At 42.4% G+C, this 1153433-nt stretch overlaps 2 protein-coding genes across 3 annotated transcripts in view; both read left to right on the forward strand.

The window, feature by feature from the left end:
• Positions 1 to 156908: 156908 nt before the first annotated feature.
• MALRD1 (MAM and LDL receptor class A domain containing 1) lies at positions 156909 to 672936 on the forward strand. Its single transcript, XM_059729363.1, has 40 exons — positions 156909 to 156963; positions 159057 to 159151; positions 159232 to 159393; positions 168509 to 168587; positions 169288 to 169321; positions 175943 to 176073; positions 187537 to 187694; positions 203111 to 203203; positions 205064 to 205271; positions 221294 to 221440; positions 225027 to 225136; positions 231143 to 231316; positions 234809 to 234929; positions 260407 to 260559; positions 260731 to 260836; positions 262766 to 263133; positions 265474 to 265895; positions 303849 to 303936; positions 306112 to 306288; positions 309938 to 310115; positions 349129 to 349285; positions 356501 to 356611; positions 357665 to 357878; positions 370038 to 370285; positions 377108 to 377399; positions 429378 to 429623; positions 437994 to 438151; positions 486262 to 486442; positions 521000 to 521128; positions 523880 to 524041; positions 533297 to 533454; positions 546165 to 546366; positions 577530 to 577808; positions 585293 to 585418; positions 589558 to 589624; positions 655688 to 655770; positions 655864 to 655960; positions 665840 to 665915; positions 667645 to 667710; positions 669811 to 672936. The coding sequence occupies exons 1-40, from the start codon at positions 156909 to 156911 to the stop codon at positions 669907 to 669909; spliced, it is 6210 nt and encodes a 2069-aa protein (XP_059585346.1). The 3' UTR covers positions 669910 to 672936.
• Positions 672937 to 715285: 42349 nt separating this feature from the next.
• PLXDC2 (plexin domain containing 2) overlaps positions 715286 to 1153433 on the forward strand; it is a 513252-nt gene continuing 75104 nt past the window's right edge. The window contains exons 1-9 of one of the 2 annotated variants that reach the window (XM_059729061.1): positions 715286 to 716140; positions 928137 to 928348; positions 1004377 to 1004523; positions 1013182 to 1013251; positions 1088739 to 1088861; positions 1093104 to 1093222; positions 1106013 to 1106112; positions 1127371 to 1127466; positions 1128311 to 1128392. In XM_059729061.1, coding sequence (XP_059585044.1) covers positions 716050 to 716140; positions 928137 to 928348; positions 1004377 to 1004523; positions 1013182 to 1013251; positions 1088739 to 1088861; positions 1093104 to 1093222; positions 1106013 to 1106112; positions 1127371 to 1127466; positions 1128311 to 1128392 — 1040 coding nt within the window. In that variant the 5' untranslated portion in view covers positions 715286 to 716049. Of the gene's footprint in view, positions 716141 to 886934; positions 887008 to 928136; positions 928349 to 1004376; positions 1004524 to 1013181; positions 1013252 to 1088738; positions 1088862 to 1093103; positions 1093223 to 1106012; positions 1106113 to 1127370; positions 1127467 to 1128310; positions 1128393 to 1153433 lie in introns of those variants that run through there. The other variant, XM_019497583.2, reaches the window with a different exon arrangement.

Genomic DNA, 1153433 nt, shown 5'->3' on the forward strand with positions numbered 1-1153433 from the left:
GAGGTTTGCTGCCTACCTGGAGCCAGAATTTGGGACATCACAGTGAGGGTTCCCAACCTCATCCAGCCCTCTGATTACTCTCTCATGGTTCTTGTCCATGTGGGCATGAATGATGTGGCCAGGGGTAGTCCGGACTGCATCATGAGTGACTACAGGGCTCTGGGGGCCAGGCTTAGGAAGTCAGAGGCACAGGTGGTCTTCTTATCCATCCTTCTAGTCAATGGTCACCATCAGCATCAGGACGCCTGCATCAGGGAAGTCACCCTGTGGCTCCAGAGTTGGTACTATCATGTGGGTTTTGGCTTCTACAACCATAATCCGCACTTCCATGAGAGGGGCATCCTGGGATGAGATGGTGTTCATCTCTCTTCTAAAGGTAATAGTCAGTTCTCTTACAGGTTGGCCGATCTCCTCTGAAGGGCTTTAAACTAGGTTTATCAGGGGACGGGGAAGCAGAGGATAAGGAGAACCTAGGATCAGTGAGCCACAAGCAATGCACTGGATCAGTCCACGTAAGCACTAAGGGGCCTGATAGACATCAGGACAGTGGGGTACCAAGGGCACACATCGGAGGGCTTAAATGTCTCTACACTAATGCTAGGAGCATGGGGAACAAGCAGGAGGAACTTGCACTCCTGCTTGCAAGCAACAACTTCAACCTGGTTGGACTAACTGAAACCTGGTAGGACCCTACTCATGATTGGGCATTGAGGGTTACAGGTTGTATATATGGGATAGAGTGGGGAAAAAAGGAGTGGGGTGTTGCTCTCTATGTTAAGGAACAATATATATCCTCTATGATCAAAATGGGATCAGAGGAGGGCCAAACCAAGGTACTGAGGGTCAGGGTATGAGGAGGTCGGGGTGGGGAAAGAGGCTTGGTAGTGGGGGGTTTACTGTAGACCGCCACACCAGGAGGATGAGCTAGACCTGGAATTCTCCAGATAGATAGCTCTCAGAGGCTGTACGGTCAAGAGATATGGTTGTCATGGGTGACCTAAACTACCTTGACATCTGCTGGGAGGAGTAGTCAGCCAAATCTAACTGCTCACGTAGGTTTTTAACCTGCATGGAGGACCTCCACCTAATGCAGGAGGTATGTGATCCCATTAAGGGAAGCACCTTCCTGGACTTGGTGTTAGCTACAGGGGATGACCTGGTGGGGAATCTGCAGGTACAAGATAACCTAGGGGATAGTGACCATCGATTGATTGGATTCAGTATCCATCAAAGAGTGGGTAAACTAACCAGCAGGGCTGAAGTGCTAGATTTCAGAAAGGCTAACTTCAATGTTTCATAGATTTCATAGACATTAGGAAGGGACCTCGGAAGATCATCAAGTCCAGCCCCCTGCCCAAAGGGCAGGAAGTCAGCTGGGGTCATAGGATCCCAGCAAGATAAGCATCCAGTTTGCTCTTGAAGGTGTTCAATGTAGTCGCTTGAACCACCTCCGGTGGCAGGCTGTTCCAGACCTTGGGGGCTCGGACAGTAAAAAAATTCTTTCTTATGCCCAGCCTGAAACGGTCTTGTAGTAGTTTATGACCGTTCGACCGAGTCGTCATTCCTTTGGACGCTCTGGTGAACAAACGTTCCCCCAGATACTGGTGGTCACCCCTGATAAACTTATAGGGGGCCATCAGCTCACCCCTGAGCCTGTGCTTTTCCAGGCTAAAGAGCCCCATGGCTCTCAGCCTGTCATTGTAGGGTCTGCTTCCCTGACCTCTGATCATGCGCGTGGCTCTTCTCTGGACTCTCTCAAGCTTCTCCACATCCTTTTTGAATTGTGGAGCCCAAAACTGGACGCAGTACTCCAGCTGCGGCCTCACCAAGGCTGAGTACAAGGAGAGAATGACGTCCCGGGATTTGCTTGAGAAGCAAAAAAAATGTTCTCAGGAGATTAGTTAGTGATGTGTTAAAGCTCAAGAGCATTGGCGAAATGGGGGTCCAGGAAGGGTGGTTGTTCCTCAAGGGAGCGATCCTATGAGCGCAGAAGGAGATAATCCCATTTCACATAAAAGGGGGCAAAGGGGTCAAGAAGCCCTCTTGGCTGAACAGGGAAGTCCAGGAAAGCCTAAGGGCAAAGGAAGTGGTATATAGGCTGTGGAAACAGGGTAGCTACCAAGGAGGAGTATACCTCCCTGGCTCACACTTGCAGGGAATCAGGTAGGAATGCTAAAGCAGGATTAGAACTTAGGCTGGTGACAAAAATTAAGGACAACAAAAAGTCTTTCTTCAGGTATATAGGGAGCAAAAGGAAGGTGTAGGGTAGCTTAGGACCCCTACAGGACAAACTAGGGCAATTGGTGACAGACAGGGGGGGACAAAGCTGAGCTCTTCAGTGAATTCTTTGCATCTGCATTTCTAGACACAGACCAAGGCACATCTCCCAGTTGGATCATAGATAGACACAGGAGGGACACCAGCCCACCAACTATTAGCGCAGACTTAGTGAAGGGGCAGTTGGAGGGGTGGATGTGTTCAAATCAGCGGGCCCAAATGAACTTCATTCAAGGGTGCTGAAGAAATTGGCCAGTGTCATAGCAGAGCTGCTAGCACAGCTGTTCGAGCACTGATAGTGCTCCAGTCAGGTCCCAGAGGACTGGAAACAGGCCAATGTGGTGCCTACTTTCAAAAAGGGGAGGAGGGAGGAACCAGGAAACTATAGGTCAGTTAGTCTTACCTCTATCCTTGGGAAAACTCTGGAAAAAATCAGTAAGGATCACATTTGTGGGATCCCAGCAGGGGAAATAATGCTGAAAGGAAATTGGCACAGATTTATTGCAGGTAGATCCTGCTGGACTAACCTTGTTTCTTTTTATAACCAGGTCACAATGCTTAGACACAGGAGTCAAGGTAAATGTCATCTACCTAGATTTTAAGAAGCCCTATAATACAGTATCTCATTCTGTTCTCATAAATAAACTGACCGGCTGTGATGTAGATGATTACATGGTCAGGTGGGTGGCATATTGGCTTAGGGGTTGCATCCAGAGAGTGGTGGTGGATGGGTTGATATTGACCTGGAAACATGTGGGCAGTGGAGTCCTGCAAGGCTCGGTTCTTGGACCAGTGCTATTCAATGTCTTCATCAGTGACTTGGACAAGGGTGTGGAGAGCACCCTGTCCAAGTTTGCAGATGATACCAAATTATGGGGCAAAACTAACACACCAGAGGGTAGGAAACGGATCCAGATGGATCTGGACAAGTTGGAAGAATGGGCAGAATGAAATAGGATGCAGTTCAACAAAGACAAGTGCTAAGAGCTGCACCTGGGCAAAAAGAACCACCAACCCACTTACAGGCTGGGGGATGACCTTCTCAGCAGCACAGCAGTGGAAAGGGATCTTGGAGTCATAATTGACTCCAACATGAACATGGATCAAATAAGAAGATCAAAGCCTAGATGTTTATCCACAACTGTAACATCTTCCAAGTCTGTACAATTTCATGTGCATCCTCGTGGCTACGCTGAATAACCTACTTAGTGTAATTGTTTTGCTCTACCCAATAGTGTGGGGGGTGGGTAGGGTCATTTTATTGGCAATAGAACAGAATTTGGAAGGACAGCCATATAGATTTGTCATTAGGGTTCATTCTGTTTGCCCTCTTTTACTCTTTAGGGTGCATACACTTAATCTTTTCAAGGCTTTCTACACAACCAGTAGGACTAGAAACCTAATTACTTTTTTTAATGAAATGGTTGAAGTTGTGTAGGATTCACACATGATCCCAGAAGAAGAACACTAAATATCATCAGACTCGAGACAAGATTATGGAAGATGTTGAAGCTGCCGCTCTGCTTTATATGAAGAATTTTATTTATTTTCCAAGACATTTTCAGATTCTATCTCCTGGGATATTGATATCTACCCTTGCCTTATGAGAGAATGCTTCATAAAACATCAGGCCTATTTTGAAATTGGTCTGTGGTGAACAGTGCTTTTCCTTAAGGTAGATTACATATGCTTCTATTCATGGTTGTACAGCTAGTATGTAAAAATCAGCAGAAAAACATATCATGCAAACTTTAATGTAATTTGAAGTACTGACGTAAAAAGTACTTTGTGTCAAAGGCTTGCTGGATATGTTCTATAGTGGGACAACTAGCAGCAGCTTGTTCTAGTACAGCTATTATAAATTTTACACATTTCAACTTAACACCTGGTCCTGAAAAAGCCTTTGGTGAGAGTCATTCATAAAATCACAAGGTGGGAAGGGAGTCCAAGGGTCATATAGTCCAATGCCCTGCACAGATCCATAGAATTATAGGTTAAGAGGGTTGGAAGAGGACAAGAGGTCATTTATCCCAGTTTCCTGCTCAAGGGAGGATCATCCCTAAGCCATCCCATTCAAGTGTTTGCCTAACCTGTTCTTAGAAATGTCAAAGGATGAAGATTCCACAGACTTCCTGGTAGTTTTCCAATGCTTAACCACCCTCATAGTCAAAGTTTTTCCTACTATTTTAACCTAAGTTTCCTTGCTGCAATTTCATAGTGTTGCTCCTTGTCCTGTCTCCTGTGGCCACAGAGAATAGTCTACTTCCATCCTTCAAGACTAAATAATAGTCCAAACTAAACAATTCTGCTTCTTTCATCATAAGTCATGTTTCCCTGGCCTCTGATTATTTCTGTTCCTCTCTGCTGGATACTTTCTAATCTGTCCACAATTTGCTTGAGGTTAGGGGCCCAAACTTGGACACAGTGCTCCAGGTGAGGCTTCAACAGTGCTGAATAGTGTGAGAATCAATTCTCTTGATTTGCAAGTGACATGTTTATTAACATAGCCCAGTATGCTATTGGTCTTTTTTGCAGCAAGAGCACACTTATTTTCACCTTATGGTCCACTGGCCCCCAAGTCTTTTTCTGTAGTACTGCAGCCTAGTTGGCCCTTTTCCAGGCTGTATTTGTACATGAGATAGTTCTGCCACAAGTGCAGGACTTTGCACATGTTGAACCTCATCTGATAGATATCAGGCATTTCTAGAGTTTATCTGTTCTGAAGCGTAGTGTTACCCTCCACAGTTCCTGTAAATCCACCCAACATGGTATCATCTTCAAATTTGCTAAGTGTGCATTCAAATCCATCCTCCAAATCATTAATGAAGATATTAAACAATGCTAGTCTTAGCTAAAAGGAAGTATTTCATTTTCAAGTTAATGCAGTCACTTTACATGCCCTTGGTATGATACCCAATGAGACCAAAAAAAAGGAAAGTATAGACTGAAAAACATAAGTACAAAAGTGGGTGAAAGGTCAAGCCTGGTGGAGTTCTGGTGATAAATCGTTGTCCCTTTCTCTCTCAGCTGGAAAAGGCTGATGGTGAGGTTAGCTTAAGAGGATCTGGCTTGGTGGAAATGCTTCATGTCACTTGAAGGCCTTAGCATGGTGCTGTGCCCATACCACTAAGCTTGGTGTCTCAAGTGAGCTAATTGGTGTATGCCCTGTGACCTGCTCAAGCAGCCACATCAGATATTTTTCTGTGGTGTAGGTCATGAAGAGTGGCTGTGCTGTGCCTTCCTCTGGCACTCTTTGGGATGGTTCTTTGGCATAAACATGCCCTGTGCATCTTCCAGATGGGCTTTGTTCTAGCACAACTGCAGCACATTATGGCTAGAGGATAACTGTCTGTCTTTGGGCTCAAGAGCATTTAATTAGCTGGATACTTTGGGATTCCACCTCCCCCTTTTTACCACTAAATAAGGCAATGAAAGAAAAAATAGCTGGATAGCCAGATTTCCTATTCAAATTGATGTTGAGACCTTTACACAGCTGGATTAAAGCCGTGTAATTTGTTTAATTTTTTCCTGGATCTTGTCTTCTCTAAAGCTGCTTACCTTGGTTCTTTCTCTTAAGGGTACAGTGCTCTAAAGTTTTTATGAGTTGCTATGGAAGACAGGTCCTGAAAAGCAGTGCAGTTGATCTGTAGAACTTCCCTCCACAACTTAGTGTACCGGCTCTGATAAGTACCTCTTCTCTTTCCTGACTTACATCCCAAACACTTTCCTCATTTCAAATTCCTCCTAGTAGAAAACTTGCCTGGGATTAGGGTCCTAAAAGGGTATTATAAGGAAAGGAGAAATGTATTTAGGAAAGACTATACGTATAAAATTAGTGACAAGGAGACCTATGGAGCTGCACAAGATGACCAAAAGGGAACTATCAGTTTATAAGGTGATCATGGAGAAGAAGGTACATGAGCTCATATTGTGCTAGATGAAGTACCTTGTACATCGGTTTAGGTTTTGGGCTCAGTAAATGTTTTTAACTATAGCTCAAAAAAATCAAGGCTTAGAGGTTGGTGATAAGTAGTTCTGTACTTTTGCAAGTCAAACACCAGTATGTTTTGTTTTCAAGTGTATAAACTTAAGCCCAGAATTATAGTTACAATTAAAGGTTCAAGCCTACAAATCCATGTTCTCTGACCTAATCCACTCCTTTTGTTTTGATTCTGACATCTTGCTATTTTCCCTTCCCTACATACCTTGATTCAGGGAGTATGTCAAGGCAGTATGGGAAAAGGGAATGACTAGAATGCAATGCTCTTTAGCAGTCCTTGAATGGCTATGTTGCCTGGGACTAGAGCTTAAGAGGTTTGAATTCAGTTTTTAGCTCTGTTGATGACTTACCCAAGTTGATACTCAAACTCTTAATTTCTGTGGCTCATAGTTTCCTGTAAAATGGGGTTAATGCTTCTATAATGATTCCAGTTCAAGGCAGGTGCTACAATGTTCTGTGTATATATGTGTGCTAAGAGCAAGAAGGAACATTATGATAATCTAGTCTGATCTCCTTGCAGGCTATAAAATTTTACCCACTAATTTCTGAATAGTTTCCCATAGCTTTTAAATGAACTTGACACCCTTCACAATATCATATTTGTGTATTTTTGCCCCTTACACAACAGCAACAGTATGAAGAAACCACCAAGGCCAGGTGAGGTGCTAAAAACATACTGTATGCATTTATGATACCAAGCTGGGTGGTGTTGCAGATACACTAGAGAGTAGGGCTAGGATTTAAAATGATCTGAATAGGCTAGAGAAATGATCCAGAATCAAACAGGTGAAATCAGGGTCAAGTGCAAAGTCAGGGTCAAGTGCAAAGTCTTGCCTTTGGGATGGAATAATTGCATGCATAAATACAGACTGGGGAATGATTGGCTAGATTGGAGTTCTGCAGAGGGGGACCTGGGGGTTACAGTGGACCATAAGATGAATATGAGCCAAATGTCATCTTGTTGCAAAAAGACCCCAACAGCATAATGGAGACAGGAGGGTAGTAAAGAACTGTAACAGACTACCTAGAGAAATTGTGCTATCTTCATCCTTGGAAGTTTTCAAGAGTAGGTTAAACTGGCACTTGGCTGGAAGGTTTGAATGGGAAATTGCTGAATCATCCCTCAATTGGTTTGTGTTGAGTATAGTTTATACAGGAAATATGGATTCTTATCCCATTACCTAGATTAACTTTTCTGACTCCTTTTGTTCCTATGGGTTACTGCTTGTTTGCTTGTTTCTCCCAGCACTGTCCCCCTCCCCTGTATTTCTCTCCCATCTCTCTCTTGTCTTTTGTATTTTAATTTCTCTCTCCTTATAGTCTGCTTTCTGTAGATCCTTTCATAGCATCTGATGAAGTGAGCCTGAGCCCACAAAAACTTGTGATATACAAATATCAACTCTGGTTAGTTTATAAGGTGGAAATCTACCCTGCCTTCTACTACAATGGTTTAGTCGGGATGATCCTACCTTGAGCAGGGGGCTGGACTAGATGATCTCATGAGGTCTCTACCAGCCCTACATTCCTATTATCCTAAATATATTTAGCATATTTATTTTATATTTAAATATATTTAGGGTGCCGCTACAAGAGATGTGTTAATGAGCATTAGCTTAATTTAATGCACATTATGGGCAGGTGTCTACACATGCACACCCTTAATGTGCATTAAAAATGGTTAAATTAAGCTAATCACACCTAAATTTGATACCTTCAGATGCAGGTATCAAATTTTAGATGTGATCAGTTAAACAGTATGAACGCATGTGTAGATGCCTGTCTAGCCATTAGGGGCACGTGGCATGGCTGCAGGGACTTGGCACTAACATTAGTGACAAGTCACTGCACATGTAGACACCTGCCAAAAATCACTTAATGCGTATTAAATTTAGCTGTGCTTAAATACATGTATAGATGTGCACTTAGTATATACATCAATGGGGCCAGATGCAAAGCATCTGAGGGTGCTGAGGGAGTTGGCTGATGTGGTTGCAGAGCCACTGGACATTATCTTTGAAAATTCATAGTAATTGGGGAAAGTCCTGGGTGATTGGAAAAGGGCAAATATATAGTGCCAATATTTAAGGAGTAGGAGGAGCCAAGGAACTATGAAACAGTTAGCCTCATCTCAGTCCCTGGAAAAATCATGGAGCAGGTCCTCAAGGAATTTATTTCTAAACACTTGGAGAAGAAGAAAGCGATCAGGAACAGTTGGCATGGATTCACCAAGGACAAGTCATATCTGACCAACCTGACTGCCTTCTATGATGACATGACTGGCTTTGGATGCAGGAAAAGCAGTGAACATGATATACCTTGACTTTAGCAAGGCTTTTGGTATGGTCTCCCACAACATTCTTACAAGCAAGCTAAGGAAGTATGGGTAGGATGAATGGACAGTAAAGTGGATAGAAAGCTAGCTGGATTATTGGGCTCAACAGGTAGTGATCAACATCTCGATGGTCAGCTGGTGTCTAGTGGACTGCCTCGGGGTCAGTCCTGTGGATAGTTTTGTTCAATATATTCATTAATGTTTGCTACAGGCTTGAGACCAACAGGCTAAGCAGAAGCTCTGCTGAAAAGGACATGGGGGTTACAGTGCACAATAAGTTGAAAATGAGTCAACAGTGTGCCCGTGTTGCCAAGAAGACATACTGGGGTGCATTAGTAGGCGTATTGCCAGCAGATTGAGGGAAGTAATTATTCCCCTTTATTCTGCACTGGTGAGGCCACATCTTGAGTGCTGTGTCCAGTTTTGCACCCCACCCCGCCTCCAGAAAGGACATGAACAAGTTGAGGAGATTCCAGTGGTGGCCAACAAAAATGGTTAGGAAGCTGGGGCATATGACTTGAGGAGAGGCAGAGGGAGCTGGGCTTATTTAGTCTGGAGCAAAGAAGACGAAGCGGGGATTTAATATCAGTCTTCAACTACCTGAAGGGTGGGTCCAAAGAGGAATGGAGCCAGACTGTTCTCAGTGGTGGCAGATAACAAAACAAGGAGCAATGGTCTCAAGTTGTAGTAAGGGAAGCTTAGGTTGGATATTAGGAAAAATGTTTTCATGAGGAGGGTGGTGAAGCACTGGAACAGGTTACCTATAGAGGTGGTGGAATCTCATCCTTAGAGATATTTAAGGCTAGGCAAAACCCTGGCTGGAATGATCTAGAACTGAACACACAGTTCCAGAAATGGTCTCATTAATACTAGATACAGTAGTAATAATACCATCCTGCTTCTGCTTTTGCTAACTTCTATATCTATGTATAGTGCTTAATGCAATCTTGATTGGCACTAGTAGGCATTACAGTAATACAAATGCATACTAATATGAAAAGAAAGAGAAGAATAGATTTAGGAAGGAGGCAGAAATTCTTCACCACCATCGAGGAAATGCTAGACAGATTTTAAATGAGAACCAATACAATTTTAAAACAAATTTAATACTTGTTATTATATGGGTGCTAATTTTCAATGAATGTTCTAAACACTCACTTTCTATTTAACAATACAATAAATGTTTTTTTTTTCAGTCTAAACGGAATGTGTGGTGACTTTCATGACTTAAAGCATTATACAGACAGAATGTATTAAAATTCACATAGGCAGACAAGGTTCCTTGGGCGAATTTGATATCTTTTATTAGACCAACCCAAATGGTTGGAGAATAGTTATTAAGCAAGCTTTCGGGTTCAAAAACCCTTCGTCAGGCTAAGGAAGCTGCAGCAGTTGGTGTGTGCTCTTCCTGGATGGAATGAAAAGTAAAGACGCCAGGGGCTGGGCTGGGGAGTCAGTTGTCAGGCAGATTGTAATGTATCAAAAATCCAATGTCTATGTTTAGTCCCTGATCTCTAGTATCCAGCAGGTTGATGAAATGGAGCTCATAGGCTCGTCTCTGGGAAGTGTTGTGTAAGTTTCCCTTGAGGATCAGGACTGAGAGACTGGAGAGAGAGTGGCCCTCCTGTGAGAAATGTGCCCCCACCGGTAATTGGGTGTTTCTGTCTTTGATGGATTTCCGGTGTGCGTTCATTCGCGTAGTTGTTGTCTCGTCTCTCCTACGTATCTTCCATCAGGGCATTTGGTGCATTGGATGAGGTATACTATATTCCTGGAGGTGCAGCTGTAAGATCCTGGGATGCTGATGGCTCTGTTGTGGGGTGTAGTAATAGTGGAGGTGGTGGAGATGTGGGGGCAGGTTTTGCATTTCTTGTCATGGCACGGTCTGGATCCTTTTGGTGTGTTCTATGACTTTATTTTGCATGGCATGTTATTAAAATGATTTTGGTGTATAGCAATCTCTTGCAAATGTTGTTTCTGAAGGTCATTTTCCTTTTTGCTAGACATGGTGAAAATAGTTGGCTCGTGTGTTATCATCAAGGTACAGTGCAGTAGCAACATGTTACTTTCCCCAGCTTTCTTCACTACTTTCCTAAGGTAGAGTTCATCTGTTAAAAGGTTGTGAATTTTCACCACTTCTTAGGAACTTTGTGTCATAAAACCGTTGATTGCCTCCTGCAGACATAATGAAAAGCCCTGTTGTGAGGGACAATATAGTTACATGGTAGCTACACTTCTCTAGATGAAGTGACCATAATATACTTTAAAAAGCGGCAATTTTAGGGTTTGGATACTTTGAAAGTGTTTCTAATCTTGCTTTCCTTTGGCAGATATCATCAAAATTCTCTCAGGATGCCATATAATATTACCAGCTGTATTCTTGCCAGGGCTCCTTACTTATTTGGCTCGTGTCTACAAGGCATTATACAAGGCTTTTGTAGTGTGTGATACAAGGTTTCTTTGTGAAGGAAGTGCTCAAAGAGCTAGAATGCACAGAATGCCATCTTTCAGAACTTGTTAGTATATAAAGCTGTTCAGATTTGTTAGTGGTCTTCATTTGTTTTCAAGTGGGATGGCATCAGTTCAGGTTATGTTTCTCTAACCATTCATACAATGCCTGAATAATATGGAGCATGAATAATGCTTTGCAAGCTTGGAGCAGTAGCAGTATAGGATTTAGAAGAATTAGAGGTGGTGATCATACTAAACCAGTTCAGGAGGTGCACAGGTAGGCTTGCAAAGCTGGGACAACAAAGGGAGGGAGATGCAAGTAGCTAATCACAATATAAGGAAGTATTTAATGTTTTACATTGCAATATATAAAAATCATGCTTATGAGGAATTGTCTACTGGCGAAAGCAGTGGGATGGCAGCCAGAATACCAGAATGTCTTGCATGATATCTCCTTATCTACTTTATGCAGTTGGGCAACTTTCTTATTATATATATGCCACAATTTTTAAAACTATAAATATGGAAATGTTTCTCCCTACTTTGTAAGAGGCTCTGAGAAGCTCTAGTGAAGAGTACCACAGAAAATCAAAGCTTTAAATTAACTTTTTATCTAATTCTTAATCCTTTATCTTACTTTGTTCTTTCTTCAGTGCCTAACAGCCACTTTATAGTACTTGTGTAGAATATTGATATTTAATTCCTTTTAGGCTATCATCAACCATGGTGATAGTGATATGCAGTTTCTGAGACCTTGCCTGTTTTCTAAAAATATCTAAAATTCTAAGGGGCTTTAAGGAGGAGTGTCCAGTCTAGTTAACCCAATATCCAGTAAGAAAACTAGTGTCTTCTCCATACCCATCCACAGGTTAACATGTCACAGGCCTGCCAGAACTGACTCACCTGTCATTCCTACTGAAAGATCCTGGAAACAGTGGGTCTTTTTTATTTCTTCTTTGTCATTGGTTTAATATTTACCTGTATGGAATAAGTAGTTCTCTCTGACATCTCTCCATATATGCTTTCTTTTCTCTTTCAGAGTGCTTCATTACCACTATATTTACCTGTGTTGCCTTGTAGCATGTAGTCCCGAGGTGATTCTGGAGCAGGGTAGTTCAGGCCACAGTCCAGCAACAAAGCAGCAGGATGCCAGTGGAATGCAGATTCTGACACAGAAAGAAAAGCACAAGGGACAAGCTTACAATATCTAAAGAAGTAGATACAAAAGAAGAGAAATATGTAAATCCAGAGATGGTAACTAATACTACCATTGTAATGCTGTGCATATCATTTTTTATGTAGCACTGTTTTTATTCTAAGGAATCATAAACAGAAAATATATCTAATTCAGATATTTATAAAGTATTTATGTAATAGTCATTGCAGAATATAGAATATGGGAATTTCTTTATCTGTCCCTGAAGTGTGCCTTAGCCATCTGAGAATGCAGGAAGATAAGAACAACTTTGTGTTTAATTGGCACAGCAGGGGAATTTTGGCGGTCAGTATATAATTTTAAATCTTTTTTAAATATTATTCTTAGTTAAGTTAGGAAATGAACTAGCTGTAGAAGCTAGACAGCAGCATACAGATGGCAGAACAGGGGTGCTATGGAAAAGAACAATTCTGTGATTATTCACCTTTCACAAGAAGAATCCATATTGATGTCTTCCAACTATGCTGTCTGTGTTATTTTATCAGCAAAGCCTGAGTCTGATTCCTTTAAAAATTAAAGCAAGTATTCTTCTACCTGGAAATAATTTTCTAGCCAGATGCTCTAGTAATCACTCGGTAAGGTTTTTAAAATAATCTTTTTACATAATTACTTAACTCTACCACAGTGTTTGCTCAGGTGAAGGGAACAGATTAATACTACTGAAATGGCAAATATTAAATGATTTCAATTTTGCTTTTTTCATATAGCTTTTTCTCAGATCCACAATGGAATTCAATGGCAAAACTGGATAATAGATCAAAAAATGTTCAAAGTAACTTTTTGTCCTTCCTTAGCAGAAAATATAGAGGTGGAGTTATAGAAAGATTATGGCCAGGAGTTGTGAAAGTTAATTCATTTTTTTACAAATTTGAATAGAAGTTGTAGAACTTGTAATAATGTATTCAATATAATTTTGCTCTTTAGCTTGCAAATAATATGGCAGAAGAGTACTATTTGCTTGCAGTTAATACCTAAATGTATTTGTCAAAATATTACTGATTCCTGATCTATGTTTATAAGGATCTTCCTGCAGCTATGGCCTCAGTATGACATATGAATCACCTTGTATGTTTCTGCTTTCTGACTGGACAACTTGTAGTCATTTGAATTGGGTTTCTGGTACAAATACTTGAGATTTTCAGGCTGAAATTGCCCCCCTGTAATTGTCCATCTGATTTCACCATATTTTTAGTTATATGTGGCTAAGTAGAGCAGTCTAAGTCCTTTGAGGGCTGTAAATAGGATGGGATTCAGACTCCTTGCACTGGGGAGTCATTCAAGAGCAGTGTAGAAGACTGAGTATCATCACGGTGCTCATTGTAACCTGTGGTCCTTTGCTGTTTTCTCTATTGGGTGGCACCATCTCTGAATTTCACACTGCAGTGTGGGAATTTCACACGGCAGTAATCACCAGTGAGACTGAAAGTATGGGATGTCATAACAACTGTCTCATTGTGAAAGGAAGCATCACAGTCTTTCGTGAAGATATGTAGAAGATACTCTGGTTTTGGTGTGTGTACTGTCCAGCTGTAGCTACTTGGAGGATCAACTGGAATCTGAAAGTATCCCAGGGTTGAAGATCTATTTAACAATCAAGAGACAGGTACATTCACTATCACGTGAATGGTGGAAAAGAGCAACTCCAGGATACCATTTTTCTCTGGTCAAACATCCTCTTTTGGTTTCAGCTTTAACCAACTGTGCTAATTGCAGCTGGGCACTAAAAGGAGATGCTGCTATTCATATGTAATTTAAGTAGGTGTGCAGGGAGGGTGTTTAGGTATGTGCTCTGGAAGTGGGGAGCAGGGGCACTTCAATTAAAGTGGCTCTGAGAGTTGCTACTTGTGATGCTGGAGTCTGCTGGAGCACGGAAATTACCATGCTCTAGCAGGCTTGATTAATCGAGTCTTCTCCGACACACTGTAATTGGAGCAGCCTCGCTACAAGTGTACAGGCATCTATAGGTATCGTTCACGTGTTGCTACCATTTCAACAACTGTAATTGCACTGGCTCTTATGCTTTTCCCATAGGCTTTAGGAAAGTTAAGTCTTGGAATTAGCCTGAAAGATTTCAGGTGGTCTGAAAGGTGGTCAGGAAGTGATGGTGATGGTGATGGTATAGGAATCTTTTTCCTCCCCAGAAATTTCTCAGTTTTGCTTGCTTAGAACATAGGAGGCAGTCTGTGAAGTTAATGGATTCATAACTTCTTCTAGTGCTGTTTAGTAGTGCTTTCTGCATTTTGTAGTAAATTCTTACTCTTGAAGGATTTATAGACATTCTTTTTTTTAGGAAGGCATACCAGCTATGGACACATGCACGCACAAACATCTTGGCAACTGTAATTACTATGTAGGACAACTGGCTGAATTCTTGGAAATGGGTAGTTGTATTTTTGGTCATAAATGTAGCCTGTTCTTGCAATCTGTGAAGTCTTCTCTGCTATCAAGCAAGAGTTCTTCCCTGAAGTAAAATGATGTTTCCACACAATGACAAATGCTATGTTCAGGGGTTGAGCCAAGACGGTCTGAATTTTGTGGAAACACGGTCTCTGATTCCTTCACAATAAGAGCATAGATGGGTAAAAACACCTTTTGGACAAATACTTTTTCCACCATTGATTTTTTAAGTTCTTTTCCTTCCTGTTCTCCAAGTGCTGGATATCTGACAATGATGTGCATATATAATGTAACATAATATAAATCATCCAATTTTAGGGCTTTTCCCAGTAACCTATAGGAGTTAAGACGTTGTTTTGTTTTTGTTTTATCCCTGAAGGAACATGGGGTTTCAGGACAGGGGAGGCAGGTTCCATCTTCCTTCTGAAGCATCAGAATTTTCTCTGGAATTATTGGGGATGAGATATAGGCCAAGGTGCCAGCACGTGATCTGAGGTGACACAAGGAATCCTCTTGGGTTCCTGGCTGGGGTATCTTCTTTGCAGGGTTGGAGATGCAGAGATTATTGGATTTGGTGTTGGGAAGGAATTTTCCCCCATGTTACATTGGCAAAGACCGGATAGGGGGGAAGGGACAAAGAAGGGAACATTACAGCTTCTTCTGCAACACAGGTACAATTTGCTTCATGGGTCACCTTATCCAATCATATCCTTGCCATGGGCAAAAACATGGGCACTGTTGGCACCCCATTCTCCACCTGTGGTTCACTGTATTATTTTGAGAACTAAAATGTTTTGTTAATTTAATTCTTTAACCTTGTTGTGGGGAATCTGCCTGATATTTAATGACCTATACCATACAGGACCTGAGACTAGCTAATCTACCAATCCTTTCTAGTATTACCTTATAAGCAGAACTAAGATCAGAATTTAATACATGTGTTTTTCTCTCATTCCAGGGTAGTGGAGCATATTCATGTAAAACTTTTATCTTTGAACATTAGGGAACCTCCACAGGGGAAACTGGGAAAGTCTGTGATTTCAAATGTGTAGGAATAGTATATTTCTGCTTTTGTTCCTTGAAGGGAAAAAGCATTTTTAGGTATCCAAACTAAAGAAATGATCAGACTATGGTTTTACAAGCAGATTTTAGACAATTGGGAGCATAATTATCAGCCACCAGATGGAGTATTCACTCCGGTTTTAATGCATGCTGAAGCACTTATCAGTAATTGGAGATACGGTGTATACGTATGTGGAGACTGAATGATGTTGCTCAAGGTAAACTAATACGACAAGCCCAACTTGTTTGTCTTGACATTAAAGTAGTTCTAAAAACACAGATAACTAGGATGCCAGATGTAGTCACTAGGTCATATTGTATTCTACTGGGATTATTTTGGTGTATGTTTCGTGTATTAAATTTGAGTTTAGTTTTAGAAACATGTGATTGAAAATGTCTTTACTCATTTTTGTACACGATAATATAATCGAAGTCCTTTTTTCTAATTTTATTGATTTTGTGAGGGAGGGACAGGTTATGACTCAAATGAGACTCATGGTAGTTTACAGTAAGGCTAGGGACAGACATTCAAAATGTCGGAGCCTGAATTGATTCAATCTTTGCAGGTTGGTGTAAGCTGCCTAGATTGAACCATTTTGCAAGTGACTAGACATTCATGAAATGCAGGCACATGCCTGCAGTGGCTCAGGCCAGGAGCCAAGGATGCTAGAGCTAGGGGTAGTAAGACTGTGTGGGGCAAGTGGCAGTGGGAGCACTAGGTGGGCTTGGGGGCTATGGCCCCCCTGAGCCCCGGTACTGCTGCCTGCCCTGCACAGTCTGCGGCAGCTGTGACTGCTTGTGCCTGCTTGTGGTACCCGCACTGGGAAGAAGCTTGTGCTCCCCAGACACCAGGACAGCCCCGTCAGGGCCCTCCCCCTTGCCGCTCCATCGGCAGGGTTAGGGGCCTGGCCGGAGGCTGGCTGGCATGGCCCCTTAGGTGAGGGGGAAGGGAGGGAGGCATTATTCGCCTGTCCCTCCAGTGTTTGGCGGAGGGGGCAGGAGGAGGCTTATCCTGCCAATCACCCTGTTCAGGGAGTGATCAGCAGTGGTAGCTGGGACGGGCAGACCCTGCTGCGGTGCTCCAGGGGCAATAACTCTCTCCCTCTCCCCTCTGCCTCAGGGGCCCATGCTGGCTGGCATCTGGCTGTGCCCTGGCTCCACCGCTGCAGCAGCAAGTGGGGAGCACCAGGCAGACTCTGGCTCAGGTCTGTGCTGGTGGGACAGGGAGGTAGAAAATAAAACCCCCTTTCTGACCAGTTCACTCCAGGCTACTGCCAGGGCAGCCATGGCCCCGCTACTGGAGTAGCCAGGGGAGACATGCAGGTCCATGCTGTTGGGAATGGGAGGCAGGATAAACCTTTTCCCTGCCCCCTTCCAGGGACAGCCTCTGGCCAGGCCCTGCCCCTGCCTGTCCCTGCTCTGGCTAGGGAGCAGAGGGGCAGGGCCAGCCCTGCTCCACTGGAGCAGAGAACATATCCTAGTCCAGAGACCATGCTGAAATGCTGGGGAAGTCTGGTTTAATTTAAACCAGAAAAGGGTCTGGGACAGAAGTTACATATACTGGTTGGAGCTCAATCAGCTATGTCTGATACTACATTCAACCAGGTTTATCTCAAACCAGTTTCAGCCATTTTGAAACTGGTTTATGTGCTTTGAACTTATGTGCTGTTACAGATTTAAACCAGCTTCTGATCACCTGGGCTAGGAACAGACATTCAAAAAGCCTGAGCCTGAATTGATTCAATCTTTTCAGGTTAGTCTAACCTGGCTAGGCTAAATCAGTTTGTAACTGTACAGACATCCCAGACATGCAAGCACATGCCTGCAGTGGCTTAGGCTAGAAGCCCGGGGGCTGCTAGAGCAGCCCTTCCTTCCCTTCTACAGTGCTGAGCTGAGGGGGGTGTGGCCAGGCCCAGCAGGGCACTTTAATTAGGCAGGGAATTCCCAGCCTGGCAGGGAATTGATAACACAGTGTTTATCACCCCCAACTCAGAGTTTACCACCCCATTAAGAAAACAACAGAGGGACATTACCTGTTGATTCTGCCTCTGTCCTGTCTGCCACAGCACGGACCGTAGTCAGCATGTGGTCTGCTAGCTAATATTGAGAGGTATCTGTATAAGACAGATGGGGCAAAGGCAGAAGGGACAGGGGAATTCCTGCTTAGTAGGTAGTGGTAAAGGAGAGGGGGGAGCAGAAGGAAGTCAGGTTAGATGCTTACAGTCTTTCCCAGAGCTACAGCCAAGGAGCAGAGGGGAGGAGCCAGCTTTGCTGTAGAGCAGAGAGCCCCGCCCAGCCAAGAGAGCATGCTGGGGGAGTCTGGTTTAACTTAAACCTGCAAGGAGTCTGGGACAGACATTGCATAAACCAGTTTGACCCAAATCCAGTTACATCTGACACTACATTCAACCAGGTTTCTCTCAAACTGGTTTCAGCCATTTTGAAGCTGGTTTATGTGCACTGAACATCTGTTCTGTTACAGGGTTAAACCAGTTTCTGATCACTTAAACTGGTTTATGTGTAATCTCTGTCCCTAGTCTTAAACCAGTTTATGTGCAACTTCTGTCCCTAGCTCATAAAACAAAGTAACTTATTAAAGCAGCATACAGTAAAAACATCCTAACCAAACAAAAATATCCCCCAAGATTTAAAATCTAACCACCCCACCCTCCACATTCCCACTCCTTTGCCTCTGACTAGGAGAGAAGAGAGTCCCTGGGCAACCCAACCTTGCTTCCCAACCCCCATTCACTACCTCCACGAAAGAAAATAAAGAAAGCATATTCCCTCCCATCCCTATCCACTCCCACACCCCTGCCTGTCAGGTAGGGGGTCTCCTTCCCTGTCTATGTCCCTCCCAAGTCTATACTTCCCTGTCTCAAAAGAGGGCTATGGCTGTCCCCTAAACCCACTTATCCTCCCCATCACCCTGAAAGAAACCATTATTCAATTTAAGAATTTATAACAAGCACTATAATATCCCTCCAATCCCTATCCCTATCTCTGTCCCCACTGAAGGACATTGCCTTTGGTGAATATGATCTATGATTCTGCCGAGTTCACAGTGTCACTTCTAGGAAAGTGGGAATCAGGAGTAGCACCTGGAACTGGCTCTCTCTAGTTAAAACCCCATGGGATCTGAATTTAGCCCTGCTAAGCTGTCAGGTCCACTTAAGGTAATGCTCAGGATCCAAACTTGTACAGTATGCCCTGTGTCACAATCACTGTATGTTCCTGTTTGCCAAAGACATGTGCTAGTCTGAGTTGTGCTTGTATTCGTCAAAGTGAAGCTTGAAACTCCTGTGCTGTATGAAACTGCCTCACATAGACATCTTTGAAGCCTTCTCTTGTAGCAATGCTTTGGCTGTCCAGCCCAGCACTTGCCACAGAGAAAACGTAACTCTCATCAGCCTCCAAGACCAATTTGATTTGTCACAAAACATTATTTCAACAAGGGACCTTGCTGTGCTTCAGGGCTAGTAAGGGGATTGGAATTAACTTGAAAAAAGGGAGAGTGACCATCTGCACAGGTGGCTGGGGATCTGCAGAGCTGTGGCTATGGTCCCCTCTGGATTCTTGGCATCTGCATCTTTTTCTGATTTTGACTTCTGTCTTGTTGTGTCTCTTCCCATCCTATAGGCTGCTAAGTGACTCATAGCCCATGGGGTTTTGATTTTGTTCTTTCCCATATGTTTCTATATGGGAAAAGAAGGAGAACGTATGGTTTTGTATGTTTATCATGCATGGATATAAGATCATTAATTTATTGTGCCAAAATCCATTTTTGTTTGTCCTGCTAATAATTCAATCCAATGTGTTTGTCCTGATGAAAATTTAAATGCATTTGTCCTAGTAGACATCTATGTGTATTCTGCCAAAAATTCGGTCTCTTACTTTTCATGCCAGGGATTAAAGGCAATGGATTTACCATGCCAAGATCAGTAACCTTCCTTATACTACATGTTAATCCTGTATTATAAGGCTTTGGTGGTCTTCCCCCACCCTTTGCATCTAGTTAAGATTAACATGGGTCTTGCTATGAATCATTTGTATTCATTGGGCTTTCCCTGCAGAAAATAATAGAACATTTTCCTAGGTGGAATTCAATCCCACAGATTTATCCTGTTGGGATTTGTATAATGTTTTTCCTTATGGCAAAATGTGCAAAGCTGCATTTTAAAGCAGCTTTTCCGTCTCTGAAACTTCAGTGAAGTTGATGGAAATGGACTCAGAGATAATGAAAGGAATTGCAGGGAAAACAAGTTTCCTGGTATTGTGCACCAGCCACCCCTCTTCTAATCAACTTCTTGACATTTGATGACTCTAGAAATATAGTGCTCATTCATTTAAATCATCTGCCATGGACTTCTGCCATTTGCTTCCCTGCAGCATACCTACTATCTCTGCCTTTGAAATTTGACTGAAATTTTGTTTTTGTTCTTTTTGTTTTATGGGGTTTTTTTCTCCTGCCAAATATCTAAGGCTGCAGTAGTTAGTATTTTTGATAATTTGCTTAATATGCACGCTGTTATGATTCTGTGCTTTACTCAACCATCTCCACTTGTTTTACCAGATTAGAATGGGGCTGAGTCTTACCAAGTGAATAAAGGACTTGCAAAATGTTTTTGTTTTGTCTTTTGAGTCTTACGCTGTTTCCATGCTGTCTATACTGCCTCTGTGGCAGTCGCAAGTCTGCTGCCTGGAAAGAAGTCCCACCCACTTCCATGCACTGTGCTGTCCAGAGGTTCTCATTCACACATTAAAGCTCCTTAACGGGTGCTAAATCGCTTGAGATGTTCAGAAAGTTCTCAGAATCTCTGCCTTGGGTATATTCTTGAGATATGCAGCATCATTTTTTCAGCTACTACACTCTCTAGGAAGACTGATACTGAAGAGGCTGGAGAGCTGCCTCAATTTGGGGCTGTTACAGAGGAAAAGGATATCTCTTCTCATAACAGCTGGCTTTAGCAGGAAGGGCTGTAGGTGATTACCCAGTCATGTGAGCTGATGTATGCTGGGCTTGAGGGAGGGTTTTTTGCTTGTTTGTTTTTGCTTTTGAAGAAAATCAAGCTGTGATGAAAAATAAATAAAACACTGTTTTTCTTTTCCTTTCCCAAGCTAGTCAGCTCGCATACTGGCCGACAGTACTTGTAACTAGATTCTCTTTCTCCAATGATCAGCCTTAAACAGGGAAATCTCCAAAACTGTTTGGACTATCATGTACAGAAATTCATTACATTCATAGCTCATGAAAACATGTACTGTTTTTCAGTGTGCCTTTTAGATGCTTCATAACTCTTTTCAAACAATTATGATTAACAACTGGGAGATGGTTGCCAAAACAGTGTTTTCTAGGTGGTCTTGACTGTCCTACTAGAAGAGTACAGTTTACAGGAAACAATGATTTTCCCCTTTTTACTGCCTGAAAAATGCCAAGTTAATTCTGAAAATAATAGCAATAAATAGAAAAGGTGAATATAAAATCAAACACTCTAATTGCCTTAGAAGCAGCCCTATTCCCTTTACTTCCTCATAGTAGCACATGAGATTTCTTCCTGCTACTGCACCAAAATCCACTTTTAAATTTTTGTCATGTGTACAAGAGCCCTTAGAAAGCATATGTGCTATAGACATACAGCTTCCCTCAAAGTACAGCAAAAATAAGTTATGCAGGTCCTTCCATGAGCTAGCCTGATACATGGTGGAAAGAGGGACATGGAGGCAGACTGAACTTCCATTACCTCTGAGAGTGTCGTGTGAAGGTATTAGCTGGACTTCTTTAGGATTAAAGAACTGCTCTTCCCTAAAAACAAGGTAGGTGACTAGTGAGGGGAAAATGCTCCCTCTGCTCCTATCTAGCTCAGGGCTTTTAGGGTTTCTGGCTCTACCAGCCCAGGTGGCAAATATACTCTTTAGCATATGCACTGTAGCAGAACATACTATTGCTAGAAGAGAAATTTGTTCACCAGCCTGTGTTGGGCTCACTGGGCACTGGCATGCCACTATGTTCCCCCTGGGCACCACCTGGGATAACAAGGAATAATGGCCACAAATCGATTGAGAGCAGGTTCAGGTTTGATATCAGGAGGTGTTACTTTATGGTTAGGGCTGCCAGGCTCTGGAATGGGCTCCCAAGGGAGGTGGTGCTCTCCCCTACCTTGGGCGTCTTCAAGAGGAGTTTGGATAGATGTCTGGCTGGGGTATTATGATCCCAGCCCTCGTTCCTGCCCAGGGCAGGAGGTCAAACTTGATGATCTGTTCAGATCCCTTCTGACCCTAGAAACAATGAAACACACTTTATATTTTCAGTTAGAATATCCAATAGTAGATTGCCTAGTTTTACAGCAAAGAAAGCAACTTCATTGGATATTTGTTAGAAGCAGAAATATTTAGTGTTCAGTTTGCTTCTAACATATATTGGACAAAAACCTCTGCTGCTGGTTCAGTGGAAGAATACTAATGGGAGGGGCTATGTTTGTTCATGTCAGATGTAGATAGGGACCGTTGAGTCCAGACACCAGCCTAATCACCATAGTACGGGGAGGGGCAAGTAAGATTTATTCAACGAGTTAATGCATGAAGTCAACTGGAATTTTTTTATTACAGCCTGCATGCTTAATAATGCTGATTTCTTCTTATTTAAAAGGATTACTGTTTTCCTTCCCTCGAGTTGGAGTCTTAGAAAACTACTTGATTGGTTGCTCAGAGGCTAACCTTGGGAGCTGTAAATAAAGGCATGTTAAAGACTTAACATATTTATTTTGATTCCTACCAATATCAGCCTAGAGGAAATACTAGTTCACTTCAGTGCCTCTATTCACTGTGCACAGTGTTTGTCTCTTTATTAGCCAGGCTGAGAGAGAAGTATTATTTTGGCTAAGTAACATACCAGTGTCAAAAACAGACCAAGAGCATTTTCCTTTCCAATCCATCAACCCTTCATACATATAGATGACCAGAATAAAATTCTATATTGCACAATCTACCTTTAATCCTTCTGCCCTGTTGATAAATGTTGGGAACACTGTTTTGCTTTCTTTCCCTTGCCTCTTTAGCAGTGATCACAGCTCTTGTTCACATGCCACATATCAGGCAGTCCCAGTTGTTGCAGACTTTGATGTTTCAACCCCTGAGGACAAATATTGAACCAAAGTGAAAAATGATGGCTTCATGTTTATATATTTATATTTTCCCTTAGATGATAAATGCATTCCCATTTACTTAACACTGTTGGCTATAAACTTCTTTTATATGGTCTGCAAAGGAAAGCCAGAGTTGGAGGATTTTCATTAACCAGTAGTGCAATGTCTCTAGTTTGTCCAGGCCTTAAATACATACTAGCTTTGACACTCTTCAGGAACTATAAAAATATTATTTATGGTGTAAAGTATCAGACTAGTGTGTAATCACAGAACTATTTCTTTTACAGAAGCTATACCAGCACGAAGTTAAGCACTTCTAAATGGCTTATCTTAGTGTGGTTGTTCTTTAAAAAGTAATTGCAAATGCTCTGGGTTGTGGTAGTAATATGGGTCAGAAAACATGAGTGAAGTTGACCAGGTATAACTAAAAATGAGATTTCTTAAAAAAAACAAATGTTACAGGTTAGATTTTTGGTTTTAGCAATTATAAAATACATTTTTAGCTGAAAAGTCTTCAAATTTGTAATGGTCAGATATAGAGACCTACATTCTTATTGTGGGAATCTTGTGTGATACTTTAAATATGATTTTGTTTCAAAGAAAGAATATAATACACGCTATGCTGCATGGGAACAATATGTTTAAGTTTACAAGTGACTTATATCTATTATTCTCTGGTAACTCGTCAGATTTAACATAATTATGTAAACAAGGCAGGCAATATTGTCATTTTCCTCAAAGGCTCAGTTTCCCCTCATTACTTATTACAACCCCTAGTTCATTTCTCACTTCTCTGCAGTATTCCTTTTGTAAGATGACTTTTTTTTTGTGTCTTTGCTTGTTTTCCCTTTGTTTTTAATTTTCCTTTTGTTCAGTTACCCCTTTTGCTTCCTATTGTGACTTGTTGTCCAAACCTTTTTTTTATCTTCCAACAACCCAGCAACAGTTTCTAATTGTTGGATTTTTTTTCTTTGACTTTATGGAAAAATAAAAATGGGGCACACCTTATTGGACCTTAAATGCTTGTGCTAAAGAAGTTGATGATTTGAACCTCTGGAACTTGGCAACCAGTAAAAAATGCCAGATTAACTTGGTATCACTACAAAGACAAAGTATTCTAGTTTTTCTCAGAACTGGGCTCGTATAAAGCCCATGTAAATCAGCACAGTTATACAAACAGGAGGGGAAAAATCAAGCCCCTTGTCTAACTTTTGTCATTGAGGGCATCTTGGCAAAAAGGCACCTTCTGAAATTCTTAGGGAAATGTTTAGTAATGGCTGGGAAATGGAAGGGGCAAAGGGGGGGTGGGGTGGAGGAGGGCTTCACAGGACAAGGAAACCAAACAAAATTACCAATAATATTGCATTTAAATTTACACTTGTGTAAAACTGAGTAAAGCAAAGTGATATCCAAGCTGATAATTATTTGGATAAAAGCTCTGCGTGGCAAGATCATAGAATGGTATTATCCAAGTGCTGCCATAGTATTTTTTTTTTTTTTTACATAATCTGATCAAAAGTAGAAGCTTTTATACTAGTCAGAGCAGAGACATTTTTTAGATTAATGGGCCTATGATTATAAAGGAACTTGTGAAACCTTTTTTTAAACATTAATGAAGTAGGATTGATGCTGTGATATGAATATGATGTGACATTCATGCACTTAGTCAAATTGCTCCCAAGACTCTGAACCTTGCCTGTGGAAGAAACTTCAGTTTGTAGTTCTCATAGAATTAACATAAGGCACTCGGAGACCTGCATTTCAAGAAACAAAGAAGGTTTTAAAACACAGCCTGCACTTCTTTTCTTTTCTTTTCTTTTCTTTTCTTTTCTTTTCTTTTCTTTTCTTTTCTTGGATACAAGCTGTGATAACACTTATAGCTTGACAAATTTGTGTTGTACTCTAAAGAAGATGCTTTATTTTTGGGAGAAGCATGAACCAATCCCAATCTACATTCCTTTTGCTAACAATGTACTTAAAACAACCACTGTGCTTACTAAAATAGTCCCAATCAGTATTATGTTGCTCTATTCAAGCTTATCTTAGAAAATATTGCAAATTCTAAAACTTTTGTTTTCCTCCCCTTTCTTTTTTTCCCCTTCCCCATTGTATATCTCTCTAGTTCTGACCTACTTCTACAATTTTTAAGACTTTTCCCCATTACTGTCCTAACTTGGTCTCCCTTTTGTTTTATGCCTTCTGTTCCTACTCATTTTCTTTCCTTTTATTGTCCTCCCTCAATTTTTTTACCTTTAACTGTTCACTTCTGTAACATCTCTCCTCCCCTCCATATCTGTCTTTGTTTCTTCCCAGGTCTCTTGCCACATCCATTTTTTTCTTGTTTCTCATTCTCTACAATGGTAAGGAAGAGTAGTGTTGTGGCTAAAGCATAATAGTGAATTCAGCCAATTCTATGTGCTCATATGAAAAATGGTGGTGATAATCTCTGCCTCAGAGATGTGTTGCAATGATTGTTTTTTATAATCCTGAATTAATTAATTTTGAGATTGGAAGATGGTAGGTATTATGCATTGTAACAAAGTTGATTATTTTTGTCCACAGAATCTTGCCTCCTATTTGTGTACCCTAAGTAGTCACATAGGCTATGTGCAAGTACTGACAGTGGGGAGAGGGCACAACTCCACGCTGCCACCACTCCACTGCTGCTGGGCTCTAGCTCTGGCCAGGCTGCAGCCCCATGATCCATACCTTGCTGTTATTGCAGAAATTGGTGGGGCACATGTCCCCTCCATACACCTCTGACATGTCGCCAGTGACTAGTTATGCAGTTCCCACATTACTGAAGCAGCTTGTTTGGCTTTACTGATGAATCTCTCTCCCTATTGTATCTGGGTAGCTCTCTTGTGGTCTGTTACATACGATCTTTTAGTAGCACAGACAGCCTCTGTCAGTGGCACATGGCAGACTGGGGAAGGGACAGGCAGTGCAGCAGCAGATAGGGCAGGGAGCAGAAGGAAAAGCAGTAAACCAGGTAGGAAGCACAGAGAAGAAGCAGAAAGCAGAGCAGCAGATTGGGCAGGGGACTGGAGTTGCACTTTGGAGAGTGCATGACTAATTTGTGATGCACCTGCCAAAAAGGTTGGCTTCACTGCTTTAATGCATCTCTCTTGCCATGGGAAGTATTGTAGCACTCAACTATACTTGTCAGCATATCTAGCTGCTGTTTGGCAGTAACGACTACCACAACATTTCCTGTGCTGAGTATAAGCATCCTACTGCTGAAGAAGCAAAACTTAAGATTTTGAGAGTCATACTTGCACAATAGCTGATCCAGAGGTGTGGGGACTGCACTTCTATATGGCATTGGTAGGTCCAGTATGGTGACCTACACAACAGACATCTCTGAAGATTGAGGAAGCAGAACAGATGGTCAGAAACTGAGCAAGTGGCAACCTTTATTTTGTAGGTGCTGTTACAGATCACACAGTCCAGAGAATAACCAGAAGGATATGAAGGTGGCATGGAGAAGCATTTTGCTAAACTGTATATTTTAAATGACTTGGAATAACATGTTAATGGATAACATACTATCTGCCTGTTGATTTAGGCTGTTGTGATAAATGGGCAAAATGAGGACACTGTTGTGGCTTTGATTTGGCAAAACTTTGCTGAGCAGGGTGTTCGGGAAATCCAAGAGTACTTTGGATCAGATATCCACGTCAGTCAATCATTTAAGTTTGTGGGTTCTGACCAAAGTGCTCCAATTCTGCCCATTCTCCCACGCCCTTTCCTTCCTCTAAATCCTGAAAGGGTGGGTGCCAGGACGAGCATATACCAGGTTTACCAATGAACAAGTCAGCTATTTCATAATTTGCTTGCTTTATTGGTGACATTTTTATTACACAGAGCAATTGATTCATCTGCTGAAATTGAAACCAACCTGGCCAGGACCTCCAGTCTTAAAATGGAGGAAAAAACATATTTTCTGCCATTACATTGTTTGCTCTGCTTATGACTTGTGCATCTTCCCAAGTGCTATGCATCTCTTGTCTGCGTAGAATGCAAGCTGTGTTTGGTCAGGAAATTTCTACTAGGTACAGTGCTGAACCTTTCAAGAAAGGGAGAAGGGATGAGCTGGGTAACTTCAGGCCAGTCCGTCTTACCTCTATCCCTGGGAAAATGCTAGAGAAAATAATCGAAGAACACATTTGTGCAGGCCCAGCAGGGGAAACGATGCTGAGGGGAAACCAGCACGGGTTTGTCACAGGTAGATCCTGCCTGACAAACCTCGTAGCCTTCTATGACCAGGTCACGCGCTGCCTGGATGCGGGAGCCGAGGCTGATGTCATCTTCCTGGACTTTAGGAAGGCCTTCGACACAGTTTCACACCCTATCTTCAATGGGAAGCTAGCAGACTGTAGAGTGGATGCCTACACAGTCAGGCGTGGCCAACTGGCTTAGGGACCGCACCCAGAGAGTGGTGGTGGATGGTTCCTTCTCGGCTTGGAGGGAGGTGGGCAGTGGGGTCTCGCAGGGTTCGGTCCTCGGACCGGTATTATTTAATATCTTCATCAGTGATTTGGATGAGGATGTGGAGAGCACCCTCTCCAAGTTCGCTGATGATACCAAGTTATGGGGCAAAGTTAGTACACCGGAGGGCAGGGAGCAGATTCAGGCTGACCTGGACAGGTTGGATCAATGGGAGAGAGAAACAGGATGCAATTTAATAAAGATAAATGGAAGGTACTCTACCTGGGAAGGAGGAACCCCCAACACACTTATAGGTTGGGGAGTGTCCTTCTCAGCAGCTTGGAGGCAGAGAGGGATCTTGGAGTCATAATTGACTCCAAGATGGACATGAGCCAGCAGTGTAACAAGGCCAGCAACAAGGCCAATCGCACCTTGTCATGCATTAGCAGGTGCATGACTAATAGATCAAAGGAGGTGATGCTCCCCCTCTATGCGGCACTGGTCAGGCAGCAGTTGGACTACTGTGTCCAGTTTTGGGCGCCGCACTTCAAGAAGGAAGTGGAGAATCTGGAGAGGGTCCAGAGGAGGGCCACTCACATGATTAGTGGCCTTCAGGAAAGACCCTACGGGAGGAGGTTGAGAGAGCTGAATCTCTTCAGCCTTCACAAGAGACGGCTCAGGGGAGATCTAGTGGCCACCTATAAATTTATTAGGGGAGGTCAACGGGGAATAGGTGACATGCTGTTTACTAGGGTGCCCCAGGGAGTGACTAGGAATAATGGGTGTAAACTAGTTGAGAGTGGATTTAGGTTAGATATTAGGAAGAAATTTTTCACAGTAAGGGTGGCCAGGATCTGGAATGGGCTTCCAAGAGAGGTGGTGCTTTCACTTAGCTTGGAGGTCTTCAAGAAGAGGCTAGATAGTCACCTGGCTGGGGTCATCTGACCTCAGTCCTCTTTCCTGCCAGGGGCATGGGGTCAGACATGATGATCCATTGTGGTCTCTTCCGACTCTACAGTCTATGAATCTATGAACCGAGTGCAGAGCCATCCTTGTTGGTGCTTCAGCACTCTGTAATCAACTGCTCAAGCAGTGGCTGGAAGTGATTGATAGTTTGCATGCATGTGCTTTCTTTATTTCTAGGAATTGACTATTCCCAGGTAGTCTTGAAGCTACATTTCCTACATCCTAGGTAGTGCCCTATTTACCAAGCTCTGGGGTATATGCAATCATTTCTTTCTATATCTACATATATTGTTCAATCTGGACTTAAACTTTTATCTATATTTTCCACAGAAATGGTTTATCAAAAAGTATTCCCATCCAGCTCCAATACATGTGCTCCAACAAACCTGAGTGGGAGTCAGGCCACCACTACACGGTATCTATGTTACCATGTTAATTGTGCAATAAATTTTGACTGGCTACATGTGCAAATTAATTATGGTGCCTTAAAAAGGTCCAACCAGCTATAAAGTTATTGCAAAAAAATGTGTAATAACTTTATAGCTATTTTCTGTCCAGCTTTAAGTCTACAGTTGAGAGACTGCAGCTGTTGTGATCTCCCAGCCATGTAGCACCCTAAGTACCCAGGTGCTGGGAGATTGCAGTTGTGCCCCATAGTTGCTGGGGCTGAATGTCCCACACCTGGCGGGACTCTCACTTCCAGTTGTGCCACAGGAGCAGCCAGGGGTGAGAGTCCCACACCTGACATGGGGTGCAGCCACTTTTCTAGGCCACTGTGATGAGCAGTGTGAAGAGATTACATAAGATATGGAAATGGTGCCTGGTTTATGCGTATATGAAAAGATCTGGATCAAGAAATGTTGAAACGTGCAGTACTTCATGTAATTCCTAACCCTTTATAAGATGCAATGAAATAGGAATAGATTTCATATGTGGGTTGGCTGTTAAGCTGGTTCCATATGGCTGCTGCTGGCACTGCTTTGCATGTGTGCATGTGTATAGAATCACCCTGTCAAACACTTCCACCATAGGGCACCTGCGCTCTATTGTTCACACCACAACAGACTACTCTGGATTTATAAACATCTTTTTGCCTCACTTTTTCATTTGCTCATAGGGAATGATATCTGCACTTTTAAGGCAGCAGAAAGACTCTCTGATGCTTAGCATTTGTATTTATTACATGTATGCCTGTATTTATTAGCCATCTTTCCCAAACATGTAACTTAGATGTATATCTGTATGTGTATAATGTGCATGTGATGTATATACCAGAGGGTATAAAAAATGATGGTAGTATACACAGTACATTACTCGTACTCTGAACTCTTTTAAATTCCAGACATGTTTCTACTTAACAGCAATCTTTCTCATTAATATTCTGAACTTTTAAGATTGGTAGCATCAGAAATAAGTCACTCCACTAGTATCAGTATGTGCAAATTTTGTAAGAGCTTTTTTCAAGCCACTTGTAAATGCCAATAATGACATATGGTCCCCTTGAATGTAGAAGAGCCTAGCTGTGACCACTTAGAATAGACTCTGTAGAATGTAAAGTCATCTGTGAAACCAACTTATCAATAATATTGAAACTTCTCTTTACAGAGATGCATCTGATACCTTGCCAACATCATGACTGTACAAGACCCTTAGTAGAGGAAAAGGGTATTCAGTACGACGTGTGATGAGGCCCATTGTTTTCACAATTAGAGACCTATGTGTATCAACACTTTTCATTCTGGCTTTAATGCTGGCTGCTTCTGCTGTTGGACGATAGATGGAACTCTTTCCTTCATGGATTGTTTTAAGGTCAGTCTGCAGTGACAGTACTATGTGGGGTGTGAGGAAATATTTTCTTTTTCTGTTCAAGCCTTTTGGGTATGAAAACTATAGACTTTACTGTCAAGGGGTCTCAGATAGAAGTCACGACTCACTGATGAGCTGGCAGGAGGAAGATGCATAGAGAGCTGTCTGAGGGAATGTAAGGTATTGTACAGTGGGTGTGTCTACATGAGACATTTACTGTCTAATTAGCAGACTAATTAGCTGCTCAGTAAACATTGCACATTTACACGTGCACCCTGTTAGGTTGGTGTAAACTAATTTACTCCGCAGCAGGATAGCATTTGTAAATACAAGTACTTTTCTGCTGCAGAGTTTTTTTTACTCCACAGCAACACACATGTAGATGCTGCCCAGTAGGCTCAGGTAGGAAGGTGCTTCAGTGTGGGGGTTGCCTGCCAGCTAGCTCCATGCTGAAGCACTCTTGTGCACCAGCCAGCCCCTCTGCAACATGCTGAGCTAAGACGGAGCAGCCCCACGCTGGCAGGCTGACCTCCTCCCTCCCCCCCAACCCCCCAGCCTCCTGCCAGCCAGGGCTGCTCCAACCCAGCTCAACATGCTGTGTTTATAGGCGCACATGCAAACAGTGTGCCTGGAACAATAAGCTCTGGTACGATAAGCACCAGAGTTTATTGCTTCACATTAATATACATGTGTAGATGTACCCACTGTGGTATGGATTTTACTTCAACAGGTATGTTGATTGCAATTTATTTGCAAAGTTTTACATTTGCTTTCCCCAATGTATAAACTGGTGGGGATACCCACCCTTGCACTGGCACCGGCACCTCCCGTCCTGCCTGGGGTCAGAGCCAGGAGCCCTGTGCCCCTGGGCAGCAGCTCCAACCTCCAGCATTAGGAATGGCTGGGTGCAATGCCCACCACAGGGAGGAGGGCTGGGCTCTCCCACCTGCCCCCCTGGCAGAATTCCCAGCATCCAGGGCAGGGCCGCAGCCAGAGCTGCCAGGGTGTAGCTGGGACCTGCCTACCCTGGGAGCGATTCCTGCAGCCCCTCCCATCCCACCCAGGGTCAGAGCTGGGAGCCCCACGCCCTGCATGGCCACCGCCACAGCCCCACCCCCCCCATGACTGTCCGGTAACTGGCACTTCTAGCTTACTGGCACCCCCCATGGTGGTTAATAGGGATTTTACTGTATTTCTCTTTTCAATGTGTTGTTTTGATTTAAGATCAATACTTAAGATTAATATTTATTTAGTATCGATAAAGGTGCATCAGGGAGCTTATGTCTGAATGGAATTCTCTTTTAGTATATGAAATGTCAACTTAGAGATGAGCAAGTAACAATAAAGGAGAGCAACAGGAAAATATGAATGTCAAAAGGAGAAATGGTCCAGATCCTCAGCTGGTGTTTCATGTGGTATTCCCCACTGAAATCAACAGAGCCGTGCAAATTACGTAAACTGAGCATTTGGCTGAGGAACAGGTCAAAACTTAATGACTATTGGCTATTTTGCCCTTTTTATGAAGAAGTTTTGTGGTTCTACCTTAAAAACTAACTTCAAAATTAAGTGTGACTTTTATTTGTTTGTTTCTTAAAGAATGTGGTACTAAACCTGTTTATTTGCATGGAGAGAGAGTGTTCTTTCAGCCCTTAACAGCCAGCCCACGTACAAAATCTACTCCAGCCCTGTATTGTCTTCTCATACATTTGGTTGTATCTCTGCATTTCAAAAGAGTGAACCAGCTTTATTAATATTTAGCTGTAGTTTGAACTTAGTGCCACAAAAATGAGATTGTCTGTATGGCTGCTTGCTGATGTGGACCCCCCCCCCCTCAACATTTTATTTTAAACTGGCATGCTCCTGCACTGAGCCCAGCACATGTACAATAGAGGCATTGCAATAGTAGGACCCAGTTTTCCAAGTGGCTGAACAGATCAGGTGCTTTAGTGGGGCCTTTTTGGTGCTTCTATCTAATAGCTGATTCAATCAGCTATTAGATAAAAGCACCAAAAAGTCTCGCTAAAGCTCGTGATCTATATGGATACTGCAGAGCTGGGTCAAAGTAACACGCTGCTGTTTCTGCTAAAGCACATTTCCAACCCCTTCTCTTCCCCCCACCCCACACACACACAGACACCTGTCAGTGCCCTATGTGACAGTTGCAGTGACTTAATTGGAGATAATGCCTTTTAAATTGTTTATCTTATTCCAGACTAGAAAAATCATGTGGACACTCCTTGTCTGGTTTAAATCAGGCTTTTTTTTCTAGTTTGGATGAAGTCATTTTATGAATAAATTTAAGCTAAATTTAAGGAGGTATAATTTTAACTGAAATTGGAATGATGGCTAACAGACTAGCACCATTTGTTTTAAAGCCAGCTTATATTAAATAGTGTCATTTTATTGGGAAGGCACAGCCTAAAATAGCCACCCAGGCCAGATTATGGTCAGCTCAGGGTTACACTCTCAGTCATAAGGGCAAGGTGAAGGTGAGCAGAGTGGATGCTACATTTAGTTTAAGCTTCAGAAGAGTGCAGTTGGCACCAAGTTAGAATTAATGGGCTCTCAAATTGTCTAAGCAAACCAGTTCTTTGATGAAGTGGAATCCAAAACTATCAAAAGAAATACAATTCATTCATTAACGTATTTTAATGCTTGAAAATGGGTGTGAGGAGTTATACTGGGGCTTTAATTGAAGAATGGTTAGTATCTGTATATGCAAACATATTCCAGATGGTCTGAATGTTCCTGTTAGGACTGTTTCATGTTCTGGATCTTGGATGTTGGCTCTATATGTAGTAGAGTATTGGAAGTTCAAAACACTTGCAACATTCTCCGTTTCCATAGCTTTGTATGAAGTCCTGGGTCCCCACCACATAAATTAAGGTAATTTTACCATTCAGTATATTGGGGGTCAATTGTCTCCATACACTTGCCAAATTATACATGAAAACCACTTGAATTTAATCTCCAAGAATTTGAGGCTTGTTTATTTTTAACTGATCATCCTTCAAATAATCATAATGGTTGCAGTTGCTTTCAGAGGCTAATTTGATGCTAAGTTAAAGCTTTCAGTTTCTTATATCCTTATATTTTAATGGGTGATTGTATCTTTGGAACAGACTTTGCTATATGTTAACATAAAAAGAATTTTAATCTTTGGAAACAGTGTAAATGTTTAGAAAGATGTTTTTTTTAAAAAGATCGCTCTTAGCTTCTGAGTTTGTGCTCAACCCCTCCTCCCCAAACAATGAAACAGAAAACAAAACACTGAGGATTTCCTGAAGTTGTATTAAAACAATAGAAGCTATATTTAGCAGATGTGGGAGATAACCACCTAGCCATGTGCATGTCCATACCTGTCTGTATGCACTTATTTTGTACGCCAGATGTAATATGCAGTGAGGCAAATTTTCAAAAACACAGATATACTAAACAAGATATATTAGAAACCATTTCACTTGCAAATGTTTCTGCTTTCTATAGTTAACTCAAATTTTCATTACAAGTCATCAAATGAGCTGGAACTAGATAATTCATTTTGAAATTAACATAGCTTTTTTTTCCCTTTAATTTTGATTAGTTTTTAACAGGTAAATTTGGAAAATGTAATCAATGGTGACAAAAGTTTTCCTCCTGGTAGCAGAGATTAACAGAGTTTTCCCCATAATGTGTTATTGCATAATTGTCAATTACAAGAAACATCTATTACCTAAACACTGATGTAGAAAGGAGTAGATTAAATAGAAAATTAGTCTAGTTGGTGCAATAATATCAATCTTTCCTTTCTTAAAAGATGGCAGAAATTAGGGCTGCGTGAAATTTTGGCAGCCATTTTATTTTGGAGGTGTTTCAGGCCATTTTGTCACCCGAAACACTGAATCCGATTCGAAACAGAAGGCTCAGAAACATCTCTGAAATGAAAAGAGGCATCTGAAGCATTTCAGAAATGTTTCAGAAAATTTTGGAGTTTCAGAGCCGGGCTTTCAGGGAAACAGCTGTATGCTGCTGCCCTGCCATGTAACTTGTCTCTGCAGGGAGCAGAGATCTGTGCTGGGGGTCTTCTCACTGCTGCTGCCTGCCCCATACTGCCTCAGCGATGCGGGGCTGCACTGGGAAGGCAGCAGCAGCGAGGAGTCCCTGCCGCAGATCTCTGCTCCTTTGGAGCCAGGTCAGGTGGCAAGCAGTGCTGGTCCCTGCCACGTGACCTGGCTCTGCAGGGAGCAAAGATCCAGGTCTGCACGGGTGGGCAGCGGGGGCAAGGAGACCCTGGTATGCATCTCTTCTTCCTGCGGAGTCAGGTCACACAGCAGGGCAGTGCTGGTCCCTGCTGCATGGCTGGCTCTCTGTGGAGCCAGAGATCCACACCGGGGTCTCCTCACCACCACTGCCCATCTCGCTCAGCCCCACATTGCTGGGCCAGAGTGGGGAGGGCAACATCAGTGAGGAGATCCCTGGCACAGATCTCTGCTCCCTGCGGAGCCAGGTCGTGGCAGGACAATGTTGGTCCCTGCCATGTGACCTGGCTCTGCATGGAGCAGAGATCCAGGGCTGCACGGGGTGGGAAGCGGTGGGGAGGAGACCCCGGCACAGATCTCTGCTCCCCATGGAGCCAGGTCCCGCAGCAGGGACCAGCAGGCTTGCTCGCCACCCTGAGCTGCTTCTCTGGGTAGGGCTGTGCAAGGCTTGCAGCCCATTTGAAACAGATTCAGAGGAGATTTGGCTGAAATGAAACAGGACAGTGATCTGAAACACTGAAATGAATCATTGTCCTCCAAAACAGCCAAATCTGAAACTGAATCAAAACACAGCCGTTTTGTACAGCCCTAGCAGAAATGTTCCACCTATTTCCTGGGGACAGTTTCTCAGATCCAGGACCAACAAACAAGTCCCTCACCCTTCAACAAGCAGTAGCCAGTGATAATAGCACTTACATGAAATGCAGAAAACCTGCGTTTGAGTCTCATCAAAATATGACAGAGTTGGGACTTGAATTAATTCTTGCTTATCCTAAGTAATTTCCTTAACTTCCTTTGGCTATTGAATATTCTGGGGAGTTTTTTGCTGTTTTTCATGAACATTTTTGAAGTATTTTGATTTTTGACCCTACATCAGAGAGACAAATCTCATTTTTTGAAAGAGAGAATTCTTATTTTCAAGTCAGTCCCTGTGAATATTCCAAAGCAGTCCAGTTGGCCAGCTTCTGAGAAGGAAGGGAGGTTAATTAAATTCTAGGCAAGCAATCTGCTTGGAAACCAGGTAGGCCAGACACCTATCTGATAGGTAGGTTTTGAATTCTGCCTGTGTTCTAATATGTGATCAGTTGAAATCAAACCACAACCACATCTTTGTGTTATAACTTAGCAGGTCAGCACTTTGAATTATTAGAAAGAAAAATATTTCACTTGAAAATTTCCAAGCAGCTCCAGGAGAAATGGAAATATTAGAGGCTAAATATTAGTAACTGAGGTATGAACATATTAAATATCTGAGGTCAAGCAAGAAGTCCCTAGAAGAACAGAAAATGAACTTAGATTTCTCTCCCAATTCAATACCTTAACTACAAGACTAGTTTAGATAGCATCTGGATAGAAATGTTCTGTTACATTATAATATTACTGAGTTGAAGTTTTGGCTCCATCATAGACTTATTGTATGGCGTTGGGCAAATCCGCTTCACCTTTATTCTTGGATGTCTTTGACTACTGAAAAATGCTGATAATTAATTATTTATAATGTCTATCTCATGTAGGATTGTAGCAAGGCTTTAGTAGTATTAGTTGAGTGTTTTGAGTGTATCAAATACTGCAAGTACTGTGGATTTTTCTATTAATTATTGGTGACCACATGGTTGTAACTGCACAATTACTAAAAAGAGGATGGATCCACCCCACAAAAGGCTAATTCAAATACATGTTTCACCAGGGAATCCAGAAATGTATTCAACATCACTTTGTCTGATTTATCTGCATTTGTAAATGACTTCTTGTGGAAGAAGGCATGTTTTCTTACTTGCTGTGACAGGTCTTACAGAGATGTTGAAATGCCAAGCCTGTTATATTATAGACTTGTTATTTTTCTACCAAACTCAGTGTGACTCTCATTTTTTCTCCCAATGGAGCAATTGTAATTTTATCAATTGACTCTAGATTTCAAGTCTTGATCCCATAGCTAGGTAAAATCAATACAAACCTACAGAAATTATATTTCTACTTTCTTTTTCTCATGTCTTAATACAAAGAGGTGGACTTGATGACACATGGAGATCATGGCTTCTGTATGAATGCACTACTGGTACAAGATTTTTCCGTTTGTACCTATCTCTCTCCCCGTGACACTGTTGAGCTGACCTTGGTTAAAGTGCCTTGGTTCACTTGAATGCAAAGGCTAATGCCTTCAGAGAGTGTAGTCACCCAAAAGGGTTAAAGTAGGATAGGGTGTTTCTACAGTGGACCATGTGCTTGCATCTCTTTTGTTTCAAAGGTAGTACAACAGCCATTCTCGCTGCAACTGCTAGAGGAACTGCATCTCCTCAAAGCATACTTTCTGGAGGCTGCCCATTGGTAGATTCCACGACCACTCATGCAGGGCTGGAGCTAATGCAATGTTTTATCTCCATATTTAATATCACTGAAAATATACCAGCTTGTCCCATAATTATTACATTTGAAGGGAGAGGAGTTTCAGTTCCCCTTTAGCCTCTAGATCCATTATGAGTTTTATTTGTAACCACTAGTAGAACTCCTAGTATGTTCCTGTTCTACCTGTTGTTAGTACTTAGAAACCTCCAGTTGCCAGACACTATGAAAGCTCCTATCTCCCAGCCTTGACAACATCACTAATGTAATTACTGTGTACCATGTACATTCTGAGACCTTCATCTCTCATATAAAATAGGGGAGACAGCATTCATTAAAGCTCCAGAGTACTCCGCAGGTAAAATTCCAGTCAAAGTAGACCTATCACTTTAATATCATAAGTGACTTATAATTTATGTGATGGTAGAAATAATAGAAGCTCCAGGAGGCAATTTCCTTGCAGCAGTCTATGCAAAGTGAAAGAAAATTTATTTGTTTAAATGTCTGTGACAGGTGGTGCTGCTGCTGCTGCTGTCACTATCCCTGTTCTTCAAACCCTATGAAACCAGAAGAAAATGTGCTTAGCTATAAAGCATGAGATACCACTTTGAAATCTTTATTATGACTTTTATACTCTATAATTACTTCTACCCACTACACCAGATTATTAATTTATTCTTATTCTTTTTAAAACTCCAGAACATATTTACTGGTATGGGATAATGTAATTTATCCTTTAATTCCATCGAAGAATGAAAGAGGTTCATTTTATGTTAGGCAAACACATTTTCAATCTCTTACGTTTCTTCTCTTTTCACTGATTAGCTTTACTGATAAAGATGTCTTCTAAGGCAACTTTTAAAAATCTTTTTCCCCCTGAAACCATAAAAGTGCATTCTTAAAATGTAAATAGTTGTTTCTCTACTGTATGTCTGTCAATGCTTCCTTCATATGGCTTTACATTATATATTTTACACTCAGTTCAGTTGTTAATGGTCTCTTTTTTTTGTAAATCCAAGGGCTTTAAACTATTGATTTAATCATACTATCCCGCTATTCACTGTTTTCTAGAGGTACCTTCTTCCTCTTCCTCTCTGCCCTCCTGGTTTTATGCATATTCTAATTAGGGTAGGAATGGTCTGAAGGAGTATTGGGCTTTGCAAACTGTTGCTTTTCTTTCATTTGAACCATTGTTTTTCAAGGCAGATTTAATTAAAGAAATTATCTTCTTCTAAATGAATGAAAGTCTGTGTTAGATAAACAATGAAGATGGTTTGAAAGTAATTCTTGCTCTGCTTGGAGCATGGATAAAATATATATATTGCAAAAGAGCAAAATTTGCATTTTGCTTGAACACAGTGGAACTCTAGGTCTTGAGCTCTAAAAGTAAGGCTCCTGATGGATGTTAATTTAAAGGCATGATGCACTTTCCTAGCAATCATGACTCCTGCCATGCCACATGTACATTATGCCATGTTGCCAGTGCATTGTTTGCCTGGGATCATGATTCTGGGGGCTCCCTGCACAAGCTTATCTCCTTGTGCTCCTCCCCAGCTGCAAGTGCTCTTCAGCAGAAGTGCATGGCTGGCAGCTCTGATCTCTTGACAGGCACTTCTAGCCAGGAGAATGGATGGGAGCCAAAGGCTCCATGGGCTCCCCGGTAGGAGCACTGATCAGCTGTTCGGAGCTCCTAACTGGGGGAGTGCACCATGCCCCCTGACTGGAAACCCTGTCAGCTGATGGGTACTCACAGCAGGAAGGGCTTCGGTGTGCTCCAGATCCTGGAAACACTGGTCGCATGTTCAATTAAAGGTGTAATAGGAACCATCCACAAAGTTATTTAACATATTTGTGTAATAACTTTGTGGCTTATTCCTTGTTTTATCACACCTTTAGTGGATTGAATGTGTGGCCAGGTCACTACTTAAGACATGATTAATCATTAAGTAATCACATCTTAAATGTAATGTTTGTTAGGGGCCTAATAAAACAATTACAATCCACAGGTAGTTTTAAGATCTCCACTAGCTTCACCAGCTCCAGCTAGAGAGGAGATGAATTCACAAAAATAACCATTGCATTTAGAATTGGGCAGGAAATGGCTTCCCTATGTCCAAATATTTTAAAAATGTTATAACTTTTCCCATTCAATTTTTTTAATGTTTTGGAGGTGAGGTGACATGGGGAAGCACCCCTTCCTTCCAGCCCAGTGGTGGGATACTGTCCTGGCCGGTAGAAGACTGAAGTCCAGGCTCCTGGTGAGATAGTCCAGGAACCATTTAACTGTGGGTGTTGAGGGAGGGTCTTTTACTCTCCCTTGTTCTTGTAAATCCTTTCCATATTAAAACTGCCAGTTGTGTATAGCTCCACAGTGTCTCAAAATGATTTAATTGGAAATATCTTGACTTGTTTTATTTACAATTGGCATTTAACTTTGGGCTTGCTGGCCAATCCCTAAGGCTGAGAGAGATCTTTTTTGCTGTTTATGGAAGCAAAGAGTAGGTGGCATCCAACAGAGATACAAGTCATAGGCTGCACACTTGCTCTAACTCCACACCACCCTTAGCAAGGGTTGTCTCTATATGGAACAATTAAACCATTAGTGTCTGAATCTTTATTTTGCCAGGTTCACACGTGGCGAAGCAGTTTGAATGGGTGGGGGGAAGCTTCAAGAGTTGATTTCTCCCCTGCCCCCCCCCCCAACTCCTGGGAAATATGAACAGCCTATGATGTGCCTAACGGATGACCTGTGCCCTGCTGCCTGAATTAGAGGGCAGACCCTAACTGGAACTAGATTAGAACTAAGTCCTGTGGTTTGAGCACTAATGATAACAAACATAGGGGCTATGGTACTGGGTGTAACACTACACACCTGAATGTGAGTTCCTTCTCTGCTGAACCATCAGCAAGAGGTGCAGACACGTTCGTGGTCCTGAGAAGGAATAGGGAGGCAAAGTTTACTGGTGTGGCATACTTGGAAATTGGGAGCAAAGACATACTGTTTGTTTCTACTGTATTAGGGAAACTTTACATTTTATATATTATTTATAAATAAACAGGATTGCATTAGAGCAGTGGTTTTTAACCTATTTGCCATAGTGGGCCACACTTGCAGCTTTCAATGTATTATGTGGGCCACACACACACACAGATAACTTACTTCCTGTGTATCCATTTAAAAAATGTTTTGTATTTGTTCTTTGACACTAATGCAGGAAGTCACATGGGCAATGGCCTGCAGGCCACAGGTTGAGAACTACTGCATTAGAGCATATACCCGACTTCAGTAATTGGTGTCTCCTAACAGCAACACTGGCCCTTTATATTGGGTAACTGCTTGGGCCATAGGAACAGCTTCCCTTTAGACAGCTGGGAATCACTGGTAAAATCTGGAATCAGCATTAAGACTCAAGGCCTGGATTCTCCATGATCTGCAATAATCATAGGAGATCTCACTGGAAAGCTCAGAGTCCATCTGTCAGAATCTGTGGGACAGATGTCAGAAGCTACTGAGAGTAAAACTGAGAAGGGAGGATATGGCCCAGCGCTATCCAGCTGGTTGACTGTGGTCTACATGTGGCCTGCAAGGGGCCAGCATGTAGCCCATGAGTAGTTAACATATGGCTCATTGGCCCCACTGGCTGCATCTCCCACTGCTGTCTTGGGGTCCATGTACCCAGTACATGCAGTGGCTAGAGGGAGGATGGAACTGCATACCATGGGTACATCCCACACAATGGGGGTTGTGGGGGGGATCCTGGAGGGGCCACTTCTGCAGCATAGGTCTGACATGGTGTGTGGCCCCCAGATACACTGAAGTTGGACAGCCCTGATCTTGTCCATGAACTTTAATCTGACAACAGTGGTAATCCAAATGTTCTTTGGATTCTGCAATTGCATTCCCCAAGCCTTGTCAATGGATTGGTATTTTGCTGGTTGGCCTTTCCAGTTCTCTCTTGTTTAGTCTCATTAACCTTTGAGGAATGAAATAGATCAGGCAGCAGACAATCAAAACACAGATAACTTGAAGGTCAAGACAACACATAGCTGGCCTTTACATAATAATGGGATTTTGTATTTGCTTTGTATGATGCCAAGCTCCTCTGTCAAAGATTTCAGTTAGAGGAAAATAAGAACATAGTGTCATATATAGGGCCAGAACTGTGGTTCCAAAATGGGCCTTTGCTTTGTACAGGTGGAAAGAAATGAAGAAGTTTCCCTACATGGCATTTCCCTACTTGGCACTTAGGCCTTCCCCAGGGAGGGGAGGGTCTTTGGGTGATGCAAAGCCAGCAGAACCAGCTCAATGCCAACTGTCTTTTCCCATTCAAGTGTAAGGGAATGCTACGGCAAGCCCCCCAAGACTGCCTTTCACTGCACAGGCAGTCCAGCACCCCCGTCTCCTGCCACATACACAGCTTGTGCAACCTGGTTCCTCCACACCTCCCAGCTGTGTGGGGAGCCCCACAACCCAGCTCCCTCCCACCAGATATGCAACTCCCTGTCCTGGACATACATGCCACCCATGTGCAATGCAGGAAGTCCAACTTCCTCCACTGCCACGAGTGCAATGCAGGCCCCTGGGCCCTCCAATCTTGCACAGCACAAACATGTCAGCAACCCACCCTCTCCACTGTTCTGCTACATCCCCAGGAACAGGGGCAGGAGGTAGAAGCTAGAGGAAGGAGGGGAGCCTAAAAAATGTGGCTGCCATGACTAAAGCAACAGTGGTGGTTGGGCAGGATCCTGAGGACTGCAAGTTATCCCTTTGATAGCTGCATACAGTCTACCAGTTGGACATCCCCATGCTGGTCAAGCTGAAGATGTGGCCAGGGCAGAAGAAGCCAAATGTTAGGCTTTTCCACTCAAGTGATCCATGGCTTCACTTGGCCTTACAACAACCAGTATACTTTAAAGCACTCTTAGGGTTGCTCTAATTCAGAAGTAAGTGTAGGCAGGTAGGTGATGTCAAGCCCTCAATTTCATCTGGAGGGGAGGGACTCTCCTGCCACAACTTTATGATGGGAGAAAGAAGAATGAATACTCTCCCCCAATGAAATATATGACAGATGCTGTTAGATCTGAGCCAGTCACAATGATTTCATTTAAAAGTATTCCCTCTTCGTTAACAGAAATAAGTGCCTGTCACTTTAAGTAGCATACCACCATTTCCCCCATGTCTCTCCTGAGCCCTGAAGCCTGTTTCTGAACCCTTCTTTCTCATCTTCCAGGGTTTCTGACTCTGGTTTCTCCAGTGGCATCCCGGTGGCTATCCAGACCTGGTAAGTAGAAATTCTCTCTCGCCTTCTTTGAGGATGAGATCTGGCCGTGGTTTCCACACCCAGCTAGAATCCACTCTGGGTCTCATCTGACTGTCACCTCTGGTCCCTCATCTTAGTCATGCCCCTAGGGGCAATCACTCATTTTGAGTGGCCACCTTTTATTTCCCACCCCACCCTGCAGATTTGCCCGTGAAAATCAACGTAAATAGTTGCCAGTGTCAGCTTTCTTCTCAGTCACACTGGCATCTTTCCCATGCTTGCCCTGTTCCTGACCCTGCAGGGTTACTCCAGGTCATCTTAGTAACAGGGTTGCTGTGTCACCCTGTTACAGTAGGCAACCCCTGGCACAGGTGCCAGAGTGTGGCACTAGAAGGCATTTTGCTCAGCACATGCTTCTGGGTGGATGACAGGGAAGGGGCCAGGGCTACATGGCTACAACAGAGATCAGACCCCTTGTGGCTCCCCTATCATCTGCCCCAGCACACCAACATCTTACAAGTTGAAATTGTGGGTGTTTTTGGCATTCAGCCCAAAAACATTGCCGACCCTTTGTCTAATATGTTGGGACTGAACTGGCCTCTTCACATCTTCAGAGGACCCTGGCAGCCTTGGTGGAGGAGACAGAGGAGGAACATTCTCCAGTAAAGGAGTTGGTCCCTGCAGCCACCACTGGGCAGGCTGGGGGACCACTGCCCAGGCAGAAGAAGAAACATTGAGTTATTGTGTTGGGTGACTCAATCCTGAGAGGCACGGAAGGGCCGATCTGCTGACCAGATCCCATGATGAGAGAGGTTTCCTGCATGCCTGGAGCTAAGATCAGTGACATCACTGTAAGGATTCCTAAACTTATCAAGCCCTCTGACTACTACCCCATGGTCGTTGTCATGTGGGCACTAATGATGTGGCTGGGAGTAGTCCTGACCACATCATGAAGGACTTCCATGAGCTGGGGGTTGGCCTCAAAGTCAGGGGCACAGGTGGTATTCTCTTCCATCCTGCCAGTTGGCAGCAGCTGAAGGTGTCAGGATGCCTGCATCAGGGAAGTCAACCGGCGACTCTGGAGATGGTGTCTTCAGGAGGGATTTGGATTCTACAACCATAACCAGCACTTCCAGGGAGAAGGCTTCCCAGGATGGGATGATCTTCATCTCTTTCCTAGAGGTAAGCATCTGTTCTCCCGCAGGTTGGCTGATCTTCTCCGAAGAGCTTTAAAGTAGGTTTGATGGGGGATGGGGAACCAGTCGTTGATGAGAACCCATGGAAGGAAAGCCACAAACAAGGCATTGGACCTAACCAGGTAAGCACTAAAGGGAAAACATGCCATCAAGGCAAAGAGACACCAAGAGCACCCACTGGGGTGCTAACATGTCTTTACACAAATGCCAGGAGTATGTGGAACAAGCAGGAGGAACTCACACTCCTACTTGCTAGCACACAGTATGACCTAGTTGGCTTAACTGAAACATGGTGGGATTCTACGCACGATTGGGTGGTAGGCATTGAGGGGTACAGGTTGTATAGATGAGACAGAGTGGGGAGAAAAGGCGGGGGCATAGCTCTCTATGTTAAAGAACAGTACATATCTTCTGTCATCAAGGCAGGAGTGGAGGAAGAGAATACCGAGGCATTGTGAGTCAGGTTCCAGGGGGTGCCAGGAGAAAAGGACTTGGTAGTGGGAGTCTACTACAGACCTCCTCACTAGGATGATGAGCTAGATGAGGTATTCTCCAAGCAGCAGCCAGATGCCATACAGGTGAGGGAGGCAGTGGTCATGGGGGACCTAAATTACCCAGACATCAGCTGGGAAGAACAGGTCGCTAAAGCAAGCCACTCAAGGAAGTTCTTACACTGTGTGCAGGACCTCCACCTAACCCAAATGGTGTCCAGTCCCACCAGGGGTAGCGCCTTGCTAGACCTGGTCTTAGCAACAGGGGATGATCTCATGGGGGACCTGCAGGTACACAGTAACCTGGGTGATAGTGACCATCACTTGGTAGAGTTCACTATCCAGTGAAGGGTGAGAAAAATATCCAGTGATGCTAAAGTTTTAGACTTCATAAGGCCAACTTTAGTAAACTTAGGAACCTAGTTAGTGAGGTGGTGGAACTCAAGAGAATCGAGCTAATGAGGGTCCAAGAGAGTTGGAAATTTTTGAAGGGAGTGATCCTTGAGGCACAAAAGGAGTCTATCCCCTTATGCAGGAAAGGAGCTAAGGAGATAAATAAGCCCCTTTGGCTGAACAGGGAGCTTCAGGAAAGACTGGGGGCAAAGAAAGAGATGTATAGGCAGTGGGAGCAGGGGGCAGCCACCAAGGAGGTATACCACCCTGGTGTGCTATTGCAGGGAGTCAGTTAGGCAGGCCAAGGCAGGACTGGAACTTAGGCTGGCTACAACAATTAAGGACAATAAAAAGTTTTTCTACAGATACGTAGCGAGCAAAAAGAAAGTGCAGAATAGCATAGGGCCCCTGCAGGACAAATCAGATCAGTTCGTGGTTAACACAGCGAAAAAGGCAGAGCTCTTCAATGAGTTCTTTGCTTCAGTATTCCTTAATACTGACCAAGACAATCCCCCAACCTTGACCATAGACAGATGTCCAAAAGGCACCAGACCACCAAAGGTTAATGCTGACTTAGTTAAAGAGCACTTGGAAGGGCTGGATGGGTACAAGTCAGCCAGCCCAGATGACCTCCATCCATGGGTGCTGAAGGAATTAGCCAGTGTTATTGCTGAGCTGCTGGCACAGCTGTTTGAGCTCTCATGGTGCTCTAGCCAGGACTGGAAGGACTGGAAAAAGGCCAGCGTGCTGCCCATTTTTATGTAGGGAAGAAGGGAGGAGCTGTGTAACTTTAGGCCAGTTAGTCTTACCTCTATCCCTGGGAAAATACTAGAAAAAATCATCAAAGAGTGTATTTGTGAAGGCCCAGCAGGCGAAACGATGCTGAAAGGAAACCAGCACAGCTTCATCACAGGTAGATCCTGCCTGACAAACCTTATAGCCTTTTATGACCAGGTCATGCACTGCCTTGACACAGAAGCTGAGGCCGATGTCATCTACCTGGATTTTAGGAAGGCCTTCAATACAGTTTCGCATCCTATTTTCATAGGGAAGCTAACGGGCTGTGGAGTGGACGCCTACACAGGTGGGTGGCTAACTGGCTTGGGGACTGTGCCTAGAGAGTGGTGGTTGATTGGTCAGTCTCGGCCTAGAAGGAGGTGGGCAGTGGGGTCTTACAGGGTTCGGTCTTTGGACTGGTGTTATTTAATATCTTCATCAACGATTTGGACAAGGGTGTGGAGAGCACCCTCTCCAAGTTTGCAGATGATACCAAATTATGGGGCAAAGTTAATACACCAGAGGGCAGCGAGCAGACACAGGCCAACCTGGACAGGTTGGATCAATGGGCGGAATGTAATAGGATGGGAATTGGGGATGCGCTGTTTACCAGAGTGCCTCAGTGAGTAACTAGGAGTAATGGGTGCAGTTTAGCGGAGAGTAGACTTAGGTTAGGCATTAGGAAGAAATTTTTTACAATAACAGTGGCCAGAGTCTGGAATGGGCTTCCAAGAGAGGTGGTGCTATCATTTAACTTGGAGGTCTTCAAGAGGAGACTTGACAATCACCTGGCTGGGGTCATCTGACCTCGGTCCTCTTTCCTGCCAGGGGCAGGGGGTCGGACATGATGATCCACTGGGTCCCTTCCGACTCTATAATCTATGAATCTTGATTAATTGATTAAATATAACAAGCTAATAAATTAGCTTTTTATATTTTATGGCACAACTCAAAGGCCACTGTACAGATAGTAATATATCCTCCTGTCCTGCTGAGCTTACAGAGCATATAAGAAACTCTGATGGTAAGGCTTTGATCATATGGAGTAATCAATCAGGGGTTTTGGTGCAGCTGCAGTTACATTTAGATTTATGAAAATGGTTTTGCTTCTTTTGGGGAGCTCTCTTTTTCTAATTTCCCTACAAACTGACACCATGACCATAGCTATAGTTTAGGTGGGTTAGGAGTCTTACTGAGGAGTGCAGTTGTTTAAGTCAATGATTTTAAAATAAGAAAACTGTAAAGCCCTATCAAAATGATTAGGAAACTCAACAAATTTATTGAAGAGGGAAAAGAAAACCCTGTTATATTATGGAGAACAAACTTAGGAGCAATGGGTGATAATAGAAAAATAATTTTTCTTGCACTGGAAGATGAAACAGTGGCTTGTGATGTCTTCCTTTCTCCTTTTCTTCATGTATACCTGATATAACCAGATATGATACACCAAAGGTATATTCAACTTGGGTAAATCAAAAAGGGGTGTGTGTATAAGAGTAGTTACATATAAGAAGAATTTTTAAGACTATAGAAAAATCTTTTTGAAAAAAATTGTATTTAGTCCTAATGTTTATTTTTTTAAACATTTCTGACTTGGTTTAACTTAGTATTAAATTACACCTTTAGTCGAACTGGTGACATCCAGGTAGGCAGCCCAAAAATTAAATGGACCTGAATATGGACAAGCTCTGAGGTCAGTTTGTAGGGAAATTAGAAATTCATCCAGGGCATGTGTTTATGATAGAGCTATGGAGTTAAGTTACTAGACAGTCAATTAATTTAACTCTGAGTTGTCATATGCAGTATAGACATTCTACAAATGTTTGCGTTGGGTGAGAATTTGCTATGGAACAACTGGAAAGAAAAATCTTCGAGTTAAACTGTCTGGTTTCTGTATGGATAGAGTGAGCCTTGCTGTGCAGATACATAGTAAAGGACTGCAAGAACCTTCTCTGTTGTGTAGTGTTACATAGTACTGCTCTCCTTTCTAGTAGGGCTGTGCAAAACTTCAGATCATGATTCGGATTCGGAGATGATTCGGAGGCCAATCTATGAATCCGAATTGAATCGCTGGAAGCTTTAGGCTTTCTGAATTGATTCAGAGCTTCTGAATTGCTCTGGAAAAGATTCTGAGCCACCCCAGAGAAACTTGGCAGGCTTTCTGGCCTTACCAAGGGCTACCACCCCTGCAGTTTTCACCCCCCTGTGGTTTACCACACACACGACATAAGTTTTGCTTTCAGGAATTTGGGGTGCAGTTCCCTCCAAGCCTCTGCACTGATATTCTTGAAACTTGTTAGGCTTCATGTTATCAGCAGAGGCTATCACCCATGAAACTTTCATCCAAATAAGACAAAAAACAATAAAGTTATAGATATTTCATTGATTCTCCATTATACCCTATGGCCAAATCTCTGAGGCAGCTCCGAAGCTTTGGAGTTGCTTCAGCCAGATTGAAGCAGAAACCCAGTCCAGAGCTCCAGATTGGATCGCTGGCATCTGAAGTGGCTGGATCTGAAGCCGGATTGAATAGCTGCCTACTCGCACAGGCCTACTTTATAGGGTCCTCTACGGACCCTATTACAAAGGATGCAGAGCTATGGTCTTGACACCTACCTGAACTGGCGAGCAGTACTAACTGGAATTGCAGGTGATATGCTTCCCTTTCCAGAAAAGTTTAGCAATAGGCATGCTCTAGGAGAGATTGTGTCTCCTTAGAGCAATACATTAGTTGAAATTGTGACTTAGCTCCCTTTGTCTTTGAGGATGTATCTATGGAATGAATACTTGGAAGCCACATAAACAAAGGCTTTGTTCTGAATTAGCAATGGGATTAAGTTACTTTAATGATAGCTCAAATTTAGAGCAGTCATGTGTTCAGGTGAGCAGGAGCCTGGAAGACTGAAATGTATGAATCTCCCCCTCTTCCCCCTTACCATTTTGGGCTCCCCCCCTGCCCTTCAGGATTACTCCCATCTCTCCTAGTCCTCGCTTCTCACCTGTGCCCTGCATATATCCTGGCTCAATTTTGGATGCCAGCATTGTTCTGGGGAAACAGGCAGGAAGGGGGAAACTGCTTGCCTAGCAGCCACTGCTACCAAGCTACAGCCATTCCCTGGGAGAACAGCAGTGACCATGGCAGCCAGCCTGGTTCCCATGAACGATGCATGCCCCTGGCGACTGGGTGGGCACAGCGGTGCTGGCAGTGGTGGGATCACAGCGCTGGTAAGTGGGCAGCTCCCTCAGATGCTGCCGGCATTGTCGGTGGCGGGGGGTGGGGGGGTGGGAGGTGAGCACTGACCAGTGACCACCCCGCAGATGCCACCAGCAACATTGGTGATGGCCAGCAGTGATCACCACAGGCTGTGTTGGCAGCGATGGGGAGCGGTGACAAGTGGTGACCATCTGCAGGTGCCACTGACAGTGTCTGCAGTGCCTTTTCATAGGGGGTGCACCACCATGCTTGGGGGGCGGTGCATGTGCACCTGCGTGCACCCACTATGTGTCCCCAGTGCAGGTTCCCCTTTGCCAGCAGCCACAAGTGAACCAGGAGTTGTAGTAGGGGGTGGGGGGAAAGGGATGAACAGAGTCTAATCCAGGTCTGGTGGGGAGAGGTGTGGCAACAGGTTAATGTAATGTGATCTGGGTAACACAGATCTCACAGATAAACCTAGCCTGGAGTTGTATGATATTATGATGTCTAAAGAGTGCTTAAAACTAGTTTTGTGTGTTAATGTGTGGACAGTCTTAGGGTTAAGAGCTGTCTAAGCTGCCTAAAATTAAAGTGTAACAAAACTCCACAACATGCTTATTCCAGAATAAGAACATTAACACAGGGCACATCTGTATGACATGACTAACTGTGCAGTAGTTTACTTTTCTGTGAAGTAAGCATGTATGTCTACACGTGCATATGCTGACTACACAGTATACCTCACTAATCATGAGTAAATTTGCTACTGGCAAATTTACTTTCAATTAGTAACAGTGCAGTAGTGCATGTGTAGATGATTGACTGGGAGCAAATCTGGGCTCTGCCACTGGAGCCCAGGAGGAGACTATGTCCTTCTGCCCCAGCAGCAGGGAACTCCAAGCCCCCTGCTCTGAGATGGTGATTGAGCAGTGGGGGCTGAAGATCCTTATCTCCCAGCCCCTGCTCTGCCATTGTGATCAGGGAGCAGGGGGTGTTGGAAAAAATCCCATTCTCTCTCTCTCTGTAGAAATTCCCCCCACCCCCCGCCCCCATGACCTGCCTTGGGACATCCCTCTCCCCCTTCATCTGTGTGCTATTTGGTTTTAGCCTGTTCACCTATGTGGCCGAGAGAGAAATTTCTGAAGGAGGAGGGAGCTCACTCTTTCCTTTGTCCTGGAGCAGTCATTTTTGGAGAAGGAGGAAAGTCATTTTGAGACACAGATACTGAAGCCTGTAGCTTCCGGAGCTCTCTTATTCTCTGCATGTATATGTGATAGGGGTGTGTGAAGTGGGCCCTATTTGATTTGGATTTGGATTTGGCCCAATTTGGGGACAGTGATTCGATTTGCTGATTTGGATCACTGTCCCTGATTTGATTTGGCCGAATCTGAAGATTCGATGCTGATTTGGAGAATCAGTGATTTGGACACGGACACAGCTTTAAATGTTTGTTCTACATACCTCAGGATACCAGGCACAGCTCATGAATGCTGCAATGCTGGGGCAGATGGAGCATCCCACAGGAGCGCGGGGGGAGGGAGGGGCCCCCACATAGCTGTGAATCTGGAAGTTAACTGGAAGTACTTCTGCTCCACTTCCAGGTCCTCCAGGGAGTGCTCAGGGCCCCCCCGCTGTGCCCCCTGGCTTGGCGATCAACTGCGGGTGGCCCCTCAGATCAAGGAAGCACCAGTCACCGAGCTGGAGGGGAATGGGGGGCTCCCCTGTGCATTCTCCAGCAGACCCAGAAGTGGACTGGAAGTGCTTCTGGCCGACTTCTGGGTCTGTTGCCAAGCACGCTGGGGAGCCCCCTATGCTCCTGTGGGACACTCCATGCTCCTTAGCATCGTAGCATTCACAAGTTACTTGCTATCTAGAGGTATGTAGAAAGACTATTTAAAGCTGTATCTATGTCTGAATCGCTGAAATTTCTGAATGTCTCCAAATTGATTCAGAGAGTTCTGATTCAATTCAGAGAGATTAAAGGGTCTCCTGATTCAATTCAGATATTCGGCCACCAAATTGAGCCAAATCTCCACCGAATCAAATCAGGGACCAAAGCTTTGCACAGCCCTAGTATGTGAGTAACCTACCTGAAATTTAGCCTATCTATTAAGGTTATGTATCTTTAGCCATGTGTTAAAAGGGCCAATAAGCCAATTCTGTTTTGCTCAATGTGTTTTTCTTTTAACGTTCCTCTGTCCTGTACACCTTCCAGTCTCTTCCTCTTATATTAATAAATGCTATACATTACACCAATCCTAGCTGTGGATTCTTGAGGAAAGAGAGAAGGGATCATCCTTCTAGCTCCCTTTGCTCGGCTAGCTAAAGTGTGCATGGCTTTTTTACTTTCCTCCAATACAGGAAGCTACTTTTGAGTGCTTTAGGTTAAAAGAAGCACCCCAAAATACCACAGTGGGCTAAGCACCCCTAAGGTCCGCTGGGTCTGTGTACCCTGGGCTGCACAGAGCTGTAACAGAGACCACAGCCTGGGTGCTGGCGAGGATTACCCCAGGCTTGTGGGTGTGCTCCAAGAAGGGGGTCAGATGGATGTAGGTGCCCCAGGGGAGACACCCAAAGTCTGGTTTTGGTTAGGCACAGTGAAGCAGGTAGCTCAGCATAGTAGCATATCTTACTGTCCCACCACAGGGGGCTAGAGGATCCTTATCTCCCAGCAGTCTCCCAATGCTGGCCCTGCAGCCGTGGAGCTGGCACTGAGAGATAAGGGTCTCCCAGCGCTGGCCCCATGGTATGTAGCTAGTGCTGGGAGCTCTCTGCTGGCATGGAATGGGGAACCTGTTCCCATCCCAGCTCCAAATTTGCAGAGCTGAGCAGGGAGCAAACTCCTTATCTTGTTCTCTTCCCAGCTCCATGCTTGCTGAGCTGCTAGCTGCCTCACTAGCAGATCAAGGCAGGGGGCTGGGACCTGTTCCTGACCAGAAAAGTTCTCAGTCCCTGCCTTGCATGCGGAGTGGAGGCTGGGGAACCTGTTCCTCACTCAGCTCTGCAAACACAGAGCTGGGTTGGGAATGAGCTGGGGAACTTGTTCCCTTCTCAGCTCCTTGAGCATGGAGCTGGGTAGGAAACAAGCTCCCCAGCTTGTTCCCCATTCACCTTCAAGAGCGCAGAGCTGGGAGGAGAACAGGCTCCCCGGTCCCTGCCAGCAGGGAGCTCCCAGTGCCAGCTCCATACTGTAGAACCAACGCTGTGACACCCTTATTTCCCAGTGCCAACTCCACAGCTGCAGAGGCAGCACTGGGAGACTGCTGGGAGATGAGGATCTCCCTGATTGCAATAGCTGATAGCTAACTGCTAGGTGCCCCACCAGTTCATTGGGGTAGAGGGCTGGGACCTGCCCCTCCCCTATAATGTTTGCTCTATGCCATTGGGTTCCTGGGATGGGGTACTCACTTAGACCTCCGTACCTTTGGGTTTCTGTCCTTGAGTCGCCATTCAGCAGAGACTGGTGGGGTGGTAAACAGCTTTATCTTTATTAGGAACAGGATTTAGCAACTCACATGCTCACAGCTTGCAGGGAGAACTACAGTTACCCACCACCACAAACCACACCCACAGGGCATCAGGGGAAAAGACTGAGTCATCCCACTGTTGGCCCTTTAAAGGTACATTCCATATACCACATCCCCGGCAGCTATTTCCAAGTCCCCTGCCCCTGATCAAGGAGCCAGGGCCAGGAATTTGCTCCTGGCCCAGGGGGATTCTGTCCCTGCCCTGCCAGCAGGCAGCCCCTGAGGGCAGGCTGTAGTGTCCCAGCCCCAGCCAGGAGACAGCTTTCTCCTGGCCCAGTGCTCCCTGCCAGCCCCTAGGTTAGCACCCTAAATCTCCCCCTCGTGGTGACAGGAGCCCACTACAGGGCCTCAGGAAGAGGAAGCAGTTTGCTGCCATTAGCAGGAAATCTGCTTCCCCTTCCCTGCATGTGTAGATGCCTACCTCGGAACATTTACTCGCAAGCAGTTTACTCACAAGTAAACTGATCCTGGATCAAATGCATGTGTAGACGTGCCCACAGGGACTTAAAAGTAATAGCTATTGTTCATTAGTTATACATCTAATTTAATCCAAATTAACTTCCCTCCATAGTCAAGCTCTAAGATTTAAAAGATCAGTCTAACTGTTGATACTTCATTTGGGAAGTGAGTTAAGCTCAAGTTCAAAATCAGGCAGTCTAGTTCTAAAACAAGAGCAGCAACAGCTAATCTGGACTAACTCTCCATTTATTGTAAATATAGGGTGTGTTTACTAAAGCAAAGCATAGTACAGCTGGCTACTGAACCCTGCACATGGTTCACAGGTAAATTTTGCTTGTATACCGCTGTCGTGGAAACACACACAGAGTACTTTTGGGTCAGGTCAGCAGAAGCTTTTATTCAAAAGAAACTACAGCTGTAGGGGGAGTTCCAAAGTGACATGGATTTCCCAAGCACTTGGAAGGGGTCCCCCCCCAAGAGCAAAATCAGGAGGCTTATATACTTTTTAACAGTCGCTTACAACTCACGTGATCATATAGTGAAATTAGCATGAAAAGCGGCTATAATATTACTTCATTATTTCTTTGCTGTAATCAGGATGGGAATTATGGGGGAGGTGGGGTTAGTTCACAAACCTCCTTCTTGCACCTGGAAATCTACTTTGTACATACTTTTTTTTTTACCTTCAAGGCCGCGGTGAGCGAAGCATTTGCAGAAGAGTTACAAAGAACAAACACTTGCCCTTATCTGTTCTACTGTACAGAGCCAGGAATTCTACACAAAGCGGTCATGTCATCTTATAACTAAAATAATCAAAGTTTAAGGCATATATTTTTTCTGATTCCACACCGCCATACAGCAACATAACTGGTGATCGTGTGTAGATGCATATGGGGGCTACGTTGCTGTAGCTTGCTATACGGTGATTTAACGCATTGCTATGTAACTGTAAGGTGATGTGTAGATGCGCCTATGGTGTAGGAGTAAAATATCTGCCTAACCTAATCCATGGTGTCCCATCCTTGGTAGAGCTCCTCCTAATGAAATTTCACAAAACTGATGTGTTTGGCTATCCCAGCACACTGCTTGTAAGCTCTTAATCTTTCTAAGATAAGGCATTGCCTTTGGGTCTCTCACAGAACTTCATTTCTGTCTCTCACCATCTTGGAGCTTAATCCACTGGTACTTCAGAAGAAGACTGCACCTCAACTTCTAGGCCTTGTAACTAGTGCCAGCTCACCAGTAGTTTAAGCATACCCTTTCCCAGAGCTTTAGCATTGTGGGCAATCTGATTTAGTTTGGTGCTTTGTGATATGAGACTGAAACACACAGCGTGCACACTTTTTAAAAGCAGGCACTCTAACTTTGAAAATGCAAATGAAATGCAGTATCCCCAAAATAGACAATTTGTACTAATTTTTGCATTCAGTTTTTGCACCAGTCTTGATCATTCTTTGGTTTTGGGTACTGTAAAGAGATTAATAGTGAGAGTCCAAGATTCCCTTTCCTGCTTATGGTTGCTTCTCTAAAACTTGTAGTCTTGGCCTCTTTATTTCACTAAATTTCCTTGTTTCTCAACTAGTCCTAAAAAGTGCACATTTGCTGCAAAATTTTGCTGTGTTCCTCTTTGGATTTTGCTGATACCCAAGGAGAACTGCTGATCTTTGTTCTTATTCTAAAGAAGTTTCCCATCGTCAGCCCCCACCTACTTGCAGTGATGTTGGAGAAAACTGGCTTTCTTTAGAAATTCATTTACATTTCTGCCAAGATAAGATATGCTCAGGTGCTGATTTTCTTTATCAGTCAACTTCTTCATGCATGGATAGATCTTCTGGTCTCTCCTTAGCATAAGCAGCATGCAACAGAACAGTCGAAGAGCACCCGGGACATACAGATATAGACAATTCAGACAATCCAGGTGGAATTCTGAAAGTACCCACTCTAAAGATATTTAAAACATATCATCTTTAATATCTGAGGACCCAGTGGGAAGCTTGGTTTCACTTAATTGTTACTGATACATTATCCACAGTACATTTCTAACAAAGAAGGTATTATACCAGTCAGTATGGTAAATATGCTGGTCTTTGTCAGAGTCTTTGAAGCACCAATCCTTGAAGGATCTAATCCAAGATGAACTTGTTTTATGATGACCCATTAGGAATATGCTCTGTAGTAATGCTTCAATAATGAGTGAGAATGGAGGTAGAAAAATTATACTCAATCACTGCTGAACACCTTTAATGCTATAGAAAACTGTTGCTCCTGTTTAAAACAAATAGCTAAAAATCTCAGTCATATTTTATAGCCCCATGCAAGTTTCTAGCTATGACAAAAATATTGTAATCATGCATGAGATTCAGCATCTTCCGCAATTTTAAATTGTTCAAGAGGTAAATATCCCATATCTTTGAATGATAGGAAGTTTATGAATTTCTTGACTGCTATCTCAACATCTCTTTTGTAATAAAGAGGTAATAAACTTATTGAAGGCAAGGGTTGAGATTTTTTATTCTTATATTAAAATGGGAGAAAATACGGATAATAACTTTACTTATATAGGGAAAAGCTTGCATCTTTAAAAATATGTAATACTCCATGTAGATATGTTGCATTATTTATACTTTCGAGAGACAGTTAACTAGTCTGCAAAAGTATGTTGTGATCAGACAGTTAAACAAGATTTGGTCCTGTGAAATTATTCTGTGCTTGTGTTGCTGCATTGGCAATTTAAAGAGGTTTCTACTGGTATAGTCAAAATTTGACTTTAATGTATCATGGTCTCAATCCAGTGAAGTTTATGGAATTATTTGTGATTAAATGTAAGGCTATGTACACATGTTCAGATGATCATGGAGAATTCTTCTGGGTTTGTTTTCCAGGTAGAAAAACTTACCCCAAGACCCCTGAACACATGTTCAGATACTGGGGTGCTGCACAACCAGGCAGCCCCTGTGCGCACATCATAGACTACTCTGTAGCTCCCAGTCTGTTTGGTGACAGATGACAGTGCATAGGCAGCCCTGCTTGGCTGACACAGTCTCTCTTAAGCACAATGAGGGGATTGTGAAGGGGATCTCAGCTTGGCTGGAGGAAGAGATCCACTGTCTCCCTGGATCAGTTGTGTGAAGGGGCTGGGAGAAAAGCATGCTGGAATACTGAAAGACTGTTCTGTGGATTTTCTCAGAAGGCAAGTATATAGAAGTTTGCTCTCCCAGGAGAAATTCTTCCAGAAGTGGCTTAACTCTGGATGTTCCCCAGTTATTTTCCCCCTGGAATAACCATTTTTGCTTTGGGATAAAAATCCTTAATATCTGTATATTTGTGGTTTCTACTGGGGGAGGAGCAACTCCTTTAGAAGAAAATGAATGTCTGTACATGGCCTAAAATTGTGCATAAGTATTTTGCTACATTAATATAATAAATTGTCAGGATTGTCCCAACTAGGAAGTATATATGCTTAGCAAACCCCATACTTGGAGCCAGCATTAAGGTGAATGCTTCTGTCATTGCAGAGGTGCTGCCTGGATGGGGGGAGCTCAGACAAAACTAATCCCATGAATTTCAATTCCATTGTTAGAAGGACAAGGACAAATACTATTTTGTCATTGTTGCATTTTTGCATGCTTGTGAATTTTTATGTGTATATGTAACAGAAAGAGAGAGAGGAAGGATGCTTTGCACATAACAAAATGGGTTTGAATAAAAAACAAAACAAAACAGATTAACAACCGCAACAAAAAGGTATTTCACTGCATCTTTGAATTGTTTGTATGGAAAAAGCCTTGTGTGACTGAAGAGTATTCACAAATGCATATATTATCTGGCTTTAGGTTTTGTCAGTTTGGGTTATGTATGAATCCACATGACAACAATATAAGCAACAGAACAGTATTTGCTTCTAGTGTCTCTTTCATCTAAGTTGAACATCTGTATTTATCTCCCTTTGACCCCCAAATATCTTTTGCCTCATCTCTGTCCCCAGTCTCCACCCAAATTGTGGAAGATCTCAAGGAATAGGTTGAAAAATCTCAGGTCAAATACGGAAGTAATTTGTAAGTGGCTACAATTATGTCTAAGGGACATTTGTGTCATTTACAGGCTCAGGGCATTGGAAGAAGTGTAAAATAAAGTAACTTGAACTCTACATCTGACTGTACCAGACAACAGTCCAATATTAAAGCTTCCATTAAAGCTTCCTCTCGTGCGTGGATGACCTCTACCTGACTCAAGAAGTCTATGGGCCAACGAGAGGCAAAGCGCTGCTCGACGTGGTACTGGCTACTGGGGATGACCTAGTCGGCGACCTAGTGATCGACGGGAAGCTGGGTGACAGCGACCACGAGCTAATCACCTTCACCATCTGCCGAAAAGCTGGCAAGTCAGTCAGCAACACGGAAGTCCTTGACTTCAGGAAAGCCGACTTTGACAAGCTCAGGAGGCTTGTCAGTGAGGCCCTAAGGGACCATGACCACGGGGAGAGGGGAGTTCAAGAAGAGTGGTTGCTCCTCAAGGGAGCGATCCTCAATGCACAAGCTAAGTCTATTCCATCTCGGAGGAAAGGCAGCAAGAGGGCACAGCAGCCGCCCTGGCTCTCCAGGGACCTAGCAGACCTCCTGAGGCTAAAAAGAAAGGCCTACAAAGGATGGAGGATGGGAGTCACCTCCAAGGAGGATTATTCTCCACTGGTCCGGTCTGTAGGGAGCATACCAGGAAAGCCAAGGCTGCAACTGAACTCCAACTAGCTTTGAGCATCAAGGACAATAAAAAGTCCTGTTTCAGATATGTGGGGAGCCGGGGGAAAAGCAGGGGCAACATTGGACCCCTGCTGAACCAGATGGGGCAACTGACAACTGACGCCCAGGAAAAAGCCAACCTATTAAATTGGTACTTTGCATCGGTCTTTCATCAGTCCCATGGGACGCCCATGCCCGCTACGGGATGGGGAAGTCTGGGTGAGGGTGATCCCCTGACCTCCATTAATGCTGACTTTGTGAAGGAACATCTTGAGAAGATGGATACCTTCAAGTCAGCCGGCCCTGACAATCTTCACCCCAGGGTACTCAAGGAGCTGGCGAGCATCATAGCCCAGCCTTTAGCCTCTAGGGTCTTTGAAAACTCTTGGCGCTCTGGTGTACTGCCCGGAGACTGGAAGAAGGCCAATGTGTTGCCTATCTTCAAGAAAGGGAGGAAAATGGATCCGGCTAACTATAGGCCCATTAGCCTGACTTCTATCCTGGGGAAGATCTTAGAAAATTTTATTAAAGAGGCCATCCTTAATGGACTGGCCAACGCCAACATCTTAAGGGATAGCCAGCATGGGTTTGTTGCGGGTAGGTCTTGCTTGACCAATCTCATTTCCTTCTACGACCAGGTGACCTATCACCTGGACAAGGGAGAAGAGATTGATGTCATATATCTTGACTTCAAAAAAGCCTTCGATCTGGTTTCCCATGATCACCTCTTGGAGAAATGGGCCAGTTGTGGCCTTTGGTCCACCACGATCCACTGGCTGGAAAATTCGGACAGAGGGTAGTAATTGATGAAAGTCACTCATCATGGTGTCCTGTGACCAGTGGGGTCCCCCAAGGCTCTGTCCTTGGACCCATACTGTTCAACATCTTCATTAATGATGTGGACACTGGAGTCAGAAGTGGACTGGCCAAGTTCGCCAATGACACCAAACTTTGGGGCAAAGCATCCACACCAGAAGACAGGCGAGTGATCCAGGCTGACCTGGACAGGCTCAGCAAGTGGGCGGAGGAGAATCTGATGGTGTTCAACTCCGATAAATGCAAGGTTCTCCACCTTGGGAAGAAAAACCCGCAGCATCCTTATAGGTTCGGCAGTGCAATGTTGGCTAGCACTAAGGAAGAAAGAGACTTGGGGGTCATCATTGACCACAAGATGAACATGAGCCTGCAGTGCGATGCTGTGGCTAGTAAAGTGACCAAAACGCTGGTTTGCATCCATAGATGCTTCTCAAGCAAATCCCGGGATGTCATTCTCCCCTTGTACTCGGCCTTAGTGAGGCCGCAGCTGGAGTACTGTGTCCAGTTTTGGGTTTCACAATTCAAAAAGGATGTGGAGAAGCTTGAGAGAGTCCAGAGAAGAGCCACGCGCATGATCAGAGGTCAGGGAAGCAGACCCTACAATGACAGGCTGAGAGCCCTGGGGCTCTTTAGCCTGGAAAAGCGCAGGCTCAGGGGTGATCTGATGGCCACCTATAAGTTTATCAGGGCTGACCACCAGTATCTGGGGGAACGTTTGTTCACCAGAGCACCCCAAGGGATGACGACTAGGTCGAATGGTCATAAACTACTACAAGACCGTTTCAGGCTGGACATAAGGAAAAATTTCTTTACTGTCTGAGCTCCCAAGGTCTGGAATAGCCTGCCACCGGAGGTGGTTCAAGCACCTACATTGAACACCTTCAAGATGAAACTGGATGCTTATCTTGCTGGGATCCTGTGACCCTAGCTGACTTCCTGCCCTTTGGGCGGGGGGCTGGACTCGATGATCTTCCGAGGTCCCTTCCAGCCCTAATGTCTATGAAATCTATGAAATTAAGATGGACTTCTGGGATATTTTTAAAGATGCTTAGTGTTCATGCATATAGTTATTCCATCAATTTTATGAGGTTTCCTAATATTTGGTTAGTTGTATGAAAGCCTCAAGCTATGTAAAGAAACATGAAAGCTTTAGATTCTTGACTTCAGTGAAGTTCTGTGGATATGCACTTAATGACCATCTGGTCCACAGCATTGTGTGCCTTGTTAATCTGTGAAACTTTTCAATCCTTTATTGAGATGCTGCTATGAGAAGGCAGGAGCCTTTCCAACTCACTGAGTAAGATAAAGCTCATCTTAACAACTTCCAAGAGGCAATGAAAGCACGATAATATCTTGGTAACATGTAGAGGGAGTTGAGAAAGGAACCTGATCTGTTTGTAAGCCAGGGAACCTGAGAGAGACAAGAGAAGGAATCATATGACAATTGCCTGCTGCTTTTCGAGCACACCATAGAGTTCATGAAGACTCTGAAGGAGTAGGAGGATTACTGTAAGCTGAGCAGATGTCAAACGTAAACAGACTACATGGAGTAAGACTGGCTTTAGGATGCAAGGATTTTTTGGGAGTCATAAGAAGAAAGATTTTTTAGGAAAGAGAGAGCTTTCATCCTCCTCCAGCAATGCTTATTATTTTTTGAGTAGTTGCTAATTAAATAGTCTGCTTTCATGACTAATTTCCCCTCTGGCATATCACACTTTTCTTCTTCATGTGTCCCATAATGACAGCACCTCCTTCTGACAACTTCCCAATCTGCTTTCCAACATCCAGAAACCAGTGAGAGCTAAGACACTCAACATGATCCAACTGTTTGTAATCTGCCCAATAAATTGCATCACTTTGCTTCTCAGCTCCCACCTTTGACATATTCAATGTCTGGTATGCACAGAATACAGCACATTCAGCTGCCTTGTTCTTTCAGTGATGTTACTGTTCCTTTTATGTGGTTAGTTAAATAAATCTTGAATTTATAAGAGATAAGAGGATGTATAATAAAAATTGCTACCAAATAAAATGGTTATATTACTTATATCCTAGGAATTCAGGTGGCAATGTTACCATTGTCAGCATTGTCACTGTTCCCTCTTGCATTACTTTAAATACCAACAGAGGATATCCCTAATGATATTGGCAAGCTTAACTTTGGTAGGTCTGTGGATGAGTTCTGGCTCCAGCTGTTGCCTGTTTTGTCCATTTATATTAAAATACCTCCTTTTTGTTTTCACGGATGTGATGGATTCAGCAAACAGAGGTGTGCTATTCAATGTTGTTCCTCTTCAGAAGACATTTTACTAAGATGCATTCAACCACCATTCTATTCCTGCTGGCATCTGCCTAGCTGACATTCCTGTCCCTTTGTAACCACAGAATGGTTTATAAGCAAATTAGGAGTGAGCAGATCAGCTCACCTCCCTTTTGTCCATTGCTGTAGGATGAGGAAGAGGATACAAGCTTGTCCATCTTAGAGATAGCCAAATTTCCTAAAAATTTACATGTCAAGCATTTTGATAGATCAGTTTATGTAAGTGTTTGAGGAACTGGCTTCTGCAACCTACTTATTTTTGTTAGCATAATCAGTTTTTTAATTGAATCAGTGTTGCAGCAAAGAGTTTCACAGATGTACCCAGGGCTTTTATAGACTCAGAAGTGTGACCTGAACAAGGTAGGAATGTTGATATATATTACTACCTCTGACTTGGTTTATGGATATTAAGTGTTTTTGTGAAAACTGGGCAGAGATGGATTTTCTGAATCAAATAAGGATAAGATAAAACCTGTTTATCAGGTTTTTTAAATTTAGGGTGTGGGGAAGAGAAACTGGTAAGGCTTTAGAAAGTATTTGGCTTACCTTTTGATTTCATCTTCTGACAACCTTGATAGATACTACTGACTTTAATTGCTGGTTAGATGAATTTGTAGTGATTTTTAAATCATTTTTATTTTTTTAACGTAATTTGTCATTTTCTAGTCAATGCTTTTCAATAGTTTTCTTTTTCAGTATGGCTCTTACATATTTCTACTTTCTTCAAGTCTAGTAGAAGTCATATAGGTAATATTTGAGGTCATTCTCTCATATTACTTGAGGACCTATTTCTAAATCTTATATTCTACTTTATATTTATGTTTACGATACCTTCTATTATGTAAATGTGCAGTAATTAGTGATAGCTTAATGTATACATTTAGAAAAATCAGGTGTAAATTACAGTTAAAAGCCTACCTCCACAGGTTTCTGAGGGACTTGTCCTTGGGTAGCAGAACTTGCTACAGTATTTATATATACTGTGTATATAATTGGTAAACAATATAACGTTATATACTGTGTATATAATGGATGCAAGGGTGAAGGGGATGGGGGCACAGATGGTGTTTTCCTCAGTCCTTCCAGTCAAGGGGAAGGACCCTGGAAGGAGCGGATGCATACTGTAGATCAATGCATGGCTGTTTAGGTGGTGTTACCAGCAGGGATTTGGCTTCTTTGACTTCGTTGTTATTTCAAGAAGAAGGTTTGCTAGGAAGAGATGGGATTTACTTGACAAAGAGAGGGAAAAGCATCTTCGCGGAGAGACTTGCTAACCTAGTGAGGCGGGCTTTAAACTAGCTTTGCTGGGGGATGGAGACCAAAGCCCTGAGATAAATGGGGAAATGGGAGATGTGGAGGAAGCAGAAAAAGGAGGGGGCAACCCGGGAGGCCTCATTCTTCCTGAGAAAGTAGGGCAATCGGTTAGTCACCTCAGGTGTCTACACAAATGCACAGAGCCTGGAAAACAAGCTGGAAGAATTGGAAGTCCTTGCACAGTAAAGCTACTATGATGTGATTGGAATAACAGAGACTTGGTGGGAGAACTTTCATTATTAGAGCATTGTCACGGATGGGTATAAACTGCAGGAAGGACAGGCAGGTGAGAAGAGGAGGAGGAATTGTGCTGTATGTAAAAAAGCAGTATGACTGCTCAGAGCTCCATGAAACTGGAGATAGGCCTATTGAAAGTCTCTGAGTTAGGCACAGGGGAGAGCAGCAAGGGTGATGTCATGGTAAGTGTCTGTTATAGTCCATCAGACCAGGAGGATGAGGTAGAAGAGGCTTTCTTCAGACAACTAGCGGAAGTTTCCAAGTTACAGGCCTTGGTTTTCATGGGGGACTTCAGTCACCCTGACATATGCTGAGAGGGCAATACAGCAGTGCACAGGCAATCTAGAAAGTTTTTGGAGTGTGTTGGGGACAACTTTCTGGTTCAGGTACTGGACAGCCCTACTAGGGTCCCTGCTTTTCTTGACCTGCTGCTCACAAGCTGGTAAGAATTGGTGGGAGACATAGAAGTGGATGGTAATTTTGGGCATCAGTGACCATAGGATGATTGAGTTAAGAATCCTGACAAAAGGAAGGAAGGAGAGCAGCAGAGTAAGGACCCTGAACTTCAGAAAAGCAGACTTTGACACCCTCAGGGAACTTTTGGGAAGGAAGCCCTGGGAAGCCAGTCTGATGGTGGGGAGGAATCCAAGACAGCTAGTTGTATTTCAAAGAAACGGTACTGAGTCAACAATGTGCCTTTGTTGCCAAGAAGGCGAATGGCATATTGGACTGCATTGGTAGGTGTGTTACCAGTAGGTCAAGGGAAGTGATTATTACCCTCTATTCAGGACTGGTGAGGCCACTTCTGGAGTACTGTGTCCAGTTATGGGTCCTTCACTACAGAAAGGATGTGGGCAAGTTGGAGAGAGTCCACCGGAGGGGCACATGACTTCTGAGGAGAGGCTGCATAAGCGAGGACTGAGGACGCATTTGATAGCGGCCCTAAACTACCTGAAAGGCAGCTCCAAAGAGAATGGAGCTAGACTGTTTTCAGTGGTGACAGATGACAGAACAAGGAGCAATGCTGTCCAGTTGCAGTAAGAGAAGTTTAGGTTGGATATTAGCAAAAACTTCCTCACTAGGAGGGTGGTGAAGCACTGGAATGGGTTACCTAGAGAGGCGGTGGAATCTTCATCCTTGAAGATTTTTAAGGCCCAGTTCAAATACACCCTGGCTGGAATGATCTAGTTGGGGATGATCCTGCTTTGAGCATGGGGTTAGAGAGATGAACTCCTGAGGTCCCTTCCACCCCTAATTTGATATATTGGAATTTGATATATTGCTGTGTGTATATATATATACACATCAAGGGTGTTGCAAAGTATTCACAGGGTGCAGTTTAGGTAGTTTACTTTAATCCATAATCCCAGACATCCTGTGGTAAGTAATTTGGGGAAGGGAGGGGGTTGGTGCATCTGCAGGGAGTGAGGGTGTTTCCCAGTCTGGCAGGGAAGTAGTCAGGGGAGTTAAGTTAGTTCCTAAGGCATGCCATTTTTGGTTGATTTAAGAACTCTGTGAATGCCTGGAAGCCCAGGCATTTAGATTGAGCTAATCTTAGTTAGGTTGACCTAAATGTAACAATGTAACACTTGTACATACCCTAAGTAATCAAATGATGTTTTATGTTTTAAATGTATACACTTCTATTAGAACTTCAGGAAAAGTCTATCCCCTCTTCCACAACAGGTTTTGGGTAAAAAAAAAAAAAAAATTGTAATTTTATTTTCCATTATGATGTTCAGAATCTATATATAATGGCTTTGGCTTTAGTGGCACCTCTTCAGGTAGCAGATAACCAGAATGACGTATCTGATTGGAGGAGGCAGTATAGGGTCAAGAAGTTCAATTTCCAAAAGGTCTTTGGGGGATAAAACTAAAGGCTTTTTGAGAGATAGTCAGACAGGATTTCAGTGACACTGAATCCTAATGAATAAGGATGTATCTTCTGGGTGTTCACTGTGCAACCATATGGCTTGAAATGAAATAAGGGCTTAGTGACTGTTATCTCGTACTCCCTAGGTCATTAGCGTTCTTCTGTGCACACCATTATTTTCAGCAGCTGTTTTGTGGCACTGCTTTGGAGAAAGATCATAACCTTTATGGTACTTCTAAGTTAAACCACTATAGATATATTAAATTATATAGGTATGCATTTTTGTGTACATTTATTTATAAATTGAAACAGTGTGGGAGAGGGAGAGAACCTTATTGGCACCATAATGTGTATATAAGAAAACTGAGCAGCACTGGTCAGAAACTCTTATGGAGAAACAAGCAGAGTTTTGCTTTTTATATTATTTCTTTTCCCTACCCCATCTAGTTCTAAAACTGAATAACTATATGTTGCCTTTCCTTACCCAGTCCTTCTCTATTGTTCTCTTACTCATTGTATTATATCCACAGTTAGACTGTAAAATGGTCTGGTAGGGGTCTTTGTGTGTCTATTTATCCTGTGAAGCAAAACTGTAGGTGCTACATAAATACATAACATATAGAATACACTTTATTGAAATCACTGGCTTATTTGCAAAAGGTTAAACTCATAAATAAATCAAATGAATGGTGTGTGTTTGGATGTTCAGTCATTAATAAACACTAATATAATTTTTTAGGGATTGAAAAAAGCAGCTATTAGTGTCTGCAGAACATTAAATGTGCTTATAAAGGAGGATATTTGCTCTTAATTTAGCATTTTAGTTTCACACAAAATCCAGATATTGTGTATGTGGATTCAAACTAATGGCTTGTATTACTAGCACTAGGTTAGGTCTTGTACTGGCATTAGGATTAGGCAAAAGTTTCCTTTTTATCCCAGTCAAAATATTTACCAGAAGTCTCTGTCTTTCAGGGATAAATAGGATAAAACTGAAAAGTCTAAAAAGGGAATGAAAAATGTGCTGTTTTTTGTCCTTCAGATATTAACACAAGGAAAACATGATGAGAATCATGGAGATCACGTCCCAGTAGTGGCTAAGCCACTGCCACATAAATATTCAGAGAACAAAAACCAAACTTGGTTCAAGTGCAGTAAAATTTTTGAAGTATTGCTGTAACCACTTTCTTTTCTTATCACTAAGGCCAATTTTACATTATATCTCCATTTCCTACTATTGTCTTGGTCCAAGCTAATAAATAAAGAGTAAATAGTTGAGCTGAGAATTTTGACTAGAATCTTGTCTTGTACTTGGTTCTGAAGTCTAACAGTCTGACTTTTCTGGAAAACCTTCTAGTTCCTTAGTCCTACAATTTTATATTTAAAGCATGTCTGTTAGTAAAAATACTGTAGGTTATCTGGTCCACAGCAGTGGTAACTAGCAAAACTAGTATTAGGCCCATCATAATAATAAACAAAACCAGGATTGAACTCTTGCTAAATTTATTGTCCTCTATAAAGAAATAGTAGTCTTCTTATGAAAGCAGCTTCTGTCACGATGATTCATTGGAGGCAACCACCCATATTGCGGTTCATCAAAAGTTCATTAAGTTCCAATTCCCAAAAATGCCAAGTAAAAGTAACATTGTAATCCAAGAAGTCAAGGAAATAATTTATAATAACAGTTTGTGCACTCCTAAATACTTTGCTGTGCTGGTGATGTGCCGTGCTGTACCTCTCCTCTTATTGCATCCGACAAGTCATTAGATTAAACTTGTGCAATCGGTTGTTATGTAACTGAGAACACAAACTCATTATATTTACAATAGGCATTCAAACATCAGAAAACCACCTCTTGCAAGGAGGAGGGCTGTAAGGTTTTCTAGGCTAACCTATGTACAATGTTGTGTAAGGAATGAGGAGGAGGAGTTCTAGTGATTCTGAGGAGGAGTGTGCTGTGCAAGAACTATTTAAGATAAGTGTTTCCTGTGCACGCTCACCTTTCTGACGAGTGGGGAGAGGACAGTGTCATGGCATCAACAGTGGTCCAGCACACTTCTACACTAGGTAGCTGGAAAGGCCAGCTGGGGAGGAATGCACCCTATAAGGAGGGTAGAAAACTGACTGCTCCCAGTAGCTGCAAAAGGCATCATGATTGCCCACAGAATAAAGCTTTGCAGAGCTCTCATGCTGGCAGTGCACACCAGCACAATCCTCATTGTTTTCAAGCAACAAGTGTGTTCAAGCTCACTTTGAATTTTGACTGATCATGTACTTTGCTCTGATACTGCATGTCAAATACTCTTTTTGGAGTAAGTAGGCTCACACAGCATGTTGAAAGTATTTTGTTTCTTTGTAAATGTTTTTTTTCCTCTGCATTTTTATGATGAGAAAAGTTGTAGGTGAAGGCTAATGAAAAGCTGACTACAATATTTCATGACATGTAAATTCAATATGAGAAATACCAGAGCTTGAAAATTGAGTTTCATGATGCAGATTTGGGGTTTTCCCAGAGTAGTCTGCTAGAACATATGTTTTTATATGAGACAATGTCACAAGGCAAAATAAAATAAACTGAAAGTTTTATACAGGGAAGTCATGATCTGTGGATGCACCAGATTGTGCTATGACCCCCATCACATTTCACAAGCAGAATAACATTGGGTAAGGATGAGTCAACCAAGGAGTATTTAGGAACAGCATGATGTCATGAGATGATTCTTTTTTGAATCAGTTTCCCATGTGACAGATATTATGGGACTTTGTGACCTGGAAGTGGCATCTTTTAGATCAGATAGGTTGGTGACTATCACGTTTTCCTATCTGAGGATAGAAATTGAGCTGATTTTGCATGATTATGCAATGCAGGTCCATTGGTGAGTGCTGTAGTAGCTAATGCTCTGGCCACAGATTTCAGTTTACATGTATGTTCCGGTATATATATTTCAGAACAGGTTGCCAGTATATGTAAAACATGCTTTAAGAATGTTTACCAGATAGAGATGCTACAGGGATTTGGCAAAAAGGGGCTGGGTGTCTGGATCCTGATAGGCTGAGGCATGAATTAACTGCAGCTCAGTATGTCAAGGTTTGGGTTTGTGCAGAAGCTTGGGGAACTTCGTTGAAGCATGAGTTGAGGCATAACCAGGATCATAACTTCGCATCTGGGGGCAGAATTTAGGCCCCTAAATCCATTTTCATCACTGAAATCCCTTTTTTTTGGATGTGGCCCTTAGGTATTACAATGACAGGCTCTTGAAACACAAACAAACCCACACTCATTAGAGAGCAAAAAAGTTTGTGCTGCAGTGTGCAAGCTGGAGTATGAAGACAAGCTGTGTTTTGCATCCTGAATGAGGATTCTTTGTGTTTACCGCACCTGAGTCCTGGCTTTTCTACTTCACAAAGGGCACTACAATGATCATTAAGGTTCCCATGTTATAACCTTAGCATCCTGGCCAGATTCCATCTCAGGTAATTGCATTCTGTCTTCCTGAATTTCCCTTGCAGTTTCAGCTGGATACAAGATTCTTCTTCTCTTTCAGTTCTATAGTGAACTGCTGTCAAGGGGCAGCATTGCAGTGCCTTAGTGAGCTACCTACATAATCAATCCTTCATCTGTTTTGTGATGGTGGTACAACTTTTAATTTATTGCTTTTAAAGCTCTTTAAGACTCATGGATGAAGACATTATTTTATTAACTATGACACTGGTTCTGAGACCTTGGTAGGAAGAACATAATTTAGCACAACATTTTTTTTCTTTTTAAAAAAGTCTAAAGCTATTTTTTCTACCAAGCACTGTACTCTTAAATGGTAACCAACTACAAACTAGTGGTGATTCTTCCCACTGTGACTGTCACAGCCATATTTCTTTAGTATTCTGGTGGCAAAACTATTATTTCATAGCAAGAACAAAAAAAGGCAGTTCACTAGATATAGCCAGTGCAAAAGTACTTGTTAAATAGAACAATAAAAACATGGAACATGTCCATAAACAATGTAAACCAAATGAAAGTTTTTTTCCTTTTCCAGGAAATAGCAAGTAAAATATATTGAGTGCACAAGAGAACTCGGTAGTTTACAGGCAAAAATGTCCAAATAGGAATTTGAATTTATTGGAAATCCTCCAATTTTGCTGACCAACTCTTGGATTCATCCCCAATTTTAGATAATTAACTCTATACGTGAGTTTGATAGGAGACCACAGGAATGGAAAAGCATCTTAAAATAATTAATTCTGCTCTCAAGGACAGTTCCTAATTCATAGCTTTTGTGCTTACCAATTCCTGAATCTTAGGAGACATAGGCAATTGAGTATCTATTGTTAGTCATAAAATCAAGTGGAGCAAATAGTCTTAGGCTGTGACAGATAATGCAAGGGTTTTTCAACAATTGCTTGAATTTGGGGGATACTGGACAAGAAAATATTCCACAGGGAGCAAAGAACACTGTTATGTCTTGTTGCTCCAGCATATAAATAATGAATTATTTTTGTTACTGCTGGTAGCACTTCTACTGATTTCCCTTCCCTTTTTATCAAATTGAAGGCATCACCCCCCAAAAAGGGGTGGAGGGGAAATGTTTCCTTTGTATGCAATATGGTATTACTTTGGTTTATTTGAATATTAATAAAGTATATTGCAACAGAACAATCTTCTTGAGGAGTTCTGAACTTTCATGTGCTCCAGCATAAAAATGTGACATATTAAAGAGTTTAGAATCTTAACTACTGTGGTATAACTCTGTTAGCAGTAAGATTCCATATTTATGCCCGTTATTGTGAATAGGCAGACAAGGTTCTTTGGGTGAATGATATATTTTATTAGAGCAACTAAAATAGTTGGAAACTTTTTTCTTAGCAAGTGTTTGGGTTTAAAAACCCTTCATCAGGCTGAGGAAGCATCTGCAGTTTGTGTATGCCCTTCCTGAATGGAATGAATAGTAAAGAAGCCAGAGGCTGGTATGCATGCAAGAAAGGCAGTCAGTGTAGATGTAAATAGAGGTGTCAGTGGGTGAGAGACAGGCGGGGAAGGGGGACAAAAGAGGGATGAATGTAGCAGGTAAATAGTGGAGAGGTACCCGGGGAGAGGGATGTCAGGCAGGTTATAATGTGTCATAAATCTAATGTCTATATTTAGTCCATGATTTTTTGTATCCAGTGGGTTGGTGAAGTGAAGTTCATAGGCTCATCTGTGAAAAGTGTTTTGTAAGTTTCCTTTAAGGGTTAGGACTGAGAGACTGGAGGGCGAGTGGTCTTCTTGTGAGAAATGTGCCCCCACAGGTAATTGGGTATTCTTGTCTATAATAGGTTTCCAGGGTGCATTCACTGGAATGGTGTGCAGTTGTTGTTTGGTCTCTCCTATGTATTTTCCATCGGGGCATTTGGTGCACTGGCTGAGATATATAATGTTTCTGGAGGTGCAGCTGTAAGATCCAGGAGTGGTGATGGTTCTGTTGTCGGGTGTAGTGACTGTGGGGGTAGTGGAGGTATGTTGGCAGGTTTTGCATTTCATGGCATGGCATGGTCTGGATCCATTCGGTGTATTTTGGGCTTTAGGAAGTTTGCTTCTCCTGATGAAGTTAGTGAGGTTTGGGGCTTGTTTGAATTTACAAAACACTTTTCATAGATGAGCCTAAAAATTTTACTTCATCAACCTCCTGGATACAAAAAGTCATGGACTAAATAGAGACATTGTATTTACGACACATAACCCGCCTGACATCCGACTCCCCAGGTACTTCTCCACTATTTACCTGCTAAATTCATCCCTCTTTTCTCCTCCTCCCCCCCACCGCCTGTTTCTCACCCACTGACACCTCTATTTACATCTTCACTGACTGCTTTTCTTGCATGCATACCAGCCTCTGGCTTCTTTACTATTCGTTCCATTCAGGAAGGGCACACACGAACTGCAGATGCTTCCTCAGCCTGGTGAAAGGTTTTTAAACCCAAAAGCTTGCTAAGAAAAATTTTTCCAACTATTTAAGTTGGTCTAACAAAAGATATCAGATTCACTCAAAGAACCTTGTCTGCCGATGTCCTTAGACCAACACAACTACAACCTACACCCCTGTTGTTGTGAATAAAATTTGGCATGTTTGGATGTGCTAGAATATATCATTCTTTAATATAGCCAGTGGGGGTTATTTCCAATGTAATTTTGTAATTTCTGATGATAGAGAGATTTCTGTTGAATAAAAGTATCAATAAATAGCAGGTTCTATTTACCCCACAAACTTGACTGGGCATTGCAATAATTTTGACAACTTGATAATGAGCAGGTTCCTTATTTTTCTTTGCACTATCAGTATCCATAAGGAAGTGTTTGATTCCTTCTCCCACCCCTACATACATGTGGTATCATTTGACTAAGACAGACTTAAAGGGCATTTGTACACATGTAAGCACTGGATCACCAGGCTTTTTGAAAAGTGCCTGGCACTGCATTGCTTGCAGTTGTATAAGTGGTGAAATGCTCATCAGCACTGAGAAAATGGCAGCAGTGTGCTTTTGAACTAAAATACATAGAAGGTGTTTTAGTTCAAAAGCACACCACCGCCATTTGCTGTGTACTGATGCGCATTTTGCCACTTATACAACTGCACTCAGTGCAGTGAAGTTTACATCAACATGTGTGAGGAGCAGACTCAATTAATCAAGTCTGCTTTGGAGCAGTGGATCTCCCTAGTATGTGCAATTGCCCAAAGTTTCTTCAAGCACAACAAAGCACTGACACTGAAGCCACTATTTGAGCAATGTTGGTTGACTCAAACTTTCCATGTCATGCTTTTTTGGGGGTAAAATGTAATTTAACTATTCATGTTTAAACAGTGATTCTTGAATGCCAGCATCCAGCTATATAAATGTTACCTATTCTCTTTTAGGTGACAGCAAAAGCCAATTTTTTCTTTTCTGTTTTCTGTCCAGTAATTACATTGTAGACAATGAAAAACTAGAGAATGGAACACTATAATTCCTCTCTAACTGTACACTCCAGGCTATTTTCTTAGATTAACTAGTTTTAGCCTTACAGTCCCCAACATTGCTATCATATCATGCTCACCTACCCTGTCAAGGTTCAGACCTTTTAGCTAGTCTTGCATTTGCTGACCTGTAGCAAAGACAAATGAGTAATGAGCCATGAGCCTAACGACTATGAAACTTTCACAAGATACTGTTCCTTAAAATGTTAGAGAGGACATTAAACTTCTCATTTTTCCTCACTTCACCATTCTCTGAAGATGCTGAGTAAAGAATATAAAGCAAAGCTGTGACAGTTGCTGAGGATGGTCGTTTCCACTTGGATTCCTTCTTCAGGAAGGAGTGGAGCTCTATATATGTTGTCATTAGTGGTATTATGGTTTCTTATTACCTACTACTATACTTGCAAAGTGTGTAAGAATTCTACTCGGCAGTACTTGTATTCATGGTACAAATGAAGCAAATAATCTGCAACTTATAGTTAATTCAATTTATTTCATACAAGTAAATTCTCATGCCTACACTCGTAATTTGCCTGCAGACAGTTATTTACTACTTACATTGTGGTAGCTTTTGGGTGCTCTGGTCATAGATCCAAAGTTCCACTGCACCAGGCATTGTTGAAACCCATAGCAATGTGACAATTCCTAGCCTGAAGAGCTTAAGATATGTGTGTGGCAGTGTATTTGCTATCCGCCTCCACCTTCCTCAAAGACTCGCCTGCCATGATTAAGAAGATGGAAATAAATCTGATGTTAAACCTTGAGGTGAGTGTAAAGGACTCAGACCACCCAATGGGAAGCTTTATAAGTGCTGGTTTTATTTAACAATGTTGCAAACTGTTTGCTCGTGCTAATTTATTCATTAGCACAAAGCAGCTAGATCTCAGCTCGGAGAGATTCCAGCCTCCCAGCTGCTCAGGTGTTTGCCGCGGGGTTCCTGCTGCTCCAGTTGTGCCAGTCACCTCTGTAGCTTGGTTCTTGGGGCTTGTGCCCCTCACTCTTCTCTCCTCACCGCGGGGGAAGTTTGTCTGGCTGATTGCTGGCCTCTTTAGTCCCTGGGTGGAGTTCCTTCGTTGCTCCTTCCCCCTCTGATCACGGCAGTTCTGCACTGCTTCTATCACCCAACACTGTCCCAGGGGTTGGAGTGACCAGAGATCCCACCTCCCTGAGGTCTTGCTGGCTGATCTCTAGTGGCTTATCCCTGAGGCAGGGGTTCCCTCCATGTCTTACCAGACCGGGGTCATCTCTTCGCGTTTCTGTTTGTGGCATCCTTCTAATTCCAGGTAACTTCTCCAAGAACTGCATCGTCTTCCTCTTCTTCCTTCCAATGCCCCAAGGGCAATGTTTGGTGCCTCTCCTCTCCTTTTATGTCTAGCTGTGATCATTATCCCCTTATCTTTCCCCAGTATGTGTGTCTTCATTTCTTTGTTCAACTGTGTTCTGGTTTCACCTTTAGTTTCACCCATAGTAACAAGGTTAAGCCCCTTGTTACAATATGTATAGGACAAAAGACAATTAATGGATTCAACACATGATCTGGAGAAATAATGAGACAAAACTGATTAGCATAAAAAGTAACTATGGCAGAAACTGCATAATCACAGGTGCCATTTTTATAGGCATCTTTTCAGGGGGAAATGGAGGAAGGCAGTGATTGACGTGGTGGATTTTTTTTGTGGGAAGTTTCTCCAATTCATGAGGAAGAACATGAATGAAAATGGTAAAGACGCTTCTTTCAAAACTGAATGTGTGGGCAATGAAAGTTGCTAGGAAAGGCAGAATGGATGCAGAAACTGAGTTTATGAGAAATCACAGATAAGGCCTTGAACATTGAGCTGCATAATTTTAAAGACAAAAAGCAAACATTTAAGTCATTTAGTTGGACTTCCTTTATCTTAGACCATTAAAGTCACCAGGTTCTTTTTCTTAGGCCATTAAAGTCACCCAGCTCATTCCAGGACCATCCTGGGGCATTTGACATGATCTTTGCTGCCATCCACGTCCAAGAAAAGTGTTGGAAACAACATCAGGATCTATATATGGCCTTAACTGACCTTACTAAGGCCTTTGATTCCACCAATCATGAAGCCTTATGGAAAGTTAAGGCCAGATTTGAATAACCTGAAAAGTACATAAAGGTTCTGAGGCTTCTGCACAACAAGATGACTGTGACTGTTCTTTGAGGTGGATCAGAAACAGATCCATTTTTTATCTGAACTGGGGTCAGGTAAAGATGTGTCATCGCCCCAACTCTGTTTTCCAATTTTTTTCATAGTTTTCATTAAGGATTGCCTTCCTTCAGGAATTGACATTGAATACTGAACGGATGGAGGGCTCTTCAACTTGGGACATTTTCACTTGAAGACCAAAGTACTAAAACCACCCTCCTTGACCTTCAGTACATTGACTGTGCCATCCTTGTGAAAACCTCCCAACCATGCTGGATCACTTTGGAGAAGCCTACTGAACTTTGATCTCTCTTTCTCTCAACATTGAGAAGACTAACATTCTGTATCAGCTTTCCCCAGGCCATGAATGTGACCCCCCCCCCCCCCCCCGCCTTCAAATTACCATTGAGGAAAAGGCCCGGGATATAGTTGAGTACTTCCCCTACCTCTGTAGCCACCTCTTTCAGAGAGTGAACATTGAGAAGACCTAGCACAGGATCCAATGTGCAAGTGCCTCCTCTGGGAAATTGCTTCAGTGTGTTTTTATTTATCACTATCTCTGGAAAGACACCAAGATCCAGCTCTACAATGCAGTTGCCATCCCCACTCTCTTCTATAGATGTGACATAAGGATGACTTATGGTTGTCATCTCAAGAACCTGGAGAGGTATCACCAGTGACACCTAGAAAATCCTCCATATTAAATGTGAAGATCGCCACACAAATGTCAGCAAAAATTGCTGAAGTGATTGTTACCAGATTGAATCAATGATCCTCCAGCACCATCTTCACTGGATCAGGCATCATTTATGGATGCCTGACTCTTGATTTCCAAAACAAGTGCTCTATTCCTAGCTTAGTAACAGCCTGAGATCTCATGGTTGCCTGAGGAAATGCTACAAGGACACACTGAAGGCATGCTTCAAGAAAACAGATGCTGACATCAAGAGTTGGGAGGAGCTGGCCGCTAACCTACTCCAATGGTGCCACAATCTCAATCAAGCAGCAGCCAGTTTCAAAGTAAAGTGTCTTGTCCTCAGCGCACAGAAGAGAATGTTGTGAGATGCAAAGGAAAAGAAACCCAGCCTGCAGCCTACTGTCCCCTGCGGAATGACCTGCAGTTTCTGAAGATGGATCTATGGTTCAAGTGTTGGGCTCCTAAGTCATCTTAAGACCCATCAGCTGTGGTAGAGATCTATTATGGTCTAATAGAGGGATTGCTGCAACCACTGATAGTTTTTAAGACCACAAACAACCATCTGGGTTATCTAGTTGGACTTCCTTTGTCCTAGACTGTTAAGTTCACACAGCTATCCCTATATTGATCCTAATACTTTGTTACTGAATACAGCATAGCTGATACTCTTGAATACTCTATCTCAAACAGGAACTCTTTCTGTACATAAATTGGTGAGTACTTGTACATAGATATTTCCGTCAGGCTACATGCTCTGTTTTTTGTTTCTAAGGGTTTAATGATACAGGACTAACAATGAAGGGTTGTTAAACCTCCAAGGATGGAGATTCCACCACCTCTCTGGGTAACCTGCTCCAATGTTTTACTACCCTCCTAGTGATACAATCCTTCTTTATATCTAACCTAAACATCCCTTGCCGCAACTTGAGACCATTGTTCCTTGTTCTGTCATCTGCCACCACTGCCATCAGTGGTGGCAGATGACAGAACAAGGAACAATCTAGCCCCACCCTCTTTTGAACCCCGCTTCAGGTAGTTGAAGGCTGCTGTTAAATTCCCTCTGTCTTCTCTTCTCTAAACTAAATGAGTCCAGTTCCCTCAGCCTCTCCACGTAAGACATGTGCCCCAGCCCCCCTCACTATTTTTGTTGCTCTCCTCTGGACTCTCTCCAATTTGTCGACATCCTTTCTATAGTGGGGGGCCCAAAACTGAACACAGTACTCCAGCTGTGGCCTCACCAGTGCTGAATAGAGGGGAATAGTCACTTCCCTTGACCTACTGGCAACACACCTACCAATGCAGCCCAGTATGCCATTAGCCTTCTTGGCAACAAGGGCACACTGCTGGCTCATGTTCAGCATCTTGTCCACTGTAACCCCTGGGCCCTTTTCGGAAGAGCTGGTTCCCAGCCAATCAGTCCCCAGCCTGTACCAAAGAATAGATTACTGTCCAACCCCCTCCTCCCCAAAGAAAAAAACTAAAAAAAATGAAACAAAAGAGTTTGCCCATATGAGCTGGCAACCATTTAAGGACCTCCTGGTAGGGGCTTTGGTTACCTGATAAAGTGGGGCATGACTACAACATATCCCAAAAGACCTTCCTCCTTGACTTGAAAGCATCAAAATATGAAGATCCCATCACTTCCCTTTGGTAATTTGTTCCAATAGTTAATTATTATTAAAACTATACCTTATTTCATATTTGAATTTCTTTAGCTCCAGCTTCCAGTTATTGTCCATAATATGCTTTTCTCTATTAAATTACTGTAGTACCTGGTGTTTTCTCTTCTCTTAGTAAAAGTACTTGTATATTGTAATCAAGTTGCCTTTCAATTTTCTTTTTTCAAAAAGCTAAACAGATCCTGCTCTTTAGGTTTCTTGTTGTATACCATTTTCACAAGACCTTTAGTTGTTTTGAGGTTCTTTTTAAAAATTCTTTCTAGTTTTTCAAAATCCTTTTTCAAGATGTGAACACCAGAATAAGAGCTGGTTGAAAATTTCTGGATGGATTTTAGAGAACTATATTTTTCTAAGGTAAAACCTTCATTTTTCCAGAAAAAATTCTTTTTTTTCCCTGTCCTATAGCTGAAAATGATGATTCCTAGGCAACCCACCTGGAAGGCACTCCAGTTAATTTTACTGCTAAGCATTTACCGCATGGAAAGCCCCAAATCTGTTTTAGGTTTCTAACAATAGAAATCACTTTCTATATTTTGTTCTTTTTCCTTTTTGACTTCTCATCCCAACTTAAGATCATACAAAAGTCATCCCACTTGCCCTTTTAGAACATTGGCTTCAGATATTAACTTTTCTACAATTTCCATGCCCTTCTAAATGTATTAAATTAAACATCTAGAGGCCAGAGATTTGCTCTATGAGTTCTTTTAGACAACATGGGTGCGTCCATGCATTCAGGCATGTGCGCTTGCAGCAGCTCATATAGTAGTGGTACAAATTTGTGTCAGAGATTTGTCAGCAAATCTGCCTGAACATGCACTTTGATGTGGGGCAAATTGTGCCACTTGGGGCAAACTGATCCTGCCCAGCTCCTCTTGGATATTCAGCCAGAGCTTGACACTGGGCCCCATATCCCAGCACTGGTATCAACATGGGGCAGGGCTGCAGTTTGGCAGTAGCCCCTGAAGCTGTGGCTCCCGCCAGCAGGTCCTGTCCCATCCCATTTGGTGGCTGGGCATGCAGGGTGTGATTTGTGAGGGGGGATATGGGGAAGGGGTATGGGGTTTGTGGGGGGTTGTGGGTGTGTGTAGGAATAGGTGTTGGGTTTGTGGAGTGTATGGGGCTTGTGTGGAGGTTGGAGTTTAGAATTTGTGGGTGGCTGGGTATGTGGATGGAGGGGTTGTGGGTGTTGGGGGATTGTGGGTGTGGAGGGGACTGCTTGGGCCCTCCCCCCTGCACAGCCCATTGCCACCCCCACTCACCACACAGCCCCCCCACTTGGCCCACAGCCCCCCTGCAGCAACAGCTGTTAGGGTGCTCAGGGCCTGCTACTGACTGGCAGAGCAGCACAGCCCCAGCTGCCTGGTGTCAGATTGGCACCACATACAGGGGCCACCCACCTTCAGGCCCAGCCAGGTTCTACCCCAATGTGCCCCATGCACTGTTGGGCTGGGGCAGCTCCATGAAGGCAGGACCCAGCCAGGTCCAAGGGTGCGCAGTCCCTGCATGCAGTGCCAATCTACCACTAAGCAGCTGGGGCTGTGCTGCACTGCCAGGAGGCTCTGACAGTTAGTAACAGGCCTTGAGCACCCTGATGGCTGCTGGCATAGGAGGGGTGTGTGGGCTGAGTGCGGGGGAGGGGCTGTGCACCAAGCATGGGGGGCTGTGGGCCAAGTGGGGTGGAGAGTGGGTGGGCAGGAGACCTACCCCCTGAGAAGTCCCCCCCACATAAAATCCCCCCTAAACACCTAGTCCCCCAACCTGTGTTGCTTTTTTCAGAGGATTTTTTTTTTTTTGATACCTGGATTTCCAGGTATGAAATTTAGAGCCAGCACTGCAAATATGTAGCACAGGGAACATTTTTCTGTTCCCAGCATGCTTCTTGCAGCATCACAAAATGCTTTGAGATGCCGCCAGAGGTATGTGTGCACTCATCTGGACACACCCCATAGGTTCAAGTTATCTGGGTCTACTGATTTAAATGATTATCCTTATCCAATATTGTTTGACATCCTCCTCACTTACTAGTACCCTGGAAAATACTAAGTAATTTTCAAGTTACAAAAACACCTCATCTTGCTTCTTTCCAAACACAAAACAGAGATATTTAGTGAACTCTACTGTCATTTTTGCATGACCATTAAAACCATTAGCATCTTTATCTAGTAATAGGTCTATAACTGTTCTGGATTTTTAAAACATTCCAAATATACTTAAATACCTCAATTTTATTATGCTTTGGTCTGCCAACCACTGTTTCCCCCTCTTTGTCCTGATCATGCCTTACATTTTCTATACTTTATTACTTCTAATTTATACTGATTTCTATCTATTTCTTTGTTATTCCATTTGTTGCTTTTTATTTCTAATTGCTACCTTAACTTTTCTTATGAACCATGATGGGCTTTTAGCCACAGTTGTCAAAAAAAAGTATAGTCTCCACTTGTGAGACAGAAGGGGGAGCAGTGTAGGGAGTTAAGAGAAAGAAGTTATGCTCAAAGTGATGAGGCAAGGAATTGATCTTTGCAGCTTTGAATAGCTATAATTGGTGTGAGACTGCATTTGTCAAGTCTGGAGAGAAGAGGTTGCCATAGCTGATGTAAGATTTAAAGGGTCTGAATTGAGCAATTTAGCTGTATGAAGTGTGAGAAAAGCCTTACCTAAGCAAGGAAAAAGCAAACAGATTTAAAGATTTGCTTGGCTGTCTGGATTTAGGGAGAAGGCACAGACAGAAAGATAATGCTCAAGCAGAGCCATTATGGCTGGGAGATTGGTGATGTAGTGATGTAAAAAGGAGAGAGAGGACTTTTGTCTGAAATAATCAAGAGAGGTCTACACTGGGAGCATACAATTGTTTTTCACTCTTGCTCTGTGTTCATGTGGATTGCTTTAAATCATGTGAACCTAGATCAGGAACAGTGTGTACAGACATTCACCAGTTTCAGGAGCCATGCAGGGAAACCAGATTAAGTTTAACAGGGGTAGAGGGAGGTGAAAGTAATATTGGGTGGGTGAGGTGGGTGGGATCAGGGGCAGCTGGCATATCTGTAGGGTGGAGGTGGATATGCTGGGAGGCAGTGGGGTTCATTTGGGGCTGGGAGTGATGGGCAGATGGGGGGTTAAAATAGCTGTATCAGGTTTGGGGGAGTAGGAAGAGCATATCCCCAGGGATGGGGCAATCACCTGGGCTTCCCCAGCACCAGGGCTGTGTTCCAAATGCATACAAGTGTTCAATAAATTGGGCAGACAAGGTTCCTTGGGTGAATTTGATATCTTTTATTAGACCAACCCAAATGGTTGGAGAATAGTTATTAAGCAAGCTTTCGGGTTCAAAAACCCTTCGTCAGGCTAAGGAAGCTGCAGCAGTTGGTGTGTGCTCTTCCTGGATGGAATGAAAAGTAAACAAGCCAGGGGCTGGGCTGGGCTGGGGAGTCAGCTGACAATAAATTGGGTTAACCCATGCCCAATCTAAGTTAATTCATGTCGTCTGGTGAATTAACTTAGACTAGGCCCCCCATTTTGTACTCAATTTAACCATCCTGAACACCTGTATGATTGGGCATTAGATGGACCTAACCTTGGTTAGGTTGATCTAAATGTAACGCCTGTACATACCCACTGCTATTTAGTCCCATTTAGGCCAAGGCCACTCTCTTAGTCAAACCTATTGATTGGCTTTATCAAAAACTCCTTAGCTCATCCCTGGTGGCAGACCAGCTCAGTCCAGGGAGTTCTTCTAACTGTGATGGCCCAGGGTCAAGCTATCTGCTGGCAAAATGTCCAGAACTCACCCAGGCTGAAGGTTGCAAATGCAACTAGTCTTTTGGCACTAGACTTCTAGCCCTTCTGTACCCCTGTTCTTATCTCAGCTGCCTCTTTTAATTAGGTATGAATACAGAATGAAGACAAATAGCAGGTAGGCTGATTCCTAGAAGGGCTGTGCTCAAGGCTCCTATTCTTTGAGCAGTACATTTCCAGAAATTGGTCAGCCTGCTACTTCAGTTTCCTTCTACTTTTGGTATGCAGTGTGGCCAAGTAATATAGATGGGGAAAGGAATCTCAATTGCCCTTGGCTATTTATGTTTTCTCCAAAATTACAATTCTCCAAAATAGTCAGTAGAGATGCACCCTAAATATTCAGCTCTGATCATGTTACATTTAAGCAGCTAACTAGCCAACTACAAGAAGATGTCAGAAAACCTAAATGAGAATTTAAACAACAGGAGATAGATATTATGGCTGTGTGTGAAGCTTTGGGTGCTAGTTTCATTTGAAGGAGATTTGGTGGCCAAATCTCCGAATCCAAATTGAATCGGGAGACCAGTAAAAAGGTCTGAATCAATTCAAATCTCTCCTAATTGATTTGGAAAAGATTCAGAGAGCTTTGGAGATTTGGGCAGTCCCATATCTCAGGGAGCTGGACACGGGCTCCATGCCGGTAAGTAGGGGGTGGGGGGGCAGGGGTCTGGAGAAGGAGGGAGGGGACCATGGGGGGACCCCTGCTGGGTCCCATCCCCTGCCTGCTCCCCCAGCCCTCCTGAGTGCCCCCTGCCCCCCGCCAGCTTTCCCAGCCCCATCATTGCTGCCCCACCTGGCCCTAGCATTCTGGCACTTCAAAACAAAAAAAATCCCCACACTCGCCAGTTCCTGCCAAGGGGGGTGGGATCCCTGCTGCTCCTCACTGCCCTGTGCTGCATGGGGGGCTGGGGTGGTGATCCCTGCTGCTCCTCACTGCCCTGTGCTGCATGGGGGGCTCTGCCATGAGCCCCCATCCCCCATCCACTCTCCCAGCCCTGTCAATGGCTGCCCTGCCTGGCCCAGGTCCTGGTTCTTTAAAAATGAATAAACAAACAAAAAAAGCCCCCACTCACCGGCTACTGCAGCAGCCATCAGGGCTTCTGGCGGCTCATGGCAGAGCCCCCCATGCAGCGCGGGGCAGCAGGGGTTGCCCCTCAACCTGGCAGCAGTCAGTAAGTGCAGGGATTTTTTTTTTCAAGACCTGGGACATGGGCTGGGCAAGGCAGTCATTGATGGGGATGAGAGAGTGAGTGGGAGATGGGGCCTGTTTGTTTCAGAGATTCAGCCTATTCGGCAGTGGCTGAATCGATTTGGGACAGTGATTCAAATCACCAAATCGAATCACTGTCCTCCGAATTGGCCAAATCCAAATCTGAAGTGAATACTAGCCACTTCACACAGGCCTAACAGATATAGATAGAGATGTGAGTCTCAGAGTTTCCAGTTTACAGGTGACAGCTAAAGTTGTATTTGCAAATAAAATCACTTAGAGACAAATATTCTGCACTGGTCCGGTCCTGCAGGGAGGAAACCAGGAAAGCCAAGGCTGCAACTGAACTCCAACTAGCTTGAGAATCAAGGACAATAAAAAGTCCTTTTTCAGATATGTGGGGAGCCAGAGGAAAAACAAGGGCAACATTGGACCCCTACTGAACCAGATGGGACAACTGACAACTGATGCCCAGGAAAAAGCCAATCTATTAAATGGGTACTTTGCGTTGGTCTTTCATCAGTCCCATGGGATGCCCATGCCCGCTATGGGACAGGGAGGTCTGGGTGAGGGAGATCCCCTGCCCTCCTTCAATGCTGACCTCGTGAAGGAACACCTTGAGAGGCTGGATACCTTCAAGTCAGCTGGCCCTGACAATCTACACCCCAGGGTACTCAAAGAGCTGGCGAGCATCATAGCCCAACCTCTGGCACAGATCTTTGAAAACTTCTAGCTCTCTGGTGAAGTGCCCGAAGACTGGAAGAAGGCCAGAGTGGTGCCTATCTTCAAGAAAGGGAGGACAGTGGATCCAGCAAACTATAGGCCTATCAGCCTGACTTCTATCCCGGGGAAGATCTTAGAAAAGTTTATTAAAGAGGCCATCCTTAATGGACTGGCTGACAACAACATCCTGAGGGATAGCCAGCATGGATTTGTTGCGAGTAGGTCTTGCTTGACCAATCTCATTTCCTTCTACAACCAGGTGACCTGTCACCTGGACAAGGGAGAAGAGATTGATGTCATATATCTTGACTTCAAAAAAGCCTTTGATCTGGTATCCCATGATCACCTTTTGGCAAAACTGGCCAATTGTGGCCTTGGGTCCACCACGATCCACTGGCTGGGAAATTGGCTCCGTGGTCGGACCCAGAGGGTGGTAATTGACAGAAGTCAATCGTCATGGTGCCCTGTGACCAGTGGGGTACCCCAAGGCTCTGTCCTTGGACCCATATTGTTCAACATCTTCATTAATGATGTGGACATTGGAGTCAGAAGCGGACTGGCCAAGTTTGCCGATGACACCAAACTTTGGGGCAAAGCATCCACACCTGAAGACAGGAGGGCAATCCAGGCTGGCCTGGACAGGCTCAGTAAATGGGCAGACAAGACCCTGATGGTGTTTAACACTGAAAAATGCAGGGTTCTCCACCCTGGGAGGAAAAACCTGCAGCCATCCCTATAGGCTCGGCAGTGCTACACTGACTAGCACTACGGAAGAAAGAGACTTGGGGGTCATCATTGACCACAAGATGAACATGAGCCTGCAATGTGATGCTGCGGCTAGTAAAGCGACCAAAACGTTGGCTTGCATCCATAGATGCTTCTCAAGCAAATCCTGGGACGTCATTCTCCCCTTGTACTCGGCCTTGGTGAGGCCGCAGCTGGAGTACTGCATACAGTTTTGGGCTCTGCAATTCAAAGAGGATGTGGAGAAGCTTGAGAGAGTCCAGAGAAGAGCCACACGCATGATCAGAGGTCAGGAAAACAGACCTTACGATGACAGGCTGAGAGCCATGGGGGTCTTTAGCCTGGAAAAGCGCAGGCTCAGGGGTGATCTGATGGCCACCTTTAAGTTTATCAGGGGTGACCACCAGTACCTGGGGGAACATTTGTTTACCAGAGCGCCCCAAGGGATGACAAGGTCGAACGGTTATAAACTACTGCAAGACTGTTTCAGGCTAGACATAAGGAAGAATTTCTTTACTGTCCAAGCCCCCAGGGTCTGGAATAGCCTGCCATCAGAGGTGGTTCAAGCACCTACATTGAACACCTTCAAGAGAAATTTGGATGCTTATCTTGCTGGGATCCTATGACCCCAGCTGACTTCCTGCCCTGCAGGTTGGGGGCTGGACTCTGATCTTCTGAGGTCCCTTCCAGCCTAATGTCTATGAAAGAGTGGTATGGAGAAAAAAACAGAGACCACCAAGGGCAGAGCTCTCTGGAACCCCAACACTGTTTGAGAAGGGAGGAAGAACATCCTTCTACATTTTTGTTACAAGAGTTCACTGTCAGTACTTTATGCTGCATTGATAGCTGGATATGGGCTTTTGCTACTGACCCTTATTTAAGTTCATGCAAGTGGGTTAGAGTAAGACATTAATACTTCCTTTATTTGAGGTAACAGGTGACTTGAGGTAGAGATGGCAGATCACCAAGAAGAGATAATTTATTAGGACGTATTACTCCTCCCCCCACCTTTTTTTTTCAAGGTCACGCTAGTCTTGCCTGACTGACCATTTTTTGTGAAGAAAAAAACAATTATAAATGACTTTTCTGCCTGTATCAAAGTTCACAATCAATTGGTTTTTCACCATAATCAAATACTGTACAATATTTTTGTTCATGAAACCATTTTTGTCTGAGAGGGGTGCAATCAGATTCCTATATGTTGGAGCTCTGATGATGGGTTCTGTGCCTCTGCTGTGAGCAAAGCAGTGTCTTAGCCACATGAAGTACTTTACTTCATGGGTGAACATCTGAGGAATTGTCCTTAAATTCATTTGTTTGGGTAAAAATGTATTTGTGAGATGTTTTTATGAAGAAAATACAAAAGGGTTCCCATCCCCCCAAAATATTTTAAATGCCAGAAAATGTTCCTAAAAGCTTTTGTATATAAGTGCTTGTTCAGTTTCCTGTCCACTGCATAAAACTGAATATCAATGACAATGCATAAGCAACAATGAGAAAAAAATATGAGAGAAGTGTCACATTCTGGACGAAACTGGGGGTCTAAGACACTTATGTGTTTCTGTTGCTTCATGTATCATACATGTACCGCAGATGAAGGTTTATGACTAAAACATAGTGTCATTAGCATGTGTTTTAATATTTCAGCTGTCAGGTCATATCACGTATTCAAGTAAAGCTGAGGATTTTAAATTGGCAGAAACTCGCAATGGGCAGAAGTGTAATTCTGTTGTGTAATTGCCTTGGCATTTATCCACTTCCAGTGGATGACAAGCCAAACCTTTTCAATCTGTTGAGGGATATACCACATCTTTGTGAGGCTGTAGCTTGATGACTCAGGGTAATTGTTTATTGATAACATTTACCTCTCTCTGTCCTTATTGTGCATAATAGCCTCAATATGCTGAGTATACAGGGAAGCATTTTATGTAGTTGATAATGAAGTCTGTAATTTCTTTGGCAAAATTTATACATATATCATGATAAAAATATGAATCCCCAACTACCCATTTATGGGTTTTGCCAACATTTAAATCTCTCCAAATATACATCACTCATGTTACCATATGCTTCTTTGTTTACTTTTAATTTGTTTGGCAATTCTGAGGCCACAGAATTCCACAGGTTTATAAAAACAAAGTGTCCAGAGAATAGGATTGGAAAGAAGAATCATGGCTGCCTATACACGTGCTCAGGGGTGGCAGGGGTGTTTTAGTTAGAGTGGTTCCTGGAGAGTCACTAAAATGCCTCAGTGTCACATGTATTAAGTCCCCATCTCTTTTAAAAATGGTCACAGGATGCTTTAACTAAAGCTCATTTGACAAACTTTAGGTAAAGTGCCCCAGAAGCCATTTTTAAACCTTCAGTGTCTTATACATGTGACTCTGTGGTGATACTAGCGCATTCTAATTAGAATGCAGAGCAGACTCATTTATTTGAGTCTGATCTGACAGGTTCTAATTAGAATGTATTGGAGCACATAGGTACTAGGGCTGTGTGAAACAGCACCGTTCTGTTTCGCTTTGTTTTGACTTCTGTTTTGCCATTTTGAAGGGACAGTGTTTTGTTTTGACATGTTGTTAGTTTCAAAGCACTGTTCCATTTTGTTTCTTTGAAACTGTTTTGTTGTTTCGACGTGTTTCATAGTTTCGCCCATAGGCTATAATGGGGAATCATGAAAATGCCTATAATGTTGTCATTTCTTGCCTGATTCAAATGAAAGCAGCAAGCAGGCTAGCCCCTGCAGAGGCCACAAAGTCTGTCAAGCTTCAAGGAGATAGGTGAAGGGGTTTCTGGGAAACTGTACCCCAAACTGTTCAGAGCAAAACTCATGTCACTTTTAAGTGTGAAGGCACAGGGGGGTGCAAACTGAAGGGAGGGTGGCCCCTGCTGTGGCCACAAAGCATGCTAAGTTTCAAGGAGATGGGCACAGGGGTTTCTGGGAAAATGCACCTCAAACTGTTCAGAGCAAAACTTGTGTCATTTGTAAGTGAGAAGGTACAGAGAAATCATGGTTCAAACAGTGCTTTTTATGCTGTTTTTCCATCCCTCCCCCAGAGCACTGGGATTGGAAGGGATCTCAGGGAAGGATCACAGTCACTGACCAGTTATGTATGTCAATATCAGAGCAATCTTTCTTCCCGCTTCCCCCTCCCTCTCCTTAGCTTCTCTTTAGCAGCAAGCAAGCCCAGCTTTGAAACTTGAAACATTTCAAAACTTTCAAAACATTTTGACTGCACTTGTTTCATTTTGAGGCTCTTTTGAACCCTTTCATTTCATTTTGATTTCACTGTTTTGAGCTTGAAACAAGTTGAAACAGTGTTGAAATGAAACATCTGACAAAATTTCCCACAGCCCTCGTAGGCACCCATAAAGCAGATTGCAGAAAGAGGTAAGTTTGAGTTTGGGTTTTCTTATTAAATTCTCTGTTTTGTAGTGCAGATTTCAGAATATTCCGTGATGGAAGTCAATGGCACATGACAGAATATGGATGTGCGGTCAGATCTAACCCCCTATATCATCCACTTCTGCCACTGTTGAAGGCAAGACACTGGGCTAGAGGGACCATTTGTCTGACCCAGTATGACACTTCTAATGTTCCTTTATGTTTTGTGCTGACTGCCTTAGAAAATGTGGCCTCTTCATTTGGGTGAGTAAAAGAACTCAGCTTCTATTTGAAAACTTGGACCCTAGACTATAAAAAGACTTGAAGATTGTATTACAGAGTCATGGTACAATGCTGCTAGAATATGCAAGTCAAAATAAAATAGTCACTTAGGGTTCTTTTTCAATGTTTTTTATTTCCCTAAGGTCTCAGAATGCCAGAGTTAAATTTCAGGAAAAAAAGGTATGTGTCTTTGGGCCCCAACCTTCAGGTTTTACAGAAATACCCTGTTGACTTTACTGGAATTCCCCACAGGCATAAAGATCCAATTACAGGATTGGGCCATAGTAAATGAAGTTGACTGGGATCCTTCTTTTGGGAAGTATGACGTATATTATAGCAAATGGGTAACAAACATTTTTGGATTCAGTATTTAGGTTTTGATTAATATATAAACCTCATAAACTTTGCTGTCATAATTTGATTACAATTTAAAAAAAATTAATATATCTGCAACATCTAAAGGCTTTTTAAGAATTTTACATCCAAACATGTCAATAGAATATAGCTCCATAATTTAGTTACCTATTTTTTATTCTTTATGTTAACATCCTTTTGCTATGCCTCAGATCAGTTTCTGGTCCCTGAGTACAGCATGTTTAAAATTAAAAACCTGACTACACTGTAGGTGTTGAAATACATTGTTTACTGATTATGTCAACAATAATAATGCCAGCAAATTAGTATTTCTCTGCATTAAAAGAAAAAAAAAAACAATCCAAGTAATATTGTTCAGTCAAAATATGTGGGGTTGCTGTTTGTCATATAAATGGATCTACAAATAGTAAATATGAAGGTTTGCTGCTTGTAAAATGTAATCAAGAACAACACAATACAGGTAGGCAATACTTTTTCAAGTAAATTCAATACATGATGTCCTGTTAGGAAAAAAGAACCCTCTGTATTATTAAAATGGGAAAAGATTTTGAGCCTTTTTAGAAGTTATTATTTAATATCAACGTACACTGTTTTTCTCTTCTTTCATTCTGATGATGAAATTGTGGAGACTTATAGTTTCATCTCATTTTTGAGTATACACCATAGAATGAGGATGTATCCTGATGGACACTGTTGTTTCTATAATTAAGTCATTGTTAAACTGACTGCTGTATTTGAAGATATATACAGAAGATAAATCTTCACAATGATGATGTGATGAAAGCAAATGATTTTATTTTTGGCTGAGCCACATGAAGGCATAAAAATAATCTAATCCATGTACATCTTGGATTAGAACATGTTGATGTTTTGTTCATGATTGATAACTCACATTGTCTTGTGAGCTTCAGGCTTACAAGTCTACCACGAAATAAATGTTCTCTAGATTTAAAATACAGCTTAGTCTCTGAATCATGTAACCACAATATTTTACCTGTAGTTCATTGGTAGTTAGATGTCTGAGCTACGAATTTGTTTACAATTGTTTATCGGCAAAATTGCTCCTATAATACTGGAAGCAGACTCAAGGTTACTTTTAAATGCTGTTCTCTAAACATTAAGACTTGAAAACCTTGTGTTATGTTCTGAAATACAAGATATTCTTGGTGTTTTAATGTTACAAAAATCTGAGTGTTATCATTTACATGAACAAACTAACCAGTGTTTTAAATAAAGTTAGTAAAAGATGTATTCAAATGTGAATTAAAGGACAATGAAATGGGATCAAGAACAGTTAATGAGGGGAAATAGTTTGAAAAGTACACTAGCTACTTGAACCAGAATATTTGTTTTGTGTCTCAGAGTACTTTTTGAATGCTTTTAAGTAAAGGGGCAGAAATGGATGTAAGGATAATATTACTGTTTGTCCTCTGTTTTCTTGGTTAGTGTCGTTCTTTGTACGAGTGCCCTGCAAGGGCTGTTGCTGCAGGTAGCGCATGTTCCCTTGTAGCCTCTGATTTTATATGAAGAATGGCCACAGGCTTGATTCAGTGGCAAAGGTTCAGCCACAGGGGCAGATCCAGAGGAGGTGCTGTGGAGTGGCTCCACCCTGCTTTTTGACAATGAAGCAGAAGCAGCAGCTAAGTCACCAAAGAAAGCAAGAATTTCCTCCCCTCTTTCCCTTGTCTCAGGGACACATCCCTTCCTCTTCCCTACTTCCCTCTCCCCCCACCTCCCACTCCCCACTTGACTGCCTGTTGCTGTCACTGTTACCACTGTCCTGGGGGTGAGAAGAGCTTTTGTCTTATTCCAGCAGCACTGTACAGGGCCTGGACTCAGCCTGGGACCATGGCAGTGGTGGGCAGGCAGGTTTCCCTTCCTGGGTATTTCCTATCAGCCTAAGAGCAGCCATGGAGAGGTGCAATCTTCCCACCTGCCACTGTCCTGGGCTAGCCTGGTTCCTGTACAGCCTGGCTGGAGCAGTACTGGAGCTACCCTCAGCCCTTAAAAAAATTGGGACGGGGTAGTAGCAAATGAGATGGAAGGAGACATGCATCTGAGCACGGAGGGGAAAAGGGAGGAATTTTTACCTGCTTTGGTGACTTAAAAAAAAGTCCTTGACTAATGCTCCCTTGATACAGTCTGCCTGTACTAGTGGGAACTGGGAGCAGAGGGTACAGAGGGTATAGCAACACTGGTTATTGCTCCCACCCCTCACTTTGTAAAATTATAACTCTGTTTCTGCTCATCCAGGTTTATTACCTACAAAGTATCAAATCACTAACATGTAGTCCAACAGGTTACAAGGTATTAACCCTGGATGATTGTGGCATATTGTGTCCCTTAGGCCTAATGAAAAGTTTCAAAAGTTTCTAGTCCTATTAGGCATAGATCAAAACAATTCTGTTTGCATCAGACATTTACACAACTAATGCCAACATATCTACCAAATTACCCGAATCCTTGTACATCCCGCCATTATCATGTGTTCTAGACTATCTGGCACTTGTGTTAGTAATCAGCATTGTCAGGGGTCTATACAGGCAGGTGAACCTCACAGGAACCTTCCAGTCTACAACTTGGTGGATATCAGTTCAGCCTTTAGTGAATGCTGCTTTGGTTAGTGATCTAGTAAAGCCTTTATATGGGTTGAATATGCACTGATCAATTGTTGTATTACAACTGTATCTAAAGATAGTACATTTTTTTTTTTGTTATCAGGTAATATTTTTTAATTAGTTCAATGTTAGTGTTTTATCTATATCTGAGTAGTCACTTTTGCTTTGCCTCTTACATGTGCTGTTGAAGGCATATGGTAGAAAGAGTAGTAACAAGAAAATCATAAACTTGAATACTTTTCATGACTGATTCTACAATTGAATAGAACTTCAACTATAAGAATGAATAACTACCTCAAGGGTTTTTATTATATTAAATGAAATGAACAGAGGCTATCAGTGATGGAAAAGTTGGTTATTCAGTCAGTTTCCCAAAATAAAACTGAATTAGTTAATTTAATCAAATATGATTATTATTGCTATATAAAAAAGAAATTATACCACAAAATGCTATACTGGATATATATGTGAATCATAACATCTTTCATCAGCGGGACAATAGTTACCGAAAGCGTTGATTTGCTTCAATAAATTTGAGTTGCAGTTTTGGGTAATCTGTGGGGGGGAAAAATTGCTATAGAGAAGGATATCAACTAAATAATCAGAAATATACTTTAATATGTACCTCTGCATGCCTTAGCATTTAAAGAGTGGGAACAACTTGCAGTGTGGTTATTTTCTGAGACAGGAGTGGCACAAGAATTTTTCCTGCCCTAGGCAATCATCGTTTTGCTGCCTTCCCTTGTAGTGTACCCAGGACCTGGCCAGGGTAGGCACCAGACAGTTCTGCTCACTTCTGCATATGCCTGAACTCCTGAGCTGCCCCCAAGGAGCATGTGCAAGGTGTGTGCACGCTGGTTTTTTTTGTCGCCTTCAATTTGCTACTGTAGGTAGACTGTGCTGCCTAGCCTGCAACCTCTGAGTAAGAGGTTATAGACTTGTAATTGAGAGCATGTGCAATTTGTTTTCAGCAAATCTGCCTGTCCTACAGGTAAAAAGATGTCCTTCCTGTTGCTGTAACTGCAAGCTCTCCTCAGGTTTTAATTTCAATTTTTCTTCCTTCCTGTGCTGGTAACAGATCCAAATGAGACACAATCGAGAGTGGTTGTTCTTTTTAAAAACTTTCCAATTTTGTTTTAGATAACTACAAATATTACCTTAGTATCTCCACAGTTATTCCTGAAGAACCCAAAATGCCACAAATACTCAAGTTATCAAAAAAAATAAAAAAAGGTCAACGATCTACATAAAGTACTATTTAAGGTTGCTTTTTATACTCTTGCCCTTGTCACAGAGGCTTGTCTTCATTTAGAGAGATTCTGTTCCCTCTTTTTTTTTTTTCTTTTTACGAGGCCAAAAAAGAGAGAGAATTTTTCAATACATTTCATCAGAATAAGAAATCCTATACATCTGTATGGCTGCCACTTCTCAAGGAAAGGAATCCCCCCCCCCCCTTTTTTTTTTTTTTAAAGCACACCTTTGAAAATGCTTTCTCAACATTATTCAAGACCCCTGTGAAATGTAAAGCATCAATCTCATCCCAGAAAAGTGCTACTTGGAAGAGCAGTGGGCACCATATTTTCTTGCATGCAGTGAGATACACATCTTGTTTTTGAAAGGCAGAATGAAGGTGAATTAAAAAAAAATCTTCCCAGGTTTGTCTACACGTGCACACTTACTGCGCAGTAAAAAAACTTAATGTGCAGTACAGGTGCACATCTACATGTACATGCCTATACTGCACAGTAAATATGGCAACGTATTTGAACTTGAGCATAAATTTGATATCTGCAGCATGCAGGGATCAAATTTATACCTGATTAGTTACTGTGAAGTAACGCACATGCAGACACCTAACTGCGCAGTAACACTGTGTGTGTGGACTGACTTGAGACTAACTTTAGTCCTAAGCCAGTCCCCACTGTCTTAGAATGAGCTACTGGGTTCAGAAGATTCCCTGCGCTTGAACAAAGGACATACTCACGGTTGTTCTCACCCTTGCAAAGCTTTATTTAAGCATACTTGCAGAGGCAGGCAATAGGACAGAGCAGAGAGGATGGTCACGTCACATCAAATCTAGGCAGTAGCCGCCACCCTGCATAGTTCCCCTGGCCCCGGAGTGTCCCGATCCCGGGGATGCAATAGCCTGCGCCGGGGCTCCACGCAAGTCGGAACTTTTGCCAGAGCTGAGGAACCCATCGTAACTTAAGAATGTACAGCTTATATAGTCTGGAGTAAATAACGTTATCTCATACTGGGGATTTGGTTATCTCAAGCTAGGAATTTGGGGATGAGTCGTGATCCAACACACCTGGTGCTCACTGCATTCCACTGTATTACAACATTCAACTATCTAGGTTCAAGATTCGGTCACACTCACAGAGCAAGAGGTTATGTGCCATTTCGCTGGCCTACTATGGAATCAACATAGAAAACTCTTGCTATTAGCATTAGCAAAGCTCTTACTATTATACCCACACAGTGCTAATGCTCTTTAATGTCTGCACATGTAGATGCTGGCCTATTCTCACTTACTGTGTAGTAATTTACTGCATAGTAAATTTAAGCCATTGCAAATGCATGCCTAGACATGCCCTCCTTGTACTAAATGACTGAGTAAAAGCAGCTAGGGCCTAGCCTGCTCATTATTCTTCTCCCTTTGAATCGTGCAGACTTTGCTTTTACATTTGCTAGTAAATTGCAGAAACTGCTCTTACCATATTTCCTTGCATATAATACACACTCCAATTTCCAGCCACTGTTTTTGGGGGGAAAAGGTACATACTGAATGTGAAGAAATGTGATGCATTCTTTCTATGGATAATTAAAAGCATCTCACAATATAATAATCATCTTTAATTCTTCCAGTTGTTATGCTATAGCTGTCAGTTAAGTGTCTTGCCCCTTTAATCCTTCTGCAAATGAATGAATGTGTTTTGTTTTCCATGTAGGAACAAAGGACTGGAAGTGACCTTTGGGTAATTGAGTCTAGTCCCCTAATGCAGGAAATCATTTCATATAATCCCTTTTCATAACAGATGAAATTCTGTCTTAAAACTAGTCAAATATTTGCCCCTTTACTCCTATCAGGAGACTGAAATACAACTTCATGCCCTCTAATGGTCCAAAATGGTCTTGTAATTATAGCCAGAAACTAATAACAGGCAGTTTTATCTCTTTTTGTTCTTGTGAAAATATTGTCTTTCATTTTAAACAAATTTTTCCTTCTCTGGTCATTTAAACAGCAGTGTTTTCTTCTCTCAGGCTTGGTTTGCTGGGCCAGTTGTGCTAAGCTTTTTTAGTATTTTCTTGTGAAATCAACTTTCCATTACTCTCATTACACTAGAAATCCTTCATTGTACCTGTTCCAGTTTGAATTACTCTTTTTTTAAACACAGGTGAGCAGATGTGCACCCACTCCGGATGAGGTCTTGGCTCTGACTAACAGCATCAATACTTTCTTCTCTCTACTGAAAATATTTCCTTTTTTCATGACGACATAACAATGATGGTTCACAGTTATTCTGAGGTCAAGTAATGTACCTAGATATTTCTCTTCTACATTAATTTCCACTAGATAAGCTCCCAACATATTGGTTTTGGTCCCTAAATCCTGTGTATTTTGGACCATTACATTTCATCTCATTTTTGTTTTGTTTAGTGCTCATAGTCATCCAGCTCTTTTAGAATGAGAAAAGGATGAACATGAATCTCTAGCCTATTGCACTCTACACTTTATACAATGACAATTTTACTGTAAAATGAACAAAAATTCTTGGAACAAGAACTGGTCCCCTGGACTCCTCTGGACTGATGGATGCCCTATCCACTAGGCTAAGCAATAATATTGACAGTAATAGAGTTGGTTTAATCCTGCAAATTGCTGAACACTCTGTCCCTGAGCCCACAAAGCACTTAACCTTAAGTGAGAAAATAGCCCAGTCCTTCTACAGAACAGTGCAGGTGCCCAGCATAATCATGTATTTTTAGTGTTTTCCTGAAATACTGCCAGAATGCACAGTGCTCTGCTGAACTGAGACCAACTTTCGGAGATATATGACCTTTTAACAGCCAAGTAGTAATAAACATGTTAGTATTATTTGGCACATGACTAGGGTATTAATTAGCGTGGTTATCATTGAGCATGTGGTATTAGTTTTATTAAATATGTAGATTTATTAATATTTCGCTGCATCATTTACCGGGATGGTTTTTTTAAAGAAATGATTTATGAATCTATTATTTAAATGAGATAAAGGATTATATGGTTCTTTATGCAGAAAATATATCTAGTCTCTCTTACTTTCTTATCTCATTTGGTTTTAGATGAAGGATGTCAGATTGTATAATGAGGGAACCAGATCTCATTTTCACCAAGGCTGCTCAAACTTAATGCATGTGCTTCAAGCTTCACTGTACGTCTAAGTAATAAGACTCTATATGTCATACTTCTTTTTTGTTTGTGAAATGTGGAGAAGCGCATTGTGAAGTTTCTAATTCCATGGTGCTCAACTGTCTGTGACATTATTAATTGAAAAGACTACAGTTTATTATGGCTTGCTAAGTTACAGTTTTTCCTTTATTTTAGTATGCATGATTTTGTTTCTTCAAGGTTCTTGGAAGAAAGGAAAAAATAAGTGTGGTCATTATATTTAGTAGTAGGGCATCAATAATATTCATTTGCATTCAAGATGTGCAATTCAACACCTCTCAAAAACGTGGCCAACAGTTGGAAGGGATTCCACAAGCATTTGATAAATTTCTAATAAGGTTAATAAGTAAACAAAACTTTTTTCCATGTTTAACAAAAAATCGAGCTGCACCTCAGAATCTTGGTGAACTTTATTAGAGCACTCCTTTTCAGCCCTGTATTTCAGGGTTCCAGCCGAGGAAAACAGGCTTTTCCATTCATTGTTTATAATAATCCTTGGATGCCCATGTGTAGCTTTTCTGGAGTAAGTTTGTGAAGGATTAGCAATTGATCTTCCTCATTTTATCCAAGGACAAGTTACAACCTCAGAGTTGAATCCTGCAAGATGGTTCTTATTCATATGATGGCTTCCTTTTAAAGAGTTTTTGCTAGATTAGGACCAGATGTTCAGCACATCTTGCACGATCCAGCCCTACATGCACAGATATAAGTAGGCAGAGAAGAGCACCTCAGCTAGATATATTTTGGAGGCTGGGATGACTCCTTGGGGAGCTTGCAGGTATGCTGGCACAAGATTAGGAAGTGGGGAGGAAAATCACAGGTGGAGTGGGAAGAGGGAAGCCAAAGAGCAAAGTCCAAGACCCCCAGTGATTTGCAGTGGGGCCTTTGTGTTCTAGCAATGTCTTATAGCTGAGGAGGGTGCACTACCATGGCTGGAGGAGCAAGAATGGTTCTAAAATTCCCAGACCTATTGGCTGCATTTTGGCTTAATGGAACTCATCTCACACTTCTGTATACCACTTCATCCCAGAGACTTTGTTTAGTCTCTGTAATATCCCAAAGAAATTATTTGGCTTCTTCTAACCTTGCTTCAGGCTTCTTTCACAGTTGGACTCCATCAGCTCAGATTCTAGACCAATTACATTAGTTGGAGCATTGCCAGCAGATCAAGGAAAGTAATTATTCCCCTCTACTCTGCACTGGTGAGTAATGTGTCCAGTTTTGCACCCCCCCATAGAAAGGATGTGGACAAGTTGGAGAGAATCTAGCAGTGAGCAATGAAAATGGTTCAGGGGCTGGGGCACATGACTTCTGAGGAGAGGCTGAGGGAACTGTGTTTATTTAGTCTGCAGAAGAGAAGACTGAGAGGGGATTTGATAGCAGCCTCTAAAGGATGGTTCTAAAGAGGCTGGAGCTAAACTGTTCTCAGTGGTGGCAGATAACACAACAAGGAGCAATTGTCTCAAGTTGCAGCAAGAGAGGTTTAGGTTAGATATTAGGAAAAACTTTCTCACTTGGAGGGTAATGAAGCACTGGAATGGATTACCTAGAGAGGTGGTGGAATTTCCATCCTTGGAGGTTTTTAAGGCCCGGGTCAACAAAGCCCTGGCTGGAATGATTTAGTTGGGGATGATCCTACTTTGAGCAGGGGGTTAGACTAGATGACCTCCTGAGGTCCCTTCCAACCCTAATTTTCTATGATTCTATGAATTCTGGAGACCATCATTGCCTGTAGTCCATTTCACTAGCTTCCCAATAATGCAGCTACCCTGTAGAGAAACATCCGTTGTCTTGTGCAATTCCCAGAGATTCTGGGTCTTGTAGATGATGGCAAAATTGCAACCACCAAAAGCCCAAGAAGTACAACCAGTAATGGACATGTTGCTGGTATGCAATACATGCCTGGAGCTCATGGATGTTGACATGGAGTATTTGGGGTTGTATCATGACCCCTATGTTTAGTCCAAGTCTGATTTTTACAGCTGAATCTGTTGTGGAGAATTTCCCAGAGGTTGGCTATTTGGTAAGGTTTTTCTGATGGCTTGCCATCCTGCAAGCAGAGCTTTCTCAGCCACATGCAGTATGCTACATACAGCTCAAACCCCATCAAGGTCTCTTGCCTCATTCCATGTATGCTAATCCCAGCTGTGGTAATATTAGCCTTATAACCTCAGCTGTTCTTTTCACCCAGTTTCCCATGGTTACTCCATTCAGCCCTGGGTCCTCACTCAAATAGTCCCCCAAAGGTGAGTCTGAAGAGCACTATGTCAGAGAATAACAGTTTACTACACTGATGACTGAGAGAGACCTTGCTGATCTGCAGATGTGGTAGAGGTACCTCCATCTATCTAGTGATACACTACAGTACGCCTCAATAAGGTTAACAAAAGATATTTCTGGCATAGTTTTTTGTGGTGACCTTGGCAAAAAGGGCCTGTTGTGTGTCAAGTTGCTTCATCCCCCTCTGTCCAAGGATGTGCTTGGGGTCAAGAGAAAGAGGTGGCTATTTTGAGGAGCAGGCAGGCAGAGTGCGAATGAATCAACATCCAGGTCTCAGATGCTGGATGGAGCCTGATTTGCTGCAGTCTGAGTGGAAAACTTGTTTATAGTGGCACAGAGGTTGTGGACTAGGTGTCTGCCCATAATCTGGAGTTAGCTGACTGGCTGTGCTTTCTACCTCTGCAGTGGTATAATGGATCTTGTTCAGCATCTCAGTAGTGAGCATGCTTACACTTTGACCAGAAGTCCCTCTGTGGAATTCTTGTAACTCTTAACTAAGAGTTTTTCATGTGGCTACATGTGTGATGAAGGTGTATCCCATATGTCTAAAGTTTGAGAATGCCATGCTTGGCTCTTCTCTCACTGCTGCTTTGTGGCTTGTTACACCATTTGTCTGCACAGAGAGCTTCCAACTCTAAATAGGTATTGAAAATCTGAGCTGCTCAGATGGCTTTACTGACTCAGTGGGATCCTAGATGTGTAACTGGTTCCACCTGAATTGTCTTTCTGAGGTCATACACTCAAGGGTTAGGCAATGCAAAGTCTACAGTGAAGGACATGCTGAACCAATCTGAATGTAGGCCTTAATCTAAAGGCAATTTATCATAGACTGTCATATTTATTAGGTGATTCTACCTGCAATACCTTGCCAGATGGTAACTATTTCTTTCCTATATATAATTATTCATTTAAATGAAACATCGAAATTTCAGGGTAAGCCTAATAAACTCATTCATAGCCAAATTTGGCTGTGTGATATATGCAGAAATTGCTATTACAATCTTGATATTTATTATTATCACAGCATCCTTTCAAACATGCCATTTTAATGGTGACCTGGGAAACCTATTAATTTATTCTTTTTCAAAAGAAAATCAAGATTGCTGAATTTATTGTATTGGTAGGCTTTTTTGTGAGGCTTATCAACTTAATCTTTTCTTAGATGATCATAAATTTACTCTTACAATGCTATTCTGAGCACAGGTGTTCATTATTATTTCAACTCAATAGATGGACCAATTGTAATGAAAGGGGGTAAGTGACATTTTTCTAAGGTTGCATAGGGATTCTGAAAGATCTAGAAATGGAACACAACAAAGTTCCAATACACAAACTCACTCTTCCTATACATATGTAAAACTTGAACGACAGGCCAGTCCTTAATGTATGCATCCTTGAAGCCTTTTATTGATTATTGCTTCATTAACATACAAACACTAGTGAGTTTATATCTAAAATGGAATTTTTATAACATATGCAAGTAATAATAAATGGCTAAAATGCCTCAGAATGAGATTTTGTAAAAATGTGTTTCAAAGAGAAGATATTTAAAATGATGTTATAGCTATATTTTTCTTAAAAGTTTGCTTATCTATCCAGTATCTTTTTAAATAGTCTTTTTGTAACCATTATGGAGTCTTATATAAAATCAGGTACTGTAAGTCTACCAAGAAGACTGCTATGTATGGGGGATGATTTGATTTGTTTATCGTTTTTATTATTGCTTATGTTTAATAGCATCTTGTGATCACATCTTTTTATTTGAGCAATCTCTACATATATTCATGAACATATGGAATGATTGTCACTGACAGAAAAAGAGATGTTTCATATGGAGCAAAAGATGCTGTGCTTAATGGCAAAAAATCTGTTTTAAAACCACATAGTTAGCATGCACTTGAGAAATGCAAAGCAGATTAATCTTTATGGAAAAGCTTTTGAAAACTACTCTGAGAGTTTGCACATTCAAAGGTGTTTGTTGGGAACAGTTTGTGTGTGCAGTGGAGGGTTACATTGTACTCCTCTGCCTGACAGATAAATGGAATTTGTGTGAAGGATTGATGGGAGATTTCATTGTAGAGAAACTGAATCCATCTTGAAGACAGAGACAGGGGGTGTGGCATCAGTGAAGGCAGTTGGCAGCCATGCGACATTGTCAGCATTATAGAAATTGTAGATAGCTTCAAACTGTCTTGGAAAAGGTCATTATGGCTTAATGAGAAGAAACCATAGTTGTGACCTTTAAGTGCCACCTTAATACAAATATTTAATAATCCAATACTACATTAAGGTCCTGCCTCAGTCCCTTTAAATCCTACTATGACTGCACCCAGAATGTATAATTTGGATCCTTTACTAAAAATGAATGTCTAGGGTTTTTTTGTCTTTTTAATACTTTACCCAGAACACTTGTAATTTATTTATGAATGAATAAATATAAATAAATGAATTAGACATTTTATCTTTATCTGGGGGCTTATTTCCTGGAACAAATTTGGGAAAAGGTAAAGACTTAAAAATTGACTAGTTACTTGTCTGCATTTGTGCCCACATGGATGAGGACTACTATCCCATGGTCCTCATCCTTGTGGGCAAAAATGATGCAGCCAAGAGTAGTCCAAACTGTATCAAGAGTGACTATAGGGCTCTGGGGGCCAGGCTTAGGAAGATGGGGGCACAGGTGGTCTTCTTGTCAATCCTACTAGTCAGAGGTCATGGTCAGCATCACACCACCTGCACCTATGAAGTCTACCCGTAGCTCCGGAGTTGGTGTTATTAAGTAGGTTTTGGCTTCTATGACCATGATTTGCACTTACGTGAAAGGGGCATCCTGGGACGCGATGGTCTTTATCTCTTCTTGAAAGGTAAGAGTCCATTCTCTTCCAGGTTGGATGATCTCCTCTGAAGGGCTTTAAACTAGTTTTGTCAGGGGAAGGGGATCCAGACAACAGAGAGAACCTAGGATCAACAACAAACCATGAGCCATGCACTGGAGTAGGCCATGTAAGTACTAAGGGGTCCAATGGGCATCAGGACAGGGGGCACCAAGAGCATCCATGGGGGGCTCAAGTGTCTCTATACTAATGCTAGGAGCATGGGGAACAAGCAGAAGGAACTCACACTTCTGCTTGCAAACAAGAAATGTGACTTACTTGGGCTAACTGAAACTTGGTGGGAACCTACCCACGAGTGGGTAGTAAGCACTGAGGACTATAGGCTGTACAGAGGTGATAGGGTAGGAAAAAAAGAAGGTGGTGTGCTGCTCTCTATGTTAAAGAGCAATATACATCTTCCATAATCAAGATGGGACCAGAGGAGGGACAAATTGAACTAATGTGGGTCAGAATGCAAGGGGTCGGGGGGGGGGGGAAGGGACTTGGTAGTGAGGATCTACAACAGGCTGCCACATCAGGAGGATGAGTTGGACCTGGAATTCTCCCACAGGACATACAGTCAAGTGACATGGTTGTCATGGGTGACCTAAACTACCCTGACATCTGTTGGGAGGAGCAGTCAGGTAGATCCAACCGTTCACATAGGTTCTTAACCTGTGTACAGGACCTTCACCTAACATAAAACAGGAGGTATATGGTCCCACTAGGGGAAACGCCTTACTGGACTTGGTCCTGGCTACAGGGGATGACTTGGTGGGAGATCTACTGACACGAGATAACCTAGGGGACAGTGACCATCACTTGATTGAATTCACTATCTGGTGTAGGGTGGGAAAGATAACCAGTAGGGCAGAAGTGCTAGACTTCAGAAAGGCTAATTTCAGTGTGCTCAGATTAGTTAGTGAGGCACTGAAGAACAGAGGCATTGGTGAGACTGGAGTCCAGGAAGTGTGGTCGTTCCTAAAGGGAACAATCCTACAGCTGCAGAAGGAGACAATCCCATTGTTCAGGAAAGTGGGGGAAGGGGCCAAGAAGCCATCTTGGCTGAACAGGAAAGTCCAGGAAAGCCTAGGAGCAAAACAAGAGGCATATAGGCTGTGGAAGCAGGGGGTAGTTACCAAGGCACAGTAAACCTACTTGGCCCACATTTGCAGAGAGGCAGTCAGAGAGGCCAAAACAGAAATGGATCTTAGGCTGGCAACAAAAATTAAAGGCAACAAGAAATCCTTCTTCAGGTATATAGGGAGTAAAAAGAAGGGGCAGGGTAGCATAGACACACTAGGGCAATTAGTGACAGATAGGGGGGGGATAAGGCTGAGCTCTTCAGTGAATTTTTTGCCTCTGTTCCTGAACACAGATCAGGACAAATCTCCCACTTGGATCATAGATGGGCACAAAAAGGACACCAGCCCACCAACTGTTAGAGCTGACTTAGTGAAGGGACAATTGGAGGGGTTGGATGTGTTTAAGTCAGTAGACCCAAATGATCTTCATCCAAGGGTACTGAAGGAATTGGCCAGTGTCATAGCAGAGCCACTGGCACAGCTATTTGAGCACTCTTGGTGCTCAGGTCAAGTCCCAGAGGGCTGGAAAAGGGCCAATGTGGTCCCTATTTTCAAGAAGGGAAGAAAAGAGGATCCTGGTAACTAGACAGGTTAGTCTCACCACTATACTCTGGAAAACCTTTGAAAAAATTATTAAGGATCATATTTATGGGAGTCCAGGGGGAAAAACAATGCTGAAGGGCAACCAGCATGGATTCATAGCAGGTAGATCCTGCCTGATTAACCTTTTTTCTTTTTACGACCAAGTCACAAAATCTTTAGATGCAGGAATTGAGTTAGATGTCATCTACTTAGATTTTAAGAAGGCCTTTGATATGGTATTTCATTCTATTCTCACAGATAAACTGAGCAGCTGTGACGTAGATGATTACATGGTCAGGTGGGTGGCTAATTGTCTTAGGGGTTGCACCCAGAGAGTGACAACGGATGGGTTGTCATCGACCTGGAAAGATGTGGGCAGTGCAAGGCTCGGTCCTTGAACCTGTGCTGTTCAATGTCTTCATCAGTGACTTGGATGAGGGTGTGGAGAGCATTCTGTCCAGATTTTCAGATGATACCAAATTATGTGGTAAAGTTAACACACTAGAGGGTAGGGAACAAACCCAGGTGGATCTGGACAGGTTGGAAAAGTGGGCAGAATAGGATGCAATTCAACAAGGACAAGTGCAAGGTGCTGTATCTAGGGAGAAGGAACCCCCAATACACTTATAGGCTGGGGAGGAGAACCTTCTCACCAGCACAGCAGCAGAAAGGAATCTTAGAGTCATAGTTTACTCCAAGATGAGCATGAGTTGTCAGTGTGATGAAGTGATTAGTAAAGCTAACTGCACTTTATCATGCATAAGCAGATGCATGATGAACAGGTCCAGGGAGGTGATACTTCCCCTCTATGCAGCCTTGGTCAGGCTGCATTTGGAGTACTGCGTCCAGTTTTGGGTGCCACACTTTAAGAGGGATCTGAACAAGCTTGAGAGGGTTCAGAGGAGGGCCACTTGCATGGTTAAGGGCCTGCAGGCATAGCCCTACAAGGAGAGACTGAGGGACCTGGATCTCTTCAGCCTTCACAAGAGAAGGCTGAGAGGTGACCTTGTGGCTGCCTACAATTCATCAAGGTTGGGCAGGAGCAGCAAGGAATATAAGATGCTCTGTTACCAGGGCACCCCTTGGATTAACTAGGAACAATGACCACAAACTGATGTGCAGCAGATTTAGGTTGGACATCAGGAAAAACTTCTTTATGGTAAGGGTTGCTAGAATCTTGGATGGGCTTTCAAGGGAGGTGGTGCTCTCCCCTACCTTGGGAGTCTTTAAGAGGAGGCTGGACATACAACTGGCTGGGGTCATCTGACCCCAGCTCTCCTTTCTGCCCAGGGCAGGGGGTTGGACTCGATGATCTGCTAAGGTACCTTTCGACGCAAATATCTATGAATCTATTTCTTTTACAAATTTTAAGGCTGCTTGTTTAAACAGGAACTTCTAATGTTTTGGGGAAGAAAATTTAGGCACGTGCATAAGCATATATGACATTAAGGTTCTGGCTTCATTACCAGCACTCCAGTACTCTGTTCCATATTTTTAAAGTGCCTAGGAGCACCATCCCATTGTGTCTCAGTTTTCACTTTACAAAATGGTGGTCTTAAAGGAATATGTGTTTACAGTGAATAGTTTCTTCCTGATCTGTCCAATAGTAATACACTATCCTGTTTCTAACATTGCAGTCTATTAGCAGGTAACCATTACATTATCAGAAATTCTTCATTGCTACTTCATTGTAGAATCACTCAGAGAAGATAGGCTGTGAGAATTATTTAAATTTGTTTCAGTTATTAGCCAAATTGGACAGGAAAAAATAATAACAGAAACTTGTTTACAATGGAGCTGACTATATGTTCATAGCAATTTTTTTTTTAAAAGAATTTTCTGAAAAAAGCCTTTTTAAGACATTCCACAGATATCTAGGTTTCATTCCATTTACAATTTTTGATGCCACATTTCAAAGTTGCTTTCAGCTCCACTTGCATCATCTTTTCCAATTATCCTTTACAGCGAGACTAGTGATCAAAGTTGACATTATCAACATCACTTAGACTTTCATATCTTTCAATTAAATCTTTTCTTGACAACCTATTTTCCTAGGCTTTTTCAGAAGCAGGCATCGATTCATCTCTCAAACTTCAGGCTGGTCTTCTGGAATTAAACAAAATAACCCAGGCTCAGATCTGCCCAGATCTTTCCTCATGCCTATTTCCTGAGAGAATTAGCTTAGAAATCTTCTACACGTAAACCCTGAATATGTCTTTTTCTTTTTTTTCCTTTTTGTTACTTCTACAAAATGAGAACAAGTCATTTTTTTTTTGTTTGGTTGGTTTTTTTGGATATATGGATACAAATTTGTGTTCTTAAAGTTGTAGCTATTCATTCCAAAATAATTTCCCATTTGGGGTGTCTGTCTATAGAGCTTCTCAAATTTGAATTTAAATTTGTGCGGTTTTCGTGAAAAAATTGAATGTTATGCTAATAATGCAGAAATCCCTTCCGAGAGAACCATCCTAGTGGATTACACTATATATGACAACTTCAGATGTTACTCAATGTTATTGAGTTCTCTGAAGTTTTTTCACAAACCCCACAAGAATGAATGCTTTCTATATAATATCTTTTAATTCAGGGCCCAGTTTAATTTAGAACTTGATAGCTTGCATATTGAGACCTTCTGCAAGTGGTGATTTACCAATTGATTTGCATGAGGAGACCATCAACAATGAAGGGCTGTATTAATATCAGCTGAGCTGTGCTGAGTTATACCAGCCAGTCCAGTAAGGAACATTGGCGGGACATACAATGATAATGTATATCTTACTTTCTGCTTTCTCTTATTAAAAAGGTCTTTATATTTTAAAATGGGCTTAAAATTAATTTTACCCATTTCTTAATTTTATGCTCAAAGATCTCATCATAGATCTGTAGTATTTTCTACTGTCATGGAAAGCAGAGTTTAAAAAGTTCTGCTGAAGCATTACATTAACTCTCATGGCAATACATGGTTATTGTAGTATTTCTCTATTGATCTGTTCACTGCCTTGAATAATTCAAAAGATGAAGCTTCACTACTACACTTGATTTTAAATGAGTATGTTGATGGTATCCTGTTGTGATTTCTAAGGCATCTATTTGCCAGTATCAGGGTGCTTAAAATTACCACCAAGCCCCTGCAAGGCTTAGATACTGAAAAACATGTACTGTAATATACTAAAAAAAGATATATATTTGGTAAACTGATCAGCAATTGTAGGAAACTTAAGAAGTCTGACCAAATGCGCTCATGCCCTGTCTCCAGCTAATAAAGTTATAAGAATCTTCAGTTTTCTGATTACAAGGGCTTTCCTGAAGAATGAGAACAGCAGTTGGGATGCAGGAAGAGCCCAGTGAGTATCTTATGGGAACACGCCTCCAAACATCTAATTTTATCTGCATGTTAATATTTGAATATGGGCCCTGAGCCAGTCCCTTTTGAAGATGTGGATTCCTGCCATTGATTTTAGTTCTTGATGGATCAGCATTGTGGATTGACTAGTAGGACTGGACAGTAAAAGTAGTGTTTTATAGCTGTTAAAATTCAAACCCAGTTGTTCTTAAGATTTTAAGATGTCTGATCTAATAACTAGCTTCCTGCTTCCTGAACAAGTTTCCAGATCTATAATCAAACTATTTAAGTATTATCACTTACTAGGAAATTCTGTATTAACCTCTTCTGTTTTGTGTACCTATATGATTTAGGAGTATCACCCAGTTTTGGTTTTACTTTTCAAAATAAAGAAATAAACTGTGAAATATTGGCTAGATAGAAATTAATAGACTTTTGGAGCTTGACAAAATTCAGGATTTCACTTAAACTTTGGATCCTGAAATTTTTCAAGTTACATTAAAAAAATATGATAGAAAATGGATAAAAGCTGATAATTAAAATTGAGAGCTCCCTGCAATAATGAAAGCTGACATCAGGTTGAATGAAGTGAGAACTGGAGCATGACTGTTTAATGCAATGATCTAAAAACAAGTAGGTTCAACTTTTACTTTTTTAACTCTACTGCTTTATTTACTTTTTGGCTATATGGATGTCAATTATGTGGCAGTTTTTAAAGTGAGGACATACATGTAAGCATTTGCCCCATATTTGGAGAACTGCATATGCTCAGCGTTACTTTCTTAGTAGCTCAACTTCAGTTAAGTTTATTATAGCATTGTGTAATAGAGTATCTATGAAGCTCAGACTACTTATGTGCTAGTGTACGTATTTAGTACTGAGCTTCAGATGTTAAATTTTCAAATATTGGCCTTAACTTTTCTGAGCCTCCATTTCCCCATCTGTGATATGGGGATAGGCACATCTACTTACATGTGCAAGGAAACTCATTCAGTGCAGAAAACATACTTTATTGTTAACTGTGTTTATTTTAATGTTAATTTACAAATATTATGCTAAATGAGAATCTATACAGTAGCTGAACTCTCAGGGGAGCCCTCACAGGCAATTCATTCTCAACCCTCCCATCAGTTATTGATTCCCCTCCCAGCGGTTACTGTCATCAACACTTCCATTTCTTTGCTGCTTAACTGTGTGTCCAATATTTCATTTAATTTTTTGCATGAATTTCGTAACCTCCTTTCCACCATCAACCTGTTCAATAAGGCATACATTTTCATTTATCAAATAGCAAAAAACCAGAAAAGATGGTACTAGCATAAAGTCAAAACAACTTCCTTTCTCTCTTCTCTCTCATCGTTTCTCAGTACATGAATAATTTAATACTTGTGATATTAGTATTCATAAATAACTCATCATTTTATGCTGACAATATATCAAAGCTAAAAACATGACTGTTTACAGAGAAATTAACATCTTTCATACACTGTATGCAAATGATATGTAACTTACATTATTTTCTCCAAGGCAGAAGGCTCACTCTCCTGACACAGTTAATTACTTCCCCTATGTCATATTATTTGCTGTTCAGATATATTTGTGTAGGGCTCTCTTCTAAAACATTGTTTTATTTCTTTACTATGGTTTTTGAAAATCATCTCCTTGTCTATGAGTTTATCACACGAAATCTGTGTTGGTAGAGGACGATGCATGGAATCAGATTTAGATGCCCTCAACATGATAATTTAGAATGCACTGGAGAAACAGCATTGCTGTTGGAAGCATACACTCAATTACAGTGCCTGAATACATAATTACAGCAAGTCAGAGCAGACTCAATTAATCAAGTCTGCTAGAGCATAGTCACTAGCACATTCCAATCAACCTCCACATCTCGTGTATCAGCATCCCTGCATTTCATAATGGTGGCAGGGGTGCTTTAACTAAAGCTTGTTGAATGAGCCTTAGATATAGACACTTGTGCTAATTAAAGTACAAGACACTCTGGGTGCTTTAATTAGAGTGGCTTTCAGAGATTGGGACCTATCTATCACCAAGTCCACCTTCCAGGACCGTACAGACAATCTGTCAAGAAGATTTTGTGGCATCCCAAGAGGAGGAGGAAAGGAAACAAAATGAGGGCCTAAATACAGGTTTGCTACATGGTCAGTGTGTAGTCTGTATCTTCTACAATAATACTGTGAAATAATAGGTCTATCCAGACCATTTGTGTGTTTTATTGGTACCTTAATTGTATGTTTGTCATGCAGTGAACTGAACACAACATATCACATATTTTACCTTGCTTAAATTTTCCATTGATTGAAATCATTCTCAAATCCATTAGGTTAGTAGAATTTAACTGTGGGTAAATCATATCATACTTTTCATGGATATGTTAAGATTCTCACAAGGGGATTTTTAATTATGCTGATTGTTAGACCTCAACTCCATGCGGTGCTCAATGATTAGGGAGACAATGGATCAGTGCCATCACACATCACCTGCACACATTGTTCATCAATGGCTTTATTCAAAATAGAGACAGCTTCCGACCAGCTCCAACAAACTGGGGAGTTGCCCAGAACATTAGGTTTTTCCATATTTATACAGCTTGGTTTATGCTCATTAGCATTTACCCCACCTTTGTCCCTCCTTTGTTCCACCCTTTGTTCTTCCCATTTTAAGCTCCACCTCTGTTTACTGTTTACTTCATTAGCATGGAATTACCTATGCATTTTGCTTATTTACATATCTTTTTGCTATGAGTGCATGTTTAAGACCCTGACCCTGGCTTCTTTAAGTCACTTGCAGCTTCTTGCTGATTTCTTTACTATCTCCAAGGTCTTCCTTCTGTTTTATCTCCTAATGATAGCCAATGGGCTGCATCATGTTCTTCTTACACAATGAGCTATATATCCTACAACACTACTATATTGTTAGGAAAATGCTTGCCTAAGCATCTTGCAAGGTTAATTTTGACATACCATTTTGCCTTGTGGTTAGCAGTTTTGCTAGGCCACAGGTTTTAGCCTTTTATTCAGTTGCAAATTCAGTGCTCCCCAAGATCCAAATACTGTCACCCTAACACTGATTATAAGCAGAAAGTAATGTTACAATTCATGACAAACCTTGTACAGTTAAGGATGCTCTCATTCTGATTCTGCTGATCATTATAGTGATAATTCAGGTTGATTATGAATCAACCTGAAAATTTACCTGTCAGTGAATTCCTGCTGCATCACTATGAAAAATCACCTGGGTTAACCTTCATTGCACACCGTCACTATAAAAACTAAGACTTCACTAGAGGACCAGTATAAAATTGCATCTGGCCTAACTTGCTTCTGCACTACGATACCCATTATGTCACATGAACAAGATAGATAAATGGGTATAGGTTGTAGCCATGTTGGTCTAAGGACATAGGCAGACAAGGTTCTTTGGGTGAATCTGATATCTTTTATTATACCAACTTAAATTGTTGGAAAAAAAATTTAAGTAAGCTTTCGGGTTTAAAAACCCTTCGTCTAGGGCTAAGGAAGTTTCTGCAGTTGGTATGTGCTCTTCCTGGATGGAATGAATAGTAAAGAAACCAGAGACTGATAGACATAGAAGACAGGCAGTCAGTGAAGATGTAAATTGAGGAGTCAGTGGGTGAGAGACAGGCTGGGTCAGGGGGAGAAGGGAGATGAATAGTGGAGAGGTACCTGGGGAGTTAGATGTCAGGCAGGTTATAAAGTGTCATAAATCTAATGTCTATATTTAGGCCATGATTTGTAGTATCTAGGAGGTTGATGAAGTGAAGTTCATAGGCTCATCTCTGAGAAGTGTTTTGTAAGTTTCCGTTGAAGGTTAGAACTGAAAGATTGGAGAGAGAGTGGTTTTCTTGTGAGAAATGTGCCCCCACAGGTAATTGGGTATTTCTGTCTTTGATAGATTTCCGGTGTGCGTTCATTCTGGTGCGCAGTTGTTGTTTGGTCTCTCCTATGTATTTTCCATCAGGGCATTTGGTACATTGGATGAGATATATCACATTTCTGGAGGTGCAGGTGTAAGATCCGGGAGTGTTGATGGCTCTGTTGTGGGGTGTAGTGATTGTGGGGGTGGTGATGTGTTGGCAGGTTTTGCATTTCTTGTCATTTCAGTCTAGTGTTAGCTAAGATATTAGAGAAAAATAGTGCTAGGTGGATTCTATCGTATATTTTCTAAGATACCACCTTTGTCCGTTGCTAACAAATACCCCTATCTGCAGTATCCTTAAAAAAGGGAAATGTCCAGAGTTAGTAATTCTGTATTTAAACTCACACCTAGGAAAGAAATCATGTGATATAAAGTATCCTGAGTTGATGGAAAATACATTAGTTTAGCAGGACAGGTTGCTGCACAATATATTCTTAAGGCACTCCATGTAGTAATGACTCTCACTGATTCAATTTTTCCTGATATTCAAAGTCCTCCTTGGAATTTGTTTTAGCTTCTTGAGAGAGGCTTTCTGCAACAACTTGATTTCATTGAGACAACAACAAAAATCATGATAAGCAGAAACATTAATGTGCAGCAGGTAGAGCTTTCATAGGAACTGGGACTGGAAACTCTTAGGAGAGAAAAGTTGACTGGGAACCTAACCACTTTCATAAATAATTGCCCAATTAATTTCTATATTTTTGCTTTTCGTCAGTAATTTCTAATCTCACACAGCACGCCTGAACACATAAGCAAACAAAATCAAAATGAGGTAATCAAACTCTTTTCCCTACTGTTATTTCTGTCTTTAAACTTTTGGAGGTATCCCAATCAGACAATACCTCCAGGAAAAAGTGGCGGATCTATTTTCTCTTTATTTTCAAGGTATGAAAAGAGAGAAAAAAATGTCAGTCTCTCTCTTACTATTCAATTAAACATCTTGAAGAACAATGTAACACATAACACAATCTGAGGAAGCCATTCTTGAAATACATCATGCACACTTAAGGTTTTAATGTACTAGAAATAAATAGGGTAATAAAAAAATAGGATATATTAAAGATCCTGCTGTGAAAAAGCAGCGGACTGGATAAAGTATTAATCTGAATGATTAAAAGAGAAGACAAAGGATTGATATCTTCACTTTAATGCCTTTAACAGTGTATTAGTGGAAACTAACAAGGAGATTAAGCAAGAATTCATTTTCTATTGCAAATTGTTATATAGCTCCCAGCGTTATATTAATAACTATGTTTAGGAATAGTTCAAGCATCTAAAATTACCCAAATTATGCACAGAATAATTTGAAACTTTAAAAGAGAAACATAACAGTAGAAATTATAATTAATATGATTTAAAAAAAAATTCCTTCATGTAAAGTGCTAGATTCACAGTAGAATATTTAAACCATTAGCGATCAGTTCTTTTGTTAACTATTGTATTCTATATTATTAGGAGTTAAATAAATCCTGGTTGAAACTGAATTATTGATACATGGAATTATTGATACATGGAAGAAATGATTAAACTTCTTTATGATATTAGTTAGCTGAAGCCATTATAGCCTCCACTCAAAATATAGAAACGTCACCATCCAAAACAAAGATAATTGCAACATACATATGAGCAAAGAAATGTTGTTAGTGGTAGAGCTACCTCTGTCTGAAGCCATAGACAAGTGTGACATTTGTATTGGAAATACTGTTTTTTGCCACAAGAAGTGAGCATACAGGCCTTCATGCAGTTTGTGGCAGAAAAAAATCAGAATGTTTCCACCAAACCGTTAGCTCTTTCTAGCAGCAACTTCACTGGAAAGTAGCAGTTCTCTAGCATCGTGTGCAATGAATGTTCAGTTTTACATAGCATGATGAGGGTCCTACGTATGCTCAGTATCTCTCAGTCCTCTGCTCCCTTCCCCACCCTCCAAAAGAGAGGGAGGGAGAGCAACTGGCTCCGTTATAGCTCCCTAAGTAAGTCCAGGACTGGTTAAGTAGCAGCGCCATTTCCTGCTGCCCCTTGAACAGTCCCAGAGAGTCCCAGGATTGTTAAAGCAGTGGTGGATATTTCCTCAACATAACCCTAATGTCCTCACCCACATCCTGCTTGCCCGCTTTGCTGATCAGTAGAGGAGGTGGAACAGGCAATCATGGGATGGAGTGGTGGGCTTACAATTAGGGTGAGGGAATTCCTGTTGCCACTGCAAGTATCTAGGCAAGAATTGGGGCTCTGGCAACAGCACTCCTGGGGATGGCAGGGGTGAGGAGGGCACTTCTCACCCTTACAGGGTTGGGGGCTGTCCCAGGTAGCTCCTGCTTTTCAGCAGCTGCCAACTGATCACTGACTGCCTGCCTCCTTTCCCAGCAGGGGAAAGGGTAGGCTGTTAATTATAGGACCCCTTCCTGTAATTCTCGTGGGCGCAGGATTGGGGCAGAGAGGGAACTAAGGTCCATTTCTCTGTAACACCTTGGCTGGAGAGTTTGCCTTTGAGGAGACCTTGTAGCTTTCCAGTCAGGAAGACAAAAGGCATGTATGCCCCCATCTCGCTATGTTTTCCTAGCTCTGCAGATTTCCCAGAAATTGTTTGAAGACTGTTTCTTGGTGTGACTGGCCAAGGAGCTCCTTAGGCAGCAAAAGCCTTTCTGGACAAGGCCAGCAAAGGCAACTCGCTTGCACCCAGACATAGTTCTCAATAGTGCTATGGCTGTATGGAAGTGAATCTAATTTACTTGACTTTATTCAATCTGGAGAGACTTAGATGCAGTTTAGCAAAGAACAGAGTTACTTATTAAAGCTACTGTTAGCTATGAACCTTGAAAAAAATTGCAAGGTGAAGCTGAGCATTAAGCTGTTGCCCTCAGTAAATAATTATTAATGTTGATAAAATAAGTAAGTTTTGAACTGTGGTAGGCAAGTAGACAAAGCTCTGTTCTACACTTAGACCATGGTTCTCAAATGTAATCTGTTTTTTGGGTGCCAGCCTTAACATTTTAATGGGGTCTGATTTGGGGATTTTATATATCCGCACAGCCTTACATTCCTGACAATCTGATGCCACTCAGATTGCTAGAATTATAAATGACACTATAAGAATGGGGAAGGTGTTCTGGATCTATTTAACCATGACATCTAATGTCATGATCCTGACTTGAAGTAAAGCAGAAAAGTATATGATAATAGTTTCAAGAAAATAGCTTTATAAATATTTGGAAATAATGTTAACATCCAAAATACAAGATTACTTGACGAGGATTACAATAAGCAGTCCGAGATTGACATAAGTGGTCTTGTCTTCTAAATTAGATAGCTAGAATCAATGCTTTGTTTTGGCCTTGCACAGAATTTTTTTCTTTTTACCTTTTAATGTTGTAGAGATCTTCTTTTAAAGATTGATCAGTGTAATTAAGAAAAGTGATTGAAAATCCAACCAGCCATGTCAACTTGATCCCTCATCAACTCAACTAACCTAGGTGAATTTGTATGTATTCAGATTTTACATACCATACCTTGGGATCAACACCTGTGATGAGAACTTTCAAAAATAGGCACCAGAACTTAGGTCCTAAACCTATAATTAGGGAACTAAATGAGTAACCCACATTTTCAGTTACTTTATAATAATAGTTTTGATGTAAGAATTTCTTGGAAGGTGAAATTTAAGTAATCTTTATAGATATTTTTACACACACACACACACACACACACACACACTCTGCAATTTGTTTTCTCTTGAAGATGCATAATTCAGTGGTAATCCTTTTTTTGGTTTTTATTTTACCTTTATTATACGTTTCCACCAGTGTCCTTACTTCAGCTGAAAAGCAGCGGGTGACTAAAGAAATAGCAGTTGCAAGTATGCAGCTGCAAGTATGATAACAGTTGAGCTTTGAATACTATTAAATTACTCACACAGGGTCTTAGAAAAAAGATAGGGTCTTCATTTATCTTAACTATGCCAGCCTGAAAACATTATCAATTTGAGCATAATGAGCAGTTTTAGGGAGCATGGTGTGCAGTATGTACAGTAGTACACTCATGCAGTAACACCGCAATTTCATTTGCTTTATGAGTGATATAGGAGTGAAATAGTGGCGACAGGCATAAGACATAAAGACAGTTTAATATACACACAAAAGGAAGGTATAGAAAGCAACAGTAAAAGTGGTAGACAGAGACAGAAATAGGGAGGTAGAAGATCTTTAGATGCAATTTAAATATTCCACCCATGAGATAAACAGATGTTGCAAATGCAGTCTTTAAATTTGCTCTCCATAATAGGTGATGCAAGATTTGTTCCTTCAATTTGGAAGGCCTTAACTCACAAGAAATGTAAGCATATACTATTGACTTTCACAGGCCCTGCTTTCTAAATATTTCTACTTTGTTCCTCTTCAGACTTTTCTCCACTATCCTTTCCCTCCTCCTCCTGTCTTCCCTCTGCCAGGCTATCTGCGTAGGTCCATGAAATTTATGCTTCAGGAAAATGAAGGTAAAAAACAAATAAATCATCTCCTCCTCCGCCCATAATCCCGAGGAGGTCAAAGCTCAGATGCTTCTAATGTTATCATTCTCTTTGTGAACCTTACCCTGATAAACAGCAGTGCTCACTACCACAGAAGGGAAGGGGACAGAGGTCACAGCACGGCACAATTAATTACACATTGCAGTGATGTTGATGTATCCTTTATAGAATTAAAATGTTGAGTCTTTGACTCAGTGTCTGTGACTTGCCGTCTCTTTTTAGTACTACGAGTCTTGCCCATTTTTGATACTGATCCGTCTCTATCCTGTTATATCTCAGGTCCAGTCTCTTAGCTTCTGTTCCTGCTTCATGGACCCTTGTCTTAACAGCCCCCTTTAGGGATCTATTTTATTTTGCCTTGCCAGGCCATGCTCTCTCTTAGAGATCTATTATTTAAATGACTGTTCTGGCTCATTCTGATAGTTAATCTGTGAATCTTTATTAGACATCTGGCAACCAGTGTTGTACTACAGATTTTCACAGAATCATAGGAAACTAGAGTTGGAAGGTACTTTACATGGCTACCTAGTCAACCCCTTCTCAAAGCAGTCTAACCTGCACTTAAAATGTCCAATGATGGAGATACTACAGACTCTTTTTGGAAATAGTTATACTCTTCACCAGTGATTCTCAACCAGAGTGCCATAACAGCCTTTGAAGGGTGTTCCTGGAGAGAGGAAAATAAGAGAGGTAAGCTTGATGAGATAAGCACAGGCTTTTCCCTTCCAGCTGTTCCACTTCCTTCTTGGCCCCTCTTTGAGCAGGTAAGCACTATAATAACTTTGTTTTTGGTGTAGGGTGCCACTCAATTCACAAAAGTTATGGAAGGATGTCTCTAGTATAACAGGATTGAGAACCACTGCTTTACACCTTTTACAGCAGAGTTGTAAAGATCTCTGCAATTCCATACAGGATCTTCTCTTGTATGCCTCTGTGCACAGAGTTATAGTTAACAATCATTTATTGTAGTATCTGTCTCGCTAAGAATCTTAAGTGCTTTGAAACATTAATAAATTAAGCTTTACAACCTGCCTACAAGTTAGAGAACAGTAATGAAGTTTAAGACAGAAGGGGCCATTATGACCATCTAGTTTGACCTCAGGGCAGTAATTTTGCTTGCCACTAACAGATGAAGAATTTGAGTATCTCAGTTTCTGAACAAAAGCAAATGGCAGGTCAAGACAGACAGTTCTGATCACCCAACTCCCAGTCCCTTTTCCTAACTACCATTTTATGCTTGCTCTCAGACAATCTAACCTAGTTCTTATTAGATAAGGAAACCAGTTACTGGTTACCAGGGAACCAGTTCAGGTAAAATAACTGAGCTGTAATTTCACTCCAAAATGTAACCAGTGGTTTGATTTTTTTTGGGGGGGGGGGGATTTTTTTTTAATTCCCTCTCCCTCCTTGTCTCCCTGCAGCCTGGCCCCCCCCCCAGCCTGCCCCCAGTCTGAAAAATTCCAGTTAATATATTCATTTTTTATGTCTTTATACCTGTTCATTCTGGTGTCAGAAGCATTAAAAATGCTATATTGGTGACAAGGGTGGAAGGGATGTCTTTTCAGCACATGCGAGAAAGCTGAACAGTTCATATACCATATTCTTAATGTCACCTGACATTGCCATATTCAGAATGGAAAGTATCCAAATAATATATGAATGAAAACTATCAACTCTTTTGGACTTCCTTCATCACAAATATTGTTTGCTGGAACCTAATGGAGGGTTTAATGGATCATATTGATAAGATCATAATAAAGAAATAAAATAAAAATAATCTTTTGTTAATTACATACTGAGAATACTCACCTTACACTGAACACATTATTTCTCCATTATTCTCCATTTCCTACCTGGGTAGCCACCTTTCCTAAAAAGTAAATATCAATAGCAATATTCAACATTGGATAAAATCTGCCAGTGCTGCCTTGCAAGTCTCTAAAATTGTCTGAGATGATCATGACATCTGCACCCAAAACAAACTTCTCATCACCCAGGTTGTTGTCCTTCTTACCTTGCTGTATGGGTGTGAAACCTAGACAACATATTGGAAACACCTGGAAGTTTTGGATGGTTACTAGCTGCAATGTCTTCAGCAAATCTTCCATATCAGTTGGAAGGACAGAAGAACAAATCCCAGTGTTCTGGCTCAAGCAAATTCTACCAGCATTGAACCCATGTTCATATGGCACCCACTCCATTGGACAGGACACATCATAAGGATGCCTGACAACTAAGTCCCAAAGCAAGTCCTATGCTCTCAACTCAAAGGTGGTCAACATTCTTGAGGTGTGCAAAAGAAGAGCTTCAGGAACACCTTTGAAGACCAGTCTGAAGAAATGTAATATTAATTTCAATACCTAGGACACTCAAGCACTGAATTGTCACTGATGGCACTGTGATGTGTGAAAAGGTACTGGTCACGTTGAACAAATGTGCCTCACAATGCAGGTGGATAAATGAGAGAGATATTGGCAGGACCCACTCCTTCCTTCCAGAACTATCTGCCACATCTGCAGTCAAATATTTGGATTGGGATTGGCCTTCTTAAACATTTCCAGTTTCACTGAAGACTTCCCTATTTACTGAAAGACTGATGGATATATTGAGGGATTGCTGATAGGCAGATTTCTCCATCAACATCACAAACTCACAATCTAGCAGTGCAGTCTCACACTGATTGCATGAAAAATTAACCCTGGTCAAATGAGGTTTTACATTAAGGGGCTCTAAAGCAGAGTGCCTTAGGGAACTTGTGTTCCCTTTAGGGTTCATTTTTCACATACAGGGTGCGCCTGGGCTGGTTGTTCCTCAATACCCCAGCTGGGTTAGCTGGGGGAGGGGGCGGTGCACAAGGTGAGGGAGCTCACCTTGCAGCTATTCAGCAGCTGGAAGCCTGGTTCCCTTCCCTTCCCTTCCCTTCCTTGCTGACAGCCCTAAAGCTGGGGAGGGTGGAGCTGGGGAGAGAGATGGTTTGGCAGCCTCCTTGAAGGCTGATGTAGGACCTGCTGGACAGCTGATGCAGGCTGGCTCCAACCCCTCCCCCACTGCCCGACCCAACAGGCGAACAGTGCAGGATGGCTCCAGCTCCTTCCACCTCCCCTGACACAACAGGCAAATGGATGTTCAGTCAGACACGGGTGTGGGGGAGGGGCTAAATCATGGTACCCATTGTGTTTTATCCTCTAAGAAAGGATTAATGAAAATAGAGTGATGTAGAGGTTAAGGGGTAATGTTCTAGTGAAATTACCTGCTATGCAACTCTCTTCAAAATGAGAAGGAGCTTTGATGCATGAGAATATTATCAATGTACACAAACACATGCAATGCACACATTTTGATGCAAGGAGTTAGGCATCTTTTATTTCATAATATGTGTAGTGGTGTATTCAAGGGCTCCTTTTCTGGTTTTGTTTCTTATTTTAATTTCCACAGACATGTTAGTCTTGCATGTAATTGGCCTTCTCCTTATTACAGTCTTAATTTCACATTATATATTACTCCCTATGACCTACTTTAACCCCCTAGTTCCCTCTACAAACACAAACATAAGTTTCACATAATTGCCACATTCCCCCAAATTTCCATGCGCATGGGCCTGGAACTCTCCCAAGAACAAGGCAGAGGAGTGGACAGCATTAGGGGCTAGAATTTGAGTGACCTAGTCCAAGTTCACTTGGCCTCTCTGTTTCAAATCCCCATCTATAAAATAGGAGTAACTGTACCTGTCTTTCCTGTGTTGAGGTTAAATGCATTAAAGATCAAGAGGTACTCAGATAATGCATTAATGGGGCCCATTGAAATCCCCAAGATGTACAATATCACATTGAGCAGATGAGTGAAATGGGCAAATGATTTTATATTATTTCAGTTATTTTCCACTCTGCTAAAATTATGAGTTGATTCAAGGGGTGGAACAGTTGTATCTTGGATTAAGGGCTCCAGATCTGTTTGAATGATACATGTCCTGAAGGCTTACTTTGCCCTGTAACTAGTGAACAGTTTATTCATCCTGCTTTCTTCAGACATTCAGGAAGTCAGAATCAAGACAAAGTTATTGTCTTAGGAATTAGTAAGCTTAGGGTAGCGTAGAGACAAAATAATATCCTGGAGTTTAGAGAACCCAGGAGTACAGTAGGAATTTAGAGGACCTAGAAACTAGCTCTGCCCCACAATAAAGATGTCTAATTCTTTGACTTAGAAATCCAAGGAAGAATTCATTATATTATCTCCACCTTTCAACAGCAATATATAAAGCTGGGAAGATGAACAGCAGTACACTTGAACAAGTAATTCAATATTTATACATTGTTGTAACGTTTAAAAAGACCCATTTAAAGAGTAAAAAGGAACTTAAAAGGAGACTGGGCATATACGGCACTTATACACATGATGGTGGTTTAGTCCTCAGGGTTTTATTCTATGTCTCCTAAAGTGAAACAGTGAGGCATAGAATAAAACCCTGAGGACTAAACCATTTCCATTTTTCCATCATGTTATGAAGAGGACCCTGAGTCTCATTTTTTGGCGGGGGGAGCTGGAGCCTTCCTGTAGCTGGGGGGGTGAGCTGCCAGCAGGCTGAGTAGCCTCTGAGCTACGGGGAGACTTGGTTCTTCCCTCTGTGGCAGCGGTGCTCCCCCCAGAGCCACCTGGGCAGGCTGCTAGTAGGCCAGGTGCTGCCCCAGCTTGGAGGTAGCACCCAGCCCAATCCAACGGTTCCCTGAGCCCACCTACTGGAAGTCCTGCCAAGTGCTGTTCCCCAGGTGTGCTCGGGTAACAGTTGAATCAGGCTGCATGCTGCCTATGAGCAGCACTCAGTTTGAAAAAATGTCTGTATTTTTTTTAAAAAATACTGAATCTTAAGTAGGAGGGGGGTTGTGCTTTATTTTTGCTGTGCTATGATCAAGAATAGACACACAAAATAGACATTTCTCATAAATAACTAATTTCCATTTTTTTAACAATTTTTTTTAGTATAATCAGTTTTTCATAATGTATTATTTATAACCAATATTTTTAACATTATCAGCAATGTAGGCATCTGAAAACTACAGTACCATTTGCTATGCAATGAGCTTAACTTTTGATTAAAAGTACAAATATCTTTTAAAAGGAATATTCCTTTCCTATGAGGAAGAAGAATCCCTTGTTTATTCAGCAAGATCAGACAGAATGAATGACTCGGCAGCAAAAAGGCAGAGTAAAGATCCATCTTAACTCCATTTTACATGTACTTGAAGAAATGTCACTCCATCCAAACCTGAGGAAATGTTTTGTATTCAGTATTTTAAAAATATTTTTGGTACATTTAATGTGAAACAGTTCAGATTCTCTGTAAAAATGTAATGGATAATGGCAATGAAACCATAATGACTTGCATTTTTCTGTTACGTATCTGCGGAAAAGTTATAGCTATCGTTAAGGGAAAAGCTGTAGCTGTGTATTTCATTTATTAGCATTTTTGTGAGGCAAGTAAAAAGTTATGTATTATTTTAAGGGTACATCTTGCAATTAGATGCCATTTACACTGCCATGTGGCATCTAGTCCAAACCAGCTATTATTTTTCTCCTTTTATTGATCATTGTACATGGAATTATGACTTTGACTTGAAGGTATGGGTTCAATCCTTCTTGTCACAGAATGAAATGGGTTTGGTGTCACTCTAGTCATTAGTGGATATTATTACAAATCACTCAATAGGTGCATCAATCATTTGTGCTGCAGGTCATTTTTGGTAGGTTTATTTTGTACTTTTTCACAGCACCTGCTTTCTTGGTTTCTGATTCCTGTTTTTGCTGGGAACGTTTGATTCCAGTCAACAGGGAGCAAAAGTCATTACCATCTGTCAGTTGCTGTGGAGCTTCCTTCATGTGAAATAAGTTAGCTATGTCAGTTGAATTCATAGCCCACATCCCAGATGATCCCAGAATTTCCTTTGCCATAAGCAACACTTTGGTTGGGAATCATTTCTGAAAAATGGCCAAATATGATAGATATTAGTTGGAAGATCCTCATGTACATCCCCTGAGAATCTACCCCAAAGATACATTGTTGGCAGTATTGCAAGTGGCTCAGGTTCTGGAAATTCTCTTGGTGTTTTGTTTTCTTGTTTACTCATTGTTTTTGCAAGCTGGTGTATTTTCATTTTTTTTCTCATTGCTTCTGTAAGCTGATGTATTCCACAATCACTACATTCATACATTTTTTTATTAATGAAAGTGGTGCTACTATAGATTATATAGTATGTACTAGGTTAAATTTACTGGGAGTTTCATCAAATGCCACATTCTGCTCTACTCATGACCCTTTAATTAGGATTTTTAATTGAAAATACAATTGTTAATTGTAAATTATTGTTACTAACTTTGGTTGAATATTCAATGTAGACTGTATTAGATGTCTGGGCTATGTTTACCATTTATCACAAAATATGAACAGGCTGTTCAAATGTAATTTCTAACTGCTCATGAAATGTCCACTTGAACACTACCTTCTCCCCTCACTTTTCTTCTTAAATGGCATTAAGATATTCAAGTCTTCTGTGAGGAGCTATTTCAGTTTTAAATAATTCATGATAAATGTGATTTTCTAGCAGTGATGGATGCATAATCATTTATTTATTATGTCTCAGTGTTTTATTTTCTAAAATAGAATTTTAATAGGCATTACATCAATTAGAATGTATTTGGCGGTAGTTGCAGATTAACTGCTAAGGGCAGGGTTTTGGCTTCTGCTAAGAACGTGATTGTTAGCTAAAAATCCATCTCTTGATACTGATAATCTTTACAATCACCATCTGATTCCAAACTGGGCTTTTTGACAAAGGTTGCGTTGAAGTCTTTTTTTTCTTTTTTTTCTTTTATAAACAATACCTAGAATACTCAAATTTCCTTAATTGCTCTCAGTACTGATTTTGGCCTTGTGACAAGGAAAATGCAGCTGATTGATTAATCAATAATCTTCTATTCTTAACAGAAAATAGTAAAGTGTTAATGTTAACGCATTGAGATGCATCATCTTCTTTGGCTATATGTCCACCAGTGGGTCATAGCCTTGATAACACTGCAGATTCTGGCAATAATGTGAGTGTCATTGATGAGTGGCTCTGCTTGTTTCTGGTTGAGAGGATTCCACAGGATACTTTTGGATAATCCCCTAAAAAGTACTGAGAATAAGAGTATTAGAAAATTTACAACTGTTTGACATAAAGGCTGCTACAAGACAAAATGAGGTGGTGTGGGCTGTGCAGTCTTCGGTATCTCTTTTTCACAATAAGAACCAAGACCAGGATCTAGGCAGACTTTAAGGTCAGGGACAGGCATTCAAAAAGCCAGAACCTGAATTGATTCAACTTTTGCAGGTTAGTCTAGCCTGCCTAGGTTGTACCAGTTTGCAACAGAAGAGACATGCAGGCACATGACTGCAGTTGCTTAGGCCAGGAGCTGGGGACATTAGAGTGCACCCTCAGCTGCAGGGAAGCTGGGGGGGGGGGATGGCCAGTCCAGACTGAACTGGCCAGGGTGGAGTTTAATTCTCCCATCACTGTCCTAACGGCAGGGACTTGAGCTGGGTCTGCCGGGTGCTCCCACCTTGCTGCTGTAGCAGTGGGGCACCATGGCCCTGAGGCAAAGGGGAGAAGGGAGGGGGGTTAGTGTCCCCTCTACCCCACTGGCAGCCAGGTCTGCTCACCATTGCTGTCATGCTCTTTCTCTGAGGGGAACTAGGCCCCTTGCTGTCCTCTCCGCCAGATTCCAGAGGGAGGGGGAAAAACCCTGTCCCTGCCCCCTCCCTAGGGGCCCTGCTGGCAGGTTTCTGGCTGTGGTCCTGCCCTATCGCTGCAGCAGGAGATGAAGGGCCCTTGGTGGGGGCAGCAGCCTCTGTCATAATGTGAGGGAGCGTGAGCCTCTTCCTGGTGGGGGACCCCCACTACAGAGCCCTCCAAGCCCCCTCACAGTACCACCATGGCCCATAGCAGCTTTTCTCGCTCCTCAGTGCCCCCTCTCCCTCACTGGCAAGAGGCTTTTGCTCCGGGGAAACTGTGACAGGGGCTCCTGGCCCATCATGGTTGCTCCCCCCTTGCTGCTCCAGCTGCCAGGCAGGGGCACAGCCAGACACCACCAAGACCCTGAAGTATGGTTACCATATGTCTGTGTTTTCCCAGACATGTCCTCTTTTTGGGCCCCATGTCTTCCATCCAGGAAGGTTTTTAAAATGCAAGCAACTGTCCAGGTTTTTGCTCTGCCTCTGCTTTCCCCCAGAACTTGCAGCTTGGCTGCTTGGGGCTGAGGGCAGCAGGGAAGGTGACTGGCTCTCAGGAGATCACATGCTCTGTGGACAGGCCTGAGTAGCTGCTTGCAGGTGTAACCCAGGTACACCCAAGGGTGTGCCCTAGTCTCGATCGGATGGGATGGGTAGGCAGTAGGGGGTGCTGTGAGAGGGATGCCAGAATTTTGAGCAGATCTCTCTGTCCTTTGTAGAGTTAGCCCAAGCCCAAAGTTCTTAACTATATACAATTCATGGAGTTACCAACATATATATATATATAAAACTCTTTAAGATACATGTATTTCTATCTGTAATTATATCTAAAGGTCTGTTGGCTGAAGGAAATCAGCCCTAGGGATCACTCCGGTAATTACCTGTGCCTCAGGCTCAGAAGAGGGGTGGATCCCAAGACAGTCAATCCAGCAAGTTTACACCACAAGTGGGTTAGCTAGTAAAGGCATCCTTACAGAGCCCATTATACAGAATTAATACACCCAACTATTTATAACACCAACCATGACAACAGATACCGAATAGAAAACACAACTATACCAGATATTAGACACACTCTATCTGGGTTCCAACCACTTGGTCCCTCAAATGGGATAGGGTCTTCTCCCCCTAGGCCTACTCTCCCTAGGGTCCCTTGCCTGGAGGCGCCTCCCCTGCGAGACTCGGGTTCCCGGTAACTCATGGTCCTTCCTCTGGGGGCTGTCAATTTGGATTCTGAGTCCCCACACGGTCTCAGGCCTCCTAGAGTTGTTCTCCTCAAGTTGAGGGTTCTTTGCCCTGGGCCCTGTGCCCCACACTGGGTACCCAGGGAGCTCCTATGGGAGCTGAGCCCTGTTTCCCCTTCCCAGGCCCTACTCAGGGCACTGGGGATTTTTTAGTTTAATGCTGGGCCACACTGTAGGGCTCTGGTTATCCGGCCTAGAGCTGGTGCTAACTTGAGCAGCCTTGAGCTGCTCCCAGGGCTGACTCTCTCTGTGCCGACCTGCACACCATGTGGGGCCTGAGCAGCCTCAAGCTGCTCCCAGGGCCTGCTTTCCATGCGCCACTTGCATACCTCCCTGCCCAGCCACCTGCCAGAGTTACAAGCCTAAGCATCCCTGCTGTGGTTCCCAAGGCCCTTGTCCATGCACTGCCCTGTGCACAGTGGGACCCACCAGCCCTCCAGGGTTGCAGGCTTGCGCCATCGCTCATGGCTCCCAGAGCCCTAGTTCCGTGTACCGAAATGCACATCATGACACCCAGGCATCTGCTGGGGTTGCAGGCTCGAACTGCCACTTGTGACTACCAAAGTCTGGACTCTGTGCACTGAACCATGCACTGTGATGGGTCTGAGCAGTCTCTCACTGCTCCCAGGGCCGGGTATCTGTGTACTGCCCCCGGGCTCTGTCCACAACCCAAGCAGTCTTGCACTGCTCCTAAGGCTGCTCCTCCAGTAGCAGCTTCAGGAGCCCTGGGCCTCTTGCCCTCTGAGGAAGAGCTCCTCAGCTTTTCTTGCTCCAGTCTTAAGTCCCTTGCTGCATCTCTCTCCCAGCCTGCTGAGCACTCTCCCCTTATATACTCTTTAGGGGCTCCACCCCCAAAGCTCTTTGGACCTGGCTGGTGCAGTTCCGATCCAGGTCCAGCTGCTCCTTGCCCCCACCCTTCGGAAAAGGGTGGGGCATTGCTTCCTTTGTGCTGCCTCCGGATTGGTGGGCAGGCTCCACCAATCAAACAGCAGACCCTCGATCCTGGAACTCAAACCAAGCTCTGAAAAGGTAAGCCTGCTACACTGGTAAAAGGCCAGGGGTCTGCAGGTTGGGAGTGCAGGGCACTGGCAGGGCTGGGTGGGGGCAGGGCACTGTGGGACAGGAGTGAAGAGCAGTGGCAGGGCTGGGGGGGGGTCCTTTTTTTGATACTGGAAATATGGTAACCCTACCCTAAGGGTGACAGTACATGAGCATAGAAATAGCTCTGATGTTCTGCAGTTAGAATGCATTAAAGCAGACCTGATTAATTGAGTCTGCTGGATCATGGTAATTACCATGCTCCAGCAGCCTCCTGTGTCTCATGTATCCACATCCCCACACTTCAAAATGGCAGTGGGGGATGGCTTGAACTAAAGCTTGGCAATATAGGGGCTTCATTTCTCACCAAGGCTAGAGACAGTCAGGATAAATGAGAGGAGCTTTGAGACTGTTTCAACTTATAATGGGAGATCAGTCTGATGAACAGTCAGCCTGAGGTATGGGAAGGATAAAATGGTCCCCAAGCCTGCCTTAAAGCTGGGTGTGCAGGTTTAAGTTTGCTAGAGTTAGAGCAGGCTCAAGGTCCTCTAATACAGTTGCTAGCCATATCCCAGGGACCTATCATAGCAATTGAAGTTTGGAGCTGTCAGCTACTTGCCTGGACTTGCTTGGCACTACTTGTTTTATAATGGTTTTATGCTGCCTCAGGGGCCTGCAGATACTAGGCTGATTATCTCAGGGCCCATTACATATGTTTGGGTGTAAAATAGCCATAAGAAAACCAGCCACATCCTAGTCAGCAGTGATCTGGGCTTTCTGTTTCCCACAGAAAAATGGCAAAAAGCAGATTTTTCCTTTTAAATGAGAAAAATGAGGATTTCTCATTTTAACAGAGAAACACGTGGATCTTCCACTTTTGCAAAGAGCTCTCTGCAGGCTGGCAGAGTTCCAGCTTGCAAGGGGCTGGGGGGAGCAAGAGGCAGGTGTTCAGCCAGGGGGCGCCATGAGCATGTGCACATGCTGCCAGAGAGCCTGGAGAGCAGCTCCTGCAAATAAATCTGGCATGGGGGTTGGGGGGATTGAGGCCCCTGTGGGGTGGGAGGGAGCTGGGCAGACCTTGGGCTGGGGCTATTGCCCAGCCAGGTGGTGTGTGAGGCTTGGGGCCCAGGGCCAGAATATGCGGCCACTGGGGTGAGTGGGATGAAGCTGCAGGTGGCTGCATGCACTCCCAGGGGGAGACAGGGGGCCAAGTGCATCGCAGATTTGTGCATGGGTTGGGGGTCAGGGCAGGCTGCCCACTGTAGGCTCAGGCTACCTGCCCTGCTGCCCTCCCCCTAGGGTCTCTGCAGCCCAGCAGGCAGGAGGTGGCATGGCAGGGCAGAGTGGGGCCAGGTGGAGAAGCCCCTTGCTTCTGCAAGACCTGTGCTGCTCTGGTGAGGCACCCCCTGGCAGCAGCAGGGCTCACAGCGTGGAGTTGTACCTCCTGCTGCTGCTGGGCAGGCAGGGGTGCTTTGCCATGGTGGTGCAGGGCTTGCAGCGGCAAGGAGCTTCCCTGCCCAGCTCTGCTCTTCCCTGCCACAATGGGTCCCACCTGCTGGGCTGTGGAGGCCCTAGGCAAAGGGCAGCAGGGTATGGGATCCCAAGCCCTGCAGGCAACCTGCAACCCACCCCTCCCACAGGTTCTGCTCTGGCTGTGCTGCCCTTGGGAGAAGGGGAGCTAGGCTCCATGCTTCACTCCACTTCAGCAGCCTCTGGCTCCCGCGGGCAGTAGCCAGGGCTCAGGCACTGCTGTGGGGGCCGAGGGCTCCAGGCTTAGGTGTCTGGCCCCATAGCTCTGGCAGTTGGGGGCCTCTGGCAGGGCTTGGGGGCTGTGGCTTGGGAGTGTGAGGGGCCTGGACCTGAGTCCTGGTAAGCAAAGGGGGAAGGGGAGCTTTGATTTTCCATGATAAAAAATCCAAAATCAAATACCAAAATTTATAGGTGTTTAGCATTTATTGTATTATAGTGATTGAGGTAGCCTGAATTTCTACTGGTAGCCTTCCAATTTGCTTTAAAATTGTAAATATATCAATAAAACATTGTGTTCAATTGATATATATATATATATATATATATATATATATATATATATATATATAGGTGTTTCATTTTAATCACAGTTTCTGTGGTTTTTTCAGAGAATTCACAATTTTTATCAGAGAATTTGTGATTTTTAAACAGAAAAAAGCTGGATCCCTGCTAGTCAGCAATCAGGACCAAAGAGAAAGCAAATACTTTTGACTGTTAACTCCAGGCATATGTGAGAATTTACTGAATCTCACACTGACTCACTTATCTGTCTAGGCTGGGCTTTCAGAACCTCTTCTTCATTTTGAAAATCCAAAGCAATAAAATAACCATTCAAAAAACTGTGTAAATAATAGGGCCTATAAAAGTTTATCTGACTATAAAAGTCATAGAATAAATAACTTTCAAATTTTATATGATTTTGGTAGTGATACAGTATAAAATATTTTAAAATTAATAAGAAATGTACTTAGTGCTTAATATTCCCAAATAATATTTTAAAAATATAAAATGCTCTTAAATATTATTTTTAATGGGAAAGTTAATATTCTACTTACAGGTTTTTCCCATTGTTTTTACCTTTTAATTTATTCTAGATCTAGTGCATACCTGAGAAAAATGTCAAATATATTTTATGAACTTTTTTGTAGAACTTTTTTTCAATTTTTTTGTAGAACTTATTCAGCTTTTGCTATATATAGGCCAGACTTATTCTTTTATTTTAAATCAAAACTGACATGCTGCTTAATTCTTCTCCATAGTTTTCCAGGGAGAGTATTCAACATTAAATTAAAAAATTACATGGGGTGGTGTCTGTGTGAAAACCCAAGATGCTTCTACTCTTGAACTTATGAAAGTGACAAGAGAGATGAAAAGAGGCAACAAAATGCTTTTACTTAACGTGTCCCTTCCCTGTGAAGGGAAAAACAAGCAGAGGAAGAAGTGAGTAACAAAACATTTTATTTGCAGGGAAAACATCCTACTGGGTAACCTGAGTAGGGAAGAGAGGAATAACATATACAGCCCCAGACTATGTTAAGAACCATAGCTAAACTTGTTGCCAATTGAGCAAAGTTGTTTTATTAAGACAATAGCACTCGGACCTATGTTTTTAAAAATTTTTTATCCAGTTTATTCATGCACTGCATTTCAAACAGTTTAATTGCGTAAGCTCTCAGCCTGCATCATTAATCTTCCAGGTGCTGTAATTCATACTACAATTCCCAGACCATGTGTGTGCTTTTCCCAATATCATTATATTGCACAGGTGGTACCACAAACAGTTCAGTTTCACCTTGGTTTCACCAAAGGCAGTGGTATGTTTTAAATCAGTTATTTTCTGCTGAAAAGGTCATTTTGTTTTAAGCTTCAGAATATCCTTCTCAAGTTTCTTATATATTTACAAATATTCTTTCTTTGTGTGTCAAAATACCCACCTTTATATCAAAGTTTAAATTATAAATAATGTATCATGGGCTGATAAAAAGTTGATGACCATATTGTCTAGCTCTTTTACATAGGGCTTGCTCTTTATTCAGAGATTTCAAGGACAAATACCATTACCCCCATTTTACAAGCAAGAATACTAATATAGGTATGGGAGTTTTGGCTAAGAATGAATTGTAAGGCCTTGACCTGGAAATAATAGTAACAGATGTTCTGTGCTTCCATGTAGGAGGGCTTCCAAAAACCTATGCAATGGGTATGATTGATGAGAAACTCTCAGGAGTGTTGTATGATGGACAGATTTAATCACCAACCAAATATAGGAAGTAGAATAAAACATGATTTTTTTGTGTGTGTTGGATTGGTTCTCAAACTGCTTAGTTCTCAGTAGGCTTCCAAAGACCGGGCATGTGCAAATTAAGCATTTAGACTGACCTAACTAGGGTTAGCTTGATCTAAACACTGATCTCTACAGAGGGAGGTTAGATCAGGCAACAAACAAATGGCTGACCTAATCTAAATTAGTTCACCCAGGGAGGTGCACTGAGTTAGATGGGGAATGTCTGTACACATTTGGAGAGCAGCTTGGAGGCAGGGAAAACCTACCTACTCACCCTGGCCCTGGCTGCCCTTTTTCTATTCCCTACCCCCTGCCTTGACTGGGCGATCTTCAGCTGTCCAGCTGCCTCCTCCCCCTCCCCCCCAACCCTGCCAACTATCCCCTGCAGACTCACTAGCTCTCCCTAATCCTGCCCGTCTCTTCCTACTATGTCTTACTTAAGTGTTCCTGGCGCTGCTTCTGGCACTAGTGAATGTCTGCCCAAGTGAGATCCAATCTATGATCGCACAGCTTAAAGTAAGGCCCCTCTCTACACATTACAGGTATTGCACAATTTACTGGTTAATTACTCAATTACCTGAAGACCAACTACATGTACAAAGTAGCTATCACACAATTAAAAGGTCCAACCAGCTCTAATGTTAGACCTTGAAAATATGTACAAACTTTATAGTTAGTTGCTATTAGACTTTAATTTGCACATGTAGCAGGGTCTCCCCTGTGGCTAGGAGTCCCATCAGCTGGCATGGCTCCCAGCTGCAGGGGTGCACCATGTCCAGCATGAAATCCCCAGGTCCTGAGGATGGAGGCAGTTATGATCCCTACAGCTTAGAGATGAAGGAAACCTCTGGGCCTGAGAATAATGGCTACCACGGGGGGGGGGGGAGGGGGGAATTATTTTGGGCAGAGGGCTGCTTACTGAGTTTTGGCAAGCCATCGAGGGCTACATGACAGGCAGCCCAGGGCATATTAATATTAATTTTCTAAATTTTTTAAGGGCCTCATGGGCCAGATAGAATGGCCTGGCGGGCTGCATCTGGCCCCCGGGTCGCATTTTGCCCACCCCGGGCTACCATGATCCCTAGGGCTCAGAGGTGCATGAAAACCCTGGACCCTGGGATGGTGGCTGCTTTGATCCCTGGAGCTTGGAGGTGTGTGAAACCCCTGGACCCTTATGATTGTGGCTGCCATGATCCATAGGGCTCTGGGATGCAGAAGACCTCTGGAGCCAGATGATTGCCTCAAGGGTGATCCCCCTGTTCCAGGGGTACAGAAAATCCCTGAAGCAGTGATCCTCTAGCCCTAGATGTTTGCCACAACCCTGGGGTGGTGATATCACCTTGAGGCAATCTTCTGGCTGTGGGGGATTTCTGCAGAACTTCCCATAGGTATGGAAATTTGACAGCAGGGGAATGGCAAGTCATGCTGCACTGCTTTCCCAACGCCAGATTTTTGGACCTGTGGGCAGTTCTGAGGTCCAGATGACAGCTCTATGGGCCAGATCTAGCACTTAGGCCGATGACTGAGTAACCCTGCTCTAGCTGGTTTGCAAACCTTTGTCTTTTCAAAGGGATTAGGAACCTAACCCTGAGAAGAATTTAAGTTCCACTATACTGTGGGGATAATGAAAAGAATAAACATCTTGTTACTAAGGTCTCCTATCTGGTGCCCTTGAAAAAGGTCCACAGGAGTTATCAGCCGAGTGGCTAGCAAACTACTTGGAGCTCATAGACAGGCAGTGACTGTTACTCCTGTTTTCATACTGGAACAGCAGTGTGTTACTTGGGGTTGTGGGTGAAGTTCACCTTTCCCAAACACCTGTACAGTTCTCATCAGCTTGACTGTTTGGGTCTCATGCAGTCCTAATCCTTTATACTTCCTAGTAGAGGGGTAGAGCCGAAATGACAAACTTGGCTTTAATGTATTTCAATGAACAGACACTCCTATCATGAAATCTCAGTCCAAGCAGTTTATGTTCTCCTAAACTCTCTGTTGAATGTTCTAAAAGTTGTCAGCCTTTGTTCAACAAAGTTGTCTCTTTGTTCTAAAAGTTGTCAGCTCTGTGTTCCTCTGTGTGTACTATGTGTGTGTTTATGCTGAGTAGGTGGCAGAGAAGATGGTGGTGCAGGCGGAGAATCCCTAGATTATGTTGCTGTAAGATTATGTTGCTGTAAGATTGCTCCCTCCTGCTTGAGTTTAATTCCCATTCCCCTCACTCAGATACAAAAATGACTAATGGCAGTGTCTCCCGAATTACCGGGAGCAATGAAAAGCCCTTCCTCCACTGTTCTCAAGGGAAAGAACAGGATCTTTCACCAAGCCTGTTAAAGTGAAATTCCACTTAGATGGAGCAGACAAGTATGGGGGTGGGAGGGTCTTTTTGTTTTCTATGTTCTTTATACTGAAGATCTTGCTATGACACTTGTGTTCTCTCTGATCAATAAAATTTGTCCAAAACAATCCTTTAAGTACTCTTATCTTCTGCATTTTAAAACAACAAGGTGAAGTCTATTATGTAAATTTTGCTTTTTTCATACTGAAACAGGCAACCTGGGTTATTTTTAAGTTTGACTGACTTCTTTTTGGGGAATTTTAATAACATGAACTGTTGGATGCTAGGAGGTGGGAAAAGAATATGTGCTAGTAACATTTAGTGTCTTTCTGTATTTAAAAAAAAATCCAGAATTTGTGTGTTCTCTTAAACAAGCTTGGAAGTTTTAAAATGAGGTAAAAGATAAATTATTCAGGATACAAATTTATAGAAAAAAGAAACCCAATCTTTTGATTCACTGATCATTATTATAGTATTATATTACTATTATTATAGGTGAAGGTGGCAAAATTGCCTGCATTAAGGTTCTGATATTCCTGTTATAGGATCTTATTTAAGCTGCTTGAAGATTTGCCAGACTTCCTTGGGCAACATTTTTCTTGCTGGGTTTCTGCTTCAGGCTCGCTCTGCCCCATGCCTCACCTCCTAAGCAGTTGTCTAGCTATGGCTCATATTAAAAAATGAAAGAGAGAGAGAAATCTACTGTTAACTTTTCCTCTGAAAGCTCTAACATCCCATGCTTTGGAACAGAGACTTGAAATCTTGGAGAAGATGGTTTGCATGACTTTTACCATCCCTGAGAGAGTTTACCTCAATTTAGCAAAGTAATATGTCTTTGAAAATGGGAACTTTCATACTTAGTATGGACATCTTTAGCTGTTAAAACTAAAGTTTTGAAAGATTCTGTGTGAATTGGATATACTCCAACCTGGGACTCAACAGGAATATCCCTGCAAGTTGCAGTTGTGGGCTTCTATGGGCTAGGTCCAAGCCCAACTCTGAGTCTGGGTTCAGGTATCTGGATTGAGAATAAGGAAATTTAGAGGACAGGAGAAATAATGACACTCCCATGGGAGCTAGGGAAGCTGGCGTATTAGGAGGGGAAATGAACAAGATGACCTTATTGTACAAGACTCTAAAGACAAATTATAGTATGCTTTGTAGGTTGGAGCCAGGTTAATGTTTTGCATTTACTTCCTTAGACTTTCAAACCTTTCCATCAGCCTTTGCTACCTTTCCTTCAATGCTATAGGATCTGTCAATACAAAGACATCTTCCTATACTAGTAAGATATGAAGAAGGGCACTTTGCACTTGGCACCTTTTTCAAAATCTCTCTCAATTATACAGTTGCTCCAGTAAAAGATATCACCAAAATTCTTTCATTTTTCCTGGGCCATCATGGCTAGTGCGACATACCAGTTTTACTATGCAAATAAGGGTTTTCTTGTGGTGGATTCTTGCAAGAATTTTCTATCATGCTTGGCTATCTCAATTTAGCTTACTAAATGGGCTATTTGCTTTAGCTTTTTTGGGTGAATCCAGGTGAGTGCAGGCATTTGTTTCCCTGGGGACAAATCGCAGCAGCACAAGGTATGCTGTGCTTGTGCTGCTGCTTGGCACACCTTGTGCTGCTGCTACACAAAGTGTGCCACTGCTACTTATCCCTGGGGAACACTCATGCTATGTGTGCTCTGACATGTAGCAGGTTACCCCAGGTGGAGAGGCTGGGTTGGCCCCTGCAGTTCTATCTAGGGTCCTGCAGGCCACCCAGGGCTGCAGCCCAGGTAGGAAGCCTGGCCAGCAGCTGGAGTATGGCTCCGGCCAATCAGGCTCCAGTTTTGGGCAGCATGCACTGCTGCCACATGCACTGCCCCACTTTTTTTCATCACAGGTTTTTTTTTCACCCTGGGATCTTCTGTGCTTGTGTGAACATGCCCTTTCTCTTTTTCTAATGGTCCTAGGGATGAAAAGTTTGCAAATTTTGAATTTTGCCAGGCCCTATTCGATTCAGATTTAGCCTGAATCAGGGACAGTGATTCAATTCATTGATTCGGATCACTGTCCCTGATTCAATTCGGCTGAATCCAAATCTGAAGATTTGAAGCTGATTCAGAGAATCAGCCATTTGGACATAGACAGCTTTAAAAGCTTTTTTTCTACATACCTTGAGGTAGCAGGCATGGCTCATGATTGCTGTGATGCTGGGGCACATGGAGCATACTACAGGAATGCAGTGCGGGGGATGCCCTCCATGTGTTTGGCGGCAAACCTGGAAGTGGACTGGAAGTACTTCCAGTCCACTTCTGGGTCTGCCGGGGAGTGTGCTGGGGGACCCCCTGAGCCTCCCTGGCTCAGCGGTCAGCCGCAGGGGGACCCTGGGTGCCTCCCCCCACAGACTCAGGAGGCACCAGTCACCGAGCTGGGGGGGGCCCACAGCACGCTTCCCAGTGGATCCAGAAGTGGACCAGAACTGCTTTTGGTCCACTTCCAGGTCTGCTACTGAGTGCACTGGCGAAGCCAGTGGGACGCTCCATGCTTCTGTGGGACACTCCATGCACCCCAGCATCACAGTATTCATGAACCCCTGCTACCTAGAGGTATGTAGAAAAAACATTTAAAGCTGTGTCTATGTCTGAATCTCTGAATCTTTCTGAATCGATTCAGAGAGTTCCGATTCGATTCAGAGAGATTAAAGGGTCCTCTGATTTCATTTGGATTCAGCGATTCGGCCACCATATTGGGCCGAATCTCTGCTGAATTGAATCAGGGACCAAAGCTTCACATAGTCCTACTATACATGCTTGTTTCATGGCATCATTTTAACAAATTGATTTTGCTGGCCATTTATTCTAACATACCAATCCTAAAATACCAACATATCAGTTTCATCCCATAACATTTGTGAAGGGTGTGTACTTCTTAGTATTCATTGATTTAAAAAGGAATTCAGGGTTCATCTGACAACCAAATGCTGGACAGTTTTTCACCTGTGATTAAAGTATGAAACGAGTATTTCATCATCTCTTTTATAATACCTCAAACTACCATTTTTCATAGGCAAATCAATTTTTCAGTTTCGTGTTTATACCACACTAGGTAGTGATTTATATATATACTGGATTTTGGTTCAATCCAGCCTCAAATTTTTATCAGATGCACTCATGGCTGAGTCTTTTACATTTGTAAGTTAACAATTGAATTAGTGCCATTTAACTGGGAGCAGATGTTGTGCAATTATTGCCTTCTACATAAAAATAAAGGAGCCGGTCAATACTTGTTAAATATGGATTAAGTCAAGGGTTACTTCAACTGCTCATTTTTACATCAATAACATTCATTCAGTATGGATTTGGCAAGTACAATCTCTAGAAATCATATGATTTGTATGCATAATTCATTTCTGAGATAGACCACAACACGTAGCTCCAATGAGTAGCTGTGAATTTTGTAAAAATTATAGTTTATTTTATTTTGGTGCAGTTTTATTTTTTTTAGCTATAAGATAAAATTATTCTTGGGTAAACACATTTGGAAGACTGCATATATTAAAATTCATGATGTTTATAAAAATTGAACATTAAGCAGAGCTAAATGGGATTATAGAAAAATCATCTGCCTTCTGTGACAACACTTCCTAATCTTATGGCATGCTGTATGTGTTCAATTGAAGCTAAATTTGTAGCTTTGGTTTTGAAGGTTCACACTAAATTTTCAGTTCTCAGAAGATGTAACCAGATTTTCCTTTTGGGTAAGATTTTACTCTGGAAAAAGCTCTGTTGCCACTGGGGCTGCTTGCAGACATTAAAAAGAAAACAAAAACAAAAATGATGCTTTACTTTAAACTCCATGAGGTCCCATGCCAAGCCCAGCGCCTGCCAAGAAGAGGCATTGCATTAGTCAGACCCAGCTCACCCAATGCCTGTGTAGATCAGGTGAGTTAGTGGGGCTTTTTTGGTGCTTTTATGTAGTAGCTGATTGAATCAGCTATTAAATAAAAGTGCCAAAAAGCCCTGCTGAAGCTCCTGACCTATGCAGATGCTGCAGAGCTGGGTAGAAGTAATGCGCTGCTGCTTCCAGTAAAGTGTGGTGTTTTTTGTTTGTTTTTTAACATCTGCCAGCTGGATTTATTTCAGTACCATTTTAAGACATGATATTTCAAAAACAGCTTGGGTTTTTAGGGCTGGATCCCTTAAAAAAATATCATACTGTTAAAAAGTTTCACTGATTTAATTTAAGGGGATGTTTTAAACTGACTTCGTTAAACTGGTATAAAAGTCAGTGCCTGCATTCTCATTTTAATAAGTTAATTGGCAATTGACTGATATTAAAATGAAATAAGCCTGCTTTGCCTAGCCCCAACACAACCTTTTGCATTGACTTAAATAAATCAGGTTGTTTGATTACAGCAATGTTTGGAGGTAGGAAAAACTCTATGATGATTTTGCCTTGGCTTACTTGTTCTGTTTGCTGTTTTGTCCTCTTTATCTCTGGTTTCAAGGCAGAATATTTTTTTCTTCAAGGAATCTTCCCTCAGTGACCAAGTGATCAACCCCTCTTCTTTCCACATCCCTATCATTCTTTTTATTTGTTTTTCTCCTTTTTCTAGAGCTCCATTACTATTTTTGCTCCCAGGGTTTTCACAGTGCAATATTTTAAGCTTGTTTTTTTGCCCTTTTTCATCTCCTTTGTAAGCTCGCTTTTGAACTGACTTTCTCTCTTTTCATATATTGCTCAGAATCATAGCAAAATGTTGCCTTCTTTCTCAGTAAGTTGCATGCACAAGTGACTGATTCTCAACCTAGCCAAGAAATCTACCCCTGCCACATCCTGCCCCATCAGCTTTTTTCTTTGTTTTGGTAAAAAATTTTGGCAGTGTTTTTTTAAAGGTTTATCATCATTAAAACAAAACCCCTACATAAAAGGGCCCTTCAAAATTGGATAGAACATCAAAACCTTTCCAATAATATCCCTCTGTCACCCTTTCCACCTCCCCCAACTGCCCAAAATAAAAAACCCCATTTAAATATCTTTACACAAACCTGGAAGAAGGCTGAGTAGACAGGCACCTCATATGGATTAACCGAATCAAGGTCTCCATACAACTGCACTTTATTGAGTTGTATAGTGGGGCAGAAAAAAGATCACATGATAGCATAGACACCTCAGCTGGGCTGAGTGTGGTTGCATAGGATGATATTACTGTGGATCATAGGGTTGTTGTTGAGTAAAGTTGTCAGTTTGGAAAGTTTTGTTTCCTTCATCTTTTCAGGAGTGAAGGTTTGTGATAGGCTTCATGGTTGGATGTGGAGATCTCTTGGTAAATGGCTGTTATGTCCAAGTTGTTCTGTATGTTGGTTGATATTTCTGTAAATACAGTGTTTTCCTGTTTCTTACACTGGTAAAGTGGTTCTTCAAGTTCTGAGACAGCGAAACGCAGCTTATCAGAATAGGCTGTGTGGTATGTAAAATGGAGTTGGTGGATGGGTCATCTGCAGTCCCTGGCATGTAATATTTCTTTGCTTGCATCCAGAAGTGAATTTTACAAAGGGGGCTGCAGGAGAAGCAACTGGTGCTGTAGGGCTGGCTGAGCCCTCTGGTGCCAGTGTCCTTTTCCCCTCCTTTGGATGGGCAGACTGTGTACCATGAGGGCAGCAGTTGGGGCCTTCTTTTCAAGTTTCCAAAGCAGGTAAGAATTCTCCTCCCTTCTCCCTGCTCAAAGGTATGCCCCTTTCCCTCCTGCCTCACCCCCCTAACTCCCTCCACCTGCTGCTGCCACTTTCCTCACTGTCCCAGAGACAAGGATTGCTCTCGAGCAACACCATCTGGTCTGTGTAGGGGCTGAGCTCAGCCCGGGACAGCGACGGTGGGTAAGTGGGTTTCCCCTCCCTGCTCCTGGGCTGGTGGGGAGCACCCAGGAGGACCAGGCAGGGAGGAAAAATCCACCAACCTGCTGCTGCTGCCCCTTTCCCAGTCTAAGCTGACCCCCAAGCAGCCCAGCTGGAGCAGAACATGAACTACCTTCACCCTCCAGCAACCAAGGATGCAGTGACCCCTTCCCCACCATTCTGTTCAGTGGACAAATTTTCCACCCTATAACATCTACTCCCCAGGGGATGGTACTAGCACTAAGCCAACTCCCCTTTCCACTGCTAGGGGTGTGAGCCTTGGGATAGTGGCAGTGGTAGTTGTGGAAAGGGGGAATGAGAAGGGAAGGGGAGGGAACATGCTGCTGAGTACATAGGGGAAGGCAGGGGGTAATTCTTACCCGATTCAGGGACTTGGGCTGCTTCTCTTGCCATATGGTCATAGCAGAGTCCCCCATGCAGTGTGGGACATTGGGGGTCAGCGGGGATTGCCCCCCCACCCGGCAGCACCCAGTGAGCACTGGTACTTTTCTTTAAAGGGCTGGGAGCTGGGACAGGCAGGGCAGCCACTGGGGGGCTGGTGGAAGGAGGTCAGAGGAACTGAGGGAACTGGGGGGGTCGGAGGGGCTGGTAGGGGTCCCCCCATGGTCCCTTTCCCCTTCCCCCACCCCTAGTACTTATCAGCTCAGAGTCGGCTGCAGCTCCCTGCTGCAGCCACCAGAGACTGCCCGAATCATCAAAGCTCTCCGAATCTTTTCTGAAGATTCGAAGAGCTTTGAATCGATTTGGACCTTTAAATTGGTCCCCTGATTTGATTCAGTTCAGATTTGGAGATCTGGCTACCTAATCGGGCGCTGGTCAGACCGCAGTTGGAGTACTGCGTGCAATTCTGGGCGCCGCAATTCAAGAGGGATGCAGATAACCTGGAGAGGGTCCAGAGAAGGGCCAATCGTATGGTTAAGGGCCTGCAGACCAAGCCCTACGAGGAGAGACAAGAGAAACTGGACCTTTTCAGCCTCCGCAAGAGAAGGTTGAGAGGCGACTTTGTGGTTGCCTATAAGTTCATCACGGGGGCACAGAAGGGAATTGGTGAGTATTTATTCACCAAGGCGCCCCCGGGGGTTACAAGAAATAATGGCCACAAGCTAGCAGAGAGCAGATTTAGATTGGACATTAGGAAGAACTTCTTCACAGTTCGAGTGGCCAGGGTCTGGAACGGGCTCCCAAGGGAGATGGTGCTCTCCCCTACCCTGGGGGTCTTCAAGAGGAGGTTAGATGAGCATCTAGCTGGGGTCATCTAGACCCAGCACTCTTTCCTGCTTATGCAGGGGGTTGGACTCGATGATCTATTGAGGTCCCTTCCGACCCTAACATCTATGAATCTATGAATAATCGGGCTGAATCTCCTCTGAATCGAATCACCACCCGAAGCTTCACACAGCCCTACAGTCCAGGTGGCAGTTCTGGCACCAAGCTAACTCCCCCTTCCACCTCCAGGGGTGTGAATTTTCCATCTCCAAGGGTACAACCCTGTGCAAACAGCCTGTAGAGCACATGCTAGCTAGCCAGATCACAGGGTATAGGAGGTGGGGCAGGGGATGGATGGGATCAAGGTAGGGGGATGCATGAGGTGTCCATAAGCTGGGGCTTCTTCCTGAGGGCAGGTCAGTAGCTCCCCCAAAAGCACCTTCGCTCACTACTCCCACTCTCAGCCACCCCAGGAAGCATGACCAGCACCCCCCACACCCCAATCCCAAATTATTAAAACAGGGACATTTTTAAATTTACTTCCTCTTTATTTCTTTTGAAATTACCTTTTTTTCCCCTTTTTATCCTTCAATGGCTGACTTCTTTCATTTTGCCACCATTCTTCCACCTGTATTTCCTTTCTACCTCCTATTTCAATCCCCAACCCCATCTCATTAACTTTCTACCTCCCAGTTTCACATTCCTGGCCCCTACCAACCCATCTTTCATACTCTCCCACCTAGAGCAGGTATAGAAGCATGCCCTAGCTCACCAGCCCTGTAGTAACAACTCACAGCTGTAGCTCCCAGTTACAACCCTGCTCACCAGCCTTGTATTGCCAAGTCACAGCTATGCAGGTGAGGGACAGTCAGAGAAGTTTTTTAGCCTTAAGGTGTGACTACTCCAAACTAAAGTTTGTCCCAAGTCAGTCCACACACACAGGGTTACTGCACAGTAAGGTGTCTAAAAGTGTCTTACTATAACTACTTGGGTGTAAACTTGCTACCTGCATCATGCAGGTAGCAAATTTATGCCCAAATCACCATAAGTTACCATAGTTACTGTACAGTACAGGCACACACAAGTAAATGAGACCCATACTGTGCAGTAATTTTTGGTTACTGTGCAGTAACCTAATTTACTATGCAGTAACTGTGCACATATAGACTGTGCTCAGGGTGTAGGTTATTTTGCTGTGATGTTGCAGTTGCATTTTAGCTATATGCCTTTAGGACTGTAGGACTGCAAAGAACTTTCCAGATCATTTTCTCTAGTGTTTTTTTTCTATTATAAGCATCTACCGTGTGCAATTCCTTTCATAAACTGATAAAATTTTAGCTTAAGACTAGTTGGGCTGTTTGCCCCTACCATTCCTACTGGAGGACTATGCTAAAGGCTAGTTGCTATAATACATCCCCCGCTCTATTATCTTTCAGCTTAAATTTATTCATGTGGGAGCCTGCATTATACTTCAGACAAAAATGCTCTTTTCCCCCTGGGTTGCTAGTTCACAGTTGTCTTGTACGTGACTAACCATATATTTACACCACACACTAAATGAGCAAGCATGGGTACCAGTAGTCCAGGTGATGTAGCATGGAGCTAACTCATCTTACTTTCTTAGTACCCCACAGCCAGACGGATTCTGATATCTGTGCTAGCTTATTTAGTGAAGTCCAGCATCTCCACATAGCACTACACTATGAAATGTTGTTGCCCATATCACAGATAGAGTACTGACTGGTCTGTTAGCTGTTTGGATGTTAATGAGTGTCCCTCTGATTTTTACCAAAATTTTTCTTCTGAAACAGAGAAACCTTTGCCAATGATTTTTTTGCTAGGGTTAGTAGGTTTCTGAGAAAAATGTTTTCTGACAATTTACATTTTCATATGTAGGCAGAGCTGTTTTCATATGGGAATCAACTGAAATATACTTGAATGCATTTGGAAAAAAGATCTGTGGCATTAAACATTTTAGTTGTAGGTTGCAATTGATTTTTATGAAAACCTTTTTTCCAGAGTTGAAGGGATGTTTCTATTGCCTGAAAAACATTCTAGGAAAAATATATTAGTAAAAAGTTCTGTTTTTTAAAGCATTTACTTAAAAATATCTATAAAAATGTCTGGCTCTCTGGTTCTTGTGGAAAATTTGAGTCAGTGCTTTGAGTACCAGTTTCTGAGCTGTCTGTAGGTAAAAACAGGACAGAAACAAAACGTGTATGACAATGTTGCAGACTCATATTTTTATCATATCTCATTGCATAATATTCTATATGTAGAAGGTTTAAGGTGAAGACAGAAGTGCAGCTCCCTGCTGTAACAGAGAATGCTTTGCAGAACGAGTTCTGAGTTACAACAATCTCCTGGAACAAACAGAAGTTCACTGTTGGTTCCAGGGGGGGAAGAGAAACCAGTTGAGCAGTCAAAGTGAAACGTATGTTGGTGAACCTGTTGATTCCAAGTTGTTTACCAGAGCTGTTTGGAGAAAGCTTATGAATTACCAGTCCCTTCATGCAAACTAAAAATGGTTCTTAAAGTGAGAGAAGACTAAGAGTTAAAAACCAGACAATGCAGAAGTAGTTCTAGTGGTATCCATAATTTTGGTTTGTATAGGCAAGTTTCAACTGATTGCTTAATGTGTGGTTTGGTGAGGGTACTGTAAGAGACGTTGTAGCTGTGATGGTCCAGAAATTATGCAAGAGGCAAGCATCCCATCTGGTTAGGTCATGAAATTCTCATTCTCTCCAAAGATCGCTAACATGCTATTATTTAGCTGCTGAAATGTACGCTGAATTTGTTGCATCCCTAGAGCTAATGCATAAAACTAGTCATAAATTACTTGGGCACTTTTGCCAATTTCCTTGAAGAAGACAGGTCTTCATGAATAATGCTCACTATGTAATTATACTATGCCCCCCCTGTACTTTTACAAGGCGAGTAATAATTTCAACCAGTGAGTTAATGATATGCATCTGACTTGCATTGCAGTTTAATGAAAAAAACCTTTTAGTCATAAAGTGTTGTAACGGAGTTAAACATTTTCTAGAGACACGCCTATGCGTGGATCAAAAGTAACTGCCTCACATAAGCCATTTTTTTTTAGAGTAGGAAAATCTACACACACCTCTACCTAATAGAGGTTTAAAAGCAGTATGTGTGAACATGGTTATTTACGAGTGATTTTGGGCTAGTGCTAGATTTATAGAATATTTCTTTTCACAGTAAAACCCTGGAGATTAACATACCCAATGAACAAAGTGGGATTATTTTGTGCCTTGTATTGTATCACTCTTGTAGTTGTTCAGTCATTCAGAGGAAATATCCAGTGTGGCAATGGAACCTCTTTTCCAAGCAAACTATGCATCTTCTCTGATCTACATGGTGACTGCAGTAATGAAAAACAATGTAAGTAGTTATCAGTGGGTTTTATTTGAAGTGCAGCAAAGTTCTGTAGTAGACTTAATGCGTTTTGGAAACTGTGCTTATAAGCAATGAATAGAGAGGCAGAATTTCATTTGATTGAATTTTATTGCTTTTTTGTCATTTCATTTGTTTTATCATCTACAAATTTCAACAGCTCAAATTTCAATTTCTACCTAAGGGTCAAGGTCTCATTGAATTTCCTTATTCAGGTTATATAGCTAGATGAGACCCCTGCCCTTGAATTCACAAATGCTTACTGCAGATCAACTTTATTACATTTTAACTTGGTTTAAATCTGGTTGTCCAAAACCTGCTTCAAAAACATTCTTTTTTTTTACCCTGAATCTGAATTTCTGAAAACATTCTCACAGATTTACTGAAGATTGTTTCAGTAGGTGAACAGCAATCAAAGTAGCAAAGCTGGAGCTTGCACAAAGAGCAAAGCAAGCAAATGCATATGTTTTAAGGAAAAAGTGACATCACAAAATGATAAATTTTAAAACCTTCTTATGTCATTGCTGTATATGAATGTATTTTCTGTTAGCCCTAAGAGTGTCATTCAGACAATATAATGCACTCAGGCTTGCTTAGCCCAATAAACTTAACTTGCATCTGACATATACTGTTACTGTAATATTGTAAATTCTATCATATAATGATGCCTGGTGCAGAAACATCTCGTTCTATGGAGATCTGTAAATGTAACTTTAAATCAAACTTTTACAGGGTCTTCTGGCACAATGTAGAGCTGGACGAGGCCTTCTTGATCATGAGATCTAATCTCCTCTATTTGCAGGCAGTCATTAACCTACAGAATCCCCATATTATGCCCACAAAATTGCCTCATTTCTACACAGCCAGAGGAACTCCATGCCTTAGGGATTTTTTATATAATTGTAATTCATATCCATTGAAAACAAGATATGTTTTTATGCTATAGTCAACTGAAGTAAAAAAATGAATATGCACAGTTTCTGGCCATGGTTTTCTCTGCAGAAGAATATTTCCTCTAGACAGGTCACTAAAATTTATTGCCTGTCCAATCAATAGAATATACCAGAAAGCATGGTTCTTTACACACTCTGAGCCAAATTCAGGACTTTGCTACAGGTGAATGACTGTGCAAATAAAAGAGAATATAAGAGCTCCCAAAAGATTCTTCTACACAGATTCTACTGTGGGAGCAATGGTACAAGTCACAAGATGAAATAGACTTGAAATTAGGGATGAGCCAGAACCATAAAATAGGAAATCTGCATTTGGAATGCCTGGGCCTGGGAATTTGGAGCACTCCAATGAAGTGGTTAACTGTCAGTCATAACATTTAGATGTAGGTCTGGTTTGGGGAAGGGACTATACCCAAGCTACTTCCCTCAAATCCAGCAGTGTTAAAACTAAGATTTTTGAGGTAGACTCTTACATAGAACCCAAACCCGCTGTCTGATGGTCAAGAATCGACCTCTGGTCTTTGGAGATATCCAAAGACACTTAAATCAGGTTGACTCCATACAGGACTAAGGGTGAGTCTTTCTGCACAGATTACATTCCAGGTTGACAGTTTTAACTTTTCAGGTTTTTTTGTTACATTGTTTAGCTGTTTGGTCTTTGTTATTGCACTTGAAAGGGAGTAGGAGAAATTGTGGATCTATTGTATTCCACATCAACTTTTAGTTTTGAGTTGGTAACGTTTTTTTGTGCGTTTTTTTAATATACTCCATTCTCAAATTAGCACACTAAAATGATGTGCACACACTCTTAGTTTGTTAGACTGTTAATTCTCTGGAAAAAATCACAAAGTCATTAAAAATACACATTATTTTCACAGGAACTGTCTTTATTTGGGGAAATATCACAAATTTTGCAGCAGTGTGATAGAGGATCTCATTAATAGGAAGAATTAACAAAAATTAAATACACATGATAGATCTTGATCTTTAGTCTCAGAGATGTAGGCATGTTTTTTAACTAGTAGATTATTTTAGAGCTTGCTTTCTTCACAATGAACACTGTGAAAAATGTGTTTAGAAAAACCCACACATTTCTTCCTCCTGTCTCCTCGCTCTACAAGCACCAGTTTTTTATTGTCCAGAAAATTATATTGGATAACTTTCAAGTTAGATCTTTTGTGAAAATTAAGTGAATATATGTGTAGAAGTATCATGAATGATCCAGAGTTTTAATTTTAAAAAGAGCTGTGCTTTTTATTTTGTACTTGTTAATTTTAATTTGTTTTTTCAGCCAGAGAAATCTCTTGAAATAAAATTGAGTACAATTCAGTGTATTCCATATAAAGGAAGGACACAATGGCCTGGCACTGCTTGCATGTTTGATAAGTCATTGACCTGCTTTTCAGCCACTGAAAGATATTGCTTTATATCAAGGATGAAAACTGCAAAACAGAAGAGTTGATGGTTGGGCTAATTTATACATTAATATATATCATAAATAACTATGCCAGCACTGTCTGTTATTTTCATGTACTTTATATATATTAATTCTGTTGCACTGAGGTAGGCATGGAAACAGTAAGACACATTTACCATAGTATAGTTTAATGAAACTTTGAACTCTGTATATAAACCTATTTTTCAACTAAGGCAATTGCCTTAAACTACCCCACAGGTTTGTTCCAAAATAACACCATAGTTAAAACTTTTTACAACGTGAGGCTGGGTATGAAGGCCATGTAGGCCCTAGGCTGCTGAGGAACCTTAGCTAATAGCTGAAGTGCTGACCTGTTCAACTTCTTCATACCAGATGTAGACAGCATGAGATTAATGGTGTCCCACACTGTACTAGAAATAAAGGCAGAACCTTTCCATTGCTTTTGTGTAGGAACTAAGGTCCAGATAGGGACCTCAGATCTGAACTGTTTTAAGCTACCAACCCTATCTGAACCTGCCACTAGGAACAACAGAAACCAGGCATTTAACACCACCCTGCTTGGTACCCAGAAAGGAATTCATTCACTGCTGGGAAGCTATCAGACCTACCCCTAGGCTGGATAGATATATCTATTCTCTTAAAATTCTAGAGACATTCCTTTAATTACTTCATGAAAAACCATTAGTAAAAACTGCAAGTATAGTTTGGGATACTTACTAATTTTACATTTTGCTACTTTCTGAGCCTGTTCATTTCCAGTAAGTCTGGCTATTCTTCACAAAAACCATCTTTGAAGGATTTCTTCATATGTCACATTTTCTAGACCTCTAATCACTTTTTGTTGCTCTCCTTTGGCCACTTTCTGTAGAAAGTTGTCTACATCTTTTTTGAAGTGTGATGTCCAAAACTGGACCTAGTAACTTATATAAAATATTTTTGTTAATATATCCTGGTATATTATTATCTTTTTCTCCAATAATATTATGTTCTAACTACTATTCATCTTTGTTGTCAGTCATTTTCTGCCGTTATTTCCTGCTTTATATTGGTGTATCTTGACTGTTTGTTCTTTGGTGTAGTACTTTGCATTTTTTTTTCTTTTTGACATTTCATCCTATTTATTTCAATTTACCTGCTTTCAGTTAATCAAGGTATTCTTAATCCTATTCCTATTCATGAAAATGTCTATTGCCCAACCTGGTTTCCTGTCATCCACAAATTTACCAAGTATACACTCACTACTATCCTCCAAGTCTTGAATGAAGATACTGAACAGTAGTGGACCCAGGATAAATTCCTGGGGAACCCAATTTAATACTTCTTCCCAGTTTGATGTTGAGCACAATAACTTACCTTTATAACTTCCTGTAGCCCATTTTCCATAGTTTACTTATGACAATTTAATAAGAGACAATATCAAAAGCCTTATTAAGGCTGAGATTTATCACATCTGCCTTCCACTCTCCACAAGGCCCATGAAATTGTCATAGAGGGGACTTTAAAGTCTAAATGCCTCCTTTAAAGTGACCATCTTCCTATAACTTGTGAAATAAAAAAACAATGCAAGGAAATCAGTTGGGTATTTTGCAAAAGGAAATGGCTGGCAAACAAAATTGCATGGTAGAGAGCTATCTGCACTTTTCAGTGGGGGCGTGTAAGAGGTAGACTCTGGTGCATTTCAATTCTGTGGGCTTTTGCTCCATTCTAAGGGAATTTTCCACTACTCCAGGAGCTGAAGACTGTATGTACCAAGAACTGGAAGAAGAAGAAAAGCTCCAGATCATATGAAACACTTTCTTTCACTTGCGTGGTTTTGAAGATGTCCCAGTGAAACCTTTAGACCTTTTTTCCAACATTTGTTTAACTAAAGCAATCTGGTGAATTTACCTCATGTAGCTGTGCTGTTTCAGTTTATTCATACTATGTTTTTTCAGCAAAAAAGTTTTGCCTGAAAAATGTCCAGTTTTAGCAGGCAGTGCAATACAAATGCTCATATTGAACAGCTCACACTGGGACTTTAATTCATATTCTGCAATAGATTCTGCTGCTGCTATGTTGTCACGCTAGAAATGAACCTGTTTATCCCTGAACCTGAAGCTAGAAGCATAATGTGAATTTAAGCTTCAGGGCTGACTGTGGCAGCCTCACACTGAAAGACTCCAAGACTGCACTGCCAGGGATTCCCTAGGGGATCTGGGTTGCTCAGATATTTTCTTAAACTGCTAGGTGTGTACCTTGTACTCCCTCAGCAATTCTTCATGTGGTTGCTGCTCTGCTTACCTCAGTTTTGTCTGCATGCCAGCTACTGTTGAAACTAAGTCGATAACAGCAAATAGTCCTCCCCCTCATTCTGCTATTAGCACATTGACTGCATCACCGCCCCACAGCACAATGTCAGATAAGTTTGTCACCAAAGACTCCGAGCCAGGATATAGCATTCAATTACCCAGGAAGGGGGAGGGTAAGAGAGTGAGAGAAGCAGCCCAGACCTAATGTACACATGCTGAAGATCAGGAAGAAAGAAAAGGAAAGGGTAGCAGGAGAAAAACATGAAGTACTGCCCTCTGTCCTTCCACTTCATTTTCTTGCCAAGGGTGTCTCCCCTCCTTTGGTCTCATCAAAGCAGCACCCCAGCTGGCTAAGGGAACCTTCATCTAATTTAGGACATGTTGATGCAATGTGCAAAATGGGTCGTGAAAAATACTGAGAGCCTCATCCTCCCATTATACATCCCTACCTGTCAGAAACCCCCATTTAGGTCCTTGAAGGTTTAGTTAAAATAACAAACATGCTGTTGAAAAATCAGGTTTTGCTATAGTGACAGCAACAGAGGTGTAGATTAAAAAAAAAAAAGAGGTTCTAAATGGCGATTTGCTGGTGCTGAACCTTTTTGTACTACTTCAAAGAGCCTCGTGTTGACGTGAATGATAATCTGTATTGAAGCCTTTGAATTAAGTGGCAGTGATGATGTTTGCTGTATTTTTAAGATTATTGTATCTGCTTGCATGCAACCTGATACAATTTAAACACACATTTTACATAAATAGGTGGAGAGGTATATTTTGTGTAGAATGGACTTGGTAGCAAGATGATACATGAGCTCCTCTAGGCATGTAGACTGACTTCTTTTCTTCCTTTTTCTCTATTATTCCCACTGCATTACTTGTTGCCTTTTCTCATTGTTCGTAGTAAAACATTTGGATGTATTTTACATGTCCTGTGAGACATTTGAGAATATTTCTGTGCGCTTTGTAAATAATGAAGAATGGCAATAATACATCCATTTGTTTCTATTTATTTGGTTATGGTTGTAGTTAAATCATTATTCTATACAGATTCTGAAAACATTTCTTTCTGATTAGGTTATAAAGTGTGTGATTTTGAAAAGGACCTGTGCAATGTGCTCCTCTTTGTTGATGGGTGGACAAGGAGAAATGGCCTAACCAGCATGGAATCACCCCTCTCTGACCACAGTGGAAATAACACTGGTAAGGAGCCCCAAGTGTGTAACCATCTGGTGTCTGCTTCAGATGTTAATGTAAAGAGAGACTAAATTATAATCCTATATTTTTTGCAATTGTTGATTATGCTTGTCTAGAAATACTGAATGTTTATTTGTTCCTACTAACTGTTGAAGTTTTCCTATTTTTCCTGACTTAACCTGCACTTATTTTGTAATTTATTTTACTATGGTTACTGCACATATATTGGAAAAATCATAATCGGAAATGATGAGAAATGAGTCCCAGGTAACAACTCTTTCTATCATGTGACTTAATAGTAGATGTAGTATTAGCATCAAATCAAAGTTTACTAAGAAGAGTTTATTACTATGAGGGCTTACATAATCATTTACCAGGACCCAGCTGGCTTTGTTTAGTTTTGCTTTTTTGCCTGGCTTGGTACTATTCATTCCAACTTTGAAATCATAAAAAAGAAAGGGAAGGCCTAGAAGGGACCTCAAAAGATCATCTAGTCCAAACATCTGCTCAAGGCAGGGTCATCCTTGTTTAAACCATTTCACTTTAGCATGTCTACCCTGCATCTAAAAATGTACAATGATGAGAGCTATACAGTTGCTCTAGCATCTTTAATATCCAACCTAAAATTCCCTTATTGCAGTTTCAGATGATTACTTTTTGTATTCTGCCCATAGACAATAGTCTGGCTCCGTCCTCTGTTTCCTAACATAAACTATTTTAATTGCCTGAATTTAACTGTTCATTAAAATGCAATGGGTACACCTCATTAGAGTTAGGCTTCAATATTGATTGTCATCAAATTGCCTTCTATACTGTTCAGAAAGTGTCTCTCTCCAGCTGGCACTTATGTCCTATAGGCACCAAGATACTTTGAATTATTGAAGAGCATGGCCTCTTCTTTGCCCCTTAACAGGATGTGGAATGCCCTTTTGCTGTAAAGAAATACCTCTTCTGGGCAAAATAAGGGAGGTCAAACTGATTCCACTCGCTTTCTGTCCTTTCTGCAACGATAATGACTTCAGTTGTTCCTGAGTGCAAAGGCTAGGAGTGCACCTATTTCTCCAATCCCTGTGCCACACATAGAAGGGCTTTTAGATCCTCTCTTCACATACACACAGGCACTAAGCAGAGTTAACCCTGAGTTTTTAGGCTAGACTATTTAGATGTTCCTATATATATCCCTTATAGTGTACCTCATAATAATGTTCACTTTGTTTACATGAATATAACTTGTAAACAGCATGCCACACAAGAATTCTGTGCAAGTCAAAGAGTAACTTGAATGGAGCATTTCCCTAGGGATTTGTTCAGCTTTTAACAACTATTTGCTTTGCAGGAAACATAAGCACTTTCCAAAATCTAACTACGACTAGAGAATTTTAAATACTGTCTTTAATAGGTACTTAATGGTGGAGAGGAAATGGTTATAATATCCTCTAACATTTTTCCAGATTTCAAAAAGTATCCTGTAATGTATTAGAGTAAAGAGAAATGTTTCAACTTGTTTCCTCAACCGCTATAACATTTTTCATAAACAAATGAGTAAATGGGAGAGTAACACTCACTTGAGAATAACCAATATCCCAAGGAATAGGGCACCCATCTTTAAGTTTCTGTTCCACCCACTTAATTATGCCAATGACTTAAACCATGGGTGTCCCACTTCCAATATGATTGCTATAAAATTGGGCTGTGTCAGTTCCTTTTGCTCTCTGACCTAATTAGTAATTATTTGGCTAAAGCAGAAGAGCCCTGATTAGAGTTATTGAGAGACCCACCTCAGAAGCTGTTCTGGGGTTTGAAATTTTTTTTTTGTGACCGAATTCTCTCCTGGACCAAAGAAAACCTTTCATGCTGAATGTTTAATGAAAACTGGTAAATGCTTATGAAAACTTAATGGTTTAAATACATATCTTTTTCCACTAGTTAAAAAAATCTAATTTTAAAAGAATTTTTCATTGGAAAAGTTCTGATTAACTCTGTCAGTAATGTCATGTCTCAGCGACGGTGCCCATCTTGCACACTGTTAATCAATGACTTGCAAGTCATGTTCAGGGTTGTGGAATTTGCATGATAATTCAGTATAGTTGATGAATATCTAGGAATTGGAACTAAGTCCTCTATTGTGTTGTTGAATATGTTTGGCTTCTCTGACAACATCTTTTCTTTCTTTATTTTAAAGCTCACAAGTTTTGTCTTGCATAATTTTCTCCAAATAATCTATCTATCACCTTCTTGGACTCTTATTCATTTTGTCAGTTGCTTAGTAAAAGGGCCTCACTTTAACTACCATATTTGCTTGAATACAAGATGAGGTGTGCCCCCCCCCCAGTCAGCATGGGGAAAAAAGCCTACCATCTTATACTTGTATACAAGGAAACCACATTAAATACATTCTCCATAATTAAACTGTTTCCAAAAGCAGCATGTGCTCAGTAATAGAAACCAATTATGAAGCTGGCCAAAACTGGGCATGATTATAAAACACATGATCCATACCTTTTTTTTATTACAAACCAAACTGTTTTAATGCAAAACTTGACACTCTCCCTTACAACAATAGCTTGTACTTCTTGCACCTCTTTTCACCATTAACACACTAACCTCTTGTGAACAATCCCAAATCCAGAAGGAAACAAGAACTTTCACTCTGTGCCTTTGTCCTTTTGGAAGAAACACTGCCATTCTTCTTTCCTCCATCTCTTCTCTGCTTTCTCTTTTCCCACCGCGTCTACATCTTGATCCAAATGTATTTTAATTCATATCTTGCCAGCACCAAACATTCTTTTCTGGTGAAAGCCAGTCCCTTGACTAAGAGAAGATTTCTCACCTTCCATATCATTACTGTTGCACAAAGGAGTATGGTTCTCAGTCTGCATCTCCAGTCCTTTGGAAATTATTCCATACAACACCATTTCAATACAAACTGTGACTTCATATATAATTTCCCTCAAAAAAAAAATGTACCCCCTCCCAAGCCCCTTGCACAAAAAGGTAGTCCCAAAATACATGCAGTACAGACTTTTCAGCCCTACAACCCTCGAGTACACCGCCAATCTTACAAAAGCCCATTTAGACTGAATGTCCCTCACAGGAAGAATATTCTGTATCAAAATCCATATAAAATCTATATGTTCTCCTTTCAGTCTATTATCTGTCACTTCATTCTACACATTTACCATCTATCTTTCCAGATCCCCAACTATTGTTATTTTATCTTTCTTATCATATTAATCACCTTCTTACAGACTTTCAGGCATTCCCACTCTCTCAAGTTTACTTACCTTTATGAATTGCCCCATCTTTGCATAGTGGGTCGGTGGCTGCCACACCCACGGCTTTTTCCAACCTCCCCCATACATGCCCCATCTTCTTAATGTTCTTCCTGCCAGGTAACAGCAGAAACATGTAGAAAACACTTCCACTTCCTCTGTTGTCTCTTTACAGAACATGCTTATAAGTATACACAAAGCTTTCCAAATCTGGCATTCCTCAACCTCCTAATTCCTTGGCTTTGCATAACTGTGTTCTGGCTATGCTTTTTCTTTTCTTTCCTCCCTCTCTTCCCTCACTCCCTCCCCAAATGCATATCTGTCCCTGTACCCTCCTTATCTGTTGCCATGACAGTGGGTACACCACTCCTGTGTAAAGGAGTGGCCAGAGTACCATTTTCACTGCAGCCACCTTATCCTTGAAATATAATGTTCTTATATTCAACAAAACCAAGATCTATCTATCTCTTATCTCTAACTTCTCCCATGCCTTTGTTCCTTTCCCTTAAGCATCCATTGGAATTCCCAAGATCTTGATTGCACCTTCTACCGCCCGTGGCCCGAACTTCTGTAAATTCTCTCAGTTCCCCATATCCATCAATGTACTTGTCATCTTATTTCATTTTGCCCCTAACACTTCACCATAGTTCTCAGTATGCTTCAGTACCCTTTTAATAGATACATTGTCCTGAATCTCTATGTTCACATCATCTATGTCTACTGCACATTTAACTTCTCCTGCTCCTGGTATCTTCACACCACTTACCAGCTTATCATGAATTCTCTGCATTAATGGCTCCCTTGCACACACACAAAGATAGGGGGAAGGCAGGCATTCCTGTCTTACCCTGTTTGTATGGGGAATGCTTTGTACAAGTAACCATCTACTAGTACTAGACTTCCTGCTTTACTGTATAGCACTTTTGACCCATCCCGTCGTCTTCACTGGAAACTCCATCCTGTGCAATACTCCAAACATGAAATCATATTTAACACTATTGTGACCTTTTCCCAGGTCTAGATTCATTATTACTGTATTTCTTTTCCTCTCTTGCACATCCAAGATCTCTCTCATTAACCACAGAGCCTGGAATATCCTCTTCTCAGGAACAGCATGTTTGTTTTTCTTGTATCACATCTACTAAACAGTCATGCATTCTTTTGGCCAATACTTTTGCTATCAAGTTGTAGTCTATGTTTAAAAGGGTTATTGGCTTCTAGTTACCTAACATGTCTTCCTTTCCCTTCTTGAATAGCAAAATTACCACACCTGCAAAATCCTCTCCTATCTCTTGTTTGTTTCCCTGTATGTCTCTATTATATCTGCCCCTAGCCGGTGCCAACATTTTTTCATAGAATTCCACCAGAAGTTTGTCTCTTCCCAGTGCCTTCCCTCTCTTGCTAGCTTTTACACAGTCCTCCACCTCTCTCATACATAACTTCTCCAATTTTTGTTTCTTTCCATCCTCTATTCTTTCCTTTATCCCTTCAAGGAGCACCTTCATTTTTCTTCCATCCACTCCTTTTCTTTTGTGCTGCTTTTTATAAAACCCCACCACTGTATCCAACAGTCTTGCCTCTCTTCTATTCAGTTCTCACTGCTTTTAGTTCCTTCCTAGTTTTCCTCAATTTTGCCAAAAAATATTTACACCATCCTTCCCCCTTCTCCAGCCAAGGTGCTCTGGTCAGAAAGATTTTAGCATCTATTTTCATTCTGAACCATTTTTCAGTCCTTCACTTTGTCTTGCAGTTCTTTCATTTTTACTCCTCTTACTGCCTCCTTTAATAATTGCTGCTTCTTTGCCTGCAGTTTTTCTACCCCTTCCACCCTGTTCTTTGCCTCTCTCTGATTCATATTTCTGAAAAATTTGCTTGTTCTTCTCTTTATCATAGTCCACCACTCCCAGATTCTTTTGTATAATTTCTTCAGAGTCTTCCATCCTTTATACAGTCCCATACATTCTTCACAGGTCTTCTCATTTGTAATAATTGAACATTTAATTTCCACATCCCTTTCCCCCAACCTTAGATTTTTTTCTAAACTCACTTCCATTTTCAGCATCCAGTGATCACTGAAGGTCACATCTAAGATCTTCTTGACAATCTCTAGCCCATTTGACATTAATACAAAATCAGTCCATGATACCTGTCTCTCATTTGGTTCCATCCTCGTAATCACCTTCTTACTGGCCCATCCATCCATTAAATTTCCTTCCTTTATTATATTAATGAGTGCTTTTGATGAGTTGTCTAGCACACCATCCCCTCTATCACCTCTCCTGTCACGCTCCTTGATAATGCAATTGAAATCACCCACCAGAATTCACTGCCCACCTCCACCTACATACACCTTTAATTTCTTAAACAGGGTTATCCTTCCTGCTCTTTCAGCTGGTGCATATATATTACAAATCTCTAACACTTTCTTTTCAAGTTTCACCACTATCCATTGCACTCTCCCTTCCACAATCACTTGAACTTGCCACACTTGCATTTCTTCACTTTTGAGCAAAATTGCAACTTCAGCCACCTTGTTTACATCTGACTCTACTTACCTTGATAGTTCCTATCCCCATCTCTTTACAAAAAGGTTGTAATCCATCTCCCATGGGATCCCACACTTATACAAACATACTATATCCACTTTTACCCCACTCAGTATTGGCATAATATTATCCTATCTATTCCTTGATAACACACTTCTGACATTTATAGATGCGATACACAGTCATGCTAGTCCATTTAAATTTCACCTCTCTACCACTTTACAAGACTTCTATGTTTCTGCTTGATCCTGTCAGCTCAAATCCTCTCCCACTTCACATCCCCAAAGTCTTTGTAAGTTGTTTTATTGCTTTAACATTTAAGAAAGGTTCCCCTTCCCCCTCTTCTACATGCTTCCACTCCCCCCTTCTCCCTTCCCTTCTCCATTAGTCTCAGACCATGTTAGCTCCAGTGAGCCTTTTGTCAGCCCATCTCCCTCCCCCTTTCTCTCTTTGTCTGCTGCCTTAAGCTTCATAGCACATGAGTCTTTCTTTTTCTAATTTGGCTCCTGTTCTTTCTTCTGCTCTGTCCTCTTCCTGTATTGTTCCTTTCTCCTGATCCTCCTCCTTCCTGTATCATTCTCTGCTCTTTCCCTTCTCTCTCATCTGTCTCAAAGTCACTTGTTCCACTTATCTTTCCTTCTTTTCCCTCCTCTGTCTCTTGCTGTGCCACTTTGACTACTGAAGTTTCACTCTCTTCCTCCCTGGCTATTCCTTGTGGTGTCTCCTCCATTGCCATGCATTCCAACTCAAAATCTTCTTTTTCTCAACTTCCTCTTTCCTATTTCTGCCCCTCAGTAGATATAGCTTTATCTGAGAAGGACCAGGGGCATCAGTACTGTGTGTCTCTCTTCCCTGCAAATAACATACTTCATTATTTCTTGGCACTCTGCCACTGTGTACCCTTTCCCTTTACATCTGTAGCATATTGTATACCAGTAATATGCGGCTAGGTGTCCTTCCTGCCCACATTTGCTACAGAGTTTAGGGTATTTTAAATGCATTGCAAACTCTCCAGCCCTACTTAGGTTCTTGGTGATAAGTGCGCTATCTCACCAGGATTCCTGTCATCTGCCTTCACTACCACACAAACTCTCCATGATACTGTCCATATACCATATTTATCACACATCATCTCAGCATACATAACTTTTGCTAAGTAATTCTCCAGCCATTTTTTGTCTCCCCCCATCTTAAGCATGTCCATGTACATTTGAATAATTATTGTCCTTTCTCTTTTTTCCCCCCCCACAATAAAACTTATTCCCCTTATGTTTTTCTTTCTCACCTACTACCACATACATCTTCCAAAAATCCTCATAATCTTCTCGGCTCCAATATAAATTTTCCCAAGACTTTGGGTTGGGAAAGGTGACCAAGCTATTCAAATGTTCCACTTTAACATTAAAAACTTCAAACAATATTTTCTTATAAATTAATATCTGTTCATCTCCAAACTTCTCTGTCCTCCTTCCCATGTTACCTCTGTTCTTATTCTCAGGTGTTACCAGATTTGCCCGTCACTTTGGGGTGTGCTCATTTATTAGGGGTACGTTTCTGGGGGTCTCTGTAATTCTGTCAATGTGCTGCTTGTGTTACTCGTGTTTCTCTATGGAGCTGTATCTCTCCCTTCTGCAAGTCCTCACCCCCAATGGAGCTACCTTGCAGGACTCAGTTTCAATGGGGCTGGGCTCCTCCATCCACCAAATCAGTCAAATACACACGCACACACACACACACACACACGCACACACACACACACACACACACACACACACACACACAGATTAATGTGACACACCTAACCCAGCTAGGTGGATAAGCATGGACAGGCTGACACCCTCATATGCCAGGAATCAGTTAATTAAGGTAACAAGAAAATGCAGTCAGACACAAGCACACAGATAAACAGAATACCTCTGAATCCAGCTGGGTGTCCAGTTGACACCCCCATGGGCCAGCATTCAGTTCATTAGGGCCTGTCTGAGCCAAACTGGGTCAATCAGCCTGTACAAGCTGATCCCCTTCTGTGTCTCAAACTCAACATGTCTCAGTCTTTTGCCCTAGCTGTCCTAGTAGTAACCCCCTTGATGAGCAGACCCCACTGTGGTTTTGGACATTACAGGGATCTTTGGCTTAGGTAAAAGAAGCATTGCTGCAGAGCAAATGGGAAGGTTGAGGGGAAGAAAGAGTAGGTGAGGTTCATAGAAAAAGTATAGCAACCAGCTTGACCATAAAAGTTATTTATTGTCAGGTATATGAACTTATGATGATACCAGTAATAATAGCCATACAAGAGAGAGACAACTAAATAGTTACAATATTACATAGTTTCAGTTAGGGTTTTGGGGAAGTCTAGCTTGAGTTTGATTAGCAAAAGTCAGGTTTAGAAAGCTGTGCCTGGAGTAAGAGAATAAAAGTCAGGTTCCTGGAGGCAGAGAGAGAGAGAGAGAACGAGAGCATGCTGGGGTGTCATCACTCAGTGAAGCTTGAACCAGTTGAGGTTCCCAGGTGTTTGTTGGAGCCAGCAGACAGGCAGAGCCCTCAGCAGGATCAATGAAGGGATTCCAGGCAGAAAATAAGTGGAACTGGTGCAGCTTTTGGATCCAAGCACCAGGAGAGAAACGTGAGCTTGGGTAGGGGTTTTTGTAGAGCACTAACAATGGCTCAAGGGAGAACACTAGGTTTGTTTAGAGGTAAACAATGGTCCATATGCTGGATAATAGGAGCTGATCACTGCTGGCTATAAGTAGCATTACTCTGAGGGAGCTCACAGTACAGACAGGAAGATTCACTGTTTTGTATACCAATAGAGGAGTCATTACTAGAATTGGTCTGATTAATGCTGAGCTGGGTGTAGATGTGGGTTGATTCGCATTTGGAGCAAGGATTCCCCATCATGCAGTGTTCTCCTTCTTTTCTGATCCCAGAATTCAGTTCAGTCCTTGCCTTGGAATCTCTGCTCTCCATCCTGAATGCTAATGGAGGTGCATTCCTGTCCCATCTCCCATTTAAATGAGTTGTCATCTGGTTCCATCTCAGATGCAAATGAGACCAGGGGAGTTTCACTCTTGTCACCCTTGTCTGGAGGGCTTTAAGTGTGTCTCCCACTGCATCTTCTTTGTTTTCTGTAAGTCCTTCCTCTAACCAGTTCTTGCTCAGGCAGAGGTGGGGAGGGGGAGAGTTAGGCTGCGTCCTGTGCCAGGGTTCCCCAAGAACACGGAGCTGAGAGGTAACGGAGGTATAAATTACCTGTCACTCTGTCTCTCGCTTCCTACCATCTTCTTTCTCTTTGCAGGTCTGGCTTATTCCTCCCGTTAGTCTTTCTTTTCCCTTCAATCACTGCTTCATTTTTCTTTTTTCCATTCTGATTTCCTCTCCTTCTCGTCTCTAGTTCTTCAAGATGACTGGACTCTTCCTTCATTGCTTTCTTCAATAAAGCCTTCTCCAACACCACTAATCCCACCATACCTTTTCCTACATACTTTCATCCCTTCTTCCCTACCTTTGTCCATCCTCCATCGGACTGTTGATCTTGACTTCTGCTCTCTGATTTGCTTGTCATCTCTTGGTCTGCTTTCCTTTCCATAACTGCTACCTTCTTCTCCAAAATTGCTGCCACTGCTTTTCCCAACTTCAAGAACTCCTCCATGCAGCACTATCATAATCTCCCTGGTTGCTCCTAGTCTCAGTCAAGGGAGTAAAACTGCTCAGCCCCTACACTTGATCTTAGCCAAGGAGTGGCTGTGAAACTATGCTGCTGATGTGAGCCTAGCTTTTTTTTTAAATGTAGATAGTGTAGCCCAGGGGTAGGCAACGTTTTTTGGCCAGAGTGCCGAAACCCTCCCACAATGCCTACCTTGGGAGGTGCCAGAGTGTCGGCATGGCAGAAAAACAAAATGAGGGCAAGGGGTACATGGCAGGATGCCCTACTTGTGCCCCTTGCCCCCCACCCAAAGCCTCTGCCCCCCAGCCCTGTTGCCCCTTGCCCCCACCCAAAGCCTCTGGCTCCCAGCCCTGCTGCCCCTTGCCCCTCACCCAAAGCCACTGCCCCCTAGCCCTACTGCCCCTTCCCCCCAGTCCTGCTGCCCCTAGCCCCCCCACTCAAAGCCTCTGCCCCCAGCCTGGGCTCTGTTCCTGCCAGCAGCTACCCCGGCTCTGGGTAGCTGCTGGAGCCTGGGCTGCTCTGAGCAGGGCTTGCAGTGTCCCAGCTGCCTGCTGGGAGCAGCCCGGGATCCCGGCTGGCAGCAGCTCCTCACAGCCAGGGTGGCTGCAGCCGGGAGGCTCCAAACAGCTGTGCTGGGCTCTGGCACCAGCTCTGCACCGGTGCGTGCAGGCGTGCCTCGGAGTGGGTGGTGGAGTGGGGCCTGAGGCAGCGCAGCCCCAGTCTTTGCTCTGCTCCTGACATGGAGGTGATGAGCCCCGCGCAGCTGTTTGCACTCTGCCTGCTGCTTGCTGCAGCTGTCCAGAGCCCAGGCTGGCTACAAACAGAAAAATAGAGGACATAAAGGCGTCCGGTTTTGTATCAATAGAGGAGAGAGTAGCAGAAAACTGGAATGTCCTCTATGATGGCCACCCTAGTTCCAAGACATCGACTGTACTGACCCCCATTTCTACCACTTTCACAAGACAATTTTGGTACTCACCAGTGGCAAACAGTACTCACAAGCACAGGGCACTGTCATAATGGGGATGGCAACTACAGAAACACATGTCGCAGACAATGAGCAAGGAGCACAGATTCACACAGGAGACTATATTTTGGTGTGTGTCACTCCTACAATGCACCACGCAAAGCAGCTGACTGTGGGCTTCCACCACACCGATTGATTGCATAAGAGTGAATTTACCTTGCATATAATTAATTTTGGTGTAAAAAGGGTCATTATATAAAAGCCAATTCACACATACAGAACCTGTATAAAGTGAGGGAAACCTGTACTCCCAAATCCATTAGCAGGCATCCTACGTGCAGGACCAAGCCTGGAGGTCTTGGGGTTCAGAGGCCCCCAGATCCTACAGGCAAGCATCCTTCATCCCAGACTCTTTAATCCAGGACTTCAGATACTCTTTAGACTTGATCTGACCCCACAAGAGGCCGAGGGGGAAAAAAATAAAAAGGTTGTATAGGATTTAGAACTGGTTTGGTTAATTTGACCTGGAACATGAAATAATAAATAAATAAAAACAGTTTGTATATGCTGCTTAAATGCATGTATTTGGAGTACCTGTGCTAAAACTTGCAGCAGTTTCAAAAAGGAACAATGTCTCAATTCTGGCTAAATTAAGTCTATGGGTACCTGTAGTACTTCACCTATATGCAAATTTTATTCCTCTCTTCCATGTTCAGGGGGAGCAGGGTCTGATAGTAAGAAGAGAGGAAAGAAGTTGCAAGGGGCAGAGAGCAAGGGGGTTACCTAACCCCCTAGATCTTTTTTCCCCTGATGTAACAGTAGGAGGGTGAAAAATTCAAGATGCATCTCAAATATTTAGTTTCTATACCTGGAAAATCTTAACAGATTTATAAATGTTCTATATCTAGAATCTCATTATTGGGGGGTCATCTTATATTTAGGGTCATCTTATGTTTGAGTAACTATGATGACTTTGTTAGTTTTGAATGGGAAAAAGGAAAAGGAAAGGCTTTTGTCCTGGAGCAAAAATGGCCACTCCAGGACAACAATAACCTGACAACAACCAGCTATAAATTGGTCCCAGGAGCAAGGTCAGTGACTGGGGAGGCTGGGGGGAAGCCAGCTGAGCTGGGAACCATGCCTGTGAAGGTTCTCCCTGAGGTAGCAGGGCACAGCCCCTGCCCACTCGCACTGGAGTCCCGGGTGTCTTGAGTGGGTGGGGGCCATGGGGCTCAGTCTGCCCTGCTCCCAGGCACCAGGAGCCAAGTAAAGGGATCAGTGCTGAGATCCCCCTTCCTGCTCCTCACACTGGTCTGGGGAAGGCATAAGGAGCAAAAAAGAGGGGGCACTTGCAGACTGAAGATCTGTATTGGTCCTTCTCTTAGAATCATTTCTAGTGATGGGAATTTTCCACCACTAGAAGTGAACATTTGAACACAGCTGTTGGTCCCCTATGCAGCATCTAGCATATCTATAATCCTCATCTCCAGGAAGAGAGAGAGTACAAGGAAAGGTTAACCAGGTACACTTGATATTTCCAAGTAGGTGGAGTATCAAGCATAATTTGACAGAAAGGTTACCACCTTGTACTAACCAGCAGAGGTGACCCTCTTTTGAGAGGAAGGTAATGTTGTAGCCTTGTAAGACATACACTGACAAACAAATTCCACTTAAACTTGTTGGGATTTTGCCTTTTTGATGAGGACAATGCCTTTGGGAATATCCAGTGGGATGGTACATCACTACAATGCTGTTGCCATGGTGTCTTTATAGTCACATGCAGGCCAATTTTATTAAACTTTCATATAAAGTAATGATTTCCACTGGAACAAAAGACACAACCAGCTCCTGAGCAGTATTTCCTTAATGATCTCAAATTGTAGCAGTAAATCTAAGCTATTCAGGTTATAGCAATTTTTATCATTTGTTTATGTAATATGAAATCTGTTTGATTGTCACAGCTCAAACATTTTGATTAATTAAATTTTGCTGAGTGAATCTTGGCTGCGTCTAGAATTTTTTCACATATTAATCCTTTCTATTCAGTCCATTTATTACATGAAGTGTTTTGGGAGTCTGTTTTGAAAATCAATTTGAACATCAAGAGAAGTGCTGGGTCAATATTGGAAGTCAGCAAAAGATCAGTACACAATTATTTGAACTGTGATTAAGAGTTCTTTTCCACCAAAAAAGAATTCTTACCTGTACATATAGAAAAGAACAGCATGGAAGAGAGTGATGAAAGATTAGATTTTAATGTTTGTGTCTTTTATATTTATCAATATGAAAATAGTGATTACAGGATTTTTGAGACTTTTTAAGTAGCTTGCTTATCCCTCCTACCCCCATGTCCCTGGTGCTTATTATGAGCCAGAAGGCCTTTTTAACTATGTAGTGTTTTTCCTAACATCTATAGCCTTTGTGACTTAAATCAGTGGTTCTCAACCTTTTTTAGACTAAAGTTACTCCTTAGAAAATACTCTTAGCTTAGTTTAGCTTTCACTCATTTTTTTTTTCCACTAAGAAAAATAGACAAACTCTACTGTGGCAATTTTAGAAAGACTACAACAGGTCAGAATGTTTTTGACACTAAGTATTCTAGTTTGTAATCTCTGGTTTATCTTGTGAATCAAATATAGGGTGTTTGCTCACCTAACAGTTCTAATATTATTTGACACTCATTAAAAAGATCTTGATGGCACCACAGAGTGCTGTGGCACTCTGCCTGAGAATCACCACCTTAAACTTTTCCCCCACAATTTTTTTAAAAAGTGCCTTATCCTAGTGATTGAGTTTAGAAGCAGTTTTTACTGGTGTACAGTTAAAAGATTTATTTGAAAGACAGAGATACCCACATGATTTGTGAAACTTAATTATGGCTTTATCCAAAGTGCTAGAACTCCCATTTAGCAGAAGCACTGTTATTAAAGGCAAGGCTAATAGCACTACCTATTATGAAGGGTTCAGGATATTTTCTGTTAAAGGCCCAGGTCTCTCCAGTTCATAAGTCTGCTAAATTGTAGCCATTTGGGCTGAATTTTTCCTATTCTAAGGATTTTTTTTTTTCATTTTAAGGCAGGGCATTTAATCAATGTGCAAGGAGGCTAGAGGGGGGTGGTTTGTTTTATTTCTTTGTTTTTGATCCCATGTTAAATATTCTAGAAACTTTTCTTTCATAAGCTCCATAGCCTGTGCACTTTTGGAAGACTTGAAATTTAATGGCAAGTAATATTTCTTTAAGTGGATATATCTTTCACAGTCACTGTCTAAATTTGTGACAAGTTATGAGTTTTTGAAAATCAAAGTTTGCATGTGCTCAGTAGGGAGCTGTTAGAGATTCACAGCTCAAATCCCAAAAGATTTTGGATGTGAACAAGTACTTACAGGACCCAGTTTAGGTTTAGGCAGTTTATTTTAAGCCACCTAAATTTAAACTGGGAGTGGCAAGTGCAAGCATTTTCCAGTGCTGGGAGAGACCCAGGCAACCAAAGTAATTTGGGGAGGGAAGGACCTGGTAGATCCACAGGGAGGAGGGGGGCAATTGCCCAGTTTGGTAGTGGGGAGGTAGTCAGTGGGCTAAAAATAGCCTGGTAAGCATAGAGTGGGTAGGTACAGCATGCAGCACAGCCCCAGGGCTGGGATGAGTGGTTGGACTTTTCCAGCCCCAAGGCTGTGCTGTGAATATGTACAAGCCTTTGCCAGATCAGGTTAATAACCCAGGTCAATCTAAAATTAGTTCACATTTAACATGAGCTAAATATAGATTGGGGATACAAGATAGGCTAAGTAGACAGTCAAAAAGCCTGAGGCTGAATTAATCCATCCTGCACAGGTTAGTCTAAACTGCATAGATTGAACCAATAAGCAAGTGAGCGGACATTCACTTTTGATTCCAGAAATGCAGCCACATGCCTGCAGTGGCCCAATTCAGAAGCCTGAGGGCACTAGAGAGTGCTTCCCTGTTCTGGTAGAGCAGACACTTGGGCCAAGGCTAGCTCGCCCACCCTACAAAGCCAGGAGTGGGGGGAGGTTGTGGGGGAGGTGCAAAGTAGTCTTGGATGCTGGAGGACTGAGAGTTAACTTGAATCTGGAAGGGATCCAGGACAGAAGTTCAGTAAACCAGTTTAACCTAAATCAGTTAAGTCTGATACTACATCCATCCAGGGTTATTTTAAATTGGTTTTGACCATTTTGAAAGCAATTTCTGTTCACTGAACTTCTGTTGTGTTACAGATCTGAACCACTGTCCAATCACTTATACTGGTTTATGTGTATTTCTGTTCCTAGCCTTTCAAGGTGATTTTAAGCCCTGTGAACATGCAACCTGCATGCCCAGCCATTTAGGTTGACCTAAACTTGTACCTGGCCATTCTTTAGTCTGGGCTGAGAAAACCATAATAGCTTTACAGTGCCCATAGGGAGGCTGGGAAAATAGGTTAATTTCAGTGAGTTGCTCAGATACTACAGTACACTAGTTCAATAGGAAAGTAATAGAATACTGCAGCAGAAAAGCCAATGAAAAACTTAATAATTCTGACTTCAGAAACAAGACTTGAATATATTGAATAAAATGCTAATAATATTCAGTAGTACTGAACAGTATTCAGTGGGGTCACCCATGGAATAAGAAGGTGAAAACAAACTGTTTTAAATGACTAAACAATGTCTGTTCTGCTCATCAAGTGACGTAGGAGACAAATGGATAAAACTGTATGCGATCATATGATAAAAGATTGTATCATGACGTATATGCACTAGCAGACCAAATTAAAATAGAACAGGTAATCTTAATTCAGGCATTTTGTGACTATGAGTACTTAATTTAGCACACTTAATACTATTGTTTTTCATAGTTCTAAGTATAATTTAATATATACTGCAGCCCTCATAAAGAGGAGCCCTTCAATACAATTTTTTTATCTGTTTCTTCCATTCTGTCAGATTTAATGCATTGTATGTTATTTCTAGTATGTCCTATAGATATATGTAAAATATATTAACGAAACATTATTCTTTTTTTCAGGCTATTTCCTCTCCTTGTCCTCTACAGTGAGTTCATCTCCTGCAACTTTAAAAAGCAGAGTTTTCCTTCCTACTGATACCAATCATGTTTGCCAGGTATTGGGATGTGTCTTCCTTCTATTTTATCACTTGTCATAATGATTGGCCAGAATAATCAGACCTTTTCTTTCTTCTAGATTAAATTTTATTATTGGATTGGTCACATAAGTGGAAAATTGATGGTGGAACTCCAAAAGCATGGTGATGGTTCCTATGAAAATATCTGGCAAGAATCTGGAAGGCAACAAAATCAGTGGAGAACAAATATAATTACAATCAATAGCACTGACAAGTTTAAGGTTTGTAGGTTGCTATGATTTGTATGTATAATGGAGAAAGTAGAATGTAGAGTAAGGATAACTATACAAATTATCTTGTATCTAGAAAATAGTGTAAGCAGGTATATTTTCACTATATTAAAAACTGGTATATTTATTGTTTGTTTTAATCTGGTGAATCACACTTAAAATATACTTAAATTTTAGATAAAAAAATCATTCCTATATCTTCATAAAGTTGAGTCTGTCCAAATTTACACTTTTTAGAGGTCACATTTTTTTTTTATAATCAAACTAGAAAAGAAACTAAACACACACCTAAACTTTGTTGGATTACAACTTTATTTTATAAATGTTTGGCTGTGAATCTCTCTAGAGATGTATTAGTTGATAAAGGCTGACAGTTTCCACTAAGTTTAGCTTTGAGCCTTTGTTACAAAAGATAGGATTTTACTTGGAATAACTGTAACTTTCTGAAAGTTTGTTCAAATAGTTTCAGCATTTTCATATGTTAATCTATGTGCAAAATCTATGCAAAAAGAATAACAACAACCTCCTAGTTATAAAATATAGTCTTGTATAATATTTCTACCATTAAGTTGATCATGAGAAATTAACTTATTGTGCTTAGCCCAAGGACATTCTCAGGTGACCACTATCTTAAGAACTCAGTACATTTTCTTTGTAACAGTCTTACATAGTTAGTGCATATGGCAATCATAATTTTAAATCATCAAGTTTTTCTCTCCTTGGAAAAAGATATTTCAATTATTGTGTGTTTGTGTGTGTGTGTGTGTGTGTGTGTGTGTATTTATTTATTTTTAAAAACCATGCATACACCTTAATTTTCCCATGAAAAGTTTTGATTTTGATATTGGCGTATTTGGGCAAAAAATGCTTCATTGAACATTTCCCAGAAAGCATTACTGCTTCTGGCATATAGAAAGAACTATTCATAGTTTCATAGTAGCTAGGAGGGACCTGAACAGAACATCTAGCCTGACCCCCTGCCACAGGCAGGAATGAATGCTGGGTTCACAAGACCCCAGACAGGTGATCATCCAACCTCCTCTTGAATTTGCCCAAGGTAGGGGCGAGGACCACTTCCCTGGGAAGTTGGTTCCAGATTTTGGCCACCCTAACTGTAAAATATTGTCTTCTGATCTCCAACCTAAACCTATTCTCCATCAGCTTATTACCATTGTTCCTTGTCACCCCAGGTGGTGCTGGGGAGAATAGGGCTCTGCCTATTTGCTGTTGATCTTCCCTGATGAGCTTGTAGGCAGCCACCTGGTCCCCTCTCAGCCTCCTCTTGCTGAGGCTGAACAGGTTCAGGTTCCTCAGTCTCTCCTCATAGGGCCTGTCCAGCTGCCCTCTCACCAAGCGGGTGGCCCTCCTCTGAACCCTCTCCAGGCTGGCCACATCCCTTTTGAAGTGTGGCACCCAGTACTGGACACAGTACTCCAACTGTGGCCTGACCAAAGTCGCATCGAGTGGGGAGTATCACCTCTCTGGACCGGCTTGAGATGCACCTTTGGATGCATGACAAGGTATGGCTGGCCTTGCTGGCTGCGGTCTGGCATTGGCGGCTCATGTTCATCTTGGAGTCAATAATGACTCCAAGATCCCGTGCCAACTCTGTGCTTTCAAGAGGGGAACTCCCTGGCCTGTATGTATGGTGTGGATTCCTTCTCCCAAGGTGCAGCACCCTGCATTTGTCTATGTTAAACCCCATCCTATTCTCATCTGCCCACTTTTGTAGTCCATCTAAATCTAGTTGCAGCCTCTCTCTCCCTTCAAGTGTGTCCACCTCGCCCCACATCTTAGTGTCATCAGCAAATTTGGACAGCGTGTTTTCCACCCCCTCGTCCAAGTCACTGATGTAGATGTTAAACAGTGCGGGCCTGAGAACTGAGCTCTGGGGTACCCCACTGCTCACATCTCACCAATTTGAGTACAACCTGTCCACCACTACTCTCTGGGTGCGCCCCATCAGTCAATTTTTTACCCATCCAACTGTGCAGACATCAACGCCAGAGTTGCTTAATTTATTGATGAAGATGGGGTGAGAGACAGTGTCAAAGGCCTTCTTAAAGTCTAGAAAGACTATGTCCACAGCAACACCATCATCCAAGGATTTAGTTACTTGGTCATAAAAGGCAATCAGGTTGGTCAGGCAGGACCTGCCTTTGATGAACCCATGCTGATTGCCTCTGAGCATGATCTCCCCTGCTGGCCCCCCACAGATGTGCTCCTTGATGATTCTCTCCAAGATCTTCCCGAGCAGCGAGGTGAGGCTTACAGGCCTATAGTTACTTGGGTCCTCCTTCCTCCCTTTCTTGAAAATTGGGACCACATTAGCCAGTTTCCAATCCCCTGGCACCTGGCCAGATGACCATGAATGCTCATACAGCTGGGCTAAGGGCTCCACGATGACCCCTGCCAGCTCCCTCAACACCCTTGGGTGGAGGGCATCTGGACCTAAAGATCTAAAAAATTTTAGCCCTTCCAGAAGATCCCTAACTACATCTGCACTGACTGAAGGCCTGACAGAGCTATCCCCAAGATTGTCCCTACCTCTGGTAGGTGGGATATCCTGGTCCCTGTTCAAGAAAACAGAGTCAAAGAAACTGTTAAAAATATCAGCTTTCTTGTCTGGTGTGGCCACAAGATTACCGTTTGTGTCTTGAAGGGGCCCTACATTGCCTGGTGCCCTCTTCTTGTTCCCAATGTACTTGAAAAAGGACTTTTTGTTGTCCTTAATCCTGGATGCTAGCCTGAGTTCCATCTCTGCCTTGGCCTTCCTAATAGCCCTCCTACACTCATGGGCTGAGGAGAGCCCAGGTGGTTTCAATATTGATATATTGAAATCTGTACCACTTTCAACTGCCCATCCACAAATGGATCTGGTATATCTTTTGGCTAACAGAGCCCTTTGCTTAGCTCCCTGCCCCCATAATTCCTATACGCTACAAGTCTGATTTACTAACTAGCATTTCTTTTTTATCAGATGGAGATTTGCTCTTAATATGTCACTGGATGCAGTCCTGGGGATTCAGGCCCATACTTGGGATGCTCAAATGTTTGTTTTTGTGTTAGGCAGTTGAATTGTATAGAGAGAGTTGCCTGCGTGCGAAGCCTGATAATTCACTGGACCTTGCAGGTTTGCTGTGCTCACCAGGTTGAGACTAGTGTACACTAGACTGTCCAGTTACACTAAAAGGAGAAATTCTTACACTCCCAGACACTGTACAGTTACATACATGCTAGTGATCAACGACACCACATAGATAGTAGGGCTGTGTGAAACAGCACCATTCTGCCTGGACTTCCATTTAGATATTTCAATGGAACAGTGTTTCATTTCAAGTTTCATTTAGTTTAGAAAGCACTATTCCATTTCATTTAATCAAAACTGTTTCGCTGTTTCATGCTGTTTTGACATTTTGCCCATAGGCTATTCTATACCCAGTGCTGGGATGATCGGTGCTGCCATCCTCAGCTGGCCTCCAGTAGGCAGATTGGGAGCCTGCACCCTGGGAGGATTTTGGCACAGTCCCTGCAGCCCTCCCAGGGGTGCAGGCAAATCCCCAATCTGCCTGCTGGATGACAGGAGACTGGTGCTGCCGGCTGGGGCCAGTGGCAGCACCAATCTCCCCAGCACGGGCTGTGCCCAGCGCCAGTCCCAGCTGACAGCAGCAGCCTCCTGTGATCCTGCAGGCAGATCAGGGGCCCACACCTCTGGGAGGAGTCTGGCACAGCCCCTGCAGCCCTCCCAGGGATGTGGGCCTCCTATTTGCCTGCCGGATACAGGAGGCTGCTGCTGTTTGGTACCGGCGCTGGAGCCAAGTAGGCCTGACTTTGAAACTTGAAATGTTTTGAAAGTTTTGAGGGCCCTTGTTTCATTTTGAAGCTGTTTTTGAAGGCTTTTGTTTTGTTTCAATTTTGCTGTTTTGAGCTCTAAACTCGTCAAAACAGCTTCAAAACAAAACACCGGGTGAAATTTTTCACAGTGCTAATAGATAGCTTGTATTAATATGTGTTGGCAACAGTGAAGACTATTGTGGTGCTTGTTAAGGCATTTTTACTTTAGTTCCTCAGTTCTTTGGGCTAGAACTTTTTAGGCTTGGCTGCTCAAAAAATGTAAATAATATTTGTTGCCTAAATTTTGAGAGGAATTGGTTTGGATGTTATGTTAAATAGAGCAGGGTACCCACTCCACTGAGTTTTGGGGAAGGCCATTGGAGCTTTCATTTAGCTGCTGGAGGTGTCCAATACAAACTTAACATGATCGCTCCCCTCATAGAGTAAGTCAGTTAAGTGAGGTTAAGATACAGAAAAAAATAGAATTGGCATTTTTTTTCAAGTTAGAAAAGATTTAAAATTCTAGAATGAATCCAAATGCTGCTGACTTTTGACAGTGAAAATCTCCCTGACACCAGAGATCCTAGAATCAAAACTTGTACATTTCCTGTAGGAAAATATTTTCCCCCCTTAATCCGTTTTATATTGGGGGACAAAGAAAGCTGCATAATCCAAACCACCATAGGATACTGGGCATATAATATACAATTTTGGTCATTGTTTTTTTTTATCTCATCCATACGCTCTATAATGCAACAATGGGTTAAAAATATCAGAATGATGCATATTAACCTTTGAAAATAATTCCACCAGCTATATAAAAATGACTCGTCTTTAAAGACATTAATAGGGATTTGGGACACATTTGAGCCTCCTGAGAACCTTTTGTTATATTAATCAACAAGGCTGCCAACAGTAGTATCTTCTTGTTGGCAACAGCACTAGCTAAGAGCAACAACTGCCTGCTAACAACGTTTTCCTGGGGAACATTTTCCCTACCATGTATTCAGAAGCAATCACTTAGGCATAGTACTAGCACACTGACATGTTGCTACTAACCAGCGTTGACCATATAGTCTCCTGTACGGTGAATATTGGTGATTAGCCATTAACCTTGTTTGCTTGACTAGCCTGCTAAGAGTTATATGTATGTCATGCTTTTGTGAGAGTATGCCTCACAAGATTCTGAGCAGAGGCAGCATTTAATCAGACTAACCAGGGGAATGTACAGCAGAACATCATTAGACAGCTAAATTCTCAACAAGTTCCACTCTCCATCCCTTTTCAGGAAAAGCATCTTTTATTTTTTGTTTATTTAATTTAATTTATTTTATTCTGTTTTTCCTATATTTAATCTCTCATGCTTTCTCTTATGATAATCTCCAGTATTTGCTGCATCACAATCTACTGAAATCACCTATATCCTGAAGGAAGGCCTCTGTTGCATTTCTGAAAATTAAGAGCTGGATTAACCAGTATGCTTCAGCTGTTTTGTAAAACTTCAGCAATGCAAAACAGTGGCAAATCCAGCTTATCTTGGCTGTTAAAGAGGTTTAAGCAGTTTTTTCCTTTACCAAGGAAAGCAGTGAATGTGTAGTAGTGGATTTAGCCTGAAGATAGATGACATTTGAGTGAATGCCATAAATGTCAATTGCTGTAGAAAGCTAGGTACCTTCACACTGGACATTTAATTCTTGTATAGATAGTAAGTGTATGTGTGCACAAAATCTTATTGCATTTATTTTAAGGGAGATAGAATTTAGTAGGATATTTGTATTGCATATATCATTTCTGTAGAATGTGGATCTGAAACCATCTCTGATTTTAGCAAAACCAAAACAAGATATCTTTGCTTTATTGTGGACTCATAAATCACTCCACTTTATACTTTATATTTGAAAACTAGAACTGGAGGAAAAATGGAATTTTCATTCTGTACAACTTTGAAGGTTTCAAAACTTGTTTTCATACTAAATCAGAACAAAAAATATGAAATTTAAAACTATGTTAAAATGATTGTAAACCTAACAAATATTAAACGTAACAAATATTAGACCTGTACAAAGTAGCTAGTATTCACTTCAGATTCCCCTGATTTGGGGGGACAGTGATTCAATTTGGAGATTCAAATCACTGCCCTGAATTGATTTGGCTGAATCTGATTTGGAGATTCAGCTCCTGCTGAATCTCCAAATCTCTGAATCACACAGGCTCTATCCCCTGCCCGCTCTCCCAGTCCGGTAATGGCTTCCCCGCCCGTCCCAGCTCCCAGCACTTTGAAAAAAAGAAAAAGCCCCTACTCACTGGGTGCTGCTGGGCGGGGGGAAATCTCCACTGCTCTCTACTGCCCCATGCTGCATGGGGGCTCTGCATGAGTCCCCTAACACCCCCCCACTGTCCCAGTTCCTGCCTGGTAGGGGACGATACTGGAGCGGGGAGGGGGCCATGGGGGGACCCCTACCAGCCCCCAGCCCCTGTCTGCTCCCCCATGCCTCCCACCCCTGTCCACTCTCCCAGCCCCCCCACCTCAATGGCTGCCCCACCTGCCCCAGCTCCCAGTGCTTTAAAAAAAAGCCCCTACTCACCAGGTGCTGTCTGGTGTGGGGGCAATCCCTGCTGCCCCCCACTGCCACCCCTGCCGTGTGGGGGGCTCTTCCACAAGTTCCCTGAAGCCCCAAGGCCATTGCAGGAGCTGGTGAGACCGGAATTTTTTCAGTAATTTTTTCTCTTAAAGTGCTGGAGCTGGAGTGGGTGGGGCAGCTGTGGGGGGCTGGGAGAGTGGAGGGAGGGTTGGGGGGCTCATGCAGAGCCCCCCACATGGTGTGGGACAGTGGGGGGCAGCAGGGATCACCCCCCTGCCAGGCAGCACCCGGTGAGTAGAGGCTTTTTTTTTTTTTTAAAGCACTGGAGCAGGCAGGGGATGGGGCCTGACAAGGGTCCTCCCATGGTCCTCTGCCCCCTCCTCCAGCACCCCCCTCCCCTGTCTCCTTCTTACCAGCTCCAAGTCCAGCTCCAGATCCCTGCTGCATTGGACAGGGACTGTCCGAATTATCAAAACCCTCCAAATCAATTCTGAGCGCTTCGAATTGTTTGGACCTTTTTATTGGTCCCCTGATTTGATTCAGATTTGGTGATTCAGCCACTGAATTGGGCCAAATCTCCTCTGAATCAAATCAGCACCCGAAGCTTTGCACAGCCCTAACAAATAGCATGTATATTTAATACTAAATCAAAATGAATGGTACAGTGCTACAACAAATTAAACATTTCAACTGAAATAAAATCAAGTGTCAAAATCAGTGTGCACTTGCCAAACTTCAGAATTTAACTAAAATGCATTTCTTTGGGACTCTTTGGCTCTTCTTGTTTGGCTCTATTGCAATTTTTCAGCTACTGGTAGTACAAGCTCACAAGATGGCATTGTTCCGAAGAGGCAGCTGCTCCACAATTGCTAGTTGTGCTTTTCTTCAGTATGTTATTCATAAGGGAGAATGGTCCTACTTATTTCCTTTCCTCCCTCTCCCTTCTCACCACCTCCCGCCCCCTGTATTGCAGGATAGGGAAGAAGCCAAGGCTCTACCCATTCCCTACCTTTGTTTTCCAGTCACTTCCTCCCTGCTGACCTCTTTGTAGACATACAGCCCCTGCTCTCTGCACTTCGGTGCCTGGACTGGGGGAGGTGGGAGGGGGAATAGGGGATGACTATGTAGAAGATTGAAGTCTTGGCTGGTATTCCTCCTCCTGCTTCTGTGTTGCCATATACGTTCGTTCATTATCTGTCCCCACTTTAACACAGATCCAAGAGTACAGAATAATTTGATGGGAGAAAACTATTTCTGATGCAGTTGAGAAGAGCAGCTGATGGTATTTGCTTCCCATGCTGCAGCTTGACACTCTTTTTACATATTGTTAGTAAATGTTTTCAGGCTAGAATAGTATTAGCTACTATGCTAATGCTCCATCTCTGTGTGAGGTAAACTCCAAAAACTGAAAAGGACTTCATTTTGTTATCTTCAGACCCTGGTTGAAGAATGGGCTTTGATAATTCAAAAACAACTTATCTGCCTTGCCTCAGCTACTATGATGCAAAGTTTGTTGCTTTGAAAATAATGTAGTTTATTATGTTTCATGTGGGGCTTTTAGTTTGGAGCCAATTTAGCTCTTGATTTACATGGGATTAGGGTATATGGCTATACTGAAAAAAGCTACAGAAAATAGAGGAAGCCAGGATGTTAATCTTCCAGGTTAAATTTTTGCATGATTTGAGCTCCTTTGTCTCCAATAGAAATTACACAGTATTGTTCACCAATTTTATCAGTGACTTGGAAAGAGAGGTACTCTATGAAATCTCCACGTTTGCAGTTGATACTAAATTATTCTAGGTAGTTAAATCCCAAGCTGACAGTGAGGAGCTGCATAAAGATCTCAAGCTGAGTGAGTGGGCAAACAAATGGCAGATGAACCTCAGTGTTGACAAGTACAAAGTAATGCACCTGAGGAAAAATAACCTCAACTAAATGTACACATTGTTGGGGTCTGACTTAGCTATTAAAACTCAGGAAAAAGACCCTGGAGTGATTGTAGATAGTTCTCTGAAAACATCAGCTCAATATTCAGCAGTGACCAAAAGAGTTAATAAAATGTTTGGCATCATAAGGAAGAGAATTGAAAACAAAATGGAAAACACGATTGTACCAATTTACAAATCCATGGTGCACTCAAATGTTGAATGCCATGTACAGTTCTGCTCTCTGCATATCCAAAAGACGTAGCAGAATTAGAAAAGGTACAAAGAGAAGAGCAACCAAAATGATCATGGGTTCAGGGCACCTGACATATGAGGAAAGACTAAAAAAAATTAGGACTCCTTGGTTTGGAAAGGATGAGGATTGGGGTGGGGGGAAGGGGGAGTTGGATATGATAGAGGTCTATAAAATCATGGAAAGTATGGATTAAATGAAGAAGGAACTATTAATTACAAAATCCCAGAGTACTAGAACCAGGGGGGCACCCACTAAATTTAATTGGACACGTTTAAAAGAAACAAGAGAAAGTACTTTTTTAAATGTAGCATATAGTTAACTTGTGGAACTCACTATCATAGGAGATTGTAGATGCAGAGAGTATAGCTGGGTTCAGAAAGGGACTAGACAAATTAATGGATGATTGTTCTGTTTAATATCTATCAGTAGATCTGTTGGGGATGAATCCTCTGGAATATCAAAACAACATAGTTGTCATTTTACCTAACTTGCTTTTAAACCTTGTGCAGGTTATCATTCAAGGGATATTTGAGACCCAGGGACAAGCTGAAACCATCGCTGTTGATGATATTTCTTTCAGTGAAGGATGTTTTCCAGAATTCGGTAAGAAGCTTTTTTTAAACAGAGAAACAATTCTTTCCCTTTAATTTAAAGGCACAATTCACCCCACCCCACCCCACCTCACAAAAATTGCGCTCAAAAGATTTCTCCACTCCCTAATCATTTCTATGTGGTTTATATTTTTCATTCCTCCAACCCATCAGCTGTCAGATTATATAAACGCAACCACAAAGAGGGATAATAAATGCTTAAAAAATCAGTATAGTATAAATGCATTAAAAGCATTCTGTAGCTATTATAACACAAAGACTTCAATGAGCAGGAACGATCTGCTGTTCCTGGCCAGAGAATTAATGCTTAAAGGAATGCTTAAAAATAGTAAATAAATAAATAAAAATCAACCCTCTCAGAGTGTAAGTTACTATCTGTGATTTGCTTCGTGGTATGGCTTCAAGGTCCTCATTAATAGCAATGCCTTGTGTTAGAGGTTGCACGCTGAAGCCATGGCTCCTTCCCTTAAAAGCAGCTTTCCTCTGAGCACCGCACAAGCAAAACAGTCCCTGTACGGCTGGCTGTTTTCAGCCAGCTAAGAGAAAGATGTACAGCTGACTTACACCAGAAAAAAATGCCTTACAGGATTTGCATGAATATCTGAAAACTTTATGACCATAACCACAACTAGACTGGGGTTACTTGATGCTGTTCTTGTCTCCAGGTATCCATAAAGGCAGTTCAGCCAGCCATGGGAAGGAATCATCCAAGCACAGTGTGATTCTGTGGTGGTATAAAGGCAATAGAATGTTTCCAAGGCAATTATCCCTCTCAGTGGCTCAGGGCATTGCTAGAGAAAAGGAGCCAAGACCAGGACCATTAGCAGCTGGCATAAGATACAGCATGATCAAGATTGCTTTAATTTATACAAGGGCATTGGGCCCGTATATTGATGACCCGAATTTTAGGCAATACCAGGGTAACTCTTATCTGTAGTATGTTGTAATGTGTGAGTGATTTTCTCAGGTTTGTTTTCATAAGATACTTTATGATTATGGTGTATTGGGATAGGGGTGAATGATTTTTCAGGACTCTTGGGATAAATGGTTGTCTGCAACCTTTGGGGTTTAGATTTGATAGCCCATTCTTATGTTACAACTTGGTTGTGGCACAGCTGAAGTTGGAGGCTCTTTGGGTGCCTGTACATGTGTGGGGAGGCTGCTCCAATGCACTGTAATTACAGCACATCAGAGTAGACTTGATTAATCGAGTCTGCTGGGACATGCTAATTAGCGCACACTCCAGCCAGCCTCTGCATCTTGTGCATCAGTGTCCCCACTCTTCAAAATGGTCGTGGGAGAACTTTAACTAAAGCTCATTCAACGTGCTTTAGTTAAAGCACCCCTGCCATCATTTTGAAGTGTGGGGACGCTGATACACAAGATGCTGTGGGTGCTTTAATTAGAGTGGCTCTCAGAGTCACTCTAATTAAAGCCCCCCCACCACCCCAGGAGCACATGTAAAAGTGCCTTTTGAATTTACCTTGTATCACTGTTACATGTTCTCATCTGCAATGTAATATTTGATTCAGATGAGCCAAGATTCCCCAGGGTCTGTCCTGGTATTGTTCAAAATCTTCATTAATGATTTGGATGATGGGATTGAGTGTACGTTTGGCAAATTTGCAGATGCCTCCAAGTTGTATGGAGTTGTAGACACTCGGAATGGTTGGGCTAGTATCCAGAAATACCTAGATGGACTAGAGAAATGATCTGCATTCAGTCAGATGAGATTCAACATGGACAAAATGCAAAGTCCTGAAATTAGAACAGAATAACTGCATGCACAAATACAGAATGGGGAATGACCATCTAAGCTGCAGTAGTGCAGAGAAGGACCTAGAGGTTGTGGTATACCTTAAGGTGTCTTAAGCAGAATATGAGCCATCAGTGTGCTTTTGTAGCAAAAAAAAAAAAAAAAAAAGCTAACAGCATGTATTAATAGGAATGTCACTTGCAGATGAAGGAAAGTGATTCTTCTCTGTGCAGCACTGGTGAGGCCTCACCTCACCAGAGTCCTGTATTCAGTTTTGGGCCCCACCCTTCAAGAAGGATGTGGACAGATTGGAAAGATTCCAGTGCAAAGCAACAAAAAAGAGTAGGGGCCTGGGAGGTAGAACTTATGAGGGAAGGATGAAAGAGCCTGAAGACAAGAAGACCTGAGATGAGATTTAATAACAGGCTTCAAAATACCTGAAGGGTGATTATGGAGAGGATGGAGATGGGCTTTTTTGTGACTGTAGGGAACAGGACTAGGAACAATGGCCTCAAGCTGCAGCAGAAGAAATTTAGGTTGGAATGTGGGTGGAACTTTCTGACTATGAGGGTAGTTAAGCATCAGAACAGGCTTCTTGGAGAAGTTGAATTTCCATCCCTGGAAGCTTTCTAGCGTAGGTTAGATGGACACTTGACTGGGTTGGTTTAGTTAAGGATGCTTGTGCCTTGAGCAGAAGTCTGGACTAGATGACCTTGTGAGGTCCCTTCCAGCCTTATGTGCCTATGACGCTAAGCTTTTGCAAGCTGTTTTATGCAGTGTAGTCCAAAATAGGAAGCTCCTTTGAGAAGGCAAGGGGATTAGACCCGTGAAGCTGATATGCAATCTGATTAATATTTTAGAGTGCTGAGCAATTATAGATGCTGTTACTGTTATCCTGAGAGTGAGACATTTCTTAAATAGATTTATATTTATTTCACAGGACACACATCTAGCTAAATAGGAAAATTAATTTTCAGGCAATTAAACTTCATCTGTTATACTTGTCTTTAGTTCAGCTGTCCTGCATTTGGGAATTGTAGAAACATTGTCAAAAGATGGGTGTACTTGTTTTCATTCCAGAATTCACATTGATTTCCTAGTTTGTAACAGATTCCTAGCAAGGCTACTTAAGTGTGGGAACCAAATTAAAAGTTTTTGCTTATTTATTTGTGAACGGAGACTGTTCTGCAATATGGTTTTTTCCCAAGACTGAATTTCAAACTGTTGGTCAGTCAAGTATGCAGAAGAAAATATGATTTTTCCCCTTTCTCTTCAACCTACCCCCAGCTCTTCCCTTGAATCATATCTTGCAGGTGAGGTGAGATATTAGGACAGATTTAGAGAAAATAAATGATCATTTGTTTCTGTGGCTCCAGAACCAGCAGGGTTTTGCTTAAGTGATTTCTGAAGGTGTCTGTCTTCCTAATTCTGTCTCTCCCCACGCATTTCCTGGGTCTTTTTATAAACAGTTTCTTCAAAAAATAACAAAAGGAAATGCATGAACCAAATACCCCATTTCTCAAAGAAAGACTAATTAAAGAATGGAACAAAAACTAAATAGTATTTTAATCAACTTGAGTTTAACGCTTAGATTTACTTATGTTGGGTGTCAGCCACTTTGGTACAAAGCATAACATACCAACTGATCTATTCCAGAAGTACACAGTACATCAAACTGTGCTTAAACAGGAGCTATTTCTTATCTCATCCTAATATATAAGCATATTGCAGAAGAAGTCAGCTTGTTAAAATGACATCTGAATTGCTCACAGGCACAAAAGAGCCAAGAGTAAGGGTCTTAATTTTTTTCCTAGAAAATAAGTTTTATTGTAGAACTTTTTAGGATGATTAAATAGAAGGTTGAGTTAATAACTGTTTAAGTTCTAGTGCCTTTTGTGTTAGCCTCCCTGAAACAGCAGGACAAAACAGCTCTAAAAGGATGCTAGTTTTAGCATCATGGTACAACTTTAATTTCTAATGAACTCTTCCTGGCATAGTCCCCAGAGTACCAGCCATTCTTTGCATCTCTACATTTGTGCTCATGAATATGCTTCTTAAATAATGTATAATATACTTTATTTAGGCTGTAGATATGTGATTAAAAAAAAAAAGGCTTATCCAAGGCAGTAGGATGACTAACTCAGGCAAGGGGTTATGTGAAATTTTATTTCACTCTTGGATTTATGTGCCCTTGAAACTGGGATTCATGATCTGACTTCCCCCTCTTCCTCACTCCCCCCACCTATAAATTTAGATATCTTCATTTTCTTTTTATGTACAGGTGCTTGACTCCTTGTTTCCCTTTAAACCCTGGCTGGTAGTAGGAGACCTGGGTTCTAGGACCTCCTGTTGAAGCTGATTCCCTGAGGTCAGAGAGGGGAGTTTGGCTCCATGGCTTAGTGATGGTAGTGGATTAGAAAGAGTGGGATCGAAATGCTCCGAACCCAACCTAGCCTAAAGTCCTGGAAAGTAGAAAGTGAGCTGGAACCCCTTCAGATTGAGAAGGGGCTAGCATTTGGGTCTCCCACATCCTGGGTGAGGACTCTAAACATGAGGGAAAGAAACAGAACTGGTGCAGCACAACACCTTGATATTTTTAATGAAAATGGCTCTGGCTGCTAGTCTTAGCACCATCATGTGTATTACATGGGCTTTGAGCTTGCTTACCAGATTTGGGCATATGTAGGCTTGGCTGTGAGCGAGGTACCCAGCTATTTAGCCTGGGACTCATGTCCAAGGCTGTATGTAGATGAAACATTGTAGGGTGTGTGGGGAGGAAGCGCAGACAATAACCCACACTGCACCTCCTTGCTGTCAGACTTCTGCCTCCTATCAGCAGTGCAGGCACCAGGAGAGCATCCAGGAACTTCTTTAAGTCCCTAAAGCATGTGAGAATATTTGCTCCCTTCCCCTTGGTACTCAGAGGCACATCCTCTCCCCTCCTCCACCTGCTGCTGTTGTTTTCCCTACTGTTGAGCTGGGAGTGGGGTAAAGCTGTATAGCTGTTCCTGCCCATCTCAGATGGACTGTACAGGGCCTGGGTTCAGCTGGGAATGGGGCCTGGACAGTGGCAGCAGGGATGGAGGGGGAGTTCCCTCTCCCTATGCCTGGTTGCCAAGGAGGGGGAAAACTACTTCCCTATTATGCTATTGCTACTGTTCCTGTCTCCAAGTGAGCCCAGGCCCCACATAGCCCAGCTGGGGTAGGCAGAGGTGGCTCTGGAGCTTCTCTCACTCCTGGGAAAGCAGGAGCAATGGGCGGGGGGGGGGGGGGGTGAGGGCAGGAAGGCAAAGGGAAGAGATGTGCCTCTGAGCACCAAAGAGAAAGGAGAGGAAGGCCTTAAAAATGTCCCTAGAGGCTCCCACTGTATTTTTCATTCCAAAAGGGGAGTGCAGTCTTGCCTCTGCTAGATCTACCCCATCCACACACACTTTCCTCACTGCCTGTATAAGCTCTCCTGCTCCCACTGTTCCTGCTCATTCACCATTGGGATAAAAAAGGTCATATCTTGTTGCTTTTATCCACTGAGCTCCTTCCTAGCAATTCTGTCATCTTCCCTTCAGTTGATACATTTTTTTTTTGCCCTTAACTTTCTATTCATAAATGTTGAAATATCCAGGAATTAAGATAGAGTTGTTTCTGATTTCATAACAAAACTATTCTGTGGCAATCAGAACATTAGTGATATTTAACACTATTTAAGTCTCTTTTTTCTTTTAATAGGATTGGATCATTCAAATTATTTCTGAAGCTGCATGGATTATTTATGTAGGGTCAGGTTGTATAGTCCTTATGCGTAACAATCTCACATTAACATCACCATTAAAACAATAAATGCTAAAATGTTGAACTGCAGCCCATTTTTCTGAAGGTTGTCCATGTCTGTTACTCAGCCAGGCTGTAGCAGGAAGTAATGCGGTTGCATAAAAAACTGGCTTGGGTAGCTTTACATCAACAGGATGACTATTCTACATTTAATGCCTTTTACAGTTTTTACTTTACAGCTCCTTTACGTGCAATCATTCCAGTCATTCTCTATGTAAAGAAGCGGCATAACTGATGCTGACTGTTTGAATCTAGCCCAGGGGGCTTCTCCACCTGGCCCTCTGGGTTACCAGTGGGCTACTGGAAGTTGGGGGGTTTGGTCAGGGATGGGCACAGCCTGTTTCAGAATCTGGGCCTGTGCAGCCCTGGGAGTTATAGCCGTTGGTGGCAGGTGGGCAAGTGAGGGATGTGCATCACAGTCCTCAGTCACTTTGCAGCTATCTGGCCTGCCGCTGCTTGCGAGCAGCCTAGCTCATGGCCGCTTGTGCTATTGCTGCTATGGTGGCTGCTGCCACAGTAGCCACCACTGCCACCCTGCCACTGCTGCGGTGGATATGGCTACTGCCCCTTCTTCAGGCCCAGGGCCAGATTCACCCTGAGAGCAGCCCCAAAGTCCAGATCCAGTGCAGGGCGCACCATGAGGTTTGTATCCCTGCATTAACCATGATGCAGTTGTAGGAATCGGCCACTTCAAATCATGGACTATCTTAAGAAAAACACTGAAATAATCAAAGTGCTCTTCATCTTCATTAGTGTATGAAGGTTCAGTGTGGTTAGAATTCTTGCACGGTACCAAAATTGAGATATTTTGGGGACTTTTCAGTCCTCTGAAATTCTTTGGAAATTAACCATGTGGGCATGGAGGGATACCTTCATCCTTAAATTTGTCTCTGTAATGGAAGGGGAAGAACTGTCCTTCATGAAAAATTAAGAGAAAACTCTCAGGAGAATAAAATTAAAACAATTGTGAAACTGGATAAACAATCACCTATCATGTACCATCATCAACCAAATTCTCATTCTGCATATAGCTCAGAAATGCTTGCTATTTCTGGGATGCTTTTGTTGCCATTAAGAAGGTTTTAATATATTTATAAGGAATGGTCAGTGGTATTTTAGATATCATAAGGTGTCAATTAGTGGAAAATATTGGCCTTTTACTGTGCCCACAAGATCTTGATTTTTAATAATTGCTATCAAATGAAACTTCATAATATTGTGAGTGATTTTATTCTTGTGTTGCAACAAACACACAAACCTATGCAATACTGCATTCAGTATCACCTCTGAATGCATAACTGAAATGTTCTGTTGTATCATAGAGATATTTATTTAACTTGCTACTTATGGCTGATTTTATGTACTAACCACTTACAGGAAATAGCTGTTTATCCTTCTCTCTGACATGTCATGTTTGATGAAATGATTGATAGTGCTTGAAAACTTTCTTTCTCTAAGTGAACTCACAGAGGTAGAAAATGATTGGCTAATATAAATAGCAGTATGTTGCTCTGAAAGAATCATCCATCTTTAGGGACTGACTTTTTGAAGTGATATCATTAAAGATGGCAGCCTTGAATATCATCTACACTCACTAGTAGCCTGGATATGTGTGAGGTAATCAGAGGCAGAAGGACTGTCAAGTAGTTTAATGAACATGCACCTTTAATGGGAAATAGCCTCATAAATAATGACTTTAGGAGAAACTGAACAATTGCTTTCCATTGCCGTATAGTGCAGCCAGCCTGCAGTTTCGAATTTGACATGTGTGACTGGAATTCCAATGCAACGTTTGAACACGCATCCTGGGCACACGTGAAAGCAGGGCATAATATCCCCTCCAATTCAAGTCCTCTGAGAGAGCAAAGCAAAGATACTGAAGGTAAGAACATTGTTATACACAGTTAGTAGTTGTCATTTAAGCCTGATATTTTTTAGAAAGTGAGAGGGACACTTCATAAAAATAGAATTAAAAAGCATGAAAAGTTATTACATGCATTATTTCATACTTAAATTACCCTTTATTTCTGCATATTAAGAAAGGATAACAAGAACAGTGCACGTTCTGGATAAACTTAAGATATTTATTGAAAAGTTTCCAAATAAACTGATGATTGGCAAATCAAACCTTACACCACTCCAATTATGTTTTGTCCTAATGGTAGGCAAGAACTACATCACCAGGATTCTCTGGCAAATGGAATCCCTCCAGCTTCTTTTTGTTGGCAGTGTCTTTTTGTTGCCATAATGTTATTTGTAAAGCACTGCTCTGTTTCAGTCTTTTATGCAAAGATATCACTTGATATTTTCAGAAGACCTGCACATAAACATTTGCTAATCTGAATAATTAATACTGTTTAAAAACTGTCTGAAAATGACTACATTTATGATTCCCTAACCAAAAGTACAGCTTTAGCGCTGGCAATTCAAAGTTTCTTTACAGCACTTTTTGCAGTATATTGATAAAGACTTTTGAATAGCTTAACATATATAAAATACATGCATTTTTAGATGGAATAGAGTCTCTGTGCCCATCTACTTCTTTACTTTTCTTTTGGGATTATAATCAAAGAAGTTACATAGCATTTACTGTGAATGGTAACATTTGTGATGTATCTCTTGAGGACTGTTAGTACCTCTATTGGTAAGTGAACTTTGGGCATAAAGATAATGCAAAGCATATCATCAGTACTGATGAAATAAATGTGTTTGGGGTTCTTTTGTTTGTACTTTGGGTCTCTTGCTTTGCTTGGAGTCAGTTGCAAGTTTTCAATGCTTTATGTCAATCAAGATGCTTCTAGTTTAAGTGAATTTGTAGGCAAATACAGTTACTATATATGCACATGGTCTTATTGAGTAGAAGGGATGTTGCATAGGAAACTAGGATTAATATTTTTATTAATTTACTGGGTGGCATTGATGCTCCTGGTAGTACTTAGAGAATAAAAAAGTTCCTACCTAGAGGATCTTGCTCTTCTGCTCAGGGCTGTATCACTAAATTTAGATTTGAATGTCTTCTAGGCACGGATTGTGTAGGTTCTTGCTTTCCTCTCTACCGTGGAAAATAGTCCCTTTCCTAGGACTTTTTTTTAACATGATATTAATCAGCTATTTCCCTGTCATTGCAGTAGCAGGACATTGGCAGTGTCTTTCACTCCCATACTTTTACATACCAGAGGTGTTCTTGGTGTGCCTTGTAATTGCATGTGAAAGTTTCAAGCCACAGTTTTGGAATGTTCTTCACTTAATGGTTACTTGCAAGTGCAAGGGACTGGATTTGACAGCCCTGGAGGCTCCTTCCTCCCTTTTGTTTGTAGTTGTGTTATGGGATCTTCCATTTCCACCTGGAAAGGTGGCAGTGAAAGAATCTTGGTTTAACACGTCTATCAAGTCAGAAAATGTCCCTGACAGAACAATATTGTAAGCAGCAGTAGTGTCTGTAAACAATTCTATGGTAATATTTGACCAAAGCGGGTGGTCATTCTCTCATGGATGCGATATCCTTTCTGTCTTTTCATGTGATCTTTGACAAGATAGTGTTGGGTATTTGGTCAGATCAGACTTAATACCATAAGTGACATTTATTGGAAATGAACGTGTTTGGAAATTCCTATAATGAAGATATCTAGATATCATTCCATAGGTAAATATACATTATATATAGGTAACTATGTACAAACAATATACATAGGCAAATAAGTAGCCTGACTATAATGCAATAACTGCTTGGACTTCTAAAATCTTTCAGTATCATAAAGGAGAGATAACATAGAGCATTACAAAAGAAAAACAATTACAAATATAAAATTTTCAGAAATGTTGGAAGGCAGCCAAAATCCTGAACTGGTACATCTTATCTCTCCTTGATACACACTTAAGCAGCATTTCATGTTTGTTAATTATTCAAACTACAAAGGAAAAGCAAAGGTCAGCTTAATGACTAAAATGCTTAAAGCCAGAAAAAAATGTAGGAAAAGCTCAAAAATCTTGCATGAATGTTCAAAGTTGCAAATAGAAGGGATTTTTTTTTATTTCGATTTGTTTTTGATCAAAGCTTCCACTGTCCTAAATAGGAAAGGGTAACAAATTAAATAATGAAAAACAGCTCTAGACAATCACATCTATAAAGAAAGGATTGCTTATAGGATTTGAGTAACCCTCCTTTCCTGGTATTCTTAAATGTAATTAAAAAAAACTCTAACCTTAGCTGGCTTTTTTTAAAGGTCATTTCCCCAGTGCTATCTTTTAGTCACTTGCTTTGTTACTTTTCCTGCTAGTTTACCTAATGATAGAAATTCTCAGATATTTTGCTTTCTTCTCTAACCCTACAACTTCTATCCTTACTGTATTTCTTGTCCAGCTTCTGACACACTGGGCATGGCTGCTATAATTATTTCTCTTCTTATTGCAGCACTCTGCGTTCCCACATCAAAGAAGATACTTATTTAATTAGAAACAATATAAGCCAGTTCTCTGGAAGTTTTATTTTTACATATTATAAAACCAAATCAAGTTAACCCCTATACCTTGGTTAAAAGAAAAAGCAAGCAAACAACATTCATTACATCTCTCCTTTCAAGTAACTAATAGTGACTATCCCATAAGGTGAATGGAGTTGGGGGGTGGTATGGCCACATCATTTAAAAAGTACTCCCCCACCCCCTCAAAGTTTCCTAAGTTATTTCATTTATTGCATTTGAGGTGTCACAAATTCCCCCTCTCCCTACCTCCCACCACAAATTAAAACAACTCTTAGTTAGAGAGGCAGGGGGTACCATTCCTGGAGAGCTTGGTTGCATGTCCTTGTGGCAGGGAGGTGAGTCTGGGGTCTTCAATCCTCTTGGTAGCTGGCAGGGTTGGTGCAGGGGACAGGTCAGGGATCTCCAGTTCTGGTGGGTGTGGATTCCCTGTTGTCAGGGGAGAGAGGGGCTGGGGGCTGGCAGATTTGGGTTTCACTTGATCTGTGTAGACCTTGACCCAGAACTGCCAGACCCTGCCTCTTCCCTACCCAAACAGCTGGGAACCTACCCCAATCAGGACTGGGGACCACTGATCTGACCCCCATATGAAAATAGTGGTAGGAAAAATATGACCCGTGAGCTGGATATGGCTCACCAGCTGATTGGATCCAGCCTGTGGCTTCCCCCATAGTGGTCCACATGGGGTTGAGCTCCACTTGCTCCCACCAGGGCAGCCCACTAAGGCTGTGTGAAATTTCAACAGATGTTTCATTTTGAAGCTGTTTCAACTTGTTTTGAGCTCAAAACAGTGAAATTGAAATGAAATGAAAGTTTTCAAAACAGCTCTAAGTAGGCTGCTGCCGCAGGCTGGGGCCAGCAGCAATTACTCGGTGCTGCCACAGGCACCAGCCTGTGCACAGATCTGGGGGCCTGTGCCCCCCAGGAAGAGCTGGGGAGATGAGCAGAAAGCTGGGGAATTGACACCAGAGGCTGGAGGAATGATCAGCTCCCTGACCATTCCTCCAGTTCCTGGTTCGATTTCCCAGTTCCCTGATCTTTCCCCCAGCTGATCCCATGGGGCACGGGCTCCCGGATGATGCAGGATGACAGCGTGTGCCTCCAGATGGGCTATTTCCCCAGCTGGCAAAAGCAGCCTGCTGAAACCCTGCGTGCAGATCTGGGGGCCACACCCCCTGGGAAGAGCTGAGGGAATGATCAGAGAGCTGGAGAATGAAATTGGGAACTCCGGCCGAGATGCTGAGCCACTCCAGCTCCAGGACAGCATGTGGTGCCATGCCTTGCAGCATGCCAAACTGCGCTGCACCCACACTATGGGGCAGCTGCCACACGGGTGCCAGGTGGGGAGGGGGTGATTCCCACTGCCCTGCGCTGCATATGGGGGGAGCTCTGCCATGAGCCCTCAGAGACCCCAATCACTGCTCCTGCAGGTAGTGAGTGCAGGGTTTTTTGTTTGTTTGTTTGTTTTTTAAAGCTCTGCACACCCGCTGTGGAGCATGTGGATGACAGCATGCTCCTGCTGCCAGCAGGGGTCAGCACCAGCACCTGAGTCTGCCTGGTGCAGCCCGTGCCGAGTGCCGGGAAGAACCAGTGCTGGTGCTGGCCCCAACCAGCAGCAGCAGCCTGCTATCATCCTGTGTGCACATCTGGGGGCCTGCACCCCTTCGGTGGGCTGTAGGCTTGTGCCAGACTCCTCCCAGGGGGTACGTCCCCAGATCTGCATGTGGGATGACAGCAGGTTACCGCTGCCGGCAAGTGATATTAGTTTTGCTTTGACCAGTTTGAGGTACAGTTTCACAAACACCCCTGTACCTACCTTCTTGAAACATGGCAGCCTTCATGCCCTCAGAAGGGGCTACCATCCCTGCAATGTTCATCTGTTCATATTGGCTGTTCAAATGCTTGTTTCACATTTTCTTGTCTCAATTTAGAGACATTGAGTTTTTTGGGTATTTTTTTGCCATGTGGTCATCTACTAGGATGTGTCCAGATATTCAGCTTGGAGACTATGAGCTTGTGGTCAGTCCAGCATTCTGTACTTCTCATGGCCTTTGTCACTCTGACATCCTGTCTGTCTCTTCTCCTGATGATGACACAATCAGTGAGATATAAATGCTTGGAGTTCAGGTACATTGAAGATATCTTGTTCTGGTTTGGCAAGCGGTGATGGTGATAAAGAGGTCATGTTCAGCACATTTCCTCAACAGGAGGAGCCTGTTGCTGTTGCATTTCCCAAGGCCATTTTTTCTGATAATGCCTGGCCATGCCTGGTAATCTGTGGCAACTCCAGCACTAAAGTCACCAAGGATGATGAGCTTATCTGCCTAAAGAGACTCCAGATTTTCATAATATTCCTGGTACCGACAAACGAGTGAGTAAGTGGTAGAATCTATAAGTAAGTGGCAAGCTGGTAGAACCTATAAAAAATAATAAAATTATCAGTTACATGGACAAATATGGTCTGCTGAAGAAGTGAGCATGGTTTTTGTAAAGGAAAATTCTGCTTCACCAATCTGCTTGAGTTCTTTGAGGGCGGTAACAAGCACATGGACAAGAGGGGTCCAACTGACATAATACATTTGGACTTTCAAAGTGCTTTTGACACGGTTCATCACAACAGGCTTAAAAAAAAAACCCCCTACATTTCCTGGGTTTGCAGGGAAACTGCTTTACTTGATTGAGAGCTGGTTAAAAGATAAGAAGCAAAGGTTAAGACTAAATGATAATTTTTCAGGATGGAGGGGATTTAAAAAATGGGGTTCCACTGGGATCTGTTCTGGGCCAGCTTTGTTTAACATCTTCTCAGTGTCCTGGAATTAGGGTGCACAGTGATATCTCCAAGTTTGCAGATGACATCAAATTAGTCTATGTACTCAAGTCCCGAGCTGCCAGAGAGGAACTGTAGAAAGATCTCACCAAGCTAAGTGAGTTAGGCAAAAATATGGCAGATGAACTTTAGTGTTCACAAGTGCAAAGTAATGCACCTGGAGGAAAAATAACTTCAACTATACAAATCCATGGTGGTCCTACATCTTAAATACTGTGTGCAGTTCTGGTCTCTGCAAAAAGATTTAGTAGAATTAGAAAAGATACAGAGAAAGACAAGCAAACTCTGTTGGTATAGGGCAGCTGCCATACAAGGAAAAACTGAAAAGGCTGGAAATCCTCAGCTTAGAAAGAAGAAGGCTGAAGAGGGGATATGATAGAGGTCCATAAAATCATGAAGGATGCAGACAAATTGAACAGGCAGTTGTTAATTACAAAGTCCCAGAATAATAGAACTACGGTGAACCCACTGAAATTCGTAGAAGGTAGGTGTAAAACTAGCAAGCAAATCAACTCTTTTATGCATCATGTAGTTAACTCCGGAAATTCACTGCCACAGTAGGTGGTAGAGATATATAGCATAACTAGATTCAAAAAAGGGACTAGACTAATTTATGGCTGATAACTCTAATAATAGCTGACTGCCACCAAGTAGCAAGTATAGGTTGCTCATTCACTGCCACTCCAAACATATCAAAGCCTGAGAATTAGGCACACTAGCCAGTTGGGGAATTCTAGAATACATAGGAAAAAAGATCCCAACCAAGCCTGAGTGGCACTAAGGCATGCATTAGGAGGAACCCCTCTAAACCAGCTACACTGACCATTACCAGACTTTGATTGAATTTTAAGTGTGGATATTCACATACTTTTGATTGATCATAGTCATCTTTTTCAGAACCCTTAGACATAATCTGTGGACTCCCAGAGGTATGCAGACCACAGGTTGAAAACCACTGCTCTAGTGCCCCTCATTCCTGACCTGCTACCCTGCACCCCCAGGCCCCATCCTCACAGTGTGTGGGGCAGTGGGGGGCAGGAGGGGGCCCAAGCAGTTCCTTGCAGGCTGGAACTCTGCCAGCCCAGCCTGCAAGAGAAAAACCACTGTCCCAAGTTTTTCTTCCTTGAAGGAGAATCCATTTTTAAAGTTTGTTTGCAACCCTTTCATATATTCTTGTGACCCACTTTTGGGTCACAACCCATGGGTTTAGAAACATTGGTATAGACATGCCCCTGCTGTCTTTTGATATATAGAGGATAAGTAGGTTTACAATAGAGATAAAAATGAATGTGATAAGCTGCTCTAAGATTCTGAGAAACTTTCAACAAGTTGGCCTCCGTTTAAGCAAGACACATATTTGGAATGGAGCAGGTAAAAAATATGAGACCTATAATTAATAAACAGCAAGTTCAATGAAATTCAAATTGGAGGCAGTTACTTACTTTTCCCCAACCTTAGATCATTCCAGCTGTAAGAAGATTTCTGGATATGGCACTATTTTGAGAAATCGTTGTCAATATTAGCTTATCAAAAACCCTTAAGATATCTCTTAAATATACACAATATGTGGATCTGGGCCACATTTAATAAAATAAAACAACCTAACTGTTCTATCTGCTGAAACAAAACACTTCTAGAAGCCCCAAAGGGAAGTAGCAACAGTATTTTTAGGTGGAAAAATGAAGTCCAGCTGTCAACTGGGTTTTTTAATAATTTTTTTTTCTGGTTTGGATTTTAAATAGAAATAGATCACTTACTGGCAATATCACATTCAAAATCGCTGCTTGACATTCTGCCTCAGAATCAAGGACTTTAATTATGACTAATGAAATTTTAGATCAAGTGAGCATAGAAGGAGACCATTATCTAGAGTCCTGATTAAGCAGCCATTGAGTAGAAGACTAGAGAAAAGACTTAAGAGTCTACATTGACCTTCTCCTAGTGGCAATTTCAGCATCTGCTAATTGACTTCAGCAAATTAGAAATTGGAATATTTTGATTTCTATTTATAAAATAGAAGAGGTAAAGGGTGAGACTTGTTTGAAATGTATTCAATGATACTAATGTAGGTGGTATTAAAGGAGTCAAATTTCAGCAGGCCTACTGCCATGCTAAAATGACCTTCATATTGCCTTATTATGTCAAGATGAATTTTTAGCCCTCTGGTGCCAGACAGAAGTTCTCCAAAATCTATGAGGACACTAATGTATAAAATAGTGCAGATCATAAACAGAACAATCTCTATGGTGGCCCAGTCTAAGTAGGCCAATTCTTATCTTAGCAGAAAACTATGAGGAATGTGACAAGGGAAAAAAAGACTTGCTTGAACCATTAATCTCTACAATGCTATCTGACAGATCTTGGCAGCAAATAGCAATAATTTTGTTTTTCTGGAAAGGACACACATTTGTTATTGTAGTGGATTACTTTTCTGGATATATTGACTTGGCTATACTTCCATAGGCCTCACTAGCATATGTCATCCGAAAACTATTCTGGATACATTGACTTGGCTATACTTCCATAGGCCTCACTAGCATATGTCATTCGAAAACTAAAGTCAACATGGGCATGGCATGTAGCTCTTGAAGTCCTCATTTACCATGATTAGTTTTAGTCTGCATTTGAAACATATTTACCTTTTTTAATAGAATTTTTTTCAACATTGTATTAATAGTCCACACAACTCCCAGAGCAATTGGGAGGTTGACAAAGCAGTGCAAACTTATTTCTGTAAAAATCATCAGACCCATGTATAACACGAGTGTATTTGTCAATACTGCCTGGATCTATAACATCTCCAACAAAACTTATGACTGGAATAAGGTTAAGGACTCCTTTACCTGTGGCACCACTGAAACTTAAACCTAAGTGGGTCTTCCTGAAAACATTTTTTGAAAACATTCATCTGCAGTAGAACGGCAGTGTGAAGCACAAAACAGAATCATTACATAAATTAAGAACAGTATGCATAATTTGGTTCAAAAGCTTTGAGCTTAGCAGAAACTTCCAGATCCTACCCGGTGGAGACTTCAAAACAGTTCATCTTCAGTATTTTCAAATTTAACAAAAAGATCCACCATTCAGAAATGCCTCGACCCTGTCTTCCCCCCTTATCTTCCCACTTCACAGAACTCCATGTGAAAACTCCATAGAAGTGAGACTGGTCTGGAAGTCAAGCAAGGCTTATTCTAAGACAATATATTTAAAACTTCATGAAGAGTTATTTAAGCAAACTGATATGGAGACATGGTCATGTAGGCTTAAGGATTTTACATTTATTTCAATTAGTTTATATTTTATATAGAAACTATGCCCTCTAACCTGGTTCATTTTAATAATCCACAATTGTATTTTAAAGATGTGAATACACAGCATTTACCAATTTTAAGTTTTTGTCTTTTATTTTAATGGAAGAAATGTATGGTGGTAGTAGAGTAGTTGGTCCTCCACATTTACCAGATATGATCATGATGGTTTGTAAGAGGGGAGACAATAAATGGAAAAACTTCTAGGAGGGAAGATTTCCAGCTGCTTACTCAAAGTTTTGCTCTTTTTATATCCTCATGCATTCCTATTATGATGAATAATTTTAACGAACTATTAATTCAATAAATTCATGATGTATCTTATTGGTTAACACATTTACTTCCAGCTGCCATTCCCTGAGGGATAATTATTCTCTTGAGCCTAAAAAAAATTGTGTGTGTTTTTAAGAACTTATTTTTTACAATAATTTTCTGTGAATGCTTGTTTATTTTCCTGAAATGCATGAGCACTTTTGTCCAGTTTGTTTGCTTTCAGCACCAGCATATCAAACTAAAATAAATAAAGACTGCAGTATTTGCATTAGACTGAAGGAGAATGATTTTTCTTAATCAACAGGCAAAAAAAAAAAAAATCAAGTTTATTTAAAGAGATTTTGGTACAACAACAAATAGGTAGAGCCCTTTTCTCCCAGCACCACCTGGGGTGACGAGGAACAATGGTAATAAGCTGATGGAGAATAGGTTTAGGTTAGAGATCAGAAGGCAGTATTTTACACAGTTAGGGTGGCCACAATCTGGAACCAACTTCGCGGGGAAGTGGTCCTCGCCCCTACCTTGGGTAAATTCAAGAGAAGGTTGGATGATCACCTGTCTGGGGTTTTGTGAACCCAGCATTCATTCCTGCCTGTGGCAGGGAGTCAGGCTAGATGATCTGTTCAGGTCCCTCCTGACCCTCGCTACTATGATATTAATAATGTGCTGGTCTTCATGTGTTTAAATTAAACACTAACAGTCCCTAAGAGTCACTTTTATGTTAAATGACAAAAAAATACTGCATATACAATTAATGGTTTTCAGAAAAGAGGAAGTTAAAATCAACGAGGCATTAGAAGTTTAATGCTATTTTTCTAGCAATACTGTTGTGATGTTACCAGCTTATAGGGGTTCTAGCTTTGGTTTAGAAATAGGTGCAAGAAACTCTACCAGAAATTAACAGACTTTAAAATATGCGTGCTTTGTTATTCTATTAAAGTGGCATCCTGGAATATTTATATAATATTTCCTTGTTTTATCAAGGTTAGATCCCACAGTGTGAACAGAGATGGCAAGCATTATATTACAGTATGGAAGCCTGAATACAATGCATAATAAAACAGTAACAAGAGGAGAGGCCTTTTCACAAAATCTACAGCTACCCAGTTCCAGGAAATGCTTCTTTACCTTTCTTTCCTTTTGCAGTTTGCAATAATGTTCCAAAAACAAGGTCTAAATTTGAAAGCAAAATATTTACAGAAGGTGAAAGGAGAGACATTAAACTTGAAAACAAACAAGGATGCCATTAAATATCTTAAGTAGCAGCTTAAGAAAATAGTAAAATATCATATAACTCATGAGAAGAAAAAAAAATGCTATATTAGATGAAGAATGATATGTTTAGTGTTTTTATTTCTGATAGATAAAAGAAACCATTGAGTATATAAGATATTCTTTTAGACCTCTGTAGAAATGCTTTTATGAGGTCAGTAGGTCAAGAAGAGCCCAAATTAGATTCCTGTTTCAGATGGAAAGGCAATGTGCTGCAGACACCTTAGCTCAGAGCTTTAGACCTTGTGCAGAGCTATAGAGCTCTTGTATTTCCTCGTGTTTTCAGTAGGAAGGCAGACCTCTCTCTTTCTCTCTCACTCATTCTCTCTCCAGAAGAAAGCAAAAAGATTAGTTATGGAATGACTGAAAATGTTAGACAGTTAACCAAATGTGGAACAATTCACAATCTGAGACTTTTATCTTCAGTCTATTATTAGAGATTTTAATCAGCAAATCATAGAAAATTAGGTTGGATGGGACCTCAAGGGGTCATTCAGTCCTCCTTCTTCAGCAGTTTCTTGCAGTTGTGAACAATTGTCTTCCAGGATTGTCTTATCTGTATTTCTGAAGATGGCTGATGAGGCCTATCTGGGATCAACAGACTCTGCTACAGCTTGGACATGTGTTTCTGTGAGGGGTGGGTGGCACTGGATTGTTGATTTGGTCTGTGATACGCTGTTTCTGCCACTCCCACTTTTCCATCCCCTGTTGTTGTCATGAGGTTTCAGAGTACTGACATCCCTGTAGCAGACTCTTCTTCCATTTGGGGTGGTCATCTAGTCCAACCCTCTGCTCAGAACAGGACTGCTCAGAACACAGCCTCCAAGGATGGAGAGTCCATAATCTCTCTGGGTAATCTGTCCCAGTGCTTTACTACCTTCCTAGTGAGAAAGTTTTTGCTAATATCTAATCTAAACTGCTCTTGCTGCAACTTGAATAATAACATAAGCTCATGCAAATGTTTGCTTGTTAAAGTCATTGTATGGCCCAAACAATAATAACTTTTTAAATGAGAAAATGTCAGATATCTCAAATTTGAATCATTGTATCACTTTAGAACAAGGCAATCCACTCCTATTGAAATAGTTTGTTTTCTTTTTAATTATAGGAATACTGTAATCCTTATTTTTAAAGACTATGGGGAAGATGTTTTGTGAAATAGTTCACTGTTTTCTTTTCTTTTTCAGGCCATTACATGTGGGTAGGAGCTAATGATAACACATTATACAAAATAGTTTATTTTAACAGCTCCATGTGTCATTGCTTTGGCAAGAATTGCTATCTTCAGTTTTATTACTCCATGGCAGACAGCAGCATTCTCAAAGTAGTACTGTATATTAATAAGGTAAGGAGAAACTTACATTAATTTTCAGACAGTAAGGAAATGAAAGTTCAGCTGTTGCGAGTCAAAAAGGAAGGAAGCCTGTTTAGTAGCACTTGCTACTCTGCTTTGTTGGGGACTGACTGTAGGATAGGGGTGGGCAATTATTTTGGCTGGAGGGCTGCTTAATGGTGAACTGCCAAGGGCCACAAGGGTAGCCCCATCCCTTGACATTTGCTCTTCCCCCTGGTCACCATCTTGGGATCAGAAGTCCCACCCTGAACCCCTGACCTTTGGCACCGGAAGTCCCTCCCCTTACCCTCTTGCACCTGTCCCCCTTGGAAGTACTCCTTTTGGGAGGGGAGGGTGGGTATCATCTTGGAACCAGAAAGCAATCATATCATAGACTAGAAGTCAAACACCTACTATAACATATTTAAATTTTATTACAAAAATATTTTGTCATGATATGTATTTGTATATAGAGATGATTGCATAACTAAACATGTCTTACTTTTGTATATTGTGTGTGCGGGTGCATGGGGTGTGGTTGGGGGTGCATGGATGTGTATGATGGGGTGTGTGTGTGTAGAGAGGCCTTGTGAAGGGGTGTAGCTGCGTGTGTGGGGGGCAATAGGGTATGTTGGAGGGACATATATGGGGAGGTTGTGGAGGCAGGGTGCATGTGTGTGGCAGTTGTGGGATGTGAGGGAGGGTGGGGGATGAGGGGACCCTTCATACAATCCCCCTCCCCCCCATGGTGCATAGCATCCATTGTCAGCAGCAGCAGAAGGCAGTGGGCACTTGGGGCCCATGCAGGTGCTGCTGTGCAGCAGCGTGTGGCTCTGGCCACTGTTGCACATTGTGGCAAGGAGTGCAGCCAGGCTGGCCCACCTCTATCTCATGAGGCTCTGCAGGGTGCACGTGCAGCTCTTGGCACTCACACACCACTGGGGGAAGTCCCACATGATGGAGCCAGCTGTCTTTGCTGCTCCTTGCCATGCAGGTCCCAGGATTCCACCAGAAGTGGAGGGGAGCCCTGCCCCCACCCTCTGCTTTGCAGCAGAGTCCTGGGACCTGCATGGAGGGGAGTGGAGAAGGCAGCCTGCTCAACCACACAGGGCTTGCCCCGGCAGTGCACAAGTGCCAAGAGCTGCACATGCACTGCATGGAGGCCTGTGCAATAGAGGAGGGCTGGCCTGGCTGCGCTCCTTGTCACTGGAGGTGTGCACCTGCATGGGCCCTGTGTGCCTCAAGCACCCACCTCTTTCTGCTGCCACTGGTGGCAGTGGAGGCTGTGTGCCATGGTGGGGAGTGTGAGTGTGGGGGGGTCCCCACACCTCCCAACCCTCCCTCACACCGACATCCTGCCCAGCTGAGCTCACGCTCCTGCCACCCCTCTGGGTGCAGGCTTCATGCTGCCACCAGCCCCAGCCCCATGCTTTGCCCTCCCACCCAGCCGCAGTACCCCCTTCCCCTCCCACCTCACTTCCCTACCTGCTGCCTGAAGTGAGCAGGATGCCAGGGAAGCCAAGCAGGTCCCCCAGTAGCTGCAGCTGTGGCAGCAAAGTGCCATTCAGAAGCTGCGTGCTGGCTGAGCTGGGCTCTTCCCTGCTACCAGAATGGGAGCGTGGCATGCGGGCTGGGTGAGGTACAATTTGCTGCAATGAGAAGAGCCCCTAGGAGAAACTCTTGCATCGTCTGCCATAGGATAATTCTTTCTGGGATCCCAGCAAACTACAGCAGCAACTCTGCTACCCTACAAAATGTCATAGCACGTACTTCCCTCCATGCTGAACAGACAGTGTGACTGGCATTGGTAACTAGCCTCTGGTTGTGCAGAAGCAGAAGAAAGGAAGGTTGCTTTCTTTGTATGTCTGCAAATGGCTGTTAAAAATCTAGACCCTGTTTCTATTAATTCAGTAAAACATTATTCTCTAACCATTTATTTTTCCTTGCAGTAAGCAGCTATGTTAAACTAAAATAGAAATATACTGATTCAGATTCCCTAACTATCACTTTTAATGGAGAGATGATGTTTTGTTATTGAAAACCCCGAGTGTGAGTCTCTTTGTGAAATCTCTTCAAATTGATGTTATTGGATCATCATTTAGTGAAGGCATGAACATTGCTTCTGGTCTCATTAATAAAGGATCTTCAAATTTTGATGAGAGAGTTCAAAAAAATAATTTTTGTCCCCCACAAAAGTAAGTTTTAATAAAGGGACAGAACTCTGCCATTCTTAGAATCATAGAATCATAAACATTAGAGTTGGAAGGACTTGAGAAGGTCATCTAATCCAACCACCTGCTAAAAACAGGACCAGCTCTAACTATATCATCCCAGCCAAGGCTTTGTCTAGCTAGGTCACAAAAACTTCCAAGGATGGAGATTCCACAGTCTCCACATCTTTGTGCTTTACTACCCTTATCATGAAAGAGTTTTTTCTAATATCTAACCTAAATTTCCCTTGCTGCATCTTGAGACCATCATTTCTTGTTCTGTCATCTGCCACCACTAAGAACAGTCTACTCCATCCTCTTCAGAACCACTCTTCAGGTAGTTAAAGGCTGCTCTTAAATCCTCCCCTCCCTCTTTTGCCCCCCCCCCCCCAGTCATGTTGGCTAAGTGCAGACAGTCAAAAAGCCCAAGGCTGAATCAATTCAATCTTCGCAGGTTAGTCTAAACTGCATAGATTGAGTGGCTAGGTAAGTAACTAGACATTTACTTTTGATTCTGGAAATGTAGCTAGATATCTGCAGTGATCCAGGCCAGAAACCAGGGAGTGTTAGGGCACACAGCATGGGCCAAGGCTAGCCCACCCACACTGTGAGAGGTGGTTTAAGGGAAAGGTGAAAAACATCCTGGGATGCTGGTGGATTGTGAATTAACTTGAATGTGGAGGACATCTGAGCAGAAGTTCAATAAACTGATTTTACCTAAATCTGTTAAGTCTGATATTACATGCATCCATGTTTATCTTAAATTAGTTTTGGCCATTTTGAAAGTGGTTTATGTATAGTGAACTTCTGTTGTGTTACAGAATTGAACTGATTTACAATGACTTATACCAGTTTGTGTGTAATTTCTATCCCTAGCCCTCTTCTCCAGACAAAATAAACCCAATTCCCTCAGAAGTCATGTGCCCCAGCCCTCTAACCATTTTTGTTGCCTTCTGCTGTACTCTCTCCAATTTGTCCACATCCTTTCCATAGTGGGGGGTCAAAACTGGACACAGGACTCCAGATGTGGCCTCACCAGTGCCACATAAAAGGAAATAATTACTTCCCTTGATCTGCTGGAAATGTTCCTACCAATGCAGCCTAGCATGTCATTAGTCTTCTGTGCAACAAGGGCACACTGTTGTCTTGTATTCAGCTTATTGTCCACTGTAACCCAAAGGTCTTTTCTGCAGAGTTCCTGCTTAACCAGTTGGACCCCAGCCTGTGTCTGTGCATGGGCTTCTTTCATCCTAAGTACAGGACTTTGCACTTGTCTTTATTGAACCTCATGAGATTTCTTTTCATTCAATCCTCCAATTTATCACGGTCTCTCTGAATCCTAGTCCTACCCTCTAGTATATCTACTACTACCCCCAGCTTGGTGTTGCCTGCAAACTTGCTGAGGATGCACTCCATCCCATCTTCCAGGTCATTGATTAAGTTATTGAACAAAACCAGCCCCAGGACCAACCCCTGGCACACTCCACTTGAAAATAACATTAAGCTATTGATTACTACCCTTGAGGCTGATGATTCAGCTAGTGTTCTGTCTACCTTACAGTCAATTTATCTAACCATACTTTCTTAGCTTGCTTGTAAGGATGTTGTGGGAGACCATATTAAAAGCCTGGCTAAAGTCAAGGTATATCATGTCCACTGCTCTTCCTGCATCCACAGAGCCAGTCATCTCATAATAAAAGGCAATCAGGTTGGTCAGGCATGACTTGCCCTTGGTGAATCCTGATTACTTTCTTCTCCTCCCCGTGCTTAGAAATGTAGTCTTGATGCCCTGCTCCATGATTTTTCCTAGGACTGAGGTTAGGTTGACTAGTCTGTAGTTCCCCAGATCCTCTTCCTTCCCTTTCTTAATAACGGGCACTATGTTTTCTCTTTTCTAATCACCTGGGACCTCTCCCAATTGTCACAAGGTTTCAAAAATAATGACCAATGGTTCTGCAATCACATCAGCCAACTCCCTCAGCATCATTCGGTGCTTCATGTCTGGCCCCAAGGACATATACACATCCAGCTTTTCTAAACAGTCCCTAACCTGTTCTTTCACCACTGTTGGCTGCTTGCCTCCTTCCCAAACTCTGCTACCAGAAGCAATAGTCTGGGAGCTGACCTTGCTTGTGGAGACTGAGTACTTCACTGCCTTTTCTGCATCATCTGTCACTACATTGCCTCCCCCATTTAGTAAGGGACCTACACTTTCCCCAACCTTCCTCTTGTTGCTGACGTACTTGTGGAAACCCTTCTTGTTACCCTTCATGGCCATTGCTAGCTGCAACTCCAGTTGCTCTTCAGCTTTCCTGGCTTCATACTTGCATGCCCAAGCAATGCTCTTATACTCCTCTCTAGTCATTTGTCCATGTTTCCACTTGTAAGCTTCCTTTTTGTGTTTTAGCTCACTGAAGAGTTCCCTGCTAAGCCAAGCTGGCCTTCTGCCACACTTGCTAGTCTTCCTGTGCATTGGGATTGTTTGTTTTGGGTCCTCAGTAAGGCTTCTTTAAAATACAACCAACTCTTCTTTCTCCCTCAGCCTGGGCTCCCAAGGGTTCCTGCATATCAGTTCCTTGATAGAGTCAAAGTCTGTTTTTCTGAAGTGCAGTGAAGGTTCTTACTCTGCTGCTCTCCTTCCTTTTGTTCCTCAGAAGCCTGCACTCAGTCATGTCATGGTCATGAGAACTGGGGCCTGTGATTTGGAAACTTCTGCTAGCTGTTTGAAGAAAGCCTTATCCACCTTATCCTCCTGGTCTGGTGGTCTATAGCAGACACCCACTATGATATCACCCTTGTTTCTCTCCCCTCTGACCCTAACCCAGAGACTTTCAATAGGTCTGTCTCCATACTGGAGCTCTGAGCAATCATGGAGCTCTTTTACATAAAATGCAACTCCTATTTTCCTCTTTTCCCTTGCCTGTTTATACCCATCGATGACAGTGCTCCAGTCATGTAAGCTATCCCGCTAAGTCTCTGTTATTCCAACTGCATCATAGTTCTACGACTGTGCAAGGACTTCCAATTCTTCCTGCTTGTTTCCCAAGCTCCATGCATTCATGCACAGACACATGAGGTAACTACCTTTAATTTGCTATGCTTAGACATCAAATACTTTAGGGCTAGGGACAGAAGTTACACACAAATTGGTTTAAGTGATCAGAAACTGGTTTAAACCTGTAACAGAATAGAAGTTCAATGCAAATAAACCAGTTTCAAAATGGCTGAAACTGGTTTAAGATAAACCTGGTTGAATGTACTATCAGACTTAACTGACTTGGGTCAAACCAGTTTATGACACTTCTGTCCCAGACATCTTCCTGGTTCAAGTTAAATCACAGTCCCCCAGCATGCTTTGCAGCCCTGGGCTAGGCTGTGCTCTCTGCTCCAGAGAGCAAGGCTGGCCCCACCCTTCTGTTCCCTAGCTGGGGCAGTGAGGGCTGGCTGGCAAAGGGGATGGCGGGGACAAGCCCGGCTGGGGATGCAGCCCAGTCTGCAGGGGCAGGATGCAGCCCAGTCTGCAGGGTGGGAGGGGGACTGCTCCCCCCTCCAGGAAAACCCCATCTGGAGCCTGGGGGCAGGAAGGGGAGTTAAATGCCCTTTCCCCTGCTCAAACTTACTGCTGGCTGCAACTGTGGACTACAAATCCCAGAGGCACCTGAAAGCAGGAAGAGAAAGTGATGAACAACCCTGCAGAGTCCTGCTATTGTCATTCTAGACTGCAAATTCCAGAGACCTGGGGGGTAGCTCAAGGAGAAAGTGAACACATAGCCATGCTTTAACTCCCCCTGGCTTTTGGCCTGAGCCGCTGCAGGTATATGGCTGCATTTCCTGAATCAAAGGTAAATGTCTGTTCACTTCTGTTTTTATTTAATGTGTGCATTTTAGATTAACATGCAAAAACTGAATGGATTCAGCCTCAGGCTCTTTGATTTTCTGTACCTAGCCCACAGGGACAGTATTGTTTAGTGGTCTTGGAATTGATAGCACAAACTGCTGGATATTAATCCTAGCTCCACCTCTAATCAGTTGTGGAGCCTTGGGTATATGCCCATCTGTCAAATAGGAATTACAATAATTATCGTTTTCAGTGTTGAATCCTGGAACTCTAGGCATTTGGTGTTCCTGACCAGAACTTGGAGAAACCTCTTTCTGGTAACACTAGATGCCAGATGCTGTGGTTCCCTGTTCCCATTTGTGTTCATTTTGATAACACTGTCTGTGAAAAACTCAACAGGAGATCTTGACGTCAGTGAAATCTACTCATGTGCTTAAAATTATGCATGTTTCAGTGTTCTGCTGGACTGAAGGTTGGTTATTTCAAGCAGTTTAATATGCCTTCTTTTCTTTCCAGTTAAAGGGGTAGGGGGATGTGGATAGCAGGAGGAAACACTGAATTCTCAGAACATAGGGAAATTAATCTAATTAATTGATATAAGTTAATTGATATGCATCAAAGTAACTTTCTTGATACTTCCCATATCAATTTGTCATGCTCTTTTTACACAATGTATCTTATCCTATTGACGTTGTAATTACTGCACTCTCCTTACAGTCAAAATGTAATTTCTGTATATGAGTTTAGTTGGAGATGCCAAGAGCAATAATCACAGTGCAAAACTTTGCATAAAGACCCCTTCAAATATATCAGCTTCAGTTTGGAAGCTCCCTGCCTCACATTTAATATTTGTTTTTAATCTAAAGCTGGTAGAGAAGGCTTTCCAGCTCTTGTACCTCTTGCTATTCAGCCATTAAGCTTAAAATGGAAAAAGTGTGTATCTTCAAAGTTGGCCATAAATTGAGCTGCAGGTCCATTAGAAAATGTTAAAAGCTCTAGATGCAGAAAGTAATAGAGCTGCTGAACTATGGAGCAACATTCAAAATGACCTGCTAAATTATATTTTTCTCCAGAAGTGATGGGGAAAGTGTTACCCAGTTTTTAGTAACAGCATAAGAGGAGAAATGAGGCTTGCGGACTTGATATGTTTGAAATGGAAAGTGGAACCTGTGGTCTTTGAATCATTTTCAATATGGCCCAGAGGCTGAAAATAGATCCCATCTGATGACTCTTGTTTGATGTGAAATTTCAGGCAAGTTCCTGTAGGAATAACAAGGGGGCCTGGATAACTTTTCAGGCCAAAATGAAGACACCTAGTGATTCTAGGCTAAAGAGTAGTCAGTTGTGATTGATTCTGGTGACTCTAGGCAGCTATATTCCATCGAATCACTTTTAGGTGCCTAAAAGCCTATTGGGATCTGGCCCAACTGCTTTACTTTTACTGATCACGCAAAAACCAACCAGGTCAGGAAAAGAACCTAGAAATCTTCCCCCCAACACCATAAGTTTTCATTGTAGGAATTGTATCCCCAGAAATAAAAGATGAAGTCTTTGCCCTATGAAAATTAGGAGAATTGAGTGGAAATTGAAGATGCTGCATATGTATTTAGTATGCAGCACATAAACTGGGTCCCACGAATGCCTGTTTGCACTTTAAAGTGCGGTGCCCATACTAAACATAGTACTACCACTGAAGTCTTGCCATCACAAGTATAGTAGAATAATTATGTCTCATGTCTTGCATGATCCTCTTCTTGATTTCACTTAGAGTGACATTTGGGTTTTTTTGCAATGACAGCATCATATTTTTGCCTCTACAATAACTTGCAGCCCACTCTGACCCCTATATTTTTTCCTTTAGGACTGCAGCTTAGTCAGTTATGCCTAAGTTTATATTTATGCACTTGATTTTTGCTTCCTATGTGTAGTACTTTATTGAATTTTATTGTATGGATTTCAAACCATTTCTACAATCTTTTAAGATGATTTTGAATTCTAATCCTGCCCTCTGAGGTGCATGCATTCCTTGCCAGCTTGGTGTCATCCACATTTTTTATAAGTATATCTCTCTTCCATCAGCCAAGTTGTTTATGAAAATATTGAATTGTACCAGACCAGGGACAGTCCTTTGCGAAATCCCTCTTAATAGAACCAATTTGACAGAAAATATTGATAACTACCATTTCAGTATAGTTTTCTTTCAGTTGTATATCCATGTTATAGTAATTTAATCTAGGCTATTTTTCTTCAGTTTGGTTATGACAATGTCATGTTAAACATTGTCAGAAACCTTATGGAAGTTGAGATTAGTCAAATTTACTGCTTCCCCCATTCACTAAGCCGGTACCCTAATGAAGAAATTAATTAGAAATTATTTGTTACTAAAAAACCCATATTGGCTGTTTGTTGTCACCTTAATGTAATGTAGGTATTTACAAATGTGTTGTTTAAGAGGTAGCTCCAGTATCTTCCTTAATTTAGAATGTATGCTGATCAGTCTATAATTCCCAGGTCTCCGCCTTCTCTTCCTCTTTTTTCTTTGTTAAAGTAGATGTAATGTCTGCCCTTCTCTGAGCCTAGTTCTCTAGGATCTCCCCTGTCCTCCTTTTAGTTCTTGAAAAACCTTGAAAAGGCTATGGGCTGAGAAGGGACAGGAGGATCTATGTGGTCAACCAAAGACTGCAGCGCTGGTGTCGTCAGGAAAGCTTTGGCTTTCATGACCACAGCCCGCTCTTTGGCGAGAGAGGCAGCGAGCTGCTGGGAAGAGATGGTCTCCACCTCTCTCCCCTAGGGAGGAAGCTCTTCTCAGCCAGACTGGCTGACCTGCTCCACCGGGCTTTAAACTAAGCCCGTTGGGGGATGGGGGGACTACCGCCACTGCTGGCCCACTGAGCAATCCTTGCAAAGCCAGCGGATCATGGCACTCAAGGGAGCCCACCCCAGCCCCAGCCCTGGTAAAATCTGTGGGCAAGGAAGGAGCCCCCCAGGGGGCACTTGCCTGCCTGTACACTAATGCCAAGAGCTTGGGGAATAAGCAGGAGGAGCTCATCCTCCTGCTCAGTGCAAACAATTACGATGTCATAGGGATAACAGAGACCTGGTGGGACTCCACCCATGACTGGACCACGGGTATAGCTGGCTATACCCTGTACAGGAGAGATTGTGTAGAGAAAAGGGGCGGGGGTGTAGCTCTCTATGTTAAGGAAAGCTACGCATCCCTGCAAGCCGATATTGGCGACCAGGGTGGACGGCTGGAGACCCTCTGGGTTAAAATCCTTGGGAAACACGGCACAGGGGACACAATGGTGGGAGTCTATTACAGACCCCCCGCCCAAAGTCCTGAGCTTGACCAGGAGTTTGCCCAGGAACTGGCTGAGGCAGCTTGCTCCAGGAACATGGTTGTCATGGGTGACTTCAATTACCCGGACATCTTGTGGGAGGATCGCTCAGCAAAATCTGAGTGGTCGCAGAGCTTCCTCTCGTGCGTGGATGACCTCTACCTGACTCAAGAAGTCTATGGGCCAAAAAGAGGCAAAGCGCTGCTCGACCTGGTACTGGCTACTGGGGGATGACCTAGTCGGCGACCTAAAGATCGATGGGAAGCTGGGTGACAGCGACCACGAGCTAATCACCTTCACCATCCGCCGAAAAGCTGGCAAGTCAGTCAGCAACACGGAAGTCCTTGACTTGAGGAAAGACAACTTTGACAAGCTCAGGAGGCTTGTCAGTGAGGCCCTAAGGGACTGTGACCACAGGGAGAGGGGAGTTCAAGAAGAGTGGTTGCTCCTCAAGGGAGCGATCCTCAATGCACAAACTAAGTCTATTCCATCTCGGAGGAAAGGCAGCAAGAGGGCACAGCAGCCCCCCTGGCTCTCCAGGGACCTAGCAAACCTCCTGAGGCTAAAAAGAAAGGCCTACAAAGGATGGAGGATGGGAGTCACCTCCAAGGAGGATTATTCTGCACTGGTCCAGTCCTGTAGGGAGCTGACCAGGAAAGCCAAGGCTGCAACTGAACTCCAGCTAGCTTTGAGCATCAAGGACAATAAGAAGTCCTTTTTCAGATATGTGGGGAGCCGGAGGAAAAGCAGGGGCAACGTTGGACCCCTGCTGAACCAGATGGGGCAACTGACAACTGACGCCCAGGAAAAAGCCAACCTATTAAATAGGTACTTTGCATCGGTCTTTCATCAGCCCCATGGGACGCCCATGCCCGCTACAGGGCCGGGAAGTCCGGGAGAGGATGATCCCCTGCCCTCCATTAATGCTGACTTTGTGAAGGAACATCTTGAGAAGCTGGATACCTTCAAGTCAGCTGGCCCTGACAATCTTCACCCCAGGGTACTCAAGGAGCTGGCGAGCATCACAGCCCAGCCTCTAACGCGGATCTTTGAAAACTCTTGGCACTCTGGTGTAGTGCCCGAAGAATGGAAGAATGCCAATGTGGTGCCTATCTTCAAAAAAGGGAGGAAAGTGGATCCGGCTAACTATAGGCCTATCAGCCTGACTTCTATCCCGGGGAAGATCTTAGAAAAGTTTATTAAGGAGGCCATTCTTAATGGACTGGCCAACGCCAACATCTTAAGGGATAGCCAGCACGGGTTTGTTGCGGGTAGGTCTTGCTTGACCAATCTCATTTCCTTCTACGACCAGGTGACCTATCACCTGGACAAGGGAGAAGAGATTGATGTCATATATCTTGACTTCAAAAAAGCCTTCTATCTGGTGTCCCATGATCGTCTCTTGGAGAAACTGGCCAATTGTCGCCTTGGGTCCTCCACGATCCACTGGCTGGAAAATTGGCTCCAGGGTCGGACCCAGAGGGTAGTAATTGATGGAAATCACTCATCGTGGTGTCCTGTGACCAGTGGGGTCTCCCAGGGCTCTGTCCTTGGACCCATACTGTTCAACATCTTCATTAATGATGTGGACACTGGAGTCAGAAGCGGACTGGCCAAGTTCGCAGATGACACCAAACTTTGGGACAAAGCATCCACACCAGAAGACAGGCGGATGATCCAGGCTGACCTGGACAGGCTCAGCAAGTGGGCGGACGAGAATCTGATGGTGTTCAATGCTGATAAATGCAAGGTTCTCCACCTTGGGAAAAAAAACCTGCAGCATCCTTATAGGCTCGGCAGTGCTATGTTGGCTAGCACTATGGAAGAAAGAGACTTGGGGGTCATCATTGACCACAAGATGAACATGAGCCTGCAATGCGATGCTGCGGCTAGTAAAGTGACCAAAACGCTGGCTTGCATCCATAGATGCTTCTCAAGCAAATCCCGGGACGTCATTCTCCCCCTGTACTCGGCCTTAGTGAGGCCGCAGCTGGAGTACTGCATCCAGTTTTGGGCTCCACAATTCAAAAAGGATGTGGAGAAGCTTGAGAGAGTACAGAGAAGAGCCACGCGTATGATCAGAGGTCAGGGAAGTAGACCCTACGATGACAGGCTGAGAGCCCTGGGGCTCTTTAGCCTGGAAAAGCGCAGGCTCAGGGGTGACCTGATGGCCCACCTACAAGTTTATCAGGGGTGACCACCAGTATCTGGGGGAACGTTTGTTCACCAGAGCGCCCCAAGGGATGACGAGGTCGAATGGTCACAAACTACTACAAGATCGTTTCAGGCTGGACATAAGGAAGAATTTCCTTACTGTCCGAGCCCCCAAGGTCTGGAACAGCCTGCCACCGGAGGTTGTTCAAGCACCTTCATTGAACACCTTCAAGATGAAACTGGATGCTTATCTTGCTGGGATCCTATGATCCCAGCTGACTTCTTGCCCTTTGGGTGGGGGGCTGGACTCGATGATCTTCCGAGGTCCCTTCCAGCCCTAATGTCTATGAAATCTATGAAAAATAATCCCCAGTGGTTCAGAGATGGTTTGGGCTAGTTTTAGGTACTCCAGAAAAGATTGTATCAAACCTGGCTGATTTGAATCTATCAACACATCTAAATATCCATTGGCAACCTATTTGGAACCTAGACACTCCACAGGCCAGAAGTATTCAACACCACTTCTGCATCTGTCTCGTGTGACTGCCTTAATGTGGTGCTGCAGGGGAGCTAATCGGCTTTCTTGAGAAAAAGATAAATAGCGCAGGAGCAAGTCAGCATGAACACAGATATACTGCTTCTAAATTAGGAGGTGGGCCAGGAATATTACCTAAACCAGAAATGGTGCAATCATGGTCTCCAGTACCAAGCAGCATCGTGCTTCATCTGCTGATGCAGCAGAAAGCTTCTTTTTACTCTGGGGAAGTGTGTTGAAGTCAGCCAATTGAAGCCCAGTTTTCCAAATCGGTGACAAAAGTTCTGTTTTAGGGACTCTAGATACCAGCACAGTTGGTCACTATCTCTTACCTGTTCTTTCCTTTTTCCCCATTGTGTTCCCATCCCTCCTTCTGATAATATTGTGTTGACTCTGTGCATAATTAATCTTTTTTGTGAATTCTGAAGCAAAAAACCCATGCATTTCAGGCTTTTCTGGATCACCTGTTATTTGTTCACCTTACCCATTACTTTACTTCTTCTTTCTCTTGTATCTCATTTTGATTTTTAATAAGGTCTAACAAACAGTCAGTGAGAAGACAGTAGAAGATATCTTCTAAATTTATATGTAGAGTCCTCTTTGCATTCACAGACATTAAATGTTCAGTAAAATTAGCATTCCCCTGCAGGAGCAGGGCAAGGTGATCTATTAGTTATTATGGGGAAAAACAACCATTTGTTGCAAATTATTCACTGAGATGAAAGAAGCAGAAAAAAATGGTAATTGCAGTCAGACAGTAGTATTTCTGAATGCACCTGTAAAGAAGTGTCAGAAATAATAAATGTTTTTTAGTTTTATAAATTAAGTTGGAAAGAAATAGTTTAAATTATGGTTTATGTCTTCCAACTGCTGGAATGTCTCAAAAGCATTGGAAGAAAAGAAAAATGGGCATCCTACTAGTATGGGTCACTTTCATTTATAGAAATTACTCCTGGAAGGAAATGCAGCACAATACGGGTAATAGAAGTAGTGCCCCCATGTACCTCTCTACTACATTTTTCTATGGATAAGACTAGTACAGCACTATGAAGGTTAAGCAACAGCAATTGCAGCCACCATCCAATCCTACATTTCTATGATAAATCCAGAGCAAGGAGTTGCTGGAAAAAGGACACACAAGACATTCTTAGGGGAGACTGGGGAGAGGAGCAAAAGAAAAAGAATGTGTTACAGGAAGAAGGATTAAGCCAGGCAAAAATAGTACAGGTTCCCAATCAGCTGCAGATAAATGAATTCTAGTCTTGAAAGATATAGAAGTATTGGACCATTAGAAGGAATATTATAAAAGCTAATGGTAAGATCTGTTGTATGGACCAGTCTTTAATTATAACTAAATTGATATATTCAAGGTATTTGTAATAAAAGCAGAAGCTGTGATAGTGCTGCATGCTGGCAAACGTACAGAACAATATAGTGTCTTCCAGTGTATCTTGTTTAATTAATATAAACTGGGAAGAAGGAGGATCATAGGAGATTGCTGCCTAAAGAAGTTTGTGAGATGACAAAAGGATTTTATTGCCAGATGAGTCCAATCAAGCAAACTGAACTTCTGAGTAACACAAAATTTACAGAAAACATTAGATACAATTACCCTAATTTTTCAGAAAGCCAAATGCTTGTCACTGTAGTAATTGAAATTATAGCCTGTTGTTGCCTGCTGTGCTGTATGGGTCACAGTACATATTCATGTTTTGCATCATGTAGCTGGCTATTGTGGCCAAATACTATTTTTGTGTACATTTTGAAGCATGCATTATTTTGCAGAATGATACTACAGTAGCTGTGCATGTGCAAGACTGGCCATATCCAAATGATGGGAAACATTTTTTTCAAACCTACTAAGATGTGAACAAGAAGAGAAGTACATACATTTTATGCCAGTGTTGCAACTCACTACTTGCTATTATTTCTAAGATTATGTATATTGTATATTAGATATGAACCACCAAATACAAGACCTCACTTCCCACAGAATTCAGAAGTGAGGTTTTGGCTTCATTCCATCTTGAGTTTTCCAGACTGATGTTTTGCCTCAGAGTTTAATGAAGAATGCACTGTATTTAGCTTTTCAATGTTGTGATAAAATACATTTGGCTCAAGGGGTTAAATAATAATTCACTGGTTTCCAGTTGGCATGCGAATCCAAGGGTATAAAAAAACTAACCCAAACACTTGAGAAAATAGGGACTGCCATACTGGATCAGACTTTAGGGACATCTAATCCAAAAAAATCCCCTTCTCTTGTTTTATAATATTTGGAGAAGTTACTAGCTGACCTTCTGTGCATACCATTCATTTCACATACTTCTAGCATAGCCTCTTTTATTCATCTCATCTCTAAGGTAAACAGATTAAATCTTTTCATATGAGAGCTTTCTCATGTCTCAAATATTCTGTATATCCTCCTTTAAACCTCCAACAACTCTGCAATATCCTTTCTGGTGATGGAATAACCAATACCATACTCAGGATTCCAGATGAGGATCTATAAGGAGTTAAAACATGTTATTCATGTATTTTCCATTCTGTTACTTCTGCTCAACCCTCAGACTGATTTTTTTTTCCCTTTATTTTGGCAAATTTCACTTTGTGCTTTTCTTTTGTTTAACTGGACTCTTTATTTTTCACTTATGCTTGCAATTAGCAGCAGACTGATCCTGAGACTGTTTTCAGGACAGCTTGCATAATGTCTAAGCACAATGAATATTTCAGTTGTCATTCTCAGCAAAGTGGGAATGGAAACTGGTCACTTGAGCACATTGCTGAGGTGTGGCAGGGGAGAGCTCTCTCTGTTACCTTCCCAAATCTTAGTTGTCATCTGTATAGAAAGGGACCTCAGTTTTCAGTACAGCCTTTCAATAATCTTTCATTTTGCTAGTTGTTAAATGCCCTAATGCAGAGGGACCCAGTTCTGCTGTCGCTACTGTTAATAGGATTTTTTTGTCCTTGATTTCAATTAGAGCAGAATCAGGCCCATAATACTTTTTAGAAACATCTCACTATGTTCTGGAAAGTCCAGCAGAAACAAAGGTAATTTGCATACCAATTCATTTTACTGCTACTAAGTTACCTCTTGGTAATTAGGTAATTAACCAGTTTAATCACAGTAAATATATATCTTACCTTCCCCTTCCCTGTCTCCCCTGGAGTCCACGCTGTAAAAGTAATGTAAAGATTGCAATGAATAGGTGCAGTCATATTTCCTCACATAAAGGAATAAGGAGGAGGGGGTGTCCAGGTCATGGCAGAAAGAGTTTAAAGACAAAATTAATTCATATAATTTATAGAGAGTTCAACAATTGCTTTGTAACATTTTATTCTACATCTGACAGGAGGAACAAGTGCTGTGGGAGACTCATACATCAACTAACAAGGAATGGGTCAGAGCTGATGTGCAGGTACCAGCAGATCTGAAAAAGATAAAGGTATGCATGAAAAAGGCATGAGCGGGTTGTTTGAAAATATGTAACCTTAATGATTTTTATAAGGCTTTGTAGGAAATGTAGGGACTTACTGAAGCCATGTTTATTATGAATGACTCTGCTTTTTGACTGATTGTTGCAGTTGAGGCACTTAAGGATAGTTCCTCAAAAACAGTCTAACTATTCATACCTTGCAGCCTCCAGCTTTATTTACCAGAAAAGCTATATCTCCATACATTAGTCACCTTGGACATGGCTCTCCTCTCACATACTGCATAGCGAATTTTAACATAAGGGAAACTTGGTGGAATGATATGAATGATGCATGTGACTTTAGTGGAATGATATATATTGGCATCAGTGACAGGAGATAGTGTTTTTGAGTCTTTTGCTACAAAGGAGAATTTTTCAGTCATTAGTTTTTAAATGAATTATTTCATCTCTCAATGAAATTTGATGTACAAATATTTGTTTTCTGGTAATTTTGTACATAAGGTATTTGTGTGCTTTGTCAATTAAAAAACAAACAAACAACACAACCAAAGCTGAGGAGAAAGACAGACTTGGACCAATGTAGAATTTGAAAGTTCTTTTGCTGAATTAAAATGAATAAATTTCAGTGATTAATTACATGGATATATCACATGAATTGTATGGAAATAAACATCTGTAACATAGCAAAGCTAGTATAAAGATGAATGAAGATTGTGATGTGAGTCTTATTCTCTATAACATTTGCTCGCCTTCTCCCCCTTTCTCGCCTTTCCCTCGGACAAAAAAACAAACAAACAAAACCAAACAAACAAAAACCCTGCAAATGTTGAGCTTTCCTCAAAAGTTTGGAAATCTCAGAATTTCTTGTGTAACCATAATTTGGTTAGTTTTTGCTCATGGGGTGATTCATCTTTTAATTGATTACACGTTATTTCAGCATAGGCCTCTACCACTTCAACTAATGGAGTAGCAGGTTTCATTTTGCATGTCCACCTCTTGCTAATAGAAGAGGAGGACATATTTAGTAGCTATTTATTAAATAGTAAAGGAAAGCTGAGATTCAATCCTTAGCCCAATTTCATGTTCTCAGGGGTTAGGGACAGAAATTACACATAAACCAGTAAAAAGGATTGGAACCTGGTTCTGATCTAATATATATGACTTTAATGGACTGATATATGTGACTGAGTTCTAGAATCCAGCACCAGGGTGGCCTATAGGGCCACACAAGTTTTGTTTAAGTCCTGGGATAGAACATGCTCTGCCCTTCCAACAAGCAGGTGGTGTGAGGGGATGAATCATGCAGCACTGACAGACTCTTCAGGGAACAGAGATGCCAAAATCTGACATGCCTCTCTGTACAGTGAGCTGGGAGGTTTTTGTTTGTTTTTGTTTTGATTTGTTTTCTTGGGGGTGGGGATGGGATTTGGGTTGGGTTTTTTTAAATTTATAACTTTGGCAGATTAGGCCAAAATTTCACCGGGAAAGGAAAATGCACATCCCCTTTACCTGCATGACCCCCAAACTAAATTTTAAATCCTTTCTCAAAATCAGGGTGGCACTGTAGCTTCAAAGTAAAGTAAATATATTTTGTACACAGGCAAAACCCCATATTTTTTCTTACCTTCATTCGTGGAAACAGATGAAACATATTGGCTGAAACGTTCAGATCAGTCAGCCTAAGCCCAGGATTTTCCAGACAAAACAGTTTCTTTAGCAAAGTTTTAAGCAGACGAAATTAGGATCTTATAATAGAAACCTACCTAGTTACTTGTGAAATAGCTTTTTAATATTTTATGAAAAACCCCCACATTTTTCTTTTTCAGTTAGTTGGTTTATGCTAATATTTTACAATAACAATTCTCACAGCTTGCATTTGAAGGAACTATCCATAGCAGGACAGGTTTTATCTGTCTGGATAACCTCCAGTTCTCAGACTCTGCAAGGCCACAATCACCAGGGCTCTGTTCTTCAGGGAAGTTCATCTGTGCCAATGGCCAATGTCTTGCCAGTGAAGCAGCCTGCGATTATCATTTGGACTGCTCTGATGGAAGTGATGAAGATCCAACAGTTTGTTGTAAGTGAATTGAATTGATTTACTAAAATATACTGTCCAGAGAACTGGTTTAAAGAACATTTGGTAATAAGAAAATCGTTGATAATAATAGTCCCATTATTTATATGGTATCTTTTATCAGAAAGACTTAGTCTACAGCAGGGATGCTCAACCCACAGCCTGCAGGCCAGATCTGATCCCTGGAGCTGTGTCATCTCCCTGTGGGTTCCTCATGGATCTTGTGGGGAGCCCCATGAGCCACGGCTCTGCTCACTAGATTGCACATGCAGGGCAGCATGGGGCCTGATCTGGAGCCCAATCCTGACTGGGTGGAGACAGCACAGAGCACTGGAGCCCTATTCCAGTGCACGAGGACAGTGCAGGACTTGATTTGGCCTGCAGACCAGCCCCACACCATTCATCTGGCCTGCAAGGCCAAAAGTGTGTGTACCACTGGTTTAAAGAATTTGGCAAAAAAATAACACAATGTTTATAACACATTACATCATCATGTACTCTTTTTCCCTGCTCCTTTTTTTTTGTGTTTTATCCTGTCCCTATGGCAGGAGTCAGATCTGGATAATAAATCCTAAAAAGTCTGACAGTCCACAGAGATTTGTATGATATTTTTTGTTCCAGATAAATCCTTTCACTTCTCTCTGTCTCTCTCTCTTTTTCCTGCTTTTCTTAACTTTTGGAGGATTTGAAAATGTAGTCTAGATTTTGCTTTTTTAAAATTTTCTCCTATTTGGTTTGTGTGTGAAATAATTAGAGAATATTAGGTATGTATAATATGTATGTGGTGATATAATATTTGCATCATGTAACTTTGCTTATAAGCTGACTTTGATTAGAACTGTTTTAGTTCATGAGCAGTAACTTGGCCATAACCTATTTACTCAAAGTTTACTCAGTTTAGGGGCCACACATTCACCAAGCAAACCACAGAGGGAAATAATTAAATTTAATGGAAAATGTTCATAATATTTATGAGCTACCTTTATTTAAAACTGCATGCAGAAATAATTTTTTTGGAAGCTGTGGCTTCAAATGAAGATTATATAGAATATGTGAGTGTGTGTGCATTTGTATGTGGCAACTATGTTTTTGAGCTTCCAAATCCCTGAGTTTATACATGCATATGACATTTTTGCATGAAAGATGCATGCTGATAGTTGTATATAAAATGCTGTGTAAAAGAGCAAATAAGAAAGAGGAGCCTACTAAAGTTAGGCTGGAGTAAAGCCACTCTCAGACTGTAGTCACTAATGTGCTGTTTTAAAATTCTTCGGGACTATGTTAGGAATTATTTGTGATGCCAAGTTTTAGACTGTTCTCTCTACCTATCTTGCAATCTGTGTTTATCTTTTTGATCAGGTAAAAAGCTGCATAGACAGAGAAAAATGTACATTATCTCTAAACTAATGCTTTAGAACTGGAGTTAATGCCTCATCTTCAATATGTCCCTGTTTCCGAACTTTTATTTGTATGTCACTATTTCAGCACTTGATCTCACACCACTGAACCCTACATCAGAGAATATTGGTGATGTCTAGTGTCTTGGAATCCAGTATGAATAATTTGAGGCAAACATGTCTGTGAGAGTGGATAAATATAATTGCTCTGCTCACTAAGAGTATTTATATGTAACCTGGGTGCACCCAAGTATGTACTACCCACTGCAAATAGAAGGGATGGATGGCCAGGCAGGAGCGCTGTGAGAAGGATATGCAATACTGGCCTGTTCCCTCTGTTCTGTATAGAGTCAGTCCAGGACAAAAATAATTGAACTGTATACAGGTTTGTTAATATACATATACATACACACACACACACACATATATGTCTCCATCCCTCAATATAATACACACACCCACAAAACCTAAAAAGTGATATTAATAAATATATACAATCTATACACTTTACATATAAGGCTATATTCTATAATTGGTGAATAGGAAATTATACCACCACCAATGGCTTTAAACCCAGCACAGATAAGTAACTGATCTGAAACAGGTAAGCACAGGTAAGTCCAAATAACCAACAAGTAAATATAGGTGAACAGCAAATAAATATTGGCAAACCATGGTGGGGTGGTAATCAACAAGGGATTCAACAAGACAGGTAAATATATATACAATATACAACAGTTAAACAGCAACTCACATTAAAAATAACAAAATATAAGGTGCTATCTACAAAATATGAGGCGCCTGCACACCCTTTAGTGTATCAGTGTCACTGTGAGTACTGGAGACTCCCCTTTGATGCTAGGAGCCTAGGCACTGCTCCAAAAAAAGGGAGAAGGAAGGGGCCCCAGACCCTCTCAGCCCCTCGCGGGCTTGCCAGGGATGCTTTCCCCACAGAGCCCTTCCAGGGGCTTCCTTACCTGTGGGAACCCTTTCCCCGAAAGCTCACAGCTCCAATGAGTGATGTGCTTGTCACCCCAGCCAAGGTTTCTTTCAGCTGACACACATGCAGGCCTCTGGCTCCTGTAGAGCCTTTGATCCCCTTGCTGCCCTGTGCCCCACTTTGGGCACCAAGGGCTCTGCCTGCTGCTCATGGTTGGGGGCTCAGGCTGCCTGCTGTGCTTTCAAGGCCCAGGTCCCTGCCTGGAACCAGCTGCATGCAAGTCCTGGCCACGTGACAGGAAATGGTGGACCTGAGCTACCTTGAGCGGCTCCAGGGGTCAGGGTTTCACTGGTCTGTGCTGCACCATGCTGCCAGCTCTAGGTTCCTGGCCTCATGCAGACCCAAGCTGCCTCGTGCAGCTGCCAGAGTCTGAGCTCCATGCACCGCCATGTGCACTGAGTGGCTGGAGATGCAAGCTGCCTTGCACAGCTCCCAGGGTCTCACCCCATGCGCCGTACTACACACCAACTGGGGCTGAAGGCGTCCGCCACTCATCTCTGGCGAGAGGCATCTTCAGGGGCTCTTCATGGCAACAGCATCTACCCACATGCAGGGGGGCTGGACCCAGTGATCTCATGAGGTCCTTTCTAGCCCCTGACATCTATGACTATGGATGAGGTTAGTCCGGTGTATAGAACTTCTATACCAGCTCTCCTATTGAATCAAGTTAGGTCACTTGACCTAAGCAAGCATCAGCATCCCAGGTGTCTTTATAAACTTTTGCTAGCTCCCACCTCTCAGGGAAGTCCTACCCACAGGCTGTCACAGGCCCGAGCCAACACAAAATCTCTCCTCAGTCCTATCCACTGCCTCCAGTCAGCTGTCAGCAGCAATCTGGTGGGGGTTTTGCCACATGGACCCAGCCTGGGCTGTCACAGACCTGAACCAAGACAGAATCTCTCCCCAGCTCCACCTCAGGAGTCAGGAATGCTGGTGTCTGTCTCCCTGCATGAACCCTGTTCATGATCTTGATCCTGCTGCTCTGTCATGCAGGGACATAGATGCAGGGACACAGATGCCAGCATTCCCCTCTGCCCCTCACCTGGCTGGAGGCAGTGTGGAAGGAGTGTTTCCTTGTGACTGGCAGCAAGTTAGGGGTAGCCCACCCTTTCAGCTGCACTCAGGAACTTCTGGCAGACTGGGGAACAGGCGAGGCATGCTAGGAGGCATTTAGGAGCACCTCCAACCTGCTGGCCTCAGTTAGTGTAGGCAGTCTGTGCCCACCCCCACCAAAGGGTGAATGTGTCTTCTGTTCATTCACAAACTAACCTAGTCCACTTAGAGAAACCAGCCTGAGTTTGTTTAAATCTGCCTCGGGATTTCTGAATGTCTGTACCTAGTGTCAGAGTCTCGGGAAGTATGCACACTAGAGAAGGCTGTATTGTCACACACCAATCCATGGGGGATTCCCTGAACCCAGAGTTTCTTCCCACTATGCTGCCACTCACCCCAAAGAGAGTTAGCCTGGAATATCATCTGCCCAAAAGTTACTCCTTTCACAGGCAACCAGTAAGGAGACAGACACCAAAATTATTTATTTTAAAAGCAGAACAAGCATAAGAAGCCAGTAACCATATCATAGAATTGTAGAACGTTAGGGTTGGAAGGGACCTCAGGAGGTCATCCAGTACAACCCCCTGCTCAAAGCAGGACCATCCCCAAGTAGATCATCCCAGCCAAGGCTTTGTCTTGTCAGGTCTTAAAACATTCTTAGGATGCAGATTCCACAACCTCTCTGGGTAACATATTCCAGTGTTTTACTACCATCCTAGTGAGAGAGTTTTTCCTGATATCTAACCTAAACTTCCCTTGCAGTGACTTGAATCCATTGCTCCTTGTTCAGTTCTTCACGAAATGGATGTGAAGTTCTCCTCCTCCAACTTGGGCGGAAACTACTCAAGCCTCTTATACAGCTAGCAAGCCAATCGCTAGCCGCCACGTGGGAATAATTTAGAAACAGCCAATAGTGGAAAACAAATTTACTTACGGGTGGCGGGAACTCCTTTGCACCGGGGTTTTCTCTATGCAACTGAGAATTGCACCGTGCAAAGAAAGCTCCATGTGGCGGGAAATAATTCTGCAGTGCTGAAGCACACACAAAATCATACCCTTTGGGTCATGACATCCCCCCTTGCTGAAGGCACAGCTGAATTATACCACATGCTCGTCACTTGGGTCGCCAGTAGCTCTTATAACGGGTCATTGAACTAAACGGGTAAACACAAAATCAGCTAACATAAGAAGTTTGTCCTCCAGGGATCGAATTAAATAATAGCCGGCACAAATACACACACACATAACCAGATTCATAACAAAAAATTGCACGATCAGGGCTTTAGTGGGCGTCATGGCGAAGTCGCGCGTCAAGCCCTCACTTCTGCCGATGATGTTATCCTTCTTGGGGCTTCTCTCCGCCATGCACTCTGAGTTCCGGATCTGTGAAAAGAATTCTCTTAAAACAATTATTTCACTAATATTTACAAAATTCACATGGAACCACACTATCATTTCTAAAACATATAATACAGGTGTTTGAACACAACTCTATTCTGGACAACCGTCTCTTGCACACTCAACTAGATGAAATCCTCGAGGATTCATCATCCAGTTCTTTCAGATAATGAAAACCTAACTCATAGGCCAGTTGCCATTGGCCTGCGTCCCCTAAAATCCGAAGTTGCCGCTAATTGAGTCCAGAACACTGTAGGAGAAATCCAAACATGTATCGCTCCTCTGGTGTTCTCTGTGGCAACAATGGAAGATCAGATTCGTCATGTCTTGTGCCTTGAGCCTCGGTTGGGTGTCGACCGACCCAATTGCTGGATATTCTTGGCTCCATCAGGATACGCAGTCGTGACAATTAACGAAGAAGATTACTCACAGGTTGGTTAACCATTGGGTTAAGCAGAATCCGGAGACAACTATCAAGACCAGAAACCTCAAGACAACTATCTATGCTGTGGATGGTTACTGGAACAGTTCCGGGATTTGTAGATGACGGTGAGGCCATGGTCTTATGCGCTGGAGTGATGTCTGTCCTAGTGCACATGCTCTGGGGTTCCAGGTACGAGACTCCAATAATTGCTAGCATGAGTTGCTCTGCGCCGGTATGTTCTGGCTGTTCATCATGCCATGCGTGGGCTTTTTGACCGATCAGTCCTGCAACAAGCGCTGGCAGTGGAATAGGCCAGTGAAAGTTAAACGCCACCATGTCGATGTCAGTGACATGTCCTCTACTCCACGAAGCTTGTCTGACCAAGAAGCTTGCTTCTTCCTGGTTCAGCAGGTCGGACCCAAGTTCCATGACCAAACGTCCCAACCACACAGCTAGAGTTTCTTCAGGTTGGATTCTTGATTCTCTGCACAAATCCTGCAGTTCAGTTCTGGTGCGAGCATAATAGGTAGTGGCAACTCGGCTGGTTGTTGTTACAGGTTGAACTGCTGCTGCGGGAGTCATCGCTGCTGTTATTGTTTCAGGCAGGAGGGGCGGATGCACTCCTCCGCTCGATTCTCCCTTCCGTCGGCAAGAAGGCATGGTCGCCGGAAACGACGCTGCGTCGGTGGGCGGGGTCGCGAGTTCCTCCGAAGCTCCACCCTTCTCTTCCGGTTCTTCCATGCAGTTTCCCTCTTGCTCGGTGCCATCTTGACGTGGCGTCTCAAGATTTTCTTTCGCAGCCGCTTCTTTGACCGCTTGAACGGCCATACGCAGCTGGGCTTTCAAACTTAAATTTTTCTGCATTAAATCAGTTACTGTATGGAAAGTTGCAGTTAACATTCCCCCTTGTCGTATCTCGGGGTTACCCTCTCATCTGCGGCGCATCCCTCCATCTCCAGATCTTCGCGGAGCTCGGATGGAAGCTCGCGACCCCTCAATCTAGATGCCAGCATAAAGGGGCGAACCGGTCGATCGGCACCGGTTCTTCACTCTCCTGAGCACATCTTAGGCAACGGGCACACTCCCGGGTGAGGGTTGGGTTTACTGCGCCTGCCGGGCTGACTCTGGTGAGGGACACAGTGTCGAGGGGCCTAAACAGGACCCGCTCATCATTCATTATACACCCGAATGCCGCGGGGTGAAGATACACTTCCCTCTCTCTTGGGGCTTCGTCTTCGGAAGCTCCCTCTTCTCCCTTCAGCGAAAGGCATCCGCTGATAAACCTTTCACCCGTTCCACCCACCTGGTGGTAAGCGATATGCGCCTCCAGTTCCACGACGGGATGAGTAGATTTTGTAGATGAGGGGATCCATGTGCTGTGGAGCAGCTAGCTGAGGCATGAGCAGCCCCCATGCTGAAGCACCCTCTTGCCCCAACCAGCCTCTTCACTGCACTTGGAGCCCAGTCAGAGCAGCCCTGAGCCGGCACACTTATCCTCTGAATCCTCTGCCAGCCCAGGCTGATCCCACCAAGCTCCATGTGCTACGCATGATCCTAACTGATCTCAACTTTTTTGCTCCTGGGTACACGTTCAAATGGAGCATCCGGGAGCAAAACGTTCCAGAACAATAATCTCCGGAGTTTATTCATGTGCATTAATTGCATGTGTAGATGTGCTCCAAAATACAATTTATTACCAAAACAAATATATAAATATTTAATTATAATTACATAGAACTTACAGTTATGAGAAACTGCATTTAACATATCTAAAAATGAATTTCTTCTAAGCCTGGGGTTCTCAATCCTCCAGTGCCGGGCCACAGCACAGTCAGCTGCCGGACTGGAAGTGGCCACAGACTGGCAAACCATGGGCCCCCAGAGCCAGATGGAGAGGCCACGGTTCCTTCTGCAGGGTCCACAGCAGTGTAGATTTTGCCCCCCCACCGTGTCGCCCAGGGTGTGGGGTATCCTTACTTGTGTTCTAGCCAGAAATTCTGGCCGTGGTTGGCTGTGACTGCTAGGCTGCAGTTTTCCGGGCCATGGCCACTTCTGGGCCGTGGCATAAAACTGTTGGGGACCCATGTTCTAAGCAATTCTCAGAGATTAAGGGCCTGATCTTGAAATCATTACTAAGGCAGTTGTTCTCAGGATCAAGTTTTACATTTTTTTTAATTTCCTGCTTGCAAAGTTGCTTTTAAGAACATTCCTAAATTCCACAGTTCACAATGGACACCATTAACCCAAGGGATCCCTGTAAATCTGTTCTTAAATAGAAAATATTTGTGTAGTGTTTAGAAGATTAACATAAAGGATAGGCAAATTTCTGATGGTATCTTTTTTTTCACCACTTAATATCAAATTTTGTGCTAAAAGCAGTTGCAGGCTAATGAAAACCAATTTTCTTGTATTGAGTTTGGGTACCATTTTAATTTAGACTGTAGTGATGTTGTTTGTTGCAAACAATATAATTAAATCAGTCAGAATTCCTACTCTTTTGCACAAAGGTTGTGTAGTATCCGTTGTCTTCACCAACTATAGTGGGATATTACTTCCATGCTGTAATGCCTGCACTTATCCACCAGTCAGATCTGAAGTATTGTGGCTTTGTACGTTTTGGGGTATGACTTTCTGTATCTGTGTTTTAAAGCTAGCAGTGTTATCTATTGCTTGGAAAGTCTCATAAGAAACCTTTTAAAGTCACCCATTTTATGGATAATCTTAACTCTTCTTAATTTACCTATTCAATTTCTAGTAATACCTTAGATATTTTTAGGCTCAGGAAAGGTATAAATTATTTATGAAAAGTAAATGTCCTGAAAAAGGAAGTAATTTAGATAATTTAAAAAATATGCACAGCTTGTTGTTGTATGATGTCAAATTGTATTTGCAAGTCCTTGAAAAATTTTATGCATTTACATTAATTTGCAAGCTAGCATCTGTACCTCAAGTCTTACTTAGAAGAATAAATAGCAGTCAAGATTATTTTTATGGATTGGTTCATTGCTGATGAATACAATATAGTACAAAGTATGTCTCAATAATTCAGTTCAGTCAGTGTGGGGTTTGTTTGCTTTAAAAAGGAAGCAGCAAGGTGGTTAGCTGTCTTAGTCTGAAGTCAGGCAGAAGGTGGGACAGGGTGGCACCTGAGACTAATTGGTTCAGAGAGGCATGAGCTTTCATAGGCAACAGCCTACTTCATCAGATGTTAATTTAGGACTGTAATTCCAGTGCATCGAATCAGACTACATTAATTGAGTCTGCTGGAGCGTGCTAACTAGCTCCTGTGTGGGGGGTTTTGTGTGGCTGTGTGGGGGTTTGTGGTGGGGTGTAGCTGTAGCGGGGGAGGGGAAGGTGAGGCGTAGGGGAGGGTGTGAGTGTGTGTTAGTGGGTGGCTGTGGGATTGGTGAGGGGGTGTCAGGGGGGTGTGGTGGGTATGTGGACATTATGATATTCACAAAATCATGTGTTGTTAATTATGTACTCCTTCACTTACAGTTTAAGTACATGGGATAAAACAGTACTTTTTGCCTGAAAACTATTTGAAGCTCACTGGCATATATTATAATAATATTTATTAATGAAACCCAAAATGTCTGCTTAAATGTGTGCAGGTTCTGAGACCTTGAACTCTGGGTTATCCATTCTAAGCCAGTGGGATAGTTTAAATGAATTCAACCTGTGTCCTGAAATGTAACTGGCTAACTCTGAGGAATATTCTACTCTCACTTACACCAGTGTAACTCTCTCTCTTCATATATGTGTGATAGTTTAAACCTTTATTAGACACAGGAATACCTTAATCAACACGCATGGACAATTTTATATTCAGCATATGGTTTGCCATTTAAATGAATTACAGTAATAGGATGTTTTGGAATATATTTTATTTTTCTTGCATTGAAGTAAAGATATTAATTTATAAAAATTAGGATATAGGGTTTTTTTACTTTCAAAATTTAGAATGCATTTCTGCAGTTTGTATCTTATGAAATGATTACACTGACAATAACTAACTTGAACTCTGCTGGGAAGAGGTGGAATAGATAAACATAATATACCAAGAATATGTTTTACCATCTGTATAATTTACATAACTTCTGAAGATTCATATTGCAGGTATAGTTTGTGTTATGTCATGTGTTCTGGGATTTTAGATAGTAAAGCATTCCCTGTAATCACTTGAAAGCTCAAGGAAAAAAATATTAAAAAATTATGTTTATAGTGATCACTATGTGCTGGTTTGATGGGCGGAAAGAACTTCTTAGTTTATTAAGGTTCTGGCAATGAAAAATATACCAAGAGGCTGAATCACTTGGTTTTAGGAATCAATTTAAGTACAGTAGTTTTCTTCAAACCTGATTAAATGTTGACAAGCACATCCAAATCTTTCAAAATTAAAGCCAAAATGGTAACTCAGTGATTATGTTTGATTTATATTTTAGGACCTATCTGTTTTTCCAGGATACTAAATATTTTACTCAATTTTTATGTAACATACTTCATGCATAGTAAGAATTTGTTAAATTTGGCTCTATAGAGTTGTGCTATAATTCTTCTGATTCTATTTTTGACCAATTTATATAATTTTTGCTTTAAAAATGCAGTTGTAGTGAAATAAATAGGATGAAAAAATATAATTGACCTTGGATTATATACAGTTAGTAAAACAAAACAAAACAAAACAAAACAAGGAGTGGTCTTAGTTTTTATTTAATTGCAATCAAATGATGGAAGTTTAAGGCTGAATGAAGCATTTTTACTAAAATTCTTGGTTTAGGATCTCCTATCTGCCTCTGTTTCTCCCTCCACATATGTGCATGGTACATTCATGCATATCCTTTCCAAAATTTGGCATAGATGGATTTGTGAGATTTAGAGTCCAGGCTCCAGACCAGTGAAATATAGGAAGGTTTAGAAGTTTATTTGAAGTTCTGAATCTTTTCATATTTGCCCTATCAATATAATACCGATCCAGAATTGTACAATTTATTTATTAACATGAAAGTGCTAATGGTTGCCAGCAAATGGATTTAAAATCAGAGGAAGTCCTAGGCTTTGGTAAAAATCAAAGAGTAAGGTCTAGTTAGCAAAAATGATGGCTGTCAACTGCAACTGGTCACCAGCTAACTGAGCTATGTGGATAGAAGTGTTTTTCCTGAATTCCAAATGTAGAGAGTAGAATATCAGCTTTAAGACATTTATATTAGCAAAGTAGAGGGGTAGAGCTTCTTTGTATGGACAACTCAATGGTATGAAAGACTTGGCTTTTCTAAGCAGAGAAACTTTCTAATATTCTTCATTTCTACTTCGGTAGAAAGAGTAGTTAGTGGACCTTTTTTGTAGCAAGTGAATAAGATTACCCTAAAATATACCTGGGTTATTTTCACCAATGTATTATCCTTGCAAAAGCACTTTTGCCCCTGCATTTTGGATAAACATTTGCATGAGAGGCTATCATATAGCAGAATTTAAAAATTCATAAGGTTGTAAAACTAAACATTCAATGATTAGGTCATTCCAAAATTCAGTTTCCTTATATATATGTAGTATGATATGGTCTCTAATTATATCATCACAAACTATTTTTTCACAGAACTTCTGATGTAGTCAATGAAGGGATAGTTTTTCTGTATTTCTTGTTTCACTTCCTCATTCAATGAAATCTTACTTCATGTATACCATCCAAATGCTGCATTGTAAATGAAATTATGAATTTCCTTCAGGTCATTTCTCTAATGATTTCTTAATATCTGTGCAGTTCACAAACATGATTTTTTAAATCTCCACATCACCTGTGTGAAGTTAGGTGGTGCTATTAAGCCTGTGGAATTGAAGGATTAAAGCCAAACTGCCAAAAGTTTCTGCTAATTTTGGATACCCAATTTTAGATTTATGACCTCATTTTTTTTCCATTTTGGTCATCATTTTATACCTTTAAAGCACAGCTCCCATTGACTTCAGTTGCAGTTGTGAACACTAAGGAATTCTGTAAATCCAGGTCCTACATTATACACCCAGAGTTAGTGGCCACCTGTGAAAATTTAGATTGAAGTGATTTGTCTAGCCTCACGTGAGAATGCAGTGACAGAGATGAGATTAATTTTCTCCTGTGCCTCATCCTTTGCTATGACATGTTAGTTCTGTTACTGCAAAAAGGGAAGCAAGAATCTTACAAACAACAGCATTATTCCGTATACAAACCAGAGTCTTTCCTGGAGCACTGTCCATCTAGGGAACAGATGGAAAGAAAATGAGTTTGTGATCACATAATTAAAGATTGTATCATAATCTATATGTACACAGGGGCAGTAGTATAGCTTGGGGGCAGTAACTGAGGCACCTGGCCTAGGTGTTAAATCATTGGGGGTACCAGAACGGCATTCACCAGGGAGACCGCACCATCACCACAGCCCATGTTGCAGGAGTTTGTGCCTAGGCGGCAGTAGCCCATTCCACTGCTGATGCAGCACTTGCACAAATATTTGCTCCTCATCTCCCTCTCCTACTCCTCACAGAGCCACCCAAGGTACCAAAATTTAAAGTTTTACCTTCGCACAAGGTCCATGGTAATTCTACACAGACAAATATAAATTAGGACTTTTCAAACATCAAAGTGATTAATGCTTCATTTGTAATGTTCTCCTATATTTTTTAACTGTAGAAACTTAATTTGAACCCTAAAAAACCACCATTTCTATTTTGTGGAAACTATCAACATGCCAGTTGGTGTCATCAGCAAGTTTTGACTTCTACATATCTAGAACACAAGTCTCTGGCACCTGAGCTAATGGTACCAGCAGAAGGCTCTTATTTTTTGTCTGAAGAAAATGAAAGACATATTTGAAAGACATAAAGTAGAAGGAAATGAAAGACATATTTTGCCCATGACTTTCATAAATATTCATTAATACCAGGGGAATGTAGAGACTCGGGACTCCTGTGTATAACTACAGATTTTGGGATTGGAGCATATTCTAGTGTCTAGAGACTTCTTGTGCACACAGCCTAATTCCTACTCTTTTGATCCTACTGCCTGTCCTCTCCTACGTTTCTACAGCTGCCCAGACTCCTTCTGCTCTCTTTTCCTTACCCTCTCCATTCTGCAGTTTTATATCTGCAGGTCTACTGATTCCTGCTTAACAACTTCTGTGTATCTGTTTGGGGCCCCTTATGCTCCATGTACAGGGGAGCTGGGGCTTGGAGCCAGGACCATCGAGTCAGGAGTGAGGGACACTGGGTCTGGACTGGCCATTGATGTTTAAAAATGTGTCCTGGTCCAAAAAAGGTTGAGAACCACTGCTTTAGAACAAGTATATTCTCAGGCTTCTGGGTGGGGGCTAAAGTCGGTTTTAGCAAGTTGGTGCTAAACCACTAAATTTGAACCTGGCCTTTGTTGTTGCTGTCCAGGACCTGGCAGAAGGGTTACATTTGCATTACGTTAAAAATGTTTGCAGATTGTTAATAAAAAAAAAATTCTTGGCATCCTTGCTTTTGACTCTCCATAGGCCAGTAAGGGTAAAGGTTTCTCTGCTGTCGATTCTTTTACCACAGATGGAACCATCTCAGTACAAATGGCTTTGGAGAATTTGCAAATGGCTGCAAAATTATAAAGATCTTCTGTTCATAAGATCTGTGGATTTGAATTAATTTATGGCATGCTCTTGATAAAAAGGCCAAATTTCAGGATTTTTAAAAAATATGGACTAGTCTTGCTTTCTGAAACAGCTAAGTTTAGCTGACAGTAAAAAAAAAAAAAAAAAAAAAAAAAAAAAAAAAAAAAGCCTGAGATGTACTCCTAGCATGGATAATTTGAGCCTGAATTACTAGAGGTTTTAGAAGTTGTAACCAACTTAAAACAATCTTACATATAAAACTGTTGGGCAACTTTAAAAGGGAAGTATAAGCTCTATATGGAGCTTATTATGGCCATAAGGATAAAATTAAAATAAATAATCTATGCTCCATTGCCATTGGGTAGTTTTTACTGGCCAAAGTATTTTTCTTTGCTTGATAACCAGAAGTGAGCAGAAGCCAGGTATAGAGGCTTTGCATTGTTCCTAAGCAAAGGTTCTTTATAAAAAATGTTTATTCTGGTTTTCAGTGCTGGTGAGATTACATTGCAATTGCACATCGATACAAAAGCTAACAAATTTAAGTCATCACTTTCCTACCCAACAGACCAAATTAAAATAGATTTTTTAGTCTCGAAAATCCTACTCCTCATCCTCTGTTATGCACCCAGAAACCTGAGAGAGTACAAATTTAATTTCAAAAGTCAGCAGATCCAGGATGATTTCAAATCAAGGTAGATAAGCTTCATGGGTTCCAGAACTTCTTGAAGTTAGAAAGTCTGGACTCTGACCAGCTGATGCGTTCAGAGAGCTCATGGGATATGTAGAGCTCCAAGAAGGAGCTACACTGACACACCAATTAGCTCAGAGAGCTCACGGCCTAGGTGGTGTACATCCGAAGTGGGGTGTGGCTGCACCACAGCACCACCTCTGTATCCACCCCTGGAGATCTAGGGTCATTAGTACATAAGGGGCATCTCTGTCCAATATCCCCATATTAATCTTCCCTATGCTTTTAAATACATATTGAAGAAGAATGGAAACTATGAAATCTGGAATGACACATGAGGTTCTTTCTCAGCCATTTTGGAAAATACTTATTCATAATTAACACTGTCTTGATTTCCTAAGTACTACTTAAAAAGGGACATTTATAATTATGTTTAAAATCCAAGCAGTGTAGACAACCCACATACTGAGACAAGGTTTTGGCAAGATTGTCCTTCTCAGAAAGAGCAGCCTAAAAGGTTGAAGAAAACTTGTGACTAATGCCTAAAATATCTAGACCATTGATACCATATAAATAATACTCTTGCAGCTTCAGTTGTTAGGGGAGGTGTTTTTTTTATTATTATAGTTTATGCAGAAGACCTTTTGACAAGGTCTGGGGAGGCTAGATGAAATTAGGCATTTCTTTGAGTAAGAATATCAAATTGGGCATTCTTTGATTTCATTTTCCCTACATGAAATGACTGCTAAATAAGCATGATGCCTAAAGGTCTAGGTATTAAATTAGCATACAGCAAGACAGTTTAAGCTGTGTAGCAATTTATATGCTCTCTACCTTAATGTATTAAGAACTGAAGTTTAATTAACAAGTTATTCTGCTGAAAGCCTAAGTATTCTTTAATTAGATAAATTTAAGATTATAAGCATCTCATTTAACTAATATATGATACTGTCCTATGTGGGCACTAGTGTATTGCATTAAAATACACATTGTAGATCCAATTAAATAGGACTGATCTTGGGGTACATGCAGATGTTACATTTAGATCAATCTAAATAAGGTTAAATCAGTGGCAGTTTGTGCAGATGTTCAGGGAGGTTAAATAGGCCAAAAAATGGTGAACAGTCTAATTAGGAGCAGGTTATCCTGATATGCCAAAAGTTTGTACACATTCATAACACAGACTCAGGACTGGGAAAGACCTGGTGCTCACCCCAGCCCTGGGGCTGTACTTTTCCTACTCCCCAAAACCTGATCGGTCTCTAGCGTCTGCCAAACCCCAGTGCGGACCTACTCCCTGCCAATCCGTCCTGCCTCCTCTCTCCACTCTGATATACCCAGATCAGGTTCCCAGCATGGCTCCCAGCATTGGCAAACATGTGCACAAGCCACTCCTAATCTACGATCACGTGGTTTAAAGCCACATGATTGTAGATCAGGTGCAGCAAATGTCTGCACATACCTTGGTGATTTATTTCTTAATGTGAAGCTTAGCAGTAGCTGGCAGAGCCTCTGTCTGTATACTAGGAGGAATCTTAGTGTCTTTGTGTCTGAGTAGAGCAATGTTCTATTTTATAACGATAAATTGGAAAATTTACAGTAATGCCCAGAATGACATTTGCATGATACAATGAATGCATCAAGAGTCTTTGCTACAACTATGTATAATCCCTACAGTAGTTTTCACAAGTGCAATAAGTGACCCTGAGGATTTCAATATATTCAGTACTTTTCCAGGTTGGTCTTTGTTTGATTATTTATTATGCTATGAAAAGACTTAATTGAGCTATAATTCCAGAGAAAATGTTTTCCTCAGCTTGTACCAGAGAACTGATGAAGTACTGCATTGTTTGTTACACAGCCTATATTGGTTACAGCAATTCAGCAAATTTAATTGGAGTTTAATTGCTGAGTATATTGCAAGTAAAACTTTCAACAGCACCTCAAAATTTAGGAGCAATAGTCCCCTTTTCAAAAATAACCTGAGCAAATAGGAGCCTAAGTCCAAATGACTTTCAGTAACTCCATATTTTTTTAAAACTTTTATCTGATGTTCTTAATAATGTCTCTTGTTGCAAAAAGTTTCCCTAAGTAATTCCAAAAAGCATTTGTATACATTTGTAATTGTATTGTCTATACACAGACAGCCTTTTAATTTAATCTTTAGTTAAGGACTTGGTTAATATAGTCTTCTCATCTTGCAGTTCTGTGCATATCTGACAGAGCAAGAGATTGCTTAACTTCTTTCTACATTTTAGACCATTGGTTATTTTCCCCCAAGGAAAGTGATTTAGATTTCAATGAAAAAAGACCATTAGGTTTCTTTTTGAATAGGTTTATACCTGAAGAGTAAGCAAATTGGTTTTCACCTAAAGAGAATAAAAGATTGGCATATAATTATTCTATAACCTTTTACTCAATAATCTTATTCTTCTTATTTTCTCAATAGCAAATTATACACTTTGTGACTTTGAGTCTGATTTCTGTGGATGGAAGCCATTAAGCACAGAGGATATGGAATGGAACAGAGTAAAAGGACAGACTTCCAGTGATGTGAGTCTTCCTAACAGAGACCATACAACTAATGATGAACATGGTGAGAGGATTTTTTTGTGTTTTTTTTTCTCGTCCTAAGGTGGCTTCTTAATATTTGTGAAGGATGCCAGACTGACAACAAAGCCAATGTAAACACTTTGCCTGTTTATTCCTGTACTGGACCTCAGACGAATCACTGCCATTTTGTTTCTATGTCTATATAACCAATAGTTTTTCTTTGGAACAACCAAAGAAGTGCTAATCAATGCTAGCTGTAATGTTGATTTTAGTTTTTGAATTCCTGCCCAGTGAACTGAGACCGCCAACTCCTTTTCTGTATACGATAAGCACCATTGTCTCACACATTCATAAAAGAGCCCATTCTTTTAGTTATTACTCAGGCATTGTTTCCAATGAAGCTAGGATTTAGTCCAAAATAAATAATTTAAGCAATTCTCTTGTTTATATAGCATAGACAAATTAATTACTTTTTCTCGGGACAGGCAGAGCATGGGCAAATCCCTGGAACTGCTATTCCTTATGAGCCTGTAACTATCTTGGTCTCATTACTGTTGTATAGTGTGTTCAACTGGGAAAGTTGATTTTAGCAAGGAGTGCATGTTATAAATGTTTGCAGAAGTAAAATGCAAGTACAATATAGTGTACGCTACTGAAAATGTCCAATATGATAACCTTACAGTGTTAGAAGTTCATGTTGTACTTTTATTAAGAGATATTTATTATGCAGTTCCTGAGGAGATCAAATTAATTTAAAACAGGACTAACTTCAGGGTATGCTCAGAGGTCCATTTGGAAGAAAGCTTTTTCTACAGCCATTGGAATTATTACATACACATACAGATATAGATATATGTACACTGCATACACAAAATCTACTTTGAAATGGTGTTAATGGTGCGATGTAAAAAAAAAAAAGAAATTCTAGGATTAAATTTGGCCTGTGAACCTTTAATTATGTTCTCTTGTGTATACCTTATAATAGTCTTTAATTACATGATGATGCATGCTATTTTCCACAGGCCACCTGCCTCATTAGATTCACAGGATTAGATGGCGCTCATAAGTAGTTATTCAATATGTCATCTTATTCATAATGACTGGCCCTAGGTCTTATTTACTGCTCAGTATTCAAACACTGTTCTAACCACAGAATTAAGAGGCACAAAACAGAATTTGCAGCTCAAGAAGGATGCTAAGGTAGTGTGAAGTAACTCTTTCACCCTCCCAATCCTAGGCTCCTCCAGGGGCTGGTCTGAGGGGACTGGTTAAGGGTATGTCTATACTGTGGACCTGAGCTAGTTCACTTGGGTATTTGAAGCAGTCCAGCTATGGCAGCATATAACTCAGTGCAGGCTAATTTAGCCTGCTGAGAAGAAGCTCTTTTAAAATTAGTTTGAGTATCTCTATACTATATTCTAGTTTCCAGGTTACAACAACCTTGCCAGAGTACCATATGGGCTAAGTGCTGCCTGGTTTGTTTGGGCCTTTTTGTTTTGTTTGATTTTTCTTTGTTTTGTTTTTTTGTTTCTGCAATAAAGTGGTCCTGTCCCCAATGCAGCCCTAGCAGTGACAACTCCCCCCTGCACAGTTGTTTATGAAGAGTTTCTAGAGAAACAGCCTTATGGTTGACCTTTGCCATTACAGTCCTATACCAGGGAGATCTTGCCCTGATCAAACACAAGATAAGACTTTTAACACCCCTTTAGTCACTATGATAAGCACCGTACTTTAGTCACTGATAAGCAGTGTAAAAGGGCTGGAGCAGGAATGAGATCTTTTGATATTTTTAATATTCCCTCAGTTCAGCAGGGTTCACCCTTGGTTTATGCCAGCTCCTGCCAACATTATATGGGCAGTGGGTGTCTCCCATTTCAGTGAATCTACTAATAAGAGATAATAGGAGTGCAGCATACAGTGAAAGGCTGTGGGTCAGTAGAAGAACAGTTTGAAACACTGGATCTGCATAAAACATCCTCAACAATCAACACTGACAGGGCTCCTGTGGAGCTTCAGCTACCAAATAACTATAAAGCTGTATCTTATGAAGTACAGTGAAAATGTTGCATCCCTTCTGGTGAGAGAGGCTTCCCTGACCTATAGAATATCCAGCCTGCCTTGTTTGCGTAGGAAAAACAACTGACTGCTCTGTGAAAGCCAGGGTCACTCCATCTGTATATGTAAATATTCACTTAGGGCTGAATCCACCCCACTGCTCTGTGTTGTTCATCCATGGGGAGGGGAAAACCCCACTAATGTGCATAACTGAGCCAGCACAGTATCTGATTTTCAAGATGCAAAGCCATCAGTATGATATCAGTGTGTGAGACTGAGCCCTTACTTTGCATAGACTTTCATAAAGAATGTTTCCATATTCAATGAGAGCAGCACTGGTGGCAGCTAAAATGTGCTGCTTTAGGGACCCTTGAAGATGTTTATCCTCCTCTACCTTTGTCTTGAGCACATCTGCTGCAGCTCAAGTCCAAAGGCAGTTAGTTTGCCAGAGTTCAGATTAAATCTTTAATTAAGCTTTCATCCCCACTAGCACAGACAACAATGTCAAGCCTGTGGACCCCCTGAGAAAATTATAGCTTATTTCATTGGCTCCTGTGGTTTGCAACATTGTTAGCATGCTTAAAAACTGCTAGGCTTCCCTGAGAATTTGGTAAGTTGAATAGTGTACCTAATAGGAGCTTAATTGTGATTCTAAACACTACTTATAACACTATTTAAACCAATTAAAATGTGTCTTTTAGGGATCCCAGCTGAGGTCTACAACATTTTAATTTCTCAGGTGCTCTGTGCAACTTCTCATACATTTCCATTTTTTCAGGCACCTGTAGGCACTGGAATAAAGTAGAATGTAGGGGGAAGGGCTAATTGTACTTGTTTGAAAGACAGAAATGTAAAGTTTTTCTACTGGAGGAGGGCAGATATGGGAAGGCAAATGCCTTTGGAGCAAAGCTACAGACTATTCAGAAGCAGTATTTAAGTTTTAGAGGCACCATGTTTGCTCCCTCGCAGGTAGATTTTTTTTTTTAACGCTTGCTAGCACTATGGCAGGAAAGGCTTAATGGTGATATGACCAACCACATCATTTTTGGAGTGCAGAGCTCTACTGCAGCCGCTGTTTTGTCGTTTTTTTTGTTTTGGGTTTTTTTTCCTGCTGTCCATCCTGGCTTCCCATCCTCTTGTTCTGGGCCTTCCATGTAGGAGTCTTGGATATGGAAAGAATAATGTGCAACATCCTCCTCCTTTGTCTTTGCAAACATATATAGGTGCAGACATAGGTTATTTCAACACTTCCTCTGTTAGCTCCAGGGCACTTCTTAAAAGTAAATTAATGGGGTCATGGGATCATAGGAAAGTAGGGCTGGAAGTGACCTCACAAGATCATCTAGTCCAGCCCCCTCTTTAAGGCAGGTTCATTTCCAGCTAAACCAACCCAGCCAAGCATCCATCCAACCTGCTCTTGATAATTACCAGGGGTGAAGACTTCACAGCCTCTCTGGGTTGCCTGTTCCAACAGAGGTCAATATACCTTATAAAAGAATGACTGATCCTCTCAGGTAAATGTTCACCATTGGGGGTCAGATTGTTTTAAATATTTCTGTAATTCTATTTTTCAGGATCATTCATTTATTTTGGTGGCTCACTGCTGACAAATACAACACCAATTATATCCAACCTCAGGAGTCCTGTCCTTACTAGGCTGTCTAGTGAACCAGCTCAGTGTCAGGTACTTGTTAGATATTAATTGCAATCACCTATATATATTATCTACCACCTCTTGTTCTAATGTGTTGTGCGGTGTTGCTGAGTGCTGTTAGAGCTTCTGTATCAGAGCAATTGACTACATTTCAGTAGTGACAGAAGTGATCATTGTGCTTCAATCTTTGTTTCAGCTAAGTTGCCCTTAGAATGGGAGTAGAAGAGACAAATCTGGATTTACTTCCTGGTACCCCAAACCACTTCCCAGTCTAGGGCTGTTTTTCCTTTTATTTTAATCTAAATGCTTCTCTGCTATCACAGTGATCAAGCACTGGTAGGCTAGGGGTAGAAATTACACATAAAGTGGTATAAGTGATCAGAAACCAGTTCAGTTCTGTAGCACAACAGAAGTTCAGTGCAGGTAAACCTGGATGGATGGAGTATCAGACTTAGCTGATTTAGGTTACAGTGATGCTATGAATGATGCATGTGTCAATGATGCATGTGAATCCTCTCCAGATTCAAGTTAACTCACAATCTCCCAGCATCCCAGGATGCTTTGCACCTCCCTGGCAAGTCCCCCTTGCAGGGTGGGCAGGCTAGTCTTGGCCTAAGCTGTCTGCTCCAGCCCAGCTGGGTGGTATGCTCGAGCACCCTTGGCTTCTGGTCTGGGCCACTGCAGGCATGTGGCTGCAATTTCAGGAATCAAAAGTGGATGTCTGCTCACTTGCTTATAGGTTCAATGTACACAGCTTAGACAAACCTGCAAAGACTGAATCGATTCAGCCTCAGGCTTTTAGCCTATCTGTACTTAGCCATGGTGCTCTTGCCTCCTCCTCTTTGTACTTATGACACATGGTATGGTTTTTAGGTTGTGTTTGGTTTTTTTTGGTTTTGGCTTGTTCTCATAGCTGTGATGCCTGTGGGGAGCTGGACAATTTTTAGGATTTTGGCAATTTTTAGGATTTGGATAAATGGGTGTCTGTGAAGGCAAGGCATGGTGATGCCCCTTCCAATCCTGGGTCCTTACTCCTATGTCCTGGAGGCTGTTGGCAGCAGAATAGCTGGAGTATACTACTTCTGTGCCCCCATCCATACTTCAGGCACCTTCTTCCTACATTTATTCTGCACGGTATAGCACAATAATTAGTAACATTCATTCAGGTTTCATATAGGGGGAAGCTCATCACCAGATCTTAAAATCATTATCTTTATATGCCTTTGATATTAGCTTGACCAAGCTGAGTCATGCATAGGGCAGAGTGTCATGCAGGGAATACAATAGTTCCTGTCCTGTCCTCCCATAAAAATTACAGGTGTTCCAAAATAATAGCTTTATTCCATAAGGCTTTGCATCAAATAGAATAAAGATGAAATATTTCAACATTCTCTATGGATTGCTGCTCTTTGGAAAATAAGAGTAGAGAAGTTTGGGAATTTTCTGTTAAAATCAATGCCCTTTTGCTGGATATTTTTTTTTTCCCAATCTGGAATATCAAATTGACAGCTCCAGGGTGGGCTTTCTGGAGACTGAATTCTCCAACTGTCAGCCTTCCAACTTTCCACTCAATTCTAGGTGTCAAGCAGGGAGAAAGCAAGGAGACTGCTTTTTGCCTTTCCAGTAATCACAGCCCGAAGACTGTAAGACTATTGACAATTTGATATCTTTCCCCTGAAGGCCTAAATGTCTGTTTCAGTTCTCTTGTGAGAGGGGAGGGGTGGAAATAAAAAAATCTGGAAATCATTTCCTGAGAACAAAATACATGTTTTTGACTTTTCATCTGAATTTGGGGCAAGGTGTTTTTCAAGAACATGATTTTTCAAGAAGAAAGATCTATTTTCTGGACACTTCTAGAAATGATACCAGCTTTGTCCTGTATTCAGTTTTAAAACTGATTGCCATTCTAGGTTGAGCATAAAAAGTCAAATCATGATTCTTTTAATCTGGCATTTTCTGGCATTTTTCAAATAATCCATCTCTGAAGCATCTTTCCTCCAGTGATGTTGTGAGTGACAGGAAGGATTCCTAGGAGGTCTCCATAGCTGCTGTATTATTAGTTTAATAACTCTGAATATGGCATATTAACAAGCTTAGGACATGGTTTAATTGAAAGTAGGGACTTAAAGTTGAATGGTTAACTGTGAATGAAAATTTAAACAGTTTTGAGAAGCTTGATTAAATGCCCAGCCAGTTTGATTTTCCTTTGTGAGATTTGTATTCATAGTAGATAAGTAGCTATCAGATGAGATTGATCCAATAGTCCCATAAAGCAGGCTGAATATTAAAGGACTATTAATCCAATATCTAACTTGTGAACCATTCTCGTTAGACCAAATAAGAGGGACCTACAGCTATTTGAAATATGTACATGCCTATAGTAAAGATATATGTGCATCCCTTGAACTAAAATTGAAAAGAATAAAAAAGTTTTTGTATTAACATATTAGTTTCTGCTTGTACTTTCTACATGTCCCTGAATTTCCTGAATTCAACAGAAATGAGTGAGAAGGTGTTCTTTGCCTAATTGAAGCCAAGCAAACATAAAAAAAAGAATCTCACTTGAGTCCATGTTGTCACTGTGAGCTATTTTTGGGAAGGGGAATGCGAATTTTTGTATTAATGTATCACTGGCACTGTGAGTAGGAATGTGTGATATTGCACGCTATTGGATGTGTCCCTGAGAGAATAAAGGGACATATAATTATTACAGATTCATGAGTTGGACAAATATGTGGGTTTGAAGCTGAAAGACCAGGATAATTTGCATTACTGGCTGGTTGGCACATAGCAGGAACATATGCTTCTTTTTGTTGCTGCCAGCTAACCAACAGCTTCACTGAGTTCAAGTGGTAGCATTCTGTCATTTTGCAACTTTGAGGACAGGTTTCTTGCCCTGGATCAGTAAATATACATGACTCATGGGGAGGTCTCCCAAAGTTGCAGTTGCAATCGTGATCCAATAAGAAGACAAATTCCTCTTCTAGTGAGGAGGGTGGAGAACAAATCCTCATGCTTTAAAATCAAAAGGAGAACTATAATGTGTCTGAAAAATTTGATTAAGTTGAGTAACAAGTTTCATTACTGTAGCATTTCAAAGACTGTAGCATTTCAAACAGCTCTTTGGAACATTTTTGTATTAGCTGATGTTCTCTGTGTCCTTCAGAGTTTGTTTGTTCAAAGAAATCATAATATACCAAACATTTGATACACAACCTTTGAAATTGGCTGATAAAGCATGCAATTTTCAAGAACAAAATCTTACATTATTTAAGAAACTGCTTATCTTGAAAATTGATAAAGAATTGGCCAGTGACCTTTGACCTGGCCCTTTGACAAGTTAAGGGAATGCCAGGGTTTACGTTTTGGGGGGCTTTAAACAAAAATCTGTTTCTTTGGATTTGGCCATTTTATGGATTAATATTAGGAAACTGCACTAAAAGCAGTGAATCGATGTGAAGACAGCTTTTCTGGTTGTTAATCTCTGGGTCCAAACATAATCAGCTTTTAAAATTCTGCAAGCTGACTTTTCAACTCTCTACCTAGATTTAGCATTGACAGGTTTACCCCATATGGGAAAATGATAATTTCTCATGCAAAGTCTCCTTGTGGGCTCTGGGTACTCTGAGTACATTTCCATTTCCATTCCCATTTATGGAATTAGGATTTATTTGACCATCATATACTCTAGTTCAGGAGTGCTCAGCCTCTGACCTGTGGGCCAGATGTGATGCACAGAGCCATCTGGCCTACAGGGCTCCCCATGGGTCAAAAATATGGAGGCAGAGGAGTTGTGGCCATTAATATGCCCACACTCCCTTGCCAAATTCCCAAATCCCAAGATGGGCTGTGTCCCCTCCTTCTGCCACCCTCTCCACCATCCCCCACTTGTGACTGGGGCCAGATTATTGCCCCCTTCCTTCCCTACAGGGCAGGTTAGGTCAGGCCATGCCCCAGTCCTTCTCTGTTGGTCTGGGTTGGGGCTTAGCCATGCCCCCTCTCTCCACAGGGTTTAGCCATGCCCACTTCCCTCTTGCTCAGGCTGGGCCATGCACCTTCTCCCCATGGGGCTGGGCTGGGGCCCTGTCTCCCTCCCCTGCCCTCCTCCACATGGCTAGATGATACCCACTGTGCCCACCCAGGAGCACTGGCTGGTGATAATTTATGAGTCAGATTACAAAGACCAGGTATCCCAAAGCCCCTTTTTGAGGACATTTGCAAGTGTCATTGCAGTCTATCAATTGCATAACAGACATTCAGCAGAAAAGAGAATCAGCAGCTTTAAGAATTTAGTTCTTTTAGAATTTATTTTTGGCTCTTGGCCTGAATGATTAGGAAGTATTTAGGGATTTTCCAGACTTTGGGATCAAGAGAAATTGATTACAAGAGCTAGATATTTCTTCTATTCAGTTCTGTTTATTTACAAACTCTTGTTCCTGAATCATTGGAGGAACAAGCAAAAGGTAACTTTTTGCTCAGTTTTCAGGTCTGCATTTCCAGAGAGTACTGTGCTGAGAAGATACTGCCTTCCTTGAATTTATCCCAATGCTGCTCACCCTTTATCTCACTATCAGATCACTTTTGTCTTTCTGGTCCTGTGTCTGTTACTGACATACACAGCTGTTACCAAAATGATGCTCCAACTTCCCTGTTTTTTATTGGTCTCGGGAAAACCATGAGTTTCTATTATTTCTATTGTTTTGGGGATCTTGTTCCTCAGAAGAATGTATTTTGTTCTTCCATACGTATTAAATAAAAGGTTGCTAGCAGGCTCATCAGCACCCTCTAGCACAAGGATGCAATAATGCTATTTAGTAGCTAAGCAGGGTTGAGTTCTTTAGCACTGTTCATTTCAATGTCTGTAATTTATGTGGAAATAGTTGGCATTTTGTAATATGAGGCTACATCAGCAGGTAAAAAAAATAGAAGACAAATGTCTTAAAGGCCAATCCTAATTACCAGCTGGGTATACCTTCATTTGCATTCAGAGATTATCATGTGTCAAGTTTGCAGGGAAAGGCAGATCCTACATTTAGAATGTTTTGCCCTTTCATTACCTAAAAGACATGAGAAAATCCTATGAGGAAAAAGGAACAAAAATGTAATTTCCTAAATATTAGCATTCTTATCCAAGTCTGGTGGTCAATATTTTTTACTACTGCTGCTAAGTGCTACTTAAGAAAACGTAGTGGAATTAGGTTTATTCAAAAATTCCTGCCTTGTGTAGCTTTTTTCAGGACTTTATTTTCTGACTTCCTGTTGTTTCCAGTCTCCAGGCCACTTATTCCAGATGATTCCACTCCAGTGTTATCTCTTCCTAAGCCCTGGTTCTTCCCTTTTATTTCAGGAGACCACCAGAATATTTTTAAATTAACATAATTAGATTAAAAAAATTAAAAGATCTACCCCATACCTTTCTGTTTTCCTAAGGATTTAATTGATCATGAAAGCAAAGATCAAATTGAGATGGGAAATGTATGTGGTATTTTACTGTGTTTTATGCACTTCTGAGTTTCTTCATTTTTGCTTAATCCATCTTTTCACATATTTCACCCTGACTTGATATCTGCCATGGTATTTCTTTTTACTTTGACTTTACTGACCCCATTCATCTCCTTAGAAGCATCTCTGTCCTTTTCTCAGGACAGTCATCTGAAAAAGGCAGCTCAGAGTACAATATTTTCAAACAAAATAATATTTATTTGAAGTTCTTAAGTCTTGGTTAGAGCTCTCATGGAGATAAGAGAAGTCATGCACCGATATCAATAGGTTGATGTAGGTCATGATAGAAATACATTTTTTAAATTGAAGTTGTGTATTTATAGTGGCACAAGTGTTGTTTGATATATTACTCTCTTTGGGGCTCCTACATATTGGGTCACTTATACCTGTTCTATTTAGACTGGTGGGCATGGACATCGCAGAATGCTGTGCTGCATGTAAAGCTATTTTATATTGAAATGAAAGAGGTCTATATCAAAATTACTGTAGCTTCCCAAATTGGTCACTATGTTTCATAAACATATATTTCAACAGATAAGATTTTGGTATCAGTTGTCTCAGGATTCCCAGCTCTCTGTCTTCAAGAGAACTGTTCTTGATGTGGAGATTCAAAACCTAAGTGTGATATCAGGACTGTCCACGATGCAATGGACAAAGGCAACTATTCTTATAGGAAGCACATCTGAAGAAATGCCAACTCCTTTCCAGGTAACTGAATCAGAAATTATCTTTATTTTGTGTACAAATACTTTAATTTGTTTTTATAATTAAGGCATTTTCATGATTAAAAATTTAAGAAAGGTACCAGCATTAGAATTCCATTCAGCTTTTTCAGTAGAAGTGGTTACTAAGGAACTAAGCCAGTGTTTCAGTAGCCCAAGCATTAGAAGCACATATTTATAATGAGAAGCAAGTAGCAGATGTTCAGTATATTAAAAAATATGCACTAAGGATGTGTTATACTAAAAATGAGGGACTGATGTTGTTGGCTAGACGGAATGTGAGTGTAGACCCTTAGACTATTCATTCTGTAACAATCACAGCCCTGATCACAGGCATAATTAATCAACCACAGGGCTCAGTTTATAACTTTCACATTATCCCATAACATCATTGAACTAAATTTAGAATTTCACTGCTAGATAGTTCACTCAGATGTAAAAGCATTAAATAAACGCATTTACCTCTTTTTTTATCTTTACATTTTGCATGTTACCTTCATAATCAAAGTTGTCTAATTGTAGATCATAGCAGGGGGTCTGAAACTTTTTTGTAAAGACATCAGCACAGGGATATTGCATTTAGTCAGTGGCAGAGCAGCTTTCAGCCACTTCGTGGCTGCCTCAGCAATTTCTCACCTCAATTATAGTTGCATAATATCTCTATGGATACTTCAGTATTTGTGCGTAGTCAGACCTGAGTGTTCGGTTTGGGCACAGGGTACACTATAGTCATAGCAGTGGTACACAAGGTATGGACTAATTTAAGGTTAAATTACAGTGGCTTGGGCACTATTCTAACACACCCAGTACCTGAACTAGCTTATTTAATACTAGCTTGAGTACCTGTACATCTACTGCAGGTGCTTTGTAAACATACCTTGGAAGACCTCTGTTAGGAAAATGTTTGCATATTTAGCTTTGTTCTGATCTTATTTAGCAGTTGGGGGGAAAAGGAGAAATCAGCACTGTGGAATTAAGAAATGGACACCTGTACCCACAAAATATAGTTTGAGAACCGGTTTACCAGGTGTTTTCTGTTCTTCTTAGAAGTAACTAGTGCTAGACCACTAGGATAATACAATATTAATGTTCCACCCGTGCTCACCTTCAGCCTCAATATTGACTCCGCAAGTTAGTTATAGCCATATAGAGTACATATAATCCAGTACGAGGAACTCTAATATTGATCATATTTTATGTTTCCTGCATAGTATTCTTTTCAGGGGATGTGTGAGGAAAACTCTTACCATTCTAGCAGAGTTGAGGAATATAATGAAACCAAATTCTGTTGTGATGGATGCTTTTGAAACCGCATTAGTGGTACAAGATATGCTTTTTAGTCAATCAACAGCATAAGAACAGAAGCGATGGCATTAAACATTTTCAAATTAGCAATGATACATTACACATTTCTGCACTGTTTAAGTAATTTTCCTTACTTAGTTATATAAAAATTAATTGCCTCAACATTTCTGGGTATTGTTCTGGCTCTATACTACCTAGAAAGCTATTGCTAAAATACTAGGCATAATTTCCTGTAGTTAGCCTTTGGAAAAGGTAGTAATTGTTTCAAACAGAAACTCTAGGGGACAAGTTCTGTTTCTAAATTTAGTTGAAACTGATAAATTAAATATTTTGTTCAAATCAAAATAAATCATGGAACGGAACTATAGGTAGCCCATATGCATACCTGACCTAATTCATTTATAGTTGATATCCCTAAATGTCTTGATTCACCCACTCCATTGACCTACAGCAACCAACTCTTCCTGAAATGCCATGCCCAATACAAAGAGTATACTGTAGCACCAAAAATCATGCATTATGAGCACATCTACACCTTGTCCTATGGCAGTTTGGTTACTGTGTTGTGTGCCATACACGCAGTGCATGGTTATTTTTAGAAGCTGCTTTGTCATACCAGCACAACGCGCCGCTATGGTAACTTCTGGTCACGTATAGACACCTGCAAATGCTATGTCATCATAGTGCATCGCTAGGGCACCATAGTGTCATGTGTAGACATGTCCTATGACAAACAAATGATCAGCTACAGAAGGTAACTTTACTTTTACACGTGTATGTCTGGGATCAATGTCATCATTAGAAGTTCTCTAATAAGTTGCCTCACACCATCAAATCCTGAGGTAAAACCCATATTGTTCCTCCACTGCTACTGCCTGAAAGTTGAATACCAAATCTATGCAGAAACTGAGGAGTCCTCAAGGAGTGCTGAGCAGAGTACCCTCCTCTACAGGAATAGTAGCTTTTTGTTAAAAACTGGAGCATATGGTTTACTCCCACAGGTCAGAGTAAAGGGACATGTTGGCAGCCCTTTGAGCTCTGAGATTAACCTGTGGTACTCAGTTCTGGGGTCAAAGGAGTCTCCCTTTTGAAGCACATATTGAAGCTTGCTTTACTGCTGGAACTTTTCCCACACGGGGCATCTTTTTACCAGTTTTCCTTTTATAAGATATAGGATCAGACCTTTGTGTCTTCTGCTAGTGTTAAGCAGCCATATGTCTAGCCATATGAAAAATATTCCCTTATGTGGTGCCTTCTTGGGTTATATACATGTACCATGGAGTTCTAAACTGCTTACCATCTTTCCCTTGATGCAGATCTGTCCTATGTATCCAATGTATCTCTATGCCACTATTTTCCTTCCTTGATTGCCCTTGGAAACTAACTGTATTTTAGAGGAGGCAAAGAGTGTGGAAGTGATCTGGGTGCTCTGATAAGTGCCCCAAAGGCAAGTCCTGGCTGCATAACTGTACAAGCATGTATAGCTTCAGTGGTATGCCCACATAATTATTTTTATTGTCAAGAAAAAATGATTCCCTTGCATTATTTTAAAAAGTCATGTTTCACATCTATACCTTAATCAGAAGGCTATATTTCAGTAAAGCAATAGAGCCCTTCAGTGACTTCACCTATAAAATACAGCTTTTCTATTTGCTAGCTGGCAGGGGGTTTGGGGCATTATGTGCTTAAAAATATATCTCAGCACATACACATTGCACTGTATATATTTCTTATATGGAAATGTCTTGTTGGCTTCAGCAGCCCATGGTATAAATGAATTCATGTCTCAATTAAATAGAGTTGTAAACCACCACAGTTGGTTACCCTGAATAGCTCATTTAAAAAGGCATATAACTCTTGATAGTTCCACCAGGAAGACTATACATTCAGGTAGTGATGAATGTTATCACTTTTGGTTGAAACAAGGTTATTTAGGTTACATAACTTTCTGTAAAGGTAGTTATGACTTTGAGAGTTGAGTTGTAAATTTCTAACTTGAGTTTTAATGTTCAAATATCAACCATATGTTTTGTTAGCTAATTGTATTCTTTGGAATGAGAATAGTTGTAGGTCGTATTTTACCTCCCATATGGACCTAGTAAATTATAAAAGAACTATATTTCCTTTTATAATGCCATCTTTAATAAGATGATTAATTTCTTTATCATTACAGATCATTTTACAAGCTATAGTTCCATCAAAGAATGCCACGGTCGCTATAGATGACATCAGTCTAACGACAGAGTGTGGCGTTACCTACGAATCACTTACAGATAGCATCAAAGGAAGCAAAGGCAAGTGGCATTTTTTTAAATATTAGGTATGAAGGACTAAGTGTGGTGCTAATTCTCTTTTGTTGTGCTTTCCTAAAAGTAATTTTTAGGGTTTTTTTTAGTTATTTTTAGTTTATTATTAGTTATGATGTTTGTCATTTTGTGGTTTCTTTTAACAAAGAAATTAAGCTTCTTAACTAAAATAAATGCTTAAATTGTACATATTTTAACTTTTCATTGACAACACAATTCCAGAATAATATGACTTGGATAATAAAATCTGCACTTCAGAATATGGAATTTCAGAATAATTTACATAAATTCATATAACCTTGATAAAGTCAGTGATTGTGGAAAAAAATGTATCGTATAGCTAGCTTTCAGTTACCTGGTTATAAACAGATATTTAATAAGACAGCTAATAGACCGTAGGGATGTGTGAAATGGGCTGTATTTGATTTGGATTTGGATTCGGCCTAAATCAGGGGGCAGTGTGATTCAATTCGTTGATTCGGATCACTGTCCTGATTTCAATGCAGCTGAATCCGAACCTGAAGATTTGATGCTGATTCAGAGAATCAGTGAATCGGCCATAGACACCGCTTTAAATTTTTTTTACCTATCTCGAGGTACCAGGTGCGGCTTGTGAATGCTGAGACAGTGGGGAAGATGGAGTGTCCCACCGGAGTGCGGGGAAGGGGGGGCCCCCACGTGCTCGGTGGTAGACTCAAAAGTGGACTGGAAGTACTTCCAGTCTACTTCTGGGACCGCCACCGAGTGCGTGAGGGAACCCCCTCCTCCCCTGCACTCCCCCAGCTTGGTGATTGACCATGGGGGAACCCAGGAGGCACCAGTCACTGAGCCAGGGGGCAGGGGCAGGCTCCCCCATGTGTTCTACCAGGCTGGATCCAGATGTGTAGGCACATGTCATTTGTGGTGCTCCAAACCTCTTTGCAGCACCACAAACTGTACAAGTTGCACCTTAATTAGTGCGCAGCACTGCTAATTTGTGGTGTTGTGGCAAAATTTGTTACCAGAATTTCCTGATAGCAAAAAGAAAAGAAAAAATAAACCCCTGGAAAAAAAAAGCAGTGAAAACCACTCCAAAGTGGTGGGCTCTGGGACAAACACAGAGACGGGGCAGCAGGCAGCCCAAGGGCTGCCTGCTATCCTGTCTCTGCATGCTATGGAGCCTGTGCTGAGGCACCTTGTGCCTCAGCCAACCACTGCCCAGGTGGCTGGGGCACAGGGTGCCTCAAGACAGGGGAGCAGGCAGCCCTGGGCTAGCTGCTCTCCTGTTTCCTCATGCCTGAGCATGGAAGCTCCACAGTGGAGCCCCCACTCTGAGGCACATGGAGACAGAGGAGCAGCTAGCCCAAGGTTGCCTGATCCTCTCTCTCAAGACACACTGCAGTCCAGCCAGGCAGGGAGCGGCTGGATGGGGCACAGGGTGTCTCAGTGCAGGGGCTCTGCAGCACACGGAGATGGGGGAGCAGGCAGCCTTAGGCTGCTGCTCCCCCATCTCCAAGTTCCACTCCCCAGTTGGCCAGGGCACATGGTGCCTCAGCTCAGGGGATGGCTAGCCCCTGCTGAAGCACCCTGTGCCCCAGCTAACACCCTGCCTGCAGCACGTAGAGTAACGGAACAGTGTCCAGTTGCAACGCACATAGGCAGGGGCATGCAGTGGGGCACAAAGTAGTGGTGCAAATTTGTGCATCTACTATTACTGCTGCTGCAAAGGCACACCTCTGCTCATGTGAACACGGCCCCAGTGTGTATTTTCACAGATTGGATTTCTAAATTCTTCCGGCTCCGCCAACATACACCAAATCACGATTGAACCATGTCTTTATGAATGTTCAAAACTCCTTGTATTTACACCGTGTGTACTTTAAAGAAGGGATGATAAACACATGGCTTATGGGCCGTTAGTCTAGTGGGGTACTGAAAGCTGTTGGGGTGTGGCCCGATGCAGAATTTGGGGTCCTTGGGCCCCAATGGCCATGGCCATTGATGACAGCTCCCTGAACTGCCACCTGAACACAGCCTTGCACACCAGCTGCCACTGGATTTATGTTGCTATCCAAATGTAGCTTCATGTTGCAACCAGCCCCAGCCCTATTCCCTGCTCCCCAGTGACACTCATATATCATACTGTATACTTATACTGTCATACTATCCAAACCATGTAGGAATTATTAGAAAAAGGGTATATTTCCTTTAAGATTTCCTTAAAATAAAGAATCCCATTTACATATCAGTCATACAACAGCATCCTTTTTAGAAATATGCTCTTAAAGGAGAACTTCCAGTAGTCTTGACAAAACTAGTTTTACCAATATAGCCACAAATTTTCCCCAGACTGAAGAAGATAAAGTTGCATCCCCTCAAATTTCTAATTTTTTAAATAAAATTTATAGATTTCAGGTATTTCTTATAAAGGTGACTATTCTGGACCCTTGTTTTATGCTTATATTGTATGGTGAAACGCCAAACTCCTAAGAACTTTCTTATAAAGAAGAAACATTATGCTCTGAGTCAAGGCACAGACACAAAAGCTGTGTGCAGATGAGTGCGGCTGTGTGGCATGTGGCTCCACAAACATGTCTGCGTTGTCACATACTGCACATTCATATGTTCTCTGCACTGCAAGGGCATGCTGCCTGTGTGTATGCTGCTCCACTTTTTTTCCCCTTGGTTTTCTTTGACCTTTGAATATCCAGGGGTCAAAAAAACCCATGGGAAAAAAAAGGCAGAGCAGCGCATGCACGGGCAACACACGCTGCTCAGAAATGGAGCTGCAGTGCCCGAAGCCGCACTGAAGTTGCTGGCCAGGCTCCACACGGCAGAATCGCTGCTGCTGCAGCCCCAGGAGGCCCCCAGGACCCCAGGTAAAGCTGCTGGAGCCAGCACAGTGTTGGTCCTAGCCTTCCTTACCCCACCCAAAGTAACTTGCCACACACCAAAGCTCATGTGGCACAGGTGTTCCCTGAGAACAAGTAGTAGTGGTGCAAGGTGTCCTGCCACTACTTGTCCCTGGGGAACCAAATGTCCATGCTTGTGGGGACATGGCCAAAGGGTGTAATTGGATGAGTGTGCATATGCGGTTTGCAGTGCCACAAGCCCATCTGCTGCACCACAAACTGCATACACCACACTTGCATGCATTTGTCATGCTGCTAATTTGCAGCTTGGCCGGTTTTTTGGATACTGTCATCTCTTGGTGTAAAAAAAAGCAAAAACAAACAAACAAAAAAACCCCATGCCAGAAAAAAGCGGGGTGGTGCACATGGTAGCATAATGCGCTGCCCAAAACAGGAGCCTGGCAGGCCAGAGCCACACTCCAGGTCCTGTCCAGGCTTCATGAGTCTGAATTGCTGCTGCTGCATCCCTGGAAGGCCCCCCGGGAACCTAGGTAAGGAGGCTGCAGCCAAACCAGGTGCTGGCCCCAGCCTCCCCTACCCCACCTGGGGCAACTTGCCACATGCCAGAGTGCAGGTGCAGGGGGATTTCCCGGGAACTAGTAGCAGAAGTACAAATATGTGCTGCTGCTATTTGTCCCCAGGAAAATGCATGTTCCTGCTCGTGGGGATGCGTCCAAAGTTTCTAAATCCATTCTTGCTAGGTACACACATACTACATGATTTATGCTTGATTGTTGTTGAAGAAAATTGCACACTGCTGAAGAGACTGCTTGTGCTTAGAATGTCTTCAGTGGAGTTGAACACCTGAGTGTCATAGCTGCTTTTGAAAAATTCCACATGTAAATTCTTTTGAACAACCATCATGTGTGAATCAGTAGATCTGTCATGGACCTGGCACATTTTTGGATACTGTTTAACACCAACTGGATTTCTGTTCTTACCAAAAAAATTATTTTTGTATATAGTAACTGATTGTACCTCTGTGATCTATTTATTATCTTGGATTTTTTTTTTCTTAAGGGGATGTAGAGTTTAGAACCACTAAATCTTCACCTTCTCATTGTCCATCGGGATACTTGCCTTGTGAAAATGGAAGCTGTATTTCATCTAACAAGTTCTGTGATTTTACACCTGACTGTGCAAATGGTGATGATGAAGCCAAGTGTCGTAAGTGAAAATATATTAACAAATAACTCATGCTTTAAGGACGTATATGTGTACTCATTGGAATCCTTATTGCTAGGTTTCCATTAATTCATGAGCAGATCATTTAAAAAATAGTTACAACTCTTGAAATACAATGTTTTCACTCAGTCTGTATTGATGTCACTTTGAATTATAGCAGCTGCTTCCTTCTTTTTGTTTAAAATGAAAAAATATCCCATATCTAACTTTTCAGCAGAATAGAGCAGTTTAGGACATGGTATTTGATTTTTATTCTTATGATGTAAAGTATTAGATGAACTATTATGTTGGATAAAGAACATTATTGCCATGGTAGTTCATGGCCTGATGCTCACAGAGAAGTATTTAGGTATGTGTTTAATTTTCAAATGAAGATGCCACCACTAGACTCGCCTACTTGAAACTCAGCTGTTGCCATTTAGAAACTTAACTGACCACGTGAAAATGGAGTTACCCAGTTTGTATATGCAATCATGGTTGCATATGTCAGCTCTGAAAAATCAGGCCCTTACTGTTGGCTTGACCAAATCATTATTTTTACTATACGTTTGTTACATTTGCAAAGGAGCTACAAGGAGAGATACTTACTAAAGGCTTGTAAGAAATGAAACAGATTTTTAGTAAATCAGCAAAAGACCAGCATAATTATAAAACTAGAATTATATTATCTTATGAGTAGGGATCTTGGTATTCTCTCTTAAAAAATTGCAAATTCTCTGATTTAAAAAAAATCCCAAACGCTCTGATTGAAAAACCCAAAATCCATATTTTTCCACAGTTGAAATGAAATTTCACTATATTTTTAGGTATCAGTTGAACACAATGTTTTATTGATATATTTACAAGTTTAAAGCAATGTGGAAGCCTACCAGTGCCTCAATCATTATAATAAAATAAATTATAAATACCTATTTATTTTGGCATTTGATTTTGGTTTTTTTTTGTCCTAGAAATTCAGAGCTCCCCTTGCCCTTTTCACTTACCAGGACGCAGGTCCAGTAGCAGCTATCGCCTCCCTGCCCCCCCCCCGCTTTGTGGCACTAAACAGCCCGGACATGCCAGTTCCCTACCCCTGCAAAACCCATTGCCCCTCAATCCCAAGCCACAGCCCCCCTAGCTCTGCACATGCTCCTTGCTCCCAACCCACAGCCTCCCACTCCCCCAGGTGCCAGTCACTCCCAACCCACAGCATGCTGGCCTTGCTGGTGCCCCTGACTCCCAACCCACAGCCCCCTATCCTCCAGCCCTGCTGGAGGGGGTGGGGTGGCAGTTGCCCTAGCTATGTGGTCAGGACCATGGCTTGCAGTCACCTAGCCAGCCCAGCAATGCTCAAGCCCCGACTTCTGCACATGGGAGGTGGCAGCTTCTGCGGCCAGAGTGGAGCACAGAGTCCAGTCTTCCCCATAAGTTACACAGCCAGAGCAGAGTTGAAGGGAGCCGGTGTGGGGTGGAGGAGGATGCAGGCTCCCTGCCCTGCTGTCTTTCCCCCAGGGGCCTTGGCAGCCCAGGAGGCGGAACCCAGCATAAGAGGGTGAAGAGGCTCCATGCTGCCACTGCTGCTGCCACCACCAAGAGCCTCACATGCTGTTATGGCAAGGCACCCCCTGCCTGCCCAGCAATGTGGAGCTCTGTCCCCTGCTGCTGCCAGGTGGGCTGGCAGTGCCTCACCATGGCAGCACAACTGGTGCAGGGTTCTAGGTGGCGGCAGAACTGAGCCTCTTTGCTCTGCTCCGTCCTCTCATGCTGGGTCCTGCCTGCTGGGCCACGGGGATCCCCAGAGGGAGGACAGCACAGTGGAAAGCCCTGAGCCTACATCCCACATCCACCTTCACCCTGCACACACATCTGGGGGGGATGTGCCCCCCTATTTCCCCCTCCCCAGGAGTGTGCACATCAGCAGAGAGCCAACCCCCCAGATGAGCCACCTGTGACTTCGGCCCACTCCTTAGCTAGCCCTGCAGCCACACATTCCTGCCTCTGTCCTGGGCCTCGGGCATTAATATTAATATATGTCACTCAGTTTGAATTCACCCATGAGAACACATTTTCCCCCTACACATAATGGTTTAAAACCAGCTATGCTTTTTAGCTTTTGCTACTCCTATTGGGAAGGCTGTCATTGAGCCTCCATTCCCATGACAGTTAGAAACCTAACGTGGTTTAAATTGATTCAGGGACCATTTAATTCTTATACTCATTCATTTTTATGCCACATTGTCATGGAGCTTTAACACCTTTTTTGTCTCACTCATGTTTCCTTCAAACCAGCATAAGAAAAGGCCTCTGTCAGCTTGTGGCTTTAGAAAGGATTGTGGGCTACCCAGGGGTGGGTATCCAAGTTGGATGCCCCTGAAGGGCAATGTTCAAGGGAGCTCTTTAATGTTATGCTTTAGCAGGGACAGAGATGGAATGAAGGACTGTGCTTTTTGTTTGGATTTTGGATTTTTTTTAAAAATTAAAGAATGTGCTTTCCTTGTAGGGAAAGGGAATGAAAAATGGATTTGGGAGACAACCATGCCCCCACTACCCTTCCCTTAGGAGGAGGCATATGGCTTGGAAGGAATAGTAAGGGGATGTGGAGGACTTTTCTACATGTGGGTGTAGGAGTGGGTAGGGTTGGGGAGGAATATGGGCGAGCAAGACCATTGTTTCCTTTTACAGAAGTACTGAATGTGGGTTGGGAAGCAAGGTTTGGTTGGGCAAGAGGGACATTCTCTTTGGTTTAGAGGCAGAGGAGTGGGAGCTGGTCAGTTTGAGTGGACTGCTTTTGAATTTGGAGGGGGCAGTCACTGGGAGAGTTTTGTTTTACCTTGTTCTCTTAATATTTTATTCTGTTTCTTTATTTTTTTATTATAAGCCACTTTTAGCCTTTTTTGGCAAGGGTGGCATATAAATCAATTGGTCAATCAGTCATGATGATGATGATGATCATCATCATTTCCATCTCTTCCTGATCCTGTCTTCCAGCTATTACTTACATGCAGTTTTTTCTGTTTGCCTTGTTTTTTGTTATTTGTAAAAGAAGCATGCCATTTTTGACCCAGAGTACTACCCTTTTGCACATATGATCATTCCAAATAACTTATAACAACAAATTTTAACATTTCAGTCACATGAAGCTTCTCCCCAGGCTTAAGTAAAAACAAGTAGATTGAATATAAGCTCGTATAAATGAACAATTCAGATTCCTCTTTTTCATTATCCAGGCTTCTAGTACTGGTATATAAGCAATTAAAGAATTTCTTCTTTTCACATTACTGGTGCTTTAATTAATTTTGTTTTTCAGTGTCTTGATTTATGTTAATAGAATGATCATTTTTCCCCTTTTCCCCCACCTCTATCTTTTGTTAGTTTAATTAACCTACACTAGCTTATATTAACCTTCCATCTTGTATCATTCCCCATCTTACTAGAATATTTTTAGCCAAATTTAAGGTTATATACTGCCCCATCCATTGTGTAAATCGTATTAACTGAAAGGACATGGATTAACAGTAGTAGCTCATAGCTGATGCCCAACAGCATTGCATATGCTTATTAAAAAATAAAACAGCAGTAAAGAGGATCCTGAACAGTTCTTTTTTAAAGCCATGTGTTTCATCCTGGAAATTGTGTCCCAGGACTGCTTGTTAAAGAAGAGAAGAATAATTTAGAACATGTAAAGAAAGCTTTTAAACTCTATGGCCACATCCAGACAATTGTGGCCATACAGTATGCAGCACAGCAAACACATCTATGGTGCCACATACTGCACATCCAGATGTTCTCTGTGCTGCAAGGGAGTGCTGCCCATACATGCACTGTTCCGATTTTTTTTCTGCGGGTTTTTTTGACCCATGGATATTCCCTATCCCAAAATGATTCTTAAAAGTTGAAGAAAGGTTTCCCCGGGTCAGAAAAATTCCAGGGCAATAGAAATTTTTTACAACCTACACTCTGAGTAGAGATCCAGGGTTTCATTTTGACACACATAGGCTGTGTCCACACATGGTGTGGATGTTTGGTTCCCTGTGGACAAGTACCTGCAACACACTTTGCATCACCACGACTTGTTCCTAGGGAACACCCATGCTATGTGCACTTTGACACATGGCAAGTTACCCCAGGTGGGGTAGGGGAGGCTGGGGCCAGCACTGAGCTGGCCCCAGCAGCCTTACCTGGGGTTCTGCGGGCTTCCTGGAGCTGCAGCAGTGATTCTGCCATGCAGAGCTTGGCTGGCAGCCACAGCCCAGCTCCACTTTTGAGTGGCACGTGCTGCCTGTTACTGCACTGCTCTGGTTTATTTTTCAATGGGTTTCTTCAACAGAAAAATGAATCTTTGGGTTTCTCAAGTTTGGGAATACCTGTATTGTCAGAAAAAAGGCACCAATGACATCCTATCTTGTTTGGGGATAAGCAATACAGACCTTTTCTTCTTCATTAGTGGTATGGTTGAGCTTGTGGTACCTTAGGGCATCTTTACACATGCTCTGGGGTGAGTGGGGTAGCACTTTAATTAGAATGGCTCTTGGAAGCCACTCTAATTAAAGCACCCACAACATCTCATGTATTCAGTATCCCGTACTTCAAAATGATGGTGCGGGTGCTTTAACTAAAAATGCCCTGACCACCATTTTGAGGTGTGGGTATGCTGAATGCATGTGCCACCAAGGCTGCTGGAGCATGCTAATTAGCATGCTCCAACAGACTCAGTGAATTGAGTCTTCTCTTATGCATGCTAATTAGCATGCATTAAAGCAGGCACATGTATTGGTGCCCTTACTTCTCATCCTGCTTCTTGATATGCTCACTTATAGTCTACATGCAGAGGTAAGAGTGTAGGCGTTTTTTTATTACTGCTTTAGGAAGTGAGCCATTATTTCTACTTGTTTTTCTTTCCTCTCACCCTTTCCTTGCTTTTTCTGGGGCCTGGGATCCTTTTTCTGCCCCACCATCAGAGATAATTACTGGTGGGGTTTTACTCAAGGCCTTCAGGAGTGATGGGTTATAAATGTAGAAATTCATTGCAACTGTGGTACAGGTATTGAGTGCAGGTTACTTAAGGTAGCAAGAAACCAGAGTTGCTGCTACAGTATTGAGAAATGAGTAAATGCCATCCTAGCTCTATTTTTTCCTGTTCTTTGCATCCCCATATAGATTCAATATCAAATGCACGGAGAGATGTTTCCTATTTCATCCCTCATAGAAGGAAATGGAAATGGGAATGAAAGTTTAATTGCGTCTCTTGATCTTGTCCCTGGGTGGCTTTCTAGAGACTTTGAAGGCTGAAAGGGAACACTCTAATCGAAGTATCAGCTGCCATTAATAATTTTTTAAAAATAAATAAAACCAGCATATTTTAACTATTTTATTATGTAGTAGGACATCTCATTAGGTAAGAGTAATGTAAGATTAAAATGACACTTCGGGAAGTATGAAACAATTTTGTGAAGTCCTTTTTATAGGAAATTTAATAAATACTTGTCTTAGCTCAGATTTGGACCAAAAATATTGCCTGAAAAAAAATGTTCAGAATTTTAGTCCACTCTACCAGTAGCCATCTCTCACAGATTTTTCTGTCATTTTGACAGTTATATAGCCCTAACTGGATAGTTTAGGTGGCCAAGAGTCACGTGGCTGCTCTTTACTTGGTGATATGTTATTATAATTAATAAAAACTAAATGTTTCAATTTAACCAAATATCCAAACTTAGCTGAAATAACTCAGTACATATGGAATCTTATGCACTGTAGTGTCCAGGCCAAATGGGCTGAAATAGAGTGCATTTTGTTTTACTTGGGGTTAATAAAGTTAATGTGTCCTTGCAGACAGATGTCATTATTACCCTGTTGCACTGAACAGTTTAATATGTTTGCTAATGGCAGTGTCCGTGCCAGTTATGCAGATTTTCTCTATGGGGTATCCTGATGAGGATAATAAATAGAAGTAGGCCAGAAATGAAATCCAAGATCTGAAACGTTTTATGTTTTAGAGGATTTGACTTCAGAATTTGTATCTTTGGCATTATGTAGGACTGGATTTATGATGCAAAAACTGGTCTGAAATTAAAACCTGGATCTGGGTTTTGGCCTAAACCTACTTGCACCAGACTGCAATAATAAGTATCAGGTGTTGCCTGCCATAGCTCCAGATCATTTGGCCAGAGCTATAGCCCCCAGTCCTGGCTGAGCCGTAGCTCTTCTCCTGACAGGCTGTCAGAGAGTCAGTTTCACATAGAAACATAAGAACAAAGAACTGCCGTTTACTGGGTATGACCATTGGTCCAGTTTGCCCAGCATCCTGCCTCCACCAGGAGGTACCACCACTTCCCCTTGGCTGCTTTTGGAGCTGATGGGCCAGGGAGCAGCAGGAGCCCTGCTGAGCTGCTCCAGGGGAGGAGTTACCTCTTGCTTTACCCACCATCACTGCAGCTACCTGCAGCAAGAGGGGACCCTACAATGTCAGTGGTACCCTTCACCAGCAGCACTTCCAGCTTTCCCACTAGCTGCTCCAGCAGCAACCCTTGGGCATTTATACACATACATTTTTGGGCAGGGACATGCTGGAAATCTGGTAGGTCAGAGCAGACACGAAGGCTCCATACGCAAGCTGACATGCACTGCACTGTAGTGCATGCAGTTGTATAAGTGGTGAAATGCATGTCAACATGCAGAGAATGGCAGTGGTGCACTTTTGAACTAAAGCACCTTTGATGTATTTTAATTCAAAAGTATGCCACCGCCATTTTCTCAGTGCTGACATGCATTTCACAGCTTATACAACTGCACGTGCTGCAGTGCTGTGTGCTTTTCAAAGTGCTTACCACTGCGGTGCATGTGCATATGTACAAATGCCCTCTGTGTTTGCCCTCCTGTGGGTGAGTCCTGTGACAAAACAAAAATCCCCAATTTCTAGGTAAAAAAAAGGAACCCAAAATTCACATTTTTCCATGATCAAAATGAAACACCACCGTGATCAAAATGAAACTCCACTATCTATAATATCTATATATTGGTGGTGTTTCATTTTGATCACCATTCATTTTGATCACCATTATATATATGTGATATTTCATTTTGATCATGGAAAAATGTGGGTTTTAGGTTACTTATTTTAATCTGAAAATTGGGGATTTTTTTTTTTTTTAATCAGAGGAAACCAAGATCCCTGTGCTTTCCTCTTCCACTACCAAGGATTCTGATATGTGAAGGCTGGTCTCCACATCCAGGTCCCCAGAGACAGATGCCCAGGACACTAACCTCCTTGTGGAGCCCCTACTGAAAAACCCCAGCTGGTAGTGTTGGCAGCAGAGGTGCCCTGGATGCACCAGAGGATGGTCCTGGTCAACATCACTGATATCAGAGACCTCCTGGACTAAGCCAGGCAGGGATAGGGGTAGGTGGATCCCTCTGCACTGGCTCTGTGCATGGAGCTGCCCACGCAGCTTGCTCTCTGATACTTACTCTAGGAGGTGAAGGCTGCCCTTCTACCCACTGCCCTTGTCTATTTTGGTGAAGTCCTGTGTGAAGGTAGTCCCTGCCACCTGGTTTACCCAACTCCCCAGAATTAGTTGCGAGGCCGCTGCCTCAACAGGTACCGTAGCACTTACTGTCCCACTCTCTCAGCAGACTGCAGGATATCAGGTTGGTCCACCTCCAGACAGTCCACCATCACCAGCTCTACATACTTATGCTCTGCACAATACATCATGTCGTTGCATCCCACCACAATAACAGGTGGGAACATCATAGGTGAGGACAGGGACTAGGGTCCTTACTAGACAAATCTGTATTCAACTTTGATCCCACAAGCCACTAGGGACCATAGCTGGCAGCTCCTCCATGAAGCCATTGCCATGGGCATGTATCTGATGCACTTTATGGTCACCTTCAAAACCTGCTGCTTTTGCCAACAGAAGGAAACCTGGTGTATGCCTACTTCACATGCACTAGGGTGCAGCCCCTCTTCTACCTCCTTCAGAACCTCCTGCTCAGGCTCTTCATAGATTCATAGATGTTAGGGTTGGAAGGGACCTCAATAGATCATCGAGTCTGACCCCCTGCATAGGCAGGAAAGAGTGCTGGGTCTAGATGACCCTAGCTAGATGCTCATCTAACCTCCTCTTGAAGACCCCCAGGGTAGGGGAGAGCACCACCTCCCTTGGGAGCCTGTTCCAGACCTTGGCCACTTGAACTGTGAAGAAGTTCTTCCTAATGTCCAGTCTAAATCTGCTCTCTGCTAGCTTGTGGCCATTATTTCTTGTAACCCCCGGGGCGCCTTGGTGAATAAAACCTCACCAATTCCCTTCTGTGCCCCTGTGATGAACTTATAGGCAGCCACAAGGTCGCCTCTCAACCTTCTCTTGTGGAGGCTGAAAAGGTCCAGTTTCTCTAGTCTCTCCTCGTAGGGCTTGGTCTGCAAGCACTTAACCATACGAGTGGCTCTTCTCTGGACCCTCTCCAGGTTATCTGCATCCCTCTTGAAGTGCAGTGCCCAGAATTGCACGCAGTACTCCAACTGCGGTCTGACCAGCGCCCGGTAGAGGGGAAGTATCACCTCCTTGGACCTATTCGTCATGCATCTGCTGATGCATGATAAAGTGCCATTGGCTTTTCTGATGGCTTCGTCACACTGCCGACTCATGTTCATCTTGGAGGCCGTCCGCTAGGACTCCAAGATCCCTTTCCACTTCCATGCCACCCAGCAGGTCACTCCCTAGGCTGTAGGTGTCTTGGACATTTTTCCTCCCTAGGTGCAGCACTTTGCATTTCTCCTTGTTGAACTGCATTCTGTTGTTTTCTGTCCACTTGTCCAACCTGTCCAGGCCTGCTTGCAGCTGTTCCCTGCCCTCCAGCGTGTCCACTTCTCCCCATAGCTTTGTGTCATCCGCAAACTTGGACAGAATACACTTCACTCCCTTGTCCAAGTCGCTGATGAAGACATTAAAGAGCATCGGTCTTTCTGCGCTGCTTCCCACACCTAGTTATAGGCACCCTGTACCTGAACAGGGTTTCTAGGTTTTTTTTCTCCTGGTCCTCTCTCACTTGCAGCCTCTAGAATTTAAGGTCTACTAAGTGTTGATTCAGAAGTGGCACCCCTAACTCCTATATTCAACAGCTATTGATGCACCTTTCCTCCAAGAATTTGTCCAATCACTTTTTGAATCTGATTAAACTGTCAGCTTCCACAAGGTCTTGTGGCAATGAGCTCTGTACTTAACGCTGTGTGAAAAAGAAATGTCTTTTAGTTTTTAACTGCCAGCTAGTAATTTCATTTTAATGACTCTTTTTGTTGTATTGTGAGAGACAGTAAATAATAAATCCCTATATACTGTTTCTTCACCATTTAGTATTTTGTAAACACTTATTATTTATACTCACACTTTGTTTTCTATATTTAAGACATGTCTGTCTTCAATCATGTTCATCCACGTGCTGAACAATTCTTTTTTTATTATTATTATTTTTGTTTCTACCAGTTTTTCAGGAATAGGAGTTAAACTCACCAGCCTGTTATTCCCTGGGATACCAGAGCCCTTTTTAAATATTGGAGTCACTCTGGCAACCCTCCTGTCCACTGGTACTGATGCTCTTTTAATGATAGGTTGCATACTACAGTTAGGAGTTCAGCAATTTACAGTCTGAGCTCCTTCAGGACTGTAGGGTGAATACCATCAGGTGGTGGTGATTTTCTCCTGTTTAGTTTATCAGTTTCTTCTCTGACCTCATCTATTGCAGCTTCAATTTGGGTCAGTTGCACTGACTTGTCCCAAGAGAGGAATAGATCTGGTGAGAGAATTTCCTTAACCTCTAACCTAACCTTTTCCACAGTGAAGACAGACACAATCAATGCATTTAGTTTCTTGGCAACGGCTCCATCATCCTTTGGATGATCAGGGTGCAAAAGGAGTGCTAAAGGCCTACCCAACTCCCTGGTAGGTCTTCAGCTTTTAATATACTTAAAGAATGTTTTGTTGCTACCTTTTGTGTCTCTAGCAAGTTTGTCCTCACATTCTTTCATAGCTTGTCTTATTACAGTTTTACATTTGATTTGCCAGATTCTGTGCTCTTTATTTTCCTCATTAGGATATGACCTTCACTTTTTGAAAGAAGTCTTTTTTCTATTTATTGCTTCTATAACTCTACCACTGAACCATGCTGGCTTGCTTTTGGCCTCTTTTCTTTCCTTTTTTTTTAAGTTTGTGGTGTGCTTTTGCTTTGTGCTGTGAATATGGTATTCTTAAGTAGTTCCCACACTGCTGGCAAGTCCTTCACCTCCTCAGTGACCCCTTTTAACTTTTATCTAACTAGCTTCCTCATTTTGGTGTAGTCTTCCTTTATAAAGTTAAAAGATGCTGTGATAGATTTCTTTTTTACCTCCCCTCTTACATGGATGTAAAACTCAATTTTATTATGGTCACTATTGTGGAGAACCTCGGTAACATACCCTTCACATTATTTAGGACTAGGTCAAGAATTGCCTTTCCTCTTGTAGGTCCCATGGTTAATTACTCCAGAAAGAAATCTTTTACATTAGTCACTGTCACGGCGGGGTCCCACAGGAGGGCCGTGATCTCCCTGAGGTCCCTCTCACCGTGTCAAGTCCGGCCCAAGGGCACCCTCTTATTCTCGCCTGCCACGTCTTCGATGTTCAGTAAATTCGGGAGGCTGCCTTACACCTCCTTGGGCATGGCTAATCGGGACCTCCTTCCCCATGGTCCCCGTGTTCTCCTGGACCCCCCCGGGGTGTCTCCCTGTACGACAGGTGCTCCCCAGGCACCCTAGCCTTAGGGCCACACGTGGCTCCTACCAACCCCTAATACCATGCCCCAAGCCTCGCAGATGTTCTGGACGTTGTCCTGTCGCAAATCAACTCGCCCGCTCCCTCGGGCCTACTCCGTACACTCTATGGAAGTGCCCCCTCCTGGGCTCTCTCTCTCTGTGTCCACTCTGGGCTCTCTCTCGTATACTGCCCCTCTCTTGGGGCTCTCGAGGCCGACTTAAGGCCTTCTCTAAAGTGTCGTCCCTTTCAGGGACTTATCCACTCTGGGACTTCGTATCGAGCCCTACAGTCTCTTAGGCCCACCGCACTGCTAACCTCCCTCCTCCGGGCGCACCGTGCTGCTATCCCCTTTTGCCGGGGGCCACCGCCGCACTTTGCCCTTCTCCTGGGCTCTGTACTGCTAACCCCTTTTGTCAGGGTCCACCGCAGCACCCTGCTCCTGTCTGAGGTCTATTGCAGCACTAGCCTACTACCCGGGCTTGCTACGCCCATCCTGGGCTTCTCAATAGTCCCCCTTCTCTGGGACTTGCTGTGCCCCCGCTAGGGCTCCTCAACAATACTGCCCCCTCTCTGGGGCTTGCTACACCCACTCTTGGGCTCCTAATAATACGGCCCCTCTCTGGGGCTTGCTGCGCCCCCCCCTTGGGCGCCGGGGTCCTCACGCTCTGCCATGAGGCCCCTTTAAGGATACTGCACCCTCACTAGCACCGGGTTCCCACACCACTGGGGTTCCCTCTGAGAATACTGCGCCCTCGCTGGCGCTAGGGCCCCACACCCCTGTGGGTTCCTTGGGGTTCAGCCGCTCCTCTCTGAGCTTAACTGACCCCACAACTCTGCCCTGCAACTCTCAGGGCCTAGTGCACCCTCACTGGCGCCGGGGTCCCCACTTTACCGTGAGCCCCCTATGAGGCCTCCTCCAACCCCTGAACCCCTATAGCCTCACCCAAACCACCGGTGTAATAAACAACCACAACCAAACACAAGCCTCTTGGCCACAACTTAACTCAACGTCGCCTGGCTAAACCATGGTGCTCAAACCTCTTCGAGCTGCCCTCCTTCACTCGGCTAGAGCAGTTCCTACAGTGCTCGCCTCCGAGCTCCTGCCTCTGTGGCTGCTGGCAGGGAACTGCTATCCTGGCTTCCTCCCTGGGTTTTATAAGGGCCAGGCCCTGCCCCCTTCTGGCCAGCTGACTCTCCTTAGTTGCCCTGGCAACCCGCAGCTGTGCTCATTATTGTCCTGCCAGGGCTCTCTCCCTGGCAGTTTCTCCTCTCTAGGAGCAGGAGCACCGAGGTGCCCTGCGACAGTCACCTACCTAAATCATGCTGGAAGTGTATGGTACAGCGGCTCCTTTAATCTTGCTCTTTTTGCCATGTGCCCCCCTTGCCTCTGATTGGTGGAGTGGCCCCCAGCAGCCCCACTGCCCAGCACTTGTTCTTGATCAGCTAGGAGGCAAAAACCATTGTTTTAAATATACCATGGTTTTTTACTTCTAGCTGATCAGCAACAGGCAGGGGCTGCCAGGGACCCTCTGCTAGTCAGCAGCAGGAGGCAAAAACTGCAGCATATTTAAAGCCATTTTTTTGCCTTCCAGCCAATCAGGATTGAGTGGGGCCACTGGGGCCCCTTGACCAATCAGCAACAAGGAGGTTTGGGGAGGGGTGCACAGCAAAAAGAGCAAAATTAAGGGAGTGAATGGGCAGTGCACTTCTGGCACGATTTAGGTAGTTCCCTATTTATAATGTCAAGTAATTTGGTCTCTGCATTCCATCCTGTGGTTAGAGTGACTTAGTTGGGGAGTGGGTACATTGGAGCCATGTGGAATTCTGGAGCTGGGAATCAAGAGATGCCAGTATAACTGGACACATATTATATGCAATACTACAAACTTTGAAACAGGAACTGTTTTGCAGCCCTACAGGAGAGGTGTACATCTGTCCTCTTAATTTCTTTGGTGCTACAAATATAAGGTCTGTCCATGGCCCTTATGTTGTATTTTTAGTGAATCAGAGCAACATTTGTCAGTGGTTTTCCCTATGTGATACTAGGAGACCATTCAGTGTTTTTGCAACTTTCAAAGCACTTCTAAATGTTGAACAGTGTTCAAGTGCCTTATCGTACTAAAACAGACTGTAGTAGTTCTTTATGGTCATCTCAAACACGTTTTGTTCAGACCCTTGATCTTTAAAGGGCCTTGGATTGAAAAGTAATCATTTTAAAGTACTTGTCATTATGTGTAATCTCCATGGTGAGAAAAATGTCTAAGTAGAAGGTTTGGCATAAGACATTGCTGTCTAAGGGTCTGATCCCGGAAACACATATGCATATGCATAACATTACTCAGATAAATGGTCCTGAGTATGACCATAAAATGCATCCAACTGGAGGGTGGTGGCAACCTAGCAGGGCTACTTGTGGCAGGGTAGGTCCAATAAAATACCACAATGTTGCAACCTCCAGAGTAAGGTGAATATAGGCCACCTCAAAACCCTAGCCTCCACTTCTTTGTGGGTACTCCTTGGTTGGAGAAAGACTAAGGGACAACATCTTGATAGAAATGAGCCCACACTGAGGCAGTAGGAAATCAGCCAAATTTCTTCTGTGTTGCTTTCTGACAACCATCAAGGCCCTGAAGATCTAGACTTGGTCTGGCCTTGGGATTCTGTCGTAGTGATCTATAGGGGGAATGGTTGGTCTTGAGCAGCCTCCACTCCTTGATACTCTTGCCTAGGCATATGAATTGAAGGTCTTGGTGTGATGGTTGGAGATCTCTTATGTGTACACCATGATCCATAATATCAACAGTTGTCTAATGTACCAAGTGAGCATCCTGGGGCCAGTCCAATCATTGGCCCATCCACTTGTCTCTGAACTAACCACCCACCTACCTCTACTGCCACACCTTAGTTGGTATCAATTAGAAGGTGTCAATGAGGCAGGAGGCTGCCCATTTACTTGCCCAAATGCCAAGGGCCTATATACATGGCTCTGACCTTCCCTATATCGTGTCCCATGCCTCACAGATGTTATCTATGGCCTAACACCCAGCCTTAACTTGTTTGGCCTAACACCTGGCCTTTAAGCCCATTCCCTCACCTGCATTCCAGAGTCTCACATGGGACCTTCACTCCCTACTGGAGCTCATAATCTCTGTACCCTCACACTGGGTTTTCCTTCAATAAACTGGGGCTCCCAGCCCCTACCTACTCAGGGTTCCAAGCCTGACTCAGGACCCTCTCAGTCCCATACTTGGGCCTCAGTCCCTTGCCTTACACTGGGCCTCAATCTCCTGTCCTACACTGTGCTTTACAAATCCCCTTATCCCCTTGCCTGAGGAGCCTTGCATCTAGCTCCTTCAGTTTAGGGCCCCACTCCCCTGGAGCCTCACAACCATCTCCTTAATGCAACTCAGTACTCACAGTGTGTCTGGACACTGCCTCAGATCCCTTCCTGACCTGGGCTTTGTCTCAGAACTCACTGTGAGCCTGGGTCCTTGCTGTGACTTCGGGGCATGCTCCCCAGCCTTTCCCCTCCATGGAGTCACATGCAAGGCAGCCGGGGCTGAGGCTTTCTGGTGCCACATATTCACCTTTCCCTGGGGAGGCCTCAGGTGTGGCATTTTCTGGAGACTACCCCATCATTGGCAGTCCCACCACACCTTCCTGCCCCAGAAGGGTGTAGTTTTAGATCATGCTCTAAGACCAGAAGCCTCCAGCCATCCACATAGCTCCTACCCTTAAGTAGCAGGCTCACTTTTCAAAGCTTGGGTTGAGTCCCAGGCTTGAGATCCTGCTGTTTTGATTGGTGGAGCCCATCCACCGATCAGGAAGCAGCAGAAGAAATAAAGTCACACCCCTTTCCTGAGGGAAGGGGGAGAAGAGTTCCCCTGGACCTGTTTGAAGACTGTAAACTGTTCGGTTTGGAAGACTTCAGGGGTGGAGCCCTGGAGTGTATAAAAGGAGCTGCATGCCCAACACAAGGGACAGATGGAGTGAGGGACTCAAGAAGAGTGGAGTCAAGAAAAACTGGGGAGCTCTTCCTCAGTGGGCAATAGGCCCAAGACTTCTGAAGCTGCCACTGGAGCAGCCTTGGGAATGGTGTGAGACCACTCGGGCTGTTTATGGGGCACAGGGACGGTGCGCAGAGGCCTGGCCCTGAGAGCAGTGCAAGAATTGCTTAGGACCATCACAGTGCATGGTTCAGTGCATGGATCCCAGGCTTTGGGAACTGCAAGCAGTGACATGAGCCTGAAACCCTGGCAGGGCCTTGGGGACCGCAGTGAGGCAGCTTGGGCCCCATCTCCTGGCAAGTGGCCAGATCCCATGGTGCTCAGGGCGGCACATGGATCCAAGCCTTGGGAGCCAGGGAGCAGCAGAGGCTGCTTGGGTTAACCACCCAGCATAAGGATGGGAGGATGGAGCCTGAAGGGCCCAGCCCATGCTAAAAGAGCCCTTGGTGCCAAAGCCAGGGCACAGCGAAATAGTAGTGCTGCAGCATGAGGCCCAGCACCCAGAAGCCAGCAGCGGTGGTGCAGCAGCTGAGAGGAGCTGAGCCCGCAGTGCCCAGAGTGGGGCATAGGGTGGGGAGGAGCCCAGTGGCTTGAGAGAGGCCTGGAGAGGCACTCTAGCAGAGGAGACCCCACCGAGCTGCACCCTGACCTCCGCCACCTGAGGGAGCGTGAGTGATTGGGCCCTTGGGTCTCACAGGGGAAATGCGTTTGGGGTGGGCAAACCCAGAAAAGGGTCAGGATGAGCAGCCTCCCGCCTAGTCAAGGCCCAAAGGGGAGGGGCCCCTGGTGCTTTCTGGACACCCCCCCCCTCCGAAGGACCCCATTGGAAGAAGGACTGTCTCTTGCCAGGGGTCAGGGACTATATTAAGGAACAGATATTATTAAGATTGTTCATGTTTGTGCCTTATATTTTGTAATTGAAATGTTGTATTGTGATGTTGTAAATAGCGTTATTTAGGGTTTGACCTTCGTTACTGGTTAATGTTCACTGTGTAAATACATGCATATATTTAGTTTTATCTTATGTGTATTATAACTCAATAAATTGTATATAGTTAAGAACTTTGGGCTTGGGCTAACTCTACAAAGGAAAGAGGGATCTCCTCAAAATTCTGAAGTCCCTCTCACAGCACCCCCTCCTGCCTACCCATCCCATCCTATTGAGAATAGGGCATACCCTTGGGTGTACCTGAGTTACACTTACCTCCAACATGGTATGAAAAGCAGCTCCAGCTGGGTGGTGTTCGTCTCGTGACTGCTAGCAGCAGACTGCTGGCCTTGCTGCTCAAAGCCCTGTTCCCAATCAGGCAGTTGTGCCTAATTGGGATTGCAATCAGCTGCAGGCTGCCTTGCTGCTGCTCACATCCCAGTGAGTAACAGAGCACACCCTGTGCTCTTTTACACCTACCTACTCACGCAAATGCTTGTGTTCTGTTACCCTACCTACTCATGCAAATAGTCCTATTGAATTCTCTAGCACTACTCACAATGCAATGTTCCTCCATGAAAGACCAAATCATGAGAAATAAATAATATACTTCCCTTTCAGTTCAGTGGGGTAGGAGCTCTAACACCTAAATCAGAGCAAATTGTATATATCACAAATAAGCACAATTTTTTCTAATTTTCATTAAAATATTTGTTTGAAGGGGTTTTTTTTTTTTCATCAAAAATAAAATCTCTCCTTAAAGTCCTTTTGTAGTATTTCAAGTACTTTGACTGTAGGACTTCATAAAGTTTATAGTGCTGTTATCATGGTTATATATCCATGATGGTCCCAAAAATGCATGAAAAGCAAGGTTTTGTGATGTGAGGCAGTATTCTTTTATTAGAAAAGAAGTTTCTTTCCCAAATTGAAGATAGGGCACTTAGTGCCCAAATGCTTCCTTAACGCATTTCCCAACTATAAAGTTTGTCCTTTATAAACTCTGAACCAATGAATGTCCAATATTTGAAAATAAGACTGAGATCTTGTGGATGATTTTGTGTTAATAATACAGGTGAAAGAAGTTCCAGGTTCTATTTTTAGTTCTACCATTAAGGCCATGTTTGACCTTGAGTGTGCTACTTAACCATTTTTGCGTTTCAGTTTTCCAACTTGAAAAATGGGAATAAAATATTTACTTCCAGGGGTTTTGTAAGGATAAATTCATTAATTGGTTTGGTGTTTTGAGAATCTTTGTGATCCTTGGGTGGATCAGTATGCAATTGAAAAAAAATAAAATAAGTTTTATCATGCAGCAACACTTACCCATAAAAACTAGGGCTGCATGAAGCTTCAGTCCCTGATTTGATTTGGTGGCCAAAACTCTGAATCCTAATCAAATCAGGAGACCCTTTAATCTCTCTGAATTGAATTGGAACCCTCCGAATCGATTCAGAGAGATTCGGAAAGATTCAGCAATTCGGACATAGACACAGCTTTAAATTTTTTTTTTATATACTTCGAGGTACCAGGCGGCTCATGAATGCTGAGATGCTGGGTGGGATGGAGCATCCCACAGGAGTGTGGGAGGGTCTCTAGCGCACTTGGCAGTAGACCCAGAAGTGGATCAGAACCACTTCTGGTCCACTTCTGGGTCTGCTGGGGAGTGCACAGGGGGACCCACATGCCTTCCTGGCTCTGTGATTGGTGCCTTCTGGGTCTGGGGGGGCACCCTGTGTCCCCCCGTGGCCAATTGCTGACTGGGCAAGCGCGGGGGGAGGGGGGCACACACTTTGTAGTGGACCCAGAAGTGAACTGGCAGTACCGGCAGAATCCACTGTTTTTGATTTATCTCCATACCTCTTTTAACATATACTGTGGTTTTGTAAAAGAAATGTCTGCCTTTTTTGTTTTGCTTTTTTAAGGCATCCATGCTGCTTTGTTGTCTTTATCCATCTATCGGTTCTAAACATTGGTTTTCTTCCCTGAAAAGAAATTTCTTCTATACACTTTTATTTTTTCCCCAATGGGGTGCCCTCATGTCCTTGAACTTCTTAGTCTCTCAAAATGTTCATTGCACACACTTCCTGTATACCCTTTTCTTTAATTTGCTTCATACACTTCTCAGTCAGATCTGGATGATCTATTTTCACCTTAATTAACACTAACATTATACCTCTTTATTTCATAGCTTATAACCTATTTTTAATTAATGCAGGACTAATTTTCCACATATCTCCGCTTAGTTCTATTTCCTGAAAAATTGTCACACTTGTATTTTTAACTGATTTTTTTTTTTTTACAAGAATAGTTTATATAATATGGAAAGGACACAAAAATACCTGCTGTCCAAATCTAACAGTCTTGCAAGTACTGTGTGGGTGGGAAGAAGAATCAGAGGGAGAGAAAATGTAGCTTGTATATATATTTAAATGCTTACAAAATTTAACTGTAAAGGACTCAGTTCTGCCATTGATGTGATTTGCTCTTTTGTCATTATTATCTTCATCCTCATTGTCTGTTTTCTGATAGCATCTAGGTGCCTGCATCTGGGTTCCTGGTGTCATTGTAACCCCACTTTTTTTTTTTTTAAACTTTAAAGGTTTTATTTGAGTTTTAGCTCAAAATTTGAATCTTATTTTATCTCAATGCCTTCAATATTGCTTACATTGAATGTATGGTCTGCTGCTTTTTTAAATTTTTTTTTTTATGTTCCATCTCTGTAAAAACTTGGGGATGCAAGTCATTTTTGTTTGGAGCCTTACCTGTTTTATCTTCTTTATTTACCTCTTTTGGTGTAACCATCTGTGTCAGAAATTTGTCATTTTCTTTCTTGGAACTGGGTTTCATATTTATCCTGCATCCCTAGGTGAGCAGAAAGTAAAGCAGAAATTGCTTTCCATCTTTATCTGTTGTCTTCCCTCATAATTAAGTTCCCTCAACAGACCTTCATTCAACTCCACCAATCCACAGAATCCTTGTAGATTTGGAAAATATTATTTGTCTTCATTTTATTTTCCATCAATTTTCTCTTCCTTTCTGTTGTTTGTCATACATGCTGTATCTTCTTTTTGCATCAGCAGCACTATTGATTTATATATTGCACAAGCACTTCTACTTTCTTTGATTTCTCCCTAAATATCATTGTGTTTATTTCATTTCTAGGTCTGATTTCTTAGTGGTATTTATATAGACTATTTAATATCTAGTGTGCTTTGCTAGGCCTCTGCTTCTCTAAGGCCAAATGTAATACAAGCCTTTAAAAGATTCAAATCAGGAATCTGTTACAAAATGATTCACTCAGTAATTGTTTGTTCATTATAAAGAAGAATAGAATATTTAAAATGTGAAGTTACCTTTACCTTCAATTTTTAGGATTTTCAGCATCAATTCCTGTAATTTACAGCAGTAAGTCATCACATAGGATTGTGTTCTCCAAAGGCATTGAGTCTAAAATGGATAACTCTTGTGTTGTAAACAGATGCAGCTAATATTTTTGGTCAGAACAGTTATGGCATAAGTGGTACTTTTCTGAAGCTATTTCTTAAGAAGGTGAGGGGTGGTTAGCCTGAACATAGATGTTTTTGGCATTGTTTGATCCATGCTATATGAGTAGGAAATACATTACTGCATGCAAGTTTCTCACAATTTTTTCCCAACATTTCCTTTAAAAGGATGCATAACTTTTCATGAAATTGAAAAGGGAGTTATTTGAGAAATGTATATTTTTGAACATCCAAGTTCATTTCTGTAAATTTTAGTGACATACTTACTCATCAGTGATCACTTATTTATTAGTTTACTTCAACACTTACCATTTCTTCCCTCTGTTTTCTTTACAGTTGCCTGAATTTCCAGATATACCTAATTTAGCATGACAGATTCTTAACTTTTACTCTTGCTTTAATGTAATGTTAACATGTTGGGTTTGTAGGGCTTAGTCTACTACGAAGTAAGATGGTCTTAGAATTTATATACTTATAATACTTAATGCGTGTCTACATGAAATGCTTACTACGCATTAGCCTAATAACACTGCACAGTAGCGTGGCCATAAAAAACTGTGCTAGTAGCCTACTGCACAGTGTTAGGCTAATGCTCAGTAAGCATCACAAAATAAACCTGTGCTGGCACTACTGCTCAGTAACACTAGTTATTGAGCATTTAGTTAGTACTTTACTAAGCAAGTACTAAACTAATACACAATATCTAAGGCACATTAATGAACTTATAGGCATGCCCATTATATACTTACTAGTGAATTACCCGTCACGAATGATGAGGGCAGGGGCAGGCAGGGACTGAGGGGGGGAAGCTTCCTAACCCTAGCGCTAACCTCCCCCGCATGCTGCCGCCACTTCCCATGAGTGGAGGGAGAGGGGGAATCTTATCCTGCTGTCTCATCCATCCCCCTTCACCAGCACTTTGTGCTGTTGCTACCTCCACGGAGAAGGGCTGGGGAGGTTGAGCTCAGCGCCACTGACCTTGCCCCCCTGCTCCATCCCCTCCATCCCCACCATCATGACAGTGCTCCACCATCTCCAGGGAGCAAGGTCAGTGGGTAGGGAGCAGGGAGAAAGGCCAGCACTGCTAGCCTCGCCCCTCTGCTCTGTCCTTGTTCTGTTGCCTCCAAGGAGCAAGGCTTCAGGTGGGGGCGAGGCCAGTGCTGCTGGCCTCACTCCCCTGCTCTGTCCCCTCCATCCCCACTGTCGTGGTGTTGCACCACCACTACCACTTTCTTTCTGTAATGCTCTTGAAGCACCCTAATTGTTTGTTTCAGTAACCAGAGTGCTACAAGAATGTTATGGACAGACAGACTACGCCCTTTATTTTATTATAATTAGGCTCAGAAGACATGTGTTCAATTCCTATTTCTGATACAGACATTCTGCATGATCTTGGCAAGTCATTTAATCTCCTTTGCCTCTTTTCCATATCCTTTTCTTTCTCTGTCTCATGTATTTACACCTGTAGATTTTTCAGACCAAGGAGCATATTGTGCTAAAGGACACTGCATGCATTTATATGTGTAATTAGCACATAGCAATAAACTCCAGTGCATTTCGCACCAGAATTTATTGCTACTGGCTGCAGTGTTTACATGTGTGCCCAGGACTACAGCATCTTGAACCATGGTGGAGCAGCCCCAGCTGTCAGGGGATCCAGGGGCTCAACCTACCAACTCAGGACTGCTCTGCCCCAGCTCAATGTGCTGCAGTGGGGTGGGTTGGTGCATCAGGGTGCTACAGTGTGGGGCTCGGCAGCCAGCAGCTTTTTCACTGAGGGCGTCCACATAAGGGCACCCTCATGCCCCAGCCAGTCCTGGTCACCATCTACTTGTGCATTTTAGCGAACATAGCTACTCTGCTGTACGATTGTTTATTGCACCCTAATATGGTCACATAAGAAGATGGTGATGTTTTACTGTGGAGTTAATTAGTCTACTCCACAGTAATGCTCACAAGTACAGGCACCTACTATGTGATAATATAATGTAAATAAAAAAATATTCCCCTTTCCTTATAATGCCCTTTTCTGATTCTTTTTGTATAGTGACCTGGTTCATTGTTGGCAAATCAGGAGTGCTCCCTTTCTGTGCTTTTTAATTACAGTTGGAAAGGTTTTCATACTTTTCATTAGTTAGTTGTTATTATTTTCAAAGTTACAAAGTGAACTGTCCCTTTCAATATTTCAGCTGCTAAGTGTGACTTTGAAATAGACAACTGTGGCTGGTCTGAAACTGTAAGCACAGATGCATTTGACTGGGTAAGAAGCTCCAGAAGTGGTCTTCCATCTGCCTTTCAGAAACAAGCTCCTGAACGCGATCATACCTATAACAAATCTGAAGGTAAGACATTGACAGGTCCTGGAAGCATATACACTTGCATTGAACTGCTTACTATTAAATAAGATTTAAAGTGGGGGCAATGACCTCTTCAGAAACCTTCTATGCATTACACTTGCTGCCTTCTGGCCTGACATACAAAAAGTTGCTTTCTATTTTATTTTATTTCAATAGGTCACTTTATGTTCATTTTGCAAAACGGCAGCAGCATTTCGCAGGTTGCTCAGCTACGGAGCCCCAGGTTCAGTCAGACTGGCTCAGATTGCACAGTGTCTTTCTGGTATGAATTAATTTTGATTTTAAATGTATGGAAAATCTGGATTGCATTGAGGTTAGAGTGTGAAATTGTACACATCTCCCTTTGCAGCATTTACTGCTTCTTTTTCTCTTTAGTTGCTAGATGTTTGTTTTAACCATTAATCAAAAATAAACTGAAGCATTTAGAAAAGCCTGTCATGGGCCCTAACAAGTAGTACAGCTTGGGCTATTTGCCCAGTGGGTCACATCTGCCTGGGGCTTTGATTAGCAACCCTAATTCTGCTAATGACTTCAACTGGCTTCTTTTTAGACCTTCTGTTGGGCTGCTGGGAGTACAGCTTCCCCATTCAGCTCCAACTGTAGCTGCAGACTCCAAGTCTGCCAATGGTTCTTGATTTAGGTCTGCCCTGGCAAGCCTCTTTGGAGCTAGTACTCCACAATGTCTGATCCTGTTTGCTCTGTTCCTGGACTCTGACTTCTGGGTTTTCCCTTTTTATTTGGTAATTCAGCCAATCTGGACCTTGCCCCTGGATTTTTCTGGGATTTGGTGACTTGGTACCTGATCCTGACCCCAGATTGGGGCTGTGTTTTGTACTCTGTCCCTGTCTCTGGCCCACCTCTGGTGGTTTAACCACTAAGCAAGACTGCCCATATGTCTCATGACAGAGCCCCCCCATGCAGTGGGGGGGAGTGGAGGGCAGCAGAGATTGCTGCCCCTCCCCCCCCCACCCCGGCCTGGCAGCAGCTAGTGAGTGCTAGCCTTTTATTTTATTAAAGAGCCAGGAGGTTGGGACTGGGCAGGGCAGCCACTAATGGGACTTGGAAAGTTGGTGGGGAGATGGGGCCTGTTTCATTCAGAGTTTTGGTTGATTTGGCGGTGGCCAAATCTCTGAATCATATTTGGCTGAATCAATTCAGGGCAGTGATTTGAATCACTGAATTGAATTGCTGTCCCCCAGATTGACCAAATCCAAATTGAATACTAGCTGCTTTGCACAGGCCTAGTAGACATGTCACGTCAGTTTTTGGTTGTGTTCCCTCTCCTGCCTTTTTGCCTTCTGTGCAACATTTGAACCATTCACTTGTCTGTTTTTTTGTTTGTCAGATAGGTATAGTGCAGGGATAGCTAAACAGAGGTCTCATGAGTAAACAGGCAGTTCCAGTGCAGTTTAAATATATCTCCTGAAGAAACAGAAATAGTATTTTCCTCATTCCCTACCTATCTTTTATTCTGAAAAATCATGCTCTGACAAGTTGTTATCTGAGTGGGCACAGATAATTGACTCTGAGGTATGTACATCTTAAGTTGTCTCTTGCATCTCTTGGCCATGTCAAGGTTTTTGTTTGTGACTTGAAGGGTTAGATAGTTTTGGCCATCTTAGGAGCATTTACCTACCTCACAGCTATGTTGGAAGTATTATGTTTAGAAAAGTGCTTGGAGATCCTGAATGAGAAGTGCAGTAGAATTGTAAAGTAGTATTAATCATTACTGTGGATTGAAAGCATGTTCTTGCATTCATTAAATGTTTGTCCTTCCTTTGTTGAAACTTTTAAATTATTCATTGAATTAAATTCATAATGGTAATATTTTGCATCAGAGTGAGCCCTGATCATTGCTTAATATAAGAAAAATGTCTCTATCTAGCTGTGGATTATATCTTAATTAAGTATGCTTCCTCCATCACAGTCTTAACTGCTTCAGAAAAGACCAAGATTCACACACCACCCAATCCTGTCAAAAATTAGATAAGCTAATATATCTGTGGTATAACAATGAGATCATATAGAGAATGAAGTGAATTGCTGCTGAGATGGATGTAAGCTCTGTGGGCTTACTTCATTCCATTAAATTAAATGGAGTTATAACAAAGGAGATGTTGGTCAGTATATGTAAAGTAATTTGTTCTCATCATTTACACCTTTGACTTTTCTGCTTTTTTCTCTTTTAAAGGTATTACAATTATGGTGTCTCAGTTGGAGCAGCAGAAATGCAACTGCATATTGATGGGCTGAAGGACCCCACTGTTTTATGGAGGATATACTATAATCAGGGTTATCAGTGGTTAAAGGCCTTCATTCAGCTTGGCCGCCTCCCTTGGTCTTTCCAGTTATCATTAGATAAAATTAGCCTTGGGTTTTATGATGGTGTTTCAGCGATTGATGACATAACATTTGAGAACTGTGCTCTTCCACCTCCAGCAGTAAGCTGTGATACTCATGATCATTTCTGGTGCAGAGACACGAGGGCTTGTATAGACAGTTCATTGGTTTGTGATCTTGTGGATAACTGTGGGGATGGATCTGATGAGGAAAATTGCAGTAAGTACTATAAAATCTATTCTTTATTCTGTAATGACAGTAGTCTTATTAAATTCATCTCTGGAGTAAGTTAGTTCAGCTTCTATTTTAGTACAAGGAAGGTAAATCTATGTACACCAGAGTCGAATATAGCTATTGTTGCAATAGAATCTGAAAATTATTCAGATCCCGTACACATGTGACAAACTCCAGAGGACAGACTTTGGAGAACCTGAGAATAAATACTTGTAGGTCATTCTTCTAATTGGAAAAGTAGCCATACTTCTGTCACTTTGGCAAGATACAGGAGGGCACAATATGTTAGTTTATATTTGCTTGCTACTGTATTTAATCAAATCTAAGATGTCCCTCAATTCATGATGACCCTCAAAAACTAGAATCTATGCATGGAAAATTTATAAATTTGTTATAATTTTCCATGTATACAGTCTAATTATTGAGGGGTCATCTTTAATTTGTCCCTCCACCATTGTAGGGGGATAGGTGGCAAGGGAGAGGGGTATAGCACCCTGCCATCCCCCCTGCAGCTTTCCCCCTGCTTGTACCTGAGCCCTGCAACCTCAGCCCCCCCCTTTCCCCTTCTGCCTCTGATCCCCCTCCTGACCCTCCCCCCAGCCTGTGATCCCCCTTCCCTTCTAGCCTCTCCTTCCTCTCTCCCTCACCTTCCCCCAACCTCTGCTCTGCCCCCTGCCCCCTGTCCCCCCTCCCCCAGCCTCTTATCTACACCATCAGGCATCAATTTCATTCTAACCTAGTGCAAAACTTTTATTCATTTTAAAATAAATAATTTTACCTTAATCTGATGGAGTAATAGGTAACTCACTAACAACATGCTTTGTTAGCACTCTCAATTTAAAAATTAAAAATAGTAAACAGATTTAATTTTATCTATTGATTATAAGAGTTTTGATCCTGGTCCCAATTCCTAATGGACCATCTGAATATGTAGCCTCTCCCACTTCCCCCACATAAAACAGCAAAAACCTGACCAACTGATCTTCAGAAAAGGCTATACACTAGGTTCCCAGTACATAAGCACTAGGGGAGGGGACTGGTGGTATGGTAGGAAATCACTGAGCAACAGTAGAATGGAGGAATTAATAGGTGAGAAATGAGATGAGAAACTATTTAAATTGGTGTTTGCACTTAAGCAGACCAGATTGAGCCATTTAAAACCCTTTAAAATGTGAGCTTAATTTCTCTGCTGCATTAGAATTAATCACTGCAGTTTTTCTTTAATGAAGTTTACTTAACTGATGTTGGGCAAGATGGTGTGAACAGTTCTCAACACTAAGTTATGTAAAGGGTTCTGAGTACATATTATGAATTCTACAAATGTAACATCCCCTCTCTTATATTCCATGCGCACCATCATTACTTTTCCTTTTCTGTTTGTTTCCTCCAAATTCCTTACATAAGAAATGAAATAAATGTAATGGTTCTAATGGTATTCATAGTAAACAAAGCTCTGAGCATTCAAGGATGAGCTTTCTGTTACTTGCAAGGAATTTCATGAGTACCATTACAACCAAACTTTTTTTCAGTTTGACTTTTACTGAAACGTGACTCCTACCCTAAAGATAATATGATCACCAAATAAAGATCTAAACACTTATTCCTCAGCCTCAATTTCAGCTTTGCCATGTATAAAATGGAAATAATAATTCTGACCTTTTCTTATAAATCACTTAAGATAAACAGGAGCAAACTGCTACATGAGAGCAAGGTGATTATTGCTTGTTAAAATTTCATAGAAATGGGAAGACCAAAAGAGACACTTTTCTGTGGCACACAGTTTTGTTTGTTTAGGAATGAGCTACTTGGCAAAAATAAGGTATTTTGGTTTGATGTAGGTTTAACTTTACTGTATGTGTTATACAAAATCAGACTGGATAGTTTAATGATCTCTTCTGGTCCAATTCTATGAAAATCTGGAAAACTGGTACTTGATAATGCTGTTTTGGAAGGGTGATAAGAATGTAAAAACAATTTTAATCTCTTTCTATTAAGAGAGAACCCCATCTCTCTGGACAAAACTACTGTATCCTTTTGAATATCTCCGAATGCTTTATATAGTTCAGTTTTAATTTAGGGCTAGACTTAACCCTCAGATACTTTAGCATAACTGCCATTGACTTCATAACTTGTATTGATTGTGTGTGTGTTTCCACATTTATCTTGGGAAAAAATACTGCTCTCAGTTTTTGTCCACGCTGGTTTGAATTTATTTCATTATGCTGAGGGTAACTTTGAGGACAAAACGGAAATGATCATATATCATTTTATCTGATATTGCATACTGTTTTCATTTGACAGATTGCTTATATTTGCATATTTCAGACCCTGAGCTACAATGTAACTTTGAAAATGGTCTGTGCAACTGGGAGCAAGACACAGAGGATGACTTTGACTGGATCAGAAAACAGGGCCCAACGCCAACGTTTTACACAGGACCATTAAAGGATCATACTTTTGGCACAATCAAGGGGCATTATCTTTACATGGAATCCTCAGAGCCTCATGTGTTCCAAAATACAGCAGCTTTGCTCAGTCCGATTTTTAATGCCACTTCCCCTGATGGCAATAAAAAATGTATTTTCCGCTTTCATTATCATATGTTTGGAAAGCAGGTTTATAGTCTGTCAATCTTCCAGAGAATTGTGAGCAATACCAAGGGACATCTGCTATGGTACAAGTTTGGAAATCAAGGCAACAGATGGATAAGAGAGACAGTCTACATTACTAGCCCTGAGCCATTTCAGGTATGATTCTTTTAATCTATGATGATTTTGCTAGAACACTGCAAAATACCGAAAGAATATAAGATTACCCAAATCTAAAAAGCAATGGAAGAGGACTTTTGATGAAATTTTATTTTGAAGCCATCTTGTTAAACATGTTCCCAAATAGTTTGTTTTATGACAACTCCATGATTATAATTTTTGAATGAAAATGAATGGATTTAAACATCCATTACTTCTTATTCTCCCTGAGCTGAATACAATGAAATGATGTGTGTGTCAAGTACAAAACAGCTAGGTACTAATTATGATCCATTAAAAATGTGAAGATAGAAAGAGTTTCCCTTTCATTTTCCTGAAAATATTTTCCTGTTGTAAATAAGAACTTTTATCTATATGATGCCATACTAAATATTTAGTACAAATATTTGGGTGAAAAGCTTAATATTTACATAAATTAAAAATACCCGTCAGTTGGTAAAATACATATTTTCTATAAAGCAGAATTCTACATCTAGTTCCATCCCCTCTCTCTCCCTTTTTTTAAGTTGCTGTATTATAGAAACTTCATTATTTGATTTGGATCACAGAATGATTCCACTGGATGTAGTTTTCCAGCCAGGTGAAATGAGATAGACTATGTTTAGAGAACACTTTCTAGCCCCCTCCCTGTATGGGGTGAGGAAATTGGATCCTAGGTAGGCCCACTCAGTCATGATTACAGCTCCTGAATTGTACATGTCTCAGTTCCAAATATGAAACAACTATCGTACAATCATTGCCCTCATGTAGGTCCATGATTAGGGGCTTCCAGTAATCAGTAGCACATGCCGTGTTCACCACTACCCCATCTCCGTAGGACTTCCTATTGAAGGAAAACACCTGCATATGTTTTCTTTCACTGTGACAATGTTGTTGTGCATCAGTAACCACACAGTATTGTGGGGGAAGGAAAACAATCTGGTGGAACAGAAACCTAGAAAAATGGCGGTTTCTATTCTGCTGAAGCTTTCATTTGCCTTTGGAACCATTTTGAAGTATTCTTGCTTCAGCCACTTTCTCTGCCATTGAGGACTTTTTATTTTTATTTTTGGATTACTATTATCTGGCTCCACAATGTGTAGAGATGAGGGAGTAGGCAGCCTTGGGCTGCCTGCTCCCCATCTCTTCATTTGTCCCAGTGCATGCTATTTTCATGTGCTTTGCACTGCTTTTTGTGACCTTTTTTTCCTATTGGGAAGTCCCCGTAGCAAACTTTGGCCTGCAAATTTTCAGGATGGGGCACATTTTAACTTTCACCAGGTATGGCTTGTAGTGCCACAAGCCACACATGCCTGCACACCTGATGCAGCCATGATCTACAAAATACATTGTCATGCAGTGGCACTTGCTTTAGGGTATGGAAGGTGTGTGTGAGTCAGTCACGGCAGAGGCATAAGCAGGTTTTACATCATCGGCACTGGCAGCAGTAGATAGGATGCCAGTGGCGGCAGCTGCCAATCTTACCTATATTCTGAGTTGGTGCCCAGGTGGTACCCTTCTTTCCAACCCCTAATTATTCTGCTGTTTGAGTACATTTATATTACGTTCATGTTAAAGCACCCTCCTGCCCTGCAGAAGGAAATCTAAAGGTTATGCTGAGTGTCAAGAAGGGAAAGATTACACAGAGCAAACATTACTTGAATAGTTTGATTATTTTTGAATATAGAATATGGTTATTGACTTGTCCAGTTTTTGTAATTATAGTAATATGTACTTTAGAGTGATCTTCCTGACAGCCGTGTTTTTTTGTTTGATGATTTAATTGTTTTGGAGTGAGAGTTCAAAAGCAATTGCTTATTGAGATGTCCACCACTGTTTATTTCTGAGTTTTGTTTCTAGAATAGGGATTTTGAGAATGAGAGAGTTTAATCTGTAAGTAGAAAAGTACAAGTGGCAAAACATGTCTGAATTGTATAGGAGCCAGCATGTTTCGGAATGTTGGTATTTGAAATTGAAAAAAAAGTTTAGAAATAACCCATTTAATTTCAGTGTGTCCATTAGGCAGTCGTGGTGTTGTTGGAGCTAAACGGTTGGCTCCAGTTTAGTGAAGGAAGAGGAAGTTTGTTATTTTCCTGCCAAAATGGGATAGTCATTTTGAAATTTAACTTTTTGGCCCATCCTTCTCATGTTTAATGTAATTGCTGCATCTTGTGTGATATCAAAGACTATTCTAATAATCTATTTTAGTGTCTGTATGAATTTGTTTTCCATGTGGCAACATTGGCAATTTGTTGAATGTATTTATTACTTCCTTAGCTAGCATTCATAAACTCTTGGGTTTTTTTTAATTTTAAGTAAATTATCGCCACTTTGGAAAATTCCTGTCAGGTGGGAAATAATTAGAATGAGGTCTTTATAACCCAGGGGTCTGCTTAAGCATTAGTGAATGGGTCAGTCTATAATATAACTATAGTAATATGTAGGTTCACTTCTGCAGTAGCCCTCAATTAACTTGAGCCATTTGAGCTGTCTTTCCCTATCTGTATCATGCCTTTTAGCTAACAACACAAAGCAAAGCCCTTCTACAAATAGGTCTGTTGCAAATTGTCTTTCCTTCCAGAGTTTCTTCCTTATAAGGGCATTATAAATAAATAATGTGGTGCAGTAGAGTCAACATCAGAAACAAGGGAGTATGATATTGCTGCTGCTATTTATCTTGTCCTAGGGGTCTGAAGCATGTGGGGAAGTACTGAATATGCTTCAGAAAGTGGGGTGGGGTAGAAGACAAGTAGTTGTGGGCTGCGAATTTAGCAGGGCTTTCAGGTTCAGACTGGATTACCATTGGAGATTAAGCTAAATTGTTTACAGGCAACAGGTGTGGACTTCACAGGGAGATCTGAAGTATGTAGCCTGTACTTCATGGTTTTCCTCCTCCATCATGGAGCTGAGGATGGCATCCCAAGTAAAGGACAACAAGAAATTGTTTTTTAGATATATAGGGAGTAAAAGGAAGGCCCAGGGAGGAATAGGACCCCTGCTAAATGGGCAGAAACAATTGGTGACGGACAGGGGGGACAAGGCTGAACTCCTCAATGAGTTCTTTGCCTCAATGTTCCTAAGTGAGGGACATGACAAGTCTCTCACTGGGATTGTAGAGAGGCAGCAGCAAGGCGCCAGACTTCCATGCGTAGACCCTGAGATGGTGCAGAGTCACTTGGAAGAACTGGATGCCTTTAAGTCGGCAGGCCCGGATGGGCTCCATCCGAGGGTGCTGAAGGCACTGGCCGACATCACTGCAGAGCCGCTGGCGGGAATATTTGAAAGCTCATGGTGCATGGGCCAAGTCCCGGAGGACTGGAAAAAGGCCAACGTGGTCCCCATTTTCAAGAAGGGGAGGAAGGAGGACCTGGGCAACTATAGGCCAGTCAGTCTCACCTCCATCCTTGGCAAAGTCTTTGAAAAAATTATCAAGGCTCACATATGCGAGAGCCCGGCAGGACATATTATGCTGAGGGGAAACCAGCATGGGTTCATGGCAGGCAGATCGTGCCTGACCAATCTAGTCTCTTTTTATGACCAGGTTACGAAACGCCTGGACACAGGAGGAGGGGTGGATGTCGTATACTTAGACTTCAGGAAGGCCTTCGATACGGTATCCCACCCCATACTGGTGAACAAGTTAAGAGGCTGTGACTTGGATGACTACACAGTCCAGTGGGTGGCGAATTGGCTGGACGGTCACACCCAGAGAGTCGTGGTGGATGGGTCGGCTTTGACCTGGAAGGGTGTGGGCAGTGGGGTCCCGCAGGGCTCGGTCCTTGGACCGATACTCTTTAATGTCTTCATCAGCGACTTGGACAAGGGAGTGAAATGTACTCTGTCCAAGTTTGCAGATGACACAAAGCTATGGGGAGAAGTGGACACGCCAGAGGGCAGGGAACAGCTGCAAGCAGACCTGGACAGGTTAGACAAGTGGGCAGAAAACAACAGGATGCAGTTCAACAAGGAGAAATGCAAAGTGCTGCACCTAGGGAGGAAAAATGTCCAGCACACCTACAGCCTAGGAAATGACCTGCTGGGTGGCACAGAGGTGGAAAGGGATCTTGGAGTCCTAGTGGACTCTAAGATGAACATGAGTCAGCAGTGTGACGAAGCCATCAGAAAAGCCAATGACACTTTATCGTGCATCAGCAGATGCATGATGAATAGGTCCAAGGAGGTGATACTTCCCCTCTATTGGGCGCTGGTCAGACTGCAGTTGGAGTACTGTGTGCAATTCTGGGCGCCACAATTCAAGAGGGATGCGGATAACCTGGAGAGGGTCCAGAGAAGGGCCACTCATATGGTTAAGGGCCTGCAGACCAAGCCCTACGACGAGAGACTAGAGGAACTGGACCTTTTCAGTCTCCGCAAGAGAAGGTTGAGAGGCAACCTTGTGGCTGCCTACAAGTTCATCATGGGGGCACAGAAGGGAATTGGTGAGTATTTATTCACCAAGGTGCCCCTGGGGGTTACAAGAAATAATGGCCACAAGGTAGCAGAGAGCAGATTTAAATTGGACATTAGGAGGAACTTCTTCACAGTTTGAGTGGCCAAGGTCTGGAACGGGCTCCCAAGGGAGGTGGTGCTCTCCCCTACCCTGGGGGTCTTCAAGAGGAGGTTAGATAACCATCTAGCTGGGGTCATTTAGACCCAGCACTCTTTCCTGCCTAAGCAGGGGGTCGGACTCGATGATCTATTGAGGTCCCTTCCAACCCTAACATCTATGAATCTATGAATCCTCCTATCTCTTTCTCCATAGCTGCAGGACTCTAGTTTCCTGTCAGGTTTCTTGCAACGATGCAGTAATTGAGAAGAGACAGGTTATAAGCTGCCCATGAAATATGCACTAGGACATCCCTTTAGGTAGTTTTGTATGGTCCCCCCAGTTGCATAAGAGTTGTAAATAAACTTACCATTACAGTGAAACACATTGTGATGTATATTCCTCATTGTTTCCACAATGAAATTGTTTACATCAATAAAAAACATTTAGATCAAACTGACGTTTTGAAATGAAGCATCTGAAGTCAGAAACCTTACTGAGTTTATAGGAACAAACCATCCCAATGTGCAGGAAGAATAGCAAATGTGGCTATTGACTAACTTAACTTAGCAGAAAACTCTTTGGTAAGCTAAACACAAAAAGGAAAATTACAAGAAGTGGAAGCTTAAACAAACAACTTGGGAGGAGTATAGTAAGAGTATTGTGCGGGCATGAAGTCATGAAGGTTAAAGTGCATTTGGAATTGTAGATAGCAAAGGATGTGAAGGGTAACAAAAATGGTTTCTACAAGTATGTTAGGAACAAGAGGAATATCAGGGAACATGTGGGCCCTTTACTGAATGGGAGAGGCAACCTAATGAAAAATGATGGGGAAAAAGCTGAAGTACTCAATGCCTTTTTTTCCTTGGTCTTCACAGGCAAGGTCAGCTCCCAGACTACTGCACCAGGCAGCTCAGTTTGGGGAGAAGATGAGCAGTCCTCAGTGGTGAAAGAACAGGTTAGGGACTATTTAGAAATGCTGGAAGTGTACAAGTCCATGGGACCAGATACAATGTATCCAAGGGTGCTGAGGAAGTTGACTGGTGTGACTGTAGATCTGCTGGCTATGTGGATGCCTTTAAGAGTGTTATGTATAAGTTGTTACATTTGCCCTGGAATTGCAGGAGGGAATGGCAGAATTGTAGGCAGAGTACTGCTCCCTGAATAAACAAGCCTTATTTTTTAGAAGCTTAACTCCTTAATCTTTGGAGAACTACATGTGGTACTAGGAGTGGGGTGCAAAGAAAGAAAGAAAAATGGAGCATCTCAGAATTTCAGAGGAGTTAAACCTGTCCAGCAAAGCAGCAGAAAACTGGAAGAAATTTAAGCAGAACTTCACCATATATATGACGGTCAGTGGAGCTAGAGAGAAGGAAGATTCAAGGTAGCCATTTTTTTTTTAAATATAGCAGTCCCAGAAGCTTTCTCTCTTTACAACATCCTATAACTGTCAGAAGCAGAACAGAAAAGCTATGGCACAGTAATAAAAAAGTTTGAGGAATATTGTATACCCAAACAAAATAAAACCTTTGAATGGTATAATTTCAACATGAAATAGCAGAAAGAATGTGAAGCAATAGAGGAGTTTGTCAAAAACCTTGGACTGCTGAGCCAGACATGCAACTTTAGAGACCTAAAAGAGTCCATGATTAGACACCAAATAGTATAGGGTATAAGGGATACAAGTCTCAGGAAAAGACTGCTAGAGGATCCTGAGCTTAACTTGGAAAAGGCAGTTAGAATGTGCCAAGTGGCTGAGATGACAAATACCAGGCTACAGAAGCTGTAGGAAAAAACAGAAAAAGCTGAACTAGATGAAATTACAGGACTGCAGAAATCTAAGGCAACACACAAACAATACAGAAAGGAGGATCTCACTATGAAGCATGAAAGCAGAGGCCAAAGAGAATTGCTTGAAGAAACAATGGTTAGCTGTAGATACGGTGTGGGTTACCACAAACCCATGCAATGCACTATATTTGGTAAGCACTGCAACAAATGTAAAAGATTAAATCACTTTGCAAGAGTTTGCAGAAAGGATACAACACACAAGGAACAGCAGGTACATGCTTTATTCAACAAGGAAGAGGAAGATGTCCTCATTAGCACGATGCAAGAAGAAGCTTATTCTTTTGAGGATTGGACAATCATCCTGGACACCAAGGGACTAATGGTGACTTTTAAATTGAATACAGGGGTATAGATCAATGTAATACCGGAATACATTATTCAAAAAATGAAAGCTAAACCTGTGTAATATGAGCATAAGAAAGTGAGACTTGGAGCATATAATGAGAACATGATTGCAACCAAGAGTGTTTGTGCACTGCAAGTTAAATACAAGGGTAATATAGTAAAAATTCAGTTGGTAAGAATCCCAGGAAAGCTCTTGCCAATTATTGGGTTGTGAAATTGTAAAACTCTAGGTTTGATTAAGAGAATGGATGACTAGAAATCAAGAACATAGAAAAAGAGTTTTATGATATGTTTCAAAAGGGAAACTGTCAACTGAGTAAAAGATAGAATTAAGAGAACCAAATACTCCCACCATACATGCTCCAAGAAGTGTTCCTCTTTTACTAAGGGAGAAATTGAAAAAAGAATTAGATAGATTAGTTAACATGGACATAATAGAAAAAGTAGAGCAACCAACTGCTTAGATTCATTCACTGGTGATAATAGAAAAAAAAAGATGGATCCTTGAGAACGTGTCTGGATCCTAAGCAAATGAACAGGTACATCAAAAGAGAGAATTTTCCCATTCCCACAAGGGAAGAGGTTTTCGGCAACGTGGCAGAAGCTAAGTGTTTCTCTACTTTGGACACCTCTTCTGTGTTTTGGCAAGTTCCCCTAGAAAAGAATAGCACTAGATTATAGAATGTCAATACGCTTTCCAGAAGGTATTGCTTTATATACTTCCTTTTGGAGAGTGTTCTGCATCTGAAGTATTTCACAGAAAGGTGTAGCAAATTTTTGAAGGTTTTGATGGAACTATGGTTTATATTGACGATGTATTAGTTTGAGGAAATACTATGAAAGAACATGACTTGAGGCTAAGAGAAGCATTGGAAAGAGCTCACTGAACAAAACTGAACAAACAAAAATGCAAATTCAAAGTTATAAAAAAATAACATATTTGAGAGAAAAGTTCTCTGAGAAAGGGGTGCAAATTGATTCTGCAAGGGTTAAAGCCATTACAAACATGCTGCACCTTACCGATAAGGAAGAAGTGCAAAGGTTACTGGAAATGATCAATTTTTTAGAGAAATACCCACCTAACTTAGCAGAGTAAACCAAACACTTTTGATCACTCCTACAAAAGCATGCTCAGTGAATGAATATGAAGCTGAATTAAAAAACTTGAAGGAAAAATAATGACAGCTCTGGTACTAAAATACTATGACCCTAAAAGACCCATGCAGTTGTTAACAGATGCTTCTAAAGAAGATATTGGAGTGGCTTTTCTTTAAAAAAAAAAAATGGGGATAGCTGGAGACCAGTAGCATATGCATCTAGGGCACTTTCTAAGTCAGAGTGTTTATATGCACAGGTTGAGGAAGAAAGCTTAGCTCTGGTATACGGCTATAGGAAATTTCATATATTCTTCTATGGGAAGCATGTGATAGCTGAAACTGATCATAAACCTTTGGTAACTATAGCAAAGAAAGGGTTATCAGACATGTCACCCAGATTACAGAGACGTTTCTTTCAGCTGCAAAGGTAGGATCTAGACATATAGTACATACCAGAAAAACATGGATTTATTGAAGATATGTTGTCCAGAGCATATGACACAATGGAAAATGACAGAACTCCAGACTCAGACATAGTACCTGTTAATATAATTAAGAGTGATTCCTGTCACAGATAAAATGTGGGCACTAACTGCAGAAGCTACTGCTCAGGACACCATATTGCAAAAAGTGATAACAGCTATTTGTTCTGTTTGGCCTGGAAAACAGATACCTAGCCCATACTCTCAGTTCAAGGAAGAGCTGTCAGTACTGGATGGCATTTTGTTCAAAGGGTCACAACTTGGTGTTTCAGCAGTGCTAAAGAAATCTATGTTAAACAGAATACATGAGGGGCATCTAGGCACTGAAAAATGCAAAAGGAGAGCAAGGGGTGCTCTATATTGACCCAACATGAATAATGACATGGAAGATTCTGTAAAGACTTGTACAACATACCTAAAGTACAGATCAGCACAAAGAAAAGAGCCCATGATGGAGGATCCCATAGCTCTGTGGTATCAAGTGGACATTGACTTATTCATACATGCAGGAAAAATATGTATTAATGCTGAATTATTTTTCTCGTTATCCTGAAATTGCTTGGAAGCACAACAACAAACCATGTCATCACTCGCATCAAATTGATTTTTGCTAGACATGGAATTCCACAAATTGTAAGAACAGAAAATGGACCTCAATTCACCTGTCTTGAGTTTAAAGAGTTGGAAAACAAATATGGATTCCATCACAACACTTCAAGTCCTAAATATCCACAATCCAAAGGTCTGGTGGAAAATGGAGTACAAATAGTGAAGAAATTGTTGAGAAAAGATTCAGATTCACACATGGATATTTACCTGTCACTCTTAAATTAAAGGGCAACACTGAAGAAGCATATATTGTCTGCAGCAAAAATGTTGTTTAGCAGGAAACTCAAAACCAGGCTGCGAAATCTTGTGGATGATGCTTATTGGAATGAAAACCAAGATGTGAAAACATTAAAAAAATCTGACAAACTCAAACAGAGCTAACATCAAAACAACAAGAAATGACAGAAGAGATTGAAAATGACAGAAATAGAGACATCTGAGCAAGGGAACCAAACAAGGTTTCCAATAAAGGATTATTGGATAAGAACCAATAAGGATTGAGAGTGCAGAAAAACTGAGAAGATTACTTAGAGCTAAAAAGTAGGGCTGTGTGAAGCTTTGGGTGGTAATTTGATCTGGAGGAGATTCGGCCCAATTCAATGGCTGAATCTCTGAATCTGAATTGAAGCAGGGGACCAATTTAAAGGTCTGAATCAATTCAAAGTTCTCCAAATCTTCAGAAAAGTTTCAGAGAGCTTTGATGATTTGGGCAGTCCCTGGTGGCCAACTCCGAGCTGGTAAGTACTAGGGGTGGGGGAAGGGGTGTTGGGAGAGGGGGGAGGGGACCATGGGGGGACCCCTGCCAGCACCCCTGGTCCACCCACTCCTCCAGCCCCACCAACCCCTGCCCGCTCACCCAGCACACCCATGGCTGTCCCCACCCGCCCCAGCTGGGTACTTTAAAAAAAAGCCCCAGTGCTCACCAGGTGCTGATGGGTGGGGGGGTGATCCCCATTACCCCCCACTGCCCCATGCTTCATGGGTGGCTCTGCCATGAGCCCCCTGACCCCCCCCCCATGCCCCAGCCCCACCATGGGTGCCCTGCCCAGGCCAGCTCTGGCCCTTTAAGAAAAAAAACCCAAGGAAAACCCCGGGACTCACTGCTCCTGCAGTGGCCTCAGGGCTTTGCACATCATGCAGGGCAATGGGGGACAGCAGGGATTGCCCCCCTGCTGGCAGGGATGGTGAGTGCAGGGATTTTCTATTTTTTTTTTCTTAAAGGGCTGGGCCTGGCCTGGGTGGAGCACCCATGTGGGGGCTGGGGGAGCAAGGGGAGGTCAGGGGGCTCATGAAGAGTCCCCCATTCAGTGGGGGGCAGTGGGGGACAGCGGGGATCACCCCTTGCCCGACAACATCCTGTGAGCTGGGGCTTTTTTTTAACAAGTGCCAGGAGCTGAGTTGGGCAGGGCAGTCATTGCCAGGGTGGGGGAGTGGGTGGGGGATGGGCCTGGCCTGGCTGATTTGGAGATTCAGCAGCAAGCCAGGACAGTGATTCAAATCACCAAATTGAATCACTGTCCCCTGAACTGGCCGAATCCAAAGTGAATGCTAGCCGCTTCACAAAGGCCTACTAAAAAGCCAACACAGGCTAATAGAGACCTGTTTAAACGTTCTTTAACTATGGGTTGAACTAAAATGCCAATGTTAGGATTATATGGGGATATCTTATATGTAAAGAGGGAAGATATGTGGATACCTTTAAGAGTGTTATACATAAATTGTCACATTTGTCTGGGAATGGCAGGAGGAAACTGCAGAACTGTAGGCAGGGTACTGCTCTAGAATAAACAAGCTATATTGTTCTATAAGCTTAAGTCCTTAATCTTTTTAGAACTACAAACTGAAAACTCGTGGCAACTGAGGGAGTTTCCAGACAATTGGAAAAGGGCAAATATAGTGCTGATGTTTTTAGATACAGAAGAAGGAGGATCCAGAGAACTAAAGACCAGTCAGCCTCACCTCAGTCCCTGGAAAAATCATGAAGCAGGTCCTCAAGGAATCCTTTTCTAAGCACTTGAAGGAGAAGAAGGTGATTAGGAACAGTAAGCATAGATTCACTAAAAACAAGTCATGCCTGACCAACCTGATTGTGGCTGTGATGAGATAAGTGGCCCTATGGATGCGGGGAAAGCAGTGAATATGATATACCCTGACTTTAGGAAGGCTTTTGATTCTATCTCCCACATCAGTCTTGCAAGCAAGTGAGGAAGTATGGGTAAGATGAATGGACTATAAGGTGGATAAAAAGCTGGCTGGATTGTCAGTCTAAAGTGGTAGTAATAAATTGCCCAGTGTCTAGCTGGCAGCCAGTATCAAGTGGAGTGCCCTGGGGGTCAGTCCTGGGGCCAGTTTTCTTCAATATCTTCATTAACCATCTGGAAGATAGGATGTATAACACTCTCAGCATCTTTGTGGATAAGATGAAGCTTGGGGATGTAGTAGAAACACTAGAGGGTAGGGAAAGAATTCAGAATGACCTAGACAAATTGGATTGGGCCAAAAGAAATCTCATGAGGTTCAACAGGAATGAATACAAAGTCCTGCACATAGGATGGAAGGCTGCACCACTACAGCCTGAGGATTGACTAGCTAAGCAGCAGCTCTGCAGAAAAGAACATGGGGTTTCCAGTGGACAATAAGATAAATATAAGTCAGTAGTGTGCCCTTGTTACCAAGAAGGCTAACAGCATACTGTGCTGCATTAGTAGGGGCATTGCCAGCAGATCTAGGGAAGTATTCTACTCTGTTCTCCACTGGCGAGGCCACATCTGGAGTACTTTGTCCAGTTTTGGGCCTCCCACTACAGAAGAGATGTTGACATGTTGGAGAGAGTCTATGATGAAAGGCTCAGGGAACTGGGTTTATTTAGTTTGGAGAAGAGAAGTCTGAGAGGGGATTTGATAATAGCCTTTAACTACCTGAAGGGTGGCTTGAAAGAAGATGGAGTTAGACTGTTCTTAGTGGTGGCAGATGACAGAACAAGCAGCAATAGTTTCAATCTGCAGCCAGGGAGGTTTAAGCTGGATATCAGGAAAAACTTTCTCACTAGGAGGGTGGTGAAGCACTGGGACAGGTTACTTAGAGAGGTGGTGGAATCTTCATCCTTGGATGTTTTTAAGGCCCAAAACCGTCTCTGGAATGATATAGTTGGGGAAGGACCTACTTTGAGCAAGGGGTTGGACTAGATGACCTCCTGAGGTCCCTTCCAACCCTAATTTTCTACAATTCTATGAAATAGTAGAAAATTCAATATTTCAGTTGAAATCTACATTTTTTCTAATGTTTATTTTGATGAAACCACTTTTTCTGAGCAAAAGTTTTATTGAATTTCTTATAGACTATAAATGGAGATGAAAAAACGTGGATAAATAATGTTCTAGGCCACTTTTTCCTTCCTCTCCCTTTTCTTTTTTTTATTTCCTATATGGATAAATGATTCATATACTTCATTTAGCCAATTGTAAGCAAGAAATACAACTTGTGAATTGCAGACAATGAAAAACTATCTGTTAGGCGTAGGCAAAGTGGCAAGTATTCACTTCGGATTCGGATTCAGCTGATTCGGGGGACAGTGATTCAATTTGGTGATTCAAATCACTGTCCTGAATTTATTCAGCTGATTTGGGGGACAGTGATTAAATTCAGTGATTCGAATCACTGTCCCAAATTGTTTCAGTTGAATCTAATTCGGAGATTCGGCCATTGCCGAATCAGCCAAATCTCTGAATCAGACTTATCGGCTCATGCCAGGCAGAAGGGGTGGGGGGCGATCCCTACTGCACCCCACTGCCCCACACTGTGCGGGGGGCTCTGCCACAAGCCCCCAGAAGCCCCAATGGCTGCTGCAGCACTTTGTGAGTGGGGGGCTTTTTTTTTTTTTTTTATAGAACTGGGAGCTGGGACCAGGCAGGGCAGGTATGGGGGGGGGGTTGGGAGAGTGGGCAAGGAATGGGGGCTTGTGGCAGAGCCCCCATGCAGCATGGGGCAGTGGGGGGCAGTGAGAATTGCCCCCTCCCCACACCTGGCAGCAGCTGATGAGTGGGGGCTTTTATTTATTTTTTTTAAAGAGCTGGGTACTGGGGCCAGGTGAGGCAGTGATGGGGGGACTGGGAGAGTGGGCATGGGTTGGGGGCACTCAGGGGGGATGGGGAAGCAGGCAGGTGATGGGGCCTGGAGGGGGCCCCCCCATGGTCCCTTGCCCCCTCCTCCAGCCCCGCCTCCCCCGCACCCTATGGAGTCCAGGTCCAGCTCCCTGTGGCAGCAAGTGGGGACTGCCTGAATCTCCAAAGCTTTCTGAATCTTTTCTGAATCGATTCAGAGAGCTTTGAATCGAGTCAAACCTTCCTGATTTGCTTCAATTCAGAGATTTGGCCACTGAATCGGTCCAAATCTCCTCTCAATTGAATCAGCACCTTAAGGTTTGCACAGCCCTACTGTCTGTTTATATTATTTCTCAGCATGGAAAATATGGGAAGGGAGGAGATAAACTATGCAAAGAAGATCCCAGTTGATCTCATAGATTGTGTGTTGCTTATGTTAAATTTTGTCTGAAAGGATCCAGGAGCTGCAAAGATTTCTGGAAAACAAGTTTCCTTCTTTTGTCGAAGAGATCGATAAAGAATAAACTGTAAAGTCTGTGACTGAGTTATTTAACAATAGCCCGGTGCAAATACCACACACAGACTTAATGTAGTCATGGTTATTCCCACTGAAGCTTGTTCTCATACCCTTATGTTTCTCATAAACTGTGATCCAGCTGCAGTAAAAATATGACTATAGCTTATTTTGTCACTGATCCACCAGCTATAGCTCATCAGCGTGTTAAGTGTATTCTTGATAGGATGGTGAAGAGGGAATGGGTGGATAGGCATGGAGTAAAAGCCAGTTAGGAGTAACTAATTTAAATGAAATACATGGAAGGCTATGAACCATAAACTAACTTTAATAATCAAGTACTAATAGACAAAATATAGTACCAGTCTCGAAAATAGAGCATATTAAATTCAGGTGACTAATTTTAGTGTAGTGTGACACCCAGGTTCTCTATGATTTCTAACTTGCATGACAGAGTGATTTATAATGGTTATAGTTGTGTTTAGAAAAGTGATATAATTTTATCTTATTAAATAATAAGATATTATAATAAAAGCAATGACTGAACAATGGCATATTTTACACTAAGTAATGATTGGGTTTGAATGAAGAAAATAATTTTTACTAGAGATAGTTTTCCTTTTAATTGTGTTACTGCGAGTTCATTTAGTTGTTAGCTTTGATAAGAAATCCTGTAATCTACTAGTATAGAAATGGACAAACAGAATGCTAAATTACCGGTATTTTATTCTTCAATTATTATTTTACAGACCTTCTGATCAAGTAGAATTTATGCTATGGATATTCTGTGTTTATAGGAGTGTTGTAACAGCCATGATGGTCTAGGCAAAATGGAAGAAACACAATAGCTCAATCTAAGTTTCTTGCTCACTCTGTTAACCTTTCTGTACTCCAAAGATAATACCAGGTCTCTTCCTTTTTGGATGGCTTTATTCTTTAATATAATTAAGTTTATCTATAGTGCTTGTTTTTAAGCTGATCTTTCAGTCATCCTGATGACTTCTCTTTGTTCCACAGATTGACTGTGCACTTCCATTTTAAGTAATTAATTTTATTAACATAATATAGTTAATCAAAGGTAACTAACTGGTTAGCCTAGACGATACCTGCTTCTTTCTCAGACCTGAGGAAAGAGCCTTTTGTGCCCAGAAGCCTGGCCAACATGTAATAGCTCTCCCAACTATTAACTTTTTCTAATAAAAGACTTCAAACAAATTGTGCTTCACATTTATTCTCAGCATATAATATTAAAAATATAGCAGGGGATAAACTAATAGTGAAATTTCAAAACTGAAATGTTTTACTTTATACCTGCCACAGAAATTGCTCTTTGGTATGAGACATCCATCCTAACAAGGATAGAAATATAACCAAGTGCATTTATCTCCTTATCAGAGCTAAACTAGGTTTAACCTCTCTGAGCCAGTCCAGTTTAACATTTTCCTTATAAATCGGTGTTTGAAATGGTAGTTAAGTATTGAACTGTCCATGGTAGCTCTCTTATATACTGATGACTTCCAGTATTTGCTTTTCTCTTCTGTGAAAAATCAATGCATGGCATAGTTTCCACTCTGAAGAGAAGGTAGAATTTTTAATATATTTCTTTTTTAGAGAACTATTACTTGGTCTATTCCTTTAAATATAAATGTTTTCGACAAAATTAACTAGTGTTTTTTTGCACAGAAGTAAAGAGATCTGTTAATATGCTGTTGGGTACTTTAGTCTTCTTTTTTTTTATTTGGTAATGATATCAAGGATAGAAAGTCAATACATAAAATTTATTTGAATAAGATCTAAATCTATTTGGCCATATTTGAAAATTAATGAGATTATAATATGACAGCAATTTTGCTTTTCTCTATATCACATTTTATTCATGTGTATAACTTGATAAACTAATTTTTTAGGTCCTAAAGAATAATTCAATAACTTTGATTTATTGCACAGTAATCACCTCAGGCCTTTTCTGATGGCTATTAAGAAGCTTTTTCAGATATGCAAATATATTGTTCAAGTAGATTACAATCTGCTACTAATTGGAATTTGCATTATCCAAGTACTAAATAGAATTCTTAATCTAATTATTTTGAATGCTGAACATGAAGATATAGTTCTCTTTCCAAATAGTTAATTTGTCTCAAGGGATTAAAAACAAAATGCCAAAAAAGTACAAACCAAATAATTAAAAAAGGAATATGCCAGAGTATATAAATCTATATGCAAAACTATGGCAGTCTTTTAAAAACAGCTTAAAAATTATTATTTTATTAATTTTAAAAATCACTAGTAAAGATATATAATCAAATAGTTATTAATAATTCTGCTTTTATTAAACAATTACATTTTACTAGTCTGAAAATAATGGAATCAGTTGAAAATTAGAAGGATGCATCAGCTATTATTAGTGTATACCAAACAACACTATATATAAAGTCCAGACCTCTTCCGCAAATTATTACTACTTTGTGTCATCATTGCTGTATTATTCTGATTGTCTACCTTTTTATTTCCTACAAAAAAGGCAAAAAAATTAAACTTGGGGTCAAGCAATAATCAGCTTCTGTCGGTCTTTACTTTTATACTTTCAGTATTTTTGTATAATAAGAACATTTTCAGTGCAATTTTTAATTTTAGTATTTTTAATGCCTGTAATCTTCGGAGTCCTCTTCTTGGTTATTTAATTTTTCCATGAGATTTTGTATAGACTGTGAGGTTTTCCTTCCTCTGTAGCAGGGAGTGGGATCCTTTTCCTTGGATCTGAAAAGTGTATTTTAACAAACTACTTCCTGTATTTGCAATGGCAGGACATTGACAGTGTCACTGTTTCCTTGCTTTACCTGTGGCAAGTTAGGGTATTCTTGATGTTTGCTGGCATTGGGTTTGAGGGTTGCATGAGATGTTGTCTGTGCAGTTTTGTTTGGAATAGGCTGTACCTATCTAGGATGGTTTAGATAGGGATACTCCTGCCTTGACCAGAGGGCTGGATTAAATAATCTCCTGAGTTGTCTTCCAACTCTGTTTTTCTAAAATTCAGAGGGCAGTAGCCATTCACAATCTTTTATACCACGGTATCGCTTTCCTTTTAAGTCCTACAACCCAGGTGTAGTCAACTTTTACAAGTACCAAATTCTGGATGAGAAAACCCCTGTCTAAATTGTGAACACCAATGTTGTTCAACTGGTAGAGAATATCCCCTTTCTTATGCAGGCAGAGTTTTTGCAACCAAAGGACTGCCAATTTCCATCTTATTGACAGAATGAAAAGTTGTAGACTATGGACATGTTGTGTCCATTTAGAGAGAAAATATTGTTGAAGTCTTCACTTGCAAAAGCATCTATTTGGAATTTATTATATGGCTTTTCTTTGAAAAATTAAAATATGAAAAACATAGGTTAGTAGCAAAGGCATTTTTATATTAACATATTTTCTTATATAACTTTGGATGAAAAAGGAAGTCATGATTTGTGATAGGTTCAGCAAAAATATGATTTTACCATGTGGCTATTAAAATTGGAGCACAATATTAGTCCTAATTAATTCTAAGGCATGAATCCCCTGGTGCATTTCCTACACAGTGTTAAATAAAGAATGTGCCTTATTTTTAGCAGCAGAAACAATTTAATGAAAAATGAGATTGACTCTAAAGTCAATTTTCTTCATTTTGAAGCATCAAATTAAAATGAATTGCTTTTCATTTTAGCATGTTTGTTTAGAGCTCCTCATTTTTCATCTTGTTGTTTCTGTTATTTAAAAAATAAGGTAAGTTATACCTTTTGTTACAAAAGTTTTCAGTTAGTTAGCCAATTAGCATAGTCTTAAAATGATTTATTGCCAGCCATTCCTTTTCTCAAATAGCTCATCCATAGAATTACTTATAGATTTATATTAGATATATGAGTTGTTAGCTTGATTTTTTTGGAATAATAGACAGCTTGAAAATGGTATTTTCTCATTGTTATTGTGATATTGACTAGAGGCACCACTATGCCAGGCACTGAACAGACATTATGAAAATACGGATAAAAGATGACAGATAGCAGGCATATACACCAAATATTTAATGAAGTTTCAAGTAATGTAGGTGATTACAATTACTTTAACGTCTGCCCACCTTTTCCCTCAAAACATTTCCATTGTATTATTGGGGTAGATGGAATAGCTATTGAGTTTTATTTTCCTGTTTAAATGTTGGTGAACCACATTTTTATAAAGTGTGTTGGTGAAAAATTTTGGCTGATGTACCTGAAGCTCAAAACCATCTTACCCATATAGAACAGATATAGCAGAGGTTATAGCAATGCCAGCTTCCTCACACTCCTAAGCTGGTATGTGTCAATCTTGAACCAGAAAGACTGTTGTCCTCCCTGTAGATAAGAAACTTGTTCATTTCTTAACCACTCTGTAAACAGAGTGAGTGAACTAGTAACAACCCTGGGTATGGTTTTGTTATGTTGTCACTGGTATTCTAAGAGCTGCATTGAGATCACCAACTGATTTTGCAAGGGCTATTTCACATGTCAGGTCTGGGGCCACTCAGGGATTGAGGTGCTGACCAGGGTCAAGAGGATCAAGCACTGAGGATCAAACCTCCAGGGACAAGTGGGGTCAGGAAGCCAGGAGATGAAGCATAAGACTGAGTCAGAGAACAAGCCAGGTTGAGAAGCCAAGAGATCAAGCAGAAAGAGGGGTTGGAAAGCAAGCCAGAGGGAGCAGCAAAGCAACTGGGGATCAGATTGAGCCCTGTTGCCTGGACAATTCCTGTCCCTGCTCAGGACCTGGAGGGGGGGGGGGGAGGAAGAGGAGTGGAGGGTCACCTGACCCTGACCAGCCACTCTGGTGACAGGGAGTGGATGTAGGGCTGGTCTATGGTGTTAAATGTGGATAGGGCAATTAACTAGTTAAACTAATCCTCACGCAAATGAAATTAAAGGATTTATGGGTGAGCAGGCATCTCTCATTGGGTTATTGATTTACAGCCTAACCCCAACACAATGCTATGGCTAATTAACTAGACTAAAACACATGAGGGGTATTAATTAAATGTATTCAACAACCAAATAACAACATCAACAAATAACAATAATCCAAAACAATTTTATACATGACAATACAATCTTAATAACAATACCACAATAATACAAACACAACAATAATCCCACCCAGGAGGGTGCCAGAGAGCAGTGTTTGGCTCTCTCTCGCAGCTGTCAGATGCTGCGGCTGCACCTCTCACATCGACTCTCAAGCGCACTCTGGCTGCTCCTCCAGCCACTACAGGGATATTGGCTACTCCAAGCCCTCACCCCACATGCACAGAGTCAACACACACTAGCACAGGCACCACCAGAGACACAGAGGAGATACTGGCCTCCCAGGTCTTCACTCACTCATTTATGCTCTGCAGGGTTGGCACTTACTCTCACATAAACTCTGTCCTCAGAGTCACTTACACCACTCAAGCCTCATTCTAGCACTTCTCTACCCAGTGACAGCTCTTAAATATCCTCAACTAGCCATCATTCAGGACCGATGTCAATCATCTCCTGAACCAATCAGGGCCAAGACTGCCCTGCCACTCATGGCTTTTGACACAAACTTAACTTCTAAAGCCTGGCCCATGGTTACCTGGCTCACCTCAAAGGGTGTTTGCCGCACCTTTGGCACCAGCGAATACTGTTCCTAGGCCTCTACTGCACACACTCATGACTAGAAAAATAGGTTATTACCACATTGAAGGTAAAAAGTTCACCTCTTCCAGAACCTCCCAGTCCCTTCATCTATGGAGCATGTGAAGCATTACTCCCATTACTTAACTGTTATGCAAAATATTGACAGGCCAGGGGATGTACAAAATTGTGGTCTACACTGATTGAGACTTCGCCAGCCTTGTCCAGTATGGACCATCAGCTATAGGGTGATAGGCTGGTGTCAATGGCTGTGATGGTCAGGCCAAGGACCCTGGTTTGAGGCCAGGGCCTGACAGTGTTGTACAACTGTACAAGAACTCGGCCACTTTCATGTTCACCTAATTTATGGTAAATAGAAATCATTTTGATTATTTGTGATTGTCATGTGCCACGAGTGAAGAAATTACAAAGCACAATTGTATTTCCAATGTAAGTGTAGTTGGTTCCCTCTGAGTCAATGACTGGTTTCTATACATGTACTGTCAGTTTTCTTTGAAATAGTTCTCAGAACATTTTCCCATCTCTGCAGAACAACACAGTTAGGGGGATCTGCAGTAGCCTCACAAGCTTTGGAAAAGATGAACTGGAAAAATAAAAGCTTATCCATTCATAGAAAAATAGCATCATGCAACTTCGAATTAAGCTTATCTTGGTATATAGGAATTGGCTTCTTCAAAGATTAGCTTGCAGTTTAGTCTATATATCTATACAATACACTGTTAAAAAAATAACATAAAGATTCTCACAAATTTTTTTCCCCTGTGATAAGAAGAGATGAAGGACTTGAAGAATCTGTTTCCATTGAAACGAAAATGCTTTCCCAGAATTTTAAACAAAGAAGTATTTAACTGAACATGGCAAAAATTTTTATTTAAAAGCATCTAATGGGAATGTTTATACATTTGTTCACAAAAACTATATTGAGTGTATTGGTGGTAAAGAAGCTCATTCAACCCGTGAAATTTGAAATGAAGTGTGGGTGAGTGAATAGCTTTTAGAAAGTACATTTAAAGCAATATAGTATATTCTGAAGGGAAAAAAATAATGCTCTCTAAAGTATTTTTACAACCTTCAATGATGCTATCTTTGGCAGGGATGATTTAGGAAACAAATAGAAAGGTGAGAGAGGCAAGGAAACCTTATTTGAAGCAGAGAGGATATCCTTACTAATGTGATCTCTAAAACCATGTATACACAGCCAGTTTGGTGAGCCCAAGACTGCCAACAAGGGGTAGTGAGTCTCCCAGAAAAATTGTGGTAGGCTCTAAAAATAATGTAACTCTCCTTTTTCTAACTCTGTATATTAAGCAATGTCCCCCATGCATTGTTTGGCGTGTAAATGTGTAGGCAGAACTGTGAGAGTGCCTGAGGCAGCCCTTGATCCATCAAAGTCAACAATGTGTGCCAATGCTCCTGCTGGGACCAAAACCAGAGGTTCCTGGCTAAAGGGTATTACCCCTCCACTCAGTGTCAAACAATCACCATATTTGGGCTCAAGGAGTTTTACTTGATAGTATAGTTTGTGTGGGGTTTGCCTTACTATGTAGTTAGCAGGGCATGGCCCTCTACCTGAGATCTCTTGAGCATATATTAACAAACTTTTATAGAAGCAGGATGCTGGCTGCCATGGTTTCCCTGCTTTATCTGTGGCAGGTTAAGGTGGTGTATGTTGTGTTATATCAGAGTTGATGGCAGTTTTATGATCAGTTTAGATAATGGATTATATGGGATGGTTAAAATAGGGGTGACTCTGCCTCAGACAGCGGTTGGATTGATGACCTTTGGAGGTCCCTACCTCTCTGTGATTTCTATGATTCATGATAGCTTTCATAAGCACTACTGTAAAGAGAATATATATAATTTCCCCATTCTCTTCAATTAAATGACATCTGCATTTTACTAATACACACACACACACACACACACACACACACACACACACTCACTCAATTCCAAGATGAAGTTGTCCGCCCCCCTTCCTCCTGTTTATCATGGGGGAAAAGCCCCTTGTCTTGGAACTGAGTATGAGGTGGCACAGGGACAGGTAGCTGCTGTGGTTCTTGTTCTGGTTCCTACTCTAGTTCTCTCTGGCTCCAGCTGTGATTGGGGTTTAGAGATGCAGCAGCTGCCTGCCCCCCTTCAATGCTGCCTCTGCTCCCGCTCCCTCCGCCCCATCTGTCCACCTGCAGCTTCAGACTCAACCCCAAACCTAGTCCCCACCTTGGCTGCTTACCCTTGCTCAGTGCATACAGGCTTTATACCCACTCCAGCCTGGGGCACAGATCATGTACTTTCCCAAGCCCTAGCCCATCCCAGTAGTAGAGCCAGGGCTGCTGCTGCTGCTGCAGTGGAGGAGGGGGGAATAAATTTAAGGGGAGACCCCCAATAATTAAATTCTATACATGGAAAATTATAACAAATTTATACATTGTTCAAGTATAGAATCTAATTTTGGGGGGTTATCTTAAATTCAGTGTCATCTTGGATTGAGGTAAATATGGGAGCAAGGGTTATTGTGTGTGTGTATGTGTATTCACACTCAGGGTACACACACACAGAATATACTAAAATAACTCACTTGCTACGATCAGTTGTTTCCTTTCCTTTGCCTTACAAAACGTCCTTGTGGTCCTATGTAAGATGAGCTGTTGTTGTCTCACATAATACCTATGGCTAGGGGAGATATATGTATATGTATAAACACACACACACACATATATATGATGACCTCTGGAGTGAACACTGAACTGAACTTCGAACAGCATGCACTGTGCCCAATGTTGAGCAGTAGTCAAAAAGGCAAATAAATTACTGGTACAGCATTTTGTGTTGCCTATGAGTTACTCTTGTCAGGTAGACGGTATCACTACTTGGACTTCTTAAATGGAACTATGCTTGTCCTGTGAAAAATTAAAATATGTTTGCACTTCAAATGTAGCTAAAGGTAAAATAGCTGAAAGAAGTGCATGCAATAGAAGGATATTTGAGCCTCCAGTGTGAACTGAGACCAGATTAGTAGAGCAGTTAAGACAAAGTGAAATTTCACTTCACCTGTTTTATGCCCATTATGTTAATGGCGTGCCATGTGTTTACAATTTAAAAGCGTTTATATGTGTTGTTTTAATGGGGCTGAGAAATATTTTCAAACTGAAAGCATGTTTCCTAATTCTAAGGATAAGCACACATCATTTTTAATTATCTAGGTAGAGAAATTGAAGTTTTAAAAACTCACTTCATATTTGCTATTTTTGCATTACATTTTTTGGACAGTAATCCTAAAAAGGGCAGTAAGCAATATTTTAAAATATGTAAATACTTTATAAATACTCATAGAACTGAATCTCAGCATCAACTTACAAAGACTCAACCTTTTATACTTGACCAAACCTTTTATATTAATATGAGCATTAGCTTTTCTTTCTCAAATGCTTTCTACTGTTTTATAATTGAGTGAAAGAGGAGTTCTCATCTGAGTTATGTTTTTTGCTTTGTAGTATTGCTCATATAGCAAACTGCAGAGCACTCAGGAATTGATTACTGAAAACAAGGCTTGAACACTGAGCTTTTAATAGCTAACTTTGAACAGCATGCACTAAGCCCAGTGTTGAGCAGCAGTCAAAAAGGCAAATAGAATTTTGGGAATTAAGAAGAGAATTAAAAACACAACAGAAAATGTAATTATGCCACTGTATAAATTAATGGTATGTCTGCACCTTGAAAACATGCAGTTCTGATTTCTCTGCCTCCAAAGAATGTATCAGATGTAGAAAAGATACAGAGATGGGTAACAAGGGTCATCAGGCATATGGAAAGCCTACTATGTAAGAAAAAGTTAAATAGGCTTAGAGGAAGATATGATAGAGGTCCATAAAGTAACAAATAATTTGGAGAAAGTAAATAGGGATTTACTATTTACCATACCATATTTCACAATACTAGAACTAGGGAACACACAATGAAATTATTAGGAAGAAACTAAAAGGAAGTTATTTTTCATGCAGCATGTGATTTAACATGTAGAAGCCATTGTCACAAGATATGACAATATATAGGGCCTTGGCAGATGTTACATTGATACTGAGATTAATATGTCAATTGCACAATAAATTGCATTGCAGCATGCCACACATTCAGCCAACTTATGGTGCCATAAAGTGAATTTGTGGCAAGTATTGAACATCTGCCATCATTGCCATCTGTTTACATTTGTCTATTTCCAGGGCTATTTCCACCGATGCCAACAATCAGCTGATTGCATTCATTCCCATTGTTTAAATCATTAATGAAGATGTTAAACAATACTAGACTCAGCATAGATCCCCGGGGTACCCCTTTGATACCTTCTCCCGACCAGACAATGAGCCATTGATGACTATTCATGAAGCATGATGATTCAATCAGTTGTGTCTACCTTACAATACTTCAATCTGGTCTGTATTTCCTTAGCTTAGTAATGTGAATGTCATGAGAGATGATGGCAAAAACCTTGCCAAATCAGGGTATATTACATCCACTGCTCTCCTATCCACCTGTCACCTTATCACAGATAGAAATCAAGTCAGTCAGTCATAAATAAAAACAATATGGAGTTTTCTGTGATAAAGTGTGAGATCACATCACCATGTAAACTCTCAGCTCTTCCAAAATATCTTGATAAGCCTCAGAGTCCAGATAGGGTATCTTCCATACCCCTATCCTTCATCTTGTGTGCTAAAATAAATAGGTTTCATTTTGGTGAAGTTAGATGGCAGGTAAATAGAGCCATAACTTACTTTATAATATAATGTTTGGGTAAAATAGCAGACTTTCAAAATAATATTTTTTTAATTACATTTATCCTTATAATATTTCTGTATATAATGAGATCTTAATGAAATGAAAGCGATCAGTTTTTTCTCCTGGGGCAGGGGATGTATGTTGTGTATTTTATCCTTTTTCAAAAATGTTTTATTCTTTATGTAGACTGCCTGTTAGCAACTACATGTCACCTCTGTATCCTTCATTCAAGCTGGCTCTGTACTGTTCTTAGAGCTGGAGAAATCAGGAGCTATTTATCCTCATTCAGATAATAAATGAAATGTGAAATGAGTTTTATGGTAGATGAGTTCCCTAGAGGTTGTATGTGAGCTTTGCAGAATTTCAGCTGGCAAATTAATTTAAAGTGGTCAACAGTTAGAAGGGCTTTCAGACAGACCCAGTTACATATCACAAAGCTAGATCACAAATTGACCCTCTTTCACTTTTAAACTAGGAAACACAGAACAAGACTTGAAATAACCTCAATGGTTTGTGAAAAGCTGTTCCCTTAGAAAGCCCATAGAGAAATCACTGTCAAGTAGCCTGCAAGCCCCTAATATTAGCTAGAACTAGAGATCTGAAGCCAATCTGATCTCAAGTTGCTTGACTCTATACTATAGGACAATTCATTCGTATATCTAAAAGACACTTCCCCAAATATATACCCACATTTTCTCTTCTATTTTAAAAAAGCAGTTTCTTTCATGCAAATGTTAGACTCCTTGAGTAATTACAAGAAATTCAGTTCAGGTTTTGTTTTATTTCTGTTTTTAAGGTAATATATTCTTGGGCAAAAACCTTTAATTAACTCTCATCTGTTCTCACGAAACCATAACCATTGTTGTTCTCATGTGGTAACTTGTTACCCCACAATTTGACATTGTTGGTCTCATGGGGTAACTTGTTACCCCACCCACATAAACAAAATGGAACCAGCGACAACAGTATAAATATACCAAAAACTATTAAACATAGTTTCATAGTTTCTAGGGTCGGAAGGGACCTGAACAGATCATCAAGTCCAACCCCCTGCCCTGGGCAGGAATGAGTGCTGGGATCATAATACCCCAGCCAGATATCTATCCAGCCTCCTCTTGAAGAACCCCAAGGTAGGGAAGAGCACAACCTCTCTTGGAAGCCCATTCCAGAGCCTGGAAGCCCTAACTGCAAAGTAGTGTCTCTTGATATCAAGCCTGAACCTACTCTGAATCAATTTATGGCTGATATTCCTTGTTATCCCAAGTGGTGCCCGGGGGGACAGAGCCTCACCTATTTTCTGCTGGTACCACCTGGTGAGTTTATAGACAGCTACCAGATCCCCTCTCAGCCTTCTCTTGTGGAGGCTGAATAGATTCATGCCCTTTAGTCTATCTTTGTAGGGCCTGGCCTGATGCCCCCTGACCATGTGAGTGGCCCTCCTCTGGACCCTCTCAAAGTTAGCCACATCCCTCCTGAAGTGCGGTGGTCAGAATTGGATGCAGCACTCCAACTGCAGCCTGACCAGTGGTGCATATAGGGGAAGGATCACCTTCCTGGACCTGCTTGTGATGCATCTGTAGATGCACAACAAGGTGCAGTTAGCCTTACTGACTGCTTCCTCGCATTGGTGGCTCGTGTCCATCCTGGAGTCAACAATGGCTCCAAGATCCCTTTCAGCCACTGTGTTGTTGAGAAGGGTGTTCCCCAGCATATAGGTGTGTTGCAGGTTCCTTCTCCCTAGATGCAGCACCTTGCACTTGTCTGCATTGATTTCCATTCTATTCTCATCCGGCCACCTCTGTAACTTGTCTAAATCTAGTTAGATTCAGTCTCTCCCCTCCAGTGTGCCCACTTCTCCCCACATCTTTGTGTCATCAGTGAATTTGGACAGCGTGCTTTCCACATCCACCTCCAAGTCACTGATAAAGATGTTGAATAGCACAGGCCCAAGGACTGAGCCCTGGGGAACTCCACTGCCCACATCCCTCCAGGTTGAAAATGACCCATCCACCGCCACTCTCTGGGTGTGACCATCGAGCCAATTTGCCACCCATCTGACTGTGTAAGCATCAATGCAACAGTTGCCTAGTTTTTTTATGAGCATGGGGTGAGAAACATTGTCAAAGGCCTTCTTAAAATCCAGGTAGATGACATCTACCTCAGCGCCCACATCCATGGACTTTTGACCTGGTCATAAAAGGAAACAAGGTTAGCCAGTCAGGATCTGCCTGCAATGAACCTGTTTGTTGCCCCTGAGCATTACCTCCCATACAGATTTTGAAAGGGTATTTATGATGATTTAAACCCAAAATATTATTTAACTAAACTATGTACAGAATTAAAATTTTTTTTACAGTTTCAAAATGTGAATGAACAATTTGTTAAGTCTGCAGTTTACACTGTTTTCAAAATAACGGTTACATCCAAAAACATTTCCTAACTGTTTTAACTAAATATTGCATTCCCCACAAATCAGCAATGATGTACTGTGGTGCACACAAGCAAATCGCTTACAGTTTTTGCATCAGCTCTGGATTTTGCAGTCATCTGTCCTTGAACAAAAAGCACAGCATCCACTCATGCTTGCAGAAGGTTCTACTGGGGTGCGTTGTGGCAAGTTGTAATTTAGGACAGTCATACCAGACTTGATAGGCTTAGACAGATTACATGTATCCATCATTCTTCATTTTATTTGTCCATCGACCAGCTGTTCTCCAAGCTCCTGAAAAAAAAAGTGCCATCTTCTTAAATATGATCTTTGCTTCCAGTTTCTTTTGTGGCCTAGCCAAATGATAAGGCTGGCAATGGCAGCCACATCCAGCATATTGACAAATAGTGTCATTGGCCACCTGTTGATTTTCCATCTGCAGGTGGTTATAAAGACTAAGTGGTCAAGGTTACCCACCCCACCCTTGTTTTTATTGTAGTCATGGATGATGTCCGGCTTTCTTTGTTCTCCACCCACTGACAGGTCATGGTGCATGCTTGACAGCAGCAGCACAACTTTGTACTTCTTTGGAACATAGGCAGCTAGGAGGAGTTCCCCGTTAAAAGCAAAAATGGATGAAAAAATTTCCCTTCTTTGATTTGCTTGCATTTTGTTTGGGATATCAGCTTTGTTTTTCTGAATTGTACCCACATAGGTCAAGTCCTGCTGTAGCAGTCTTTTGGCCAGGTCAGTACTTGTGAAGAAATTATCACCCACAGTATTCCTTTCCATCTTGTACCAGGGATGAACCAGTTTTTCAATGACCTGGGTACCAAGATTACCTTGGTGTGGAGCTTCTGCTTACTTGCCCAGGTAGATGTCTCCAGGCAGGGGGAATGATGTTGCTGCATCACAGCACCACCAAATTTTCAAGCCATATTTGGCAGACTTGCTGGACATATACTATCTGAAGGGACAGCAACCCCTGACTGCAATATGCTGCTCATCAACCAGCAGGTGTATTCCTGGAATATACCATTTCCTAAACTGCTCCACAAATTGTGTCCAAATATCTCTGCAGGCAGCAAGCTTGTCCACAGCTCTCCTTTCCTCATGTGTCAGTTTGTTGCCAAATCACAGGTAGTTGGTGATTTGGTGAAATTGTTTTAAACTCATGGTGGCAGGGAAGCAAGGACACTCGATGCCTGATGCGTTGCTCTGACAACTCCTCCAGTGCCTCATGACTACCATGGTATAGACTACTCAGCAGTAGGAGGCCTGTGTAGGCTTTCAGCTCTGTTTCATCCAGCTTTTTCCACTCCTTTCTATTTTCAAGATGGCTATCATTCCACTCCCTGAATCTTCTTTTTGCCTCTCTGTTTGTTTCTCTTATGATAACAGTCAGGATGTCTTGTGAGAGAAATAGGTGGAATGTTTCCACCACTGTGTCTTTATTACTTTCTCTTGTTGGCCCAGCACTTTCATGGACTATGTTCTTGGCTGTTTTTCAATGATGTATTAGCTGTGGACTTTTTTTCCCCCACACTGCCATTCCTTCCTCTAAAAGTGTCATCATCTGCAATGTTTTCTGGGGGTGGTGGCAGTGGTTCTGCTCCATGTTCTGCTGTAGCTCTCCTCAGTCTTCCACGGATGTCCCAAACTGGTCCTCTTTCCTTTTCCACTGGAAGTGTTGGCATCACTTGGGCTTGTGGCACCAACATCTGAGCCTTATGAAGCCTTATGAAGCTTCTATAGACACATGGTCTTCTTGCTCTGAACAATCTCCCATGTCTGAAACGAAGTCAGCATCCTCACTGCCTTGGGATAAAATTTCATCAGTGGATGTGTCATTGTCATCCCTGGTTATCTGTGCAAGACAGGCTTCAGCATTGAATATGCATTGCCTTCTCACTCTGGACTGCAGAAAAAAAAGGAAAATTGATTGCTGCTGAATGCATATAAATAACAATTAAAGACGAGCCTGTCCACCTATGCTGTCACAGAAGCAATTCTGCCCTGCCCAATGGCAGCACAGGTAGCAATCTCTCCTCCTGGGCACAGAAGCCAGAGTCCAGCATCCACCATTTGCAGGCAAACCAAATGTGGGTGGATGCTGTTTGGAAACCACACATGCAAGGGCTTATTGAGAGCAGGTAAAGGAGGCATGGGGGGGGGGGTGTCAAGCCCTTACCATTGAAGGGGACTCCATACTGTACAATATATTGCAGTATGATGCTATTCTATTTATTCTCTGCTGTCCCTTTGCTCCTTGTCCTCACTTCCAACAAAGGCAGGGCAAACTAGCTTGTATGTTATGAAAGGGGAAGGTGAGGCAGAGTTTTGCCAGGAGAAAAGGAAGCAGAGGTGGATTTGGGTGTGTCTTTGTTTTGTTTTGTTTTTTGGCAAAGGGCAGGGTGTTTTGATGACTTTGCAGCCTACAAACAAAGTGGTTAGCAAAAGGGATTGCCACATCTTCTGCAAAAGCACAGTGGAGGATGACCATCCATTTGTTACCAGGATACCTGAAGTGGACATGAATGAGGTGTGAATGAATATTGACCTTTTAGATGCATCCACGAGTGGCCAAACAAGTCTAGGCCTGTTATTTATACAGAAATTGCATTGGGATAACATGGGCTTGGGGTAAGTTGTTACCTCGTATGGAAAAACACATTCACACTTGGGGTAACATGTTACCCTGGGCAGTTTTTCATTCACAGAGAGCAAACCAATCATGGAGGCTGGCAGTTCTTTGGGGATATTGTGCATTGCAGTGCCAATGGCAATGTCTTAAAAAGAAAAATATTCAGAATTAATTAACTTCAAGGTGCTGCACAAAATATGCATCTGGGGTAGGAAATTACCCCATGGGAATGTATGAAGGTTAAGCTTGAGCTAAGGTTCATAAGACAAACATTTTTTCTTTTTTAGAGATGTATTTAAAGACAATTAAACTTAATAAAAAGTGCCTGTTTTTACATTGCTAATCCATGGGACACCTACACTCTTATATAAGAATAAAGTGCACTCTCCATAAGAATGCATTTATCTCATTCTGTATCACTGTAGGTACAAGAATAATTCTTTTTTTCCTACCAGTGGGTATACTGGTGCTGTCATATTGTTGCTACATCAAGAACTCTCTTCATAAACTTCCTTTCCCTGGATATTGAATATTGTTTCAGTTAAAATATAGTTTGCTTTTCTTTGTGTGGGGGAATTAATTCTGTGGGGGAGGAGAAGGTGGAGACAAGAGGCAGCTGTGAAGCTTTAGGTGGGGTTCGAGGTAAGAATGGGCTTAGAATATGAGGTAGTCACATAAGATACATATGTTCAGGTAGTTCTGAGACAGGAAGGCCACAATCACAAATTGACAGCAGTCAATAAGGGCACAGAGTCTCATATTGTTTTAGTATAATAACGGTATAGTTCTGAGGATGCTTATTATTCTCTTTGCAATAATAAATTTATGTTGAACTGATGGAAATAGCAGCCTGTGGCCTGAACTTTAACCCAGAATATAGTTATTAATTTATGAATAGAAATAGTTTTCAAGTTGTTACTGAAATGCTCTACATTTGACTGACAAAATGGATTAAAGTTGAACTGAGCTGATTTTTGACTGTTGGCAGGGTGGTATTCTGTGCCTTTTAGTGTGATATTTACTAAAAATAAATACTTTGATTTGTCCTGCCACTGTGCATTTTTTATATTGCTACCACTCGAGAACATTGATTGAGTTGTAATGTGGGCTTTAATTTAGTTAAAGACAGAACAAAAGGATGGGCTACTAATTAAGGGAATAATTTTCATGTGTCTGTATGTTCTGAGAAAAGCTAACACCCTTCATTGAAATGACAGGAGCTTTTTTACATTGACATTGTTATCATTTACTGAAGGTTTTCACTTTGGGTACATGTTGAGTTAGATTAATTAATATTCTTGTCAAGGACATGCTCCATTTTTAAGCTTTCAAATATGGATTAGGCAGTTTCACCAAGTGCCAGAACTGCATGTAGTGCATTAGCAAGTATGAGATTACAAATGAGGTAAAGTCTTGTCTAATATCACCTTTTCTATCATCTTGTTTACAGGGTCATTGCTTTATTTCTTTAAAGAACCTGTTTTGATTTAATAATCTTCTCTGGTTGCATTCTTTTAAATTTGAACTGAAACTGATAATTGTGTGTGCATATCAAATCCTTATTCTAGAAAGTAGAAACATTCACCCATCCTTGCTTTCGTTTTGCTGAGGAACCTACCCATTTGATATGGTGATTTCTGAAACTGCAGTTGCTTGCAAGAGCTAATTAACAGTAGGATAAAAGAAGAATTAAAGCCTAATATTTAAACCTGTATTTTTGAGATGGCATTTGATGGTAGGATGTTTTTTGTAAAATGCAGATGACATTTAATCAAAACAATCAAAATGCCTGTTTTCACTTATGTGCCATATATTTTGGTGACTTTATTTGAAATGTATTTGATTAATTGTTTAGCACTTTTTCAACTATTTCAACATAAATTCAATAGTATTGTGAAGCAGTACTATAGAATTCTGTTACAGTTTATATTTTTCCCCTTCAGCAACATACAATGAGAATTAATTTGAGTTTTACTACAAATCTTATGACACTAGTTATCTTATGTGTGAATGTTATTTCATAGGCAGACAAGGTTATTTGGGTAAAAACTGGTCTCTTTTATTAGAGCAATTCAATAGTTGGAAAAAATTCTTAGCAAGCTTTTGGGCACAAACACCCTTAGGCTAAGGAAGCACCTGCAGATGGTCTCTGCTCTTCCTGGATGGAGTGGTAAAGCAGCCAGAGGCCAGTAGGTATCCAAGGAAGCCAGTCAGTTAAAATATAAATTGAAGTGGTCAGTAGGTGAGAGACAGTGTGGGGGGCAGGAGAGGGGGGATTAAAGTAGCTGTAGTCAAAGGATGAGGCAGGAGGGTGGGGGGAAGAGAATGACAATAGCTAATAAAAAGTGGTGGGCTTACCTGGGGGGGTCGGATGTTAGGCAGGTTATAATGTGCCATAAATCCAATGTCTATATTTAGTTCATGATTTTTTGTAACCAGTAGGTTAATGAAGTGAAGTTTGTAGGCTCGTCTGTGAAAGGTGTTTTGTAAATTACTTTTGAGTATTAGAACTGAGAGACTGGAGAGAGAGTAGTTTTCTTGTGAGAAATGTGCCCCCACTAGTTAATGGATATTCTTGTTTTTGATAGATTTTTGGTGTGCATTCATTCTGCTACCTGGTTGTTGTTTGGTCTCTCTTAAATATTTTCCATCAGGGCTTTTAGTGCATTGGATGAGATGTATTACATTTCTCGAGGTGCAGCTGTAAGATCCAGGAATGCTGATGGTTCTGTTGTGGGTGTTACCAATAGGATTTATTTTTGCCAGAGCAAAGATTGAAATGGCAACTCATCAGATGTGGTATCAAGTGAATTTTAATAGTAACCTCTAGATTATGGGGTTTCCTCTCCATAATACAAGCTGGCAAGTGGCTCCTTAGACATTACAGCAGCAAACTTTGGGGGTACCAGTCCTTGAGTCCTTCACTGGGTGTGTAGGGTCTTAGTTTTTGGCCTCCTGCTGTTTGAGCAGGGACCCAGCAGCTGTGTCTGTCCTGCCAGGGTCACAGCATGCCAACACACATGTTCTTTTGTTTGTTCATTGCTTTTGTAACTTCTCATTCCAAATTGTCAATCCCCTTGCTCTGTGCCAAGCATTCCTTATATGCTGCACCACTTCCCTGGCACTGTGCCAGCCACATTCCTTATAGGGAGACCGTTGTGCTTTGCTTCCCTAGTACCCAATCACAGCACTCACATCTCCCAGTGCTACAGAAGATGCTCTGTTCAATTTTGTTGCTTAGTTCTGGGAAGGCCTGGACTATGGCTAAAAGCTTTAGTATAACTCAGTTTGCCTGCTACAGTGGAGTGTAGTAATTGTGGGGGTGGTGGAGATATGTTGGCAAGTTTTACTGGCTGACCTGCTTCACTGGGCTTTAAACTAAGCCCGCTGAGGGATGTCACAACCCAAAGTTGTGATCTGTTGTTTGTGTGTGCTTCAGCAACGCTAAATTATGTTCCCGCTAAAATTACAGTTTCCTTGCACGGTAGAGTTCTCTGCTGCGTGAGAGAACTCTGGTGCAATGGGGGGTTTCCCGCCAAATTTGCAGCTTCTTTGCATGGTGCATTTCTTTTGCATCTCAGAGATGTACGGTGCAAAGGAGTTCCCGCCATTTGTATTTAGATTCGCGCCACATTACTGGCCGGTTCTAAATGTAGGCACACGTGGCAGCTAGCTATTGGCTTGCTAGCCATACAAAAGGCCTGAGTGGTTTCCGCCCAAGTTGGAGGACTCCACGAACACCAGGAGGAGGAGGAGACTTCACGCTGTGTGAAGATCTCTAAGCGATGTGGACCCTTGCGGACCCAACGCACCTTTCTTAAGCAGGCAACAGAGGTCTAAACAGCCTCTAGCCTCTCCCCATTGCTGAGCGCAATCCTAGACATATCCCTATCCTATATACCCAATTTTTGAACCCACGGAGTCTTAACAGCTCTGAGGGACCTGGGAACTGAACAAAACCCACGGAGATTCAGCCACTCTGTGAGGAAAGAATTGCCGAACCCGCGGAGCCTAAACCACTCCGGGGCCAAAGAACCGAGTTTGTCAGAGTCCTCCAACAAGGATTCAAGCGGAGCTGCACCTGGAAAACTGTCCAGCCTACACCGCGACCATCTTGGGTGTAAGTAAATAATTTTTTCAATCAACCACTACCCCTCGTAACTAATTTTAGCTCGTGCGTACCATACCGCCCTGCGGTTTCCTCCGACCCCGTGTGCCCAGGCTGCTGGCCACAGTCCACGTGCGCAAAGATGGGCCCGGCTCGCCCCCGGCCCACACAGGGGACAGGGGGACTACCGCCACTGCTGGCCTGCTAAGCAATCATTGCAAAGCCAGCGGGTCAAGGCACTTAAGGGAGCCCACCCCAGCCCCAGCCCTGGTAAAATCTATGGGCAAGCAAGGAGCCCCGCAGGGGACACTTCCCTGCCTCTACACAAATGCCAGGAGCTGGGGAATAAGCAGGAGGAGCTCATCCTCCTGCTCAATGCAAATAATTATGATGTCATAGGGATAACGGAGACCTGGTGGGACTCCACCCATGACTGGACCACGGGTATAGATGGCTATACCCTGTACAGGAGGGATCGTGTAGATAAAAGGGGCAGGGGTGTAGCTCTCTATGTTAAGAAAAGCTACACGTCCCTGCAAGCCAATATTGGCGACCAAGGTGGACGACTGGAGACCCTCTGGGTTAAAATCCGTGGGGAACACGGCACAGGGGACACAATGGTGGGAGTCTACTACAGACCTCCCACCCAAAGTCCTGAGCTTGAACAGGAGTTTGCCCGGGAACTGGCTGAGGCGGCATGCTCCAGGACCATGGTTGTCATGGGTGACTTCAATTACCCGGACATCTCGTGGGAGGATTGCTCAGCAAAATCTGAGTGGTCGCAAAGCTTCCTCTCGTGCATGGATGACCTGACTCAAGAAGTCTATGGGCCAATGAGAGGCAAAGCGCTGCTCGACCTGGTACTTGCTACTGGGGATGACCTAGTTGGCAACCTAGTGATTGATGAGAAGCTGGGTGACAGTGATCACGAGCTGATCACCTTCACCATCCGCCGAAAAGCTGGCAAGTCAGTCAGCAACACGGAAGTCCTTGACTTCAGGAAAGCCGACTTTGACAAGCTCAGGAGGCTTGTCAGTGAGGCCCTAAGGGACCATGACCACGGGGAGAGGGGAGTTCAAGAAGAGTGGTTGCTCCTCAAGGGAGCAATCCTCAATGCACAAACTAAGTCTATTCCATCTCGGAGGAAAGGCAACAAGAGGGCACAACAGCCCCCCTGGCTCTCCAGGGACCTAGCAGACCTCCTGAGGCTAAAAAGAAAGGCCTACAAAGGATGGAGGATGGGAGTCACCTCCAAGGAGGATTATTCTGCACTGGTCCGGTCCTGCAGGGAGCATACCAGGAAAGCCAAGGCTGCAACTGAACTCCAACTAGCTTTGAACATCAAGGACAATAAAAAGTCCTTTTTCAGATATGTGGGGAGCTGGAGGAAAAGCAGGGGCAACATTGGACCCCTGCTGAACCAGATGGGGCAACTGACAACTGACGCCCAGGAAAAAGCCAACCTATTAAATAGGTACTTTGCATCGGTCTTTCATCAGTCCCATGGGACGCCCATGCCCGCTACGGGATGGGGAAGTCTGGGTGAGGGTGATCCCCTGCCCTCCATTAATGCTGATTTCGTGAAGGAACATCTTGAGAAGCTGGATACCTTCAAGTCAGCCGGCCCTGACAATCTTCACCCCAGGGTACTCAAGGAGCTGGCGAGCATCATAGCGCAGCCTCTAGCACGGAACTTTCAAAACTCTTGGTGCTCTGGTGTAGTGTCCAAAGACTGGAAGAAGGCCAATGTGGTGCCTATCTTCAAGAAAGGGAGGAAAGTGGATCCTATCTAACTATAGGCCCATTAGCTTGACTTCTATCCTGGGGAAGATCTTAGAAAAGTTTATTAAAGAGGCCATCCTTAATGGACTGGCCGATGCCAACATCTTAAGTGATAGCCAGCACGGGTTTGTTGCGGGTAGGTCTTGCTTGACCAATCTCATTTCCTTCTACGACTAGGTGACCTATCACCTGGACAGGGAGAAGAGATTGATGTCATATATCTTGACTTCAAAAAAGCCTTCGATCTGGTTTCCCATGATCACCTCTTGGAGAAACTGGCCAATTGTGGCCTTGGGTCCTCCACGATCCACTGGCTGGAAAATTAGCTCTGTGGTCAGACCCAGAGGGTAGTAATTGATGGAAATCACTCATCATGGTGTCCTGTGACCAGTGGGGTCCCCCAAGGCTCTGTCCTTGGACCCATACTGTTCAACATCTTTATTAATGATGTGGACACTGGAGTCAGAAGTGGACTAGCCAAGTTCGCCGATGACACCAAACGTTGGGGCAAAGCATCCACACCAGAAGACAGGCGTGTGATCCAGGCTGACCTGGACAGGCTTAGCAAGTGGGCGGACGAGAATCTGATGGTGTTCAACGCCGATAAATGCAAGGTTCTCCACCTTGGGAAGAAAAACCCGCAGCATCCTTATAGGCTTGGCAGTGCTATGTTGGCTAGCACTATGGAGGAAAGAGACTTGGGGGTCATCATTGACCACAAGATGAACATAAGCCTGCAATGCGATGCTGCGGCTAGTAAAGTGACCAAAACACTGGCTTGCATCCATAGATGCTTCTCAAGCAAATCCCGGGACGTCATTCTCCCCTTGTACTCGGCCTTAGTGAGGCCGCAGCTGGAGTACTGCGTCCAGTTTTGGGCTCCACAATTCAAAAAGGATGTGGAGAAGCTTGAGAGAGTCCAGAGAAGAGCCACGCGTATGATCAGAGGTCAGGGAAGCAGACCCTATGATGACAGGCTGAGAGCCCTGGGGCTCTTTAGCCTGGAAAAGTGCAGGCTCAGGGGTGATCTGATGGCCACCTATAAGTTTACCAGGGGTGACCACCAGTATCTGGGGGAACGTTTGTTCACCAGAGCGCCCCAAGGGATGACGACTAGGTCGAGTGGTCATAAACGACTACAAGACCGTTTCAGGCTGGACATAAGGAAGAATTTCTTTACTGTCCGAGCCCCCAAGGTCTGGAACAGCCTGCCACCGGAGGTGGTTCAAGTGCCTACATTGAACACCTTCAAGAGCAAACTGGATGCTTATCTTGCTGGGATCCTGTGACCCCAGCTGACTTCCTGCTCTTGGGGTAGGGGGCTGGACTCGATGATCTTCTGAGGTCCCTTCCAGCCCTAATGTCTATGAAATCTATGAAATTTCTTGTCCTGGCATGGTCTGGATCCATTTGGTGTGTTTTGGGCTGTATGAAGCTTGCTTCTGGTCATGAGATTAGCAAGGTTCGGTGCTTGTTTCAAGGCTAGGATGGGTGGCTCTGGAAGATCCCTTTAAGAATTGGGTGATCTTCTAGTATGGGTTGCAATTATTTGGTGATTTTCTGAATGGGTTCCAGGGAGGGATGATATGTCATAACCAGCGGTATGTGAGTCATGCATGTTTTCCTTCTGTACTGCAGCAATTCTTCACATGGTATCTGGGTGGCTCTTTCAAAAGTGCGATCTCTCTCTCTTGAAGAGTGTCCTTGTTGAGTGAAAGTCCTTTTGAGATTTGTGAGGTGATGATTGCAGGTGTTCTCAGTACAAATTTGGTGGTATTTGGGGGCTTGGCTGTATATTACAGCTTTCTTGGTGTGTTTAGGGTGATTGCTGGTTCTGTGCAGACATGTATGTTGGTCTGCTAGGTTTCTTATATATCGTGGTCTGTCTTTTACCACTTTGGATAGTGTTAATTTCATGTAATTAACTAAGTGGGTAGTTTTTTTGGCTTACTGCTCTTTTTAGATTTTCTTATATATGGTAAAGAAAATCAAATATTAAGTGTGACAAAACCTATATCATGGCTGTCTTCAGTATTTTGGATGGCCTAAGAATGGTGCTGACTGGAAGCTTCTATGCCAGGGGTTTTCAACCTTTTTAAATCAAAGTACCCCTGGTAGCCGGACATGGTGGGGAGCAGGGGTTACGCGTGGTCGGACTCAGTGAGGAGATGGGAACAACGCACGGGTAGGTGGAGATGGAGCACCACTGCCCTTCAGGAGCAGGGTGGTGGCAGGGCAAGGATTAATACCCTGCTGGGCAATAGGAAAACACTTTAATATTTGTTAAAAGAAATATTTAAAAGTAGTAGTTTAAGAAAGCTGTTCAGTAAAAGAGAATTTAAAAAAATACTTAAATTTAGAATATTTAAGCTATGATCCTGTAATCATACCATTCTGAAGTTGGCAAAAGGTTTTGATCATTTTGAATCAATTGAGAAATTTATTCCATAATTGGAGGAAAATTCTTTTGACTTATTCCCAAATAAGCCTTGGCAGTAAACAATAAGTAGGCAGAAAATGTATGAAAAATTTGCAATTTTAATGAATTAGTAACATATTTTTTCCTTAAATCTTGCTAGACTGTATCTGTGGCCTCTTATGAGATGCCTCACAAGGGGACTAATATAAAAGTATAAAGGTTATTATTCTAAGTACCAAAGAAGCTAATCATAGTGTGCCACTTTATATGATGTTGTGCCATCATTTTACATCATAATCATGGTTCACTGGATTTACATGCTTGTTTGGCTGACCACTCTGATGTCATAGTTCACTGTGATGAATGTGAACACCAGGGAGAGTTGATAATGATTATTCTGTTTCATAAAGTCTCATCAAATACAGTATATCCACATGAACAAATGTAAGCTCATTTTAAACGTGTGAAACATAGTAAATGGCCTTCTATAAAATGATATTAAATATTGAATTATAAGTAGAAGCCTACTATATGCTGACGAGTGGTTTTGTAATTACTGTTTCTCCAGATCTTGGTGGAGGGTACTGTAGGGGACGGTTTCACTGGAGACATTGGAATTGATGACTTGTCTTTTAAGGACTGTATCCTTTACAACGGTGGGAACAACATTAGAAATGAACTATAAGTCTTTTAACCCTGAAAATCCTGAAACGTGTAAATGATTCCTTTGTGTTAAAATTGTTAATGGAGGGACTTGTACTAAGAAAACAAAACCAGCTCAAACCATGACTCACTGTCTAACAATCAAACCCAAACTTATTTTCCAGTTTTCCTAACCCCATTAGCAAGGTATTATAACCCTTATCCTCATACAAGTTATTGAAACAGAATTTAAGACAGAAGTTCTGTTATCTAAGGTTAGAAAAGAGGAAGTAACTCCAAGTAGGGAGACCCATTTTTTTACTTTGAGGGGCTAGGTAACATGGTATTGAAGGAAGACCACACATGTATAGTAGTTTACATATATTGAACTACTTCCATTTGGCAAAATTAATTCTAGTAAATGACTCAGCATTTTCATGTAAGAATGAAACATTCTGAACCATAAACAAGAGGTTCAAATGATATTGCAATCTGTAGAACCTATTGCAATCTAGCTTGGTACAATGTCTACATATATAAAGGTATCAGATCCTTGAAAACTTTGCATCCCAAGACTTGAGTATAATTTTATGCCTGCCAGTCTTCCTCAGAAAAAGGCTTTCTGGAGGGTCAGCACTGTGTAGCAGACAATGTCATGATTTATATGGTTTGACAACTAATTTATAATCAGAGCAAGCACAATATGATTTTCTCAGAATTAATATCTTATCAGGCTTTTTAAAAATAGTAAGCAGATTCAGTATGAGCACTGCAAAAATGACTTGCAGGAAAATTAATAGGGCCTATACAAATATAGTGGATTCTGTCTGTCTGTTAATTTCCTTCCATTTTGCCAAATCTAAATATTATACTATACACATTTATTTTAGCATCTTCCAGACAAACTGTATGCCATATAACTTACAAAATTAACATTCAAATTTCTGCATTGTTACTTGGGAAATGAGGAGGGATTAAATGGAACAGAAAAGACCCCAAATATTTTCAATAATATACGACAATAAATAGGGCAACAGAAGGATATAAGGCTATTTTAAACCTCAGAGTTCAAAGGAGAAGACATTTATACACACAACTAGCCAACTGCCCATCAAGAATGATGGGGGGCAAGGCAGGGGAGGGGGGCTGGGATGGAGTGCCGCCACCTAATGCCCTATTCTGCCGCTGTTCTGCCTCTTTCAGGGACCAAGGTGGGGGAGCCGAAGCCAGCAGCGCTCCCCCACCCTCTGTCCAGTCCTCAGGGTGGCTTTGGAATCATGGCAGTGCTCTCCCACGCTTGGAACACTCTGATTGGCTGTTTCCATCAGCCAATCAGAGCACAAATAAATTGTTACAGACAGACAGACAGACTTAGCTTTAATAATATTAGAATAGTGAGCTCACAGGAAGAGATGGCAGAAGCTAAAGATAGACAACATTAAGAATAATTGAAATAGAAAGAAAAGAAATATCCTAAAGTGCTGTATATAGACAGGGTGCAGAGAAATGTTTTTTTTATCCTGTAAAAGAAAAATATAGATATTTAAAAAATTGTCCCACTCAGAGAAATCAGGACCTTTCAATTTTCTTGCAAAAAGAAAGCCAAACCAAACTATAATAATAATAATAATAGCATCCAGTTCCAGAGATTGCACAGTAGAGTAGCCAAGAGCTTTTTGGTTAGGTGTCCCAGGTTGCTGTGTCTGAATTCAGTAGTCTTGAGCCTGACTCTTCAATGTCCACACTGTGTCCTCTGGTCTCTCTTTGTCTTTATTTTCAATCCATTCTAATGGTTCTAATAACATTTAATTGAGAACAATGGTTTCAAGAGATCAGAATTTCATGGTGAAAAACTATTAAATTGAAAAGTTCCCAATCTGCCCTCATGATTGGCTAAAAGACAGCTTGCCTGTTGGTTGGTAAAGACTAGATAAGTTTATTATATCATTCATCTATCCATTAGTCAGAGAGACCTCCTTACTAAATCTTCAGATGTTTAAGTTCTCAGAGGTGATATTAAAATATGGTATTTAGAGACAATAAAGTATTTCTTGTTCTTTAGAGATTAGACAAGGATCAAACCACAGTTAGACAAGAAGGTTGGAGATTTAGGTAGGAGACTATTCCAGAAACAAGTTGTAGAAACCAAAAAATATTTATACCATCATTTTTAAATATGTTGTCTTTAGGAATTTTGCCAACAGCCTCAACAACACCCTCTGGAACACGTATTCCACCAACACTCCCTACAAACAACTGCACAGAGAAGGAATTTGTCTGCAGAGCCACTGGCCACTGCATACAGAGGATACAGAAATGTGATTTCAGACCTGACTGCTCCGATGAGTCTGATGAATCATCTTGTGGTGAGTAAACTAATCATTGTATTGTGCTATCTCATCATTTTAAATATTTTTTAAGGGCAAGTTGGCAAAGCAGTTAAAATGTTGTGCTATGGCTCTGGAGTCTGTTCTAGACTCGTAGATGCAAAGTGACCTTCCAATTTATTACTCAAAAGAAAAACTTCCATCACTCAATTTTATTTTTTTATTTTTTAAAAATAAATATAGATCCTCATACTAAATAAATAAGGAATTAATGCTCATTTCTCTTAGGCATGAAGCTAACTGTTAGAGGCCAAAGATTAAGAAAATATAAACTAAAGCAGGATTGGCAGCATATGACCTGAAGGCCAGATTCTGCTCACGGAGCCACTGGATGTGGCCTGCAGAGCTGACAGGTTTCAGCAGCCTTCTGGCAGTGGAGGGCTTTGCTCACACCTGCGCTGAGGCTGCATGGTGAGGATCTGTGCCTGTGCCACAGCTAGACAGGGTGGGGCAGGAAGAAGCAGCAGCAGGGTAAAGCTGTGACAGTGGCAGAGGCCACATCAGAACACTGGCCAGCATCAAACCTAAGCTCTTATCAAGATTAAAATCAACATACCCCTTTTATGCTTTAAATTTGCACCTTGGTAGAACTGGTCTATTACTTCAGAACCTTTTCTTTTGATTTTGACTCCTTAAATATTATCTTTCAAACTATATAATAATTTTGACAATAAAAAGTTGTCTCAAAGTGAAAAAAGTGATCTGTTCTTTCCCAAAAGGTATTGAAACGCTGTCTCACTTTTTTCCATAAATGATATATAATTGAAATCAGCACATTCCCATAGAAAATTTCAAACAAAGTTTTCTGATGCAACAATCAGAACAATTTTTACTGCGGTCTACATGTTTGTTCAGCATTGAATATTCAAATATTATGGCACTATCCCAGTACAAATAAATGACCATCTGATTTATTTTTATGCGTACAGAGTATCCTGCAGTATAATTTTCTTCAACTTTATGTACAGTTATATTTTAACATCGTATATTTTTCCTACACAAGTTAATTATGAATAGTCAAATATAATTATGATTGATTAGATAAGTCACATGTTGGTTTCTTGTTCCTGTTCAGATGAGTGTGAATATTTCCAAAGTGAAGTCTTGTATGTGTTTGTGCACATGTGTATGAATGAAAAATATGGTGGCCAAAATAAAAATGTGTTGCATTAAAATATTAACTACTTGGGTGTATCTACACAAGATGCCTCAATGCATAGTGGACTGTTCTACCACACATGTGCGCACCACAGCAAAAACCATGCTTATGCGCTAATGCACAGTAGAAAATTAGTCTACTGCACAGTAAGCATCACAAAAAATGTTTGCCTTGGTTACTGTGAACTGGTGCAGCTATTGTGCCTTCATCTAGTACTGCATATTAGAGGTATTAAACTTAATGTGTAGTAGCAAAGGCACATTAATGAATGCATAGATGTGTCCACTGAGAGTTAGGATCTGCAAAAACTTAAGTACCCACCTTCTACCTTTGGTTCTTATGCAAAAAAAAAAAAGAAAGATACTCAAGATGTCCACTCCGCTACCACCTAATCTTGGAGATGTTCCTAAATACCCATCAGTAAAGTCTGGTGTAGCCTAAATTTCTACTATTATGTAACCATCCAAATCCTGAGGGCACTGAACTGGCCAGTGCCTAAGTCCCAACATGATTTACAAATTAGGCATTTTCCCACTTATATAAACTTTGGGGCCTAGTCTGTTAGGCATTCTCAGAGCATACCTACTGAATCAGTCTTGTGCCAAACAGGGAGTAGAAGTAATGATGTAGTTGCATCTAGGATCTAGTGATTAAAACACATACTCTGGAATCTGGGAGGAACAGAAGTTCAAATCCCTTCTCTGCATGATTTTAGAGCAGGGTTTTGAAGTTGGATCTCCCACACTGGGATACAGAATATTCTGAGGTGAGTCTCAGGCTGTCTTGTTGAAGCTACTTTACTTAGTTTAAAGTAATTTAGTGTTTGTTGGATCAGAATGTGAGTAGTTATTTAGCCTGGTAGTTAAAGCAATCACCTGGAAGACTAGAGAGGTGGGGCTGAAGCCTCAGCAATCTCTTTGGCATTTCCTGGAAGCTGGTTGAGGCAGATACCTACCTTTGGCCACTTACCTTTCTCATGCAATTTTTTGAGCACTGACACAGTTAATGATTACATTTAGCAGAAGGGTGCTTCAAAGGTTGCAGTGTTCAGCATTGAGTTGCCCAAATTCCTTTGTGTGTTTAGCCCTGAGTATTCACAGTAAGTGAACACATGGAGGAAATGGAAATGATTTATAAGCTCAGATATGCAATTCCTTGCAGTATCCATCTGATTCTAGTCATTTAGGAGACCACACTGAAATGAAACTTCAGCAAAGAGTAGATCACACTGGTTAGAGCAGGATTGCTTACAATTTCATGTAATCTCCCAAATCATCCTTCATCTCCTTGGGGTGGGATAAACACTACGGAAAATACTCCTTAGTCAGCTGTCTAGAGTCTGAAGGCTGCAATCACTGTAGCAATGACTGCAATTCATTGTTTGAATGATGCCATTGCAATAGGCATGATGCATATCCTGACTGTGGGCAATAATCTGTGCACAGGAGGGTGTAATCCACCATTAGGGACACTTTAAAACATAATATTTATGAAACATATAAAACAGGAAAAATATGCATGGGCACTTTAGAGTGTGCCACTTATCATTTTCAGCTAGCATCATGAATCCTCTTCTGGATAATTAGTCAGGCTTACTGGTTGTGGCTAGCTTTCTTACTGGGACTTTTAAAATGAATACATCTAAACTGCTTTGCTATTCTCTCCCTGCTGTTTCATTATCCTCATTTCTGATCTCTAGAGAGGATGCATTAGTACGTGTTCTACTTGCCCAGCATACCTTAGTCATACTGAGGTTACCCAAAGTGTGCAGGTTAGCAATGCAGCCTTTTCATTCATTCCTCTTAAAATCCGCACAAAAGTCTCTTTGACCTTCAGGCAAATATTCTGACTATAACTGTTCTAAAGGCTTGTGTGGTCCAGGATGAATTCTGCTAGGTTCCAGGACAACTGGGAGTTTCTGTAAAGCAAGTAGGAAGTTATGCTGCAGTTGATTAATTCCCAAAGTAATGGGAAAGGCCACGTACTCTTGCAGAGAGACATGCCTAGGATACAGGGACACATTCACTGCTTGCGGTCTTCAGGAAAGAATCAGATGTTAAGGCACAGACTGCTGGATACTTGCCAAATAAGACGGTAGTTCAGTGGTGGCCCCAAGGCATATAATGACAGCAGGACATTTCATTCAGAAATTTGTTCTTCTCTGTCTTCTTGGCATATGATACCTCCAGGTGAAATGGTTAGTCCCATTAGTTAATGATGTAATAAGATAGTGGATACCAAAGCAAATGACAGTTTAAATGTTTTGCTCCTGGAGTTGGAATCTGGTCTCTAGCCAATCATACAATTCTGTATCAATGATATAAAAAAAAAAGTAGAGAAAAATACACTTGTTGATATTGCATAAATCTTTGTTAAATGCGACTTCTTTTTTTGTATTTACATTGTTCACCGTACCCTGATTTATCCCTCATTTTTAAATCTATATTATTTACCTTTTTACATTTAAAGCCATGATTTTTTGTGATTTTGAAGACAAAGGCCTATGTGAATGGTATCAATTGGCAACAGAAGTGGCAGCAGCAACTGTTTCGGTCTATACAACTAATACATTCCAGTGGAGCCTTGGAAACGGAGCCAGTGTCCATCCAGGGGAAGAAAAATGCAGGCCACCAAATGATCATACTGCGTGAGTAAGATCTTCACACACACTTGCCCTCTTGGACTCATTTTTTTAACAGCACATGGTACTTGTGAATTCTGCTGTCACTTATTCATTAACTTCACTAAGACTGCTGTAGGTCTTCAGGAAGATCAAAGTTTAGCTCCATAAACATGAAATTGAGCTCTTTCCTAATGTATGTGGTTTGTACCCCATGAATTGGATAAAAAAACTGATGCCCCATAATGTCCTTCACAGTACCACATAATGTCATCTTTTCCCTTGCTGCATCTTAAGAGTGGTGAGCAATGAGTATTTCTAGACACCAGGTTACACCAAAAAATACAATGGAAATGATAACTCATTGTATCAAGTTTCTGAATAATTTTAGGATATGTTGTTGGCCACAGAAGGGCTAATTAATGCTAATTAGGCTCTGAAGCCTGGCCAGCTAACATTGGTTCTGATAAACAAGTGTCCAAGGCTAGGTTGTCCAACTGGCTTCTATAGAGGATTGTCTGATAAGAAGGACAGATTTACTTAGAATTCATGAGCCAAACAGTGAGTATATTGTGGAAAACTCAGCAACAAATGCAAACAGTAACTATATGCAAATATAGAAGGACCATACAATCTCATCCATATTAACAACTATATATATATATATGTGTCTGTGTGTGTGTGTGTGTGTGTGTAGTTGTGTAACAGAGTATGTATATGTATGTATGTATGTATAAAGGTCAGTAGACTTCAAACCAATAATAATGAATATACCTGATCACAAAAACTAGGCAAAGCAACAGCAAGTTTTGGCCAAAGCTGGCAAGTAAACAGCCAAATATAACCACCCACTTGCCAGGCAGACAACCTCAGCACTGATTTAGTGTCAGACTTAAACACAGGAATCTGCAAGCATTCTATTTATCACTACTATGATCAGACCATGGTCAAAATTACAACCACCACTCAAGCTTCTAAACTCAGAAGTATACAAATGTACCTAGGGAACACACACTTTCAGTCAACTACCACTAGAACTCACATGCACCAGCATGTGTTTTCACACACACTCTTACACATACACTGCTGAAATCAATCAGTCTTTCTTCAGTAGAGCTCCCCCTACTAAAGCAGGTATTCGGTTCCCTTGTTGGAAAGGTGAGATGACACTGTACCAATTCTGTTGTGTTGGAGCTCAATCCCTCTGGGGGTGTCTACAATTCTCAACCTTTGCAGGCTGTTTTGTATCCTTTGCAGGCTGTTTTGTATCCTTTGCAGGCTGTTCCTGGCAGTCTCTCTGTATGCCTCGACTAATCTTGACCTGTCCCTGGTAGTCTGTCTGCATCAGAATTGCTTGTCCTTCTAAAAGCTTAAATCACTACATATTTCTTAACTAATCCAATTCCACACATTCCTGTCACTGAGCTATCAATCATTCATTAGACATTTTCCTAACATCAACCAATCAACATACATATAACCTCACGGGGTGAACAACACTCTTTCCTGCCAAATATTCACTCACTCGGGCATGGTCACTAGTACTACATTCATACTTTACCAAGCATGTGTGTATCTGGGCAAGTTGTAAACTGAGACTTCTGACATCCTAGAGGGTTGAACTGTTCATCCCTTCTTGAAACTTCTTGACCTCAGACAGCTGTGCATGCCTCAACTTATGCCAGTGTTTTAACTTAACTAAATAGATGGGAACTTAGTAAGTATACTGCATAACAAAACTCCACCAACAGTGTGAAGAATAGAGATGGGCAAAATTTTACGAGCAAAACTCTTTTTTAACCAAATATTAGAGTTGCTGAAACATCTAACATCAATACCACAATTCACAAACTCACCTCAATTTGGTCAAATTCTTTGCTTCAAAAATTGTGTTTTTAAGTGACACTTCATTTTTTTAATTTTCAAATGTAGTTTAAAAAATTTACAAAACATACTGAGTTTTTTACTTTTTGATTTTCTAAAAATTTAAAAAGGGAATTGTTTTAGATGAACCTAAAATTAATATTTGAAATTTTTAATGAAAAGAAAAATATTTACACATTTTTAATGAAGAACACTGATGAGGTCCTAACACTTGTGGAAATCTTTATAAACTATATATTCCATAGCTGATGGAGTAGCTGAACTGAGATATATCTACCCCATTTTTGCCAGAGCATGCATTAAAAATTACCATATTTTCTCATCTACAACACACCTTTTCCCAGCTCCCACAAATTGAGTAAATGTATTAAGTGGGAAAGCTGATTTTCTGCCCAGTACAGAAACACTCTTTGATTCCTGCCCCACAGTGTAGCAAAAGGTGCATTACTATTTAGGCAGCGGAGGGAGTTGGGTGATTTAATGGCCTAGTGTTCTTCACTCCAGAGGTGTTCACAGTCATCTCCCTTTTTAAAGGTCTTTATGTTCTGCTAATCTGGCTAACTTTTCTTAGGACAATTTTTCTGTCTACTAGCTGCTTCTGGTCTCTCTCCTCCTGCTTCATAGCCTTGGTGACACTTTATCTTTTTTCAGAAACATAGATCCACCCATGGAGACCAGTCATTAGGAACTGCTCAGGTGTCAGCTTTTGTGAAGCAGGAAAGGAAATGTGAATCAGCTAAAGATTAGTCCCTATCCCTGCTTTATGCAAACATAACTCTGGACAAAATCTTTTTTCTTCATTCTCTTTTTCAAAAACAAAACATTTATTATATTCTGGTGCAAGTTGTGCAAGAAAATACAGAATTTGGAAGGTGAGTAAATATTTGTTGTTAATGTTGTTTCATGGCATTAAAGAACTTCAGAATGCCCCATTCAGTGAATGCCCCTCATGTGTGCCATGGCAGGAAGTAAGATTATTGGTATTGCAGATTAGATCCCATCACATCTTAAAATGAACGTCTGTCAGGGGCCATAGGTATTTTATTCATAGAAAAGGAAATGAGCTAGGCCCTTTCCCTGAATAAAGAAAGAGAATAGAAAAACAAAGCACCTCAGGCCATCTAATAAAAAAAAAATCATAGAATGGAAGAGATTTAGTGAGCTCAATCTGGCTTTATATTTCTATTTCAGTGGAATGGTGACTCTGGAGGAGATTCATGGTACATGGTACTTCTACAGAAGTATAGAAACGTTGTTTATATTGGCACTTGTGTTCGGGAAAATGTCATTCATGTGTTGACCTCTTATACTCGCTAAAATAATGTTTCCTAAATAAAACCGGTGATTTGAAATGGAATCATTCTGATAATTACTAGTTCCCAATAAAACTATTCATTTAATTTGCATTTGACATAATGAGCTCTAATTTACTTTTTTTGAGATTGAGTTAATATAGTAAAGAATATAAAAAGTTGTTTTAATAAAAAGGATAAACTAATTTAATTTAGATCAGAATTATACTATGAATTATGTTAAAATATCTGCATTACACCTGTTCTGTTTGTGTAATATGTTTGCTTGCATGGTACTTTTATGATGACTTTTATGATGCAAAGGATGTTTGATAAATCTGAATGGAAAAATAGCTAGACTGCTTAGTTTAAATTACTAATGCATGTGGCACACAGTAAAAGCAGGGCATACAACAAGTTATATATAGTAAGCAGCACAGAATAGGGCCCTCACTTTCCTACACTAAAATGGGAGAGCTGTTTTTTGATGTTAGATTAAAACTGGATTTATATCTCTCTGCCATGGAGGATCCAGCCTAACAGCATCCCTGGTATGAGTAAAATAGAATCACTGCATTTCAATGTAATGTTACAGTTGTGTTTTATTGTTAGTAAAATGACCGTGTTTTTACTATAAAAAGTCTAGAGTTTAACCATATTTTAAAATTGCAGCTTTACTTCATCATTTTTAGAAGTACTTTAGATTTCTACCCAAATAAGTATATCACTATATCCTGCTCCTTTAAGAGAGAAAAATTATGATAAATCCATCTGTCTAATCTTGGCTCAGTTTAAGAACCTAGATTTGTATTCATTTTTCAATAACTGATTATATCAGTATCACGTTTCAATTATACTGAATCTTTAATGCATTTCAGCGTCAAGTTGGTCTTTTGCTATACAGTATTACATATGTTCATTAGGGAAGATCAAATTTTGTATTGGAAATGTTTTCAACAGAAGATTAGGGGCGTGTCTACACATTAATTAATGTGCTTTAGGTAATATGCATTAAATCTAGTACCTCCTGTGCCCATCTCCGCTCGAAGGCTTGCTCCCAAGCTGCCTTGTTTGCCAGGGAACCTCGCATAGACCCCAGAGGGTACCTCGACTACCTTCGGGATGTCCCCCAAACTCTTCTGCCATGACTTTGATGGTGTTTCAGTGAAGGGAGCCCCCTTTGAGGGTGCCTCCAGAGTAGTCACGTGTCCCGGCAGATGTCTCTGGGACTCCAACCTCCACTACACCCTGGCCATACGCCAACCTTCTAGAGGAGCCTCAAGGTCTTTAGCGGCTATTCCCCGTTGAGATCTTCCTGGTCCCCACGTCTTTCTACGCCGATGGGCGCCTCAGGCTCTGACTGGACCCAGAGGGTCTGGTGACACGTGGTCTTTGGAGATGTCCCTTTCAACGCCCTGTGCTATCTACAGGAGATGCCTCTGTTCCTCTTCATGCTCTCTCATGGTCTCTTTCCCACCTTTGACTGGGGTCACTGCTACGCCAGCCTGGGACAGAGGGCTACGCTAACCTGCGCGAGACAGGAAACTAAAATAGAACAGCCCAAAAAAGGAAAACACAATCGAATACCTCCACCAACATGAAGCCTCAGGCCCCAGGAGAAACCCGATGTGAAAAACAAAACTGATACCCCAAGAGCAATGAGACAGGAAAGGACAAAATAGACAAGGGGGATCATGGGAAGTATCCCGTACTCCCTTAGGCCCCTAACGCCCCTAAGCAAGCACGCCTTCAGGGTCGGGGTCCATGCCTCCACCCCAGCTGGGGTCTCCTTCTTCCCCTCCAGGACCCACCTCTGCCCTGTGGCTGCAGCCCCCATTGCCTCTCGTAAGCGTTCCCACACTGACTATCCCTGTTGGCTCTTTTGATCCCTGCTGGTCTTCCCTGGCTTGGGGATCCCTTGAAGCTCCTGCTGCCGCTGCTGCTGCCGGCCTCCCTGCTAGCATCTTCAATCCCTGCCGGTCTTCCCCAGCTCGGCATCCATGCACATTAGTTTATTGTAATGCGCATTAGCTAAAGCACATTTTTGTGATGCTTTAATGCACATTAAAATATGGTAATGTGCATTAAAACATATGTGTAGACATACCCTAGGTTTTTGATATATTTTTACCCAAAAGTATCTGCTTTCAGGCAATTCTGATTATTTTTTGCTTTTGGACAAAATCTGAACTATCATGATTTGAATATTCCTCCTCAGTGTATCTTCCTGGGAGATGTCATTTGTTTACATTATGTTTCTGTTTCTCTGTGCTGGACAGACAAGCTAGAGTTTGTTTTTCAAGATGCATGGTGTCACTTGTAGGTGTTGTAGGGTCTTGGTGCCCTCTTTGTGGGTACCTTGCCCCCCAGTGATGTCAGGGTGAGGCCCATTCTCGGTGCTGCCTAGATGGTCTGGGCTCTGCCCCTTCTTGCCTGCCATGTCTTTGATGTTGTTGTTGGGGAGGCAGTTCCCTGTTGGTGAGCCGAGGGGGGTTGTGGTGTCTACGTGGGGCTCCAAACCACCCCTTTTCCCCACCCTTACCACGTCCTCAGCTTGGGTAGACACTGCTCCGCTGAGGTCTCCCGTGCTGCCTATCTTGGAAAGTGTGGGCCTTCCTGGCCTTCAGTCTTCGGGGGTTGCTTGCCTTCAGGTTGGTTTCCCCTCTTTGGGAGAACTAAACTTGCCCCATCTGGGGTTAACCGTAACTTAAACTGAACATCCAGCTCTTGCCAGTGGGGGTCCTGAAATTCCCTCTCTTGGGGCCCTTGATCCTCTGGGAATACTCGTCTGTCCCCTTTCCTCCTAGTAGACGTGGGTACAGGAAATCATCCTGTGCCCCACCTCTACCCATTCCCCTGGTGTCACCTCCTTGGGGCCCAGATGACCTGTAGTCCAGTCGCCCTGATTCTTCCAGTTGGCATCCCCTCCTTCCTCCTTCTGGGGGCTTGTGATCCCCCATGCTCTGCCTACTATGGGACTGTCTGTGGGTGCCTGCAATCTGAAGGGGGCGTCCCCAATTACAGTGCCCGAGCCCCTGGTTGGAGCCTTGTGGCTCCCTGGCAGCATCCCACATAGAGGTTGCCCCTCCATGGGGCTCCCTTGCTCCTGCCAGTCCCCAAGGTTGCCTTCTTCCTCCCTAGTTGGGGTCCTCTGGAAGGCGCCTAGCTCCTTGCTGAGGCAGCTGGAGTTAGAGCCCACCGGCTCTGCAGCCAGTGTCTTGCAGCTGGCATTCTGCTCCCGGCTTCCCAGCCACCCTCCAGCTGTTTCCTCCACTGCCTTTTGAGCAGCCCGCGCTGCTCGGAAGCCATGCCCCGAGACTTCACCAATACGCAGGCTCAGGCAGCTGTGGAACTGCCAAGCCTGTGCTTGCATTTCCTCCCGACTGCTGCTCATCCCGGCTCCTAAGGTAAGTGCCAGGGCACATTGGTCAGGGGTCCAGGCCTCTTTGGAGGGGCTTCTGCCTCCCCTCTCACACATGGTATGTGACATGTATGATGCACCACATCCGCTCACCTAAAGAAGGAACCATCATTCATGTAGTTTGACCAGGAAGCTGGCAAGGGAGGAGAAATGGAACCTGAGACACCCAATCTGCAATTTACAAGAGGCAAAGCAATGGACTTCTAAATCAAAATATTTCAGTTGCCATTTTTTGGTCTTTTTTATTTGTTTTGGCAAATATTTCCATCACAAATCATTTTTTGCTAGGTGCATTATCGACACTCTGTAATTGCATGTTGCAGTAATGTCAATCTACATGGTTCCATATAGAATTCATAAAACTCATACTGGTAAAGTGAATGTCTGGTTCTCCCTATAAAGAGCAGGAACTTGATGTCCTTTGTTTACAGTGAAGTATATATTTCCATTAGCTTCCCATAAGTTGGCACATGAAAGGACCTGGGTTTGGTAGGGGAATGAGCCACAGCTCCTGTAATTACTAGTGAACAGAATATACAGAAGTGGAGTAGAATTGTCTTTGCTATGGTTGCTGCAAGTCTGGTGGAGTAGCAAGCATCAAAAGAGAGCTGCATGATTAAGAACATGGGTTGTTATATGGTCATAGATATGCTACTTTCCTCCTCTGACATCTCTTGCAGAGAGACAGATAACTGGCAATTATGCAGTGAAGACAAATTCGTCCACACATGATTGTAGACTGTAACCTATTTGTGATTTTTCTTATGCTTTTGTGTGATGCCTAGCATAAATGTTCCCCATGTAAACTAGATGCTACCATAATCAAGAAGTAAGAAAATGTGTAGGCTCAAACAAGAACAATAAAGTAGGCAGGGAGTTAAATAGATAACTGTAGTCATTATAATTTATTTCCACTTGAATGAAAATGGTTAGCAAACTAGCAGAGTCCTTAGAATTAATAGGAATATTCAGGTACCAATGGCTTGTACTTTTCAAATATTGCAGATACCTAGGAATATGTTTCCTGTTTCTGCTGCAGTAATTTGAACTGGATCATTTTTATCCAAATATCATATCAGAACCAGTGAAGCAAACTCAGAATGACTTGAAATCAAAATTCTGAGCTCACATGATAATTACTGCTTTGTAAACAACTCCCTTGGTAATTGTATGTACAGCACATCCGTCTTGCTTGATGTCTGCTTTTCAGTCCAGCAATGTCCAAATTTGGCCTTAAAAAGGTAAAAAAGGGGGGGAAATGAAAGCATATAGACCTGAGAGTGGCTTCAAGATAGAGAGGGAGAATGTTATGGTATACCCTGGGATTGGGAATGAAAAATGAGAAAGAGGAATGTGAAGATATAAATGTTATATCTGTGTGTAGAAGCAAAGACATACCCCAATCCTGTAACCCTCATTTTTTGTGTCTATATCTTCCCACCTTCTCCTGCATTTCTTTTCATTTATTCTTCTTATTCTCCAATTAGTCCTTCAGCTAAAGACCAAAATAAAATATTCTGGGTCAGATTCAAATTGATTCCATAGATTCCTGTACAAGCTGCCTTGCCCAGGAGAGCAATACAATATGCCAGTGCCCATGCAGTTAATGGACAGTGCACCCGTCTGGTCTCATATAGGTGCTCTTTAGCAACCTTAGAGCGTCCACCCGGCTCCAGCTGCATGGTGTGTCCCTGGAACCTGTGCATTGGGTCACGTTCACCTCCGAGGGAGGCCCTGACACTTTCCTGCCATGACTTGATCTTTTCTTCAGTGGTGGGGCTCCCCCTCATAGATTCTTGCAGACTGGGCGCTGCCCTTCACGGATGTTCTTGGTGCTCCACCTTATACCCCAGCCATATGTCAGCTCTGAGTTCAGCTGGATGATGGACTGCCAGCCTGTCCCCTTGGTGTTCCCTCCTGCTCTCATCTCTTCTTGCCTGTCCCTCGATGCCCCTTTACCCCGGGTGACTATGGGGTGTGGGACCATCCTTGCCTCAGCGTCTGCTCTCCCTTTTTGAGGCATCACAGTTCACTGTGCTGACTCTGCTCTTGCTCTTGACCTGGGGCACTTGAAGATGCCTTCCCTGGTCCGGGCTCTGTGTGCCCTCCAAAATAATAAAAAAAAAGGGGAAGAAAAGAACAGTTGGGGCCAGCCCACCCCACTCACAGATCCGGCATCTGTGGTCCTCAGGATTCCTCAGTGCCGTCCTCCTTGACCAAGCTGCCCTGCCAAGCTGGGTGAGTATTCCTTTTAGAGAAGTCGGAACCTTCCTGTAGGTCCTTGTGTGACCCCCTGCTGAGCTGACAACCCTGCTGCTGTGCAGCCCGGGGAGCAGCTTCATCTTCTGGCTCCAGTGTTACTGCTCCCATCTCCATTTCCCCACTGCCGACTTTTAAATCAGCCCAGTGGCAGTTTTTGATGGCGTCATCTGCTGGCACCATTCCCTGATGAAAATAAAAGTGGCTGATGAACTGTGCTGGCAGTCCTCGGTGCAGCTCGGCTTCTCCTGAAAATGGTAAGTGAGCCCTCTCTTCAGGGCTTTTTGTTTCTTCCTTCAGGCAGGTCAGCCCTGCCTCAGGTCCTGCTGTGGGAGGGTACTCTGGGGCCTCTGTTTGTGTCACCCTGTGACAGAGAGATTTTAGGGCTAGGGACAAAAGTTATATGTAAACTGGTTTAATTGACCAGAAACTGGTTTAAACCCATAACAGAACAGAAGTTCGATGCACATAAACCAGGTGCAAAGTGGCTGAAATTGTTTTTAGATAAACCTGATTGAATGTAGTGTCAGACTTAACTGATTGGGTCAAACTGGTTTATGAAATTTCTATTCCAAACCCCTTTCTGGTTCAAGTTAAATCACAGTTCCCTAACATCAAAACATGCTTTCTAGCCAGGCTGGGCTGTGCTGTCTGCTCCAGCAGAGAAGGGTTGTGGGGGTGTGGCAGAGACTGTCCCCCCCTCCCCAGGCTGGGGTCTGGGGCCAGGGAGGAGGGTTAAACTTAAGTTTCACCTGAGTACAGAGCTGCCCTGCAGTGCTCTGCTAAAAGCTTACTGCTGGCTGCAACTGTGGACTACAAATCCCAGAGGCACCTGGAAGCAGGAAGAGGAAGGGATGACCAACCCTGCACTGTCCTGCTGATGTAATTCTGGACTGCAAATCCCAGAGACCTTAGGGGCAACAGGAAGAGGAAATAAACACACAGCCCATGCTGGCTATGTGCTAGAGAGCTGTGCTCTAGTGCCTCCCAGCTTCTGGCATGAGCCACTGTAGGTATGTGGCCTCATTTTCTGAATCAAAAGTGAATGCCTATCCAGTTGTTTCTCAGTTTAATTTCTGCAGTTTAGACTAACCTGGAAAGATGGAATTGATTCAGCCTCAGGCTTTCTGATTGTCTGTACTTAGTCCAGGAGCCTCCAAAGAGTGATTCATTTTAAGGTTCTTCATATAAGGAATGGGGAGATATACCTCTAAAAGGCTATTTAGAAAGCCTAGATGAACTTATAGCTAGCCAATAGGAAACATTAAACAAAGCTTTATGTCTGGACTCTCTCCCTTCCCAGGAGTTTAGGTGTGTGAGTCACTGCATGTTAGCAGCCTTTGTTCACTTGTGATTCAGAACATATAGTCATGCTTCTGAGGCTGGATGGATAGTAAAAATGAGAATGATTATCTTTTGTACAATACTCTAGGGCAGAGTTTGTGCAAAATGTGGCCCATGAGTGGGATTCAACCCACCAAGGGATTTTATCCAGCCTGCGGTGGCTCCCTTCACCCCACCCAATCCAGGCAAGGGAGGCAGCCTGAGCCATGGTGTGTAGCTGGTTCCACCACCACTTAGTGTACACCCAGCAGGGCTGAGTCAGCCCAGCGGCCGGATTCACTTCCTGGCAGCCTCTGCAGTGGTGGTTCCTTCCAGTTGTTGCTGCCAGTGTCCACTGCCAGACCCGGCCACACCACATGGGCATCCTGGCTGGTCCACCCCACACCCATCACCAGGAGCACCAGATGAAGTCAGCAAACGGAGATTGGCCCAGGACCCACACGGGGAGGGTGCACTCAGCTGGACAGATGGGATGGGGCCACAGGTGGGTGGGGAATGGCATCTGGGAGTGAGACGGGCAAGTGGGACCAGGCCTGGAGCTGGGATTGGAATAATAGAGCAGCGTCAGTGCAGAGCTGGTGCCTGGGGCAGAACCACAATCCACTGCCCATGTGTCCCTGCAATGGGTGCTAGTTCCACAGGCAAGGGCTTGTGGGGAGCAGATTGCAGCTCTGCCCCAGGCTCTGGCCTCATGCTATCATGGCCCTCTGATCCCAATCCTGGCCTTGCCTGCCCATCCTCCTCTCAGATGCCACCTCCCACATGTATATACATGTTAATGAACAGTTTAAATTGACTAATTCAGACTGCCCTAGTCTGCATTAACTTTAATCCTCATTCAATGTGGATTAGTTAATTTGGACTGGAGCCAGTTTTAATTCCAACTACAGATGTCCACATGTATGTAGTGATGGCTGTATTCCAGATTAAACCTAGAAAAATGTAATGTGTATATCTGGGGTTCCTTTGTATGAAGGGATTATGTCCCACTTCCCAAGAGTCTAGGAGTCCTTAACAATTAGACCAGTGGTTCTCAGTGCCAGTGCCAGGAGATCCTTTCAAGAATGCTGTGAGGTGCTACACAGTGTTAGCAGTATTAGGTGTGCACACATGATACACAAGATAAACCCAGAGATTTCAAATAGCTTTGAAACCATTCTTACATGTTTGGTCTTTTTGAGTCCTTTGCAACAAAAGAATTGCTCTATTATTTATTTGTAGTAAAAACTAGGCCTGTGAGAGTCGGCAGCAATCCTATCTGGCTTCAGATCCAGCTGTTTTGGATGACTGTGATCCAGTCTGATCTGATCCGATTCAGAGCTCTGGACTGGGTTTCCGCCTCAATCCGGGTGAAGTGGCTCCGAAGATTCGGAGCCGCCTTGGAGATCCAGCCATAGGGTATAATGGGGAATCAATGAAATATCTATAACTTTGTTGTTCTTTGTCCAATTTGGATCAAGCCTGCAGAAATTGTAGCCTCTGCTGAGACCATAAAACCTGTCAAGTTTCAAGAAGATCAGTGCAGGGGTTTGGGTGGAACTGTACCCCAAATTCTTGAAAGCCAAACTCACGTCATGGTTGTGTTTTACACCATAGGGGTGAAAACTGCAGGAGTGGTAGCTCTTACTGAGGCCACAAAACCTGCCAAGTTTCAAGGAGATAGGTGCAGGGGTTTGGGGGAAACTGCACCTCAAGCTGTTGACAAGCAAAACTCATGCCATGGGTGACACTGTGTGTGCTAGGGCACAGCGGGGTGACAGCTGCAGGGATGGTGGTCCCTGCTGCGGCCATGATGCCTGCCAGCTGTTGAGGAGGTTGGTGCAGGGCGGGTCTGGGGCCCTGCATGCCTAGCTGCTGACAGACAAAACTCGTGTGGAGACTGTGCCTGTCTTGGGGCAGGTGATTGTCTGTATTGATTCTTTCCTCTGCTTAGCCTGGTTTTGTAGGTGCTAATTGATGCTCATTAAGTCATTATGTAGTAGCTAGGTCCTGCGTATTGATCTGGTCCCTCAGTCCTTGGTCCCTGAGTGAATCACGATTGATTGATTAGTAACTGGTAACACAGTAGCTTAGCAGCTAGGCCTGCGGTAGTGTCTCCCAAGCCCCAAGACAGACACAGTCAGTCCCACAGCACCCATGGCACGAGTTTTTTCTGTCAGCAGCTTGAAGAACAGTTCCCCCCAAACTCCTGCACCGATCTTCTTGAAACTAGGCAGGCTTTGTGGCCTCAACAAGAGCTACCAGCCCTGCAATTTGGACCCCCCTGTGTTGTAACACATAGACGTGACAGGAGTTTTGCTTTCAAGAATTTGGGGTGTTGTTCCCCCAAACCCCTGCACTGATCTTGAAACTTAGCATGCTTCATCTTCTCTGCAGAGTCTACCACCTCTGAAAATTTCATCCAAATTGGACAAAACGCAACAAAGTTATAGCTATTTTGTTGTTTCCCCATTATACCCTATGGCTGGATCTCCGAGGTGGCTCCGAAGCTCTTCGGGAGCTCCAAACTGCTTTGGGAAGCCTAATGAGGCCAGCGCTTTGACCCAGATGTGCAGCTTTGGACCTGAAGCATCCGAAGCTTCTCCAGATCTGAAGCTCTGTCCAAAGCCTCGCACAGCCCTAGTAAAAACACAACTAAGAACTAAGAGCTGGCATTTTCTAAGGGCTGCCTTGAGTCTAAAAATGTTGGGAGTATACTAATCTATACCAGACTAGTATAGCCAGTTGCTCATTGCAAAGCAGATATTAACATGCTTTTACTTCCCACAAACATATTACAGAAACAGTCCTAAACTCAGGGACCACAGCCCAGGTCTCTTGCTTCCTAGGTGAATGCTCTAACTAGTGAGGTTGTTGTCATCTTCTCTCACTTGTTTTGTCTAAATGGGGTCACTGTTGCAGATCCTGGCTCTACACTGCCTTCAGTCATGCGTATCTTCTTCTTCCAAGTCCTTCTCCCTCATGTCCCTCTCCATTATATTTGTCCATCTCATCTTCTGTCTTCACCTTCCCCTTCTTCCTGATAGTCCCATTCTGGTAACTTCTTTTCCCACGTATTCTTCCAGACTCCTTTGAACACGCCCATACCATGCCAGTTTTCTGTCTTGTACTTTCTTAGATGTCTCCGCAAACTTCACCAATCCTCTGATGTAAGTATTCCTCACTTTATCCATCTTTGTCACTACACAATATTGGAGCATTCATATCTGTCATGTTCAGTCTCTTTTCTTGAGTTTTCTTCAAAGGCCATGTCTCCACTCTGTACAATAGTGTTGGATGCACACAACTTGTAGACTTTCCCCTTCAACTTCACTGACATTCTCCTGTCGCATAATATTCCTGTGGCCAATTTCCAGTTCATGCCCTCTGCTGTTATTTGATGAGTCAATTCTTCATCTAACTGCATTCCGCTGAATGGTTGACCACAGATATTTGAACTTGTCAACTTTTTTAACATGTTTCTCATCAATTATCGCATTTCTAGCATCAGGGACTTCATAGAAATCACAGTGCATATATTCCGTTTTGGATCAACTAATCTTCATTTGTCTTTCCTATAGCACTTCTCTCCATCAATCCAATCCAGCTTGCACTTCCTCTAGACTCAGCGCAAGTGACTACATCATCTGCAAACATCATATTCCAGGGTGGCCTCCTTTTTTATATGCTCAGAAAACACATTCATCATGGCCGTAAACAGGAACAGTCTCAAAGCTGACCCTTGATGTACACCCACCTTAACCTCAAAACTCTCTTTGTTTCTCCTTAACTGCTCCTCACTTTCATTGTGCATTTCCAATGCATGTCCTTGATGGTTCTGACATATTTCTCCAGCACCTCCTTAACTCTCAGGCCCTCCCACATTTCCTCCCTGGGTACATGATTGCAGGTTTTCTCCAGGTCTATAAAAATGAAATGGATATCTTTGCAAGCTTTGAGTGCTTGTAAAATGTGATGTAAAATGTACAAATAATAGTCCTAGGAGCAAGGACCAGAACCCAGGACTCTCTCCTCTCACCAGAGGGCCATAGCTAGGCTACAGAAGCATTGTGTTTGTTTCTTTTGGGCTCTTGGCTACCAGTGACCACCTTTGATAAGAAGGCTTGAGAATGCCCTTACTTAGTCAGTTCTGTATCACTTCTGAGCACACACAGCATAATTTGAAACCTATGGGACTTTGCCCCTGCTGCAGCAAGGCTGATTTTAAATTGTTCATAGGCTAACTATACTTAAGTCTCATGCTGACACCTGTGGAATTGATCTGAATCTGTTCCTTATATTAGCAATTTAATTAAACCATACACAGGTGAAGTGAGATGCATGATGTTGGATCAATGTTTGCTCTTTTCAAATGATTCTGATACTAATGTGACAGTGATTTGACCACTGATACACCTGTTGTATGGTGATCGATCATAACAGCTCATTCAGAACAGGAATTTAACCTTTGCGATGTCCAGGAAAAGTAAAGTAATTTATTTGAATGAAGATCTGTTGGAAAATCTAGTCAACACTTTCACGTAAATTAAGCAATGTCCTTGGAAATATGCTCTGCAATGAATTATGATTTAATCAGGAATTTTAGAGAGAATAAGTATTCAGAGAATCTGAGTTCAGGAATTTGATCTCCCTGAATCAAATTTTGGGCAAAGTACAGCTTTTATATAAACCTGTTTCTTGAATGAGGGTGTAGTAGGGGGAGTGAATATTTTTGTCACTGCTTTGTTAAAATATCAACAGTGTCTCACTGATGATCAGATGACTGACATTAATATCTGAGGTGACGGTAGAAGTACTGTGTCATATTTTCTGATGCTAAGAAAAAATGTAATTACAAAAGTGTTCCTTAATTAAAATGTAATTCTATATTCTGTCAAAATCTAGCAGAACTGCAAACTCAAAATTATGCCCATTGTGATCAGGAATTGTGTGAGTATTTTCACTTCCATCTTTTATTACTTGAGTGTGAGATTCTATCCTATTGTTTCCTTTTCATTTCAAGCTCAGAGGATTTAGAGAGATATGATGAAATGCTAATGAGATGTGGCATGTTCAGATGAGATGCTGAAGAACCGTGAATTAATCTCAGCTCTTTGTCAGTCAGAAGTAGCAACACTAAAATTCCAGTAAAGAAACTCCAACCAACAGTTTTTTTAATGATACATAGAATCTTTAATCACTAAAGAGATACATTTTGTGTCTTTGTCTTTATACTGTAGTGTTTTAAATCAGCTGCTAATAAATCTGAGAACTTTGGAATGGATAGTCTCAAAGAAAGCTGCTAATAACAAAGTGAAACAAAAAAAAGGCAGGGGGAGGGTGAAAAGAAGAAGGGATTATATTGTTTGGGAACCTACTAGTGTTCGTTCCAGGATTAAACTATAGTATCTTTAATTTGGTTAGAGCTGAGCTGATCAGTGTTTAGGTTTGGTTACTAGCAGAGATTGCCTTGATTATTTGTGTCATTTTAACTTAATTTTCTACATTTCTGCTCCTAATTGAGCCCATACAACACAAGTTAATGGTATTATGCAATATATAAGAGATAAATTTGGACTACTGAGTAGGACGGTCTATGGATAATACCAACGGATGATTGTACAGTGTGTGGAATATTCTTAGTATGGTTCAAAGAAAAAGTAGAGTGGACACATGACACACAGCATTTACATCAAAGGAAATGTTGATCTCCAAAGAATATTACTCTGGTATGTGTATTGTGTGTTTACTACCATTGTCTAGAGTAGCCATTCACTCAATGCAAACCAGCTCTGATGCTGCCTAAGTGCCAAGCCAGGTGCTAATTGTGAAGGAGCGAGACAGAACGTACAGCATGTAAAGCCAGCAGGGCTGCAGCTGCAGCCCAGAAAGGAAGAAAAATACCCACCCAATTTCTGGAGCAGCATCTCACTCAGGATTGGTGGAGGGAGGTCACTCAAATGTATTTCTGGCCCTGGAGAGGGGCAAACGGGGGTCAGTTCCCTGTAGGCCCCAGGGAGAGAGGAGTGGCTGAGCATCTCAGCAGGCAGAAACTGCAGAGCGTGCCTGAAGAACGCTGTGGGAGTGACCCTGAGGCAGGTGGAGGCCTGCGAACAAGCGGCTAGTGGGAATCTCTGGAGTGGAGCTGCAGCTGAGGATCTGGAGTAAGGGAGTTCACAAGGCCAGAGTGAATCTCCAGACTGGAGTTTTTCCAGTAGAGGATCCGGAGGAGGGTCTGAAGGGAAAAAATCTACAGTCACAGGTAGAGCCTTGCTGCACAGGGGGGTGGGGGGGGGGATCCCGAAAGACTGTGACTGTTTATAGGGGTGCAAGGCAGGCTCACACAGCAGAGAATGGACTTAAGGGATTTGTTTTGGGGACATTGTCAGAGCCCGACAAGAAGGCTGAGAAGCAGCTGGGGGGGGCGGGGGGAGGAAAGGTTCTGTGATTTCTTTTGCTGTCTACTTTTTTTTTTTGGATTTTGTCTGAGCACAGGCCAAGACCGGCCCCTGGAAGGGTGTACCCAAAAGAGGCACTAGGACACCCTGGGGTGCAGAGAAGGTTACAACAGGCAGCTCTGCAACCTGGCTGTGAAAGAACGTCATAAAACAACATCTGGAGAGGTTAGGCTGGGGTAAAGGGGAGGTTTGGAGCCCCACCGAAGACACAGGGATCAAGACTAGGCAGGATTGCTATGGGCATTGCCTCCCAGGAATATAAAGGTCATCAAAGTCGTGGAAGGAGAGAAAAACATAAGTTCCACTTTCTGGCAGGCCCAGTGATCCAGAGCCAAGGTCTACCCTGTCGCCACCTGTAGGCAGAGGAGCACAGGGCAGTACTAGCAAGCCCTATAATACCTACAGACATCACACTAATACTTTGGGAAATGATCTCTGGAGAGCTGCTTCTGTGTCCACTCCCTACCCCAGACTAAATTTACTGTGGTGTAAAACATGTTGTGTGCTCTCTTTCACAGATGGAAAAACTTAAGAACCTACAGAATTTAAAGGATGTGCATGGGCGTATCCCGTCTGGGAGGGGACAAGATTTTTAACTTCACTCTAAAGCAATAGCTAAATGATCTTAGTGAATTCTTCCAAATTGTATTCTGTTCAACTGGCAATTAGAAATGTAGTTTTGCATTGGACCATTTGTCTATCTAGTACTGCATCAGGCATCTGCTCAGTCTTCTTTGATTACCTCTGTAAAATGGTTTAACATTTTGGGTATGACTGTAGTTTAGTCCAAGTGTGTTCATAATTCATATCAACATGCCTGAGCTAGCATAGTATAGCCATAGTAACATGGACTTCAGCCTCGGTTGCCATACATGCCTGAGAAGCTTGCTAAGTACTTGGGCAGTAACCCCATGCTGAGGTCTGTGCTGGCACGGTTGCAGTATTATCAGTTTCTGAGCAAGCTAATTTAAAGCTAGAGTTGACTTAGTCTACTACAATGCAGACTACCCTTTGATAATTTTTCAGTCTGATCTTCAGTTGAGATCAGACAGCATTTTACTTTCTTTTCCTTCAAATATAAAGAACACGGACAGCTTGAATCATTTTTTTTTAACTGATTCATATATAAAATTCTAGTTCCTGTTAGAAAGCCCACTAAAAAACAGATCCTGATGGGATTTTTTTTTCCTGATTCCATCAAAATTATTTTTAAAGGGTTTATTTGCTTCCCTGTTTCCCTCTTGATGTTTTCAACAAGGAATAAAGTGACTGACAATAATTTGACAAGAGAAATTGACCATATACTGGGCGTGTCTACAGGTGTAATTACGGTGCCTGTGGATCTTACTGCTTTGAAGTTAATTGCTCCTGGGAATGCCATTTGAACATGCATTCAGGAGCAATTAACTCCAAAGCAGTAAGCACGACAGTTTATTCCTGTGCAGCATGTAGAGCCTGGACAGAGCAACCTCAGCTGGCAGAGGACCCTGGGGATTAACCTGCGAGCCCAGGGCTGCTCTCCCCAGTTCAAAATACTGTGGAGGAGCTGGCTGGGACACAAAGGAGCTTCACTGCAGGTGTAGCCGGAAGGCAGTCCCTGCACTGAAGCACCCTTGTGCTCTAGCCAGACCGGTCAGCATCTACATATGCACTGCTGTGCACAAAAAAACTCTGCAGAAGGGTAGCACTTATTTCTATCCTGCTGTGGAGTTTATTAATTTCCTGTGCACTAATAGGGACACATGTGTAGATCCTGAGAGATTTACTATAGAGCTAATTAGTCAGCTCCACAGTTAACATCTCATGTAGACATGCCCACACGTTATTAAGTTCTGTGAATTCATTCCATTAGGTAACTTGGACTGTACCAGTCCTGTACCTCATACAATATCAGATAATACTGAGTGCAGCTCATATATGCATGGTATGTGAGAGTCTAAGCATTTTTAAATGCATAACAACTTTTTAAAAATTGCATCCTAGTAGAAAGATGAAAAAATATAGCTTCAAAGTGATCCGATATCCTAAAAACCACAAAGTGCACACCAAATACGATCTAATAGACCATAAGGAGAGTTCAGTTTACATATTTATTTGTAATTTAGCTATTTTACGTGGGTAGCTAGGTGAGGGGACCTTTTCTGCTCCAGTATATTTATGATTGCACTTCAGCATGTTTATGATGGACCTTTTGTCTGCATTTAGAATGTGCTATCTATTTTTTTTTTTTACAGTTAAAGTAAAATTAATGGTGATGCATTCAAATGAGTATCTGAGACAGAGAGAACATAAATGATACTTGAAAGTACTATAGACAATATTACATTTGTACATAAGTGGACAAAAAAAGATGTTTACATAACACTTTTACATTCTATAGTCTGACCCCAAAGATATTATTTACTTTGCTCTAAAATGTATGTATCAGCCAGGAACTCTATTCATGTTGGAAGGAAAGACATAACAATTATACCTCATAGGCTACATTGCATTCTATCAGGGGTACAACCAGAAGGTAGTCAATTGGGATTTGGCCGTGGGTCCCACCCCTGAGGTTCCCAATACTAGAGTCATGAGTCAGCGGATCAGGACCAGATGTATCAGGATGTACCAGATGTGATCTGTAAGGGATCAAGAGGTAGAGCCATAAATCAAGAGGTCAGGATCACGCAGCCAACTATAAGAGAGTGGGATATGCATGATTGCTAAATGAAAGCCAGGAGCCAGCTCTTGAAAGCCAGCAAGTCTGGAACAAAAGGAGTCAGCAGACAGAAACCAGGCAATTAGGAACCAGCAAACACTACCTAGAACAGGGTTGGGCAAAATGCGGCCCACAGGCCAGATGTGGCCTGCCAGGGCATTCCATCTGGTCCATGGGACCCCTAGAAAATTTAGAAAATTAATATTTATCTGCCCCTGGCTGCCTGTCATGTGGCCCTCGATGGCTTGCCAAAACTCAATAAGTGGCCCTCTGCCCGCAATAATTGCCTGCCCCTGACCTAGAAGCTAGACAAAGGCTGCACATGTACATTCAAATAATCTGGGAGATTTCTTTGAGGTTGGTTGTTCTTGTATTAAAACTTACCCAGAGCCACATGTCCAGGCATTTGTATGCTGAGGACCTGAAGAGTAGAGAGCTTGCAGTGCTGACACTGTCTAGCTAGGGAGGACCCCTGTATATACATCTCAGCTTACTCTGCAAGCTCCCTTAGTCTGCCTGGTGACAGATGGCAGCAGTGCCCAGGGAAGCCCTGATTGGCTGACCCAGACTGCCCATGGTCAGCCTGTTTCCCTGAAGCACAATTTTGGAATTGTGAAGGGGCATTTTCTACTTCCTGCTATAGCAGCAGAGTCGAGCAAGTAGCACATTGTCTCCTTGGGGAGGTGAGAGAGAGGCTACAGGACGATGTTTTTTTCTAAGAGAATCCACAGCATTTACAGACATTTGGTCTCAGGAGAATGTCTCCGGGGAGTAATTTATCCTCACTGTTCCAGGGTTATTTGTCTCCTGCAATGGGAATTTTTACTGTGGGAGGAATTGTTTAAACATTTGTACACTCATGGTTTCTCCAGGGAGAGTCACTGCTCTTCCACAAAAAGCTGAATGAGGCCAGGGAGGCATCTGTCCTGTTGAATAGCCTGCTGGGCACTGAAAGAGCTAATGCTTCTAGGAAGGCAGCCATACGCATTCAAGCAACTGTAGATAATTGGAAGTAGGCTACTGACAGCCACACCCACTTGGATAACCTGACTGACCCTATTTAGCCTGCTTGCTCCCCTGGTTCCTGACACATTATCTGTCAAGGGGTTATTGATACTCTCCAAGCAAATAGAAAGTGAAGGAAAGGGATGTTTTCTAGCTCTCTACTATGAGGACTATCTGCCATTTCAGAGTGTAACAGGTCTGTTTCTTATCACACCTCATGTGAATCTTGAGCAACTCCACTAGTATTACATTGGTTGCAAATTAGAACAGAATGAAAACTTCTGGAGTGCTTTCCTAGGAGCACAGTTAGAGGCAGGCTTCACATCTGTAAAGTACACTCAACTGCACATTCTGCTACCTGGAGACTGCCAGATAGTATATAAATCAGGAGAAATGATTATATGGACCAAAGCTTCATTTTTGAATATTCATAGGCTGAAAAACTAGATTGCAAATTGAAAAGGATGTTACAGAGTATATCAGTTATCATGTAATTTGTTCTGAAAATCAAGCATTCAGAGTGACTCCATATTTCAGGCAATTTATTTCATCCTTTTGGAGCAGGTAGTAAAAAGACAGGCTCCATTCCTATTTTGTTTTATATTGGGAGCCTTCAGTTAAGTTGGCTACTTAAACACAGTGCCTTAGTGACTGCCATATTGAACACGCAAAACTTAAATATATGTTGCTGCTGTATGATTTAGAAGCAATATCAGTTAATCATTGTGATATCTAATCTTAGATGAGTGCAGCAGCATCTGTCTTTTCTACATTTACACACCTGTAGCTCCCAAAAAGGATACTGTACCTAGTTCTCCTCCTAAAGTTGAAGTTTTCTCTGTACAAATTGTTTCATTTTGGAACAGTCCATTGAAAATTAAGTGATTTGTTGCTAAAGTATCCCATATAAGCCCTAAATAACCAGAGTTATAGGCAGTCATACACAAAAGGATAAAAAAGCTGATATTACTACTTTGCCAGTTTTGTATACTCTGACAATTCCTAGCAATTCATAGGATGCATCACCTGCCTGTTTTATTCTTCTTAAAGAACATTTTCTGTTCAATGCCTACCACTTCCTATTGTTAGGTCCCAAGATGTATGGATGATTTTATGTTCTAAAAAGATTTCTGTTCTACTCTAAAATACCATGAGGATGGTTTCTCTACCCTCTCCTGCTTCATCAAAAGTAACAAGTGAAAATTTAACTTTAAATATTAGGTGAATTGCACAACATTTAAAAAAATGAGCTGACTTGGATAATTAAGTCTGGGGTCTTATCTGACCTCAGCTTCATATTATCTTTGTGACTTGTCAGATTCAGTGTGTCAATGTCTAGTTATTTTTTGCCAAGGTCAAGATGAACATGCATTGAATAAGAAATGCAAGTGTATGCATCAATTGAATTAATTAAATTCAATTAGCTGCAATGGGATTTAATGTTTCCAGTGTCTCCTGAGAATAAATTGTATGTGGAGAACTTAAACAATTCACTCAGAACAATACATTTATTTATACTGCTGGGGCCCCTAATATTTCAAACTTGGTCTGAAACTATAGTTGTATGTTTAATAGATCCTAAAGAATTACTACACTTTAAGACACACAGTTTTTTTAGATTTTACTTTCTTTAAAAAAAAAAAAAAAACTTGATTGAGGAGGGCTTTTTTAAACCTGAATTTACCTGACCTCTTCAATGAGATTTATTCACATAGGAATTTGAGAAGAAGTAAAAAGTATTGGCCAGGACTGGTGTTTGGAGAAAACTGAATCTAGCAGAAAAGAAAAGAAATAAAGTATACAAGTAAATTAATCTAGCGAGAGGTGGACCTCAAACGGTTAGTTCATTTTCACATTCAAACATCTGATTGCTTATTGCTTCCTTGAACAGATACAAAACTCTAACTCATCCACCGGCTTGAAACAACAAAACTGAAGTAAATAACTACTATATTAATAGGAATATTAGGATCTGGAACCAACTTCCAAGGGAAGTGGTGCTGGCTCCTACCCTGGGGGTCTTTAAGAAGCGGCTCGGTGCCTACCTGGCTGGGGTCACTTGAGCCCAGTTTCCCTCCTGCCTAGGCAGGGGGTCGGACTTGAAGATCTACAAGGTCCCTTCCGACCCTACTTCTATGATTCTATATGATAGGAAGCAAATTTCATGCAGAAGAGTACAATGGATATATTCACAGAACAAAGATACCATGTCACCTTCATGTCCAACCAGAATTTTTGACCAGTGAATGGCAAACACTTGCCACAATTAGTTAACAATCAGGATTTGTTTACCAACATTATTTAGGAACACTTTCACATGCCAGGCACATCTGAGGTACTTGCACCATTTTTATAGAAACAGGTCATCTTCATCAGACTATTTGCCTAGAACTATATATCACATTGCAGGTAGATTGTAAGAATGTCTTAATGCAAATAGATTAAGCTTAGAGGGGGTTTCCATTGTTGGTAGGCAGGCCCTTATCTACCAACACTTTTTCCATTTGGAATTGATATTCCCCTCCTCGACAACAATAGCTGTAGCCATATAGATTCTACAGAACTTATGCTGTGATCTGTCCTAGAGAACATATTACCTCTTTTAAATACAGATTTTTAGCAATGCCCCTTTTTGGATGTGAGATGTTTCTGGTGGTTACCTGTGACTAATAGGTCCAAACCAAAAGTGTTCTAGGCTGCGTGTTTTAGGTCTCTTAACATCAGCTTGTTTAATCAAGAGTGTAAAATAACTTTAGTCCCACTGGCTTCTGAAACTCACTCCAGTGTTTAAATGTGGATTTAGGTATCAAAATACCAACACCCAAGATTGAAAATCCTATTCTTTGCTCTATAGCAGTGGTAAGCAATCCCTGGCACAGGTGCCAGAGCATGGCATGCAAAGGAATTTTGCTTGGCATGTGTTTCTCTGGGCAAATGGTGGGGGCTACAGTGTCACAGCAAGGATCAGACCCCTTCCAGCTACCCCGCTGTCCACTCCTAGCATGCCAACATCTTACAAATTAAGGTTGCAGGTATTTTTGGCACTCTGGCCAAAAAACATTCCTGACCCCTGCTCTATAGCCTTGTATCCTTAATCCAACCACATTTAGAAGAGTGAAGTCAAATCATAGGATTATTTTTTTCATCCAAGCACAAGGACTTTAATCCAAGACCCCAAGCAAACTGTCAAAAGGGTTAGATTTTATCTATCACCACACAACAGTTATAATAAACTTTGTGTTAGTACAAATGACAGATGATTGAATCCCAAAGTCATATGTTTTGCATTTCAATTACAGGGATAACATTATTGCACCCTTCTGGAAAACTGCCTTCCAGCAAATCTACCTTTGCTTTGCTATGTTATGAGAATGATATTGCTTTTTTAATTTTGAATTTAGTATACATGAATGTTAAATATTTGCAGGAGGTGATGGGGCAGGAATATTTTCCCAAACCATGTTGGGATTATTTACTCTGTTGGGTAATTACTACTGTTTAAATTAAATTTTAGCACATATTTCCCAAAGTAAAGAGCCACATTCCTGATCACAGTTTACTTTCAATTCCCTTTTAATTAACTGAGAGGTTTTCTAACAAAAACAGAAAAGCTAAGATATCATTGGAGGAAAGCCTGAAATATTATAATCCTTCAGTGATGCTTCTTGGGGGTTAATCAAAAAAGTAGATTTAAGTTACTGGCTGTTGGAAATATTTTAACAATGGAACAGGAATGAGTATTGGGGGAAAAATCTTATGACTTAGTGGCCATTATTAACTGGAAGAAAAGATGAAATATTACTCAGAAGTAATATTGCCAAACTTGGAACTTTAGAGCAGTTGAGCATTTCAAACAATGAAAGAATGTGATTTGCTGGAGTTTATATTGCTGTTTAAGAAAATGGAAAATAATTTATTTTGTTGAATATGGATTGTTTTAATGTTAAATACTGAGACTCTGCTCCTGCAATTAGCTTTCCATAAATAGTCCACATAGCGGTATGGTGAAGTCAGTGAGCGCACTGCCCGTAGCTCATTTGAAAACTTCCATGTTCCTATTCTTATTTTATGTCATGGTGTAAACTGGTGATATTACAGCATCTGAAGAAGATGAGGAGATTTCTGAATTAGGTGCAAATGTGGGCAGCCCAAATCTGAGAAGAAAGGCACAGAATACAGGTTTTCTGAGTCCAGATCTTGCTTGATTGACTCCCAAATCTCATCAACAGGCCATTCACATACCTACACATGGGGAACGCACGAGGGCTATTCTGAATGTGTTTTGCCTTCGGGGATCTATGCCTTCTCCCAAAAATCCTGGCAAATTTCCACAGATCATATTGTGAACAAGTCTCCATGTACATTCTTCACCAGGCCAGCCCTCCCCAAGGTAGGAAGAATTGAGACTGCTGCCACCGAGCGATGGGTGGTGATGGTAGGAGACTCCCTTCTGTGGAGGACAAAGGCATCCATCTGCTGGCCTGACCTGTTGTCTCAGGAGTTCTCCTACTTGCCTGGAGCCTAGATCCAAGATGTCACAGAGGGAGTACTGAGACTCATCTGGCCACCTAACTACTATCCCATGCTACTCATCCATGTGGGCTGTAATGATACTGGCAGGGGGGATCCTGAGCAGATCAAAAGTGACTACAGGGCTGGTGACATGCACAGGAGCTCAAGTGTTGTTCTCCTTGATCCTTATGGTCAAGGGGAAGGCCCCAGGCAGGAATGGACACATCCTGCAGACTAGTGCACAGATGGTGTCTCCAGCAGGACTTTGGCTTATTTGACTAAGAACAGAGATTGTTAGGAAGAGAGGGATCCACCTGATGAAAACTGGGAAGAGCATCTTTGTGGACAGGCTTGCTAACCTAGTGAGGAGGATTTTAAACTAGGTTCTTAGGGGGATGGAGACAAAAACCCTGAGGAAAGTAGGGAAATGGATGACCTGGAAGAAACATGTGAAGGCGGGGGAAATAGGGGAGGCCTTCTCATTCTTGGAATCAGCTAAATCAGCTATTTACCTTGGGTGTTTGTACACAAAGCATGTAGCCTTGAAAACAACCAGGAAGAATTAGGACTGTCCTCGCACAGTCCATGAACTATAATGTGATTGGAATAACAGAGATTTGGTGGGACAGCTCACATAACTGGACCACTGTCATGGATGGGTATAAACTGTGCAGTAATGATGGGCAGCAGAGAAGTAGGAGTTGTGCTTTATATTAAAAAAAAAAAAAGCTGTATGATTGCTCAGAGCTCCAGTATGAAACTGGATATAGGCTTGTTAAAAGTCTCTGGGTTAGGGTCAGAAAGAAGAGCAACAAGAGTGATGTCATGGTGGATGTCTGATATAGACCACCAAACCAGGAGGATAAGGCTTTTTTCAAACAGCTAGCAGAAATTTCCTGATCACAGGCCCTGGTTCTCATGGGACTTCAATCACACTGATACTGCTGGGAGAGCAATATAGCAGTGCACAGGCAATCCAGGAAGGTTTGGAGAGTCTTGGGGACAACTTCCTGGTGCAAGTACTGCAGAGGCCAACTATTCTTGACTTGTTGCTCACAAATGGAAGAGTTGGTGGAGAATGTCTTAATAGATGGCAACTTGGGCAGCAGCAGCTACAAGGTGGTAGAGTTCAGGATCCTGAGGAAAGGAAGGAAGGGATAAGGTCCTGGACCTCAGAAAAGGAGACTTCAAGTCGCTCAGGGAACTCTTGGACAGGATCCCCCAGGAGGCCATTCTGAGGAGGAGAGGAGACCAGGAGTGCTGGCTGTACTTTAAAGAAACCTTATTGAAGGTGCAGGAACAAATGTACAGGAAGACTACCAATGTGCAGGAAGACTTCCATGTATGGCAGAAGATCAGCTTGGCTTAGCAGGGAACTCTTCAGTAAGCTAAAATAAAAAAGGAAGCTTATAATAAGTGGAAATTTGGGACAAATAACTAAGGAGTAGTATAAGAGTATTGCTTGGGCATGAAGGGATGAAGCCAGGGAGGCCAAAACAATTGGAGTTGCAGCTAGAAAGGGACCCAAAGAGTAACAAGAAGGGTTTCTACAAGAATGTCAGCAACAAGAGGAGGATCAGGGAAAGTGTGGGTCCTTTAATAATGAGGGGAGGCAACCTATTAACAGAGGATGCAGAAAACACTGAAGTCTTTTTCACCTCAGTTGTCACAGGCAAGCTCAGCTCCCAAAGTACTGCATCTTGCAAGTACTTCCTAGTTTAGCAAGGAAATAAGCAGCCAACTGTGGCAAAAGAACAGGTTATGGACTATTTTAAAAAGCTGGACATGTACAAGTCTTTGGGGCCTGCTGGGATGCACCCAAGGGTGCTGAGGGAGTTGGCTGACATGATTGGAGAGCCACTGACTATCATCTTTGAAAACTTGTGGCAATTGGAAGAGGTCTTGGAAAATTGGAAAAGGGCGAATATAGTGCCCATCTTTACAAAAAAGGAGGAGGATCCAGGGAACTACAGACTAATCAGACTGACCTCAGTCCCTGGAAAAATCAGGGAGCAGGTCCTCAATGAATCCATTTCTAAGTAGTTGGAGGAGAAGAAGTTGATTATGAACAGTCAGCATGGATTCACCAAGGGCAAGTCATGCCTGACTAACCTGATTGCTTTCTATTGTGAGAGGACTGGCTCTATGGATGCAGGAAGACCTGTAGATGTGGTATATCTTGACTTTGCGAGGCTTTTGATACAGTGTCTCACATCATTCTCGCAGGCAAGCTAAGGAAGTACAGGTTGAAGGATTGAACTGTAAGGTTGATAGAAAACTAGTTGGATCATTGGACTCAGAGGGTAGTAGTCTATGGGTCAATGCCTAGTTGGCAGCTTGTATCAAATGGAGGGCCCTAGGGGTTGCTTCTGGGACTGGTTTTGTTCAATATCTTCTTCAACAACCTGAAAGATGGGATGGAGTGCAGCTTTAGCAAGTTTGCAAATGACACCAAGCTTTGGGGAATAGTAGACATGCTGGAGGGCAGGAGTAGGATTCAGAGAGACCTAGACAAATTGGAGGATTGGACCAAAAGGAATCTCAAGAGCTTCAATAAAGACAAATGCAAATACCTGCACGTAGGACCATGCACTGGTACAAGCTGGGGACCAACTGGCTAAGCAGAAGCTTTGCAGAGAAGGACCTGGTGGTTTCAGTGGACAATCTAATACTATAAAAACCTAAGTCTGTCCGTCTGTCTGTAACATTTTATTTGCACTCTGGTTGGCTGATGGAAACAGCCAATCAGAGTGCTCCAAGCACTGCCATGATTCTGAAGCTGCACCAACGACCAGACAGAAGGTGGGAGAGCCAAAGCCAGCAGTGCTGGCCTTGGTTCCTCCACCCTGGTCCCTGCAAGAGACAGAACAGTGACAGCCAGTGTAAGAGCCAACTGCTAATGGCATACTAGGCTGCATTGGTAGGAGTGCTGCCAGTAGATCAAGGGCAATGATTATTCCCTTCTAATCAGCACTGGTGAGGCCACATCTGTGTCCAGTTTTGCCCCCCCCCCTCCCCCTCCACCCTGCCACTACAGAAAGGATGTGGGAAAATTGCAAAGAGTCTAACAGAGGGCAACAAATATGGCAATGTGTAAGCCACTGAATATGGCCTTGAAGGTTCTATACTAAAATGTATATGCAAAGTTTGTATTATTCCCACCTCTTGATAAGTATTGCTACAATAGTGGTTTCCTGCCATTTCATGTTCTTATCAGAAATGAAGCAGGCTAGAATGACAATATGTGGAAGGTTATACACTTTATAAAAGACTCCTAACATAGAGTTTAAAAATTTTAAATATTCAGAATTTTGACTAACTGTTTCTTACCAGGTTATGGCACAGTAAACAAGAAATAAAGGAAATCAAAAGGGAATGAAACCATAGAATGATGGAAGGGTCAAACCAACACCGTGTACAACCATTCTTCATAGAATATATGAGGCATTAAAATACAGATAGCGTACTGTGATAACAAAGTACAAGAAAGAGATAAGACAACATGAATCTTCCTTCATAAGTACTGCTGTAATGAGAGGAAAGAGTAGAGACGTAACTCCATCTTAGGTTTTCATTCAATGCGTTCATGAAAAATTAGGAGCTGTACTAGAATTTCATAATGAAATTCCAGCATCAGAAAGTGCCAGTTGGTTGGAATCAACATGCCCCCACCCTTTTGCTGTTACCCTGGACCCTCTATGCACCAAGCCCTAGGCTTATGGAGCAGATCCTGGCATGCCTGGCAGCCCTCCAGCAGCAGCACGGGGGAAACCAGAGCTGGGGAAGGGGTGCAGTGGGGAGAAAACTGAGGCTTCAATTCTGTCAGACCACAGCCCTTCTGCCCACCCTCAGCTCAGAGCTGGAGCAGGCAGAGGAAGACATGAGGAGCCAACATGGACTCTTCCCTCAGGGTCTGCACGTCTCCAACTGGGCCAGCATGCAGCCTAGTGCTGGTGGGGGGCAGTGTTAGGGGGGAAGCCAAGAGGAATGCTTCCCTCAGAGTCCCCACAGCCCTGGCTTAGCCATCAAGAAGCTGGAAACTGTGAGGACAGCTCTGTGACAGCTCAGGGGTGGGACCAGCTAGGCACTGGGCTGGAGCAGCAGAGTGGGATCCACATTCCAATGGGCTGCCCTGTGAGGGGGAAGCTTGCAGGGGAGGCTGCAAAGCATTCTGGGAAGCTGGGGCATTATGAGGTAACTTGAGTTAGGAGGGGATAGGCAGCAGAAGGCTGGGGCTAATGGGGCTCAGCCCCCCCAAATGTGGGGCAGCAGGTAGGGCCACAAGGCAGCCCAGCCTGGCTGTAGGCTCCAGGTGGCTGCTGCAGGAGTGGGGCGGGGGACACACACAGCCAGGATTGCAGCCCGGCATGTGGATCACTGGCTGCCCAGCACAGCAGGCAAGTATCAGTCTATCTATTCTGGGAAGGGGACGGGGTGGGGGGCACAGATCGAAGCGCCCACATTGAGAGAGGGAATGGGTCAGGGGCAGGGCTGAATGGTGCCCTGGTTGGGCTGGTTGGTGGGACAATCAGAGCTTTGGTAGCTCATCCAGGGGCACATCCCTTGGTGGCTCATCCAAGGGCTCACGCCACTGCACGCACCCCGCCAGAGGCCTGGAGGGCATGTTCCTCCTTGATCTGTGTGTGGGATGGAGGCGGCTGCATGGTGGGCTTTGCTCCCTGCTGCTGCTGCCTCTGAGCTGCATGATGCCATGTGCATCCTGCCGCTGGGCACGCAAGGGGTGCAGCGCAGCTCAGCGGTGGTAGGCACATGGCATTGTGCCACACCTGGAGCAGCAGCAGCAGGGAACAAAGCCCAGTACGCAGCAGCAGCCTCCCCTGCCCAATGCACAGATCGGGGGGGCATGTGCTCCCTGGGCCTCTGCCGGGGTGAGCACAGCAGCCCGGGCTCCAAATGTCCTACGGCCCATTCGGGCCCCAGTCACCCAACCCCTGCTCCTGCATGTGCCCTGCTCCCTCCCTCACCACAGGGGCCTTGATCTGCCTCCTCTCCCCATTCCCCTTCCCCCACAGACTTACCTGCTATGTGAGATGGGGGGTTGCGGAGTGTGCATGCATGTGCACACACACTCAGCTGGCCCCAAATAATTTTTTATTCCTCCACCTATGGATCTGGGACAGAAGTTTGTTAGACTGGTTTCACCTAAGTCAGTTAAGTCTGATATTACATCCTGTCAGGTTTATTTTAAACCACGTTTAATCGTTTTGAAACCAGTTTATGTGCACTGAATTTCTGTTCTGTTACAGGTTTAAACCAGGTTCCAATCACTTATACCAGTTTATGTATAATTTATGCTATGTGTAATGGCAGAGAGTGAATGCTGACAGGGACAGGGACTTGGTATAACCAGGGGTTTTTCCCACTGTTCCTCTCACTTGCAGCCTCCAGCAATTAAGGCATAGGAAGCTCTAATTCAGAGGCTGTATCCCTAACTCCCATATTCAATAACTGCTGATGCCCCTTTCCTCCAAGAGTTTGTCAGATCCCTTTTTGAATCTAGCTAATCTGTGAACTTCCGCAGCATCTGATGGCAATGATTTCCATATTTTAATTCCATACTGCATGCATCTACATGAGAGGCTACATCACAGTAGCAATACACTACAGTGATGTAGCATTGGTGGGTACAAACCGTGATGCCACAGCTATGTTCCTGTAGCAATGCACTCCCTCATTATAGCACATTGCAATGGCAATGTAGTGACTTTTGGAAATACTAAATGACAGTGCAGTAGCAATAGCGCCATAGGGCCATGCACCCACTGTGTGAAAAAGAACATACTTTTGTTAGATTTAAACTTACTATCTACTAGTTTCATTTTGTGACTCCAAGTTCTTGTACTGTGATAGACTGTGAATAATACCTCCCCATTTACTTTCTGTTTACTATTTAGTAGTTTGTAAACCCTTGTCATGTAAAGTATCTTTTTTATAAACCGAATAGACCTAGTTTCTTTAGTCTTTCCTGATGTGGAAGCCCCTCTGTACAACTAACCATCATTGTTTCCTTTCTCTGTACTGTCTCTTATTCTTCTATATCTTTCCTGAGGTGTGGGGACCTGAATTCAAGGTGTGGACACACCATGAATTTATATAGGGGCATGAAGATACTTTCAGTTTTCCTTTTCAGCAAATGCTGAAAAGGTTTCTGTTTTATTCAGCATATGAATGAAAGCGAATTCCGTAAGTTCTGTTGCAAAACAGAATTGTTGTCTGTCTGACCAGTAGAATTTGAGTGGTGACATACCAATGAATATTTTCACAAGTCAGTGATGCTTCCAAGTACCAATTCATTGCAAGGATTCTGCAAGAATTTGTGGCAGCTGCAAGGTAGGGATGTGGCTGGGAAAATCAAATCTTGCTTTGAGTTTTAACACTAGCAACCATCAATGAACTGAACCAAATCTTAAAACTCAATTCCAAATATGGCTCTGAATAGGGGAAGGTTGCATTTTTTGTATCCATTTCAAAACAGTGTGGAAGGGGACCATTTCTGCTTTGAAGCAAAAGATTCAAGTCTTATGGCCTGACTTAGAAGAAACACTGATCACAAGTAGGCCTAGTATTTTTAGATAAAACTGCAAAACAAGATTGTATGCACATGTCCCATTTTTCCAAACCTAAATCATTCTTGCTCACTATAATGCATCGCTATGCCTGGAGCTAGTCTGAATGCTTGGGGGAGAAATAATGTTAGGAATCTTTCAGACTCTCTCATACTTAACTGACTCACTGAATATAAAAAGGTAATAAGAACATGAAATTATTAACAACATCATAGTACAGAGGAAGTGGAGTCCAACTGTTCATATTGGATTGTGCATCCAGTGATCTCCATTAATATGTTGGCATTAACACTAATTAATTTCAAAGGGTAACTTCACTGTTACAGGAATTCCTGTATACAGGGAATACTTACAGTACTGAGGTAAAATTAATTACTTTCAAAGGGTAAATTTCAACAGTATAATGACTTCTATTGTAGCTGCCAACATTTACAAACCTTTCTGTGGGCTAATTTTCTAAATAAGCCATGGATCTTATAGTCATCAAAAGAGTTTGTGTAGATTTTAGTACTTCTACAGCAGTATATAGACACTTTATTTTGTCCCTTGTCAGACATTAATCATAGAATCATAGAAAATTCAGGAGGTCAACTACTCCACTCCCCTGATCAAAACAGGACCATCCCCAACTAATTAATCCCAGTCAAAGATTTGGCTATCTGGATTTTAAAAACCTGTAAGGGTGAAGATACCACAGCCTGTCTGGATATCCTGTTCCAGTGCTTTATTATCCTCCTCGTGAGAGAGTTTTCCTCATATCTAACTTAAAATTCCCTTGCTACAACTTCAGACCATTGCTTTCTGTTCTGTCATCTACCACTACTAAGAACAGTAGTCCATCCTCTTTGACCACCCTTCAGGTAGTTGAGGGCTATTATTAAATCCCCCCACAGTCTTCTCTTGGCACTATTAGTATCCTAGTTGTTTTATGCCCAGTCCAAAAAATTGCTTAGTCTGCCATGCCAGACATTGATCTAAATTCCTTTGACCCAGTTCCTTTGATCCAAATTGCATTATTTCCATTAAGCAAGAAGCCCAGGGCTGCCCCCTCCTCAATCTTCATAATTTGCTGATGGTTGGAATTGGGCATCAGGCAGCCCTGGGATTCAGGGCACAGGCTGATCTTGGGTTTCATCCAGGTGGTGGCTGTGTTCCAGACCCTGAGGCTGCTCTGTGCCTAATACTAACCATCAGCTGATTGTGGAAATCAGGCAGGGGGCAGCCCTGGGCTCTCTACCCAGTGATAATCACATGATTGGAATCTAAGAAATGTTATGGCCTATCCACAAAATTACATAACCTACTATGGATGTCTGGCTTGCAGTGTTGCAGGGAAAGGTGTGTGTGTGTGTGTGTGTGTGTGTGTGTGTGCGCGCGTGGTGGTTGCGGGAGGGAGCTTAATAGAATGAGGTTTAGGTAAAAGGTTTTGAATTCTGTCAGGCCCCACGCTATTCAGGCCAACTCAAAATGAGCTTCTCAGTTTAAAGGCAGCTGTTGTATACAATATATGCTAACTAAATTGATTTTTTATTAAAAAAGGCATTTGCATAGATGCTGCAACTTCAGCTAGCATGCAAGCCACATGCAAACAAATTATCTTCCCTACGCTTCCTCTAAATTTTTACCTCCTGCAGTCTGTGCCTTTTCCCTCCCCATTTCAGGTTGGTTGCTATAGCAGCCAGTGTTTAAAGAAGTCAAGATGAGCACAGATTTCAGCTGCTAAGTTCTGTGAGCAAAGTTAATATCATGATGTACATAAGCAGAGGGCAACAGAAAAGCCTCTCTAGTGAAAGGCCAATTTAGAGAGAACTTCAGCAACCTCACAGTTACAAGGTATGAGTTGCAGCTAAGGATTAATTATAAGATTACCATAGTTGCAAGCTACATAAATTATGATACTCCATACATCTCAGCCTAGACCCTTCTTCTTCTCCCTCTTTGTTGTTGCTTAGTATTTTTGTGTCCATGCTACATATTAGGGGTGTGCGAAACAGGCCATATTCAATTTGGATTCAGTCCAATTTAGGGACAGTGATTTGATTCGTTGATTTGGATCACTGTCCCTGATTCAATTCAGCTGAATCCGAATCTGAAGGCTCAATGCTGATTTGGAAAATCAGTGATTTGGCCATAGACACAGCTTTAAATGTTTTTTCTATGTAGCTCAAGGTACCAGGCATGGCTCATGAAGGCTGTGATGCTGGGGTGGATGGAGTGTCCCACAGGAGTGCAGGGGGGGGGGGGGGGCACGTGCTTGGCAGAGAACCCGGAAGTGGACCAGAAGTACTTCCAAATCAGCGATCAGCTATAGGGGGACCCTGGGTGCCCTCCCCAGACCTAGGAGGCACCAGTCACTGAGTCAGGAGGAGCACAGGGAGGTTCCCCTGTGTGCTCCCTGTTGGACCCAGAAGTGGACCGGAAGTGCTTCTGGTCCACTTCTGGGTCTGCAGCTGAGCATGCTGCAGACCCCCCCCATGCTGCTGTGGGATGCTCCATCTGCCCCACCATTTCAGCATTCAGGAGCCACCTGGTACCTTGAGGTATGTAGAAAAAACATTTAAAGCTGTGTCTATGTCCGAATCATCAAATCTTTCCAAATCTCTCTGAATCAATTTGGAGGGCCCTGATTGGATTCAGAGAGATTAAAGGGTCTTCTGATTCAATTCAGATTCAGAGATTCAGCTACTGAATCAGGTTGAATCTCCACTGAATCAAATCAGTGACTGAAGCTTTGCACAGCCTTATTACAGATGACTTTTAATAGAGACAGTTCAGTCAAATATGGGTCACTAAATATGAACTTCTGATAAGCAGGGAAACTAAGGCAAAGAGCATTTCAAGGTCTTCCATCTCCTTGGACTTCAAAATGGCACAGTTATTTGTCACAACCCAAAGTTGTGATTTTTTGTTTGTGTGTGCTTCAGCACTGCTAAATTATTTTTCCCGCTAAATTGCAGCTTCCTTGCACGGTGGAGTTTTCTGCTGCAGAAAAGAACCCCGGTGCAACGGAGAATTTCCCGCCGATTTGAAGCTTTCTTTGCATGGTGCATTTCTTTTGCATCTAAGAAATGCACGGTGCAAAGAGTTCCTGCCATTTGTATGAAGATTCGTGCCACATTATTGGCCGATTCTAATACATGCACACGTGGCGGCTAGCAATTGGCTTGCTAGCCGTATAAAGAGCTTGGGTGGTTTCCGCCCAAGTTGGAGAGAGAGCAATTGGAGTTCGAGAGGGAGAGCGTGAAGATCTCTAAGCGCTACGGATCCTTACGGACCCAACGCATTTCTTAAAAGTCAACAGAGGCCTGAACAGCCTCTAGCCTCTCCCCGTCACCGATAAATTCCTAGACGTATCCCTTCTTGCATATTAAAGATACAAACCCGCGGAACTTTAACAACTCCGGGGCAAGAGAACCGAACCGAACCCACGGAGCTTCGGCAACTCCGTGGGAGAGAAACTACCAAACCCGCGGAGCTTTAACAACTCCGGGGCTAGAATGAATTTGTTGTAGTCCTCCAACGAGGATTTAAGCGGAGCTGCAACTGGAAACTCTCCAGCCTACACCGCGACCATCTTGGGTGTAAGTAAATAATCTTTAAATCAACCATTACGCCTCTGTGACTAATTCTAGCTCGCCCCCGGTCTCCTCCGGCCCCGCGTGCCCGGGCTGCTGGCCACAGCCCGCGTGCGCAAAGACGGGCCCGGCTCACCCCCGGCCCGCACATTATTAAGTATCCAAATGGAAATAGCATTCCCGCATCCCTTAAGATCTGACACAGTCTATGAAACATGTGTAAGCTATGCTTCATTATGGTAATGCTAGTCAACCAAGTATTTCAAACTAATGTAAGTGTGAGACTTCATGAAATGATTTAATATCAGTAAGACGACTGTAAGGGATGCAGCAATCAAACCACCATAATTCAGCTCCTGTTTTTGATGCATCATGCAACTCATTGGATGATCAGCTGACTTTGCTGGGCCACTGAAGCAGTGCATAAACAGCCAGAGTTATGAGAGCAGTTTATTTTAAATTACACAGCCATCCTTTACAAACCCACTGAAAAGATTTTAACAGAAAAAAGCTCAAAGCAAAAAGCAGGAAATTTACAACAGGATTGCTAAATATTGCTGACAATGTTTTCGCACAATAGGAATAGTTAAGAGAATGGCAAGTGCAAACCCATTTCAATCAGAAAGCCATTGGCAACTGTGCTGGTTTGCATAATTTCTGTACTTATTAGAAGAAATTAGGATTTATTAGGATAAACGGGTAAAATGTTGTGCAACTCTTAACTGTTTTGGCTGCATTATTTACTTCACCTGAAGTTTACCTAAACTATACACAACATTTTGTTGTATTATTTTATAACTGAAACAGCATCCTTACAAATACATACATCATCATCTTGGTAATGATACAAATAGCTATGAAGGGTGTGTGGATCTTCCCCACAGGATAATGGAGATAAAAGAAATATCCTACAGCCATTTCTTCCATCTCACTGGTGGAAAAAAGACACATATGAAGCCAATTCAGATTTCCTCAGACCATCACTTTTGTCACACAAAATCCGTTCCTAAGGTCAGTTCTTCTACTGGTATAAGTCTCCACTGAAATCAAACAAGCTATGTGTTTTACATGAACTGATGTTATGCCCCTGACTTCTAAAGATATTGCATTGTGCTTTTTTACCACAAGCTTTACCAATATGTCATTTATAAAACAAATTGGAAAAAGTTACTATAAACTTCCATGCACCTCCCTAATATTATAGGGAAGGAATAGTTAAAGGCTGTGACTAGCAATGTTTTATGATGCCAATACAAAGGTTAACTCTAATCATTATAATTATTCTCCTGCAAATATTTACATTTTCTCTATATGCTTAGGTTGACCCATTTCACGTACAGCTGAATTCTTATATATTTCTCCATTTTTCCATTATGAATCATACATACCTCATGTATCCCAATTAATATATGAGAAACTATCCATAAAATAACATAACACCTTTTGTCTATATCCCTTCATTTCATGGAATCTTTTAATACTTTGGTTTAAATTAAAAAGCCCCCAATAAATGTATTAATTATTTAGAGCAGAGTCATTTATCCTAGGTAAAGAGGCATTAGGATTAATCCAGTTCTTCATTTACAGAGGTTTTATGCACAAAACCTCATATACAATGATCCTTTTATAAAGTCTCATCTGCAATGCAAGGTATAGCTAGATCAGTATTTGTATGGATGACACTGAAGGAATGCTTAATAACTTCATGAAATCAATGTTGGTGATTTAACTCATTAATGTTCTTTTTTTACTCTGTTCTGAACCATACAACTAATATAGTTTCTGTCCATTTGTTTCATCCTGCTAAAGACTTACAGATTAATCTCCCTACCAAATAATCTCTGCAACTTCACATTGTTATAGTATGTTATTTTTCTGCACTTCATCTTCTGCCCTTACCTTAAACAGGATAAAACTGTAAATGGGGTATGCATTCAAGTCACAGGACATACACCAGCCAGTGATTGTGGCTTTAAGTGTGAGAGAGTTTATGATGTTATTACCCATTAGTGGGACTTCACATTGCCTACTGAAACAAATGTTTTAATAGTAAAAGTAATTAGCCATTGGAACAATTTACAAATAATGGTTCTTCTTTGCTTGAAATCTTGAAGTCAAGAGAGAATGGCTTTTTAAAAATATGTTCGAACTCAGCCACAGAATATGGGTTGATGAAGGAATTAGAGGTTGATATTCTGTGGCTTTAATTATTTCAGGAAGTCAGATGAAATCATCTTCATGATCCTCTCCTTAAAATCTGTGCACCTAATGATGGCCACATTTAGAGACAGGATGCTGGGCTTCAGTACCAGGATTAGCATAATCCAGTTCTGTATTTACACGCACTTTTATAGTGCACACTATTCAAAAGCTAGAGTGACCTACCTGAGAGGTGGCTGCATTTCAGTGATGGGTAAAATAATCCATATATACCTGTTGGTGCCTGCTACTTTAAGGACTGAGACAAGCAGACAGCAGGTGCTTGATTGTGGCAGACATCTTAGATCTCTTGCCACTTATATAAATAGAGCAGTTTACTGCCGGCAGGGAGACAGAAACATCATCTGGCTGCAAGGCTACATGCAACAACCTGGAGGTAAGGGCAGGAGTTTAAGGGGATGGTTTGGAGGCTCCTGGTCCTGGGCATGACCTAAAACTGCACCCTGCCGGGAGTGGGTGGCCAGGTGGGGCTCCCAGTGGTATGGGAGCCTCCAGTAAATACCAGGCCAGTTACCACCCAGTAAAATGTGGGCCGGGGCACCTTAATAACCCCAGCTCCCAAACAGGTAGGTTACCCCGTAGAAGGGCCAAGAAGGTGGACCCAGGTTAGGGAGTGGGCTAGAGGCTCAGAGGCCTGACTTGAAACACCTTCAACTGGTCAATGCTGGGGCCAGGACTGGAAGGGTCACAAGGGCCAGGGGCCCACCATGAGGGATGTCCAGAGCTGAGGGCCTGGGGTTTCTGACTGGCCTTGGAGGTGGGCCAGGGCCTGTGTGGCCAAAGGTCCTGGGGAGACCACACCTGAGAGGGAAAAGAGTTCAGGGAGCTAGGTAGAATGAGGGTAGAATAGGCTGCCTGATTGAAGGGATATGGTTGGGGTCTGAACTGGAGTATTCTGGGGCCCAGTGTGGGGCCAGTGATGTTAAAATCTGTGGATGCCATCTGCGAGGCATGGGCTGTGGTGTAGGGGAGGAACAGAGTCACAGATAGCGCCCCTGGCATCGGGACAAGAAATGGGCAGCCTCCCACCTAATTAACATCCTAATTAGATATCATCAAGGCATGGGAGGTGAGGAGGTGGGTGGGTGCCCATAGAAACAGGTGGGCGGACCAGAATGAGATTGGGCCCTGAGTGTGCCCCCTGTAACAATCCCTTATTTACTTCACAAAGAGAAAGTAGGTCCTAACATTCTTTGGGATTATCTAATAAAAGATGCTGTATGCAGTAAATGTAAAATAGTCTGACTTTCTGGTGATAAAGTTGCATATTTTCTCTTATTGGAACTCTGTTTTTATGGTCATCATTTTACCTCTCAGAACAATATTTTTATTTTAAGAGTTGCTATAATATGAAAGACAGATTCTATGACTAGAAAACTAATGAAGAGATTTATATTTAAGTCTTCTTTGAAAAAATATTTTCCTTGTGAGGCTTCAAGGAGACTCAGTTGGATTACTAACAATTTATTAGATTCTGTAATGTCTGCTCACTTCCCTAGACCTACTGGAATTCTGCAGTTAAGCACAAGCATCAAATTCTTAGTCCCTATCTCAGTACAATTGCCAGGTCTTTGGTGTCTAATGGTCATAACTGATAATTGAAACAAGAGACAGTTTTGGAGCCACAGTGTTAAAGAGTTTGGGGTGACTTTAGAGATGCATTGATTCATTTACAAATATCTAGAGCCTCACATAGACAGTGGTACTTGAATACAGAGTAATATTCCCATTTAAATATATGGACAAATTTATGATTATCAGATGTGTGGTTTTTCATAAAGTATTATATGCTTCTTTGAACAGGGCTACAAGGGAAGGCTGGTACCTTTATGCAGACAGTTCAAATGGAAACTTTGGTCACACTGCTGATATTGCTACTCCAGTCATATCTCTTACAGGACCCAACTGCAAGCTAGTATTTTGGAACTATATGAATGGTGCAACAGTGGGTTCTCTACAGGTACTGAAGAGACATTACATTTATTTTCTAAAATTATTATATAAAAAATCATGCCCTCTTGTTTAGTGTCATTGAAGTCTAGACTACTAATAAATGAAAATGAACAATTATCACCACTTCACTGCCCTCAATATGGTATGATTATAAAGAAGGGTTAGCTAGAGTTAGCTTCTATAAGGCAACTCTACCCCAGGACCTTTAGAAATATGCCACAGATAGGGCTTCTGCAGAAGGAAAAGTTTTGAACTGCATTAACTGCCTTTGGGGTGCATATCTAAACATCAGGATCTGGGTTACCAAAGAACCAAAATAAGAAATGGCTGCATGACCGTATAATTAGTTGGATCCTTTAAAATTAGCTTCTAAGTACACTTTTTTCCTTCGTGGCTTTATTCACATTGTTTTTCATAGTTAAATTTGATTGAAACAAGCTGAATTTAGATTCTACTAGTGTTTAATCAAGAAAAAATATTTTACCCAGACCTCTTTCTGCACTCTACTATAAAAAGGAAATCACTTAAATATTTTTGTAAAGTAAAAGCTTACTCATTTAACAGCATATTGCCCCAATTCACCTGAAGCAAGAAAAGGAAACAAAAACATTATTCTGGTCAGGATTTATGGCCCAAGTATAAATAATTATTACAAGATAATAAATGAGTAGTATAGAATTTAGCGTAATTTCAGAACTGTCTAATCAAAGATATTTAGGATAAAATAGACAGGGCCAGATTCTCACCTGCTGTAAACTGTAAAAAATCTATTAATTTTACATCAGCTGAAGATCTAACCAATGTGTGCACATTTAATTTGCACAACCCCCCCTTCCTCCCCAGCAGCTCAGTTACCTCCATGTGGCTCTGAATAACTACAAACTATTACAATAATATAAGCACTAAGAGAGTCCTAACTTGAAATCAGTTGACACATGTCTTGGTCCTGGACCTGGAAATTAGGACAGCCTTTTCTTTTCACAAAGGGGTGTTAGTTGTCACCTGTTCAACATAAACTTGTCCTGGATTTTATTTCTCCTGTTTTAAATTATTTTTACAATCCCTTCATACCAATAGCTAATTCTCCAAGACTCTGATATGTAATGCAAATCTGAAACTAAGTGCTTGACAAATGTCAATAAAGAAGTATGCATCAAAAGTAAGAAGAGGGAGGTTATGGTTTTAAAGTGTTTTACTTTATTTTAAAAATATAGGGCCAGATTGACTGGTTCACTCTGACTGCCTTGTGCTGCTCCAATGATGCAAGTAGTCATCAAGCCTTGTACGCTTCTGAGTGGAAGAGGGTTGGGGCAAGAAGTCAAACACTTCCCATATCAACCTAAGATCCAGGGACAATCTTAGAGTATAAATAGGCATTCATTTCTAGTGGTAGAAATTTCTGAGAAATATCCCTGACTAGAATTTTTTTGCCAGGAGAGGGAGCTATACAGGCATTCAGCCTGTAGCCAACCCTCTCCCCTGTTCTCCACATCTTCTGCAGACCAGAAGGGAAGTGAACCAGTGTAGAAGCATTCATTCCTTCAAAAAAAACCCCTCTTTTGTAGGGAATTTCTTCCAGGTGTCATCCTAAAAGATCTTTCTCCCAGAAAGGGCATGTTCCTTCCAGAAGAAACTGAACAAATGCTTGCATGCTCCTATTTTCTACCAGGAAAACACCAATTCTCTGGATAGTATTGGAATGCCCATATGTGGCCTTAGTCTTTCTGTGTGTTTCCAAAAGGAGAAGAAGAAACACCACCTACAGAGGAGGACTGTCATATATTCCCTGAAAAAATTGTTCCTGCGTAATTATCGTTATCAAAGTCTCTTTAGGAGCAGAATAGTTGTAAGCTGTCTCCTGCGGTCTGAGGATAGTGCCAGTCTAGCAATCAGGTTCACATTTAATAAAGGATTTAGGTGGAAATTAGTACCTACATCCAGACCTGCAATCCTGAAGATACCTACATTTCTTGTTCCTTCCCCTGGAAGCACTATCATTTGTGGCCTTAAAGTTTTATAAGGATCTGGAAGTTCTACCACTGCATATCAGTTTCAACAGAGGTCAGCAGTTTACTGCCTCACTCATGCTTAAGTCTGATCCAAAAACTAGTCATTTCACTTCAGTGAGTGCAGGTCAGACCAAAGAGCCACACTGATCACAGGGATTGAATAAGTGTTTGTAGGAAGCAATAGAAAATTCTGTTTTCCCTCTCCCCAGTCACACCATGTAAAGAAATTTCTGTAAACTCATAGAGATTTTCTTTCCCTGAGCACCCAATCTATGTTTTTTTTTACCAAGGGAGGCTGACACCTAATTTTCTATAATGGAGGCTGACTTTTTTTTTTTCTATTCAATAGTTCCCAGAGGCCATAAGGAAAATTATAGGGTTTCTAAGCTGTGTCTACCTCTAACCAAACCATATTTATTTTGTGTAAGGGTTAGCAAATCACGGAGTTACTCTTTGTGAGTCTTAGAGAATGTTTTTAAAACATTGTGAAATAAAACCGTAAAACAATAACTAATCTAATGCACAATAAAGCTTCACCATCTACATGTGCACGGTGATTACTGCACAGTAGATTAGTTTAATGTGCCATTTTCTAGTACCTGTACATTCAGGTACTAGAAATTGGTGCATTAAATGAATGTGTCAAAGTGCACATGTAGATGCTGACTGGGAACAAATTGCTTCTGGTCATCCTAGGTAGTGGGGGGCCACAGGATGCAGGAAGAGCTGTCTCAGCTTGGTGGGACATTGCCTACCAGCCCCATGGATATTGGGACCTGTCCCAATCTCTGCAAGGTGGAGAGAGCTGTCCCAGCTGCCAGGCAGCTGCCTCCCAACCATGGCAGGAGCAGCCCCAGACTGAACTGCTGCAAACAGGCGCACATTCAGATGTGTGTGGGGGCATAGTGTAATGTGCTTGAATCTTTTATGAAGAAAATCTCATCTGTGTTTAATTATGTTTGTTTGATTTTCATAGATTTCCTAGATTTCATAGACATTAGGGCTGGAAGGGACCTCGGAAGATCATCGAGTCCAGCCCCCTGCCCAAAGGGCAGGAAGTCAGCTGGGGTCATAGGATCCCAGCAAGATAAGCATCCAGTTTGCTCTTGAAGGTGTTCAATGTAGGCACTTGAACCACCTCTGGTGGCAGGCTGTTCCAGACCTTGGGGGCTCGGACAGTAAAGAAATTCTTCCTTATGTCCAGCCTGAAACGGTCTTGCAGTAGTTTATGACCATTCGACCTAGTCGTCATCCCTTGGGGCGCTCTGGTGAACAAACGTTCCCCCAGATACTGGTGGCCACCCCTGATAAACTTATAGGTGGCCATCAGATCACCCCTGAGCCAGCACTTTTCCAGGCTAAAGAGCCCCAGGGCTCTCAGCCTGTCATTGTAGGGTCTGCTTCCCTGACCTCTGATCATGCGCGTGGCTCTTCTCTGGACTCTCTCAAGCTTCTCCACATCCTTTTTGAATTGTGGAGCCCAAAACTGGACGCAGTACTCCAGCTGTGGCCTCACTAAGGCCGAGTACAAGGGGAGAATGATGTCCCGGGATTTGCTTGAGAAGCATCTATGGATGCAAGCCAGTGTTTTGGTCACTTTACTAGCTGCAGCATCGCACTGCAGGTTCATGTTCATCTTGTGGTCAATGATGACCCCCAAGTCTCTTTCCTCCATAGTGCTAGCCAACATAGCACTGCCAAGCCTATAAGGATGCTGCGGGTTTTTCTTCCCAAGGTGGAGAACCTTGCATTTATCAGCGTTGAACACCATCAGATTCTCCTCCTCCCACTTGCTGAGCCTGTCCAGGTCAGCCTGGATCACCCGCCTGTCTTCTGGTGTGGATGCTTTGTCCCAAAGTTTGGTGTCATCTGCGAACTTGGCCAGTCCGCTTCTGACTCCAGTGTCCACATCATTAATGAAGATGTTGAACAGTATGGGTCCAAGGACAGAGCCCTGGGGGACCCCACTGGTCACAGGACACCATGATGAGTGACTTCCATCAATTACTACCCTCTGGGTCCGACCCCGGAGCCAGTTTTCCAGCCAGTGTATCGTGGAGGACCCAAGGCGACAATTGGCCAGTTTCTCCAAGAGGCGATAATGGGAAACCAGATCGAAGGCTTTTTTGAAGTCAAGATATATGACATCAATCTCTTCTCCCTTGTCCAGGTGATAGGTCACCTGGTCGTAGAAGGAAATGAGATTGGTCAAGCCAGACCTACCCGCAACAAACCCGTGCTGGCTATCCCTTAAGATGTTGGCATTGGCCAGTCCATTAAGGATGGCCTCTTTAATAAACTTTTCTAAGATCTTCCCTGGGATAGAAGTCAGGCTAATGGGCCTATAGTTAGCCGGATCCACTTTCCTCCCTTTCTTGAAGATAGGCACCACATTGGCCTTCTTCCAGCCTTCGGGCACTACACCAGAGCACCAAGAGTTTTTAAAGATCCGTGCTAGAGGCTGTGCTATGATGCTCGCCAGCTCTTTGAGTACGCTGGGGTGAAGATTGTCAGGGCCGGCCGACTTGAAGGTATCCAGCTTCTCCAGATGTTCCTTCATGAAGTCAGCATCAATGGAGGGCACCCTCACCCAGACTTCCCTGTCCCGTAGTGGGCATGGGCGTCCCATGGGACTGATGAAGACCGACACAAAGTACCTATTTAATAGGTTGGCTTTTTCCTGGGCGTCAGTTGTCAGTTGCCCCATCTGGTTCAGCAGGGGTCCAATGTTGCCCTTGCTTTTCCTCCGGCTCCCCATGTATCTGAAAAAGGACTTTTTATTGTCCTTGATGCTCAAAGCTAGTTGGAGTTCAGTTGCAGCCTTGGCTTTCCTGGTCTGCTCCCTACAGGACCAAACCAGTGCAGAATAATCCTCCTTGGAGGTGACTCCCATCCTCCATCCTTTGTAGGCCTTTCTTTTTAGCCTCAGGAGGTCTGCTAGGTCCCTGGAGAGCCAGGGGGGGCTGATGTGCCCTCTTGCTGCCTTTCCTCCGAGATGGAATAGACTTAGTTTGTGCTTTGAGGATCGCTGCCTTGAGGAGCAACCACTCTTCTTGAACTCCCCTCTCCCCGTGGTCATGGTCCCTTAGGGCCTCACTGACAAGCCTCCTGAGCTTGTCAAAGTTGGCTTTCCTGAAGTCAAGGACTTCAGTGTTGCTGACTGACTTGCCAGCTTTTCGGTGGATGGTAAAGGTGATCAGTTCGTGGTTTGCTGTCACCCAGCTTCCCAGTGATCACTAGGTCACCGACTAGGTCATCCCCAGTAGCCAGTACCAGGTCGAGCAGTGCTTTGCCTCTCGTTGGCCCATAGACTTTTTGAGTCAGGTAGAGGTCATCCATGCACGAGAGGAAGCTTTGCAACTGCTCAGATTTTGCTGAGCTATCCTCCCACAAGATGTCTGGGTAATTGAAGTCACCCATGACAACCATGGTCCTGGAGCATGTGGCCTCAGCCAGTTCCCGGGCAAACTCCTGATCAAGCTCAGGACTTTGGGTGGGAGGTCTGTAATAGACTCCCACCATTGTGTCCCCTGTGCCGTGTTCCCCACAGATTTTAACCGAGAGGGTCTCCAGCCGTCCACCCTGGTCACCAATAGCAGCTTGCAGGGACGTGTAGCTTTCCTTAACATAGAGAGCTACACCCCCGCCCCTTTTCTCTACACGATCCCGCCAATTTATTTTTTTACTGTAATCCTTTGCTTGCCACAAGACACTGCTTTAGGCATGTACCAGGGTCCACTATCCTTGTCTTATGTGTCTGTAATTTATGTTTCTTTTTAAAAGAACATCTTGTTATCTGCTACTCAACCCTCAGCCTAGATAAACAGTGTCATGCTTTTTGTCCAGTTCCTATTCTTTGACCTTTCTGGCATGTGTATTCCCACCAGGAGTTAAAACTCCCTCTGCCACAGTTCTCAAAGGCATTGGCATTTACAAGCCTTTCCACTTCACCAAAGTACAGGGAATCCTTTGATTTTAAGGGCATAACATGGTACGACATTAGGCTTGATAAAGTTGCAACTATGGGTATGCAGTAGTAAGATGGAATTTCTGGTTTACAAAGGTGGACTTTATTTGAGAAATAGTGTCCCTTAAACATTGGAAAATTTAAATATGTGAATATAAGCAAAAATTTGTAACATTCAAGTCAAAATGCAGAGTTTTGAAGAGGAAGATCAGAATATTTTCATGGCAATACAAGTCTCTCCAATTACTTTTGTTCATTTACGCATACATCATAGGTGAAAAGAGACTCTCCTCTTTCACCTTACACTCTTCACTAATATCCATAATCCTCCCTTGCTCTATTAAGGGCACTCCTAAAAACCCAGGTATACTGGGTACAAGGTTATAGCACCACTCTGTCTTCTATATTTAATGTGTTGCATGCTCTCCTCTTGTGCCTCTGACTTGAAAGCTCTGTTACATTTTTGTCACAGCTTACCTGTTGTATAGTGTCATATACATTTAGAGGACTGCATAAATTTTCAGAAATGTCATTTCTTCATTACAATGAAAAATGTCCAGGTTGTTCTAAGAATATTATACTGAGTGACAATAAATCCTTGAAAAGAGAGGTGGCTCTGGAAACTGGTGAAGTGATATGTAGCTCTGTCAGTACTGGCTGGAGACGTGACTTGACACACTCCATCAGACTCTCATCCATCTATTATTGTCAGGTCAATTGAATTTGGATGTTCAAGAAGTTGGAGTGAAACATATTTAGAATGGTTAGCCAAGAGGGAAAGTGTAGACTCTCCCCAATTGAGTGATTGTTCACTGAGGCAAGAAATTAGGTGGATATCTTGTGTACTTTCCATTGTCCAAAGAGACCAAGTTCCTTTGGACTGAATTGGCAAGCTTATTTCTGGGGGAAAAATGGGATGTGCCGTCAGATTGCTGAATCTGACTTGGAACAATCTAATATGTTAATGGAATATCCTAATAGAAACTATTGTCTCTCATTCCTCTGACCCTTATGACTTTTCAGAAATTCCTGAACTCACTATGCATGCAGGAGAATATCAGAAAACTTTTGCAGGATCAGGTACTTGGAAGATCACACTTAAAATCATTTTCTACTGATGATTTTCAAGTGAAGTGAAGGAATTAATCTAAAGAAAAACTGGCTGAGGTGAATTTATATTAATGAGATTGAGTTTGTCAATAATTGGAAGATTTACTAATGTCTGGAATTCACTATTTCCATTTAGGTACTCAGTAAAATTGGTAATGTGACGTCTGAACTTTGGGCTCAAAGTGGCAGCCAAGGTGCACAGTGGAACAGAGCAGAAGTGTTCTTAGGAGTACGCTCTGATTTTCAGGTGTGTATTTCAAATTCATATATCATTGAGATTATTCTAATTAACATTTTCTCTTTAATAATTCTCCTGCCACACCATATTTTATATAATTTGTGATGAGTTAATCTTGGTCTTCAGATTATTAAGAACAAAATTCCTTCCCTGGCCTCCAAACCAAGTATCACAGCTCAATGCAAGTAAAGTTTTGAAGGAAGAAGAAATACTTCTCCATCCCAGGCTATGGAGTGTTCCACTGCTATTACTCCAGCCTAATGAACAGAGCCATAATAGGCCTGGAAATCCCAATAACCCTTTTCTATAGCTCTATAACACATTGACACACACATGTGCACCCATGAGATTGGCTGTGCACCCCCTGGAAGCGCCAGCCATGAAACTGGAAGTGCCAGTGGAATTGCATGGTGAGTGGGGGCTTTTTTTTTTTTTTTAAAGAGTCGGGACGCTGGAGCCAGATGGGGCAGCCACTGATGGGACTGGGAGAGCAGGTGGGGGATGGGGCTTGTTTGATTTGGAAATTTAGCTGATTCGGCAGCAGCTGAATCTCTGAATCAGATTCAGCCAAATCGGTTTGGGACAGTGATTCAAATCACCGAATTGAATCACTGTCCCCCAAATTGGCCGAATCCAAATCCAAAGTGAATAATTGCCGCTATACACAGGCCTAATATTGATTGCTGTTTTTGTAGAACTTTTGAAAATATAAAGCATTTTGAATGCTTCTTAGCTGCACATTTGTTTAAAGAGCAGTGTAAACTCATATGATAGTTTTCTTTACAACATAAACAACAAGGATTCCAACACAATATCTGTCATCCAACAACCTTGGCAGAGGTGAAGGAAACCTGCACTTTCTTGGTGCTGATTCATGTTTATGCAGCTCTATTTGCATCAGGAAGAACTGAAGACAGTATGTAGTCCTAAACAGTTAAAAGCTTTGGGAGGCTTACAAGACACACAGATGCATCCTGTTCTGTGCACCAGACTGTGTATTTTTGAGCTTTTATACTCATCTGTTAATGTTTTATTTGAATCTTTGTCTTTAACATTTGTTAGGTGGTTTTCCGGGCAAAACGTGGTGTCAGTTATTTGGGAGATGTGGCAGTCGATGATATTTCCTTTGAAGACTGTTCCCCTTTGCTCATCCCAGACAGACCCTGCACTTCAGAAGAATTCACATGTGCCAACAAGTACTGTATCCCAAAGGATAATCTGTGTGATTTTATGAATGACTGTGCTGATAACTCAGATGAGAGCCCTAACATTTGCAGTAAGTATGGCAGTTCTTTAGTCTAATTATGATAAGTAACTGTGCCTGCTGTGAATTGTTAATGCTTCAATTCTGTTGGCAGCTCGTCAATGAAGAAACCAAAATGAAGTTAATAATTTAATTATATTCCTTGAGTCAGTTGTTTTTTCAATTTAATTTTAAATCACACCTAGAAAAATAAAATGTGGTGTTGGCAGGTTTTGAAAAACATTAATTCAGAGAACAGTGCCTGTTAGAGCACAACAGAAACATTGTTTTTTTCCACATGAAAAAAGCAAAGCAAAAAAAATCAGGCAAAATACTTCAGGGATGTAGGGAGTCTCACTTGCTTTAATGTTTCAGGAATTGTCAGGGCTCTGCAGACTGTTTCATCTTGAATACCATACAACTTTAGTTGTACAGCTGATATCAAAAGGTAGGACTGGTAGCCTAAGATTCAGAGTTGTGCTTCATATCAAAAGTGTGCTTCTCCAGAGCATTGGACAACAGCATACTGTATTTTAATAATACAACAGCTTCTTTCTTCAGGAAACACTTGATAAATGCACATTGAGCCAATTCTGTATCATTTGGTACAATATAGACATCTGTCTAATTGTAAGGGTTATGAACACAACTCATCCAAAAATAATTATGACAGAGGAGTAAGCACAGAGCCAAGTCCCCAACCAGTGTAAATCTGTGTAACTTGATTTATCTCAGTTGAGCATATATATCAGCTGAGGATCAGGCCTTCTATGTCTGATTATTGAACTGATAAACACTTGCTTTCATTTCAAAAGCCAACCAGCAACACACATGCCCCAAGTGTCCCACAGGAAGGGGACAAGTGACACAGTAACAGATAGGGCAAGGACCAGGAAGCAGAGCAACAAATTGGGCAGGGGAACAGGGCAGAGATCAGAAAACAGAGCTACTGATTGGATGGGGAAAGGGGATTAAAGTAGTACACAGGGAGGGGCTAATTTGTAGCATGCCTGCCAAAAAAAGTTGGCCTCCACTGGTCTATACTGTGGGTACAGATTCTGATCTCATGCATCTGGAAGTCAGGAGTAGCTCTGACTGGAAACTGTAATTTCCATGTTGCATGTGTCTGATCTGTTGATAGTTGTTTTATTTCTAAACAATTCCAAATAGCAACTCCCTCCCCCCCTCCCCGAAAAAAAACAAACAACAACCCAACAAACCATCGAAAGTTCTGAAAAAATTATAGTTTGTGAAATAGTGAAACTTTTTTTTGGAATTAAATGTTTTTTCAGTCAAAATGTAAAATGTCAACATTCCCAAATCAAGCTTTAAGTACATTTTAAAGCCAAACCAAAAGCAAGTTTTGTTACAACTTGGTTTCATATTGAACTTTCTCTGTTCTGGAAGGAGATTTTTGGGTGTCTGATGTTCTTTGAATGGGCCACACATCCTGGTGAGGCTGCTTCACACTTGATGCACTACAGGTCCTTAGTCACATGTGGGATAGTAAGGCAACATCAGAGAAGTGGTCCAGCTGGGGAGCCCAGAACACCAAAGTGAATGGTGAATGGGGATGTTAAGCACCCAAACATTAGAGCTGTGAGAAACAGCACCATTTCATTTCAACTTCTGTTTTGACAGGATAGTATTTTGTTTCAAGTTTTATTTAATTTCGAAAGCACTGTTCTTTTTCATTTTGTTGAAACTGTTTCGACATTTCATCCATAGGCTATAATGGGGAAGCACAAAACTGTCTAATCCTTTGTAATTTCTTGCCTGATTCCATTGAAACTTGCAGAAATGATAGCCCCTTCTGAGGCCATGAAGTCTGCCAAGTTTCAAGGAGATAGATACAGGCATTTCTGGGAAACTGCACCTCAAAGTCTTGAAAGCAAAACTCATGTTGTGTGTGTGTTAAGGTGCAGTGGGGTGAGAACTGCAGGGATGGTAGCTCCTGCTGGGGTTGTGAAGCCTTCCAGGTGCAGGGGTTTCTGGGAAACTACATTTCAAACCATTCAGAGCAAAACTTGTGTCACTTGTAAGTGTGAACACCAGAGAAAGCTCAGTACAAATAATGCTATCTATCCAGTTTTTCTGTCCCTCCCCCAGAGCACTGGGATTGGAAAGGACCTCAGGGAAGGATCACAGTCACTGGCCGGCTACACAGTCAACATCAGAGCAGTTCTTCCCCACTCTTCCTCCTCCCTCTCCTTAGTTTTTCTTTAGCTGCAAGCAAGCCCAACTTTGAAACTTGAAATATTTTAAAACTTTCAAAACATTTCGACTGCCTTCATTTCGTTTCAAGGTTATTTTGAAGCCTTTCATTTTGTTTTGAGTTTGGTGTTTTGAGCTCAAAACAAGTTGAAACAGCATCGAAACAAAACAGCTGGTGCCCTACTGAAGATTTCAGACTTGTGTGAGGCACAGCAGCAACTCAGACAGACTCAAGATAATGTTGAGCTGATCCAAAACAAAGTGTTTCAATCAGTTTGATCAAATGAACTGTGGTTTGCAATGACCAATTCCAGTTCAACTATTGTATTTGATTGCCAATTAAAAAAAATATATATAGCAGAATTGAAATGTTTCCATGGAAAAAATTTGTGGAAAATGAATTTTCTGTTTAAAAAGCAAAATAAATGAACCCAAAAGAAAATAAAACAAAAAATGGATTGTTCCTAGCCAGCTTCAAACAGGAAGAACTCCACTATTTCACTTAAGGTCAATGTAGTTATTCTGCAGTGATACAAAGAAGACCTGGCATCCAACTCATCCTTTGAGTTTCTATAGCAATATTAATTTAGCTTGGTACATTCATGGTTCAGTTCTGTTCAACTTTTTCATAGTTAAGTATCTGAGATCAGATAGTGCTCTGTTTCCTCTGAGCCTTATTTAGCAGAACCTTATTCCATGTTATAGTAATTTTAATGCAGTTATTTCAGACATTTTTAGGATAATGTGCTATTTTTTATGAAGCATTAAAGTACTTAAATCAATTCTTTTCCCTTCTTTGATTGTTATTTTCCAGTAAGGAAATGAAAGAACAGCTAGCTATAATATTTCAATAAGAGAATGATGGATAGTAATATGTCTCCTGTGCCTCCCTGTTCCTTCTCAAACTGGAGATATTATTTATGTGATGAGTCCTAATGTAACTTGTCCTGGTACCAGGGGCTCCTAGTCCCTTTATTACTCTCTGTTATAGAATTAGTCAGAACATTCAGTGATAACAGATTAAATTCTTAGACTGAAGCTAGAATCTGGAGGCCTCAGAAGCTGTTTCTCATAAAATTATCTTTTAAAAAGCTGCTTTTAAAAATACATAAATTGCAACCCCCTCCCTCATTTAAATCTTGGCCACTAGACTGAACAGCAGATGCATGAATCCACAATTTAATTTTCCTTTGAACTAAACTGGAGGACCCTGTAGTCAAATCTAATCTGCAGTGTGCAATAAATAGTTCATCAGCTTGCTTCTGCTCTCAGTAAATTTCTATGAATATATAACTTTTTATATTCCCTTCTCATATTTTAAAATTTGGTCCCCAGATCAAAGACATAAGCCTTAGCAGCTACAAGTTAATCAGGGCTCCATGAAAAAGATGAGACAATATCTAAAAATATTTCCTCAAGAAAGTTTTCCCCTTTGTGGAAGTGGTGAACAATTAGTGGAAATGTCATGTAGAAGTTACATTCTGATCTTTTTTTAATCTCACTTTGGATAGAAATGGCATTAATTATTAATAAAGTTTAGATTTTTTTTGAAGACAAGTTCCAGAAGGAAAAGAACAGAAAATACGTACCCACATTTTTAATTCTGTGTACTCATTTTAACAGTGCATAGTACAGTGCATAAGTTATGCATCTGGCTTGACCCTGTTCCCATTCTTGAGACACAACCATAAATCAACTTCTAATATTGCTGACAATATAGTTTACAACCAAGAAGGCTTTTGTTTTGGGAAAAAAAATGGCAGTGAATTTGGTAGTAATGAGTGGGAGGGCCTTAAAACGTTGTATTTAGTTTAGCATAAGGGCATAATCTAAGCAGGCATTTCAGAAACTTTCCCACAAGAATCTCACTGTGATAGTTACCACAGGATGATAACTCCTTCTGCAGTCTCAGTTTTGACTTGAGACTCCAAGTATGATTGACTGATGGTTTTGCGGTGAGAAAAAAGTATTCAGTAAAACGTGTGCTAATTTTTTTTTAAAAAGTCATTTTCAATTATTCGCTCAGGTCATCAGAAGGAGGAGAGGAGTACGTATTTTGTATTCTGTTAGTGCAGATAAGATTTCTTATCTCACAGTTGATAATTCAGTCTTTCTTCCATGTAAACCAAAGTAGGGTGGTCATTTGTATTGCTCACATTTGGGATTGATGGTTTTGGATTGGTGATTGATATGGTTTGGCAAAAAGAAAATTCCCATCATTTTGAAACATACACTAAAGTAAAAAGAAAACCAGTCCAGATTTTTCACTTTGATCTTGCTGTTTCTATAAATATTTATGGTTACAAAAGATGTTGGGTTCCATTATTATTACAGCTCTTAAGCTTATGAAGTACTTATTCTACTCAACCCTTCTTATGGACAATAATGAGGTTTTGTGTTCATGTCATAATCCAAAACTGACTTCTGATTGTGAGCCTGTTTCTATCTTTGTGTTGTGTCAGACCAGGGGTGGGCAAAATATGGGACTCTATCCCATCTTACAGGTTGTTGAAGATATTGAACAAAACTGGCCCCATGACCAACCCCTGAGACACTCCACTCAATACCAGCTGCCAACTAGACATTAAGCCATTGACTACTACCCTTTGAGATTGACAAGCCAGCCTGTTTTCTATCCACCTTACAGACCATTCATCTAACCCATGCTTCCTTAGTTTGCTGGCAACAATGTTGTGGGAAACCATATCAAAAGCCTTGCTAAAGTCAATTTGCATCACATCCAATGCTCTCTCCACATCCACAGAACCAGTCATCTCATCATCATGTTGGCCAGACATGACTTGCCCTTGGTGAATCCATGCTGACTGTTCCTAATTACCTTCTTCTCTTCCCAAATGATTATAAATGGATTCCTTGAGGAATTGCTCCATGATTTTTCCAGCGACTGAGGTGAGGCTGACTGGTCTGTAGTTCCCTGGATCCTCCTTCTTCCTTTTCTTAAAGGTGTGCACTATATTTGCCTTTTTCAAATCTTCCAGGATCTCCCCTGATTACCACAGGTTTTCAAAGGTAATGGCCAGCAGTTCTACAATTACATCAGACAACTCCCTCAGCACCCTTGGCTGCATCATGTCCTGCACCATAGACTTATACATGTCTAGGTTTTATAAATAGTTCCTAACCTGTTCTTTTGTCACTGTTGGTTGTTCACCTTCTCCCCAAATTGTGCTGCCAGGTGCCGTAGTCTGGGTGCTGCTTTGCTTGTGGAGACTGAAGTGAAAAATGCACTGAGTACTTCTGCATTTTCCTCCTCATCTGTTACTAGGTTGCCTCCCACATTTAGTAAGGGACCCACACTTTCCCTGATCCTCTTCTTGTTGCAGTCATACTTTTAGAAACCCATCTTGTTACCCTTGATGTCTTTTGCTAGCTTCAATTCAAATTGGACTTTGACCTTCCTGAGTTCATCCCTGCATGCCCAAGCTCTTATACTGTTCCCTAGCAATTTGTCCAAATTTCAACTTCATGTAAGCTGTTTGTCTTCAGCTCACCGAAAAGTCCTGCTAATCCAAGCTGGTCTTCTATCATACTTGCTAGTCTTTATGTGTACCGGGATAGTTTATTTTGGGCCCTCAGTAAGGTTTCTTTAAAATACAACCAGATATCCTGGATTCCACCCCCCACCCCCACCTACCTGCCCATCAGTTCCCTGGTCAACTCAGAATCTACTTTACTGATGCCCTTACTCTGCTGCTCTCTTTCCTTCTTTTCCTGAACTGTCACCTCATGGTTACCACTGCCCAAGTGGCCATCCACTACTACATTCCCTGCCAATTCTTCGTCGTTTGTGAGTAGCAGGCGAAGAAGAACATGGCCTACAGTTTGCCTCTGCAACACTTGCACCAGAACACTGTCCCTAACACTCTCCAGAAACTTCCTGGATTGCCTCTGTACTATTGTATTGCCCTCCCAGCAGATGTCAATATGATTCAAGATCCTCATGAGAACCAGGACCTGCAATTGGGAAACTTGCCGTAGCTGTTTGAAGAAAGCCTCATCCACATATCCTCCTGGTCTGGTGATCTATAGTAGATACTCACCATGACATCACCCTAACTCAAAGACTTTCTACAGATCTGTCTCCAGTTTCACACTGGAGCTCTGAGTAGTCATGCACCTCCTTCACATAAAGCACAACCCCACTTCTCTTCTCTCCTGCATATCATTTCTGAACAGTTTATACCCATACATGACAGTACTCCACTCATGTGAGCTATTCCACCAAGTCTCTGTTATTCCTATCATATCATTGTTCCATGACTGTGCAAGGACATGTAATTCTTCCTGCTTGTTTCCCAGGCTCCATTCATTTGTGTACAGACACCTGAGATAACTAGCTGATTGCCCTACTTTCTCAGGAAGAAGGCCTCCCCTGTTGCCCTCTCCTGCTTGTGCTTCCTCCAGGTCACTTGCTTCCCCATTTACCTCAAGGCTTTGGTCCCCATACCACTGCAAACCTAGTTTAAACTTTTTAAGGTTCCTCCAATCCATTGCATATAGTTTCCCCACATCTTGGTTTATGTCCATGAACCTAGTACTCCTCCCTTTACATGAAACATGTCATCAGATAGCACCAGTAAGTAGGTGGAGCCTTGGCTATAAGATTTCTGCATAATGGTGAGGTTGGAGAGACAGGAATTCTGGCATCTGCTGAAGGGTTGCAATACCCTCCTAGCCACCATGAACATCACCAGCTTATATACCAACACCTCACACTGGGATGGCATCCAAGCTTGCCTGACATATCTACAAGAGCAAGGTTACAACTCAGAGTACAGGTCTCAAGATATTACTGAATGTATACACTTCATCCTCACACACAATAAGTTCAGTTTCAACACCCAACACTTCCTTCAGACCATGGGCACAGCTTTGGGCACCAAAATGGCCCCACAATATGCCAACCTTTTTATGATCCACCTGGAAGAATTCCTCGAGAACTACACCATCAAATCCATGCTATACCTGAGATATATAGATGTCATCTTCATCATATGGACTAAAAATCCTGAAGTCTGTGATTTATTTCTATCACAAACTCAACAATAAACACCTCTCCATCAGACTCTGTCTTGAATACTCCAACACCAACATTTCCTTTGTAGACACCATGATCAATATCTACAATGGTAGAATACAAACTACCATATACAAGAAACCCACAGACCAATATACACAGAACCAGCAATCACCTTAAACACAACAAAAAAGTTGTGATTTACAGCCAAGCTCTCCGATACCACTGAATTTGCACTAAGGAGAATACCCATGATCATCACATCACAAATGGGTTTTCACTCAATAAGGACACTCCTCTATAGAGATAGACTGCACTTTTGAAAGAGCCACCTGGATACCACATGAAGAATTGCTGCAGTATAAAAAGAAAATCCCCATGAATCACACATCATTAGTTATGACATACCATCCTTCCCTGGAACCCATACTAGAAGAAGACCCAGTTCTTAAAGAGATCTTTCCAGAACCACCCATCCTAGCCTTTAAACAAGCACCGAATCTTGCTAACCTCATCACCAGAAGCAAACTTCCTATGACCCAAACCACACAAAATGGATCCAGACCATGCCAAGACAAGAAATATAAAACCTGCCAACACCTCTCCACCAGTCCTAGAATAACTGTACCCCACAACAGAACCATTACCATTCCTGGATCTTACACATGCACCTCCAGAAATGTAATATATCTCATCCAGTGCACCAAATGCCCTGAAGGAAAATATTTAGGAGAAACCAAACAACAACTAACTGCACACCAGAATGAACGCACACCGAAAATCCATCAAAGACAAAAAATATCCAGTTACCTCTGGGGGCCCACTTCTCACAAGACAAGCATTCCCTCTCCAATCTCTCAGTTCTAATCCTAAAAGGGAACTTACAAAATACTTTTTTACCTTGAAGAACTCGTAACATCAGCAGAGACTCCCACTGCCTGAAGAAGGATGTTTGTGCCCAAAAGTTTGCAAATAATGTTTTTTCCAACTATTTAGTTGGCCTAATGAAAGGTATCACATCAACCCAAAGAATCTTGCCTGCCAATATCTGCTGAAGAAAGTCCTTTAATTTCTCACATTTTAAATGGTTTTGTGAAAATGAACATAGCAACATTACTTCATAGTTAAATTTTCAACCATTACTTGATTTTTTTTTATGCTGAAGGGATGACTCATTTAAAATAACATCATTAAATAATGCAAGGTAGGCCACAGAGCTTTTTATATTGCAGTGGTGGCAAAACAAACATCCTAGATCACTAGCTTGCCAACTACACTTCTACAAAGTACCTTACTTATTAATTGGGCCAACTAACAGTCTACTTCAGAATTAAAATTTTCTTTCCCCAACTGCAAGATTAAAACTGTAATTTATCAAGTTTAGCTAATAGAAAGGGATATAACTACTTTACTTTTTCATTATATTTGATTACTACTTTTGTTACAAGAGTTTATTTGAAGTCATCTGTGGGCAAGATAACTTAGATCCCATATCTAATATTCATGATATAAAATAGTTTGTATTAAGTTATTCAACAGTTGTCCAGTTAATTGGCTAGCTGATTGATCCAACTCCATTCTGTTACTTAATAAACAGCATTTGCTTTTATTCCTTTCAGTTCAAAGTTCATAGGTTATCACCAAGGTAGTTGCTATGCCTATTATATATAAGATTGTCTACCATTAGCTGCCTTATTAAATAGAAATACAGCTTCAGGCATTGATTCAGAAAACCATGTTTCTATGGGAAAAGTACTTAAGTACAAATGCTACAATGAATGGTGGTGGACTTTGTAGATGATTTCCCTAATTGCAAGCCTTTGGTTTTGAGTAATTAAATGATCAGAGGAGAGAAGTTGGGCTACAATAGCCTTATGGCAGCTACACACAGCTCTGATAAGTTACATCTTGTGGTTTGAGTAATACTTTGCTACTACTTTTTGCACGATTCCACCCCACCCCCCACCGACTACTCTGTTTGTACAACCAAATTATTGTAAACATCTATACAGAATGGCAATAAATATATAAAAAAAAGATAGTACAGAAAATTGTATTTGATGTTTATATATTTCCTTGCATCTTTTTTGACAGATTAATTTCCATTAAGGGTGATTCAAGCCACAAAATTCCATTCCAATCTGATCACTACATTTTAGAAGTGGCTTATTACCTTCTTAGTCTGTTTGATAAGACTTCCAAAACAGTTTTTCATTAAATTCACCTGCTTTTTAGTTTCTAAACTTTATCAGACCTCAAATGCTGGAAAAATGCAGTTTCTATTTTGGGAGATGGTCTTGTCAGTTCTTATACTGTCAAACCAAGTGACCCATACTGTATTTACTTGCATACCACACACACCTTTTCCTGAAAAATTAGGCCTTCAAAATTGAGGTATAGGTACTAGAATGGCTGCTAGGGGCTGCACTCCTCTGGCTGCATGGAGGAGGGGTAGAATCCATTAATCATCATCGCTCACTCTCACTACAGCTCCACAGCTAGAGTTTTAATTGACTTGCAGCCATGGCTGGGAGCATAAATCCATGGTGAGCCCCTGCTATGAGAGGTAAGGTTCTGGAAAAATCTTTCTATCTTCTTTCTACCTTCTAAAAAAGAGGTGCAAGTCATACTAAAGGAAGTATGGTATGCAAGTAATCATGATAATAAGTAAAGAATTGTGGACTAGAATAAAGTATTTTAACATGAATATATTTAGCTGGGTCATCATACTCAATAAGTAGTCATCAATGGCTCAATATCTAGTTGCAAGAGGTATCAAGTAAGTGTCCCAAGAGTCTGTCGAGGGTCCAATATTGTTTAATATCTTCATTAATGTTTTGGATGATGGGATTGAATGCACATTTAGCAGATTTGTAGATGATACCAAGTTGCAGTGGTGACGCTTAGGGGGTGCATGCATAGTGAGTGCCTCTGAGAACACTGGTGCATCCCGTCACAGCTGGCAGTCCCCACTTAGGCAACGGGCAGGGGGGGCAGGTGGGAGCATCAGTGTCCTCCCCTGTGAGCACTGGCCAGGGAATGCAGGCATCAGGAGAAGCGTTGCTGGCACTTCCGGGAGTGCAGCTGGCACTTCTAGGTGCCCTGCTCATGCTTCCTGGTTAGTGAGATCTACCACAAGGGGACACCCCCCCACACCCCTGGTCACTGACTGGCCTCTGGGGGGGTGGCATGTTCCCCCCCCCCGATGCAGGAGCCACCAATTTCCCATGCCAAGTTGGGTGCATTACCAGACATTTTGGAAGGTAGGAATAGGATCCAGAATGACCTGGGTAAACTGGAGAAATGGTCCAAAATCAATTAGATGAAACTCACCAATTACAAGTGCAAAGTCCTACACTTAGGACCATGAACAACTGGTGCCTCCCGAGACTGGGGGGGGCACTATTTGTAGGCAGCAGCGGGGACTGCTTGCAGATGCCAGTGGCAGTGTTGGTGGGGGGTGAAGGGAGGATGGTGTGTGGTGAGTAGCAAGCAGGGACCACCCACAGACACTGGCAGCCATGCCAGCGGCAAGGAGGGGGGTGGTGAGCAGCAAGTGGTGAGCAGGAACCTCCTGCAGACAATGGTGGTGGGAGGGGGTAGTGGGTGGTGACAAGGGACCACCCACAGAAGCTGGTGGTGGCCAATCTCAGGGGGGGTACGTGTCTCCCTGTGTCCCCCCCCCCCACACACACACATTGCCTATGCTTAGGACAGAGTAATGCATGCACAAATAAAGACTGGGGAGTGATTGGCTATGCTATGATACTGCAGGAAAGGTCTTAGGGGTTATGGTAAACCATGAGCTGAATATAAGCCAACAGTGTGATCTTGCAAAAAAAACCCCAAATCAATGGCATATTGGGTTGTTTTAACAGGAGTTTCACTTGTAACTGAAGGGAAATGATTCCTTTGCTCTGTTCATCCCTGGTGAAACTTTATCTGGACAAACCACTGTCCAGTCTTGGATCCCACACTTCAAGAAAGATATGGGTAGATTGGAAAGTGTTCAATAAAGAGTGATAAAATGATTAGAGGCGTGGGAAGCATGACTTATGAAGAAAGGGTGAAACAACTGGATTGTTTAGTTTGGGAAAGAGAATATAGAGGGGGTATTTGATAAAAAAAACTTCAAATACCTGACAGGTTTTTATAAAGAGGATAGAGATATACTATTCTGTCTGACTGTAAGGGCATAGGAGACTAAGCAGGGGATCTCATGAGGTCTCATCCGGCCATACTTTCAAATGATCCTATAATCCAATTTACAAATTTAGGTGCAAACCACGTTCAAATTTCAAGTTATAATAATTGTTTCTTAAGGCCTTGGGGGTCAATGGAAAGTCTTTCACTGACTTCATTGAACTTAGGTTTGCTTACTGAATATGGTAATTAAATATGGGCAGTAAAAATGTGTGGAATATTGAAATTATATTAGCAGTAATTTATATGAATGGCTTATTTACATAGCTGACCTATTTGGCATCTATAAATCTAAATACTTCTATCTTGTAAAGCATCTCTACAGCAAACATTAATTTTATATATATGTGTAAGATGCATAGTTAAATGTTGACAGCTTTATATTTTCTCTAGATGTTAAATAAAATTCAAGGAAAAGGATACATAGATATGCATCCAGATTTGCATATTGTCCATTAAAATGCATTTTAATTCTTATGGAAAGCAAACAGAAAAAAGCCATTTGAACTAAATTAGGCTGATTAGTAATCAAAAATCCTATTTAAAAGGTCTAATAATTAATATTGTTTTTATGACAGTAACGCTATCTGTTAAAAATCCTCTTGCTAATAAAATGTTTATTTTTCCATTGTCCAGATGCAGATAGACATCTTTTGCTATTAATTGTTTCGTAATAACTTATTTTATTCAATCTATTTTTATTTTTCATGGTGGTTTTTTTTCAAATACTGTTTCAGGTACATCCATAGGGCGTTGTGATTTTGAATTTGATCTTTGTGACTGGGAGCAAAGCAGGAAAGATGACTTTGACTGGAATCTCAGAACTGGCAGCACTCCAAAAATTGGTACTGGGCCAACTGCTGATCATACTTTGCAAGGGCCATCTGGTCATTACATCTTTATAAAGAGCTCATTCCCTCAGTTGCCAGAGCAGAAAGCCAGGATTTCTAGTCCCATGCTAAGTGGAAACAGCAAAAATTGCAAGGTATGCCAAGGAATAATGCTAGCAAGAAACAGAGCTTGTTTTGTTTTGTTTTTAGAATGCAACAAGGTAATCACTACTCTGATACTGGTTGATCTCACTAACTTGTTTCTTAAAGAACACAAGTATGTTCTAAAAACACTATAGCCCCTATCTTTTATTGGGCTTGAAACTATAATCAAACAAGCACTTTGTTTTTCAGAAAATTAGAGAAACTGAATTCTGCCAATGAATATTCTGGGAGATCCAGAAGTAGTCAAGAATATTGTCTCTTCAGTGTCTGGTCTAGAAAATGCCTTATGCATAAGCTACACACATCCACTTTGTGATCTTAATGAATAAATTTAACAGAGGACATTACCAACTGCATAAAAACAATGCAACTGCAAATGGAAGAATATATGATAAGAAGACTGATCTATTATGTAGACTTATCAAAGTGCTACAATATATAGTTTTAATCTCTCCTGATACACGTCTGGCAGAGACATGGCAACATGGATTCAAAGGCTATTTACTTTCAATGTACCTTCTGCCTTCTTTACTAACAGTGTGTTTTGTAGCTTCTTAACACATTGACTTAAACAGATATACTTATAGTGGCTCTAGGCACAATGTATTAGAAAGGGATTTCTGGATGTTGAAAGGAGAGATTGCCTTTTTCCTACAATTACTTACTCTATTTAGAAACTTTATTTTCCAACACAGTAGGCATTTCTTGTTTTCAATTGCACATAAGGTTTTTCCAGGTGTAGACAAGTGGGATTGACATTTCAGACTAACAGAGTTTTTAAGAGTTAGAGAAACCAGAATGCTTTAAAATATGAATGCAAGTATAGCAGTGCATTTATTTATCTATTTAAATAATACATTTTGCATCCGATTCAAATACATACCTGACCTCTCTATATATTTTAACTATAAATAAAAAGTAAATGTGTTTTCCATCATCCTTCCTTCTTTCTCCTACACATTCATCACATCCATAAAAGCTAAGGCAATTAACCTAGTGAATCTTAAATTAAAAATAGCCTTCAAGAAACACAAAATAAATTAACAAATACTAGATAGAGCATTTGTTATTTTACTATTACCATGTAAAGTTCTGCCCACCATACTTGCAGACATCCACTTCAGCTTCTTAGGTTAATTCATTTGCTCCTACATCTGCTTAACAGTTCTTTGATACTGCATCATTACGTGAAGTATCTGCACTACCAAGCATATGGCAGAAATTCTTAATCCATCCTCACATAGGGAATCCAACTCTAGTCCCCTGTCTGAGAGACAGTACAAGTTTTATATGCTTGTATATGCACAAACAGTATATGTATGAACATTATCGTTGTAGTGTATGTTAGCCTGTAAAGGAGGTTGTTTAATATTCTTCTGTTAGGATTCTGTGGAAATTAGTTTTGTTTTCCTGGTTTACACCTTTTTTTGGCCATTTTATCTAATTTTGTTTCCATATAGAATCTAGACATTTCAGGAGGGTAACTCTATTAGAAGTGACCTTGATGATGACAATTTCAATTTGATTTCTCAAAAGCCATTGATTTAAGCTGATGACATGACCCTCTGAGTATACCAGCACACAGCTGCTCATTGGAACTAAGGAAGTCCAAACCAGGAAAACTACTAAAGAGATTTACTGTGTGAATGGCATCTCAGTCCAAAATTTCAAGCGTTTTTTTTTATCCATTACTCACATGGTTTATATTGCTTATTTATAGAGAGAACCAAAAGTATGACCAAAATGGAAGGAGATTATAACTTTTTTTAAAATGTTTTAAGTTGGTCTGATATTTTTCAGTTCACTTGCTTTCATTTGCTCTGGCCTCATGCCAAATGTCAAGCACCTTTATAGGTAAGAAACTCAGGAAACGTTAAATAGAAATGGTCAGATTTTATGAAATAAATATAACATTAATAATTTCATTTTGTCAATGGGGAAAAATAAACTAGCCACTAAAAATATAACTTGGAAAATTTGGACCATAAATTTATGTTTTCTAAGGCAATTCTTTTGCAGCCTTTAAAATATACATATATACATATGGGAAAAGCGTCTCCCTCCTTCATTTGGCCTAGATACTCCTCATGATTTTTCAGGCTCATATTTCTCCATGTTAACTTGTTTGTCTTTATGCTCTGAGAATCTGTTTTAACATCTGTGTGATACCAATAAAATAGTTTAGAAGTAATATAGATTACTAATGATGAATGGTTCATTATATGAATATTTATTCTATGCTGTATATATAATACAAAGAAATATGTGGAAGGATAATTGCTGGCAACAGTTAGCTTTTCTGTGTATAAATATGGTTAGTGGGCATATGGAGTTGCCTAAATTTCTTTAAATAAAATATATTAAGTGTTTGACATGGTGGCATAAACTTTTTTTCCTACCATGTTTTGAAAATCTCCAAGTAGTTTTGAAATGCTCCTTTAGACCTCTTCTTCCAGAGACCTTATGTTTGAAATGGACTGAATGCATACATTGCTGGTTTGCTTTGTAAATTGTACACAACTGCATTTCAATTCTCAGAAGAGACGGAATACATTAGTGATTGAGAGGTGAAGCAGACATAGAATGGAATAAAGAATATAACAGAATAACCCTTTTCAAATATATAGGGAGACATACCATCTTCCATTGCTTCTACTGATAAAAGTGATACTGAAGTCAACGGACCAGTGTACTGATGTGGCATAGGTAATGCTATATTCTACAAAAATAGCTGTTTCAAGGCCCCAGATATCAGAAGAGTCTGTTAATTTTGACCCTAGAAACATCATGGGCTTAAATTCTTTGGTGTCACTAAAGATACTACATAAGTATATACTGCATTGAGGTCAGAAATTGAAATATGGGCCCAGGATTTCACCCAGAGGAGATGTAAAAATGTAAAACGAAGTAGAAAGCAAGATAGAACATGATAGTTTAAAGACAAGCTATATTCAAGCAAAAGAGTATCAGAAATGAAAGGCAGTGCAAGAAATACCAGTTGAAAAGGAACACACACTGCAGCAGCAAACTATAAGAACAAAATTAGAAGTAAAGAGAGAATCCAAGCAAGAAGAGGCAGACATGAAACAAAAATGTTAAAGTAAGTTTGGAGGAAGAAGCTAGTCTGCCAAAGAGTCCAAGATAGTCTGCTATATTTTAATTGAGGTAGTAAAAGGATAATCTGGGTTTTTTAAGAAGAATGCTGAGCAACTTAAATGATTTCTTTGAATAAGCATTCACTACTGAGCACCAACAAAACATGCCAACTCCAGAGCTATTCTTCCTGCTAATAAAGATGAGGCACTGTCAGAGAATCAGGTGCTAAAATAGGTGGCACTGGAACAAAATCCTAGTTTAAATTGCAATAAGGATCTCGACCAGATGGTTTACATCTAAGGTTTCTGAAAGTAAGTTGCTTAAAAACCCTTGTTTCCATAACAGAAATATAGACAATGTAGATGCAATTTATTTTGAGTGATAAAAAAATCTTTGATCAATCTTTTTTCCCCAAAAAAGAAGATTATAAAAGGAAAAAAAGAAGATTATAAAAGGAAAAAAAGAAGATAAATAGTTGTGTAGCATGAGACAAAGGTGTGCTTAAAAGAGAACTATGTTTAGAGAACTGAAATATGAGAGTCTGAAAACTGGTTACAAGATCTAGGTCAGGGAATAAACAGTCAATATCCATTCTGGAATAAAGCAAGTACTGGTGTGACCTTTGATCCTGCAAGGCCATGCACATACTTTAAGCATGCTAACAACAAACTGAACTTTCAGTTAAGCTTGTAAAAAAATGTTTGTAGAACTGGGGGGGGGTGTAGTGTCTGATATATTTATTAATGATCTAAATTAGAATGGGTGAAAAACACAAAATTCAGCATTGACAAATGCAGAGTAATACATATTAGAAAGTGCAATTAAACTGTGCTTACTACTTAGTAGGGTTTAAATGGGATGTATTTGCTTAGAAAAATGCCATAGTGCCAGATCAAATGTGGTCATGTAGGTGCCTTCAGTTAGGTATTGGAGTGTCTAAAACTTAGGATCCCTTTATAGTCAATCCTTTTACTTGTTTGAAGAGTACCTCTGACAGTACCTAGAGTTAGTTCATACAAAATACTTTAAGCACAAAGGTATAGATGAACTCCTACCACTTTCCACAATTCAGGAGACTACATCAGGCTACAGATTAGGTTCCACAGTTCATTCTGTATCCAGAACAAACGATCTTTTTTTAAGGATACGTAATAGGGCTATGTAAAACAGCAAAATTCTGCTTTGACATCCATTTCAATGGAACAGTGTTTGGTTATTTTGAAAGCACCGTTCCATTTCATTGAAATGGTTTTGCTGTTTTGCTGCTGTTTTGATTGGGCTGCCATCAAACTGGGGAACTCAGCTAGGTTGGGTTCCCTTCCCCAGCCCTATGGTTGGGCTGGGGAACCGATCACAGTGCTGGGGAGGGGAACTCAACTGGGCTGAGCTCCCTTCCCCAGCCCAATTGCAGCGCTGGGGAGGGGAACTGGCTCTGCCTGCCTTCTGCCACTGAGCCGAGCTCCGTGGGGTTGGCAGAGCCAGTCTGAGTGCAGCCCAGTGGTGGGAGGTGGGCAAAACTGGCATTGTGCATCAGCTCCGCCAGCCCCACTGAGCACAGCCCGGCTGCGGGAAGCAGGGAGAGCCAGGGCTGCGCTTCCCGCTGGGCTGAGCCACATGGAGCTGTGAAGCTGCTAGGAACACAGCCCTGGTTCTCCCCTGTTTCTCACCACCTAGCTGACTTCTTCGAAACTTGAAACGTTTTGAAACTTTCAAAATGTTTTGACTGCCTTTGTTTTGTTTTGAGGCTGTTTTGAAGACTTTTGTTTCATTTTGATTTCATTGTTTCAAGCTCGAAATGAGTCAAAACAGTGTTGAAACGAAACAGCTGGTGAAATTTTGCACAACTCTAATAAGTAATGGTTAATGGTAATAGTACCATGGCTTTCCTTTCGAATTAGTAGATAGAGGCATCACTAAGGAAGTGGACAACCTGGGTCATATGTGCCCCTCAGCCTGAAATGGTTCAAATTCACACCTGTCATTTCCTAGGAGAATACCCTATCTCCTAAAGCTATGGAATAGGCTGAATGCTAGTATTCCCCACTTCTGTTGAAGAAGCTTGGCCTCTATGCAGTCAAAAATATTTGAAGAGTAGATAAATAAGAGTTACACTATACAAGTATAAAATAATTAGTGAGATAGAGTATCTATTAACCGTGCAGCTCAGGAGCAAGGGGAAACCCGGTAATATTAAAAAGGCAAAAATTGATAAATACTAATTTATGTAATGCAAAATATATTTAAAACCTATACAACTTTCTTCCACAAGATGATATTGAGCAAAAAAATGTGTATTTTTTTTAAAGAAATAAAAATATCTTCACTCTCATTAATATAGCTGGAATAGAATTGTGGTTATCAGTTTTCTTTCTTCAGGACTTTAGCCAGATGCTTAAAATTAGGAGAGACTTGCACTATGAATATATTAGGCAGTTTTTGTGTGGGTTTACATCATCCCTTGAAACATGTATTAAACATTGTCGAAGACAACGTATGGGAGGATGTGGATGAGTGCAATTTAAGTCAATATGATAATTCCTATATCAATATTTCATTTTAAATAATTTATGAGAAACAAGAGGTGATACCACCTGTTGTTCGGTGTTTCTTTCTTGTAGTGTGTTTACTACTTTCCTACTTCACCATTTTCCTTGTATTTAATATTCTGTTTATTATTCTGCTTCCCCCCTCTAGCCATCTCAACCAGGAAAATCTACCCCCTTCTATTTATCTTTGTCATCTCTGTAATAGCAAGCCAGCTGTGAAACCTTCTTCTAAGGTTAGGGAAGATCTTTTTTTCATGATCTTCTCATGTTCTAATGTCAGTATCTTCATGAGCCAGTTTAAAGTCATAGGAATAACATTTTCCCCACTACTAAATGGCATAGCTTATGCATTGTTCCTAGCTTCTGTTTTTTATGTTTAAATATAAAAGTTTCACAGTTCAAGTATAAATGTGATATTGCCCAAAACAGTTTTAATACCAACTGTATAGGCACTGAAAATTTGTCTCCTAAATATCTTTTATTAGTTTATTTAGAGGGTTGTGGATAACCTTGAGAGAATTCAGAGGATGGCCACTCATATGGTTAGGGGTCCGAAGGTAAGGCCCTACTAGGAGAGATTAAGGGACCTGAATCTCTTCAGCCTCTGCAAGAGAAAGTTGAGAGGTGATCTTGTGGCTGTCCAGAAATTCACTGTGGGGGGACAGTAAGGGATAGGAGATGCTCTGTTTACCAGGGCACCCCTTGGAGTAACTAGAAATAATGGCCACAAACTGACAGAGAGCAGATTCAAGTTAGACATCAGGAAGAACTTCTTTATGGTAAGGGATGCCAGAATCTGGAATGGGCTTCCAAGAGAGGTGGTGCTCTCCCTTATCTTGGGGGTCTTTAAGAGGAGACCAGACAAGCACCTGGCTGGGGTTGTCTGACCCCAGCGCTCTTTCCTGCCCAGGGCAGGGGGTTGGACTCAATGATCTGCTGAGGTCCCTTCTGACGGTAATATGTTTAAATCTATGAATAGTTATAAAAATTGTTTTCAATAATCTTTTTTCCTTTTGTTTTAATAAACACTGGATAACGGATAAGTCAATAATGCCAGTGCTATTCCAAGTGCTGAGGATTTTACTGTATTGAAAGTATGGGGTTGCTCTCATGTTAAAGTATGTTTAATTCACCTTATTGTACACTTAACATTGTTACTCTTTGTTACAGATACTCTTTTATTACCACATGTATGGAGCCAGCATTGGTTCTTTAATTGTCTATCAAGTGACATCCTCAGGGCAAGAAAAAGTCCTCCTCAACCTGACTGGAAACCAAGGGAATTACTGGCAGAGACATATATTGGGCCTGGATGCAGATGAAGACTTTCAGGTTACCTTTGAAGGACATGTTGGGAAAGGCCCCAAGGGTGACATAGCACTCGATGACATCACATTCACCAAGGAATGCTTGCCATCAACAGATGTCTCACTAGAAGAACCTTCAGCACTACCTCCAACAGGTACATTCCCATTATATGTTTAACAGTGTTGCAGCTCAAATTGGAAAAACTAGAAAGAATCTTGTTTGCATTTTTTAAAAGTATCTTAAAGTAACATATCTTGCAAACTTTTGTTTTAAAAAAAAGAATGTCAGAAGTAGCTTCTGGCATGTAACCAAAGTGTTTTGCAAACATACTGTCTAGGCAAGGAGTCAATGAATCTGCAGGAACTGGGCTAAGCGTGTGTTCTCAGTCCTGTTTAATTTAGTGGAACAATTAGTTTGTAAAATCAAGTGTAAAGAGGCAAAGGAGGAATTTTGTTGTTAGAGCCCACATGAAAAGATTGGGCTCAATCCCAGTGTGCAGCATGGGCACTGGTCCCTGCTAACACCTCAGTGGACACAAAAGATGCATGAGGGATAGGCAGAAGACGAGAATACCCCTTCCCTGCCTCTACACTAGTTGCCAGAGTTGCTGAAAGGATGACAGAACTGCCATTCTAGCACATGCCCCCAATAATCCCTCAGGCTCCAACTGCAGTTAACAAGCCACCAAATTACTCGCAGCTTCTAGTTTAGGCTGGGATTTAACATTCACACAATAAAATTTATTTTCCATTCACTCTGAGTGTGAGAGATTTGGAAGCAATGAGTCTGTAAAAGCTCTTCCCGCTTATAAGACTGCTTTTAGAAGCTAAGATCTGCTACTCTGTGTGTGAGATTTTGTGTATTGCATATTCATATAATATTCAATTCTCACTGACATCTTGGCATTTCTGCCATGGCTTGAGGCCAATGTAGTACAGTCAGGATTTTTTGCCTTTTGAAGGAGGCATTTGTAATTGATTTCCATTTAATTGGGAGCCTGTTATTTCCCTCTTTCTCTTTTCCTTTGTTCATAGAAGGCTGTGGGATTCAGGAAGCTGTAATTTTTATTTTGTTGTTGATCTTTTGTTTGTTTTTTTCCATAAGGATGGGATTTACCATCAGATTATGTAGCTGCTTAAGCTTTATGACAAAAATAGTTCAAAGCAGTCTAGCTTTGTCTGTGGTAAGAACTTTGTACTTTTTCAGGGGGAGAATAATATTTCTCTAATTGATTATTTGATTTCACTTTCCTATTTCTTCTTTTCAGTGTAGAGACATATTTTTCTTTCTAATTTATTGAAAAAAGCAACAACAAAAATCTTCCAAAAAAGAATCTGACTAGACTTGGTCAGATATTATCAACTTAGTGATTTCTTGCTGAAATATGCTGTTTGAGATGCTCCCACTCTGAAGCCAAGTGGTTAAGGTCCTGGCTTAGGATGAAGGAAGATTTGAAGTTCAAGCCACCGTTTTGAATCTGAGCAATCTGGGATACAAATCTTCCATTCCAAATCAGGAACCTGAATTCCCCCCATCCCAAGCCAATATCTTAACTGGATGGACAAATGAATGCACACCTCTTCCCAAATTAAACGTCTCAGAATTTACGTGAAATTAGACACTGATATGCTATTCCATTTTTATAAAAAAATGTTTTCAATCCAATGAAAAATAAAAAAGAAAATTGTCGATCCTTGGCAGTTCCTGTGAAACATCTTGTTGTCTTGACTGTGGTCTGAACTTCATAAGTGTAAGAAGAGTAGAACAATGGAGCAAGCAGACTGGAGAAACTGTGGAAACTCCTTCACTAGAAGATTTCATTGACAGGCTGGAAAGTCATTCATCTAGGACAGTTTGGAATAGTGAATCCTTCATCTGTGCAGTGGTTGAACTAAAGGACTATATGATATGATATAATACCATTCTTTGACTCTATTCTCTAGTGCAAGAGCGGGCAAAGTCCAGCCCATGGGCTGGATCCAACTGGCAGTAGACTCCATTCCCAACAGCCCCTGTCCATGTGGCTGACACCAGTTTCCATTGGTTTTCATAGAAACTGGCCCTAGCAGCACTGGCAGGTAGCAGCAGTGTAAGCCTCTTCCTGGTGGGGGAGGTCTGTGCTGCAGGCAGGAGACAGGCGGGCTCTGCTGCTGCCACCTGTGTGGGGCAGGCAGTGGCAGCACCACTGGGAAGGGTGGCAATAGGGAATTTTGAGGTGGCTATACTCCCCTCGCACCACCCCTGCTGGCAGGGCATGTGGCAGGGCACAGAACTGCTCTGGACCCTGGCTGAGATCTTGTGGAAGTGACATTGTGATTGAGAGCCAAGGCAGAGCTGCAATTTGCAGCCTGCATGCTCCAGGCAGGGGTGTGCGGGCAGTGGATCATGGCTCTGCCCCGGCTCCAGATCACCCTGTCACTGCTGTAAAGAGCTGGAGCAGAGCTGCAATCCATGACCTACACACCTCTGCCCAGGGCACGTAGGCTGCAGATTGTTGCTCTGCATCATGCTGTCACCGCTGCAAAATCCCAGCCTGGCCCTGGAGCAGCTCCGCACCCTGCTGCATGCCCTGCCAGCTCTGCTGGGGCCAGTCTCCATGGAAACCCCAGCCTCCGTGCTATCACAGTGCAGCTGCTGCTGGGATCTCCACGGAAACCAGCCCCAGCCATGTGGACAGGGGCTGCTGGGAAATGGAGTCTGGTGTCCAGCTGGATCCACCATTTTGCCCACCCCTACTCTAGTGAGCCCTAATTTTACCTTCCTGTAATTCCATTCCTGATATATATGGCTTAGTTCCTGTCACTAGCCACTGATTTTGTAGGCATGATGATACGTAACTGGTCTCAACAATGACTGGAAGTTGTTTCACAGACCAGTAATAGATATGATATATAGTAAGATAATGGGTTGGTTGATGTTTACTATTATTCCAGAGGATTTTCTATGAAAGCTGATGTAAAGTCAATAACAAAGTAAATGGTCACAGAGCTAGAAGATGTAAAGTTTTGTTTATTGGACCATTATTATTTATATATGTTTTATCACTCTTTAGTGAGGTACTGTATTCAGTTTCCTTGCACAATCATTTAATTTTTAACTATATTTATTAATTAATCCAACTTATCAAATCACAAATTTAATACTTAAAAATAAATCCAGCCCCCTAAAATATATATAGAGAGATATATATTTTCCATCTAGAGAGCTCCATACACAATCTTCTTGGAAGCATTTAATGCTCTCCAATCTGTATGTAGAGTACTTTAAGCTCTTAAACCTGCATTGCTTTCTCATGATTCCAAAGTCTCTCCATTAACAGCATAGGGATTCTAGCTGCCTAATATTGTCAACTTGAATTGTATTCCAGAGCAAATCCTAGGCATTGCATTATTTAAAGACCAAATTTGAATCCTTGCATTCATCTCTTTGCTTCCTTTCCCTAACAATAAAATGAAGCTAGTATTTCCCCACCTGACCGGGGCATGGGAGTATGAATCAATTACTTTACATGAGATACTCTTCGGCATTGAATCCATCTGAGCTGGGGTCTGATTCTAAGCTCATTGTGAAGCCTGATTAGATTTGAAAATCACTTCTATTTTTGGCTGAAGTACATCCTTCATAATCCCTCATATCCTTACAATACTGTCCATTCCTCATTTCTCATAATCATTTTCTGGCCCTCATTATAGACAAGATCAATACTTGTGAAGTAAAATATTACATTATTGTGCCTGCTACATTGTGCAATTGCTGAGGTTTCTATTTCTTCACTGCCTGATGTTTTTGGACTTGCTTGACCTAACAGTAGGTGAGAGTCCCTGTGGCAACATTTCAAACTTTAAAAGCTATGGTTTTGATTGTAAAAAATGTTCTGAATAGCCTTTTGAACAAAAAAAAACCCTATTAAAAAGCTGTATGGGCCTCAGAAACAGTCACAAGGGACCTGTTCCTTGAAGTAGTATGTCCTAGATGTAATGTGTGGAACTTTACAGATTCACAGCACTTTTAAAGTGAAGGTATGAGTATTTTATTGGTGTCCAAATTATATAGTGTCTACATAAGTCTATTTGTCCTGACCCAGCTAAATAATTTTTGTTTGTCTTAACCAGGGATAAGTTGGTTTTCAAAGATTCCAGGCTGGAGCTACTATTAAACAATATTTTCTTGGATTAAGGGATCCTTTGATCTCTCTGTGGTATGGGAAGACAAAATAGCACACAGAATTGTGCAAGGAGGATAAAGAGAAACCAAAGCATTTAGTCTTGGTTTCAAATAGATTATGGTTACATTTTATAAAGACTCCTCAGAACATAGTTATGTGGCCAGCAGATATCTGGTTGCTTGTTCCTTGCCATTTAATGAGAGGGGTTTGGCTAGCAAGGTTGGCATTACCAACAAAGAGGACCAGGCCCTGTACTTTTCATATATTCTCTTTGACAAAGTAGGACTGATGTTGATGCAGTTTTTTTTCATCCAGATATATGCTTCAATATGACATAAAAAAGAATCAGGCAGATCATGTCACTGTGCTTATTTGTATTTGTTCTCACTCCAAATGTATCTCTGATTGTGTTGCCATCTTTGACTACATTTTAGGATTCAAACACAAATGGGAATAATGCTGGTAAACAGATTATGATGTCCTGACTGACATGGTTGTTTCTCATTCTCTGGAGTTACTAGTGAAATGGCAAATTGTAATGGTATAAATCCATGGTTCATAGAATCATAGACTCATAGAAGTAGGGTCGGAAGGGACCTTGTAGATCTCCAAGTCCGGCCCCCTGCCTGGGCAGGAGGGAAACTGGGCTCAAATGATCCCAGCCAGGTAGGCATTAAGCCGCTTCTTAAAACCCCCCAGGGTAGGAGCCAGCACCACTTCCCTTGGAAGTTGGTTCCAGACCCTAGCCGCCCTAACTGTGAAGTAGTTCTTAACGGGTGTCTAATCTAAACCTACTCTCCAACGACTTGTGGCCGTTATTCCTTGTTATCCCGGGGGGTGCTAGGGGAAACAAGGTCTCCCCCAAACCCTTCTGGTCCCCCCTAGTGAGTTTATAGATGGTCACCAGGTCCCCCCTCAGCCTTCTCTTGTGAAGGCTGAACAGGTTCAGGTCCCATAGCCTCTCATTGTAGGGTCTGCCCTGCTGTCCCCGCATCATGTGGGTGGCCCTCCTCTGGACCCTCTCAATGTTGGCCACATCCGTTTTGAAGTGGGGTGCCCAAAACTGGACACAGTACTCCAGCTGTGGCCTGACCAGTGTTGCATAGAGGGGGATGATCACCTCCTTGGACCTACTTGAGATGCACCCGTGGATGCACGATAAGGTCGGGTTAGCCCTGCTGACCATGACCTCGCATTGTCGGCCCATGTTCATCTTGGAGTCGATGATGACTCCAAGATCCCTTTCTGCCTCCATGCTCTCAAGAAGGGAGTTTCCCATCTTATAAGTATGCTGCTGGTTACTACTGCCCAAGTGCAGCACCCTGCACTTATCCGTATTGAAATGCATCCTGTTTTTGTTAGCCCACCCCTTCAACCTATCCAGGTCTTTCTGCAGTCTTTCCCTCCCTACTAGTGTGCCCACCTCACCCCAAATTTTGGTATCATCAGCAAATTTGAACAGGTTGCTTTTCACCCCATCGTCCAAATCACTGATAAAGAAATTGAACAGTGCAGGCCCAAGGACCAAGCCCTGGGGGACTCCGCTGCCCACTTCCCCCCAGGTTGAATATGACCCGTCCACCACCACCCTCTGCGTACGACCCTTCAGCCAATTTGCAATCCATCTGACTGTGTAGGCATCGATGCCACAGTCGCCTAGTTTTTTAATGAGGATGGGGTGGTTGACAGTGTCAAAGGCCTTGCTGAAGTCCAGAAAGACTACATCCACGGCGACACCTGCATCCAATGCTTTTGTGACCTGATCGTAAAAGGCAATCAGGTTGGTCTGACATGACCTGCCCCTAATGAACCCGTTCTGGTTGCCCTTGAGCATCATCCCTGATGCCAGCCCATCACAGATGTGCCCCTTCATGATCTTCTCAAAGAGTCTTCATCCTCCCTATATATTTGTAAACGGACTTTTTATTATCTTTGGTTGTCCTTTTCTACTATACCTTTGCCAGGTTTGGTCATTCATCTGCAAATTACTCACTGTTCTCAAGTCCTTCTATCAGCTGAAAACATTTCCCCTTCAAATATAGTAAAAGAACCTTGAAGAAATATTGAGATCATTCTTTTTTTTAATATTCCTTTCTTAAATGAAATCATTAAATTTCAGATACCCTAAGATAGTCTCATGATGCTGATAAATAATAAATACGACATGGTGGAACACACAGTGTGCTGAAATGTTCTGGATTTGCAATTCCTATGAACCAGTTGGATGCTATAATAATCATTAGGATATAGGAACCTGAATAGAATAGAATAAATGGTATTATGTTAATATCTTTACAGGCAGCAGTCACAGATGTTGACTCTAAAAGAGAACAGCTGTACAATTCTACAACAAAGCAGTGAGGTTCTAAACATTTAAAATGTGTATTTCCTGTTTCTTCCCTTTGGACAAACGTGCAGTAATATTTAAAGAGTTTAGGAGAGAGCTTGAGAACTCAAAAAAAATCATTTTGAAAGTTAGCCTTGTCATGGACTGCTGACTAACTGCCTGTCTGCATGATGCTGCTTAGCAACAACACTAGACTGGCAAGCTGATGAGAGCTGCTTAGAATATTGAGTCTCAGAAACAATAAAGCCTCATTTCAGGGTTATGCTTATCAACTTCTCACTGTATGAATAGTCATGTATACGATAATATCCGGTGTTCTGCCTTTTCTGCAGTGGTAGCATGTGCAGGAAGGCACAAGGAAGGTCTGTTCTGACACAAGTATTTACCTCTCTTACTATGCCTTTCTTCACTGTGGACTAGATTCTAAGGCTGGGTATAGACATTCAAAAAGCCTGGGGTGGAAATTATCTAAGTTTCTGTAAGCAGCATAGTTTAGATCAGCTGTGAACAGAACACACATTTCCCCTTTGGTTGGTGGGGCAAATCTTAGACTAGGTCCAACCACTTTTAAACTAGTCTATGTGTGCCAAACTTCTGTTCTGTTACAAGTCTAGACCCGTTTCCAGTCACTTATACTGGTAAAAGTATAATGTCTCTACCTGGCCTATATATGCTGTGTTACAAAAACCCTTCTGAAAAATAACTGTGACTCAGAGTTACAATTCTTCCTCTGCTCCACTTTACAGAATAAAGGTATGAGAGGAGGTATAAAAGTTCACCCTTTTGTTTGGCACAGCTTATTTTCTCATGTGTGTCTAGCAAGCTAAATGGTATTGAGAGTGTCATGGTTTTTCCCATTCTTGACTATGCTCTGCTCTCCATCCCATTTTGGAGGTTCAGTAACCACTGCTCTCCAGTGGTGTGTATTTCACTAGCAGAGGCAGTGTGGTTTTCAAAGTCGTGGAAAGGAACCTCAAGGGTCATCTAGTCCAACTTCCTCCCCTGCATAAATGCTGGATTTACTGTTCCTAAATCACACCAGATAAGTGCCTCTTCTAGATAATCCCCAGTAAGTGAGATTCCACAAGTTCTCTAGGCAGCCTGCTCCACTGTCCCACTGTTCTCAGTTTGAGAGTTTTTCCTCAGATTGAATTTGTATGTGGTTTACTGTCATTTAAGCCCATTGACTCTTGTCTTAGCCTTGTCAAAGAAGATTTTTTTCTCTCTCTCTCCTTTGCACCCGTCTTTCTGATATTAGAAAGTTGCTATCATGTTTCACTTTAAATGTACTTTCCTCTGAACCAAAGTATGCCTGTTTCCTTAGCCTTTTCTCATACAGCTTACATTCCAACTCCTTTATCATCTACACTGACCTCTGGAGTCTCCATTTTTCTACATCCTTAATACAATGCCTAAGACCTTGAGGTATTAGATTATTGAAGGAAAATGTGTACATGCAGAGGCATAACAAAGCAGCCCAGCTCCTGCAGCAGCAGGATGCATAGGGGCATCAGTAACTTGCAGCTAGCACTGACACAATTATACAGCTCGGGCAGCAGCTGATATTTTTTCAGCTCAATTTGGCACTCAGGTTGGCTGACCCAGTCATCCTGCCCTAGTTATGCTACCGTGTACATGTTACTTCTCAGGGGGACTTTCTGGCATTATTTGCTGGCACGGTTTGAAGTTTAAAAATACTGCTTTTGATAACAAAGTAATATTCTGGAGATATTTCAGCCCTTCCCAAAGAGGATTGGTTCTGGCCAAGGGCAATAAGGTTGTCTTTAGCACATGCCTAGGAGCTGGAATTCTCTCATTCTACCATAGGGGGATCCAACCTATGATCTCGCATGGTATAGTATCAAGCATGTGACCCATGACTCACAGCTGGAGTCATGATCTGAGCATGGCTGATGAGAGCAATAGTGAGGAGGTTTACAGAATTGTGCTCCCCACTGCTGCTGGGTGTGCAGGGAGTACATTGCCATAGTGGCACAGGGCTCCCAGTGGTGGCACAAAGGCTCCCTGCCCTGGTTTGCCCTCCCAAGTCCAGTCCCACCTGCTGGGCCACAGAGGCCCCTAGGGGGGAGGGCAGCAGGGCAGGGAGCCCGAACCCTGCAGCAGGCAACCTGCATCCAGCCCGCCATAGGTTCCACTCCAGCTGTACTACCAGTGGGGGATAGGGAGCCAGGCTCCATGCTCTACTCTGGTCCCAGCAGCTGCTGCCTCCCGTGGGTGGCAGCCAGGGCTTGGGTGATGCCCTGGGGGCTTGGGGGCAGAGGGCTGCAGACCCAGGTCCTAGGTCACAGAGCCCTGGCAGCTGGGGGCCTCTGACAGCAGGGCTGGGGGGGCAGCAGGTTGTGAGAGAGGGACACCAGTAGGACTAGGGGGATGAGGGGATGTTGCTGGGGAGTGAAGGGCAATGGCAGGGCTGTGGGGCTGTTAGTGGGGAGTGAGGGGCATGGGCAAGTCTGAGGGGCTGTGGTTTGGAAGTGAGGAACAATAGCATGGGCAGAGAGCACTGTCCTGTCATGGCTACTCAGCACCACAAAGCGGGGACAGGGGGGGTGCAGCTGCAGCTGGACCCGCATCCTGGTGAGCAAAGAAAGTGTGGGGAGCTCTGATTTTCCATGATAGAAAACCCAAAATCAAAGTCCAAAATGTATATGTATTTAGAATTTATTTTATTATAGTGATTAAAGCACTGGTAGGCTTCCAAATTGCTTTAAAATTATAAATGTATCAATAAAACATTTTGTTTAACTGGTACTTTATTTATATATATATATTTATTTATATATTTATATATATATATATATATATATAGAGTGGCATTTCATTTTAATCACAGGAAAAAAAAGTGAATTTTGGGGAGTTTATGAGAGTATTTGCAATTTTTAAACAGAGAAAACCACAATTCCCACTTCAAAGGAGGTGACTGTAGAACCTTTCATACGATACAAAGCTATAACAAAATGTGTTTACAGTATTCAGAAATACATTCAGAGTTAAAATAAAGGAAAGCAAGAGGAGAGTAAAATTATGAGCCAGAGGCTGACTTTGATTTCCTAGATTCTTGTTAGCTGAAATATAGTCCTTAACCTTCTTTTCCCCAAGTACTGTAGACATTCTCAGTGAGTACTCTGATGTGTCTGATTACTACAGTAAGATTAAAAAAAAAATAGATTTAGATGCACATAAATAAGACTAACCTCTGCATTTAAGCTAACTAAGATACAATTACAAAAGTGATTGTTTCTCATGCTTCAGTGCATAAAATGATCTCCAGCTGGAGACAGGAAAAAGATTTCTCCCTGTGCACAACTAATTGCATTACAGAAGGATTTTGTCTTTCTCTGAAGCATCCAGCCTTAACCACCATTTGAAAGAGAATGCATAATACACAAAATAATAATAAATACTTGGCAAATGTTGAACCAGTTTTGAATGGGAAAAAATCTCCAAAATTGTACCACCATTTCCATTTATACCTAAAATTATGCAAGTGTAACTGACAGGTACAAATAGATTGTAGGTATCCACTGTGTGACTGTTCCCAAGTTGCAGTTTGACTTGCATGATTTTATTGTCATTTGCAATTTCTGTCTGTTCACAAAATTGCAGTATCAGGCTTCCAGATTAAGGCTCCTTAGGTGATGTGTTCCTATATCTGTGAAGGTGCTCACACACTCAGTGCAGCATCAGTCTGTTAAGAAGGTAGCTAAATATTCCTTTTCTTATTTTTCAATGGAAAGAATTTAGAGCTTAAGTGACTTGCCCAATTAATGAATCAGTGGCAGAGGCAGAATTAAGATTCAGTGAGTTCAAAGATCCTAACTGCATACACAGAACTAGGTTCTATTTTTGGGGAGAGGCATAACCATCAATGTGTCATCTGGTGTAGGAAATCATATTTTGCAGAAAAACAGTAGAATATGGAAGGACTGTAGGATGTGGAGGTACTGTAAGCTGTACGGGTTGCTTTAGTAGCTTCACAGCAAAACCTTAATAGTCTTCCATGTAAGTGATCTCAGATGGCTTATAAGCTCAGCCATTCATATAATAACTTGTACAGGTGTTTTGAAGACAATCTCTTGTACTGAGGGGAAAACTGACAGAGGCAAGCTGGATAGCACTAGCTGGATTTTATACTTTTAGACACTCATGCATTTTCCAATAGTTTTACCTAAGTCTTATCACAGTAGGCTGGTTTCCTCTGTGGCATCTGTTTAAAAATATCTATTTTTTGATCCACCCAATTCATTCCAGGTGTACTGGGCTTTTTAAAAAGACTGAAAAGCAGTTAAATTTCCATACCTAGGAAACTTCTCATCTTTGTTTGCGAGGTACAAAGTACTGGCATTTACAGTTTCTACTTTTTAAAGAGAAAAAATTCATAGATTTCATAGGCACTAGGATTGGAAGGGACCCCGGAGGAACATTGAGTCCAGCCCCCTGCCCCAGGGGCAGGAAGTCAGTTGGGGTCATAGGATCCCAGCAAGATAAACATCCAAATGTCTCTTGAAGGCATTCAGAGTGGGTGCTTGAACCACCTCCGGTGGCAGTCTATTCCAAACCTTGGGGGCTCAGACATTAAAGTTCTTCCTTATGTTCAGCCTGAAATGGTCATGGAGGAGTTTGTGACCGTTCGACCTTGTCATCTCTTGGGGTGCTCTGGTGAACAAATGTTCCCCCAGATTCTGGTGAGCGCCCCTGATAAATTTTTAGGTGGCCACCAGATCACCTCTGAGTCTGCTCTTTTCCAGGCTGAAGAGTCCCATGACTCTCAGCCTCTCATCATAAGGTCTGTTTTCCTGACCTCTGATTATGCACATGGCTCTCCTCTGCACTCTCTCAAGCTTCTCCACATCCTTTTTGAATTGTGGAGCTCAAAACTGGATGCAGTACTCCAGCTGCGGCCTCACCAAGGCCAAGTACAAGGGGAGAATGACCTCCTGGGATTTGCTTGAGAAGCATCTATGGATGCAAGCCAGCATTTTGCTCACTTTACTAGCTGCAGCATCACCTTGAAGGCTCATGTTCATCTTGTGGTCGGTCATGACCCCCAAATCCCTTTCGTCTGTAGTGCTAGTCAGCGTAGCACTGCTGAGCCTATAAGCATGCTACAGGTTTTTCCTCCCAAGGTGGAGAACCTTACATTTTTCAGTGTTAAACACCATCAAGTTCTCATCCGCCCATTTCATGAGCCTGTCAAGATCTGCCTGGATCACCCTCCTGTCCTCAGGTGTGGAAGTTTTACCCCAGAGTTTGGTGTAATCGGCGAACTTGGCCAGCCCGTTTCTGACACCAATGTCTACATCATTAATGAAGATGTTAAAAAGTATAGGCCCTAGGACAGAGCCTTGGGGGACCCCACTGGTCACAGCACACCATGATGATTGACTTCCATCAACCACCACCCTCTGTGTCCTACAGCAGAGCCAATTCCCCAGCCAGCGGATCATGGTGAGGTTGAGGCCACAGTTAGCCAGTTTTCCCAAGAGGTGATCATGGGATACCAGATTGAAGGCTCTTTTAAAGCTGAGATATATGACATCAATCTCTTCCCCTTTGTCCAGGTGATAGGTCACCTGGTCATAAAAGAAAATGAGATTGGTCAAGCAAGACCTACCCACAACAAACCCATGCTGGCTATCGCTCAGGATGTTGCCATCAGCTAGTCTGTTAAGGATGGCCTCCTTGATAATTTTTTCCAAGACTTTCCCCAGGATAGAGGTCAGGCTGATAGTCCTGTAGTTTGCTGGATCCACTTTCCTCCCTTTCTTGAAGATAGGCACCACATTGGCCTTATTCCAGTCTTCGGGCACTTCACCAGAGCGCCAGGAGTTCTCAAAGATCCGTGCCAGGGGCTGAGCTATGATGCTCGCCAGCACCTTGAGTACCCTCAGGTGTAAACCATCAGGTCTTGCTGACTTGAAGGTATCCAGCCTGCCAAGGTGTTCCTTCATGAGGTCAGCTTTGATGGAGGGCAAGGAATCTCCCTCACCCAGGTTTCCCTGTCCCGCAGTGGGTAGGGGCGTCCAATGGGACTGGTGAAAAACTGACACAAAGTACCCATTTAGCAAGTTTGCTTTTTCCTGGGCAGAGGTTGTCAGCTGAAGCCACACTCCAGCTGCCAGCCAGGTTCCCTACTGCATGAGCACCAGAGCTGCAGCTCCTGGAGGGCCCCAGACCCCAGGTAAGGCTGCTGGGGACAGCACAGTTGCTGGCCCCACCCTTCCCTACCCAACCTGGGGTAACCTGCCACGTGCCTTAGTGTGCATGGCATGGGCTTGAAAGCCAGGTTATGTGTAGAGAATTAATGATAGTGTGGAGTGCTGTAAAGGCTTCTTTGGGACTGCATCCATGATTCATGCATAGTTTTATCATTTGTCTGTAGAGTGGTTACCCCAGCCTCAGGCAAATAAAACTTTCATATTCTACCATGCCATAATGTTCTCTCTATTTATAGAGACACACATATAAACACAGGACATTATAAAAATAAAATAGCCTGAAGAATGAAAATGCTGCACTTAGTCTTTCTCAGATCTAATACATTAAATGTAATAATGTAAAATAAGAATCAAAAAGTTTTCAGATATTCAGTGTAATCAGAGCATGGCTTGCTCCGTAATGAATTGAGATTTGAGAGCTGGACAGTAGAAAATTATTAATTTCAGCTAGAGTCCTTTGAGATGTGGTATATACTCAGCATTCATTTCTCTCTCTCTCAAAATATGTTAGCAGTGCCAAAAATGCCTGAGTACTTAGGCATGCATTGATAAGGGAAATGTTTTGCACTGTTATATAAGAAGTCAGGAAACCTGATTCATCCAGGAAGAAAGTCTGAATAGAAAAGCTTTAGAAAACTGAAGTTAACAAAAGTACAGGTGACCCTTGCCATTTGCAGGGGATATGTTCTTGAGATCCCCACAAATGGTGAAATCAATGAATAAGGCACTGCGTTCATGATAATGTTTTCTATATAATCAAAGTCTTTGTGTTAATTTGTATCCCCCCTTGGGATGAAATGATTGAAACAATCCCTTGAGACAATCAATTGTTGGGATTGGCAAAAAGATACACCATTATTTGAAGGACAGCTGCAACAATTGTTCTGATGCTGGCACATGGTGCTTTCACCAGTGCATGGGAACCCCACTCAGAAGAAAGATCTTATTGCTACCTTTTTGATAAAGTGGAATTAATACCACCCCCTTAATAAGCTCTGTCAGCACTAGAGGTCAGATGAAAAGACCATCTCTCTACCCAGCCCAACCTTTTTTAATGTGATGAGTAACACCAGCAGCACTGCCTGACTCCCTCCACTGTACCCCACAAAGGCTGCAAATGAAGTCTGCCACAGCATGAATGGGCAAGTGAGGGCTCCTTGTATCCTTCCACCTCTTGTGCACCCTCCACTGGCCAGCCATAAATTGCCTCATTTTATTTATATATGAAACCCAAGGACAAAAAACACAGCCAAACAACAGCAACAAAAAGCCCTTTGAGAGAGGGATTGCTGTGGCCTTGTACAGTATAATACCAAATGGGGCCTATGTTTGCTACCAAACATAAATATTTACTATTTATAATAAGTATTATCTCACACACAGAGGTAGATAGAAATATATATTACAATATGACGCACCTTTCCAAATGAGATTCATGGAAATATAAATATCATTCCTGTAGAGACATTATTACATACTCACAGGGCACGTGAGGGAGTCTTGTATCAGTGTGACTGCTTTGAATCCAGAGGAAGTTTCACTAGTACTAATCCTGTTTTACATTTAGCACATCTTTGCTGGACATTACAGCCAATGTAAAAAGAAAAATCCTTTTTTGCAAGTGAGCACATTTTTATCAATGGCCTTTTGAAGATTTATTTCAGTTTACACTTAGTGTTAGAATATTTAACTGCATGCTGAGTTCCTTCCATATGATACATTGTAATAGAATAACGTGTACTTTTAAACAATATGTTTTGAATCTTCAGGAAACTTTTTAGTATGTTTTTTCAGACAGCTTTGAGTTTGATATCTGGGGCTTTTTACTAGACAGCTTCATTTTCATTAAGCTTCAATTATTTTGTTCTTGATGTTTTAAAAATCTTTCAAATAGTATAATGCTGTTTTTCTCAAATAGAAGCAGCCTTACATAATTAACTCTGTCATAATACATGTCTGCATTGCTGTTGAGTAATTGCATAAACACAGCGATAAACAAAGAAAACATACAAATATAGTGTAACAAGACAGCCCCACTGTCAAAATGTCTGGAGCATTCCATAGCACAGAAAGACCAACACCATGAGTGCTAGGATCAAAGGGCCTTAATTGTTTTCGACAAGCAAAAATGACTCAAAGTAGTGGAAATGGTGCATTTCTGCTCTGCTGGAAGCCCAGGCTCCACAAAATGCATACAAAGAGACTTTACGGTCATAGCCCACTGAGACAGCGACATTCATAGTAAATGTCCTCAAGAAAAGGTGGAAAGAGAAAAATGAGTGAGGCTGCATATGCTCTATTCATTATATGAAGGGAGCAGCAGGTTACAGTGAGCACATCTATATGTGCCCCTATGGCACCATTGTTACTGCGCTGTCATTTATTGCTTCCTTTAGGAAGTACTAAATGATGGTGCCGTAACAGCCATTATTGCATTGTGCCAGTGGCACAGTTACTTCTAGCCACTACATCACCATAGCAACACACTATAGCTAGGGAGAACATTGCAATGGCGACATAGTGCAGTATCACGGTTTGTGCCCACCAGCACTACATCACTGTAGCGTGTTACTACAGCAACATAGCCTCTCATGTAGACATGCCCAGTTAGTATTATCCACCTGCCCCAGATGCAGAAGTGACAGATGGACTATACCAATGACTTATTTTTATGTGGATCAAGTCCAAAATTCAATACATAATTTTTTCCTGTCATTTTCTCCACTCATACTTACCTTTTGTCTCCTCTTCCACCTACTTCTCAATATCCCAACACCTGCAGCAATAATATTTTTTCATCTTACAGAAATGTAGGAGTTGGTTGTATAAAATGTTCTATGTTCCTCTTACCTTAATGGTGGATTGGCTGGAATGGGTGCCATATGCAACAGTCCCAGACTAGTGGTGTGCATATTGTATGCAGAATGACACCTGAACCAGATGAAGTGGTTGCTATATATGACACCAACCAGCGACACAGGCACCACATGCAGTACAGGTTGTGGACCAGTTCAGGTGTAGTGGGTGCTGTGTGTAGTAGGGGGAGAAATGCCATGTCCAGCACAGACCCTGAGCCAGCCAGAATGGGCAACATGTGGGGCACAGGTCCTGGACCAGTTGGGGGAGAGGGGCTTTGCATGCAATGTGGTGTGATCACAGAACAGCTAGGACAGGTACTGTGACCAGTGCATATCCTGGACCATGCACTCTGGGCCCATCTAGCAGGCTATTCATGGGATGGGTCAACTCAGACCCAGGGGCAGCACTGGGAACCAGGTGACAAGGCTAAACTGGCTGGATCCAGCCCACAGGTCATATTTTTGACACTGCTGACCTACACTGTTTGCCAAAGAACAGAATTTGCTTTGTCTTATAGAAAGTTCACTGTGAAAACGTTTGCAGTAAATTTCATTCCACAAGGCTGAATTAAGTTGCAAGGCCTGCTGCAAGCATGCCATTAGCCAAATGTCCACCTTCTAATTGCTGTTTTTACAACCACATAGTATATTATATTTTCCTAGGTTTTTGTTTATTATCTAGTTTCTGAGGAGTTATTTTGCAATGATACAGAACAAAAAAGCAAAGCAAAAGTTCTAAGTAACACTGTTTTCTAATGGGATTAAGCCATTTTCAGAATGCTGCTGCTCAAGGATAGTGTCTTCCATTACCAGTCATGAAAAAATATTTTTTCACTGTCAGAATGCATGTTTTATGTACATCTATTTTTTTTAAAGAATGTGCAGACCCCACCTCTTAATCTAAAGTGATTTAGAGATTTATGTTACCATGCGGACAAAGTAGTGTTGATATTATAAGCTGCTTTACACACTTCAGCATTACAAGATCTGTGGTTATTTCAAATGCAGTGAAAACTCCCTAGGCAACTAATAAAAGTTAGCTGTCTAATGGAAATAATCTACAAAAGGTGAGGTTGAAGTGAACTCAGTATATAATGTGTTTGTGAATTAGTGGATTATTTTATAATACATGACACTGCGTAAAAAATAAAGATTGTTGTACAGATTTCATTGTATAAGGCCTATATTTTAATGTGAAGCTTATATTTCCATACATAGCATGTTCGTGACCTTCCATATGATTCTAATAAAATGCTACAAAGATGCACATTGCAGGTGACAAAATTTCAGTTGGCAGAACACATTGGCTTTACATTGTGGTAAGCAACTGCAGAGTAAGCATCAAGAAAGAGATTTTCTTTTTTTAGTTTCTGTTTATCAAATTACTAATCCAGGTTCTGGGGAAAATTAATAGTTTTAAACTAGCAAGATAATTGAAGTTCCAGTGTGTAATTTCAGTAATTAACTAGTTAGATTAACAAAATGGATTAAGTGCACATATTGTTTAGGCTGCCTTCCATGGGTGGGTCCAGGATTTTATAAAGCAGGGTGCAGGAACAGCAACAGCTCTGCTTCAGTGGCTGCACCCCTCCTCCCCTCCCTTGGCCCAGATGGACAGGCCACACTCTGGTAACAGTAGCCAGGGACTTCTCAGCTGAGAATCTTCCTCTCAACCCTATTCTTGGCACCCCCTCCCTTCCTCTTTCCTTTGCCCCCTCCCTTGGCCACTGCTCCCACCATCCCCAGCTGCCAAGCTTCAGAGGTGGGGAGCTTCAGAGCTGCTCCTGCTGTGCTCTAGAGCTGTTTCTACTCTACTCCAGCCAGGCTGTATGGGGAGCTGGGCTCACCCTGGGACAGTGACAGGAACAGCGGCAAGCGGGTTCCTCCTCTCTGAGCATGCTCCCAGGCTAACAGGGAACACGGGGGGGGGGCCCTCAGGCAAGGAGGAGGAATCTGCCTACTGCAACTGCCACTGTCCCAGATCAAGCTCAGCTCCCCATACAGCCTGGCTAGACCAGGGCAGGAGCTACTCTGGAACTCCTCCCACACCTGAGGCATCTAGAGTCAGTGAGGGTAATGGTGAGTTGGGGGGTGGAGAGTAGGAGGGGATGTGTCACTAAGCATGAAAGGGAAGGTTGGGGAATGGGGAAATTCTTACATGATTTGGGGACTTTAACGAAGTGTCTGGCTGCTGCTGCTACTGTTCCTAGGCATGATCTGAGAAAGGTGTGACCCCACTGTGCACCTCCTCTCGATCTGTACGTGCTACCTTCTGATATATAGTAAAGACTATATTGTAAATAAGGGATATGGGTAAAAAGATCTTAAAATCTTTTCATTGTTGACTTTAGGCTAAAGGGGAACTATCAAATGAGGCTAGGTACAAACATTACACCTTTTCCAGTTTAGGTGGTCAGAAACTGGTCTATACCCGCAACAAAACAGAAGTTTGGGGGACAGACTCATTTAAAAATGGCAGATCCCAGTCTAAGATAGACCTGAATCCATGCAATATCTGACTTACTGGTTGGACTGGGCTATGAAACATCAGTGTCAGATCTGCTCATGAATCAAAGCAGGTGACTATCTGCTGGTATCCCATTTGGCTGTACGAGGTCCCTGCTCACAGGGACCATGGCTTGGCTACACCACCTCCAAGTTCTCTGTCCATCAGCAGCAGGCATAACAGAGGTGGGAGGGAGCAGGACTTGCAAGCTGCTGTGAAGAGGCAGTGCCAGCAGTGCACCTAGATTCATGGCCCAGGTCAGGGGGGCACAGAACACCCCCAGACAGCACTGAATTCCTGACTGAAACCGCTTCTCTGAAACTGTGGGGGCATGGCTGTCCATCCTTCTCCCCTCCCCCTTGGGAACCAGGGTCCCTGTGCCCTGTGTCTTCTGAGAAGCAGCTTCAGCCACGAATTTTACACTGGCTCCAGGTGGGATATTTTGCAAGCCTTTCCCAGAGCTGCTGCAGCACAGGGTTCCAGGGCTCACTCTGGGCAGGGGCACTCTGGCCTGGTGACATGAGCCAGGAGTGCAGGGTATGCCACTGACACCACCTCCCCACAGAAGCTCGTGAGCTCCACTCCCTCCCTGCTCCGTCCTGCCTGGTGAGGACCCCCCTGCTCCCACCCCAGACAAAGCCCAAGGACCCCTTTGCCACCAATCAGAGTGAGCACACCCCCTCCCTGTCTCTGTAGCCTGGAGACAAGTGCCAACTGCATGACAGATGACAGGGCAGCAGGGAGAGGCATGTGCCTGACAGCCAATGAGGGATGGCAGAGACATTTGGCTGCCTTCGGTAATGTCCAGCACAGGGGAGGTGTGCAGGAGCACCCTCCACCTTCTGGCCTTGGCCAGTGCAGGCTTCTGCCTGCCTCCCACACTAAAGAGTGAACATGAGTTCCATGCACGGTCAGTCCAATCTACATAGTTTAGAGAAACTTGCATAGGTTGGATCAATTTTTTCTCTGGCTTTTTGACAGTCTGGACTTAGCCTGAAAGTTCAATTTGGACAATTCATTTAATTGAATAGGTGAATTCAGAAATGAGGGAAAATAAAGTACCAAAGGAAACTAAATTACTCAAATAATAATAAAGTGAAAATAATCTATGTTCACAATTAAACAGTAGGAAATAACTATGATTATTTGAGTGCCGGTTGTCAAGTAGCAGTTGACAAAATTATTAAATATGTTTGTAAGGAGGAAAGCTTGTGTTCTCAGTCAGTAGCGGTGTCTTCACTGTATTTCTCAACAAAATTCATGGTCTGTTCTTTTTAAACATAACTCTCTCTCCAATGTAAGGATGTAAACTAGGCTGCCTAGTCCATGAGTGGATGTTCACAGGAAGAGCACTTTAGCTATTCAAACCTCCAGAGTTTGTAAAGCTGAATTGAAAATCTTGCAAAAAATGCTCTTGGGAGATTTTGGCATTAATATTTCTGGAACTCTGTGACAAGACAGCACATACCAAAAGCTCTGTGCAGACAGATAACAAAGATCTTTTCTAAAGAAAATGCTTTGTAAAAGCTCAACACAGCTGCTCTGAGCCCCTTCCTAGAGACAGTTTAGCAGTAAGTTATAAATATTCCATAGTGTACTATTTCTTGCATTGTAGCCAGGGTGGTGATAACCTTAGACATGATTTTGTACATTTTTTTCCAAGGCTATGTTTCTGTTATTGATAATGCTCAACACAAACAGTCTACTTGGGTATATACAGATTAATTAGAATGATAGATAACAAGTCAGTTTTTTGTAACAGTCAGGAAAAAAGTTAGCCACTTGACACAACAAGTTAAACTCCAGTATCTACGAGAGAAATGCTATTGCTACATGCACTCTGTAGCAACAGGAAAATAAACCACTAAACAAATGCTATTTTAATTCTAAGCCATGGTCGTGTTTTCATACATCAATGAGACATGCTGCCTAATATGGAAAACAGGACAGATTTGTAGACAACCTTCATCATCTGCCTATCCGAGCCCAGCTCCGTGTGGGATCCCTCCAAGGTCTTGTGTACCAACCTTTTGGGTACTACCCAAATCAACTATCCAGATCCTCAGAGAGTAGCTGCAGCACAAGGGTCATAAAGAAATACTAGACCCGAGGTTGTAAGAGGCAACCATCGATCCTCTGGATCATGGTGTACATGTAAGAGGTCTAGTCAGATGCCTGATGAAGCCATTTGTTATTAGATCCATATGTTATTAGAGTTGGAGTCAAAATTTACAGCATGCTGCTTTCTTCTTTCTCACTTTGCTTTTCTAAGCATGTCAGTCCTGCAAGCTTCAGTTACCTCTATGTTTGGTATTCTGTCTTCCCACTTCATTTTCAGGATCTTTTGCAGACACCTCATGTGGAAGCTGTTTAGTCTCTTGATGTCCCTAGCATATGTAGTCTATGTTTCTGAGCCATAAAGCAGGGATGACAACACACAAGTCTTGTAGAGTCATATCTTCACCTTAGCTGATAGTTTGCTGTTATTCCATGCACATTTCTGTAAAAGCCGACAATTCTTAGCTGTTTTTCTGATTCTGTTAGTCAGTTCAGTCTGAAAGTCAGGATTCCTGCTGATTGTAGAACCCAGGTAGGAAAAATTGTCAATGACACCAAGAGATTTATCCTGCAGAGTGATGTCAGGTATTGGTTCTTCCACCCCTTGGTTCATGATCAGTCTTCTTCTTGAGAGTAATAGCCATCCTGAAGCTTTTGCATGATTCAGAAAATCTACTCAAAATATTTTGCAGGGAAGACTCACTGTGAGCAACCAAGGCTGCATTATCCACAAACAGGAAATCACTCATAACCAGGTCTTTCACCTTTGTTTTCACTCTAAACCTTGTAATGTTGAACAAGCCTCCAGCTATTCTGATTTAAAGAGAAATGCCATCATTGCTGTCCTCAAATGCATGGAGTAGGAATGAAAAGTAGATGTTAAAAAGCAAAGTGGCTAAGACAACCCTGTTTCACCCCATTGTTGATGTCAAAGGCATGATTCTTTGTTTTCATACACTACTGTTACTTTCATACCTTGATGTTATGAGTGAATGATGTTCAGCAGTTTGGAGGGACAACCCAGTTTCTTCAGAACAATAAAAAAGCCCCGTCTGTTGAGTGTATCAAAGGCCTTTGTCAGATTGATGAAGGTTATTTGCTCCTGAGAGCCACTCTTATTATAGTGCTCCCCGCCTCACACCCTGGAACACCTGTAAAGACACCCTAAAGGTCTAACTGAACTGTCTCTAAACTGAAGTAGTTTATGGCTACAAAAGGATAGCAAAACATTGTACGAAGGGTCCTTTTCTCATGGAATTTTAGCACTTCAATTTCTTATGAAATGCAGAGAAACTCATAATGTTTTATTTAAAGCTAACCAGTCCATGTACAGTGCTGCACAGCTGGATGTCAGAAAGGGTTTTAAATGAAACAATTGGGAAAAAAAAAAAGGTTCTGTTTGACTTTTAAATGCTGGTTTGGGTCAGATGACTATAGTTGTATGATGAAAGTGAAAGTTGAGCTCTGTTTTATTTTAATCAGTTATTTTTAATTTCCTCTATCATCTTTTCTCAGTGGCGTGGAGCTACTGAGGGTTGGAAATATGGTGCTGCTTATTTTAAAACACTGGAGAATATACCCTATTCACCCTCAGGTAAATGATTGAGCCATTTCCACAGTTACACCATAGGCCAGTGCGAAAATTCGCCGGCAGTTTTGTTTTGATGCTGTTTCAACTCGTTTTGAGCTCGAAACAGCAAAATCAAAATGAAACAGAGAACTTCGCAACAACCTCGAAACAAAATGAGGCAAGTTGAAATGTTTTGAAATTTTCAAAACATTTTGAGTTTTGAAGCTCAAGTTGGGCTTGCCTGCAGAGAAACAGAAACTAAAGTAAGGAGAGGGAGGAGGAAAGGGGGTGAGGGGAAGGAGCACTCTTGTTGTTGACTGTGTAGCTGGCCCGTGACTATCATCTTTTCCATTAGGTCCCTTCCAATCCCATTGCTCTGGGGGAGGGACTGAAAAACTCCAAAAAGGCAGCATTGTTTCAACTGCCCTGCTTTCTGCCTCTTTGTCAGTTGAGTGAGGGCACACCTAAATACACACACAGTGTCACCCACCCATGTCACGAGTTTTGCCTGTCAGCAGCTAGAGGTGCAGGGGCCCAGAACCCAGACTCCCCCTATACCTATCTCCTTGACAGCTGGCAGGCTTTGTGGCTGCAGCAGGGCCTAGCAGGCCTGCAGTTTTCACCCCTCTGCACCCCAAGACAGATACAGTCCCACAAACATCCATGTCACAAGTTTTGCCTGTCAGCAGCCGGAGGTGCAGGGCCCCAGAACCCAGAAGCCCCTACACCTATCTCCTTAAAAGCTGCCAGGCTTTGTGGCCTCAGCAGCGGCTAGCATGCCTGCAGTTTTCACCCTGCTGCACCTTACCACACACGGTGTCACCCATGTCAAGCGTTTTGCTTGTTTGCAGCTTGAGGTGCAGTTTTCCCCAAACCTCTGTACCTATCTCCTTGGAACTTTGTAGGCTTCATGCCCTCAGAAGGGGCTACCATTCCTACAAGTTTCATCCAAATCAGGCCAGAAATGACAAGGTTATAGGCTGTTTCGTGCTTCCCCATTGTAGCCTATGGGCGAAATGTTGAAACTGTCAAAACAGTGAAACTGTTTCGACAAAACGAAATGGAATAACGGTTTCAAATCAAAATAAAATTCAAAATGAAGCACTGTTCCATTGAAACGTGGAAACACAGGTCGAAACGGAACGATGCCATTTCACATAGCCCTAGGACACAGATATTTGAATGAAATGTACACTGGGCCAGTAATTTCATTCTTTGTGTCTCCTAGATTCATTGGGCTGATAATTCAATGGCCTCAAATCCCTCCCAGATTGTGGCTAGCACTCAGTGTTTCAGGGAATAGCTTTTTCTCAAGACTCATCTAGAGATCATGAATATTTTTGAGAGAATATTTTTTTCTAGAGAATACCTATTTTTAAGAGTACTTGGTATTCATTTTCAAGCAAACATTTTCTATGTATTTAGAGCCTGATCAAAAACTCATTATGCTAATGGGAGTCTATTAACCTCCCCTGTTTATTATAATGTACTTTAGTAGGATAGAATTAATTTCAGTGCTGTTTGTCAAATAATGGCTTGTACCTTCAAGTAACTGATGGATGAGCATGTTTTTATTTTAGGTGTATAGTGTGATCCAGTGTTTAGGAAAAGTCACCTGGTGACCAGAAATGTAAACAAACAGAGAGAAAAAAAGTATAAGAGGTTGCATGTGGCATGGTTTTAGTGAATAAAGAGTCCTTATTGCTTATGTATACATTGATGTATTTGTCCATCTATTGCTTAGTGGATGGTATTTTGTAGTTTGCAGAGTCTGTTTTCAGTTGTATGAGAATGGCTTCCTCTCTGATCACTGCTGATGAATATTTAACTGTTGAGCCTAAATGAGAAAGCAGGGCTGGCCTAAAGACAAAAGAAACTTAAGAAGAAAACAGCCAATAACCAGAGGAGCTAAGAGAGTGGAAAACAAAGGACCTTGTTGAGGGGTGGATTGATTTTTTTTCTTTAAATATAGGAAGTAGGAAGAAGAGATTATATTAATTTCAATAGTGGTGATAACAAGAAGGATGAAGGAGGCAATGAAGATTACTTTCCACAGAATATGCATTAACCTTGATTTAACCTGAGACTGCATGCATCATGTGCATCTCCTGCCAAAATTTATCGAAGAATATCCAGCCTCTGGAGATGCAGTCTGAGATTTATTGTGAAGTTCAGACAGGGATTTGACTTACTAGAGGAGAAGAGGGAAAAAGCTTAAGTGGAAAAATAAAGATCTGTAGATTGCTGCTGAAAAAGTCAACATGGAAACCCCCCTTTAAAACAGGGGAAGGAGTTGAGCTAGGGAATCACAAAACCATGAGTACAAGGAAAAGAGGAGAAATACAGATATGGAACAGGTTTGCTTCGCTAAATTATGAGGAGAAGAAATGGGCAGAATCATGGGATAGCAAGATAAAAAGAAGTTTCAGACAGCCAGATACCTAAGTCCAGAAGGAATGAGGTGCACAAGATTTTGAAATGGAATGTAAAATGTAAAGCGCTGTGGATAGAAAGAGAAGGAAAAGGAGATCACTTTAGATTCACATGATCACCAGGAAGACCTATATGACTAAGGACTCCAGGTAAGAAACATCAACAGGCCTGCCATGAAAGCAGGTCCAGAGCATGCACAGTATGTATCAAGATCAAGGATACAAGATGTGGATCTCAGGAGAAAACAGTTACAATAGAAATAGGGGGAAATCCGCTTGTTGTTCTTCTTGTCAGGACAAATGAGTTTGCCAGAATGTAATCACAGTGACTCAGAGATTACTAAAACAGGCTGGGGAAGATGCTTAACAAGAAATAAACTCATCAAGTATCTAGTAAAGGATGGTGAAATCACGACAAGCTTATGCAGATCAACAAATGGATCCAGGATCAGTACTATAAAAAAGCTTTTGGAATACTCAACCATTAAAAACATTCATGAAGAAAGGCTATTCTTAATAGATAAATTCCAGTGTTCAAGGTGCTAGCCTTCCAGAGTCAACACTAGCATAATTTATAAGAGCATTTATAATAAAGAAATGAAGTAAAGGCTTGAAGATTCATGTAATCTCCATGCCTGATAGATAAAAAGAGGAAATCAGATCAGTGAGGTATAGCAATGGATAAAGTAACACCAAAAGGTAGGAGGATGGGCAACAACAACAAAAAACAATGTTGATGAGGGCGTTAGACTGGTAGCTGATACTTATTGCAAAAGCACTGTATCTTATTCGACTAGGATATGTATTTACTGTTTTATTTATTTGATTCGTAAACTTCCCTTCTCCAAAATAAGTCTTGGACCAGCTCACAATAAAATGAGATAAATTATAAAAAACAGATAAAATGTTAAAATAAAAAGTAATGAACCACCTCCCCAGTGTTCCAACCAATGAACCATAATGTAAACCCATCTGCCAAAAGCCTCTACAAATAAAAAGATGTAAGAATTTTCCAGATTTTTGTATAGGATGGAGTCTGTGGGTGCATTTACACATGATTTAAGGTGCATTAGCCATTTTTAAGGTGCATTAAGGGCACATGGCTACACTTGTGCACTCTTAGTGCACCTTAAAATGGTGATTTTAGATTAATCATGCCTAAATTTAATAGCTGCATAAAACAAGTATCAAATTTAGGCACCATTAGTTAAGGTGCCTTAACCCACATGTAGACATCATAAGGCACCTTAACGCTATGTGACTGAGTGGGCTGGAGCCAAGTTCATGGGATCCTGGGCTGCTGCCAGGCCAAAAAGAAGCAGTGGGTGCTATTGTGCAAGGCATAGATGCTGGAGCTGGAGTGGAGTGGTGGTTCCAGCAGCAGCAGTCCCTGTCAGTGTGCAATAAGTCAGCAGAGGGAGCAGGAGGCAAGGGCTCCTGTTGAAGTGCAAGGGAATGGGTACCCCATGACTCCCTGCAGGGGAAGGGGGAAGCACAGCATGGGCAGGGTCTTTGCTAGTGGCTCCCTGCACCTCTCCCTTAGGGTGGGTTTGCTGTTCAGGCAGGGGTGGGACACCACACTGCCTGCCCGGGATTCAGGCACCCTTAGAGCGACATGCTAGGGCTCCCAATTGAGATAGCAGGCAGGCTGGAACTGCATCTGCCTCCAGTGTCTGGCACGACTTTCCCTGCTCCACCCACCTCTCTCCCAGGCAAGTGCCTGGCCTCTGTGCCAGACACTGTGGGTGGGAGAGGCGGTGTCAGCTCCTGGGGGCACTGTGTGGCTCAGCCCTGGCAGACTGGGCACAACATGAGCAGGGGCTCAGTTCTCTCTTTGGCCCACTTGATCCCAGACCAAGCCTCAGCCCGCATTGCACCCAGCCTGCTGGGGCTGGGCACTGCGTGGCTTCGCTACCATAGGCTTCCAAGAGCTGTCCAGGGTGCTGACTAGGTCAGGTTGCCCAGTGAGCCGCATTAAGGCACCTTAAGGCATTCACAGGTAGACACATGCCTAAAATTGCCTTATTGTGCTTTAAGATAAGATGTATTAAGCTTAGGCATGTGTAAATTCATGTGTAGACACACCCAGTGACAAACAACTGAAATATACATACACTAACACAAGGAGCCTGGACAATAGAATATTGGAGCTAGTTCTATTTGTGCAGGATGAGAAAGCAGGTGGAACAATTATGAATGCAAGTAGTACTGAAGACTATGCTTAGTTCAGCAAAGATAGGAATAAAGATGAGGGTTAAGAGGTAGCACTGTATGCGAATGATTCTATAGACTAAATAAAAAATAATATCACAGGCAAAGCAGAATCAGAGGCTAAATAACTGGCTAATAAGAAGCTAATAAGAGAATGGGGTAGAGCTATCAACCCTCCCTGGGTGTATATCTAGATTTGTATAGAGATCTTTATCGTACTGAAAGAAAGATTACCAGGAATTGCCATCATGGGAGATTTTACTTTCCAGATACAGATTAGAGAATAAACAATACTACTAATAGTAGGGCCAGTGTTTTCTGATCATAATAGCTGACAGTTTTCACTATTACACATGCACAGAACTAACAAAACGTGAAGCTATATTAAACTTAATTTTGTTAAGTAGCAAAGTCATGAAAGTAAGAAAGTAACCTTGCTCATGAGTTGATTCCATTTAAATAAAATGGAAGAATTAGAAAAATACATCTAAAAGTAATATGTCAATGTCTAAAGGCTAAACTTTGAAAAATTGAAGGAACTAACCAATGATTTCATCTGGACAGATGCATTCAGAAACTTGAAAGTGGAAAATGCCTGAAATATTGTTAAGTCAAAAGAGCAAACAATATCTGAGACCTGAAGACAGGTACTTGATGTCCTGAAAGCTTACCCAACAGCTCTCCTAACTGTATGGCTGGTCCAACAAAAGTTATCACAAAAAATCTTGTTTCTCAGACATTTACTGAACTATCATAGCTATAGAAACACTCCAACTCTGCTACACGAAATATTTGATACTTACATCCCAGATAAACAAAGATCTTGCAAGTAAGGTCTTGAGATCTAATTGTATAAAGTAGCACCTCAAACAAGATTACTGTGGGGAGGTGGGGAAGAAGAAAGCCTACAAGACATAGAAAGAAAGGATTGCTCTCCAGCAAAAATTACATTCTGAGAACAGCTATGGACCCACTCATCTGACTGAAAAGCTCTATTGTCATGGGTTTACTAAATATAGATTATGTCAGACTTAGCTTATCAAGGAAAGGAATCTGGTTAACTTAAGGGAAAATGTGGTAGGTGTAATATATTTAGACTTTATTTGATATGGGGCTATATGGGAAATGTATTAATTCAAGTAGGGAAGATGGAGATTAGTATGAGATATTTAATTCAAGTAGGAACCTGGCTAAAAGAGAGGTAACAATCATGCTGAAAGGGGAAATACCAACTTGGCAGGATGTTACTAGTGGAGTTCCTCAAGGATTAGCTTGGGGACAAATTTATTCTAATATTTTCTTTAGTATCTTTGGCCCAAAAGGTCATTATGGTGACAGAGGTTGCTGATGACCCACATTTCAAGGTATTGAAGAGGCTTGGGATCACATAAGGTAGCTTGGGGCTGGAAACTGAGGCAGACAGCTGAGAGATTTGGTGGCGGGGGGCAGATAAGTGGTGGCAAGGAGGAGACAGCCAGGAAAGAAAGAGAGAGGCAGAAACCTGGGAGCTTGGGGCTGGAAACAGGCTGACAGCTTAGAGATTGTGAGGGGCAAATAAGTGGTGGCAAGGAGAAAACAGTCAGGAAACAGACAAAAACCCAACTCAGGGTTTCAGAATAACAGGTTTATTAAACAGACAACACACTACACAGCCCCATGAAGTTATTGGTTCACACACACACGTGCGCGCACACACACACAAGCACTCACAATGGCAGCAGGAGAAAGACTCAGTGGAAGGGTTGGAGTCCAGGTAGGGAAGAGAAGCAGAGTCCAAGTCCTTGGTTGAAGATGGGGTGGGGGTGATAGCTACCTATCCATGCTTGGAAGGGCTCCTTGTCCAGAGGGGGTCACCAGCAGGGCCTCTGGGTGGATAGGTGATGTGGCATGGGGCTGGTCCAGATGGAGAGGGTGTCGCAAGGAGTCAGTCTTCGTTACCCCTTTTTATGGGGCAGGCTACCTCTGATTTCCTATGGGGAGGGCCTGTCCAGGCAAGATCAGTTCTGTTCCAGAGGGCTCCAGGTGTTGTTAGTGAGCATGTGCAGCTTGGCACAATGGTAGGTTGCCTCATCTTTTGTTTCTGGAATGCTGAGGGTGGTTCCAAGGGCTGGGTCATTGGTCCAGGTATTGGTGTTGACGGTTTGGTCATTCAGAAGGAGCTATTTTTAGACCTACTGCCGTTGTCTCTCAAGCACCCTCATTCATCCCCATTCACTCAGGAACGAAGTTACATAGGTGGGGTAGTAGGAGTCATAGGTTACACAACCGGGCATGGGGATAAGATGGAGGCTTGACATTACAAATAAAATGTTAAAACTTATCCTATATCTTAGCTTACTTATACTCATCTACAGGGAACAGAGAGGGAGAGACAAAGTCAGAAATGGTTAGGAAAGGGGAGGGAATGCTTATTCACTTTCACTTTTTAGATTCTTCCATTTGATGCTTTGGGTGAAATTCAGTTATACCTCATAAAAGTGTAGCACAGAACTCACGGCATTTAAGCTACCCCCTGCCTTTGCAATCCTGAGCTATTTCCAGGGGATTGTAAGGTTTGGAGATTCCTTAGGTGATCCTGGGACAATCTGTGTATTAAAATAATTTTCCTAGTTAAACGACCCTTTAACTAGAATCTTGAATGGTGCTTATGACAGGGTCATTTATAGGCATCTATATATCTGTCTTTCGCAGTGCCCAGACCAAGCCAGATACAAGGCTTTTAGGGCCTTTCCTTATATGTGGTGGAAATAGGCTGAAGTGGAATAGGGGAATGAGGGAAAACCTCGCATTTAAAAATGCCTATGAATATACTGGTGCAATACTTAATTACAGGCATTTCTTCTGAAAATCACAAAAGAAAAGGTTGCTTAAATTATTTTACATAGGTTTGGGATTGTAAATTTCGTAAATTAATAATGATTTTCTTCTGGGCTCTCCTTGTCATACAGGTCTGATAGTAATTAGGTTTATTTTATGAAACAGTTTTCAAACAGACCAAAATAAATCTTTTATTTAAATAACAGCTATCAAGAAATTCATTATAGACCAGGGACTTTTTGTATACTGACAAAAAAGTTTGTTGTTGAATAATCCCATATTTCCACAGCTTTGGAAAATCTCAGTAATATAGTTGGAATCTCATACCAAGAATCAACTAAGATAAGATGTTTAAGCTTTTTTTGTCAAGGTATATTTATCATTTGCTAAAGTGTACAGTGATTACCAAACTGTGGTATATTTTAGATTTTTATGGCTCTTATGTGATCACATTTCAGACTGAACACACTTTTTTTGTGTGAAAGCCTCACTGAAAAGTGCTGTTTGCTTGTGCTTCCTCTTTTCACGGCACTGCTGTGTCTGCAATTTCATAGTTAGGCACTACTTCCTAATCCAGCCTTGAACTGAAAGAGTGCTAGCCCACTGAATTGAATAGAATTTCAAACCCTTTAAACTAGGGCTCAGTTAAGTCAGTTAGGACATTTAGTTAGCAGCAGTCTGTCCAAAGCCGTATTAAAATAGCTGTATGCACCCTACAGTATTACAGACAAGATCTGAGATGGAATCATTTTGGTCCAAAAGAAGCTTCATCATGACAAGCAGCCACTGTGTTAACTGAAGGGGTGGGGGCAAGTTTGGCGCAGAAAAGAAAATATTTTTGTGGGTGATATCTTCTATTGGACCAACTGCATGTTTGGGATAGACTTAGTGTCCTGCATTCAAAATCTTGTCTAAATCTATCCCAACCATACAGCTAATTCAGTAAAGGATATTACCCACAAAAATGGCATGTTTCCCAGACCATCATTACAACACAGATTCACCTAAACATTATTGCATAGAAAAGCAACTTATCTATCCCTGGTTCAGTAATGCACTTGTTAACTGTACAAAGTTGTGTATGATTAAAGAGGAGAGAGATCTTTCTGATCCCTTGGTAATGAATTCCATGATCTTCATCTTACAACTTTGCTAACTCTAGTTACAAATGTAATATCATTGTTTATAACTTCATCCAACTGTACTATTTTATGCACTAAATTCTTTTAGTAATGAATTCTACAGGTCTACTACAAACCATATTGACTTCTCATTATTGTCATCCTTGTTCTCAAGAGCAGCTTGGACAAATAGAAGGTTTTTCTGTGAAAAGGCAGATGAGAAGACATTATGTTCTACCCTTAAAAGTTTTTCTTTTGGCAAATTGTTTTTGTTTTCCTACAGCTGTTTGTCAGTCTGCGACAGGGGGGGTCGGGCTCGATGAGGGGGTCAGACTCGATGATCTACTGAGGTTCCTTCCGACCCTAACATCTATGAATCTATGACTTTAAGCCTGCAAACTCCACAATGAAGTACTGTCTTTTATTAGCATGTATACTACCTAGCACAATGGCACCTGAGTTCTGACTGGACCTGTTTAACACTCCTAAAATATAAACAATGAATACAAATAGAAATGGGGTTAAAATGACATCTAGAATCTAGCCCCACCAAGGTTTAGGGAAGACTTTGTCCAGAAGTAAGGGAAGAATCATCAATGGCACATCAGTGTTTTTACTTGGAATTTTCCCCCTGATCCTAGTGCTGTCAGGTAGGAAAGATAGAGTAAGTAGGCCAAACCTTGTTCATTCTGTCTTCGGACAATAAGGGAAGATAGATACCTAGGTTTCTTCTCTCTGAGAAACAAAGGTGGTGTGGTTACTTACTTATAAGAACCGGGTTTTTGGGAAGCTTTGTCTACACAGATTCCATTCTAGCTGTGTGTGAGTGGCATTAGATTCTTTCATGTAGCAGAGTTTTTTGGTACTCTCATAAGCCTGGGGTATATAAGGCCATGTGGAGTGCCCTAGACTGCTACTCACTTCCCTTGCCAGAAGAAATGCCAAATGTATTATAATCCAAATTTGCAATAAGGTAGGGGGATTGTGAAAATTGTGTGAACAATACCTCTCACAGATCCATGGTTACTGCAAAGAAAATAACTGTTTATTATTTTCAAATGATTATCTACACAGATTCAGTTCTGGGTAACTAGCAAGCAGTTATCTCAAGCCTGGGGGTGGGAAAAGGAGTCCCTCTTAAGAATGACTACAAAACAGTTCTATTGAAAAACTGGTATCAATCTGAAGCCTGAACCAAGAAGGCTTCAGGAGGAAAACAGCCAGGTAGATCAGTTGACTAAGGTGCATATCAAAGACCACCTTGGAAGGTACTTGGGTGGATGATTTATGTAACTGAAACTATCTGGTGTTCTTCTACCCAAAGTCATAGCCAGCAGAAAGAGAAGGTTTCTATTGACTAGAGAGAAGGTGACATTAATCCAGCAAGAATTAAACTGACATCACAGGAAGGCATAGGCGAGACCCTTCAAAAATCCTGACATAAAAGACAATGGGAAAATACAGTGTAACCCTGAACTGAAGGTTGTTCAACAGAGGTCACTAAATGTATGCGGACTGAACTGAGAGAAAGCTTGCATTGCTTCAGGGTAAGTAGTTCGGAATCATTAGAATTTATGTTGCTCATGGTTAGAGCTGCTGCTGAGCTGCCCAGACAGAAAATATGTTCCATTTTTCCTTGTGTAAGTAATTCTGGTGAGTCAACTATGTTGTAGTAAGATGTTTTGGACTTTAGGCAAAAAGTTGCTGTCCAAGAAATTGTCAAACCAGTATTCAGGCTATCAGGCACACTGATTAATCATCCAGATGCAGAGTTTAGCCTGGGTTCAGCCAACCTAAGCTGAAGAAAAGTAGAAAGCAACTGGCAAATCGGCCAATAAATTCAAATTGGAGAACCAAGAAGAGTTAGATAATGGAAAAAGTAACCTAGGGAAGTTATACAATCTTTTTCATTTGAAATTTTCAATAAGATGCTGGAGAGATGTTTGTCTGGGATAGTTCAGGATTAGCACATCCTGCATTTGTGTGGGGGGGGCTATAGTTGATGATCTTGAGATACCTGCCATCCTTATGATTCTATGTTACCAACCCAAACTGGCTGATGCTGCAGCTATCATGATCATATGGCCTACATCTTGTTTCAGTTTCTGAGAATTCTGACTATCAGCTAAATATATTGAATGCGATAGAATAGTTCTAGTGTCCACACCAGCCAGTACCAATTTGACCATTGGTAAAATTCCTTCCTGACCCCATACATAGTGATCTATTTGACACTGAGTGGAGGGGCGAGGCCCTCTTGTCAAGAACCTCCAGGTTTAAATCCCAATAGGACCACTGATGGACCCTAGTCAAAATCTCCATCTTTGGCTGCAGCCAACACTCAATGCCTCTGACACGTTAGCAACAGGAGGGGAAAAAATTCCTTCCTGGCCCAAAGTGGCAACTGGCAAAGCTGATAAAAATGGGAAATACCCATAGTTGAACATAGGCATAGCTATGCCTAGATCATGCCTGATCTGTCCAACCTCTTCTTAGGCACCTCCAGTGTTGGAGAGACCACAACTTCCCTAGGCAGTCTGTTCTACTGCTTCACTGTTCTAACAGTGAAGAAGTTTTTCAGGTGTCCAATATAAACCTACTTTGCCACAAATTCAAGTAGGTCTGTATCCTAATCTCTGCAGCAAGAGAGAAAAAGGTGGGGTTTTTTTCTCTTCCTTATGGCAGCCCTTCAGGTATTTTAAGACTGCTATTATATCCCCTTGTAACAGGTTGCCCTCCCCGGCGCCATCTTTCTGGTTGTCCGTGCCTTACTCAGGGCGCCTTTGGGCCTGCTTTGTAATTCTTCGGTCCCGCCCTAATCTTTCTGCCACGTCTTGATGGATTATTATCTTCTTTTTTTTTTCTTTTTTTTTTGAGCGGGAGACTGCCTATTATTTTGGGGTATGTTGGGGTCCCTCCTATTATGACTTGACCCCTGTTTTCTCTAGCTAGGCCTCCCCATCCAAATCCACTAAACAGGGCTTGACTCCAAGGCTCTAGCTTTTTTCTCTTCCAGTGCCTGGAGGCTCATGGTCCCCTTTTCTGCTCTTTTACGGAGCCCAGCATTCCCTGGCCCAAAGGCACGGGAGCCGGACCCACAACCAAAGGGTCACGGGCTCAAAACCCAGGCTCAGCTATGAACCCACCTCTGCCAATCCAAACACACACAAAAAAACCCAGAAGACAAAATACAACCACACTCTGGTACACCAGACCTCTCTGGCCTTTTTAAGATAGTTCTTCAAGTACTGGGGTTTGTGTCCCCCAAAAGCTGCACCCTCACTGGCACTGGGGTCTGTGCCCCCAAAAGCTGCACCCTCACTGGCACTGGGGAGCCCACTCCATAGAGGGTCCCCAAAATAAAGCTTCCTCCGACCCCTAATAGCCTCTCCCAAACCTCCGGTCTCATAACCAAAAGAAATATGGACAGTCCCATCCGGGTGCAATAACTGCTCTCAATAAAATAATAATAAAGGGAAACGTGATCATGTCAACTTATGTTTACGCCAGATTCATGTTTTGGATCCCATCCATCAGCTTCTGAGATGTCTGCTGCCTCTCAGGGTTACACGGTCCCCTCTTCCAATGTTTGTACTGCTCGCCACGCCTCTCCCTGGGAGCTTTGGGATGCACTCCCTCACCTTCAGCTGTCTGCCCCCCTACTGCTGTTCTGTCCTGGGTTCTTATAGTCCTACCTGTTCCAGTCAGCTGACTAGTTGACCTGGCCCAGGCAGTAATCTCTTCCGCACCAGTTCCCTGGGCTCAGAAGGTTTGGGCCTTAAAGGGGTGGGCCTACTTTCTAGTGACAGAGCTAGGTTTCCCTGTTATACCCCTCTTTTGTGCTTTTTCCACAAGCTGAACACACCTATTTCCTTCAACCTCTTCATCATATGACTTGCCTTCCAAGCACTTTATCATTTTTGTTACCCGCCTGTGGACCCTCTCTAACCTCTCCATGTCCTTTTTCAAAATGTGGAGTCCAAAATTGTACACAGTACTTTAGATGAGGCCTAAGCATTGCTGAGTAGAGGCACAATTACCTCCCATGTCTTCTACCTAATGCTTCTATTGATGTAGTCCAAAATTGCATTTGCCTTTTGTGCAGCTTCATCACACCGCAGACTCATTAAGTCTGCAATCTTCCAAAACTCCCAGATTTTCCTTATAGTGCTGCCATCCAGCAAAATGTAATATATTTTGTATTTGTATTTTTAATTATTCTTCCTGGGTTGTACTACCTTGCATTTATCATAATTGAACTACATTTTGTTAGCTGCAGCCCAGCTTTCCAATCTTTTGAGGTACTTCTGAAGTATGCCCCTGTCTTCCATTGTGTTTACAGTCCTTTGCAGTTTTATGTCATCTGCAAACTTACTCAAGAAACTCTCAAGTCCAGCATCCAAATCATTAATAAACCTGTTGATCAGATTGAGCCCAGGACAGAGCCCTGTACTCTACTCAAAACCTCCTGCCATTCTGACATGGATCTATTTATTATTACTCTTTGCTTGCAGCTATCAAGCTAATTGTCTGTCCATATTATAGTAGTCCGTATAGTTGGTCCAATGAAAAATATTACATAAATCCTCACCTCTACTAAAAAGTAATAGTTTTGCCGTAAGTGCCAAGCTCTGATAAGATCACCTGAGGATTGTTTTCTTTACATACTGTTAGGAAACTTTTCCCCAAGATTCTTGGAATGGAACAGGACCCCAGGTGGGACCCAGGATAAGTAAAGGGGCCTATGGCTTGATTCATGCCTTTCAGTGTTCAACATTCACACCTTCACATCCCTACCCAGCCAGTTTCTGGAAAGTATTTGAAATTCTTGGCAAGAGCATCTGCCTACCAATAGAGAGTTCTTCCCCTTGCCTCTCCATGACTTCACAGGTCTTCACTAAAGTCAAAGCTATAGTAGTTGCACATTTTTGCAGATGAGGAATTCAGGCTTATCTTTATCTTTATTGGATGACTGACTCCAGAAAAGCCCCTGCGGTAGGTATCCCATTAAATTGGCTAAAGAAGTGTTGCACAAGGCAATGCCACTTCAGTGGCCACTGAAGCCACTTCAGTGTTTCATTTCATAGGCATATGCATGTTAAGGAATTGAGTTGTCATTGCGGCTGCCTTGGTCCATATGTTCTTTGCATCAGTGCTTGAGAGAGCCTGAAGGGCATGCAAGATGACCCAGTGAATACTGCAACTCAAAAGGAATCCAGTTTTGTACACATGTGGAAGTAGAATCTAGGTGGGCAATCACTCAAAGAAGTAGTTTGGGTCATGTAAACAATACTATATAACAGTGCTTCGCAAAGTGGTGGTCCGTGGACCGGTGCCGGTCCATGAGCCACTGGTTGCCGGTCCACAGTGAGTTGCCAGGAAAGAAAGAAATATATTTTCAGAAGCATAACATTGATGCGTCATAACGCCACAGTTCATACGTTCCAACACTCCAGGTGACGTCATGTTGTGCGAGGTGAGGAAAGAGAAAGAAACAGCCGGCCACGCATTTGTGTAACGCTGTTACACACAGTTGCTGCCACTGGCTGAACCAGGCACCGGTCCCTGGCTCACTGGAAAAAAATTGCCGGTCCACCACATCAGATAGTTTGAGAAGCAATGCTATAGAAAGTTCTGTCAGGGATCTTTATCCTTCTGTTCACAAGGGCAGTGAGAGGGAGGCAGACCTTTCTGCAAATGCTCTCAATTATTTGTTTGAAAGTTTTAGGTTGCATAAACTCAAATCAGTGTAGAAGAATTTAAAATCTTTGCAAGGCTTGCAAAGCCTTAAACTTGACAGCTTGCACTCAGCCCTACAATAAACTCATTGCAGAGAGCTAGCACTGTATATTGATTTTTTCATATTCTGTTCCTTTTTACTTCAAGCACTTTCATTTTTGAAAGTCTTTAAGAATCACTGCAGTTTTTTAAGCTTTCCTTTCAAAATGAGGTGCATTTTTCACATACCCGGAGCTGACATGTCATTACCTTTATGCATCACAAATCGTGATGAAAGCCCTTCACTCCGTGGATGCTGCGTCCTTGGGACATATCAGTGAGAGATCTGAGGAAAAATGCTCTTTTGCTAACTAATGGTTTTTTTTTTTTAAAGGGCACACACAATTCAACCATACAGTAACATCACCTTATAGCAAGAATGATAACGATAATGGAGTAAATGTTGCATAGGGGAAGAAATTCAGAGATCTGAATTATTGAGAATGCTCCTATCCCATAGATGTCAAACTCCCAGACTGCTGATTAATTATTTGGGCCACTATGATAGATTAAGGTTTTGCAGGATTTAGGCCTTCATTTGAAAGAAAAGGTATGTTTTAGCAATGTGGTTACAAAGAAAACCTGCTGGAAATTATTTAAATTGGTTTGGTTTTCTTCTGAGCCTCACAGATATACTCACCACAAAATCTGAAAGTTGTAAATCATCTCATTTACTTCAACTGGCTTTCAAGTATGGAAAATTAAATAATCAGGTTAAAATATATACAATTTCAGTAAATATAAACATCTACAACAAATAACTTATTAAGGTCTTTGGGAAAACAAATCAGAATAAGCTTGTCCTTGTGATTTTAGATGTAAGGTGATTATTTGGAAAAAAAATCAATGGAAAACTGAAAACAAGAAACAAAGGACTTTATTTGGATTTACAATGGAGCCATATTGCTCTATATAAAATACCATCCCTCCCTTGCAATTCCCTAGGATTTTAAATTGCATGATTACTCAGTTGGAGGACTATATTAATTCTGATTGTTTTTCCATAAACAGAGGTGGTATTTGGCAGACATATTTTAAACATGCCTATCTGAAAGGAGAAAGCACTCTATTTTTATCTCATCTCTTAAAAATTTAATAGATTTCTAAGAACCTATTAGGATGTATTCTTTGTTAACATTACTTAGTTGACTTTAAATTACTTGCTCCTGGTGGGAGAGGATGGGGTCAGCAGTAGCTCAACTTCCCTTTGCTTCCCACAGCTGGTCCAGGAGCATAAGGAAAATTATGTTCCTCTTCAGTATCCTAAATACATATGAAAATCTAGTGGGAATCCAGCCTGAAATGTATGGGATTCTTGCTCAAATCTTGAAATGGTTTGAGGTTTTGTGTATCTTCACTAGGACCAATAGCAGAGAAAAATGTTTTTATTAAACTGCTTTTCATTGAAGGCTAAATATTCATAAATTTTTATTAGGCTGCATATTCATCAAGAAAACAATTCTTGTAAGATTCTCAGCTGTACTTTGCAGATACCAAAGGCATGGATAACTAAGATAAATATCTAAATTTTCCATCGTTAAATCTGGTACCAATCCTAGAAACTACATCCTATATAATGCATATCAAATTTCTGGACTCAGATTTTAAGGCTAGAAGGGACCATTATAAATATCTGTGACATATTGGTTGCATATTGGTCTTTTGCAAGACTGCGTCTAGAACAATAAAAAACTGTCAACTGATGTAAAAATCCGTATTTATGAGACATGTTTTATCCACTCTTCTGTATGCCTCAGAAACATGGATAACCTACGCTAAACATATCAAAAGACTAAACAGATTTCATATCAGATGCCTGCGTAAAATTCTTTGAATAAGATGGCAAGATAGGGTGAAAAATGTGGAAATGTTAAATCGTACTGGTATGTCATCCATGGGAACATTGATTAATAAGAAAAGACTTGGGTGGCTTGGTTATGTCAAGCGAATGCCATATCACAGGATCCCAAAAAATGTACTGTACTCTGAGGCTCGCAAAGGGTCTAGGAGGAGAGGCAGACCACTGCTCAGATTTTGGGATGCTTGCAAAGATGACTTAGCATCCTTTGGAATCTCTGTGGGTGATTGGGAAAGAAGTGAAGAATGCTGCTCTGGTTAGTAGAATCAGATGGCAGGTGGACCGAGGCACTGTGAGGTGGACTGGATCAAGTGGTTGCTCTTCAAGGTAGCGATCCTGAAACCACAAGCAATGTCATCCCATCTCAAAGGAAAGGTAGCAAAAGGGCACAGCAGCCCCCTTGGCTCTGCAGGGAACTCGTAGACCTCCTGCATTTAAAAAGAGAGGTTTATAAAGGATGGAAGACTGGAATCACCACAAGGGAGTACTCTGCACTGATCTGGACCTGTAGGAAGTGAACCAGGAAAGCCAAGGCTGCAACCGAACTCCAAATGGCTGTATCCAAAATCCAAATTGCTGGATCAAGGACAATAAAAAGTCCTTTTCCAGATATGTGGGGAGTTGGAAGAAAAGCAAGGGTAACACTGGACCCTTGCTAAACAAACTGTTTAGGTCATATTCAACCTGGAGGGATGTGGGCAGTGAACCCCCCAGGGTTTGGTCCTTGGGCCTGTACTGTTCAATTTCTTTATTAACGATTTGGATGAGGGGGTGAAAAGCACCCTGTTCAAATTTGCTGACGACACCAAGATTTGGGGTGAGGTGGGCATGCTAGAAGGGAGGGACAGGATACAACTGGACCTGGACAGCAGCATACCTATAGGCTGGGGAACTCCCTTCTCATAAGCACAGCGACAGAAAGGGATCTTGGAGTCATTATCGATTCCAAAATGAACATGGGCTGCCAATGTGAGGATGCGGTCAGTAAGGCAAACCATACCTTGTTATACATCCACAGATTCATCATAAGCAGGGCCAAGGAGGTGATCCTTCCCCTCTACGCGACACTGGTCAGGCCACTGCATCACACTTATAGGCTTAGCAGTGCTACACTAGCTAGAACCACAGCCAAAAGGGACTTGTGGGGGTCATGATAGACCACAAGATGAACGTGAGCCACCAATGCAATGCCACCGGTGGTAAAACCAGCAAAACTCTGGCTTGCATCCATAGATGCTTCTCAAGAAATCTCAGGATGTCATCCTCCCTCTGTACTTGGCATTGGTGAGGCTGCAGCTGGAGTACTGCATCCAGTTCTGGGCTCCACAATTTAAAATGGATGTGGAAAAACTTGAGAGAGTCCAGACACATGCTCAGAGGGCAAGAGAACAGGCCTTATCATGAGAGGCTGAAAGCCACGGCACTCTTCAGCCTGGAAAAGCACAGGCTCATGGGGGACCTGGTAGCTGCCTATAAGTATATAAGGCGTGTGCATCTGGATCTGGAGTAATGCCTGTTCACTAGAGCGCTCCAAGGGATGACAAGGTCAAATGGTCACAAACTCATCCAAAACCATTTTAGGTTAAGCATAAGGAAAAACTTTACTGTCCAAGCCCCCAAGGCCTGGAATAGACTCCCTCCCGAGGTGGTACAAGCATCTATTCTGGACTCTTCTAAGAAACATTTGGACATCTATCTTGCTGGGATCCTTTGACCTTAGCTGACTTCCTGCCCCTGGGGCAGGGGGCTGGACTCGATGATCTTCTGAGGTCCCTTCTAGCCCTAATGTGTATGAAATCTATATGGTTTTGTGATGATCAGCATCAGAGGTGGAAAGAATCTGCTGCTTGGATTCAAAGTATTGCTAGTGCATGAGTGTGTCCTACCTGTGGGTGGGACTGCCACTCATGCATTGGACTCAGCAGCCATCAAAAAACTCATAGGAGGATACACCATGTTCTGTACAGAATGACGGTGCTAATTGATTGATTGACATAACACAAGGCCCACTTCTTATCCAATGATTCCTACTTCTGATCCAATAAGTTGCAACTAGAGTATATAGTGTACCTTTTGGAGCAGAGGTCAGCAGTCTCCAGTCCACAGGCCAGTTCCAGCCTGTGGAACCTTTGGAGCTGTATATGGATGTGGGTGTTCAGCAGCATTCAGCAGGAGGGACACCTTCCATGAGATCTCTCCCCATGTCACCACAGGGAAAAGTGCCAACTATGGGCACTTTCCCCATTATGCAGGGGACACAAACAGCAGCAGTGGAAAGGTCCTAGTGCCCACCCATCAACTCACCCCCAACCTGGGTTGAGTCATTCCATCCCACAGATGGAAAACGTTGCCTATCCCTATTATAGAGAGAGAGATCCAATCTTGATTTAAAGACTTTACATGATGAGAAATTCTTTACATTCCTTGGTTATCTCTTCCCATAGTTAATTATCTTGCTGTCAAATCTTTGCATTTGATTCCAGCTTGAACTTAGCTGACTTCAATTTCCAGCCATTAAATCTTGTAATGTTTTGTCTACTAGATCAGACCCTGTTACATTAGAAATTTTCTCTCCATGTAGATAATTATAGAACATGATCAAGTTGCATCTTAACCTCCCCTTTGATAAACTAAATAGATTGAGCTTTTTTAGTCTCTCATTTTAAGTGCATAATTGGACAATTCCTTTACAGATCTATGAAATGAAATGAGTATATTGCAATTAAATGAAATCAGTATAATGCAATGATAGTAGTATATTAAAAACATTTATAAGACAAGGGAATAAAGGATTAGGTGTCTGGTGATACAGCCCCTTAGTGAGAGCTTGAAATGGTTTTAAAAATGAGGGCAGAAATGACATTATGTAAGGCTATATAGAGAATGTAACTACTATTGCCCATTTGAAGGAAGGCCTAGACTTAAGAGGGGGCAAAATGAACTGCAGCAACAAAAATAATCTAACGGAAAACATTAAGCATCTGACAAAAGCATTTGATTGGCTAAGAATAGTTAAGCCTCTTTAATGAAACACACATATCAAGCATTTAGACAGTGGACAGCCTTTTAGGTACTAATGTGCATTTCCCAACCACCTTCCCCACTTACGAGTTTGAGAATAATTCAGAATATTAGTTACTGGCTCCCACTGTAAGTGATAATGCAATTAACTAAAGTCAGATTTCACATGGAAACTGCTTAGAATCCAGTCATTGAGCTCTCTCACTTTGAATCCAAATCTGCAATGTGCTTGGTATCATCAGCTCTTTGTAACCTCTGTGAACTTTTACTGGTACAATACATGGCCAGTCTCATTAGCTTAGTGTTTATATTTCCATGCTGTCTAGGTGCAGCTGACTGCACAGTTGCCAAGTGACAAGCCCCTCTAACAAGTGTTTAACAAAGGGATATGTTTCCTCTGAAATATATTTTAGTGAAAAATAATAAAGAAAGATGTTTACAATTCATTGGGTTTAGTCCTAACTCATATATAAATTAAGTGTTTCACATCTAGATAGCAATAGGAGTTTTTTTAATGGATTTCCTGAATCAGTATAAATGCCTTTGAGCTCTGATCATCTTTTATTTTTTTGTGAGAACAGTGATTAGGGAAGTTGCAAAGAAAATTTGTTTATCAGAATTACTATATAATTAATCCATAGATGCACTGACCAGGCAAGCGCCACAAAGTGTTTCCCATTTGACCCCCTTTGCCAACACTGCCTTTGGGGTAAACTGTTGCTGAGCACTGTTAGCATTTCAAAAATAAAACTGTTATGAGCCTTTACTATGAGCAGTTTCACAGGGCTTGGTAAGATGCCATTATGGTGACTGTTATTACTGCAGAAGTAATTACCTTTGCCATGAAGAACCTATTATCTGTCTTATGTCTATCGACCAGAAGTTAAGTGTTGGAAATGATTAAAGCAAAAATATACTATGCGGAGGAGGAAGAAGAGAGCACAGGAACTTGGGGAAGGTCACTAACATTTTACAAGCTTCTTTGTTTAACACTTTGCTCCCTTGTGCCTTGATCTATTTTTTAGGAGTAGTTATTTTGTGTGTGTGAACATACAGACAGGACAGCTCCATTTAACCACATTGGTTCTTATTAATGTTGTCATTTGATAATTCTCACGAGTGTCATTATTTTAGACATAAAGAAGACGTGGTCTCTTCCTTGAGACTACAGACTATAGGCAAACAGATAAGGACTGCGAAACTCACAACATATCAGTAAAGTATTGTTTTACTGTGTGTATTGCTGGCTATTTTAAGGAATTAAGGGTGTATCTGTACTGCTCAGTTTAGTAACAACATGGTGATGAATGAGGCATTTTGTGTCTCCTCCACGTGCACTACGTCTGAAACAGAAAGCAGATTAGCCATTTCAGTATGGAGCTGTACATGTGCTAATAACATCTGCCTGATCTCTGTGATATATTCTGCATATATGCTAAGCCTGAGATGTCCTTTTCTTGACTGGTCCACAAAGCATCACTTTACTACTTACGAATCCTTCCCAAAGTTCCATGGTAACTACAAGAGACTAACCGACTAATAATGACCAGTTTTTAGGTTTGTCAAAAGCCAAGGGGAAAGTCCATCTATAGCACCAGACAGAGCCATCCTTAGGGGTGCACAGGGCCTGGGGCATATCAGCCTCTGTGGGGCCCAGGGAAGCAGGGGTGGGTGGCGAGTAGCCGGAAGCAGAGGGAGGGTGGGGGGTGGCAAGTAGCCAGAGCTGGCAGCACTTGGCGGCAGCAGAGCCAGCGGCTCTTGGCAGTGGTGGCGACTGTGGCAGGGCCTGTACAGCACTGTCTGTGGGGGTCCCCAAAGTGCGGGGCCCAGGGTGGTTGCCCCATTTCGTTCCCTCCCTAGGGACAGCCCTGGCACCACAGTAAGACAGAACTAGTGAACCCAGCAAGTGCCTAAATGGCATTGCCTGGTGCCATAATCAAGCAAAAAAGAAGTACCCATAGAGTTAGAGTTTTCTGCAGAGCTTCTGCTTAGTCAGTCAGTCCCCAGTCTGTACTGGCGCATGGGATTGTTCTGTCCAAAATGAAGGACTTTGCATTTGTCCTTGCTGAACATCATGAGATTTCTTTTGGCCCAATCCTCCAATTGGTCTAGGTCACTCTGAATCCTAGCCCTAGCCTCCAGTATATCTACTACACCCACCAACTTGGTGCCACCTGCAAACTTACTAAGAGTGCACTCTATCCACTCTATCCCATCTTCCAGGTCACTGATGAAAATATTGAACAAAACCAACCCCAGGACCAACCTCTGGGGTACTGCATTTGATACCAGCTGCCAACTAGGCATCAAACCATTGACTTACTACCCTCTGAGCATGACAATCCAGTCATTTTTCTATTCACCTTGCAGTCCATTCATCCAACCCATACTTCTTAAACACGCATGCTAGAATGTTTTAGGAGATTGTACCAGAAACCTTGCTAAAGTCAAGGTATACCACATCCACTGGCCTCCTTGCATCCAGATCTAGTCAGTCATCTCATGATAGATAGCAGTCAGCTTTGTATGGCATGACTTGCCCTTGGTGAATCCATGCTGACTGTCCCTAATTACCACCTTCTCCTACAAGTGCTTAGAAAATACTGACAGCCCTGGAGCTAGCAGAGGTGGGGCTGAGGAGAGAGTTGGTTCAGCAGCCTCCTCCAAGGCTGCTGGAATGCTCCCTCCTGCTGGCCAAGAGGGTTGGTGCAGAGAAGCTCAATCCCACCTGACCAAACAGGTGAACATCTGTTGGGTTGGGCAGGGAGGGGTGAAGGGGCACTCTAACTCATAGCACTTTGTATAAAGTACCATGAGTTAGAGCACAGGCCTTACCATTTGTAGACACCCATGACCAGCACCTGTATGTGGTTCTGATCTCTGAGTTTTCATTTGTAGTATGCTTGTAGTGCTTAGTCTTTCAGCTCTGTGGGCCAGATGAGTGGCATGGGACCGAACAACAGGCTGGATCCTTTGTGGGGTGAGTGCTCAGATTGGGCCCCACACACCTGGATCAGGACCTGCATTGCCCTGGCTTGGCCCTACATGCCAAGACTTGGCAACACACTCTCAGGCCCAAGCTCTGCAGCAGGATTTGACCTCATCCTGCCTGATATACCAGTGGGGCCACACTGTTTGGCCCACTTGGCTCCCCACAGAACCAGAAATTTGGTAGCAGGGAAGTGGCAGTTAATGCTGCCACCGCTTCCCTGATGCCAGATTTTCAATCCCATGGGGAGCCCAGAAGGCCAGATAAACTGGCTCCACAGGATGCATCTAGCCCACAAGGTGGAGGTTGAGCACCCTTGGGCTGGGAGAACATGGGAGAAGCGATGTCCCATTGTCCTGTATTATCATTAATTGAACCAGCTATAGTTAGAAAAAAGCTGCTAGACAAGCTTTCAGTTTCTTTTTGTTCTACCTGAAAACTTGTCTAGCAGATCTCCTAAATATATAGTTAGTCCAATAAAAGATAATACCAGGTACCTTCCTTGACACAAGATGACAGGTCCTGCTCAGATCAGGAGCAGCAGCAGGATCAAGGAAGTGAAAACTACTTTGGTGAGCTATTTATTAACCTGAACCCTCAGAGCAGTGTTTATTAGCCAGTTATTTGTAGATCTTTAGAAGAGATTTATATGCAGTGATCTGATGCCTTGTCAGAAAGGGTGTCTTGGACTTAGGAGACCAAAGAAGACAGAATACCAATGCTAATAAAAGAAGCAAATAAACAGACCAGCAAAGCTTGCACTATGGCATACCTGAGTGTCAAAGAAAAGAAGTTTATTCACTCGCAGATAATCCCTGTTGGGATATATCTTTGGGTTTGGGGATTAGTAGAAAGTAACGTTGCTTCTGGGAATACTACTTTATGCTTGCTGCTAGTCCTGTTGAAGTCAAGGAGCCTACAAAAATAGAAAATATAATATTAGGTTTTTAATGCAGGCATTCAACCTATAATTTATCCTGTTTTGCCTCAGTAGTGCCCCTGTTGTCATGTTACGGATCTAAATCTTCTGCATTTCATTGACATGGTGGATAAATTAAGTTTTGACTTTACTTGAGGGTTATTTTGTTGCTTAAATAAAGGGGAGTTGTGGTGTTAATGTCCTTTACTTTTTAAGAATGGGGGATAGAATCTATCTATATATTTTAATGAGAGTATTTCTTTAAATAGCTATATGTAGAAACTCTTTAAAATACAGGCTATTCATCCATGTCCTAATTACCAACTTAAAAATGTAGCCCTCCCACCTCTCTGATTTATTCAGGGCTTATTAAAAATAGGGATTATTGACTCGATCAATCCTGGTAGCTCTTGTGGAGCCATTATCTTCTATTGTGTAAATCCTCCTCAGTTCAGAGATTATTGATCTGAAAGACACTAACAGCTCCTTTGGGTCCATTACAGTCTAGTGTGTCAATGCGGCTGCCATGCAAGGGCAAAAAGTCCATCTGCTAACAATCTTTAAGGCACACTGCTAGAGGAAAAAAGTTACTGAACCTCACAGAGGAGATGCTCCTCTCAATTAAACAAGTAGGGACTTTTTTTTTAACTTCTATTTGCCCACTGTGCCCAGAGGCTTAGTTATGTTATAGACTGATACCATGAAGCAGCTAACTGTGCAGAGTAGGTTTTTGGCATTGTTAAAAATATAAAATATTCAAAGGTCTTGATTTTTCTTTGCAACCTTTAAAGCCAAGATATAAAGCCTTAGAAATATGGGTTTTATACTAAAAGTACATTGTGACAGTACATCCAGAAACAAGTCACATTACAAACTCAATTAGCTGGTGTAATATTATTCATTACACAGGCTTGGAAAAATTAATTCATTCCAGACTTCAAGATGGAAATTTTTATTTGTAGATGACAAAAAGTGTCACATTTCTACTCTCATGTTTCTTTTTTAACACCAAACCAGAGACACTATCATAGAAGCAACTTAAAAAGCTGTACAGATCTTATTGTGCATCAGGCCAGAATAGAAAGCACTGTCAAGAGCAGGCAGTATCCTTTCACATGCTTTTTACATTTCAAGTTTTCTAGGACAGTAGAATTTATACCTATATCCTTAGGCAATCACCTAAAAGAAAGATAGGATTATAGCAAGTGGCTCTTATAACAGCCAGCATCTATATTATGCAAAGCCTTTATGATAAATATCCGGAATGGTAAAAAAGGGCTGTCTGTCTTCCAGTGGAGAATAGGCTAGCATGACAATGCTGCTCTGAAAGGCAGCAGGTCCTTTGAATGTTTTTGTGATATACAGCAGTCTGGCTTTTCATTGAATTGGGTTGAGCAGAGTAATTTCTAAATGTGTCCTAAACTAGACCATCTACATATTTACTGTTACAGATTGGCATCAGAGAGCATTTTAAGGCAAGATCAGCAGAACATGCTTGTCTAATACTTGTGTCATCTTCCTAAGCTTTCCAATTCAGGAACTTGTAGTTACAGTAAAGCGGGGTGCATGGTGGTGCTTGTCACAACTATTCCCTATATTTTTAATTAAGTGGGAGCATTCTTCATATATAGCTAAGGCTTCATATAGACCCATTAACTAAATGTTTCTCTCAGTTGCCTGGATTATAGCACCTCCTGTTTTGGCAGCAGTGTGGTCCTTGTGGACAGTATGCCTGTATTTTTCATCCATCTGTTCCAGGAGACTCATATTCTTGCCTACAGAACCCAATCTGCTCAGCCTGAATGACAGGATCAAGTTCTAATGTTGAACAATAGCTGTGAAGTGTGTCAACTATTGCTTTCAAGTTAATAGCATGGGTTCTCTGAAATAGAATAGATTCTTAAATGACAATGTTAGTTCTTTCATTGCAGATGGACACAGTTAATTCACAGCAGAATGGGTAAATTTATTCACTGATCCAATGTAGCTGGGAATTCCATTTATTGGAAGGATATTGAAAGAATATGTCTGCACATTTTAAGAGCAGGACATTTTTATTTCTAGTCTTGAGACACATGACTTAATCTCTTCTGGTTGCCACCATCTCCCAAAATCCACAGCAGGGGTGATCTGTGTTCCAAGTTGCCAGGGCTTCTCTGTTGTTTAAGACAGGTTTCATGTATCTTGTTGAACAGATTCCTAATGTCAGTACCATCTGTTCCCTGTGTCACCACCCAAACTTCCTTCTCACAAATATTCAGTGCTCATTGACATCACCTGGAGCAACTCCAAGGAACACACAGAGTTCCCTTTTGACTTTGAACTGGACCCCAGAAATATGCACCACCTCTCTAGCTTGCTAGTGAATTGAATGCAATAGGTAAAAGGCACCAAACCTTAGTGTCCTTCTGCTCATTCCCATATTTTGTAGACTTTTCACACATCTAAAAAAGGGCAGCAGGTGCCTTTTTCCTGGTTCCTCATTAAGTGTGTGATCCTGTGAAGTACTTTATCACTCTGGCACCAGTGCAGAAAAAAACTCAAGAGTTAAGCACAGAGCTGGATTGTGACTAGGGTGATCAGCATTTTGGAGGAACTAGCATCGGGAAAAATTAAGGAAGGCTGGGATGCAGAGTCAGTGTAGAACGGCTTCAGTGCTACCTTCATCTTACTGTCCCTTTTAGTTACCAGATATTAGGACAGACCTTCTGACTGCCATAAACTTCCAGTTTTCCCAGATCAGCTATCTGCTCTTTAAACTTCCCTGTACTCTAGGAAAATTCTGGCTCAAAACTGAATTATTAAGAAAGGAATAGGACTCTTCTTTGGAGTCTATCAATGTAGTTGTCCATGCTTTGCTATAGCAACAGGGCCAAATAGGAGAAGCAGATTTAAATAAGAGCTTTTGCAGTTCTACCCCTCTGGTGCCTTCACAAAAATCACTAATGAAATTCTGCCAATTTTTGGAAACGTGGTGGTTTTGTTAACATTCCCTGCTGATTTCTGGGCATTTGTTGTATTGCATTTTCTCCAGTGTATGCTACAATATCTGTTGTTGTGAAGGGGGCACATGACCATTCTTTTAAGTGCTTACCATTGATTCTCTCTCTTTTTTCTCTGTTGTTTCATATAGGTAGATAACTTGAATGGCCTTCTGTTTGTCTCATTATTCAGAGATGCCTAGCAGCATATTATTCGATAGAGCAGAATGGACTGGTGCCCGTGCTAGCTTCTTTAGTTTCTAGTCTTGCTAGAAAGACACCTGTCTGAATCATGTTTGTGGTTGCCAGGACATGATATATATGGAAACTGAATGACACTTGTAACTTTCTCCTCTTTTGTTAAATTACTTTAGGGTTCTGTCTTTCAAACTTTCCACAAAGCAGTAGAGCCATCCCTTATTTCCTTTCCTATTCTTAGGGGCTCAAAGGGATGCTTAAGAATAATGTGTGTTTAAAGTTCAGCTAAATTTGAGAAGAGAGATTAAGGGAAAAGTTTGAGGGCATGATTTTCAAAAATGCTGAACACTTTCTAGGACCTAATGAAATTCTTGCATACTGCAGGTGCTCAGAACCACAGCAAATTGACAAAGCAAGCAAAACTCTGGCTTGCATCCATAGATGCTTCTCTAGCAAATCCCAGGATGTCATCCTCCCACTGTACTTGGCCTTGGTGAGGCCGCAGCTGAAGTACTGCGTCCAGTTCTGGGCTCCACAATTTAAAAAGGATGTGGGGAATCTTGAGAGGGTCCAGAGGAGAGCCACATGCATGATCAGAGGGCAGGAAAACAGGCCTTACAATGAGAGGCTGAGAGCTATGGGACTCTTCAGCCTGGAAAAGCTCAGGCTCAGGAGGGATCTGGTGGCTGCCTATAAGTATATAAGGCGTGTGCATCAGGATCTGGGGGAATGCCTGTTCACCAGAGTGCCCCATGGGATGACAAGGTCAAACGGTCACAAACTTCTCCAAGACTGTTTCAGGCTGGACATAAGGAAGAACTTCTTTACACTCTGAGCCCCCAAGGCCTGGGACAGACTGCCACCAGAGGTGGTGCAAGCACCTAGTCTGGACTCCTTTAAGAGTCAATTGGACATTTATCTTGCTGGGATCCTGTGACCCCAGCTGACTTCCTGCCCCTGGGGCAGGAGACTGGACTTGATGATCTTCTGAGGTCCCTTCCATCCCTAATGTCTATGAAATCTGTTAAGCTTAGCTTGTTTCTCACTCAGGGATGTAAATGTTGTTGTATCTGATTAGGAAACAGCAGTGTCCATGAATCAGTGAACCACACCCTGTTGCTCTTAGCACCCCAGCTATGGTCAGTTTAAAGATTGTGGATGGATACAAGTAGAAGTGGTCTTCAAGGACAGCAGAAAAAAAATATTTGTTTATCCCCGCCCCCCCCAACAAGAGAAACAAAAAATCTATAAAGCACTAAACCAAACTTCTCTTTTTCAGCAGCTTTGAATGGGTAGAAGTCTCTAAAAACAGGCATGTTTTGCCTCAGAAGTTCAGATTGTGAATTTTGGTGGTGATCAGCCTTCCACTAAAGCTGTATACCCTATGGCTCTGTTTTTGTTTTACTAACAACCTTGTTAGTCTGTGTTTCTTAAAATAGTTTGGCCTGATGCAGCTCTTAATCAGTCTATCCTGATAACTTGGTTAGTTGCAGTGGAAAACAAATATTGTTTTGCTTTATTTCCATAGATTCATAGATTCATAGATGTTAGGGTCTGAAGGGACCTCAATAGATCATCGAGTCCAACCCCCTGCATAAGCAGGAAAGAGTGCTGGGTCTAGATGACCCCAGCTAGATACTCATCTAACCTCCTCTTGAAGACCCCCAGGGTAGGGGAGAGCACCACCTCCCTTGGGAGCCCGTTCCACACCTTGGCCACTCGAACTGTGAAGAAGTTCTTCCTAATGTCCAATCTAAATCTGCTCTCTGCTAGCTTGTGGCCATTGTTTCTTGTAACCCCCGGGGGCGCCTTGGTGAATAAATACTCACCAATTCCCTTCTGTGCCCCCGTGATGAACTTAAAGGCAGCCACAAGGTCGCCTCTCAACCTTCTCTTGCGGAGGCTGAAAAGGTCCAGTTTCTCTAGTCTCTCCTCATAGGGCTTGGTCTGCAGGCCCTTGACCATACGAGTTGCCCTTCTCTGGACCCTCTCCAGGTTATCCACATCCTTCTTGAAGTGAGTTGCCCAGAACTGCACGCAGTACTCCACCTGCGGTCTGACCAGCGCCCTATAGAGGGGAAGTATCACCTCCCTGGACCTATTTGTCATGCATCTGCTGATGCACGATAAAGTGCCATTGGCTTTTCTGATGGCTTCGTCACACTGCCGGCTCATGTTCATCTTGGAGTCCACTAGGACTCCAAGATCCCTTTCCACTTCCGTGCCACCCAGCAGGTCATTCCCTAGGCTGTAGGTGTGCTGGACATTTTTCCTCCCTAGGTGCAGCACTTTGCATTTCTCCTTGTTGAACTGCATCCTGTTGTTTTCTGCCCACTTGTCCAACCTGTCCAGGTCTGCCTGCAGCTGTTCCCTGCCCTCCGGCGTGTCCACTTCTCCCCATAGCTTTGTGTCATCTGCGAACTTGGACAGAGTACATTTGACTCCCTCGTCCAAGTCGCTGATGAAGACATTAAAGAGTATCGGTCCAAGGATCGAGCCCTGCGGGACCCCACTGCCCACACCCTTCCAGGTCGAGACCAACCCATCCACCACGACTCTTTGGGTGCGACCCTCTAGCCAATTCGCCACCCACTGGACTGTGCAGTCATCCACATCACAGCCTCTTAGCTTGTTCACCAGTATGGGGTGGGATACCGTATCGAAGGCCTTCCTGAAGTCTAAGTATACTACATCCACCCCTCCTCCTGTGTCCAGGCGTTTCGTAACCTGGTCATAGAAAGAGACTAGATTGGTCAGGCACGATCTGCCCGCCACAAACCCGTGCTGGTTTCCCCTCAGCATAATTTGCCCTGCTGGGCTCTCACAAATGTGAGCCTTGATAATTTTTTCAAAGACTTTACCAAGGATGGAGGTGAGACTGACTGGCCTATAGTTGCCTGGGTCCTCCTTCTTCCCCTTTTTGAAAATGGGGACCACGTTAGCCCTTTTCCAGTCCTCCGGGACTTGGCCCGTGCGCCACGAGCGTTCGAATATTCCTGCCAGTGGCTCTGCAATGATGTTGGCCAGTGCCTTCAGCACCCTCGGATGGAGCCCATCCGGGCCTGCCGATTTAAAGGCATCCAGTTCTTCCAAATGACTCTGCACCACCTCAGGATCTACGTATGGAAGTCTGGCGCCTTGCTGCTGCCTCTCTACAACCCCAGTGAGAGACTTGTCGTGCCCCTCACTTAGGAACACTGAGGCAAAGAACTCGTTGAGGAGTTCAACCTTGTCCCCCCTATGTTCCTTTACACTAAAACCCTGCCAACATTTATGTGAACAATTTTACATACATGCATTATCATTTTACTTAATGAGACTGCTCTGTACATGTGATATTATTCACTGTGTACTAGCTTTTGGCAGGAACAAGTTTTCAGTTCAGTAAAACTTGTTTGTTTGGTTTGGAGTTTCATGCTTGTCTCTCTGGACCAAGAATGCACTAAAGGGACTGTCTGACGGCCAAAGTATTTCAGGAATTGATCTGAAATGAAAACATAAAGCTTGGAAATGGATCCTGTGAAATGAGTCCAACAATGCTTGGATTACACAATAGTAGAATTAGCCTTCAATAATGCCAGGAATAATACACAAAAAGGACATCACTATTCCATTGAACTAGTTTGCAAAATGTCCATTAAAAGGCAAAACTTTGTAGTTAAAATATAAAAGCTTTTTCTCCTTTCTTTTTAAATTGGAGCTGCTAAGCTAAGCTCCACTTTGCAGTTAAAATGAAATGGTTTAATCCTATACCACATGAAAGGAAAATGTCAGCAATTAAGTCAGATGAAAAAGCTTTGTTAGTGAAGGAATGCATGGCTGGAACTTGCCCTCAAAAGCTTTACAAGAAAAACAGTCATTTATTTAGGCCATGTCTTCATAGAACACAAAAGAAATAAACTGATAATGGATTGGCACTTCAGGGGAACCAAAGGCTTTTAATAAAAAATTCTTGGACCACCCTCTTCCTCCTAAATATCAAACTGTTCAGATGTAACCTTCCAGTAACCTTACTGGCATGCACTACAGTGTGATTCACTAGGATGCCCCTATTCTTTTCGTTTTAGGCTCCTGCTCACATGGCTATTGGGAATGTCAGAATGGCAAATGTTACAGACCAGAACAAAGCTGTGATTTTGCGGATGACTGTGGGGATAATACCGACGAGAATGAATGCGGTACTTCCTGCACCTTTGAAAGAGGCAGATGTGGTTGGCAAAATTCCCTAACTGACAACTTTGACTGGACTCTGGGAGACGGCTCGCCTCAAAGTCTTAGACCTCCCAAGGATCACACGCTTGGAAATAAAAATGGTACGTTGTTGATTCACACACAAGGATATAATCACATTCACAAAACTTCTCATGTCTTCCCCATGATACAGCAGGAGGGCTCTATATATCTAATTAAGGTGACATTATTAATAAGTGAAACATTTAACTGGATACTAGGATCTTATATTAATTACTGTTCAACAGTGATTTTTATGTCAATAAAAGTTTGATTCCCAGTTGCCTTTTTTCTAAATAGTACAACATGTAATGAACAAGACAATTGGTTACTTGTCAAGAGAGAGACATCTGATACAGCCACAGACAATAAGGGTACAAGATCTATTAGGATCCATTCCAGCAGACTTTGAGATCATTTCTAGTAAGCATCTGGTGAAGTCTGAAGTATTACATAATCTGAAGCTTGTTAAAAAAAAATCATTCTGTTGTCTATCTCTGATACTCAGAAAAAACAGAACAATTTAAATGATTTCCAGCAGTTTTTCTTTTCAACTATATGACTAAAACACACCTTTTACAAAAGTGAAAGCCAGAATCAAGCAGAACCTTAATGTAGCATAGCAGCATAATCAGCAGTCTGGGAGTTTGACAACCACGGGATAAGATCACTCTCAATCATTCAGATCTCTGATTTTTTCCCCCTGTGGGTCTATACTTTTTGTTGCACTAAAAAACCTCAAATCAGTTTACGGTGGCCCATATCTGTTTGTTTATAGCAGGAGAGCATGGGCAGTCTAAAGGTGCCTGTGCTTTCCAGCTGCCTGAGGCATCAGCTCTGTGACCTTAGTTTTATTAAATGTCACTGGTAATTCAGTGAGGCAGACTTTTTCAAAATTATAGTAAGGCACTCATTGATACCCAAATGGAGCAAAATGCCCTTGTGCCTAGAAAAATATTTTTCTATCTAACTGCTAAATTGTACCTAGAGAGTATGTCCTAGAGAGAGATGAGCTGGATGTTTCAGGAAATAAGTGACCCAAGTGATTTGCTAGGACCGAGTCCCAACTACAAAGGTCAATCATTTTACAAAAGTAGCCTGTATACTCACTTCATTGGAAGTAGCTGGAGTGGCTACAGCTCTCACCATTTTCCATAAAACGTTCTTCCTTTGTCCCAGAGCATCCAGGTTCCTATTCTTTTCCTATATCTTTCAGCATTTTAAGTTCACTCTTGTATTTGAAATTTCCACTGTACAGTGCAGGAGCTTGAAATTCAAATCTTTCACTCCTCACAGAAGCCAAGGGTTTGAATTTAGCAGCTGCCAGAGGGAATCACTAGGATATATTATGTGGAGATGGGCTTTGGAAGGAGGATGGTTGAATCTTAAAAGGCCAGAGTTTATTTACAATTGTATACACAGGAGAACTTAGGAGCCTGTGGCAACTTGATAAGCAATAATCCTGTGTGTGGAATAGGTAGGGATAAATAAACACTGAAGCTTATTTGTACACTTATTGCCAAATTTAGGCAGTCTAGGCTGTTTACATTTAATGGTGTCAAAAATAAGAAACAGTGCAAGAGAAATACAGGGGACAGAAAACATGCTGCACACTTTTTTGGCTTTTAAAAAGCTCAGTTCTGGTTTAAATGCGGGGTTTTAAAAGTTATTGTTTGGTTCTGTGGTCGTTGTGTCTCATTGACATTCATGTCAAATTCTCTTGGCATACAAATAAAAAGGCTCTTGTTCAAATTGCTAGCCCTGCACATTCACCCTAGAATCTGAAAGGTAAGCTCTATTTTTCTTAATTCATGCATCATCAGTAATAAAAATAGTGCAAAACATAGGACAAGTTTTGCCCTTGATTACACCTCAGTAGTTACTCTGTAGCCTTGAAATTATCATGTGCTCATTTACATCTGAAACTGTTAAATATATCTTTCACGCCTACATTTTTTAATAAGGTTACAATACTGTAAGTGAGAACAGAATTTGGCTTTATAATCTGCGTTTGTATCATTTAATTGTGTTGATAATGAGTGAGCTAGAGCAGCATTCAGCTCAATCTGTTATAGCTTTATTGCCTGGTATGATAAGTGCAGTATTCAGAAATCACTCAATCCCAGATCCACAGAGAGGATTAGGTAGAATTCCAATGCCTTAGTTCCAATTTACAATCCTCCAAACACCAATTTATGGTACCACCTAACTCTGGAGGCCCCTAAAGTCTGTTGGTTTTCAGTTTTCAACATGAAGTTTCTCTCGGTATTTAAGGTGTTAGGCTTCCAGGCATGCGTCATTCTTGACAGGTGAAGCCTATTTCCCACTTAAACCTCATCAGGATTAACAAACTCTGTGTGCTTCTCCCTCCCTCCCCTGAGGGGCTCAATCTGGCAGGTATTCTTATAGCATAGGTAACTTGTCAGGCTCAGCAGAAAATGAAGAGGTGACTATAGCTTTCTTCTAAAACCTGGGTGAAGGTTTTGGTGCTGCTGTCATCTCCCTTGTATACAATACTGTAGTGGTTAGAACACTTGTTTAGGATGCAGGGTTAAATACTTACATCTGCCTAAAAGGATTGAAAATTATGTCTTCCAATATCTTGAATCCCCAATGACTAAGGTGGAAGGTGAACATGGGTTTAACCACTTATGGGTGCGTCCAGACAAGCGCGCACATGCCTTTTGCGCCATCTCAAACCCCTTTGAGATGGGGCAAGAGGCACATGTGGGAATGAAAAAATGTTCCCCGCACTGCAAGTTGGCAGCGCAGGGTAAAAATTAGACCCCTGGATATCCAGGGTTCTAAAAAAACCAAAGTTTAAAGAAGTGGGGCAGGGCATTGTCCTGTACCATGCCCTGAGGCAACTGGAGGCTGGGTCCTCCACAGAGATGCTCTGGCTGCCAAATCATCTCTATGGTTGGCCCCTTGCCCTGGTGCTGAAGCAGCTTCTTCAGCACCAGGGCTCCAGTACCATAAGTGAGGGGTCGGGGGGGCTGAAGGAGGGGGGAGGGGACTATAGGGAGGACCCCTGCTGGCCCTGCCAGCTCCCCCAGCACCCTCCAGCTCTGCCTTGCCCGTTCCCACCCCTGCCTGCGCCCCCGATCCTCCCAGTGCCTGGCCCTACCCCCCACCCACCCCCTAGCCCCCCCGATCCCTGGCCTGCCTGGCCGCATCCCCCCCAGCCTCCTGAGGCCCCCGCTCCCTGCCCTCCTACCCCAGCATCCTCAATTTAAAAAACAAAGGAAAAAACCCCCAGCACTTACCAGCAGTTGTAGCTGCAGTCAGGATCACTGGGGCCTTACCTGCAGAGCACAGGATTATTTTGCCCCAGGTGGCACAATTTGCTCCACAACAAAGTGCATGTCTGAACACATGCACTGAGCCAAAAAGCCCCGGCACCGCTTCTATTTGAGCTGCTGCAAGCACATGTGCTTGCATGTGTGGGCATGCCCTATGAGTGCTTGGACAACTAGCTGATTGTTTAAATCCATATTTTACATAAAGACAGTGCACTCTGCATTCTTCATGCTTTAAAAGAGAAGTCAGCCCTACTCAGAGCTTGAAAGCGAGGCTATAAGTGCTCCAAGTTCCACACAGTCCTTTCTGAGGGGGAAGAAGTAGGGCCATGTGAAATTTTGCCCTGTGTTTCGTTTCAAAGCTGGTTTGATGTGTTTCGATCCTGGGGTGGGGGAGGGTACCCACATGAGCTGGCCCTGCACCCCCTCGGGCTGGCTCCAGTACAGGGCCCAGGGCATATTAGGTCATGCAGAGACTGGTGCCTGATCCTGGGAGGGCTGCAGAGCTCTGCTGACTCCTCCTAGGAGTGTGGGGGCCCTATCTGCCTGCCAGATGACAGAAGGCTGGTGCTGCCAGTTGGGTGCTAGGAAGATTGGTGCTGCTGCTGAACTGGGGCCAGAGGCAGCACTGATCTTTCCAGAGCTGGGTGGACGAAACATCAAAGCAGCATTGAAACAGCAAAAAAGTTTTGATGAAACAAAATGGCACAGTGCTTTCGAAACTAAACAAAACTCTAAAAGAAACACTGTTCTGTTGAAATGTTAAAACAGACGTTGAAGTGGAATGGTGCTATTTTGCACAGCCCTAGGAAGAAGTGATTTCTTGACGGGACATATCTAAGATGCATCCTGGCCTCAGTGGGTAGAAACAGACATCACCTTTGAGCCACTATAAAAAATTTTAGGGTGGTACAAAGTGAAAGCAAAAAAGAGATCCATACCTTCTGTCAAATCATGAATGCTCAAATTTGTGGCCATGACAGAAGATAGTAATACATTGGGCCACTTTATTGTGACCCACATCTGTTTGTTAAGGGTAGGAGAGTAAGGGCAGTCTGAAGGTGCCTGTCCTCTCCAGCCACCTGAGGCACAGGGTCTGTGGGCTTGAGGAGCTTAGTTTTTGCATACCCTGAGAATTCCCAGGCAAATTCCCTCAAGCCTTGGGAGTGCCTGCCGTGTTTTCCCTGCCGACCTAGATGCATCCCAGGGATCTTCAGGGACATGTCTGGATAAGCAGAGAAAGTCACTGTTTTGCCCTGACAGGGCATATGTCTGCAAGCAGGGTTTCCTTCCCCCATGCAGAAGTGATGTGTGTGCCAGTAGGATCCCTCTGCATGGGCATAGGCTATAGATGCAGAGAGGGAAACCCTATGGGAGTTTACTCCCTCTGTGCTTGCAGACAGGGATAGGGGAAATCCCATGCAGAGTGATTTGCCTGCACACGTATCTGGAAGAGGGAAGGGAGGAAACTTCCAAACACAAGGGCACGTCTGCAAGGGGGAGAAAACCCCAAGTGAGGGTGCCTGTAGATGTCCTTGGAGCATGATCAGCTGTGGCATGACATATTGTGGCATGGCTGATCACATTCTATGGACAACTTCTGTTTCCAGTTATTGTTTCCCTAATGACTACTCAGAGTGCCATGTCTGTCAGTCCCATACTGTGACTTCAGATTCTTGGTGCATTGTTTAGGAAGCTCAGACATCTGACTTACGACTGTGGGTTCCATTATGCAGACCAGGTGCTTAAAAGATAGGCATTGTAACATTCGGTGGTGCAATGCATAAGGCCCTTTGAGATTGAATTCCAGTGCTTGAGAGGCTAACAATTGAAAAAAAAAAAGCTATTATTTGTTGTCCAGTTCCTACTTATTGTGCTTGATGACACAGTGCTCACCCCAGACAGTTTGTCTGAGAAGCTTAGCCCTTAGATGCACGATCTCCAACAACACAGTAAGCAAATAGAAACTGATAAAATTTGTCACTTACGTAGGTTGATCTGTCCCTAAATATGAAAATGCATTTCTGTGGAGGATGACACTGCTTTTTATTTATTTAGTTAGTTAGTTAGTTAGTTAGGTATTCCACAGACACTTTTCTAATTAGGAGCATATTTTAATATTACCATGAGTACCCCACCATCCTACTCCAGCCTATTTCTCCCAGCCTACACTGGTACTGCAACAATGCCATGCTTTCTGTGAGATCTCACAGTGCCACAAAGTTTTTTTTAAGCTAATGGTTGTGATAACACAATATACTAAATGTGTTAGAAAAAGAAATGTTATTTTGCACCACCTAAAAGAAGACATTTTTTCTGCAGAAGGTATTGGTTGTTCAGTTTTCTGCCTGATTTCAGATGGAAAGCAATTTTTTTCACCATAATATTGTGGCAAATGAGCTGGAGAAGAGTTGCAGTCAGTTATAAATGATGAAATCCACATTACTGAAAGGGACTTTTATACCTAATTTATATATGTAATGCAATAAATATGCATTTATAATTTGATCAAAAGTGTGCTAGTTATACTATGACTACATTTATTTGAACTCCACTGTATTGTTTGCACACCAACAAATGATTTTATTTGAAAATTTGCTGTATTTATTACACTCTGTGATTGCATGATTTGATGAAATTTCGTCATGGCAAAGAAATGCAGGACCCATGAGGTATCATCTCCTGAAAATGTTTTTTTTAAGTATGTGTATTTATTTGCTATCTTTTTCAAAATAAGTAATTTAAAAACCAGGATAATAGTCATATGCTGAAAATGCAGATGGGCTGAACTAATGTGCTGTGCTATGGATACCTATAGATCTACATCTCTGCAGAAGTTTTAAGGGTTGATTAGCTCATTTTCTTACCACACAAGCTTTGGGCTCATGTTACCTGCTATTTTGTTGGGTGCCATCTGTCACAGAAAATTTACCGTCATATTTATTAGAGTTTCTTATGCAATTCTTCCAGAACTGGGGCTTGTAAGGAATGGCTCCTTGAAGACTTGTATAGAAAATACTTTTCTATTTTTCAGCCACATGCCAAAAACCACAGCTTTAGTTAAAGTGCCCCTGCCACCATTTTGAAGCTGATACATGAGACACAGAGGCTGGCTGGAATGCAGCAATAACTATGCTCCAGCAGACTCGATTAATCTATAATTACAGCACATTAGAGCAGCCTCCCAGCTCATGTACAGGCACCCTCTTATTTCTTAAAGAAAGTTAGCTGACTCCAAAGGGAAACTGAGAGAACCTAGGTGCTGAATGGGGACAGGTAGCCAAAAACAAACACAAGACCAGGAAACACTCCTCTTCAGAACTTAAGGGCCTGATTCATGTCAGGCATCTCCATCAACTCAGAATCCAAGGCAGTCAAAGGGTACTCGGCTACTAATGAGTGGTAAAAATGGTGGTGCATAACATCCTAGTGGTGCATGATATATTTGCCTTAGGGATGAGGGATTCAAACCCCATCTCAGGAGAATGCATAAGCCACTGGGCTATAGAACAGATGAGATGTGGACAGCGTACTTGTTGAAACTCCTGAGGACCATTCTCTGTTCCTAGAGCTGTTTGTTCATTTTACCAGCCCTCACCACCTGGCTTTACAGATTCAGAATTGTCTTTTGCTTGCTCACTCTTTGACTTGCATGACTCTTTCCTTTGTGTTTGCATAGTAGGGATGGAGGCTACCCCAGTCAGACCTTTCTGTAGCCTGGAAGTTAGGTTTACACTTCTGAAGGTGGGAGATATGTTGGGTTTTAATCACCACAGCTGAGGAGAACCTAACCCGTGTCTCCTACACCCCAGGCAAGTACTTTCCCGCTAGATTATTGTGCAAGAGGTCCACACCACCACTACCACATTTCTTCCCCATCTTTTCCAATGAGAATGACCTTGGGAGCTGCATTTTCTGCTCAGCTTAATATTCTCAGTGTCAGTTAGGTATGGTTTGTTTGTGCCTAACCTAGGTAGACCTTAGGCACTGGCCAACATTGATCACAATGGAGCACAGGAATGAGTGTTAAATGCTTGAGCTGGATCATTTTGGAGACTGCACAGAAACCTGAGCCTGGGTATGAAGAACTCTCTTTTTTGGACAAAATGAAGGTGCCTACTGAAATTAGACAATTAAGAGGGATTGTAGCTACTGGAGTGGAGTGGTTCTGGATCACTTTTTCTAATTTAAGACACCATGGGCATGTCCAGATGAGCGCAAACACATTTGTAGTGCCGCGTACCACACAGTCCAAAGTTCTCTTCATTGCAAGGGCACACTGCCCAAGTGTGCGCTGCTCCAGATTTTTTCTGTGTGTTTTTTTTTTTGAGCCCCTGCATATCCGGGGTCAAAAAAATATGGAAAAAAAAAAACAAAACGGAGCAGCACATGCTTGGGCAGCATGCATTGCTAAAAAGTGGAGCTGGGCTGCTCAGAGCCATGTTGCAACTGCTGGTGAGGCTCCACCCAGCAGGATTGCCACGCTGCAGCTCCAGGAGGCCCCCAGGAGCCCAGGTAAGGCTGCTGGGGCCAGCACAGTGCTGGCCCCAGCCTCCCCTATGCCACCTGAGGCTACTTGCTGCATGCCAAAGTGTCTGGCACAGACATTCCCCAGGGACAAGAAGTGGTGGTGCAAGGTGCACTGCTGCTACTTGTCCCCGGGGAACCAAATGTCTACACATGTCTGGATGCACCCCTCAATTCCACCCAAGTTACTTTTAGATGCCTACTTGGGTGAAATGGATCTGAGTCTACATCTAATTATGTTGGTGAAAGGGCCCCAAAAAAGGGAAGGGAAGGTAAAAGGGAAGGTGCTGCAGTTGGCATCTGAAATGCTGTCATTTAATGGGCAGCACAGCCTGAAAAGCAGGTGGTGTTGTTAGAAAAAGGGGATATAGCCAACATGGGTGAAAAATATGTCAGTTCACTATGTCTTTTCAGAGACTCCTACTAGACAGTTTGCTAGGCAGTCTCATGACAATGTTAAGCTGTCCTCATCTTCTTTCTGGGGACGCAAGTTCCAAAGAAGGGGCTTTGTTAACTCTTAAGTGATACGGTTTAATTCTCTCTGCATTTAGTTTTGCTGAGTTTGGGCCATGAAACATAACCTGAAAGTCCAAAACCATTTTAATGTCATATAACTCTTACTTTCAGGGCAATTTCTGTATCTTGAAGCTACGCCAATAGGATTAAGAGGAGAAAAAGCCCACGTGAAAAGCTCTCGATGGAAAGAATCAAGGTCAGATTGTATGATGAGCTTCTGGTACTTCAAGTCATCCAAAGCCACAGGAGATATTCACGTTCTCATTAAGGTAGTGATTATATCATCTTTTCCTTCATGGTTGTACTGTCTGTCAATGTGCGTGGACATATTCAAGCTAAGAATGACTGAGCATAACTTCTATTGGATCAGCCAGCAAGGGGTTACTCTCCAGTTCTTCTGGAGAGTAAATGTACCCTGTAATAGGACCGGGTTCCAGGGCCAGCTGAATGGTTCCTGCTTAGCTTGGTCTCTAAGGGCACTTACACAAGTAATATTTTTCATGCAACTGAGCCCTTGAAAGCACTGTACAGTCGTGTTGTGACACACATGCATGGCTGCAGAGCACTTTTGAAGTGGATGATTGTGCAAAAAATTAACCTTCCTCATATAAGATATTAGGTGAAGGCGCTCTGTGTTAGTGTCTTAAGGAACATGTGTTCCCTAGGGTTAGCTTTTCACATGATGTGGGCTGGGCTGATGCAGCCCAGTTCCTCCTGAGCCGTTGGGGAAGGGTGGAGGGAGGGGGAGATCAGCACTGAGATGCCAGCTGGGGTTTGATGCGTGACTGGAGCTGGGGTGAGGGGGGGTGGAACAGAGCCTGCCTGCCCACCTTTTGCCCCTCCACCAAAACCTGCTGCCTGGGGTACTGGGGGGGAACTGAGCCAGGCCCATAAGGTGAGGGGGCTCTGTTCCCCCCTCTTCCCCTTGAGCTCAGATCAGGAAAACGGGTAGCTCAGTGCTGTTCATTCCCCCTTTCTGCTTTGCTCAGCCTCACCTTAGGGAGGCAGGACAAAGCAGCATCCACAGTGCTGGTGGGGGGGCAGGGGACTGCAAGGCATGGGGGCTGTGTTCCACCCCTTCCCAGCTCCAGCCAGGAAGCAAACCCCAGCTGGCAGCTCAGTGTTGCTCCCCCTCTCTGCCTCCCCTTCCTTGTCCCCCTCTCCCCACTGACAGCCCCAGAGCTGAAGGGGGATGGGGCTGGAGAGAGGGACAGTTTGGCAGCCTCCTTGGAGACTGCTGGAGCGCCCCCTCCTGCTGACCAGGAGGGCCATTGCAGGCAGGGTCAACTCCTGCCTCCCCCCTTCACCTCCCCCTGCCCCAAGAGGGGAACAGGGGTTGGAGCACTCCTAACTCATTACACTAGATGTAAAGCACCATGAGTTAGAGCAAGGGTCTGAACATCTGTCTGCACCCTAACATACCCTCCCTTCTCGACTGCCACATCTTGTTCTTAGTAACAGATTGAAAAGGGAGGTTGCCCACAGGTCCTAGAGCAAGCCTTGGTCTATCCCTGCCAGTGAGTCCCCTCTCTCTCTCTGACTGTGCTGATAACGCCAATCCCTCCAGTTAGGTAGGCTCTCCCATCCGTCACATGCCCCAAGACACCCATTGCATTATGGTCTAATCACAGCCTCCAAATGTCCTCTACAGCTGTGCCCATGCCTCGCAAGTGTTATGTATCATCATTCAGGTGGGACACTTGTCCCCCCAAAACCACCAGGCTACTTCAGGCCTTTACTCTCTTGTTGGGGCTTTGGCCTTCCCGGCTTCTGCCCCTCTACTCTAGCTGGTCCCTTAGCCAAGGCCTGCTCTTCCAGACCTGGTATCTGGGCTCCATCCCCTTATCTTGCCCTGCTCAGGCCCTGGGCCTTCTAGCCCCATGCTCTACCCCTCCCTGGACTATCTCTACCTTTCTTAGGTTCTGGACCCTCTGGTCCATCCCCGCCCTTCTCAGGGTCCAGGATCTTTGGTCCCAAGTTCTGCCCTTCTCTGGGCTATCTCTACCCTTCTTGGGCAATGCTAGGCTCCCTGGCCCCTGTCTGAGTCTTGAACCAGAACAGGAGAAATGAACATCTGAATGACAGCAATTTATTTCAGGATAAAATGCCCCAGACCAACTGTTTCAGTGGTGTACTTGGTAGCTGTGTTGGTCTGAGACAAAATGACATACAAAAAACTAGAACTCTTGGTTCCAAAATGATACCTTTTATTAGACCAACTGGAAAATGGCAAGAGAATTGTCCTTTTCTGCAAGATTTTGAGATCAAAGTCCCTTCGTCAGGCTCTAGGAAAAGTGTAGATGGTACAAGATAGTAAAAAGTACCCATAGGTAGGAAATAAACTTCATTTTTGCACAGAGGGAGCTGAAGATGGAGGGCTGTCCCTCTGGGTCCATGAGTGTCTTTGTAAGCTGTGCTGAGTAGCTCTTTGATATGTAGATCAGGTAGAATTCCTTCCCTGAAGGTGTCAGATGGCAGGCAGGGAGGTACAAAAAAAAGCAAACAAAAAACTTCCTTGTTGTTCTGCAATGAAGTTTAAAATCCAAAATCAGCTCAAATTTGGCATCTTTCATGTTTCAGGGTGTACTTGGTAGCCGTGTTGGTCTGAGACAAAAAGATGTACAAAATACTAGAACTCTTGGTTTCAAGATGATACCTTTTATTAGACCAGCTGGAAAGTGGCAAGAAAATTGTCCTTTTCTTGCCATTTTCTTTTTACCATTTTGTACCATTTACACTTTTCCCACAGCCTAATGAAGAGACTTTGAACCCGAAAGCTTGCAGACAAGGACAATTTTCTTGCCATTTTCCAGTTGGTCTAATAAACGGTATCATTTTGGAACCAAGAGTTCTAGTTTTCTGTATGTCAGACCAAACGTCACATTTGTTTGTACTCTTTCTCTACCCATGACTTCATAACTTTTAATGCGTCTTTTCCTCTGTATGTATCAACCCACCATTTTTGATACTTTTGGTGTCAGAAGAACAGTTAAGCCATTGACAGATGTTCATTTAAAAGCATAGTAAGATCTGATCTTCAATCCCATCAATCTTGCCTCCTGCCTGATGATACATGCATGACAGGATGTGCAATTTTGGGAGCAGGGATCAGACTCTAATCACTTCCAGCTTGTCACTGTAGGGGGTGCCTAGGTCATGGTACAGTCCCAGTGAGGCAACAATCAGCTAATCAGCAACAGCCTCAGGACCAGACAAGAGCTTCCTGATGTGGTCCCAGTGCTGTTGACAATCAGCTGACCAATCAACTGGAAGGACAATCAGCTGGAAGGACCATACCATGACCAGTTTGAAACCTGATGCAGTCCTGATCCAGCCAAAGATCAGTTGATTTTTGGCTGGCTACAGGGACCACAGCAAGGCTTAAAACAGCCTGAGCTGGTCCCAGGAGCCAGCCTCAAGGATGTACCAGGGATGCCTAGTGTAGGCCCAATGCTGCTAACAATCAGTTCATCATTGCTTTTCAGGGACACCCCTGGGTTTGAACCTCAGTGAACTCCCATGCTGTTACAATCAGCTGATTGTCCCCTGGTAGGGAACTGTATTGGGGCTCAAACCCCATTGTCATTTCTACAAAGTAACAATCAGCTGATCTTCAGCAACATTAGGCCCACATGGGGCAGCCCCAGTGCAGTCCTGATGCTGCCAACAATCAGCTGACCAATTCAAGCCATGGTATGGTACCTCATCCAGCCAACAATCAGCTGATTGACAACTGGTACAGACTGTACCAGAGCCAGCTGGAGCCCCCAGTGTGGTCCAACAAACCACATGTTCGTTTTATGTGCTATGAAAACCAGCTGAAAAATTGCTACACATTTTTTGTGTAAAAAATCCATGGCTGGTTTCACATTATAGTGCACCATTAATTGCCTGAACATGTGGCCAGGTGTAACTGTGTATTACTGTAACTGTCTAGTTTTGATGCGATAACATCATATATCAATTGAATGCATTTACTAGCCAGTTTGAAGGTGGAGAAAATGGAAAATTCTAGCCATGTTGGCATTCTTCTTTCCAGCTACACAATGAAAATATAACGATATAGTATTAGAAACAGCATTCGTCTTCACAAATTTGGGGGAGGGGGGGTGTCATAACACAAGCATAATGAAACCAGAAGTCTATTCAGCAAAAGCCACCTAGTGATGTGTGAAGACTGACATTCTCCTTGCACCTTAGCTATTATGTTTGGTTTTTGTTTAAGAATGACATAAAACTAAAAAAGAAAGTTTCCAGTCGAAATGGCAGTTATATACAAAATGTAGAAAGAATATGGAAACACACATTCCAGATGTGTGCATTATAAGCCACTGACAGTGCTTTAGTAATATGAACCTATGTAGTACTAACAATAGGTTGATTTGAGGAAGTTCCCCTTTTTGTATGTATGTGAGTACAGTGAAACAATGGCATAAGTTGCCTGGGAAAGTCATGGCATCTCCTTCATTTGAGGTTTTCAAGAAGAGAGTAGATAAGCATATGTCTGGGAAGGTTTATAACTAGCTCATGCTGCATTTATGCAAGGGGTTGGACTACATGACTATTGAGGTTTCAACTCTGATTCATGTGTTGTACCAGTTAGTAAAATATATATCCTAAACAATTGTTCCATTTATTTGACATCTGCCAGTTGCCTCCTCTTTCTGTAATGTCTTATAATACTTATAAAATTCAGGACATAAATTATTTTGGAAACTTCCTAATAACATCTCTCCTTGATTTCTTAATGTAATTATTGTCTTAGCTTTTCATTTTAAGTTATTCTTGCCCTTAAAAATAATCTGTTAATTCTTTCCCAGATAACCTAGTTATTACAAGAAAGTTTTAAAAGCCTTAAATTAGAACACTTCAATGGACTTTAGCATTGGAAGACATGATCAAGATTAAATCCATCTGAAATTTCAAAGCACTGGGCTCTTTGGTAGTCATTAGGAGCTTTTCTTTTATAGGATTATTCCAAACACATACAAGTAAAAGGTGACCAGTCTTCAACTAGATTTTTAGCTTAATGAATCATGAGAGAAATGTATATAGCTATTTCCCAAAAGAGATCAAATCCATAAAGCAAACAGCTAGGTGAAGAGTGGTGGTTCTAACTATTAATAGGTTTTAAAAATTACTCTTCATTGGTAATCCAGTCACAGCTAAAAGTAGAAAACATCCTGTTCTTTACAACAAACCAAGAACAACAGTGAACAGTTACATCAAATCAGAATTTGTTTTGTATTGCGTTGTCATCATTTTAGGTTATTTAAAGATGTATCCTATGGCGCCTAAATACTATGAGCTCCTTAAAAATGCTTGATGCTAATGTGTACCCTTAACTAATAATGACTAACCTTGGCTGAAGAAAATAAGCAATTGTATGATATATATATGGGTGTTTTATACTCTGATATCAGCACTGATTGCCTGTCATTCTACACTACAATAAGGAAAATGTTGCTAGAAGCACAGTTGGCTATTTATTACATGTATATTCCATTTGGATTACATACAATGCTTTCAAGAGGAAAAGCACAAGCAGATTCTTTCATTGACCTACCAGTGGCCCCAATCCCACTGAAGATACCTATCCGTACAGACTCCTGTATTATAGAGAGTCTTGCATTGTTATTAGGCGTGTCTACACAGGAACTTTAATGCGCATGGGTGTACGTAGATGAAACGGGGGCCCTAAATTGAAGCGATGGGTTTTTAAAAACACCGTTTCAATTTAGGGCTGATTAAACCTCCATGTTGTGCACACACCCTGCTGACTTACTTGCCTCTCTGGTGGGGAAGAGAAGGTGAGCTGCCAGTGGGCAGAGAGGTCCGTGGGCTGGGGGGGGGGGGGGGGGGGGGGGGGGGGGCTGGTGCTTCCCTCTGTGACAGCCCCCCCCACTGGGGAGCACCCGCCCACAGGCACCCAGCTCAGGTAGTCCATGGAAGGAAGCACCAGGCCCCCATGCAGCTCAAGCAAGCAGGCAAGCTCCAGGGGGAAAAACGAAGAAAAAAAAAAGAGCAGGCTCACGGCTTTGCTTGGGCAGAGCTGCTTTCCTGAGCTGCTGCCAGGCTGCCTGCAGGGTTTCCTGCAGAGCCGTGCAGCTGCATGGAGCCCAGTGCTTTGCTCTGTGGCTTTAGGGCCAGTTTTAGTTTTCTGCGCTCCAAGCCATTTAAGGTGCATTATGCCGTAGAATTTCCTGCAGTGGCTGAAATTAATGCTCAGTACACCGCAAAATACCAACACCATTAAAGCAGTGCAAAAGCATTTAGCCCTCTTTAAAGTGTTGTGCGCACACATCTCTTGTTTTGTCTACACATGGCCCATTAGCCTATTTTAATGCACATTAAAGCATCACATAAAACTCGTGTGCTTTTGCTAATGCTTATTAAAATAGGCTAATGCACTTTTTTCTAGTACCTCACAGTGGAAATACTAAATTTAATGCACATTAGCAAAGTGCATTAATGAACACGTAGATAACCTACTTAAACCATACACAGTAAAGTATCAGAAAAAACTTTTAAACTTGAACAATTCTTATTAGATAGCTCTCAACTCTATCCCAAAGCCTTAAAAAGCAAGAGCTGGCTTCTCTTTGGCCCTATGGAAAAGTGCACTTCATAGGGATTTTTTTTTAACCACATTATAGAGCATAAAACTGAATTATGTCTCTGCTCTGCAAGTCTTTAGGATGGTCCAAAACCCATAAAAATCTCTCTCTCTAGGTTTTAACTACCATAAACTACTCCTCTAATTCCCAGTTGACTTCATTCCCATTTAGTATCCTTGTGTTTGTTAAACTGAGTTAAACTCTACAAGCATTGCAGAAATGTTCTTCGGCTGTTTTGAAAATATCCCACTCATCAGCAGAAGTGTGATGGGAGAAGGGTGAGGGAAGCAGCAGTCCCAGGGCTGACAGAGAGAGGACACAAAACATAACAGTTTCTGCCACTGCTGCCCAGCCATGCCATCCACATGCGAAAGCTGCCTCTGTTCCATAGGCCACTGCCATCAGCGGTTCTGAGCTGCCTTGGTGCACTTCCACCCTTCAGTGAGTTCAAAGACTCTCTCACAAGGACAGTTAAAGACAGTCTAAGACAGAGAAATTTTTGTAAGGACATTATTAGCCCATTTCCTGTCCTTTGGCAAAGCAATGGGTTAGATGTGGATGTGGGGAAACATATTTTAGGGATATGACATCACCCTGTTTGACAGAAACTTAATCTCATCTTTTTATTGCTTTGTTTACACAGATCCATATTCCAATACCATTGTCTGAATTTCTACTTAATATGTCTTATTTCACATTAGGAATGAGGGCTAATTAGCCAGTACATAGTCTGAGAGAAGCCATACTGGAAATCCTCCTGCTGTTTCTATCTAAACTATAGCACCCGTGCAGCTTACCCTGTTCATTTGAAAAGTGTTACTCCTGGTTTAGAGTTATTCGAGTATAAGAGAAAACAGGTCAGACTATGATGTTCCCAGGCAGAATGAAGTTGACTTCTGTTAGCATAAGTTGAATTTATGCATCTTCTGGAAGCTAAAATTATTACCTCTTACATTCTTGAAGTGGTATCCTAAATAGTGCTGTCCATACCACAACTACTGTAGGATCACTTTATAGAGAACCTTACGTACTGTTGTCAGGCATGAGGCTTAATGTTAAGGCTAATAGTTAAAGCAGCAAATTTCAATAATAATTTCTCTGATGGTGTTGGGTTTTGTTTCAAACCTTAGCACCATCGTTATAAAACTGTGCACAGCATAAAAACACTATAACCAAAGTGACACAGAAGGACAGTTTAAATAGTTTTAGAAACACTGCACTAAAAATCTTTATACTCATCATTTATGCAAATGAAAGGCATTGACAGTGGAGCTGTATAAGGAGACTGCATTTTCTAACTGTCCATCCATCTATATTGACACAGTGCAATGCTCAACTGCAGTTCAGAACCATAATGAGCAAATAGATTATTACTAATCTGAAATCTGATGCCACTGATCAGAAGCTCACTACTGCATTCAAACATTCAGATATGTCTAAATTGATCTGTGGGTGGTTGCAGCAGAATTGGAAAAAAATGGAAGAGATGTTTTGAACCTTAACATGTGGCAGAAAAATCTGGTATATATGTATTTCCTATTCAGAACCCAAATATTGGGTGGTTTTGAACCAGGGAAAAGAAAAGCCCATCACATCTTCTTAACAGAATTGGGCAAGCATTTTTGGCGGAGGGGAAACCATAAATTTTATCTTTCTACTGAACCTTGAATATTTTTTTGCTAGGGACGCTTAAGTTATTTTTGTCATAAGGAGGAACAAAATTTGGCACCAGTGTGAAAGAGCAGCTACAGATCAAAGGGTAAAAAGCAAAGCCATTTGCTACATTGAGTTTTCATGGGACACATGTTAGTTGCACTGAGAATAAACAGTTTAGTTGAAAGGTTAATTTAGGGTCTGAACAAGGTGTCTGGGGGGCCTCTTGGATAATCAGGTGCCTTAAGAGTGATATAAAGATGTGCACAGTAGGTATAAATAACCGTTAGCTGCTACCTCCGTTCACTATGACAAGGCCAATATATGCAGTATCTGATTAAGAATTTTCAGGGGACCTTGCTCTGGAATTTGTCACAGTGAATTAATTCTATCCAGTCATAAATGAACAAAGACATAATGACATTTAGGAGGAAGAAAAATCCCAGCCAGCTCATGGCAGCCTAAACAGAGATAGCCCCACAGACAGTTCCACAGCTTCAAACTAGCTCATCCAGTGGATTAGTCAGGCATATGGCCAGCTGGAGCCAGCAGCTAGAGTCCTACAACCACTAATGGATTACTATATTGCAGAACTTGTCACCTGGATGCTACAGCTCATCAAGTGTCATAAACTGTCACAGCTGTTGATTTTTCAGCTAGCATAAGGTAGGGAGGAGAGGAGAAAAGAAATCACACACAACTGTACAGCTAAGTTGGCTTCACAGCCTAGGTATAGATGACCTATAGTCTTTTTTAAATTCCCTACATACAACAATAATGTCAGCATACTGAAATGTGAAGAGTGGGAGACTGAAGATGCCAATAGATTTATTTGGACAGCTGTATTTTCCGCTTCTATCCAATTAGTTTTAAATGCAACTGTCACAATCAATATCACTGACCCCCCATATTGTTTAGCTTCTTCCCAGGCCAGTGTATAGTTTGAGGAAACTACTTATTGTGCTTACCAACTTAAAATAAACTATGCAGTCCCATGACGGCACTCATCTCAGGGTGCAGAAAAAAAAAAGATCAAATATATACATCAGCATATAAATTGTCAGCCTCCTCAGGCCCTTGATTCCTTCCTAGAACTATATTTGAGCTCTATTAAGTTGGAGAATAAAAAGTGAATTTTCAAAGAGTTCTGTGAGATGTTTTCTTTAAAGGGAGCTGATGGTGAAAACAATAAGGAACAGGTTGAAATTATGTAGATAAGGATTTTTGGTCCTTCTTTGAGATAAGTAACTTGCCAACTAGAATTTTAAAGAATGTAGAGCACAAGTATATATATATTTTGCCAGCAATTCCTTGCACGTTAAGTTTCAAAGTTCAGCATGTTACATTTTTATCTCGGTTTTTCACTTAACACCTTAGTATTTTAATCATCTAAAATCTGTGCCAAGTAGTTGGGCTTCATTAGTTCATTAAAACATTGTTGACTGGAAAAATCTCCTTTTGTTCTATCAGGAGTGCCTGGTCAATATAACAACACAAGTAAGGGCTCAATGCTTGCACCTAATTTATAGCATGTAGTACAGTACTTCCCAAAGGTCAGATTTTCAACCTCTTATTCCCACTGGTTAGCTGCCATTTATACCAAAAGTCCCATTTCAGTCGGTGAAATAATTTATGCCAGTAACCGTTAACCAGTGAAATTAAGTGATTGATAATCTGATCCCAAATACCTTAAAATAAAGTCAGTATGGCTATTTGCAAAAGTATGTACTGCTCAAATACAGGAGCATGGGAGATTTTGCTTTCATAGGAGCCTCATCAGACCTCCATGGGAAACTATCAGGATTACATGATCAGATGTTCTGATTTAACACAGCAGCAAAAGCCACATACAGCTGGTTCAATTTGCATTTAATGGATGTTGATTCCCATGGAGTTATGCAAAGGATGAATTTAATCCAATGGGCATCTTTACACATGCTCCAGGGCAGAGGTGGGAGGTGCTTTAATTAGAGTGGCTCTTAAAAGTCACTCTAATAAAAGACCTGGGGGTCTTCAAGAGGAGGTTAGATAACCATCTAGCTGGGGTCATCTAGACCCAGCACTCTTTCCTGCCTATGCAGGGGGTCAGACTTGATGATCTATTGAGGTCCCTTCCGACCCTAACATCTATGAATCTATGAATCTTGTGCATTCGGCATCCCAAGCTTCAAAATGGAGGTGGGAGTACTGTAACTAAAGCTTGTCAAATGATCTTTAGTTAGTGTCCCTGCCACCATTCTGAAGTGCAGAAACACTGACTACACAAGATGCTGAGGCTGCTGGAGCATGCTGCTGGAGCACACTCCAGCAGACTTGATTAACCGAATCTGCTCTGACACACTAATTACAGCATGTTGGAGCAGGCATCCTGCACATCTACAGGCACCCAATGATTCTAGTTCATTGTGAGTGGATCTCCTAATAAATTGGGACTGAAGCAATAATTAGAAGTCAGAGGTAATGAAATAATATTCTATCTTTCCAAATAAGTTTACAGAATAAGAAGAGAGAAAGCAATAAAACTGGCTTGAGCTGTCATCATTTAGAGTATTGCATTTTCTCAAATGAGTAAGTTAGGAAATTATTATCATCTCCATACCTGTAAATTACTGCAAACATAGTTCATTGTGTTCTTAAATTGCAACTAAATGTAAACATTTATTCAAAACAGTTTAGTGACCTAGAATAATCAATTGTGCAAGTGCATGAAAAAAAACAAATTACACTTTTGCAGAAGGGTAAAGAGCCATTACTGTACTTCAGAATCTTGTTTTTGATGTCAAAATAAGAAGACATTGATTGATCAGTGGATTTATAATTTTAAAAACCAGCATTTGTTGTTAGAAACCAATAGAAAACTGTTTATAATGGACATTCCATCACCTTGGCCTGAGTTCTTTGAGAACATGACCAACTTTTAGAGAATGCATAAGAGTGACCAGATCAAAATTTCCAGGACAGTGTCTCATTTTCAAGAATGAGATCTCAGTTTAAAAAAAAATGAAAAGTATCTACTTTCAAGGACTTCAGATAACCTCAGCAAGAGTGGAGAAAGATGATAGATCTACTTACCTCCTTCCTTGCTTTTGTGTTTCCTTTCTAGTCCCTTTCCTCTTCCTGCTTGGTCACATTTTAAGAAAAATCTCATCTCACTGTCAGTTTAGACCTCACTGAACAGTAACATCAGCAAACCCTCAGCAAATACTGATGTAGCACTGAAATCCAATACTAACTGATTTACTAATGTTATCATGCTTTGGCACATATTTTTGAGAAATGGTTTGTGTTTTGCAATGTCCCAGATTTGATCCATTTTGTGCAGTTTGTCTTTGATTAGGTAGAAAGTGGGGTATATTGGTAACTTATAAAATAACCAAAGTGTGTGTGTGTGTGTATATATATATATATATATATATATATATATATAGCTATTAGGGGTGGGTGAAATGGCCATATTCAATTCAGATTTGTCCTGAATCAGGGATAGTGATTTGATTAGTTGATTCGGATCACTGTCCCTGATTTGATTCGGCTGCATCTGAATCTGAAGATTCGATGCTGATTTGGAGAATCAGCGATTTGGACATAGACACAGCTTTAAATGTTTTTTCTACATACCTCAAGGTTTTTCTACATAGTGGGCGTGGCTCATGAACTCTGCAATGGTGGGGCAGATGGAGCATCCCACAAGGGGGAGTGCGTACTCGGCAGTGAACCCGGAAGTGGACTGGAAATACTTCCAGTCCATGTCCGGGTCCTCCGCTGAGCACACAGGGCCCCCCCCCCGCAACCCCCAGCTTGGCAATTGGCCACAGGGGGACCCCGGGTGCCCCCCCAGACCCAGGGGGCACCAGTTACCAAGCCGGGAGGTATGCAGAGTGGGCCCCCAGTGCAATCCCAGGCAGACCTGGAAGTGGACTGGAAGTGCTTCTTGTCCATTTCCGGGTCTGCTGCCGAGTGTGCTGGGGATCCCCCCTGTGTTCCTGTGGGATGGTCCATCTGCACCACTATCTCAGCATTCACAAGCTACCTGGTACCTTGAGGTATGTAGAAAAAACATTGAAAATTGTGTCTATGTCTGAATCGTTGAATCCTTCTGAATTGATTTGGGGGATTCCAATTTGATTCGATGTGATTAAAGGTTTTCCTGATTTGATTCAGATTAGGAAATTCAGCCACTGAATCGGACCAAATCTCTGCTGAATCGAATCACCGACCAAAGCTTCACATAGCCCTAATAGATATATATCAATATAGATACAGATATATAGATATCGATAGATAGATATAGATATACACACACACACATATAACACAACCTTTTCTGAGCTAAAGCTTGCTCTACACACACACACACACACACACACGCACGCACGCACATGCACACTTCAGTTAATATATACGGTTTAACTCTATCCTGCCTTCTACTTCACTTTAAGACTAATACAATTAAATAGATATCTCTGATTAGGTGACAGGCTTAGTATCAGAGAAAATTAGGGTTGGAAGGGACCTCAGGAAGTCATCTCGTCCAACCCCCTGCTCAAACAGGACCAGCACCAACCAGATCATCCCAACCAAGGAAGATTTTATCTAACCAGGTCTTAAAAACCTCCAAAGATGGAGAGCCCACAACCTCTCTGGATAGCCTCTTCCAATGCTTTACTACCCTCCTAGTAAGAAAGTTTTTCCTAATCTCTAACTTAAACTTCCCTTGCTGCAACTTGAGACCATTGCTCCTTTGTCTGTTATCTGCCATCACTGAGAATAGTGTATCTCCATCTTTTTTGTAACCACCCTTCAAATAGTTGAAAGCTGCTATTAAATTCCCCCTCAGTCTTCTCTTCTCCAGACTAAATAAGCCCAGTTCCCTCAGTCTCTTCTTGTAAGTAAATGTGCCCCAACCTGCTAACCATTTTTGTTGCCCTCCAATTTGTCCACATCCTTTCTGTAGTGAGGGGCTCAAAACTGGACCCAGTATCCCTGATGTGGCCTCACCATTGTTGAACAGAGGGGAAAAATCACGTCCCTTAATCGGCTGGCAGTGCTCCTACTAATGCAACCCAGTATCCTATTAGGCTTCTTGGCAGCAAGGGGACACTATCGACTCTCATTCATATTATTGTCCACTGCAACTCCCAGGTCCTTTTCTGCAGAGCTGCTGCTTAGTCAGTCAGTCCGCAACCTAAGTGCAGGACTTTGCATTTGTCCTTATTGAACCTCATGAGATTTCTTTTGGTCCAGTCCTCCGATTTTCCTAGGTTTCTGAATCCTAACTTTACCCTCTCCTTCAACCAACCTTCTACTCTCCCCAGCTTACTGTCATTTGCACACTTGCTGAGGGTTAATGCCATCCCATCTTCCAGGTCATTGATGAAGATATTGAACAAAACTGGCCCCAGGACCCACGCCCTGGGGCACTCCACTTGATACCAGCTGCCAGCTAGACATTGAACCATTGATTACTACACTCTGAGCTCAATGATCAAGCCAGTTTTCTATCCACTTTACAATCCATTCATCCAGTCCATACTTCCTTAGCATGTTTGCAAGGATGTTGTGGGAGACTGTATCAAAAGCTTTACTAAAGTCAAGATATAACATGTCCACTGCTCTCCCTGCATCCATAGAGCCACTCATCTTTTCATAGAAGGCAGTCAAATAGGTCTGGCATGACTTGCCCTTGGTAAATCCATGCTGAGTGTTCCTAATAACCAGGGATCTTGGTTTGCTCTGTTTAAAAATCCCAAATTCTCTGATATAAAATAATCCAAAAATCTCTGATTTAAAAAAACAAAATCTGTGGTTTTCCATGGTTAAAATGAAATGCCACTAATGTTATATATATATGCATGTGCGTGTGCGTGTGTGTGTGTGTGTGTGTAGAGAGAGAGAGAGAGGTATCACTTGAACACGTTATTTTATTTTTATATTTACAATTATAAAGCAGTGTGAAAGCCTACCAGTGCCTTAGTCATTATAATAAAATAAATTCTAAATAACTGTATATGCTGGCATTTGATTATGGTTTTTTATTATGGAAAATCAGAGCACCCTCTGCTCCCTTCACTTACCAGGATGTGGCTCCAGCTGCGACTGAAGCCCGTCGCTTGCCTCAACCCCTTGCCCCCCACACTTTGTGGCACTGAGCAGCCCTGATATGCTGGCACCCTGCCCTTGCTTATACCATTGCCTGTCACTCCCAAGCCACAATCCCCCCAGCCCTGCTGGTGCCCCTCACTCCCAACCTGCAGTCCCCCACCCCCTCATCGCTTCTGGTGCCCCTAAATCCTGACCTGCACCCCCTCATCCCTGTTGGTGCCGCTCATTCTCAACCTACAGCCCCCTGGTGCAAGTTTTAGAGAGAGAAACTATAAGATATGCTCTTCCCCCCAGCTGTAAGGGGTACAGAAGAAGGGCCAGGGTCCACAGCCCCCTATGGCCCTCCCAGAAGTAACTGAACCCCAATTGCTATGTGCAGGAGGCATCAGCTGCTGCAGCCAGAGCAGAGTGCAGAGTCTGCCCCCCCTCGGTGGCATGGCCAGAGTGGAGCCCAGTTGGAGCCCATGGGGTTCAGGGGCAGAGGGAGGATGCACCGTTCTGCTGCCCTCCTGCCAGGGCCTCCATGGCCCATCATGCAGGACCTGTTGCAGGAGAGTGTAGGCAGGCGGGGAGGCTCAGTGCTGCTGCCACTGCCACTGTCACCAGGGGCCCCATGACAGCTACATGACCATAATGAGATGGCCCTGCCAACCTGGCAGCAATGGGGCTGGTGGCAGCATGGAATTCTATCCCCTTGCTACTGCCAGGCAGGCAGGGGGTAGCACAGCTGGTGTGAGGCTCCCAGTGGTGGCAGAACTGAGCCTCCCTACCCTGTGCCACCCTCTCATGCTGGGTCTCACCTGCTGGGCCATGAAGGCAGCCAGGCTGCAGCCCCATGCCCCATTGTGAGTGGACAAATGTACAGGGGAATGTGCCCCCCCTATGCACTCCCAATGTATTGTGGGGAGCTGGTCCACCACCAGCCCCCCATAGCTCCCTCCTGCCCCTCAGCTGGCCCTCATGGCCACGTATTCCCACTCCAGCCCTGAGGTAACCCCTGGCTGGGCAGCAAACATATTGATGTGTCTGCAGCTGCCTGGGCCCTTCCCCTTGACTAGAAGGATCAAGGAGAACAACACTTGAGCCCCTGTGCACTTCATCCTTGCACCCAGAGCCCTGTAGTCACTTCTGATTTGCTCAGGGTCCCCCCCTGCCAGTACCATTGGTGCCCACATTGATGAGCAGCATGGAGTGGTAGAGGACTGGATGAGTCTTGGTAATTCATTCATGACATCTCAGATCTTGGCTCTGGGCAAGCAACAGACCTCCTGGGACAACAGGTCAGGCTTGCAGATGGATGCCTCCATTTCCTATAGAAGGGAGTCTCCAATGACCACCACCCATTGCTTCATCTTGAAGGAAGTGGGCTCACTCCTCTCAACTTTGGAGAGGCCTGGTTTTTCCTCTTCCACCAGTGGAATATGCTCCATATCTTTTCTTCTGCTAGAGGTCACAATCTTTCAGCTTCCACCTTTCTGGGAGTCCATGTACTTTTCCTTCTCTAGCACTGCCTCTGGCAAGCCTTTCTTTGCAGTCCTAAAGGTCTCCTTCAGCATTAAATTGATGAAATCCTTATGGCAGAGGAGGTTTCTCCTGCCACCTCCTCCTATAGCTTTCTAGCCTGTTTCCTGACAGACACCAGGAGGCACCACTCACAGTGTAGGCACCCCCCACCTGGCTGTCACTGGAAGGAACCTGCAAGCTGCAGTCTCCACAGTGCCAAAGCAGGACCTGGGAAGAAGCTTCAATGGTGAGATGTTCTGTCTGGACAGACACCTCACAGGTGCAAATAGAGGAAGAGATGGCAGTGGCAGTGGCTCTAGCATTGCAACATCCTCTAGCCATTTCTTTAGGACTCGATTCCTTTCCCTCTTTCCAAGCAGACCTATGAAACTCCTCTGTAAGCTGGCCTGTTCACTGCTCCTAGGTCCCAAAAGGTTCCCTTTTCCCTGCTTCCACTCATCGAGCTTACAGGGAAGAAAGGTGAGAGAATTTCCAGGGAATTCCCTAATAAACTCCCCTTCATTCAGGACACTAGTTAAGTAAGGGACTTAAGTATTGGTCTAACTGATGACTTTTAGCTACTTACACTAAATATATGTGGATTAGCTACTCTTAATTAAAGTAAGAGCTTACCTTAAAGGCTCCCCTACAAGGAAGGTGGTGGCAAATTGACTTGTGAACTGTTTGTAAACTACCCTGTTTGCTGACCCTGTTTGAGTGCTCCCTGGTCACTCAGGGAGTCTCCTTTTATACCCTGCCCCCTTGTTAGGGCTTTTGTCAGGCACAGGCAGCAATCGCCCAGCTATCACTTAGCTAATAGCACTCCCCAGGACTCAGAGCACATGGTCAGAACACACAGCCCATCAAACAAATACTCAGCAAGCCAAATACAAAGGCAGCCCTGGCTCACTTACCTTCCTGGACCAAGATCTGGTGCCTGGTGTCTGGCTCCTCTTCCTCTTCTTTCTCTTGCTCCCAGTGGACTACTTGCAAACTTCCCTCTTTACTGTATCTGTTCACTCACAAATAACAAGCCTAAGTGTGTTTAAAACTATCTATATTAAACAAAAAAAAAGTCATAGAATAAAGATTCCAATTCCAGTTAGTAAGAAACTTGAGAAAAATATCTTATATCTTACTTTGAAGACAGCCTTTTCATATTGATGCTTATACTTAAGATGTTAATTTCCTCAGCTTTTCATTACTCAGTGTTGTACTTTTTCTAAGTTTCTAATACTCAGTTTTTCTTTTCCTCCAGCAAACAAGAGCATCCCATTCCTTCATTATACAAGACAAATGTATTAGAGAAAGGGAAAGTATACTTTGTGTGGTTGTAATCCTGGGTGAATAGGACATTTTGTCCCTACAGGCATTAGAATGATTACAAACCTGCTTGTGTTCTCAATCCCGGCATCCACTTCTCTTGGCAGTTTAAAAATTGTCCTTTCATCACTACTTTGTTTCCTTATTGACACTAATGGCCTTTTTACACCTTACAATGTCAGCTGCACAAATGTTAATTGGCTTTAGTGTTGTTCCACTTAGTGGAGCAGTCACAAGTTATGGTGAAAAAAACATCTCTGACTGTCCTTCACTTGTAGAGCTGTGACTTGTGAGGTTGCTGAGCAGGGGCAGGATTAGGAGTCTCACATACCCTCAGGTGGAGGTGGTGCCCCATAATGTTCCTTGTGTTTTTTTGTGATTAAAAACTCTTTGAGTCCCCTAAATCTGAACCCCTTTCAATCTTGGGGGTACAAGGTGATGGGAGTATCCATGGCAACCCCAGGTGACACCAGGACCTGATGCTTGCAGGGCATGGGGAGCTTGTGGCTGGCAGTGGAGTCGGGGGGGAGGGGGCATTGCTGGCCATGGGGGGGGACCACACAGGCACTGCAGGGATATGGCACTCTCTCTACCCAGAGGAAGCAGGAACTGGGCCAAGTGGTGCCACCCCCCCCCCCCGGCATATTGGGCAGAGGGAGGGCTGCAGCCCTGGAATGCCCAGCAGATTCGGTGCCTTGAGCTGCTGCCTAGACTAGCTTGCTGCTCTTGCCAGGCAAAGCAAGTGCCACAGCCCTGGAGCACCTTTAGATACTGAAAGACTTCAACTTGGGTGGAATAGCTGTGGGGAGTGGCCACATCTTAATGGAACAGGAGCAAAGTTATACAGATTAGAGATAATCTTGCCTTGAAATGGTATAACTTTGAGACAAATTATGTGTGCTTTAAACCACATAAGTGTTAACTTGCAGCCAATCCTGGGGTTAGGAGCTCCAGAAGCCACCTAAAATTACTGTGTAGCAAGGTCCCAAAAGCAGTCTTCCAGGAAGTCTAGTATTCCCTTTCCCTTCAAGGTAGTTCCTCCTCTTGGCTCTTCTTTGTGAGTTCTGCATTTTTCCTTTGTTTGGAATCTGACTGTTCTCTAAAAAAGCAATATTTAGATTGCAAATACTTGAGGTGATTCAGATTTGTCCATGAAGCCACAGGGATCAATTCCATCATTCCTACCCTTGGGCCAAATTCTCTGACAGTGTATGCACAAATTCTTTTTACTAGGGAAAAAGAGTAGAAATGACTGGAAGCTGAAACCATGACACAGAAATGGTCATATCAGATTCTTTAATTTTATGCACTCAGTAATTTGTAGTAGTGATTTGGAATAGGAAAGGGAAGCTATATACAGAGTTGCCCTGCACATACCTGATCAAAAAGACTGTTACTCAGATGAAGTGAAGGTATATTTAGAGGTCTCCACTCCATATTCCTAACAAGCACTATGACCAGTCCATACCTCCACTCCAGTCCAATTAAATGTGGGAGACAGCATAGCTGTCAAGTGACAAATCCAAAACAGGTGTGGGCATCCATACCCAATAATAGACATTGTCCTTGCCTCCAGTAACATTTTCATTACCTTGACTCATGCAAGAGTTTGCACAAAAATCTCTTCCTATGTCAAAATAGAGTTTAGTCTCAGGGAAGGCAACATTCCTGCCTTTCTAGGTTTCTTAGAGGATGGCTTGGACATGGGTCTGAATTTCCCTCCTATGTGTCAGTGCCACCTTTCAGTATTAAGCAGTGTCATGAATACAGGTTTAAAAATGTAATCGGGGTGCAAAATTAGACCTCATGTTAAAGCACTTCTTGCTGAAGCCTATCAGTCTTATTATTTCTCATTTGGTTGGGACAAGATTTCCTTGCTGAAATGTCTGACAAATAGGCTGTGATACTCTGCTATTTTACTACAAGTTAGCATTTATTTTTTCCAGACTTTCCAAAGATATTTCATGAGTAAGAGATTTTTAAAAAAGAGGGGTAAGGGGGAGGAAACAACATGTTCCCACTCGTTGTTATTCCTGGAAAATAAGCTTCCAAGTAAAATTAACCGGGCTGATTCTGATCTCATTTATATCAGATTTTTCTTACTGACGTGCCTCTGTTATCTTCAGTAGATTTACTACTGAGTTAGGCTGATATCAGAATCAGGTTTCACTTGTTTACTTCTATGTCAAGAGACAAACTTACTTATTTTTGTGAATGTGTCCTATTAAAAATTGGACACAAAAATTGGAAACAAACATTGTTTCTCTTCCTCCTTATAATAGATATACAAGCAATCATTGTGTCTGAATGCAAGTGCAATTGAATGATATTTTCTTGCTATCCAGTTGCTGAATAGCTCTACTTGAACTACTATAGGAAGAAAATGCTTGTGTGCTCAACTAATTAGAGACTAACTTCACCACAGAATTTCAATTTTTAAATAACATTCTTCCATGATTAATCAGGTTTCAGTTGAAACTTTAATATCTTCATAAATAATGTGATATAACAGAAATAAAGTCACTGTAGGAGAATAGGATGAATGTCTCAGACTTCAAGACTCAAGATGTGTATTTCATAAGAGACCTTTACTATAGTCACAGGAGAATTAAACTACAACAATCTATTTCTCATTTATTTTTCTTAAATTATTATAGACATAGCTGGTAGCACTGCCTCCAATATCTAATGTTGTCTAATGTTTCTAGTTATACAATTATTTTTGTCTGATGGTTATAACTTTGACAAACTTGCACAATTTGCACTGAAATTTTCAGTGCCGGGTGTCTTTCACGCTACATTTTTTGGTAACGTTTCAACAAATGTGATTCAGCCATATTTCTAAGAATGACATTATAACATTTTCCCCAAGTTATGGAAATGAAAAGAACAGTAACATTTTGAAAGATGTTTTCTGTCTAAGGTATGTATTTAAAACAAACTATGCTTGTAATAATAGATGTAGAATGCAGTAACTATTTACTGACAGCAACACTCTGGAAATAAGGATGGGTACAATCTATTTTGTTTTATTCTGCATTTCTTCCTCATTATGATAAAACACACACCTTTTTATTCTAATCTTTTTTGCAAACTCTTTTCATAAAATTAACCTTATTTTTGCCATTTGTATGAACCAAGTCCTTATTTTTAAGAAGCAGACTTCACTAACATATTGACTAAGACCAATAGGTAATGTATTTGTCCCTTTTTTCCTGCTACCATTTCAGAAAACTTTTCTATGCTGTTAGTGAATGTGATTATAGATAAATATGCTAATGAGCACAGTAAAAACTTTTTTCGTTTGTGGAATGTATTTTCTTAACAACTTTATTCCCGAATAGTCCAATCTTTTGGTCCAGAATTTCCAAAAGTTCAGTAATATTTTGTGATTCTGGCTTATCTCATTATAGGACAATAGGACAAATGGAAAGTCTAAGTCAATGTTTTGTTCCTTAATTCTTTGTGTGTATTTAGGAATATGTTGCTATACCTGGTACAGAAGTGTATTTGAAATTAATTTGAGAAAAAATAGCCATAGATTTTCTATTTTGTTTTTTATTATTTGTATTATTGTTATCTCTAGGGTGCCTGGGTGACTGGTGCCATCTTCGTTGGGGGGGGTGCACATGCCCCCCCCCAGCGACCAGTTAGTGACCGTGGCCAATCTTGCTGACCGGAGGTAGAGTCGCCCCACAGCCAATCTCACTGACTGGGGGGGAGGTACCTGGTGATGCTGATGGCTAATTACACCAATTGGGAAGTGGCTGCAGCCATCCATGGTGTTTTATCTGGTGCTCCCACTCCTCAGCCAGTGCTCACAGGGGGGGCATCAGCACTCCCACTTGCCCCCCCTTCTCATCACCTAAGCAGGGAGCACGGCCTGTCAGGGGGTGCACCACTGCTCTCAGGGGGTGCACATGCACCCCCATGCATACCCTACACATCGCCACTGCGTGGGTGCATAAGCATAGATTGGGACCCCCACTATTAGGTGCTGTACAAACAGAACAAAATGATCATCCTTGTCTCTAAACTTAGTCTAAGAAAAGATAAAACTATCAGATGTGGACAAAATGGAAAGATAGCAGTGGTAGCCTATTAGACAGTGGTCTCCATGCTAAAAGTGAAATTGTCAAATCTTTTGGAAGATATCCCACCAAAGAGGAGGTTTAAGAAATGTCTCAGAAGCAAAATTATCAAGTAGCTTTCTAGCTGGGTACAGAAACCTTCTCCCAGCAGCATGGGATAAAGAACAAATCCATAGACTTGCATTGGAATATCAGATAATGGCTACATACAGACATTCAGGGCACTGACAAATGGGGCAGGGAGGTTTATCTGTTAGCAGCCTCAGTTTCTACTGGGAGAGTCACTGCTCTCCCAGGATAAACTGTAAGTTTACAGACATTTAACTTTTTTCTCCCAGAGAGCTGCTGCAGGAGGAAAATACCCCAGGAACAAACAGGGTTATAAATGGCTCCCAGGCAAATTTATCTCAACTTCTGCAAACTTACCTTCTAAAAGAAGCCACAGCATAGTCCTCTGACTTTCCAGTGTGCTTTGCACCCAAACTTCCCCCTCCAACAATGGATTAATGAAGACCATAGGTGCTGATACACATGATGGTGTGTTGCGTGATCAGCCACTGAAAGTACTCTACAGCTGTGCACTAACAGAAGTGCATGGCTGCAGAGCGCTTTAAAAATGCCCAATTGCACAACAATCTGAACTTCATTACAGGAGGATTTAGATGAAGGTGTTAACAAGTGGAATGCTTTCATTAATGTCTGTAGTGCTCAGCCCTGCTCCTTGCCCTTTCTTCAGAATGAGAGGTGGAGAAGGAAGGGGAGTGAGTTCTGTCTGGGGTTTGCCCAGCCAATGCGAGATGGCGGAGTGATGGAGTGCTGGCAGCCCCCATCTCCCTCCTGCTCCAGAGCAGGTGGGGGAAACCCCAAAATGGACCTCCCTCCCCTGCTTTCCCCCCCTCCCATCTTGAGACAGCATGGGAGCTTGGAGAGCAGGGTGGGGCTAGGGGACAGACATTACAGACACACCGCTTCTCTCCCCAGATCAGCTCCAAAGTGAAGCTTAATCATGCACCCTCCTAATCCAACAATGAGCATCTGTTGGGTTGAGTGAGTTGGTCTAACTCATGGCACTTTCTGTGAAGTTCCATGAGTTAGACTGGGGAGCTGCAGGTCTATCAGCACCCAGTGTGTCACTTGGCCAGGATTCTACTGTCCTAGCTGAGCAGAGATCCCCTTCCCAATCCCCACATTGTACTACAGGGGGAGACAGCCTGCAAGTCAGTCTGGGTCAGCCAGTTAGGGATGCTCTGTGCAGGCAGACTGGGGAGCATGTTGGATGTATAGCAACTTGGCATTCAAACATCTGTTTAGGGGTCTCCAGATAAGTTTTGGTTGTTTTTTTTTAAATCAAGAAAAATACCTGGGATCAACTACCAGGCAACTTACATATTTTATCAAAGCAGTCATGCTTATACAGTGATTCCTCAGTTTGGATATAGTTAAGTACATAGATTGTTCTGTCATTACTGTAGTGAGGTAGGACATTCTGTCAGCCCAAAATGAAGTGCCAGAAGTCAGTGTCCTTGATATGATTCTCTTGTAATTGGAGTTCACCTCTCCCCGTCCTTAAACTGTTGCTGTTTTGACAGTTGCACTCCTAGAGCACAGTCACACTCCACTGAACTGATATTAGAAATTGGTTTAGCTCTGAATCTATTTATCCATAACATTTTAAAGTGTATCACTTGTAAATCCTAAACTATATGTGTGGTCTACTTGAAGAAGGTAATCTCTGTACTTGGCTGTCTTGAAGCACCAATAATGCATGGAACACCTAGGGAGTTCTGTGTCTTGAAAATCATCACCCCTGTTTCTGGATAGGAGAGTGTTAGTGCTCCTCCCTTGCAAGTAGCATTCATTACACCACTGCATGGAAAGATGTTTCTTTCCTCCCTTTGGTGATAAACTGCATTCAGTCTGATACACATGCTGTGAGGGTAAAGTAAACTTCAGAGAGAATGTGATCCTTACAAAGCAGAAGCTCTTATGTTCATCATTGCCTGTGAGGAAAGAAGCAACCCAGGAACTACAAAAGCCTGAGTCTGATAAAAGAGCAACAACACATGTTAGCATAGCACCATGAAAGAGCCAGTACAAACAAAAAGAAGATATAGGAAAACAATATACAGATATACTTCCTAAATGCAAGAATTTAGAGCTCCAGAATGTAAGTCTTCATAAACTCACATCTAGAAATTAAGAACTGACTAGATTTTGCCTTCTGTAAATTTAACTGATGGGGAGGATATCATTCAGACTGTTTCTTTTCCCTTAAGTTAATATGTACTATATATGTATTGGTGACCTTAGGATTAGTTAACAATTTAAGAGTTTTATATATGACACTTCTTCACCAACAAACAGTTACAGTCTCTCTTCTCAGCTTTTGCTTAAGGTAAGAGTGACTTCTTCCTGGACAGGAAGCTCTCAGTCCAAAATGAAATTGGTCTGCATCTGTAAGTGGTGGGAGTATCAGTTATTCAGACTTGAAAATATGATTTAAACATTAATATTAGCATATAACGCTACAGTCCCCCCAGTTCCATCTCATGCCCAGTCTACATTATGTTCTTTCTTAGGGTTCATGGCTTAGGGTCAAGACAGTATCCCAGTCAAATAACTGAACTTGCATCCTACACTTTGAAGTCAGTCTTGATTCTTTAGCAGCTTTCCCTCAGATAACACCACAATATTACAAAAATATGTACATAAGAAGCCTTTTTTGCTGGGTGTAAATACCTTGGAAGTCAGAGGTTTTTTTGATCCTCATGGTACTGTTCATGGGCAACTGGTGCTGCCTTAGTCAGGGGAGGCACATGCCCCCCCAACAACCAGTCAGTGACCAGAGGGGTCCCCCCCGTGACCGATTGCGCTGATCGGGGGCGGGTGTCCCCATGGCTGATCATGCCGACTGGGGGAGGAGGGTTCCCCCACGGCCAACCTCACCAAGTGGGGGTGTCCCCCATGGGAAAACTTACCAACTGGTGAGCGGCTGTGCTGCTTCTGAAAGTGGCCAGGGCTCTCCCAGAAGTAGTACTTTCCTGGTGCTCACACTCCCTGGCCAGCACTTGCAGGGGGAACACTTGCATTCCCACCTGCCCTTCCCGCCCATTGCCTGAGTGGGGAGTGTGGCCTGACAGGGAGTGCACTGATGCTCTCAGGGGGTGCATGTGCACCCCCGTGCACCCCCTATGTGTCACCACTAGTACTGTTGCTCTTTTCTTATTCCAGCAGAGAGACTTGAAAGGTTTCATATTTGGAAGCTAGATTTTTATCAACTCTCATAAATCTCAAGTGTCCTAAGCACTCATTTTGCCTGTGTTTCTAATTTTAGTTCATTCTAAAATTTTGAAATTACAGAGAAAGTCTTCAGGTTCTCATGCAAATAGAAGTAGGTATGCCCTTTATTATACGCTTGAGTTTTATGGAATTAACAAACAAGGAGAATTACTTAACCTTTATAATAAATGTTAGGAGTATAGTCAAAAATCAGAAAAAGAGTAAAGTGAGATTGCAAACTCTTTTTCTTCATGAAAACATATTACTGAGAGCCAGATTTTTGGTTTTTAACTGAACTGGCAAAGACAAAGAATTTCTAAGAAAAATTGTGATTAAAAAATGTCATCATTTTTAATCAAGAATGGATTTGAATTTTTTCAGGTTTTCATTCTAGTAAAAACCCTAAACCAGGTTTTGTTTTCATTGTTGGGGGGTGGCGGGGAGGGGGATGGTTGTGGATTTTTGCCTTTGTTTTACCCCAATTTTCAGTATCAGACACTTGAAAAAATACCTGCTATATCAGTACTTATAACAAAAGGCAAGGGACATGGTAAATGAGCAGTGGTAAACACAAGATTTTAAAAGCTCCCATTATTTTCTTTCTCTGATTAATCAGTTATTCAATAGGCACTATTGAAAAGTCACCATTTAACATGTGTTATTTTTCTTTGTAAGTATAGGGAAAGATGGTACCTCAGATGCTGTTTTATTATTATTATCTGTATGTGCATGAGCCATACAAACCTTCAAAATATACACATGCACACACACACATATACACGTGCACACACACATGCACATGAGCACACACTCCCAAGCATGCGCACACATGTACTTAATTGGACAATGCCATTAGTTTTATAGTAAACATCTTAATCAGATTGTTTTGATGACTCAGTTTATAATGTCAGCAGTAGTGAATCAGTGTATCTTATTATTTATGCACACTTTAAATCTCATTTTCCCTGCTGAAGCAACAGAGTTAAAATAATTTATTGATTTTATATATGTGCTTTTCCTAGTAGAGTATATATTAAATATCAGGAAACCTGAGACTGATTAGTGTCCCCTAGTGACTGATAGAGCTCTGAGCTCTGCCTTGGAATCATAATTCCCCTGGGTGATCATTTGCTGCCTGCTGTGGGGCCTAAGCAGCATAATATTACCTTATTTGTTAATTATGGCATCACAATAAATAGATAACATGTAAGGTTCAGTATGAGAGTGAGGTACGTAATTATAATAAAAGTTTGTGCTAATAAATAAACATTTACAATGGATATAATATACCTAAGAAAAATTCTGTTAAGTCATGAATTGTTTTCTGCTGCATTCTCTATATCACATAGAAATGAAATATGGAAGACTAAACATGCTAAGTCTGTAACTAAGAGTGAAGTTACACATTACACTTAGACTATACTAAAGGAACTTAAAATACCACTGTCTGCTCATTAACTCATGCTAAATGCCCGCTGAGCATCTCAGAGTTACACCACTGCAGACAAGTGTTAACTCTGGGCCATGCTACTTAGCTCATGTTAGGGTAACTTCAGTCTCCTCTACAGAGATAAAAGGAGCAATTTGCAGCCCTCCAGCATCCCAGGATGTTCCTCATCCTTCCAGCCCTCCCAGCCTGAAAGCAAAGATAGAGCTCAGGTGATCTGGCTTCTAGCCATGCTCCTATTTGCCAGCCATCTAAAGTCAAGCCAGTGTTGTGCAGGTAAGGAACAGTATTGACCCTTAACATGCATTCAGCACACTCTAACTTGAATGCTGCTTATCATTTCAAAGATTTACGGTGGCATAAGTGTAACATGCAACTTCACCATAACGTTCTTGATTTCAAACGAGCAAATTGAGTAGTAAAATCAGCTGGAAGGAAGTGCTTCTGGACTTAAATGTTGAGGGGTCCTGAGTTTTTTTTCACATCTTCAAGATGCAAAAACTCTTAGGAAACTGTATCTGAAGCAAGGGAAAAACTTTTTAGAAAGGGGCTCCAGACTTAGCTAGAGGAAAAGTCAATTCACGAAGGATATTAGAAATCAGTGGAGAGACTAGAAAAAATGAACAAAGAGTTGTTCAACATAAAGAATGTTGTGTGTTAGAGTCAAGAAGTACATTAAAAAGATTGCAGAGTATTTTGTGTGACTGTTTCAAGTAGGGGCATTTGAAGCGGGCTGTAATCAATTCAGTTTTGGATTCAGCCTGAATCGGGGACAGTGATTTGATTCGTTGATTTGGATCACTGTCCCTGATTTGATTTGGCTGAATCCAAATCTGAAGATTCGATGCTGATTTGGAGAATCAGTGATTCAGACATAGACACAGCTTTAAATGTTTTTTCTACATACCTCAAGGTACCAGGCACAGCTCATGAATACTGTGATGCTAGGATGGATGGAGCATCCCACAGGAGCATGGAGGGACCCATGTGCTTGGTGGTGAACCTGAAAGTGGACTGGAAGTACTTCCGGTCCACTTCTGGATCTGACAGGGAGCACATAGAGGTCCTCCCGCACATTTCCAACTCAGCAATCAGCCACACGGGGACTGGGTGCCCCTCTGACTCAGGAAGCACCAGCCACTGATCTGGGAGGGTGCGGTGAGGGGGCATTGTGCACTCCCCGGCAGACCTGAAAGTGTCCAAGTCTGCTGCCAAGCATGCTGGGGAGGCCCCTGCACTCCTGTGGGATACTCTATCTGCCCCAGCATTGCAGCATTTACAGGCCAGCTGGTGTCTTGAGGTATGTAGAAAAAACATTTAATGCTGCTGAATCTTTCTGAAGCTCTCCAAATTGATTTGGAGGGTTCTGATTCAATTTGGAGAGATTAAAAGGTCTCCTGATTCAATTTGGATGTGGAGATTTGGCCACCAAATTGGGCCAAATCTCTGCCGAATTGAGTCAGGGACCAAAGCTTTGCATGGCCCTAATTTCAAACTCAATATTAAAATGTTTACATATTCACTGCGTGTGTTTGTTGTAATTCACAAAAAAATATTAATCTGGCAATCTACATCCCACAAGCCAAATTTGGCCTATAGAGCCTCTAGATCCAGCTTGCAATGTGGTGGCTTGAGTGACATTTGGCAGCAGTGGGCTTTCCCTATGTTACACTTCATTTAGGTGGTAGAGGCTTTAGTGGAAGGGGTTCTCTTCCCACACTACATCTAGCTGTGGGTGGGCTCTGCTCATGACAGGAAAAAGCAGTGGAGGCAGTGAGGTCCTAGTGCCGGCCTTCCTCTGACCCAAGGTAGGTCATTCTGGCCTACCACTGGAAAAAAGGTGCCTGGTATGTAGTATTTGTGCCTGTAACCAGAAGAAAAATATTGAACCCTTTTGTATATATGTACAAGTAAACAGAAAAAAAATCTTTCCCAGAAAATACTGAGTTCTTTTACCTTCAGACAGCATTAAACTACATTTTAAAAGTTATTGATCAGTGTTTTAATCTTGAGCTCATTCCACCTCAGTGGAACTAAATCTTATCTGAATTTTTCTATGAATGCAGGAGTAGCTAATCTAACCTTTCCTATCCAGGAAACTGTGCTCTCCACAAAAACACTTTTTTCCCTGAGAAGCTTTGAGTGCATAGAAGATTTTTGATAGGCTTCATATTTGCTGATAACTACTCAGTTCTTTGAAACTGCATTAAAATGGACTCACAAAGTCACTCAGTCTGTATTAAGTTCAATCAATACATCTGGGAACAAAGGTGAAGCACCTCATAGCTTTTAAACCATTTGTTTAGACACACGTTCTGTACATTTATACTGTGTCACTTGAGTACCAAAAATATTTCCTGTTGTATTGAGCCAGGGTGTGATCAAGCTGCTCTATCATTTGTCAAATGAAAACTTGAGAATTATTTTTAGGTTTTATTGGATTTTCACAAAAAATTTTCACCGTCACTTTCCCCTGAATCGTACCGCTTAGCGCTTTCCCCTCACTTAGCTTAATTTGGTTGGTTCCATTGGGGAGAAAAGAGTATTCAAATAGGTATTTTCAAGTTCGATCCAAAGGAGGAAATATTCAAATATTGTATCATGTGCCATCTAATTCATTTCATTGATCAGTGAACAGAAGAGTTCCCCTATGATTTATGATACAGAGTATATTGCTAGATTTGAAAGGTCTCCTTTGCTGCAGAATATAATTCTAATATTCTTGACAGCAGGGCTTGGGGATAGAATGGTTTTCAGTGATGGCAGTTTGTTACTTAGAAACTTGCAAGCAGCAGCAAAATAATTAAAGAAAAGATCCCATTGCTTTAACACTTGATGTACCTGATGGTTTCTTCAAAGTGTAATAGAATAGAATGTGAGTTCTGGGTTTTTGGGGGTTTGGGGTTTTTTTTTTTTAAATATGAGAAAGATTAAGCAGGTAATCCTCAGAAATTAACAGGTTTATGAATTAATGAAAATCCTTCCCTTCACTCATCAGCTTAAGGTGTTTTATCTTCAGGCTTTGCTTTGGTCAATAACTACAATGCAGGTCAATAAATCTTGATAGCGATTTCAGTAGAATGCACTATATGTTTCATAGCAGGGCAGGGCTGTGCATTAAGGCTGTGCAAAACTTTGATTCGATTCGGAGGAGATTCGGCCCAATTCAGTGGCTGAATCTCTGAATCCAAATTGAATCAGGGGACCAATTAAAAGGTCCAAATTGATTCAAAGCTCTCTGAATCTTCAGAAAAGATTTGGAGAGCTTTGATGAGTCGAACAGTCCTCAGTGGCTGCAGCAGGGAGCTGCAGCTGACTCGGAGCTGGTAAGTACTGGGGGCGGGGGAGTGGGGGTCTTGCAGAGGGGGGATGAGACCATGGGAGGACCCCTGCCAGTGCCCCCAATCACCACCACTCCCCCAGCCTCCCTGGCCCGCTCCCCTAAGCCCCCCCTCCCCATGGCTGTCCCTGCCTGCCCCACCTCCATACTTTAAAAAATGCCCCAGTGCTCACCAGGTGCTGCTGACTGGCAGGGCAATCCCTGCTGCCCCTCCACTGCCCCACACACAGGTGCCCTGCCCAGACAAGCTCCAGCCCTTTAAGAAAAAAAAAAACAAGAAAAGCCCCAGGACTCACTGCTCCGGCAGGACCTCGAGGCTTCAGGAGAGCCCACATGGTGTGGGGCAGTGGGGGGCAGCTGGCATTGTCCCCCCCCCCCCCAGGAGTGGTGAGTCGGGGGGGTCAGGTTTTTTTTTTCTTAAAGGGCCAGAGCTGGCCCAGGCAGGGCACTTGTGGGGGGGGCTAGGGGCATGAAGGGGGGGGCAGGGGGCTTGTGCAGAGCTCCCCATGCAGCGTGAAGCAGTGGGGATTGCCTCCTGCCTGGCAGCACCCACTGAATCAGGCCTTTTTTTTTTAACAAGTGCTGGGAGCTGGAGCGGATGGGGCAGCCGGGCTGGGAAAGGGGCAGGGGATGGGCCTGGCCTGGCTGATTCAGAGATTTGGCAGCAGCCAAATCTCCAAAACAGATTCAGCCAAATCAAATCAGGACAATGATTTGAATTGCTGAATCGAATCGCTGTTCCCCGAATCGCCGAATCTGAATCCAAAGCAAACACTAGCTGCTTTGCACAGGCCTAATGTGCATGTGGGGGGTGTAATTTTTCAGGTTAAATTTAAAATCCCTTGACATCTGTGTGGCACAGAAATGGTTCCAAAGAGTTGAAGGTGTTGTCATCCTTATCCCCTACAGCAAGGTCAGCAGAGAGTGTCACAGGGTTCTTGGACCCCTTTAAGGAAGAAAGCCTGTCCAAGCCTGGACAATCTGTTGGGACTGAGGCTGATCTGGGAGGTTCAGCCAGAAATGAAGGTCTTAATGTAAAGCTAAGGAATTTGATTGATACTAATGGTGATACCTGGAACAGGAAAGAAAAAAAGCTTCAGTGAGATGGTATACAGCTGGGCAAGGCAGTCAGAATGAAGGGTCAGGGTGTAATATCTGCAATATATGTACTGAATTTAACACTGTATTTTCTCTCCTACTCATGCATGTTTCCATCAAAATTAGGTCCCCAAAACTGGGGGGATTTGTATAGGATGGTTTGAATAAGGAGGATTTTGCCTCTAATGGAGGTTTGGACTAGATGACCTCTAAAGGTCCCTTCCAGTCCTACTTTTCTATGATTCTATGAAGGGAGCACTCTGGGGACAACACCTCCCACCTTAATGATGATTCATATCTAAGAAACAAAAGAGTGTGGTGTACAGCTAGACAAGTATAAGGAATGGACCAATAAATAGAAAGAGAGAATATCCAGGGGGCAAACTGAGCAGCCAGTCCTTAAAAAAAATTTTAAATAGAGATGGTAACTGCCATTTCTGTAGTTTAGCAGTAGTGTAGCTGTAAAACCATGTATGAGTGAAATGAGAGCAGAATCCTTCTCTTTCTGACAGTAGATTGTCAACAGCTACCTTGATAAGGAGAAACCACCAACCACACTAACTATAGGTTGACCAATATACATCATTTAAAAAAATAAGGCTTCTTTTTGATTACTTATTAAAAAACTGTGATAAAAATGTGAAGAATAATGATGAATATGGGACTTAGGTGTGAGAATTTTGAGAAATATTGAGGCTTTCAGAAGGGATGAAGTTTTGTACATTTCTCTTGACTCCTGGAGAACTCAGCTAATCAAAATCTGAAGCCCTGGCCAACCTATGCCTCAGACTACAATGAAGCCTACAATTTCATACTAAGCATTTTGCAAGTTATTATAAATTCTAGTTAATACATTTGTTTTTGGATATGTTACCTTTTTATGGTATGTAGGCTCTGTCACAAAAAAAAATCTGCTTCTTAGGCAAGCAGATATCCTTGCTCAGAGATTCATAGATGTTAGGGTTAGAATCGTTTAATTTTAAAAGAATTCCTGCTAAATGGTACTTTGTCATAATATTCTTTTTAATGCTGTTGGAGGATAAAAGTTTCATATTCATGTTGGAGACGAAAGGTACAAAACTCAGGACCTTACAAAATTCTTAACATTAACATCCATAATATGCCTTAAAGCTATTTGAAAATTGGCATGGAGATGGGAGGGAGAGGAATCCATTCATAGCCTTTCATATAGCTATGTATATACTATGCTAAGTTCTAGGACTATAAATTCTATAAAAGCATGAAGGGTGTGGACCAAGTAAATCTGTTATTCAGCAAGTCTCAGAATACTAGAACTATGGGGCACCCACTGGCATTAGCACAAGGCAATTTTAAAACAAACAAGAAAAAGTACTTTTCACTCAATTAATCACACAATTACTCACAAAATTAATTTGGGGAACTTATTGTGAGAGCAAGTTATAGAAGCAGAAAACCTATCCAAGATCAAAAAGGGATTAGATTCAGAACAATCAGGGATGTCTCCTCTGATATCCCTAAACCAATGATGGTAGGTGCCTCAAAGGGTATGACAAGGTATAGATGCTACTGTCAGAGACCGAATACTGGGGTAGATTCACCATTGATTTCTCCCAGTATAGCATTGTTTATGGTCTTGTGTTTTTATGATTTCTTGCTTATTGAGGAACGCACTTCACAACTGTACATTACATTTTTAAATCAGCTCTTTGTTTCCTGTTTCAAAAACTATAATTTTCTCCATCAGATGTAAAGGAGACAAGATTGAGCATCCCTCTTGAAGATGCCTCTGTGCACAGCAGCAATTCATGGTACAATTTAAAAACCAGTTAATCAGGTCTTGACTAGATAAGGAGCTTCTTATGTTTCAGCCTTACCGTCTTGACTCCCCTGAGCGTGCCCGACAGTGTGACATTGGATAGGTTCTATTCTGGGTTTCTATAAGCCGAACAGCAAAACAGTCAAATGAAAAAGGGTATATTTCTGGTAGGAATATACAGAAACTGGAGAAATAAGCAATGATTAAAATATCCTGGAGAAAAATTATCAGCTTATCTAGAGTCAGCCTCTTCTGCATCAAGCCTCCAAAGGGTCTTCAGTTTATCTATATCACTCTCCTACACATCTCCAAGTCAAATTAAGTTATTGTTCTGGTACTTTTTTTTTATTAATGAATCCAACTTATAAGAGATCCAAGATTAAAAGACTTATCCAATCCCCCGCAAATATACACCAATCTCCTACCAACAGCACTACAATAACCCGAATCAATGTCCAGAAAAATCTTATGTTCCTTTGCCTTCCCCTCCTCTCTCAGTCCCTTATAGCCCTCCAATGCCTCTGCCAATATAATCTTTTGTGTTTCTTCATCTTTATATAATAATTCACCCCTCTGACTCTCCAGAACTCTACACACTACAAATCCCACTATCCTTCACTCATCTCTACTCCCAAATCTCAAATTTGCTCCAAATATCAATTAATTCCTCATGTCAGCTCTTGCCATACAGTTATCATAAGTTCTAACTGTATAAGAGATAGGTGTTGTTACTGGCTTACTTAACAGCTAAAAGTATCCCAAATCTGTGTGCAAATAGAATTGAGTGAAAAATTTAAAATATAAAAGGGAGAAATCAGTTTATTAATGTCTTCCAAGAGATTACTAGTTCTGTATGCCTATTAAATATTGGTAGTCATTTTCTGATCACTTCAGTGAATACTGTATATGCTGCTATTATTGTACATACTGGGTGTCTACGTGACAAGCTACATTGCCGTAGCAAGAAGCTATGGTACTGTAGCTCATTGCTATGCCAGTGTAGCACTGCAGGCATGAACCGTGATGCCGCTGCGACTGCACAGTAGCAATGAGCTGCTTCACAGCAACTCATTGCTACTGCACAGTAAGGTCAGAAATGACCCGTGTGGTGCCAGGACTGCTAAAGCAAGTACTAATGCCTGCACAGTAACAACTGCACAGTCAGGAGCGCGTGTAGATGTGCCCACTATAACTTTGGGCCTTATCAATTAGGTCACATGGAACGGATTCTGTTCTTGGATTGGGCAATTTATTCAACTAGCTAACATAGGGTGTGCTATAAACTGGGACTCCTGAATTTAAAATGAAATACACCATCCACAGAAAGTTTTGTGATTGAAGATTGTAATGTCTGAGTAAGAATGAAATGAGCGCAGGAGGTAGCACATGAGGGCTGTTCATGAGGGTACAGGAGAATTATGGAGGTAGAACATGAGGGCTGTTTATCTCTCACCTTTTGGATCTCTTGAGGGCCTAAATGGGGATAGCAGTACTCAGGCAGGGTCTCAATGTTGCATGAGTAGAAAAGGGCTCCAGAGCCCCCTCTACCTACTCCCAGATCCACATGGGGGGGTTGGGACCCTAGAGCCCCATGCCACCTCCATCCAGCCCTGCATGTGAGGATTTGGGTCTCATGGTCCTGCATTGCCTATGCCCACTTTTGTGTGTCAGGATCAGGCCCTGAATACTTGATCCAGTGTACAGGGCCAGTCTGTGTGGCTCCTCATAGACTCATGGGGAGCCCTGCAGGCTAGATGAGACAGTGCTGGGGGCTGGATCTGACCCGCAGGCCAGGCGTGAGTTCCCATGTTCTAAAGCAGTCTCCCTCCTCATGAAAGCTGCATACCAGAAGTTTGAAAGGAAGAATAGTTTTAAATCAGTTCTCTTCCCAGAACAATACTGGCAGAAGATCAAATGGATGCAAACCGGTTATGAACATATTTAGACTGGAAATTAGAAGAAAGTTTTTAAAATGTAGAGGAGTGAAGTTTTGGTATGGTCTTCAAAAATGTCTTCCTTCTGTATTGTTTAAGAAAGGTTCAAATCAAGGTTGTGGTGTTTTTAGTATGTGAATGTGTGTGCATCATGTAGATTTGAGTACTTGGTGTTCTTATGAAGGGGTTGGAAGGAAACTTGATCTCTTCATGAGAAGTGCTCTGAAGCATGGTATTTCCAGACTTTTGCCACTTGCCCCCCCCCTCCCCGAAAGCAGTGCTGGGTTCTTCATTGGGCATTGGCCAAAACAAAAGCTGGGAGTTTATCTGGGGTGCGCTGGTGCTTCAAAGTTTACTAAATATCTCTCAAGTGCCCATCTTGTGGGTCTGGTTGCTGCATTACAGATTTGACTAATCACAAAGTTGGGGCCAGGAAGGAATTTTCCTAGGTCAAGCTTGCATTAGACCATGGGTCTTTTTGCCTTCCTCTAGGACAAGTCATAGTCCTCTTAGAAGCATCATCTGTCTTAACCTAATTCTGTTGTCAGTGCAGTGGTACTTCCCTTGTCTTCCCTGTGTTTTACATGTGGCGCAACGTGTCTTCTTTTTTTATAGAGTGTTTTTATGGGGCTGTGGTGTATGAGAATGACCCAATTGTTAGCAGGGACTACTAAAAAAAGATGTGCTAAAATGTGATTCTTAAGCCCCTTCTATACATTAAAGGTGTTACACAATTAACTGGTTAACTGTGCAGTTACCTTCAGACCATCTACCCATGCAAAGTACCTATCATACTACAAAAAGCTCCAACCAGTTATAAAGTTAGACCTAAAAATAATGTATTAGCTTTACAACTGGTTGCTACTGAGCTTTATTTTGTATGTGTAGCAGGGTTTCCCCAGTGATTGGAGATGCCTGTTAGATGATAGGGCTCCTGTTAGATGCAGAGGGAACCAGCAACAAGGCATGATGGGATCTAATGTGTAATCCCACAATTTTGACTCCTGCTATACATATGTGGTGTGGCAGGACATGCAATTTTATGGATCACACAGTAGATCACATCACACCTGTTCCTACATGTGTAGAGGGGCCCTTAAATGCCAGCGGGTTATAGAAATGGTCAACACTGACTTGCCTTTGAAGCAAAGATGTATGGCAGTACATGAGTTATAAATAGTTCCATTAAGGGCAGCAGTTCTACAGTCAGCATTCTCACATTTCTAAAATGGTACTTCCTTACCAAGTCATACATAAAGAGAAACATGAAAGGTTTGAGGTTATCTATTTCTGCAAGAAACTTCATTATTGTGTTGTTTCATAAGTTCTTGTGCACTGTGCATTACTGCTCACTATTGTGCACAAATGTATTCAATTAATATATGAATTATGGTTTTCCCTTCTTTTTTTCCTCATAAAACTAGGCATCTAGAATGCTGTAATGTCCAGCAGATATTTACAATGCTTGATTTTGAGAGTCAACGGATGTAAAGTTTTCTAAAATCTTCCTACAATTTTATAGTATTGCTACAAATATTAGTTACGGATTTCCAGAGAATTGCAGATGCTGTGAACTTCTAAAATTAAAGGAAACTGGGAAACATGTATGAAATGATTAAATCCAAAGTGTGACAGTATTAGAGACCAAATTAAATTATACTCCTTGCAAGTCAAATGATCCAATAAAAATGGCTTTCATGTTAACTGTTACTCGCTCAGTATTAGCAGCAGAGCTAATCTCAGGAATGAAATCCAAGCAATCAAAATTGTATCCATTTAACTGCTTGAGAAAGGAAAGACATGTTCAGGAGAACTATAGTAGAGAGGCTTTTAAATTATAAGGGGTTTTTTCATAGTGGGAAAAACATAGCTGGCATGCAGTCTGAGGATGCAAATCTTGCAAACAGTGCATAGTGCATATTGAATTAATATTTACAGAGAAGACCTACTTTATTATTAGCTTGGCCTAAGTTGCAAACATAAGGTACAGAATGAAAGCACCCTAAGAGCATAACCTGTTGATAAGCATCTAATGATAGGTGTCACAGAGAATTGTATAAAGGTATAATCTAAGGAGAGAAGTGTTTGGTTGCTTTAGATTAAAGATGGCTCTAATGATATCTAACAGGTTTAGGAATTGAGACAGGCCACGGAAAAGATTGTATGCTTCTCTGATGCTTTAAAATCAGGTAATAATCTTATAAAGAGAATTATTATCATCATTATACCATTATTTATCATTATATTTTATTCCTAAAACAGATCCTTTCTTGATGAACTAATCAAATTCATTCTGAACTGGTTATAATGCTTCTGATAATCCAGGACCTGCTGACAATCTGTGTAATTACTTTACTCAGAATCCACTCTGTGAGGATTGTATGCCTTTAAGAGCTAGGTAGAGCTGGACAGACCTGGAAAGAGAGTCAAATGGCTGTGGGTTTGGGTACTGTAAGCATAAATAAAGCAATCTCTTTAAAAGTGGTTAAAAGTGGTTCCTGCCTCATTGAAATGGACCCACAACACAATGCTCTACACTGTAATTTCACCCTTACTAAAGGGAATGGGGATGTTAGGTCACAATCTTGGAAATGCCTGTTCCCTGACATCCTACCTCAGTTTCTACTCTGTTATTAACCCAGCTAACTTATTCCACCCAGCAAAAATTTACATGGACTAAGAAACAAGAGCCTCTGCATTGGTGCTGAGAACACACTTCAGGTGCTGACACTTGTAGCAGTGTGAGACCATAAAAGCCTGCAGATGCTGCAAAGTCATTCACTAGGGAAGCCCAGAGTTCAGAACTGTAATATTTAAGGAAGTTCCCAGGAATGTTGGAGGGGGAGGGGAGGGAAAAGGGTTGTGTGTATGTCTGTGTGTACACACTAAATCCATCCTTAATACATGTCTTCTTTGCTGAAAATGGAGAAATTATTGTTAATTTTGCAAACTGAAAATGTATGTGGGTGGGGGAACTTTCAGGTATTGAAAGTCACACCAGTTTGTACAAAATGGGAGCTGAAGGGGATGGGTGGGCTTTGTTATTAACTATGAAATTGCCAAGAATAATCTATGCACATTCCTTCATAAAAGCACAGAAGGTGGACATCTCAGTGGTTTATCTCTGTTTTCCTCTATATTATAATTATACAATTTAAATATGCAGTTACATGGCCTTTGTAAATTCGCTTTGAAAGTGAAACCAGTTTTTCACACATGTATTAGATACAATGCCTGGGCAAACAACTATCAGAATCTGCTTAAGGTTTGTTTTACAGATGCTTTTATTCTAGGAAAGGGACAGCTATATAGCAATGATGGTTCTTGTGTTAAAAAAAAATCAGTCTTTGAGGAAAAGTCATTTCTAATCTACTTGAACTTGCTTTATGCTGAGAGTTATGAATTCCTATTCAAGTCATTAGAATTTGAGATTGCTCATCACTTTGCAGGAGCCAGTTCTGTAAAACAAAACCCTCTCCACCACATGATTTATTCTCATATTCCCCCAACTTTGGGATGATCACAGTTTAGATTGTGGCAGAGTTGCTGAGAGTTTTTATTTTTTTGCTACCTGTATTTCCCGAGAATGTTAGAACCCTTTGGCATGCTTGATGATAGTAAATGTGAGGTTTGGCCTTTAAAACTTTCACATAGACTGAAATTATTTCATTTCATCTCTCTCTCAGCTCTTCTAAATGGATTTATTATTTTTTGCCTTATGCATAGGCTGGTTTAATCTAGCTGATGCAGAGCTTCAGCTTTAAATAATTAACTGTAATTTTCAAAAGTTTCCTGTGATCTTAACCTCTAGATCTCAGTTTGTGGTTTCATTAGACAAGAGAGAGAATTTTTAAAAGGGACAAATATGTACATAACATTTTACAATTGTTCTGGTATTTTGTACATGATTAACAACATGAACCTTAATGTGTTGTTGCCTTTACATAAACTTTCTAAATTATATATCATACTTGTCTTTCTCTAAAATAAAAAGCATGTTGTAACTGAGATGAGTTATTGCCAATAATGCTGTTATAAAGTGTCAATGAACTGTTTGTACTGAATTGTTATCAGCCTAGTGAGTGACAGTGTGCCAGGGGACAGGAACTCTCATTCATAACATCTTCCTCGTGACCTTACTGTCTGATCTCATTTTTCTTCCTGTCATGAGCTTCCTAAAGAGTCTCATTTTATTTCCTCTTTTAGACTATTCTTCTCTATTAAACCATTTTGGGATTCACTCTTTTTGCATTTCTTACAGTACTATAAATGCATACAGTAAAAAAAAAAATCCATGCCATCTGAACCCTACTTAGAAGGGGAAGTGATCTAAACATTTAGAACTCTGTTATTGTGCAATCAAAGGTTCTTACAAGTTTTCCATCCTCTTGAATGGGGAAAATTACAAGAAGACTGATATTTCTATGAGATTTTTGCTGTTGCTGAACCAAAGACAGAGGAAGAGTAACTTCCCGTTCCATCACTTATTCAGGGGAAAATTAAAATCACAGGAGCACCTTCAGGTCTGGGCCCAAAAAGGAAAAATTGGGGGTAGGGGTGAGATTGAGTTCAAAGTTCCCTTGTTGGTTCCAGTCACAAATTAATCAATTTTGGATCCTAATCATCTAGTGTTCCTCCTGTAAAGGCAACAGGATGCCTAATTTGGGGACTCCAAGGATTGGGCCTTGTTGAATAATTTAAACAATATTCTTTAGGAGGATCAGACATCAGAAAATATCCCTGGAGATGGTTGAGTTTTAAAAGAAAATCAGGGAGAAATAGAGGCAGAATCTACCATATGCTGTGAGAAAAGACTTGAAGAATATATTTATTCACACTTTTTCCACTTATATGTAAAATTTGGTTTTAAAGTCTTCAGTTTTATTCTGTTGTAGTTGGGATCTTAAGCGATACTTGTTTCAAGCCATACTTAAAGGATTTATTTACAGAAACCAAGATTCTGAAAAATGTTTCTGACGGCCTCAGTTTTTGCATAGCCATCCTGGTGCCTTTAAAGGACCACGTTTCCATGGAGTTGAGAATCTTATACAAACCAGATCTTTTAGCCAATGATACTCAAATCATTTGATGCTTTTGGATTCTGTTGGCGCAAGGAGCTCCATCTGCGTAGAGGGATTTAGGTACAGGCAGATGAGAGAAGCAATGAATTTTCTCCCTATTTCTATTTTTGAACTGACCTGAGGGGAAGCCCAGGGCTCTATTGTGCTCTTTGGAGGAAGTAAGAAACCTGTGGCTCACAGAAGAACACTAAATAATTACATGAATTATTAGAATGCCTAAATGATGCTAATAATAATAATAACAATAATAATAATAATCACAATAATAAAAGTTGCTGAACTGGACCTCTTATAAGGCATTTTTATTTTCTTGTACAGACAATAAGATATGAACCCAAAGAGTTAAGGGGCAACTGACATATAAATATAAGGAACTGGGAATGAGAAGTATGAAAAAGCAAATGAGGAAGCAGTGATGTGAAAACAGACATCATGTTAGATTTCTAATTGCATCAACCGCTTGTTTTTATTTTATATTTTTGGTAGTATTTATTATGTGGTAAATTTTTTGGAAGAAAAACAAGGGCTTATACACGTATGATTTCAGGAGAGACATGGAGGAGTACGGATTAGGATCTTATTGTACACTTTTTAGAAAGGGTCTAAAAAGATCTCTTTGGGCGCATCTACACGAGATGCTAACAGTGTAGCAGCGCATCACAGCACAAACAGTGCTAATACACTACTGTGCAGTATTATTACGCTACTGCACAGTAGCATCCCATTTGCCAGAGCTATTGCACAGTAACACTGTTTACTGTGCATTTATTTAGTATTTGATTATACAAGTACTAAATTAAATGTGCAGTAACCATTGCACATTAACGAACATGTAGATGTGCCCTTTGAGTCTAAAAGATGTAATGACAGAAAGAACAGAGATGCTTTTCAATAGTATGAAAGCATCCTGGATGCTGGTATTTATAATTATTAATACAAATATTTAAGATTTAATGATGAATCGATTGTAACCATCTCTTTAGAAAAAGGCCTAGAGGATGTTTGTTTTTGGAGACTTAGAATATTTAACAAATGTTTGCATAAGATTTATCCATTTTATAGGTCTGGTTACACTTCCTGGTCACTACAGTGGTAGATATGAAAAGCAAATCAACTGGGGAACTGTTTTGAAGTTGTCTTTGAAGACAGGATGGGAAAGGAAAGGAGAGAGACCTGACAACAGCAAACAATGGAATACACATGCTGTTTTACTGTAGTATCAGGCCATCTCTTCATAACTGAACTTTTGTATTCAATACAGTCCATTTGGTATATCATTTTTCAAGTGGGTAACATATTTTTAGAGGTTATTTATGTGTTGTATGAGGAAGAACCACTTATTTTTCCAGGAGCACTTCAGTTCAGTGCTTTGTATTATTATGAGTTTGTTATAACTTCAGTCTTCATAATTATCATCATTTTTGCTACACAGAAAAAAAATCAACCTGGCCCAGAAACAAAAAGTTATTATAAGTAAAAGAGAAAAAGATCCTCACCTTTTGTCTCTTTCTTCTTCCCTCTGGGAATTTCAAGAGGAAGCTGACACCAAAGATGATTTCTTCTGGGGAGTTCTTTGGACTAAGAACGGTTGTACACACCTTACATAGTTCTTCAGGTGAACACAAACGTGAGGAAAATTCTGATGTTAAGTTTAGTAAAATTGCTAAGAAATAATGCACTTCAGACTGAAAGAAGGAGTTTTCATTTCTCTCCAGAAAATCCTCATAGACAAAGCTAACTCAAAATAGGAATTTTCCAGTAAATCTAGGCATATAAATATACAGGTCTAAACATTTTACAGTCTTTGGAGAAGCAATTCTGCTTTTGTGAGGCAGCTGTCACTCAGCCTGTCTGAGCACAAGAATGCTGGGAGCTGTCAGGTGCTCTCTTGTTGCTGGTGACGTCTCAACACCCCATCATCCTGACTACCACCAGCACCCTGTCTGATTTGTATTACTGCACAGTGGCAGGTTTTAGAGATCAAAGTGGTATTTTTGAAAGTAGAACCAAAATGTCCTGGTCACCTCTATACTCACTTGAGTTTTGCTAGCTGATCAGTGAATAAAATTGGAGCCACAGAATTTCACAAATAACTTAAAGATGATAAACTGCAAAACGAAGAGTAGAAAATTAACTAGTGTAAAGCACACAAATACCAAAAAAATAAGTCTGATGCAATATACACATTGTAGAATAGTTGCATCTTAGTAGTTTGTGTTTTAGGTTACTAGGGTTTCCAGCCGATTCCTGATATTATGTCCTGGACAAGTGGCCATAACCATTATGATTTTGCCTTGGCTTTGCTAATCCTGGCACAGAATGTTTATGATGATCATAACAATGAAGTGTTTAATATTCTCATTGCCACAAACTAGTAGAGCAAATGCTATAATTGTGATTTCCTTTGGGAAGAACACTCCAAATATTTGTACAAATGGGACTTCAGATGGAACAGGCCATCATACTCTGAAATGTGCATTCAGTTTAAACCTTTTTGATTTCTAGATGATTACCCCACTACTCAACAGCTCTCAAGCTGAACAGCACTATCATTCTGCTTCACTAGGTAGTAATTAGTCCCCTACCTCCTCTCCGTAACTCCTGTAAGGTGGTAAGGCAGGAGTTGAGGTGAAGTTCATGGAGAAAGTGAGCTGCTCCTGCTGATTATTCAGTACTTGGTTCTAAGAGATATGCAAACTTTTACTTTTTTCTTTTGTAGTAGAAGGGGGAGAATAATAGTGGGTTCAGGCAAGTGAAAATCAACTATTCCACTTTATGCTATAGCTGGCAGGTGACCCCTGATTATCTTTATCATCACCAATATAACTTGGCAACTGTTAGTCTGTTTTTGAACAATCACATTTTTCAGCTATGTTGACCCATAGAAGTAACTTTTTTTGTAAGCAAAGTGATAAATGACCTTGAATGATTCTTTCTCTCTTTTCAATAACTGAAGTTCCAGTAGCTTCTGTTTTAGGCATCATATATTAAACTACTAAGCAAAGTATCTTAAACTACCAAGAAGTAAGGAAAAAGTTAGATTATGGTGGCACCTAAGCTGAAATGTACAGGGGGTTCCTCTCAAGCATTAGCACAGTAAAAAACAGAAAGCAGCTTGTTTGAAAATTTAACAAATAAGAAGTGGACGTTGACATCATGATCAGAGGCTGGAGTTGTCATCTTCATAGTGAATGCAAGATGACAGTCACAGTGGAATGGATCATGAGGAGAATTAGCTTATTTTAATGAAATGGAAGTGGTGTAGCCAATAGTGTGATGCAGATGGAGGTGATGTGGTCAAGGAAAGCTAGAAAAATCTTTGCAGCAGCATCTGGAATGTATATGGGTACAGCAAGATAAATCAATATTTCAGGGTGTGGGATGTGAGCCTGGATGAAAGTACTAACTATTTGGACGTTATGGAGAAAGAATATGTGTGATTCAATATAGCCTGCATGTGAGGACCTAGAGAGACGTCAGAGTCCAAGATGAGAACCGTCTTATGGACCTGAGTGACAGGAAGGATGGTGAAGTTTCCTACAATGGAGAAAGGAGGTAAGGGAGAAATACTTGAAGGGAAAGATTCAGAGCTCTATTTTAGCCACCCTGAGCTTGTCCTGCAAGATAGGAATTCACTGGAGATGTCAGAGATGGGATGGGATTTTAGATTTAAACAGGAAACATGCATGGAGGAAGAGCCAAGAGTTGTCATATACAAATGGTAGATGAATTGGTGTTTGTAGAAGAGAGAAAGTGGAGAGGGGTCAGAATAAGAGCTGCACTTGGTGAATGCTAAGTCAAGAGAACAACCCCTTTGGGGGTATGGGAGACATGACCAAGAGCCTCAGGTTAAAAGAAAAGGTGAGGACAAGGAAACACCTAAGGGTTTGGAGGGGTCATTATTTGGACACTAAAGTAATTCAGATTGAGTATGGAAGATTAAAGCAAAGAGAGCTGCAGAAGCCAAAATGAGCAAAAGTCTGATAGGGAGGGACAGAGGTGATGGTGGAAATGAGTGCAGGATGGAGAAGTTGTGAGATGGAAGGAAGATCAGGGTAAATATCAGCAGAAGCGAGGAGGAAAATACAGTGTTTGCTAACTGAAGGAAGAGAAACATCAGAGTGAAGAGGACAGAAGGGGCATGTAGACCTGGTAAGAAATGTAACAGGGTGAAAGTAATTTGAAAAGGAATATGGAGCCAAGAAATAATACTGATGCTGTGATGCAGAAGTGGGGTGTGCAGACCTGGATGAGGGGCAAATGGACAAGATCTCTCTCTCTCTCTCTCTCTCTCTCTCTCTGTCACACACATATGAACTGGGGAGGTACATGTGGAGCAGCTTTCATGCCAGACAGCCTGAGTGAGTTGGTCTCACCCTTTTAGTCTGGCTAACAACCAGAGTGGTCAAGCCACATGCAGAGAAGCAGCAATATTGCTGCTAGCATCAGAAAGAAAAAATCAGCAACATCATTTATTAGTCTAATAAAGCATATGGTTAGTCTGGGCCTTTTGCCATCAACCCAGGTTGTAACAGCAGTCGGGACAAACTCAATATGTGCATGTGTCAGTAGATGAATAGTTTCATTTAAGAGGGAAAGAAAAAGAGAGAGAGAGACTTCTCTCTGACTGGTCTGCAGCCTTGTCCAGATCAAGAGACTTTTCTTTTACTATCAGGATCTCACATGTTTTACATGCATACATGTGTGTGGGAGTAAGGAGGCTTACAGGATAATTAGGTGCAATAGGAAGGTTAAAGTCAAGGCCTAGGTTGTTTTTCCCTGGAGTCATGATTGCATTTGTTTTAAAATAAACACATTCCAAAGGTAAGAAAAAGGTCAGGACATAGAATTGAAAAAATGGCTAGAGAGTGCAGAAAAAGAAAACAATTACTCATAAAACAGAACAGGAAATACTAACAAAGTACAAGCTGGGATCTATCAATATCAGGTATGTATCACGAAAAGGGTGCAATTTGCATACACCTCATACAGCTCCACAGATATATATTGAGGTGGCCAGGGACAGGATGAGGCATGGGGACAAGTGTTCTCTCCATATCTGTCTTTTGCTCACCTGCTTCCTGCCCTCTCACTTGCAGCAAGGTAGCAGCCAGCACTTAGGGACTGCACTTCTTAATGGCCCCAGAACTCCAATCCCAACATTCCTAGTGCAATTTTGCAGGGAAGGGTGCAGCTTACTCCCCTTTTCTTACCTGGGACAACCATAGTAGATAATTAGCAATCTAGCCCCACATGTGGTATGTGATTTGGTACTGTTATATAATTACAAGGTATTGTCAAATAAAGTTAATGAAACAAATGAAAATATCTTTGGGCTCCCTGGCTGATGCTTCATCCATATAGAGGCCTACTTATTTTTTACACAAAAATAAAAATCGTCTGTCTGGTATGGGAGAATACTATGTCTCCAGCTCTTGTGAAATTTTTCTGTGTGAAGTTTTGATCAAACATTTGGTGTGTTTTTTGTTGAGGGATGGGAGTAGAGAAGAGGGTAGCTGCACATTTATATGCCTCACTTTGATTTCCTGAATATATTTCCTGTGATTGCATGAAGAATTGATATTTTGCACCTGTGACATCTCACAAAAATAATTTTCTGTGCGCGCGTGTTTAGGGACACAAGTTAAATAAAATGCTGTGCCTTCAGCCATAAATGAGTTTGTGTTGTAACAGTCTACTGCAGACATAACAGTGCTATTGATATTGATATAACTGGTACATCTCTGTATAGTCATGGAACACTCAGTGGCCTAGTGCCCTATGTAATCAGTTGCAATTTGACTAATGAGAGCTGAATTTGGTCTCCTAGTACATCTCCTAGTAGACCTTACATGGTCTACGTGTATAGGTGATTTTGCAAAGTTTGGGACTGTAATGCATTGATGCCCACATGTAACTGGATATTTCTGTTTCACTGTGTCTTCATTAAATGCATATGTTCATAGGAATTTTATCTTCATTTAACATTATTAATATCCACTTTGATGTAAAGTGTTGTTTAATTCCTCAAGCAATACACAGTACTACTACCACTTTTGTAAAATTAATCATGGTTTCTTATTAATGTTTGGGAAGCTTCTCCATACCAAAGAGATTTCAAGGGCAGACAAAGGGATTTCATGCCAAAAAAATTATTCACTTTTAAGATGTGTTTTGTCTACCAAGCACTAGAACTAAAAGCCAAATACCTCTTATGATAACCATTCTTTGAGTCACGTGCTGGGCAAATGTGAGTTATTTCCAAATTATGCAAATAACCGTTATCATTTTTAACTCTGCTTTAGAAGTAATTTAGAGAGAGTAGAATCAAAACGATAAGACTTTTTGGAGTAACTGAAATTATTACCATGTAAATGCTCTCTATTTGATAACTAAAAATAACATGGTTGAAATAAAATTATATTTGAGAATAACGTTTATCCTTTGTTTCAATAAGCTTTCCTATGCTATCCATTCCTGCTCCTTCTGAGTCCCTAGAAGACTTGAATCCTTGCTTCTGGTCTCAGCCCTTGACCCCAGTTTTCCCAAAATAGGAACATTTAATAGGTAATTCTGCTTTCATTTTGTACTTCAATAGGAATATTTGGAGAGGGGCTCACATTCTCTTGACTAACACATTCTCAACCCCCTTATATTGGTTGTAGGCCAAAAATGGGACTTGACTTATGTATGGAGTAAATGGATTTGTAACATTTGAAAGAAGACTGACAGAAAAAAGTTCAGGAGCCTCCCTGTAGGCAAAGCAGTTATGTAGCTCATAATTTATTTTAATCAACATCTAAATCATTTGTATTACTAAATGCCAATGACAGCCCTTTTTATATTATTTTATCTTTAATCAAGCCAGACATTCTAAATCAATGACACACAAAAAATGGGCAAAGGTTCTGCTTTTTCAGTGAGTGTCTATACTCAGTCACCATGCCCTCTAAGGAAGACCTGCTGCTACTGGTGAGACACACTATACGCTGCCATCCATTGTATGCTGTTAGATTCAAGTTTCTGCTATTTGTCTGAGATTGCGTGTGTGTTTTGCATGCTGTTATGTGGACACTTTCCTGAGTGCTCTGCCAAGCCTATTATTACTGAGCCACTCAGTGTAAAGGTTCCACACTTTTCAACAATCACCATTACAGGTAATGAAAATTTACCAGAAAGCAATCAGTTTTCCCACGTCTGATATTTCTGAGGACCAGCTCTGTAGCAATTCCATGATTCAATCATTAATCACTTTTACAAAACATTGAATGCGTGCTTATATGCGGCCTTCTATTCTCTATAGTATATAAAAAACACTTTTTTACTTCTCCTACCATAAATCTGCATAAGATGCTCTTATTAACATAAATATGCTCCAGCAGGTATAAAGAGATGCCATTCTTTTCTTTCCCTGTTTATTTTTACCTTTGCTTTTAATACTTTTAGGTTTTACTTCTTCACAGCATTGGTGGGGCATCCTTGTCTCTCCTTGCTTTTTACTTATGACACATTGTGGAGTGATTTTTATTTTGCTTTAATAAGGGGCTTTGTTTCTGTGGTGTGTAAGAAGTATAGGAATGGACCAGTTTTAGGATTCTCTAGATAAATGATAGCCTGTGAATGCACAGAATGGGAGGCCCTTCCCAGTCCCATATTCCTAAACTCTCATTATTTATATTCATCAACTAACTGTAATGTAGGGCTGCTTGGTTTTCAGGCTGAGATTGATTCGCAAACTTTTAAGGATAACCTACTAAATTAATATTTTAATTTAAAAATACAGTGTATACCTTGTGTCTGTTAGTTTTTTCATTTGTGAGCTATCCCCCATATTTAGAATGGAGGAATAATACCTTCATAATTCATAGTATCATAGTTTCATAGTCGCTAGGGTCAGTAACAGATCATCTAGCCCAACCCCCTGCCACAGGCAGGAATGAATGCTGGGTTCACAAGACCCCAGGCAGGTGATCATCCAACCTCCTCTTGTATTTGACCAAGGTAGGGGTGAGGACCACTTCCACATATATAGTTCATATTATATGTCTAAATATTAAGGATGTACTTGAATATTTTAAAAAGTCAAATGCTGGTGTGTTTTTTTTAAATCAAATGCACTATACAAACCAAAGTTAACTATCTCAATAGTGTCTCGGACGGCCGGAGCCGACTCTAGGTGATATATAAATTGCTCGGTCGTTTGGGTGGGCTAGTGAATGGAGAGGCAGACAAAGCTTATTGGTTGCAAAAACTTTACTTACGCCGCTTGTAGCCGCGACGCAGGTGGTTCGGTCGCTTAAATAACTCCAGGAGTTGCTCCAGCTGGCAAGGCTCAGGCCAGTGAATCCGTCCACAAATTAAGCCGGCAAGGAAAGGATACGTCGAAGGATTGCACTCGGCGACGGGGAGAAGAAATGATAGGTGATCAATCTATCGATTAGCTTAGCCGCAAGTCAGATCTCTTTAGAGGCACTCTGCAGCATGCTCAAAGTTCTCCGACTTGGGTGGAAGTCGTGCTAATTTTTAAATGGCTAGCAAGCCAATTACTAGCCACCACGTAGGAATAATTTAGAACTGGCCAATAGCGGGACACAAATTTGCATTCAAATGATGGGAACTCTCTTGCACCGGGGTTTTCTGTTGCAGCAGAAAAACCTTTGCTGTGCAAGAGGCTCTCATGTGGCGGGAAAATTCCATCGTGCCGAGGCACCAAAATCATTGGGTTGTGACAAATAGGTACTCTCAGAAAAATGAGGCAGACTGATTCAATGGTTTGTGGATTTTTTCCAAGCCTGAAATAATAGATACTGGAAAAGATAACAAAATAAACTGCTTTGAAGTTTGATTGTATATACATAGTAATTTGTGTACTAAGACTCCATCCATTATTGATGCTTATGTGATTTGTATGATAATCTCTTCATCTTATTATTTCCCCCTCCCCTCTGTTCCATCAAAGCATGTGTCAATCATTTCAGACAAAATTTAATATAAGAGTTCAGTATCAAGGGACATCTCTGAGTGCAATCTCCTTGTTTTCACGTGGTAGATGATGTATATAGCAATCTGTGCTTTATATGTACCTTAGCATATATATTTCCTTTCATTTTCAGACTGATAATGGAATTTCAAGAATATGGAGTGAGTCTAGAAATCATGCTGGTGAGTGGAAGAAAGCAGAAATACACCTGGGGAAATTGAGGAATTTTGAGGTCCTATTTGAAGGCATTCGTGCCAAAGATCTAGGAGGAGGAGCAGCAATAGATGACATTGAGTTCAAGAACTGCTCCACAAGTAAGTTTCAGAAGAAGTTTTTTTTCATTTAAATAAAAAAAATAAAAATAGGGTATACATAATTGCTTTTATATATGATGGTATATCAAACATGATCTGCCAGAAGGTCTATACAAAACAAATCTTCCTTGAACAAGGGGGTTTTTTTGTTCTTGGTATTTTAATGGACTGTTTAAATGGGAACGTTCATACGAGTACATCTTTCTCATAGGTCATGACAAAAAGAATACATTGTGACCTAGTCTATTAACTGGGTCATTTGGCTACATAGAGCAAGTACCTTGATCAGCAAGGAAGAGAATGGTAATAAGAAACAAAAATCACCCCCGCCCCCACAAGAAAGCTACTAGTGCTCACAGCAAATCCCAGAAACTCGTCATTGGAGGAAAGGCCAAGAAAGTTATGAATTGTCTTTTATGTTTAAGCCATTGGATTTAAAATAAGAGCTTTCTCTGCTTCAACCCAATTTCACCTTTAGTTCAATTCACCACTGATATTATTGAGTTAGATTCTCTGATGTTATAGGTAGACATAGCTGTGATATCTTGACATATACCATTTACACTCTGTGAGAATCTGGCTCATTTTCTCTCATAATTCTAATCTATTACTGTGGAAAGACACTGCAGTCACAAATGACTCCCAAGGTTAGGTATATATTGTCTGGGCCAGCAGAGGGGAAAAAAAGAAAACTCTTGGCCTAATTTAAGGGTTGCCTCCCCTATGTATCCCTTTTCTTTCTTCCCCTCTTTGTGGCTACTCAGCTTCCTCATGGGTTTTGGACAGGGATGTGGGAGCAGTAGGAGGTTGGTTGGCTAGGCAGAAGGATGCAATGGAATACTGCTAGCTCCCACGCACTTGAGGAATGGGCTTATAAAACATCCCACCTACCTTGCTGGAATTCATTTTCTTCTCATTCCTTCCATCTTCAGATTAGAGTAGAACTAGGTCTCTGGATCATCATGCTACTAGCCTTTTTGAAACTGAGAATGGCTTTCTTCCATTTTTGTGCAGTTTTTTGTATAGACCAAGCAGGGTGGTTCTCCCTCAGCAACTGAGGGACCCAGTGGGTTTGTTAGGTTGCAATGTATCCATTTTGTCATGATTTGGATGGTGGTCACTGCAGGTAATAATTTAGTATGGGATCTAGTTTCCTGTTCAATGAAAATTGGAGTTGGATTAATAGCTGGCACAGCAAGGAGACAACCCATTTTGACCTTCATATAAGAGGAATTCAGAGATGGGTACAGAAATGATGCTGGGGCCAAATTAATGACATAAAATAGATGGTAAGGAAGCTGAACACAGCACTCCTCTAAGTCACGTGAATAGGCTTGCACTGGACAAGTTATAATCAAATGCTACCCAGATGTATTTAATTAATAAAACTTAACCTTGTTAAACCCTATTCTGTGCAAGTTTGCTAGTCTTTCTGCAGTATCTTGGACAATGTACCACTTGATTTCACAGAGAAATTTAGTTTATAAACATGGCAAGGAAAAAAAGTGGAAGTAGCTTACCTTGAATTCATGGCATAAATATGATAACTGTGTATTTTCATGTAAATCTGTAACTTTTTAAAATAGGTGCATTTCAGCCAGTACAGTTAATAGAAGCGAAATATATTATCATTTACAATTTACAATATATGGAGTTAAAGGTAAACTCTACTCTTACTGTTGTTATATTGCAATCTTTGCCTTTACTATCTATAATAGCAATCTTGCATATGTAAAATATGAATTTTAAGCATATAAGCATTAACATTATAACATATAATACAGTGTTTGCTAGTGTAAAATAAACTATAATAATCTATAATACCATATCTTGTGAGAAAATAAGACTTTGTACTTTTTTTACTAAAGATATTCCACAGAGGCTTTTTTTCTGAGGAACAACATTTTTTTAGTAGAGTAGAGTTTAAAGATCTCAAAATGCTCATATGACTGAGGTTTACTTTGGATTCAGTTTCTGTGACTGATTATATAAATTTGAATGTTAACATTGTTTTATAACCACTATTGTATTACATTGCTATTGCTCCTGCAGTGAAACAGCTCAGAAAGTAACTTTGGTTTATAATAATGTTAGAGTAACAATTTGTTTTATGAGCATAGCTTCAACAACAGGATCTGCTGGGAAAGCAATTACACTATGCATTTGGATATTTGTTTTTATATTATAACTTCTGCATCATAACTTGCAGAAAATTAGTGATTATGATCATGGATGATTCATGGGAAGCCCTTTTTGCAGATGCCTATGTAGTACTGTTAAAGTCAGAAAAGGGCAGAAAATGGCTACAAAAAAGAGGCACATAAAGAGCTACTATATAAATGAAACTTCAAAGAAAAAAGGTGTCATCAGGAAAGCTAAATTGTATGATGATCCTTCTTTACAGGACTGTCACTTCCACATCAAATGTCTTAGTAACATTACAAGGAAATTTTGTGTCATAAAATTGTAGATGACACCATGATGGTTTGGGTAAAAGGCTCTAAAGAAGACAGGGTTAGAATGTATAATGATCTTGATATTTTGAAAAAAATATTCTGAATTAAATAGGATGAAATTCAGTAAAGTCAAATGTAAAATACTACACTTAGGAAAGAACAATCAAAAGCACAAATACAAAATGAAAAACAAGTGGCTGGGCTGCAGAATTAGAGAAAAGGACCTGAATATGAATCAATAGTGTGATATTAATGCCAAAATCATGGATGCCAGGTTCTCTGGGCAGGGATATGCAGGGAGTGGATTCTGATTCTGCCCTGGGCCCTGGCCCCGCATTGTCACTACCCCTTGATCCTGGCCCTAATCCCAGCCCCCACCACTGCCCTCTCATGCTGCTTCCAGATGACGCTCCCTTCCCACCTGCCGACATCCCAGTCCCATCTGCCTGGCCAAATGCACCCAGCTCACAGGGGTCCTGGGCCAGTCTTCATGGAGACCTTGCCCACCTGCCCTCCCACTCCATCTGACACGTTTGGCCGTGGGTGTGGGGCAAATGGGCCCAGAACCAGATAAGACCAATTGCTCCCCTCCCCCACAACTGTGCTGGATCAGCAGTTCCTCCCATACCCCAACCTGCATTTGACTGGATCAGCACCAGCCCCCCACCAGCCTGCAACAGCTCATTGAAACTCTATAAGTGGCCCTCCAGCCCAGATCATTGGCCACATTGACACATGTGCCCAGGGGTTGACTACCCCTGATCTAGGGCTATTTCAAATGACATTAAAGAATCAGCCCTGTGTTATGCAAATTCTGGAATATGTTATTTAGAGCATCTCAGGTAAAATTTACTCTTTTCCATATTTTTTTCCTTCTCATCTTCTCCCTGACATTTTCTACAAAATCAAAACAGTTTTGATTTCAGTTTTCTCCAAAAGCTTGTGCTTGGTGGTAGCAGACTTTTATTGATAATTCTCCTCCTTTTGCATAGATTCCAGGTTGAAATATAAATAAATACAAATCTGACCATTTTTTAAATATGCTTTTCTATGCTCAGCTTATTTAAATCCTCCTTCATTCCTGTCTTGCACAGCTAGAAGTACAAGGGAACCTAATATTTGGTGTCTCCTACTGAACTCTTGCATGTTGCAGTATAGGTCATTATAATTATTACATGTATTTATCTGTTACTGTAGTTTCGGCGAATAGAAGAGTGTTTTTTTTGTTATAAGATTATTATTACTATTCCCTTATAAAACACAGCAGAGATAGGTACATAAGCCCTTTGCCTTGTGAAGGACTCTGTATGCTATGTCTGCTTAATGAATGTTCAGTCTCAGTTGGTTGGCTTGAATAAAGTGAATTAATAGCTATACTCATGCTGTTTCTCTCTGTGATTCTCTGCTCTGCACACATTACTAGAGAGAACTATTAGAGATTAATTTGGTTAATCTTCATGGGAATATATTAATTTAAGCACCTTTTTAAATGTGCTTCCATGTGTGTTTTTGACAGGGGAAAGGATATATAACTGGGTGATTTTCCCAGCACTCTTCCTATTTCGTACTCATTTCTCCTTCATGGGAATCCATGCCCCGTAACAATCTGAGTTGCAGCATGAGCAATGCTGTTTATAAAACAGCAGTGCACCCTTTTCCTAACTGCTTCATACAACAAGGACATGAACCAAACTCTGTGACATCAGTGGGGATCTTTCCATTGTCCTTATCCACTAGTTAAGCTATTTAGATGAACATTTGCATTCTACAGTTCGGGCCAAAGCTGTTTAGTTTTCTTAACACTGTTGGTGTGCTGACCTTAATCCTGGTGTGCTGACATCAAGGAGGCTGACCTGCCTTCTTGTTTGTTATTGATTCCTTTACCTTTGTAGAACAGACAAATAAAATACATTTCACCAAATTCACAAAAACAGGATTTCCCTGTTGAGCCTAGCCTGGAACACTCAGAACTATATCATGCCTAAATTGTTTCTTTTTTTCTTTTCTTTTTTTTTTTTTTTTTTTTGTAGCACAAGTACAAGCTTTTTATGGCTGCTAAAACAAACCTAAAAGATAGCAAACAAAAATGGGCTTTGTGAAATACAAGCAGAAACATATTGCACGGCTAGGCAGAGGTCAAGGGTTTTTTTTCCTTGTTTAATTAATTTATTTGTGACACTTATCCAAATAATATATCTGTATGTTCCAACAAACAATGAGGGCAGCTGAAGAAAAGGAAGTGGTTGTGCAATAAGAAGTTATGCTAGCTACAGTGATTAATCACACTGAGGAAAAAATCATGAAGAAAAGGCAAGGCTTTTCAATACAATATAGTTTAACTATACTATACTAACTATACTATAAGTACTGAACTACTATCTGCCACTTATACAGACTGAATAATCAGAAAGCTTTAAAGGCATTAAGAAAACATGGTAGCATTCTATGCATGATACAAAATATTACCCCTGGATGGATCTATGTTGGGGAATTTTTGATCTCTTCACCATGCTTACCTTGTGATTTTGAAAGATTGCCAAGAAGTAGCAGCAGTTCTATCCCATTAGTAATCATCTTAAAATGTAGTGTTCTCTCATGAAAGACAGAGTGTTGACACTTTGCTGATTCATAATAGTGGGTTAGAATCAAGATCTCTGATGTGCTATTGCCAAAAATCTGGACTTTGTGCATAAAATAATTATTTTATAAAGCCAAGCTTTGCTTCAGGAGGAAGCAAGAATAGGGAATATCAGCCTGAAAATTTACCTCATTGAACCATATGGTGTGATGCAATTTTGGCGCTAATTATTTCTCGCAAGACACCATTAAAGAAAACAGATGCTGATTAAATAAAACAATAATTCTAAATGAAAATGTAATAGAAATTTCCAGGAACAATGAGAGGAATGATCCATGTCATTCATTTGCTGAATTATTAGCTGATTTACATAGGCTTTCATGGTTAGTTAAATGAATCTTGTAACAACACAGGAAGAAGGTCACTTCTGGCAAATTTGTGAGCTGTCTTCTTTGAAACCGTATTTCACAATGTTTTCTTCTTTAAGGAGATTAGTGCTAGCATTTGTTACTCCAATCTATCACTCTTCAGGAGGTGTTACGACTATACCCAAAACTATGGGAACCAGGTCTTCATAGAAATGTGTTACTAGTTTAGCTACCATTAGAACTGGGCTCAATACTTCCCCAGAGCACTAAAGATTTGATCTAAAAATGTTAAATGTTGGGTTTACTTTGTGATCTTTTTCTTATGAGATGAACCAGAGGCAAAAGTACTGAATTAACTCTGAATGACTTTGCTTCCCCTCACCACAAGCTGGATTCTACAAAAGTATTGTGTGTCTGTTCAGGAAGATACCACCCCAGAATTACAGCTTCACGTGCACGGGCAAAACAAGTCACTGTTTGGTTGTTTAATCTAGCCTTTAATCCTTTCAAACTGGCTATCAATTCTCAGTTTATGGGCCAGATCTGCCCCCCCCCCCCCCCCATGCAATGTCATTCAGCATGCAGGGCTCTCCATGAGTATGGGAGGCCCCAAAATAATAACCTTGTGTGCTAGGTCAGGAACATAGGACCAAGCAAGGCCCAATTCCAGCATATGGGGGTAGCACTGGGCCCCCAGGGCCTGATCCCAACACACAGAACTGGGTGGAGCCAGTGCAGGATTCCCTAGAACCCAGTCCTGGGCATGTGGGACTGGGTAGAGGCAGTGTGGGGCCCCCAGAGCATGATCCAGGTATATGGAAATAGTGTGGGGTCTTGGGGCCCAATCCTTGTATGTGGGGCCTAATCAGGCCTGTGGACAGGCCCCAAACCCCTCATCTAGCCCCCTAGGCCAAAAGATTGAGTATCAGTGCTTTACATAAATCTTCATTTTTGTACAAAGCAAAGTTTTACATTTAGTGGAGAAATTAGTTCTTCCTGCACAGGAACTCAGGAAGGGGTTAAATGTTTATAACAAACAATATGAATATCTGTTGCAGAAACTGGTATGAAATGGCAGGTTTGTCATGTTGTTGTACTGGTAGACTATGCTGGATGCTTAGAAGCCTGAGCTGGTTCAGGTTCTCAAGATATGTGTTTGTATTTAGCCATAATATAAATCCAGTTATTTTTTTATTGTTTTTTATTTTATAAGGTCTCCTTTCTGTTTTTTCTTTTCTTCTTGGGTTTTTGTTTGTTTGTTTGTTTGTTTGTTTGTTTGTTTTTGGGGGGGTTGCTTTACATTTTAACCTTTAATGATGTTTTCCTCTTTTTCTACCATTGCTCCTATATCAAGATATTTTGAAATATTAGTTCCAGTAGGAACTCAGGTCCCAGGGATAGGGCCTTATCCAGTGAAAGATTCCCATTGACTGTAATAGGTTTTGGATTAGGCTTTTAATTAGCAAGAATAATTTTAGCAACCAATAAACAGTTCTCTGATTCTAGAGTGTTGGCAATCATTACAAATGTAGGCAATCATTAGGAATCTTTAAATTTGTCTCATTTCAGGGGAAAAGTGCTAATTATCAGGGCCTCTGATCAAGCATGCCCCACTGGACCAGCTATCAAACCTGTCCCTGATCTCTGGCTAATGAGACTTACTGCTGAAAGGGCTGCTCACCTCTTTTAAACATATCTGCAGCCTCAGACTCCAGGCATGTCTTGCCACAGCTTTAGTCTGTTCTGACAAACTTTACGTTCACTGCTTCTTTTGACTCAACTTTGGCTCTTCCTGACTCTAACCTTGGATCTCCCTTAGAACTAAGCACCAGTTCTCTGACTCCTGGTTTCTGGTCTCAGCTTGCTTCTTGGATTTCAATTCTTGGTAACCTGTGCTTCTACCTTGCTTGTGGTATGGGCTTGTGGGGGATATGTTGTCATGGCATAAGGAATGTGCTATATAATGGATGAACCAGAGAGAGCCACAATAAGGTTGTTCAGGCCACCTTAATTCTATATTTCCTGACTTTTGCAGGTTTTCACAACTCTTAACATTTACTTACAAAGTTTTATTTAAAATGTTATCGTTGAAAACAAAGCATTAATTAACAGAACCCTATTTAGAAATTCTATTATGGGGAATCCGATACCCCTTATGGATTACTGGCAGGGTGAGGATTTTTATCACTTCAGCTAATAAAGTCACCGTTAGCAGTAAGAGGCTATCTTTTATGTGGATGTGCCACTAAAAGGGGATGGAGACACTAGTTTTTTCATCAGGTGGTTTACAGCATTTTGCTAGACCACAAAGAGATGTTGAGACCAGAAATGCTGGGATTAATTCTAGGGTCTGTAGGAACAAGTTCTCTAATAGTTAGACCCTTCTGTTCCCTTTCCCCTAGCTTTTTTATGTTCCATTTTGCTTCTTCCCCTGTTCTACCTTTGTCTTTGGGGCTTGTGCAGGCACTAAGGCTCATGGTTGACAGCCCAGAAGTCATAAGTTTTAGTCCATAGCAGAAGTGCTTACAGCATGACCTGTCAGATTCCAATGAATCTGCAAATTTTGCTAAATACCTTCTTACAAGGACATAAAAAAGGAAAGGAATGTTGCTGACCCTGTAATTGTTCCTATGTCCTGAAAAACCTACATCCTGGCCAAACCCTTACAACAAGGTGTGCCTCCCGGACCCACAGTGGTATGGGGCGATGGATCAACCACCAGGACAGATTTCTGGAGGCAAGCTGGAGGCAAATTGCTGGTTGCTTTACAGGGGTTACAAATCCAGATTATGGCCCTGCCAGCCCAATGTACCCTGATTCCAGGCCCACTGGGGAAGCCAGCCCACTCATCTTATCCTGAAACCCAGATTCTGTTATCCAGTACATCTGATGGGAATCCCCTCTGCTTCTGGGGATTCATTAACCAGTGTCACCTCACTTTTCAACTCTGCCTCAAATCTACCCTTCAGATATGGCCAAGGTGGGACTAACCATCAGCCTTTTGAATGGGTACACCCTGGCCTGGGCTTCCCCACTTCTGAAATCAGCAAACCCCTTCCTTAAACTCAGAGACCTTATACAAGCTGTGGCCAAGATCTCTGACAACCCACATTGGGTCCATACTGCAGAGTAAGTTCTCCAGACCTTTCAGACAAAGGCACTGCCTGGTTTTAAGTTATGCCGCTGAGTTTACATGACTGCTCACTGACACTGGGATGAGAGAGCTCAACATGTCTGCTTACACCAGGGTCGTCAGGGCCATGTTAAAGATAAGTTGGCCCAGGTGAAGCTCTGAGCTACTTTGGATGGACCCATTGACCTTAGTAGCTGTATTGACACCCATCTGTCTGAGTCCCAACAGGAGTGCTGAGCCAAATCTCAGTTAGGAAGAGGCAACACTGCCCTCAGTGGAATCCATGCAGGTAGACAAGACAAGGAGAAGACTCTATCCCCCACCCCACCAGAGGAGAAGGCTAGTCATCACTTCCAGGGCCTCTGCCTATATTGTGGGGAGGCACAGCACTTTGCCCTAACCTGCCTAGGAGGGGAATGCCCATGCTTTCTTTGGGAAGCTCCCCAGCCCAGCCTCATTAAAGAGGTGTTGTCCAGGCCCACTAGTGACCATTCAGCCAGCTCCTCTGACTCTTATTAAACACTCAAGTGCCACCAAGCCCCAAGATTTGTCCTTGCTAGTCATCCTTCACCTACAGCATTGGTTTAGGTTGGATGTCCCTGTTCTGGCTCTCTTAAACACAGGGGCCTCTGGTAATATCATACACTTAACCCTTGCAGAATAGCATCAGATGCTAGTCAGGCCAAAATAGAACCCTGAAGTAATAGAAACCATGGATGGATCCCAACACTCGTTGGGGCCTATCGTCAGTGAGATGGTTACACTAGGAGCAACAATAGGTGATCACCCAGAGTCTCTTTGTTTTGACTTTATTGGTTTCCCTGACTTTTCAGTTATCCTGGGAACTCCTTGGCTATATCTCTATAATCCAGACATCTCTTGGGGGTTAAGTGATCTCTGTTTCAACCCACCTTACTGCTTGCAGTCTTGCTTAGAGGAGATTCCCCTGGCTGGTACCCAGGCCAGAAGCAGGGCTGAAAACATCAGGTTACTAACACCAACTATAAAAGATCTGCAACCTGCCTTAATGGGAAGTACATACCCCACAGACATTGACCCATCTCTTCCTGCCAGATATTGAGATCTGACTGACATGTTCAACAAGAAAGGTGTGGACCAACTTCCCACACACAACCCTTACAATTGCCCCATTGATCTTTTGCCAGGGGTACAGATCCCATTTGGGTGCCCTCTCTGAATCAGAGCTTAACATTCTCAAGGAGCTCATTATGCAGAACCTCCATAAGGGGTTCATCAGGCCTTCTACATCCCCAGCCAGGGCCTCAACATTCTCTGTGGGCAACAAAGATGGCTCTCTCTGCCCTGGCATTGACTACAGGGCCTTAAACAAGATAATGGTGTGCAACTGTTCTCCACTGCCTTTAATGAATGAATTATTTCTGTAAAGCTGGCAAGTCAGTCAGCAACACTGTAGTCCTTGATTTCAGGAAAGCCAACTTTGACAAGCTCAGGAGGCTTGTCAGTGAGGCCCTAAGGGACCATGATCCCAGGGGAAGGGGAGTTCAGGAAGAGTGGTTGCTCCTCCAGGGAGCAATACTGGATTCACAAACTAATTCTATTCCTTCTTGGAGGAAAGGCAGCAAGAGGGCACAGCAGCCCCCCTGGCTCTCCAGGGATCTAGCAGACCTCCTGAGGCTAAAAAGAAAGGCCTACAAAGGATGAAGGATGGGATTCACCTCTAAGGAGGAATATTCTGCACTGGTCCAGTCCTGCAGGGAGCAAACCAGGAAAGCCAAGGCTGCAACTGAACTCCAACTAGCTTCGAGTATCAAGGACAATAAAAAGTCCTTTTTCAGATATGGGGGGAGCCAGAGGAAAAGCAAGGGTAACATTGGACCCCTGCTAAACCAGATGGGACAACTGACAACTGACGCCCAGGAAAAAGCCAACCTATTAAATGGGTACTTTGCGTCGGTCTTTCATCAGTCCCATGGGATGCCCATGCCCACTATGGGACAGGGAGGTCCGGGTGAGGGAGATCCCCTGTGCTCCATAAATGCTGACCTCGTGAAGGAACACCTTGAGAGACTGGATACCTTCAAGTCAGCTGGCCCTGACAATCTACACCCCAGGGTACACAAGGAGCTGGCGAGCATCATAGCCCAGGCTCTGGCACTGATCTTTGAGAACTCCTGGCGCACTGGTGTTGTGCCCAAAGATTGGAAGAAGGCCAGTGCGGTGCCTGTCTTCAAGAAAGGGAGGAAAGTGGATCCGGCAAACTATAGGCCCATCAGCCTGACCTCTATCCTGGTGAAGGTCTTAGAAAAGTTTATTAAAGAGGCCATCCTTAATGGACTGGTTGACACCAACATCCTGAGGGATAGCCAGCACGGGTTTGCTACAGGTAGGTCTTGCTTGACCAATCTCATTTCTTTCTACGACCAGGTGACCTATCAGCTGGACAAGGGAGAAGAGATTGATGTCATATATCTTGACTTCAAAAAAGCCTTTGATCTGGTCTCCCATGATCACCTCTTGGAGAAACTGGCCAATTGTGGCCTTAGGTCCACCACGATCTGCTGGCTGGGAAATTACCTCCGTAGTTGGACCCAGAGGGTGGTAATTGATGGAAGTCTATCATCATGGTCCCTTGTGACCAGTGGGATCCCCCAAGGCTCTGTCCTTGGATCCATATTGTTCAACATCTTCAGTAATGATGTGGACATTGGAGTCAGAAGTGGACTGGCCAAGTTCACCAATGACACCAAACTTTGGGGCAAAGCATCCACACCTGAAGAAAGGAGGGTGATCCAGGCTGACCTGGACAGGCTCAGTAAATGGGTGGATGAGAACCTGATGGTGTTGAACACTGAAAAATGCAAGGTTCTCCACCTTGGGAGGAAAAACATGCAGCATCCTTATAGGCTCGGCAGTGCTATGCTGGCTAGCACTACAAAAAAAAGAGACTTGGGGGTCATCATTGACCACAAGATGAACATGAACCTTCAATGCGATGCTTTGGCTAGTAAAGAGACCAAAACTCTGGCTTGCATCCATAGATGCTTTTCAAGCAAATCCCAGGACGTCGTTCTCCCCTTGTACTCGGCCTTGGTGAGGCTGCAGCTGGAGTACTGCATCCAGTTTTGGGCCCCACAATTCAAAAAGGAAGTGGAGAAGCTTGAGAGACTCCAGAGAAGAGCCATGCACATGATCAGAGGTCAGGGAAGCAGACCCTACGATGACAGGCTGAGAGCTATGGGGTTCTTTAGCCTGGAAAAGCACAGGCTCAGGTGTGATCTGATGGCCACCTATAAGTTTATCAGGGATGACCACCAGTATCTGGGGGAATGTTTGCTCACCAGAGCACCCCAAGGGATGAACAGGTCGAACAGTTATACACTACTGCAAGACCGTTTCAGGCTGCATAGAAGGAAGAATCTCTTTACTGTCTGAGCCCCCAAGGTCTGGAATAGCCTGCCATTGGAGGTGGTTCAAGCACCTACATTGAACACCTTCAAGAAAAAATTGGATGCTTATCTTGCTGGGATCCTATGACCCCAGCTGACTTCCTGCCTTTGGGTGGGGGGCTGGACTCAATCTTCCAAGGTCCCTTCCAGCCGTAATGTCTGTGAAATCTATGAAATCTATTTGAGCAGCTTTGTTAGGCCAAGATTTTTTTAAACTTAAATCTGCAAAAAGCCTACAACCTAGTCTGTATATGGGAGGGGGACAAGCGGAAGATTACAATTTGGTCCCACTGCGGGCGTTTTGAATACCCAGTTATGCCCTTAGGACTCTGCAGTGCCCCCACCACATTCCAAAATGTTGTTAATGATGTGTTTCAAGATATGCTGGACCACTTTTTTATAATTCATTTGGAAGACATTTAAATTTTTTCTTATGGTCTGGCCTAGCATTCAGAAGATGTGTGTCAGGTCTTGCTTAGACTCTGAGAGAACTGAATATATGGTAAGCTAGAGAAATGTGAGTTTGATAAGGCCTCAAATGAATTCTTGGGTTATATAATTTCCACCAAGGGCCTACCAGTGGATCCACGTAAAGTAACTGCTATTACCAAAGGGACCATGACACGATGTTAAAGAGGTCCAACAGTTTGTGGGTTTTCTTAATTTTTATAGACATTTTATCAGAAAGTTTTCACACTTAGTAGCCCTGCTGACCACCCTTCTTAAGAAAGAGGTACTGTTTAAATGGTTTCAAGAAGCCCAAACAGCCTTCAACACTGCTCCCATTCTGATGCATCCTTGCTCCCACAAAAGTAGTGGAAGCTGACTTTGAGTTGCATTTTAGGGGCTATTCTGTCCCAAACAAGATGCACCCTTGTGTCTTTTATTCCCAGGCCCTGACTCCTGAGGGGTCAAAATGAATGATGACATTTGGGACTGGGAATTCCACAATCAAGGTAGCTTTCGAGGAATGGCAACACCTTCTAGATAGGGCTCTCCATCCTGTCCCTAACAAGCCATAAGAACTTGAAATGGCTCCAATGAGCCAGAATTTAAATTCACAATGGCTTTGCTTGTCATTCTTCTTTTCCCATTTTAATTTCATAATCATTGTACCATCCAGGAGTCAAAAAACAAAAAAGGAGATGCCTTATCCCATAAGGATGAACCTTGTATACTAGGCTTATTGCTACCTTCTACCATTCTCCATCTTAAGAACTTCATTCAGGGAACCACTCAGCAAAGCCTCCTCTCAGCCATCCTTTGTAGATGATCCCTTTTGCTAAAGAACTGCATCCCATTTTTGGTGGCTCAGGGGAGCATCTGTACATCCCAGAGGGTCCTATAAGATCAAGAACATTGCTTTTCTATCACGACTCATCTCCTGTGGGTCACTTCGGACAGACCAAGACACAGTTCTGAGTCTTCCAGCAATTCTGGTGCCCCCAAATGGGCCAGGATGTTAAATGATATGTCTGTTCATACACTGTGTGTGCCTGGATCAAGAAACCTTGAACTAGGCTTGATGTTCTTCTTCAGCTGTTACTCACCCTCACACTGCCATGGTCAATATTTTGGTGGATTTCATTGTGGACCTCCCACATTCTGAGAACTGTTCCATAACCATAGCTGTGATGTATTAATTAACTAAGATGGGCCATTTCATCCCTACCCAGTCTGTCCCCATTGCCAGTAAAACAGCTAGCAGTTTTCTGAGGCATATATTTTGCAGACGTGGTAGCCTGTCCCAGATGCTCTCCAGTCATGGCCCCCAATTTATTTCATGCTTCTGGCACAAATTTTGTAACACTCTATGTATGAAACCTCTTCACTCCTCTGCATACCATCCTCAGACTAACAGGCAAACATAAATTTTAAAACAGACCCTTGCACAATACCTCAGGTGCTTTTTAAACTTTCATCAGGATAATAGGGTGATCTTACTCCCCCTAGCAGAGTTCACATATAACAATGCTTTCCATACATCCACAGACCACATCCCATTTTTCTCCAACTATGGATTCCATCCTCAGCTCTGTCCAACACCTTCCCTCATCTGCTGAGGTCCCTTCTGACCCTAATATCTATGAATCTATGAGTTCCTGTGGTAAATTAATTCATATTGCACCTCCAACAGGTTAAAAACAAACTCAAGGCTTACCTCGGCGCAGCTGAGGTTGCATATAAAGACCAGGCTGACCGACACTGACACCCCAGGCCCACCATTTCAACTGGTGACAACCTGAGCCCACCATTTTGGCCTGTCTCTCTTCAAAAAATATCTAGACCCTGAGACCATCAGCCAGACTGGACTACCGGTATCTTGGCCCATTTAAGGTTGTAGAACAAATAAATCTTTTGTGTTCACCTCCAGCTTCCAGAAACATTAAAGTACACCCCATTTTCCACGTATTCCTACTCAAACCATTCATCAAAAAACATCCTGACCATCTGAATCTGCGCCCCCACCCATGATAGTGAAAGGTCATGAAGAATTTAGAGTCTAAGGCCTGCTTAACCATAAGTAGATCCAAGGAACACTACTTGATTGATTAGAAGAGCTGTGGGACTGAAAAATAATCCTGGGAACCAGCCAACCACATCTGTGACTTCAAATAGTATAATACTTCCATCAGAGGTACCCACAAAGGTCAGGTCCTGGGATGCTTAGAAGATGGCCCTGTAAAGGGGAGTGGGGTGGGCAGTACTGTCAGTACCTCTGATCAAGGATGCCCAGCTGGACCAAGCACTTGAGCTATTGCATCTGCCCCTGATCACTGGCTAATGAGATTGTCCAAGTTTTCTGTGACTGGATTAGCTACTGAAAGAGCTGCTCATCCCATTTATGTGCACCTGCAGCCTCAGGCTACAGGCATGCCTTGACACAACCATAGTTTGTTCTGGCAAACCTTGCATTCACTACTCCTTCTGATTATCCTAGCACCTGACTCCGGTTTGGCGGTTTGGCTCTTCCCAACTCTGACCTTGGATCTCCCCTGAAACAAGGCACCAGTTCTCTGACTCCTGGTTTCTGATCTCAGCTTTTTCCTTGGATTGTGGCTCTTGGATTTTACTTCTCAGTCCTCCTGGAACTTAGTCCCTGTGTTCTCAGCCCTCTGACTTAGACCCCAGCCAAATGCTCTTGTAATCGGCACACCTACTTTGCTGACCTCATAATTGCTGCTAGGGGCCTTCCTGCAAGCCCAGCTTCCTGTGTCCTAGCCAAACCCTCACACTAATTAAAGGATCTAGTAACTTTTTGGTATTCATTGACTTGATATCTTTACTGAACTATGATAAATGCATTGTTCTTAAGCGACTCTCAACTTGATCTGCTGTTTGTCTGCTAGATAGAGGACACTATTGTTGCCCTGAGGGGTCAGGCCAACTCTCAGGATCTCGATATTGCACTGTTAGACAGGAGGGTGTAACACAATTGCACATATCCAAGCGCACAAATCAGTTATGTGCATACACATGCACACTACCAGCTCAGGCACATACACATTCAAACCAGCCTAGGCACATGCATACCTATCACCAATTCAAGCACATTCACTATACACCCCAAAAGTTAGACACAGATCACTAATTTGTATATCATGTACACAATGCCATATATATATGCCGTGTATATACACACACACACTAGCAACTCAGATGCACACATGTTTAAAATAACTAGTCTAGGTTCATGGACACCTATCACCAGTTTAAGCCCATACACGCTACAGATACCAAATTTAGACAGAATCAGTTACCAACACCTGCACATCCAATACACATATGTGGATTACTAATTCATATACCACACACACATACAAACACACAATTATATCTATATATGTATATATATGTGTATTCACTAATTTACATACATACCACCCACCTACACATACACACAGGTGAGTTTCTAAGCTGGGTGTTGTGATGTGTATGTATATTTGTGCATGGTGTACTTGGGATACCTAAAGAAAGGTTAAGGTAAAAAAGTAGAAGTGTAGGGAGTTAAAGTTACCAGGACTGGGATTAGAACCAGTAGACTACAGGGGCCTGGGCTGAAGAACTGAGGCTTGGGGGTAACTTTAGGTTAATTGATCTTAATTGATTAAAAGACAATGCCCAAAGCCTGCAGAACAGGGAAGCAATGCCAGCACAGAGGCTAAGTCTGGGACTGAAGCCAGAGCTACAGGGGAGCTGAAAATGTAGGTGGGGAGAGGGAAAATGGGACTATGGGAAAGTGTGGGTATTAAAGAGGGGCTCTGGATGTGGGGAGCCAGAAGATGTCTCTGGGGCAGCTAGAGGAGTTGCAGGGAGCAGAAGTAGGTGCTGGGAGCTGGAGAAAGGCTCCAGCTGCTGGAGAAAATTGCAGGACAGCCATGAGGAGCTGGGAAGCTGCCGGGAATGGTGGGGGAATGACCACAGAAGGTGCGGGGGAAGCCTAAAAACAGAGACAGACAGCAGAAAATCACAGGAAAAGCAGCAGGAGAGACTGAAAGGCAGCAGGGGCAGCGGGAAAGCAGAGAAAGGCAGCAGAAAGTCACAGGGAAAAGACAGTAGGAATTGAGAGAAGATTGGTAAACTATTGGAGAGGGGTGGGGGCTGGAATTGAGAGAGAGAGAGAGAGAGAGAGAGAATGAGGCTGGAATTTAGATAAGGAAGGGACTGGGATTCAGTAAAACATGACCCAGCTTGGGGTTGAAATGACAGTGGTTTTATTGAACAGGGGAGATGGTGACACAATGCCTTATTGGTTCCCTTACACCCACACATACACGCACATGCACACGCACACGCACACACACACACACACAATGGCAGCAGGGGTTAGAGAGGCTTGGTGCAGGGACTGAAGTCCAGGAGGAGAGAGAGAGAGAGAGAGAGAGACAGAGAGAGAGTCCAAATTGTAGGAGGAGGTGTGCAGGTAATATCTACCTATCCAGGCTGAAAAGGGGTCCTTGTCCAGTAGGTGCTGTCCAGAGGGGGGTCGCCGGCAGGGCCTCTGGGTGGATAGGTGGTGTGGCATGGTGCTGGTTCAGATGGAGAGGGCGTCCCACTGGGTCTGTCTTCACTGCCCCTTTTTATAGGGTCAGACCTTGTGTGACCCTAGTGACAGGAGGCATGCCCAGGCAAGGGTCAGCCCCTGGCATACTGAGCATGTGTGCTCCATGCAGGGATGTGCAGTTTCTGGTGTCTGTAATGGTGAGAGTTGCTGGTTCTGCCAGGTGTTTTGTCTTTCAAATGCTGGTGTCTCTGTTCCTGGGTGAGGTCCATGGTTCTTGGGTGAATCAATGCGAGGTGATGGCCCAGTCAATACAAACCATTTAGTAGCGGCCTGCTACCATTGTATTTCAATCATTGCCAATCTTTCTTATTCATCGGGGAACCAATTTACATGGGAGGGATACAATGAATCATATAGTAGCAACATGGGATACCCAGGTAGAGGACACAAGATGGAGGCTTGACATATAAAATGGAAACTTGACATGACTTTGGTTCACTTACAGGCACAGGCCTAAACCATACAATATCCATATGAAACAGTAAAAATCAATACAAAAAGGATATTAATACAATATACAACAGTAGGAATCAATACATACCTAATAATTATACAATATAAAACAGTGGCTATCCAAAACCAAAAATTTGCTACCAAAATAAAAATGTTTAAAGCGTATCCTAAATCTGAGCTCACTTATACTTATCTATAGGGAATACAGAGGGAGAGAAAAAGTCAGAAATGGTTGGGGAAGGGTTGGGGAATGCATTTTAAAATAAATTTAAAAAAAGAAAAACTGGGGGTTTTGCTACAGTATGGCATGCCATTCTGAGTCTAAGAGAATTCACCTGGTGCAGGTACTGTGGAACACAGCCACTGGATGCCTCCCAAGTCCACTTCAAATGGCTTGATGGTAGAAGGTGATATGTTGAAAGAGGGCTATGGTTGGGAGAAGAATTCTGGACCAGGGCTGCAGCAACAGGCCAGGCCAGGGGCAACAGGCCAATGACACCAATCAACAGGAACCTGCAGGCATCCCAGGCAATCCAGCCCAGACTGGAAGGGGGCAGGGCCCTGGGAGGATATAAGCCTGAGGCTCCAGCTAGTAGGCTAGTCTCCTCCTAGCTGCCACAGGGTAATGAGCTCCTGGAAGCAGCGCTCCTGGAAGGTCTGTGATGCTCCATTTGTATCCCCAGTGAGGCTAGGGGAGCTTGCTAGGATATAGCCCAGGGCCAAAAGGCTATCCTAGATGAACAATGAGGGAAACTTTACTCTCTTAAAAGGGAAGAGGGCTGTTTCTGTTCTAGCCCAAAGGCTTATGTTTATGTTGTAGTTACACCACTGGTTCGGGATGAGACTGTAAGGGGAAGTATACAGAGGTCTCATTAGTGTCCAAAGGGCACATATGATTCCCTTGAGCCCTGCTAGCAGAAAGCTCAAGGCCCAAGTGACTATTGAGCCCAGAGCAGGCATAGTGCAAGGCCACAGAGCCAGACAGGAGCCAGTGTCCCAGGGCACAACCAAAGAGGAGCTAGGGGCTCGGTTCCCAAAAGAGCTAAACAAAAGCTAGTGCCTCAAAGCCAGGTCCAGTACAGTGTTCCCAGGCTAGAAGGCCTAGCTAGAGTATAGCAGTGAAGGCTGAGGAGGGTGAAGCCTCGACAGAAGAACATCATTATTGTAACACCTGTGCGGCTTGGGGTGTGGTATAAGGGAGGATCAGAGCCATGCAATTAGCCCCTAAGGCTTGAGGTGTCCTGCAGCAGCACAGTTATAGAGCAGGGCCCAACAAGAGGCCTGAGGACCAGTGAGACTGAATAAGGTTCCTTGTAGTATGGACCAGTAGGGTATTGGGGAACCTTAGCAGGGATTCAGTTGAAATGGGGTCTTACAAAGGCCTGTGGGCAGCCTCCCCATTATTATCATTATATCATCAAGGCATGGCAGGAGAGAAGGGAAGGCACCCTAGAGGCACAGTGGGGCATGGTCATGGAGCCACCAAGGGGCATCACAGCCGCCCCTGGGACCCTGACATGCTACAGGATTCCTTAGAACCAGGTGCTCTAATCAAATTCCAGCAACATTCTGTGCAGGCGTATTGTGGTCAGGGTTTCCCTACACTGGAGGTGGGGGAAATAAGCCCTGAAATCTTTGGAAGTGCCATTCTAATTGTGACAGAGGGCCTCCTGGGGCTGAGCTCTGTGGCCCGCCCACCTTTCACCGTGACAGGGGCCTGCTCGGGGCTGAGCTCTTTGTGGCCCACCCACCTGTCTCTGGGCAACCGCCCGCCTATCTCGCCCGCCACGCCTTTGATGATAATTAGTTCAACTACGATGTTAATTAAGCGGGAGGTTACCCATTTTAATGCCCTGATGCCAGGGGGCGCTCTGCAGCTCCGACCTCCCCTAATACCACAGCCCAAGCCTCGCAGATGGCATCCAGGTTTTCATCTCTTCCGGCACCCACGCTGGGCCCCAGAATCTTCCAAACAGGACCCCTCTATGATCCCTCCTGATCAGGCGGCCTCTCCGCCTTCATCCGGGCTACTAGCCCCCCCTGAAGCCATTTTCCCCTCTCGGGTGTGGTCCCCCCGGGACCTTTGGCTAACTGGCCCTGGCCCACCTCCAGGCCAGTCGGGACCCCAGGCCCCTGGCTCTTGGGCGTCCCTCACGGTGGGCCCCTGGCCCTTTTGACCCTCTCTGGTCCTGGCCCCAGCATGGGCCAGTCGAGGGTACTATCTCATCAGGTCGGATCTCTAGCCCCTCACTCTCTCTTCGGGCTCATCGCGCTGCTACCCCCTTTCTCCCGGGGTTCACCGCAGCATCACGCCCGGTAATCATTCCCTCTCTCGGGGTCCGCCCTCTGGGCCTTTCCACAAACATAGGGTTACCGACCCGGTGGTGGGAGCTAGGGGTTAAGGTGCCCTGACCCGCCTTTCACCGGGGTGATAACTGGCCTGGCATTTCCTGGGGGCTCCCGCGCCACTGAGAGCCCCACCAGACCACCCACTCCCGGCAGGGTGCAGTTTCAGGTCATGCCTAGGACCAGGAGCCTCCAAACCATCCCCTTGCAGCTCCCCCTTACCTCCGGGTCGTTCACAGCAGCCCTACAGCCAGGCAATGTTGCTGCCTGGCCTCCAGCTGCCAAACTGCTCTGCTTATATAGGCAGCCCTTGTGTCTAAAATGGCTGCCCTAATCAGGCACCTGGAGGCTGCCAGCTCCAGGCCCTTAAAGTGGCAGGCAAACACGCTGCACTGCCACACTAATATTCTTCCCCTGCTTAATCTGTTGCTCTGCTTTTTGCTTCCTGCCCTATGTTCCCTACCCAGTCTGTTGCTGTGCGTACTTCTCTGTGCTCCTTGTCCCATCTGCTACTCTGCTTTCTGCCTATCTGCCACTGTGTTGTTCATCCATTCCCTGATCTGCTGTGTGCCACACACAAAGACTCATGGTGCCACTTGTGGCAGGTTGGCCACATCTGCCCTAACTTTCTCCCCTCTAGTCTACCCTTACTTCTGTCTGTCAGATTTAATAATTTCCTATTTAGTGCATGTTATACATATATCTGTCTATGACAGATTTTAAGAGCTAAAAACCAGGACTGCTGCATCTTTCATATATTTATAGATTGTTGGTTACATCTTTAATTTGTGCTGTTTATATGCCTTTGCCACCAGATTTTTGGTGTCTCTTTGAGCATCTTTAGGAACCACATTAGTTGGATTTTGTATTTACAGATGAAATTCTCTACTAGAAGTCAGTATAATTTATTAAGTCTACTGTTTGTGTCAGAGTGAATGCATGATTTCAAATTAAACCTGGTGTTCTACATGGCACATGAGCTACATAAAATTCCCTACATATTCTGAACCAAAAGTGTTGTTTGAACTGATTTCTAGTTTGCATCCGTAGAAAAAAAATTATCCAGGTTTCCCTGTGAAAGACCACCAAGGTCATGTATGGACAGAAACATTATTGTTAAGTATGCTAATAGTGTGTTGATGTTTTTATATGGATCTGATCCTGTTTAAAATAACACTGTTAATGAGAGCAAACAAACTCAACTCTTGATTTAAAATAGTGAGGCATTAAGCCTTCTTTACTTTTCATGCTGCTGAGTAGTTTCAGGTCTGATGAAACTTTTGGTTTGAGGGGAGGGGTCTATGCATATTTTAATTTGTTCCAGGCCAAAAACTTGGAAAATAAGGAATGTATTCATGTTCAAAGTGTTTAAATAATAAACATTTTTTAAAACAGTTTGACTATCCTTCTGTTTTAAATAATATCAGAGGAGTATCTAAACATTTATTAATCTCTTCCCCATTTGGGCACACAAATTAAATTTAAACACTCCAAATTGGAAAGCAATTGGTCCATAATAAAGTGGGAGTTTTTTTGCTACTTGAAAACTGAGTTGTGTAAGAAAAAAATCCATTGTTTCTTGAAACTTAATAATTATAGAAAACATATAATTTATTAGATCAATTAATAATCCAATGTCTATGATTTTCATTTTCATTGACCCTACACTATTTTGGTTATTTAATTATACTGTTACTTTATTCATTCTTCTCACCATTCACTGACATGGTGGGTCATTTTGAAATATTAATACAGTATTCCTCCAGAACAGAGGAAATGCTGAAGGGGTTAGTTGTTACTCTTTGAAATATACAAGAGATTAGAAACCCCTTATCTGATCCTGGTATGATATAACTTAATACTTTTTGTGACAGGCATTTCTAGTTACAGATTATTCATATAGTAATATAACTATGAAATTTCTTGGCATCTATCATTTTAAGACGAGAGATTAAACCTTTTTATTGATTAAATTTTCCTCCAGTTATCCATTCTGTTCTAGATAATGTACATCTGCAGTTTGCATTACTACTATTCAGCCTTTCTTAAGTACCTAAAATTCAAAATAAATGTAGCAGCCATCACAGAAATGCTTCTGTCTTACCAACTATTGAAAGGTTACTTGTGCACTCTCTTTCACACAGACAGAGCAAAACTCATTGGCCCTACCAGATCCTACTGGCTTTTGTAGTAAATTTCAAGAGAAACAATGTGCTTGCATGAATTTACCAATAGATGATCCTCTCATAGCAGTATGAAGGTCCAGTGTCCAGACAGATACTTCCTACTATCAAAGATATTGTTCATTTGCTATGATTGTTGACATATATAAAATTACTGACACTTGTATGTGAGTCTGCCTTCAAGGGTAACTCCTATGGGAGGCTAAAATGCTTGTGGCTTGCTGGCTTCATGAACAATTCCAGGATTCTGCATCTGATTGTATGTGCATGTGTAATACATGTCTATGGTCCCACATCCTTTCCTGAAGCCACACTGACTCTCAGGCAAGAAGCCCTTATTCAATGTGTTGAACAAGATGGTTCAGCAGAATTCTGGTGAGGATTTTGCCAGCTATTAACAGCAAGGAGATACCCCGATGATTGTTGCAGGATTGTCTATTGTCTTTCCACTTGTACAAGTGAACAAAGGATGCATCCTTGTACTCCCGGGATATAGTTCCTTGATTCCACATTGACTAGAAGAATTCAGTCAGTTTCAGAGCCATGTGAGCCTCTGGACTTAGTTTCATAGTTTCATAGTTGGTAGGGTCAGAAGGGACCTGAGCAGATCATCAAGTCCGACCCCCTGCCATGGGCAGGAAAGAATGCTGGGGTCAAACAACCCTGGCTAGGTGATTATCTAGCCTCCTTTTGAAGACCCCCAGGGTAGGAGTGAGCACCACTTCCCTTGGAAGTTGGTTCCAGATCCTAGCCACAGGAAGTAGCGTTTCCTGATGTCTAGCCTGGACCTACTCTCAGTACACTTGTGGCCGTTATTCCTCGTTACTCCTGGTAGTGCTCAGGGAAACAGGGACTCTCCCATTCTCTGCTGGTCCCCCATGGTAAGTTTATAGATGGCCACCATATCCCCTCTCAGCCTTTTCTTGTGGAGGCTGAACAGGTCCCAAAGCCTCTCCTCATAGGGCCTGCCCTGCTGCCCCCTGACCATGCAAGTAGCCCACCTTTGGACCCTCTCAATGCTTCCCACATCCCTCCTGAAGTGCAGCATCCAGAACTGGATGCAGTACTCCAACTGTGGCCTGACCAATAGACCTTTGCTGGTATAGCATCTGTTCTAGGTGCTTTACCATTTGATAGCAAGTTAATTGCTTTCACGGTCTCAGTCAACATTGGAGGACCATAGAAATGGTGTTAGCAGCTTTTCATCTTCAGGGGAAATGCCAGGAACAGAACTGCAAGCTGTATATGACTTTCATTGACGTGACAAAAGCATTTGATACAGACAGTCAGGAGGGCCTTTGAAAGATCGTGGCAAAATTTGCTTGCCCGGAAAAATTAATCCCAATGGTTCATCAATTCCATGGTGGCATTCTTGTTCACATTGTGGATGAGTCATCTGAACTATTCCCAGTTACCAATGGAAATCAAGAAGGGCTGTGTGTTGGCCCCAACTCTCATCAGTATGATGTTCTCTGCTTTGCTTACAAATTATTTTCATGACTGTGACATTGGGATTGACATCAGCAACTGACATTGGGATTGACTGATGGAAAGCTCTTCAGTTCAAGGAGACTACAGGCAAAGACAAAGTTACAGGATGTGACTGTTTGTTATCTTCTGTTTGCTGATGACTGTTTCCTGAATGCCAAATCTCAGTCTGATATATGGTGGAGTATGAATTATTTCTCTTCAGTTTATGACAACTTTGGTCTCACAATCAACACTAAGCAGACAGAAGTGATGCTCCAGCCTGAACCAGTAAAGTCTTATGTAGAGCCTACCATCACGGTGAATGGCCAAACCCTCCAGGCAGTGGACAGGTTCACCTATCTCAGCAATAAACTGTCATGTGCAGTTCACATCAATGATGAAACAATTCCAGAATTGCCAAAGCAAGTGTGGCCTTCAGCAGACTATGTGCAAATGTGTAGGAGCACAGAAGTGTCAGTCAACAAACAAATCTTAAGGTCTACAAATCCATTGTGTTGCCAATCTTGATGAATGCATATGAAACCTAGATGGTGTACAGATGCTATGATATGAAGCTGAACCACTTTCACACAAGCTGACTAAGGAAATGAGTGAAGATAAGATGGCAAGACAAGGCCCCAGACACTGAGGTTCTCACACAGGCAGGCATTCCAAGCATCTACACTCTGTAGATGAAATCAAAGATGAGATGGGCAGGCCATGTCACCAGGATGTCAGATGAGTGACTGCCAAAGATCTTCTATGGTGAGCTAAAGGAGAGAAAGCACTCTCAGGGAGGCCAGAAGAAATGTTTCAAGGACTCCCTCAAGTCATCCTTGAAACATTTCAACATTAACCTGAAATCTTGGGACGATTGTACTCATGATGCTTTCACCTGGCAAAGCCTCATCCATACTGTAGCTACCATCTATGAGCAGAGGAGAACTGCTGAGACGGACAGAAGTGCAGACAGTGTAAATCTCACAACAGCAGCACATCCGCTATTGATCAAGCAAACCAAAGTGCCATCTCTTGCTCAGTGTGCCACAGACAGGTTAAAAGCACAAATTGGCCTGAGCAGCCACTCTAGTGCTCACAGAAACTAAACCAACCAGTGAATGGGGGAGGCAACCTTGTGACAGGGGATGCAGAAAAGGCTGAAGTGCTCAATGCCTTCTTCACCTCAGTCTTTTTGTTGTTCTTGTTCATCCTTCAAATTTGAAGATGACCATAAGATCACTGGTTAGTCCCTAACTTGTTCTTTCACCACTGAGGGCTGCTTACCTCCTCCCCAAACTGTGCTGCCAGGTGCAGTAGTTTGGGAACTGACCTTACCTGCGACGACTGATGTAAAAAAAGTTAGGGACTACTTAGAAAATCTGGATGTGTATAAGTTGATGGGGCCAGATGAGATGCAACCAAGGGTGCTGAGGGAGTTGGCTGATCTGATTGCACAGCCATTGGTCATCATCTTTGGAAACTCATGGTGATCAGATAGGGTAAGGATTCAGAGTCACCTAGGCAAATGGGAGAAGTGGGCCAAAAGGAATTTCATGAGGTTCAACAAGGACAAATGCAAAGTCCTGCACTTAGGATGGAACAATCCCATGTACCAGTGCAAGCTGGAGGTATCATCCCTGCAGAAAAGGACCTAGGGGTTACAGTGGACAATACGCTGAATATGAGCCAGCAGTGTGCTCTTGTTGCAAAGAAGACTAACAGCATACTGAGCTGCATTGGTAGGTGTGTTGCCAGTAAGTCAAGGGAAGTGATTATTCCCCTTTATTCAGCAATGGTGAGGCCACATCTGGATTACTGTGTTCAGTTTTGCTTCCCCCTCCCACCCCCCACTACAGAAAGTATGTGAACAAATTGGAGACAGTCCAGCAGAGGACAACAACAATGGTGTGGGGGGTAGGGGACATGATTTCTGAGGAAGACTGAGGGAACTGGGCTTATTTAATTTAGAGAGGAGGAGACTGAGAGGGGACTTAATAGCACCCTTCAACTACCTGAAAGAGGGTTCAAAAGAGGATGGAGCTAGACTGTTTTCAGTGGTGGCAGATGACAGAACAAGGAGCAACAGTCTCAGGTTGCAGCAAGGGATGTTTAAGTTAGATATTGGGAAGAATTTTCTCACTAGGAGGATAGTAAAGCATGGGAACAGGTTACCCAGAAAGGTGGTGGAAGCTCCATCCTTGCAGGTTTTCAAAACCTGGCTACACAAATCTTTGGCTGGGATGATCTAGTTGGGGATGGCCCTGCTTTGAGCAGGGGGTTGGAGTAGATGACCTTCTAAGGTCCCTTCCAACCCTAACTTTCTATGATTTTATAGCAGTCATCATTAACTTGTTTCTTTTATAAGTTTTGTCCAATAAAGCAAACTGTTTCTAGAATTCATTTGAAGACTGTGACTCTTAGTACATCAGTCAAAAGGCACTTCAGTGAAAAATGGTATTTTGTGTATTCCTTTTTCTTTTCAAGTGCTTTGCTGAAGTGTATAACATACTCAGTAACTAGTATTTCATCTAAACTATTTCTTGTGTTATTTTTCCAACCCTCTGTTGTTTTTGGTTTAGAGATGTGTTGCAATTCCAAAGGGAGACTAGAGAAATGGGTGGAATGCATAACAGGCAATTGCAATGTTCCTGCCCCGGAGTAATTGTTTTAATGAGAAAGGATTCATGAGATTCTAATCCTCCAGGCTAGGGACAGACATTCAAAAAGCCTGAGCCTGAATTGATTCATCTTTGCAGGTTAGTCCAACCTGGATAGGCTAAATCAGTTTGTAACCCAGACAGACATCCCAGAAATGCAGGGACATGCCTGTAGTGGCTCAGGCTAGAAGCCAGGGAGTGCTAGAGCAGCCCACCCTTTGTTTCCACATGGCAGAGCTGAGGGCGGGGGTGCGGCAGGACCCCAGCAGGACACGCTGATTATTCCCCACCCCCTGCCCCACTTAGCTGCTCAGCAGGAAATATATATCACCCCTAACTTTGTGTTTATTAACTCAATAAGAAAACAAAGCCTCTCTCCTTTAACTAATGAAGCTATTCTTAAACAGCTCTTCCAAGGAAGGACATTAAATTACCTGTTGATTAGCTCCAAAAAGCCTGTCTGCCTCTGTCCTCTCCCACAGCATGGACTGTAGCCATGTGGTCTGCTAGTTAATGCTGAGGTGTCTGCATAAGACAGAGGGGAGGGGGGAATAATCCCTGTTTAGCAGGGAGAAGCCAGACAAACGCTCTGTGCCTACAAGTCTGTGCCAAGCTCCAGCCAGGGAGCAGAGGGGGGGGGGGGGCACCCCTGCAGTGGAGCAGAGAGCCCTACCCAGCCCAGAGTGCATGCCAGGAGTGTCTGGTTTATTTTAAGCCAGCAAAGGATCTGGGACAGACATTGCATAAACGGGTTTGAGCCAGATGAGTTAAGTCTGGTACTACTTTCAACCAGGTTTAGCTCAATCTGGTTTCAGCCATTTTGAAACTCGTTTTTCTGCACTGAACATCTGTTCTGTTTCAGGTTTAAACCAGTTTCTGATCACTTAAACTGGTTTTTGTGTACTGTCTGTCCCTAGCCCCAGTGTTCACCCTATAGGAGACTTTAAAATATATGCGTCTCAATTCTAGAGCTCTGGTCCAGAGGGAAAACAGCAAAATTGTTGGTTTAAAACAGCATAGCTGTTTCTAGTTAATTTTTTTTTTCAATGCTACACTAATGCTCAGTTATTTTCTTAGTATGCTTCTGCTTTACTACATCTAGTCAATCCATGCTTTCTTGTTAGAAATAAATCACCAAATGCTACATTCATGTGATATTTCCCACAGGTATTATGAGGAAAGTTTAGAAGAACTTGGTTAGTTAGTCTAGAGAAAAAAAACACCAGGGGAGTGTTTTAATGATGGGGATTTACAGCACATGGAAGAAATTAAGTAATTTACCCAAGATTATATACAATGTATAGGAATGCTGGGACTTTCCTATATCTCCTTGAGCCTTGACCCCTGGCTTTATGCTCCAAACCAGCCTCGATCTCTCCTTGCCATACTTTCAGGTCTTTCATGTCATGCACTAAAATGTAGCTGGCACTATTCCCTACTTACATGGTTATCCATGATTATAAATGTTAGATCCTTTCCAAGGAAATATTCCTTGTAGATCTGGGAGAATAATGAATTTAGTTTGGTCAAACTGAAAAACTAGGTAAGAAAACTAGATTAAAACAAATGTTGGATGACTTTAAGGTACAATATTAATAAAAAAGAGATAATAAAGTAGCAAATTACATTTCCACTTCATTAAATAAACCACACAGGCAATTTATTTGCACACATTTTCACACTATGTACACATGCAAACAGAGAAGGGAGTGGGGAGAGAGAAAAATTGAATTGTTCCTTATTTTATCAGAAATTTCATTATTGTACCATGTCAGAATTGAATAGTAGTTTAGGAGGAATAGGTTCGCTTGTAAAGCATATCTGCTGGAGATCTGAGTGTCACTTTTGAAAGTCCTATAGTTTTAACTCTATGGATTAAGTAGTGATAGAATCTAACTTGGACATTGGAAATTGATGTTTCTTGGTTGGGAAAAGGACTAGCAAAGTAATATTTTGGAGGTCCCCATGTTTTCTATATTGTTAGAATCTTATCAATACAAGATCTTATGTTGAAATGCACATAGGACCTCAGAAATAAGAGATATATTTTGGTGAACATGCAGGGATGTAATTAGATAATTCTGTATACTGTAGAAAACTGGGCCTTTGTTTTTGAATGGACTTAGTACAGACCTTTGTACAGAGCTTTACTTGGAAAATTAGGAGGCATATTATGTTTATATCTGTTTGTCCTACTTCTTGTTATGCTCATTGCAAAACAGATTTGTGTTCTGGTCTGTGCCAGAACTTTTGCCAGGATTTACATAATGTTTGTAAATGTACCTGCTAGTTCATAAGCAGCTACCTGGAAAAATCATGTTTTTTTAATAGCTATCCAGAAAGGACCAAGCCGCAGTTTTGAATCCAGATCCACAGTGTCCAATAGTTATGCTACTAAGATGTGGAAAGACCCATCTCCAGTTCAAGTAATCTCACTTCAGCAATATAGAAGCTCCCAGCTTATCACCAGAGTTACTTTTTAATTTTTAGATCAGCTGAGAAGTATATGGTATTTTTAAGAAGTGGGTTCTATTCCAGGTGCCATTGAATCATTTAGTGATTTTCTTCAAGCCACGCAACTTCTCTGCTCTGTTTTCAAATCCCTGAAAACAAGTATTAGTAAATTATTAGCTTTTGCTACATGGTTTGACAACTTTAGGTGTTCAGGTTGCTATTAGCTTCTTATCACACATGAATTACTTCAGTCAGTGAATATGTTTATTTTAAACTCCTAAAGTGAATGAAATGGTACCTTTAATGAAACCAGTCATTGAGCTAACTTGAATACCTACTTGTCAAAAGGTCAGGTCCCAGGGGTGGCTGTGACATTTCCCTGGAGGCTCACTGACTATACCATCCCTAGGGCACCTTTCTGTCTCACCTCCCATGCCTTGATGATAAATATGATAATAGGGAGGCTGCCCACAGGCCTTTGCATGGCCCAGTTCCACTGAACCCTGAACCTCCACTTAGGCCCTTCGCTGAGCCTCATTCAATAAGTTGCCCCCAGATAGCACCTCAAGCCTTAAGGGCTAATTGTATGGCTCCAAATCCACCCCATACCTCACAGATGGCATCCATACAGGTGTACAACCTATTGCTGATACAGACCCTTATTGGGTCTTCCAGTTCCTCAGCCTCTTAGCCCCACTCCAGTTGCCAGACCCCCCTCAGTCTCTCCTCCATCCCCTCTCTGAGCCTTCAGACCCCTCTGTCTCACCCAACAACTCCAGTTGCCAGACCCCTAGGTCTTTCCTATGGCCCCTCTCTCGGCCCTCAGATCCCCTTGGTCTCATTCAACCAGTCACTGAGCTACTAGGTCCCTTGGTCTTTCTCTTGGCCCCTCTCCAGGCTGTCAGCCCCCTTCTTGGTCCCTTGTTCTGGACCCTGTTATTTCTTCATTTCCCAGCTGCTCTCCAGGCCCTCAGACCCATCTGGCCCTGCAACGTACTCTCTGGCTCCTCACTGGGCTGCTGTACCCTATGGTCCCACCATACTCACTGGGCCTCACTATAGGCCTCAGGCCCCTTACTGGGCCTCAGAACTCATGGCCTTGGACCCCTCTGGTCCTACACTCTATTTCCCAGCCCCTCACTGGGCCTCTGGACCCACATGGTCCTGATCTTCCCTGGCCCCTCACTGCACCTCCAGACCCACATCAACTGCTTTTCTGTCAGGATGTGCTTCCCAAGCCTTCTCCCTCAATGGGGTTATTTACAAAGCATGGGAGCTGAGGCTTTCCAGTGCCCCATCCTCACATTTCCCTGGAGTGGCTCATGCATGGCATTTCATGGAGACTGCCCTGCCACAGGCAACCCCACCACACCAACCACCTCCAGTAGGGTGCTATTTGAGATCTTACTGTTCTTCAAATCATCCTGGTCTTATCCTTACCTCTTTGGGCTCTCCCCAAGATGCCCTATACCCCTCCTGGGCTACTAATCACTGGCCCCCTTGGCCCTGGCTCCATCTCACATCCAAGTCTTCTGTCTCTGGCCCCCAACTCACTCTTGGACTCCTACCAGCCATCATCATACTGGGCTGCATGCTCCCTGTCCTCTCCCTCTTGTCTGTGGCCCCACATGGACCTTTGTACCTCTCTTAGGCCCTGACCCCACCTCCAGGCCAGTGAAGACTCCAGACTCCCAGTTCTGGCAGTCTCTCACAGCGGTCTATTTCACCCTTCAGACCTTCCTGGGCCCTAAACCCAGTATAGGCCAGTCAAGGTCCCCAGGGTCTATCCTCCAACTACCAGCCCTCTCCTCTCTGTGGGGCTTTGCACCTGAGCCCCTTCATAGATCACTCTCTTTCTCACTCTTGCAGGTTCAGAGCCTTACTTACTTCTCTTGCAGGTTCAGAGCCATAGCTCTTCCTTACTGCAGCCCCTTCCTTCTCTGGGCTTGTCCTGAACCATCTTCTCAATAGGCCCCAGGCACTCAGCCCCCTTCTTGGGGCTCTGGACCCCACACTGCATCCTCAAGAACCTCCTCCATCCTCTTAGTTCCTACCCAAGCCTCCAGATATTGTTTCCCTTGCTGGAATTCAGGAGTAGCAGTCTTCCTGCTGGGTGATGTTCCTATTCCAACTCCCTACACTAGCTCCCAAGATGGCACTGCTTTCAGGGTCTAGAGTTATACCCTGTCTAAGCCCAGCCTTCCTGTAATCAGATAACTCCTTTCAAACAAGTGACTCCTTTGACCAGGCCTAGCCTCACCTGCCAGCCCCCTGAGTCAGCTGACTCTGCCATTAGCTCTGACACGCACCTGCCAGTGGCTCAACAGGCTGCCTAACCTCTTAAAGTGGCAGGCACATCCAGTGCCCTGCCACACTACTCCAAGTATCTTAGTTCCACCTTAGTATGTCTTTTAATATATCCTTGTTCCTATGCTCTGGGGGCATTTATAAATGTGCTCCAGGAGGCAGAGGAGGTGCTTTCATTAGCAAGCCACACTAATTAGAAGCACCTGAGTGTCACATCACAAGGTATTGCATCACATCACAGTGTCCCATACAATATTGCTTTTAACTAAAGCTCATTGTTTAGCTTTAGTTCAAAGCAACCTGCCACCATTTTTCAGTGTGGAGATGCTGATGCGCTGGAGGCTGCTGGAGCACATTTATTTCCACACCCCACTAGACTCTATTAATCGAGTCTGCTCTGATGTGCTGGATTACAGCTCATTGGAACAGCCTTCCTGCATGGGTGTAAATACCCTAGGAGACGAAAATTTAGCTCTGTTTGTCAGCATTAGTAAGAGCTTGAGGATCATCAGCTCTCCGAAAAATAGGAGCCATGTGGATCAGTGTTAGAAACCAGACCTATAAGAGGCTTAAAAATTATCAAATGCTTTTAATTCAAAATTATCAAACCTTAAATGTTTCCAGATACTCTGCCCATAATGGTAACTGCTGATCTATCCCACTTCAGACTTGTTTTACAGAACAATAGTACTGATGTAATAGGGGCCCCAATCCCTGTTACTGAGAGTGGGGCCAGGCAGTAGGGCTAAGGGGCAGTGAGGCCCCAAGCTGTAAAAGCTGCAAGCAATTTGACTTAGAGTGAACTGCAAAGGGAAGAGGCTAAAGTGCATAGAGTTCAAGGGGAGTGTGGGGGCCACTAAGTGAGTGCAAGCCACAGTGGTAGGTGCTGTGTTGACTAAGTAGAATAAAAAAAATAGTAATCCTCTGAGGCCAGGATAGCCTGTCCAGAACAGGCATGGCACCTAGGGAGTTCTGTCAGGAACAGAGATGACAGTGGACCACTGAGTCCAAGGGGAGCTGGGGTTTGTCCCGAGATACACTTGGGGGGTTCCAGATATCCTGTTGGGAACAGGCAGACCATAAGCAAACCCAGTGTGCAGAGATAGTGACAGCCAAGCAAGCCAAAAAGGCTACAGGAAGGGGCAAGCAAGCCCCTCAGACTAAGGTAGGGCCAACAAGCTAAAGTCTAGGTAAATCAAATTGGGTCTAATTAGATTAGATTAAATAGAATGAACCTGGGAGGCCCTAATTGGTAGGGGTCACTTGAACCAAGTATAATCCTGAGCATGACACTATACGCACCCTCACCTAAATAGTGGGATCCTGGGGTACCCGGTAGCCAGTAGCCCTGCCCAGCCCCCCTGGGAAGCTGCTGCAGGGTCCCTGAGCAAAGAGCCTCCCCTTACAATCAAGCACCCTCTCAGGCAGTTATAAAACTATTTACAAGACTTAACTATTTACAAAATAACAAGTAACCAATAAATAAACACATTGATATACCAACTAACAAACCCTCAAGAACTTATTTACACAGTCTCTCACTTGCACACGGTGTACTGGGGATCCTATGTGCACTGCCCCTGGCGGGGTGTCTCAGGGAGTGGGACTGTCTGTGTCCCTGTGCAGGGTCTGTGGGTGCTCCCTGGTGCTGGTGTCCCTCTCCATGCTCCAGAGTCCCTGCAAGACAGCCTCCCCCTGTCTCTCACCCCCTTCTCTGACTCAGCAGGGAGCAGTGTCTGGGCTGCAGGCTGTAGCAGCTCTCCTGTTCTGCACAGCCTCACAGCCCCCGGCAAACGAAGCCCCTCCCTGGGCCTTACCTGCCTCAGGGCCCCTCACCCACCAGGGAAAACAGGGCAGTTTCCAGCAGTCTCCCCGTGGCTCTGCTGTGCCCACCCAGCCACACTGGGCTGCAGGTGGGTCTTCCCAGGCTCAGAGTCTCCACACAAGCAGCCCCTCTCTGGTCCTGCCGCCGCGGTGCTCCCGGGCCGAAGAGAGGAACTGGATACTGTGTCACTTCTGGCGCAGCCTCTGCTGCTGCTTCTGCAGGGCACTGCCAGAGGGTCTCCGAGGGACCACTGCGTTGAGACTCTCTCTCCGGTCTCCAGCCTGCCCCTTGGTCCCTCTCTCTCTCTTGTTCTCTCTCAGCGGGAAAACTGCTCCCCCCTTTTATCCAAGCCTCTCAGCCAATCCCAGGCCAGGGCCCTTCCTGGGCTTTTGCTAATGGCTCTATTTCAAAACTTTGCTGGGGTTAGGTCACCCCTCCCACTTCCAACAGGGCTGCCTCCAAACAGCTTCACTTGCCCTCAGAGCCTACAGTGTCCCTGCTGGGACAAACTCTGTCTCTCTGCAGGGCAGCCCTTGCCATTCTTTCAGGTGGGTTCATTTTTTAATGCTGCTACACAAGTATTCAGCCAGATTGGCTGCCCAGTGTTGAATAGGGTACAGCAAGGCACCTAAGGCTAAACTCTGATTTTCTGAAGGTAGCCTCCCAAATTTATATTAATTTTACTTCCATGCATGGTGGGTGAGGGTGGAGCAATACCCTTATAATCAGGAGTACAGCATGTACCTAGTGTGGCTCATAGGAGGTGCCACAGGTGCCTTTAGAGGTGGTCCTGTTACAACTCAAATACAAAGAGTACAGTCACACCACATTTTCTAAACCAGTGTCTCTCAACCAGCAGGACACGTCCCACTGGTGGGATGCAAAGGTTATGTAGGTGGGACTTATCCGAAAAAGTAGCATTCCTGAGAAAAGTAGGGGTCCTGTGGACTTGAGATTCTGTGGGAATACACTTCTTGGAAAAAGTGTGTGTGGGGGGGGAGGATATTATGGTGGGACTAGGGTTTTTTTTGACAAAATGGCTGGTAGGATGTAAGGTGTAAAAGGTTGAGAACCACTGTTTTAAACTTTATTCCTGTAGACACTGAGGCACTAGAATGTTGTTTTGGGTTAACAGCACAGTTTTATTAGTTCTAATGGGAGTTTTGTAGCCAATATCCTGAAACACTTGATTAACATTTACACCAGGCTTTTTATGGTTTGACAGAAGGATGAAGCTGAAAGCTGACTGGCCTTAGCTATAGCCTTTCTAGTGAAAAGCTCCAATTTATTCTTTCATTCCCTTTTTCTGGTTTTAACAGTCTCACAAATGAGCTAGGAAAACAGGTCTTCAACTTAAATAGTTTAGGAAGAATATCTGTGCAGCCTGCATGCTCACTGTCATAGTTTCTCTACTATACTCCAAAATACCTTTCACTTAAGGCTTCTGAAATACACTGTATGAAAGTAGTATAATCAATTGCCCACATTTTACCACTGCCTTTTTTCCAGCTTATAGCAATGTTCCCTTTGCTTTCCCCATTTGTACTGGTTTTGCTACAAATCCCATTGCATACAAAAGTGTCTGCACAAGGAAACAATTGGGCCAACATTTAAATGAATTCCATCCAGTGGAAACATTCCATTCATAGAGCTTTGAGGATGGCCAATATAGCAGTCTAGGCAGGTAGAAGACATCATTGAAAGAAAGCAGGATTGAATAGCAACTGATGGAAACAGTAAATCACTAAAGTGATGGTGTATAATGGATAAATAAATAAAAGGGGCATACTTCAATTTAATTACAATATTGATTTAAACATCATGTTGGTTCTAGTTGGAGAGAGTCCTAGAGAATGCCCAGCAATCACTGATTTTGTGTGTTGGAACAAGAATTGCATTGAGTCTCACCTTGTTTGTGACTACAAACCAGACTGTGAGGACCAATCTGATGAAGCTGACTGCAGTAAGTACCTCTCTATGTATTAATATAAGCTCCAATTAAAATGTTAACCTTAAATACTGTAATGTAACTTAGATGGATTCACGCAGCTGCTCAGAAGATAATTACAAGCATATCTCCTTCTCCCCTGCTCCTCCAACACACAAGGTTTGACATTTTCAGATCCTCAGAGACATTTGCTGAATGAAAATATTTAAATGTGATTTAGTCACAAATGTGTAATATCCAAAACAAAGATGGAATAGGAAACCATGTTCACTTTTCTTTAAGGAACAAAATCCATGGATTACTCTACAAATTGCTTATAAGAAGAAATGTAAACTCATTTATTAATTTGAAAATATTTTGAGCTGTCAACATTAAAGGGAAAAGCCAAATAAGCAAATTGATATGAATATAGATTCATTTACAGTACAGATGTACTCCAGCAAGTGACTATGTAGAAATGACATCATCTTACCCTTCAGATCAACTCTGTGTATGTGCTTGGAATGCTATCCGAATTGCTTTTTTATTGTACTAACAAAATAGGATAGAATTGCTCTTTCCTCCTACTATAGCAGCAGAAGCAACAAAGCAGAAAGTGTTAACTGGGTTATTTTCTGTCTTCATTATCAGCAGAATTATTTGATAAAATACACCTGTGTGACCCCAGTGAAGGCTAAGGCCTAATTTGACCTGCACAACATCTGTACTGATGATGTCTATAGAAGGACAAAACTTAACTTCCAAAATCTAGATAAGTGAAAAGAGTTTATAGTTAAACAAGCCATCCCTTCAAACTGGATGCATCTATACAAGACACTGTGTGGTAGCTGAAAAATACTGCGCAGTATCTCATCACAGCATGGACAGTGCTAATATGCTACTGCATAGTATTATTAGGCTCCTGCACAGTAGCATCACCTAAAAGATGTTCACCAGTGCTACTGGGCAGTAACTCCAGTTACTGCGTATTTATTTAGTATTTGTTAATGCAAGTATTATATAAATGCTCAGTAATGACTGCACAGTAGCATCTCATGTAGATGTGCCCACTGAGAACATTTGTTTCTAAATGGCAACAAGCAGAAACAAGGTTCTCTGCCCCAAGTCATTTTTTTTATATACTAAATCTACACTTTCAGAGGAAGAAGGCCAGAGAGTTTATTTTTTTTGTTTTTGTTTTAATAAATCTTGAGCCTGTAGCTCAAGATTCTGCTATATTGCTCGTATGAAACTCATCAAAATTAGTCTGGATATGCCGGAGAGAGAAAATTCTTCAAATTCATAAAGCATAAATTCATAAAGCAATTAAAATAGATTTTCATACTAATCATTCTCTTTTAAGATTCCCCCCCCCCCCCAATTCTGCAGCTGCCAGCATGGTCAAATTAGGGAAGGAAGAATAAATCTTTTTTACTTAGGTCATACAAAATGTACAATGTTAACAATTAGATATTTTCACAATCTGTATTGTAAAGTGTGTATTGCAAACACACTTACCTTCACTCTAGCACATATATTAAGGAAAAAAGAGTCATAATAAAAGATTCTCAGAAGAACTACTCCATCTCTATTCTTTCTTTTCATAATAGAATAGATTTACCAAAGGAATATCTACCAATTGACTACTGCATTTCCTGTACTGCAGTGATTTCTGTAATTTGTTTTCAAGCAGATTTCAAAATTAAATTAATCTAAGGCCATGAGTGTTACACCTCAACTCCATGCAGTGCCCAACAACTAGGGAGACGACAATCTAATTGCTCATGAATCCTGTTACTCATTAGCCAGAGCAGGCAGGGATCAAGCACCAGCACACATTGCTCGCAACAGCTTTATTCAGAATGGAGACAGCTTCTGACTAGCTCCCAAAAAAACAACAAATAGGGAAGCTGCACCGAACAATAGTTTTTCTTCACTTTTATACACTTTGGTTTATACGCCTTAACATTTATTCTACCCTGTCCCTCCTTCTGTTCCACCCATTTCTTCTCCTATCTTAAGCTCCGCTTCTGTTTACTGTTTTCTTCATTCGCATGGAATTGCCTATGCATTTTACTCATTTACATATCTTTTTGTACTTCAAATATAGATCAGTTTCCCACTAAAGAAAAAATCTGCAATGCTGGGTAAGGGTATTATTTTGGTTCAACTTTTTTTTTTTTCATATTGTACACAAATACTTCAGGTTTTACCTTCCTGTTCATTTAGGGGCCTATGTGTTCCATTCTTCTAACACATTTATTAAATGCTTTTTTGCCATTGGTTAGCTGTATCTCAGTTTATGCCTTGGTATTTCCAATTTTTTCCTACGTGTTCTTGATATAACCTAACACTCATCTTTAGTAACATGGCCAGGTTTCTACCTTTTCCAAAATGCCTTTGATTTCAGTTGGTTAAACCATGGGATTTTCATTTGGGTCTCTCTATGCTTCCCCTTCTTTCTTTGAATTGGCCGCTAGCATGCTAGTGCTTTGAATTGGTCGCTAGCCTGCTAGTGTTACAGTTTTCTAATAAAAACAGCTTTGTTCCATGTAGAAGCATTGTATCTATACTTGTAACGTTATACTGATATAATAAAGCTGCTATATGTATACCAACATGTAGAAAACTTCTTTGCAGCTTAACATACATAAATGTAGTATCAGTTAAACAAAATCCTTGCTATTGCAATGTGTTGCATAATACTTAATGTCTCTTAAATGTGTAAATTAATGTGATCTATACAGAAACCTAAGACAGTCAGTTTACTTTTTATCACATTTTCAGGTCACTATACAAGTATTCCTGGAAGCTGTAACTTTGAAACACAGGACCAAGAATGGACTGTTATGTGTGGTTTCACACAAGATGTTGGAGATACTTTTGATTGGAGTATTGGCAATAGCAGCATCACCAAGCAAAATGGTTCTGGGGCTGACCATACACCAGGTAATATATTGTTCCTCATATCAGCTTTGGAAAGTAACAGAAAATTCTCACTGTTGGTTCCAAAAATTATCAAAAAATCTAGTGAAGAAACAAAGTATCCTGCAGAAGTAGTCTAAAAGTTAACAGCAGATCCAGATTGCAAACATAAGATCAAGAATTTAGTGACCAAATTTGAAAGTTTCTTTTTCAAGGTAATTGGAAAATGTGCCTTTCAAATATTAAAGGTACAGCATTGAATAGACACCTGAAAAAGTTGGTGTAAAAATGAACCAGAAGAATAAATTGAATCTTGTCAGGTATACAGTCATAGTAACCACCCATGCTATCTGAATACAAATAAAAATAAACAGCTTAAGAGGCTAGTCTCTTACCAGCCTTTATAAGCATTGCTTGAGTCATCAACAGGATAATGTTATAGATTGCTCTTTTCAAAGTAGCCCTGATTATATCATTCTTGATACTCTGTCACAGATTGATGAATTTGTTTAGTCATTTCTTAGACAATGAGCTGCAAAATAAAATGTAAGGATACTAATTAATCATGTTCTTTTGGGAGAAACAAACCTCTTTATAAGTAAGTCCAATTTATTAAATAAACTTACCATATATGTGTAAGCCTCTGAAAAATAAGTAATTAATTACAGCTGCATTTCTCAAGCTAGTCACTTAAAACTCCAAGCTTCACTTAAAAATGAAGAATTTGATGCAGAAGGAGAGACTAGCAATCAGTGACAATCTCAACTCCTTAACTGTTAGATTATTCTATTGGTAGCCTTGATACATTTTCTGATTGAGTGCAGTAGTTCTGTTTTTTCCACTCCACTTGCTGTATTAAGCCAGCGTCTGCTTTCAGTTATAGTGGCCTGCATTAGAAGCAGTCACTGAGCTCAACAGTATTTTGTATATACTGGGTGCATCTACACATGAAATTAATGCGGCAGAATAAACTACAGCACAGTTCGCGCTGGAGTTGACTGCTCCTGAGTACAGCGTCTACACATGTACTTGGGATAGCAGCACTTTGAGCTGGGGTAGCAGGCTCAAAGGGTCAACCCCAGGGTCCAGGTGGCAGCATTGGACAGCAGAGGGGCTGGCTAAGCATGAGAGTGCCCAAAGTGCAGAGCAGTGTGTCTAAGTAATAGGCAGGGGTCTGGCCCCTGTCTGCCTGGGCTGACCGGGTGCAATTTTTGCCTGGGTCAGCATTTACGTATACGTTTCATGACAATTAATAACTCCACTGTAATATAATACCATTCCTGACAGTACTATTTGATGACTGAGTTAATTAATTTATTGCACTCTAATGCCAGTGCTCATGTAGATAATGACACTTTACTGCAGAGTTAATTAGTCAACTCCACAGTAAAGTGCACGTGTAGATGCCTCCACTGAGAATACATAATGCTTTACATTTTTTTTGGTAAATATTGATATTTCACAGCATGCAATTCACATAGTTATACATATGTGATAGGGAACTGGTGAACTAAGAACGCCGCTTGTTGCACTTGCCTATTTTCCTATTATCTTGTCCTTTCCCCTAAGTGGTCTTTTTCATCTATCTATTGTAACATCTCAGAATCTCACCTGGGTTCTTCAGGGTCTTTTCACTGTACACGACACCTAATGTCAAAAACTTTAGTTGAAAACAAAAGCAAAATTATTGTTATTCAGACCTAGTTCTGAGAGGCCAAGCTGGTTAGATCAGCATTTTTCTGGGCATTATCCAGATATATAGTAACTGTCCCTTTTTTTTAGAATTTACTATATCTATAGCAATATAATATCTTCAAAATAAGTGGGGGAGGTTGTTGCTTGAAAATGTTTACCTCTTGTGTATCTTAAAAGTAATGAGGACTAAGAAACGTACTGTGCTAATCTGACCCACGTATACCATCTGGAAAAATGTAACTGCAGAGAGAGTTAGAGAGAATGAGAGCGTTTCCCTGACAGCCATTACAATTTGCAAACCATCCTGATTCAATATGAGTGACAGATAGAAATTACATGGGATTGAGGGCCAAACTGTGAATAAGTCTCACTTCACCTAGGTAATCATTTGTAGGTCTATCAGAGTGGCATTGTGTATAAGAGTTTTGAAAACCATTAGATCGCTTCACTTTATGAGTGAAAGAACTAAAATTGCCCACAATTTTAGGTAAAAATAAATGCAACTAACTTCAACAGGAAAATCACTTTTGATGTTATGACCCCAGTCCAAGTGACCCTTACTCTAGAAGTAATGAAGCCATGAGCAAGCAGCTTTGGTTCATTCAGTCTTTAAAAGTTTTTTATTCACCACACTGCTGATAGAATTGCCCTATTAGTTTTTTCCATTCCCCAAAAAATGCCAAAATAAATCATTAATTCGACAATCTGTCTGCCAAAGTCCTCAGAGCAAATGAGTTGCTTCACTGAATGCCTGAACAATGAACTCACATAAGGTGTATGCAAATGATCTATTAGAGCTCTAATACAGTCCCACCCCTTTTATCATATGATGGAAAAAGAGCAGAATTTTAAATATTTTCAAATATATTGCCCAAGCCACAATTTTTGTTAGTGAACACATTCATTGTGAGCATGAGAGACTTGGGTTCCAGTCCTTAGCCTAAAAGAGCCATAGCAGTGACTTGAATGCTCATCTGCCATACCTAGGTGATTATTATACCCACAATGTACTATAACCACAATGCTATTGGCTATTCTGGGGGTATCTGTCTTTCTAGTTTTTTAATTGAAAAAACTTTGAAAGATGTTCTGGTAGTGATGTGGAATTTTTATAAACCTGATTTTTTTTTAAGAGAGAGAAGAAAGTTTTTACCCATCCGGCTCTAGTCATGAAGCTGCAGGATGGCCTTTTTATATTTAAAAAAGAGAAGGCTGAGAGGGGACTTTGTAGCAGCTTACTACTAAATCAGGGGAATACATCAAGGGCTTGGCAAACAACTGTTCACCAGGGCACCCTTGGGGAAAACCAGGAGTAATGGCCACAAACTCCTGGAAGACCATTTCAGGCTTAACACTAGGAAAAACTTCTTCACAGTTAGAGTGTCCATACTCTGAATAAGCTTTCTCCAGAGGTGGTGCAATCGCCTACCCTGGAAATCTTCAAGACTGGACGGTCACCTCGCTGGGGTTACCTGACCCCAGTTGTCTTTCCTGCCTAGTGCAGGGGGGCTGGACCCGATGATTTTGCAAGGTCCATTCCAGCCCCTTACAATCTATGAATCTATATCTGGACAGGGGATTTGTCTGGGAGTTTGTGTCAGCAGGATATCTTGGATGGTTTACAATCCAAGTGAGTGAAAGAGAGATGGGCAGGAGCAGGATATAATAGGCATGTGGCACTAAAAGGGTAAGAGAAGTTTCAGAAATTAGGAAATTCTTTTGGAAGATTACGTTCTGGCCTTCTTGAGGGAATCTTCTGTCCTGATCCTCTGATCCTTCTTCTATGCCTCTCCTTCCTATGCTACAAGATAACATGATCACTTCTTCTTTTCTGGGCCTGGGAACCGATGCGAGGGCAGGAGGAGGGGAAAGAGGGAGGGAAGAACCTGAGCTCCATGTACGTCCTTGGCCACCTGTCTCAGATATGCTTATCTTGTTACTTCACACTTGAATATTTTACACTGATGGACTGTGGTGTTTGGAACAGTCCAAATCCTGGAACACATGACATTGGAATTTGGACATACATATCTTCTAATCCACCCAAATTAGAAACCCCTGCAAGAGCCATAGAATGTTCTTCAAACCACAAGGAACCTATCAGTTTGGATTTGCTAATCAAATACCTCCAGACAGGTTTAGATGAGCCCAATAGATGTTTCGGACAGTGCTCTTGTGAGCCTGAATTGTCTTGTAAGTGTTTGTGGTCTTAACAAAGTAGTTCAGACATATTTCATGGTTTCAAGAACTCTGAAAATTATTCTCCAGAGCAGATGTTTCTTACTACTGTCATCAAATAGTTTCTTTTACCTGTGCCATTATAAAAGTTTGGAAATGGGATTTTGAGAGAGAGCACTTAATCAAGAAATCTTTGTTGATTAAAATAGAAATTACTAGTAAGGCTTAATAATTTCATGTTATAGATACAATACTGTTATTTCATACAGCAAAGCCAAAATAAATCAACAGATAATCTAGTCTGACCTCCCTCCTGATGGCCATTAAGTTTAATTCAGTTGTCCCATACTAAGGACAAAATCTTGCATATTGATTAAAACATTTCTTCAAGAAAGGCATCCAGTCTTGAGTTAAAGACACCAGGAGATGTTGAATTAACCACTTCAGAGTTTGTCATTCAGTAACCCTGACTGTTAAAAAGGTGTACTAATTTCTCATTTGAATTTATCTACTTGCCTCTTTGCCCATTGGTTCTTTCCAGACTTCCTCTGCTGGGTTCAATTACCTGTTAGTTCATTAGCATCTGGCACTCTCTCTGTGACAATACTTATACAATGTAAGTATCTACCTTTAAGTCTTCTCTTTGATACAATAAGCAGACAGAATTTATTTCTGTAAGATATTTTCTCCAGGCATCATGTCTGGATTTTAACCCTTTTCAAACTGTAGATGTAATATGGAATCATAAAGTAGGACTAGAAAGTTCTTGCAAATCTAAATTTAAGTTTCCTTTGCTGCAGTTGGATGCTCCTAGTCCTCCCACAGCCACAGAAAAACATCTTTCTCCATCCTCTTTAAAATCACCTTTCAAGTATTTGAAGACTTTTATCAAATTATCAAATCTCCCCTTCTGCAAACTAAACAAACCTAGCTCTTTCAGCCTTTCCTCATTAATGATTAGAGATATCCAAGGCCTCTAATAATTTTTCTGGCTCTCAACTGGACTCTTTTTAATCTGCCCCCATCTTTCTTGAAGTACAGGGCCCAAAATGGGACACAATACTCCAGGTGAGGTTTCACCACTGCTGAATAGAATGAAAGAATCACTTCTCTTGATTTTCAAAAGACAGGTTAATACAACCCAGTTTGTTGTTGGATTTTTTGCAACAGCAGCATGCTGTTGGCCACTGTAACCCCCAAGTCTTTCTCTACAGTGCTGTGCCTAGCTAGTTATTCCCCAGTCTGTATTTGTGTATGCAGTTATTCCATTCTAAGTGTAGGGCGTGACAGTTGTCCTTGCTGAATTTCATCTAATTTATTTTGAACCATTTCTCCAAGTCATTCTGGATCCTGGCGTTACCTTCCAGAGTGTCTTCAACTCCACCCAACTTGGTGCCATCCACAAAATTGCTAAGAGCGCACTCAGTCCCATCATACAGCTCATCAAATGTAGACAATTTTAGTAAGGCTTTTACTGTTCCACATGCTGTTCTAATAAGCAAACTGGGGAGGCCTGATTCAGGCATAATCAGCATGAAGAAGATAAACAACTAGTTATGGACTGTTCCCTGTAAACAGGGAAGGCATCTAAAATGTGGACCAGCAGGAGTCTGTACTAAGCTCAGTTCTATTCAATAGTTTCATTAACAATTTAGCTAATGGAGTATAGAGCAAGCTTATGAAATTTGTGGATGACACTAATCTAGAAGGTGCTGCAAGCACTTTGGAGGACAAGACCAGAATTCGAGATGATCTTGACAAATTGGAGAGATGGTCTGAAATCAATAACATGAAATATCATAAAGATAAGTGCAGGAGGTTTCACTTAGGAAACAGAATTGAATCCATGTATACAAAATGGGGCATAACTGGAACAGCAGCAGAAAGAATATGGAAGTCATAGTAAATTACAACCAAAAGTCAACAATGTGATGCTGCTGCAAAAAAGACCAATTTCATTCTAAGAAGTATTAATGGGATTTCTTGTATTTAAGATACAGATTGTATTTAAGATATAGAACTTGAAGCGAATCCAGAGACAAGCAACAAGGAAGAGAATGGCTAAATACAGACATCTGGGGACAGTGCTGTAGCAAGGAAGTTTGGTGCAGCTTGCCCTTGCCCTGCGCGCAGGTCTAGTGTTACTGCACAATAGCGTCCGCACACGGTTTTTTTCTGATGCTACGGCACAGTAGCAACAAGTGACTGGTGATCAATCTAAACATGTAACTGTACAGAAGTTTTATGAATACAAGGCAGTCTAAAAATTGCAGAATCCAGTTTAAGATAAACCTAGATCTATGTAGTATCAGACTTTTTTTGATTTGATCAAACCAGTGCATAGAACTTCTGTACACTCCCTGCACAGCCCCAGGGCTGGGAAAACCCAACCACTAGCCCCAGCCCTGGGACTGCTCTTTTCACACACCTCCTGCACTAGACTATTTTTTGCCTTTGCAGCCCCTTGCTGTCTACCCCCATTCCACCTCCCCACCCCCCAGCCAGCCATCTCTCTCCACCCCCATCCCACAAGTCACTTTGGGTGGAGCCATTTTTATGAGGATTCACCACCACCAGAGCCGAGCAATTAAGTCCCATTGTGGGGAGAGGCGGGAGGGATGCAGGTTTGCTGGAGGGGTTGGGGGGCTAAAAGTAGCCTCTCATCCCCTCAAGCTCTCCCATGGACACTGTGAACCCCACCCCCTCCCCCCGATCCTGTCATATACTCCCAAACCCCAACAAAACCTGTGGATTGTACCTGTCGCCTCCCCACGTGTAGGTCATGCCTTCCCCCCATACCCCACCCACAGGTCATACCTGTTTACCACTCACAGGTTGTGCTTGCCCCCCCACCCCTCATGGATCACCTCTGCCCCCCTGACCCTACCTGCGGGTCATTTTTGCCCCTCCATTACTCACAGGTCATGCCTCACCCCCCATATCCCAGTGGACCTCCAATCCCCCTCCAGCGTGCTGGACCTCCAACCTCTCCACTAGCCCCACATCCTGACTTACTTGATATTGGGCAGCCATTCTGAAATGATTTAACTTCCACCTAATGCCCACAAATGTCTGTACTTAGCCAATAATTTTAGACATGTCATCTTTGAGAAAATATTGAAGGAACTGGCTTATTTAGCCTAGAAAAGAGAAGGATGAGTAAGAACATAGTAATAGTCTTCCCATGTATTAAAGGGTGTTATAAACAGGATGCTGATTGTCTGCTGTGGTCCTTAGGGGAAGAAAAAAAAATCAGTTTAATTTGCAGAAGAAACAAAGATTTACATTAGATGATAGGATAAACATGTTACTATTAGAATGCTGAAACATTGGAATAGGCAACCAATGATTTATGGAATCTGTCACTGGAGATGTTTAGATCACATTAGACTTTTTCTTTTACATGCAACAGTCAGGGGTGGCCTAGGTATATTTGATCCTGCCTCAACTGAGTGAATAGGAGATGATTGATTTCTAGATTTATAACTTTGTATTTGAAGATATTAAAACAAATTTTTGTATGGATATAATTTACCCAGTGATCCAGAACCCTCTCTTCTTCATTATTTACCACTTCACCAGCCCCAATGTTATTCTCAAATCTTACCAGCAGCGATTTTATATTTAATTCCAAATGATTGATGAAAATGTTGAACTCCTGTTTCCTGGAACTCCATTACAAACACCTCACTTAGATAATAATTTCCTATGGATGTGTACCTTTCCTGATCCGTTTGTTGGTCAGTTCCTAACCCAGTCAAGATGAGTGCTATTATAGTTCAATTTTTTTTTTAAATTAGAGTGTTGTTCAGTACAAAATTCAAATACTTTATATCATTCTAAACATAATGTATCAATGAAGTGACCGTTATCCATCAACCTTGTAATCTCAGAAAAATATTGGTAATATTTTGGAAAGTAATATGTTTAAACCTTGAATAAAGTGTTTACTGAGCACTTCTGCCTTTTCTTTATTAACAGTTTAAGCATAGGAAATTTTCTTTCCCACTACGTACAACACACATTCTATGATTCCCTAAGTCTTTTGCTTCCACATCCTACCGATACTGTAAAGTAATAAATGCCCTGACTACATCTAATTGGTATTCTAACACATAACTTAATTTGTGAACTCGTAACATTAAGGTAGAATCACCCAAACAAATGGATCCTGTTACAGTCAGATGGGTTGATTGGAAAATTTAATTTGGGAATCCTTGGAAAATAAAGAACAGAGAACTGTGGAAAGGGAAGGAATAGATGGGAAGTAGGTATGATTCGTCTGCAGTAGGAAAAATGGATTAGACCAGGCTAAGGAAACCCCTGGGCAGTTGTGAAGATATTTAGTTAAAAGATAAGAAACATTGATTCCAAACAGAAAAGAGGATTCTTAATAAACCTCACCACATTTTGCAGTAATATAAAAAAGAACTGAGGAGTTTATCATTGACTCAGGGGCACAGCTTAACTTTGTTCTGTTTATGAATGCCATAAAAATAACTACACATGATAAAATAATGATTTTAGGAAATATTTTTTAACTCTTTATTGATCTATTTTTTGAACAACTTCAAAGCAAGAAAAGCTACTGCTTTAGCAAAACTAAAGCTAATATCTAAATATTGATTATTGTAATTACTGAGAATTTTTGGTATACTGGGGTTTTTTTTACAAACTGTAGTATAGTAAAAAAAATCTCTGATCATTACAGTACTGAGAGAGACTACTTGGAAAGATGAGCTATAAGGAGTGACAGAAAAATGTGCATAAAAAGTTGAAAGTACAAGCATGTGAAGTGTAATGATCAGCGTTATGGAGAGGCTTCCATCTAATATGAAACTAAATAGGCTAGGACTTTTCAGCTTAGAAAAGAGATGTTTGAGTTGTTGGGTCATGATAAAGATTTATTAGAATAGTAAATGATGCAGAGAAAGTAAATTGGAATTTATTTTTTTAACATCTCAAAACACTAGAATTAGGGGACATCAAATGAAACTATTTGGTAGTAACAAAAGAAAGTTCTTTTTTCACACAGCATGTAATTAACTCCTAGAACTCATTGCCACCAGAGGCTGATAGTTGGACCCAGTTCAAAAGGGCTTGAGTAAATTCATGGTGAAAAGGTACATTGGTAGATATATAACATTGGCCTTTCAGTCAGAACTTCATAAATCTCTGAATGCTGGAAGCTACAAAGGGTAAAGGAGCAGAGGTGGAAAATTCTGTACACCCTTCCTATCCACATCCACTGTTTGTCACTGTGTGAAACAAAATATAATGTGAACTAGCAATAAATAGCAGTTTTTATGTTATTATATTATCAGCTCTGTGGGTTATATTTAGATATGTGTGTGTATGCACTAAAATGTCAAACAATAATGAAAACATTTTTTCATTATTTCTAAGGTAATGGACAACATTTTTTGTATGTCAACTCATCTTCTCAGAAGACAGGGGACACAACAAGGATAGTTACTACTAGTTTCTTCCCAGCCAGCCTTGGAGTGTGTAGAATTCGGTTCTGGTTCTGGTTGTGTGATTCTAGGCAAACAGGATCCTTAAAGGTAACATAAAAGTATATTTATGTAAACATTCAGTCACAACATTTATGCTTTTTATGTTTTGAATAGTTTAAGCTTTATGTAGTCTCAGCTAGGTTGCCAGTTCTGTGTACATGATAGCCAAGCTGTTACTTACTTACTGACAACTCTCTTCTAGTCTTTACTTCAGTAAATATTTGTGAATCAATGTTTTAGAGAAAGAGAGAATAAACAAAAAGACACATGTTCTGGAAGGGGAGTCCTGGTTTGGTCCTTGATCCAGGGATTTCTTATGCATTAAAGTCATTGGACAGAGGTACAACTGGAAGCAGGAACCAGAATCTAGAATCTCTCCCAGTAGGGTACCTTTACCTGTGGGGGTATGGATTTTTGCTTCATCTTCTCCTATAAATCTCTGGGGGTTTTTGTACAGAGTAGTACAGGCTTAGCAGGGGTTGGTAAAGAGGTGGCTATGCACTATGGGTGCATCCAGATGAGCATGCACATGCCTCTTGCAGCATCCCAAACCACTTTGACATGCTGCAAGAGGCACGCTGTGAATGAAAAAATGTTCCCCATGCTGTTCAAAATTTGATACCTGGAAATTCAGGTATCAAAAAAAAAAACATGGGGGAAAAAAGTGGAGTAACCCAGAAGCCAGTCCTCCAGAGAGATGCTCTGGTTTTTGGCCAGAGCACTTCTATGTGCTTCTGCTGCCAGCACGCGGGGCATGCACCCTTAACGTGCTGGGACAAGCAGATGCATGGCAAGGATCTGATGTGATGAACCCTGGCACTGTTGCAGGTAAGTAGGGATCGAGGTGGGGGGAATTGTGGGTGTGGGGGGGCACTGTGCTTGTGTGTGGGAGCTGTGGGTGTGGGGGGGCCTGGCCTCAAGTGGTACAACTTGCTTCACACCAAAGTACATGTCCGAGTACATGCACTTGCGGCAGCTCAAATAGGAGCGGCACAAATTTCTGCTGGGGATGTTTGCCTCAGAGCACATGTCCAGACATGCACTTTGATGTGGGGCAAGTTGTGCTACTTGGGGCAAACTGACCCTTCCCAGTCCTCCTGGATCTTCAGCCGGGGGGAGTTAGAGGTTGGGGCCAGCACCTGTGCTGGCCCCAGCAATATAAAAACCTGTCCTGGTGGGCAGTTCAGGGCTACTTGCCCTCAGGAGCTTCTGAGGCCCAGCCACTTGGTATCTGGAGACACTACCCCTTGTGCCAGCTGGACTGCTGAAGCAGCCCTAACCTAGAGTGACCCCTGCACCCTCTACCCACTGCAGCAGTCTGGCAGTGGGGTCTGCTGCTTGTCAGTTACCTGCTGCCATCTACAAAAGCATTCACCCTCTTGGACCTGTGGCCCCATGGCTACGTGCCTGCCAGACTTGGATGGGGTGCCCTCACTCTGCCATCTGGGCAGCTATCACCCAGAAGATGTGCTCCTTGTGGTGGCCTGTTTTGAATTGTCAAAGCATGTCCTCTTGGCCCCAAATAGCCAAGAGGTCAGAAACATCATCTGGCCTCCAGCTGGGTCCCCAGTGCTGGCCCTGGACAGGCTCCTCTGCCTGGGTCTCGCCACGTGTCTCACCAGCAGAGATCTTGGTGTTCCCTGTTTAAAAATTGCAAAATCTGGAAAAAGATTTGCAAAAAGAAGCCCAAATTCTGCTATGAAAATACCCAAAATAGTGTTCTTTCGCTATGAAAATGAAATGCCACTATATATAGAGAGATCAGTTGGACAATGTTTTATTGATATATTTGTAAGTTTAAAGCAGTTTGGAAGCCTACCAGTGCCTCTATCATCATAATAAAATGGATTCTAAATATCTATACACTTTGGCATTTACTTTTGGGTATTTTGTCACAGAAAAAATCAGAGCTGCTCCTACTCCCTTCACTCACCAGGATGTGTGATGCTAAGCAGCACTGATATGCCAGTGCCCTGCCTCTCCCTTTGCCCCTCACAATCAACCCACAGCCCCCTCCTTCCCCTCCCCAGTCCCCTCACTCCTGACCTGCAGCCCCTGCCTGCCTCCACTAGCTTCCTCCCAGCCACAGCTCTGTCCCAGCACCAGGACATGAGTCTGGCTGCAGCTATCCTACCAGCTGCTTTGTGTCTCTGAACAGTGCCAGCCCTTGCTGTTCTGCTCCCTGCCCCATCTTGGGAAGCCCTCAGCTGAGGATCAGGGACTGAGCTGAGCCATTTCCTCTCAGGCCAGCACCCCCTGCATAGGCTGTTCTAGGGGAGTAGGGGGCTCTAAGCCTGGCTCTGGAGGCCTCTCCTACCCGGAGTGCTCCCCCAACCTCACCACCTCTCTCACACACCCCTTCCCCCAGCCCATCACACCCCCCAAGTGGCTCCTGGGACCAGAAGCTTCCCCCAGCCCAGGGTGGAGCCTCATGTCCCAGCACTGGTATGGGCATGGAACAGGGCTGCAGTGTGACAGTTGCCCCTGGAGACACAGCTTCCACCAGCAGGTCCCACCCCATACCATGTAGCCGGCTGGGCATGCAGTGTGTGAGATTTATGGGTACATGTGGGGTTGGGGGGAAGGGGTGTCGGAGTAGAGGTGGGATTTGTGGGGGAGGGTTGTGGGTGGGTGTAGGGTTTGTGGGGGTGAGGTTTGGGGGGTATGGGGCTTGTGCAGGGGTTTGGGTTTTGTCATTGGGTATGTGGGTGAGGGGTTTGTGGGGGTGGCTTGGGGGTTTGTGGTTTGTGGGGAATGTGAGTGTTAGGGGGTTCTCAGGAGGGATGGGTCCCCTGCCCCCCCCACAGGGTGCAGTCCCCCCACATAGCACACAGACTTCGCCCCACATACAGCTCCCCCTGCAGGAATACAGCCCGCCCTCCCCCCCCCTCACAGCAGCACCTGCCATCAGGACGCTCAAGGCCCTCCTGGCACAGCTCCCCCACCCCCATGGCATGGGGCAGTGGGGTGCGGCCCCGGTCACCTGGCACCAAGTGCTGCTTGTGCCACACCACATGAGTCCAGCCCAGCATGAGGCCATGCACCTTTGGGCAGCTCTGGACCACTCAGGCTGTCACCCAGGGCCCATCACTGCTTGCAGGGACCATGCATTGCACCAGGCTGGGTCCTGCCTCCATGGGCCCCACGCACAATCAGGCTGGGCCAGTTCCATGGAGGCAGGACCCGGCCTGGTGCAACACGCAGTCCCTGCAAGCAGCACCAGGCCCTGGGTGGCAGCCTGAGAGGCCTGGAGCTGCCCAAACATGCACAAAACCACACCGGGCCAAGCCAGGCCTGTGCAATATGGTACAGGCAGTGCTGGGTGTCAGGCCCAGTGATCTCTCTCAGCAGCAACTAAGGATCCATGAATATATATTATCTATAATTACTCAGATTTAAAAAAATAAAAACTGAAGACAGATCAGTGAAAGCCTCTGTTTAGTTTTACAATACAAGTGAAAAAGGAAACAGCATCAGAATGTATGAAGGATTGGGCTAAAATACTGTAATAACAAGTTTGTTACATCCCATATGTGAAATATTCTCTACAGTTCTGATTTCTCATAGAAAATATGAAGCAGAAACAGGAAGTTTTCAGATAGGGGTGATTTCAATTTATCAAAGGGATGGAGAATCTCCATGACAAGAAAGACTGAATAGACTGGTTGGTTTAGAGAAGAGATATATTAGAGGCATACAAAATAATAAATGGTAAAAAGGACAGTTGTGTTTACCCCTTATAATAAAAAAAGGCACATTCAAGGACAGTGAAAAGGGAAAAGTTGAGACTTTCTTTCCAGTAAATATATTTAACCTATGAATCGTAGTACAATAAGATTTTATTAAGCCAAAGGGCTTAGGTAGTAATCAAAAAAGGATTATCTATTTATACTGATAGTTAATTTGCATAAGATAAAATAATTATCTTATGAGGGATAATTAGATTAATGAGGGATCTGAGACCTCATGTGTTAGGGCATCAGCCAGCTACTAGCTAACAATAAAGGTAATTTATTTTACAATGGTCCAGTATAGGTCTCTCTCACCTTCCTCAAGAATATCTGATACTACCCCTTGAAAAACATTTTACATTGAACTAGACAAACCATTGGTCTAAGCTAATATGGCAATTTCTATATTCAAGGTAGTTTCTGATGTGTTCATTTAAATTGCATTACTTTACAAGTGCAAATAAAAGAAATACATAGATTTTGATAGCTGTTCACTCAAGTTTATATTGAGCAGGAGAGAATTTCTAGGAAACAAAGTATTAAGCACAAGCTTTCATAAGATGGCTTGTGTAGCATTTAAAAGTTTTTTGTTCCAGTCCTTGATGTCCCATATTGGTCTGTTGGTCTATTTGTATGGAAAGAAGGAAAGCAATTACAACTTCACTGTTCAGCATTCTTCCCCTACAGCTTTACTTGTATGTTGTCATAATATGGAGTCTTAAAGCCGAATTAATTCCCCATGTAATAATATAGTTTCAATATTACAGTTTAATGACCTGGTCAGGCATTTGATATTAGCAGAGATTGCTTTGAACTGAAGGCACCAAAATTTAGTATAAGAAAGGTCCATTTCACTAAAAATGACTAATGCTTTTTATTATTTTGAGCTCATTTAATAGTTAAATAAAAAAGGCATTGGCTGACAACTTTTAACTTTTTTTTCGTTAACAACATTTTACAATATTTTTTTAGTGCCAAAATAGATAGTGCAATGTGGGCGCATCTACACAAAATGCTTAACTGCACTGTAGCTTAATTTACTGCATAGTAAATGCATGTCTACACATGTACATGCTTACTGTACAGTAAACACTTAATCATGAGTAAGTTTGCTACCTGCAAATACAGGTAGCAAATTTATGAGTGGTTAGTTACTGCACAGATAACCACATGTGGACACGACCCAGAAGCAACAAGCAATCCAACCTGAGGCTAGCCTCAGGGCTCTGGGCTGGGAGCCTCTCCTGCCCCCAGGGCTGGGATGCCTCTATGGCAGCCCCTGCCTCAGGCCTTTAAAAGCCTGCAGGCACAGAGAGACCTGAGGCACATAAGCAAGTAGCCTGAGGCCACTCCAAGACCCTGTGTGTCCCTGGGCAGGCCTCAGGCCAGCTGCCCTAGCCTACCTGCACTCTGGCAGTGCACTGCTGTGCGCCTGCCAGGCCCACACCATCCAGGCCAGCAGGCTGCTCCAGGCTTCTGAAGGCTCCAGCCAGGCCTGCCAGCTCCCAGATCCAGCTGCAGGCAGCTTCTGGCTGCCATGGTCAGCTCCACCTGCCCACAGCCCACCCCTGGCAGACTTCCCCAAGCTTGCAGGTGTTGCGGGACATTGCCTCTCCCACGTGGCTCCCAGTCCCATACCAGGCCCCTGAACTGGGTGCTTCAGGGAGCTGTCCAGGCCCAGCAGCACAGGGACATCCATGCAGGGGCCCAGAGAGCTGGTGTAGGACCCATGATGGTGTCCTTCTCATCCATTGCCATGCTTACAACCACATGCCTGCCATGTGGAGCCCCAAATAACTCCCAAATAATGGAGGAGACTGGTGACCTTGTGGCACTGTGGGTTGAGATAGAGGTGCAGCATGAGTTCAAGCGGGGCAGGCACTCCAACGCCCACATATATGATAGACTGTCAGCCCAGATGTGGGAGCATAGGCACGACCAGTTGGCACAGCAGTGCCACACAAAGGTCAAGGCCTTGGGGGCACAGTAGGTTTCCATCATCAACCACAACTATTAGTCAGGGAGTGCCTGGAAGTCCGTGCCCTTTATATGGGAACTGATGGACATCCTCAAGCCTCAGGACTCAGGCCACAGCCATGCTGTGTACAGTAGCACAGGTAGCCTGCCTGAACCCCTGCTCCGGCCTGGCACCCCTGGTAACACGTTACCAGGGGAGAGCCCCACAGGCATCCAGCAGCCCATCCCACTGAGGACCTCAGGAATCCTGGGCCAGTGCCTGCCTTAACAGCTCTGCAGCCCCAGCCATGAGGCATGGCTGTCCATGACAGCACCAGCCACCAGCAGTGTTAGCTCATCTCCAGGGTGGAGGTGGGGCCCTGGGCCAGGCACCTGCCCACTGTGCCCCATCATCTAAGGACAATGCCTGTAGCTGCATGCCATCAACAATAGCCATGACTGCACAGGGCCGCTATCCATGCCAGCCCTGGCCATGTGGTAAGCCCCACTCAAAAGGGAGGGTCCACCCTGCACCTGCCCCTGGCCCCAACCCCTGCCCCTTCCTGCCCTCCCCGCCCAGCCCACCCACACTCCCCTGGCCCTGGTTTCCTTCTCCACAGCATGCAGGGAGTCAGGAAATAGTGCCAAACTTTATTGAGCAGCCCCTGCCCCCACAGTAAGGTGGGCATGGGCCTCTAACATGCTGAGGAATGCATTGATGCCAGTGGCAATGTTCTCCTCAGCTGTGGCAGGTAGGGATGTATAGCACAGACACAGGTAGCCCTCCAGGTAGTGGCAGAGGCTGCAGGCAAACCAGGCTTCCCCCCTATGCCACTGTAGCTCAGGATTGCATACCAGGTGTGCAGGTGCACCTGGGGCACCATGGCCATCGGCAGCAGCAGGGTGTAGTGGTTCTGGTACCCCTTGGTCCATGCAAACAGCTCCTCATGCACTCCCTGGAGGACATGCACCAGGGGCACACTCAGAGCACAGCAGGAGCTTGTGGAGGGGGCTGCCCCTGGGGTGGCTTCCTAGAGAAGATCACTGTGGGGAGGTCAGGGGAGCAAGCAGCTCCTTGTCCCAGTAATCTGGGAGCCCCATGCCTTCTGCATCCATGGGCTGAGGGCTGAACAGCAGTGCAGTGGGCTGAGCAGCTCAGTGCCATGAGCTGAGCAGCAGTGCAGCAAAGCAGTTGGCCTTCCAGAGGATGGGGGAGGGAGCAGGGTATGGGCCTGAGACAACAGGTGCTGCCAGGAACCTAGCCTGTCCCACTCTGAGAATGGGGTGGGAGAGGCAAGCTGCCCACAACCAGCACCTGGTAGCACTCTGGCCCCAGGGGAGCAAGCGGGGCAGGGGGCTCAGCCAGCAGCTGTCTGAACCCAGGCCTGCGAGGGTGACTTAACATGGTTCCTGCGCATGCCTGACCCCTGATCTAAGGCTGGGCAGCTCACTGACCCTGGTACAGAGCATCTTATCTCTGAAACATTGCAAACTCTCACAAACAGCTTCTGTCTCATGGCTCTACAGGGCCTGCAGCTATGCAAGGTGGAGAGGCTGCCCTTGGCATCCAGGATGCAGCCTCAGGGTCACCACCACCCACAGCTGGGGCCCTTCAAATGCACCCACTAGACCTGGATAGGACCCTCCTTCTGGACCACCTTGCAATGGCATCAGAGGATGGGCTGGGGGATGCTTGGGCCTAGCAGGTGGAGGAAGTGGCCTGCCAGGATAGGTGGCAGAAGGAGGAAGTCACCCATAAAGAGGCACAGAACTGGAACAAGAAGGCATGGGTCTGAGTAGACAGGGTGTTCTGGGTGCAACTCCTGGCCCTGGAGCTTGAGTAGGTGAAGGTGCTATGAAAGCAGAATGTCACCCTAGCCCAGGCAGTGCAGGCCATGAACAATGCCCACTGGGTGCTGGACACCGTTCTGGCCTTGGCAGCTGCCTTCATGCCACCCGCTGCCTCGTCCCCAACCCTAGCACTGTCTGCCCCCTGGCAGCCACCTGCCACCCAGCAGGAAGCCCCAACCTGGGCCTAGGAAGAGGTCCTGCACTGCCTCCCACAGCATAGAGCCCCTAACCTGGGTCCAGTGCCACCCAGCTCCCCTGCCTGGGCCCAGTTCCACCACTTGCCCCAGCTCCAAATGGGCATGGAGCTGCCTACAGTGGGACCAGGATCACACACTGGACCAGTTGACCCTGGACATTGCCTGTCAGAGAGGGAGCTGCCCACAAGGGGGGCGCACTGGCCACTGTCACCCCTGGGCAAGCCCCCCATGCACTGCACTCACTGCAGCCTTTGCACCCGCAGGGTAGTGGCCAGAGGCTGGGGTGCTGGCCACCTGTCCCCTAGTCACCCTCACTTCATGGGCCCCACCCCAGGATGGCACACAATACATAACTTTTATGGAGAAGAAGGTTTTTTATTGATGGTGAGTAGGTTGGGTGGTGGTACTTCCCTGTATGTGTAGATGCGTGTCTGGCACCATTTACTCACAAGTAAACTGGTGCCCCATCAAATGCACGTGTAGATGCACCCTGTTAGAAGCCATATTTGCTAAACTAGCTAGCCAGAAGTTCTGAAGTATATTTTTTTAGAGAAGCAAAAAGACTTATGGAAACCAAAATTAAATCTCCTCTGTGAGTCATAAATGTAATATTTTGTCCATTCCTGAAATTCTTATTCACATAGTAAATAAATACGTCTCTTAGTATTAGTGACTCCAGCTTCTCTCAGAGGCAGAGGAGGCATTGCTTTGAATGTTGATGCTACATGGAGATGAAAGGTATATGGCCACTTACTATAAAACAAAAGACATAAACAGTCTGAAGCCAAGAATGTAGGAGAAGGCAATTTTTAAAAAAATGTGATGTCATTCAATATTGAATTCAGTTGGAATTTTGCTAAATTAAGACTTTTAGTATAACTTTTAGCCTTTAATATAATGCACTTGTATGGTTGCCTTTCATAAGACAGTGTCCCTTTTCTATCCCTGGTTGATGAATACAGTGTATGTAGTGGAGAAAAGTCAGAGAACATGAAGCAAATTTGCAGTCATCTTAGAACTTGGTATGTAAACTATAGATTTGTATTGGCTTCTCAGTTATACAGAAAGTCACTTAATTAACCTTCCAAATAGAACATAGCCCCTTCTGTCATGACAGCAGTTAGAGTTAATGAAGATTAGGAAGATAATTGGTTATTTTAGAAAGCCAGCAAGAAAGCATAGAAGAGCCTCATGAGTTACAAGTGCTGGTAAAGAGAGACTAAAAAGAGAGTAGCACTTTGTATTGTTGACCTTCAAAAGTTCATACTCTTCTCCCAAAATTTAATAGTAGATGAAAAAAGAATTAACAAGGCACCACCAGACAGGGTGTGCTTTGGAGAATTAGAACCAAGTCATGATTTTAGCCAGGGAAATGGGATTTGCTAAAGAGTGTAGTTTCCCTGTTGACTACAAATGAGCTAGGTGCAAAGGCACCTTGGAGGAGAACCAAGAATCCACTCTAAAAGCCTCAATAAAACCTACAGCTCAGCTTACAGTGGTAGATTCCTTTGAATATCACTGCAAAAAAGCATTAATAAACCACTTCAGTTTCAAACAATATTTTACAGTAAAAGGAATGTGAACTCTCTTTCTGTTAGTTGATTTATTGCCCATGACTTAGATGAAATGGCCATTCTTTTGCAGCCATCTAGAAATAATGTCAATCTAAAGTGGAGAATAAATGTGATAGGCACTAGTTAGTGCCAGACGTATGTGTTGATCTTAAAGTAAAAGTTTAAATATTGAAACACTTCTGAATCTTAGCCAATAATTATACTGTGATGACAGTTAGGATACACAGTCAGTGAGACACTCCCCGAGCTGGATAGATAGGCAGCTTCCCATCTGTACTTTCACTCTTTCGGTATTATAATATGTGTAGTTTGATTGACTTTCAGCCTTCCTTCTGTTGAACTTATCAGTTGCAAATGTAAGACTAGTATGTGCCTTTAAGACATGACCCACAGGTCATATGGGGAAAATGTGGCAGAGCTGTGAATTTAACTGAGACCTCCATTCTAGCGTTTACCCAAAAGAATATCATTCCTCACAGGATCTCCCTTCACCTTAACTCAGTTATGAAGTTCTGGAATAGCAAATTTCTCCTTCTGCTTCATTTAAATAAGATACAAGATACCACTGTGTGAGACAATTAAGATGATTCATATTAATAGCATATTCATAGAAATCTAGATATTTTATTGTAGGGTCCCCTGGCATACATAACTCTTCAGGCATGATTAACCAGCTAATCACATCTTAAGCTATTACGTACCCCTACCTTAATGCAATTAATGGTTTGATAAAACAAGGAATAAGCCGGAAAGTTATTACACAGAAAACATGGTACCTATCACACCATTAACAGTCATGGCTGGGAGCCACATTAGCTGATAGATCTCCCAGTCACTGGGGTGCACCATGCAGTTTTATAGCTGGAAGCCCCATCATCTAATCTGGGCTTCCAGGTATGGGGCGCTGCATGGTACACCCCTGCTACTGGGCGACCCATCACCTGACAGGGCTCCCAGTCATAAGCACTTTCTAACTGCTGGTGCAGGGGAGCCCAGGATCATGATTCCACTGGAAATAAGACACTATGGGATCTGATGCTCAATCCCACAATCATGCCTGATGCCATGCACATATGGCATGGCAAGAAGTATGATTGTGGGGATCGTGCACCAGATCCCATGGTGCCTTTATTTGCATATCTGCCAAGGGCCTAAGAAAAATAGGTTCCAGTTTGCTGTTGACTTAGTTTGACAAATTTCCAATGGATGGAGCTACACCAGTGTAAAACTGGAAAAACATGGCAATGAACAGCACTCCCATGTATAAGATAAGGAGCCATTTGAAGACTGGCTTACTGCTACATCAACACAGGATTTTTCTTCCCTGAATATGTATTTCTTACCTGAACAGTTTCAATCCAAGACAAAAAAATGTTTTTGTCCACTCCAGACCTGGAAGAATATAGTGTTAAAATAAATACATTTCTCCAGGCCTAACCAAGCACAAGGCAGATTATGAAATTTCTAGACATCTGGAGAGATTTCTAGCTTCTGAGCTACTCTTACACTGACTGGCCTGAAGGGACTCCAGTAACTGGCTTCAAATGTTTCACCAGTTTTTCAGCACAAAGGTATTTCAATAGTGTACTGAAAGTGCTGATGTAATCTGAAGATGGCCTGTTAGAAATGGGAATACCATACCATTATACAGTAACAGTTCAAATCACAAGAGTGGTTTGACCTGTCCAGCCCTATGGCCTGGCATTCAAGGCTGGTCTGAGGGTCTGATTCATCATGGGCACTACATGATGCCACTGTGAAATACCCCACTAGAGCTTAGTTTTATCCTGTGTTGCAGTTTGAATTAAGAAAGAGGAACTAGAATGAAACTATTTACAAGGTGGTATCCAGGCATCAATAATACTTAGGTTTGAGATGTTTATACATTAAGGCTCTAACACCTTGGTCGGGGAATACAAAGATACAGTAACTTGTTGAAGGCTGTACAATTAACTTGGATTTAAGCCTATTATTTTCTTACCTTGTCAGACCTTTGCATTGTCATGTGCCATTGTCATTTTGGGGTCCCAAAGTGGGAGCTGAGCTCCAGGCCTGTTGGCATATCAGGTGCTGGGCTCAGTTTCTGGTAAACTGGAATGCCAAAAGTGTAACATTTCAGCCTCCTGCTGGTCAGCTGATGGAGACAACTTGCTAATGATATGTTTTAACGGGTTAGATGAGGGGTGACAGCTCAGTCCGCAGGCCAAGTCCCAATTATGAGCTGCTTGGCCAGGGTCCAATGTAGCCATGCAAGTCTAGCCCTGCCAGGGCCCAATTCAGACTTGAAAATTTGGCAGAATGATAATGGTGGAGGTGTTAATTGCCACCACTCCCCCATTGCCAAATATAACGCCCCCTGGGGAAACCCATGGGCCAGATGACAAAGCTCTGTGGGCTGGAGGTTAAACGTCCCGTTCTAATTTATTTTCTCATTTTAATATTTGTCTGGGGGTTTTTTATATTGCCATCTGTAATTTAGTTTGGTTGAGCCAATTTGTCATCACAGGCCACGTCCAGACACGCATGGACATTTGGTTCTCTTGTGCTGCAGCTACTTGTCCCTGGGGAATGCCCATGCCATGTGCGCATTGGTGCACAGCAAGTTACCCTGAGGGTGGTAGGGGAGGCTGGGGCCAGCAGCTGGCCTCAGCAGCCTTACCTAAATTTCTGGAGGCTTCCTGGGGCTGCAGCAGTGGCAATCCTTCCAGGTGGATCCTGGCTGGCAGCCGCAGCATGGGTCCCAGTGACCCAGCTCTGCTTTTCAGCAGTGTGCGCTTCCCACATGTGCACTGCTCTGCTTTTTTTCCCCTTGGTAAAAAAAAAAAAAAGCTTTTTCCTCTAGGGGTAAAAAAAAAAATGGGGAAAAAATGCAGAGCAGCATATGCATGGGCAGCATGCCTTTGCAGCATGGAGAACACCTGACTGTGCAGTATGTGGTGCAGACATATTTGTCGCACCACATACCTCATGGCCGTGCTTGTCTGGACATGCCCACAGAGTGCAACCATTTTTTTTTTTTTAATTGTTTGTGCCAGATACCAGACTGAAACCCCTGGACACTCATGCCCTCTGCTTGTATATCTACTGACAGGGTTGTGTGAGTGAAGGGACTACTTCTAAAGGTGAATGGGTAACTTGTGATCTGTGCTAAATCTTTCCTTTGACTTCAGACAGGTTTTGAATCAGGCCCTTATCACTAGCTCCAATGCCGGCCAAGGCTGCTGATGGAAGTTCTGATTAGTGACTGTTCTGGATGCATTTTTTGTTTTGTGAATACTTGTTTACTAGGAACTGGACTGACTCTACCATCCCAACTGAATTCTGTTATTTCCTTTATACCTAAAGTTTAAGGGATGGATTTTAACCCCAGATGGAAGGATCGATCTAATTGTACATCTCTGTAGTTTACTGTTGATGAATTTGCATTTTCTGGGTTTTGTCCTCAATAGGTTTACACTGTTGAAGAACATGGTATGGATATTCTCATGTGGTCTTCAAGCAGGAAAAAAGAAAGGACGTGGATGTATGCAAATGTGGTCCTCTCCAGTAACAGTCCTTTCAAAGTTGCATTTGAAGCTGAAGTGGGGGCAAATGAGCTCACAGAATTTGCTCTTGATGATATTTCTTTCACTCCTGAATGTATGGCTGGAGGTATGTGATAGTACAAATATGGTAAAATTACTTATGGCTTTGGAGGGGGTGGGGGTATGTTCCGTCTTACAGTGGAGTGTTTATGTTCTGTTCATAGCATGTTTCAAAAAACTTGAAGTTACCAGTAGAAGTATTTGAAGGAAACTCCATTAAAAATCCAGAATTTTAAACTACTACACTGCAACATGATAGCTAACAAGTATGGTAATATCCTATAAGAAAAATTTAAATATCTTGGATAATTCTGCATAGAAATAGTAAATATTAGGGGTTGCTTGTTTGTTTTGTTTTTTGTTTTGCTTTTGGTTGTTTTAAACAAATACAATGCTACAGGTGTTTCTTCCTTCCAGTGCCTTTTCCAGACTGCAAGGATCACAATGGGGAAGAGACAGGGAGCAGGTACAAAAAAGAGGAAATCCTTCTACTGCTGCCACTGTCCCCTGCTGAGCATGGCACCACCTGCAGCCACAGCTTGTGTCTGGAGCAGGGCAGGAGTGACTCAGAGTCTCCCCCTGTACCCAAATCAGCTGGGGACAGCAGTAGCAAAACAGTGCAGGGCGGGCTGCAACCACATTACTGCATCCCCCTTGGATCCACCCCTGAAGGCTACTAGTCATATCATAGGTATCAGTTTGTATTGGGGGAATAAAGGAGATAAAGAGTAAATTTATCATCTCTGATCTGCAGGGCAGATTTTGGTTCAGATCTTTGGTTTTCACTAAATGTGTGAATTTCCCATTGGGCATCAAAGGAGTTCTACCCTTGTAAGTGGATAAAAATATCTGAATAAAGATATTTACACTTTGAGTTGGTAAGGTTATTTTTTCCCTAAAAACAGCATTTGAACAAATCAGAAATTACAGTAACCCTCAATACAATTGCTATAATTGAAGGCCTGTTAGTTTTACTGTGAACCCTATATGAAAGGGTTTTGTTATGACCCCAGCTATAACAATTTTCTCTAGGACGAAAACAGTGAGACAAGGCTTCAGTTTGGGATGGAAGGGTTTTACAAGCACAAAAGTTACTCACAATTATTTAAAAAAGAAAATGGTTTGTTCTTTTATCTTTGCTCTCTTCATAAAAAATCTTAGCAGCATAACAAATTTACTTTGTTGCCAGGCACTTTGAGATTTTTATGATCTTTTATGCATACTACAAAAAACATTGTGACTTGAACTGTGCAAAGAAATTACTTGAATCCTAGAGCTCTACAACACTGCTTGCTATGCATGTGGACTATTACATAGTACAGGGGTTTTCAACCTTTTTTAAGGAGTGTACCCCTCCTGGGCTGTACCCCCTGGATGAGCTGGGGGGGAGGGGGGGGTTCTCCAGCAGCCAGTTCACAAGCAGGGGGAGGGTGGTACTTGGGTGGCAGCAGGTGGTGGCAAGTGGTGACGCACAGCAGCAGCAGGAGAAGTGAAGGTACTTGGGAACCACACCACCACCACCTACCACTGCTGCACAATGGCACACAGTGATGCACTTCCCATGTACCCCCGCTTCTCCACGCCACTGCCACGTACCCCGTGGAGGCTTCCCAAGTACCCCCGGTTGACAACCCCTGATAGCGTAATCTCACAATTAAAAACAGCTAATTAAAAATGTTTGCATAGGAATCAATCATTCTTAAAAAGTGATGTAAATTTAATGATTTCATAGTTTCATAGCTGGTAGGGTCGGAAGGGACCTGAGCAGATCATCCAGTCTGACCTCCTGCCGTGGCAGGAAAGAATGCTGGGGTCAAATGACCCCGGCAAGGTGTCTATCTAGCCTTCTTTTGAAGACCCCCAGGGTAGAAGCGAGCACCACTTCCCTTGGAAGTTGGTTCCAGATCCTAGCCTCCCTGACTATGAAGTAGTGCCTCCTGATGTCTAGCCTGAGTCTACTCTCAGTCAACTTATGGCCATTGTTCCTTGTTACTCCCGGTAGTGCTCAGGGAAACAGGGACTCTCCCATTGCCTGCTGGTTTCCCTTGGCCAGTTTATAGATGGCCACCAGATCCCCTCTCAGCCTTTTCTTGTGGAGGCTGAACAGGTTCAGGTCCCTTAGCCTCTCCTCATAGGGCCTGCCCTGCTGCTCCCTGATCATGCGAGTGGCCCTCCTCTGGACCCTCTCCATGTTGTCCACATCCCTCCTGAAGTGTGGTGCCCAGAACTGGATGCAGTACTCCAACTGCGGCCTGATCAGTGTCACATAGAAGGGGAGGATCACCTCCTTGGACCTGCTCGTGATGCATCTGTGGATGCATGACAAGGTGTGGTTAGCCTTCCTGACTGCGAGAATGACTCCAATAATGTCAATAATGACTCCAAGATCCTTTTCTGCTGCTGTGCTGATGAGAATGGAGTTCCCCAGCCTGTAGGTATGCTGCTGGTTCTTCCTCCCCCACCCCAGATGCAGTACCTTGCACTTGTCAGTGTTGAAACCCATCCTGTTCTCATTTGCCCACCCCTGTAACCTGTCCAGATCAAATTGCAGCCTGTCCCTCCCTTCTAGCATGCTGACTTCTCCCCACATCTTAGTATAATCTATGAATTTGAACAAGGTGTTTTTCACCCCCTAGTCCAAGTCACTGATGAAGATGTTGAACAGTGCAGGCCCGAGGACCAAGCGCTGGGGGACCCCACTGCCCACATCCCTCCAGGTCGAAAATGACCCATCCACCACCACTCTCTGGGTTCAGCCCTCCAGCCAATTGGCGACCCATCTGACTGTGTAGGCATCGACATCACAATCTCCTAATTTTTTAACAAGAATGGGGTGAGAGACAGTGTCTAAGGCCTTCCTAAAGTCCAGAAAGACTACATCCACCGTAACACCTGCGTCCAAGGATTTTGTGACCTGGTCGTAGAAGGCAACCAGGTTGGTCTGACAGGACCTGCCTCTAATGAACCCATGTTGGTTGCCCCTAAGCATACACTCCCCTGCTTGCCACTCGCAGATGTGCACCTGGATAATTTTCCCAAAAAGCTTCCCCAGGACCGAGATAAGACTAACAGGGTTATAATTTCCTGGGTCCTCCTTCCTCCCTTTTTTGAAAATGGGGACCACACTGGCCCTTTTCCAGTCCTCTGGCACCTTACCAGAACACTACGAGTACTCGTAAAGCTATGTCAGGGGTCCCACAATGACCTCTGCTAATTCCCTTAGCACTCTGGGGTGGAGATTGGCAGGACCTGCTGATTTGAACACATCCAGTCCCACCAGAAGTTCCCTGCCTAGGTCCTCACTGACCCTGGGCCTGGCTGTGCCTCCCCTGGGACCATCAGGGATCCCGGTGTGGGGGATGACCTGGTCCGTGCTCAGAAAAGTGGAGGCAAATAAATTGTTAAATAGGTTAGCTTTGTCATCTGGTGAGACCACCAGATTTCCAAGCATGTCATGCAGAGACCCCACATTACCCAGAACATTCTTTTTACTCCCTATGTATTTAAAAAAGGATTTCTTGTTATCCTTGATTCAGGTTCCTAGTCCCAGTTCCATCTCTGCCTTGGCCTTCCTACAATCTTGAGCAACAGAAGTATAATCCTCCCTGGTGATGTCCCCTCCTTTCCATTGGGTGTACACCTCCTTCTTAGCTTTGAGACATTCCTGGATGCTTTTGGTGAGCCATGGGGGCTTTTGAGCACTCTTGCCCCGTGTTGGGATTGCCACCCTTTGGGCTTGGAGGATCGTCTCCTTCAGGAACGACCACTCTTCTTGGACTCCCAACTCCCCACCCCTTTGGGACCTCGGTTCCTCCCTGACTAGTCTCCTTAGCTCAATGAAATCTGCCCTCCTGAAGTCCAGGGCTGCTGTCTTGCTGCAGGCCTTTGCCACCCTGCGCTGGATGGTGAATTCCAATAGGCGAGGATTGCTATCTCCCAGGTGATCGATTTGCACGAGTACTGGTTGGTAAGTGAATAATAGGTATTGGTATGGCCAAATAAAAAACAGGCATTGTGCAAAAGTCCTTGAATAATTTTTGCCACTATTCACACAGCTCTTACCATGATCTAGAACTGTTCAGACACCATACAGGTAATGCAGCCCATGTGTGCATTACTTGTATCACACCATGTTTAAAACTGCTTCTATTGTCAATGATGATAAAGCTAGTCTCTTGGGAAGTAAGCCACATGCTGGTTTGTACTTGAAGCTTTGATGGTACTATATGTTCTCACATATGTGACATTTGCTAGATCTAAAAATACAAGTGCAGCATCTTTTTGAAAAATACTGCCAATGGATCAGGCAGGGTTTTTTTTTAATGAAATCTGATGAGCTGTGACATGCACATAGACAAATGCTTGTCCTAGGTTTATTGTGTCAGTAATCTTTGCTTGTTCTGTCTTAAGAATCATTTGTGAACTTTTGTTGAGGGCTTTTACAGTACCGTGGGGAGGAACAACGGAGTTTATAAATGTTGTATTTTTAGTCCCCATGAATAATTGGAACACTCATATCTAAGCCCTACAAAGGGCTGCATTCTGCCTTCTTGTTCATGTTTAATCAGCACAAATATTTCTATGTGCACATTTACACTTTGATTTCTACAAATACTTATTCACAGTTTTGACTTGTTTTGTCCCCATCCACATATTTATAAAAAAGATTACACAGCTGTTTGCTCAAAGAAAACAGAAATGAGAAAGAGAGAGAGATACATGTATAGCTGAAGCAAACAGATTTGAAAATATAAAAATATTCAAAGTCATGTTTCCCTTGTTCCACCCAACTCCAATCTCAGCTTTTTTTTGTTTTTTTTTTCTCTGTCACTACCACCATCACATACTAATCTTGTTTTAAACCAGAATATGTATCACAATATGGTTAAAAATACCTGATTTAGTTCAGTTGGAGTTAGCTATTGTGCCAAGATGGGAAACTCATTACATTGTGGGGGATGATCAGTTGTCCTTGCTAGTTTGACCAGGGTGATTTGCTCAACTCCTATAAAATGTGCCAGGAACAGGAAGAAAGCACAAAGAGAAACTTCTAATTACATAAGGTTTCATTATTTCTATATTTTTGTACTGTGGTTCATTATTGGAAGAAAACAGATTATCCTTAAGACTGCAGTAGTTGTAACCAAGGCTCGGCGTTTGGGGAATAATGGACCTACACATGTGACAGAATTCATCTGCCATAGGGAAAGCAGGATCTTTTAATGTTTTTCCATACCTTTGAATTTTTTTTACCCCTCTTCCTATGTTCAGTGTGATTTGCTACTTGTTCAAATCCATGGCTCATTTTCAGGACCTGAGATCTTCTTCTAACCTGTCAAAATTTACATGCTCTCATAACATCCCATTCTCATCTTTTCCCTTTCTATGTTCACCTTGTAAGTTTCACATTCCACCTTCTGATTCTTTTCCTTGACTCTGCCCAAAATGGCAAATTCTAACAGTTCATTTATGTCCTTCATTCAGCCAGATATCCCAATTTTGCATATTCCATTTAACTTCTGTCTCTCCCACCCAGCCCCATAATTCCATGTTTCACTCATCTTTCTATTTTCTACTAGCCTGTCTCCTAATTCTGAATTTACCTTTGTTTACTTCTTGCATTGACACCTTGTACTCTGACAACTGACCATTAAAATTCCAAATGTAATGTAATCTTTTATTTAGTTTGGGAATGAAGCAGTCAGAGCTAGGAAATGAGGCCTCTTGGCCAGACAAGCTATGGTATTTAGATGGAATAAGTGTCTGCTGGTGGCCTTCAGGTACTTTCACTGTTGAACCACATGAATTGGCAAAGAACTCAGCTCCTTTACATTTTTCTCCAATAGACCTGGGCTGTCCTGAGAAGAATTCTCTCCCTAACTCCTGTTGGCCAGAAAGTTGATCTGAACTGATAAAGAAGCAATAATTAACTATCTTAGGGCTCTGTAGCTGATTAGCAAAAAAAATTTCAACAGTACACAGAAAGGAAATCTTTCCTTTGGTTTATTCATGATTTGTCCTAGATGCAACACCTATTGTGAGCTTGTTATAATAACTGTTTTCCAAATGGCCACTTTTCAATGGTAAATTTGAAGATATCACTCTGCCAGCATCACAACACCACAACAATCAGAAAATTGAGTGCAGTTTGCCTTTCTTAAAGAATTTTGTAAAGGCTATAAATCAGTCAGATAAAGTTCTTAGGTGAAAAAGTGTACAGTCCTTTTCTAGTTCTGCTTTTGATTTTACTTATCATATTTATCTTTGTTCAAACTCAAAAGTATGCATTACATGCAGTTATGATTCTTTTGTAATGTTCCTCCCTTTTAAAAGATTGTTTTGTGACTACAGACTTTTTCTCTCTCTTTCTGCATTATTATTTCTCCATCCTCTCTTTAATTACTTTAGGTTTCCCAGGGCAACATGTTCTAAATAGAAGCAATCACAATTTAGCTGGTTGGGAGCACTAAGCAATAAAGCATTACCAGCAGCTCTAATTCAGCTGAGGTTTTTATTTGTTTTTAAGTAGTGAGCATTCATTAGCCAAGAGAGTTTCTCCAGATCCAAGTATATTCCTGAGTAGTTGAGCACAATATTATCAAGCTTCTACTCAGTATAGTGCTGTAGGAAGTTACTCTGAGTATCCACTGTATATAGATAGCAGATGGCATTTAATTTAACTTCAGAACTGCATGTAAAGGAAGTCTTGCCTTTCAAAAGATCCAGGATCTTCTGTAGGCCATGCCATGCACAAATCTCGCATTCCTGTCCACTGAGGAGGGACTAGTTCTAGTGTATATGATACTGGATTTAGTCAGTTATCAGGATTGTTGAATGCAATTCAGAACAACTGAAACCTTCTCCTTATACTTGAACCTTTAATTAGTACTTTAAGTTTTTGAGAAGTTCAGTAATTTAAAAACATAGCTAAATAACATGCTTCCATGCTGAGCTTCAAATAGAAGCAGATGATGAAGTATTAGAGTACTGCGCAACCAGCTATTCTCATGGTAATTCTAGACCAGATGATAGTATCTGTAATAGTGTTAAAATGCCTTATTTGCAAAATTATAATCTCAAATGTAGCCCAGAGGGGGCTAGTTATTTTGTAAATTAAACATCCAAACTTTTGGCTATTAAAATTTATATTTTTGTTTTTCACCTATTTCTATATAGATCCTAGGAGCAGAGTGGTTGCAATGTTAAGTAGTTCATAGAATCATTTAGAAAGTTAGGGTTGGAAGGGACCACAGGAGATCATCTAGTCCAACCCCCTGCTCAAAGCAGGACCAGCCCCAACTACACCATCCCAGCCAAAGGTTTGTCTAGCTGGGTCTTGAATGCTTCCAAGGATGGAGATTCCACCACCTCTCTGGATAACCTGTTTCAGTGTTTCACTACCCTCCTAGTGAGAAAATTCTTCCTAATGTCCAATTTAAACTTCCCTTGCTGCAACTTGAGACTGGTGCTCCTTGTTACGTCAAAATAGTTAAAATGGTGTAAGTTCAAGCCTTGCTCTGAAATCATGCCAAAGGCTGCACCTGATTTGATCCAACTGTAAATGGGTATGTGGTCACTCACAGTCAAAGGCAACCAAACGTGATGCTCCTTGTGTGCTGCTGGCTACAGACTAAAGTGTGGCTTACCACACAAGCCAAATATGTTTTTAGACTGGGGATAAAGCTTTTTTTTTTTTGCCTTTTTATCTCATAATGAAAAGCCTTGCACATATATCATCAAAAACATGATCATTCCACTTCCAAAAGACAATCTTACTGATAATCAATCATTCTAGAGTCAGTCAAGAAAATACCTCAGTATGCCATGTCCTGAGTAAACCCCATTTGGATCAACACTCACCACAATAGGATTTTTAGCATGACTTCGCAGGTGGATTCCAATATAGCAATAGGAGTTTGTAAATGAATTGTTGAGTTCTTGTTTGGACTCAGGTGGGATGTGAAGCTCTTGACACATCTCCAGTGCAGTGGTACTATGTTCTTTGTTCATACCCCACATGCCTGCTCCTGTATGTATGTGTTAACCCTGGAAATATGCCGGTATAGACACTCGAGGGTCATCACCAGTGACCACTCTCAAGGGCACCCAAGCCTCTTCACCAGTGTTTTTCCAGTTTTCAAGGATTTACAAAGAAGTAAATGGGGGAGTGTGTGCTTTGAAACAGCCTGTCTAGTATATGCTGTTGTCATGGTAAAGATGTGGCCTCCATCAAATAGAGATATTTGAGGGAGGTGTGGTTCTCTGAAGTTCTAGTCATGACCCTGAAGTCTGAATGTACAAATTTCCTACCTTCCCAACAACATGGTAGTTTTTTTTATTAAACAATTCAATCTTTGTTTGATGCTAAAAACTAGCTGTTGACCAGGATTGTTGTGAAAAGAGGGGGTATGGCAGGGCACTGTTGGTGCCTGCCACTTTAAGGGCTAGGCCAGGGAGATGGCAGGTGTCTGATGAGGGCTGCCATTTAATGCCAGCTCTCTGTGCTGAGGAAAGCCGTTTGAGACCAGCCAGCAGCAGAAGAACATCTCCCTGCTGAGTTCCTTGGGCCAGGAACAACTTGGAGATCTATGGGCTGGGGCTGTGGGGATGAAGGAGGCCCCAGGTCCTGGGTATGACCTAAAACTGCACCCTCCCAGGGTCAGGAGGCCTGGTGGGACTGCTGGTGGCATGGCAGCCACAGGAAATGCCAGGACCACAAGCCTCCCTGGTGAAAGGCAGGTAGGAAGCACCTGATAATGTCCAGCCCCTGCACAGTCCTGGCTGGGGAAAGCCCAGGCCTGTGAGATCTTTGAGAGGTGTGAGGCTCAGTTTGATCCACTGGAGTTGTGAGGCAGAGAAAGCAAGTGGCTCAGACCTGACTGGATAGACCCTCGAACTGGTCACTGCTGGGGCCAGGACCCAAGGGGGGTCAAAAGGGCCAGGAGCCCACCACGAGGGATGCCCAGAGCAAGAGGCTTGGGATTCCGACTGGCCTGAAGGTGGGGCCAGGGCCTAAGGGGGAGCCAAAGGTCCCAGAGAGGGGACCACAGCCAGAGAAGGAGAAGGGTACAGGTAAGCTTAGCTGCCTGGGATGCAATCTGCGAGGCATTGGCCCCAGTGTAGGGGAAGGTTCAGAGCTGGGGATATCACCCCTAGTCAGCAGGGCTTTAAATGGGCAGCCTCCTGCCAAAGTAACATCTTACTCATTTTTCCATAAAGGCATGGCACGTGATAGAGGCAGGCGGTTAGCCCAGAAACAGGTGGGCAGGTGAACATCAAGAGCCCTGAGAAGGCCCCTTGTTACAGGGGGCTTCTGCTTTTCATAGCCAGAGCAAGGTACAGTCAAGTTTTCAAATATACTGGCAGTAGCCACAGCCCACTGGAAGTTTTCCCTTTTTCCAAATAAAACAAGCAAGGCTGTTTGTGAAGTCTTTTTGTGCTCATTCTTTCTTTCAGTTTGTAGCCAAGCTGAAAACCTCAAACCAGCAGTAAGTTTCCAATCAAGATAGAGTTATTCCCTTGTTCCAGAGCAAATCTTCTCCTTTCATCTGAAGCGAACCATCCCAAACAGCCTCACAGGCTGACTTCTGAATGTGCCTTTTAGTTGATTAGTATTCTCATGGGATGGAGTGCCAGGGACTTAATGACCCTGCCACTCTCCTATTCCTGTAAAGAACCCAGGTCAAGCACTGGATTGAACTGGGCAGAAACTTTCATTCAGTTTCCAGTTCAGCTCCCAGTCTGCTTTGTGACCTTGTATAAATCACTTCATTACCTATGTCTCAGTCTACCCCTCTGTAAAACAGAGACAATGTTGCTTACCTCTACTGTAAAGTGTTTTAAGATCCATTGCTGAAGATGTCCTGTAAGACTTAGCTATTATTAATATTACTATTAAAATGTATTAGCTTTGCTGCAGACACTGAAGTATTGAACTCAGTTTAACAGTGATAATAACAGATAGAGGAGATCTCTCCAGAGCAACAGGATTTCCAGAGATAAAGAACTAACCTCTGGACATTCAAAATTACACTGTAGTTAGTAAGTATTTCCAACCCCATCAAATGCAAATATTTCAAGATCTGATGGTCTCTCGGGTAGATTAGGTCTAAATTATATATGGCTTTATATACCAAAAGAAGTGCTTGGGACTCACTCAGTGAATTATCAGTAGTCACCTTAATGCTTTACTGAATACCCACAGCAATTCATAAGTTTGTCAGAAAGTCATAAATAAGACCACAGATTTGACTTTGTGGATTTTTTTCAGAGATCATTCAAATGTGATACTTGCCCTTACACAGATCGCCCACTAGAAAAGAAAATACAACTGGATGCTAAATTTGGTTGCTGCTTCAGTGTTTACATACACTGAAGCATTCTAAATGGCACCTATGAATAAGATTGTTTTAACTAATTACTTACAATTGTGGTTTATTCCATATTACAAAATAAGCCCTTTAATGTTTAAGCAGTGTCACTGCCTCTGCAAACATAAGAAACTCTTGACCTCTTAGGCTAGGGACAGACATTCAAAGAGCCCAAGCCTGAATTGATTCAATCTTTGCAGGTTAGTTTCATCTGCAGAAAATGAACTGGTTTGCAAGTAGATAGATGTTCAGCACCTGCCTGTAGTGGCTCAGGCCAGCAGCCTGGGGGTGCTAGAGAAGCTCGTCCCTTCCAACAGGGAAGCTGAGCTGAGAGAGGCATCACCAGGCCCCAGCAGGCCTGAATTAGGGTTTAAACCCTCACCTCGGCCTGCAGAGTTTGGAGGGTAGGGGAAGAGGAATCATCTTCTTGGGGTTGGGGGGGAAGGAAGAGGGATGGGGAGGGGGAGGAGAGCTCTGCCTGCCCCAGCTGCTCCCTGACAGCTGGAAGCAATCCCCACACACAGGGCTGCCTGACCCAAAGGGGAACTCTTCCCCTTCTCCCTCTCCCACACTGCCATGGAGCATGGAGGGGAGCTCTGTTTGGTGCTGGGAAGGCTCCCCCCTCCCCCACCACCACCCTGGGGTAGGGAGGGGGGCACTGCAAAGCTGCTCAGACCTGAAGGGGGACTCTTCCCCTGTTTCTCCCCCACCACCAAGAGGGAGGGGGGGCTCCATACAATGCTGCCTGGTGCCAGATGGGGACTCTTCTGCTACCCCTCCTCCCCCACCCCGTGGGGCAGGGAGCGGAGCTGTGTACTCTTCCTCCTCCTCCTCTTCCTCCTGCCCCCACTCCTGCCACTGAGGGGCAGGGAGGGGGTTCTCTGTGCAGGCTGCCTGGCCCTGGCCCCAGCCCTTGCCCCGGAGGGGGACATTTCCCCCCTGGGGGTTGGAGAAGGGAAAAGAGTCCCCCCAGCACAGAACAGAGCCCTGCTCCCTGCCCCATGGGACAACCATCCTGGCATAGTGCAGTTAAGGTGAAGGGGGCAGAGAGAAGGGTTAATTCCTCCCTCTGTCCCTTCTGCCCCCACAGCCCAGCCCAGCTTGTCTTCTCTCAGCCCCGGCTAAGGCAGCCATTTGGTGAGGCCAGGATGAGCTGTGGAGGTGGGGCCACCCCGGTGGGTGCATCTCAGTGATAGGGAGGCCAGCACAGCCAGGCAGCTCCTTTCCCCATCAGTGAGTGCAACCCGGCATTGGCGACACAGAGGGGGTGCACGTGCACCCCCTGAGATCAGCCGTGCACCCCTTGGAAGTGCCAGCTGCAAAACTGGAAGTGCCAGCAGAAGTCCACTTCCAGTTTTGCTGCCGGCTTGGTGATCAGCCACTGGGGGACCCCCCTCCACTCTGGTCAGCGATTGGCCAATGGGGGATCTCCCCTCCCTTGGCCAGTGATCTGGTGCCCCCTTCAGACTTGGGAGGCACAAGTTGCCCATGCAATCCAGCATGCACGGCCAGCGGCTGGCCAAGCAGCAGGTTATCCAGGCCCACTCAGAGGCACTGTAGGTCCATAGCCCAGTAGCTGCCCACCCTGGAGACTTGCTGGGACCCCACAAGCTTCTGCAGTGCTTCTTAGCGGGCCTGCATAAGCTGCTATCCAGCCAGCCGCTGGCCACGGATGCTAGGTTGTGCTCACTGACAGGGGAAGCAGCTGCCCAGCTGTGCTGGCCTCCCCATCACTGAGCTGCACACACTGGGGGTAGCCCCACTCCCACAGCTTGGCCCAACCAGCCAAGAGGCTGCCTTAGCTGGGGCTGAATGAGGCCAGACCAGGCTGGGCCACAGGGCTGGGACCACCCCCCAGCAGCTGTGGCTCCACTAAAGCCTCTCCCCATGCCCCAGCTGGGCTGGGCCAGGCCAGGGAGCACCTCAAGAGCCACCCCTCCCTGCCCCATGAGAGTGGAGGAGGAGAGTGGGGAAGAGTTCCCCTCTGCCCGTACTGATCAGAGCCCACCCTTCAGAGGTAGGAGCGAGGGCAGGGGAAGGAGGCGTAGTAGTATTGGCACTAGATTTGGACCCAGCCCCTATACCTTTGTTCTGGGTGAACACAACCCTCAGACCAACCACAACATTTGCCAGTTGGTAATAGGTGAGTTTATTGATACAGAGTGATAACAAAAATGCAACAATACTCTCTAGATAATCTATTCCAGTGCTTAACCATCTTCATAGTTAGAATCCCCATATACAACTTAAACTGCCCTTGTTGCATTATAAGACTGTTATGTCTTATCCCACCCCTGCAGAGGAAGAGAAAGAAAGTGAATTAAATCCATATAGGGACAGATATGCACCTGAACAAAGCTAATTGTAGGATTTCTACCTGATATTTTAAAACTCTTCAGGACAGAGATAATTTCTTCTTCTGTGTACAGTGGTGATGTGTACGGGGTGCACAGGGGTGCGCATGCACCCCCTGAAAGCACTAGTGCACCCCTGACAGGCTATACTACCCACTTAGGTGATGTGCAAGGGGGGCAGGCGAGAGCACCAGTGTGCCCCCCCCCACCCCCGCAAAAGCTGGCTGGAGAGTGGGAGTGCTGGGTGAAGTGCCGTGGCCACTTCCAGGAGCACCGTGGCCACTTCCCAGTCAGCATGATCAGCTGCAGGATACCCCCCACCCCAGTCGGCAAGATTGGCCATGGTGGGGGACCCCTCATTCTTTGGCTGGTCACTGTGTGGGGCACATGTACCCCCTGACTAAGGTGGCACCAGCTCCCATGTCTGTGTATAAGTAGGTGCCTTGCCTAATCTGTTCAAAACTTACTTGACGGACTGAGTAGAATCTATACTCCTCCAACCTTCTCCCACATCCTGGGCGTGCCTACGTGAGACATTCACTGTGCATTTACCTAATTAACTGCACAGTAAATGTCTTAGTATCTACACTTCTGCCTCTCTTAGGGCACACAAAACTAATATAAACTCCGCAGCAGGGTGGTCTGGTAAAATACAAATACTACCCTGCTGCAGAGTTTCATGTACTGCAATGCACGTATAGACGCTGCCCTGGCTGGTTGGGACACAGGATGCCTCAGTTTAAGGCTAGCCAGCAGGCAGCCCCTGCACTGGTGCACCCTGAGCCCCAGGCAGTCATTCAGCAGCACATGAAGATCTCCATGTGCTGCAAGGGGTGGGGTGTCTGGGGCACAGGGTTCCTCAGTGCAGAGCTAGCTGGCAGGCACCCTGTGCTCCAGCCAGGTGCTTGGCAGTGCATGGAGATGGGGTGACTACTCACTCCATCTCTATGTGCTGAATAGCTGCCTGGATACAGGGTGCCACAGTACAGGAGCTGCCAGCTGGCTAGACCTGTGCTCAAACACCCTGTATCCCAACCATCCAGAGCAGCATCTACATGTGCACTGCTACATATGAAAAAACTCCAGAGCAGTAAGTTCCAGTGTGTATTTATACACATTAATTGCAGGTGGAAATGCACCCCCGTCCTTCTAGGTCTCTGATTTTATTAATCACTGCATTAATAGAAGGATACAATTGTCAGCTCAGACCTTCTCCCCATACATGGTTACTCCTGTGGTTCCTCCCTCATGGTTAGTCAGGCCATATATGTCTTAAACCCTTTCTATATTAAGCAGACTTTGTATATTTACTATCACCCACTTAATACTTGCTCAGTATGATCAAAATCTAAATACCAAGGCCTAGAGTCTCAGACAACCTTTGTCATTCTGTTTTAGTTTCTTTATAGAGTGCTTGTCAATAAGCCCATGGTGCTGACCAGAATTTCTCTATTAACACCACTGTCATCACCACACTGACCAGCTCCTCCTTATTCTGTGAGTTTGCCTGTACCACAGCAGCAACGAGTCCTGGGATCTGGGCCTAGAGCACACCCTGCCCACCTGAGCCTGCAGACACACTCCAACCCTGGAAATTATCCCCAGTACCCACTCTCAAGTCCAGGGACCAAGAGATCAAGAGCTGGCACAGGAAGATGAGCCAGGAGCAGCCTCACTGATACATTTCTGGCTTGGAGCATGCTTAAAATGGCTAGGGTATACTCAAGCCCTTATGGTTTGAGGGCCTGTATGTTTATGCTTGTTATAAGTAGCTTAAGTTTCTTATGATAAACAGAAATCTTTATCTGAAAATCGGAGGACCTGATTTTTTTTTATGTTGTTCTACAACAACTGAAAAAAAACGTTAATTAATCAATTAAGTTGTCATGGCACCATCCATTTTTCTCATCTATTTATAAAAGAATGAAGGAAAGTTTTGGACACCACACTCTAACAAGGACATGGACAAGCCTGAGAGAGTCCAAAGAAGAGCCACCCATATGATCAGAGTCTTACACGGCGAGCCATAAGAGGAAAGGCTGAGGTATCTGGGACTCTTCAGTCTGAAGAAAAGAAGGCTGAGAGGGGACCTGGTAGCAGCTTACCACTACACTAGTACATCAAGGGCTCAGTGAGCAACTGTTCACCAGGGCATCCAAGGGGTAAACTAGGAGTAAGGACCACAAACTCCTGGAAGACCGATTCAGGGTCAACATTAGGAAAAAAGTCTTCACTGTCAGGGTGTCCAGACTCTGGAATAGGCTCCTTCCAGAGGTGGTGCAATCACCACCAGAAATCTTCAAGAGGAAACTAGACAGCCACCTTGCTGGGGTCACCTGACCCCCAGTTATCTTTCCCGCTTGGTGCAGGGGGCTGGACCTGATGATCTTCCAAGGCCCCTTCCAGCCTTACAGTCTATGAATCTGTGAAAGAAAGAAGGAAATTTTGTCTTGTTGAATTTTCAGGCGAATCTTCAGATGTCATGGAAATAATTATTTTTTCAACCAGAATGAGATAAGTATGTTACAAAAACATGGGCAAGCAAATTTAGGAGCTCTGAATTAGACACACACACACACAAAAAGACTCAGGAAGATTTTTGTTTAATAATGCCAAGTTTGGGTTTATCATCATACAAAACTTAAGATAGTCTCTTCAGAAGCTGCTGTATTCAAACTTAAGTTTGTAGTTCTGAAGACTCCAGTCTTTTCTTCCTTTAAAAGTTGAGCTTGGAAAAAAAATACTTTATTTTTAAAGAGCCAATGTAAAATATGATTGATTTCTGTTGGTTGCAGTGATTTCTTTTTACTTTGCTTTAAAATTGTCCCCATGGTCCCTGCTTCAGTCTGTTGGAAACTAAATCTTCACAGATTTTTCCCAGTTTTCTATTTCTACTTAAAAGAAATCACATGAATATGATAGGCAATAACACAGATTGCTTGCTTCTGAGCAGCACATTGCCAAAATGTAGCAAAGTATAGAAAATGTGCAGTACACAGCAATGGGCAAGTTTTATCCAATAATATGGGCCATCAAAGTGAAAGTTAAGAGTCCCATGTCTCATGAATTTGCAGCTCAATGTTACATTTGGCCTCTGGTGAACTATGATTGTTTAACCTAGAGAAAATAAATAGCTTAGTGCAATTTTGAACATGAACAAAATATGCATTCATAGAATCATATGAAGCTATTGGATCAGGCTCTGTTTAAATTTATTCTGTGTCATTGATTGTGCAGTTTGCCCTGCTAAATACAGCACTATCCAGACAGGATAAAATACAAATTAATTTCAAATCTGCTGGAGTCCATTTCAGTAGTCTGCCCAATAGTGAAAATGTTCTAAATTCTGAAGCAGGAGGCAAGGAGGAGAATTAAAGAGGCAAATGGATTTTTCAATGTATCTCAATTAATTTTCTCCAATATCTCTGAAATCAGTGTGAAGGCTTCTATCTCATTCCTTCTATTTAGTGCATTTTATTGGGCACTTGATAAATTAGGATTCTTATATAAGGAAAACTGGGGGTGGGGTTAGGTTGCACCAAAAAGCCATCCTTTTTCATTAGATTTAGGAGGCAAATTCTTTGTGTAAAAAATAATTCTGTCATAGTATGGGTCATTAGTGGCCCAATTCAAAGACAACAGAAGTAAAAGGGAGCCCTTCCACAGGCTGTAATGGGAGGCCAGGTACAGACATTATACTTTTACCAGTATAAGTGATCAGAAATTAGTCTATACCCATAACAGAAGAGAAGTTTGGCACACAAAACTGGTCTATAACAAGAATGGAACAGAAGTTCAGCACACATGGACTGGTTTAAAAATGACAGAACCTAGTCTAATATTTGTCCCTTTCCCCCTCCCCACCAAAGGGCAAATATGTGTTCTGTACATTACTGATCTAAACTACACTACAAAGGCTAGGGACAGACATTACACATAAACCAGTTTAAGTGATCAGAAACTGGTTTAAACCTGTAACAGAACAGATGTTCAATGCATATAAACCCGTTTGAAAATGTCTGAAGCTGGTTTGAGATAAACCTGGTTGAATGTAGTATCAGACTTAACTGATTTGGCTCAAACCAGTTCATGCAATGTCTGTCCCAGACCCCTTGCTGGTTTAAAATAAACCCGACTCACCCAGGATCCTGGTATGCTTTCTGGGCTGGGCAGAGCTCCGGCAGAGACTTGCAGGCACAGCAGGGTCTGCCTGGCTTCCCACTGCCCTCCCTCCCTCCCCCGACCCCCACAGCTTGCTGCTCAAGCAGGAAATCCCTTCCCCACTCCCTCCCATCTCCCACAGCAGGGACCCCAGACCCACAGACTCTAGGCATGTGGTAAGCTAGCTAGTGCAGACCTGTGTGTGTCTTCAGTGTCACTGGGACAAGGAGACAGAACAGTGACTGCTTAAGGCTGTTTGGAACTAATCAACAGGTCAGCTGGTAAGCTGTTTAAGAAGAGTTTGAAGTAATGGAGAGAGCCTATTGTTTTGCTGATGGGGTGATAAACACTGTTATTAGCCCTCTGGTGGCTTGCTCACCTGTCAGTTTGCTGGAGACAGGATAAAGAAGTAGGGAGGGAGATTGAAAAGCTCTGTATTATCAACAGATGCAAACACTGCACACCCTCCCCCCTTGTCTCAGAGTGCTAGCAGGGGGCTGAGGGCTGGCAACACTCCCACCCCTTGAGCAGCAGGTGGGGAAAAGCCTGGAATGGTGCAGGCAGACCTCCCTAATCAGAACATCCTGCTGGGGCCTGGCCATGCTCCCCCTCAGCTCAGCTCCCTGCAGAAGGGAGGGGAGAGCTGCTCTAGTGCCCTCCGGCTTCTAGCCTGAGCCACTGCAGGCATGTGCCTGAATTTCCTCAGTCCAGAGAGAATGTCTGTCCAGTTAGAAACTGGTTCAGCCTAGTGGTTAGACTAACCTGCAAAGATTGAATCAATTCAGGCTCAGGTTTTTTGAATGTCCCTAGCCTTACAGAAAACCTCATAACTTAGATGGGTTCTGCCTCGGGGTTTTTGAATGTTTGTACCCAGCCAGAGTTAGAGCAGGTGCTGATATGATTTAACAAGTGCTGCACAGTACATATTATCATTCCTCCATTCTTGTTGTTTCTTAGAGTTGTATTCACAGTGCCATCTATACTGTAGTTCAGATGTCAGATAGTGTAGTGATTAGCATACTGAAAAGTATACATGTTAACTGATAGTCATTTTGTCTATGTATACTGAGTCATTATAACTGCATCTATCTGTATAAGCAGCTTTTTTGAATTTTAAATAGTTGTCTGATTTTTTGCCTTCTTCCACCAATCTAGTTTCTTGTACTATTACTGAAACACCGTAATTCTACAAGTCTTCTATTATACTTCCCAGGCATACCTCATTAGTCTCCAGCACATCTAGCACTGCACCAAAGTTTCTAGAACATATATCTTTGTAATTTCATTATACTACATTGACCTATATTTTCTAGGGCTGTGCGAAGCTTCAGGTGCTGATTTGATTTGGCCCAATTCAGTGGCTGAATCTCTGATTCTGAATCAAATCAGGGGACCAATTAAAAGGTCTGAATCAATTTGAAGCTCTCTAAATCAATTCAGAAAAGATTTGGAGAGCTTTGGTGATTCGGGCAGTTCCCGCCCACTGCAGCAGGGAGCTGGACCTGGACTCCAAGCTGGTAAGTAGAGGGCAGAGGAAGGGAGGCTGGAGGAGTGGGGAGGGGACCATGGGGGACCCCCCCACCAATGTTCCCTCTAAGGAGTAGCGGTCCGTGAGTACGCTGCTTCAGTCTGTGAGTGTGCCACTTCAGTCTGTGAGCGTGCCGCTTCAGTCCCACCTCCCCATTTTGGTAAGGCATGGGACACTTACAAAGGTAAGCTCCTCACTCTTCACCCAGGGCAGGTAGCAGGGCCTGGAGGGCTGGAGCCTGGGGACCTGGAGGGCTGGGAGGCTGGAGGACTGGAGCCTGCCTGCCCTGAGTGACACTCCACTGGGGCCTGGGGGCTGGAGCCTGGCATGGGCTCCAGGAAACAGTTCCACTCCCCTGCATCACCTCAGGGAGTGAGAAGGCACATGGCATCAGGGCCAGGGAGTGGAGCAGTTCCCCAGAGCTGGCAGAGCCCACAGACCAGTTCCCCAGGGCCAGTGGAGCCCGCAGCAGAGCCTGCACCAGCCCCCACCCCAGCCTTCATCCCTACCTTGCCTCACCTCAGGAAGGAACGGCTGCCTGCCCCAAGTGAGGCTCTGGTGGCTCTGGGGAACTGCTCTGCAGGCTCTGCTGGCTCTGGGAAGTGCTCCACTCCCCGGCCCTGACACCATGTGCCTCCTCACTCCCTGAGGTGATGCAGGGGAGTGGAGCTGTTTCCCAGAGTTGGCGAAACCCATGCCAGCCTCTGCCTCCACCTCACCTAGGGGAGGAGCTTACCTTCACTAAGTGTCCCATGCTGCAGCCCAGCTTCATTCCCGGTGGGTGCATGGCCTGAAAAAGTTTGTGCATGGCCAGTCTTTTACTTGTGCATGGCTGTGCACGCACACACCTTAGAGGGATCCTTGCTGCCCACTCCCCCAGCCCCTCCATGACTGCCCCACCTGCCCCTGCTCCTGGGCCTTTAAAAAAAGCCCCCACTCACAGGGTTCTGCCAGGCAGGGGGGCAATCCCCACTGCTCCCCACTGCCCTGTGCTGGGTGGGGGGCTCTGCCATGAGCCCCCCAACCCTCGCCCATTCTCCCAGGTCCTTCATGCGCCCAACCTACTCCAGCTCTGTCCCTTTAAAAAAAAAAAACAACCCCCGACACTCCTGCAGTAGCCTCAGGGCTTCTGGGAGCTCATCCAGGCCCCCCCCCCCAAGCAGTACGGGGGAGCAGGGGCCAGCGGGGGGCAGTGGGGATTGCCCCCTGTAAGGCAGCAGCCGGTGATCCGGGACTTTTTTGTTTTGTTTTTTTTAAAGGACCAGAGCTGAGGCAGGCAGGGCAGCCAAGATGGGGGCTGGGAGAGTGCGGGGGGGGGGGGGCTGGGGGCTTGTAACAGAGCCCCCCATGCAGTGTGGGGCAGTGGGGATTGCCCCCTTCCCGGCAGCAGCTGGTGAGTGGGGGCTTTTATTTTTCGAAGAGCCAGGAGCTGGGGCAGGCAGGGCAGCCATTGAAAGTGGGCGGGAGATGGGGCCTGTGTGATTCAGAGATTTGGCTGATTCGGCAGCAGCTGAATCTCCGAATCAGATTCAGCCAAATTGATTAGAGATAGTGATTCGAATCACTGAATCAAATCACTGTCCCCCGAATTGACTGAATCTGAATCTGAGGCGAATACTAGCTGCTTCACAGAGGCCTAATATTTTCAATGCTTTTCTAAGGGTTTGTATATTCATTGTATCTACTGTTAAAAAGAACACTACATAAAATAAAATAGAAGGGACAGCTGATAAAAACTATCATTTCTCCATTGGCTTCAGTGAGGATCTATCCCATAGTTTCTTGGGTGAGGGCTGTGTTTTATATAGCCAATATATCCAAATCCATAGTCAGTGGTAAGGGAAACAGGATGATAACAATATTCCCTTTGCATCTTGCTAAATTGTTTTTAGTTGATTTTTTTTTTCCATGTTTTAATCTTAAATGATTTTTCAGGGTGTTCAGTCATGGCTTTCTGTGATCATAGACCTTGACTGTAAGAAGTTAAGCTTTTCTTCCTATCTTGTTAAAAGTCATGATTTTGCATAGCATTGTTTCCTTTTGTCTTCCTTATCCCTCTCCTCATTTTTGTTGGGTTTTTTTGGAGGGGTAGATGATGTAGCAATCAAACCTTTGTGAGTAGGGAAGCATCCTTTCTGTCAAGTAGTCAATAGTAAACTAAATAAAGGAACTTGGAATCATGAAAGCTTGTATTTTCTGTTTTCAATCAATGCAATAAAAGTTATTCCCTCAAGAAAAATGACAGACTATAATGCTAGAATGTTCAGACCAGGACACAAATATACTGCAAAATATTATTGAGTGCATTTAAGCCAGCTTAAATGTACTGTGCAGTAAATTATTGCACAGTAAGTGGGAGGAACTCTTTTGTGTTGTTAACTGTATGTAGCCATTGGGTGCATCTACATGTGCACATTTACTGTGCAGTAACAACAATTACCACTCATTACAGGCATGTGTCTACATGTGCACACATTTACTGAGCCATAAATATGGTGGCTTACACTGGCTTGAGCGTAAACTTGACATCTTACTATACAGTAACACTATGTGTGGACTGGCTTGGGGCTAAAGTTAGTTCCGAGTGCATTACCTGCTCAGTAATGCACTTGTAGACATGCCCATTGTTAGGAAAACAGTAGCATGCATCACTTACCACTCATTACAGGCATGTGTCCACATGTGCACACATTTACTGAGCCATAAATATGGTGGCTTACACTGGCTTGAGCGTCAACTTGATACCTGCATCATGCAGGTATCAAATGTATGCCCAATTAGTTACTGAGCAGGTGATGCATCTCTTGTCAAAGCCAAAAATAAACAATTATAAAACCAATTAGATTCAGATGTTCATAATCAGTGAATCATTTTACTTATGTTCCAGATCCTCCAATTTTGACAAGTATGAACAATTTTGCTTGATATTATCCAACTAGGATTTTCCTTTTTTTCTCCAAGCCTTTTTCAAATTCTTCTGAATACTGCAGTTTATACTAATAATGATTCCCATGCAATGAATTGCAGAACTGTGTAATAGATTTCTTATGTTCCTATGTTACATCTGCCTTCTATCCACACCAATCCATCCCTAAAACCCAAAACCTCTTAAACAGTTTCCATTTTTTAAAAACAACCTGTCTCTCACACGTTTCTTCTTCTGCTCCCAAATATGGAATGTCTTCCGAAAATTACATCTGTCTTAGACCCAGCACATCAGTTTCAGGGAACAGCTTTACCACATTTGTAGAGAGAAGAAACAAGCATTTTTCTGGCATGCTGAATTTAGGCAACTATGCCCAATAAACTAATCTGTGGGCAGTAGTACAGCATAAATATACATATGCCAAGACTCTTGTTTATCATATGATCATCATTGCTGCAGATATCACTGTTGCATACATACATGCACACGCGTACCCACATACACGCACATAAATAATATTTGTATGTGTGCGTATTAAACATTTCAAAAATAGTTATTTATAAAGCTATCACATATGCAATTCACAAAAGCAGACAATATTTACATTAAAACTATTTTCAATATTAACTTCTTTTTTTAAACACCCACTGATGGCATAATATTTTAGTTTGTTTCACTTCAGTGTTAACGAAACATGTTAAATATTCCCAGCAAGAGTGATATATATGTAGCAGACACCACAGTGATGAGCTTAATATAAATACTTAAATTGATAATAGCTTTGAATGCAAAAGAATTAGTGTGGAATTAATGATATGTTGCATGGGATTTCATTCCAATTTAGAATTCGTTAATGGACTCAGCAGATGTACTTAGTCCTAATTAATGAATTTGAATCCTTTGTTGCTTATGCAGAAACGAATGTTTTATACATTCTCTATATTCTTATCAGGAATATTTCATTTGTTCTATATATAAACATTTATAACCTACTTTCTGCAGAAGCCAAGCTACACTCAGGGGTTTTGTAGCCCCATGGACTTTACTGCCATTTTATGGTATGTCATTCACAGCATAATTTGGTCTAGCATATTTAAAATTATACAAATATGAAATACCTAACATAAAAGAAGGTGTGTGAAAAAAGGAGAATGGTATTCTCATGGGGGCCTATTTGCTAGCTTAGTGCTCAAGTTTTACTTTTCTGTCTTAATGACCACGAATCATATTCTGATCTCAGTTACACTAGTATAAATCTAGGGCAGGTCCACTGACTTTGACAGTGTAACTGGATTTCTACTATGAGACAAATTCTGTCTTGTCTTACATCCAGAAATTTCCTGTTTGCCCTTAGCTAAAATGTAGTCCTGTAGTAAGTGGGCACATCTCCCAGCATTCTAGGTGGAAAATGTGCCTACTTAGCTGACTTGGTGTGTAAGTCTGGGTAGAGTTTGGTCTTTTGCCTTGTTGTCCTTATTCTGCTTTCATATAAGCTACTTTATAAAAGGAACGAGAAAAAGAAAAGCAGAAACTTTAAAGCCACAATTCAACAAAGCATTTAAGTATTTTTTCTAAATGTATTATTCTATTAGAACTGGGGTTGTTTATTTTCCTGCTTAAGCCCTATCATCATTCAGGACTATATAAAGCTGAGTTTATCTTTTCTTTATAAGTCAGAAGCACATATAATATTTTGAGATGGTGCTCATAAGGGAAACACAGATCTAGACAACTGGATTTTGAACAGGGGGCAGTTAGAAATCTAGATATAAACCTAAATTGAGATTTCATGGAGCAAAACCTGGGGGTGGCTAATTAGCAAACATTTATCTACAGTAAAAGCTCTGTTATCCGGCATCCCCTGGGAATGGGAGATGCCGGTTAATCAAGTAACTAAATCCTTGGATGATGGTGTTGTCATGGATGTAGTCTTTCTAGACTTTAAGAAGGCCTTTGACACTGTCTCTTACCCCATCCTCATCAATAAATTAAGCAACTGTGGCATTGATGCCTGCACAGTTGGATGGGTAAAAAAATTGGCTGATGGGGCGCACCCAGAGAGTAGTGGTGGATGGGTCGTACTCAGCCTGGCAAGATGTGAGCAGTGGGGTACCCCAGGGCTCAGTCCTCAGGCCCGTGCTGTTTAATATCTTCATCAGCGACTTGGACAAGGGGGTGGAAAGCACGCTGTCCAAGTTTGCTGATGACACTGAGATGTGGGGCGAGGTGGACATACTTGAAGGGAGAGAGAGGCTGCAACTAGATTTAGACAGACTACAGAAGTGGGCAGATGAGAATAGGATGGGGTTCAACATAGACAAATGCAGGGTGCTGCACCTTGGCAGAAGGAATCCACAGCATACATACAGGCTGGGGAGTTCCCTTCTTGAAAGCACAGAGGCAGAAAGGGATCTTGGAGTCATTATTGACTCCAAGATGAACATGAGTCGCCAATGCCAGACCACAGCCAGCAAGGCCAGCCATACCTTGTCATGCATCCAAAGGTGCATCTCAAGCTGGTCCAGAGAGGTGATACTCCCCCTCTATGTGACTTTGCTCAGGCCACAGTTGGAGTACTGCGTCCAGTACTGGGCGCTGCACTTCAAAAGAGATGTGGCCAGCCTGTAGAGGCTTCAGAGGAGGGGCACCCACTTGGTGACAGGGCAGCAGGACAGGCCCTATGAGGAGAGACTGAGGACCTGAACCTGTTCAGCCTCAGCAAGAAGAGGGTGAGGGAAGACCTAGTGGCTGCCTACAAGCTCATCAAGGGAACCAACTTCCTAGGGAAGTGGTCCTCGCCCCTACCTCGGGCAAATTCAAGAGGAGTTTGGATGATCACGTGTCTGGGGTCTTGTGAACACAACATTCATTCCTGCCTGTGGCAGGGGGTCAGGCTGGATGATCTGTTCAGGTCCCTCCTGACCCTAGCTACTATGAAACTATGAAATATGCCGGTTAATCAAATGTGCACCATCTGGTGTTTTCCCTTTGCCGGCTGCTTTGCCCTGGGCCAAAGAAGTGACAAAGAAAAACTCGGCTCACGGTGGCAAAACGGGAAGTCCTCCGGAAGTTGTACTTCCAGTTTTGCTTTTGCTGCGTACTTTGGATGCCAGTTAATAGTTTCCCAGAGAATAAAGTACCGGTTAACACAGCTTTTGCTGTACAAGGATTTTATGAAGAATCTGTGCATGAAACATTTTCAAATCAGGTCACAGATATAGTCATAAATGTGCATTTACTGCACCTATTTCTGTACTCAGCAAAAGTGAATTTAGACCAGGTGAATATGTTAGGTGGTATATTTTTTCATTGGTTGATTCTCAGTACAGAAGAGTGTCTGGGCCATAACTTATCATGAACTATTTTTCCCCAGAATTTAGCTTCTGCTTTTGAAATGCCCTCCAATTGACTGAAGTTTCTATAAATTTGAAAAAATATATTTGAGGTGTTCCAATTGTTCATTAAATCAGGATTTTCATTTCTGTGCGTCTGTATTTTCTGTTTGAACAATGTTTGTTAGTTGTTGGTCAGCTTAATCATAGAATCATACAATATAAGTGTTGGAAAGGAATTTAGGAGGTCATCTAGTCCAACCCCTTGCTCAAAGCAGGACCATCCCAACTAGATCATCCCAGCCCAGGCTTTGTTGAGCCAGGCCTTAAAAACTTCCAAGGATGGAGATTTCACAACCTATCTAGGTAACCTGTTTACACCCTGAGGAATTATGCAATTATGCACCCGCACAATTTTGTGCATGATACGATGGCCCCGCATAATTGCATATAATTTAACCCAGGTGGGCTCTATGCCTCCACCTCCACAGGGCTCCTGACACTCCATCTGGGAGCTACACGTGGAGGCACTGAGCACACTGGCGCACAACTGGACAGCTGGCGAGTGGGAGGGGAGCTTTTGCCTGGAGGGGGGGAGTGTATGTGGGCATGGGGGGTGGGTGGAGGGTTTGGGAACATCTGTGTCTCACCCACATCATGCACAGGCAGGACCTCAGGGCATTCATGACCGTGGTAGGTAGAGCCCCCAATGGCACATGGCCCCAGGTGAATCCTGGGGGCTGCACATGATGGCCCACCCAGCCCCTTCTGCTGGTGCATGCCTTCAAATCAGACCAGGCAGGTTCCATGTCACATGTGGGGCCTAGTCATGTGCCCAAGCTTCCACTTCTTCTAAGTTGCCTTTTTGTGTTTTAGCCCACTGAAGAGTTCTCTGCTAAGCCAAGGTGCTCACATTTGACACATTTACTATTCTTCCTGCACATCAGGATGGTTGGTTCCTGCACCCTCAGTAAGGTTTCTTTAAAATACAATCAGGTCTCCTGGACTCCTCTCCCACTCAGACTGGCCTCCCTGAATGGGTCAAAGTCTGCTTTTCTGAAGTCTAGGGTCCTTACTCTGCTGCTCTCCTTTCTTCCTTTTGTCAAGGTCCTGAATTCAATCATCTCATGGTCACTTCTGCCCAAGTTGCCATCAACTTCTACATCCCCAACCAATTCTTCCCTGTTTGTGAGCAGTAGGTCAAGAAGAGCATAGCCCCTAGTTAATTTCTCCAACACTTGCATCAGGAAATTGTCTCCAGCACTCTCCAAAAGCTTCCTGGGTTACCTGTGCACTGCTGTATTGCCCTCCCAGCATATGTCAGGGTGACTGAAGTCCCCCATGAGAACCAGGGCCTGTGATCTGCTAGTTGTCTGAAGAAAGCCTTTTCTACCTCATCCTCCTAGTCTGGTGGGCTATAGCAGACACCCACAACAATATCACCCTTGTTGCTCTCCCCTTTAACTTTTAGCCAGAGACTGTCAACAGGTGTATTTCCAGTTTCATACTGGAGCTCTGAGCAATCATACAGCTTTTTTATATAAAGCGCAACTCCTGCTCCTCTTCTCCCCTCCCTGTCATAGATTTATAGATTTTAGGGCCAGAAGGGACCTCAATATATCATCGAGTCCGACCCCCTGCATAGGCAGGAAAGAGTGCTGGGTCTAGATGACCCCAGCTAGATGCCTATCTAACCTCCTCTTGAAGACCCCCAGGGTAGGGGAGAGCACCACCTCCCTTGGGAGCCTGTTCCAGATTTTGGCCACTCTAACTGTGAAGAAATTCTTCCTAATGTCCAGTCTAAATCTGCCCTTTGCTAGCTTATGACCATTATTTCTTGTGACCCCCAGGGGCGCCTTGGTGAGTAGAGCCTCACCAATTCCCTTCTGCACCCCCATGATGACTTTATAGGCAGCCACAAGGTCAACTCTCAACCTTCTCTTGCGGAGGCTGAAGAAGTCCAGGTACCCTAGTCTCTCCTCGTAGGGCTTGGTCTGCAAGCCCTTAACCATACAAGTGACCCCTCTCTGGACCCTCTCCAGTTTATCCACATCCCTCTTGAAGTGTGGCACCCAAAACTGCATGCAGTATTCCAACTGCAGTCTGATCAGCGCCCGACAGAAGGGAAGTATCACCTCCGTGGATCTGTTCGTCATGCATCTGCTGATACACGATAAAATGCAGTTAGCTTTGCTGATGACTTTGTCACACTGATGACTCATGTTCATCTTGGAGTCCACTAGGACTCTGAGATCCCTTTCTGCTTCCGTGCTACCGAGCAGGTCATTTCCTAGGCAGTAGGTGTGCTGGACATTTTTCCTCCCTAGGTGCAGCACTTTGTATTTCTCCTCGTTAAATTGCATTCTGTTGTTTTCTGCCCATATGTCCAACCTGTCCAGGTCTGCCTGTAGTTGTTCCCTGCCCTCCGGCATGTCCACTTCTCCCCACAGTTTTGTATCATCCGCAAACTTGGACAGAGTACACTTCACTCCCTTGTCCAAGTCACCATGCACTGTCCTTCCTGCACGGTTTATACCCATCCAGTCATGCAAGCTCTCCCACCAGGTCTACGTTATTTCAATCACTCACAGTTCTGGGACTGTGCAAGGACTTCAAGTTCTTTCTGCTTGTTTCCCAGGCTCTGTGCATTCATGTACAGACACCTGAGGTGACTAGCCTATTGCCCTACTTTCTCAGGAGCAATGAGGAGGCCTCCCCAGTTGCCCCCTCCTGCTCATGCTTCCTCCAGGTCCCATGCTTCCCCACTTACCTCAGGGCTTTGTTCTCTAACCCCCTGAGTACATAGTTTAAAGCACTCCTGATTAGTTTAGCAAGCCTGTCTACAAAAATGCTCTTCCTTCTCTTCCTCAGGTGGATCCTGTCACTTCCTAGCAATTATTCATTACATCATTAATTATTGCTTCCATTCCTTGACTGTATGATCACACAAGCACCTCCATACTCTCACACAGACACCAACATTTTGGTTCCTGTAAGTATTAGTGTCAGTAAATTTGGATTAATGATAATGTTTGCGAAAAACAAATATAGAAGGGCTCTAGGCACTGGTGAAGCAAATGGATATGGTTGGCAATGCACAAATATTTGATTCGAGTACTCCTCCATTTCTAGAAATAAATATGTAGTGAGTCCCTTTATTGTCATGGGCTTGCAATCATCCCCCTTTTAACTTCAGAAGATTGACAATTTTTCTTTTTGCTGTTGCATTGTGCCCAGCAAAACATATATAAAACTCCTTTCTTTGATTTAATACACCACTAAATGATGCTAAACTACAGAATCAGAGCAATATACTGATATAGTAAAATAGTTTTCTCGGCTGCTACCATGTAAAAAATCTTTCCCGTAATGTTTTATTGACACCTAAAGTACAAACCTTGCAGTGGGTAATAGTTTTCTGTAGTAAAATGTTCCTGAACTCAAGGCTTGTATAACCCTTCTTTGTTACTGTCTTATCCCATAAGAATATTGGAAGAGAAAACTATAAGTTTATGGCTGCTTATGAAACTTTTCTTAAGGGAGCAGCAGTGGGCAAAATGGTGGTGGGGGCCAGTTTCCATGGAGACCCCAGCAGCAGCCACACTGTGATAGCACAAGGCCGGGGTTTCCCTGGAGACCTGCCCCAGCAGTGATGGCAGGGTGCATAGTAGGGCAGGGAGCTGCTCCAGAGCCCAGCTGGGATCTTGTGGCAGTGACAGAGTGGTCCAGAACCTGGTCAAAGCTATGATCTGCAACCTGCATACCCCAGGCAGAGAAGTGCAGGCAGCAGTTTGCGGCTCTGCCCCAGCTCCTTGCAGTGGTGACAGCATGGTCTGGAGTCAGGGAAGAGGTGTGATCCACTGCTTGTACACTCCTGCAGATTGTGGCTCTGCCCTGGTTCTTCACAATGCTGTCACTGCCACAAGATCCCAGCTGGGCTTCGGAGCAGCTCTGTGCCCTGCTATGCACCATGCCAGCAGAGGCAGTGCTGAGGTGGAGGTTGAGGGAACTATAGCCACCCCAAAATTCCCCATAACCCCCCCATAGCCACCCCCTCAGTGGTGCTTCCGCTGCCACCTCTGCCCACCCTGCACAAGCAACAGCAGCTGAGCCCACCTTGCACCCACCCACAGCACAGTCCCCCTCAGCCCCTCCACCAGCCTCCACTCAGTCCCCACACCAGGAAGAGGCTGACGCCACTACTGCCTGCCAGTGCTGCTGGGGCCAGTCTCCATGGAAACCCTGGCCCCATGCTATCACAGCATGGGTGATGCTGGGGTATCCATGGAAACTGTCCCCAGCTTCGTGGGCAGGGGCTGCTGGGAAGCGAAGTCCACTGCCAGCCAGATCTGGCCCAGGGGCCAGACTTTGCCTGCCCCTGTAATAGAGGGTGAAAGATAGCTTTTACAGACCTTTTCTTATATGCCTTCCTGTACCAAAAACCTTATAAGCCTTCATGTGTATAAGGTACAACAAACAGCGTCCAAATAAATTATGTGCTTAGGCTATACAAGGAAAATGTTGTAACAACATAAATGTGGTTAATATCTTGAGATGCATCATGTGCAATAGTGTACTCCACACTAACAGTGGAATGGGTTTTGTAGCAAGATCATTTTAATTTTATTTAAGCAAAATAAAAGGATTGAATCTTTAAAATTGTTGCCCTGTGGGGTTAGGCCAACTCTCAGGATCTCAATATTGTACTGTTAGACAGGAGGGTGTGACAATTGGACATATACAAACACACAAATCAATTAGGTGCATACACACACACTACCAGCTCAGGCACATGCACATCCAAACTAGCCTAGGCACATGCATACCTATCACCAATTCAAGCACATACACTATGCACCCCAAAAGTTAGACAAAATTCAATTGTTCATACCTGCACACTCAGTACACATATCATTAATTCATATATCATGCACACAATTACATATGTGTGTGTGTATATATATATATACATACACACACACACATATATATACATACATATACACAGACACACACACACCCCCCCTACACATACACACAAGTAAGTTCCTAACTTGGATGGTATGGTATGTATGTGTATGCTTGGGGTACCTGGGATACTTCGGGGAAGGTTAAGGTGAGAGAGAGAGTTAAAGTGTAGGGAGTGAAAGTTGCCAGAACCAGGATTAGAACCAGTGGACTAGAGAGAAGCTGGCTGAGGAACTGAAGCTTGGGTTTACCTAAGATCAAGTGGCCCCAGAGTTGCTCAAAGTCACTGGTGCGTGGGGAAAAAAAAAGCCTGGTGGCAAGGAGAAGCCAAGAAAGTAACTGAGGCAGAAACTTGGGAGCTCAGGGGAAAAGGCAGTAGGGATAAGACAGTGGCAAAGAAACAGGGGGTTTGGAGGCAGAAAGGAGCTCAGGACAGGTGGGAGGTGGTGGTGTGCTAGAAGCAGGAGAGGGAGAAATGAGACAGAAGTTAGAGGGGTGAGAAGCAGAGATTGGAGCCGGGCTGAACCATAGTAAAGCAAAACCCAACTAAGGGGTCCAAATAACAGGTTTATTAAACAGACAACACACTACACAGCCACATGAAGTTATTGGTTCTCTCTCTCTCTCACACACACACACACACACACACACACACACACACACACACACACTGGCAGCAGGAGAAATAGACTCAGTGGAAGGGTAGACAAGGGTGGACTCCAGGTAGGGAAGACAAGCAGAGTCCAAGTCCTTGGTTAAAGAGAGGGTGGGGGTGATAGCTACCTATCGAGGCTGGAAAGGGGTCCTTGTCCAGAGCAGGGTCACCAGCAGGGCCTCTGGGTGGATAGGTGGTGTGGCATGGTGCTGGTCCAGATGGAGAGAGCGTCCCAAGGAGTCTGTCTTTACTACCCCTTTTTATGGGGCAGACTACTTCTGATCTCCTACGGGGAGGGCCTGTCCAGGCAAAGTCAGTCCTGTTCCAGAGGGCTCCAGGTGTTCTTACTGAGCATGTGCAGCCTGGCCCAATAGTGGGTTGCCTCATTTTTGTTTCTTGAATGCTGAGGGTGGTTCCAAGGGCTGGGTCGTTGGTCCCAGTATTGGTGTTGATGGTTGGTAGGTATGAGTCATAGGTTACACAACTGGGCCTGGGGACAGGATAGAGACTTGACAAACAAAATAGAAACTTGACATGACTTATGCTAACTTACATATGTAGGCCTAAATCATATAGTACCAGTAAAACAGTAATATAGAACAGTAAAGATCAACATAAACATAATTATTATACAATATAAAGAAGGATAAAAACAAAACAAATACAACTTGCTACCAAAATAAAATGCTGAAGCTTGTCCTATGTCTTAGCTCACTTATACTTATCTATAGAGAATAGAGAGGGAGAGAACAAGTCAGAAATGATTGGGGAAGGGGAGGGATGCATTTTAATTTAAAAAGAAAAAAGAAAAACGGGGGTTTGCTACCAAATCACTCACCCTCCTAAAAATCCATATATTCATCCAGATAGCATTACATGCAACATCAATATGTGGGATCATAAATCTTCTTTCCTTATTTTTATTTAACCATCTAGGACCGACCAAACCCCAGCCTCCAACCTGCAATAGGGACCAGTTCACCTGCATGTATGTCCAGCAATGTCTGTCTCCTGCTGTAAAATGTAATGGGGTAGAAGACTGTATGGATGGAACAGATGAAATTAATTGTTCTACTGAGATACCAGCCACTGTTTCTCCATGGCTTTGCAAGGACACAGAGTTCCTGTGTAATAATAATCAAGGATGTATCCCATCACTCCTGAGATGTGATGGTGTGCCTGACTGTCAGCTTAATGAAGATGAAGTGGATTGTCGTAAGTTTACTTTTGTGTTTTAAATAAGCCCACCCTAACTTCCTTTCATAATATTTCCTAGTAAATTTTAATTATACTAAAAAAACTCAAAATCCAGTAAAATTCATGAGTCTACAGTCTAAAACTGCATATTTCCTTCCTCTCTACATAGCTTCTGTGATATTTAGAAATCAGCTTAATTTTTGCAAAGCTTTTTCTTATATGTAGATATGTCCTGTTTTTTTCTGATTGTGTAATTCAGTAGGCTCTTGGGGAGTTTGTAGCAATATTGAATATTAAGTAGCAGGTTCTTAAGAAAGAATCCAGTTACAGTTGCAGTGTGAGAGCTAAAGCATTAAAATGTAAGGGGTCCAGAACCTATGTTTATAGAGAGTATCTAGTATGGAATTTAGGTGTATCAGGAAAAGAAATATTATGACAAATTCCACATATGTTGCTCCAAATGTGTTTGCGGATATGCTCAGGTATCAGCACCTAACATAAAGATAGAGTGGTATCTCCATAAACAACTTAGCTTGTGAAACTATGCAGAGTCCTTATCTAATTTCCACTAAGTGGGGAGGTAACTTGTCACTTATTCCTCCTGCAGTGAATCAAAGCTCAAAAAAAAGTGAGGATCAGAGAGGACCGAAGGAAAACTCTCTAGAAATAGCTGCGTATGACACAGAATGGGAGAGGCCTATAGAAAGAGAGTACCCCAGACCCAATCCTCCAGGAAAACCAACCTCTAGTACTGTGCTGTGCTGCAGAGTAACTATGATTTCATAGATTTCATAGACATTAGGGCTGGAAGGGACCTCGGAAGATCTTTGAGTCCAGCTCCCTGCCCCCAGGGCAGGAAGTCAGCCGGGGTCATAGGATCCCAACAATATAAACATCCAAATGTCTCTTGAAGGCATTCAAAGTAGGTGTTTGAACCACCTCTGGCAACAGTGTATTCCAGACCTTGGGGGCTTGGACTGTAAAGAATTCTTTCTTATGTTCAGCCTGAAACAGTCATGGAGGAGTTTGTGATCGTTCGATCTTGTTATCCCTTTGGGCAGTCTGGTGAACAGATGTTCCCCCAGATCCTGGTGAGCACCCCTGATAAACTTACAGGTGGCCACCAGATCACCCCTGAGCCTGTGCTTTTCCAGGCTGAAGAGTCCCATAGTTCTCAGTCTGTCATCATAAGGTCTGTTTGCCTGACCTTTGATCATGTGTGTGGCTCTCCTCTGGACTCTCTCAAGCTTCTCTACATCCTTTTTGAATTGTGGAGCCCAAAACTGGACACAGTACTCCAGCTGTGGCCTCACCAAGGCTGAGTACAAGGGGAGAATGATGTCCTGGGATTTGCTTGGGAAGCATCTATGGATGCAAGCCAGCATTTTGCTCACTTTACTAGCTGCAGCATCACGTTGATGGCTCATTTTCATCTTGTGGTCAATCATGACCCTCCAAGTCCCTTACGTCCATAGTGCTAGCCAGCGTAGCACTGCTGAGCCTATAAGCATGCTGTGGGTTTTTCTTCCCAAGGTGTAGAACCTTGCATTTTTCAGTGTTAAACACCATCAGGTTCTCGTCCACCCATTTCCTGAGCCTGTCAAGGTCAGCTTGGATTGCCCTCCTGTCCTCAGGTGTGGACGCTTTACCCCAAAGTTTGGTGTCGTCGGTGAACTTGGCCAGTCCACTTCTGACACCAATGTCCACATCATTGATGAAGATGAATAATATAATATAGGACCTACAAATAATATAGGTCCAGGGACAGCCTTGAGGGACCCCACTGATCACAGTGCACCACGATGATTGACTTCCATCAACCACCACCAGCTGGGTCCTACCACGGAGCTAATTCCCCATCCAGCAGATTGTGTTGAACCTGAGGCTGCAGTTGGCCAGTTTTGCTAAGAGGTGATTATGGGATACCAGATCGAAGGCTTTTTTAAAGTCAAGATATATGCCATCAATCTCCTCTCCCTTGTCCCGGTGATAAGCCACCTGGTCGTAAAAGGAAATAAGATTGGTCAAATAAGACCTACCTGCAACAAATCCGTGCTGGCTATCCCCCACGATGTTGCCATCGGCCAGTCTGTCAAATGCATTGCCTGGTATCTTTTTTCAGTGAGATATCATTAAGTGTTGCAGTCTTGCCCATTCAGTGATGTTCAAGGTAACTTTCCTGAATGTTCCAGGCTTTCAGAAACAAGTCTGTTGATGTGCTAGCAGCAATCTGTGTGCCAGAGATGGGGAAGAGCCCATAGGAAAGAAAGGAGGCATAAGGAACTACAACCACCTTAGGGTACTATGGAGGTTCAGGCAGGCATAATGATTTGTGTGTCCTCATTCCACTTCACTTCAGGTAGAGAAAAGTTAGACCAAACATTTAATTTAGGAATGTGAGGGGATTTCTTTTCAATCAAAAATGGTGGAAGTAAATATGTCAGCACACTCAAATACATTTTTTCTAAAGTTTTCTTTCTGAACAACTTATTTGGAATGAAAATACATATGAAAACATCAGAATTTCCATTGGGATGAAAATTCATTCTCTCCGTCATCTCTATAAATAATGCATCTGCTGCAGACAAAGGTATAATCACATGCCGTTTATCATAAAAACTATTGTACATAGTCAGGAGCTGCACTAATGTAGATTTTACAAAACAGATGGGAGGGCTTGCCTGTGGATCTGAGTTTGGAACTGAGTCTAGTGACTAATTTGAAAAGAAAAAAAGCACAAGTTCCAAGACATTTCTGTCTTCAGACTCTGCCGTGCTACTGGAGCACCAAATTCTGGCATGGTCAAAGTCCCCTCTGTATCTTCAGCTCCCTCCATCTACCTTGCTCTTAGATCCTCTCTATCTACCCCACTTCCACTTACAAAACTCTCCTGAAATACTACTTCATAATCTTTTAATCCTGAAGTAATACCTTGGGAAGAAAGAGAAGACATTTCTGGCATATTTAGAGAACATAAGTTTTGACTTCATTTGGAAATCTCAAACCCAGGAAATTTGAGTGGGTTGGTAGCTTATTCAATCCTGTTGTCACATCCCAACTCCAGAAGATTGATAATTTTATCCCTATAAGACAGTAGCTAACAATATAACACTGCAAGCAACAACTGACATTCTATCTTTGAAGATCTTGATTGAGAGACTAAATGAAATCAAAAGAGTGGTCAGTAGTGGTTTAGAACTGAACTATAGAGAAAGGCTGGTAACTACAGAGCAGTCATTTATCTCATTGTAATTTATATGCTATGAAGCTTTTCAGCTTTTCATCTCTTCTAGCTATTTCCTTTTAACTTGTCAAATACCATGCATGCTTGTCAGCGGAGCAAAATCAGAAGAGAAAAAGATACATCTAACTTACTAATTCAGTTTAGTTTATAGGAATATTTATGCATTCTATAAAATACTTGAGTGCTGTGTTAGTAATTCCAGTCTGTATGTAATGTAATAATAATATAAATTGGATGATGGTTTTAGCAGATTCTGTAAGGTCTGCATTTGTTTTATTCTTAAGCATTATAAACATAGAAGTAGTTACTTAGGCAATGAGTAGCCCACTCATTCTTTAGTGAAAATGTATTTAAGAAAACAATACATTCTGCTTCCTTGTCTCCCATTTAATTCTCTTTTATCAGATCCTCTAAGCACTGTAGTTCTGTCTTACTTTAAATCAAAACTCTTTTCAAGTCTTCTTTAAGGGCCTGAGTCAAGAAAAACAAAGGGAAAGACTCCCATCAACTCTAACTGGCTTGAGATCAAGCTCTAAATGAGCAGTAATGTCCTGTTTCTCTTCACAATTTAATTCACCTCAATGTATGAACAGAAAGCCACAAAATGCTCATCCTGCTTCTGAGTCTCAGACAGTATCAAGTGATAAAATCATCTCCCAGGATGAAGACAGGTTGGAAAAATGTGTTCTGTAAAGATAAAGCATAAATCCCCAAAGAGGCCCACAGCAAAGGAAAACAAACATAAAATGCATTAGTGAGACCTCTACTAGAGCCACCATTACCCCCACAAAAATGTATCCATGACTTCAGAGATGTGTGCAGACAAAAACTTCCCTTTAGAGTTCCCTGAACAGTTTACTAGTATAATACTGTGTTAGTGCTGTACTGTATATTAGTGTAGTGGACTGTTGCTTGTTTAAAATGATTTAGCAGTTATAAATGTCCTGTTTATAATCTTTTCATTTATAAATGTCCTGTTTACAATCTTTCTGCTCCATCCATCCCCAGCTTTAGTAAAGGTCTCTTTAGCAGGAGGGAAGCACTAACCTTCCCCCCCCCCCCCCCCTGCAGCCCAGGGACCACTGCCCACTGTCAGCTCACCCTTCCCTCCCCATTGCCCGAGAGGCAGGTAAGTTGGGTGTGTGCACAACATGGGGGTTTAATTGACCCTAAATTGAAGTGATGTTTTTAAAAACCTAGTGGTTTGATTTAGGGCCCCTGTTTCATCTACACACACCCTTAAGTGCTAACAGCAGTGAGTAAAAAATGTTCTCAGTTCTCTATATCCCCAAAAAATTGATCTGTGATCTGCCCATATAAATGTCCAAACATGCTCCATTTTTTGACAAGGGTCATCATCTTCTTATTTTCTTGCAGGCTTAATTTGAATATGAGTGTAAATAGGAGCCCTTGCTACCTGATTTGCACCTGCAGTAATATCTACATTTAGTATCTACATCATGAAACTTATGGTGGTCTTTCACAATAATGAATAGAGATGTGTTGGAGAACATTGTGACTCCCTGTAATCATGGAAGTGATTGCAGTATTGATTATATCCAAAGCTTAATACCACATTAATGTGGAAATATCACTGTTAAACACGTATTTCTGCACAGTGTTGTCCATCCTACTCTAAATCCAAACTTCCATTCCAGCACTAGAAAGTACTGGTTAGACATTTAACTGGAATGGTCAAGGCAGGGATGATCCTGCCATAAGCAGAGAGGAGGACTAGATGACCACCTGAGATCCCTTCTAGCTTTAATTTTCTATCATTCTATGATAGTATCCATAACACAGATATGCCCCTTTTCAGGTTTCTTCTACAGGGGGAATGTTAGGGTTATAAAACTACTGTTTTGTCTCTTTCGTCACCTTCAATCCCAATACAGCAGTTTTGTCCAAGGAGAAAGGAATATATTTGTCATCCAGGAATCTTAGCCTAGCTACTGAAACATTCTTAGGGGCTAAGGACAGGCAGCACAAAGTAGAGCAGAAACAAACACTTCTCTATTTTACCCTGGGACTGTGAAACTAAATGCCAACTTTGTCTCTCAAATGTAGTCCCAGAACTTGGTTCCTCTGTTTATCACCATATATTTATTAAATAACATGAGAAATATATCCCATGCATGCTTAGCAACACTGTATTTAACATGCATGTGAGGAAATACCAGATACAAAAAGCCTTAAGAGTTTGATTTATTGTTAAAGTCAACCTGGTAGGGCTGTGTGTAATTTTAACTAATATGTGCAATATACATACTAGCAAAAACTGGGAATTTGTGTGTGAATGGCCATTTGTGGGGGCAGATCCAGAGGAGGTTCAGTGGCATGGTTACGCTCCCACTACTTTTCCCCTTTTGCTCAATGGCACATCCCTTCTCCTCCCATTCCTGCCCCTTCCCCACCCACTACTCTTTATGGTTGACCTGGAGGTGGGGGGAGCTCCAGAACCACATCTGCCTTATTTCAGCTGGGTTGTTCAGGGATCTAGGGCTCAACTAGGAACAGCAGCAGTAGTAGTGGTAGTGGGTGTGGGAGGTACCTTTTTCCTGAGCCTTGTTCTGGGCTGGCAGGGAACACCAGGAAGACCACTGCCACTGCTTCTGTCCCTGACCAAGCCTGACTCCCTGCACAGCCTGAGTCAGGAGGGAACAGTGGCAGTGGCAGTCAGGAGAAAGGAAGTACCACTGAGCATAGAGGGTAAGTGTTGGGGTGCCAAGAAAAGTGGGGTTGGCATTCTTACCTGATTTGGGCCATGGTCTGCCTACCCCAGTGGGCAGGGGAGAGGCTGGGAGCAAGGGGTCAGTTACCCCTGCAGTGTCAGTGACTGCTCCCATACCCCTCTGTACATGAATCTGTCTATAACCATTTTCAAAACTTGTTCCAGTATCATATGGAAATTTTCTGCACACAAATTGCTGGGCGATTCTAGGATTTGGATTTAAATTCACAGAAAATAAATGCAAGACATATATTAATGAAATGCAGCAAAGAACATGGAATTTGCATTTATTCACAGGAAGGCTGAGTGCATTAAGTCACTAACATCAGTCACAAAACTGTAAGGTATAGAGCACACATGTAAATATATAAACACATCAGGACCACTACAGTATATTTTTTAAATCAGGTGAAACTGCATAGGTTCATGAAGATTTCTTTGAACTGTAGATGTTACTTAGTTGTGCTTTACAGCTGGTTAACTGTTCTTCTACATGTGTATTTATATTCCTTACTAAATTGGCAATGTATAATATTTATGGACCTGATTCTGCAAATCTTTACTCATATAAGTGATGTGATTGCCATCTGAAAGACATCTAAATTAGTAAGGCTTTCTATAACCTAATTCTACTGCATAGGACTGTCTATAATCTACTTCTATAATCTATTTATTTAGAGTACTTTAAATAGTCCAAATTCATCCTACTAATAATCTAAAAATCCAGGCTAATGTTAGTATGTCTAACTGAAGTGAAAATAAAAGTGTTACTCATGATTTACACAAGTATAAAGGGAGAAAAATTTGGCTTAAACAAAAACATTTAGAAATAATAGCTTAGGGGCAGATCTACAGAACATTTCATTAGATAAAATGTTTCTCAAAGTGACAAAATGTTGTTGGATTTTGTGAGAAGCTGCAGAACCATTGGTACATCTTATAGATCAATGACTCTGTAATGAATTACCTGGAGGCTTATGCAATTCCATCAAGATTTCCACTTTATAATTCCTTTAGACTAACTTAGAATTTAACCGAATGCTCCAGCATGACAAATGTCTGTAAGTTTAGATTTTTTTAAACATAGCTTTTTCCTCTGTTTTTACATCAACCATCTATAGTATTTAGCTTCTAGCAATAAAAGGGGACTATATTTATGGCAATTTTTCATTCTGTGCTTAAGGATTGATATAATTATTTTATAAGTTACCTCAATAGGCTTTTGTGGTATGTTGCTGTTGATTTTCCATAGCATTTTGTAGCTTAATTAATCAATAATAAATCAAATGTTAGACCCCTGGGATTTGAACATGGGAAAGGGCTGATTCTACTGCTGAAGATGACCTCTTTTTTACTGGTATTTTTCTTAATGTCAAAGTTGCATTTTTCAGAAAATAGAAGTGTATAATGGTAATGCATATCCAAGTTTATATACTGTGGCACGCGCACATGTTTTTTTTTCAATAATATTTTATCAGTGAAAAAAAAATAATGTTTCTCACTGTTCATCTTGTTACTTTGTTCCAGCCATTAAAGATTGCTTCAATGGTTCTTTGTTGTGTACATCAACTAACAGATGTATTCCACTCTCTCAGCGTTGTGATGGTATCTCAAACTGCATTGATTTCAATCTTGATGAATCCAGCTGTTCAGGTAGTCAGCTCATCTAATTATTATTTGCAACAGAAGTATATAGTTTTTGTAGTTGAGGAGGATTAAAGCAGCAGACAAAGCACAAAATGAACTGAATTTACCCTGATGAAATTTAGTCTGACTATAAAAGGGTTGGGATGAATGTGGTTTATTAAGATACAGTTATGAGGACGAAAGAAGAAAAATATTTTATCTGATTGGACTGGGAGTATTTCTTGATATATCTATTGTTTGAAAATAAAAGTTTCTTCCTTCAAACTTTTAGGCATCTACTGACTATAACAATCTGAAAACTTGCATTGAAATTAATCAAACATTTTGAAGCCAAAGGGTTTGGGTTTTTTAAAGCAAAGCACAATGCATGGGCAGGTTGAAGACCTAAATAGGAACAGAATATTTGCTTTAGCACAATAAGACTCGATATTTATTTTTAGTACAGTTGAAAAACAATGTATAAATGTAAAAATAGAAAAAGCAATGTGTCCAACAGAAAATCAGTTACTTCACTACAAAAGTTATTTGAAAACAAAATTGATGACTCTCTTTCCATTGAAAACCATTACAAATTGTCTGGGCTAAAATCTCAGATAACATTGACTTCAGGGGAGTTATGCTACCATAGCTAACACTCTTCCTTTATAAAACAAGTTTTACTAACCCAACCTAACCTCAGAAGATAGGCACAAGACAAAATTCTGTGCTTAGGAACACAGAACAGAAATGAACCAACTCATAGTTGTTGTATGCAACTAATATATATGAAAAGCAATTATATTTTCCCATGAAAGAGACTAGCTAAACATAAAGGAATGTCAGGTGACAAAAGTAATACAGTAAATTCTTGTAGTAATAAATAAGTGGGTCTCAGGTAGCATATCCTTTTAAGTAATTTAAGTAATTTGCTTCCCACATTATCTCCTTGAAAATGTGGGTATCTGCATGGAATAAATTGTTGCTTTTATTGTTATGCTTTCAGCAAACAGTCCGTTTAATTTATTTACCTTAGTACCTGTTGCAACAGATGTAAAATGCTTTCCCTTACAGTTCCTGAATATACATACAGCTCATTCCTGCTGCTGCTGCTGCCTTTCACACTGGTGGAACTCTGGCTATGTAGGGTTAACATAAATCCAGGTTTTCTCAGACATGTCCTCTTTTTTGACCCCCTGTGCTACGTCTGGGAGGGTTTTTAAAATAAGAACATACGTCCCGATTTTCTGCTCTCCCGGGCTGCCTGCCTGCAGATGGCAGCAACGGGCAGTGTGATTGGCTGTTGGGGGTCATGTGCTCCCCGTGCAGGCTCCAGCAAGCTCCCAAGTGAGAGACAGAGCCTGCGTGCTGTGGGTCAGAAGTGAAGGGGCACCAGCAGGGAGTGGGGGGCAGGAGACTGCTGTTTGGGAGTGAGGGGCACTGGCAGGGCTGGGGTCAATGGCTTCGGAGTGAGGGGCAGCAGCAGGGCTGGGGTGGGGGGATGGCTTGCCAGGGAGGGGCAACAGAATGGGCGAGGGAAGGGCACTGGTATGTCATTGCCCCCCCACAATCATATTCCCCCTGCCCCCCGCCTCCCCCCCCCACCCATTTGTGACAGGTGTCCTCCTTTTTCGGACTGGAAAATGGTAACCCTATGCTATGCAAAGCCCCATTAAAGTCTTTGAGGTTGTACATGGACTCTAGAACGGGGTGATGCCCAGTCAATTTCAGGATCAAGGTTATATGTTTCCTTTAATTACTTGCTCACCGTCATAAAATTGTAAATTTATTATCATAAGAATGATATTCTGGTTGTCCAGATAGTACCATATGGCTTCTATGGTTATTTTGAAATATATTTTTTAAGTGATGAGCCACTGATGTAAATAGGAGTATGTGATTAAGGGTCCAATCTTTGCAGTGTATACATTTAAGCAAGCACATCTTCTTATACATGCATTTAAAGTTATTTGGGTAAACAATCCTACTGGATTCACTAGATATACAGTAAATAATTTAGGGTGCAGATTGAAGTGACAATTTTTACCTGATGTGGCCACAGAAAGCAGTTTATAGCTGTGACCAAACACAAGAGTATAGCTCTGCAAACAGCTTCAAAAATGGTCAACTGGGTGAAAATCTGACCGCCCATCTGACCATTGCATAAGATATCAGATGAAGATGTCATAACTTGTGTCTGTAGAGCTCCCAGTCTGTCTGTTTTCAGAATAGGAGGGGGGAAAGGAAGCAGAGGGAGTTCAGTTTGAGGGGTTTGCAGTGCCCCCAACCCCTGAGGGTTGGGTGGGTGTTTTGCAGCCCCCTACAATGTGGGGGCTCCAATTCACCCATTCCATCCTTCAACACCAGCTGGTGAGCCCCAAGAATGAGTTTCCTTTGCTGTCTTTCCCCCTTTCCATTCTGAAAACAGGGAGGACTGGCAGAAAGCCCTGGCCCTTGCTATGGGAACCTGGCTGCAGGATCCCAACCAGAGCTAGATTTCCCTCCCACCTTGAATCAACAGTGAACTTCTGTTTGGTCTGGGGTAACATAACTCAGCACGCTCTGCAAAAATCATTTTGACTTACAGCTGGGACCTGCACTTCTGTCTGCACCCTTTGATCTTGATCTAGTGATTCTCAAGCAGGTTGCTGCAGCACCCCAGAGTGCCTTACGAGCCTTTCAAGGGTGCTGCAGAGTGCTTAGCACACTGTTAGATTTGCAACATGATTCACAAGATAAACCAAGAGATTTCAAATAGGAATCCATATTGTTAAAAAGGTTCTGACCTGTTGAGATCTTTCTGAGTTCTTTGCAGCAGAATTGCTCTATTATTTCTCTTTGTTCAAAAAAATTGAAAACTAAGAGCTGGCATATTCCAAGGGGTGCCCTGAGTCTGAAAAAAGTTGAGAACAACTGCCTTAGTTGCCTAATTTTACTCCTGTAAGTAGTCCCATTACAGTTAATGAGATTTCTCCCTTATATAATGCACGCGTGCACCAACGTGTCACAAGATCAGGACATAAATTGTTTGATTGTGATAGATTAGGTCATGGCTGTAAATCACAGTCGACTTTCTGAACAGTTTAAAGGCATGTAGTGCAGAGGTTCTCAAACTTCTTCTTATTGTGTATCCCTTTCCAGATTTACCAGCTGCCCCAGTACCCCTATTAGCATATTTTAACCCCTTAAATGCCAGTTATTTTTATAATGAAAATTAATTCCACCATTACAGAATTTATCCTGCGTACCCCCTAGAGATGGCTTGCATACCCTGAGATGTACACATATCACAGTGTGGGAACCCCACTGTAATGCCTTGCTGTAATGTAGGAGACTATTTAGTGGTAATAAAATCCTGAAGAAAACTCAACCATTATTAATCCTAATTGGAAATCTAGTAACAAACACTTACAGGAATTCTTTTCTTTCTTTAAAAAAGATTAGGGTTGTCTTTTTAGTTTTTGAGATTTCCTTGGTAGACAGATACTTTATTAAAATCAAAACTTTTAATGACAAAATGTTTATGAACTTTGGATGACCTCATGCGCATGAGATACCCATGTGTCATGAGTTCATAAAACCACATGGTGGGCTGTAGCTTTCTTCTTAAACTTCTTACTCTTTTAAAATTAATTTCTCTTGAGTTTTCTATGTCCATACCTCTGAGAAATCATTAGTGAGAAGGCTGGTCACACAGCAGATGGTAAGCATCTGTTTTTCTCCACCCCCACCCCTTTTAAACTACTAATAAGAATATCGGAGTTAGGCACTATATGAACTCAAGTTCAACACTCTTAGCTGATTCTTTTAACTGTTATATAGCATTAGGATATTCATATTGTTTACTGAAGGTTCTAGTGAATAATTCCATTATTGGAATCATTTAAGCTTGATTTGAGAAAATATTAAGGTCCTGGTTCAGCAGAGTACATGAGTAATCCATTGACTTCAGTGGGAATACTATGATTAGGTCAAGCATAGCAAGTATAGAATCATCAGAAGTGCTCAGTACTCAAAATGACAGATGTGCTCACTAACAGCTGGGGTTATTCACATCTCTGAAAATTAAACTGTAGATGATCCAGCATAGGAAAAAAATCTCATGTTGGCAGGGACAATTCCTATATGTCCCTTAATCTAATAATGGTTGTTTACTTTCATGTTCTTAGATTGTCCTGATGGCTATTGCAAAAATGGAGGAACCTGTATCATCAAAGAAGTTATTCCTTTATGCCAGTAAGGTTCATGTTTATTCTTTTGTGGCAGAATTTATTTTGTTCCTTATGGATAGAAATGACAGTCAATGGCAATGCATTTTTGAACAGTAAACACAGTACGTGCTAGTGCTATTTTCATGTACAGTAGCTGAGTGAACAAGAGAACAACAAACACATAAGACTGTTTTGAGAGGAATATTAGCCATCAACTAGAATTTTCTGTGACTTTCATCTGTCTTGCATTAGAGGTGGGATAGCCTGTTTTTCCAAAACCTGATTTTTCCTTTCTCATATTGCAGCATTGTCTCATCAGCATTTAAAAAAACATGATGCTGTGAAAAATGATATCTTAATTTGCAGTAGACATATTGTGCCTCTCAAGCAAGATTTACAACAGACCACTGTTTCTAGCTCTGCATGAAATCCCTGGTATAATGTTTCTTTTAATACATAGTGCAGCAGCTGCTTTTCCACCTATGGCAAGCAAAGTGTTAAGTGTAATATTGCAGTATTGCTGTTTTACAATGCAGTGTTGCAATTCTGCCTGGTAAAGTACAAATAAGGAATATATTATAATCTGGCATTTTAAAAAGTCATAAGAAAAAGCATCTGAATTCCTGAGGTGCATCTCTGTAAGCATGAAACCCTGGTTTTTCCCCACTTAAAGAATACGCCATGCCTCTGTAAGTGGGGAAAGCTGGGCAGGCACTCCCAGGCTTAAGGGACCTGATCCTGCATGGGAATGCCCAGGGCATGCAGGGCTGAGACTCTCAAGTCCTGGGAGTGCCTGACCCAGGTAGCTAGAGACTGCTCTGGGATGCCCATGCTCTCCTGCCATAAAGCTAATAGATATCCTCTGTGAAGATGCAGCACACATTATTACTTGTCTTTGTGGTGCGATAAAAGGTATGGACATCTGTTTGCTTTCACTTTGTGCTGTAATAAAAATTGTGGATGCACAAAGTTGACATCTGTTTCTAGCCAAAGATGCAAACAGTATTTGGAAGTTTTATACCAAATAAGAGCAAAAAACTTATACAAAAGGTCTCAGACCAAACAGAATAAAAAGACAATTAAAAAAAAAAAACCTTCAGGAAAGTTTAGAAGGGATGGGAAAAAGGATTCAGCTTCCAAAGACACTATGTTTTAGAGGTCACATATTTTAGGGATGAAGTGAGAATTGCCAAAAAATCAAACTAAGTTAGATTTTACAAAGTAAATGAAAACAAATGGCAAAAAAACTCTTCAGCTATACTATGTGACAAGAAAAGAAGTTGAACTTCTATGCTGTGAGGAAAGAGTAGAAATCAGAGGTAAGTTGAATATGACTCAATATCTAAATGTATGTTTTGTCTGTTTTCAGCAAGGACAATAATGTTGGTCATGGGGGGAATGGAATAATGGCTAATGGGACTGAGAATTTTAAATGAAAATCATCACAAACAAGGTAGAAGCAAAACTAAAAATTTTGAATGCACTTAAGTCAGAGGGGAGGAGAGGAATATTTTTTCCATTCCAGAATACCAAAAAACAAACAAACTGGTAAATCAAATTGCCAGTTCAGTAGTGTGTTTGTTTTTTTTAATAATCAAGCAAATCAGGCATGGTACCATATGATTAGATTATAATGCAAGTAATACCTATGTTTAATATGGAAGGAAGGAATGCTCTCCAGGTACCTACAAATCTGTGTAGTCTTACATCAATAGCATGCAAACCTTAAGAACAGTTTTTGAAGGAAAGATAATAAAAGACGTGGAGGTAAATAGAAAGTTTCATAAAATGTAACACAAATATACCAGAGATAAATTGTGTCAGACTAGTTGATATCATTCTTTGATCAGATAACTGATTTTCCAGAAAAGGGAAATTTTGTAACTGTCACTGTCTCATCTTCATTAAAGCATTTGATACAATGTAAAATTATTGGTTGAACTGAGAGAACTTGGGAATCATTTCAAGAACTAAAGGTGGATAAGAAACTGACTACAGGAAATATAACAATAGTTTGTGTTGAAGGGGGAGCTATTAGACTGGGATTTCAGAGTTTACTAGTGGAAGTTCTCAAGAATTGGTCTGGCAACCAACCTTGCTGACTTTCATTCTCTTGGCACAAAAAGTAGGAAATGGCAAAAGAGGAGGAACACCTGGGAGCTTTAGACAACCACAGGTGCCCCCAACCATGAGTCCCCAATGTGATGTGGCCTTGGAAAAGGCAAATATGATGGTGGGACATATTACACAATGTACCATATTTACTCAAATCTAAGATGACCCTGAACTTAAGACAGCCCCCAATAATTAGATTCATGTGGAAAAAATGATACATTTGTTATAATTTTCCAAGTACAGAATCTAATAATAGTGCAGTCACCTTTAATTCCCACCCCCCACCCCCAATGCTGAAGGGGGCAAGTGGTAGGAGACAGATGGTGTGGGCAGGTGAAGCAACTTGCCTCCTGCTTGTACCTGTCCCTCTAATCCCCTCCTGCAGACTTGGGACCCCCTTCCTTCTCTGCCTCTGCTCTCCTTCCTGCTCCACGTTCCTAGCATCTTCTCTCCGCTTCCCCCTCCTTTCCCAAGCCTCTGATCCACTCTCCCTTCCAGCCTCTTTCCCCAGATCCTGCCTCCCCTTCAGACTTTGTCCCCACCTACTCTTCCTCTCCCAGCCTCTGGTTCCATCCCTCACCCAGCCCCTGATACCCCTTCCCCCATCCTTACCCTTGCTCTGTGCTGGCAGACCCTGTCCCAGTTCTAGCTTGGGCATGGTAGCCCAAGGGCACTGAGCCCCAGCCCAGTCCCATAAAAGCTATGTGGGCTGCATGCCACTACTGTAGGACTGGGCTGGGGCCATACTCAGTGCCTCAAGCTGCTGTGTGGATGGATCCTGCTGGTGTGGACCAAGGGTAAGTGGGGGGAGAGGGAAGGAAGAGAAGGAGAAGGGGAAGCAGAGATGAGGATGCAGAAGCAGTTGCAGGGGAGGGGGGCAGGCAGCGCTGTGATTACAGCTCTGGCCCCAGGTACAGGCTAGGGTCCGAGCCACAGCAGCTGCTCCCCCCAACCCCCACTCCACCATCATACTCAGTTCTAAGGTGAGGAGCTTTTTTCCCTGTGTTAAATGGAGAACAAACGCCCATCTTAAAATTGAGTAAATATGGTATTTCCAGTGGAGATAGGAAGCATTAATGCCCTTTTACTTAAATGATCTGGGAAATGGAGAATCTATGTTAAATTAATGTCTTAGCTTTTTAGTCTATCAAAATAAAAGTGGGTGGTAGGAGTGATACAGTTTGTTGTCTAAAAATATATTGTGGGAGATAAACACTGGAAAGGGGAAAAACTGTTTAAGCTAAAAGACAATATTTACCCAAGAATTAATGGTATAAATAGACTACAAATAAATTTAGGGTGGAAATTAGGTTTTTAATCATCTATGGAAATAGGTTCTTCACTTGCCTTCTAATAGGAGTAGCAGGGACAAACCCTAATTTTAAGATTGAGCTTGATAGGTATTTTTAAAAGACTGTTTGACATGGTTCCTGTGATAGGAGAGAGCTAGACTGTTACAGAAGAGATCCCATCTAGTCTCTACATTCAGTGTTTAATTTAGGTCTTTCTTCTCTCTCTTTGTAGTAATCGGTTTAAGTGTAATTCTAATTATTTCTTGTCACGTGATAATTGATTAATCACTGCTGCATGTAATATGACAGGATGTCTAATTTAAATTAAGAAAATACCCTTAGCTCTCCTTGGTGATCATTTATTAGTATTTATTTTGCCAGTTCTGGTGTCTCCTCATGTCTTTTGTTACTAGTAAAGGTAATGTGCATGAACATTTGCTGGAATTTACAGAGAATTTACAGTGACCCCTCTGTCTGAAATTATAATGCTATTAAATACTGCATTACCATTAAATAATGGGTGCCCTCACATGACCCTTAGTTGAAGAAGTGTAAGGGTGCTATTACAGGTTACCTTTGAAACATTTGAAATCTGTAGAATTTTATGCCATCATAAAGTTAGAACAGTTTCAGAGCAGTCACAGGTTAATACCTAATTATGTCTCAGACCTGCACAACTCTGACTTGCCACTGGCAAGTTGGTGTTGAACATACTTGCTCGTGCATAAACACAAGTTGGTGTTGAACATACTTGCCCTGGCTAGCAGGGAGTAGGAGAGTATGGAGGAGGATGGCATGTCACTCAGTGGTGGAAGAACCACACTGTGGCTTCCTTGACTCCCCAGCTAGTAGAAGCCAGCCAGAGCTCAGGGTGGAAAGGGAATAGTCTTGAAAAAAAACCTCTTTGAAGTGAAGTAAAGATCAGGGCAGAAATAAAGAGAAAAGAGTGACAAAGAAGTTTTTTGTTTGTTTTTGTTTGTGTTTTTTTTGGGGGGGTGAGTTTAAAGGACCAAAATCTTGCATGCATTTCACTGAATTGGGATTGGGTTCGTGGATTGGTTGGGTTAGAATTCACACTAGGGCAAAGCTGAGACCCAGTGGGCTGACTGCTTGCATGCCAGAATATGGGGAGAGGTAAGATGCAGCTGAAAATGTTTTCTGTTCTCTGACTCATTATCTTCACAGAGGTTGGCAGTAGGATTGACACCTAGGTTGACACCCTTTAACAGGTGAATGCTCCTGTTTTAAGTGTCTTCATAACAGTTTAGAGGTAACCTGTAACACCACAGTGGGGACTTCTACACAAGACGTTTACTGCGGTTCACTAGTTAGTTGCACAGTAAATGTCTTGGCATCTACATGTGTACCCCCTATTAGGTTGGAGTAAACTCATTTATTCCACAGCAGGATAATACTTGTAAATACAAGTGCTATGCTCCTGAGGAGTAAAACACTGCAGCCATGCATGTGTAGACACTGGAGGGGCTGACTGGGGCATGAGTGTGTGCCCAGTGGCTAGTCCTGCACTAAAGCTGACTTGTGCCCCAGCCAGCCTCTCCACAGCACATTGAGCCAAGGGGAGCAGCCCCAGGCTGGCTAACCTCCCAGGCCCCTCCCAGCCAAGGGTGCTCCCCTTGGCTCAACATGCTGTGGAGGGGCTGGCTGGGGCACAAGGCAGCTTCCATGCAAGACCAGCCAGTGGGCAGCCCCCACACTGACCTCCCAGGCCCCTCCCAGCCAGGGCTGCTCTGCCCTGGTTCAACGTGCTTCACATGAATAAACTGCAGAGCTTATTTCTCTGGAGTTTATTGCTCCTGGGCACACGTTCAAGTGAAGCGGTTTAACACGCATAGTTTAACATGCAACACATGCGGTTTGTGGCACCACAGTGCCACAAACCTCATGTTCCTGCACATCTGGATCTGGCCTGTAAGTGTTAAGGAGGAGTGCAAAGCAGGATGTCTTCCAAAACTCTGAAAACCAATAGCTCTTTACTTATCATAAGTGAGATTTTCTGGGTTTTTAGTGTACAGTGAAATTAGTATGACTACTTGGCAAAAGCAATCAAGCCTATTAAGCAGAATGAAAGTTCAAGGTGACTTTTAGCAGCTTGTTTCCATTCTTTCTCATGAGTGTATGTCAGAGGAGAATCAAGTTTACTGTAGTGCACTTTTCTAAAGAGGTTTGAATCCAATTTCCATTTGACATGTTCAGAGCTGAAGTATCAAACTACAGCTGTCTGCATCTTTTCATTAAATACCTGTGGGTGGCCAAGAAGGTTGTTAGGAATAAGGAGGGTGAATTCTTTGGCCCTTTGGATGGAAATAACAAGGGAAGCAAGGAAGAAAAATCATGTAGTAGGCACAAATCTAGATCAGATTTCACCATCTGTTTGACATCTGGAGCACAGTTTTGCCAGATGAGGATCCAGTCCTTTAATATATGTTGTTGAGTGTAAATTTGTCAGCTATTAAATCATGTACTTTAATTAGCTTTTACTAAGTATCTAGTCATTGCATCTATGACCAATTATAGCAGGATACTTCTGGGATGCAATTACTGATAATGTTTTCTCTGGCCAGGTTTACAATGCAATGTGGAGCATTGCAAATATGATGTTTTTGGCTTCCCCTTGGCTCGTGCATGAAACGCAAGTTGGTGTTGAACATATTGCTCCAAAGTACCATACCATTCCTACTTGTTCTCACCAAATTCCTCTCTAGTGGATATGCAACTGAATGCCTAAATTATCTGCTGTTACCCATGTTTGCATTTGTAAATCATTTAATGCAAACAGAAATGACAATCATTTTTTGCACATGCATTTACCTGGTTTGCATGCACAATTGAGTTAATAGCCTATGCAAATTCAATAACTAATTATGCATACCTTTTGTGTGCACAGTGACATGTCTAATTTTTTTAAAAACAGGCTTCAAACCATTGGAAATATTTTGGACAGAAACATTGAGGATAACATGCACTACAAAATTTGGTGGTTATGAAACTCTGACATTTGTAATTTTAGGTGACTAAACCACTGTCTAGGTGTCAAAATGAAAGGTGGTAGCAAGAGAAATATTTCTCACCAGACTGATTACACACAGTTTTAAACCTAACACTAGCTAGACAGGATTTATAGTATACGACATTCACATTTGGTATATATCACTGTTCCTGTATAATAATGAATTCATTACACTACCTGCTTTTCACTGTATATACTACATATATAGCAGATCAAATTTATGGAACTGTCCATTCTAAAAGAGAACAAAGGGCACACTTTTATTAGTTCCTGAATTTTAAGGACAGACTCTAGTGGTCAGTAGAAAATACAATTACATTCACTGCCCAGTAGTTTAAGAAATGCGTTACACATTAGAAATGTATCCTCATTAAACATAGTTTTACAATTACACATAATATGTACACATCCAAATTATGCAGCTAAGAATTTTGAAGAAAATATTTTATGCAGACAATTAATTGAAGGCTTCCTTGTTTTTCAAAAAGTTATTATTGTTCAAACTATACAAATCATCCTTTTATTTTCTTTTGCTTAGTAGAAGTAGGCAAAGTGTCTTTTCCTGCTTTATCTTACAGAGAAAAACTAAGTTTTTACAATATTGTAATTGATTCAGAAGAACTTTCTTACTATTTCTTCATAGATGTACTACAGGCTGTCTATCTGATCCTAAACTTTCTCTCACCTTTAAGAGTAGCTTTTTAGAAAAATCTCATATGTTCTATTTTAATGAACATCCAAAGTGTTTTGGGGAGTGGAGTTGTTTGTTTTGTTTTTGCTTGTAGCACAATAGTATTTAGTATAGTTGTATGAGCATAACTTTTTTAGTAGCTGAAACATCTTCTCAGCATTTGATTTGGTATCCAAATTTCTAAATCCTTTAATATGGAAAGATTTTCAGAAATCCTTGCACCTCAAAAAATTCTGAATAATGTCATTGTAAGTTTGCATTTTGATTACTAGATAAAATATAAGAAATACACAGTTGTTACATGATCATATGTTGAATACTGACACACAGGGTAGGAACAGACATTCAAAAAGCCTGAATTGATTCAGTCTTTGTAAGTTAGTCTAACCTGCAAAGTTTGAACCAATTTGGAGGTGGATAGATATTCCCTTTTCATTCCCTTTTTGTTCCAGTGAAATTGGAGACCCACGCAGACACCTCTCAGCATTAGCTAGGAAGGGGGGGGGGGGAGGGAGGAGGCAAGGCATGGCCATATGCCAGGTCTCTGCACTGGGATCCCTACTGTGGGAGAGGGATGGAGGGGGAATCGCTGCTTGAGCAGCCACTGGGGTGGGGGGGTGGGGGGTGGGAAGCCTGGCAGCCACTGCAGTCCCTCAACCAGCTGAAGCAGTGATAGTGCTCTGGCTAGGAAGGAGAGGGGCAGGGCCAGCCCTGCTCTGCTTCAGCAGACAGCCCCATCCAGACCAGAGAGTATGCTGGGATGCTGGGGGACTCTGGTTTAACTTAAACCAGGAAGGGGACTGGGACAGACATTGCATAAACCAGTTTGACCCATATTAGTTAAGCCTGGTATTACATTCAACCAGGTTTATCTTAAATTGGTTTCAGCCATTTTCAAATTGGTTTATGTGCACTGAACATCTGTTGTGTTACAGATTTAAACCAGTTTCTGATCAATTAAACTGGTTTATGTGTAATTTCTGTTCCTAGCCACAAAGGTCAGAATTCATTGACAATAATGTAAATGTTATGTATATTGGTATAATTTGCATGTTTCCACAAAAATAGTGGGGAATTAGGAGAAGCCACAACCAGTTGAAGAGGGTACATAAATCAGGACCTCCCACACTAGATTCATTGTTTGTATCAGAGAACACAGGAGAAGGAATTAGGAGACCCAGATTGGCAGCCAGAGCTTCAGTAGAAGGGAGCTTTGCCCATACCGCCCCATAGTTAGATGGCAGGGGCTCCAGCAGAGGAAAGCTTTCACCATACTGCACTGCAGCTGGATGGTGGGGAAAAGAAGCGGTGGCATCTGGATCCAAGTGCCCACCTTTCTCCAACCTGAGCTTGGTTGTTCCAACCCCTGTTCTATATTTAGGACCTGAGCATAACATGTTAAACTGATGGCAAGGTTCTTTGAGTAGATGTGATATCTTTTATTTGACCAACTGAGTAGTTGGAAAAAATGGTCGTGGCAAGCTTTTGGGTGCAGTCACCCTTCTTCAGGGAGTCTCTGCTTTCTGAGACTCCAAGGTACAGTTCTGAGACTCAGAACAGCAGAGACTCCCTATGCCTGAAGAAGGGTGACTGTGCCTGAAAGCTTGGCAAGAACTTTTTTCCAACTACTCAGTTGGTCTAATAAAAGATATCACATCTGCTCAAACAACCTTGCCTGCCTATGCCCTTAGACCAACATGGCTACAACCAAAAACCCACCATGTTAAACTTATGAAAGTCACTTTAGTGTCAGGAATGAACAGGCAACTAGTTTTCCTAGTATAGCTATGGCAGTAGGCCTTAGCACTAGGCATTAACCTCAGGGTCTTCTCCATAATATAGGGAATCAAGTGAGGAGACCCATTAATCTCTCCATTAATCAGAAGCCTCTGCTTTGATTCGGAGAGATTTGACAATTTGGACATAGACACAGCTTTATGTTTTTTCTACTCTTCCGGGTTCACCGCCGAGCAGAGGGGGGACGCGCTTCTGTGGGATGCTCCATCTGCCCCATCATCTCAGCGTTCATGAGCCATGCCTGGTACCTCGAGGTATGTAGAAGTAACTTATAAAGCTGTGTCAATGGCTGAATCACTGATTCTCTGAATCAGAATCGGATCTTCAGATTCAGATTCTGCCAAAGCGATCTGAATCAGTAAATCGCATCACTATCCCTTGAATTGAGCTGAATGTGAATCTGAATCAATTATGGCCCACTTTGCACACCCCTAATAGAGATAATATTTCTTGTGCTGTCTTTGTAAAGTATTCTGAGATCTTTGGATGAACATTCCATATAATATAATCCCAAAATATTATTTTAGAAAAAAATATATTGAATAATATTTAAAATGTTCAGCCATCAACATAAGAAAAACATGCAAACAATACAAATATCATTTATATCAGTGATATAATCATATGGATGCATTTGAGTAAATAACATGAAAAATACTTGCAAACGGTTTCTGCAAATATTTTTGCTTTTCTCTCTAAAAATATTAGAGAGAAAAGCAAACTTTTCAAATGGCTAACTACGAAAAAGATTGAGTGAAAAAAATCTATATGAAATATATGAATGCTAATACTGGTACCCACAGAGGTTAAATGTACAAAGATAGAAGAGCTACTCTAACTTTTGCTCTCAAAAAAATATTATTGAATCATTATCAAAATTTGTTGAATATGTGAGACTTGATGCTAAAAATAGACAAGATCTGAGAACTGTTTTTGCATAGATGGAATCATTAATGAATTCCAGGTCTTGCTTGATGGACGGCTCCTGGACTTATGTTCATTCAAAGAATAGCACTTTTGTTAGGTGATTTTTTTTCCCTGAACAATCATGAAGGAAGCTGCACCTCTTTGAAAATTAGTCTGTAAGCTAAGTTGTCAGTTGGTCCGTGGGTACTTTAGAGCAGAAGGCCTTATAATTCTAAGCAATCAAGGAGCCAGGAACGACAGACAGTCTATCTCAAGAGATTTCTGATCAATTGGATTTTCATATTCTTTTACTTTTTCTTCAAACATGCTTTGGGGATTTATATTAGTTGCCCAAACTATATAATTTACATCACCTTTTGAAGTGATATTTTTATGAAAAGCTGACAAATTGATGTAAGATACAAGGAAGTCACTTTCAAAACATTATTGGCCAGAAAGACAATCTAAGACATTAAATGCCTTTATTTAGCTACTGTCAGATAAAATACTAGAGAGAGTATACAATTTTATATACATTATTAGATATTTTGGCCCATACTAACACCATTGCTCTGTTTCAATATCTAGGATTTTGTACAAAAAACATGGCTTTGAAACCTGTGTTCCTTTATAACAGCAGAAACAATTCCACTCTATTTAGGACTGGGGGTTGAGGGGGAAAAAGTACCCATTCAAAATGGCAATTTGGCTCCCGTGGCCAGAAGGACAGGGAGGAGTGTGTATGGCAGGGAGGAGCTGGGCTGCCTGTACTGCAAGGAAGGCAGGCTGCCTGTGCAGCATGCACAGCTGGGGGGGCTGTGCAGCATGCATGCAGCAAGCAGACCCTAAGTCTGCAACTCACACCTCATGTCAGCTTAGGGACTGTGTCCCACATGGTGTGTGGCCCCTACCTGCCCTGAAGCTAGGTAGCCTTGATATACAGGGGAGAATGTATCTGTGATTGTGAATTTTCATATTGGAATTGCCATACCAGTCATCTTTCCTATATTGTCTTCCTGGATTTTGGTAAAATTGGGGAACTACAGCCTCGACAACCTTACAGTCTGATGCCTGGGGAACAGACTCCATGGCTGGACCCAGAGAGTGATAGTCAATGGAACTGAGTCAACATGGTGCATGGTGACCAGTGGCCTTCCCCAGGGTTCAGTACTTGGACCAGCACTCTTTAATATACTCATAAATTGTCCAGATTCAGGTGTCAGAAGCAGACTGACTAAGTTTGCAGATGACACCAAATTATGGGGAAGTGCAGTCACACTGGAGGATAGGCTGGGGATTCAGGCTAACCCAGGGGATTCCGGACAGGCTTGTAAGGTGAGCAGATCAAAACATGATGACATTAAACATAGAGAAATGCAGGGTGCTCCAGCTCAGGAGAAAGAACCCACATCATACTTATAGGTTTGGCAGTGCTATACTAACTAGCACCGTGACCAAAAGAAACTTGGGGGTCATGATTGACCACAAGATGGACATGAGCCACAATGCGAAGCCGTAGCCCGCAAAGCAAATAAAATGCTGGCTTGCATCTACAAATGCATCTCAAGCAAAACCCAAGAAGTCATCCTCCCACTTTACTCAGCCTTGGTGAGGCTGCAGCTGGAGTACCACATCAAATTTTGGGTTCCAAACTTTAAAAAGGATGTGAAGAAGCTTGAGAGAGTGCAGAGGAGAGCCATGCACATGATTAGAGGTAAAGAGAGCAGGTCCTATGAGGAGAGGCTGAGAGGCATGGGACTCTTCAGCCTGGAGAAGAGAAGGCTCAGGGGGGACTTGGTGACAGTCTATAAGTATATAAGGGGTGTGCCTCAGGAACGGTGAGAACATCTGTTCACCTTGGCACTCCAAGGGAAGACAAGGTCTAATGGTCACAAACTGCAGGAAGACCATTTTAGACTGGACATAAGGAAAAACGTCTTTACCATCCGAGTCTCCAGAGTCTGGAATAGACTCCCCACAGAAGTGGTGCAAGCACCTGCTCTGGATGCACACCTTGCTGGGGTCATCTGACCCCAGCTGACTTACAGCCCTTTAGGCAGGGGGCTGGACCTGATGATTTTGTGAGGTTCCTTCCAACCCTAATGTCTATGAAATCTATTAAATCTATGAAGTGAGGATGATAGTACAGAAGTGTAACAGTTGGTTTTAAAAATTAAAACCAAAGGAACTGTTGGATCATTATGGCTGTTGCTATATAAGAGCAGCATGACAGTGGATATTCCTACATCAGAAAAGTCCCATATTTGGAAACATCCAGGTCATGATGGAGTGGTTCAGTTGTAAAACATAGAATCTGGAAGGAGAGCAGGCATTTGAGAAGAAAGTCTGTGAGCTTTGTTCTAGCTGTGATTGGAGCTCTATTTAACCAAGTGGTAAGTCTGCCGTAAACAAGTAGATTAGATTGTCAGTGGTCTGAAAAAAATTGTGAATATCGCTGATGCTTGTAAGACCGCAGTGATATATATATATATGGAATTAAATATGTTGAACACTGACATTTCAGCACAGCAAAAAACATACCTGGCCTTGGAGAAAATTACTACACATTCTTCTGGCAAGGAAAAGCTCCTAAAGATACACGTGGACATGGTATAGACTTTGCCGCTAGAAACAATCTTCTCAAAACAATTGAGAATTCATATCCAGGGGTCAGAAAAACCCACAGAAAAAAAAACCAGAGCAGTGCACACATGGGCAGTATATCTTTGCAGCGCAGAGAACACTGAACTGTGCAGTATGTGGTGCTGTAGACATATTTGTGGAACCACATACCGCATGTCTGGGCTCATCTGGATCTGCCCAAGGTGTCCTTTTCCAAACCCTGTTTGGGATTTTCTTTTCTCTTCTAACATACACTTTGGGACTATCACTGAAGAAATGTATCTACATACAGGCTTGGATGTAAAATTATTCAACCTCACACACTTTAAAGCAAAAACTAAAGTACATAAAGTTTTGATTTGTGAGCTGCTATTTGCTGATAATACTGCATTGATAGCCCACACAGAGTGACCTTTAAAGCCTCATCATTCACTTTGTTTATGCCTGCGAGAAGTTTATTCTTACAATCAGCATCAAGAAGACCAATATTAGGAGCAGAACATTTTTTTTCACCAGCAACCACAACAGGTGAAAACATAGTGGATGTTATAAGTAAATGTATATAATTTGACTCCATTGTTGCCAACAACTTGTCATTTGAGGCCAAACTGAAGCCCTGCATTAGCAAAGCATTGGGTATCATGACCATGTTGGGCAAATGAGTGGAACAAAAAACTTACTGTTAAGACTGAGGTCAAAATACATCATGCTTGCCCCATCAACACTCTTTTGTATGGCAGCTAACCCTATACCACATACTTTACTCAAGAAAAGCCCTTCAGTAGGTTGCACTTGTGTTGCCTTTGTCACACTCTAGGAATTTCCTGGTGGAATAGAGTTGCCTACACCGAGGTCTTGGAACATGCCAACATTCTGAGCATTCATTCTCTTCTCAGTCAGCATCGACTTTGGCTTGGTCATATGCAGAGAATAGACAATGGCCATATACCCAAAGTTCTCTTGTATGGATAACTCTCTACAGGGCGAAGACCACACAGGCACCCTTATCTCCATTTCAAAGATGTTTGCAAGAGACATATGAAGGCAATAAACATTGAGCCAAACAACTGGGAGAAGGTTGCTGAAGATCAAAGGCTTTGAAAACAGACTAAGTGTAGAATTGCTTTTGAGGAAAAAAGAGCCCAACATGCAGAGGAAACAAGAAACCTTAGGAAGAACCCTGCACTGCATACAGGACTGTGAGGTATGAACCTCACAGGTGATAAGTGTGGAAGGGATTGTCACTCAGTGGGATCTACAGCCACAGTCACAGTTATTTAACAAGCTGATGCCTCAATCTGCATGAATATATTGTATCCCAAGTTAAATAGATGCCTATTGCCTATTTGTGTAAAGGTAATACTTGAAATTACCTAATTGAATAAAGAATAAGATAAATTCCTGATAGAAAGGAACAATGAAACCAGGATGTAACCCTGAGGACCTTGTAAGAATGAATGGAGAAGAGAAGAGAGGAATAGATTCATAGATGTAGGGTCAGAAGGGACCTTGTAGATCTTCTAGTCTGACCCCCTGCCCTTGGCAGGAGAGAAAACTGGGTTCAAATGACCCCAGTCAGGTAAATGTTGAGCCTTTTCTTAAAGACCCCCAGGGTAGGAGCCATCACCACTTCCCTTGGAAGTTGGTTCCAGATCCTAGCTGCCCTGACTGTGAAGTAGCGCCTCCTGATGTCTAGTCTAAACCTGCTCTCTAGCAACTTATGGCCATTATTCCTTGTTACTTCGGGAGGCGCTCAGGGGAACAAAGTCTCTCCCAAACCCCGCTGGTCCTCCCTAGTAAGTTTATAGATGGCCACCAGATCCCCCCTCAGCCTTCTCTTGCGAAGGCTGAACAGGTTATGGTCCCATAGCCTCTCCTCATAGGGTCTGCCCTGCTGGCCCCGGATCATGTGAGTGGCCCTCTCAATGCTGTCCACATCGGTCCTGAAATGCAGCGTCCAGAACTGGACACAGTACTCCAGCTGCGGCCTGACCAGTGTCTCATAGAGGGGAAGGATCACCCCCTTGGACCCGCTCATGATGTATCTATGGATGCACGAAGTATGGTTAGCCCTACTGACTGTGTTCTTGCATTGTAGGCCCATGTTCATCTTGGAGTCAATAATGACTCCAAGATCTCTTTCTGCCACCATGCTTTTGAGAAGGGAGTTCCCCAGCCTATAGGTATGCTTCTGGTTCCTACTGCCCGAGTGCAGCACCCTGCACTTGTCAGTATTGAATCCCATCCTATTTTCATTTGCCCACCCCTGTGACCTATCCAGGTCCTGATGTAATCTGTCCTTCCCTTCTAGCATGCCCACCCCACCCCACCCCAAATCTTAGTGTCATCTGCGAATTTAAGCAGGCTGCTCTTCACTCCATCATCCAAGTCAGTAATAAAGAAATTGAACAATACGGGCCCAAGGACCGAGGCCTGGGGGACTCCACTGCCCATTTCCCTCCAGGTCAAAAATGACCCATCCACGACCACTCTCTGAGTATGACCCCTCAGCCAATTAGCAATCCATCTGACTGTGTAGTCATCAAGGCCACAGTCAACTAGCTTTTCAATGAGAATGGGGTGGGAGACAGTGTCAAAGGCCTTCCTGAAGTCCAGAAAGACTACATCTACCGCCACACCTGCATCCAGTGGTTTTGTGACCTGATTGTAGAAGGCAATCAGGTTGGTCTGACAGGACCTGCCCCTAATGAAACCATGCTGGTTGCCCTTGGGCATCATCCCCACTGCTGGCCCATCAAAGATGTGCTACTTGATAATCTTCTCAAAGAGCTTCCCCAGGATTGAAGTAAGACTAGCGGGCCTATAGTTGCCCAGGTCCTCCCTCTTCCCTTGTTTAAAGATGGGTACCACATTGGCCCTCTTCCAGTCATCCGGCACCTGGCCAGAGCACCACAAGTGCTCATAAAGCCGTGCCAGGGCCCCACAATAACGCCTGCCAATTCCCTCAACACCCTGGGGTGGAGAGCACCTGGACCTGCTGATTTGAGCACGTCCAGCCCCTCCAGAAGTTCTCTAACCTGGTCTTCCCTGATCCTAGGCTTGGCGGAGTTTCTCCCGAGTCCATCCTGAATCTTGTTAGGGGAGTCCCAGTCTCTGCGCAAGAAAATAGAGGCGAAGAAATTGTTAAAGAGGTCTGCTTTCTCTTCTGGTGCAACCACCAGATTGCCAAGCATATCCTGCAGGGGGCCTACATCACCCGGTGCTTTCTTCATTCTCCCTATGTATTTTTTAAATAACTTTTTGTTATCCTTGATCCTTGATGCTAGCCCTAGTTCTGTATCTGCCTTAGCTTTCCTAAGAGCCCCCCCTACAGACCCGAGCAGTGGAGGTATACTCCTCTTTGGTAATAGCCCCTCCCTTCCACTGGGTGTATCTCTCTTTTTTGGCAATCAGGCATTCACGAATGCCGTTGGTGAGCCAGGGGTGCTTTTGGGCACTCTTGCCCCCTTTGCTTCTTGTTGGGATTGTCACCCTTTGGGCTCTGAGTATCTTCTCCTTAAGGAACGACCACTCATCTTGGGCACCCAGTTCCCCTACTCTTCAGGACCCTAGTGCCTCTCCCACTAATCTCCTCAGCTCATTGAAGCTGGCCCTCTTAAAGTCTAAGGCTACTGCCTTGCTGCAGGCCCTTGACACCCTGCACTGGATGGTGAATTCCAGCAAGTGATGATCGCTATCGCCCAGGTGGTCGAGGACCTGGAGTTGAAGGAGTGCTCAGCAGCAGGAGTGCTCAGCCCAGGTCCTCCCTCTTCCTTTGTTTAAAGATGGGTACCACATTGGCCCTCTTCCAGTCATCTGGCACCTGGCCAGAGCACCACAAGTGCTCATAAAAACCAGGAGATGAAGGTATCATAGAACCTAAAAGAGAACTGAATGTCAAGGACAAAGGGATGATTGAGAGTGGTGACTAGGAAACTAAGGAGAATGATTTCGTTTTTTGGAAACTTTGGTAAGACTAGGACTAGAGAAATGAAAGGATGCCAGACTGGAATAGATCATTGAATGAGAGAAAAATAAACCAATGCAATTTACTAAAGAAAAGTTATGGAGCAGTATCTTAAAAAACAGCCAGTACTGAAACTTTGCTTATGGTGGCTGAAGGACAACAGTATGTTTGAAGACACATATGCAAATCTTCATAGGTAGCATAGAAAAGTTCATTTTGTTATGTTTCTGTCACCTGAATACTATCTGCAAAGTTATATCAAGACAAATGCAAGTTGATGTTTCCAGACTTCAGTACATTTTTAGTTGGAACATAGGCTAGATAATTCACTGCCATAGTATAAATGAGAATGAAGCAACCAGGTGTGAAAAAATATACAGTACTGATAGAAAAGTACCTTTGAAGACTTGCAATATCTCATAGAAAACTCCTTGCTAAACTTCCTGTTCAAAAAAAAAATCTATATCTCATGTATTATTTTCCATTTTCTCTTTGCTTTGTGTTTTTATTAAGAAAATGTGCATGAAAGGAGGATACTTGCTCCAGGGGGATTAATCTTTTCCTATTGTGTTTCTTTCCTGAAATCATAATGCTGCTTCTAACATCATAATCATCTCCACAACAACCAATGATGATGTCACAAACAGAATTATGTCTGCAGGTGAATAATAAGCATCAGAAGAAAATGAACCCTTCAGGAATAATGTCTTGTTTTCATATTATAAAAATAACTGTAGGAAGAAATACAGGAAAATACCATACAAAACAACACAAACAAGATTGCTCCTCAATATAGTTTTGCAAATTTTCAGTTGCTCTTTAAGATCAGTTGGTACAATGAGTGAATAATACAACTTTTTTTCCTTAAGTGTTTGTTATAATAATCCATTTTATATTTTCTGGGTTTTTTGGTCATGTTCACCCTTTTTGTGTTCACTTCCAGAGTGATCACATTTTTTCACCTTCAAGCTTGTATATTTTAAACTTGCACTTTCAAATACCCAAGGTTTGTTTCTCTCTCTCCTTCCTCTCTGAAAGAAGATGAGTACTAGGGAACTACAAATCAAAGGTTCACATATATAACTGGGGGGCTGTGCCTTTGGTTGCATATTTCTATGAGCTGGCAATTACCTTTCAGGATGTTGTGCATCAGTATTAGCCATCTCATCAGCTCCCAGTTGGTATTGCTGGCCTGTAGAAATGAATATTGCTTTGAGAAGCTGAGGATATCACTGACCTAACCGAGCAACTCAGACTAGTGTGTGTGGATCAATAGACTTGATCTGTGTGCTCCTAAACTTAGTCAGGTCAGTAGCGTAACAGAGTAGGAGGGGCAACTGGGACACCAACCTTCGGGGAGAAGTGTGAGGACCTGAAAATAGCAGCAGATATGCTTCCAGGCTGGCAGGTGCTGTTCTACTGGTAGTGCAGCCAATGACACTGCACTGTGCAATGCTGCCACCCAGAGCACATGGTCTCCCTGCTCTGATATACAGGCCCACTCTCTAGGTGCAGAATATCAGAGAGTATTTACTCTCTGATACTCTTAGAAGTAAAAAAGACCAGTCACAAGACCAATCACCATCTGCCTGTCTCTTCTATCGCATAAGTACATCATTTTCCAAGCCAAAACCCTTGTGGCTTATAGTTTAGCCCTTCACCAATTTGTGACTGTTGAAGCTGGTTTTGCAATAGCGTTCAGCTTCTCTGGTATATTGTTGTATCTCAGTTCCATGCCCATCCAATGTGTCAGACAAAGATATGGTACAGATAAGGCTAACCAGGAGTTTGTCAATGATTTGCCCCTTAGGTCAGGGCCACAACTTACAACCCATGTGGGTCTTTGAGCCAACAATTCCTTATTGCGGCTGCAGCAACACTGAGCAAAGGCTGCAGCAAGATCATCTGAGTTGTAGCATCTAGCTGAAGCAGCTGGTGGTGATTGGTGCACATTTGGCAAAACACAGACTGGATCAAATGGCTGGGGAATCAGTGCCCTTGGTAATATCTGAATTAGGTCAGACCTTTGTGAACCATATTCAGCCCATCGGTCATAGGTTGCTGACTCCTGCCCTAGGTCATATTCCCATAGGTGCCCCATTCTCTGTGCTCATTGCTATGACAATGTAACATCTGGTGTTGATGCACCTAATAAGTGCTATTCACTTGAAGTATTTTATAGGATGTACAATGCTGCCTAAAAAAGACCAAGAAAAATTGTTGTTTCCAAAACGTTGTCAGAGCTCTAACACAAAGAGAGTTGAACAACGATCTCATTTCAACAAAGTCTCCTCACTCAACTACTCAGTATCAATGACTGGGGGGTGAGGCAGAGGAGGGGAGGGCATAAGTGAAGAGCAAAATTCCTGACTATTAAATATTATGCATTTGCAATATTGTTTAAGAAATGGGTGGCCAACCTGTGGTATATGCGCCATAAGTGGCATGTGCAGCCTCTGGGTGAGGCATGATGCTCCAGGTCACAGGCTACACATGTGCTTCAGTGCAGTAAAGTACTCCGCCATAAGATAGCACTTTCCCTGAGAGTACTATCTTACAGTGGAGTTAATTAGTTTATTGCCCCCTAATATCAGCACGTGTAGACAGTGATACTTTACTGAAAACCTAATTTGTTCACTCAATAATGCACAAGTGTAGATGCATGCACAGAAAATGTTTTGCAATTACTTTCTAGAATTTAAAAAGAAAACCCTCATAAACTATTCCCATATACCTCTTTTCGACTTTGAGGACATGAAGTCCTGACATGTCATTAGTAGAAAACAAGCTAAATTTTTTGAATAAATGTAGTGCTCTGAATTATTTGCTCAAGTGTTCACTTTGAGTGCCATTTTTTAAAAATATAATTGGTAGATTTAAACTTGAGCAGGGTTTTAAAAGGTAATTTTTTTCACTGAGGCCCATCTCCATAGAAGTAAGAGGCAGGTTGGCATAAATTGCCAAACTACACACACACATACACACACACACACACACACACACACACACACACTGCACACTTTTTTTACACTTAGCCTCCATCCTATGTGCTCCCCCATCTAACTCTTCTTTCTCTCCCTGTTTGAGATAGAAATACCATCCCAAGGTAGCCAGCCTTAAATATCCTCACACAGGGAGTTGATGCTTCAAACATGAGTAGTCCCAAAAGTACAATAAAAAGCACTTCCTGGGTTCCTAACCTAATAAATTCTGTGGCATTCAGGGGGAGAAATTTCTCCTAAACAGAAAGTAGCAGGAAATGCTTGGCAAACATGCAAACCCTAAAAATAGCCTTTGCCAGATGAGGATGGAGATAGGAAGGACGTAATTTGCCCTCTAGAAAGTAGACAGATTGGGGAAGGAGGGAGCTTCCTCATTTTACCCCACAAAAATCTGGAAGACTAGATGGCAACGGATATATTTCCTCCTTTAAAACAAAGGAAAGCTAAGTCACCACTTTCAACTGCTTTCATCTGTTTGAAGTTCATCATTGGGCAGACTGAGATTGCTGGCTGCTCTGGGCAAAGTGACTTTGGAAGTGATCTGCCTGTGTCTGTTTCTTTTCTCTGCTGCCAAAACTCAGTTTGAATCAATATGCCTGTTAAGTTTTGACTCTGAGTTATAGGAGAGAAGATGCAGGCTTTTTTTATTTGATTAACAGAGCTGTGCAGACCTATATTTTTGTTTCTGGATATCCAATATTGTAAGAAATCTCTGGCAACTGATTCCAAGTAATAAAATCTTATTTTCTTACTAAACTGCATACTTAGGGAACTGAAGATTAGATTTATTGGTAAAATTGGAAGATAGCAAAGCTTATGTGTTTTCTGGACCTCCAATACATTGCCTAAGATGACATTATTTTGCTGAAGATATAAAAAGGTCTCTCTTGAATGTCCCTTTGCCAGATTCAGGATAGCCCACTTAGCTGAAGTCCATTGGTCATTTTGGATAATGACTCGTGACTCAGATATTTTCAAATTTCTTTTTTATGATTTGTTTGCAAAATGGATGCTGGTTTTTTTTCTCCCTCTACAGAAAGGTAGCTGAAAATTCAGAGTCACTTTTTAAATAAAATGGAAAGCCTGTCAAAAGTGATGTACAATTTCTTTCTGATTAAGAGCTGAAAGAAGCTAACCCAGGGGTGGGCAAAATGTGGCCTATGGGCTGGATGCGGCCCACCAGGCTATTCTATCCAACCTGCAGGGCCCTAAAAAATGTAGAAAAGTAATATTTAGCTACCCCTCCCTGCCTGTCATGCAGCCCTTGATGGCTTGCCAAAACTCAGTAAGCAGCTGTCTAACTAACTTCTTCTCTGATGATAAAAGTAACAGCACGTGGTAAATGTTTTTTGTTTAGAGAGCAAAGTTTAAATTTCATCGGTCCCATTGCAATAAAAAATATCAGGCTCTAAATTATGTAACATCTGATCCAAATATTTGAGATTTTTAATGTAAAAATAATACACATTATTCTACAGGAAGAGTAAGGATGGAGGAGGCAAGGGTCCTGAGAGTGACATGGCCTTATAAGAATGCTGAGGGAAAAGGCAACTCTAGGACTTGAAACTCTGGGTTGAACTATCAATTATGTTTGAAATACTAAAAGCAGTCCAGCCTGGTTGATAAATATCTGGTGTTCCCACTTGGATTGCTGTAGTTTTCAATCTCAAAAAAGAAGACAGTTGCTACAAGCTAGGGCTTGGGAGACCAATTAAAAGCTCCAAATCGATTCAGATTCAGCGATTCAGTGATTTGGCCATAGACTAAATGGGCAGCTGACACAGCTACCTCCAGCTGGTAAGTCTGGTGGAGTTGGGTGAGTGGGGAGGGAAGGGGCATGTGGGAGAGAGGAATTGGGGCTGGGACAAGCTGCTCAGCCAGGGTGGGGGTGTGGAACTTGGGGAGAGAGGTGGGAGGGCGCGGGATATGGGCGCAGCAGCACTCGGAGTGGAGGCTCTGCCCTGCTGCCACTTGCCCAGCCGGGGCGGGGGGGTGGGATGCGGGCACAGTTCACTCCAGGTGGAAGGGGGCAGGTGACAGCAGCACATAGCCCCTGCTCCCAGCACTGCCACACCCACATCCTGCCCCCCACCCTGTACCAACTGGCAAGCAGCAGCAGCGCTGCCCCCCCCACCAGACCAGGTAGCAAGTGGTGGCAGTGCCAACCACCCTGTGCCAGCTAACAAGTGGTGGCAGGGCAGAGTTCCCACTCCCAGCACTGATGCAGGCATGGCAGTGCTGAAAGCAGGATCTATGCTCTGCTGCTGGTTGGCCAGCCCTCGCGGCAGGGGCAGGGCGTGATGCAGGCACAGCGGCACTGGGAGTGGGTGCTATACCCTGCTGCTGGTTGCCCGCTTCTGCCCAGAGTGAGCCACAGTCACATCCCACCCTGGTCAGGCAAGTAACAGTAGGGCAGAGCCCCCACTCCAAGCACTGCCACGCCCACATCCCGCACCCCTTCTTCCCCCCTCTCCAAGTAATGCACCTCCCCACCCCAGCTGGGCAGCTTGTCCCAGCCCCAATCCCTCTCTCCCCCACACCCTTTCCCTCCCGCCTCCCCCAACCCCAACAGACTTACCAGCTGGAGGCAGCTGTGTCCAGCATGGTGAGGACTGCTGCCTGTTTAGTCTATGTCCAAATCTCTGAAGTGTAGCCAAATCTTTCAGATCTGATTCGGCCAAATTGAATCGGGACAGTGATTCAAATCTCTGAATCAAATCACTGTCCTTCGAATCGGCTGAATCCAAATCCAAAGCGAATACCTGCCACTTCGCACAGGCCTATTACAAGCATCAGAGACACCCCCAAAATAGACTTTTATTAAGCTAGCATGGCACTACCCTACCAGTCACTCTTATTCAGAATGACCTGTATCCCATAATCACCGCCATTATTACAATTAAAGCTTTGATCAGTGAGGTGAAGTTCTGTCTACAGTGGGTGTGTGTACACACAATTAGTGCACATGAATAAACTCTGAAGTTTATTGCTCCATTTTTTTGCTCCTGAATGTGCCATTTCAGCATGTGCCTGGGAGCAATTAATTCCAGAGCAATCAGCCCCAGAGTCTACTCATGCGCAGCACATGGAGCCTGGTTGGGGCAGCTCCAGCTGGCATGGGGCCCTGGGGGCTGCTCTGGCCAGGCTCAGTGTGCTGAGGAGGGGTTGGCTGGGGCACAAGGGTGCTTCAGCATGGGGCTAGCCAGCAGGCAGTCCCCACACTGAAGCACCTTCATGTTGCAGCCAGCCAGGGCAGCATCTCTACAAGTTTTGTTGCACATGAAAAATTTCTGCAGCAGGGTATTACTACCCTTCTGCAGAATGTATTAGTTTCCTGCACCCTAATAGAAGTGCATGTGTAGATGCTGAGATATTTACTGTGGAGCTAATTAGGCAGCTTGCAGTAAATGTCTCATGCAGTGTAGATGTGCCAGCAGAGAGGAGTGTAGGGAGGAGTCTTGAGAGGAAGTTGCTTAGGAGATAATCAGGGAGACTGTACCGAGAAGCCTTTGTGCAGTAAAGTTATCCTATTCTTTAATACATCAGAATTACTTTATGATGGCCCTTGGTGAGAGGATTGCTAGGAAACAAAACTTGGAAACTTTAATGTACTATTTTGTATATATTAAATGGGGGAGAGGGGAGTTGAATAAAGCCACAGCTTAGCTTAAAAAAGGGGAAAACAGGAATGTACTAAAGAATGAAATGGAAATTAGGCAAGGGGAAAATAAACACATGGAGAATAGAAAGATTCCTCTGCAAGATCATGTGCTGTGTTCCTCCCACTCAGACCTGTTTGCCTGCCATCTGTCTGTCTGCTGTCTAGACAGATTTTCATAACATCTTCGTTTACAAGCCCACAAAGTACTCAGCACACTTTTGGACTCAACGTCATGGAATAATAATAACACAGCACATTTAGTTACTTACTCACAAGCTGAATAGGTACCTAGATCTAAAATTGATCCCATTGTTTTTAATGAGGTTACTCATGGAGTAAGGTGCAATGGGGAGTATGAGAATCCATTTTAAAAGGATTAGAGAAGCATGTCTGCATGTCAGAAATCTATTGCCTAGGAGCAGCTCCCCTTTAGAGCTTTCTTACTAGGAGACACCTGGATTCTGGTCATGCGTCTCTAATTTTAAAGAGTCTGTACTGAATAATGTGTGAAGAGGGATTAGAGGCTGCAGGAGAAACTTTTCTTGTAGGCATTTGTAAGAATTGAGAACCTATACTAAAATGGGAAGAATGTGGAGAAGGGGGGAGTAAATTTGCCAAGGCGACAGGCGATGGTGGTCAGGAGGTATAGCCGGCTTTGTACATATGAAGAGATATCTGTGACCTTGCCAGTTTGCCTCTCCAAGACTCCCTGGTGGCAAAAGAGCTGCGGGTTACCTTGCACTTCTGTGATCTTACTTTGCCTTTCTTCCTGCTCAGTCAGCATGAGTTTAACTATGTGAGAATAAACCCTTTGTGCTGTTGCTAGGTGGCAGAAGTATAGCTTAACAGAAGCAATATTTAGGAAATTAAGTAGAACGTCTTGAACTTCTCTTGCCAGCTATTACAATGTTGACCAATTTGCAAAGCTCCATGCATTTTAATTTTAAACACACACACACACATACACACAGCGTTTTTTTCTCATCACTCTGAAGGGTCTTTTATGTTTGTCATTCCTCTAATCAGCTACGAATCTACATCTCTAAGAAGAAAGCTGTAGTTGTTTGCTGTTCCCACACAGACTTTTCTATAGTCCCAAAAGAATATTCTGATTTATGCCTTCAAGCTAAAAATATCAAGTCTGTATATGTCCACAGGCCACATATTTAAAATAGTTAGCTTAAATATTTAAAACTGTTTTAATATACGTTTATTTTAGAAAGATCTTTCAGTATGAACAAAGTTAACATAAGTGAGCTACACGTAGCTTTGCTGACTTCAATATTGTTACACTAGACCAGTGATTCTCAACCAGGTGTTGTGGCATGCAGGGGTGCCTTGAGATCATTTCAAACATGCAGCCAGGTGCCACGCAATGCTAGCAGTGTTAGGTGTATATATAGGATTCACAAGGTAAACCCAAGATTTCAAATAGGAATCTATAATGTTAAACATATTCTGGTGTGCTGTGGACCTGTTTAATTCTTTGCAACATATTAATTGCTCTGTTACTTGTTCTGTAGTTGAGAAACAAATGAAAGCTAAGAACTGGCACCAACGGGTGTCTCAAGTCTATCAAGGGATACCTTAGGTCTAAAAAAGTTGAGTACCACTGCACTAAACACTTTTTTTGTGTTCAGGTTTAAAAATGTGAGGTCACTTTAAAATGAAGAAGACATGAAAAAAGAAAAAAATTAAAACTTAATATAAACTTACTTCAATAGCTGCTGAACAATCAGAAAGTTTTGGACTACAAGATTAAATTATTTACTTGTTGGATAAGAAATGAATTGGCTGAGATGTATGATATTTTATCCTAATCTTGGTTTATTTACAGTATGTGAGCTTTTGAACAGAGAGATTAGATAGCAAGGCAAAACACAGATAAATCATAGGCTGCAACTCTGTAAAGTAACTTTATCACTTTCCATCCATTCTATCTGGAACAAATTCTATCTTAACTTGCTTTCCCTGCATCCTCACTGAGACAAGCAAGGCTGTATAAGGTAAAAATCCAGGAAAACTTTAACCATTCACACGTCTACCTATTACAAAGCTCTGATACTGCCTTCTGTCTTCTTCAGCTGGCAAGGGAGGATTGTCAAGAGAAGCATAACTGGCTCCATGATTTTTGTCTCCAGTTTTATATACATCTTTATATACTCTTCAGAGTATTACTGTGGTGAACTGCTTTCAAGCCTGCCTTTGAAAAATGTTTACATTGGGAAAAACAGGGAAAGCAACATTGAAGCCAAAGGAAATGATGTATACTCTCTATCTGGTGTGACAATACAAAACTAATTGCCTAAGTTCTTCCATTACATGCTGTTAGGTTTTGGGGACATCAACTTAATATATTACAATATCTTTAACTGTTTTTATGGTGTGTTTCCCAGTTTCAAACAACATTTTGGTTTTGTATTGTTACCACTTTTTCCTTGTTCTTTTATTAGCTATCAGGTTAAACTCCTGTCCCACAAAAATCAATAGCAAAACTCTTGTGAGCCTAAAAATGGTCTGGGACAGGAAAAGAAAACTACCATATTTACTTGATTTAAAGACAGTGTCCCCTCCCCCACCCACCCCCCCCCCGCCACTTTAAAAAGCGGGGGAGGGACCCTCTTAGAAGTGAGTATGAGGCAGCCTGGGATAGGCAGCTGCTGTGGCTCCAGCTCTAGCCCCAACCCTGGGTTGGAGCTGGAGCCACAGCTGCTGCCTAGCCCCTGCCACCTCTGCAGCTTGCACTGTTCCTCCCTCGCAGCCTAAGGCCCCCACTGCACCCAGTCTCCACACTGGGCCTCTTCTTCCTCCTCCCGCCACCACACTCCCCCTTACCTTTGCTCCAGTGCCAGCAGGACTTCCTTGCTGAAGCCTGGAGCCCAGAGCATGACCTCAGTCCAGTCCTGTACCAGCAGTGCTTGCTCCACATCATTGCTACAGGGCTGGGATGGAGCCATGCTCTGTGCCCCAGGTTGCAGCAGGATGAAGCCTGCTGGTGCTGTAACAAAGGTAAGGGTGAGGGGGAAATGGAGGTAGAGACTTTGCAGGGTGGATATGGGGAAAGGGTGTGTGGGGACCCAAGGCTGCAGGGGGCAGAAACAGCATGTACAGGGAAAAGGGTGAATGGGAGAGGGAGGAAGGAGCTGGGGGCCTGAGGCTATGTAGGGATAAGGGAGGGAGGTTGGGGGAGGCAGGGCAGGCAGCAGGGGAGAAACTTCATACCTCCCCCACTGTCTCCTCATAGCTCCTCCACTGTTTCTTGGAGCCGGTCTAATTAAATTGCCACCCCCCTCCCACACACAGAGCATGTGTAAAATTGCCCATTATTTCTACCACCTTTCAGCAAAGAAAAAGGAGCCATTTCTTTTCTTTACCCCCCTGTGAAGTGATAATAGTGCTGATAATAACAATTTGGGAGTGTACAATAACCTATAAGTAAGGTAAGTCTCATGTAACATGTTCTTTTTATGTATACTTAAAATACTATACTAATGTAAGTCTGGTAACTCCAATAAGCAGATCGTTGCTATATGGCAGCTTCCTTCAGTGGAGAGTGGGACAAGACTGTGGACAGGGTGACTTGATATGACAAAGCCTATCTGTAGTGGCTTTTTCCCCTATGATTACATCTCCGGTTATCTCCCTGATAAGTGTTCCACATCTTGTTCATTCCTTCCTTGTGTAGGTTCTGTTTGTAAAGCCTTTTAATTTGGGGTTTTGTGCATGGTACTTGGCATGGGCCAGAGACCAAGAATGTTAGTGTTTAATGTCAGTGGTTATGAGATGTTTTCTGCTGCCTCTCAGTTAATGAATTAGAGCAAAACTAGATTTGTGCTGCATAACTGACAATGCAAGTAGTTACTACTGACATGCTGGAAAATGTGCTACAAACAGGCTGGATAATATGTATTTCCAGTGACTTCCTTTCCTTGTTTCAAATAGTTTACATCACTGGAATATCTTCATATCAGTCAAAGTTCATAGTAAACATAAAATTCCCTAATTTAGTTGAAACTATTATCACCTCAGTAAGCATGGACTATACATATAAATCATGAGGTATCAAAATGAGAATATAAAACAGTGATATATTTTATTTAATATAGAAGAATGAAAAATGATTAAATAATTTGGCATGAAGAACAAAATGGCTTTTTTTCTTCTTCCCAGAATTATGATATAGTAATTTATGTAGTTACACTGACACAGAAAAATACCTGCAATAAGGACAAAATACAGTAAAATCAGTACTAAAACTTGAACTCAGCAGTTGTTTGTATGCTGCATTATATAGTCTTACATTGCAGCAACAAAGCTGACTATGCTTATGTAAAGCAAAGATCAAGTACTGCCTTATAATGACATCCCTTATAGATGGTTAGCTATCAGCTCAAGTTCAGTATATCTAAAAGCAAGTGCTTAGTCTTCCCGCCAAAAAATCTCTAAAAACCATAGTCACTGTGGACAATACAGTGCTCTTTCCTGATCCTCATGTCCCTAACTGGGTATATCTCCCACTGAGATCTATTTCTAGCTATTGGCTGCTTGTACACACCAAGGGAGATTAATTTGGTTTAGTTCTCCCTAAATTGAAGCAATAGGTTTTTAAAAACACCACTTCAATTTAGGAAAAATTAAAATGAACTAAACCCCCGTGGCGTGTACACAAGGGTGGGGGCCTGATCCTTACCTGCCACTTCGGCATGAGGAGGGCACTGAGCTGCTGTCAGGCCAAGCAGTCCCTGAGCTGTGTGAGGGGCACCCCAGGCAGCACCCGCCCACAAGCACACAGCCCGGGCAGTTCCAGGGAGGCGCTGCAGCCATGGAGGGAAGCACCACTTCCCCGCATAGATCAGGCAAGCAAGCTCCAGGGAGAAAAGAAAAAAAAGAACAGGCTTGCCACTTTTTTTTTTCAGTGGAGCCTGCCAACATGGGCTGCCACAAGGTCCCACAGCCCCTGAGCTGTGTAGGGCCTTCCAGAGCCATGCACTGTTGCACTTTGTTAGGCAGCAAATTAAAACACCTCAAACGTGTTTAATCTTGCTATGTACTAAAGTGTTTTAAAGCGGAGTATGCCACCAAGTGTGCAAACAGCAATGCCATTAAAGTGGAATACACCGCCGAACATGCAAACAGCAGCACCATTAAAGTGGTGCAAAAAGGCATTTAAGCTGTTTTAAAGGCCAATTGTGTGGTATATACAAAGGCCCATCATGTTCTGGTTGTATCTAAAAGCTTGCAATTTCTGCTACACAACGTTTTCAAGATACGTCCTTTCCTATCCATCTGCTCATCTAAAATGCTCATCAAGTTTCTCATCATCTTGCATCTCAATTACTGCAAAATCCTCCATTCTAACCTTGACAAATGCAAATTTTTCCCTCTTTTGCACCCCTCCACTGGTTTCCCTTCTATCACATCAGACATAAGCCACATAAATCTTTACTTTCAGAGCTCTTTATGGTCTGTCCCTGCTCTACATGCCATTTTTCATTCAGTATCAGAAGGATAACACCTCCTGCCTCCAGTTGGCCCACGATGCCAGACTCTCCATCACCCTTTTGTTAAATTTTCAAATGAGTCTCCCATTCAGACTCCACCCCTCTTGCATGAATCTCCCCATAAACATCCACAAAGATACATCCTTATTCTCTTGCAAAATCCTCTTCAACACATCTTTGCATACAGAAAGCTTAACAATGGCTAATCCACGTAAGAGCTGAAACCACTCTGTCAATGTTTCCTCGTGCTCCCTTATGTATGTCTATATTCATCTATTGTCTCTTGTGGGACTTATATTGTGGGTCATTCGGTTAAGGCTTGCTTTTTGTTTTTTGGGGTTTGTACAACAGTTAACACAACAGTGTCCTGATCCATGACTTGTAAGTTCTAATATAATAGTATAAATAATTAATAGAAAAAGCGTTGCTTGCATTGTAATATCTGCAAGGTACCTTACTCAGACAGCTCTTCCAATGTGCTGAACATTCTACATGTTAATGACACAAAAAAGCTTTTCTCTCCACCAGAGAGTTTCTAAGCAAGTCTAACAGCAGGAACTCAAAACCATATAAAATTGGGTCTATAATTTTCCTGTGCTGTATTATAGAATTAAAACTTGGTATAGCACAACTGATATATTTTCTCACTTCTTCACGCACAATCTTTACTTCTAGTATTTTATTTAGCCAATTATGTTTTGTTTTGATAACTGGAGATGGCTGGAGATTCTGTCTGACCAATGTCATTTATTTCCATGAAAGAATATGTACACTGTTGTTCAAGACAAGGTAAGATAGCATGTATTTATCAGACAGCCTTTAAAGAATGTTACATTACATGTCACTGTTTCTGGTTAGGTGTGAACTTATGATGGTTTCAGTGCAGGTTCAATACTTTCTCTAGTGCAGTATTTTGAAATGACCTTAGGTACCTTATTCTTTATCTGGTTGGCATAGGAAGGCAATCTGTCATTCTTGTAAGACCATTGAAAATAAAAAAGCGTTAGCTAAAATGAGTTATATAATGCTCTATGTGGTTACTTCCATATACATCACCGCATGCACGCAGGGGTAACCATGGACTTTGGTCATGTTTTTTAACTTAGAATTGAGAGCAGAATAACCTGCATTCAAATTCTACGCTACTAGGCTACATTCTTATTTCAGTAGGCAGATTTTAACCTGACTACTAGAAACTGTAAATTGTTGAAATTAGTGGCAGTTGAAGGAAGGTTTGTGTTGGGTTTTTTTTCCCCCATCTGACAGAAATATTTTTTAAAAATGCAGAGGGAAAATGAACTTTTCAATGAAAAGCTACATTTTTTGGAGAAAAGAAAAAACGTTCTGTTTTCAAGATGAAAAATTGAACATTTTCAAGATAATTTTTTGTTTCATTAGAAACCTTATTTTCTCTCAAATAAAGTACTCACAGAATATTTTCAACAAGTTTCATCTGAAAGTCCAAGCAAAGAAGAAAAACTGCCTTACTGCTCCCATAGTGCCTTAGTGGTGATTTTGTTTGATATGGTACTACCCAGAGGCCTTAGTAATATTCACATGACCTCAGTAAGAGTTTGGCCTGGTGCTGTATAAACACACACAGGGTACTCTCTATTTGAAAAAAGCTTGCTATCTAAAAAGGCCAGTCAGGAAATGGTGCAATGGGAAGAAGTGGCCCTGAGTGTTAAAGGCATGTGTTTCAAGGATATAGAGAACACCTAAAATGGAACACACAGCTCCTTAATGCCAGCCTCGCATTGCATCCTCTGGATCATTCTCTCTGTATCGGAGAGATCCAATTTAAGACAGCTAAAGTAATAATGTCTCATTCTTCCTGAGAAAGTAGGGCAATTGGCTAATTACCTTAGATGTCTGTACATGAATGCACAGAGCCTGAGAAACAAGGAGGAGGAATTGGAAGTCCTCACAGAGTCATGGAACTATGATGTGATTGGAATAACAAAGACTTGGTGGGATAGAGTGCATGTCTGGGAGTATTGTCATGGATGGCTATAAACTGTTCAGGAAGGACAGGCAGGGGAGAAAAGGAGGAGCTGCTCTTTATGTAAGAAAGCTGTATAATTATCCTCTTACATAATGAACAGTATGAAACTGCAAACAACAAGGAAATATATATGGATTTTTGGGACAGTTCAAGAAGCAGTTCCATGTACAACTAATAAAGCTGTTAAGCTGCAGAGGAAGTGGTAGAGTCACAACAGAACCTTGGAAGCTAATTTTTTTTAGCCAAATACCTAAGGCTACTACCACACAGGTGCTTGAGCAATTAAGCTGCAAATTTACTCCAATTCCAGGTGTAGTAATATAAACCTTGTATTGTGTTTAAGACACTGTACTGTGATTGAAGAATTCTGTGTTTAGTTTCTGCTTCTCCCATAAACTCCCATAACTCATCCTATGCAAAAACCTTAGGGTGAGATTAAAGAAGCAGGTGAGGGATTTATTAGGTGAGGTACAAGTTGTATTGACTTTCAGTGGGAGTGGTGTTTTTAAATTACTTGGGTACTTTTAAAAATCCCAGCCTTAACATTTAAGTTCTCTAACCATTATATGTTAGTAATAACCACCCTTTTGTCTGTCTTGTGTACTTAGCCTAAAAGCTCTTCACAGCATGGATTATTTCTTTTTTGAATATATACAAAGACTTACCACTATAGAGCCTAGTTTCACATGTTACATGTAAGTGCTATTTACATACTATTACTAATTACAATAAATATAGTAGTTACATATATACATTTTAGGCACATAACTGTAAAAGTGTTTTTTCCTTGCTGGTGTGGGATTTCAGTTCTTGAAACCCTAGTTACCTGTTTCTGAAGAAACTAGTGGATTTCGTTAAAGGGAAAACAGAAGCATAAAGCAAGTTTAAAACACATTTTGATTTTTCATTTGTATGTAAAATTGCAAAGAGCTTAAAATTAGACAGGGTAAATGCTTCTGCAGTTTGTTTTATACATCAATTATGTTTCTGGGAACAAGCACGTTGAGGTCTGTGAATTGCTGGTTGAATTGCAGCCCCGAACTCCAGAAGAGCTGAGAAAACCCCAAAACAGATCTCCCTCCCCTGCCTTCTCCCTTCTCCCATCAGAGACAGCGGCAGAACTGCAAGAGATGCAGCTTCTCTCCCTAGACACAACCTCTCCCCCTGGATTGGCTCAAATGGGAGCTAATCCTTCCCCCTCCTAGTCAAACAATTAACTTCTGTTGGGTTAGGTTAGGGTCTAACTCATGGTGCTTTCTATGAATTGCCATGAGTTAGACCTTGGAGCTGCACTTCTGTCTGTGCCCTCAGTCTCAGTATTTTTTTGTTCTTTATCTTCATAATGCTGTCATTTGAATCATACTGCCATATAAGCCAATGAAAAAACTTCTAATGACTTCAACATTTAAGTATTAGAATCCTTTAGGTCCAATCAGTAACTCTGAATCATAGTATTTTGTTAATTTATATTGTAGAAAATATTTTCATCTGCTTTCCTAGGGCATATATGTTGGCTGAATTCTTTGTGTGGAACTCTCATTAATGTTATAGGAATTCTGGATCTGGGTCTATGACAGTACGTGGGCCTTACTAATCTAATTATCTAGCAACAATGAATGTAACAATATGTAGTAAAACAAGATGGCCAACTCTTTTGTATTTTGGTGCTCGTGTGGTGCAATGATAAGCTTGGAATTGATATAGACACAAAGACTTTCTGATAAACGCCGGTCTTCCCAAATAATAATCCTGAGGTCTATCCACTTCAGGCAAGCCATTATTATATGCAAATCAAGGAGCTGGGGTGTGGGGGAGGATGGGGAAGGAGCAGGGATTATTGGACTCAAAATGGATCTTCCATCCACATTCATTTTGAAACCCTGTGTTTATAAAATGTCATAAGAAAATACAACATTTGCTTACCTTCCTTATGATTAGTTAAGCGAGGGTTTAAGGGCTGGAGAACTGCTTTCTTCCGCTGCACAGTCACCACAAAATAAGCACATCTGCTGTAGCTTTAAAACTGTGGAACCAGTAATGCTTTCCTAATCACCACAGATATGGCACACAGTATATTTCTTCAATTCCTGGCTCCTGGTTTCCAGTGAAGTCACCACCCACAAAGTATTGTTGTGCAAGTCGAGTTTTTGGCAAGAGGCTCATGAAAGAAAGCTTGGGCCCAAACCATAAGAGACATGTCAGCAAACAGTTTAACTTCCTTTTTACTGTGTGGGTGACCAGAGCAACAGGGAGGCTGTTTTATTGAAACCTCATGGAAAATAAGCCCTCTAAGTTTGTTCCTTTAAAAAAAAAAAAAAAAGCTATCGGTGTTCAGAGACGGAAGCCAAAGCAAAGTGTAAATGCTTAACAAAAATAGTGGAAGACAGGTAATTTTATAATAGGGCAGTCAGAAGAATGACAAACATAAACACTGAAGATTCTGTCTCACCCCCCAACTCTAGCAGGAAAAGGGAAAAAGATTAAAACCTGTGTTCATAACAAAACACATAGCAAAAGAGAAAAATGACTGCTTTAAAGCTTGAAATATCATGTCCTATATGAATCAATTTGGCCAACTAAAAAAAATATCATCAAGAATAAGTCCTATTCTTAACAGTTCCCTTAGTTTCTATTGCATTATGGCATACTAGAAGTTTCTACTGCATGGATACTTGAGGGAACGTACTGAGCCCACTAAAGTCAGTAACTTGGCCCCTTATCTTTTGGATTTATAGGTTTTACTAGAGTCTGATGAGCCTGATTCAGTGTTTCTGAATGTTGTTGGATGTTCAGCCTTTACCCCAGTGTACTTTTAGGTATTACTGGGCATCAAAATGATGATTTATATAGCCTGAGTCAACTATATAATTCAAATAGAAAGATAACTAGAGTAAGAGGCTAACATTATAAGTAACAGACTGAAGTTACAGTTGCTATAATAGTCTGTGATCAAAAGTTATGCTAATATAAATTATAACAATGTGTCAATTAAAGACCTATTTATATTACTTTTATACGTTTTATAAATATTATATGTGCTTCATTTTACTTGAAACCACATAATTGGAGATCAGGTCCTTGCTTGTGCACCAGTGCTGACTGTGAATGTGAAATTGAAGTAAGTCAGGGTTGGGGGTTGTCCATCCAGGAATGGGAAGACCAGGGGGCTAAAAATAGCCTGGTTGGATGGGGCAGGGGGTAGGAAAAGCTAAGTCCTGGGGAGTGGGGTGAGAGGCTGGGCTATTTCAGCTCTGGGGCTGTGTTCCAAATGTGCTTTTTCTGATGTAACTTAGTGCATCTGTCAGGTGAACTAAATTAAATCAGGCTAGCCATTTTTTTGCCCCATTTTACCTCCCCAAATATATGTACAGCATTTAAATGACACTAACCCTAGTTAGGTTGATTGAAGAGTAATGTTAGCATGTACCCTGAAACAGGACCCTGAATTTGGCTGAGTTAGGGGCGGAACAGTTGAAGAGGTTTGTTTTTATTGGAAAATTGGTTTCACTGTAAATTTAGTCTGGTAGTTCATTGACTAACAATGCATGGGTACTTCATAGATTTAAACTTCCAAGTTATCAAAATAATGAAGAGAGTCCACTGACTAATGAAACTACTGCATTATATTTTTGTAACAGATATCTTTCTTGGAAGTAGGACTTGTAGATTTTCCTTCTCAATCTTGCAGTCTGTCATAAATTCTAGTAGAAAATGTAGGGGTTTAGGTTGTAGCCGTGTTGGTCTAAGGATATAGGCAGACAAGGTTCCTTGGGTGAATTTGATATCTTTTATTAGACCAACCCAAATGGTTGGAGAATAGTTATTAAGCAAGCTTTCGGGTTCAAAAACCCTTCGTCAGGCTAAGGAGGCTGCAGCAGTTGGTGTGTGCTCTTCCTGGATGGAGTGAAAAGTAAACAAGCCAGGGGCTGGGCTGGGCTAGGCTGGGGAGTCAGTTGCCAGGCAGATTGTAATGTATCAAAAATCCAATGTCTATGTTTAGTCCCTGATCTCTAGTATCCAGCAGGTTGATGAAATGGAGCTCATAGGCTCATCTCTGGGATGTGTTGTGTAAATTTCCCTTGAGGATCAGGACTGAGAGATTGGAGAGAGAGTGGCCCTCCTGTGAGAAATGTGCCCCCACCAGTAATTAATTGGGTGTTTCTGTCTTTGATGGATTTCCGGTGTGCGTTCATTCTGGTGCGCAGTTGTTGTCTGGTCTCTCCTACATATCTTCCATCAGGGCATTTGGTGCATTGGATGAGGTATATCACATTCCTGGAGGTGCAGCTGTAAGATGCAGGGATGCTGATGGCTCTGTTGTGGGGTGTAGTAATAGTGGAGGTGGTGGAGATGTGGGGGCAGGTTTTGCATCTCTTGTCATAGCACGGTCTGGATCCTTTTGGTGTGTTCTGGGCTTGAGGAAGTTTGCTTTTGGTGATGAGGTGGCAAGGTTTGGTGCTTGTTTGAAGGCTAGGATGGGTGGCTCTGGGAAGATCTTTTTAAGAATAGGGTCTTTTTCTAATATGGGTTGCAATTTTTTGAGGATTTTCCGTACAGGTTCAAGGGATGGGTGATAGGTCATAACCAGCGGTGTGCGATTTGTGGGTGTTTTTCTTCTGTACTGCAGCAGTTCTTCACGTGGTATCCAGGTGGCTCTTTCAAACGTGCGATCTACCTCTCTGGAGGAGTGTCCTTGCTGGGTGAAAGCCTTTTTATGATTGGTGAGGTGGCGATCCCGGGTGTTCTCTTCAGTACAAATGCGGTGGTATCTGAGGGCTTGGCTGTATATCACAGCTTCTTTGGTGTGTTTTGGGTGATTGCTGGTTCTGTGCAGATATGTATGTTGGTCTGTGGGTTTCTTGTATACTGTGGTCTGTATTTTACCCTTCTGGATACTGATCATTGTGTCTAAAAAGGGGATGTTGGTGTTGGAGTATTCTAAAGAAAGTCGGATGGAGGGATGGTGACTGTTTAATTTCTGGTGGAACTCAATCAGAGATTGCAGGTTCTCACTCCAAATGATGAAAATGTCATCGATATATCGTAAGTACAGCAAGGGTTTGATGGTGCAGTTCTTGAGGAAGTCTTCTTCCAGGTGGCTCATAAAAAGGTTGGCATACTGTGGGGCCATTTTAGTGCCCATAGCTGTTCCCATCATCTGGAGGAAGTGTTGATTATTAAAAGTAAAATTGTTGTGTGTGAGGATGAAGTGTATAAGCTCAGTGATATCTTTGGGTCTGTATTCTGGGTTGTAATCTTGTTCCTGTAGATATGTAAGGCAGGCGTGGATGCCATCCTGGTGTGGGATGTTGGTATATAGGCTGGTAACGTCCATGGTGGCTAGGAGTGTGTTGCTGGGAAGGTGGTCTATGTTTTTAAGTTTCCGTAGCAAGTCTGTGGTGTCTTGGACAAAACTTGCTCTGTGGGTGACAAGTGGTTTTAGGATGGATTCAACAAAACCTGATATTTCCACATGTGCTTGTCAGTTGGTTAGTAGTGCCATTTCAGTACACTTGAATGTCCCAAGTTTATTAGACTCCCTCTTAGTCTAATAATAATTTGAAAGGGTTTCTCTTTGAGTTCTAATTCTCCAAAAAATGTCCAAAACATTTAGCATAATTGACTTACTTTCACTCTGATAAAAACAGGATGTAAATTTTTAATCTCAGTTGCTCTGCAGCAGATTTGCTTATTTCCAGTAAATGGAGAGGATCCATCTTGAAATGTCTTTGTTCTAGACAAATGCTGAGCAAGCGGTGTCTTATGTGGCAAATTAAACTTGTTCAAATGAAATATGAAGTAACCCATCCACCCACAATTTAACATAACTGAATCAATGTTATGATTTTTTTGGTGTTTGAAACGATTCATTTCCATTGTAACTATTTTTTGTTGCTTTCTTTTGTTTGGCTAGCTGGTCTTTGGGGGGTTGTTTTTTGTAATCTTGCTTCCCCTTTATTTCCTTTAGTTAATAGAATTTTATGTAAATTATGAAGAAAGCTATTGTTGCAATTTTGTCATCTGTTCAAAATCAGAAAGTACTAATATCTCAGGACAGATATTGATTTCTTTGGATTTTCACTCCTACTTGTCAGGCAATGAAATACAGAAGAAATATTGCAATGTACAGTTACTTGCATATGGGTAGTAGTGAAAAAATTCCATCTTTGGTTAAAATGAGATGTATTTCAATGTTTGTGAAGCGTTGGCCTTCTACATTCTTGTAAGCCCTATTCCCACTGAGGAGACATAGGGGTTCTAATAAACTCAAGCGGTAGAGACCTGCATTTCTAGAGCACAAAATCATGAGTTGTTTTCCTGATGGTGCATGTAGGTAACTGAACTACAAGAACTTCATATATCCATGGATATATAACAAGGTCATTTATATATATAAACGTTGGGCTGGTATCCAATTCTGCAAGCCTTTATTAAATTATAGTCTGAATGACTGTTTTTATTTTCTAAATGTAGGACAAGAAGTAGACAATTGTGCAAAATCAATTATTTTAACCAGTACAGGATAAGCATTAAATAAAAGCTTTCCACTTCCTCTTTCAAGATGTTAACAACTGTAATCTATTCATTTAGGGGTCAAATGAACCATTAGGCTCCAGCCCTGCTTATGACTCAGATCTGAGTCACAGCACTTTCTCTGATTCCAATAATTTTTGCTGTCAGGAGGAAGTAATTTACTATCTTAAAATTCATCTGATTAATCCCTCCTTGAATTAGCCATTCTCCATCCCCCTGTGACCCAAGTTAACTCAGCTGCAAATGGGAGGATTTTGAGCTGACTCAGAACAGGTGTGTAGTGGCAGGTCGAGACTATGGTTCTGAGTAGTTGGTTGGAGTGTGTGGATCTCTGCTGTGGGAAGTGAGTGCAATGTATTTCTCAGCTAGGGGGAGTCTGAGGGACCTCCTAATAGTTTTGCAAGTTCTTAGCTGGGAGTAGGTCAGGTAAGTGAAAGGTAGGAGAGTCATTGAAAGAGGGCTGTGTCATGTGATGAAGATGGTGTTGTTATACTGAGCAGTGTGAATAAGATCTATATTGAGAGAGAAGGCTTTAGAACAAAGAACAGTAAAGGAGGAAATGGCAGATACAACCTGTTTTCTCTCATGCTGTATATTGTTATAATAAAGTGTCTAGGAGAGCAAAGCTGCAGATTTCTACCTCCCAGATTCACCACCTTCTTTGAATATCAGCTGCTAATACTATACAGTCCACAGGCAAAGGTTGCCCTATTTTTTCTCCTACAGAATAACACAGGCACATCTGTAGATCAGAATTGCTTCTTGTGTCTGTGAGAATGTACAGCTCTGGCACAGTACAGCTACCTGGAATTTATAATATAGATACAGCAAACCATTTCATAGATTAATCTGGCATGCAATATTTTCTGTTCTTGGTTAACCACTACTAACATTGTAAGGTATTCCTATCATGTGAAGTTGTCTTATTTTTTTCATTGGAACACTTGAAACTTCTGAATGTAGGGTGTTTTATAGTGATGGAATCTATTTCCAGTAAGGTCAGGTTTAGGAAAATAGAGCCCAGTTTGTAAAGATGCAAGCTATTATAAATAAATAAGCACCACGTGGTGGCAGTGACAGTGAGCAAACATCATTGCACAACATCTTCAGAAAGTACTTTCATGAAAAATTACTTGCTACTGAAGAAGACTTGCATGTCTTCTTTTTAAAGCCTCAGGCAAAACTAACCCTTTTTCCTTCTTTCCTAATCTACAGTGGTCCATGCCTTTTAGGAAATCTCTGGGGATAATAGCTCAAAATAACTCCTGGAAGCAGAGTCAAACTCATTTCCTAAGAGGTTAAAAAAAAAATCATGGTAGCGCTAGCCACAGCAGCAATGGGAGAAGGAATGAAGGAGTTAGATTACCCATGCACTCCTCCGACTCTGCATTTGAGAACTAAGAACAGGCCTATGGGACAGTAGAATTCACCATCTTCTGAGGACATAAGACCAGAGACAGTCACCGACTGTCACAACTTGACAGCTCTGAGGCTCCTCATGTAGAGTCCTGAATACCAATTCTGTTGAGTGGTTGCTGAGAAGGAAATTGCTGTGCAGTCTAGGTGTTGTCACACATTACCCCCAGACCATACTGTATCTGTGGGATGGTATATGGCATAAAATGTAGTACATGCCCTGAATAGTCACATAGTACCATTTACTGCTTCAGATACATTTACTACCATCTCTGACCTGCACAGCTCTGACTTGCTGCTAAAGAGCTACCAAACAAGGTGTGGCTAAGAGCCAGGACACCTGGATTTTATCCTTGTTATGGGTGTGGTGGGGGTAGAAGAGGGTTGTGCAAGTAGCCCCCAAGCTGAGCCCAACCAGAAGTAGCAGGGGTCTTGGGGAGACAGAATTCTGTGTCCTACACCCAGTTTCTATAGCCAGGCAGGCCATTCCCCAGTCCATCCCCTGCCTCCAACTAGGCACAACAGGGCTGTTTCACTCCATCCCCTTCCCCTCCAGCTGGGCAGTGTAGGGCTGCTCATTGACCTTTGGCAACCCATTCCCAGCCCCTGGCCATGACCCAGTCCCACCAGCCTTCACCAAAGAGGACTGCACCTTTCACTTGGAGCTGGGCAAAATCCATGGAAAAGTTCAACTAAGCATGGTTACTCACAGTTAATTGAAAGTTTCTCACACCACCTGACCACATTTCCCCTGAGCCCCAATGGTTCTCCCCTGGCCAGGTGGCTTAATGGGAGCTGTGGCTTCCCTCTGCACCCATCCTGTTCTCATCTTGGGGTTCTGAGGGTGAGGGAAGAGGGCTGTACTGTGGGAGGGAGAGAGCTGTGGGACTGCAAAGAGGTTGGAGGCCATGATCATAGGGGAAGCTGAAGCATGGAGCCACCAGGAGGGGGATTGGACAGCAGGAGCACAGAGCTTGCTTCCTCTCTCCTGATGGGTCCATGCTTCTGCCACACAAAGACTTTTCCCAGCAGCTGTAGCTCTGAACTGGTATAGGAAGTCAGAGTGTGGAGCCACCAGGAGGAGGGTTGTGGTGGAAGGACCATGGGAACACTATGGAAGCATGAGTCGGGGGGAGACTGAAAGAAGTGCATCCTGGGATGCCGGAGGACCCAAATTGCTCATCTTATCTCCATGTGAGCAGCCTGATGTTACTGCAAAAACAGTATAATTTTGGCATAATTTTGAGGCACTTAGAAAGCACTTAGTACAAATTGTCCCACTTTAATGCATGGACACACACACTTCAAATGCCTTTAGTAAGGCCTGATGGTAACATGTAACAATACCCTTCATGGGTCTAACAGAAGAACTTAATGTTTTTAACTTTCTTATTAAATTGTATTAACACCATACAAAGTGTGCAATGGCTGGGAAGTATAGCCAAAGTGGAAAATGTTAAAAGGAAAGAACTCAATTTTTATTAGCAGTTGGAATTATAGTATGAAGAACCCCAAGTGTGCAAACATCCTAAGTCAAGTCAGCTTAAAAATTAAAATGAATAATTGTCATATTCTTTTATTGCAGTATTGGACGTTGAATCTTGAAGGTGTACTTCTCTCTTGTTTACTCTGCAGTCATGAAGGGTAGATACTTGCATATAAAACATGTAAGCTGAATTCCGCAGGCATTCACATGACACAAGGAACTTGTATTTTAATGAGCAAATGAATTATCAGGAGTCTCATGATACTATATAAAAACGGTCATCCCCAGAACACATATAGCATGTTCCTTTCATCATCCCCATTGTTATGTTTATATGCTTTATTTTTTTTATTCCTAACCAGTGTCTGTCTTCTTATGGTACAGAAGACGAGGCTTCCTTATAGTTGTTTATAGTCCCTGTCACAATGGGCCCTCAATCTTGACTGTGATGTTTAGTTAAGTGTGTATAGTATACTTGACAGACAAGGTTCCTTGGGTGAATTTGATATCTTTTATTAGACCAACCCAAATGGTTGGAGAATAGTTATTAAGCAAGCTTTCGGGTTCAAAAACCCTTCGTCAGGCTAAGGAAGCTGCAGCAGTTGGTGTGTGCTCTTCCTGGATGGAATGAAAAGTAAACAAGCCAGGGGCTGGACTGGGCTGGGCTGGGCTGGGCGGGGGAGTCAGTTGCCGGGCAGATTCCCTATAGTATACTTGTGCATTATAGACATACAAGCACATACGTCTAAAATAGTAAAAATAAAGTGCTGAATAGAGACCAAAAAAACCCAAAAACAAACCCTTGAGACAATTGGCAGTAAAATCACATAGAAAATGATACGATTCAGGAAGAGAGGGGCAATATTTATAGATGGAAAAATTGACAGACTTTTAATGTGGCACATCAATTATACCATGAAAAAACAGATAAAACCTGAGGCCATTTAATTTCTATATGAACAGATCCCCTAGAGCTGATATGAAAAAATATACCTTAAAAAAAAAGATAGGAGACATCTTTCCAAGATACAGTGTTATATCTTTCCCTCATCAGCAGAGGAACTGTCATATATTACCTTATTGCAGCCTCCTGTACACACCAGTGAGCTAACTAATTCAAGTAATCGTTGTGAGTGCTTTAAAGGATATTTCTCACCTTCATATGCCAATAAGATTATTATTAGTGTTTTTACTTGCTAAAAATATAGACTAGTAGTTGAATATATTAGCTGATATGTTTTTCTTATAGAGAAATTCTTTGGGAAGGTATATAAGTGGTATCCTTTTTTATTGATTGTTTAACTGGGGTTAGTGAACATAGGACAAAACACCTACTTTACAGTGATCTGTGTATGTTTTCAGACACTAATGAGCGACAAACTACCACAGACATTCAGTGAGAATTAATGCTTTATATTTTAAACCTGAAAAGCTGGAGGGTCTTTGCAGTCTGAGAAAACAGGTGAATGAGTGCCTATCTAATGAGATCCCTGTAATTTTATTAAAAAAAAAAACAACAACCCTGGCCTCACTTCCCCAGTACAAAAAGGCACGTAAACCTTATCAATCCATCCCCCAGGAATCCTCAGATGATGCAATCCTGCATGGTGGCACAGGACCACAGCTAGGGGAAAGAGAGCATAGAAGGGATACCATGTGCCCCAGAAATGCTTAGATGCCATATCAAGACCATGGGGCTTTTGCCAGGTGGAATAGATTTAAGCAGCCTGAAGGGATTAATCCATCAAAAGTGACTCTATGGTCAAAGAATACAAAGGACATATTTGCACTTCCATTTTCCTGTGTAAAGTGTTCCTTGGCTGCAGTTGAGAATCTCGATTTCAGAAAGAAGAAATGGTGCAAAGGCTATTTGAGATGCTTTCATTTTTATCAGTAGGATGCCACTTTATATTAAGGTAGTATTTAGCACTAAGGGAATATGCAAGATTTTATTATAGCAGAGTGCCAAGTTTAACAGCTGAAATAAACCATTCATCCAAACAATAAACTCAGGCAAACAGGCCACTTCCAGCCCATGTAATTTGTTTAATAAAAGTTTCGGGAACAGGGATAGAGACTAACATTCAATCTTCTTTTAGTGCCAGCTAATGTGGTGGTGCTCAGTGCTAAAGATGCAAGATTTAAACCCTAGTGATGATGGAGGAGTTGTTAAAAGTGCTCGTAATACAATTTGTTCCCCCTTTAAAATGACCTGGGAAGTTGTATACAAACAATGTATTATAGTACAAATGTCACAGTTGCAAAAGTTGGGTAATTGAAGATTAGGCAATTAATTAGCATTAAGATTCCCCATATGGGGAAGAAAACAGAGTGTGCTCCTGTAATTAAGGATACAGAGATTTGCAAAAACGGCCTCAATGAAAATTGCATAGGAATCTTGAATTCTGACATTTCCTAACTGTTTAGAGCCTGGCTTTGTAACCTTAATAACGTTAAAAAATTGTTGGAGTGGGAAACAAGTTGTAATGCAAATCGTTTCTTTAGAGTGTAAAGAGTTTTAGATCCCTGTCAATTGTACAGAAGTCATTCTCCCAAAGATCTTATAATTTAAATAATATTGTAGGAAATTGGACAGAGAATTCCCCACCAACTCCAAAAAACCATATAGCTTATGTGTCCTAAAATTATTCTTTTTTCATGGCTTGTATGTGCATATGTAGTATGCCAGCAATTTGTTATAGAAGCCTTTTCTGGACAGTGAGTGATTCAAATGGAATGCCAACCACATTTTCTGTATAACAAGGAAGCTAAACAATGTAGGGCTGCTTGTGTTCAATAGAATAAGTATAACTTTAAATTCTTTTTTTTTTTAAGTTCTAAAAAAATAGTTTTCATAATTATTGATGCAGTCTTGCATTGCATTTGTATACCTGACTTGGACAGCATTAAGAGCAGCGTTAGACATTATTGTACTGTGTTGTCTCCTGTGGAAGCAGATGAATTTATGATTGTCTGGGAATGACAAAATGATTTATAATCTCCAATATGTACTGCAATCCACCTGCCAGGAGTAATGTCCTATGCTGGCAGGCTTAGGTTAAGGCAGACCATTTTTGCTGATAAGAAGACCGGTCCAAGATAGAAAAAAGAAAAAAAAAAAGGAAAGAATTTTATCTCAGAGTTGTTGTTTTTTTACAAGCTGTGTGGCATAACACATACAATGAAACACAGTCATTGCACAAGCCTTTTAAATGACTTTAATTTTATCGGGACTTTGCACATTCATCCATATGAAAGATATTCAGAAGGTAAACAATATTGGAAGGCAGATATGCAGACTGGCTTTGACTGGGATAAATGTCCATTTTTTGTTTTCTACGTTACTATAGTACAGATAGTCAAGTAGTGACTAAATAAATGCAATGCCTTACACTGTCTCAGATTATTTCACAACAGTAGAGCAGTGTTTATTTAGGAGCCAAGTTTATTCTTTTCAGAAAAGTCAGGCTTGTTGGATATGATGCTTTCAGTTGAGCTGCAGAAGCAAAGCATTGTAAAGTAAGAGGAAAATTAGAGACAAAGACCCTCCTCCCCCCACACCAAAAAAAAAAAAAAAAAGGGGTAATAGCATCCCGAAGTGGAAATGGTAAACTAAAAAAGAAAAATTAGTCCGTGGACATGTCACATCAGAATTAAAGACAAGAAAAACTACAAAGGAAAATCTTTATGAAATGAACTAGGCTATAAGTGTGTTTTTTTAAATCATGAAGAAGGAATGCAGGTGAGAGACCCTGGAATAACAAGGAATAAATTAAGTAAACGTATATAAAAACTAAAACAGGCTATACAAAGCAGGAAAAGGAAAGTGATCATAGAAGAATTTGGCCAGCAAAGATATGCAAATAGATTTTTTGAGGTTTTCATATTATTCCCTAACCTCATCTCTTCTATGAACAGAACTATCATTAAGGAGGGAAAAAAATCCTTTCCTCTGTGGAGCTAAGGGATCTCTTGTAAAGTTACAATATTTATATCTTTTATATTGTGTTGCAACTCTGTGACCCATTATTTTCTCTTATTTCTCCCACTCACTTTAATTGTTAACAGTGCCATTTATGGAAGCGAAGGACTTTTGCTGTTGACTAAGCAATAAATTAGTATAGTCATGTAGTGTTAGAGTGATGATGTAGCAATAATGGCTCAGGAATTATAAGAGGCAAGGATTTTTTTGAGTAATATCAACTCAGTTTTTGTTAACTAACCACGTTGATTAAATTAGACCAACATTCAAATACAAAACAATGCTATTCATTCAAAAGCTTGTCTAACATCAGCCCAACCATGCAGTTGGTCTAATAAAAGATATCACTCCCAAAAAATCCTTGTTCCATTGTAGTCAAACATTGGGAGGCTCCTCCACAGGGGCAATTCCAGGATTCTCCAAAGGGGAGTAGCTGTACCCTACATCGCAAAGATGTCTGCACCCCTTTGCTCCCAACCTCATCCTCCCCATCTGTGCTGGCACCTTGGGGGTGGCTGGGGACTTATTTTAATCCATAAAGCAGGTGATAAGCCAATCACCCTTATCATTTATGCTCAGAGACACATCCCCTCCCCCACAAAGCTGGGCTGTGTGGAGGCTAGCTGGGCATGGGGACTGGGCAGCAGTGATTGGGGTGGTTGGGTAAATTCTGCTCTAGGAACTTTAAACAGTTTTCAGGGACTCCCGCAATGTACTCCAGTCCAAAAGTGGGTGTAGCTACATCACTGCACCCCCTCTGGATCCATCCCTACTCCTCTCCATAAGATTTTCAATGCACAGAAGTTCAAGTTATTTCCTAGTCCATTTGCAGGTTCCATCCCAATGCCCTTAAAAACTGCAAGTTGGGCCTATGTTTTCATGTCTCTACTCATTCTGATTGCCTATCATGAGACATGCAAAGCACTCAGTTTTAAAGACTCCAAAATAAAAAGATTTTTCTATGAATTAGGTCCTGGTTTCTTTTTCAAAGAAAAGCTCAGGGTAGTAAATCCAAAAGCCAACCCAAACCCAGTTTCTTACCAAACCCTTCAGCTGGCAGTGGAGAGAAATGAAGGAAGAGAAAGTGAAAGGGGGGACAACCAAGAAAAGGAAATGGAAGTGAGTGGGGAGAGTAGAATGGAACAAAAGAGCAGAAAAGGAAAGAAGCAGAGAACAGAGTGAATAAAGATGACATACTGATGTAGGAATGATACTGTCAGCCCTTACAGGGAACTATAACAAATCAGTAAAATAGCTTAGTTAAATATCAGAAGATAGGGCTTGCCTATACAGTAGACTTTTGCACTGGTGCAGTAGTGCTGATATAGCTGCCTGAGCAGAAATTCCTAGGGTAGATTTACTGGCTGATGTTAAAGGTGATCCTTGGTTTCAGATCAGGCTCAGCCACACTACTGCTAGTCTCTTTCCACTAGTTCCATGTGCCTGTATGATGGGGTAGGCATCAGAACAGCTCCCCGCTTCTACCCCCACCCCCCATAGGTAAGGTCCTAGTGCTAGTATATTGATAAGTAATTTTTAATTCTACCCAACTGACACAGACAGCTTTTTATCTGTATCCCTGCTGTTACTCTCTAGAGTTTCTAGACAGCACAGGGAATTTACTGGGCAGTCCTTTTGTAAATAGCAAAGCTATGGGCTACAGTGAAACCAATGGAGTGATAATCACTGCAACTTAAGCCACCATTTGAACTCTCCTCTCCAGTGGTGAATGGCCACTGTGTTTACTGCTATATCCCTTTAAGCCCCTCAGTTATTTTCAGACATGCTGCAGTCTAATGTCAGCACCAGTTAGGATTAAACAAAACAGCGTCATTTGGTAGGTTGTCCGCTGAATCTAACTGTGTTGCAATGTTGTCTTTGCACAGAAAGCTTCCATTAAAAACAGGCATTTACATAAAAATAAAACAAATATTTATTCTGGAAAAATATATTTTGTAAGTTTTATTTTGTTTAATGGTTTAGCTGGCTAGGCAGTCAGTTCTCTGTTTACTGAACCTAGGATAAGCCTTTCTTTTGTTCAGTGCCAGAAGTAGTTTTCTGGGTTTGTCGCATTTCTGGCTGATAGCCAGCAATGTTATTTTATACAGTGAAAAATCTCTGAACCTAGCCTCAAAATAGCTGCTATTTTAGGTGAGAAAAGATAACATTAAAATGACTGCATTTGAAACAACAGATTTCAGATCTGATTGTCTACTATATCATGGTTTCATTTCATTTCTGCAGTTCCTTGGGCCAAATTCTGCCATAAAATAAAATGTATGCCACATACATACATTAAATAGCTTTTCCTTGTGGCTTTTTCACTGAAGAGTTAAGCAAATGTTACAGTTTTCCATTTGCACATAGCTCTGATTGTGCAATATTGCATGGAGATAGCTCTGCATACCAAAAAGTGGCAAGCCACAATAGCAAATGACTAAAGCAAGTGATTTGCATAGAGAGAGAGAAAGAGAGAGAGATTTCTTTAGGAGTGTAAAAGAAACTGTGATACTGTGGGTATGAAACTGGTTTAAATTTGGAGTAATTCCAGTGAGCTCAGTATTCTTGTTCAAAATTAATGTAAATGTCATCAGAATCAGGCCCAGTGAATTCAAGCTGAAGGTGGGCAGTTGATATTTATGCCACTTTAAATGTAAAACTGAAGTTGAGTAGACTAATAGGGTCCCATTTTGCATAGGAGTGTATTTCAAAATCTGGTTTTATTCTTATTTTCTCCAGTGGATGGCCACAAAGCTGGCAGGAAACCAAGAAAATTGCAGAACTTGTCTGGTTTCTGTCAGAACTTTGAAATTGAATCAGCCCCACATAACATTTAAGTTTTGAGGAGTCTGCAAATTTAAATAAAAAATATTTCAGAATTTTTCTGACCAGCTTGATTTCATACTAGTCAAGCTATCACATTCTTTGCCTTTTCCCCTACTACATAAAGTTCTTGTTGACCTTACGCACAGGGAATGCATGTTCCCACTTGTGGGGACACATCCAATAAGGGAGTAAGTTGCCAAGGGAGGAAGTTTCTTCTGTATTCCCATCAGTAAGTGGTTGGCTTAGACCTTGAGGAGTGAAGTTCTGTATTCTTTATTTTTAAAAAGAAATCCTTGTTTAACACTAAAATCTCAGTGTCTGTGTGTTTAATTAAACACTGTGTGGCAAATAATTTCCTTTGTATCGATATAAAATTTGCTTCTTTTCAGTTCAATTGAACTGTGAAAAGATAAATGGAACCCCCTGGTTTCCCTTCCCTACATCAGTTGTTATTTTGCTTACCTCTATAATGTCCCTACTGCTCCTCTCCTCCCTAAATCAAACGCTACCATCTAATTTTTTCCCACATTGCTTGCTTTTTTTTTAATGACTATTGTAGACTGAGCAAGTACATCCATTGAGTCAGCACCAAGATTGCCCAGGTCTTATGTCTGTGTGGTTATAGTTAATTTAGCAATGTGCATGAATGCATCATATTATTCTTTTCAGTCTTGGTTACCTTACATTTGTCCACTGTGAACTTTAATACATTTTTATTTCTCTTTAGCCCATAGGAACATGGAACTGGAAGGAACCTCCTGGACCATCAAGTCCAGTTCCTTACTATCATAGGCAATTACATGATGTTTACAAATATAGAAAAATCCCTTTTTCTCAATGTATCAAACTGCACCTTAATAATTTTTGTTCCTGTTGTTCCTATTAACTCTTTTGTGTTATAGGGCTTTCTATACTTTCCTTTGAAGTATATGTCAGCTACGTTTAGTATATTAAAGTGATTCTCAACCCAAGTTTCTTAACATCTTTTTGAGAATACCACAGGGTGCTGCACAATATTAGCTATGTTAGGGCCTTGTTACACAGTATGTTCTGAGGAGCAAAAATGTTGATGGGAGTTAGTACTTGCTTGAGTTTGGAGCAGTTAAACTTCAGGCCAGCAGGAGCCTAGAGGGTTGAAAGATAATTCCCCCCTTTCCCATTCTAGGTTTCTCCCCTGCCTCCTGCCTCCCCACCCATCACCAGGGTATTACTTACTTGCAGCTGGCTGCACTGTCTGTCCCAAGGGAGCAGGCAGGGAAGAGTTAACTAGCCACACTGGGGCAGCCACAAGTAAGCAGGGTGGAGCAGGGGGCAAGGAGATTAGTAGGGATCTGGGATGCTGGTGCAAGGGGGGGCAGTGGGCCCAATCCAGGCTGGGGAGAAGTGTGGGGCATGGGGTGTTTACATTTACATTTACATTAATTACATTAATTAATGTAAATGTAAACATCATGCCTGGCAGGCCGTGGGGGTTGGACTCGATGATCTATTGAGGTCCCTTCCGACCCTAACATCTATGAATCTATGAAAATGTAACCTAGAGTGGCCATACCTTAGTGTAACATGAGCTGGGTAACACAAATCAGAGATAATCCTGCCCTGGAGAGGCATAACTTTGAGCTGCATAATTAGTGTTTAAAACTATTTTCAGGTATTAATGTGCAGACAATCCAGGTGTTAAGAGCTCCAGAAGCCAACCAAAATTACTGTGTAACCAGGCCCCTAGGCATGAAAACACCTACATATGAGTCATAAGATAAAGAGATTTCAAATAGGAATCTCTACTGTCAAAAACATTCTGATGTAGTGTGGTCTTTCTGAGAGAGTTCTTTGCAACATCAAATCTGTGGTCAAAAAACGAGTGAATTAGTTTTCTGAATGCTGCTAAATTCAGAAAAGTAATAGAGGGTCCCCCTGACTCTATAAAAGTTTAGAACCACTGGGATACTGAATACTGAGCCATCTGCTTCAATGGGGTACAAGAAGGGCAGAAATTTACTCTTCTGATGGTTAGAACCTTTCTTCAAATTTCCAAATTAAAGTGTGGTCAGTTAATACCCATTTGGTCTTTTGCCAGCATTGTCCTTTAACTGAACTCATTCTTCTTCCTTCCTGGGGTTTATCTCTGATACTGTCATCAAGAACAGGCACAACTAGATTAAACGAGCTCTTTTAGATTCCTCTTTTTCATTGGTCCAACATTCCCCCAATCATTCTAGAACAGGGGTGGGCAAAATTCGGCCCGTGGGCTGGATGCGATCTACCAGACCATTCTATCCAGCGTGCAGGGCCCCTAAAAAATTTAGAAAATTAATATTTGTCTGCCTCTGACTGCCTGTCATGTGGCTCTCGATGCCTTGCCAAAGTTCATTAAGCGGCCCTCCACCCAAAATAATTGACCACCCCTGTTCTAGAAGCCCTAGTGACACTAAGTTAGCCTCCCATTCTTTTCTACGTGTATTCCATTTTGGATTCATGTTTTTTGAATGTGGATCACCAGAAGGTGTATACATTGTTCTAGACCAGGGGTGGGCAAAATGCGGCCTGCGGGCCACATGAGGCCTGCCAGGCCAGTCTATCCAAACCACGGGGCTCCTAAAAAATTTAGAAAAGTAATATTTGTCTGCCCCTGACTGCCTGTCATGCGGCCCTCGATGGCTTGCCAAAATTCAGTAAGCGGCCCTCTGCCCAAAATAATTGCCTGCCCCTGTTCTAGACAATGTCTACCTTGTGCAAAAGTTTTAATACTTCCCTATTATGATCAGAGCTATCAGTCCTGATATGTCCTATATAACCTTTTTTGGGGTCACTTCACACTGGGAGTTTATAATTATCTTATGATTGACTCCACCCAGATGTTTGCTCCTTTGTTAGAACTGATGAGCACAGTTCAATTTACACAGGATGCAGTGTGTTATGTTTTCACTGCAGTAATGTTAATATTGAAAATAAAAGATACAAATAGGTCTCACAGTCCAGGAAAAGTGTAGTTCCTTGAGAAGAGAGTGATTAACTCTGTACATTACATTTGTTATTGCAAGGACTGCATGTCAGAAGCAGTTCCAGTAACTTCAATAACTTTGCACCAAAAATTGAAACTCGGAGCACTGACAAAAGTGACATATGTCACATAATCAGCTCCTTGAAAACACTCTATAGGCATGCCCTGACAGATGTGCCCAGCTGCAGAGTACTTTAAAAGTGCCTGACCATGCAACAAATAAACTCTTATGTAATGAGGGTTCAGATGAAGGTGCTCCAAAGCAGAGCACCTTCATTAACTTCTGTCTCTCCCTGCCTGGAATCAGGGCTGGGTTATTGCTGCCCAGCCCTTATCTTAGTGTTCTCGGAAGGATGGGAGGGGGAGAAGGGAGAGGAGGGAGCTCCAGGCTGGGGTTTACCCAGCCAGAGCTAGATGAGGGGCAGATGGATTGAAACTGAAGCTGGGGGGAGGTGGCAGGGTTAAGGGAGAGAGGCTGCAGACCAGCAGCCTCTGTCTGCTGAATCAGCTCCAAAATAGAGCTCACTTTCCCTCCCCTCCCCTCCCCCCCGCAACCAAATGGCGAACGTCTGTTGGATCAGGGGTAGGGGGGTCGCTGTAACTCATGGCACTTTATGTGAAGTGCCATTAGTTACAGCATGGAGCTGCATGTCTGTCAGTGCCCTTGGTTTTCCAGGCTGTATTGGTGTTGTTTTTACAGCTGTGATGCTTATTGTGTCTCTAGCCCCGTCTATTTTCTCTTGCTGCTTTAAAGGCAAGGGTTTTGAGGGAGTTGGGTCTGATTACAGGTAGGAAGCTTTGTGAGAAGTTTTCTTCATTGCTGTAACGTTACCATTAACTTTTATATTTTATTCCACAGTTAAGCATTAAGTGCCTCTTTTTACATATGTAGATTGAAATAAATAAGCCAATAGGATAATATACTTTCATTATCATACTTTCATTATAGCATACTTTCATTATCAAAATAATTAGTCTTTTAGCTTATGCTAAAATGTTTTCTGACATTTAATCTGTCTTTTAAATAAATTTTACTGAACATAAATAATAATGCTTGGGACTTGCAGCCCAAATAGAAGTGGTGCAAATTTGAACCAGGGCTTTTTGCCTCAGTGCACGTGTTCGGACATGCACTTTGGAGTGGAGCAAATTGTGCCACTTGGGGCAAAATAACCCTGCCTGGCTCCTGCTTGATCTGCAGCCAGGGGGAGCTAGAGCCCGGGGCCAGCACCTGTGCTGACCCCAGCAGTATAAAAAACTGCCCTGGCAAGTAGTTCAAGGCTACTAGCTCTCAGGAACTTCTGGGGCCCAGCTACTTGGTACCTGGGGGCACTACCCCTTGTGCCAGCTGGATTGCTGAAGCAGCCCTGAGAGTTCCCTGCACCCTTTACCCACTGCAGCAGTCTGTCAGTGAGGGCTGCTGCCTGGCTGTGACCTGCTGTGCAGCTGCCAGACCCAGATGAGATATCTGTAGGGAAGGGATCGGGGGGGGGGCTCGGGGGGATGGGTCCAGGTGGGGCAGGGATTGGGGGGGGCTGGGGGAGTGGGCCGGGCTGGCCGGGGTTCTCCCCATGGTCCCCTCTTCCAGCCCCCCAGCCCCTTACTTACCAGCAGTGGAGCCTGGGTCCAGCTCCCTGCTGCTGGCATGCTGCCTGCCCTGCACAGGCAGGCAGCAGGTTTCAGCACCAGGGCGAGGGCCAACCATAGAGATGCTTTGGCAGCCAGAGCATCTCTATGGAGGACCCAGCCTCTGGTTGCCTCAGGGCACTGTCTGGGACTGAGCCCTGCCCTGCTTTTTTTCTGTGTGGGATTTTTTGACCCCTGGATATGGGGAACCTTTTTCCATTCCCACACAAGCCTCTTGCAGCATCTCAAAGCGGTTTGAGACACTGCAAGAGGCATGTGCAGGCTCATCTGGACGCACCCATAAAGTGTCATCTTTTTGAAAGAGCAGAACAGATATTTAATGCATTTAGCTTGTTCATGATTAAAAGAACTACCATTTGTCAAGTCCTATACTAGAAAAGTACTCTCAAAGGAAGTGCAACCAATAAAATGCATTGACAATGGTTAGCATGTTTCTAAAAAAGAACTCCAGAATTCTGTTTTACATTGAATCACCTTCTTCATTCTGAAACGTTAGTAATTATTGCTGTTGAGGAAAGAGTAGATTTCAGCATTTGATTATTCAAATGTATCAAGCTCTTCATTGAAAATACAGCTCATTGCATGATTTTCCTTTTCAGTGATAAGTGCTTCTAGAGCTGGAGGTCAGGGACTTGATTTTCCACAGCCTTGCTCTTGTGCAGTCATTTATACCTGATCAAGGTTGGCATGTATAATCTTATCACATCAGAGCATTAGTATTTTATATCCACTTTGCCCAGTTGCATGTGCTATATTTGAAACAAGGGAATGGGAAGAAACATACACATCCTTTCTAATTGTTTTAAGTTTTGCATGTACAGTTTTCAGTGGAAGGCTCTGCAGTCTGAGATATAGCAGTGTTTTATCAGATAAGTTCTTGTAAATCACACCTCTCCTGAATGAGCATGAAAAGAAAGGAATCTTGCCCGTTTCTTATTCCTAAATCTCCGTTAAATGGGCCATGACCACAAGCCCTGCATGCTGGAACGTAATCAGTTCTATAGTTCATTCTTCCTGCATTATCAGAAGAGGTATTAGTGAGTAATGAGTTAGAAATCCTAGAAGCAAAATTGGAAAGGTCTTAGTCCAGGGTGACTTTCCCATCTGAAATTTGCTAATAGCAGAAGACATTTTGTCAGGAAAGATAGATCAGGATGTGTACTGGGATAGAAGGATTTAAGTATGGCTTATCTGTCTGTCTTGTCTCTATTTCATCCCATTTTCACTATGATAATGCCTTTTCTGAAGTGGATAGGAATGCTTATCTGCCCATTTCAGATAGAACTGAATGGTTAATATAAACCTAATACTTTTGAAAATTCATTGCTGCTAATTAGGTAATAAGCAAATTAGTCCAAGGAAATTAGTTGTATATACATAATGTGGAATTTCAGAACTTTGCAGCTCAGGGGAGTTAAAGACTTTAAAAAGTTTCCTATCTTAAAAATAGAGTGAATTAGTTCATGGAAAGAAAGGCTTATTAAGAAAAATCTTCAAAATTCTTGCTACCTCTGCTTTGGAGGTTTAATGCATTGTCCAGAAAAGGACATGTTTGATCTCTTCCCAGGAATGTCTCTGTACCACAAAATGTATTTTTATCCCCAGCTGCCCAAATCAGAGAGGAATCTTATAGGGCAGCAGTTCCCAACCTGTGGGTCATGACACCAAACGGGGTCGCAACATCAGTGGATGGGGTCATGGGTGTGGGAGGCTGTGGGTTGGGAGTGAGGGGCCATGAGAGGAAATGGGGCCATAAACAGGGTCATTCTGAGAATAAGTTTGGGAAGCATTATTCCAAGGAAACAAGTTATCATGAGTCTAAATGAAAGTAATGCAGTGAATATGGTTCAGGCACAAAAGTGGAGGAGCGATTATGAGTTTTATCCTTCATTAAGTTAACTAGAAGTGACCTATCACTCAAATATGTACCACAAGCTGCATAGATCTGCCTATTGTTAGAGCAGTGACACTCAACCAGGATGCTCAACTGTGATACACAGTCCAGCTCCTGTGTGAGGAGGGTAAATGCTCTTCTCTCTGAGTCCAGTGGACTGCACCTACCCCAGATACCAGAGCTGTGCCTGCAGATGCTGTCCTCAGGATTGCTGTCGCTGTGGTGGCTCTCTCCTGCTCCTGACAGCCCCTATGCCAGTTGCTCCCATGCTCCCAGCAGTGCCCAGATGGATGTGGAGCCAAAGCTGCAACCTGACTTATCCCCTTCACTTTTGCCACACTCCCAGGGCCAGCGTGGAAGATGCTGCAGGAGCTGTCTCAGTAGTGAGACAGTGATGGGGAAAGAACAGGTGGTGGAAAGAGCATGACAGAGCAGGATTAGGTCCTGCCTTCACTGTTGTTATCTGGCAACAGCAAGATCAGTGGTTCTCAACCTTTTTAGCCTCAAAGCAGCCTTCCATATCTTTTCTGAATTTGAATTCTAGCTCAGTGACTCTCAACTGGGGTGCTGTGAAATTCAGCAAAGTTCTAAAGGGGTGCCTGGAGGCTGAAACATTTCAGAACCACTGTGTTAGATCAATAAAGTTGACCTCAGAATTGTGTATATCAGGGCCCATCAAGTAAGACACCAAAACTATATTTATGTAAGGAAGTCCTAAGAAATCTGTCTTTACTTTCTATATATTTACCTGCCAAAAGGCTCAAATCTAGATCAGGGCATCATTGTATTATTTGTAGTACAAAGATGCAAGGAAACATATTCCTGGCCAGCAGATTTTACAGTCTAATTAGTTATAGGATCTAGAACTTGGCCAGCCCGTCTACTCTGGGGTCTTATGAAACTGATCCAAGATTGTTTAAGGAATTAATTTTATACTGTCTTCCACCCCAACTCATCATATTCACTTCTCCAAAGTCAATGACAAGTGCCAACAAAGTGAAATAAAGACATTTTACTCCTGTTTTGCACAGATGTAAATGACAACACAGAGCACAAAGTAGTAGAGATTCAAGCCCATAAGGAGAATCCATGAATATGCCTCTTCCTTTCACACAGCAGGTACTTTATTTCTAGTGCTGTGATTTAGTTTAGGTTTATTTTTACATGGAGTTAGTGTAAAGGGTTTTTGAGGTTTGCCAGCAAGCTTCTGAGAAAGTTCTGTCTTCTGTACATATGTATTCTTAAAATCAACAGTTCTTTGTTCCACTGTGTAACAGAATCAGGGATTTAGGGGTGACCAAGATGTCCCCTGGTAGCCATACAGCTCTTGCCCTGCCCCTGCCCCTAAGGTATCCCTGCCTTTCCTTTCCTGCCATGCCTTTGATGGAATAATTGGAATGTGAAGAGAGAGGCTGCCCCCAGGGTTCCTAAATAAACTTTTGTCCATGTGTGGCCAGAGGGTCCTTTCCAAACCTTGCTACATGCAGTCTTAGCCCTCATTTCCTGTTGCCTTATGAGCTACTCATGGTCTCTGACCTTCCCTTGTAGCAACTTCCATGACTCATAGGGCTCCCTGTTACACACTGTATATTGTTTTGGTGATTGCCATGCAGGGTTAAGCAGTTAAATGAGTTGATCTCATGGAAGGCTTTGAAAATAGCATCCGTGGTGCACATATAGTATCCATGGTGCACATGGCAGCAACATGTACCCCAGGTAAGGTTGCTGGGGCCAGCACATTGCATGTGCCGGGATCTGTCCTGGACAAAAACCAGCAGCACAAATATGTAGCACAGCTGTCTGTCCAGCGGGAAACACATGCCTCTCCACATGCATGCTCATGGGGATGTGCCCCATGAGATTTCTTTGGTCCATTCCTCCAATTGTTGAAGTCTCTCTGAATCCTATTCCTATCCTCTCACATATCTACTACTCCCCACAGCTTGGTGTCATCTGCAGACTCACTGAGGGTGCAATCCATCCTATCTTCCAAGTCATTGAAGGAAATATTTAACAAAACTGGCCCCAGGACTGACCCCTGGGGCACTCCACTTGATACCAACAGCCAACTAGATATTGAGCCATTAATTACTACCCTCTGAGCTTAATGATCCAGCCAGTTTTCTATCCACTTTTACAGTCCATTCATCCAACCCATACTTCCTTAGCTTGCTTGTAGGAATATTGAAGGAGACCATATCAACAGCCTTGCTCAAGTCAAGTTATACCACATCCACTGGTCTTCCTGTATCCACAAAACTAGTCATCTCATCATAGAAGGCAATCAGGTTGGTCAAGTATGACTTGCTGTTGATGAATCCATGGTGACTGTTCCTAATCACCTTCTTCTTCTCCAAGTGCTTAGAAATGGATTTCTTGAGGAGCTGCTCTATGATTTTCCCAGGAACTGAGGTGAGGCTGACTTGTCTATAGTTCCTCCTCCTTCCCTGTCTTAAAGATAGGTGCTATATTTGCCCTTTTTCAATCATCAGTAACCTCTTCTAATTGCCATGAGTTTTCAAAGATGGCCAGTGGCTTTGCAGTCACATCAGCCAACTGCTTCAGCGCTCTCAGGTGCATCCCATCTGGCCTCAGGGACTTGTACATATCCAGATTTGCTAAATAGTCCTAACCTGTTCTTTAGCTACTGTTGACTGCTCACCTTCTCCCCAAACTGTGCTGCTAGGTGCAATAGTCTGGGAGCTGACCTTGTCTGTGAAGACTGAGGTGAAAAAGGCATTGAGTACTTCAGCCTTTTCTGCAACTTCTTTGGCTAGGTTGCCACCCCCATTTAGTAAAGGACCTGCACTTTCCCTGATCCTCCTCTTGTTGCTGACATACTTTTAGAAACTCTTCTAACCCTTTGTGTTCGTTGCTAACTGAAATTCCAGTTGTGCTTTTGTCTTCCTGATTTCATCCCTGCATGCCTGAACAATATTCTTGTACTCCTTTCCAGTTGTTGTCCAGGTTTCCACTTCTTATAAGCTTCTATTTTGTGTTAGTGCACCAAAGAGTTCCCTGCTTAGCCAAACTGGTCTTCTGCCATACTTTCTTTAAAGTACAGCTAACACTCCTGAACTCTTCTCCTCCTCAGACTGGCCTCCCAGGTGATCCTGCCCACCTGTTCCCTGAGTGAGTCAAAGTCTGCTTTTCTGAATTCCAGGGTCCTTATTCTTCTACTCTCCTTCCTTCCTGTCCTCAGGATCCTGAACTCAATCATTTCATGGTTGCTGCTGCCCAAATTGCCATCCACTTCCACATTCCTCACCAAGTCTTTCCCATTTGTGAGCAACAGGTCAAAAAGAGCACAGCCCCTAGTTGGCTGTTCTAGCACTTGCACCAGGAAGTTGTCCCCAACATTCTCCAAAAACTTTCTGGATTGCCTATGCACTGCCTTATTGCTGTTCCAGTATATGTCACGGTGATTGAAGTCCCTCATGAGAATCAGGGACTGTGGTTGGGAAACTTCTGCTAGCTGAATGATGAAAGCCTCATCCACCATCCACCACATCCTAGTCTAGTGGTGTATAGCAGACACCCACCACACCATCACCTGTGTTGCTTTCCATTGTGATCCTAACCCAGAGACTTTCAACAAACTTATTTCCAGTTTCATACTGAATGTCTGAGCAATTATACAGCCTTTTTACATAAAATGCAACTCCTCCTCCTCTTCTCCCCTGCTTGTCCTTCCTGACCAGTTTATACCCACCTATGACACTGCTTCAGTCATGTGAGCTATCCCACCAAGTCTCTGTTATTCCAATCACGTCAAAGTTCTGTGACTGTACAAAGACTTCCAGTTCTTCCTGCTTGTTTCCCAGGCTCCATGCATTCATGTACAGACACTTGAGGTAACTAGCTGATTGCCCCAGTTTCTCAGTTAAAATAAGAACACCTTCCCTGTTGCCCCCTCCTACTTGTGCTTCCTCTTGGTCACCCACTTATCCACTTCCTCCTAGTCACCCACTTACCCTGGTCAAGCCACTTTTCTCAGGGCTTTCATCTCCATCCACCAGAAAACTTAGTTTAAAGCCCTCATCACTAAGTTAGCTACCCTGTCTGAATATAGAATATATTAGAACTATTTATGTATGCCTTTAATTTGTGCCTTATCCAGGATCAGGAAGGAGCAACTAGTTTTTGAATATGTATGCTCTCACTGTCCCTGAGTACTTCCTGGACACAGTTAAAGACTTCCTTTACCAAGGAAGAGGACATTTTTAGTCAAAAAGGCTATCTTGATTCAATGGTGGAGTGAAAACAGTAATTAGAAAAAAAAACCCTAACTAGCACAAGCACATTACCAAACAGAGATGTCAAAACTTGTTGTATTGATACAGAAGAGGGAGTATTATTCAATAAGTAGTTCTGTTCCATTTTGTGAAGAAGCAGTATGATCTGTGTATCAGAAGATGTTTCAGTCCATTGGTTATATCCATAGAATGTTAGACCCTTACTTGGGATCAACGTTTTTAAATCAGTAGGCCTGGTAACCAAAGAATCCTCCAAAAGTTGACTAAGGACATGTCTGGCCTCCCGCTATACAGTACATTTTTAATGAAATGTGGAATACTGGGGACATTCCAGAAGACCCCAAGAATGCTAGTGTTGTAGAAGTGTTCAGAAAAGTGATGATTCTGCTAGCTGTAAACCAGTGTGTCTGACTTTATTCCAAGGAAAAGCTGATGTACAATTCAGTTGATAAAGAATAGGAATATTACTTGATGCCAGTCAATATGATTTTATGGAAAGCAGGTTTTGTCAAATTAACCTGACTGCATTCTTTGATGCAATTACAAGGTGAAACAATAACGGTAACTGTATAGACGGAATACACATAAGGCTGTATCCAGGTCTTCTTCACAGTTGCTTCGACAGGATTTGGGCACAAGTTAGGTATATGGTTCACATCTGGAATGTAGAATCTCATTTCTGCTTCCAGGACTGCTTATAAATTTATTTTAGACACTGGTTTAAAAACAGAAATTATCCTAAGATTACCATAGGGGCCAGAATTCAGTTTCCATCTCCCTGAGGAAGTGTCCTTGCTAAACTACATGCTTTCTTTCTGGTCTCATGAATCTCAGGCCATTGGTTGCCAGAGGGACAGCATCAACAGGGTAATGACAGAGGGTGCTCCCACCTAGTCTGTGCTACAACCTGGGAAATTCGATATGTGGGTTTGAGACCTGCCATGTTAAGAGGTCCTAGAGCCCAGGTCTCCTGTTCCCTGGAAAAGGGCTCTCTAATCACTAGCTATTATGCAAAAGATGAGAGATGTGGTACTATGTTCAAGAACACAAGATGTTTGAGAACTGCTGTATTTGGTCAGGTAAGACACCTTCTGGATATTCTGGATGCCAAGGCAATGAATAGGCTTCCTTTTCAGGCCTGAATCAATCAGGCTTGTAAATTATAAGAAGTGGAAGTTCAAATACATAAGATAGACAAGCATTTCTTGATAGCTACTTAAAGGTACATCCCAATTCAGCACCAAGGCACTCTGGATCATCTTCTGGAGGCAGATAACTCTCTTTATTGACCATATGGGGATCCTAGGTGTGTAACTCATTTTTGGTTCAAGGCACCACACTTTTTGGGGTTGCAACGCTAAAGAAGAGGTGCCTACAAGAACATTTTGAATCTGGGCCCATTCAAATTTTTGTAAGACCCTTGAATTATTACCACATGAGATTCTGATTAATACATTAGTATTCTATGGTGCTAACATACATTTACCTGATTAGGAATTGCCCAACGAGGGAGATCAAAAAGTGATTGCCACCAGGATCCTGTCACCAAATGAGAACTTTTCTAGTTAGGTTCACAAGAATTGGTACATACCTGATGCAACTAAATATTTTTCTCATAAAAGTAAATATCACTACTGAGAAAAATTACAAATGACACAGAGTGGTATTGTGAATAATTATGAAAGCAAGACAGCGGTTTGGGGTCACTTGGGTAAGCTGAGTGGCTTGGGTAAGCCAGGCCCATTCAAACAGAATGTGTTTTAATACATGCAAAGACAAAGTTACGTGTCATTTTTACATCTAGGAACATGAAATGCCACCCATAACTATAGGTACTGTCATGCCAGGTCATGAACAGCCAGGTCTGAGGGTCAACCAGGGTCAGAAGAAGTGACTAAGATCTGAAGGGAGTGTGCAGAGTCCAACTGTAGTGGAGCCAGGAAGCCAAAAAATCTTTTCGGGGAACCAAGTCAGAGACCCAGAGGGTCAGATAGAGCAGGGGGTTAGGAAGCCAGCCAGGTCTGGTATCCAAGAGATCAAACTAGAGTCAGGTTAGAGAGCCAAAGGGTCAGGCCAAACTCATGGTTTGTGTGCAAGCTGAGTTGGGTTGCCAGAAAATCCATCAGAGAGCCAGTGGAGGCACAAGCCAAGGGTGAGGCAGCCTGGATACAAGATTGAGCCTTGTTGCCTGGATTTTCCCCTTCCAGTACAGGGGTTTTATTAGAAAGGGTAAAGTCATCTGACCTTGGTTGGCCTATTTTGGGTGGGTGGCTTGGTGGCCCAGATATCAGGTTCTGACTACCTATACTTCTGCTCAGCTGAGAAGGTGGCAGACTGGGATAAGCAGCTGCACTTGATGGGCTGAGGCCCTGGGTTCAAGTACTGTATCCTGGAAAGCAATGACTTCAAAAATGATTTAGAGGTCATACTGGACAAGGTAAGCTGCTAGTTTAATGCTGTGGTAGAAAGGACTAGTACAGTCCTGGTTGGAGAGAGTAGAAAGTGAATTTCTGTGCAGTTGTGACACTGATGCTATAACATTGCATCTAGTTTTTGTGCCAGACTTTTCCAAAGCACGGTGAAAAATTGGGTAACAGGGGAATTCTGTGTGGGAGGAAAGCAACAAAAATTACTTAAGAAGTAGAAAAAATATCCTTGCAGTAGCAGACTTAGGTAAATCTGTTTATCAAAAAGGACTGAAGGATAGATATCTTCATTACAGTGTGCTAAGTACTTCTCAGGGAGAAAATATCAGGTACCAAACATCTCTTTAATCTAGAGGAGAATGGCATAATGGGAACCAGCAGCTGGAATCTGAAGCTAGTCATTTCTAACAAGTGCATTTTCTATTTATGAAATGTTTTTAACTGCTTTAACAAATTACAAAGGGAAACAGTGGACTCTCCATCTTCTGATATCTTGAGCTCAAGGCTGAATGCCTTTCTAGAGGATATCCTTTAGACAACACAAACTATGCTATAGTCAAGCAAATCATTTATCTCAGTGTCAGGGTGACTGGTGGAAACATAATAGAGATATATAGGAAATCAGACTAGTCTTTCTGACCTTAAACTCTGAATCTGTGAAATCTTTCTTCCTTCCTAAGAAAGAAAACTCTGAATTTTGAATGTTTAACTTGGCAACCCTAAATAATGTTCTTTTAACATTTACATTGTGAACGTGTCCACACAAGCAAGCACATGCCTGATGTGGTTTCTCAAAGCAGTTTGAGATGCTGTAGGAGGCATGCCACAAAATACAAAATGCTGACTGTGCTGCATATTTGCAGCATGGACTTCTCAGTTTGATACCAGGGAATTCCAGTATGAAAGAAAACACACTGGAAAAAAACAACGCAACTGGAGGCTGGGTCCTCCAAGGAGACACTTTAACACCCTGCCAGAGTGTCTCTATGCCTGCCACATGTCCCTGCTGCTCCAGCATGCTACCTCAGTTTGCTGGAGGAAATAGAAGTGGGGCATGACTGGCAGCAGTGGCTTGGCCCCAGAGACTTGGAGGTGGGGGGACTGTGGAGGTGTGGGGGGGACTGTGTGGGGTGGGGCAAATGTGTGCTGTGTGGGTATGGGGAAACTGTATGGGTGGGGGTGAGACTGTGTAGGAAGGGTGGATCCCCTGCCCACCCCACCACAGCACACAGCCCCCACCATCGGTGGCAGCAGCCAACAGTGGGCCCTTGGGGCACTCATGGCCTACTGCAGGCAGAGTCCCCCAGCAGCATGCAGCACCACCTGAGACCCAGGGGCTACAGATGGCACACAGAGCTAGCCCAGCCTGCTGGCACATGCCTTCAGGCAGAACCAGGCCAACTCCTGCTACCACCCAGGACTCCCAGCACTGCAGGCAAGAGCCATGCACCATTGGGCTGGGCCAGCTTCTCCCTCCATGTGGCCTGTGTGACATTGGGCAGGATTCACTCCAGCTTTCACATGGTGGGCATGTGGAGGCAGGCACTGGCCCAGCTCAATGTTGTGTGGCTCCTTTGGATGGCAGCAGAAGTCAGCCCACTTCTGCCTGAAGGTGCATACCATTGAGCTGGGTTCTGTGTGCCATGTATAGCCCCTGGGACTCAGGTGGAACCCCCACCCCTGCACAATCTATCTACAAACCCCACACCCCTACCCACAAACCCAGTACCCACAACCCCGCACAAAGCCACCCACAAATCTCAGACCTCCACCCACAAACCCCACACCCATGACCCCACACTCCCCATAAATCCCACACCTGTGAATCCCCACACAATCCACCCACAAACCCCTCCCCACAAACACCCCCACCCCTACACACCCCACCCACAACCCCTACACCCACCCACAACCTCCACAAACCCCACATCCATCCCCACACCCCTTCCCCACTCTCTCCTGCAAACCCCACATCCCCCCCACAAATCTCACACCCTGCATGCCCAGCCACCAGGATGGAACCTGCTGGCAGAGCCACAGCTACAGGAGCAATTGCAGCACTGCTCTATTCCCACATCGGTGCTGGGGCAGTCAGCCCCAGCCTGGAGGAGCTCCTGGTTCCAGGAACAATTTGGGGGTTGCCCAGCCCCAGGTGAGGACTTCACAGGAACAGCATGGGGATCACTGGGACCTGGGCACAGGCACAGGGAGCAGTACAGTAAAGGTGGCAGTCCTCAGAGCCACAGGTGGAACAGCTGCACTGGACCCATGTCCTAGTGCTGAGATGGAGCTGCTACCAGAAGGGAGCGAGTGGGGGGAAGGCAAGGTCTCTGGGTCAGGAGTGAGGGGCACTGGTGGGGCTATGGGTTGCAAGTGAGGGACAAGGACATGGGCAGGGGAAGGGCACTGGCATATCAGTGCTGCTTAGCACCACAAAGCAGCTATTGGACCAGCTGCAGCCATCCCCACATCCTGGTAAGCAAAGGGAGCAGGAGCAGCTCTGATTTTTCTATGACAAAAAATGTATAGATATTTAGAATTTATTCTATTATGATGACAGAGGCACTGATAGGCTTCCACATTGCTTTAAAGTTGTAAATATATCAATAAAACATTGCCCAACTTATCTCTCTCTATATATAGTGGGGTTTCATCTTAATCACAGAAGAACATAGATTTGGGGTATTTTAATGAGAGAATTTGGGGTTTCTTATCAGAGAATTAGCAATTTTTAAACAGGGAACACCAAGACTCCTGGCCATTTGGGGCAGAGGACACACTTCAACAGTTCAGAGCAGGCCACCACAATGTACACATATTCCAGACAATAGCTGCCCAGACAGCAAAGTAGGGGCAGTAAAAGAAATGGCAGCAATGGCACACAAATGGCAACTGTGCAGCCAAGGCCCGTTGTTAGCTGGCCCAGAGGTGCAGATGTCTCTGCTACAGTGCCCATACCACATCCCAGGTGGCTGTGTAGTCCCCACCCAGGTCTGCCAGACATGTAGCCATGGGACCACAGGTCCAAGGTTGCAGATGTTGTCGCAGGTGGGAGCAGGTCACAGCTAGTCAGCAGCCCCCATGGCCAGACTGCTGCAGTGGGTAGAGGAACACTCTAGCTTAGGGCTGCTTCAGCAGTTCAGTTGACACAAGGGGCAGTGTTCCCATATACCAAATGACTGGGCCTCAGAAGCTCCTAAAAGCAAGTAGCTCTGAGTTGCTTGCCAGGGCAGCTTTTTATACTGCTGGGGCCAGCACAGGTGCTGGCCTCAGCCTCTAGCTGCTCCTGTGTGAAGATCCAGGAGATGGGCAGGATCATTTGGCCCCAAGTAGCAAAACTTGCCCCTCACCAAAGTACATGTTCAGGCATGTGTATTGAGGCACAAATCTCTGTCACCAATTTGTGCCACTGCTACTTGAGCTGCTGCAAGCACACATGCCTGCATGTTTGGATATGCCCTGTGTGTAATACACATGAAAGTAAGTTCTCTCTGTATATCTACAACTAATGCACTCCCAAAATTATGTTAAAAGAATAATTGAAATTGACAAGTGAAGCACTCTGACAACTCAGGTGGCTGTTGAATAATATTTCTTTTCTCTTGTTCCTTTACAGTAAAAAGGATCATTGTGGGACTGGGTCAAGCAGAAGCCAAAACTGTGATGATATTGTGAGAGTTGGCAATTCTGGCAATGGTGTTCCCTTCTGAAGCTACCTGATTGTGCAAATAAAGCACGACAGATTTTTCCCTAGTATAACTGAAGTTATACCAGGGTTCAATTTGGCCCTAGAGGCCTAGATAATCGTGTCAAGTTTGGAATACATATATCGACTGAAAAGAACTAGTTTTTCCCTATGTTTAATTAAAAACTGTATGTTCCTCTGAATGGAGAGAGATGGTTAGCTGGGTTACTCTGAAGTCAGGCAGAAGATAGGATGGGGTGGCACCTTAGGCTAGGAACAGACATTCAAAAAGCCTGAATTGATTCAAGTTTGCAGGTTAGTCTAACCTAGCTAGGCTGAATCAGTTTGTAACTACACAGACATCCCAGAAATGCAGTGGCTCAGGCTAGAAGCCAGGGGGCGCTAGACCTGCCTTCCCTTCCCTTTTACAGTTCTGAGTTGAGGGGGGCATGGCCAAGCCCTGGCAAGACACTCTGATTAGGGAGGGGTCTCCCCCGCTTCCCAGCCAGCACAGCAGGGAATTGATAACAGTGTTTATCACCCCTAACTCAGTGTTTATCATCCCATTGAAAAAAACAACAGAGGGACCTTACCAGCTACCTGTTGATTCTGCCTTTATCCCTTCTGCCCCATCATGGACTGTAGCTAGCATGTGGTCTGCTAACTAATGCTGAGAGGTGTCTGTGTAAGGCAGAAGGGAGGTGAGGAGGAGGGGGAAACCAGGTAGATGGCTGCAGTCTCTGCTGACCTCCAGCCAGGGAGCAGAGGGGAGGGGCCAGCTCAGCTGTGGAGCAGAGAGCCCTGCCCAGCACAGGGAGCATGCTGGAATGCTGGGGGAGTCCAGTTTAACTTAAACCAGCAAGGGGTCTGGGACAGACATTTCATAAACCGGTTTGACCCAAATCAGTTAAGTCTGATACTACATTAAACCAGGTTTATCTCAAACTGGTTTCAGCCATGTTCAAACTGGTTTACTTGAACTTAACATCTGTTGTGTTACAGGTTTAAACCAGTTTCTGATCACTTAAACTGGTTTATGGGTAATGTCTATCCCTAACCTTAGAGACTATCTGGTTCAGAGAGTCATAAGCATTTTGTAGGGGGCAGCATACATGCCTTTCTGAATCAGTTAATCTCTAGGGGTGTCTGTACATATGCTCAGAGGTGGGATGGATGGCATTTTAATTAGAGTGGTTCTAGGCCCCCACATAGTTAAAAATGGCCACCGGATGTTTTATCTAAACCTCACTTAACAAGGTTTAGTTAAAGCACCTCACAGCCATTTAAAAATGTATGGGGGCTTAATATATATGACACTGCAGCAATATTGCAGCATTCTAATTAGAATGTGGAGCAGACTCAATTAACTGAATCAATTAATTGAGTCTGCTCCAATGCATCTGCTCCCATATGTTCTAATAATAATGCCAATGAGTATGTGGCCTAGGTGTCCCCCATGTGTTTTACTTGAAGCAAAATGAAGCATTAAAGCAAAATGGTAACAGAAGCCCAAATAGAGTCCAAGACCAAAGTGTGTAAAAGGAAGCCAGCCATGATACCTACCTGAATGACAGACACCTTGTAAATTGAGATTACATTCTTGCTTTTGAATTTATGGATTCATAGGTCAATTACGTCTCAGCACTAAGCTAACATACTCTCTTTCTCTCTTTCTCTCAGTTGTATGTAAATTCATTTACAAAGAGGAATTTTTGAGAGCGTGCTCTACTGATTCCAGCCTGAATCTCTAGGCACTTAAAGTAAAACAAACTGCAAATTTTGAGTCATTTAAAGGTTTTAGTGGCTTATTTGTGTTGGTTTGTTTTTGAATATACATTTGGTGAAGGGCTGTATTTCAAAAGGAAAGAAAGAACAAAGGTTGAGACAGACAGACTTTGTTTCTCTATTTCTTCCTCTCCTTTCCCAGATCACATGCATTCCTCTCCACTGGGTGGCCTGGACACTCCAGTCAGAAATGTATTTTGTTCTTACTGGAGCCAAAGAGTCCAAAGAGCCAAAGAGATGATGAGTCCCATATTTCAGGTACTGGTATAAAAAACCAGGGTGAATGATGACAGACTGTGCTGATACAGCTTTAGTTGTGCTCAATTTTTTTAATGCTTCTGGTTTCTTTTGGATATTTTCAATAAGCATTTTTGTTCCTTAGGTTTTGCCCCTAAAGTTAGTGAATTTTGTAAGAGCTTTTTAGGTTCAGCAATAAGTGCCCAGAAGCACTTGCATTCTCAGCTACAATTTCCAGAGTTTTCTGTCATTCCTTCCCAGCTTCATAGCTTGAAAGCATTCCTAGGTCTCCCTTTCTCACAAACTATGTTTTATCTCATTCCCAGATGTGTAGAAGAATGGAGAGGAAATCGTTGCCACATTAAGGTTACGACTCCCCAAGCACCAGGTTCCATTCTCCTTCAAAATGGTGGGTTTGATGGAAAGAAATAAATAGTATTCAAGCAATTCTTTTCAAGTTTCCTTTTGCTTATTTATCTCTTTGATTGATCTGACCTTGCAGGTATTTGGACCGGGTTGGGTGTCGGATTAACTCTCTTGCTGATCGAAATTGCAGTCATTGTCTTCTGTTTCCTTTCAAAAAGGAAAATGCCCAAAACGTAAGTGAAACCTTTTATTGTCTACAAAATTAGACACAAATGTGGCACAAAGAAATGGACAGCTGCCCAGTTTCTTTGGTTTTAACTTGTATCTCCCCTCAGTCTATTTGCCTGAACTATGCAGCTGTAAAACCCATAAAACCCAGTTTTGCAAGACAACTGACCTTAGTGGACCCCACACTGGAAACAGTGAAACACATCTCAATTGCTTAGAATACCTTAAGTGCAACACAGTGTGGTTATCCCTAAATTACAGGATTCATCAGAGCTCAGCAACACCATTATTTTTTTCACTTGATGGTTAAATGGGAAAACATAGGAGATGTCTGCGGTTTCTCAAAACCTCTGAGGCCAAATTCAATTCTTAGATGCAAACTCATGGCTCCTGTTAAAGACACTAGGCATTGTGTATACCTAAAGGAGCAGAATTTTGCTCTAGATGCTTTCTTAAGAGTTGCAAAACATTAAAGAAGTTTTCTTTCTGAAGCATTCCCCCTGTATGGGGAAATCAAATGGAATAGAATCACTTTTCCAATGGACCATTAGTATAGAAGAACTTAAAAGCTTTATTTATTTATATAGCTATAATTAAATAAAGAATAAAACAAGAATTGTGAAACCACTGATTTATGTGCTCCCTTTCCCCACTCACCCTGCTTTGCTCCTATCTCTTCCACCACTTCCCATAGACCCTCACCTTATGTATTAGTCTCTGAAGTAGCCACCCTGCCCTCCCTTCTGCCTGATTTCAGATTAACTCATTGAGATAGGCATAAGTTTTAGTCCATGAAAGCCTACTTCATGAATTCATAGCATCTGATGAAGCAAGCTGCCACTTATGAAAATTCATGCCTCTCTGAATGAATTAGTCTCTAAGGTGCCACCCTGCCTAACCTTCTGTCTTATGTTTATATTTAATAGCTTATGCACTACTGATTTAAATTGTGTAGTTTTCTGAGCTGCTGTCTTGCCTATAAAGTGTATCGTGCTGTTAGTGTTGTGGAAATAGAAACTAATGTGGTTCCTCATGTTTTCTCATGCCAATATATACAATGTCTTCTAAACGGAAACATTAAAAATATGCAAAAGTAGATGAGAGAAAGTAATGCAGTTTTTATAATGTTATGAAGGAAGATCTTTTTAGCTAGTAATTCACTCTTTCAGATTGTTTGACAAATAATTCTTAAACTTACAGTTCAATGATAGGACTTTTGGAGTTACCTTAGCAACACTCTGCCTTATCTGTTCATCTTCCCATAACCAGAGGCGTAATGTGCTGCCTGAGTGCCCTGGGTGGCAGTGATGCACAAGTGGGACAGCATTGGCTGTGTAGTCGTTTCTATTCCTTTGTCCCCACCACTTCCCAGTCACCACCCAGGTTTAGTGCCCAGGTCACTCCCACCAGTTATAGTACTGCTCTCAGACCTACACTCTGTTTCCAAACATCATTGGAAAACTGTGTAAACCTCTGGACTCAAAGTGGCTTATAAGCAGGGATCCCGGTTTTCCCTGATAAAATTGCAAATTCTCTGGTAAAACCCCCAAACACTATGATTAAAATAAAAGACCCCACACAGCCCCCACAGCCCTGCTGGTGCCCCTCACTCACCCCCCGCCTCCCCCTACAGCCCCATGGCCCTGCTAGTGCCCCATATCCCCACCCATAACCCCCTGCCACCACCCCCCCCCCGCCCTGCCAGAAAGGCCCTCAGCTGCCAGGGCTATTTTGTCAGGGACCAAGGTCCACAAGCTCCTGGCCCTGGCAGGAGGCCACAGCTGCTGCAGTGGAGCAGACCATGGACCCTGGCTCTCTCCTTCCCCCCCACCCTACCCCAATGCCTCCTCCCTACCTGCTGTAGGCTCCAGCAGGGGTGGGGCCAGCTCCCTGCTGCTGTGCACGCTCTTGGGGGCGGGGGGACCTGTGCCCCCTGGATCTGTGCATGGGGGCAGCTCTGGGGGGCAAGCTGCTTGCCACTGTGAGTTCCTCACTGCCCTGGTGATGTGTCCTTCGCATGTGGAATGGCACAACCCTGCACCACTTCCCCCCACTGCCTCTGTGCATGGAGGACCCATCGCCAAGGCAGCAGGGTGGGAGCCCAAGCCCACAGTGGGCAGCTTGCACCCACATCTGGGGGGCATGGGTCCCCCCTGCCCTGATGCTGTCCTGGTGATGTGTCCTCTGTGCATAGGGCTGCAGTGAATGACACAACCCCACGCCGCTTCCCACACTGCCCCTGTGCATGGTGGACCCATTGTGAAGGCAGCATGGAGCTCACAGTGGCAAGGAGATCCCTGTGTGGCTCCGCTGTTCCCTGCAGTGCAGGTCGCAGATACTGGGCTGCGAAGGCCCCAGGAGAGGGCAGCAGGGTGGGAGCCTGAACCTGCAGCAGGCAGCCTGCCCCCACCCCCACCCCACACATAGGTCTGGGGGGCATGGGTTCCTCCTGCCCCCAAGAGTTTGCATGCAGCAGCAGGAAACCAGCTCCACCCCTACCCTCTCAACTAACTGCCCGCAGTCCTGTCCCATTCCCTGCCAGGGCCCTTCAGCCACACATTGCAGGCCCGATTCCCAAGCCCTACACACCTCCTGGCTGGGCAGGATCCCTAGCCCCAGCCCTGCTCAACTTGCCCCCTCCCTGCCTATGGGGGACTCAATCCCCACCCAGTTTACCTCCAGGAGGTGCTCTCCAGGCTGCCTGCAGCCATGTGCATTAGCACTTGTATGAAAATTACTGGACTGTCACCCACTTCTTCTCCAGTTTTCCAGCCTGCATTGACATCATTTAAGTGGTGATACGATACCACAGCTTGTTTTCACTATGAAGATTTGTGTTAACTTTTTGTGTAGTGATATGATTTTTCACAAAAGTGTTAGAGAGAGGAAGAGCTTCTATCCTTAGAAATGGACTGATTCCATAGTCTTTATGCAATATGATTTTGGCTTGAACGAATAAGGCACAATTTGGTTTCCCAGTCATATATTTCTATTGGATTACATATGATCTGCTTTTTCCTTACTACTGTGAGACTTCCCCCTACCCATTCAGACATTTGCAGCTGGTCTTTCCTAAGCACCTCTGTAATCCCCCTGTCTTACAATACTTTAAAAATTATTCTGAATCCATTAAAATCTCAAGAGCAATGGCATAGGGCATGCTATGAATTAGTTAGTGACACAACCTTAGTATCTGGAGACTAACTGCAAATGATGGAGAAAGTCTGTTTCATCAGAAAACCATCTTACAGGGAATACGAGCAAGCTTGTGACACCTGCTGGCTTAAAGCTATGACTTGCATAATGAAAAATCCTTTATTTAATTGTATCATTCTTCTCCTTTGGAGGGAACATTGACAATGCTGAAAAAAATCTCCATAATCCCTTTTCCAGGCACTGGAAAACCCCATCACAGAATGTTCCCTTTTCCCCTTGTTATTTTTACCACAATTCTGCATGATAAAAATGTAATTCCCAGATGGAAGTATAAAAATAGTCTATGACTGAATGATTGAAAATAAATACATGTCCGTATTTGTTTACTAATGGATCAAAGCAGCCAACCCCATGACTCTGTATAGCATTGCAGTGAAAGCATTCAGCCTATGGCAATGAATTCTGGGCTTGCAGTTAGCCTATGCAACTTCTGTGTAGAAATGCCAGAAATCAGAGGGCACTTGACCATTTATCTAAAGATAATGTGTTCTGGCTCTGAGCAAAAAGACTGATGGCTCTTTCAGTAGCAGCTGTCCTCTTTGATTGTGTCAAAGCAGCAAGGCATCGTGATGGCTTCCATTTCATTGCAGCTGTCTACCCAAACTTGAATTTCTCTCCAGGATAAAAAAGTAAACATTAAGAAGCAGTTTTTTCATCCTCATTAGCCAAATTCATTTTCTGCCGTCTGCAGTACTGTTTGTGAGAGGAAGGATGACAGAAGGGAAGAGGTGTACTGTTGTGGTTACAACAATAGAAGAGAGTCAACGGACATGTATCTCTTGTTTGTAAGCTGTTTTAGCAACCAGTTGCTTCTCTCTAGTGCCCTTCTGGTTTCCATACAATTATTAGATTTATTCCAAAATCTTTCTGGAGAGGAAATTTATTGCCAAAGTAAAAGAATTTTGGTTTATTTTTACTTTTCTTCAGAATGTTTCAGAAATTATATACCCTGATGGCCGTTACATATCTGAGAGGGAACACAAGGAAACTGAAAGTGAGAGGAGGCCAGATGATAGAGAAAACAAGGTCATTGCTCAGACCTTTTGAGGTAGAATTGAGCTTGTCCAGGATGAGTGATGTAAAGTACTTATAAAACTATAATGTGGCAAAAAAGTGACTGAAGAGGAAATTAAGTGCAGAACTAGACAGCCCAGACAGTATATTAGCAGCCTAATCAGACAAATAATGCAGAGGTATAGTAAATCCAAATAAAGCAACCCGTTACCTCCTCCCAGATCACAACCTGCCCCGCATGTCCTCTATGGAATGGAATGAATACGCTGGATTTTTCAAATCTACAATGTATATAAAAGTCTTTGTGAATATTTTAGGAACAGAGATCTTGAATCATACAAAAGGTTTAAAGTAGAACTTTAAAAATATATATCTTTAAGGAATGTGTTTAATTATTAATTTAGTCTAATTAGACTTGTTCCTCGTACCCTGTAGCCACATTTTTGGGGGTCTGAATATGAAGTTCAATCGATGAAAAAGATTCTTCTTGCAATAGAAGCAAGCAACTCTGCGTTGCATGTCAGCTAAAATAGACAATGTTTGATTTTTTTTCGTGCTCGTAGTTGAGATACAAAATTCTGAGTTGTCACATCTAAACCAATTAGGTCCAGATGCATTGATTTTTCCATTTAGAAGCTTTCTGTTACTCAATGTTACATTACATTGCTCTTTAAACACTGACAAGATTTTTGTGATCAATATGACTTGCTCCTCTCTCTGACATGCACATGATGCTTGTGGCAGTGGGTGAAATGTGTAGAGAAGACGCTCCAGTTTTTGTTGCTACATCACATGAGTGAATTTAACATTCAGGGATTTGGGTTGTGACCCAAGATGATTAATCATTTCCTTTCCTTTATGTGAGATTTCTGGTTATGTCAGAAAACCCAATTCTCTCTGAGCTATTTCCCCCCCTAGTTTGGTTCAGTTTGTTTTCTCTAAAAATTCAAGTACTAGGCATTTTGTAACTGTAATTGATCCCTGCTTTTTCCATTTTCCATTAGTTTGAAATTTATTAGTTATTCATGTAGTATTCAATACAAATTACTTTTGTAGTTTGACCTGTAGTCTAATTATTCTGGGCTGTGATTTTTGTACATCAAAGATTGGCTTATTCCTGCTGGTAGAGTGGTAACATCAGTTACATAACCTTATTCCCATCATGAGACCTTGTGATGGGCATATTGCTCATTACTGCACCCATGAACTATCATTTCCAATGAGAGTAATGTCTCAGTAGTGTCAAGTAATAGCAAGCATCACAATTATGAGATTAATTCCAGCCAGTGCTATATAGTTAGTCAAGCTGTCTGTTCAAGTGGTTTAAAATTAGGGGATACACTGATGACCAGCTGGTATCAGGAAGAAAGTTCACCTCTCATGTGATAAGGCAGTTCTGCACTTCCCTCAGCAGCACCCATATTAGGAGTAGGATAGTAGAGTGGTTATAATACTGCATGACTCAGTTTACTTTATTAACCTGTGCACAGAAGATGAAGGGTTAAATTCTACATCTGGCTTTGTGCAGGAAAAGAAAAGAAAAACCTTTAGCATCAACATAGTCTTGAATGTCTTTGTTGATATATCAACAAAGGTTGAGATGCCCAACACCCAGAAGGTATCCAAAGGAGATAAACATTTCATCTGGCTGGAAAAAAAGAAGCAACTCGTAGCTAGAAGAGTCTGAGGCTGAGAGAAATAGAGGAGCTTTAGGGCGTTAGAGAGATTGGAAAGAGAACAGCTAAGTGTCTTGGGGTTGCTTACTGCTGTGCAAGCTGCTTAACCCCATTGGAGGGGACAGAACCTCTGGCTGGATGGTCTTTCCACAATAAATGCCTTTAATTAATAGATCATGTTCTGTATGGCTTGGAACTGTAGGCTTCCCTGGGTTGCTCCAACAGGAGGTGAAATGCCTCTCTCAGGAGCAGAATTAGGTGCTGCCTACTTAAGTCAGGGACACAGAGAACCAGGGCACTTGAGAGAGGGAGATTGGGGTCTCAGAGCGGGAAGGAGCCCGGGCTTCCTGTTTGCTTTAGAAGCCGAGGCTCAGCGGGCTTCAGGGGATTCTCGCAGAGACCAGATGAGGCCATAGTGGTCTGGAGGGAACTCTGTGACTGAATTTGAATTTGGAAAATCTGTGTCTACCTTTAGATAATTCCAAGATGATTTGTTTTTTTCTTTAAAGGTATCTACCAATAAACACTTACCAGCAATTCAGTGGTACACCAAGATGTGCAGGACTTGGATATAAATTTGAAAGAAAATCCAAATCCCTTTCAGATTTCTTTGTCAGGTTACTGGTACCTGCAAATTTGTGACCCATGCTGCAATTTGAGAGAATAAACCAGTTCTGTGAACTCTTTTTTATGGATTTTAATAAAAAGAATGAGCAGGTAAAAAAATTATTAAAGCTAGTGTATTACTAAGATAATATGAATCAGTTTCACTAAACTAATTAAAGATGGCACAATGTGGTAATTAATGAGGTCACAATTAGGAGTGACTTAATAAATCCATGAGTTCAAATTATCACATCTCCAAATTAACACAACCAGTAATCAAATTGAATGATGAGGTTGACTTAACACTAGCAGAAATTACTTTGTATTAGTTTAATATCTTGACAGAAGTTAAGGAAGAGTCAGATTCCTTTCTATTTAACACTGCAGCAAGGGTACTTGTACTAACTTACCTGTTGAAGGGCATAGGCATTCGTTCATCTGTCACCTATGCCCAAGGACAGAAATTACACATAAACTGGTATAAGTAATTGGAAACCAGTTCAAATCTGAAACGCAACAGAAGTTCAGTGCGCACAAACCTCTTTCAAAAAGGCTGAACCCAGCTTAAAATATACCTGCATGGATGTAATATCAGACTAAACTGATTTAGGTTAACTCAGTTTATTGAACTTCTATCCCAGATCCCCTCCAGATTCAAGTGAGCTCACATCCCCCTGCAACTCCTCCTCCCCCCTCCTCCCTTTCAGGGTGTGCAGGCTAGCCTTGGCCCAAGCTGTCTGCTCCAGCCAGACAGGGAAGCATGCTTTAGCATTCTCTGGCTTCTGGCCTAGGCTGCTGCAGGCATGTGGCTACATTTCTGGAATCAAACGTGATGTCTGTTCACTTGCTTATTGATTCAATCTACACAGTTTAGATTAACCTGTAAAGATTGAATTGATTCAGTCTCAGGTGTTTTGACTGCCTGTACTTAACTTATTTGTCCATTCTGCTTTTTAGTCCAGACGAAGGGAAATTGCCCAATATAGATGAAGTCATCTATTTTGTCTTAAGGAACCACACCTTTGCAAATAACATAAAACTTATCCACAGGAATAAGAGATGGTTAAATTTTACAGAATAGCAGCTTTGGAACAGTACTTTTTAACCTGAAAAAATATACCATCTAATTCAATTACAGGTTGGTGTTTACTTTCAGGTAAGGTGTGTTCCCTGTCTTAAGACACATGCATGCTAATGAAAAAATAATTAATTAAATGAAGGCATCCCTTTTAAAAAGGAGTTGGAGTTTTTTCATTTTCATTTCTTGGTATTTTTTAACTAACATGTTTGTTATTTGTTAATTGCAACTAAGGTTTATTCAGAATTTATAATACATGTGATAATCTCTCATTAGGTCCCAGAGTGTTTAGGCTGGCCTTGCTTAAGTCTTTCAGTTTTTCCTCCCCTAAACAGCCTGTACAGGAACGGGAAAAGCATGTAGCCTCAGAGAGAAGACTGTCTATCTTCTGCATAATCTTAATTTTTATAGTCATTTCCCATTTTCTCTGCCTTAGAGACCATATTTTTGTGTCTTTGGGGCCAGTTCAGTCACCACAGTGGGCAATCTTTAGGCCTTGGGTCCTGGTTCAAAGTTCTGTAACCCAATGATCCTTGCTTTTGCAAAGTTAGTAGAATCAGATATCCTTCCAAAAGTTTTTTTAAAAAAGAAGGATATAAAACAGGTGTTTGTGAGGACCTTTCAGCTGAGGTCATGAACACTGAGATCCACAATCACTAAAATGAATCAAACTGATAAATTGGCAAAATCCATCAAAAATATCTAATCCACATATTCTCTCTGTGTGCGCATTCTTGTCATGATACTAACGGCATTCTTTCCTGAACTAGTTCAGACTAGAGTTCACAAAGTATAGGGAATTGATGTAAATTCATAATTTGTTCTAATGACGTTGGCCTAAAAACTGTAAGCTGTTTTATATTTATCAGAATAGATTGTGTTCATAATTAAGCAATTAACATTTCCTCAGGTTCAAATGACATTAGACCCAGAGATAGAGTGGTCACCTCAAAACCCTAGGCCCTACTGCCTTGTGGGTATTCCTTGGTTGGAGAAAGGCTAAGGAACTTCACCCTGACAGAAACGCGCCCTTGCTGAGACATTAGGCAGTCAGCAGCAGTTCTTATCGGTTGCTCTCTGGCAGAAACTACCATCAAGGCACTGAACATCTGGCCCCGTCTGGCCTTTGTATTGTGTCTCAATGGTCTAACAGGGGGCATCTTGGGCAGACTCTGCTTTTCCATATGTTTGCCTAGGCATATGCATCAAAGGTCTTGATGTGATGGTCTCAGGACTTCATACAAGCAGATTCATCAGGCACTTGACTAAATCTCTTACGTGTACACCATGATCCAGAAGATTGATGGTTGCCTACTATAGAGTGTTAGTAGAAAAGTGATTTCATCCCTCACGCAGCGGCCAGTATAACATTACAATAAATTTTAATAGGGTGTGTGTACTAGGTATGTTTATTAACCTTTTTACCAGTTTTACTGTAGGGTGAACATATTCACATATATTTTCAACATGCTTCAAAAAAACCCTAAGCAATTTTATTAGGAAGTTGAAAATATACTTGTATAACTAAGAGTCTGATTAGTGGCCATGAGAGAAAGAGTTGAAGGTGCCTCTGGGTGTTAGCATAATATAAAACTCCAGCTTGCAGTCAGTGGGAGCAAAGGCACCTTGCCAGATCAGGTTTTTTCAAAACAGATGAAAGCATTACCCCAACTTCATCTCTCCCATGCTTCTCCCTTCCCTGAGCAACATTAAGCCTCATCCTGAACTCCCCTGCTTTGGTTTCTTTTATGCTCTTCCATGATCGTTCCCTTCATCCCTTTCAACTGTTTCTGACTTTGTACCACTTGAAAACCACATCTTAGTCTTGGAACAGCTTAACTAATACACAGCAGTCTCTTCCCCTCACTTTCAATTGAAACACTCAGGTCTGAGACGATGTACCATTCTATTCCTTATTGAACTGTATTGCAGTAAGATATGTGTGTTCATATGTAAGCTTTCTGAGATAAATAATTGTGTGTTTAGCCCAGTTTTACTTATAGCACCCTAGCAATGCTTTGTATATAGCACTGGGTAATCCTTTATATGTAACAATGGATTACTTTCTAATATAAGCTAAATAATTTTGTATTTGCTGTTATTTTTTTAAAACCCTGCTAAAAGGCTGAACACAACTCTTAAGGCCAAATTAATTACTTGTTTAACAGCATTTACTTCAGCAGACATAAATCAGGACTGAATTTAGCCACTTATCTCTTTTTGCCTACTAAACTCTCTCAACTGGAAAAAAGAATTACTGTTTGAGGCTGCATGTGAGATTGTGTCTTTTTAAGGAAACAAGAGGAAATCCCTACAACTTCATTTGCCAACCCATTGTATGAGGATTGTAGCTCATCTAGGGAACAAGAGGTAGGTATCAATTGCTAGTAATACATTTACAGAAATAAAATATGTCCAAACATATTTAAATGGTGTTGTTCAAATATGTTGCCTATTACAATGAAGAATGAAATCCGCAGCAAACATGTTTAAATAAAGAAAATATGGTTTAAAGTAGTACTGCATTTCTACCATCAATTAGAGTAAGATGTCTGTTCATGTGTATTTTCAAGACACATTAGACTCCAATTTGAAGGCATATACCGTAAATAATGTCTTTATGGTTACAGGTAATTTTCACCAAGGCCACAGTCTCAGAAATGATGAACCTGAATAAAACCAATTTTAGTTACAAGAAATTTAATCAGATATTCTGAGCAGATTCCCATCCACTATTATTCCCTATCTCCTTATGCTTCTGAAAATAATTAAAAGCATTCTATGGATTCGAAGGTCTGCATTCAGCCCTCAATTACACATATACAATTCTACTAAATTTACTTAAATGTTTTACTGTTCTCTCTGATGTTTTAAATATAATACTGCAGTTTTCATCATGATATTGCAAATACTGTAAAAAGCATATTGCTATTAAACAAAGAATTATGCAGGTTATATACAGATTCATACTCTTTCCCGTAATCCCATTTGCTGAACATTACAAGGAGAATTTATTAGACTAATAAAACTTTGTGAATAAAATTAAATCTATAACATTCATAAATTTAAAGATTTAGGAAGAAGAGATTAAAGGATCAAATTACAAAATGAACCAATAATTCTTTTCTAAATTAGACAAAAACCACCCCATTGGTTTACAGTATAGTTGCAATGCATGGTTGTTGCATCAACAATTATTTATTGTTCAGAATAACTCAGATAAAGAACATTTACCAGGTACCTTGGAAGTAAAAGGAGCAAATTAAAATTTAAAGCATCTTCTCTGTTTCGTTTCGGGACTACTCTTATCAGCACTATAAGAATTAGACTAGGCTTGCAATGACAAATAAAATTTTTCTCATCCTTTCTTCAGCAAGTCATATAAGATTCCACTGGAGTATTAAACAGGATTAACCATGACATGCCATTTACTTCTATAAAAGGTTCCTCTCATCTGATTATAGAGACATTAGATCAGATTCATTTACTTGCAGGTTTAGGTTTATAAGAGCTCTGTGTTGGAAATGTTCCCATTACAATCATGTCCATTTTATCTGGACACCTATATTTTAGTTAAAATACATTCTTGACAGGCTTCGTTTAATAGCAAGTTGAAAAACAGAAGTGCAGTGTCAGAAGAGATATTTTCCTAGTGGACAGGACAGCCCCAGGCACTGTGATTGAAGTCCCGTGCCGCACCAGATTTTCCCTTGTTTTCTTCAAGAATAGGATGATATGTACTTTCAATAATTCTTTCTGTAAGAGGAAAAAAAAGATACAGTCTTTTCCCAGAGCTTAAAGAACGTTAAATGTGGGTGACTCATATCACTCTTCAGAAGATATTGCCACACTGTACCACTGTCAGTAGGTTTCAGACAAAGGCAACCAGGTAAATCACATGATAAACTCAATTTAATTGAGGTTTCTGACAACTCCCTCTTTGCAGATTCTCTACGGCCACGTTTTTGCCCATATAGTACTATTTGCTTCTGTTTTTCATTTTGGACCTGTGTAGCATCATTTAAGAACAGACTTTTTGGTAAATATGTTTTAAATATCATTGTCAGTCAAATGAAGTTGGTCTGTCTCTTTTTCATAGCCTACAGCATATGTTACCTCACCCTCTGTTCAAATCAGTGTTTCTCCATGGCAGACACTACAAGAGGTAGGTATCAATATTTTTCCCTTAAAAATACATTTTGCATGCATATCAGTAAAGGAAGGGCTGATGGAAATTCACTTAAATTCAGAGGTAGTCTCCCTATCCACAGTTCTAGTAGTATAGCAAACCTGAGTGGCCTGAGCAGAGCTGGAACAAGAGTCATGAACTTCATAACAGCAGTTTCAGCTACGCTGCTTAATGTAGCTTAGCATCGCACAATACCTTTCAGTAGTTTAACCCTTATCAGTAAGGCAGGAGCTCCAGAAAATTTTTGGAATAACGAAAGGCCTTGCCTGTACACATAACTTTGTATTTTTATTCCATACATGAGCATATGTAGCACAGTCTGCCTTCAACATTGCTCAATGAATGAACAATAGATACTTACTTAATTAAATAGATATTACAAATGGTAAATGAAGCCATTATAAATGAAGTATATTCAGTGGGCTAAATTATTATTTGTATTATTTATTTGTATTACAATAGCCCATGAAGGTTCAAGCCAAATTTGGACCTCTTGGGTGCCTGTACAAGAACATGGAGGCTGCTCTGATAATCAATTACTTGATTAATCTGTGGTTTAGTTTCAATTAATTGAGCATGGTAATTACTGCGCTGCAGCCAGTCTCTGAGTCTTGTGTATCAGTGTACCTATGCTTCAAAATGGCGTCAGGGGTGCTTGAACTAAAGCTCATCAAACAAACTTTAGTTCAAGCTCCCCTGCTGCCATTTTGAAGTGCAGGGACGCTGATACATGAAAAGCTACAGTGCTTTAATTAAAGTGCAGGTGGCACGTGTAAAGTGCAGGCAGCACATGCAAAGGGCACGTGTAAAAGTGTCCCTTTTATAATAGGTACTATACCAGCACACAGTACTGCTTACAGTCTAGGGAGAAAACATCAGACAAAGGCTTGGAACAGACATAGAGAGGATGTATAACTTATCACAGAATCACAGAAATTAAGGGCTAGAATGGACCTCAAAAGATCACCAAGTTCAACCTCCCTGCTCTGGTCAGGAATACTGCTGAGATCAAATGATAGCAGTAAAATGTCTGTCCAATCTTCTCTTGAAGACTTCCAAAGTTGGAGACTGCACCACCTCCTTGGGAAGTCTATTCCAGATTCTGGTCACCCTTACCGTAATGAAGTTCTTCCTTGCATTGAACCTGAAATCATCCTCTAACAGTTTATGGCCAGTGCTCCTTGCCCTCCCCTGGGGTGCAGTAATGAACAGTTTTTTTCCCAACTCCCGATATTCACCCATTACATACTTATAGATGGCCATCAAGTCCCCCCCCAGTCTTCTCTTCCCCAGGCTGAACAGTCCCCAAATCCTTAGTCTTTCCTCATAAGGTTTGTCCTTCAGGGCCTCAATCCTTCTTGCGGCCCTTCTCTGGACCCTTTCAAGATTCTCCACATCTTTTTTGAAGTACAGTGCCCAGAACTGGACACAGTACTCCAGCTGGGTTCTCACTAATACCGAGTAGAGAAGAAGTATCACTTCCTTAGCCCTGCTCACAGCACGTAAGCTAATGCATCCCAGTATGTTATAAGCTCTGTTGACTGCAGCATCACACTGGGGGCTCATGTTCATCCTGTTATCAACCATAATCCTGAGGTCCCTTTCAGCCATTGTGCTGGCCAGGACATCTCCTAACCTATATTCATGTCTCTGGTTACTTCTCCCCAGATAAAACATTCTGCTTTTATCCTTATTAAACTGCATCTGATTCTGTTCCACCCACCTTTCCACCTTGTCTAGGTCTGCTTGGATCTGCATTTTATCCCCTAGTGTGACCACTTTTCCCCATAAGTTAGTATCATTTGCAAGCTTGGCCAGTGTGCTTTCCACATCCTCACTTGACAAAAGCCATGTAGTAATTCATGATTCCAGAGGAGCCATGCCAGTTTACCTCAACTTGAAATCTAGTCCACGATGTTTAGAGATTACCAATATGTAGTTTAGTTTGGACATTTGAATGGTCTCTTGGACAGGGTTTGTTGCATGTTATTTAAAAACAGAAAGTCCACTGCCATTCTTGCACTTATTTATTGTACTACTTGTTTTTGAAATAATGTTTTTATGCTTTTCTTCTAGAATTCTTCCAACAAAGACCAACACGTGCCTTCCTTTGCCAATCCTCTCTACGGCAAAGCAATAGGAAAAATGGAGAATTTACACAATACCTTGAAATAGGGATTGAAACAGTATACAACTTTCCTTTTGGCTGAAGATTTTTTTTTTCTTTGAAATCTAGTGGAAAGTTTGTTATGATATTTTAGCATTAGTAATTTGAAGGAAAGTGGAATAATTCTTCTATTAGAATAATTATACTCTAAATATAACACTACATTGAAAATAGCATCCATGCATATGTAAAAGTATAGTCCTATGTAATATTTCTGTTGGCACAAAAATAGACTAGTTACTGGAACTATGAATTCATTGCACATTTGAGCAGTTCAAATGCAGTGTATGAATAAAAAGAAAGTTTCACTTAATCAGAACCAGATTCTTAGGGTTTGGAGGTTCTAATTTTACTGCTATTATTGATAAATCGTGACTCAGATATTTTTATAATTCTGAATCATTACAAGACTGTAAATGGTTATTTTTGTAATGGTAATGGTTTATTTTGAAAGAACAAAAGTGAAAAGATACTTGTAGAATCTAAATAAGAACAACAGGCTAGATCAGGGTGTGATAGACTTAATCTTGGACCTGAACACCAATTCTGCATGTAAGTCAGAGATATGACGTGCTATAATATACACTTCAAATCCCCTTCTGGCCAGCTCCACACCAGTCTGCTACAGGTTTGGTGGTTGATATGGGGTAGGAAAGGGTTTGTATCAGAAGGCGACACGTTTCTGAATAGTTTGGCCTCCCCCACAACCCATAACTCTGGCTCCCAGTTTTCATGTCTTTGAATGATGAAAAGGAATTTGGGGGGACACCACTGGGTTGCATCCTAAATCTGAGTGTCATCATCTGTGATGTGAGAAATAGATGCGAGTTTACATTCAAGCAACGTTGTCAATATATGTTCCTCCATCATTCCTGTTAGATTTAAGCAGCTGACCTTTTTATTTTATTCTCTTATGGAATGACCTACAGTCATGGAAAAAGGCTCTTTCTTTAGAATTTTTACCATAAAATATTGTAGTCTTCTAGGGGGAAAATGTTTCTCATCTTATTGATATAACAAATAGGGAGGTAGATACAAAATTCATTTACCGTACTACACTTGCAAGCACTGTCAATCAGGCTTGATTCTCCAAGTTGGCAAGTACCTTCAGATCCTGAGTTCAATAGCATTTCAATTAGATCAGCATGAGTGAGTTGCCTTAAGCATTGTCGACAGGTTCTTAGACTCCCACATGATCAAGTCTTATTAGTTGACTTCTCTGTAGTAGCTTGACTTTGCTTTCAAAACTGCATCAGTGCTGTGAAACCCTGAAATGCTGTGTGTTGTAGCCCCTACACATTGTGTTATATTTTACTGTGCTGTAAACAATGATAATGAAAGCAAACACAATTTAAAAATACCTAAATTTGATAGTAGAATTTTACCCAGAGTCCTCTTAATGAGGAAAATCAATTCATTTTACTACTGTATTGAACTCTGGAAACTGCACAGGAGACAAAAGGAGGGTTCTCAAATTTATATAGGGGATTCTGGAGGGATAGGGTTACAGGCCAGTATCTAGGAGACTGGAAAAAATATGGGTGAACAAACATTAAGGTACATACAGTTAGAATATACATAACAGACAGTAACAATGACTCAATGATAAAACCCTTCAGAGACAAATAGCAAGATAAGAAATAAGGAATACAGGTTTCCCTTGCATTATGCTGAACATGCGTTCTTGGAAAACAGCGCATAACTCAAAGTCGCATAATGGGAACCCATTTTACAATGTAACTAATAGGGATATGTTCCAAGACCTGAACTGTACTGACCCCCAGACCCATTTCTACCACTTCAAAAAGACAATTTTGGTACTCAACAACAGCAGACAGTACACACAAACACAGGGGGGTGAATGTTTAGTTGGTGTGAGGGAAGAGAGGGTGGTGAAGACTTCGTTGATGAGAGGGGTAGGAGATAAGCTAGCGGGACACTTAGAAGCTATAATGGGGATGGCAACTACAGAAACACGTGTCGCAGACAATGAGCAAGGAGCACAGATCCACACAGGAGACTATATTTTGGTGTGCGTCACTCCCACAATGCACCACACAAAGCAGTTGACGTGGGCTTCCACCACACCAATCGCATAAGAGTGAATTTACCTCACATATAATGAATTTTTGTTATTAAAAGGGTCATCGCATAAGAGCTAATTCACACATACAGAACCTGCATAAAGCAAGGGAAACTTGTATTAACAATGTGATGCAATACACTGAAGAAACCTTAAGCCCCCCCCCTTAACTCTAGGGGAGCTCTCAAACCAGTCACTAGCCTCAAAGAACACTCAATTAATATGTACCTGATCTCCCCCTCTGAGCCGGTCCGAGCCCTGCTGCATCTCACTGACTGCTGCTTTTCTCCCTTTCTCTCTCTCTCCCTCTCTCTCCACTGGGCTATTTCTTTCTGTGCAATCCTGGCTCCCCTTCTACTTCTATCCTCTTTCCCCAGCAACCTGCTGGAACAGTTGTTCCTGCCATGAGGTTATAGTCCATTATACTACTAAGTTAATGTGCTTAATAAAGGCTTAGAATTGTAAGCAAATATAATGGAGAAACTTAGTGAAATCCCAAATACTGTATATCTTAGCAATATCCATTTTCTGTCACATAAAATGAGATCTGTCAGTCTTCAGGGTTATTTCTACAGCAAGGTGAGACTTAGCTAAATCATCTTCAGATTTTGCATTTAGAAAGTACTTTAAAAGAAAGTGTAAAAATCAGACTTTTCCCCTTTCATCTTCTGACCTTCAGTCATAACACTTATTGTACCAAGAACAAAAGATTCATTTATGTCTCCTAAATGGTAACTACCTTGTGCTTGACAGCTGAATAAGCAGCAGGCTCAGACAACTGGATTCAAGATACTGTTGTTTCCATCTGTTTCACTGGAACTTTGCAGTAAGTTGCCTACATGCAGTCTTTCTTACTTGAACTAAACAGGGAAAATTCACATTTTCATGGTTACAACTTTGTTTTAAAAATCTAAAACAAATTCTGGAAATAAAATAAAATTTCTTAAATCTTTATGGTAGTTTTCTCCTGTACCTAACCACACACCTTGACTAAAACGTCTGTATGTTTAGATTCATACTGTCACAGCCTTTAAGCATTCAAAATTTTTTGGTTCCAAGAAAAGCTATTCAGTAAGAGGAAGTTAGTTGATACAGCCTCAGGATACAGTATTTTAGCCAATGTTTTACATGATTGAATGAGAATAGCAGGCAACAGAAATAAAGTCCCATATTAGTCAGCAGATAACCTGATACTTTTCTACTTTTCTTATAATTGTTCCAAGTTTTCTGTGGCTGCCAAAGCTCAGAGCCCTAAAGCCACACCACCCCTATCATATGGTCTTGGCTACATTGTACCGCAAAAGAAAACCCAATTCAACCCTTATATCAACATCCCTGCCTCAAACACACAAGGCCAGTTTCTGATTTCAAGTGAGTGCTGGTGATATTCCACAGTAATGCCAGTAAATTAAATCAAATACTTCATTTACATTGTAATAAGGAGGACCAGACTCACACTCAGGGAGTCAAATGGCCTGCTGTTAGCAGCCATCAAATTCAGAGGCATCTCTTGTCCTCACCAATTCATTCAATACTGAGGCAGAAGTATTAATAGCTCCTGTGTGGGTCCTCATTCCATGTGCTTATTTCCGTGAAGTCATTATTTTCATACGTTTACCACATTTAGTATGTTAACCCCGCAGCACAGAGCTTTCCTTGGGCTATTTTCACTTGATTCTCTCAAACCCTGGTCAGAGTATATATAAAACATGGGATTACAGGTCAAGATACACAGAACTGCACTTTTCTGTTAGAAAATGTAAAGGGAAGAAGCATACTAATAAATTAACAAAGACAGGGATTCATGAATATACACATAAATATATACACACAAGCACCTTTCTCTGTACAGCTAAAGCACCTGTGAAAATGGGAATGGGGAAATCAAATACATGGAGAGGAACTTCTGTGTTCAAACCCTTGCAACCATTGACCCATTTGTTTTCTAAATCACTGGCATGTGTTTTAAATCCAGTGGACAAGGTGCTCTTATTTGAGTAATATACAGGGGAGTGACAAAGTATAACATGCAGCAAAGCACAGCTATGTTGGGCAAGAGGTGGAGGGTGGTAATCCCATGACATACCACTTCCACTCTCACAGGTGCTGCCTAGCCACTAACAAGGGTCTTCACTGCAGCCCCATGTGTTTGAAACCATGTACAGATGGGTGGAAAGGTAGCTAAAATGTGGACTAGCCACCCTATGTATTAGGTTCACATGGCAGCCCACCATCACTCAAATGAAAAATTGCCACTTGAGTTAATGCTGTTTGCATGGATTTTAACTCATCATCTGGAGCTTTAAACTATCCTCAAAGGCCATACCTTCATTAGGAAAAATAGGTGAATTTTCACAATGAGAGAACCTAATTGTGACAGCTAGCACTTTTTACATTCTTAATGTATGTAGAGCAAGGTCTATTTATACCATGATGAAGCTGTTCGAGTTATGTATTTCCAAAGGAAATTCATAAGGATAAAACTACAATCTGCTCTGTCTTCCTTGGAATTTCTCTACGGCATTTTGGCTATCTCTTCATGAAAACACACCCTTTCTTCTTCTCATGTAGATGTGGGAAAGAGGGGGAAGGTGATATGTAGCCTCAGTGGGGACTCCAACAACAGCATAGCACTTGAGCCAGCTATTCCAGTGGACAGAGTGGGGATATTGAAAATGTACCAAAGGGCAGTGGTAAGCTTGGATGGCCCATGATCTCTGGGGAGAGGTCCAGGATTCCTTTCAGATCCACAGACCCTCCACAGCTGGCAAGCTAACGTTTGTATACCTCCCACTACTGGGTCCTGCCCATTGAAAGGGCTGATGCATCAAATTCTGCATTCTCATAATCTAGCAGATTTTTTAAATTTAATTTTCTTTTCTATCTCACCAATTTTCCAAAGAAAAAGATAATGCAGCCCTGTATTTGCCAACGAAGATATGTCTAAACTGGTATTCAGGCTTACCTTCAAGTTCATGCAAGCTGACCATCTACAGTAAAACTCCTCAGCTTAACCCCCAGAAGCAGTCCAGTCTGGTCTTGGAAGGTTCCCTCAATCAGGGATGTGCACTCCCTAGGGAAAAGCAGCAAATATGTGCCACTGCTAGCTGTCCCTGGGGAATGCCCCTGCATGTGCACTCTGGTGCATGGCAAGTTACCCAGGGTGGGGTAGTGGGGACTGGGGCCAGCTGGCCTCTGCAGCCTTACCTGGAGTCCTGGGGGCCTTCCAGGGCTTCTCTAATGGCAATACGGGTGTGCAAAGCCTGGCCGGCAGACAGAGCATGGCTCTAGCCAGCCAAGCTCCAGTTTTGGGTGGCAAATGCTGCCGCCACATGCATCACCCTGGATCTCCCAGTGTCAAAAAAGCCCGCTGTGCTACAAGTTAGCAGCGCAGCGAACACCTACATGTGCAGCGTGTGTGGTTTGCAGTGCCACAGATGGGTCTACTGTGCCACAAACCACATGTACATGCTCGTCAGTCTCTGGGCTGAAGGTCTGATCCTTCCTTATCATGTATTTTGAACAACTCAGCTGGATGCTGCAAACACAGACAGCCCACCAGGAACAGCAATCTCACAATCTCCTGACTGCCAGCCCTTCTGCACCCCATTTTCTGTTTCTACTGCCAGTCATTAGGGTACCTTGAGCAGCACCCTTCTAGGATTCAGTCTTCCCATTACTTTTCTCTCCTTTGCTGCTTTGTCTGCAGTCCTCACAAGGTAAGATCTAGGTAGGTATGCTGCCTCATGTCATTTGAATTAGTACTAAACAGAGGTTTAGACCTACTCTGAAGGCATGTCCACATTTCCACTATGGTGCAGTCATGGAAGAGAGTTGCCTTGGAGTACATTTAGCCCATTTGCTTCCATGCCAAGTGTCCCAAATACCAGAGTAGCCATGAATGCACTCTAAAGAGCATGACAACACAGAGAGAACCTGAAAACAGTGCTACAGGGTAGTCTAAGCTGACTACATTGTTTTATTTCCATTATTTAGGGCACGTAGAATGGGAAAAAAGAGATGGGATGCACTTCTCAGTGGCACACCTGCCCTCAGCACAGATACAATGTAGGCAAATGTTGAGCATCATTTTCTGGCATTTGAGATGGAGTAAAGTTTAGTCAAACCCGAGCACATGGCAGGGCAGGGTGACACATTAACAACTATACTAAGGAAATTGTTTAGACTGCAGAGCTAACAATGCCAAAAAAGTCTGATCAGCTCAATAGAGAGATGGTTACTACTTTCCCAGACTGTGATTCTTTTGAGTTTAGCTAATGGTGCTTGATATACAGAGTTAAATTTGGTTAAAAAGGAGAACTGAGCACAAATTATTCATGGGAATTCTTTAATCTTATGTTTAATTATATAATTATACCCGGAACAAAGATTTTGATTGATCATAACAGCAAGAAAAAGTTATTTTGCACTCAATTGTGATTAGCATACAGATCATAGAAATGGTTTGATATAGAGATGGTTTGCAAAAAATGAGGAAAAATCATAGCATTTTGATATTTGCTGCATTTTGCAAATGTTTAGAATGGCAGACCTAAATAATTTTAAGAGTATTTTACAAGTGCACTTTTTATCTTTATTGTCATTCAATTTTTATTTTATTCTCCATTTTAATCTCTGCTTTTGAATCCTACTCCTTAGAATCACCATTTTTTCCTCATTAGACATCTTACAGGTCATAAAATAATTAGAAACTTTTATTGTGCATATGCTATGTGAATTTATAAAGCCTTAGTGATTACTATTATGGGTTTGCTACAAAAATATTCCAATGCTGTGAACTGAATTGTAAAGTACAATTACCTTGAATTGTATTACATTAAGGACCTCAACATTATCTAGTATTCAGAGAAATGACTTAACTAGAAGTGGATATAAATACACATTGCTTTCCACTGGTGAAAATGTATTCACTGTGGTAAAAGTATTCACTGTGATTCATGTATAGTGTTGTCAGGGAATTAATAATGATTTGCTACTTACTGTAAAAATGGTCAGCATTCATTTTAACAACATGATTAATAATGTAATATATTAACTCAAGGAAGTGGGTAGTACTATCAGGGTTATACATTTCCCTCAGTCTGTGTATGGAACTCCCACCAATTTCAAACAAGTCAAGAACATTAAGGAATAGAGCCCTGGGTGTATTATTATGAGAAACAGAAAATCTAGGGGATAAAAATGATTACATCTTCTAATTTTCATGAGTCATAGCCCCAAACAAAGCTATATGATTCTGCAGATAGTTACTTTCTTGAGAAACTTCAGTGTTGGTAGATGTCTTAGCAGAATCATAGAAAATTAGGGTTGGAAAGGACCTCAGGAGATCATCTAGTTCAACCCCCTGCTCAAGGCAGGACCATCCCCAACTAGATCAACCCAGCCAAAGCTTTGTCTAGTCAGGTCTCAAAAACCTCCAAGGATGGAGATTCCACATCCTCTCTGGGTAACCTAATCCAGTGTTTTACTACCCTCCTACTGAGAAAATTATTCCTAATATCTAACCTAAACTTCCCTTGCTGCAACTAGAGACCATTGCTCCTTGTTCTGTCGTCTGCCACCACTGAGAACAGTCTAGCTCCATCCTCTTCGGTACCACCCTTCAGGTAGTTAAAAGCTGCTATTAAGTCCTCTCCTAATCTCCTCTTCTCTAGACTAAAAGAGCACAGTTCTCTCAGTCTTTCCTCATAAGTCATGTACCCCAACCCCCTCACCATTTTTGCTGCCTTCCGCTGGACCGTCTCCAATTTGTCCACATACTTTCTGTAGTGGGGGGCCCAAAACTGAACACACTACTTCAGATGTAGCCTCACCAGCACTGAATAGAAGGAAATAATCACTTCCCTTGACCTGCTGGCAACACTCCTACTGATGCAGCCCAGTATGCTGTTAGCCTTCTTGGCAACAAGGGCACACTGTTGGCTCATATTAAACTTATTTTCCACTGTAACCCCCAGGTCCTTTTCTGCAGAGTTGCTGCCCAGCCAGTCAGCCCTCAGCCTGTACTGGTGCATGGGATTGTTCCGTCCTAAATTGAAGCCTTTGCACTTGTCCTTGTTGAACCTCATGAGATTTGTTTTGGCCCTATCCTCCAATTTGTCAAGGTCCCTCTAAATCCTAACCCTGCCCCCCAGCATGTCTACTGTGCCCCACAGCTTGGTGTCATCTGCACATTTCCTGAGGGTGTACTCTCTGCCATCGTCCAGGTTGTTGATGAAGACATTGAACAAAACTGACCCCAAGAGCAACCCTTGGGTCACTTCACTTGATACCGGCTGCCGACTAGACATAGAGCCAGAATGGAGCCCAACTCTTGATGAGCTTTTAGGCAAGACTGTCAAAAACATGATTAATAATAAAATGTAAGCTGGTGATCAGAAGTTCTTATTGGCTACAAAACTTTATGAAATCAATGGAGAGTGCAAGTACTTAGCACCTTTGTGAACATCAGATTACTTTTATTTAAGTATCTAAATAAGGATTTAGAAGCCTAATGTTAGGATTTCCCAAGGTGAACATTTTGGCTTCTATACCAAGCACAGAATTATCTTGTCACATGCGTACAAGAGATTTTCACTATCAGAAGCAGCCATTTTCAAGCAATTCAACAGACGATGGCATGAGATCCGCTAAATACATCCTGTTGTAGATGTTCTAAACATTTATATGCTTCCTTATTTGTCTATGTTATACCATGTTACAGCACACACAATGACTACAGTGTTGCTTTATGATGCCTTGGTTTAACCTAGCTGCAACACCTCTAGTAAAGAATGAAGACGTATGTGATTAGAGAAGAGAATCCTTTTCATAGTCATCCGACCTCTGCCTTGCCTATCACAAATAAAAAACAATGGGAAAGGACAATATAAGGCAAATGGTTTGGGGGGTTTTCTGGTAGTTTTGGTTGGTTCATTCTTCAGTAATTTCTATTTACACTGATAAGCAGTAGATTTTTTTTTCTTCCTAGAGAAAATTAATTTAAAGGCATGTATTTAAAATTGTAAATTAATATACTGTTTTTGACATTGGCATTAACATTTTTCCTGACAATTACAATAAGTAGGAAAGACTTATTTGACACTAGAAAGTAAAATTTTAAATGTTTTGCCTTAGATCTTCTCTTGTAATTTACTTAAGTTGATGCAAGTGATAGAAGTTATGAGAGAGCAATAGACTACCTTTCCCCCTTTCTTTTTCCTGATAGTTATCCTTCCCACCCCAGTACAATTTTTCAGAATCTATGAATATTCTAATATGTGATGATAATGATCATTGATTATGCATTCTGAGCTCAAAAGTATTTATAAATATTACATGAGATCTTAACAGGAACCTCTAACTTTGGTCTGTTATGACAATCCAGTATCATCTTACTACTACTCAGGGACCTCCTGTGATTGTGACAGCCGGATCCAGCACTCCTAATCTGACTGGACCCAAAATGTTCTTATGTTCTTATATTAATAAAATCAAGCTCATGGTCACCCACACATTTAGGGCTTCTGCATAAGTCCATCTGACCTGCCACTGTAGAATTATTAACACTGTTAAATAATATGGAGAGCAAAGGGAGGGAAAAGTGTCATGTGACTATACACTACAACAACTTAAAAGATAGAAATCCATGCATGTTCCCTGACAATATACAGCAGATACAAAGAGACTACGAAAAAATTTCTACAGCATTCATCCTACATAAAAAGAAGAAATGGGACAAATTACTCAAAGAACAAGCTCCCCAGCCACAAAACAACCATCAGAGGAACAACACCAACACCTTACGACCTTCCAACCTCAGACCCAATGAAACTGAAAGTAGCAACCAACCCACAAATATTATCAATCTCTCCACACACACGCTTACCAAAACTGAAAAATCTGTCCTTTCTAAAGGCCTAAATTTCTGTCCAGAAAAAATACCCTAATAAAATACTTCAATGTGGAGAACTAGAAGAATTCTTCCGACGCCTGCGCCTCAAAGAATATTTCCACGACCAAACTGAACCCACTCCCAACAACAACTCATCCTCTAACAACATTCAAGAAAAGATCAATGCCAAAAAACCCAAAAAACCATCAGATTGGACACCTCGCAGTGGACGAAACCCTAACCTTGACCACTACATTGACTACTTCAGGGAAAGAATGAACAATGAAATAATCAGCAACACGCGCCACCACAACAACCTCTCTCTACCAGAGAAAAAGGCCATAGAATCTCTAAGATCTAACCACCAAATAGTAATAAAACCAGCAGATAAAGGAGGAGCCGTGGTCATCCTAAACCGTGAGGATTACATAAAGGAAGCCAACAGACAGCTCTCTGACACCACCTACTACAAAGAACTACAAGAAGATCCTACTCCCCTTTTCACCAAAAAACTCAACAATACCATCAAATCATTTCTACCAAGATTACAAGAAAAACTACAGACCTTGATCCCCCCACTACCTAACCCAGGGACTTTTTACATGCTCCCTAAAATCCACAAACAAGGGAACCCTGGCAGACCTATCATATCCAACCATGGGACCCTAACTGAAGAAATATCAGGTTTGTTGAATCCATCCTAAAACCGCTTGTCACCCACAGAGCAAGTATTGTCCAAGACACCACAGACTTGCTACAGAAACTTAAAAACATAGACCACCTTCCCAGCAACACACTCCTAGCCACCATGGACGTTACCAGCCTATACACCAACATCCCACACCAGGATGGCATCCATGCCTGCCTTACATATCTACAGGAACAAGATTACAACCCAGAATACAGACCCAAAGATATCACTGAGCACTTCATCCTCACACACAACAGTTTCACCATTAATAATCAGCACTTCCTCCAGACGATGAGAACAGCTATGGGCACTAAAATGGCCCCACAGTATGCCAACCTTTTTATGAGCCACCTGGAAGAAGACTTCCTCAAGAACTGCACCATCAAACCCTTGCTGTACTTACGATATCTCGATGACATCTTCATCATTTGGAGTGAGAACCTGCAATCTCTGATTGAGTTCCACCAGAAATTAAACAGTCACCATCCCTCCATCCGACTTTCTTTAGAATACTCCAACACCAACATCTCCTTTTTAGACAATGATCAGTATCCAGAAGGGTAAAATACAGACCACCGTATACAAGAAACCCACAGACCAACATACATATCTGCACAGAACCAGCAATCACCCAAAACACACCAAAGAAGCTATGATATACAGCCAAGCCCTCAGATACCACCGCATCTGTACTGAAGAGAACACCTGGGATTGCCACCTCACCAATCTTAAAAAGGCTTTCACCCAGGAAGGACACTCCTCCAGAGAGGTAGATCGCACGTTTGAAAGAGCCACCTGGATACCACGTGAAGAACTGCTGCAGTACAGAAGAAAAACACCCACAAATCACACACCGCTGGTTATGACCTATCACCCATCCCTTGAACCTGTACGGAAAATCCTCAAAAAATTGCAACCCATATTAGAAAAAGACCCTATTCTTAAAAAGATCTTCCCAGAGCCATCCATCCTAGCCTTCAGACAAGCACCGAACCTCGCCAACCTCATCACCAGAAGCAAACTTCCTCAACCCCAGAACACACCAAAAGGATCCAGACCATGCCATGACAAGAAATGCAAAACCTGCCCCCACATCTCCACCACCTCCACTATTACTACACCCCACAACAGAGCCATCAGCATCCCAGGATCTTACAGCTGCACCTCCAGAAATGTAGTATACCTTATCTAATGCACCAAATGCCCTGATGGAAGATATGTAGGAGAGACCAGACAACAACTGCGCACTAGAATGAATGCACACCGGAAATCCATCAAAGACAGAAACACCCAATTACCGGTGGGGGCACATTTCTCACAGGAGGGCCACTCTCTCTCCAATCTCTCAGTCCTTATCCTCAAGGGAAATTTACACAACACATCCCAGAGACGAGCCTATGAGCTCCATTTCATCAACCTGCTGGATACTAGAGATCAGGGACTAAACATAGACATTGGATTTTTGATACATTACAATCTGCCTGGCAACTGACTCCCCAGCCCAGCCCAGCCCAGCCCAGCCCCTGGCTTGTTTACTTTTCATTCCATCCAGGAAGAGCACGCAACAACTTCTGCAGCGTCCTTAGCCCGACGAAGGGTTTTTGAACCCAAAAGCTTGCTTAATAACTATTCTCCAACCATTTGGGTTGGTCTAGTAAAAGATATCAAATTCACCCAAGGAACCTTGTCTGCCTATATCCTTAGACCAACACGGCTACAACCTAAACCCATGTGACCTTTCAGGTATTTTTATTTTATTTTTTTACAGAGGCCTCAGCAAAGCTAAGGGTGTACATTTTGTCAGTTATATTCAGGAAAATCTCAGATTTAATGTTACATACCATGTTTTCAAACACTCAGTTTCAGTGAAAGAGACTGAAACCATACTTGAATATTATCAAAACTGCATAAACTACAGAATAATGGGACAGAGAATAACTCAGAAGAAAGTTAAAAATGAATGGCTTTGGAAATCCTGGTACAACAGTCATTTAAAGAGCACAGCTGATGATAGAGTTCAAGTTTCCATACATGGCTATTCCAGAAAGTTTTATGCATAATTGGTGTTTAGTTGCCTTAGTGAAAACCCCTAAAACAGAATTTCAATTGCTTCTAACATCTGGTTACTGATGTGAGGCAAGTGGGTGGGGGGAATAGTGAGGGGCACTAGGAGGGGGGAAAGTGATGGGGTGAACAGCTGATGGGGGCAGGCACCAGGAGGGGAGGGAGGAACAGTGGGGGAGGAACTGGGTGGCAGGGGGCAGAAAGGGCAGAAGGGCCATGGAGTGCAAGGGATGGAAGTCAAGCCACCTTCCTCCCAACTGCTGCTTTCCTTGCTGAAGAGGTGGGGGAGGATAAATTTATAACAACCTTCTGATAATTAGATTCTATACATGGAAAGTTATAAAAATGTATAATTTTCCATGTACAGAATCTAATTCCTGGGTGGTTGTCTTAAATTCAAAGTCATCTTCATTTTGGGTAGATATGGTACTTGAACCCCATGCAAACAGGAGACAAGATCTTGTTTAAAATGTGTCGGAGTGAGGGATAGTTCTTCACCATACACAGGAAGGCATATTATTAATTTCGCTGTTGGATGGAGTCAGGTTTCTGAAGAGAAAGATCCTAGTTCACATTGGTAAGAATGTCAGGTTGCCTTTGATTTTGTTGCTTTTCCAAATTTGCAAGTGCATGTGCCACTTGAGTGCTCTAATTTGGGGTAACAATTTGGGGTAACATTTTGGGGGTGCAGTGGAAGAGTTTGTGTTGTGGTCCTTTGAAAATTGAACAAGTTAAATTACACCTTAGGTTATTTTTTCTCATTTTAAAAATATTTCAGGAACACTTAATCTGTGTGGAGATATATTGTCCCTAGTGCTAGCAAGGTTAAAGAGACCTACATTTATAAGCCACATAAAAGTCTATCACGCAAGTTAAATCTTCCTAGTGGCAGTTTTAACTAATCAAGCTGCATTTCTTAAGAAGCATTTGAGGGTAGAGCAATATAACCTGTTCCTCTGGGACAAGTTGTCTTCTTCCGAACCTTTCCCTTGAATTTGTTACTACATGCCAATTCTCAGATTAAATGGTATGTTAATAGTGAATGAGTTTTTATATTTTTGATGTTTTTAAAGTATTAAATAACTCAAATCTGCAATGTACCACAAAAGTTCATTACACAGTTTTCCACTTACATCATGTTAAAATTAAAAAAATACTCTCTGTAAAACCTAATCAGATTCACAACATAGTTACAGGATGAGAGGATATTCGAGAACTCGTGGTGCTCAGGCGAGGTGCCTGATAATTGGAAGAGGGCCAATATGTTGCCTGTCTTCAAGAAAGGGAGAAAGGAAGATCCAGGGAACTACAGGCCAATGTGCTTGACCTCAATCCCTGGAAAGATCTTGGAAAAAAATCATCAAGGAAACCATTACCAAGATCCTATCAAAAGGTAATATTCTAAGAGATAGCCAACATGACTTTGTGGTGGGTAGATCTTATCTAACCAACCTGATTTCCTTCTAGCACCAGGTGATGCATCACCTGGACAAAGGAGAAGAGGTGGATATCATATTTTTGGATTTCAAGAAAGCCTTTGACCTTGTATCCTATGATGACCTCATGGAAAAATTGGGGAATTGTGACCTAAACAATGTCACAGTCCAATGGCTGGGAAACTGGCTCTGTGGACAGACCCAGAGAGTGATAGTTGATGGAACTGAATCAACTTGGCACACTGCAATTCAGAAAGGTTGAGGAGAAGTTCGAGAGAGTCCAGAGGAGAGCCACACAAATTATTAGAGGATAAGAGAGCAGGCCTTATGACGAGAGGCTGAGAGACATGGGACTCTTCAGCCTGGAAAAGGTCAGGCTCAGAGGAGACTTGGTGGCAGCCTATAAGTATAAAACAGGTGTGCACTGGGAACTGGGAGAACGTCTGTTCTCCAGGGCACCCCATGGGAAGACTAGGTCCAATGGTCACAAACTCTTGGAAGACCATTTTAGTCTGGACATAAGGAAAAACTTCTTTACTGTCCAAGTCCCCATGGCCTGGAATAGACTCCCCCATGCAGTGGTGCAGGCACCTACTCTGGATTCATTTAAGAAACACTTGGATGCCTATCTTTCTGAGATCATTTGACCCCTGCTGCTTGCCTGCCCTTTGGGCAGAGGGCTGGACCCAATGATCTTGTGAGGTCCCTTCCAGCCCTAATGTCTATGAAATCTATGAGAAGATACTTTGCCCATCTGTGGAACTCAGACTTCAAGACATTGTATAAGGTTTGTAAATCACGTAATATGCTATTTTCCTATTAATAAATACTATTATTTTATCTTAATACCATACTCTGATACCACTTGCTACTTGGATTACTCCATATCAGAACAGGTGTACCAAAGAGAAACTAAAACTGTGTGAGTTTTCAATTACTAAACCATTTCAACTCTAGGAGATATGAAGCAATATTCCTACTAATAGATAAGGGGAAAAACAGATTATTAGCCATACCAGTTAAATTATTTATCCTCATATCCAGTAGAATATGGGCAAATTACCAATGTCCAAAGTTCCTTATTTGAAGTTTGTTAGACAACAGGAAATTGTACAACAGGCACCCTTAACATTAAACATTATAATTCAATCCCCTCCATTTGAAATAGAAAAGAAAACAAAACACTATTTGGTTTTGTAGTAGATATTATGGTTAGTAGTCAAAAGTTAAAGAAACATTTTACAAGGGAATTTCTGCCCATACACATTTAGCAGAAGTGTTCTTTCCCAATCGCATACCTATGTATATTGAATCTAAACTGCAAAATCACTAAAATCATAATTTTCACAGATGCATAATATATGCGCACACACAAAGGATATATTATATGCTATAAGGATACGCATCCATAAATGAACTGCCTTCTTATTTCATGCTAAATATTTAAGGGTAGATAAACTAACGAAATGGTTAATATGTGCCTTCCTTTATTTTCTTAAAATCATTTTGTCTATACCATGATTTTTCCTGTGTCACTGTTTGGTAGAAAAATAGTTCAGGTCAGTGCTGCTGTTCACCATTAGTGGCAGCCCTCAGAAAATAATAGTAATAGATCACACAGTCATCTGCAAGATCTAATTACACATTAAATGACCCAGTGGACGGTGTCCACCTGCAGCCCATATTTACAAATGATCAACAATGAGTGGATATACAAGTTTTGAAAGTTAACATAAAGATGGTAAGAATCTTCTTAATATGTACCCTCTCAAGCCACAATCCACCAATTCACATAACTTTAAGCACATAAGTAATGTAAGAGTAGTCATATAAAAGTCAATAGAAATACCCACCTGGTTAAAATTAAGCATGTGTGTAAGTGCATTTCATAACTGTGGTTTTAGAGAATTGCTACAAATACTGTTTAGAAATCACATAATATCCTATTTGGTGCTGCTATGGAATAGATCATACTGATTATTCTTAGGTAAGAATGGAAAAACTTTAAATTTGTGGATTAAATATTTCCCTTAAAAGTTGGAATCCTTACTGATAATCCTTTAATTTAAATTGCTAGTGTTAAAGACAAATTTAACTTTGATATGCAGAAAAGCATAAATAAAATAAAAGGTCTGATGGTCCAAATCAGCTCTTTGGAAAGATTCAGGTCATCAAAGTATTTAAGTACCTGCTTAACCTTCGTGATTACACTTAAATCAATCTCTATTAAGCAAAGCACTTAAGCATGTATTTAAATCTCACTGAAGAGACTTTAATTAGCATTATTTAAATAGGTTCTTAAAGCAGATGCTTACATGCTTTGTGTAGTTGGGGTCTTAGAGAAGAGAAATTGAATATGAAACCAACACAGTCTTCTACTAGCTGTATGTTTTCAAAGCAGTTGCACAAGGACCCAAAGACAAGGTCAGGACCAGGAAAGTAACCAAGATCATCATGGTGTGAGACAGGAGAGAATAAAACCTACATCTTCAACCTGGAAAAAAACAGCTTCATACTTGTACTCAGTAAAGTCTTTCAAACCCCAGATTAAAGGATGGGGACTAGGCACCTGATAAAATGAGCTTCAGCTCATTAAAGCTTCTCTTATCTATCTATCTATCTATCTGCACACACTTTGGTAAGTCTGTAAGGGGCAAACCTATTGCCTTCTTCTTATTTCTCTTAGGCATAACTGTTAGTCACGTTATCTGATTTGAACACCAGAACAGTAAAGGAGCTATATATAAAGAAAAATCAAATATCTTGTAGCCTTCCTAAAGACTTGGATAGTGTATTGTAAGGAACAATTTGAGTACTGTCTGCTGACTACCATGAGCCGTGTGTCTGTGGTACTAAAATGGCCCCCACTGTCATTGTGCCCAAGCATCTCTCACAGTCTATTGTGGATTTATCTTCACAAAACCTCTGTCAATTTGGGGAGTACTATTGTGCTCGTTTCACAGGCAGGGACTGAGGCATAGAGAAACTAAGTGACTTGGCCAAGGTCACAAAAAAGTCTGTAGTAGAGAAAGGAATTAAACTTGAGTCTTCCAAGACCTAGGCTTACAGCAGATAGTCTGAGAGAAAGATTTAGCAGACTGTTAATAATAATAGGAGTAGATTTTCAAAGTATTTGGCCTATATGCAGGTAAATTTCTATAGGAATTAGAAAAGAACTTTAAGAATGTAGGTGCACATTTGTATCTTTGCCGTTTGGATATCTCTCTAAATCTGTCCTCTAAAGAATAACAGAAAAAGGAAAGCCTGTCTGGTATCAGGAAATGAGAATCTGTATGTTATGGAATATACTTATCTATATCTTTCTTCTTAGCACAAATGGGTATGTAAGCCTTCTTACCTTTCAGGTTAATTCAATGTATTCTATACATTTCTCCAAATTTCTGAATTCTTGTTTGTATCTCCAGAGATTAAATATCTTGAAGACAGGCAGCACTATATTTGGCATCAGGATACGTGTTTTAAAAATGCAATTTGACATACTGTGCTGGCAGTATTTCTCATAGCAGATTTTATTATGGTTTCTAAAAGACACTTTTATTGGCCTTCAGTCTAGAGCATTTGGACATTTTATTATTTTTCTTCTGGCATCTCGTGTTTTAAATTCAAAAGGGGGAATATTTTGTAAAGCGAGATCCAATTGTGTATGTTACTTGATAAAGAACAAGTTTTGGCAAAACTTTCTTTGTGCATGGGATAAATTCCATGGCCTTATGGAACCTATTATATAGTCCAAAAAGGGTACATTTCAGTTCCTGATTTAAAGCAAAATGCAAATCCATGTACCCGACATAAAGATGACTTGTCTCATCGTCAGGTAATTTTTGTGTTCTCATCCATCCTTTTAGAAAACTTAAATCACAAACCTAAGTACAAGTTTGCACACATTTTGTACATTTCAAAATGCAGTCACTTTCTTGACAATTTTTATCTGACCAATTCAGGGCCAAGATATAGGAAACTGCTTTGTTTTCATGAGCAGTGCAATGAATCACAAGGTACAATGAAATCTTCAGTTATTGATATTTCTGAGCAGTGTTAAAAAATAACAGCTGTAAAGGCTAGCTTCTTTTTAAGGCTCCTCCTGAAACTGAAACAATATTTCTTGTGATCTGCATGTGATATAGAAAGATAGTTGTCTGGTTTCAAACAAGACTCAGTACAGCACCAGCTCAAATCATTCACACAGTGTGGCTTGAAAGCTGTATGCCTACTGCTTTAAACATTTTGGTCACATCTAAGGCTATATACAGAGTGTAACTAAAATGGTATCAGTATTTTTAGACTACTGTCACCTGATTTTTTTTAATTTGTAGACTTCTTTTCTTAAGTAAAACTTAAAGGATTCACAGCAGTCCAAAGGGAAGCTAATTACCTTGTCCAGTTGTCACAACACAGCTAATTAGAAACAATTGCTATGAAAGACTCCAGTCAGGCAGATGGGGGCAGCAGGTGGACAGATTTCAGAGAAGCTGTAGAAGCAGCGAAGTAGAGGAGTTAGAGTGATGTTGTAGCCATGATGATCCAGGAATTAGGTGAGGGCAAAGATCTTTTGGGGTGATATCTTTTATTGCACCAACTGCATGGTTGGGATAAAGTTAAGCTTGTGAATGCAAGGCATCTGTCCTTGGGTGACCTGAGGAAGAATACCTTACATTTAAAAGTTTGCCTAACTTTATCTTAACTGTGCAGTTGATCCAATAAAAGATAGCACCCAGAAAATCCTTGCCTCTTGTACAGTATGGAGGAGAAAGACAGCCGAGCAGGGAGGGTAAGAAGCAGCCTGGGACAGCAGTGAAGGAATGCTTCTCTGCTGATTAGCAGAGAGCCCAGGGCAGGAACCCAGAGGGGTGTTTGGCCCTGAAATTTGCCTCCCTGCTCTGCATGGAAAGAAATCCCTCTGGAGGTAGAGGCCAAGGATTAATGAGTCTCAGATGGGGAAGAGATAGAGGCACTGATAGCATCCTTTTGATAGAATCCCATTTCTCCATCAGAAAACAGGATTGAAATAGGGTTTTTGATAAAAAGAAAGTTTCAGTTTGTTTTCATCTTTCTTCCCCCTCCTTCCTCACTTTCACTTTTTCCATCTTCCTTTTCTAGTAATGGGGCTCTTCCCTCTCAGACAGGTCTGTAACTCCACTTTGCAGACTGAACTCTGCTCTCAGCTACACCAATGCAAATGAATGGGAACATCAGCAAAATCAAGTTACCATCTGAATACAATACTTCAGAGCAGAATTAGGTCTTCTGTGTCTATAGGAGATTTTTTAGTTGAATAGCTTTTATGGCAAGGCTTGTGTTTTTGCTGATATGTAGTAAAACATTTTTACTGTGATTGGTTTAATTTTGAAAGCTTTAAAAAATCAATTTTTCTCTGTATTCAGTATATTGGAGCAGAAAATCTTGATGTACTGTTATATCAGGGTCACTGCTTAACTCTCTTATTCTCTTAGAACACCCCCAGAAGTCTGCTTATTGCTATCCATATTCCTGAATTTCAAAAGCAAATATATAGACTGTTTTGCTCCTTTAGTAAACACTACCAGTGTCTCAAAGAACATTGATAGATTTTTAGAGAAAAAAAACAATTTACCACATGCAGAAATACATTATCCATCAGACACTCCTCATGAATACACACATTGTTCTTTGTAACTGTAAGGGTGTTTATGAAGCAAGAAAGAAATGGGTTGGTTACAAGTAAAGAGTAACATAAAATGAAAGACATACAGATAGATAGAGAAAGAAGCATAGTCTAATATGCAACACAGGCATTTATCCTGAGAGAGAGGAGGAATAGGATAAGAAAGGTTAACAGACAAACATAACCCTTATTTCTTGTAGATCATTTCTAGGTTATCAAGCATCTGCAATTGCATATCACAGCTTCTTGACTTAAAACGAGGAACAGAAAATGACAGTATCAAGACCTTGAGGGTCTTCAGGTCCTCATCAGTTCTGCATGTTATGTATTACCAATGACATTAACTTCCATTGCCACCAGAAAGCATTTAAGACAAGTGTAAAGTAGTTGCAAGAGAATGGGAGAGCAAGATTAAATCCTGCACAGGCTCTATTTTTAGGGAAGATATACAGCTAGTGGAACTCTTGTTTTATATTAGAAAAGGATAGCTATAGTGTTTGAGTGCCTCCTGTTGTTTAAAAGCCAATAAACAGCTTTTTTAAACTGGAGTATGTATTTACCCAACAGCACTGGATAAACTTCTGTTTGCTCCTTATTGAAATCCTCTGGATCACAATCTGATCTCAAGTACAAAAGTGGAGCAATCAAGTCATTGAAGTTGCACACATGTATTTGAGGGTAAGCTTTTGACTACTGTTTTCAAACACTACCAGAGCTGCTTAAATGAATAGTTGTATGGGGTTTTTATCTGAAAATGCAATGCAGGACCAGGAACCGTGAGCATGGGTTCACCAAGAGTAGGTCATACCTGATCAATTTGATTTCCTTCTGTGATAAGGTAACAGGCTCTGTGGATGGGGGGGAGGGGTGGGCAGTGGATGAGAGATACTTTAATATTAGCAAGGCTTTTGCCACAATAAGGCAATACAAGCTAGATGAAAGTACTGTAAGGTTGATAAATAACTGAACAAGTACTCATCAGTGGCTCATTGTCGAGCCAGGATGAGGTAGCAGGTGGGGTTTCAAAGGTTCTGTTCTGGGTCTGGTCTTGTTTAGTCCTTTCATTAATTAACTGAACAATGCAATTGAGTACACACTTAGCAAATTTGCAGGTGACACCAAGGTGGGTGGAGTTGCAGACACTCTGGTGACCTGGATAAATTGGAACAATGGTCTGAAACCAAACGGATGAAATTCAATATGGACAAATGCAAAGTCCTGCACTTGAGACAGAATCTACAAATACAGACAGGGGGATGTTTGCCTAGACTGCAGTACTTCAAAGAAGGACCTGCAGCTTACAATGGACCATAAGCTGAATGCAAGCCAACAGTGTGCTCTTATTGGTAAAAAGGCAGCAGCGTGTTTGGTTGTATTAACAGGAGCATCTCTTGAAAATCAAAGGAAGTGATTCTTCTGCTCCATTTAGCACTGATGAGGTCTTACCTGGAATATTGTGTCAAGTTTTGGGCTCCACACTTCAAGAAACATAGGAGAGAGTACAGTGGAGAGCAACAAAAATTATTAGAAGCCATGAATTATGAGGAAAGGTTGAAAGAAATGAGTTATTTCATATAAAGAAGACAAGATGGAGGGGGAGATCTGATAACAGTCTTCAGATACCTGAAGGAGAATTATAAAGAGGATGTAGATGGGCATTTATCTGTAGGCTACAAGACTAGAAGCAATGGCCTCAAACTGCAGCAGAGGAAATCTAGGTTAAGACTTGGAAGACCTTTCTGACTATACAGTGATAAGCGTGGAACAAACTACCTAAAGAAGTTGTAGAAATTTTCAAGACTAGATTAGACAGACATTTGACTGGGATGGTTTATTCAGGGATAATCCTGCCCTGTGTAGGTTAGGCTAGATGACTGCATGAGGTCCCTTCCAGCCCTACTTTCCTGTCATCCTATCCTGGCTCTACAGTCATTGGTATGTAGGCATAGTGAACTCTATACTTATTGAAAAGTGTGCAGTAAGACTAGCTGGTCTCTTCTAAAACCCCAGTAAGGTTTTAGAAAATCATATCAACCAAAGCTGTCAGTCAAATTTTATTGGAATTCTGTGTATGTGAGAAATTCCACATTCAAAAAATTACTTGGAAGGAACAAAAAGGCTTAGGAATATTGCATACCAGTTGTAATACTCATGCCTGGGTGTGCATATTATATTTAGCTGATAACTTAAATAACATTTAAAAAATATTTTTTCCTTTTTCCATTGCTGGAACCTACTCTGTCTGCATGTTTAGTGGTTTCAAAATTCTGTATATCCATGCTAAATGTTTGTGGTGCCAGTGGTTCATCAGCACTGTATTAAGCTTAGATGCTTGGTTCCAATAATTCTGATATGAATAAGAGTGCATATGTCAGGGTGTTTCAATACAGGATACTATACTAGTCACCAATTCTTACACATAGGATTGAAGCTGCATTCACATGAGTTGTATAGAAGTTGACAGTAAATATTTCATCATCTTCTGTTCTGGTTCCTTTGTCTTCTGAACAAAGTATTTGATTCAAATTCTTAAACTGATTTCAAGAGGTTGCAGTTACTACTAGTATTTGGAAAGTACCAGTGCTTGAACTGAATGAATGAGGCTCTTCCACTTGCTCCAGGGAAATAAAGCAATGTGTGAAAAGCAAGATGAATAAGGATGAATCTGACTTTGCAGAAACAAAAAAAAACTTTAGGGAGTGACAACTTTAAAGAAATAAAGGACTCAGAAGAATAGCAGAGAGAATGCCTAGTGTTAGAGAAAAGGTGGGAAAAGACATGTTTTTGTAAACCTGCATTTCATCAAAGTATCTCTGATTAGGAATTTAGACATGTTCATAGTGTGAGCCATATTCTTACAGAAGCTTCAGTTCAGGAGGGTTGTTAAGCACCTTCATAGCTTTAAAGACAGAAGATATAGACCTTATAACCATAATATCTGTATCACTAAAAATCGGGGTGAGGCTGGATGAGGGATTCTGGGGACTCAACTTTCATCACAAAGCAAGTCTGTGGCAGAAGAGAAAGTTGTGCTTGAGTTTCCCAAATTTTAATCTAGTGCCCCACCCGCTTCTCTGTATATGCTTAAAGTTATAAACATGTTTAAGAACTTGGCTGAGTTGGGGCAGAGGAATTTCCTCATGGTCTTTCCCTTACCCTTTTAATCATGCATGTGAGGGAAATGACTCTCCTCATTCACAATTGCATGACATTCTTGAAACCACTACAGCAATTGGTTAAGCAGAAAAGTCATATTTGGAAATGTTTTTAGAAGAGGGGGGAGCACACCAAAAATTAAATTAAAATCTGGAATTTTTCATTAATAGTTTAAAACCTGAAAAATGGTGACCAATGTTGCTCAAAAGAGGAGGTAAAATAATAAAATTAACATTTTTGCTTGTTTTGTCAAACTCAAACTTTTGCTAGAATTAATGTTTAGCTTCCTAAAATTTAACATAGCAGCTGGAAACAGAGACAAATCAACACGTTTAGAACAGCCAACTTTCTGTGGATTACTTGTAGTCCACATATTTGGAGAACCATTGTTTTACCACTCTTAAAACTTCATTGCAGATTTCTGACTAAAAATGCACATACCACACCCAAAACATTACCTGTCACTTTTAAGCCCACTTTGATGAATATTCTTGTTTTCTACCACTTGATTCCTCAAGTGTGAGAAGGTGCTGAATGTGCTGATTGACCCAGCTACAAGGCTGAATTTCACCAGTTTAAGCAGTTGACTAGATGGACTTTTGGCTCTCTCAGGGTAGCTGTAATGTTTTAACCATAGAATTCTTGACCTTTACAAACACTGGATTCTGCTTCCTGAGCTGAAGGAGAAACTCTGTTGTGAAAGATGTAGAGAAAGAACTAGAAAACATTTGAGCAAGTTAAATATTTGAACTAGAAAAGAGCAGTGATAGATCCAAGACTGCAATGGTTCTGATCTCATTTTTTGAAGGTGAAGCACATCTTTGAATTTAGAGGGAGACACCCATATTTTCTTGCATGTCAAATACCCCTAAATAGGATATACATCTTGCTTTTGGAAGGCAGTATGTAGAATTTTTTTTTCCAGAGTCATCATAGCTAACTCTGTGTCATAGGGCACCAACAGATGTGCAGCTCCCCAGTGTAACTCATGGCAGCTCACAAAAAGCACCATGAGTTACAGCAACCACCTCCTCCCTGACCCAATGGATGTTCACTGTTAGGTCTGGGGGTGAGGGATCAAGCTCCACTTTGGAGTAGATCCAAAAGAGGCTGCATGTCTACACTTTTGGAGTAGATCCAAAAGAGGCAGCATCTCTCTCTGAGGGAGAGGAGGTGCTCTGGTCTGGGGTTTACGTGTGCTGGAAGGGGATGGGTGGATTGAAGCCCACCCCCCATCTTGGCGGGGTCCCAATTCACCCCCCACCCCTCCAGCACAGGCTGGGCAAACCAGAGTTCCCTTCCCTTGCTTTTCCTCCTCCCATCCTGAAGACAGCACCAGCTGCAGGGCTGGGCTGTATCAGCCCAACCCTGCTTCCATGCAGAGAGAAGCAGAAGTTAATGAAGATGCTCCATTTTGGAGTGCCTTCGTCTGAACACTCATTACATGAGAGTTAATTTCAGGCACTTTTAAAATGCTCTGCCACTGTACACTTCTGTCAGGGCATGGCTGTAAAGTGTTTTCAAGAAGTCAACTGCATGACAGATACCACTTCTGTCAGCACCCACAGAGTAAGTTCTCCCAGAAACACAGGGTGTCTAGGAAGGGTGGCATCCTAGGGGAGAGTCTGGGTGAGAAAGCAGGGACTTTCTGGTGTGGTATGTCAGTAACAAAACTATGCCCCAGACCGTTACAAAGGCAGTAGCAATGGCAGTAGCAGACTGTTTCTTTAGTGTAAACAGTTTTTTACGTATGTTCCTATAAATAATGAAGTACTATTTCTGCACTACAAGCCACATCAAGATACTACAGACTGCATGCAACAGCTCGCTTGTCCTAAACCAGCTCAATTGCTGCTTCAGGCACAAGCTGTGACTTGTGCCTGAAGGGGCAGTATTTCATACTAGATGTAATATGTATTAACTAAAGCACATTAATGCACATGTAGACATGCTCTCAGTGATCAGCCAGTAGCTAGTGCAGATTTCTTAGCAGCTGTAAGAGGGTTAACACTAGCTTCTGCTCCTTTCTGCTTACTCTTCCAGAGAGAAGCAGGAGCTGTTTTGATAGCCATTGAAGTGCAGCTGATTCTACTTCTCCAGGCTTCTACTTCAGAAATGAAAAATCCGCTTCCCTGCTTAATTAAAACACATGCCTCAGTTTTGGAAGGCTAATTTAGGAGTTGGGGATGGGGGAGAGGGGGTGCATGTGGTGTTTGAGTAAATACAGAATGTAGAACACACAGGATTTCACTATAGTTGTCTAATTCCAATTTTAATGACCTGTTGTCATTTAATGGTAATAATAAATGTTATCAATGCAGCAGAGGAACTATTCATGCACTATTTGTGTCTAAAAGTATATACTTCTAAACAACTGAAGAAGTAAGTTCAGTATGTCATTTGCTAGCTGGAGATATGGTTGAGTAGGTCTGATTCCATATTAAATAGAAAGCAGAGGTATACGTGTAAATGAAAGCTGTTGTCCTGTTTGTTTGTTTTTTAAGTCAAACTAGCTGAGAGTTACATTTCATCAGATTTTATTTCAGAAGAAGTGGAGATACTCCGCTTCAAAACGTAAAAATAAATGCTATTTGTTAACATATGGGGATAGAACTAGTAAACCAGTGCAAAGTTTAACTGGCTCTCCTGTTGTTACCATGTTGAGAGCTGACCTCCAGTAAGCTACAGGCCTGTCCCTATAAATCTTGATTTACCTATTGATTCTGGTGAAGGTCTTTTCTGAGTAAGGATGGCTGAACAGGCCCTGCAGTGCTGTATAGGTCACAGTCCTCAATTTGGATAACTCAATTGACTTCAACTGAAATGTAATACTTACTAAGGATTTTGCCCTGTATTTACTTTTGATAGTCTGCTGCTAATTCTGTAACAACCATAAATAAACAGTGATGTGAAAATAAGTGCATTCTGAGGCAAATTTCATTGAGCAAACTAGCACATGTAATTAAGTTTTTAAAAGGATGTTACAATTTCCCTTTGCATTTTCTGGAAATGTATAAGGGTTGGTCAGGATTATCTGTGATCTTGTGTATATATTATATGACATGAGCCACAGTTAGATTTCCAGGGGGCACATTTACTGAGCAACAGAGACCCCAATAAACAGAGTGTCTTCCAACCTCTTTTCACACCTATATGCATGTTGGACAACTGCTCCAGCATGTGCTAATTAGCACACATTGGAGCAGACTCAATTAATTGAGGCAGTGGGACTGCTTAAACTAACACTAGTTGAACAAGCTTTAGTTCAAGCACCCTTTTGAAGTACATTTTGAAGTACAGGGATGCTGAATACACGTCACATGAAAGCTGCTGGAGCATATTAATTAACACGTTCCAGCAGACTCAATTAATTGAGTCTGTTCCAACCCATGCTAATTAGCACACATGGGAGCAGACATCCAGCACGTGCATAGGTGCTAAAAGAGGTTGGAAGACACTCTGTTTAGGGGGATCTCTGTTGCTCAGTAACACCACAATTTTGAAGTGCAAGACACTGAATAAACATTACGCTGCAGGCACCTTAATTAGAGTGGCTCTCAGAGCTGTTCTAATTAAAGTTCCCCTTCCACCCCAGACCATGTGTATAGACACCATTTAAGATATCATAAACACCCCCCCCCCCCAAAAAAAAAACCCAAAAACCCAACCCTGGCACTCACCAGCAGTTCCAGCTACCATTGGGGTCACCAGGGCCCCCCCCGCACAGAGTGGGGTGGGGTGACAGACCCAGCAGCCCCAGCCCTGGCCCTGCTGCCCCTTGCTGTTCAGTGCTGTGTTGAGGGGCTCTGCCAGGAGGCCCTGGAGGCGCCCCCCCCCCCACTCCTGTGGTGAGTAGAGGGTTGGTTTTGTTTTGTTTTGTTTTCTAAGTGCTGAAGGCTGCAGTGGGGATCAGCCATGGGGGGCTGCAGTTGCAAGTGGGGACTGGGTGGGACAGCCATTGGTGGGGCTTCAGGAGCCAGTGGGGGATGGGGCCAGGCAGACCAACAATCCAGGGGGTTGGAGGAGCTAGTGGGGGGTGGTAGCCCCTACGGGGGCCATTTCCCCCCCCCCCCCGTAGGGGAACCGTGGACCCGGGGGGGGGGGGAGGGCTGTAGACCCTGTGGGGGACAGCAAAACATATATTCATGTAATCATGAATTCATGAAACATGTATTTAGAAGTCACTTTATTATTATGATAGAGACACTAGTAGTCTTCCAAATTGCTTTATTAACACTGTAGATATAGCAATAAAACATTGCCCAACTGATCACTGTCTCTCTCTCTCTCTCTCTCTCTCTCTTTATAGTTGTCTTTTGTTTTAATTGTGGAGGAACATGGATTTTGGGGTATTTTACAGAGTGACTTTGGGATTTTTTTATCAGGAATTTTTCAGTGTTCCAATAGGGAACACCAGAATTCCTGCTAGGGAGGCCAGTGGCAGGACCCTGCTTGCTCAGAGCTGGCACCTTGGACCCAGCTGGAGGTGGCTGACTTCCTGGCCAAATGGGGCCAAGAGGACATACTTTGACAGTTCAAAGCAGGCCACCACACTGGAAACATCTTCCAGACGAGTGTGGAAGAAGAGAAAAATGGAGTTGAATCTCCATTATGTGTAAAGGTGCAAATCATAGCAAATCATAGCTTAGGCTATGGGGAAGTCAAAAGGACATGACCCAAAACTTCCAGACTAACACAGACTGGGACCATCCTGTCCTAGTCTAGTAAAAAACAAAAACTTAACACAAAAGTAACTACAAACTAGCCTGCTGAGTCACCTCAAAACGGGAAGTAACCCCTAAGGTTACAAGTTAAAAGAAACCCCTTTAACTCTGCTAAAATAAGATAAAATAGAAGACATGCGCATTACTAACAAAGTCATGGCAAATGCTGATTGGTATATGTCATTGCTATGCTTATGATGTCATATTTTTTATATGAACTCACTTCACCTATTGTACGGGGTCAGACCTCTTCACAATTCTCCAATTGTGTATGAGTCTGTCCAGAATGCATTCTCTAATAAACCCAGCTTCTGCTGACCTGACCTAAAGTTTGCTGCGTGTGTTTACCACGACAATAGCTGCCCAAATGGCCAGGCAGGGGGCACATATGGCAATAGTGCTGCACAAAGGCCAACCCTGCAGCCACAGCCCACAGGCAACTGGCCCAGAGGGACAGATGCCTCTACTGGCTGTGCAGACCCCATCCGAATCTGGCAGGTGCACAGCAGGTCACAGTCAGGCAGCAGCCCCCACTGCCAGACCCCTGCAGTGGGTAGCAGGTACAGGGAACTCTCAGGGCTGCTTCAGCAATCCAGCTGGCACAAGGGGTAGTGTCCCCAGGTACCAATTAGCTGGGCCCCAGAAGCTCCTGAGAGCTAGTAGCCCTGAGCTATTTGACAGGGCAGCTTTTTATACTGCTGGGGACAGCACAGGTGCTGGCCCTGGGCTCTAGCTCCCCCTGGCTGCAGATCCAGGAGGAGCCAGGCAGGGTTATTTTGCCCCAAGTGGCACAATTTGCCCCACACCAAAGTGCATGTCTGAGCATGTGCGCTGAGGCAAAAAGCCCTTCGCTTCTATTTGAGCTGCTGCAAGCGCACGTCCCTGCATGTGTGGATGTGCCCAGTGGGAGCATCTACTCAAGATATTTATGGCAGAGTTGTCTAAGTAGCTCCATAATAAACATCTCAGCATCTACACATGTAGTGTACACATGCATCTACACATGCAGGATGGAATAAACTAATTAACTCCACTGCAGGATAGTACTTGTAAATACAAGTACTATCCTGCAGCAGAGTTCTTTACTCCTCAGCAATGCACATGTAGATGCTGACAGCACTGGCTGGGGCACAAGGGTGCTTTAGTGTGGAGGCTGCCTGCCAGGTTAGACCCATACTGGAGTACCCTCATGCCCCAGCCAGTCCTCCACAGCACGTTAAGCCAGGTTGGAGCAGCCCCAGGCTGACAGTTTAACCCCCTCACCCTCACCCCATTGGTCCTCCTACCAACCAGGGCTGCTTCATAGCATCTCATAGTGCTGCAGTCCTGGGTGCATGTTCAAACATGGCACCCAGGAGCAATAAACTCCAGCACAATATGTGCCAGAGTTTATTGCTGTGCATTAATTGCATGTGTAGATGTATCCAGTGGATCAAACTCTTAACTTCCACAGCACTGTAACTTTAATGGAGTTGTGTGATGTCCCCTGGCTGAGAATCTGTGCTATGCGTTTGATTACTCCAGACAATGTATTTGACTTCAGTAAAAGCGTGTGTAAGAGAAGACTGGAAGGCTTAGACCTAGTCTCTTGCAAAAAAACCAGTAATGAGATATTAATTGGACTGTGTAATAGCTGAAGTACAGAAAAAAATACTGAATGCTAAAGAATGCAACATTCTTTTATTTCATAGAAAATTTGTACATGTATCTAAAGCTTGCAAAAAATCTATCGTGTTTGAAAAAGTATATTGGACCACCTGTACTCCACTATCATATCTGTAAAGCCTCTTTACAATTCGTGTTAAGGATTAAAAGATTGCAAATCTTTGAATTATGTTTGAGTTAGTTATAAACTGTAGACTGTGCAAATAAGCCTTTCTGGCTTCAAAGCACCGTTCTTCACAAGCAAAAGAGAAATGGATTGGAGAAATGGAATGTACAAAGGAATAAAGGAGGAAAGAAATAGTTGACAGAGAAGAAAGGGTTGAAATTTCTTTTGAAAAATGGACTTTTTGTTTAGTTGTATTGTAGCTTTTGAATATAGTTTATGACATGTTTTAGAAAAAAATCTTAGCTGCCAAAACATGTTTAGGCTTTTATTTGATAAGTTAAATGACATAAAACAAGATTTAATTGCTTCTTTTCTTTAATCTGTTTTCTGATATTTTATAGCTACTTATTGCCAATATAATAAGAACAAATCATAACTGAGTCATAACTTTGGCAAAACATAACTCTTCCAGATGCACTCTATCATGTGAGATTTTTAGTTGGAGAATAAATTAGTTTTGTCAAACTTGACAAAACTGGGTTCCATTCCCTTTGGGTTTGCTAATATTCAAATACTAAACTTTTTAACTTAAGATTTTTTGTACTAAAAAAAGACTCTGTTTTATAATGTGTCCCTGAAGAATTGGTATTGCACATTTCATTGCCTTTGAGTCAGAAAATGCAGGGGTTATAGGCTTTAGTCAACTTACTCTCAGCTGAAGCTGGGTAAGTATAATTAGGTAATTGAAATCCAATTTTGTCCTAATGAGTAAAACTGACAGAGATATGATTTACTAAGCAGTTGAAAATGATTTGATGAGTGGACAGCTTATTTGCATAGTGTTACTACAATCTTATTTTGATGAAGGATGTTAAGTGATAACATGATCATTTAATGCTTTATGTTGGTGACCTCATTTAATTTAATATTGGAATTCATATTAGAATTCATATTAGACGACAGTTTCTCACAAAAATTTTGAAGTAACAATTTTTTCATCACTAAAATCCAGGGCAATAACCTGGAACTTTTATGACATCCCCAGTTCAAACCTCTCATTGATTTCATACAACTTTATTTTCCTGAGTAAATCCAATTCAATCCCCATCTTTCATTATCAGGTGTGTAAAGGCAGAAGTCAATTTTCATCAACTTCTCCTGGTCCTTTAATCAGCTGAGGCTGTTACCCTGTATGGTTGCTGCTTCATCCACATGAATGCCTCAGGTAAATATATTTTATATGTAAAATCCAGTATCTTGCCATCCACAGGAAATATGTTTCTTTTCCATTTTATGTTAAAGAAAAGAAAAATTGTATGAGAAGACACTTGAATATATTACTAAGTATAACACAGGACATAGGGAAGGCCTTGGAAAACTCATGACAAAGATTAAAAGCAATAGTAATACAATCTGTTGCTAATTCTGTAACAACCATAAATAAACAATGCTTCATAAATAAGTGCATCCTTTGGTGAATATATTAAGCATGCTAGATGGTATAATTAAGTTTAAAAAGAGCATGATGATTTTCCCTTCCAGTTTTTGGAAATTTATGAGGTTTTAAGGGCTATCACTGCAGCCAACAGAAAATTTGCTTTTCTTTGCCCAGGTAACCTTAGTGTCAAAGAAGAGCCATCTTCAGAAGAGGAGTTGGGTACACAAGGTTGGTAGCCAAGTGACCGAGGGGATGTGGAATAGCTTGAGAAACTAAGTGGGGTGGGGTCCTGCCTTAGACACTGAGAACATACTCCAGAGTGGAGGAGGGGCCGCTTTAAGAGTGACTCTGAGAGCTTCTGTAATCAAAGTGCCTGCAGCATCACATGTATTCAGTATTCCATGCTTCAAAATGTCAGTGGGGGGGCTTTAACTAAAGCTTGTTCAACAAGCTTTGGGCCAAGTGCCCCACTGCTATTCCAAAGTGCAGGGATGCTGAATACATGTATGCAGAGGATGCGTGCTAATTAGCACACATTGGAGCAGATGTCCAGCATATGTACAGATATCTTGAGAGGCACCACAAAGATGTGAAGGGGGAAAGGAGTACGAGCTCAGAATACACCACTGGAAAGTGAAAGGGAAGGGAAAGGGAAACCTAGATGTCTAAGGTGTACTGTGGGAGTGCATCTCCCACTATCCTGAAGAACATAGGATGGAGGACAAAAGAGGGAGCAGCACCAGACCCCGAGAATAGAGCAGAGGGCCAGGGAAGGGCCACTAGAGCTGCTTACCTTGGTGTGGGAGTCCCAGTAGCATCATGGGAGCGACAGCCAGATCCCAGAGTCTCAGACATGCTTTAAGAGCATGTGGTGGGTGCAGCGGGCAGACATCCAGCTTCTTCCAGTATAACTGGAACCACCAAGCCAGCTTGAGCAAAAAGCCAGCAGCCAACTGACAGCTGGCACACCGGGGAAGACCAGCACTGGCAGGAGAGCCTGATTGCCAGGGAAGTCTTGCACTGGCAAGAGAGTCTGCATGCCAAGGAGGACTGGCACTGGCAGGAAAGCCTGCGTGGCAGAAGAATCTGCATGTTGGGGAGGACCAGCGCTGGCAGGAGAGCCTGAGTGCCAAGGAAAACTGGCACCTGGAGAAGAGCAGAAAAGTTGAGGGGAGAAGGCATACTGGGGATAGCCTGCACATCAGAATGAGTGAACAGCAGTCTGAGAGCCAGCAGATTGAAAGTAGCTGGCAAGGAGGGAAAAGTTGGCTAGACACAGGAAGTCTGCCCCAGAAAGGGGGCAGAAGAGGTGCAGTGTAAGTCTGCTGAGTCAGAGAACTGGCCGGCAATATGCATAGGTTGGGCCCCCTGGGCAAATGGTGAAGTGCTCTGCTCTAGTGTTAGTTCCTGACCTTCCCTTTTTGTGTCCTTGTGTTACAAGGTATTTAGCAGAATTCACAGATTTTTTTTTTTGAATCTGATAGAACCATGCATTTAGTGTTGAGCCAGGATGGCTCATGCAGGTAGGGAGGGGGCTCACAACAGGGGGAGCATGGGAGAGACCACATGGTGCAAGGGGATTGCAGGAGAGACCTGCAATGTGCAGCTTGGTAAGAGTATGGAGGAGACTGCACAGCCTGCTCCTCCCCCCCACGCCCCCGCCCCTCAGCCACTTGTCCCAACCTGCAGAGCTGCTGCCACTGCTTTTGCCTGGCCAAACTAGTCTGGGGCTGCCACTACTAACAGCCCCAGGGCCAGAGCTGCCCAGAAAGTAAGCAGCGGGGATTGCGGGGCAGATGGTAGAATGGACAGAGAGCAGAGGGCAAGCACAGGCATGGTAGGGGGGAGGAGAAGGTGGAAGGGGGAGCAAGCACAGACATGGGAGGGCAAGGGGTGGTGGGTCAGGAACAGCAGAGCAAGGGGCAGATAGAAGGTGGGGAGGGGGCAAGTGGCAGAGTGGGTAGGCACTGGCAGATGGCAGTGGGGACAGGTGGGAGAAGGGGAGGAACAAGCATGGGGCAGAGGGTCTGTCCCCTCTCCCCCCACTGCTATTTTCCCCATCACAGCTGGGGGGAGAGGGGGAGAGAAGTGGCACAAATTAAGACAACCCTCAAGTAATTATATTCTATACATGGAAAACAGTAACAAATTTATAATTTCCCATGTAACAATCTAACTACTGGGGGGTAGTCTTTACCTGAATCCAAGATGGCTTTGAATTAAATACAGTGAAACATTCCTGGGAGAAAAAAATTCTGTACTCATTTCTTCGTGGGAGAAGCCACAGCACAGTCCTGCAGTGTCCCAGAGTGCTTTACTCCTGTCCCCCATTTCCACCCCAGGAAAACTGTGTTGCTTGGGCTGAACTCTACTGCCACAGTGGAGCAGGGAGCGGAATGCATTTCCTTCAAAAATCCTACATTGTGCGGAAAGGAGACAGGATGACTCTGAGGAACCTGAGTCAGCCAATCAGGGCTGCCCTGTATACTACTGTATATTTGTCTGCAAGCAGACTGAGGGAGCCCGCAGAGCACACTGAGATGTGTGTATAGGGCTGCAAGCCCTGCAAGTTCTCTGCCCTTCAGAGGCTCAACATTCAAATGTCTGTTCTGGCATCTCTGGGTAAATTTTTCTACCAGGAAAACAAACCCAGGATAACTCTTCTAGATCATTTGAATGTGTGTGTACAGCCTACATTTCTGGGAGCAAGCACCCTAATCTTGATCTGTCTTCCAATTTTCCCTCCCTCTCTGAGTTTGTCTATCATGGAGCTGTGAGGACTTAGTCTCTGGTGCATCTCTTGTCAATTCTGGGGCACAGGAGCAGTTTATAAGGATGTTGCTACAACTGTATCCAAGAGTACTTTGATGGTTCTTTGTTAAACTTTTGAGTGTGCCAGGCAGTGCCTGGGCTTTGGCTTGACCCTGGGGAATTGTGTGTTTGGAGATGTAGTCTGCTTATAGAAGTTAAAAAAAAATGACACTTAAATTTAAACTCAGCGGGCTCCCACACCAAGCCCAGCACATGCCCAAAGTAAGCATTGTGCAATAGTTAAATCAGCTATTAGATAAAAGTGCCAAAAAACCCCACTGAAGCATCCAATCTATACAGATGGTGCTGAGTCAGGTCACACTAACATGCTACTTCTTCCAGTAAAACACCTTTTTTTTTTTAAGTCTGTAAGCAGCTGTAATGTCAAAGGATCTTCTTTCTTTCAACCCTGATTATAACTACTGGGTTGGTCTTAAGCAATCATGAGCTAAATGCAGAAAAATGTTTGTTGTTCTTACTTTTTTCCACTAGTTTGCTGGGACATATCTGGGACAATCCCAATGGTTAAGCCCAGGCTGAGAGTAATACGGCCCTGTTTTTCCCTGGTGGTGTGAAAGACAACACATGTTCCTAGTTAGATGAGCACAGAAAATAGAGTAATTTCAATACCTCTTAGGCATAAACCAAAGGTGCCCAGCTGCCATCAGATACAAGACATTTCTGACTGGAACTAGCCAAAAAAATGTTCCAGTGAAACTTAGTTCTGTTGAAAAAAAATCACTGAATTGAGACTAGAGTCCTTTACAATATCTCTCCCCTGAACATTTGGTCAATCCAAGACAGGGCTCTCTGCCTGAACTTCTGATGGACTGTCCCAGGACTAGGGACCATGGAAGTCTGAAACCTCTGGGGCTGGGGCAGTCTGTCAGGCTGGACTTAGCCAGATTCTGGAAGTGCACACATCTTGCGCTGGGAAGGGCAGTTTATCTTGCAGTGCTAAGCTACAGTGCTTGAGATTTGAAGCCTGGAAGCTCACTTAAAGCTATTGAGTTGATAATTCAGTATAACCTGGGTGCTATGTGGAAAGGTACCCCCTCTCCAATCAAAGGGATGTCAGCGGGCGCAGCTGTGCTGTGGGGAGTATGGCTGCCTAGCTGTAGACCAGCTCACCTCCTTTCCCTACAGAGCAGAGAGCAAGAACACCCAGTGATATTTAACTATGTACAGGTTTAATGATACAAAATAATATAAAACTTATAACCATAAACTTACATATATAAAGCTATCTATATCTATATCTGTATCTTTTAGGGTTGTATGAAGCTTTGGGTGCTGATCTGACCTGGAGAGATTCGGCTTAATTTGGCAGCCAAACCTCCGAATCCAAATCGAATCCGGAGACCAATAAAAAGGTCCGAATAGATTTGAAGCCTCCAAATCAATTTAGAAAAGATTTGAAGAAAGACTCGGCGATTCGGGCAGTCCCCACTTGCCACCTCAGGGAGATAGACCCAGGCTCCATGCCGGTAAGTAGGGGGAGGGAAGGGGGCTGGAAGACAGGGACCCCAACCATGCCCCATCCTCTGCCTACTCCTCTATGTCCCTGAGCACCCCCAACCCCCAGCCACATCAATGGCTGCCCCACCCAGCCCCAGCATCCCGGCCCTTTAAAAAAAAAACAACCACCCCATACTCACCAGCTCCTGCACAGGTGTGGGGGGGGAAATCCCTGCTGCCTCCCATTGCCCCGCACTTTATGGGGGGTTCTGCCATGAGCCCCAATCCCTGCCTGCTCTCCCAGCCCTGTCAATGGCTACCCTGCCTGGCCCCAGCATCCTGGCTCTTAAAAAAAAAGGCCCTGCACTCACCGGCTGCTGCAGCAGCCATCAGGGCTTCTGGGGGCTTGTGGAAGAGCCCTTCACACAATGCAGGGCATTGCAGAGTGTGGGGCTTTTTTAATTATTATTATTTGAAGAGCTGGGATGCTGGGGCCAGGCAGGGCAGCCATTGACAGGGCTGGGAGAGCGGGTGGGGGATGGAGCCTGTTTGATTCAGAGATTTGGCAGATTCAGCCAAATATATTTGGGACAGTGATTCGAATTACCAAATCAAATCGCTGTCCCCTAACCACCCCCCATTAGCCAAATCTGAATTAGAAGCGAATACTAGCCACTTTGCACAGGCCTAATTTTATATATATCTAAAATTAGGAGACCCATGCTGCCTTGTGCAGCTGCCAGAGTCCCATCAGTAGGGCTGTCCGAAGCTTTGGCCCCGATTTGAGTCAGTGGAGATTTGGTCTGAGTTGGTGGCCGAATCTCCGAATCCAAGTCAAATCAGTATGTACACACACACACGCGCGCATGTGCACGCACACACACACACACACACACACACGTTATTTAGAAATATAGGTTTATACTGGCAATAGCTCTTTTCAACCCTGAACTGTGGCACAGGCCTATCCCCTGTGGTCTTCTGATTAGACTGCAGCCCCTGCCCCTTCACAGAGCCCTCCAGCAGCAAGCAAAGGAGCACTTAAGAATAAAACACAGGTAAATTAACAATTCAACAAAAGGAATAACTAGCAGTGACAGGACAATAATTGAACACACACAGTCAGGTTACATCAGTAGAGTCACCAACATATATAGATAACCAAAACAATAGATTTAGACATAAACAGCCTACAATCCTCTCATATAGCAAGAATAGGGATGCAATATTATAAACACAATCCCAATGGCATAAATAACCAGGCTACAACTATTGGAACAGCATCTGTGCCCTAAGAAGAAATGGCAATAGAACATCATTACCTTCTCCCAGGTCACTCAGTCAGGAGGGGCCCATAATCACCACCCTTAACAAATAGGGGCCCTGGACTCCCTTCTGTGCCCAGGGGCCAATCCTTTCCACTCCTCAGGAGCTTCCCCTTGATTCCCCACAGTGAGGAAGGCCCCTCCTCCCCTGTAGGAATCCCCTTTATGGGTAACTCACAACTCCCAGCGTCCTCCCTCGCAGGGGTGGTCGACCCATCCAGTCACTGCTTGTGGTAGGAAGGTCTGAGCTGCCTAGTGCAACCACCAGGGCCTATCAGCCCTCTCTCAGCATGCTGTGCACCAGGACCCATGGTGCCTCGTGCAGCCATGGTGACCTGTTCGCTCTACAGCCCTGTGCACCAAATCCTGCACCGATGGCCCAGCTCCTGCCCATGCAGAGTTGGGGACCCATGCTGCCTGGTGCATCTGTGGTGACCCATTAGCTCTAGGGCCCTGTGTGCTGATCCATGCACCGATGGCCTAGCTCCTGCCTTCAGCAGGGTTGGGGATCTGCAGTGCCTTGTGCAGCTGCTTTGATCCCTTTCATCTCTCTGCCAGTCCTGTGCACTGCTCTGTGCACCAAGGAGGCTTGGCTCTTGCCTCATGCAGGGTTGGAGACCCACGCAGCCTTGTGCAGCTGCCAGAGTCCCGTCAGCAGGGCTGTCCGAAGCTTTGGCCCCGATTCAATTCAGCAGAGATTTGGCCCAAGTTTCTGGCTGAATCTCTGAACCCAAATCAAATCAGGAGACCCTTTAATCTCTCTGAAGTGAATCAGAACCCTCTGAATCAATTTGGAGAGATTCGGAAAGATTCAACGATTCGGACATAGACACAGCTTTAAATGTTTTTTCTACATACCTCAAGGTACCAGGCAGCTTGTGAACGCTGAGATGCTGGAGCAGATGGAGCATCCCATAGGAGCATGTGGGGCTCCCCAGTGCACTTGGCAGCAGACCTGGAAGTGGACCAGAAGAACTTCCAGTCCACTTCCGGGTCCACCAGAGAGTGCCCTGGGGGGGCCCCCTGCACTCCCCCAGCTCAGCAACTGGTGCCTTCTGGGTCTGGGGGGGAACCCAGGGTCCTGACTGACCAGAAGTACTTTCAGTCCACTTCTGGGTTTGCCACTGAACATGTGGGCCCCTCCCCCTTGTGCTCCTGTGGGACACCCCATCCTCCCCACCATCGCCGTGTTCATGAGCCATGTCTGGTACCTCAAGTTATGTAGAAAAAACTTTTAAAGCTGTGTCTATGGCCAAATTGCTGATTCTCTGAATCAGCATTGAATTTTCAGATTTGGATTTGGCTGAATAGAATTGGGGACAGTGATTTGAATCAATGAATTGAATCTCTGTCCCCAAGTCAGGCCGAATCAGAATCAAATACGGCCCATTTCACACACCTCTACCAATCAGCTCTCCACCAGCCCCATGCACCGCTCTGTGCACCAAGGAGTCTGGGCGCCTGCCTCTTTCAGGGGTGGAGATCTGTGCTGCCTTGTGCAGCCACTGCGGTCCTATCTGCTCCTGGTTCCTCCGTGCACCAATCTGTGCACCATTGCTGCGGTTCCCTCCATAGTGGGGCAGGGATGCAGCCACTTGCCACTCCCCATTTGGTGAAGGCATCTTCAGGGCGCTTCAGGGCACCACTGCTCTGCTCTGCTGGTCAGTTCCACCAGCTCTTCTCATCCCTTCTTCATCATTCCTCATTGAAGCCACCCATGTGCTTGGCATGTGGGCTTTTATTCCCTCTGGAGGCTTTGCCCCCAGATTGGTCCATTCCCAATCGGGAAGCTCAAGGGGCTAGTTCCCTTTCAGGTCCTCTCTCTCACCTCATGCGTGGGTCAGGGTTGGGCTGCCTTTTTTCTGCCTTCCCCTGATTGGTGGAAAAGGGAAACTGTCTTCTCCAATGGGAGCCTGAGCCCTTCGGGCTCAAGCTTACAATCTGGGCTGCCGATGAGTCTACTAGCCAGCCTGCCACATCAGTCCCCAGTATGATCATTGCATTTTTCTATTTTTAGTAAAACTGCAGTCAATTTGCCCAGTAAGATGCTTACTTGTTCATTGTTTCTTAATAAATCCATAAAAGTACACAGGTAACTTCAGATGAGAAGTCTGAAAATCACTTGGTTCTTTCTCAGTTATTATTTAAATTTGTCCAGTTGTGTGAAGGACGTTTGGTTCATCTGTAAAGTGGTAGAGGAGTCTTGGCTGTTACTTCTAAAAATATATATATATCAGTTGAAATAAAAACATTTTGCACATTTGAGCTTGTTTTGGTAAAAGAAACCTTTTGTTCTTTTCACATTGAAATTATGTTCTGTTTGATATTTACTTCATCTGTATTAAATGTTTAAAAATAAGCATTATATTTTGACCTAAAATTAATGTCTTTACTGACGAGTTTACAATTTTAGTTTAAGTCAAATAAAAATGACTTTTTCTTGAAACTGCTAGCAAACTCTTAAAATCAGGGTATAAAGAAGTGCTGGGCTCTTCAAGGGCTTGGAACCCAGCTACTAACAGTTAGCAGAAGGTAGTGTGCCTGGCTGGGAGCCAGTTGTAAGTGATAACCTGCTAATGAAGGTGGAGCTACCACAAAATGCAAGAACTCCAGGCAGGAGTGCTAGGGAGAAGCTCAGAGAGCTAAGATTGTTCTCTCTTAATGTCTGGAGAAGACGTGTTTTTTATTTGTTTGTTCTGTTCTGTAATTGTCATTTGATTGGTTTGTTCATTGTGTTTTCAAAGCTGTTTCTCAAAGGAATAAACCTAGTCTGAGAACTTGAAGCCAGGCTGACTCACATGTGTAAGGCAGCAGGATAAGTGATATGCTTACGCAGGTATCGTTTTTGCAAATCTGTAGTTCTCTATATGAGAAGAGTTTGATAGACCTCTCCTGCACATCAGATTTAATGTCACATTTGTGTTGATTAGCAGACAGATGAAGAACTCCCAGAGCTGCAGAGCTCTCTGGGGAAGTTTTCCTGGATGAGGGAACATGCATGGAGAGTCTGTGGCCTTGCTTATTTTACGCACCTGCTACCCTAATGGCTATCCTAGCAGAAACTCCTACTGAAGACACATCTTCTACTGGCAGAAGGGTTTTTTTTGCTGGTATAGATGCACCATCTCCCCATGTGATAGTGCCTAAGTAGCCCAAACTGCCTTCTGCTGGCCAACAGCATCTGCATAGGGGGTTTGGTAAATCAGGTCTGACAACTAAGGTTATCACAGGTATCTTACATAGAGATGAGCTAAGAAAACTGAGATCAGATTTGTATTCATAGATCAACAGAGATTAGGCCTATTTGTGGTTCAGCTTGTGACATGGGCCAGGCCCACTATTTTACTAAAAGCTGTCCATTAGGTGGTGAGAGACAATGGACCACAACAAATGACAAAAAAGGGAATGTGCAAGTGGGTCAGACGGTCAAAACAAGTGCACCCTCAGGGGACAATGAGCAGAGCATCCCAGACAGCACCCACTTAGTCTCAAAAGCAGCCAGAGAGCTGGCAGCTACTGCCCAGTGCTGCTCTGCCCAGAGACGGGAACAGAGAAAGACCATGAAGATGACCTCACAGTCCCCAGCGACCCTTCCACAGAGACCATTAGGACTGCTTGAGCACTAATTCAATGCTTCCTTTTAAAGCCATGATGTAGCTGTATGTTAATTACCCAAAATTATGCAAACTAGCTCAATTGCATATAATACCAGCCATGAAGTTTCATGGAACTTGGCAGCAATACTTGCTGGATTTAAAATGACCAAGGAGTACTTGACCCAGGAAATCAAGCCTAACAATCTGCAACTCCAGCTTCAGAAGAGCAAAGGATATAAGGAGCATTCCAAAGAGCTTTATTGAAGCCATTCCTGAAGGTTACTGTGTTTTTCTACTTAGTTGGGAAGCTGCCCCTTTGCATTACACTACAAGATTGCCTTTATGTAGTTCTCTGGTGTATTACCAGGAAAATTGTGGCCCTTTTGTGAATTAGCAGCTTCAGAGGCAGCTGCGAGCTGAAGAGCTCTAAACCCTTAGCTACAAAACCTGTCAGCAATATTAAATCTAGTGTCCTAGCCAAATTCCCAATAATGGTAACATTTTTTTAACCTATGCAGGTCCCAATCATTTTCATCGGTGGAGCTCCACAGATATGCAGGAATTCATCAAAAATTCATTAACTGCCTTGAATTCTACATGCAGTTTCAGCAGATGTGGTAGCTTATCCACCAGTTCTGGCATTTGGAGAAGGAGCTGTAAGATTAGGGCATGGAATATTTGCACAATAAGGACTACAACCTCACTTCACTCTTTGTGTGCAACAATCCCTGCAGATCAGAGACTGTATGTGGCTTATGTGCATGTGTTAGTTGCAAAAAAATACTTACTGTTACAATAGATGGTATTGTTTCTTGTGGCCCATATGATAACACAAGCATGCACAGTTGCATAAATAAGGGCAATTATAAATTAATTAAACATTTAAAAAAATGCCTGTTTTATTGCTAGACTTGAGGTAGCCTGTCTTCCTGCTTATGCAGTACTTATCATTTTCTTCTTTCCCTGACATAACGAGGGACAAACCTTTAAATTTCCCTTATAATTATGTCAAGAGTCAGGAGCTCTTTCAATATGAAAACCCATTATTTGTGTGTAAGCCATCAAACAGCTTGCCAGTATATTAATTATTATAGTATGATAAAGATATGAAAGAGAAGACTAAGAAGTGACAGAAAGCTTAGCTCAACCAAGATAAAATACACTTGGAAGCTTTCCATTTGGAAGAGTAGGGTGACAAAAGAAGTGAACTTTTGTGTGTGGGTGAGAGAGAATTTGAAAATAGTGAGGCAGTACCATACGACAAACAGAGACAGGTATTTCTCCTTTCCTCCCTGAATGATTGATGTTATAATCAGGAATGCTGGTGTTAGGTAGGAAGATAAGAATTCAAAGCCATATCCTTGGCTGGTGAAAACTGAGGTGGCTCCATTGACTTCAGTGGGACTATTCTGATTTACATCCCCAGAGAATTTGCCCCTTGGAAGCAGGACAGAATGTAAGGAGGGGGAGAGCAAAACCATTTTATAAAGATGAAAACCTACCATTAGATTTCTGTTTCTAAACAAGTTAAACCCATCAAGGAAAGTGGTTCTCCCAGCATGCATTTATTTTTATTATTTCAAATGAGTAAATGTGTTCTTCCTTAGCTATGAATGCCTCTGTTTGCCATCATACTTTGGCATTAATCATGGTAATATTATCTTCCAACTGATTCTTTTTTATTATACTAAGGTTATGTATACAGTACACAAATTATACCAGGATATTGATCTTGATTATCTTTTTATAATTTTCTATTTTTTCTTCTTTTGGAGGACTTGTATTTTATTTCTAACTTGGAGCACAAGTGGTATTGGATTCAAGGATTTTATACTAATCCTTATGTATACACATTTCAAAACAATTGTATAACTGGATAGCATGCTTCAGATTAGGACTGTTATAACCCATATGGGCTAGGGATAGAAGTTACACGTACACTGCTTTAAAGGATCAGAAACTGGTTTAAACCCATAACAGAACAGAAGTTCAATGCACATAACCCAGTTGCAGAACGGCTGAAACTGGTTTAAGATAAACCTGGTTAAATGTAGTATCATACTTAACCAATTTAGGCCAAACTGGTTTATGAAACTTCTGTCCAAACCCCTTCCTGGTTCAAGTTAAATCCATCACCCAGCATGCTTTGCAGTCCTGGGTTGGGCTGGGTTGTGCTGTCTGCTCCAGAGAGAAGGGCTGGCTCCGCCCCTCTGTTCCCTAGCTGGAGCAGTAAGGGCCGGCTCCCCGCCCCTCCCCCTCCCCTGACAGCAAAACCCAGCTGAGATCTGGGGCCAGAGAGGGGGCGTTAATCTTCCCTTCCCCTGAGTACAGAGTCCCTTCCCTTCCCCAGAGTCCTGCTACTGTGATTGTGGAGTGCAAATCCCAGAGACCTTGGGGGCAGCAGGAAGAGGGAGCAAACATATGGCCCATGCTGGCTGTGTGCCAGAGAGCTGTGCTCCAGTGCCTGTCCCTCCCATACTCCCCTCACCCCCGGCTTCTAGCTTGAGTCAGTGCAGGCATGTGGCTGCATTTCCCGAATCAAAACTTCTTTTGCTTAATGGTTCAATCTTTGCAGCTTAGACTAACCTGCAAAGACTGAATCAGTTCAGCCTCAGGCTTTTTGACTGTCTATACTTAGCCATGTTGTCAGAACTTGTGCAACACCTGTTTGCACATTGCTTGGCTCAAGTTGCCATCCTTTATCCCATAATTTCTTGAGCTCTAGAGTATTTGTGTGTTGAGCAGAAGAAATATAAATATGATCCTAAAAATCCTGTAAGTAATACTTAGCACCAGGCTGTAAATGAAGGAGGAAATTTTGGCTTACATGCACATCTTGGCTCATGATAGATAAACATATTTTAAAGGTAACTTTCTATCTTAAAAAAGCTGTTTTATCCACACACACACACACACACACACACACACACACACACACACACACACACACACACACACCTTTCCTACCACAGAAGAATCTATTCTGACTGGAGAATGACTGAATTGTTGACACTACAACAGACAGGATGCTGAGCAAGAGAAAGGGAATTTTTAGTTTGACTTTTAAAACATATTTTTTTATATTTATTTTGATTATTTTCACCTATCTAATGCCAATTTTTGATGAACAATGTTGAAAAGCCAGTTGTTAAAGATTCACTTCCTGCTGTTTTCAGTGAAATGGGAGGGCTCATAATGCACCATCTCTGAATCTCTGCCAAATGTGGAGAAGACTAGATCTGACCTTTCTGATACTTCTGAGGTTTTAACAAACAAATCCTAGGAGGTATGCTTTGTGTGTCATATAGAAGCAACCACACTCCTGCCCCTAATATAAAAAATGCCTTTTAAAAGATCATTTTCCAATGGCTTGGCCAAAGTTGCACAGAAAATCTATTGCAGAAGCCAGATATCTAGACTTCTCAAGTGAAATCCCAGCCCTCCTGAAGGCAAAGGCAGAACAACCACCAATTTCAGTGAGGCCAGAATTTTTTTGGTGTCTTTCCACTCAGCATTTCTAAAGAATTGATCTACAAATAAAACGTGGAAAATGCTTACTAGAAAGGATCACTGCAGCAGATACACAGAAGGAATCGGGAAAGGAGGAAGAACATAGTGGTCATGTCCAGATGAGCGTGGGTGTGTGGTATGTGGTGCTGCAGATCTGTCTGATACACCACACGTTCCCTGTCCTGCTACCTTGCAGCACTGGGGGGGCGTTGACCCTGGGAGATCTTGGGGCCAAAAAACCCATGCTGAAAAAAGTGGGGCATGTGGCAGCAATGCGCACCACCCAAAACTGGAGGCTGGCTGGTAGGAGCCACACTCCCTGGCCAGGCTCCCTGCTGTGGGAGCACCATGGCTGCAGTTCCCTGAGGGCCCCAGATAAAGCTGCTAGGGCCAGCAACTGTGCTGGCCCCAGGCCTCCCCTACCACATCTGGGGTAACCTGTCGCACACTAGAGTGTTCCCACTCTGGATACAGCCAGTGGATTCAAATGCATTTAGTTTGGGTTTTCTGTGGGACAGTATCAAAACGTTATTCTATTCCATAATGAATAACTGCAAAATCTTACTTGTGAAAAATATATGTTATAAGAGATGGGTATTCTGTTCTGATTCATACCTAGGCATGTCAAAACATTAGAGCAAAACAATTATAACAGTTCATGAATAAAGTAATCACACAAGCAGTGGCAAGTTATATGGAAAGACAATCACCTCTCATCTTATTGTTTTGTTGTTAATAGTTTGACACTTATTTTGAAGTTCTGGAGTCCTGTTTGCCTCAGTCTTATGGAATGAAAGAGTGGAATGTTGTTATTTCCCTTTGTGAAGCTTAGCTGATCACCAGGGATCCTGGTTTTCTCTGGTAAAAAAATCCCCTATTTTTGGTTTAACCCCCCCCCATGCACATTTTTAGCAATTAAAAGGAAACACTGCTATATATCTATCTCTATATTAGTGTCGTTTCATTTTAATCACACTAAAATGTGGATTTGAGGTTACTTCTTTAATCTGAGAGTTGGGGATTTTTTTTTAATCAGAGAAAACCAGAATCTCTGCTGATCACTACAGCCATGGTTTGCTTAAGCAACCAGGTGGTTATGTCTGGCTCTCAGTGGTTTGTGCACTCCAAACTGATGTGCCTGCTGTTTAGTGGGTTTTTTTTTTTCTTCTTTTGTGTCTATGATCCTACAAAGATGAATGTCTGGGGTAGGGCTATTCACAGCATGTTTCATTAAGCATCTGGATACCTTTTTTGCAGGAGACCACTGAACTACTCTGTGACATGCATGTATTTCCTTTGCAAAGAGTTCTCCCTCAAGCATCTTGCCACCACAAATAATTGTGGGGATCAAGCATGAAGTGTCTTTTTTTATTTTTTTATTTTAGGAAGAGCACATTAAACACTATCAAATATGTATCTAATATTATAATATATAAAGTGTATTATTTATATACATATATATTAATGCATATATATATACACACATGGTACATATATAAATACATTAATACATATTATTATGTATAAAGTATATTATTAATACTTAACCCAAAGTATCAAAGCGTTTATTATATTACTAATACATATTTAGTAATGTTTTTATTTGATATAATACAAACGAGGCGGGTGGTAGAGTGCGGGGCTGTTCCCCACTCCTTCCAGCGGGTGGGCTCAGGGCAGGGGCTGCAGCGAAGTTCTCATCGATCTTGGCGCTCGCCCCCGCCCAGCCCAGCCCAGCCCAGCCCAGCCCCGCGCTCGCTTGCTCGCTCGTGTCCCCGATCGCTCTGTTTTGTGCCCCCCGCCCCCGCCCGCGGGCCACAAATGTCCGCGAGCCCAAGAAGTCAGGCGCGAGCCTGGGTCTTTCAACTCGTCCTCGTCTGCGCGCTTTAGCTGGCAGCGGCTGCAGGGCCGGGCGCGCACGCCGCGGGAGAGCCGGCAGGGCTCGGGGGGTTTCTGGGGACGCGGCAGCTCCTCGTTAGCAGCCTTTCCTCCTCCTCCCTCTGAATCCGGGGCGACCCCCCCGCGCCTCGCCGCGTCTCCCCGGGCGCGTGTGGGGAGCGGGAGCGGGGCGCCGAGCGCACTCCGGCTGCCTCTCCCGGGAGGACCGACCCGGCGCTGCCCGTCCTCCGTGTCGGCGCGGCTCGTTGCCGGCAGTGCCGGGCGGAGAGGCGGGAGGGCTCCCCGCTATGGCCCGCCGCGCCTCTCCCCGCGCCTCCCCGGCAGGACGCAGCGGGGCCGGCTCGGGCCAGCCCGCGACTTAACCCCGCCAGGGCTGGGCTGGGCCGGGCCGGGCCGGGCCGGCCCCTCCTGAACTTCCCGGCTCCGGCGGCAGCGCGCGCGGCGCGGAGCGCGGGCCAGTCCCCTCCGACCGCCGCCGCCGCCGCGGGGCTGAGCTGGAAGTTGCGGGAGGACAAAGCAACGCGGAGCCGGTCCGGAGGCATCGCCGAGGCGCCTCTCCCGCCCGCCCGCGCGAGCGCAGCCCCTGGAGCCGCGGCGCTGCGCTGCGCTCCCGCCCGCCCGCTCGGAGCCATGGCCCGGCTCGGGGGCAGCCGCTGGGCCGCGGGGCTGCTCTTCGTCCTGCAGTGCCTCGCCGAGCGCGGCCAGCCGCCGCCGCCGCCAGGTAAGCGATGCGCCCCGCGCCGCTCGGCGCAAGTCCCGCGCAGTTGCGGGCGGGGGGAGGGGGCGTCTTCTTCCCCCTGCGGCTCCCCCCGCGCGCTGGGTGCTGCCCGCGGCCGAGGAGGACTCCCGAGGCCTCCGGCCGCTCCCCGCAGCGGCTGCTGCATCCCCCTTCCCCGCTGCGCCCCGCGCCTGGGTGCTGCTGCCCTGCCCCCTCCCCCCCATCGGCCCCGCAGGGAGCCGTGCCCGGCCCACGTTGGCCACAAGCCCCCTCGGCTCTGCGCTCGGCCAGGGCAGGAAGGATCCGACCTGTCCTTTAGTAAGGGGGGGCAACTCTGGCCCCTAGAAGTGCCCCACTGCCCTCGCCCTATCCAGTCTGGCTCCTGTGGCAGAGGGGTGGAAGCAAGACACCCTCTGCCACACACAAGCCAGACTGAAGGCGTCTCACTAACGGGACCCGGGAAACGGCATGCCAAGTTTGCAGGGGGACACTAGGATGCTGGTTTGGAGGGGCACCCCACCTCCCCCCTGGCCGCAGTCAGAGCCAGCACGGCTGGAGAGGAAGAGGAGAAACTCTACCATAGCTGAGCCCCGCTCCCCCTCCACTATGGAGGGAGCAGCCTTCTCCGAAAGGCAAGAAACCGGCCCCACTGGCTGCCTAAGTTTGTTTGCAATCTTTGACAGCCTCCTCTTTCAACTGCTTCCTGAAGACACCTGTTAATACATCACCCCAGCCAGCACCTGTTCCATTAGAACTACCCTGGTGGGCCCCTTCCTGATCAGGTCTCTCAGACCTCTGCATTTCTGTGATCAGGAGGGGGAATTGCTACAGAAATGTTGTGCAGCTTAAGAAAAGTTAGCTGATGAATAGAAGGGGTCAGAGGAGTTGCATTTTCTAGCGTAATGGGAACCCTGAGAGATTAATGATGAAAAGTTGTTGCATTTAAAAGTATGGCTTAGTTCTGGAAACACAGCTCAGTGTATGATGATGCTGATGATGCACTCATGTTTAGAAACACAAAAGAACCCTGTCAAAAAAAATGAATTGCCCCAAGCTGGTTCCCGCAACAAATAACCTGCAGTGAAACTAACCCCCTTTTTCCACAAAAGAATTGCTACAGATACGAGGAATTGCATGGTCACAGAGTAAGTGACCCAGACAGGATAGATTTAGCAGTTTTGGAAATATCCACTAAGAAACTGTGCTAGACAGGGAGGGACTTTTCCCAGACAAGGGCCTACCATTGAGCTTAAGAATTACTAAATGAAGAGGTAGCTTAGCCGGTTGCTGGGGGCTCACATGTCAGTTGAGGCCAAAGGGAAAGGAGGGTTTTTATGAAGTACTCTTAATTGTGTGCGGCTCTTTCTAGGGATATGCCTTTAGGCAACAAACATTGCTTGTTACTGTTAATCATAACGACTCATAAATCCTAAAGACCCATAAATCATAAAGAATGGAGGTGAGGCTGTAAAAATACAAAGTTGTATTGCTTAGGGCCGTAATCATGAATCTACTAGTGAATGATCAAGTGTAATTTATTAATGAAGTGACTAAGTGAACACCCCACTGGTCATTCAAAGCTGGTTTAGACTTTTGAGTTGTATTAGTTTAATAATGTCCATCTCAGTGCTAAAAAGAATGACATAGGATCTGCTCATTAATCTGTTACTGATTTATTAATGTTTTGCATCTCATCAAATTAAGGAAAAATTAGCTTTGAACATGAATTACAGGATAATGTGCAAAGATGCTTTTCCAAGAAGATGAATTTTATTTTTGTAGTAGATAAAGCTGGAATTGCCTGTAAGCGAGAATCTTTTTTAATAACTAATGAATGGAGAACTTGAGAGCAGTTCTGACAGCTAGCTTGTTCTGGGGTTTGCCACCTTTTTATCTTTTAAATCTTTTTTTCTGAGAATATGACATTATCACAAACATGTTTAAATTCTGTAATAGTGGAATTCATTCAGCCTTCAATGTGTAAAGTTCTTTCAGGTTTTCTCTGTAGAGCAGCACAAGAGAATAATACAGTGATAGATGTTTCTTACAGCAAATTGAGAATGTTGTTATACAGGACAAGAGGACCTGAATGAAACAAAAATATATTCTAAAAGCTATTTTGATATCAGTGGATGTGAATGAGACCTGTTTAAAAAGGTATGGGTATATTTAGCTTCTGTTTCTGTGATCTGAAATCTAAAACGTTCTATTTAACAGTTTCTCTTATCCACTGAAGTCAATGCCACACTCTTTCAAACTAGTTTAAATATAATCTTCTAAATATTAAACCAAACTCTCTTCAATGGGACGGCAAATTCTGTTTGTTTATGGTTTGTGTTTAAACTATTATTTACATTGTAAAGAGTAAAACACATTCTTGTACTTGAAATAAAAAATGAAAAGAATGCAAACAATGTAATACTTGATGATACTGGCACTTGATGCTGTACAACAAGAGGATTTTGTGGACTGCTATTAAATGAATATCATACTTTATATAAAAGTCAAGCCACAGGTTTTTCTTTCCTTTTTTTTTTTTTGCCAACAGTTCAGAATTGGTCCTTAAACTTCATGAGTTTATACAGTATCTACTTTTGTAGCATCCATAAGGTTCATCATTTAGCAATCAAAATATTTGTAACAAACATTTGTGTCTAAATAATAAAACAAGTTCTGAATTATGAAATCGTGTTTGAAGTGTTTCTGCTGCTGCTGAGTAGGATCTATTTCCACTAGAGGGCAGATCTGTTGTCCCTTTTAACTGTTTCAGGATACAAAGTTCTCTAAATTGTTTTAGACTGGCTATCCTTTCTCTGTCTCATTTTCCTTGTTCCATTTAGTTTACAGAAGGTTTCATTTTGCTGACAAAACATGTTATAAATCAGGGGTCAGGGTTTTTAAATTTAAGATTTGTGTTTACGTATGTCTTAAGGTAATCAAGCTGAGTATGAAATGAATTCAGCGAACTGAAATGAATGTTCTTTTGGAAGCTAATCCACCAATTAAGGTTCCCAGTTGTCTAAGTGAGGTCTTATTATAGTTGTCCAACAATTCCCACAAGAAGCTTAGAAGATCTTGCTACAGACACCATCAATCAGAATTTGAAAGCTCTTACTGTGAATTCTTTTGGGTCAAAGCTTATTCCAGAATATATTGGTGTGCTTCATATTCACTGAACTACTACAGTTTCCAAACCTTGGTGCTTAGAGGTAGATGGAATAGCTTTTATCATGAGACAGATGTTAGCTAAACAGTGCATAGAAGTTTATCTACTCCACAGACATTCATGTGTATTCTTCTGCTTGTCTGTGAAAACTCTTTTTTTTTTTTTTTACCATTAGGAAACTTTGCTGATTAGTACTTCATCTTAAAGGTGGCAAAATATTGAGCAATATATTGTTTCTTAACCTTAAATGCAAGAGGGAAGATATCTTGTTTTTGTGAATCTTGCTTGTAAAGGAAAAATCAAACTGAGGAATGCTGCTAACATTGTTTGGTTTTATTGTTAAGCCAAAGTAACACTGTACAGTGTATGTAAACAGTACTTAGAACTCCCCCAAAAGAAAATTCTTTAATTTATAGCCTCAGTTTCTCTATCCCTCCTCTTGAAGCATGGGAAACCCTCGCTATTCACGGGTTTGGCATTCGCGGTTTCAAATATTTGTGGTGTGCTGAATATTCCCTGTGCACTGTGAATACTGTATTCACCTTGTTACAGTGCCGATGGCATCTATGGATGCTGCTTGTTTGCCGCCGCCGGGCTCCCACTGCTGCTGCTGCATTCCCGCCACTGCCAGCGCAGCCGTGTCCCCCCCCTCCCCCCCCAGCTGCCAGGGGCACATGCTATTCATGAACACAGATGACGTTCATGAAAGCAGTGCCATATTCATGGATTTCTTCATTCACGGAGACCTCCAGAACGTATTCCCCACAAATAGCCAGATATCTGTCCAACCTCCGTGGTAGGGGAGAACACCACCTCCCTTGGGAGCCCATTCCAGGGCTTCCAACATGTTTTCTCAAAGGCTTCTGTAAGATTAAGATTTATAGTTCATTGACTTAAAATTTCTGTGGTAACAGCTTCTTTTTTGATTGTAAATATTGCCCTGAAGTATACACATCATAATTCTGAGAGAGACAGATTCTGGTGGAGCATTTGGCTGTGTGTACCACCCTTCCCTGAGGACCTGTGCTCTCACGGCTTGCACTTGCAGAACCAGCAAGATGATGCATGTGTGGGGGTGAAATTAGTGATTCCTGGACTGTTAATTCTTATACAGATACACACTGGAAATCCATATTGCTCTGAGAGAAGAGCACTATTGAGATCTAGCGTGCTAGCAGCTAATTTAATCTGAGCTATGTTGGCTTTGTCCACAAGGTAAATGGAAAACATCTTCCAGGCTGAACCATTTGACACTGTTCATGAGAGAGAGTCCTCTCCTTTTCTGATTTCCCAGTGATAAAGTTAGAATATGCTGGGGCCTATACTTAAGGGACAGAAGACAAATGATACTTTGGCAGGGCCATTTCAGAGTTAAGGCACTCAGTTTTACAAGCTATTATTATACTTGCTCAAACAATGCATCTACAAATAGCTAATTCTAACAGTTTGAATGTGTGACTTTAATAACAACATATGTGATTAGGGTTGTAATTGCAGATGCATTTAGCACGCGCAATTACATGCTTCTTCTCTTTCATAGTTAGGCCTCACATACCCTTCCCAATAACCCTACTTAAGGATAGGACACATTCCTATCACAAAGGCTACTGACAGTCTGTCACCATGTGTCATTGTTGCCTTATCAGAAAGGTACTGGGATCCATCAGTCTCCATAGATGGAGCAGTGAGGGACCCTGACTTTACTATGGATGATTTAATGATCTGACCATAATAAAACTTGGACCCTACAATTTTTGCCCAAATTCTTGACCTGAAGCGTGTTCACGGTGTTTGAAATCATCTATGTAAAAAAAAAAAAAAAAAAAAAAAAGCATACAAAAAGAGAACACTTTGTGTTTAAAAAAAGCAGGAGCATTATTTAAATGTGTTTTTTTTTCACTCCAGCAAATGGGATATGGCACAGATTGAAAAGACACAGATAATTTTCATTTGTTTAGGGAGTCATTCTTAGCTAACTGCTTTTCTCTCTACAAAATTGAATCCAACATTTAACATTAAATCCAACAACTAACATTTATAATGGAGTTAAAACAGTACCGAGTCTGTTGTTGATCAGGGGTGGAATTTCATGGATGCAGAACAACACAGTAAAGTTCAGCTATTGCCTGATTTAAAATAACATTGGCGGTTAAGCAGGAGAAACTCATGAAAGAATGAGGTCTTTTATTGGGAGAGGATGTGGAGGGGTAAGTAGTAGTAATTTTTGCCGAGTGAGTGGAAATGTTATGAGCTTGCTAGTGAAGCGGGATTCAGACTGACAAAGGACTAAGATGTGCTGAGAGCGCTGATGCAACTCCTTCAGTTAACTTGTGAAGTCAGAACTGGATTCAGCAGCCTCGGACACCACTTTCCAGTCGTGTATTCCTGTTTTTCTAATTGACCCTAATGTGATATTTTCCATTTGGCAAGCATCAGTATTACTCTAGAGTTATACAATACAAAATTTCTTCCTGTCACAAAATACATACAGAAGGCGTATCAAGTGCATCAGTGTCAGTTGTCTTATGTGGGGGTAGGAAGGGAGGGGAAGTGGGTTATGGCAAATGAGCATGAAGTATTGTGGTTCTCAATTGGTTTAGTGCTTTGGCCTTTTAATATGAGCATTACTTGAGTTCAGTTGTGAATAGTGAAATACTTTGTTATTCATAAATATTTCTGCAGTGACATTATTAGGTATTAAATGCATATATTAAATCACATATCTCTTTATGCAGTAATTGATAATTCTTAATACAGCAAATCGTTCATAAATAAAATGTATAATCTATTCTCTTTTATCCCACCTTCAATAACATTTCCAATGTGTGTCGTGTCATAATGAGTAGGTGCAGGGACCGTTACCCTTTCCTTAGGCATTTTATTCTATCTGAATTTTGCTTAATGGCCAAGTTGCTGTTGTACTTCTTAGTGTTTTAACTGATTGCTGCTGTAACCCTTCTAGATAGTATACTGTCCAAGTTACAGCCATGCAGGCTAACAGACTTCAAAAAAATTGGCACTGACTTTCCTGTAGTATGTTACTAACACATTTCAGTTATATAGTCTATTAAACTACAACATAATCTGTTTGGTTATTTTACCTGTTGTTGATTCAACAGTGAATCCTTGCAAACTTTACTTGGACAGTGTCAAATTTGGATTTTTAATTCTGACTTACCTTCTATGAGACTTCTGGTTAGACTGATTGAAAGAGACAGATGTCTTCGCTGTATCCTGTAGTGAATACAATATTAGAATTTTGTGGGATAACCACCTCTAAATGTGAATTCTCATTACCGAGCATTTTTGGCTGTGCAGTATGAGGTCTTTAAAAGCAAACGGGTTTTCTTCATAAAAATGGCATTTTTGTTGTTGGGTAATGGCTAAAGGGAACAGCGCATGTCGGTCATGTGCCTGGATTTAGTGAATTCCAGGCTGTGTAACATTTCTCGTTCTGGTTTGATACTTAGTTAATACGAAATTCATGAGAGACCTAATTTAAAAGAGGCACATTTTCCAGATTGCTGCTGCTGTAAAGATAATAGATTTATGGTTTATTTGCAGTGAAGGCAGACTAGAAGCTTATCATACGGTGTATTGCAAAATCCTGACCTCAATAACACTACAATTTATTACTAGTTTCCTACTGGTGAACACACACGTATATGCTGATCTAAGCTACCATCTTAATATATAGTAAATGGAGAGAGTGATATACTTATCTTACAGATTAATATCAGATCTGTTATTTATTATATTTTAAAGTCCATTATTAATTTTTGAATATTTTACCCAGATGTTTAGAAGAAAGCATATTTAGTACAATCCATATAAAAGAAAGTTAAAGCTGTATATGAGTTGTACAATAAACTATTGAAAGGTCTGCTTTCCTATTTAAGAAATGCAGAATTTTGCAATGTTAAGGTCAAACAAAACCTTCCATAATTAAATTTAAATCCAAACAAGATATGACTTTTACTGATAATAGGTAGCTTTCTGGCTTGCTGGCAATACAAGTCATTGTGAACATTGCCTTATCTCTAATATACAAAACCCCCCCACAAAAAACTCAAAGTTTTTTACACACTTAATTTGATATAGGTGCTTTACGCACTTCTGGGGAAAACATGGGGGGCAAGTGCCCGCGGGGTCTCTGCAGTCCAATAGGCGGGACCCATGCAGCAGGGCAGAGCATTGTGGGGAAGTTCAGTGCTGCTGCCACGGGCTTTGTGCTACCATGGTGAGGTGCCCCCTGCCTGCCCAGAAGCAGCGGGTGTGGCAGTGCAGAGTTGTGACCCTCACTGCTGCTGGGTGGGCAGGGGGCGACTTGCCACGGTGGTGTGTAGCTTCCAGCAGTGGCACGAGCCTCCCCACCTGGCCTCGCTCTGCTCTGCTGTGCCAGGTCCTGCCTGCTGGGCTGTGGAGGCCCCAGGGGAGGGCAGCAGCACAGGGATCTTGAGCCATTAGTGGGCAGCTTGCACCTGAGTGGGCTTCACTCCAGCTGGGCTGCTTGTGGGGGAGGGGAAGGGGGAGCTGGGGTCCACACTGTGCTCCGCCACAGCAGTTGCCACCTCCCATGGATGGCAGCTGGGGTTCGTATGCTGCTGTGGGGTCAGGAGGCTATGGACCTGGGTCCTTGTCCCTGTTGCCTTGGCAGCTGGGGTTTCCTCTGGCAGGGCTGTGGGGCTGTGGGTGGGGAGTGACGGGAACCAGTAGGGCCCAGGGGGCTGTGGTAGGCTCCCGAATTGCTTTAAAATTGTAAATATATCAATAAAACATTGTGTTCAACTGACACACACACACACACACACACACATATATATATAGTGGTTTTAATCGCAGATTTTGGGGTTTTTGTGAATTCATGTTTGTTTTTTGTTATTGGTGGGGTTTTTTTTTTGCTTTAAGTCACATAATTTGTGATTTTTAAACAGAGAAAACCCTGGCTATGAGTTACTGGGAAATAGACTGATTCTGGAATATTTGCTGTGGTACTAGTTCAAAACTTGATGCTATTTTGATCTGTGGATTCCCCAGGATTCAGCACCAAGCCTCCTTCTCATTCAACCCAAGTTTGTGACTTGCTTCAGCCTTGTAATTCAAGTCTGCAGCTCATGCCTCCTAATTTCAGGTCACGTATATCTTTAGGTTTGTCCAGTTAATCCTATAACTAGTAGCTGAGCACTTCAGAAACATTGGTACATTTATTGCCTAAGGCCATCTGTGAGATTAGGTGATTTTAGGCCAGTTTTATGGATGGGAGCTGAAGTTCTGAGGAGTAATGGAGCTGAAGGTCAAAGAGTAGGTCTTTGACAGAACCTTGATTTGAATGCAGTCCTGCGTCTTAACTCAAAGACGTCATTCTTACGATGAAAGAATCACATTCTTTGCAAATATCTCAACCATCTTTCCCTTCTCCTGCTACTCCACCATAATCAGAGATTTGACTTAACCATTCCAAATTTAAATTAATAAATTCTGTGACCAAATGTATGACATGCACTCAATCAAACACCTGCAGACACCTACTTTTTTCTGAAAACAAAACAAAACAAAAAGCAAGTTTATGCTAGATGGGTTCCTAATCTCTCTGTTGGACTGTGACTCCTTCTTCTAAATTTGGGCTAGGTACAGACATTCAGAAAGCCTGAGGTGGAATCGATATAAGTTACGCAGTTTTCTGTAAGTGGTGTAATTTGGATCAGTAGCAAACAGAACACGTATTTCCCTTGTGGGGCATGGAGGGGAGAGGGAGGGTATATATTAGACTGGGTTCCACCATTTTAAAACTAGTTTGCGTTCCAAACTTCGGTTCTGTTCTGGGTGTAGACTGGTTTTGTGTGCTGAAATTCTGTTTTGTTATGGGTATAGACTGGTTTCCAGTTACTTATACCAGTACAGATGTAATGTCTGTACCTTGTTTTGGTATCATTAAAACACTGCCTATAAATCTGATTTGATGCTGCAGTGTGGGAAGGGAAAAAAAAGCCTGAGCTGGAAAACTAAGCAAGTAGCTGTGGACTTACTTTTGTTGATTGTTTAGATTGATGAGGATGGAGAGCTGTCATGCAAGACCTAATCCTACAACGTGTTGAGTACCTCTTAAGTTTTCACAGTCATCAGGCATGCCTTCAGTTCTGTATGTGCGTATCTTGTGTGTTTGAATACAGACAGTGGATCAGTTCCTTACCTCACTTGTGAATCTGGACAGCTTTTTTCATGATTGTTTGGTGCTATTGAGAGTTCTTACAGGATTGCAAGAGAAAATAACTGTTAAACTAAGTCATTAAACCTTGAGTTATACTGGGATGAATTTAAAAACGATAGTAGCTTGTTTCTTTTGAAAAGGAAAGATTTTCCAGATTAGTCCCTTAACAGTGCTGCTATTTTGTGACTGGCATCCAGCATTTTGACCTTTTAAAAATATCATCATTCCCATTCCAAAGCAAGTATTATAAGAGGTAGAATAAATTTTCATATTATATTGTACTAATATAACAGCACTGTTTAATGGAACTGTGTATTCACAAACTTTTAAGCACAAACATTACTGACAAATGCAGTATAACCTGTGCTTATAGTTCTATAAAATAAATCATGCTGAAGTTTTTCACAGAATAAAAGTGTCTGACTAGAAATGGAGTGAGCTGTTGGGCCCATGATAAAATCAGTGTTCATGGGCACCTGGTATTTTTGACAGTGATGTGTACGATGATGTGTACTTTACAAGAACTAGTACATAGAACCGAATTCACAAGTTAGTGTGTTTATCTTGTAATTTGAAGTATTTTGTTTTACTTCTGTAAATATGAAAGGAATTCAGATGATCCTTTTTGGATTAACTAGGCCAATGACGAACTCAAAGGATTGATACTGTCCTTTGAAATGCTTAGGATGCAATGGCCAGCCACCAGTTTACTAAAATAGCACTGATTTCCTACAGTGGAAAGGAAATTCTCCATTCCTAAGCAAGTGCTTAAAGTTCTATAGACGCTAATAGAATTTAGGCACCTACTTGCTTTTAAACATATGCGCACGTGCTGTCTTGAATATGGATAAACTAAAACACATGCATAAGAGTATTGCTGTACAAGGGTTGTAGGACTTATTTCTATCACTGAACATAATCCATTTTTGGAACTGGTGCATAAAGGCAATATCGCCAATGGGTTTCTGATAGAATTCTGCTCTATAGACAGGTAAGAAGTTCTTTGGTCCTATTTTCCCCTTTCCTGCACTTGAGTTGCTCCAGGAGGAATCTAGGAGAGTGAACTTTTGCTCTCTGAGTTTGCATTTCCCTACAAGAGCCAGGAATGATCTAACTTTTGATGTTCAAGTATTATTTAAGAGATGCCAAAACAAATGCCTTCTCTTACATTTTATAATCTATCTGCAAAGGACCTAAACGTCAGTCTCATCTTGAGAGGCGTTAAGCACTCTCAGCACCCATTAAAGTCAAGTTACGGAGGTGTAAACACTTAACACAAGCTGCTACTTGAATCTAAATTTATGGTCTGTTGTTCTAGGTTTTACACAGACAAAATTCCCATTAATTTCTTCAAGGCATGGCAGAGTGATATTAATGAATCACCATCTTTCTTCCAGGTATGCATACATATTACTGATAGGTCTTCAGGATAGGGATGTTATTTTCTTCAGATTTGTCTGCAGAGTGCTTAATAGTCTGTCCATGCTGTTTGCATGAACTTCTAGATATAGCATAAATTGACTACTAAGTCTCAGTCTCAGGAGACAAATCTAATGATAGTATGCTCCTTTTAGCTTTGTCTATGCCCCTTTTCTGTTATGTTCTGTTTGCTTTCTTGGAGCCATGTTACACTTTTAAGGCACCACTAAGTGGAGTTATATTCCAGACCAGTGTTCTTACTGAAATTAAAAGCTCCAAGGCCATGGAGAGCTGCCAGTGTTCAGTTGCCATACTTTACAGCACACTTATGTCTTGCGAAAGGCATAAATTAACTTTATAAATGTTCTCTCTCCAGCTGTACTAAAAGACTTAAGATTAACATGGTTGTTAGTTGTTCCCTGTGCTAAACACTCTAAGGTCAATACTGGTGCTTCTAGCAGGGCCTCTTTCCTATCTTGTTGTAGTCTATCACCAAAGTCGCCCCTTTAGCTCTTTTAGGGAAATGCATTCTAGACCAGGAGGAGGCAACCTTTTTCAGGTCAGTGGCCAGAACAACCTGCCTCCATGCTGATGTGGACCGGGTGGCTTCAGTGGTACATCAGTAGAGGTGGGGAGGGCGGCGGGAACCTTTTCTGTAGCCCTGCTAGAGCTGCGCAGCTGGGTGCTATGCCTGTGCTGCTACTGTTTCTCCAGGCTCCTGCTCTCCAGTTGCAGTATAAACACATCTTCCACCCAGAAGGGAGCTGCACTGGGGCTGGGGAGCTGGAAGTTGCTTCCATGCTGCTCCTGCTCATCCCCCTTTTCCTCTGCCCCCCTCATATACTTAGTAGGCCTCAGTTCAGCTCCCCTCTGGCTGGATTCACTACATTCTTCAGGAGCGAGGAAAGCAGGGGCAGGGAGAAACAGTGGTGGCATAGGCAAGCTTCCAGCTCCCTGGCTTCAGCATAGCTCCTTGCTGCTCAGCCTTAACTAAGACATGAACACAGACAATACCCTGAGGCTCCATGGGCTGGATCCAGTGGCTTTGCAGGCCGGATCCAACCTGTGGGCCATATGTTGCCAACCACTGTTGTAGACCCTTATTTGGAATTTAAACTATTTGAAGCTCTTTCCCCAAAAAGGATGGAAAATTGTTGTAATAAAATAAAATAATTGCTAAATGAAATGTAGATACGAGCTTCATGTAAAGTACTTGCTTAGAGGACCTGAGCATCTCTTGTATACAGAAGGTTCATTACGATGATTAAAGAGTAAAATGTTTGTATTTCCAGTGGTGCTAAGTTGTGGGAGAAGGAGTTAAAGGCCGTGCTCTGTTATAAGAATGCAGCTAAAGTGTATTTATATGAGATCTGTGTGTCAATTTTCAAAACGACTTTAGCTCTAGAGCTTTCCTTCTAATGCCATAACTATGCTTAGCTTACTATAAATTGTACGTGAAAAGTTTTAGTATAGCAACTTTGGTCACGATATAGTTGGACACCACATTCCTGAGGATATTAAATATGGGTGGTTATCCATTAGCAACAGAATAGGTGAGAACCATTTTTGTTGGTGTAGCTAGTATTGAAATGTTGTGCTGCATTGCTTTAATTAATTTAACATGTTGTTAAGACTCTTCAAAGATATTTGTGATTTGGAGGCCATATGAATCCTAAAAAGACTCTATTGTCCATCTTGTCTTTATTGCCAGTGTTTGCAGTTATATCATTAAAACTACAAGTTGAGGGTCTGAATTCAGCTTAAATCAGAATAAGAAAGGGAAGTACACTACTTGCAGAGTGTGACACTCTTGAAATAAAAAATGATGATAGAGGATGAGGAATGTGGAATTCGTAGCTGGAATTTAAGAGCTAGTTCTGTATTTATTGGAAACTAAAGGCCTGATTCTGCTCACTGTGCTCAGCTGAGTAGCCTTGTTGATTTTAAGGGGCTTTTATGTGCCTAAGGGTTTATAGGAAAGGGAGCAAATCATCCACATTTGATATCATGGATTTCTTTTCTTTCAAATGAGGTCACTCAGGGGATACAAGTACTGCTTTTTAATTTAAATCTTCTGCAGAGAGAGAGTGGGGAGTTCAGGAGGGGTTTACTCAGAAGCTCCACAGGGAAATGGAGTAATTTTGCTGGGGGGGGGGCTCTTTCTTATTCTAATTTAAGATTTGTGTTCAGACTCATTCTGTGATTTCTGTACCACTGACAGTTGCATAAAGGAAGAGCTGTTCATTACACAGGTTCAAGAATGTCAAAACTTTCTTTATTAGTAAGGACATGTAACTGGAAAGGGAAAGCCCCTTACCTTTATTTCCCTGCCAGGAGACTACTCTTACCAGTGGTTGCCTTGGAAAACTGCAGAATGAAAAGACTCAGTGTCTCTGTGTGTGTTGTTTGCTGTCCCTCTAGGAATTCCTGACCAATGTGACTTTTTAAAAATTGCTCAACACCTGTTTGAGCTAGACAGAAAAGAGGGGAAGTCCTTTCCGATCTTTAATATTTCTTTTAAAATTCCATTTTATATGCAACCCTGTAAACATGCTTTGCTGAGAAAGAGAGAATGAATAATGATGATAATGATAAGGTTAGGGTCAGATGTTTTGGCCCTATGGTAATTTTCTGTATGTTTACAGCTGTACTGTGGTGATTGAGGTTTAGTCTGAACTTTGACAGAGTATCCTCTGACCATCATCCTGGCTTTGTAAATTATTGCAGAAAGCACTGCAGTATAACCAGAGATGGTTATACATTCAGGATGTAGAAATGTAAATGCACCCTGCTATAAATGTGCATCCATCTGCAGTTGTGGGCTGTTTTTCCCTAACTTGTTAACTTGCACATTAGATCATTTATCTTAATTTGCCAAGGCAAATCACTTAAATCTCATGTTTTCCCAGGAATCATAAAGCATGTGTCATGTCTTCATAGAAACCCATCTTCAGCCCTGCCTCTCCTTTTATTTGGTGACTAGTCATCTCTGTTCTTATTCATTTAAGGACTTAGCTGCCCAACTGCCAGGGTATTAGTAGAGAGTTCACTGAACTTAGCCATTCCTGCTGTTTACATTTATTTATCCACATGGCAGCGGGAGAATACTAGTCACCCCTCTAAAGAACAGACAGAAAAATCCTATGTGCATTTTAAAATTTAAATTCATCCCACACCCTTTTTTTTCTTCTTGTTATTTATACAGGTTTCCCTTGCTTTATGCTGTACATGCATTCCTGGAAAATGGTGCATAATTTGATTCGCATAAAGGAAACCCACTTTACAATGTAACAAATAGGGATATGTTCTAAGACCTCAACTGTATTGACCCCCAGACCATTTCTACCACTTCTACAAGATGATTTTGGTACTCGCCAACAGCAGACAGTACACACAAGCACAGGGCACTATCATAATGGGGATGGCAACTACAGAAGTGTGTTGCAGATAATGAGTGAGGAGCACAGATCCACACAGGAGACTATATTTTGGTGCGCGTCACAATGCACCACACAAAGCAGCTGACTGCGGGCTTCCACCACACTGACTGCATAAAGAATTTTTGGTATAAAAAGGGTCATCACATAAGTGTGGATCTGCACATACTGAACCCGCATAAAGCAAGGGAAACCTGTTTTCTAATATATTTTACTGTAAATTTGCAAATGATTGTCTAGAATTTAGGAATAATAAATATCTATTTAAAGATCTTCTATAGTTTTTATCAGCAGAATATTTAAAACAATCACAAAGATTGATGCTATTAGCTACAAAATTGTCTTCCAATAAATCACTGTTGTTAGCTTCCAATAAATCACTATTATTTATTTCCAGGTTTCAAATGGGGCATCATTGCACTGAGAGATTAAGTGATTTACCCAAGATCACATGTAGTCTGTGTCAGCAACGTAACTGAAGCCTTGGTTGCCTGATTGCCACTCTTATTTTTATTACAAGAGCAAACGCTATGTCCTCTTTAAAGCAATTAAATGAGAAATTAAAAAAAAAAAAGCCGTGAATGGTCAAAAAACCCCCTCTGTTAATAAAAACACAGGCAGGTAGCAACTGTGCAGTTTACATCGGCCTGCAAATCCATGCCTAATTACTGGAATCTCTTCCAACTACTCCAGAAATCTTTAACTCCTTCAAAATGCTGTGTACTCTAGCAGCATGGGATATCTTACTCTGCTGATATCTAATACAGTTCATACCCATTACTGAAGTCAGAGCCCCAAATTGCTGCCTCCAGAAGAGATAGCCAATAGGCTCAGAGAAAAAGAGGACAGGAAAATGTCACATGATTTGGTTAAGTTTGATGATTTTGGGTTCTGTTTCCTTGTAATTCCATTTTTAAAGCCAAAAATAACCCCAGTTTGTCCATTTTATATTAATTTTCTTAAGATTCTAGGAGCAAGAAACAATCAGAGACAGAGATCCTAACACTCCTCGAGCAAAGATTTGTCAAGGAAGTTTAGACCCAGGAGAAATTGTTCCTATTTTATACTAATAGGAACATATGCTTCAAGTCGAAGTTAAGAAGAGTCCTGTCTGCCTTGTGTCCTGTTTGAAGTGATGGGTAAATTATGAGCCTAAGGGTAGCAAACTACTAAGAAATGGTTCTCTTCAGTTCACAAGAACTTGTTGTTCTTGCTAAATAATCCTTTGAGAAGGAGTTCATTTAGATAGTCTTGCGTAAGTTGACAAATACAAAAATGTTATAATGCTTGAAGAAATTAATTAATTTTCCTTAAAAAAATGATATGACAGTTGCCTTCTCAGTACTAAACTTTTCTGAGAAAGATTACTTTTCTATGCACATTAAATGTAGTACCTCCATTGTGAGATACTAGAAAAAGGCTCACTAGCCTATTTTAATGCGCATTAGTGAAAACGCACTGTTTTTCTGTGGTGCTTTAATGCATGTTAAAATAGGCTAATGATACACATTAAAACACACATGTAGAGGATCTCAGTATTTTCCACAGGCATGTCTGGCAGAACTAGCAGTCTGACATTTAAATTGAAGCTGGTAAAGAGGCATCTTCCATATTGAATGTGTCTGGAAGATAATGTAGATAGGTGTTCCATGGCAGGTCTGTGATCTGGTAGCTGTTCAGTGAGCTTCACCTTTTGTGACAGCAAGTATTGAACCCTGCTTTTATACCAAGTGTAGCCATGTGCACACATACTTACATATCCTCCTTTGAGGACATTCTTGCAGAAGCTGGTAGACCCTTCCTGGTGAGAGACAGGAAGACTTGTCTCACTAGCAAAGACCCTGAGCTTGGATCCAAGAGGGTGCCCTCAGTCGCCATCCCAATCAATAGGTACATACCTTACCTGATGCCAGTGCTGACTGAGTGCCAGCAGTGGTGAGAAGCAGCAGAGGTGACAGGCAATGTACTTCAGCAATCCCCAGAGCAGCAGCAGATGTAGTGCCCCTGAGCAGGGAGAGATGATAAGCCAAGAAGTGGTGTGAGACAACGTGCTGCTGGGTTTACACCAGCATGCTTCAGACCAACACTACCAGCAGTGATTTCAAGCAGAAGCTGTGGGGTCAATATCTTCCCCAGTGACCTGAAGAGAGAGACTGCTTCCCCCACTGATTTCCTAGGCAAGAGAGCAACCTCCCGGATGGGGGAAGCTCTCAGAAACAAATGGCCACCAAAGAAATGGAGAGGACTTGTTTGTTATTTGGGGGTTGTTTGGAGTATTTGGTATTTTAGGGGTATTTAATAGTTGAAGTGTTCTGTGGTTTTATTTGATATGGTTTAGTTATTTTCTTTTTCCCATTTAATAAGGTTTTATATACTGTCGGTATTCAAATTGTGTGCAGGTGGGGAAGTTGTTCTTCTAGGACCTTCAGTAAAGATGAAATTTTTCCAGGTTTCTGGGTTGGGATGCAAGCCAAAACCACTCAAATTTGGACCTGGTCCTTGTTCTTCCACTAAGGCCCAGCAAAAGGGTTACACAGGTATACCACAGCCAGTTATATGAGGTCAGGATTCACATGACTTCCTGCCCTTACTATTGTAATTTCTTCATGTCAGGTCAAGGCAAGTTTAGAAGCTTGTGTACACGGCAAATGTTTGAGTCTACTTATTTTATCTGGCCATTCACTTCAAATTGGATGTCTGACAGTTCCCAGACTTCTAGTTGCCTAAGTTTCAAAATGAAATGTTTGTATATATTTAGAAGGAGAGAGAATAAAGTGAAAGTAAGATCATTTCTTGATTACTGAAAGAGAGAGGTTCTGGGAACTGGTCGTTTAATACCCAACACAGCTTAGAATGAGTATTTTTTTTCCTGACCACAGCCTGATACTGATATGCACTTAGCAGCTTCAGTGTTACACAAAATTAGTCTGCATGCTAACTGAAACAGGAATCTGACTTGATGTAGTGACTGCTCAGCCAAGCCTTCTATGCCAGGCTGGAGATAATGGCTGGTCGTGGACTTCCATGAAGTGTTATCAGCCCTCATATAAGCTGAATCTTTACACAGCTGGAGAAGCCTACTTTGCAATTCTGTATGGGTTAGGGTTTGTTACATGCTATCAACACAGGTAGGAAAACTTAACCCTAGCTCTCAGAATTGTATCGTTTTTAAAATGAAATGTATATATATAATGAAAGTGCTCAAATTATCTGGATAGAGAGATGCTAAGTTGCAAGAAAGTTGTTTCCAAAGAAAGGATGACCAAAAATAAATAAATAAAAGCAAGCCAATTGTGAGCTGTTAATTTTCTTGTGTAATATATACAACTAAGCATTTCAATTTAATGTATAGTCCCTTTGCAATATAAAATTAATGGCCTGAACAATTTACTTTAAGGGCTACTATAAATTAAATGGATCAGCTGGATGTTTTTTCTTTCTTTGAAGAACAGTTATCTGGTTTGAAGATTTATTTAAGTCATCAAGTAAAATTATTGTCTAAACTCTACAAAATGTATATTTTTCCTGGAATATTCTAGAGTATGTTTATAGGTGAAAATATATTTAAAATGTTCTGTTCTTTTGTTTGCTACATTTCCATCATTGCTTTTGATAACTTCTATGAAACAAAACTCCAGTTAGTTTGAAATCTCTGATTTCACAATGATCCTAATACTTTTGGAGCCCTTCATTAGAACACACAAATCTGGTTAATGTGAAGAAATTACCTAAATTATAGCGTTTGGTTCTGCAACTGCTATTGTGTGATTTCCTAAGTTCTACATCCTCAGGCATTTAGCACTCATGTCAAAAACAGCTAAGCGGATAAATCCTCTTAACTGTTTGTGTGGTGTGTGCATGCGTATACTTTGTGCTTTATGTATATGGGTTTTATTGTTTTCATTTTTGAAATAGCAAGATTGAAACCTGTGTAGTGACCTGAGTAAACCCTTCAGCTGGAAGAAAATTGAATTCCAATTGCTTAGTCTTTGGAAAGTCAATATCTCAGAAAGGTGATATACGGTATAATATTTAGTCTCTTGGGAAATGATGACTTTTGATCACTACCTCCATGTCTCCACAGTGCATTAGAGTGTGTGTTTCTTTCAGAGACCTCTTTACCTTGATTGTTGACTTGAGGTACTTATAGCACACTGCTGTTGGCCAGTAGAACTAAGCAACAGGTGCCGTGAGGAACACTATCTGGTGAGGGAGAGCCCAATGATTCTGGATATCTTTATTTCAGGCTGCTTAATATTATTTAAAGAATCTTAAAATACCTTTGGACTGCAACTAGATGCAAAACAATTGGATATTTAAGGGACGGGAATACACTGAAAATATTTATGGAAGCTATGTTTATAAACTGGTAATTTTTGGTTATGGATGATAATTCATGGGTTATGTTACTGGAACAAAGATTGAAAGAAATCATATGAGCCTCCATTAAGGTATAATTTAATTAGGTGCATTACAGAACACTCAGAATTGATTGGCCATCGCTGATGGCAGGCAGGATTGTCATAACTTTAGATCTCATCAGAAGTACTTTGCATAAGTGGATATGGAATTTTAGGTACCCTTCTTATTGGAGATACTGGTACCTAATTTATGATAAATATGGCACCTAGACTTTATTAAAATATATTGCACTGAATTTTCTTTGCTAAACTTGCTGCTTCTTAATTTTTAATTCTTAACTTGCCCAGTTACATACAGGTCTCTGTGGACACTTTCTGTAATAAGGATGTGAATGTTAACATTTAACATACATTTCCCTGAGGAACATGGCTTTTTACAATTTTGGAGGATGTTACTTATATCTTTTTCCATTTATTAAAGTTTTACTTTGGTTCAGTTATATTATGTGATCTATTGATGAGAGAGCACAATTCTGTTTATCCTAGAATAATTGCTCCTGTCTACAGCTTTTCTTACCGCCAATAAAAATCTAAGTGATAAATCAATGGAAGACTGCAAATAACAGCTAGTAATTATCTTTTATTGAAATTAAAGATTACCTTTTTGATTGAAATGTTCAAGTAATAGGGACTCAGTTTGACATTTGGGCACATGTTGCACTTGCAATGTGGAAAAGGCTTTTGTTTCCAGAACTACTCTAATAAAAAAGGCTTTAAGTCTTCTTGTAATTCTGATTTGCTAGTATTCCAAGTTACTTGAACTTCCCATTTTTACTGTTTAATAATACTTTATACTGTCTGTGAATTAAATGGCAGAGTTCTGGTATCATGCCATTGCTGATTACACTTCTTGCAATCATTCTACAAACCTGTATTGCAGCATTAAAAAATATTAGTCCTAATCCCATTGTTCTCTGTAGTGGGGGGACATGACCCTCTTCCTTGGATCTCTCAAATGCATTTTAACAAACCTTGCAGTGGCAGGAAACTCTTTGCCTCCCTACTTTACCTGTGGCAATTTAGAGTGCTTTTGGTGTGTGGGCAATGCAGTGCACCTTGTAGTTGTGCAGCAGGGTTGATTGTGTAATTTTAGGCATAGGTTAGACAAGGACTTGTACGGGATAATTTGGATAGGAAATGTCCCGACTCAAGCAGGGGGTTATGCAAGATGAACTGTGGTCCTTTCTAGTCCTACTTTTCTATTATTTTATGTCCTTATTCTGGCAAAATAACCAAAGGTTTCCTTAGCATTTTGCCTCAGTCATGTTCATGGGATCAACCTTGTTTAGTACTTAGAGCGAAAGTGTTGCCAATCACTGCATAAATAGGGACATACTGAAATCGAGGAGGCAGGTGGCTGATTTCACGAGCTGATCATGGGGATGACTGCCATTTTCACAGGCTTATCATGGTGGCCCTGCCTTTTGCTACTGATTGGCCAAGGAGCCCTTGTGGACCCACCCCTTGTTGCTGATTGGCCAAGTGGAGCAGGATTTTGTGATGGGTAGCCCTCTCAGCTAATCAGTGGCAAGGGGCGGGGGATGGTGTCCATCTTGGCTGCTCCTTTTTGTGCTGGTGACTCCTTCTCACTCCCACCTCAAGTGGGTTGTGAAGCTGGGCAGCAGGCAATACCTCATTTTGCAGTTTTCATGAAATCTGCAAAATCATGAATTGAGTCAGTCCGTATACATGAAGTAGAGGGAAGATATAAGGGTGGCCTGAAGGTAGTGAGCTGGTTAAGAAGGCACTGACACTTAGGGTGGCAATCAGAGGACATTCCAGTTTTCTGCTACTCTGTCTTCTATTGATATAAAACCTGACACCTTTATGTCCTCTGTTTTTTCTCTTGAAGAGAATTCTGAGGAAGCTGGACCTTAGTGGACCTTAGTGTCTTGAAGAGAAAAATAGAGGACATAAAGGCATTGGGTTTCGTATCAATAGAGGACAGAGGACAACATGATTGTCCTCTATGATGGCCATCCTACTAACACTTGGGGCATACATCTCACCTTCCACCATCTGCTTATGGTTTAATACGATAGCATTGATGGTTTGAAGTATAAATACTTCACTTTCAGGACCCTGGACCCAAGAAAGAGGAAAGTTGGTCTACTCCTATTTCATGCCTATGAGAAAGTTCCCACTGACTTCAAATGGGATTTAGGATTAGGGACTAAAGTTTTAGCTGACACTAAGGTCCAGATTTTGAAGCATTATAGTATTAACTATCACGCTGTTTAAAAAAAAAAGTGAAGATCTATGGGAGAATAGGCCTTGCTGATTAAAAACATAAGCTTGCTTATGCATTTTATTAGTTTTTCAGTAGGTAAACCTTTTTTGGAGGCATATGTAAAATACAGATATTTAAAGGTAACAAAGAATGACATTTAGATTTAAAGAAGAATTATTGAGCATGCAAGTTTGTTCTTCTGTTCAAGGAAGGAAGAACTGAAGAAATGGAGATTGCCTAATGACTTTTCATATATAGAATGCATTGCCAGATATGCTCGTGTAATTTCCTGTTCTTGAGAGCTTTATAACCCATTCAGCCTCCATTGGTTGCCTTGTCCTGCAGTCCTCCATCTGTTTAAAGGAAATGAATCTTGCAAGAAATAGTTGTGAGGGGACAAGTAATTTTATTCTGAACTTCAGCAGATGATGTACCAGCTTCCTCAGAATTCCTTTTCATTGGGATGCAAAAAAGATGCATCTCTTAGAGTCTAATTATGGATTGATGCAACGCAAATGAAGAAAAAACACAGATGTTAAAGCTATTAAACCAATGGCTTTTTGGATTGGAGAACCTTCTGTGAAATGATTTTTTGAGGAAACTATATTTTGAAGGGATTTATCTGTTTCTGAGAATAGCTTGGCTCACCATAACTATATCAGAACCAGAACCTCAGGCCAGGTTAAACTTTTCTTTAATCTCGAAAAAACTCATGAAAGCAACAAGTTTGCTTTTCTTTATTCTTTAGAGGTGGGCTACTCTTTTACAATTTCAAGTTTTTTTTTTCCCCAAAATTTGAAACCTGAAGTTTTTCTCCTTTACTGTCCCTAGTTTTCAACAGCTTTGTAAGCAAATGAGACTGATTTATTTTTGAGTGTATATGAAGAAGTTGTCAGGAAACAGCTAAGGCAAAAACCTGTTCCTTGCTCCTGAGCCAGAACTTCTAGATTCAAACTACAGCTTTAAAGGATATAAAAATAGGAATTATTGAGGGGGAAGCTGAACTCAGAACTTAATGTACTCAGGTTGGTGAGGGAGTAGAGAATCTGCATCCCAGAATTCTGAAAGAACTGGCACATGAAATTGTCAGTTCAGTACCAATTATTTTTAACAAAACTATTATGTTGGGGAGGGTAGTACAATAAACTTGGAGAATAACAAATATAGCTCCTGTATATAAGAAGATTCAGGAAACTCAAGGTCAGGTAGGAGTCTGACTGCAATATGCAAGCCTTTAAAACAAATTTCAGGAAAAGAATACTTAAAGGTGTGGAGATATAAAGAAATTAGGCTAAAACACAACATGGGTTTATTAAAGATAAATTGTATTTTTTATGAGTATTCTGATATCTTTTATTAGTAAGATAAATTATTTTCTAGACAATGGAGATGTAGTAGATCTAATCTATATAGCAGAAGGCAAAGCAAGATGGAATTTAAGGGAATAACTCCTTTAGAAAGGCATAAACTTTGGTAGGTAACAATCTATTTTTTCAGATGCTATGAATGGACTAGTGACTAGTTAAGGAGCAACTCTGCCCTACCTACTGCTCAACTTCAGACTAACAACAGCTAAATACCTCTCTCTAATCTATATGGGAAATTACTAGTAAAGTTGGAGTAGATGGAGTTTAATACAAGTTATAAGGTGGGTAAATAACTGACTGAAGGCTAAGAAAACAATCAGTAGTGTTGAAAGGCTTGTTTGCAGATTGGAGGGAAGGGAGTTCTTCAGGATTGGTCTTGACAGATCTTGACTCCAGCAGTACATTGTGCTGATGTAACTTGCTGATGGCACTAATTTTGAGTAGCATTTTCAATACACCAAGGATTGGGATATGTTGCGAAATGGCCTGGATAAGCTTGAGGACTGTAGTAACAGGACTGGGATAAAATTCAGTAGTTCAAAATGTGGAGTCCTGCACTAAAATTAAAACTTCTGCTGTAAACCGGGAGCTTATCAAATAGAAGTGACTGAGGAAGGAGGAGGTTAGGGCATTGCCAGTTTGATTCCGCCAAGTGGAAGGCAAAAACAACCTTAAAGCGCATCTGGAGAGAGATTTCTTGTAGAGACAGGGAAGAATTAACCACTTTCCAGGATACCTGTATGACTGTATCTGAAATTTAGTTTAAAATTCTGGTCTCCCATTTTCAGGAAAGTTGAACTGCAGCTACATAGAGAAGGGCAACTTGGATGAATTGGAGGGATGGAGAGCTTATATGAGAGAAAGCTATGAGCTTGGCTTTTTTGGTCCAGCAAGGGGAATCAGAGAATTATAGAAAATTAGAGTTGGAAGAGAAGGGACCACAGGATGTTATCAAGTCCAACCCTCTGCTCAAAGCAGGACAGTCCCCCATTAGATCATTCCAGCCAGGTTTTGTCAATCCAGGCCTTAAAAACCTCCAAGGGTGGAGATTCCACCACCTCTTTAGGTAACCTGTTCCAGTGCTTCACAAGCCTCCTAGTGAGAGAGTTGTTTTTTTTTTCTAATATCCAACCTAAACCACCCTTGCTGCAACCTAAGACCATTGTTCCTTGTTCTGTCACCACTGAGAACAGTCTCGCTCCACCATCTTTGAAACCATCCTTCAGGTAGCTAAAGGCTGCTATCAAATCCCCTCTCAGTCTTCTCTTCTGCAGACTAAATAAGCCCAGTTCCTTCAGCCTCTCCTCAGAAGTCATGTGCGTCAGCCCCTGAACCATTTTTGTTGCCCTCAGCTGGACTTTACCCAATTTGTCTACTTCCTTTCTATAGTGGGGGCCCCAAAACTGGACACAGATGTGGCCTTACCAGTGCAGAATAGAGTGGAATAATTATATCCCTTGATCTGCTGGCAATGTTCCAACTAATGCAGCCCAGTTTACTGTTAGCCTTCTTGGCAACAAGGGCACAGTGTTGACTCATATCCATCTTGCTGTCCGCTGTAACCCCCAGGTCCTTTTCTGCAGAGCCGCTGCTTAGCCAGTTAGTACCCCAGGCTATATTAGTGCATGGGGTTGTTCGGTCCTAAGTGCAAGACTTTGCACTTGTCCTTATTGAAACTCATGAGATTTCTTTTGGGTCAATCCTCCAATTTGTCTAGGTCTGTCTGAATCCTAGTTCTACCTTCCAATGTAACTACTGCAGCCCCCAGCTTGGTGTCATCATCAAACTTGCTGAGGGTGCACTCTGTCATTGATGAAGACATTGAACAAAACTAGCCCCAGGACCAACCCACTCCAAGTGGGGCACTCCACTTGATACCAGCTGCCAACTAGACATCAAGCCATTAATTACTACCCTCTGTGCCTGATGCTCCAGACAGTTTTTTTTATCCACCTTACAGTCCATTCATCCAGACCATACTTCCTTAGTTTGCCTGGGAGAATGTTGTGGGAGATGGTATCAAAAGCCTTGCTTAAGTCAGGGTATATCACGTCCACTACTTTCCCCACATCTGCCGAGCCAGTTATATCATCATAGAAGGCATTCAGGTTAGTCAGGCATGACTTGCCCTGAGTGAATTCATACTGACTGTTCCTAATCACCTACTTCTCCAAGTGCTTAGAAATGTGTTCTTTGAGGACCTGCTCCATGATTTTTCTGGGGACTGAGGTGAGGCTGACTGAGGAGAAGAAGTCCAAGGGGGTACAGGATTGGTCTCTAAATACCTCACAGTAGTAAATGCTATTGAGGGAGAAGAGCTATTTAAAATAAGAACCATGATGGCACAAAAACAAATGGGTCTAAGGTGGCCATGAATCAACTGATCCTAAACATGAGAAGGTTCTTAACTGTCAGAACAGCAGGATTCTGGAAAAGTTATGTAGTTGGAGTAGAGGGGGCAAACAAAAAAATCCAATTTATTTTTAAGATGGAAATTGACCAGTTTATGTAAGGGAGTATATGACATAGTGCCTGCAATAGCAGAGGACTGAAGTTGATTATCCGTGACCCTTCCAGTTCAGTGTTTCTGTGTTTCCTTGCTTGTGTGTGCCGGGTAGCACTGAGAGAAAAAATTGTAAGTCATGACTTTGTTAGGCTGGATGGTAAATCAGTGAGTATTGTTGTACAGCTCAGCAAATCTGGGACAGATAAATGATTGCAGTTTCTCTACACATAGAGAAGATGGGTGTGGACATAATGAAAGCGGGCATATGTACATGTCCTAATGTCTAATTGGTTGGCATATTCCTGCCAGTACATGTCCAAATAGAAGCTTAAACTGCAAGTGGACTTGTTCTAAAATTAGAGCTTCGATTTGTACTGCGTAGAGAGCATGCCAAAAGAGGGGTTGTCAGTGAGCTTTTGCTTGCTGCATTACCAGTGATGCTGTATATAAGTATGGTTATGTCATGTCTTTGCAGCCATCTCCTCACTGTTCTCACAGGAACCATTTCCTTGCATCTTGCCTTACTGGTTCATATTCTGTAAGTGGTAGTGACATTTTAGCATACTACCCACTTCCTTATGTATGATGCTTCCCCTCCTCACCCCCCTTCACTGTCTGTAGGTCTGCTATTATTTTTTTAATGAATCCAGACGAGTTACACTGGCCCACTCAGCTCCTGCTTCCCTTGTATGTTTGCCTTGCTGCCTGCCTTACTGGCTTTATAGCACAGCAGTTTAGCAGTGGGTTTCTTCCAGATATTTTTTTTAAGCAATGGTCTTCACTTGCCTGCGCATGCCCCTTCTGTATGCCTTGTCAGATTACACACATACCTCTCAGCATGTTTTTACATGTTGAGAGGAAGGCTGGTCATAGATTTTTATGATCAAAAGGGGTCATAATAACTTGAAGTAATAACATATCCCCTAGTGATTTTGGCATCATCCAGTTTTTAGTTGTTGGGCTGGTATATACTTTAGCCCAAATCTTGATTTTTTTGTGTGTTTGATTTTTTTGTTTTTAAGAGAGCAAATGATGAAGAATCCAGCATATTTCTTTATCTTGGTTTAAACAGCAGGCAAGAAACTTACCTGCAGTTCCCAGCTCTTCCAAATACTCTCTTTATGAAAGGACTAAACTATAGCTCTATGTCTGTTCCCCATCTGTAAAATAAGGATAATATTTTCTTCCCCTTACCTGTCCTATCTATTTAAGCTCTTTGGGACAGGGACTATCTCTTATGGGGGCCTTAATAATAGTTAGAGCCTCAAGACATTACCATAGTACAAATAATCAGTAGTTAAAGGAAATACCACTGATACGCTGTTCATCTCAGTCAGAAACAATATTTACATTTAAAGATTTCTGTGCAGTCAAGGAAACACTGGGCTCGGAGGCATACACTCTACCTGTAGTTTGAAATGATGGCTAGGGTACATGAATGAATATTATTAATAATCCGTGTGACATCCTGTACTTAAAAGTTCTAACTGTAGTGTGAGACCAAGACCTGAAGTCAAAGCTGATGGGTTTCTATTCAGTGCTGTATATGACTATACAGGCAGTATATAGGGCATTTATTTTATTTGCTCAAGCAAAAAAATTTTTTTTTATTTGTTGATGTATCCTATCCCAAGTCATTATTAGAATCCAAGCACTGATTATAACATGGTAGCAGATGTCAGAAAAACACTACATGAATAAGGATGTGAAGGTGGCAGTCAAATTTTGCTCTGGATAGAAACTTGCCTAAAATCCTCATGGACAGGAAATGTGCTAGCATTTTGCCTAACACTATCTTAATATATTGTGCAAAGGTTTTATTTTGTTTTGTCAGTCTGATTACAGGAGGTTAAAACTCTGAAATTCTATATTTATTTTGTGATACTAGAGGACTCTGCCTTTTTGATCTAATGTCCCCAGAAGTTAAGTGAAGCAAATTCACTCTAACAAGTGTAGATTGAGGCCCCTTGTGCCTTCATTTGTAACAGTTATGCCACTACCTTCCTGGAGTTCAGTCTAAGAGGGCACCATCATATCTGTAGTACTACCAACCCCAAATATTCATAAGAAGAAATGCCATACTGTTTTCTGATCACAAGCCATCTAGTTCAGTATCCTACATAAAGGCTGTACAACTGGTGACCTGCAGGCTACACAAACTGGATTGTGCCAGCTTTCATGACAGCAACCAAACTGGTATCTAACTTAATAGACCCTATAGACCCTATACTGTTGTTTCTCCTTCCTGTATAGAGAACCTGCTTTGTGTTCTTATATGATTTATTCATTGCCTTTCTTTGATTTCCCTGCAGTTTTAGTTTTAAACTTATTGTTCATGTGAAAAACTCCCATTAACTGTGACTGTAAGGTTTGATGCATAGTTTTGCAGGCCTGATTGTAACAGCTATGACAATACTTGTTACATAGCATATGACATAACCAAATTCCTGTATTTTATGGCCTCAGGGAACCAGTTTAGAAAGGCAGTGACAAAGTCAAGCTTACTTATTGATTGGGAGACTTTCCAGACCAGCAATATGCATTACAGGATCATTATTTGTTAACAGCTGAAGCAGAATAGTTCTGCTTCTCCTGCTCCTCCTCAGCCAAAAGTTTGTATCCTTTTGTCATCCAGATGCCATCTGGAAGCTGGCTGAGGAGAAAGCCATGGATTTCATGTCAGTATTGACTGCAAAAGAAAAAATGATGTATACTGTTTTTTTTTCCCACGGACAACAATTCCCTAGGATTTATAACGGATATTTTTTTAAATTCAATGTTGTGTACCTTTCTTTTTCCCCCACACATGCTGGCTTGAAATATTTCTAGGTATTGGTGAAGCTGTTGCAATATGTGAACTATCATGTAGTGATCTGTTTAATAAGGACTTAAATATTCATTATCTCAAAGCCAGGGCCTTAGCTATACATGTGGCACTTCTGTGATATTTGTGTGTGTACCCTCCCAATGCACTGCCCCTCCACCCCTGCCAACAACCTCCCCAGTGCCCTCTTGCCACCCCCCGCCCCTCACCTGATTGGAAGGAATTCCTTAATGGAAACTGTGGTCAAATCCTGATAATACCAGTCATTTTTAAGGCTATTCAAAATTCTGTTAATGTATTTTAGGGTTTTGTATAGAGTCCATCACTGTGGTATTTAAGTACTCTCAAATTCTGAAAACTTTCAAGGTGTAAGGTAGATAAGATGAGGTAGGATCTAAACGTATATACACAACCTTTATATATATATATATATATATATATATATATATATAGTTATATAACCTTATATAACTATATATATATTGAACCACATTTCTCCTAAGTAGATCAGTATTTTATTTTCCTCCAGACTCTTCAGTTAAGGAGTCCCTGTAATCTTTTCTCCTCCTGCATTGTATCTCCTTGTCTGTTGTATTTTATTTTAGGTAACCTGGAGATAAACATTCAAGAAAATCACCACTGTGATGCTAAGACCACAATTATCTCCTGGGGTTCTGCTTTTGGAACTGCATTTTCACAGTTTCTGACATCATGAGAAGCTGCCAATTGAATTACAGCCTTGTTTTCAATTAGAGCCCTTGTGTGTTTCTGTGCAGAATATGGAGAAGGTGGCTATTTTCCCATAAGTACATCTGTTTAATTTTCTTGAGATCTATCTCCACATTACACATGTGCTGCTCCTGTTGTCCCTCATTAATCTTCCTTTTGAGTTGCATGTTCAGTAATTCTCTTTCTACTGGGACCTGAGAAATATTTTGTCTGTGTGTGCGCGCATGCATGCTTGATGGAAAATACACGTTTCTTATTACCATCAGGCATTACAAATCAACATTATACCAGTTTTTTTTTGCTATTCTTAGGAAATAATAGTTCATGTGTTTTTGGATTATATCAGTATCTTTTATTTATTCAGATTGTTGGAATATCAGTGTTAAGCAGCATCCAAAAAAACATATTCAAGGATCACAGGCTCCAATGAATTTACTTTGAAGGAGTACACCAGTACTGAAAGCACCTACTTGCTATCCAGGATATACATACACCTATAAAGAGACATATGGCCTCTTCACTTAAGTATTTAATTATAATTATATCTAGTATTTAATCATAGAACCCATCAGAATTAATAAGACACTTTCTGGTCATCTGGGATGGATTTTAATAATAGGTCATTAAAGTCAAGTGATTTTGTCCTTGCATTTTGAACTTATGGACCATTATGTAACTATGATTAAAATTCAGCTATTTGTGGAAGTTGGTGTTTTGTTGTTTTTCAGGTGAATCTAATGCTAATAAATGAGAATGAAGTAACAGTAAAGAATACATTAAAATTGGCACAGAACACACCAAAGCACTTCACATTTAATCTCAGTAGCTCTGTAGCATGCTATCCTTACGTCAGAGGATGAGGGGGCAATCTAAGATGCATGTCTGTCTTTGCTTTTCTCTAATTGTGATATGGACACTTTCTGGCACACCCACTGCTACTGAGTAATAATTCAAGGGGGACTCAGTAGTTTGCCAAGGTGCTGAGAATTCTGGTAACAGAACTATATGTTGTGATTAACCTTAGGTACAGGAGTAGTCCACTGAAGCACAGGCTTGAATGCTTTACTGGAACAGAACCCGGGATTTGTACACTAACATATTCACTGTAAACATGACTTGAGCAGGGGTCTGGACTAGATGTGATCACCACCTATTCTCATATACAAGGGATCACTGATCATTTAGCAGATGGTTATGATTTTCAGTCATTGGTGACCTGGTTGAATAAAGTGAAAAGCTGTGATATCATGACTAAAGCTATCTAGCATTCACTGGCGTGTGTTCATTTTTTATTATCCTTTCGGGTCAGTGGCCACTAAGCCCTCTCAAATCTATCGTAACATTCGCAGTTAAGTTCATCAAAAAGAGACTGGATTGTGTCTCCACTAAAAATGACCAAACAGGAAACTATTGATTTCACAGCCTGTCCACATTACTGAGCTTGATAGTGGATGAATAGGAAGAATGTACTGGGTAAACCTAATCCAGGATCTCAGCAAGCATTTCACACAGCCTAGTGATCAGCAGGGATGGGGAAATTGTCCAGTTTTGAAATGGTGTACTGTCTGTTTAAAGGCAATCAGGACTCGTAGTAGAAATGGTATCTTTTATTAGGCCAACAAGATTTTTGCAAAAAAATTTCTGGATACTATCTGTTTATGCACTTAGGTGCTAAAGCTTTGGCATCTTGTTTTTCTGGTACAGATAAATTCGTCTCTAGGGATGAATTAATAGTTTATTATATTTTAATTATCTCATGCCATACCGTTGGAGTTTGTCTTTGAGTATCACTGGATCTTGGTTCCTGGGATAGGACTAGAAAGTAAGCTGGGGGGGGGGGGGGGTGTTGTTTTGTTTTTCTTTCCTTCTTTTGGAGGTGAGGGACAGGGCTTCAATGGGAGCATGGTGGAGGGAGTGCCCATTCCCATTTGGAAAAAGGATTTGATATGTGTTGCTTATAACATATTCAAGGTGGGATTGTTGTGAAACTCTACCTGGTAACTGAAAGAGAAATAAAGTAACCAAATTATGTAGGCAGTTCTTTTCAGCTAAACTGTTTTAATATTCTGTGTAATGTAATATTAACTGGTCAAATTCACTCTCATCATTTTTGTTTAAAGAAACCAAAAAAACCCAAAAAACCCAAAACCCACAAAAAATCATTCTTATCTGGTTCATTTTACTATAATACCTAATATCTCCCTGCAGCTTGGATTTCTAAATAGACATATTTTGTCAATATTTTCAGTCTTCCTGAGAAAGAAGGAAGGTGCTAGGGCCTTGCTGTAAATTATAGCCATAAAATGTAATTACAAAAGGAAAGTCAGCATGTAAGAGCAGGGGTGCACTTTGTTTTTTATAAATTTAATAGAACAATAATGTTTCTTTTTCTGACAAGAAATAACTTGATATACAAAATACTCAGGATTCTAAATAGCTGGAGCTGAGTTGCTTGGTGTGTCTTTTAGGCTAAGTACAGACAGGCAAAAAGCCCAAGGCTGACTTGATTCAGTTTTTGCTGGTTAGTTTAAACTTCAGAGATTAAACTGAGAAACAAGTGGACAGACATTTACGTCTGATTCAGGAAATTTAGCCACATACTTGCAGTGGCTCAGGCCAGAAACCAGGGGGCACTAGTGCACGGCTCTCTGCCACAGCCAGCATGGGCTGTGTGTTTGCTTCCTCGTTCTGGTGCCCCCAAGTTCTCTGGGATTTGCAGCTCAGACTGACAGCAGCAGAGCTCTGCAGGATTGCTCATCACTTCCTCTTCCTGCTTCCAGGTACCTCTGGGATTTGTAGTCCACAGTCACAGCCAGCAGTAAGTTTTTGGCAGGGCAGCTCTGTATTTAGCGGAAGGGAAATTTAACTCTCATCCCTGGTCCCAGACCCCACCTGGGGTTTGCTTTCGTGGAAAGTCCCTGCTCCCTTCCCCCCTTGAACCCTTCTCTGCTAGAGCAGACAGCACAACCCAGCCCAGGGCTGGAAAGCATGCTGGGATGCTAGGGGGCTGTGATTTAACTTAAACCAGGAAGGGGTTTGGGACTGAAGTTTCATAAACCAGTTTGACCCAAATCAGTTAAGTCTGATACTACATTCAACCAGGTTTATCTTAAACCAGTTTCAGACATTCTGAAACCGGTTTATGTGCACTGAGCTTCTGTTCTTTTACAGGTTTAAACCAGTTTCTCATGACTTAAACCAGTTTACGTGTAACTTGTTGCATCTCTATGACACTGTAATGGGTCTTATATAAGACAAGGAGACTAAGAAACGGTTGTCCTCAACTAAAACCAAGTTTATTGAACCCTAACGGATATAATTCTAATTCAAATTGAAGCAGCATTAGCAGTTAAAAAATTGAGGCTTGTAGCTAGTCAAAGCAGATGCTCCACCCCATAATGTTGCAAATACAACTTCTCTGGTAATCAGGCCATGAAGTCTTGTCCAGAGCTCCTGGTTCCCATGTCTGATGTTGAGACAGGATCTTGGATTTGTGACATGATCTCTTCAGGCTTTCATCAGGAGTGTTCCAAAGGGTATACTCTCTCACCTCTCTTTATATACCAGATAGCTTGCATTTCTGAATACATAAAATGACCTTAAGCCTTCCTCCTAATGCATATTAATAATCTTGCTTCTCTTTGCCAAATATGGTTCTCTTTAACTGGAATTTTCTTTTCTGAGATAATATTTTCATTTTTAGGTGGGGGTAGGTTTTGCTTTGACTGTTTCTCTTTTGCCCAGGTTATATTTATTCAATTTAGTTAACGAGCTTCCTGTTTTGTTTCAAGTCAGGGAAAGTACTTTTCCATCTGCTCCTTTCACTGGATGTAGGTCTTGACCACAATTCAAGCTAAGCATGCATCTTGAGCTGAGCACAAAAGTCAAACCCAGGCCTGAAGGCCTCTGGGTCCCAAAAAACTTCTGTCCCCAGCCTTGTGATTTACAGATACTGGGTTTGATCATGGACCACAAGTATCAGTGGGAGTTTTCCTGTTGAACTGAATGGGAGCTGGATCTAGCCCCTAATCTATGATTTGCATTAAGTTAGCAGCTAGCATTAGACAATGAAGTAATTTTATGAGGCAGAAGTTGTTGCTGAGTTGCCTATAATAGAAAATATTTAATTTGTACTGTTTATGTTAAGGAGCAGGTATTCCCTTTTAAATCAGCCAGGAGAGCCATACTGACCTATTTCTGAAGAAGCCCATGTAGCCATTTTGAAAATGTGGCTCACAGGAGTTACCTGGGAATCCATGCATTGCTTAAGGATTTGCATATTCAGAAATGTTCAGAATTACTGTGTTGAATTTACTGTTTCCTTTTTAAGTAGATAATATTTTCCAAGGGTTCCACATGAAATGATGTATCATCATTTTTACATCAGGATTATACCATAATTGTATCCTGTTCCTCAGAGTATAAACTGCTGAACTATTTTAATGTGAGACTGAAGCTGCAAGATCATGGTAAAAAGAGAATCATGGCAGGGGAAAAGGGAGTATATGTCATTGTTATCTGGGACAGTGTTGATCATCTTTATTGGGTTTTTTTTCAAAATATGGGAATCATGTCTTTGTCTCACTGTCAGAATAGCTGGGTGGGGAGTTCAAACTAGTTAATCAAGCACGACTGAAATTTAGCTTATTGCAAAAAATGGTCTTTCCACCTGCTCTTGCAGCAGACAGGAATGACCTGCCTTCTGATGTAACATGGTTCAGATTGAGAACAGTTTAAGAAAGTCTCTTAGGGGGCTGCTAAACTAATTGATTACTGGTCAGTGTGGCTAAATACAGACATTTAAAAATCTGAGCCTGAATTGATTCAATCTTTACAGGTTAGTTTAACCTGCATAGATTGAACTGATTTGTGAATGAATAGACATTCACTTTTGATTCCAGAAATGCAGGCACATGCCTGCAGTGGCTCAGGCTAGAAACTAGGGGTGCTAAAGCGAGCCCTCAGCTGCAGGGAAGTTGTGCTGAGGTGGGGAGGGGGAGGATATGGCCAGGCTTCAGCAGGCTGAGTATGATTAGGGAAGAGTTTAAACCCGTACCTTGGCCTGCAGGGACACCAGCTGGGGTGTGCATGGAGGGGGAAGGGGGAAGCAGCCCTGGCTAGGCATTTCCCACCCACGCCCTTGCTGCTCAAGTGGCAGGGGTTGTAGCCAACCCCGGCAGCAGTATGAAGTGAACGGAGATGGAGTGGGGGGGTTAATTCTCCCCTCTGCCCCCTGTCCCAGCAGCATGGGCCCAAATCAGGGTCCGCCTGGCCAGGGCGGAGCAACCCGTATCAGGGTCCCCCTGCTCCCTTGCTGCTGCAGTGGCAGGGGCAGGGGTGGGGGCGGGGCATGGCTGGGCACTGGCCCGGCATGGTCCCCTGTGTCAAAGGGGGAAGACACCAATGTGGGCAGGAGGGGGTTTATTTCCCCCACTGTCCCCTCTACTCCTGGGGAACTTCAGCCAGGGTCTGCCTGGCCCAATGTGAGCAGCGGAGGTGGTGGCTGGGGCTGGCAGACCCTGGCTTTGATCCCCAGGGAGAGAGGGAAGGGAGGAGGGAATAAATATCCTCCCTGCCTCTTCATCATGGGAGGCAATGCCAGCCAGCCTCTGGTGACACACCTACAGGTGCAGCTGCAGCAGTGAGGGCGGAATGACCCTGACACAGGCTGCTATGCCCCAACCAGGCAGACCCTAGCTCGGTTTGTGCTGGTGGAACAGGGCAGGGAGGGAAGAATTAACCTCTTCCTTGCTCCCTTAGCCTTAGGGAGACTGGCATCTGGCCATGCCCCCACCCCTGCTCGAGAGCAGAGGTGCGATGCCAGACCTGCTCTGCTGGAGCAGACAGCACAGCCTAGTCCAGGGCTGTGGAGCATGTTGGGGGACTCCATAGTTTCATAGTTGGTAGGGTCAGAAGGGACCTGAGCAGATCATCAAGTCCGATCCCCTGCCATGGCAGGAAAGAGTACTGGGGTCAAACGACCCCGGCAAGGTGTTCATCCATCCTCCTTTTAAAGACCCCCAGGATAGGAGCCAGCACCACTTCCTCCTCCCTTCCCTCTCACCCTGGGGGATCACAGCCAGGATCTGCCAGCCCAGCCACCGCCTCCACTGCTCACATTGGGCCAGGCAGACCCTGGCTGGAGTTCCCCAGGGGGAGAGGGGACAGTGGGGGATATTTAACTTAAACCAGGAAGGGGTCTGGGACAGAAGTTCTATAAACCGGTTTGACATCAGTAACTTAAGTCTGATACTACATTCAACCAGGTTTAACTGAACTTCTGTTCTGTTACAGGTTTAAACCAGTTTCTGATCACTGGTCAGGAAATCTGGTCTAAGCGGTCAGGAAATCTACTTGGAGGAGTAAATGGAGGAGAAAACACCCAAACGATTTCTTGAAGTAAAAATGTATTAAAGTGACTTCATCTTTCCCTTAAAGGCTGTGTATTCCATTGGAAGGAATTCTAAGTAACACTATGCCCCTTAGAAATTACATTGCTGAGAAACTGTCACTCAACTTATTGACAATATATAGTGTTATGTTTTCAGAAATGACTGAAAATGCATGTGCAAAAATGGGAAATAGCGGAGGTACAGGCAGCCCCTGCTTAACGCTCTTAATTGGTACCTAGAAAACTGAGCATTAAGTGAAATGAACGTTAAGCAAAACCAAAAGTTTTGATGATCCAAGATGGTGACTGCAAGTGTTTTTAATGACCCAAGATGGCGACTGTCGGCATTATAGTGAAACTTGCTGAGTGGAACCGGATATCAATTTAAAACGAACATTATAGTGAAACAACGCTAAGCAAAACAGCATTAAGCGGGGCTTGCCTGTATGTCACCAGGCCATCAGTTTTCCATCACAGAAACGTAAGGTAGCAAACAGTTTTGAAACCGCACCAGAAAAAGCAGTTGAATTCATAGTTGGCAGGTATAGTTTGTAACATTGCTTTAAAACGTAAAAAAATGGGACGGCAGTGGGGGCAATTGTTACAGATATGCTGAATGTAAGAAGAGTAGGAGCGGATCATGGGAGCCTTCCCAGCTGCATACTGACTTTTCATGGTTCATCCTATTTGAGGATGTAGTACCTGAAGACACATGTGCAGTTTAATGGGCTAATGGACCAGTTATTGGAACATGCTTTTTGGAATGTAAACTAAAGTTAGGTGAATAGTAGTGCGACAGCTTATTTCCCTTCTTTTTGGGTATGCTCTTAGTTGCTGTTTATGCCCAGACCTACTCTTTGTAATACATTTGCTGGTAAGAAATATTTATATTGCGTGGACTGTCCTTTGAAACTATATTATTTACCAGCATTTGATGCACAATTATCACTTATGCTTCACTTGCACATTCTAGTCAAAATGAGGAGCAGATGCCCACTTGAATGGTGCAACCTATTTGAACATTTAGTACATCTGCTTTCTTGTCATGTTGCCTCAGTAATTGAATCAATGGTGGAAAGAAACATCTCATCTGAGCTTGCTAACTGATAATAAACTGATGAGCTTATGACTGGATGTCATCTACTGACATTCATGGGAAGTCTGTTTTCCCTTGGCAGTCTCAGTGTTGCCTCCCTTGAGTCCCAGATACCATTTACAGGTTTTTATTTTAAGTGTTGTATCCCAGTATAGTCAACAGAGAATGAGAGAAGCGTTATTTCTGGGCTATAGTAACTTTTTTTTCCCCTAATCTTTATAGTTGTGCTGCAGTTTGGGTTCTTCAGTTCAGTGAGTCCGTATGTATATCTACACAGGTGTGCTTTTGATGGCATATTAGTAACTTCTGTTTGAATATGAAAACATTGGTAACTTGGTAAGAAAATTTATATGGTAGAGTAGTAGTCCTCAAACTTATTAGAGTTAAAGCACATCAAGAAACTTTTAATTAATACCTATATTATCCCTCTTATTTACCATTAAGGAAAAAGTGCAGAAAAGAGCCACATGTCACTGCAGGTGGTAGAAAGGCCACTGGTAAGTGCAGTTTTTGTACAATTCAGTACAATGTATACAACACCTGTCATAAGAAAAATATGAAACATAGCTAATTATACACATGCATGCACACACTTGCACACATCCCTCCCTATATAGACAAATAGAAGAAATCTATGCTGGTTACATAAAAGGGGCAGCTTTATTTTTGTTTTGGATTTTAGGCAGTGGAAGTTTCAAGGGAATGATCTGTGCAGAAAGCAATGATTGAGGTCAATTTTATAGATGCCCAATAGCTTAGGAACTACTGTCTCAACTCCTGTCCAGGATTTAGTAGAGGACATAGTGGACTAGGGATGAAGAATGGATTGATTACTGTTAAACTGGAAAGATTCAGGTAGAAGGATTCAGTTTCATTGTAGGAATGAGTTCTGAAAGTAACAAGTTAGTGGTGAGAAGTGATGGAACTGGAGATGGTATTTGAAAGTACATGGGGGATGAAAGACAATTTCAGTTTCCACAGTTGATGACAATTTGGGGAGATAAATTATGGTACAGAAAAGATCTGTTGTTGGAGGATCTGTATAGTAGTTTTCTGACAAAATTAACTGTTTTTTGTAGATTGGAGAAAATCAGCTCTTGAATCTTTGGAGCTGAACACTGGAAGAAAAAATAAGGGCTAGTTGAACTTCTTTTGCTTTTACATCATAGCTAGTAGTGGCTCCTCTGGACATAAAAATATTAATTGTATGTAGAATGGTGGTAGTTTCATTTCAGATGACTCAGTGTTTGATAATCTGAATTTGCATATCCTTTTGTGGTTTAAGAATCAAACAGAAATCTTGAGGTTTCAAACTTTTTTGTGATCTTTTGGGTACTTCCTAGTTCTCATGTCAGAAATACCATGGGATAATTTCTGTTCCACCCCTTCCCACCCCACCTCTCCCCTACAAAAAAAAATGGAAAAAAAAAGAAGAAAACTCCAAGGAAGTGTTAATTTGGAACTGTTCTCTTTTTAACCGTATTGATTTATTCATCCCTAATTTTGAAGTGGCAGTATCTCTGGGCACTTGAGCAATATTAGTGCAGTGTGCAATAAACAAAAATTGTAATCAGTGCAGCAGCAACAGTGAGAATGCTTTTTGCCAATTCCACAATAGTCAACTAATCAGAATAATTTGGATCTTGGATACATTTCAAAAAGGCCATTTTATATAACTATTCTGAGCAGGCTGTCTAGCTTTGGAGCTGATATTTCCATTGCTAATTTATTCATTTTCATGCTGAGAAAAAAAGATACAGCTAATAGTTTAAAAGGATTCTATAGTAAAGGCAGGGATGAAATATACGGCCTTTTTATTAGCTGAAACCACAAGCCTTCAACTATTCATATGTAGTATTTGTTTCTTTCCTAAGTGTTGTATTTCAGTTACTAAAAACCAACCCCCCAATTCCTTGTAGGAGGTGAGCAGCTAACAGTGCTGAAAGAACTGGGTAGGGACTATTTAGAAAAGTGGGACATATACAAGTGCATGGGGCCAGACAGGATGCACTCAAGGGTGCTAAGGGAGTTGGTTAATATGATTTTAGAGCTGGTGGCCATCGTCTATGAAAAATCATGGTGATCAGGAGAGAACCTGGATGATTGTAAACAGTACCCATATTTAAGAAAGGGAGAAAGGAGGATCCAGGGAACTACACACTGATCAGCCTGTCTTCAGTCCCTGGAAAAAATCATGGAGCAGATCCTCAAGGAATCCATTTCTAAGCATTTGGAGAAGGTGATTAGGAACAGTTGGGATGTATTTGCCAGGGACAAGTCATGCCTGACCAACCTGTTTGCTTTTCGCAATGATATGACTGGCTCTGTGACTGCGGGGAGACGAGTGGATGTGGTATACCTTGTTTTTTAGCAAGGCTTTGATATGGTTTACCACACTATTAAGGGAGTGTGGTCTGGATGAATGGACTGTAAGGTGGATAGAAAACTGGCTGGAGCATCAAGCTCAGAGGGTAGTAATTAATGTCTTGATGTCTAGTTGGCAGTCGGTATTAAGTGGAGTGCCCCAGGGGTTGGTCCTGGGGCCGTTTGTGTTCAATGTCATCATCAATGAGCTGAAAGATGGCACAGAATGCACCCTTAGCAAGTTTGATGATGACACCAAGCTGAGGGGTTTAGTAGATATGTTGGAGGATAGGGTTGGGATTCAGAGTGACCTAGACAAATTGGAGGATTGGACTAAAAGAAATCTCATGAGGTTCAACAAGGACAAGTGCAAAGTCCTGCACTTAGAATAGAAGAATCCTATGCTCCAGTACAGGCTGGGGGCTGACTCACTAGGCTGTAGCTCTGCTGGGGGACCTGGGAGTTACAGTGGACAATAAGCTGAATGAGCCAACAGTATGCCCTTATTGCCAAGAAGTTTAATGGCATACCAGGCTGCATTGTTAGGAGTGTTGCCAGCAGCTGAAGGGAAATTATTCTTTCCCTCTATGTGCATCTGGTGAGGCCACATCTCGAGTATTGTGTCCATTCTTGGGTCTCCCACTATAGAAAGAATGTGGACAAATTGGAGAGAAGCCAGGGGAGGGCATGGAAAATAGTGAGGTGTCTGGGGCACATGACTTATGAGCAGGGATCTGAGTTTTCTGTTTCCCATGGAAAAACAGAGAAAGATGTGGATTTTCCTGCTTTACCTCAGGAAAACACAGATGCAAACAGCTCATTGCAGGCTGGGGAGTGAGATGGGGATGTTCAGGGCGTGCCATGTACATGTATGTGCACATGGCCACCAGGCAGCCTGCAGAGCAGCTCCTGTAGGTAAGTGGGGAGGGCGCAGGGATTGAGGCCCCCATAGTGAGGGAGGGAGTGGGCTGGAAAGGGCTGGGACTGGAGCTGGGGAGGAGGGTGTGTGGGTCTTGGGGCCTGGGGCTGGAATGCATGGCGCTAGGGCCCCGGCAGGGAGCGGGACAGGGCTGTGAGTGGCTTGCCCAGGGGGTGGGTGGTGGGGGCCAGCTCCCTGCTGTTTCCCCGCTAGTGGGGAAACGGGGGACCCGAGCCCCCAGATCTGTGTGCAGGGTAGGTGCGGGCTGCCCACTGTGGGCTTGGGCTCCCTGCTTTCCTCCCATCCCCCAGGGCCTCTGCATCCCAGCAAGTGCAACCCAGCACTGCAGGGCAAAGTGGAGCCACACAAGGAAGCTGTTTGCTTCTGGGAGCTCTGTGCTGCCCCAATGAGGTGTTCCCTGCCCGCACAGCAGCTGTGGGGGTAGTGATCTGGGATGATGCCCTTGGCTGCTGCCATGCAAGTAGGGACACCTCCCAAGGATAGCATGGAGCTTGCAGTGGCAAGCAGCTTCCCTGTGTGGCCCTGTTCTGCCCTGAAGCACCTACTGGGCTGTGGGGCCCGCAGGGAGGGCAGCAGGGCAGGGAGCCTGAACCTGCAGTGGGCAGCCTGTGCTGGCACCCACCCCTGCCCCATGCACAGATTGTGGGGGGGTGGAGGAGGCACAGATCCCCTCTGCCTCCCTGGGAGTGTGTGCAGCAGTAGAGATCTGGTATCCCCTTGCCTGAGCCTGCAGCAGGCAGGTAGCAGGGAGGGGGACCTGGGCTCCATGCTCTGCTCTGCTGCAGTAGCTGCTGCTGCCTCCCACCTGTAGCAGCTGGGGCTTGGGAACTGAAGTGGGAGGGAGGGGGCTGCAGACCCAGGTCCCCATAGCCAGGGCAGCTGGGGGGTCCCTCCAGCAGGGCTGGGGGAGTGAGGGGCACCAGTAGGGTCAGGGGGCTCATGGTGGGGGTGGGGAGGGGGAAGAGGAACACCAGTAGCCAGGAGTGAGAGGTACCATCAGGGCTAGGGGGCTGTGGGTAGGGAATGAGGGGCACCAGCAGGGTTGGGGTGCTGTGGCTTGGAAGTGAGTGCCCTGGATCTGCATTCTGTGAGCTAAGGGGGCAGGGAGAGTTCTGATTTTCCACGATAAAAAACCCAAATCAAATACCAAAATGTATAGGTATTTAACATTTATTTTATTATAGTAATTGAGGCACTGGTAGGCTTCCAAATGGCTTTATAATTGTAAATATAAAAATAAAACATTGTGTTCAACTGATACCTATATATATAGTGGCAGTTCATATTAATCACGGATTTGGGGGGGGTTATCAGATAATTTGTGTCGTTTTTTTTTTAAATCAGAAAATTTGTATTTTTTTATCAGGAAAAACCAGGATCCCTGCATATGAGGAAAGGTTGAGGGAACTGTGCTTATTTAGTCTGCAGAAGAGAAAATTGAGAAGGGATTTAATAGCAGCCTTCAACTACCTGAAGGAGGGCTCAAAAGAGGATGGAGATAGACTGTTCTCAGTGGTGGCAGATGACAGAACAAGGAGCAATAGCCTGAAATTGCAGCAAGGGAAGTTCAGGTTAGATACTAGGAAGAGTTTTCTGACTAGGAGGATACTAAAACACAGGAATAGATTACCTAGAGGGGTGGTGGACTCTCTGTCCTTGGAGGTTTTTAAGACCTGGCTAGACAAAGCCTTGCTTAGGATGATCTACTTGGGGATGGTCCTGCCTTGAGCAGCAGGTTGGATGAGATGACCTTTTGATGTCCCTCCCAACCCTAATTTTCTATGATTTCTATTTCACATAATCTTCTTTCTACAAAGATCAGTGGAGGGCTTCTTATGACAAAAGTGATGTTGGTGGAAGACATGCTTTCTGTCATACTGAAACTTTCCTTAATTAAATTATTTTTTTCATAGAAGTTTAGGGTTTAAAAAATTCCTGAGGGTTTCCACATCAGTTAATTTTGTGATTAAATTGGAATACAATATAATCCATTGGAATAGAATGTATGATATGATATGTATAAATTCAGTAAATAGCACCAGGAGCTTCCCCAAAATGTTCCTCACATACAGTTTTCTTTGGAAAAGGTTGTGAGGTCAGGACCAATATCTTTCTCTCTGAAGCACAGTGTTACCATTGGCAAACTAAAGTGTTCCAACTAGTATAAGACTTCACTGAAACTTCCTAAGCTGATAAATATGAAGTGGGTAAGAACTGTAATAGCATGTTACAAGGTTATGTAGATCTTCAGTTGGTAACCAAAAAACCCAAGGTTTTTTTTTTTTAATGAGTGATAATATTTTATAGAATGAATCAGAATAAGGCATTAAAACAACCTTTCAAATTATAAGAATGTTTCTGGAAAACACTATCTTATGAACAGTCCCATTGACCCCAGTAAAATGTGAGTAAGAATCAAGCATAGGGATTTCAGCATTGTGTTTATATATAGTGTAGGACAGGGGTAGGCAATTATTTCAGCTGGATGGCCGCTTAATGGGTTTTGGTGAGCTGTCGAATGCTGCAAGGGTAGCCCTGCCCATTGCCAATTCGCCATCCCCTGGTTACCATCTTGGCACCAGAAGTCCTGCCCCCCGAACCTCTGACATTTTCCACTGGAAATCTCTCCCCTTGCCCCTAGACGTACTCTTGTTGGGAAGGTGGTTTGCCATCTTGGAACCAGAAGATACCTCCCCAAATTATGTACTAAAAATCAAACATTCACAATAACATATTTTTATATTTTTGTCCTGATTTGTGGACGTTTGTGTCATGTATGTAGAGGTGATTGCCTCATAGCTCAAAATGAAGTCTGACTCCTGTATATTGTATGGGGGCAGGGAGCATGGTGTGAGGGGTATGGGTGGATGGGTATAGGTTTTGTGGTGGGTTGTGGGGTGTGTGGAAGGGGAGGGTGGCTGGGTGTGTGCGTCGGGTGCTGGGTGTGGGGTGTGTGTGGGGATGTATGAATAGGGGGATGGATGTATGTGGGTGTGTGTGCATGTAGCAGTGAGTATGGCTTCCCCCAGAGGCACATGGGTGTGTGGGGGAGCGTGGAGAATGGAGGAGCGTGTGGGGGGTGTGGGTGGGTGCAGTGTTTGTGAGGTGTGGGATTGTGGGGTGTGTGATTGTGTGTGGGGGAGGCTGTGGTTGTGGGGGAGGGCTTGTATGGTGGGGTGTGCATAGGAGCGTCCGAGCCTGTGTGCTCTATGGCTCATTTCCTGCCACTGCCAACAGAGCGCAGCCCCAGCCTCACCCTATATCCACTTTGGACTCACCCCAGCAGGAGCACACCAGCTGGAACCTGCGTGCACAGTTCTGATCCCAGTCCATCCTGCACCTCTTCTGCACTGCACCTGCCATGTGGCTGGACTGCCTTTCTAGGCAACCCAGCCAGCAGCAGCTCCTTCTGACTCCTGCCGCCACTGCCCCAATCACATGGTACTGGTGGAGACCTGTGCAAACAACCCCGATCCACCCTACCCCATGCCTATTCTGGACTCGCCTGTGGTGAGCAGCAGCTGCTGAACAGAAACTGTTGCTCATCCTGGGGAGAAAGCAGCTCCTCCCCCTTACCACTGCTAGGCCCTTTCTGCTGCAGCTGCCCGGAGCCCACATCAGGCTGCTCTGCGTCTCCACTGCCGTCACTGCTGCCTCCAGGCTGCCCAGTGGGGCAGTGCAGAGCAGCCACAGGGCAGCCTGGGCCCAGGTTCCAGGTGGCTGTAGCAGGAAGAGCCCAGAAGTGGTAAGGCAGAGGAGCCACTTTTCCCCAACTCTGAGCAACAGTTTCTTCCCAGCTGCTGGCACTGCTGCTGCTGCTCAGACTGGGTGAGTCTGGAGCAGGCATGGGGTGGCCTGGGTTAGGGTTATATACATGGGTGTGTGCATAGAAAGGAAGTCCAGGTGTAGAGCTGCCCTAGCTTTGCTGTGTGTTTAGAGGGCGGCAGGACATGCCATGTCTGGATGGTGCCTGGGCCAGGTTGGGACTAAGGGACCTGCTGTGAGCGGGACAAAGACCCTCTGTGGGCTGGATCCAGCCCATGGTCTATATTTTTCCTACCACTTGTGTAGGACATGTCTGAAGTCTTATAAGAATATATGTTTTAGCAAGTCACAGAACAGAAAAGGTAATGGAGCCTGTAGTTTTAAAGTCAAACACTGAAAGTAGGTGTTTGTTTACAGTCACATAATTGAAAAGATTAGAAGAGCTGGGTTGTACAGTTGTGCCAGAAAGGTACAAAGCAGTAGTAGCATTAAATTTTGGAAGTAAAAAGCATTTGTAATTGTAAGGATATGTCATGGGAGAGAAAATTGTCTTGCATTGTAATTATGCAATCATTTGTATTTAAAATAAAACAATACACATCCAGAATTTTGTTTATAATGGTGTTGACATACCTTTAGGATTTGTTAAATAGTATGTATTATTGTGGTATTTAAGTTATGTAGTGAAATGTAATATGATTTGTTCTTTATCACCATGCTGTATCAAGAAGAAAAATAAATGCATTCTCAGTTCTGAAGAGTTTATGGTCTTGAAGACAGACACAGAAGCTGCAGATAAATTGGGAATTCTGATATTATCCCCCTGTTGCTTTGGTGCTAAATGTGGTGGGAATTTTTTGAAAAACCTGTAAAAGCCCCAACAGCTAGTGTACACTTGAGCTACCAGTATTGCTGGCTTTTTCAGTGGGACCCATTCATAAAGTCCTTTGGATAGATGAGGCCACACTGTGGAAATAACCTTAAAAGAAAAAAATCTTTTAAATGTACTGCTAAGGGCATGTCATTACTTTTTCATGATATACACACTGACTCATCAGAAATAACTTGCCATTGATAATATTGGATTTAATGACAAAATTTTAAATGAAATCCTCTGGGAAAGGTGTGATAGATGTAATGCCCTGGAAACGTAGAGTAGCCAAAGACTATTGTGTTAAATTTATACATGTTATAAGTATCTTTTGGGACTTTTGATAATGTTTGAATTCCTGTCCTGGTAGATAAATTAAAGGCTACTTTCTATGGCAGCCAAATGCAACAGGAGTAATTGAGGCTATTTACAAGTATAGGGAAGTGAAGTTGCACATTTTATAAGCTTCACCTCTCCAGGGAAACAGTATAGCAGCAACTTTGACCTGGTTAAGGTGTTTTACCAGAGGATATGAAGCTGCAAATATTAACAGCCCTCACCTGAGGGAGAAAGAGAGGCATGAAAAATCCAAATATTGACAGGCATGAAACTATGACCAAGGGAGATTAACCCTGCAGAAGACCTGGAGTACTTTAGAAACACCACAACCTCCATGTAGAATATAAGGGACCAGCTAGTAAGCTAGGCATGCATATACTGGCAAGATTGTTTTATTATTATTGTTTTAAGATTAAATGTTTTTGTTCTTCATGAAAACAGTTTAGTCACCAGGTCTTTGTCTATGAGAGAGCTGGATTTGCTGAACTAAAGCCAGTCCTACTGAGGGTGGGAGCAGATCAAGGTATTCCACCAGAAGGTTGAGGCCTGAGAGCTAAATGGAAAGAGGCTATAAGAGGGACAGAGTTCAGTTAATTTGGGAAGTGCAATAACAAGTCTGTTCAAAAACTTACATTAACTTTAAGTAAATAAAACTTGAAAATATCATTAATTTAATGGGAGTTTAGGTTGAGTAATGACTGCAAAAAATTTGCCCAGGCCCAGTTAATAAATACTTAAGAAAACTCTGTTCCTGCAGTATTCTGTAGACTATATGCTGCAATAAAGTTTTGCATCCCTTGCCTCACAGGGTCTAGAGTTTGTGTCTCTGACTAGGTGGTTAAGTGGTCACCACTGACACAGTTGGGTCAGTCATAGAGCTCTGCTGGATGAAAATATCTTCAGTCAGTTATTGCTGCTGACTGAAATCAACTTAACTTCCCCTAACAACTATGTATTGAAAAAATTGCCTTTGGCCAGTTGCCTCAGAGCTGAGAAGGACTCTTGTTCATGTTGGCACTGGATTTATGACCTAGATACCTTGTTCTGGGTGAACCCAAAACCTCAGACTGACCATGACCTCTCCATTTGATAAAAGGTGAATTTTGTTAATAGACAGTGATAGCAGATATAGAATTGTTTGCATGATTCTTATCTACCAGTCCCAGGGTTCACAGAGTCAAGGTATGTCTGGCCAGTATGCAACCTTCACTCTGAGGTTCTCTCTTGAATGTCCAATGTCAGCAGTCTGGAAGTCGAAAGCCAAGGCTTTTCCTCCACAGTGGGGTGGATGAGACAGGCTGGTAGTATGCCCTCTGTCCATGGTGGCCTTGGGTTTCCCTCTCTGGGATCCTTTGCTGCTCTGAAATCCTTCCTTTTATATCCTTTTCCCTCTGTGATGACGTCTCATCTTTGGGCATCATTACTTGGTCTCCCTGGGGTTCTCATACTGTCCTGTCAGCATATTCATTTCACAAACCTATCACATGTATGCATCCTAATTTGGTTCTTTCCATTTTCTCCCAATTTGTTCCATCTACCAAAGCCAGAAATCCCAAGGGCCTTGCAGTTTCGTCAATGTGACCTGGCCAATGTGGCAGAGTCCCTTATCTCATGTTATGGAACGGTGTGGTACATGTCTTCAATTTCCCAGCCTATGTGTCTGCTCGCTTGTGCAGATACAGTGGCCCTTGAAGAAACTGTCACAAACAGGCTTTTAGAAATCAGTTGACCCTTGCTGTTGCCCTGGACCATTGTTCTAATGCAATAAGTTGGCTAACATTGTATTTTCTGTTACCTAGTTGTGTTCCCCTTCTCACCCCCATCCTTCTTGTGTTAGTCCCTCGCTCAGGCGCTCTGTATTTCCCTCCTAGCTTTGTCATCTTTTTGGGTTCATAACTCTTAACATCTACTAATAAAGTTATATCTACTTTACCTACAAGCCAATTCCCAAAAGCCATTTTCTAGTCATCTAAATACCACTTTCTGGTAAAAAGTTCTGTTGACTTCTTCCCTAAAAGAATTAGATTTACAAAAACATTTAATTTGGGGACAGAGGGTGGGGGTGTTGATTTCTAACTGCTCCAGATTCAATTTGAACTGCTGGCATGCAGTGTGTCCAATCAACAGGATATGGAGAATACCAGACACTTGCCTTCCAGATATTCTCAATGGACCCAACTCTTCCTTTGGCTGCAGTAGCAGGCACTCTTTGAATTGATAGGCCTTGATGTTATCTTTGAATTTATAGCTTGACAGTTCACGAAAGATACTATCAAAGGACCATTTGCACTTGGCCTCTCACAGGAAGAATAATGTGGTGAATGAAACCAGTTAACCTGGACTGCCTTTGGGTGCATAAAAGCATTACGTTTCTATCAATAGAACCATTTTTAGTCAGGTTAACAAACACTTGCACAATTCCCTTATCAATAGAAACTGCCTACTATCCACTGGGCATCCTAGTATGCTTTGCTGCCCTTCCTTCCCCTCTCCCCCAAAACCCAACAGGGACAGTCTGTGACTTAGCTAGACCAAACACCATCCCTGTTGAGAGCCCTGTGTCTGCTTGAAAATGCTGCAAAAGCAGGGGGCAGGAGAAAGGTTTGTGTGGCACTTCAGAACCCTATGCCTACAGCCTATTTGTATTGCTGCAGGTGCCAGCTTGAAGTGCTGAAGGGGGAAGATATGCCCCACAGCAGGGCTTCAGAGGCCTGAGCTCTGGCAGCAGCAGGGGGACTTCCTGCACCCAGAATCCCGGGATCACTGTGATCAAAGTCCCCCCAAATCCGTTCTGTGGCCACAGACCCAGCTCTGGCTGCAGTGGCATAGATTCATCACATGCTGTGCTATGGGTAATGCCTCCCTCCATGCTGTCATAGTATCATAGAACCATAGAAAATTAGGGTTGGAATGGACCTCAGGAGGTCTACTCCAACCCCCTGCTCAAAGTGGGACCATCCTCAAATATATCATCCCACCCAAGACTTTGTCTACCCATCTTTTACAAACCTCCAAGGATGAAGGTTAGGGGTGTGCAAAGTGGGCCCTATTTGATACGGATTCGGATTCAGCCTGTATTGGGGACAGTGATTTGATTCGTTGATTCAGATCACTGTCCCTGATTAGATTTGGCCAAATCGAAATCTGAAGATTTGATGCTAATTCAGAGAATCAGTGATTCGGATATGGACACAGGTTTAAATGTTTTTTTAACATACTTGGAGGTACCAGGCATAGCTTGTGAATGCTGCAATGCTGGGGTGAATGGAGCATCCCACAGGAGCACAGGGGGTCCTACACGTGCTCGATGGCAAACCCAGAAGTGGACCAGAAGTACTTCCAGTCCACTAACAAGTCCTCCGGGGAGTGCACTGGGCCCCCCCCCCATGCACCCCCTGGATCAGCAACTGGTGTCTCGTGGGGAGCCCCCCACGCTCTTGTGGGATGCTCCATGCACGCCAGCATTCACAAGCCACCTGCTACCTAGAGGTACGTAGAAAAAACATTTAAAGCTATGTCAATGTCCAAGTCGCTGAAACTTTTGGAATCTCTCTGAATCAATTCAGAGGGTTCCAATTAGTTTCATAGAGATTAAAGGGCCCTCTGATTCAATTCAGATTTGGCCACAGAATCAGACCAAATCTCCGCTGAATCGAATCGGGGACCGAAGCTTTGCACAGCCCTAATGAAGATACCACAACCTGTCTACGCAATCTGTTCCAGTGCTTTACTACCTTCCTGGTGAGAGATTTTTTTTCTTAATATCCTACTTAAACTTCCCTTGCTGCACCTTGAGATCATTGCTCCTTATTCTGTCATTTGTTACCACTAGAACAGTGTAGCTTCATCTTCTTTATAGCCACCCTTCAAGGTAGTTGAAGGCTGCTATTAAATCCCCTCTCAGTCTTCTCTTCTCCAGACTAAATAAGCCTATTTCCTTCAGCCTTTTCTCAGCAGTCATATGCCCCCACCCCTCAAATATTTTCATTGCTTTCTGATGGACTCTCCAATCTGTTCACATCCTTTCTGTAGTGGGGGCTCCCAAACTGGACAGTACTCCAGATGTGACCTCACCAGTGCCAAATAGAAGGGAAGAATCACTTCCCTTGACCTGCTGGCAACACTCCTACTAGTGCAGCCCAGTAAACTTAACCTTCTTGGCAACAAGGCCATACTGTTGTCTCATATTCAGCTTATTGTCTAGTGTAACCCCCAGATCCTTTTCTGCAGAGCTGCTGCTTAGCCAGTTGGTCCACAGCATGTACCAGTGCATAGGATTCTTCTGTCCTTAGTGCAGGATTTGCGCTTCTCCATATGGAACCTCATGAGATTTCTTTTGGTCCAATCCTCCAATTCATTGTGGTCTCTCTGAATCCAAGCCCTACTCTCCAGTGTATCTACTACTCCTCCTAGCTTAGTATCATCTAGGGTGTACTCCATCCCATCTTTCAGGTCACAAATAAAGATATTGAACAAAACCAGCTCCAGAACAACCCCTGGGGAACTCCACTTGAAACTGACTGTCAACTAGACATCAAGTCATTGATTATTACTCTCTGAGCCTGACAATCCAGCCAATTACAGTCCATTCCTCCAAGCCGTATTTCCATAGCTTGGTGGCAAGAATGTTGTGGGACACTGTATCAAAAGACTTGCTAAAGTCAAGGTGCAACATGTCCACTGGTCTCTCTGTATCCACAGAGCCAATTTATCTCATCATAGAAGGCAGTCAGGTTGATCAGGCATTACTTGTTCATAGTTAATCCATGCTAACTGTTCCTAATCACTTTCTTTTCCTCCAAGTGTTTAGAAATGGATTCCTTTGGGACCTGCTCCATAATTTTTCTAGGGACTGAGGTGAGGCTGACTGGTCTGTTAGTGGTCTCTAGGCAGACTGCAGCACCTATAAAGCATGCATACTCTGGCGCCCACTGCCTGAATACCTTCTACAATGCAATGTATCTCTAGAGCAGGCAGCCTTTGGCAAAATGCCATCTTAGTCTTTTCCCAAACTCTGCTATCAGGTTTTTCCTTGCCATTGTTTTATCACCTGTCTGTCAGTTGGGTTGCCATGGTCACTGCCATGGGCAGGCAGGCCTCCCCCATCTGTTTCATGTAACCCTGAGTTGTAACCTGAGCTGGAGACATTCCTGAGGGGGTCCTCATGAGGAAGGAGGAAGAGAGCCATGTTGGAAAGCATGGCTAGAGCCATTTTGGGCAACATGCAAGTAATTGAGCAGGCAGAGAGATGGGGTCTTTCTTGAAACTCAGACACACTGTGAACTGCCTGCCTTTAGAGGAAAGCTCAATCATTCTCGAGATGATACTTGTCAGTAACTTACCTGAAACCTACCTAGATATATACTTTACTGTGATATAGCTGCGTGCTCAATGGCTACTTAGCTACACTGTTTGCTCTAAGATTGTTCTTTGATTCTTCTATAACCAGTACCATTCCCCAAGCCTTCCCTCTTTAACCAATAAAGTTTTCCACTGTACATAGTGTGGTGGACTGGTCAGGAGAGGGACTGGGTTATGCCTTGGTGCCCCCTTGGTCTGGCTGACTAAGGGAGGCTACATTTTTTGCTTCAGGCTAAAGGAAGCACTCCAAGTTTTTGCAGCGCGTTAAGCACCCTCAAGGTCTACAAGGTCTGTGTACCTCAGGGGACACGGGACTGAAGACAGACCAGATCCCCTGGGTGGTGGTGGCAGTACCTCCAGGTTTGCGGGTGTGCTCTGGGAAGGGGGTTGGCTGGATGCGAGGTGCCCCCAGGGATGCACTTGGAGCTTGGTAGGTGTTTGGGTGCAGTGAGGTGGGTGGCTCAGCGCAGGAATGCCCCTTACTGGCCTGCCACATGGCCAAAAGAATGAACACTTGTCCAACTTTAGCCAGTAGGGTTTTCAACTGTTTAAATTCCACCTCTCATTTGAACACTTGTATATACCTTCATCTGTTTCAGAAATAAAGAAAAACTTAGGTATTTTTATATTACTGGATTTCTGGAGAAAAGCTTTTTAATATGGACATGCGAAGAATACTGGAAAGATTCAGTCATATCACCAGTGCTGACTGGTTGAAATACAGTGACTACCAGTTCATGGAATATAGGTTGCATTAAAAGAAATCCTTTATCCATAAATACTGTAATTAGCACAAAACCCAAACAAAAAAGCACAAAACCAATCTAAGGAATACCCATGTCAATTTGTTACTTCCTGGTAGTATATCATATGGAGGCTCGTGGAACTTATGAAAGCTGGGATTCAGAATGGAAGATTTTTTAAAAGTGAAAATTAATAATTAGGAGTTGGAGTGGCATTATTTTTTACTGCTAGGGCTCATCAGAGACCTGACATGTAGTTTTTAATGTGGCCACTGCCTTGCATGTATTTCATTGCGGTACACCCGAACACTGGAACTTGTCACTGAAATCTTTTCTAGTTTGTAGTTGCCAAAATTGTTCGTATTTTCTTTTCCAAATAATGAACAATGGATACATTTTTGGATGACCTTCATTTGCTTTAAGCTGTGGGTTGTAAAATCACCGAATGTTTCATTATCAGGAATCACATTACATGTGGCATGTTCCCCTCTGTGGTGCAAGTTGTCTAGTTAAAGGGAAACAGTTGGGTTGGACAGCCAGCACTGCTATACTAAGTGCTCTACAAGACAAAATAATACAATTCCTGTTTTATGTAATGAGTGTAACACCTTGTACAATGCAATATGTTTTCTGCTGGATTAGTATTTTGAATTGTACGCTCCAGCACCACCTTTGATCTTAAATCTAGCCAGCTGCCCTGGCTCTCAACACTAAGCTGGCAAATATTTTCCTTTAGAAAGCCAACACTTGTAGAGGGACTAGTAAACAATGTGGAACAGCTACATGTGAGTTCTTTAGTTTTGGTAACATTGAGGTGCCTGAAAGAAAATTGTTGTCTCCAGGACACAGGTACATTTTTTGATAATTTTGAAGGACTGGCTGATTCTGCAGTTGGTGTTTCTTCCTACCAGTTGACATTCTTTCTACATTCCTTTCTTTAAAGACCAAGCTCTTGCCATTAGAGATATAAGTAGCTTGTATCTTCCTTGCTGCCTTTCATTATTTCTTCTGCAAATAAGTACAGGGAGTTGAAGCAGACAAGGTTCTTTGGGTAAGTCCAGTATCTTCTATTAGACCAACTAAAATAGTTGGAAAAATTCTTCTTTGCAAGCTTTCAGATACAAACACCCTTTGTCCAAGTGCATGGGGTTTCTTTGTGGAGAAATGGCGAGATGTGAGCAGTGGGGTACCCCAGGGCTCAGTTCTCGGGCCCGCACTGTTTAACATCTTCATCAGTGACTTGGACGAGGGGGTGGAAAGCATGCTGTCCAAGTTTGCTGATGACACTGAGATGTGGGGCGAGGTGGACACACTTGAAGGGAGAGAGAGGCTGCAACTAGATTTAGACAGACTACAGAAGTGGGCAGATGAGAATAGGATGGGGTTCAACATAGACAAATGCAGGGTGCTGCACCTTGGCAGAAGGAATCCACAGCATACATGCAGGCGGGGGAGTTCCCTTCTTGAAAGCACAGAGGCGGAAAGGGATCTTGGAGTCATTATTGACTCCAAGATGAACATGAGCCGCCAATGCTAGACCGCAGCCGGCAAGGCCAGCCATACCTTGTCATGCATCCAAAGGTGCATCTTGAGCCGGTTCAGAGAGGTGATACTCCCCCTCTATGCGATTTTGGTCAGGCCACAGTTGGAGTACTGCGTCCAGTACTGGGCGCCGCACTTCAAAAGGGATGTGGCCAGCCTGGAGAGGGTTTAGAGAAGGGTCACCCACTTGATGAAGACGGCAGGAGGACAGGCCCTACGAGGTGAAACTGAAGGACCTGAACCTGTTCAGCCTCAGCAAGAGGAGGCTGAGGGGGACCTGGTGGCTGCCTATAAGCTCATCAGGGGGATCAACAGCAAATAGGTAGAGCCCTTTTCTCCCAGCACCACCTGGGGTGACAAGGAACAATGGTAAGCTGATGGAGAACAGGTATAGGTTAGAGATCAGAAGGCAATATTTTACAGTTCGGGTGGCCAAAATCTGGAACCAACTTTCCAGGGAAGTGGTCCTCACCCCTACCTTGGGCAAATTCGAGAGGAGGTTGGATGATCACCTGTCTGGGGTCTTGTGAACACAGCATTCATTCCTGCCTGTGGCAGGGGGTCAGGCTAGATGATTTGTTCAGGTCCCTCCTGACCCTAGCTACTATGAAACTATGAAATGGTTCAAAACCATCTTTGATTCATAGGTTCTCCAAACTTTCTAATTGTATTGTTTACAGTTCTCATCCTGGCCTTCCTTTAAAATCATTCCCCCCACTAATCTTCCATTATCTGTTGAATTTTTGGCAAGAAAAATGGGAAGTCTTTCCTCACCCTGAAAGACAGGGCAATGAATCATGTCAATATGTGCATCCATTTTAATATGAACCAGGATTTCCAAGTGTACCTGCAATACCAAGGAGAAGACTTGGGGAAAATTTTCAGGTTCCAGTCTGTCACCTAGAAAGCCTTCATGGGCAGGTGATATAGCAGTCCATGCAGGGAAGATGTGTCTCTGGATTAATGAATAACATCATTAGCTTTCAAAGGAAATCCTGTCCATCTAGAATCATAATGGGTGGGTATAAAGATGTGAGTTGAACACTGTAATTTTTGAGAGAGAGATTTTGCAGCCAGTATTTTTCAAAGGAGAACAAAGAAATACAACCTGAATTAATCGGCTCAGGGTGCATGTCTGCAATTTGGATATACTTGAGCATGACATGTTTTGTTACAAACATGTTTTTCTCCTTCTCCTGGCATTTACTTCCAAGATCCTTCACAGTTTTGTAATTTAAATTTTCAGGATCCATAGAAAGAGTTATTTTATCTAGGTGTATATTTTAGTAGAAAAAGGAATACTACAGGTATAATATCCAATATAATCAGCCTGATTTACATTACACTCTCTATTTTTTAAGTGTTGAGGCCTTTGCAATGTCTCAGTTTTCTCAAGCTAGAATATTCAATCTCTTTTGCCATTTTCAATTCTCAGCTGTAATATGACTTAGAAATGTAGTTTTGCTTCCTGGAAATGGTCTAGGTAGTGGTTTCTGTCCAAGCCATTTTATTCTTTGGAGGAAAACTAATGCTTTTCTTGTGGTGTTTGGCAGTTCCATAAAAGGCTGCAGGATCTTCCCAATCCAAATTTGTCAGATTAGATTATTCCATTTTTCCATCAGAAAAATAAGAAATCTGGGAGCATCCATCAAGCTGTTAGTGGCTGTTCTGCCATAGGTATGTAACAATGTAGACACGGGAATGTTGAATTGGTATCAATGCAATATTTGGATACATTTTGCCAGCATCCAGTCCACTCTCAAGTTCCTTGAGAAAGATGTATATTATAGGTAGGAAGAAAAAGGCAACCAGGTGCCTTGGTTACTACTTTTTGTGTATAGAATACCAGAATAACAGTGGTGCCAGAGTTATGCTGTAGCCATTATGGTCCTGAAATTATGTGAGAGGCAAGTATCTCTTAGGGTACTGTTTTGTATAAGAAATCCTTGCCTTTCTTGCAAGATGACAGCATATAAAATTATAAAAGTAAAGTGGTGATAGATAGTTATTCTGATGTTTTAATGACAATGAGAAAGATTTTGGCTTAATTAATCCTAATTTCTTCAGGTGTACACTTCCCTACATTTTTCAGTAAGTTTGAAATATATGGAATTTTAATACATTTTAATTTGTTGGTCATTTTCCCAGAAAACCTGCAGAAAATGAAATCTTTTCTCTCAAATTACATGCTGTAATTTGGGAGAAACTATATTTTATCCTTTATACAAAAAAGTAAGTCTTTGAGAAATGAAAATTAGCTGGTGGTTTAAAAAATGCAATAAAGACTGGTTATTCCACTTAAAACCTAAAACTTAGCACAGCTTCCCAGAAGGAATCTCTTTCTCTCACTAACTGGTGAGTGATCTGGACACACTCTTTTCGGGGAGTAGAATTCTTCTGAATTCTGTGCTAATTGAGTAATCCTTTGTGGTAGCTTGTTTTTTTTAATCTGCAGCTAATTCCACCTTTTGGAAGACTTACTGAATGACTGTTTGTTTTTGGCCCAGTTTGATCTTTTTCCTTTTTATAATTTTTTGGGATTGTTTACTATTTTATTACCCTTACTTTGAAGCTGATGGATGATGGTCACTGTTTGCTATTTCATGTGAGAGATTGCTTCTGTCCAAAATCCTAGATGGACCCTTTAACACAAGAGAAAGACAAAATTAATTTTCTTACCAGTAATTTTGCTTTCTCCTTGTATTCGTTTACTACTTTGGACAGACCTTTCCTATGCTAGTCTAAACTTTCTAGAATATGCTCAGTTTATCACAGAACTTGTTTTTGAATTTTGCCCCACTGAGACAAGAGAGAGGGTGATTTTAGGCTTAATTGTTATATAGTAGCATGTGCCCAATGGCTTCATACATTCATAGATTGTAAGGCTGGAAGGGACCTTGGAAGATCATTGGTTCCAGCCCTCTGTACCAAGCAGGAAAGACAACTGAAATCAGGTGACCCCAGCAAGGTGACCATCCAGTCTCCTCTTGAAGACTTCCAGGGCAGATGATTGTACCACCTCTGGAGGGAGCTTATTCCACAGTCTGGACACCCTGACAATGAAGAAGTTTTTCCTAATGTTGAGCCTAAAATGGTCTTCCAGGGGTTTGTGACCATTACTCCTAGTTTTCCCCAAGGGTGCCCTGATGAACAGCTGTTCACTGAGCCCTCAATGTACACCTCTGTTGTAGCAATAAGGTGCTACCAAGTCCCCTCTCAGCCTTCTCTTTTTCAGGTGGAAGAGTCCCAGATCCCTCAGCCTTTCCTCAAATGGCTTGCCACGCAATTCTCTGATCATACGGGTGGCCCTTCTCTAGACTCGCTCAAGCTTTACTACATCTTTCTTAAATTGTGATGCCCATAACTGGATGCAGTACTCTAGCTCCAGTCTAACCAGTGCCAAGTAGAGTGGGAGAATCACTTCTTTTGTTTTGCTGGAGATGCACTGATGATGCATGCCAGGGTATTGTTAACCCTGCTGGCTACAGCATCGCACTGCTGGCTTATGTTCATACTGCAGTCTATTATTACCCCCTTGCACCTTTTATTTGTAGTGCTGGTCAGGTTGGAATTGCCAAGCCTGGAGGAGTGCAGGGGATTGTTTGTCCCCAGGTGGAGTACTTTACATTTCTTAACATTAAACTTCATCTGGTTCTGGTCCGGCCAACTTGCAAGCCTGTCTAGGTCCGCCTGTATCTGGAGCCTATCTTCAAGTATGACCACACTTCCCCATACTAATGCTAGGAGCATGGGGAACAAGCAGGATGAACTAGCGCTCCTGCTTGCACTAAACACCTATGACTTAGTGGGGCTAACAGAAACCTGGTGGGATTCATCCCACGACTGGGCAGTACATATTGAGGGCTATAGATTGTACAGAAAGGACAGGGTGGGGAAGAAAGGGGGAGGGGTTGTGCTCTATGTCAATGAGCAATATACATCAACCCTCATCAAGACGGAATCCAAGAATGAGGAAGTAGAAGGATTGTGGGTTAGGCTACATGGGGGGCAAGGAGAAAGGGATTTGGTGGTCTGCTGCAGACCCCCACATCAAGGGGAAGAAAGAGATTCGGGGCTCCTGAGGCAACTCTCGGAGACCATAAAAGCTAAAGAGGCAGTAGTCATGGGGGACCTAAACTACCCGGACATCTGCTGGGAGTTGCAGACAGGAAAGTCCCACTGCTCACGCAGGTTTCTAACCTGTGTACAGGACCTCCATCTGACACAGGAGGTACACAGTCCCACTAGGGGGGATACCATACTGGATCTGGTAATGGCAACGGGGGATGACATGGTAGGGGACCTCCAGATCGGTAGCCATCTGGGGGACAGTGATCACCTAATAATAGAATTCACCATAAGACGTCGAGTGGGTAAGGTAACTAGTAGGGTGAAAGTATTAGACTTTAGGAAAGCTGATCTCAGTGAACTCAGGCGATTAGTCAAGGAAGCACTGCAGAATAGGAGTTTTGAAGGGATGGGAGCCCGAGAAGGGTGGTTGTGCCTTAAGGAAATGATCCTTCGGGCACAAAGCAAGACGATCCCTGAGCGAGGCAAAAGAGGGAAAGGGGCCAGGAAGCTTCCCTGGCTGACCACAGAAATCCAGGGCAGCCTAAGGGCCAAAAGGAGAGCACATAAAAAGTGGAAACAGGGAGAGATCACCAAAGACGAATATACCTCCTCTGCTCGTGCTTGTAGGGAGGCAGTTAGACGGGCCAAAGCTACTATGGAGCTGAGGATGGCAACCCAAGTAAAAGACAACAAGAAATTGTTTTTTAGATATGTAGGGAGTAAAAGGAAGGCCCAGGGAGGAATAGGACCCCTGCTAAATGGGCAGAAACAATTGGTGACGGACAGAGGGGACAAGGCTGAACTCCTCAACGAGTTCTTTGCCTCAGTGTTCCTAAGCGAGGGGCACGACAAGTCTCTCACTGGGGTTGTAGAGAGGCAGCAGCAAGGCGCCAGACTTCCATGCGTAGACCCTGAGATGGTGCAGAGTCACTTGGAAGAACTGGATGCCTTTAAGTCGGAAGGCCCGGATGAGCTCCATCCGAGGGTGCTGAAGGCACTGGCTGATGTCATTGCAGAGCCACTGGCGGGAATATTTGAAAGCTCATGGCGCATGGGCCAAGTCCCGGAGGACTGGAAAAGGGCCAACGTGGTCCCCATTTTCAAGAAGGGAAGGAAGGAGGACCCAGGCAACTATAGGCCAGTCAGTTTCACCTCCATCCTTGGCAAAGTCTTTGAAAAAATTATCAAGGCTCACATTTGTGAGAGCCCGGCAGGTCAAATTATGCTGAGGGGAAACCAGCACAGGTTCGTGGCAGGCAGATTGTGCCTGACCAATCTAGTCTCTTTTTATGACCAGGTTATGAAACGCCTGGACACAGGAGGAGGGGTGGATGTCGTATACTTAGATTTCAGGAAGGCCTTCGATACGGTATCCCACCCCATACTGGTGAACAAGTTAAGAGGCTGTAACTTGGATGACTACACAGTCCGGTGGGTGGCGAATTGGCTGGAGGGTCGCACCCAGAGAGTCGTGGTAGATGGGTCGGTTTTGACCTGGAAGGGTGTGGGCAGTGGGGTCCCGCAGGGCTTGGTCCTTGGACCGATACTCTTTAATGTCTTCATCAGTGACTTGGATGAGGGAGTGAAATGTACTCTGTCCAAGCTTGCAGATGACACAAAGCTATGGGGAGAAGTGGACACGCCGGAGGGCAGGGAACAGCTGCAAGCAGACCTGGACAGGTTGGACAAGTGGGCAGAAAACAACAAAATGCAGTTCAACAAGGAGAAATGCAAAGTGCTGCACCTAGGGAGGAAAAATGTCCAGCATACTTACTGCCTAGGAAATGACCTGCTTGGTGGCATGGAAGCGGAAAGGAATCTTGGAGTCCTAGTGGACTCCAAGATGAACATGAGTCAGCAGTGTGACGAAGCCATCAAAAAAGCAAATGGCACTTTATTGTGCATCAGCAGATGCATGACGAATAGGCCCAAGGAGGTGATACTCCCCTTCTATTGGGCACTGGTCAGACCGCAGTTGGAGTACTGTGTGCAATTCTGGGTGCCACACTTCAAGAAGGATGCGGATAACCTGGAGAGGGTCCAGAGAAGGGCCACTCGTATGGTTAAGGGCCTACAAACCAAGCCCTACGAAGAGAGACTAGAGAAACTGGACCTTTTCAGCCTCCGCAAGAGAAGGTTGAGAGGCGACCTTGTGGCTGCCTATAAGTTCATCACGGGGGCACAGAAGGGAATAGGTGAGGATTTATTCACCAAGACGCCCCCAGGGGTTACAAGAAACAATGGCCACAAGCTAGCAGAGAGCAGATTTAGATTGGACATTAGGAAGAACTTCTTCACAGTTAGAGTGGCCAGGGTCTGGAACGGGCTCCCAAGGGAGGTGGTGCTCTCCCCTACCCTGGGGGTCTTCAAGAGGAGGTTAGATGAGTATCTAGCTGGGGTCATCTAGACCCAGCACTCTTTCCTGCTTATGCAGGGGGTCGGACTCGATGATCTATTGAGGTCCCTTCCGATCCTAACATCTATGAAACTATGAAACTATAACTACTGTCCATCCATGAACTTGGCCAGTACACTCGTCACCCTGACATTCAAATCATTGATGAAGATGTTGAATAGCACTGGACCAAGCACTGACCCTTGCGGGACACCACTGGCCACTTCCACCGAGATGACACAGATCTGTTCATTAGAACTCTCTGGGTCCTACCCTGCAGTCAGTTTCCTACCCATCTGACTGTCTTGCATTTAAGCCCACAGTCTTCCAGTTTTCTTGCGAGAACATCATGGGATACCATATCGAAAGCTTTTTGGAAGTCAAGGTGTATAATGTCAATCTCCTCTCTCTTATCCAAATGGCAAGTCACCTGATTGTAAAAGGAGATGAGGTTGGTAAGACAAGACCTGCTCGTGACAAAGCCATACTGGCTGTCATTCAGAATCCCACTTTTGCAAGCCTATCGCACACCGACTCCTTAATGAATTGTTCCAGGATTTTCCATGGGATAGAAGTTAGGCTAATTGGCCTATAGTTACCTGGGTTCTCCCTCCTCCCCTTCTTGAAGATGGGCACAACTTTGGCCCTCTTTCATTTCTTGGGGACCTCCCCAGAGCACCACGAGTCTTGGAAGAGCTTCATCAGGGGTTCCATGAGGACTTAGGCTAGCTCCTTCAGCTTGGATGAAGTTCATCCAGTCCTGCTGACTTGTATACATCCAGTTTCTTTAACGGATCACACACCAGTTCTATGGCAATAGTAGGAAGGTGGTCATTTGAACCTTGCTCATTCTGTACCCTAGCTGGTTTGATTTTTCCCCTTGGCCCGGTGAAAGACCGAAGCAAAGTAGTCATCCAGGAGTTCAGTTTTCTCCTGAGTGCCAGTGACTAACTGTCCTGAGTTGTTGAGCAATGCCCCCACACTCCCATTCATTTTTCATCCATTCCGTACGTACCTAAAGAAGGACTTCTTGTTGTCCTGGATTCCTGCTGCTAATTTTAGTTTAGTCACTCCCTTAGCTTTTCTATTCTTATCCCTACAAGTGTGAGCCATTTCTATATAGTTCTCCTTGGGGGCTGTCCCTAGCTTCTACTGACTGTACGCCTCTTTCTTCTTTCTTAAGAGGACCATGATATCCCTGTTTAGCCAAGGGGCTTGCCAGCACTTCTGCTACATTTCCTCCACATGGGAATGGACTTCCTTTTTGTTTCAAGGATCGTGTGCTTTAGGAACTACCACTCTTTGTGCACTCCTTTTGCCTTTGGTCCCTGGTCCCTCAGCACATTCCCTACTAGTGACCTGAGCTTGTTGAAGTTTGCATTTTTGAAGTCCAAAACTTCAAGCCTGCTATTCGATTTGTCTGCCTTGTGACGAACCATGAACGTAATGGGTTAATGGTCGCTATCAACCAGGCTGCCCTCTATGTTTCAGGCAGTTGTGTCATAATTTTTTCTATTCCAAATGGTAATATATATTACCACATTTACTCAAATAGAAGATGACTCTGTATATAAGACAATCCCTCAATAATTAGATTTCATAGATTTCATAGACATTAGGGCTGGAAGGGACCTCGGAAAATCATTCAGTCCAGCCCCCTGTCCTGGGGCAGGAAGTCAGCGGGGTCACAGGATGCCAGCAAGATAAACGTCCAATTGACTCTTAAAGGAGTCCAGAGTAGGTGCTTGCACCATCTCTGGCAGCAGTCTGTTCCAGGTCTTGGGGGCTTGGCCTGTAAAGAAGTTCTTCCTTATGTCCAGCCTGAAACGCTCTTGGAGAAGTTTGTAACCGTTTGACCTTGTCATCCCATGGGGTGCTCTGGTGAATAGGCGTTCCCCCAGATCCTGATGCACACCCCTTATATATTTATAGGCAGCCACCAGGTCCCTCATGAGACTGCGCTTTTTCAGGCTGAAGAGTCTTGTAGCTCTCAGCCTCTCATCATAAGGCTTGTTTTCCTGCCCTCTGATCATGCATGTGGCTCTCCTCTGGACTCTCTCAAGCTTCTCCACATCCTTTTTAAATTGTGGAGCCCAGAATTAGATATAGTACTCCAGCTGTAGCCTCATCAAGGCTGAGTACAGCAGGAGGATGACATCCTGGGATTTGCTAGAGAAGCATCTATGGATGCAAGCCAGAGTTTTGCTCACTTTGCTGGCTGTACCATCACATTGGTTACCTATATTCATCTTGTGGTCAATCATGACCCCCAAGTCCCTTTTGGCCATGGTGCTGGCAAGCGTAGCACTGCCAAGCCTATAAGCATGCCGCAGGTTTTTCTTCCCCAGGTGGAGTGCCTCGCATTTTTTGGAGTTGAAGGCTATCAGGTTTTTGTCCGCCCATTTTCTGAGCCTGTCAAGGTTGTCCTGGATCACCATCCAGTCCTTGGGTGTGGATGCTTTACCCCAAAGTTTGGTGTCATCACCAAACTTGGCCAGTCCGCTCCTGACAACAGCGTTCACATCATTAATGAAGATGTTGAACAGGATAGGCCCAAGGATGGACACTTTATATATGGAAAATGTATAAATTTATTTTAATTTTCCAGGTATAGACTCTAATTGTTGGAAGTCTGTCTTGAATTTGTCCCCCTCCCACAGCTACAGCAGGGAAAATGTATCCTCTCGGATACATATCCCCTCAAAGGGGGAGGATCAGGTAGCTTCCTTGCCCTCTGACCCCCAAAATTCTTCCGCCTTTATCCCTGTTCCCCCCCTTAGTGTCAGACCCTGCTCTCCCTTGAGCACATGGAAGTGAGGGGCAAATTTGCAAACACTGACTTTGAAATAGATATGCCTATAGTCATTTGCATATAGGAAAATTACTATGCCTACCCATAGACTTAGTTCATGCAGACTTGATGCATTTGACCTTTTTTTAAACTGTTTTAGCACAGGTACTCCATAAGCACACTTTGAAGCCTTACTTTTGCACTTACTTATAGTGATACAAATTATGCTTAATATTAGTTAAAGCCAAAAGACTCATGATTTACTGTATAGGTCATTGGGCTGGGCCCCAGCAGAGTCAACAGTGTTTCAAGTCATGGTGACCCCATGGCTCAGCACTGGTGTGTGTGTGTGTGCGTGTGCGTGTGTGTGTGCGCGCGCGCACACATGCAGGGGAGAGTAGGCTGTAGGCTAGGATTTCTCTCATTTTCCTTCCTCTGTTCTTTCTTCTCTACTTCAAGGGCAAGACATTACCTCAAAACAGGTTGCCGCTTGATTGAGGTTGTGGCAGCATTGGAGTCAGTCAGCAGCCAGCTCCTCCCAGCTCTTGATGTAGCATGTTTTCTTGAGGTTTGGCTACAACATGCCCTTTTAGCATTTCCTCTGGCCACTGTGAGATCCCAGGCTGTTACTGTACTAAGCTGGGAGTAGAGTACTTGTTTTGTGAGTTGAGAATCAGGCATTCTCACACATGTCCAGCAAAATTGGTGGTTGAGGATCACCAATTCAGTGCTGGTAACATTGACTTCAGCAGGGATGTTGGCATTTGTGTGGTCATCCTCCCATTTGTTGTGGAGGATTTTTGCAGAGGCATCGCTGGTAATACCTCTCCAGGATCTTGAGACAATGACAGTAGGTCACCCACATTTCACATTCATACAGGGGAGTGGGGATTCATGTGCCAATTAGGATCCATGTGCTGATTAGCACCCCATTCGTTACTGGAATTGGAAATTCTTATCATGAGTTCTGGAATTCTCTAAAAAATTATATGCAGATGAGGCACAGGGCAACCTGGTGTGGCTCCACCTCATGGAAGGTGGGACCACACTAATCATATGTGATAGGCTGAGAGATGGGGTGACAGAGGGATCCTGGGTGAACTGTTTGGGGTCCCATTTGATGATGTTTCCCCAACATTTAAGGCTGGTGAAGAAACAAGAAACATTGGAAATGGGAAAGAAAGGCACAGCTTAGCTATGGGAGTGAAGAGGAAGTCAAAACATATTCAGTGTAAAGGCTCACCATGACTTAAAAAGAGTTGGTGCTGAGGGGAGACTGAGCACAATGGGTCTTACTGTGTATGTTATTTAGATGGGTTGCACTAACCTATTCTTGTGGTGGGTTCACATTAGCATGTTTGTCCAGTATGGGTCATGTGTTTTATAGTCATGCTCAGTGTTAGCTGCATTTTATCAACTTCATAGTTGGCTTCCATTACTGAGCACATGCTCCTTTTAACATCAGTTTAATGATGGGCAATATATTTAATGTAGTTTCCTTTATATGCACATGTAAGATGAGGAGCTTTCCCCCCCATGCTGATTGGGAGGAGGCCCTTTTTTATTGTATGTGAGTAAATACAGTATTCGTTTTTTATGTTTACTGCTTTGGAAGAATTCAAGGACCACTTTAGGTATAAGCTGATGTGCCAGGATTTGGAGGGTCTGGCTTTTCAAGGCAGTGATGAGATGTAAATTTATGTTTCTGTTCACCTGGATTGAGCAGGCTTCCTGTGTATTCTGATATTGATCTTTTGAGTGATACACCTCAATTAGGGAAAAGACAAAATGACAAAGAGAAAACGGATTCTGACCATTTAACGTCTGGTGTTAGAGGATAAATAAGTTACAAATGGAAATATAAAGCTCAATATTGCCAGGACTGGGAAATTGGCAGTTCTAGAAATCTTAGCGAGAGGGGGATTCCTTCCACAGTTGCCCCCTCTCCCCTACTTCCCAGAATGGGATGTCCCTAGACAAGTAAACATGGGGAGCAGCCTCTGTTCTCAACACATTCCTCAAACCAGGATCACTCTAGTCTGGGGAACATATAGACAGCATTTTCCTGCTATCCTACTCCTCCTGGTTCCAGGAAGTGACCCTAGTTTGGGGAAGGTGGGGGAATAAGAAATTCTAGAAATGTAATGTCTGTCCTTATCCTTGGGCTTTAGCATCTCATGGAATTTGAAAACCAGGGTGAGTCACCAAAGGCTGTACAAAATCCTACAGTAGCCTGGTACAGTGGAAGTTCTACCTGCTTTCTCACTGAGAAGTGTCAATAGCTCTAGGTCTCCCATCTCAGACAGTACAGTGAATGAAAAAGTTTTACCTAGCAGGGAGGGAATAACATTTTTAATCAGATCCAGTTAAAATATACCAAACTATTATGTAGCTACATCTTCATGTTAGATTAAATTCTCTGAGTTGCCTGTAGGAGGGAAAAAACAAACAAACAGGAGTTCGCTTGCAAAAAAAATTTGGTTTTTTTTCCACTACTTTCCATTCCTTATCCCAGGAGCTATTTTTAATTATTTATTTTGAACTGACTGATTTTTCCCGTATAGATGTTTGTGCTAAAGTTGTATTGACAAAAACATCTGAAAAAATCCCAGTTCAAAATAATATTTAGTTCTGGGAATTGTTCCGGAAACAGCTGCCAGCTGACATTGCATTACTGCAGGGCTGGCATCATGAGCATAACATTTTTTTCCTTTGCCACTTGTGTATAGACAGCTGGGTTGGTTATAAATTGCATTTTGTGTTGTAAGGAGTAAAAGACCAGGCCACATTCTAGACAGATTAAGCTTCACTGCTCCACCTTAATCAGTCCTCTAGGGTGCTGTGCATGTATTACAACACCAGCAAAATACTCTGTTTATTACCAACACCATGGAGGGAGTTGTCAGTGAGCGACGCTGAAGGTTCACACCTTATGGTTGCTAATGCCAAGAGCTTGATGGTGCAAGAAGCACAACACCTGCTATATTAGTCCTCATTTTTTACATCCCATTATTGCTGTTCTCTTTAGTCATTAACACGTTTGTCTAACATACCAGGTAAAGGAACAGAATTTTCTAGAGACCTTATATGATAATTGTCCAATAAAAGTTTCATTTGCAATGAAGGTACTGATAAATACTTGAGGGATGAAGCCGAGTGAGAAAGAAGGGGCCAGTGGTAGCTTTTAGAGAACAGTAATTTTGCTTACCCTGAGATGGTGAAAGTATATGAATATATGTTATCCCTGAAGAAGGGTGCTTGTTAAAACGTTTGCAATTAAATATTTTTTTTTTTGCAAAAATCTAGTTGGTCTAATAAAAGATATCACCTCTACTATGAGTCCTGATTCCTTTTGCCTCTAGACCAATATGGCTACAACCTGGATATCTGTTGTACAGTAGACCACTTGTTTAACTTGCAGTTTAAAATGCATCTTTCATGAGTTATATAGCAAAGAAAATCTCCGAGTAAGTTATTTGCAGTCAGTTCTGATCACATGATAATAAAAACACTTATTATGCTGATTTATATAGAGCAGTGGTGCTCAACCTTTTTCGGCAGTGGTCTGGATGGAAGTGCCCTGTCCATCTGTGGGTCTGTTCCTGCTGGTGATCCTTATTCGGCAATGGAGCTAGTGTGGTGGACACCATCCAGCCATGCAAAGGAGGTTGTGGGATAGCCCATCTGAAACCCAGCCCCACTGGGGAGGAAGGGGGTGTGGCTTGGTCCTCCAGCACGGGAAGGATGTGGCCTAGCCCCAATCTGGCCCCATGGGAGGGATGGGGACATGGCACGACCCATGAGTGGGGAAAGGCTGTAGCCTGGCCTCAATTCAAATGTAGGAAGGGGGCATGGTTCAGCTTTGACTAGCAGTGTAGAGCTTGGAATTTGGAAGAGGGGAGGGTGGCCATATGCATGGCCACTGCTCCCTTGACGCCATATTTCCCATCCTATGGGGAGCCCTGCAGGCCGCATTTGAGTGATGGCTCTGTGGGTCACATCTGGCCTGTTGGCCTGAGGTTGAGCATCCCTGTCTTATAACCTGCCCAAACCTTTGAAATGTAGCTTAATGTACTTGAAAGGCTTCCTAGTTCACATTTAGGTTTCTGAATGTATTGCCTCCCTCCCTCACACCCCCCATGGCACTGAGTACCTGCAGGTAGCAATAAGTCAGCAGTAGCCACAGGTGCTTATTCAGTACCTTTTCATATTTTAGCTGTTTAATTTAGGAGCCTAACTATGGATATAGATTCTCCTCAGGAGACTAATAGGCAACTACTGGCCAGTCCCTACAGAGGAACAGTAAAAGTCAGCCCTAAAATATAAGATGTTGGTGTTTATCTACATTTGCTCAGGATTTACTTAAGGTCTTTATTTACCAACAGTATGATAAAATAGATTTTAACACTAATAATGTAAAAATGGCTTAATATATCATTGTAAGTTACGGGCATCTAAAGTTATTTATTTTACAGTATAATAAATTTAACTTTTTGTGAGCCGAAGCCAGGCAATAACATTGAATAACTTGTGTATCCTATTGATGTCCAAGATAAATTTTCAGGTAACTCATTATAGTGAGGTGTTTTTGGAAAAGTAAGCAGCATATAGGGGTTTTATAAGTTTCCATGTCATCTTGCAGAATAAAATCTACAGAATTATACCTCTAGGCATTTCTTCATCAAACAAGCAGTATAGGTTTGTAAATTAATGAATAGATAAGTAGATTAGTAGATTATGAGGCCTGAGAAACCTTAATGATTATTGCATGACTCTGCTTAATTCCAAAATACTACTTCTGGCACTGATAACAAAGCCACTGTGCACGAGTGGTATTTTGTAGGATATTTTCCTTTCACTGGGGTACCCTATGGAATGTGCTGGATACAAGGGGATATGTGGAAAGCAATGCAAAACAAAGGGGAGGGTATAAAGACCGAGAAATCACCACAGTACAGATAACTGACAATATTCTGACCTGCAAATGTGCATTCTCCTAAATACTTTAGGAATTCAGAATGGGATGATGCAGTATATATTTTAGAAAAGGGGATATTTTATTGCAATGAACACATCTATTTACCTTGACTCAAGTGTTACCTTTTGTTTCTTTAAGGTGAAATAATGGCAAAGAAAAGCTGAGCTGTTGTAGTTTTTGACATTGGGGTGCATCTGCTTCATTAGTCATTCAGGTTTATCTGTTAAGCAGTTGGTACTGTACCTGATATATGGCACAGTCCTTTTTGGAGTGCTGGTACCTTAATGATTGTTAGACATGTAATACCACCTGTGTGGTCTGTGAGAGGTTAGTTAGTTATGTTAATCTGAAGTCAGGCAGAGCACAGAGTTAAGGGTACATTTACAGACTAAAAGCATGGTCTACAACAGCAACAGAGAGAACTACAATGTTTTAAAAAGAGATTCAAAACAATTTAAAAGAGATTCAAAACAATGATTTAAGATATAAGAATATTTTAACAGAAGTCAACATCAAACAGTCTTTTTAGAGGGTTTTAAATGGGGACTTGTTCAACCTGTATTTTCTAACTGTTATAATGGACAATAAGAACTAACACTTTGATGCTTTCAACTCCTTCCATTCATTCTACCTTGTCTAATGCAGATAATAGGGAACCTTTGTGTTTGCTTTTAGATCATCCATATAAAGCATTTCCTGGGAACAGCTATTTATAACTCTCCTCTCCTCTTTTTGTTGTTTTTAATTCCTTCACACACACCCACACACACCCCTCCTTCCACTCCCCCCCCCCCCCAAAAAAAAGTTTCTTGCAATTTTTTTTTTTCTCCCACTTTGACACTTCAGGTTCAATTGTTTAGCTAAAGAATGGCTAAGAAACATAAACGTTCTAGCAGAATTGATTTGCAAAAAGTTTGAATGTGAAGTAGAAATAGAAACTGAATCAAGTCAAGTCAGTCCCGAGGCTGCTGCACCCATTGGGGAACCTTAGATCCTGTGTGCATCGTTGGTCATTCTACAAGCAAAAGAAACTGAATGCTACTGTCTAAAATTATAGATTTTGCAGGCCAAAGGTTGTTTGCCTCTTGGAGAAAATATTAAATAATGTAGACAAATAAAAGTGATGTAGGCATGTTGTTTTGAAAATTAGTTACTAAAGTAGTGATCATATTTTGCACTTAATTCCCTAGAATTTTACAAATAATGCATTATGTATTTCTCTTTGAAATGGAACAGATGGAAAAGGGAGGATAAACCATCTCTCTCCAAGTTTACAGTGTCAGTGGCAGCTGGGAATAAACTCCTGGCTTTTATCCCAGAGGAGAAAGAGGAATAGAACCTAGATCTCCTGATTCCCAATCCCTTAATCACCAGTCATCAATAATTTCCAAACTTTTTTTCCTAGGGAGAATTTATTTAAGGCCTTTTGTTGTTATATGATGTTATATTTCAAAGATAATTGAGAAAAAGACTAAGAAAAATCATGATGTGTATAAAATCTTTGGATGGCACTGTTAGGACAGTAGCAATAATGATTGTTTACTGATGCAGCTTCTATTCATCACCTTCTGATACTATGGAAAAAATAACACAAACTATACATAGCAGTCTCAAACTATATCCTTGAGCAGTATTTGGTTTTTGAATCATCTTCTAAGCCCTGAACCTTCAAGTTCATATGGCAGTAATGAACAGTTAATACTGTCTAATCCAAAAGTTCATTGAATTACTGTGTAAACATTGTCACATATACATGATAAAGAATTAACTTGGCTAAAAAGCGCCAGTCATCAAGTCTAACTCAACTGTTTTACAGCTCTGCTTGTTTAACAAGGTTAAAGTCAAGATTGTCAGGTTCCTGAGAAAGCAAACTAGTGCTGAATTATACAGATTTTCCAGAAATTACCAAAGCCTGATGTCTGCGTGAGAAGAAGTGAAAGATTTTCTTCCTTTCCTATAAACCCACTCTATTATGACACAGAAACACAGGCACTGTTATATGTGGGTGATTCTTTAAAAGTGAATCAGTGAATATTTTGTAGCTAGAAGACATCCAGTATTCCTCAGAAAGAAATCTGGCATAGTATTATTGGAAGCCAGCATTTTAAGGTGTATAGTTCCGTTTGTACCCCTCTGATTTATAAAACCATAGTATTAATTCTGTTAGTTAAATAAACTAAAGATTTGTGCATTATTTGCTATGCACTATAGCATCATGTAAAGCTTTTCAGAGGATCTTAACTATACGCTCTTTCTCTTCCCCAAAGGGATGCATGTCCTTAAAGACTACATCAGTGCTATGAATCTTTCTCCAAGGCTACATACAGTTTTTCTCCGAACACTTCTCAGTTCCACCAGGTGCATCAGTCATAGATGGTTGCTAGTTTATGATATTTCGCATCCCCTTCCACCAGCAGCTGTGTTGCATTAGTTGTCTTCTGCACCACGCTCCATCTGTGCCATCTGGGAAGGAAAGCAATGGGCTTTAGTGCCGCTAATCCACAAACTAGAACAAGGAGTCAGCTGCTAAAGGAATGTGGTGTGTGTTTGATATATTAGGGACTTGATTTGAAGTGAGTTAGCCAGCAATTAATATTTTTCTATTGTATTTTTTCAGTAATATGGGCACGTGAACCTGACTGACCCCAAATGTGTCTACATAGAATCTAGCTATATGAGGATACAAGTTGGAATTTTGCACCTGGAAAACAAGCACTTATTTGCATATATGCACATCTGTCCCTACAGAGTTACTGAAAACAAGGCCCTAGGAGTCCAGTTCTTATTTAGAATTCACTATGGTACTACAAAAACGTAACTCAAAACAAGCAGTAATAAGTTGACAAAGGCTAGGGATGGAAGTTACAAATAAACTGGTTTAAGTGATCAGAAACTGGTTTAAACCTGTAACAGAACAGAAGTTCAGTGAACATAAACCACTTTCAAAATGGCTGAAACTAATTTAAGACAAACCTGGTTGAATGTAGTATCGGACTTAACTGATTTAGGTCAAATTAGTTTATGAAACTTCTCTCCCAAACCCTTCCTGGTTCAAATTAAATCAGAGTCCCCCAGCATCCTAACATGCTTTCTAGTCTTGGGCTGGGCTGTCTGCTCCAGCAGAGAAGCTTTGGCAGGGTAGGGGAGAAAGGGAGGCAGGGACTGCCCCCCACACCAGGCAAACAGTTGCTGGGGCCTGGGGTGAGGGAGGTGGGGTTAAATTTCCCTTTCCTTAAGTACAAAGTTGCCCTGCCCTGCTAAAAACTTACTGCTGGCTGTAATTGTGAACTACAAATCCCAGAGGCACCTGGAAGCAGGAAGAGGAAGTGATGAGCAATCCTGCAGAGTCTTGCTGTAATTGTGGACTGCTAATCCCAGAGACTTCAGGGGCAGTAGAAACAGGAAGTGAACACACAGACCATGATGACTGTGTCAGAGAGCTGCACTCTAACACCCTCCCAGCTTTTGGCCTGAGCTACTGCAAGCATGTGGCTTTATTTCCTGAATCAAGCGTGAATGTATGTCTAGTTATTTCTCAGTTTAATCTCTGGATTTTAGATTAATGTGCAAAGACTGACTTGATTCAGCCTTGGGCTTTTTACTGTCTGTACTTAGCCAAACTGTTCACCTTAAAGAATCCTGGAAGATTGATATGGGAGGAGGAGGGAATTACCTGCCTGGTTATTAAATGTCCAATGACACTCATCAGCTGGGCTGCTGTCCTTCTTCGCAGCTTTTGTAAAACACCTGGTATTAAAGTGCAGAATTGCATTTGTTAACTTCCTGCCTCCACAGGGTTCTTCTAAAGCTCATAAGAGTAAGGATTTAACAGTTAGAAAGAGCCATAGTAAACACTTTGTTCTTTAGAAAGACCAGCTGGGAACAATGGGATAGTGTGCTGGATCAACAGACACTGATATTTGAGAGGAAAAAGAATCTGAAAGGTAGAGGAAGTTATTCTTCTTGAGGTGTCTCCTAATTTTCATTGGAGGAGAACAAGAAAATGGTGGGGAGATAGTAGCACGGAGGGAAGGAAGATAACCAGATAATTAAATGGAAGAAAGGAGTTATCAGAGAAGTACAACAGCATGGAATGCCTTTTTTAGTATATGCTGCCTCATGGGAATGTAAATTCTTGAACATGTAGTAGCTTTGGAGAGCTCTGAAAGAAGCAATTTCTATTACAAATAACAGGAGAGTTATTTTTGGTTTGGGGGACTTTGATTTTTATTTTTTTAATTAATTTTCTAGATACTGGTTGGGATACATTTTGCTTCCTAATTACCCCATCTTTTTATTGACTCTTGAGTAGAATATCAGTAAGCAGTCCAACTCTGTTAAATGGTAAATCTTTACTATTCATCTGGCAGATAAGCTGTGTCAGGTGTTACTTTGCTCCTTCTCCCCAGCTGAATATCTGGTCAGAATGACAAGCTCCGGAATAATTTTGAATGTGTGAGTTTCTAGGCAGAAGCTGATATAGTCAATAATGATTGTTTTGTTTGCATGGAACATAGACCCAGCCTGTGACAGGGTGCCTGGCTAAAAGAACAATTATTAAAATAGGAACAATGATCAAATGGAACTTTGAAGCACTACAGTCCCCTGAAGTTTTTTTTTTTTTTTTAAGTCAGTGGCAGTTTTGCTGATGTAAGAAAATAATAAAACTGAGGAAGCACTAGAGGATTTTTGCCCTCTGATGCCAATTTATTTATTTTCAAATTAACAATGTTGCTGTTAACTGTGGGAGCTGTCTGCTTCTGTGCAAGCTGCATTGAATCACCAACTGTGAAGAATGGCTACTACATTGCTCAACTTGAATTTAATTATCTTTTCCTATTGAAGCAGGCAAGAAGGGCATCAATATGCATAAGAAAGCATACAGCACAATACAATAGCAGTCTCTGAAAAGGTCAACATTTTATTTTCTTCAGAGTTGTCAAGTTCTTCACAAATCAACATAAATGATCATCAAAAAATGTAACAGAGTAGAAAATGATTGATCTCAGAGGAATGAGTCAATTCCTGAAAATAGAGTAACTAATGGAAAAGTTCATTCCAATTAACTTCTTTAAAGTATTAGTTAGTGAAAAGGTGAGGTTCCATTGTTTCATTTTTTTTTCATTTAATGTAACTTCTGTGAACCTTACTTTTCTAAACACTTTCAAGAATAGCAGTCACCTTTTCCATAGATAATGTGAATTGCTTCAGCGTAACCTGAAGAGTTGTCAATCTGTTGCTATTGGGGACTTTTAGCTGAGGCCTCAACCCTGTAGCTAACATTAATTTTTAAAGGGAATTCATTTGGCAGAATCCCTTTTTCTTCACGTCAGGATGCAGAATCATTTTCCATAACAGTACATTTAGAAACAGATTTGAATAAAAGCTAGGAAAGAAAAAAAAAATTTTGATTGTTCCTATAACAAGACTTTTCTTTTTTTCTTTGCATCCTGTGTATAGACAGCAGGATTTGGTATGTGTGTTGGGTGTCTTACTTTCTATGCTAACTGTACAAACCTATATCAGATTATTGTTTTGAGTCCCAAATGCTAGGGCATAGACTCCATTGGTCATAGACTTCACACAAATTAAGGGGCTTGTTGATTTTTTGTTTGTTCCTATATTTTCCTTACCTTAACAAAACAATAATGCAGCTATCAGAAAAAGGTTGGCTGAAATATCAGTGATTATTGAAGGTAAATGGAATGTGCTGAGAAATCAAGAATGAGGTACTGCTCTGATGGTAATTGATTTGTATTTCAGACTCACCTATGAAATTTAAATACATATTGACCAATTTCAAATACCTAATCATTATATTACACATCTCATCAGAATGGATGAGAAATATTTCCAAGCAATTTTAATTAAAAAGAAAATAAACTATGGGAAAGCCAGGTATTGCTGGAATCTTTTTCAATTGAAATACTGAGCCTGATTTTTTCATGACATGTTTGTACAGAATTCTGCATACAATTTTACATCATTTTAACTTGAACACATGCCTATGTCAGTGCATATACATTTCCTAATTTGCCTAAGTGGTTTTCAGCCTGTGGTCTGCAGACCCCTGGGGGGTCTACAGATTACGTCTAAGGGATCCATGAAAGATGATTGTGATCCATAACAGGTATATGAAAACCTACATTTACAATTTAAAAAGGTCTGCACCTCCATTCAAAATTTTTTTTGGGATCTGCATATGAAAAAAGGTTGAAAACCACTGTCCTAAATGCATGAACTAATTGGAGTTGTTCACAACTTGTACTAGATGTGATTAATTACTAAAAATCAAGTATCTACTATAACATATATTTTCCTTGTATTTAAAAAATAAGTCCTGATTTATGTTTTTTGAGTAGTGTATATAGGAAAGATTGCATAACAGGTCAAAATTAAGTCTTACTCTTGTATATTGTATCTGGGGGTTATGTGTGTGTGTGGGGGGGTGGGATTTAGTTGTTTTAATTTTTCAGATTAAAAAATACTGAGGATGGTGGAACAGAAAACATTAGGCATTTAGGTAGTTTTCAAAAGTTTAACTATTGCAGTGGCAACAGAAAATAGAGAAAAGACGTAAGGGGTAAGGTTATGCAAAAAACAAATACACACAGCAGAATTCAGAGAATTTGCCACTTTCATATGCAGCACAAAGAGTGTAATTGAAATTGGAATTTGATGCTGTCACTGATTTCTCGATTAACTACAGCCAAAATGTGATGGGGAAGAAAGAATAAAATTGGAATGATTAATGCTACTTCTAGGTTTCTTCCATTCAGTGAAGCTGAGGTTTCAGTCACTGAGCACAAGATTGAAGGTATAAGTGATGTCTGAGTGTTGTGAAAGGGGACAAAATGATCAGTCCTTTAATCAGAGACGCATTTCATGAAGTTTAATTTTAAAAAGTTTAATTGATTTGAAAAGTATCTAGTTAACATTTGTGAAGACTCTAAAAAACCTCAAACTCTCTTCTTCCTTTTAAAAGCAGTATCATCATATTGCATCTTGCTAGTGATAGGGATATTTGAAAGAAGTGACTCATATTTTGTTACTGTCTGGGGCAGAAAGGTTTAGAAAGGAGATGTAGCAGGTTGTATTAGTCAGCACTTTGATAGTGAATCTATGAAACAATTGCACATTTTAAATACCATATATTGGAAATAAAACCTAGTATTTGGGCCAATTCACTGTCTTTGGCTCCAGTGGGAATATTAACAAGCATAAAGTTTAAAATAATTGGCCCATAACACTAAACATGTAGGTAGACTATTGTGAAAACAGACTTTGTTTTTAAAAGCCTATCCATACAGATATTTTAGCCTTGATCCCTCTTCAAGACAGGTGATGTACAATTGGAACCTTATAGAATATTTTCCCAAAGGGTAATAGTTGCATAATTTATCCATTATGAATTCTGGGATAGTTTTATCTGGATCTGCATACATAATTCCTATTTATTCCTTCCTCTTAACAGTAATGAGAGCAAAGTACACATAGAAGAAAAGGAGACATATTGTTTTTAAGAAATCACCATCATATTTTGCTATCAAAATAATATCAAGGAAAGACTGATGCATTTTATTGTTACATAATTTAACAAAGTATTTTATGGTGAATGAAACAGCCATGAGAAATTGTTCTCTTCCCATAACTGAAATACAGGCTAGTGACAGAGGTTACATATAAGTGATCACAAACCGGTTCAGATCTGTTACACAATAGAAGTTCAGTGCACCTAAACTGCTTTCCAAATGGCTGAAACCAATATAAGATAAACCCGGATGGATGTAGTATCAGTCTTGAACTGATTTAGGTTAAATTGGTTTATTGAACTTCTGTCCTACATCCCCTTCAGATGCAAGTTAACTCATGCCCTCCCCCTTCCCCCTACCCCCCAGATACTCTGTATCTCCCCTGCAAACCCTCCTCTTGCAGGGTGGGTAGTTTAGCCCTGGGCCAAACCGCCTGCTCCAACTGTGCAGGGAAGTGTGCTCTAGCACCCCCTAACTTCTGGCCTGAGCCACTGCAAGCAGTAATGCCAGATTATGCACCTGCAGCTAGACTGAAAAAGAGGGTATTATTTCCCTACTGCAAGATGTATGCAACTCCTATTGAATTCTTGATGCAGAAGAACCTAACTTTGGTTCACCTGAGCACATTGGACCTACTGGTTTCAATAGCATTGATTGTGAAAATAACAATTATTTATGTGCATGGGAATGTGTTTCCTTTAGTCAGTATCATTAATATTAAACTTGCATACTGCACAAAGCATGACAATATACAGATTTTTGCTATTGCCCCTACTATAAAACCACTTCCTTTCATGTTCTGACACGTTTTTATATAGCTTGATTTATCTTGCTGCAGTTTTTTTTAAAGTAGTACTTAACTCAGACAGTTTGATGCTTTCCATAAATCAAAATAATAGGTTTAAAATGCTAATTGATGATGGGAATCAACATTTGTCCCTTGCTTTTCCCTAGCATTTCCTGGGAGCTGTGTTACTGCGTTCTCCCATTTACTAGGGATACTAGGGTAAGCTGGTTATGCCAGTTTCAAGTTGATGTAACTGGCAAAGAATAGCAAGTACAAATCCAAATGGAATGCTTCTCATTCGTGTTCACATCTGATCTGCAGGCTGTTCAGCTTCCACTTTTACCACTGCCTTGAGCAGAATTATGTCATTCACAGTTTGTCAACAAATAAGTGGGATGATTTGAATAGTCTTAGTCCCAGCCTTTCTAATTATCTGATGAATCATTTCAGAGTCAGGATAGTTCAGATCTCTCAATTTGATGTATTTGGACAGAAATACTTTCATTAAGGCAATACGTTAAAGTAATAGATGACTGTTTAATTAAGCATGTAAGAATTCCAGCCTTTTCAGAATATCATTAAGTATGGACTGCAAAGTGTACTTGATTGTGCTGGTTAGGCTCTAAGTGTGATTGGAGGAGGCAGATCTCAACCTTAGGTACAAAGCTGCTGTGTTGTTTAATACAAGACTCTTGGTCAGGTGCTTAAGGAGAGGGAGGGGGAAAGGCATATACACTTCTCCCACACTTCTGGCTCTAATGTTTTTTCAGTTACATGTGGTCACCTGTCAGCTTGCTTGGCTTCTGGTTTATTCTAGACAGAAATTGCTGGATTTTGCTGACCCTGCTTTGAAGTTGTTTTTGTTTCTTATTCTTTCAAAAAGGAATAAAATCTTTCTTCTGAAAAATGTTGAGATAAAAGGTATTTGGAGATGCTACCACTTGTCTGGCTTGAAGTTCTTGTACAGGATAGGGATACAGTGCAAATGTCAAAAATCTGAGGGTGAGATTCGGTTACTTCAGAGGCTGGAGACGCTAATGCAAACTTAAACATAGATAAATATAAAGCTTGTGGCTTGTATAACTATATTTAAAGTGGGTATGTCATACTGTTGTTGTTTTGTTTTAAACACCTGAGTATACTGGCTAAAATAAAGTTATCCTAAAATTATTATGGTGTGCTTGGATCTCCATAGTACCTCCATAGTGAGGTAAAAAGCAAATGTGCATGTCACATAACCAGGGATCCTAGTTTTCCCGGATTAAAAAAAACCCAAATCCGTGATTAAAGATAAAGGCCCCCTATAGCCTCCCTGGCCTTGCTTGTGTCTCTCGCTCCCCCTCCTCCCCCCAGGTCCCCACAGCCTTGCTGGTTCCCCTCACCTCCTACCCACAACCCCTGCTTCCCCAGCCCTGCCAAAGGGGGTTCTCAGCTTCCAGGGCTATGGACCTGGGTCCGTAGCCCCCTGACCCTGCTCCCCCCTGCTATCTGCTCTGGGCTCAGGTGGGGAAGCTTCCTGCTACCGCGTGCACACCTGGGGCCAGGGGAGACTCATGCCTCCTAGATCTATACATGGGGCAGGTGCAGGCCATAGGTTCAGGATCCCACCCTGCTTCCCTCCCCTGGGGCCTCTGCAGCCCGGTGGGCATGACCCGGTGCGGCAGGGAGCAGCGGGGTTGCATGGGAATCTTCTTGCTGCTGTGAGCTCTGTGCTGCTCTGGCGACACACCTCCTGCACATGCTGCTGCTTTGAGGGGCACAACCCCATGCTGCTGCTCTCAGTGCAGCCCCGTGCATAGGATGCGCATTGCCAGGGCAGCTTTTCCACGTGGCTCAGCTGCTCTGTACCGCACCTGGGGGCACCTGCTGGGTTGTGGAGGCCCAAGCACCCCCCAGCTGGTCAGCAACCTCATCCCTGCCCAGCTCCCTCTCTCCCTCCCTACAGGGGCCTCAATCCCCCTCTCCCTCTCCCACTTACCTGCTGGAACTGCTCTCCAGGCTGCCTAGGGCCATGTATGTGTACATGCATGTGGCACCCTCTGTCTCACTGCCTTCCTCCTGCTTCCACCCAGTTCCCTGCAGGCTGGAACCAGCTCACAGGGAGCTCATTACAAAATTGAGCTCATTGCAAAATCCAAAAATGTTTCGTTTTACTAGAGAAACCTGTGTTTGCCTCTGGTAAAATGTAAAATCTGTGGTTTATTTTGTCTTTCCATGGGAAATGGAAAACCTGGATCCCTGCACATTATTCCATAAGACCTTGCCACATTTTCTCTAGAATATCTAAGGTGGCAATATTACAGTTGTTATTTTTCCTCTCTAAAAGGGATGCTTAATTGTTCTGTTTGTGGTAGAACCTTAACAATTAACACTCATTCTCTCTGAGTAATTTTTGTGTAACTGATTGGCAAATAAGCTTTCTTTTAGAAATTTGCAAAGTGAGAACATGGAAATGTCAAATATTTTATTGCCTGTCTTTTTTGTTTTCTCACTGAAGAGAATGTATTTTGCCAAGTTAAAACATTAAGGCTTAAAGTAGGGTTTTCAACAGAATTGGTTGGAATTTTAGTTATAAACAATTAGCAGTTTTCCCCTTTAAAAAGTGTGTGTTTGTGTTGGGGGGGAAGGGAGGGTTACCCACTGAATATTTTCAACCTGAGCTGCTTTTATCTTACACAGAAGCTGCTTTTCCTCCTTCCATTCTGCAATGGTTCATGGGAGCACAACAGTGCATTTCACTGGTAATTGTGAAGTAGGTACTGCTGAATATCTTTAAAGCTTAATGTTCTTATTATGGAAAAATGAACTTTTAAACCCATCAAGTTGCATGTGGCTTTTGTAGTCATACTGCTTCCATGCTCATTTTATAACCTAGGCTTTGCAAATCTATGTAATTATTCAGAAATGTATGTGATTTTAAGATTGAAAAGTCTGCTTAAACTTTTGTCTAGTTGCATTTTAAAATATAAAGGAGTTAGAGAATCATTAATACAGTATTTATTTCAAAAGAAATTGTTTAAATAATAAACTGAGTTAAAATGAGTACTTTTCTGCACTAACCCATACTAAAGTGACCTGTCTTTGTCTTTTTGCACATATGATTGGATCTTGATTTATGTTGTCTATTGTTATTTGCTTGTTAAGCAGTGTGTGCTTTTTGTCTATCACCATATAAAAAGGGCAGGCAGGTAATTGTTTACAACTGGAGATTAGATCAGGATACATTATATTCTAATTACACATGCATCTTTCAGTGATCATGGGTAGCATGAATGAATCCTGTAGCTGTTTCTTTAATTCTGGTGTATTATATGAGCTATAGCTTGTATGTCCTCTATCACAACAATTTAATGCACTGGACAGTACAGAGAACAAGGGAGGAGGGAGCAGTCTACTCCAGGGCTAAGTACAGACATTCAAAAAGCCTGAGCCTGAATTGATTCAATCTTTGCAGGCTAGTCTAAGTTGCAAGTGAACAGACATTCACTTTTGATTCTGGAAATGCAGGTACATGCCTGCAGTGGCTCAGACTAGAAGCTGGGGAGGTGCTTGAGTGAGAGCAGTCTACTCTGAGATGCTGGAGGACCTGGCCAAACACAGTGGGCATCTATACCTGTGCTTTGGGGTGGGTGGGGGGTGGTGAGAGCAAGGTACTTTAATTAGAGTGGCTCTGAGCATCGTGTGTATTCAGCATCTTGCGCTTGCATCAGACTCAATTAATTAAGTCCATTCCAACACATGCTGATCAGCACACATTGAAGCAGAGGTCCACCACGTGTATAGGTGCCCTGTTAGTCTGTGTGACATTCCACGTGTTCAAATTGAAGTCTGAGAGAAATCAGCTACAAAAATGTTTTACATTTTTTTCAGGCAACGTCTTTGTGATTGGTTGGCCATTTTTATTGTGGGATAATTACTTTACGTCTCCAGCATGTCAAAGTAATGTGACCACATTTTATATTACTTAAATCATTTTTGTCCACAGAGTTAATAAATAAAGTGAAACTGAGTGCTAGGACTGCTTTTCCTTGTCTTTTTGTGTCTAATGAGTGTATCTAACTTAGTGTTTCAAAGTGACTTAGTTTGAGACCTAATCCTGAAGTTATTGAAAATTTCCCTCTCCTGGTTTGTTCTTTTGGACTTCCCTGTGTTTACCTTTAGTTTTTGACAACATCAGATGAATGTTCATTTTGCAAGCAATTGATATTTTTATTGCAGTTTGAATCCTGTGTTCATGTTAAGTCAGGCCTATGCATCTCAGGCTTTTGTTCGTTACCCCTTAACTAGCAGAAATTGCATGAATTACAGCAGCAGTCAGTAGTAGAGGGGTTAATAGGATTTGAAAGGTCTAGCATAGAAGTGAAAGAACAAAATAATTAAAAAAATATTTTGTGGTGGGGAACAGGAGGAGGAGGAGGTAGCTTTTTATAATCACAATTAGACAGTTGAGGCAAGACATGTGTCACTTTGAAATAATATTAAAGCTGAGACGGCAGAAGACATAAGACAAAAAAAGCATTCAGGGTCTAATATTATTCTAGCTCGGCCTATGCTCTTTCATGTTTAATTGCTTAATTGCAGTTTACTGTAGATTCTAATAGCAGGGAGGCTACATCATTCAGGCTAAAGCAATGCATGATGCTCTGTTGCTCACTACATTTTTCCAGACCAAGTGAAATTCATTAATGTGCCCAGTCAAGTAAATGAAATGATCCTTTGTGCTGTTTGCTTTTGTTCCTCTTCTAGTTTTCACAACTGACCTAGCAACCTTTCTGAGTTAACAAGGTTACAAACAGTGGAAGGAGGGAATGGCAAGTGATTGATGGGATGATTTTCTTTTTTGAGGGTATTTGAGGATGATCAAAATATTGGAAAATAATGTTGATCAAGTCCAGTGTTTAGCAGAGAACAGCAGATTTCCATTTTTCAGAAGTGAATCTGATTTCCTGATTATTGACCTATGGCCCACTCTACATGTTGTATCTATTATGCAATTACCTTGTTAATTGTACAATAAATTTAAACTTGGCTACATGTGCAAATTAATTATGGTACCTTAAAAAAGTCCAACCAGCTATAAAATTATTGCTTGATAATGTTTAATAACTTCGTTTGTATTCAGCTTCAATTTGCTTGTGTAGACAATCTGTGGCTGGGAGATTGCACCTGCTGTGATTTTCCAGCCATTGCAATCTCCCAGCTGTGGGATGTTCCATACATCCCTGGGGCTGGGAGAATACAGCAGTGTTGCACAGCTGCTCAGGCTGAGTCCTGCAACTAACAGGACCCTGACAGGACTCTTGGTCCCAGCTGCAGCTGTGCTGCACCTGACGGGACTCTGATGCAGCTAGGTCCCATGAGCTGCAGGACTCTTTAGTCCTGGCTGTGCATGTGGCACAGCTGAGATCAGGAGTTCTATCAGCTGCTGGACTCTAAGCCCTAGTTGCACATGGTCCCTGTGGCTGAGTGAGAACCTGCTTTTTGCCAGTGAAGGAGACACCTAGGATCAGGCTCCCCCTGCACCCAGCGGTAAGGTGCAATGGGATCTAATGCATGATCCCACAATCATGCCTCCTGTTATCTATGCGTGGCATGGCATGAAGCAGGATTGTGTAGATCATGCATTAGATCCCATGGTGGCTTTACCTGTACTTGCAGAGGAGGTCTATTGTAGCCATTGGAGCTTTTTGGAAGTTTCCATATTAACATGCTGTTGAACCTCCATCATTAGGGCTGCTTTAACACCTTGCTTGTGTTTCAGAAAGTCTCTGACCATTAGATAAAATGTTCATAATAAGTTAATTTAAATCCTTTTTTTTTTTTGGAGGAACAGTTAAGGACAAAATTGGATAGCTTTTTTCTTTCAATGACAACACTCCCCCTTCAAAATATTTCTGTGACCTGCTAGAAAATCTTCCAGTTTATGGTATGCTGTTTTGGATTGTGCAGTTGGCCTGGCATATTCCAAATGACAGACCAAAATGATAAGGGCACTCTTTGTTATATTAAGTGCTGTGCTTGAAAGTGTTATCAGCAGGAATCCAGGTTTTCCATTTCCTACAGAAAAAAAGCTGATTTTCTCGTTTAAAGAAGAACAACCTGGAAAACAATGAGTTTCCCCTTGCAAGCTGACAGAGTACCAGCCTACAAGGGGTTGCTTGGAACTTGGGAGAGCAGGAGGAGGGCAATCAGAGGCAGGGGGTGCCACATGCTTGTGTGTGTGCACACATGCACATGTTTGGCAATACAGCCTGCCAGCATAGTGGAGAGCAGCTCCCTGCAAGTAAGTCTATGGCAGGGTGGGCATAGGCAACACTTGGGGGAGAACAGTGAGGGACACAACTTGTGGGGAGACTGAGATGGTGGTGGTTTGTGCAGAGCCTGCACAGTGAGGGAGGGGGTGGGGTGCGGTAGGGTGGGTGCCTATGACTGTGGCTGGAGGCATTGCCCAGATGGAGTGCTACCCAGGACCAGGGATGAGGCTAGAGCAGGTGGGAATGCTCAGCTGCAGGGTCAGCCAGGGAGTGAGGAAGAGCCACGGGCAGCTTATCCCAGGGGGGCATGGTGGGGGGGCTCCTTGCTACTGCATGCACTTGGAGGGAGGGGTTGGGCCCATAGCTGATGCATTGGGGAGAATGGGGGGACATATGCCCCCCTCAGATTTCTGTGCCCAAAGTGGGGCATGTGGCTGCAGCCTGGTTGGACTGGCACTAGGCAGGAGCCGTCATTCCAGCCCAGCTGTGGGTTGGGAATAAGGGGCAGCAGCAGGGCTGGCAGGGGTGAGGGGCTGCAGGTCAGAAGTGAGGCGCACCAGCATGGCTAGGGGGCAGGGGGACTGTAGATTGGGTTGTGAGGGGCAATGGCATGGGCAGGGCTATGGCACTGGCTTAGCAGGGCTGGTCAGCACCACAAAGCAGTAGAACGGGGGGGGGAGTTTCAGCCAGACCTGCATCCTGGTGAGCGGTGGGGGCAGCTGGAGCTCTGATTTTGCATGATAAAAAAAATCAAAATCAAACACCGGAATATATATTTAGAATTTATTTTATTATGATTGAAGCTGACATTGGAACCATTGTAGGGCTTCCAAATTGCTTTAAAATTGTAATATATCAATAAAACATTTTCTTCAACTGATACCTATATATATATATATATATATATATATATATATATATATATATATATATGTGTGTGTGTGTGTGTGTATTTCATTTTAATTGTGGAAAAAACACAGATTTGGGGTTTTTTAATCAATTTGCAACTTTATCAGAGAATTTGGGATTTTTAAATAGAGAAAATCAGTCATGCTAAAATTAAATCTTGGATGTAGTGAAAAGGATAAAGGCTTGATAGACACTCATTAAAAATATCACCAGCTGGTTTGGATGATATACTGCAGGGGAGGCGGGGGAAACAGGCCTGTTAGCAGTGGGATGAGAGAATACTATAGCTGTTCCTTTGGCCCTGATTATCCCATCAAATGTGGAGGCCTCAAAAGGAAAAGAGAATAAGGACCAGTAACCTCATTGAAAACGGGCACAGAGGGTGTAATTCTGTCCCATGGAAATCAATAGCAAAACTGTAATTGACTGCAACAAATGGTAATTGACTGCAGTGGAGCCAGGATTACACCTCAACTATTTGGCAAATTTAATCATTTTACAGTCCTTCAGTGTCTTTCACATTGCTATTGGGGGGCTTCACTGAAATTGAGAAAGCTACAAGAGACACTATGTTCCTTGCTCTCCACTGGGAACTGTGTGATACCCAAAAGCTTTCCTACTCCCTACATTTCTCCTCCTTTCTCTCCCTCCAAAAAACAAAACAAACAAACAAACAAACGCAAAACCAAAGCCAAACCTTTACGATGCTTAGTCATCTGGCATACTAAAACAACCTGAGTGGGATGTGGAGGGAGTGAAAGCTAAAAAGCACCCTTCACTAAAGACCATTTTGATATGTGAGTTGGGGAAGGAAAATGAACCTGTGGACAGTGAGGAAAATATAACTGTAGAAAGAGGTTACTGCCATTTTGTGTCCCGTGACTGATGGAATTTAGAAATTTTTACAAACATGGAACTCATTTCTCTGTCAGTGTTTGGACTCAGAGCTAAATTCTTTTTTGTTCTATATAAGTTCTTGCACTTCATTCATTACTATCCGAGTAACTCCCAGGAGTGACGTGAGTGATGATGACTATTGTCGGCACCAAGGCTGGATCCAGAGGGGATGCAGTGGCAAGCCTGCACCCTGCCCTCCTCCCCCCCCATTCCCAATTATGCTGTGGAAGCAGCAGCTAAAGACCTTTTCTTGAGTTCCCAAAGCTGCTAAGAATTCCCCTGTCTCCCTTCCGCTTCGTGCTCAATGACACCTGTCCTTGCATTCCCCTTGCCCCACCTGTGGCTCACCACTGATGCTGTCCCTATCTGACTCAAGGGTGTGGGGAGAGACAGGCTCAGCTGGGGACAATGGCTGAGGGTAGGTTCCTCCTTTCTTCCCAGTTTGCCCTCCTCCCATCCCTCGGGTGTTCCCTTGTAGCCCAGGTGCAAGTACAGTGAGAGAGAACTTGCCTGCCACTGCCATTAGTCCCACTGTCCCCAGCTGAGCTAAGCTCTCCATGCAGCCTGGATGGAGCAGGGCAGGAGTGGCTCTGGAGCTCTCTGCTCCCACATCAGGTAGGGTGGGTGGGCATAGCATAGTCATGGGAGAGGGAGGAAGAGAGGTATGGAAGGGAAGTACAACTGAGCATGGAGGGGCAGGGAGGGAGTGCTGAGGTGGCTGTAGGGATTCTTACCTGATATGGGGACTTAACATTTCTGGCTGTTGCTCCCATGGAGTGATCTGCCCACCACTGCGTAAGGGGAACCTGGAAGCAGGGGTGCCATCACTGCTGCAGCTCCCCCTTTATGAAATTTTGCATCCACCCATGACTGACACTTTTAAGCTGTTTCATCTTCTACCTAAGGGGAAAGATATATGTAGTGGGGTAACTTGTTTTGGTAGGGCTTTATTTTCTTAGTGATTTTTTTTTTTTTTTTTTTGTAGAAGTGCACCGATACATCGGTCCGATATTGGATCGGCACCGATTGTAATGAAAATTTGCTGTAATGGATATTGGCCTTATGGGGCCGATAAGTGCTCGTGCTGTGCACAGCCACAGCACAGCACTCAGGCAGCAAGGAGCAGAACTCAGCAGTGTGGAGAGCTGCCTCCACCTGGTCAGTCCAGTGTGGAAGGGGAGGGGGGAAGGAAGGGGCATAGGGGGGCAGATCACAGCCGTGAGGGAGGGGGCAGGGGCAGGCACTGCCCAGGCAGGGCGGGCATGGGGTTGTGGCTCCTGCTACTGTTTGCACCCTGGGTGGAGGGGGGCATGTGCCCCCCAGATCTATGCAGGGCAGGGCAGGCTGCAGCTGGGTGTGTGCAGGGCTCTTCTTGGCAGGAGCTGGGCTTGGAACAGGTGCTGGCGGCCCTGGGAGGATGCTGCATCTACCCAAAATTTTGCCGCCCCTCCGCTCCCTGTGCTGCTGCTGCCAGTTGCCCGGTACTGTCCCAGCTCTTCCCAGTGCATGAGTGGAGGTGGGGCATTGGACCAGGGCAGCACTGGGTGGCTGGCAGTGGTGGCGGTGGGAGTCAAATGGCAGCAAAATTTTGGGTGGATGCAGCATCCTCCCAGCACCACCAGCACCTGCTCTGAGCTCCACCCCACACCACCCCACTCTGCACAGATCCGGGGGGCACACGTGCCCCCCGTGTCCTCCTGGTGTGCAAGCAGTGGCAGGAGCCTCCTCCTCTCCCATGAGCCATGGCTCCGCCCTCCCGGCCCACCTGGGCAGCACCTGCCCCTGTTCCCCCCGTCACTGCGGTGGGCTTTAATCTGCCCCTCTCCATACCTTTTTTCTCCCTGCTATCCTTCCACCACACTGGACTTACCAGCTGGAGGCAGCTGTATCTGAAATCGCATTGGTATTGGCCAATATTCCTCCTTAAATATTGACTATCAGTATTGGCCCCCAAAATCTCTATCGATGCACCCCTAATTTTTTCCTTTGCCGGTTGCATCACATGGTGGTGTGAATTGATGAAGAGTTTTTGTTATAAATGTTAGAGAAGGCAAAGTAAAGAAATATACCTTTTGCATAGAGGAAATGATGTTGACGTATTTGGTTGTCTTCAGTTCCTTTGGGAGTTCATTCCACAACCAAATACTAACCTCTGAATAAGTCTGTCTTCTTCACAGAGAGGTTTTACGCATGGGGGTAAAGCGCTTACTGTGTAAAAAGGGCATATTTGTTGATCATTGTCATCTTCCTGCAGCTTTAGGTGGGATTTTAGATATCCTGTGTCAAGGTCCTAGAATGCATTGAAAATAATTGCTGATGATGGAGAAATGTTGGTCCATATCCATATGTTTGTAATACTTTGGGCTGTTTCCTATATAGCAGTGGTCTCCAACCTTTTTACGTAGGAGATCACCTTTGGCATTTAAAAGCAACCCAAGATCTACCATGCACCGCAGCCACCCCCTCTCCAGACTTACCCAGCAGGTAAGTCTGTGGGGAGGGAAGGGGGCGCAGATTGAAGCGGAGGGAAAAAAAAATATTTGGGTGCGCACCTCCTCAGCAGGTAAGTCCAACCTGGCTGGGCCCCACTCAACTTACCCCTGCTCCTGTCTCTGTGGCACTGTCCCTTGTCATGACCCAAAGGGTATGATTTTGTGTGTGCTTCGGCACTGCAGAATTATTTCCCGCCACGAGGAGCTTTCTTTGCACGATGCAATTCTTAGTTGCATAGAGAAAACCCCGGTGCAAAGGAGTTCCCGCCATTCGTATGTAAATTTGTGTCCCACTATTGGCTGTTTCTAAATTATTCCCACATGGTGGCTAGCAATTGGCTTGCTAGCCGTATAAGAGGCTTGAGCGGTTTCCGCCCAAGTTGGAGATCTACGGGGAGGACCTCATTTAGGAGGACTCCACATCCATCTCGTGGAGAACTCTAAGCGCTGTGGAGCTTAACAAACCCTGCGTGTGCCTTAGAGGAGGATACAGGGGCCTGATCAACCTCTAGCCTCTCCCCATCGCTGCCTGATCCCTTGACGTACCCTTCCCTGCACGCTTTCGTGGAGAGTCACCTTTTGGACTCTCATCATGGTATTCAGAGCTCTGTCTGGGTTTAAGAGGCTCGAGTTTTCTATGGGTCTTGTTCGTGCGAGTTTTCTTTTAGTTTGTAACTGCAACTTAAGCGAAGTTTTTCCTGCCTGCACCGCGACCATCTACGGTGTAAGTAAAATAATCTTTAATCAACCGCTACGCGTCCGTGCCTAATTCTAGTCCGCCGTGCCGAATTCCCCGACCCACGTGCCAGGGCTGCTGGCCACAGTCTGCCGCACGCCCCCGAAAGCCTTGGACCGCTCCCGGCTCACACATGGCAATGAGGATGGGACCCAGGGAAAGCACGATGGAGCTAGAATTAGTTAAGAACTGCCCCCAAAAGCCTTGGACCGCTCCCGGCCTGCACATCCCTCACCGTGGAGGCCTTGATCTGGCCTCCGCCCCTTCCCTCCCCCATGGACTGACCTGCTGGACTGGGGCACATGCATGCATGTATACAGGCACTCAGCCCCCCACCCCAGCCTTGGATCAACTCCAAGAGGCTCTGAGATCTACCGCAAGAGGCTCTGACATCTACCAATGGATTGAGATCCACTGGTTGGTGACCACTGCTATATAGTATGTACATTCATAATACTGAACTTAGAGACTTCACGTTTCTTTTATTTCCCTTATCTTCCTTAGAGCTAGACAAGAATTTTTTAAAGGGAAAAGAAGAATATACTTATAACTTGATAATGTCAGAAGTTAACATTGTTTCCATATTTATAATGTAACCTAAGGTAAGTTTAAACATGGCTTTGGTTTTGCAGTTGGAAAAGCAAATGCAAAGTTTTTCAAAATGTAGCTGCCTAGACCTTTATTTCTGTAGCTTTAACATTATAAAATATTTTTTTTCAATGCCATGGATTCTTGTGTGTTAAGCTGAGCTCTTGTATGCTGAAAGGAACTTTTTTTTTTTTTTAATATAGGTTTTTGAAAATGGAGAATTAAATAGGAAAGAAAAAATATGCTGCCTTAAAAGAGCTTTATGCATACTAAGGGAATATCTAGACATGCATGCACATGCAGTTTGTGGCACAATATCCATTGTGCATTAAATTGTGTGTGGTGCTGCTAATTTGCTGTGCAGGGGCAAAATTTGGTAGGAAAGAAAAAAAAACCCTGAGAAAAACAGCACGAAGCATGCAAAAATATCTTGTGCCAGGACAAATGTGGAGACAGGAGAGCAGGCAGCCCAAGTTTTCTTCCTCCCTCATCTCTAGGTGCAGCTCTGTGGCTGGCTGGGGTGCAGGGGCTGCATTCTAGCTAGCCTTGTGTTAAGGCACTGTGTACCCCAGCCAGCCCCTCTCCCTCACAGCACATGGAGCCCAGCTGGGACCCGAGAGGAGCTGTGCATGGACCAGAGCAAAGGTCAAGTGCAGGGGTATGCGCTACAGCACAAAGTAGTGGCACAAATTTGTACCGCTGCTATTTGTGCCACCACAAGCACTTCCCTGTGCTCATCTGAACAGCCTAAAAGCCTATAAGTTTAATATATAATCTCTTTTATGTTAAAAGAAGAAACCAAAAATCCCCAAAATCTGAAAAAAGCAAACCCTCTAAACAAAATCATGATAAAAGGGTAGAAACCTTTCTTAATTCTTTAAAAAGCTACCAACTTCCTCCAACATAATCTGTGATATTTGATATAATGGCATCTATTTGACTGAACAGCAAATAACAGCAAATCCAGTATTTTAATTTCTTTTTGATTAATAGTCATGTGCAAGGATGTTGTATTCTGCTTGTTTGTTCTTGTGTGTGGGCAGGGTACTAAAATGTACAACAATTCTGCCATGTGGATTTTTTGAAGAATTGGATTCTTGTACATTTCAATACTGTGCCTGCTGAAAAGAACAGAACAGGCAGATGGAGTTGGGAGATGTTTTATCGTGTGCACACTTGCACTCTGGACTTCCATCAAAATACAGTTAGTATGACTAATCTTAGGCCTACTGACCTATTCAACCTCCCTCCAGCTAAAACTGCATGAATAGCCTGCTGTCATACATCACACAGAAGCAAGCATTATTAAGGATGATTAGATTTCTGCTCTGAAACACATTGTGCCTTTATTGATTGATAAAGCACTTGCATGTTAAATAAAGGTATCTATTTCCACTTTAAGTTCCACTGACCCACACGCTCGGACTTATGCTTCTAAATTGTTTCTGTGACTTTAATAATTAATTTTCAGTTTCTCAAATTTTAAGTAAGGCTTCTGTAGGTTTCCCTCGTATGTGGTTTCTTCTCTGGCTCATGCAAGTAAAGTGAAGTAACTGTTTATTGAATGTGTTTTTGTGAGTTTGCTAGATACATCAGCAATTCAAATTAAGCAATTTGTATGAAGTTATGTTTGGAGTTAGCTTCATTTATAGTACAATATATACTTGAATCCAAGATGAGCCCCTTTCCTCTGCGCCCTTCTCCCCCCTCCTCCCCGCATCATCATGGGGGGAGGTGGGGGGAAGCCTCATCTTACAGTGGAAATGGATGTTATCTGACATCTCATTTGTGCCACCATAAAAATGTTTATGTTGAAACAAATGCTGAACTAATAGACATTGCTACGCTTTGTCACCCCACATCAGAAGAAAACCAGTGGTGTGACAAAAGGTAGTAATAGACTGGGCCACTTTACTGCAGCAGACAGCTGTCACATATTGAGACACAGCTGATCATGTTCCACGGAAGACATTTGTTTCCAACCTTAGGTTTAAGTACTGGGCTTGGGCAGGCAGTGGTTTAGCTCCAGCTTTGGCCCTGCACTGTGGGATGAAGCTACAGCTGAATTGCTGCATGCTCTGGGTGAGGGTGACTTGTGTGGTGGGGATTAGGCTAGAATGGGCAGTGTGTTTGAGAGACTGTGCTGCAAGAGGGCTGCCATTGTTCCTTCTGCCTGGCTGGGCTGGGGCTTCTGGCTGTCTCAGAGCCAAAGTAGCCCAGAAAGAAAGTGGGGGGAGGGAGGGTGCAGGCAGGAGCAAGTGGCAATGGGGGTAGGTATAGACCTAGGGGAGCAAGGGGGTGGGGGAACAGGTAGCAGGAGGGCAGGCATGGGGGGTGCCAAAGGGCTGGGGGCAGGCAAGAGGTACAAGGGGTAGGGGTCTGGCCCCTGGCTTTTCTGTCATGACTGGAGGGGTATGAATTGAAGATGACCCTACAATAATTAAATTCGGTTCATAGAAAATTATAACACATTTTTAGTGTTCCATGTATAGAATCCAATTACTAGGGAGTCATCTTAAATTGAAAGTCATCTTTGATTTGGGTAAATAGGGTAATTCCTGTTTTGAAGAAAATTATAGCAAGTAAACAGAATCACTGAAATCCAAATGAAATCTGAAGTTTTCTTTTTCATCCTGTTGCCATAGTGGATTTCCTTCGTGTGTGTGTGTGTGTGTGTGTGTGTGTATTTTGGTTGGTTGGTTGAAGTGAGTGGTATCACTGTGCTTAGGATCCTTTTGTGTAGGTGTTTGAAACATCTGGCCTGCTTCATCTTCTGTCATGAGGGACTGGTGCTGACCATCATTATAGAAAGCTATAATCCTGTTTCAGATGCGACTGACAAATGCAATCATATCTTACTACTACTGGTATAGGCGTTCAGGGTGTTTGGCATGGAAGATCGACTTAGTACAGCATCTGTGGAAGTTTATTTCTGTGACAAGCACACAGTCTTGTAAGGGCCCAGGTGTTCTTCAGTTTTAAAATTACAAATGAATTCACATTACCTTTAATCCTTACCCAGTTCTGTGTGTATATATAAGGATTATATATTCTTTCAAGGTTGGGAACACATGAAAAAAATATTTGTTGGTGTTCAGACCTACTGCAGCTTGCTTGTAAATGCATTTATAAGCCACAATAATCATTGCAGCTATGTTGCGAAAATTCACTTAAAACAGTCACAGAATAATGATGGCAGTGACTTGGAATTGCTTTTTCTAAATACGACTTTTTGATCAAAAAGAACATAATTTGACTAATAACAGCAGCTGCAGTGGAGTTTATTGTACATATATGGCTTTGTTTTGCATTTTACTTTGTCTTGTTCATTTTTTTTGTTTAGCCATGGTATCACATATTAGAATGTTTCGGTGTACATAAAAATCACTCTAAAATACAATTTAGAGGCTACAACATGTCCAAACATATTAAAACAATTTATGGAACACATTAAGAAAATCAAAACTCCAAAATGCATTAACAGAATCTATAATCTGTACTAAATTGCAGTCCTTTAACACTTGGAAACCTATTATGCTGGAATAGGAGGTGTTCACAATGCAGACTAAAATCTTTCATCGTGTTTTAACATAAAGGAGCCAGTGAATATACCACTAAATCATAACTTTTACCAAAAAAAGAAAAGGAAATCTCAGAACAACTGAGAAGTGTCAGAGAAAGATTTGCATCCCATTATCTCTCTGGCAAACGGGATAAAGCTCTAAATGGGATTGTGCAGTGTCTCCTATGTTTGCATTTTTCCATGGCTCTTGTGAGAACAGATTGCTCCCTCTTGTTTTCAAAATTAATTATACTATTTCAGTAAAGGGATCTGTGCAAATTACTGCATTTAAATATAACTCTTGTATTGCAGCATCAGTGTGCAGTATAAAAACAGGACCTATTTCTGTTTTCTGATTCTCCCACCCTAGCCCTCATCCATGTGACATGGCTGAGTCTTATAATAAAGAGTCAGGCACCCATCCATACTTAGAGCTTTACATGAAAGGTAGTTGCATCTTCCTTTTGGCTCGTCTCTAACTTTTAGATAATTTTGGGGTGAACAGTTTGGCCTAAAAACTTGTGAATTTTTCAGCAATATTTAAAAATAATTGACCAAATAATTTGAGTAATAAGCCATAACATATTATGTTGGGAATATTTGAATGTGTAGAAAGAAAAAGGGGGATTTGTGCCTGATGGATGAAGACATAAAAGTCATATGCTGTTACTGGTAAAACATCCTTAAAAAGGAGAAAATACAGCCAAATGCAAAGTTGTATATTTAGAGACAAAACAAGTATGTTGGTTTTATAGAATGGGGGTTTCTTATGGAAAACGGTGACTTTGGCATGGTTTAAAGGGTTATGGTAGATAACTAGTAGAGCGTGACCTCTGAGAGAGGTGAGGTGACTGGGGCTTGTACAGACACTCAGTTTATTTTGGGAGAGTTGCTGCTCTCCCAGGAAAAACCATGAGTGTACAGATGCTCAGGATTTTTCTCCTAAAACAAAAATGGCTCCTCCCAGAGAAAAATATCCAGGATTTAAGAGACAGGGTTAAATCATTCCCAGGAGAGTTACTCCTAGGAGAGCGTATGTTTGTGCTATTTACCCTTCTGAGCGAATTCATACTACAGTCCTCTAGTATCCCAGGATGTTCCCCCCACTCCTTCTCAGAGACATTGTGTCGCTCAGGTGGACTATTATTCCAGCTGAACAAGAAGCAGAACATGCCCTCTTCATAATCCCACATTATGCTGCAGGGAGACACAGGCTGACTGAGCAGTCTGGGTCAGCCAATCAGGGCTACCCTATGGACTGTCACTAGGTAAACTAAAGGAGCCTGCAGAACACCTTGAGATATGAACACAGGGTACCCCCTGGATGTACAGCATCAGCATTGTAAGCTCTGTGCTCTTCAAGGGCTCAGGATTTGAATGTCTCTTAAGGTATCTCCAGGTGATTTTTTTTTTTTTAAATCAGAAGAACACACCCAGGATAATTCTTCTAAGTCTTTTGAACATATGTATGTAGCCTAAGAAAGAGGAAGGGGAGACAGCAGGGTGGATTTGATTTAAATCAAATTAGTTTAAATTGCTGGTCAGGAAGTCTTGAATTAATCATAGAAATAATAGAACTGAAGGGCTGAAAGGGATCTTGAAAGATCATCAAGTCCAGCCTGCCTGCTTTGGGCAGGAATACTGCTGAGATCAAATGATTTCAGCGAGGTGTCTGTCCAGTCTCCTCTTGAAGACTTCCAAAGTTAGAGACTGCACCACCTCCTTGGGAAGTCTATTCCAGATTCTCATCACCCTTATGATAATGGAGTTCTTCTTTGCATCCAACCTGAAACTATCCTCTAATAGTTTGTAGACATTGCTCCTTATCCTTCCCTGGGGTGCCCTAGTGAACAGTTTTTCTCCCACCTCCCAATATTCACCCCTTACATACTATAGATGGCCACCCTCAGTCTTCTCTTCCCCAGGTCCCAGATCCCTTAGTCTTTCTTCATAAGGTTTGTCCTCCAAACCTGTAATCATTCTTGTCGCCCTTCTCCAAACCTTTCAAGATTCTCCACACCTTTTTGAAAGTGCGGCATCCAGAATTGGACATAGTACTCCTGCTGGGGTCTCACCAACACTGAGTAGAGAGGAAGCATTACTTCCTTAGCCCTTCTCGCAACACATCAACTAATGCATCCCAGTATGTTATAAGCTCTGTTGGCTGCAGCGTCGCATTGGCAGCTCATGTTCATGCTTGATCAACCATAACCCCAAGTTCCCATTCAGCCATCATGCTGGCTAGGACATCTCCTAACCTGTATTTATGTTGCTAGTTACTTCTCCCCAGATGAAACAATCTGCTTTTATCCTTATTGAACTGCATCAGGTTCTGCTTCACCCAGCTTTCCAGCTTATCCAAGTCTGCTTGGATCCTCATCCTATCCCCTAGCATGACTGCTGTTCCCCATAACTTAGTATCATCTGCAGACTTGGCCAGCGTGCTTTCCACATCCTTACCTAAATTATTGATAAAGATGTTTAACAGCACAGGGCCAAGTACTGAACCCTGTGGCACACCACTGGCCACCTCCCACCAAGATGATATAGACCTGTCCACTAACATTCTCTGGGTTCGATCTCTTAGCCATTTCCCAACCTGCCTGACTGTGGACTCTGCCAGCCCACAATCCCCCAGTTTGTTTGTTTTTTTAAAGCATCATGGGAGACCATATCAAAGTTCCTTTTAAAATCCAAATATATGACATCAACCGTGTCTCCCACATCTAAACATTTCGTTATTTGATCGTAGAAAGAGACAAGGTTGGTCAGACATGACCTGCCCACAATGAAACCAAGTTGGCTATTCTTCAGCATCATGTCTTCTGTCAGTCTCTCACAAATGGACTTTTTGATAATTTTTTTCCAAAACCTTACCTGGTATTGAGGTTAAACTTGACTGGCCCATAGTTTCCTGGATCCACCTTCCTCCCCTTCTTAAATATTGATTTCATAGATAGATTTCATAGACATTAGGGCTGGAAGGGACCTTGGAAGATCATCAAGTCCAGCCCCCTGCCCAAGGGGCAGGAAGTCATCTGGGGTCATAGGATCCCAGCAAGATAAGCATCCAAATTTCTCTTGAAGATGTTCAGTGTAGGTGCTTGAACCACCTCCAATGGCAGGCTATTCCAGACCTTGGGGGCTCAGACAGTAAAGAAATTCTTCCTTCTATCCAGCCTGCAACCGTCTTCCAGTAGTTTATAATCATTTGACCTCATCATCCCTTGGGGCATTCTGGTGAGCAAACATTCCCCCAGATACTGGTGGTCACCCCTGATAAACTTATAGGTAACCATCAGATCACCTCTGAGCCTGCACTTTTCCAGGCTAAAGAGCCCCATAGCTCTCAGCCTGTTGTTGTAAGGTCTGTTTTCCTGACCTCTGATCATGCGCGTGGCTCTTCTCTGGACTCTCTCAAGCTTTTCCACATCCTTTTTTAATTGTGGAGCCCAAAACTGGATGCAGTACTCCAGCTGCAGCCTCACCAAGGCCGAATACAATGGGAGAATGGCATCCTGGGATTTGCTTGAGAAGCATTTATGGATGCAAGCCAGCATTTTGCTCGCTTTACTAGCCACAGCATTGCATTAAAGGCTTATGTTCATCTTGTGGTCAATGATGACCCTCAAGTCTCTTTCTTCCGTAGTACTAGCCAGCGTAGCACTGCCGAGCCTATAAGGATGTTGCAGGTTTTTCCTCCAAAGGTGGAGAACCTTGCATTTTTTCAGTGTTAAACACCATCAGGTTCTCATCCGCCCATTTGCTGAGCCTGTCCAGGTCAGCCTGGATCACCCTCCTGTCTTTGGGTGTGGATGCTTTGCCCCAGAGTTTGGTGTCATCGGTGAACTTGGCCAGTCCACTTTGACTCCAATGTCCACATCATTAATGAAGATGTTGAACAAAATGGGTCCAAGGACAGAGCCTTGGGAGACCCCATTGGTCACAGGGCACCAAGACGATTGACTTCCGTCAATTATCACCCTCTGGGTCCAAATACAGAGCCAATTTCCCAGCCAGCGGATCATGGTGGACCCAAGGCCACAGTTGGCCTGTTTTGCCAAGAGGTGATCATGGGATACCAAATCAAAGGCGTTTTTTGAAGTCAAGATATATGACATCAATCTCTTCTCCCTTGTCCAGCTGATAGGTCACATGGTCGTAAAAGGAAATGAGCTTGGTCAAGCAAGACCTACCCGCAACAAACCCATGCTGGCTATCCCTCCAGATGTTGGCGTCGGCCAGTCCATTAAGGATGGCCTCTTTAATAAGCTTTTCTAAGACCTTTCCCGGGACAGAGGTCAGGCTGATGGGCCTGTAGTTTGCCAGATCCACTTTTCTCCCTTTCTTGAAGATAGGCACTACATTGGCCTTCTTCCAGTCTTTGGGCACTACACCAGAGCGCCAGGAGTTCTCAAATATCTGTGCCAGGGGCTGGGTTATGATGCTTGCCAGCTCTTTGAGTATGCTGGGGTGTAGATTGTCAGGGCCAGCTGACTTGAAGGTATCCAGCTTCTCCAGTTCCTTCATGAGGTCAGCATTGATGGAGGGCTGGGGATCATCCTCACCCGGACCTCCCTGTCCCATAGTGGGCATGGGCGTCCCATGGGACTGATGAAAGACCGATGCAAACTACCCATTTAATAGGTTGGCTTTTTCCTGGGCGTCAGTTGTCAGATGTCCCATCTGGTTTAGCAGGGGTCCAGTGTTGCCCTTGTTTTTCTTCCGGCTCCCCACATATGTGAAAAAGGACTTTTTATTGTCCATGATGCTCGACGCTAGTTGGAGTTCAGTTGCAGCCTTGGCTTTCCTGGTTTGCTCCCTGCAGGAGCATCACATCGGCCCTTTTCCATATTTCTGGGACCTCTCCTGAACAGCACGAGTCTTTAAATACCTTCGCCAATGTTCCTGCAATGACTGCAGCCATTTCCCTCTGCACTCTCCTGCTGGCAAAGTAAACTTTCCTTTAACACCTTCTTGCCTTCATTCCTCTCACACTTGTGTATTCCTCCTTGGTGACTATCCCTTGTTTCCACTGTCTGTAAGCCATCTTTTTTCTTTTTTAAGAATTCCTTGACAGTCCTCTGGTAAGCCAAGGGGGCTTCCCAGCCCCTTTACCCTTTAATCATTGTTTAGTACAAAAACTACATTCTTGTTGTTTGGTATAACCTTAATACATATTATTCACAACTCAGAGATGTAGGTTTCATTTTTAGAAAGTACGCACTATATATTTTAAAGCTGTGATTTATTTTGATATTTTTCAGATTAATTTTGTAGCTACAACAGAAAATTTAATTATGATTTGGTTATTTTATTTATCAAAGCTAAATGAAGCAGATACTTGTGAAGTCATTGGGAGGCAAACTAACTCCAATTCACTAGATTAATCATGGATATTTGGGGGATGTTTTTGCCATGCTGTATTAGGAGGACAGCAACAACCATCACCAAATGCACTGTTTGCATTTTGCATACACGCCTGTCTTACCCACAGTTAGAGGAACTTCATTAAAATATTCCCAAACAGGATCTCTTTTATCTCCTGGCAAGCCTGCTGCCATACCATTCCCTCACTAGATCTTAAGTCAGTGGAGAGGCTATATTCAGATACTTATCCATCAAGACTGCTTGAATATTGTGCTCAAAATTTTTCTCTTTTGTTTATACTACTGCCCCTCCTTCCTTTCATTTGTCTCCAGAGTCCTCTGCCTTGCCCAGATCTACTCTACCCCCAACAATCCTTTATTCATTTAACTTCTTGAAACTTTGCACTTTTAGACAGAGGTAAGGGCTTGAATCTGTGTACACAAACTTGCAGAAAGACGATAGGACTGATGGATAGGAAATCAGGTCTGTTAGCTCTCATCTCCATATGCTGCTGTTAACAAGGATGTTATTTCTGGAGACACAAATTCAGTTTGAGAACTGAAGCTGAGCATCACAGAGATGCTTAATGAGATTTTCTAGTCTGAGTATTGAGTCCCATTGGGTAGAGTGGTTTTCTTTAATCTTTACTAATCTATGGAGCAATCGGAGGATATGAGATATTGCCAGGCAGAATGATTTTGCAGTGGCTAGGGCTACTTATATTGCCCCTTTATATACTCTTTTGAAATTAGGAAATTAGATTGGGGGGAGAAGTATATTTACAGTTGGATCTCAATAATAAATGGCAATGCTCTTTGACTAGACTCAGGACCAAATAGATACTCACAGCTGTTCTGGTTGGATGTAGATTTTCCATTCCAAAGGCTAAAATATGTTGCCCAGTCTGCCTAGGAGTTTTAAGAGATACTATCCACTATGTTTCAGAATGTTCTTTTATATAATAACATAAGGAGACCTTATTTATTACTGTTCTTGCAGAAATTGATATATTTTTCAAATAGAGAAAAATTAATTTGGCTTTTACAGCAAATGGGTCCAAATTTAGTAAACTGCGTTGCAATATTTGCTTATAAAGTTGAGACGATTAGAGTTAAATATCCTTTATTACTGATATGTGTTACATTTTAACATTAGATTTTATTGTATTATCTCAATTGTGGATCTGTGTACAACAATAATATAGATTCATGTCTTGATTTACTACTATATTTATATTAATAATGTTTTTATGTTGGTGGGTTCTGTTTTTAGTATAATATTTGTAGTTCGGTTACTTTGTTCAAACTTATTTATGTTATGGTCGAATGTGTTGTGTCTTTTTTGGAAGCATGGCATTTAGCCAGAATCCTTAATAAACTGAAATTGAATTGAATCTATGGAGGAGCATCCGGGAACCCAATAAGATTAGGCCTCTAATATAGTCCATTGCCTGTTGTGATTTATTTATAAAACTTTTGTTAAAAGGTTACATGAATATATTATCTCAAATAGTATATAATTAGAAGTTATAATCCCTATTCCATGGTGATATCTTTGAGATTTAACATAACTTTAATTGAAACTATCTTTATATAGGTTAAATTTTTTTTAAAGCATCTTAACAAAAAAAAATTAAAAATGCAATTAAATAAAAAAAATCTGATTTTTTTTTTTTTAAATTGGGGAAAAAAAAAAGTGTTGATTTTTATTCACCCTGGGAGATAATGACCAGAAGTCATGGGATAGTTTTATCTCTGCATATAGCACTAGGCAGGAGCATTTCTGTGTAAAGTTTTGGCATCCGTACTTCAGAAAGCTTGTTGATGATGAATTTGAAAAGGTTCAGAGAAAATGATGTTCCTAGGTTTGAAAAGCCAGCTTAGTGGCGATAAACAAAAGAAGCTCGTTCTTTTTAGCTATTGAAGGGAAGGTTAAAAGGTGGCTTTATCACACTCTTACAGGTACCTATTTGGTGAGAAGATTTCTGCTGGTAGAGAGCTATTTAATTTAGCAGACAAAGGCAGAACAAGATTCAGTAACTAAAATCTGAAGCTTGATAAGTTTAGATTTGGAGTAAGGCACAGTTTTTTTAATACTCAGAACAGTTCCATCGACATTTGGTGGATTCTTTGTTACATTAAGTCTTTAAATCATAGTGCGATGGGTTTATGAAAGGCACAGCTAGTTCAATGGGAAGTTAAAAGCCTGTTGGAGTAATAATGAAGGGAAATTTATAGCCTGTGTTGTGCAGGAGGTCATATTATAAAATCATAATCCCTTCTGGACTTGAGCTTTGAATGTGAAATATTGGCTTTGTCGAACAATTCTTTGTCTCCTATCACAAAAATGACTTGCCACTTCAACTTCAAACCTTTTATGTGATCAAATCTTATTTCAAACTCATGTGCAGTCTATATCTGAAGGGAATAAGACCATTTATGTAGAAGACACTTGGATCTAATCATCACTCACATTTTTTTTCAGTGAAAGGTCTGGACCCAATTCTATTTTTATTGATGTCAGGATTTTTTCATGCCATTGACTTCAGCAGGTGTAAAAAAAGGGCACTATACCAGTATTAGCTAGTTCCAGCATAGGGAAAATAGCATAAGAGCATAAATGCAAGAGGCAAGAATTTAAGTGGGTGGTACATTTTACTAAATAAGGTTTTGGCCAGTACAGGACCTTAGAAAGGGTACTGTGGTTCCTGAAAACTTGTCTGTCCTTCCCAGCCATACACTGGATCCATTAAAATATATCATCCACCAAAATCCTTGCCTCTTACATTTTTCCTGGCCCATCATGATTATACTAACACTCCAACACTACCATAAAAGCCATAAACTTTTCTGAGATCTTCCCTTAACTGTATTAATAGAAACATGTATGTTGGAGGGTATGTATTTAGCTTCTTTTCTACTGTGATGTTATAGTCAGAGAGATTTCATTGGTGAAGTCTACTGACTTTAGCCACCTTCTGACTGCAGAAAGAGAAATCCTCAGACTTCCACGTGAGGCTATTGTTCCTCAAATTTTTAATAATTTTAACCGTGAAAGTAAATGCATTAAAATAACTCCATCTATCATGAAAACAAATCACATTAACATTTGTTGCTGTATAATCCAGGTGCTATGACTGGACATAAGTAGTTCAGTAATAAGTATAGAATCTTTGATAAATTCATGTAGAAAGGGAATCACAGTATTTACCTGTCAATGTCCAGGGGATATAAAAGAAGCAAGCATTTTTTGTTTTATGTTTTTGGTGATATTGTGTATTGAACCAGTTATGTATTCGGAAATGATATCAAACAAGCTTCTGGGCACAAAAACTCTTTCTCAGGTCTGAGAGAGAAGCAGATGCAGCTTAATTTAAATACTGGGTAAAAGAGTGATTTTTTTAAATAACTCAATTATTTAAACAAAAATAGTCACCTGCGCTAGGGACAGAAGTTACATATAAACCGGTTTGAGTCATCAGAAACTGGTTTAAACCTGTAACAGAACAGAAATTCTGTTCACATAAATCAGTTTCAAAATGGCTGAAACTGGTTTAAGATAAACCTAGTTGCCATAGTATCAGACTTAACCAATTGAGCTCAAACCAATTTATGAAACTTCTGTCCCAGACCCCTTCCTGGTTCAAGTTAAATCGCAGTCCCCTAGCATTCCAGCATGCTTTTCAGTCCTCAGCAGGGCTGTGCTGTCTGCTTTAGCAGAGGAGGGTTTTTGGGTGGTGGAGGTGGGGGGAGGCAGGGACTGCTCACTCCCAGGCAAACCCCGGCTGTGGTCTGGAGCCAAGGAGGTGGGGGGGGGGGGGTTAAACCCCTCTTCCCCCAAAGAGATAGCTGTCTCACCGTGCTAGACTTACTGCTAGCTGTGACTGTGTACTACAAATCCCAGAGGCACCTGGAAGCAGGAAGAGGAAGCAATGGGTAACCATGCAGAGTTCTGCTGCTGTGTTTGTGGACTGCAAATCCCAGAGGACTTGGTGGCAGCAGGAAGAAGTGAACACACAGCTCATGCTGGTGATGTGCCAAAGAGCTGTGCTGTAGTTCCCCCTGGCTGCTGGTCTGAGCCAATGCAGGTATGTGGCTGCATTTCCTGAATCAAAAGTGAATGTCTTTCCACTTGTTTCTCAGTTTAATCTCTGCAGTTTAGATTAACCTGCAAAGACTGAATCAATTCAGCCTTGGGCTTTTTGACTGTCTGTACTTAGCCTTAAAGAAAGAAAAGAAGACAGTGATCTGTAGAGCTAACGGACGTTATCAGAAACCATACAAAAGGCAGGTGGACTAGATAAACCTAGTTACATAAAACACTATTAAAAATTGAAGAGGGTGTTGTTACCCGTGGAGTACAGAGCACTTAGCAGAGAGAGCAGGTTAATTGTAATAAGGTATAAAATCAATATCTGTGTTTAGTCTACAGATTTTGGTGCCTAGGGAAGTTATGAATTGTTGCTCTACTGAAGATAGTGTGTAGATTTCCCTTGAGTAGAAGGGTCATGGTACTTACTGGTTAAAGGTTGTATTAAGGTTGGTGAAATGGAGATGTGTTGCAAATATTCTCCGCGTGGCTTTATTTGGTAATAGTATATAGCTTTCTTGATGAGTTTGGGAAGATTAGTAGTTTGTTCAGGTTGCTGTCTGAGAAGACGCTTTCTAGCAGATGGAACCAAACTTTGGACTGCTATGTTAGGAAGGGAGTTAACAGTGCAATCCTCAGTAAACACAACTGTGCAAACAAACTGTATCCCTCAGGCTAGGTACAGACATTCAAAAACCTGAGCCTGAATTCATTCTGTGTTTGCAGGTTAGTTGAATCTGCATAGATTGAACTGATTTTGCAAGTGAATAGACTCATAGATTCATAGATTATATAGTTGGAAAGGACCGCATGGATCATCGTGTCTGACCCCCTGCCCCTGGCAGGAAAGAGGACCGAGGTCAGACAGCCCCAGCCAGGTGTTTGTCAAGCCTCCTCTTAAATACCTCCAAGTTAGGTGATAGCACCACCTCTCTTGGAAGCCCATTCCAGACTCTGGCCACCCTTACTGTAAAAAAACTTCTTCCTATTGTCTAACCTAAATCTACTCTCCACTAGTTTGCACCCATTATTCCTAGTTACTCCCTGGGGTGCTCTGTTAAACAGCGCATCCCCAATTCCCTGATGTCCTCCCCTGATAAACTTGTAGATGGTTATAGACATTCACTTTTGATTCCAGAAATGCAGGCATATGCCTGCAGTGGCTCAGCTAAAAGCTGGGGGGTGCTAGAGTGAGTCCTCAGCTGGAGGGAAATGGAGCAGGGGGGAGTTGCCAGGCCCCATAAGGCCTGAGTATAATTGGGGCTGGGGTGTGCCTGGAGGGGAAGGGGGGAAGCAGCCCCTGCCAGGGGTCCCCAGTCCCCCCTGTCCACACTCACTCACTTGCTGCTCCAGCAGCAGGAGCAGGAGCATGGCCTGACCTCAGTAGCCTTAGGGGAAGGTAGGTTTTAATACCCCCATTGCGGGTGAGAGGCAGCATGGATACCAATAGGCTCCACTTGTGCACCCGGGCCTGCAGTGGCCAGATGCTGGTAGCCTGAGGGGAAGTGGGGAGTGGTACAGGCATCAACATGGTTCTGGCTCCATCCCATGCTGAAGATCCCCTTAGGCAGGGTCCACACTGCAGTGCCTGGGCTGAGTCTTTCAGAGGAGCAACAAGTGGTGCCTGAAGCCAAGATGGGTCTGGCCATGGGGAAGGAGTGAGGGAAGGGGTTGTGACCTGGCTACAGGCACGAAGTGGGGATGGGGAGGGAGTAAGAGGGGAGCAGAGAGCATCACTCCAGCTGTAATCCACCTGCAAACCATGGCCCCCATGTGGGGCTGGAGGCAGGAGGCAGTGGGTGCTGACCCTCACCCTCTACAGCTGCCTGAGCCTGGGTTGCGCTGCTGCAGTGGGAGGCAGTACTGAGTTGGGCTCTGTAATTAACCCTGGATCTCGCATCCCCCCCCAACCACCCCTGCAGCTAGGTCACATTCCCCCCCACTCGTCCCTCCCCGTGACCAGACCCGCCTTGGCATCGGGTGCCACTTGGCGCTCCTCTGAGAGACTTGGCCAAGGTGCTGTGTGCCTGAGGGGATCTTCAGTGTGGGACAGAGCCAGTGCTGTGTTGGTGCCTGTGCTACTGCTGCCTGCAATGTGGGGATTAAACCCCACCTTCAGGCTACCAGAATCTGGTCAAACCCCTGCTCCTGCCACTGGAGCAGTGAGGGAGGTGAGGGGCTGCTGCCCCTTGCCAGGCAGACATGGCTACATTCCAGAGCAGGGTTTTGCACCTCCACCCACTTTTCAGCCAGTCAGAGCAGCTATAATGCTCTGGCTAGGGAGGAAAGGGGTGGGGTCAACCCTGCTTGGCTGGAACACACAGCCCAGCCTAGGGACTCAGGCCTAGGGCTGGGATGCTGGAGGACTCCGATTTACCTTAAACCAGGAAGGAGTCTGGGACAGAAGGTCCATAAACTCATTTAACCTCAGTCAGTTAAGACTGATACTACATTCAACCAGGTTTATAACTGGTTTTGGCCATTTTGAAATTGGTTATGTGCACTGAAGTTTCATAAACCAGCTTGACCCAAATCAGTTAAGTCTGATACTACATTCAACCAGGTTTATCTTATATCAGTTTCAGGCATTTTGGAATTGGTTTATGTGCACTGAGCTTCTGTTCTGTTACAGGTTTAAACCAGTTTCTGATGACTTAATCTGGTTTATGTGTAACTTCTATCCCTAGCCTCAGAGAGAAAGCTGTCTGGTCTCTAACAACAAAATAGCAATCAACCAGCAGGTAGAGGAGGAGTCTTATTCCTTCTAGGACTACCTCAGCAAGGTTAATGACTGTTGGACACCAATGGTAAACTTGAGGAGCCAATAAGGAACTTGAGGAGGACCCCACACTAGAATTGAACTCAGAAGTTAAGTACAGACAGTCAAAAAGCTCAACTGTTCTCTGCCGGAGCAGACAGCATAGCCCAGCCGAGGGCTGAAAAGCATGCTGGGATGCTGGGGGACTGTAATTTAACTTGAACCAGGAAGGGGTTTGGGACAGAAGTTCCATAAACTAATTTGACCCAATCAGTTCAGTCTGATACTACGTTCAACCAGGTTGAAACTGTTTTACATGCACTAAACATTTGTTCTGTTACAGGTTTAAACCAGCTTCTGATCATTTAAACCGGTTTATGTGTAACTTCTGTCCCTAGCTAAAGGCATTGCCAAATCATTTCCCTGGAAACTTCAGCAAAAATTGTACAAACCAATCCCCTGCTATGTTTTTCCAGGAACATTTCACATGTTCCCAAGCCTTGGACCTTAAACTTTAAAAAGTAATGGTAGATAATTTTGGTTTCACTTGAAAACAAATACAGAGTACCTATTCCAAGCTGCCAGCAGACATCAAAATCCCCAAGAATGCTATGGATTAAATGTGAAACTAGACAAATAGGGTTTGATCCACTGAAGTCAATAGCAAAACTCTTTCTGACTTCTAACAGTGCCGGATCATTGCTGTAACACAAGGAAGTAGCATGAGTACTTGATATAATTTGTCAAATACAACCAACCTATTAACCAGTGTTACTGTTACATCCCCTCCAAATAGAAACAGCTTGCTTTCTCTGAGCGGGTTTAGGAGAATTTGCAAACCAGCTCTCTGTTCCTTTACCCTGTGCAATGACTTAAAAATTGAGTGTCAGTCTGCACTGCTGTTATTACAGCACTTTTTGCAAACCCTACATTTGTTCTAAAAAGGAAGGTTTTAAAAAAATGAATACTTTTTCTGGGGGAGGGAGTGAAGTCTGCAAAGAATTACAGTAGATTGAATCTGTGAAAGTACGATAGGGGGAGAAGGTTTATTTTGGTGTGTGGTGACTTTCAAGATCCTAGTTTTAATCAGAAAATGTTATTAGTTTTTCTCTGAAGTTGTCAAGAATATATTTGTCCCTTTTGACTTATTATATGAATAAGTCAATAAGTTTATGCAGTAGACTTTTAATTAAAAAAAAAAAAAAAAAAGGACATATCTTGATCCTTCTCCTTCTCTCTCCTCCCCCTTTGGACTCCTGAATTTGTATTTAATCATTGTCTAGAAAAGCATTTTCAGGTTCTGCTCTGTCATTTGCAGCATCCACATCTACTCTTTGGCATGATTTAAAATGAGACCACGAATCTGTCTCATTCAAATTCCACAATTTGTCATCTGAAAATTCCCACACACCTCGTTTTGCATTCCAGTTACAAAAAGATGGGCAAATAATGCTAGTAACAGCAAAAGAGCCTTTATAGAAAATAAAGCAATGAATTGATGCTATGTGCAATATCACCTCAAAATATATTTTCTTTTTTTTTTAGTTTTGTATGATTTAATGACATGAGTGAGAGAACTTGCAATTAAAGTACAGTGGAAAGTGGAGATTCTTGAAAAGTACTAGTTTTGTATGTAGTCTTTGTAGTTATGGGAAAATATTTACTGGTGTCTCCCTACTGTGTTTTCAGTTTTGAGCAGTTAATTTGTACATACGTAACTAGTTTATTGCCTGTGCTATTCTTCCCAAACTGATTCCACATGATGTAATTTTCAATAATAGGCTCCAGGGTTTGGGTGAATGGCTCTGCAGCAGCTCTCCTGTTCAGTATTCCACAGAGGTTCTCTTGGAAGCACTCAAAGCCTGTAATCAAAGACTGTGTTTGCTGATGTCATGTGACATCTCTTTTTATTTCTGCAGAACACTACCCTTTGGGATTATTATTATTATTATTATTATTAATTAGTATTTGTTTGGCACTGTGCAAGACACAAATATTAAGTAGCTTCTGCTTCAGAGAGCTGCATTGTAGAGTAGGGATTCCCAGTGTGTGGCCACAAGTCCTTTGATATGGCTTACTGCCCAGGATTGCCACTTTGAAATGGCCCTGCAGGAGGGAACTCTGGGAACCCCAGTCTAGGACGACATGGACAAATAAAATGTACAGGGAGATCCAGAGGAAGGAATATTTTTTAAATATTTTAAACTGATCATATTTATATTGATTCTCCTTATGAAGGCACACTAAGGACCCAGAATTGTTGTACTCAGCACTGGTTAGGCACTCATAGTTACAGTCCCTTGACTGGAAGTGCAGGCCCAAAACCTACCATCATGTAGTCCCTTTATTTCGTTATAGTGGCATAAATAATCCCATTCACTTGACTGAATCTAACTGTAGCAGGACCGAGGCTTGATTTAGGAAAACTGGGGAGAAGTTGCAGATGATGATAATAATAAAATCACAGTAAGATGAGCTAGCTATCTAGCTATGTGCAAAATTAATGACTAAGTCATTTGAATTTTGAGGCTAGTTTTTCATCATGTTTTAAATTGGTGATGGTGTTATTTATTTATTGATCTTTTTTTTAAGTGAATAGAGTTGCACTGATTTATATTACCTAAAGTACTGGTATGTTGTTTGCTTGTTTTAAATCAATTTCTATCAAATTTTTAAGCGCCTGACAAATCAGATGCTGCTTCTCTCATTCACCTGAAAAGCACCCTGGCAACTATAAGGATTTTCTCCTCCTTCTGTACAAACTGGGCATATCTGCTGCTTGGTTTGTGGAGTTTATTGCTTCTCATTAATTGCACATGTAGATGCATCCACTGTTTCCAAGAACCAAACTAAATTGGCATTATTACTTCTTGATAAAGATGTATATATTGCCAGTTCCCTCAGATGATTCATCTCCTTCATTTTATGCCTATAACACGTTCTGTTTCTGCTCTACCACTCTTTTCAGTCTCATATCTGCTTTTCAGAAATGCCTTAATTATATGACCAATATCTGTTATCTGGTGGTTGTTCTTTAATCATATCTCAATCTCTTCTCCTTTCTCTTCATGTGGAAGATTACTTACAGAACGTGGTATTAATTTTACTTTATAAATCATTAGTATACAGTATCATACATATCCATACGTACTAAGGCAAGAGGAAAGAAGTGCACCAATACACTTGGAGCAAAAATTCTAAGGTTTGTGGCATCCTTAGTTCCAGTAGTACTTATTTCTGAAACCTTGGAGTGGATGATGCAAAGACTGCTTTCTGTGCAGATAAGCGTCATACTTATGGTACACTGGAGCTCATCCTGGAGCTTGCCATAATTTTGTTGGGAGTTTTGGGACCAGATCATTGAATGCCTTACCACAAAAAATAAGACATGGAGATGACAATAAGCTGAATGTAAGCCAGCAGTGTGCCCTTGTTGCCAAGAAGGCTAATGACATACTGGGCTGCATTGGTAGATGTAGTCCCAGTAGGTCAAGGGAAGTGATTATTCCCCTCTATTCCACACTGGTGAGGCCACATCTGGAGTATTGTGTCCAGTTTTGGGTCCCCCACTACAGAAAGGAAGTGAACAAATTGGAGAGAATCCAGCAGAAGGCAACAAAAATGGCGAGGGGCCTGGGGCACATGATTTACAAGGAGAGGCTGAGGGAACTGGGCTTATTTAGTCTAGAAATGAGAAGACTGAAGCGGGATTTAATAGCAGCCTTCAACTACCTGAAGTAGGGTCCGAAAAAGGATGGAGCTAGACTGTTCTCAGTGGTGGCAGATGACAGAACAAGGAGCAATAGTCTCAAGCTGTAGTAAGGAAAGATTAAGTTAGATATTGGGAAGAATTTTCTCACTAGGAGGGTAGTAAAACACTGGAACAGGTTATCCAGAGAGGTGGTGGAATCTCCATCCTTGGAGGTGTTCAAGACCTGGCCGGACAAAGCTTTGACTGGGAAGATCTAGTTTGGGCTGGTTCTGCTTTGAGCATGGGGTTGGACTAGATCCTGAGGTCCCTTCCAACCCTAATTTTTTATGATCTTATGATATTTTAAGGCAAGCCAGTTCTGATGGCACAGAACCAGTGTAATGTGTTCAGGGTGTCCTGCATTGCTTAGGCGATGTGGTACTTTTCTACTAGACAAGTCTATTTTGCATAGTTGGCTTCGCAGCACAAGTTTGCTTTGATGTGGTCCAGATGGCAGGTGACAAAGGCGATACAACTGAAACCACATTATCTGGTTAGATCAAATTGTTTCTCTTAGCCAGTATTGCTTGTAGATGGTGCTGGTAGGATGAGAACCTATTGGAGCTCTGAGGGTTCTTCAGTTTTCTCTGTTGCAGTTGTGGAGTCTCTGGTTAAAAGGAGTTACCAAAATTACTTACACTTGCATTCCCCTGCCTTATCTTCTCAAATAAAACAATTTCCATCCCAGTTCAGCTCATGTTGATGCTGCTGACAGTCACCACTGTTGCTGCAGACTTTTTTTAGGGAGATGTTTGGATCTTAAAAAGTCATCCATTATATGGATTGCAGAATCATAGAGAAGTAGGGCTGGAAGGAACCTCAATAGGTCATCTATTTTAACCCACTGCCTGAAGTTTGGATAGTGAATTTTGGTTTGGCCATAACCCACCCTGTAGCGCCCTCTCCCTGCACTACTGTTGCCTACCCTGAGCACAGCCCCGGCCTAGCCTCCCGCACTAGGAAGAGGCTGGTGCACAAATCCAAGAGGCACATGCCCCCCATATTTCCCCCAGGGGTGTGCGCAGTGTCCCGGAACTGCTGCACCCCCTGGACTAGCCACCCGCGGCTCCATCCTGCACCCCACCATGCCATGGCTAGGCAGCGACTGCCTCTGCCCCCACCCCTGCTCCAGCCCCAATCCTTCCCTTACCATGGGAACCTTTATCTGCCCTCCCCCACACCCTTCCACCCTCCCCAGATTTACTGGTCAGATGCTGCTCTCCAAGCTGCCGGGTTTGTTCCTGACTATGTGCATGCTGTGGATGTGTGTATGCATGTGACATTTATCGGTGATGTTATCGGCTACACTGGCCAAAAAAAGCTGATTTCAAATTATGTCAATTTTCCTTTTATCAGTGCTGATCCAATATGGACTGATATATCAATGCACCTCTATTGTTAATATATGCTCAAGAGATCCTAGGAAGAGGGCCATGCTCCCTGCTGCAGAGAAAGGTGAAAACCCCCATAGTCCTTACCAAAATGGCCGTGCGGTAGAATTTCATCGTGATCCCAAGTCTGGTCTGAACCTGAGCGGAGGGGCAAGACCCTCTAGCAAGGAACTTGTGTCTTTAAATCCTAGCAGGAACAAGAACCCCAGCCATGGCTGCAGCCAGCACCCAATGCCTCTTTAAAAACAAATAAACTAACAACCCCCTCCCCGTCCTAAGAAAGAACAAACTCTGACATATATAGGAGCAGGGTGGGGAATATTTTCCTTCCAGCCCCATGCAGCAACCAGCAAAACACAGGAGCATGGGAAATACCCTTAGCAGAATATAGGCAAAGCTAAGCTTAGATCATCCCTGACCAGTGGCTGCCCAACCTCTTCTTGAACTCTTCCATTGATAGATAGTTCCCAACTTTCCTAGCCAGTTTATTTTACTGCCTCACTGTTCTAACAGTGAAGAAGTTTTTCCTCATATCCAATCTAAACCTACTTTGAAGCAGCTTCAGGCAATTGGTCTGTGTCCTATTTTCTGCAGCAAGAGAGAAAAGGTGTTTTCCTTCTTTAGGGCAGCCCTTCAACTATTTGAAGACTACCATCGTGTCCCATCTTAAGCACTTTTCTCACAAGCTTACTATGTGCAGCAATGGGCCCCTCAAGCATACTGCACTGTTATGGGTGGCCTGCCTAAGAAGCAGTATAGGTGTATTGTTTCATTTACAAGAATAGGAGAGGAAAAATTGTTGCAGAACTTATAGATATCAAGGGCATAATGGAAAACAATTCTGTTGGCTCAAGCTTTAGATTGGTACTTGTGTATGTGAAGTTAGATGGGAGTTTTTCCTTACTAAGTCTTGAGTAAAGAGTGAGAGATGTGGCCTTTATTTATTATGGGATGAATCTCTATGATGATTTTATGTCTTTTGAACCCAGAGGCCAAAGAGATGGTATATTTTATAATTCAAAAAGAAAGCAGTAAATATGTGACTTTCATTTATTTCAGATCTTCTTTAAATATTAAACACTTCTTCATGTAATGATTGAGAAATAAGATGTGTTTTTCTAGCGAGCATGTAACATTTGGCAGTCCTTGGGGATGTGATATAAAGCATGTAAGTAGAGAAGCAGTTCCCTGGAAATACATCGTTTCCCAAAATGAGAAGGGGAGGTAGTCAATGGGGCATAACTGTTTTTATGAATTGGTCTCCAAAATGGTAATATCAGAATTTAATGGAACCTCTTTTTCCCCCTGGCTTGTTGCCTTTTGCTCTATTTGTAAGACTGCAATAGAGCAGCTCTACCGAATTTCATACTTAATTTAGATGGAACTGGAAAGGTGTTGGCATTGTTCTGCTTAGGGGCTCTTTCTCTCCTCAGGGAAAATGATTATCTAAAATGCAGTTTAAGGCACTGCATTTTTGCAAGTTCCAAGCTGGGATACCATGACATTTTAATTTTAGGCTCTGGTAACCAATATCTCTCAGTTCTCAAGTTCATTGAATGTTTTGATAGATTCAGGGTCTGGCCTAGCTTTGAGAAATTGTTTCCAATTATAGTTTCTCAACAGCAAAACATGGAGACTAGCCTAAAGGGATCAGGCCATCCCTCTCTTTGCAAAACTCAGGCGTCCATCCCTAAGGTGGAAACCTTTTAATAGAGGTTACACGAATTTGTGCATGTTTAATACTCCCTTCACAAGTGCTATTAAATTAAAAACTCCTTAATGACAGTTAAAGCTATGATGGAAAGAAATGTGTTAGATTGCTTGGAGCCATAGGAATGGGTTAGTTCAAATTTACTCTATTCCAAACTGTTTTTTCAGACTCAAATCAATAGCCTGCAGTGTATGTTTACAAACTGCCAGAAATATTCATTTAATGAATCAAACTGTTTTCAGTTTATTCATCAGCAGTCATCCACACTGCAAACACTAAAATTGCTACTTAAGAGTCATCCCTATGCCCTTCTTTTCCCTCTGTTAGTCTAATGACAGGAAATAGGGTCTTTTCCATATAACAAGTTCTCAGTAGGAATACTTAAACTGCTAGTTCTCAGAGTCCCAATAGGAAACAGAACGTGTGTACTTCTCTTTTTGCTGTTTGTTTGGGCTTTTATTCCCACCTAAATGTTGGGTCTGTGAGTATTGCTGTCAACTCTCCTGACCCCAGCCAGACTGATGGACATTAAGACTGTTTTGTTCCTGAAATATAAAAATATTATTGAAAGAAAGGCTACCTTAATTTGTATTCATGACACTTATCACAGTGTTTAGACATAAGCTTAATTCATTAACACATTTTTCATGCTTCTAAAATCACAAGCTTTTCTTCAGTGTACAAAAACTTGTATTTCTTAACAGATTTACTACATTGCTAAAGGTTTCAGTGCTTGTGTGGTTCACACATATAGACATTTTAATTTGCATGGATCTATACCTTCTGGAAGTCATTTTCACAGTGTAGAAGGGTACTGGTATTATCTGTAGCAGGCTTGCCTTTTGGAGCTTGGGTTGAGTCCCAAGCTTGAAATCTTGCTGTTTTGATTGGTAGAGCTCATCCCCCAATCAGGAGGCAGCAAGAAGAGTTCAGTCATGCCCGTTTCCTGAGGGGAGGGGGAAAGGTGTCCCACCCCCGGACCTGATTGAAGACTGCAACACTCAGGTCCAGAAGACTTCGGGGGCAGAGCCCTGGAGCATATAAAAGGAGCTGCGTGCCCAGCATGAGGGAAACACATCTGAGAGAGAGAAGAGCGGGGTTTAGAAGAGCTGAGGAGAGCTGCTCAGCTGGGTGAAGCAGTAGCCCAGAAGCGCCCCTGAAGACTTCCATCAGTGGGGATTGGCAGACAGCTCCAGCAGATAGGCTTTCTGTGTGCAGCACAGTGCATGACACCCAGACCTTGGGAGCTGTGTGAGGCGGCTCAGGTCTGCAACGTCTGGTGTGCAGCCAGAAACATGGTGCATGGAGTAGGACCTTTGGAACACTTGGGCGGCTCAGGTCCTCAACCCCCAGAATGAGGCTGGGAACTTGGTGCAGGAGGTGCTGCATGAAGGGTCTGGGAGCAGACCGAGCCTAGTGCTGCATGAGGGAGCCCAGGCCTGCCTCTGACTCATAGCAAAAGTTTGAGTCCTGAGAACCAGACTGTGATCGGGCTACTGAGCCAGCAGACAGGGCCAAGCCAGAGGCACTAGAAGCCCTGCATAGCAGAGCCCTGTTCCAGGGGACAGTGACACCCCCTCCCCCCCCCCCCCCCGAAACCCACTGAAGGTGAGAAAGTAGCCTGGCGCAGAGGATGAGGGCCACCCTCCAGCCCTGGGAGCCATGAGTTGCAGGGAAAAGAGGATTCCCACAGGGGAGGGGAGTCCCCCCTGGTTAGTTAAGGGCTCCTGAAAGGGGAGGGCCCACGGGGAGGGCCCCCCTAAAGTTACCAGCTTCTTTGTCGGGCTTGGGAAAAGCCCAAGGGAATTGGGGTTTCCCCTCAGGATTGAGTTTATCTTTGGGGTTTATCTGTTTCAGATCAGATACTTACCTGTATCTGAAGCACTGGTGTAAGGTTTTATGTCATTTTCCCAGAGGGTATTGTTTATGTTACTTGTTTAGATACCTTATAAATATATATATACATTGTACATATGTTTATATCCATGTTCCTTTCCCTTGTGATAAGTTAATGTAAATAAATTTGTATATAGTTAAGTCCCCTGACTGTCCTGGCCTGGTTCTATATAGATGGAGGGAAAATGAGCGGTCTGCAGTTCCCACCCCACAGCACACCTGCCCCCTTCAGTTGGAGAAGAGGAGTACATACCCAAGTCACCTGGGCTACATACATATCAATGGTGATAAGCTACAGGCATCCTTTCCCCACTCTAGAGCTCCTGTTATTACAGGTGTTTGACATGTTTATTCATGGAAATTTTAATTTTTTTTGCAGCATTGTATCCACATGTTTGTAACAAAGTTGAATTTTGCCCTGTTGATGAGGCTGGACTGTGTTGTAATAGTCTTCTAAAATAATGCCAGAGCTTTGTTTAAAAGGGAGGGAGGGAGGAAAAAATATGGAAAAGCACTTCGGTCCAAGCTATACTGGAAGACGTATTAAAAGAATTGTATATTGTAATAGTTTCCCAGCTTTGTACACTTTTGGGAAAATTTAATTTTACCAAAGGTGTTTTAGATGAACTAAATCAAATGAATCTAAGTCCTCTGTCAGATGTTACATTTATGGCAAAATTAATGTGCTAATGACACTATAAATTAGAACATGCCACATGTTTAGCCAATTTAGATATAGAACATACTTGTGGCAGGTTTGTATGGTGCCTTAAATTGAATATGTGGCATGTGTTGTACTCCAGATCAGGGCATTGTCAGCATCATCTGGGGACAGCTTCAGGTCTAGAACTAGCTTCAGGGCTCTCCAGGGCCAGTGCTGACAATCATGTTACAGTTGGCCTTGGATAGGCTCATATTTCCAACTAAACCTGCATGCTATTAGGCAGGGGATGTCTCTGTTGTGAATCCTGGGGCTGCCCCAGGCCCAGTCTCAATTCTGGGACTAGGAGCCGGATCTCCAATCCCAGGGGTCAGGCTGGGGCTAGCCTCAGGACCTAGAGCTATCTGGGGATGAGGCATAAAATTCCTCAGTTCCCAATGGCACAATTATTTTAATGTCTTCTATGGACCCAAGTTGATGTCGTGCATGCAAGCGGGACTTTCATTTACTTTTTGTGTCCTTGTGATAAAGTATTTAGAAGAATTCACTGATTCTTTGGAATATGACAGGCTGTGCCATTACTGCTTTTGCTGTTACCCTGAACTTGCAACTTTTGGGCTGTCAACCATGTGCCTTGATGGAATAATGCAGTTTACATCTATTTAGTTTTTTTACACTTTCTGAATATCACGTGACATATTCATATTCTGTATTCAGAGACATACAAGCAACTCCATCCAAGACAACAAGCATATATCCTAGACCATCTTTATTGGGGCAACACACAGTTTTATTTTGTTGACACCAGGCTTAAGTAATATGTCTGATTTTTTTTTTTTAAACCTTTTAAAAATAGCCGTTCTTGTAAACTGAACTAGTTTGTGTTACTGAGATCCTCAATGCCATTTTGCTTAAATCACTCGACAGAAACAAAGTATAGTTTCATGTCTTGTAGTCATTTTTAGTTTTCTTGAAGCACTTTTGTGAATATACGGGACTGTGAGAGAAGATAGTGTATTGACAATAGCCTGGGATTGAGAAGACCTGTGTTCAAGTCCTTACAAACTTCCTGTGTGACTTGAGCCAAGTGACTTAGTCACAAACCACAAGTCAATATAAATTAGGCACCCAAAAACCTTTCTGGAACCGACCCTTCTCTCTGTATGGTTGTGATAATGAGGATATTTGTGAAGATAATTAGCACTTTTTAATTAAATTTTGTATCTTAGGTCAAATTAGCCAAATCAATTCTGAATTCTGTTAGCTGAGCAGAGCTGAATTGTTCAGGTCTATGTGGCATTACCCCTGGCAAGTATCCTCCCTCACAGACTCTTCAGCCTTGGGCTTCAGATAGTCCGAAGTCCATAGCAGGCATCTTACATGCAGGCCCCAAGCCCAGAGGCCTTGGAGTTTAGATGCCTCTGAGTCTCGCTTCCCCTTAGCCAAAAGCCAAAGGAGTGAGCTGTGGAAAAAATTCCCATTTTCATAAAAATAATTCATGTGGCTGAGATCTTCCCATTCAGAGGCTATAGTAGACCCATAGGGGGCACTGCTCATAGTTTATTGGAAATGTCTCCACCCTTAACTACACAATGCCATTCAAGGTGATCTTGGCCCATAAGGGCTGAGATCCTATGTGCAACCCCCCTGTGGGGGACTACACTTGATCTTTGACAAAAGTCTGAGAAGCGATAATGAGCACTATACACACATGTTTTGTAGGTGTCTGATTCTGTCCCTGTCACCGTATTGTATATACACGCACAGGATTACAAAATTGGAGACACCTGCTCATTTTCACTTTACTGTGTGGACTAGGTGGGTCCTGCTTTCACTAAATTGGATTGCTGCATGAAGGAGTATCTAATTTAATTCAGGGGTTTGTTGTAATTATAGGGCAATTTACAAGTGCTCTGGGGGTGGGGTGGGGGGCAGTCTCTCATATATCAGCATCCCTGTTCTTAAAAATGGCAGTGGGGGTGCTTGAACTAAAGCTCATTTGATGAGCTTTAGTTCAAGCACCCCCACTGCCATTTTGAAATGCAGGGATGCTGATACACAAGACGCAGAGGCTGGTTGGAGCATAGTAATTACCATGTTCCAGCAGACCATCTGATGCACTGTAATTACAGCATGTTGGAGCAGCCTCCATGCTCATGTACAGGCAACCAAAGAGGCTTTCTCATCACTAATTCCTTTTAGCTGGTTCTAACTGGATGATCAAATTGAGAAGTCATTGTGAACATTTGAGGAAGTGGGACATTTATTGAGGTGAAATTCTAGGAAGTCCAGTGCATTTCTAAAAGCAACCAACAGTTTCAGTAACCTTTTGTATTTCTGTGATCGATTTAATTTTTGGTGTGAGAAGGGTAGTATAGCATACAAATGGGGCCCATGAAAATAAGTTCTATTAATGATTGGCTATCAGTGCATTCTGGTATACTTTCATTTTAGTTTCAAGTACTTTTTAAATCTTTAACTATTTTTTGTGTACTGTTTCAGAAGATGACAGGCTAATTCTGCTCTATAAAGGTAGCACATTTTCAGAACAAGCACTTTCTGCTATGGTATCTCTCTCTCTAATCTAACTGTGATTTTAACTGATTAAAAAGGAAGGTGCTACAGTTCTAGCTTTAGGATACAAAACTCTCTCTGTCACAATTATAATGAATCTAACAGATTTTTAGCCTTTTCATCTTCTGAGTTTTAATTCCTGACTTTTTTTCCTTTCCACTTTTGTTTGCCTTGCCCTCTGTGGGTGTGTAATCCCACTGAGATTGGTCAGAATTGATAGTACTGGGCACCCTAACAGAATCAGGCTTTTTAGCATGTGAAATCTACTCCTGGGCTCTGTAGTATGGAAACATAACCATTATCTTTTAGCTGGAATTTTCAGTTGGTTCAATTTCTAAAAGCTGTTTTCTGTAGTCGTGAGGACCCCATCTGTTGCTGTTCATTTGTATTTTATTAGTACTTATTATTACGGTCTGGTTTTGGATCCCCCACTACAGAAAGTATGTGGCCAAGTTGGAAAGAGTCCAGCAGAAGGCAATGAAAATGGTGAGAGGGCTGGGGCACATGGCCTCTGAAGAGAGGCTGAGGGAACTGGGATTTGATAGTAGCCTTTAACCACCTGAAAGATAGTTTCAAAGATGGTAGAGCTATACTGTTCTCAGTGATGGTAGATGACAGAACAAGGAACAATGGTCTCGAGTTGCAGCAAGGGAAGTTTAGTTCAGACATTAGGAGAAACTCTCTCACTAGGAGGGTATTAAGCACTGGAATGGGTTACCTACACAGGTGGTGGAATCTCCGTCCTTAGAGGTTTCTAAGTCCTGGCTAGACAAAACCCTGGCTGGAATTATCTAGTTGGGGTTGGTCCTGCTTTGAGCCAGGGGTTGAACTAGATGACCTCCTGAGGTCCCTTCCAGCCCTAATGATTCTATAATACTTACAGGCTCCAGCTGAGATAAAGATCCCATTTTTATGTATTGTATAACTTGTAGTCTCTGCCCCCCAAATTTTACTAACTAAATACTTAGACAAGTCTAGAAGAAATATATTCTGTTTCTTGTCAGCTATTAGATTTTAAGGTTTGTTTTAGCAATAAAAAGAAAACCTTTTGAACATCTTGGCAAATTGTGTTAAAAGGTGTGATCTTATTTTGAAACATGAGCTTTTCAAATTGGGAGAGTCTTTAATCCAAAATATTGCCAGGAGGATCATGGACTTGAACATAGGCCTCCCACGTCTCCAGACACAGGACCTTATCTTTTAATCTGTAAGCAGAGAGAGATAGTTAGATATGTTATTGCAAGTCAGGCAGAAGGCAAGGCAGAGTTGTATCTTAAGGACTTAACTGAATCAGAGATGCATAAGCTTTTATAAGCAACAACTCAATTTGTTAGATGCTAGCTCACTGATGAAGTGAGCTGTTGTCCATGGAAGCTTATGCTTGTCTGATTCAGTTAGCCTGTAAAGTGCAACTCTATCCTGTTTTCTCAGTCTATAAAATGGCATCTAGATTAGTAGAGTGTGATGGGGTTCTGGACCTACAACTCCTTGTGATGAAAGTGTTAGTTGTTTACTTATGTCTCTCCATGAAATACATTAGTCAAAAGTATTCCCAACCAGCAGTAGCACAATGTAAGAAAAAGTAAAGATTAGTCTCCCATCATGTTTGTTTATAAATTTTAGGGAAAAACATGGCTTCCATCTTTCATTTCAATGTAAAAAAATTCCTAAATGGAAAAGCAGTTTTTGTATTTGGATTTGCACAAACTGTTTAACTTTTATACTGCAGTGGGTTTATAACTCTGAATCCCATGTACCTTGACTTGGGAATAGTGAGTGTTAAAACATTTTGTGGCACAGCACAAGTTATGCCTGCCACTTTTACAGGTTTAGGCAGGTTGTGGAGTAGCTGGCAGGTATGGTCAGGCCCAGTTAAGCAGTCACATGACCACAAGGGGGTCACTTGATTGGATGAGGGCTGGGCAGGTAGGGGATAAGCCTAGGCCCTAGGAGCAGAGCCGGCAGTTGCATCGAGGGAGCCAGTGGAGTAACAATGCACAACGTGATGCCTGAGGGGCAAAGGGCCAGGGAGTGAGTGAAAGAGGTAGTTTGAAGGGCTGTGTAGAGTAGGCCCGGAGAGATGACCTGAAGGACTGAGCAGAGTAGGGCAGAGTGGGTGCAGCTCAACAAGGGACAGAATGATAGAGCCCCAGTAAGGGGTGTGGAGTGAGTGTGTCAGCCCAGTCATGGGCTGGGGGAGTAATAGTGGATTTGGATGCTATCTGCGGGACATGGGACATGGTATTAGGGAAGGTTTGGAGCAGTGTATTTGGCCCAGTGCACAAGGACCACAATTAGGGCAGCCTTCTGCATTTAACAGCAATTATTGTAACATCAAAGACATGGCAGAAGAGTCAAGGCAGACTGCCCCAGGCAGGGAGTGGGCCAGTGATGTGTGTGACCCAAGGGCAGAGCTTGTAGCCTCCCTCTCTGTTGCACATTTTCTACTTTTTAAGCCTTTATAGAAAAAAAAAATTCAAACGTCTTAAAACAAATTAATTGGGTCGAGTCACATTTTTTATATTGGACTTGATGTATTGTAAAGAGCTGATGATGGAGAAATTTATCCTGGGGTTAAGGAAGCAATTGGAAACAGAGAATGAACAAAGAAAATTGCTAAGCTTTACCAAAAGGAGGAAAGAAGAATATTCAGGTAGAGATTTTAATGGAAGATGACCAAGGTAATTGTAATTTTTCAGAATATCCTAAAAGATAGATGGATCATATGAAACCAGCTTTCATATGAACAATTGATATCTTATAAGTGGAGGTTGTGGCATAGGGCACAGGAAACCCAGGTTTAATAATTTCATCATCCTTTTGCTTCTTGGACAAAAATGTTAGTGATTATTCTTATAGAAGGGTTTTCATGACTTTTCTAGTGGCTTGTTTGTTATTTTGTCCCATAAATAGAACCAAATATGATTTTTGATACTGGATTTTTACTGGGAACTGTTTGTATTTATTGATAGGATATAAATTATGCCATTTTGAAATATCTAGGGGACATATACACATGCCTGACATCTGCTTTGATATATTCTAATTAGAATGCATTGAATCAATTGTGCTGAAGTGTTCTAATTAGAATGCTCCATCAGCCTTGGCATCACGTGTATTATCATCTCTGCATTTCAAAATGGCAGCGGGGCACTTAAACTAAAACTTGTCAAACAAGCTTTAGCTAAAATGCTCCGCCCCCATTTTGAAGCACAGGATGCTAAATACAGAAGATGCTGCAGGAGTTTTAATTGGAGCAGCTTCCGAGAGCAGCTGTAATGGAAACACTCTCCCCTTCCCCCTTAGCACTTGTAAAGATACCCATATATATTTAATCTTTTTCTTAAAATGGTTTCCAAAATCTTTGTTACTTAAAGAGCCTTTAAATAGTGTAAGTCAAACTGTTATGCTTTGCCTTTACTAGAATAATTGTCAACTTTATCAGCTGTATTCCTTTTCTCAAGTTCAATGTATGTTAGAGAGAAAAAATTCCAGTAAGTGACACTATTTTCTGAATATTAATATTCCTCATCTCATTTTCATTTACTTTCATAACATGCTTAAAAACACATTATCTTGCATGTAGATGCTTGCTAAAAGGGAAGTGTACTGCTGACACAGTCTGTCCTAATTACCCAACCTGATTAAGAGCTTGCTGCAAAACGTCTGCAGAGCAAGGAGAAATGGAGGAAGGCAATAGTAGTTACTATAATTAATAACTTTTGAAGCAAAAACAATTAGTAGATTATACTGAATTTGAAAACAGCCATTTAAATTAACAGTCATATAGTAAGCAAAGAAGAAGATTCTTTGTGGACTTCCCAGTAGGTATACAGAGGGCTGTCAAACAGACAACTGTCCCAGTATGTAAAATACTAATTCTTGAATTTATTGTATTATTGGACCGGAGTTTTATTCTGTGCTAACACTGAACACTTGGTAAGCATCTTAATCTTCTGCTTACTACAATCTACTTCACAGAATCAGGTCTCAGGGCAGTTAGGCTTTTATTATATTATATTTATTATCCTAGTTAGTACCTAAACTTAATGAAGTGTTGCTGGTACAAAAAAAGATTTTTTTTTTTTCAGGAGTACTGGAGAAGTCCTCTCAGAGCTTCTGACCTCTGTTAATGTTGAAACCTATGTTCTGCTATATCCAAGAGTTATACTTCATTTCTCAAAGGCTCCCAAGTTGCCAGTGAAACACCTTTTTCATCTTTAGTTAGCCAGGAGGTGGTCCTTAGTCATATGTGGTTGATATGGCTTTTCTGTCCAATGCTGTTGCCACTTCTAAACTAGACTATGGCAACATGGTCTTTTCTGTGCTGGCCATAAAGTCCACATGGAAATTTCAGCAGCCCTTACAAGTAGTGGGGTGGGAAGGTTCATCTACCAGACTCAGCCAGGTGTGAAAGCATTAAACATTTTTGTTGTGTTCACCATTCAACAATAGATTCGTTGGAAATTCCTAATATTGGTCATATAAGCCCTTAGTATTTGGTGTCTAAGGTCTTAGACTTCCTGTCCCTTTGAGAGATCCACCTTGATGCCTGTTATCAGTGAAGTTATGCTGTTTGAATGAATTTAATGTGAAGCTCTTGGACACCATTATCCAAATATGCAGTATAAAATTCATGGCCCTTAGAGGTCAGAATGAATGTCTTCAGGCTGACCCCTCATTTTAGGACACATTATTAAGTCAATCTGAAATGCATATAAGCCTTCATCATAAAACAATGCAAACAATTGACACTCAGTTAAAAACAGTAGATGAAATTGCAAGTCTGAAGTGTGACCTTTATGAATGAATGATGCTTTTTATAAAAATCTGGGAACGTTCTTTAATAGTTTCATAGTTAAGGCTTACTGTAATGTTTCAGTTACAGTAGCATTTCATTCTTTTATTTGGGATGTAAACAAACATTCACCATAACTAAAATTGCGCTATTTATTTGTAGGATGGAAATTTAATGCCATAGCTTCACCCTCCCTTATTTTTGGCTTATAATTGTGTAATACCCATGGGCACTTTTAACAGTATTCCTGTTTTATACCAGTTTAACAGAGACCAGAATGTGCCCCTTAAGTTTTGAAAGTCACAGTTCAAATTACTGTATTCAGAGCTTTAGAAGTTTTAATTGACTGTTTTAAACCAAGGACTAGTAATACTTGATTCTTTTTCTCAGACCCACTGAATTTGCACATGGTCTTCTTTAGATTGTCTAGGTAAAATTTTAAATATGTTCATAGATAGATTACTTTTGTTTGTTTTGATTTAAAACAAGGATAGTAATGTTGTCGATCTAGTATTTCTATGTTATCAAAGCTGAAAAGGTTTTCAGTGTCAAAGGCAAATGCATAAAGCTCTACACATCAGAATTTTATTAGGTCTCTGCACATTGCCATGTGGACATGATATGATGTGGTGTGAGGAAACACTAGGGAAGAGAAGAGCACCCTGCTGCCCACAACACACGTATTGTCTTGTTCACAGATTATTTCTCTAGCAGGATGCCCCAAGGAATTTGAAACTTCTCTGTTTCTGAGCTCCTGAGTTACAGAAGGCTGTGGGGTTCTGGATATGGAAGAAGGCAAGAATGCAGAGACTCTTTCTCACTCGAGCTTGCTTCATTTTTCTGGGAGGGCAACCCTAGAGCTAGAGGATTAGAATGGCCTTCTGAGAGCAATTTTGACACTTTGTCCCATATGCATTTTTGCACTCAGCCTGAGATATGACCTGGTGGTTATCTGAGTCTGTGATCCTCAATGATGGTGAAAATAAATCTTTTCAAGGGTGCCAGGGGCACCACACAATGTTAACACTCTTAGGTGTGCAAATGTGATTCGTACAATAAACCTAGAGATTTCAAATAGGAAGTCGTCATGTTAGAAACATTCTGACCTGCTGTGGTCTGAGTTCTTTGCAGCAAAATAATTGTTCTATTATTTTTCTGCAGGCAAAAAAAAAGGGAAAACCAAGAACTAGCATTTTCTAAGAGAGATCTTGAGTCTTACAAGGTTGAGAACTGCTGATCTAAGTATTGGGCCTAATCCTGAATGTAGGTGCTTGAAATGCTTTTGTAAACATTCTTTTTTTTTTTTAACCACATGCTTACAGAAACTCTTCTCATGTAATTTTCTTCCTGTTGATTTTACTTTTAAAAGAAAGAGAACCTTTTTATAATTGATGTTGTTTCCATGTGTAATGATGTGTTGACTGAGCTCGCTCTGTTGTTCAAGTCTATAGCCCATTTGTTTTTGGTTTTTTTGATTGATATATGCTGTAGTTTTTGCTCCATAGATTTTTCTTAACCATGTTAAGAATTTTGATAGATGATAGCTTGCAGTCACAAGGGGAAGAGGCTAAATTTGTGATCTGTTGCACAATGTTCTTAACATGTGATGAGCAAGAAATACAGAGGCTGTTTAAAATCTTACAGATTCTGCCTACTGATTTAATAACACAAGAATGATGTTAATGTGCACTGTGTTCCCTTTTGGCATTAAACAGCATTATTAGTAAGCTTGAATTTAGGAGAAAATGCTGTTTCCTTGGAGGATCTTGCATTACCTTGCGAACATTGGTTTCTCAACATTCTTATTTCCTTATGTTCTTATTAAGTATATTCCATTTGTTTTTTGAAACGACATCTTTCCTGCTTTGTCAGACATCTCTGTACACAAACAAGGTTTTGTCTATGGTATAAGGGAAGGTTCAAGGTCAGACAGTTACCATTGACAAAACAGGAAACAGAACCCCTGGTAAGTGGCTCAGATTATGTCTACACACTAATGATCACTAGGCAAGTCTACCAAGACATTTACTGCGCAGTTGACTAATTAGCTGCACGGTAAACATCTTGGCATCTACACGTGCGCTCCTGTTAGGCGGGAGTAAACTAATTTACTCCACAGCAGGATAGTACTTGTATTTATGGAGGAAAAAACTCAGCAGACACTGAAGGGGCTGGCTGGGGCACAAGGGTTTCCTAGTTTCCTAGTAGCTAGGGTCAGGAGGGACTGAACAGATCATCTAGCCTGACCCCCTGCCACAGGCAGGAATGAATGCTGGGTTCACAAGACCCCAGACAGGTGATCGTCCAACCTCCTCTTGAATATGCCCAAGGTAGGGGCAAGGACCACTTCTCTGGGAAGTTGGTTCCAGATTTTGGCCACCCTAACTGTAAAATATTGCCTTCTGATCTCCAACCTAAACCTGTTCTCCATCAGCTTATGACCATTGTTCCTCGTCACCCCAGGTGGTGCTGGGGAGAAAAGAGCTCTGCCTGTTGGATTCAGTGCAGGGGCTGCTTGCCAGCTAGTCCTACAATGAAGCTCCCTCATGCCCCAGTCAGCCCCTCTGCAGCATGTTGAGCATGGTGGGCTGGCAGGCTGCCCCCTGGAGCCCACTGGCGGCTGGAGCTTCTCTGCCCCGGCCCTATGCACTACACATGAATAAAAAAGCAAATCTTATTGCTCTGGAGTTAATTGCTCTCAGATGCATGTTCAAACACTGTGTCCAGGAGCAATAAACTACAGAGCAATAAGCTCTGCAGTTTATTCATGTGCCGTAATTGCGCATGTAAACACACCTACTGGATTCAATAAGCATAGGCGTGCATGAAAGAGAAGAATTTACAATAGCCTTTTTTGTGGAGCCGTAGACAAGCCTTTTCAGTCTGTTTATCTGGCTCTAACTAAACAACCAGTTACTTCGCTGAAGAACCATTTGCCAGCTAGGGAATGTCTCCAAACTATAACCTTTATCTGTACATCTTCCCTCTTAACAATAACCCACAAAAGTAAATTTAATATAAAAATCAGTTAATACCCATCTGCAGAGGAGAGGTCACTAGCACTTCATTCTGGTATGAGTCTTTACCACTTACTTTCCTATTCCCCTTTTTTTCAGCTCTTTTAGCAAGTTCCTGTGAGTTTCAGGTTTCATTTTCTCAGATTGACAAAGGATCAGATCGAGTCCTGATTTACCTTTTAGGGCCAGCTTTCCCTCCAAGTCTGGTTAGATTTGAGTACTTACGTTGGGATCCAACTGACTTGCACTTCTGGCAACTGTGCTTCTGCACATGGCACAAAGTTCAGTAGCTACAAACTGCTAAGGCTAATTTCCTCTTTCTGCATGGTAGTAACTGCACATGTTTGTAGGTACATTTCTTCCCATAAGGCTCTTGTTGCTTCTGGAACAATTGTTTTTTTTCCTAGGAAAACTGTCCAGATTTGAGTCATGATGGCCAAGGGAATCATCAGGAGGCATGAATATTGTCTTGTACTGCTTGTTGGACTCACTTTGACCTCAGTTTTACTTTTCTATATTCATGCTCTGGTAAAATATTAACCTGAACTCCAGTGACCAATTTATATTAAGCCATTGTTTCTGGCTCTTCCACTAGCAAAATCCAGTCCTTCATTGATTTTTTTTTTTTTTTTTTTTTTTGCTTGATTCAACGATAGCTATAAAACATTCTTTTGGTATGCTGTCAGGTGAATGCACTAGAGGTTTTTGTGTTTGGGATCTGTAACAACATTGTTACAGATCTCATCACAGTTAAAACAACTTGCCAAATGCAGCTCAACATTTGGGGCCATGTTGCCTTCCACATTTGGTACATGGCTGTGTTTGTACACTCTCCCTTAACTTTATTCTTGTCAATGGAAAATTCCACCCTGTGAGGTGGCTTTGACTGGTCACATTCTTTCATGCTGACTGCATGGATGATCCCTTCTGGTGCATTCAGCTCTGCAGCCTGGATTTTCAGTTTCTGCTGCCCTTCTCATTTGAAGCCTTTTTCTAGGGAAAGGCCTCCCTCATGCAGCATTGACAATGTTACAGATAATTCTGTCTCTAATCAAACATTCTGTCAAGTTCTTGAAAGCACAATTCTTATTCAGTCTCTTTACTTCAGCAACATACTGATCTATACTTTCTCCTATTGTTTGTATGCATATAAAAAACCTGTCTCCTAAAGGGTCTCATTCTTTTTTGGGCCTGCAGTACTAACTAGATTTGGGCATAGTTCTATTTTGACCTTTTTTTTGAAGGAAAAGGTGTTATATATAACAAAGACTTTCTTCCCACAGTAGGCAAGATAAATGATTTGATTTGGGCATTTTTGTCTTTTGCCCCTGTGGTTGCTAGATACCATTCAAATGGCTGTCTGAATAACCTCCATTTTTCTGCTATATTTCCTGACATCAGAAGGGCAAGCAGAAGCTGCAAATCTTTCACGACTAACTGTCCTTTTACTTAGATGATTACTGTGCAGACAGATCACTTATAGAGGCCCTTGTTCTTCCACGTGTCTGTGTTGCTTCACTTGCTTTCAGTTTCCAATTTTTTTCAGTTCGGACCTCATTCTTTCAAGGTTTTTTCTCATTCACCACTACTGACACCATGCCATGATCAACAGGCTCAGTAAGTGAAGGTACACATGAATGAGACGAACCATGCAATAAACTTTATTTGTGAAGTAGAAGATAAGCTTCTGCAGTCCCTTTGGCGCTAGCTAACCAACTAGCTACTTCACTGAGAGACTGTCCCCATTCCCAATTTCTCCAATTTAGGGAGCGTCTCCAAAGTATAACCTTTATCACTGCATACATGGCGATTTGGAAGTGCGACTGCAGCACAGTTAGGCTTTCTTCAACCTAGCTACCTCAGATGCATTTGGCCATATAACTTTGGCATCTGTGACTTGGCTGTGCAAGATGTCTATACCCAACGACCTAACAGAGCTTGTGCAAGACTGTGCTGCTGCTGTGGCTATACTACTATGGGTAACCAAATTAGCTTGATTAAAGCTGCCCATATCTATGTGTAGGGACTTACTTAAATTGATAGTTTCACTATTTTTATGGAAACCACAAAAAGCTGCAGTTTCTGCAACCACTGCAAAAAATGGTGTTCCCCATGATTTTGGGCAGACAGCTCCAGAAAAAAAAAAAGCTTACTGGAATACAAAGAAAGCATGGCCATCCCTGCAGCTGTAAAGCATGTGGTTTGAGAGAGAGCTATGAGAGGCTGAGCTAGTGACATAGGCAGGGAAGGCACCAGTCAGAAAAGTGAAAGGGTTTTGGCTTCATCTTTTAAGAAGTCAGATGCAATGCTGCAGTCTGGCGATGAGTGATTGGCCTCTTGGGGCAGGGCTGCTGGGGCCTCTCAGCCAATCAGTAGTGAGGGGAAGGCTTTCCGTGAAAAGAATATGAAATCATCTGTGTGTGCCAGGAGTGGCCCATGAAAATCCTTTTGTCTCACTGTTATTAGGTAAGTCCCTATCTATGTGCACTACAGTCATTCTACTGATGGATATGTAGATATGTCCTTTGAGTATGCTACTCTGTCTGCCCCACACTGCTTCCTTCCTAATTACCATAGTGTACAGTAGGTTTACATACCTATTTATTTCCATCCTATAACTATCTGGTTGTTGCATTATATTTTTTTACTTTAGAAATTACCATTGTTGCTAAAATAACCTGTGCAGCCACTGTGTCGAGGGATTGCTCAAACTGCAGCAGCTCTGCAGATGATAAAATTAATTCACTTCTGTTTTCCCAGCACACATTGTGTGATGATTTATGGCAGGGGGAAGGGGGAGCATTCAAAGCTATAATCCTGCTTCCTTTCTATCTTCTTCAGGACCATATGTGTTCAGGAACAAGGGTGGAAGCACCAGCATTCACTCAAGGAGAGTGACAACTGAATGTGCAAAAGACAGCAATGTATTTTCTCTCTTCCCTCGGTTTCTATTTGTCTCCTTGTTTTGAAGTTTTATCTGCAAAACTAATTGCCTAAGACTGACTTAATGCTCCTGGGCCCTATTGCTCCCTGTTCATTCCCTTCCAGCAGACAGAGGAACACATGTTCTGGAGAACACGTTTAAAAAAAAAAATCCAGTCCCTTTTACAACTGGGGTCAATTGCCTGAGTAAATACTATTTATTGCCTGGGTATGCATACCATCTTTACCCAGTACCTCATATACATACAAGAGCCAGGCAGAATCTGACCTATAACTGTAACTGCTGCTCAGACTGCTGATACTGCCCTGCTGCCAAAAAAGAAAAACATGTTTTATACTCTGCTTACTGGGCTTGCAAACATCTCAGAAGCATAACACTTGTATGTTTCAAGGTTAGAAGTGAAAAATATAGTTTTAATTTTCAGAGTAATTCTAGTTAAATTGATAGAATTAAATCAAGTTATCCAAAAGTATGAATTCGAATTTAACCTAAGTGTGTAAACTTCTAGGTAGATAATTCTGGATTTTAAAAGGCAGTTTATTCAACCCTTTGCACCTGAGAAGTTTGTGTTATTATTGTGAATTATTGCTCTGGGCGAAGGCAGTTGCCATTTGGTAAAAAAAAAAAAAAAATACCCTGTAGCTTACCTCTCAAAGCTGATCTTTCTCAAAATGGTATTCCTCAAAGCAGGTGTCATCATAGTTGGATTGTAGCATGATGCTACAAAAGGGCTAGCTAAAAAAGGGCTAGGCCCAAGGGAAAAGGGATGAAATTGGCAAGAATATGTAAAAGGTGCCTGACCTCATAAATTGTCATAATAACATGTGTGGCAGACTGTCCTTTCAGACATTAATTTTGGCAGTATTACAGGAGTGGCTTTATCACATGACTAAAAGTTGTGGAATACTTTCTCCCCCTACACAAATGTTCCTTTTTCAGTATCAGGCACACAAGACTTTTTGTTGCATCTGCTTTTGAAATTGTTAGATAGGGATCTGTATTAACAGGGAACCTCAGCCCTTGAGTTTTAATGCCGCCTCCTGGGGCTCTGGACCTATTGCTAGAACCAGATTTTCAGATGTACATGCAAATGTTTAAGTTGAGTTAGGTTCATGCAAATACTTATCTGTCAATAGAAGCGCTATAGCTTGTATCCTAGCACTCTTGCCGAAATACTAACATAAGTGCCTACCTGTGGGGGCACATTTCTCACAAGAAAACCACTCTCTCTCCAATCTCTGTCCTGATCCTCAAAGGGAACTTACACAACACTTCCCAGAGACGAGCCTATGAACTCCACTTCGTCAACCTCTTGGATACTAAAAATCATGGACTAAATATAGACATTGGATTTATGACACATTGTAACCTGCCTGACATCTGACTCCCCAGGTATCTCTCCACTATTCATCCTCCTTCTCTGTCTTTCCCCGCCCCTCCTCAGCCTGTCTCTCACCCATTGACTCCTCAATCTACATTTTCATTGACTACCTGTCTTGTATGCATACCAGCCCAGCCTCTGGCTTCTTTACTTTTCATTCCATCCAGGAAGAACTCGCACCAACTGCTGAAACTTCCTTAGCCTGACGAAGGGTTTTTGAACCCAAAAGCTTGCTTAATAATTGTTTTCCAACTATTTAAGTTGGTCTAATAAAAGATATCAGATTCACCCAAAGAACTTTGTCTGCCTAGTATAAAAAATGTATACATTGACCAGAGTTTTTAAAAGTTATTTTTTTTTTATTTATTTGGGGGGGGGGGGTGGGAGGGAAGAACATTTGTATCTAGATCTCTTCTTATCCACAGAAGATACAGCAATTTGATACAGCCACTTTCCAATTTCTAAAAATGTAATTTAATGGGCATGTGCTTGAGAAAGCTTTAGTCTTAGCAGAGATGCCAAGGGAACTCCAAATACATATATTGATATACATGTTTTCTGAAATGAGATCAAATGTCGCTTAAGCCATTAGATGTGTCCTTTGCTCAGAACTGCAGTAAAGTCTATGCTGAAAGACTCACTAGCTAAAAGTCTCAGTTGTTTGTCTTGTGGAGTCAATAGCAAGTACAAATCTGGCTTTTACTGCCGGGGGTACCAAAGAACAGCATTTCTAGCTCTGATGGCATTGGCTGTGTGAGATTTATGATTTTGTGATTAACTGGTTATCAGGGTAAGAAATGATCAGAATGAAGATTTGGAAATCTCTTAAATTTTAACGAAAAGTAGTTTGCTTGCTTGTTTTTTTTACCAGTTTCTTGACCAGCTCTACTTGTGATTCAGCACACTTAAATCTGTTCCTCTGTATAGATATGTTTAGAACTCTTGGTAATTGTTCTTTTAAGCCAGATTCAGGTTTTCCTTTCTATTTTTATATTTAGCCTCCGTTAGTGATGTCCTGTTTTTGAATGGATTTTCTCTTTTGTCTTTTTTCTACTTTCCTGATGTGGACTGTCATATTTGAAGTAGCATACAAAGTGAACACTCATCCAAATAATGCAGGGGTCCAGGAAGGCACTCTTGGTCCTGGTGAACTTATATAAAAATGAAAAGCCAGACTGTGATGAAGCACTTGTGTGGTAAAGTTGGGAAAGAACAGCTTGTCATGCATAGGTAAGGCCTCCCATGTGTTCTTGATCTGTCGGGAGATTATATGTACCACCCTAAATAACTTTTTTTATTAAAAAAACCAACAACTATATAACTGATGCAACAATAAGTGGAACATACTCATGCCATCCTCCAGGTTATCCTCCAGGTTGGAAGACAACCTGGACAATAACCTTGAGTGGCTACATCTGGCATCTTTAGACACCCCTTCTTTGGCTTGTGCAAGGGTAGAGAACAAAAAATTTTTGTAAATAGGCATCTTCTCCCTCTAGGGATTCAAACAAGCAGTTGTGGGACCTTGCTTAGGTTTAAGTGGCTTAGTTTAAGCCACCTAAACTGGAGCTGGGAGTAACATACAAGTATTTGCTGGTTGCTTGGATATGTGCAGACAGCCAAGGGTCTGCTGGGAGTATGGAAGGGGTTGGGGTGTCCACAGAGGCAACTTAGTCTAGGAAGCTGGTGCATCTGGGAAGGGAATAGCCTGGTCAGGGCAGAGGGGTAAGAACAGAGTGAAAAGAAAAGGGTAAGCAGCTACCAAATCAACGTTGCTTTGTGGCATTTGCAGTCTTGTGTAGGAGATGGTACAGAACCACATGTCCTCAAAGAAGAGAAAAATCTAATGAGTCTCAATGGGTAACTCTTTTCCCAGATTATCCACTGGAGACAAACTGTCCCCTGTCCTTCTGTGTGGCACAGATTGCTCCTCTGGAGTACGTATAAGCAATACATTTAGGGATCTCCCAGGGTCAAGAACCCCACAGCGCTGCAAGGTAGCAGCAAGGGGTATGCCTGGATGTGCAGTATGTGGCACCACATAGGGCTGTGGTGCCACATACCACATGTCTGTGCTCTTCCTGACATAGCCCCTCAGTGCGCACAAGCTCTGTGCCACCTAGAAGGACAGTGGAAAGTTTGTCCCTAGTGGATAAGCTAGGAAGAGTGACCTGCTGAGATGCATTATATTTTTGTTTGTGGAGGTCATGTGCTTCTGGACTGTCTCATGTGGTTCTGTAATGCTACAGAGTAACAGTAATTTGGTAGCTGCTTAACCGTTTTTTTTTTCTTTTTATTCTCTGCTGAAAAGATCCTGCAGATTACATTGTGAAGCTGACTAGAGAAGATCCAAAGGTCATCATATCCCTTACTTGCAATTGTTTTTAAAGGTTTTTCTTGTATATGCAACCCTTTTACTTAAACTATTCCACAGTTGAAGCATTAAGCTGCTGTCAGCACAGTAAGTAATAGTATTCTGTTAATGCAAGAGTTAGTTTTAATGGTTCATGGATGAACTTTTCTCCTTTAGTGTCCCTAGAACATTCTTCTTTTGAAGGCAACCAGTGTACTTAGAATACCCAGAGTAACCAGAGGAAGTATTCTTTAATGTGATTGTATAGATACTAACAGGGCTTGCAAAAATCTATGGAATAATAAAGTGATGGAAGTTTAGGTGTCAAAAAGGACTTCAAAATTCCAGCAGCTCTCTCTACATTTTTTGTGAATCGTCCTAGAGAAAACTGATATCTTAATTTTTTGGCCTAGACAAATTAAAATAGGACATCTTCACAAAATTCCTATGTCATTTCTTAAAGGCTGTGTTTGTTTATTCATGCTGCGGGGAAAGGCAGAGTATCTAATGCTTTCAAAGAGGGGAAAAAAGTGATATACTTTCTAGGCAGACAAGGTTCTTTGGGTGAATCTGATATTTTTTATTAGGCCAACTTAAATAGTTGGAAAAAAACTTTAAGCACGCTTTTTTCCAACTATTTAAGTTGGTCTAATAAAAAATATCAGATTCACCCAAAGAACCTTATCTGCCTATGTCCTTAGACCAACACAGCTACAACCTACATACTTTCTAGGGTCACACAGAAGATAAAGGGAGTAAAAGAATTATCTAGAAGTCAGCAGTGAGCAGTGGCAAATAGAGTCGCTCACAAACTTATAGAGCTTTTTCTTTCTTCAGAAAATGTAGGAAGGTTTGTGCCACTTTCCTTAAAGTTAATTTGCTTCTCTAGTAATTTACTAAAGACAGCACTACCAGTGGATGACTGTTTCCATATTTGTAACAAAGCATCTGGCTTTGATGTAACTGACAGCAGTAGCTGTCCCACAATAACTAAAGGACTCAAACTAACAAAATGCCCCCAACCCTGCCTCTGCCTATTACTGACTTACCTTCTCTTCACTGTTTCAGTTTGGAAACAAAAAGTGCACAACACTTAGACTATGACTTGGAGTTTATTCAGCATTGGAATAGATGAATCTGAGCCTTCAGGCTTGAGTAAAATCTTTCCCATAATTCAAGGATTTGGATGTGGAGTTATGTAACACTTACTAAACTTTCCTTTGGAGTCATTCATATTTCTCCTGTCCCAACTCTGAGTAATACAAATGTTAGTTTCATGCTTTTGGTGATTTTTTTCTACTTTGAAAAGCTGAACAGAAAGTAGGTCTCTTGATATGTATCAAACAGTGATTCCTGATTGGTGGGACATCATTAATTAGTCTCACAAAGTTTCCATGTGTTTCTTATTTTTTCACTAGGCAACATTTCTCTTTCCTTAATGCAGGGGTATCAAGCATATGGTCTATAGAGTCGTTTCACCTGACCACAGGGCTCTCAGAATCACTTGGAATTCCAGGGTGGGTCCTGCTGCAAAATTTACAGCTACAGATCCTTGATGGGCATGAGTGATGGCTGCAGGGAAGGCTTCTGCTCACCCTGCCACTGCTGCCATATCCAGATTCCACTTGGGAAACTCCTTGTGGTTTGAATGCAGCATAAGAGGAGGCTTGCAGCTGAGTTTGATGTTTCAGCATTACGTCACCCAGGCTAGGGACAGAAGTTGCACATAAACTGGTTTAAGTGATCAGAAACTGGTTTAAACCTGTAACAGAACAGAAGCTCAGTGCACATTAAACCATTTTCAAGGTGGCTGAAATTGATTTAAGATAAACCTGATTGACTGTAGTATCAAACTTAACTGATTTAGGCCAAACTAACTAACTAGGTTATGAAACTTCTGTCATAGGCCCCTTCCTGGTTCAAGTTAAATCAGAGTCCCCAACATCCCAGCATGCTTTTCAGCCATGGCCTGGGCTGTGGTGTTTGCTACAGAGAACAGAACTGGCCCTGCCACTCTGCACCCTAGTTAGATCAGTGAGGGCTGGCTCCTGGCCCTCTTCCCCTCCCCTCTGCCCCACCAGGCAAACCCTGGCTGGGGCCAGGGGCCAGGGATGAGAGTTAAATTATCTTTCCCCAAGTACAGAGCTAGCTTAGTGCTGTTTATGACTGTGGACTATAGATCCCAGAGGCACCTGGAAGCAGGAAGGGGAAGGGTGAGCAACCTTGCAGAGTCATGCTGCTGTGATTGTAGACTGCAAATCCCAAAGATCTTGGGGGAAGCAGGAAGAGGAAGTGAACACAGCCCATGATGGCTGTGCGCCAAAGAGCCATGCTCTAGCACCCCCCAGCTTCTGGTTTGAGCCACTGCAGGCATGTGGCTACATTGCCTGAATCATAACTGAATGTCTGCTCAATTGCTTATTGATTCAATCCTTTTAATTTAGACTAACCTGCAAAGACTGCATCAATTCAGTTTCGGGCTTTTTGATTGTCTGTACTTAGCCCTAGTTACCACTGGATAATGGAGAATATTGGACAGTGTAAAATGTCTAAAACCACTAATTTTATGGTTGTAATCCTTTCTTACATACCATATAATGGTAGCTATGTATATATCCTGGAAGGTAGAATCTGTGCAGGTCATTATCAAACATGGGAGTGAATTAAAACAAGCAGAACCCTGGAGAATGTTAAAAAAGGACTTACCCTATACAGTCAATGGATTTTTCTACAGGAGAGGCCTTTTCCCCTTGACATTTTTCACTGATACCCCTGCTTGTAGGAATACTTGTGTAGACAGGACCCTTTCATTGGTGGTTGGTCAACACAGGACTAATTTGACTGTTTGAAAGGCGGGTGGCTATTATATATTAATACTTGCACCAACTGAGCTACAGTGTTGGTAATACTAGTGCAAAATGTTAAAGAAAGAACATGTACTTTGGTGAAAAATATATAATTGGTACAAAATATATAATGAGATATCGCATAAAAAATATTATGTTGCTAAAGCAACTAGAACATCCAATGGGAAACTACCACAAAGGGATGAAGTGAAGCCAACAGGAGTCCACTCAGGCAGGGTGAAATGCAGAATTCGGATTTATGGGTGGGCTGAAGGTCTAAACATAAGGAAGAAAATTGCTGATCATAGTAAGAGGGATTTTTGCCTCAGTAGGGGAACTGCCTACACAATAGAAGATTTTCAGTCTTGTCTGTATTCTGAGCATGATAAACTGTTTTTTACCTTCTTTACTTTCTGAAGAACCCGTTGTTTGATCTGTTATGGCATCATTCTGGTTCATTTTCCTGCGCTTTACAGTAGCTGGTGTTTTTTTCAAAGAAAGGGGAAGAAAATTTCTAATAGCTGCTATTAATAAGAATCTTAAATAAGTTCCTTTTTACCTCAAGCAGATACTTATCAATATTAATTTTAGTAGTTCTCAGCCTGCATTATTCTTAATTTCACATACCTTATATCATATTTGGTTTATCTTTCCCATGCTACATCAAGAACACTCATGTGGGTCAACTAGTCCATATTTTATTCAAATCACAATATGTATTTTAATTCCAAGGTAAAGGGTCTCTAACTAAAATGTCTAAATCAACCTGAAGCCTTCATTTTATTAGTTGGATAATAGGTTTGCTAAAAATCTCTCTTCTGAAATACTTCTATTTTTTGTCTTCAGTTGCCCTTTTCAGATGGACAGATTGCTCTCAGTAGGGAAACAAAGAAAGTTGTAATAAGTCTAATTTTCCTTTTAGCTGCAAATTTACTTTGAAAAGAGTAAACAGCCAAAGGGCAACACTTTTTAATGTCTGTAGTAATACGTTGTTGCTAAATCACCCTCAAGGTAGAGTTCATGTGATTTTTTTTTTCTACTTAATAGGAATACTAGCAGGTGAATAGATAGATAGATATTATACACACACACACACACACACACACACGCACACTTTTTTTGTGGCCACAATGATTTTCATGGCTGGGAAATGCAATAAACAATTACCGACAAACTCTGATTAAATTGTTTTGCTTTAAGGCTTTAAAATGAAAATAAAAGTTATACATTAGATTTTTTTTTTCCTTCTCTGGGAATAGAGCTTCTTGACAATCTTTCAAAAATAGTTTAATCTGTAATACTTCAAATATTTTATTAGCCAAGAAATACATTAAAACATATTTTATGATAAGTGAAGTAGCAAAGATTGAAAAAATAATTTATACTTTAACTTGGTTTTTACATGCTCATAATTAACGTATCATTAACTGAGATTTTCATATCCAAACAAGCTTTTTCCAAGATTTCTATCACCCACTGTTTCTTCCTTCCACAAAAATCTTTTTTTAAACAGGTAAAGAATGAAAAAAAATGTTTCCCATTATTTTCATAAATTACATGACATACATAATCAAGACATAACTATACTTGACTGAATATGGTTCCAGGTGAAATGACTGAAGTTTTAAATGGGGCACATGACACACAGTCCTCACTGAGGCCTGCTGACTTTGCTTGGTTGTAAAATTATTAATTCTGATATAACAACAGTATGAACCTTTGTTTGAAACTGTCAGCTTTATTTTTCTGTAAGGAGAGACAGACCATGAGAGTTACTACTAACAATCCACCACAGGTTCCATTTTCCGTACTCTGAGCATTTGTTCCTTTCAGGTACTGTCTTCCAACACACATTTCCTTTCACTGTAATTAGGATGCCAGTGGGGGTGCGTCCATACATGCAAGCACATACACTTGCAGCAGCTCAAATAGAAGCGATGCGAATTTGAGCCGGGGCTTTTTGCCTTAGCGCGTATGCTTGGACATGCACTTTGGTGTGGAGCAAATTGTATCACTTGGGGCAAAATAACCCTGCTGGATCCCACCTGGATCTGCAGCCAGGGGGAGCTAGAGCCCAGGGCCAGCGCCTGTGCTGTCCCCAGCAGTATAAAAAGCTGCCCTGTCCTTGCCCCATCCATATAAAAAGCTGCCCTGGCAAGCAACTCGGGACTACTTGCTCTCTGGAGCTTCTGGGGCCCATCCAATTGATACCTGGGGACACTACCCCTTGTGCCAGCTGGACTGCTGCAGCAGCAGCATCCCAAATCCATTTTTTAAAATACTCCAAAATCCATGTTCTTCCACATTTAAAACAAAAAACCACTATACATCCCCCCCCCCCCCCCCCGAGAGAGACTGTGATAAGTTGGGTAATGCTTTATTGGTATATTTACAATGTTAAAGTAATTTGGAAGCCTACCAGTGGCTCTATCATCATGAGAAAATAAATGCTAAATACCTATATGTGTTGATCTGTGCTTTTGGTTTTCTTCATACATGATGGTTGTGTGATGGGGGGATGTGGTGTTTGTAGAAAGGGGGTGATAAGGGGTGTGGGGGAGGGTGGGTGGGTGGATGTGGAGAGATGTGGGTTGGTCTGTGGGTAGGAGTGGCAACTGCTGGGGGCACTGTGGGTGTGGGCTCCTCCACCCAGGGTCCCAGCTCCCCCCCTGGAGCTCATGCGGCCATGCCCAGCCTGGCCTGTGGGGACCATGTGGAGCTGAGCTGCATCTTGCTAGCCCCAGGTGGCTTGTGTTCCCCAGCCTGGCCTGGCGCACGGAGACAAGCAGGGTCCTGCCGGCCTTGGGGCTGCTTGCACTACCCGGCTGCCAGGCGGTACAAGCAGCCCCAGGGCCAGCAGGACCTGGCTCAGCTCCATGACGGTCGCTGTGCACCGGGTCAGGTCCTGCAGCTATAGGAAGGGCTTGGCCATGGCAGGACCCAGCGTGGCACATGGGAACCGCATGCCACACTGGCTCCTGTCAGCATGGGCCAGGCCCTAGGGGACCTGACCCAGCCCCATGTGGCTCGCTAGTCCAGCCTTACACTGGAGCGGGTCACAGGGCTCTGGGAGGCGCAGCTCCTGTGCGTGCCACCTGAAGCCGTGTGACCCGTTCCAGTGCAAAGCCAGACTAGTAGACTAGTGAGCGTCAGGGATCTGGGCCAGGTTCTCACCCCTCCCCCGCAGCCCTGGGGACATCCCCCCCCACCACTCTCCAACCCCCCCCAACATCCCCCTTCCACCCCCCCCCAACTTACTTTGGACAGCACCGGGGGCAGCAGTAAGACAAAGAGACGCTTTGGCCAAAACTTGCACTGCAAACTTTCAGTGCGGGGAACATTTTTGCATTCCCACACGTGCCTGTTGCCCCGCCTCAAAGGGGTTTGAGGCGGGGCAACAGGCATGAGCGCGCATATCTGGACGTGCCCTGGAAGGCTTTACAAATACTAAAGAATGGGCATATAATGCAACTTAACTAAGAGGGAGTTTCAAATAAGTGGAGCTCCATTCTGTGGAGTCCTGTTCATTTCTTTCAATGTTGCCTATCCATTTTATCTAGTGTTTAATCCAAAATGCATACATAAGATAGTAAACAGGGACTGAGTGCTTCTGACTCTTCTGAGTGCCCTAATCACTAAGCTGAAGATGGGTTACAATAGGGCTGTCCAGCCTCTAAGTGCCTGGGGTCCAAAGGCCCCAGCCCATACCTGAGGACCATGCTGGGGTGAGCCAGGGGCTCCCCCATGCTGTATGCTGTGCACCTGCCTTCACTGCCACACTGTGTGCCTGTATCTCTACCACCACCATGCTATCCTGGGCTCATCTGGCCTAGGGACAGACATTCAAAAAGCCTGAGCATGAATTGATTCAATCTTTACAGATTAGTCTAATCTGGCTAGGCAAAATCAGTTTTGTAACCAGACAGACATCCCATAAATGCAGGCACATGCCTCCCTTCCTTCCACAGCATGGAGCTGAGGGGGTCATGGCCAGGCCCCGGCAGGATGCTCTGATTAAGGAGGGTTCCCTCCCTTCTGAGCAGCCCAGCAGGGAATGTTTATTAGGGCTGTGTGAAATTTCACTGGCTGTTTTGTTTCAGTGCTGTTTCATCTTGTTCTGACCTCGAAACAGCGAAATTGAAACAAAGGGCTTTGAAACAGCCTTGAAATGAAATGAGGGTAGTCGAAACATTTTGAGTTTCAAAGATCAAGCTGGGCTTGCCTGCAGGGAAACAAAAAGTAAGGAAAGGGAGGGGGAAGAGGGGGGAAGGACTGTTGTCATATTGACTGTGTGTAGCTGGCCAGTGACTGTCATCCTTCTCTGAGGTCCCTTCCAGTCCCACTGCTCCTGGGGAGGGATAGAAAAACAATAAAAGGCAGCATTGTTTGAACTGGTCTCCTTTCTGCCACCCATGTCATGAGTTTTGCTTGTCAGCAGCCTGAGATGTGGTTTCTTAGAAACCCTGGTACCTATCTCCTTGAAGCTGGGCAGGTTTCGTGGCCTTAGCAGGGGCTACTATGCATGCAGTTTTTACCCCACTGCACCTTACACACACACACACACACACACACACTGTCAACCATGTCATGAGTTTTGCATTTCAGCAGGCTGAGATGCAGCTTCCCAGAAACCCCTCATACCTATCTTATTGAAACTTGGCAGGTCTTATGGCCTCAGAAGGGGCTGCCATCCTTGCAAGTTTCATCTGAATCAGGCAAGAATTGACAAAGTTATAGTCAGTTTTGTGCTTCCCCATTATAGCCTATGGCCAAAATGTTGAAACAGCAAAACAGTTTTGACAAAATGAAACAGAACAGTGGTTTCAAAACAAAATGAAACTCTAAATGAAACACTGTCCTTTTGAAACAGTGAAACAGAAGTTGAAAGAAAACTCTGCTGTTTCACACAACCCTATTTTTATCACCTCTAACTCTGTGTTTATCGCCCCATTAAGAACACAGAGCGACATTACCAGCTATTGGTTGATTCTGCCATTGTCCCGTGTGCCACAGTTCAGAGGTAGTCAGCCTGTAGTCTGCTAGCTAATGCTAAGAGGTGTTGGTGGGGATGGGAGAATGCCTGCTTAGCAGAGAGTGGGGAGGGGAGGTGGGGAGCTGAAGCCAGGCAGATGCCGCAGAGACTGCTGGAGCTGCAGCTGGGGAGCAGGGGTGGGGGGCAGCTCTCCTGTGGAAAAGAGCCCCGTCCAGCCCTGAGAGCATGACAGGATGCTGGGGGAGTCTGATTTAGATCAGCAAGAGATCTGGGACAGGCATTGCATAAACCAGTTTTAGCCAAATCAGTTAAAGTCTGATACTGCATTTAACCAGGTTTATCTCAAACTGGTTTATGTGCATCAAACATCTGTTCTGTTACAGTTTTAAACCAGTTTCTGATTACTGAAACTGATTTATGTGTAATATCTGTCCCTAGCCCTGCTCCCTGCCTTGTGCCACACTTTCCTATTCCTTGGAGCAGGGGCAGAAAGGAGGAAGCTGGAGGAGGGAAGAACAATTTGGAGACTGGCTGCTGTTGCAGCCTGAGCGATAAGGTGAGTGGCTGCTCAGTGGGAGCCTGAGGGCCACAACTTAACCCAGGGGTGGGCAAAATGCCATCCGTGGGCTGGATGCTGCCTGCCAAGCCATTCTATCTGACCCATGGGGCCCCTAAAATTTTTAGAAAATTAATATTTATTTGCCCCTGGCTGCCTGTCATGCAGCCCTCAATGGCTTGCCAAAACTCAATAAGTGGCCCTCCATCCAAAATAATTGCTCGTCCCTGACTTAACCCCTGGGGCTGTCAGTTGGATTGGCCTGAGTTATGAGGTTCATGCTCCCTGTATTGTGCATGTGTTTTAAATTAAACAGTTATAGTTTAAAACACAGAAATAACCTTGTCATCATCTACTAGAACCTGGGAGTCCCCCCCCTGCAGAGGAGTATGTCACACAGTGAGTGTTCTTCTGGCCTCTTGTGTTTCTTCTAACCCAATGCCTCAGCTTCAGAAGAAAGTGGTAATCCTTTCCTAATCCCTGGTCTGGTGGTAGGGCACTCTTTTGTGAATTAGGAGATGTGTACTCAAGCCCAAGACATAGAACTTGGAGCTCTTACTTACTGGATAAATACTTTTGTTACTAGGAAACTGAGTGAAAGGCAACAATCACTGCTATCACTTCCTAGATGCACTGGTAGACCTATCTTCTAAATGAGCTAGATGCCAACAGAGCTCCTTCTTGGGAGCGCAGCCCAAGCTGAATCCAGACATGCATGGGACAGAAATATGTGTATCTCTGGGCAAAATAGAATCATTTTCCGGAGGTATGTGAGGCTGCATAATGTTGGAGTGGGAAATTTATGAGCTAAAATTTTCTTTTTAATCTTCTAGACATCTAATGTATGCTGCCAGCAAAGTCCTGACTTACATGGCCAGGATCAGAGAGTTATTTGTTTTTGGCTGTGTAGATGCATAGTTCTCTAATCCTTCCAATTGGGAACTAGTACTCAGCTTGTGCATCCAAGAAGAGAATTCTCCTTCTCGCTTCAGAATTGTGCAAATCCCCCATTCATTTCAATGGGTAGAACTTAGATGCTTGCACCATTGAACCCTCAGTTACTCTAGAAGTGGGTGTTTCTTCATTCAGTGTGAAATTTTAACCTCTGCTAAAACACCTCTGTTTTCCTGGAATTCTATTTCCTCTGGACCATGTAAAGTACATACATGTTAGCAAAGCATCTTTTTTGAGCAGGTAGGCATGTATGCAAACACCAGCATAAACTGAGCTCTTCCTCTTGGTTAGGGTATTAACCAGGGCTGTTTGTTTTCTTCCCTTTGTTATTGTCTCCTCACCTGTTTGTCAACCTCATTGCCCCAGGTTACAGCTACTATGTGACCTCAACAAGGTATGGGGGAGTGAACCTGGTCTCTTATTGTTTTAAGCACTGACCTCTTGGCAAGGGGGCAGGGGCTTGATCCAGGTCATTCCTTGAGGTGACCAGTAGTGATTTTCAAATTCATATGTGGCCATCAAACAACACCTACTTTAATTGGACCTGGAAGGTGTGCGGGCCGGGCCCCGATCCCGCCCTCGTCGCCATGTGCGGCGGTGATTCCGATCCCATTCTGGCCGCCATGGGCTAGCCAGGGGCGAACCGGGGTTGTATCGGACCCGTCTTTGGTGCACACGGGCTGTGGCCAGCAGCCTGGGCACGCGGGGCTGGAGAGAACCGCGGGGCGGTTTAGCGCACGCGAGTTAGAATTAGTTATGGAGGCATAATGGTTGATTGAAAAGATTGTTTACTTATACCCAAAGATGGTATTGGTGTAGGCTGGATAGGTTTCCAGGCACAGCTCCTGCTTGAACCCTCATTGGAGGATTCTAACAAATCGATTGCTCCCACGGAGTTTGCTAGGCTCCGCGGGTCCGGTTAAGTTGGGTTCAAAAAGTTTCCCCAGAGTTACTTAGGCTCCGCGGGTCCGAAGTTACAGGAAAGGGATACGTCTAGGATTGCGCTCGGCGACGGGGAGAGGCGAGAAGTGAAAAGCTCCGTAGGCTCGTTTCTATTGCCTCTATTGCCTGCTTAGGGGAGGCGCGTCGGGTCCGCAGCGCTTGGAGATCTTCACACAGAATCTCTCTCGTCCTCCCTCCTCCGGCTTGGGCGGAAACGACCCAAGCCTTTTGTACGGCTAGCAAGCCAATCGCTAGCTGCCACGTGTGCCTAAATTAGGAATCGGCCAATAACATGGCGCGGATCCTAATACAAATGGCGGGAACTTCTTTACAACGTGTATCACTACGATTCAAGAAAGAGATGCACACTGCAAAGAAGCTGCAATCCGGCAGGAAATCCCCTATTGCACCAGAGTTCTCTCTACCAGCAGAGAACTCTACCGTGCAAAGAAAGCGACAAATTGGTGGGAAATAATTTAGCGGTGCCAAAGCGCGCACACAAACAAAAAATCACACCTTTGGGTTGTGACAGAAGGTAGGCTCAGAAATGTTATTTAAAGGCCCTTTCTTCCTGGAATGAGGGGAGCCATATTGGGGAACATGGAGTAAGCACATGGCCTCTGGAGCTCTTCTGGGCTCCAAATGAACATGTGAGTAACTTACCTGAAACTTACCTAGAAAGCTTACTGTAATGTAGAAGCATAACAAAAGGCTACCTACCTAGCTATACTGTTTGCTCTGGTTTATTCTTTGATACTTCTCCAACCTGTACGCTTCCCCAACCCTACCATCTTCAACCAATAAAGCTCTCCACTATAACAGGCGTAGTGAACTTGCAGGGAAAGGGATTGGGCCTGCCTTGATGCTCTCCATACTCAGCTGACAAGGGGAAGCTACTCCTTGTGCTTCAGGCTAAAGGAAGCACACCAAGTTCTCTCAGTGAGTCAAGCACCCTCATGGTCTACAAAGCCTGTGTACCCCAGGGGGCACAGGTCCCAGATACAGACAAGACTCCTGAGTGGTGGCAGAAGTTACCCCAGGGGCTTGTGGATGTGCTCTAGCACTGCAGGATGTGAGGCACTGCAGGAGAGCACTCAGAGTTTGACAGGTGGACAGGTGCAGTGAGTTGGGTGGCTTAGCGCAGGAGCACCCTCTACTGGTCCACCACAGAGGGCACTGCCTTAGCAGGGAGGAAGTGGGTTCTGGTTTCTGCGTCTAAGTCTGTTTGTACATTTTGTTCAATGACTATTTGATGCCAAATGTGTCACATGCTCTGTTTTAGGTCTGGAGTAATGGCATTGTAAGTTTTGACATACCTGGATTACATTTTAGTATTGGGGTGGGACTTGGTCGAGTGGAGTTGTATTAGTAGAGTGTGTCTTACCGTACATAGGATGATATCAAAGCAAATTGATTACCACTCCTCGGTATGGTCATTCCACCCTTTTATAGAAGCTGGATGTCTCATGGAAGGTGTCACTGGAGGTGTGATTTTTCTTTTTTTAAGACCAATTTGTGAGTTCAGAGTGACTGGTGTCCCATGAGGTAAGGTGGGCAAATGACACTGAGCTGAATGGTGTTGGGTATTGCATATGTGAGAGCTGCTTTTTTTCAGAGAGTAAAGTCAGAGATTTTGAGGTTTGCTTCCACCAGTCAACCACACCTTTTTTTCCCCCTTTCTCCAAACACAAATGCACACTCCTGTCTGTTAAGGATTCTGGGTCATTTCTTACAAGAGGCCTTTCATGTGTGAAGGGGTGTTGTAATGAAACCTGCTGGAAAGCATTCCAGATTGTGCAGTCTGCAAATTCTAGCCATATAGGGAGGAAGTTTAGGGCAGATAAACCAGCCTGTTCTCTGCTGCCACATTGTTTATGGACTAACAACACTGAATGTGCAGGAATATGCACAAACAACACTGGGAGGTCAGGATCTTAAATTCTGGGGAGTCTGTGGAAGGTTGGCTTAAAACCAGGCAAGTTTCCTAACCATTAGTCTCCTGGGCAAAAGGCAAAGCGTTTGTGTCCTTGGTGAAACTGAATTGCAAGAGGGTGTAAGTGGAGTTAAGATGCCTTTGGGGTAGTAATGGGTCAATGCTCAGCAGGGCCATGTGAAATAGGATTGTTTTGACTTCTGTTTTGATGGGACAGTGTTTTGTTTCGAGTTTCATTTAGAAACACTTTTCTGTTTCGTTTAATTGAAACTGTTTCAAAGTTTTGCCCATAGGCTGTAATGGAGAAGCATGAAACTGCCTATAACTTTGTCATTTTTAGGCAGATTTGGATGAAAACAGCCAGGATAGTAGCCCCTCCTGAGGGCATGAAACCTGACAAGTTTCAAGGAGATAGGTATAAGAGTTTCTGTGTGCCTCAAGCTGCTGACAAGCAAAACTCATGACGTGTGTGTGTGTGTGTGTGTGTGTGTGTGTGTGTGTGTGTGTGTGTTAAGGAGTGCCATCACTGGCACTGGGGCCTTTACAATGAAGTCTCCTCCTCCCCTACAGTCTCAGACTGGTCCAGCACTTTAAATAACAACAGATAATAACTTACTAAGCAGCACAGTAGCACCAACATCATCTCAGGCAGCTAAACTGTCACAGAGCCTTTCTTTCCTTTCTTGCAGGAGCTGCTTCTCCAGCAGCTGCCAGAGAACTCTCCCTACCAGCCCCAGGGCTTAGATGTGCTCAGGGCCCTGCATCCTTCTGGTTAGCTGACTGGAGACAGGTGCTAGGAGTGTTGGTCTAAGGACATGGCACTGGCAGACAAGGTTCTTTGGGTCAATCTAATCTGCTATCTTTTAGTAGACCAACTGAATAGTTAAAGAAATATATCTTAGCAAGGTTTGGGGTTGAAAAACCCTTCGCCAGGCTGGGGAAGCACCTGAAGTTGGTGTGCGCGCTGTTCCTGGATGGAAGGAATAGTAAGGAAGCCAGAGGCTGGCATGCAATGCAGGCAAGAAAGCCAGTCAGTGAAAATGGAAATGGAGGCATCAGGGGGTGAGGGACAGGATGGAGTGGAGGTGGGGAAGGGGAAAGCTGGTTTTGGCTCAGCAGTGCAGACAGATAGCATATGTGGGATCATCTGCCAGCTCAAAATGATCCTAGATCACACTACCCACTTGCTTCTGGGGTGCGGATGCATATGTGGATGCTGCAATTTCCCCCTCCTCAGCAGGCAGAAGCACAGCAACAGAAGGAGCGGACTCAGCTGAGCCACTTGCCTCTGTACCCTCTACTTCAGCCTTCTCTAAAGTGCCTTCTGGGGAAGGAGACCTGGCTCTAGGGGAAACTTGAAGGGTGTAGAGCACAAACTCCGATGATTCCCCCTCCCTCCCCAGAATTTCCCATGCTAGGGCAATGATATCCAGCTCCAGCTCTTCCTCTGGTACTGGAAGGCTCAGCACGGGAAGTGAAATGGGGGTGGATGAGACTGTCATGCTGCTGCTGCTTGTTGTCATGGTGGTAGTGGTGGTGGTGGTGGTGGGGGGGGGGTGGTTATGGCTGGTGCTTTTGGAGGGGATGCAGACTTAGGCACTGGCACTGTTCCCCTCTTCTTGCTCCCTGTACAACTAATGGAAGCCTCATGCCTGCCTGTTGTAGCAAAGAGGCTGCGTGTCAGTTTGGGGCCAGGGGAAACTTACACCTCTCCCTCTACCCCTCTTCCACCCCCTCCCTGAAGGCTTGCCAGCTGCCTTTCCAGCACGCTTCATGGTATGTTTCATAGTGTCCTGCGTTTGCCTTGGTGAGCTGGAAAATCTCTCTCTTCTTCTGTAATGTTATCAATCTGATTTATTTAATATATGTAGATAAGATAATTGTATGCATGTGTATTTATGTAACGTATGTATGTATTTATTTATTTATGTAATAAATAAAATAAATGTTTGTCTGTGTTTTCCTATATAAATTCTGTATTATAATATGCAATATAATTATACTGTGCTTCCCTGCATAGTGAATGGAATGCACACTGTGAGAGAGAGAGAGAGCACAGATTTGAAGAGACTCAAAATAGACTAAACAAAAAGAAGATTTTGGGGGAGGAGTAAATTAAAAGGAATCAATCAATGAATAAAATAATAAAGGGGTATAGAAAGAAAGCAAAAGGTGTTGCTGAATCCCACTTGCTAGCCTAGTAAGTAGGAAACGAATGCTAGCCTTTGTTGTCTAACGCTGCTAAGCTTCTGGAAGACAGCTCAGTAAGTGACACTAAGGCAGAAAGCAGCTCAGTTCAAACAGCGCTGCTTTTTATACTGTTTTTCCGTCCCTCCCCCAAAGCACTGGGATTGGAAGGGACCTCAGGGAATGATCACAGTCACTGGCCAGCTACACAGTCAATATCAGAGCGATTTATTTTTTGAAATGTGAATATATATTAAAAAGTAAAACAACAGAAAGGACACTCACGCAGCAAGGGGAATATCACCTGAGGAGAAATCCAGATAACTGTGAACTAAAGTAACTTAAGTTAAAAAGAAGTTAAGGTTATGAGGAAAATAATCTAAAGAAACAGAAACCAGTGGTGTAGTAGGGGTATGAAAAATATGAGTGAGCATCAGGTAAAATTCAGCAAGGCAATAAAACATATTAGACTTGGAGACTGCAATATGTGTACATACTGTACCTCATCCTATTTTTGTGTGGAAGAAAGCAAAGTTCCCTTAGCTCTTATTTTCATATAGAAGGATGTTTTTATTATGGACAAACTGGATTTTCTAAATGTACTGATATCTCACTGTAGCACCTTGCATTTGGTTTTTAAATATTATGAAAATAATTTTGAGATGTCAGCACTTTCAAATCTATAATTTATTAGAAACGGTGAGGGGATAGGGGAGGTTATTTTACTTTTAAGTTTTTCATTTTCTGTGATATGTCTTGGGTAGCTGTTCTGAAAATAATTTATTACACTTTTTATTCTCAGTCCACCAGTGTGAATTGATGAGTCTTTCTCAGCTCTAGTTTAAAAGTCACTGGGAGCAGCAGCTGATAACAGGGCTGTATTTTTGGCACCTGCCTCTCTCCTGTGTCTTCACACTCAGGAAGCGCTTAGTCCCCCATCTTGCTCTGCCTCACTGAGCTCAGGACATGCAGGAATGCTCTGCCTTTTTTATTGTTCTCTTACTGACAGTACTTTACAAGAGATGGAAAGCACTGAAAGAGAGATGGAAAAATACTTCCAGTAAAAATTTTTAGGACTCCACCAAACACTTAAAAAAGAGTGAGATATTGGGCATGTATAAAAAAACATGTACAGTGCTGAGAGGTGGAATAGATTTAATTGATAATAGACTGGTATTGATCAACATACCTTACTCTCAGCTTAGGTAGAGACAGTCAAAAAGTGTGAGGCTGAATCAGCTCGGTTTTTGCAGGTTAGTCTAAGATGCACAGATTAAATTGAAACAGAAATGAACAGATGTTTACCTTTGGTTCAGGAAATGCAGCCACATGCCTGCAGTGACTCAGGTCAGATGCCAGGGGGCGGTAGAACACAGCTCACTGGCTGTGTTTACTTCCTCTTCCTGCTGCCCCTGAGTTCTCTGGGATTTGCAGTCCAGAATTACATCAGCAGGACTCTGCAGGGTTGCTCATCACTTCTTCTTCCTGCTTCCAGGTTTCTCTGGGATTTGTAGTCCACAGTTGTGGCCAGCAGTAAGTTTGAATGGGAGAAGGGGTATTTACCCTCCCTCCCTGGCCCCCGACCCCAACCAGGGTTTGCTTGTGGAGGGCAGTACCCACCCCCACTTAAGCCTAGGCTGCATCCTGAGCCGGGCTCGCCCCACTTTGTCAGCCACCCCTCACTAATCTAGCTAGGGAGCAGAGGCCTGGGGCCAGCCCTGCTCTCTGGAGCAGACAGCACAGCGCAGTTCAGGGCTGGAAAGCATGCTGGGATGCTGGGGGACTGTGATTTAACTTGAACCAGGAAGGGGTCTGGGACAGAAGTTTCATAAACTGGTTTGACCCGAATCAGGTAAGTCTGATACGTCATTCAACAAGGTTTATCTTAAACTAATTTCGGCCATTTTGAAACTGGTTTATGTGCACTGAGCTTCTGTTCTGTTACAGATTTAACCTAGTTTCTGATTACTTAAACAAGCTTATGTGTAACTTCTGTCCCTAGCCTCTAGGTTTTGCTGTTAATAGGTAACAGTATTACTTACATTGATAAATTCCCTGATCTAGGAAAAAGTCCTTATTCAAGCACATTTCTTGTGTGTTAAATCGTGTTAAAATCCCAGGAACTTAAACATGTATTAAAACCAAATACATGTTTAAATTTAGGCCATGCTACTAGTTATACTCTGTAAAGAAGTGTGTGTATGCACATGTCCCTATAGTAATACAAAATACTATAAAGCCTGTTCTAGAACTCAGGATGTTATAGGACCATCATTTAATCATAGATCATCCTGGATCATCCTGAACGTGGCAAGATTATAGGATAATCACATTTTCATACTCTCTTATATATTAAAAGCCTCTTCACTGGTATCAGCCTTCCTTTACCCATTTAAGACTTGCAGCTAATTAATTTTTCCAGGAAATTACAGATAAAAGCCTATCACTATTTTCAGCCTGACGTTCTTTTCGTGAAAACATTAGACTTTTGGAATTCATTAGACTCTGAGGTTCATAACTTTTGTTTGTTTGTTTATTTGTGCCTTCCATGTGGCTTGATTCTAAAGAATTATGTAATAGAAAAAGACTTTTGCCAGATAAAATTTCCAAAAGAGTTTGAAACATTAACATTTTCCTCAAATTCTCAAAGCTTCAGAAAGCTCTGAAATACTGTCTTTTCTTTCTACATATGTTTTATTAATAAATTACAAATTACAGTCTTTACCAGTATTAACGTTTGTTGTAGTAACAAAGACCTACTTTACTTAAATCCTTTCTCAAGTATTAGCCAATTTACAGGGAGCTGTGAACACTATACTATTTTAATGCTAAGAAATAATACCGTAACTATGGTAAGGTGTGGTGAGGACTGATTCTACTATAATTTTTTTCTCTTAAGAAGACATACATTATCTCCGTCATTATCCTTGTCCTCGTGGGTTGCACATCTAAGATTTCACAGGGGGAAACAAAATCCAAAGTTATCTAAGGAAATTGATGAATACCAAAGATGAAATTTTCAGCTGAGTTGAAACCTTAGTCCTTGTTCACAGATGTCATTGATATATACACATGAATACCTTCTGTGCCTGCTTCTGCTCCACTAGGCGTTCCCGAGCCGCTTTTGCTTGGGCAGTTGACTGGGTTTGCCCCGGTCCTGCAAGAGGGCCCCAAAGGGTGCCCCGTATGACGTTGGAAGACCCCTGAGACTCGCCTGCCACGACTTTGAATGGACCTTCAGTGGTGGGGGTCCCCTTCGAAGCAGCCTCCAGGGTCATCACGCCTTTGACGGGCACTCATGGGGCTCCAACCTCCCCTACACCCCGGCCAAACGCCACCTTCTCCCACGGATCTCTCAGCTTTCTTTTCTTACGCCCCGCCTCGTCTCTTCCTTAGGACGTCCCCTAGTCCCAGACCAGCAGGACTTGGTGACCTAGGCTGGGCTCTGGTCTGAAGGCTAAGAGGCCTGAGTTCCCTGCAGACCCTATCTTAATCTGACACCCGGTGGGCTACCACGTGAAAAAAAAATGAAACCACCACCACCGTGCCTGCCGGAGAGGTGTAACCACCGGACAGGAAGGTCCTGAGAAAATTAATGACCCCTAGCCCAAGGAGCCCTTCAACTGACGGGTGCCTCAGAGCCCCCTATGCGGCGCCAATCTGGGGATGTTGCTACAGCCCCCTGAGGTCCTGTTACCCCTGCGGGCTCTCTTGCCGGTTCCCCTGCTGGTTCCTTCACTGGCTTGCCTGCTGGCGCTCTCACTGGTTCCTCTGCCGGCTCTCTCGCCGGTTCCTTCGCCGGCTTCCCTGCCGGCTCTCTCGCCGGTTCTTTTGCTGGCTTCCCTGCCGGCTCTCTCACCGGTTCCTTCGCCAGCTTCCCTGCCGGCTCTCTCGTCAGCTCCACAGCTGGTTTCTTTGTAGCTGCGGCTCTCACTGCTTCCACCGCTGCAGCAGCTTTCCCTGCCTCAGGCAGACAGACTCCGCAGGTGCAAGCCTCTGACCTCGGGTTTCCCTGTGGCCTCCCTGGTCTTCTGCCTCCCGCCTGAGGCCCCGGGGCCGCACTTTATTCCCGCCGGGTGGCATCTCTCACTGACGTCACCCAGGACACCTTCTACAATGTTACAATGTTTCTTTTTCTGTTGGTAAAGATGTAATTTCATCAGTTTCCAAAATCCACTACACAAATCTGTTTGTATGTTAATCAGTGCCTGAAAATTTAAACACAGATGAATGTAGGTTTGCGGGATGAAGACTTAGATGCAGATTTTTTTTGTTTGTCGTTATCTCTTCATATGGACAAAATTGACACCACTGTAAATTTGAATCTATATTAGCAGTTTGATGAAGCCTTCAGTGTGCTTTGGCTCACTGTGCCTAATGACTGTCACAAATCAGAAAAAAAGTCTGGTGCCAATGAGTACAAAAGTGTGCACACAGTTATGGTTTTATTATGGTTTATGCAGCACTTTTAACAAACCACAAAGCAAGTTACAAAGTACAGGCATTCTTACTAGTTCGGTGACAGAACAGAAGTGACTAGTGGGAATGGACATAATAGCATGACCCTCAGCTCTTTTCCCACATTCCCATACAGCTATGTTCCTGTAGACATAAAGCCATCATTGACACTTTATAAATCCACAGATAGGGCAGTAGTGTAATTAGGGCCTGCTGACTGGGGCAAACATTCCAGTTGCTGAATTGGAGGGGTGTGTGCAAAAAAACCCAGCTGCCGCCAGCAACAGTGCAGTTGTGTTGGCAAAATGGTAGAAACCAGAAGGTGACTCTACCCCAGTATCTGCCCATGTTGCTGCTTCACTGTCCATGGGCCACTAATGTAGCTGTTCTTGTACCATAAGCACTCAGTTAAACTGTACAAAAATATTCAGCCTGGCTTTGTGGATTTCATAGATTTCATAGATTTCTAGAGTCGGAAGGGACCTGGTAGATCATCATGTCCGACCCCCTGCTCCAGGCAGGAAAGAGCGCTGGGGTTGGATAACCCCAGCCAGATGCCTGTCTAATCTCCTCTTGAACATTTCCAGGATAGGGGAAAGCACCACCTCCCTTGGAAGCCCATTCCATATTTTGGCAACCCTTACTGTAAAGAATTTCTTTCTTACGTCCAATCTAAATCTGTTCTTCAGTTTTGTGGCCATTATTTCTGGTAACCCTGAGGGGCATCCTGGTAAACAGTGTCCCCTATTCCCTGCTGGCCCCACCAATGAGTTTGTAGGCAGCCATAAGATCGCCTCTCAGCCTTCTCTTGTGGAGGCTGAAGAGATTCAGATCCCTCAGTCTGTCTTCATACAGTCTTACCTGCAGGCCCTCAACCATATGAGTAGTCCTTCTCTGAACCCTCTCAAGGTTATTCACATCCCTCTTGAAGTGCGGCGCCCAAAACTGGACACAGTACTCCATCTGTGGCCTCACCAATGCCACGTAGAGGGGAATTATCACTTCCCTCGACCTACTTGTGATGCTCCTGCTGGTGTGAAAAAGAGTGTGTTTAGCTTTGCTTACCTCTTCGCATTGGTGACTCATGTTCATTTTTGCATCAACCAGGACTCCGAGGTCTCTTTCCATTGTTGAGGTACTCAGACTGGTACCCCTCAGTCTATAGGTGTGTTGGAGATTTTTTCTCCCCAGGTACAACACCTTGCATTTATCCTTGTCGAATTGCATCCCATTCTGATCTGCCCATTTCCCCAATCTGTCCAAATCTGCCTGAATTCGCTCCGTGCCCTCCAGTGTGTTTACTATGCCTCATGGTTTAGTGTCATCTGTGAATTTGGACAAGGTGCTTTCAACACATTCATACAAACCACTGATGAAGATATTAAATAGTACTGTTTCAAGGACAGAGCCTTGGGGGACACCGCTGCCCACATCCCTCCAGGGAGAAACCACCCTATCCACCACCACTTTCTGGGTGTATCCCATAAGCCAATTTTTCACCCACCTTACTGTGAAAAAATCCACATCACAGCTACTTAGTCTGCTTGTAAGAATTGAGTGTGACACTGTGTCAAAAGCCTTTTTAAAATCCAGGTAAATAATATCTACTTCCTCCCGTGCATCTAACCACTTTGTGACCTGGTCATAAAAAGAGACAAGGTTAGTCGGACAGGATCTGCCTGCTGTAAACCCATGCTGGTGTTGCTCCTTACCATTGGGTTACCTGCTGGCCTCCTGCAAATGTGACCCTTTATAATTTTTTCTAAGGTCTTGCTGAAAATAGAGGTGAGGCTAACTAGCCTATAATTACCCAGGTCCTCCTTCCTCCCATTGTTGAAGATAGGGACCACCTTGGCCCTTTTCCAGTCCTCTAGGACCTGTCCCAAGTGCCATCAGCGTTCAAACGGCTATGCCAGTAGTACTGCTATGTCATCGGCCAATTCCTTTAGAACCCTTGGATGAAGATCATTGGGGCCCACTGACTTAAATACGTCCAGCCCTTTCAAGTGCCCCTTCACTAGGTCAGTCCTAACCGTTGGTGGATTGGTACTACTCTCACTCGAGGCTAATGTCTCATTGGGAGGTGCATTTGTATCCATGTCCAGGAATATAGTGTTACCAGATTTGCCCAACACTTTGGGGTGTGCTCATTTATTAGGGATACATTTCTATGATCTTTGTAATTCTATCAATGTGCTGCTTGTGTACTTGTGTTTCTATACAGAGCTGTATATCTCCCTTCTGCAAGTCCTCACCCCCAGTGGACCTATCTTGCAGGACTCAGTTTCAATGGGGCTGGGTTCCTTCAGTCACCAAATCAGTCATACACACACAAGCATACACAGATTAATGTGACATGCCTGGCCCAGCCGGGTTGATCAGCATTGACAGGCTGACACCCTCATATGCCAGAAATCAGCTCATCAGAGCAACAATAACTTGCAGTCAGACACAAACACACAGGTAAACAGAATACCTCTGAATCTGGCTGGGTGTCCAGCTGACACCCTTATGGGCCAACATTCAGTTCATTAGGGCCTGTCTGAGCCAAACTGGGTCAATCAGCATGTACAAGCTGATCCCCTTATGTGTTTCAAACTCCGCAAGCACCAATCTTTTTGTCCTAACTGTCCTAGTAGGGGTAGCCTCTTGGTGAGCAGGCCCCACAGTATTTCTGGGCTTCACAGGGATCTTTAGCTTAGGTAAAAGAAGCGTTGCTGCAGAGCAAGTGGGGAAGGAAAGTAGAGAAGGAAACATACACCTAGTTACTACCAGTTTGATTATAAAAGTTATTAATTGCTAAGTATATGAAATATATAATGGTACTAGTAGTAATAGGAAAACAAACACAAACAATGACAATACTACCCTGGTTTCACTAAGTATTTGGGGAAACTTAGCTCAAGCTTAACTAATACAATTCAGGTTCAGAAATCTATGCTTAGAGAGAAAAAAAAGAGAGAGAGCTGGGATTTCACCAGTCCAAGGCACTTGGGTTCCAATGCTGACAAGTAAAGGTATTAGCACAATCCTTGAAGGGAGACGATCTGTTTCTTCCAGCTTCTCGAGAACAACAGCAAATGGTGTCAGAGAGATTTCTCCTCTTGAAGCACACCTTGCTGCTTTTTTTCCAGATTTTTATACCTTCAGTTCAGCTTCTTCAAAGCATTCTCTTAACAGTGTAAATAATTGTCTTTTCCATTGACAAGAGGTTATCTGGTTTGGAACGTCTCAAGAAACTGATCAATAACCAGGAAAAACATAAGGTTAAGGAGTAACCCAGACACTTAGGAGCCAGCTTGAAATTCCTATGGATAGCAGATATACTGGATGGGATACCTCATTGTTTCTTCAGAAACATTAGATAGGTTGCAGTGTCAGGGTTTTGGATTTTTACCTGTTGTGAATAAACCTCAGCTTAGCTTGACTTTTCCAGATCTTACTATAGTCTTTTAACAGACTTAAGGCAATTATTGGAGTGTTCATAAAGTTTTGTGGGGAGGACTTCCACCAGTTATCCCAGGAAAAGTATGACAGCATTTGTGATCTGGGCTCCAATGGGCCAGACACTGTGATGAACCCTTAACCATTGTTCAAGTGTTGCCCATAACCCCCTCTGACTCGGTCTCTTGCCTCAGCATTCCCTAACCTGGCGACCGAGTTTTAGTTGATCAAGTTTAAAAAGGCTTCTCATAGTGGGACTGGGGAACGTACAGCCTGAGATGCCTATTAAACTTTACTTCTTCTTAGTTCTGGTTAGTTGAGGCGGAGGGGAGGGGGGAGAATGAAAAGGTCCTTTGTAAATCCAGATTACAACTGGTCTCATAAATGCTGAGCTGGGTTTGTGTAAATGTGGGTTGATTAGCATTTGAAGCACAGATTCCCCATCATGCAGTGCTCCCCTGCTTTTCTGATCCCAGAATTCACTGCGGTCTTTGCTTCGGGCTTTCTGTTCTCCATCTCCCATGTAAATGAATTGTCATCTGGTTCCATCTTGGATGCAAAAGAGACCTAGAGCAGTTGTATCACTCTTGTCACCCTTATCTGGAGGGCTTTAGGTGCGTCTCCCACTGCATCTTCATTGTCTTTCGTAATCAGTTCTTGTTCAGGTGTGTGTGTGTGGGTGGGGGGTGGAATCTTTGTGAGCCAGACAGGCTGTGTCCTGTGCCAGGGTTCCCCAAGAACATGAAGCTGAGAGGTAACAACAGAGGCAAAGAAGTTATTTAAGACCTCTGCTTTTTCCATCCTATCAGTTATGAGTTGCCCTAGTCCATTCTGTAGGGGCCCTATGTTACCCTGTGCCTTCTTCCTGTTCTCTATTCAGTTAAAGGAGGACTTCTTGTTATCCTTAATCTTTGTTGCCAACTTGAGTTCTGTATCTGCTTTGGCCTTTCTCACTGCTCCCCTGCAAGCGTGAGCCAAGTAGGTATACTCCTCTTTGGTGGCTGCCTCCTGCTTCCACAGCCTGTAGGCCTTTTTTCCTCTGAAGGCTCTCCTGGATTTCCCTGCTCAGCCAAGAAGGTTGTTTGGATCTTTTGCCTCCCTTTGCATGTACTGGGATGGTGTCCCTCTGTGCTTGTAGGATCGGTCCCTTGAGGAACTCCCACTCTTCTTGGACCCCCATCTCACAGATGCGATTACCCCTCAGTCCCACCCTAACCAATCTCCTAAGCTCATTGAAGTTGGCCCTCCAGAAGTCTAGCACTAATGCCCTACTATGTGTCTTTCCCACCTTATGCCAGATAGTGAATCCTATCAACTGGTGGTCATTATCCCCTAGGTTACCTTGTACCTGTAGTTCCCTCACCAAGTCCTCCCCTGAGGCCAGCACCAAGTCAAGTAAGGCATCTCCCCTAGTGGGACTGCATACTTCCTGTGGTAGATGCAGGTCCTGTATGCAGGTTATGTGAATGGGCAGACCTGGCCAACTGCTCCTCCCAGCAGATGTCCGGGTAATTTAGGTCACCCATGACGACTAGGTCTTTTGAGTATGCTGCCTTTGGGAGCTATTTTGAGAATTCTAGGTCTGACTTCCCCTCGTGTGAGGGTCTGTAGTAGACCCCCACTACCAAGTCCCTTTCACCCCTACCCCCTTGTAATATGACCCATAGGACTTCGATTTGCCCGTCCTCTGTCCCCATCTTTATTACAGAGGATGTATAATGTTCCCTAACATATAAAGCAACTCCCTCCTGCCTTTTTCCCCAATCTATCCTGTCTGTATGGCTTGTGCCTTTCAATGCCCACTGCCCAGTCATGGGTAGGGTCCCACCAGGTTTCTTTTAGACCAACCAGGTCAAGGTCTTTGTCTTCAAGCAGGAGTGTAAGTTCCTCTTGGTTGTTTTCCATACTTCTAGCATTAGTATAGAGACACCTAAGCCCCTCAATAGGTGCCTTTAGTACTCCCCTATCCAGAGTCTTAGTGGGCCCCTTAGTACTTACCTGATCATTTCCAGCTTGCGGTTCTTGACTTGTCCTACTCGATCTCATCCTGACCTCAGCATTCCTGTCCCCTGACAAAGCTAGTTTAAAGCTCTACATAGGAGGTCTGCCAACCTGTAAGAGAACAGACTCTTACCTTTTGGAAGGAGATGTAGGCCATCCCATCCCAGCAAGTTCTTATTCTGGAAGTAAGGATTATGGTTTAGAAAGCTGAACCCCGTATGGTGGCATTTGCTCCGAAGCTGAGTTGACCTCCTCAATGCAGTTGCTGTGGTGCTGGCTGCAGCCACTGACTGGGAGGACCAATGACAAGACTACTTGTGCCCCCAAGCCTCTAAACCTGTCTCCCACAGCCATGTAGTCAGCCATGACCCATCCTGCACTACTCAGGGCCACATCATTCATTCCAACATGGATGAGGAGCATGTTGTAGTAGTCAGTGGGCCTGATTACATCTGGAAGCCTTGCTGTGATGTCCTGATTGCTAGCTCTGGGCAGGCAGTGTACCTCTCATACTGTAGGATCTGGGCAGCAGATGGCTGCCTCCATTCCTCTCAGGAGGGAGTCACGCACCATGATGACTGAACGTATTCTCCTCTGGCTGCCCAGTTGCCTCTCAGCCTGTTTGCTGGTAACTGTGGATGTGGCCTCTGTTGCTGTACCCTCTCCCAGTGATGCTAGGTCATCGTACCTGTTTCCCAGCTGCACTGGGTGAGTTGTACCAGTACAGCAACGTCTAGGTCTGTGATGTCTGGATCTGGAGGTGACTGGCTTCCATCCTTCTGCATCGACCACTGCCTGTGGTGCCCTCCCTCCAGGTGTGTGGTCCTACAGAGAATGGAAGTACCCATCAATCTCTTTCTCAATTGCCCTGATCCCCTGCAGCCTGCTGACTTCCGCCTGAAATTCCCTCACCTGCCCCTCTTGGGCCTCAAGTTGGGCACACGTGGGACAGGTGAGGGGACTCCTGGTTTGCCCAGGCCCTGAGCCCCTGCCAGGCAGCTGCCGCAGATAGGGGGCCATCCCCTCCAAAGGCCCTATCTGCGTGCTAGCCCCACAGGAGCTCCGAGCCAGAGGCAGCACCAAGGCTGGGTCCCTGGCTGTGCACTGTGTCACCACCCAAGAAGTAATTGGGGTTTTCCCGTGGGGAAAACAGGGAGGGAGGTTGTAAAACATAATGAATAAGACCCCAAAGAGCATTAACAGTGAGAAAATAAAGGGGAGATGAGAAGAAGATATGATAATAGAGAAGAAAAACAGAGAAGTGAGAGAAATGGGTGAAAAAAAATCTCAGCAGTTGTCCTGGGGCCATATGTAAGCCATGGGGCAGTCATCTGCCAATCCTTAACAATGGAAGTCAGCACCAGAAAAACAATGGGAATCACTGAACTACATACATCTCTCCATTTAACTGACTGAAATGAGCTCACCATTGAAGGAAGAGAGAAGGACTGCATGTGCCTATAGCTCCGTGGATTCAAGTTTGTCTGTATATGTCATATTCAATGTCAGCAATAAATTATAAAATTCATTTTTTAACATGCTTAAGACTGAAGTATAATGACAAGGTTCAGAAATCACTCTTTAAAAAAAATATAAAATAGCAGTCAGCCATGGAATAATGTACAGCAATTTACATACTGTAATGTGGGGACAGAAAGATTGTTTGACCCAGAGAGTGAAACAATTTTCTATGCACCACACCTTTTTTATGATAACATTTTCTTAACTCTGGTCCAAGAGTGGAAGATTGAAAGTTAACATATGCTTTCTATGCAATGTGGAGAATGTGTGAGAAGTCACCTGTATTATTTTTCATGAATATCACTTAAGCTGACATGTTAGATATTATACTGAGTGCTATCCAATTATACCAAGTTGTTAGAAAAACAGTAAGTAGGGCATGGAACACTGAAAAAGATGAAATATTTCAAAGGGAAATATCAAATCTTCTTAAGAGAAAAGTCAGGGAGATCAAAGTAGGGAAATACATGAGATTACACATTACTATTAGATCATATTAAGGGCACTTAAAACTTGAAAGATCACACATTAAGGCTTATTAACAAGTGCTAAGTGTGCTTGAGGCTCCCTCTTAGGTAACGCCAGCCTGGCTAGCTTAGTTGGTAGATCATAAGACTCCCACAGTTGTGCGCTTGAGCTCCATGTTGGGCATGTTATTTTGGGTCTTGGATTTGCTCTGTGGGGGTTCTGGACTTGTTCTCTGGCTCAGGCCCTTGGGTCCTGAGCTTGGACTAACAACATAGTGAGTTCAAGCCCAGGAGATGGGCCCTGGGAGTCAACCTGCAAGTGGGTCATGTGAAAAAAGATTTGGGACTTGGTGGCAGCCTATAAGTATATCAAGGGCATACATCAGGGCCTGGGGGAGCATCTGTTAAGTAAGCCCCTCCCCCTCCACCCAGGGGAGGACAAAAAATAATGGGCACAAGCTGATTGAGGATTGCTTCAGGTTAGACATAAGGAAAAACTTATTTATAAGTTGAGTACTGAGGGTTTGGAACAGGCTCCCCCCCAGAGGTGGTACAGTCATCCACCCTAGCAATCTTCAAAAAGCATCTTGACACCCATCTTGTTGGGGTCATCTGATCCCAGCAGTCTTTCCTGGGCCCATTGATCTGTAAATTTCCTTCCAGCCCCTAACAACTATGAAACCTTAAAGTTACACCTCTTCAGGCCAGGATTATCTCTAAGTGGTGCTCCCTTGCTTGAGTTAATTTGACTTCTGGGTATTTACTGAGATAAAACCACCAATTTGCATTTCTCCACTATCCCAGGATGCACTACACCCGGATGGGCTTCTACTTCGTTCAGGACTCTACAGACCTGGCCAAACACTGGGAACAGCTAGGCAACGAGTGGGTGGGGATGGAGTGAGTGAGGAGGGAGGGAAAGGGGGTGATGGGGGGAGGGGAGATGGGGGGAGGGGGCAGGATTGAAGGGGGGAAGGGGATAAAGGGAAATGGGGGAGTGGGTGACTGGTGAGCTGCTGGGCTGCTGCCCCTAATTCCCCACAAATTGTGTCTCTGTCGCCTAGGTCTCCCCTCCACCCCTTGATCTGTGCCCTGACACCCTGAGAGTGGAAGAGGTTCTGGTGGTGGGAGGGTTCTCCATTCCTGCTTGCTCCTGGTGTCTGTGCAGACCACAGCACCCCTTTATACCCTGATGCAATCACCCCTGGCCCTGCAACTGAAGGGGAAGAGGAGAGGAGGTACAAAAGCTTCCAGGCTGCTGCAGGCCTTGGTGGGAGATGGATCTTGGTACATGTGGGTGGCACAGACTGCATGGAGCATGGGAGCAGGCAGGGAGAGGAAACCCACAACCCCCTCCCCCCCCCCCCAGCCACACACACCCCGACTGCTGCCACCACCACTGCTCTTAGGCTGACTTAGGTGGCAAGGTAGTAATCAGAGGTGGGGGAGGGTGATCTAGTGGTGGAAGGGGGATCTGGGGGCTTATGGGGGGTAGTGGGATGATTTAGGAGAGTGAAGGAAGTAATCCAAGTGACATGGGGGGGCCCTTCCCCACTCCTCCCTGTTGTTAGAGGGTCAGCAAGCAGGGTAAGCATGGAACAGACTTGACACCCCTAGCCATGCCTCTGCTCACAAGCCCTCTAGTGGGAGGTCTGACCAGTTCACATTACAAAGGGTACTAACCCCGAACATATGACTGATCACTACCACTAGTTAACCTTAACACAGGCTAACATTCCATAGAATTAGCACTTGGTAACGCTAATGTTTCATCTTACCCTATTTCAGCTGGTTCCATGCAGGCTAAAAGTGGTCACAGGGGCTGGAATCAAAAGGGAAGGTAACCACTAGAAGCCCCACCTATGGAGAAAGGGAAGTAGCCAGCATCTTTTGGACATGGGTATCTTGAGAGACTGAAAGAACGTAGGAATAAGGTGCATTTCTTTCCGTCTTGAAGGCTGAGGGAGTTATGCTGACTAGAACTTGCAAACAAAGCATCAAGTTTAGGTAAGAACCAGGGATCAGGTGCTATCCCACTTGTTAGTCACTTAAGCACAGTTTTAAGTTGCCAAGTTTGAGTCCCTGATAAACTGCTAATACAAGCAGTGGGTAGGTTCTCCTTGGTGCTTTTTTTTTCAAATGATTCAAATGACAGTATTTTACAAAAGTAGATGCATTTATGGAGTTCATGGAATCGAACATGGTGGTTCTAATTTACATGCCTAATAGGAAGAATAGCATCTGGCTGAAGGTGTCTAATTGCTATTCACTTCCATGGAAGTTAGATTCTCAGGTAAGAGTTAGGCATGTAGGTTGTTTATAGATGTGCTGTGGTGGGGCTGCGCTAATTAAAGTGCCTGGAGCATCACGTGTATCAGCATCCTCATGCTGAAAAATTGCAATGGGCGCTTTAACTAAAGTTCATTAAATAAGCTTTAGTTAAAGCATCCCCGCTGCCATTTTTCAGTGTGGGGATGCTGATACATGTGATGCTGGAGCCTGCCATGCTGTAATTATCACACTCCAGCAGACTCAATTAATTGAGTCTGCTCCAATGGGCTATAATGACAGCATGTTGGAGCAGCCTTCCCGCATGTGCATAGGAGCCTCTAATTACTATTAAGAATCTAAGCTCAGGCATTTTGGCTGTCTTTGCTGTTTTAACCCTTTTCTTTGCTTTTTCTGACCCTCAAGTTAGCCAAAGGTTTACTTTGATAAAACACCCTTTTTAGCCAAAGAATATATTATGTAGTAATTGTGTAGGAATGGGGGAATTGTCCCTTTATGTTTGTTACACAGAGAAATTTGATAGGTAGTCATGAAATTCCCATCATTTGAGTTCTCTTGTTTCCAGCTGCTTACTTTATAAAGATAAGTTGAACAAGGCTATTCATAAATATTAAAGCTTATTTTTTCCAGTAGGCTTTAGGTTAGTTTAATACCTTAAGCTTAGTGCTCAGGAACCATCAAAGAACAAGATCACTGCACTTTGGTTGTGAAATATTAGACAAGATAAACCTGTCTGTATTGCTAGTTTACTGTGTCACCTTCACTGAATTGAAGCTGTTTTTGAACAGTGAAAGCTCAGTTCCTGTTTTCTCATCCCTGGCTTAGATCCAGCCATCTGAGTAATTTCTTTAAGTAGAGAAAATAATGCTTTGCTCTTCTAAATGTATTAAACTACCTTTAGAGAATTAATTATTCTGATGGTTTGTTTATTTGGAAAAGAAGGCAGTAGTGAAGATGTTTGCTCTTTTACAGAGGAAACACTTTTGTCATGCATTGTTCATTATAATTATCCTATAGCTGGGGTCCTTCCAAGGTGGTGTAGTGGTATAATCAAACCCCTATTACCCAATTTGAGTCACGTGTGGGCAGCTCCAGTTCCCTGGTCCTAGGTGTGTGGGTCCTGTACGGAATCTGAGTTGTGGCTGGAGTCTCAGGTTAGCATGGGACAACTGTGGGGGGGAGTGAAGGTGGGGGCGGGGGGGGACCTGCCCCTTACCACCCGTGTCCCCAGATGACCCAGAGGTGGGGGAAGGCCCAGGACTGCTCCCAACCCTCTCCAGCTGGGGGTGCAGTGATTGGCTGCATGGGATGATAGTTTAGCTGAGAACAGTTGTACAGTGGTGGCAGGTCCCACCATTTCAGTGCCTGTTCCCTGCCTGGTCCCCACAAGTGTTTCCTATTATCTGGGAGCAGACACTGGTATTGTGCTCAGTGGCACTGGCAGTTGGATGATCCCTGCTACCTCCTCCTTCTCTGCCATGTTTCCTTGCCAGCCCGGGAGGAGGGGGGACACTTCAGCTGCAGGGAGCAGCTACACAGGGTGCTAGGCTGGGAAGAGAGTGGTGGTGACCTGGGCACTTCCCTCTTCCAATGCCTGCTCCCAGCCAGAGCACATTGGAGGAACAGGGCAGGGAGCAGGAGCGCCCAGAAGGGGCTACCTCTTCCACTGCTGCCATTTTCTCTGGCCAAACCCAGCACCACTTACAGAAACTGTGGCTAGAGCAGGGCAGGAGCAGCTCTGGGATTTCTTCCACCTCTGAGTCAGTCGGGGACAGCAGCAGCAGTGGGTAAATCTCCCCTTTCTGCACCAGGAGGCAAACCCTGCTGGAGAGGGGCATGAGAGGGGGGAGGAAAGGTGTCTGACTTGGGGGTGGGCATCTAACTTGCTTCAGGGAGTCAAAAAAGTGCCTGGCTGCTGCTGCCATGCATAGTCTACCTACTGGGGAAGGCTTCCACATCACCCTTTTGACTTTCTAGATCCACCCTGGTCCTTTAGCAGGTTTGATGGAACACAGGCTTTATGCTCGCTAATATAGTTTGCTCTTAACTAGTTACTGTTAACTAAGAGTTACAGTTTTCTGCTTTTAAAAGTTCTCTGTCTTCCAACAGTTCTGAGGAGAGAGTCAAAACCAGACCACTGATAGGAAGTTGGAAGGGATTTGGATGATGATGTAAACTAGTTGTAAAAATTCCAATAAAACTGAAGTCAGTTTTGTATGTTCTCTTGGGGGGGTCTGTGGAAAAGCAAAGTCTCTGTTGTTTGCAGTTAATAAACAACATGAACTAGAGAAGCATGTTGTGTAACACCACAGGGCAGTCTTCACTTCTCAATAGTTATTCTTTGGAGAATGAAAAGGAGTAGCAGACATATTTGTGGTAGTATACACTAATGTTTTCTGCCTCTTGTTACCAAGGCAGGCCTAAATCATTAAAAAAAATTCTGATTAGCAACATAGATTGGCTTGATTTAGAAAGGTTCTGGAAGGATATATTGTACCATGATTTCATTGAAGTTGAAGACATTTTCCAGTACATTGCAGTAAGGTGCACAAGAGTTTACAGGATTACATGTTTAAGAGTAAACACATTCCTTAACTATTAGCAGGAAGAGTTCAAGGGAAAACACATCCTTTCAGACAGCCATAAAATAAACTGGTTTTCACTGATCAAAACAAATCACAAATTAAATCACAAATTTATCTGATTATAGCCCCCAAAATCTGCATTTCTCCTTGATTAAAGTGAAATTAAAGTTCACAGATTACTCCAAGCTATGGGGGGCATGGTCACACTCGAAGATAGGCTGTAGATAGACAGATTGGCAAGGTGGGCATATCAGAATGAGATGAAGTTCAACATTGAGAAGTGTAGAGTGCCCCACCTGGGGACAAACAGTCCCCCACATACTTATACACTTGGTGAAGCCAAATTGACTAGCACCATGACTGAAAGGGATCTAGGGGTAATAATAGACCACAGTACGAATATGAGCCATCAGTGCGATGCTGTAGCTAGCAGGGCCAACAATACTCTGGCATGTATGAACCGGTGCATCTCAAGCAAAACCAAGGAAGTGATTCTTACGCTTTACTTGGCATTGGTGAGACTGCAGCTGGAGTACTGTGTCCAGTTCTGGGCGCCATACTTCAACAAGGGTGTGGAAAAGCTTGAGAGAGTCCGGAGAAGAGCCATCTGTATGATCAGAGTTTTGCAAGGCAAACTATACAAGGAAAGGCTGAGGGACTTGGGACTCTTCAGTCTAAAAAGGAGAAAGCTGAGAGGGGACTTGGTAGCAGCTTACCACTACATCAGGGGAGAACATCAAGGGCTCAGCAAACAACTGTTCAACAAGACACCCTTGGGGAAAAAACAGAAGTAATGGCCACAAACTCCTGGAAGACTGTTTCAGGCTTAACTTCTTCACAGTCAGAGTGTTCAGTATGTGGTGCAATCACCTATCCTGTAAATCTTCAAAAGGAAACTGGATGGTCACCTCTCTGGGGTCACCTGACCCCAGATGTCTTTCCTGCCTAGTGCAGGGGGGCTGGACCTGATAATCTCCCGAGGTCCCTTCCAGCCCTTACAATCTATGAAAATGTCACTAATATATATATATATATATAGGTATCAGTTGAACATAATGTTTTATTGAAATATTTACAATTTTAAATTTGGAAGCCTACCAGTGTGCCTCAAACAGTATAATAAAATTAATTACACTATAATAAAATAAATTCTAAATACCTTTAAATTTTTGCATTTGATTTGGGGTTTTTTATCATGGAAAATCAAAGCTCCCCTTGAGTCTCTTGCTTACCAGGATGTACTGAGTTGTGGAGCAGCCCTGATATGTTGGTGCCTTGCCCATGCCATTGCCCCTCACTCCCAAGCCACAGCCTCCCAGCACTGCTAGAGCCCCTCACTCCCCACCCACAATACCCTTAACTCCTACCCTGCTGGAGGGGACCCCCAGCTGTCAGGACTATAGGATCAGGGACCTGAGTTCACAGCCCTCTGCCCCCTGCAGGAGTGCCTGAGCCCAAGCTGTTTTGGTGGAGTGGAGCATGGAGACCAGCTCACTGTCCTCCACAGGTGGTGTGTGGAAAACCCGGGTCCCTGTTGATCATTTTCAATGGCTAGCAACTAAGTAGTTGAGTAAAAGAAAACAGATCCACTTTTTCTTAAAGCACAAGTTCTGTGTAGAGGTCAGTAAATGTAATAAGTTCAATAATAATATGTATTAGTATGTTTGTCTGCAGCTTAGACGTTTTGAAAATTGTGGATAAACATTCTTCTACTCATGGAATTTCCTCCTTCTTTGATCAACTTCATTATAGCTCCAGGCTATTAGAAAATCTCATGAATGAAATAGTTCAGGTGCTTAAAGGAGTACATTGTTTATTGCACCTGTTCTGACTAAAAAGTGAGTAGGGCCTAGATTTTCAGGCCCCTGCAACTCTGTGGGACATTTTTTGCTAGACTTTACATGAATAACCTGGCTACTACATGGACTAGGAGATCTTTAGAAAACCTAATTCCTGTTTTAGCCTGCGTACTTGTTCGTTCTACGATGACCCACAAACTAGACGTACTGGAAAAATTATGGAGAATACCAAAAGAAAACGACCAAGGTTGTGATTAAACTTTCAGGCTTAAATAAAAGTGTTATACAACATATAAAGTATATCTAGTATTACCTCAACACACCTGGCAGTGTTCATAGAAGCATCTTCCAGTGGAGGTGCTGAAATAGATGTGTGCTCCACATAAGGTGAGTAGTAATACAATCCTAAAATAAAATGATAAATTTCTAGTAAAAGCAGGGAAGTAATAAATAATGACTGCCACTAGTATTCGAGTAAGACTACTACTGATACTGGAAATCAGTTTCTACATGTAGGGTTCAGGAAAAATGCCAGGGCCAGTTGGTGTCCTTGTTCCCTCTTATTGTTGGCCAGGGTGGTGCAATGATATTTTGTTGCTTGTTCTGCTTCCTTCATAGCTGAGTGCCAAGTTTGCCCATCATTGGCCGTATCCGCCCAGGACATAAGTCCAGCCTGCCAGACTGTATGTACTGCTTAATATAGTCCTTGTAGTGGAGTTTGGGATGACCAACCTTCCAACTGCCTTTTTCAAATTCACAGTACAGAACTCTTTTAGGCAGTTGATTGTTGTCCATATGTACAACGTAGCTGACCTCGGCTCATTTGCCTCTGTGCTAGCATGGCTTCCACGCTTGGCATAGCTGCCAGTTGTGGTACTTCAGTATTGGTGATTTTGTCGGACCATTTAATTCCCATTATGCCAAATAGGTGGCGTTGTTGCAGGCAGTTAAGTTTTTTGATATGGTGACGATAAAGGGGGAGGGTCTTTAATGAGTATAGGAGACAAGGGAGCACAACAGCTCTGTAAACTTGGCATTTTATAGACACTTTGATCCTCTTTCTTGTCCATAGTATTTTTGTAGACAATCAAAAGCTTAAGCAGCTGACTTCAAGCATACTGAAAGTTGCTTGTCAATGTTAGTGTCATCGGTAACTGTGTTACCTAGGTAGCAAAAGGACTTGACATTGTTTAATTGGCTACCATTCTATTTTACTTCTGGTGGTGATGAAGATGATAGGTTTTTGCAAGGAGGTGGTTGGTACAGGACTTTGGTTTTCTTTACATTAATACAGGGTGTGTCTACACGTGCATTAGATCCACAAGCAGTTTACTGCTGAGTAAAATAGTTGCGAGTAAATGCTCCCAGGCAGGTGTGTACATGTGCAGGAAAGCAGGAGCAGATTTATTGCTAATGGCAGCAAACTGCTCTTGCTTCTTGGGGCCCTGCAGTGGGCCCCTGCAGCCACCAGGTAGATCTCTAGGTTCTCCCTGGGTGCTAGCCCAGGGGCTGATAAGGAACTGACCGGGCTGGGACGTAGAACCCTGCCCCCAGGGGTTGCCAGCTGCTGGTGTGGTGACAGTGTCCCCCTGCCCCAGCAGCAGGGAGGTCCTGGCCCCAGCTCCCTGATCAAAGGCAGGGACTTGGAAAGATCTACAGGGGAGGGGCAGGTCCCACCCCTTGCCTGGATCCACCAGTGGGGCATCTAGCATTTAGTTCACTGTGTTCACAGAGCTGGGCAGGGAACAGGCCTCCTCAGCCCCCACTACCAGGGAGCTTCCAGCACCAGCTCTATGGTTGCGGGGCACAGGTTGGTAGATAAGAATCTCTCAGCACCGGCCTCGTGCCTGCGGAGCTGGTACTGGGAGATAAGGATCTCTCAGTGCCAGTCCCGTGTCTGTGCCCATGGAGCTAGTGCTGGCACCGGGAGATAAGAATCACCTTCTGCTCCCTAATTGTGATGGGGAAGTGGGGGCTGGGAGGTTAGGATCACTTACCCCCTGCTCCTCAATCACAATCTCAGAGTGGGAGGGCTTGGTGCTTCATGCTGACAGGGTAGAGATCAATCTCCTGCCCCCTAGTGGCCAGCTGACCGGGAGTAAATTTGCTCCCAGTCAGGTGTCTACACAAGTGCTACTGCACAGTTACTAATTGCAAGTTAATTTCCTTTGTGTATTTGCAGGTAGCAAATTGACTCACAATTAGCAAGGTTTTCTGTGCAGGAATCATGTTCATGTGTAGACACACTTATTTACTGTGCAGTAAACTATGCTACTGCTCAGTAAAGCATCTCATGTCGATGCATCCACAGAGGCCAAAAAGGGATGCAGCGTGGGCAAAATAATTCAGTAAACGTTGCAGGTCATTCTCAGAAAGGGCAACAAATGCTGAGTCACTGGCATACAGTTTGTTGGGATTTGCTTTTGGCCTTGGAAACGCTGGAGGTTTAAAAGTCTGCCATCAAATCATGTTGCTAGAGTGATACCAGTAGTGGTAGTACATGTGGCAATTTTTAGCATTTAAAGTATTAGTACCTTGCTTTGGGTCCTAGTGGGCATGTCTACATGTGTGCCCAACTACTGCGCAGTGGTGGTGGTGCACAGGTCATTTCTGACCCTACTACCTGTAGCAACAAGCTACTGCACAGTAGGGGTGTGTGAAGTGGGCCCTATTCAATTCAGATTTAGCCTGAATCAGGGACAGTGATTCAATTTGTTGATTCAGATCACTGTCCCTGATTTGATTCCTGATTCGGAGAATCAGCAATTCGGATATAGACACAGCTTTGAAAGTTTTTTCTACATACCTCGAGGTACCAACGTGGCTTGTGAACACTGTGATGCTGGGACAGATGGAGTGTCCCACAGGAATGCGGGGAGGCCCTACATGTGCTTGGCGGTGAACCTGGAAGTGGACCAGATGTGCTTCTGGTCCACTTCCGGGTCTGCCAGGGAATGCACAGGGCCCCCCCCCCTGCACCCCCTGGCTTGGTGATTGGATGTGGGGGGGGGACTCCAGGTTGCTCTCTTTGAATGTATCAGGAAGGCAGAGGAAGTAAAGTGCAAGAACAAATGGTAGAGATGAGCTAGAAAGAAAATTTAGAATAAAAATTAAGAGTCGAGTCCTGTAAAAGCCTTCAAATAGTAAAAGGGCCAGCTAATATTAATTACATTCAAGGTGGAGCTCTATACATTTATGGGTATTATAAAACATGTTTTCCCCAGGACTGAAAGGGACCTGGTTTCTATAATCCAGTGAACAAATAATTCAGGAGAAAAGTGCAGTGTTATTGATGAGAGTGTGTCACATTAGTAATTGTGGAGGTGTTGAATTGTCTAGCAATCACCTTTCTTTATTGGCATCTGGATGTTCTGTCTTGGGATAAAGGAGATAGCCTAATATATATTCAGTCATCTGTGGTATTCATCAGAGTTTGGTTTTACCAGTCACCACACATACTGAAGATTGTGGTATCCTAAGTACTTGTACATTCACAGTTGTACACTGTATGCTAATAGTGCTGTTCGTGTTCTTAGTCCATGCCTATTACCTGCGTTCCTTTCAGAAGTGCTTTAGGTGAGATAACTGATTCATACTACATGAGCAGTTCTTTCCTTTTTTCACACTTCCACTCCAAAAAGCAAAGTTATTCATAGTTTTAATATATCATTTGTGCTGTACTCTGTATGTTAGTAAAGGCAGGCACAAACAAGAGACTGACTGGTGAGGAAATTGTGCCCCTTCCAAGGAGCTTACACTGTACGGTATACCAGGGGACTAGAGTTGTTGACCACAGTCCTCATTTCTCACTTGTAAATGTTTTGGGTCCAGGTCTTTGACAAATGTTGAAAAGGAGTGATGACTAAACATGCACATAGGCATCTAGCAGTCTTTTGAAAAGCACCTTTGCACCTGCCTTCTATTAAAAGGAGAGTTAGGTTCCTGGACACCTTGAAAATCCCACAAAATACCTGTGGACATGTTTAGGTTTAGCAGAACTGTATGAGAGCCCAGGATAAGCAAAGAATTCAGGAACACTCTTAAATTCCACACTGATATGACTTTTTCATCAAGAATTGCCCCTGCATTTAGATACAGAAAATGGAAAGCGAAAAAAAATCCTGTTTGAGGCAAACTGGCTACTTATGTGTGCATCATCTCATATTTAAAATTGTAATGTCTTCTTTCTGTTTATAACAGACTTTGTATTCTAAAATAATAAATGGCTGAGGACAATGGAATATTGGATTGATTTTTTTTTTTCTAAAAGGTGGGTAAGTTCAAATAGACTGAAATAAAGTAGGAGTTGTCCAGGTACTAGTCAGTTATAGTTACCATTATTATTACAACGATCTAATAATCTTCAAGGCTTCATGGGAGAGATTTGTTATGTTCATGAGAGAGATTTGTTAGTAGTGTTTCTAATTATCAATAATAATAAGGATACAATTGTTCAAGAAGAAAGGCTTTTTTGTGAAAACTTTTATTGGAACAACTGTGTAGTTGAGAGAACTGTTGGCTATAATATATATAATTAATATATAATTATATAATTGCATAACTAAAAAAAAGTAGTTAATAAAGTTAGTAAGAGTCGCCACGTGCCAGCTTTTAAATTTTAACACTGGACCCTCAGGCATGCTCTTTCTTGATCCTGTTCCTGTAGTAAAATGAGTAGGTTCTATTTTTTGCTGCCACTGAGTGCAAATACCACACTTTCTTTTCAGTTACCCCTATTATCTTAATTCAGTTAGTGCTTTTTTTTCCCAGAAGTCTCTCTTGAATCTTCCTCATCTTGCAACACAATGCCTACTCCTTTAGTATCGATTTTTTTTTCTCCCTCCATTGTTTTCCTTATCTACTTATCCTCAAGCATGTTGTAATCTCTCCATTCTTCCCATCACATCCTTTCTCCTTGCAATTTCTGGAACAGCATTCAATTGCATTCTCCCTGTTGTCAGGATCAGACTTTAAGAATTGGTCTTACTAACCCTCTTCTATAACAGGCCAATATCAGTTAGTAGGAAATTTTTGGTGGCAAAGTCACAGAAAACTGCACACAGCATTTGCATGGCTTGATTATAAGGAGGACAAAGCTCTAGAAGGTACATCTATGGACAAAAATTAGAACCAGACAGGGTATCTTATTCAGGGTATATACGCTTTGAATCTAGCCTAGATGGTTTCAATCAAATGTTACTACCGTCTGTTAATTGGTTTTCTGTAAAATGTGTTGGTGGTTTTACTGTTTAGTGTTCCTTGTGGGCATGGGAAAAACAGCGCTAAAATCCTTTGAAGCAGACTCAGCCAAATGACCAAGAATTTAATGGTTACGGATTGAATTACCTTCTACCTCTAAATCTGAGCCCTCTAGCACTTAAGACATAATGATGGCAAGTGTAAAGGAACTGGCTCTTCTGCTGGATGTGCTGATGCTGTACCTGTGCTTTAGATATCAGTGTCTAGAGCTATCAGTCCAGTGCTTTTCACAAATGTTTTGCCTCTGCTTGTAAAAGGGAATTCATAATCATCATGCAAGAAATGATCACATGGAATCAGGTTTCTTTTTACTCTGTAGTTTCTGTGTAGAATAAAAGCAACAAACCAAGCCATTATCTTTCTTCCTTTAAATGTAATAGTGAACATTCTGGACACTAGATAAAATGATATTCATCAAAGCCTTAGCAGTTGTATTCAAATATCTGTCAGCTCAGCAAAGAAAGTGGCAATCGATACTTTATTTGTAGTTGCAGGCCATGTTTAACTAGTGTTAAATCAGAAGCTAAATAAAAGGTCTTTTGTGATTTTAATGAAAGGGCCCAATTGATGACTGTATTGTCCTAGTTTTAGCCTGATAGCATGCCTAAGAAATAAGTGACATGGCACTGATCCTGAAATCAGTACAACACTCATGGGTTCAGTCCAGATATTTTCAAATGCACATTTACTAATTGGAATCCTGGGATTAGCTGGTAGCTGGTGCATTAATTTTATTATGCCAGAAGACCAGATAGATGCCAAATCTTGGTTTGATTAAGCTAATTGACAACTGTTCATTTTAGTGAAACCAGAGTTTGATTAATGATCAGACTGTCAATTCAACCACAAACATGCATCAAAATTTCCATCTTTAACTTGCACATGTATTTATTTATTTAATTTGGAGACAAGCAGTCCTTGGTAGGCAAGGAGACAATATCAGGCTGAGCTGCTCTTGGAACATCTTGGAGGTAAGGGCAGAAGCTATGGGGATGTTTGGAGGCTCCTGGTCCTTGGTATGACCTAAAACTGCACCCTGCCAGAGAAAGGTGGCCTGGTGGGACTCCCTGTGGTGGGGGAGTCCCTAAGAAATGCCATGCCAGTTGCCTCCCTGGTGAAAGGTGAGGAGGGGTGCCTGAAAACCCCAGCCCCTGCCTACAGACAGGTTACCAACAAAGGAAGAGACCTGGACCAGGGAAGCCCAGAGGTGGACACCTGAGCCCAGTGTAGTAGGGCCAGGCCTGGTTTCAGCCACCTGAACCCAGTGGATGAGAGACCCCAGTAGTGGGGGCTAGGCATGGTGTTAGCCACCTGAGCCCCACTGAGTGAGAGATCCCAGGGTAGTGGGGGGCCAGGCATGGTGTAAGCCACCTGCACCCCCCAGGGTGCAAGACCCCAAGTGGCCCAGAGGGGCTGAGCAAGTGAAGCAGCCCAGAGTAGGGCTGAGTGTGGCCCTAGTGAGGGGGCAGAAGACCCCAGTGAGGGGTTGAGTGTGTAGAAGTGGCCCAGTGAAGTGGCTGGAATGTAAATGACCCAGTTGAGAGTGACAGAGATGAGTGACCCTAGTGAGTGGCAGAATCACTGGATGGGATAATGTAGAATTACCGGATGTGAGAATATAGAATACTCGATGCTAGGTCTAGAAACATCAGCCAGGTATGGGACACATGTAAGGGGAAGTCAGAACATGTATCAAGGCCCTTGACATCAGGAGGGTGAGCAATGGGCAGCCTCCCGCCTTAGAAATAGTATTCGTATTATTTTTCATCAAGGCATGGCAGAAGAGCAAGGTGGAGGTTTAGCCCTGAACAGGCAGGCGGCTGGCAGTGAGACCCAACCGTAAAGGTCAGCTTATTACAGTCTGCCAAACATGCTCTTAGTATTACATGGTATCTTGAAGTCACATGGCTGAAAACTAGCAAAGGAAAATGCAAAAATGGTTCTGCTACTCCCTCTCCAATACCTTGCAATTTCTGGTAAGTGCTTGGGTACTCAAAGCCTCATCAGTATGTTGGAGCCTCAGAGCACCTCTCCTAGCTCTGTTATATTTCCTTTCAGTAGGAGTATTGTCCCTCCCTGCCTTAGAATTTCCCTCTTTGTCAGGATTCCCCACCCCCAGTAGGCAGTAGACACATCTGCCTAATTTTTGGCACTGTTTGTTACTATATGGAAAGTCCAACTGAAGTGTGCAAAAATCATGCCGAGTGAGTACACAGTAATTTTTGCACCTGTGTGGTAACACTACCCACAGTGCATATGAGTGTGTGTGTGTTTACAAATCTCACTTGTATATGTGTACTGGGGTAAAGAGTTGCACAGCAAAGTGGGGCATCTATCAGTGTGCTTACACACTTAGGTGCCTGTTTGAAATTTGGGTTCAGAGTCTGTAAATTAAGGTCTTTCCATTGTTGACAGGCTGTTGACAGGGTTGGATTCCTTCTTCCAGCACCTGTGTCCAGCCAGCTGGGGATATGCGGCAGTGGCAGGGAGCAAGTGCAGGGCAAGGAAACCTAACTGCTACCACCACGGTCTCCTGATGAACCTGGCACCCACTGCAGCTGAAACTGGGGCAGGGCAGGAGAAGCTCTGGGGCTCCCCCTGTACCTGGGTCAGCTGGTGACAGCAGAAGAAGTGGTGAGAACTTCCTCTCCCTCCCCTCCCTGAGTTCTACCCCTGTTGACAGCCAGTTTAGTCTCCCCCCCCCACACCCTTTTCTCTGTAATGTAAGAATGTATTAAAGCTCTTTCAACATACCATTGGTCTCAAAGTGTACTTGAGAAGCTTAATAGCAATATGTTTGTAGTATGTCTCTTCCTTTATGATGAACTAAAAGGCTTGCTGCTGTTGGATCAAGTTCAGCTCATGTGGGGAAAATGGAAATGACCCCTGAGCCTCAATACACACCGGACACTGCTCACCTACTTTCTGCTGTGTAACATTCTTCTTAAAAATTCTTCATTTCCACCAGGCCTACAGACAGCAATCCACCTGAGTCAGCTGCTTTATCTACCCTAACATTATCCAACAGAAATGGGGATAGAAGGTGGACTTATATATACTTAATGACTGGATGTAACTGTTCATGGCTTGTAGCAATGTCCATGTAAAACTGAAAGCACTAGAGAAATCCCTAGTGGGTTTCATAAAAGTTTAGCTTCTTTTTTTCTTTTTTTTCCCCCCCTTTTTGGGGTAAAAACTGCTTGAAGGGGTACTTCAATTTCCAGGGAAATGGTTTATGCTTGAATGTAATTGTCTCCTGTAGCAATGCTTGCATTTTTGCTACTCAAAGGATGCATCTACACATTGCCGCACGTCACTGTATGGTGCGCTATGGCAACATAACGATCATGTGGGTCTATACATGATTACCAGCTATGTTGCCATAGCAGCACACTCCCCAGTTGTAGCAGCACACTCGCCAGTTATTGCATGCCACTATGGCAACATAGAGGCAAAATCTAACCATGTGCCATGCGCATGGCTCAGTAACCACCCATTTTGTGCTGTGCTTTAGTACTTTCAAAAGCAACGACATGGATCTACACGTGATCACCAGTTATGTCGCTGTAGCAGTACACTCCCCAGTTGTAGTGGCGCACTCCCCAGTTATTGTGTTCCACTGTGGCAATGTAGTGGCAAAATTAACCATGCGCTGTGAACATGGCACAGTAACCACCCATACTGCACCATGCTTTAGTACTGCTATAGCAATGTTGCTATATGGTGACGTGTAGACACACCCAAAAAGAAGCACTGCTGCAGCTGTTGTGTTGAGGCCTTCCCTTTCAACCACTGGTATTGTTTCCAGGTAGGCTTTTAAGGCATGGATGGCATAAATCTTCTTGTTCTTTATGAATGAGTTTATATTTTAATTAATTAATTTTTCCATCTTAGATATGTTATTGCCTGTATTCCCTGTCATGACTCTGCATTCCATATTCTGTTAGATTATTTAAAACCTGGCAGAATCTTTTAAAAATAAGTTTTAAATGATATATATTTGAATTAGTGTGTTCAATATTGCTATTAGTCTGGATAAATTTCTAAATCCTCTTTTTTTTTTTTTTTTTTATATTTATGTTGACTGGTCTTCCTGCCTTCCTTCCTGCCTTCATTCTTGCCTTCCCTTGAGACCTTGAAAATAAACAAGTCATCTGCACTTTGGTTTTAGTAATGTTTTGGTATCTGGTTCAAGTGAACACAGTGCTGCAAAGTCTGGATTGTAAACATGGTAAGGGAATATTTAAGTTCCAACTGTTCATACTAAAATAAATAAGCATGAAATAATTTAATAGTAAGGCCTTAAAACAGCTTTTTGAGAAAACTCTTTATTGTACCAGCAAGCAGTTCCTGACATTATCCTTTATGCAGATTAAATAGGTCTTCAGGGAAAAATGGTAAAATACAAAAAATGTTCCCCTTTTTTTGAGAAGGAGATGAAGTAATAATCCTTCCCAGTAACTTTGCTTCTTATTATGCATCCATTTAAACTGAAGGCAGAAGAATATTAGGGGACCAAGAGTAAAATAAAATTGTTGCTCAGTACTATCAAGATAGTATTCTATTTTCTAGTATAATTGTGACTATACCTGCACCTTAATTATAGTCTCAAGCTACACTATAACCATTAGGTGGCGAAAAGTTTTGAAATGATATGGGGACAGAGCTGAAATAACTTCTACACTGTATGATGAAACAGAGTTCTAACTGGACCCACTACTTTGGGATAAATAATAATTAATGGATAGGGATTCTGTCTAAGCCAGTGCAGTGAAGGAAGAGGTTAATTTTTCAATGTCTGTTTTAGTCTGAAAATGTAATAATGAGGCTGGTAAAAATGTTTCAGTTTTTGACAAAATATTAATATAAAGCTTTGATATTGTTCTAGAAAAAGGGAAATAATGGCAAAAATCATTCAAGTATGCGTGATATCTGCTATTTTGTCTCTTTTTTGCTTTGATTTTTATCAGCAAAAACATTAATGTGTATTTCTTTTGTTTAACCTCTTGTGTAAAATGAATAATAAGAAACCACAATAGTGTCTTGTAGAATACCATGAATAGCAGATGCCTAATATGGGAATGATAGAACATCTATTCAGTATTTTTTTTAAATCTCAAACTGAGAGATGAGCTTCTTGGTCTCGCATTGGGTCCTGAATATCCAATCACAGGAATGAGACCCCAAAAGGCCAGAGAGGGCCATACTAGCTGACCTCTGCGTTGGACCAGGATTTTATTTTTCTTATTAAGGGCCTGCTCCAAACTCAGTTGCAGTCAGTGAGAGTTTTGAATCAGGGCCAAATCCTTGCAGATGTCCTTTCTTTAGTCCAAAGCTTGGCTGCCATTGTATTGGCTTTTATTAGCCAAGTCACCAAAGAAACAAAGTAAAGGAAAGGATGTTTTTCCTGGGGGTTTACTGTTTCTAATTAAAAAGTTTAGTTTCCAGAAATGTCCTTATTTTTGTTTGAGATCAAAATTACACCATTGGGTGGGGAACAGGAGGTTTTTTAGGAACACTGTGTAAATTAGTTTTAGTTAACTGAATCTGAAAAGCAGAGCATGTGATCTTTTGGCCTTTCACTGAGAGTAGCTCTACTGGTATTTTGGACAGCTAGCTCTCTGAGGAACAAACTCAGGAAAAAGAATGTCAGAGATGATTAGGAATGGCAGGGATGGAAGCATACTTTACTGGAAATGTTGGCTAACCTTACATTATAATTGCTGTACTGAAGCAGTAAATAGCTTCTATTCTTCTGATCTTTCTGGTGAAGACCAAGCAATTGCTACACTTATTTTTCATGTGAATTTTGCAGTGCCTCATACTTTATGGTGTTTATATTGTTAGTTCTGTTGTGTACATTACAATTAATGGAAATTTCTCATTACTGTGTTGGATCATCACAGAAGTATTGACATAATATTTGTGCCTTGGTTTTACGCCTTAGGGATATATGTTCATTGGTTCATCTGGCCTCTTTTCCATGACATTTGCTGCTTTCTGTGAGCAGTCGGAGTCAGGTTTTGATCTCAGGCACACTGCTGTGTATTGGGAATAGGTCCACTGAAGTCGGTAGATTCTTCTAGGTTTACATTAGTGTTACTGAGGTCAGAATTTTCCTCAGTGAATGGGCTAACATCATCTCTAACTTTTGGCTGCTAGAATGCTGTAAGTGGAAGACAAACGGATGGCTTCAAACCGTTGCCAAAATCTCTCTTTATTACAGAGATTGAACTCTATAGCAGAGATGTTCAAATTATGACAGAAGGGTAATCAGATTATTACAGGGAAAACAAGAATTCTGTTTCTGTCAGCATCAGTATTTGAGCCATAATGGCAGTTTGAAAAGCACCCTGGAGACACGTGGCTGATTGAATCACAGCTTTGTTATACTGTTTTTTGTTCCTGGAGGATAAGGCTAGGATTCAGAGTGACCTAGACAAGTTGGAGGATTGGACCAAAAGGAATCTCATGCGGTTCAACAAGGACAAGTGCAAAATCCTGCACTTAGGACAGAACAAATCCATTCATCGGTACAGGCTGGGGACCGACTTGTTGGGCAGCAGCTGTGCAGAAAAGGACCTGGGGGTTACAGTGGACAATAAACTGAATATGAGCCAGCAGTGCACCCTTGTTGCAAAGAAGGCTAATAGCATACTGAACTGCACTGGTGTGTGTGTTGCCAGTAGGTTAAGAGAAACAATTATTCCCCTCTATTCAGTGCTGGTGATGGAACATCTGGAGTTCTGTATTCAGTTTTGGGTCCCCCCATTCTGGAAAACGTGGAGATATTGGAGAGAGTCTTGTGGAGGGAAACAAAAGTGGTGCAGGGGTGGAGGACATGACTTCTGAGGGAACTGGACTTATTTAGTCTAGAGAAGAGGAGACTGAGAGGGGACTTAATAGCAGCCTTCAACTCCCTGAAAGGGGGGTTCAAAAGAGGATAAAGCTAGACTGTTCTCAGTGGTGGCAGATGACAGAACAAGGAGCAATGGTCTCAAATTGCAGCAAGAGAAGTTTAAGTTAGATATTAGGAAGAATTTTCTTACTAGGCAGGTAGTAAAACACTGGAACAGGTTACCCAGAGAGGTAGTGGAATCTCCATCCTTGAAGGTTTTCAAGACCCAGCTAGACAAATTTTGGCTGCGATGATCTAGCTGGGGCTGGTCCTGCGTTGAGCAGGGGATTGGACTAGATGACCTCTTGAGGTCCCTTCCAACCCTGGTTGTCTATGATTCTAAGGCATATGAATGGTTAGGTCCCCACAGCAGTTTCCTCTGGAGAGGAGGGAAGATTTCAAGTAACCCAAAAGTGGGTGATCAGTTGGGAAGACTAATAATGTCTCCTTAGTTCATGCTTGGGGCCATAACATGGAAAGATATTGGAGGGGCCATACTGTAAAATATCTACATAATTTTTCCCCACTTCTTTTTTTTTAAGGGTTGTTTGTTTTGTTACTTTGTTTCATTCTATGTAGTGATAATTTCTCTATAATTTTACTAAAAGTGAAAGTTTAACTGAGGTCAGAATTTACCTCAATGAATTTGCCTTTTGCCTTAGAGTTTAAAGCACTGTGATTGAAGCACATAGATAAGACCATACCTGGGAGGGAGAGGAGCTATGGGCTAGTCTTTTTGGTCTGTGTTTGTTCATCATCTAGCACAACAGGGTTCTGATTCATGACCAGGGCTCCTAGATACTTGACAATACACATTATTAACTGCAATAAGAGAATTGCATAGTCCATGAGACTTGATGTTTCAAATAGTGTTTTAGTAGTGAAGATTAGTTTTTTTTCTTTTAGTACAGTAAAATGAAAGTCCAGATTTGATATCAGCTTGGTATACAGTACATTCTCTAAAGGACTACAGTATGTCCTTTGGGCTTGATAACCGAGGAGGTGTTTTTCATAGTTGGGTACTTTGATGTACACCAACTAATAATAGCTATTACAGAAATAAAAGTCTGAAAATAATTTTGCAAATGAGTCCTGTCCCATATAAAACTGGTGGTGATTTTTGAAATACAAGCAAGACTTAAGTTCCACCATGAAAAAAAGTGCAATGGAAAAAACATATGCATGAGGTAAGGATTTTTGTGGGTGATGCCTTTTATTGGACCAACTACATGGTTGGGATAAAATTAGACATGCTTTCAAATGCAAGGCATCAGGTCTGAGGGAAGAAGCAGACACAGCAATGATTAAAAACAGTGGAAAAAATTAGGCTTGTCTGTCTTATCTTTGTTTCATGCGATAAAGATGAACTGAGTGAGCTTCACTGAATTAGTGCTGGCTTCACATTTATGTACAGAATATTTTCAATGGTTGAACTAAATAATACATAGTTGAAATCCAGTATAAATAACTGGATTATTACAAAATAACACCTATATAGTCACACTCTAAATTGGGGCTATTTACAAAGCAGATTAACCAGCATTTAAAATATAACTTATGCATTCTGTGGAGAAAAGTTGCTAAGATGTTTGTATGCATCTCTATACAAGGAAAGAAATATCATCATCTTTTATGGTGTTCTGGTGGATGTCTTGTGAAAAGTACTGATCGAACATGGGAAATAAAGCAACAGATGGTACAACCTTATAATAGGTCAGTAAACTCTGAAAGTGCAAGACTGCCAGTCCTGAAATTGAAAACAGGTGGCAAAAAATTCACTTGGAGATTTGGCATCTGTAAGTAATCAGTTACTGTAAGTGTCTTGGTCAGACACAAATTAGCTTTATTGCTGATTGCAATTTAGCAACTAAAGGAACCAACACTTGTATTTAATTAGAACAGTATAGAAATAACTGATCACCTTTTTATACTACTTTCTTTCTATTTTTCCTAGGATAGACCCTGGTTTAACAACCTTTTTTTGGTTGAATTGTGTTTCACAATGTCTTTTATTATACCAGTAGTAACATGGTTTGCAGTAGTATTCGTGACAAATAGTTTCTTCCTCAGAGTAGTTAAGTCAGGGGTGGGCAAATTATTTGGGCTCAAGGGCCACTTAAGGAGTTTTGGTGAGCTGTCATGTGCAGTGCCATGCCCCCCCCTCCCCCTCCCCCAGGCAACAGCTCATCAAAACTTCCTAAGTAGCTCTGTTCCACACAAGCCCAGGCAGACAGGATGGGGCCATGGGTGGGCAGGAAGTGGCATCTGGGATCAGGATGGGCAGCTGGGGCTGGGACTGTGGGGCTTGGACAGCGAGGGGGCTGGGGAAGAGTCATGATCCACTCCCTGCATGTCCCTGCAATGGGCACTGGTTCCACAGTCAGGGGCGTGCAGGTTGGGGATTGCAGCTCAGCTCTGGGCCCCGGCCTTGTGCTGTCACTGTCCTGTGATCCTGGAGTCTCCACATAGACTGTCCGGGACCCACGTGGGAAGCATGCATGGTCAGGTGGATGGGACGATGCCAAAGGTGGGCAGGGAGCTGGATCCAGGAGTGCGTGGGAGTGGCTGGGATCTTGCTGTGGTGACAGCATAGGGCTTGGTCCCGAGGCAGGGCCATGATACATTCTCTGCACACCCCTGCTCATGGAACTGAGGCCCAATGTAGGAATGTGCAGGCAGCAGATCGCAGCCCTGCCTCAGACCCTGGACCCTGCCACCACGCTATCATTGCCTCGTGATCCCAGCCCCACCTACCTATCCTGCTTCTGGATACTGCTCCCCACCCACCTGTGGCCCCATCCCATCTTCCCAGCCACATGCTGTTCCCGCGCAGGTCCCTCCATCAGCAATGGGTATGGGGCAGATGGGCCAGGGTGCTTGGGAAGCAGGGCCAAGTCTGGCAGCAGCCAGAAGGAGCCACCACTGCCAGTGCTGCCAGAAAGCAAGTCCGGCATCCCACCCTGCTGCGTGCCTGGGGGTGGCAGGACCAGCCGCATGCACCAGCTGTTGTCTGGGCTGGGCAGGGCCGAGAGACTTGCCATGGGCCAGACAAAATCCCTTGGCAGGCTGGATCCAGCCTGCAGGCTGTATTTTGCCCACCCCTCTGTTAAGTTCTCTCACCATCACATTACTGTTCTCTTTTGAAAACATAAACTCAACAAATACATCTGTGTTTGGTTTTGCTTAGTTGAAATTAAATGCCATGAAACAAACAGTGGTAGAAATACAAAAATGTTGTACTGAAATAGCATCTCCCCTTAACCTGTCTTCCTGAACTTGTCCTTTTCATGTTTTAGGGAACAGTTGGGTGCCTTTTAAGTGTAGGTGGCTATCAGTAACCTAAATGGGAATCAGTTTAAGTGGTTGAAAATTAGTTTAAGCCTGTAACAGAACAAAAGTTCAGTGCACATAAACCAGTTTCAAAATGGCTGAAAGTGGTTTAAGACAAAGTTGGTTGAAGGTAGTATCAGGCTTAACTAATTTGGGTCAAACTGTTTTATGGAACTTCTGTCCCAGAATCCCTCCTGGTGTAAGTTTAAATCAGGGTTCCCCAGTATGCTTTCCAGGCCTGGACTGGGCTGTGCTGTCTGCTCCAGAAAGCAGAGCTGGCTCTGCCCCTCTGTTCATCAGCCAGCCCTCACTGCTCAGGCTAGAAAGGGGGTGGGAGTGAAAAGCCTGGCTGGGGATCACAGCCAGGTCTGTCTGAGGGGGCGCAGGCAGCCCCTGCCAGGCCTTTCCCCCCTGGAGTGGAGGGGGTGGGAGCATTGGGCAGGGCAGGGCAACAGCCTGAGAGGAACTGCTCCCCACTCCATGCAAATCCCTGATGGGGTCTGGGAGGGGCTTTAATGCCCCCTTCCCATTCTCAGTGTGCTGGTGCCAAGCCCTGCAGGAGCAGACTGAGAGGTGGGAGGTGTTGGCAGATGGAGCTAAGGGAACAGGATGGGGTCCCAGACACCTTGAGGGTTGCATACAGCTTGACCAAAGAATGCAGAGGGGTACATTTAAATTATAAAGCAGAACTTGTAAAAGGTGGAAATACATAAATAAAGACTTTCTGAATACCTGGTTGTAAGGAGACACTGTGCCCTCAGGATTACCTAACAAGGCTTTGTCTTGTCTTTTTGATTTATTACATTCCGTTTTAAGTTAGACTATGCTGTGTGTAGTCTCACTGTGTTTTACTCGGCTATATTTTAGCTTAGGTAAAGACTTTTGTTCTTTATTGTGTGCTTGAGGTTGCAAATTGTAGTGTTCAATACATGCTTGCTTCAGAGAGAGGATGTTTTCAGAGAAAGGACTTTTTCGCCACCCTCCAGTGGGCTAGCCCAGGGCTGGTGCCTAGCCACAACCCCTCCACTCCAACAGAGAGGGGAGAGAGCTTTTTGGATGGCTTGTCTCCCCTCCCCTTTGGTAGTGGTTGGCAGGCATTCTCTAGTGCCCCCTGGCTTCTGGCTTGAGCCATTGCAGGCATGTGGCTGTATTTCTTGATTCAAAAGTGCATGTCTGTCCATTTGTTAATTGGTTCAAACTGTGCAGCTTAGACTAACCTGCTTAATCAATTCAGGCTCGAGTTTTTTGAATGTCTGTCCCTAGTCCTGGGAACAGAACAATATCCTTGTGGCAGCTACCTGAGTTGTTTACAAGGAAAATGCGTTAGGAAAATACTGAATATGCTGTTAGCTTTCTTAGTGCATTTTAACAACTGGATACAAGAAGAGAAGCCAGTACCATGTGACCAGCCAGCTGTCTGTAGACCACCATTAAATATTCCCCTTTCCATTAGTAATCCAAAAACTTTGTTTTGGAAACCATTATCTGAGATTAAACTGGGTTCATCTCTTCAATGCAGGACGTTTTGCAATAGTGGAACATTATCTTTTCCAGGTTTTTTTCCACTCTTGTTAACTATATTTGCACCTGTAGCTGTTTAACCTGTAGCTCTCTTGTTTGGAATCTCAACATGTCATCCTTTCTCATGGTAACTTCTAAATGTATTAAATGCATGCAGAAAGCAGTTCTCTATCATTGTAGGATTATCCTAATACTGATCATTTTAGCAAAGCTATTGTTGGCAATAAAGCTAGCTGTTGTTTTTTCCTTTTTGTGCACATTTACATGAGAAGAGGATATAGCACAAACTATATTTTGTGCCCCCGTCTCCCTCCCTTCCTATACCTTATCCCCCAACCAAGTATTAAATAACAAGTGATACATGTATTGGGTAACAAGTAATATATTCTTTCACCTGTATTTATATCAAAAGATATGTGGCAGATGCTTAGAAACTACTTTTTTAACAGGAGTGTAAACAGGAAGCTTACTAACTTGAAAGACTGTGAAGGTTTAGAACAGCCAGTTGGGATTTCAGGTGAGATGACTGACTGCACACAGTTAATTTTGGGGGTCTAAGGAAAGCAAGGTAAGAAGTGTGCTCCTTTTGGTTAAGCAACTATCACTGAAAGGCTCTGTTTTGGAAGTGAGAAGTAGTTTTGTCTTTTTTATAGCTAGGCTGCAGAGAAAAGTTATCCCAAAACTAAAGAGCATATGAGAAACTGTTGTATGAATAAAAAGAAATCAGAAAATTAAAATGTGATGTGATGGGAAGCACAAGTATCCCACTATGAGATTTTTTTCACAATGCCAATAAACCCAGCACTTGAAACAATCTGGTTTTCGTCCTAAATTTGCTTAAGGGCCATATCCAGTAAGGCAGGGGAAGACAACCAAAGGCCCATAAGTCAGATCTAGCCTACCAGGATATTTCACCTGATTTGAAAAGCCCAAATATAGGTGGCATTTGGGGGTGGAGGGTGGGGAGGGAGGGATTTTGCAGCATTCAGCAGCCAAGTTGTATGTTCAGCAGTGGCAGTTCAGCACCAGGGAGAAGTGGCAGTGGCTGGGTTAGAAGCATCGGACCACTTCAGATTGATATGCATTATTTCAGCCCGCTGTTCTGAAAAGCCTGCCAACCTAAGGACTCGACTCCCTCTAAGGGATTTATGTACGTAGAAGTTAAAGGCTTATATTTTTAAGTGTCTAGCCCCAGGGGGCAGTCTAGAATCCTGTATTAGGTGCATAGCATTCCTGTATAATGCATGGGAGAGTTAGCATTTCAAAATGGTATCCAACTACCCATGCACTGAGCAGAGAGACACCTGGAGTTAGCCAATAGGAAAAGCTGTCTACTAGGGTGTTTCTCAATGCCTACTGCCACTCCGGATCTTTGGTACTTGAATCAAGGTTGCATGCAGGTGGCTCTTTCCACTCAAGATCCTGAGTTCAGAGGCCTGTTTTTGAAAGTGTTCATCTGCAGTGGTTTTTTAAAGAACTGAGAGGCTCACTGATCTCTTTTAAAAGTGCAACCCATAGTGGTGTCATTACCACTCTTTACATAATGAGCTTTCATCTAAGGTGCCAGATCCAGGTCCAGTGCCTCCTTCAGCTGGATGGGGTTCACCTTCCAGTACTATGGCAAGGGTGGAGCCAGAAGTGCAAATGAAATGGCTGGCAGCAGTAATAGTGGCTGCTTCCAGTCTGTAATCTTTATGAGGGTGGTGAGAACAGGATCAGTGGAAAAGGTGGCTCCACTGTAATGCTTGGTGAATTCTCTTGTTGCATGGGGGTGGTGTCTCATGAATGGGTTGGAAAGTCCCAGTCTGCCTGCAAGGAGGTGGGGATAGGGCAGGCTGTACTAGGAGGTGGAGGGGAAGTCCTGTGTGCCTGAAATTACCCTCTGTAGGCAGCCAGAGTGCCACCCACCACTGGATTTTTCTGTACATTGTTCATATTCCATCTTTTCCCAATAATAAAGGTATCTCTTTTCAGCCTTTTCATTCAGTGATTCTCAACTCCTTTAGACTCAAGGAACCCCTCAGCAGATGCCAGCTCTTAGATTTCATGGATATTTTGACTACAGAAAAATAATAGAGCAATTCTTTTGTTGTAAAGAACTCAGAAAGACCATAACAGGTCAGAAGGTTTGTGGCACTCTGGATACATGGTAACATGATAGATCATGGTACATAGGGACTAATCATGAGAGAAGAGCCAAAATGGGGAGACATTCTCAAAATGGTTGTGGATGTGTTTTTCTTTGGTGCTAAAAGCAAGTTGGCCTGAAGAGGGTTTATGGACAAGATTAGGAAACCCTACAGTGGTGTTTCTAAATATGTTAGAACTGGTTAGCTATTACAATCCACCTTTAACAGATCTTATATTTAAATACAAGCAGGTAGGGTGGGTCTTACAGACTTTCCACTTACTATACAAAATACACTCATTCACCTTATGGGTTTTTTATGTCAGGTCAGAAATAATTTCTTATGTTAAAAACGCTAAACACTTTTTCAGCATGTTTGATTGTATCCCAGATATCTCCCATATAGAGCAAATGACCATAATTCTGAGATATGTAAACACTGAAGGAAACGAATGTGTTATTGAGGAGAGTTGTATTGAGTTTATTGATCAGAAAGGAAAAATGTGGAAGGGGACTAGCTGCAGAAATTTTAAATCAACTAGCAAAACTTGGATTGGGTGCAAAATAATTTAGAGGGCAGGCATATGACAGGGGTGCAAATAAGTTGTGCAAAGACAACCGTGTCCGAGCAGTCTTGATGGAAATAAATGAATTTGCAACATTTGTTCTATGTTCTGCTCCTCCTTTAAACCTAGCAGGTGCTTATGCATAGAGAATCCATAATACATTTTGTTGTGTAGTAATGCAGGGGTTGTCAACCTTTTTTAGTAAGTGTATCCCTGGACGTGGAGTGGGAAGGGGGAGTACGGGAGTGCACAGCGTGGGGTTGTGGGTGCAAGCTCTGCCCTACCCCCAGCCTGCAGTGGGGTGCTGCTGCCTTCACCCCACCCTGGCCTTGCTCCTGGGAGGCAGCGGCATGGTGGGTGGCAGTGCTCTGTCCCTGCCCACCTGCATGTAACCGATAGGGCAGGGGTGGGCAAAATGCGGCCCGGGGGCCGGATGCGGCCCGCTAGGCTATTCTATCCAGCCTGCAGGGCCCCCCAAAATTAAGAAAATTCATATTTATCTGCCCCTGGCTGCCTGTCATGCGGTCCTCGATGGCTTGCCAAAACTCAGTAAGCGGCCCTTTGCCTGAAATAATTGCCCACCCCTGCCATAGGGCCTTCCCAAGTACCCCTGGGGGTATGCATACCCCCAGTTGACACAACCCCTGTAGTAATGTTTAAGGGGAACACTCTGGACATGACCTGCACCAGTGCCAAAATGCCTGGCTATGGCTCTATCAAGCCCACATCTTCTACATTCTAACAATAAGATTAGGCAAGCAGCTGAATGAAGACTTTTTTTGGATTGCACTATTTTATTTGAGTACATGAGTGGTAATTAGGTGTTTAATTTTCTTCATTGGATCTGGCCCTAAGTGTTTACTTTTTAAATGTGTATAATATTAATTTGACCAGCACTTGGGCTTTCCTCTGCAATGCCCACATGATGTAAGAAAGAAAACCAGCCTTCAGGAAAGAAGGAAACAGTTTTCCAAGAGTCTGTTTTAAACCAAATGAAAATTGAAGTTATGCAGAGGTCTATGAAGTTCATAGCAATAGGGCTATGAATGACTTAACTTTCAGAGAAATCCACAAAGTTGGATTGCTCAAGGCTTAAGTGCACTACTTCAGTTTGTGGGACTTACGCAGGTATTGTGCCCATGCTGCTACTCTGAACAGGAATTAATTTCATTCAAGAATGAGTTGCAAAAGAAAGAGTTTAAATAGATTTTGAATAAGATGATGAGATGATTCTTTAAAATAGGATCTCTCATGTCATGTTGCTTTCTGGTTAAGTACGTGAATGTTAGTGTACTTCCATAGACCTTAGGGGAATTAAATTGTTGTTGAATCAGTTCTGTACCACAAGATGTAAAGAGTTTGTTTCCAAACCTTACTGTGGCTTTTGTGGCTCAGGATGGGCTGTCAGCCAGTCTGTGGGCTAAAACTTTGGCAACAACATGGCATTAACATAGAAATATAAGGCTGTTTTAAAGCCTGTCTTTCATATAATTGGCTGATGCTCCACCTTCATTGAGTCAGGAGGAGAGGAGATGGGGAAAGAAAGCAGACTGCTAGCACTGTTTAGTTTGGAAAGGAAAGAAGAGTGTTGAATGCCGTTAGTATATGCTTTTTAGAAATAAAAATGTGGTGGGAAAAATGATAAAAAATGAGAGGGGCTGATTTTTAACATGCATCATCAGCACCCTCCTAATAAAACAGACCACTTTCAAACCAACCTGCTATTCTCCAAAATTACTATGCATATTGAGTAATCTTTTCTTGACTATGATTAATAAAGCTACAGAAGTTAACCATATTTAATGTTGTCATGGCCATTTAAAGTAATTAAAAAAACCCGTAATGCCTTATCTCCATATAGATTCTGGGGTCTTTTGGCTCGTTCCCTGATTTTCCTTGACTATTCTCCTCTAACCAGTAAAAATTAAAAGGAAATGAAAATTAATTAAGTCATGGAAATTATTTTTTGGAAATTAGTACTGTGTATCATGTGTAGTGCTAAAGAAAACTAGGGCAGCTGTGAAGTCAGCCTTGTTTTTCCATTCTTTTGATTGTACCTTTGAGTCCATTTGAATCACTGAGTTTACGTCATTGGAGTTTATCTAAACCCAGTTCCATTTACAAAATAAATCCCCAGAAATATTTAAGCACTTTAAAGTTTGTTATTATACACTGTTCTGCGAATTTCCCCTAAATCCTCCTCCTCCCCCACCCAAGAAGACTGAACTGTACACTGCACACAAGTAAAATGTGGCATGTCAGTTGTTATGTAACATAGCAGAGACCGTAGTAACTCATTTACTTCTTAATTATGTTTATTTTAGCTGTCCTTTCTTCACTATGTAGTATTGGAGCATTGGCTTGATTCCTGTTTAGAAAACTACACAGATGACAAACTATTTGCATTAATATCCTATCTTATGGTACTGTTGTGCTGATGCTTTTAGCATGGAAATGTTATGGGAACAGTGAAAAAAATCTGAGAAATTCAGTTTGTTTGTTTTTTTAAACACCTCATGCTTAAATGCTGGAAAGAAGTAAACTTCAAATAGTTTGCTTACATTAATAGCCACCAGCAACCGAGCAGTGACAAGCTCACTCACTTTAGGAAAGCAGAGGTAACACATTAACAGCTTCACATATAAAAGATCTGCTAACACTTAATATTTTGTCCTAATTCATAAAGTTTAGAGCTACATTGCAGTTCTCATATTAAAGAAACACAGTCCTGTTGTTTAGTTGGAATTGCAGAACATATATAATAGCATGTGCTCTTTCTGACATTGGGGACCCCTCTACACATGCAGATAAAGGTGCAATGGGATCTAATGCACGATCTGCACAACCATGCCTCCTACCATGTGCATGGCAGAAGGCATGATTGTGGGATCATGCATTAGATCCCATTGTGCCTTATTGTTGGTACGGGGGGAGCTTGATCCCAGGCTCCTTCTGTACTGACAAGAAACAAGCTCCTACATCTGGGAGCCCCCTCAGTTGAGGGTCTGCCAGCTGCAGGGGTGTCTAATGTACTCCTGAGGCTAGGAGATCATAGCTACAGCAATCCCCCAGCCTTGGGTATTGTGTTAAATCCCTGGGGCTCTGGAAACACAACAGCTGCAGTCCTGCAGTCCCACAGATTTCATATACCCCTGAAACTGGGAGATCACAGCAGCCATGATCCACCAGCCTCATGAGTTTCTTGCACACCTGAGGCTGGGAGATTACAGCAAGTGTGATCCTGCAGCCCTGGGGGGTTCATGCAGCCCCAGGACAGCTACGCCCCCCAGCTGCCAGGGCCCAGCTGGGTCCTGTCACCCAGCATATACAGCTGTGAAGCTCAGGTTGCCCATACTCCTGGGACTCAGAGTCAATAGCTGCTGGGGCAGAGTCCTTTCAGTTGCAGGACTCTTGGTCCTGGCTGGGCATAGTGCACACCTGTGGCTGGTAGCTCCATCCCAGCCATAGAGAAGACCCTGCTACACATGCAAATTAGAGCTTGGTAGCAATCGGCTATGGAGTTAGTACACATTTCTGAGGTCTAACTTTAGAGCTGGTTGAAGTTTTTTATTAGAGGTGCACCAATACTTCAGCGCAATATCGGGTTGGCAGCAATGTAATGAAAATTGACTGTGTCGGAAATTGTCCTGATGTGTGTGACAATTTGGCTGATAAATGCCTGTACATGATCACAGCTACAGCACATCACATAGGCAATGAGGAGCACAGTCCGACAGCATGGAGAGCTGTGTGTAGCTAGTAAGTCTGCTGTGGTGGAAGGGGATCGGGGAGGGAAGGGGCATGGGGGGTGCAGATCAAGGCTTCCTGTGGTGAGGAAGGGAATGGGGCTGGGGCAGGTGCTCCAAAGCCAGGGTGAGGCATGGGACAGAGCTGCAGCTTGTCTGCAGGGGCATGTGGAGCAGGGACTCCCACCACTGCATGTATCCTGGGAAGACATGGGGGGTGGGGCATGTGCCCCCCAATCTGTGGGGGGGCAGACTGCTGCTGCAGGCTGGGACTGGGGCTATGCTGGGTTCTTCCTGGCGCAGGGGAGCTGGGCTGGGGTGGTGGTGGTGCTGGGAGGAGGGGTCTATGGTGGGGTTACAACAAATTTTGATGTGGCTGCAGCCCCGCCCCCATAACCCCCTTCCCTGTGCTGCTGCTGCTGCCCACCCTGAGGACAGCCCAGCCCAGCTGCCACTGGGAAGGGCCCAGTGCAGCTTTTCCCCCAGCCCACAGTGGCAGCCTGTCCCACCCCATTCAGATTCGGAGGGTACACCCCCCATGTCCTCCTACCCCTCCCCCCCCCGCACCCCCTGGATAAGCCACAGTTCTGTCCCACACCCACTCCACCGCAGCTGGGCAGCACTTGCCCCACTCCCTCTCTCACCGCAGGGGGCCTTGATCTGCCCCCCAACACCCCTTCCCTTACCCCCATCCCTTCCATCACAACAGACTTACCAACTGGACACTGCTCTTCAAGCTGCTGGGCTGTGCTCCTCGACATCTACATACTGCTCTATGGCTATGCATGCACGGACCATTTATTGGCCAAATTATATGCCATATCAGGCCAATTTCTTATGCAGACAATTTTCTTTATATTGGTGCTAATATCAGGCCAATGTATTGGTGCACCTCTAGTTCCCTACTCTAAATTTATAGTGAGGTTCCTTCTTGATGCACAGTTGTATGACTTTTTTCTCCCCTATACCAAGTGATGCCCTTAATATTTACTGAAATCCAAGATGAGGTTTTTCCCCCCATGTCAAATGTGGGGGAGCCTTATCTTAGATTTAAGTACCTGCCCAGGGCAAGTGGCTGCTAATGGGGGGGGTCTGCCTGCCTGCCACTGCTTTCCTCACCACAGTGATGGGAGTGATGAATTTAATAAGTAAGGACTGGGGACTGGTTGAATGAAATTTAAAAAAAAAAGTATATTAATAATAGTATAACAATATTTAGCTCCTGTCCCAGGACATTTCATCAATAAATTTTAAAGTAGTTTACAAAGGAATATCATTATTATGCAGGAAACTCAGGTCACTTACCCTGCCAAATGACACTGATCACAGAATCATCTGACTCATTTTTTGCTTTCAAGACTGAAATATTCATCAATATTGTATCAGATTTTTTTCACTGTCCTTCATTACTGGCATCCCTTTTACTTCTCACAGAGCCAAGAGAGGTAGTTGACCATGTTCATCTGAAGTCAGGCAGAAACAAGTTAGAGCTGTGCCTTTATAGCCTAACTGAAATAAAGATGTATAAAGTTTCATGAGCTACAGCTTACTTCATTAGATCCTCTCCTAGTGTCATAGTTTCCACTTGACATTAGAGACTACAAATCTATGCTTTAAAAGGTTTTTGCACTTGTAAGAGCACTTTTATTTATTTATTTTTTAATGAAAGTTTAGGTGATATCTACACAAGAATGTTTGCCTGATAAAGGTGCCATTTTAACCTACTTTAGTTATACCGAAGCCAACTCTTTAGTAAAACACTTTTTATTTTGGCTTAGGGCTGTCCTATTTTACTTTAAACTGCTCCCTAAATAAATAACCTAAACTAAACTGAAATAGAGAGTTGGAGACAGGTAGCCATCTTAGTCTGAAATTAGGCAGAAGGCAAGGTATTGTGGCACCTACTAGATGAACTCATTCAGAGAGACATGAGCTTTCTTAGGCTTCGTGAGCCTACTTCATCAGATGACACTGATAGTGTGCAGAAAGCAAGAGTATTAAATAGAAAGGAATAAAGTATTTTATATGTGAAGGATAAGGAAAGGAAGAAGAAAGGAGGGGGGGCATTGCTGAGAGGACAAGGTGAGTTGAAAAGATCAAAGGGGATGAACAAAGTAGTTAACCTACTGAGGGACATAGGAGTTACAAAAACTAGTGCAAGTAATGGAATAAGAATCTAGAGTGTTTGTTGAGACTATACTTAGCACAGTCCAGTTTGTAGCTCATTTCTTGTCCCACCAGTTAAAGTTCAACAATTTTTTAAAAGTTTTGTTGATTAAGAACAGTTACTCTGAGGTCAGTGATATTGAGCATTTATACACATACTTTTTTGTCCCGTGATGTGCTGGAGATCCTCCTCTTCAGAGAAGACTTGATGAATAGAGTTTGCGCTCAATGCGAGCTGAGGCAACTGCACATGGTGCAGTTGTATAAGTGGCAAAATGCACGTCAGTACGCAGAAAATGGTGGCAGTGCACTTCTGAACTGAAGCTCCTCTGACGAGTTTTAGTTCAAAAGCAGGCTGCCACCATTTTTTCGGTGCTGATGCACATTTTGCCACTTATACTAAGCATTGCAGTGCTGGGTGCTTCCATGTGTAAAAATGCCCACTATTTCCAAAGGGGACAAAGTGTTCTGCCATAGACTTTTCTGTCTTTTTAGAAGTGAAGTTAGGGCTTTGTTGCACATTAACTTTAGGTACATCCTGGAGCTCTTAACCTTTGATTGGCCACACATTAACACCTGAAAATTAGTTTTAAGCACACTTTAGTTGGCTTAAATTTACATCACTCTAGGGCAGGTTTATTTCTGTTCTGTGTTACCCAGCTTGTGTTCCATTAATATGTAGCTACTGCCCACAGATGAGCCACGCAAGTTGCAGTCCTCCAGCATCTCAGGATATGGTGTCTCCTTCCTCATCCTCCTGTTCTGTATGGACAGACTTTCCACCCTGTGAACACTACTGCCCAGGGGGCAGTTCTGGCACCAAACCAATTCCCCTCCTGCCCCTGGGATATGACCTTCCCACCCACAAGGGTGCAACCCTGTGCAAGCAACCTGCAGAGCACATGCCAGGTACCCAAACTTCAGGGCACGGATGGGTCCAGGAATGGATTGTAGAAGAGGGGAGGGGAGCAAGGTCCCCATGAGCTAGGGATTCCTTCCCAGGGCAATAGCACTAGCTTCCCCAAAAAACACCTTCCCACACTGCCCCTACCTTGCAGCTACCCCAGGAAGCATGACCAGCACCCCCCTCAACCTAATCCCAAACTCCAGTTTATTAAAACATGAGACCTTTAATTTACTTCCTCATTATTTTTTAAATTCTTTTTTATTTTTCTTCTTTATATTTTATCCTTCAGTGGCTGACTTCCTTCATTTCACCACCCTTCCCCTACCCCCATTTATTTTCCACTTCCCATTTCATCACCTCCTTCCCATTAACTTTCCTTCTGAGCTTCATGTCATACCCACCCCTCCGACCCATTTCTCACACACTCCCACCTAGACAGGGATAGAAGCCTGTCCTGGTACACCAGCCCTTTAGTGGCAACTCACAGCAGTAGCTCCTTTGCTCACCAGCCCTCCAGTGGCAGGTCACAGCTGTGCAGGTGGTGGACAGTTAGAGGTTTTAAGCCTTAAGGTGTGACTGCTCCAAACTTGGGTTAGCATTACACCAATCAACATTTGAGCAGCTCACCTAGAGTGTAGAGTGTAACTTAGAGCAGTGTCCATCTATTTTTTACGTAGGGATGACCATATGTGCCGAATGTAGACAACAGAGAGGCATTGTAAGCAGTGATATCAAATGAAATAAACCAATTTTATGGTATGAACAATTCACTGTGGGGTAGAAAGGAGGCAAGGCTTTACAGAGTATGAGCTGCTCTGTGTTAACTGCTCATTTGCATACTCTGACCTTCTAGTAAGATGTTAAGCCATGGTGGTTTACCCTTTTACATCCTTGGTAAGTGTTCTAACCCCTGCGCTGGGGGGGGGGGGGGGGGGGGGGGGGGGGGTAGGTAGACGTCACCACCTAAGCTGTCAGTTTTGTGGACTTAGCCCTTTTTTGCTTTACTCTCAGCTCCCCAAAATTAAATATTTCATTCTCAGTCGAGTGGAAAGTTTCCTATTCAGTTAAAAATGTGAAGTACTTATTTCAGAAGGAAAAATGGCTTGATCTGTTCACCATTTTTTTTATCATTAGTTGAAATCTTGTAGCCTCTGAATGCTTTGTATTTCTCCTAAGCTGTCTTTTGGAAATTTTCTAGCTGCTGAAGTATTGAAACCTCTGTATTAAATAGTATGTCTTGGCCTCAGTGCTGATGTGGAATGTACAAAAAGGACAAAACTGAAATGGATGGGTGTTAATAAAGTTTCTCCAGAATAAGTAAGTTGTGTGGATACTCCCTCAGATTTCCCTCAACATTTGAGATACTGGATATGATGAGCAAGAACGTGCACAGAATCTAAAAAGAAAGGTTCCCAATGTAGTAATCAAAATGATATAAACACGGGTATGTAAAAATACATGTTAAACTGGCATGTTAAGATTGCCATGTTGCTCCAGCCCCGCAACAGGCCACTCTTTTTCATTGGTAATATGCATCTTCATGGTTTGATTTGGTTATGGTCTGTTGTAGCACTAATCAATAATTTAATTCAGCTTGGTGAATTGAATTTTCAAGCCTCTTACAACAGCAAATAGACAACAGATATTTTTCCCCTGGTTTTGTTACTGAACAAAAAACTCATTTGTTTGCACTGCTTTTAGCGTGCACACTTTTAGAAGAATTTGAGATTCTTCACTGAGATGCTTAGTAGTGATACCTTCATATTAAAGTCCTTCATGATATTGCCACAAAACCCCAAACAAACCAAAAAACCCCAAAAACCTCCAACCTCCCCCCCACCCTGAAAATGTACTGATGAAAACCAAAAAGATTTGCAGTTTTTATAAAGGTCAAGACATCCAAACAGCATATTGAACTGATAGGAACATTTCTGTCTCACTACGTATTCTGTTCTGTGCTACTTACAACTGTCATGTTACAGGTGGTTGTGTGGCTTACTACACCCTTTTTTCATCTCCTACAGTACTCATAGATTCTGTAAAGGGAAATTGCAACTCTCCGAAATAAAATAATGCTTACAGTCTTTCTGCATGCCAATAGATACAGTCTATAGATTAGATACAGCTACAAAACAATGTTTTAAAAGAGATTTGGGATAGAAGTCTTGAGATTAGTTTTAAATTCTTTAAAAAATGAATTGTATCAGGGTTTTTACTGCATTATAACATTTTAGCCTTTTTCTTGTTATAATCAATCTGAAGAATCTTTTGTATTTTAGATGTGTCCTGTCAGTAAGTAATTAAAAGTGTTCTAGTTTCCCTGAGTACCTTTTTTAGCTTTGTCTGTGTTATGAGTAAAAATTTTTGGTGCTGATTAAATCAAGGCAGATTTCCACTGGGACTTCAGGAATCTTGACAGCCTTTTGTCTGTCAAGTTCCCCTGCAGCCTGTCAGTTGCTTTTGTAAACTTGGTGTTTCACTGTAGAGTCCCTTGTTGTGTCAAATATTTACTATGCTTTTGATTGGAATTCTCATATAAATGCAAATAAGAATGTGCTTATGGTACTTGGATGATAATGCAAGGGGTTCCTTTCCTTTCCCCTATTATTACTTTGTCTTGCTTCAGTGTTGCAAAGGGATCATAAAATATACATAATCAGGCACCCATGGGAATTTCTCTTGTGTTGAGGAAATCCACAGAGGATGGAGACGCAGCATTATTAAAAAAAAAAAATACTGAAAAGAACTGCAAAATCTTCCTCTGGAAAACTCAGTCATCCCCATCTGGCTGCCACCACCTCCAAAGCTAATCTCTTTCATCGGAAAAAAGCCTGAATAAACCAATTCATCTTTCAATGTATATGTAAAATCAGCAAACTTAGGTCAAACAATTTGGAAGATTGGATTCAAATTCAAAAGGATCTTGATAAATTGGAGAACTGGGTAACAGACAAGAAAATGAAATTCAACAGAGTAATGTGAGGTGCTGCACAGATGGGATTAGAATCAAGTATGAAAATACAGAATGGGGCATAGCTGGCTTGGCAGTAACACTAAAAAAGGAAGTATCTGGGATTTATAGCAGGTCATAAACTCTGCATGAGACAGCAACATCATAGTTTCAGAAGAAAACTGTCAAATGACATCTGGGTTGCATTAACTGAAGCAAACCATGGGAGGTGCATAGTTTAACTCAAGGTAGAAACAGAACTTGCCTTTGTGCCATGGTATCATCACCATTTTTATGGTGGCACAAAGCAACAGCAAATAGATGTGCATATTTTTTTTGCACCAAAATTTGTCTGTGACAACCAGCAGTAATAAATTGTGCCACTTAATTGTTTTATGGCAGGAGAGCACAAGCAGCCCAGAGCTGTCTGCACTTTCTTGCTGACCTGGGCAGGCATTCCTTGGACTTATGGGGCCTGATCCTGCACACCCCAGGAATTCTTGAGCAGGATCATGTCCCTCAAGCCTGGGAATCCCCTGCCTGGCTTTCCCTGCTTCCAGAGATGCACCCCTCCCAATCTCTGGGGCACATCTCTGGAAGCAATGAAAGCTGAGCTTCCCCACTTCCAGAGACTCATCCTAGAGAGTGCCAGTCCGACCTCAGCCAGAGTATAGGCAAGTTTCTTTGAGTAGATGTGATATAATTTATTAGACCAACTGAGTAGTTGGATAAATGTTCTTTGCCAGCTTTTGGGCACAGGCACCCTTCTGCAGGCATGGGAAGTCTCTGCTGTTCTGAGATTTCTCAGAATGTGCTTGCACAGCAGTACCAGCATGAAGACGCAGGCATGAAGACCACACTGCTCGAATGCAGCAGTGAAAGGGCTCTTCTGCAGGCACAGCGCTTGGGAAAGTAGGCTCACATTCGGAAAGATGGCAGGGGAGGCTGGTGCTGCCCTCCCTGCAGTGGGCAGGCTCATGTGACAGTGGCCGGAGGGAGGGGGGACTACCGCACTGAGAGGTCCTGGGAGCCCTTAAAGCATGGAGCCACTCTGGCATGTGGCCTTCATGGCATATGGCCTGGGGCACAGAGACACTTTGAAGTTGGACAGCCCTGCTTTATATTACTGTTTCCCCTTATTTCTGTTATGTTTTCAAAGCTGATAATGTTTTGAGGAAGGCACTGTGCAGAACTTCTGGGATTTGAGGCCTTGGTTATGCTCCTTTTCAATTTAATTTGTCTCTACAGCCTAGTTTTAGTTTTCTCTACTGTATTTCTTTACTTCTGCTACCAGGCCTAGTGTTGCTGCCTTCAACATGAATGATGAATCTGAGTCAGGGAGTTTGGGGGCTTACAGTCTGTCTGACAAGGCTGCCTATGAAGCCAATTACCCTCCAAACTCCAGCTTTACTAAGAGTGGCAGGCATATTGAGAATTAAAGTGACATTATCTTGGCCAGACTGTTCACAGTGGAATTAACACTCTTAGTCTCTGCCTGTTCCATAAAGTCAGTGTTCTAACACTGTGGTTTCCTTATTTACCATTTAAGAAGTATGCCCGTATCTCACTTAGCCTTTGGCTTTACCTCAGGATAGAATTGAAGAGATCTCTTTCACCAGGGCTGTGATTACCATTCCCCACTGAAAAGATCAGAAACTGGCCAAATTCAGGCAGTTTGGCATATCACTTCTTTTCTGTCTTCTTGGATACTGACGCTTGCAACATTCTAAATATGTGTTACAATATATATGTTAAAGTAATATATAATAACATACAATAATATGTTAAAGTTACAAACTGTGTTTTTTGTATGCTTTCCTCTAGTGGTCACTCTCAGAAGCTGGCTCTAACATTGTACATACAAACTTGTCAGTATAATTTTTCTCTGGTTTTATTGCCGAATGTGAAATAGAGAATTAATAAGACTACCTGTATTACATCATCATGAATCTGCTAGACCAACAAAGTGAACTGGTGTGTGTGAGAAATCTTTCTGTCCTATCTCTCTTCTCCTTTTGATCACCCCAAGTTCTGTAGTTCAACACTGAGTTGAGAAGACAGTTTGCTCTGGATGGACAGTTGTTTCTGTTTTGCTACATAAGAGCATTGGGAGGGGGAGGAGGGTGAAAAGCTGCCTTTCAAATTGAGAACCTGATGTGGAAATATTATAGTGAGCTTTATAAATATTAGTTTCTGATCTTGGGAAACATATTATAATCCAGTAATTGACTAGAAAAATGTATTTCTAAATGTATGTTCAGTGACTTTAAATAAGATAAAGTTTGTATTAGTATTTGATAGAAAGACCTCAAATCCAAGTTGAGAGAGTGTGAATTTGCATATAAATAGAATATTAGATAGTTCTGTTTTTCTTTACTGGGCATGGTGATTTTTTGGGTTTTTTTTTTTCTTTTTAATTTCATAGTTTTTAGACAATCATATAAAATGACTTCTACAGCTTAATTTTAATGGTACTGCAGTAAAGTTTTGCTTGAAAAGACATGAATTAGCACAACTTTTTTGACATTATTGCTGGAATTAACAATAATAAAGTACCTCAGCCGATTTAAAGCCTGTTAGCACTCACCTTAATTTTAAACAATTTATGCTATCTTTGGAGCTGTGCATGTTATGAGAGGTGAGACCATGTTAAAATTAAAACGAGAACAGTTTGTTCCACCTTTACATGCAAACGAAGGGCAATGATTTCTTTTCTTGTCTAAAAGAATAACTTTTCTAACTCTATTTTAGCTACGTAGTTGGTTCAATAAAAGTATCACCCTAAGGCCCCCCCACACATGAAGCTAAAGGTGTGATGGGATCTAATGTGTGATTCTCACAATCATGCATCCTGCCATGCCACACGTGGATGGCAGGAGACATGATTGTGGGATTGTGCATTAGATACCATTGTGTCTTATTGCTGGTGTAGGGGGAGCCCACACTTGGGCTCCCTGCACTCCAAGTTCCTGTGGCTGGGAGCCCCACACCCCAGTTAAGGGGTTCCTAGTTGCTGGGGCACCCCAGAGCCTCACTTCAGAGGTGCAAGCAAACTCCATGGGGCAAGAGGATCACCACAGGATGGTTTCCACCCCAGGGATGGGTGAAACCCCTGAGGCCAGAGGATTACAAATTGGAGGAATGGACCAAAAGAAATGTCATGAAGTTCCACAAATGCAAAGTCCTGCACTTAAGATGGCAAAATACCATGCACAGACACAGGCTGGAGACTGACTGGCTAAGCAGCAGCTCTGCAGAAAATAACCTGGGGCTTACAGTAGACAGTAAGGTTAATATGAACCAGCAGTGTACCCTTGTTGTGAAGAAGGCTAACAGCATACTGGGCTGCATTAGTAGGAGCACTGTCACCAGACTGAGAGAAGTAATTATTCCCCTCTATTTGACACTGGTGAGGCTAAATCTAGAGTACTGTATCCAGTACTCTAGATGTGGGCCCCTACTACAGATGATGTGGACAGCTTGGAGAGAGCCCGGTGCAGGACAACAAAAATGGTTCGGGGGCTGGGGCTCATGACTTCTGAGGAGAGGCTGAGGGAACTGGGCATATTTAGTCTGCAGAAGACTGAGAAGGGATTTAATAGCTGCCTTCAACTACCTGAAGGGTGGTTCCAAAGAGGATGGATATAGACTGTTCTCATTTATGGCAGATGACAGAACAAGGAGCAATAGTCTCAAATTGCAACAAGGAAAGTTTAGGTTCGATCTTAGGAAAAACTTTTTCATGTGGAGGGTAGTAAAATATTGGGACAAGTTACCCAGAGAGGTTGTAAAATTCCCATCCTTGGCGGTTTTTAAGAACCAGGTAGACAAAGCCTTGGGTGGGATTATCTAGTTAGGGATTGTTCAACTTTGAGCAAGAAGTTGGACAGGATGACCTGAGGGTCCCTTCCAACCTTCATTTTTCTGTGATTCTATGACCACCGCACTCCTCTGGCCCCACAGTTTCCTGCACCCTGTAGCCCTAGGGATTGCTGCAGTTGCAAGCCCCTGGGCTCAGGAGTGCAGGAACCCCCAGATGTTAAAGACCATGGCTCCTGTGATCCCCAGGGCTCAGGGGTGTGGGAAGCTCCCAGACCCTGGGGATTGTGGTTGCCCTGGGGCTCAGGGGTTATATGCTGTGCATAGTACATCCTCTGCAGCTGGGAACCCTATCTCCCAGTCACAGTGGAGACCCTGCCACAGATGCCAATTAAAACTCTATAGCAACTAGCTATAAAGTTAGTACACATTTTTGAGGTCTAACGTTATACCTGGTTACAGCTTTTTATTGTGTGATAGCTACTTGTCATGTGTGGCTGATCTCCATGTAATTGTGCAGTTAATCAATTAATTGCACAATACCTGTAATGTGTAGAGAGAGCCTATGAAATCCCTGCTTCTCTCACAATTCATCATGGCTGCAGCATCACTCTACTACTACCTTTATATTCAAACATTGTCTATCATGGACTATACACTTAGCTGTCTATGTCACTAATATCAGAACTGTTTGTTGTGCCCTTGGGAAAATGGATCCTCCACCTTTTTGTATGGAATGCAAACACATCATATCTGCTAATTGTATTGACAAGTATAAATAACATTTCAAGGGAAAAATTACAGCAACATTTAATGCAGCAATTAAATATTGTTTTTCTGCATTCAAATGAAATTACAGTAGTTTCTTCAGTAATTCTGTTGCTTACTCCTGGGATGCAAATGTGAGACCAGTCTCTCTGCTCTTAAGGAAGGGAGAGAGATGTGACAGGAAGGTGAGGTTGCCTTTTGACAAATTATGACTATGGATTGGCAGTCAGTTAACTTTTATTTTTTCCTAACTGATCTTTGTCTGCATCAATAGAATGCTGAATTGATTTTGGTATGTTAAAATTCAAATGATAATACTCCATTATCTTTCTTCCCTAAAATTCTTCTTTGCGGCCTACAAAAAGTATTAGACAAAGGTTAGGCAGTTGTGTTCGTACTGCTGCATGTTTTGTTAAACCTTTGTTCCTTTGGACAGCCAGTGGTCTTAGATAGAATGCAGTGCCTTATACTTAGGTTGCAAGCTCCTTGAGGTTTAAACCACCTTTTGGTTTTGTATTTGTTCAGTGTCTATCACAAGTTGGTTTTGATTCATGACTGTAGCACACAAGCACTATGTAGTATAACCAGCATAACCAACAACTTCAATACCACTACATTGGTTATAAATATTAATGTTAGCTAGTGTTGCAAAGTCATTTAATATACTGAAATGCTTGAAAGCAGCTGGGATTTGAACTTATTTCAACCAACAATATATACACTTACGGCAATAAAAGTTAAAATATTACTAATGGCAAATGCCTTTTTAATTTACTGATGTTATGTTCAGGAGAAAAAAAATTGCAATATAAAAGTACATTGCAATAGCTTTGTCTTAATAAAACACAAGAGCTGCACTGGTTATACTTTGGGAAATTTGGAAACAGTTGTATACAACATTCTTTGGGACCTAACTGATATGACTTTAAAAATGCTTCTTGTATATAGACTCAAGAAGTGAAGGACAAGGTCTGAAAGTATGTTACTGACACAAGTGTAAGGGAAATGCCTGTTTTATAATGCTGAAATGGTATTTCTTGGTAGAGGTGTACTGATACATCGGTCTGATATTGAATCAGCACCGACATAAAATTGACTATCAGAAATTGGCTTTTTTTTTTGCCTGATGTGGGTGATTACTGTGGCCTTTAAATGCCCTGTGCATGCATGTAGCCACAGCGCAGCATGTAGGCAGCAAAGAGCAAAGTCTGGCAGCTTGGAGAGCTGTGTCCAGCTGGTAAGTTTGTTTCGGTGGAAGGGGAGTGGGGAGGGAAAGGCCATGGGGGAACGCAGATCAAGGCCTTTGTGGTGAGGGAGGGAGTGGGGCTGGGGCAGGCACTGCCCAGCTGGAGCAGAGCAGGGCGTGGGATGGAGCTGCGGTCTGGGGGGGCATGGGGAGGGAGGGCGGCTCCTGCCCCTGCATGCACCCCAGGAAGGCATGGGGGAGCGTGTGCCCAGATCTGTGCATGGGGTGGTGAGGAGCAGGCTGCTGCTACAGGCTCTGCTTGGGGCTATGCCACACTCTTCCTGGAGGGGGCTGGGCCAGGCTGCACTTGGAGTAGGCAGTGGCACTGGGAGGGAGGGCTGGTGGGGTATGGCACGTTTTGGGGTGGCTGCAGTCCCCCCCTCCCTGTAGCCCCCTTGTCAGCGCTGCCATCGCTTGCCCTGAGTGAATCCCAGCCAATGCCCCCACTGGGAAGAGCCTGGTGCAGCCCTGGCTCCAGCCCACAGCAGCAGACTGCCCTGCCCCTCATTCAGATCCAGGCACATGCCCCCCATGCCCTCCCAGGGTGCATGCAGTGGTGGGAGTTGTATTCCCACCCCCCACACCTGCAAACAAGCTGCTACTCTGTCCCACACCCTGCTTCCCCCCAGCTGGTCAGCACCTCTCCCAGCCCCTGCCCCAGTTCTAGCTCCACTCCCTCCCTCACTGCAGGGGCTTTGATCTGCAACCCCCCCACTTCCCTTTCCCTCCCCACTCCCCTTTCACCACAACAGACTTACCAGCTGGACCTGTTTTTCAAGCTACCGGGCTGCGTATCGGATTGGTATTGGCTGATATACCTTCTTAAAAATCAACTATCAGTATCAGCCCAAAAAACCTCTATAGGTGCAACCCTACTTATTGGTAATAATTATGTAATAGGCACAAATTTGAGTTTCTTTATTATTGAAGAAAAGTGCTTAAAGAGCTTCAACAGATTTGTAAAACACATTTTTATGAGAAGGTTCAGACTTGGAGGCATAGAGTTCTGTAAAAGACAGCCCTGTGCTACTTATTGGGTAGCTATTCCAACACCAGCCTTTTTACCCATTTTATCACACATTGGTATTTCGTATAACACGGCTACTTGTTATTCTAAGTGCAGAGCTACAACCATATCATAATCATGTCACATTTTCTGTGGCTACATTACTGTGTTGACTGTTGTTTAACTGTGATTACAAGAAAGGCTCAGTCCTGTTCCCTGGGAAGTCGATAAGAGTTTTGGTATTTAATGTAGTGCAAGCAGGATCAAGCAGTACTTTGTTCATGGAGATAATGGAATTAAAACACTGCTAACCCTGATCCTAACCAAACTTTTCTTTAAAAGGAGCAAAGATTGGGTCAGTAGTATTCAAAATTTGTTTGCTCAAGATAGATGTTGTCTATGAATTAACTGAATCATGTGCTTTGCATTAAACTTGCTTATAATGCTTTGCAGTTTCATGGCCTTAAGGACCAAGTCCTTAGTCAGTTGAACTCCCTTTACCTAATTGGGGAAAAAACTAATTTTTCAAAACTAAAAAAGAAGCAGACATAGGCATGTTGGTACAGAAAGCACACGAACAAGATGAAGTGAACCCAAAAATGCCAACAAATTTGTGATTGAAATTCCAGCATGAAAATACACTGTTGTGTTATCAGAAGATATCATAATGGAGGTATGCTGTGCATTGGTACCATAGGAAGTAACTTTTGAAATATGAGTTTTAACAAGAGTTTTTATCAAGAGTGTTTAAAGTTTTAACAAGACCTCTAAAATGTCTCAAAGTTACCAAAAGTTGAGGTTCCTTCACTTCTGCTGTTAAAACATCTTACTTCAGAAGTAGAGACTTGTGAGACTAAGGTTATGACAATAATGTAATGCATTTCACAGCATTTAAGTTTCCTGTATGATTAACTGTTGTCTCTTTCAAGTTTGGTCTTGCTGATGGTTGGACCTTAGCTAGTGACAGAAATACTTATAAACTGCCTTTTAATAGTTTTTGATGTATAAATGTTTATAGGATTTTGAAATATAATCTTGTTGATTTGGTATGCTTATGAAATGGGTCAAATTGCACAGTTGGTCCAAATATATGCAATCATGAAATGTAATGAAAATGTGTTAGGCAGAAGTGTAATGCAGGACTGCTAATATGTCAGAAACTTACACAGATCTTTGGTAGGCCCTTGAAAACATGACAGAAGTTGAATGTGCAGTTGATGACTGTTGTGTCCATATGACTTTTCCTCTTATTTTACATTACTAGCAGAAAATCCCTGAATATTTATATGTCCTACAGAATGAGCATTCTCTGAGTCAAACCAAAGTCTTTATTTTCAAATCGTTTCGTACAAACAAGACTTCCCACTAAGGTTCCAGTAAGTCAGAGCTGTCTCACTTGTCAAGTTCTTCCTTTCCGTTCACACTTGCAATTTTTATCTATTTGTTTGAGAGTGGACTTGGCAAAAAAAGAGAATATGAGCCACAGTCCCTCTTGAAGTCATGTGACTTTATTCCTTTGAACTAGCTATTTTTTATTTGTATCCAGATTTGCGCTTCCTATGTCCAGTAAGTGTTCCCAGTTGAAAGAGACAGTAAATTCCCTAAATACTCAGCCTGGTTATATTTCCAGTGCCATGGTAAACACACGCAGCAAACTTTAGGTCAGGTCAGCAGAAGCTTGGTTTATTAGAGAATGCATTCTGGACAGACTCATACACAATTGGAGAATTGTGAAGAGGTCTGACCCCGTACAATAGGTGAGGTGAGTTCATATAGAAAATATGACATCATAAGCATAGCAACGACATATACCAGTCAGCATTTTCCATGACTTCTATTTTATCTTATTTTAGCAGAGTTAAAGGGGTTTCTTTTAACTTGTAACCTTAGGGGTTACTTCCCGTTTTGGGCTGACTCAGTAGGCTGGTTTGTGGTTACTTTTGTGCTAAGTTTTTGTTTTTTACTAGACTAGGACAGGATGGTTTCAGTCTTGTGTTAGTCTGGCAGTTTTGGGTCATGTCCTTTTGACTTCTCCATAGCCTAAGCTGAATACGTGATTTGCACCCTTACACATAATGGAGATTCAACTCCATTTTTCTCTTCTTTCACACCAGCATGCAAGGAAAGACATTGTTTATATTAGTTATTTAAGTGGCTAATATTTTCTTAAATATATTCATAATGAGATGCACCAAAATGTTATGTTCGCTATCCATAACTTTAGGCTGCAGCCATAGAAGTCATATGCTAGATCAATCAATTTAGCTTAACACAATTAAAAAGCCTTTTAAAATTCTTGTTCCAATGCAGGCTAAAACATTTGAAGAACTTAGCAGGTCACGTTGCAGTTAAGATTCCACCTAGATTGCAACTATACTCAGAATTTGGTGTAGACTGTGCTGTATTCCTTTGTAAGTGTATTCCTTATAATTCTGTAAATCTGGGAAAGAAGCCATTTGTCATAAATGCCTTAGAGACAGAAGAGCTTGTAGCTGGGACTTATTTTCTCTCTAATTGTCACTTTTCCCCCTCATTATCTTTTTATATTCCTCCTAGGCCTTTCCAGGTTATGTGAATTATGCATCTATTCCCCAAAAGCCTTTTGTGGTAATTTCCATCTATAGTATTGACTTCAGACGGCAGAATTGATCAACTGTAACCACGAGAGTTCCTGAACTTGCCAAAAGCCATGAGTTAACTTCAAATGATCTCAGAGCAGTGAAAGCTTGTATAGATTTATTTCCTTTCCCCACCCTCAACTGTCTGTCCTCTCTCCAACACAGGGTTGCAAACTTAAATTTAAACACAACCTAAAGGAGAAACTGCAGACATAATCACTTTTATTTCTAATTTTGTGTGAAGTTCAAGGACAACAGCTAAATCATCAAAGCAAATCACCAGCTTAATTATGTGCTCATTATAAAACCCCTTACTGTCAATTCACTTGCTCCAAAACAGAACAGGATATCAGCTGTATGGAACTTCACATTATGGTACTTTTGCAGCCACAACAGAACTTGAAGTTACAACCATGTGCATCGCAAACAACATTATTGAGGCCAGGATGAAAAAATGTAGTTCTAGTTTTAATATACTTCAAGACTTATTACAGTTCTATGTCTCTGCTTGGCTCACAGAGTTTGAGCAAATAACTATCATTTGTGTTTTGTCAATGTTGTGATATAACTATTAATCAGATCCTTTTACAATAGCTGTCTGATTACCATTTGAATTGAATGACATGTTCCTCTGCAGTACTAATTAGGGGCAAGCTCTGAGATTAAATGATACAGTGTAATACGTTGTTACATTTTCTGTAAAATGTCTCTCTTTGCACAAGTGATTTATTAGGTACATTCCCATTTCACAAAGAATGTTGAAATAGCTCTAAACTGGGTAAGTACTGTATGTTTAGGGCTCCATCAGTAGATTCAGGATTTTGTAAAGGGTGGTTCAGGAGCACTTACCTGCGTTCTAGTGGTGGTTGCCCTCCTGCTTCTAGCCTCACTCCTCCAACCCCCAGGACAGGCAGACTATATGCTGTAGGAGCAGCAGCTGCGGAATTTTTTTTCTGAATCAAGTAAAATCTTCCATCCCCTTGTTCTCAGCTCTCCTTCTTCTCCTCCATGCTCAGCGGCACTTCCCCTCCCTTCCCATTCCCCCCTCTTCTCCCTGTCTACTTACGCTTCATGGTGCAGTGAGACCCATCTACCACCATTGCTGTCCCTGCCACTCCTGTCCCACTTCAGCTGGGATTGTGGGGAGTGGCTGCACAGATAACTGACCTCAGCCAAGGACATCAGCAGTGAAGTGCAGTTCACTCTCCCTGCACCTACTCCCAGGCTGGTGGGGGACACCCAGGAGAGAGAACCTGCCCACTGCCGCCACTGCACTTTCCCAGGTTGATCCCAGATCCCTGTGCAGCCTGGCTAAGGCAGGGCAGGAGCAGCTGTGGAGCTCCCCCACACCTGGGTCAGCCCAGGACACTGGCAGCAGTGGGAGGGGGTGGGCAGAGTGGAAGGGTAGGTGCCACAGAGTACAGATGGGAGGGGAGGAAATGTCAAGAATTGGGGGAGATACTTATCTGATTCAGAAACTTAAAAACAATGCCACAGATATGGCTTCCATAGCAAAGTGCAAAAGAGGGGTGCAACTATGTCACTGTACTCCCTTTGGATCTCTCTCTCATAATACCTGTAGTGTGGCTGCTGTTTTTTTCAGCATAAAAATGTCTTATACATAACTGGCTTATTCTTCTGAGGAACGAGCACCTTTTTTCTCAGTATAACTTGCATCCACCATAGCAGTAACACTAACTGGATTTTTTCAGTAGGAAATCAATAAAAAACTGTGGGTCAACAAACCTAAGCTGCATTTGAACATTACCCATTTTATCCTCTATTCTGTGGATGAAAGGGACTATGTCAGCATTTGTGTATGTTAGTTATTTGTTGGCAGTTTAACTTAGGAAACCCATGAAATGGTGAGTGTTGGGAGAATATGCAGCACTTTAAAAAATGTGGTGTTTTTTTAAAAAAAAACACTGTGTACACGTACATTTTTTCTTCTCTCTGGGAGTCTATTGTCCACTAAGCATGCTTATGAAGTAGTAATTTGGGCCTGGATCCACAGGAAACAGAGTTGTCAAGTCCCATTTTTATTTTCACTGGCCTCATCTACACGAGATCCTGACTGCACAGTAGCTTGATACTACTGTGCAGTAGCATCACATGGCAAATACCATGACACAGCGCTACTGTGCAGTTGTATCACAAAAAAGGTCCAATAACTTACAATAACTACTGTGCAATAACTTGTATAAACAAGTATTAAATACAGTTACTGCTTAGTCTTGGTGGCACACAGGTTGTTTCCAACCCTACTACACTGTAGCAATGAGCTACTGCACAGTGGTGTCAGTGTCATGGCTCGTGGCCACCGATGCTACGTTGCCGAAGTGACAAGCTACATCGCTGTAGCTCACATCTCATATAGATGTGCCCAGTGTGAAGTAGAAACCTACCTGCCCTACCTCCTGGGAGAGAGCTTTAAGCATAAGCATAACTATCCTGGGGTAATACATTTTATGTATTGGATAAACAGGATATATCTTTGCATTTAGGCGTCTACCCAGCAACTGTAAAATAGAGGAAGAGGGTTTGACTTCACTTGACTTCACAAAGGGCTTAGGCTTCAAACCCTAGGAAAGGATTTAGGTCCCCAGAGAAGAGGGGGTTTTGATATACCCCTACCCTCCATGAAATCTGTAGCTTGTTTAGATATGCCCCTACTCAGTGTTCTGCCTGTTGTGAATCTTGATCTTAGGAGCCAAATTTTTCTCGTTAGAGAGAGCCTAGTTATCTAACTCTGGGTTGCGCATTCTGCTACGGTGGAGAGGCACATATAAGTCCTTTTGTGGATTCAACCTCTGATATTTTCAGTCATATTATCACTGATTTGTATTGCAGACAGTGAACATATTGGTGATTGTATCTCATAGGTTTGTCATATTTGTCAGTACTTCTGCAACCTGAGGCTCTTATGCCCTTAATATTCTGATGAGTGGCTCTGAGGTGAAGCAGGTAGGGCAACTTTGAATTGATTTTTAAATGGCAGTTGATAAAGTATTCCAAGGGAGTGATTCAGTTTAGCTGTTCAACTGTCCGTCTCCCTCTGGCAGCTGATTATTAGATAAAGAAGGGAAATCTGCAGCAATTTATTGAAAGCAAGTGTTTTAGGCCTTTCAGGAGACACAGGGAAATGGGATTCTGACCAAAAAGAAAATGATTGAAAAGCAAACTTTTTAGATCTGATTCCTGGAGATTATTTATAATCTAAGGCTGTTTACTCTGCCTTAAAAAGCACGGCTATTAAATACCAGATTTTCCAAGGAACTGTGTACCTTCATGTTGGATTAAGCGCAGGTAACTATGATCAAACCTCTAGGAGAAGGTGATTAGCACATTCATAAAAAGTGTTCCAAAATGATAGCTGCTCTATTTCTGGTGTTTGCTTGACTTTTTCAAACCTATTTTCATAGCGCTCATAGAGGTGTGGTTCTTCACCCTCATTTGGAAACTGTTGCTCTAATGTGCCAACAGAAGGACATATCTATTGTATTATAAGGTCTTGGAGGTGCTGCCTCACTTTGCTTTAAGGTTTGAGTGGAAAAAGCACCAGTGGAAATGATTTGACTAGTTCAGTTTTTTTAGTACCCTGAATATTCCTCCCCCTCCCTCCATCCTTTTCTGTTCTCTGCCTCTTTCTGAATGTTCATTAGAACTTGCCAATTTTGCTCTTTAATAAGTTCAGTGATACTTAACCATGATGCCAGCAGATCTTTTGAAGGGTGTTGTGAGGTGTGAGGATATAAGGGAGGTGTTAAGCAGATAAACTCAGCAGCAGCAGCAATCCCTTGCAGTCAAGGATGAATGTCTTATCTGTGGGTTTGAAGATGGCTGATGAAGTCTATCCAAGATTGACAGACTCTATTGCAGACTCGATTCCATCTCCTGTTCTCATTGTAAGATTTCAAAGCACTGAGATCCTTGCAACAGGCTCTTCCTCCACTTGGGTTGGTCCTGGGCAATAGTCTCCCACAAGGTGAAGTTGACGTTGCATATTTTCCAGGTTGCTCTTGAGAACATCCTGAAGTGCTTTCTCTGTCCTCTTGAGCATACATTTTGAGTGCACTGGGAGGATAAAACTTACTTTGAGAATCTGGAATCAGATCTCCAGATGACATGGCCGGCCCAGCAAAATTGATGTTAGATGATCATCACTTTATTGCTCATGGCATTTGCTTGAGAGAGGAAACTAAAAGTTCATGTATCTTTCTTCCCACTGGATTCAAAAGATCTTTCACAAGCAGCATTGATGTTTTCCAGTGATTTAAGGTGTCTCCTGTACATTGTCTACATTTTGGTTCCATAAAGTATGATGGGGATCATGATTGCTTGATAAACAATGAGCTTGGTTTGGGATCTTTTGGGAGGGTGGGGCAGGTGTATTAGAGGTCCCCCCCCCCCCACCTCAAGGGTGTGGGGCTCCAATTCACCCACCCTCCCTTCTGCACCAGATGTGGAGCCCCAAGAAGGAGCTTCCCCCACTGTCTTCCCCCCTCCCATTCTGAAAACAGGGAGCACTAGCAGAAAGCTCTGGCCATTGCTGTGGGAACCTGGCTGCAGGCTCCCAGCCATTCCCCTCCCCTGGGGAACCAACAGTGGACTTCTGTTTAGTCGGGGGTAAGGTTGTAACTCAGGAAGCTTTGCCAAAATCGTTCTGAATTATAGCTGGAAGCTGCACTTCTCTGTACCCGATATTACACCCCTCATCCTGTGACATGCATCATGGTTAACAGTCCCTTAATGGGAGGATAACACATGTAACCCTTCTGGCAGGCACCAGATGGCAGCAGCAGGGGCTGAGCTCACACTTTACACAAATTGATTCTTTTGGCTCAAGCCCTAACCCTGAAACCTGCAAAAATAACTTCTGCCTGGCTGTTCCAGTGTGAACAAACTTCCTGACTCACAAGCTACATGAGACTCTATTAATGGGGGAAAGGGAGTTGGGATGACAAACAGACTTAAGAACCCCTTAATAATCAGTATCCTACCTCAACCCACTGTTAACAGTTCAGCATAATCAATCGGTTCAGAGCCTTTCCTTAGTCCCACACAGGGTGAACAATGTAGTCAGTAGGGCTAGTGTAGCTCTTAGCCCAAAGATTCCCTTACCATCACTTGGGTGCTGTTCTACCACTGCTGTTGTTGCTCTTCATTGCTTCGGGGGGGGGGCTCTTTTCCTTGGGTACAGCTATATGTGCACTGAACTGTGCAGTTGTTACCCCTCCCCCCCCCCCCAGTAATTGGCATTACTGCAGAGTTCTGACACCGCACAGCTATTTTTAGCAGCTACTGAGCAATAGTAATGAGCTACTGTGCAGTAGTGTTGGTGTCGCGGTCTGTGCCTGGCAATTCTATGTCATTGTAGCAACGAGCTATAGTGACGTAGCTCATTGCTACAGTGACATAACATCTTGTCGCTGTAAATGTGCCCCTTGTTACTCCTTGCTACTGCTGGGGTTGCTGCTCTTTGTTCCTCCTCACCGCTGCTGGCAGGTGTTGCTCCTTGTTGCTTCTTACCACCCCCCATTGCTGCCCCTCACCACTGCTGGGGCATTGCTCCTTTTCTGGTTGCAGCAGTAACCCAGCTCTTTAGATGTAATCTCAGTCACTTCAGGATCTGGCAGGCACAGGCTTCTATCTGCTAGTACCCTAAGGATTTCGGCTCTTTAGGACCAACTGGGTAATAGGCTCAGACTGAACCTACAAAAGGGATTTGTACATCACCAGTATTTATCCCTGTATAGTTAGATAGCGAGTTGCAGTACCATTCCCCTGGGAGACCTCCAGTCTGGAGCTTCTTTTTTCTCTCGCATGATTCCTGAACTGGGGGTCCCTTCACTTAGAATCATAGAAGTAGGGTCACAAGGGACCTTGTAGATCTTCGAGTCCAACCCCCTGCCTGGGCAGGAGGGAAACTGGGCTCGAGTGACCCCAGCCAGGCAGGCATCGAGCCGCTTGTTAAAGACCCCCAGGGTAGGAGCCATCACCACTTCCCTTGGAAGTTGGTTCCAGATACTAGCCGCCCTAACTGTGAAGTAGTTCCTACGGATGTCTAATCTAAACCTACTCTCCAACAACTTGTGGCCGTTATTCCTTGTTATCCCTGGGGGTGCTATGGGAAACAAGGTCTTCCCCTAACCCTTCTGGTCCCCCCTAGTGAGTTTATAGATGGTCTCCCCCAAACCCTTTTGGTCCCCCCTAATGAGTTTATAAACGGTCACAAGGTCCCCCCTCAGCCTTCTCTTGTGAAGGCTGAACAGGTTCAGATCCCGTAGCCTCTCAATATAGGGTGTGCCCTGCTGTCCCTGGATCGTGTGGGTGGCCCTCCTCTGGACCCTCTCAATGTTGTCCACATCCCTCTTGAAGTGGGGTGCCCAGAACTGGACACAGTACTCCAGCTGCAGCCTGACCAGTGTCATCTAGAGGGGGAGGATCACCTCCTTGGCCTTACTTGAGATGCACCTGTGGATGCACTATAGGGTCAAGTTAGCCCTGCCGACCGTGACCTTGCATTGTCGGCCCATGTTCATCTTGGAGCCAGTAATGACTCCAAGATCCCTTTCTGCCTCTGTGCTCTCAAGAAGAGAGTTTCCCATCTTATAAGTGTGTTGCCGGTTACTACTGCCCAAGTGCAGCACCCTGCACTTGTCAGTATTGAAACGCATCCTGTTTTTGTTAGCCCACCCCTGCAACCTATCCAGGTCTTTCTGCAGTCTTTCCCTCCCTACTAGCGTGCTCACCTCACCCCATATTTTGGTATCATCAGCAAATTTGAACAGGTTGCTTTTCACCCCGTTGTCCAAATCGCTGATAAAGAAATTGAACAGCGCGGGCCCAAGGACCGAGCCCTGGGGGACTCCGCTGCCCGCTTCCCCCCAGGTCGAATATAACCCATCCACCACCACCCTCTGAGTATGACCCTTCAGCCAATTTGCAATCCATCTGACCGTGCAGGCATCGATGCCACAGTCGCCTAGCTTTTGAATGAGGATGGGGTGGTCAAGAGTGTCAAAGGCCTTGCTGAAGTCCAGAAAGACTACATCCACGGCGACACCTGCATCCAATGCTTTTGTGACCTAATTGTAAAAGGCAATCGGGTTGGTCTGACATGACCTGCCCCTAATGAAACCGTGCTGGTTGCCCCTGAGCATCATCCCTGATGCCAGCCCATCACAGATGTGCTCCTTGATGATCTTCTCAAAGAGTTTCCCGAGGATTGAGGTAAGACTGACAGGCCTATAGTTGCCTGGGTCCTCCCTCCTCCCTTTCTTAAAGATGGGGACCACATTGGCTATCTTCCAAACATCTGGCACCTGGCCCGAGCACCACGAGCACTCGTAAAGCCGTGCCAAGGGCCCAGCAATAACCCCTGCTAGCTCCCTCAACACCCTGGGGTGGAGAGTATCTGGACCTGCTGACTTGAACACGTCCAGCCCCTCCAGAAGCACTCTAACCCGGTCCTCCTCAACCTTAGGTCTTGAGGCATTCCTCTCGAGTCCGTCTTGAAACACGGTGGGGGAGTCCCGGTCCCTGCACAAGAAAGTGGAGGTGAAGAATTTGTTAAAGATGTCTGCCTTCTCCTCTGGCGCAACCACCAGATTGCCCGGTGCATCTTGCAGGGGCCCCACATTTCCCGGTGCCTTCTTCATCCTCCCTATATATTTGAAAAAGGACTTTTTATTATCTTTGGTCTTGGACGCTAGTCCTAGCTCTGTGTCCGCCTTAGCTTTCCTAACAGCCCCCCTATAGGCCCATCAGGCCCGACACTTTAGGCTTCCACAAAAGTCATGGTGAGCACTGATCCCTCAGCTATGTTTACTCAGCTTTCTCTTACAACATCAGTTCTCTTATGATCTTCACAATTTTTGAGGGGAAGGCCAGTGCACACAAACCTGGCTTCCCTTTCCTCTTAAATTAAAAATGTTAAAAGCAGTTAAAGTAGGGTTACCATATTCCCAGTTTCAAAAAAGAGAACACCTGCTGGGAGGGGGCACTATATGATTGGGGGAGGGCATTATTATGCTGGTGCCCTGACGCTACCCATGCTGCTGCCCCTCACTCCTGACTTGCAGACCCCTGGCCCTGCCAGTGCCTCTCACCCCCAGCTCCCGTGGGCTATGCTGGTGCCTTGCACTCCTGACCCACAGTCCCCTGCCCCCCCAGCCCTGCCAGTGCCTCTCACTCCTGACATGCAGCCACCTGATCCCCCCCAGACCATGCAGCATCTTCCAGCTGCCCCACCCCTGCAAGCCCAGCTATGCAGCTCCCCACTGTCCCCAAAGGGCTCCCCTGCCCCCTTCCCCCGCTGGAGGGGCAGGTGCCTCTGCCCTGCCCCCACTGCTGTGCTGCAGCCCCAGTGCCTGGACAACTTTCCCCAGCGCTGGGAGGCACCTGCCCCCCCACATGCCCACATCCCTGCCTCCAATCACCCTCCCTCCAGCCCCAAGCATCTCCTTACTAGGGCAAGCCAGGAGGTGTTGGGAAGAAACACTGATGCTGAGCAGAACAAAATCCTGGGCATTTGTTTACTTTTTAAAAACAGCCTCGATGGAGACCAGAGGACCAAAAAAGAGGACATGTCTGCGAAAACCTGGACATATGGTAACCCTAGTTAAAGCATGTTGTTGCAGTCAAAACAAGCACAAAAGTGTTTTTCACTCCCTCGCCCATACATACTAATGGCAAATGTGCAGGTAAGAGAGAAATTCCCCATAATCCAACCTTGCACTGCAATAGTGGCATGTAAAGAAGCACAACAGAGAGGTTGTCATGCTGGTACAGGAGCGGTAGGGTCACACATGCAAAACACCAATAACAAATGTTTTCGGCATCAACCCCAATTCAGCTGTCCAAAACCTGATTCCTTTGTCTTGTGAAGCCAGCCTAGCTGTAATTTCCAGTGCCCCTGAGCCAAGTCCACTAAATTGTCCACCCAAGGCTTGGAACATGCATCAGGTGTAGCAACAGCACCATACTCTCTGTAATCCTCACAGATGAATAAAAATCTTTCCACTCTTTTTCAGGCTACAAGTTCCTGATGCTTAGAGCCATTAGACTCTGTCCCTACCACCAGCACCAGTGCATTTTTTACCTCCTCTTGGATCTGCTCCTAAAGAACACCTGAGGTACATTCAGCCTCACTGCATGTGAGCTGTTCATTCTTTGTGATAATTTTTTGAATCATTTCATTCAGGAGATCTCATTTGTCAGCAAAATACTTGTGATTTTGCAGAACAGTTCTTATCTCAGTCTTTCCATCTTATTCCAACCTCTCCTGCAATCTGATGCTCTCTAAGGAAATACTCTCTTCAGTTTGCCACACTGGTTGGGATGTGGGATCCTCTACCCCCTTTCCAATCCAGATTCATAACAGTCTCCCTGTCATGATTAATTCTCTGATCGCCATGAATTATTTGACAACCAGGAACTGGATCCATCTCAGTCTCTGTATTGTCCATGCATTTAGCAATAGGACAGTCTTATTCCTTCTGCATAATTTCTGCACCATTCTTCACTGGTACCACCTGCACTTCAAGGTTCACCTCTGAGTTTCCTCCCTGCTCACTTGGAGTATCATCACTGGGGTTCCTGCTCTCCTCAGGAAACCTTACAGTGTTTCCCCATTCTGGGTTACACTCAGGATCACATCTCTCAAGCCATCATTCCTTCCTGGCTCCACTGTAAACTCAGCCTGGACTAACACTATACCCATGGTATTCTCAGGGTTGTTACTTTCTTGCAACAGATACAAACATCCTCTCTGCCTGTCCCCTCCTGGACATCAGAGGTCTGGGCTTCTGCATCCTCAGGCTGCAAACACTACCTTCCTTTAACCTTGGCTTCCTTAACTTGTTCTAAGCTATCTGAAGAGCACTCCTGTGGCATATGCTTATTGGGATTCTCTCCTGATTCCTTCTTGGCCTCTGAATCCACATTGGCCCCATCAACTCTCTGGGCCCAGATCTATCTTCCTTCCCCAGTAACTTGGGACACTGAGCTTTCTTCATTCCATTGCAGCTTTTCATACCTTGCTGGCTTGATCCTTGCTTCACTCGCACTCACCTGCAAGGAAATTCAGACATGATACTACAGCCTTTCCCTATATGATTTAATCCAGAGTGGGAAGTCCCTGAAGTTATCGACTTGTTTTTTTCCAGATCGTGCTGGTTTAGGAATGATTTAATTTCTTCCAGAGACTTCTTTGTGACACCTGGATCCCTGTCCTGTCAAAGCCATTTACACTCTGCCTTACTGAAGTAGGTATAATCACTTATACCCACTGTCTTTATGTCTGTTGTAAGAGCAAAGCCTTATCCTCCTTTCAAGGCAAAAATCCTGCTGTCATTCAAAACAAGTCTCCTCCTCTTTCTTCCAGCAAGCTCTAAACTTCATAACCAAAACTGTGGCATGAATATTATTTGACCAAGTCAAATTGAGCTCCAGTTCTGCCGTGCCATATTTTAGTGAGTTATCCTTATTCTTAAGATTAGGCAAATTATTTTCATATTGTTGTAGTGTTTATATGGAAGGAACATGTGACTGTGAATCAGAATAACCTGAATTTTTATATAGTTCCAGGCAAAGATTGCATCTTAATGAATGTTTGAAGAACACGATGTACATGTCCAGGACTGTTATATATTGACACAGCCTTAATATTCTTATTGGCTCTTTCATCCATAAAATGAGGCTGATATTTCTTACTGAACTAATGTGAGGTAGATAAGTATTGTTTAATAATAGTATAGGCCTTTGAAAATGCAAAGCATGATATAAATGCTAAATGGTATATATTAAAAACAGTTGCTGTAAATCAACAAAATTATTTTTTTTTATTATATTTTGGGTTGAGGAAACTGGAAACTGCTTAAGGTATTTTTGTTGTAAATGGTGGTGAGTTTTGCTTGTGGCAAGAGCTTAATTATACTTGTAAAAACCAAAGAAAGGGCTAAAACATATCATTTGGATTTCATAACTGTGTTAAGGGCAGGTGTCCACAGATTTCGCACATCATTAGCATCTATCACTTCTCACATAGCGACTGAAGTTTTATCTCTGTATCAGAAGCTGCTCCAGAATTTAGCATCTATTTTAAGATTTAATACCATTGCCCATCACCATAGCATCTAAACCCATTCCACATAAAATCAACAGTAATTGCTGTGTTCTTAATGGATTGCAGTTATTTTCTGGCTTTTCTCCTCTGTATGGGTAGTTTTTTTTATTGGGTGCTGATTTATGTGTTTGGTTTAGGCACTTGTTTACAATACCACTTTGTTCAGTGATCTTTGGGAACTTCAGGCTTGCCAGTACTGTATATGCTATTCTTGCTGTGATAGAAAGTCATTTCTGAAAGGAATGAAATTAAGAGTGATCAACAGAAGTTTAGTGGAGTTTTACAGAAAATATACTAAAACTATACCTTGTTAACAGCTTATGGAAATTATATCTGAGAGGAAATTTCTATTAAATTCTGTGGGATGATTCAAAGAAGTTATAGAAATGTTATAAATTTCTATCTGAAATTTCTATTATATTTTATAGATAACAAATAGTAGGACTTAAGATTGTAGTTGTGCCTCAATAAAACAATGTGATTGTACGTGATAGTTGCTTGGATCTCAATTGACAAGTGCCAATCTTTTTCCCATTTTTTTTTTTTTTTTTTTTGTCTCACAGGGGTGTTTTATCATGTTGTTCAGAGCTTTCCTCAAGTGGATGAAAATGTTCGAGTGGATTCACATGTATACAGCCACAGGTGGAAAAGGCACTCGGAGTCTCTTAAATCAGTCAGTACGAACAGAGCCAGCATGGGGCAGGATTCCTTAGAGCCCGGGGGCTTCACAGACTTGCTACTTGAAGATGGACATGACAATACCACAGACATTGAGGTAGAAATCTATTCCTTGAAACATTTTATAATGAATTAACAGTAGTGTGAATGGTGGAATGAATCGAAGTCCCAGAACCAACCAAAATGTAAAAGGTTAAAGAATGTACTCAAGCATGTTTTACTTTGGTAACCAGTGCTAAAGTAATGGTCTAAAAATTCATGAAACGTATACAAGGTTCTATTTTCCTGTCTAGAGGAGGAGATTTGGATATGGCTTTCATAACTTTTGAGAGAAGAATGATTTCCTCAACTGCACTAATCAAATCAGGAGGTTGCTCATCTCCTTGCTATAGAAAACATGGAAGGTCTCATGATACTATTTATAAATTCTGCTTGAGGACTGGAAAAAGAAAAGAATTATCGTGTGAAAGGCTGGAATGTGAAAGTCTCTTTATCTGGTCTTTATGGAAATTGAGACCCACATGTTAAGGAGTGAGGCGTCAAAGAAACGGACAAGTTGTGAAAACCCCAGGCTGCTCACAGAGCTGGCGGGCAGGGGTGGTGTGGGAACTAAGCTACATAGTTGACAGCCCAGAGGCTGCAAATTTGCAGACCATATGAGAAGTGCTCATGGTGCAGCCTGTCAGATTCCAACTCATCTGCAAATTCTGCTAAATACTGTGTCACAAAGACATGAAAAAGGAAGTCACAGAGCTAATTAACCCCCTCTACCCCATTACCACCCCCAAAAGAGTATCCTACTAAAGTATTTCTGGATACATCTGTATACGATTTGGGGACATTGTCTCTCTTATTTAGGAGTTGATCCAAAGCCCATTGGAATCGGAGGAAGAGTTTGTTATTGTCCTCAGTACAATTTGAACCCAGACTTTACAGCTGTGCTTGTTATTTGAATGATATATAATCCAATTTTGATTATTTTCTCAGAAACATAACATGTTAGATTTTACTCTTGTGCATTCATTTTCTATTTAGATTATCAACAGTAATGCCAGTGGAGTTGCTCCCAATTTAACAAAAGCATAAGAGAGAGTGTGGAATTGCATTCTATTCAGAAGAGTAACTGACTGGGTGTGTTTGGAGCTGAGATATTCTACTCTTGTATCTTAATAGCTTGGAAACCAACTGTCTGATTTGGTTTTGGCTTTATACATGGGCAGTAAATATAGATTTAAGGATTGAATGGTTTTTAAATGGGGATTATTTATTTTTGTTTTCAAAATGACAAAAAATACTCCATGTTCTTGAAGCAGAATACAGTTCAAAATCAAGAGTGATTAATTTGATTCCTTCAGCTTTAGGTTCTGTTCTCTCTTTCATGTTTTAATTCTAGAGGAGCTTATTCTTGAATGAACAAAAAATCTTTCAGTCATTGTGGCTTTTCTTTTCTTTAACAGTTATAATGCAGGAGGAATGCAAAGCTATCTGTAGAGACAACTGTTTGTTGGTCAAAAGTGATAACACTTTTCTGCATTTTAGTGGGTTTCCTTACAATTTGCACAGTGGTAATTGTATCTTCTGTTGTATAAATGTACAAGTCACTGTTTAGTAAATGACATTCGTGACCTGCATGTAAATTTATGGATTTTTTATTGTCTTTTGTATTCCCATCTGACCATATATGTAACTAACTTAGTTGGGCACAGATCTTGCTTCTGAATATTTAGTCAATAAAGCAAAAGTTGTCACGTACTGCTACAAAAATTTCTGTAGCTGAACTTTTCATGGCTTATCTTTAGGGATAATGCAGTGGCACCCTTGGAAATTGAACTAGTCATCATTCTAGCAGTGCTATTGAAGTGGTGTAATGAGTAGGTCAAAAGGGAGAATTTGCAAGCAAATGTGGATTATGGTGATATTTTTCCATATACACCTTCCCTTGAAATAATAAAACTATCATGTACCCATCTCATTTGTATCTAGAATTTTCACTGTCAATAACCAACTTAATTAAATTCAGGTGCTCATTACCAGCCCTTTATTTCAAAAGGCTTCACAGCAGGATAAAGTAACTGAATTGTGCCTCTTAACTTTATTGGATTCCTTTATTAATCCCTATTACACCACACAGTTACCTTACAAAATCTTCAGTGCCCATCTTTATAAGGGAGGAGTAGTGTATAACAAATATTCACAGTGGAGGCATCTGTATGTAGCAAATTTCTCTTCTGAAGCTTTGGAGATTATCAGTAGTGCTGGAAAGGCATATTGATTTTAGTAACCCTTCTTCCCAGGATATTGTAGTTCTTGTTCAAGAAAATCCATAAAATGAGTGTTCTCTTTCATTCATATTTAATGGCAATATAGTATCACAAGACTTCTTCATCTCAAATATTGTTTGTCTCTAAATTATTCTACACTCTTGCCGTGTAAACATGGAAGGTTCCTTGACATACAGCGAAAGGATGTATATCCTTAGTTTCTCTCTCCAAACCATTTCTTCTTTTCCATACAATGATGCATCTTTTTTTTGCTTCTGCTCAACTACTAACCAAATAACAAAGACCAATAAGGAACACAAAAATCTTTATTGTGCTTTTTCTAAAAAAGTAATTAATTATATTTTCTTAGTGTCTTATCCCGCTGGTCTAATCTAAACTATCTTGGGGGTAAATATTCATAGATGCACATTCAGTTGAGAGTTAGTAGGCTCAAGTCTATTCATTTCTCTCAGCATTTCCTAATACTAATGTAATGCTGTTAATTTTCAGTTCTTCATTGGAAGGGATTGGCATACTTTAGAAACAGTTAGTTAAACCTCATGGCACCCTTCTGTACTAGCTGTCATCATCTGCTTGGTACGTGGATTGAAAGCTTTGCACAGTGCTGCAGATAGTGGCAGTGATGATTTTGCTTGTGGCAGCTTCTCTGTAAATCAGGGCTGATTTTATGTCCTAATCTGTAATGATTAGATACACTGTGCTGCTGCAGGTGCCATTTCTCAAATGATAAACTCTAAGGTCCTTAGCGTACATAGTAATTACAGTTCCTGTGACACATTACAAGAATGGGAATGTTTTTCTCTTCTTCTGACTGTTATTCTGCCTATTGCACCTGTTAGGCCAGTGATTCTCAATGAGGGTGCCTTAAGGTCCTTTCAGGGGTAACAGGGAGAACCATGCAATATTAGCACTGTTAGGTCTGCATACGTGACTTACAAGATAAACCAGAGCTTTCAAATTGGAATTCATAGTGTTATAAATATTCTGACCTGCTGTGGTTTTTTTGGGTTCTTTGCAGCAGAAGAATTGCTCTACTGGTTTTGGGGTTTTTTTATAGTCAAAAACGGTGAAAATTAAATGATGGCATTTTCCAAAGGCTGTCTTGAGTGAAATAAGGGGGGCCTTGAGTCTAGAAAGGTTGAAAGCCACCATTTTGGGCTCTGATTCAGGAAAGCATTTAGGATTATAGGAAAGTATGGGGCAGGATTATTCTAGATTAAAACATCCCACCCAAGTGTCTGCCTAGCTTGCTTTTGAAAATTTAGCAGTGAACATCTGTTTACTTTATGGTGTGAGAGTACCAGCAGCCTAGAGCTGCCCATGCTTTAGCTGCCCTGGAGAAGTGCTCGTTGGGTTTGAGGGGTCTGATCATCTGCACCTCAGGAATTCTTGTGTAGAATCAGGCCTCTCAAGGCCTGGAAGCTCCTACCTGGCTTTCCCTACTTACCAAGACTCATCTTAGTAAGTGAAAAAAAGCAGGCAGGCACTCAAAAGGCCTGAGGGCCTTTATCCTGCACGGGAATTCCTACACTATGCAGAACCTCCCAAGCCCTGGGAGAAAGTTTCCCATTTCCCACAGCATTAACAGGTGGGACAGTGGGTGATGTGTGTCTAACCCAATGAAGTGGGTCACATTCCAGCACAGCAGATCTGCTTCATTTGGTGACATCTAGTCTATGTAATCCCCAATAAGTTCTTCTCATACTCTAAGCCAGTAGTTTTTCACCTTTTTTTCATTTGCAGACCCCTAAAACATTTCAAATGGATGTGCAGACCCCTTTGGAAATTTGAAATGGAGGTGGGGACCCCTTTGAATTGTAAATGTTGGTATTAACATACTTTTGATCATGGTCATCTTTTGCAAACCCCTTAGACAGTCTGTGGACCTCCAGGGGTCCATGGACCACAGTTTGAAAGCCATTGCTCCGAGTTGTTTGTCTTCTTCTCTGTCTTTGTTGCCAACTGCCTTTATTATCCAGTAGATGACTAATTGACCTTATTTGGGAAGACAGAAATAAAAAGGTATTAAATAGTTCAGTCTTCTCTATATCATCAGTAACTAGTTGCATTCTGCATTACATAAGGCACCTATGGTTTCCTTGGCCGTCCTCTTACTACTTGTGTGGATAATTTTAAGAGTGTGTTATGTATAAGTTGTTACATGGGCCTGGGTACTGCAGGATGGAACAGCAGATCAGTAGGCTAACAAGGCTCTCTGAAAAAACAAGCTTTATCATTTCATAAGTTTAACTCTTTGGTCTTTTGAGAATAACACATGGTAATTGGGTGCAAAGAAAGACAGAAAAAAGGAGCATCTCAGAATTCCAGAGGAGTTAAAGCTGTCTATCAATGCAGCAGAAAACTGGAAGAAATTTAAGCAGAGCTTCACCGTATGTATGATGGCCAGGAGAGCCACAGAGAAGGAAGGTTCACTCAAGCTGGCTATTTTTTTAAATATAGCAGGCCCAGAAGCTCTGTCTCTTTATAATAGTCTGCACAGAAAAGCTATGGCAAAATAATAAAGAAGTTTGAGGAATATTGTATACCCAAACAAAATGAAACTTTTGAATGGTATAATTTCCACATGGGACAGCAGAAAGTATGTGAGATAATAGAGGCATTTGTCAAAGACCTCAGATTGCTGAGCCAGACATGCAACTTTAGAGACCTAAAAGAGTCCATGATCAGAGATCAAATAGTATTAGGTATAAGGGATACAAGCCTCAGGAAAAGACTGTTAGAGGGTCCTCAGCTTAATTTTGAAAAGGCAGTTAGAATATACCAAATGGCCGAGATAACAAATACCAGGCTACAGAAGCTGGAGGAAGAAGCAGAACAAGCTGGACTAGACAGGATTACAAGACTGCAAAAATCTAAGGCAACACACAAACAATACAGAATGGAGAACCTCGCTATGAAGCAGAAAAACAGAGGCCAGTTACTGGGAATGATCAGTTTTGTAGGGAGATATCTACCTCACTTAGTAGAGTGGGCCAAACACCTTAGATCACTCTTACAAAAGAATGCTCAGTGGCTGTGGGAACATGACCATGAAGCTGAATTTAAAAACTTGAATAAAAAAATTATGGAAGTTCTGGTACTATAATACTATGACCCTAAAAGAATCATTCAATTTTTAACAGATACTTCTAGAGAAGGAAGGCATTGGAGCAGCTTTGCTTCAAAAACATGGGGATGGCTGGAGACCAGGAGCATATGCATCTAGGGCACTCTTTAAGTCAGAGTGTCTATATGAGGAGGGCTGAAATTTCAAACATTTATCTATAGGAAGCCTGTGATAGCTGAAACTGATTATAAACCTTTCGTAACTATAGCAAAGAAAGGGTTACCAGACATGCCACCCAGATTACAGAGACTTTTATTTCAGCTGCAAATGTAGGATCTAGGCATACAGTACACACCAGGAAAACATCTATTTATTGCAGATATGCTGTCCAGAGCATATGACACAATGGAAAATGACAGAATTCCAGACTCATAGGGCGTATCCACACATACAAGCATGTGAGCTTGCAGCAGCTCAAATAGAAGCAGTACAAATTTGAGCCGGTGCTTTTTGCCTCAGTGTACGTTCTTGGATGTGAGCTTTGGCGTGGGGCAAATTGTGCCACTTCGGGCAAAATAACCCTGCCTTGCTTCTCCTGGATCTGCAGCCAGGGGGAGCTAGAGCCCAGGGCCAGCACCTGTGCTGTCCCCAGCATTATAAAAAACTGTCCTGTCCTGACCCCATCAGTACAAAAAGCTGCCTTGCCAAGTAGCTCAGGGCTACTTGCTCTCAGGAGCTTTTGGGGCCTAGCCAGTTGGTACCTGTGAACACTACCCCTTGTACCAGCTGGACTGCTGAAGCAGCCCTGAGAGTTCCCTGTATGCTGTACCCACTGCAGCAGTCTGGTAGTGGGGGCTGCTGCCTGGCTGTGACTTGCTGCGCAGGTGCCAGGCCCAGATGGGGATTGCACAGCCAGTAAAGTCATCTGCGCCTCGGGGCCAGCTGCCAGTGGACTGTGGCTGCAAAGTTGGCCTTTGTGCTGCACTGCTACCATGTGTGCCCCCTGCCTGGCCATCTGGGCAGCTATTGCTTGGAAGATGTTCCAGGTGTGGTGGCCTGCTTTGAACTGTCAAAGCATGTCCTTCTGGCCCCAGTTGGCCAGGTCAGCCACCTTCAGCTGGGCCCAAGGTGCCAGCTCTGAGCAGGCAGGGTCCTGCCACTGGCCTCCCTAACAGGAATTCTGGTGTTCCCTATTGGAAAACTGAAAAATCCCTGATAAAAAAAAATCCCAAAGTCACTGTGTAAAATACCCAAAAATCTATGTTCTTCCATAATCAAAACAAAAGACCACTATATATAGAGAGAGAGTGAGGAACAGAGAGACAGCGATCAGTAGGGCAATGTTTTATTGATATATCTACAGTGTTAAAGCAATTTGGAAGTCTCCCAGTGCCTCTATCATCATAATAAAATGAATTCTAAATACCTATATGTTTTGCTGCCCCACACAGGGGCCATAGACCCCCCACAGGGGTTATAGCCCCTCCCCCCCAACAGGGGCCAAATGGCTCCTGCAGGAGCTCCCCCCCCCCGCAGGGCCCACATGCCCCACCCTGCTTGCTCCTCCAGTCCTCCAGATTGCTGCCCTGACTGACCCCATCCCCTGCCAGCTCCTGCAGCCCCCCGATGGCTGCCCCACCCATCCCCACACCCCGCCCACTCCCCTAGACCCTCTAATGGCTTCCCCACCTGTCCCTATCCCTTGCTTGCAACCCCAGCCCCCCAGTGGCTGCCCCCCCAGCCCCACTCATACAGCATGGGACAGCAGGAGGGCAGTGTGGCCTGGGCTAGGGCCGCTGGATCTGTCACCTGGCCCGTGACCCCGGCGTCAGCTGCTACTGCCAGTGAGTGCGGGGTTTTTTTTGTTTGTTTGTTTTTACTGCAGGAGCAGGTGAGTCTGGCAGGGATCCCCCCATTGTTCCCTCCCTTCTCCTCCAGCCCCCCCCCCACTTACCAGCACTGGAGTCTGGGTCCAGCTTCCTGCGGCTGGTACGCTGTTTGCCCTGCATGGGCAGGAAGTGTGCTTCAGCACCAGGGTGAGACCTAGCCATAGAGACACTCTGGCTGCCACCAGAGCATCTCTGTTGAGGAACCAGCTTCTGGTTGCCTCAGGTCGCAGTCTGGGACCATGGCCTGCCCCACTTTTTTCCGCTGCATTTTTTTTTTTCACCTCTCTAATTTTGCCCCTGTGCTGCAAATTTGCAGCATGGGGAACATTTTCCCATTCCCACATGTGCCTCTTGCAGTGTTTCAAAGGGCTTTGAGATGCTGCAAGATACATGCGCGCGCTCGTCTGGATGAGCCCAGATAGTGCATGGTAATCTAATTAAAAGAGTGATTCCTGACACAGATAAAATGTGGGCACTAATTGCAGAAGCTAGTGCTCAGGACACCATATTGCAAAAAGTGATAACAGCTATTTGTTCTGGTTGGCCTGGAAAACAGATACCTAGCCCAAACTCTCAGTTCAAAGAAGAGCTGTCAGTATTGGATGGCATTTTGTTCAAAGGCTCATGACTTGCTGTTGCAGCAGTGCTAAAGAAAGATACATTAAACAAAATACCTGAGGGGCATCTAGGCATTGAAAAATGCAAAAGGAGGAGAGCATTATATTAGCCCAACATAAATAATGACATAGAAGATGCTGCAAAGGCTCGTACAATATGCTTAACGTACAGATCAGTGCAAAGAAAAGAGACCATGATGGTCATGGAGAAGCCCATAGCCTTGTGGTATCAAGTGGGCATTGACATGCAGGAAAAAATATGTATTAGTGCTGGATTGTTATTCTCACTATCCTGAAATTGCATTGCTCAAAAGCACAATAGCAAACCGTGTTATCACTCGCATCAAATTGATTTTTGCTAGATGTGGGATTCCACAAATTGTGAGAACAGACAACAGACCTCAGTTCAACTGTCTTGATTTTAAAGAGTTGTCAAACAAACATGGATTGTGTCACAACACTTCAAGTCCTAAATACCCATAATCCTGGTGGAAAATGGAGTACAAATAGTGAAGAAATTGTTGAAAAGAGCTACAGATTCACATGCCAGTGTTTAACTGTCACTCTTAAATTACAGGGCAACACCCATAAAACATGGATTGTCCCCAGCAGAAATACTGTTTAACAGGAAACTCAAAACTAGGCTGCCAGATCTTGTGGGTGATGCTCATCAGAATGAAAAACAAAATGTGAAAACATTTTTAAAAAGTGACAAACTGAAACAAAAATGGTACTGTGACAGGGGTTCCAGGGAGTTATCAAAATTGCACAAGAAAGACATGGTGCTTATTTCAGATGGATGAACGTGGAAACAAAAAGCACTAGTTTCCCATAAAGCAGCTCCCAGATCCTGTCAAGTAGTCGCGTTGGAAGTACAGGTGTTAAGAAGGAACAGAAGGACACTTGCAGCTTGCAACAGGGAGAAAAGAAGCAGCATCACAAGAATCACCAAAGGAAACAGAGCTAACATCAAAGCAACAAGAAATGACATAGAAGATGGAAAATGACACAAAGTAGAGACATCTGAACAAGGAAACCAAACAAGAACTGAACCAGTAAGGATTGAGAATGCAGAGAAACTGAGAAGATCACTTAGCACATATAAAGAGGGAAGATGTGTGGATACCTTTAAGAGTGTTATGTATAAGTTGTTACATGGTTGTGGGGGTTGCAGAATGGAACAGAAGGTCAGTAGGCTAAGAAGGCTCTGCATAAATAAGCTTTATCATTTCATAAGTTAAAATCCTTGGTCTTTTGAGAATAACACACTTCTGACATACTTGTACAATCCCTTTTTACTGTCTTTTATGGCCCTTGCCATTTGCATCTCAAATCATGCCCTGGCCTTCCTAATTTTCCCCCTGCATGCCTGTTCGGTACTCTTCCCTAGTAATATAACCAAGTTTCCACATTTTTGTAGGATTCTTTTTTGAGTTTCAACTCCTAGAAGAGATTTTTGTCTAGCCAGGTTAGTCTTCTGTTGCACTTCCCATTCTTCCACCACATCGAGATGGCTTGATCATGTGACTTTAATATGCCTATTTAAAGTACAGCCAGCTCTCCTGGATTCCCCTCAAATTTGCCTTCCAAGTTGTCCTGCCCACGAGTTCTCTGAGTTTGTTAAATCTACTTTTTTGATGTAGAGTGTTTTTTATTCCTTAATCTCTTCCATTCTTCCATCCCTTTGGGATCTTGAACACTATAATTTTGTAGTCATTTTCACCCAAGTTACGTTCCACCTTCACCTTCTCAACTGTTTCCTCCCTGTTCATGAGCAGCAGGTCAAGAAGAGCTTCCGTTTAGTTGGCCTGTTTACCATCTGACCAAAAAAGTATCCCTAACACTCCAAGTATTTGCTGAACTGCCTGGTTACTGCTGTATTTTCCTCCCAGTAGATATCCCAGTTATTAAAGTCCTCCATGAGAACCAGGTCCTACAATTTGCTAACTTATGTCAGTTGTTTAAAGACGGCTTTGTCTACCTCCTCCTCCTGGTTTGGTGGCAAATACCTACTGTGACACCCCCCCCTTGCTGCTGTCTCCTCAGACCTCTCCCTTCAGAAGCATTCAGCAACTACCACTTTGTACCACACCTTGGAACATGGATACATCTCCTTCATATATAGGGCAACACCTCTTCCTTTTTCCCCTGCCTATCCTTCCTGAACAAATGACACTACTCCCTGTCACTAACAATACTCCCACAGAGAACTATCCCACTATGTCTCTGTAATCCTAATGACATCATAGTTCCTCAGTGGGACTACGACCTCCAGTTCTTCCTGTTTATTCCCAATGTTTTTCACATTAGCATATAAATATTTCAGATATCTAACCGATTGTCCTATTTTCTCCCTGAGACCATTGCTAAGGCTTCTGTTTTTTGCATCCCCTTAGTAACTTTTTCCAGGTCCCTTGGCTTTTTACTTACCTTTGGGCTTTTGTCTCTATTGCATGGTGAACCTAATTGAAAGCTCTCTTTACTAGCTTAGCAAGCCTGCATGTGAAGACTCTCTTCCCCTCTTCATCAGGGGACAGTGCTTGCTGAAAGAAAAGCACATCTTCCTGGAAAAGGATGCTTTTTTTTAATTGGACTGCTGGGAAGTTGGACACAGTTTAAGAAGCAGCAGGGTTACTGGTTACAGGAATTAGTCATGTGATTAGTCATAAGCTGATGTTTCATTTAAGATAAAAAGTAACCCTCACCTTTTGGAAGAAAAGCTTGAAAATGCGAATTGATTATAACCTATAGACAGCAACTGCCTGTACTTGCAGAACCCCTGAGAGATGGGACATAGCCATGAACTTATATGGAGGTTTAACTGTAAAACTCAGTGCTTTTCTGGGCCCTGCCACCTACCTGAGCAGAAGACTTGCAGGAGAGTAGGAGTACAATGTACCCAGCTCAGTCTAATATACTTCTGCTTCTGGGATAAGTGCCTAGGTAGATGTACCCCTGCTTCTCTGCTAGGGAAGGAAGATCTTGCTGCCATGCCAGTGACTCCTAAAGAGACAAGGGTCCCATTGCTATTCTGTAATCTTGTATCTTCAGAGCTTGTTTCACAGCCCATTTCAGAGGCTCCTTTTATTCCTGATGTCTTGATTGCTTGTTGGGAGAGGTTTGAATGTGGTTGTATTGTTAATTAACCCCATTTCCTTTATTTATAGTAGCCAAGAAATTCAGGAATAGATTTTATTTTTTTTAAAATAAAATCCAATGGATGCAATAAATAAGGCACAAGTTACAGCCACAATTATTGTACATGTTTTAAAGATAAAAGTGTGTGAAAAATAATATTTCACAGTTGCTATGCAATCAATGGCTATTCCTAACCTGACATGTTATTTCCTTAATGAGGAGAAAATTAGGACAAATATATAAGCACCCTTCCCATAACTTCATAAAGGAAAAAGGAAATGTGCTCCTTAATAATTCCCTACTATTAACTAATTGGCTTCATCTACAACAACATAAGCTTATATTCATGGCAATACTTTACTTTGACTACCCTGTGCTAGTCCTGTGAAGCAAAGCAGCTGTAAACCTAGAGCACACATGAAGTGGACAGTTTTCTCATATATCATTTTTTCCTAGCTCCTGAGTGAGAATAGAACAAAAAAGTACAGCCAGAAGGATCTGTATTCCATTGATTTCTGGCACTCATCAGCCGCTGTCAGCTGGCATTATGTGGAACAGCCATCAAACGTCTTTATTTTATGTTGTTGCTCATTGGCCACAAAACCAAGTGTGCATGAATTTAGCTTAAAGCTTTTTTTTTTTTTTTTTTTTTTGCTTTGCTTAGTCTCCTCTCTAGACTGGAGAGATATCCTTGTCGTGTTTAATTCCAAGATAATTTATCCAGGTTTAAGTAATTTTTCAGATTTAAATATCTGTATTTTTATGTATTATTTCCCCAAAATTACTAGCTATTCCACTAATTTGTGAGTGAATCTCTTAAGTATAGAAAGTTCAAAGCTGCTTGAGGAATTTAACTGTGTGCGTGTCCCATTAAAACTGTATTAGTCTGGTAGCTCAACCCCTAAGCCAGTGGTCACCTGTGGCCCATAGACTGAATCTATCCTGTGAAGAGTTTGGATCCAGCAAACAAACATCTGAAAGAGGACAGGATGTGGGGAAGTTATTAGCAACACATAGGGGTTGATGCAACATCTTGGGCACTGAATTCTCCCTTCCCAAGCCACCTGTTGTACCCAATCCCAAACCAGCTCTTTTTCCCTCCCTATTCCTATATTTCTGTACAATTTGTACCTACCTGTGATGGTACTCTAGTCTTGTGAGCTATCCCATCAAGTTTTGTGTTAGTGTAAAAATGTTTTATGAATTGCCCTATTCTTTTCTCTGAGAACACTGTTCTTCCACAACAGGTGGTTGTAGGAAGTAATAGGTTTTTCCTATTACTTCCTCCTACCTCTGAGTTTGTCTCCACTCTCTGGTGACCCTAGTTTAAAACCCCCCTCACTAGATTAGTGAGTTTATAGGTGAAAGTTTTTCCTTTCTATGTCAGGTGGACCCCATCTCTTCTCAGGAGTTGTTCTTCCTGGAATACTATCCCTGGTTTTAAATGCTTCCTCACATAAAGGCTGCATTAGCCTACGTCTATGCTCCCACACAAATGAATGATAATTTATGAGTGTTTAAGTACTTACTTAATTTTGTGGGAGACAGACTGCCTCCAAGACAGCCCCTAGTATACCAGATGAATAATATGTGCAGTGTAGGTGGTGCAAAAGATTTTGTAGTGGTTGTCTGCATATAAGTGAATGTACCATATGTTGCTTTAATTTCATAGATTCATAGATGTTAGGGTCGGAAGGGACCTCAATAGATCATCAAGTCCGACCCCCTGCATAAGCAGGAAAGAGTGCTGGGTCTAGATGACCCCAGCTAGATACTCGTCTAACCTCCTCTTGAAGACCCCCAGGGTAGGGGAGAGCACCACCTCCCTTGGGAGCCCATTCCAGACCTTGGCCACTTGAACTGTGAAGAAGTTCTTCCTAATGTCCAATCTGAATCTGCTCTCTGCTAGCTTATGGCCATTGTTTCTTGTAACCCCTGGGGGCGCCTTGGTGAATAAATCCTCACCAATTCCCTTCTGTGCCCCCGTGATGAACTTAAAGGCAGCCAAAAGGTCGCGTCTCAACCTTCTCTTGCGGAGGCTGAAAAGGTCCAGTTTCTCTAGTCTCTCCTCGTAGGGCTTGGTCTGCAGGCCCTTGACCATACGAGTTGCCCTTCTCTGTACCCTCTCCAGGTTATCCGCATCCTTCTTGAAGTGTGGCGCCCAGAATTGCACGCAGTACTCCAACTGCGGTCTGACCAACACCCTATAGAGGGGAAGTATCACCTCCCTGGACCTATTCGTCATGCATCTGCTGATGCACGATAAAGTGCCATTGGCTTTTCTGATGGCTTCGTCACACTGCCGGCTCATGTTCATCTTGGAGTCCACTAGGACTCCAAGATCCCTTTCCACCTCTGTGCCACCCAGCAGGACATTCCCTAGGCTGTAGGTGTGCTGGACATTTTTCCTCCCTAGGTGCAGCACTTTGCATTTCTCCTTGTTGAACTGCATCCTGTTGTTTTCTGCCCACTTGTGCAACCTATCCAGGTCTGCCTGCAGCTGTTCCCTGCCCTCTGGCGTGTCCACTTCTCCCCATAGCTTTGTGTCGTCTGCAAACTTGGACAGAGTACATTTGACTCCCTCGTCCAAGTCGCTGATGAAGACATTAAAGAGTATTGGTCCAAGGACCGAGCCCTGCAGGACCCCACTGCCCACACCCTTCCAGGTCGAGACCGACCCATCTACTACGACTCTTTGGGTGCGACCCTCTAGCCAATTCGCCACCCACCAGACCGTGCAGTCATCCACATCACAGCCTCTTAACTTGTTCACCAGTATGGGGTGGGATACCGTATTGAAGGCCTTCCTGAAGTCTAAGTATACGACATCCACCCCTCCTCCTGTGTCCAGGCGTTTCGTAACCTGGTCATAGAAAGAGACTAGGTTGGTCAGGCACGATCTGCCCGCCACAAACCCATGCTGGTTTCCCCTCAGCATAATTTGCCCTGCCGGGCTCTCACAAATGTGAGCCTTGATAATTTTTTCAAAGACTTTACCAAGGATGGAGGTGAGACTGACCGGCCTATAATTGCCCGGGTCCTCCTTCCTCCCCTTTTTGAAAATGGGGACCATGTTAGCCCTTTTCCAGTCTTCTGGGATTTGGCCCGTGCGCCACGAGCGTTCGAATATTCCCGCCAGTGGCTCTGCAATGACGTCGGCCAGTGCCTTCAGCACCCTCGGATGGAGCTCATCCAGGCCTGCCGACTTAAAGGCATCCAGTTCTTCCAAGTGACTCTGCACCACCTCAGGATCTACGTATGGAAGTCTGGCGCCTTGCTGCTGCCTCTCTACAACCCCAGTGAGAGAGTTGTCGTGTCCGTCGCTTAGGAACACTGAGGCAAAGAACTCGTTGAGGAGTTCAGCCTTGTCCCCCCTGTCTGTCACCAATTGTTTCTGCCCATTTAGCAGGGGTCCTATTCCTCCCTGGGCCTTCCTTTTACTCCCAATATATCTAAAAAACAATTTCTTGTTGTCCTTTACTTGGGTTGCCATCCTCAGCTCCATGGTAGCCTTGGCCCGCCTAACTGCCTCCCTACAAGCACGAGCAGAGGAGGTATATTCATCTTTAGTGATCTCACCCTGTTTCCACTTTTTATGTGCTCCCCTTTTGGCCCTTAGGCTGCCCTGGATTTCTCTGGTCAGCCATGGAAGCCTCCTGGCCCCTTTCCCTCTTTTGCCTCGCTCGGGGATCGTCTTGCTTTGTGCCCGAAGGATCGTTTCCTTTAGGCACAGCCACCCTTCTTGGGCTCCCATCCCATCAAAACTCCTACTCTGCAGTGCTTCCTTGACTAATCGCCTGAGTGCATTGAGATCAGCTTTCCTAAAGTCTAGCTCTTTCACCCTACTAGTTACCTTACCCACTCGCCGTCTTATGTTGAATTCTAATATAAGGTGATCACTGTCTCCCAAATGGCTACCGATCTGGAGGTCCCCTATCATGTCATCTCCCGTCGCCAATACCAGATCCAGTATGGCATTCCCCCTAGTGGGACCATGCACCTCCTGTGTCAGGTGGAGGTCCTGTACACAGGTTAGAAACCTGCGTGAGCGATGGGACCTTGCTGTCTGCGTCTCCCAGCAGATGTCCGGGTAGTTTAGGTCCCCCATGACTACCGCCTCTTTAGCTTTTATGGTCTCCGAGAGTTGCCTCAGGAGCCCCGCATCTATTTCTTCCCCTTGGTGTGGGGGTCTGTAGCAGACCCCTACCACCAAATCCCTTTCTCCTTGCCCCCCATGTAGCCTAACCCACAATCCTTCTACTTCCTCAACCTCGGTTTCTGTTTTGATGAGGGTTGATGTATATTGCTCACTGACATAAAGTGCAACCCCCCCCCACCTTTCTTCCCCGACCTGTCCTTTTTATACAATCTATAGCCCTCAATATTTACCGCCCAGTCATGGGATGAATCCCACCAGGTCTCCGTTATCCCCACTAAGTCATATGTGTTTTGTGCAAGCAGGAGCGCTAGTTCATCCTGCTTGTTCCCCATGCTCCTAGCATTAGTATATAGGCACTTGAGCCCTGCGACTGGTGCCTTTGCTGCCCCCCCCACTCCCAGTCCCATGGGACCCATTGTTTCTTACCTTCTCGTTTCTTACCTGTTCTGTAGTGCTGGCCTCCCCATGGCTTTCAGGTTCCCAATGTTCTCCTTCTTCAGGCTGGGCTGTCCTTGTGGGTGCCACATGGTTTGGTGGTCCACAGCTTCCCCTGCCCTCGTACTCCCCTCCCCCCGACGAGCCTAGTTTAAAGCCTGCCGGAGGAGATCCGCCAACCTAGTAGAAAACACACGCTTACCTTTGGGGGACAGGTGAAGCCCATCCCAGCTGAGCATGTCCCTCGTCGTGATGTGCGGGTCATTGTCCAGGAAGCCGAAGCCTGCCTCGAGACACCATTGCCGAAACGGCCAGTTGGTCTCTCTGATGCAGTTCTCCTGCCATCTTCCTCATCCGGTCACTGGTAGGATGGAAGAGAAAACCACCTGGGCACCGAACTCCTTCAGCACGCCACCCAGAGCACAGTAGTCCGCCATCAGGTGATCGGGGGTTCTCCTGGCCCCATCATTAGTACCCACATGGACTAGGACCATGGGGTAATAATCGGTGGGCTTGATCCAGGCCTGGATTACCTCCGTCACATCCCGAATCTTTGCTCCAGGGAGGCAGCATACCTCTCGTGCCGAGGGGTCCTGGCGACAGATGGGTCCTTCCGTACCTCTCAGGATGGAGTCTCCTATGAGGAGCACTCGTCGCCTCCTCCTCTGGATCATCGTGGATCTCTTGATCTATTTGGAGTGTGAAGAACGTGGTGTTTCTTCTTGCTCAAGGGTGTCCTCCTCCCCTTCCATCTCCTGCAGGGTCGCCAGGGCCTCGTACCTGTTCACCAGTCGGACTGGAGAAGCTGGTACTGGTTTGCTGCGTGCTGCTCCGGTCCTGGCTGTGACCATCTGCCACTCTGCTGTGGAGGGTATTCCCCTGGGTGCTTCTTCCTTTGGTGCCTGGGCCTGCAGGGAAAAGAAATAACTATCAATTTCGTCCTCCGCCTCCCTGATCCCCCTCAGCCTGCTAACCTCCTCCCAGAGCTCCCTCACCTGCGCCTCCAGAGCCCTAAGATGGGCACCTGCCGGACAGGTGTGGGGGCCCCCATTCTCTGCCCCCCCCGGCCCTGCTGGGGATACCCCACAGGCCAGGAGGTAGGGGGACACCAGCTCCCCCATGGGCTCGGTCTGGGTGGAGGCCTCAGACCTGCCCCGGGTAGCCTTGTCCCCCTGGGCAGAGGCCCTAGCAGCACTCCTCGTAGACACCATTCTACGGGCTGCTGTTTGTAGACCTGCGCGGTGTCTACGCCCTACCCCTACAGGACTCCCACTCCTGGCCCTCCTGGCCCGCCCTCCGGTGCGAACGCCCGCGCAAACTCCGGCGTGCTCTTACAGAGCGCGCCTGTTTGTGCGCTGTTCGCGCGGCTCGGGAGTGCGGCTCCCTACCGGCTCAGCTATATGGGACCCGGGGGGCTTCCCCTCCAGATCCGGCTCAGCTGTGCCGGGTCCCTCCGCCCCACTTACCTTCGGGGGAGCAGCTGCTGCTGCCCCCGCTGCCGATTCCTCTGTTGCTGCTGCCGCCGCCGCCGCCTCCGGTCAGTTGGTTGGTAAAAAGGGCACACGTGCGTGCGGGACACACGTGTGCTGCCTCCTCTCCTTCCCGCTGCTGGTTGTCGAGTGCTGGGAACTACGTCACTCCGCGGCTTTAAAGCCCGCGGTTTGAATTACCCGCCCCGCTCCAACGGCCAATCAGGCGCCCCGGTCTACCCGGAAGTGCCTGCCGGCAGTTCTGCCCCTACGCTCCCCCGCTGGGGGGATCCGCTGCCACAGGAGCCTGCTCCCCCAAGGGTTAGCCCCGGGGGTGCCCCCTGGCCTGGGGGGACAGTCCCCTTCCTAACCCTCCCTGTTTGCGCGCTCTGTTCGCGCCGCGCGGCTCCCTACCGGCTCAGCTATATGGGACCCGGGGGGCTTCCCCTCCGGATCCGGCTCAGCTGTGCTGGGTCCCTCCGCCCCACTTACCTTCGGGGGATCAGCTGCTGCTGCCCCCGCTGCCGATTCCTCTGTTGCTGCTGCCGTCGCCGCCGCCTCCGGTCAGTTGGTTGGTAAAAAGGGCACACGTGCATGCGGGACACACGTGTGCTGCCTCCTCTCCTTCCCGCTGCTGGTTCCCGAGTGCTGGGAACTACGTCACTCCGCGGCTTTAAAGCCCGCGGTTTGAATTACCCGCCCTGCTCCAATGGCCAATCAGGCGCCCCGGTCTACCCGGAAGTGCCTGCCGGCAGTTCTGCCCCTACGCTCCCCCGCTGGGGGGATCCGCTGCCACAGGAGCCTGCTCCCCCAAGGGTTAGCCCCGGGGGTGCCCCCTGGCCTGGGGGGACAGTCCCCTTCCTAACCCTCCCTGTTTGCGCGCTCTGTTCGCGCCACGCGGCTTGGGAGCGCGGCGCCCTACCGGCTCAGCTATATGGGACCCGGGGGGCTTCCCCTCCGGATCCGGCTCAGCTGTGCCGGGTCCCTCCACCCCACTTACCTTCGGGGGATCAGCTGCTGCTGCCCCCGCTGCCGATTCCTCTGTTGCTGCTGCCGCCGCCGCTGCCTCCAGTCAGTTGGTTGGTAAAAAGGGCACACGTGCGTGCGGGACACACGTGTGCTGCCTCCTCTCCTTCCCGCTGCTGGTTCCCGAGTGTGTTAAATTTGTGTGTTTCCATCCTGGAGGCTGTTTACTGCAGTGAATGTTACAGCAGTTCTAGTCCTAGGATTACTAAAGGTCACTTTGGTAATCCCTTTGGGTCCTTATCTTACTACTTCCCGGCTCCTGTTCCTTGTGCCACAAAAGCACATAAAATAATACAGTGCTGAAATGTTGGGGGAGAGGTGGGGTTGCAGTGAAGAAAGAATTGGAAATTGAGCTATTTATTTTTAGTGTGCATCTTAAATTGGTGTTAATAGAAGGCCCTAAACTTTGTTCAGTTAGTCTAGGAGATGGGCATTCATCTGGGACCACTTTAAAGAGACTATATCACAAGTAGAGGTTTTCACTAACTTCACTATTGTCACCAATGATAAAGTAGCAACTCGAAAGAATAGATGGACATGAGCTAACAGTGAACACGCTAAAAGTATGATTTTCTTAACAGCATGAAGAGGGTGATAAGTTCATATTTTTTCATATGAAGATGCACTGCATAATAAATCATTGCAACTGAATGGCAGGATAAGATTCAGTTGAAAACAAGGAACACAACGTTGAACATGTTAAATCAAGCCAAACTTCAGTGCATTAGATCTTCTCCTCACCTAGAACAGTACCTGTGTGTGTTAGAGGATTTAGTATCAGTTCAATGCAATACAAATATATTCATCAATAGTAAAGTGATGTATTTATTCTTCTGGAGGTATTTGACATCTCCTGCTATGAATTGCTTTCATCAGCTAAAATAAAGCTGTTGCTAGCTAAAGATTTTCCTTTCTTTCGGTTCACCAGAAGATGTAACTTATAAGACGAGGTAGGTTTGCACCTGGTGAGATGCAACTTACAAGACGAGGTAGATTTGCACCGTATAGACTAAGTAAATTAGTCTCTTTCTCTCTCTCTCTCACCTCCCCCTCCCCCCCTCCAAACACGGCAGGAAACCTTATGCTGTATATCTCTCTAATTTATTTAGTTTATAAAGTGAAAATCTACCTCACTTCTCCATGACTTCATACTATTACAGCTAACTAACTACCTCTGAGATGTAACTCTTCAACAGTCCCTGTTGTTTAGACCTGGAGACTGTTTTGACCCAGTTGGTTGTCTCCCTCCACCTCCTCACCCTTCCCCAGGAACAAATTGCCTTTGTTCTTAATTTTGTGTGTTTCCTCCAAGTTTCTTCCTAGAAGACGACTTCTTTCTGTATCATGAAGGTGAAGTTATCTGATTCCGGCTGGCAAACACAAAAAAGGGATTACATTTTACAACACTTGGGATTTGAGAGCAGTTGTTCTGAGGTACTTCTAGCACCTTCAGTGTTTCTATCACAAATCTGAGCCATGAAATAAAAATAATGGTAAGGATTAAATTGTATTGAGTAATAAGGCATCACTGGTATTATTGCTGTGTGACAGTATATTAATACTAAAAAAAAAAAAATCCCAAACTCATCCACGTTAATTTTGGATTTCATCAATAGCATAGACTAAATAGAATAAAAATAATCGTATATTAGGCTGTTTTGGCTGGTCCTTCTTCTTTTTTCTGTTTTCCTTTCATAGTGCTTTGCTGCCAAATTTGTCTGAAGAATTTTGAAATAAATGCCAGTATAGGTAAAATAGCATTCTATTAAACCTTTGCCTTTCAAGTTGCTTTTCTTGCAAGAATGTAATATAGAAAAGAAAAAAAAAATCTTTGTGATCATATAGCTTTATCAAGCACATTTTCTTGTTTCTTCACTCATCCTGAGCTATGACTGAGGGGACAGAATTTACTTTAAAGCCTATTGCTTGTCTTGTGATCTTAGAGCTTCTAAATTAATTGAACTTCCTTTCCATCCTGGTAGGCAAGTGTATTGTGAAATATCAGAGAAAAAGAATGCAGCTTAGGAGTATATGGAATATACTAAATGAGAATTTGGAAAAATATTAAACTGTCTGAAGTGTGATTAGAAAGGAAATCAAGTGCTGTAAAATTACAGATTTATTTCTAGAACTGGTTGATTCTGTAGAGTTCTACATGCTATGTTTGTACTTGCAGAGAAGTGCCAGAGAGAACCCTAAAACACCAAAGAGAGAATACCAAGAAGTTCTTTGATACTCATTCTGTTTTGCAAGCCCCTAAATGAAACAGCATGTGAGAGGTGTTCCTTATGTAGACGGCTTGTCAGTGGTATAAAACTGTTGAGCTCTCCAGTAGGGGTAATTCTAGTAATAGAATCATAGAGTTGGAAGAGTTCTTTAAGTTAATTTAGTCTAAACTTCTTCATAGATGCAAGTTTTGCTTTGTGCCCTTTGCACAGATGTGAGGTACAAAGAAACTGGGAAGCATCCATAGGATTGATGAAGGGGTGTGGAATACAAGTTTACAAGGAAAGTTTCAGACCATGTTTAGCTTTGAGAAAAGAAGATTTAGGGAAGCAGGGCATGATAACAGTTTTCAAATATTTGAAAATAGTCATAAATGTAGGTAGAGAAAAATGTTTCTCCTGTATTGCATCCCACTGTTGACTTATGTTCAGTTTGCTCATCATTGTATCCCCCAAATCATTCATGGCAGTACTACTGCCAAACCAGATACCTTGCATTTTTCTTTATTGAATTGCATTTTGTCTTCTGTACCTCAGTTCTCTAATTTATTAAAATCCGCCAAGATGTTGCAGCCCCTGCTAGGTATGTATTGTCTATAAATTTAAACTCTATTCCTGCACCCAAGACATTAATACAAATGTTAAACTGGACCCAGAACCCCACTCCTTGTAGAACTACATCTGAAACCTTCTGTTCATCTAACCTGATGAGTTAATAGTTGCACTGCTTGCGGTCATGCAACCTGTTATGCCTACCCAATGAGAATATTGCTTAGCCCACATTTCTCTTGCTTCCTTATGAGAATAGTATGCAGGACTTTGTCAAAAGCTTTAGTCCACATATATTACCTCCACCAAATTCCCCATATCCACCAAACCAGTTACTGTGCCAAGGAAGGAAATCAGGTTGGTTTGGCATGATTTGTTTCTAATAAATCTATATTGGCTTGTAGTAATAACCTCTTCCTTGTATAGATTCTTACAAATTGATTGTTTTCTAATTTACTTTTGCAGTTTCCCAGGTATTCTAGTCAGGCTGAATGATCTTATAATTCCTCAGGATTTCCATTCCTCCCTTTGTAAAGATGAGCACTGTTAGCCTTTTTCCAGTTCTGTGGGACCTCAGATGTCATCCTTGAGCTGGCAAATATTATGGCTAGTGCAGAGATATCTTCAGCTAGTTCCATCAGCTTCCAGAGATGAATTTTGCCAGCTTGGCTAATTTAAATTAATTTACATATGACATAGGCAGGCAAGGTTCTTTGAGTAGATGTTATATCTTTTATTAGACCAACTGAGTAGTTGGAAAAAAGTTCTTGGTAAGCTTTCGGGTGCAATCACCCTTCTTCAGGCACAAGAAGTCTCTGCTGTCCTGAGTCTCCAAGGACTGACACAGGTTTTCTGATGTGTTCTTTACTTATAATGATCTCCAGCTATTCTTCATCCTTGTTTGTATTAATTTGGCTAGTTTTCTGGTCCTAGTTTATTTCATCTGGAAGAATCAAAGCAAAGTGGGCACTGAACAGCTCTTGCTCCTTTAGCATCTTTTGTTAATAGCTCACATTTTCTGTTAAGCAGAGGACCCACAGTTTCTGTGACATTTCTTCTTGTTGGTTGTAACTCATTTACTTCTTTGCTTTCTAGGCTTTGACTCTGCACATTCATTCTTTTACTTTGTAAACTCCCTAAATGTTACACCTTTGCTTCCACTGCCTCGATGCATCTCCTTTGATATTCAGGTGTCTTGAAAGCTCCGTGCGTGGCCTTGTGCTTGCAGTTCTGCTCTTTTCTCTGCCTTAGAATACTTGGGTGTTGAACCTACAGTATTATGTTCTGCCACCCCCCTTGGACTTCTTTTCCCTGTTTTCAGGCCTTCTGTTATTTAGAATCATAAATTTTTATCAAAACATAATTGCTTTTTTCCAGATTTTAAAGCACTTTCACATTCACCTCTCTGTTGATCAGAACTGGATCCAAAAAAACATGAGTTACTGCTGTTTTTGTGGAACTGATTGTAGCAAGCAGCTATACTGGTATGATTATACAGCTGTAAAATTACCAGTATAGTTTCTGTGTAACTATAGGCTGTAATATTCATTTCATTCTGCATGTCTAGTTGGTCTATATTTCCAAGTGTGCATGCAGCAGTTTCTTTACCGGTATGCTTTCAGGTTAGAATTTTCTTTCCTTACATATTCTGTTCAAAAGGAACATGATATTGTTGAGCCCCAGCTCAAGTCTGGGATCGTGCCCAGTATGCAAAGGCCAATAAAGATACCAGGGGAGAAAGTACAAAGAAAGTTTATTGCTAGCAATAAAAGGTGCGAGCGGAATAATTTCACGTAACAAGCACACTAGATTACTATATCTAAGCATCTTTTATACAGGAGTTTTTGAACCTCCATAAGCATCCTTGTTTGCTGATTGGTTATAAAAGGAGTGACGCAAGGAGTTCTTTACTGAGCATGTCTCTATACCTGTGTTTTAGCCATGTATCTCATTTACATACATGTATGTTTCATTAGCATACTTTTTCCCCACCTAGGGGCGTGATTTTTAGTATTTTAATGAGCCCTATGACCCCGTACTCTGTTTCTTATTTTGTTTTCAAGCCTCCTTTATCTAAGACTGTCTCCTCCTTATCATTGCAAATGGGCATTCGTCACATAACATTCTCTTTTGCTTGGTCTTTGCATAGTGGTTTCTAGGTCACTCCTTACAATATGACTGTAAACATTTTTACGTACAGCTTTTGAATTTAGGATTAACCTTAATAAATTGTAAAAGTGTCCAAACAAAGGTGAAAGTGAAAAATGGCAGATTTAGTATGGCTTTAAATTCATAAAAAGTTTTCATGTACTTTAGAACTATGTATCTAATAAGTTTTGTCTGTGCAGTCCGCCTTTAGACAACATTTAAAGTCCACATAGGCTTTGTTATAGTCTGCAATCTAAACAGTTGCCTGTTTGGTGTCCAGTTTCCCCAGTATTCTAAATAATATTGTCACACCAAAAGTATCAGGTTTGGAGTTGTTAGAAGATTTAGAAAGGCTGGCTTGTGTAGGAATTGCTTTTCATATATTAATACACATTTTTAACCAAGATTGTAATTTTTATTTTAAAGTGAAGAGAAATACCTGTTAAAATAGCAAACCACCTCTTGTTTCAAACCCCAGAAAATTAAAACTTAATTTCACCCCAGTATACTTGTACACAAGACCCTGGGCACTTGTGTAAGGTCCGTTTCAATCTAAAGTAGTGTATCGGGCCTTCTGTAGACCCTTAACTGTGCCTGGACATCACTTTACTGAACTGAGTATTCAGAGAGAACATTTTAATACAAAAATAAAATTAGGCTTACCTGTTATGCTCTTAATTAAGGAATGTATGTATTTTGTGCAAAATTAAAAAGCTTTCAGTTCATTGTTTAAAGCAGCAGTTCCCAATCTGTGGTTCGCGTACCATCATTGATACGCAGACAACCTGTCAGTGGTATGCATTAAAAGATTTATTATAATTATTTTATATGACAAAAAATTGCTGGTGGTAGTTAAAGTTGTATTGTTTTAAATTGGTGGTACACAATGTGTCAGAGCTTGGGAACTGCTGGTTTAAAGGAAAGAATGTGAACCCCGCCAAATAAGATTATTCTTCACAACCAATTAATATAATAGGTATTAGGAGAGCCTGTTGTGATATAACAATGTCTTCTTTCTTTTACTCTGGAAAGTATAAGCATCTATTTTCTCTTGTTGTTTGTTATTTTTACCTTTCACATAATACTCATGACAAAAGTAGTATTCAGTTTCATTTTGAAGTTATGAGCATATTTGAATCTGTTGTTGTCAGTAGTCAATATCTGTAATCAGATTTACACAAAGGAAGAATTAAATTCATATATTTGATACCTTACTCATACAGTGGATAGGCAGTTCTTGGCAATAACAACATTTGTTTCTTTAAAAAATATATAATGAGATATATATTAAAGAAACAAATGTTATTATTACCAATAACTGCCCATCCATTTAATAAAAAGAAACAAACGTTAAAGCCGGCAGAGAGAGAGACAGGCACACTTTTTGATAAATCAACAATCTTGAATTAAATGTAATGTTGTTAATTATAGAAGTCATTCATTAGGTGAAAAAAGATAGGGAAATTTGTGGTTTACAAATCATTACTGTTATTCTGAACTCCTCTTGGTTGTCTGATGCACACCCAATTTTCATCTATTTCCATATATCCTCTCACATTCCCCTCAATCAAAATACCTCTCTAAAACTTCCCTAAGACCATAACAGGTTGAAATATGTTGATTGAACCAATTTAATATTTAATTTACAATTAGTTATCTCTAAAACAGTTACATATGGCTTGATTGGCTCTTTGAAGATGAAGTAAAATTGAGTTGCATAGCTTTTGCGTTTTAGCCAGGGCTAACTTCTGAGCAGCTGTGGATCACACTATTTCATTGCCGCCTCTTCCCACACCACCATGTTGCTGCCAGCCCTGTAGGCTGCATAGCCCCATTGCTGTCTTTTCCATGGGCTGTGCCACCCTGCCTCGAGGGCAGGCAGGAAGAAGTAGCAGCTTGAGGAAGGAGAGGAGCCTAGGGACCCCAACAGCTCAGGAAAAAGGAGGTGGCATCAACAGGAGCGGGAGCGGAACAGGCAGTAGGGGAAGATGTGGATAGCTGGGGGAGAGGAATGCCCTGGCCCATGGGGGAAGGCATGGGGAGTCAATGGGAGCCCACAGGACAAGTTAAGCTAATTGGGCATCCGTGTTTTGCTTGTTTTAATTCTTTTTGGGGTTTTTTTTCACATGGGCTAGATAATTTAATATGGAATTGTATTTAAATTGAATTTATTTTAATGATTTCCCAAATTTTGTTTGAGCCTATTGTAAATAAAGTCTAAAAGTTGTCCTGGCTCTCCCCTGGCCCTCATAGCCCTGAAATTATAGCTAGCACCCTATATATTGTTCCTTGATCATAGAATCTTAGAAGTAGGGTCGGAAGGGACCTTGCAGATCTTCAGGTCTGACCCCCTGCCTGGGCAGGAAGAAAACTGGGCTCAAATGACCCCAGCCAGGTAGGCATCAAGCTACTTCTTAAAGACCCCCAGGGTAGGAGCCAGCATCACTTCCCTTGGAAGTTGGTTCCACATCCTAGCCACCCTAACTCTGAAGTAGTTCTTACGGATGTCTAATCTAAACCTACTCTCCAACAACTTGTGGCCGTTATTCCTTGTTATCCCGGGGGGCGCTAGAGGAAACAAGGTCTCCCCCAAACCCTTCTGGTCCCCCCTAGTGAGTTTATAGACGGTCACTAGGTCCCCCCCTCAACCTTCTCTTGTGAAGGCTGAACAGGTTCAGGTCACATAAGCTCTCGTTGTAGGGTCTGCCCTGCTGTCCCCGATCATGCAGGTGGCCCTCCTCTGGACCCTCTCAATGTTGTCCACATCCCTCTTGAAGTGGGGTGCCCAGAACTGGACACAGTACTCCAGCTGTGGCCTGACCAGTGTCGCGTAGAGGGGGAGGATCACCTCCTTGGCCCTACTTGAGATGCACCTGTGGATGCACGATAGGGTCCAGTTAGCCCTGCTGACTGTGACCTCGCATTGTCAGCCCATGTTCATCTTGGAGTCAGTGATGACTCCAGGATCCCTTTCTGCCTCCATGCTCTCAAGAAGGGAGTTTCCCATCTTATAAGTGTGTTGCCGGTTACTACTGCCCAAGTGCAGCACTCTGCACTTGTCAGTATTCAAACGCATCCTGTTTTTGTTAGCCCACCCCTGCAACCTATCCAGGTCTTTCTGCAGTCTCTCCCTCCCTGCTAATGTGCCCACCTCTCCCCATATTTTGGTATCATCAGCAAATTTGAACAGCTTGCTTTTCACCCCATCGTCCAAATCGCTGATAAAGAAATTGAACAGCACGGGCCCAAGGACTGAGCCCTGGGGGACTCCACTGCCCGCTTCCCCCCGAGGTTGAATATGACCCGTCCAGCACCACCCTCTGCGTACGACCCTTCAGCCAATTTGCAATCCATCTGACCGTGCAGGCATCGATGCCACAGTCACCTAGTTTTTTAATGAGGATGGGGTGGTCAACAGTGTCAAAGGCCTTGCTGAAGTCCAGAAAGACTACATCCACGGTGACACCTGCATCCAATGCTTTTGTGACCTGATCGTAAAAGGCAATCGGATTGGTCTGACATGACTTGCCCTCAATGAAACTGTGCTGTTTGCCCTTGAGCATCATCCCCGATGCTGGCCCATCACAGATGTGCTCCTTGATGATCTTCTCAAAGAGTTTCCCCAGGATTGAGCTAAGGCTGATGGGCCTATAGTGGATACTACAGATAATTGGGTTGCATGAAATTAAGTTAAATATTAGACCATTGCATAGGATATAAATCTTTTGTACTGGTGGTCTGCATATAGGCGAGTACCAGACATTGCTATATTTGTGTCCTGGGGCCTGTTTACTGCAGTGATTGATATAGCGGCAGTGAATGATGAAAGCTGATGCATGTGCTAGAGGAGAATTCTCTAGAGAATATTGACCGCTTGTTGAAATGGTCCTTGGTGTAACTTTACCTTTATTTGGGAACTTTTTATAATAGAGCTGTGATTATAACCATCATGGTGAGAACTATGAGGCACATGACTTGCTTAAATGTATGGTTTAGCAAATAAATGCCAGAGGTATTGAGATCACTTAGATATAACATGTTTTGGATGTGAGATAACATTTGATACTGAATAGTTAAATCATGTAAGAACCAAAGGGAAAGATCTTGCATAATATTCCTAAAGGTTTCTAAATCAATCCAAGATACTATGTTTGGAAAATGCTGCTCTTCTTGAAGAAGCTCAGGTTCTGTTTTAAAGTGTTTTCCTTGAAGACTTTCAAAAGTTCATTCCAGAAAATTACCTTGTCATTAGATGGAAAATGTAATTTATTCTATGCATAATCAAAACTCCTATGCTCAGACAAAGACAAGAGGGGAAAACCGGTCCTAGCATCCTTAAAATGGAGTTAAGGAAAGAGTCTGAAACATTTTCAAAAGAAGCTGCTTTTTCAGATGATAATCACAAGCAAATGCAAATTTCAGTAAATCACTGTTCTTTATACTACTCCACTGATTTATTTTTTTTAAAGCTTGGTTATAAAGAAGTGCTAGAAAGTGAATTGGTCTAGAATGAGCATATTTCACCCTGTTCTCTGCCTACTACCCTTCTAAATCAAAGGACCAGTATGTCAGCCTGGACTAGAATTAGAATTTGGGACAATCAATAATTTACTTTTGTTCCACTTACAGTCCACTGAGTTTTCCACCACTGATGTCATACTTTCTAGCTGGCTAGTAGATCAATATATCATTGTCCCATTTTCTTCCAGGCTTTCAATTGCAAAATAGTTAACTAAACAAAAGCATCATATATCTTTTGTACTGAACGAATTCACTACTTATTAAATCAAGGTAATCTTGACACACATTCTGGGTAGGAGGTCTCTGTACCTTGTTTAGCTGGACTGATTTCCATTACAACAAGCCCTGCAAGAACTGCTGTAGTAAAGGATCTTTCAACATTTCCATTTACTCAATTTAAAATTAGGAGGTTATAACATTGCTAATAATTCAGTTGCAGCTGAAGTTTATGAAGTCTGGAACTGGATAGGAGTTGCTTTCTTTTCTGCCAAGACAAACAATGGAATAATTTTAAGACAAGCCTACAAAACCAAGGAGATTTATAGATGGTTTGTTATCCTTAATTCATGCCTCTATCCTGCAGTATCAAATCAAAGAATATTTAATTTAATTTTATGATGCTAATTGCCTTCAATAGTAAAGAAGAAGTTGGCAAAAGCCTGAATTTTCTTAACAATAATGACCACAGACAGCTGTTCATTTCTACAGGTTCTGAAATTCTTATCAGTAGAAAAATAGCATGGGAACAGGAACATATACATGTTCCAGCCCCCGGGATGGAGATCTACACAGGCTTTCCAGCTGGGGGACATTAGAGGGCTGTTTCTTAGGCTACTCCCACCCATTACTTGACAGCCTGTCGCCCAGGAAAGAAGCAGGCTGCCCTCTGGCTTTTAATCAGAAGCACTCTGGCTTTTAAATACCTATGTCTGAGCAGCATTTGATGGGTGGTGCAAGTGACATTTGAAGCCCTCACAGCTGGTAACCATGGTGGGGATACTTTTTACCAGCCCCTATTCCCAGTGCTGTGGACTTTGAAAACCCTGGTCACTGGAAACAAAGCATGTGGAACAGATAGGTCAATCCCTGGCCCACTCTGTAGACTGGGGATCTCAGCCTGAGGAGCAAGAATCAGCAGCTGCTCTATTCTGCTTCTGGTTACCAGGTGCAGAATGGAGCAAACAGCTGGGGAAACCCTATGCTGGCTCAGAGAGCTGATAGAGGCTTTCCCTGCTGATCCAGTCCCCTTCACAACCAGTCTGGGAGGGGAGGGGAGCAGTAGGGCAAGGCTCCCAGCCTACTCCCCAAACCAGGCATTCACCAGTCTGGAGAAGCAAGGAGCATTGCCCTGTTGCTCATCTCACCTCCCTTCCAGAACAAACCAGGAGGGGAGCAGTCATTCTTATGAGAATTTCCCTCTCAGAGGAGGTATCAATCTGCAAGATCTTTCTCCCACAGTGGGCAGGTTTCCCTCAGGAGAAACTGAATGGATGACTATAGCTTTTACTGGGAGAGTGGTGATTCTTACATTAATAATTGTAATGCCTGTACATAGCCATTATTATTTATCACTCTTTATTCCAGTGGTTCCTAAAACACATTACAGCTATTTCAGAATTTCTGCACTTCTTCCTGAAAAGCACTATACAAAATATTGACAGCAGACTACACACCACATTTCAGTGAGTGAGTTCGTTCATTGAGTCGTATTGTTGTGGTAAACACACGCAGCAAACTTTTAGGTCAGGTCAGCAGAAGCTTGGTTTATTAGAGAATGCATTCTGGACAGACTCATACACAATTGGAGAACTGTGAAGAGGTCTGACCCCATACAACAGGTGAGGCGAATTCATATAGAAAATATGACATCATAAGCATAGCTACGACATAACCAATCAGCATTTGCCATGACTTTGTTAGTAAAGCACAGAATTTCCATTTATGATTATGTTAGCAAAATTTTTTTACTATCTTTTGTCTAACTTGCAACCTTAGGGGTCACTTCTCATTTTGGGCTGACTCAGCAGGCTGGTTTGTGGTTACTTTTGTGCTAAGCTTTTGTTTTTTACTAGACTAGGGCAGGATGGTCCCAGTCTTGTGTTAGTCTTGCGGTTTTAGGTTATGTCCTTTTGACTTCCCCATAGCCTAAGCTGAGTATATGTTTTTTTCTTCACCCTTACATGTAATGGAGATTCAACTCCATTTTTCCCTTCGTCCACAGTATGTACATCTCCGACTACTGCTGCAAAAATCGGTGTATGTGGACTCAGCTCAAAGGAGCGGAACTTGTGTAGCTAATAAGAAGAAAAACCTCCCTCTTTCTTACCTGTCAATCTCCTTCTGCCCCCAAGATAAGTTCCTTATATTCAGTCTGTTCTTGGAAGCCCAATATAAAAATATATAATAGAGGGAGAAATGACATAAGTAAGAGAGAAGGCAAAACAAACAGCCTTATCCAGTGTAATAATTTACAGCAGTCATTTTCACACTTAGAATCACTAAGCCCTTTCATATCACTTCTACCACAGAACTCCTCCCCCTATCCTAAAGACTGACATGGAGTCAGGCAACCCACCCAGTAATGGCAGTGCACTGCCTCCCAGCTGGCTTCACCATTCCCCACAATCTCTTTGTGGAACCCCTGGGTTAAGTACAGGCAGTCAAAAAGCCTGAGGCTGAATTGATTCAGTCTTTGCAGGTTAGTTTAAGCTGCACAGATTAAATTGAAACAGAAGTGAACATACATTTATCTTTGATTCAGGAAATGTAGCTGCATTCTTGCAGTCTCAGGCTAGAAGTCAGGAGGCACGAGAGCACGGCTCTCCAGCTTTATGTTTACTTCTTCTTTCTCCTGCCTCTGAGGTCTCTGGGATGTGCAGTCCAAAATTACATCAGCAAGACTCTGCAGGGTTGCTTATCACTTCCTCTTCCTGCTTTGAGGTGCCTCTGGGATTTGTAGTCCACAGTTGCAGCCAGCAGTAAGTTTGAGTGGGGAAAGGGGTGTTTAACCCCCAGACCCCAGCCTGGGTTTGTCTGGGGGTGCAGCCCCTCTCCCTCTGCAGACTGGGCTGCCACTCCAGCTGAGCTTTCCCCCTCCCCCTCCTCCATGTGAGCCAGCCCTCACTGCCCCAGCTAGGGAGCAGAGGAGTGGGGCCAGCCCTGCTCTCTAGAGCAGACAAAACAGCCCAGCCTAGGGCTGGAAAGTATGCTGGGATGCTGGAGGACTGTGATTTAACTGAAACCAGGAAGGGGTCTGGGACAGAAATTTCATAAACCAGCTTGAACTAAATCAGTTAAGTCTGATAATACGTTCAACCAGGTTTATCTTAAACCAGTTTGAGCCATTTTGAAACTGGTTTATGTGCACCAAGCTTCTGTTCTATTACAGGTTTAAACCAGTTTCAGATCACTTAAATAGGTTTATGTGTAACTTCTCTCCCTAGCCTTGATGATCAGTTGCAGAACTCCAGGGTTCCATGGAACACTGTTTGAAACCCACTGATTTACAGCAATATTGCACAGCTAATTTAGGATTGACAGTGCCAATGGGTACTGTATCAAGTAATTTACCACAGAGGAATTTAGGTAGGCAGGTAAAATATCATTTCATTAATCCACATAATTCCAGTTTGGATCAGTCAGATCCCTAGGGATAGATTTTCAAAGCTTTCTGAATCCCACTGACATTGACAAATCACTGTGCACTGCTTTGGAAAGTTCTCCCTCAATGTCACTGTCACCTAGCAGAGTTGATAATCTATTATCCCTAAAACGTGTCATCTTGTCACATAATTGGAAAGGGACAATATTTGAATTTTGGACAAACACATATGTGTTTTGCCAGGTATTGTGCAATGGTCATAACTGCCAGAGTTTGCTGCATTTCTCAGCAACTTGAATTAAAGGCTTAGGGGCCTTAGTGCCCTTTTCATTTTTGAAGAAATGATGCAGACTCTTCAAGGAACATAATGAGATGGAGCAAAGTTAAAAGCCTGTGTTAAAGGGAGTGAAAAGTAAGAAAATGCAGTTTCTGGTATGTATTTGTGTAGTAAGTAGTGTCAATAGCCAAGGAAGAGCTCCTGTAGTGTAATATATTTTTTATGCCATATGGAAATAGAAATTAATATAAATTCTAGTGTGGTCCTGCTTTGAAATGAACTATATACCTGCTCCAGCAACACAGTATTGGATTTATATGTGAATGTCATACACAGTATTTCTAGATGCTTAAAAATGGAGCCATTGTGCTGAGAAACAATATATTCAGTTCTGTATTAGAAAACTAATATTGTAGAAATGGAATAGGGTGCAATGAAAGGTAGGTTGGGCAAAAAAGACACCTATGAAACTTGTAGATGCTTGGTCTGTATTCTGCAGAAGAGAAGGTGATCAAATGTATTAAGGAAGAAAGGAAGGAAGGACTTTTACTTTTTTAACTACTTTATTCAGGGGCTCAGGGTACAAAAAGTTGGCCCCTCTGGGGTCCAGGTCCAATATACAAAGCAAAGACAAATAAATTACAATCAAACCAAGAGCACCATGTCATTACATTCATAACATCACATTGTGACAGACACCTTTGCTGTATTATACATCATGATTAACATGCCATTATGCAGTGGGACACCAGCCACACAGTGATATAGACCAAAGCCCTCTATAAACAAATGATTCCTACCCTGCTGTATCCAAGCATACATGTGAAAACACCTTCAACTTCCCGCACAAAGGAAAAAACAAAAAGTAGCCTGGTGAGGGCCCAGGGAGCAACACGAGCTGGGAGTCTGTCTGACACTGAGCCTGCCCATTGCCCAGACCAGTCATGACATCAGAGCGTGTATTGAAGACGGCCATCCTCCATGTAGCACAGCTCTCCCTCAAGGGCCCAGTGTGCCTCAAAGGCAGGCACTGCCCGCTGGAGCACAGCATGCTCAAACTTCAGCTAGAGGCGTGCCCACACCAGGAGGCTAAAAAGCCGCAGGGCATCATCTGAGCCGGTCCCAGCAAGTCAGTTGTGGTGGCTCTTGAGGATGGCCATCTTGGCCTGGCTCAGTAGAAAGTTGGCCAGGCAGGTAGAGCCCTGCTTGGTCACCTGGTATGGGTAGGAGGTGGTCTCTGAGAGGTTCCCACCCAGTACCCACAGCGGCGACTTGAGGTCAACGAAGAGCAACCACAGGCAGGGACAGTTCTCCTCAATGCCCCTGGAGCAGAAGGGGCAGGCTGTCAAGGTGGCTGGGCAAAGTTTGATGCACATGCAGACAGAGCACATGCCTAGCTGGGTGGTCAGGGCCTCGGGCAAGAGCCAGGCCATCCAAGCGGAGTCAAGGAGATGGCTCAGGCAGAGGAGACGCTCCTGGATGAGAGTAGCCATGAGGCTGGCAGAGGCCAGGCTTGGCACGGGGAGCCTCAGGGCTGGGTTGTGCACCAGGGGCTCTGTCAGCAGCTGCGGGAACTGCAGGTGCCAGATCTGGAGCTGGAGGTGGAAGGTAGCCAGCCAGTCTCATACCATGATGTGGTAGAAAGCCAGAAGCACCACCCAGCTCAGGAGCGTGAGGTCCAGCAGGAAGAGCTCCTGGTCAAAGCTGAGGGACCACACCCTCTGCAGCAACCGGCATGCCAGTTGGTGCCAGGGTAGGCTCTCCTCACCATAGAGGAGTTGCTGAAGGGCTTGCAAGCAGAAGGTGGCCACTTTGCTCACCAGGTTGACCAGGCTCTGTCCCCACTCAGCGACAGGTAGGTAAAGAACAACTCATGGGAGCCATTGGTGTCCTTCCCAGAAAAAATCTACCAGGAGGTGCTGGAACCTGTTGAGTAAGTCCTGTGGTGGGTCGAGTATGGTGCACCGGTGCCACAGGGTCACAGCCACCGGGTTGTTTGTGATGAGGACACGTCCATGGTGGGAGATACTCAGTAGGTGCCAGTGCCACCGTTCTAGGTGGGCCTCTACCCCTTCCTCAAAGCCGTCCCAGTTGTACACCATGACAGTCGGTGGCCCCAGGAACACGCCCAGGACATTGAGGCCCCCCCTGACAAATATGGGGGGGGGTCGTGCTGATCCACGTGCCAAGCATCAGGGTATCACTCTTTGCCCAGTTGATACGGGCCAAGGAGACGCATTCATAGGCTCACTGGCCGTCTGTCAGGGCCCACATGTCTTCCTGGGTGTTAAGGAAGATGGTCATGTTGTCTGCATACGCCAACAGCTGGAGCAGAGGGCCAATTGATGGGCCCATGGCTGATGGCAAAGCTACAACACTTGGGTGGCGCCACAGCACGTTCAGCAGTGGCTCAATGGCCAGGGCATAGAGCATGCCTGACAGGGGGCAGCTCTGATGGATGCCCCTGCATGCAGGGAACAGGGTGCAGAGCACACCATTCACCTTGCGCAGGTTGGAGCTGTCTTGGTACAAGACCTGGAGGGCATTGGTGAAGAGGGGCCTGAAGCCAAAGGCCTCCAGGGTCTAGAAGAGGTAGGCGTCGCCCACCTGGTTGAAGGCCTTTTCCTGATCCAGAGAGATGAAGCTGATGTCTAGGCCAAAGAGTTCCCTGGCTGTGAGTAGGTCATGCAGCAGGAACAGGTTGTCTTGGATGGTTCTGCCCGGCACGCAGTAGTTCTGCTCAGGCCTAGTGATGGAGGCCATGATAATGCGGAGGCAGGTTGCCACTGCTTTGGCCAGAATCTTGTAGTCCGCGCATAGTAGGGAGACCATCTGCCTATTCTTAATGCAGTCAAGGTCTCCCTTCTTGGGCAGCAGCATGAGCACCACTCAGTGGCAGCTGATTGACAGGACCTTGTTGGCAAGACTCTCCTGGAAAATGCACGGAGGGAACAGCTGAGAAGAAGCCAGAAGGTCTTGTAGAACTCAGCAAGTAACCCGTCAAGGCCTGGGGCTTTGCTGGAGGCAAGGCCAGCCGCAGCGGCTGTCAGCTCCTCCAGAGACAATTCCCACTCAGGCTCGCTGGTCTCCAGGACAGAGACATGGCAGGCTCTTGTGGAGTTCCTGTGTGGCCTCAGAGCAGGATGACTCAGCCTCAAACAGTTCATGATAGAAGGTGATGGTTTGCTCACATACTTTGCCCAGGTCCGTGATTACCCGGCCCTCGGGGGTTTTGGGGTGATCTAAGACTTTGCTTGCTGCCCACCACCATAGATTCATAGATGTTAGGGTCGGAAGGGACCTCAATAGATCATCAAGTCTGACCCCCTGCATAAGCAGGAAAGAGTGCTGGGTCTAGATGACCCCAGCTAGATACTCGTCTAACCTCCTCTTGAAGACCCCCAGGGTAGGGGAGAGCACCACCTCCCTTGGGAGCCCATTCTAGACCTTGGCCACTCGAACTGTGAAGAAGTTCTTCCTAATGTCCAATCTAAATCTGCTCTCTGCTAGCTTGTGGCCATTGTTTCTTGTAACCCCTGGGGGCGCCTTGGTGAATAAATACTCACCAACTCCCTTCTGTGCCCCCGTGATAAACTTAAAGGCAGCCACAAGGTCGCCTCTCAACCTTCTCTTGCGGAGGCTGAAAAGGTCCAGTTTCTCTAGTCTCTCCTCGTAGGGCTTTGTCTGCAGGCCCTTGACCATACGAGTTGCCCTTCTCTGGACCCTCTCCAGGTTATCCGCATCCTTTTTGAAGTTTGGCACCCAGAATTGCACGCAGTACTCCAACTGCGGTCTGACCAGCGCCCGATAGAGGGGAAGTATCACCTCCTTGGACCTATTTGTCATGCATCTGCTGATGCATGATAAAGTGCCATTGGCTTTTCTGATGGCTTCGTCACACCGACGACTCATGTTCATCTTGGAGTCCACTAGGACTCCAAGATCCCTTTCCACCTCTGTGCCACCCAGCAGGTCATTCCCTAGGCTGTAGGTGTGCTGGACATTTTTCCTCCCTAGGTGCAGCACTTTGCATTTCTCCCTGTTGAACTGCATCCTGTTGTTTTCTGCCCACTTGTCCAACCTATCCAGGTCTGCCTGCAGCTGTTCCCTGCCCTCCGGCGTGTCCACTTCTCCCCATAGCTTTGTGTCATCTGCAAACTTGGACAGAGTACATTTGACTCCCTCGTCCAAGTCACTGATGAAGACATTAAAGAGTATTGGTCCAAGGACCGAGCCCTGCAGGACCCCACTGCCCACACTCTTCCAGGTCGAGACCAACCCATCCACCACGACTCTCTGGGTGCGACCCTCCAGCCAATTCACCACCCACCGGACTGTGTAGTCATCCACATCACAGCCTCTTAACTTGTTCACCAGTATGGGGTGGGATAGGATTCTTCTTCAGCCACTCCAGGTTGAAGAAGAAGAGGTGTCAGTTTCTGCCCGCTCTTGGCAGTGGGCCTGGATCCTCACTCCATGGGCCGCGCGCTCCGCCAAGTCATGCAGGCATTTCCTGCAGAACCAGAGGCTCTCGCACAGCACCACATCACTGCCGGCAGCCAGCAGGGTGGCCTTGAGCTCTGCCACATCTTCCTCCAGCTCTCGGATATGGCAGCACAGTTCATTTGTAGCGAGCTGGGTGTACTGCTGGCAAAATGCCTGGATCTGTACCTTTCCAACATTGCACCATAGCTTCTAGGAGGAGTAGCTCACTCTTGCAGCCTCCCAGCCCCACCAAAAGTGGGTGAAGTAGTCCCGGAAGTAGGAGTCTTGAAGCAGGCTGATGCTGAAGTACCAATTGGATGCCCGCATGCAGGATCTCCCAGGCAGGCTCAGTTCACAGCAGGCCAGGTCCTGATCTGACAGCCCGAGGGAACAATGCGACTGCTGCACAGGTATGGCAGATGGTGCCTGGTGACATAAAGATGGTCAAGGTGGGCCATGGTGAGACCACCGGCACTCATCCTGGCCCAGGTGTACTGGTGTGCATGAAGATGCAGGGCTCGCCAGACATCAACAAGGCCTGCAGTCTCCAGGGAAGACCGCAGCTTGCAGGCTGAGGGCAGGTGAGGCTTAGGCCCCGTGCGTTTGAGTGAGGCATCAATGGTGCAATTAAAGTTCCTGCCTACGAGGAGCAGGTCATCATCCTCACTAGCATCATGCAGGAGGTGGGCCAAGGTCTCGAAGAAAGCGACCCTCTCCTAACCATCAGTGGACGAGTAGACATTGGTGAGTAGCAGGTGGTGTTGTGCTAGGATGATGTGGACAGTCAGCAGGTGGCGGGGGATGATCTTGTGCACCACTGCCACATCATGGTGTAATTGTGATGATAGGAGAGTCACAACCCTGGTGCTAAGGTTGGTGACATGGCTCAGGAACAAGTGGCCTAGCCAGGCAGCATGTCAAGCCACTTGGTTGAACCCATCGGAATGTGTCTCCTTAAGGAAGGCAACAGCCAGCCAGTTCTGGTGCCAGAGCTCCAGGATGGCCTCCCGTTTCACCAGATCTTGACAACCATTGATGTTAAAAGTGTCAATGGCCATGGCTACCTTGAGTGTGGGTATGGGAGAGGAAGAGTGAAGTAAGGTGTAGGTGGAAAAGGGAGCACCCAAGAGCAGGGCAAAAAGCAGAGACAGGTCAGGGAAGGCCTATCATGCCCTACTCTACTCCAGGGGCCTCCCCCTCCGCCCCCCTGAGGCCCCACTCATCTCTCACCCACTGTGGGAGCTTCTCCAGACAGTAAGCCATCTGCTGAGTGCCTAGGTCCTGTTGCATAAGTTTGGCCACAGCTCTGGCAGCCTCGACAAAGAGTTTAGGATCTACGCACCACTGCATGATGTGCCCTGCTACATTCTTCTGTCCTTTGGTCTGTTTCAAAAAGGCCAGCAGACTCCCATACTCAGGGCCGACCCAGGGCGGGTCTGCCAACATGGGCTGGACATTTCTGACAGAAGCATGGTGAGGCTGCACCCCAGGTGGGAACTCACCCTCAAATGCAGTGTCTATACCCTCAATGTCTAGACACATCAGCCTCCTCTCATCGTCCAGGTCAAGGACTGGCTCTGGAAGAGCAATCCCTGTCTTCTTCGGGGGAGAGAGGTCATCCTGCTCTCAACGTTGCTTGCAACAGTCAGAAAGTTGGATCTCCATCTCACTAGCTTCCCCATCCAATTCACTAGCCTGGGACGTGACCAAGAGGTCAGCAGACTCCTCTGCTGCCCCCTGGGTTGGGCCTCCAGAGGAGAGGCATTGTGCTTAACTTTTGCTGCCACCGAAGTCCGGAAAGCTGGGAGACAGGTGAGGGGTTGGTGACCCCCGCCTTTGCCTCCCCCCCTCCAAGCCATCCCCATCTGTGGTCAACAGGGTCGCTGGCACGACAGCCAGAGTGGGGCCAGGCTCTCCAGCAGGGGCTCCCTGGCACCAGCCAAGGAGGGTCCCAGTGGGGATGGGGTGTCCTGAGAGGACCGCTTCACCTTCCTCTCTTTGTTCTTTTTCTTTGTAGTAGCAGGTGGCCCACCTTTCATAGGGGATGGGCTGGACTGCTCCCGGCCTGCCTCCCCAGGGGCCAGCCACCTCAGACAAGGCCACGGTGAAGGGTGGCCAGAGGAGTCCCGAGCCCCATCGTCTGACAGAGCCTTGGCACCACAGTCACCGGCCATCCCAGCTGCCATGGTAGGGGCAGGCAGGGGGCAAGTGGAGGCATCAGTCCCTCTACCTGGTGGGGCCTCTGCACCAGGGGAGGTGGGCACCAGAGGTGGAATGGGTGGAGGGGAGGCTCAGGGAGTAGTTCCAGACCCTCCGTTGGATGGTGCTCTCATGCCAGAGACCCCAGCCCCCTCGGATGGAACAGAGGTGAAATGAGGTTGGGAAGAGCTCTCAGGCTCACTGGGCAGGGCCTGTGTCCCAGAAGTTGATGCACCATCCGTCAGCACCGCTGTAGTTGCCGATGTTCCAGCCGCTCTCCCCTGTGGGCACTGGGCTGCTAGGTGGGAAGAGCTACCACACTGGAAACCTGTGGTCTTCCTCAAGGAACAATAAATCACAAACTTCCGCCCATTGAACATGAGGCTCAAGGAGCAAGGCAGAGAATGTGGGCTCTCCCTGAGGAGCATGAAAACCTGCCTTCAAAAAGACAGGATGTGCTTTAGATTTTGGTCCTTGCTTCTGATCATCAGTCAGCAAAAGGGACTCATAGGAACCCCATAGAGCTCAAGTTTCTTGGTCAGCTCCCAATCAGTCCCCTATGAGGGCATGTTGGAAATCACCACCCTCACTGCCTGGGTGTCTAGGGGCATTACAAGATAGCGTACACTCGCAATGTCCAGGCCCTCTGTGCATACCCTGTTGACCAGGGTGGAAGTGCTCAGGTAAATTACTGGGACCGTGTTAACACGACCTGCATATCAGATGTTACACTGTCCCAGGAGACCAGCTAGGACACCTATGCAGACCTCGACCGTGACATAGGGAGGAGTGTGAACCCTCAAGTCATGGGCAAGAGGGAGGTCTTAAGAGGCATCCTCATGCCAGCTGCTGGGTGTAGGAACAGCCATTCCTGTTACGACAGGGTTAATTTCAAAAGCTAAAAGCTGAGAGAATGGGGAAAAAAAGATGTTTATATTAACTACAGAGATAAGTGTCTGGGAATGCGGCCATAAAAAACTAAATGGGAGGGAGAAAGGGGTGGAGTGAAAAGAGCTGGGGGGATAGGGGGTATGAGGGTTAGGAGAAAAACAGAAAAAAAGGGGGGAATTAAGAGCACCCCTCAAAAGGCAAGATATAGAAAAAGATAACTCCCTGCAACAAACAAGCAGAAAAGAAAGAAAGAAAGAAAAAGAAACACTAAGAAAAAAGCTGTAAAGTAGCAACTCACAGACAAAGAAACTGGAAGTAAAGGGGGAGGGGATAGAGAGAAGAGAAAAAGAAGAAAAAACACTGCAAAAATGCAAGAAAATCAGAAAGAGAGATAAACAGAAGCAAGAGACCTTTAGACAGGTGGGAGTCAGAAAAGAAAAGAGGTAGGAAGCCGGGAAATCTTATACTCAGGATCGCCCCATGCAGCTCTGAACGAGCCTGGTCCAAAGTGTCCAAAGTGGAAGGAAGGGAGGAAGGAGTTATATAGCATACTACTAGATAGAAATTACTGTCACACAGTAGAGTCAGAGACCACAACCACATTCAGAGGTTCCTCCTGTATCTTTTGAAAAGTTGAAAATTGCACTTCCACTGGGCTTTTCTTCCAGCACCACTGATTTAGTGGAAGATGTCTAGAAGAGATCATGGCTGCATGGGCTAGGGCGAGACACATTGCACACAAGCTTGTTTAAGTGATCAGAAACTGGTTTAAACCTGTAACAGAACAGATGTTCAGTGCAGATAAACCAGTCTGAAAATGGCAGAAACCAGTTTGAGATAAACCTGGTTGAATGTAGTATCAGACTTAACTGATTTGGGTCAAACCAGTTTATGCAATATCTATCCCGTGCCCTTTGCTGGTTTAAGCTGCACCAGACACCCCTGGCATCCCAGCATGCTCTCTGGGCTGGGCTGGGCAGAGCATTCAGCTCCACAGCAGGACTGGTGCTTCCCCTCTGTTTCCTGGCCAGAGCTCCAGTAGAGACTTGCAAGCACAGCAGGGTCTTCTGACTTCCCCGTGTCCTGCTCCCTCACCACTCGCTGCTTAAGTAGAGTTCCTTTTTTCCTCTCACAGCAGAGACTGTATCCAGCATGTGGTGTTCTAGCTAATGCTGTGTAAGGCAGATAGGACAGTGTCTGCTTAGGACATTTTGGAGGTAATCAACAGCTCAGATGGTAATGTTCCTGCATTCCTTCCTTTGGAAAAGTGCTGTTTAAGAAGACCTTGTAATGAGCAGGGCTTTGTTTTCTGATGGGGTGTTAAATGCTCATAAATGCTCTGTTATCAAGGTGGGGGGACCCCTCCCTAATTACAGTGTCCTGCCTGAACCTGGCCATGCCCCCCTCAGCTCAGCCCTGGGGAAGGGAGAGCTGCTCCAGCGCCCCCCGGCCCCGGGCTTCTAGCCTGAGTCACTCCAAGCATGTGCCTACATTTCTGGGATGTTTATCTGGTTACAAAACTGATTTAGCCTAGTTAGTTTAGACTAACCTGCAAAGATTGAATCAATTCAGCCTTAGGTTTTTTGACTGTCTCTCCCTAGCCTAGGGGGGAGGAGGGCCTATGGATGCCACCAGCACAGGAGTGGGAAAAATGGTGCATCTGGCCAGCAGCTAGACTTTATTTCCCAGCAGCCACTTCCTGAGTCACTGTAGCTGGTTTTCATGGAGAACACAGCAGCGACATCATCATGACAGTGCAGGGCCAGGATTTCCATGAAGACTAGCCCCAGCAGTGCTGGCAGGGCACATGGCTGGGTGGGGAGCTGCTCTGTGGCTAGGGCTGGGATCTTGCAGTGGTGACAGCATGGTCCAGAGCTGGGGCAGAGCCGTTATCCATTGTCTGCACACCCCTGCCTGGGACATGTAGGCAGCAGATCACAGTTATGTCCCAGCTATGGACCACGCTGTCACTGCCACAAGATTCTAGCCCCAGAGCAGCTCCCTGCCCTGCCAGCGCCCTGGGGCTGGTCTCCATGGAAACCCGGGCCTAGTGCTGTCCCGGCCATACTGCCACTGAGGTCTCCATAGAAATCAGCCTCAGTGATGTGGGCAGGGGCTGCTGGGAAATGGAGTCCCCCACAGCTCCAGCTCACGGGCCAGATTTTGTCCACCCCTTCACTAGCATCACTGGTAGAATGAGCCAGCAGCTTGCTCAGTGCTTCCAAATGCCAAATTACGGTTGCCTCCTACCTGGAGTGTGGGAGGTGCCTCACTTGAATCTCTTTATTCTGCAATGCTGCTGGCTATAGGCCTAAACTGGCTCTGAAATTCTATAGCTAAATCTAACAACGACTAATGTTTTTTATATTTTAAGAAATATTCTTTATAACTATTGAGTTGTGTTATCACTGTATGTAAATATGTTGGGGAGGGGTGATGTTATTAGAAGTGTTTGCTATAATTTTAGGGTAAGCTAGTAATGGGAATGTCAGTTCCACAAACAAGCAAACAAAAAATCCAGTCAGTTTCTGTTTGAAGGATGCAGATGTCTGCATCTCACGATGGCTTAGAGTAGGGAATGAAAATGTGTTTGGTCAAGCTTTTATGAACAACTTGTCCTAAAGTGCACAGGACTTTTTTCTTTACAAAACATGTAGATTTATAAATTTGAGAATTGAGAGAGACCTTAAGTAGCAAAAAATCATGTCTAGTACTGTGTTACCTTATATGCATAACGCAAAAACATCTTTTCAGTTCAGTTTTGTAGGGGGTCACAAAAGTAACACTGTGTAAAGTAACCTTTGCGTAAAACACTACTGGCATGGATCCTAAAAAACCACCAGTGCTTCAGCAGTATATAGTATAAAGAATGTAATGAGCGTGCATGAATATATCACTTTTAATAACTTTTCAAATAGAAATGATAATATAAGATACTGTTACTTCAGAAATGATTGGCATACTCTTGAATATGTCTGTTTTACAAGATCTTTATTTTAAAACTTTATTTTTGGCCAACATTCTTACCCCTATAATATTTGCAAAGACTATTGTTTTTTGTTTTATTAAAGCAATCTTTTGCTGGCAATCAGGATGATTTATTCCTAGCCTTGGAAATATAAGTATCATAAATTAAAATGTCTCCTATGGAAATATTTATTAATCGCAATAAAGATACATTTTGTATAGTGTTTTGAACATATACAACAGTATATTGTGCGGTTGTGTATACTACAAGGTTACTGTGTTTAGAAAACTGCTCTCTAAAAAAAACAAACCCCCAGGGTATTCAAACATCTATCACTGTACATCTAAATAAGAGATCATGAGTATGTCTTATAATAATGCCAGTAGGGAATATTATTGATAACTATACACACTGGCTGTACTCTGTTGGATGAATTATTTTTAATAATTCTACTTTTCATTCTTTTACTGCCTTAAAATGTTAAAGAAATAAGCATTTATGTGTCTGCCTCTATACAGAGTTCACAACATACATAGTATTTCAGAATCCAAAGACCAAAAATACTGCAACATTTAACTAATACTTTTCTTGGGAGCCATCTACACGTACAATTATTTGGGCAACATAACTTCTCTACCTAATTTTATCTTTCTCTTCATTCCTTCTTCCATATCTTAATTATTGTAGTTGAAATTTCCAATAGAACCCCTGTAAGTGTACAAATTAATCCTCTGGTGCACTGTCTTTATCTGAGCTGAGAGATAAAAAGCAAATACAATTTTAAAAGTGGAATGATACAAAATAGAGAGATTTGGTAAAAGCAGCGTAGCATTAGAAATTACCAGAGAAGCTGAGATATCATTTTAAAGTATGGTCAGAAATAGCTATTTTTATGTACATCATTTTAAGAATATTTAACCTGAGGCAGTTCTTAATAGTCTGCTTTATAGATACCAGCCCTGGTCCTCATTTAAGGCCAGAGTACACATGGGTAGGAGTGATGTAAAGATAGCTTTAAGACACTTATTTATGCCTGTAGCCTTGGGCTGACTTGGGCCTAGGGCAGTCCAGTAACATAAATCAGATTATTTTAGAGGCCTCCAGAGTTTTTGTGCCAGGCATTAAAAAAGGCAGTGTCACTTCTATCCTGGTGGAATAACTGCACAGCACTCAGAGCCTTCCAAAAATGTGTAAGAATGCAGAGTAGTTTTCTGAATACTTTCACAATGCCTGATATTATATACATTGTGTGTCTTTGAAGTGTCTGTCTAACCTGCAAGTGCTTCATTAAATGCCCAGATTACATATTGTGTCTTACTACTGTGCACTTACATTAGGTGGCTCTCAAGGGATGTTTTTGGAGCATCACTGTAAGATCAGATAAGGAAATGTTTCTATAAAACATGTCCTTGAAAGCTGCTTATTACCAGAGTCATTTGATAAAATGCCTACAGAACTTTTTCTTTAGTATTCCTGCAGGGGTACTGGCACTTAAAAGTATGTACGGGAGAATAATTTTTAAAGTGTACACTTTGATTTCTGCAACCAAATACCTGCCAAAGCAAAAGTTTTCCAAGGTAATAGAGATCATAACAACAGCTGAATCATTTCAGTTATCACCCCCCACCTGGATCTTCAGTCCAGGAAGAGCTTGAAGTAATTTTGGAATTCTGGGTATTAGCTATATACTTTGCATAATCTTATATATTAGTCTAGTACTTTAAGGGGCAATTACATCACCAAATAGGCCCATGGGCTAAATGAAAACAATCTATTTAAATTGGCTGGCATTTAACAGTACATGTTGCAAACAATTTACACAGTATTTTCTAGGTAATCCGTATACATGCCTAGTGATGTAATTAACCCTTTAAAGCTACTGCATAAGGCACACAGCAGGCATCTACATTTCAGGTTTTTTGTTACATTTTTCTGCGCTAGACAAGAATTGCCTATAGTTTCATAATTGGTTGGGTTGGAAGGGACCTAAGCAGGTCATCAAGTCCAACCCCCTGGCAGGAAAGAATGCTGGGGTCATATGACCCCGGATAGGTGTTCAGCTATCCTCCTTTTGAAGATCCCCAAGGTAGGGACGAGCACCACTTCCCTCACAAGTTGGTTCCAGATCCTAGCCGCCCTGACTGTGAAGTAGCACATCCTGATATCTAGCCTGAATTTACTCTCAGTCAGCTTATGGCCATTATTCCTTGTTACCCCTGGTAGTGCTCGGGGGAACAGGGACTCTCCCATTGCCTGCTGGTCCCCCTTGGAAAGTTTGTGGGTGGCCACCAGATCCCCTCTCAGCCTTCTTTTGTGTAGGCTGAACAGGTCAGGTTCAGGTCCCATAGTCTGTCCTCTCTCCTGCTGCCCCCTGATCATGCGAGTGGCCCTCCTCTGGACCCTGTTGATGCTATCCACATCTCTCCTGAAGTGCTGCGCCCAGAACAGGATGCAGTACTCCTACTGCAGCCTGACCAATGTTGCATAGAGGGGGAGGATCACCTCCTTGGACCTGCTCGTGATGCATCTATGGATGCATGACAAGGTGCAATTAGCCTTTCTGACTGTGTCCCCACATTGGTGGCCCATGTTTATTTTGGAATCAGTAATGACACGAAGATCCTTTTCTGCCTCTGTGCTGACTAGAAGAGAGTTCCTCAGCCTGTAGGTATGCTACTGATTCTTCCTCCTTAGGTGTAGTACTTGCACTTGTCCGTATTGAAACCCATCCTATTCTCATCCACCCACCTCTGTAACCTGTCCAGATCTAGTTGTAGCCTGTCCCTCTGTTCTGGCATGCTCACTTCTCCCGACATCTTAGTGACATCTGCAAACTTGAACAAGGTGCTTTTCACCCCCTCGTCCAAGTCGCTGATGAAGATATTGAAAAGTGGGGGCTTGAGGACCGAGCCCTGGGGAACCCCACTGCCCACGTCCTTCCAGGTCGAAAATGACCTGTCCACCACCACTCTGTGGGTGCAGCCCTCCAGTGAATTTGTGACCCGTCTGACTGTGTAGGCGTTGACACCACAGTTGCCTAATTTTTTAATGAGGATGGGGTGAGAGACAGTGTCGAAGGCCTTCCTAAAGTCCAGAAAGACTACGTTGACCGTGACACCTTCATCCAGGGCTTTTGTGACCTGGTCGTAGAAGGCAACCAGGTTGGTCTAACAGGACCTGCCTCTAATGAACCCATGTTGATTGCCTCTAAGCATAATCTCCCCTGCTGGTCCCTTGCAGAAGTGCTCCTGCATAATTTTCTCAAAGAACTTCCCCAGGACTGAGGTAAGACTAATGGGCCTATAGTTTTCTGGGTCCTCTTTCCTCCCTTTTTTTGATAATGGGGAGCACATTGGCCCTTTTCCAGTCCTCTGACACCATGCCAGAGCACCATGAGTGCTCGTAAAGCTGTGCCAGGGGTCACACAATGACCTCTGCCAGTTCCCTCAGCACTCTGGAGTGGAGATTGTTGGGACCTGCTGATCTGAACACATCTAGTCCCTCCAGAAGTTCTCTGACTAGGTCCTCACTGACCCTGGGCCTGGTTGCTCCTCCCCTGGATCCATCCGGATTCCCGGGGGGGGATATCCCTGTTCCTGTTCAGAAAAATGGAAGAAAAGAAACTGTTAAAGAGATTAGCTTTGTCACCAGGTGCTACCACCACATTACCAAGCATGTCCTGCAGAGGCCTCATGCTACTTTGTACCTTCTTTTTACCCCCTATGTATTTAAAAAAGGACTTCTTGTTATCCTTGATCCGGGTCGCTAGTCCCAGTTCCATCTTTGCCTTAGCCTTCCTAACAGCCCCCCTACAATCTCGAGCAATGAATGTATACTCCTCCTTGATGAGGGCCCCTCCCTTCCATTGGGTGTACGCCTCCTTTTTGGCATTGAGACATTCCTGGATGCTTTTGGTGAGCCATGGGGGCTTTGTGTGCTCTTGCCTCCTTTGATCTGTGTGGGGATTGTTACCCTTTGGGCTTGGAGGATCATCTCCTTAAGAAATGACCACTCCTCTTGGACTTCCAACTCCCCTCCCCTCCGGGACCTCAGTGCCTCCCCAGCTAGTTTCCTTACCTCGCTGAAATCCGCTCTCCTGAAGTCCAGGGCTGTTGCCTTGCTGCAGGCCTTTGACACCCTGCGCTGGATGTTAAATTCCAGTAGGTGATGATTGCTATTGCCCAGGTGGTCTTGCACCTGCAGTCCCCTCACCAGGCCATTGCCTGTGGCCAGGACTGGTTCAACACAGCATTTCTCCTGGTGGGACTGTGCACCACCTGGGTTAGATGGAGGTCCTGTAATTTGGCTAGGAACCTATGTGAGCGGTCAGACCTGGCTGACTGCTCTTCCCAGTAGATGTCCGGATAGTTTAGGTCACCCATGATGACCACGTCTCTTGACTTGACTGCTTCCGCAAGCTGACCAGAAAATACCCGGTCCAGCTCTTCCCCAGCTCTTCCCCCTATAATCTGATGGGTTTATCCAAAATAATGGATTCAGAATGAGTTGAGGGTACATGATAATCTTCTTGATAAATTATAATTGCTGATGGGTACTGAACCACCTAATAAGCTAAAATTTTGCAAATAGGTGTTGAGTCACAGTTTGAAATATACATCATCTGCCAGTGGCTCTACTACATATAGGACATGGCTCTGCTGTGTAAAAAACATATTGCTTCTTGGTTAAATTAAATGCCATAGCTTTTCTAGGGACTGCTGGTGAATGCATTCAGCACAGCATAGCAAACTTTGAAACTTCAGATTAGATTTCATCCCCACAGGTGAGATGCTAGTGCTTTATCTAAAGCATGTTCCAACCTGTATCAGCTTAATGTCAGCAATGCATGTTTTTACAGTTGATTGCTTCACAGTTTCTACTGTGAGTCCTGATAAATCCATGAAATGTTACATTAGCTGTTCTAGGAGTTCAGCACTTGTGGGTAATCATTAAAGTAGAGTTCCCTGTGCTGTTCTAAATGAAGCCCCAGTCAGCTAGAAAGAGCTACTGCTAATTGGAACATAGGAATATATGCCACGTCACACCCTCACCTACCACTACAAGAAGCAATATGTGAACACTAAGGATACCCTATAATATGGGATGGGAGATGAGAGCACTGCCAATGCTCTGCCACTGAATATAATAGTAATCTGTTACTGTGGCAGTTTCCACCCTGCTTTAGAGATGTGTGACAGGCTTTAGTACCTTCCTGGCTTATGTGAAGCCCCTGGGTACCTTGGCCTTTTCTCTGTTGGGCAGCCGCAGACCAATTCTTGGTTGCTGGGTATAGGTTTCCCTCACTTTATGCGGATTCTGTACGTGCAAATTCGTTCTTATGTGATGACCCTTTTTATATATACCAAAAATTCATTATATGCGAGGTAAATTCACTCGTATGCGATTGGTGTGGTGGAAGCCCACAGTCAGCTGCTTTTTGCCGTGCAAAAACATGACCGTGATTTACAGCCAAAAAGATACACAGCAACATGAAACACACTTTATAGCACAGAATGACTTGTACATTTTGAGTGTGCTACATTTTGGGGATGCAAAATATAGTCTCCTGTGTGAATCTGTGCTCCATGCTTGTTGTCTGCGACATGTTTTTCTGTAGTTGCTATCCCCATTATGATAGTGCCCTGTGCATGTGTGCTGTCTGCTGTTGGTGAGTACCAAAATTGTCTTGTAACAGCTGTAGAAATGGGTCTGGGGGTCAGTACAGTTGACGTTTTGGAAGGTGTCCTATTTGTTACATTGTAAAGTGGGTTCCCTTTATGCAAATTGGAGTTATGTGCCATTTTCCAGGAACACATGTATGGCATAAAGCGAGGGAAACTTGTATGCCTAAAAAGCACAATGCAGTATTCTGCAGAGACACCCAAGCTAGGTCTGAATAAATCAGCTCAGTTACCAAAACGGCATAGGTCACTGAGGCATTTTTCCTAGGCTACCTTGTTGTGCTGAGAAACTGAGCTAATTAGCCCAGAGAAAAATCTGTCCTAACCTGGCTATATTGCATCTGGTACCCAAGATGCCTCCTTCAGGGTAAATTGGGTATCTCTTTTACAGCACGGTATTGTGCTTTGTAGACATCCTCTGCCCACACACTCTCTTTTTTTTTTTTTGGCCTAGAGACCATGGAAAGCCAATAAGTGAGTAACAAGTACAACTTTCAACCTATGAATATGAAAACCTCTGGAATATAAAAACAGTAGGAAACAGGAAAAGGCAAGATGAAAGGGGGCTAAATGTTGTGTTTCAGAACATGAATGAAACAAGGAGCAGGAGACGCCTGTAAGGAAACAGGGACTGACTCATTGTAATGGCCCCAGGATGAGCAAGCAAGCAGGTGAGATAAGACATGCTAGCTAGGAAGTCCATAATTAGAAAGACTGTCACCTGGGGGGCAGGAAATAATTGTCCACAGGTGATGATGGGAAGACAGAGATAAGCTCTTGCTTGGAAGGCAGGGAGGTGGCAGAGGAAGGGAAAGAAGAGTGATGCATAGGCATGGGAAGAAGCCCTGCCAAGAAATGTAGCCCTCTCACAAGGAATGGGGAAAGAGATAGCGCTGAGAAACCCCAGCAGGGGATTGGACTTCGGGAGCCAGGCAGTGAGAAGCCCAGGGGTGAGTTGCCCGGACAGGCTTCATTCTCCTTCTAGATTGGCCACTTCTACTGCTGGCTGGGGACTGCCTGGCCCAGGTTGGGATGAGTTAAACAGACAACATACCTTTTTCCGCCCCAAAACAGGATGCATTCTTTTAAGGTAGGAGCCGGGAGTTTATTTTCTGACTGGTGGTTTAGGTTTAGGACTGTCAGGGGAAGGAGGAGGTTTTGAACCGTGCCAGAGGTGGGCTCAGAGCAGGGCTAGCCAGAGGACTGGAGCTTGGTGAAAGAGGCTGAAGCCTAGTGAGGGTGAAAGCCAGACAGGCCCAGGAGCCCAGCTGCGCAGGAGGGGCAAAGAATAGGGTTAGGGGTCCAGCAGCCTGAGAAGGGCAAAAACTAGGGCCAGGGACCCAGCAGCCCAGGAGGGGCAAAGATTGGTGCCAGGGGCCCAAAGTAAGAGATAAAGGGGCCAGAGGCCCAGAGATACTCACATCTAAGGGGTGAGGCTGTGAGAGCCACACCTGAATCAGTGGACCAGGGCTGAAAGCTTGCATCCAGGGAAAAGGCCCAAAGGACTGAGGCCCCAGCAAAGGAGTAATTGTACAGTGACATCTGCGATGCATGGGTGTGCTGTAAGGAGTGGTTGGAGCCATGTAATAAGCCCTTAAGCCTCTGAGTAATGAGACCGGAGCTCAGGAGTGGATGAGATCTCGCTCGTAAGTCCCAAGAGCAGCCTCCCTTTCCAAGTACTTATTTACATGAAGGCACGGGGGGGTGAGGGGAAGGGGAGAGTGCTGAAGTGACTGAAAGATGTACGAAAAACTAGAACTCTTGGTTCCAAAATTATACCTTTTATTAGACCAACTGGAAAATGGCAAGAAAATTGTCCTTTTCTGCAAGCTTTCAGGATCAAAATCCCTTCATCAGGCTCTGGGTAAAGTGTAGATTGTACAAGATGGTAAAATGTTGCCATAGGTAGGAAATAAACTTAATTTTTGCACAGGGGAGCTGAAGATGGAAGGTTGTCCCTCTGGGTCCAGGAGAGTGTCTTTGTGAGCTGTGTTGAGTCGCTCTTCGATGTGTTGATCAGTGACTGAAGGCACAACAAGAGCAGGCTGACCACCAGAGGCAACATAGCCATTCTTGTATTCTTTGCCTGTTAAACTGAGAAAGAAGAGCTTTAAAACATTGACCTGTCATTAGAGCTTAGGGAAAGGGAAGGGGGGGGGGTGTGCGCACGTGGGCATGTGTGCATCTGCACGTGTACGTTGTCTGCACTGAAAGTAAACTCGCACAGTTTATCTTACGTTTGGTGTTTTCTCTGGTTTCTATGTTTGTAAGTTGCTCACATACTTGGGAAGGGAAAGTCTACATTGGCAAAAATATATATGCAAGACTAGCTCCCTGATGACAGAAATGCATCTCTCCCCAAGGGGAAAGTGACATCTATTTTACACAGCAAGTTTTTAAAACAGGAAAGGGAGAGAGTTCCCCTCCCCCCCATTGAAATTTCTAAGGAGAATTGTTGGTGTTGACAGACCACAGTTAAATGGCGGAGCTGTTGTTGTCATGTTTTACATCTGGCTAGAGATTTCAAAGGTTCCTCATAAAAAGGCTTGTGAGACTCTGCATGTTGATCAGAACAGAGTGCTGCTTGCTGCAGGTGGATTGAACTTCATTTTGCAGGCTGTTAGGTGATGTAAATTTTAAACAGTAAATTCATTTATTTGTTTAATGTAAGTATTCTCTGGTAATGGAAAGAACAACATAGTAATTATCCTAATTGGAATTAAACCAGGATGCCAGAGTCAATTCTCATGAGAAGTACTAGTGAATATTTAAATTACCACATGTGGTTTTATGTATGATAGGAAAAATGGTACAGTGCCATGGATTAGTTCTAACCAAGAAAAAGAAGAGAATTGCTGTTTCCTGATGCATTTTTTTCCCTTGCGGATCTCAAGCAAATATCAAGTAGAACCTGTTTCTGTGTTTGCATATTGGATTATTGTTGCTATCTGAAGAAAGTGCTTGTTTTTAAATATAACCTCATAAATCCAGATACCAAATATCTGGAATTCTGAAAAATCCGGCACTTTTTAAAACTACCCTAGATCGGTGAGTAGCAGTGGCTGGTCCCAGAGCAGCAGAGGGGGAAGCTTGCATGTGGTGGCTGCCGCTGCCACCCACCACCCCCTGCCACCACTCCGCCTGTGGCTGCTGCTCTGGGACTGGCCGCTGCTGCCCCGCTCTGAGACTGGCCACTGCTCCAGTTTAAAAAAATTCGTAGTTCTCAAATTTCCAGCAGATGCTCAATCCTGAGCATGCCAGATTCATGAGGTTATACTGTAGTAAACATTAAAGTATGATCTGTGACTCTCTGATATATATGGACTCAACCTAAAGAGACCACAAGAATGACCTCCAAATAAGGTGACAAGAGGCAGCATAGTGACCATGCCGGGGGGGGGGGGGGGGGAGGGAGAGAGGAGCTCTCTTCTGCAGGTGGCTTCATACCTTTAAAAGACAGTGGCTGCAAGTGACTCTTCATGGTACATGAGAGTGAATGGCTTGTTGGGTTAATAGATTTTTGGAGTCTTCACATCCAGGTTATCTGCAAGCATTCATGACCCTGCATTATGGAAGCTGTGATGCGTTCAGATAGCACAGTCCAGGGTGTGAAAGCCTCCTTAGAATTCAAGGCGTTACAACTGATTTGTAAAGCCCTGTAGGTACATAAGGCTGAGTTCATAACTGTCACTCTCGGGCTAGCCCTGCTGTTGGAATTTTTCCAGGTGGTTTAGTAAACCTATGGAATTTCAATCCCAAAGCAACCATTCAGTTGCACTTTGTGATGTCTCAGGATGCAATTAGCACTTCTTATCCCGTGAACCTTTTAGAGTTTATCCCAGGACAACGGACATGAATATCTGAACAATTGCACTTTGTCCTAGGATAAAATGGTTTCTATTGGGATAGAGGCAACATCTGTTTGTAGCCTTGGAGTTGGAGAAAATTGCTCCATGTAGATGTGCAGGGGGATATAATAAATAAGTCTGGATAACTTATCATTAACCATCAAGGACAAATTAATGGCTTCAACCACAGCAAGAAAAACTTAGTTTAATATTTAGAAAACCTTTGTAACCTCATATAGAGTTAGACAGGGGAAAAAAATCTTACAAAGGAGATTGTGGAATGATCCAGACTAGGAGTATTCAGTGCTAGAGAAAACGTTCACATGTTATAAATGAATAATTAAATCAATTATTTTATGATCTGAGGAACAGACTGGATTACTTTAAAATCCGAATGGTTCTATAGTCAGCATTTCAAGGCAAAAGCAACACCAATAGGTTTTTGCCCATAACAGGTAAAACAAGAGAGCCATTATAATTAAATAACTAATTAACATGTATGACAGCCAATTTTTAAATATAGTTCTTTACATTAAACCTGAACATGACCCTTTAATATGAATAGCTGTAACCTACATGAAGGGCTTAGATTTGAATCTGCATATCCAGATCTGGTTTTGTGGCTTTTGGTTCCAGATTTTATTATTCGTGCATCTTGACATCCTATCTGGAGAATTAACCCTTTAGAAACTATTAAATTGCACCTTTTTTGAACTACAACATTAATTGTGCTAATAATAGTACTTGCGCAGGGCTTCCTGAACTTTACAGTCTTTTATTGTAAAGTAGGCACCATTTTAACTGTTCAAAACAGATGTTTCCTCATGCCTGTGTAATCAGGGATAGCTCTTGCAGGCTATTTTCAGTGTGTTACTAGTTGTTCCCTGAGGATGTGTTCCTCACACACCCTACACCTGGTATTGATTTTTTTTCCCAACACTTTCCGGGCCCAACATAAAAAAAAAGTGCATAAATCAGAGTGCAGCTTTGTCACTGTAAATGGGTTAAGGCTTTTTTGTAACTTGGAAATTTCCTTGATAGATTTGTGAACAACTGTTGTTTGTATAGAAAGTGAATGACAAAGGGCTCATCTGTGATACAAATGGCCTGTAACATTAATCAATACTGTTAGCATGTGAAAAGCACTCGTAAGAATAAAGTTTCACTGAATAAGCAGTTATGTGTGTTGTGTACAAGACTTTCAAACAGTAGTTGGCATACAGCTTCTCTACTGTAATTAGCCATTTAGCTTTTTTGAGATGCTGGTTATAAGAAAATAATATTCAAAGTCCCTTAGCTATATGATTATACAGAATAATATTACTGGTATATGATCATAGGAAAATAAGGCTGGAAGGGACCTCACAAGGTCATGTAGTACAGCCCCCTGCTCAAGATAGGATCATCCCTGACTAAAGCATCTGCATCAACTGTCTGTACAACCCACTCTTGAAAATTTCAAAGAATGGTGATTTCAGTTTCTCTTGGTAGCCTTTTCCAATGTTTGACCATCCTTGTAGTCATAGAGAGTGTGTAGATGAAACAGGAGCCATAAATTGAAGCAGCGGGTTTTTAACAACACCACTTCAATTTAGGGCCAAGTAAACCCCCAAGTTGTGCACACACCTACGCACTTACCTGCCTCTCCAGTGGAGGAGAGGGGAGGGCGAGCTGCCGGCGGGCAGAGCAGTCCCTGGACTGGGGTGGGGCTGGTGCTTCCCTCCGCAGAGGCAGTGCCCCCCCCCCGGCGGCACCCACCTGCGGACACTTGACTCAGGAGGTCCCAGGGGGCACCTCAGCTGCAGATGGAAGCACTAGGCTCCCGCACTGTTCAAACAGGCAGGGTCTGGGGTTGGGGGTGGGGTGGGGAGGAAATGCTGTTTCTTTCTTTTCCTTGGGCAGAGCCTGACTTCCCGGGGTGCTGCCAGGCTGCCTGCACATGCTTCCTGCAGAGCCCCTGAGCTGCATGGAGCTCGGTGCTTTGTTCCGTGGCTGTAGGGCAGCAAACTAAAACTCCTCAGAGGAGTTCTTGAACTCCCAAATTATCTAGTTGTTGAGTGCAGAGGGCCTTTCCAACTACATTCTTGAGTTTGCCAAAATCTACTTCCCTGAAATCTAGGATTTCTGTTCTGCTGACTGATTTTCCCAGTCTTATGGTGGACGGTGAACCTTATAAGGTCATGATCGCTGTCGCCCAGAGTACCACCAACCCTCAGGTTGCCTATGTTGTCCTTCAATTTGGTCAGCACTAGATCCAGAGTGGCCTTATCCCTAGTAGGCCCTTCCACAATCTGTGTCAGGAACAGATCATCTATTGTTGTCAAGAAGTTGGCTGGCCTGCTGAAGGTGGCAGAGTAATCCTCCCAACAGATGTCAGGGTAGTTGAAGTCACCCATGACACTCTCGGCTCTAGTGCTAGCTGCCTCAATTAGTTCTCCAGAGAATGTCTGAACATTATCCTCTTCTTGGGAGAGAGGCCTGTAGTAGACTCCTACCATCAGGTTTCCCTCTCCTGATCCCCCTTGTCCCTTGAGACCGTCTGGGTCAGGATACCTTTCCCTGCTGTCAAATACGATCTGCAAGGAGAGATACCACCACTGTTTCACATAAAGGACCACATCTCTTTCCTTTTTTCCAACCCTATCCTTCCTGTAAAGCCTTTAGCCCTCAATATTCACTGCCCAATCATGTGTGTCATCCCATCAGGTCTCCATCAGCCCAATCAGATTGAAATCCTTGTCAACCAGGAGTGCCAGTTCCTCCTGTTTACTTCCCGTGTTTCTGGCATTCCCATAAAGACACCTGAGCTCTCCCTTAGTCACCTCAGGTTTTCTGTTGCATCGGCTGTCTCTCAAGATGTCAGTACTTATCTGGACGTCCATTACTTGAACACCCTCCCTTGTATCATTGTGAATAGAGGATTCATGCACAGGAGAGAGCACTGCCCTGCCATAGCTACAGTTGCAGCGGCATGGAGGTGTGTCCCCAGCTGCTGCCGGGTGGGTAGGAGGCACCGCACCTTGGTGGCTGTGGCAGCACAATGCTCCCCTCCCAACTTGGCTTCCATACAATGAGCTGCAGAGGTGGCTCCTACCCAGAGCTGGTCTGGCCCCACTGCAGCCCTGTGCTCTACAGGGTGCAAAAATCTGGGGAAGCATGTCTCTTCCTGCCCCCCATGTGTTTCCTGTGTCTCACCCTGACTCCCCTATGCATTGCCTGTGCCCACGCACGCCCATTCCATTCCCCACACACCCACCCCTTTACTAACATGCTGGGGTAGGGGCAGCAGGTCGGGAGTGAGGGGTTCCAAAAGGGCTGGGAGGCTGTGGGTCAGGAATGAGGTGCACTGGCAGGGCCAGGGGGATGTGGGTCAGGAGTGAGGGGCACCATCAGGGCTGGGGGGCTGAAGTTTAGGAGTAAGGAGCACCAGCAGGGCCAGGGGGCTGAAGCTTAGGAGTAAGGGGTGGGCTGGGGGGATGTGGGTTAAGAATGAGGGGCATCAGCAGGGCCAGGGGTATTGAGGGGTAGTCAGGAGCGAGGGGCAATGGCAGGGCTCGGGTGGGCTCTGGCTTGGGAATGAGGGGCAATATCATGGGCAGAGGCAGGGTACCAGCATATCAGGGCTGCTCAGTGCCATGAAGCAGTGGGAGGAACAGCCATAGCTGGAGCCACATCTTGTTGAGCAAAGGAGGGAGGGGAAGCTCTGATTTTCCATGATAAACTCAAATCAAACAACAACATTTATAGGTATTTAGAATGTATTTTATTATAATGATTGAGGCTCTGGTAAGCTTCCAAATTGCTTTAGAAATATAAGTATATCGATAAAATGTGTTCAACTCATACCTTGAACACATTTAATTGATATACGTACAATTCTTGTTATGTTTAATTTTTGACTGCAGAAAAACATGGATTTTTGGGGGGGGGTTTAATAAGAGAGCTAACTTTTTAAACAGAGAAAACCAGGATCCCCGCTCATAGGCAGGGATCCTGGTTTTCTCTGATTAAAATCACAAATTCTCTGATAAAACCCCCCAAATCCATGATTAAAATTAAATGCCTTTCTATATATAGGGATCAATTGAACACTATGTTTATTGATATATTTATGATTCTATAGCAATTTGGAAGCCTACCAAATGTTTGGTAGGCTTATTTTGTTACCTCAATCGTGGTATTTGATTTTGGACTTTTTATCATGGAAAATCAGAGCTTCCACTGGTCCCTTAGCTCACAGGATACAGGTCCAGGCCCCTCACTCCCAAACCACAGCCCTGCAGCTGCCTGGGTTATGGACAGAGCTGTCCTTAGGTGGGGGCAAATTGGGGTGACAGCCCCAGGCCCTGCACTTTGGGGGACCTTGTGGAGCCAGGTGGTGTGGCCACGGTGACTCTGTACTACTGCAAGCTTCATGACCTGCTGACCCTTCAGCACCCCTCCCCCCTCCCCCCCCCCCCCTCGGCTAAATCCACTGAAGAGTGTGGCTGGGCAGGGAAGCTCCTTGCTGCTGTGAGTCCCACGCTGCAATGGTAATGCACTCCTTGGCCAGCTCACAGCAGCAAAGGGCACAACCTCATGTCACTGCCCCTGCTGCTGCCAGGCAAGTGAGGAATGTCTCACCAGGGCATCGTGGGACTTGCAGCAGCAAGGAGCTGTCCCACCTGGCCCTGCTCTGCACTTCCATGCTAGTTCCCACCTGCTGGGCTGTGGAGGCCCCAGGGGAGGGCAGCAGGTTAGGGAGCCCAAGCTCTCAGCGGTCACCCCACCTCCACCCCCACCCTGTGCACAGATCTGGGGGGCACTGGTCCCTGCCTCCTCTGGGAGTGAGTGCAGTGGTGGGGAACCAGCCCCCCTGCTCCTGGATGAGCCACCTATGGCCCCCATCCCACTCCCCACTGGGGCCCTGTGGCCACACATTCTTGCCCTGGGTCTCAAGCCCCACACATTGCCCAGCTGGGAAGCAGCCCCAGCCCCAACCCTGCCCAACTCCCTCCCTCTCTCTCTCTCTCTCTCTCTCTCTCTCTCTCTCATGGGGGCCTCAGTCCTCCCCTGCCCTTCCCTGCCTGACTTACCTCTGAGAGCTGCTCTCCAGACTCTTTGGCAGCCATGTATATATACATGCACATGGTGCCCCCTGCCTGACCACCTTCTTACTGGTCTCCACATCCCCTTGCAGGCTGGAACTCCACCAGCCTGCAGAGAGCTCTTTGCAAAAATGCAAAATCCACATGTTTTTCCATTCAAATGAGAAATTCATGTTTTTCTCAGGTAAAAGCAGAAATCCATGTTTTCCTCTGTTTTCCATGGGAAACAGAACCCCCTGCTCATAAGTCGTGCTTCTCAGGCCTCTGATTATTTTTGTTCTGTTCATATACATTGACAGATTCAGGATTTACTAGAGGGGGTGTGGCACATGGCCCTTTAGACCATGGAGGTTGGGGGCAAGGTGTGACTGGAGTCCCTGGGCCAGTGGAGGGACACTGGTGAGCTAGGCAGGGAGCAATAACCTGAAAAAGAGGGCCCATCAGCCACTGCCACTGTGCTGGGTTGATTTAGTTGTGGGAGGAGCCCAAGAGCTGCTTCTGCCCCACTTCAGCTGGGACGCTGCAGGAAATGGTGGTGTCATGTTCAAGTTCCTCCTTCCAGCATTTGCTCTCTGCCTAGCTGCTTCCTACTCCAGATGCCCCCTGCTGGCCAGGAGCAGGCTCTGGAAGGATGTAACTGCACTGCCATGGCTTTTCTCAGCAAAGACTAGCTCCCAGCAGAGCTGCTCACTCCTGTCAGTGGCTGGAGTGGGGAAGGAGTGGCACTGGGGCTCTGCCTGTGCTTGGGTTTGCTTGGGACAGCAGTGGCAGCATGGGGCAGATTTCTCCTTCCAGAACCTTCTATCAGCCAGTGGGGAATATTGTGTCAGGAGCATCAGAGAATATTTGCAGGAAGAGGAAACCTGCCCACTGTCACCACTGTTCCCTGCAGAGCCTGGCACCCATGCAGCCACAACCCTTGAGTGGGGCAGGAGCAGATCTGGGGCTCTCCCTTCACCTAGATCAGCCTGGGACAATGGTACAAGTGGCTGTGGAAAGAGAACGGAACCAAACTCCCACACCTTTCCTAGATCTACTTTTGGCTGTAAGTTTTTATTATAATCCACATGATTTCTGAAATAGCAGCTTTCTCCATTTCATAGAATGGGATTCCTATAGAGGCATCGTTGCACTTGTTTCCAAGGGTCACCCTGCACTTTCTTGGTGTACATTCTATATCCATGTTCCCTTGGACTCTTCTCAGCATGGAGGTATAAAACCCACTGACTTCTTACCTCCTTGTCCTAGTGGTTGCCTCACTGAGAATGTATTCCTGACATTCCCATACTTAGTATGAATTCCTCCAGTGCTTCTTGGATCTAATTTAAACGAAGTATTTAAAACATGCATAGATCAGAAGAAGAACCTGCAACCCAGAACTAAACTGTTTCCCTGTCCCGTGTAATCATCTTTCACCAACTCTGGTGGCTGGATAGGTGTGGATATGGAAGCAACCTAAATGTATTTTCAGGGCCATTGTCGCTAGTATCATGTTAATTGTCTCTATCTTCTCTTCTCCCCTTATTTCTGTTGATGATTTTACTTGGATGATAATCTTCACAGTACTGTAATGACCATGTTCTTTTAGGGCATTCCATCCACAAAACTGGAATTATTTTACATAGTGGTAGGTAGTCATTATTTACCTGCATTTTAAAGATGGGTAAGTTCAGACATAAAGTATGAGTAACATGAATACAGTCACAAGCCTGTAGCAAGTCTGTGACTCCTATTTATCATCTGTTAGACCTAACCGCCTCCCCAGCAGTTTGATAGCAGTCCTTTTTCACCATGAAATAAAGTGAAGACTAAATCATAGGCACTTATCTCACCAGGGAAACATTATAATTGCCATTATTTTAAGATGTCATTACCATATTTTTGCTCATTTCCTATTTCTAAATTTCTGAAACAGTTCTGCCATCACTAGTGTCTTCCTGAAAAATGACTTTAGTACATAATTTCCTTTAGATTCATTTCTTAACTCCAGTTTTCATTAATTTGTTTTATGATATTTTACTGAGTTATAGATGGAGAGAGGAGAAACACTAGAAGGAAACAACTGCCATCTAATTGCACATTGTATGCAAGCCATACAATCAGTTAAATTATAAATATGCTTTGTCTGTGAATTTACTGTTCCCACAGCAGTATTTTAGTCATAATGCATTTTGTTAAAAATCAGATCCTTGTAGTTCAATTTACAGCAAGAAAATAAAGCACCTGTTATTGTCCAATTCTATTTCCTTTACTGTTTAAAATGTTCTCCACCCTGAAGTTGCCTCAATCAAAGTGTGACAAGACAATTTCTACAACTTAAGCATATTTAAAGAAAGGAAGTTATCTCATTAAGTGCTGTTTAATTGCCTTTCATCTAATGGGCAATATCTTGTGAAAAGTGCTTTCTGATATATGAAGTTGATGTGTTTTAGATACTGAATTCTTTTTGGTCCATCATATCACGTTATTCTATTAAATGATTTTAGTTCCAGGTGAAAAACAGTGTAAGCTGAAGTTTTCTGTGCATCCATCTAACACATGATGACAAGCATGGGGGGAGATGCTGAGTGAATCTGGGATCTCCAAAATATAATTATTTTCTATCTCATGAGGGTGCTATTACAGGTTGCCTTTAAAGCATTTTAAATCTGTGTAATATGTTATACACTCATGAAGTTAGAACAGCTTGAGAGCAATCGTAGGTTAAGGCTTAAAGCCATCACAGATCTGCACAATGGTGAACTGCCACTAGAGGGCCTAGCAAGTAGAGTAATGGACAAGAGCCAAGACTCTGTCCCGCCTCTAGGGTGGGAAAGGAGAGGGGAGGGTGGCCTGTAACTCGGAGGTGGAGAAACCACCATGGGGTTTGTGGCTACCCTCACTCTGCAGAAACCCAGAGCCAGCTGGAGCCAAATGTGGCAAGACAAAAGTCTTGGGGGGGGAAAAAACTGAAGTGAATGGGCAGCAGTAAAGAGAAATAGAGAGAGAGGACTGGAAAAAAAAAATGGGCCAAAAATCTTGCACCTGTTTCATTCAATTGAGATTGGGTCAGGGAGAACTAATTAGCACTCACACCAATACAAAGCTGGGACCTAGAAGGCTTGTTTCCTATCACTACTGAGGCAGGAGTTGGGTTAGCACTCCCACCAGAGCAGAGCTAAGACCCAGAGGGCTTGCTGTACAGATACCAAAATAGAGTATAGCTGAGACCTTCCTGATGGTTTCCGTTCTCTGTATCTTTCTCTTCTTGGAGGTAGGTAGTAGGATTGCTGTGTTAAGCCAAGCAGCAAACCAACAATCTGGGTGCTCAAAGTGATCAGGGTATGGTGGAGTCACACCCCGTGGAGCCAGGAGGAGGTGTTGGTTTGGGGCCACCATACAGCCTCTAGGTAGTAGAGATCAGGAGAGTGGAAAGTTTGTCCATGGAGCAAAAGACTGGGGAGGGGTGGAAATGGTGCATCCTGGGATGCTACAGGAATGAAAATAGTGTTTTATCTCCCTGGAACAGACTAACAATACCCTGAAACAACCTGGGTAAAACGGATCAAAAATAACCTTCACCTGAAGTAGAATAACTTTAAAACATGTAGAAGGTACTTAGTGTGGGTTAACATATTATAATGGGTGAATGTTCCTTAATGCAGGTTTAAAGATGCCCTATAACACCACCCTCAATGCCCATTTAACATGGTTAGCGCTGGGTATGGACAGACATACATTTGGAGTCATTGCAAAAGGGGAGCTGTTGATTGGGAGGGCTCAGCGGTTGTTGCACTCTAACAGTTGCGTTCTCTTATGTTCTAAGCAGTGTTAAAGTTGGAGCTGTTTTGCTACGTTTGCTTTATTCTTGACTTTTGCACTCATAACTGTTAGAACACGATTGCTCCTGTGGGGGTTTGGAACAAAAGTCACCTTTTCCTTACTGAAAATGCTCCAAGTGTGCATATGCTTTGTTTACATATTTCTCCCCTTATTCTGAACTGAAACAAGTTGTCCTATAGCAGATACACTGATTTTTTTTCTGTTGTCCAGTGATGTAGCACAACCTTGAGCTAGAGGTGTACTAACAGTGAGAGAGAGAAGGTATTTCAGTCTCCAATGGCTTCACTGGTGGGACGGGCAGTAATGTTGGGGAATGTGGTCATTTCTCTATTAGGGACTGCACAAACACTAATGACTCACTTCACATATATTACCCAACTATTCTTAAGTGTCAAAACATTTAACATATTTTGGGGTTTGGATTCATATTCACTATTTTAAGACAGGTTGCATAGTGAAATTCAGTGGCATTTCCTTTTCTCTCTGGATATTTTTATAATCTTTTTATAATCCTTCTCTCTTAGGATATTTTATAATCTTTCTATTCCTGTCTTCTATGAAGGGATAAGTATCAGGCAGCCTCCACTTCTGTAATGGATGATAGTGCTGGAAAATAGCTATTTTATTAGATTTCTACTGTTTTCATGTACAGGTTTTCCTCACTTTATGCTGTACATGCCATTCCTGGAAAATGGCACATAACTCAAATTCCCATAAAGGAAATCCACTTTTTTATGTAACAAATAGGGATATGTTCTAAGACTTCAACTGTACTGACCCCCAGACCCATTTGTACCACTTTTACAAGACAATTTTAGTGCTCACCAATAGCAGAGAGGGGTAGGAAATAAGCTAGTGGGATTCATAGAAGCCATAATGGGGATGGCAGCTACAGAAACATATATCGCAGGCAATGAATAAGGAGCACAGACCCACACAGGAGACTATATTTTGGTGTGCATCACTCCCACAATGCACCGCACAAAGCAGCTGATTTCAGGCTTCCACCACACTGATCGCATAAGAGTGAATTTAGCTTGCATATAACAAATTTTTTAGTATAAAAAGGGTCATTGTAGAAGAGCGAATTCACACATACAAAACCCGCATAAAGCAAGGGAAACCTGTATATAATAAACTAATCTAGAAGGTGGGGATATATATATATACACTCAAATAGGAGAATTCAGGACTTGTACATTTGACACCTGGTCTAACACCACAAAAGATGATGGAAAATTTATGTTGGTCCCAGAAGATGAGATCAGGTCTATTACATTTTGAAAGTATGAACATAAATTATGGTATTTTGTGACTCCTCTCATGTAGTGTGGATTAGAACAGAAACAAAAGTGAACTAGCAAGTAGGGACTGTTGTCTTGCTTTTGCAAAGAGCAAGACCTGGACAAAAGAAAAGGATTGGCTTATATCCCTTATGATCTTCCCCTCTTTTATTGGAAGAATTTCCCTTTTCCTGTTGCTCTGTTTCACTCTCCATTTCCTCAAGTTTACAGAAAAAGCATTGTAGTGAAGAAGCCTGCCTCTAGTTCTTCCACTTAGATTCAGTTCCCACTTCCAAATTCAGCAGAACAGTCACTTGAACCTAGTTATCTCACACCTCAGGTAAGAATCTTTACCATAGGGCTACAGGTTGTAATTCTAAACAGAAATTCCACTCTGAACTTGGACACTTTCCTGACAAAAGTATAATAAAATGTCCCAGTCTTTAGTCTGAAAATACTGATTCATAAAATCTATATCACTGAAATTCCCAACTAACCCCAGTGCCATGCTGTACTGTGCCTTGTGAGATGATGAATATTTTTATAGAGTTTTAAAACCAAAAAGGACCACTAGCTCATCTATTCTGATGCCCTATGGACGCATCTACATGAGATGCTACGAGTGCACTAGCCTAAATCTTCTGCACATTAGCACATAACAGCAAAAGCCATGCTAATGCTCAGGAGAATTAGTTTACTGCACATTAGTGTCACCTAAAAGACATGTCCTGATGCTACTGTGAAGTAGTGCTGATTATGGCATGTTAAGTTAGTACCTGTTATTATAGGTACTAAACTTAATGCACCATAATTATGGCACATTAATGCATATGTAGATGTGCCGTATATGTCACTGAGTTCCACTCAGTCACTGCAGTATTAAGACCAATTACTTGCTAAAGCATATTTTTCAGAAAGGAAGCTGGTCTTAATCTGAAAACATTAAATCGAGAATTTCTCACTCCCTTAAACTTGTTTAATCACCCTTCTTGTAAAATATTTGCATGTTATGTCAAATTTGAAATAGTCTGACCTCAGTTTCCTCCCTTTGTTTCTCTTTATCTGCCTTTTTCTGATAGATTAAAATAAGTTTTGGAACCCAGTATTTATCCCTATACTGTACTCGTACTTTGTAATCATCTGCCAGTTGAATTTGTAATAAGTTAAATTGAGTTGTTTAAGTCTCTCACTTTAAGATATTTTCCCCAGTTCTCAGAATTTTTTGTAGCTCTTCCTGCACTCTTTCCAATATTTCAGTATCCACTTTTAAATTTGGATACCAGAACTGGCCACGGTGTTCCAGTATTACTCTTACTAATGCTTTACAATTTGATAAAATGACTCCCCCTTTTCACTTTCTCCCACTCCCTTCCATTCATACTCATTATTCTCCCTGCTTATACATCAAAGAACTGCATTAGCTATTTTTTTTCTCTAGCTTTATATTAAGATCTTATATTTGGTTGTATTTCCACTGTAATCCCCAAATCCTTTTCAGACTCATTGCTTTTCAAGTTATACACCAGAATTCTCTAGGCATGGCCTATAATCTTTGTTTCAAGACACATAATTTCACATTTGGCTCTATTAAAATACACCTTGTTTGAATGGATATAGTTTGCCATGTGACCCAGATCCGTCAGTATGTCTACCATTGTTGGTATTTGCAGGTCCCTAATCTTTGTGTCATCCACTAATTCCATCAGTAGTGATTTTGTTGTTTCTAGACCAGTGATGAAGAATGTTGAAACGTTTTGGGTCCATTACTGGCTCCTGTTAAACACCACTAAAAACATACCTGTTCAGTGTGATTCTCACATAAGAACTTCTTCAGAGCTGTGTCAGCCAACTTCTAATCTATTTAACACATGCTTTATTCTAATGCCATTTTTAATTGCTATATCCTAGAGTACTGAGTTGCACACCGCACAAAAATTCTATGAATATTATCAAATAAATGTGTAATCTCTTCAAAGACTGAGATCAGATTTGTTTGAGAGGACCTGTTAAAAATATGTTGACTGGCATTGATTATATTCTTATCCTTTAATTCTTTAATAATTGAATCCAATATCAGCTTTTTCAATATTTTACTGTGGATAACTGTCAGCACAAGTAACAGTCATGAGTAGGGGGGCTAATTAGCACATGGATCCTTTGTGAGTGATATCTGGAGAACATACACATAAAGAGTAGTGCTGAGCTATGGAGTCGTCATGGCTTGAAACGCTGTTCACTCTGCTGGGTCCCAACCCAATGAACTATGTGGTAAATCATGAGCATTTTGGCTTTGGACTAATATTACTACATAAGTAGGTACAAAAGTGTTCCTTAAAAGTGTATTTGTGGAGTACCTGTGCTAAAACATACAGCAGTTTCTAAAAAGGATGTGCTAAGTCTGTTGGTACCCATAGCAATTTACCTATATGTAAGTTACTACAGGCATCTTTATTTCAAAGTTAGTGTTTTCAAACTTGTTCCTCACTTCTACGTGCTCAGGGAGAGCAAGGTCTGACAGTAAGTGGGGGAGGGGTCGAAGGGGGAAGAAGTTGGGGAGTAGAGGGCACGTGGGCCACCTGCCCCCTCCCAGATTTATTTTCCCTGCTGTAGCAGCGGGAGGGGGAATAAATTTAAGGCAAAGCTCCAATAATTAGATTCCATACTTGGAAAATTATACCAAATTTATAATTTTTTCATATATAGAATCTAATTATTGGGGGTCATCTTAAATTCATGGTCATCTCATATTTGAGAGAGTTCAGTAATTAGGGTGTGATCACTCTACCACTTCCAGGCAATAATTAACAATATTATGAATGAAATAAATTAATTATATTATCATAGAAAATTAGGGTTGAAAAGGACTAGGAAGGTGATCTAGTTCAACCCCCTGTTCAAAGAAGTATTGTCCCCAACTAGCTCGTTCCAGCCAGGGCTTTGTCAAGCCAGGCCTTAAAATCCTCCAGGAATGGAGATTCCACCACCTCTTTAGGCAGCCCGTTCCAATGCTTCACCACCCTCCTGGTGGGAGAGTTTTTCCTGATATCTAACCTAAACCTCCCTTGCTACAACTTAAGACTGTTGCTCCTTGTTCTGTCATCTACCACCACTGAGAACTATCTAGCTCCATTCTCTTTGGAACTGCCCTTGAGGTACCTAAAGGCTGTTAACAAATCCCCTCTGTCTTCTCTTCTGCAGACTGAATAAGTCCAGTTCCCTCAACTTCTCCTCAGTAGTCATGTACCCCAGCCCCCTAACCATTTTCATTGCCCTCAGCTGGACTCTTTTCATCTTGCCCCCATCCTTTCTTTAGTGGTTGACCCAAAACTGGACACCATACTCCGGATGTGGTCTCACCAATGCCGAATAGAGGGGAATAATTACTTCCTTTGATCTGCTGGCACTGCTACTACTAATGCAGCCCAGTATGCTTCTTGGCAACAAGGGAAACTGTTGACTCATATCCAGTTAATTGTCTACTGTAACCCCGAGATCCTTTTCTGCAGAGCTGTTGCTTTGCCAGTTGGTCACCAGCCTGTACTTGTGCATGATGTTGTTCTGTCCTAAGTGCAAGACTTTGCACTTGTCCTTGTTGAACCTCATGAGATTTATTTTGGCCCAACCCTCCAATTTCTCTAGGTCTATCTGAATCCTAGCCCTACCGTCCAACATATCTACTGCACCTCCCAACTTGATGTCATCTGCACACTTGCTTAGGGTACAATACATCATATCTTCCAGATCATTAATGAAGATATTGAACAAAACTGGACCCAGGACCACCCCCTGGGGCCCTCCACTTGATACTGCCTGCCAACTAGACATTTAGCATTTATTACTACCCATTAAGCCTGATGATCCAGCCAGGTTTCTGTCCACCTTAAAGTCCATTCATCCAACCCATACTTCCTTAGTTTGCTTACAATAATGCTGTGGAAGAATGTATCAAAAGCTTTACTAAAATCAAAGTATATCATGTCCACTACTTTCCCCACATCCACAGAGCCAGTTATCTCATCATAGAAGGCATTCAGGTTGGTCAGGCATGGCTTGCCCCTGGTGAATCCATGCTGACTGTTCCTGAACACTTTCTTCTTCTCCAGGTGCTTAGAAATGCATTGCTTGAGGACCTGCTCCATGATTTTTCCAGGGATTGAGGTGAGGTTGACTGTTCTTGCAGTTCCTTGGATCCTCCTCCTTTTGTTTCTTAAAGATGGACAATATATTCACCCTTTTCCAATTGTCTGGTACCTCATCTGGTTACCACAAGTTTTCAGACATAATGGCCAGTGGCTCTGCATCAGTCAACTCCCTCAACACTTTTGCCCCTCTCCCCCAAAGTGCCACAGGAAGATATTTAAACAATGTACCAATACTAACAAGAAAGATCTTTACAGAATGCCAAAGTGATTTCAATACCTCTCTGCTTTAGCTTTTCCTACCAAGTCATATGTGATGATTATATGACCAACGCATGGTGTCTACATTCAAATGTAAGTGGGTTTTTTTTCTCTTCCTTAATTTAATAACTACTTTCTTGTTTTGCTTCCTTGTTTTGCTGCAGATGTACTTAGAAATTTAAATGCATTTTGGACCTATTTCACATTTGAAATATCATTGATCATCATGCTTCCTTGGACTGTAACAGCTTACCTATTTCTCTGTACTACATTAGAATTGTTGATCTGTAGAAGAAGAATTATTGTCTGAATTATGGAAATGGTTTTGTGGTATTTGGATTATACTGTGGAATATTTTGTATACTCAATGTATGTTATGGATGTTTTCTCATTCAATTTGAAGAACAAAAATAATTTTACAGAGGCTTTGATATTCAGAAATTTTGGCACTCCATTCACTACAATGGAAATTACAGATACTCTGCCCTTCTGAAAAAAATCAAATCCAATTACAGTACTGTACAGTATTTGAAGAGTCATGAGGTGACATCCTTTGTCAAAATAATGTGAAGTTAACTTTTACAAAAAGAGGGCAAACCCAGAGTAGAACAGTTGCAAGAACTCATACAATTAAGAAATATTGGTAGCAAATAAAGTGTTCATATAAAAGAAAAGAACGAGGGAAGCTTTTTTTTTTTTTTTTTCATGTACAGTACCAGCTGAACCGTTGAATATAAAATCCATGGGAAACACTTTGGTATATGCTGCATCTAGTGAAATGAGGGAGCTGATTTCTACAGCATATTTACACACTACTTGGACAAGGCTCTGTGGCAGATGATGTAGACCAGGGGTTGGGAACCTATATCCCATGGACTAGATCCAGCTCCTGCAGAGGTTCAGTTGACTCCATGAAGGTGTAGTCTGACAAACAAAGTCAGTGGCATGGAATTGTGCCATGCTGTCCACCATTCACCTATACTGAATCCTGTTTCTCTGCTGCATCTGCACTTACCATGGCTGCGCAGATGTTTGGGATCAGTGGCAAGAGTAGGCACAGGCAGGTGACTGTTCTGGTTTGAGACTTGTGGCAGCCCCTCCAGCAGGGGCTAGGTAACAAAGGTGCCAACCCCTGATGTAGACAACAATGTATTTCTATCATAATACTTGAATACTAGGAAACTTTTTATTTAAACTATCAACGCTCCAGGCAATTTCAGTACTGCTTCTCTCGAAGGAAATGGAATTAAACAAGATTTGACCAGCCCTTTCTCCCAAAGTTGTCTGCTTCCATGTCGTGGCTTTTCTTCTTTAGAAATCTTTTTAAAGTTTGTTCCTCTTCTGTAATAGCTACATTGTATTTACAATACCATCACTGATTTTACAAAGTCTGCAGAAAACCATGCCTGTCTCTCAAAGGGCTATTGAAATAAATGTAATACAATATCTGTACAAAGTTTTGGCATCAATTCTAGTTGTATTTTGCAGTGTTCCTATAAATCTAGACACTATTAGGTAATAGATTGCATTGTGAAACAAATACAAGCAGTATAGGGCCATAAATCAGGCAGTAAAAGGGATAAGCCATTGATGCTTGTTGATACAAATAAAGCTTCCAACTATGGATTACTATTTTATAAAAGACAGCACTGGTGCTGATTTAAAAAAAAAAATTAGTGATAGTATTCTTTTATTTTTTAAATAGTTCACCAGTAGCACACCCTTGGGCTGTTGTGGCATGCAGTGCAGGCACCAGCTGCAGGTTTCCTGCTGCAAGGGTGAGATGTCACCTCCTCTTTCTGCTGCTGACATGTCAAGCGGCTATTTAAACACTGATTTTCAGCAGCAAGAAAAGGGGGACATTTTTTTTTCCTTTTGTGTCCCCAGCAGAGAAACTCCAGCTGCTACTCCTACACCATGCTCTGCCCTCTGCAGTGGTGGAGCCAGAGGTGAAGTGGTTCTACCCCCAACTCAACTTTGCCCCCACCTCCTTGATTACAACTGCTTAAAATGAAAGATATTTGGTTCGATTGCCTGTATAACATTTTTGATACCATAGGTTTTTTTTAATTTTATTTACTCTTTTGACTAAACTTGGGATTTTCAGTTTAGAAGCAACAAGGAGTTGCTTCTTAAATTCCATTACTGAAATTTACTGAGATGAAACTGTGGGTGCCGAGTATAGCCAGAATGGGGTCGTGATGGAGTGGAATTAGGCACAAATGCGTACTGGTTGAATTGAAAAGAACTTTACTTACAAACTGTCGTACAGGGACTTGCGTCGATGCACACAGTGTAGGCACGCTCCGTATAGGTTACAAACAAACGAAAGAAACCGGGTGGGACACTGATGTTTCCGAGCATGCAGGGTACAGGGTACATCAGATGGTCGGCGACGGGGAGTGGTTGGTGGTTGATCAGGCCTCCAATTTTGCTCCAAGGTACACAAGGAACTCGTTCCCAACGTACACACGGAGTTCTCCGACTTGGGCGGAAACTACCCAAGCTTTTATATGGCTAGTGAGCCAATTGCTAGCCGCCGAGTATGAATAATTTACAATGAGCCAATCGGTAGCATGCATCCAAACAGTGCAGCTGCTAGTTTTGGTGGGAGCTGATCACTGCACCAAGGCTTTTCCCGCCGTAGCGAGGAATCCCTTGCACCGAGTACTCGCATCGTGCTAAGAATTCTTTTGTGTTGAGGCACTTTTAATTACTAAGTAGAGACATGCCCCCTTGCCGATGGCACAGCTGAAATTGGAGCACATGCGAGTCAGTCAAGTCGTTGCCTTGCCCGAAGGGTTCATAAGGCAAATAGGTATGAACAAAGGTAGATAACGAAACAAGTTCGTTCTCTAAAGATCGGATTAAACAATAATCTAGCAGAACACAGCTACACATTAACAAATTTGTTATAAAAAGTTCAACTATAAGGACTTTGTTGGGTGTCATGATGACATCACACGTCGAGCCCTTGTTTCTTGGAGTATTCTTTCTCTCTCTCATCTGGCTCCGGCACGTGTCTCGGATCTCGGACCTGTGGAGAAAGAAACTCTCTAGACAATTAACCAACTTATCTTGCAATACTATTTTAACAAGATGACTCGTCATCTAGCTTAACTGAATATCGAAAACCTAGCTCGTATGCTAGTTTCCATTGACTCTCATCTCCCAAAATTCGCAATTGCCATTTTGTAAGTCCAGAATGCTGCAGGAGGAATCCGAACATTATCCGCTCCTCTGGTGGTCTCTGCGGTGACACGTGTGATCGTCGCAAGCTAGACTTGTGCGGGCATGCGGTGGATCGATGCTCCGAATCACTGGTTGTTTCTATGTCCGGCTTGATGAGAGCTTGTAATTGTGGGAGTTGACACAAAAGATTGCCTGCGGGCCATCCAACTAGTGGGCTCAGAAGAATTCGGAGAATGGTGGCGGCTTTTCCTCCATAAACTTCGATGCAGGCTTCCATGCCGTTAAGCGTTATCGGGACAGCTCCAGGATCTTGCAGGTGACGGTGAGGCCACGGTCCTCTTTGCTGGGGTGGTGTCAGTCCCAGTGAATGTGTTCTAGGATTCCAAGTGCAGTACGAGATTCCAATCGTTGCCGGTAAGATTTGCTTTATATCAACCTTTAATGGGCGACCTCCATGCCATGCATAGGACTTGTGGCTAGCCTGATCTGCAACAAGCGCTGGAAGTGGGATGGACCAGTGGACATTACACGTCACTGTATCAATGTCGGTGACGTGTCCTCTGCTCCATGTGGCTCGTCCAGTCAGGAAACTTGCCTTTTCTCTGTCCACTAGGTCGGACCCAAACTCCACGACCAGGCGTCCCAGCCACATAGCCAAGGTTTCTTCAGGTCTCATCTTGGACCTCTTGCATAGCTCTTGCAAGTCCATCCAGGTTCCGGCCTGATAGGTGTTGGCAGTGATACAAGCTGTACTCTGCGCACCAATCACTCAGTTTCCCGCTGCCACGGGATGCGTGGCCGTCTGAGACATCGCTGCATCCGTTAGGGGAACCGGATACAACTGTTTCTCCATTGCCCCCTTGCTGTACTGTGAGGGCGGGGCAGTCAGGAGCAACGCAGCCTCATGGGGCAGAGTCATTGACTGAACTCCTGCCCGTCCGTCGAAGAATCCGCCTTTCTCTTCCGGGTCCTCCGGGCAGCTCCCTTCCCTCTCGACACCATCTTGAAATGGCGGGGGACCGGGGTTTTTTCCTGTTGCCATCTGCTCAGCCTCCTGAATGGCAAGCAGTCGGGCTTCCAGGTCTGCCTTTTCCCGCATCAAGGTTGTTATCATGCGGAACATTGCATTTAACGTTTTCCCCTTTCCGTGTTCCGAGCCAGTCCTTCCAATCGCGGGGTGACTTTCCGCTTCTAACTTTCTGCGGAGCTCCAAAAGAAGCTCAGAGTCTCTCAGCTCAGACGCCAGTGCTAAATTAATCAGCGCCGGCTCTTCGCCCTCCTGCGCGTAGCGCATGCAGCGGGCAAACTCCTGGCTGAGGGCAATACTTTCTTCTCTCGGCTTTTGTCCAGCGAAGGGTTCTGTGCCTCCTTCCTTTCGGGGTCTAAATAGAACCCGCTCACTTCCCATCACACATCCGAACACCCCGGGATGGAGATGTACTTCCCACTCTTTCACAGTTTCCTCTTCTCCTTCGAGTGAGAGGTAACCGCTGACGAGTCTTCCACCCATTCCGCCCGCTTGGTGGTAGGCGATGTGTGCACCTAACTCCACAGCGTTCTGCACGTGGCGTTTCCCATTTCGCCAGGGGCAATTCTTAAATAATTCCAACTCCATTGCGTCTTCCCCGGATACTGATCCTGTTCGTGACGCCATGTGGGTGCCGAGTATAGCCGGAATGGGGCCGCGATGGAGTGGAATTAGGCACAAACGCGTACTGGTTGAATTGAAAAGAACTTTACTTACAAACTGATGTATAGGGACTTGCGTCAATGCACACAGTGTAGGCATGCTCCGTACAGGTTACAAACAAAAGAAAGAAACCGGGTGGCACACCGATGTTTCCGAGCGTGCAGGGTACGGGGTACGTCGGGACGGTCGGCGACGGGGAGTGGTTGGTGGTTGATCAGGCCTCCAATTTTGCTCCAAGGTACACGAGGAACTCGTTCCCAACATACACGCGGAGTTCTCCGACTTGGGCAGAAACTACCCAAGCTTTTATACGGCTAGTGAGCCAATTGCTAGCCGCTAAGTATGAATAATTTACAATGAGCCAATCGGTAGCATGCATCCAAACAGCGCGGCTGCTGGTTTTGGTGGGAGCTGATCGCCGCACCAAGGCTTTTCCCGCCGTAGCGAGGAATCCCTTGCACCGAGTACTCGCATCGTGCTAAGAATTCTGCTGTGTCGAGGCACTTTTATTTACTAAGTACAGACAGAAACAACTTGACATAAAGGTTGCATAAGATATAGGATGTAAAACATTTTAAAGGATAAAAATCTGGTTAAAACTCATAACAGTGTAATGAAATCTAACTTTCGATAACTATTAGTGAACAGTGATTTCCAGATAAAGCAAAACTTATGATCAGTATATTTTCCGAAGAAGATAAAGTACAATTATGCCTTGAAGAGAGAGCATCCATCAGCTTCTGATAAATAAAACCATACTGGTAACCAATCTCTATTCTTTGGATAACTATTATGCTTAAAGAACTGCTATTGTGAGTTTTGCATACATACCTCCAAAGGTCTCAGGGACCCTCCAGAATGGCCCTGCTGTTTTCTCATTGGTAAAACTTGCATTACTTTTGGTAATGATTCTAGATGTGAACAAATGCAAGATTAGAACCTTTTATAGCCCTAAATATTCTCCATGATGATGAGTCTCTATGTAGGCCATACTCGGACCATTTTACCCATACTTTGACATGTATAATTTCCTCTAGTCTAAATATATTTTTGTATTGAGACCTCAGTGGTTTTATGTGCAAAGAAAATTGGAAACACAGGTGCGTAACTCATTTATCCTGGTCCTTTCTACCATTTAGGGCAGGAGGATGCATTTGTGTCCCAATTGTACCTAAGCGTAGGCTTCCTTCATTAATTCTTTCTGATAGTTACAACAGTTTGGGACAAAGAGGAAAAAATTAAGAGAAGTTCCTTTACTGGCTAAGTAAAGTACCTTTGCTTATTAACATCCTAGGTTGCAGGGGCAGATGGTGCAGGTATGATTGGCTTTGCTGCTGGCACCTTTGGCAGCCAGTCCTGTAGCTCAGGTCCTTATTTTTGCAACCCAGGAGTATCCACAAGGCAATGAGGGCTAGGGTTTTGAGGCACCCTAAATTCACCTTATTCTGGAGTTTGCAACGTTTTTGTATTTTATAAGAGCTACCTAGCCACAAATAGTCCCAACACATTGCCACCAAACCCTCCAGTTGGATGTAGTTTACAGCCTACGAGACCTAACGGAATCGGAAAAGCAGCTATTCTATTACAGAAACATACTAAGGCAAAGATGCAAGTCTACAAGACTTGTGTGCTGTCATCCTTTCTTTATGGTTCAGAAACATGGACTACATATGCTAGACACAGCAATAGACTGAACAGCTTCCACATGAGATGTCCGTGTAAAATCTTGAAAATGAAGGAGGAAGACAAAATGCCAAACAGAGGTACTGAAGCATCCAGGACCAACGCACGTGGTATCATGATGTGTGCAATAATGTATTTGAAATAATTCAATATAAACATAAAGCTGGGAGGAGCATGTGGAATCCCATCTGGTCTGGAGGGAACATCTGGCACTGGGTACAGCTAACATAAAGTGGTTTTGATCCAGAGGATGGAAGTAAAGTGAGAAAGAAAGCAGCATGCTGTAAACTTGGACTCCAGCTCAGACAGCATATGGACCTGTGAAACTTGTAACAAGCTGTGTTGCTCTCAAATTGGGTTTGTCAGCCACAAATGGATTCATCAGGCATTTGACTATACCTCTTCCATGTACACCATGATCCAGAGGATCGATGGTTGCCTATATATATATTTTGCACACCCCCCTCCCAACAGGACTAATGTCCCAATCTCCCCTCCACTTCTTCCAACCCTTTCCTCCTCCCTCATCCTCCTGTTAGGCATCCACTAGGTAGCAGCTATCACAGGTTTTAGCAGTACTGTCAAATCCAGCTTCATTTCTACTGATTTTCCATTTTTTTCTTTAACCTTAATGCCAGGCGTTTATTAGCAATTATAAAGGTGGTTTTTTTTTAGTTTAAGTAATATCTTCAGTTGTAAGCATAGGTATCCATCTACATGGGATGTTTCACATCTACAAGTACAAAAATATTGTGAAATCATTAAATTACCACTTTGGTTTCTTTGTAAAGAGGGGAAAAGGCTAGGAATGAAAATCTTGGAAGCCAGCTCCATTAATTTCTTTTTTACCATTTACAGCTCCACAGTCCTATAGTAACTTTGACCCATGGTTTACATATGTTTTTCCACAATAATGTCTCTCTAGACCTTTACACCCAGATCATTTCCAAATCTTGCTGCTTCTTGCTCTATTGTTTTCTTTAAGACCTGTCCTTTTTCTCTCCATCTAGCTATCAGAACTGTCACCTATACCCTTATAACCTGTATTAAATGTTTCAGTCTCCTTCTCAATAAATAGCTTTCCTGACACTCAGTTGAGCTGCACTGGGCCCAATTAAAACATGACTGCTAATACTGATTTGACCTGTTACAACCATACCATCCATACCGTTTGAGTCCCTGTTTCTTCCCCGTCATGCTGAATGCATATTTTGTTTATGTATAAGGCCCTGCAAAACATTCCCTCCATTATGGCTTTAATACTAACCTCCACTTCCCATTAGTTCATTTCTCCCAAGAGCACCCTATTCTATGCTGTATCAATTTGTTTTATCCAAATTAATTCATAAAGCCACTATTCTCTCTGGGGGGAAAATTACTTTAGCTGTGAAATGGCTTATAATAACAGGTGATGACCAATAAAACTAATCAATACTGATAATATATAATAATATCATATAATTCTTATTATCTGATAATATAATTTTTCAACAGCCTGCTAGCCATCCTGGGTTCTATTTCTGGCACTACTGTTAGGCCTCCTATATGACCTTTAGAATCCATTCCTATATGCCCAAGTTTTCCCATCTATTGAAAAAATGTGGGTAATAAAAAGTACTACACAAAACCTAGGTATCATTTTCACTGTTAATGTGATGCTTATGTTCTTCTTTTCCTTCCTACTGGTTGTATGTTAAATTACATGGCAAGCTTTTCAGGGTATGGACCATCTTTTAATCAAGGCAACATTTCTTGGCTGAGCTTTCGAAGACTGCTGTATTTTATACCATTTTATATAGTATATATTTATATTAAGTCAGCAGCTTAACCTGGCCCTGCATGGTGTGGGGCCAGTTTGCAGGCCAGGTCCAGCATGCGGTCAATCTGAAGGTATGACATGGGGCTTCAGCCTGGTCTCACATGCCAGATTCAGCTGCAGACTGACTTCAGATGCTGGGGCAATTTGGGCAAACCTTGCCATTCAGCCCCCATGGCTCCCCATGGCTCCAGAAATGTGGTTGTGGGGGAACAGTGGCGGTGTTAATTGCCATGGCTCTGGAAGCGATGGCAATTAATGCTATCACCACTCTCCTGCTACTACATTTCTGGAGATGTGCAGAGCCCCACGGGCTAAATTTGGCCTGCTAGATGAGGCAGAGGCTTAAGCTCCATTGCATTCAGTGATTTCAGAATTTGACATCCAAAGAAGGGCGATTAAATTGTATGCTATGGTGCAGAACTTGTCTGCGACAGGATTCAGTAGCAGGTATTTTTTTGCCCATAATAAGGTCAATAGCATGTATCTATTAAGCCTTCCAGTTGAGGATCTCAAAAGTGTTTAGAAGCGTCAGTAATTTTAGTCCAAAGTATCTTATTAAAGTGGTTGCCAAAGTTTGCTCACTTTGTTGAGAGTTTCAGAAGTGATTAGTAATTTTGTTCTTTGCTGCTCAACTTGAGAGTATTTTTGAGATACCAGTTAAGGTCTCTTAAGGTATGTGCACAACTACTTTTGAAAGTCTTGGAAATCATGTGTCCTATTAAAATAATAGTAAAAGTGGAAATATGTACTGTAAGTCTTTCCAGACCATTCTGTGAAGCATCAGGGATATGCCACTTTGGCAGGCAAACTGTACAACTTTGTTGGCTAATGGCATATACAAATAAAGCTAAACTTAGGCACATGCATTTTTCCTTTTGGCTTTGCTTGAAGATGAACATTATGTACTGTCATTTTAGGAGCTGCTAAAATTGGGGAATTTCCTTTAGCTCATACATATATTTATCTCTTATTTTGAAAAGAAATAAATGTTTATTAAGACAAGTTTGATATAGGGCTGGATACCTCTAACAAGCGCGTGACTTTGATTCCTCAGTTTCCCATGAAGCATTCAGAGGTCTTTTTTTTTAGAAGAACATAACCCATGCAGATTTAAGATGAAATGGAAGTGTGGAGATTTGAAAGCATAAATTTCAAAGAACAATTTCTATATTAACCGTGGGCATTCTAGTAGGAAGCAGGTCAATAAAAAGAAAGCACCTTAGAAATGCCACTGTTTTAAAGGCATTAACTGAAAGTAGAACTGCTTGTTGCTGTTGTTTTAAAGCAGAACAGCTGTCACGGGGAATTCACTAGCCATTACTCACTTGAAAGTCAGCATTCATTTCACTATAGATTTCAGTAAAGTATTTGCAGTAGCTATACATTTGACTTTGTGGGGAAAGATTAAAATTATATTTGGAAAATAACATGAGAAAATGAGGAAGAGTATTATTTGTAAAAACAAAATAATCTTCTGTTATTGATTTGTGTTTTATACCTTTTTCCTGTTCGTTTACTTCCTATAGAATCAATTTAGTCCCAGCTGTTGCTTTAACGAACAGTTAGCCTTATTATTTCAAGATATTTTAAAGGTAAATTTTATACATGTCTGGAAAACATCTGTTTTAAACTATATTTGGTTTTGTTTGTGGTTTGTTTGTTTTTTTTCCCCAGGAGGATACGGATCATAATTACTATACCTCGAGAACTTATGGCCCATTTGAATCTACCAGCCGAGATTTGTGGGTGAACATAGACCAAATGGAAAAAGACAAAGTAAAAATCCATGGGATTCTCTCCAATACTCATCGACAAGCAGCAGTAAGGGATTTCTGTATATTGGTATTTTCTGCCTTTGACTGACATAATAATACTTACATAGAGTAACTGTTCACAGTGGTTCAGTTGCTAATGTCTGCAGTGTGCTGCTATAAAGGAACACAAGTCATGTTACTACATCTACTGCAAATGTCCCTCAGAAGATATTTTCTTTAGGGAGAGTTTCTAAATTAATTTAAAAGTCATGTCTGCATTTAAATCACCAACTGCAGTGTGGAAAACAAAGCTTCTGATGTTGGAATAAGAAGGAGTTTTGTTATTGACTTCCATAATTGTGGGAGTGGGCTCAGGATTAAGTTGTTTAAGACTGCCATAAAACAACTCTGTTTCCACTTTCATTATATGAAATGATACACTTTCTCTTTGAAAACTATTACATCCTTGTCCAAATATTGTTATTTAAACTATTGGGTTTTTTTTTTTAATTTTGGTCAAATGATAACAGAGGCGACGGATGTCATTTCATTTTCATGTTAGAAATCTGCCTGCCTTAATTCTGATCATGCTCCTTGAGTTCTAAAAGAAGCAGTAGCTTATAAATATCATTGGGTACTACATGACATCCAACTTGCATTCCCATATATAACCTAGTGCTGGAAATGTAAGAGCCAATCCTGGCATTAATCAAATAAGGAAAATCAAGACTCGGATTTGTGGCTCACAGGGATTTTGTTTTGTCTACCTGCCCATTTACTTGCAACAAAGAGAGAGAGTTCTGACAGCTGGAAAAAATTCAAGTACTGATTTTATTTGATAGCTCAATGGTTCTTCAACATGCAGGCAAAAACCTTCTGAGGCTGAGAGAACAAAAACAAAGTTAGAATTCTTCTCTCCAGTAGGTTCTGTCATATTATTTCCCAGAGCCAATAAACCCACTATGCAGGTGACAGGTTCAGGGGAGAGTAGGAGACAGAAGAATCATTGTGGGATTTAATTTGGAGTTCAAAAACAAAACAGTAACTCAAGATTTAGGCTGACAGAATGCTGTATAGAGGCAATCTTTCTCTAGCTAAATGTGAAAAGATAGCTAAAAAGTCTGTAAGGGACTGAGGATATTAGAAACACAAGGGGTTCAGGCAAGTCCATATCTGGGATGAGTTTAATAAAGTGCTGAATTGATTATCTGCCACTTTTATATACTATTTTAGTATAGAAAATAGAAAAACAAAATGTACCGAAAATAAGAACATTTAATGGTTTTGCTGCTGTACCAAAGGCTTCTTCACCTGAGCACTTGCATGATCTAAGATGAAAAAGTGAAATTTGGGATAAAATAGTCTATAGAATTTTTTCTGGTTTTAATTAATTATTTTCCAAATGAGAATAACGACCGATAGTTTAGGCCAGAAGTTTAGAGTTAAATTCAAATAAGAAATTAAACATAATTATTAATGCTGGATGAAATCTAGGCAGTGGTGTTTCTGTGAATGCATATTCTAAATTGTGAAGTCAATTACTTCTAGTTTAATCACTGAGATTATTCATGAGAAATTTTAGTACCCACAGGGTCATTTTGAAAGGTATGAAAGAATGAAAACAATGGTTTATAAAATAGAGAGAGAGTTTCAGCCTGAATGTGTGGTGGATGGATTAGATTGCTCACCATGACAGACAAAAAGTCTTCAATTAACATTCCTAAGTCTCTAAGAAAATTGATCATAATTTCAACTGTTGTTGCCACAATGCTCTCTGTACATGAGGATCCCAACCCTGTATGTTAATCTGCCTTGGTTCACTACTCCACCTCCACATTCAGCCAGTGGATGATTGGGGCCTCAGAGTAGATATAGATTTTACTACTTTGAAATGCTGGAATCAAGTTTTGTTCTTACTTAATAAAGGCAAACAGCACTTCTGATTTATGTTCAGATGTTGGGAAACATGCCTTCACTGATCCTGACCTCTTAAGTTGCTCATGTGTTTGGACAGGAAAATAATTTATGCTCACTTCTTTCGACCTACAAAAATGCTCAAATAAGAATAACTCTACCTCTGCTGGATTTGTATCCATAATCTGATAAATAAAAAACCATCTTATTACCAAAAATCTAACTGGATGTACTGACCCAGATGTAGATTTTTGCTGCTGTTCTACTAGCTCTCCCAAAGATCTATTTTATGTCCTCTCGGAAAGAATATAAACAGAATCCACTTAAAAAGCTTTATTTATTTCCTTGTCAGTAATTGATTTGGATTTGAATGTTTGATCGAGCAGCAGCCACATGTGATTCATGGCTAGCTAAACTGGAATGGTAGGTTGGAATTAGATAATTTCTGCAAACTGGTTTCCACATGATGGTTTTAAAGGAAAATATAAAAAGAATTTACATTAAAAAGGCTTTATAATTCATTGTACTTTTAATATCGCTTTCACAATTCTTTCTGGGACCAATCCTTTTAGTTCAAGGGGTCAAAAAAATCCAGAAGACTCATTATACTTATTTTAAGATTCTAATCTTGCATCCAGAGAGTAAAGATAATCAGACTATACTTGCATTTGATGCCATTTTATTGCTTTATGCATCTTCCTATTTTTCAGGATGGTGGCTTTGGAAATAAGTAAAACCATAAAATGTGTATGATATTTAAAAATGAGCTGTCTAGTTGAAATTGGACAATAATGAGGTTTTGTTGAGGAAGGTAGATGGCAGTGGTCATGCCAACTGACTCTGCCTGTGCTCCCTTCCCTGCTGTTGGATTGGGAAGGAAGGGAATGGGGGACTGGGGAATAAACCCCCTCCCTGCTCCCTTTTGCCTCAGGGGGCCATGCCTCTGGCCATGCCCCCACCCCTGCCCAGACTTGAGACAAGAGGAGAGGGGCCAGCCCGGCTCTCTGGAGCAGAGAGCACAGCACCTCCCCCTCCTCCCCCCCCCCCCCAAGCTGCAAAGCATCAGGAATGCTGGGGGACTCTAATTTAACTTAAATCAGGAAGGAGTCTGGGACAGAAGTTACGTAAACTGGTTTGACCCAAATCAGTTAAGTATGGTACTACATTCAGCCAGGTTTATTTTAAACCAGTTTCATTCATTTTGAAACTGGTTTATGTGCACTGAACTTCTGTTCTGTTACAGGTTTAAGCCAATTTCTGATCACTTAAAATGGTTTACGTGTAACTTCTGTCCCTAGTCCTAGGGATGATGCATTTTACCTAGGCCTTAAATGAATTTAAGTACCTACTAAATCTTTTGGCATCTGGAGAAGTGATATTCTGGATTACTTCTTGAAATTTAGGTGCTTTGATTCAACCTGAGTTCCCAATTAATGCTTAATTTGCCAATGTGGATTTGGTCTTTAGTGATTTAGATTCTGAGGATTTCCTAAGGATCCAAAACATTAGGAGTCAGATTTTATCGAAACCTTACTGTTCAATGGGTTTTTATCATTTGGGGATTCTGAATGGGTGGGGGAAGTCGAATGTTGTTGTATCCCCTTGTAAACTATTTGGAGTTCAAGCAAAATTTGTAAACCTATGATTTGGTCATTTCATTTTCCTTAGATTTGCAGCAAGAAAATCTCAAAATTGCCATCTATCTTGGTGAATGAATAATTTTGCCTCTCTATATCCCCCCATTTATTGATTGAGATGCTCTGATGTTTTTGTCCTCCTTTTAAAATTGCTTTTATTATTTTGAGAAAAAAGGATTTCTTAGGGTGATAACTTTTTTGGGACCAATTATGTAATTGGGGAAAATGTTAAACAAGCTCTTGAATGCAAGACAGTCTATCCTCAGGTCTTTTATTATTTCATAATGAATTACTGCTAAAATTTGAGGGTTTAGGTATTTTGTTGTTCTCTTTGGTCCTCTTGTTCCATAGGGTAGCAGAAAAGTCTTTACATTAATTTCTTTATGAAAAATAGAACTTTTGGAAGATTAGAGCCTCTGGGAAAAATTGATAAGAAAAAAATAGTAATGAGAAAAAAGAGGCAGTGGTCATTGACAATGTCACTGTCAAGTTTTACAGCTATTAAAACAGCTGTACCTATTAAATGCTATTGCAAGACCTACATCAGTACTGCTTAGTGAGATCTTAACTAAAACTGATGCATTATGAAACCAGTATCTGACATAATGGTAGTCTATATTTTCTATATGTCTCATAATGGGAGTGCTGAGAATTTTATGCTCTTATCCTTTCTCCATCCTGAAAAATAAAATTAAGTATTAAGCCAAATGTTGGTTTAACCTAATGGTAAGTTGGTGCTGCTGGCATACTCCTAAAGCTTTTTACGTCTCCTATCGGCCTTCTTGCTCATGTTTTTAAGGGACAAGGAGCAAAGTAATTGTGCTATCAAGTATGTAGATCTTCTGCACAATATTATCAGTGGTTAGTGAACTTTATCAAGTGAATTGTGTTGGCACCATGAAAAAAATCCACTAATACTGTTTTTATTTTCTCTCCTAAACTTGAATCAAATGGCCTATATCTTTCTATCTAAAATATCTCCTTATCTCCTCACCATTTTTTTTCCTAATAAAATTAAATTCCACTTGTATTTTAATGCCATAATTGGTAGGTTAGACATCTCCTAACTGACTTTTAGTACATGCAAAATTTCCTTTATGAGCACACATCCTGTCAGTTATACATAGAGTCTTTCTCCTGCAGAGGTGCTAAATAGAGCAAAATTGGATCTGGGCATTCCAGCAGGAAAAATGAGAATTGGCTTTCACTGGGATTACCTGTAATATACACCTTTTTTTCAAAAACAGCCCTGAGAAACTTGTTTGGTCCTTTTTTACAGTATAAAGATTTAAATAGGCACGTATATTAAACAGTTATTACAGTTTCAAAATGTAGTGGATCACTGCAAAATTTAAGTCAATTGCAGCTTTACAATTGACTTGAATGGGCACTGGATCAGGCCTTTTACATACCACAGATTTTAAAATTATATGCAACTTTAGTTCGGTACTTCAGAAGCCTGCTAGACTCCTGAGGGGGTATCATTATTTGTCAAAGCTGTCTAATATTGTAAAAGCTATTGTGAACGAGCTGAACAGATACATATTTGATCTGGTTGGAACTGGCTTTAGTGAATTTTAAGCAAAAATGGTATATCTATTTTTAGGTCTGGGAAAAGGCAAAGAAAAGGAAAGAGAGAAGAAATAGTTACATGGATCACAATTCCTATTTAAAGTGTAGAATGTTTTACTTTAGTGCTCTTTTGTTTGCAGAGCATTTTTTTCTGCCCCAGTTCTGGAGGAGGTAATGATTTTACTGTGAATCCTTTAACACACTTCTGAGACAAGTTTAGTTCAGAAAAATTGGTCTGTTAACCGTGTAATTGGAAATAATATTTGATAGAAAATATACACACTGTAAACAAATTGCATACATTAATTCTTGTTAATCAACAATAAAAATGCTTATGGAAAAAAAAATGTTTAAACTCATATTTGCTTTGTTCACTTATATATTTATTTAGACACATGCATGAGCATAAAAAGACCATTAGAACTTAGTACAATTAGCAAAATGAAAATGGTTTTTGTTACTACAGTTGTAAACAAACAAACAAAAAGACCTGTGCTAATAAATCTCTTCAAAATTCTGCCTTGCATTTAAGAGGAAAGAAAATCTAATTTAAAGTCACTGGAACTCTTCAGTGATTAATTTTATGCCAAATAAGTTATTAAAAATTTGTGATAAATGTATAATATAATCCTCTCCTGTGAAAATAAATACCTTGATTTTATCCAAAAGTACTATACGAATTAAAGACAAGGTAGAAATAAGCTGAGGAAAAAATATATTTGAAGATTTCTATTTTTTACGTATGAGCCATAATCTACAACTAATGCAGTAAATATTGTCAGTGTATTTGGTAATATGCAGATACCATTTTATCTTTGCTACATTTTTTTTTTCCTTCAAGAAAGGCAATTTCCAACTTTCTTAGTGGAAATTTCACCCAAGCCACTTTGACTACACATTGCCAAATGGAACTAGCTGTTTGGAGGCTGTTTGTAATAATAGAAGACTTCAGTTTATTTTACATAAACTGGAAAAATATTCATTGAAGTGAGATGCAAAGAGGAACATTTCTAGATAAAATAGCTGACTGTTTTCTTGAACCCATAAGAGGAAACATTTCTAATTTTACTCCTGAGTAACACACAGGACCTGATTCAGGAGGTATATGTAGGTGAATTGTTCTTGTAATAGTGAATATAATATAAGCAAATAAAACCTCTTATTAGGAGGGGATTAAGCCAAGAAAAATCTACCACAATAAAATTTAACTTCAGAAGGAGAAATTATACAAAAATTAGGAAACTAGTTAGGAAAAAGTTAGAAGGAGCATCAAGAAAGTAATTATCATATTGGCAACTTGCAAGATGCTTAAAAAAAAACATAGTAGAGGCTCAGGAAAATTGTATACTGCAAATCATAAAGGGTACCAAGCAGTACAAACCCTCCCCCCTGCACGCTTCAAAAAGTTAAAGCTATCATTGGCAAAAAGGATTTGCTTAGAAAATGGAAGGCATAAAAGGTCTATCCAAGTATAAAGTTAGCATTGGAAAATGTATAACAATTTTATAGCTAGTTTCTGTCCAGTTATTTTAATTTGAACATGTGGACTCCAGAACTAGTTGTTCAAGAAAACAGTGATCCCAGTCATGACAGCACCCCAACCGCAGTGTAAATCCTGCAGCTGTCGGGACTGCAAGCTGAGGCAGTCATGGCAGCATGTAGGATGCTGCCACGATAATGTGTGGGGAGCCACCGTGACTGGAAGTCCTGTCAGCTGTGGGGTTCCCAGCCATGGCAGTGCATGGGCACACTGCCATGGCTGTGAATCCCATCAGCAGCTGGATTTGCAGCTCCAGGGACTTGCTACTTGCTGTGATTGCGATTTCCGCCCCCCGGCGCCACCAGTAAGAGATGATTGGTTCTGATGCCGGACTCCACAATCAGGACTCCTGCCACACATGTGTTGTGTTGCAGGAGGCATGGTTGGTGGATCGCACATCAGATCTTATCACCTTTACATGAATGTCTGAGGGGCCCTCAGAATTGGAAAGTCAGACAGAGAGTGGATGGGGTCATTAGATAACAACAGTGTAGAAGGGGTATTCAAGAATGCCATAGCAGGAAAGCTAAATTAATTTCTTGCATTCATCTTTCCTATAGACATTACTGGGGAGATTCCTACACTGGATCAATTATTTTTAAAGGATTAAATCAAATTGAAGTAACAATAAAGGTGGTTTTACAACAAATTAATAAATTAACAAACTGTAAATCACTGTGATTAGATGGTATTTACCCAAGACTTATAAATGAACTCAAATGGGAAATTGTGGAACTCTTGGCAATAGTATATAACTTATGATATGTGGTCAGTTTTCAACCTAACACCCATCTTCAAAATGGGCTCTAGGAGTGATCATTTAACTAAATCCTAGGGAGTTTCACTTTTTTCCCATGAAAATAGGTAGAATCAATAATCAGCAACCACATGAATGTTTGTGCTATTCTGGGAAAGAGTCAGCATGGCTTTTGTATAGAGAAATCCTGTTTAACCAATCTGCTGGAGTTCTTCGAAGGTGTTGAAACATATGCAGACAAGGGAAATCTGGTTAGTATATTATATTTGGATTTTTAAAAAGATTTGACAAGGTCTCTCACCAAAGACACTTGTTCTCTAAAAAGTGTGCAGCAGCAACCAAAAAATCTAGTAGCTTGTTGGGCATCATTAAGAAAGAAAAATACAGCATAAAACATTATTATGCCACTGTATGAATGCATGGTGTGCCCACATCTTAAATACTGTACGCAGTTTTGTTCTCCATATCTCAAAAAAGAATGAAGTAGAATTAGAAGAGGTACAGAGAAGGACAGCACACATGATCAGCAGTGTAGAGCAGCTGCCATACCAGGAGAGACTAAAAAGGCTAAGACTTCAGTTTGGAAAGGGGAAGGCTGAGGAGGGATGTGATTCCGGTTTATAAAATCATGACAGGCATGGATAAAGTGAATAGGAAACTGTTATTCACCAACTCCCAAAATAATTTTAATAGTTCCTTCCTAGTTCTTTAACAGGGTAGTTAAACAAGAGGAAGAAGTCATACATATGGATAGTTTAGCCAGGTTCAAAAAAGGTATTACATTCAGGAGATCAGGCACATTGGGAGTTATTGAATAGAACAGTCACGGTTGTTTTCTCTGAGATTCCTAAACCAATGAAAATTAGATGCCAGGGAGTGTATGGCAGAAGGTGGATCCTTTGAGACATACCAACCTAGATATTTTCTCTCAAGAGCATATAATACTTGCCACTGTCAGAGGCAGGATATTGGGCTAGATAGACCATTGGTCTGACCCAGAATAGCATTTCTTATGTTAAGTAAAAGACCAAACAAAAAACAAACATTGAAGGCAGGGGTTTAGGTTGTAGCCATGTTGGTCTAAGGACGTAGGCAGACAAGGTTCCTAGGGTGAATTTGGTATCTTTTATTAGACCAACCCAAATAGTTGGAGAATATTTATTAAGCAAGCTTTCAGGTTCAAAAACCCTTCGTGAAGGCAGCACTCAGTGGGCAAATCGCCTTTTGAAGTAGATAGCTTTTGATTTTTTGTGTGTCACAATTCTACACTTCATTGATTTCCTTTTCTGGTGTTCTTCCTTACAGAGAGTGAATCTGTCTTTCGATTTTCCATTTTATGGCCATTTTCTACGTGAAATTACTGTGGCAACTGGGGGTAAGTGGCTTTCTACCCATTTACTGTGAGTAATTTTTCAAGAGTTTCTTGAAGCTGTTTCAAATGTCTTTTTTTTCAGGTGTCGAGAGAGAGTGTCTAGAACTTATTTAGAAAATGTTGCATTATACATACAGTGTTGTGGTTAAAAACCTCCAGCCACTTTAATAAAACTGATATAACAACTTTTCAGCAAAGAAACAAATAGCATTTACAGTTTTCTGTTTAGGTATTCTTCTGGTTTCCATTTTTGTTTCCTTCTGAGCTGGAACAGTAGCATTAGTTGTGGAGATGGGGCTGTAGCTACAGAGGAAGAAAAACCAGAGCAGAAGAAGAATGATGTTACTTTTTGTTTGTAATTGTAGGGGGGTAGGGGTTCACCATCTGGAGAAATTGTGGTAAGGCAGTGTGGTACAGTTTTGTTAAAAAGAGTCTGACAAATCTGACTGCCTTATTTTCATTGTGCAAGGTTTATCTTAATGGATGAGGAATAATCAGTCTTCCTCTAGACTGAACACTGTTTTCTTTAAGAGCTTGTAATATGCTTGCAGAACATGCTGTGGGTTCAGGTTCTGGTTCACAAGGTGTAGGCCATGTGAAAGCTACACAAGGATTAGGCCATTAATGGTCTTGATGTTCCATTAGTCAAGGAATCCTTTTTCTGCAGTTCTGCTGTCTATGTCCTTATATAGCTCCTATTTCATAACCCTTCAGACTGTTTTTAAGTCCAGTAAAAGCATTAATTCAGGTGTGGAAACTTTACCTCAAGTGAGCATCAACTCAGGTGTGGAAATAACAGTCAGTGAAGCATTGGATGCACTATCAAAATGCTCAAGAAGGCTGGATTTTTAAAGACATATCCATTTAATTCTAATGACCACAGAACTAAAGAAACAAGTTTTTGACGATTATTTTGCCTAGTTTGTTGTACTTTTCTATACAAAAGATTTGATATAGCAAATGAATGCACACTCCAGTGAAGTTATATTTGTTCTTCCCTCAATCTTGAACTGAAAAATACTGTATTTACTCAGTTAGAAGATGAGGTTTTCACCCCTTTTAACATGGGGGGTAAAATCGCCCTGCTTTACAATTGAGAACAAGGCAGCTGAGGGGCGGCAGGGAGTGGGACAGGAAGGTATATAGGCAGCTGCTATGGCTTCAGCCCCAACCCAGAGCTGGAGCTAGAACCAGAGCCACTCTCTGTCTCCATCCCCACTGCCTCTGCACACCCCACCATTCCTCCCGCACAGCCCCCAGTCTCCTCCCCATTCTGCTTTTCCCTCTCTCCCACTCTGCCATACTCCTCCTTACCTTTGCTCCATGCCAACAGGCTCCATCCCTACACAGCCCGAGTCATGGAGCATAGCTCCAGCCTGGCCTTGTAGCAGCAATGCCAGCTCTAAGCCAATGCTATGGAGCCAGGCTGGAGCCATACTCCGTGCTCCCAAGGACAGAGCCTGCTGGCATGGAACAAAGGTAAGGGGGTCGGGTAGGGAGACCAGGGGCCTGAGCTTCCAAGGGGCAGAAGCAGAGTGGAAGGGGGAATCAGGACAGCCTGAGGCTGCAGGGGAGGGGGGAGGTCACAATATAGGGGTAAGTGAGGGAGGGAGATAGCAGAGGACAAGCTAGCTGCTTCTCCACTGTCTGTCCCCAACACCTCCACACTGCCTTCCCCCTTTCACCTGCCCCTCACTGCCTGACCCATTACTGCCCCCCTATCACTTCTCCTCCTACCACCTTTAGTAGTGGGAGGGGACATATTTAAGATGATCCTCAAATAATTAGATTCTTCACATGGGAAATTATAATAAATTTATAAATTGTCCACGTGTAGAATCTAATTATTGGGGGGGTTGTTTTGCATTCAGGGTTGTCTTGTATATGGGAAAATATGGTATAGCTCTGGCCCCTTAGCATATTAGTACAGCTTTTAGTTTCTCTTCACCTAGAGAAAAATGAGTGGTATGTTATATGTGATGACACCCCACCCCATCTGTACCCCACTTTTCAAAATACTAGATCCACCCATAATGTAAGATGTAATCATGCTGAACTTTTCAATTAATTAGTTACTGTGTACAAACCTAGAGCCCAGTCCTGACTTCCCTTAGAACACAAACCATAGCACATACCACTCAACTTGGAAACATATGTCAACTCTGAATATTTGTAGCTGTTGCTCAAGCTTGTAATCAGCCTGAGAAAGATCATCCCATTCTTAGAAAAGGCAGAAGGAAGATCTTTGTGAAAAGTCAGAAATCTTTAACTCATTGGATATATGTGGTGAGCACTGGAGTTTAGTTAAGAATTTTTTCCCTGTCATGATGTTTGCTTGCTGTTAGGGGTGGGCAGAGGAAATGCTTGTTTTAATCCCTTTTAAATGTACTTGTTTTGTGGCATTCTTCACTATTTCCTCTTTCTCTATAGCTTCTTCTGTTGACTTTGTTTAAACAGGTTTGCAATTAATATTACAATATTATTTGGCAACTTAATGATATTTGACCAATGTTGTTACAAAGTCAGTTATATTTCAATATCTTCAAATAATAACTTTGTCTTGACTCTGGCAAGATTGTGAAAAAGGGAAGGAAGAGACTGTTGCAAGTGTCTATGGGAGTGATAGTTGTTTGATATAGTAAGTCGTTCACAGTACTTCTTGTCTCAGAATTAAAACACTCCAGCTTGCGTGCTTTGAGGCAAACCGTTTGGAGTGTATGTCGGTATGGGAGGTGAGAAGAATGAGTAGGGGCTGGTGTTTGTTTTTCTTCTGCTTTCAAGGACATTAAAAATGATACAGATTTGCAATCTGATCTTGCAAGAGTTGTCTATTCCTTATCAACAGATATTAGATGAGGAGCAGGACCAAAAGCTGTTTGCTCCTGTTGAATATCTGTATGAATTTCTCTGTTTTCCATTTTCACTTGGTATTTTTATTTCAGTGCCAGGGAAGGTGCTGAATCCAGCATATTACTTCCATTGATGTTAATCCTTACCCCAGTATGAAATCTAAGTAAATTGTTTATATTATATCCACTGGGTTTTTTAGAATCTGGGATGGACTGAATTCTTTGCAGGCTCTGAGGCTGTGTGGTGCTACACCCCAGTCAATTCTTTATCCTAACTCTTTCATTTTCCTTGTTGTGGGATCACAGATCCTTGGACATCATCTTTCCATCATGGAGGAACTCTTGTGGACACTTGAGGAAGATATTCTCCTCCCACCTTCAACTTTTTACTGTCCTGTAAATGTTCCTCTTAGTCCTGGTAACCAAAAATGAAGGAGGTATTCAGGAAAATTCCCAGTGAAAGTGATTTTTTTCTTGAGTAAAGACTTCAGATATAAATCCCAGATTTTCCCTGACACCTGAAAGTTATTTTTAGAAAGATTACTCTTTAAAATGACTGTTGAATAATATTTGTCACATTAATACAGAGAGAGGGTTGGGTTAGCTCTACAACAGTGGTTCTCAACCTTTTTAGGAAGAAACTCTTCATTTGACTCAGGGTGGGTTTGATTTAAATCAAATGGATTTAAATCATGATTTAAACCACTAGCCAGGAAGCCTCAATTTAGTCATTACTTTCTATAAAAAGTGCATTCTTGTTATTTGATATCTTTTATTCACTTAACTTCTTGAAACTTTGCACTTTTCGAGTAAGTGCTTGACTGTATGTACACAAACTTGCAGAGAGACAATAGGGCTGATGGGTGGGTAATCACATCTGTTTTCTCTCATCTCCATATCTTGTTGTTAACAAGTATGTTATATCTGGAGACATCAGACTTTCCCTATGCCTGAAAAAGGGTGTTTGTGCCTGAAAGCTTGCAAAGTTTTCCAAATATTTAGTTGATCTAATAAAAGATATAACATCTACCCAAAGAACCTTGTGTACCTATGGTCTCTAGAGACAAATCCACAGTTTGAGAACTGAAACTAAGTATCACAGAGATGCTTAATGGGTTCTTCTTGATCAGAGGCAGGCAATTATTTCAGGTGGAGGGCCGCTTAACGAGTTTTGGTGAGGCATTGAGGGCTGCAGGCACCCTTGGCAGGTGCCTCACCCCCTGGCCACCATCTTGTGACTGGAAGTCCTGCCCCCTAACCTTTGCCACTAGGAGTCTTTCCCCTTGCCTAGGAAGTACTCCTTTTGGGGTTGGGGCAGTTTGCTTGTATATTGTGTGTGGAGAGATAAGGGGTATGTGGGTATGGTGCAGGTGCAGTGTGGGGGCATAGGAGGAGTGGCGGCATTATGGGTGTGGTTGAGGTATGGGGTCTGTGGGACTTCTGGGTGCATGTATGCGGGTGTGGTACTGGTGGGGTGTGTTTGGGGTATCACATAGATGTGTGTGGGACTGTTGGATGTGTGTGCGGCTATGATGAGGGGGGTGGGGTGTGTGAGGGGGTGTGGGTGCATGTGTGGGGAGGTGTAGGTGTGTGGGATGTGGGTATATGTGTGGGATGTGTGTGGTTGAGGTGTGAGGTGTGTTGGGATATCTGTGGGTGTATGTGGGGTGTGGATATGGTGCGGTGTGTGGGCAGGATCAGAGTGAGCTGTGGGCAGACCCCCACTCTCCTCAAAGCTGCAGCTTCTCCTCCCTACCTGCTGCCCAAAGCTGTGCCTACTGGTGGGGGAGGCTGGGAGCAGAGCACACTCTGCCTCAGGCAGGACTCGGCCCCAGGCAAAGTGCAGCAGGGACAGCTGTGGGCAGGGCTTGTTAGAATGAACTGATGGATGCCTGCCTGTTGGCTGGATCCAATCAACTGGCAGGTCAGATGCGGCCCGTGGGCCATATTTTGCCCACCCCTGTTCTTGACTGAGCACTGAGACCTGTTGGGTAGAGTGGTTTTCTTTCATCTTTACTAATCTTTACAGGAGCCTCTGGGAACCCCGTAAGATTGGGCCCCTATTATAGTTCATGGCTAGTTGTGACCTATAAAATTAGAAGTTATAATTCCTATTCCATGATGACATCTTTGAGCTTTAACATAACTTAAACTATTTTAATATAAATTTAATTTTTTTAAAGCATTGTAACAAACAAAAAATATAATTAAATAAAAAAAAATAAAAACATGGACTTTATTTAAATGAGATTTTATAACAAATCAATATTTTTTTTTCCATCCTGATTAGACTCAAGGCACTCCTTCATAACATTTGTAAATTGAGCAGTATCCCATTTAAAAAACTAATTTATTACAGTGCTTCCCTCCTTGCAGAGGGTCCTGATAATGGGTACAGAAAAATGGCCAGGCAGGGACAAGCCTGAACCTGTGCTTATCTCCTCACATCTGTCTTGTTTCCTAACATCTCTTGGCACCCTTTAAAGTATCTTGCAGGACTCCTAGGTGCCCTGGCACCCTGATTGAGAATCACTGCTCTGCAAGCTACAGAATTTTATACAGCACTGCATGCAGTTTGGCATGAAGTGTAAGACCATGAAGTGACAGAGAACTAGAGTAGAGCAATTGGAGGGAAGAAGTTAGAGCAAAGAATGTATGAATAAGCAATCAGATAAGAAAAGGCACTTCAGGAAGTTTGGTTTAGATAATCCACTTGAGGGCCACCTATTAACTAGTTGTTGTATTTCTGGCAAAATGATGTTTTTGAACATTTGAAGAATAGGATTTTAAAGAAAAGTATAGAGATAATTGGATATGCTGTGGTGTGTACTCTTTCATGGTGGTATTGGAAATGATGGACTACTGAATGATGACTTTGCTTAGCTTTTCTTTTCTCCAATTTTGACAACTTGATTTAAATTACAATAAAATTGCACACAGTAGATTCAAGCAATATTGTGTCAGTTGAACTAAAGCTATCTTTAACAAAACTGTCCTTTTTTTCTGGGTATTGATATTAATGTACAGCTAACTGTGCCTTTACTGCCACCATGTTTTTTGGCCCTTAAAACTAGGTGCAGATGAATGAAATGTAGTTATAGCAGAGCACAGATTGTGCCTGCCACTTTATAAGATTCCAGGCAGGCTCTGAGTAGTCAGCAGGTGTGGTTTGGCTCAGTTAGGTGGTTACATGACTGACTGAAAGGGGCCACTGGATTGGAGGAGGGCTGGACAGCCTCAGTATAAGCCCAGGGCCTAAGAGCAGAGCTTGCACTTACATCTAGGGAGCCAGAGGAACAACATAACTCAGCCTACAGACTGCAGCTCCCAGAACATCTAGAGTTCGGAGTAGGAACTATGGGGATGGAGGAGGTTCCTGGTCCTAGGTAAGACCTGAAACTACACCTTGCTGGGGTTGGATGGTGTGGTGGAGCTGCCTGTGATGAGGCAGTCTCCAGGAAATGCCACACCTGTGCCTCCCTAGTGAAAGGTGAGTATAGGGTGCTGGAAAGCCTCAGCCCCTGTGACCTGTTGGCTTACCCTATAGAAGGGACAGTTTTGGGGTCCAAGCATATTAACAGACACCTAAGGCCTGACTGAGCCATAAGCTGAGTTTTGGATGCCTGAGGCCAGGGAGGTCCAGGGGTTGGAGTCAGCCCAGAATTTGGGATAGTAGGCCTGTTGCCCTACGTCATAGAGTAGGGCCTGAATTTGGTGGCCTGAAGGTCTGTTAGGGGCCAGGACCAAGAGTGAGGAAGCCTGAAGGGCTGTATGGAGTAGGGGCAGGAGGCCTGAAGGGCCATATAGAGTAGGGCAGAGTACATGTGGACTGTGGTGGGGTGAGAATGGGTACAAGCCAGTAAAAGTTGCAGTGTGACGGGGACCCAGTTACAGGTTGTGAAGGAGGCCCAGCATAGGAGTAGAGTTTGGCCCTGGAAAGGGATACATGAGAGTCAGCTGATCAGATGCCAACTATGAGGCATGGGACACGGTGTAGGTATGGTTTGGAACTGTGTATTACGCCCTTGCCATGGGGGCAGTAAATGGGCAACCTGCTGCCTGTGAACAACTATTAAGTTCCAGAAAATGCGTGGCAGGAGAGTCAGGTGAGTGGACTGCCCTAGACAGGTGGGCAGGCTAGTGATTGGACTGGCCTTGAGATGGCCCCTTGTCATGGTAGTCAGTACCTGTCTTTAAAATATTGCCTTGGTAAAGATGAGTAACAGTATGTCACCTTCTCACTCCACTCTCCTGCAACTCTTAGGAGATTTATGAAGCTAGATGCTTTCAAGTAGGTAGGGCCAGATGGGATGTACCGTAGGGTACTGAAGAAATTGACTGAGGTCATTTCAGAGCCACTGGCTGTCCTCTTTGAGAACTCAGGGGGGTCAGATGAGGTACTGGATGACTGTAAAAAGACAAATACAGTGTTCATCTTTAAGAACAGGAAGAAGGAGTATCTGAGGAACTACAGACCAGTGAATTTGACCTCAGTACCTGGAAAGATCATGGAGCAGGTCCTTAAGGAATCTGTTGTGATGTACCTAGAAAAGAATAAAGTAATCAGGACAGCCAGCATGGATTGACCAAGAGGAAGTCGTGCCTGACCAACATGATTTCCCTCTGTGATAAGGTGACACACTCTATGGATATGTGGAGAACAGTGGATGTGATATACCTTAACTTTAGTAAGGCTTTTGACAAGGTCTTACAACATTATCATTCTTATTAACAAGCTAGGGAAATACAAACTAGATGAAAGTATTGTAAGGTGGATACATAATTGGTTGGATCATCATACTCAACAAGTAGTCATCAATGGCTGAATGACTAGTTGGGAGGAGGTATCAAATGGGGTTCCTCAGGGGTCTGTCCTGGGTCTGGTATTGTTAAATATCTTCATTAATTATTAGGAAAATGGGTTTAGGTGCATACTTAGCAAATTTGTGGATGATGCCAAGTTGGGTGGAGTTGCAGAGACTCTGTAGGGTAGGACTAGGATCCAGAATGACTGATTGATAATGGACCATTTTTTTCATTATGTCAGGAGAGATTCAGCAAGGACATGTGCAAAGTCCTGCCTTTGGGGTAGAATAATTGCATGTGCAAGTGCAAACTAGACAATGACTGGTTAGGTTGCAGTACTTTTAGAGAAGGACCTGGCATCCAGTAGACCATAAGCTGAGTATGAGCCAACAGTGTGTTCTTGTTGCAAAGAAGTAGACTGGGTTGAATTAACAGGTGTGTCATTTACAAATTGAGGGAAGTGATTCTTCCACTCTGTTCAGCACTGGGGAGGCCTCACCTGGAGTCCTATGTCCAGTTTTGGAATCCACAATTCAAGAAGGACAGATTGAAAAGAATACAGTGCAGAGCATCAAAAATGATTAGGGGCCTAGAATGCAATACTTGTGAGGAAAGGGTGGAAGAACTAGGGTCTGGGAAGAAATCCCCCCCCCGGGAAGGGCCTCGGAAGAAAAACCAGGAGGATTTGGTAATAGTCTTTACATACTTGATAGGCAGTTACAGACAGGATGGAGATGGGCCTTCTCTCTGGCTGTAGGAAACAAGACTAGGAGTAATGGTGTCAAGCTTCAGCCAGGGAAATTTAGATTGGAGATCAGGAAGAACTTTCTGACAGTGAGGGTGGTCAACCCTTGGAACAGGCTACCTAAAGAACTTGTGAAATCTCCATCCCTAGAAATTTACAGGAGCAGGTTGGACAATTTTACAAGAGCAGATTCCCCACCCAGGAGGGGAAGGAGAGAGGGAGGGGCTGCCCACTCTAAGGGCTGCCAGCAAGATGGCTGGTGCCCCTAACCACTGATTTGGCTGCAACAGCGGCCTGTCATGTGGCCCAAACCCTCTCCAATCAGCAGTGAGGGGTGGGGTTGCATGACAGACTGCCCTTGCGGCCAATCAGTGGTGAGTGGCAGGGCCACATGGCAGGCAGCCCTCGTAGGCAATCAGCAGTGAAGTGTGGGTTCCCTGGGGCCCCTGGGCCAATCAAAGGCATGGGGGATTACAAAACGACTGACGGGTCCCTCTTCTTGCCTGCGAAATTGGCAGGCAGCCACCGTGAATTAGGTAGGTCCCTACTTATGATCTTACTAGTGTTTCATCAGTAAAAGGATGAATCATTCCTGACCTAATCCCTGCTGCTCCTAGGCTTTGGCTACAATTGCAAATTGTTACCAGTGGCGCAACTCCATCACTACCCTTATGATGGAAATAGTAGAGACCTGAGATGTTCTTACACAGTAGCCACTCTACTTGGCATTCAACAGCTTCCTATGCCTTCCTTTCTTAGTGATTGTGAAAAACTCCAGAGTTTATCCTGAGATTGAAGGAAAGACCATGCTAATATGTACAGGAATCCTGCTTGATGGATGTCTACTTCCTGAACAACCAAACGTGGTTAATAATGTTAATGACAACACTGCAGACTGATTTTACCTCCAATCATTCAATACACTTTTTGAGTATGCTGTGATTTAAATCTCTGTCATAGTTAAATGTCTGTACTCTGTATACACAACAGCTTTCGCTATTTTTACATAGGTGGGAGATAGATCTGAGGTAAACTAGAGTTTCAGGATTTGCTAATAAAGGCTTTGCATAGGTGTCACTTGGTAGTTTAGCAGATGGGACTAAATCAGTTGCCAGTTCCAGCTGGTCTTGATGAAAGATTATTGTGCTTGCCTCAACAAGGAGGCACCAGAAATGATGACACTGGTTAGGGATTCTATGTGCTATTGTCTTTGACTTCTGTGTCAACAAAGTTACTTAATTCATGACTAGGAGGAAAAATGGTTGATATTATTAGCTCACTGATTATCAACTGGAGTGCTGCAAGATCCATTAAAGATGCTGAATCACCTAGTCTTTGTGTAAGGAGGTAAATGTTCTCCTCCCACTATCTGATGTTCTCTGCCTACCCAGTTCAGAAACTGCTGCTGCTGCCCTCCCATGCTCCTAGCTGCATGCTCTGTGCAGGCAGACAGATGTGGGGACTAGAGCCATGCTTTGCAGCCCAGCTTGTCTCCTCGATTCTTCCCATACTCCCAGGACTGGCAAGAGAAGTTATTGGGATGGTTTTGTGGTTTGTGGCTTTGTGGTTTCAGATCCTACCCAACATGGGGCAAACTGTTCCTTTATATATGGTTACATTAAGTTCCCATACACACTGACCAGAGACTTTCCATCATTTGCTTTGCTATATGTCTTGCTTTTTTCTTCATTGACTTTGTTCTTCATTACCAAGTGCAGACTTGTTAGCTAGTGTATAGTCCCGAGCAGGCTCTTCTTCTCTTGCTGCACCTGACCAATAACTGAGCACTTCTCTGAGGTAGTATCCGTTGCTGCATCTTTAACACAGTTACAAGGGGTACAGGAAATGCAACCTCTGGTGATTTATATTTGCCCCATGTCTTATTTATTAACAGATTTCAGTGAGGTTTCTGATAATCACATCTTGCTAGCCTGAAGGTCATAAAGTGATGATAGTCTGTTCTGTCCCTGAGGCACAGAGATAGTACTGTGAAATTGAATTCTACAAATAAAGGACTTTAGCCAAAAGAAAGGCAGCTAGTGGATCTAAAGCAGGAGGAGATAGCTGTTGTGGAAATATAACGGAAATAAAGTTACTTGATAACAAAAAAGCATGTTCTGTATTATTATGTGATCAAGAAACCTTCTTCAGAATCAATTTATTTGTAAATGCAATACTGTAGTTAAAATAGTTAAGCAGTAGACTTTGTAGGAAAATTAAGTCACTATCACAGTATACCAAGAAGTATACTTAATACATGCATAGACATACTTTTGATGTTTTAATGTTCTATTATACCGACTCTTTAAAAATAACTATTTGCTCACATGATGAGACTAGAGTTCATTGCCATTGAATGTCATGGGGAATTAGAAATTAGCAGGAATCAAAGAAGTATTGGATTTTAAGTTTTTAATAAGAATGCCTTGCGTTTATAAAATGAAATACTCAGGAGGGAAAAAAATTCAGAGGGTGTACCTCATATTTCTGGGCTTATTTTCTCATCAAGACATGGGTGGCCAGGTCTGGGGCCACGTGGGGATTAAGGTGCTGACCCAGCTCAAGATTGATGAGCAGAATCCAGGAGACAATCTGGTCAGGTGGTCAGGGAACCAGGAGGTAAACCAGAAAATGGTGTCAGAAAACACACTGAGTCAAGGGCACTGGCCAAGTAGACAGAGAGCCAGATTAATAGTGAGCCAAATCAGGTACCCAGGAGATTAAACCTAGAGCAGAATCTAGGAGCAAGCCAGAAGGAGCAGCAGAGCAATCCAGAGTCAGATAGAGCTGTATTGCCCAGAGGCTTCATGTTCAAGTGTTTGTATGTGGGAAGTGGAGGGTTAACTAACCCCAGCTGGACACTGCAGTGAGTAGGGAGCTGGTGGAGAGTTAGACCCTGCAGGAGGCTTCAGGTCAGCCTTGACCAGTCTTTGGAATGAGCTGTAGTATGGCAGGCCAAGGTAAATAGCTATACTGACATCCCAGGTTCAAGTCTGCAGCCAGAGACAGGCTATTCTTTGTTAAAAGTAGGCTGCTCATCCAGGAAGTGCCATAGACCGTATCTGCTCGCTACAGTTTCCTGCATTTTCCTCTGAACATCTGTAGTCAGAGACAATACAAGATACTGAAGCAGATAGACCACAGATTTTATCCAGTATGGCAGTACCTGTATTTTAAAAAAGATACAAAAATATTTTTAGTTTCAAAAGTATGCAAAAATGTGTGTATTTTCTTCCTCTTTTGGTAACATCCTTAACTGTAAGTGAGGGTGGTGCTATGTCCATCATCAGATTGACGTACAACAATTAAGGTAAGTCTATGCTATTCTGAAATAATTATTGATTGTTTCTCATTTCCTTTTAAATTGGCCTGGATTCAGTGTTGCTCTTACTGGGTGCATCTACATGTGCATTAATGCACTTTTCCTAATGTGCATTAAATTTAGTACCTCCAATGTGAGGTATTAACCTAATGTATATTAGACTACCCTAATGCACAGTAGCGCAAATGCACACTTTTTACGTGACTGTCGGGGTTAGGTACACTATGGCCTCGGCCCTCTCCTGCCAAACATCTTACCAGAGTGCATCATCAGGGTGAAGGTCAGCACTGCCACCACCCATCTCCAGTGTTATGCTATCTCCCACCACATCTTTGGATATTTTAAGGTTGGGAGCTGGCTGATGGGTTCTGGCCTGTCCTTCAGAGGATTTTCTTCATGGAGCTCTGCCTCCCTTTGCACCCCCCTTACTACTTCCTGTATGTTATATATCTGGGTCTTTGTGTTGTGCCCATGGGATGTGATGTTGGAAGTAAATCACCTTCTTCATATAGCAATTAGAATGACTACTTGTGTAGCTGTCCAGTTTAGGTCATATAAAGCAATGTGTAGACTTCAAACTCTGGAGAACCTGTACCAGGCCTAACTTCAGGAGGAGAACTCCTTCCAACATTTAATTCGCTACCGGTCCATAATTTCAATAACTTCAGGTAGGCTTGTTATTTATACAAATTGAGATTTTGCTCAGCCACTATTCATTTGTTAGAGGTCTGAAAATCAATTCATTAGAGATCCATGTAAATCAATTCAGTGGGATCCATGAGTCAGTTAACTTAAATCAATTCATTAGGGGTCGCAGAGTTAATCTGTTTAAATCAATTCAGCCTTACTGGCTGGCACCACTGCCCCTACCTATGATAAGCCTGGGCCCAGTTACCACAAAGCAAACAAAAAACCCCTAAGGTCTCAAGAGAAACATCAAACCATGCAAGCTAAGTCCACTGTTTCACAAACTGTTTGGCTGAAGGGTGATCTCTCTGCCTCAGCGGTGGGGAAGTCCTGCCCTTGGTACTGGAAAAACCGTGCTGCCTACACCAAGCCGGTGCAGCAACTCATCGGCTTCGATACCTGCTTCAGTCCTCAATGCTTAAGTTCTCGTCCAGTTGGACCATACCGGTTCCCGGTAGCCGAGTTTCTATCCTTTTGTTGGTGGTACTCTGACCCATTGGGCCAGCTGCCTTGCACTCTTCACCCATGAATTGTTGTGGGATGGCCTGGACTTGAGAGTCCTCCTGCATCCCCTCTTTCCGGACACTGAGGTCTCTCCCCAGCTGCCCCTTTCCAAGGCCAGAAGTACCTGTCCTTGTGGTCCCGCCACCTATCTGGAAGGAGTACTTACTGTGGAAATGTGGTGGGATGCTCCCTGCTCCAGCTGGGATCCTTCTCTTAGCCGTGGTACATACAGATTATTTGTGGCTCCCAGGGCTTTCTCCTCACCTTGCATTTCTCCCCTCACAGTGACACTTAATGCGCAGTAGCCTATTTTACTGTGCATTAGTGTATTAGCACATTTTTTTTATGTGCCACTTTAATGCGCAGTAAAATAGGCTACTGCACATTAAAACCCAGTGATATTTCCCAGTCGTGGGTTCACACTGAATAGACTGAGTCTTATGGACTGATGTGATCTTGGCAGATTCCTTTCCATCAGGTTTGTGCATATATATGAGGAGGGAGACATGGGAAAGTAGTTTGATCATAGTTGGCAATAGTAACAAAGCTGTTTTACCTGGTCTCTGAATCTTTAACTGGCCAATAAAATCAGGACATGCAAATCTGATATTTTTAGGAACTGCCATTTCCAGTTTATCCTTCATTGTGGTCTTAGAAAAATGAATCTAAATTGTTACCAATATATTTCCTTCCATCAAGCAAGCACTTCAATTTCATGTGGAAGTGGTGCCCATGAATGCTGGGGTTTTGGCACCCATTGTTAGAAAAATTGTATATAGTGCCTAATGCTGGAATATGTGATTATGTGGTTACAAAGGCCTTATCAGCATGAGTTTGAAATGGCTTTTACTTAGGAACAATAAAAGTCTCAAGTGGGTTAGGCAAGTTACCCACAATGAATAAAGATATAATTCTTCTAACGCACCATGCCAACAATGTAGTTGTTATCGGCCACATGTTTTACAGAAAAGCTGTCCTAAGAATATCTAAGACTTGCCCCCCTCCTCCCCCCCCCCATTTTGTTTTGTTTTGGTTTATTTTTTATGTGGCTGAATTTTCTTAGAACCACCATTTGTCAAGCCAGGTGCTGTAGTCGACTGGAATCCACTTGTTCCAGAATCAGAAGAAACCTCCTAAAAACAACCCAATACATGTGTATAAAAATGTCATTGCTTTGAGAAGCAGCCATCCAAGGTAGAATTCAGTGGTGAATCCCACTGGGAATTTAGGGCTTCTGTTTAGACAGAGTGGTATAGACTCTTAAAATGTTCCAAAAGTATTTTTGATCCAGAAAAGATACCAGATAAAAAGTATCTTTAGTAATCAAGAATCCAGAGAAACAGTAGGTTTACTATATTGCTAAATCAAGAGAGAGACGATTTATAAGATTGTCAAATCTTAAAAGATTAACTGGTTCATAACAGAATAGTAATAGAAATAAAAGGCATTCCATTGTTAATGGAATGTTCTGAGTGTCCAAAATAACTACCATAAGATATCTGCAAAGGTAGTGAACAAATTCTCATTTAGAATAGAGTGTAAGTAGATCAGAAACACAAATTATTTACTACTTGGTCTGAAATAAAAAAATACAATAAAAAATACAATTAAACCCCAACATTCACACGAAAGCAAAAGCATAAGTGTAAAGTAGAAGAAATAGACAATGTGCAAAGGAAGACCTTTTGTGATTGTAGAGAAAAAAAAATTCTAATGCCAAATATTCTGCATACGGAGTCCCATATAGTAATTGTTCAAAAAGAAATAATTAATGTAGGGCTTCCAAACAGAAAAGTACCAAGTTGAGGAAGCAAGCAGTCATTCAAATGATGCAATTTTGTACAATATGTGACAGTAATAGAGTAAACAATAACAAAAACAAGTGGTTCCATAGACTCATAGAATTGTAGACTCAGAGAGATCTCTAGAGATCATCTATTCCATCGCCATCATCCATCATGTATCCATCCAATATACCTAGCCTACCCTTGACAGATGTTTGTCTAATCTGTTATTAAAAACTTTCAATGAATGAGATTCCACAGCATCCCTTGGTAGCCTCTGACAGTCTTTCACTAGCTTTATAGTTATAGGCAAGAATTTTTAGAGTGATGTCTTTTATTGGAGCAGCTGTATATTTGGGATAGAGTTAGAAACGTTGTCAAATGCAAGACATCCTTTGTCAGGTCTGAACCATGAGAGGTCTCACCACTGAGCAGCTTTCTCTGTTCAGACCTGACAAATCAAGTCTTGCATTCAAAAGCTTGTCACATTCTATCCTAAGTAGAGCGTTTGTCCAATAAAAGATATCACTCTAAGAAATTCTTGCATAACTCCTGGACATTCACGGCTACAGCATCGCTTTAACACTTGATAGTTAGAATTTTTTTCCTGCTTTCTAGCTTCAGTGGCAAAGACAAACCAGCAGCAGAAGGGTTATGGGCAAAAATCCTCTGCCTGCTTCAAAGAGCAAGGAAAGTAAGGCTAAAACTGCTGGTAAATAAAAATGGGATGAAACTCTAACTGATTGGAGCACTATACCCAGGACACTTGCCACTTCACAAGGGTTACAATTTATCACAAAAGAAAAAAGTAATATAGTAGGTGCCCATGTGTAAATATATTAAATCAGTTCAAACACTATAGGAATGTCAGTGTTTCTGACAACGTTTCTTCTGTACTTGTCAGTTGTATGTTAACCACAAGTGACCACAGAAAAAGATACAAGTACCTCAGCACAATGCAGTTGTTGCATGTATCAAGTTCCTAGTGATTAACCATTCCAACCTGAAATTTAACATGACAATCATACAGTGTCACATACCAGTGGATATGTGGTATGTTGTCTCTGCAAAAAGGGAGAGGCAGGGAATTTGCAAAAAAGGAATTTGCATCAAATTCAGTATCAGCAGTTGAATTAAGGTCTGTTCCAATGGGAAAAAAATGAATGAAAAATTTGATTAGTATGTTCAAGAACAGGAAATCATTTTAGTACAAAGTGACCACAAACCACTAAAGAGCATTTATAAAAAGCCACTGCTGGAGTCCCCAGTGCTTTTAGCGCATGCTGCTGGAACTTCAATGTTAAATCTTGGATGTAAGCTATGGGAAGGAGTTGAGAAGCCCAGGGCTGAGTTCTTATCCAGAACAAAATTGCGGGATGAAAACATAGCAGCTCAGTCTGATGAAAATACAAAGAACAGAGGAAGACATAGATGGTATCAACCACAATGAATGAATCAGAACAAACCATATGAAACAAAGGCCAGTGACATTCATTTAAAGGTGTGATGGAATTTGATCACTGGTCCCAACAATTGTGCCTCCTACCCTGCCACACAGGCATGGCAGGATATGCCATTTTGGGATCAGGGATCAGACACCAGTCGCGCCCTACTGGCCGGTGAAGGGGGAGCCTGGGATCATTACTGCACAAGGACTAGTTGAAGATCCCAGTGCTGTTCACCCTTCCACATGTTCACTTAAGGTACAATGGAAACCAGCCACAAAATTATTAAACATTTTTTGTGTAATATCTGCAAGGGGCCAAAGATTACAAGCATTCTTTTTTGTGTAAAAATTCTGTGGCTGGTTTCATGTTTTGTTGAATTTCCTGGTTTCACCCTTAATTTCCTGAATGTGTGGTCAGGTTATACTTTAAAATTCAATTAACTGATTAACGCTTGCCAGGAAACAAAGATTACAAGCATTCATGTCTGTCCTTCTGTCAGGATAGCCAGACCATGGGGAAGAAGCCCCACCTTCTTCTCAAGAATACTTGAATTTTTCTAAATGAGAATTCAAAATACTGTAGTACCTTCTATATAAAAGCAAGCGAATCATAGTACCCCATCAGTGACAAAAGAAATTCTCTCAAGAATACATTAGAGCCACTGAAATAAAAGATTGTGTCCAGAAAGCCTGAGATGCTGTATGCAGGGAAACATGGTGAAGGGTACTGGAGACTAGCAGTTAGTTGTGATTATTGTGGGGAAACACAGACCAGGCAACAAGAAGAAAAAATAAATATGAAGTGTTCCCCCTAGATCTTGAAGCAAAGTATGAATGTCCCATTATACCAGAAGTCGCAGTCTTGGCTCTTTTTATTTGCTGTGCCTTTTTGCTTCCCTCCTCATACCTGATGAAGCATATCTTGCATTTGAAATCTTGTCTAACTATATTTCAACCAGGAAGTTGGTCTAATAAGAGCTATCACCCCAAAAAAATCTTTGCCACAAGCCTCAGACTAATTCCTTCTAGCTTATCATTCAGACTTCTGGGACCAACACAAAGTGTTAGACGCTACTACAGCAATCATCAGACACAAAGCCATGAAACATTTTGGTGGGCCGCCTACCTCCAGCTCTTACACAACAACAGGGATATGGGTTTTCCATTTCAGAGCAGCAAGGAGCTTCCCCGCTCAGTCCCACTCTGCCCGGAAAAATGGAAAAAAAGCCATGGATATTCCCTTTTACCTGAGAAAAACACAAATTTTTAATTTTAACAGAGAAACATGCAGATTTTGCTCTTTTTCAGAGAGCTCTCTGCAGGATGCCAGATTTGCAGCCTGCAAGGGGTTGGGGGGAGCGGGAGGAGGGCAGTCAGGCAGGGGGTGCCATGTGCATATATACATGCCATGCGCATGTATATGGAGAGCAGCTCCTGCAGGTAAATCTGAAGCAGGTTGGGGAATTGAGGCCCCCATAGAGAGGGAGGAAGTTGGGCTGGGCTGGGGCTGCTGCCCAACCAGGTGGTGTGTTGGGCTTGAGCCTGGGGCTGCAATGCATGGCCACAGGGCCCTGGTAGGGAGCAGGATATAGCTGTGGATGGCTCATCCGGGAGGTGTGGGGAGTGGGCCTGACTCCCCGCAGCTGCAAGCACTCCTGGGGAGGCAGGGGACACGTGCACCCCAGATCCATGTGTGGGGTGGGGGTGGGCTGCTCACTGTGGGCTCAAGCTCTCCACTGCCGCTTTCCCTTGGGGGCCTCCACAGTCCAGAAGGTGGGACCCAGCATGGCCAGGTAGAGTGAGGCTGGGCGGGGAAGCTCCTTGCTGCTGTGAACTCCATGCTGCCCTAGTGATGCACCCCCTGCCCACCCTGGAGCAGTGGGGGTGGCAGCTTGGTGTTGTGCTCCTCACTGCTATGGGGTGGGCAGGAGATGCCTTGTCATGGCAGCATAGGGCTCACAGCAGCAAAAAGCTTCACTTCTCATCCCCACTGTACCCTGCCACGCTGGGTCTCACCTGCAAGGTTGCAGAGGCCCCAGGGGGAGAGCAGCAGGGCAGGGAGCCCAAGCCTGCAATGGGTAGCTTGCCTCTGCCCCTGCCCTGCGCACAGATCTGAGGGGCACGTGTATCCCCAGAAGTGCAAGCAGCGGTGGGGAGCCAGCCCCCCTCCCCACCCAAGCCCGTAACGGGCAGCCTGCCCGCCCCCCCCATCTGTTCTAATCATGCTATTAACTGAACATGTGTCCAAGCGCCCCCATCTGGCTGAGGGGCTCCCAGTCACAGGGGTGTACCACCTGCTGTCACCCTGCAGCTGACAAGGCTCACAGTGGTGGCAGTGTTGTCAGCTGTGGGGCTTACAGTGGAGGGAACGGGCAGTGACTCCTGGACTGTGAGGCTCACAGCAGGGACAGCACTGTCGACTGCAGGGCTCACAACAGTGGCAGCAGGGAGAACACTGTTGCCATAGCAAGCCCTGCACCTCACAAGGCTTGTAGCTGTGGCAGCGTTCTCCTCACTGCCCCCACTCTGAGTCCCACAGCCCACATCAGCTCATGGCTTGTAGCAGGGAACACTGCCCCCTCTGCCCTCCCTGCCAAACCCTGTCAGCTGCAGGGCAGGCACCAGTGCAGGAGCCCTGGATCATGATCCCAGGTTTCCCCTGTACTAGCAATAAAGTGTGGTGGAATTTAATTCACAACCCCACAGTTGTGCCTCATTCATGCACATGTGGCATGGCAGGAAGTATAATTGTGTGGGTTGCGTATTTGATCTCATTGTGCCTTTACCTGCACGTGTACAGGGGCCCTAACATTGTACATTTTATCTGTGAATGGTAATTCAGTCTTATCACATTGTTACTGTACTAAACCCAGTAACATGGAAGTCAACTCATCAGTAATATTTGTAAGGACTCAGTTAAGAAATCTGCAAAAAGCAAATAAGGTATATGGCAAGTCATCTTTGAATAGAGTAGTATCCACAGAAAATGCCATACTAGCAGCTAAATAATCCTTCATGTTAAGGTGCATTAATATATTGTTGCCTGCAGCCCAGCATTACTACAACCAGCAGAGGAAGGAGTAAAAGACAAGAAAGAAAGGGACACGCAAAGGCCAAATTCCAACATTACCAGCAAGCTAGAGATCTCCCAAAATAAAAGCTAGGAGACCTTGTCAGGATCAAATTATTTCATCAAGCATTTAAAAACTAGCTATACGTGCTGAAAAGATAAATCCTTGCTCATAAATCATAGTGGGGAATGGACTTGTTTTATTGAAGCTGCACATATTTTTGCCCACTCTAAATATAAAAAGACAAAAATATGGGTACCAAGAACAGTGACATTTGTATTACCCTGAGACCTGATCAGCAGAAAATTAAAGGAAATTGTTTGATTTAATATCACAATAGATTTTCCCAAGCAACACTCCCCTTCCTCCATGAAAGGCAGTGTCCTATCATCACAAGAAAGAAGTATAGTCACTCCAGTGACAAATTGCTCACAAGGTGCAACGCTGAAGTGTGAAAGAACAGGCCTCCCGAACGAAGAGGAAAATGCCTTAGTTGCCAAAGAAATTATCTATTAAAAATAGAAATTGGTCTTGAATTACCTAGCATATGGACTCTGTAGAGACAAACAGTGTTAAGCAGTGTTATTCTAATCATGTTTCATAGTCAAACCAGTGTATCAAAAGGGATGTTATGATAAATAGCTTCAAATTAGGTGGAGCTTTAATATGATTGTGCATAGGAATTTGGCATACCCTACATTCTGGAAGGGCTGGGTGGGAAGGAATACGCCTACAGCACCTCTAGGCAACACCCAGGAGTTTCACCATGAAGCATGGCCCATTGAGTCACTTCAGATATGCAGGTATCAAATCCTGTAAGTGAAGCAATGTAGCCTTCCTAGACAAGTGCTGACCATGTACCAGTCAGCGCACCTGAAAGAGTGCCTAAAAATGGTACTAGAGCTCACCTACTCAGTGCTCCTCTAAGGAGGCTACATGCCTTGTTTCCAGTATATGGTGTACACGGAGCAGGAGTGAGTGGACCAGGGGGAGCTGATGCTGAAGCTCCTGGATATAGCAAAGAGATGGTGCAGATATGCCTATTGTGTAAAGGAAGGAATAAGACTGAAATGTTGTGCTTTCATGGCTGTGTTTCCAGAGTTGGAGAGAATGAAGAATGTAAGGGTGATGAGCTTGTAATCTGAGATAAATCAAAGCACCTGGATATTTAACTACTGAGATTTCCAGTCATAAAATCTGTAGGGAGAAGAAGAGAATCTGGCTTCTGAATTTGTTTCTCTAGCATGTCCCTAAATGTATCCTTGAATTCACAGTTAGAGAGGGAGAACTGGGGGAGTGAAGCTTATCACGCGCACTGTCCTAGAGCATGGTCATTTGTACACATGTTTGCGCTGCAGCACTGGGTGCTTTGAAAAGCATTCGGCACTGCGGTGCATGCATTTGTATAAATGGCAAAATGCACATCAGCGCTGAGAAAATGGTCATGGCACACTTTTGAACTAAAGCACATCTCAGTGCTGACGTGCATTTTGCCGTTTATACAAAGGAATGTGATATAGTGCCGGGCGCATCAGCTCATGTGCAGATCTCCAGCACATTGGAGCAGACAAATGTCCTATATTGTCAGAGCCCCTTCAAAACACAAGTCTTTTCACGCAATTCCTGTTAGTCTAGACTCTTCAACATAGGAGACAGCATGACAGACATTCCTCATTTAAAGAAGGAACTTTTGAGAATACAAATTAGAGCACAGCAGATGTTAGATGGCAAAGGTGACATATAGTACAGCAAAAGCTGTGCTATCTGGCATTTTATTAATTGGTATGCTCTATTAGCTGGCATGCCAATCATTGCAGCAAAAGCGAAACTGGAAATCCCACCGTGGCACTTCTGGTTTCACCAAATCCCACTTCGCCAACTTTGGACCACGGCCCGGAGCAAAGCAGCCTGAGCGAGGCCCCCCTCCCTGTCCCCTGGCACCTTGACGCCAGGGAGTGAAAGCCATGGCACACCGATTGCAGCAGGAGGGGCAGCGGCCCGAACAGGCAACCGGCACCTCCCAGGTAACCGGCATATTTGATTAACTGGCACTCCCCATTCCCCATGGATGCTGGATAAGATAGCTTTTACTGTACTAAGCACAAGACAGTCTTTCTAGCCAAAATCAGTAAATCAGGCTAGTGTCTTGCAAAGGCTGATGATTGGTTTAAGCAGATACAGCTCACTGTGTAAGGACTGTGAAGGACTGACTGTTGGCTGGTAAATACCAGCTGCAACACTTGCCTTCTGTTTATCTCTATCAATCATGTGTGTTTTCCACGTCATGTTACCACAGAGCTAATGTCAAACCATTTCTTCCATAAAGCTCCCTTTGTCTGTTCTTCTATATTATACATCTTTCTACACTGTGCCCTGATCTTGAACCAATCTTGCTTTTATCCTTGCAGCAACTAACCCTTCTTTGGATCATAGAAGGCTAGGGTTGGAAGGGACCTCAGGAGGTCATCTAGTCCAACCCTCTGCTCAAAGCAGGATCATCCCCAACTAGATCATCCCAGCCAAGGCTTTGCCTAGCTAGGTCTTAAAAACCTCCAAGGATGGAGATTCCACAACTTCTCTGAGTAAGCTCTTCTAGTGTTTTACTACCCTCTTAGTGAGAAAATTCTTCTTAATATCTAACCTAAATTTACCTTGCTGCAACCTGAGACCATTGTTCCTTGTTCTGTTATCTACCACCGCTGAGAACAGTCTAGCTGCATCCTTTCGAAACAAGCTTCAGGTAGTTGAAGGCTGCTATTAAAACCTGTCTGTCTTCTCTTCTCTAGATTAAATAAGCCCAGTTCCCTCAGCCTCTCCTCAGAAGTCATTTCCCCCAACCCCAGAACCATTGCTCTTTGCTGGACTCTCTCCAATTTGTCCACATCCTTTCTGTAGTGGGGGCCCCAAAACTGGACACAATACTCCAGATGTGGCCTCACCAGTGCTGAATAGAAGGAAATAATCACTTCCCTTGCCCTGCTGGCTACATGCCTACCCATGTAGCCAAATATGCTGTTAACCTTCTTGGCAGCTGGGGCACACTGTTGAATCATATTCAGCTTATTGTCCAGTGTAACCCCCAGGTCCTTTTCTGCAGAGCTGCTGCCCAGCCAGTCAGTCCCCAGCCTGTCCTGATGAATGGGATTGTTCCATCTTGGCTGCAGGACTTTGCACTTGTCCTTGTTGAGCTTCATGAGATTCCTTTTGGCCCAATCCTCCAATTTGTCAAGGTCACTCTGAATCCTAGCCCTACCCTCCAGTGTATCTACTACTCTACCTAGCTTGATGTCATCTGCAAACTTGTTTAGGATGCACCATTTTCCAGGTCACTGATGAAGATACTGAACAAAACCAGGCACAGGACCAACCCCCTGGGGCACTCTACTTGATACTGGCTGCCAACTAGACATTGAGCCATTGATTATTACTCTCAGAACCTGATGCCTGTTTTCTATCCACCTTACAGTCCATTTACTCAGTTCATATTTCTAGGATCCCTCCTGGAAACCCTTATATTGAATCTTTCTTCCATCAATGAACTTCTACACCACTTCCTGCTTTCACTCCTGTACTAAATTGGATCCTGAGTTCCTTTGGGTCATGGCCATTTCTGACTGTAAATATCCATGCACCTCCCTGGCACCATGTCCTTGAGCCAGCAAAGCATTTTGACACCTGCTAACTTTTAAACAGTTAGGCAGCTGTATTGGGATGCTAATTGAACTTAAAACTTTAAAATGAGGATGTCATGCAATTCTGTTTTATAGAAAAAGAACCTAACAACTAGTCAGTGGAACTGCTCATATGTTTAAGGCATTTGGCCAGATCCAGTCTGTGATACCAAAAATAAAATAAATGTTCAGGTTAACTGTCTTTTTAGGATAATTAAATTGGGATGTCCATTAATTAATGCACAGTAGACACATAGTGGTATATTCCTACCTCTCAAATGTGGTATATATTTGTTCTGGCTGACCCTAATTTATCATTGTGCTTATAAAATGTAGTATTGATAATATGTTATGATTCTGTTTTTCAATTTAGTAGCATTCTAAAGTTTTCTCACCCTTGGATTTTTTCAAACAATATAATTAATACCATTAAAACCTGTAATGGCTTCCACATGATTTTTCCAGTTGTCATTTCTGTATCTTCTACCTGTTATGGTGCATGTTAGATGAACTATATGATTATTTATAAATCCACAAACAAGTTTTTACCTACTGTATACATCCAGCCTCAGGTAAAGTTTAATTGTGTTTTGCTTTGCGCTGTTATCCCACTCTTTTAATAGATAAAATAGATGTATTTAACAGTCCCTAATCAAAAATACATTTACGGGGCAAGGTGGGGGGAAAGGGGGGGAGAAAAAGATTATTTCAAACCTAATAAAGCCAGATAACTTGATGAGAAAATTGATTAGGGAAATGGATAATGCATTTAATTTTAAATTAAGAAAAGGAAGCTGGTGATAAAGCATTAAAAAACAATCTTTTGAACTCATAATGTGGTATTGCTTAGTAATCATTCCTTGATAAAGAACATGTCCCAGTGAGAACTGCTTACTTCCTTAAGGTTTCTACTGGCAACAAAACCACAAGATTTTCTTCTAAATCAGTATTTGAGCCTTATAAGTCTGTTTTGTTTTGTTTTCATTTCATTTATTTTTCTTTCTTTCATTTCTTTTAGCTTCTTAAAATGGGTCAGAGAGATTTGGAAAAAATCACACATTTTCAAAGATTCATAGATGTTTGGGTTGGAAAGGACCCCATTAGATCATTGAGTCTGACCCCCTGCCCTGGGCAGGAAAGAGCGCTGGGGTTAGATGACTCCAGCCAGGTGCATTTCTAGCCTCCTCTTAAAGATTCCCAAGGTAGGGGAGAGCACCACCTCCCTTGGAAGCCCATTCCAGATTCTGGAAACACTTACTGTGAAGTTCTTCCTGATGTCTAATTTAAATCTGCTCTCCATTAGTTTGTGGCCGTTGTTCCCAGTTACTCCAAGGGGTGCCCTAGTAAACAGAACATCTCCTATTCCTTGCTGCCCCCTCTCCCCCACAATGAATTTGTAGGCGGCCACAAGATCACCTCTCAGCCTTCTGTTGTGGAGGCTGAAGAGATACAGGTCCCTCAATCTCTCCTCGTAGGGCTCTGCCTGCACGTTCCTAACCATATGATTGGCCCTCCTTTGAACCCTCTCAAGGTTTTCCACAAACCTCTTTAAGTACAGTGCCCAAAACTGGATGCAGTACTCCAACTGCCCTTATTATCAAGGCTCACATTTGTGAGAGCCCGGCAGGGCAAATTATGCTGAGGGGAAACCAGCACAGGTTTGTGGCGGGCAGATCGTGCCTGACCAATTTAGTCTCTATGACCAGGTTACAAAACGCCTGGACACAGGAGGAGGGGTGGATGTCGTATACTTAGATTTCAGGAAGGCCTTCGATACGGTATCCCACCCCATACTGGTGAACAAGTTAAGAGGCTGTGATGTGGATGACTACACAGTCCGGTGGGTGGCAAATTGGCTAGAGGGTCGCACCCAAAGAGTCGTGGTGGATGGGTTGGTCTCGACCTGGAAGGGTGTGGGCAGTGGGGTCCCGCAGGGCTCGGTCCTTGGACCGATACTCTTTAATGTCTTCATCAGTGACTTGGACGAGGGAGTCAAATGTACTCTGTCCAAGTTTGCAGATGACACAAAGCTATGGGGAGAAGTGGACACGCCGGAGGGCAGGGAACAGCTGCAGGCAGACCTGGATAGGTTGGACAAGTGGGCAGAAAACAACAGGATGCAGTTCAACAAGGAGAAATGCAAAGTGCTGCACTTAGGGAGGAAAAATGTCTAGCACACCTACAGCCTAGGGAATGACCTGCTGGGTGGCACAGAGGTGGAAAGGGATCTTGGAGTCCTACTGGACTCCAAGATGAACATGAGCCGGCAGTGTGACGAAGCCATCAGAAAAGCCAATGGCACTTCATCGTGCATCAGCAGATGCATGACGAATAGGTCCAGGGAGGTGATACTTCCCCTCTATAGGGCGCTGGTCAGACCGCAGTTGGAGTACTGCGTGCAATTCTGGGCGCCACACTTCAAGAAGGATGCGGATAACCTGGAGAGGGTCCAGAGAAGGGCAACTCGTATGGTCAAGGGCCTGCAGACCAAGCCCTATGAGGAGAGACTAGAGAAACTGGACCTTTTCAGCCTCCGCAAGAAGGTTGAGAGGCGACCTTGTGGCTGCCTTTAAGTTCATCACGGGGGCACAGAAGGGAATTGGTGAGTATTTATTCACCAAGGCGCCCCCGGGGGTTACAAGAAACAATGGCCACAAGCTAGCAGAGAGCAGATTTAGACTGGACATTAGGAAGAACTTCTTCACAGTTCGAGTGGCCAAGGTCTGGAATGGGCTCCCAAGGGAGGTGGTGCTCTCCCCTACCCTGGGGGTCTTCAAGAGGAGGTTAGACGAGTATCTAGCTGGGGTCATCTAGACCCAGCACTCTTTCCTGCTTATGCAGGGGGTCGGACTCGATGATCTATTGAGGTCCCTTCCGACCCTAACATCTATGAATCTATGAACTGCAACCTGACCAATGCTGCATAGAGGGGAAGTATCATCTCCCTGGAGCTGTTCATCACGCACCTGCTAATGCAAGATGAAGTGCGATTAGCTTTACTAATCACTTTGTCACATTGACGACTCATGTTCATCTTTGAGTCAACTATGACTCCAAGGTCCTTTTCCACTGCTGTCCTGCTGAGAAGGTCCTCCCCCAGCCTCTAAGTGAGTTGGTGGTTCCTTCTCTCTAGGTACAGCACTTTGCACTTGTCTTTGTTGAACTGCATCCTATTCTGTTGTACTTACTTTTCCAACCTGCCCAGATCCATCTGAATTCATTCCCTACCCTCTAGTGTATTAACTTTACCCCATAATTTGGTATCATCCGTGAATGTGGACAGGGTGCTCTTTACACCCTCATCCAAATCACTGATGAAGACATTGAATACCACAGGTCCAAGGACTGAGTCTTGTGGGTCTCCACTGCCCGCGTCTTTCCAGGTTGATACCGACCCATCCACCACCACTCTCTGGGTTTGACCTCTAAGCCAGTTTGCCACCCACCTGACTGTATAATGATCTGTGTCACAGCCACTCAGTTTATTTATGAGAATAGGATGAGATACCGTATTAAAGGCCTTCTTAAAATCCAAGTAAATGACATCTACCTCGACTCCTGCATCTAAGTATTTTGTGACCTGGTCATAAAAAGAAACAAGGTTAGTCAGGCAGGATCTACATGCTATGAATCTGTGCTGGTTGCCCTTCAGCATTATTTATCCCTGCTGCCATTTTTCCTGCTGAATATCTGCCATTTCCAAACATATGGCAGATAGAAACCAGTTTAAGAAAGCTATTGAAAATCCAGATCATTATTCCTTATATTTATATATGAGTATTATTTGAAATATATATTGCAGTATTGCTACATGGCCACAGCTAAGTTGGGCCCCAATGTTTGTGGTGCCATGAAAAAATAATAAAGGACTGGCTTTGTCCCAAAGAGCTTAAGAAGGGATTCTGTTTCTTTTTAGTCATCTAAGTGACAGATATTTTGGTCATCTGTTTGGCATTTTTGGAACTTACGCATGAGTAGGAATTCTATTTCATTGAATGATAGAATCATGGAAGGGACATTCAAAGGCAGGTTAATCCCTATTCAAAACATTCCATATAAATCCACTGTCTCTTAGCAAAACTACAGTCAGTCCTGACCCAGCCAAAAGACACAATACCCTGCCATGCCACAGGTAAAGCAGGGGGACAATGGTGGCCAAAATACAGTTGAAAAATCCAAGGAAGAATGCCATGCCCCTTGCTACAGAGGAAGGCAAACCCCCCTGCAAGCTGTACCAATCTGACCATGGGGTAAATTTCCTTCATGATGCCAAATACGGCAATCAATCTGACACTGAGCAGAAGGGCAAGACCCTCTATCCAGGAACCACTGGCACACCACAGTCAAAATCCCAAGCTTTGCTGCAGTGAACAGCCAATGTTTCTGAGGAAAATGGACTCCCTTCCTCCCCTCAATATGTGAAACAGCAAGAGGGGGGAAAACATTCATTCCCTGTTCCAAGCGACAACCAGCAGAGACCAAAAGCATGGGAAATAACCATAGCAGAGCATAGGCATAACTCTTCAACACATGCTATATTCCCACTACCCTGATGTAAGAATTCCCCTAAATATGTTGAATTCTGACTTAAGAGAAAACCATGGTTTATATGGTTTCTGTCATTTGACATCATCATGCTCCCATTTAAACAAGAGGGAAAACTTCTGTTAACTTTAAGGAGATCCCAGCTCATATTCCTTTAAAATGTACTGTTAAATGATGAAACTTGAAGCAACCATTTCATTGGCCATCTCGACAACATGTAACAAGAGAGGAATTGAAGTGCTGCATTTCACTGGAGTTTTTTCAGTTCCATTCCTGTTCTCATGTCAAATGTATATCTTTTCTTACCTTCCTAAAAGCTAAGGAACTCAACTGTTGACTTTCCTCTTGTTTCTGGTGACACCTCTGCACTTCCTTACTTGACATAAAAAAAGTCTTCTCTGTTGGAATAGTTCTTAAAATGGCCACATGCAGTGATGAAATCCTGATTCTGAATTTAATGAAACCAGATGGAACACACTTATTGACTTCAACAGAGGAGGATGATGCACCTGGTCTGTTGTGATTCATACCAAAAGCAATTTAAAAAATATTTCAAGCCATTGTTTTGTAATTTGTTCCCTTATAGTGTTCTTTTATCTAAGTCAGCAGTGATGATTGGTGCTGAGAATCACACGTTTTGAAAAAGCTGAATACTTTGAGAAATTGTACAAAAGTGACATTTTATGCATGTTATATAGCCCATCTTCCTCCAAAGCATTTAAGATAGACAGTACTTAGATGGAGGGACAAGAAAAGGATGCACACACAGTGGGTGCCTCTACACATGCACTTTATTGTAGAGTTGAATAATTACCTCCACAGTAAAGTGTCACCATCTACACATGTGTTGGGATTAGGGCGCAGTAACTTCATTAACTCTACCATAAAATAGTACTGTCAGGGAGTACATAACCCTGCCGAAACTCATGTGTAGATGATGACAGGGGCTGCCTACTGCCTAACCCTGCACTGTAGCACCTTCATGCCTTGATCAGCACCTCCACTGACTGCCACATGGAGCCTGAGGCTGACTCCCCCGAGTCTGCTGCCCGCCTGGGCTGCTGTACCCCAGTTCAAACTGCTGCTGTCCTGGGTGCATGTGCAGACATTGTACCCAGAAGTAGCTTACTCTGCCTGAAACAGCTCCAGAGTTTATTCAATCACCTTAATTGCACGTGTAGATGTGAGCAGAAGGTCTTCAGTTCTTACGGGAGAGATTATTTTTGGAAAATGTGTATTTGAAAATAATTGAAATGTTATACAAAAGATTTTTGCTAATCAAAACATATTAAATTTGAGACAGTTTCTGGAGAAGTGGTTAGTTGGTGATGAAATCCAATAAATAAATATATATTTTATTATAGAAAGTGGGGACTACATTTTCAGAAGTGACAGGTGTCTATGAGTGCTTTAGTTTTTGATGAAAAGCATAATCTAAAAATCAGGGTTCTTGGGTACTTTGAAAACTTAGGCCCAAAAATACAGGAAAAATGTGCACTATTCTATTTAACAAGAAGAGATTTCTTAGAAAACAAGATATTTAAAAGTGTAGAATGTCCTGAAGTTCTGCCTCTCTGCATTGTTCAGTTATAAAAGCAGCAAACATTTCCCTCCTTTGTGCTAAGTTTCCTAATACATTATGACACCTGCAATTGTATAAAGTAATTTTAGCAAATGACAATAGATATTTCCAAATACATTTATGATTCTGGCTCTGTTGTTATGAAGTAAGCAGTTTACTGTTATCTAGAAGAAAAAGTTTTTAGCCTAAGGCATGCTTAATTAAAATCAATGGAGGAGTTACAAGTGAAATTAGTTCAGGAAAAAATGTAATCAATTAAAGAAATTACAACTTAAAATGGTTCCAGTATAGTCTGATGCCAGTCACCACTGATGTGATGATGGGATAGACCATTTAGGACCTAAAGAGAGGTATCAGCAGAGAAGGTTGAGGACCTTGATAACAGGAAGGCTATCATCTGAGGAAGGTTGATAACACACCATAGTAATTAAGATATGGAGTGGGTGATCATTTGCTTTGTTCATGCTTTTCATAGGATTATGAAAAATATGTTTCCTTCCCCTTTTTTAGACTTTTTCCCCAAGACATATCCTGCTCTGTTGCATCCCAAACTGCAGATCTCCCATATTGCCAACTCCCATTTATGTGTTTTATAGAAGGTGAAGAGCACAAAGGCACATGTAAACTGCCCTGTTGGTTTTTTCTGTACTTACCTCCTTGCCTTCTACCAGGCTGCTGATTGTATATGTACTTCTGTACAGCAGTTGAAAAACAGTGCAAGTGACTAAACAATGATTGTTTTGTTTTTCAAGTAGAGGAGGAGGAATCATCAAATGCTGGAGGTTTTTTATGTTTTTAGGATTTGAGCTGTTTTAGAAGTATGTTTTAATGCTAGTAAAATGTATTGGTAAGATGATGGGGTGTGGTCTGTTTGTTTGTTGTTAATTTTTACCTCAGAACATTTATTTAAATGAACTTTAGTTCTAATATACTTTGGTTCACTTCTTTCCTGTGTTTTCTAGTTTAGCTTGTTTTTGATATGAGTCAAAATCATGCATGAAATATTATGGGAAGGTCTGGTAACACCATTTCTTACTAAGGTTGCCCAATCCTTCCTATAATTTGAATAATACTTTCATGTATTGTGTGCACCACATAATCTCTTAAGCATAAAATATATAAAATAAAATGAATAGGGCAGGATCCTTAAGACTGTCTTCTGGACCCAGTGTAACACAGAAGTAAGTTGGCATTTGCAAGCTTCCTGATTCTTAAGCTACTAGGTTAGTCTGGACAGATGTCTTAAGGCCCTGTTCATGTTGCTCTTATATGTGTTTCTAGAGTAACTAGAATCATCTGCATGCAATAGTGTTCCAGGCTTAATCCCATCTGCTAAAACAGTGGTGATGAGCAGGCCAAGATGTAGTGCGAGGTATCCAAGCTCTCCATTTCCCAAATGTGTTAGGTTAAGGCTCCTTTGTATGGCCAAAATATATCACCCCACAAACACATGAGGATCTGTCCCACAGTTTCTGGATAGCTCTCAAAACATTATTTTAATTCCCATCCTTTTTTAAATTTCAATTTCCATCGTTCTTTCAGTTGCCAAAATCGATTATAGCCGAAACCTGTGCCACATCTCTGAGTCATTAGCCAATCTGAAGAGCAAGATCAGACTTAAACTGCCTCTATGCTCCCCATATCTTTTGGACCTGCTTCAAGTTTAGTGGCTTGAAAACTTCTTCCTGAGATGTTTCTTCAAATATAATGGTGGCCTTTGAATATAAGTTCCTATATTTGCCAACATGCTATGTGCCTGAGAGCAGACAGTGAAAATGTTCTTGAGCAGAATGCACATGATGGGTGTTTCAAGTTTCCAAATACTTGAATAGCTGTCTGAGAACTATGTGGAATTATATTGGTATTTCAGTGGAGAAAGAGGTGCTTACTAATTCATGAGCAGTAGGCTAACCATGTAAGTGCTATGAAAGTGGATCTTTGAACTCTGAGTTGAAAAGCAATAGTTGTGCAAGTTCATGTTTTTCAGACTTAAATTGCATTGAAATCAAATAAAATTAGTTGTGAATGGTTTTGCTTGGGGATTCCTTGTTTGTGCAATATAATTCAGTTCCTTATAATTCATTCTTATCCGTATCATATATTTCACTTTCATTCTTTTGTCTTGAATTAGGAAATCTTGAAATATAAAAACATAAAAATATCTGTATAATTTAACTGAGAATTCAAATACCCTCTCTCATTAGCTGCACAATCCTGCCTTTAAAATAAAACAAAAAAAAATAGAATGTGTCTTTTCCCGAAGGAGTTTTCTCTGACATGATTCTGAGACCTTAGGACATAATGCATTTTATTCCCAGGCTCTGCATTCAGCAGTGTTCTAGCCATATCACAGAATATCATACAACTAATGTATTAAGATCAGATTTGGCCCTCTTATCTACCAGTCCACATTAATCACTCAGAGGGGCTGCTCTGTGAGCTACTGTACATGATGTCTTTTGGAATGTCTTCATCATGAGGCTGATTTTAACCTTTACATAAACCTTTGGTAAAATGTGGTGAACACTGGCCTTTGTTCCCGAGAGATTCCTGCTTCATCTTTTCAGTAATCCTGGTCCTTTGCCCTCATGTCCCTGAGCTATATCCTCTACCAGAAGCAAAAGTGGTTATTTGACTCCTTGGCTCTCATGCATATTGTAGGCCTATGTAGAACAGTACAGTGCTGCATAGATATCCATGCCCTAGCTGAGAACAAATGAACAAATAATTAGCACAGTGCTTCCCTGGGCTAATGTGGTAATACTGCTTCCAGGACTACAGTTAGTTCCTTGAGAATTACCTTGGACGTTGTTACGTGGCACAGTGGCCTGCCATGTAGACATATCCAGAGAGGCCAGATACAAGCTGGCCCTAACTGGTCAAACCTACACTTTGAAAAGTAAAACGTTCTTCAGACCTCATTTTAAAGAGACCTTTATAATACTTGACGACTTCAGTACAGGGCACTTTTTCATTACATTATTAGTTTATCTAAAACAGAATAACAAACATGTGAAAACCCATTGTTATTTTGTACATAATATATAATCTGAAGTCAGTGAAGTCATAGTAGCCCATATACAGCCCACATACATAGTAGTCTCCCATGCCCACATACAGCCTGCCAGCAGGTTTAGTTAATAGCTACCCAAAAAATTACCGGAAAGGATTTATTAAACTAATTAGAGCCACAGGGTTTTTGCAATTATTGCTGCTCCTGCAATAGTTTTTGATACATCTGTGTGTTCTACTTCATTATTGTAACAATTAACATGGATGTCAGCTTTTTAATGCAAGATAATAAAAACGAATTCTGGGTTCAGCTGTGAAAATGTCCAAGAAATACTTATTTAAATTACCCAAGAAGAATGCACTGTGACTGAGAGATTCCAACATGGTAATGCAGGGAGTTCAAACATTCCAGTATGCACGTTATTTTATCCTTTTGGCTAGTATAGATCATGACAGCACCTTTAATATGTACACTTAGGCAAGAGTATGGAGGAGTGGAGGCTGGCCTAGATCTACCACCCCCTTTAAGCCATTGAGACTCTGTGTGTGTGTGTGTGTGTGTGTGTGTGTGTGTGTGTGTGTGTGTGTAACTGCCAGAGATCCAGTTAGCGTGTGTGTGTGTGTGTATGTGCGAGTGTAACTGGTCCTGCATATGACTGTAAACTGCATCCAACTGGAGAGGTTGGTGGCAACATGTTGGGGTACCCCAGATGGGGTAGCTCCTATAAAATACTACAATTTTGCAACTTTCAGAGTAAGGCAAATGTAGGATGCCTCAAAACCCTAGCCCCCACTGGCTTCTGGATATTCTTTGGTTGGAAAATATCTAAGGAACATCAACTTGACAAAAATATGCCCTTGCCAAGGTGTTATGCTTTAATCTGTTGCTTCCTGGCAAAAGCTACAACCATCAAGGCACTAATGTCTGGACTTGGTCTGGCCTTTGGGCTCTGCCTCAGTGGCCTAAAGGAGGGATGGTAGGTTTAGGGCAGCCTCCACCCTTCCACACTCTTGCCTAGGTGTACGTGCTGAAGGTCTTGGCTTGATCTATACTGGCAAAATGATAAAGCGACTCACATGTTGGAAAGTTTGGACTCTGACTCCTAGGTTCGATTCAGACTCTGAGTCACAGAAAATTGCACTACTGAAATATAAATTGGTTAGACTGGGAACCGATATGCTGCATTATTAGAAACTCAGCTGTCATATACAGGTTCTGTCCAAGAGAATGATTACACCATATTCTAGCATGGAAATCCAACAGGAGAAAGGAGAAAGCAGGGAGTAGGCTTTGCCTAGCAGCAGTATTAGAAGCAGCTTTCTGTGAAAGACCCACTGCTGTATCTATTTAACTCATGACACTCAGAGTGCATACACAGAATGGCTTCATCACATTGTCTGGTGTCTATGCACCTACCCTTCAAGCTAGTGACAAAGACCAGAACATTTTATACCATCTTGAAGAAGAGATTGAGAGAACTCACAGAAATTAGACCATTATAATACTTGGCAAATTCAATGCAAGAGTTGAATGTAATTTTAAGAATTGGCCTGATATTTTGAGCAAACACAGAATTATTAATATGCATAAAAATGACCAGCAAGTGTTAGAACTTTGTGCAAATCAATATCTATGTGTTACCAACACCTACTTCACTGGGAAAATTACAAGAAAGACATAGTGGAAACGTCCTAGATCAGGGCACTGGCACCAGTTAGATTCAGTTCTGACCAGACATAACCACCTGAAAGAAATCTTACATGTAAAATCTTATCACAGTGCTCAGTGACACTGACCATGCTTTACTCTGTTGCAAAGTCAAAATCAATGTAAAAAAGATCCACCATAGCAAAACTACAAGGCATCCTCAGATAGGCATCAGCCAAATAAAGACAGAAAAATGCAGACTATTCAATGAAGTTGTGAATGAAGTTTACCTAACCAACTCGGCCATTGAGGCTTGGGAAAGCTTAAAAACTAACATGTATAATGCTGCTGTAACAGCATTTGGCAAAAAATGTAAGAAAAAAATCGGACTGCTTTGAAGACCACTCTGAAACTCTTCTACCACTGGTTGAGAACAGAAGGAGAGCACTAACCAACTATAAGAAATCTCCCAAGACCACAAACCTGGAGAATCTGAGAAAGGCTCAAAGAAAAATGCAAAAGGAGGCTAAGAGGTGTGCCCAAGATTTTTGGCTGAAATTGTGATGATATTCAGAAAGCAGCTGATGTAGGTGATAGCTGTGGAACGTACAAAAGCATCAAAGAAGAAATTGGTCCAGTCAAGAAGAAAACAGCTCCACTGAAAGACTTAAAGGGAAATGTCATGACTAAAACACAAAAACAACTTGACCGTTGGATTGAACATGATGGAATTCTGTATTCCAGTGAGACAGAAATCAAACACAGAGAGCTCAAAGGATTACCATAGTTAGAAGCCATGATGGATTTAGACAACAAGCCTATGTTAGAAGATTTACCAAGAGCCATTAAATCGATTCCTAGGAAGAAACCGACAACGACTACTTGCCCACTGAAATCTACAAATGTGCCAATGACAAATTACTTTGAAAGCTTCATGAAGTGATACTGCTCTGTTGGAAAGAGGCAGCGGTACCACAAGATTTCAAAGATGCTCAGTCTGTACAATTATACAGAAACAAAGGGAATAGAAGTTGCTGTGACAAATATAGAGGTATCTCCCTGTTGAACATCATCAGAAAAATTGTCTTCATATCATGCTCCCTGAGTTACAATCTCTAGGTGAAAGAATGTATCTTGAACCTCAGTGTGTTTTTGGCTCAGGATACTCCACCAATGATATGATATATTCAGTCAAGCAACTGCAAGAGAAGTTTAGAAAAGAATGAATACTACTGTACGTAGCCTTCATCAATCTGACAAAGGCCTTTGATACAGTCAACAGACAGGGCCTTTTTAATGTTGTGAAGAAACTGAGTTGTCCCCCCACAATTGAACATAATTCACTCATTACATCAAACTATGAGGTCAAAGGTTTGTATGAAAACAAAGAATCAAATGCCTTTGACATCAACAATGGAGCGAAACAGGTTCCCGTGCTTTTTAACATCTACTTTTCATTCTGTCTTTTTCATGCATCCAAGGACAGCAATGATGGCATTTATCTTCGAACCAGACTAAATGGAGGATTGCTCAACATTGCAAGGTTTTGAGTGAAAACCAAGGTGAAAGAACTGATTCTAAGAGATTTCCTGTTTGCAGATGATGTGACCATGGCTGCCCACAGTAAATCTTGCCTGCAAATCTCTTGGGCAGATTTTCTGAGTCATGCAAGAGTTTCAGAATGGCAATCAGTCTCAATAAGACTGTGATCATGTACCAAGGGGTGCAAGAACCAATATCTGACATAGCTTGGGAGGATAAATCTCTTGGTGTTGATGACAGTTTTTGCTGCTTTGGTTCCATGATCATCAGAAATCTTGACCTCCAGACTGAACTGGCTAACAGAAGCTTAAAAGCAGATAAGAATTTTGGGCTATTACAGAAATGTGGATGGAATAAGAGGAAACTATCAGCTAAGGTGAAGATACAAATCTATGAGACTCATGTGCTGTTATTCATGCTTTATGGTTCAGAAATATATCAAGGACTAAACAGCTTTCACATAAGATCCTGAAAATAAATTGGGAAGAAAAAATACCAAACACAGAAGTATTGGAACATGCAGGACTGACACACTTAGAATCCGCTATCAAGGAGAGGAGGTTGCAATGCATTGGCCACGTCAAGAGAATGGGAGGGGACCATATCCCCAAGAATATTTTGTATAGCAGGATTTGAGATGGCTCTAGAAAATGGTGTCAACCTCTGTGACAGTACCATGATGTGTGCAAAAATTACATGAAGTTCAGCATCAACGGGGAAAGCTGGGAGGAGTGCACAGAATCCTGTCTAATCTGTAGGAAATATCTGACACTAGGTGTAGCTCAATATGAAGCAGCTTTCCTCCAGAGGATGGAAGCAAAGTGAAACATGCTGAAAATGTGGACCCCAACTCAGACAACATATGAATGTGTAAAACTGGTAACAAGCTGTGGCACTTTCAAATTGGCTTGTCAGCCACCAAAGGATTCATCAGGCATCTCACTAGGCCTCTTATGCATACACCATGATCCAGAGGATTGACCATTGCCTACTAATGTAGGGAGCATGGTACTTTCAGCATGATTGGGTGCTTTAGAATCGAGCCCTGGGTTTCCAACTATAATTTTATTTTCTTTATAATAACTTCCAGTGTTAGATCTTTACCAGCCATTCAAAGACTTCCCTTCACACTAAGTATACTCAAGCCGTGCATACTGAGTATTTATTGTACATTTTAAGAAAGTTGTTTGAGGCTATTTCACTGCTGAACACATCACCTTTTTTATTATGTATCCTAAATCTTATGAAAAGCGTATCCATATGAAAATTAAAATTAGGCAGTTGAGTAATTTGTTTATAACTGTGCATGTACACGTGTGCCCAGCAATATTTTAAACTACCATAATTATCAATAATTCCACTGGGAAAATGTTGGATTTCAAATGGTATTTTAAGCTGTATAAGGATGGCAAAGCATGAACCCTACTGTTTGGTTCACTGTGTTAAGTTAAAAATTAGAGTTCAGACTTTTCTGACTTTCTAATCTAAAGATAGTATTTCATTTATATATGCATTACTGATTTAAAGCTCTGTTACAGTCATTTTCATGATTTACTTACCTGCCTGCTGCCTCAATATAAAGAAAAGTATAATTTTTCATGAACTTTGTGTGACATGTTGTTTGCCCTTCATGTAAGTTGAAAACCCTTATTTTCAGGAAAAACATAGAACTAACTAGACACAGTTAAAAAGGTTCTCAGACATTTCTGAGGCTGAAACATGGTTATTATGAAGTATAGCTGTGCTTGCTATTTTTTTAATTCTTGGTCATTTTGGCAGTCTGCCTCAATATTAAAGGTCAACTGCACTTACAAAGGCACGTTTAGTCTTATTACATATTTTAGAAACTATATAAAGGCTTTGTTTTCAGCTAAAACAGACTGTTTTTTATTCAGCCATTGATATGTAGATGTCAAAATAACTCTGTTGCCTTCAATTAATGTATTTGGAATTTTTTTTTCCTTGCACTTGCTCTAAGGAACAGCCATGACAAAACTGACTTTTTTCTGGTTTCTGTGTTTATACAATAGCTGGTCAATTGGGATTAAGCAAGGCTGTCAGATTGGTAGCCTGTAGCCTCTGAACATTTAGCATATAGCTCATGGACTCCCTCCAGGCTGTCATAGCTCCCTCACACCCCTGCCACTGTTGCTTATGCCATAGCAGCTAGGCTGCCTGTACGGGTGGGAAAGGAAAAGGAGTTGAGTTGCCTGCATGCCATGTACACCTGAGATGGGAGGGGAAGTTGGGCTACCTTCACTGTTTGTGCAGTGAGGGGAAGAGAGGGGTGCACCGGGCTGCCTGTGCAGAGGGGAAGATCTGAGGGTTACTCACATGGTAACCTCCTGTGCCTCATGTGGCTGCTGGGACTGTGGCCAGTACTGTCTGTGGCCCCCAGATGCCCATAAATTGGACAGGCCTGAGATAAAAGTTATAGTACCTATTCCTGATTTGTTTCTGTTTACCAGAGTAACCCTTCTGCCAGGCTCAGCTAGGGCTGAAGTCAATTTTTGGGATTTTACATCAATTTTCTCTCTTGACTCTAACCCCCACCCAGAAACCTAGAAAAATAAATTCTGCCTGGTGTTACAATGCGAACAAGCTTCCCCACTTGCAAGCAATGTTTTACCACTACTGTTACCACTCCTTATCATTGCTGGGGGGGAGGTGCTGCTCTGCCCCTGCTGCTGTCATCTCTATGTACTGCCACTCAATGGACGGTGGCACCACTACACTGCTGCTCCCCACTGCTAGGGGCCACTATTCCACTGTTCCAGCTCTTTCAGACCTTGAGCAAACTCAAGGATTTCAACTCCTTAGAGTCTAGGGGAGACAGTTTTTAACCAGACCAAGTAGAACATCAAATATTTCAGTTCTTTTAGGAACAAGTGGGTAACGGGCCTCAATCTAAGCCCATTATGGGGATTTGTACAACACAAATGAGGCTTGGTGCTAAATAGTTGCCATTTCAGAGGGTAACTTATAGAAAGAACTTCCCCAAGCCTCCTTTGTGACTCCTGAGCTGAGGGTTCCTCAGTTTTAGGCATCCACACAAGTCATGGTAAGCACTGACCACTCAGGAGCCTTTTCCCAGCATTTTCTCTTACAGCATTGGTACCTTTATATAATTCACAATTTTAGGAAAGAGGTCTACTGCATACAAAACCCAGTTCACCTGGCCCCTTATATTCATACTGCTAAATGAAGTTAAAACATGTTAACTCAGTCAAAATAAGGACAAAGTTGTCCCATTCCATGGAGCATGCATGCCAGTGGGGGTAATCCTAAACATTGGTGGTGGTGGTAATCAGCAATCCCTCGATACAAGGATGACAGTCTTCAAGTCAACAGTGAAATCAATGATGAGTCTAGAGGTGACTGAAGAGGCCAATCTGAAGTCTTCTTCTTTAGCTGTAGACACTGGAAGTAGATCCAGGAAGGAGGAGTGGATGCTGGTGATGTTGGGTCACAGCTCTTTCTTCTTGTCTCTCTTTGTCTATTTGCCTCCATAGTGAGGTGAGTTTGCTCAAATGACTTATGCCTTGTCATAGCCATGCCATTTTGGGACGATTCACTGTTTGTCTCCCAAGTACTGCTGCTAATATCACATTTCTTCAGACTATCATCCAGGGATTCCTCAAATCTCTTATTTTGCCCACCTGTAGAGCAGTGACCTTCAGTGAATTGGGAATGTTGGACCTGTTTCAGGAGCCAGTTGTCAGGCATCTTTATGACATGTCCTGTCCAATGGAGCTGGTGCCATATGAACATGGCTTCAATGCTGTTGGTGTTTGCTTGAGCTACAGTGCTGGCCTTTGTTCTTCTGTTGTTCCCATGGGCCAGATCTGGCCCCTAGTAATATGTCATCTGGTCTGTGGGGCTCCTCAGGGATCTGTAGGGAGCCTTATAAGTCATGGCCTTGTGTGCCAGGGACTCAACTCAGTGAGTGTGGGTGGCACAGGGCCTGAAGCCTGATCCTGGCATGCAGGACTAGAGAAAGGCATTGCAGCATCCCAGTCCTGGCACATAGGGGTGGGCAGATGTGGCAGTGAGCCACAGAGCCTGATTCAGCATACAGGGCTGCATGAGGGCAAGGCAGGGCCCCCAAGACTTGATCCCAGAATGCCAGGATTGAGTGGGTGGCATTGTGGAGCCCCAGAGCCTGATCCCAATTCTAGTATGTAGAGCTGGATGGGGGTGGCGTGGAGTCCAATCCTGGAATGTAGGGCCACAGGGCACAATCGTGATGCTCAGGAGTGACCCAGTCCTAGCACATGCAGGGCACACCAAGGGCATGCAGGGCCCAATCCTAGTGTACAAGCTCCTATCTGGCTTCCCGATGGGTCCTGTGCCACTCTTCTGGCTCATTGGGCCAAAAGGTTGAGCACCACTGGATACGGAGGATTTTCCAAAGATATCACTGATGGTAACATTCCATGACTTTCAGGTATTTCTGATATATCATTTAAATTTCATACCCAGAAAACAGGGTAGAAATGACAACAGACACAAACTTTGGTCTGGGAACAAAGAAACAAGCAAAAAACAGTTTGTAGACTTCCTGGGAACTAGTGTGATTCATAGATGTTAGGGTCGGAAGGGACCTCAATAGATCATCGAGTCCGACCCCCTGCATAAGCAGGAAAGAGTGCTGGGTCTAGATGACCCCAGCTAGATACTCGTCTAACCTCCTCTTGAAGACCCCCAGGGTAGGGGAGAGCACCACCTCCCTTGGGAGCCCGTTTCAGACCTTGGCCACTCGAACTGTGAAGAAGTTCTTCCTAATGTCCAATCTAAATCTCCTCTCTGCTAGCTTGTGGCCATTATTTCTTGTAACCCCCGGGGGCGCCTTGGTGATAGGATATATTCATTTTGTTGGCGGTGTTCTATACCAAATAATTATAAATTAGCAATCTTTTTCCTTTTAAAATCAAGATTATGTAAAAATTTAAGTTACTTTTCCAAACTGCTTTAAAGGATTTCCAAAACAATGACATAAATCCATCTTTAGGAGTTCTAAATATACAGGAATATGACTGGTGTTCAGGACCCACTGGAACGTCATTTGCCTTAAAATTATACTAAATATTTGCAAGATTGTTAAATACAATTGGTGCAGCCTCAGCCATTTCTGTTTCTCTTTTCTGTGTGCCACTTCATTACAGTTGTAGACCAATACCTGTTTTCATGACTGAGTGAAATGTCACGAGGACAATTTATAATAAGGAATGAAAAAGTTGTAGGTCACCACTAAGATTCCCCATCCATTATGAGTTAATTTGATATAGAGTCAGTCCTGTGACCTTGTAATTAGATAATGGGAAGCAAGAGTCTATTGTGACTTATAGTTTCTGTTGCTGGCTATGCCACCTAAGCCTTGTGTGCCTAAGAGTGTCAACTTTTCCAGATTTCAGTTTACCAAATTATGGATATCTTAAAGGTGTGCTGAGAGGCTGAATTCCTTAATTGTTGTAAAGTGTTACTGAGATCCTTGAACGTAACATGCTATATAAGTACAAAGTATTAAAGTACAAACAAAAAAGTAGTGCTTGACTCTGAGTGAATAGAAAGAACATGGGAGAAAGCCCTTCATTATTTTTTCCTTAGTTTCCAATTCTCAATTTTAGCATAATAAGATCATGGTCAAACAAGCAAGTTCCCATGTGGCTCTACTGTTCTTATCCTGCAGTAAACCCAAGCTTACTCTTAGTAGATTACTCATCTTTCATGGGGAGTTAAGCTGCCATGAGTTAGCTGTCATTTATCATGGTGTAAGGATACATGCATGAACAGTTACCATGAAACATTTGACATATGGCAAATCCCTGCCCTCATGTACCTCACAGCAACTTGTTTATGTATATATGTCCTAAGTAGCTTTAGCTTATTGTGTGGCTTTCCCTTGAGGGTCCTTCAAAATGTAATATGATTCAGGCATTGATTCAAATGATTCAAGCATTGTAAAAATGTTTCATAGACAAAACAAATGTGTGTTTCTGTTTTCAGAAGGAATAATGTTAGAATAAAATTAACTGTTTTGACTTTTGTTGACTGTCTTTGCTGTAGAAAGCAATGACGCCTGGCTCGAGCTCCAGTGTTTGACTTTGGAAAAGCAAACGACAGTACATTAAACATTTCTCATCTCACCTGCTCAAGAAAATGAGTGAATCAAAGGCACTGGCCTAAAAACCCATTTTGTGTCACAAAAGCTATAAGCAGGTTCCAGCCGAGTAGCTTCACAGTAATAAACCCCAGGAGGAAACAAATGAAAGATTGCCTCTCTGTTGTGAGTGAGTAGAGAAACTTTAAGGAGACACGGAGTGGGAGAGTCTCATTATAACAGTTGATAGATCTCCACAGAAACCTTCTGAACCTTGTTAAACAATAAACAAGCATAAGGAAAAGCGCAGAAGAAGGTGCACTGCCTTGTTACCAGTTGACTAGATGATACACATAAAGGAGGCTTTCCATTTGGCCCCACCTCTCAACCCATCAGCAAAATGATTGAACTACACTTTCGAAATTGTAATGCAGTGTGCACTTTTTTGTGAGGAAAGTTTCCATGGTAACACAGCAGAAAATCGATAAGTAGTGTGGTATGATCTAAACATTTCTTCACCTCCAGGTAAAGTTTGAAGCAGAGTGAAAACAGTGTAGTTATCAGCAAACTGCAGACGGTTTGTGTAATTCAGTAGGCTACTTAATTTAATTCTTGGATGGCACTAGCTCAGACCTGGAGGACAGCCCTATTCTGTAATTCTTTAGGTTTCCCCACTGTACATTTTAAGAGTAAAACTGTTGTTCTGCATGGGGCAATAGATAACACTTTATATAGCCAGGCAAGAAGCACAAAGGAATATGCCTGGGTTAGTTGACTAGGTCTCGCTGAGTTCTGATCGTTTAGATTCCATTATATTTTTTACTTTCTAGTATAGTGTCATGATCTCATTAAACTGCTGAGTTTGTAAAGATAATTCCTGACATGCTCATTTACAGGTGATATTTTGCCAAGCAGCATTTTATCAGAATTTAAATTAATGGATAAGGCACATCATATACATATAATAGGCTAAGATGCATTTGTGTATTCTCAAGAGTAAAGGTTAGTTCTGAAAAGAAAAGATCTCTTTGGTTCTTTTGTTGAAGTTTAAATAGATTTAGACATTATTTTAAAGCTTGTGTTGCCAGCTCGGTGTATGTACAGATGTTAGGTTGATCGAAATGCCCAATCATGTAGGTCTTCAGGGATCTTAAATTGCCGAAAAAACATCATGCTCCATGCGCTACATTTTTCAGTGTGAAGAGCACAACCATTTAAAAAGTATAGAATAAAAAACCCCAAAAACTTGTAAGAAAAAGGGTCTTTCTCTCTCACTTTCTTCAGGCAAAGAAGCAGGAATTTGTCCATATAGGATTTGTAAAAGATATTGATTATGGAAGAAGACTTTATTCAAAAGGCTTGTTTTGTACCTTGATCTTCACATAGCCAAGCTTGGGCTCAGTCTGCTTTCTTTTTTAAATGGTGTTCCACAGTTGGGGTCCTGCCACCAAGAAAGGAGTATTGCTTTCATTATTATACTAAAGGCCTTGTTACCCAGCATTAAATGCACGAAGAGAAGCCATAATGCAAAGTTAGTAGGCACTCAACTAATTAACATTTGGTCTTGGCCAAGGGTATAATGTGTCACACTGAGAAAAGATCATTTCCAAATAAATGAAAGCTCCAGGAGCACTTTAATTAAAAGGGGATGCTCTTTAATCAGGTGGTGAAAGAAAAGCTTGCTACAGCAGAAGGCATATGCAAACCTGATCTGTGTGACTCCTTAGAATTGTGCAAGCATTAGGTTGTGCTTGAATGAAATAGTGAGAATTCTTACTGTCCCCACCAGCTCCTGTCTAAGACAAGGCAAGTGATATACTGGCAGGGGGTTTATCATGTAGTGCGGTAACAAATATCTTACCAAGCAGTATGCAATTTTTCTTCCCATTTATCTGCTGTTTCAGAAGTCACAGTCACTGCCTAAAGTAAATCTTCATAGCAGGGCATTGTAGCACTACAATACATTTTCACTTCAGTCTTATTATAAGAATTCACTCCCATTAGTAGGGTGTTGATGATGTGTAATGAAAAGCAAGACAAACCTGGTAAACTAAAGGGGACAATTACTAACAGTCATTCTCTAGGAGAAATGGGTTTAGAGGTGGGGAAAAGAAAGTTGTTCCTGTTGAAACTGAATGATTTATCTTCATTTATCTAAGATGCTAGGATTCTGTGGCGATGATTAATATAGACATGCCATTAAATAAAATTACTAGACTCCTCTGAGTTGCAGTGTCAGAATATGCAAGAGTGACGATATCATCAAACAGAGGGTTTCAGCTGGATGGAAAAATGGGCAGGGACTGGAGCAAGTACTTTAATATACAGTTTGGGAGAGCTGCCAAGAAAGCAAAACTGTCCTTGAATAACATTATATTTTGAGAAACCACAAAAAAGAAGTCAGTGTGTAGCATAACCTGAAGGCAGAAACCTTGTTTAGTTTGATAGCTGGAAAAAAAGTGTATGAAAGTCATAAGGCACGTAGTGAGGCTAATTGGTTCAAAATCAAAACGGATCATAGCTGTGTTAAACAAAGAATCCCTTTAAACCTCTTCCCAAAATCCATCCCCTGCAAGTACATGCTTTGTGCTAGACAGTGAATTTAAGGAAGAGTATTAAAATTCTTCCAGAGTCTGATGAATAAAAATCTACAGGGCTAACCTACAAATTACGCTTGTTTTATAGGGAGGAAAGCTTTCAAAAGCTGAATATCATCAGCCTAAAAAATAAAGGGCATGAACAACATGGTTACAAAGTGTAAGTATTTAAAAGAGTAATACAAGCACTTTAGGAAAGATTTGCTCAGATCAAAAAGATTGGCAAGGTGAGAGACTGGTAAAAGTGATGTCTTTAGGACTGACAAAGGAGAGATTTCTAAGAACACACCAGTAGAATTGAAAACTGAAGGTAAGAGACCCAGTATGTATTAATTCCAGTGGGCACACTTAAGCTTACAGGCATCAGGTTTGAAGGGAATTGTGGGTGGCTCAGGATGGCAGCAAATCCTGCCACTTTTATCAAGGTGTTTACATATGGATTAGTCGCCCAACTCTAGACTGCTGAGTTGAAAATGTTTGCCTTGATGTATGACTGTCATCAGGCAGCTGGTCATATTAAGAGGCATCATTTTTCTGACTATGATTGTCCTAACCCTGGATGGAACGTCTTGAAGGCAAGAGTATCTTGAAAGCAGTTTCCCTATGAATGTTTTTTACCAGCATACAGGTATATGTCAATTTTGCTTTACTTAGTTAATTCTTTGGCAGTTCAACTATACAGTTTTAACTACAGTATATTTCAGTATGAGGATATTTTGCTGTTCAGCTTAGATGGTTTATATCCAGTGTGGTTACAGTATTGTTGTAACTGATGTTGCAGGACATACATGAAAAGAAAGGGTTTTTTGGTGATATCTTTTACTGGACCAGCTGTATAGTTGGGGAAAATATTAGTGTCATCCTTCAGGTCTGTTGGTTGTAGCCATGTTGGTCTAAGGACATAGGCAAACAAGATTCTTTGGGTAGATGTGATATCTTTTTTTAGACCAACTAAATAGTTGGAAAAATTTTTTAGAGAGAGATTGGAGAGAGAGTGGTTGTCTTGTGAAAAGTGCGCACCCATAGGTAATTGGGTATTTTTGTGGTTCTGGAAAGATCTCTTTATGAATTGTAGGAACAGATCTTTCCAGAGCCACCCATCCTAGCCTTTAAACAAGCACTGTACCTTTGCAACTTCATCACCAGAAGCAAACTTCCTATGGCCCAAAGCATGCTGAATGGATCCAGACCATGCCAGGACAAAAAATGTAAAACCTGCTAACACCTCTCCACCACTCCCACAATAACTACATCCCACAACAGTACGATCACCATTCCTAAATCTTATACCTGCACCTCCAGAAATGTAATATATCTCATCTAATGCACCAAAATACGTAGGAGAAACCAAACAACAACTGCGTACCAGAATGAATGCACACCAAAAATCTATCAAAGATAAAAATACCCAATTACCTGTGGGTGCACACTTCTCACAAGACAACCACTCTCTCTCCAATCTCTCAGTTCTAATCCTCAAAGGGAATTTACAAAACACCTTTCATAAATGGACCTACAAACTTCACATTATAAATCTACTAGATACAAAAAATCATGGACAAAAAATATAAACATTCAATTTATGGCATATTATAACCTGCCTGCCAGCTGATAACCCCAGGTAACTTGTCTGCATTTTATCAGCTACATTCTTCTATGATCGGTTCAACATTCCCCCTTCCCCTACAACCTATCTCACACTTTTGCCTTCCATCACTCTGATCCTCACTGCCATTCATTTGCATTTTCACAGGCCTGCATTTTGCATATTGTCTTCTATTCTACCCAACAGAGTGCACAATTCACCAGCAGACTCCCCCTACACCTGAAGAAGGGTGTTTGTGCCCGAAAGCTTGTAAAAAACAATTTTCCCAACTATTTTAGTTGATCTAATAAAAGATATCGAATTTACACAAAGAACCTTGTCTGCCTCTTATACTCCTCCGTAGTAATTTGTCCAAGTTTCCATTTCTTGTAAGTTTCCTTTTAGTGTTTCAGTTCACTGAAGAATCCCCTGCTAAGTCAAGCCGATCATCTGCCATACTTAGTAGTTTTGCTGCACTTTGGGATGGTTCATTCCTGTGCCTTCAGCAAGGTTTCTTTAAAGTAAAAGCAGCTCTTCTGGCCTCCTGTTCCCCTCAGACTGGCCTCCCAGGGGATCATGTCCATCAATTCTCTGGGTGAATCAAAGCTTGCTTTTTTGAAGTGCAGGGTCCTTACTCTGATGCTCTCCTTCCTTCCTTCCCTCAGGATCCTGAACTCAATCATCTCATAGTCACTGCTGCCCAAGTTGCTATCCACTTCTATGTTCCCCATCAATTCTTCCCTGTTTGTCAGCAGCAGATCAAGAAGAGCATGGCTCCTATTTCATCTCTCCAACACTTGCACAGGAAGATGTCTCCAATGCTGTCCAAAAACTTCCTGGATTGCCTGCACGCTGTTATATTGCCCTTCCAGCAGATGTCAGGGTGATTGAAGTCGGTGGCGATGTGTAGAGGGTGCACAGGGGTGCACATGTACCCCCTGAGAGTGCTGGAGCACCCCCTGACAGGCAGCGCTCCCCACTTAGGCGACAGACAGGGGGGCAGGAAGGAGGCTTGCAGGTGGGAGCCCTGGCCAGGGAGTGGAGGTGCCAGGTGAAGCACCGCTGGCACTTCCAGGAGTGCCATTCATGCTGCCCGGTTGGTGCGATCAGCCACAGGGGGGAGCCCTTTCCCTCCCACCGTTAGGCAAGATTGTCCCTGGGGGGGACCCCTCTCCCCCTTCACTGACTGACCACTGTGAGAATGGGCCTCCCCCTGGCTCAGGTGGCACTAGTCACCCATGATTGAAGTCCCCCATGAAAACCAGGGCCTATGATCTGGACACTTCCACTAGCTGTTTGAAGAAAGCCTTATCCATCTCATCCACCTTGTCTGTAAGCTTGCCTAACATCTCTCCAGGTTATACAGCTGGTCCAGTCAAAGATATCATGAAAAAAACACTTGCTTCAGATACATATAGTGCCTCACTCCCTCTAAGTGGGATGAACTGAACCTAAATTTTATTTCCCTCTGTGCACTACCTATATATATGGCACTTGATAAAAGGAAGCACAGCATGATTCACAAATGTATTGAGAAATAAGAGACTTTTAGAGGCCTACTGAGCTCTGACAATAACTTAAATCAGGGGTTAGCAACATTATCTGGTTGGGGTGGGGGGCAGAATGGCCTAGCTCAAGTCAGAGATTAAAATCCCCTCCACCACCAGAGTCTATGTTGCCTGACTCTGATACTGCATGGCCATAGTTCCACTGCACCAGAGACCCAGGTGGCTGACTATTGCACATAGAGCATCCTCTTTTCCAGAGCCCCAGGCCCCTGACCTCAGCACAGCATAGGTTGAACCATCCTATCATCAAATGTCACTGAACGTACAGCTCCTTGGGTTGGATCCAGCCCACAGGTAATAAGTTGTTGACATGTGACTTAATCACATATTTTTATACTAAATTCTGATATTAGCATAGTGGGAGGAAATCCCCGCCTTCTGTACCTTTTCAGAATACAAAAGAAATTTTCTGGTATGGAAATTAAGTACTACTATCATCACTGCTAGAGACATCCTTTTTCTGACTATGATTGTCCTAACTCTGGATGGAAAGCAAGAGTATCTTAAAAGAGGTTTCCATATGAATTTTTGTACCAGCATGCAGGAACACACTAATATTGTTTTACTTTAGTTCAGGGGTTGTCAACCAGGGGTACACATACCGCTAGGGGTACTTGGAAGGGTCCTAGGGGGTACACATGAGTGAGTGGGGACAGAGCACCACCATGTATCGCTGCCACCGCCTCCTAGAAGCAGGGCTGGTGGGGACAAGGGCAGTGGTACCCCTTTGAGAGCCACATAGGCACTGCCTGGCCAGCTGGATGTGGAGCTTGAACGCAGTGGCCACCACCGCCACCCACCACCCTGCACTGATTTCACCTGGCCGGTTGCACATGTGGCTCCACAGGCTGCTGACAAGCAGTGTGCGATTGGCCAGGTACGAGGCCTGTCAGCAGCCCACGGAGCAGTATGTGCAACAAGCCATGGGAAAGCACGGTGTGGTGGCGGTGTAGGGAAGTAGGTGGCGGCGATAGCTGCCACGTGCAACCTCCTCTCCTCCTCCACTACAGATCCAGCCACCACCACCAGAAGGGGTACACTTGTTAAAAAAGGTTGAAAACCCTTGCTTTAGTTAAGTCTTTGCAATTCCACTGTACAATTTTAAGAAGAGTATCTTTCAGTATGAAGATAGTTGCTGACAACTTAGCACTTAGTGTGAGCTTTGTTAGTCGAGGGTAATTTCTGTCAAAATAGACAAATAATCTTTGTGCCACTTCTCAAAGAATTAAAGGAATATTTTTTTACTTGAAATCATTTGCTTAGTTTCAGTGATGCATGGCATATGGCAGTTGCACTTTATTCCCTGCACTTAACACAGTCCTTCATGATACAATTCCATTTGGGCTTCCATAGCATTAGGGTTAAAACAGGGGTGGGCAAAATGTGGCCCGGGGGCCAGATGCGGCCCACCAGACCATTCTGTCTGGCCCACAGGACCCCTACAAAACTTAGAAAATTAATATTTACCTGCCCTGGGCCCTCAATGTCATGTTGCCCTCTATGCCTTGCCAAAACTCAGTAAGTGGCCCACTGCCCAAAATAGTTGCCCGCCCCTGGGTTAAAAGGCATCCTTAGCAGGTGCCTGTGTACTTGTTTGACAAAGTAAGAGCTTCCACAGCTTTTAATATTCAGGTCAAGAAAAACAGTCATAGTTCAGGCGTTACTTAAGAAGCTAAGATTTGCAGAAGTAAGCAACTAGGACATTCCCAAGAGAAGGACTAAATGTGGCAGCCTCTCTGCAGAAATATTTTAGGCCCCACATCTGTACATTACTATGTTTAAAGTGAAGAAAGCCAACATTGCACAAAAGAGAGTAAGATGTGAATGTGTATGTTTCAGGAATACAATCAGCTTGTTTCTTTGTGGTGTAGTTTTGCTTGTCTTCCCAAAAGGCACGTATATTTGAAAGTGAAAAACAAGAAAGGCATTAGAACAGGGAAGGGATGTAATGCAGTGATTATGTAAAGAATGTATATATCTGACTGCAATACTTTGAGTGGGGGTGACTTCTTACAAATAACAGAATGGAAAGTGAGATGTGGACACCATATGTAGAGCAGACTGTCTCTGTCCTCAGTTCAGCCCTTTGACTTTCCCTCTTCATTGTCTAAAATGCGGTATATTGTTTCTTTCCTTGTTTTAATCTGCATGTAGGGGAAAAACAGATTAGTCCAGTGTTAGTCACATAGCAGGCTTGCACCTGAATCCAACCTACTTCCATGGATTTCAGCCTGTACTGGGTGCATCTACACCAGGTGCTTCATTGCGCATTAGACTGGCACGTAATGCACAGTAAAGCATAACTGTCTACACATGTACAGTAATTACTGTGCAGTGTATTAGTCTAATGTGCCATTTTCTAGTACCTGTAGATACAGGTAAAAGAAAATGTCACACTTACTAATGTGCCATACCGCACATGTAGACACTGCAAATTGCTCCCGGTCAGCTGAAGCAGCAGGGAACTACAGGGGGCAGGGAGAGCTGTCCCAGCTCAGCGGGATGCTGCCTGGCAGCTCTGTGGAGATCGGGACCCATTCTAATCTCCATGTGGCTCGGAGAGAGCTGTCCCAGCTGCCGGGGTGCTCTCTCCCAGCCACATGGTCCATGTGGCAGGGAGGCAGCTGCCCACCCAGCCAGGACAGCTCTTCCCCCCCACCCCCACTTTGGGGCCAGCCCAGTATCCCCCCAACTGGGATGGATCTGCCTTCTGATCTGGGACAGCTCCCCCCAACCCTCTGGAGGTCGGGGTTAAGCCCCTGTGCCCCCTACCAACCTGGCGCTGGCAGCCAGGGAAGCCTGGACCTCACTCTGGCTGCTGCAGAAGGGGTGGGGGGCAGAGCAGGGAAAGAGCAATTTGCTCCTAATGGGGGCACATGAGTAGACCTGTGCCAGGGAGCACTTTAATGAGCCTGAATTTTCTGTGCAGAAAATTCAGGCGCATTAATTGCATGTCTAGATGTGCCAACTGTGTAAGTCACCATGCCCTTCTGGGTCCACCTAGTCACTTCTGCTCTGTTGTGGTCCTATTCCACCTGGGCAAGTGCATAACATTTTGTAAATCTGAAAAATATTAGTTGCAGGAAAACCACAATAAGCATTTATAACAGCATTCAACCTAATACCCAAAGGCATCTTTACACATGCTGGGGGGGGGGGAACACTTTAATTAGAGTGCCTCCAAGAGCCACTCTAATTAAAGCTCTGACAGTGTCTCATGTATTCAGCATCCTGCACTTGAAAAGCGAGGGTGCTTTAATTAAAGCTCCTTCTGACTGAGCACATTCAATGAGCTTTAGTTAAAGCAACTCACCACCATTATGAAGCATGGGGATACTAAACAGATGAGATGCAGAGACTGCTGAGGTGTGCTAATTAGCATGCTCCAGCAGACTCGATTCATTACAGCACATCAGAGCAGCATCCCTACACATCTACAGGCACCCCTAGTGGTTCGAGTAATTGCAGATTCCAACCTAGAGGAGGTTTAGATCTCTTTTTTACTTCCCAGCAAAGTGTGTTAACTACTTGGCTACGAACTAAGATCATACTTGAGTCACCTTCAAATAATTTGGGTTTTATTGGACAGCCGAGGGGAAGTAGGAAGAGAGCAATCTAGAGGAAACCTGGCTCTTAGATACAGTCAGATGGATCTGGTGTTTCTGAATTTTGCATTTAATAGTCATTGGATAAAATACATTGACAGCAGTATGGGAAGAAGCAGGGAACAGAGCCCATGTTCCCCCTTCCAATTCATTGTACAGTTCACTGAGCCATAGGGCCAGCCTCTCCAGGTCTTCTCACACATCCCCCAACCCCCCGATTGGCTGTTTAGTGAGTTGGATTCAACAGGAGGAGTGGAGGGTATTTTCAGCCCAGCTTAGCCTGGTTGTTAGGTCACTTTGCTGGAAAATGAAACCCTATTTTCAAACCCCATCTGAGTAAGTGGAGCCAGGAACCTGTCTTCCATTCTCTGACCAGGTATCCTATCCTCTAGTCCAGGGGTGGGCAATTATTTGGGCTGGAGGGCCACTTAAGGAGTTTTGGTGAGCTGTTGCTGGGGGGGAATGCTGACTCGTCCGAGTGCAGCAGTGGGGAGTGCTGACTCAACTTAGCACAGTGGTGGGGGTAATGGATCCTCTCCAACCCAAGGCCCGTCCGCCTCACACTACCTCTGGAGGCATCAGATGAAGCAGGCAGGCAGGTACAGTATCCATGCAGATTGGTCTGGGACCCCCATGGGCAGAACACACACAGCCAGGTGGATGGAATGGGGCTGCAGACAGGTGTAGTCATGTCCTGGAGCAGGACAAATGGGTGGGCTGGGCCAGGATTGTGGGGTGATGATAAAACAGGGCTGGGGCCCAAACCAGAGGCACAATCTGCTCCTCACATGTCCCTGCGATGGGCACCGGTTCTGTGGGTAGGGACAGATGAGTTGGGGTACCCAGACAGTGGGGCTGGGTCCAACAGCAGAGACACTGGCAGTTGGGAAGAATGAGCCACTGCCACAGGGGCTGCCAGAAAGCAAAATCCAGCTGCTGTGCTACACTCCCACTCCGCTGCATGCCCGGGGGCAGTAGGACTGGCCACACATGCCAGGGCCTAGGCTGCCCTCCCATGCCTGGGCCAGGTAGGGCCAATGGACCCACCGCAAGCTGAACAGAATTCCTTGGTGGGCAGGGTCTGGCCCACTGGCCATATTTTGCCTACCCCTATGCTAAAAGGATCATCCTCCTTTAGTTTTCTTTAGCACCTTCCCAGGAGAATAGGATCTAAAATTCATGAGTGAATTTTCACATAGCGATGTAAATACTACTTACCTGTGGAAAGATGGAATTGATTTTGGCTGTGGTATCTAGATAACAAGTTGATGCAAAAGTTGCAAAAGATAGCATTGCTCAATGATTATTTAAAGCAAGAATCAAGGTAGTTGACCTCGGTTTTATGGATTATTTTAAGCATAGGAAACAGAAGATCATTTTATTAGCACTGAAATAAGAAAAATACTTATTGAAATAAAAACTTATCACTCTCTAAAGTTGTAAAGAAGGACAGGTAGGAGAAGCATGTAGAAAGCAAACTAAAGCAGATGGGGAATGGTATACCAGAAGTCTTTAGGCGTGGACCTCCTCTTTGCTTTAAGCCAGCACAAAGAAGTGAGAGAGATACGGCAGCTATGGCTTTGACCCCAGTTGCTGATAAATAAATGACTGGCCATTGAAAAGACTACATGGGGCAGTCCCAAATTAGTTGGAGAGGGAAGCATGTTCCCACTGTACATTTGAGAAACTCCAAGAGATAAGCCTTACTGAATCAGTCTCCTGTAGAGGATAGTGCCTTAACTGAACCCTTGGATAAATCTGTTTCCCATCTCTTGTATCATGTGTGGCAGAGCGGGCTAATGGCAATTGCAGACCACTCTTGAGTGACATGGTCCTTCTGTGCATGCTGTTTATGGGGCTTGATCTTACAAGCTATTGAGCTTTCCATTGAGGAAGTGAACAGTGAACATCCTCAGTTCTCACTGGTGTCAGAGTCGGATGATGGAATTTCACACCTTTAAGTGTGAGGCCTTTAAATGCTTTTAAAATCCATTCCAATGTGAAGAGCTTTCTTTGCAATACATAGTAAATTCAGGCCGACTGGGGTTTCAAAAATGGTTCTAGCTTTGGCCGTGTTACTGACTGCTTAAGGATCGCTGAATCACTTGTAATTTATTCATAAAAGGTGTGGTTTGTCTATAAGCATTGCTTTAAATAATGTGCATTAATGTTATGACTCAAAACCTTTATGGCCACATTACAAACTTACGTTAACTCCTGAAACAATATTTTATTTAACTTCAATGTCGGGGTTTTCTATTTTTGTGCTCCTTTCTTTTGGATTTTTGGCCTTACTTCAGAAAGTGATTTTAAGATAATTCTTTGCCAAATCTGGTACTTGAGGGAAGGTACTAATATTTAAGAGGTATGTCTGCAACTTGTTTTAGAAAAGTGGCTTAGCATTTAGTTAAACAAAACTTAGCAGTTGTCACGTTCATCCTGGTGAGATTTAACAGGCTCTAACAAGAGAAAGAAGCTGGGAGACTCCAATTTCTGGCAAACCAATATAATTTATGCTATTAACTATAAAAGCATGAGCCTGATGAAATACCAGGTGGGGAGATTTCATTAAGTTTTTCTCTTTCTCCTCTCCCCCTTCCCCCCAAGTATCTTGATAAAATCTGAACATGCCTAATTTATTTTTCCTTTTTGATTGATTCTCCTGCTGCTAGTCTAATTTTAAACATCCCAATCTAAATTCTACTATTATGATTGCTTCCCCATGCACTGTCACTTAAAATATATGCTTGTAAAAAAAAGACCAAATTTTAGCTTGGGGACATTTCTGTTGTCTGTCCTTATTGTCTGAAATGTCTTGCACTCACTGCTAAGAGCCATCCTCCAGCAGTCACAGTGCCGGATATGATGTCAGGTGCCTCATGATTGACGTGTAATCTCTACATCTTTTTAAGTAATAACTTTTTAAAAAATCTAAAGGTGACCTTTCTGCATGTCATGCCCCTGCTACTTCTAGTGGAGATGAAGACACCAACTAGTATATTTGCACCCAGAGCCCTAGAGAAGCAGATATCCTAATTGCTTTTTTAAGCCGAAGCTTTTAAAAGTTTGTGCATGCCCAAATGGCTATTTGAGCCCTTTTTATGGTTTGAAGTAATGGCTGAGAGCCCAGAGTATATTTAAAGCTAGCATCGGTTATATCATTGTCATCTGGAGCTCTCCATTGGAACAGGCGTGCGTATTCTGGGGGCTCAGTCAGTATTTTCAAAACGGCACATGGATATTCCCAGAGTACTCCAGCTGCTCAAAAGTTAGTTTGTCAGAGGTGTGAATAAGCAGGAAGAACTGGGATAGAGACTGAAGCAGCAACCACTCATAAACTGCCCAGAAATCTGTGTACGCTGAGAGCAGTCAGCACACAGAACAAAAGAAAGACCCTGCACTTCTTCGGCACACAGCAGAGACAGAACATGCAGGAACCACCATAACTGTATGTGTTCATGCAGCTGGTATTCAACTGGACAACAGCTTTGCAAATCAACTGAATGTACAACTCCCACTTGAGGCCCTAGGTGACTATTGCCATCTTGAACTTGAAGTAACATAATGGCATTTGAAAATGTTGGGTATTGTACACGGAGGGTTTCTCTTGTTTCCTTCATATTATCTACCTGCCATAACAAGCACGGAATATGAAAAGATCTGACCACTTCTTTCTTGCTTGTGGCTTTTATAATTAGCTCTCTCTGCTGGTGAACTCGGGTCCTGTCTTAGCAGGCAAAAAATAGCCAGGAAAACATAGCCATTACCCTGGACCCTGAAAGACAAAAGATTGTCTGTCTGATTGCTGTATGTTTTGACATCCCTCACAAAAGAGAGTGGAAATAAGCTTGGTAACGTGATCTGACTTTACTCCTGTGTATACATGACTATTACTTTACACTTGTTTGGTGCTTCTTCTATGTCCTGTGGCTTTCAGCATGCATGAGTGATACAGCTGTTCAGTACCTGTCTAGAGCCTGGCCTGTTCCTTCACTGTTGTCCTGTGTGTGTATCTGTGTGCACTTTCTTATTTAACTCTTCGTACTCTTTTGGATCTGTTGCTAGTGGGCTTTTGTGGAGCAACTCTGCTGCTGTGTATCTCTGTTGCCTGGCCTACATTCCATTGTACCCACCCCATTATTCACTTGCTTCTTCCCAAAATGCTAGAAATACTTTTTTACAAAGACACTCTTTATTTGGGGTGGCATGCAGCACATCCAATCCATTTGACAACAGGCATGGACAAAGCTGAAGACTACATTTGAGTATGTTAGCTTTGGGACACACAATCTGGACCAGAGGTAAAGCTGCGGCAGGTGCGGGCCTCCATTGTGTAGCATCAGTAAGAACATCCAGGAGAATTCAAAATTATGTTCATAGATAGTTTCAGAAGCTCATATACTGCACATGATTCGATACGATACTAACTCCTCTCTCCCATTTCAGGATTCATGACCTCAAAGAATAGAACTCCAGCGTGCTGGTGGCATAGTAAAGACATTCTGTTCATAAACCTACTTGGCTTTGCATAGTTAATAAATTACATTTTCAAGGATTCCTTAAAAAATGTTGAACATGAAAAGCTGTCACTCCACAGTTTGCATTTCATTTTCACACAAATCTGGTCTTTTCACACTTTTCTACATTTTGATTTTAAAAATTAGTATTATCTGGTAATTTTTTCTATTTTTCTATTAATTTGTAGGTTTGCAAAATCACTCAAAAGGAAATGGAAAAATCATATGAAAAAAAATTGTGATTTTTTTTTTCACAGCTTCTTGGGAAGAAGTTGCATATTGGATACTATGTAGAGCACAGACACATATCACCACATGGTGGAAGAATGCCTTAACTTTCTTAGTCAATTAGAGCTGTCAGCAGAGTTATGTCCATTTATGACTTTCTACATTCAGAGTATTCTTCTGGTTATCCTAACACAAGCTTTGTCTCTTTGGATGTGTGTAATAGCTAAAGTTAAGCTTCACTAGTCCCTAATGTTATAGGGAACAAGTATATTTTCTTTGCTGTAAAGTGAAATAGCTTTTCCTTGGCAAATATGATATAACCACATGTGATGATTACACTTGGTACATCCAAGAGTAATTATGTTGTAACCTGCACTCAGGCTGAGGAGGCAAGAAAAACTGTTTATATACCCTGTAATTACATGGTACTTACCATGTGCCATAGATACCCTGCTGCTAGTTGTAACTTACCATATGATTAAATGACCAACATTTATCATTGGAATAAAGTATCTTGCATGACATTTGTACCCTGTAAAATAAAACATATTATAACTTCGCTCATAAACCCTTCCAAAGTGAACTGTTCCTGAAGTTCACTCTAAAGGTACATCTCAAGGAGAAATTATTTTAGTCTTTTTGTTTTAGATTTGTAACTGTTGATTTCTAAATCTATCAAATTATTGTCAGATTAATCTAAAATGTTTGTCATGTGCTACTGCTCACCTACAATTTTCTTCATATCCTATAACATGGCAACTGAACTCTGAAAAGTGACCATATCAGGCAGTTTCAAGTGCCTTGAAGAGTTGTTTAACAACTTGTATTTCCATATGTTCTTATCAGACTGAGGCACAGAGATACAAATCCAGTTTCATGCTTGCTTAAGCACACAGTCCCTTGTGCTTCAAGGCATTTGGATGATATTTATTCATCAAAGAAGTCTGACTAGCAGGGCTAATGCTAGCATGCACTAAAGCATCAAGGGACCCACAAACAGGTAGCTCACCCCATTGTGTAAATGCCAGTAGTGAGGCTGTGCTTAAATCTCTTTAAAATGTATTAATGAATAGAGCTTTTTGAGTCTTGCAGAGTCAGAGTCACAAAGTGAACCCTGTTGTTTGGCTTGCAGGGATTAGAAGTGAATCAGCTTCTTTAAAGTAGGCTTTCAGAGTCTTTTTTATGTGAAATAAAAAATCTCCAGAAAGCTGCCTTGCATCTCCTACCCATCTGCAGCCCCACTTCCTACCTATAACTTTGTTATAATGGTGACTTTGAAGGGCTTATTGAGGTGAGGGAAAGAATGTCCTTCCTTACAAGAGTAGCAGAGCTCAGTTGTGGAGAAGGTAAATTCTCTAGGCTTCTATACCTTTGCCAACACAGCCTCAGCTCATGCTCACCAAACTTTAGGAGTTCAGGCAGAATTGAATTTTAACCAGAGAGGGGTGGTTGCCTTTTCTCTAGCATTTTTTTTGTGGCTGAAGCAAATCATTTCACACGTCTGTGTTAAGGAGCTCATTGGTTTTCACTGTACTCTAGCCAAGGACTACGTACTCCAGTCTTTGGGTTAAAAGTTCAGTTGTTAAATTCCCCCTGGTTGAAATCTGTCCTGAGCTACTGTATTATGTCTTGGCACCATTTTTTTCTGCTTAGTAGTTATAAAAATGTGGGGTTTGGTGGACTAGAACATCACACATTTAGGACAAAATGGGAAGATGATTATTTTCTCTAAATAGTGCTTGTGAAGGAATTAATGTAAAACAGATCATAACAACCCAGTTTTTCAGCCGACTGCCTCTTACCACTACTTTGAAAACTGTGTTCAGGACTGCTGTAGTGGAAATAGTATTATTTACTGAATCACCACATACTATTTAGCACCCCTGAGCTTAAGCTCCACTTCCAGTGTGGCTTGTTGCATTTAACAAATATGCTGGATTTTTCCACTGCTTGCTTCAGGCATTTACAAGAATATCAACAATTTCCCACTATATATCATACATAATGCAAAACAAAATAAAAATAAATGAAAGAAGTTAACTAAATACATTGGCAAATGGTTTATGCCTGTCATTCACAGATATTATATGTGTTCAGACGGGCAATAGTATACAGTGTTTACTATGATGAAATGCAGCAAAGTAACAGAGAGAAGGAAAGCAAAATGAGAAACAATTCTGATTACTGATGATACCACTGCTAGGCTTATTTCAGTCTGCCTGCCAAATTCCAATTCCTGAAAATGGAAGATAGTAGATTTTCTTTGTCTCTCTCAGGTGTGCACATGCACAGACATGCATACATTTTCTCTCTCTTACTGTCTCTCTGTCGGTGGTTGTCTAATACCTTAGCTGACTGCAACCACATATTTTTCAGGAGAAACACAACAACTGTTCACTGTAATGGTTCACAAATTAAAAAGGGAGTTATTTATTCAATTTATTTTTATAAGTTATTCCCCCAACTGTAGTCACTGTACAAAAAGTTCTTTAAAAAAGGTATGTGAGGAGGGAAAGAGTGAGTGGTCATGCTCTTAAGAACTTTTCTTTAAGGCAGGGGTTTTCAAACTTTTTGGGTAAGTGCACCCCTGGTGGACAGTTGACAAGCGGTGGAGGGCATCCCAGCGACAAAGTGGGGACAGGGAGAGGCCCCCATGGCCAACTGGTGAGCATGCTGGCAGCAGCAGAAATGCCAGCAGCATGGCAGTGGAAGTGGTGGTGGTGCCTGCTGCCAAGTACCCCTTGAGGCCATCCCAAGTACCCCCAGTTGAAAACCCCTGCTTTAAAAGGATGCTCTCATTTCCTCCAATGGGGTTGTAGATGGAGCACTTTAATTGGGGGAAGTCAGCATGTGTTGAGGAACAGGAGGTTAGGATTCCATTCCTGTGGCTCCTAACCCTTGATTAAAAAAAAAGGAAATAAAGATTTATGAAGAAATGAAGAAAGCTGTTTAGCAGAATTCAACAATGTAGAATAATATGTGCTGAAAGAAAAAATCATACATGAACTTTCTTGTAAAAAAGAATACAACATCTTCTGTCCATCTCCATGTTCACCACCAACTCATTAATTATGGTCTCCACTTAGGAGGTCCAATGTCTGCAGTCATGGGTGACTGGTGCCTCCAGAGTCAGAGGGGGCACTTGCTCCCCCCCCCCCCCCCAGTGGCCTGTCAGCAACCAGGGGCTGGTCCCCCCATGGCAGATCCCGTTGACCCACAAGTAGCAGAATCACGCCACTTGCACTTCCGGGCATGCCACTGGCACTTCCGGGTAAGCACAATGAGCCATGGGGGAACCACAGGGATCACTTCTCCTGGCACCCCACTCCCCAGCCAGTGCTGTCAGGGTGGGCACCAGTGCTCTTGCCTGCCCCCCCCTGCCCAGGAACACTGGGTATCAGGGTATGCACCAGTGCTCTCAGGGGGTGTACGTGTACCCCCTATGCATTGCCACTGTCTACAGTAAAACCTTATTATCTGCTGTGGTTGGATTCTGAATCCTATCTGAACAAACACAGTCATCAAATAGCTATATAGTTGATCATAGTATTGTAGTCCTCATGCTGTATATATAGAGCAGGAAGTGTGAGGAAATAATATATATGTTTATGGAGGAGTACTTCTCTGCTGGCATAAAAAAATCTAATTTTGTGTTATTCCAATTTCTAAATCAAATGTATGTTTTGAATTTTCAATTTAATCTGCTGTTCTTCTTCAGCTATCTATAAAACATCACATTATTTAGTGTTTGTCCCTTTTACTGACTCCTTCGTTTTTTTTTTTCTTTTCGTTATGTTTGCCCATAGTATTTCTAATATGTAGTCTATAGAGATGTAGTAGTAGCATGCATAGGATACTAGTAGTATAATGTCTTATAGATTGAATTGCTTAATGATCTGAGGCTGATCTTTGCCAGTTCTAACATGCTAAATTTAATGTTAGTTGATCCTCTGCATCTGAAGTCTTTAGTCCAGTGATTCTCAGCCAGGGTTCCATGAGATCCTTTTAAGAGTGCCATGGAGTTCGATGGGATATCAGCACTGTTAGATGTGTTGCTTAATTAAAAAAAAATATGCTTTTTGCAAGAAGCAAAAACCCCCCACCTTGTTTTGTTTGCTTTTACTGTACAGAATGCAATAAAACCAAACCATCAAACAAAGATGTCTAGGTGGTCATGGTATTGTAGGTCCCATTCTGTATATGTAGCAGAAAAGGGAGGCTGGGGAAATAGAGAGTTGTTGTTCTTGGCGGCGGGGGAGAGGCGGGGGTTGTTTTAATGTTATCTGTTTTTCCCATTGCAAATCTGCAAAATTGGTGAGACAAAGTTACATTTTCTTTTCATTTCACTTTTCCTTTTGCCACTCTGTAGAGGTAATATGTACGCAGAGTGAGAAAAGGAAATGCAAGGAAAAATTTGGAGACAATGCCCACCTTGACACTGTAATGTCTATTAAACTAAGTGACAAAAGAGAGAATGAAAGACAGAGATACTAATACTCTAAATTCTCAAAAAAATATATTCATTTTTAGAAAACAAAAGCATTTTAATGCAGGATGAACAAAACCTGTTCTATTTTTGTTTTAACATTTAACATTTAAGTGACAAAACCAAAAATCTCACTTTCCCTCTCCATAGTTGTTTCTGATGAAACCCCATATTTTGTAATGAAATTTTTTTGCTAACTGCATAGAACAAATAGGGATTTTAAAATACATCGGAGAAAGCATGTAACACTACATTTACCTTTAAAGATTCATTTAGACCTCAACTTTACCTTTATTATGCTCAAGGATAGCCACAGTAGCACAACAGCCAAGATATTCTGCCTGAGTGACCTAATCCGACTCTCCCTAGCATTCTTTTGTCTAATTCCAAGCCGTCTAGAAATCAAAATAGTCTTGTTTGGCTGGAGGTGTGAGGTGTTTGCTAACTAGCAAATGTCAATCACGTTTCACTAAGTAGATACTATATATTGTAGGGGTCATTATGGCTTTGTCCCAATACTTTCTGTAGGGGAATAAGTGCCTGATCAGAAAGGAATGATCAAGTCATTAGAAACTAAATAGCAGTATGCCTTGATTTTCAAAGGACTCAAAAGAATTTACAATTAAATATATATAAGCCAATTAGGAACATACACATCAATTAGAGTCAATGCCCATTTGCAACAATAGCAAGAGAAGAAGCCATATATTAGCATTTATTTCTCTGGGAACCTAGCATGGGTTCAGATTACTTTCCCTATAACAGCAACAGCTAATTAATATCAATACAGCTCCAATATATTGCTATTAACAGGTGTCAATTGTACAATGAAAATTAAACTTGATTATAGTCTATCCTTGCCTCTTCATTTTAAAGTACCTTCCCATTCCCTCACCATTCCTAATGATGTCAAGTATATCTTGTGAAAAAGGATGTCTTTTGGCATTTCGGAAAAAGACGATCCACTCATACACCCCCAAATTCTTTGCTGAATTAAATGAGATATTCAGCATAATGTGTTACAGCACACCAGGTCACATAGCGTTTTACAGCAGCTATGAAAACCAAGCAGGAAAACACACTGCCATAACTCACTACTATTATCGCATTATTTATTTTCAACTTTTCCACACAACACTTTTAATATGAAGAGAACAGAAGAAAAAAACATCCAGAGAAGTGTATTCCCTTAGCTTTTAAACATTTATGTGTGCATGCACAAAAATGTGTTTAGGAGAACTAAGATTCGTGTCTAATAGTTGCCTATTAGACAAGATTATGAATTTTAAAAATGTGCTGTATTTATACTTTCTGGGGTTTCTGTTTCAGATATCCTAATGCTCAAGTGGAGAGAAGATTATGGCTTTGCACTCCAAGTCAACCTGGTATTATAAAAATGACTCTTTCGTTTTCCCCAGGGGGCTACAAGAATAATGTAGTGTAAAAGGGCATGAGAAACTGATTCATTGCTGCACTAATTTTGAATGAGCACTAAGCTCAGTATTCAGTTATTTAATACTTTTGATTGTCTTAGGGATCTGGGAGTTGCTGCTGTCTTTTTGGTTACCTATACACTAATATTAGTGTAACTAGAATTGGGATGACACTTTTCTGCAGCCGCCTTATCGAACAGCAATTAGTCACTTCGCGTAAAGTCTGTTATCATATTTTTTCACATATAACATGGCCCTGAATACAAAGTTTACTCTGTTTCTGAAAGTCAGCAGAAATACAAAAGGGTCTTACCTCAGGTAAGTAATTGCAAATTAGCAGCCAGAGGAAAAAGGGAGGGGGATTTTCCCAACAGCATCTGATTCCGCGCAGCTGGCAGCCACTCCTGAAGGCAGCCTGCATGTCTCTTAGCACCCCTTTCCTATGATGTGTAAACAGACCCAGCCTGCAGCCAGGGGGTGATCCAAGACACAGACACTAACCTTGCCCAGAAATCTGGGGCTGCAGGCCGCTCTGTCTGCCACCATCTTTCTGTCTGTGGAGGTGCGGGACCTAGGGGAGGCAGGCAGCAGCAGCTGTGGCTCGGCTTCGGGCACCATTCCTGCAAACCTTCCCCTTCTGCCAACACAAGGATGGAGCAGGTCCAGCCACAGATTGACACCAGAGCCACAACTAAGTCCAAAGCTGCATGCCAGGCCTGAGGCCACATTCTGGGTTTGACCTGTCATTCCTAGAGCCATATGCCAGGTCCAACCCAACTCACAGCACCAGACCCAGCATGGTACATACCACTTGACTTAGTACATTGGGTCCAGCTGTGAGTCCCGCTGTGACCAAACCTGTGCTCTGGCCTGATTCAGCATGTGGGGTTGTGTCATCCAGCTGGGGGAACTGCTCCCAGGTCCAGAAATTTGGCACCAGCAGAACAATGCCATTGCTAGTTACCATGCCTTCTACAGGTGTGGCAATTAATGTTGACACTGTTTCCCACTGCCAAATTTCCAGAGCCATAGGAAGCTGCATTTCTCACAGATATTGCATGCCCCCATTCCTGTAATATCTGGTTTTGTGGAAAAGGGTGTGGGTTATATGGAAGAATGTGAAGTACTTCAAATTGAGTTTCTTTGGTGAAACAACAAAGAAATATAAGGACAGTTGTCTAGCTCTGAACTACAAGTCAATTATATTAACTCTTGATAGAATTCCACATTCTGAAATACTTTGGGGAGTTGATGACAATGATTTTGCTTCAAAATGTCTTAAATGATTTTTTTTTAAAATGCCTGAAAAATACAAAGGTGGAAAATAAAGCAGTTAACCAATACCATTTTTAGTGAGAAGTTCTATAAATTATGTTTTAAGCCACTGAACTTGGGTAAAATATGTGTCAGCTAATCAAATTATTATGTAAGCAACACTATTCCTAATGTGTCTTATTCCTGCATCTTGCCATCTGTTTATCAAAATTAGATGTCTAGGCAGAGCCCTTTGTGGTCTAATTGATACCTAGACAAGACTAGATTTGGCAGGTTACTAGTACAGCTTCTAAGAAAAAGAAAGGATTAAAGACAAAAAGCAGTAGCATTTTAGAGCTTGCCAGATGGGGAGTCCAATGAGCTGCCTGAAAATGAAAAATAAATATGAAGAGATTTAAAGTTCAAAAAGTCTGAGCTACCCTCAGTAGTTCCAATTAAAATAATTATAAAAAGAACATCCCACTGGGTTTTTAATCAAACTAAAAGCTTGCAGCTCTGCTCTTTCTCCAAGTGAAATATCAGATGTTCAAATGCTTGAAATAAAAATCCATTGGTGATATAAACAGTAGGCCTCATTTTCAGCTAGTGCAATCAGAAGACTTCCTCTAAAGGCAATAAACTCTAATAACTTACAGCAGCTAAGGAGTTGGTCCAGTAAGTTTAAATCATGTTTTCTGTTCTGTGGAAATTCTAAGAATGAATAGACTTAAACCAATTTACCAAAATATGTCTACAGTCATTTTTATCTTTACTCAAAACATAGTTCTTTGACCCAGTGAAGAGATGCATCTGAAGAAGTAAATATTTTTCTTCACCCAGCAGTAAACTACTTGTAGCAAATCTGTCCCTTGTTCTGAAGAATTATAATAATTCTTAGGAAGGTGATAAGTAGGTCATGGGCTAAATTCTCATGGAAATAAATACTCCACAAGTGGAAGATGGCAGAATACATCTTTTACATATTGGAACAGAATAATTACTTGCTTACTTTTATTTTCCCTTGTCTGTGCAGTTTAGAAAATGTTTCTGGAAATCAGTTATCGTTGATAGGGTTTCAAATGGCATTAATTTATAGAAGAAATGTGACAGGGGTTCTTTAGGTCCTAACTTAGAAAGGAATGTTTTACAAAGAACTTTTGAATAGAGAAAATGTTAGTGTCTGTGAATGTCTGCAGGAGAATTGTTTCCGTAAAAAGTTGCATGTTCAGATGGTAGAATACATGTGGCCATTTACAGTGCTCCATTTTGCAGCAGTTAATTCTCTTATTTTTCAACTTCTTAAGGTGGCATTTTTCAGGACTTGAAGCCTTTATACCAGAGAGTTTAATTTAAGATGACCCTGTTTTACTATGTCAGCTTTTAACCTTAAACATTTCAGAGAGGATTAAGCTTCTTTGCCTTTATAAAACCAGTAAAACTAAATTTGTGTGCCAGATGCATCTCTGTGTGTATGTGTGAGAGATATGGTGCTACTTTGCTGAATTTGAGTGTTTTCATATTAAAATAACCACCATGAAATCCCAGCTAAACAATTATTTTAACTTCTTTTCCCTCCAATCTTTTAAAAGTAAATAATGTTTTATTTGAAATATATTTCCCTTTCATTTCCTTTTAAAAACATAGACAATAGTCTTTCAGTTCTCTTCAGCATGCTCCATTTGGAAAGCTAATAATATCACAAATTTACTTGTCCAAATACTCTGAATTCCTACTGTACATATAAATGTATATAAAGACTCAGTTGAGTTCCTTTATGTGAAACAGAACATGTATTTAAATGTTCAGATAACACTGAAATACTTTAAACATATTTTCTTCCCTATTGAATGCAGAAAATATTATACACACTTTATTGAGTACTTGCTATGTATTTCACATACAGTAGTACTGCCTATGCACACAATATATTTCATTAAATGTACAGTCAATTTGTGGCTTATGAATAGGCATAGTATTCACATAGGACTCACAAAGTAGATGCAGCTAATTGTATTAATCACGACCTGGATTCTGTTGGCCAGTAGAAAGGATAATCCATATACATATGTCTATTAATGGGGCAGTAATTTTTCAGTAGCTACAGATTTGCCTACGTGTCTACCCTAACCCTCCAGCTACATTAAAGCACGCAGAAGTGGAAAAAAAGCTTTTATAAAGGTTCAACTTTGGGACATAAGCAATAATTGCTAAATACCTAGTTCAAATAAGTGGTGCTTTTTATCAGCAGATTGCAAAGCATTATACAAAGGAATCCTGTATGATTATTAAACAGAACAGGTATAGTACCAAAGAAATCTGACTGTAATAGAGATCGATATCTGTCAGCATGTCAGCTCATACACCCTGTATCCTGTTGTGGAAGGCACAGTCTTATTACCTTTATGATTTATTTCCTATCTCTCTGGGTCAAAAAAAAAAAGTCCCATGCTACAAGGTAGCAGCCTGGAGAATGCCTGCATGTGTGTTGTATGATACCGCAGATGTGTCTGCAGCGCCATATACCACAAGTCCACACTCATCCAAACATGGCCTTAGTGAGCAATGGTGATACATTTTAAGAAAAGAGTAGCATAGGCAAGGCCTAAGGCTTTTAAACAACAGCATCATCTTCTCCAGTGATATATAAAACAAATAGCAGCAGAGTCTATTTTTGCCTGAAGAAGGCTGTTTGTGCCTGAAAGCTTGCAAAGAACAATTTTTCCAACTATGTAGTTGGTCTAATAAAAAATATCACATTTACCCAGAGTTCCTTGTCATCAAATAAAATAGTGATTTTAAGCATACTTATATTTGTGGTGGAATAAATTATGCAGGTTTTGTGGGCATAAATCATCCATGTACTTGGCATGTCAAAGTAAACTTAGATAGGGTTCCAGTCTGTTCCACACTCAGTTTGGCATGAGTCCTTGCCAACTTTACAAAGACTACAGATTGGGTTTACCAAGTATTTTCCAACTACCTAAAACTGGGGTGCAGTGTCTAACTGTGCAACAGTAAATTATACTCTGTTTTCTCTGTGTAATTCATTTGTTTCTTCCTAATTATAAGTGTGAATGTCTAGAAATTGCTCCAAAAAGTTCTTAACTGTATAGCTAAGGTTGTTTTGACATACATTTTCTAAAATTTTGTTTTGTAGAATTATTCCCAGAGTGCACTGGTCTCTGAATTTTCAAAGTCTAAATTTTATTTTTATTTTTTTAGCCAGGAGATTCCTGCAGACTATAAGAGGAGATGTTTATAAAGCCCCATGGTCAGTTTTCCAATATTTAACTTATTTTTTTCTCCTATGGAGGAACAGTAATTTACTGAGAGAGTGCACTTTTCATTTATATCAGTAGTAATGAATAATGGTATTTCTTTTCTTAATGACAAAAGTACAGGCGCACAATGTACATACTAATCTGCCAACAACAAATAGAAGATAAATTCTCAGAAAGCCTTAATTTTACAAAACTGTATGAGTTATAACAAGTACTGGTCTTGGTCCACTCACAGTTATTTTCAGTAACAAAAGAACTATTAAGTTGACAAAAGATATCAGGATGGTCTCTTACCCAGCTTTGTTTCCCTTTCCATTACAATTATGATCACATTTCTATATCTTAATGTGAGCCATACAAATGTTTATCAAGAGCAATTGTCAAAATATTGGACCCAGCAACCACTTTGAATAAGGGGGCTCAATTTGTAGCCTACTGAAGTTGAGAAGAATCATGCAATTGATTTCAATGGTTTTTTTCTCTGAATGGGAATATTACAGATTTCCTCTTGTGGGGGAAATTGTCAGGTCTGGTAAATCAGCTCCATACCAATTCTGTGCTAAACTAAAAGGCTAAAGGGGTCTGGCCAGCTACTTCTACACATTTCAAGTTAGTGCAACCTTGATATTGGCTAAGATTTGCATCATGAGCTATTTTTTGGGATTAGAGATTGTGATGTCTGTTGCCTTATGGGTAATACCCCTTGTCGGTAAGGTAGTCCCTCCCCTCGACTCACCTGCCACGACTTTGCTGTTAAATTCTCATGGGAGGGTTTCAGTGGAGATCTTCCCAGAGGGGCTCCCTGACATGGCTGTACTCACAGTTGTTAGGCGCGATGTTCCACAGGGCTCCGCCTCCCCTACACCCCCTCCACTTGCCAACCAGTCACGTGCTGGTCCGATGTTAGCCTCGGTCTTGCAGGCTTGCCCCGCAGTAGGCCTTGAGTGGAGGGAAGAGCACGCAACTGAATAATTTAGCCAGCTCGTGTCCCTTCACTGTCTATCCTTTGGACTTCTCTCCTTTCCTATATTTTCTTTTCTCCCTATCGTCTTCAAAAATAATATTCTCCTGGGGAGGAGCAGGATGTGGAGCTGCCTCCTCTTCCCCAGCGGTCTCCAGGGGACTCCGAACCCCTCCCCTGCTCTACTTCTTCCAGGGGAAGCACTTGTCTATCCTGGCCCGCCTCCAGCAGGGAGCTGCTGTACTTCCCCTGCTCTGCCTTGGTCAGGGGCTCAAAGGTTTCCCCTGCCTTGCTTGCCAGTACTGCATGGGTTACAGAGTGCCTCTTCCCAGTGGGAGCCTCAGCACACCGGACATGCTGCCAGCCAACCCTCTCTCCCTCTGGCTCCCCTTCCCCATGGGTCCTGTCAGGGCTTTTAAACCTTCCTGCAGCGGCCATGCTGGCCACTGCGATTGGGCCGGCTGCCTCCCACGTGGGGAACAGCTGCTTAAAAAGCTGGCATAATGCCGGCTCGCGCAGCCACAGCTGTGGCTGTGGCTGCCACCACAGTCCCAGCTCCTGCGCCGCCAAAGCTGCCAGAGGTAAGTTCCCCCCTCGGGGGGTCTGTTTCTGGGCTTTGTGCTCCCCATGGTTTTCCCTCGCCTCCTCTTGAGCCTGTCGTGGCACATCACCGCCACGGAGCTATTTAAGAAAGAATAATTCCCCCTGCAAAAAAAAATACCACAAAGGACCAGGTAAGAGCTGACCATTCAGAACACTCCAGAATGCTCTGCATGACAGAAATTGCTTAAGTAACAGAGCTGAGGCAGTTTCTTTGCAGCTCCCCCATCTTGCCATCATGCAGCAGTTTTAGAAATGTTCTAACCTCTACTTAACATTTTCATCTGTGTACTCTCCCTCTAAGAAAAATAAAATGTAGAAATGAAAAAATAATTTCAGTAACACAGTAGCAAGTAGCAAGACAATACAGTGAGAATGAGTAATGGTTGAGCTGCTTATTTGAATATGAAATCACATCACTGACTCTGGGGCTTCATATCTGGTGATTTAGCCTGAAATGTATCTCAGGCCCTTAGGAGGACAGTTTTTCCTTCAATTGTATTTCTTTTCCCAAAACTCCTTTGGGTTTTCCCTTCTAGTTTATATATTGCAAGAAAATAACCAATAAACCCACAGTGCACTATATGTTTGACTGGCAACTCAGTCTTTGCCCAGTGGAGATCTCTTTCATGAAAACTTTTCATTGTTCAGCCACTGCTGGCAGACAGCTACTTTTCTAGCTATGTAACCACATATCTTTGTATCAGTAAGACTTTGAACATATGGTTTTGCTTAACGCTGGCTAAATGATAAAAATGAAAAAAAAAATTATATCTGATTTCTGTACATGTAAAAGCTATGTGTTTAGTTAGATTTTTATTTTCCAGTATACATCAATGTGCCTGTTTTTAAATATATCCATTTCTAGTTACCCAATAATCCAATTAGCAGTCCTCCTCACATTAATGCCTCCTCCTCAGGGTTGCCAACTGTCCATACATTTTAGACCAACCATAAAAAATAAGTCTAAAAAGTCCATAATAAAATTGAGCCATCTTTAAAATCACTGAACAGCCAGAGCTTGATTGAAGATCCCTCATCAGAGGCAAGTGTTGACAGAAAGAGAAGAGCAACACCACCCAGTATCTAAGCCAGAGTGAACCACCCTGCAGGAAGCATTCTCTCAAGGATTCATAACCTCTAGCACCTTCATTCCAGTCATCATCTGCTGCTGTTGCTGCTGCTGCATTCCTGCCTGTAACACTGCACCAAGAGCCCTTCTTTGAGGGTCTGTGCCAGTACTGAAGGGTGCGCCAATGGGGGTAAGGCTATGGGGACAGGCTTAGGGAACTACACAGTGCAAACTGTAGTTGAAGGCATCAGGGTATAGGGGTGAGTAGAGGACCCCTGGAGTGTTAAACCATTGCTGCAGTCAAGTGGGGTTGCCAGCCCAAGAATATATATATATATATATTTACTGATAATCTGTAAAATTTTTACTGACCAAACTTCTTTACTATGTTTGGTGTTAAGCCCTAAATTTCAACCCACCCTTGTCCAGGGCCTGGAAGAAAGGTTACATATGTTAGTAAAACATTTGGTCACCAGTAAAAAAAATTGCAGATTGTCTTGAAAAAAATTGTCTTGGGTTGGCAACCCTGCTCCTTCTTGATCCACTGGTCTTTGTGTAACCTAAGAAGAAGAAATTAACCTAGTCACACATCTTAGAAGTCAACAAACATGGGTACACACAGACTAGAACACAAGGAGAATTCCAAGGAATGTCTGAACTTCCTGTTTCCAATCCCATCTCACTTCAGCTGATGTTGAAAGAAACAGAAACAGACTTATTCTACTGAGAGCTTGACAGGTCATCCAAGTAATATATGTCACTGTGACCATAAATACACACATACAAAGGTGCACAATCTTAAAAGAACATCAGATAGAGACATTTGACATGCTATATACATTGCTTTGAGATGTATTATTTGAACTTCATCTGATGTTCCAATCAGGCTCTTGTTTTTAGAGGTACAAAATCAAGAGAAACACAATTACAGTCTGTTTTAGTGTATTCCAAAGAAATGTCATGGTTTCTCTCCACATTTCCTATCAAATGTAATCCTTGGTATTTGTAATAGAAGACGTTACTCTATGTGTTTATTTTTTAACAATGGTAGTTTTGGCGAACTGACAAATGTAAAAAAACTCTCTTCTAAGCAATGATGAGTATTTCAGAAAGGAATTTTACATTAATTAGCTATGCTGCTGTCACTTGGAGCCATTAAAGCTTTTAGTCTTGGGGAAAAAATTATAAAATGGCCAGGTTGCCAGCTCTGTACAGCTGACTAGCATTTTAGTTTTGCATTTTCATCCAATGATAATTAAACAATACAGTGAATGCAATGGAAGTGACAAGATATGTAGATACTGAAAATTGCCATGTGCAATATTGTAATGTATTAAGTATGCTATTTCAAATGTTAGATTATACCTTTTCCCAGCAAAAAAAACTTAAGTTTCAAGCTATAGGAAATATCAGTTATTCAAATAAATTACATGAAACTTTACAAATAGCACAGGTAGAAAGATAAAACACCTGTATGAACCTATATCTTGCAATAACTTCAAATGAACCCTACACTGTGACGCCTGAGCTTCTAAAAGAAATATATGCTGTCTGAAGAGAATTGTGCATACCCTTCTCCTCACATGCACATAAGTGCTGCAGGTTTTTTTCAGAATTCTGCATTGTTACTTCTCCTGAATTCTTTATTCTGTCTGATTTGTGACTGCTTTTTAGATGCTAGTTGGTGTTTGAACCTTCAGCATTCAGCAAATTACAACCAAATTTTGTTTTGTTCCTAATTTAAAAGGGTACTTAGAACATGCATCATAATTTAAGTATGAACCTGTGGGTAGTCCTGTTGAAGTCAGTTCATGAATTCACATGCATAGTTAAACTTATGTTTTAAATACCTTGTTGAACCAGGGCCAACTGAAGAAAAGAGATAGAACGGTTCAGCATTCTTTTACTTAATCTGCCTGCCATATGCTTTGGCACATCTTCAAAGAAACAAAGGATGCTAAAAAACTGTGCACACCACCTAAAGCTTGCATTTTCTTATTCCAATGATTATGACGAATAATGGAGAAAACTTGTTTGGTGACAGTGATGCCCTCAGATAATGAACAAAAGAGAAGGCCCAAATGTGGAAGTCCAGCACTGAGCCAAGTCCTGCAATCTTTTCAAAGCTAAAACTACCCTGATATTTGAGGATCAATACAAGGTGTCATTCTGCTCTTGAATCAGGTGGTGCAAATCTAAAAGAACTCTATTAAGATCACTGAATTTCGACTATAGATTAACTAATGGAACAGAGCACATTTTCTTTTGTTCCCAAATGTAATTGAAATGTTGAAATCTATCAACTTAAATAGTGCTTCCCCTTTAAAATGATGTATGTCTTTTTTATCTCTGCTATGTTTCATGAGGTAAATATTTACCTATCCATGGATTGCTGCTGAATATGTAGAAATGTACAGAGTATAGTATATAACATCCTTTGGGATGGAAGGAATTAGATGCAATATATGTTCTAGAAATTGCACTAAGTAGAAATTAGTTTTAATATACCCTTAGGTGCTGTTTTAAGAAAGATTTCCTCTTTCTTTTTCTGCTTATGTTTACACACACACAATATTTTTCCGTTCTTATTTCTTAATTATTACTATGTAGTTTTTGTTTATATTCGTTCTTGTTTAAAAGAGACCTTTTTTAATAAAACATGATGGCTTGATAAATTTCATATGGTCGTGTTTGGGGTGAATAGTATCATGTCTTCCCAGCTTCTTTAGTCAGTTTGGAAAGGAGCCCTGCAAACTCCTCCCACAAAAGAAGGATTAAATGGTTCGGGAAATTGTGGGTCTGGAGAAGTCTTCCCTGACTAAATGATCAAGAGTAAGTGTTTGCTACCATTAGCAAACAGGGTCAAGGACAGTGTAGCCAGTGCTTGCCAAATTTCTGTGAAAGGCCATCCAGTAGTAATTTTACATTTGCTACTTACTTAAAGTATTAATGGCAAGGATAAAATATCTACATTCAACAGTGGTTCAGCTTTTGAATTTCTGGGATGCTTTGAAATGATTTTGTGCATCTTCCCAAGCTGTTGTGAAGCATGACTGGAGTCCTTATTGCAATGATATTCATGCAAAGCCTGCCCTGTTTCCCGCTATTCTCCTCCCGCTTTCTGCTTTTATCTACAGTAAAAATGTATTTGGCAAACAATTGAAAACACAACATATTATGATTACTAATTACCTGTATTTATTTATTTATATAAGGCCTCTAACAGAATTTAATCCTTCCATAGTACTATTGTATCTTAGTACTATTGTGATAGTAACATTTTCAATGTAAATTGGGAGGAAAGAGTGAAAAACAAAATGTATGTTAGGATCCTGGATTGATTCCAGTGATGAATTTCATCCAAGTTGTTAATGGAAATTATGACACATGAATGTGACCTTAAAGTTTTTATATATAATGGAGAATGGATTCAGAATATTGGAGGTGTAGTTGCAAGGCTGGATAGGAATATGACAATAGCCATGTACCTCAGGCTCTACCAGTGAAGAACTACTGTATGAAACAAAGCTATTTTAATTGTCTGACCGAACAGGGCTGTCTAACTTCTAAGAAGCCAGAGTCCCTTGGGGCTGCATGCTCCACACCTCCTCCCTCTCCCCCTGCAATGTATACAGTGACATCTCCTTTGGCACACTTCAGCATCTCCTCAGCACACCACATATCTGGGTGTCCTCCCACTGTACCACAGACCCAGGGAGTCCCCTTTGCCCATGTGCCCTGCTGCATCCTCAGCTCTCCAGCTGCAGACTCCTCCAACTCTGTGGGTTGCATTACTGCACTGCTCCAGTCCCTGGGGTGGAGCAGGAAGCAAAAGCTGGAGGGGTGGGGATTGGAGCCCCGCAAGTGCTGCTACATCCAGAGCAATGGGGGGAGCAGCAGCTAGGTACAATCCTGGAAGTCTCAATTTAAACCCTTGTGGGGTGCAAGTGGGCCACAGGCCACTAGTTGGATAGCCCTGACTTAAGGGAATGACATTTAAGAAGCAGACATCGATGACGAAGAAGTAATGAAAATGCACCAGGGACTCTTGACTAGTAGGATGGCTACACAGTCTTAGGGACAGATAATCAAATGAAACTCTGGAAACTCCAATAACAACACAATATTTTAAAAGTTCAGATTTTTTAATGACTCAAAAGTAGGTACAGAATGAAAAAAAACAAACAAACAGGTAGAATATATATATTTTTTTCTATCAGTTAGTAAACTGATCATTGACATTTGAGCTACATCTCAGAAAACCAGGCCAATCATTACTTCTAAATGGTAACTTAGGAGCTGAACTATAGGTATTCACATTTCAAAATACTGTATGTCTTCTTTTACACCCTTAAAACTGAAAGTTGTTGTTTAAATTAAAACAAAGGTAAGAAGGTCCTGTAATCTATATTTCCTGTCAATGTCAGATATTTCCTAGAATATGTTTTCTAGAATTTTGCTCAGTTTAGGTTTATACTTATAAATTAATGGTTCTTCTGTCTTTTCCATTTGAAATTATGGCCTGGTATTTGGTGGTAACTGCTTCTAACCAGCTCAGTTTTCCTTTTCAAATAGCCAGTCATCTCTAATCACTGCACAGTTCAACACATAAAACTGACTATCAGAAATTTGTGTATTCTGTTAACAAGCAGTTAACAAGATGTTTGACAGAAAAAATGGCAGTGAATGTAGACAAAACCTCCCTCTATTAGAAGAAAACTGGGGAGAGATTAGAAGAAAAGTGGGGAGACAGCATTTTTCAGAGGAAAACTGTTTTGTGGGATATTGTTTGACCAACTCAAATGTTGTTTTCAGTTTGGTTTTTTGTTTTTGAAAGTTCGCCATTGGGATTAATTTAATAGGAAGAGGGAAATTATGCAGAAGGGGGCAATAACTTAAACTTCACTTAAGTCTTAAAAAGAGTTGTTAAGAGACATTACCCAAAATATTAGACATGTCAATTCTAGCTTCTGGTTCCTATCAGCTAACAGACTAGTTTTGATATGGAGGGTCATAGCCAAGAATTGACAAGAACAAAGGTTTATAACAGTTCAGAAAGTGATTTCCATCGTTCACAGAAAGCAGACTGAGTATGGCAGCTAAGGATATCTGAGGAAGCTAGGCTTGCTTAGGCTACAGTCAGGGTTGGTAAACCTTAGATGTGTTATACAGTAGATATATGCATCAATTATATGTGGTTCTAGTGACCTGTTTCTCTAATTGTCCTTCCCAGAATTACAGTAAATGATACTGTTTTGTTCTGAAAACAAGAGTCCCGTAGGCAAGAAGCACAGATGCCATATCCACTCACCTGTTCTAGTATTATAAAAGGCTTAATCTGTCTGCCTGGCCATAATACCAAGTGTGCAAATACAGCATTTGTCCAGGAGGTGGTGGCCCAGTGGAGTGCTGCCGTGATGGCGGGAACACGGGATGGAGGGGGGGGGGGCGTGCTGGCCTCACCCCCTCACCCTGCTCTGTAGAGGCAGTGGCAACGGAGCGGACAGAACAGGGTCCTCGCCCCCCCTGCCCTGTTCCCTGCAGGTGGCAACAACGGAGCAGGGTGGGCAAGGCCACCAGAGCTGGCCTCGCTTCCCCCTCTCCCCCCCTGCTCCTTGGAGGTGGCAGGAACAGCGTGGGGTGGGAGAAGTGTCGGGACTGTACAGGGGAGGCGAGGCCAGTGGTGCTGGCCTGGGCCCACCCCTCCCCCCTTCTGTCATCACTGCCTACAGGACCAGTGTGAGCCAACGCAGCAGTGGGGGGTGGAGTGAGCTTCATGCAGGGCTGTGATAACACAAAAGAGTGGACCCAGGCCGACACGGCAGCGGCAGTGGTGGGGGGGAGGGGAGGAGTGGGCCCGGGCCTGATGCAGTTGGGAGAAGCCGGACTGGCCCAGCCCATCACAGCAGCAGTGGGGGGAGGGGAGGAGCGGGCCTCTTCCCTGCCCCCCTTGGGCCCTAGCTCACTCTTCCCCCTCCCCCGTGTCAGCCCCAAGCCTGCTTCTCTTGTCCCCCCACCGCCACTGGGTCAGCCTGGGCCTGCTGTTCCCCGCCACCTCCACCACAGTGGGCTGGCTTCTCCCCACCCTTGGGCCCAGTCCTCCCCCACATCAGGCCTGGGTCCACTCCTCCGCTCCCCCCACTACTGTGGTTGAGGGGGAGCAGGCCTGGACCCCAAGCAGCAGGATGGAAGGGGGGAGCAGGCGTGGGTGGGGAAGCATGGGGTTCCCCTCCCTGCCCACTCCCCCTATCATTCTTGACAGGCAACTGGCTAGTAGCCTAAATAAGCACAATGTAGATGGTATATTGCAGCCTTGAGTGAATCTAAAATAGGGATTATTGCAGAATTCCATCCTAGAAAGATAAAGCAACAGGGCCAAACCCTTCAGAGAGTGAACAAAAGATCAGGATAGGTCAGAGGTGTAGCTAGCCCTGCAGCCATGGCAAATACATCCTCTCTTACGCCCTTCATCTTTTTTTTCTCAAAATTGGAAATCAGATCCTGCTGAAAAGATTAATCTGCATGTTTATAAACATATAAAGAAAAGCAGAATTTCTCCCTGAAGAGCCGACAATTGGAAAGGGAAACAGGCACAGTGATGAAGAGGAGAGAAACAACATGCAAAGAAAATGTTGAAGGTGGTAACTGGGACCCTTAGAGAATAGCTCACTGTTTGCAGCATTTCTGATTTGGCCTATAAGTGAAAAAAACCCTAACTGAATAGTGAGTTTGATCTGTTTTTTCTTCCAGTATGAAAGCCTACTTTTTAAAATGGTTTCTCCTATGTTCATCTCAAATCTTATTTTCTAGCTGCCCTCAGAAATTTTTTGTGCAATTTTTGTTGTTTTTTAATTTATTGCAAAACCTTGGTGTTGGGATTAACTTATCTTGATGACTGTCTAAAACTCTGTTGATACCTAATTAAATCTGACTTTTATTACATATTGTCAGAAGCTACTGAAACAGTTTCAATATTTTTTTATTGTAGGTTTCATATATACTGGAGAAGTTGTTCATCGAATGCTCACAGCCACACAATACATTGCACCTCTAATGGCAAATTTTGACCCCAGTGTATCAAGAAATTCAACAGTCAGGTACTTTGATAATGGTATGTAATAGTTCTTCATAAATTAATATGTCTTTCTCCCTTGGCTATTTTTATTTTCCTAAAGTATCCTTATTTGAAGGGAAAACTACTTAAACTATTCTTTTATATATATAACATGAATTGAACATGGTTAGATGTTGATGAATGTTTATTCTTAAACAACTGAAGAAAAAAATAATATGTGCTAAAAGCATGTGATCCCATTTCCAGACTTGAAATATACTTTATTAATTTTAAAAGGAAAATATTCTCCTGAAAATGTACATGGCCATCTTGCTTCAATTCATGCAGTAAGTCCTGTCCACCTAGTAGCTCTAATAAAATTGTTTTGTGAGATGTGATATTAAGCATATACCTAAACAGGGCATGTACAAGATTAATAAGCCTGTCAATGATTAAACATGCAGACTAGGGACCTAATAAATTCAACAATACCAAAAGTTCTTAGCAGTTCTTGATAAGGAAATTTTAAAGGATAAAAATGCAGCATTATACTTAGAGCTGTTCTTTAGGGGACATTTCTAAACCCATAAATGTGGGGATATTAGTCATACGATGTCTGTTAAAACGAACATGTTGAAAGTTTGACCTGTGCGATGAAATGACATCTGCTTGCCCTGGGCTTCTAATAGTAAATCTAGTGATGACACAAAAGAGGCACACATGATTTCATACTGAAAGCTTTATGGTAAACATTTCAAATATGAGTGCCTGAACTTTGGCAGCTAAGGCCAAGATTTTTATAAATACGAGCGTAAATTTAGAAGCTATTATTTATATTTATGTTTATACTAGTGGGGTCTATGTTTTATTTTTGGGAGGAGAGGCTGGATAGAGCTGGAAGAGTCCAGTATGCAACACATTCTTTTTGTATTTTCTTTCCATGAATATACTAGCAAATGATTCTATTGGAAGGAATATTTCCTCTGAGTGATTTTTATCACACATTATAGAAAGTTTACAAACATAGTATGCATTAGCCATTAGCCATCATAAGTATTAACAAGAAGTTTCATTCTTGAAGTCCAATCAGTGGTCAGAAACGTAGCACCTAAAGTATGAGTCCAGTCAAAACTGTTTCAAATATTTCAAATATATCTGAGAAAGTTGTACTCCCTATCCAGATAATTTGCAAAAGGAGAAATCAGTGACATTCATCCAGTATTTAATGTGAAGGTCTACAACCTATGGTCCTTACTGAAGGGATCTGAGGATCTTTAGAGAGGACCGTTTAATGGTCAATACCTCCCTCAAATACTGTCTTCATGTTGGGTCAAGCAGACTCTGTTAAATTGCTTTTAAAGGTGGGGTTGGGCAGTTGTTTCAAGTTGTGGACAGATAACCAGTGTAAAAAAGTAGCAGACAGATCGTGGTAGCCCCTAAACCCAATCCAGTATATAATTCCTCTGAAAAATCAAGGGTGAAACTCTACCAGTGTTGGTGTGATCTCTTGGGACACATCCCCATAAGTGTGCAGGTGTGGTTTGTGGTGCCTCAAACCTATTTGAGGCACCACAAACCGCACATGGTGCATGTGGACTCATTCACCACACTGCTAATTAGCAGTGTGCGGTGGGGGGGGTTATACCAGGAGATCCCAGTGTCAAAAAAAAAAGGTGCTAAAAAAAAGCAGCGTGGCACACATGGCAGCAGCATGCACCGCCAGAAACTAGAGCCTGGCCAGCCAGAGCCATGCTGGCTGCCAATCACTTTCCGAGCAGCCAGATTGCCGCCACTGCTGCCGCAGGAGAGCTACAGGCCCCTTGGTAGGTTGCTGGGGCCAACACAGGTGCTGGCTCCAGCCTCTGCTACCCCGCCCAGGACAATTTGCCCCCTGCCAACCCTGCATACAGGGGTATGCACAGTGGCAAAAAGCAGTAGCACTCTCTGCGTGTGGAGATTCATCCTCTGTGTGCATTGCAGACTAGCTGTTTGATAGTAGCAGTCAGGTGATTATCTTCTTCTTTGCCCCATACTGGCAAGATGCAGTAGTAGTCACTGACTGCACGCAGCTGCACCAGGTTACCTGTTTGTGTGTCCCTTCTCAATCCTGGTGTAATTTACCTTAAGATACAAAATCAGGGTAAAGAGCATTTGATTCAGTCCAAGTCTTCAAAGTGCACATTTCTCCTCAGGAGAAGCCAACTGTAAGCAGGTCACTAACCAACCTTATGAAGGCCAGTCAGCTAGCTCTTTCCTTGTTTGGGAATTTCCAACTAGTTTGTTTTACATTCGGCAATCTTATCCCCGCAGTAAACAAAATATACAACAAAAGAAGCAACCAGGCACCAACAAACAACCCTCCGCTAAACCTGCTCTCTCTGTTCAGATCTTGAGAGGGGCAACCCAGGCTCTGTGCTTCTCCCTCAGAACCACAGACTTATCTCCTCCACTGCACTGTGCTCCTGGAGATATTAACCCTCTTTGGTGTTTAAGCCCTCTGCCTTCATTTAGCAGCCATCAGTTGCAGCTTGTTCCCAGCCTTCCAGTCAGGCAGACTATTTACTGCTGATCACTTGCTACTGGGCTTCAGCCCCCTGAAGGCTGAGAACTTCCTTACATCAACACTTCTCTGAGTGTGAAGTTCTGTTAACTGCCATATTCATTATGACTGTGGATATAACCCTTTACTCGAAATGAAAAGAAATGGAACAAGTTGCACATCATTAGCTGCCTCCTCCTGTTTTGTCCTTTGTTGTACTCTGAAAATAAATTCATAATTTTCAAAACAGCCCTGTACTTGATATAGGCAGAATTTAATGATTTATCTAAGTATCACTGATGCTGCTACTTCGTATGGAACTTAGCCCTGCAAAGAGCTCTCCAGTGGGTCCCGAGAAAGGGGGGAAATGCCACAGAGGCTGCAGACATCCCGGTACCAGAAGTCTGGGATGAATGTGCATCAGGAGATGCACCATCTCACTGATTATAGAGTGTTTTTGCTTGTGTTTATGTGAGTGAAAATGACTCCTGAAAGGGGAAAAATATTTTTAAAATTAAAATTATAAATACATCATTGTTACAATTCAAAGCAATCTGGTTAATAACTGTAAAGTATCTTATGTGCATGCATACTCATTACAATCTGTGAGGAATATTGTTGCATAAGTATGTTAGTGAAAGATGCACTTGCAAATGGTAGGATGGACTTGTTTCAGTAAACTGCATCAAAGATGTGTATGTTCATAGTTTCCTAACTCCCAGTACTAAAAAACTGGAATGTAAGCTTTCACACTGAAGATTGACGACCAAGATACTTCAAGGAATCATCAAAATATATCCAGATAGAAGCACATTGACCCACCCTGTGGCGTCCTCAGAGTAGTCCCATGAGAGATGGAAATCAAGCATTATGAATCAAAGCACACAATTCCCATTAATAGTAGAGAAAGATGTGTGCTGGAAGAAGCATATAGTTCCAAATATGAAAGACTTTTTCAGTAAACACTGTTTTGATTATGAGTTTCTCAGCCTAGCTCCCTGAATGGGTTTTCTAACTTTCAGTATCAAACATATTTTAAAGCATGCAACTCACTTGGGGGTACTTTTTTAGTGGGATGGATGGGGATTGAGCCAAAAGCTCCAATGAATATTAATAAGCCTCTGGCAACTAAAGCTCTACCCATTAGGCTTAACATTTACCTTGTCTGTAGCTTTAATTGAGACTATGTAGTTAATATTTATTGCCAACACCTTATATTTTTTCAGTCTTTGGAATCTCAGTGAAAGCTTATATTAGGTAGAAAATATAATTATAGATATATTAATGTAAAAGAAACGGGGGAAACAGAATGCCCCAAGTAATCACTTTTAGAAGACCAGTAATTCTGTTAACAGACCAGTGTTCAGAAGCATTGTTGCAAAACAAATGAATAGTCTTACGGTGTAGCTGAAAGAGCAAGATTTGACTTGGAACACTGGTTTCTGTTCTTGGCAATTGTTACAAACTCACAGTACAGCTTGAGATAAGCCACTAACCTCTCTTGCCTCAGTTTATCTATATGTGAAATTGAGGTAATTAATTACAGACCTGTGATATTTACCTTGAAAGACAGTATGTTGCTCAACTAGTGTTTATTCTATTGTGGTGCTTTAAGATTTTTGGCTGAAAGATGCTCTATACAGGCCAAGTATTTTTATTTAATATAAACTGAATTAATTGACTTCAGGATAGCACCTAGTTATTATTTTTCTCATGTTTTTCTTTCTCTTGCCTCTCTGTTCCCATTCTGGGATTCACAGGCACAGCACTGGTTGTCCAGTGGGATCATGTACATCTCCAGGATAATTACAGCCTGGGCAGTTTCACTTTTCAGGCTACACTTCTCAATGATGGGCGTATCATTTTTGGATATAAAGAAGTAAGTTACATCTAACAGCTATCATTTAAATAGTTGAATCACTTCATAATCCCATAGTTGCTGTATGTCAGGAACCACTGTATAATTCTTACTTTGGTTACTTGAAAGTTCAAATGTATAAATTTACTTTCACAGTTCATTACTCCTAAGATCCGCTTGCTGAAACTGACATCCCTTTGAAAGGCTGATATTCATGTATGTGGCTTGACTATCAGTCTGTGAATTTCTTTTGATACTTTTTTGGATGTTATTGTAAGTATTGACTATTTATAAATTGCTAGTAGAGGTTGGGAGATGGGGTCTACTTTTTGGATTTGTTTGACTAAATACATTTCTTATGCTTCAAAAGTAGGAAATAACTATAGTATCTTGCTGTTAGCTCTGTGAGCAGTTTTCAGTTTATTTGCAGGTAAGATTAGTCAGATTGCAGTTGAATTGTTTACTGCCATAGAAGAGTGGTATCAGAGTCATTCTTCTTCATTTTGTCTAGCTGTATTCTTTGAGCCTCCCAGAAGTGTGTCAGGTCTTTAGAGTTATGACTGGCACTTTGAATTTCTTACTGGCAAAAACCAGTCATTTTAGGTCAGTTTCACTCAGATAAGCTTTCCTACTTCGTTAGTAATTGGCAGTGACCGATATGGTTCTGTTTTGTTTTTAAACCTTGACATGAAGGTTACGATCTTTCTTTTTTAATGTGATTTTTTCTCTACCCTGTGATAGAAGGAAGTATAGCCCAGTCGTAGAGCCAAAATTTCAAGAAATTTGAGTTCAATTTTATGCCTGTCACAGATACCCTGAGCAACTTGAAAGAAGCTCCTGATTTCTCTAAAACAACAGTAATCTCCTACATTATGTAAGAATGTGCAGGGGACTTCAATACTGTGTTTATGGGTACCAAATAAGCACCTAAGATAGAGAAATGCCCTTGAACCTGAAGACCAGATTACTACAACACAGTAATAAACTATATTTTAAGATTACCTGAATCTTCAGGAGCTGCAGAATATGCATTCATGCTTACTTAGCCATGTTTCTCACAGGGAACATGCTGGATGTATTATCTGCTCTGGCTTTCAATTAACTTCTGCATGTCACTGAAGATCCAGGCTTTGACCTATAAAAATGTAAATTGTTGACTTTAGGTTTGGAGCAGACTTTCCCATGGTGATACAATAGGGCTAAGTTTGATCTTAATGCTGCAAACTTGGTTGTTGAGGTCTGCAGGAAGATTAAAGCCTTTAGGGGCTGGATAAGTGGGGAGAACAGCAGCCACATTTGGAATTTTAAGATGTATTTTACTAGACTGCAATTTATATTTATACTTTGAATTTGAGAGAGGCATTTCATAAAGTAAAATAGTGACTTTTTAAGGGCAATGATTGTAGTCTTGGTGTTTTGATTTTTTTTTATCATTTACACCTGCATAAAGTGTATTTGGAACAGGGAACATTATACATCCATTTTGCACAAATATAAGTGATATACAAGGTCTCAGGCAACAGAGAATTATGTTGACTTATGGTTACTTAGAGTCACATAGGACTGAAATGAACCTCCTATTTAATAGATTCCAGACCCTTGCTTTTGCAAGCAATCATGGCATGTAATCCTATCCATACACTTATCAAGTTCCATTTTACAGCTAGTTAAGTTGCTTGCTTTTACTAGTTCTACTGGAAAGCTGTTCCAGAACCTTGCTGATTGTGGTTAGAAACCTAATTAAAGTTCATTTTATGAGACTTAAGCTGTGGAAGTGTCATTTATCTAAAAGTGTGATGGATTTGTGTTTTCTACAGTATCCAGCACTGTTGTACTATTAAATTCCACTACAAAGTTTAACTATGCTAAGCTGTTAGCTACAGTTTCTGGAATGATTAAATACCAAGTTGACAGGTACTTTAGAAATGCTGCAAAAAAGAGTATTTTTTAAAAGAGTTTTAAAAGAATGCAAAGATAGTAACATAAATATGATCTGTAAATGGTTAACCAGACACCTTTTGGAATGCCTCCAAATGCCTGAACTATAGTATGTCATCTTGAATTGTCAGGAGCAAAATTTGGCAGATCCTATAATATTGTTGCATAGACTCTAGTCTTTAACTACAGTATGTCTTACTTCATTAAAAATGATGCACACCCTCATATTTTACATTGAACTGATAAGCATTAATAAAATGCCCAATCATCGACCAGACACTTTCTGCCTGAGGAGACTCAAACACTTATAAATTAACACTTGAAACACTTGACAATCTGGTGCTTGTGCATATGTCTAGGAATTAAATTATTTGTCAATGGTGTACCAACTTAATTGCTTTCTGAAGATCCTCTTATGGAACCTTCATTCATGTTGTTGAGTCATCTTGTCAATAGTCTCATTAACTTCTATGAGACTACTTGTGTAAGAAAACAGTTGCACAATCAGATCCCAGATCTTCTACCTTATCTTCTTAGTGCCATTTCATATTAATATTGCAAAAGAGACAATGTATAGCAAGGCCCAGTGTTTTCCATCATTCTGTCCTTGAAATTTGTCAAACTGAAGTACAAATGTTATATACGTGACAAACAGGTTGCCAAATAATACTGGGAAACATCCCACAGTAGCTATTTGTTAGAGAGTCTTAGACTGAGAGTTGACTTCTTCTACTGGAATCCAGCTTTAAGTCAACTCTGCACACATCAAGCAGAGAGAGGTAGTTAGCTGTGTTAGTCTGGATTCAAACAGAAGGCAGGATAAAGGTGCACCTTATAAACAAAATAAATCAGAAATGCATATACTTTCATGAGCCTGGACTCATTTCATCAGATGCTGTGAAAGGACATGCACAGAACAGTTGATCGAATAATCTATTTGAGTGGTACAGAATCGATAGAATATAGGCTGTTTGATCGACTACTCTGTGCATGTCCAATACCAGCATCTGATGAAGTGATGGGCCCTTGGGCTCATGAAAGCTTATGGATCTCTGATTTAGTTAGTCTGTAAGGTGCATCTCCACCCTGCCTTGTACACACATAGGCCACATCCAGATGAGCGCGGTCATGGGGTATGTGGCATCACAGACATGCCTGCGGCGCCACATACCACACATTCAGTTGTTCCCTGCAATGCAAGGGAGAAGTGCGGAGGGTTTTTTGACCCCTGGATATCAAAAAAGTGGAGTGACGCATGTGGTAGCAGCGTGTGCTGCCCAAAGCCAGAGCCTGGCCGGCGAGAGCCTCACTCCACTGTGGGCCAGACTCCGCGTGGCAGGATTGCCACTGCTGCAACCCCGGGAGGCCCCAGGACCCCAAGTACGGCTGCTGGGACCAGTCCAGTGTTGGCCCCAGGCTGCCCAACCCCACCCGGGATAACTTGCCAAGTGCCAGAGCATGTGTGCCACAGGCATTTCTCGGGGACAACTAGCAGTGGCACAAGGTGCGTCACCACTAGTTGTCCCCAGGGTACCAAACATCCACGCATGTCTGGACATGGCCATAAAAGCAGTTTTCATCTCTAGGATATTTTATTTCAGGACTTCTCACCTCATGTCTGTTTATTCAAACAATTTCAGTTTCCATTTTCATATCTATCCTTATGTCATCCTGGCCCACCAATCCCATAAATACTGTGAACTTTTATTGGGGCCAAATCCTGGTCTGGCTTTGCCAGGCTCCAGAGAACTGCTGTATGTCAGTCTTACGTATTCCATTTGTTTGGTTTAAGATAGTTTAGAACGGGGGTTCTCAATCCCTGGGCCGCAGCCTGGTCAATCCCCCTCCACTGTGGGTCAGCTGCCGGTTTGCAGCATGGTTGGCTGCCAGGCTGGAAGTGGCTACGGATCAGCAAACCCCAGCCCCCCAGAGCTGGGTGGAGAGGCGGCAGCTCCTTCCACAGGGCCCATAGCAGTGCAGGATTTGCCCCTCCCTCCCCCAGGTGGTGGGGGTATCCTTACCTGTCTTCCAGCCAGAAATTCCAGCTGCAGTTGGCTGTGACTGCTAGGCTGCAGTATGCCACTTCTGGGCCACGGTTTTTTGGAAACTCCTGGTCTAGAACATATAGCTTTCCTTCAAAATCCAAAGGAAGTCCTCAACTCAAAAAAGTTAAAAGCAATACTTAGTCCAGAAGAGAAATGTAGATTTACATGAAACTCCAAGGTCTAGCTCCTTTTTCATTTTTATGTACCTCAGTGGCATTTATACAGAGTTTGGATTTTGTTTGCACTTGCATAGCTGTACTACTTCTATGTTTCCCTTTTGAAAAAGCTCCAAATCTCCAGGGCAGATAGAATTAGCTAGACATGTATGTAATCCCAGGTAACACATCTGCTACATTTTAGCCTGGTGAGTGGGGTACTTGAACAGGGTGCAGGAAGCCCCCTCTCACCAAAGAGATTTTAAATCTTCATCTCCCACATTTCCAGTAAAATGCTCTAAGCACCAGATCATAGGCATTGCCCAGAGTGCCCTACAACTCTTTTCTTGAAGCTAGTCCCCTGGGCAGCCAGGACTAGATGATACGTGGGGCCAGGAAAAGGAGATCAAGCCCATGTGAGGGTGGTTTAGTGAGATTGATACTGCGGTAGAGAAGAGGGAGCCATGGGATCTGATCACTAAACACTTAATGGCTTTTCTGCACCTAGCATCTAATGTTCACTGGACACAAACAACAGCAACATAATATCTGCCCTGCGGGGATAGAGGCAGGGAACAAAGTAGAAAGGGGGTGGCAGGGTCTGAGGCCTTGTAGCAGAGCTTTTCAAACTGAATAGCTGTTTTAAATTGACTATGTGATTTGGGCTCGTGTTTGGTCCAGTTTCTCCAATCTTAATAGATACTTCGACTATCACCATGCCTTACCTATCATTCTGATACTCCTTTTAATTGTTATATCAGCACTGAATTACAGAAAAATATAAATGAACCTTTTGTAAGCCAATTACAGGCTCCTATGTATTACCTATTCTTTTGAGGAAAGAAAGTAGCTCTCAAAGCTGTTTATTAAAGAAAACAACTTTTATCTACCTTTCTTTTATAAGTGCCTAAAATTAATGTTCCTTCAGTGTTTATGTTTCTCTGTGTAATTAATACATGGTCAGTGCAGATGGGCCAAGAGTACCTTTGGTCCTTTTAATGGTTTAAACCATTTCTCTAAATTTAATTGACTTAGTCTGTCTCTACTCATTTAAATAGTCATAGCTTCAATCATGGCTGTATTCATGTTGTCATCACAGAAAAACTATTATAACAGTTGAAACATTTGCTGAATTGCAGAATTTGTGAAATTAGAAAATAATTTTAAAAGAGAGAAAGATTCAGATTCAGTTCCTTTCTACTACAAAAGGGGACAGTTAGCCAGAGCTCTGTAAGTGTAGGCATTTAGATTAATGTTCTAGCTAATTATCCAAGTATGCCACTTCAGGTAACAAAGTTTGTTTCATATTGCTGCATGAAAATCTAAATATTCTCTTTGAAAAATACTTTCAAAATACTTTTAATTTTTTTCTTTTAAAAATATTTATCTTCCTTTTATTATTAATTTTGGATATTTACATGGAAGCAAGTAAACCTTTTCTTTTGAAGGGTTGATTTTTTCAACTTTCTTATAAAATTAAAATACCTTGTTTATAAGTTAATATCACCATTACTTGATGTAAAAATGACTGAAATAATATCAGAAGTATACTGTGATTTCAGGTGAGTAAGTTTAGGTGAGCTCATAAGAAAAAGATATCTGGTTTTCATATAAATATTTGTAGCAATATAAAACAAAAGAAGAAAAATTCACAGTAACAACATTGGGAAAATTAAAGATTCATAGCTGATTTCCCGAACTTTCCATGAGATTTTCTTTTCTGTTGAAAATAACTTAATTACAAATAAAATTCATGCCTATGTTTCTCAAATGTAATAAAATAATATACAAATATAAGTAATTCAAATAGTAATTAAGAACAATATAGCCATTGGAGAAAAATGTACTCTTCAGAGGAAATTTTATATTGTTTGGCATACCTTCTTTGAGCTCACAAAAGCCTTCAACTCTGTCAACCAAGAAGCACTGTGGGGATCCTTCTGAAGTGTGGATGCCCACCAAAATTTGTCACCTTTCTTTGCCTGCTCCATGACAGTATGGCAAGCAGTGGTTCTCACTAATGAATCCCTTTGAGGTTAAGATGGGAGTTAAGCAAGGCTGAGTCATTGCTCCATCACTTTTCAATTTTTCATACCACAACACTACCTCTGACCACTAACAAGATTCCAGTTGGAATAGATCTAAACTACTGAATGGATGGAAAGCTGTTTAGTATCAGCTGACTCTGAGCCAAAACCAAAATCACCCTGACCTCAGTCATTGAGCTCCAGTATACTTATGATGCTGTAGTGTGTGCGCATTTAAAGTAGACCTTCAGAAAATTTTTGAGGTCTTTATCGAGACTTACAAGAAAATGGGACTGATACTTAACATTCAGAAGACTAAGGTCCTCCATCAACAAGCTCCTTAATGAGCAGACCCCAGGTCTGGTAATTCAGAATCATGGTGAGACTCCTGTTAAATATCTCCCTTACCTCAGAAGCCATCTCTCACAGAAGGCTGACATTAATGAAGAAATCCAACTTTGCCTCAAATGTGCATGTGCAATCTTCTGATGTCTGAGGAAATGGATGTTCAAAAATTGCAGCATCACATCTGAAACCAGGTTTATGGATTATCAATAGGGCTATGCAAAGCTTTGGTCCCTGATTCAGTTTGGTAGAGATTTGGCCGGATTCAGTGGCCAAATCTCTGGATCTGAATTGAATCAAAGGACCCTTTAATCTCTCTGAATTGAATCGGAACCCTCCAAATCAATTTGGAGAAATTCAGAAAGATTTGGTGAGTCAGACATAGAAGCTTTAACTGTTTCTTCTACATGCCTCTAGGTAGCAGGCAGCTCATGAATGCTGAGATGCTGGGGTGGATGGAGTGTCCCACAGAAGCATGGGGGTGCTCCCAGCATGCTCGGCAACAGACACGAAGCACTTCTGCTCCACTTCTGGGTCTGCCAGCGAGTGTGCAGGGGGGACTCTCTGCTCCCCTGGCTTGGTGACTGGTGTCTCCTGGGCCTGGGTCTGGGCTCCGCAGCTGATCGCTGAGCTGGAGGGGAATGGGGGGCTCCCCCAGCATGCCCCCCAGGAGACCTGAAAGTGCTTCGGGTCCACTTCCAGGTTCACCACTGAGCACATGGGCGGGGCGGGGGGAGGGCACGCTTCTGTGGGATGCTCCATCTGCCCCAGCATTGCAGTGTTCATGAGCCACGCCCGGTACCTCAAGGTACGTAGAAAAAACATTGAAAGCTGTGCCTATGGCCAAATCACTGATTCTCCAAATCAGCATTGAATCTTCCGATTCAGATTTGGCCAGTTCAAATCAGGGACAGTGATCTGAATCAACAAATTGAATCACTGTCTCTGATTTGGGCTGAATCTGAATTGAATAGGGCCCGTTTTGCACAGCCTTCTTTATCAAGCCTTTGTGATCCCCAATTTAATGTAGAAAGCTGAGATGTGGACAATGTACAGGAGACACCTCAAGTCACTGGCATGAATACCACATGCCCCTGGAGGCTGGCGGAGCACAGCGAGCTCCCACAGGTGGCGGCAGTGCTGTCAGCTGTGGAACAGTGATGGCGGTGAGTGGTGAGCTCCCACAGGCAGCAACGGTGGCAGCCAGTGGCAATTGGGGACTGCCCACAGATGCTGCCAGTGGTGTCAGCGGCAGAGGCAGGGGGGTGGGGTGAGCAGCAACTGCCTGCAGGCACCACCGGCAGTGTCAGAGGTGCCTTTTTGCAGGGGGTGCACCACCAAGGTCCGGGGGGATGTGTGCACCCATGTGTACCCCCCTATGCATCGCCAGTGGTCACTGGACAAGTACCAACAATGCTGCCTGCAGAATATTTTTGAAATCCAGTGGGAAGACAGGTGCATCACCATTAGTGTCCTCTCACAAGCAAGTACCATGAACATTGAGGCAATGATCATCCAACATCAACTTTGCTGGGCTGGCCACATCATCTAGATATCTAACTCCAGACTTCCAAAGCAAATTTTATTCTCCAAGCTCAGTCAAGGTATATGCTCAAGAAGAGGACAGAGAAAGTGCTTGAAGGGTGTTTTCAAAGCCAACTTGAAAAAATGCAACTTCAGTATCAACTTGTGGGAGACTGTCACCCAGGACTGCCCCAATAAAGGAAGAGTTTGCTGAAAGGATCTCCATACTTCAAAGCCTTATGATGAGAACAGGAAATGGAAAAGCAGGAGCAGCAGAAACAGTGTGTTATGGCCTGAATCAAGAATCTAGAGCCACTCACCCCACACGGAAACACATGCCTAAGTTGCAGCAGGGTCTGTTGACCCTGAGATCAGCCTCATCAGTCATCTTTGCACCCACAGATAAGACAATGCAATGGGCTGCATGCTGGCAGCCAGGATCAGTTAGCTAGCTGACAAGAAGCCGCCCATGTAGGGGCCTCAGCTGGCAGGCGATCAACAATAATGAGGAAAAGTTGACTGGCAGAATAGATATAAAAGGACAGGAAGAGGAAGTGAGAGGAAAGGATGAAGAAGGGAAAATGTTTACTTGAAGTGGGAGGACTCCTTAAAGAAAGACTACAGGGTGAGAACTAACCTGTGCTGGGGAATGTTTATTTTGGATTGTTTTATATTTGCAACTGAGCCCTGTGGTGCAGATTAACTCAGGGCTTTGAATCTTGTATTGCAAATGGCATGTTTTCTAGATCTCATTCTTCATTCTTCAACATTGTCTTCATTAGTCATTATGGCATATAAATGTCCTAAGGATGATGTACTTTTTAGAAAATTAATTCACAGTCTGGTCACTTATAAAACAGATTGTTTTAGATTAGCTGGGATGAAGGATAAAATAGCTATTAGGGTTTTTTTTTCTTTAATTGTCCTACAAATATTGTCCCACAGTGCTCCTGTCGCTCCTTGTTGACCACAGTTATATGGAAATCACTAACTGTCATTGAATACTCAGACTGTCTTGGCTATAAAGGACCTATGCTAACTTTCCAAAAGAGAAATGCATTGCAATAGAAAGTGGTTACTTCTGTCTATATATGACTATAGTCATCAATGTCCCATTTCACTTTCTTATTGTAAATTAAAGCTTTTGTGAGCTGGTTTTTGCTTTTATACAGAGGGCATCCTGGAGGCTTGCTAAGAAAATGTTTAATCTATAAAATGTAATTCATACTAATACATTCCTAAATACCAAAAGATTGTGTTCTTTAAAATAAGTACTTCCCACACAGGAAATATACAGTGTGAATATGCATATTTAATAACGCCAGTAGTTTTCCAAAGAAGAACAGAGGCTTTCCTTTGACTATTCTTTCATATCTACAACATTTTTAGTTCAACTGAAGCATGCTTTTGTAAGGATAACTGTTTGATTTAGGCCAGGGTTATCCAACTGATGAACTTCATCTGAAAACATTATTAGAAAAATGCAATTTTATTTTAGCCAGCTTCTTGGCTCTGCTTTAGGAGGTTGGCTTCTTTGCCCTTGTAATGTTTTAGTCTCATTATGATGATAAGCATAGGAAAGCAAACATCTGCAGAAAATTTGGTAAAATCTATGGAAATATTTCTGCTCCAAAGCTTTATACTTTTTTGCAGGTTTTATTTGTGTTTTCCATTCTACTTGGAACCAGTCTTCTATTTTAATATCATATAGCAGTATATGACACAAAATGAGTTATTCATGTTGTTTATTATATTATGAAACTGAAAGTGCCTTTAAAACTCTGAATCAAGTTATTTTAAAACAAAAGAAAAACAAGTCAGGAAAATCATACATGAAAGGCCATCACTCCTTGCTAAAAAATGTGAATGCAGTCTTGTCCTAATTTCCAAGAAAAAAAACAAATGATTCAAGTTATTCATGTATTCAGAAGAATGAGTGATAAGATATTAGACTGAAAATCAAAGAGCCTGATTTTGAAAGAGACCTTGGTTCCACCTTCCTGTTTTGTACTCACCAGTAAAGGTAAGTATTATTTTATGTGTAACCTGACATCACTTATTCTTGAAGCAAATTGTCTTTTTGGTTGCCGTTTGATATGCACAAATATAAATAATATTAATTGAGCCCAGTGAATAAGTTTCTTTTAGACTGGGTGCTGTTTTTGTCTGAGATAAGAATGTCTGTGTAACAAAGTTACTCCAGTTTAGCTAAATTCTTGTAACATTAGGCAAATTATATATATGTAACAAAGTCTAAATTAACTCAGTTAAACAAGTGCAAGTTCGCCCGATTATGGAGAACACATATATTTGAAATCTATTCCTAATTCTCAAAATTCACATTTTCCCCAGCTTTATGGAATTTCTATTTCCCCAAGTAAGCTGCAAAAAATCATATAGCTGAAATCTTGTTTTGGCAAAAGGGAAAACTGGGGGGGAGGGGAGGGGCAGTAGGCAGTTGAATACTGCAGGTCCTGGATATACTACAAGAGCATTGGTCAGTAGACAGACTGACAGGCAGACAGTGATGTAACAAGCTGGAATTATCCCCAGCAGGGTACAGACATAACAACTGCATCCTTATTCAACGATACAGGTATAAGCTGTTATGATTCCACCTGAGCCAGCATGGCTGGGAGGGGGGGCTTCACCCCTCCGCTGCCTGGCCTAGCTGGCCAGCATATCCCTCAGCCCTACCCTCTACCAGCAGCCATCCGTCTGGGAGTGAGGAGAGCAGAGTCCCCTACCATGCAGGGCTCCCAGCTGTGCTGACTCAGGTCTGGACATGCCAGGTCCATGTAGTGGCAGCCTAGTTCAGAAGTTCAATAGACCACTCTAATTTAAATCGCTTCAGTGTGATATTACATTCATCCAGGTCTGTCTTAGACCAGGTTCCTCCATTTTTAAACCAGTCTCTGCATGCTAAACTTCTGTACTGTTATAGGTTTAGACTGGTTTTCAGCCACTTATAGTGGACTGTTTGTAATGTCTGTACCTGGCCTTGTGATGCCTAGTACTTTCTTTCAGTGACGATACTTTAATTCTATAATCAAGTAATCTCTTAGTCTTCTGTCTCATAACCTACATGAATCAAGGCCCTTAGGTCTCTCATAAGCTATTTTCTCCAGCCACTGAATATTCTTTGTGGCTCCTTTTGGTATCCTCCTCAGATTTTTAAAAGGTGTTGAAATTTTGGACAGCAGAACTGTAAACTGTATGAAATATTGTGGTATTCATCTGATTCATGCTGTATACAGAAGTATAGCAATCCTTTGCTCTTTACTCTCTTGTTTATACCTCCAGAGGTCACAGATGACTACTTTTTGAGATCAGTCATTTAGCTAGTTGTTATCTCTTCAGTGTGTGCTTTAGCATACGGATACTCATAGATTTGGAGTTATTTCAAAAGAGGAATTTTCAAAAGGGCAGCAAACATAACATTTCATTGGTTACATGTGGACAAGCTGTGAATGATAAAAATGTAGGAAGCCTGAACCAACTCAAGTTATAGACGTTTTGCTACATTTGCATTGTTTCCAGTTTGTCCACGTGAAACAATTAAAATGTAACAGCCATTGTTCTTTTGTAATGGCTTCAAATGTACATGTCTCCTTAACCTTATAGTAGTGTAACTGAGGATGGGCAAGCAGGGCACTTTTCTTGGTATCAACAGAAGAGGCACAATATTGGTGGCTGCCACCACTGTTAGCCTGATTGCTGCCACTGTGCTGGCTACCAGGGCACAAAACTGCTTGTTACACCTCTTTTGCTTTATTGACATTGTATATTATATATCTCAGAATATCCCATGGTATTAAGTCACCCAACTTACAAAAGTCTAAAACGACTATATTTATACAGTTCCTGCTATTAGCTAAATTTTGCAGTCTCTTAAAAAAAATGAAATCAGGTTTTCTCAACAAGATTTTTTTAGTATATATTTATATCGACTGGCTTTAATTCTAATCCTATCCTGTACTTTATCAGTTGTATCCAATTGAACCACATTTTTAATTATTTTGCCCAGGGCTGATGTTAACCTAATTGTCCTATAGTTATCTGAGTCTTCCTTCTTATCCTTTTGGGTATTGGTAATTATCTACTAACACCAAGGTTGCAGGTTTGATCCCTCTATGGGGCACAGGACCTTTACTGCCTCAGGCAGGGGGTTGGACTAGATGACCTCCTGAGGTCCCTTCCAGCCCTACTTCTCTATGATTTCTCTGATTAGCACTCTTTCAGGCATCTGGAATTTCCTCATGATTTCAAGATGAACATCAGCAGGCCAGAGAGCTCCTCAGACATCTCTTTACGCATTCCTCGGTGCCAATTATCTGGACCTGCTGATTTAAAATAATAAAATTTTGCTTGATAGAGAATTGAATACTGATGGATTGGGAAGGTACTCTGTGTCATCCTTCTCATATGATACAAACCTATCATTCTGTTTCTTTCCAAATAAAGAACAGACACATTTATTGAATACTCTTGCCTCTTCTGTAACATTATTTTTACCATACCCAGGTGATAATGTAAATGTTGGTAGAGAAGAGGCAAATCATACTGGGATAAAATAAAAATTAAAAGCAATTTTTTCAGGCTGCATTGAAACTTTTTCAGTCATTCTGTATCCTTCTTACAACATGTTTCTTTGGAATTTCTGATTTGTGTGTTGAGGACCACTGTTACATTAATTCAGGTTTTTCTGTTATTTTTTGATGAATTTGTTGATGTAAATTTTACGATTAAATTTGCATCAATCTATTTTGTCTTCCAGATTCCTGTCTCAGTGACACAGATCAGTTCAGCCAACCACCCAGTGAAAGTGGGACTCTCGGATGCGTTTGTGGTGGTGCATAGGATTCAGCAAATTCCCAGTATGTAGAATGTAGTGGTGTTTGTCACTATGGAGGTGGGGAAACCAATTTAAGGAGTTTGCATACAGAGTGATTTAAAAGAACAACAAATCATTTAGCTAATTTTAGCTTGTTAATTCAAATGTAATTGTATTTGTTTTTTAGCTCCTACTCTGGTTTTCTGTTTCATAGTTTCTTGTGAACTTAAGTACACTTAAGTAAATAAAATTAAATGATTAGGTAAATGAAATAAAATTAAACCATTAACCAATATAATTTTGTTTTTGATAAGATATTCCAATTTAGTTGCCGGAATGCATTTTTTAGTAAAACTGAAGAAATAACATAGGATCCCTCTGCACCCAAGTGAAAAAAAGAAAAGTTGTCTAAATGAACAGTCCTTCTTAAAATGCACACCATATTATAAATGTCACATACCTAATACCTTCCAGTGTGGGTGAAAAAAAAGGATTTAGGAATTAACAAGTGTCTTGAGTTCACATAATCTTGTCACCAAACACAGTTAGAATTATTTTCCCTGAGGTTTTATACATTATAAATAGATTTACATAAATTTAAAAATAGTCATCCCCTGTTACTTTATTATGGCTCTGTTTACATACATGTTCCCAGCTCTTTCAGTTCTAGAGTTGCCTCCTTATGGATTCCAATGCACACTCGTGTACTTTCCTAAAGAGATGGAAAACAATGTGTATGTGTGTGTTTGCATCTGCACTTTGAGGCAAATTGCTAGGTTCACCATGTGGAAGCAGGTAGTGTTTGGGAGGGAAGTGCTTGGTAGCCTAAAACTTTCTCTTGTCCTGTGGTCTGACCACAAAGTTCCCAAAGTGGGTGCTGCAGAGAGGTGTAAACCACAGTGAAAACTGTTGTAGACTGAGCTGATTCAACTCATCCCCAAGGCAACCTGTGGAGTAGGCTCATGTGGAAGTTAAGGCTGCCTTCATCAGTCAGAATATCCTGTCTATTCCTGCACTTGCAGGGGCAATTGTGAACTAAATCTATCACAATGAAAAATGATAACACTATCATAAGGAATTGGGCAGAATGTTTTATCAAAACATTTCGATATGCTTTACAAAGATGATTACATATTTTTATTCACACTGTACATTTTATGGTGCAGAGTAGTTAATAGCCTCCGAATTGGAGTAAATAAGGACTACAAGTGCTCCCTGCTCCTTGGGATAGGCCCTAAAGGCTTTATCCAATATCTGTCATGTTGGTGGAAGCACTTCAATTTATTTGACTCCAAACTAACACTGTAAGGGCTAAATTCAATTTGATACATTAAGCACCTCAGTAGCACCTTAGTGTTTAGTCACTGAAGTTCCAAAGACAGATTTAAATCAGCCCTGCTCTACCAACCACAAAAATCATTAGACACCTCTTTTTTCCCTTCAGCTCCCAACATGCTTTTATTAAGGCTTCTGTGACTGTTTGAAAGTATTGCAGATGGTACTGCCAGATGCACCATGATCCCTCATGTCCCTAATGCTTGTTTGAGCTGTATTGGAATTCGTACTGTTGCTAAACCCTTGGAGAGATGTCTGCCAGTGGATAAAGCTTGAATACTCTTAACTTGCATTGACAGCAGTGAATGCTGCTCAAAAATCACAACAGTGTTATTCACCTTTGTCCAATATTTTAGTGGTTAGTGTCACAACCCAAAGGTGTGATTTTTGTTTTTGTGTGTGCTTTGGCACCACTGAATTATTTTCCCGCCATTTGAAGCTTTCTTTGCAGGGTGCATTTCTTCTTTGCAGCATAGAAATGCACGTTGCAAGGAGTTCCCGCCATTTGTATTTAAATTCGAGCCCCATTATTGGTTGTTTTTAAATTATTCCCACGTGGCGGCTAGCGATTGGCTTGTTAGCCGTATAAGAAGCTTGGGTGGTTTCCGCCCAAGTTGGAGGACTCCACGAAAATCAGGAGGAGGAGACTTCACGTCTCATGAAGATCTCTAAGCGCTGCAGAGCCTATTGGACCCAGCGTGAATATCAAGAAGGCAAAAGGGGTCTGATCACCCTCTCGCCTCTCCCCGTCACCGAACGCAATCCTCGACGTATCCCTCTTCCCTGCGCGCAAACAAGGATCCACGGAGCCTTGACAACTCCGTGAGAGTGAGAGTTTTGTCCGAGTCCTCAAACGGGGATTTAAGCGGAGCTTTACCTGGGAAACTTTCCAGCCTACACCGCGACCATCTACGGTGTAAGTAAACAATCTTGAATCAACCACTAAGCGTCCGTGCCTAATTCTAGCGTGTCGCCTGCTTTCTCCGACCCAGCGTGTCCGGGCTCCTGGCCACAGCCCGCGGCATGGAAAAAGGGCCCCAGATTGCTCCCGGCCCGCACAGTTAGAGCCTTGTCCAGGAATGGGAGACTTATATTTCCCATGTCCCAGGAGAATGTCCTAACTTTGCCATACTATCAAATAGGCTCTGTACCTCTTATTGACGCTGGACCAGTGGACAGCAAAGAATATCAGGACCAAGGGGTGAGAAAAAAGAAAGCAAAAACCATGACTGTAGCCCTAAATTACAGTGTCCCTGCTGCCAGGATTAGTTGCATGTTATAACCAATGACTTTGTATACTAAAATGGCCCTGGAAACAGGGATCAGAACCCAAGACTTCCCTCTTCAAAGGGAGTTCTCTTATCACTGGGACATAACACACACCCTTTTGCTCACTCTCTTTCTGGTACCATGAACCCTGCCTTATTGGCTGCTCAGTTTCAACCCCATCCAGCCTAATTCATCTCCCAGGAAGGGGAAGATGTGGTTTTGAGTTCTTGCAGGATGGGGCAAGCCTAAAGGCTAGGTTTTCCACTTTCTGGGGAAATGCTCTATCCAGTAGATAATTTGGCAAAAGATAAGCCTCCACCATAATCACATACATATGCATCCTCAGACACATTATATAATTCTTTTTAGAAACAAGGCTGGGGCCTTGGACAGACATCCAGTTTCTCCTGGGAGAGTTGCTGGTCTCTCAAGAGAAACCACAAGTGAACAGATGTTCAGGATTTTTCTCAATGAGTACAAATGGCTGCTCCAGGAGAAAAATAACCTGGGAACACCCAGGGTTTGGTCACTTCAAGGAGAGTGTCTCCTGGAAGAGTGAATATCTTTACATGCTGATAACACAGGCTGACCAAGGGCAGTCTGGGTTGATTAGTCAGGGCAGCCATATGCATTACTGCCATCTGTTGTCAGGTGAACTAAGGGAGCCTGTAGAACATGCTAAGATGTGTGCACTGGGCCCCTCCTCCTGGCTACATGTTGTCACCACGGCAAGCTCTCCACTTTTCAGGACCTTAGGATTCAAATGTCTGTACATATAGCTCTTGTCATTCCCTATTTTCTTAGAGTGGGTAGGGACTTGAACCTGAATTACTTTATGATGCTTCCAAAACCATTTTGTTGACTATATAGCGACCATACATGCCCAGTCTGGTCAAACTGAATTACCTTTTTGGTGCAAGGTGCCTAATATTTAGACATTTTAGTACCTATTGAACCAATTTGAAGCTAGGCCTATGACAACACACTATGTTGCAGGAAAAGCTGCAAATGGGACCCAAGTCTCCTGTTGTCTAGTTCCCTGTAATCAACAGCACTGCAAGGATTTTTCCTTACATGAACAAATTAAGACTACATGGCAGGCATGTTCTATAGAGAAGATACTATTTACTTCTGAATGTTGTGTGTATAGCAGTAAGTCACCAAACTTGGTTTACCCCAACAATTACATTTGATTAATATATACTCACTTAAGGAATCTCATGATAAAATATTTCTGAATACCTATTTGAAGAAATACAATGTTAGTTACAAAGAGGGACCTCAGTTTACCAGACCCTGTGTGGTACAATGTCATTTTAAGCTTATTCTGTTTATGATGCCATCTCTGGAAAATTGCAGATGGGCAAGATACAGTTTGTTCAGACGGCCAAATTAATAGAATGAAATGAAGCAACAATTTTCATAGAACCATAGAAAATTAGGGTTGGAAGGGACCTCAGGAGCTCATCTAGTCCAACCGCTTGCTCAAAGCAGCACCATTCCCAAGTAGATCATTCCAGCCAGGACTTTATCGAATCAGGCCTTAAAAACTTCCAAGGATGGAGGTTCAATCACCTCTCTAGGTAACCCATTCCAGTGCTTCACCACCTTCCTAGTGAGAGAATTTTTATTAATATCCAACCTAAACTACCGTTGCTGCAACTTGAGACCATTGCTCCTTATTCTGTCATCTACCCCAACTGATAACAGCCTAGTTCCATCCTCTTTGGAACCACCCTTCAGATAGTTAAAGGCTGCTATCAAATCAAATCTTCTCTTCTGCAGACTAAATAAACCCAGTTCTCTCAGCCTCTCCTCAGAAGTCATGTGTCCCACCTCCAAACCATTTTCATTGCTCTATGCTAGACTGTCTCCAACTTGTTCACTAGAGCTGTGCAAAGCTTCAGTCACTGATTCGATTCGGCAGAGATTTGGCTTGATTCAGTGGCCAAATCTCTGAATCTGAATTGAATCAGGAGACCCTTTAACCTCTCCAAATCGAATTGGATCCCTCCAAATCAATTCGGAAAGATTTGGTGATTCAGACGTAGGCACAGCTTTAAATGTTTTTTCTACATACCTCTAGGTAGCAGGCAGCTCATGAACGCTGAGATGCTGAGGCAGATGGAGCATCCCACAAAAGCAGGGGGGTGGGGGGATCCCAAACATGCTCAGCAGCAGACCCGGAATTGAACCAGAAGCACTTGCGGGTCTGCTGGGGAGCGCACTGGGGGGCCCCTCCACAACCCACTCAGTTTGGCGACTGGTGCCTCCGGGGTTGGGGGGGGTACCTGGGGTCCTCCCCTGGCTGATCGCCAAGCTGAGGGGTACACGGGGGAGCGGGGGCAGTGTGCTCCCCAGCAGACCTGGAAGTGGACCGGAAGTTCTTCCAGTCCACTTCTGGGTTCACCACCAAGCATGTGCGAGGGAGGGCTGCACTTCTGTGGGACGCTCCATCTGCCCCAGTATCACAGTGTCCATGAGCCATGCCTGGTACCTGGAGGTACGTAGAAAAAACATTTAAAGCTGTGTCTATGGCTGAATCACTGCTTCTCCGAATCAGCATCAAATCTTCAGATTCAGATTCGGCTGAATCTAATCGGGGACAGTGATCCGAATCAATGAATCGAATCACTGTCCCTGATTCACACCAAATCCGAGTAGAATAGGGTCCATTTCACATACCCCTTCTGTCCACATCCTTTCTGTAGTGTGGCGTCCCAAAACTGGACACAGTATTCCAGATGTGGTCTCACCAGTGCAGAATAGAGGGGAGTAATTACTTCTGTCAGTCTGCTGGGAACACTCCTACAAATGCAGCCTAGTATGCTATTAGCCTTCTTGACAACAAGGACATACTGCTGACTCGTATCCATCATATTGTTCACTGTAACTCACAGGTCCTTTTTTGCAGAGCTGCTGCTTAGTCAGTTAGGCCCAAACCTGTATAGGTGCATAGGGTTTTTCCATCTTAAGTGCAGGACTTTGTACTTGTCTTTGTTGAACCTCATGAGATTTCTTTTGGCCCAGTCCTCCAATATGTAGAGGTCACTGTGAATCCTAGCCCTACCCTCCAGTGTATCTGTTACACCCCACAGCTTGGTGTCATCCCCAAATTTGCTAAGGGTATACTCCATCCTATCTTCCAGATCATTAATGAAGATATTGAACAAAACCACGCCCTGGGGCACTCCACTTGATTCTGGCTGCCAACTAGACATTGAGCCATTGATTACTACCCAGTGAGCCTGATGATCCAGCCAGCTTTCAGTCCACCTTACAGTCCATTCATCCAGCCCATACTTCCTTACCTTGCTTGCAACAAAGCTGTGGGAAATGGTATCAAAAGCCTTGCTAACGTCAAGGTATATCACATCCACTTCTTTCCCCACATCCACATAGCCAGTCATCTCATCATAGAAGGCAGTCAAGTTGATCAGGCCTGACTTGCTCTTGGTGAATACACGCTGACTGTTTCTGATCAATTTCTTTTCCTCCAAGTGCTTAGAAATGAATTCTTTGATGACCTGCATCATGATTTTTCTGGATTCCATTTTGTTACCTTCCTTTCCACACCATTTTAAGAAGTACTGCTTTAATTTATTCACTTTCATGAGAATTCTATTTTGTAAAGAATAAGAACCTTGGTGACTTGTTTCCTCTCAATTTGCAATTTATATTGTAGGTAGTATCATTCAAAGGAATAGCCAATTTGCAGTCAACTTTCCTGAAGCCAAATTATTCTTCTGACAAAACAAGTTTATATTAGTATGTGCAGGCAATATGATACTATCCTGACAGCAATGTTAAATAATCTTAGCCCATAAAGTGCCAATGTTAGCTGCTCTTTAAGTATGCATATTCGTGCATTCTTGTCTTTCAGAGGTGTTAAATCAACCATAGCTCCAGTCAGTTACTGCAAAAGTGAAATGAAAGGGTAGTTGTTTTATTGTATTTGTTGATTCTTGAAGACACAGAAGGAATATAAATTGCTGCTTCTTTTGTCCCTGAAGAAGATGCAGAGATTCTTGCATTAGTGCATTAGTTCTCATCTGATACTGTCCCTAAGACTATGCAATCAACTTAAGATAAAAGCCTTTCTCTATGGCTATATTGTCCTGAGGAGCTATTCAACAAAACCAGTTATATAACAATTGAGATCTGTTGTATATTTTATACAAAGTATATTTATAAAATGTATATTTTATATTTAAAAGAGAGCATATTTTTAATTGTTACAGGGGTGTAGGTTGTAGCCATGTTGGTCTAAGAACACAGGGAGACAAAATTCTTTGGGTGAACTTGATATCTTCTATTAGACCAACTTAAATAGTTGGAAAAAAAAAATTAGCAAGCTTTTGGGTTTAAAAATCCTTCGTCAGGCTTAGGAAGTCTCTGCAGTTGGTGTGTGCTCTTCCTGGGTGGAATGAATAGTAAAGAAGCCAGAGGCTAAGCTGGTATGCTTGTGAGACAGGCAGTCAGTGAAGATGTAAATTGAGGAGTCAGTAGGTGAGAGAGCCTTCACTGACTGCCTTCACTGACTTTACAACTTCACTGACTGCCTGTCTCACATGCATACCAGCCCAGCCTCTGGCTTCTTTACTATTCATTCCACCCAGGAAGAGCAGACACCAACTGCAGAGACTTCCTCAGCCTGATGAAGGGTTTTATAACCCAAAAGCTTGCCAAAAAATTTTTTTCAAACTATTTAAGTTGGTCTAATAAAAAATTTCAAGTTCACCCAAAGAACCTCATCTTTCTATTTTTAATTGTAGTATTTTTGTGAAACCATATTTCCCATTCATATTTTATAGTAGTACTACACAGGGATCCAAGCTGGGGTTTTGTTCTTAATCAGGTATTCTACATTATATTCTCTTGAAATTCCTCTGGAGATTCCTCATCCAGTACTTCAAGGATACGTCTTCAGACCAATCTTGTTTACAAAATGCATTAGTGACTTAAGCAGTTAAAGGAAGAGTATACTAACTGAATTTGCAGATGACATAAGGGTGGGAGGCTTGTCTAGTACAGAGGAAGAACAGGGTATCATATGGGATGAACTGGATGCCCAAGGTCTGAAGTCATAGCTATAGGATGAAATTAAGCCATACAAGTTACAATATTATATTCTGCGAATACCAAGAATTTATGCTATAAGTTGGAAACAGATCAGTTGGACGTGACAGAGGAAGGAAAAAACTGGAGTGTATTTATTAACAGGATAAGTATGAGCCAGGAATGCAATGAGTCCATGAAAAATGCACGTACAATCCTAGAATATATGAGGTGAGATTTCCAGTAGAAATAAGGAAACATTAAGGTAAAGATCAGATCTCACCTGTACAATTCAGTACCTATGTTGAAGAAATCATTCAAACTGCATAGGCGGAGAAGAGGCAGGGGGATGTGGGGGGCGGGGTGTGGCGGGGGAGATGTGTATGTATGTGTGTGGTGGGTGTGTATGGTGGGGTGTGGGATGTGTTGGTGTGTGTGTGGTAGGGTGTGGAGAGCTGTGGGGGGTTCTGAGGGGGTGTGGCTGTTTGTGGAGCGGCATAGTGTATGTTGGTGGGTTGTGTATATGTGGGGGGGTTGGGGCAGTAGCTATGTGGGGTGTGAGAGAGAGTGGGGGGGTGAGGACCCCACACACATTTCCCCCATGGTGTAGTAGGAGGTGGGGCACTCAGGGCACAGGCCCCCAGTGGGGTGTGGTTCCGACCTGTGCTGCGCATTGCGGCAAGGGGTGCAGCCTCCCCTGAACAGTCTGTATTGCCACTGTTCGTTGCCACTCATTCACAGCCCCTGCACTCACACAGCATGAGAAGGAAGCCCTGCATGCTAGGGCCAGCTGCCTTCCCTGGTGGGGTTATGCGGCAGGAGAGAGAAGCCCCAGGCAACTTCCCCTGGGGGGCAGGGAAGGCAGCTGGCTTTACCAGCTGAAGTTTCTCTCCACTTCTGCACAGCCCTGGTAGGGAAGGCAGCTAGCTTCAGTATGCAGGGCTTCCTTCCCGTGCCCCTGTGTGAGTGGTAGGGAGCACAGGCAATACATATTGCCTAGTAGAGGCTGCACCCCTCGCTGCAATGTGCAGTGCTGGCCAGAGCTGTGCTCTGCCAGGCACCTGTACCCCGAGCACCCCACCTGCTGCTGCTGCCACTGCCTGCCAGGGCTGCGTGCCATGGGGGGAGTGTATGGAGGGTCCCCATAACCCCCATCCTACCTCACACTCACACACTGCCCATCCAAGCTCCACACTGCCACCACCTCCCCTGGGCACAGGCTCTGTGCTGGCACCAGCCCCAGCCCCTTGCTCAGTGCTCCTGCCCAGCTGCAGCCCTGCCCCTGCCTCTTCCCTACATGCTGTGTGGAGACAGCAGTAGACCAGGGAAGCAGAGCAGGCCTCTGGGGGCTGCAGCAGCCCCACACGGAAGCTGCCTTCTGTCTAGGCCTTTCCTCCCATGAGAATGGGAGTGAGGCAATAGGGTATGTTTGGGGCTGCGTGTACATGTGGGCGCCTCACTCCCATCCTCGTGGGTGGAAGGGCTGGGTGGGACACAATTTGTTGGTTGGTGCTGCAGGCTCGATGAAAGTGCTTGGTGGGCCAGATCCAGCCCGCAGGCCATATTTTGCCCACCCCTGGTCTAAAATCTTTAAGAAATATGAGGTGACCTTCACTTAACCAAGATGTGTACTCAGGCATATAAACAAAACCATTCCAGATGTTGTCTCATCAATGGATGCTTGTCAAATGACAAAAGTGAAATTCCCTTGACTACAAGCTGAATATTTTATTTGGTTCATGTCATCTCCTCTTTCATAAAAGAGTTAATTCTTTGGTGGCTCCTAAACCATAGGCAACTGCTAATCTACATTTGATATTATCTACTTGGGTCACAGCTGTTCAAGACAAAAAGTATCTTTGGTATGTTGGCTATGTTTGGCATAATTTTTGGATAATAAGCTATTTGGGGATAATAAGACTTTGTATTTTTTTAAAAAACTAATTGGAAAGTCAACTGGAAAAAACAGACACATTAGCACACGGCTACACTTTGAGAGTCACTGTGAATATTTCTCCATACTGGGCATTTTATAGAACTACATCTGGTTCATGTGTTTGTTTTTCATTCCTGCTCCTTGAAATAAAATGAAAATCAAACATATTTTCAGAGTCTTAGTGAGACTAGCAATCAGGACTCACAGTAGAGATGATATCTTTTATTAGACCAACAAGATATTTGGGAAAAATTCTTTAATTGAAAGCTTTTGGGCACAAACACCCTTCATCAGCCATTGAAAAAAAAGATTATAACAGTTCTCCTGGGTAGAAATGAAAGTTCATATTTCATAAGATTTCTCAGAGAAATCAACAGAGGAAAACTCCTCTGGGTAGTCAGTTCGTGGCTGTTATGGAGTCTCTCACATCTTGTGAGGTTCTGTGATGATGCAGATTACTTTGAAACAAGGCAGGAGCAGCGTCTCAGGTTTCAGGTGGTCACAGTTGCTTCCTGCTTGGGAAAGTATGAAGATTTCATTTTTAAAATTGGCTAAAATTTAATATCTTCCATGTGTCAGGTATCCAGGTTGTAGCTGTATTGGTCTATAGGAAAAAGCAGTCAGGACTCATAGTAGAGATGATATTTTTTATTAGACCAACAAGATTTTTGCAAAAAAAATTCTTTAATTGCAAGCTTTTGGGCACAAACACCCTTCATCAGGCATTGAAGAAAATATTGTAACAGTGCGACAATATCTTTTTAAAATGTTTATAGCTGTATGTTCATTGACTAAAGTATGCAATGCAGGATTCCAGAGGGGCCAGATGGTAAAGTAGTTGTCTTTCATTTGCCTCTACAATTGCCCAGATAGTGAACATGACCTTAAAGGCATGTTTTTTCAGAAGTTCTGAATAGCTGAAGCTCCCATTCACTTTAATTAGAATTGTGTGTACTCGGCACTTCTGAAAATCTGGCTCAAGCATAGGGCCCTCCTTTTTACCAAAGTCAACTTAGAACTAGTTCTTGGATCCTTTAACCACCGGTTAACAGGGGAAAACAGCTGAATTTTGTAAATACTTTACAAAATAATTTAATTACAAAGCCAGGCATAAACTGTTTAATTAATTTTGATAAAGAAGAAATTAATAAAACATGCCTCTGACAATCTGATTTGGAGACATTTCATTTTTGTTATGGTTGGTTATTTCACTAAAAATGTATTCAATCAATATAAAATAGGTATTGTTTATAAGAACTGGAAGCAAACCCAAATAACAATTTTTCTCCATAGAGAATTCTTAGTGTTTGAGAGTTAACCTCAGCCATTCTAAGACAGAATTGAGGTCAATCATTATCTAAAGGGTATAAAATTCATATGTTTTAGTTTGCCTGTTAAATATGGGTTAAAGCCATACACAGTTATTTATATATTTTATATATTTTAGGCCTCATTGACATAGAAAATGCAACAGGGGAAACAGGCAGTTGAATTGCTTAGCTTTAATTCACTTGTTTTTTCTTATGTAACCCTTCTGCCAAGAACCGGTTAGCAGCAACAAGGGCCGGGTTCAATTTTGGGATCTAAATTTATTTTACCTTGGCTGAAGCCCCCACCCAGACAACCTGAGAAACATTAAATAAATAACTAGGGTGTCCCACATAAACAAAATGCCCTCCTCGCAAGCAGTGTGAACACAGAGGATAAATATATTACTGAAAACAAAGGCAAAGAAAGCACTAAATACAATTTAAAACACTGCCAACTACAAGGCATAGTTCATAGATTGCACTGTTTTGGGGAGGCTTCACCCATGCCCAGGCATTCTGGGACTTGGGGCTCACCCAAAAGGCAGTTCCAGGGGTTTGTACCCTTGTACCTGCCCTTCAGCAATGGGCCAGAGAGGGGGCTTCACTGGAGAGTCCTTTGAGCTGCTCCTTGCATTCGCTGGGCTGTGGGAAGCTGCTACAGAGCGTGGGTCCTTCTGTGTTGCAAGGGGACCCTCATTGCTTCCTGCCACCCTGTAGGGTGATCCCCACTTTCATGTGTTGGCCTTGAGGCTTTCATCCATATGATGCACTCCTAGTCCTAGTCCCAATCCCAGCTCTGCTGGGCAAAAACTACAAAAAGAAAACTTTGAAGAAGAGGTCAGGCCTACATCACTGGGCCTGAACTGGGCAGCAAAAGTCGGCCAGGCCTGAAACACCATATCTGCAGAGACAGCACAGGGAAAACACACTCAGGCCTATGGCTGCGGCCTGGACAACCGGTCTCAGCAATACCCCATGCTCAGACAATACAATTACAAAACAGAGGGGGCCAGACGCCTGTAGCCAGTAACTGCCAGGACCCATTCCTGGGCAGTTGCTTCAGTGACTAACACACCCATGATGTTAATCCCACTTTAAAAAAGGGGCGGGGGATGGGGAGGAAGAAATAGGACTCTTAAACTCCAAAACAGACTTTCTCTCCCTCTACCTGAAGATTTCCCTTCAAATAGTGTTTGCTTGCCCCTCTAATGAAGGGGAGGAGGGAGATCGGAGACGAGGGGGAGACCCCTCCCCCATAGGGAGGGGCTTTCTGGCTCGCAATATAGCTGTGCAGCTCTCAGCAGGCCAATGAAGAAGAGCCCCAGAACCTTAGTGAGTTGTTCTTATATGCCTGGTGTGACCTCACTCAAGCCTTGTCCAATCGAGGAGGGCCACATTTTAGTCTTTCTCCCCACCAATTTGCCTGAATAATCCCCTGCTTCCTTTGGCTAATGAGGCCAGAGGGTTTAACATATTTTCCCCAGATACAGGCTCTAGCTTGTCATGTGCTGAGCACATGGCAGAACAACAGGGGCCCATATCAAAACACATGTACAAAACACAGTATACAATTCAAAGTGCGTGAGGGGAGGGGTGCTACATTTATAAAACAAAACATTAAAAAGTGATACATTTATTGATAGGTCAAGCTTGGAAAGCAATTCCAATAATGCCAACACTTTGAATGTGCCTATGACTTTTGCAGGCAATATATTGTTATTAACATACATTTCTTACTCTTTTCCACAAGGTAGTACCACTTTGCTCTCTTCCTACAGAAGAATGTATCTATTAGAACTGTCTTAGGATTTTTCCCATTACTATTGGGAGGAAGAGTAAATAGGAAGGTTTGTGATTTGGGTAGGTGGGCTTTTTGTTTAACTACTTTTTTTTGCGAGGTGTTTATATTGTTCCATTATTATTGGTTTAATATTAAAAATAAACCCTTAGTACCCTGCCAAATTCTGTGCAATACAGCTGCTGCATTCTACCACACACATGCTTACAATTCAAACATAACTCTATATGCATATGTGCGTAGTCTGGAAGCACTTTGACAATAATTAAACCTAAGAACATTATTATTTACTATAACAAAGTTACTTACCTACTTCAGCAAGTTTTCTATCCTTTTTCCTTTATCATCTTCACTATGCTAACTATTAGCTCACTGCTCTTTACTGCCACTGACTTTTCAAAGGTCCTTATTTTTCTCTTCTTCATAAAACCAGCCCTTCCTCTCCATTCCTAAACCTTCCTCAGTTCTTCAAACTTTACCTCCTCCATTCTTCTGACTCTCAAGCTCCAACACTCTGCTCCTAAATCCCCTCTAACTTCTCCTTTCTCTTTTTTCCCCCCAGTACCTTCCTATTCTTCTTTTAGCTATATTAATTTGCTCATGATTAAAATGAAAAAATGTCATGTTCAGCAATAGAAAACTTAGCAAATCTCAACCCTGCTTACAGGCAGTATTCCATAGGTCCCCTGGCAGACATCGCTTTTTTCATGCATTATATGCGAGTATGATGCAACGAATGGTCCATACATTAAACCAGGTTGTTGCTGGTGAAAGTGGTAGATCAGCTGTATAATAGTTGCTCGTTGAAACAGCAACTTCCTTGTGGCGTGGAAGTACCTTGCAATAATTTTAAAGTATGTTCTGGAACATTAACAATTTGTTGTGCAGTACTTCTCTCACATAACATGTAACAAATGCAAAGTTTGCCAGGGGCCTAAGAGAACAAATTTCAGTGGTAAAATGATGTTAAATGTTGATTTTTCACACAACATACTGCTGGGTTCCTAGTCGTCCTATTGCAACTCCCAGTGATGAACTATCATGATATTTTCAGACTAGACTCTTCTTATAGCAGGTACAGCTATTTTAGGAACTGTATACTTTGGCAACCTAAGGTTTAATAACACTAATTACTCTGTGTGCAAATCAAAATTGCAGCTCAGTTATTTATTAGTAACATTCCAGTTTCACTGCAATTAGTGACACTCAATATATAATGTAATTCAAGCACCTATAATTAAGGGATACTTCTGGATGCTAAAACTACTGAAGATTTTGTTCTAGTTTGTTTACAACAGTGAGAGCCTTGAAAGAATGACATTCCTGAAGTCTCCAGCAAGCATATCTGCTGTTTGTGTTTTCATGTTCATCGAGCTAAAACACAGCAGCCTTCGTGAAAATGAAGGAACTAATTTCCTACTGCTTTTGCAAGTTTTAATGCCATTTACACCCACCTGATTATACAAAGGGTCAAATTCTCAGCACTAACACACTCTAAAGCAGCTCAGACTTTTTCCAGGGGCTTTACTGGCCCCAGCCAGTTCCCAGATTACCAATATGGTCTACTGGTAGTACAAAATATCTTTGTTTCCTGTGCCCAACCTCTAGCTAAGTATAGCTGAGCTGGGCTTACAAATATAAGTAAAGCTACAAGGAAGTAGAGAATACTGTCTAGTAAATATTTTCCTGGTCAGTTCAACTGTGTGTCCAGTTTTGGGTGCCACACTTCAAGAGGAACATGAAGAATCTGGAGAGGGTTCAGAGGAGGGCCACTCACATGATTAGTAGTCTCCGTGATAGACCCTATGAGGGGAGGTTGAGAGATCTGGATCCCCTCAGCCTTTACAAAAGATGGCTGAGGGGTGACCTTGTAGCTGCCTATAAGTTTTTCAGGGAAGACAGCAGGGAACTGGGGATGCACTGTTTACCAGAACACCCCAGGGAGTGAATAGGAATAATGGGTGCAAACTAGTGGAGAGTAGATTTAGGTTTGACATTAGGAAGAATTGTTTTACAGTAAGGGGGGCCAGAGTCTGGAACGGGCTTCCAAGAGAGGTGGTGCTGTCACCTAACTTGGAGGTCTTCAAGAGGAGGCTTGATAGTCACCTGACTGAGGTCATCTGACCTTGGTCCTCTTTCCTGCCAGGGGTAGGGGGTCAGACACAATGATCCATTGGGTCCCTTCTGACTCTACAATCTCTGAATCTATGACAACACAGCATGCTCTGTTGTTGGACATTTTTTCTACATTACTCATAAAACCATTATTTAGAGTTTAATTTGTTGGTTCAACAATATATGAGTTTAGTGCTTGATCTGCATGTTCTCAACTGATATTCTTATCTTTGATCATTATGTAAATTTTAAGTGAGATGCAAATTCTTTGAGTGATTTATGACTTTGCAGTGTTGAGTAATTTTCAGAGCGATAAAAAATAAGTTTTAGACAAAACAAATGGGGGTTCTGTTCTTAGTTATAGATTTTCACTTGTGTGTATAGTAGACCAAGGTGGAAATAGTCTCTGAAATGGTAGTAAGTTGTACAGAGCAGCACTAACTGTACTATTATCAGTACCCTGTGGATTTAGTATTATTGTAGGAGGGTTGTAACCATGATGGACCAGGGAATCTATGAGAAGCAAGATTTGTTTGGTAATATCTTTTTCTGAACTAACTTTGTAATTGAGGAAGCTTTAAGACAAGCTTTTACACACAAAATGCCATTCTTCAGGTCTGGGAAAGAAGCAGATACAGCTTAAACTAAACACCAGTTAGAAGAAGTACTTTTGTTTAACCCTATTATGCAAATTAAAGTGATCACATTAAAGAGGGAAGTGGGTAGTAAACCTATGGTTATCAAAAGTAGTTACAGACCAAGTAAACAGCAGTTGAAACAAGTATACCTAATTATGTAATTAGGTTCAAAATGGATAGAGCCATTATCACCTGTGGAGCTAAATGAGGCTAGGCAAAGGAGAAGTCAAATTATAATGAACCGTGACACCATTATCTGGTTAAGTCGATGGTTCTTGGTAAAGAATATAGATTTTTGTTCACAAGCTTGTCTTCTGGGGGTATAGTATACATTTCCCTTCTGTTTGTTAATGTTAGTAGATAGCAGCACTTTCAAGCCACAAAGCACTATCCAAGTACTGGGGACAGGATGAGTTTGAAATTCTGACTCCTTCACATTCTGTAGTAGATGGCTGTCCACCATGGAAGTTAAAAGTATGACTGATCCTAAAGCTATACTTGGAGATTGTACTTTGTCACTTAAAGTGAAACTTTGATCGATCTACCAGTTCTACAGAGTAAGATGCTAGTGATGGAAAACTAATTGCTGGATTTAATTGAAGTTTCCCATTGTCATCTTTATCATTTATCTAATTCACAAACTGTTGGCAATGCATAATATAATTTTAAATTGACCTGTCATTCACATAACGTGTACATGATTTTGCTGTTTGTAAACAGGCTATTGTTTTTTCCCCATTACAGTTGAAAACAGATGAAATAGGCATTTTTACACATGCATGCACCGCAGTGTCGGGCACTTTAAAAAGCATCTGGTGCTGTGTCGCTTGCAGTTGTATAAGCAGCGAAATGCACATCAGCGTGCAGAAAATGACAGTGGTCCACTTTTGAATTAAAACACATAGCAAGTGTTTTAGTTCAAAAGCTCATTGCTGCCATTTTCTTCAAACTGACGTGCATTTCGCCGCTTATACAACTACAAGTGATGCAGCATGGTGCGTGTCAGCTCGCATGCGGAGCAGACTTGATTAATTGCATCTGCTCCAGTGTGCCAGATCTCCAGCGCATCCAAGCATGAAAATGTATGTGTATAAATGCCCATGTGACTAGCTAAGGGTGTTTTTTTTCCTTATTTCCCAGCTAGTGATTCTTGCTGATCTGATTCTCTAGGAATCCTCAGTTGAGGAAACCTTTTTATTTCACGAAGATAAATCCAGAAAATGTAAATGAGTGCTTTATCCATGTCTAAACATGCGTGACAGGAAATATCATTTACTAAATGGTGCATTCTAGTCTGGAAATCCTATGCAAAAAAGGTAATTTATATAAGAGAAGAAATGCAATCAGATTTTACATCTGTCAGACATGTACATTAAAAACAGTTTAGTATCAGTTACTGACCTTTTAGATATTTTGTAGATGCTTCTGCTGCTCTGTTATTACTGCAGTGTCTTTTGAACCCCTTATATTCTTTAGATAATTTAGTAAATTCTGGCAGTTTTCATTCATGTAATGTTTACATGTCATTATTTCATTTGAAACCACTGTGATAATACTATGGAGAAAATGTGCTATCTAGTATCTTGGACATCTATAATTTACAAATATGCTGCTTAATCCCTTGAAACGACTATTTCAATTGGCCTTATGACACCACGTGTTATCTTTCTAGAGGCTGGCAACAATGCTGAGAAATATAGTTACCTCAAGAGGTTACTTTTCTCTTCTGCTCTTTAAGCTGGGAATGTATCTATAGTTTTTTATTCAAAGACAATGCATTGATATTTTTGAGAATAACCATTATAAATCAAATAACCATTTGGACCATGTTGTAATGAAACCAGTGAAATGAAGTAGGAACTGTTATTGAAGAATGACAAATTTGGGGGGTTTTTCAACTTGATATTAGAACAGGTGACAAAGATGAAAAGAAAAGTTAAATGTTTCAATAAACATGTTCATGGAAATACTACATTTAGAATTTATCTAATGCATACAGGCAGACAAGGTTCCTTGAGTGAATTTGATATCTTTTATTAGACCAACCCAAATGGTTGGAGAATAGTTAATGCACACAAGTACTCCAAAGCTAGGATTTCTTATACTAAGCATTGCCATAGAACACTACATTTTGTGGGTACAAATTGCACCTGTAAAAGGAAACGTCAAACCTTGCTCTGTCTGCAAAATTACTCCTAAATGGAATGTCCTCTTACCCTGATTAGAAATCAACTAGCATAACATTATCAAATATAATATTAGTAATTTTTAATAATTATCTACATGTGGCCAAATCTGTTTCATTGGAACTTTGGAAAACTGTGAATGCTAATGTTTTATAAGTCCCTCTGGGCATTTAACAGGGTGGGCTTGGAATTATTAGAATTATGGTGAATGAATCTGAACTGTTAACCTTTAGTAATGAGAGATTGAAGCAGGGTTCATATAAAGTGCCAATGCCATCATTTGTATTTATGTATTCCTTTGCATATTTTTGGACAGAAGGATCAAGATTTCTTTGGAAAGAAATTAAACCCTCCAGCTTTGGCAAGAGTTCTTTTCCAACACATTTCCTGATTACTTTGATTTGGCAGGTGCTTCTGTTGAACTAATAACTCTGGGAGAATAAATCTTCCACTGTTGTCAGATCTACTCAACCCCTGCCCAAATTAGCTTCATCTTGGCAGGTATTCTAGTCCAGTGCATTTGGAAGTCTGGACAGGTATCACATTTTTCAGGGTAGATGTCTTGCTTAACCAAGATCTGCCTTATCTCCAATCAAAATGACTCTGCAGTAATATACAACTATAATATATAATTTACATATTAGAATATATATAATGTGTACTGCATTAGAATATATAAATGTACCAATTTAAAAGTCATTAATGCATGAAAGATAAAATTATAGTAGAAGTCGGTCTCAACTAAACAACTAATTGAGTGAATTAGCATTTTTAAAGCTAACAGGGAGTTAAATAAAAGTAGCATTGTCTGCTGCCTGTATGTGCTTGTCATTTCACAAGGAGTCTTGTCAGTAAGGGGCAGAATATCACATGATCTCTCTATACATCCCCATCTTGGAGCTTGCTTTGCTGCTTTCAGCAGGCATCAACAGATTGCTGTTCACCGCCTGCACTTGGTGCTGATAGTAGCACATGCACTTGTCCTTTCAAAGGCTAGCCATACCCCATATCCCAGCAGATTTCTTCTATCCAGACCAATATGGGCTCTACAGAATAAAAACCAGGTGTCTCTTCTAGTACGCTCAGGTACATCATGTAGAAATTAGTATTTGTTGATAAATTAAATTTATTTAGAATCACAGAATCATAGAAAATTAGGGTTGGAAGGGACCTCAGGAGGTCATCTAGTCCACCTCCCTGCTCAAAGCAGGACTAGCCTCAACTATCTCATCCTAACCAAGGAGTTGTATGTATGTCTCCAAGGATGGAGATTCCACAAATTCTCTGGGTAACCTGTAGCAGTGCTTTCTTTACTAATCATTGTGATAGAGCTTTTCCTAATATCTAAACTAAAGTTCCCTTGCTTGAGACCATTGTACCTTGCTCTGTCGTCTGTCACCACTGAGACTAGTCTAGTTTCATCTTCTTTGTAATCACCCTTCAGGCAGTTGAAGGCTGCTATTAAATCCCACCTCAGCCTTCTCTTCTCCAGACTAAATAGTCCAGTTCTGTTAGCCTGTCCTTGTTTCTTTTAATGTAATTTTTTTCTCTGCATCTAAAACAAAGTGCAGAAGTGATGAAAAAAACCTGCTGTATAACTGTGCAGCAGCTAGGGAATCCAGCAATATTCCCTAGATTCCCTTTAAGTATTGGCAATAAAAACATGTCCCTCAGCTCATTAAGAGAGATGTCCCATCAGACAATGCAGAATGAGTAACGCAAACTGTGGAGGAACCTGCTGAAGTTTGTAACTATCCATATTCCTTTTCCTCCTTTTTCATCCTCTCAGAAAATCAAATAGACTGAGAGAATCTTTCATCCTTTGCAATCACTCATTTCTCTTCTGGCTTGATCCTTGGAAGTCAAGAAAGGTGCTTGCATGGATTTCAGTGGAAATTTGATCAGCTTTCTGAAAAGGAAATCACCTTGACTTCAAGGCACTTGGAAACAGCCATTATTATTTCAGACCAGGAGTATACTTGAAACTTCTAATTGGCAAATTAGAAACTTTTCCCCAAACTTTGGGGAAAAGCATCCACACCAGGCTCAGCAAGTGGGCGGACAAGAATCTGATGGTGTTCAACGCCGAAAAATGCAAGGTTCTCCACCTTGGGAAGAAAAACCTGCAGCATCCTTATAGGCTTGGCACTGCTATGTTGGCTAGCACTATGCAAGAAAGAGACTTGGGGGTCATCATTGACCACAAGATGAACATGAGCCTGCAGTGCGATGCTGCGGCTAGTAAAGCAACCAAAACGCTGGCTTGCATCCATAGATGCTTCTCAAGCAAATCCCAGAACGTCATTCTCCCCTTGTACTTGGCCTTAGTGAGGCCGTAGCTGGAGTACTGCATCCAGTTTTGGGCTCCACAATTCAAAAAGGATGTGGAGAAGCTTGAGAGAGTCCAGAGAAGAGCCACGCGCATGATCAGAGGTCAGGGAAGCAGACCCTACGATGACAGGCTGAGAGCCCTGGGGCTCTTTAGCCTGGAAAAGCGCAGGCTCAGGGGTGATCTGATGGCCACCTATAAGTTTATCAGGGGTGACCACCAGGATCTGGGGGAACGTTTGATGGTCATAAACTACTACAAGACCGTTTCAGGCTGGACACAAGGAAGAATTTCTTTACTGTCCGAGCCCCCAAGGTCTGGAACAGCCTGCCACCGGAGGTGGTTCAAGCGCCTACATTGAACACCTTCAAGAGCAAACTGGATGCTTATCTTGCTGGGATCCTATGAACCCAGCTGACTTCCTGCCCTTTGGGCAGGGGCTGGACTCGATGATCTTCCAAGGTCCCTTCCAGCCCTAATGTCTATGAAATCTATGAAATGTTCTGGCCTGCTACTGTGTCTTGAAGTCATGCACTTAATATCTAGAATATTAAGTTTGACCAGAATAAATAATAGGCTATTCAATAGGAAATCAACAATTAATGGTATTTTTCATGTTTCACTTCTGCTTTGGGGTTACCATCATCTAGTGTTTTCAGTCTGTCAAAACAGAACATGTATGGCTTTACAGTGAATTTTCTACCTTGAAAAGCTTATGTAGAACCAGCCTGTATAAAAATTATACAATCAGCTGCTTTTGGAAAACTATTTGCCTTGGCCCCCTTTACATTTTTATTTTTTTCTGATATTAAAAAAATATATATTTTAATGCAGTACAAATACCTCAGTATTAATATGTGAGCTAGCCCCCAGCTAACAACGTAAATCAAGTGATGAAACCATTTTTGTTTGATGAAACCATTCCTAATACACTTGCCTGTTTTGGCAACAAATGAGGTTCCAGGGAGTTCTATAAGCCATTACGCTTGAGAAATACCTGAATTACACTGTAAATATCTTTGCACATAAGCTATAGAAATTCTGCTTAAACAAGTTAATGAGATATGTGAGAACTCAGTCAGCATTTTCAAAGTCTTTATTAGTGAAAAACTCCTGAGCTGGCAGCTCTGATGGTTTTTCAAATGAATCTCTCCTTTTCTGCAGCATTTTTTAAGATAAATTTTCATCCTGGGAAAAAATTGTGTGTGTGTTAATACACACACACATTTATTTACAGTAATCAATTATTAAGCATATTGTTTTCTCACGGAGTACATCTTACAAAATAATAAGTGAAAATGCAGGTTTGTTTTTTCCTCCCTGGCAGATGTCCGTAGAAGAACGATTTATGAGTACCACAGGGTTGAGCTACAGATGTCAAAGATTACTAATCTATCAGCTGTTGAGATGATACCTCTACCCAGTAAGTAAAATTAAACATAAACAGATGCCAGGTTTGAAATATGTAACATTCTTAAATATTTCCCTATAATCTCAGTTTGGAAAACGTCCTTACAGATGAATTGGAGACCACATGATCTCTTGTATCTCAAATGAGTTTGCAGGTCAGGGTCCTACAATTTTCAGTAGGTCATAAATGATAGCTGTATAGCATTGTTTCCTAAAATCATCTTGTCTCCTGTAAGTTTTGTTCATGGAAAAAAAAGTAATTTTCATGCTCGAGCGTCAAACACAGAAACTTGTATATGTAGCACAGCCCATGTCAAAGGAACATCTAGAAAAACATCTTGCAATTCATCAGCCTTCTTTGTCCAGTGCTAAACAACATTGTTCAGAAATCTTAGAATTTAAATTGTGAGCTCTAGTACTGTGAGAAATTGCAATGGCTTACATCCTTTCTCTAATCCAATTACACTACTTGTATGCTTTCCTGTCAGTCTTACTATCTACATATTATCTAAATGTGAGTCTACCAGGAATGTTAGACCAGAAAAGGAAAAGATTTAAGGAAAGCCTTAATACATAACAATATGATAAAAATTTTGTAACTATACTGAAAAGAGGTTTGTGGAAATGGGATTAAATTTACAAATGCAATACAAATTAAATCCTAAAGGTCAAATGTATTTTCTGTGCTTGTATTTGTATAGTATGAGTTGGTAGTCTGTCTTTAATGGGTCACGCTGATAAGCTCTGGGCCTTAAATATGCTTTTGGAAAGGATTTATTTTTGCTTTGTAAATGTGGTAAGAATTGTTTATAAGATTAATGTGTGTATTGATTTTTATTTATTTATCTATCTCCCAGCCTGTCTCCAATTTAACAGCTGTGGCCCATGTGTCACTGCCCAGATCGGCTTCAACTGCAGCTGGTGTAATAAACTCCAAAGGTAAGCCATAAGTTTTGAGCAAAGCAGTGTTCAAATTTCATCCAAATAATGTTTGACCTCATATGATGCAGTGCACAGGAGGGTTTTTTTTATTAGCAAATCTTATTTGCAGAAGAAAATCCAGGAGAATATTTTTGGTATTTTAGTTCATGGAATCTGAAGCATGGGCTTACAATGGAGTTCAGTGGCTACAATCATCAGCTACACATCAGTATCTCATTTAAGTTAATAAAAGAACACTAGAAAAGCAGGGTCAAAACCAACTGTTTTTAATGAGGTACAGTTAAAGCCATTATTTCCATAACCTTGGCTACATTTTTAGTTTGTTTGGTTTAAACTGTAGAAGAAATTTTTTTTTTTTCTCTTTCAAAAGTCACACTTGACTTTTTCAACATGCATTTCCCTCTGTACAGACACTAAGCAGAAATAAATTTAGCTATAAACACCTGCTTGGTCCCTAAACAGGAGTGAGACTGACACAATGAGGAGATAAAATAAGGAAGTCTTTGAACCTCCAATCATTTAGTGAGTATTTTGATTCTCCTCTACCCTCTAGTTGTTGTATTAACTCTGACAGTCAAGTTAGCTGCAAGAACAATTTGAAAGTTATGGAATAGCTGGAATGTAAAGAACAAAATAATAAGTTTGTAATCTTGGCTTCTGAAAAGTTCTTCAGTTACTGACCTTGAGGGCCTGAATGTACTTAACAGCAATTCGGTTATGTAAAATACAGAATAGTTACGAATATTTATTATTGTTGTTCTGTTTTTCAAGCCTAGAAATTGGTTTCAGGAATGTTATCTATAAAGCTGATGAGTAATGAAAACAGAAATGGTTATTAACATTTTTAAACTTCGCTGTGATAGCAGGTGATGAAAAACTGACAAATAGTTGCCAAAGGTGGTATGGAATTAAACAGTTGTGATTATTTATATTTGCATTTTCTTAAGCTTTGGAGATTTGCAGCAAAGCTTATTGCTCTTGGTTAATTTTGCATGAAAGCCCTTGTGATATTGATATCTAAATTATATTGTGTATCAGGAAGGAAGGCATAGAGAATAAAAAGAGGTACACCTGTAGTAGGCTGTTTCAGGGAGAGCCTAGCTCATGAAAAGACTCTGCAGGCCCTTCCATGTTGCTTGGCTTCACATTTAGGAACATTTGGGGGAAATATGCAAAATGCTAAACTCTGTTGCTTCAAAGACAGCACACATGGGAATCAAATAGGGTGAGTGCAAGTTAACCAGGTCATTGCCAGTAGAAAATAGTCCTAAAATAATTACAGCATTCTCTCCCTTTGTATTTTGGTGAGTACCAAATATAATTCAACATATTTAGGTTTCCAGAGACTTTGTATACAGTCCTAGTTGGGTAGAAATTGTGTATCAGATCCTCAGCTGGGTTAGTTGGAATCACTCCACTAAAACTCGTGAAATGGAGATTCCTTCATGGCATCATTAAATACCTCAATGAAGCTCTGTTGATTTATACCAGACGATCTGCTTCAATTTTGAATGTGATTGATTTACTCTAATTAATTTCGTTTGGATTTTATTAATTTCTCATTAGTCTTGTTAACTTGCATTATTTTTATTGCTGATGTTGGATAGAGTTTTCTTCCCTAATATGATACAATAGTTTAACCACATGGAAGGGAAAAAATACCATCCTACTGGCATAAGGAATTCATAACTTTTCCTTCCTTAGCCCAGTTTTATTGATCATTTAAGCCCTAAACCTTGGCTTCAGTGTCACTTAAGTGATGCATAGGGCTGTTTGCAAGGGGTTTACCTTTATTTTAGAGAGTCCTCTTTCTGACTGAAAGAACAAGAGAACTGCGTTCTGTTCAGTCCTGTAGGTTGTTCTGTTGATTGTAACAGGAAATAAAATGGGCCACTGTTAAACTTATTACTCCATTTGAGTTGCATGGTCTAGGTACAGACATTCAAAAAGCCCGAGGTAGAATCCATCTAAGTGACACAGTTTTCTATAAGCAACATACTTTAGGTCGGTAGTGAACAGAACACATATTTGCTGGGGGAAAGTGGAGCAAATCATAGGCTGGACTCTGCCATTTTTAAACCAAATTATGTGGCTGCTGACAGATTTAGGAAAAAAAAAAAAAACAGTTGTTTACTGGAAGTGTCATCACATTAGTGTGACCTAGCTTGCCCAGCGTCTGTATAGACTGCACGCTTCAGCAGGACTTTTTGGTCCTTTTATCTAATAGCTTATTCCTCTAACCTAGGATTAGAGTATCAAAAGTAGTACTTAAATAAGCACTGGAGATGAGCTAACATTAGACCTCAACATTTTGTAACAAAGTTCTTTGTGTGCCCAGAGTTAGATTTCTATACATGCCCAGAGCCATGTCAGCTAGAATTCAGCCCTAATCTCTCACCAAATATGACTGAGGCCAATGAACTACATGCCCCTTGGTGCCTGATCTAGTAGCCATCCTTAAAGCATGCCTAACACACACCAACATGGATCAGACAGTTTTTTTTAAATGGTGAATGGTGAGATCTTATGTACTATTCTAAGGAACCCAGAAAATAGAAAACCCAGAGTAGGGAATCAAACCCACACTTTCTACCTCCCACACAGGGAGTATTCCACCATGGAATGAAGAATGTGTTTAAGCATATGTTTGTTGCCTTAGTTCAGAATGGGGCTAATGACAATAACATTTTGTTGCTAGAAACACGGCACATATTTGTAAAGGGAAATCATTATTCTCTGTCATAATTCTTTTAGGCTTACAGGTGATACTATCCAGCCAGTTCTGAATAGCTATGTAGTTATACATCTGTACTATTAGGTAGTTCTGAATAGCTACACAGAAAAAAGGCCCAATGGTATGGAGCATACAAGGTATGTGAATGGTAGCAGAAAAGTAATGCAGTACATTGCAATTAGTGCTCTTATGCTTGATCTTTTCTCAATTTGCAATTTTTTTTTCCACCAACCCTAGATGCGTCATGTGCCGTTCTGGCTCAGTACTATTCTTATGTTACCTTGCCACGCTTCAAAACTGTGAGAACTTCTTCACCACATTTTCCAAGGGATGTTTAGTTTAAAAGCAGGAATGTCAAACATCCAACCTGTGGGTTAGATCCATCCCATGGAGTTGCTCTGGCAGGCCAGGAAATATGGAGACATGGTTAGCAGTGGCTGTGTTCTTCCACAGAATCAGGAGTCCTGGGGTCCCAGTGGACGTGGGTATCAGCAGCAGAAGTGCAAGCAAAGGCTGTGCAACATAGCTCTCGGTTACCCTGCTGCCACCTGGCCTGACCCTACAAAGTGAATAATAATTCCATAGCCTATCTGAACTGACTGATCCATTTGAAATGGGGTATCAGAAAACAGAATGCCATGCCTTGTACTCAGAGCCCATAGTTAGGAGGTAATGAGGATTTAGAGTGATCCCTCAAATGTAGCATTGAAGTTCGTCATTAGAAAGACCTGCCATTAAGTCCGTACTCACTCTTTTAGCTCTCTCATTCCTGAAGTGAGGAAGAAGGATATAGGATATTCATTTGCCAATGATCACAAAGCTTCAATGTCTATTACAACCAATCACCAGCAGTAAAGCAGAACAGCTGGGTGAAACAGTCAGCTGCTATTTTAAAATAAGATTTCTTAGTGCAGTTAAGCGTATAACACCAAACATCTTTTCCACATAAATTAACAATTCCATTCCCACAATCCCTTTCTCTTGTAGTTTTAATATAGCATTTATCAAAAGCTGCCACTACTAAACACTGTTACTAAATAACATAGTATTTTATCTTGGCTACAATTTAAAAAATTATTTTGTGTCACTCGTATAACAAAGTACAGTTGCTACAAATATAGCAACTTTATCCGAAGGTTTGCTGTTCATGGCGGAAAAATCTATCCCAGCATAAGTGTTCTGGTATGTTTTAGTTATATTCCCTATGTGGGCACTCTGGTGAAATAAAAATGACTTTATTCTGGCATAGAGTATCATATACATGAAGCAAATTTGGTATTCTGGTAAGAAATTTGCTCCTGGTCAGCCAGGCAGCAGGGGGCGGGAGACTGCTGCCTGCCCCTGGGAGCTGCCTGCTGCCACGGTGGGCTCAAACACTGGAACCCAGGCAGGGACAGTGTCCCCCTGCCCCAGCAGCAGGGAGCTTCCAGCCCCAACTTCACAATCACAGAGCTGGGAACAATCATCTCCCAGTCCCCACTCTGCAATCATGGAGCTCCCAACCCCTACTCTGCAGGCAGCTCCCAGGGGCAGGGAGCAATCTCTAAGACCCTGTCAGGAGACAGCTGTCTCCTGGTCCTGTGCTTCCTGCCATCTCCTAGGCTAGCACCCAGAGGGAGCCTAGAAGGGGCAAACTGCTGCCATGAGGAGCAAATCTGCTCCTGCTTCCCAACATATGTAGCGGCCTGCCCGGGGTGGGTTTTCTCTACAGTAAATTACTCTAGAGTAAATCCACCCTGGAGCATGTGCACATGTAGACATGCCCAGTAAGTGGTACATTAATAGTAAGAGACCTTTGTCCGAAAGGGGTGATCAGAGAAGTGTGAGGTAAGGAATAGTACTAGTCCTGTTTTTTGGATAAAATGTACATCTGCCATATAATAATTTATACTGAGCACTTGTATTGTCTTTCATCCTTAAATTTTTGTGTCTTCTACTACAAAGACATCATGTTGATTATATACTTATTACAGGTTAGGTCATTGGGAGTACCAGAGTAGTTAAAACTTTATTTTACAAAAGATTTGAAAAATAACTTTGCTAACTTTGTGAGCCTCAGCTTTGTGTGCTCAGTCTGAGATTCCCAAACTCCAGTGAAGGACAACCCACAAAACCATTGCCTAATTATGTGGACAAATTAGAGATTAATGCTAAGTATTGTCAACTGACATTGATCTCAACAGAAGTTAAAGATGTCAAACACCTCAGGAAAAGCACTCCTTTAAATATTCCAAGGCCAGCCTCTAAACTTCATTTTTTGCCAGACCTAATAGAGATCCCCTTCTTCCTCTGCCCCCCTCCCCCCTGCCCTTGGCACTGCTACATGTGCCATCTGTCTATGTTTGCTCTGGTCTCCTTATTCAGTCTCATATATTTCCTGTTTAGCTGCCTTGCAAAAGCTTTGCCTTGGCAACATGCATGTGCTCTAATTTTCTTCTTAGCCTTAGGAAAGTATTATAGAAAAATAGGCAGATGTGTTACACATTTTGGATAGTCTTCTTGTGTTCTGTTATTTTTTTTTTTTAATTATTTAGTATCTCTCCTGGCATAATTGGCAGGCCATTCTAATTTTGGTATAGTATAAATGTGATGATTTCACTGTATTCTTGTGACTATGCAGTCAGACAGCCAATCTACTGTAATTATATATTTTATGTGCTGCCCTTCCCATGAAATACTGAGGGCAGTGTATAATAAAGAGCAAAATAACTTATACAGAACAAAATAAAATTAAGATGGTATAACAGAAACAACACCCCCCCACACACAAATTCAGAGAAAATCCACCTCCCTCCACCCATTCCTGTTACCCTGTCCTTCACCTACGAAATAATCCACCTCCTGCTCAACTCTGGCTACCCAGACCCATTCACTAGTGTCATAAATTTTTTTTTTCTTCCCATAATTCCTCCCATCCCTACCTGTTCTCTCTCCTCTGTCTCACAACCAAGGGACTCCCCTCCTCACTCTTAATACCCTACCCCCCCACCACCCCAAAACCGATATGCCTCCCTCTCCCACAGGAGGTCTGTGGCACCTTTCCTATATTTAAAGGGTCCATCAAATGATCTAGTCTAACTCCTGTATAACCCAAGCCACTGAATTTCATTTTGACTAAAACATATCTTCCAGAAAGGCATGTAATTTAAATCTTCAGAATTAATGGCTAGGAACAGATGTTGCATTTGTCCCTGGATAAGTTGTGTCTGTGTTTATTCTAGAAAAAAATATCCTCGAATTGGTGTGTACACACATCACCTTTCCAGGGTAATCAGGGTCTACTGAGTGACTAAATGCACTGTCACTTTTCTGCTTTGATTGAATGATATAATCTCAAAATAACTGTTCAGATGCACTTGGCAGTGTCCCGGAATGAATTGTTAATGCTTCTTATCTCATGAGCCTTTTTAGGATATTTCTCAGGATAAGGGACATGGGCATCTGAATGACTGCATTTTGTCCTAGGATAACAATGCACTTTGTCCTTGGGACAAATGTGATGTCTTTTTGTAGCCCAAGAGATGGAGAATTCATCCCAAATTTAAGAGGCAACACTATTTTAACAATGAATGAGAGTGAAAGCTGTTCATTAAGAGTGCAGAATGACCCACAAAGTGTCCCACTCTTTTGGTATTTAGGGATGTAAAGCTGTGAAGAAACAGAAGCCCTTAGTGTTTTCACAGGTATGGTGGCATGTACCTTAACATAGACTGCTTCAAATTAGCTCTGATTTCCCAGGCTGTGGGAATGGGTAGAATTAAGTAGCACCACAGCTGTTTATATTACCTTTTTGTGCTTAACCAATGTTTCTAAAAATGTCTTGATACACTCTACACCTGTACAGCCTGGGGGTCAGAGATGTCATATTTGAGGAAGTTTTGAGAGGGTTTTTTTTTTTTTTCTTCCCCAATGTGGAACTTTGCCATTAAATTATCTGTTCGGTTTCTACAGCTTGTTCACACTAATGAAATAATGAGTTCCCCTGAAAATAATTAACTTTAATTGCCCAGGAAAGAAGTTGTGTTTGTTAAGTTTAAAACCGGTAAGCACTAAATTAGTATGGAAAATATAAAGCTCAAAAGACCAAGGAATAAGAAATAGCTGTGTTAAAAAAAATCAGTATAGATTTATATTCAAATATTGTCTGTGGTGTCATTTTTAATGGATTTTAAGTAAGCCTCAGATGTCAGCAGTGGAAAGGAACTATTGAATTTTAGTTGTCTTAAAAATAAATTAGACCACACAGGACTCAAGTTTCCATTCTTTATCCACCCTAAACTCAGATTCTACCTATCTTAAATACTGATGCACCTCCCTTTCAATTATAGAGTCAGAGCACCTCATGAACCTCACAGTCCTAATGTGATCATACCCCCTGTGAACAGTCAAGTACTATATCGTTCCCACTTTAGAGATTGGGAAGTAAAGTGCTGAGGAACTAATGGCTAGGTCTAGACAAGAACTCATACACTTAATTTTCACTTTGCCATTTAATTCAGAATGAATACCCTCAAAACCTGTATTCAGAGACTCCCTTATGTAGTAGGCATTTGGGCTAGGGACAGACATTACTCATAAAACAGCTTAAATGATCAGAAACTGGTTTAAACCCATAACAGAACAGGTGTTCAGTGCATATACACCAGTTTGAAAATGTCTGAAACCAGTCTGAGATAAACCTGGTTGATCAGACTGAACTGATTTGGGTCAAACCGGTTTATGCAACCAGACCCCTTCCTGGTTTAACTTAAATCAGAGTCCCCCAGCATCCCAGAAGCTTTGCAGCCCTCGGCAGGATGCTCTGCTTCAGAGAGCTGGGCTGGCCCCTCCCCTCTGCTCCCTGACTGGAGCTCCAGCAGAGACAGCAGACACAGCAGTGTCTGCCTGGCTTTCCCATGTTGCCGCCCCTCCCCACCCACTTCCTGCTCAAGCAGGGATTTCCCACTCCCCTCTCCCACGTTGGATTGTAGCCAACACATGGTATGCTAGCTAGAGCTGAGAGGTGTCTATGTAAGGCAGACAGGACAAAAGCAAACAAAACAGTGTCTGCTTAGTGCTTTTTGAAGCTGAAACAAGAGCTAGAACTAATGAGAGAGGCTTTTCTTTTCTTGATGGGCTGATAAACACTGTGTTAGTCCCTGTGTAATACCCTGCTGTGTAAGTAGGGTAGATAGGCATCTAGCTGGGGTCATCTAAACCCAGCACTCTTTCCTGCCTATGCAGGGGGTCGGACTCGATGATCTATGGAGGTCCCTTACGACCCTAACATCTATGAATCTATAAGTAAATGCTGTGTAAGTCCCTGCTGGCTCCCTTGCAGGTCAGGAGCAGTGAGGGGGGAGGGGGGAACCCTTCCTTGATCAGATGTAATCAGAGCATCCTGCCAGGGCCTGGCCATGCTCCACCTCAGCTCAGCACTGTGGAAGGGAAGGAAGGGCTGCTCTAGCACCCCCTGGCTTCTAGCCTGAGCCACTGCAGGCATATGCCTGAATTTCTTCAGTCCAGAGGGGATGACTGTCAGTTACAAACTGGTTCAGCCTAGCCAGGTTAGACTAACCTGAAGAGACTGAATCAATTCATGGTCAGACTTTTTGAATGTCTGTCCCTAGCCTTAATGTCTGTAGGTGTCTACATTTCCATCTGTAAATTTCCCTAGGTGCCAAAAAATCTGCTTTAAGCATACGTATAACTGTCTCCACAGCTAGATGTCCATAACCTATCCAGATCCACAAGCTAGGCATTCCTTTTCCTATCTTTCAGAGATCTACCAAGCCCAGAAAAAGAAGCTGCCCCATCTTCTCTTTAAATTAACAGGCTATTTAGGCTGTTAGAGACCTGGGTTCAATTACCCCCTATTCCTGCAAGGATTTGAGCCTGAACCTCCCATTTCTTAGGAAAGTGCCCTGCGTACCACAATGTAGTGTAAGGTATTCCCAAATATGGAAAGGAATCATTATCATTTCCTTCTCTTAAAAATCTTTCACTTCACATGGAATGACATTCAATAATCCAGAGAAGGAGATATTCTGCAGTGTAATGACTGGGGCACTCACTTGAGAGGATAGAGAACTAGCTTCCAGTTTCTGATCCAAGGAACTTTATATAAAATATCCCACTTGGGTTTTTTTTATACTTGATATACTGGAAGAGGATTCAGGGTTGTGGTTTCTGAATGGAGGAAGGGAGCAGGATTTGGAAAGGGGGGGTGGTGCAGGACCAACCACCCATGCTGCATGATTCTCTTGTAGAACAAGAAACTGAACCTGGGAGTATTGAGCCTGGGTTTCAGAACTCCCAAATTAGCACTTAAGCCTTCAGATCATCTTTCAGTAGAGTCTGGTGTGTCCACAAAGAATGTTAGATTCAAGCCATTGGGTCTCAGTTCAGGAAAGCACCAGTATTCATTTTGGGTGCTTATCTATTCACTTAATATTAACCATTTCTTTAATATTAAGGACATGCTTAATTGTTTCTGGAGTTTGAATGCACTTAAGCATGTGTCTCAAGTGCTTTTATAAATCTGGGCCATAGAGATAAGACATGATGAAACAAATTATGCAGTTTTGGATAGAATTCTCTCTCATTTAATCATGCATATCAGTAATGGCACAGTTATGCACACAATAAAGTTGTTATTATGTTTTATGTAAGACGTTCAGTGCCAAATTAAAAGTGGGAAAGGTTTCTAATAAGGACAGCAGTGATTTCACTGAAATTCTGATATTTTCAAGTTTTCTTCCTTGCAATCATTGCATCTCCCTAAACCGTTAATGAAAAAAAACACATTATTTTGTGGTAGAGACACTGTGAAAATTGGGAAAACCATGTTTTGGAACTTGCTGATCACCAGAAAAGATATTAAACCTGAAATATTGTTTGATATTTTTGTGGAGTTCCCCATACAATATCTCCAGGTCTATACAGAAAACAGTTCTTTATTCTTCTATATCTAGACCTTCTTGTTTGTTTGCTCTTCTTTTCAATAGGCATTTGAAAGAGAGATCCATGGCAGTCGCAGGGATTAATGCAGCCCTTTCCCCTCTCCTCCTCCACTGCTGACACCTCTCCCCAATGGGGCTCTGTGCTCCCGATTTTGACAGCAGGCCCCATGGCTGCATGCCCTACCCCATGAAGTAGAAGACCTAAAATACATTTAGACTGAAGTTTCTCATCTTCAGAGCAGTGGGGTTGTACAACAGCCTTTCAGTAGGGAAAACAACAGCAAAAAATGTCACTGGTCTTAAGACAGAGTTTAGCAAATTTGTGAAAAGTATAACTTGAAGTGGCAGATAACCCAGAAAGCCCAATCCTATGTCTTCATATTCCTAACTATTCCTATTAACATGGCTCTCTTTTAATCACTTACATTTGGGTAAATTGTTGGGGCTTTCTCTTTCTATTTACTTTTATTGTGCATCTAATCATTTCAATGTGGAACTGGAGGCAAGACAAGAATGTGCCAATTTATACTAAGAATATGTGTATCCTAGCCCAGCTTGCTGGTTAGCAAAATGCTGGCATTACAAAATCAGGTGCAGTATCTTAACAACTGAATTACAAAAAAATAAAATAAAAAAATGAAGAATTGGTATGGACTCAGTAAACCACTAAAGGGAACAAACCTAATCCAATAAATGATTTTACTTCTCATTTGCATATAAATCTAATCTTAAATATCTTTATAAGGAGTAGAGATTTCAAAGAGTAGTCCATAAAATTCAGTAAGTACCATCTCTGCACAGCAGTTTATGAAAACCACATTAAATTTTACTAAATGAGACAACATGAAAAAAATGTCTCAGTTCTCTAAAACTAGCATTACAGTTGCATTAGGTGCATCTATACATGTGCTTTACTACAGAGTAGACTAATGTCTCCACAGTAAAGTGTCACAGTCTACATGTGTGCTGGTATTAGGGTGCAGCAAACTAACTCTCCTGTAAAATAGCACTGTCAGGGACTACTATTTTATGATGGAGTAATTACATGCAATCAAACACACATGTAGACTGTGATGGGCTGGCTGTGACATGAGACTTCTAAAGTGTGGGGGCTGCTTACCACCTAACCCCTGTATCTTCCTCATGCCCTAGCCCACCCCTGTGCTACCTGATGCCACCACCCAGGGCTAATCCCGCAGGTCCCCTGACAGCCCGAGGCTGCTCCATCCCATCTCAAAGTGCCACGGTCCCAGGCACACATGCAGACGCTGTGCCTGGGAGCAGCTGACATGGGCACAAAACTTCACTGGAGTTTATTTCTGCACATTAATTGCACATGTAGATGCACGCATTGAGAGTTAGTACATGATGCAAAAGTGGTTTGAAGTAAAAACCCAACAGAGTTCTCATATCTGGGCCAAACATGCCAAGCGTTGGATCAGGTAAAACTCACTCTATGATAAACTAAAAATAACATTCGTGTTTTGTTTTTTTTTAATATGGGGCTAATTTCTGTCCTATTTTGCAATAATCTTATTGAAGTTAATGAGGCCTCCATATAAGTAAATTATGGTCCTTCATCAAAGTGGGTGTTTTAATTTCAGTGCCTTGCTTACTTGTGTTTTTAATATTGTCTTGACATGGAGATAGGTCCTCTTAAACAAATGTAGTCAGGAATGTGTGAGGAAATTTGGCAGTCCATTATATGCTTCTGATAAAAAAAGATAACTAGATCCATATTTTATGGAGTAGAAAATTGTTCTACACCCAACATCTTTAAATCCTTTCCAAACAGCCTTTTTTTTTCTAGTATGACAAGCTAATTTGAACACATGAAGTGAACAAAACTGGAAGGAAATTAGCATTCAATAATTGAGAAATTTGTATGCGTGGCAAACCTGATGGGAGTAAAACAAGAAAAGAAAGCAGCATAGTACTGCTTAATGAACAAAGTATTGTGCCAAACTGGAGTGAACCTAGTGTTCTTTCATTTGAAATGTGATGAAAGTGGTCTTGTGAGACATTAGAAATAGATCTTCCCAAATGGGATTGTACCTTGAAGTCTATGTAGCTTGAGTGAAATTCTCTCATTCGTCAGTCCACACGATCATGATTACTAAAAGTTTATATATTGAAAGTTAGCGTCAGCAGATGAGCTAAATTTATATTGGGATATACACTTTGATAATGGTAGATAAATAAAGCAGTTCTTCTGCTAAATGGAAATTGTGCAGCTTTTAATATTAGATGGATTCTGTGCAGCCATTGAAACTTGCAGTGAATTCCACGGGATGTGGATTGTCTGGTCAAAAGCTTATTTATCAAATTATTCTATATGCATAGCTCAGAGATGGTCCACACGCAATTATTTTCTCAGGGTAAACAGCATTTTTCTGCACTGTTGGCTTTTTCTTCCTTGTGGGTTCCATTCTTCAAGCCCTATATGTTCGTCTCCAACCTTTTTATGTTCTGATCACTAATAATCCTCAATTTCCACCTGCTGGGAATAGGTATCTAAGTAGGTTGCACTGCTTTGTTTACAGTTTGTTCTCATCTCATTTAATTAGTGGGTAGGTTCATGACTAATAGTCCAAGCTAGGATCCTGCCCATCACATTGTAAGATAATATCGCTGAAGAGGCTTTTAGAAATATTATTAACAGACTCCAGTATTTTCTTTAAGTAAGACCTCTGCTCAACACTGTACAATTGTTTAAGAAATGAGAACTCGAGACCCAAAGCCCTCTGTGCTTTAGTTTTGTACTTGTCTCTAGCAACTTGGTGTGGAGCCTGTGCCTCGCTCCGTCTGGCCTATCGGGGTGTGGCCCCTCCCCTCAACTCGCCTGCCACGACTTGGATGTACTCAATTACCTTCGGAGGGGTCTCCAGTGGAGCTCTTTATCCTGGGTGGGGCCTCCCGATAGGCGGTGGTACTCACGGTTATCGGACACGGTGATCCACGGGGCTTCATCTCCCCTACACCCCGTCCACATGCCAGCCGCTGGGCGATGTCTTCCAGATGTTGCCAGGCCCAGTATGATGGCCTCTGACCGGTTCCCTGGTTCTCGGTCATCCTCCCTCCTGCAGAGAGGGGTCTCTCCTTTCTCCTCCCTTATAGGTAACACTCCTCCGGACCAGGGGGAGCTGGTGGTTGCTTCCCCTGGTTCCAGCCCCCTCCTGGGGCCTCCGCTGTCTCCCCTTTCCTCCCGTCCGCAGGGTGCTCCCCTGCTTCCTGTGCGTCTGCCACTTCAGGACGCAGCAGAGAGAGTGCCTTGGCGTGCACTCTCTGACTGCCTCTCGCCTGGCTGCTGGCGAAAGGCTTCCCGCTCCTGCCTACACTGCCTGCTTGAGACCCGCAGGCGGGTCCTCAACACTCCGTGCGAGAGCCTGCAGCACGGGCCGCACACCCGTACTCTCTCCCCCTGGCTCTCCCTCCTTCCCTGTCCTGCCGGCGTTTTTAAATCCTCCCGCAGCGGCCGCTCCGGCCGCTGGGATTGGCTCAGCTGTTCGCCGCGTGGGGAACAGCTGTTGCCAGAGCTGGCGTAATGGCGGCTTGCGCGGCTGCAGCCGCGGCTGCGGCTCTTCCTCCCGCTGCCCCTCTGCCAGTACGTATGCCCTTCTGGGGGCTTGCTCTCGGGGTCTAGGGTCTGTGGGTCCCCTCTTCTCCCCCTCACTCACCTGTGGGGGCGCTTCGCCGCCACACTTGGCCAAAAAATGGCCAAAGTCCCCCCCTCCCCCCAAAAAAAAAACTTAATCTTGTCATAGTTTTGGTGTTAAGAATAATTTTCTGTAAAAGTATAATGATAACTACACACACCTGGAAATAAGACAATGCCAGTATTTTTGTGTTAAATGGGTCATGTTCTAAGATTATTATTTTATTATTGCTATTTTCACTTCCTATTTTCCTATCACTTCTTTCTCATAGTTAGTAGAGGTTTGGGGGATTTTTAGTCTTTGCTTACATTTCATTATCTTCCCAGTGATGTTGCTTTTGAGGCCTTAGAGGCTTGGATTCTTAGAAAGCACCTTACTATTTTCCTCACAATTTACCTGAATATTTTTGTATTATGTATTTCTGCCAAGTAGCTGTGCCAAGACTATGGAATGATCATTAACTTTACTGTTTTCAGAACTAAATGTAAAATCTATCTCATTGGCTGTTTTCTCTAAATAGGCCTCTCAAATCATATTCCTCTATGTTTTATAATATATGTATGAGCAGATTTTCAAATAGCAATTCAGTGCTTAAATCACATTGCCAGACATTTAGCTGAATGGGCTCCTGTCTCTGATTTGTATCTTTGAAAATGTTTATCTTTCTTGGCTGGTTTACAATAAAGATTAAAGTTTTGTAAATACTTTTCATGGAAGGCCATTCATTAAAATGGTGATGTACACTATTGATGCACCACTGGATACAGCTGCAGCCTTCGGCGGGCAGGTGTCTTGTGGGTATGCAGTGAGGAGGTTGGAGCCACCTGATCCAAATGCTTGCCTGGATTGCCTGCTTCTCACCTGCCCCACCTTGATATTGAATGTCACTTAGTTGGGTGGTGGCCTGCCAGCAAAGCACTCATGCTCTGGGTCCATCAGGCCAGTCATTTTTGTGGGACTCCTACCTCTCCTTACACCCTATCCACACACCAACCAGATGGAAACATGGTAGTTGAATCTAGTGTCCAGGTCTGAGGGTGACAAACTTTCGGGCTTCAAGGCCACTAAGCCAGGGGTTATCTCTGTGCTGGGTCCAACAGGCAATACTGCTCACTCAAGGCAAGGCCAGCATCTACTGGTATTCACTAAAACTTTTAGAAATTAAATCAGGTGAATGTCCCAGCCTCGGAGCCCATTAAGACCAAGGAGCCTGGGCCTCTAAAGTAATTCAAGGCTGTAATTGAGTGAATGTTCTCTATTGTCTGAACCACTTGGCCCGATTAAAAAAAAATTAAATAAAATTAAATAAGAAATCTTCAGCTGAGTCAATTGATCCCATAACTTTTCAGGAGTCACTCAATTAAACAAATAAAGTTCCCCAGATCTCTTGCAGATTCCATAGACCCTCTACTTGAGGGCAAATCTTCAGCTGTACCTGTAGTTGATCAGCCCTGGTTCACACTCATGAAGCTTCCCCAGAGTGCTCCGTGAGTCTCACTCGATAATCATGATTCAAGTCCAATTGGGGAAGACTGTTTGCTCCCCTCCCAATAGGGATTGTTGAGGCTGGCTTCCCGCTGGGAGGCAGAAAGAAAAAAAAAAGAAAGTTCCTCCAGAGCATCTGAAGGCAGCAGCCTTCAATGGGTGGTGAGTGGGATTACCAGAGGCTCCTTCAACTTCCTAGATTTGGAACCAGCCCCTTTCCCTGTCCTTGAGGGGTCTGGCTGCCAGGCCAGGCTGCTGTCTGGCCCAGCGCCTTTGCCTCACAGTCCTGCCCAGCTTCTGGTTGTGCCACTGCACTGGAAATACCCCTGTGGCCATGGCAGGGCCCAATCCAGAGGGGGCAGGAGCTAACAAAGTGAGGCTTTTGCTGCCACTGTGAGCCTGCCACTACCTTCAACCCTGTGACCCAGGGTAAGTTTCTCTTAGGCCTTACCAAGCTTTCCTCAGGGCCCCTTCCCTCTCCCTCACATACACCAAAGTAAGTATGTAGTTAGTACAGTTCTTTTTAACAGAAATGTCATTATTACATCATTGTTATCATTATGTAACACACCAGTACATTTTTTATCGCTAACTTATTACAGTAGAGAAATAATACAAAATACCTAGTCTTTGATAATCCATTTATATCTGGAACAGCAATTTCCACACCAGACAAAAATCTCTGAAGTCTCAGTAGGTTAGAGCTAGGACTTAGTTCTTCATTGTTTGCTTATCCTGGGGGTGCAAACGGCAAAACCATAGATGTGCCCTGGCTCTATTAACCTGGCATACTCACTTAGATCAAATAATCATTTGCTGACAGAATTACAGCTTGCTCGGTCATACAGCAAATTCTACCATCAAACTCTTTTAAGCATGTGCATTACCATGGCTGGCTTGAACAACAGCAAAGTTTGAATTGAGGCATGTTCCTTCTTAAGAGGTTGACAGGTTCACTCACATTCTATATAAAAAGGTTACAGAATGTAAGGTATAACCAAGGTAGTTTTGACAAAGTTAACCCAGAAGCCTATTAGTAGTGCTGTCCATTATTATAAATTTGATTTTTAGCAGAAATATTCTATTCCTACAGCTGGTTGATTAAGGTAGGTGTCACAAGGACAGTCCAATTCATTCTTTAGTAGATGATGATTGTCATACAGTGGTGTCCCCACCTCCAAAATACTGAAAAATAACAAGTATCAGACTTTAAAATAATGTCCAGGGACATTTGAGCAGAGTGATGATGAATAATCAGAAGTTTTTATTTTGGAGAATGGATCTTCAGATTAATAATATGGAAGTAGAGGAATGTGGAGGGAAAGTATAATTGTTTATATAAATAAGAACTGCTTTTAAGTAAAAAATAACTGTTCTGCAGAAGCAGCTCTTCTAGACATATAGCTAAATATGTAACCAAAATTTCTAATTAATTTAGTTTCTTCCTGTAACATCAGCAACAATGACAGAAAAGTAACCATTTAGCTTAGATGGCATCATTTTCCTATTGCTGTCTCTCCATTATTCATATTCAGTAACTCACAAAACAATTTAGCTAGCATTTCAGTATGTACATTCCATTCTGCTTAGATGGACTGAAATAAAATAGTCCACATAAAATAGTGCCACAAGAACTACAGATATCTTTATTGTTGCAGTTTTGACCATCTCAAAACTAGACAAATATGGGTCAATTGTTTGATACTTTCAGTTTGAAAAATGAAATTTCAAGACCAGATTCACAAGGGCTAAGCACAGGCAGTCAAAAAACCTGAGGCTGAATCAATTCAATCTTTGCAAGTTAGTCTAAGCTGCCTAGATTGAACTGATAAGCAAGTGAACAGATATTCACTTTTGATTCTGGAAATGCAGCTACATGCCTGCAGTGGCCCAGGCCAGAAGCCAGTGGGCACTAGAGCATGCTTCCCTGCTCAGTTGGAGCAGATAGCTTGGGCCAGGACTAGCCCGCCCACCTTATGAGGAGGGGTTTGCCGGGGAGGTACAAAGCATGCTGGGATGCTGGGGGACTAAGAGTTGACTTGAATGTGGAGGAGATCTGGGCCAGAGCCAATTCAGTTAAGTCTGATACTACAGCTGTCCAGGTTTATCTTAAAACTGTTTTCAGCCATTTTGAAAGTGGTTTATGTGAACTGAACTTCTGTTGTGTTACAGATTTGAACTGGTTCCCAATAACTTCTGCTGGTTTATATGTAACTTCTATCCCTAGCCTAGGCGGACAGAGTACTAGTGGTTCCCTTTTATCTGGTAGCCAGTTAGGTAGAAAATCCAGCCATGAAGTGAAGGACCAAGGTTCAATGCTGTTGTCTGCCTACAGGGATTTGCACTCTTCTGCCTGTTAGGAAAGTGTTTTAAGTACTAGAGTGAGATATATTACGAATGAAGTCCTCTGTCTTTCCTGTTCATTCTGTTTCTCTTTGTATAAGATAATTGTAAAATTTAAGGGTGCAAGGACCAAAGTACCCCATCTCAGAAGAGAGCATTCTGACTTGGGCTATAGAATACTCAGAGCAGGTAGCCTTCCATTCTGCATGTTGGAGCTGTTTAATTCTGTATAATATACTTAAATCTTCATTAGTCAAAAGAGAAAGAGAGCTGGAAGCAATGACACTTTACCCTGGTCTCTTAGGGCACGTACCTGAGATGGGTTCTAACCCCGTTGTCATGAATATTTAAGTATTTTATATAAAATTAAATGGTATTGACAGGAAGCACTGACGGCTTGTTTACCCCCATGATATGCTATAGCATGGTACTTAAGGGCAGAAAGGCTTAAATGTCCTTAGGCAAGGGAAGGGCTTCTAGGCCAATGTTCTAATAAGTACGCTTTGGGGTAAAAATATGGAACCTCTTCAGATTTGTGAATCTAGTCTTTTGTTACATTTGCACAAAAAAAGAAGAAAATATTCAATTTCATGACACATGAAATGTTTCATTCCACCAAGATACCATTTTCAGGTTGGTGGGCTGTTTCTGTTTCATGAAGAAAATAAGCAATTACTTTGCATTAATTCAAAACATTTTTTGTTAGTGGTCAGTTCAGTAGACAAGCAAAAAACCCAATTATTTGTACATTCCTACTTTTTACATTTCCCATCATCACAAAATCTGTTTTTCTTACGGGTAAGTTGAGTGGCCAACATATTTCTAACTTTTCTTGAGGACTAACATATTAAAATTGTGCTTCTGAAAAGGACTTTAAGTTCATATTGGTCCAGTAGTTATCCAAAAAATCCTCTTTAAGAAAGAGAAAATAAATGGAGACATTTCTTGGCAATCCACACTACTTCATATGTATGTTGATTAAATAAAATATCCATTCCATCTTAGATTCTATGAAAAGTTGATTTAAGGTAAACCTGAAGCCTGTACAATAGTATATTGATTCAGAAAAAAATCAGAGATGACAATCTTCTAATTTACATAGTTCATTCTTCTCTAAACGTGCATTTAGAATGATTTGTCCAATATGGTTTTGGATTTTCAAGAAATGGGGACTCTATAAGCATTTCTCTTTAGAAGCAAATCTAGTTTCAGAAAATTTAGGGAACTTCTCTCAATAATCATTCAGATTCTCTACTCACTTATTTTTCTTCTGTCCTTAGGCTTCTAACCCCCAAAAATCCATTTATACTAAACCCTTACAATATATGTATTATCATATAGAAATGAGAAAACCATTTTCTTTCCACCTTCTATGTGCACAGTGAATATTAATCTGTGTGACTAATGAAGAAACTGATAAGCCCCAACTGTTCTACAATTCTTCAGTAATCCATTCTGACTCTTCTTGCCAAGTGTTGTCTTATCGTTTGTCTGTGCTCGCTTTAAGATTAAGGGTGAGATGGGTGGGAGGAGAAACAAAAACCTTTCTCAAATTTAAGTCAGCATCTAAACAGTGCTTTTCCATCCCTTTTATTTCGTTAGTCCACAGTGGGTGAGTCTACATGTGCTCTTGACTGCACAGTTGTTAGTGCTGTGTCCTGGCACTACACAGGTCATTTCTGGCACCACATGGTGCCATATGGGTTGCTCTTGGCACTGCAAGTCTTGTTGCTACTGCACACTAGTGGCAGCATTATGGTTCATGCCTGCCAACACTATATCACCATAGCTCATGGCTACTGTGACGTAGCGTCTCATGTAGACACACCCTAGGTTGAGTAATTCATTGAATCTTGCTAGCAGTCTTCTGTGCTTTCCTGTCTAATTTATCCATGCTCTTCCATATATACAGCAGCATGAATGCCATCAAAATGGTATGTATGCCTAGCAAGAAAATGTTTCCTATTCCAGGTGGGTGCCTAACAAACCTCTTAAAATTGGGTTGATGAATGATGAGAATATATATATTGTACCTCTCCCTTGCAGCTCCCATATTTTCACTCATCTAATACCAATTCTTATTATTCCTGCAGTCTTTTTCTTGTTATAGCTAAAATATCTGTTTTATGTTTTAATGTTTTAGGATTTAAGTGGGTAGAATAATCCTGCACTAGGAAACTGTTTCAATGATTCACCTTTGAAGCTTGTGCTGTTGGTCTTTCTTCCTTGGAGAAGGATAAGTCAGTTGTCTTGGGGTTAGGGTGTGTGAAAGCACCTTGAAGGGCTCTGTGTCATAATGCACCAAGAATATCAGTGGCTTTGAGATAGGAAGTTTATGGCTACAGATATGATAGGTTTTATAAAGATTTGACTTGTTTAAAGCAAACAAAGAGCCAGGTTTAGATGGTTTACAATATCCCAATAGAATCTGTGGCTGTGTCCAGATGAGTGTGGACATGTGGTATGTGGTGCCGAAGACCTGTTTGTGATGCCACACACTGTGTATGCAGGTGTCCCCTGTGCTGCTACTTTGCAGTGCTGGGGGGAGGGGGGAAGTTTGACCCTGGGAGATCCTGGGAGCAAAAAAACCCACACCAAAAAAAAGTAGGGCAGCACAAAGGGAGCAGCGTGTGCCACCCAAAACCAGAGCCTGGACATAGGGAGCCATGCTCCAGTTGCCTACCAGCATCCCTGCTGCAGGAGAGAGGCAGCTGCAGGTCCCTGAAGCCCCTGGGCCCCCAGGTAAGGCTGCGGGGCCAGCACAGTTGCTAGCCCAGCCCCCACCCCTCCCCTTACGCTACCCAGGGTAACCTGCAATGCGCCAGAGCATGCATGGCATGGGTATTCCCCGGGGACAAACTAGCAGTGATACAAGGTATACTGCTGCTACTTGTCCCTGGGGAAATGCACATTCTTGCTTGTCTGGACATAGCCTGTGAGAGCAAAACACCTAAGTTTTAAAATGGAACCTGATTAATTTGTGAACAGAAGTATGTGATATGGTTGAATGTCACAGTAAAGGCACTTTCCAAGTTTATTGTCTATTCTGTCTTCTGAATCCTGAATGCCTTTACCCTAACCACAAATGGACTAATTTTTCAGATGATTCCTTTTATCTTGGGCAAGTTAATTAGGACATATTGGATGAAAGAAGTTGGGTGCTAGCTTGCCTGATGTTTAGGTTCTTGCCCCCCAGTGTGGAATCCAAATCACCGAGTTAGATTTGCTAGGGCAATACATAGGGCGAATCAGGTATGCTAGAATGGGATTAACAACACCCAGAATGCTGGGAAGGAAGCAGCCTAGAGCTAGCCAATAGGAAATATTAAGCACAAAGTATGTCTGATATCCTAACCCTCTCTAAAGCTTAGACAACTGAGGGCTTTTGGGAGGCACCTGAACACTTTTAGAATAAAAATCTAGAATCCTGTGCCTGTGCCTACAACTATTGTTTTGGGTAATTGAAGAAGGCTTGCCTGATCCTTTAAAAACTTGGCTGGAGGATGAGGTCATCTTTCCAAGTCATTAGACCACTTGCCCAAGAAGTGAGAGATCTGGGTCCTAAACCTTCCTCAGCCAGAGAAATTCTAATCCACATTTCCCACCCAAACTTTTGAAGCTATACCACCAACCAGCAAGGAAAGCCAGATTCATGGCACCAGAAACATAGCACAAGAAGAATTATGAGTCTTCAGTTTAATGGTTAGGGCACTCAGCCAATAGTGGGAAGCCCTTGGGTTCTGGTCCTTGTTTCCAAGATTTTTTTTTTCCCCTGTAATCTTCTGACTGCTTAATATATAATGCATAAATAGTCCTGGAAGCAGGGACAGGAAGAGGAGTGAAAAATGTAAGTCCCTCATCTCAGCCTGGTAGTGAAGGCAGTCTCCTAAACTGTAGGTTTGAATCCTCTAAGCCTAAGGAGGCCACTGGAACTCAGTCTGCCATCTCCTGTGCAAGTGCACTCACCACTAAGCTATTATAATGAAACAGGCACCAATTTCTCCTCCTCCTCTGGCTGTGTTTTTAAATATAAATTGTTCTTAAGTGCATTTAGTGAGACATGTAATCCTCTCACTACATAACAGACATGCTCAAAGCATGCGTACACAATTGACTTCCTGAGGGCACTCAGATCTGGCACCTAGATGCTCTCTATGGTGCTCTCAGAGAAGGATGCTCCCAAGATCACACTACCTGTCCACTTCTGTTTGCACATGCCAAAGCTGGAAATAAATTGGTGAACCAGCTCTGGAAGCAGCCCTGCTATCCACTCTTAAGCACATTAGAGACAGGTATGGAGAGTGAACGCAAGGGGATGCCCCCGGGGTAGCTTTACCACCACATTTCCACGTTTGGTGTGTGAATATGATTAGGTGGGCAGGGCATGCTTGCAAGAACCCTTCCCCGAGAGCTTTGTAGAAGCAATGTAGATGCTGCTCAGATTGTGGGGCAACTAAAGATGCACAAAAACAGAACTGCCTGTATATTGGGGAACTTTCAATTCAAACACAAAGTGCCTCCTGAGTTTAGGCAATTTCAGGATGAAGTGCCTGCTGAGTAGGGAGTTTTTAGTTTACAATTTTGTCTGGGATGGTTTAGATAGGGAAGATCCTGACTTTATCAGGGCATTGGACTAGATGACCTATTAAAGTTCCTTAAAACCATGATTTTTTTTTTTCTGATACTGCAACTTAAGTTCCAAAAGTCCACCAAAGGCTTTTTTGCATCTGGTCCTTTATCTGCTCCATGCTTCATTTCCTCGTCTACAAAGTGCCAATAAAAATTCTTTCTTTCCATCCCTGTGCCTTACCTACTTAAAGGCACTGTGATTAAAGTGTGAGTAAAGCAGGCCAAGATTTTTAAATACATTCCTTTAATTAGAAACTACAGATTCATCGCAAATGTTTTGTGAATTGCATCAGTCTCAACAATTGATTCTTTTAGAAAAATAATCTGAAAAAAGAAAAACTCCCTTTGTTTCAGTGTTTCAAAAAGAAACCTTGGTTTGACCAATGCATTGTTTGTTTGTTGCAGAAATGTCAGCATGCTGTTGTGTGCCCTACTCTGATACTGAGTTTTTTGTAAAAGGTTAACCCTTGTCCCAGTGCCTATGAGAAAGAATAAAGTACAACAGGGCAAATTCTGCTGAAGTCTGAAAATAATAAATGAAGTGACAAGCTAATTAACTCTAGACCAGTAAAATCTAATTGTGAGAAATGATTTGAAAGCTCTTAAAAGGTTACCATGTTTTAAAAAAAAAATAGCATAGCACAGGCTGGTTGTGATCAGCCAGCACTGATGCCAGCTCAAGAGGTTCCAACAGCAATACATTAGGGAGTGGTTTGGTGAAAGAAGAGGGGAGCGGTCCTGTTGGCTGGAAACTGCTCTCCTGTAGCCTCCCTGCAGAACTGCATCCCTGTCTGTCTGCCTTTAATCCTTTACCAGCAGCTTTTGCATCTCCAGCTGAGAATGTACATGTTCTACTTCTCTCACTGGTTCTAGCCTTGAAAATGACATTTCAGCACTTCCTTTACCCTGCTACCAAGGGACAGACAAGAACATCTTCTATTCTAGTATCCATGGAAGTTTGTTACAGTTTACTGAGCTTGATGGCATTCAGTGCTATCATGACTGTTTGCCCTCCAGCCTTGTTGAACCCAGGAGTAACACTTAGCTATACTTTTCCACCAGCCCTGACCAGTCCCCTCTGATCAGTTATTCCACCCAAGTGAGGGAATTCCAGCAGGTCCTCCATGCTACTGTGTGCCTTGGAGAACAGGGGGTGAAGATACTTGTCTGCTCTTGCAGTTGTCGGTGTTGCTGTTCCTACTGGAAGCAACAGTCTATGCTACATCAGTCTTTGTTACCTCTTGGGCACTTGCTTGTGCTAGAAATCTGCCTGTATATGGGGAAAGAAGAGAGGAAAAGCATTCAAAGGGGGCTCAGGTACTATTTTAAAATAAACTGGGATGGGTGACATGCTCACAGCAACTGCCACTTTTCTATTTAAAAAAAATAAGTACAAGCACTCAGCTGCACTTCAGAGGAAGGAACAGTAAAACTTTATAACAGCTGTGAAATAAAGCTTGTCACTTGTGAAGAGGTGTATGTATCACCAGACAGCTGGACAGTTGTCATGGGAGCTGTCACTGAAGGAGGTATATGAATTGTAAAAGAAAAAATAATTTTTAATTCTGACACAAAGAAAACAAAATTTTTGTGCTGATTTCAGAGGCCAAATCCTAATAGTAATACCTGAATTTGAACCTTTGCTAGTCATTTACATCTGTGCTAAATATATGTGAGGCACTGTGTTTCCAGTCTCATTCCTTTCTGTGTCCCTCTTCTCTCATGTCTTCCTTGTAGTTATCCAAGGCAGAGTCACTATTAGAGAAGACTAGCCTTTTAATTCTTTACGCACTTTCCTGGCTTTCTTACCATTCTAACTGACACAATGCAAGAATGACTTTTCCCCTCCTCAGATGCAAATTCAGTCACATCTCCATTTAACTAATTTTTACTTTTATAACAAAAGAAGTATCTCTGTTCCATCCCACTTTTTATTCCCAGGTTCTTCCAACCACAAGAATTCCCTATAGGCTCCTTACTATGTCTTTTCTATTCACATGTTGCTATTGCTGCCAACTAGTAAATACTGGATCTGAGTACTTGCTTCAATCTGGATCTGGGTCACTTGCTTTGGTTTTTGCTCTTGTAAAACAACACCTTTCTTAGCACCTCTTCATTTCTCCAATGACAGTGGAGATTCCTGCCCCTCTACCTCCTAACCCCCCACAAACTTCATACAATATTGCAGGAAAATGTGTATCTGTATTTTCATATTAAACACTATGACTTATGAAGTTTGAGAAGCATCTAAAATGGATATATGTATTCTGCATTGTAGACATGGACTTGATTCATCAAGTATTAATTTATGCCTTAGTAATTATACTTATTTTAATATTTATGAAAATGTATACACACTATTTCGAGTACCGCAGGTTTTAAAACATTGTATAGTAGTGCTCTATAGTACTGTGTAGTACAGTTCCACTCAGCAAGGCACATACAAGTAAAGGGAGAGCAAACCTGAATTCTATCATTCTTTTCTCACTACCATACAGAGCATCAGTTGCAGAGTTGCCTGATTGGACTCCAGGAAAATGGTCTAATTAAGCAGGATGTTTAAAGCTTGTCATTTGGAAAGTTAGTACTTTGAATCTGGGCATTAGAGCAGACTTTCATCCCACGGTCACTACACTTGTGTCAAGAAAGCACAGAAAATAACAAACAGCAGGAAGCACAAGCTCTTTCTACCCTTTATAATTTTGAAGAGAGTGATATCTAGAGAGGGGGAGAACTGAGATGGAACCTGTCCTGAAGGGAAGGGGAAGTGAAATCAGGGTGGAGCATTACAGATCATGTTTAATGCATGGTCTTTTCACTCTCCAGATATTTCCTTGTCATGTTTCACAGGGTGAAAAGAGACTGAGAATTATGAAACAAATTGAATTATGAAACAAATTGAAACCTTTTGCTGTTCTTGTGTATGTTGTCTATGTCCAGGGCCTGCCTGTATGATGCTACAGGTTATCATTGTAAAAATAACTAGGGCAACTACTGATGTGGAGTGGAAGCGCCATAGAAGAGGGGAATGACCAGATTGTTTCACTCTAGGGCTAGGGATAGACATTACTTATAAACCAGTTTAAGTGATCAAAAACTGGTTTAAACCTGTGACAGAACAGATGTTCAGTGCACATAACCAGTTTGAAAATGGCTAGAACCAGTTTGAGATAAGTCTGGTTGAATGTAGTATCAGACTTGATTGATTTGGGTCAAACCAGTTTATGCAGTGTCTGTCCCAGAACTTTTG

This window comes from Alligator mississippiensis, chromosome 5, assembly GCF_030867095.1.
Source record: "Alligator mississippiensis isolate rAllMis1 chromosome 5, rAllMis1, whole genome shotgun sequence".
In the NCBI taxonomy this organism is placed as follows: Eukaryota; Metazoa; Chordata; order Crocodylia; family Alligatoridae; genus Alligator; species Alligator mississippiensis.

What these genes read in the sequence shown, in the direction of transcription:
- MALRD1 (XM_059729363.1), top strand. Translation starts at nt 156,909, where the DNA reads ATGGCTTTATCCAAAGTGCTAGAACTCCCATTTAGCAGAAGCACTGTT. An exon ending in TGAGAGCCCTAACATTTGCA is followed by an intron (nt 357,879 to 370,037) that starts GTAAGTATGGCA and finishes ATACTGTTTCAG; the next exon opens with GTACATCCATAGGGCGTTGT. An exon ending in CACGCTTGGAAATAAAAATG is followed by an intron (nt 429,624 to 437,993) that starts GTACGTTGTTGA and finishes TCTTACTTTCAG; the next exon opens with GGCAATTTCTGTATCTTGAA.